Consider the following 1,153,433-nt stretch of genomic DNA (forward strand, 5'->3'; position numbering starts at 1 on the left):
TTAGTGAAGTTCGGTGGCAGGAGGAACAAGACTTTTGGTCAGGTGATTACAGGGTTATAAATACAAAATCAAATAGGGGTAATGCAGGAGTAGGTTTAATAATGAATAAAAAAAATAGGAGTGCGGGTTAGCTACTACAAACAGCATAGTGAACGCATTATTGTGGCCAAGATAGACACAAAGCCCATGCCTACTACAGTAGTACAAGATTATATGCCAACTAGCTCTGCAGATGATGAAGAAATTGATGAAATGTATGACGAGATAAAAGAAATTTTTCAGGTAGTGAAGGGAGACGAAAATTTAATAGTCATGGGTGACTGGAATTCGTCAGTAGGAAAAGGGAGAGAAGGAAACATAGTAGGTGAATATGGATTGGGGGGAAGAAATGAAAGAGGAAGCCGCCTTGTAGAATTTTGCACAGAGCATAACTTAATCATTGCTAACACTTGGTTCAAGAATCATGAAAGAAGGTTGTATACCTGGAAGAATCCTGGAGATACTAAAAGGTATCAGATAGATTATATAATGGTAAGACAGAGATTTAGGAACCAGGTTTTAAATTGTAAGACATTTCCATGGGCAGATGTGGATTCTGACCACAATCTATTGGTTATGAACTGCAGATTGAAACTGAAGAAACTGCAAAATGGCGGGAATTTAAGGAGATAGGACCTGGATAAACTGAAAGAACCAGAGGTTGTACAGAGTTTCAGGGAGAGCATAAGGGAACAATTGACAGGAATGGGGGAAAGAAATACAGTAGAAGAAGAATGGGTAGCTCTGAGGGATGAAGTAGTGAAGGCAGCAGAGGATCAAGTAGGTAAAAAGACGAGGGCTAATAGAAATCCTTGGGTAACAGAAGAAATATTGAATTTAATTGATGAAAGGAGAAAATATAAAAATGCAGTAAATGAAATAGGCAAAAAGGAATACAAACGTCTCAAAAATGAGATCGACAGGAAGTGCAAAATGGCTAAGCAGGGATGGCTAGAGGACAAATGTAAGGATGTAGAGGCTTGTCTCACTAGGGGTAAGATAGATACTGCCTACAGGAAAATTAAAGAGACCTTTGGAGAGAAGAGAACCACTTGTATGAACATCAAGAGCTCAGATGGCAACCCAGTTTTAAGCAAAGAAGGGAAGGCAGAAAGGAGAAAGGAGTATATAGAGGGTTTATACAAGGGCGATGTACTTGAGCACAATATTATGGAAATGGAAGAGGATGTAGATGAAGATGAAATGGGAGATAAGATACTGCGTGAAGAGTTTGACAGAGCACTGAAAGACCTGAGTCGAAACAAGGCCCCGGGAGTAGACAACATTCCATTAGAACTACTGATGGCCTTGGGAGAGCCAGTCGTGACAAAACTCTACCATCTGGTGAGCAAGATGTATGAGACAGGCGAAATACTCACATACTTAAAAAACAATATAATAATTCCAATCCCAAAGAAAGCAGGTGCTGACAGATGTGAAAATTACCGAACTAACAGTTTAATAAGTCATAGCTGCAAAATACTAACGCGAATTCTTTACAGACGAATGGAAAAACTGGTAGAAGCGGACCTCGGGGAAGATCAGTTTGGATCCCATAGAAATGTTGGAACACGTGAGGCAATACTAACCTTACGACTTATCTTACAAGAAAGTTTCAGAAAAGGCAAACCTATGTTTCTAGCATTTGTAGACTTAGAGAAAGCTTTTGACAAAGTTAACTGGAATATTCTCTTTCAAATTCTGAAGGTGGCAGGGGTAAAATACAGGGAGCGAAAGGCTATTTACAATTTGTACAGAATCCAGATGGCAGTTGTTAGAGTCGAGGGGCATGAAAGGGAAACAGGGGTTGGGAAAGGAGTGAGACAGGGTTGTAGCCTCTCCACGATGTTATTCAATCTGTATAGTGAGCAAGCAGTAAAGGAAACAAAAGAAAAATTCGGAGTAGGTATTAAAATCCATGGAGAAGAAATAAAAACTTTAAGGTTCGCCGACAACATTGTAATTCTGTCAGAGACAGCAAAGGACTTGGAAGAGCAGTTGAACGGAATGGACAGTGTCTTGAAAGGAGGATATAAGATGAACATCAACAAAAGCAAAACGAGGATAGTGGAATGTAGTCAAATTAAATCGGATGATGCTGAGGGGATTAGATTAGGAAATGAGATACTTAAAGTAGTAAAGGAGTTTTGCTATTTAGGGAGTAAAATAACTGATGATGGTCGAAGTAGAGAGGATATAAAATGTAGACTGGCAATGGTAAGTAAATAGTTTCTGAAGAAGAGAAATTTGTTAACATCGAGTATAGATTTAAGTGTCAGGAAGTCGTTTCTGAAAGTATTTGTATGGAGTGTAGCCATGTATGGAAGTGAAACATGGACGATAACCAGTTTCGACAAGAAAAAAATAGAAGCTTTCGAAATGTGGTGCTACAGAAGAATGCTGAAGATAAGGTGGGTAGATCACGGAACTAATGAGGAGGTATTGAATAGGATTGGGGAGAAGAGAAGTTTGTGGCACAACTTGACTAGAAGAAGGGTATCGGTTGGTAGGACATGTTTTGAGGCATCAAGGGATCACAAATTTAGCATTGGAGGGCAGCGTGGAGGGTAAAAATCGTAGAGGGAGACCAAGAGATCAATATACTGAGCAGATTCAGAAGGATGTAGGTTGCAGTAGGTACTGGGAGATGAAGAAGCTTGCACAGGATAGAGTAGCATGGAGAGCTGCATCAAACCAGTCTCAGGACTGAAGACCACAACAACAACAACATGGATGGAGGTAACAGACTTTTCATCGCCAAGCCGTCCAATTGGTGAAAATAGTGGCCACCATATAGGAAATACGACGGTATCGACGTGTGCTTAAACAATCCCATGGTTGTACTATCAAGTAACAGGGAGAGAAGATCTTTAAGTCTTTGACAGGAGCATGCATAAATATGGAGACCACATCAAACCTGACCTTGCCCAAGACGGAGATGTTTAATTCGGTTGAGAAAACCTTGGCGTTCTTGATGTGATGTACACAGCGAGCCACACACGGTGTGAGGCGGCTAATCAAATGTATTTTCAGTCTATAATTTGATGTTTACGAAGGGCTGAGGAAAAAAATCAGTGTTGTGGATCTTTGGTAGTCCATAAAGTGTAGGTGGTCTCGGCGCGCTGAGGGACGAGATTCTTAATAACTGTCTCTTCCAGTGTTGACTGATTTAGGAGTTCTGACGTCATGCACTGCTCTTCTCAGCTGGCAGAAACACGTTGAGAGGATCGTGGTGTGAAGTCTGCTGCATTCAGCCTAAGTCTCGTTAGACGGCTGTAGTTTACATTTTGAAATAATCCGGCACGTTTCGCGACGAATTTCGTCTGCACTCTCACTGGGGATCTAGTGGATTGCTTGGATTGCTTATTAAACCGCACTCAGAATATCACAGATAGGGACACTGGTGAAATGTGCACAAGACACACCACAAGAAAGCAAAAAACTTGCTTTGTTGCCTTGCTGTGGCACAGTGTGGGGAAAGACTGGCCAGCTCCTGAAGAGACACAACATTTCATCGGTGTTCAGGCCCCAAGCAAAAGTATGGCAGCTCATGAGGCGTGTGACGGATGATTTGGGGCTTAGAACGCCTGGAGTGTACAAGTAGTCCATACCAGCGACCTCAGTAGTCATTAGACATCGTGGGAGCGCAGAATGGGGCCCTCCGCGGAACTCACGGACTTCGAAGGTGGTTAGGTGACTGGGTGTCACTTGTATCATACGTCTGTACGCAAGATTTCCACACTGCTAAAGATTCCTAGGTCCACTGTTTCCGATGTGATAGTGAAGTGGGAAAGTGAACAGACACGTACAGCACAAAAGCGTAAGGCCCGACCTCGTCTGTTGACTGACAGAGACCGCCTACACTTAAAGAGGGTCGTAATATGTAATAGGCAGACATCTTTCCAGACCGTCACTCAGGAATTCCGAACTACATCGGGATCCACTACAAGTACTATGACAGTTAGGTTGGAGGTGAAAAAACTTGGATTTCATGGTCGAGCGGCTGCTCGTAAGCCGCACATCACGCTGGTAAATGCCAAACGATGCCTTGTTTGGTGTAAGTAGCGTAAACATTGGACGATTGAAAAGTGGAAAATCGTGGTGTGGAGTGACGAATCACAGTACACAATGTGGCGATCCGATGGCAGGGTGTGGGTCTCGCGAATGCCCCGTGAACGTCGTCTGCCAGCATGTGTAGTACCAACAGTAAAATTCGGAGGTGGTGGTGTTTTTCATGGAGGGGGCTTGCACCCGTTGTTGTTTTGCGTGGCACTATCACAGCGCAGGCCTACATTGATGTTTTAAGTACCTTCTTGCTTCCCACTGATGATATGCAATTCGGGGATGGCGATTGCATCTTTCAACACGATCGACCACCTGTTCATAATGCACGGCCTGTGGCGGAGTTATTAAGGGGAGCCGGAGGTGGTCAAATCCAAAAAATTACGATATTTTTTTGCTACCGAAAATTAATTGGAACATTCCTCTTTAATGTAAACTTTGAATTATAGTTCTACTCGCCCTAGAAGTGGAGTTATTACCATTTTTCCCCACGCCTGCAGAGGAAATGGGCGGCCGCTGAATGCATATAACACCCTCTCGTGACTTCCTGGCGAACTGCTTGGGATTTTCTCGGCCTGTTACGCATACAGCGCCTTATGTTACGCATACAGAGAGTGTGCAAGGGTTGGCTACATTGTTTTCTATGACAAATGAAGCGCTAAGAGCGCGGAACATCGTCTCTTTGCTGTTTACCGTTTCGAATTAGTTCAGTGTTGCGCCTGTTGTTGGTAGTATTATACCTCTTGTGTAAAGCGTTGTTCTTCCCCCCCCCCCCACCCTCCCCCCTTTGAGTGTACCCCACTCAGACACCACATCACAGCCATTTTCGACTCTGTAAATAATTCCCTTGCGCTGTCTGTTGCTAAAGTAAGAGGCGAACCAACTGTGAACTACTCCCCGTATTCCGTAATTATCCAACTTCTGGGGCAATAGTTTGTGAGCAACACTATCAAACGCCTTAGTTAAATCAAAAAAATATGCCTAGCGTTCGAAACGTTTTGTTTAAGCCATCCAGCAACTTACAGAGAAAAGAGAATACACCATTTTCAGTTGTTAAACGACTTCTGAAGCCGAACTGTACATTTGATAGCAAATCGTGTAATATAAAAGACATTTGCCAAGAGTGTAATATGATTTCCTGTAGAAACTAAATTTTTATTTAATTCACTTGAAATGCTCAGAAAATGATTGTTAAATACTGTACATATATCTGATTTATCAGTAACAGAAATATTTTTACTACAAAGTAACTTTATATTTTCGACCTTGTGCTACTGACCAGACATTTCCTTCACAAATGACCATATGGTTTTAATTTTGTCCTGTGAGTTAGCTATTCTATTTGCGTACCACACACTCTTTGCCTTCCTAATAACATTATTAAGCATCTTACAGAACTGTTTGTAATGGCCGGCCACTGTGGCCGAGCGGTTCTAGGCGCTTCAGTCCGGAACCGCGCTGCTGCTACGTTCGCAGGTTCGAATCCAGCCTCGGGCATGGATGTGTGAGATGTCCTTAGGTTAGATAGGTTTAAGTAGTTCTAAGTCTAGGGAACTGATGACCTCAGATGTTAAGTCTCATAGTGCTTAGAGACGTTGGAACCATATTTTTGTTTGCAATGGGCTACTGTAGCTTAATTGTGACCATTTCTAGCATTTTTAAGTAATTCCCGCTTTGTTCTGCATGATATCCTTATCCCACTAGTCAGCCACCCAGGCTTTTACTGCTAGTACTCCGTCTGGAACGTTCTAATGGAAAGCAGCTCTCAAACAGCATGAGAAATGTGTTGATGAAACCATTATATTTGTCATCTATGTTATCGGCAGTATAAACATCCAGCCACTCTTGTTCCTTGACGATGTTTAAAAAATTCTCTATTGTTGTTGGATTAACTTTCCTATATAGTTTGTAATTGTATGTGACATTTGTTTGAATACAAAAGACTTCTAGTGTTAAAATTTGTGCATCATGGTCTGAAAGGCAATTCACCCTTTTACTAACAGAATGATCATCTAGTAATGAAGAATGAATAAAAATATTGTCTGAAGCTGTGCTGCTGTTTCCCTGCACCCTAGTTCGTATAAAATGAATCATGAAACCTCTCTAGCTTTAGCAGAAATTCTCTGAAATCCGAGTTAGGGGAACTATAAACAACAACAAATTCACTAAATTCAACTGGCCCTACACAAAATTCAAATATCTGTTCAGTGTAGTGCCGTGATACGTCTATGGACTCAAATGGAATACTGTTTTTAACATACATGGCCACTCCCCCACAGCGCAAGAGAACTCATTGAAAAACAGCCCACCACCACCACCGACTACCATGTCATCTAGAAGCTTTGCCAGCCTCCCCTTCCCATACCAACTGAGGTGCAGGTCATGCCTAGTGAAACCCGATCTACTGACAGACTCAACTGGCACCACTGCAATGTGACCCATGCCCTCTGCTATCACCTGCAACACGTTTGCTTCGTTTCCTTTTGCCGGTCTGTGCGCTGCCACCAGACATAAAGGCTTTCACAACCTGGTAAAAGAACGGACGATAGCGAGCTTTCTCTGGAAAACGCTCGGCATACAAGGTTTTGCACCCCGCCTGGAAGGCGGTGCGTGGGTCTGCTCCTGTGATCTGCAATATAGGCCGAATGAAAGAAGCGAGCAGGAGCAGAAGAGGTAAAGCACTTCGGTACTGCAGTTAAAGATGTTTACTATAGGCAAAAACAAGTTAGCAAATGGTTACATAACTTTGCAGTGATGACCACGTAAGTGCGAAGCCGTATTCCCGTCGTAAGTAGAACAAAGTCTCAATAACAAGCCAACACACTCTGAGGTCGAAGCGATGTCTCCAGGCCGTCTGCTCTTGATGAAATGGGGCGAAAGCAGAGCGGCGCTAATTGAGCCCCACAGCGTCTGCTAGAGGGCGCTGTGGTCGGCATAGCTCGTCCGCTCTCGTAGTGCCAACCTACGAGCGTGCACCTACGCTGTGGCATCGGAACTATCGATACCATACAAGGCATCAGCAGCCTCACCATTTCTCTTACATTATCCTTAGATCAGGATCATTTCAGTTCTTTGTTCTGTGGTTGCAAAGTTCATCTTCCACTTGCACGACTGTTCTCCAAATGATGGGTAGGTGTGTAGGCAAAAAACGCTGTGAAAGGGCAACGTGAAGAGCCACTATCTGTTCTACGTCTACACGATATGTAAGCTTCGGTCACAGTGTACTGCCTGTTCTAATACGTATTAGTTCGCTATACGGCCAAGGTGGCACATCGAGAAATCAGTCCCCTGTTCGACATGTCAGTGGAATATAGCGTAGCGATTGGGATTTCCAATTGGGAGTTAAGGAATACTGGCATGTACTACCCTCGCAGTATGAAGGTGGGAGTCCCACGTGCCATTGGACATTCAAGGGCCACTGAGTAACACGCCGTAGATTACGATTGTGTACCCATTTCCACTCCTCCGATTACTGCGCCATATGTGTGGAGACGAAGAAAACGCTTCAGACAAAACGTTTGTAAATTTTGGCGCAGAATCGTAATCTACAATAAAAAACGTAGTTCCCATTGATGATTTCAAACTTGCCCATCGGCACCCACGCAGATGGTCGGGTGTCTGGTCGAATGTGGTATCGTTGGATGTCCCCCTACGAGACAACGTCTTCGGTTAAAATGAACACGTGTGTGTTTATGTGTGTGTGTGTGTGTGTGTGTGTGTGTGTGTGTGTGTGTGTGTGTCTCTTACAAACAGGCTCATTACTCCACCTTGCAACATTTCAAGTTTCGAGAATTAATACTGACGACTCAAATTAAATTACTTAACTACTTGAAACCACAAATTCTCATTTTCGACTCTACTAGTATGTGTAATAATGTTTCAAAAAATTTCTTTGATATCTTTTTAATTTATTTTATAAATGTAAGCTATTTCAGTGAACTCTATAATATTCTTCTCTTTTCATTAGACAAGCACTATGTTTTAAAAATTTCTTCTCTACACAATTTAAAGTGGACGAAAATTGATTACTGACATACAACAGCACTGTTGCTGCTCAGTGAATAGCCGTTTCTTTTCCGCAGCAAACTGGTAGCCGGTACAGGACACTATTTCTTCATTGTTGCCTGCAATGACATCTGAATTATAAGGTTTATCTGTATCTATTCATTCTTTATTGTATTATAATTTTGTTTGGGTATTTTTATGGTGCATTTTATTGTACTACAGTTGGTCTGAACATGGCATAGCCAAACCCGTTACCAGAACAAAATGAAACAGAAGTGCAATTTAGACTATGTCTGGATTACTGTTTCATTATAAGTCGCTGTAGTTGCTACGACAGTATATCAAAAATTTCAATAAAGATAAAAAAAATCACATGTCAGCTGCACAAGAAAACCTTTATTTGGTTCACTTCACCTGTTTCGACAGTTTAAACTGTCATCCTCAGTTGTGAAACGGGCTCAAATAACTAGTAAGCTGACGTCAAAATAATGATTTGAGTCTATTTCACTTCTGTCGATGACAGTTTAAAATCTCTAAATCGATAAAGTGAACGAAATAAAGGTTTTATTGCGCATCTGGTGCCTAATTTTTTATCTTTATTGAAATATTCTGCAACTGCTGAACAACATGTGTGAACAAAATCATATCAAAAATTATGTTAAGTTATTAAAGTGAACAACAATATGCACGAAACTGCTTAAAATAAAAAAATTCACATGAATAAGCTTACACTTAATTATAATGGAATGGATAATTGCTAGTGTCGTGCGTCATAATTGGAACCAAAGCGTGTGCTTGTCGGTGTCGCCCTACATTATCTTTAATTTATATCGAAGAACGTTGTACAATTACTGTCGTCATTGATCTGTCTTACAAGAAGAGCCAACAACTGTCTCTTCTTACTGTTTGTCTCATACTGGACGGTTTAAGATGGAAGTTGGATTTCAAACCAAGAGGTAACTCGAGGGAGACAGATTTCGAAGCTAAAATGCATTGGCAATAATAAGAAACGAACCCAATTGGGATCTGCAAGTAGCACTGAGAATCTTTTATAGGTCTTTATTTAGGTGAGCGTCTTTCTGTTGCTTGCGGTTCGAAGCCGCTATTTGTTTTCGTGTGCGAGTCAAACAATATCTTCTCCTGCACTTCTTTGCATGATGCTTACGCGACGTTGCAAATGAACTATTTCCGTTACTTCAGATTCATACTGTGTGACCAACTTGCACCAAAAATGAGCGGCTGTGAGTCTGAGGCGATTTGAGGCTATATGTTCCCTACAAAAGCGGTTTAAGTAACACAGTCATTCGTTTAATGTCACCTCCAAAAAACTATAACTTCTTCATATTAATTGGTCAGTCTCATGTAATTTACCTGAAGACAGCATACGCCACCTGGTGTAGTAGATGTACTAATAAACGTTTCAGCGTTATCCGTGAACAGGCAGGATAGTGACTTAGTTGCCCGAGTGCCATCTGTGTCTATCCTTTAAGCCAGAAGGTTCATCGTAGTGCAAACGAGTGAAACAAGCAGGCAACCAGGCCACGAAGACGCACTAGTGCTTTCTACAGCCAACTGAGCTAGTATGAAGGAAGTGAGATTGTGGGCTTCCGATTAGCGGGGTAGTCCTTACGGAGAACTGCCACACAAGTTGGAAGCGCTGCGTCAGCTATGCAACCGTGCTGATGTCAGTTGTCATGTAAACATTCTCACAGACGAGGTTGTGGACGTCCACGCAGCACAGACGTCCGCTATGATCGAAATATTATAAGAGCAGATTAGCATATCGTACAACTACAACCGCACAAATAAGAGAGCTTTTGAGTTTAGACGTGTCGACACTCAGCTTAGCGAACCAGTTATTAGCAGTGGGACTATGGGCACACACACCCCTAGCCTCTCTGCCAGTCACGCCATAGCATCGACGTGCAAGGTTCGATAGGTGCCGTTGGAGGATCACTTGGAAGATGGATGGCGCGCCTTGGTCTTCAGCAATGAAGACTGATTCTGCCTGCACGCAAGCGATGGTCGTTTGTGAGTACGACGTAGAACTGGTGAGCGCTGTCTCGTAGAGTGCTTTCGTCCGAGACACACTGCCCCATCCCAAGTCTAATGGTCTTGGGGGCGGCAATCTACAACCCTCGTTCACCTTTGGTGTTTCTGGAAGGGACGCTAACCAGCACTCAGTATGTACCGAATGTTGGTAGAACCTTTATTTTGCCGTTATTGCAAAAAGAAGTAGATGTGTTGGTCCAACAGGATAGTGCTCCACTATCCACTGCCCGAGAGACACAACATGCTCTGCAAGATGTGTAGCAGCTTCCCTGTTCAGCACGATCTCCGGACATGTATCCAATCAAGCGTGTATGGGATATGAGAGGGCAGGAAGTGAGTCGTGCAACTCGTCAACCAACAACTCTACAGGACTACGTGAACAGGTCGTGCAGGATTATCCCAGGACAGTATCCGCCTTATGTACGATCGACTGGATGCCAGAGTCCTGCATTGGTTTCCGGAGGCTACACCATACACCAATATTGGTATTTCAGCACAGTTCGATACCTGGTACTTCAGAAGGACTTATGCTATTGATCTATAAATAGAATCATTTGATGTACCCCACATACACGGTTGCAACAGTAAATCTTGAGTGAATTGGAGATTTCTTAAAGGGAGTACTACTTTTTTCTGCAATTTGTGTTAGGGTTACAATGTCCATTTTACAGAACAGAATCATTCTACTCCAGTGCAATGTAAACTGTGATTCTAAGGAATTTCGAGTTTTTGTAAACTTCTTTTACTTTTATCTGCGTGCCAAACTTAACTTGAGTTTCCTCCCATGTCTTCTCGAATAACGTGTTGTGCTATTTATATGGTAGGAAAAGTGGCAATCACGTATATCTTTAATGATTGTGTACTTCTACAGTCTCTCCTGTTGTTCTCAGTACTGCAATAATACGATGGATAAGAATCTTTCAGTTGACGCATTTATGAATATTCATTGATGACACTGTAATTCTGTCAGAGGCTGGAAAGGAAGTGGAAGACCAGTTAAATGCAACGGATAATTAGTCATATCAAATTATATGTTCCAGATGTATATTAGGTTTAATCTTTATTTATAATAATGAAGACAGGCCGAAGCAGTGAATTAAAATTTGTACCAAGGAAGGGATTCAAGCCTGCAGCTGTGTTAGCCTCAGTGTTAGGCTGGCGCAGTGGTTGGCACATATGCTTAATAAAGCATGGGACAAGAGTTCGATTCCCAGCCTTGGTACATATTTTAATTCGCTGCTTCAGCTTGTATGTATTATCATAGGAATGGATAATGCCTTGAAATGAGATTATTTTTGATAATGCCTTGAAATGAGATTATAAGATGAACATCAACAAAACTAAAACAAATGTAAGGAGAGGTAGTCGAATTAAATCAGGTAATGATAAAACTAGCAAATGAGACTATAAAAGTAGTAGGTCACTTTCGCATTTTGGGGAGTAAATAGCTGATGATGCAGCAGTACAAAGGAGAGAAACTGCAAACTGGCAGTAGCAAGAAAGGTATTTTTTTTTACATCGAACATAAATTTAATTGTTAGAAAGTTCTTTCTAAAAGTATTTGTCTGGAGCATAGACTTGCAAGGAAGGAAAAATTGGACGAAAAGCAGTTCAGACAAAAAGATAATATGAAGTACTACAGAAAAATGATGAAAATTAGGTAGGTGGATCTAATAACTAAAGATCTGGAGAAAAAATAATTTTTACATCAGAGACTTACTAAAAAAGGAAATCGGTTAATAGGCCACATCCTGAGTTATGACGGAATCGTCATTTTCGTTAAGGAGGGAGAGCAACACTTGGGGATGAACAGCATGCAAGTTGTACCACGTTGTTCTTAAGGTCTTCAGTCCGAAGACAAACAAGCATGGTGGTGTTGTGGTCTGCAGTCCAAAGATTAGTTTGGTGCAGCTCTCCACTCTAGTCCATCCCGTCCAGTCTCATCATTTCTGTCCAACTACTGTGGCTACATTTACACCGCCATCTACATAGATACTCCGCAAACCACCGAAGGCGCGTGGCGGAGGGTATCCTGTGCCACTGGTAGTCATTTCCTTTACTGTTCCACTCGCAAATAGAGCGAGGGAAAAACGACTGTCTGTGTGCTTCCAAGTGAGCCCCATTTTCTCGTATCTTATCTTCGTGGTCCTTACGCGTAATGTACATTGGCGGCAGTAGAATCATTCGTCAGTCAGCTTCAAATGCCGGTTCTCTAACTTCTCTCAGTAGTGTTCCTCGGAAAGAATGTCGCCTTCCCTACAGGGATTACCATTTGAGTTCTCGAAGCATCTCCGTAACACCTACATGTTATTCGAACCCATCAGAAAGAAATCTAGCACCTCGCCTCTGTATTGTTTCGATGTCCTCCTTTAATACGACCTGATACGGATCCCAAACACTCGAGCAGTACTCAAGGATAGGTCGTACCAGCGTTCTATGTGCGGTCTCCTTTACAGGTGAAGCACTCTACCCGAAAATTCTCCGAATAAACGGAAGTCGACCATTCGCCTTCCCTCGTTGCATTTCATATCGCTTTGCAACTTTACACCCAGACACCTAAATGACATGACTGTGTCAAGAAGGCCAATACTAATGCTGTATCCAAACATTAAGGGTCCATTCTCCTACTCATCTGGATTAACTTACATTTTCACATTTGTAGAGCTAGCTGCCATTCATCCTATCAACTAGGAATTTTGTCTAAATCTTCCTGTATCCTCCTGCAGCCATTCAACTTCGACACCTTACCGTACACCACAGCATCGTCAGCAAACAACAGCAGACTGTTGTCCACTCTGCAAGCCAAATCATTTACATATATAGAGAACAACAGCGGTCTCATCGTATTTTCCTGGCGCACTCCCAACGATTCCATTGTCTCGAATACTCGCCACCGAGGACAACATACAGGATTCTATAACTTAAAGTCATCGAGCCATTCACAAATCTGTGAACCTATTCCATATGCTCGTATCTTCGTTAACAGTTTGCAATGGGGCACCGTGTCAAATGCTTTCCGGAAATCTACAAATATGGAATCTGCCTGTTGCCCTTCATCTATAGTTCGCACTGTATCAATTGAGAAAAGGAAAAGCTGGATTTCACACGACTGTGTCTTTTTAAAACCATGGAGATTCGTGTACATAAACTTTACCATCCTTTTAAAACTGCTTACTGTATTCAGATCTAGAGCTTCCTCTACGATTTTGACCTCCATACTCCGTCCGTGACCAACTTGACGATTGCTTGATGCCCTGACAAACTGTGTGGCGCGAGGACAGTAACATCAGGTTGAAGAGATTTACGGCACTGATACGAAACGACGGCACGCACACAAGTAAGGCAAATGTTCGTAGCGTGAGTCATTTGTAACGACAGTGGCTGTCATGCCGTGTACACCTGTCATGGTCTCCGTCAAAAGATGCAATTTCGGATACATGAAAATAATAGAAACTGCGCTCAGTTGCCTAAAAACCTTATGTTGTTGATGCTTTGTAAACCATTCGTAATAGAATCCAGGTATCTCAAATTTCTTCAAAGGCCCGTTCGTGTCAGCTCCACGAATAATCATCTTTCCACGTATAACAAACGGTACCTGAAATTGGAATCGGTCAGAGATACTTACAGTCGTGATATCCATATAAGTTATAAAAATGCGTGTATGTTTATATCCATGAATGTGTATTCCATATCTACGCCAATTCCAACCAAACTTGGTACCTGTATCACTTGTCGGGAAAGAATCACTGTGGGGGTAAGAAACACCTACGTACCACTGGTGTGAGGATTCGGGTAAAAAAGTAGTGAACCCATGATGCGCGAATATCCGTAATTTATTCAGCTTGTGGCAGTGGTAAGTTCCTATAGGACCAAACTGTTGAGGTCATCGGTCCCTAGGCTTACACCCTACGTAATCTAAATTAAAGTAACTTATGCTAAGGACAACACACACACCCATACTCGAGGGAGGACTCAATCCTACGACGGGGTGAGCCGCGCGAACCGTGACAAGGTGCTGCAGACCACGCGGCTTATTCAGCCACTATTTGACAATGAGAACACTAAGTGACTTACAGCAAACTTAAGACACAAATTCAAACCCTTACGATATTTTTCTCGCTAACAACCACCACAAACTGACAAAAGGAGAAAAGTTGATAGTTTGCTATATTTTCTCTGTTCACGCAGTAAAATGCCGCATGATGCATTACGTTTCAATTTATTACTTGTTTACTACAAACTGTATTCACGATACATTTTGCAGATAGCATTTACATATACCACTGAATGTACTTACGAAAGTATATCATCGTACGACGGATAATTTCGGAGATACGTAAAAACTGCCGTATCAGGCATGGCGTTCAGATTTACTTCTTCTTCGCTACTAACTCTATTCACAACACATTTTACAGGCAGTAGCCACGTATAACACTGGTTTTATCAACAATTTATATCTTGAAGGACACGTCGTTCAGGATATACGACGTCTTAAATATTGAGTTGCATGAAAATGAAGCTGTAGGGCGAAATTCGCTGGATATATGTACAAATACGTATGTGTGGAATATCTTAATGTGTGAAATATATCTGACGTATGCGTACGCTGACAAAGTCCCCTGTAAGAAGCTCATCCTAAATCCCTGGAACGATTTCAGCCAAATTTGGTGCACATATTAGTTAGCATCTGGTGAGAAATACTGTGGTGATAAGAACTACCAGCCTCCTACTCGATGGGAGTGATAATAAGAGAAGTGGTAAAGAGGAGATGGACAGATAAAGAGGGGGAAAGAGAAGATGGACACGGAGAGGGGGAAGGTGGACATGATCAAAGAGAGGGGGGTTGGGAAATGGACAGAAAGAGAGGAAAGGAGGAGATTGACAGATGCAGGAGAGAGAAAGAGATGGACAGCAAAAGACGGGGAGGGCGGGGGCGGTAGATGGAGGGGGGAGGAAGAGATGGACTAATAGATTACTGGAATAAATACATATCCGGGCATCACAACGTGTTCAGCTCGACTTTAAAATAAAAATGTGTAATATTTGCTGAAATTAACATGAAGGCGAGACCTCTTAACGCAGTTTATGCCGTTAATTGCAAGTCACGTGGAGAAGGCCACCTAACATCTACAAGTTCCAATTTCGACACTGAATTCCCAACGCTGGCCCGAGTTACCTATTTCACAGCTCAGTAAGCTGCAAATGGCGTTGATTAAGTCCGTGGGCGAGATGTTTGCGCGATGACGTCGAAAATTTTAACGAGATTCATGTGCGGCGCCAGTGACTGCGTCTCGTTAGCGCTGGCCAGGCTCCGTGTGGGCAGCGCCGACCAGGCGGCCACCGTCTGCGGTGGCGTCAAGTCACCAAATCACTGCCTGCCGCGGACCGCAGCAGGCCGAGACTGAGCAAACGGAATCAGCGCTGCCCTGGTGTACCGAGAAGGCGTTTGAAGTCACAGGTCCTCTCCAGTTAGCCTCCTCAAATTTCGAGGAAATGTGGTCAACTTAGTAACAGAGAAATGAAAGCCCAGAGAGAAATTCAACGTAATATGAACTATTTGGCACAAGGACAGATAAATGGCAGCGTAACACGTATCACGTTCTTGTGATAGCCGAAAATATTTCATACACGTAAATATAGTTTTAAAATACACTGGAGGAAAAAAATCGCCACACCAAAAAATAATCAATGTTATGAAATTTCGGGAATACATTGGTCTGGGTAACATATATAAGTGATAAACATAGCAAGATGACAGTTAATGTAAGCGCGAGACAAGCCGCTGCAAATGTGAAATACTATCACATTAATAACTGGTGTAACCTCCAGAATGTTGAATAGAAGCAAGCAAACGTGTACGCATTGTTTTGTACAGTTTGTGGGATAGAGTCCCATGCGTTTTGCACTTGGTCCGTCAGTACACAGACGGTAATGCTGTTTGTTGATGATGCTGGAGATGTCGTTAGACGATGTCCCATATGAGTTCGATCGGACGCAGATCTGGTGATGGAGAAGGCCAAGGCAACATGTTGATACTCTGCAGAGCATGTCGGGTGACAGTACCTGTATGTCGGCGACCGTTATCTTGTTGGAAAGAAACTCCAGAGTTAATGATTTTACTTTTTTATGGAGTCACAGTCATATAAAACTTTCTGAAAGATATAACCGCCATTTGACTGCACAACAGGTTTTATTTCGGCCTTAAGTCATTATCAAGTGTTACTACTGCAATATATTAAATCACAATGAAAGTACAAGTATCAGACTAGGTATCAGAAAAATAGCAGGGCAAAGAGTTAATCAATGTATGGGGCTGCATGATTTGTTATCTTAGTTATGTATTATAAATTATTAGACTTGAGCAGTACCCAAGGCATAGTCAACACATGTGTCTTCGGTTATATAAACCAATTTTGCTGAAATAAATGCGAGAACATGTGTGTAATATGCTAATCACTGGCAGTTAGCATGACTCAGTTGATGTGGTTGTGGAAAAATAGATCTGATCATCTATTTTTCCAAGTCTAATGATTTACGAGGTGTGGCTAGAAAAAAACCGGACTAGTACTGGTGAAACAATAAAACGAATGCAATAAGGCTGAAAGTCGCGTGGCCTGTCACGTGACTCTCGCTCCGCCTACTGCTCGAGTTTCATCTGCATCCTGCACTCAGTCTGCCCGTGGCGTCTGTTTTAAGTAGTTGACGTTTTGTCTGTGCGTCGGAAAATGTTGAGTGTACAGAAAGAACAGCGTGTTAACATCAAATTTTGTTTCAAACTAGGAAAATCTGCAAGTGAAACGTTTGTAATGTTACAACAAATGTACGGCGATGATTGTTTATCGCGAACACAAGTGTTTTATGGTTTAAACGATTTAAAGATGGCCGCGAAGACACCAGTGATGACACTCGCATTGGCAGACCATTGTCAGCAAAAACTGATGCAAACATTGAAAAAATCGGTAAACTTGTTCGACAAGATCGCCGTTTAACAATCAGAGCAGTGTCTGAGTTAACAGGAGTTGACGAGGAAAGTATTAGGCAGATTCTTCATGAAAGTTTCAACATGAACAAAGTGTGTTCAAAAATGGTTCCAAAGTGTGTCACAATTGAACAGAAGGAACGCCGAAGAATGATTTGTTCTGACAGCCTGGAAAACATTGAAAGTGATCCCACCTTCTTACAAAATGTTATTACTTGCGATGAATCGTGGTTTTTTACTTACGATCCCGAAACTAAACGCCAATCGATGCATTGGAAAACTCCTGGTTCTCCACGATAAAAAAAGCACGAATGTCAAAATCGAAATTCAAGGCAATGATGATTGTTTTTTTTGACATCAAAGGGATTGTGCACATTGATTGGGTACCAGAGGGACAAACAGTGAATCAGCATTACTACATTAGCGTCCTGACTACCCTACGTGAGCGAGTACCGAGAAAACGGAACGATTTGTGGAGAAAAAGTCATGGATCCTTCACCAAGACAATGCCCCAGCTCACAGTGCGTTGTCAGTGAAGACGTTTTTGGCAAAACACAACATTCCCATCTTAGATCATCCACCCTACTCACTTGATTTGGCCCCCTGTGACTTTTTTCTTTTCCCTAAAGTCAAGTCAGCTTTGAAAGGAACTAGATTTGAGACTGTTGAAGCAGTAAAAGAAAAAGCGACGGAAGTAATGTATGGACTTACCGAAAATGATCTGCAGCATTGCTATGAACAGTGGAAAATTCGTATGGAGCGGTGTAGAGACCGAGGAGGAGAGTACATTGAAGGAGACAACATGAAATTGTAAATAATTGTAAATAATTGTAAATAAATGTTTTTTCCAGCATCAGTCCGGTTTTTTTCTAGCCGCACGTCGTATAATACATAAGTAAGAGAACGAATTATGCTGCCCATACTTTGATTTAACTGTTTGCCCCGCTATTTTTCTGACACTGTCCGATAATTGTACTTTATTGTGCTTTAATCTGTTGCAGTTGTAACACTTGATAATAAATTAAGGCCGTAATCTAGACTGTGAAATAAAACCTGTTGTACAGTCAAATGGCGGTTATATTTATCAGAAATACCCTCGAATGCTTGAATGACAGCACAAAAGACCGCATCACCAGATTGACGTACAAATGCTATCTGTATGAAGGCCCCCGGTTGCTTTGGGGGGGGGGCCTACATACAAATAGTATTTAGTTTATAGAACTAAGCAAGAAAATATTTTTTAAAATATTTAGAACATATATTCTTAACAATATTTCTGTGAAAACCGCACCTCAATAGCAGAATGGATTCATAATCAGGAGCTCGTATAGACAGTGAACCAACAGATTGCAATAATACTTATAACGTGTATTTTTTCTGCAAACATACTCTTTTTTGAAATAGAACACTGCCTATTAACCTTAACAAACTAAAAGCAGGATAGATTAGAATGTCAGTGGTGTTTGTTGCAGGATTCTAATGCGAGTCGTTTACGATGAGTTTTGAAACATTGCACACCGACACTTCTACAATACCTGTGATAGCACACACTAAAGAACAACGCAAATGCATAGACTAATTATGTGGATTCTGACCAGTAGTGAGACAACTGACCATCACAACTTGTGTTCAAAATGACCGCTGGCAGCGGCAGTACGCGCTTCCATTCTGGTATGGAACGATTTCTGAACACGTGCTATCATTTCAGCGGAGATGTTCAAGCAGGCTGCAGTAATACGTCTACATTCTTCTGACACCCTCCATGAAGCATGAGCATGTCGGCTTTTTCTGCGTTGGTAAATACCATAGTCCACTCACGACCTACTGCTTGGACTGTTACACACTAACAAGTCGCAGTGCACTCAAGGAAAACACAAGCACACTGTAAGCAAACATAACACCTTCACACCTAGCAAGTACGTAGTTTGAAGGGAAACATGAATTGGTGAGGATACTTTCCAACATGTATCTCGTAAACAACTCGCACTAGAATTCTGCAGCAAACATCACTGACACTTTGATTTAGTTTAATTTTAGTTTGTTATAGTCAATAGCCATTGTTCCATTTAAAAAAGCTTACGTTTGCAGAAAACATACACTTCCTACGTGGTGTCTCTTTGCTAACAAAACAGAGCTCAATCTTGTAGTATAAAGTTCATTATCACAGAGGAGAAGAATCTTGACGGTGCATTGAATAATTTATAAAGTTAAACACGTTCAAATCTCTTTTGACAATAGCTGTCCTTCGCGTTCTTACAATCGCGTATTTAAATTTACGACTTATCTAAAGACAAGTCACAATTTCTTCAGTACATCAAAGCATTCCATCTTCCTCAATTAAATCTCAGATTTTATTAAAGTGCCTTTTATGATTCCTTAAGTGATCAAAACCTTTTTTTAAAACTGTTATTTCAACAGTCAACTTGAAACCAAATTTATTTATTAAACAAAACGGATCACATAAGTACTATGAGCTACAGTTTTGGGATCTGAACTCTGATCCATGCATTAATTTCAACTATACTTCTAATGTATACGATCTCATAAATGAGTTTGTTTTTACGCATACGGTGTACAAACTTTAATGCCAACAAACTCGTCTACGATGTACAGCGTACAGGGTGTACATAAAGTCTTGGAACACTTTCAATTAATTATTGCACAAGAACTAAACATTGTACAGATGTCATTTTGAAGAGAACCTCTGAAAGTGTTTTTTTTTTTTTTTTTTTTTTTTTTTTTTTACAAACATTCGAGATTCGAACCATGAATGACCCGGCAGACGTCAATACGATCATCGAATCCTTGGCGCACCCATCCCAGCATTGCAGCGTCGACTATGGCAGTCGCTTCACGTATTCTCTCCCGGAGCTCTGCTACATCACGTAGTAGAGGCGGTACATACACCAGATCTTCAATGTGTCCTCACAGAAAAAAGCCACACGGAGTGAGATCTGGTGATCAGGGAGGCCATTTCATGAAACAGCTGTCCCCTTCTGTAGCACGACCGATCCAGCGCCATGTTTGCGACTAACGCTTACTGTCGGCAAATTGCCAAACTATGCTGAGGCGGTATAGATGAAAAAAACTTTCAGGGTTTCTCTTCAAAATGACATATGCATGATATCTGTACAACGTTTGGTTCTAGTGCAATAAATAATTGAAAGTGTTCCCGGGCTTTATGTACACCCTGTACGTTGTTATTTACATGGCGTTTATTTAAAATTCTGTTGTAAAACTTGAAGACATGCTACAGCGCCATTCCACACATGACTCATCTTTACGCACATATACATAGTACAAAATGGCGATCGTTAGCAGCCTTTCAATGGTGCCTGGTGTCTCCGAGGACATGTTTGCCTCACCTTCGATGTAGGTCTTTTCTTTTAAGCAGAGAGGCTGTATCTTTAAAGTAAACGGAATCTGTCAAGAGAGAAAAGAATTCGGAAGGAATTTCCTGTGGTATATAGTAAGGAAACATCCACAACACTTGCCTAAATTGAAAATGGGAAACCATAGAAAACCATTTTCAAAGTTTCCGGTGGATGAAATCGAACCACCTTGCCTCCCGAAGCCAGTGACCGTTAGTTCAGCGCCCCGGTAGATATTTTGGGTAAAACTGGTTGTTGTGCACTGTTTCCAAATAAAATAAAGTGTATCCCATCAAAACATAAAATTCCGATATCACATATTTTTCTTCTAATTGCACGTGTTTCGTCATACGATAGTCCACGAATACATGCATGTTTTAAGATTTAATTGTGCAGGGAATTCGTTGCTTCAGTTATGTTAGTATTTTGAGAGTGTAAATAGGTTTTGGACGAAAGCGGGGGTGCACAACGCAGTCGGCTCGGATGAATTCAAGCAGCCCACTTGAAAATTTTTTTAGAAACGAACAAACTATGGAACGTGCTGTCATCACATACCCCTTCCGCTCTTCATAAACTCCTCCCCATCGTTCCATATCGGAACAGGTTTTCATAACTAAGTAATTTTGTGCAAATTTTTGCTGATCAAGACGATTTTTGGACGACATAGGAAACTCCAGGTGTGTTTTAGTGCAATGATTTCTCGCTTGGCTCCACTGAAGTCGTAAATGGCTGTGGTTTGGGGTTAGTGGAACGCACTCTACAGGGCGCCTGGCTCGGGGCTGTCCTTGAAGTAAACGATTTGTAACAGCTCGTTGTGTCTCTAGGGTACCAGCTGCTGCCTAAAATGCTGCTGCAGATGCAGTTCGATGTGCTAGAGCCATACGCCGAACATATTGATCTTTCTTCCTGGTAATGCTACGCGGCCATCTGAAACCCGGTCTTCTTGCGGCTGTACATTCTCGTGACCACCGCTGCCAGCAGTCACGTACAGTGACTACATTCTGGCCAAGTATTTCTGCAGTATCGCAGAAGGAACATTCAGCTTCTCATAGTCGTGTTAGACAACCTCTTTCAAACTCCGTGAGGTGCGGATAAGGCCGTCTTTGTAGCCTTAGAAGCACTCTTATGCGACTGGTGCCAAATCTGAACAGACATCATCTTTTATATGTAGGAACGCGTCTACCTACTTTCGTTAATGTCGCTCAACTCTTTCTTGCTTTTGCGACTTTTTCCGTCAGAGTATTTAAAAGATAAAATAATATGTAAAATATGTATTCGTGTTTTAATGGTGAAAGGGATAGGGTGCAAATTGATGAGGTTGGGACCACAAGGTAGATATAATTAACTGGAAGTATGTAAGGCTGAAACTGGAACACGAGACCAAAATATTCTATGTGGCCATATGTTCTCTGAAGATCAAGAGCCCCGTAATAACACACCTTTCTTCTGTAAGAGGATGGGGATGGATGATGTAGGGGAACTGACCAACAAGGGGAGTCCCTGGACGGAAGCCGCACTCATTAACACGGAGAGACTGAGGGCTGTGATGCGCGAGAACGTATAGGAAGACCTCACTGACCACCGAAGGCAGGATGATGGGTCACATAGTGGGGTGAATTGTTAGACCCAGTGAAAATTAAAGCTCGTGAAGATGTCCAGAATTCTTCTTCCACATATTTATCAGTGGCACAGTCATGATAGGCAGTTGCATTGCAGTTTCTATGAAGTATCTGTTCAAGGTCTCGAGTTTTGATGGATGTGCTAAGTTCTGTTTGTTGTCTAGAAATTGCACGCTTCGACAGGGGTATCGTAGCGTTACTGGTGTGTTGGGATTCATTCAAAGTGGGGTTTACCTTGGATGTTAAAGGTATCGGTGAAGTAGGATGCTGAGTTACTAGCCTTAAGCATTCTCCATTCTGACGCCTCGTTTAGGGGGCGACATTTTGGCTTTGCGGTACTAGGCCCACACTGCAGCGAAATCTATTGCTGTGGCGTGACGTTGTCGGCAACCAGTCACACTGATGACGTAGTCCGGCGAAGAAGAGGCACTTTCACTGTCAGTGGTATCGAAAGGTATCAGTGTGGTGGATATCATACGTCGATGACAACGTCTTTTCGATGAGAACCGAGATTTTAAATTTCAAGAAAGGTTAACACATAGAGACAGCCTACATCTTTTCGTGAAGAAGATGCCACTGAACATTGGATTACCATTACTTTACAGTAACAGTTTTAAACATGGTTGTTATTGAGCAATCGTATACTAATTTCAACATAGCATTAAACAGCCAATCGCTTGCAGATGAAATGGTTCAAATGGCTCTGAGCACTATGGGACTTAACAGCCGTGGTCATCAGTCCCCTAGAACTTAGAACTACTTAAACCTAACTAACCTATGGACGACACACACATCCATGCCCGAGGCAGGATTCGAACCTGCGACCGTAGAGGTCACGCGGTTCCAGACTGAAGCGCCTAGAACCACACGGCCACACCGGCCGGCGCTTGCAGATAAATGATAGGTACACTGACCTAGGTTTCGAAACCTACTAGGGGTGTCTTCCTCGAATGAAATGTTGCTAAATCGTAAAATTACATTGCTAAAAAGCAATAGTTAGAATTTGTAGCAGCTATGCTCATGTCAAAAGTAAAATGTAACGTTCTGGCTAGAATGTTATATTTTACTTTTGGCATGAACAGCAATGTAATTTTACGATTTACCAACATTTCACTGGATGAAGACACCTCTAATAGGTGTCGAAACTTAAGTCATTGCACCTGTCGTTAATGTGTAACTGGTTGGCTGTTTAATCCTATTTTGAGCCTTTACAGTAAGTAATACTAGAGTCAGATGTTCATAGATATATATTTTATTTATATAACTGTAAATGGTGTGTAATGAAAACAATAGTAACAAAAAATGATTTTTTAATAGCACATGAAGATATACTGTGACCTGTTCTGGATGACATCACGTGTGTTCCAGCAGACGCTGTGCTACTCAGTTGCATGATGTGTCACTCTTCATGGATAAAGTCAATAGCACTCCCTTGCATAAAAATCTGCATTACCATTTGAGCTTGACGCCGTGGTGCAGTCAGCACAATGGCCTGCCGTTGTCTCAGTTTCATCCAAATGTATGAACTCTTTTTAAACTATTAGTTGTACCATTCCCAATTTTTCGAATTATAGTCTTCTCCATGAGTTCACTGTCGTGGCATATTAAGAAAATAAGCTGCCTATTTCATTAAGCACTTTATATCACATTACGTCCCGAGAAGTTCATTCAAGAAGAAAATGTTCCTGTACCTGCAAGAATTCATTTCTGCAAAATTAACATCCAGTGGAGACTTTGGATTATTACCTTCCCAATTAATTTTTAGTTAATAATTTTTATACCAAAATTTCACTCGATTTTATATTAATGTACCATTATTTGAGCCTTATGATAATACGCTCATGGAATAATTATTTTATCATGAAGATTTAGGCACTTAGATTCGTGCCCTTTTATTTTAGTTTCTTTTGGCGTAAGCTAATGATACAGCTTGGTCATTTTAAAATGGACGAACGTAGCACTAAAATCAGTTTTTCACTGCCTATTGAAATCAAAATTACGAGGAAACAAGTGTCTCCTTGATTTAAACTTATGTCAATATAAAAACTATTTGATTCGGAAGGAAAATTGTTATAGGTGCTGAGACATTAATTTAATATTCTTTTCTAATAGAAAAACAAAATATTTTTTATTTGGTGAACTGTAACATTTTGTGCCTTGTTCTGCTCTCATAACTCTGTACTAATTATCGAAATAATCTTCTGCGGTTCTGTTTCGTTTAACCAAAGGCTGTTTAGGGAATTAATAAAGTGGAGCTCTAATAACAGCAAATACCTACCAATTGCGCACCTCTTTAACGCTGTAATGTCAGCAACACGGGGCGCATGCTCCACGCTTCCAGTAATGGTTTCATGAATCTTTTCTTATGGTGCACAGATGTTTCGTGCTAAAATCGCAGTTACGAGCTAGTATTCCCTCTCGATACAATATGCATCGTACTGTATACCCATTGAGATATCGTGAAACCAAAAGAAGAGCGTGGCGACGTGCAGTAGCCTGGTTGCCACGACTTACACCGTGAAGTCCATGCAGAACAGGCTAACGACACAGGAACAAAACCAGTGCAATTGGACATACCGATACAACATAACCGTAAACTAATTCTTCCCTCGCCAGGGGATATATTACCGTATAATGAAACAAAAACTCTGGAAAAATATGAATATGACATATCGAAATGTAAACCATACATGCAAACTATACGTTTCGTCTTCGGTGGCGATACCCACTAAAAGACAACTCAGGAGCAAGAAACAGTTATCAACGAGAAACAAACGCAAACAGAAAACTTCATACAACAAAAAGTGATTACACACCATATGGATGCTAAAAACAACATGAACACACATAGAGCTCGCACTGAAAAATCACAATACTCTTCAGCTGACGAGATATCAAATCACACAAAACCGGAAACTACACCAAGAGATAAACACCACGACCCAGTTAATCAAACAGAGTTACAAAACCATGAAGTTAGAAACAAAACAGACTACGATGACATCGAAGAGAACTTGTCGACTGGAGAAGAAAGGAGTTTTTCAAACTGCACTAAGACTGGCAACAAGACTGAATCACCCATTGGGCGACACTGTATGCTACCTCACGACTGAACAAACAGACAGAATGATTCTACGAACCGAAAACCTACCAACAGATAAACTCTAAGTCTGTAATCTTTTACATAAACCATGTGGAAGAAAGAAATGAAAACCTTTATCTTGACAATGTCTACAAGGACCTGGTAAGTGCGCATGTGCACGTGTACCTCGGCTACATCAAGAGCGGGCAGAAGTTCTTTATTTTACTAAATTTCCATTGTGAACCATTCATGGTTTTGTAACTCTGTTTGATTAACTGGGTCGTGGTGTTTATCTCTTGGTGTAGTTTCCGGTTTTCCATTTCACAATGGAATGAGGTATACGCGGACATATAGACCACCAGCATTCGCAACAAACGTTGCAGAACGTTTCAGGGAAAGTCTTGAGTACATAGGAAATAAATATCCAAATTATCCATTAGTTATAAGTGGAGACTTTAATCTGGCGTCCATTGACGAGGAAAATTACACGTTTATCACAGGGGACAGAAGCAAAGAATCGTGTGAAGTTATTGTAGGAGCGCTCTCAACATACAATTGGTTAGAAAACCAACTCGAGATGGGAACATATTAGATATCTTGGCGACAAACATAGGTGATATTTTTGAGGAAGTTAATCTAGAAGAAGCTATTAGCGACTATAATGTCGTGGCTTCTATGCCAGTGGAAGTTGCAAAAAGACCAAAGAAACAGCGTAGAGTTTTCTTGTTTGGGAAAGCAAATAAACGTGTCATTAATGAATATCTTCATAGTCAGCTCCAAGTATTCATCGCGGGACACAAGGATATTGAACATCTTTGGTCGGAATTTAAAGGTATTGTCCACCACGTGCTAGAGAAATATGTGCCTAGCAAAAATGTAGGGGAGGGAAAGGATTCACCTTGGTACAACAAACATATTAGGAAGTTGCTGAGAAAGCAGAGAATTTTGCACAGTCGTCTTAAACGTAGTCACTGCAACGCTGACAAACAGAAATTACGAGAAATGAAAGCAGCTGTCAAAAGATCAACGAGAGATTCTTTTAACGAATTTGAAAGCAATATTTTATCAGCAGATTCTAAAAATAACCCCAAAAAATTTTGGTCGTACATAAAATCTATGAACGCTACAGATAATTCAATACCTTCTCTTGCTGACAGTACGGGCAATGTAAAGGATGATGAAAATAGAAGGCCGAAATTCTAAACCTAGCTTTCAAAAACTCGTTTACGGTAGAGAACTGCAGCACCATTCCCCCTTTCAATTATCGAACAAACACAAGGATGGCTGACTTAGTGGTTAGTGTATCTGGGATTGTAAAACAGTTAAGATCCTTAGACGCCAGGAAGGCATCTGGCCCAGAAGGTATCCTCATAAGATTTTATGTTGACTATGCTACAAATATAGTACCATTCTATCAGTGATCTTTGGAACAGCGGAAAGTTCCACGTGACTGGAAAAAGGCAAAGGCAATAGCAATCTATAAAAATGGTATAAAATCGGATGCACATAGTTACCGGTCAATTTCACTGACATCGATTTGTTGTAGAATCATGGAACATATTTTGTGTTCAGACATAATGACCTTTCTAAACTCTTAGAAGCTCATGTGCAGAAACCAGCACGGTTTTAGGGAACAGCGGCCATGCGAGACACAGATGGCCCTCCTTGTGCTTGATAAACAACTGGCTCTAGACACCGGCTTCCAGGTTGATACCATATTCCTCGACTTTCGAAAGGCGTTCGACATAGTTCCGCACTGTCGCTTGCGCCAGAAAGTGCGAGCTTACGGTCTATCCAATCACATATGCGGTTGGATAGAAAGTTTTCTAACAGACAGAGAGCAGTATGTCATCCTGAATGGGGAGTCTTCAACAGAAACAAGCTGAACATCACGTGTGCCAGAGGCAGCGTAATAGATCCGCTGCTTTATACGATTTACATAAACGATCTGGTTGATGGTATTGTTGGCGTCATTGGACTGTTTGCTGATGTCGCTGTAGTCTACAGGAAAGTAGTATCACACGAAAGTTGTGAACAAATTAATGAGGATTTGCAGAAAATAAATACGCGGTGTAATGTAGTTATCTCTCAATATGAGTACGTGTAACCTACTGCGTATAACAAAACGAAAATCCCTATTAATGTACGAGTGCAAAATAAATGCCCAGTCTTTGGAAGCGGTAACATCCGTCAAATATCTATGTGTGACTATTCGAAATGATCTCAAATGGAACCATCAGATTACACAAGTAACGGGTAAGGCGAACTCCAGATTGCGGCTGATTGGTAGAATCCTAAAGTGAAGCAGTCCTTCAACAAAGGAAATTGCTTGCAATACGTTAGTTCGTCCTCGTCCAGTCTTAAGAGTATAGTTCATCTGTATGGGACCCTTACCAGCTGGGTCTGATTCAAGAAATGAGAAGGTCCAAAGAAGAGCGACATTTAGCCATTATTCAGCGTTATAAATCTCATAGAAAGAGTGAAGTGGGACACACTTGCAGATAGACTACGCGCTAAACGGAAGGGGTTGCTCACAAAATTCCAAAATCCGATCTTCGCCGAGGATGTAGAGCATATATTATTACCACCAACTTTCAAATCACACAATGATGACCATTCAAAGATTAGTGAAATTAGAGCTCATACTGAAGCGTCAGACAGTCGTTTTTCCCTCGCACGATCCGCGAGTGGAGCAGGGGAGGGGTGGGGAGGGGAGCGGGAAATATGAGTTTGGGGGGAATACTGCCCTCTACCACACACCGCTTGGTGGCTAGCGGAGTATATACGTAGATGTAGATGTATTGTGTCTGCAAGAACCCTATACACGAGATGGAAGAATTTCAGGCCTTAGGAGGCAGTACATGCAAATCACCGGCACGAATAAGACCAAGGCTTCAATCATTGTGCTAAACAATAACATTACAGTAACACAAATTACGCAATTATGCACACAACATACAGTTACAGTCAAAATAACTTTAGGCAGGGAAACATGGATCATCTCGTCGATCTACGCCCAGTACTAATTGGATGTAGAAGCTTTTGCTGAAATAATAAAAGATATTGCTCGATTTGCAAATGCTAGATGACTACTTATCTTAACGGACATAAAGGCTAGGTCAGTCCTCTGGCACTCTGTCAGAACGGACGCTAGAAGACAAAGAATAGTCGACGTTATAAACGAATGTTATCTTTTCGTTTTAAGCAAATCAGGCCAGCCGCCAACTTACTACGGAAATAGTGGAGTAGACTGAAACATAGACATTTCTCTGGCAAACTGCGAAGCATTCATACAGGTAGCGAACTGGCAGGAGCTCGATAAGAGAATACTCAATGATCATAACGCAATAATTATACACACTAAAACAAACACAGACACCAACAGAGACACATTACAACACCCAAGGTTGTTGCTAGGCAAAGCAAATTGGCAAAAACTACGGCAAGTGATTGAAGAGTTTTCTCTACGCGGCACCCATGGAAGCATAGATTACAGAGTTCATGTTCTTACAGATGTTTTACAGAGAGCACAAGCTACAGTATTACCTGCAGCACGCCACGCACCCAAACAAAGAGCACCGTGGTCAGCACTATTGAGAAGACTAAGGAAAAACACTCGTGATAGGTCGATATTATAAAAAATCGAAGACAGGACAAAACAGAGAAATTACACTTCAACATTATCGTGACGATAAAACACGATAAAAAGACGAACTACATAAGACCAGGAAAGACCACGAGGACACATATGTTAGGACAAACTTACAGAACGACATTTGGGGGGAGCCGCTTAAACTGCAGACTGTTCGTATTAAGACTCCTAGAGTATTATCAGAACTGAAGAAACCAGATCGTACTACCACAAGAGGCTGGAGATGCACAGCACGGTATCTCCTCAACACACTATTTCCTGCAGACGACCGCACTCAGGACAACCAGCTTCACTCCATCCCCTTTGCTCATGAGGAAGCTGCACTGGCAATATACAAAATAAAGAACAAGAAGGCTCCGGGCTCAGATGGCATCCACCCGGGAAACATCAGACAAGCTGCTCCACTTATCGTACCACACCTAGCAGACTGGTTGAATGACGCTCTACCAGAAGGACGAATATCGAATATATGGAAGACGGCAAATGCAGTTATAATCAAGAAAGCGGAGGACAAAGACCCGCCTGACCCTAAGACATACAGATCAAGGTGCCTCATTAAGATTCTGACAAGGGTACAGGACAGATTGCAGTGCGACAGACTTCAATCGCACCGGCAGCTCTTCGTCCTTAGCCCACATCAGTCTGGTTTTCGACCACTTAAGTCCATCAACGACGCAGTAAATAGGGCCATAGAAATGACACAGACAATACATGACAAAGACATAGTAGCAAGCCCGATTAACATAGCTGGTGCTTTCGATAACCTTTGGTGGCCAGCGCTGTTTGCAAGACTTAAAGAGATACATGTTCCACTGGCTCTACACAACAGCCTTAAAGATTATTGTAAAAACAGGATAGTGGAATGGAAGACTGGTCGCCAAAAGGTTATGAATAAGGTAACAAAAGCTTGTCCGCAAGGATCCATATGCGGACCGATTTTCTGGGACATAGCCATAGAAACAGTACTGAATATACTAGAAGACAAGGACCTGGCTAACAGGGTGATTGTGTACGCTGATGACCTTATGGTCATGGTATCTGCAAACTCCAGGCCCCAATTACAGAGTAAAATCACGCGGCTGATCGCGTTCATCGGTGAATGGTGCACGAACAAAAGACTCACAATAGCAACAAACAAAACTATTTACCTAATTTTAAGAGGCACTCTGAAAAGAAATCCAATTACAAAGTTAAACAACACATCTATAAAAAGGGAACCTGTGACAAGATACCTCGGCATTTATATTGTTGAACATTTACACTTTAACGAACATGCCAGACTGACAATCAACAAAGCGACGAAACTTACGCATAACTTCCAAGACTGAACACTATTAGATAGATGCTAGTCATTCAGACCATGAGGACACACTGCACAGCACTCTTTGAGTAAATAACTTGTTTTGCGGCTAGTGCTTGGGCACATAGATTATGGTTAGGTAGGCATAAAACCATTGTGAGGCGCGGCCAGAGGAGTGTTCTACCCTGAATCTTGGAGGCTTGCGGCACGACCTCGATTAAAGCACTCTGCATGGCACTGGAAATTTTCCTTATACACATTACAATTCGCCACAGAGCAGCTGCATACTGGCTGAAGAAGGGAAGATGTTACAAAATACAGCTAATATTAGGTGCAATTAGAAATGCTGCTGTAATGTAACTAGAATGCATAAATTAATAAAAGTGAAAGGTTGGATCTATTCTAGAAAGACAAAACAGCTATTCCCTTTTTCACTCCACATATACAATAATTTATCACTGTGCTTTCAGGGGTCAAGTGATACACAAAAGTCAGGTTCAGTTACTTCCAACACTCAATAACAAAATATTAAACTCTTGGACATAAAGTGGCGATTATTTAATTCGTTATCTCTACATATGAAAATTTTTTTCACAGGCAAGAATGATTAAAAATCATCAGCTAACTTACTTCTGGAATGGCATAGCTGGTCAATGCAATGAAGTGGTGGAGAACAATTTTACTTTTTAAACCAATGAAAAACTCTCATCTACTCAATGTGAGCGTAGGTTAATATTCTAATTTTTTATTCAATGGTCAAAGCGTTCACAAGATGGAGTGAGCAAAATCTCAACTCAGCATTTACTGTGGCCTAATGCATGATGGTACATTACCAAGCAGGATCTGATGATATTCATGAACGGCATTGGAGGTGGTACATTCCAACGGGATAACGCTCGATCACCAGACATGTCTCCAATCGAGCACATATGGGATATAATCAGACGAAAACTCCAGCAGTATCCACAAACAGCATTAATCTTTCCTCTACTGACCAATCAAGTGTACCAGGCATGGACGTTTGTGCGCTTACATTAAAGGTTCTGACGGTTACACTTGTTATTAATGCACCAGGACTTCTCATTTGCAGTGGCTTATTTTGCGATTAGATTAACCTGTAAACTTCCATCACTTAAATATGTTACCCAGACAAACGTATTCTCGAAATTTCATTACTTTACATTAATTATTTTTTTGTGCTGCGACTTTATTTCCGTCGGTATAGTGACTTGCCCCCCGCTGCAGACAGTTGCTGCAACTCGATTGACCTATAGCGTTAAGTGCTGAGACACACGCTGCAGGGCCCATTGTTGGTAATGTATGAGTTACTGGACCCTTGTAGTATGGCGATGAGGGCATGAGAGCAATTTTGATATCAAATTGATATGGAAACTTATTAAATTCTTAAATTAATCCCCCCTTGATGACGCTCACCCCCACCCCCGGATGATGTCATGTGTTTTCGTCAACCTGTACGTGAGTCACAGTCACCACTCCTCTCCCCCCTCGTCCTCCCTCCCCCCCAACCTACCCTATTGGCGAGAAAATCGAATTTTGCCGGAAATTTCGAATTTTAGTGGGGATTTCGAATTTTGCCAGGAATTTCGAATTTTGGTGGGAATTTCTTTGTCCCAGGGCTGAGCCGACATCCCACGCCACCTCCCACTGGGGAACTGGGGGAAAATTAAAATGGTGGTGCCCTTTCTGGAACTCGAACCCTGGTCCTTCTCGATGGAAACGCCAAGTGCACCCCCAACACATAGAAACTGCGCAGATGCACGAGAGGAAGGTTAGATTAGTGAACATTATTTATTTTGGTTGGGAAACTGACGTAAGTATCGGCCCTACTTACGTGGTTAATCTTACAGATCGGCCCTAATTACGCAAATAATGCACAATACTACACAAGGAATGCCTAAAATCACTGTAAGGCTCAAAAATTGACGATACCACACAACTGAGGTTATCCTGCTTGGAAAAACTTTCACAATACCACTCGAAGCGAGTGACAGCCACACTCGAATTCTACCCTTCACTTACAAGCCGGCGAGAAAAGGGCTTGGGTGAATGATACTATCTTTATTCTTTTTGGTAGGAAATATGTTCTACTGACGAGATGCTGGTGTTGGACAGACAGGACTTTAATAAGTGTATTGCCTGTAAGCATACAGTTGAGAACAGTATCTATCGTTGTTTGACACCAGAGTTTACTACAGATGCATGCTCAAAAACCATCCTGCAGCCCAGACAATTGAAGCCAATACATGCTACCACAACTGATGGAAAAAGTGCCTCTCTGTTCTAACTACACTTCGAAACTGTCGTGAAAAACACAGCACTCATAATGAACAGGTCATAAGGCAACACATGTACTGGGGAAAATCGTCGTCCCAAAAGAGTGGGAAGGGGGCAGAACTTGAATGTGCGTCCTCCTCTACAGGCACTCACAAACTTCCGAAATTCAAAGCCATCCTACGTCCCCTCATCCTTGCCCTTCCTTCCTCCCTCCATTCATCCACTGGGAGACAGACTTTCAAAACGGCCACCGGCTCTGCCGAGCGCCGAGTGGCACAAGCTGACCACTCTCACTGTTCACCTTGAGGCAATGGATTTATAGTCAACTAAACAATAGGAGATAAAAGGACAGCTGTCCAAAATGCAACTTGTTCATCTGAAGTATTTGACACACCTCACCCCGATGCTGCCGCTAATGGACAGGGGCGCACCTGTGGCGGCCACCTGACAGAGACTAGGCATGCCCCCAACGCCTCCAATAGGCCCGCCAGTCTGTGATGGAGAACACTTTTATTTAACATCAATGCAACTCTTTCTTTCAATCTGTTAAACATATTTCTCAGAAAGATTGGACCCCTCTGGAACAACAACGAAATTCTGGAGAGTGGTCAAGATGGGTTTTTCAATAGACAGCTGACTGGAAAACAGGAAGTCTTCCCCTGAAGCCACTGCAGAACCCACAGCAGCCTTTCCACGTAGTTTCTTCAGTACAATGCGCCCTGATAGCACGTTGCTGGGTCGTCAGCATTATCGACGCCAAGAAATGCGACACATACAATAGAGCGAGACACCAGTATCCCTCAGAACAAAACCATGGTAAATGAGGGCTATCCTGATCACTACACACTAACTGCTGAACAAGGGCGCTGCCAACTGCTGTTGTGCTGCTTCAGTACTCCGCCATATGGGTACTGCGTCACATGGTTACGCATTGCCGTTATACACCGGCCACACCACAGCAGCAACCGCTGTATTCATGCTACGGATGGTGGGATCACTGAAAAAACAGGTTTTCGGTTATATGATTTTTTTCCACGCTAGTTCAGCCCGAATTTTAAAACCGTTCAAAATAACCGGTTTCTAAAAATTTGTAAAAATATCGAAACATTTTGACTCTCTCAGTTTCAAGGAAAATAAAAGCGAAACATTAAAGTATCTAAGCAAATAAAAGAAAACTTTGTCCGTCCGCCATTAGGGCTTTTCTCGAAAAATACACTCCTGGAAATGGAAAAAAGAACACATTGACACCGGTGTGTCAGACCCACCATACTTGCTCCGGACACTGCGAGAGGGCTGTACAAGCAATGATCACACGCACGGCACAGCGGACACACCAGGAACCGCGGTGTTGGCCGTCGAATGGCGCTAGCTGCGCAGCATTTGTGCACCGCCGCCGTCAGTGTCAGCCAGTTTGCCGTGGCATACGGAGCTCCATCGCAGTCTTTAACACTGGTAGCATGCCGCGACAGCGTGGACGTGAACCGTATGTGCAGTTGACGGACTTTGAGCGAGGGCGTATAGTGGGCATGCGGGAGGCCGGGTGGACGTACCGCCGAATTGCTCAACACGTGGGTCGTTAGGTCTCCACAGTACATCGATGTTGTCGCCAGTGGTCGGCAGAAGGTGCACGTGCCCGTCGACCTGGGACCGGACCGCAGCGACGCACGGATGCACGCCAAGACCGTAGGATCCTACGCAGTGCCGTAGGGGACCGCACCGCCACTTCCCAGCAAATTAGGGACACTGTTGCTCCTGGGGTATCGGCGAGGACCATTCGCAACCGTCTCCATGAAGCTGGGCTACGGTCCCGCACACCGTTAGGCCGTCTTCCGCTCACGCCCCAACATCGTGCAGCCCGCCTCGAGTGGTGTCGCGACAGGCGTGAATGGAGGGACGAATGGAGACGTGTCGTCTTCAGCGATGAGAGTCGCTTCTGCCTTGGTGCCAATGATGGTCGTATGCGTGTTTGGCGCCGTGCAGGTGAGCGCCACAATCAGGACTGCATACGACCGAGGTACACAGGGCCGACACCCGGCATCATGGTGTGGGGAGCGATCTCCTACACTGGCCGTACACCACTGGTGATCTTCGAGGGGACACTGAATAGTGCACGGTACATCCAAACCGTCATCGAACCCATCGTTCTACCATTCCTAGACCGGCAAGGGAACTTGCAGTTCCAACAGGACAATGCACGTCCGCATGTATCCCGTGCCACCCAACGTGCTCTAGAAGGTGTAAGTCAACTACCCTGGCCAGCAAGATCTCCGGATCTGTCCCCCATTGAGCATGTTTGGGACTGGATGAAGCGTCGTCTCACGCGGTCTGCACGTCCAGCACGAACGCTGGTCCAACTGAGGCGCCAGGTGGAAATGGCATGGCAAGCCGTTCCACAGGACTACATCCAGCATCTCTACGATCGGCTCCATGGGAGAATAGCAGCCTGCATTGCTGCGAAAGGTGGATATACACTGTACTAGTGCCGACATTGTGCATGCTCTGTTGCCTGTGTCTATGTGCCTGTGGTTCTGTCAGTGTGATCATGTGATGTATTTGACCCCAGGAATGTGTCAATAAAGTTTCCCCTTCCTGGGACAATGAATTCACGGTGTTCTTATTTCAATTTCCAGGAGTGTAGTAAGTCATTGAATACTGCAAAAAACTTTTTGAAACTCTGCTCCAAAATCATGTTGTATTGTGAAATTATATCAGTATTCGAGTGTTCCGAGTAATCATTGCTAAAGATTGGAACTGAGGTTGAAGAACTCTGTTCTGCGTGGTAATTTGTACGTTCTCAATGTCTACAAGCATCGGCATATTACGCACACATAGGCAGCAGATCAGTCACTTTCTGTTTTGACTAGTATATATTAAGAATCAGTTGGTGTTATGCTTTTAGAAATGGCAGAAAATTTTTTTCATCTTTTAAAGGTTGGTTGTTTTGGGGAAGGAGACCAGACAGCGAGGTCATTGGTCTCATCGGATTAGGGAAGGACGGGGAAGGAAGTCGGCCGTGCCCTTTCAAAGGAACCATCCCGGCATTTGCCTGGAGCGATTTAGGGAAATCACGGAAAACCTAAATCAGGATGGCCTTACGCGGGATTGAACCGTCGTCCTCCCGAATGCGAGTCCAGTGTGCTAGCCACTGCGTTTTCATCTTTTAAACCGAATGAAAGATCGTATTTAACTGCTACGTCAATTCGTAGAAGTATTTCCAGACTAGGGTTGGTGCCACTAGCAACAGAACAGATTTCCAACGACGACAACGAAAAACTACCGAATAGATCACGTGAGACAAAATATTGTAAACTGTCCCGTACACGCATACACTGCGCCACGATCCGTGGCTGCAGGGCATTATTGTCTCAGCAATACTGTACCAATTCTTATGCCATGTGTTTGTTACTCGATTACGTCAGCATAGTTATTAAACTAGCACTGAAGGCTTGTCCCATCTTCTACCTACAATAACGCAAGTTTTCAAACCAAGGCAAATTTTACGCATATAAATTACTCATATCTCTTAGAAACCGGTTTATTTAAAAACCAATAATTTTATCACTACTGCTTTAGCTAATTAATAATTCTGCATTTTTACTTTATGATTAATAAAAATTAAAAAAAAAATCTATTCAAGCGAGACCAAAAAGTACCGAAAAATAGCGGTTTTTCAAAACTAAAATAGTGGTATCGATCTTAACCGATCGATTTTTCCTATCCTTATTTGACGCATGGAGTCATTGGTCAATAAATGATGTACAGACTCCTGTTGCAGTCCTAACTTAGCGCGCGCGCGGTGCTGAAGAACCTCTCCCGCATGCAGCACGGGAGTAAAATTTGGTCAATCCGCAACAACAGTGAACATCACCGAACTTTTACCTTTACAGTAACCAGCTACGGATAAAATTTGAAGTTGGCCCGGTATTTATCGTTTGTCTCCCTTCTTTACCTTAAACTAATTTAATTACACTGAAGAGCTAAATAAACTGGTAGACCTGCCAGGTTAGGTAGGATAACCTCTAGCATGCAGAAAATAGCCAAAATTGTGTACTGAACTGTCATAAGATTTTTGTTTTTGAAAGGATATACATCAACACAAATTAAACACGAGTTGGACGTTTTGTACGGTGACTCTGCACCATCATTTTGGGCAGCTGAAGGTAAACATGGTCGCGAAGATGAACGTGCGGAGTAGCCACTTTCGGTAACATTGCCGAAGTTGGCAAAATGGTGCAAGAGGACCGTCAGTTTAAGGTGAGAGAGATAGCAGAGGGATGTGGGCTCTTTTTTTAGGTTAGGGGGTCTCGGGAAACTACGAAAAAGACGTCAATCTAAAAGGGTGCAGTACAAACACAGGAAGGTAGACCTAGAAACAATCGATATTGCAGTCTTAAATTGTTGTAACTTTGATGGAAAAGATCCAAAGCTCCAATCGCAAGTAGAAAGCACTAAAGCCCAAACTGAAGTGAAATTGAATTAAAGAGCTCTTGTGAGTCTGTATGGGTAGACGTTGTACTTGACAACCGGAATAAATTAGTAATTGATTCCTTTTACCGCCACTCCGACTCCGAAGATACAGTTTCTGAAAAATTCAAAGAAAGTCTGTGTCTAATTTCCAATAGTTACCCCACTCATACAATTATGGTAGGTTCTGACTTCAATCTACCCTCGATATGTTGGCGAAAATACTTGTTTAAATTCGATGGTAGGCCTAAAAGATAGTCCGAGATCGTTCTGAGCGTTTTCTCAGAAAATTATTTTGAATAATTAGTTCAGAAGTCCACTCTAAGTGTAAATGTTTGCGAAAAGCATATTTGATGTCTTTGGAACAATAAGCAAATAAGGGGCATCATGATGGATGGAGGGATTAGTGACCACAAGGCTCTTATAGCGAGACTGAATACCGTAACATCAAAACCCATCAAAAATAGAGGCAACATACATCTAATTAGAAAAGCAGATTCCTTACAACATCACCATGTAAGTGCAGACCAAATGTTTAATTTCAAAGAAACAGTCTCGACTGCGATTGAGAGATAGACACCAAATAAACTAATAAGATGATGATTAGTGTTTTAGCGCGCACAACAACGAGGTTATCAGCGCCCGATAAACTAACAAGAGATGGTGGAGATCTCCCATGGCACACAAAACTGGTCAGAACATTATTGCAGAAGCAACGAAAAAAGCACGCCAGAAGCTAAAGAACTCAAAACACCCAAGATCGGCTGAGTTTTACAGAAGCTGGAAACTTAGCGTGAACTTCAGTGCGAGATGCTTTTAACAGTTTCCACAACGAAACTTTGTCTTGAAACCTGACTGAAAAACCAAAAAGATTCTGTTCGTATGTAAAGTACAACAGTGGAAAAACACAATCCATAACCTTACTGCTCAATGACAATGGAGATGTTACGGTAGACAGTGCCACTAAAGCAGAGTTACTAAACACAGTTTTCCGAAATTTATTCTCCACAGAAGATAAAGTAAATTTTCCTGAATTATAATCAAGAACCGCTGTCACATGCGTAACTTAGAAGTAGGCATCCTCGGTGTAGCTAAGCAACTTAAATCACTTAATAAAGACAAGGCCTCAAGACCAGAATGAATACCAGGGAGGTTCTATTCAGTGTGCAGATACAATAGTCCTATACTTAGCAATCATATACAGCCGCTCGCTCGACGAAAGTTCCGCCCCTAAAGACTGGATACTTGTACAAGACACACGAGGGAATATGAGTAATCCGCTGGATTACAGACCCATATAGCTAACGTCGATTTGGAGTAAGATTTTGGAACTTCCTCTGTGTCCGAACATTAAGGATTACCTCGAAGAGAACGATTTATTGAAAGATAGCCGACATTGAAGGAAATATCGCTCTTGCGGAACTCAACTAGCTCGTTATTCTCATGAAGTAACGAGTGCTATCGACAGGGCATGTCAGATTGATTCAATATTTTTAGATTTCCAGAAGGCTTTCAACACCGTTCCTCACAGGCGACTTCCAGTCAAATTGCATGCTATGAAGTATTGTCTCAGTTGTGCGACTGGACTCGCAGTTTCCTGTGAGAAGGGTCACAGTTGGTAATAACTGAAAGAAACTCATCGAGTAAAACTTAAGCAGTATCTGACGTTCCTGATCTATGTAAAAGATTTCAGACGATCTGACCAGCCCTGTTAGATTTGTTGCACATGATGCTGTCATTTGCCATCTAATAACGTCATCAAATGATCAAAACAAATAGCAAAACGATCTAGACAACATAACTGAACGGTGCGAGAAGTGGCAATTCACTCTAAATAATAAAAATTGTGGAATAATTCACATGAGCACTAAAAGAAACATGCTAAATTTCGGTTAGAGAATAAAACAAAGAAATCTAAATTCTGTAAATTCAGATAAATACTTAGGCATTACAATTACGAATAACTTGAACTGGATCGATGATATAGATAATGCTGTGGGGAAAGCAAACTAAAGACTGCGATTTATTTGCAGGCCGCTCGTAAAATGTCAAATTTCTACTAAAGCGAATGTTTACACTACGCTTGTCCGACCTCTTGTAGATTATTTCTAAGCGGTGATAAAGCGGCATGAGATATGACTGACGGAGGACTCTGAAAAAGTTCAAAGGAAGGGCACCTCGTATTGTACTACAACGAAATATGGGAGAAAGTCAGATGGATATGATGCTTGAATTGTGGGGCAATCATTGAAGCGAAGGTGATTTTCGTTGGGACAGGAACTTCTCATGAAATTTCATTCACCAAATTTGTCGTCAGAGGATGAAAATACTTTATTGGCCCCAACCAATACAGGGAGGAATCATCACCGTAATAAAATAAGAGGAATCAGAGCTCTCACATGAAAGATTGAACTGTTCGTTTTTTAAGTGCGTTGTTCGGGAGTGGAACTATAAAGAATTAGCTTGAAGGTGATTCGATGAACCCACTGCCAGACACTTAATTGTGAATTGCAGAGTAATTATACAGATGTATATGTACACGAGCGGAGGGTATGAGGATATCTAAAGAGCGTGTTGGTCAAATATTGACCGAAAATTTAGGAATGACAAAGCTGAACGAACACTGTGTGCTACTATTTCCAATTCTGCGGTGTCTCACATCTCAGCGTGTGCAGTGACGAAAATCTACGAATTGCGGGTTCAGCTGCCTAACCACCCTCATAACTCACCAGATCTGGAGCAAGCGTCGCTTTTTGCTCCCTCGGCTAGGTGTTGAGCTCGGTGGACATAAATTTTCGTCGGATGAAGAAGCCATCATCTTTGTATACAATTATTTTGCAGAGAAAGACACTATTATTTGTACGGGTTAAGTTGATGGGAGCATCGTTGGGAGAATTGTATAAACTTACAATTAGATTATGTTGAAAACTAAACATAAATCTGAAGAAAAAACCTCCTATTTCTTTGTTAGGTAAGAAAATTTTCAGAGTACCGTCGCACAGCAGGGCCAAAGTTTTCTTCTTCTTTTTTTTTCTTCTTTAATTTATTGGCTTTCGTGATGTGTCTATACAGCCATCTCAACAGTGGAATGTGCAGTATGATGATACGAATGTAAGGGCAATACAACACCCAGCTCCCGACTCCGACGAACACCGACTCAAAGGAAGGCCTCGGCGCTTGTTCGTGACGTCACGTCAGCTAGGCACGGTGAACGCCAGGTCTGTTCCAGGCATACTCATAATGGTGGTGTCTCCCTCTCTGACACAGGAAAATGTAAAGCTATTGGCGGTAGTCGACCAACAGACATTGTTCTGAGAGATTTCTGCAATCAATTAATTGTGCAATTCATTACACTTCTTAACAACTAGTGTACTCCTGAACTTAAATTTCCACCTGTTTTACGGACTGACATACAAAAACAACTTCATGGTCCTGCAGCAACAGAATTCGTGCTTCTTTACCTTCTTTGTAAATCTGAGGAAGTTACGTTTGCACTGGGTTGCATTTACAAGAAACTGTGAACATATTGGTGCTCTTCTTTAGGTATCTTGGTTGACTATGGGATGAGGAGCACTGAATGTTAATGAAATGTCTTGCGATTGTACACGTTGGGGGAAGGGGTGGGGGACAGGGGGACAGAAGAAGAGGCAAAAGAGAGATACTTGTTTTATGAAATAAAATTTTTTATCTTATAAAGTTTCTTCTTTCAGTTGCAAGAGAGGAATATTTATCTTTTCTAATGTGCATGTTTAAAAAAGTTTAAGCTCAGCAGTATTTTCGATGTATGAAGCTATTTTGTTTCTTGTTTAGAATTCCTTTCGTTGAAAACGACTGTAATCTAATGACTGACAACTGTTGGACATTTACGTATGTAAATTAGTTCACATTTCCAGTGACGATGTCAAACGAAAATAGATGAATAAATAAAAGAAACGAGTTCATTGCAAGGGGGTTGGGGTAAGTTTCGATAACAAAATGGATCAAGTAAATATAGATAATTGAATGTAAAATTTCCGAAGCTTGTAATGGGGCAAAGCATCTTGTCATATTGATCTACGTTTGTTTCGACAGGATTCAGTAATACAGAACTATGATCTTCATTTGTAGCTTTACGAAAGTAAGAAAATCTTTCATCTAAATAAAACTGCAGAATCCAAAACAATACCAAATATTTTGTCCATAAATAAGAGATTTATAGTGATAAGCACGCCCAGGCGTTTCTGCCTGCAACAGAACTGGCGTTCGCCGTGCCTAGCTGACGTGACGTCACCAACAAGCTCCGAAGCCTTCCTTTGAGTCGGTGTTGCTCCGACCCGGCAGGAATTTTAAGGCCGGCCGCTTCACTGACCATGCTGCTACCGAAGCGGACACATTGGCACGTTGATTTAAATGCACACACTTCTACGCGCATGCCGCTGTTTGGCTGTCGTTTTATGACCATAGTTTCATGACAGTGCGTCTGCGACCTCTGGTTACCTGGAATACTCCCCTGCTTGCAATGTACGCAAACATGCTCTCATCTTATTATCAGTGTGTTTCTTTTTCCGACCTGTACAAAGCGGTCACACATTACAAGAAAGGACTCCACGTGGCAGCTGCGGCCACTCACCTGATCGGGCAGCGATGCTGGCGCGCAGCGGGCACTGCGTGGAGTCGTTGCCCGAGGCGTCCGAGTTGGCGGCGAGCGCGGGCCTCTGCAGCGCGCACACGTGGCCGGCGCGCGGCCCGCCGCGGCAACACGCGCTGCCCCTGCAACCACACGGCGGCGGTTGGCGGAGGCGGTGCCGGTACCATTCCGGTTTATGGCTGTGTATGCCACATTTATTAACAAAAATACGAGAACAAGGCCTATCAAACAAAATTTCTGTCTGGGTTGAGGGTTTCTTGGAAAGGGAGACGCGGCATGTTGTCTTGGAAGAAGAGTCATCGACAGATGTACAAGTAACTTCAGGCGTGTTCCACGGAAGTACAGAAACACTCACAGGAGGAAGAGAAATGAAACTTAACGGGTTGAGGGGTATCTGATGTTATGATGATAATGCCGCATTTGGATTAACTACTTCCTCTAGGTGAAACTAAGTAAACTGGCAGAAATCCGTGTAATAAATTGTATGAAGCACTATGTTGTCACTTATATGTTAACTACACTGTGCAACATCAGTTACGTTCAAATCTCATTAAACTCCCTCTACTCCTAGTTCAGAAGGGTCATACTGAAAAGTAAAGAGAATAATATTTTCTTGCCGGCCGGTGTGGCCGAGCGGTTCTAGGCGCTTCAGTCAGGAACCGCGCGACCGCTACGGTCGCAGGTTCGAATCCTGCCTCAGGCAAGGATGTGTGTGATGTCCTTAGGTTAGTTAGGCTTAAGTAGTTCTAAGTTTTAGGGGACTGATGACCTCAGATGTTAAGTCCCATAGTGCTCAGAGCCATTTGAACCACTTTTTTAATATTTTCTTAGTACAGAACAATGTAATTAAATACGATACAATGACAGTACAAGTCTTACGGAAAGTCTCTGCAGAGCATGAATTTCTTCATTGCAAGATAGGTATGTGTGTATTGACAATACGTCTGTAATAGAGGTTTTTTGGTTTCTCTCGCAACTATGATACGGAATCTTGATACGAAATTTCCGAACTCCATTGAAACTGAACGGTCTTTAATATTTTTCATCATATATATCATACACCGCAGTGATGTTATTATTTCTCTATTAGAGCTTCGTGCTTAAGATTCCTGCTCGTATAATTACATAAAACCGTGTATTCACGCATGTCTTCAAAGTATTCTTGGTGGGTCTTGGATAAGTGATATAGTGCTAGTACACTTGCTTGTGCATTTCTAACTATACGTTTTCGTGTGACATCCCGTGACCTGCTTTCAGTATTCGCTACAAAGTTTGTGGCAGCAGTTGGACTACAAAGTCAACCACATAGCTAAATAGTGTTCACTGAATGTAAGTCTGTCCGTTTTACAGAAAATAGTATCTGAATAATGCAAACCGACTCATAACGCTCCAATCACTTACGTTACTGCTCCCATTCAGTCTGAAGAATAACATATCGCTATGTAAGAAATGAAGAACATTGATGTTGCTAGAAAGTAACCCTGGTTACCTGTTACATTAAACTGCATTTTCATCAAGTGCAGAATGGAATATCCAGTTATCGCTACGGAGAATCGATTACAGAACCGCAACTGGAAGAGAAACAGTAACCCCTTTGTGAAGCATAACAGGATTCGTTATGACGTTGTTGGGTTAGTGTGCATTGCAGCATTGTTGCAAGAATTATTCGGTTCACAGAAAAAATATCTACGATTACAATTTCGGGTCAATACCTCGAGGTATTTTGACCGAATTCGCTGTTTACTGTTGCGTGATTTACTTACAAATGGTTCAAATGGCTCTGAGCACTATGGGACTTTACTCCTGAGGTCATCAATCCCCTAGAACTTAGAACTACTTAAACCTAACTAACCTAAGGACATCACACACATACATGCCCGAGGCAGGATTCGAACCTGCGACCGTAGCGGTCGCGCGGTTCCAGACTGTAGCGCCTAGAACCGCTCGGCCACTCCGGACGGCATTTACTTTCAAATTCAGGTAAGAAATAGCGAGTCAAATTCACAAGGAACTTGCCCACTTAACATAATAACGATGTGACCTCTCTGGCCGGGATGCACCCACTGATTCAATTGCGAATGGTGTCACAGAGTACATGTATCCTCTTTTGGGACACACAACTGTTGTAACTGGTCCTTGATGTCCTGGATATTCGCAATGGAACGGAGCTGCTCCCATACATATTCTATCGATGGCAGACTCAGGTATCGTGATGGTCCTGGAAGTACCTCGCTATCAGCAAGGCAGTTCAGACAGACATGTGCCACGTGTGGATGAGAATTTTTTTCTGCAAAATCGCACCCTGACACAGTCACGTGAAAGGTAACGTACGGGACCCAGATTGTCCGTGAATGCAGATATACCGTCAGAGTTACGTCAGTGTCTAACAACCGTGACCTGAAGTCACTGCTGATGGCTAGCCACACCATGGCGACTGGAGTAAGTCCACTGTGTCTCCCCAAAATATTACAAGAATGAGACTTCGCCCCAGATTGCCCTCATACTCGCCGAAGATAGTCATCTACGGTCGTGCAAAACCGAGTATCATTGCTGAACACATCGCGATGTCATTCATCAGCAGTATATGCTTCCCGAATTGGGCACCGCTCCAAACACTGCCGTCTGTGGTGTAGTGTACATGGCAGCCTATGAATGGGACAGTAAAACCACAGTACGTCTTTGGATATTCTCCAATCAATGGTGCGGGTTGATATGCAGTGTTACAGTAACTCCATTACTCGTTCTCGGATGGCAGGTGCAAATGTAAAGGAGTCATGATGCACTTGGTGCATAATTTGGCGATCAACCCTTGTGGTGGCCAGACGTTGTCCACCAGAACCTTCACGAAGCGTATGTTTGCCCTCTTGTTCCCGTGAAGTCCAAAATCGGCCCACAGTCACTTCCGAATGCCCAAAATATCTATATATTTTCATGATTCGTTCAGCTGGTCAAATGGAGAGACCCAATGAGGCAACTTTCAAGTTCTGTGAGGTGATGATAACACTGTCTCACGCAAGTGCGTGGCATCTCCGTATTCTTCACAGTGATCACTGAACATCTGACACTGTTTACGCCCCTTATGAACCACACCAACCTTGTAACAACACTAAACCTGAACAACACTAATGCACTCTGGTGGTCGTTCTACTGGTCAGAGAAAATTGCACCTCTGATCACTTGCACATCCGCCTACGGTGTGTATGTATGACCGATAAGAGAAATAAGGGCTCGTACAGGGGCTTATAATAGCCGTTTGTGTCTTTCTCTATTTGCGAGTGGAACAGGAAAGGAAATAGCTAGCAGTGGTACAGGATACTGTCCGCCACACACCGCACGGTGTTTTGCGTAGTATGTGTGCAGATGTAGCTTTAGATGTAGATGTACGTGTACAAAGTGACATCTGACATTCGACAATGCCGTCTGTGTGCGTCACTTCTTTTGTCAAACCTGGCAGACAATATTACTAGTCCCCTCAGACTTATCGCAGATGATGTAGTTATCTGTAATGATGTACTGTCTGAAAGACGCTATTGAAACAATCAGACCTCGATAAAATTTCAAAGTGGTGCAAATGTTAGCAATTTGCTTTAAATGTACAGAAATGTAAAATTATGCACTTCACAAAACTAAGAATAACGTCCTATGATTACAGTATCAGTGATTAACATTTACGATCAGTCAACTCATACAAATAACTGTGATAATTTGTAAGGAAATTGAATGGAATGATCACATAGGCTCAGTCCTAGGTTAGGAAAGTGACAGTATCTGGTTCATTAGCAGGATGCTGAGACAAGGAGTCAGCTCACAAATCGCTCCTGCGTCCCATCTTACAATATTGCTCATGTCTGAGGGACTCATGCCAGATAGGTCCATCTGTTCCAGTAGCGAAGCGGTACAGAAAACTACTGGCGTAGCTTTCGCTTATTGCCAGGGAGTCCCTGTAGGGACAGAACTTCTGTTGCTATCCCCGTTAAGAAGTTACTTATAATGTCGACTTCATCTGAAGCAGTCAATAGGACAATCATTTGCTAACCTCCTTGAAGATGTCCATATTGAAAACGGTGTCAGTGATTCTGCAGCAGTTGTAGCAACAGTGTTGTGACGACACCTTTCTATGGAGACCACACAGTCACTAAAAGTCATTTCAGCCCGCGCTAGGAAGCGCTCGCAACGTGCGCAGTGTTGCACCCCATTACAAAGCATGGCCAGTATTCACGAATCAGCACCAGCTTTGCCACTTCGGCTCGAATTGTCAACCAGCTTGTGAGGTGAACTGACTGATGGAGATAATCTACCGTGGCTACTGCACTTGGATTCTTAGAGGGTTTTGACTGTCCCTGTGATAACAGGGAGACCTTACGCTGCCTACATATCGTCTGTCCCCGAAGAGACAAAAATTTAGATAAAGATGTATGTTAAACCATGTTGTTGTGGTTGTGGTCTTCAGTCCTGAGACTAGTTTGATGCAGTTCTCCATGCTACTCTATCCTATGCAAGCTTCTTCATCTCCCAGTATCTACTGCAACCTACATCCTTCTGAATCTGTTTAGCGTATTCATCTCTTGGTCTCTCTCTGCAATTTTTACCCTCCACGCTGTCCTCCAATACTAAATTGGTGATCCCTTTATGCCTCAGAACATGTCCTACCAACCGATCCCTTCTTCTAGTCAAGTTGTGCCACAAACGTCTCTTCTCCCCAATCCTATTCAATATCTCCTCATTAGTTATATGATCTATCCATCTAATCTTTAGCATTCTTCTGTAGCACCACATTTCGAAAGGTTCTATTCTCTTCTTGTCCAAACTGGTTATCGTCCATGTTTCACTTCCATACATGGCTACACTCCATACAAATACATTCAGAAACGACTTCCTGACACTTAAATCTATACACGATGTTAACAAATTTCTCTTCTTCAGAAACGCTTTCCTTGCCATTGCCAGTCTATATTTTATATCCTCTCTACTTCGACCATCATCAGTTATTTTGCTCCCCAAATAGCAAAGCTCCTATACTACTTTAAGTGTCTCATTTCCTAATCTGATTCCCTCAGCATCCCCCGACTTAATTCGACTACATTCCATTATCCTCGTTTTGCTTTTGTTGATGTTCATCTTATATCCTCCTTTCAAGACACTATCCATTCCGTTCAACTGCTCTTCTAAGTCCTTTTCTGCCTCTGACAGAGTTACAATGTCATCGGCGAACGTCAAAGTTTTTATTTCTTCTCCTTGGATTTTATTACCTACTTCGAATTTTTCTTTTGTTTCCTTCACTGCTTGCTCAATATACAGATTGAATAACATCGGGGAGAGGCTACAACCCTGTCTCACTCCCTTCCCAACCACTGCTTCCCTTTCATGTCCCTCGACTGTTATAACTGCCATCTGGTTTCTGTACAAATTGTAAATAGCCTTTCGCTCCCTGTATTTTTCCCCCGCTACTTTCAGAATTTGAAAGAGGGTATTCCAGTCAACATTGTCAAAAGCTTTCTCTAAGTCCACAAATGCTAGCAACATAGGTTTGCCTTTCCTTAATCTAGCTTCTAAGATAAGTCGTAGGGTGCCTCAAGTGTTCCTATATTTCTACGGAAACCAAACTGATCTTCCCCGAGGTCGGCTTCTACCAGTTTTTCCATTTGTCTATAAAGAATTCGCGTAAGTATTTTGCATCCGTGACTTATTAAACTGATTGTTCGGTAATTTTCCCATCTGTCAGCACCTGCTTTCTTTGGGATTGGAATTATTATATTCTTCTCGAAGTCTGAGGATATTTCGCCTGTTTCATACATCTTGCTCACCAGATGGTAGAGTTATGTTAAACCATATGGGCAGAAAAACTTACTAGAGTAATGTAGGTGTAAGGTGTTAAACATAGGTTATACTTTGAACCATGACAAGGATTTTAGATTCTAAATTTATTATTAGTGATCTTTTATTAAAATAACACCATTGATGTTAAGAGCCTGAATTCTCTGTAATTTTCGTATGTTTGTGGAAGCGACTCACTAAGCTGCAATGACACACCAGAGTTGACTTCAGGTGCGTTCTAGTAGTCGTATCAAGAGTCAAGATTGTTTTATGCAGCTTGTTCGATACTATAGAGATACAGCAAACCAATAACCACTTTTTCTTATCTCAAAAAAGTAAATCATTCAACGGTAAAAGCTACCTTCAGCCAAAACACCATGAGATATTGAACTGGAATGTGTGCTAGTGGTTGTATTTATCTGTCAGTCAAATTAATTCTTTAACACAATGCTGTAACTAACCCAACCACGTTACTACGAAACCTCTTATGCTTCAGAAGCGAGTTCGTATTTCTCTTCTAGTTGCTACTGACAACTCGATTCTCCACCACGATAACTGGATACTCCAGCCTGCATTTCATGAAAATGCATAGCGACACATTACTCTTCAAATCTGAATTAGAGCAGTAACGTAAGTGCTTGGAGCATAATGGGTGGGTTCGTATAGTTCGGAGATTATACTACGTGAAACGCATAGTCTTATATTCTGACTTTGTGTCATGAAATTTGTGGCGAATATTGAAATATTGAAAGCAGGACACGGGAAGTTAAAGGGATACGTACTGTTAGAAGTACGCAAGCAAGTGTACTAGCGCAAGATCACTTATATAAACCCCAGAAACAATAAACTTCTGTTTGGAAACACATTGTTCGCTAATTTGAAAACATATCTCAATACAAAATTTCTTGTAGTTATACGAATGGGAATCTCAATGCATTAAGTCATATAGAGAAACAGCAAAATCGCTGCGATGTAAGTTATATACGACGAAAAATATTAATGACCGTTCGGTTTCACTGTGGTTTGGAAATGTCGTATCAAAATTCTGGATCATAATTGGACGAAAAAGCAGGAAACCTTCATAACCTATCTTGCAGTAAAGAAATTAATGCTCTGCTGAGACTCTTTCGGTGAAGCTTGTATTACCTTTATAGTGGATTGCATTTCTTTGTTATGAATTTAAAAAAAATATGACCCACTTTTTGTTTCAATGAGACTCCTCTGAGGTAACAGTAGAGAGCATTAATCAGATTTGAACGTAACTGATGTAATGCCAATATAGTATGCTGGCACTGTGTAGTTAACATGTCAGTACGTGATAACATCATGCTGTTTACAGTAAATTACACGGATTTTACTCAGTTTTCTTAGTTTGACCAAGGGGAAGTTGTTGAACCAAATACATCAGTCATCATCTTATTTAAGTACTTCCTGTTGAAATTAAAGTTCTAGTAGCGACGTTGAGTGTGGAACAAGAACGCAATTTACCGTCTTATTTGGACTGAAACATAAACAGAACGAATAATTTCGTTAGGCGCTGCTGCACGTGTGTCTCTTTTATACGGAATTGGAAACTAGGGAAAATATTTGCATATAACAAAGTGAATGAGGACACTACAGTATTTGCAATGTAAAGTAACTTTTCATGCTGTGCACTTTTACCAAAATAAATTAATTCAGTGAATTACATTACACATTTTAATGCACTTCCAGAGTTGATTATATTATTTGGCGTTCTTTTGGTCTGTGTTATATCGTAACCTATTTTCTGTGCACGGGAATTAGCCATACCGTCGTCGTACATTTTGCATTTTTACATCATTCATCATAGAAATCTTAACTACTACATCGTATTGGTGGGATGGATGTTTAAGTTCAGGGATGTCTTTAACTCGCTGTAGTTCATATTGAACAGTTAGTTATGCGCGTAGTAACACAACTCATATGGTCGCACCCCGCTGCCTACTGGTCCGAATCCACTACCAACAACGTTAATTAATTACTTGTCTATTGAGTCATCGATCATTTGAGAGTGGCATAAAGTATGCCAGCATCATACAACAATAAAATATAACTGAAAGCTAAAAAACTTACAGGCGTATAACTACTTATAGTTCTAGTTAATGTAGCATAACTCGCCCGCATCTCGTGGTCGTGCGGTAGCGTTCTCGCTTCCCACGCCCGGGTTCCCGCGTTCGATTCCCGGCGGGGTCAGGGATTTTCTCTGCCTCGTGATGGCTGGGTGTTGTGTGATGTCCTTAGGTTAGTTAGGTTTAAGTAGTTCTAAGTTCCAGGGGACTGATGACCATAGATGTTAAGTCCCATAGTGCTCAGAGCCGTTTGAACCATTTTGTAGCATAACGAGTCATTAAACATTTTGCACGCACTGTACTCACTTGCAGGAAGATGGCGATACCCACGTTTAGCGCACAAAAGTTACTGACCTAGCAGACAAGATTGCTAACGGATGCTACTTCGGTATCAGTCTATCTGAAGGTAGTCGGTTCAAATTTTGCCAATGGAGTAAAATTGTTCGCGGCAGCATTGTGATGGCTGTAGTGACTGCCGAATTTTGCTCCTGAGCACCAGATATTCATCGAAGTCCGGTGTCACATTCCATATCTGAATATATTTCTTCATAAAATGAAGGAATGTAGCGCCATTAATAGTAACCTGAGTATCAGACAAGGTCATTAAGCTTGGCAGTGGCTAATGATAAATGACTATGTACCATCACCTGGTTTAATCATCTGTTACTCCTTTTCTTCGTCAACCATCGGTAAAAATACAGTACTACACAAAGCACTTACTGCAATCATCCACACGAAAAAATACACAAATAACACACTACGGAGAAGAAAGATGTGAGATTCATGTCAGTATTTTAGTACGTAATACGAGCTGTCTAGTAAGTGAATCATAATCCTCAGAATCGAATGAAGAACTACAAATATTGCACATAAAGAAATACTAGTAGATGCAGGGAACATTAAAATTGTTCTTAATAGATGAACGCAGATGAAAAACTAAGTTAGAATCAAATCTAACGTTACGATTACACCACCTGCTAACAATTTAAATAAGCACTGATGTTTATTACTGCTGCAACAGAATCAGACAGCACTGAATGTATAATTTTAAGGTGATTCTTAGCACTTCAACACTTTTCTGTTGAATATTCCTTCCTTACAAAATCTGCAAAATGACTTATAGTCTTTGGAGATTACGTGGTTGACAGTGTATCTTCTATTTTCTTAAGACTCATAATAAAAATTTCGCACTGCAGTGATTTTTTAAAACTGGTTTCGATTAGCCAGTGGTCATCCTCAGACCTGCCAATAAATAAAGAAGGAGACAAGGAATGATTATAAAATCTGTAGAAATAGCCAAATGACTATCAACAAAATATTAAAACTAGAATAAAACAACACACAAAATCGTAGCGTTTCCGTTAATACTGTCCACATAAACATCGTCAGCAGTAGGTGTGCATCAAAGTTTTATTGGTGGAGTGAAATTTTCACTTGGCCTACTCACACATGAATTATATCTCTGGCGGATTTTTTAGTCACGTTCATTAAAGTAATGTGACACGATTTTCTTACAATTTATTAAATTTAAAAAAATAAAGATTTCTAAAATTCAATATTTGTGAAGACGGGAGGAAGAAGGCTGTGTAGGAGGGAGAAGTCAGTTATGAAATGCTTTTATGATTGTTGTCAACAGATAGAAAAAGAAAAACAAAATTTATGATCGACAGTCACTAACAGGTGCAGATATATAAATTAAAACTGAGGAACAATGTGATTTTTTATTTTTTATTTTTCGTAACTTATAACGTTAAAGAGGAAACAGTTTACTCTGACAATCCTGTCGTCATATATTATTAGGATGACAATAACAAGGATTAAGATACTTGTTCCTCGATTCATCTTATTCAGTTCAGAGGAAATCAGAACGGAGGTAGCCTTCTTACTTCAACATACAACATTACTTTGCACTACTCTTTCCTTATTTAGTTTCTCATCCTTTTCCCTAGCTTTCTGTTCTCTGTCTCTTATGCTTGTCTCTTTCATCGATAAAGAAGTGTGTGGGAGCGCAGTGCTTCAAATATTCTTTTGTTTTTATGCTGTTAGTTACAATCGAAATTCACAATGCAGTTAAATTCAAACATATTTGGGTGAGGCCGGTTTAGATCCAGTCCTACTATCCTCGACTAAGTTTCTATTATTTCCCAAAGTATTGTAACTACCAATTTTGATTTTATATACTCTTGAGGGCTTGTAATCCTTTTGAACAACAGATTACCAACAACTTATTTTTAGTCATACCTGTGGAGGCTGACCGTTGCATTTAAATTCGAATCCGATTGACATAGTTGGCTAGCAGACTTTCTGTTCCGTTACGAATATAATCATACGCCTTTCGTTTCATCAAACACTAAAACCCTTATGATTTATTGTAATACAGAAAAGAGAAACGTTTTCCAACCTGCGGCACCCGAAGACGCCGAGGAACGCAGCGCGGAACTTGCGGTTCATGAAGCAGTACGTGATGGGGTTGCAGCAGGAGCTGATGTAGGCGAGCAGGTGCACGAGCGCCACGCCCGTGCGGCCCACATTCATATAGACTGCGTCTGGGCTGAACAGGTACCAAGTATTGAGCACGTGCAGTGGCGCCCAGCAAATGAAGAACTCCGCCACTACGACGAACAGCATCCGGATCACCTGCGGAGAAGAATAGCATGTCTCTGATGCCATGCCCAAATGCTCTTGAAGCCAGTGCTGTTTGAAGCACCTGAACACGTCGTGTACATTCATATATTCGCATATAGGACACTTTTTTATTCTTAAAATGATGTCACCGCAACTTTGCTAATCCCTCTGAGGTACTGTTCGCATAGATACTGTAGTCGGACGATAAGTTTTGGGTCTTGTATGGAAGAATTATCTTGGTGGCTCGTCAAGAATATTTTATTTTTCAAACAGTGGAAAAACGTTGTGTGGAGTGACGAATCACGGTACACAATGTGGCGATCCGATGGCAGGATGTGGGTATGGCGAATGCCCGGTGAACATCATCTGCCAGCATGTGTTGTGTCAACCGTATAATTCGGAGGTGGTGGTGTTATAGTGTGGTCGTGTTTTTCATGGAGGGGACTTGCACCATTTGTTGTTTTGCCTGTAACTATTACAGCATAGGCCTACATTGATGTTTTAAGTACCTTTTTGCCTCCCACTGTTGAAGAGCAATTCGGGGATGGCCATTGCATCTTTCAACACGATCGAGCACCTGCTCATAATGCACGGCCTGTGGCGCAGTGATTACACGACAATAACATCCCTGTAATGCACTGGTCTGCACATAATTCTGACCTGAATACTATAGAACAGCTTTGGGATGTTCTGTAACGCCGACAACGTGCCAGGGGTCATCGAGCGACATCGATACCTCTCATTAGTGCAGCACTCTGTGAAGAATGGACTGCCATTCCCCAAGAAATCTTCCAGCACACACTGAACGTATGCTTGCAAGAATGGAAGCTGTTATCAAGGCTAAGGATGGGCCAACACCATATTGAATTCCAGCATTACCGATGGAGGCCGTCAGGAACTTGTAAGTTATTTTCTTCAGCCAGGCGTCCGGATACTTTTGATTACATAGTGTATGAGAGTACAGTACTTAAATGCGTTGTTCTGAGACAAGAGAGGTTGCTGGTGCAATCACTTAGATCTGAAGATGACCCACAGTGACCGAAACATCTAATCGAATTAAGAAAAAGTGTGCAACTGAGACGAACCAACAAATGAAAATTATCTTAAATATCTACTTGTATACGGTTGCTGAATTGTCTCAGGACGATTATGTCGACCATAGTGACCTTTTTCTCTTTTGAGTGAAGTCATATTGCTAAGGGTGAATAGATGGAGCGATCCATCGCTGCCGTCTTGTGACTAAAATAGTCTTGAAAACTGAGGTCGCTGATATGGAGTACCTGGCAGTAGGTGGCAGCACAATGCACCTAACATGAAAAACGTATGTTTTTGGGGGTGTCCGGATACTTTTGATCACGTAGTGTATGTTGTTATGAGTGGACAAGAAGGATTGCTGGTGCAATTACTTGGATCCGAAAATGATCCTGACTGATTGGAGTGTGTATTCGAATTAAAAAAGTGTCCAACTGAGACGGAACAATAAATTAGAGTTATTTTAAATATCTATATAAGTGAAAATCAATTACCACTTGTATGAAAGATCATCACCTGAGAACGGCTTGACCGATTTGCCTGATTTTTGTTGTCGTTTTCAGTTTGACACATACATAATACATAAATACAATTGTGATTGATAAAAAGGGAACGTTCTTACCTTAAATCTTGAATAGTTATTGACCCATTTAGTATAAATTTTTACACTACACTTTATTGAGAGTTCTGTCGAACGAAGGTTGTGTATTTTTATAACACATACATGACATATAAATAAAGGTTGACAATGACTAAATTATACGACATAAAATTGTCATGACTTCTGAACGGTTTGCGTTAGGACGTTGAAATTGCATGGTTGGCCGCGAGGCGTGATGGGAATTAGTATGCGCTTTATGGTTTGGTTTAGTGACGAAGCCCAGTTTCATTTGGATGGGTTTGTCAATAATCAAAATTGGTGCATCTGGGGGACTGAGAATCCGCATTCGCAATCGTGAAGTCTCTTAACCCTCAACGGGTGTCTGTGTGGTGTGCAATGTCCAATCATGGAATAATAGGTGCGATATTCCTTGGTGGCCCTTTGACTGCCGAGCGGTACGTGAAGGTTTTGGAAAATGATTTCATCCCCATTAACCAAAGTGACCTTGATTTCGAAACTACTTGGTTCATGCAAGACAGAATTCGACCCCACAGATGCATGAGAGTGTTTGATGCCCTGGAGTGGCACTGTGGCCACCGTATTCTGGCTCTGGGATACCTAGAGGCCACTGGCATGGGCCTAGGTTGGCCGCTATATTCTCCGTATCTGAACCCAGGCTACTCCTTTGTGTGGGGATGTAATAAAGATAAGGTGTACAGCAGTAACCTCAAAACCATTTCCGAGCTGAAAAGATGGTCTTCAGAGGGTCATCGACAGCATCGATGTTTCGACGCTTCAGCGGGTCATGCAGTATTTCGTTACTCGTCTGCCTCACTTCATCGCCAGTGATGGCAGGCAAATCGAACATGTCATAACCTAATCAGAATATCTGTAGTGACGTTTACATGTTGAATAAAGTGTGAGCACGCCGTAGTTTGTAACTAATTTACGTTTATTTTCATATAGTTCAATAATTGCCACCCTGTACATATGTAATATATAAAGGGAAAGCGTAGTTACCACAAATCTCGCAATTTCTTGACCGATTTACTTCAGACTTTTACACGGTACTCTAACAGTCCGACGGACTTAGGCAGACAGGATTATGTTTTTGTAATATACGTAATATATATGTAGATATATATGTAATAGACAAAGGGGGAACCGTTGTTACCACAAATCGCGGAAATATCTTGACGGCTTTACATGAAACTTTTACACGATTGTAAATACATAAAACTGCAACGACTCACTTTTTTGAATAGTTATTTATTATTCCATGAATCGGTTTTCGAACCTTTTCAGGTTCGTTTTCAGATGGTTTCATGGAACTTACATCACTATTTCTAGCTTAATACTTAGCAGACAGATGGACACTAACAGAAAAAAGTCGCCATTTTGATGGCCAGTTGGTACATCACTTCACACACTTTTACACAATCTGTGTACATTTAAACTGTGATAGCGAAACTTTGCCATCATCCAACATGTGCTGTACAACTGTTGCTTGTTACAAAGATCTAGACAAAAGATATGACATAAGCCTACTCTGCTCAGAGCTGGATGCTGGCAAAATTTCCCTAATACAGCGTAAATGTGTACAGATTGTGTAAAAGTGTGTGGAGTGACATACCGACTGGCAGTCAAAATGGGAGCAGACAGTTGGACACTAACAGAAAAAGCAGCCCATATTGTCGCAGTAAGTACAAAACTAAAATTTTGCATCCATATCGACAGATAAAGTATACTCATGGCGATACATTAAAGCATGTTCCATCGTTGTCACAGAGCCAGCATCCAGCAATATGTTAGAAATAGTGATGTGACTTCTAGAAAACCATCTGAAGATGAACCTAAAGAGGTTCGAAAACCGGTTCATGGAATAATAAATAACTGTTCAAAAAAAGTGACTGGTTGCAGTTTTATGAACTTACGTTCAGCTAACAGTCACAGGATCTAAAATATCCGTAATGTGTAGACATAATCTTTTACGCGATTCTCTACTGAACATTCAGACGGAAATGGACATAGAGTTATAGAGTTGGGGAGGAGGAGGTGCACAGAGAGAACGGGGAGCAGATTATTTACTGACAGACGCAGTGTCGTGATGTACGGACAGAGAACGGGGTGAGAGGATGGGCAGAGGGGGGGGGGGGGGGGGGCGGGTAATGAATTTAGGCTATACATGCAATTCCCATACATAATTAGCAATTGCGAAGCTTTGATAGGTTCGCTAGTATTGTTACAATGTTGAAAGAGTGATGGTTTATTTAATTTTGTAATAATTAGGTTTAGAAACAATAAGTGCAAAAGTAGGTAAGATACAATTAATGCGCAATGCTAATTGCTAGACGTAGTTTTGACTGCACAGAGGAACTGTACAGTCTAGCACAAACATCCTACTGAGCTACTCACTAAACGTATATTCCTACACGTTGTACTAGGAGCACGCAGTTGTTTACAAATGCATGTTGGCCGAAGTTAAGTCAGAAAAAGCGACGAATGAACCATTAATGAGTTAATATTTGAAATACATAAAATATTCGGTATCTAGTCTAATCTGTAGTCGTGAACAGTAGCTCATCACGTTGTTCCCTCTTTCAACCACCAAACCAACTGGCTCAGCCAAGCCGTAGTTTCCTACATTGGATTATGCCAAGACTTCTGATATGCCCAGTGCTGCTAAGCAGTAATGAGGTGATGTCAAAACAAACGAATTGCCATGATTTGTCTAGACTGCAAAAATATCAAACGAATAAGAAATAGCAGGCAATAGTAATCAGTGACTTCATGTTTCAAAATTAAAAAATCATGATTAAGTTGGATTAGAAAGGCAAAAAATATTTAGTATGATATGAATCGTTAGAACAGTTGGTGAACAGGAAATCCATGAGTAGTTGTTGGCTTCAGCGAATTACAAATTATATTCGCCATTGGCTGTACAGGTAATTTATTTCATTTTTGGAGGCTTTTAAAGTCTGACATTTTAAAGCCTGACATTTGCTAAAGAAAAATCTTTAGCAGTACCTGTTGAAAATGGCCCAGAGGTCGAAACTGGAATAATGAAATAAATAACTTCTACAGTCAAAGACAAATATGATGTCGTTTAAAAAATTCTACGTGGCTGTGAACCCAGACCACGAGAAGTTAAAATGTGGAAGCATTAATAAAGAAACTGTATTAAAGCATTCGAGAATCACTTACAAAGTTTGTTCGTACTTTTCAAAAACAGCAAGTATTGCTGGAAAACTGATAAATTACGTGTGAAGTGGAACAAGCTTCGGGTAGGCCTACCGTCAACATTTCTCCTTTTCTGTTGAGCTTGGAAATGAGAGTCCAGGTGGAACTATATTTCGTAAGACTACACCAAGTGTTAGGGGTATATGTGTACATATTTCAACTGATGACTGAGGACAGTGTACTGAACAACATTACGTCAGTATTTACTTCATTTGCAGACTAACATAACTACTACGTTTTTAGGTTGGGTAGTACTCGAAGTACACATGGCACAAGCTAGTCATTAATGTTTATTTTCCCTGGGGACCAGGTCAGGTACTTAACTGTGGACACTTGGAGATACAACAGGTAGTGTATACTGACAGGTGCAGTTCATTTCATGATGCACTAAAGATTGTGGTGAAAAGATAAGGTAGTAGTAAATTAGGCTTTGTATTTGCGGGAAGACTCATAGACACAGAAAAAAACAACTAATTCATTGAAGTGGGCACATATTAACGTACCATGTATCACAGCATCCATAGCTGAACCCCTAAAAACTTGCATGTGAGCTGAAATTTCTCTGATTTTCCTGGTCGTTTTGCCAAATGTTCGTGGAAGGAAGTGATATGTCTGTAGAATCAAAATTTTCTTGGAGACGATGCTATCAGAACGATAACATTAAATCTCTTCGTTATGGATAACGTCTCGGTTGCAGCGTCTGCCACAGAAATTTTATTAGCACGTTACGATTACTGAACGAACCTACGACGAAGTCAACTACTTTGCTTGGATATTATGTACCATGCCGCCTCCCCAACGATATGGAAACCGACAGAGAATGACGGGGATAGTTATCTCCGTGGCAGGCATTTCCACTTACAGAGGCAGTGAATCGAGAGGTCACAATAAATGCATCACGTGGGGCTAAGGCCTATGTTTGATAGAAGTAGACGTCTCTTGGTCAATAATACCTTTTGTACCGGTGCTAGTTGGCATTTGATGTCCTCCTTACTCCGTCTGTTATTGGTCTGCCTAGGTAGTAGACCTCCTTAACTTCATCTACTTCTTGACCACCAGTCCTGATGTTACGTTTCTTGCTGTTCTCATATCTGCTACTTCTCATTACTTTCGTCTTTCTTCGATTTACTCTCAATCCATATTCTGTACTGATTAGACTGTTCATTCCATTCAGTAGATCACGTAATTCTTCTTCACTTTCACTCAGGATACTCAGTAATGTCAACAGCGAATCGTCTCAATGATATCCTTTCATCTTGGATTTTAATTCCACTCCTGAACCTTACATTTACTCCCATCATTGCTTCTTCGATGTAAGATTGAGCAGTAGGGGGGAAAGACTACATCCCTGTGTTACACTATTTTTAATTCGAGCGCTTCGTTCTTTGTCGTCCACTCTTTATTCCCCTTGGCTCTTGTATATATTGTATACTACCTGTCTGTCCCTATAGCTTACCCTTATATCTCTCAGAAATTCGAACATCTTGCACCATTTGACATCATCGAATGCTTTTTCCAGGTCAACAAGACCTCTGTACGTGTTTTTATTTTTCTTTAGTCTTACTTCCATTATCAACCACAACATCAACCTTTACCTTTCCTAAAGCAAACTGATCGTCATCTGACACATCCTCACTTTTCTGTATATTATTCTTGTCAGCAACTTGGAAGCATGAGCTGTTAAGCTGATCGTGCGATCAATCTCGCACTTGTCAGCTCTTGCAGTTTTCGGAATTGTGTGGGTGTTATTTCTGTGAAAGTCAGTCGTTATATCTCCAGACTCATAAATTCTACACGCGAACGTGAATAGTTCTTTTGTTGCCACTTCCTCAATGATTTTAGAAACTTTGATGGAATGTTATCTGTCCCTTCCACCTTATTTGGTCTTAAGCCTTCCAAAGCTCTTTAAAATTCTTATTCTAATACTCGATCCCCTATATCTTCTAAATCGGCTCCTGTTTCTTCTTCTATCATTTTAGACAAGTGTTCCCCCCTCCCCCCCCCCCCCCCCCCCCCCCCCATGGAGCCATTCAACATACTCTTTCCACCTATCCGCTCTCTCCTCTGCGTTTATCAATGGAATTCCTGTTGCACGCTTAATGTTACCACCCTTGCTTTTAATTTCACCGAAGGCTGTTTTGACTTTCCAATATGCTGTGCCAGCCCTTCCGACAATCATCTCTGTTTCTTTTTTCTTCACATTTTTTTCATGCAGTCATCACGTCTTAGTTCCCCGGTACCTCCTATTTATTTCATTCCTCAGTGACTTGTATTTCCGTATTCTTGAATTTCTCTGAGCATTTTCATACTTCCTCCTTCCATCTATCATCCGAAGTATTTCTTCTGATACCCATGGTTTCTGCGCAGTTACCTTCTTTGTAGCTATGTTTTTCTTTTCAAGTTCTGCAATTGCCCTTTATAGACTAATGTCTTAAACTCAGCCTGCTCTTCATCACTACTACGTTGTGATCTGAGACTATATCTCTTTCTGTGTACGCTATACATTATACTATCTGATTTTAAAATCTATGCCTGACCATGATGTAAACCAAGTGAAATATTCCCGTATCTCCCAGCCTTTTCCAAGTATATCTCCTCCTCGTGTGATTACTGGACAGAGTATTCGCTATTACTAGCTGAAATTTATTACAGAACTCAATTAGTCTTTCTCCTCTGCCATTCCTAGTACCAAGCCTATATCCTCTCGTAACACTTTATTCTGCGTCTTCCCCTAGAACCGCTTTCTAGTCTTCCATGATTATTAGATTTTTTATCTCCCTCCACGTACTGCATTACCTGTTCAACAACCGCATTCACTTTCTCTGTTTCCTCAGCTTGCGCTGTCGGCATGTATACCTGAACTACCTTCGTCGGTGGGGTTTGCTGTCGATTCTGACGAGGACAACCCTATCACTGAAATGTTGACAATAACACAGTCTCTGCACTACCTTCCCATTCATAATAAATCCTACTCCCGTTGCACCATATTTTTCTCCTGTTGATATTACCCTATACTCATCTGACCGGAAATCCTTGTCTTCTTTCCGTTTCAATTCGCTCATCCCCCATACCTGGATTGAGCATTTGCATTTCCCTCTTTAGACTTTATAGATTCCCTACTACGTTCAAGCTTCTGACATCCCACGCCCCGGCTCGTAGAATGTTATACTTTCGTTGGTTATTCAACCTTTTTTCCATTGTCACGTGCCCCTTGGCGGACCCCTTATCGAGATCGGAAAGGGGGGCTATTCCGGAATGTTTTGCCTTTGAACAGATCATTACAACACATTTTCAATTACAGACCACATGTCCTGTGGATACACAATATGTGTCCTTAATGCAGTGGTTTCGATTTCCTTCTGCATCCTCATACCGTTGATCAAAGCTGATCCTTCCAGCGCAAGGGGCAGTTTCCCACCCAAAGGGCAAGGGCATGCCCTGAATCTCTTTCCTTTCCTCTGACCTTTTTGACAGGCCATTGGTAGAATGAGGGTGACTTATTATGGTTGAAGTTTTCGGTCGCCAGTGCTGATTATTAATCAAAAACCAGGGGCCGAGGACGTTTCGATTACTACTCAAACATAGTGTGTTTCAGTGTCTTTGCCACAAATATATAGGGGAGGTGGATCGTGCTATGGAGAACAAATTTTGTTAAAGGAGAAAGTATTCCTTCACGTTCTCCAGCGAGCTAGGTTTACTTTAATATTCGCCAGCCTGGGACGAGGAGATTTCACTGAATTAGCGGTGTACAGTACATTGGCCTCGGGCATGGATGTGTGTGATGGCATTAGGATAGTTAGGTTTAAGTAGTTCTAAGATCTAGGGGACTGATGACCTCAGAAGTTAAGTCCCATAGTGCTCAGAGCCATTTGAAACATTTTTTTACAGTGCATTAAGTACCCCATTAAACTGACAGTCATTTCAACAAGAAAACATATGAATGAGTTTCTAAAAACAGAGAGAGATACTTTATAAGCGGATCAGGAACTTAAATTTTCAACGGCCTACCACCTTTCACACGGAGCAATTAACTGGATGATACGCAACACACGTTGCATAGGAACACCGGAAAGTGCTTATGCCCTGGTTCTTCTCAGGGGCATAATCACTCTTAAACGACATGTTTGTCTCTTACAAAGGTTAATCCCTATGAAGTGATCTGTCACCCCTAGACATTTCTCGCTAACCCTTTGATATACCCTGTGTAGTGTTTGAATTCCAATTCGGGCGTATCAAAAAGGACTTTACAACTTTGTAAAGGTCGTGCAAACCTATTCATGCGACCTGCAGGCTTAGTCTTGGTGATCATCCTGAAGGAAAATTGATCAAGGTCTGACTGTTTGGTAAGACGTCTAGGATTTTCGAAATGTCTGCTTTCCATGTAAGCGAATGCGCTGAGGTGCGCCAATTGGATGGCCCCGGCATTAACTGGACCTAACACCTCTTCACATTTGCTTTTGAGGACTCGTTAAGGGCACCTTAGTTGTTCCAACATTACCAGCTTCACTGTCAGAGCTCAGTACAAGGATATATTTCGCAACTGAACAAGTGACGCGTGACATGCTGCAGCGAGTATGGCAAGAAATCAACTTCATATGGGATGTGAGTCAACCAATGGAAGTCATTTTTAACCTGTTTAGGTATATGATAAAACACTTGTAATATGCTATAAAATGACACCAAACCCGTGTCTGTAGGTTAAATAAATAAATCAATATGAGTTTTTAGAGTTGTAAAGTCCTTTCTGATACACCCTATACTACACCCAGGAACACTGAAAGTAGCGCATACAGAGGGAAGAATTGTACAAACGCGAAACTTTGCAAATAAGTACAGAGAGATCAAATTGGCTAATGATCTAAGTTTGGTACCGGTGCGCACGTCCACAGACCCTGCAATAGTGCTGTGATCTGGAAGGGGACTCTATTGAACATTGTGGACGAACAATTCACGTGACGACCATATCCAAACTAGTGGAGGACGTTATTAGGCGCAGAATGCCAGGTAGACGAGTTAGACGACATTTCTCACAGTTAAGCCAGTTTTAGAGGTGCTAAATTGTTAACATGAAGACCTCAGGTTGGTCGACATGCCTTGTGGCTCGCCAGATCGATCGTTCGGATAGTTCCGCCAGACGATGTTGAGAGAAATGGACACGAGACGCACCGACGTCGACGTAGCGGGCCTGGGGCGACCAGGAAGACGACGAGGCGAGAGGAAAGCAGGATCGTGCGACAAGCGATCAGGAATCCTACAATGCCTCGCTACACTGTGCAAGCAGATGTACAGGTGCCGGGTGTTCCACAAACTATTTACAGACGCCTATGCATGCCAATCTGCAATCCAGGCGCCGTTGTCGTGTACTACCGTCAGCACCGAAGCATCCCCGACTTCTTCTACAAGCCAGAATAACGTGGACTGCCACAGACTGGCAAGACGTGGTGTTACTAATGAATTCTGATCCGTTTGGGGGACGGATGCCAACCGCACACGGGTATAGAGGCAGTCTTGTGAAAGCGCAGTTCCACCCACGCTGTCGCGCGTCACACCGCTCGCACAGCCGGCGTAATGATCCGGTGAGCCAAAGCCTACGGTAGCCGGTCCCGTCTAATTGTGGTACGTGGAATCTCAACGGGCCATCGTTACGTTGATGATATTGTTCAACCGCTTGTGAGAGTTTTCCTAAAGGGTCTTCTAGGGATAATTTTCCGAAAAGATAATGCTCGTTCGCCTTCCTACTTCATGTTCTGACTCTTCCACAGACGGGCTGTTTGGCGAGCTTATCCGGTATAGAGCACGTGTGGCACCACCCGAAACGCCATGATTTTTCAAAATTCCACCTCTAAGTGGGAGAAATTGGGGGATGAAACGTTTATGGAAAATATGTAGCTGTTAATCCAATTTGGATACTACAACTACTAAAATTGGCATTTGCTGCCTCGGTCAGAAGTAAAAAAAAAAAAAAGTAACAGAATGAACCTTCCTGGCGCACACTCCTCTGCAGAGTGAAAATCTCATTCTGAAGTAACAGAATTTTTGGAAATTCGACCATTAACTATGTAAAGTAATGGGTAAAAGTTGTTTTGAAACAAAATATTTATTAAAGAACTACTAAACGATTTTTAAAGCTACATCTATGAAAAATGGTATATGATTTTTCCATTAGAAATAAAAAACGAAGTGTTTTAGTGTTTCTGGAAATTCAACTCCTAATGGACAAACAATGGATGAAAATTACTACTGGTATATTATAACATACTTAAAGCTAGCCGGGTGGGGTGGCCGAGCGCTTCTAGGCGCTACAGTCTGGAACTGCGCGACCGCTACGGTCGCAGGTTCGAATTCTGCCTCGGGCATGGGTGTGTGTGATATCCTTCGGTTAGTTAAGTTGAAGTAGTTCTAAGTTCTAGGGGACTGATGACCTCATAAGTTAAGTTACATAGTGCTCAGAGCCATTTGAACCATTTGAACTTAAAGCTAAATCTATAAAATATGTGTCAGGGGTAAGTTTTTGTGCAAATATCGCCCAAAGAACTCAAAAGGGAGCATTAACAAAGACCTCCAACTTCAGGTACCGTAATCGCTCTTTGGTCAGAAGTACATTCGGAAAGACCATGGCCTTAATTAGCGCGAAACGTATAGAAGCTATTGCAATTTGTGAACAAAATAAGAATTCGATTAAGGCAAAAAAGTACTGTGCAGGCTACGCAGTCTACGCGAGCAAAACAGCAGACGCTAAGCTATTTATAAATAAGAGTGAAGATTAAAACAAACCATCCGTCGATCACTGTTTTTATTATCTCAACCTCCCGGTCTCAGATAATGTCACCCATCTTCAGATCATTTCCCGTAGTCACAGAGTGACCATTGTTAATGGAACTGTCACTTACACTGTCATTTACTGTGATTTTCGTAAAGACTGCTCTGTAACTACGAGAAATCATCTGAGGATGAGTGATACGGCCGGAGACTCGTGTTGAGATAATAACAGCAATCGATAGGAGGAAAAGAAGTATATTTTCTACAAATAAGGATCTTGGGTAATTCTTTTCGGACAAGCGTGTCCAGTTTTGTGAGTAAAATTTGATATTTAAATCCGTTCGAGAAACCTCACATAAAGGTAGAGTGGGATGATGAGTAAAAAAAATTGTTTCAAATGGCTCTGAGCACTATGGGACTTAACTTCTAAGTTCATCAGTCCCCTAGAACTTAGAACTACTTAAACCTAACTAACCTAAAGACATCACACACACCCATGCCCGAGGCAGGATTCGAACCAGCGACCGTAGCGGTCGCGCGGTTCAAGACTGTAGCACCTAGAACCGCTCGGCTACTCCGGCCGGCTTCTCTAGATTGTCGCACAGATGACAAAATGGTAGATATCGAAATAGACGACAGAGGGATAGAGAAACAATTAAAATCGCTCAAAAGAGGAAAGGCCCCTGGACCTGATGGGATACCAGTTCGATTTTACACAGAGTACGCGAAGGAACTTGCCCCCCTTCTTGCAGCGGTGTACCGTAGCTCTCTAGAAGAGCGTAGCGTTCCAAAGGATTGGTAAATGGCGTAGGTCATCCCCGTTTTCAAGAAGGGACGTCGAACAGATGTGCAGAACTATAGACCTATATCTCTAACGTCGAACAGTTGTAGAATTTTGGAACACGTATTATGTTCGAGTATAATGACTTTTCTGGAAACTATAAATCTACTCTGTAGAAATCAGCAAGGGTTTCGAAAAAGACGATCGTGTGAAATCCAGCTCGTGCTATTCGTCTACGAGACTCAGAGGGCCATAGACACGGGTTCCCAGGTAGATGCCGTGTTTCTTGACTTCCGCAAGGCGTTAGATACAGTTCCCCACAGTCGTTTAATGAACAAAGTAAGAGCGTATGGACTATCAGAACAATTGTATGATTGGATTGAAGAGTTACTAGATAACAGAACGTAGCATGTCATTCTCAATGGAGAGAAGTCTTCCGAAGTAAGAGTGATTTGAGCTGTGGCGCATGGGAGTGTCGTAGGACCGTTGCTGTTCACAATATACATAAATGACCTGGTGGATGACATCGGAAGTTCACTGAGGTTTTTTGCGGATGATGCTGTGGTATATCGAGAGGTTGTAACAATGGAAATTTGTACTGAAATGCAGGAGGATCTGCAGCGAATTGACGTATGGTGCAGGGAATGGCAATTGAATCTCAATGTAGACAAGTGTAATGTGCTGCGATACATAGAAAGATGGATCCCATATCATTTAGCTACAATATAGCAGGTCAGCAACTGGAAGCAGTTAATTCCATAAATTATCTGGGAGTACGCATTAGGAGCGATTAAAAATGGAATGATCATATAAAGTTGATCGTCGGTAAAGCAGATGCCAGACTGAGATTCGTTGGAAGAATCCTAAGGAAATGCAATCCGAAAACTAAGGAAGTAGGTTACAGTACGCTTGTTCGCCCACTGCTTGAATACTGCTCAGCAGTGTGGGATCCGTACCATATAGGGTTGATAGAAGAGATAGAAAAGATCCAACAGAGAGCAGCGCGCTCCGTTACAGGATCATTTAGTAATCGCGAAAGCGTTACGGAGATGATAGATAAACTCCAGTGGAAGTCTCTGCAGGAGAGACGCTCAGTAGCTCGGTACGGGATTTTGTTGAAGTTTCGGGAACATACCTTACCGCGGAGTCAAGCAGTATATTGCTCCCTCACACATATATCTCGCGAAGAGACCATGAGGATAAAATCATAGAGATTAGAGCCCACACAGAAGCATACCGACAATCCTTCTTTCCACGAACAATACGAGACTGGAATAGGAGAACAGATAGAGGTACTCAAGGTACCCTCTGCCACACACCTTCAGGTGGCTTGCGGAGTACGGATGTAGATGTAGATGAAGAGTTGTTTGATATCCAGACAAAAAAAGGGAAACGTGAATATGGTTCTACCTTCTTCTTGGCCTCGATGCTCTTGTCCATATAATTGGAACGGATGGCATGCCTCGTGAAGGTGTAGGTGGGCGGCTGCGCGGAGTCGCCGTCCTCGGAGGGCGCGTCCTTGGCCACGGGCCCCGCCGGCAGGAGGCGAGCCGCCTCCGAGCGGTGCAGCCCTGCGCCGCCGCTGCTGCTGCCGCCGCCACTGGCGGAGTTGGCCGGCATCGCCGACGTGGAGACGGAGGAGTGCAGCGACGTGGCCTTGCGCAGGCTGGCGCCGGTCGGCCGCGGCCCCATGCACCCGTCCGTCGGCGCCGGGACGCGCACCTGCGCCACCCACACCTGTTGAGTCTCAGCTGTGAGCGCACAGCAGGTAACGGCTTGCTCCACACACTACCCACCATACTCAAAATATTTCACACTTGGTAAGAACGTCTGCATTAAATTTAGTGAAGCGTGTATACTGGTGTTTGTGTTAATCAGATATTCACCAGCGGAAAAATGCTCTTATAGGAACATAACAAATGCGAATATGTTCCTGTTTATTTAAAAGAGTCACTGAAAAGTGGGATGCCAACTACCTCATTCTATCTGCCTCAGCATCTTTAAAAAAGTTCTCGAAAACTATGGCATATTAACTTATTACGGCTTTCATCATCATGCAACTCACCTTTAAGTCCCACGAACTCCCCTAATTGTAGCTTACTCATTCGCAGTAGTCCATCCCTGTAATTCGCTCATACCCATTCACTCCTAATTACCCTTTCTCATTCAGTCATTCAGCCCATCTTATTGCCATTATCTCTTTGCGTCTCTCTAGCATTGTCTCCTGTGCCACAACCACAGTCCCCATCGTTCTATCCGCCTAGTTCAGTCCCCTGCTACTGTCACTGTCTCCCTCTTGCTTTCTCTTATTGCTAATGCCTCATTCCTTCCTTCATAGTGCTGCTGTCTCTTCTCACTATCGATGTCTCTCTCTTCCTTGTTGTCATTGTCATATACTCTGTCTCTCATTATCACTGGCTCTCACCACTTCAACTTTCTCTTTCTCTTCTTACCTCCCCCTCTGGCACTGTCACCTTCACATTTTTCCTAGCAACTTTCTGTCACTGTGAATTATGTTCCACTACCAGTGTGTGTCTCTCTTTCTGTAATATTGCCATATTCTGTTGTGCTCTTTCTATTACACAACCATTGTCTACTATCTTCCAGTATTTATTACTGTTCAGTCTCTTCGCCACTGCCACTTCCTTCTTCTCTCTCAACATAAAATGATCAAATATGTTATATACCACAAGTTTTGTGAATATTTTTGAAGTTGTTGAGGAAGGTAGAATGAGTCAGCCGGTTCCCAACTTTTCAGTCAGAATTTTTTAAGTAAACGAACATATTCGCAAATCTTGGGCTCCGATAGGAGCATTTTTCTACTGGTTCCTTTCTTTTCCCTACTGTAGCAGGGCATGTGACTCATACAGAAAGCAATGTATTGCTCAGTAGAAGCTAGATAGTTTACTTACATCAAACTGAAAAAAAAAAACGCAAAACTAATTTTATACCTCAACCGGATTTTACGGACAAAAAAAAATTTCATTTGCTTCAGTACTACAACGTGGTGTTCCAAGATAATAATGGAGATACTTACAGCATATTTCTCCTTGTTAAGTCACTTTATAAACTACGTTTACGCCACAGACCGGATTTTACGTGGTCTTGTAGGGTAAATTTGAACACCTACATTTAGGAAATGGATGAGGATACGAAGGAAATTTTGAAGTTTGTTCGAGATTGGGATCTTAAGAATACATCGTAAAAATTACCGCCATTTTCTGTGCATAGTCGTCTCCGATATGCGGCTGGCTTTTGGTATCCAAAAAACAAGTTTTTGGTGTTTTCTAGATAAAGGAACACGATTTTTCAAAACGGGGAGATAGCTCTTCTAGATGAATGTTTAGAGACTATACCGTGAAAATTTGAGTAATTTTCTGCTGTTATGTATTATTTAGTTTTCGCCTCATACCGGATTTTACGTGTAGAAGCAGGGTAACTTTGGACCTCTGTATCTTGGAAATTGACAAAGATAGCAAGAAAATTTTCAGGGTTGTTCGAGATCGGTATTTTGGGAACATACAAAAAATTCAGCCATTTTCTATACATACATCTTCGAATCCTCAGATGGGTTCTAGTTCGCTGGTAATGGCGAAAATATATTAAAAAACAATTTGTGGGGTTTTCTGAGGAATTTCTCACTAACTAATGGTGCGTCCATAACTCCCACCAAGCGTATCGTAGGCCGCATCAAATGCAGAAAGAATCATCAGATCTGTTCGATTTGCCCGAGCAGGAGGAAGTGTCTAACATAAATACTTGGCCCTGTGGTGTAGGATAGTGACATTAAGACAATCGTTCTGTTGGGTATACAAAGACTTCTTAGCCCAAGGGCTATCCAAATCACTTGACTCTATCTTATTACGACTAACTGAACCCGAGGTGTGAGCACTGGAAAATCCCGTTTTTACTCGCGTCATTTCGAACGTAGTAAGTAGGTTGCTGTCGCATGCATACCGATACTTCTCGTTTTGAAATATACCGTTGGCCATCACAATTGGATGGCAAATAAAAGAGTTTTACTTTCTGTTGTGTAAAGTTTAGTAGGGAGAATCATCGTCGTTATCATTATTATTTACTGCATTAACGGGTCTATGTGACCTACAGCAGAAAGCAAAAGTAATTACAACACTATAAAGGAGGGAAGAAACATTCTATATTTATATATATAATTCTACTGTACGTGTGTATGTCACTGAACTCCTCCTAAACGGCTGGACCGATTTGAATGATTTTTTTTGTATGCATTTGGGTGGCGCCCTGGATGGTTTTAGATTCACAAGTCAGCCCGTCAGATGGCGCTGCAGTCGGTATCTAGGTTATTTATCTATACTGCAACTAAACAGCTGGGTCGACTTGAATGAATTTTTGTGCATGCATTCAAGTGGGGGCCTGGAAAATATACATTATTAAATCAGCACAGTAGGTGGCGTTGCATTTTTGTGTCCAATATTGAGCGTATTATATTCAGACATAAGTTACGTGCATAAGATTTTGTTTATTTTTCGACATTTTAATTTGAGTGTATTATATCAAGTACGTTTCGTTATTTTGACATTTTACTTTTTTTATGGTGTCTTTTGATATTTCAGGTGTCGCATTTCAGTGAATATTAAGTGAATTATATTCACATATAAGTTACGTACATAAAACAATGCCACGTCTTCGTGGACGAGGAGGAAATATTGGTCGATGGACTCGGAATTCACAATTAGTCCAGAACCGTCGATTAAATAGATCGGCAGAAGATCAATTGACGGACAATGAAAATTTAAGAAACCAGACTGCATTTCCAAGTGTACAGCGCATTGACATGTGCATCACTTCTTCGCCTTGCACTTGAATATGAGTCGAACATCGACTATTTGTCACATTCATAAATTGTAATCGGTCCTATGAACAAACAGTGCCAACACTGTCATGCGCTCAAATAGAAAGGTGAATCGGTCGGTTTCTGCTGCGCGTCTGGAAAAGTTGTATTGCCACCACTGAATTCGTCGCCAGAACCATTGAAATCACTATTGGCTGGAGCTACATCTCAATCTAAATTGTTCCTGCGTAAAATTCGTGCTTTCAAATAACATCACTTGGAGCAACAAAAATCGTTCAGAATGAGGATGGTCGCAATTTTCAATCAACGTTTAAGGTTCATGGCCAAGTGTATCATCAAATTGGTTCTTTGATGCCGATGCCTGATACCAATTTAAAATTTCTGCAAATCTACTTCATAGGTGATGAGGAGCAGCAAATAAACGCACGCTACCAGTACAACCATATGGAGCAGATGGAGGAGCGAGAAATTGGGGATATTTTAGAACCGTTTTTGCAGAACCAAAACCAGTTGGTCCTGTTGTTCAATACCGTTTCAAACAGACTGCAAAACGACAACTATACGATCGTCATCAAAACAGACAAAGTACCATCTGGGCAGCACGCGGGCCGATATAATGCACCGACCATTAATGAAGTTGCAGTTGATATGGTTGGCGACGCATTTGAGCGTCGAGATCTACGAATCCAACGCAGAGGTAGCACAGTGCATACGATTGAAGACAGTCATCGTTCTTACGACGCTTTGCAATATCCATTGATATTTTGGGAAGGAGAAGATGGATATCATTTAAATATCAAACAAAGAAATCCAGCAACAGGTACAATCTACACATGTCCTTACCTAATATTTCATTTTTATGCACGATTAATTTCTTTTTGTCTTAATTATATTTTTACTTTGCAGGTGCAGAAACCAGCAAGAAAGCGAGCGCGATGAACTTCTACGCATATTGGTTGATGATTCGTGACAATGAAGACAATAATATTCTCCGATACGGCAGCTGTTTCATCAATATAACGTTGATATGTATGCGAAAATTGAAAGCGAGCGATTACGATACATCAGGTATAATCAAGCGAAACATAGAGCTGAGAAATACATTCATTTGCGTGATGCCATTGTTGGTAACGTAGATGGAATAAGCAATATCAACGACATCGGTATTTCATATATTCTTCCATCATCATATATTTGTAGCCCACGTCATATGCAAGAATATATTCAAGACGCCATGACTTTTGTGCGCGCGTATGGACGACCAGATTTGTTCATTACAATTACGTGTAATCCAAAATGGGATGAAATTAAAATTCCGTTAGTACCAGGTCAAACTGCAATAGATCTGCACGATATCACTTCACGTGTCTTCAGACAAAAGTTAAAATCGTTGATGAACTTGATTATACATTCTTATGTATTTGGCAAATCACGTTGCTGGCTGTATTCTGCTGAATGGCAAAAACGACGTTTGCCACACGCCCATGTTTTGATTTGGTTGGTCGACAAAGTACAGTCTGAAGAAATTGATAAAATTATCTCACCAGAAACTCCGGATCGGAATATCGATCAAGAATTGTATGAGATTTTTACCGCTAACATGATCCATGGTCCACGCGGTGCTATAAACATGACGGTGCCGCGCATGGACAATGGAAAATGTACGAAACGTTTTCCAAAAAATTGTATAAATTATACAATCACTAACATCAATGGTTATCCATTGTATCGTCGTAGAGACACTGACCATGGTGGTCAATCACATTAATTACGCATGTAAAACGGTACAGCAGTTGACACTGACAATCAATCACTGGGTGGTTCCTTATTCACCATTGCTGTGTAAAATCTACAAAGCACACATTAACATTGAATTCAGCAGTTCTGTGAAGTCCATAAAATATATATGCAAATATGTCCATAAGGGCAGTGATATGGCTTTATTTGGTGTTCACAGTGTTAACGAAAACGATGAAATAACACGGTATCAAATGGGCCGATACATCAGCAGCAATGAAGCAGTTTGGCGTATTTTGCGTTTTCCGTTACACGAAAGAGTCCCTGCTGTTATACATTTCGCAGTGCACCTTGAAAATTGACAGCATGTTTATTTCACGGAAGAGACTGCTCTACAACGTGCATCAATTGCCCCAAAAACCACATTAACTGAGTTTTTCGAACTAATCATCCGACCAGCTATTCCCGGTCAATTTGCAAAGATATTAATGTATGCTGATGTGCCACGATATTTCACATGGAACAAACAGTCAAAAAAGTGGGAACCACGAAAGCAAGGTGTTCCGGTTGAAGGATACAACGGCATATATATGCGAAATAAATTAGGCCGATTATACACAGTCCCTCCAAAGGAACTCGAATGTTTCTTCTTTCGTTTATTGTTGGTTAATGTTCCTGGACCGACGTCCTTCCAATACTTGCGAACAATCAATGGCATTTTGTACGACACATATCACGATGCGTGTCGCGAATTACATCTGCTGGAAGATGACAACCACTGGGATATTACACTTGCAGATGCTGCACTGAGCTCCTCTCCTCATCATATTCGCCAATTATTCGCCATATTATTGACGACATGTTTTCCATCTCAAGCTTCTGTCCTCTAGAACAAATATAAAGATTCCATGAGCGACGATATTCTGCATCGCATTCGGATCGCTGATCAAGATCCCAATATCGATTTTTCGCCAGATATGTATAACGATGCGCTAATAAAGATTGAAGATATTAGCATTCTGATTTCGAATATGCGACTCATTCATTTTGGTATGCCCTCACCCAACCGCCCAGCAACATACATCATTAACAGCGAGATTCAGCGCGAACAACATTTCAATACGGTCTCTTTAATTACTTTCGTTGAAAATAATGAGCAACTACTCACTGATGAACAAAAGATTGAATACGATCGAATTAATTTGTCAATTTCAGCAGAACAAGGCGAATTCTTATTTTTGGACGCACCAGGTGGCACTGGAAAAACGTTTCTCATCTCACTAATACTTGCGCACATTCGATCACAAAATCATATTGCGCTATCAATTGCTTCATCAGGTACTACTGCCATTTTGCTTGATGGCGGACGGACTGCACATTCAGCACTCAAGTTGCCGTTGAACATTCACACAAATCCAGATGTAGTTTGCAACATAAAAAAGCATTCCGGTATGGCTAAAGTTTTGCAAAAATGCAAAATTATTATCTGAGATTAATGCACTATGGCCCACAAGCATTCACTTGAAGCTCTCGATCGAATGATGGAAGACCTAAATAATAACACCAGGCTTTTCGGTGGTGCCTTACTGCTGATGTTCGGTGATTTTAGACAGACATTGCTGGTCATTCCATTCGCTACATATGCGGATGAAATTAACGAATGTATAAAACAATCGTATCAATGGCGAAATTCCAGTACATTAGGTCTTAACACAAATATACGTGTTCAACTGCAAAACGATCCACTGGCACTATCATTCTCCGAGTAATTGCTCAACATTGGAAATGGAGCAATACCATTGCATGGAGACACACAATGAATCAAATTGCCAGACAATTTCTGCATCATGGTAAGTACAAAAGATGCTTTGATTGAAAGCATATTTCCAGATTTACAAGCTAATTATATTAATCATGCGTGGCTTCGTGAACGAGCTATTTTAGCCTTAAAAATATCGATGTTGACGCTATTAACTTCAGAATACGACAGTCATTGCCCGGCAACGAGATATTGTTCAAATCGATCGGCACTGTTACCGATCCTGACGAAGCAGACAACTATGCTGTTGAATTTTTGAATTCGCTAGATTTACTAGGAATGCCACCACATAACTTGCGATTATAAATTGGCTCTCCTATCATTTTGCTTCGGAATTTAAATGCAACTAAGCTATACAACGGTACAAGATTATCTATAAAAAATTATAGGCAATGTTCTTGAAGCTACAATTTTGAACGGCAAATTTGAAGCTGAAGTTATTCTCCTGCCACGAATCTCAGTGATCCGTTCAGGCTCACCCATTCAATTTAGACGTCTGCAATTTCCAATTCGCTTAGCATTTGCCATGACTATTAATAAGTCACAGGGACAAACAATGTCGATTTGTGTATTGGATCTAGGAAATGCGGTCTTTTCACATGGCCAATTATACGTGGCGTGTTCTCGCGTTGGAAAACCGTCAACTTTATTCATTTATACTCCTCAGGAATTGACTAAAAATATTGTTCATCAACTCGCATTAAGATAAAATTAAACAAACATTATTGATTTTAACGAAATGTTTTTAGAAAAATTGATGTTGTTTTAAAATAAAGAATAATGAAATTATTATATTATTTGTCTTTCATTTCATACTTAGTTTAATATCCTAATCGCTTGAAATATCATGCAGGACCACGTCTGTTTTATTTCAGGTGTCGCATTTCAGTGAATATTAAGAGTATCGCTTCAGATATCATGCAGGACAACGTCTGTCGGGTCTATTAGTAAAAATTATAAAGGAAAACATTACAAAAAGCACAATAAAGTGGAGGTCAGTCAGTCACAGCAGAGGAGATACCTATTGTAGGTGGTAGTCCATAGCTGCCGGTATCCAGCTTCATCTTCCGCCGCTGTCGGCTCCACTTCTTTAAGGATTGTTATTATTCAGTTCTTCCCCCGCGTTATTGGACGTGTTCTAGGGCGTTATCCAGTAGGTTGAGAATGGAGAACTCGGTATGGGAGGAATCTATCAGCTCGAACTAGGTGGCCAAACCACTGTGGACTTTTGGGCCCTAATTTTTTGTCCAATGTGTGGCTTTCCAAACCGCTTGTACAGGTCTTATTTCGGTCTCAGTTGCCATTTATGTTCCATGATATTGTAGACGGGTCCATAGATCCTTCTAAGTACCTTCCTCTCGAAGGCACAGATTGCTTCTTCAGTTATTGCCGATGTCGTCGACATTTCACAACCATTTAAAAGTACCAGCTGTAATAGTATCATGTACAGCTGGATCTTATTCTTCAGTGATATCAGTCGCGACTTGAATAAATTGTTCAGACTAAAGAATATGTGATTGGCGTTTATTATTCACTGTTGCTCTTTTCCTTATGTTAGCATAAAGTCACCAGTGACGATAAAGGATAGGAATGGTCGTTGTTGTTCACAAGCCAATTGAGGACGAGCAAGCAAGTTGCCCATATGGCCACACGATGATATTTGTGGCTTTGGCTTAGAGTATATGGTAACCATGTACGCTATGTTCGAACATTTCCCATTGCATGCAAATGTCGGTGATGATGAAACGATCATAGTTCATCTTATCTTCAGGTGCTGGAGTACACTGACGTGGATCATTGTCGATTAATGCCTTTAAACGATCTTCATTAAACCCCGAAGATATTCCTAAACGTGGAGAGTCACTAATGTCAGAAAATTTCTTCTGAAAACAAGAAAACAATTTTCATTCCGTGCTTTGTTCAATGCCATTATCCCCATACACGGTGCCAATGTTTCTTGTTGCCTTCGCTGCTGTCACCCCTCTTTTGAACGCATACAGACGAAATGTTCCGATTTCTCCACTTTGTACTTCATCTTATAACACTCACAGCCCTATTCACTATATCCAGACTACAAAACGACAATATCAAATGTCAAATAGTAATAGTGAACTACAAATAAAAAATGACAATAGAGAAATAAACCAATAGCAAGCGAAAAGTCTACGAACTTATTTATCAACCCAATATGTTGATGGGATATGAAATTACTCCAACATTTTCTGTAACATGGAGCGGTCAAAGCTGTCTCTGTCCATTTCTTCCTCCCCCTCTCTCAGCCCAAACCCTCCTCCTCTCTCTGTCATCGACCCTCTCTGTCCACATTTTTCACCCTCACTTCGTCTCCATCTCTCTGTTGGGGTTGGGTTGGATTGTTTTGGGGAAGAGACCAAACAGCGAGGTCATCGGTCTCATTGGATTAGGGAAGGACGGTGAAGGAAGTCGGCCGTGCCCTTTCAAAGGAACCATCCCCGAATTTGCCTGGAGCGAATTAGGGAAATCACGGAAAACCTAAATCAGGGATTGAACCGTCGTCCTCCCGAATGCGAGTCCAGTGTGCCAACCATTGCGCCACCTCGCTCGGTCCATCTCTCTGTTCATCTCTTCCTACCCACCTGTTTCTCCTTCTTCTCATTCCCTTTCTCTCAGTCCAACTGCCCCCCACCTCAGTCTATTTCCTCTGCGCCATCTCCTTCTCCCATCGCTCTCCCTTCTTCCTCTCTCGGTCCATCGTCACCTCCCCCTCTGTCCATCTGCTCCTCCACCCTCTTCCCATAACTCTCGTGCTCTCCCTCGTTTCCTCCTCCTCCCTCCTCTCTCTGCCCACACCTTCTCTTGCCCTTCCCTCTCCATCTCCCTTCTGCCCCCTTTCTGTCCATATCCTCCTCTTCCCTTTTCTTGTTCATTTTCCCGTCCCCCTCTTCTTGTACATCTCTTCCTCCTTCTGTCTGTGTTCATCTCCTCCTTACCTCTCTCTGCCTGTCCATATTCTCCTCCCACTTACTCTCTCCACCTTATATCCCTACCCTAATTCAAAGTTCCTGGTTCTTACACCTATAGAATTCATTTTCAGATAGTAAGTAATAAGTGTACTAAATTTGATTGAAATCGATCCAGTAGCTTAAGAGGAGCTTTTAACACGAGGCTTTACCCTGTACGCAAGTGTCATATATATTTCACGTGTGTTTCACGTACTTCATACATATTTGTACAGACATTTCAACTCTATCTGTATCTATATACGCCCCACAGATTCGTTTTCACGTATCTCAATATTAATTACGTCGTATGTCCTGAACTTTGTGCCGTTCATTCATATCATTTGCTGGTACATCCAGTGATATATGCGGATACTGTCTACAAAATACATTGCGGATAGAGTTGGCAGTGAAGAAGTAATAAATTAAAACGTCATGCATGATTTGGCAGTAGCCGACCGCTGTGGTCGAGCGGTTCTAGGCGCTTTAGCCCGGAATCGCGCTGCTGCTACGGTCGCAGGTTCGACACCTGCCTCGGGCATGGATGTCTGTGTTGTCCTTAGGTTAGTTAGGTTTAAGTAGTTCTAAGTTCTAGGGGACTGATGATCTCATAGTGCTCAGAGCCATTTGAACCTTTTTTTTTTTTTTGGCAGTTATTCACGATTATCATTGTCAATGAGGTCATATCTTCGTAGCTATGTGTCGCAGATGATACATTTTTGTAGATACATTCAATAGCAAATGTCTGCAAAATGTGTTGCGAATAGAGTAGGTAGTGAAGGAGTAATAAATTAAAACATCATGCATGAATTACTCATTTTTCACGCATCTCAGTGTTAATGACGTCTTATCTCCATAGCTATGTGTTGTACGTTTTACCTTTTTGTAGATAAATTGCACGGCATATGTGGATAATGTCTGCGAATTGTGTTGCGCATAGAATTACTAGTAAAGAAGTAATAAATTAAAATGTCATGCACAATGCAACAGTTTTCCACGCATCTTAGCATTCGACGTCATATATCCTGAACTGCGTGTTGGTCATGCATGATGAGGCAGTTTTCAAGCATTTCAGTGTTTCAGTGTTTATGATGTCATATCGCCTGAACAATGTGTCGTACAACGTCATTATTTTGGTGATACATTCAGCTGTATGTGTGAATGCCGTCTGCAAAATGTGTCACGAATACAATTATTAGTAAATAAGTAATAAATTAAAAAGGTATGCCTGATGCCGCTGTTTTACTGCATGAACAGCGAAAATGTAGTAAATTATTAATTTTTTTTTCCTTTCATCATTTTATGGGAACTGTCAGCGACAAAAGGTTCATAAAGGTTTGAAATTATGTCTAAAGTTTGTTATAAGTCAAGGTGTGCTCTCATTCTTAAATTCTGGAAAAATACAGTCTGGCTTTTTGCGTGTCGTGAGCTACGCTAATTTCCCCCTCCCCACCATCCCCCCCCCCCCACCCCACTTTCATAGGTAGGTGGTTCTTAACAGCACAGCGATTGTTTGTTGACAATAAGTGATGTGTGTGCCAAGTTCGACATTTGCCCAGTTGTTTAGGAGGTGATGTGGAACATCCACCCAGACATACGCTCATACGTTCACTTCTAGCAAGTTGCATGTATTTAGTCTCAGAGACAAAATCACTGAAAACGTTTCAAAGCTATGATCGCATAAATATATGTTTATTTACAACAACCATTTTCGACAGATTTTGTTGTTATCTTCAGGTCTCAAGTTTGTCGAAACTGTTTGTAGTAAATAAAGTGTGTTGAAGCCTGTTGTAGTAAATAAAGAAATACTTATGCGATCTCGGCTTTAAAAAAAATTTACCTTGTGAAACAGATCGCTCCTTCTGATATCTCAACATGAGAAAATTCAAAGCAAGTAGTTATTGGACTCTGTCTTGCTATCGTCGTAGTTTAAGGTTCCCTCTTGGATCTGGTTAGCCAATGACAGGTAACCACTGGCAGATTTTGTAAGTGACTGTGGTGGAGGAAGTTCACTATCTGTGGACTAGCGCTATAGATATAAATGTTAACTTAACAAATCTCATAGTCTCCACTTCATGTGTCTGCATTCAAGTGTGCTCACATTTAGAACTTTAAAATTTAAGTAAATATTTTTGACTGTATGCTCCGTCCAGAGGGTCATTATTCGATATATTTTGTATCCGGAGATGTCTATGGCAAAGCTCTCAAGCAGTGGATCCCATTCTTCAGAGCTGGAGAATACCTGTGTAAGGAACTAATTAAAAAACATAAAAATGAACCGACTTACTCTGAAATCGTAACAGAAGGAAGGAGTCGTGCGACATAAACGAAAGCTGGCTGGTGTGTTTCTACAACTGAAAGACGATATTCATTCAAATTTATCGCCAAATTTGGGGCATAAGAGTGCCGCTAGTAGCGCCACAGTGAGGACGCAATTCAGGTTTGCTTTAAATACACTTTGTAATGGTCATGAGCGTCTGTTACTTTTGAGACTGGACATAGTGAGTTGATGTTAGTCAAGAATGCCTTGAAGGTAACAAAGACGCCATTATCAACAACTCACTGAGTTTGCACAGGGCCGTGTAACAGGGCTACGAGAAGCTGGATGTGCCTCCTGCGATACTGCAGAAAGACTTGGCACGAATGTAGCCACTGTACATGATTGCTGGCAGTGATAGTCAGGACAACGTATTGTCACAAGAAAGCCGGGCTCCAGACGGCCACCTGGCACCATCGAGAGGGAAGCTCATCGTGTTCGGCGTATGGCTCTGGCCATCATTATGCATCTGTAGTAGCAGTTGGTACCCCAGTGACACAACGAACTGTTACAAACCAGTTGCTTCAAGAACAATTCCAAGCTAGTCGCCCTGTAGCGTGCATTCCACTGGCCCAAAGCTCGCCATTTGCGAGTTTGGTGGTGTCGAGCGAGGGCTAATTGGGGCGAGGAGTGGAGGTATGTTGCGTTTTCTAACGAAAGCCGGTTCTGCCTGGGTGCCAGTGATGGCCGTGAGTTGGTTGGAAGAAGGCCATTTGAGAGCGTCAACCAACCTGTCTGCGTGAGTGACACAATGGACGTACATCGTGAGCCATGATCTGGTATGACAGGAGGAACACGCTCGTGGTTACCCCACATATCCCGACTGCAATTTTTTTTGTGCGTCAATCTGGTGATTCGACATGTTGTGCTGCAATTCATGAACAGCATTGCAGTGGGAGGGGGGGGGGGGGAGGTTGCCTGCAGGATAACGCTCTCCCACATACCACTGTTGTAACCGAACATGATGTACAGAGTGTCGACATGTTGCCCTGGCCTGCTCAATCACCCTATTTGCCACCAATAAAACACATATGGGACATCATCGAACGAGAACTCCACGGTCATCCATAACCAGCATTCACCGTCCCTGTGTTGACCGACGAAGTGCAACAAGCGTGGAACTCCATCCCACAAACTGACGACCACCACCTGTACAACATGGACGTTTGGACGCTTGCAGTCAGCATTCTGGCGATTGCACCGGTTATTAATGTACCAGCTTTTCACATTTGCAATAGCTTATCTAGCGCTTACATTAATCTGTAAGTGTTAGTTAACCGCTTAAACATTTTACCTAGGCAAATGTATTCCCAAAATTTAATTACTCTACGTTAATTATCTTTTGGTGTTTTCTTCCGTGATTGTAGTTAACGCTGTTGTGCATTCCAAACTAAAGAGGTACCTCGCACTAAAGACAATAAGACACAAGACTCTGCGGTCTCGACGTCGTGCACTTGCGTTTTAAGGTGGAAGGCGCAGGTTAGTGATGGCAAGACAAATGCGAGTGTAGGTTTAAATATACCCTCACTGTTTATGTCCGTCATATTGTAAGGGTACCATTTTCGCAGCTTACTGTGCTACCGATGAATATGCCCATGCAGATCCACTGGCAGGTAAGTTACGTGGGATCCCCGACTCGTTCTCCACACCTAATCCCGTCTCCTTTCTGAAGACATCAAAATTTTCCCCTCATTTCGACACACAGTCTACAATGCTGATTATACAGGGTTAAGCACCTGCAACTTGTAACTCATATATTGCGGGAATGGAAAGTGCTATTGATGAACGGGTATCACTCAATGGATTCGTAGTCAGCCGTTCATAATGAAAGCCAATAAACAGCTTTTAGTAATAGTTAGAAAGTTTATTTTTTGTGAAAATAAACACTTTTTAAATGAAAAACGCCTATTGACATTACAGACTAAAAGTATGGTAAATTAGAATGTCAGTGGCGTTTGTTACAGGTTTCTTGAGCGAGTCCTTTTTGGGATATAGTATTTTGAAAAGTTTCCATACTGACACTTGTTTGTGCCATTCAACCTGCGGGAGGTACGATGTTGTTATGTTTGCTTATAATTTGCTTGTGTGTTCTTTGAGTGCACTGCGGCTTACTAGTCAGCTAGTGTGTGACAGTCCCAGTAGTAGGTCGTGAGTGGACGATGGGATTTACCAATGCAGGAAAAGCATATTTAGCAACCAAAAACCCTGTTTAAAGAAGACTGAATCTTATAGGAGATGTGTAGATGACACACTACTGTTAGACATAACAGTAGCGACATAACAGACATTCTAAACTATTTCAATAAATCACACTTGCGAAGGGACATGAATGAGACAAAATCATCAATTACCTGGATTGAAATATTTCAATAAACAACAACACATGCCCATTCAAAATGTTTGGAAAAATAGAGTGACTCACACAACAATCCCCTCAACTTCATCTCACCCAGACTTCCACAAGCAGGCAGGAAACAGGTCATTGCTACAAAGGCCAACTAAAATACCTTTGAACCAAGAAATAAATGATTCCATGGTTGTCCCAGTCTTAAACAAAGCAGAGAAAGACCCGAACACATAGTGCTCCACAGAGGGAAAAGACAAAAGCAAGCATATATCTAGCGTCTCTTACATTAGATATATACCACAGAAGATTGCAGATATCCTCAAAAATGACGAAGGAGAAGTTGGGTTTGCCATATCAAATAAACTACAGTAAAACTAATACATACTATAAAGACTGTGGTATTCAAACCAACTTCCAGGGTGATGACACCTTAGAAAGCTGTTTAGTATGGTGATCTAAAGAAGATAAATGTAAGAATCATCTATTAGTTAACGTGATGACTTTTAGTCCCTATTTAATGCAATAGATTCCACTTGTACTGGTGTAAGGTTCTCCAGAGAATGTGTATGATGCGTAAGTAACTCATCACGAGAATTGAAACAGACCGCATTCAGATACACTCTAATTACAGGTATCCATCTTAGAGTCCATTTATAAAATTATAACATAAATACTAATCCTTGTTTGTTGAAGAATTGCGGCTAGAGCTTAGAAGAAAAATTAAGGGTAAAAAACCACATGTGGAATACCACCCAGGTATGGTTCAAAGCATTGATAGTATGGAGATTAAAGCGTATCGGTATCTCATATGAGCAGTAGATACATCTCTTGTCGCAGCTAGACACAACTACAATTGTTCCACGTTCGTAATTGACGATACAATATTCGCCTAATGAAAAGAATGTACTTACCAATATGAACTGATATAAATATCAATTAGGTACTGCAGCCGGAAAAAAAAGCAAATGAAGTTTGGATATGCACGCAATATTACTTAAGTAAAGCAAACAAACTTTCAGGTAGTGTTCGAATTTTTCTCTTCACGAACTATGGTACTACGGACACTGGCGTACCACTGACTGATGCTCTCCGTCGAAGGTATCAGGTGTGATGCAAACTTCTTCAGAAGCTGCGATCTTTCCTCGGCTAGACCGTGGATATTAGAAGCATGAAGTATTCCACGAGGGCGTGCTGAAAAGTAATGTCTCCGAGTTTTTTAAGGAATACTCTTAAAGCTTTTTAAATAAAACAGACCTAATTAACATTCAACATCTTTATCCACTGTCTATACATTTGGAGCCCTCTGCCACTAGAAGTCTTCATATTGTAGCGTATAACGTGGCAGTATGTAACGTAATTATGCCGGTGCGTGAGAAACAGCATGCTGAAATCGAGTTCGAATTTGAAGAGTTCGTCCGAACATGGAGCACCTACTCCTTTAACACGACAAAGGCTGACCACACACAAGCGCTGCGACATATGCCACTGTCAGACGCCTTCTGGTAACAGTCGCCGATCATCCTCCATACAAACTGGACTTGGCCTATCCGATTGTTATTTGTTTCTAGAACTTAAGGAACACCTTCGAAGTCTTCACTTTCATAGTGCGAAGCGGTAACCTGAAGTGAGGTTGCGGCTCCGTCAACTAAATCAAACATTGTACAGGAACGGTATTAACAAATTAGTCTCTCAGTGGGAGAAGTGGTGTTCGTCGCCAGGGCGACTATGTTGAGACATAAACATGTAGTCATGAAGAATGAAGTTGTAGAATGACAACAACGTTTATTTTATTGAAAAAGCTTTGAATGTTTCCATATAAAAAGTTCGAAGGCATTACTTTGTAGCACGCTCTCGTACACACTATACGCGATTACGCTAATAGTGGGTCCTTGATGTTCCATTTGGACTGTATACCTGATTATAGCAAAACCGCTAGTGTCAAAGTGAAATTTCGTGGGCTACAGCGTGTAGATGACAGACATCGCCACCGACTGTAGCGCAATGGACAGAGAATAGACTGGTCAAAATGGTGAAATTCAAATTCATTACTGGACACAACAATCGGTTTGCAGTCTAAAGCCGTTCCACACGGGAGGTCGTGTATCTGGATGCAGTGAGCTGCTTTCCGCCGCCGGTCTTGGTCTTTGGCGCACCGAGCCGATGTCTCGCTGACTATAGCTTGTCTTTGTCTCTCAGAGCCGAACTCACGTCCACTGCAGCTTTCACGTGGTACCTAAAACGAATTGTTGCCTGTTGGCATGCTGTTTCTAGACCTAGTCAGTAAAAACAGTTCCCTTTTGAGGAAGCAGTTGTTGTTGCTGCCACAGCTGTTATAAAGAAACGAAAAGCACAGAAAAGAAAGATTTGGTGCCACTCAATAACGGGTTCTCGATTAAGCATAGGAGCTTTTCGGTGTCTTCACGGGACAGTTCGAGGCGTTCCTGGGAAATTTTACGATTTCTATCATTTGTCATTAATTACACTCGATGAACTGTGTGCAGTATTGAAACCTTTATTTCGGCTGGTGGATGCCAACATGAGGAAGCATATAATAATGGAAAAGAGAGTGGCTGTTACTCTGAGGTTGATGCAAAACTAAGTTCTTTGTTGCAAAAACATCGGACATTTTATTAGAATTGTAACAAGTTATTTGTCATAGATACAAATGTCATTCAACGTAATAGAATCTAATGTCAGGTAAGTTTTTCCGAACTGTACGGCAGTTGAAGTATTGTACGTATAAACGGAGCGAGAAATTATTTCAAAGGTTCAGCACTGACGAATTATCAGATCTGTTTTCGATTTCTGGAGAGGGGTGAGAGTGCTGCTTACGATGAATAAGGATGGATAAAACGATGTCGGGTGATTTATTTCAAAGGCATTTGTAAAAAACTGCTTGGATGGGTAAAAAACAACTGGACGAACATCACCGTGTTTTGCCGTGCGAGCTGCAAACTTTGCATAATCTGCCTGATGCGTAGTCGTAAAAGCCACCCACTTGTATTATTTCACGTTTTGCCAGAAGCTTACAGTATTTTGCAATAGCTAAAAGTCCTTTACCAAAGATAATAAAAAAGTTTATCCTCATCAGATGCTGCTGCTCTGTACTCTTCTCTATTTTCAGTGCTTCGGTGTAAAAAATTACACAATTGGTCTACGTCTGATGTTGGAACTTGCTTTGTAATCCTTCTTGTTTTTGAATTGATTCGTTCTCCCTCACTAATACTAACTCGCAATTCAGAATAAGATAATATACGATTGAGGAAAGGCAAACCTACGTTTCTAGCATTTGTAGACTTAGAGAAAGCTTTTGACAATGTTGACTGGAATACTCTCTTTCAAATTCTAAAGGTGGCAGGGGTAAAATACAGGGAGCGAATGGCTATTTACAATTTGTACAGAAACCAGATGGCAGTTATAAGAGTCGAGAGGCATGAAAGGGAAGCAGCGGTTGGGAAGGGAGTGAGACAGGGTTGTAGCCTCTCCCCGATGTTATTCGATCTGTATATTGAGCAAGCAGAAAAGGAAACAAAAGAAAAATTCGGAGTAGGTATTAAAGTCCATGGAGAAGAAATAAAAACTTTGAGGTTCGCCGATGACATTATAATTGTCAGAGACAGCAAAGGACTTGGAAGAGCAGTTGAACTGAATGGACAGTGTCTTGAAAGGAGGATATAAGTTGAACATCAACAAAAGCAAAACGAGGATAATGGAATGTAGTCGAATTAAGTCGGGTAAGCTGAGGGAATTAGATTAGGAAATGAGACACTTAAAGTAGTAAACGAGTTTTGCTATTTGGGGAGCAAAATAACTGATGATGGTCGAATTAGAGAGGATATAAAATGTAGACTGGCAATGGCAAGGAAAGCGTTTCTGAAGATGAGAAATTTGTTAACATCGAGTATAGATTTAAGTGTCAGGAAGTCGTTTCTGAAAGTATTTGTATGGAGTGTAGCCATGTATGGAAGTGAAACATGGACGATAACTAGTTTGTACAAGAAGAGAATAGAAGCTTTCGAAATGTGGTCCTACAGAAGAATGCTGAAGATTAGATGGGTAGATCACATAACTAATGAGGAAGTATTGAATAGGATTGGGGAGAAGAGAAGTTTGTGGCACAACTTTACTAGAAGAAGGGATCGGTTGGTGGGACATGTTCTGAGGCATCAAAGGATAACCAATTTAGTATTGGACGGCAGCGTGGAGGATAAAAATCGTAGAGGGAGACCAAGAGATGAATACACTAAGCAGATTCAGAAGGATGTAGGTTGCAGTAAGTACTGGGAGATGAAGAAGCTTGCACAGGATAGAGTAGCATGGAGAGCTGCATCAAACCAGTCTCAGGACTGAAGACAACAACAACAACAACAACAACAACAACGAGTACCGTATATTTTGCTTACTTACATTTTTTGTTGAATAACGTGTGATAAAAATGGCAGGATGTCAGAATAGATATATTTAGTTCTGTCAGTTGCTGCAGAACCACTCTCTGATCTCTAGATCTTTAATATACCTCACGTATGATAATCTGATCCTTCCACTTCTTTTGTATATCGTCCCCTAAAAATGTGTTAGCTGTCATTAACATATTTGTGTAGAACTACTCTTCTTATTGGTAGTTGGCATCTGTCTGAGTCACCAATGTATCTTAACTGCGTGTGGAGGCCGACAAGCGGCTCACTTTACTCCGTGTGAAAGCGAGTGTAATGCGAGTAGCGGGCGATTTACTTGACAAGCTACACTGTGGCGCAATGAGCCGAATCGAAGGTCTCAGTTTCTCTTGTGAAACGATCCCTAAGGTCCAATGTAACGCAAACGGCTTCAGCTCCCTGCAACTGGATGCATGGTCTCTTGTGTGAAAGGGATCTTACGACCCACAACCATCTCCTCGTTATGCGGTATAGTAGCTACCGCTCCCTGTTTGTATCTGTACTAGTTACACATCAATGGCTGTTGACAATAGACATTAGAAGTGGCTTAAGAACACGGCTTGAGAGGGGTCGCTTGTCAACATACACCTTTGACCAGACTGCTAAGGTACTCCTGTATGGGGGATGTTTGTAAGAGATAAAATGGGACCCGTGATAAGCCAAACAATATATCTGACCAGAGAATGTCACTGGAAAGTACTGTCTTATCATGTACATTCATAGTTCGTCTGTAGCATTTGTTCGTCTACCCCCACTGCAGTCACCTGATCTTAATCCTTCTAACCACACCAGCAAAATGTGGATGTCCGGGACACGAACGGATATCAACGACTTGTGGTCATGGATAACGACCGTTTCCTAATACACTGTGTGTCTCGTGGGGCAGTACCACAACATGTCGCCGTCACTATCAAGTCAAAAATGGTGTTAAGCTGCTACTTGGATGTCTGCTGTTCAACAAAACATGAAACCAGCACGAAGTACACTGTTGAACCAAAACATGAAGACCACTGCCCATCTTGAGCCTGAATGTCAACTGGTAACGTTGAGGGTATGTGATACGATGACAGCATTTACCATAACAGAGACGAGAAGTGAACCATGTTAGATCAGGGCGGGCCGAAAATGGGGAAATTCACTAACATAAGCGACTTTGACAAAGGGCACATTATTCTTGCCTGGCGCTGGGAACGAGCATCTCGGAAATGCCGAAGCTCGTCAGCCGTTAGCGTGCATCTCCCGAGAGCTTCTATGCAATGCGCTTGAAGGACAGTGATGCTAAGAGTACCCGACAAAGTGTTGGATGTCTGTGCGTCGACACAGAACATGAATCTCGAAGGCCTTCCTGCTCTGTAAAAGAAAAGATAGGTGACGGCAGAGTGCGGCAGATCTGACGAAAGACAGCAGTATTGGTGCTGGCATACCGTTTAGCGCACATAGTACGACAAGGGGCTCCACGGCAGACGATCCATACATGTTCCCACATTCACATAACGTCGTCATTTACGTTTACTAAGGGCACTGGATCATCGAGATTGGACCTTTGATCAACTGAAACGTGTCGCTTGGTCGGATGAATCTCGTTTCTTGTTACAGCGTACCGATGCCCATACCAATATCCACGCGAACGGTTACTCTGATCCGTTCACAACGCCAAGGAAAAAGCCAGGGTAGTGGTATTTTATGGGGGCCATTCACCTGGGCTTCCATGGGGCCTGTCGAGGCGAAACAAGTGCTATATCACTGTAAGAGGTACAGAGACGAGGGAGTGAAGTTTACCCCAGTTCACTTCTACCAGAGCCACGTCGTCATTACGCGCCGGTGCTTAACATTCAACGGATTGCACCATAATCTACGAGTGAAATTAAAAATTAAAATAACTTTTCCAAACTTCGTCAGTGTATGCTTAAGCATATTAATGTTAACATTGTTAAGTCTCAGAACGATCAAATGAACATGTTAGGCAAAATGTACGATCTTAGGAAAAAAGTGGTGCTAAATAATAAAGCTAGAAAGCTTAAAATTGGTCAGAATATGCAAAGGCATGTCACAATTAAAAGTTACCGATCTCCACTTGATCGTGGTAATATTTTGGCCAAAATCGGCATTTTTACGAGAATCTGAAGGTGGTAAATATTAGACGCGTAAAGATGAAATTTCGTATGTAAGGTAAGTTACATGTAAAAAGATTATACATGGGACAGCAATAAGATACCTCTATTAGTTTTCGAGTTATTTACTAAAAACCACATTTGAAGTGAAAACGTCTTTATTCATAGTAGATTAAGTATAATTCGTGTTCGTAACAGGAAGTTCTAATAACAGCACTCGATTATATTCATGCAATAACACAGCTGTACCAAGTTTCAAAACTGTATTGTAAATAACACTAGCTAAAAGGAGTCTTAAAGAGATGAACAATATAGCGAATATGAGGAACAGAGGCCACCTAACCCGTCGCAGCGGTCACAGCAGAGAAAATTCAAACAGGAACTGATACACAGCCACTTCGGACTCAGCTAAAAACTATGCCGCAGAAACTAGCGGAACAAGCGATATTAACCTGTAAGAATACGAAGATACAAGAGAACTGCTATGGGAAGAGAGGGTGCATTATGTAAATAGTCTCCATGGATGAACTGCTTAATGTAATTTAATGTTGATATCGTGTTGCTTATCATAATTTTCTATTTGTTCTGTTTCAGTGTTATCTTGTTTGTTTGTCATTTCCATTAGTTTTCAGCATGAGTCCTTGTTGAATGTGATCAAATGAGTTGCGTATTTGTGACATCGTCACTCCAACATTCACTGCAGCTGGGAGATTGAATTAAAATTCCGTTGCTAGTTATATCTTATGAACAATTGGCACTTTTTGTGACATGCAAAAACCAGGCACGTTGCGATACTGAGTGCTCCTAACAACTGAGTACTGCCATTATGTTTTTGGAACTCAGTTGTCTGATTTTCGCTCCCAGGAGAGCAAGGAGATCTGCCGCAATTTGACAGCCATTGAGCATTGTATGGGTACACTGCGTAGCACTCTCGTAGAAGAGCGTTGAGAAGTATCACCATGACCAATGAAATTGTTTCTGTTTACTTTCCGTGATTTCTTGTACACTGCCCAAGGGACAGATGTACGTCGCTTTATGTTTTTCGTAATGTCAAGACGGTAAATCGTGCTATAGAACATGTGTGTCTCGATCTTCGGATGTGTTTTGTATGGTGTTCGAGGTCCACGCTGTGGGCGCGTGTCGACGCTACGACTCGATGTGTTACGAACAATCGCCTGTCATGTATTGTAGCCTGTCTCGTGGTGGAATTCTGCCAGAGCTATGTGATCGCCATCGGCGAAATATTGTGTATGAGGAATTAGCACGGACAAGTGCAAGTCACAGCAGAGTGGCGAACCCCAGACCCGGAAATAGGAAGCAGAAACGAAATCATGGACCGTGGATGAGACTCATGTATAATGTACTGTGCTTGTGTTTCACTTCAGCAGCAGCGATCCTAACACAGGAGACAGGAGGCGTCCTTGTCCTATGTAAAATTACGTGTACACAATCACAAAATGGCACTACAAAGATTTGAGGCATATCACCAGCATCTGAGTGAGTAGATGCACTTCCTGTCCACTTCAGCGTCGGCAGACAACACTACCGGACATCGAAAAATAAAAGAGGCGTACACAGGGAATGAAATGCATGAAATTTTGCTTCGGTAGTATTAGTAAAGGCATACAGTAGTACCGGCACAATAAGTTAGTATTTAGTATTGGGAGAAGTCTGCACGTTCCGTAGAGGTATAGAGGTAGCGCCAGCGTAAAATAAGGGTGCATGGCAGGAGTAGAACTAGTCAAAAAGCTAATAAAAACACGTGCACACACAACAAAGACGCCTCACACCACATATTTTACGTCCATACAACATTACCAGGGCCCTGCAGTCATTAAATTTATTTTTGGATGTTGCGTAATTAGTAATATTACATAAAAATTAAGAAAAAATTTACTCTTCACTATTTTTTTCTGTAAATATCGATGTAATGACATTTGTGAGACAGTATGGCACTTGACAACACTTGAGGATTATCCAGACTCTGGAACAAACACAGCAGACTGTATGTCGCGGCCCACGCCAGCCAGGGAGGGGCAAGTGGAGCGGGCAGAGTTAATGCATCAGCTGTAGCAGCCGCTGTGAGGGGGACCACCTGCAGCGACAGAACCGGCCGCTGCCAGCTGACGGTCCAACGTCACACTGCACAGTCGTCTACAAGTGGAGGCGACACATCTCAAACCAGCACAGACAGCCGGATGCCACCATGTGCTGGCAACAGCCCCCTAGTGGCCAATGACGCTCCATGCCGCTAGTTGAGGGACAAGCGAGTCGCATGGCACCACAGTTGATGCGCGTGCCGAGCCTAACCAACTCACAGGGCGCTGAGAGTGACATTGACAAAAGGCGAGCTAATCCGATGTCCCGCACTGGCAGGCACATGTTCCAATGCAGAGGTGAATGGGAAGAATAGGGCTGTCCCATATCCCACTAACGCTGAATGAATTTTTATGCCATGGAGTGGGTTGCACGTCAAATGCGACACTATCATGCCAGTCCCTGAGAGCTGACTGAGGCCTTACCAGGATGAGGCCAGGGGTCCAGCTGCAGTTCAGAAGTTGCCAAAGATGCCGGATGCTGCCAAGACGCCAGATGCTGCCGAGACAAGAGGGAACGCCAGAGATGTCTGCCGCCACTTCCACCATTGCATGCACTGAGGGAAAGGCCATTCCACTCAGGCACGTATTGCTGTTCTTCAGTTCTACCAGTCACGGTTCATGAATGTGCATAAGTGCCATGTTCTCAATTCATGTGACATTTCCAATTGCAAAATTTGTCTCCCCAGTGGCACTTGTGGAGTGAACGATATGATACCTCTCTGTAATATCATTATGTAAAGTCTTTCTGTGTTTTTGTATGTATCAATTGAACTGTTTTGATTGTGAGGTTTATGTATTTTCTGCGCATTTATTAATGCTCTCGACGATGATTATGTGCCTGTATTTGTTTTCATGTCGTAGAAAATAATACAGAAATTTACACAACTTAAGTAATAAGACAAAAGAATTACACATGTTATTTCCTTGTTGATTGAGAATTTGAGAATGAATCTACTTGATGATTGAGACCAAATGAGTGACAGAGCAGGGGTAAATCAAGGAGCAGAGAACAGTTCATATTCCAGAACATTGTAGATGATTAGGGACATTAGACGTCTGTGACCTCAGGATATGGTGTGAAAGAATACGTTTCTTTGTTACAAGGCCTTTTAACCACCTAGCAGATGTTTAACGGAAGTCTGTGATGTAGCAATGACCCCTGGGTCAAACATAATTCTTCTTACTACTCACAGCAATGTTTACATGTATTCTTGCTGGCTTGCAGCTTCATGTGAGTGAATTACCCTTGGAATGAATGAGGTCAACCTAGGACGTTTTTTAGCCGTGGGAAATCCTGATTGGTAAAGTTACATTTTTGACATACATATCGGTTATCAGTTTGAGATTCTCCTGCAATTTTCAATGATTTCATCTGGTTCGTGTCACACTAAACAATACTGAAGTGAGATACTACTCATGTAGAAATCAGCAGGTAGGGGTCAGTGAGAGAGGATAAGTAACTCTCTCACCTATTTTTGCATACAGAAAATTATTAAAGATTTAATTACAATCTGATGCACTTTGAGCGAGACTCTAAAAAGTGAATGGCCTGAGCAGAAATTGATGGAGCCTAGTAGGGCACTAAAAGCATGAGGTATTTTTATGATTTTCAGTCATAGAAAGGGCTTGTTCGGAGTTGAAAGCAACTGGCAGTGAACCCATGTCTTAGTCAATCTTGCCTGACAGGCCCACAGTTGTACAGGGCAGACAGGGCAGCCCCTCATTAAGGCAGGGCTCCAGTAGAACAATGCTGCGATACCTGCCATGGCACCAGCAGAAACCTGGGCAGGGGCAATGGTCCGAAGGAATGCATCAGTCCAGTGGGGTGTAAACCAGACATTGTGTGCAGAACCATGAGTAATAAAAATTGAAATGCTTACATGTTTGCCGATAGTGCAAGTAGAACAGTGAACCAGTTCCCTTAGCCGCCTCTGTTGTATAAGAAAACTCTGGCATCTGAGAAACGTTTGGAGACAGAATATTTATTACACCTCACAGCTAGGATTAGCAAGCTCCCAGGCACAGGCGATTTAGATAAAGCTCTTTGAGATTGTATCTATTCTCTTGTTGCCATGAGAAGGGACACAACTTTGGAGAAAATCATCTCTTCCCCCCATGTAAAAACTTAAAAAAAAAACAGTAAATGGCGGTTTCCTTTTCTTTTAGAGACGCAGGTTTTTTTAACTCTTGCCCTACTTCGACATGAGTTTGTGCTGTCGTGTGGGAGGGAAGTCTCCAGAGCTCTGTGATTTTCTTAAGAAGGGGTGAAGGCAGTGTCGTTTGTGCACTTTACAGGAAAACGAAATTTTTTTCTGGAGAGGTGCAAAGCACTGGGGTGTGGGACTTTGGTCTGGTAAGGGACTTCTAGTCGAAGCTCTGGCATGTGTGGTTGGTACTTGGGATCTGTCCTGAGACTGACTTCACTTGCGTGTAAATTAGACTGGGGAGCCTGTGATGAAGTTCTTACTGTACTGGCAGTGTGACTTCAAACATCTCGCGCTACTCGTTTGCTGAGGGCAAACTTATTCGTTTTTGGCTTACCAGTCTTGACGTTTGGTGTCCTTGTGCGCTCTGTCGTATAAGTGAGCCAAATTGGTCTTCGGTACGACCAGCAAACGGGTGTGTCACACACTGAAATCTGCCGTGATTTCAGGGCTCTGGTAAAGAATAAATTGCGATCCGTCTGCCTGAATGCCAGACCATGAGATATTTTGATTTCTTTCGTGACCGCCATCGATTCTCAGGTGCCGCCGCCACGTCTCACCTCCTCCGCCACACACATCTCGCCAACTGCAAGTTACGTCGCCACACGAAGTAAACAGAGGAACGTACTGCAGCTCCGGAATTGTCAGGGCGTACACATCTTAATCGCCACTTGCTCTCAGCTGCACCTATGTAGAGAAACTTCAGTAGATTTGATCAATCAAATTTTGCTCAGCTTCAGATCAATTCAGCTTGCGTTATCCACATTTTTACGGGCAGAGTACCTGACTCACTGATCACCCAATTAAACTACCTTTGCCAGCCATGATCCACCCACTGAAGCATTAAATCAACTGTTACTTGTTTCGGGCACTCAATCTATAACTTGTTTAGTATAATTTATGTCTTGTTTAGGAAAATACATGTTGTTAGTACACTACATTTTGTCAACATTCTCAATCAATTAAGTAGTCCAAACCCGTTACCCTTCAATGGCTTCTCTGAAATGTTATTAGTGCTGTTTCAGGTAATTATATTATTATTATGATTAGAGGTTTTATTCATTTTGTGCTTGCGAACGTCTACAGAATACATCAATAGCTAAAACTCCAAAAACATTTATTTTTATAATCATAATTTCCGATTCTGCTGAGTAGACAGGAAGTATGAACATTTTATTTCAGTGAAAAATAGGTTTCAGTTCTTGTAAACGCCGACGATGGGTGTTAAACACCCACAGCCAATTTTAATGTCTTTCCATAGCGACATATGGACTACTGGATTTTTACCCGCTGCCCCACACAGTGATAGTAATCGAAGGTACAATGACAATTGTGTGCTATGTGAACTTTGTTGCGAGCCATCTGCATCCATTCTTGATGTCTTCCCTGTTGTTGATAACATCTTCTGGCAGGATAATTGTTCATGTCACAGTTACAGAATCGTGCTATAGTCTTTTGAGGAGCATGTCAGTGAAGTCATATTGTTGTCTTGGACACGAAATTAGTTTTATCTGAACCCGATGGCACACATCTGGGATCCTATGGGGCCCCAGCCCCACACCCGAGAACCAACGGCCCTTAATTTATGCAAATGGTATGAGCATAGACATTTCGTGCCACATATCTCAGGAAAACTACCAAGGACTTATCGAATCGATGACATACAGAATCGCTGCTGTAATGTAATACAAATCTTGATCAACATGGCGTTACGTAGGTGATCATAGCGTTTTCAGTTATCAGTGTGTTTCATAAACGTTTCACACTCTGAAATTAGTAGTAAGGAGGTAAAGTGAACAAAACCCTTGGCTATTACATCGAAAAGTCTTTTGTAAGTAGAAACATGACGCCATGAAATATTGCTTTAAGAGATTCAATTACGTAGACTTTCCAGGTATAATGGGTTGATGATACTCTTCTCTAAAATGCAGCTGGATAATGTAGTCATCTTGACTCAATATTTCAATAGATCAAGTGGCCTCTACCTTCAGATGCATACGCTAAAGCACAGTCTCGTCGGAACGGTGTTTCCAACAGGATCGACGGCTTCTTTGTATATCTCGACGGGCTCACCACATGGGTGCGAGCAACAATATTGCTGCCCTCAAGCCCAGCTGAACTAGTGACGCACTGGTGTAAGAAATAGGCAAACCAACATATCGGTAGTGGAACACTAATTAAAAGACTCCGCTGGTCGAAATTAAGACCATTGTCTTTTAATATCAGACAAAAATGGACTCCGCATCTTATTTACGGTAAAATCCTTATCCCTATTAATAAAATCATCAACTAATCCAATTTCAAAGCATTCCTTTAGAACACATTCCCGGTAACGGCGAGCAGCAGCTAACATTTGCATCTCATTATATAACATCTTATATCGCTCAGTAAGAGTTCTGCTGCTGTGGATTTCTCTGACGGGAGCATACGAGTGTAACCATTTTGGTCTACACATAGGTCCTAAACAGTACGGAAATTTTGGCCAATATAAGTCATCCTACAATGAAAACGATACCATTAGAGGATACTTGTAAATATGTTGCTTTTTTTAACTTTTTGTGGAAGTATGTCATGGAACATTTCTAGAATTTTAAGAAGATATGACACGAAAAGTGTGTCTATGCCACCTCTAAAAGAAGACTTGGGACTAAGGGTTGTGGGATGGCTTTTAATATTGACCAAACTATCTGTATTATTCTGGAATAATGTGTAGAACACTATCGTCATACTCGTTTGCCCCAGCCAGAGATAACCTCAATGGCAGAGTACGGGCTTAATGAGTGTCGTAATATGTTTTATAATGAGACGCAAATGATCGCTCCTGCTACGCGCTACTGGGAACATGTTCTGAAGGATTGCTTTGAAACTGGATTATCTTACAATATTACTAACAGGTATAAGGGTCTCCCTTTAAAAAAGACGTGGAATCCAATTTTCTCTGATATTAGACAACAACGGTCTTAATCTCGGCCAGCCGATTCTTTTAATTATTGCTCTGCTAACAATATATTACCCATCTCTTTCACCGGTGAGTTACCAGTTGACTTCCGCTTGAGGGCAGCAGCGTTGCTGCTCACGCACACACGGACGACCGAACCGCAGTGCACAAAGGAGCCACTGATTCTATTGGAAACTCAGTTCCGGCATACTCACGTGAAGATGGCGACCCATTGATCCGTTGAAATATTATGTCAAAATGACTACAATGTCGGCTGCGTACCCGGAAAGAGTATCGTTTGCTTCAATACAGTCTAGCATCTGGTATTTAAACGCTTGAGTCATTTTCGTGTCTGTGGCACCGACGATCGTTAATTTCGATTCACCGAAAGAAGACGGAAAGCGATCGAAATTCTGGCGCCGTCAAAACTACCGCATAGAGGCACCAATCCAAGATGACTAGGGCAGAGGGAGTTACAGTTTGAATATTGCAATTATGTATAAATGTATACAGTTAGCATCAGTTACACACACACACGAAGAGTTTTGCACAGGGCATACTAGCGAGGAGACCTGTATCAAATCCGACTACAGTGAAGATCACAAGAATAGTCACTCATATGCTTACTGAAGTTAGAGTTATACAAACTGTATTGTTAGCTAAAATGTATACGAAATAAATTGAAACAAAACCTTGAAGTGAGTTTCAGTATAAGATTTGATTTTTATGCCATGTGCAAGGGTTTGGCGTATTGGCAACAAGTGTTCGGTACGTCTCACCATGCACCAGAGCCGCGGCCCGGGCTGCTTTTCGCAGAGGCCGGCAGTTCTCGCCGCTGCCCGCGGTGAAACCACCAGCTGCGGCGTCGGCAGGCCCCCGTCGGTCGCCGTCGACATACTGCGGCCCATGCACCGGTCTGCCGACTCTGCAAAGCCACAGACGAGACCGTAATGTCGACAGGAAAGACGGGAACAAGCGCGTGGGGGTACAGTTCGGTGGAAAATAATAAACAACCTCGGCCAGTGTGGTATGTGACTAATCATCAGAATACATCGTACACTACTGATCCAGTACCAGTACAGGTCAATATACAGGGTGAGTCACCTAACATTACCGCTGGATATATTTCGTAAACCACATCAAATACTGACGAATCGGTTCCACAGACCGAACGTGAGGAGAGGGGCTAGTGTAATTGGTTAATGCAAACCATAAAAAATGCACGGAAGTATGTTTTTTAACACAAACCTACGTTTTTTTAAATGGAACCACGTTAGTTTTGTTAGCACATCTGAACATATAAACAAATATGTAATCAGTGCCGTTTGTTGCATTGTAAAATGTTAATTACATCCGGAGATATTGTAACCTAAAGTTGACGCTTGAGTACCACTTCTCCGCTGTTCGATCGTGTGTATCGGAGAGCACCGAAGTACGTAGGGATCCAAAGGGAACGGTGATGGACCTAAGGTACAGAAGAGACTGGAACAGCACATTACGTCCACATGTTAACACCTTTTTATTGGTCTTCTTCGCTGACGCACATGTACATTACCATGAGGGGTGAGGTACACGTACACACGTGGTTTCCGTTTTCAATTACGGAGTGGAATAGAGTGTGTCCCGACATGTCAGGCCAATAGATGTTGAATGTGGTAGCCATCATTTGCTGCACACAATTGTAATCTCTGGCGTAATGAATGTCGTACACGCCGCAGTACATCTGGTGTAATGTCGCCGCAGGCTGCCACGATACGTTGTTTCATATCCTCTGGGGTTGTAGGCACATCACGGTACACATTCTGCTTTAACGTACCCCACAGAAAGAACTCCAGAGTTGTAAGATCAGGAGAACGGGCTGGCCAATTTATGCCCGTGTTTGTTACAGCACACAACTGAACGTCGGAGGTTTCAAGCGTCAAATTTAGGTTACAATATCTCCGGATGTAATTAACATTTTACAATGCAACAAACGGCACTGATTACGTATTTGTTTAAATTTTCAGATGTTCTAGCAAAACTAATGCGGTAACATTAAAAAAAAGTTGTTTTGTGTTAAAAAACATACCATTTTTGTATGGTTTTTACTAAACAATTACACTAGCCCCTCTCCTCACGTTCGGTATGGGGAATCAGTTCGTCAGTATTTGATGTGGTTTACGAGATATATCCAGCGGTAACGTAAGGTGACTCACCCTATATAATACTATAGATAATGATCTACTTAAAAGAGGAAACAGTCCAAAATAAATATTTAAATATGCAGAATAAATGTAGCTAATACACTAGCACAAGAAGTGTTGACAAGATAGGAATATATTATTGCTCAGCAAGAGCCAAAAGATATAGACTTCAGAGCAGACGAAGACGTGGAGCACAAATACACTCCTGGAAATTGAAATAAGAACACCGTGAATTCATTGTCCCAGGAAGGGGAAACTTTATTGACACATTCCTGGGGTCAGATACATCACATGATCACACTGACAGAACCACAGGCACATAGACACAGGCAACAGAGCATGCACAATGTCGGCACTAGTACAGTGTATATCCACCTTTCGCAGCAATGCAGGCTGCTATTCTCCCATGGAGACGATCGTAGAGATGCTGGATGTAGTCCTGTGGAACGGCTTGCCATGCCATTTCCACCTGGCGCCTCAGTTGGACCAGCGTTCGTGCTGGACGTGCAGACCGCGTGAGACGACGCTTCATCCAGTCCCAAACATGCTCAATGGGGGACAGATCCGGAGATCTTGCTGGCCAGGGCAGTTGACTTACACCTTCTAGAGCTCGTTGGGTGGCACGGGATACATGCGGACGTGCATTGTCCTGTTGGAACAGCAAGTTCCCTTGCCGGTCTAGGAATGGTAGAACGATGGGTTCGATGAAGGTTTGGATGTACCGTGCACTATTCAGTGTCCCCTCGACGATCACCAGTGGTGTACGGCCAGTGTAGGAGACCGCTCCCCACACCATGATGCCGGGTGTTGGCCCTGTGTGCCTCGGTCGTATGCAGTCCTGATTGTGGCGCTCACCTGCACGGCGCCAAACACGCATACGACCATCATTGGCACCAAGGCAGAAGCGACTCTCATCGCTGAAGACGACACGTCTCCATTCGTCCCTCCATTCACGCCTGTCGCGACACCACTGGAGGCGGGCTGCACGATGTTGGGGCGTGAGCGGAAGACGGCCTAACGGTGTGCGGGACCGTAGCCCAGCTTCATGAAGACGGTTGCGAATGGTCCTCGCCGATACCCCAGGAGCAACAGTGTCCCTAATTTGCTGGGAAGTGGCGGTGCGGTCCCCTACGGCACTGCGTAGGATCCTACGGTCTTGGCATGCATCCGTGCGTCGCTGCGGTCCGGTCCCAGGTCGACGGGCACGTGCACCTTCCGCCGACCACTGGCGACAACATCGATGTACTGTGGAGACCTCACGCCCCACGTGTTGAGCAATTCGGCGGTACGTCCACCCGGCCTCCCGCATGCCCACTATACGCCCTCGCTCAAAGTCCGTCAACTGCACATACGGTTCACGTCCACGCTGTCGCGGCATGCTACCAGTGTTAAAGACTGCGATGGAGCTCCGTATGCCACGGCAAACTGGCTGACACTGACGGCGGTGGTGCACAAATGCTGCGCAGCTAGCGCCATTCGACAGCCAACACCGCGGTTCCTGGTGTGTCCGCTGCGCCGTGCGTGTGATCATTGCTTGTACAGCCATCTCGCAGTGTCCGGAGCAAGTATGGTGGGTCTGACACACCTGTGTCAATGTGTTCTTTTTTTCATTTCCAGGAGTGTATATAAAACTCAAAATCATTGCTGAATACGCGTTAGAGCGGTATATGCCGAGCAAAGTTTTACTGGAAGTGAAAGACCCACTGGAATTTAACAGTCGTGTTAGGAGTTTGCTGCGAATTCAAAGATAGTTTCATCACAGAATTAAACAAAGTGAAAGCCTAACTGACAAACAACAGGTGAACGAGGTCAAAATGAACAGGAGAAACATGCGAGAAGGGTTCAATGAATTTTAGAGTAGAGTTTCACCAGCCGATCTGAGTAAAAATGCCGGGAAGTTTGGTCTTAGATAAAGTTAGTAAGAGGATAGATTTGTCGTTCAGCGTTCACACTGCCGCCGAAGCAGATGATGAAAGAGAGCATGCCGCAATACTGAATTCGGCCCTCCGATACTGTTTCACTGAGGGTCATCCTTTCTACATCTGCATCTACATCCATACTCCGCAAGCCACCTGTCGGTGTGTGGCGGAGGGTACCTTGAGTACCTCTATCGGTTCTCCCTTCTGTTCCAGTCTCGTATTGTTCGTCGAAAGAAGGATTGTCAGTATGCTTCTGTGTGGGCTCTAATCTCTCTGATTTTATCCTCATGGTCTCTTCGCGAGATATACGTAGGAGGGAGCAATATACTTCTTGACTCTTCGGTGAAGGTATGTTCTCGAAACTTTAACAAAAGCCCGTACCGAGCTACTGAGCGTCTCTCCTGCAGAGTCTTCCACTGGAGTTTATCTATCATCTCCGTAACACTTTCGCGATTACCAAATGATGCTGTAACGAAGCAAGCTGCTCTCAGTTGGATCTTCTCTATCTCTTCTATCAACCCTATATGGTACGGATCCCACACTGCTGAGCAGTATTCAAGCAGTGGGCGAACAAGCGTACTGTAACCTACTTCCTTTGTTTCCGGATTGCATTTCCTTAGGATTCTTCGAATGAATCTCAGTCTGGCATCTGCTTTACCAACGATCAACTTTATACGATCATTCCATTTTAAATCACTCCTAATCCGTACTCCCATATAATTTATGGAATTAACTGCTTCCAGTTGCTGACCTGCTATTTTGTAGCTAAATGATAAGGGGTCTATCTTTCTATGTATTCGCAGCACATTGCACTTGTCTACATTGAGATTGAATTGCCATTCCCTGCACAATGCGTCAATTCGCTGCAGATCCTCCTGCATTTCAGTACAATTTTCCATTGTTACAACCTCTCGATACACCACAGCATCATCTGCAAAAAGCCTCAGTGAACTTCCGATGTCATCCACAAGGTCATTTATGTATATTGTGAATAGCAACGGTCCCCTGACACTCCCCTGCGGCACAGCTCAAATCACTCTTACTTCGGAAGACTTCTCTCCATTGAGAATGACACGCTGCGTTCTGTTATCTAGGAACTCTTCAATCCAATCACACAATTGGTCTGATAGTCCATATGCTCTTAGTTTGTTCATTAAACGACTGTGGGGAACGCCTTGAGGAAGTCGAGAAACGCGGCATCTACCTGTGAACGCGTGCCTATGGCCCTCTGAATCTCGTGGACGAATAGCGCGAGCTGGGTTTCACGCGACCGTCTTTTTCGAAACCCATGCTGATTCCTACAGAGTAGAATTCTACTCTCCAGAAAAGTCATTATACTCGAACATAGCTTTCAATCGTCCCATAAACCCGAAACGGCAGATACCGAAAGAAATGGTCACAGAGTACAAGTAAAATTGCTCACTAGTGGAAAGGCATCTGGATCAGATGACTTACTTGTGAGATTCGAAGAAATTATTCGAAAGAATTTGCTCCTGTTGCAGCATAATCTCAGCTCTACAGTGTTTCATGACTAACTTATCTTTACTGGAAACCATTACTCACTAGTAATAGACAGTCGGTTCTGCATGTGAGCATGTTCGGGTTTTAACGCCGCTTAACTGTCTTGGCTTCATGTTGTACTAATTAAATTCTATGAAATGAAATGTAACGGCTGATGGCGATGAAACCAATAAAGATGCAGTGACAAGAAATTAAATCACTGAAAACCGTTTGGAAATGTTGACCTACACTGCCATGAATATAAAGCAAGGAATGAAAATTAATATCAAATCTGAACTACGGCCAGATTTCCTGCTTTTCACGAACATTGGACTTAACTTTGAGGCTAACTCAGATAGGCTAATTGGTCAAGCGAATGCCTGGTGAAAGTAGGTCTGGGTTCTAGTCTATGTCTATGACTTCATTTGTGACGAAACAGTACACTGAGGTAACAAAAGTCATCGGATAGCGATAATCACATTTACAGATGGCGGTAGTGTCGCGTACACAAGGTAAAAACTGGAAGTGCATCAGCAGAGCTGTCATTTATACTCAGGTGATTCAAGTGAAGAGGTTTACGACGTGATTATGGCCGCACGATGAGAACTAGCAGACCTTCAGTGCTAAATGTAGTTGGAGCAAGACGCGTGGAGTATTCCATTCCGGAAATCGTTAGGGAATTCAGTATTCCGTGATCAACAGTGTCAAGAGTGTACCGATAATACAAAATTTCTGGCATTATCTCTCAACATGGACAACACAGTGGCTGACGGACTTCACTTAACGACCGAAGGCAGCGGCATTTGCGTAGAGTTGTCTGCGCTAACATTCAAGCAACACTGCGTGAAAAACCGTAGAAATCAATGTGGGCCGTACGACGAACGAATCAGACAGGAAAGTGTTGTGAAATATGGTGTTAATGTACTACCGCAACAGACGACCGAGGCGAGTGCGTTTGCTGTCAGCTCGATATCGCCTGCAGCGCGTCTCCTGGGCTCATGACCATGTCGATTGGACCGCAGACGACTGAAAATTGAAATTTGTAAATTTTTGTTAAGTTCTTATGGGACCAAACTTCTGGGGTCATCGGTCCCTAAGCTTACGCACTACTTAATCTAACTTAAACTAACTTACGCTAAGGGCAACACACACACTGATTTTTGATCAATGCGTGTAATGCTTGTTGGTTGGATTTCATCCACAGTTCATTGAGTATTCAATGAACTGTGGATGAAGCCCGACCAACAGGCATTACATGCATTGATCAAAAATGATAGTGCATTAAGAATGGCCAGTTTCTAGCTGAAATCTAGATCTGCCAATAAAAAATTTCAAAAGAACGACTGATAGCTGAAATCTATAATTTACAAGACAATTCTTGCCCTTTGACATGGACGATTATCCTTGTGGAAGATGCCATCGCCATCGGGGAAGGCAACATTCACGAAGAGATGCCTGTTGTCCATAATAGTGGAAAATACTTAACAGCTGTCATAGTACCTTCGATTATTATCAAAGGTCCAAGGTGAATGTCCCCCATAGCATAATACAGCCCCCACAGATCTGTGTTCACAACACAGTGTGTATGCTTGTAAGGTGGGTACGTAATTTTGACTTTTGTAAGCTATCACTGTGCACATCAGAGAGACAGCAAGTTATGTTACCGTTAAACAATCTTTGGTCTTGTTGTGGCATAGTCTTTGCCTCTTTACAGTCTGGTAAATCCTTAGTTGAAGTGTGGTAGGTGATGGAAGTGTTGAATAGTGCTGTGACTTGTGATTGTATCTGTTAAATGATGAAAGATCTATTGTAAGAGTCAGCAAGGATGAATCTTTATAAGAACATAAATTTTAAATAATGCTATTTCTTTTGGAGACAAGAAGTTTGAGGTATGATTTCAGCACTGTACAGCTAGTTTCTCGGAAGGATTATTATTAGCTAGTCAAATTCGTTCACTTGCTCAGAGCTGAGAGAAAGACTATTCCACGTTCCTGTCATACATTAACATATGAAATGAATAAGCTGTTTGGTTTTTATGGAAATTCTCTGTTAACACTGCACCCTTTTTAAATCATTGTTCACTCTGTTAAGCATAGTATTGTTCAGAATAATGCCATGTGTGGAGATCACTCCAAGTTTTATTCTGTCTTTTCAAATACATAATTCATTCCAAAATCGTTGTCTTGGAATATATTTCATAGGAATGTTTACTCTCTCCATGCCACTGTTCAAAGAACGTTTATCATTATGCATTAACACACTGTACCATGTGATATGTTACAGTTCGAATACTGTTTGTTTATTTTAAAAATCAGAAATATAGCTTAGGCGCTGCCTGCTTGCTGTTTGATGTTGTGCATTCGAGAAATCTGCAACACATTTAATATCAAGACAAGTTGTAATCAGGCCAGTTATAGTTCACTTAAAATTAGGTTCTGTTTAGTCAAAGATTAGCATACGAGCTTAAATCGGATAACAGTTTGTGGATACATAGTTTTGTTAATTTAGACATATTATAGAGTGGGCTAAATTTCGTACAGAAACACGTAGTGGGAAATTACATATGTCGACCTATTCGGGCGGGATAGTTCGTCGGTTCTTTTGCTAATACGTTGCGTTGAATTCCTCGAAAACCAAAAAAAAAAAGCCCTGAGCAGATTTTACTAATGTTGTACTTCAGCCAATTCATTTAGAATCTTTTGTCGTGCGACGATTATATTTTATTACATAAACAGTTGGTCTAATAGTACAGGTGGTGTGTGAACTTCATTCATTGTTGAGTATTTGCGTGCACGGTAGTACAACGTTTTGTTTGTTTGGTCATTGTAGTAATTTTATTTTTCCAAGAAATAGTATTTCATCATGTTTGGTACAAGACAACAGAGAGGGTGTTACAGAGCAACGAGTCTTCACAGGATACTATAAACCACCCTGAGCAATTACCAACTATCAATAGGTCACGTGAAACTGCAGAAAATTGCGAGGATCCACAATCATTAACCAATTAAGTGAACAGTAATGAAACAGAACAAACTATGGGCAATGAACACGAAAATTCTGAAGTTGAGTCGATCGGCGATAAGTCGTCATAGTCTAGCGAAAGCTTAAAAAATTCGCCACAGTCGTGCTAAATTTGGCAACTAGTAGCAGATACGTCAGTATCAGGTTTTGAATCAATCTCTTTTGAGCGACCGAAACCATCATCTTCAATGAACAATTATAAAAAATCACAATGCGTGAATGCGACAAATTTTCTAGAATAAATTAGTCAGATGATTAAAGAAATACAAGATGAAATGAGTAAGGAAATCGACAAATAATTAGAAGAAAATAGTAAATCACTTAGGGAAGAAATAAAAAAAATCACAAAATGAGAATAGAAAATCACAGGAAGAAATGAAACTGAAAGTACTAAGTTTATTGGGATTAGGGAAGACATTAAAAATGACCTTCAACCAATAATTAGCAGTTTTGCAACTAGATTACTTAACCTTGAAACCGAAGACGAAAACATGAAAACAAAGTAGCATAATGAAAAGGACGAATTTTTACTTAAAATTAACACTGTAGTTCCGAGTTTGGTACTTACAGAGATAAAAGTACAGAACGAACAGTTTAATACAACGGCAAAAGAAATTAGCGAATAAGAAGATACTTTGAGATTAAATTCAGAAGAACAGAAAGAACAGTTAAACACAGTTAACGAAAATGTTGATGACCTGACGACGAAAATGGCAAATTTGTTAACCAGTGTAGATAGAGATTCAAATGACACATTGCCAACTTTGGTGACCGTAAAAATTTATGGTGATTTCCACGAAAACAGTACCACACATTCAGATACGACAATGGATCGCCGACGTGGTGCAATAGAGAACAGTTTGGTTCAGACAAAAATGGTAAGTTCGATTACAAACACTTCTTGGTAGTATGTAAATTCAAAGTATTCGGGAATTACAGTAATGAAATTCACCCCCACCCTTCGATTCATCAATTCCTATATTCTTTACCACAAAATTGGGCATTTGAACATACATTATTTAGGAAATGATCTTGCAGCGATGCACTCAATACTGAGAGATTGCCAAAACGTAAATGATTTCTACCAAGTGTTTTTGTCAGCCTACTGGTCGCATGCCACACAAGATCGGATAAAACACAACATAATATTACCAAAATTTGAACAGTCTGATTTCTCTAGGCCAGCACAGTAATTTGAAGGGTATGCAGAAGTTAGAACTTATAAAACCTGTACAGTCTGTCAGAGATAATTCGTATTTGTTTCACAAAATTACTGACACAGTTGAGAGAAATAATTCTGGCCGGCATATGTAAAGATAATTTAGAAAAATTTCAAATATTACTTCCGAAACTGGAATTGGACCGTGACAACAGGTTAACGAGAAAACACAATAACAGTTACAACAAGAACCGTGTGAAAACAAAAAAACTATGGGAACCTGCATAACAAGCACAACCACAGAAACAATTATATTTATCATAACACTCAAAGTAATCAGGGACAATACTCTAACTCAGATGGTAATTATCCAAATTCTCATGGGCACAATTCAGGTAGATCAAATCCGCCAAATGTATGGCACAAAAACAGTTATGAAATTAGCAACCCACGCAGTCAAAACCAACAAGGTCACAGTAATGTACGTCATAATTCACAGTGTCAAAATTCTGGAAGGGCAAGCCCAGACAGAAATAACTGAAGTTCGATCACCAAGTCTACGAGATAGTCAAAGACAAGGAAGCAATAACCATTTCCAACTCCGCAAAAATTGCGTCATGAGGAAGTAGTAGATATAGCGCTAAACAACATGAAGAAGGCTGCAGAAAGGAGAAAGAAATATCAACAAGGACAGGTAAACATTAAGAAGCTACTAGATGGATAGAATATCCTGCTTCAATCTAATTTTTTATCTTGTAAAAGCAAGAATCTTAGTCACAAATTATTTCTTGTTTATAAGGAACCTTATAGGATTCATAGAATTGTACTTGGCAGTCCTGTGTAAATTGAAACAATTCGAACACAAGAGCAAGGGACTTCATCATGTTTGACATATCAAACCATACATAGATCAATTTTATTTACTGAAGTTGTACCCAGATTCTTTTCTAAAATATTTCTCGCGTTACAGCGCACAGTAATAGCGATAAACAACGCTATCGCACCACATGTCAGAGCGACTCCTGTCATGCAGCAGGCAACTTTTGACAAGAATCGGGCGACTTTGGCCGCACAATGAGCTTCATTTATCCTGCAACAAATTGAGCGATTTGCTGTCACGACGCTCACGCTAAACAGACTACTACCAACTTCGAAATTTCATCTACAATCCGAATGAGAACAAATAATTTCTAATAATCTGAACATTGACAGTATTTTTTAAACCAGCTGTAGAGGATACATTGGTTATCAGCAGGGTGATTTCACTTGAGAAATATTTTTTGGCTATATATAGCAACGATAATACAGATATATAACATTTTCAACAACATTTGGTGAGATATACAGGATGTTGGGAAGGTAAATGTGTTGTCTGGAAAGAAGAGTAATAGGTATTTTGATGTAATAAGTTTTTCAGGATTATTGTGAGGTAGTGAAGTTGTGTGTACTGAAGTGAAGCATTCACAATTAGAGCTATGAGATATTGTTTGTGTGGAAATAATTGGACGAAAACAAAGCAGAGAACTGTTATTTGAAGTGTATTTTGAGACAAAGACAGCAAATATGATTAATGTTGTAGTACAATAATGAAATTTATGTTGCTGAGGTGTACAAGATTATAATTATAAGATTTATGATGCATGCTGTAATCGAACGAGGCAGTGATTACGATGATTAACGTAGAGAAATAGTAAGTGAGTAATGGTTAGGGGATTGGGACCCTGTTTCTTGTTATAGTCAGTTTTTATGCCATGTGAATGCATTTCATGATTACAATTGTAAAAGGTAAGTTTCTGAAAAGATCTGATATTGGTGAATGAAGGCGATGCGACTTGAGATAACACAATTATTTCTTTGATGTGAAGTTTATGATTATCTGATGCAAATTGTTCAACCTTTTACTAAACATACAGTGTCATTTTTTCATTGGAACAGCACAACCTGTAACAGTTATGTAGATTCTTACAGCAATTCGAGAAATGTAGTTTTTTGCCTCCATTTGCGCACGAAAAATGTTTTGCAAAGATTAGGCTCAGCATTAACTTCTATTCTGTTCTGTGACACACTATTTTAGCATTTGATACTTCACTGAGCTTTTCGTGACTTCTCTTTGTGGTAGTGTCTATTTTCTTATTTACAATGATGAGTGACATATTTTTCTAATTTTTGTGTAGCTACATGCACACAAAATTTAACTTCTGCTTAATTCTGTAGTACTAATCTGCCTTATCTATGTCTAGCTCACAATCTTTACATATGTGTGAGACGATTGTCCATCAGTGTATTTGTTTGGGAAATTTTGGATGTGAAGACGAAATTCATGACTCGCAAGGTGTGACATTGATAGACAATACACTTAGAATGAGGAAAAAAGAGCAATAAGAGAAAAGAGATGCCGGATGTATGTGAAGATTTTTTTTTTACCTTTCATCTTCATTCTTTTTGCCATGGCATAGGATAATATTCTTTGTATATGTTTTTCTCCTACATGTGAGACATTGCAGACTAACTTTCTTCTTGTATTTACATGTGATGTAACATAAACACATGCATTGCTTTAGCTTAAGAAATTGACGTGATGAATTTGCCTCTTACACTTCTACATCTACATCTACTTTTATACTCCGCAAGCCACCCAGCGGTGTGTGGCGGAGGGCACTGAAGGTGCCACTGTCATTACCTCCCTTTCCTGTTCCAGTCGCGTATGGGTCGCGGGAAGAACGACTGCCGGAAAGCCTTCATGCGCGCTCGAATCTCTCTAATTTTACATTCGAGATCTCCTCGGGAGGTATAAGTAGGGGGAAGCAATATATTCGATACCTCATCCAGATACGCACCCTCTCGGAACGTGGACAGCAAGCTACACCGCGATGCAGAGCGCCTCTCTTGCAGAGTCTGCCACGAGTCATGTAATTTATTGAGTTTCTTTATTTTTAGTTATTTAATTATTTATTTAATCGAATGGGGTAATGATTGTGATGGTTGATGTAGAGAAAGAGCAAGTGAGTAATGGTTATCGGATTGGGACCCTGTTCCTTGTTACAGTCAATTTTTATGCCATGCGGATTCACTTTATCTGCTTACATATTACATGTATATATTATTACTATAAGATCTGGCGCCATTAGTGTAATAATTATGTTAAGTGTAGTACTGTAGTGAACTCTCACTAGACATGAAAGATTTATAAGAATTCATAAAAGACGTGTAAGGAGGAAGCAGAGAGAAAAAGACGACAAAGGAAGACATACAACATGTACTTGAGCAAAGAAATGGTTACAAAGATGAATTTGGGATGAAATGATTCTGTAGGGTAAATATAAGAAGAAATACGATTAGGTAGGGCAAAAACTACAAACGGTTAGGTAGGGCAATGGAGATAAATTACACACATCAAAAAAAGTTTACCATCACGCCGACTCCCAGAACTCCTGAAGATAAACGTTTACTGTGGATGTAAACAACCATGCTCGAGCAGCGCTTATTAGAAGCAGGGGGTCCGACAGCCGATCAGTTCCAGTCATTCCACCAGGAAGGAGGTACACGGCTCGTGTTGTCTGTAGTTCAACCGTGCCTAGACGGTCAACACCGCGGTTCGGTCGCGTCCGCATTGTTACTTTGTGCTAGGAAGGGTTCTCAAAAAGCAAGAGGATGTGCTACTGGGTATTAGAGGAACTGGTGTATACAGCAATCTGGACCACCACATCTGATGTTCTCGTTGTATGTTGGTACAACATGTAATGTGTGGTTTTCATTAGCAATAGAAATGGAGGGGATGATGTTTATGTTGATCTCTATTCCAATGTTCTGTACAGGTTTCGAAACTCGCGGAACCGAGTTGATGCAAAACTTCATTTGATGTTTGTATATGGACTTACAAGAATGTATGAAATAAATTTACAGAACGAAGTAAAGAGGTACAGTAAACAGTTATATTTGTTGGAAGTTTGATAAAATTGTGGGTAAAATGATGAATAGGTGCACAAACTGAAGGATGAAATGTAACTAAGTAGCATACTAATTACTGACCATGTTAGGTATAATAATAGACTGACATTCGGCTGACTGCACAAAGTATTCTGTGATGTGAACCTTGGATACTCCCTAATCCATGTTTTTCCTGATTATATGTTTGCTTTACATGTATGAAATAAATTTACAGAACGAAGTAAAGAGATACAGTAAACAGTTATATTTGTTGGAAGTTTGATAAAATTGTGGGTAAAATGATTAATAGGTGCACAAACTGAAGGATGAAATGTAACTAAGTAGCATGCTACTTACTGACCATGTTAGGTATAATAATAGACTGACATTCGGCTGACTGCATAAAGTATTCTGTGATGTGAACCTTGGATACTCCCTAATCCATGTTTTTCGTAATTATATGTTTGCTTTCTTTTTATCTGCGCATTTAAGATGACTATCCTCATGTGTTTATTTCTTGTGTGTGATGACCATTCTTATGTGTCTCCATCTACCTTACTGCCTATACATTTGTGCTTTTTACTGATGAACATGCATAAATATTTATTTGAATAGATTTAGAAATTTGTGTAGATCATTCTGCAAATATATAATAATTGTTTCTTATCATGCCTATTATTGTGCACTGTTTAACATGGTTTAATTGTGTGATGTTTCTGTAATTCATTATTGTTAAACCATGATGTCATTTTTCCTTGCTTTTTTGTAGACATAGAAATCTCTTGTAATGTCTACACTACATGTGCTGTCCATATGTAGAACCATGTAAAATCTTATTGTTGTTGTTGTTGTCTTTAGTCTGAAGGCTAGCATGATGCAGCTCTCAATGTTACTTTATCTGTACAAGCCCCTTCTTCTCCGAATAACTACTGCAAACTACATCATTCTGAATTTGCTTATTGTATTAATCTCTTGGTCCCCCTCATGACTTTTACCCCCCCCCCCCCCCGCACTTCCCTCCAATACAACGTTGGTAATCTCTTGATGTCTTAGAATGTGTCATATCAACCAATCCCTTCTTCTAGTCAGTTGAGCAACAAATTTCTTGTCTCTCCAGTTCTCTTCAGTACCTGCTCATTACTTACGTGATAGACCCACGTAATGGTCAACATTCTTCTGTAGCACCACATTTAGAAAGCTGTTGTTCACTTTTTTGTCCAAACAGTTTGTCATCCATTTTCATTACCATACATGGCTACAATCCAGAGAAATACCTTCAGAAAAGACTTACCAACATTTAAATCTATATTCGATGTTAACAAATTTCACTTCCTCAGAAATGAGTTTCTTGCCAATTCCAGTCTAAATGTTATATCCTCTCTACTTCCGCCATCATTAGTTATTTTACTACCCAAATACCAAAACTTGTCTATCACTTTAAATGTCTCATTTTCTAATCTAATTACCTTATCATCGCCTGATGTAAATCGACTACATTCCATTACCCTTGCTTTGCTTTTGTTGATGTTCACCTTATATCCTCTTTCAAGACACTGTCCACTCTACTCAACTGCTCTTTCAAGTCCTTTGTTGTCTCTGATAGAACTGCAATGCCATCGGAAAACCTTAAGGTTTTTATTCCATCTCCCTGAACTTTAACTCCTACTCCATATTTTTCTGTGGTTTCCTTAACTGTTTGTTCGATATACATATTCAGTAGCGTGGGTAATTGGCTAAAACCCTGTCTCACACCCTTCTCAATCACTGCTTCCTTTTCATGCCCTTACTCTTGTCACTAACGTCTGACATTATACAAGTTGTAAATAGCCTTTAGGTCCCTGTACTTTACCCCTGCTACCTTCATAAATTGAAAAACAGTCTTCCAATCAACGTTGTCAAAAACTTTCTCCAAGTCTACAAAAGCTATAAACATAGGTTTGTGTTTCCTTAACCTTCCTTCTAAGATAAGTCATAGGGTCACTATTGCCTTATGTTTTCCTACATTTCTCTGGAATCCAAACATGTCTTATTCGATGTCGGTTTCCAACAATTTTTCCACTCTTCATTAAAGAATTCGTGATAGTATTGTATAGACCATCTATATACTCCTTCTACCTTTCAGCTTTCTCTTCTTTGCTTAGCACTGGTATTCCGTCTGAGCTCTTGGAATTCATACAACTGCTTCTTCTATGCCCAAAAGCCTCTTTAATTTCCCTGTAAGCGGTGTTTATCTTTCCCCTCACGAAATATGCTTCGGAATTCTCTAGCCATTCCTGCTTACCCATTTTGCACTTCCTGTCAATCTCATTTTTAGCTGTTGCATAATGCTCCCTCAAGAACTCTCTAAAAATTACGGTTGCTTCGGTTTTTCTGTGCCCATCTCCTTATATTCCTACCTTTTTGCAGTTTCTTCAGTTTTAATCTACATTTCATAGCCAATTAATTGTGGTTAGAGTCCACATCTGCCCCTGGAAATCTCTAAAAATTTAAAATCTGGTTAATAAATCTCTGTCCAACTATTATATAATCAATCTGAAACCTTCCGGTGTCTCCAGGTCTCTTCCACATACACAACCTTCTTTTATGATTCTTAAACCAAGTGTTAGCAACGATTAAATTATACTCCATGCAAAATTCCACCAGGCAGGTTCCTCTCATTCCTTCCCTCCAGTCTATATTCATCTCCAATTTTTCCTTCTCTTCATTTTCCTACTATTAAATTCCAGTCTCACATCACAATTAAGTTTTCGTCTCCATTAAAAATCTCATAATTTCTTTTATCTCATACGTTTCTTCAATCTTTTCATCATCTGCGGAACTAGTTTGCACATAAACTTGAACTACTGTGGTAGACGTATGCTTCGTGTCCATCTTGGCTATGATAATGCATTTACTACTCTGTTCATGGTAGCTTATCCACATTGATATTTTCTCATTCAATATTAAGCCCAATCCTGCATTATCCCTGGCTCGCTTTGTATTTATAACCCTGTATCCACCTGACCAGAAATCCTGTTCCTTCTGCCACTAATTCCCACTATATCTAACTTCAACTTATTAATTTTCCTTTCTAATTTTCTAACCTGCCTGCCTGATTAAGGGATCTAACATTCCAAGCTCTGATCCATGGAATGCAGTTTTGTTACTCTTGATACTGACGTCTTCCTGAGTAGTCCCCGCTCAGAGATCCTAATGGGGGACTATTTTACCTCCGGAATAGTCTACCCAAGTGTACGCCATCAACATTTAACTATATAGTAAAGGTGCATGCCCTCGGAAAAAATTACAGCTGTAGTTGCTTTCAGGTGTTCGCACTATCATCACAACAAGGCTGTTTTGATTAATATTACAAAGCTTGATCAGTCAGTCATCCAGACGGTTGACCTTGCAGCTGCTGAAAAGACTGCTGCCCATCTTTCTGGCCTGTCAACGGATACCCATCCATTACGATTGTAGCTATGGTACGGAAATCTGTATCTCTGAGGCACGCAAGCCACCCCACCAATGACAAGGTCCATGGTTCATGGGGAGGGGGTGGGGAAATCTTATTACTCCTGTCTTATTATAGGTAACTGTATTTTGTAAACGTGACGAATTGTGCGTGATTGACCATTCACCACAAATGACTGAGACTTGGCAGGTAAGAAGAAATGTGTCCACTGATTATATACTGAAATATTCTCTGCCAAATGTCGGCGTACTTCACCGATACAAGCTGTAGCTGACTTTTATAGGGAACTGTTGGATACTGCAAGATGGCTGGTCAACGGAACAGTCTGCTTCAAGCAGATATTATTACATATTTTTCTGCTTGTACATGTGTTGGGCTGGCAGCTGAGAAGTGTGCTTAGTCTCACTGAGTCTGCGTCCACGTCAACAGTGACGTAACTGCAACGAGCTGGAGAAAACTTCGTCGTTTGTGACAAGGGCGCTCTACTCATTCATCTTGAAAATTACTACTGCTATATGTCACTGTGCATCAGAGATGTAGGTCTTGTGTGATATACATATCTAACCTACTTGCTGTGTGCTACAAAATCGGTGTAGATCACTAATAACACTTACTGCAATACAAAATGTCACGTATAAACTTTCAAAATAGCCCTCTTCAGAACGTTCTCATAGACATCATGAACCGACCTTCACATGTTCCTGAATTTGGTAAATATTTTTTGTTTATAGTTCTGTAACTGATATTCTTGTAAAACCATTTTTCTCTTCGTATTTATAACGCGATTTATACGTTCCTATCCATAATTATTTGAGTTTTGTCCTTGTCCTTTTCCTATCTGAAATGACCGTCATACAAAATTCTACTCTGTAAAGGTGGACTATATGTCAGGTGGGCATGACATTTTGACTTTTGTAAGTTATCGATATGCACGTTGGAGGGAGGGGAAGTTATGTTGCTGTTAAACAATCTTTGGTCTTGCTGTGGCACAGTCTTTGCCTCGGTGCAGTCTGGTAAATTCTTAGTTGAACTGTGGTAGATGATAGACATATTCAGTAGTGCCGTGATGACTTGTGATTGTAGCTGTTAGAAGGAGAAATATGTATTGTTAGTGACAGCAAGGATGAATCAGATGTATATATTGAAAGGCGAAAAGAATACAAATTTGGAATAATGCTATGCTATTTTTTTGAAGAGAAGAAGTTTGAGGTAAGACATCAGCAGCGTGTAGCTAGTTTGTCAGAATGGTTATTATCAGCTAGTTAACTTTGTTCACTTGTTCAGAGATGAGAAAGATCACTCAACTTCCCTGAGTCATGCATTAACATATCAACTGATTAAGCTGTTTGGTTTTCATAGAAATTCTCTGTTAATACTGCATCCCTTTGAAACCATTGTTCACCTTGTTAAGCATAGTATTATTCAAACCAATGTTATGTGTGGAGATCACGCCAAGGTTTACTCTGTCTTTTTGAATATACAATTCATTCTAAAATCATTGTCTTGGGATATATCATAGGAATAGTTACTCTCCCCATTCCACTGTTTAAAGAAGATTTATCATTATGCATTACCACATTGCACTATGTGGCATGCAACAGTTTCAATACTGACTGGAAATTTTACTTAAAAGTAGAAATCTAGCTTAGCCGCTGCATGCTTGCTGTTTGATGTTGTGCTTTCGAGAAATTTGCAACAATGTTGTCAAGATGCGACGTGAATGGAAATTTTGATTACGGCCAGATAATTGTTTCACTTCAGTTGCGCATTTAATATAAAGTTGTATTCAGACGAGTTACAGTTCAAGTGAAATTAGGTTCTTTTTAGTCAAATGTTAGTATACCAGCTTAAATTAGTTTGTGGGTGCATAGTTTTGGTAATGTGTGGGAGCTAAATTTGGGTTAAATTTCGTACAGGAACACATAGTGGGGATCTTAAATGCTTTCTGATCAAAAGTATCTGAACATCCCTACATGATGTGGAACTGACGAATAAGTGACAAGAGAGGTAAAACTGGCAGTATAAAAGGAGGTGGAGCGTATTGTGCTGTCAGTAGGAAAGCAGTAACAGTAGAATGGATTGATCAGGATTATTTACTGACTACCAATGTGGATTAGTCATTGGAAATAGCCTGCGTAACAAATCCATCATGCACATTTCAATTCGTCTGAAGCCGCCCAAGTCGACTGTTGATATGATTGTGAATTGGAAGTGCGAAGAAACAACAATAGCTAAACCAAGATAGGCAGATCTCGTGTACTGATGGGCAGAGAACATCGATTATTGCGGAAGGTGATTCCAAAAGTCACATGAAATCAACGGAAGAAATCACTCGTGAGTTCCAAAGTGCCACCAACAGACCATCTAGCGTAGGTAGTTGAAAAGAATGGGATACAATAGTCCAACAGGTCCTTATAAGACACAAATCTCCGTCCTTAATGCTAAGCGACGCTTGAAAACGTGTAAAGAGTGGCACTACTGGACAGGGGATAACCGGAAACTAGTGATGTGGAGTGATGAAGTAAGCTACATCGTGTGGCAATACGTTGAATGAGTTTAGTTTTGGCGAATACGTGGAAAAATATTGCCTACCACAATGTTTGGCCAAAAGCGAAGTACCATACTTCCTTTCACCAATCTGAAACCTCCTAAAAATTTAACTCTGGCAGGGCTGGCGTCGATTTTTTTTGAGATTGCGAACGCCGACTTGTCCGAACTCCTCTTTCCGGCAACTTGCGAGTGCTGCCCTATGGCACATCGACGTTCCCAAGGATTCTGTGTTTCTACTTGTCAACGGCGTCCCATCAAAGACTTTCTGTAACTTTATCTTCTCAATGTTTACGCTAAATGCGTCAGTGGTCCGTCAGCACTCAAGGCACCCCGTGACTTCTACACAATATTGTGATGTTATCGCACGGGACATGCTATTTGCATGGCTGGTCTGGCATTTGGAGAAATTTTTGTCTGTATTCACATTCTCCAACTGGCGAGAACAGGACGAATTCGCTGAACTCGGCACGCAAGTGCATTTTTCCTTGAGCGTGGCTAATTTTGTCCAAGATGCACGCTGCTCTCTGCTGTGGTGAATGCGACAGCTACTGGCCAAGCACAGATCACAAGGCCGGCGTTACCCTCCAGCCCATCTTTTCCTTTCCCCTCTCTTTGTCCAGCTCCTCTGCCCTTTTCTCTGTCCATGTCCTCCCCCCTCTCTCTGTCCATTTCCTGCTCCTCTCATTCTCTATCTCCTCCTATTCGTTGCTTTGTTTGTCTGTTACTCCCCCTCTCTCTCTCGATCTGCTTCTCTCGACTCTCTAAGTCCATCTCCTGCCCTTGGGCGGCCTGAGCGACGCATGACATCGACATTTCCTGTCTCTCTGTATCTCCTCCATATTCGAACAACATCGCTTTCGATCACTCCGAGACGCCTGGACACATCCCTTGCTGAGAGCCCATCCTGGCACAAAGTAACAATGCGGACGCGATCGAACCGTGGTATTAGCTGTTTAGGCATGGTTGAACTACATACAACACTGTACATCCTCCCTGATGGAATGACTTGAACTGATCGGCTGTCGGGCTCCCTCCGTCTAATAGTCGCTGCTCATGCATGGTTGTTTACATCTTTGGGCGTGTTTAGCAACATCACTGACCAGTCAAAGGGACTGTGTTTGTGATTCACAGTCAACGACTATCTTCTGGGTTCTGGGAACCAGGGTGATGCAAAACTGTTTTTGATGTGTGTATGTTGTGTATTCCTTTCAAGCGGTCTAAGTTTTCCTTACATCCAGCCAGAAGAGTTCTGGAGGCTAGTTTTAGCATTTGTACGTTTTCCCCTTACCTAGCAATATATTAAACACGAAACTTGTGGCTTTAATTAATTAAACGGCAGATAACTGTTGTTTTTATGTGACTGGGGCGAAGACAGTCGAATGTGTACTGCAGATGGATGTTTCCAGAAGATAGTGGGCGAAGAATGTCAAAGATACCGCACTGGAATTAGCATAATTGGGATTTTTAGTGCCTTAAACTTAGTGAGAGTCTTAATGAAAGTGTAGTTTTAAACAACTCGGTAATTGCGATTTATGTGGGCGCTTTGTTTGGCTTACATCAATATCAAAATTTTGTGGGAAAAAGCCACACCTTCGCATGTGCAACAGATTATTAGGGAAATTAGTTAATCGTAAGGTCACGAGTGATAGTATTTGAAACTCTGTATCCTGATTTAAGGCATCTAATGTGAAGGTTGTTTACCCTTCGTAACAAAAATTAGCGTTCAAAGAGGTTAGTCATTACAGAAGTCAGGCCGCTACGGTCGCAGATTCGAATCCTGCCTCGGGCATGGATGTGTGTGATGTCCTTAGGTTAGTTAGGTTCAATTAGTTCTAAGTTCTAGGGGACTGATGACCTTAGAAGTTAAGTCCAATAGTGCTCAGAGCCAGCCATTACAGAAGTGCCATCAGCACAGGAACTGAAAGTAGTTATACGCTTGAGACGATAGAGCCAATTCTATTTCAAGCAGTATTTCCGTTTTCCTGTAAAGGGATGTCCGATTCAGCGAAAAGGCTAAAGCTTTTTGCTGTCAGAAACGTGAGTAGAAATGATCCGTCCGAAAGCTGTAGACTTCAAAGAGCTCTACAAACTGCGGCAAACGTGGGCTTTTTCAGTCAGTGGATCAGTGTGTCAATACGTTTTCGACTTAAGTGCTTTTTTTCCGTCTGAAACATTCTAGCTGTCGTGTGATACGTCCGTCATATATTTGCTTAAGAGTGATCATAAGGGCAAAATTATGTCTACAAAGAAAGAATAAAATAATCAGTTTACAAAAGTCAGAAACTTCCAGCATGTCCTCTGCTCTCTAATTGAAAACCACGAAGACCAATGAGATAAATTGCAGCGTGGTTCGCTCATGGCAAAGAGTGAAATTCATATTAGCATGAGAGTGTGTTCGAATGATGAACGGCTGTTAGACAACGCTATGTGAGCATGATACGGGATGGCACCAAACTTGTTATTACGACTGTAACAAGCATAACAGTTTAATCCACAGCTTTGGCTCCATCAATAAGCGCAGCTATGTGCCTGAGCGTATCTGGTTATGTGGTTCGGCGCCGTCTGCTGACATCTGAACTGGGAACGTTTACGCCATTGTGTCATCAGAACACTGGAGCAGAGACGAACCTGTTTGCAACGACGGGATGCTGCTTCACATTCATGCTATTGAACCGGTCTGGGAAACAACAAACATCTCAAAGAGCATGGGAATCTGAACACAGTCCTCAACGTGCAGAGAAGCTGCTGTGGCCAACAGGCCCAACAGTGATGGCTACATGCGTATCACAGCTACCATGATGGCCGCAATTTCGTCGGCTGGTTTGCTTGAAGACATAGCAGAGGTCAGCCATTATGATGATGTGAGTCATCACTGGGTACTGCATGTGACTTCAGTCTCTAGTATCGAGAATTTCATCAGCAGCCACTTTATTAAGGACTAGCTGTTACTTATGGCTGCGATCATGTTTCGGTAGTTTTGTTATGATGAATGATGGTGAGTAAGTAGGCTATAGCGTGTGCAATAACATCAGCTGCCTTCATGTATCTTCCTGTTGGGGTAAGCATAGCTAACGATGTGTGCCCCACTCATCACCCCCCCCCCCCCTCCCCCCGCCGCATCCCAGTTTGTCCCAATGCACGATGCGTTGTCATGTGCAATGTCGCTGCCGAGCAGTGTATCATCGCCTTCGAGCAGTGTGTACAGATGGGCATGAGCAGGAGCACGCATGAATGCATTACCCTTTTGAAGTATCTATACATCATAGTGTACATTGTATACAAAATAGTATGGATTAAACACTTCGAAGATTCATATCGTATCATGAATGTTGAAAATTAGGTGGACTGATAAGGTAAGGAATGAGGTGGTTCTACGCAGAATCGGAGAGGAAAGGAATATGTGGAAAACACTAATAAGGAGAAGGGACAGGATGATAGGACATCTGCTAAGACATGAGGGAATGACTTCCATGGTACTAGAGGGAGTTGTAGAGGGCAAAAACTGTAGGGGAAGACAGAGATTGGAATACGTCAAGCAAATAATTGAGGACGTAGGTTGCAAGTGCTACTCTGAGATGAAGAGGTTAGCACAGGAAAGGAATTCGTGGCGGGCCGCATCAAACCAGTCAATAGACTGATGACCAAAAAAAAAAAAAAAATCGTATCATGCAGCACAAATCAAGCAATAAAAGCATTTTCACTAATATGGTTAAGATGAAAAATCAAAGTGTTAATAGCTTTTTCAAAGAGTAAACATTTTTCGTAAATTTGCGTAATATTCTTCAAATGAGTAAGTATCTTGCACTATACATTTTCTGAAGCTGCCTGTGTTCTTCTTTAGGGTTCAAGTTACCTCCATGTCAAATTTTATCGATATTGGTGCAGGGGTTAGATGTGAAAACGTAACAGAGTTACTTTCTCATTTATAAGTATGAATAAAACTTTAAATTCCGATATCTTTTTTCACCGTAATTAGATTTTTATGACATAAAGCCTATACGGTGTCTTGAGTTATGCTCAAGCTAACAGCGAAAATTCCGTGAAAGACATGACCGTGTTCAAACAGATATACATACGATGGTTTTATATAAATCTTTAAATCACGATATTTTTCTCCGTGATTCAATTTCATGAGATAGAACTAATATGGTGCCCCAAGTTATGCACCTGTGAACACTCAATGACAGTTCGTATAGTAGTTTTGGAGAATCATGTTCAAACAGGCTGACAAGACAGTTTTACTGATTTATTATTAGTATACGAGATATTTTAGAACGTGGAAAGCAGCCCTTCTTTCAGGAAACATGCCATGCCATTAGATCATAATGGCGACATTCTGTGTTGAGTTATCAAGTCGTAGTCGTTGTTCGTCTACATTTTCGTCCGACGTGCTATTCGTCGAACATGAGATATTATTAGCGTGCAGCAGTTTCACTCCTCGGCCCTCCATAAAACGTAATATTCTGAGTTGCGGCGATCCATTGAATGTTGAAAAGGTTTTACCACACTTCTACGCAGTGATTCTAAATAAAATTATTTAGGCCAGCAAAAGCCACCTTCAGATTTTAATACAAGTACGAAATCTACGACTATGCCAGTAAATCATGTCAAATGGAATTAATCCGACGTGCTAAGACAATAGAAAATACGATTTGTACTGCAGAGTTACTCATTCCGAACGACGCTACGTTGCGCGTAATGTACGCCATTGACTTCTCACGAATGATGAAATTCACGCGCGATTTCCTGGCATATCTTTGTTTTATTTGTTGACTTTATACTTTTTCTTCCTATCTTCGTACCGTTGTCACGTGGTTCGCTATATGGATTACCATTCTCCTACTTTTCGATCCAGTACAGTACTTCTTCTGGTAGAAGTACTCTGATAGAAACATCTTAACTGAATTGTTCTGTCCATGGTTAGTTTTGTCTCCTTCGTCTTCATCCATCCACATGGAGGTGGTATGGAGACTGTATCACTCTACCCTGTGCTCCTGTCTGTATATGCCCACAGCAGAGAAGACAGACATCTGTTTTTCTCGACGATTTACGAACTACAACCCTATTTGATGATGTTGTTTGATACGGAGTCTGTCGAGATAACTCTAGTTCTATCTTGCAAAATTTTAAACTCCACTGCACCAACGAACTGCACAGCTATTTTTAGCGTTTCCCATATCTGTCATAATTAGCGGCAGGTAATATCGCTTTCCGACCAGGGCTTTAAGCTGGAATGGAATTTCTCTGTTGCATGGAAGTCCTCTATCTCCACAACACTGAATCCATTGACTGCAGCTTCTGCGTCATAACTTGTGCTACCATCATTTGCCTAAAATTTCATACATACCGTAACCTTTTTATCTTCTCGATTGGTTTATAGATATTGTTTCTTCTGGCCTTTAACCGCACATAATATTTCTGAAGTCGATAATGTCAATATTTGACTTATTGTAGGAGCGTTTCTCTGGTTTTGGTTGCAATAACATAGATGTGCGTACAGAAGAATCTATGGGATTTGTTTCTGGAGTTCTCGTATAATGGTGTCCACGATAAGAGTAAACAGCATTGCTAGAAAAGCAGATCATTGAAGTGCACTCTCTTTTACAGAAAAGTTTTTTCACACTGCTGTTCATAACATTATATAGCAGCTTCACCTACCAACACACATTTCTGGAAAAAACATATTCCTCTGGACGTAGTACGTTAGGTGGCGGGCGTGCGCGATGAATACTTTTAGCAAATACGGGGAAACTAGATTTAGAAATTGGTTTCTCTATGTATTTTTTGAAATGGTGAATTAAAAATTACGTATATAATGTCACATAATTTCACAATGCTGTCTAATTTGATTGACTGACAGGTTAACATCGTCTCAAACTAGGCATTCGTTTGGATTACGAGAATCAGCAATAAGATTCAATATACGTGGATACGGGCTACTGCAATTTTGAGCAATGATGTGGGTTTAAAGTTCTTTGACGCTGTAGAAACGGCAATAATAAGTACCACAGTAAGTAATAGACAGGAGTGACAATAGGGTCATCAAAGCGCTCAATCAAATAAGTGCAAAGGTACTGCAATAAAACTGTAGGTAACACAAGAAATAATTCAATTGAACGATGAAAGAAGGATGTGTAAAAATCTTCAGGAACAGAATGGAGTACGGTATTATAAATCACTTGGAAATGAAACCAATAAGAAGTACAAGGAAACTTAAGTCAAACGGTTGTTTGAAAAATTTGATAAAATCTGTATCTATTTACATACATTGCTAATCACTATGAAGTGCTTGAAGGAGTGAACTTAACATGGTACCACATGCCAGGTTTTCTACACACATAGCAAAGAATGTCTGCTTAAAAACATCTCTGATTTATGCAAATAGTCTAATCTTTCATCTCGGTCCATATGGGAGTGATAACAGTGGGATGAAGAACATGTCTAGATTGTCTGATACGTCTGATACGGGTTCTCTGAACTTTGTGAGTAGGCTTTTGCGGGATAGTTGGTATCTGTTGATCCGTCCATATCGATATATTTGGGTAAGCTAGCGGCAGTGTCTTTGACTGACTTCGGTATGCCTTTAGAGCACTGACTTTCCACTTGCGCTGACAGAGGAATGTCGCTGAAGGGGGCAAGAGGAAAGAGGGGTTTGAGAGGTACAGTCTTAGACTTAAAACCTGGCCGCTGGCTAGCCGCCGCAGAGTTTAAGTCCAAATCGTTCATTTAAGTTGGCCAAAAAACCAGCCACCTCTCAGAAGTCTAAGTACGGTCACATGCACGATTTTTCAAAATGGTAGAATGTGGAACTGCCTCGAAAAAATGTTGTCTCCTTTTCGACATGTTGCAGTGCTGTATTATCTCGTGATCTAGCAGTAAATGTCATGAAATGTAGACACGAAGTCACGAGTCCAAGTTCACATCCACACTTATTTTGTAAATATCATTTTGGCTGTCGGCTGAAGTTGTCTGTCTGATGGGACCCAACCTAAAATTCGCTCCACTTTCTAACGCATCAGTAATAGCAAAAACTGAAGTGGTCTGACAAGGCAGCCAGTCCACAGTGACGGGTAGCCGAAAGAAAGGAAGGCACGCGTACACACACACGCCGACGGGCGTCAATTCTGGAACAGGATAACTATTGAATGGTAGCAAGAAAAGTACGTAGCTGCTTTATACTTAACTTTATTAGTTGATGACTACAGCATTCTTCTTGAGACATTTATACTATAACTCTCAAAGTAGGTAAGGCTAATGGCGCCTTGCTAGGTCGTAGCCATGGACTTAGCAGAAGGCTATTCTAACTGGCTCTCGGCAAATGAGAGGAAGGCTTCGTCCGTATGGTCGCTAGCAATCTCCTCGTACAACTGGGGCGAGTGCTATATCGTCTCTCGAGACCTGCCTTGTGGTGGCGCTAGGTCTGCGATCACACAGTGGCGACACGCGGGTCCGACATGTACTAAATGGACCGCGGCCGATTTAAGCTACCACCTAGCAAGTGTGGTGTCTGGCGGTGACACCACAAAAACTTCTGCAAACAATTGCACAAAACAGATCATGACAGCGTCAAGATCAGTGCAGCATACGTTCGAGATCGAGAATTTCCTCGTTTCACTGTGGGCACTGGTTACCAGCAACCGGGCACAAGCCACACGACACCGGACTTCAAGTTCCGACAGACCGGATGCAGCGGCACCACGCTGTGAATGTATTGACCAACCATCATTTTCTTTCTTGGCGTTGTAGTATTTATCTTACAGTTAGTTACTGGATTTTGCGTACTTGAAAGTTATGAACGTTGTGTAAGAGTTGTAAAATAGTCTAACGTTTCTTACATACTCTTTTATTTGTGTTTAATAGAAAGATGAAGGCAGCAGTGGCAGTTCAAGTGCGAGCCAAGTGCTTTTGAGCAAAATACGTCAGAGAAAGTTTTCCTTCTTTCATGAAAGCTCATTCTGGTGTGAATGATTTTCAACATTCAGGAACTCTTGATAACTGACATGTAATGAACTGTAAATATTTAATCAACGCGCGACATTTTCATTCAATAGGCAAGCTTAGGGAGTTGGAAGTACTACATGCTCTAATCAAAGCAACAAACCGAAACGCATGAATGTTACGGCACACTTGCAGTAGAAATTACGCACTCTTTGGCGGCATCTTACATTGGGTTGCTTTGGTACCTAAACGTCTGTGCTGGCATTGGGTTAAATGTTGGTTGTCACTGCCAAAGGGGCTGTGAAATAACTGAAGGTTTACACTGAGGCGACAAAAGTCATGGGATACCTCATAATATGGTGTCGGACATCCTTTTGTACGGTGTAGAGAACAACCCCTCTTGGGAAGGACTCAACAAGTCATTGGAATTGCCTTGCACGAGTAAGGAGCCATGCTGCCTCTCTATCCATAATAGCGAATGTGTTGCTGGTGCAAGATTTTGTGTACGAACTGATCTCTCAATAAAGTACTATAAATGTTCTATGGGACTCACGTCAGGCGATCTGAGTGGCCAAATCGTTCGCTCTAACTGTTCAGAATGTTTTTCCAACCAGTCGTGACCCGGTGAAAAGGTAAATTGTCATCCATGAAAACTCCATTGTTGTTCGGGAACATGGAGTCCATGAACGGCCGCAAATTGTCTCCAAGTAGCAGAAATAACCATTTGCAGTCGATAATTCGTTCAGTTGAACCAGAGTAGCCACTCCATTCCATGTAAGCACAGCCCACAACATTGTGGATCCACCATCAGCTTGCACAGTATCTTGTTGACAACTCGGATCTATGTTCCATGGTCGAAACCTACCGTCAGCTCTTACCACCTCAAATCGGACTCATTTGACGAGGTCATGGTTTTCCAATAGTCTAGGGTCAAACTGATATACTCTGGAGCCCAGGAGAGAAGCTGCTGGTGATGTGCTATAAGCAAAGGCATTAGCGCCCATCGCAATAGCGACCATCGTCTGCTGTCATAGCCCATTAATGCCAATTTTCACCGCACTATCGTAACGGATACGTTTGTCGTACGTCCCACATTGATGTTTGCGGTATTTCATGCAGTGTTGCTTGTCTGTCAGCACTGACAACTCTACTCACACGCCACTGCACTCGGTCGTTAAGTGAAGGCCGCCGGCCACTGCGTTATCCGTGGTGAGAGGCAATGCCTGAAATTAGGTATTCTCGACACGGTGTTGACAGTATAGCTCTCGGGTTACTGAATTCTCATGATTTTTGAAATGCCATGCCTCATGCATCCACCTCCAACTACCATTCCGCGTTCAAAGAGTGTTAATTCCCGTCGTGAGACCACAATCACGTCGGAAACCTTTTCCCATGCAGCACCTGAGTACAAATGACAGCTCCGTCAATGCACCGCCCTTTTGTTTTCTTGTACACCTGATTGGCTCAATTGGCTCTGAGCACTATGGGACTTAACTTCTGTGGTCATCAGTCCCTTAGAACTTAGAACTACTTGAACCTAACTAACCTAAGGACATCACACACATCCACGCCCGAGGCAGGATTCGAACCTGCGACCGAAGCAGTCGCGCGGTTCCGGACTGAGCGCCTTAACCGCGAGACCACCGCGGCCGGCTGTGCACCTGACATCTCATATGCGTGAAGTAGGAGTATCTTGCTATTACGTGGGGAAGCAGACTGTTCCTGTCTCCTTTGAAACAACCAGTGCACCGTGCATAAGAATCACGGCACTGATACAGTATATATTAGTATACTGACGCATCAACAGTCCTGTTTCCAACGGATCTGGACTTCAACAGGAAAGTTGGGTGTCCAAAGTAGTCACGGCAGAAGATTCCTTATCGCTAGAACTATTCTAAGCAGCCCTGTAGGTTGTTTTCAGCTTTTTAAATTATAAAAACCAGAAGATACACGAATTAGTGGAATACATCTAAAGCAACTATGTTTTGCTCATAAGGTTGCAGTGTTTGCATCTGTGCCAGGAAAATGACAACAACCGACTGAACAACTATACCAGGGAAACTGAAAATACGTCACGACAGAACTTCAATAACAAATAACGTCTTCACTACGGAGAAATAAACTCTCACGGTGGACTCAAGACTGTGATAAGACAGTCAACCAAAGAGCGATGGGCCATAAAGCGTAGTACACAGACAAAAGAGAAAATCAACTTTCAGAATACAAAAAAATATGGAATGAGATCAAAGACGCTCTGTGAAATGGAAAGGACCAAATTCGCAGAACAAATCGGGACCATGAGTCTGAATTTAAAGTGAACAATGGCACGAACTGTTACAGCATCTTCAACCACTATGTAAATGCGTATAAACCGCCGGCCTCGGGGCCGACCGGTTCTTGGAGCCTCAGTCCGGAACCGCGCGACTGCTACGGTCGCAGGTTCAAATCCTGCCTCGGGCATGGATGTGTGTGATGTCCTTAGGTTAGTTAGGTTTAAGTAGTTCTAAGTTCTAGGGAACTGTACCCGTGGTGTAGGGGTAGCGTCTTTGATTCATAATCAAAACGTCTCCAGCCCTGTGTTCGATCCCCTCCACTATCTAAATTTTGATAAATAATAAGCTTTGGCGGCCGAAGACTTCGGGCATAAGAAGTCAGCCTCATTCTGCCAACGGCCTTGTCAAAGAGGGCGGAGGAGCGGATAAAGGTTCAGGGCACTCTCTTGTCCTAGGGGTGGGAAACTGCCCCTAAAGGCGGAAGAATCAGCAATGATCAACGACATGAGGATGCAGAAGGCAATGGAAACCACTGCATTAAAGACACGTAACGTGTATCCACAGGACATGTGGCCTGTAACTGAAGAAGTGTTATGATGATCTCTCCATTGGCAAAAGATTCCGGAATAGTCCCCCATTCGGATCTCCGGGAGGGGACTGCCAAGGGAGAGGTTACCATGAGAAAAAGATTGAATAATCAACGAAAGGATAACGTTCTACGAGTCGGGGCCTGGAATGTCAGAAGCTTGAACGTGGTAGGAAACAAGAAGATCTGAAAAGGGAAATGCAAGTTCTCAATCTAGATATAGTAGGGGTCAGTGAATTGAAGTGGAAGGAAGACAAGGATTTCTCGTCAATGAGTATCGGGTAATATCAACAGCAGCAGAAAATGGTATAACAGGTGTAGGATTCGCTATGAATAGGAAGGTAGGGCAGAGGGCGTGTTACTGTGAACAGTTCAGTGACCGCGTTGTTCTAATCGGAATCGACAGTAGACCAACACCGACAACGATAGTTCAGGTATACATGCCGACGTCGCAAGCTGAAGATGAACGGATAGAGAAAGTATATGAGAATATTGAAAGGGTAATGCAGTATGTAAAGGGGGACAAAAATCTAATAGTCATGGGCGACTGGAATGCAGTTGTAGGGGAAGGAGTAGAAGAAAAGGTTACAGGAGAATATGGGCTTGGGACAAAGAATGAAGGAGGAGAAAGACTAATTGAGTTCTGTAACAAGTTTCAGCTAGTAATAGCGAATACCCTGTTTAAGAACCACAAGAGGAGGAGGTATACTTGGAAAAGACGGGGAGATACGGGAAGATTTCAATTAGATTACATCATGGTCAGACAGAGATTCCGAAATCAGATACTGGTTTGTAATGCGTACCCTGGAGCAGATATAGACTCAGATCAAAATATAGTAGTGATGAAGAGTAGGCTGAAGTTCAAGACATTAGTCAGGAAGAATCAATACGCAAAGAAGTGGGATACGGAAGTACTAAGGAATGACGAGATACGTTTGAAGTTCTCTAACGCTATAGATACAGCAATAAGGAATAGCGCAGTAGGCAGTACAGTTGAAGAGGAATGGACATCTCTAAAAAGGACCATCACAGAAGTTGGGAAGGAAAACATAGGTACAAAGAAGGTAGCTGCGAAGAAACCATGGGTAACAGAAGAAATACTTCAGTTGATTGATGAAAGGAGGAAGTACAAACATATTCCGGGAAAATCAGGAATACAGAAATACAAGTCGCTGAGGAATGAAATAAATAGGAAGTGCAGGGAAGCTAAGACGAAATGGCTGCAGGAAAAATGTGAAGACATCGAAAAAGGTATGATTGTCGGAAGGACAGACTCAGCATACAGGAAAGTCAAAACAACCTTTGGTGACATTAAAAGCAACGGTGGTAACATTAATAGTGCAACTGGAATTCCACTGTTAAATGCAGAGGAGAGAGCAGATAGGTGGAAAGAATACATTGAAAGCCTCTATGAGGGTGAAGATTTGTCTGATGTGATAGAAGAAGAAACAGGAGTCGATTTAGAAGAGATAGGGGATCCAGTATTAGAATCGGAATTTAAAAGAGCTTTGGAGGACTTACGGTCAAATAAGGCAGAAGGGATACATAACATTCCATCAGACCTTCTAGAATCATTGGGGGAAGTGGCAACAAAACGACTGTTCACGTTGGTGTGTAGAATATATGAGTCTGGCGATATACCATCTGACTTGCGGAAAGCATCATCCACACAATTCCGAAGGCGGCAAGAGCTGACAAGTGCGAGAATTATCGCACAATCAGCTTAACAGCTCAAGCATCGAAGCTGCTTACAAGAATAATATACAGAAGAATGGAAAAGAAAATTGAGAATGCGCTAGGTGACGATCAGTTTGGCTTTAGGAAAAGTAAAGGGACGAGAGAGGCAATTCTGACGTTACGGCTAGTAATGGATGCAAGGCTAAAGAAAAATCAAGACACTTTCATAGGATTTGTCGACCTGGAAAAAGCATTCGACAATATAAAATGGTGCAAGCTGTTCGAGACTCTGAAAAAAGTAGGGGTAAGCTATAGGGAGAGACGGGTCATATACAACATGTACAACAACCAAGAGGGAATAATAAGAGTGGACGATCAAGAACGAAGTGCTCGTATTAAGAAGGGTGTAAGATAAGGCTGTAGTCTTTCGCCCCTACTCTTCAATCTGTACATCGAGGAAGCAATGATGGAAATAAAAGAAAGATTCAGGAGTGGAATTAAAATACAAGGTGAAAGGATATCAATGATACGATTCGCTGATGACATTGCTATCCTGAGTGAAAGTGAAGAAGAATTAAATGATCTGCTGAACGGAATGAACAGTCTAATGAGTACACAGTATGGTTTGAGAGTAAATCGGAGAAAGACGAAGGTAATGAGAAGTAGTAGAAATGAGAACAGCGAGAAACTTAACATCAGGATTGATGGTCACGAAGTCAATGAAGTTAAGGAATTCTGCTAACTAGGCAGTAAAATAACCAATGGCGCACGGACCAAGGAGGACATCAAAAGCAGACTCGCTATGACAAAAAAGGCATTTTTGGCCAAGAGAAGTCTACTAATATCAAATACCGGCCTTAATTTGAGGAAGAAATTTCTGAGGATGTACGTCTGGAGTACAGCATTGTATGGTAGTGAAACATGGACTGTGGGAAAACCGGAACAGAAGAGAATCGAAGCATTTGAGATGTGGTGCTATAGACGAATGTTGAAAATTAGGTGGACTGATAAGGTAAGGAATGAGGAGGTTCTACGCAGAATCGGAGAGGAAAGGAATATGTGGAAAACACTGATAAGGAGAAGACAGGATGATAGGACATCTGCTAAGACATGAGGGAATGACTTCCATGGTACTAGAGGGAGCTGTAGAGGGCAAAAACTGTAGAGGAAGACAGAGATTGGAATACGTCAAGCAAATAATTGAGGACATAGGTTGCAAGTGCTACTCTGAGATGAAGAGGTTAGCAGCCGGCCAGTGTGGCCACGCGGTTAAAGGCGCTTCAGTCTGGAACCGCGCGACCGCTACGGTCGCAGGTTCGAATCCTGCCTCGGGCATGGATGTGTGTGATGTCCTTAGGTCAGTTAGGTTTAAGTAGTTCTAAGTTCTAGGGGACTGATGACCTTAGAAGTTAAGTCCCATAGTGCTCAGAGCCATTTGAAGAGGTTAGCACAGGAAAGGAATTCGTGGCGGGCCGCATCAAACCAGTCAGTAGACTGATGACCAAAAAAAAAAAAAGTTCTAGGGGACTGATGACCTCAGATGTTAAGTCCCATAGTGCTCAGAGCCATTTTCGTATCAACCAACATGTTTGAACCTCAGAACGGACAACGGGAAGCTAATAGGAACAACAGACAAAACTGTGAGATCTTAACCAAATAGAGCTGGTGGGGGTAAAAGAATATAATTTTGGTCTTACTAAATATTTTTACAAAATTGCAGCACCTAGCTTGACATCCTTGTCATTAGAGAAGTAATAAACGATTTCCTAAAAAAATTGCGTATTCTTACTCAAATGTGGAAAAACAAATTAGGAACTCTTTATTTTAAGGTGAATTCGAAAAGTAAATGTCGTAATGATCTGAGAGTAATGCCGATGGAAATGCAGGCTGCACTGTTGCTTGTACTGTCTCCAATGAAAAAGTTAAGTGAATTGGTTGACGTGCTCACTATCTTTAGCGGTCTTAAGCTGGTTTCTTAAGGCAGTCTCTGAAACCCCAGTAGCTTTAGTGCTTCCTCTTTCAATAAGGCCAAGAGTTTGATGGTAGAGTGGTTCTGTTAATGGGTGACGAGTTGATGTTTTCGGTCGGTTTCATGGAAAATATTTTACGCTGTGGAAGACATGGTTATATTCGAAGTCTGTTTAAAAGCCAGCTATGTTTGAAAAAATGAAATAAAATAAAAAAAGAAAGTACCCAACGAAAGAGAAACAAAAGAATAGAAATGTTAATTTAAGTTCTTCAAAATGAGACATCTAAAGTAAATAAACACCAACAAAAATGACTGAAAATGCTAGAATGGACTACACAAGTCACAGATTATGGCGTAAAAGTTCTCAAATAGTTTCTTGCTGGGTTACAAGTATGCCCTTTGAACTTCTACCCCAGTAGACTTGCATACTTTTACCCCATTCCGCCACTTTTTCGGCAGTCTACAGATAAAGCACACAGCTAATGTTGTGGAGATAAAGGAGAATGTGGGAACATTATATCCGCCATTTCCGGTCCCCAGGCAATATGATTTTTTAAATAGATTTACGTTCAGCAACACTTGATCAATAATATTAAAATTTTACGTCGAAAATGTATAAAAGTGACTTACTGCATTTTCTCTAGCTCTAACCGTCTGACTACCATGAAGTGCCAGAATAGAACTGACATGATTCCTATGCTGGCGTAAGCTGTCGCCAGCACACTGGTCGGCATGATATAGCGTGAAGATCGACAGCAGGCGCTGGATGAAGCTCGCCTATCATGAGAGAGGCCAAAGACACCGACAAGCAACATGCCGCCAATGCCCTCTCGACAGCATGCATTTAGGACACCGCCTCTGACCAGAGGGCCTCACTAACTCACACTCCATTTTGGCATCTGTTAGTCCACTCATCGACTCACTGGCTCACTCATGCTATGACAGTGCATAGTAACCAGATCGAGACTAGCAGCGAGAGTTAAGTTTGCAATAGCAGGATTACCGATATTTTTTGCAAGGGTACTATTACGGATGAGCTTATACCACAACACATGAACTCTATTAAAGTTAAGTAGCAGCTATATGTTCATGTAAATAAAGAACCTTGTTATTCCACGTGTGCATCTGTGTTCTAGAAAGAGGATACCGGCCACCGGTAATAACATCCTCTCGCTTGCTTCCTACATACAAGACACTACAGTGGCGACGAGGATAATTCAGTGGCGATCGAAGTTAATCAGCTTGGCCGACGATTTTGCTTGCTTCTCTTGTCTTTTAACTTGCGGGAGTGATCTTGTTTCTCTTTGCTAATTTGTTGTTGTATTCTTGCGTGTATTCCTGGAGGCGACCCGCAGAACTAATCAAATTACTCTTTTCAGAGGCTCTGTTTGCTTTTTGCTGTAATGTATTTGTGTAAACCATTAATTCCCCGCCCTCTCCACACGCAGACCCCGCGCCTCAGCCGCAGACAGCCAGTGTGATGGATCTAACACAAACTTTTCAGCTTCAGAGCCAACAAATTGCTACCTTGCTGACGACGGTTCAACAACTATTGGGTGCACAAGCTGCGTCGGCTGCAAAACCAACCAACCAATCAGCCCAACAAGTACCGACGACCAGTATCCCAACGTTCCGGCAATTTAACTACACAGACGAGGAATGGCTCAAATACCTGACGCAGTTCCAAGCACATTGTCAAGTTCATCATGTTGAAGGTACTGTAAAGTTACAATACTTCCTTTGGACTGCAGAGTCCATAGTGTTCGCGCTACTACAAAAACTATTCCCAACCGCGTCTCCCGACGAACTCAGCTTTGACGAAGTAATCGCTGCTTTAACCAAGTACTATGACCACTAAGACGAAGTAGCTGCAACTAGATATCAGTTCCTTCGCTTGCAGAAAAAGCCGAAACAGACGTACCGCCAGTGGTACACAGAATTAACGGGCATGACTAGGAAGTGTAAAGGGTTGGGCTGATTTGGGGGGGGGGGGGGGAGGATACTAAACTGCGAGGTCATCGGTCTCATTGGATAGGGAAGGATGTCGGCCGTGTCCTTTCAAACGAAGAATCCCGGCATTTGCCTGAGGCGATTTAGGGAAATTACGGAAAACCGAAATCAGGATGGCCGGACGCGGGATTGAACCGTCATCCTCCGGAATGAGAGTCCAATGTGCTAACCACTGCGCCACCTCACCCGGTAGGCTGTGTAAATTTAAGAGTACTCGAGGCAACTTTTACAGTGATTTAACGATCCAGGATGCAATAACATTAAATGTCCCAGATGGTAGAATACGGGAACAATCTTAAAGCACTCTCGTCCATCACTTCCCTAAGTACTGCAAATCGTAGAGTAATATGATTCGGGTACCATAGCGGCCGTTAAGTTGGACAAGGCCTTGATTTGCCGGGTCGAGTCGCCCCTTGGCAGCAGCCACAACAACGAGCGCGTACACAGCCGCGCCGAAAGGCACATAGATATTTAAACAGTTCTGTGAATTTAATTTGCCCTACATATTTCGCTCGCCATAAAAGACAGGACTGCCCATCACGTAACGCAATGTGTTACACGTGAAGAAGAAAAGGCCATGTCCAAGCAGTTTGTTTGCAACGTCACAAAAATGCCGATTTTGCCCACTCTAAAAAAAAAAAACACGATAGTGCACATGCAATGAACGCTGAGTTTTCAAAACCTACAACAGGTTCTGACAAAAATAAAATTAAAGTTGTGTCTACTTTTGCCCTAGTGCTGTGCAACGAAATTCTAACAAACTATTTGTCTCACTACGAATCGCTGGCTGTCGAGTGAACTTTCAGTTAGACACAGGTGCCTCAGTCACTTCGCTCAATCGTACCACGTACAAACAATTACGCTCAGCACGCCTTTCTAAATCTTGAAAGCACCTCACTGCTTACAACGAACAGGAAATTCTAGTTCTTGGACAATGTAGTTTGCTTGCTACTTACAACTCTCACACTTTCCTTCTTTCTTTCATTTGCTTGTGCCTTTGTCCCGCAGGTACGCAGGGTCAGCATGGTTAATCGGATTTGGCAATGTTAGATTAAGGGGTGGCCGGATGCCCTTCCTGCCGCCAGCCTGTAGTACCCCCTCCCCCATCCCTAGGACGGAATTAATGTACCCTAACTGTCTACGACTAATGTAATCCATGGAATAATGCGAAAGTGTTCAGATGTCTGGGAGCCATGTAACTGAGACGGGACGTGGGGACCAGACCAGTATTCACCTAGGGGGATGTGGAAAACCGCCTAAAAACCACATCCAGGGTGGCCGGCACACCGACCGTCGTCGTTTATCCGCCAGACGGATTCGATCCGGGGCCGGCGCGCCTACCCGAGTCCACGAAGCAGAGCATTAGCGCTCTCGGCTAACGTGGCGGGTCACTTACAAATCTCACACTATGGTAGTGAATTTTACTGTGCTGAAATCGAGAGACAGTGGGAAAATATTAGGTTTAGATGCCTTTGATTTACTTGGACTTAGCATCCAAGACAATATACTGGATCTGACTGTTTTGACTCCAAAAACAGTGTAACTAGCTTGCTTAAAGATTTTCCTGAACTATTTTCAGAAGGAATGGGAAAAGATAATTACTTTGTAGCACTTGTAATATTGAAAGACAATGTACAGCCTAAGATTTTCTGGGCCCGTCCCGTTCCAATCGCTTTAAGAAACAAAGTAGCCAGTGAATTGAAAGAATGGAAAGATAATGGTGTAATTGCTCCAATTCAAGGTAGTCAATGGGCAAGTCCTCTCGTTTTGTTGCCTAAGCCTTCTGGTTGAATTCGCATTTGTGTTGACTTCAAGTCTACAGTCAACCCACATACAGTACTTGACACTTATCCGTTACCTTGCCCTGAGGAAGTCATGGACAGGCTTAGCGCAGGACTTTACTTTTCTAAGATATATTTGCGTGATGCAAATTCCATTGGATGAAGAATCACAGAAAGTGTTTGTTGTAAATACACACTTGGAACAGCTGACTTCATAAGTGCCATTTTGTTCAAATTACCTTGACGGTATTGTCGTCTCAGGTCGTACACCAGAGGAACACATTGCCAATTTGCGTACTCTTTTTCGAGTGTTGTCAGAAGCATGACTCATGTGCCGTCTCGAAAAGTGTGGCTTTTAGGCTTTTTTCAAACTGAACTACAGTACTTACGTCATGTGATAAAGTCAGGGTGCGCACCCTCCAATTGAAATCCGTGACCTGCCTGTTCCTCGCAATGTGTCTGAACTGCAGTCAGTGTTAGGCAAAATGACGTACTACATTCGGTTCACACCGAACGCCGCTCACATCGCGGCTCCATTGTAGCGCTTGCTTCGCAAAAGTGTGCCTTTCGTGTGGACCAAAGGCTGTCAAGACGCAATTCAGAAACTCTAATGCTTTAATATTTCAAAAATCCGCCTCAGTTGCGAAATGTTACTGGTCTTCACCCATGTTTCAGCTAGAGTAACCTAGCCTTCTTCAGAAGTTTATTTTATGCTTCTAAAGAAGGCTTGATTACTCTAGCTGAAACCTGAGTAATGACCAGTAACATTTCGCAAGTGAGGCGGATTTTTTAATATCAATTTATCACAGTTGCTGGCAGGACTGTAACTACCCTACAGGCCAATAAAATTGCTCACCACGAAGATGACGTGCTACAGACGCGAAATTTAATCGACAGGAAGAAGATGCTATGATATGCAACTGATTAGCTTTTCAGAGCATTCACACAAGGTTGGCGCCAGTGGCGACACCTACAACGTGTTGACATGAGGAAAGTTTCCAACCGATTTCTCATACACAAACAGCAGTTGACCGACGTTGCCTGGTGAAACGTTGTTGTGATGCCTCGTGTAAGGAGGAGAAATGTGTACCATCACGTTTCCGACTTTGATAAAGGTCGGATTGTAGCCTATCTCGATTGCGGTTTATCCCATCGCGATGTTGCTGCTCGCGTTGGTTGAGATCCAATGACTGTTAGCAGAATATGGAATCAGTGGGTTCAGGAGATTAATACGGAACGCCGTGCTGGATCATAACTTCCTCGTATCACTAGCAGTCGAGATGACAGGCATCTTATCCCCATGGCTGTAACGGATCGTGCAGCCACGTCTCGATCCCTGAGTCAACAGATGGGGACGTTTGCAAGACTACAACGATCTGCACGAACAGTTCGACGACGTTTGCAGCAGCATGGACTATCAGCTCGGAGACCATGGCTGCGGTTACCCTTGACGCTGCATCACAGACAGGAGGACCTGCGATGGTGTACTCAACGACGAACCTAGGTGTACGAAAAGCAAAACGTCATTTTTTCGGATGAATCTAGGATCTGTTTACAGCAGCATGATGGTCGCATCCGTGTTTGGCGACATCGCGGTGAACGCACATTGGAAGCGTGTATTCGTCATCGCCATACTGGAGTATCACCCGGCGTGATGGTATGAGGTACCATTGGTTACAGGTCTCGGTCATCTCTTGTTCGCATTGACGGCACTTTGAACAGTGGACGACACATTTCAGATGTGTTACGACCCGTGGCTCTACCCTTCATTCGATCCCTGCGAAACCCTACATTCCAGCAGGATAATGCACGACCGCATGTTGCAGCTCCTGTACGGGCCTTTCTGGATACAGAAAATGTTCTACTACTTCTCTGGCCAGCACATTCTCCAGATCTCTCACCAAGCACATTCTCCAGATCTCTCACCAATTGAAATCGTCTGGTCAATGGTGGCCGAGCAACTATCTCGTTACAAAACGGCAGTCACTACCCTTGATGAACTGTGGTATCATGTTGAAGCTGCATGGGCAGTTGTACCTGTTCACGCCATCCAAGCTCTGTTTGACTCAATGCCCAGGCGTATCAAGGCCATTATTGTGGCCAGAGGTGGTTGTTCTGGGTACTGATTTCTCAGGATCTATGCACCCAAACTGAGTGAAAATGTTATAGTACAATATATTTGTCCAATGAATAGCCGTTAATCATTTGTATTCCTTCTTGGTGTAGCAATTTTAATGGCCAGTAGTGTATAATGCTTTGCTTAGCGATAGATTTTTAACTCATTTTGACCCTGCCAAGCCGGTAGTTTTGCAAGTCGACGCTTCTTCCCACGTAATCGGCGCTGTGATATCGCAAGTAATTACTGCGCAAGACAGACCAATTGCTTTTGCCTCACAGTTGTTAACTCAAGCTCAATGGAGTTACTCTCAAATAGAAAAAGAGGCTCTCGCTATTGTGTACGGTGTGACCAAATTCCATCAGCATTTGCATGGTCGGAAGTTCTTTTTAGTGACAAGTCACAAGCCTTTACAGTACCTATCACATCAATGAAAGCTGATTCCTACACGCACTACCTCAAAATTGCTAAGTCGGGCCTTGTTACTTTTGCAGTATCGGTATGAAATTGTGTACAGGCCTATGGAAAAGTATGGCAATGCAGACGCCCTATCTCGGCTTCCGATTGGCCCATACCATGATTTTGATGCACTTGCCGCAACTTATTGCAAATCGATGCGCAGGACTCTGAATTGATGAGATCCATTGCACTACAGAAAAATTGCATAGGCCGCGGAAGCAGACCCAGATCTGAAGATTATGTTGCATTACATTCCTACGTCTTTGCCTCGTTCATTGAATAGTATCCAGAACTCAGTTGTGCGCCGATACTTTGCACGTCGGCATAACCTTTCAGTTCAAATTGACAGTGGACAACCGCGTGTGTTTATTACCAGAGCATTGCAAAAGGATGAGTTGCGATTGCTCCACTAAGGACATTGGGGAATTGTTTATACTAAACAGTTAACGCAACGGCACTGTACTTGGCAGAGCATGGACGCCTACACTGAACAGATGAATCACAGTGTCGAGTATGCGCCGAAAACCAATCCGCTCAGCTACAGACTTTCGCAGCTTAGCCTCAGAGTCAATCATCATGGCAATGAGAGCACACAGACTTCGTAGGATCATTGTGGAACACTCGTTGGCTCGTAGTAGTAGACTCATTTAGCAAGTTCCCCTTTGCGTTGCCTCTGGGTTCTTCCACATCACGTAGCACCAATCAGGCATTGTCCTCCATATTTTCCTTAGAAGGTTTGCCGGAAGAGCTTTTGTCGCACAACGTACCACAACTCACTTCACGAGATTTTAAAAAGTTTTGTGAACGAAATGACATTCGTCATCTGACAAGTCCTCCATATCACCCCCAGTCCAACGGAGAAGCAGAACGCTTCGTACGCACTTTCAACAACAGATGACCAAGCTTCGCACCACCCACACACGGGAACAGACGCTGCAACTCTTTCTCGCCTCCTATCACTCCCATCCACGAGACGGATCATCACCTGCGGAACTTCTGCATGGCCACCGCCATCAGACGCTGCTGCACCCATCGCACCTTCCGGCACCGCCAATGGTCCGCAAGTTTCGCTTTAGGCGGCGCGAGCTTGTTTTTTTCCAGGGTTTATGACAACCATGGGAGCTGGGAAAGAGGCGTGATCCAGGAACGCATTGGCTCTTTTGTGTACCTGATTGCAGGTCCCGATGGCTTGCAGCGCAGCCACCAGAACCAAATTCGTGCGCGTCATTTGTCCCGTGATTTGACTGCTTTTCTTTCCCCAGATTCATGGGCTTCGCAGCCGACCGCTGGTGCCACCAGGGCACCCCAGGAGGAGCGCAAGGACGATGAGCCCTCAACCCTGCCGACCCCGCTCACCGACCCAAAGGAGCCGGACCCGCCATCGCCGTCCCCGTCATCGTTTCAGACACGCCCTCCGACCTGGACGTGTGCGCTGGCAGCAGTTTACCTGTAGCCTCTCAAAGTATTTCGGACGAGCTTGTATCACAACACATGGACACTATTAAATTTAAGTAGCAGCTATCTGTTATTGTAAATAAAGAACTATGCTAATCCACGTCTGCATTTATGTTGCAGAAAGAGGATACCGGCCACCCACGATAACATCCTCTCCCTTGTTTCCTACGGTAGAAGTCACTGCCTAATGGTAGAATGATGAACTGCCGCTTTAGGGACCTGAAACCTTGATAGGTATTCTTGCCTCACACGTACTTTTGTCTCCACCAACCTTACTTCGAGAAATTGCTAACCTTTGAAGAATCCAGAGAAAAATAACCGAGAACAGTGCCACAGAAAATAAATAACGACATCACTCCTCATGATGAACTTTCGGGGGTAAAGATTCTAACAAAGAACAACAAAGCCACAAAGAAGACTCGATCACAGAGTAAATATCGCCAAACCGATTTGGAATCACCCTTAATGTCCCAAGTGTACGAAAAATCTGGGCAGCTGGAATAACACCCGGTGAATGGAAAACAGTACTGATTCACTCATTAAGCAAAGAGTGAGAAGGGACTGATGTAAGAAACCACCGTGGTCCTGCCGTACCTCGGACTTAGAAGGTACTCTCCAAAGCACTGCACGCTAGGCTGGTGGCGCAAGCAGGTCATCAAACGGTTGAATATCAAGACGGATTCAGAAAAAGCGACGTCCTGCGTCGAGTAGATCTGGAGTCTGACAACTTATTGGAAAATTACATCTCTAAGGATCTGATACAGACGAACGGACATATTGTTCGACATGTTAATCGAATATAGAGTGCACTCAAAACATTAGAAATTATCGAGGAAACTCTAAATCAAACACACTCAAAATTAAAATTCCGGTAGAACTCGCTAAAGAGTTTTTAATTGAAACTAGGGTCTGCCAGGGTGATGTCGACTGTCCCCAAGTTTTCTTCAATTGCATGTTAGAGAAGATAATCCGAGATTGGGAAAAGAAATTAGCAGGTAGCAGGGTGAGGATTACTGATCGAAGTCTTGCTTCAAAGAATTATGTCAGAGAAATCTGCCTTGCATTCACCGATGACCTGATGATCCTGTCATCACACACAAAGACAGCTGTGGAAATGAAAAACTTGCTGAAGGAACGAGTTCTAAAAGCTTGCTTCCAAATTTCATTCGAGAAAGGTACATTTCCGTTGGACGGTTTGTCTATCACAAACGTCAGTACGGCATCTTTTATTCTCATGTGCTGTATAAAGATAGGACATTAAGTGTACTTCTGCTAATGTTGCGATAAAATTTTGTAGAAATATGTTTATTATAACACCACGCAGTACCCAGAGGAGATGGAGCAGATAAAAGTACCCAGACAAGGATACGTTGGTGGCGGCAGCAGCGATGGCGCGTGGGGCGCCAGTACTGCAATATGAAACCTCTAAAATGAAAATTGTGACAGGCAGTTCTTTACTATGTGTACGAACTGTTTGACATAATTTATTGTACCCTAGGCCAAGATTTTTTTATTGCTGTCTAATACTGCATTGGGATAAATTGAAATACAATGAAGTGACGAAAGTCATGAGAAACCTTTTAATACAGTGTCGGTTCTCATTTAGCCCACCACAGTGTAGCAACTGGACGTGGTCATGGGCTCAACAAGTAAGTCGTTGGAAGTCCGCTCCAGAAATATTGATCCACGCTGCCTCTATAGCCGTCCATAATTGCGAAAGAGTTGCTGGTGGCGAATTTTTTGCACTAATGGATCTCTCGATTATGCCCCATAAATTTTCGATGGGATTCGTGTTCGGCGATGTGGGTTGCCAAACAATTCGCTCGGATTGTCCAGAATGCTCTTCAAACCAACCGCGGACAGTTGTGGCCCAGTGATACTTTTGGGAACATGAAGTCCACGAATTGCTCAAATGGTTTCCAACTACCGAGCATAAACATTTCCAATCTGTGATCAGTTCAGTTGGATCAAGATTCATTCCATTCAACGTAACCAGACCTCACACCATTATGTAGCCGCCATCATCTTGAACAGTGCTTTGCTGACAATCTGTGTCCATTTCTTCGTGGGGTATGCACCATACTCGAACCCTACCATCAGCTCTTACCAACTAAAATCGGGATTCGTCTCACCAGGCCACGGTTTTCCAGTCATCTAGAGTCCAACCAATACGGTCACGAACCCAGGAGAGATGCTGTAGATGATGTCATGCTGTTAGCAAAGGCACTCGCGTCGGTCGTATGCGGCCATAGCCCATTAACGCAACAATTTGTCGCACTGTTCTAACGGATACGTTCGTCGTACTTCCCACATTGATTTCTGCGGTTATTTCACACAGTGTTACTTGTCTGTCAGCACTTACAACTGTACGGAAATGCCACTGCTCTCGGTCATTAAGTGAAGACCATCGGCACTGCACTGTCCGTGGTGAGAAATAATGCCTGGAATTTGATATTCCTGGCAAACTCTTTACACTGTGGATCTCAGAATACTGAATTCCCTAACAATTTTCGAAACAGAATGTCTCACACATCTAGCTCCAACTGCCATTTCGCCTTCAGAGTTTGTTAAATGCCGTCATGCGACTATAATCACATCGGAAACCTTGTCACTTGAATCACCTGAGTGCAAATGACAGCTCCCCCCAAGCACTGTCCTTTTATACCTTTTGTATGCAATACTCCCACCATTTGTGTATATGGGTATCGCTGGTTCAAAAATGGTTCAAATGGCTCTGAGCACTATGGGACTTAACATCTGAGGTCATCATTCCCCTAGACTTAGAAATACTTAAAACTAACTAACCTAAGGACAGTACACACATCCATGCCCGAGCCAGGATTCGTACCTGCGACCGTAGCAGCAGCGCGGTTCCGGACTGAAGCGCCTAGAACCGCTCGACCACAACGGCCGGCGGGTATGGCTGGTCCATGACTGTTGTCATTTTAAGTGTATTTGAAGTCAGCTGGGGAAACACGAAGAGCACTATATGTGGTATGTGTTTTCGGAATATAGCACATGTTATACAGCATTTATAATTTTGTGTTTGGTAATTTTGTTTTACTGAGTGGATGGCACTTGCAATGATTTTGATTACATGACATGTTAATAGTTTGAAAATTTTATTTCAAGTGAAAAATATTTACGTGACTAATAGTAAAGTTTACTTACTCCGTAGAGATCGCCCACACTGATGAATGTTAAGCACTATTACGTAGTCAGATAGTTTTATTGTGTTTCGAAGTTTTAAACGAACACTCTGCATTTAGTGGGGATATATTTGCTGGTGATCGAAGCTGGATCGAGCTTACTAGTTCTTGCGCGTCCAGGATCAGGAAGGTGTAAAGCTGCGTCGTCAGTCTACCTGTAAGCGTTTTGCCAGACACGGAGACCTCCACATCCAACATCCGAACAGCGCCACTTTACCTAATAAAAACGTACTATAAAATATAAAAGGTACCTTGGTAAAACAGAGCAGATTCAACTAGCTTAAAAGAAGGCATGTTCTATGGAAGACAAAAGCGAATTCGATACAAAGTAAACTCGGGCAGTATAAAACAGTGATGAAAACCTTGTGTCTGTCCGCAAGTGATTCCCTCAGAATGACAAAACAGTCTGGACTGAGAGAAATATAGACGTTTCCGTGGAAGACATTTCCGAAAATATCGCGTGTCTAAGAAAGTAGAGGAACAGTACAGACTGAGAGGGAGAGAAGATATACCGGGTTAATGCCCGGCTGAGACATTATAAAAAGAATGACTGAAGCTCTGTGGACATTTGCTCAGGGTGGATACAACCCGCCTGAAGAAACAAGACTTTTAATGTACTCATGCGAAGTCTCCGGAAAATGGCCAAGGAAGTTAGGAAAGAACTCATGAGCACTGGACTGAATGAGGATGACATCTCTGAACATTCGAAGGTCATATCACTGATCAACACCTGTACAGGCTTCCACAATCAGCATAAATAAGCAAAATAGCGGCTGCAGAGTAAAGAGAAGGCAGCCATCAGGGATGGAAAAAAAGGCTTCCAAAAATTCCTGATAGGTATATGATATGGACTCTATTGGTCCTAAAGGAAAATAAACATACTAAGATGACGCATAATGAACACGTCAAAATGTAAATAGTACAAATTAAATGAATTTTAAGAATTTGGGGCAGCTTAAGAGAGTGACTGGCTGGAGAGGAAAGAAAACGAAAGTGAAAGTAATAATAGTAACTTATTTATAGTAGCCTAAACAGAGTTTTCGAAATAGAGCTTCCAATGTGAAATGGAGTAATTGCAGTCAATGCGTGTTAGCAATTCTGACTTAAGAGAGTACATTTTTTAATGTGAAAACTAATTTTGTCACAATGCTGGTAGAACCATAGAAGGATATGCGAGTGCTTGATCTTTCGACAGTGAGAATATCAATTATATCAATGTAAGCTGTGAAAAGACCCGGGTTCTAGCTTTATTGATAAAATCATCAGTTTACAAGCCAGAAAAGTTTTAAGGACAGAGTCCAACAATCAGCACAGTGTAAACTAGATTCCTCTGTGATTGTCACAGCCACTCATTGGACGGTCTTCTAGCGTTTACATTGTCATTTACACACAAAGCTGTAAAATGTAGCACCTTTAATCAAGTACGTAAATAATGTAAAAATTACAGCACGTTCAAAGCACGATAAGCAGTGTATACCCTGCAAGAGCTGTTCGGACCTGTTATGTGTATACTCGCACGTGAAGGTTTGCGGAGAAGCATTGTTGTGTTCGACTGCTGGTGCAGCAAACATTGTATGAAACATCAAATACAGCATTGCGCCAAACACTGACCAGTGACAGTGCTACATAGACTGATGGAGTGAGTGACTGCGAACGTTGTTTGTTACAGTTTGAAGTAGTAGTGCTCTGGTAGCATAATGCTAAACAATCACACGTGAATATGTGTGTGTCTGTCTGTGTGTGTGTGTTTGTGTGTGTGTGTGTGTATGTGTGTGTGTGTGTGTGTGTGTGTGTGTGTGTGTGTGTGAGTGTGTCATTCTTAACGAATCGTATAAAAAGTAGATAGTCCTTTCCTCTTGTTTTCAGGACATGGATGCCGCTTTACTTTGAAACAATTTGCATCATCGTCCTCTCGCATAACATAAATGAGTAAATATCCAACGTTGACAGATTCGTAGCTTCGTAAGATTGTATGCAAGACTTAGGGATCTATGTGAGGCCTTAGATAGATTAACATTTACTCGTATTTCTCCAGTTTCTGTCAGACTGACATTGTCCGATATCGTGCTCCTTTTAAGGTACGATGCAACGTGATTAATAACGTTTCATTGTAAAATGTAAACTCCCATGGCCGGAATTGTCACAATTAATAAAATATTCCGGGCTATCTAAGCGAACGAGGGTGTGAATCGGACATTCAACAAAGCTACCATCCCCCTTGAAAATGTTCTCCGCAGATGGAGACGAAACGGCTGGTTTTAAAGTGAAATCCCTTCGACCACGGCATAATAGCCCGGAATATTTTATTAATTGCAATAATGTTTCTTCTGCATGAGACAGTACCTTGCGATAGTGTTTGAAAACGTGTACGAAGGCTCCTACAACAACACTCCAAAGTTCTGAAATTATAGTGGAACAATATCACAGCATACGCTATTACTACAATTAAATTAAATCTTTTTCTCTCCTCCTCTACGTAGAAAAGTAAAGATACATGCGAGATCTGACAGTAAAGCGTACCGTAAGCCGCAACTAAGTTCGCCTTGTCGTTACAGATAACCCTACTGTTGGCTGAGTTCGCTGCAGACTATCATGTTACAGATACCGTGAGTCCGAAATTGTTATTGACCACTCCTGGGAGGTATCCTACCTTGCCACAAGCCGGAACACGGTTATAGGAAGAATACCAATGAGGCTTCCTTGAATATGGACTGTCACAGTGGCAAACAAAATCCGGTATCTGATACCTTTTACAGTCGTTTTGAACTTCGGGGAACACCAATAAAAGACAAACTAGTACATTCCATCCGAAGAAGGTTGGCTACGGTTAGTAAACAGTTTTTTCTTTTTTCGCAACTAATCCATCTAAAATCATTCATCGCAATATATGAAGCTTGAAGAACTGTGCAAACACATGTGGCAGAGCTTTGTTTATTCCGCTCTCCCAGGAAGGCAAAGATTTTCACTGACACACCAGGAATATGTTACACAGTAATTTTTACGAAGCAGACTTCATGACTTGCACAAACGCTAGAAATTCGAGCAAACTACGACTTTAGTTCTCGTTCGTATAAGTACAGAAAATTTGCTCGACAGAGAACACCGGATTACTTTGTTACACATCTGTAATGAAAAATTTGTACGAAAACTGCTCTCGTCCGAAGAAGGAAGATAATTTACAATATATTGATTTATAAACGCACGAGTACAATAATACAGCATCTGAACGACAATGAGCACCTGCAGATACACCCTAATATAGTACAATCAGAGAACTAGCGAAAGCAGTGATACTTAACAGATAAACGATTCCGGAACTTTCTATAACTATCTATAAATTGAAAGTTAATCGCTCTGCTGCAGGAAATGCAATTAAAACAGATGCAATGGAAAAGGATTATTGTGAGATTCTTCATCAAATAGTTTCTGAAAGTTGCCTCAGTGATCTGGTCGAGGAACGAAATGACATAGAGGGTGGCTGAAATAGCTGGAAATAATTCACGTTACAAAATCCTTAATCATATACCGATATGTTAATCCGTTGCCGATTGTGAACTAATCAAGCTTAATGCACATCAAGAGTACTCAGTTACCGATGGGTATCGAAAATTTCAATTGTAAAACAATAATATACAAAAGTACTTGTTAGCCAATTCCATATTTTGGACAATATTGCTTACATACCATGTGAACAGAACCATATCTGTAAATTTTATAAAGTAATTTACAATATTTTCCATGCATTTTTAGATCGTCATTCGAAGAATAATTATTAGAATTTTCCAGAGAGGCGAGTAATTAGATTCTTTTTCTGCTTATGTAATTGCTATTCTTTCTCGTCTGGTAGTAGTAAGACTGAGTCGTGTGAAGTCGGTTAAAACGGGTAGACATCGACATCAACACTGAAGCCCCAAAGAAACTGGTAAGGCATGCGTATGCAAATACATAGATATGTAAACAGGCAGAATACGGCGCTGCCGTCGGCAATGTCCATATAAGACAACAAGTGTCTGGTGCGGTTAGATCGGTTACTGCCGCTACTATGGCAGGTTATCAAGATTTAAGTGAGTTTGAACGTGGTGTCATAGTCAACGCACGAGCGATGAGCACAGCATCTCCGAGGTACCGATTAAGTGGGGATTTTTCTGTACGACTATTTCACGAGTGTACTGTGAGTATCAGGAATCCTATAAAACATCAAGTCTGCGACATCGCTTAGTCCGGAAAAAGATCCAGCAAGAACGGGACCGACGACTGAAGAGAATCGTCCAACGCGACAGAAGTGCAACACTAACGCAGTTTGCTGCAGATTTCAATTCTGGGCCACCAACATGTGTCAGCGTGCGAACCGTTCACCGGAACATCATCGATATGGGCTTTCGGATCCGAAGACGCACTCGTGTACCCTTGATGACTGCACGACACAAAGCTTTACGCCTCGCCTGGGCCCATCAACACTGGCATTGGCCTATTGATGACTGGAAACATGTTGCCTGGTCGGACGAGTGTCGTTTCAAATTCTATTGAGCGGGATGGACGTGCACGGGTATGGAGACACCGTCACCAATCCATGGACCTTGCATGTCAGCAGGGGACTGTTCAAACTGGTGGAGGCTCTATAATGGTGTGGGGCGAATGCAGTCGGAGTGATATGCGACGATTCTGGTATGTGACACGTACGTAACCATCCTGTCTGACCATCTAAATCCATTCATGTCCACTGTGCATTCCGACGGACAATGCGACACCCCACAAGTCCAGAATTGCTACAGAGTGGCTCCAGCAACACTCTTCTGAGTTTAAATACTTCAGCTGGCCGCCAAACTCCCCAGACATGAACATTATTCAGAATATCTGGGATGCCTTGCAATGTGCTGTTCAGAAGAGATCTCCACACCCTCGTACTCTTTCGGATTTATTGACAGTCCTGCAGGAATCATGCTGCCAACTTCTTCCTGCACTATTTCATACATTAGTCGAGTCCATGCCACGTCGTCCTGCGGCACTTTTGCGTGCTCGCGGAGGCACTCCACGATAATAGGCGGGTGTACCAGTTTCTTTGGCTCTTCAGTGTACATCTACATGGCTAAACTGCGAATCACATTACGCGAGTGACAGTGGGTTCATCGAACCACCTTCACACTAATTCTCTATTATGCCCGATCGGTTAGCCGTGCGGTCTGACGCACGGCTTTCCGCATTGGGAAGGAGTGCCTGGTCCACGGCACGAATCCGCCCATCGGACTTGTGTCGAGGTCCGGTGAGCCGGCTAGTCTGTGGTGGCGGTTTTCTATCTGCCTCGGGGAATGCGGGCTGGTTCCCCTTATTCTACCTCAGCTACACCATGCCGTCGATTGCTGCACTAACAAGTTCTCCACATACGCGGACACCACCATTAGTCTACCACGCAAACGTAGGGGTTATACTCGTCTGGTGTGAAACGTTCCCAGGCGGTGTCCACCGGGGGCCGAACAGTGCAATAACCCTGAAAGAGTGGTTCGGTGTGGGTGGCGGAGGGGTGATGTGGACTGCGGTAGTCATCGTGGGGTTATGAACCACTGCGGCTGCGGCGGGGACGTAGCGAACAACGCAATAACCCTGAAAGAGTGGTTCGGTGTGGGCGGCGGAGGGGTGAAATGGACTGCGGTAGTCATAGTGGGGTTGTGGTCCACTGCGGCTGTGGCGGGGACGGAGCCTTTCCGTCGTTTGTATGTTCACATAACATACAATACATACAATACAATTCTCTATTATTCCACTCTCGAACAGCTCGCTGAAAGAACTAACACCTCCATCTTTACCTGTGAGATCTGGTGTCCTTTACGATCATCGCTACTCTGTATGTAGGTCGGCTTAAACAAAATATTTTCGTATTCAAAGTAGAAAGACGGCGATTGAAATTTCGAGAGAAGATCGCCTCACAACGAAAAAAAAATTTGGTTTTGGTTTCCAACCCAAACCTTGTGTCCTGTACGTGACACTCTCTCCCATGTTGTTGTTGTTGTGGTCTTCAGTCGTGAGACTGGTTTGATGCAGCTCTCCATGCTACTCTATCCTGTGCAAGCTTTTTCATCTCCCAGTACCTACTGCAACCTACATCCTTCTGAATCTGCTTAGTGTATTCATCTCTTGGTCTCCCTCTACGATTTTTACCCTCCACGCTGCCCTCCAATACTAAATTGGCGATCCCTTGATGCCTCAGAACATGTCCTACCAACCGATCCCTTCTTCTGGTCAAGTTGTGCCACAAACTTCTCTTCTCCCCAATCCTATTCAATACTTCCTCATTAGTTATGTGATCTACCCATCTAATCTTCAGCATTCTTCTGTAGCACCACATTTCAAAAGCTTCTATTCTCTTCTTGTCCAAACTATTTATCGTCCATGTTTCACTTCCATACATGGCTACACTCCATACGAATACTTTCAGAAATGACTTCCTGACACTTAAATCAATACTGGATGTTAACAAATTTCTCTTCTTCAGAAACGCTTTCCTTGCCATTGCCAGCCTACATTTTATATCCTCTCTACTTCGACCATCATCAGTTATTTTGCTCCCCAAATAGCAAAACTCCTTTACTACTTTAAGTGCCTCATTTCCTAATCTAATTCCCTCAGCATCACCCGACTTAATTAGACTACATTCCATTATCCTTGTTTTGCTTTTGTTGATGTTCATCTTATATCCTCCTTTCAAGACACTGTCCATTCCATTCAACTGTTCTTCCAAGTCCTTTGCTGTCTCTGACAGAATTACAATGTCATCGGCGAACCTCAAAGTTTTTATTTCTTCTCCATGAATTTTAATACCTACTCCGAATTTTTCTTTTGTTTCCTTTACTGCTTGCTCAATATACAGATTGAACAACATTGGGGAGAGGCTACAACCCTGTCTTACTCCCTTCCCAACCACTGCTTCCCTTTCATGTCCCTCGACTCTTATAACTGCCATCTGGTTTCTGTACAAATTGTAAATAGCCTTTCGCTCCCTGTATTTTACCCCTGCCACCTTTAGAATTTGAAAGAGAGTATTCCAGTCAACATTGTCAAAAGCTTTCTCTAAGTCTACAAATGCTAGAAACGTAGGTTTGCCTTTCCTTAATCTTTCTTCTAAGATAAGTCGTAAGGTCAGTATTGCCTCACGTGTTCCAGTGTTTCTGCGGAATCCAAACTGATCTTCCCCGAGGTTGGCTTCTACTAGTTTTTCCATTCGTCTGTAAAGAATTCGTGTTAGTATTTTGCAGCTGTGACTTATTAAGCTGATAGTTCGGTAATTTTCACATCTGTCAACACCTGCTTTCTTTGGGATTGGAATTATTACGTTCTTCTTGAAGTCTGAGGGTATTTCGCCTGTTTCATACATCTTGCTCACCAGATGGTAGAGTTTTGTCAGGACTGGCTCTCCCACGGCCGTCAGTAGTTCCAATGGAATATTGTCTACTCCGGGGGCCTTGTTTCGACTCAAGTCTTTCAGTGCTCTGTCAAACTCTTCACGCAGTATCATATCTCCCATTTCATCTTCATCTACATCCTCTTCCATTTCCATAATATTGTCCTCAAGTACATCGCCCTTGTATAGACCCTCTATATACTCCTTCCACCTTTCTGCTTTCCCTTCTTTGCTTAGAACTGGGTTTCCATCTGAGCTCTTGATATTCATGCAAGTCGTTCTCTTATCTCCAAAGGTCTCTTTAATTTTCCTGTAGGCGGTATCTATCTTACCCCTAGTGAGATAGGCCTCTACATCCTTACATTTGTCCTCTAGCCATCCCTGCTTAGCCATTTTGCACTTCCTGTCGATCTCATTTTTGAGACGTTTGTATTCCTTTTTGCCTGTTTCACTTACTGCATTTTTATATTTTCTCCTTTCATCAATTAAATTCAATATTTCTTCTGTTACCCAAGGATTTCTACTAGCCCTAGTCTTTTTACCTACTTGATCCTCTGCTGCCTTCACTACTTCATCCCTCAAAGCTACCCATTCTTCTTCTACTGTATTTATTTCCCCCATTCCTGTCAATTGCTCCCTTATGCTCTCCCTGAATCTCTGTACAACCTCTGGTTCTTTTAGTTTATCCAGGTCCCATCTCCTTAAATTCCCACTCTCTCCCATATTTATCAATAATACAGCACGTGCTGCCCTTCTTTGAACTTTCTCAGTGTACTACGTAAATTCTATCTGGTAAGGATTCCACAAAACGCAGCAGTACTCCAAAGGGAACAGACAACGTAGAATTGGCAGTCTAGTAGATCAGTTGCATGCTCTAAGTGTTCCGCCAATAAGTCGCAGTCTTTGATTCGTCTTCCCAACAATATTTTCTATGTGTTCTCTCCAATTTAAGTTGTTCGTAATTGTAACTGGTAGGTTTTCAGTGGAATTTAAGGCCGTTATATTTGCCCGATTATTGTGTAACGGAAATTTAACGGATTCCTTTTGGCACTCATGTTGATGACCTCACACTTCTTCTTATTTAGGCTCAATTGAAGATTTTTGCACTTTACAGATATCTAAATCGTTTTGCAATTCAACTTCTGATAACTTTAGTAGTCGATAAACAATAGAATTATCTGCAAGCAACCTAAGACGGCAGCTGATAGGTCTCCTAAGTTGTTTATATGAGTACAGATAAGGAAGAACAGGAGGTTTGTAATTCAAACTTGGTTAACGCTAGAAAACTCTCCTGTTTTACGCGATGACTTCCGTCAGTTAAAACGAACTGTGACCTCTCTGATATAAAATTACGAATCCAGTAGCATAACTGACACAGTATTCCACAAGCACGCTGTTTGATTACAAACCACTTGTGAAGTACTTTGTCAAAAGCCTTCTGGATATCAAGAAATTCGGAATCAATTTGAAATCCCTTGTCGGTAGCAATCGGCACTTCGTGGAGTGAAGAGCTAATAGTTTTTAACAAGAACGATGTTTTGTAAATCCGTGTTGACTATGTGTCAATAGTCTGGTCTCTGAGAGGTAATTCATAATGTTCGAACACAATATACGTTACAAAATCCTGCCGTATATCAACATTAATGATATGGACCAGTAATTTAGTGGATTACTCGTATTGCCTTTCTTGACTATTGGTGTGACCTGTGCCGCTTTGAGTCTTTGGGTAGGGACCTCCGTCGAGCGAGCTGTTTTATATGATTGTTTCGTATGGAGCTATTGCATCAGCATACTCTGAAAGGAACCTAAGTGGAGTACGATATGGACCGGAAGACTTGCTTTTATTAGGTGATTAAAGTTGCTTCGCAAAACCGAGAATATCTACTAAGCTACTCGTGTTGCCAGCTGTTCTTGATTCAAATTCTGAGATATTTACGTCATCTTTCCAGAAGGAATTTCAGAAGACTGTGTCAAGCAACTCTGCTTCAGCAGCACTGTCATTAATAGTACTTTCATTGTCCGCAGCTCGTGGTCGTGCGGTAGCGTTCTCGCTTCCCATGCCCGGGTTCCCGGGTTCGATTCCCGGCGGGGTCAGGGATTTTCTCTGCCTCGTGATGACTGGGTGTTGTGTGATGTCCTGAGGTTAGTTAGGTTTAAGTAGTTCTAAGTTCTAGGGGACTGATGACCATAGATGTTAAGTCCCATACCGCTCAGAGCCATTTGAACCAGTACTTCCATTGTTATCGCACAGAGAAGGCACTGATTGTGTCTTCCTCCTAGTATACTTTGCATACGATTAGGATCTCTTTGGATATTCTGCCAGGTTTCGAGACAAAGTTTCGTTGCGGGAACATTATAACCTTCTCACACTAAAGTCCGCGCTAAATTTCGAGCTTCTGTAAAAGATAGCCAATCTTTGCGATTTGGCTTTCGTTTAAATTTGGTGTGTTTTTTTCATGTTATGTCCTGCTTTGTGCACCATGGGGCATCACCTCCGTCGTTTGTTAATTTTGTAAGTAGCCTGCTTGTATGTTGGCAGCGCGTTAGACTACATTAATACCACCCACAGGGCTGTGCGCCCTCTGTAAGAGCTGGCAGCACTCGCAGTTAGAAGTTAACAGTTAGCAGCGATAGAGGTCAGAAACAGTGTTGGCGCGAGCGGACCGTCTGGGCGAGTGAGTGTCGGTCAAAGAGATTTAATATTGGTTGGATATGGATTGTAAAATGCGGGTTATGGAATTATTGACAATTATATAATTTGTGGAACTAGATGTCACATAATTAATATTAACTTAATATTATCCAACCAATATTAATTTAATATTAAATTATTAACTTAATATTATTAATTATTAATTTTATATTACCAATATTAATTTAATATTAAATTATTAACGTAATACTATTAATTATTATAATATCCAACCAATATTAATTTAATATTAAATTATTAACTTAATATTATTAATTTTATATTAATATTAAATTAATATTAATATATAATTTAATATTATTATAAAATTAATAATTAATAATATTAAGTTAATAATTTAATATTAAATTAATATTGGTTGGATATGAGTGTCGGTCATAGAGATTTAATATTGGTTGGATATGGATTGTAAAATGCGGGTTATGGAATTATTGACAATTATATAATTTGTGGAACTGGATGTCACATGATTAAGGTAAAAACTGCTAAATACATTGTTTGCTCTGCAGCAATATCTTTCCTTTGCTAACTACATGCCTATTAGTAGTTAGAGACTACAGCAGTTAGAATCCTTTTATTTAGATAGCTGTATACTTGCTATATTTGCTGCAGTGCCGTGACCTTGACACTACTATATTGTAAAGTATTGTTGTGTTATTTAAAATACCTGCCCCACTGTAGCTATGCCACAAAAGTCATTACCAAAACATGTAGCAGTCCGTGTCATGAAGATTTTCTGTGAGATAAGTGACTCACGTTATGTAAGGGTTATTGTTAGGGTTTATTCTAATTTAGGGTCATTCTTTTGTGTTAATTAATAGTCAGATTGCGTTATTCCGGTATATTGTTAGTCATAAATGAATAGATTAAGTTTGAGCTGTAATTGCCAAGGAAAATTCCATAGGTCAGTTTTGAAATGATAAAGATAAGCAAAGTGACAGTACGTTCAGTTTCACTCAGCAGTTTTAGAAGGTTCAGTTGCATTAAGCAATTTAAGTAAAAACGTAGAAGTTTCACCTCCTCAATTATTCCAATTTAAGTAAAAAAAATATGTGTAGAAGTTTCACCTGTCGAGTCTTTGCCGAGGATACTTCACTGGAATCTTCTGATTTTTTTGTAGTTTGAGTAATTAGTGCATGATTAGAAATTAGTTATTGTTTACCGCTAGCGCGTAATTGTATATGGAATTTCCTTTGTAGTTGTATTTTTTGTTGTTGTACTATATTGTAATGAGCAAAGCAGTTGTGGCATGCTTGTGGATTTGCAATAAGTATCTCAAAGTCGCTTTTGCAACTAATTTGATATTTATTATTTTCAATGCTATTTTAGTGTGTTTTTTTTAGTTTTTGCTTTTCAAATTGTGTTTTTTCTGTGTTATCGTGTGAAATAGTGTGGTAAACATGGCGTGTGAAAAACGTAAAACTAGGCTGCAAAGCATATTGATAAATGACACTGGAGATGAGCGTAGCTTGTTAGCACCACCTTGTAATGAAATGACAAATATTCGAGACAATAATTTGGTAATTGTGCATAGGGACATATATCAGGCAGTAAATAAGGGTGTAGAAAGTGAAACAATCATTGAACAGGGAACTATTGTTGATCGATAGGTCTGTAACTGTTCGCCTCAGGAATGCGAAATATCGGAACAAAACCTTGCAAATACCGTGGATTCAGGTTTTGCGTCATTATATTTTCCTCAATTAAGTCAAGACACACTTTCTGCTTTACGAAATATGAGTGTTGGTTGTGCAAATGCACTGCCGAAAAGCACAGTTCAACATGTTTCATTCACTAATACATTGTTAATGCAATTAATGCAACAAATGGAACAAAATCAGAAACTAACACAGCAACAACTCCAAAAGTTCGACATAACTGAGCAAACGCTTGAAAAAACACATAAAGGTTTAAGTGCTGAGTTACTTAAAATCCAACCTAAATGTCAAAAAATTTGTAAAAACGTAAAATCACAAATATGTGGGCATTTCCCGCCTATTTTTTCGCAACATGAAAACACATTACGGAATCATGAAGCAACCACAAAAGAATTGTAGATCATTGTTCACGAAAATCACGACTCTTTGCAGGCTAAAATTGACTCAGTTGCATCTATCGATACAGTAGCGCAACTTGCAAAAGATCAAGAAAGTTTAAAGGACACAGTAGATACTCTAAAACTTGGTTCAGAAAAACACACAGAGGAAATCAGCATATTATCGCAAAAAGTAGCCGAACTTTCGGATCAGTTAACAAATTTATCTACGAAGGTAGATAATGATTTGAATGATACAAGACCGGTAGCCCTCACTGGCACAGAGAAGTACAAGGAAATTAGGAAATTTAAACAAAGTCAGAATCAAGTTAATACGCAACACAAAAGAGAAATGCGGGAAGTACGAGATCAGTTGGCACATGTGATACAAGAATTACGCATTTCAGATGATACTCGCGTTCCGACACAGAAAGAGGGATTTAGAAACACGGAAAATTCACAGAGTAATAACACTATGTATTTCGGGGTTTCTGAAAGGAGTTGGCAAGGTGCATAGAATCTTGAGATGGAACCGCCGACATGACGTAACAATGACCGATTTGCGACTCGCCGACACGATGATTTTGACTGTAAGCTCTTCATCACTACAGGTAAATTTAAAAGATTCAAGAATTCCAGTAATGACATACATCCACAAGCTTGGCTTCAAGAATTTTCTCATTGCTTTCTTCCTAATTAGTCATTAGAGCATAGATTAGAATTCGTGTGGTTATTTGGTAAACGAACTAGCGGTAAGAATGCGTTCGGTTATTTGTGACTGTCACAGTGAAGGAAATTTTATCATGCCTTCCTTTCTCAATATTGGTCTCAGGCTACCCAAGATCGAGTAAAACGCAGTATCAGAATGATGAAACATATCGAACAGTCTGAATTTTCCAGCCCTGTAAAATAGTTTGAAGATATGTTGCATAAGAATAATTATTTGCCAACAGCCCCTCGGAACTTATCCCCATTTGCTTAATTAAGTTGTCTGAACATATCGAAGCTTTCCAGGAACTTTTGCAAGAACTGGAAATCGACACATTCAATCCCATGATGCTGAAACAGGAAAGCAATAATTACGGGTCACATCCATCGCAATTCCGTGAAGACAGAAATAATAGCTGGACGCGACATGGCTACTCCTATAACGCAAATCGTGATCAAAACAGACACCACCCGTATGATAATCGTTGGCAGAATAATAACAGTTACAGAGAAATATCACATTTCCACAGTAATGACTATGTCGGGGATAACTGTAGAAACAGACAATATGGGAACCAGAACAATTGTTATCAACGGAGACAAAATGACTTCAGACGCAACAGCCCACATCGCAATTACGATTCTCGGAGAGATTCTGCACCACTACGCTATAGCTATGACGACAGACCTGAATTTAATCAGAACTGGCGTGATTGAAATAGGGCAGGGCCCTCTCGTAAAACTGAAATTGTAGAAATTAGACCTCCGAATCTCAGTAACACGTGACACCAAAAAGATAATAGACAATGACTCACACCGCAGGCTGCCATAAAACGTACCTATGAAACTGACGACGTAGCTAGCATGAATATCAATTAATATAGTAATTTTAAGAGTTCACTTTTATGGGGAACAGACGACACGGTCTTATTGTCTGCACATTTTTGCTTGTTAGTTGCACGATTACATCACGGCTATAAAGTCCACATTCTTGGAATATACACTGCTAATGATGTTTTACTGCAACATATTGGTTTAAAAGACATTTTTATTTAAAGTACTTTCTGAGAGGTCACAGATGACAGGGTATTCGGTTTGTTTGACAGCTGCACGACTATAGTACGAAACTACTTAAGAGTGACACAATCTTCATTATTTCCTTTGCAGTGTATAATGTCTGCACAGTTTTTCTACGTTTTTCTGGAAAGTAAAACATGTTTTGGTAATGACTTTTGTGGCATAGCTACAGTGGGGCAGGTATTTTTAATAACACAACAATACTTTACAATATAGTAGTGTCAAGGTCACGGCACTGAACGTAGTAACTACGACATTTATGCGTATATCACTTTATTTTTGTATATGACAAAGTACATCGATTTTTGGAGAACTTCGCATATGGACTAAAATAACTACGATACTGGGCACGTTTTTACTGTTAACCAATGACAGAAAATTTCTTACTGCAAGAACTATAGTTTAGCGCTACAGGACACACATTTGAGTGATTACCTTTTGTACTTGAAACATTTTTAGAAATATCTTTAAATTACAATGATACAGAGAATGTTTTCGGCGATAAATTCCATTGTGCAGTTTTAATGTGTAACATATAAGGTATAATTACAGGGGTACGCCTACTTTGTGTACCATGCATGTGGCAAACTCAAGGAGCCCTATGTAATATGGTATTTGCTTATACAGTTTTATACATCGGTACCATATTTCTCTAACACAGAATTACACAGCTATCTGGTCATTTAACTGAGAGGAATAAACATTTTCACTACATCTTTGACACATATTTACGTAATTACACAGTTCGATTACCTTGCATTATGAAATTGTACTTTGTCTGTACTTTGTAAACTGTTCATCTATATTCGGAACCACTGTAATACTGTGAGAGATTTGAGTAAAGCATTTTTTATGGGATCATGATTTTTGAAGTGCGTTTGAGGTAGATGACACTATTGAAACGAGCAGAGAACATTTTTTACGGTTTTTAGATTATTGGAGGAAGCTACGACGATCTTGAGATTTTATTGATGTGTTATGACGATATTATTACGGCAACAATGTGTATTATGATGTTGAGATATGTTTATGATCAATAAGGCGGTGCAATATGTGGAATATGGTTATTCTACGTGTTTATTATCATGAAATGTTAAAGAAGTATCGACGAATATGTATATGTGTAATAAGGCAATGAATAATGAGTAGTGGTTAGGGACTTTGGTTTGTGGAAAAGAATGTTGGAAACCAAGAATTGTACTTTAAGAGTTATGAAATGTGATCATGTATGTGAATGTGAGTACCACAATGCCGATGGAAAGTTTTGGACACTGTTATGGATGAAAGTTTGTTTCTACACACTTCTACTGTAACTTTTTCGACCTGTGAAAAATTTTTAATTTGTATGAAACGGTCTTTGCAGCTGAAACTGCTGTTGTAAATATGTTGGTAAAAAGTGTATGCGACCCTGATGTAATGCTCTGCTGCGCTTGGCTGCGCGCTAGCCGCCTGGAAAAACGCGTTGTTGTGTTGGTTTTCAAATTTAATAGTGTCGCATAAGCCGCTGTGAAGCACAGCACACCACACACACACAGGCACTCACACTGTTGAAAAGAGAGGCCATTGACCTCATTATTGAGATTTCTTTGCAGAGTGTACCACAAATACAACACATTATTACTTGGAAACATATGATTACACTTTGGAGATCGTACTTTGTGCTACTTACTGAAATGCTTATGAAGTGATGAGAGATATTGTTACGTCTACACACCTGATTATGACAAGTGTCTTTCCATGAGAGTTGAGAGACTTTTTACTGACTTACGAAATGCCGTATGGGTGGTGAATGATGTTTTTATGCTTTACTTTGTACATACTTGCTTCTTTTATTTGATATCTAGTTTCTACCTGCCCTACAGTATTGGTTTTATAAAATCAATTTTAATACTTATGCTAATGTAAACACTTTCTGCCAACAGATCCATTAAATAATAATTTTATGTTCCACATTCTTGAAGAAGAGCACTTGGAAGGAAAGAACAATAAGACGGGGAAGGTACTAGTAACAGGAATTGCATACATAATTTTCTTTTCAAGAACTTGGTAATTTTTTGGTAGAATAGGTTGTTGTGGTGCACCACTCTAGTGTTTAGATGTGACATAGACATTAAGATGTCAATAGACGTTTCCGTTACTTGCATTTCTGTCTTTACTGTAATATTTTTTTGCCTCTGCTTTCTCATGTTTAGGTATAAGTTACTCCATTTTCTGCTGCTATTTGTCTGGTTATGTCCTACTGAATTTTGCATTGTATTACTGTGATAAGGCATTTTTACCACTGATTTATTTTTCTTGTTTGCTGCATATTACCTTATATTAGTGGTAATGTTGCATTTGCTTTGCTAACTTAGATACGCTGCTGCTTGGTTTGCCACTTTGTATTTTTTTTGTCATTGTTGTTTGTGTTAATAGTTTTGTGCTGCTGCATTGCCTCCGTCTCTAGTTTATGTATCTGAGCTCAGTGAATTTAAGTTAGCTTGAGAGGGAGTATGCTATATAAGAAAATGAGTTGTGGTGAGTTGGGAAGAAAGGCATTGAAAAGCTATAAGAAAAAAGTTTGGCCAAAGAATATTGTACAGTGAGGAATATTTATTTCGAAAGAGGAAATGAAGAGATGCAACTGGGGAATAGTGACACTAGATTTATGTAGGATTTTCTTGGAAACAAATGATGAGTTGAGAAATATGTGAAAATATCAATACAGATAGATAAGAGCTTTTTTGTAGGAAAAAATGTTGAAACAAGAAGAAACATCTGTAGGAATTAAGCGTAGTTTTTGGGAAATGAAGTACTAAATGTTACACTGAAAACAGACCCTATCCTTTCCTTTTGTATTATTCAGTTATGTTTATGTGTACCCTTGTGTGTCTGTGTTCTTCCTGTCTGTGTGTGTTTACCAGATTGGTTCATGGACTTGCTACATTATCCTCAAGACTCTTCAATTGTGATTGTGCACCCACACAGTCGCAACAAATGGCTGTTGGCCATCTCTACAAGGACTACAGTTGGCTTGCACTTATGATGGCCCGTTAGTACCATACTCTCTACTAGGACTACAGTGGGTCTTCACCTTTGGTGTCCCATTACTACCATAACTTCTACAAGGAATACTGTGGTCTGCTCTGTGGTGGCCTACCAATTCTACCAATATTCTTCAAGACTTCGATTGACTCTGCTGTGGGTCTGCTCTGTTGTGGCCCATTACCAATCTTCATGTCTTCATGTCAAGCGTCAGAAATGTGTTTTCGTTGGAAGGACAACACTGCTTCTTCAAGACTGCATGGTGGTCCACTACCTAAATGTGCATTTCGTTTTAATGCTCAGACTTTGTGCATAAAACTGTCATAGACTCCTCTCCTAATGAATGATTAGGACTGTCTTTAGAGGCAGTGAGGACAATTTTTGCTTTATTGAACAACAGTATATTACTAATTGTGTGCATCTAATCTGTTTGATATTGTTAATATAATTTTTTTAAATAAATTAGTACTGTCCACTGCCAAAACACTTTTTACAATTTTTTGAGAGGAGCAGGGGGGCTATGTATGTAGCCTGTTTATATGTGTGTTGGCAGCGCTTTAGACTGCGTTAATATCACTGACAGCGTTGTGCGCCCTCCATAAGAGACTCTGTGGCTGGAAGGACCCGCAGTTAGAAGTTAATAGTTAGCAGTGATGGAGGTTAGAAGCAGTGTTAGAGCTAGCGGACAGTCTGGAAGTGTGTCTGTCATGGAGATTTAATATTCGTTGGACATGGATTGTAAAATGTGGGTAATGGTATTATTGACGATTATATAATTTTGGAACTGTATGTCACATGTTAAGGTAAAATCTGCTAAATACATAATTTGTTCTGCAACAATATCTTTCCTTTGCTAACCACATCCCTCTTACTAGTTAGAACCTACAGTAGTTAGAATCTTTTTGTTTAGGTGGCTGTATACTTTGTGTTGTTGCTGTAGTTTGTGTCACGAAGATTTTCTGTGAGGTAAGTGACTTATGAAATGTATGGACTATTGTTAGCGTTTATTCTGATTCAGGGCCATTCTTTTGTGTTAATTAATAGTCAGATTGCGCTATCCTGGTATATTGTGAGTCATAAATTAATAGAATAAGTTTGAGCTGCACTTGTCAGGGAAAATTCTGTAGATCAGTGTTGAAATGATAAAGACAAGCAAAGTGACAGTACGTTCAGTTTCACTCAGCAGTTTTAGAAGGTTCAGTTGCATTAAGCAATTTAAGTAAAAACGCAGAAGTTTGACCTTATCAATTTTTCCAATTTAAGAAAAAAAGTATATTTAGAAGCTTCAATTTATTTGGTATAAATTGCTCAATTGCTGTCGATGCTATTTCTTTGAATTCAAGCCACATCTAGTCAATACTTACATTGTTAACTTGGAAGGAGTGAAGATTGTCTCTCACAAAGGCGTCAAGCGAATTCTTATCTGGATTTGCGAGCTGTGGTATTCACTCTCGATTGAACAACCCCGTGTTTACTAATCTCTGTATCCGTTTTCATGCCCGTTATTAGTTCAGAATTATTTGTAAAGTGTGTTTCCACAACTGTTTACTATTTGAGTGGGCTCATGAACTCATGAACTAATGGCTTGAAATAATTTTCAGAGAATGCGTTTAGCACAATTTCGGATGATGTTTCACGCGTACTTCACGATTTAAACGTGTATTCAGCCTCGACAGAGGGTAAATTGAAGTCATCAACAACTATAACTGTATGAGTCGGGTACGTGTCTGAAATTAGATTCAAGTTTTCTCTGAAACTTTCAGAAGTTGTATAATGTGAGTTGGGAGGTCTTTGAAAGCATTCAGTTGTTATTTTATACCGGTTGCCAAGACCTCTATCCATACTAACTCACGGGAAATATCTACTTCAATTTCGCTACACGATAAACTACTTCTAACAGCATCAAAGACGCCAGGGTCAAATGTATTTAGTACGGTATATCCTTTTCGAACACCGTTAGGTCCTTCTCAAAAATTTCGGCTGATCTTATCCTCGGCTTTAGCCAGCTTTCAATGCCTATAACTATTTGGGCATCAGTGCTTTCTATTAGCGCTTGGAGTTCCGATACTTTCCTAAAACAGCTATGACAATTTACAACTGTTATACCGTGGTTCTTAGATTACGTTCTTCCTATGTTGAGCTGCATCCTTTGGGACTGATGCCTTTTTTTGTGTTAATTCGAGACTCTCTAACGTAAATCAGCCCAGTCCACGCCACACAATCCCCGCTACTCTCATAGGCACCACCTAAGTGTAATCGACTCCTCATCAATTTATCTGAACCCGAAATCCAACTTCCCTACGGCGCAAGTCGAGAAAACTGCGGTCTACATTATCGCGGAACCGTCTGAGCCTTTGATTCAGACCCTCCAAAAATGGTTCAAGTGGTTCTGAGCACTATGGGACTTAACTTCTGAGGTCATCAATCCCCTAGACCTTAGAACTACTTAAACCTAACTAACCTAAGGACATCACACACATGCATGCCCGAGGCAGGATTCGAACCTGCGACCGGACCGGTCGCGCGGTTCCAGACTGTAGCGCCTAGAACCGCTCGGCCACATCTGGCCGGCTCAGACCCTCCTCTCGGCTCTGTACTAGAGGTCCACAGTCGCTCCTGTCGACTATGCTGCAGATGGGTGAGCTCTGCTTTCATCTCGCAAGCACGACTGGCAGCCTTTATCACTTCAGGTAGCCGCTCGAAACCGGAGAAAATGTCTTCCAATCCAAAGTGACACACACCATTGGTGCCACCCGCAGTTGGCAGCACCTTGTGCTCTTTATGGCTTCCGGAAGGAACCGTTCCACGTCTGGAATGACTCCATCCGGTTTGCACACGGAGTGGACACCGACTTTCTTCCCCTCCTTTGCCAGCCATGTCCCTAAGGGGCCCCATAACACAGCTAACGTGGGTAGCATAGAAGCTCCCAACTATCAATAACCCCACAGCCCCCCTTCCCCCTTCGCCACTTCTGTGACTGCTCGGATCTTGCAGGCTGAGAGGTTCTCTCTGAAACAGGACAAGCGAGTTCATCTGACTGTGGGACACTGAAAGCCATGTTTTGTAGATTGCAGCTCACAGGAAAAGATGCAATTGTTTTGCCAGCCCTTTTGAAGTGTTTAAGAATATAGAAGTTAGAAGTGTGAACATCTATTACTAAGTACTTCGTGAACTTTTAGAATCCAGAAAGTTCCAAATTTCTTGGTAGAGGAAGAGACGACAACCTTATTCGATGACAACGAAGCCAACGTATAAAACTATCTGATCACCAGATACGCCTACGGCCTTGCCGCAGTGGTAACACCGGTTCCCGTCAGCTCACAGAAGTAAAGCGCTGTCGGGCTGGGCTAGCACTTGGATGGGTGACCATCTGATCTGCCGAGCGCTGTTGGCAAGAGGGGTGCACTCAGCCCTTGTGAGGCAAGTTGAGGAGCTACTTGATTGAGAAGTAGCGGCTCCGGTCTCATAAACTGACAAACGGCCGGGACCACGGTGTGCTGACTACATACCCGTCCACATCAGCATCCAGTAACGCCTGTGTGCTGAGGATGACAAGGCGGCCGGTCGGTCCCGCTGGGCTTTCCAAGGCCTGTTCGGAAGGAGACTACCAGATACAAAAACTCTTTAATGTGAGTGTGTCCACTTCCAAAATTCCGCAAACTGACATACGTTTGTAGTTAGATTTGTCAATAATGAATTGAGCTTTTACTGAAAGTGGCATGTTGGAATTTGCATTTAACGTTCAGGTATTTGGCCTTTTACTAAAAACAAATCGTCACCGATAGCCATCAACATGAATTTTCTGAAACTCAACTGTCTTGTCCATTGGAAGGCTGCTGGAACAGGACTGTACTGTTGGTTCATTTTAGTTCTTTAAGTGTTTTACAGTACGAGGCGGCTGTACACCCAGAAGGATTTTAATAAGATTATATTCAATGAAAGCGTACTTGTAATTATGAGGACATTAGGTAATGGTGAAGTTGTTGATGCCATGTTTTTTGACTTCCAGTGTGTGTAGAATAATTTCGCAGTGTTGGCTAGTGAACAAAATACGACATCGCGGAATACTGGACTGACTTTGTGAACGTAAAAGTAATTTTGAGAGTAGACTAACAGAGTGGAATAGTGCCTTTACAGTTCATGATGTATATAAATCATATGGTAAATGACTTTGGAAGGTCTGTGAAGCTGTTGTGGCAGATAATGTGCATATGGGAAAATATACAAGCCAGAAAACTGTAGCGAAATGCGGAAATATTGTAGAGCAGCACATTCTGCTGGAATGGCTGATGGAATTCAACATAAGCATATGTACTGTATTGCCCATAAGTAGGCGAAAAGATGCGCTACCTTTCTGATAATAAATCGATCGAAACAGTACCGACTTAAAGTATCTAAGACTCTGAAGTAGGCGATCACATAAAACCAGTTACAACTAAAGTGTCTGTTAGGCTCAAATACATTGCAAGAATCCTATTCAAATGCGATTCACATACAAAAGCAGTAACTTGAAACCTTAGGTCGACTTAGTTTTGGGTATTGGTTGTCATTCAGGGACACTTTCTAGGCCAGATTGACAGAGGAGATATAAAAGATCGACAGACAAACGGTGCATCTCGTTACAGGCAGACATTCGAAGAAAGACAGTGTGTGAAGAAATTAAAATTGTGAGCGTATACTTTTGAAGAAACATGGGTCTCCTGAAATGACAGATAGGAAAGCCAGATAAATTCATACTGTAAAAGCGCGAGCTGCAGGTGCAGCCTAGTACCGAATCTAGGGCTTCTGCAGTCATTTCCGTCCAGCTGCAGTCGTTGACCTGTAGATGCAATACCCAGTAGGACCGAGGCGCTTTTGCGGTTCCATCCACCACTATCGCAGGCCGCAGTGGCCGTGCGGTTCTAGGCGCTACAGTCTGGAACCGAGCGACCGCAACGGTCGCAGGTTCGAATCCTGCCTCGGGCATGGATGTGTGTGATGTCCTTAGGTTAGTTAGGTTTAATTAGTTCTAAGTTCTACGTGACTGATGATCTGAGAAGTTAAGTCGCATAGTGCTCAGAGCCATTTGCACCATTTGAACCACCACTGTCTAGGAACAGCCAAGTCTACGTCACTGGCGCCTGTTCGACATTCTTCTGAGTGATTTTGAAATATCACAGCTTCTTCATAGTCAGCTCCGGACAGCTATATCTAAGCCCCCATGCCCTGGCTGTTATCGTCGAATAGTTGAACATCCATCATGTGCCAGTCAGCACCGTTCGAATGACGGTGCCATCACCACCGTCGCTGAGTCTCGAACTTCTGTCCGCCGCCTGTCCACCCGCACACTTGGACAGCTCAGCAGTCTGCTCCTTCAGGGAACTAAGCCAAGCCAGCATCTGTACAGGCATCTGCCAAGGCTCTGTGGAGAACTCGTTCGCTCTGTGTCTCTGGGTGCGAGCCGTAGTGTGCTGTATTCGCGGTGACAGCAGACGACGCCGAGCCGTCCAGCTACCTGCCGGAAAGGCGAGACTTCCTTTGATACAGGAAGCGGCAGTGGAGACTTCCTTTGATACAGGAAGCGGCAGTGGTGGCGCACGGCCGTGCTGCCCATGACAAGCCAGGTCGGGAGGTCAACACACTCGGAGACGCCATGTCGGTGTACCTGAATTTGCCGCATCAACACTAGCAGCATAGAAGCGCGGCGAATGTAAATAAGCTGTAATAAATGGATCCTTGTCCGACGAGAAATTAGGGGAAGCACAGTTGTTTGAGAACTTGAGAGAAGAGTTAGTTGAAAGATACACGAAAAAATACATTAAGGATTACCGCGAGCATCTTAAAGGCTTATTTCAAAATCACGTAAAATCAATAGAGTTCTATAGAGCGCATTCGGAAAATTAGTATTAACACCTATGAGCTGAATGAAAATGATAACACAATATAACAGGGAGGGGACTTGATACATTTTTGTACCGTATTCCACAGAAAATATCACATAGGTTATGCACAGAATTCTCAAACATTTTGGATGAAGCAGTAGACGCAGCGGCACCACTAGCTAAAATTGGTGAGACCAGCAAACCAACGGGTAATAGAGTGTTATTCAGTACAGATGCCAAGTGTTTTAAATGTGGTCATCCGGATCATATTAGGCATAACTGTATGCAGCAACACCGACAAGCATGTTAGCGGTTTGGGTTCTCCGAATGGAATTGTACACGGAAAATTTCGCAGAAACAGGGTAGATAGTCGCGGGATGGACCCCGTACTCCTCCGTTAGATGGGCAGGGTAAAGTATAACCACTGTACAATGCACCGAGCGTAGTTTAGCAAGAGTCACCTCCGTGAAGAGTTAGTGTCAGACTTTTCTCTGACCGGTTACGTCAATGGGAAGTTGTGCGAATTCTTATTAGAAACTGGGTTTCAAGTAGCTATAGCAAGTAAGAGTATACTTGGTGGACCAGAACAGAAGCTGGGATTCCGAGTCTGTGGTAGAGAAGGACGGGGATAGCTTCTGGATAAGTGTAGATGTACTTCTTACAGTGGTCAGTAGCTACTAAGTTATACTTGGATTAAATGTTGTAGGTGCGCATCACACAAAGTTGACTTATAATTGCATATGGTGGAGCTGGGATCAATACCATTTCACCGCCCACACCAAGCTATCGTTGACACCCCGTTACAATGCTCATATGTGTGCTTACAGATAGTCACACTTCCCGCACACCATTCGAAAATGGAATAGGAAATAGCTGCCAGAAGTTTCTACTTGCATTCACATGTAGAATTTTTTTGTACATGCTTTTGGTAACTGGTTTTAATTCTAAAGTCAGGTAAGTTTTTCATCGTTGTGAAACTTTATTAGTTCTTTGACGAAAATCGAATTAAATCTGCTTAATAGAACCTTACTATGGCTCCCACTCTGGCAGAACATTATCGTTCAGTGAAGAAACTAGGTTGATCTCCATTTCCACATCAGTAAATTCCACAGTTCTTATAAGTCATCTCTTGCAGTCTCCATGTTGAGTATATCCTGCTCATGACATTATTTTTCGTGGATGTTATTTTAGTCGGTTTCTGTCTCTCGTAGTGCTTCTGTTGACTCAATAAATAAATGTACTTCGGATAATAGATGCACATAATCATTTTTATCATGTGCGTAATCTTTATGAACATAACAAGAAATTAATTTCATTTTTCCAAATCTTCACTAAGATATTCTTGCTGAAATTTGTCTTATAACAGCCTCCTGCAGAAAATAACATCTCTAAATATTTATATCGCTGACGTGAACTGCTGGTATCTCCCTTTATCTTCCTTCTGGCGCCCTAACTCCAGGTACTTGGTTTTGCTGAACATTTAGTTTGACTCCTGCCTAATCGTAAGTATCCTGTAACTTTCTCTTCACATACTCTTCTCGTATATCCGAGTTATCAGCGGCTAGGGTCACCTGATAGTCCGCAGTTCATAATGAGTATTAAAAATAGTCCCCCAGCTTCAGTTCCCCGTTAGCATTATTTAATAACTTCATTCGTGCAAATCTTAAGAATCAGTACCCTGACTTAGTGCTTTGAGCATTCTGACTTTACCAAACAGCTGACATTCCTCTTCCACTCTCATTCAGTAACTTAAGTTCTTTTGATGGTGTGTTCCTATTTAGCGACAGTTTTAGTATTTTTCTCTATTCCCTATGTTTTTAGCATCTGTTTTGTATGTGTAGATAACAGCAATACACGATACATATGTAATATATATGGAATGAAACTGCACTGTTCCTCCTCTGCGCCTATTCCTTTATCTGTCCTTCCTTTTAAGATTCGCACATACATTCCAAAATCTGAAATAACTGTTAGATATATTTTAACGTAGTGATGTTAAACGGGCCACTTTCCATCCTGCCTGTCGTTCTTCCGACAGATGGTTATTAAATTGGCTGATGAACCAAAACGTAATGATTAGCTGGCTGATAGCGTGTTGGTCTACCTTGGAGCGCAGTGCAGCAGAGAATCAGCGTGACGTGGACTCGAAAAGCCATTGGTAGGTTCCCAGAGGTTCGTGTCAACGCACAGGTTACGTCATTCCCGTAAATTACGGCTGGTGGATTGTGAGTCCAGAGTTGGTGCCAATAGCGTCTCAGTTGTATTCCATCATATTCAGACAAGGCGAATTCTGTGGCTAAGACACCAACCAGAGACCACTATCATGCTTCTCAAACCGCTCTAGTACAAGTTCGGCCTTGTGACACAGACGGTTATCCTGCTGGACGATGCCATCACCGACGGTGAAGAATCAAGCGTGTAGATTCAAATGGTCCGCAATAATGTTTACGTAGTCAGTAACTGGCGTGGTGACTTCTATTATAATTAGTAGATATAATTACTAATCATTTACATTAGTAATTACTACCAAAATTCACATGTAGCATGATACCATTCCTACCGGTCTTCGCCCGTGGCGCGGCACATGTTTCGAACAGTTCCACGTTCGTCACTAGAGTATTCGCCATTTGCCCCCGCTCCGCGTATATAATTTGCTTGCCGCGTCACATGCCCGCAACGCAAGCAGGCGGCATTCAGTGTTGCGGCTGAAAACGGTCAAAATATTTCCATTCGTCAGTATAAATCATGCAGAAACCTTATCGCTATATCCAGAGTAATTTTGCTGTGTTATTTTGAATTACTTGTAGCTCCAAGTAAATTTCCAGTGTTCTTTTACATTTAAAGGTTTATATAGCTCTTCCTTAATTATCCATTGTACGCTTTGTGTGTTTTAAGATTTCCCCTTATTTTCAGGTTCAAAATTTTCCTCTTTCTAAGGAAAGAGAGTATAATAACACAGTGGTATATTTATAACAAAAAATGGTATATATTTCATCACACAGGAAAACAGAGTAACATAAATAACGTCATGTTTGGTACAGGTCAGAATCCCAACATAAAGGTCGATGTTGGACTCTCGGGAATTAGGAATATGTCCTCCCCAAGAGCTAATGTATATTTTGCACATGTTATTCATGCTGGCTGTCAAAGTGTTGCGGAGTCCTTGGGAGATATTGTTCCATTGCTTTCTCAAGGCAGTTTTCAGTTCTTACTTGGTTCGGGCAGGGGGTGTTCGACAATGAAAACTTCTGCCAACAGCATCTCAGGCATGCTCTATAGGGTTTAAGCACACGGAGTACGCAGGCCATTCCAAAAGTTCAGTGTCTTCAATTTCCAGTGTGTCTGACGGCTTAACGGTCCTATGTAGGCGGGCGTTGCCGTCTATAAACAGAATGTCGGAACCCACCGCACCTCTAAACAGAACGGCTATGATACAGTATAATCTCCTGGACATACTACTGTGCTGTGACGGAACCTCGCGCAACGGTACCCGGCAGTATTCGGCCATGGTCTATAGCAGTACTCAAACGATGTTTTTCAGACACTTTGCCGTACCACACTGAATAACACACTAATCGTTTCCACAGCAACTATCGTCAGACACCGAACTGCGTGAACTGTCGAACGCTTAAAGAGCGTTAGTGCATAGGCTTCGCTGCAGTGAATACAACCCACCCTCTACATTTCCTTTCACTATCACTGATCGTGTGTTCCGTATAATTTGTCAGTTCTTCCTTAGCAATTGGCAGTTGTTTATTAGCAAATGTCAAGCAGTGTGTTTCGGCCACTCTTCCATTTATATCAAAAAAGTGGTTCAAATGGCTCTGAGCACTGTGGGACTTAACATCTGTGGTCATCAGTCCCCTAGAACTTAGAACTACTTAAACCTAACTACCCTAAGGACATCACACACATCCATGCCCGAGGCAGGATTCGAACCTGCGACCGTAGCGGTCGCGCGTTTCCAGACTGTAGCGCCTAGAACCACTCGGCCACACCGGCCGGCCCATTTATATCATTTAGGTAACTTCTATTCTGTTTGTTATGTTATTTAGTGTTTCCCAAGTAATTTATAACTTTGTTTCTCCTCTAAGTTATGTAGCGTGCGTTTCCGTAAGCAGGGACCCCGACGGCGTTATTAGGATGTAGCGTACCTCGCGTGACACAGGAGGACACGCCCAGTCGCTTCCTCACACCGAGTTCTCCCCTTGTATTACTTGACTCACGACCCTCATTCACTCCAACGTGTGCACCAGGAGGTGTAACGCTGTGAGCAGACGCTGGCCCGAGCTTCCACGAACTTCACTGTAACTACGTTGCGTCCTATAATGCGTAAATAACTACCGATCTTATTACTCGTAAGAAACTGCGATCGACTGGAGAAAATTCTAATTAGCTGATAGATCCAACAAATTATTCCTTGGGTTCGTTGGATATTTTGAGTAAGCTACAGTTTAAATAAGCAACAAATTTAACTTTTACCATGTGTGATACAAAGGGACATTCGTTTGACAACAGTAGCACTCTCGTGTGACTGACAGCAATAGTTACGTGTAGGCAGCGTCAGACAAATGAGGTAACGTGCTTAGTTTTAGCGAAAACCTTTTCGTTCACTTGAGAAAGGCACGAAGTGTGAGTGTACGGTGTAGTGCAGGGCAGGCCCCCTCAGAGCCTTCACTGAACAGCCGCTCTCTCTCACGCTCAGCGCAACAGATAAACATAACAGAGATTTTAGTTATCAATAATCCATTATCCTTCACTAATTATAACAATGTTTTTAACGCCGGGGAAAATGTTCGATTCCGCGACTGCAGAAATCACATGGTTTTGACGCGAAGAACTCGTCGAGCTATGCTGGGAGCGGATTTTCATTCCGAAAGGAAGTTCCTCGAAGATTGTTCGACAAAGGTCGGAATAGGTGGAAATCTGAGGGCGTAAGATCAGGTGCATAAGACTGGTGTGGAATGACTTCCCAACGCATGCCCTGTCTAGTGTTTTTTGTCAGTCTAGTAGAATGTGTGGAGTAGCAGCCCTTCACGCAGTGTTCCTGGTTAGACTGTGTTCTTAGACTGTGTCTGGAAGACGTCTCATTTGTTGACTATAAATGTTAGTTGTCATGGTTACACCTCGATAAAATATTTTGTAGTACATCACATAGTCTGTGTTAGATCAGATGCATGACATTATTTTCTGTTGATGTGCGTAGGTCTCTGTATGCGGAGCTGCTGCTTTGTTCGGGCTCAACCATTGCTTTCTTTACCTTATATTGGCATGAAGACACCATTTCTCGTAAACAGTAATGGTACAGGATAGGAATGGTCGGTGTTGTTCACGAGCGAGGTGATGACGAGCAAGCAGAAATGCACTTATGGCCATCCGTTGATTTTTGTGATGTTGGCTTAGAGCATTCGGTGCCTATAAATCCAATTTTTGGACCTTCCCCACTGCATGAAAATGTCATACGTTGGTGGAATGATTACAGTTCATCACATTTGCCAGTTCTCGAATACACTGACGTGGATCATTGTGGATTACCCTGCGTTTAAACGATCTTCATTAAGCCCGAAGGTTTTCCTGAACATAGAGAGACGAGAAAATAATTTCTTTGCCTTTCTTTGTCCAATGGCATTATCCACATATTCAGCGCACATGTTTCTGGCAGCCTCCGCTGCTGTCACCCCACTGTTAAACTCAAACAGAGGAATATGTCAGAAATGTGCCGATTTGTCCACTTGGCACTCCATCTTCCAGCGTCAACAACTCCACTCACTACCTCCAAATGAGAAAATGACAATACGTAAACTCAAATAGCAACAGTGAACTACAAATGAAAAATGACAATCGATAAATAAACACTGGAATACCAACATGCAATGCAAAAAAAGCTACAAATTTATGTACCAATGTAATATTGCGGATGATTTGCAAATTACACATTTGATTCTACTTAACCAAAACAGTGCCGGAAGAGTTGGCGATAATGGTTACTATAGTGGTCCAAAGACAAGAAAGGCTCATTCTCACGCCTTTGGCACGAATTTCTCAGTTGGTTCACACTAGTTCTGACAACTGACTTTCCACCACTCTTTTTCTGATTAGGTTAGCATAACACACTTTCATATAAACTTTCTGTTGCTACTATCAATTTTTGTTGTGAAAACACGCACACTACAGGAAGTAGACTTCTTGTGATTAACCTATCAGAGATAAAGTTAGGAGTATCAGTACTCAGGTGACAATGAAACAGCTTGACCCTATTTTGTATTATTTCTCACCATTTTCGTAGTTTTGATATGAGAATTCAGATGATCGGTTGTTTAGTACTATATCAGTCAATGTTTAAGTCGAATGCGGTAAATAACTTTGATGTCATCTTTATTGCTTTCTTAATCGTAGATGGTTGTATGAAATCTGTATTGTCTGCTATTATTGCAGCGTGTTTTATTGAAATGAGCCTCACGTAACTGGGGCTACAACATTTCGTTACCATTATACGACCTGAATCTCTTTTTTCCAGTGGCAGTTACCTGATTTATTTCGTATAACATCTTGTGAAATGTTCTTATGGTTTTGGTCGCAGTATTAGCTTTAGTTCCTAACTTGTTAAAAATTTTATGCTGAAAATGTAAGACTTTGATTTAGATTTCACTTGTGAGGTCTACACACACTATTGTTCGAAGCCCCGCTTTATTACTTCATTATATTAAATCTCATATATTCTACACTAAGTTTTGTCTTTGTAGCGAAGAGAGACGGAGACGAGAGTGCAATGATTTAGAAATTTTGAGTAACCCAGAAATCCAAGTAAGCAATTAGAAACTGTAAAATGAGAAAAGAAAACATAGTATCCCGCATCTGCAGTATCAACGAGTCACAATTGGATCAGCTCATGCATACAGCTGAGTGAAACAATTTCTAGGAAAATTAAATGGAGCGATCACATCCAGCTGTAGGTAAAGCAGGTGACAGTCTTCGAATGCTAGGGAAATGCAAACAGTCTGCAAAGCAAATCGGTACAACAAAACACTTGTACAACCCATCATAAAATATTACTCAGGTATGTGGAACCTGTACCAAATACGACTAACAGGAGATATAAAAAGTATACATAGAAGGCCACACAAATGAACTGTGACCTATGTTTTCTGCGTCAGAAACTAACGCAGCGCAGTTTCAATGATAAATAATGTATGTACAAATCATGTAATGTAATTTGTAAATATTTAACTTTTTTGTATAAATGTGAACGAATACCATGTAACTTGACTGTGTGAAATTTAAATGAAACAGAATGCTTTGATCCGATAGGTGAAAAGTATTCTGAGGGAAATTTTATTCAGAGGGAAATAACACATGAAAAAGAACAGTTGAAGCTGAGACGGACAGAAAGGACATGTCATTTTATTAGTGGAAAATAGTGACAATGTTGCGGAAAAGACGCAGTTTTCATGCTATTAATGGTTGGAAGGTTAACGTGGAGAAGGGAATTATACGTTGGAAACGATGGAAGCAGTTGGAGTATGCAAATATCGCTGTCAATCCAGCTTGCAGTAAACTCATCTGCTCTAACAATAAGCGCTTTACATTTATCGCATCCATTTTCGAATGTTAATAAGCATTGAGATTCGTAACCTTCATCATAGAACAGGTGCTGAAATTATGACTGGTTTTGGCAGTCCGAGCAGGAACAATTAGTTTCTTATATTAAGAGTTGTAATGACACAGTAAATTCAAGACATAACACAAATTCAAGACGTAGACACATTCAAAAAATTAATGCACAGCATAATTTCCTTTCCTTTGTTTCTCAGTTTCTTAAACAATTCACTTTTAAATATCTTAATACTCATATATAAGCCAAGATTCTGTAAACATAATAAGAAGTGCCGCCTGTTAATCGAGTGTGGGAATATAAGTGTAAATGCATTTATTTTGTTTGAGAAATTGTATTTATTATTATTTCTGTAATACATTATCTCACAGGCTTAAATAATATGTAAATAGTAGAGTTTATAGTGTACAACAAAATATACACGTAAACATTTTTAATGTCTGAAGGAGAACTTCACTAGATAGGCCAAAGATGTTATTTGTTTTAAAAATAAAGTCGAACAGTTGCGGTCTGTTCCTGGCAGTGAGTAAGTAAATGTGATTTGGAGGTAGCTGTGTACGCTTGTGGTGTCCAGAAAAAATGTTCTTTAATAAATATGTCGTGCTAATGTTTATTATTTAATATAAAATCGCCAGCGGATGTTGACAGAGAAATAGGGGTAATGATGCCTGTCTGCCAATAAAATCATGACAACCATTTCATAAAGCGTGTACGAAGATATGTCGATCAACGGATTTTCGAAAGTCAGCTCTCAAGAGAATATCTTTGGAATTTTCTTTACTATCATGAATAAAATGTTAGTTCTGCAAAGTTACCTTTCTTAATTATGTTTTTACCCATACAATAAAATAATATTAATTGTTTCATCGAAACATAAAGGCAAACTTGCTTCAGTAACGCTGTTGGGCATTACTTTTTTTGTTTAGTTTCACGAGTTCTCAACCACTATATTTAATATTTAGATTAGAGTCACATCACAGTTGCAGAATATATTTAAGGTAAAGTTTACTGTTTATTTTGTGCATGATTAATAATGTAGTTCGTACGCCTGTGCATATGAATATACTGATCCTGTACGTAAAATTATTACTATGTAATGCAGTGTTGGAGAATACTCAATCATTGACCATACACTATGTGATCAAAAGTATCCGGACACATGGCTGAAAATGACTTAAAAGTTCGTGGCGTGACCCCTTCCCCCCACCACCCCACCCCCATACGTAATGCTGGAATTCAGTATGGCGTTAGCCTACCGTAGCCTTGATTACAGCTTCCACTCTTGCAGGCATACGTTCAATCAGGTGCTGCAAGGTTTCTTGAGGAATTGCAGTGCATTCTCCACAGAGTGCTGCACTGAGGAGATGTATCGATGGCAGTCGGTGAGGCCTTGTACGAAGTCAGCGTTCCAACACGTCCCAAAGGTGTTCTATAAGATTCAGGTCAGGACTCTGTGCAGGGCAGTCCATTACAGGGATGTTATGAATAGTTGATTCATCGTGTTGAAAGATGCAGTCGCCATCCCCGAATTGCTCTTCAACAGTGGGAAGCAAGAAGGTGCTTAAAACATCAATGTAGGCCTGTGCTGAGGTAGTGCCACGCAAAACAACAACGGGTGCAAATCCCTCTATGAAAAACACGACCACACCGTAACATTACCGCCTTTGAATTTTTCTGTTGGCACTACACACGCTGGCAGATGACGTTCACCGGGCATTCGCCATTCCCACACCCTGCCATCCGATTGCCACATTGTGTACCGTGATTCTTCACTACACACAACGTTTTTCCACTGTTCAATCGTCCAATGTTTACGCTCATTACACCAAGCGAGGCGCCGATTGGCATTTACTGGCGTGATGTGTGGCTTATGAGCAGCCTCTCGACCATGACGTCCAAGTATTCTCATCTCCCGCCTGTCATAGTAGTTACAGTAGATGCTGATGCAGTTTGGAATTCCAATGTGATGGTCTGGATAGATTACACATTATGACCCTGTTCAACTGTCGGCGGTCTCTGTCAGTCAACAGACGAGGTCGACCTGTACGCTTTTGTGCTGTACGTGTCCCTTCACGTTTCCACTTTACTGTCACATCGGAAACAGTGGACCTAGAGATGTTTAGGAGTGTGGAAATCTCGCCTACAGACGTATGACACAGATAACACCCAATCATCTGACCACGTTCGAAGTCCGTGAGTTCTAATGTCTAATGACTACTGAGGTCGCTGATATGGAATATCTGGCAGTAGGTGGCAGCACAATGCATCTAATATGAAAAAAGTGTGTGTTTGGGGGTGTCCGGATACTTTTGGTCGCATAGTGTATCTACATCAGCCTTCCGGTTGTCGTACGAACAAAAGGTATTTTTTCTTTAATTTCGACTTCAAAATCGTGCTCATGAAAGCGAAATATTACCACTACCCTTGCTTCTAAAATTTTCGTTGTAATACGGCGTTGGGCGATCGATACGCTCACGGTCATTACTCCTAATTAGAAAGGTCATTTAAGCAGTAAATCCCGGCGGCCGCTTTACAGTGTTCAACGTATTTCTAAATTACTACACAGGTTTACTGTGGCACAAGAATGAAAACGTCGTGGTGGCACACAAGCATTTCTTTTTAGTTCTGTCGTTTTACTGGAGAGAAGATCAGACAAGCCTCTCTCATGTAGGTGAAGTGATTCTTTAAAAGACATCATATATGCCGTTGACTGCAGAAATTGTTTATTTCACTATTGCCGTTTCGGCCTTTGAACCCTTTTAAGTGGCTGAGAATGGCCTAAAGGCCGATATTGCAACAGCGAAATAAATATTTTCTACTGTCAACGGCGGATGTGATATCGTTTTAAAAAATCTACATGATTGAGAACACGGACCATAAGAAGTTAAAGTAATTCTGTACGGTTGGCTTGGTGCATAATTCCTTAGCATTTTTCCAAAAGAATAAACAACAGATACACATAACAGAGACTTTAGTCATCAATAATATATTCTCTTTCACTATTTACAACAGTGTGCCAACGCCGGGGCTACTTTTCGCTTCCGCGGCTGTAGGATTCACGTGGTGTTGGGATGAAGTACTCATCGAGCCATGTTCGGAGCGTATTTTCATCCGGAGAGGAAGTTCCTTGAAAGTGTTCGACAGAGAAATAGGTGAAATTCTGAGGGCGCAAGATCAGGTGAATCAGGTATGTTAGCACAAAGACACAATTCCTCGTCATCAGTAATGTCGCGAGACACTATACTTAGCCAATTAATGAGGAGCAAGCAGAGGTGCATATATGGTCTCCCGCTGACTTTTGCGATTTTCGCTTAGAGTATGCGGTGACCGTACACCCTATTTTTGAACCTTTCCCATTGCATGCAACTGTCACACGATGGTGGAATAATCACAGTTCATCACATCTGTCAGTTCAAGAGTAAACGACGTGGATCACTGTCCATTAACCCTGCGTTTAAACGATCTTCATTAAACCCAGAAGGCCTTCCTGAACATGGAGAGTCACTAACGTCAAAGCGCTCCTCTTTAAAACGAGAGAACCATTTTCTTTCCGTACTCCGTCCAGTGGCATTATCCCCATACACGGTGCAATGTTTCCGGTTGCGTCCGCTGCTGTCACCACTCTGCTGAAATCAAACAGAAGGATATGTCGGAAATATTCGGAGTTCTCCACTTAGCACCTCATTTTCTAGCACTCACGGCTTCACTAGCTGTCTGCAAATGACAAATTAAAAATATGTGAACTCAAACAGCAACAGTGAACTACAAATAAAAAATTAAAAACCCATAGTAATCGGAATACCAACATGGAACACAAACAATACAAATGTAAGCACCAACATAACAACATACTGAAACTTCCTGGCAGTTTAAAACTGTGTGCCGGACCGAGACTCGAACTCGGTACCTTTTCCTTTCGCGCGCAAGTGCTCTACCAACTGAGCTACCCAAGCACGACTCACGCTCCGTCATCACAGCTTTACTTCTGCTAGTACCTCGTCTCGTACCTTCCAAACTTTACAGAAGCTCTCCTGCGAACCTTGCAGAACTAGCACTCTGAAAGAAAGGAGTGCTAGTTCTGCAAGGTTTGCAGGAGAGCTTCTGTAAAATTTGGAAGGTACGAGACGAGGTACTGGCAGAAGTAAAGCTGTGAGGACGGGGCGTGAGTCGTGCTTGGGTAGCTAAAAAGGTTCAAATGGCTCTGAGCACTATGGGACTTAACATCTATGGTCATCAGTCCCCTAGAACTTAGAACTACTTAAACCTAACTAACCTAAGGACATCACACAACACCCAGTCATCACGACGCCGCCGGGAATCGAACCCGGTAACCCGGGCGCGGGAAGCGAGAACGCTACCGCACGACCACGAGCTGCGGACGCTTGGGTAGCTCAGCTGGTAGAGCACTTGCCCGCCAAAGGCAAAGGTACCGAGTTCGATTCTTGGTCCGGCACACAGTTTTAATCTACCAGGAAGTTTGAAATCAGCGCATACTCCGCTGCTAAGTGAAAATCTCATTCTAATAACATACTGTTTCCTCTTGCTCTATAATCGCCGCCACACAACATTGTGAAAACAGAATGTATACGACAGTAGTTGATCGGGAAGGATGTCACAACGATCTGTCCGCGAATATGCATGGTTTCGGAAAGAATCGCTCGTGAGAAACTGATGTGGCCGTTTTGTTACATGTTATACTGAGAACTATGGATGAAGACCAACGAGAAGATTCCACATTTCTAGGTTTTGGAACAGGTTCATAGACGTGTGAGTGGCTCGAAGGCTTTTCGAGTCATAGACCGCAGTGTGCTGTCTTCGATGGCTAGTGTTCATCAGAGAGAAGAGTATTGTCAGGAGCACACCGGGTAAAGGTGATAGTAAGCTGTTGTTCTATATGTACATAAATGATTAGGCACGGTGGGCAGCGATGTTGCGGTTGTCGGCTGGTGATGAATAGCTGTAGGAGGATATAGGATGATTTAGACAAAATTTCTAATTGGTGTGATGAATGGCAGCTAGCTCTACTTATGCAAAAATGTAAGTTAATGAGGATGAGTAGGAAAAAAGGACCCTTAATGTTTGGATGTAGTGGCCTTCTTGATACAGTCAAGTCATTTAAATGTCTGGGCGTAATGTTGCAAAGCGATGTGAAATGGAACGAGCATATGAGGACTGTGATACAGAAGGCGAGTGGTGGACTTCGGTTTACTGAGAGAGTTTTAGGAAGGAGTGGTTCACCTGTAATGGAGACGGCATACTGGACGCTGGTGCCACCTATTCTTGAATATTGCTCGAGTGTTTGGGATCGGTACCTGGTTGCATTAAAGAAGGACATAGAAACAATACAGAGGCGGGCTGCTAGATTTATTTCCGGTAGGTTCGAACAGCACACAAGTGTTACGAAAATACTTCGGGAACTCAATTGAGAACACCTCAGCCGGCCGAAGTGGCCGAGCGGTTCTAGGCGCGTCAGTCCGGAACCGCGCGACTGCTACGGTGGCAGGTTCGAATCCTGTCTCGGGCATGGATGTGTGTGATGTCCTTAGGTTAGTTAGGTTTAAGTAGTTCTAAGTTCTAGGGGATTGATGACCTTAGATGTTAAGTCCCATAGTGCTCAGAGCCATTTGAACCATTTGAGAATACCTTGAGAGGCGACCTTGTTTCCAAGGAAGACTACTGAGAACCAGCATTTTAAGCCGACTGCCGAACGATTCTACTGCCGCCATCATAAACTGTGTGTAAGGAGCATGAATATAAATACGGGAAATTAGGGCTCACAGAGAGGCGTATAGATAGTCGTTTTTCCCTATTTGCGAGTGGGAAAGGAAAGCATGACACCGTATGGTGGCTTGTGGAGAACCTAGGCAGGTGTAGATATAGATCTGGGCTGACCGCGCCTCACGTCCGCTGCAGACGGAGCCTCAGCCCCCCCGCAGTGCGCCTAGCCGCCGGTCTGCCGGACACTGGCAGCCGGCCACCCGCACCCCTGCACCGACCACTGCGGCACCGCACAGCCCACAGCTGCCCACAGACTCCTTTCAACTACCGTGAACTTCCGCAAGAGAAGTCAAACAGGTGTGTGAGCAGTTACACAGTCTCTAAAGAGCAAGTGAAACAAAAGGCAACGCAATGTGCAATATCATTGGTGATTATTTTCCCCACACTATTCTCTGCATCTACAACATCGATAGTCCACAAAGAAGGATTTCATTCTGCCAAGTCATTTGTAAGCAATATGTCTCTGCACACGTGAATACTAACGTTACATTAATGTAAAACAAGTCTTTTGCATAATCGGACGGCAATTCGTGACAATTTTATATTTACAGACAATCAAAAAACCCATAGGTTACGACTGTAGAGAGTATCTTAAAGTCCTTTTGCTTACGTAACCGACGGTCGGGTGTAAATGCTTCATGTGATACATCTACATCTACATTTATACTCCGCAAGCCACCCAACGGTGTGTGGCGGAAGGCACTTTACGTGCCACTGTCATTACCTCCCTTTTCCTGTTCCAGTCGCGTATGGTTCGCGGGAAGAACGACTGCCGGAAAGCCTGCGTGCGCGCTCTAATCTCTCTAATTTTACATTCGTGATCTCCTCGGGAGGTATAAGTAGGGGGAAGCAATATATTCGATACCTCATCCAGAAACGCACCCTCCCGAAACCTGGACAGCAAGCTACATCGCGATGCAGAGCGCCTCTCTTGCAGAGTCTGCCACTTGAGTTTGCTAAACATCTCCGTAACGCTATCACGCTTACCAAATAACCCTGTGACGAAACGCGCCGCTCTTCCTTGAATCTTCTCTATCTCCTCCGTCAACCAGATCTAGTACGGATCCCACACTGATGAGCAATACTCAAGTGTAGGTCGAACGAGTGTTTTGTAAGGCACCTCTTTTGTTGATGGACTACATTTTCTAAGGACTATCCCAATGAATCTCAACCTGGTACTCGCCTTACCAACAATTAATTTTATATGATCATTCCACTTCAAATTGTTCCGCACGCGTACTCCAAGATATTTTACAGAAGTAACTGCTACCAGTGTTTGATCCGCTATCATATAATCATACAATAAAGGATCCTTCTTTCTTTGTATTCGCAATACATTACATTTGTCTATGTTAAGGGTCAGTTGCCACTCCCTGCACCAAGTGCCTATCCGCTGCAGATCTTCCTGCATTTCGCTACAATTTTCTAATGCTGCAACTTCTCTGTATACTACAGCATCATCCACGAAAAGCCGCATGGAACTTCCTACATAACCTACTAGGTCATTTGTATATATTGTGAAAAGCAATGGTCCCATAACACTCCCCTGTGGCATGCCAGAGGTTAATTTAACGTCTGTAGACGTCTCTCCATTGAGTCAACATGCTGTGTTCTGTTTGCTAAAAACTCTTCAATCCAGCCACACAGCTGGTCTGATATTCCGTAGGCTCTTACTTTGTTTATCAGGCGGAACTGTATCGAACGCCTTCCGGAAGTCAAGGAAAATAGCATCTATCTGGGATCCTGTATCTAATATTTTCTGGGTCTCATGAACAAATAAAGCGAGTTGGGTCTCACACGATCGCTGTTTCGGGAATCCATGTTGATTCCTACAGAGTAGATTCTGGGTTTCCAGAAACGACATGATACGCGAGCAAAAACGCTGAACGAGCAATTTGTGTGAAGCTCAGATACAATAGCGTTCAGTACTTACTAAGATACCTTAGTTGCTTATCCCAATGAAAACTAAACAGTCATTTCTTACATTACTTACAGAATTCGAAGTTAGTGGTTTGGAATCCTCTAAGATGCGTATAATTTTCGCCATAAATGTTAGGTAAATCCTGTATATTTTTGTACCACTCATTTAATACAAGTTTATTGTAGAAAATGACACACAGTTTTTGAAGATAATCTCTCAAAAAATATCTGTAACAGTATGAGATTAACGAAGGAATGTTTTCGAAGACTAATAGTGTCAGCAAATATAAAACTTGTAAACTAGTAGTCTGATTTCCGTAGCCATTAGTCACACATGACTGGCAAATACTGTAAAAGGAGTAACATTATACTACAGTTGTGAAAAGTAGGCACGTTCATGACGTGTACACCACATACATGATTCCCTGTATAATTGTGGTTCCCGGCACAGAACTATTGGTTCTGTTGGAGCATAGTGTTATAAATCATACTCTACCGCTGATGCGAAAATTATAACTAGAGGTTTCTCCTCTGTTCCTTTTGGGTGAGCACTTGAATCGTTTCTAATGGTAGGTACTTTGCTATTTTGTACCCACGTATTTTTGGTAGTGATATGTTGTGGGGATTTTTCTCTAACCTAACTTTAACGTGTATATAAGTAAATGCAATATTAACTTCATAATATATTAATGGTACACCGAGACTCTAAAGCATATTTGAAAGGCTAGCAAAGTTTGTAAAAGTACGTGAGTGGTTAACAAAAAGAAAATAGTTGATAAAATGACCAGCACAGAAGATCTGTAAATGCAAAAAACCATAGCAGATACGAAACATCGTAGGAAGGTACTTACAGTTCTACTGTAGTGAACCCTAACTAGTCTTGTGTTAGAGATAAATAGTGAACAAACGTGTATTCGGGTAGAGCATTAGTGCAAAGTGCGTAATCCCGATCTCTGGCTGGATCCTAAGGGAACATTAAAACATGTAAGCAGCGTTTCTGCTGGTTACGAAGGTGTGCACTTATCTCGGAATTGCTTCCTCCAAGAGGGTGTCCTAACGTAGGGATTTCGGTGGATTCTACTGCACACGACCTCAAAACGCTTCTCCAACACCAGTCTTCGCTGGGAAAACTTCACATCATATAAACACATTGTGCCACGTAGAACGGAACTTACGTCTGAAATAAGTTGCGGGTGCGCCTGCAGTAAAATGTGATGGTCCCGAACGGTTGAGCGAAGCACATTATTGAACATTGAAAAGTTCACGCTTAAACGCATATAAATAAATAGAACATGCACACGATGATATTCGTGTGAAATTATCAACTTTGCTCTGTTGTAGATAAGCAGCGTACTATCACCAGCAAAAAATAAAAAGAATTCAGCTAAGTCTGGATTCAAACTATAGTTATGCACTGTGTTGTCCCAGACACTCCAGTTAAATAAAATCAAACGTAACTGAGTAATTACTATTGCAGATAGTACGAACATTGTAAATTCAAGCTATTACCCATTCTAAGGAAATAAACCCAAACTTTATCTACTGTATCTGTATTTATGTACGTGTTTCAACTGTACATGCACAATAATAGTGAATCATTTGCAAAAGACTAATGGTACGATACAAGTATACCATGAATACCGGAGCTTCTACGCTGCTGCACGCATGTGAGCGGACACGGAGTGAGAAACCACAAGACACCACTGTGTATGTAGAATTCAGGGTGTATTGAGAGAAATCTTGCTGACTGGCCTGTCACCACCCAGGCGACGTCATGAAACCTGCATCTGACTTCACTCCTACACTGGATTCGTGACCCGCATTTGCATTAACATGTGTCTGAACTCAGCTTTCATTTTCAGAACAGTAGTATTGTTAATGTATAACTGTAGACAAGCCTGTGCCAAAAACTTCACTACTAATGCATCATTCACTTATTAGGCTGTTCTCGTCGAACATGAAAACATTTAAATATTAATTTCACTTTTCTAGGTATTCAAGGAATCTGTCATTTTTATAGGGTGAATGAGTGTTCACGATAAAGCAACAACTTTTCTGGTAGTCATTCAGGGGGTCATGTGAGACGCATTATTTACTAATGATTTTTTTGTGTGTAACATGTTGTATATGTTTGTGCAAAGTAACGTTTGTAGTTTCCCCTGAGTTTCAGTCACCCACAGTACCAGAGCAGCAAGGCTATGCTGGCTGATATTACAAGGCCAGATGAGTCAATCAGCCAGACTGTTGCTCCTGCAACAACTGAAAAGACTGCTGCCCTCCTCGGGGACCACTTGGTTGTTTGGCCCTCCACAGCTACCCCTCCATTGTTGTTTCACCTACGGTTCGGCTCTCTGTATCAGCGAGCACGCAAGCCACCTAACTCGGAAATGTCCTTGATTCATGGGAGGGAGGAATTAAGAGCGATAGTTTGGTAACATTCACACTTATTGACACCTGTCTTCTTTTGAACTGCATCTGTTACATTCTTCTTGAAGTCTGAGGGTATTTTACCGGTCTCATGTATCTTGCGTGCCAAGTGAAATACCTTTGTCATGGCTGACTCTCCCAACAGTCTCAACAATTCTGATTATCATCTATCCAGGTGTCTTTCAGAGTACTGTCAAATTCTTCCTGCTCTATCATACTTCCCGTCACACCTTCATCTACTTCCTCTTGACTTCCTAAAATACTGACTTCAGTTCGTTTCCCTTCTATGGCCCTTCCGTAAATTCCATTCTCCTTTCAACTTCCCTTCTTTGATTAGTAATGGTCTAACTTTTGAGCTCACAATATCCTTATAGGTGCCTCTCTTTCCTCCGCGGGTATTTTTAAATTTTCCTTTGGGTGGTTTGTACCATTTCTTTGCTCGTAGATGCTTCTGCCATCTCGTATTTGCCCTCTATTCATTTCTCGTAAGGGATTTTGCACTGTATGAGAAAATCCAATATTTTCTATCCTCCTCCGCATGCTTAATTTGCAGAATTTTTATATCTTCCCCTTTCATCAGTTAAATTCAGTATCACCTGCGTTATCCAAGTATTTATACCAGACCTTGCGCGTATCCACTACTCTAATCTGTTAAACCTACACGTTCGTCTTCTACTATATTCCTTTCCACTGTTTCAGCCAGTAATTAACGATCCCCTTGATATCGTCAGCATCTTCTGGGTTTTTCTGTTTAACCAGTCCTTACTTCCTTAATTTCTTCAATTTTAATGTGCACTTTATAATCAGTAAATTACGTACATGAAAGGTATTCGCAGTTGCGCAGACGGACAACCATCAGATGTGTAACTGAATAACGACGATGTAATTTTATGCCGGACCGGGACTCTAACCCGGATTTCCGCTAATCGCGAGCGGTCGCCTTACCATTAGGCTCTCCGAGCACAACTCACGGCCAGACCAAAACTTCCATATGTCGTCAACCACGTGTCTATAACTTATACTCATACATCCACTATGTATATTCCCGTACAGGGGAGACATTCTGCTTGAAAGTCGCTTGGCCGGTGACGGCGGATAAATACGATGTTGCAGTACCTGTTTTATTCCGAATTACGATGAAATGTTCCTACCGGCATGTACCCATGTCCGAAGAAACTTTGCATCATAATTCGGAATAAAACAGGCACTGCAGTATCGTATCGTATCCTGAGTAGACTCAGCCGGAAGGTGTGGAAGGTGGGCTATTTTACCTCTAGAATACTCTACCCAACAGAGTTTCATCATTAAGCCGTTCTACCAGGAAAAGTAGCAGCTGTATCTCCCCCTCGCTTTCAGCAGTCCGTCCGCAGTGGCAACATAGCAAGGCCATACTGACTAATGTTACAAGGAATCCAGACTGTTGAGTTTGCTACTACTGAAAAGGAGGCTGCACTCTTCAGGATCCATGAATGAGGCTCGCCTCTATTGTGGTTGAACTACAGGACTACTTTCACTACCGTTAAGGCATACAGGCCATCCCACCAGGGCAATGCATGTGGCTAATCGGAGGAGAAACAAAGCCACACACAACAAATTGTAAGGAGGAAGAATTTGTTCTTGTCTTAGCCACCCAAATGTGAGACCTCGAAGTTCCCAGCAAGCCTGTCACCCTCTCTAGAGAGTACCCATTGCATAATAAACAACATCGATTTTCACAGACCTGCTGGTGTGACATTTTCTTAGTTAGAAAAGCAATGAAAATAATTTAAAGTATGAGGAAGATGTAATATTCAGAAGAGAGTCCTCAATATTTCGTTACATATCAAAGCAAATTTTGTAAGGTAATTGTGGATAAACTGTAGTGCTGAAAGACAGGTAATGACAATGTGGGCTGGATTCCTGGTTTGTGACATTTGGGCTTGTAACTATGTTATGATCTCACTGATCAATCTGTGCGTTCTTAAATCGACAGTTTTCTCGACACAGGCTAATTCAGTGACCATGTATGTAAAATTTAAGCGATGGTTCTAGCGACGAGTCGTAAGACGTTTTCGTATTTCGTGGTAGTGGGTAGAGGAGCATCAGTTCTATGTCTGGTTTCTGGTTGATCGCCAGAATTTCTCCTCCTGTGGCAGTCTTTACACTTTAGAGTAGCACTTACATCCGACGCCATCAGTTACCTATTTGTATATTCCAGTTTAACCCCACCATTTTCTCCCTCTGCACGTCGCTCCAATTCCATGGAGTTTATACCTGGTTGTTTCAACACATATCATACCACGAAGTCCATTCTTGCAGTTTGTGTTCTTTTCTTCGTCTATTCTCCGGAGAATCTCCTCATTTAGTATCTCATCCATTCAGTTAATAGTTTTGGTGAAATACAAAATCTTCTTGCTTTACTTTTCTCGCCCAGAGATGTCTCAGCCTATTTATGCGATCAATAGTGTCTTTTTTACTAGCGACAACTGAGAATACAAGAGGTTTTATGAAAACATGAATTTGGCCTATACATATTTTTTTCTATTGTGATGTTTTGCGTTATTTGATAGACTTTTAGGACCTTCAGCAACTGATCTGAGTGCTTGCCATCTGTTACAAACCAATACTACATTTTTTCTGCTAATAGGGCTGCTAAAGAGCTTTAAAGAAACCAAAAGACGATGATATCAAGTTATAGCTAGACATGTCCCTGGAAGATAAAATACATCATATGGAAATTTCATAAAAAGTTCACAATATAAATTGATAAGAATTATGTAGGTAAAAATAACTACAATTCTTATAAGAATAGCTGTGAAAAGTGTCTCATCTCCTGTACAATATTTAAAAAGGTAGACAGTACACCGAAGAGCCAAAGAAACTGGTACACGCGCCTAATACAATCCTGGAAATGGAAAAAAGAACACATTGACACCGGTGTGTCAGACCCACCATACTTGCTCCGGATACTGCGAGAGGGCTGTACAAGCAATGATCACACGCACGGCACAGCGGACACACCAGGAACCGCGGTGTTGGCCGTCGAATGGCGCTAGCTGCGCAGAATTTGTGCACCGCCGCCGTCAGTGTCAGCCAGTTTGCCGTGGCATACGGAGCTCCATCGCAGTCTTTAACACTGGTAGCATGCCGCGACAGCGTGGACGTGAACCGTATGTGCAGTTGACGGACTTTGAGCGAGGGCGTATAGCGGGCATGCGGGAGGCCGGGTGGACGTACCGCCGAATTGCTCAACACGTGGGGCGTGAGGTCTCCACAGTACATCGTTGTTGTCGCCAGTGGTCGGCGGAAGGTGCACGTGCCCGTCGACCTGGGACCGGACCGCAGCGACGCACGGATGCACGCCAAGACCGTAGGATCCTACGCAGTGCCGTAGGGGACCGCACCGCCACTTCCCAGCAAATTAGGGACACTGTTGCTCCTGGGGTATCGGCGAGGACCATTCGCAACCGTCTCCATGAAGCTGGGCTACGGTCCCGCACACCGTTAGGCCGTCTTCCGCTCACGCCCCAACATCGTGCAGCCCGCCTCGAGTGGTGTCGCGACAGGCGTGAATGGAGGGACGAATGGAGACGTGTCGTCTTCAGCGATGAGAGTCACTTCTGCCTTGGTGCCAATGATGGTCGTATGCGTGTTTGGCGCCGTGCAGGTGAGCGCCACAATCAGGACTGCATACGACCGAGGCACACAGGGCCAACACCCGGCATCATGGTGTGGGGAGCGATCTCCTACACTGGCCGTACACCACTGGTGATCGTCGAGGGGACACTGAATAGTGCACGGTACATCCAAACCGTCATCGAACCCATCGTTCTACCATTCCTAGACAGGCAAGGGAACTTGCTGTTCCAACAGGACAATGCACGTCCGCATGTATCCCGTGCCACCCAACGTGCTCTAGAAGGTGTAAGTCAACTACCCTGGCCAGCAAGATCTCCGGATCTGTCCCCCATTGAGCATGTTTGGGACTGGATGAAGCGTCGTCTCACGCGGTCTGCACGTCCAGCACGAACGCTGGTCCAACTGAGGCGCCAGGTGGAAATGGCATGGCAAGCCGTTCCACAGGACTACATCCAGCATCTCTACGATCGTCTCCATGGGAGAATAGCAGCCTGCATTGCTGCGAAAGGTGGATATACACTGTACTAGTGCCGACATTGTGCATGCTCTGTTGCCTGTGTCTATGTGCCTGTGGTTCTGTCAGTGTGATCATGTGATGTATCTGACCCCAGGAATGTGTCAATAAAGTTTCCCCTTCCTGGGACAATGAATTCACGGTGTTCTTATTTCAATTTCCAGGACTGTATTATGTAGGGCCCCCGCGACCACGCAGAAGTGACGCAACATGATGTGGTATGGACTCTAGTAATGTCTGAAGTAGTGCTGGAAGGAACTGACACCATGTATCCTGCAGGGCTGTCCATAAATCCGTAAGAGAACGAGCGGGTAGAGATCTCTTCCGAACAGCACTTTGTAAAGCATCCCAGATATACTTAATGGTGTTGATATCTGGGGTGTACGGTGGCCAGCGGAAGCATTTCTGGACATGTGGGGTGTCGCATTGTCCAACTGGAATTGCCCAAGTCCGTCGAAATGCACAAAGGACATGAATGGATGCAGGTGATCAGACACGATGCTTATGTACAAGCCACCTGTCAGAGTCGTGCCTAGACGTATCAGAGATCCCATATCACCATACCTGGACACATACATCCGCTCGATACAATTTGAAACGAGCCTCGTCCGACCAGACAACATGTTTCAAGTCACCAACACTCCAATCTCGGTGCTGACGTGCCCAAGCGAGGCATAAGGCTTTGTGTTGTGCAGTCATCAAGGCTACACGAGTGGGCCTTCGGCTCCGAAAGCCCATATCGATGATGTTTCGTTGAATGGTTCGCACGCTGACACTTGTTGGTGGCCTAGCACTGAAATCTGCAACAATTTCCGGAAGGCTTACACTTCTGTCACGTTGAACGATTATTAGTTTCTTTGGCGCTTCAGTGTATAATGGCCTAGAGATGACAAGTTATCCGTGTAGTTAATGACTGTCCCATATGGGATAACGAACTAATTTTTACTTGCGAATGTTACAGTAAACATCTTGTATTTTTAGATTTCGATAAAATAAGATCCCACTAACAAAAGGAAAATTTCCATAAACAAATTTTTCCATGAATTTTAATGTAATAAAAACCTGCATTTTACAAAAGCTGTTGGAACCAAAACCTAAAAGTTGTGTAAAGATGGCTGTGGTTATAAAGTAAAAAAAATTATTATTGGCAGTGAAAGCAGTCTGTCTCTGACATTGGAAGTGTGAATATTTGTATTACAATTCTTCTTTTCAGCAGTATATCGGAATGATAGTTATGTACCTAGTTGAAAATTTGGGTCGATAGCTTCATTGGGTCTGCGACACACACTCAAACCCTACCATCAGTTCTTACCAGCTGAAATTGGGCCTCATCTGACCAGGCATAGTTTTCCAGTCGTCAAGGGTCCAACCGATACGGTTACGAGTCCAGGAAAGCAGTTTCAGGCGATGTAGTGCCGTTATCAAAGGCACTCGCGTTGGTCGTTTGCTGCCATAGCCCATTAACGCCGAATTTTGTCGCACTCTCCAAACCGATACTTCCGGATTACGTCCCGCGTTGATTCCTGTGGTTATTTCACGCAGTGTTGCTTGTCTGTTAACACTAACAAATCCACTTAAATGCCGCTGCTCTAGGTCGTTAAATGAAGGTTGACGGCCACCGTATTCTCCATGGTGAGAGGTAATGCCAGAAATTTGGTATTCCCGGAACACTCTTGGCTCTGAGCACTATGGGACTTAACATCTGTGGTCATGAGTCCCCTAGAACTAAGAACTACTTAAACCTAACTAACCTAAGGACATCACACACATCCATGCCCGAGGCAGGATTCGAACCTGCGACCGTAGTGGTCGCGCGGTTCCGGACTGAGTGCCTAGAACCGCTCGGCCACCACGGCCGGCAAACACTCTTGATACTGCGGATCTCAGTATACTGAGTTTCCGAACTATTTCCGAAATGGAACGTTCCATGCATCTAGCTCCAATTGCCATTCCGCGTTCAAAAACTTATTTCTCGTTGTGCTGTCATAAACATGTCGGAAATATTTTCACATTAACCACCTGAGCGCAAATGACAACTCCACCAATGCAGTACCTTTTTATACCGTGTGTATGGGATACTACGGCCATCTCTATAAGTGCATATCGCTTTCCCATGATTTTTGTCATCTCAGTGTATAATGTGTACTGATACTTACGCTGCCGGCGACAGGTGCTGTTGTGCTGGATCTCGCGGCGCAGGCCCTTCCACAGCTTGGAGACGATGAGCGAGTAGGCGAGACTCATGATCATCAGCGGCACCAGCAGCAGCATCGCGTCCAGGAACAGGTTGTAGGCGCGCTCCAGCGCCTCCGTGGGCCACTCCTCGCGGCACTTGTGTTTGCCTGCGAACACCAGCACGGGTTATCATTACATTTGTGGACTTTCGCCCCATCAGCATCTCAGTTAAGGCAGAGAGATGGATGCATTGGTGAGGCATTCCCAAACCTCAGATTTCATTAGCATCTGAGCAACCTGTAGCGTTGAAGATGTGCTGTACTTGGACAGTGTAAGGTTTCCTGAACATTATCATGAGGTATCATCACGAGTCTTCACCCCTGCCTCAGAACTCATAAGCATCAGCGCGATCCATAGTGCTTAAACTGTGTAACTTTTGTGTTGGAGAAGAGTGCTTGATCATTAACAAGGTGTGAGGTGGGGTCCTTCTGGTTGTTGTAGTGCTTGCCATTGAGATGCAAAAACTGATGTCGCTGTTATTGGCAAACGGAGTGAATCTCCTTACGCAATCATGCGATTTTATTTTTAAAAAGGTAATAAAACAAGTCGCACAATGGATAAGGTCTTATTAAATCTGAATTTAACAGGGTAGGCCCACCTTTAATAGTTAATAGTGATGGATGAAATGCACAGGTCAACCACCACACTACACCACATATTAGTCACGGGAGGCATTTCCTACTGAGAGAAAATGTTCACTAATAAAAAATGCTATTTGTTTCCCTCAATATATATTCAAGCGGAAAAACTTTCAACAAGATGACAATGAGCACAAATTTACAGAAACAATAATGTTTTCGCCGGCCCCGGTGGTCTAGCGGTTCTAGGCGCTCAGTCAGGAACCGCGCGACTGCTACGGTCGCAGGTTCGAATCCTGCCTCGGGCATGGATGTGTGTGATGTCCTTAGGTTAGTTAGGTTTAAGTAGTTCTAAGTTCTAGGGGACTTATGACCACAGATGTTGAGTCCCATAGTGCTCAGAGCCAAACAATAATATTTAACTTGGTACCAATTTTGTGATCGCTTATTGAATATTGCCAATGCTCAAGCGAAAATCATATCAGACAACGCTAATAATAAGTGAACTCGGAAGTACAAACACCTTTCAAATATGTAAAGCGCATTCTACAAATCAAACAGCTAATGGCAGTCATCAATTGCCGAAAGGATTAATTCCACAGAGTTAACAAATATTACACCCTCTGAATTATATCACCGAAAAGTATTGCTGTCTGAAACTCACCAAATAAGTTCCAGTACTCGTCACTTTGCGTGCGCCAGCCGTGAGCGGCAGTTGACAGCGTTCGGGACCCGTCTTCACACGCGTAGCCCAAGAGGCTGAGCTAAACTGGCGATCTTTGAGGCAGATGGCAGTGCGTCCTCTATAAAATTTTAACTTCTATCTAGTGTTTGAAAAGCTCCAATTCATCCACCAATGACGGTAATGATTTTGAGTACCGTCCAGTCTCTGGCCAAGTTTTGCCGAGACTGTGACCACTACCCCGATGACAATTAAAGATTTCGTCAGAGCCTCTGCAAGAGGAAAGGCGGCCGCAGTGGTCTAGGGGTTCTAGGCGCTCAGTCCGGAGCGCAGGTTCGAATCCTGCCTCGGGCATGGATGTGTGTGATGTCCTTAGGTTAGTTAGGTTTAAGTAGTTCTAAGTTCTAGGGGACTGATGACCACAGATGTTAAGTCCCATAGTGCTCAGAGCCATTTGAACCATTTTGCAAGAGGAAGACTTTTTGCCTAATTTTTTTAGATGGAAACAAAGACAGAAGCTGACTGTTTTTTTAACCAAATATCACAGCATCCGTTGATGCTGTGTCTTCCAATTCCCACGGAAGATTCCAATCACCGCTTTTTTTAAGTAAAGGAGACATTTTTCACATAGCCATCACTTCATTACACTAGCACTTGCTAAGCGACGGACACGCTACCTCCCATTGCGTTAACATGGTTGGCCCAGAGAGTGGTGAAACAGCGAGGGTGTAGGCAGCTTCGGCTCTGAAGTCCACTTAAAGCTACGCGTTTCTGGTCGTTCCGAAGACCGATTGCTTGCTCCCCTCCATCGTCTCTCTCCTAGGTTTATGCTCTGAATAAAAGGAAAAATACAGCTTCTCACAGACAGAAGTAAACAGCTAATCCACTTACCATTTTGACTGTAGGCATTATGTTAAAAGACCTTGGGAGTATATTATAAATATAAGTAGTTTGGCGCTATGTGAATAATTAAACAATCTTACAATGGTATGTCATCATAAGTGTTCACAGCTACCTCAAGAGTACAATTGTAGCGTATGAAAATGAATTCGAACCTCTGTGCCTTATAACAAAAAGTAAAATCGAAGGTGATCGACAAGTAGGCAGAAGAAGTACATTACGTTCTTGGAACGTATAACTAAAAATAGGACCAAAAACATCAAGAACGACAGCGTACTGCTGAATATTGATGAGCACTGTCAACAATTGCTGCCAACACCAAGGAAATTAAGAAAGACACACTAAAATGGGAGACGAAAAACCGTTGACTAATACTTTCGGTAAATTTACAGGAGCGAAAGTGTCACATTCTGCTAGTACCAGAAGAGTATTTCCTGAGCTAACTCGGATTCACTTTCACAAAGACCAAACACTGCTAATGTTCCTCCAGCACATAGAGCTCCATTTATCGCATGAAATATTTCAGTCATCATCTAAACTATCAAAGGTAGACATTCCATCATTACGGAGTGCCCGCTATCCGTTTTCACAAAACTGTCCAATTTTAGTCTGCAGATCACTTGTCTTTATTTTCGAGACGTAGATTTTCAAAATAAAGAGAAGCGGTCTGCAGACTGAAATTGGAAAGTTTTATTTAGTATCTACACTCTTATGAAAAAGGTTAGGTGTGGTAAGTTCAGGATGACTGACCTGAGATATTGAAGCCAGAGCTCTTGAAACATAGCAGCTACTTCAAGGGCAAAGTACAGAAAATGTAGCTTTTACATGCGAATATCGCGATATCCAAGTATTACTTAGAGCTCGTGATGTTAGAAAAGTTGCATCTGTTGTGCTGAAAACGGGAATATACTACTGCTGTTAAAATCTGCAACATTAATGAAGCAACAAAATAGTGAAAATTTTCATATCGTTCAAGATAACGCCTGGGATGTAATGATTATACTTTGCGTTGTCTCTTTACTGAGGAAGGGCAAGGATCAAACACAGTTAATCTTACTGAACCGCTTTGCTCCGTCGTGTCAAAAACTAAACTTTTCGACACTTTTCGCCTGGGTAGGAAGCACCGGGACAGTGCATATGCTTCACGGGGGAACTAAACGCAAAAAGCAAGGGACAGGAACCGCAATGGATCTCACCATCAACATAGCAGGAATAGGGGAATGCACTGTGGCAGGAATAAACTATCTTATTTTACATTTATTAGTTTCATTAAACGAAACGTGTCACCTAAAAGATAGCATCGGGTATTGTAATGGTGCATTTGTGAACCTCAAATTTTTAGGTAATGTATAATTGCAATAGTTGTTTCTGTCTTAATCTGCATCTACACACACAATGGCATTCAATTAGTGGCATATGCGTCTTGTTGATGATGAGTTGCTTCACTGCATCGTGCCTCCTTTGTACTCTCATCGTTCTCACCCCTGCCCCCAGTAGACAGTTGGACGCCGCGTGGAGTGAAGTGGTGGGGGTACGTTATAACAGAAAACTTCTAATACAGCTCAGTGTTACTGCATTCAGTCATCTACCTTATTTGGTCGATAAATCTGCCACCAACTTGATCTTACTGTGTAATAAACTTAAATCAACGTATCTTAAAATCCATTGTAGTCACAATTGTAATGTTAGCCGAACTAAATACACTGACAGGAGAGCATACCGGCAGCAGACCGCAGTTGATGTCTGACAGCTAGACGCTAGTTTCTCCACAGCCTGATGTTACATGACGCGTAGTCACCATATAAGCGCCGGCATATTTCATACGTTGTGCGTAACTTACATGTGTGACTGTGCCGTTATGTGAGGAACGAGTCGTTACCCTGTCTCGTCAGGTATTGGAACTAAGGGATACCATATGGTCTCATCAGTACAGAATGTCATCAGACTATACGTTTGTTGTGTGGTCTTATGCTTTAAAGTCGAATCGACAGTATCTGTTGCACACTGGTGACTAGTCACGATTATGTAACACGACATTTCACCAAAGTGCCTGTGCCTGATCTTCGTCTTCGACGAAGCAGATGTTGAAATCTTTGACTGATAGATCTGTGTGAGTTGAAGATTTAATAATTTGATAATTATTCTTCCTTAGTAAACTTTTATTTGATGTTTGTTAGAGAAATTCGTTTGGTTGTCTCATTCTTGCCTGTTTGCGCAATATCTTAGATTACTCTTGCTGCGGCTAACTGGCGCAGACTGTCTGGCCAACCTAGTGACACGTGTCATTGCGGTCTTGTGACGAGATGGCGGATTAATGGATTCTGCGAATTCTGAGCTTTTGCATAAAATACTCATATGGCTTATTTTTAACACTGACGCAGTAATGGGACGTCCGCGATGTCGTGCAGTTCTTACGTCGGGAAGTCCCAGGGTAGATTTAACACCCTTCTCAGCGCCTTGTTCCGAATTTTTGTAAGCGCTATAAATTTGTGTCGGCAGTATTGACCCAGACGATGGTTGCATGTTCGAGAACAGGGCGACTCACAGACTCATACAGTGTTTGTCCACCAAGGTCTGACAGAGTTAATATCGGGTTGAACACCGGTTGTAGTAATCGGAGTCCCCCTGTGCTTTCCTCCTGATTCTTCTACATGCTGACGCCACGTCAATTAGCGATCGAGCGTCATCCAGGTATGTAGCGGTGGCACTCCAAGGTACAGGGCTGCTCCGTATTGAAACTGTTAGCACTGCATGCGGGATATGCCGCTTATCGATGATGAGTTTCTTCCCTTCATCGCGCTTCCTTTGTACTACTCTCATCCCTGCCAACCCCTTCCCTCACTAGCCGGTTGCACGTCAAGTGGGGGTAAGTAGTGGGGCAGAAGATCGCCGAATTTTGGGGGAAACTGCGGTCCCTCAGTACTTTCGCCACTCCCTGTCTGACACGGAAGTCGCTCTCTCGGTCGACGTTGCGACACGAATTAGATAAGCGCTGGATCCGACGCTTTACTGAGAGTGAAGCCATCGCATCTGTTAATCGGACCGTCGTCAGTTCACCTTTTTTAGAACACAGTCGCAAAAAGACGAGGACTGTCTCAACACTTCCGTTTCTTCATATTTCAGTGGTTCCCTTGTTGGTTGTTTAAGTTCGATATGTCTTCTGTGGGCCTTGCACCTCTATTCGACTGTCTGCATCGTCTGCCCGAAGGATGCTTCAGCGCATTTGTCTTGGTTACGGACACTGTTTATGGTGACCAAAGTCACCTTTCACGATAGGTAACAGTGCATGTGAAGTGGAATGATCATATCAAATTAATTGTTGGTAAGGCGGGTACCAGATTGAGATTCATTGGGAGAGTGCTTAGAAAATGTAGTCCATTAACAAAGGAGGTGGCTTACAAAACACTCGTTCGACCTATACTTGAGTATTGCTCATCAGTGTGGGATCCATACCAGATCGGTTTGACGGAGGAGATAGAGAAGACCCAAAGAAGAGCGGCGCGTTTCGTCACAGGGTTATTTGGTAACCGTGATAGCGTTACGGAGATGTTTAATAAACTCAAGTGGCAGATTCTGCAAGAGAGGCGCTCTGCATCGCGGTGTAGATTGCTCGCCAGGTTTCGAGAGGGTGCGTTTCTGGATGAGGTATCGAATATATTGCTTCCCCCTACTTATACCTCCCGAGGAGATCACGAATGTAAAATTAGAGAGATTAGAGCGCGCACGGAGGCTTTCAGACAGTCGTTCTTCCCGCGAACCATACGCGACTGGAACAGGAAAGGGAGGTAATGACAGTGGCACGTAAAATGCCCTCCGCCACACACCTTTGGGTGGCTTGCGGAGTATAAATGTAGATGTAGATGTAGATGCATATGTTTTGGAAGTGGACACATTTAGTGCTGCTTTGAGCCAGCATCCCGCAAATTTTGATCTATCTTTGCCAGTGTGTGGCAGATACGCCCCATCATGTTCTATTTTCTGGGCCTGTATCTTTTGTCTGAGAGCACATCAGATTTCTCTCGCCGGATTCGGTTTTGTTGAATAAGTCCTTAAGGTGGTGGAGCCCCCTTGGTGGTCTTTCTTCGTGCTGTAATGCACAGGCCCTGTAGACCAGTGTACGCAGCACACCCTGACACTGTGAATGATGATGGCAGCTGGGGACGTGAATATAAAAATCAATGTAGATCGCTTTCCTGTACAAACTGTGTCCCGAAATGTTGTCTGCTTTGTGCTTGACTAAGACATCCAAAAAGGATAATTTGCCATTCTCTTCCATCCTATGGTGAGTTTGATGCTGAAGCTATAAGATGTCAGGCAAATCCAACACCTTCCATGAAAACCCTGACATGATATCAAATCCGGCAGTATGTCACATAGCTCCGAATAAATCCTGACATTAAATTAACCAAAGTAATACGACCAACGAGTGAGCAAATGGAATACCACAGACTAACACAAGAACGCCTAAATGCATGTCATATCTTCCCACCATGAAACAGACGCAGTTCCAAGGGGAGAAACGAGAACAGAAGCCGAGAGCAGAATCGTGAGGGCTAGGAGGCCCTATGGTAAGGGACGGACCCCAACGGTGCCAGCCAACCGCCAAGACCACCCCCAGCCCATGTTAAAAGATACAGCCCTCCAGAAAAACTGTACAGATCTTACGATAACACTAAAAGGGCCACACCAGCTGAAAGTTTCAGCTTGAGACTATACGCGTCTCTGTTACATTTCAAATATTAAAAACATTGCCCCACCACGAAAAGTATAACGTCTCCCATTGGATGGACAGAATTTTTGTAGGCGGAGCTTAAGGTTAATATTGACATCCTGATTGGTCAGTTGAAAAGACAGCCAGATAACTTTTCTTAAGCCAACTTCGCTAAATGGTAGTAAGGAGAAGTTAGAGAGAGTTGCATCCGAGACGGCGAGGAATGTGGAGCTGAGCGGCCCACCGCCCCCTGACTCTGAATAACCATCGACAAGGTAATGAACGCATGCGATGCCGCATAAGACTCATAAGGCTTCAGTCAGAACTGCAGAAGTCTCATCTGTTACATCCCCTTTTGGCGTAATACTAGTGTCGATCGTCAATTAAAGCTCATGGTATTCACATTTGCTATTAGAAATTAAAAATCTGAAACGCGATGATTTTTCTGTTATATAATTATTGAGAAGCCATATCAGCCACTGTAATTTACAACAAGTTAAATAAGTAATTAAAGATAATTGAGGGTCACTGTAGACCATTTTTGATAGTTTTCTCTTTTATGAAACTTAATTTAAACCTAGATTATAAATGTGATGTGGCATAGGTCATCCTTTGATCCATTGTAGTACTGGAAACCCATTCAGGGAATATTCGTTCACATTTTTGTTGAACGCAGTTGGTTTTTATCATCCTGTATTAAAATGTTACCTTTTATCAATAGTGGAAATTATAAACAATGTTTTGTGAGTAGAATAAAATCTTGGGTATAATAAGTGTCAAGTCGTGTGAGCAAAAAGTTTATGAAACGCGTGAGATCGTATGAGCGCATGTTGACCCGAAGTAGGGCACGTGAATTGCTTTTAAAATAGAAAATAAGGGATTCGGAAAGATTAGCAATGGCAGATCGAGACATTGACCGAATTGAGTTAGAGACCCAGCATGAAGACAGACAGAGAATAGAGGACAGTACATCAGACGATGCAGTATAGCGAGAAATAGGACAGATAATGCACAATAACGAGGATAATGTACGCCAAGGCACAGAAAACGTAGGTCAGCATACGATAGAGGAGCAGGAAAGTAGAGAGACAGTCGATGAGGATTCTAACTTGCGTCTTGAATACGTAGAACCCATAGTACAAGTAATCAGAGCTCCCTCACAACAGAGTACAAGGAATTCGAGCAGAAACGTGTCATCGCACAGTTCAATGCAATCGGTTGCAATCCAACACTTGGGCGAAAATACAAAGCGTAGGACGTCGGAAGAAAACGCAATTGGACCCACCAATCTGGCAAAATTATTACAACAAATGACGGAAACCATGACAAGGCAAAATAAAGAAATTGCGAACCAAATTAAAATTCAGAATGCGGAAACGACGAAACAAATTGCAGAAGCCACGAGACAAATGCGTGAGATTAAAGAACAAAACAAAAAAATTCAGTTACACCTAAGTCATATTGAAGACGAGGCAAAAGAATCTCGAGAAGTGATAGGAAACTTAATAACAGGTCACAATCAATTAAGAACAGACATTGACAAGGTACAAGTGGACGTACAAACATTGCATAATGACACTTAGGACGAGATCAAAACATTACGCAACAACACCCAGGGAGAAGTCAAGAAACTAGAGAAACAGATAAACGTAAGTACTAGTCAAGCAGCAGGTACAGCGCGTGAAATTGTTGAAAACAGTGAGTTACACAAACGTATCACAAAAGTAGTGCTGAAAAGATATGATAATCGCATAGTCAAAATAGAAGCGCAAACGAAGCAACAATTTCAGAAATTGCGAACAGAGTTGTTGCAAACCTTTGAAGAGCGTAGTGAACAAGATCAAACAAACACTGAGCCTGCAACCACATCCGTATCTGTAACAGCACCGGAAAAACAAGCAAGTAACGAAGATATCATGCATTTGCGATTCCAATCACAGGCGGAAAGTAACATACGTGAAATCAGACAGCCTGCACAGCAACAAACACGTTTCGAAATTCTTGATGAACAAACGGCACCCCAAACACTTGCGGAACCACAAATGTATGTTTCAAGACAGTTTGGATCGTGCAATGAAGCGGCAAGGTTAGCCAGACAAGATACCGAACCAATACGTGACAATGGAAAGCCAGGTCGCGAAGAGTACGGAGCAAAGCATTCAGCTACACGTTCACAAGCGATGGAAGAAAATTATTGCGTACCACTCCAACGATACTACGGAAGGGTAGGCGAAAGTTACAGTGGACAACATGCAATGGATCTACCACAACCGGAAAGAACGACAGGAGAAATGATCAGAAACAAAAGTGGCGAAGAATCGCGAATTTCATATGGAACCATGACGAAGTACGACCACGATCATTTTCTCACAGTCAGAAAATTTCAACACTTTCGAGAAGGAAACTCATTACATCCACGAACTTTTATTGATCAATTCCGAGTAGGATTACCAGAACACTGGACGCTAGCACACAAATTAGATGTTATATGTGCACACATGTCAGGAACAGTCGCAAAAACCATGCGGAATGTTGCAGCGACATGCCGATCGTACGGAGATTTCAGAGAGAAGTTTCTCTTACGATATTGGTCCAGCAAAGCACAGAACAGAGTGAAGTACGAATTATTACAGAACCCATATTTTGAAAATTCAGGAGAGAAGAGTCTCGTGAAATTTTTCGAAGTAATGGCAAAGAAAAATCAGTGCTTAGATGTACCATACAGTGACAGAGAGTTGATTAAATTATGAGCGATGAAGTTACCATTTAAATACCAAAAGTCGTTAGTAGGTCGCGGAGGCAATGACGTCGAAGCATTTAAAGGAATTCTAAGGGAACTAGAGTTTATATTTTCGGAAGAAGACGGAAGAAAAAGACAAAGCACAGGAAAAAACGAAAGCAAAAACCAGTGGAATCCACAAGACACAGTACGAAGAAACAATAGTTACGAACCACATGATAACTTCGCACCAAGAAACGACAATAGATTTGAACAAAGAAACGGTTATGGATTTAGAAGAGAATATGGCAATAACTATAATTCACACAGGAACGGTAACAAGTATTACAGAGGGAATAATGACAACCGGAACAGGTATTGGAGAACCAATAGACCGACAATTTATCAACAAAGAAACCAATATCAACAGGCTGAACAAGAAAAGAGAATACAAATAGAAGAAGTGGAGGTAAGACCACCAAACCCCGAAAAACGTTCGAATTGACAACTAAGCGCCCAAGCCAAAGAGAATGACGCACTGACCCAGGATAATTGCAGCACCTTGAACAGAGTAGTAAATCCCTTATCACGAGGAGAGAAGAAGGAAGAAACAAAACCACAGGGACCAGATGTAAACGAAGACAAGAAAATAACAATATTGTGTTGGGACGAAATTAATTGGGAGAATACTGACGAGGAAGATGAATTACCAGAGGCATGTACAACAAATGTAGGAGAAAAGGATGAAGTAATGAGTATTGCAGAGCTATTTGAGATGGAAACCACGGAAAGCGAATTCAATGAGGATAATGCGCAGTCGACGGAAGTTGGAAATAAGTTACTAGTGGGAACACAGCCCAAAGTATATAATGAAGGAAGTTATGAAGCGATAATTAGAGCATTTAGATGTGATTATGTGGAAGTAGCGATGAAGAAGGAGAAGATAGACGAAGATGAGGAAAAAGTAGAGTATGTTGAAGAAAGCCTAAATGAAGTAAGAAATAGAGAAGAGGAAATAAAAGAGAGAGAAGTAGCAGTCGAAGCTTATCAAACAGAAAGTTCGAATTCACATGGGAAAGTCCTGAAAAGACTCATGTATGATTCAGTGGAGGATTCATTGATGCAAGAAGAAGAAGAACAGAACCAACCCTTTCAAATTCAACCAATTGTGAAGCCCATGGTAAAACAGATCCCAGTCAATATTGTAATTGATGGTGGAAGTGAACTGACTGCGATCTCAGAGAATTTATTCATGCAGTGTAATGCCAATGAGGAATTGCCAGTTCTGAAAACACATAAGATTAAAGTAAGAGGTCCTATTAGAAACAATGCTGCGGAAGTTATGAGGCAAACAAAGTTAACTCTTTTGTGCCAAAGTCAGAAGATTGAAGCCAACTTCGTGATTATACCTACACTAACTGTAGATTTGATTATAGGTGCAGATTTTTTAAATAAGAGACGAGCGATAATAGATATGGGGAAAGGTGGCATAACATTCGGGAATGTCACACTTCTCTTTGAGCAAAAGCTAAAATTAGAAGGAATATCAGTTATAAACAAACAATTAAGAATGATGCAAGATAAAGAGGATGAAGAAGTAGAATGGTATGCACAAAAGGGTGAATCGCCTCAACTCATAATAGAAGTCCATAAAGAAATTGATGAAAAATTTCAAGAAGTTCAAGTAAATAATGAGCAAAATATTTCAAGTTTATGTTGCAGATAAGATCGTCAGGAGAAAGAAGAATGAAGAAAGAGGAAGGTGGGAAAAAGAAAGTAGTTTCAATAAAATCAAAACCAAAAGTAACACAAATAGTAGCAGAGCTTATGGTGAGGGGATAAAGTGTAGACAGTCTAACAGCATGAAATACTAAAATGCTATACAAAAATAGAAAACAAATTTGAGGATTATTGTAGAAGACTCACTATATCTTAGAATTGTAACCAGGAAAGGGCGCCGAAATTTGTAAACCTTTTTAAAAAGGCATGAAACATTGTAGGTACTAGACATATGTTAGACGATTATAAGTAAAACTTTTGTAAGAACCACTGTAAAAACTCTAGAAAGAACCAGATGCAACGACCCACAAGTTGCAACGAGAGAAGTATCAAGAAAGAAAAGGACGTAATTAGCAAGCATTTCCTACAAGGCAGAAGCATCGAGAGAAGGGAAAGGACAGCGAGACCAACAAAGGGCACTTGTATCCGAAGTCGGCAGTAAATCTACTGCTAAAGGAACCCGTGCAGGGACAGACAAGCAAACACCGAACTTTCGCCGCTCGTAAACACTGGGACGCCCTGACTCAGCAGAGCGAGCAAAAAACGGCCCGATGAGAAGACTGCTTGGGCAAGCCACCACTGGCAAAAAATATGTGTAAAAGTCACACTACTGCTATTGAACAGCACTATGAAGCACGAAACAGAAGGAAACTTCCACAAAGTAAAAATAACACATCCAAACAATTTATCGGACTGTTACTAAGAGGAGAACTTCAAAGCGACTAGTTATCAATAAATATTCCCATATCCTACCCAGAGAAGAAACAAGAATCAAGTAAGAAGCAGTGAAAAAGCAGAAAGAACAGAAGTTGAAGATTCGCAAGACTGAGACCAAGAAGGAAGATGGGTGAAGAATAGACGACGTACCTTCCCAAACCCCCATCCTATTGTAAACTAGTCGCCTGCGAAGTGTTACAATGAAAAACAAACGCTTTCAGCGACATATAACGATGACTTTCATGCATACAAAGCCAGTAAACCACGAGACTCCACAATCACAGCTCCATTCCATTATGGGACATCCACAACAGCAATACACTGTTGCAAAGCCAACAAGGAACGACGAACGAAGTTGTACATCAAATACTTGCCCACATCCATCTCGCTCAAGTCCATGAACTTCATGCAAAAACATTCGTCTAAACATTCATAGGATAATGAAAATGTGTGAAATCATGTGATGTAGGAATTGTGTAAAAGATGCGTGTGAAAAACTAAATAAGTAAAGCACACCAGCCAGCTAATAAACTACAAAATAACAGTCATTGACTATGGACTTAAATACATATAGACTATCGATCAAAATAAGTCATTAGTTCTGAAATGGACAGTGTATAAAGAACAAAAGTAAGACATAATGAACATTAAAGCTATATGCTACTTATTTTCTCCTCAGAAAAATAAAAGAATAACTATATTTTATTTATTTTCTCCTTATAAAAACAAAGAATAAAAATTATCTTGCTGGATGTGATCCCTTTTTTTTAACATTTGTACCATTTGTTAGGTTAATATCTCAATACTTATGTATGTATATTTCTTTGTCAAGGCAATTCTTGGAAATAATTGTTATTTGTTAGTGTAACAATGCTGAAATGAATGTCTAGAAACCAAAACATTTTTTTAATGAGCAACAATATTCACAGTATTTACTTGTACATGACATTTAGAAAATGTGTTAGGAATAGATTTTACTTCATAACTACATTTATATAAAAAAAATATTTCTAAGAAAATCGATGTGAAAGACTCCTCACTTTCGATAACAAATTTCTTAAAACAAACTTCACTTTTAAATAAAGAAAGAAAGTAATTAAAAATAATGATAATAGCATAAAAATATTCTTCTCTTGTCAATATCAAAATATTTCTGAAAATAATGTGGAAGAATATAAAAAAATAAATTAGAACTATGAACTAGCATAGAACTAGAATAATGTGGCTGAACAGTAGGCAACAAAATTTAGATAATGGATTAATTTTTGACTGACTTAGACAACGATTCAATCATTGCCTAACTTCAGTGGAAAATTTAAGTTCGAAGGGTGGTGATATGTAAGGTGTCAAGCAAATCCAACACCTTCCATGAAAACCCTGACATGATAGCAAATCCGGCAGTATGTCACATAGCTCCGAATAAATCCTGACATTAAATTAACCAAAGTAATACGATCAACGAGTGAGCAAATGGAATACCACAGACTAACACAAGAACGCCTAAATGCATGTCATACCTTCCCAACATGAAACAGACGCAGTTCCAAGGGGAGAAACGAGAACAGAAGCCGAGAGCAGAATCGTGAGGGCTAGGAGGCCCTACGATAAGGAATGGACCCCAACGTTGCCAGCCAACCGCCAAGACCACACCCAGCCCATGTTAAAAGATACAGCCCTTCAGAAGAACAGTATAGATCTTACGATAACACTAAAAGGGCCACACCAGCTGAAAGTTTCAGCTTGAGAGTATACGCATCTCTGTTACATTTCAAACATTAGAAACATTGCCCCACCACGAAAAGTATAACGTTTCTCATTGGATGGACAGAATTTTTGTAGGCAGAGCTTAAGGTTAACATTGACATCCTGATTGGTCAGTTGAAAAGACAGCCAGATAACTTTTCTTAAGCCAACTTCGCTAAATGGTAGTAAGGAGAAGTTAGAGACAGTTGCATCTGAGACAGCGAGGTGTGTGGAGCTGAGCCGCCCACCGCCCCCTGACTCTGAATAAGGTCGACAAGGTAATGAACGCACGCGATGCCGCATAAGACTCATAAGGCTTCAGTCAGAACTGCAGAAGTCTCATCTGTTACATCCCCTTTTGGCGTAATACTAGTGTCAATCATCAATTAAAGCTCATGGTATTCACATTTGCTATTAGAAGTGAAAAATCTGAAACGCGATGATTTTTCTGTTTTATAATTATTGAGAAGCCATATCAGCCACTGTAATTTATGACAAGTTAAATAAGTAATTAAAGATAATTGAGGGTCACTGTAGACCATTTTTGATAGTTTTCTCTTTTATGAAACTTAATTTAAACCTAGATTATATATGTGATATGGCATAGGTCATCCTTTGATCCATTGTAGTACTGGAAACCCATTCAGGGAATATTCGTTACATTTTTGTTGAACGCAGTTGGTTTTTATCATCCTGTTTAAAATATTACCTTTTATCAATAGTGGAAATTATAAACAATGTCTTGTGAGTAGAATAAAAATTCCAATGGTAAACTTAACAGTTTTTTCGACGTTATTTTACCAGCTAACTAAAAATAGGAAAGCCTTGAACCCCTTCCACTAAATTTAGTTAGTATTAAGTTTCTTTTACAGGGAGTGCAGTGGAGCTGATGCTGAAATCATTATTTGATTATGTCATCACTAGTCTCACTGAACTCTTCTGAACTCTACATGTCATGTGTGGTCTGGCGTCTCCTTACCAGCAACAGGTCCCAGGTTCAAACTAGTCAATTCCATAAAAAACATGCTCTGGGCATCATTGCTCGAAATTGGTAGGGTGACACGGTTTAGTACAAACAGACACCACGCAGTTTGTTAGAAAGCCTTTCTCACCAATATGGGCACATTCCAAATATGAGATTTACATAAAATAAGAACGTGGGAAGCTGGTTCCAGAGCTTTCTCTTCGAAATCCTCCATAGATACGTATGTAACGGCCAGCGGTGGAATGCTCTCTGTGAGCAATATAAGCCATTGTCTCACCGGGAATGCTTAAATTGTGGCAGTACATCACTGCATGAATGAGCAAAAACTTTATAAAACAGATCTGCTTATGTACATGTACATATGTACATGTACATATGTGTGATTTTGTTCATAGCTGTACAGAAATATATTGATATAGGATTGTTTAATCATTGCTAGTTTGAAGTTCGAGCATAAATCTAGTTCTGCGCATATCACTCTTGTATGAACATGAGTCGAACATAGACTTTAAAGAAAAGATACTTGAAATGAATACTGAAGATGGCAGGAAGAGAGTTAAATTTAACAATGTTTTGACTAGGAAAGACTTTGTGTCCACCTTATGTGTGGAAGTTGTAAGTGGAGGAATCACAGAGAAAGAAAGATTGGGCAAAGAGTAATCAAATATGTACAGCATGGTACACAGTAGAATAAAAAATGACAGAAAGAAAGATTAGGCCAAAAGTAATCACATATGTACATCAGGGTATATAGTAGACTAAGAGATAATTTGTAGTTTATTTTTTGAGACATTGTGTTGTAAATGTTTTTAAAAATAAGATTGTGATGAAGCAACCATAGCGAAGGACCATGCAAACAACAGATGTACGTAGTCAGTGTAATGATGAATTGAGTTGGGGTATATAAAGTGTATAATTCTCTTATGTTTAGGTTAAAATTTTGGTGGTTATATTGTCATGGGGAAACGTGTTAAGATAGTGTTTTGGGGGCCAATTTGTTGTGTTCTTGTAATACAGAGGTCAATATTTTGGGGAACATTTTGTTGTTGGTACGTGTTCGTATATTTTTTGGGTGGTGGGATAGTATTTATTATTGTTAGCTTTCAGAATTTTGAATCGGATAAGTGTATTTATAGTCTCCCTCCATAGCTGAGGGGTCAGCGTAGATGACTGCTGCTTGGAGGACCTAGGTTCGATTTCCTGCACTGGCAAGTATTTTTCCTTATCGAAGGACTGGTATGAGACGCACTCAGCCTGATGATGCTAACTGAGGAGCGGTTCCACAGTCTGGAAAGCATGCAAAATGGCGGGAAGACTAGTGTGCTGAACACATGCCCTTCCATATCGTATCCATATGACGCCAAGTGGTAGAGAGTGACACGATGACTACTAGACATCACTTGGACCTTCATGGTCTGGATGTGGAGCTTGTTATTATTCAAGTCTTTTGGTATATATCTTGAAGGGGTGTTAAATTATGGACTACAGATGACAGAGGGGATAAAAATATTGCTTAACAGGCTGCAATAGCTGTGATTACTGTACAGTATTTAAAGTGTGTCTAATTTGAGAATACAAAAGGAGATGGGCTAAGAGATATACATTTTATCTACCTGTTGCGGCAAGAATTGGAATTTTTTTTCTTTTTTTTTTTGAATGACTGGTTATTTCGTTTGGTCACACACCAAACAATTTTTGTGCATGGTAGTCCAACTGTTAAATAACAACAGGTCAGATGATTATGAAAAAGTGGAATGATGTGACTTTAAGTTTGAATATAAGATGTCAGGGTTGCCTTATTCATATGTAAGTTGTTTTGCTTTGTGGGGTTGTTTTCTCACTGGGATTTGATTACTTCCCAGTGCAGTGTTGTGCAATATGTGTGTAATCCGTTGGAATTAAGTTTGTGGTCAGTTAATAAGGAACAGGAATTAACTTTCACTTTTATTTAAAGGAAGATTGTTTTGTTGACGTTGGATCGTAACACCAGTCATTTGCTTAACATTTTGAGCATTATTTACGCCACATCTTGATTTCGTTGTAGCTGAAGAAACTTTTTCTCAATGTAGTTACTGTTGCAAAGTTTTCTGCATTAACAGAGCAAGTTGTTGCTAACGAAACAAGAAGTCTAACTTAGCATGCATTCGTTGTGAACACTACTTTTCATTCGAAGATTCAGTGTTTCACTGTGTCAAATGTAGATGGCAGGCGAGTGTGTATGGATCACGTAAATGATGACTCACTGGGTAGTTTTCGTTCCTTGATAGCCTGATGGGAAATGTCTGGCAGGAAAGTACGAAACACCTCCAACGATCTGAGCTGCACGTTGTAAAGAACCTGGTGGGTACATAAGAACAGAAAAAAGGTGACACTATCAGTGTTTTGTTTTTTGCTACGAAAGATATACATAAAGTAAATGCTTAAGGAAAAGACGATACTTAAAGAACTGTGCGAAATTGGTTATGGTACTGTAACCACATCACTTTGACTTTCATTTGTTTATAGTGTTCGCAAGACAAGTTGCACCGATGCATACAAGCAAATACACCAGAGGTTAAAAGCATTAATTTGCTATGACTGATATTATTGTTCATGTTTTGTTTAACCAGGTGGCTGGGCTAGCGCGCTTGCTTTGACAGCTATGAAGGCCCATTCTGAGCTGAGCTCAGAGAGGCTTTGCGACTGTCGCATCAACATCAAAAGGTGTCGGCGTCTTTGAGTCTCAGTGATTGGCGGGCACTGTATAAGAAATGAGTCTCAGTGATTGGCGGGCACTGCATAAGAAAAACACCGCCCAGATGAAAGAGGGCAGGTAAATGGATGCTCTGGCGCGTGATAATGAAAACTCAGATGCTCCACCCGTTGGTGGAAAATGTGGAGAGGGAAACCGCCACGGCCCAACTGAGCGACCAGCTTAATGAACTAAGACAAAATTTAATAAAAATTGAACAGAGCTAGTTACAGAAAAGCCAGGAAAATATTTACAAAGAGAAAAATAAACCGTGTTGTGAAAAAGTGTGGATGGGAAACTAGTTCTTAAGTTTCCAGAATGAGTTCTTAAGCTATTTAGCGTCAAAATTTTTGTAACTATAACGAACTCTGAAAATATCTCGACAACGTCTTGTGTGATTTTCCCAAACCAAGTGCCTACAGATAAGTGTCATTGAGTATTCTTAAAACATTTTAACAGATTTTAGTAAAAATCATATGCTGTGACTTACAGGCCGGAATATGCCTAAAGACGTCAAATTTCACCTAAATAATTTACAAAATATTAAAAGTAGCGGCTGCATTGTGAAGTTATAGTTTTTCTGTTTATGTTCCCGGTCGCGCAGGACTGGGGAACGACTTTTATGGAATTTATGTGGAGTGAGGATGACCTGAGATGGTTAAATGACTCTGTTTCTACACCAGATGATGAACTGTAAGTGTCCAGAAACTGGTCATATACACAATAAAAGATTATGGACTAAGCAGCTGTTGTGCGGTTTCTTCATTTTACAGAATGGACTTGTACAGTTGTGGCTGCCCCATAAGAGGAACTCATTGTGTATTTACATCTAGCAATGCTAAAGGGACCTTTTACAGACTGTACAGCTGTAACGTAAAGTTAGCAAAGTGGCCACATAAGATTCAACAAAAATAACGAAGTATGCTTAGATATTGTTTTATACACTCCTGGAAATGGAAAAAAGAACACATTGACACCGGTGTGTCAGACCCACCATACTTGCTCCGGACACTGCGAGAGGGCTGTATAAGCAATGATCACACGCACGGCACAGCGGACACACCAGGAACCGCGGTGTTGGCCGTCGAATGGCGCTAGCTGCGCAGCATTTGTGCACCGCCGCCGTCAGTGTCAGCCAGTTTGCCGTGGCATACGGAGCTCCATCGCAGTCTTTAACACTGGTAGCATGCCGCGACAGCGTGGACGTGAACCGTATGTGCAGATGACGGACTTTGAGCGAGGGCGTATAGTGGGCATGCGGGAGGCCGGGTGGACGTACCGCCGAATTGCTCAACACGTGGGGCGTGAGGTCTCCACAGTACATCGATGTTGTCGCCAGTGGTCGGCGGAAGGTGCACGTGCCCGTCGACCTGGGACCGGACCGCAGCGACGCACGGATGCACGCCAAGACCGTAGGATCCTACGCAGTGCCGTAGGGGACCGCACCGCCATTTCCCAGCAAATTAGGGACACTGTTGCTCCTGGGGTATCGGCGAGGACAATTCGCAACCGTCTCCATGAAGCTGGGCTACGGTCCCGCACACCGTTAGGCCGTCTTCCGCTCACGCCCCAACATCGTGCAGCCCGCCTCGAGTGGTGTCGCGACAGGCGTGAATGGAGGGACGAATGGAGACGTGTCGTCTTCAGCGATGAGAGTCGCTTCTGCCTTGGTGCCAATGATGGTCGTATGCGTGTTTGGCGCCGTGCAGGTGAGCGCCACAATCAGGACTGCATACGACCGAGGCACACAGGGCCAACACCCGGCATCATGGTGTGGGGAGCGATCTCCTACACTGGCCGTACACCACTGGTGATCGTCGAGGGGACACTGATTAGTGCACGGTACATCCAAACCGTCATCGAACCCATCGTTCTACCATTCGTAGACTGGCAAGGGAACTTGCTGTTCCAACAGGACAATGCACGTCCGCATGTATCCCGTGCCACCCAACGTGCTCTAGAAGGCGTAAGTCAACTACCCTGGCCAGCAAGATCTCCGGATCTGTCCCCCATTGAGCATGTTTGGGACTGGATGAAGCGTCGTCTCACGCGGTCTGCACGTCCAGCACGAACGCTGGTCCAACTGAGGCGCCAGGTGGAAATGGCATGGCAAGCCGTTCCACAGGACTACATCCAGCATCTCTACGATCGTCTCCATGGAAGAATAGCAGCCTGCATTGCTGCGAAAGGTGGATATACACTGTACTAGTGCCGACATTGTGCATGCTCTGTTGCCTGTGTCTATGTGCCTGTGGTTCTGTCAGTGTGATCATGTGATGTATCTGACCCCAGGAATGTGTCAATAAAGTTTTCCCTTCTTGGGACAATGAATTCACGGTGTTCTTATTTCAATTTCCAGGAGTGTAGATGTATGTGGTTTTATTTGTTTTCATTTATTAGCAACAAAACACCGAAAATTACCTTAGCAAAATCTCTATTACGATCAAACTATATTACTTAGGAAAAAAAACAAGAACAGCAATGGAAAGATGACTGTTATCAGATATGTTCTGAAAGACAGAAGTGTAGGAACTTGACTTGTGACTGTCCAAGAGTTTAAATAACCAAAGCCATCCTGCACGATGATCATTTTGGGTGTGAGAGTTGAGGGAGGCCACAAGCATGTATGTGCGCTCGTAAGGTAGCGTCTCGATAGTGTGCGAAATTTTTTAACCATTGAAACGGGGAGTTGTGATATTCGCGTGTTTCGATAACGCATACTTTCAAATATTTCATCTAGTGAGATCAAGACAATTACGTTAGGTGAACAGTTCTGAATTCTGACACTTCCCGAAATAGTTTGTGAGTGATCTGAACTGTACATGTGGAACTTCAATTTAAAACTTATGCTGTTTGAACGATGATCTATTCCAGTGATTTTACCACATGTATATGCGATATTTAACACCAGATAATGCTCTTGTTTGCATTGAGCTCTCGCATAGTCGCTCTTTAACTCAGTGTTAAAGAAACAGCGAATAAACTCAGCCGTTGCTGAATCATACAATACTGTGGTCGTTGAACATTATTTTTTACCGTACATTCCTGCCTGATTACATCTTTCAGTTTGCTGCAAGAATTGCGGTAAAATGCAATAATTGCATTTGGTGGCCCCTAGGCATTAAAGAAGCAATATCATAAAAATACTACGAAGCATTCTAAAACCCAGAGACTTCAGTACTTCAGTTAATAATTCGTTCAGTTGCACGTGGAGGTTCGTGGGCTAAGGCAAAAAATTGACTTAGAAGCACCAATTCTATTTTATTATTTTGGTACCAGTGTAAGTTCACATATCAGATGTATGACAGAGACTGTATATGTCTACTCTGCACGTCTAAAGAAAAATAATTTGTTGTAGAATGGTATTTCTCTTGTTCCTGAATAGAACGACTATTTCAGAGTCTTTGCGTAGTTCTCGGCCGCCCAAAGGATCACAAGAAGAGCAGTTCTGACACTTGTAATCGAAAGGATCCGGTGCACACTTCTGAGGAATTTCTTCTACTCCACTTAGAGATGGGTTGATACTTTCGCCTGATTGCGGAATGGACCTGAAATAGTCGTTCTACCCAAGAACAAAGAAAATATCTCTCCACTCTTTCTTTCAGAGGACAACTGCAAAAGGTACAGCTTGTTAGAGGATCCGGTATACAGGAAATTGGAAGGAGATCCGACGAACAGAGGGCAATCTAAGGCCATCAGATTCAACTTCAAGCACTTCCGAAGAAATTCAGGAAGAAACTTTGATCAAACGATGCTGCACCGTAAAGACTCTATGGGTCACCAAAAATTCACAAAAGACGTTTCTCAACGACTTATTGTAAGCTGACCAAAAGTATCCGCAAAGTGATCAAAAGTATCCGCACACCCCCCAAAACATATGTTTTTCACATTAAGTGCATTGTGCTGACACCTACTGCCCGATACTCCATATGAGCGACCTCAGTAGTCACTAGACATCGTGAGATAGCAGAATGGGGCGGTCTGCGAATCTCTCGGGCTTCGAACGTGGCCAGGCGATTGGGCGTCACTTGTGTCATACGTCTGTACGGAGATTTCCACACTCCTAAACATCCCTGTGTCCACTGTTTCGGGTGGGATAGTGAAGCTGAAACGTGAAGGGACACGTACAGCACAAAGTCGTATATGCCGACCTCGTCTGTTGATTGACAGAGACCGCCGACAGTTGGTTCAAATGTTTCAAATGGCTATGAGCACTATGGGACTTAACATTTGACGTCATTAGTACCCTAGAACTTAGAACTACTTAAACCTAACTAACGTAAGGACATCACACACATCCATGCCCGAGGTAGGATTCGAAACTGCGACCGTAGCGGTCCCGCGGTTCCGGACAGAGCGCCCAGAACCGCATGGCCACCGCGGCCGGCGCCGACAGTTGAAGTGGGTCGCAATATGTAATAGGCAGACATCTATCCAGACAATCACACAGCAGTTCTAAACTGCATCAGGATCCACTGCAAGTACTATGACAGTTAGGTGGGAGTTGTAAAAACTTGGATTTCATGTTCGAGCGGCTGCTCATAAGCCACACATCACGAAAGTAAATGCCAAACGACACCTCGCTTGGTGTAAGGAGCTTAAACATTGGGCGACTGAACAGTGGAAAAACGTAGTGTGTAGTGACGAATCACGGTACACAATGTGGCAATCCGATGGTAGGTTGTGGGTACGGCGAATGAGCGGTGAACGTCATCTGCCAGCGTGGAGGAGGAGGAGGAGATTTAGTGTTTAACGTCCCGTCGACAACGAGGCCATTAGAGACGGAGCGCAAGCTCGGGTTAGGGAAGGATGGGGAAGGAAATCGGCCGTGCCCTTTCAAAGGATCCATCCCGGCATTTGCCTGAAGCGATTTAGGGAAATCACGGAAAACCTAAATCAGGATGGCCGGAGACGGGATTCAACCGTCGTCCTCCCGAATGCGAGTCCAGTGTGCTAACCACTGATCTGCCAGCGTGTGTAGTGCCAACAGTAAAATTCAAAGGATGTTATGGTGTGGTCGTGTTTTTCATGGATGGGGCTTGCACCCGTTGTTGTTTTGCGTGGCAGTATCACAGCACAGGCGTACATTGATGTTTTAATCACCTTCTTGCTTCCCAGTGTTGAAGAGCAATTGGGGGATAGCGATTGCATCTATCAACCCGATCGAGCACTTGTTCATAGTGCACGGCCTGTGGTGGAGTGGTTACACGACAGTAACATCTCTGTAATGGACTTGTTTGCACAGAGTCTTGAGCTGAATCCCATAGAACACCTTTGGCATGTTTTGGAACGTCGACATCGTGCCAGACCTCACTGACCGACATCGATCCCGCACCTCAGCGCAGCACTCCGTGAAGAAAGGGCTGCCATTCCCCAGGAAACTTTCTAGCACCTGATATAACGTACGCTTGCGAGAGTGGAAGCTGTCATCAAGGCTAAAGGTGGGCCAGCACCATAGTGAATTTCAGCATTACCGATGGAGGGCTCCACGAATTTGTAAGTCATTTTCAGCGAGGTGTCCGGATACTTTTGATCACATAGTGTAATTGTAGTATTCAGCCCCTACGCCTTTAAATATCAGCACAACATCAGGAACTCTTCACATTTCATTCAACAGCTGCAAGTACCAAGCCTTCGTGACCATCACCATAAGGTTAGCTGTAATGATTCCCCCCTGTTCAACAGAGTGCTGCTTGCTGATTCCCTCATCACGGAAAAATTCAACTCAACAATCACTAATCTCTTCCAATTTGTCCTTACATCTACATTCTCTCTATTCAAGCGACTACTGTGAGCAAAAGGATGATGCCATGGTATGGCCTTGTGCCGGGTTTTGCAAACTTACACACGATGGATTTCGAAGAAAGCAAGCGCGCTGTAGTCCAAATGTTTCTAACGGCGCTAAAGTCCACCTGCTTCTTCATACATGATGATGACAAATTTGTGGTAAGGCAACAAGGGAACTAGAGCCTTTAAGAGTTTCTCCAACATCGAACTCACTGTGCCCCAGCATCAAACTCACCATGAAGGCAGAATAGAATGACTAAAATCTCTTTCTGGACGCCTTAGTTAAACGCAATGCGGACGGCACTTTGGAACACAGTGTGTACAGGAAACTCACTCATACTGATTTGCATCTCCACGTCTCTAGCTTCCGTCATCCTTCAGAGTGTGAGGGTGTGCTATGTACATTGGTCTACAGGGCACGTACAATACCGGACGAGGAAAGCCTGCTAAGGTGCTCAAACATCTTAAGGGCGTATTCAAGAGCGGATACGGGGATAGACAAATCGAAAGGGTTTTCGGACTGATGATACATCCCCAGCCAACAGAACACGACAAGGACGAAAAGACAATGGTGTATCTGCTGTACACTGGCAAAGATAGAACATAGTCGCTAGAATACTGACACGACGTAACATTAAATACGTTTTCCATCCAACTCCGAAAAAGCGTGCTCTGTTCGGCATTGGGAAAGATGACTTGGGTCTTCGCCAACAAGGTTTCATGCTAATGCGATAAGTCATTCATCGAGCATAGTGTGCAGACAGTCGAAGAGAGGTGCAAGAAGCACAGGAGACACATCGAACTTAAGCAAGCAACCAAATGTGCTGTTGCAGAACATTGCATGGCTACAAGGGATTTAATGAAGTACGAAGAAAAGGAAGTTGAGACAGACGTTGTCATTTTGCGACTGTGTTCTAAAGCTGAGACAGACCTCGTCGTTTTGATAATGTGTTCTAAAGCAGGCTATTAAAACACGAGTGGCTGGTGGCAAGATTAACAAAGCCTGTGGCTTCACGCTCAATAAAGCCTGGGATCCAGCGCTCGGGAAATTCATGTCACAATGTCGGGCGAGAATGACTTCCGTGATCGACGAGGAACGGTAGTACTGAGAGGGCCGGAGTTTGTGCCCAGTATTCGATGATCACGTCCGTCCCGCCTCTCCCCAAGACGCCGCGCGCAACCGTTTAGTGAAGGAAGGGGTAGAGAGTCATAAGAGTCTAAAGCATACGCGATATAGGGAAGACGCTCGTTCTACAGGCATCACCTGTAGATGAGGGCAAGGTGCGCTGTAGAAATATCGTGTTACATAAACGACTACAGTCGACTGGACAAGCGAGTCTACTAGTCTGGCACAACTTATTATCGTAATAGCAGATTTGGATATTCCTTCTCACGTAAGAATAAATTATTAACAAAAGGAATATACCGACTTGTCGTAGACGATGTCACAAAATTTAAATAAGGTAGAGAGCCCTGTTTGGACTCGATATTCACTTTTTTGTCTGCATGGTGAGCTGGGTCCTGACAGTGTTTGCTTGAAGAAATTACTAGGGTATGTGATGTACTGAAGTGTATTATCTTTACCACCTTTCAGGCCTCCGTTCCCTCCAGTACCTGTGTGAAATTGAGTATACAGTGTTCCTCAGGATATACACGTAAATGCGTTAGTATTTGTGATACCAGACCTGGTGGTATGGTGCGAATGAGGATACAGGTATCCGCGAGGTGGTCAGATGCCTTCAACCTATTTTGGTGACGTACGTACATTTCAAGCGGAATATAGAATTCCATTGCCTTTAACATCTTGTTTCACTCAACTTTGTCCCTGCTTGTATATTATGAGCGAGAATATATAGCTCTGGAACCATACAGTGCCCTGTTCGGCCCTATAGTTACGTTGGGTATAGTCTTTATTAATGCTGAGGTGACCTCTCTGATTGAAGCGAGGCTGTATCTCTGCTAGCGTAACGGTAAAAGGAGGAGAGTGACTCTATACAGTGACGGCGAGTAAGCAGCAAGTGCGCCCCTCGACGTGTGCACGGTCAGCGCAGAAAACGTTTTACTTTGTTTTACTTGTCTTAGCTTCATGCACGGTCTCACTAGATTGCGTCACTACATATATTAGTCAGGAGCATACTGAGCATTGAACTTTGTGAACGAATAAGACGTGTAAACATTGTCTACCTTAACGGTGTTGGAGACAATGTTTTCAGGTACTATGTAACAAAAGAACAAAAGTGTCTTAGGTTATTGGTTTCTGCTCTCATGTACAGTAATTCTTTGTTTTGAAGAAGTTGCAGATTTGGTGCCCCTCGTGAAACTTTTATGTACACTAGGATTGCAGATGCACTCTTCTGCTTGTTGTGCTCTAGTCGTAGCCACCTCCAGGGTGTGTTGCTGATCTGATTAAACCAGAGGTAATCTGCGTTAACTACTATTTGCGGATGTTCTATTATGCTCACATTCATTGCAGTAGCTTTTGTTTTTCTCTTTTATTCAGCGGTAGCCACTGTTGGTATTGCATTCAATTCCTGTACAATGTATTGACTTGATTCTCCTGGTTTATGCTAAACTTTCCTGGGGCGCATACATTAGTGAAACAGTACATTGCCCTTTCTAATACTGCGGTATTTCTGGTACTGTGATATTCTGTATACGGTATGAAGGACTTGGAAACCAATCAGACGAGTATTAGCATGTAATGAATAGCACATGGAATCTGAACGAGTGTTGCAAAAGGGAAAGAATCATTTCTGATAATTTTCTTTGATACTAATAATCTATAATGCTGGTCTGGTTGACAGGTGAAGTAGGCAGAATTTGCTGAACGTATGATTATGCTTATCGCTAGTTTGTGTTCTGAGTACAAGAGGTGATAGTTACTAATGGTTCAAATCTATTTTGTGGTACCATTATTTACGTTTGCGGTGGAATCTTTCTTTTAGAATTGAAAACTTAGTAGAATTGTAAGCTGTACAGTTACGTTAACCAAAGATTGGGACTTCTGAATATTCTGATGTTTCTAGACAACTTACTCGATGCTCTTGTGAATAACTCTTTATGGAGTTCAATTGAATTTTAATTTGGTCCACTTCTTTGCTGCTGGATCACTAGTTCTTTTAAGTGTAGTTAATAATCTTTAGCTGTTGCTGGTTTGAATGAAGCTCATGTTTCAGCATATCAATTTGTTCTCGTGAGATTTTTGATGGCGAAATGCAATTTTTTCGCGGAAACCACAATTGTAATTTGCTGAGCTGTGAAATATTTAATAAATCTCTTTTATATAATGTACCTATCTCTCAATCAATAGTTTCCACCCTTTCCTAATCTATGGGTCCCTCTTGCACTTAACTAATAGTATGTTAACTTTTTCATTTTCCTAGCTGGGAAAACAAATGCTACTCCCTTTAATTAATGTGGTAGTATTATTTCTTGTATGGTATGAGAACGTTTCCAATCGGAACTGTGGAGTGATCCTTATTTCAAAAGTGCACGCACGTAACACGTACTCCACTAACTGAAGGGGTGTACCAGAAATTTCCACCCAATATTTAGGAACAGTGGTCATATTGGACATGTATGAGCTGATAGAGCAAGACGTGTGCGGATTTGGGCCAGTTAGTTGCTACGAAAAGTCTCTGAAATAGTGCGTACGATCGGGGTTTTTAAAACGTCTCCAAGGGTTCGTCAACTTAGAAATATTTTCACAGTAGAAATGGTGGACTTCTGCTCTGAACAGCAGCGTGTTGATAAAGACTTGGTAAAATTTCACACAATTTCGTCCGCAGAAAAGTAGAACGAAGAGATTTCGCAGACTTCAGCTGTGAGATATCGCGTAGTGTTCAGAACCTTACAAATCTTTAAGTATCTCAGGGAAACGTGTGTATGTATGCAATATGTATGTTCAACGTCTCCCCTAAGTACGGGATCGATTTCAGCAAATTTGATAAACATATTACTTGCTGGGGATGGGGCTGTAAAACGAATGTAACGATGCCCACGCAAATCCCCAGGTTATATTCATCCAATATTTGAGAAAGTGAGCACTTGGAGAATTGCAACAAACTTCCTTTAACATAATTTCAGCTTTTTCTCGTCAACTCCCCTCCCTACCAAAAAAAGATGAAAGGAAAAAATCTACCGCTTATTATATTTTCGCTGTTCAAGCAGTAAACCTGCTGCACCATGAATGGCGTTTCAATTTATTATTTCTTTACTACTAACTCCATTCGCAGTACTTTTTGCAGAATGTTTTCACGTGTACCACTGAATATTGTGCGAAATTATATCATTGTACTCTGCTTGGTTGAGGAGTTACGACGTCATTAACAGTGAGATGTGTGAGAAACTAGCTTTTGTTTAAGACAGAGCGCGAATTACCCAGAGTAAATTCATCCAATGTTTCGAAATGAGAGCAAACTTCAAATGTAATTTGAAACTTTTTAAAACTTTTACCCGCTTTCATATTTAACGCTAAATAATTAACACATTATGTCCTTTGTAAAGAAATCACATGTTTGAGGCTGTTTTATACATGGGAGTTCGAATTTTTAAAGAATCAGTGGTTTTCTGGTCAAAACAATACTAACGTACGTCAAAATCATAGTACTCAAAAATTCATAACACGACTCATCAGCGTACCAAACAGAAAGATGTTCCACAGTGACACGCACGTTACAGATAATTTGTTTGACTTCATAAACAACAAAAGAAGCATGTGACGGTTACCGAGTAAATGTCTTCAAAGCACACGTTATGTAAGATCATCAAAGAGTATAATATCAAAGATTCTTGAATCAATGGAAGAAGCCAGGGAGTACAATTAATACAGTAAATATTCGCGAGAGTAAGATTCCCCACTACAATAGCGTTGCGGGAATGCATGAGAAGAGATGACATAAAATGTTCGAAAACAATCTGCCATATATTTCTTGTATTTAGATGATCAGAGATACTTTTAAACGTATGGAGTGCAATTTGCCTCTTATTAGTGCTGTTCATTGTCTCAACCAGCTCACGTGAATGAACACTGCAGCGAAGCCATTTGTTTTGCCAAATTTAACATTGGTTATGGAGTCATGTGGCGTAAAACAGCAGAGAAGCAGACGTATGTGTGCAATATATGCCACACACTCATATGCTGAAACTCCGCTCCTAAGCCCTAAAAATCTATTTCACCCAAACTTGGTACACATTACTAACCAACTTCCCCGGTTCATGCTTCATTGTTCATAGTTCGCAGTGACAGTTGCAGGTTAACTAACTAACAGCTTCCAGGGGCCACGAAAATGTGATTTCCTGTATTCCATGTGACTATTGACCGATTTTAAAAATTCCCAATGCTGTCATATTCTACTCATTAAGGGATAAAATTTTAGGTTAAAGTTTTAAAAACCTAAGTCAAATATTAAATTTAGAAACTGTGTATATACCATGAAGCAGCATAATTCATGGCGCGCATATTACCCCAGACATATTAATGCAGTATTTGAGAATGGGAACACTTAGCGAACTTTAAATATCTTTTCAAACCTTTCTCAACTTTTTCTCGTTTGAAAGCTTAACGTCAGGTAATTAACACATTAACTCACTTGTAAAGTAAACATACGTTTACAGCAGTATTATACGTGGGAGTTTGATTCTTTAAAGAATCAGGTGTTTACAGGTTACTTACTACCGAGAAAGAAATACTATGGGTTGGTAAAATCCGCCAATCCCCGATTTAGGTAGGGGTGGGGGTGATAACTGCGTAATAGGAAAGGGGGCAGAAGGAGGTGGACTGAGAGAGGGGGAGGATGAAAAGGACAAAGGGATGGAGGAAATGTACAGAGAGAGGGTTTGGACAAAGCGATGCAAAGAGATGGGGGAATGGGTAGCGAGAGGGGTAAGAAGTGCCCAGAAACAAGGCGAGGAGATGGGGAGAGAGACGAGGGAGGATGAGTGAGATGGAGAAGCAAATGGACACACAGAGCTGCCAGAGGAAATAGACATAGGGTGGGAGGAGGAAATGGAAGAGACAGGAGGGATGGGTAGAGGGGGAGGAGGAGGTGGATAGAGGGAGGGGATGGAGATGATTGACAAAGCGAGGATTGGAAGGAGAAGACGGATATAGACAGGAGGGATGGATACTGAGAGGTGAAGGAGGAGATGGGTAGAAAAAGAGGGAGGATGCGATAGAGGGAGGGAGAGGAAGGAGGCGTGGGAAGGAGGTTATAGACAGAGAGAGGACGGAGGAATAGATGAAGTAGTACAAGACTGGAATAAATGAATATCGGACAACTCGAGGTTTCTCAGCTAGTTGTTTAGTAAGTTCAGGGATCAAGCCGTCATAGCACTGACAGCATTTTTTTTTTTTCTCACACTATGTTAAGGACGTTATTTCGTGAACGGTATTCCGCCTGTAGTTATCAAAACAGAGGAAAAGCGAAGCGTTTGTGCCTGCTGGTAGACACGAACGTAGAAAACGACACATTTTATTGACCTTTTAATAACTAATGCTAATCTAGTATAGAGAGTGATAGGGTCGAAACTATGTTTTGATCTGGCTATTGTGTGCTCATCAAATAGTGATTAATCTCGTTAGTGACTCGACACAGTGTACTTAATTGTTGCCATTACTTAGAGGTAACAAGATACAGCAAATCGAGTAAGAATTTTAGTGGCTGTACCTGAAAGAGACAGAGGTGTGCTTCGTCTCTGAAATTATTGTATCTGCCTATGGTACTGAGTTTTCAAGTGTTCCCAAATTAACGTGACAGACTAAAGTGTGATTCTTGCGTAAGGACATTGCTTCGTTTTCGCTCAGAGAGGGCAATGAAATGCGTCACACGTCTCTTTTGTTTGTACTACACTTCGCACTCGGTGCGGCGGAGGTGGGTATTAATGGGGTTTGTGTGCCGGCGCGCGTGAGGCCTCATGCCGCAGCGTGCCTATCTCCACACACACCCCATCCTCCCACACTCTGGTGACAGGGCTGCCGCTCGCCACAGAGGCGCGTAATTCGCGACCCATTACCGACGCCGCGAGCATGCGCTGCTGCCACTACCAGCCCTTAATTGCTGCCGTCGCCACGACACCACGGCCACCGCAGCCACATGAATATATTGGTTACGCCAAATTCGTGACTGTCACGGAGGAAACTAATACGAATTCACTCGCCATTATTTAGAATTAAAATAATCTGCCACATGTGAAGAACATCTACAACTACATCTACATTTATACTCCGCAAGCCACCCAACGGTGTGTGGCGGAGGGCACTTTACGTGCCACTGTCATTACCTCCCTTTCCTGTTCCAGTCGCGTATGGTTCGCGGGAAGAACGACTGTCTGAAAGCCTCCGTGCGCGCTCTAATCTCTCTAATTTTACATTCGTGATCTCCTCGGGAGGTATAAGTAGGGGGAAGCAATATATTCGATACCTCATCCAGAAACGCACCCTCTCGAAACTTGGCGAGCAATCTACACCGCGATGCAGAGCGCCTCTCTTGCAGAGTCTGCCACTTGAGTTTATTAAACATCTCCGTAACGCTATCACGGTTACCAAATAACCCTGTGACGAAACGCGCCTCTCTTCTTTGGATCTTCTCTATCTCCTCCGTCAGACCGATCTGGTACGGATCCCACACTGATGAGCAATACTCAAGTATAGGTCGAACGAGTGTTTTGTAAGCCACCTCCTTTGTTGATGGACTACATTTTCTAAGCACTCTCCCAATGAATCTCAACCTGGTACCCGCCTTACCAACAATTAATTTTTATGATCTTTCCACTTCAAATCGTTCCGCAAGCATACTCCCAGATATTTTACAGAAGTAACTGCTATCAGTGTTTGTTCCGCTATCATATAATCATACAATAAAGGATCCTTCTTTCTATGTATTCGCAATACATTACATTTGTCTATGTTAAGGGACAGTTGCCACTCCCTGCACCGAGTGCCTATCCGCTGCAGATCTTCCTGCATTTCGCTACAATTTTCTAATGCTGCAACTTCTCTGTATACTACAGCATCATCCGCGAAAACCCGCATGGAACTTCCGACACTATCTACTAGGTCATTTATATATATTGTGAAAAGCAATGGTCCCATAACACTCCCCTGTGGCACGCCAGAGGTTACTTTAACGTCTGTAGACGTCTCTCCATTGCTTGGGAGAATTCAATGAGCTACAGTATGTATGCAGTGATAATTGCAGGACAGTAGTTGCACCAGTCATGAAGCCTCTTCTGTGGCACTTTTCCTTTCTACATTCCTTATTACCGTGTGTTGTATGCTAGCCATCCTTCGTAAAACCGGTAGGAGAAATACAATATGGTGAAAGTGTCACATTTTTCCTATGTGAAACTGCCGATAAATTTGAACTTTGTATATTAAACACAATAATTACACCAAGTAAAATTGGGGAAATTTAAACAATCCACTATTCCTACGTAAAACCCAACAGGAACTTCACATTTAAACGTTTCTACTACTTTGAAGTAGTGCATCTCTTCCCCCCCCCCCCCCCCCCCCCCCCCACACACACACACATACCAGTATGTTGCAGCTCTTTTAGGTCTTCCTGCACAAAAGGTCCCAGAAAGATTTTTTCACAATTTTTATTATTTTCTTCCTTTTCTCAATTTTATCATTTTTGAAGTACCGCTTAAACTTGTACTATTCCCATTTGCATATCACAATAGTCACATATCACGTGGTGGTGAATTAAAGACGCCGATGTGCCCTTGAAAGCCGTTTTGTTACTTCGAAAACGTTGCGTAAATACTTCATAAATTCCCACTTTCTTTGATCGAATATACAATCATTGTCGTTTCTTCGTAATTTCTCTAATTTCTCTTATTTCCTACATGCCACGATATGGCATCGTTTTCATCATCACCTGAATGAAAATTACATGAAAGTACTTCCACACAATAGTAGCACTGCATTACATTAAACAATTTCCGTATGAATTTGGCGAATAATTACATTTTTCATCAACACTGGCAAGGAAACCCTTGAATGCAGGGTTGCAAATTCATTCTTTAGTAAGACTCGTTTGAAAGTGTTATGTTGACAATTATGACAGGAAAAATAATAGCTGCTAATGACCCACCTTGTGCATCAGGATGGAGACAAAAAATGTGTCCGGGAGGTGCAGAGATCTATCTTCTATGGGATGTACGTATTACAATTCACAAAATGGACATGGTCGAAATTCAAGGAATTTTGAAAACAAACCACAGATTTTCACTATGAATACCGAATGAGAAATTGCGTGCCACAATGATCACAAAGGTTGATACCGTCAAGACCGAAGGCAACTCCTTGGGAGCTACAAACTGTGCAGGACGTTCAGCTACGAATCCACTCTTAATGAATGTATATAGAATCACATTTGTGTAACGGGTTGACGGAATGTAACGGCATGTAACCGAATGTGAAATAGTTTGTCATGGAGATTATAGTGAAACTGGCTATCCTTCAAGTTGTAGCTACAGATAGTGCAGTAATATCTTTCATGAGTACGGATAAAAGCAACATCTAGAGGCTTAATTTATTCAGTGGTTCGAGGTGGTATGAACTGCAATGTCACACACTTTTCAGGAAGTATATTCCGCTCTAAAGGAGTATGATTTATATATGCAGGTCGCTCATACATGTACTTCTCTTACGGCTTCTTTCGCTCTCTTGCTTGCTGTGGCCAGAATAAATCCCTACTGCCCTTCCAAAATCACACAAACGAGAAAGAATCCTCCAACTTCTTAAAGCATAATAAATAACTTTCCATCCAATTTGGCATTCAGACTAACAGTCAGCATTATTGTATACGAATGTGTTAATGCATTGATGTTAGTTGATCTTGATACAGCTCTAATGGTTTATCTGATATCCAAGGTTCCTTTGATATGCATTTCCTCTTCAAATTCCTCACTGAACGATCAGATAAAATGGTTCACCTCACGTATATTTTTTTCGGGTCCGCAGTTTGCTGTGCATCGTCAAGTTGACGCTTTGTTGAAATTTCGTTACCTTACGGCTTCCATTTCTGTAGCATTGCTTGAAACAATTCAACCATCCACTGATTCTCTTGAAATCACTGTAATCTATGTCAACCGCAATTTAATGTGCATAACGTAGTAGGTCACTGTCGTACACATCTCGTAAATTATGTCGAGCATCCCTGAAACGTGTAGACACCAGTTTTTGTTACAAGTGTACAATGCACATGCTTGAACATGTGTAGCTCTTCTCATGCGCTACACTGCGTCTGCATTACTGACTTCCAAAAAATCCCTCACATTGTCAACTTTGATTTGAATTTATATATCGTCAGCCAAGGAACATTAGAAGGAGTAGATATCATATTTCTCTACAATTAATTAAAAATAAAATTTTGTTTTTAAAATAAAAAGAACGAAACAGAATTCTTATTTGTTGAAATTGTGTTTTTTACCAACAGCAATTTCCCACAAGCCCTGAGAAAGTAAATAAAAACAAGTCCAATTTCACATCCTACTATCTCCTGTCACCAACAGAAAGCTGCACTAAAAATCGATGTTTCTCTATACATAATAATCAACATTTGCATGGAAAATAATAACGAGTCAGGAACTCTTATTCTTTGATAATAGGTTTTACCTTAGAATATCATCCCACCATACCAGAAAACGCGAAATAATAGCAAATTCCACTTTCTCTAGTCAGCAGCAGATGGCTGCACTGGAAACATCGACTATAGTGCAATCTTTGTACCATAGAAATAAATGCCTGCAATAGCTGTTAAAAAACAAAACTGAATCGTAAATTAATTATTGTACACAGTATTAGCTAAGTGGGCAGACAGACAGACTGAATGTAACTACTCATGGCAAATCTTCAAATAAAATATTTCCGAGTAAGTGCAAAAAGTTGGATGATTATTTTGCTGGTTGTAATTAAAATATGATAATCTCTTTGTGATGTCACAATATTTCAGAAAACGTCTGCAATGCAAAAAGAAAGCACAAGTTATTTATCTGTCAAGTTAGTGCCCCCCCCCCACCCCCAAAATACTACAGTAAGTGTTTCAGTGGTAGATTGCAAAGACTAATAACAGTTGCAGACATTAGGATTTGTCTGCAAAATACATCAGCAGCGCGAAAACTATTCTGAAACATCGACAAAATAAAGCATCATTCCGAAAAGAGCGATGTTTACATTACTGGTTGATGTTAATACATGCAAAATGCTGTTTATATATGATAGAATACAATAATAATATACGAATTTTGCAATGAATATCTGTAATTTCAAAGAAAGAAGTGGTTAATTTCCACATATACACGAATTTGCCAAATGAAAGTCCAAAATTCTCAAGTACGTACCTGAATGGTAGATTTCAACCAGTTCTAGAAATTAGGCATAAAAATTCATTGTCATACAACTACCCTTCCTAGGCTTATAACGTGGAATAATCAGTATTAGCTAAGTGGGCAGACAGACAGACTGAATGTAACTACTCATAGCAAATCTTCAAATAAAATATTTCCGAGTAAGTGCAAAAAGTTGGATGATTATTTTGCTGGTTGTAATTAAAATACGGAAATCTCTTTGTGATGTCACAATATTTAAGAAAACGTCTGCAATGCAAAAAGAAAGCACAAGTTATTTATTTGTCAAATTAGTGCCCCCCCCCCACCCCCAAAATACTACACTAAGTGCTTCAGTGGTAGATTGCAAAGACTAATAACAGTGGACGTCTTAGAAGTTACATCAAATAATTTAATATAATAAATCTACCCTGAGAAGGCTCATGCCTTCTGAAAAACACGTGCAGGCAAATAGACAGACTGAATATAACAATTCACAACACACTCTCATAGTATATATTACCATAGTTTTAAATAGTTCTCAAGCACCAATATAGGAGGGAAAAGATAATGCATCATATTCTATATTGACAAAATACATTCCTTATATAAAGCAACCCCACCTCTATACTCACCAAGGAAACCACAGACTGCTTGGATATCGTGGTATAAAAATATGTTACAGAGAGATGCTTGCATTTATATCGCAAGCCTTACACATTGCATATCATGTGATCTTTAACTTGAAAATTGTGAGATGGTTCTGCCTACTTGTAGTGAAATGTATGCCTTGCTTCTTTACCTGCTTTACACCTATGATGCTGTACCTATGATGTTCTACCAGCAAGCCAGTATAATGTGTCTTCTTACTATCTACCATCAATGACAGACAGATTGAAACAGGAGTGTTGGTAGCCTCATGCTTGACACCTGACGCCAAATGTCTGAAACGTGACACCTCACGCCTGATGCATGATGTATCACTTCCAACGCTCAACACTTGAAGGCCTTACAAGATACTGACACACACATACACATGATAGTGCAATTAAGCTAGGAGTTCACAATTAGACTGTAAGTACAAGCATACTTAGAAGAAATGAGCGGAAGATCATTTGATCGGAAATACCGCCACCTATGATCTTGAGTATAAAAGGAGGCTTGTGTGGTAGTGGAATGTATTAAGATACACTATGTGATCATAAATATCCGGACACCTGGCTGAAAATAACAAGTTCGTGGCGCCCTCCATCGATAATTCTGGAATTCAACATGGTGTTGGCCCACCCTTAGCCTTGATGACAGCTTCCACTCTCGGAGGCATACGTTCTATCAGGTGCTGGAAGGTTTCTTGGGGAATGGCAGCCCATTCTTCACGGAGTGCTACACTGAGGAGAGCTATCGATGTCGCTGGGTGAGGCCTGACAAATGTGTTCTATAGGATTCAGGTCAGGACTCTGTACAGGCCAGTCCATTCTAGGGATGTTATTGTCGTGTGACCACTCCGCCTTATGAACAGGTACTCATCGTGTTGAAAGATGCAATCGCCATCCCTGAACAGCTGTTCAATAGTGGAAAGCAAGAAGGTGCTTAAAACATCAATGTCGGCCTGTGCTGTGATAGTGCCACGCAAAACAACAACGGGTGCAAGACCCCTCCGTGAAAAACACGACCACACCATAACAACACCGGCTCCGAATTTTACTGTTGGCACTACACACGCTGGCAAATGACGTTCGCTGGGCATTCGCCATACCCACACTCTGCCATCGGATCGCCACATTTTGTACCGTGATTCGTCACTCCATACAACGTTTTTCCACTATTCAGTCGTCCAATGTGTACGCTCCTTACACCAAGCGAGATGTCGTTTGTCATTTACCGGCGTCGTGTGTGGCTTATGAACAGCCTCCTGCTTAACTGTCATAGTAGTTGCAGTGGATCCTGACACAGTTTGGAATTCCTTTGTGATGGTCTGGATAGATGCCAAAGGTGTTCTATAATATTCTGGCCAGGACTCTGTACAGACAATTCCATTCCCTCTTCAACTGTCAGCGGTCTCTGTCAGTCAACAGACGTATCGACCAGTACGCTTTGGTGCTGTACGCGTCCCTTCACGTTTCCTCTTCACTATCACATTGGAAACAGTGGATCTAGGGATGTCTGGAAGTGTGGAAATCTCGCCTACAGACGCATGACACAAGTGACACCCCTTCACCTGACCACGTTCGAAGTCCATGAGTTCCGTTGAACGCCCCATTCTGATCTCTCACGATGTCTAACGACTACTGAGGTCGCTGATATGGAGTGCCTGTCAGTAGGTGGCAGCATAATCCACCTAATATGAAATACGTTTGATCACGTAGTGTATCTTCCTCCAGTATGCTAAACATCCCTCAGCTATTACAAAAGAAGAAAAAACTAACCTACTAATGGTTTAGTTTGCGGTTATTACTGGAAATTAAGGTCCATCTTAAAACTGATATTGGTAGTATACATTACACCAAACATGCTATACTTCTCAGCAGGAATAATCGAAGTTTGCTTGCATCCCTTACAGAACCGATTATCGATAGCATTATGGTTGTTAAAAATCTGTGATTAAGTTGACTGTCAGGAGCAGTTAGAGAAGTAGCGGTCAGTAAATTTAAGGAATGAGATGTGTGGATCATTTAACTGTTATTTACGTATCAAATTCTCCTAATTTGTCACTGTGACACATGGTGTCTAAGCGAAGTTATCCCTTTTCTCCTGCACTAGAACGACAGTATGACAGATTGAGGACTGCTTGAATAAATCGGCAAGGACGCAGTGGGAACCATTTCTGGGAAATATAAACATCCTGTTGCTATACCACATAAAGTGTGATTGTATGATGTTAAAATAGTAGTAATGGAGGAGCTCCCTGGAATATTGCAACAGCATAATGTAGATTACTGTTCCCATTTGGATTTGGACATAACACAATATTTAGCAGGAATTTTGAACAAATGGGAGATGTGTGACTGACTAATATCAAAGTACAACCTCTGTATGGAAAGAGACTACCATGGAAACAGCAATGTGATTTTGGACAACAACCTGACAGTTTGAATAGTCTGTTTAAGGTGGCTGACCAATTGTAGAGTAAAGATATATAACAAATCTTTATGTCAAATCGCAATTTTATAGATTTCATGATGAGACTACAAGAACATTTTAAGTCATCCTTCTCTAAGGAGCATGGTATTACCAGACTAGAGGCTACGATATACAACTACAAAATGGATCGTTTGTTTGACCCTCTTCAAGACTGGATAAGTGTATTATATTCTAAAAAATAGTATTTACAATGTGCTCCATTGCACTCTGTGTCAATCACGTCCATGTGGTGTCAGCTAACCAATAACTTACAGAACAGCTGCTGTGTGGTGTTTAATAACGTTCAATTGTTTGCCTCCTGGGATAATAAGCATACCCGAAACTTGAGTGGTGTACAAATAACCCTTCCTGACACTAAGGTAAAGAAAAGCTTATACATTATATTCAGTCGACAACACTTAATTGTCTACCTGTAAATTACGTGTAGGTTCCTAACACTAACACGAACAAAGACAACTTAGGTATTACACAGAAGCGCTATGTTAAAGCAGTGAAAACACCTTTCTCTGCCGGCCACTGTGGCCGAACGGTTCCAAGCGCTTCAGTTCGGAGCCACGCTGCTGCTATGGTCGCACGTTCGAATCCTGCCTTGGGTATGGATGTGTGTGATGTCCTTAGCTTAGTTAGGTTTAAGTGGCTCTAAGTATAGGGGACTGATGACATCAGAAGTTAAGTCCCATAGTGCTCAGGGCCATTTGAACCATTTTTTTTGCCCATAGACAATGTTATCCCGCAAGTCCTAGAAAAAAGAGTTAATGTACTCAAAATGGAAGCATATAAATTGCAATGGGGAAAAGAAAAAGTTATTACAGATGTGCAGGCAAAGTTTACATATTGCTTTAAACGCTACATATGCCAAAATCTGGCTACAACTGAGGATTGGAAGTTTGCATTAGTAGTCAATATTTACACTGCCACCTATGACAGAAGCTGATAGGCTTCCTAAAGTACTGTATATGCAGTTATCCATACTACCTTCATGTTGCGTTATATATACAGTCACATGGTGTGAGGGCACAATGTCAGCAGTAGTGTCTTGTTGTTGCTTATTAACAGGGCCGCAGCTCCACCTTATGGCTGCAGTCAAATCGTTTACAGCGCATGAGAACTGGACAAAAGATGACATTTTAATATCATTCGGTTGCAATAGCTTCCACTGATTGTATTAGAGTATCCGATCTGATAATGTGTGTCCTGTAATTGTATGAGGTGACTCCATCATGTTCTGCTAGCATTCGGTCGGAAGCCCCTCTGCAGTTTATCTATGGGCGTTCACATAGACCATTAACTATATTCTATTTGCATAAATCTATAATAAGCTACTCTGACTTCAACAGAAGTGCTATATTATAACAGAGGAAGTATTTTTCTCCACTGTCGGTGTTGCTGTCTGTCTGTCACTATTTGGTACTCTGCCATACAAATCGCCAAATTTACCATTGAACTATCCCATTATGTTATTATTTGTCACCATTCTTTTGCGGAATATGCTATCATGGCATTAATTTATATACAGCCCATATATTCTACCTCATAAAACTGCACTATAAATCTACTGGAACTAACCAGCTTCAGTAATTCTATAAAGCTTGAGAGAGGACAAGTTACTCTCTCAACTATTTTTCGTATACAGAAAATTATCAAAGATTTTATTACAACCTGACACACACCTTGAGTGAGACTCTAGAAAGATAACGGCCTGAGCAGACATTGATGGAGCCTGGCAGGGCGCTAAAAGCATGAGGTATTTTTATGGTTCTTAGCTTGTAGAAACGGCATGTCAGGAGTTGGAAGCAGTTGGCAGCGAGTCCCTCCATCAGTAAATCTTGACAGACAGGCCCACAGCCGTACAGGGCAGACAGAGTAGACAGAGTAGCCCCTCATCAAGACAGGGCTCCTGCAGAACAATGCCATGATACCTACATTGGCGCCAGCCGAAGCCTGGGCTGGAGGCAGCAGATGGAAGGAATGTGTCTAAACAGTGGAGTTGTAAGCTGGGCATTGTGTGCAGAGCCATGTTTTTGTGTTTGCCAATACTGCAAATAGGCCTGTGACCCACTTCCATGAGCTGCCTCAGTTGTATAAGAAACTCCAGCGTCTGAAAAACGTTTAGCGATACAATCTTTATTACCACTCGTAGCTAGGACTAACAAGCTCCAAGGTACAGGCACGTTAGATAAATATCTTTAAGATTATATCTGTTTACTTGTTGCCATGGGAAGTGACATGACTTTGGAGAAAAACATCTTACCCCTCCGTAAAAAAAAAAAAAAAAAGAAAAAAGTAATTGGCGGTTTCTTTTTTCCAGGGATGCAGGTTTCTTAACTCTTGACCTGGCTCGACAGGAATTTGTGCTGTCATGTGGGAGGGGATATTTAGCGCCTCTAAAGCCCTGTGATTGGCTCAAGATGGCTTGAAGACGGTGTCGTTCGTGTGCACTTTGTGGGAATACGGATTTTTTTTAATGGAAGAGTCGCAAAGTCTCAGGTGCTGGACTTTAGTCTGGAAGCATCTTCTGGTTGAAGCTCTGGCATGTGTGGTTGGTGCATGGGACCTGTCCTGAGACTGACTTTACTTGCGAGTTGTTACACTGGAGAGCCTGTGGTGAAGTTCTTACTGTACTGGCAGTGTGACTTCAAACATCCAAAGGACGGATGTATGTCACTTTATGTTTGTCGTGGTGTCAAGACGGTAAACGGAGCCATAGAGCATGTGCGTCTCCATCTTCAGATTTGTTCCGTATGGTAAAAATTAGAGTGCTTGATAGGAGTAGAACTAACCAAAAACTAACAAAAACACGCGCACACACAAACAAAGACACCTCACACCACATAATTTACGTCCATACAACGTTAACAGGGCCCTGCAGTCATTAAATTTATTTTTGGATTTGCGTCCTTAGTAATAAATTAAATAAATATATTATGTAAAGAAAAAATTTGTACTCATGATTATTTTCTTTTCATGTACATGAATTGTATCGATGTAATGATACTCGTGAGAGAATATGGCACTTGACTACCGTTGAGGATTGTACAGACTCCGAAAATGCGGCAGACTGGATATCACGGTCCATGCCAGCCAGCCAGGGGCGAGCGGTGTGGGCAGCCGTAATGAGTCAGCCGTAGCAGCACAGGTGCGGGGGGACCGCCTGTTGCGACAGAACCTGGCCACTGCCAGCTGACGCACCTACGTCACACAGCCAGGTCATCCACCAGTGCAAGCGGCACATCTCAAGCCAGCTAAGACAGCAAGACACCACCAGGTGCCGGCAGCAACCCCGTAGCGGCCAACAACCCGCCAGGCCGCTAATCGAGGGACAAGCAAACCGAGTGGCACCACAGTCGATGCACACACCGAGGCTAACCGACTCAGCGGAAAACCGAGAGTGACACATCTCTTCAACAAGAGGTGAGCTAATCCAATGTCCCACACCGGAAGCGCGCGTTCCGATGCAAAGTTGAATGGGAAGAGCAGGGCTGCCCCACATTCTGCTAACAGTGAATGGATTTCCACAGCAGGGGGCAGGTTGCACATTAAACGCAACGCTGTTACGCCAGGCTAACTGCTGCCTGACCAGGATGATGCCAAGGGTCCAGCTAAGGTCCGTAAGCTGCCCAAGATTCTGGTTGCTGCCCAGACCCCAGATGCTATGAGACGAGAGGAAACGGCAAAGATATCTGCCACCACTGCTGCCACGTCATGCACTGTGTGTGACACCATTCCACTCTGGTGCAAATTTCTGTTCTTCCGTCCTACCAGTCATGGTTTGTGCATGTGCTTTAGTGCCATGTTCTCAATTCGTGTGACATTTTCAGCTGTAAATTTGGCTCCCCAGGGACCCTTGCACAATCATTTTTATATAGCCGCATAACAGGGTAAAGTTCCAAGGTTTTTCAGTGTAGGCTGGAGGCGATACCTCACGTGTACAGTGAGATGCAGTGTTATACTACAAATAAGACAGTTAAATGGTTCAAATGGCTCTGAGCACTATGGGACTTAACAGCTGAGGTCATCAGTCCCCTAGAACTTAAAACTACTTAAACCTAACTAACCTAAGGACATCACACACATCCATGCCCGAGGCAGGATTCGAACCTGCGACCGTAGCAGTCGCGCGGCTCCAGACTGTAGCGCCTAGAACCGCTCGGCCACCCCGGCCGGCTAAGACAGTTACGGTTGACTGTTTAACAACAGTGATCTCTGATTGTAGAGTAAACTTATATAGGACATTGTATGCGTCAAACCACCAAGGCTAGGAGCGGGCACCCTATTTGGTAACCACCTTATAGGTTTTATATGATGACTAGGTACGTGACTGTACATGGTACTAACTGGCTGAAGACTGCTACAGAACGGATTGTGTGTTACATCTGGGTGCAAGACTGTTTAGGTACATAGCTGATAACATTTCAACTATTCTGTTATGGAATATAATAATGGCAGTTCAGTAATTATTGGTAATTCTGTACCAATATTGCCGCTGTAATCACGTTATTTCGTTTCTGTTTTCCATGTATCACAACGTCGATATCACCATCTCTGCAAACCAGCATTGTCATACTGTTACACTATAATTCTGACGAACAATACCTCGTATTTACAGGTTTTATTTGAGTCCTAAAGTGGATGATGTAGTTGAGGGCTTGATACTGAGCTCCAGCTGAGTAGCATCATGGGCGAGTAGAATCTGTAACGTCGTTTCCAGCGATGATTCACAAAATTTTTTAGAACATGCCGACTTTCACATCTACATATCTGTACTTTATAGCGAATAACATCAATTTAATACCGACTGCGGTGTTTGTTTAGCCTTTATAGTGAAGGATGGTCATACAAAGTCTTATGTTAGGTATTATGCGTTTTATGATGATTCCTTTTGTTTGCAATGCGTAGGAAATCATATTTTAGTGGTGATTTTGTTCATATTACGACAAACATTTACTGTAGTGAGTCACATAATTTAGATTCAGTATTTAATTTGTGCTTGGAATGTGTGAGGCGTCTTGAAATATATGTACGTAGATTTTTTCGATTTATCGACTCTGACATTGCCCTCGGAGACGTCACATCTCCTACTGTTGCAGTCTTTGTTCGTGGGTTTAAAAGCTGCGGAGGGCCTTGTGTTCCCCAGCAATATTTCTGGTAATAAAACACTTCTTCCTGTTTCCCTCCTTTCCTAATGGCATAATTGTGTTGCGCGCATGTGTATTTGTAGCAGTATAGCTGGTTACCAGTTTTTATTACTGTAAGCCATAATTTCTGGAAACGAAACTGCACAGACTGAATGCACACTTTAGGTTTTAGTATACGTGAACATGGCTCTTTTCAGGCTGATGACGTGTTTTCCATAATTTTGTGAACAATAATATCGGACAAATACAGCGTATAAAGTTTGTAGGGGGTCTTCTGACTGCAAGCTGTTGTTATTTACATAGTCTTTAGTAGGCTCGTGTCATTTGGCAATCAGTGACACCGTTTGTATTTTTCCTACTGAATAACATGATCTATTATCTTTTTCCTTCCAACTTGTTGCTTGAGGATTATTTAAAAGTAAGGAAATATACGCTTTCACGGTGTGTTGTGAGTTGTTAAATTCAGTGTGACTGTTTGTCCACTTAACTAACGCGTATGTTTCGGATGCTATAAGCCTGATCAGGATAGTTTCACTACATCAGATTATTTGGCCTAGCTTCTAAGATGTCAACTGTTATTAGTCTTTGAGATCTACCACTAAGGCACATACTTAGGTATTTTGGGAGCCATCAATTTGATGAATAATTGTATATATGGCAATTAACTCACACTTTCAATTGCATTGCAGACGGCTTTTGTAATATTATGGCATCATACAATGTTTTTCGTGTATTAATCTCAACCAGCAACATAAACGTAGTACTTTTTGCACTGTCTCGCAAATATTTGAGAATATGCCATGAGTAGTTACTTTCAGTCTTTGTGGCAGCTTAGGCAACACTTACCGCTCTGCAGTTATAGGCATAGTTTTTGACGGGGATAGGGGTTAAATAATTCTGAATCTTTAGTACTAATTTGTCGAATATGTGTAAATCTGGATATCAACCCATGCTTTGAAGACAATTTTTTTTTCAATATTGTGACATCAGACAGTGTCTCATCAATGAATCTTAACTAGTAACATAAATATTCCACCTTTTCGTGCTGCTGCTGTATTTTGTGGACATTTTATAATTTTTTCAACATCTTAGACGAGGAAAAAAAATAAATTTACGACTGGGTTGTGTTTTTTTAACCGTGCAGTATTCTATTCATGGCAGTACAAATTTGTTATCTACAAATCGAACTTCCCTCAACCTGCTACTTAAACTTCATATGTTTCGTGCTACTGGCGTATTTTGCAGATATTACAGAATATCTGCAACAGCGTATATGCGGAAAATAATTAGTTTACGACTTTGTAGCTTTTTTGAATTGCTATTGGAGCCATTTATTGATGTGGTACAAAGATCGATCTATGGTCGATATTTTCAGTGAAGCCATCTGATGGTGACTGGAGGAAGTGGATTTACTACTATTTCGCATTTTCCTGGTTTTTTGGGTTATATTTAAGGTAAAACGTTCAATGAACACAAATTCCTAATTCATTATTTATATTTTCGAAGCAAATGCTGGTTCTTAATTATTTATAGAGCGATGGCCATTTTTGAGTGTACCTATATGCTGATGCGTAGAGGGAGACCAAGAGATGAATACAGTAAGCAGATTCAGAAGGATGTGGGTTGCAGTAAGTACTGGGAGATGAAGAAGCTTGCACCGGATAGGGTAGCATGGATAGCTGCATAAAAGCAGTCTCAGGACTGAAGACCACAACAACAACAATTTGCTGATGACAAGGGCAAGTAGGATTTGTACGTGTGATTGCTTTTATTTACGTTTTCAGAGTTTGTGAGCAACATGTCTGTGGCAAAAAAAAACTAATTTTCATCAAATAAGGATTCCTTTTTCGTTATTTATATGCTAATGTTCGTTTTTATTCAATTGTAGAGAAACTTGTTATCTACTCATTCTAATATTTCACGGAGAATTATATATAAATTCAAATCTAAGTTAACAATGTGAGGACTGGTGACCAGTCCTCAGACGAATTTTTTGGAAGTCAGTAATGAAGAGTAGGCTGAAGTTTAAGAGACTAGCCAGGAAGAATCAATATATAAAAAAGTGAAATTGAAAGTACTAAGGAATGAAGAGATGAAATTAAAGTTTTCTGAGGCTATAGATACTATGATCACGAAGCAGTTTAGTTGAAGAGGAATGGACATCTCTAACAAGAGCAATGACGGAAGTTGGAAAGAAAAACACAGGTAAAAAGATGGTAACTCTGCAGAAACCTTGGTTAAAGGACGAAATACTTTAGTTGATAAATGAAAGAAGAATGTTCAAACAAGTTCATGGAAATTCGGAACACAAAAACACGAATGCCTTAGGAATGAAATACTGTAAATAGGAAGTGCAGGGAAACTAAGGCGAAGTGGCTGCATGAAAAGTGTGAAGAAATACAAACAGAAATAACTGTCTGAAGAACTGAGTCAGCATATAGAAAAGTCAAAACAAATTTCAGCGAACTTAAAAGTTTGGGCGGTAACGTTAAGAGTGGAATGGTAATTTCAGTTTCAAATGCAGAGGAGAGAGCGGGTAGGTGCAATGAGTACATTGAAGGCGCCTGTGAGAGGAAATGTGTGGTAACGTGATAGAAGAGATAGGGGATCCAGTGTTAGAATCAGCGTTTAAAATAGCTCTGGAAGACTTAATGCCGGCCGGACTGGTCGAGCGGTTGTAGGCGTTACAGTCTGGAACCACGCGACCGCTACGGTCGCAGGTTCGAATGCTGCCTCGGGCGTGGATGTGTGTGATGTCCTTAGGTTAACTATGTTTAAGTAGTTCTAAGTTCTAGGGGACTGATGACCTCCGAAGTTAAGTCCCATGGTGCTCAGAGCCATTTGAACCATTTTTTTGAAGACTTAATATCGAATCAGGCAGAAGGGATAGATAACATTCCTGCACTGACAACAGACAAGTCGTGCAGTTTCCGAAATGCTCATGCCGAGCCTCCGGGCCATCACAATCTGTCCTCGGTGATACTCAGATAGATCGCGCGCCTTCCTCATTCTACACACGGACAGCACGCTCACACGGATACTGTATGCACCGAGAATGTGTCTGACCATCAGTCATTCCGCTGCAGGTGACGCTGCTATTGCCTGGATAGTCGTCAGTGGTGCCAACGTGAGCCATAGCTTGCATTCAACTGCACTCTACACGCTCTATACCCACCGGGAGGGCTGCTCCATAGCTCGGATGATGCCCCTGGCAGACATACTGAGTGCACAATGGCTTTCTTTCCAGCCATGAACGCTATATTCTCAAGGTCTCCACAAAGCACCTAATGCTGCAGTTGTTTATAACTAGCAAACCCCTGCCCACGTGTACCTTCTCGGACCCCGCTGAAGGGAAGGCCATGTGTTCAGTCAGAGGGCGAATAGTGGAGACCAGACGGCCAGCCTCCACATTGGCCCTCGGCCTCGAGTGTCGTGAACGCGTTAGTACCCACCACTCACCCTGTTGTTAGGTAAGATCCGCGATGTGGGGTATACTAAGAGGTGCCTTGACAGCAGAGCCCGTGGAGCCCGTGGGCGAAACAAACGGTGTAAGTAGGCTGTTTAGGTTTTTATGTTGGTAACGCCGTGTAGCGCTCTATATGAAAATCACTGACTGTGCTGTGTGCAGTCTGTGGCTGGTTGGCATTGTTGGAATAGTCGGTATTGTAGTGTTGGGCAGTTGGATGTGAACAGCGCGTAGCGTTGCGCAGTTGGAGGTGAGCCGCCAGCAGTGGTGGATGTGGGGAGAGAGATGGCAGAATTTTGAGAGCGGACGATCTGGACGTGTGTCCATCAGAAAGAGTAAATTTGTAATACTATATATCATGAACTGATATATATATATATATATATATATATATATATATATAATGACTTTTAAACACTATTAAGGTAAATACATTGTTTGTTGTCTATCAAAATCTTTTATTCGCTAAGTATGCCTATCAGTAGTTAGTGCCTTCATTAGTTACAGTCTTTTATTTAGCTGGCAGTATTGGCGCTCGCTGGATTGCAGTAGTTCGAGTAACGAAGATTTTTGTGAGGTAAGTGATTCATTAAAGGTATAGGTTATTGTTAATCAGGGCCATTCTTTTGTAGAGATTATTGAAAGCCAGATTGCGTTGCGCTAAAAATATTGTGTGTGAGTTTAGTGTTGATCAGAATAAGTAAAGAGAAAATGTCTGAGTACGTTCAGTTCTGGTCAGCTGTTTGAAAATCAAATAATGTAAGAGGTTTATCAGCACAGTAATTCATAAATTTTTCTAAGGGGACATTTCAACAGCACCTCAAGTGTCCAGTGCGACGCACCAGATTCTCCGCCACCGGTATATCCGGCGCAGCAGCCTGAAGGCGGCTGACCGTAACCAAAAGTGCATTCAGCTGTTTCCTAACTGAGCATCACCTCCTGCATCTGCACACAAAACGTGCACTCGTCTTTCCCATCTTAGCAAGACTACCTGAAGAAGTGAACTGCAAAAGTACACAGAAACCTAGATATGCAACTTGCTTCCCTCGTGACGCTTCACCAAAGGATGCCGATGCCTTAATGAGCTGTGTAGCAGTTTGTTTAGAAGAAATGAAAACTGCGCTACAGACTGCCTGAATTTAAACTTATAGTTAAAAATGCGAGATGAAATCTCTTAAGCAGAAAACACCATGACATTGAAGAAATATGCGACAATGAAAACATAGGAAAAACTAAATACATAGCTTGCCGCTATCGAGAAGTGCTACAGCCGACAGCTGAGTCCTAACTGTCTGTCTGGCGTACTAAACAAACGGACAGTTTTCTTGGGAACAAAACAAATAAGAACTACTGTGCTACAGACAGAGAGAGGATAAAAAATGACATGTTAAAAGAGCAAAGACTGTACCAGCCAGTCGAACAAGCAACGAAATTTGGTTCTAATATACTTGTATTACATTTAACAATGGAAAATCCGGGATAGAATGTAACAATATTATGAGAAGGAAAGTTGCCACTCACCATATAGCGGAGATGCTGCGTCGCAGATAGGCCCAACAAAAGACACTCAGCATCTCCGCGCAACTTTCCTTCTCACACCATTGTTTTATATTTAATGCATATTAAATGGTGTGGGTGATGAATTATGTTGGAAATATACCCTGAAACAGCAAGGGAATCGAAGTATTAAGTGAAATAGGCAAAGGTTTCCAAGTTTTCGATGCCTTGTGGAAGAAAATGTTAACTATCACTAACAAATGGAAGGAGTCTTGTAATTCAGAAATTTCTTTCAGCTGCTCAGTGATGTAATATAATCACTTAATTTCTACAGTTATTATCAAATCATCTGCCAAGTTGCAGTGAAGTAAATAAAGATGTAGAGTATATCTTTCTTCCGTAAATTTTGTGTCTATAAATGGGTGGAATAACTTCTTAATAAGCAGACCAAATTAGCGTTGTCGATCTGTGGATAAAATTCTAGTATTGAAATTATGAAATCACGCTGAAAATAAAAACAAATGCATGTTGTAAGTGATCTGTAATATCTATTTGTTTAATATACGCTGTTGAGAAGAAAGGAAAGCGATCGAAACAGCATTACTCGTTTAATCGTGATACGTGTGGAGTGATCACATAGGAGTCTGGCTGCAGGACTTTTACTGCTTGCTCAATACACAGATTGAATAACATCGGGTATAGCCTACAACCCTGTCTTACTCCCTTCCCAACCACTGCTTTCCTTTCGTGCCCTTCGACTCTTGTAACTGCCATCTGTTACCTGTACAAGTCGTAGACAACCTTTCGCTCCCAATATTTTATAGTTGCCACCTTCAGAATTTGAAAGAGGGCATTCCAGTCAACAGTGTCAAAAGCTTTCACTAAGGCCACAAATGCTAGAAACGTAGGTTTGCTTTTCATTACCCTACCTTCTAAGATACGTCGTAGGGTCAGTATTGCCTCGCGTATTCCAACATTTCTACGGAATCCAAACAGATCTTCCCCCGGGTAGGCTTCTACCAGTTTTTCCATTTGTTTGTAAGGAATACGTGTTAGTGTTTTGCAACCATGATTTTTTAAATTGATAGTTCGGTAATTTTCACACCTGTCAACACCTGCTTCCTTTAGGATTGGAATTATTGTATTCTTCTTGCAGTCTGAAGGTATTTCGCCTGTCTCATACATCTTGCTCACCAGGTAGATGAGTTTTGTGATGGCTGGATATGCCAAGGCTGTCAGGAGTTCTGATGGAATGTAGTCTACTCCCGGGGGCTTGTTTCGACTTAGGTCTTTCAGAGTTAGGTCAATTTCTTCACGTAGTATCATACCTTCCACTTCATCTTCATCTACATCCTCTTCCATTTCTATAACGTTGCCCACAAGTACATCGTCCTTGTATAGACCCTCTATATATTACTTCTACCATTCTGCGCTTCCCTTCTTTGCTTGGGACTAGTTTTCCATCTCAGCTTTCGATATTCATAAATGTAACACTCTTTTCTCCAAAGGTCTCTTCAGTTTCCCTGTTGGCAGTATCTATCTTACCCCTGGTCAGACTTACGTCTACATCCTTGAATTTATCCTCCAGCCATCCCTGCTTAGCCATTTTACACTTACTGTCGATCTCATTTTGGAGACGTTTGTATTCTTTATCACCCACTTCATATACTGCAGTTTTATATTTTCTTATTTCATCAACTAAATTCAATATCTCTTCTCTTACCCGAGCGTTTCTACTAGCTCTCGTCTTTTTACCTACTTGATCCTCTGCTGCCTTCACTATTTCTCTCTCAGAGCTACCCATTCTTCTTCTATTGTATTTCTTTCCCCTGTTCTTGTCAATCGTTCCCTAATGCTCTCTCTGAAACTCTCTACAACGTCTGGTTCTTTCAGTTCATCCAGGTCCAGTCTCTTTAAATTCCTACCTTTCCGCAGTTCCTTCAGTTTTAATCTATAGTTCATAACCAATAAATTGTGGTCACAGTCCACATCTGCCCCTGGAAATGTCTTACAATTTAAAACCTGGTTCCTCAGTCTCTGTCTTACCGTTATATATTCTATCTGAAACCTTCCAGTGACTCCAGGCCTCTTCCCCGTTTAAAATCTTCTTTCATGATTCTTGAACCAAGTTTCAGCTGTGATTAAGTTATGCACTGTTAAAAATGCTACCAGGCGGCTTCTTCTTTCATTCCTTACCCCCAGTCCGTATTCACGTACTACTTTTCCTTCCCTTCCATTTTCCTACACTCGTATTCCAGTCCTTCATCACTATTAAATTTTCGTCTCCCTTAACTATCTGAATAATTTATTTTATCGCATCATAAATTCCTTCAATCTCTTCCTCATCTGCGGAGCTAGTTGGCGTATAAAGTTCTATTGCTGTGGTAGGTGTGGGTTTCGTCGTGTCTATTTTGTCTATAGTGATGCCTCACGGTGCTGTTCTTAGTAAGTTATCCGTGTTCCTAATTTTTATTCATTATTTAATCTACTCCCACATTTCCCATATTTGATTTTGTATTTATAACCAAGTATTCACCTGACCAGACGGTCTGTTCCTCCTGCCACCGAACTTCTCTAACTGCCACTATATGTAACTTTAACCTATCCATTTCCCTTTTTAAATCTTCTAGTATACCTGCCCGATTAAGGAATCTGACATTCCATGCTCTGATACATAGAACACCAGCTTTCTTTCTCCTGATAACGTCCACCTGAGTAGTTGCCACCCAGAGATCCGAATTTTACCTTCGGAATATTTTGCCCAGGAGGACGCCATCATCAGTTAACCATACAGTAAAGCTGCGCGCCCTGGGGAGAAATTACGGCTGTAGTTTCCCTTTGCTTTCAGCCACTCACAGTACCAACAAACAAAAGCCGTTTTGGTTGCTGTTGCAAGGCCAGATGAATCAATCGTCCAGACTGCTGCCCCTGCAACTACTGAAAATACTGCTGCCCCTCTCAAGGAACTACACGTTTGTCTGGCCTCTCAAGAGATACCCCTCCGATGTGGTTGCACCTACGGTACGGCTATCTGTATCGTTGAGACACGCAAGCCTTCCCACCAACGGCAAGGTGCATGGTTCATAGGGGGGGAGGGGGGGGTTCGGAACATAGACGTGACATATAGTTCACCTCATTGCGCTCCAACACTGCACAGCCCGAAAGATTCTGAACCTCTGATTAAAATATTCTGAACATATCTAATGACCACCACATCAGAATGTGTCTCAAACGAGAGGTCCACACCTGTGCGTCAACGTTTGGAACTATCTATACCATGATGTAGGTTAAGGTCCTAGGTATTACACAGTACAGCCATTCACCCTGGTGGGCTCTCGTTTGTGAGTAACTGACGAAAACAATTAGGAAATGTGTGTGATAGTAGCGTTAATAATACATTGTTTGTTCGTTTGTTTTATGTAATGATAGGATGACAGCTTTACATGCAGGAGGTTCTGAGGTCAAATCTCGACAGATCCAGTAAGTTCTTTTCTATTTTTAAACCTTTATCGAGAAGACTTTGAATCATTTTCATTCGGATAATTGATTTAAATATAATTCCATTCCGTTGTCACTTAATTTTAACCATAACCTCAACTTCTTCATTTTCTCTCATTTTTCGTTTTATCATTCTTTCTCCACTTGAAACCTTTGTTCATGTGCTTGAATTATTTTATGTATTTAAATGTTTGTGGGACGATTACCATGAAAAAAAAAATTGCTCTTATGATAACAAAAACACATTTTTTGCAGTGTTGCACGAATATAAATACGTTATATCTTCTTTTGTTTTTTAACTGATAGATCTGAATTTTCAGATAATTGAATATTAGGATAGTTAAATATAATTAAATTAATATTGACAAAAAGTACAGTTGTAAAAAATGATATAAAGAAAAAATGAAATAAATGAAAAAGTTTATACGCTGATTAAAATTATATGACAAAGGAATGGAACTGAAAAATGATATTTAAATCAATTAATTGAATAAAGATTTTCATAAAAATTTAAAAATAATAAAGCGTAATGCAGTTTGTTTTCATGTTTCCTATTCGTGTTTCACTTTTGACAGGTACTTTGTATTTAAATGACCAAGGTGTGCGTTTATCTTAACGTAAAACGTGCTACTTTGTGAGATGGGGAAGTGATCCAGACCTTGGATAAAACCCTCTCGGCGGATTTACGACCGTAGGACTAGGACACCGGCTAGCGTGAGCGTGGTTTATAGGCAGTTTCCACGCTCTTTTACGCAAGGATTGTTTCTCAATCAACGCCTCAAAAAATATGATACATAACAATCAAAGCATCGACAACACACGGAACACAGTTCTCAGTGTCCAAGTCCCTTCCGATTGGGGTGGCATTAAAGGCACTCGGGCATAAAATGACGTAAAACCGTCAAATCATGAAAAACATTGAATGCTTACGATGTGGCCGAACGATAGCAGAGAGACAGTCTCGCTAGTTCGGTAGCTAGAGGACTTCGTGACAATAATGCTGAAAAAATTGCAGTAATGTTAATAAGGAAGATGTGTGTAGCGGCGATACTGACAACAATCAGAGGATCTGCTTAGGAAGATAGTGTCAGAATTTGGAACGACTTGCTTGGCGAATCCTACCGTCATATTTCATACGCTGGCAAACGCTGTTGCGTAATGAGGGGAAATACTGAAACATTATTAATATCAAATGCGAACCTCCTCCTAATTATAAACCACCAGTTATTAAGCGAAATGGAATTTCGCTTGCATTTCTACATAATTATGCTGTGGAAAAACTGGTTACCCCGTGGTTGCATTTAGAGGCGGAAACAAAAAGCTAATTTATTGAACATTGCCACCATTATCTTTCATTTGCAGACCCCAGTTTTAACACACTCTGCTACTTAACATGAAACAAGCAGAGTTCAGGAGATTATTTCATTCAGTCACATACATTCTCTCTTTATCTGATTATTCCTCCTTATATACTCCTTTGGCAGTAACATCACAGGACTAAAATCATTTGTTAGTTTATATGACAATGTACTTCTTTCTGAATTCAATACTACTTTATTGCGGCTTCATGTATGCGTAAAAATGGCCCATCAATTTTCTTGCGATCTTACACAAGCATGGATATGTCTTAGGCAATCCTGCTGCTGCCTTCCATGTCTTTTTTCATTGCTACTTTCAGCAAGAACAGATTAACATATACCTAGTTTTGTCCAACTTATATGATATATTTATGGCTCAAACTGGACTGTGGTTTTACCTTGGTCATCTCGTGATCAGGAAGTCGCAGCTTTTTCTATTTCTCGTACTGCAAGAATACGCTGAAAAATTTCTTACCTGGTCGTGAATGACTGTGTTTCAGGTAAAAATATTGAAACTCGAACGTAAGTCTGTTTAAATCAGTGGACATTATTATGAAAAAAATACCGTACAAATTTCTTTAGATAGGTGAGCAGGTGGTACTAATCGGATGGCAGATCTGTTAAACAGGGCACGGAGTATTGATTTACACGCTTAAATTGCCTCTTATTTCCCAGAGCCGGGTCTCATTTGTGGGAAGGCCTATTTTTCCGAATAGAAAAACCTTTCATACGCAGTCTTGACCTGTTGTCACATATTTGATAAAGCAGTTAGCACAGACGATTTTCGTGAAGTTCTGCAAAAATAGCTGTATACAGAGCAAGGCCATAGGATGATATTAGTCATTACTTCACCAAACTCTGGCTATTACTTTGCTAGAAGATGAAATCGATTCTCCAGTTTCAGTACAGGATCACTGGTTTCTTTTGTATCCATTCTGGTAAGAATTGGTTATCCAGTTACTGTACATAGCATTTGAAACAGAAAACAGTTGATTTATTTTAATACCTTTCGAAGCATTTTTGCGAAAATGTTATCCCATTTGTGTGTGTTCAGAATTGAATATCTATCTAGAAAAGTCCTTGATAGTTAATCCGTCGTATAAGACTCCTAGCACTTTTTGTGTATGATATAGTGTCAATTGATTTTTACATTTCCGTATGTGACTGGTATCCTCGAATTTTACTGTGGGGATCGTCTTCGAAAGACATGTGTCACTTTTTAATTCAGTCCTCAATGTTTAACCCCCATAAATGAATTTCCGAACTATTACAAATCTTGTCCAACATTACACTACTATTCATTGTCGATAAAAATTCCTAAGGAAAAATAATAGAACGACCCCATATTTCAGTTTATCTGTTTGAACAAAAGGCACATAATACAAATAATCTGACACCTTCTATATAAAAATTCATGGGTCGAGTTTATGTATGTTCGTTATAGCACCAATGTAGCAAAAATCTAATTTTGTCAATGTCAACGTTATCTGTGTAGCGGGATTAGTACATCAAACGTTGCCGTTAAACTAAGAGCAAAATCCGTGAAATGATTGCAGCCAACGAGGTGACTACTGCTGTAACTCTTGTAATATATTTACAATACTAGGTTTCTTGAAAGAAGTAAATCAGCACCATAATGTGAGTTTTTAATCTCAACACTACCGCAGAGTCGTATGTTACTGGCACGATACCTGGGTTTGGTTCCTGAATTACACGTCTCGAAGCAGGCGATGGTTCCTCTCGGCATCTCTGCTGCCATGACACCGCGGCCCACATTTTCTTAATACAGCTCACAATAGCAATAGCTCATCACAGAAAGATTTTTAGTGTCGAGTTCTGAAAAAAAACCTATTTTCATAGTGCTACGTGCATTTAATCATCTATTCACACCCTCTATTAAGAACCGCAATTTAGCAGTGTAAAGATTTATTTTAACGTTTCTGTAATTGAGAGGATTTAGCTTCCTCATGAAACGTCGTAACCAACAACGTTCCCAAATTTCAAAAATAAGAAACGTTCATTGTGTAGGTGCGAAAAAATTGAAAAACGAAGTCCGCACAGTCTGGGCCACGTCGGTTTTTCCGCCCGATAGCAACGCATAAGTATTTTGTCACGGAGATCACAAATTCTGTTCCCACAGCTGAGGAAATTATTATGAAACTATTTTAACGCCTTTGGGGAAGGTGCCGCTAAGAATACAAAGCGATTATCAATCGACGGCAGAGCTCATCCTCAAACAGACGTATTTATAATACGGGAGCTAGTGGGGCTGATTTGTCTTTACCTTCCTCCAGTGCGCACTGGAAGCAATAACACAAATGTGTAGAATACTAAGAATACTTTTAACACTGCAGTTCACGTTCTCCTCCTAAACTAATAATTATTTATTTACAACGAATTAATATTTGCCGAAATGAATGATTCGAACCCGATGACATACACAAACTTACCTCTTTACGAACTATAACATACTTACACGTGTATTGTGTAATATGTGAGGTAATGCATCCGATTAACATACGATAGCCAGAGCAAAATGACCTGAATCAATACGTGAATCTAAATTTTACCTATAATATCGAAAAATGTCGTCATTATTACTAGATATGCTTCTTAGAGAGAAAAAAACATTTCCATGATATTCAAAACAGTATTTACGACCAATTTATTTACGAAATCTTTTTCAAAGCATTTCATCGGGAATGAATTTGGCTTCCGAGGCGAAGCGTTCTCCACCTTTTATGACACCTCGTTCCTATTGCCTTGTCATAGTACATTCTTATTTGCGATATGCCACATTCCAAGGGAGATGAAAATGGTCGCAATTTTGCGCTATATGAAGACTGTATCAGCGCCATTTACTATGTTCTAGAATACAGTAAATCTACCACTCATCTCTGGAAAGGAGAATGGCGCGTGAAGACCAGGTCAACGGCCCTGGATGTCCATGATTACCACCGAGGATCAGGACAATAACATAATACACTGCAGTGATGAAGACACTTTCATCACCTGCACAGAAACAACGAACGTCCTTAAACTAAGAGTGAGTAGATCGACCACACGTCGTCGTCTCATCGATAAAGGAAGGTATGAACTAAAGTCGACGGTTAAGGAAATGTTGGAGTGGCAACATAAGGTTGCCAGATTACACATCGTACTGGCGGACAGAGAAAGACAGTTTCATACTGGGAGAAAGTTATAATTACGGACAAGAAAATGTTACTACCGCAAAAAATGGCCATCAGAAGCAAAGGGGTGGCCGAACTTCTGTCACAGTTTGGGAGTGGATATCAGCAAGAGGTTGCAGCGTTGGGTGGGAAACGGACCGTCCGCTTTCTAGTTATAACTGCTGCCAAAATATGGAGGAGATAAAACTTCCTTCAGAGATTTTCTGGTGGCACATTAATCTTCCAACATGACAATTTCCCAGTACACACAGCGAATCATGTAAAGCATTGGTTTGAAATGCACGGAGGCATTAATCTGTTGGACTATCCTCTCAAAGATACTGAGCTCACTTCTACAGAGGAAATACGTAAGGACACAGATTCAGAAAATTATTGAAAGATCTGCACCAACAATCAAGGAAGCGCAGTCCGAAAGATTCATGGTTTATGGTAACAGATGTCGCAAAATGAGAGAATCGTCCGCAAATTGTTTTGCTTCTGTTTCCTGACCGCTAAATACTTTTGTAGAGGAGGATGAAAACTGGATACGGTACTGAATCTATCGTGCTATTAGGGAGACAAGTTTGGTCATGACAAATCAACGGTTTATGTAAAGGTTTTGAAATCGGGAATTACCTTGATAAGGGAAATGAGATGAAAGCACTGGGCCCATTTAACTAGCATAATTTATCTTTTTGACAACACAAATTTATTTTTTAAAGTAATCACAGTTTCCCTTTAAGAAAAACGTAAAGGAAAATTATAACTTAATTTGCCGTGCTAAATTTGCACGCCTGAAAGCGTTCAAAATGGTAAATAACAGTCATTGAATTACAATATTAATGGCCTTAAAAAACGTTAAAGATTGTAAGACTAACAATATGGGCCTTTAAGAAAATTTACATTAAAAAAAGTTAAATGAACTAGCAAATAAAAATAATTCAAACTGAGTTCTAGATAAGTTTCTGCAAGCGAGCTCAAAACCAAGACATTAGGCAAACCCACAAAAGATAAATATAAATTACTTAACAAAACATAACAGTTCGCCTTTACGGCTCATCCATAGGCCTAACACCAAGTAATTTAAAATATGATTTAAAACAAACTTACAATGTGTTAAACAGAAAGATACCATTAAAGGCACAATTCCTTGCACAAAGTCAATTAATAGGAGAAAGGCCTTTTCAATAACAGCAAAAATTTCGTTTTCAGTGCGAGTCACATCACAAAAGGTATTGAACTTGAGCACAGTCAGTCTGGATACGCTACTGCAAACAAATAGCAAGCCGCGTGGGAAATGCTCGAGAGCCGTCCACACGGCCGCAACCAAGCCAGGCCCACCCGGCGAGATGCCGCCTACAAGGAACGCTGTACTGTCTCGACGACTTAGTGCTGCTTTCAGCAAACGCCGAACATAAATATCTCACTGAATTACACTACAACTGGAAGTTATTGTTTAACCATGATTGCACTTACAGTACCTTTCCAATAAGGTCGAACGCTCTAGTAAATAAGCCTCGCTAAAAATATATAGTGTAAAAGAGAACTGCTCAAAGGGAGCTATAAATTCATACAGGAAAGAATATAAATAAAGGTCGCTAAGATGCTACCTTTCGCTGGAAGTCACAACATACAAAACTTAAAGGGAAGATAACAGTAATACCAGGGAGCGCACCAAATTCCAAAACATAATGCAAACAAATATTAAAATTCAGAAACAGTTCTCTCAAATACAACAACCTAAAAACAAACGCAAAATTTCAAAAAACTATATAACTCATAGGCCGCTGATATAAATATGCATGAAGGCTGGGCACATTAACCATGGAAACTTTTTAGAGAGAACGCTAGCCAGCTGATAAACACAATCACTTCAAAAAAACACACAGAGCAGACAGGGCAATAAATTTGTCCTGGAATCACATACAGTCAGATAACAAAGGCGTGCATGACGGCTCATTGAATACGAGGGGGTACCGAAAAAAAAGTAAAACCAGAATAACATTGCCGTGGGAGGAGCTTTAGTACGAATTTCTGCCGCTAGGTATGTATAGCGCAGCTCATTACCAGTTCAGTGCCGCCTGTATTGTTGACCTGGCTTGTTCTGTTCATCTGCAGTGACGGTTCTGCTAGTGCTGTTATGGCAAGTTTAAGTGAATAAACTACAGCAATGAAATTTTATTTTCTACGCGGTAAAAAATGCTGCTGAAACTTCTTTAATGTTGAAAACATCTTACCAAATGACGCCGCTGGAAAAATTCAAGTGTACGAGTGGTTTTCTCAATTTAAAAATGTCGCAATGTCGATTGATAACCGACCTCTTTCTGGGCGTCCATCAACTGCCAGAATAGACGAAAATAATGAAAAAAATTCTAGAACTCGTGCTCACAGATCGTAGACAGACAGTTGATCAAATTTTAAGAAGATTGCTCAACAGTGTCTGTCAAAAACGACCCGATCTGTGGCAGGCAGGAGACTGGTTCTTCCACCACGACAACACACACACACACACACACACAGCCATATCTGTTAGACAGTTTTTGGCTAAAAATGGAATGGTTCCGCTGCCCCACGCTCCTTGCTCGACCTGGCTCCTTGCGACTTTTCCTTCTTTCCACTCATGAAATGATATCGATTTGACAACATTGAAGAAGTCTAGAAAAAAACGAGGGAGGAGCTGTCAGCCACTAGTAAGGATGACTACAAAAATATTTCGAACAGCGGAGGCACCAGTGGGACAAACGTATTAGTTGTAATGGAGACTATTTTTAAGGGGACAAGATTGTTTGGCAAACAATTTGAATATATATAGCTTTTAAAAAATAATTCAGTTTCTTGCATAAACAATATAAACATGAACGTCTGCTCAAAAAACTTGCAAAGCGGGAAATTAGAACACAGAGCTGAACAACCAGGTATGTACGGCATAGGCGAACCAAAGTTTTTCCTACTACCCAGTTCTAGCGAAGAATAGTGAACGACGCTTCAGAGAAGACGTCTTGCCATTCTGCACCGCGCGTCCATTGCTGCAAGCACTGCCGCTGGCTCCAGCTCCACCCTGCGCGAAGACTGTGCGTAAACCGCCTACACTGCGCTATTCCAAGGCCTCCGCCGTTGCCGCAATAGCGGCTGCTTTTGAAGCCTAGCCCGGGCAGCGACAGCCACACAAGGGAGTAATACGAGCCATCTGGTGAGACGCCAGCTAGAAGCTGTCGATAGCGAGAAGGTGAATTGAGTTGACATGGCTCAGGCGTAATACAAGTAATTCATAAATATTTGTGCATCGACGGCTAAAATATTTAATTCAAAGAAGAATCATTCACACTATTTCACTCTTTTCAGTCGTTCAACAGACTCTTGATTTGATATTATTTTACGACCATTGATCAAGAAGAGCAAGACCAACGTGAAATCAATTTCTTTTTCACATGGAAAATCACTACTGCTAATGAAGGCTTCAAAGAGTAATCATTTAGCCTTTGTACTTCAAGGAGGAGACATTATAGTATTTTGTGTTCCCTTTATTTATATATAGTCAGGACCTCAATACCGACGAAAGAATAAAAGAAATGTCATTTTTTGTAATGTCAAGCAGCAAGCACAATACGTAAACAGAAAGAGTGGTGAAAGCTCTGAGCTGTAGAGGCGCAGTTGAGCCACTTCTTCATCTACATCTACATCTACATTTATACTCCACAAGCCACCCAACGGTGTGTGGCGGAGGGCACTTTACGTGCCACTGTCATTACCTCCCTTTCCTGTTCCAGTCGCGTATGGTTCGCGGGAAGAACGACTGTCTGAAAGCCTCCGTGCGCGCTCTAATCTCTCTAATTTTACATTCGTGATCTCCTCGGGAGGTATAAGTAGGGGGAAGCAATATATTCGATACCTCATCCAGAAACGCACCCTCTCGAAACCTGGCGAGCAAGCTACACCGCGATGCCGAGCGCCTCTCTTGTACAGTCTGCCACTTGAGTTCGTTAAAAATCTCCGTAACGCTATCACGGTTACCAAATAACCCTGTGACGAAACGCGCCGCTCTTCTTTGGATCTTCTCTATCTCCTCCGTCAAACCGATCTGGTACGGATCCCACACTGATGAGCAATACTCAAGCATAGGTCGAACGAGTGTTTTGTAAGGCACCTCCTTTGTTGATGGACTACATTTTCTAAGGACTCTCCCAATGAATCTCAACCTTGTACCCGCCTTACCAACAATTAATTTTATATGATCATTCCACTTCAAATCGTTCAGCACGCATACTCCCAGATATTTTACAGAAGTAACTGCTACCAGTGTTTGTTCCGCTATCATATAATCATACAATAAAGGATCCTTCTTTCTATGTATTCGCAATACATTACATTTGTCTATGTTACGGGTCAGTTGCCACTCCCAGCACCAAGTGCCTATCCGCTGCAGATCTTCCTGCATTTCGCTACAATTTTCTAATGCTGCAACTTCTCTGTATACTACAGCATCATCCGCGAAAAGCCGCATGGGACTTCCGACACTATCTACTAGGTCATTTATATATATTCCTCACTTAAATAATTAAAAATACTTTCAACGCTGCAACTGTTGTAATCCTCCTAAACTAATAACTCTTACTTCAAGTTTAAGTTCATGAAAGTGACAAGACTGAAGCCTAGTAACTTCAGATGTGATGTGGGGTCTGAATGGGGCACAGCCAATTGGGCGGGGATCCCCTAGGGATCAGTGCTGGGGCCAGTCCTGTTCCTTATGTATACAAATGATATTTCCTCTTGTATTACTGGTGGTTCTAAAACATTTTTATTTGCTAATGACACTAGCTTGGTAGTATAGAATGTTTTGTGCAACACTGGCACTGTTTCAAATAGAGCAGTTCATGACTGAAGTTTATGGCTTGTAGCAAATAAAATAACGTTAAATCACACTAAGACTCAGTTTTTACTGTTTCTAACACACAATTCAACAAAACCCGACGTCTCAATTTCGCAGAAATGGCATATGAAACTGAACAGTTCAAATTTCTAAGTGCTCAGATAGATAGCAAACTGTCGTGGAAAGCCCAAGTTTAGGACTTTATACAAAGACATAATGCTGCCAGATTTGCTGTTTGAATGATATCTGAAGTAAGTGATAGCTGAACTTGAAAAGTAGTGTACTTTGTTTAGTTTCATTCGTTTATGACGTATGGTACTATATTTAGGGGTATCTCTTCCCATTCTCAAGGGATATTTTTCGCTCAGGGATAGAATGTTGGGCAATGAGTGGTATGAGTTCGCGAAACTCTTGTCGACTCATGTTCATTAGTTTGGGTATTGTGACATTGGCCTCGCGATATATTTATTTTTTACTGTCCTTTCTTGTTAACAATGTCAGCTTATTTCCAAGAATTAGCAGCTTTCACTCAGTTAATACTAGGCAGAAATCCAGTTTGCTTTTGGATAGCACTTCCTTGACTCTTGTGCAGAAAGGTGTGCCAATAATGCTGCATCAATTTTCAATAAGCTACCACAAGAATTAACAGGTCTTAGTAGTAATCCACGCACTTTCAAATCGAAACTGAAGAGTTTCTTCATGAGTCATGCCTTCTATTCTGTAGAGGAAATCCTTGAAAAATTAAGCAGATTCCTATATTTTATCGTTGATTGCGTTTACATAAACTTATGGCTTGTCTGTTTTTGAGTTCATAAACATTTTATTTTATCTGTTATTACTTTTATGTTGTAACTTCATTTACTGGAACGTTCCATGATCTACGGAACTAGTCTTGTAAGATAAATAAAAAATAGATTATACATTTACCAGCTTACCAATACGCCATCATATCACTCGCTTCCCGTTATATTACCAATTGGTATGATACAATCTGTGCTGTCGCACCTTTGTTTAAGCACATAGGAATTCAGGATAAACACAACCCGAGTAACTCTATGAGTAACACATTCTGAATCGCTACGTGAATCTGAATTTCACTTCTGAAGTATGCTACTTGTAATACATTCGGAATAGTTCAGTCTTGGACTAAACTACCATGTCGCTGCCAGCCTGTGGCTAAGAGAGTACCAATCCGTCAGGCGGCAACGAAGGTGACCACACTCAGAGCTCTAGGTCATGCGATACGCTCTAACTGCCCACAACGTACAACGTGAAAGTTGGTAGAAGAAACGTTATTATCCAATTCTGCGTCTTCTAGTGTCTCTTGGTAAATGGCGTTAAGAAGTGCACTGCTTTTCTCCTGTGTACTAAAATTTTATGTCTGACGGAAGAAGAATCATAATTGCATCTCTTCGGCACGCCACTGAGGCTAGTCTAGTCATCGTCATCATCATCATCATCATCATCATTTAAGACTGATTATGCCTTTCAGCGTTCAGTCTGGAGCATAGCCCCCCTTATACAGTTCCTCCATGATCCCCTATTCATTGCTAACATTGATGCCTCTTCTGATGTTAAACCTATTACTTCAAAATCATTCTTAACCGAATCCAGGTACCTTCTCCTCGGTCTGCCCCGACTCCTCCTACCCTCTACTGCTGAATCCATGAGTCTCTTGGGTAACCTTGCTTCTCCCATGCGTGCAACATGACCCCACCATCTAAGCCTGTTCGCCCTGACTGCTACATCTATAGAGTTCATTCCCAGTTTTTCTTTGATTTCCTCATTGTGGACACCTTCCTGCCATTGTTCCCATCTACTAGTACCTGCAATCATCCTAGCTACTTTCATATCCGTAACCTCAACCTTGTTGATAAGGTAACCTGAATCCACCCAGCTTTCGCTCCCATACAACAAAGTTGGTCGAAAGATTGAACGGTGCACAGATAACTTAATCTTGATACTGACTTCCATCTTGCAGAAGAGAGTAGATCGTAGCTGAGCGCTCACTACATTAGCTTTGCTACACCTCGCTTCCAGTTCTTTCACTATGTTGCCATCCTGTGAGAATATGCATCCTAAGTACTTGAAACCGTCCACCTGTTCTAACTTTGTTCCTCCTATTTGGCACTCAATCCGTTTATATTTCTTTCCCACTGACATTACTTTCGTTTTGGAGATGCTAATCTTCATACCATAGTCCTTACATTTCTGATCTAGCTCTGAAATATTACTTTGCAAACTTTCAATCGAATCTGCCATCACAACTAAGTCATCCGCATGTGCAAGACTGCTTATTTTGTGTTCACATATCTTAATCTCACCCAGCCAGTCTATTGTTTTCAACATATAATCCATGAATAATATGAACAACAGTGGAGACGGGTTGCAGCCTTGTCTTACCCCTGAAACTACTCTGAACCAGGAACTCAATTTACCGTCAACTCTAACTGCTGCCTGACTATCCATGTAAAGACATTTAATTGCTTGCAAAAGTTTGCCTCGTATTCCAGAATCTTGTAGAACAGACAATAACTTCCTCCTAGGAACCCGGTCATATGCCTTTTCTAGATCTATAAAGCATAGCTACAATTCTCTGTTCCACTCATAACACTTCTCCATTATTTGCCATAAGCTAAAGATCTGGTCCTGACAACCTCTAAGAGGCCTAAACCCACACTGATTTTCATCCAATTGGTCCTCAACTAATACTCGCACTTTCCTTTCAACAATACCTGAGAAGATTTTACCCACAACGCTGATTAAAGAGATACCTCTGTAGTTGTTACAATCTTTTCTGTTTCCATGTTTAAAGATTGGTGTGATTACTGCTTTTGTCCAGTCTGATGGAACCTGTCCCGACTCCCAGGCCATTTCAATTATCCTGTGTAGCCATTTAACACCTGACATTCCACTGTGTTTGATGAGTTCCGACTTAATTTCATCCACCCCAGCCGCTTTATTGCACTGCAATCTATTGACCATTTTTTCCACTTCCTCAAATGTGATCCTATTTTCATCATCATTCCTATCCCATTCTACCTCGAAATCTGATCGCATTTGCACCTACATTGAGCAACTCTTCAAAATATTCCCTCCATCTTCCCAAGGCATCCACAGGATTCACCAGCAGTTTTCCTGACCTGTCCAAAATACTTGTCATTTCCTCCTTACCTCCCTTGCGAAGACTGCTAATTACACTCCAGAATGGTTTCCCAGCAGCTTGACCCATAGTCTCCAACCTGTTTCCAAAGTCTTCCCACGATTTCTTCTTGGATGCTGCAATTATCTGTTTGGCTTTGTTTCTTTCTTCAACATAACTTTCTCTGTCTACCTGGGTTCTGGTATGAAGCCATTTTTGATATGCCTTCTTTTTCCTTTTACAGGCTGCCTTGACTGTATCATTCCACCAAGCTGTTTGCTTCTTCCTACTTTTACACACTATTGTTTCAAGACATTCTTTAGCCACTTCTAGTACTGTGTCCCTGTACCTTGTCCATTCCTTTTCCAATGACTGTAATTGGCTACATTCAACTAACTGGTACCTTTCTGAGATCGCTGTTATGTACTTGTGCCTGATTTCCTTATCCTGAAGTTTCTCCACTCTTATCCTCCTGCACTGCAGATTAAATAATGATCAGTGTCATCAAAGAATCCCCTGAATACACGTGTGTCCCTCACAGACTTCCTGAATTCCTGATCTGTTATCATATAGTCAATGACAGATCTGGTTCCCCTGCCTTCCCAAGTATACCGGTGAATGTTCTTATGTTTAAAAAAGGAGTTTGTGATTACTAAGCCCATACTGGCACAGAAATCCAAGAGTTGTTTCCCGTTCCTGTTGGCCTCCATATCCTCTCCAAATTTACCCATAACCTTTTCATACCCTTCTGTTCGATTTCCAATCCTGGCGTTAAAATCACCCATGAGCAGAACACTGTCCTTGTCCTTTACTCTAACAACTACATCACTGAGTGCCTCATAAAAACTATCCATATTATCTTGATCTGTCCCTTCACAATGCGAATATACTGACACAATCCTAATTTTCTTGCTAGACACTGTCAAATCTATCCACATCAGTCGTTCGTTTACATACCTTATTGCAACCACGCTGGGTTCCATTTCTTTCCTGATGTAAAGCCCTACACCCCATTGTGCTATTCCTGCTTTGACTCCTGACAGGTAGACCTTGTATTCTCCCACTTCCTCTTCTTTCTCACCCCTTACCAGAATGTCACTAACAGCTAAAACGTCCAGCCCCATCTTACTTGCAGCCTCTGCCAGCTCTACCTTCTTCCCAGAGTAGCCCCCGTTGATATTAATAGCTCCCCATCTCATTACCATTTGTTTGCCAAGTCGTATCTTAGGAGTCCCTGGTTTGTCAGTTAGAGGTGGGACTCCGTCACCTCCAAAGGTCCGAGGCATTTCGCTCTGATTGTTGCCAGCATCATATTTAAAGTACCAGGGAAGCAGGTTGCTAGCCTTACTTGCCCCGAGTCCCATTGGGTTTTACCCCTAACGGCTGAGGGACTAACCGGTGGATTTGGTAGTCTTTGCCGTATGAGCACAAAGGTGACCACGACTCAGAATATGTCCAAGATGCCCAGCCTTATTCCAAAGTAATTGGCATCCCGACTGTCGGGACCACTTACTTGGCCACTCATATGTTGCCCGTGGTTCATGAACTAGGACATGACTGCAGGAACCCACACCATGAACCACGTCCAGTCTAGTGTAAATATATTTTCGCGACGATGTTCTAGACATCTGAATGCCTTCATATTCCATGTTCCGTCCGCAACACTGTGGACACTGGTGCTGGTTACAGCCTTAGGCCCGTAGCTGCTGCGGATTCCCTGCATATCGCAGCGAGTGCTTGCGATCTACGGGGCACGTTGCTGCTCTGGTTTTGTGTAATTGCTACACGAGTTTACATAGAAAAAGACCATAAGTGAAAGTGGCAGATGTGTCTTCAGTGGGAGTGCAGACTGTCCATTGAATTTCAATTTCATGACAGCAGCTTGTGAGTTGTTCGTCATTAGAGACACCTGATAAAAGTTAGCGACGAAGTGAACACAGTGAGGTAATTCTGGAGGTGGAAAATGGAAGGAATAGCAGAACTGCACGAATGTTCATATGTTTATTTTTGTATCAGTGTCAGAGTTTTCTTGTAAATACACTCCTGGAAATTGAAATAAGAACACCGTGAATTCATTGTCCCAGGAAGGGGAAACTTTATTGACACATTCCTGGGGTCAGATACATCACATGATCACACTGACAGAACCACAGGCACATAGACACAGGCAACAGAGCATGCACAATGTCGGCACTAGTACAGTGTATATCCACCTTTCGCAGCAATGCAGGCTGCTATTCTCCCATGGAGACGATCGTAGAGATGCTGGATGTAGTCCTGTGGAACGGCTTGCCATGCCATTTCCACCTGGCGCCTCAGTTGGACCAGCGTTCGTGCTGGACGTGCAGACCGCGTGAGACGACGCTTCATCCAGTCCCAAACATGCTCAATGGGGGACAGATCCGGAGATCTTGCTGGCCTGGGTAGTTGACTTACACCTTCTAGAGCACGTTGGGTGGCACGGGATACATGCGGACGTGCATTGTCGTGTTGGAACAGTAAGTTCCCTTGCCGGCCTAAGAATGGTAGAACGATGGGTTCGATGACGGTTTGGATGTACCGTGCACTATTCAGTGTCCCCTCGACGATCACCAGTGGTGCACGGCCAGTGTAGGAGATCGCTCCCCACACCATGATGCCGGGTGTTGGCCCTGTGTGCCTCGGTCGTATGCAGTCCTGTTGTGGCGCTCACCTGCACGGCGCCAAACACGCATACGACCATCATTGGCACCAAGGCAGAAGCGACTCTCATCGCTGAAGACGACACGTCTCCATTCGTCCCTCCATTCACGCCTGTCGCGACACCACTGGAGGCGGGCTGCACGATGTTGGGGCGTGAGCGGAAGACGGCCTAACGGTGTGCGGGACCGTAGCCCAGCTTCATGGAGACGGTTGCGAATGGTCCTCGCCGATACCCCAGGAGCAACAGTGTCCCTAATTTGCTGGGAAGTGGCGGTTCGGTCCACTACGGCACTGCGTAGGATCCTACGGTCTTGGCGTGCATCCGTGCGTCGCTGCGGTCCGGTCCCAGGTCGACGGGCACGTGCACCTTCCGCCGACCACTGGCGACAACATCGATGTACTGTGGAGACCTCACGCCCCACGTGTTGAGCAATTCGGCGGTACGTCCACCCGGCCTCCCGCATGCCCACTATACGCCCTCGCTCAAAGTCCGTCAACTGCACATACGGTTCACGTCCACGCTGTCGCGGCATGCTACCAGTGTTAAAGACTGCGATGGAGCTCCGTATGCCACGGCAAACTGGCTGACACTGACGGCGGCGGTGCACAAATGCTGCGCAGCTAGCGCCATTCGACGGCCAACACCGCGGTTCCTGGTGTGTCCGCTGTGCCGTGCGTGTGATCATTGCTTGTACAGCCCTCTCGCAGTGTCCAGAGCAAGTATGGTGGGTCTGACACACCGGTGTCAATGTGTTCTTTTTTCCATTTCCTGGAGTGTACAAATTTTGTTTACTGTGTGACGTACCTGAGTCACTTTACAACTGTGACTGAAAGAGTTTAGAGGGAATAGCACACGGATCGAGGCGTGAATGTGAATTTGGGTTCAAGAGGAAGGCGTGCTAGTGTAGTCGGTACAGTTACTCAAAACAACTGTCCTAGAATGGCGAATGCGGCTACCCAGGAAGCAAAAGACCTTGGTTCGAGAAGTGGCCCTGGTACAAATTTTCTTTTATAGCTCCTGTCTGCATGAATATATCATTTATGTCTGAGACTCGAAAATATATGTTAGACCATACCGTTCTATTAGTTTAACTTTTTCTTTGTTACAACAAACTTCTCTCGTGAGACAGATATTATAATTATCCTAACATTAATTCATTGGTTCCAATAAGTGAATAATTCAACTGACTTTTCTGATACATTTTTATCACAATGGTAGATTATATGCTTTTTAAGATTCTCACTCTATATGCTGCAGGAGCACTTGCTACATGAGTTGCTATACCTGTGTCGAAATATTATAGATCTGTGTTAGCAGTAATTAAGTTATCACACCCTCCCACACTCGGCATTTCCAAAACAAGCAGATCTGATAAAATCTAGCAGAATATATATTGTCTCACGTTCAGTCAGGTACACAACCGTTTATGGAATTCAAAGTCAGATGGCCTGCCTGTATCTCCACCGAAGACACAATGCGCCGTTTACACTCAGTGTATTTACACTCAGTGTATCGTACGGTTTTTCCATGGAAACTCATACAATGTAAATGAAGAGTATCATACTAGCCAAAACGAGGGCAGTAACATAAGTCATAGATTACCATCTGTCATTGCGACACGCAGGTTAACACCTCTGTTACTAGGGGCGTGTGGCCCTACCCAACGCCCACGCCCGCACCTGCTGTGTTGGGGGCGGACTTTGGAGCACGATAGCGTTCAGAAGTGGACATCCAGCCTACCACACTATCGTGAAAATGTTTTTACACCAGACTTGCTTTAGTGGCGTTTCAAAAAGGGCAAATTATGATTGTGCTTCCGTTAGTCGCATAATTTTAGTATTCAGAAAAAATGCAATGTAACGAGAATAATTCAACGCGCCTCTCAGTGCCGTTACGAACAAATCACCAGCAGACGCAGCACTGGATGACTCTAGCAGATTTCCTTTACCAAATTTCGCATCCTACGGTGCTGCCAGTTTGAGCATATTGCCGGACATAGAGCTCTGAGGGTGTTGGTTACTGCCGCCTAACGAATCGGTTATCCCTCAGCCACTGCAAAGACAGCAGTTGCCCTGGCGTTGTTGTGAAAGATTGTGCTACTACTAACGTTTTCAAAGTGGCATATTTTAGAAGTGAAGTTTAGATTCACTTAGTGATTTAGACTGTTTCTCCTGTAGTGAATCAGGCTGTGTTTCTTCCGCTATTGTATGTGTTTATGAAAAGTTGTGTCGTCGTAGATCATATCATACCATTTGGTAATTTGAGAGGACGAGGCTGATAGAATGCTATAGCGGTAAAGTAAGTAAAGTTCTCATCTGTGGGTACTGGGTTCGAATCCTGTCACTTCCATGAACATTAATTCGTGGTAGGCGTTATTAGTTTAGAATGACAACGACAACGGCAGCGTTTAAAGTATTTATAATTAAGAAACTGAGGAAGTAATGGACTCAGATACTCTATTTTGCGTCTAAAACGCAGACCTTTCAACATTCTTCCTCTTTCCACATTATGCTTGTTTCTTGGCATTACAAAAAATGATGTCTCTTTTATTCATTCTTCGGCGTTGACGTCCTGGCTGTATTTAAATAAAGAGAACACATTTTAATATGTCTCGTTTTTAAAGTAAAACAAATAAATATTTTCTCTTTGGTGGTATCATCCACATTGGCGTCATGCTCTATGAGAAGAAGTTGTTTTCATGTTAGTCTTATTGATCAGTGGCCGTTAAATAAAATAAAATCAAGTGATTTGAACGACTGAGAAGAGTGAAATAGAGTGAATGATTTGTAAGTATATTCTCCTATTCTTCTCTGAATTAAATGTCTTAACCCTTGTAGAACAAAAAATTATGATTTACTTCTATTACACCTTTATTTAAAACCTTTATTTCTCATGAACAAAGTTTCTCTATAATAAAACAATAGATTCAGTACCATTTTCCAGTTTCAGTCCTCCTCTACAAATGCATTTATCCGTCAGGGAACAGAGATAACAAGTTTCCAGATGGATCTGTCAATCCGCGACATCTATTCTCATACAACATGAACTGCTTCGGTCTGCAATACCTTGCTTGTTGGTGAAGTCTTCTAACAATTTTTTCCATCTCTGTCCTTACGTGCTCTATAGAATTTAGGTCAGCACCTTTTGAAGGACAGTCCAACAGATCAACGGCTCCATTCCTTTCAAACCAGTGTTTTACACATTTCGCGATGTATACTGTGGAAAGGTCATCTTGGAAGATTATTCTGCCTTCCGAAAATCTCTGACGAACAGAAGAAGCATTATGTTTCCCAGTATTTGGCAGTAGTAGCGACTTGAAATCAGACAGCCTAGGTCCCAATTGCTGATATCCATCCCAAAACTGTGACAGAAGTTTGGCCATGCCTTTGCCAATGATGAATATATTTGCTGTCCAGTATCCGTCCACTTGAACGACGCACATGGAAAGAACTATATATAATGGTAGAAATATTTTCTCATCTGTAAATAAAACTTGCTCCCTCAATGAAAGCGGTTTCCTTCTGTCCACCAGTGAGATGTTTAATCTGGGAGCCCTATGTCGGTCTTTCAATATTTCCTTAACCGCCGGTTTTCGTCCTTATCTCTCTTTCTCGTTGAGACGATGATAGTAGTAAGGTAGTGGGGGCATCAGGATTCTTTTTATATCAAACTGATATGCAAATTATTAAACTGATTAATTAATCCCCCTGCCCCCCCCCCCAACCACACCCATCTCCTCCCCCGACCACGCTCACACCCACCAAGGATGACGCCATGTGTTTTCCTCAACCTGCATGTGGGCCCCAGCCCCTCCCTCCTCTCCACCCTCCCCCTCCCCACCCCTTTCCCCACCTACCCTAGTGTATGAAATTTCGAATTTTGGCGGCAATTCCGATTTTCGCTGTACAAATCAATTATCAGTTCAGGGAACGTAATATTAATGGAAATTGGGGATGAATTTTTTTTATAAAACAGAAATAGGTGGTTGAAAAAAAAACATTCAGAGTACAGGAAAAAGCAGAATTATGCTGTGAGAAGGACATAATTTCCATTTTGAAGGACAGTGATGCTTGTATGTATGTATTAAACCGGGGAGCTAGAAACGATGGAGAGGCTTCGTCCCGCCATGGCCCTCAGCCGTTCACAACCCCCTTCCTACCCACCCACACCCCTCCCGGGAACGTCTCATACCAGACGACAGTAGCCCCAAATTTTTCTGTGGTAGAATCATTATGGTGTATGCTTACATGGAAACAGTGTTTGCACAGCAATCGCCGACACAATATAACTGGGGCAGAGTAAGGGAAGATTCACCGAGGTAGATGGAAAAATTCCTGAAAAACCATCCACAAGCTGGCCAGCACACCTTGACACTAATTCACAGGGCAGATTCATACTGGGCACCAGCATGTCTACCCGCTCGGGAAGCAGCATGTTAGACTGCGCGGCTAACTGGGCTGGTTAGGACAGGGATACTCCTGTTTATCTTCCGATCACTTCATCGCATTGTACAGTGTGGTCACAACATGATTACGACGCTCTGCGGTGCATTGCTGGGCTCGCGCATTGCCGTCATTCACTTCACCTAGGGCCATCACCGTTGTAGCTTCCACACCGCAAGCCCCCCACCCGTCCATCCCACATGAGGTAGCAGCAGTCGCCTAACTTTGCCGGCCTCGTCTCCTCACAGGACACTGCGGGACATGCCTACCCTGCCTACTCGCCTGCTGCAGGCCTTTTGATATGAAAGGCACCGCGCCATGTGAACTCTCAGGCGCCCTCATGACACAACCACAAAACATGTGCTGCTTGACCATGTGTCTGGGGGTCTACGATGATCACTTGTCTGCGTTCTTAACAGTCCCCCGACCCTCGACTTCCATACTACAGGGGGGCGCAGCCACCAGCTGAAAATCGGCAGAAGATTATAATGTACAATGCCGCTCTCAAGGCGCACTTTGTTAGTCATAATCATTCGTATCTTACAAAGGTACCACCAAAACCGCCACGACAACAGCTTGCTGTGGCACGCGCACCTAAAGCGGTGGTTGTGGAGGTAGGTGTCAACCACACATCATAGGAGCGTGCACCGCCATGCAAAGTGCCACTCGTAGCAGCTAGAGAGGTGGTCGTGCTGCTGCAGTGCCTGCACCTGAACCACTGTGGCATATCCTCTGGCGTCCGTGGGTGGTTCAGTCAGAGCAACGATCTCCCACCCCCCTGGGCTGGCGGTGGTGCAGGCTCCAACATGCAGCAGCATCAACGAGCGCCCTCGTCACAGCCTGGGTGCACCCACAGGAGGTCACTGTCGCCACCTCCTACTCACGCTTTGACTGCTAACCATCACCTGCAACGAAAGCTTTGTGTGTATCGGTGCGTACCCTTCCCCCCCTGAAGGCGCCTCATCGCCAGTGCCCTCATCCACTGGGTGGACGCAGTCGTCTCCTAGCTATAGTAATAATGATAATGAACCTGTGGCTAGCAGTAGTGCTGTGAAGGACATCAGATTAGTGGCGTCATCACCCTTTTAGAACTCTCGCCGGTTCCTAGGGCCTTTTACGGGCTATCTCATTTACTATAATTGAGAATCAGGCTGGGAGGGGGAGGTATCATGATCTAGTAAGGTTTCTAGAAGTATGCCTCCCAGTGCTGGAGGCAGAGCTCCTCGAAGCCCTAGATGATACAAGATATAGTGTCATTAAATGTAATGCAGTACTCTGCTGCGAGTTGACTCACCTACAAAGTGTTGAGAAATATATTTCATTCTCTGAACGGATGACTACAAAAATTGCTCTCCACTTCCTTGACACACTACGTTTTATGCTGGCGCCACGTCAGAAACTCGTTGATCCTCTACCTCATGAAGATACGCATACCACCCAATCTGCTTACCCCAACGAAGAAAAGTTTCAGCTTGTGACTAGGAAAGGAGTTTTCCCTTATGAGTATCTGAATAGTAAGGCGAAGCTCGACGAAACCAGACTACCCGACATATCTGCATTTACCAGTACTCTCACTAGTGATGCCATAACTAGTGCAGATTATGAGCATGCCGTGAATGTCTGGCAGAAATTCAGCATTCCAAATTTGGGTGAATATGCAAGACTGTACATGGACACCAACGTGTGCTTCCTTGCGGATGTTTTTGAAAAATTCGGGAGTGTATGCGTGGCCACGTAGTCTCTGGAGCCTGACTTTTATTACACAGCACCTTGGTTGTCCTGGAACGCAATGCTCAAGAAAATGAGGCGTAGCATCGAACTTTTGACTGATGCCACTACGCTTCTTTTATTTGAGCGCGGGATCTGTGGAGGACTTTGCCAGTGTGTCCATAGACACACCAAGGCAAATAATCTACGTATGGGTGCGGAGTTCAACGCATGCCTCTATTCAAGTTATATTCTATATTTGTTTGTGAATAACGTATACTGGCACGCCATGATGTAGCCATTGCTCGTTGGTGGGTTTCAGTGGGTGCCTGAAAACGAACTGGAGGGATAAGGTGGAAGAATATTGGGTCTGGTGACTGATTCTGATGTGGGTATGTGGTTGGAGGAGTATACTGAATTAAAAAGCGAAAAGAGAGTGGGCGCCACAAGTGATTTCGAAAAAGATTTTTATAACTTGATGAATAATTCCATTCAGAATGTAAGAAATTTAATTCGCTATTTTGAGTAGGACCAAATGGGGTGAGCCTTGGAGTGTAAGAAACTGCATCGCCAGACCGAATTTTTCGACTGGCCCCGGCGGAGGTTCGAGTCCTCCCTCAGGCATGTGTGTGTGTGTTTGTCCGTAGGATAATTTAGGTTAAGTAGTGTGTAAGCTTAGGGACTGATGACCTTAGCAGTTAAGCCTCATAAGATTTCACATACATTTGAACATTTTTGACCGAATCTTAAGAGGGTCACTTTATTCAATGAGAACTTTGTTGCTTTGGAAATGTGGTAGGTTTCAGAAGAGTTCATGAAACCAATCAATTTGGGTATGTGTATACTGGACGTCTCCAAACTTCACATCTACAGCTTCCACTATGAGTTTGCTAAAACTAATTTCGTGGAGCCAAAGTTACTTTAAATGGATACATATAGCTGCATCTATTGGGTGAATAACTGAGATCCATATGAAGGTGTCATCAGGTGCCACGGTAATGAATTCGACACATTGAGATACGCAGCCGGTAATCGTTACGAAAATGTTCCTCAGAACAAGAAGGTTATCGGCTTAATGAAAGATGAGATGGATGGACTGCCAATTGTGGAGTTTTTGGGTCTAAGATCCAAAATGTATGCATATTGTACAATAGATGGAGCCATCCACAGGCGGGCTAAGGGCGTGCGACGTGCGGCATCAGATGTACTCACATTCGAGGATTACTTGTAGTGCTTGTATGGCGGAGTTCGTGGTGCTCCACCGCAACCACCGCATTTGGTACAGCAAACTAGTATTCCATCGCGAGGTCACGAGATGTACAATGTGCTGCAATCTAAAGTTGGATTGTCACTGCATGACAATAAAAGAGCCTTTTGTGATGACGGGGCCAAAACCCTCCCGTACTCACACTATTTACTTGAAGCGTAAGAAGGGTGAGGGACACTGACAGTGTGAATGAGAGAGAGAGAGAGAGAGTGAGTGAGTGACCAGCTGAGTGAGAGCTTTTACCTAATAGTATGGCTCTTTTATCATAGTTTAAATATTGTGCGCAAGATGTATGGCATGCCTGCAAGTGTGAGTGCTTATGTGCATCTGTATGCATGCTTGTGAGTACGTTTGAGCGTCTGTGTAAATATGTACGCCTGTGTGTAAACATAGTGTGTTTTTTTCCATATAAGTAGCATAATATCCTGGCATGAATATACAGGGTTATTACAAATGATTGAAGCGATTTCACAGCTCTACGATAACTTTATTATTTGAGATATTTTCACAATGCTTTGCACACACATACAAAAACTCAAAAAGTTTTTTAGGCATTCACAAATGTTCGATACGTGCCCCTTTAGTGATTCGGCAGACATGAAGCCGATAATCAAGTTCCTCCCACACTCGGCGCAGCATGTCCCCATCAATGAGTTCGAAAGCACTGTTGATGCGAGCTCGCAGTTCTGGCACGTTTCTTGGTAGAGCAGGTTTAAACACTGAATCTTTCACATTACTATGCGTGAAACTTGCCCGCACGCGTTCAACCGTTTCTTCGCTCACTGCAGGCCGACCCGTTGATTTCCCCTTACAGAGGCATCCAGAAGCTTTAAACTGAGCATACCATCGCCGAATGGAGTTAGCAATTGGTGGATCTTTGTTGAACTTCGTCCTGAAGTGTCGTTGCACTGTTATGACTGACTGATGTGAGTGTATTTCAAGCACGACATACGCTTTCTCGGCTCCTGTCACCATTTTGTCTCACTGCGCTCTCGAGCGCTCTGGCGGCAGTAACTTGAAGTGCGGCTTCAGCCGAACAAAACTTTATGAGTTTTTCTACGTATCTGTAGTGTGTCGTGACCATATGTCAATGAATGGAGCTACAGTGAATTTATGAAATCGCTTCAATCATTTGTAATAGCCCTGTATAAGCAGTATTTGGTAGGAAAAAATTATTAAAATTGTGCTTTCTCTCTCTCTCTCTCTCTCTCTCTCTCTCTCTCTCTATATATATATATATATATATATATATATATATATATATATATATATATATATATATATATGAACCCAAGTCATCTTGTGCGTGTGTTCTTGTATGAGTGCACGTGTAAATAAGTAGTTCTTAAGTTTCACCTCGCTAGCTGTCCAAGTCATATTAGTTTTAAGTGTGAGTTCCGCCGATTTCGTTTTAGTGCAGCTGTTTGGGATGAAAATTTTAGAACTATCCGCTTCATTCTGTTATTATATTATTTTCAGCTGAATGTTTAGAGCCACCTAGTTCAAAGTGTAAATTAAGTCTTCAGTTTGGATGGAATTTCACTAGTAAAAGTGTTAGTGTATGAGAAACTATACCTCTGTAATAGTTTTAAACAGTATTGCAATTTAAAGTAAATAATTTTTTTCAGTCAGTACTATTATTTTTTAAAACTATGAACTGTACATGAAAAATTTACAACAGTAATAAGAATTGTGTATTTAAATGTAGTTCTACCTTGTGTATTGTAAAACCAACAAGATTTGTGGATGTAAAGCTATATTACTTACTGTGAGTGTTTATGTCTCAATAAAAATTGTTATTCGTTACCATACGTCTATGTTGTTATTTCACAAATCCCTACCCGTACAAGCGTATATAAAGACTGTGCAAAACGCACCTTTAGGTTTTTGGGAACAGGCGTTGCTTGATCGTGTCTGCTTCCAAAGACATATTATATCTGGCCAAAGCTACATTCTGTCTAATTACGAACTACGTAGAAAGAAAGGAAAACTCGGAAAGTGAGGTAAAAAATTCATTTATTTTCATTAACACATCTAAAAAGTAATTTACAATTTTCATAAGCAGACACAGCACTATTTTCACACATCTTCTCCCTCTTGAGCTTATGGATAGCAGGACACCCATATAATTCCAGGTCTTGAATAGATGCAAACTTGAAGAGTGGCTACATCCATGTGAACTTCTCCTCGGCTTTGACTTGGATGATGGTCTCAGGATCATCAACTACTCGAAGTGTCATCATCATTTCTTTATAATGTATATCAGGAACGTCCTAGTGGACTCTATGAAAGAAAAGTTTAAGCGTTTTAGCACAGTTCACATCTTGGGAAGAGATCTGTGATACATTTCTTGCTGAGAATTTCTCTATTATACCAGCATCTTCCGTGTATGCTATAAGTGCAACATTTTTAAATATGAATATTCATCATCATAGAAACCTTGAATGTTAGCAACGACGTTCACACTGCGAGTTGTCATTGTGTAATGCTCTGGGCATGCCCCATCACTTGGTCATTTATACAGCACGCTGTGCAACACTAGTAAGCGGGCAACAGTAATCACACTGACATGCAGAACGAGAGCAGTGTGTTCTGGGAAATTTGATGAGGATTCAAATTTGATTCGCTATAATTATCTCATTCTGCTTACAACAGTCTATCACGATGATTGGTGCCAGCTCCTTGAATTTCCGTGGACTGAGTAGGCATCCTCTTCAACACCTTCTTAGTAAGAAGTACGGAACCTTGCATATGTGTCAAGTTCTAGACTGTATACAATCTGATCACAGTGTAGCAGTAAATTGTCATACGGATAGAATTCGGATTTGAGTCTGGCACTAGTTAAATTACAATTGAGAAATACTGTGGAATCATTCGCTAAATTTCCCCTTCTACTGGTCTGGAATGCAAGTATGAGCAATCTTGGTGTTCCCACCTGCACTGACGTTTTAATAGCTCTTGTTTGTCTGCTGGCTGTTGGTAGCACCGGGTACTCAAAAATCTCCCATGAGCGGAAAGTTAATGGCAGATGTGTACCGGTATTCAGAACTTTTAAAATCTTCAAACGCACCTCGTCTGCCATGGTGATGTGTGGCATTTTCCGTATAATTTTAGTGATGGTGATCTGATTCTCCTCTTGAGCTCTTTGAACGTATGGAGTGCTATCCGTTGCGCTCTGTACCTGAATAAGCTCCTGTTTAGCATTCTTAATAATTCGCTGCATGTCCTCAAAGTACCCCATAAGCGTTCTTAGAGGTGTGCATGCAGTAAATCGGCAGTACTCTTCTGCTGTTCTGCCCACAGGCTCGTCTATGAACCATCCTGCATTTTCTAAGCCATTCAGTCCGAGGGTGATGATGAGACATATGTTTTAAGGGGTAATGCTACGCCAACATTACGTGCACGATCCATCTCTACCCCATTAAGTTCATAACGTACTTCCCGGAACAGGAATGCTCAAGCATTACGTGTAAGCTTTGAGCCCACTGCATGATTACCATCCTTTTTCTTAAAGGAACCATCGAAATATATGAACTCCTTCCATGAAACAGTTAAAGCGTCTTGGTGCTGGATGACAATCCTTATTTCATCGTTCTTGTTAAATATCGTTGAAGTATATGGTTTATGCGAGAAGTATTCCTGGCTTATGATTCTCTTATCATATTTCACTGGGTGAGATATATTGACGAAGATGTCATTGCGAGGTTTCAAGCCTACTGATTTAACAACCTTGCGGTTCTGCTGCAAAGTGTGCGCTGGTTTTATACCTTACGCCCATCTTGACTTAGATTTAGTCGTACAATGATTTCCTCACCACGGAAGTCAAGAAGCTGGTTATTCTGATCTACAATATGCAGCTCCAGATAGTTGAATGTCTGAACAGTCGCTGGAAGGTGTCTAGCGTTGGTAGGAGTCTCAACAATCTTATACCCTGTTCCAACTGATGGGAAGAATCCGTAAATTGAATGAACCAATCTATCGTTAAGATGCGAGTTCGTTGCAATGTTACACTCAATATGGATTGCACTGACGGAGAGAATATCCACTGCCTGATCATATTTTTAAAATTTATTGGGATCCGTCCTAGAAACCTGTCCCTTTGTGAAACCCAGTAGTGGGCCTATTGAACCTTTCTGCTTAAAGTCAATCGATGCATTGACGGTCTTATTTCAGACTTAAGTGTACTGATGTTTGCACTGAGCTCAATCCGTTTTCCAGACTGTTTTAAAACTTGGTTTAAATATTCAATATCGTATGCACCAGGGTCAATTTCCAGAATTTTGTTTCTACCATTAAATTCAAGATGCAGTTTATTGTTAGACTCTGTGATAGTTCAATCAGCGCGATGCTCCAATCTCCAACGCTTAAATCAATTGCTGGGAAGTAATTCGCACGTAATTCTTTTAATGTCAGAGTGTACGACATTGCATCTAAACGTCGACTGAGCTTAATACCCATCCTTATATATCATTCACATTCAGGAACACGGTGCACAGATGAGCAGACAGGAACGTATTAAAGTCCTGGTAGCGTCGAAAATTGCAGAACACATCTCTTCTGCCTGTGAAGTATCATTGTATTTCTTCTGTGGGTAGCAGGTCGCCGGATGAACCGGAATTGTAGAGGTTATTTGTATTACTTTTTTAACATATGCTATCCATTGAGTTCCAGGTCCTCCTGCTACATCCAGATTCACAATTCTGCATTCTCCTTTTTTCCACACAGTCTCTGGTAATGTATTCCGCATAAACACACCTCGGAACCTCGGAATATTGAATTTCTTCGTAACAAACTTACGCAGATCTGTTTTTGTAATCGCTCTGTCTGGTAAAACTGCTGCGGGCCATTTTTTGATTATAAAGAGACCTAGTCCTTTCTGTATGGTTTCAAGTACAGCCCCTTTCCTATGGCTGCTGCCTCCATCATGCCGTTATGTCTTCGTGCCTCCTGCAGTTGCTTTTGAGAGTTTTGTGCATTCTTGACTGTCCTGTCAATAGCCGTTGCTAATCAGCTAATTCATCCAAGTTTACAAGAATAACATACAGAAGAATGAAAAAGAAAATTGAGAGAGTGCTAGGTGACGATCAGTTTTGCCTTAGGAAAGGTAAAGCCACCAGAGAGGAAGTTCTGACCTTCTTTTTGATAATGGAAGCAAGACTAAAGAAACATTAAGTCACATTCATAGGATTTGTCGACCTGGAAAAAGCGTTCGACAGTGTAAAATGGTGTAAGATGTGCGAAATTCTGAGAACAATAGAGGTTAGCTAGAGGGAGAGACGGGTAATATACAATATATACAAGAGCCAAGAGGAAATAATAAGAGTAAACGACCAAGAACGCAGTGTCGGATTAAAAATGATGTATGACAGGGGTGCAGTTTTTCGCACCTAACGTTCAATCTATGCTCGAAGAAGCAATGAAGGAAATAACAGAAAGATTCAGGAGTGGAATTAAGATTCAAGGTAAAATGATATCAATGAAACGATTCGCTGATGACATTGCTATCCTGAGTGAAAGTGAAGAAGAATAGTATGAACAGTCTAATGAGTGCATTATATGGATTGAGAGTAAATGGAAGAAAGACGAAAATAATAATAAGTAGCAGAAATGAAAACAACAAACCTAACATCAAGACTAATGGTTACGAAGCAGATGACTTCAAGGAATTCTACTACCTAGGCAGCAAAATATCCAATGGCGGGTGGAGCAAGGAGGACATCAAAAGCAGATTAGCACTGGCAAAAACGGCATTCCTACCAAAGAGAACTCTACTAGTATCAAACATTTTGGATGTGAAACATGGACTGTTGGAAAACCAGAACAGAAGAGAATCGAAGTATTTGAGGTGTGGTGCTACAGACGAATGCTGAAAATTAGTGGACTGATAAGGTAAGGAATGGAGTTCTGCGCAGAATCAGAGAGGAAAGGAATATGTGAAAAACAGTGACAAGGAGAACGGACAGGGTGATAGAACATCTGTTAAGACATCAGGGAAAGACTTCCCTGGTACTAGAGTTGTAGAGGGCAAAAACTTAGAGGAAGACAGAGACTGGAATACATCTAGCAAATAACTGAGGACGTAGATTGCAAGTGCTACTCTGGGATGAAGAGGTTGGCAGAGGAGAGAAATTCGTTGTAGGCCGCATCAAACCAGTCAGAAGACTGATGATTAATAAAATGATTAGCAGAAGCTCGAGAATGTGAGAACGTTCAGTAAGAAACTCAAGCTGTGATACGACAGATGAACAGAAATACAGAAACATTAGATGGTAAAGGAAGGTTTACTTGTACTGTAATACAATGCAGTCAGATGTGTTATTGTCCAGAAATCTGACAAAATCCAGATGAAGATGAAGATAGGAGGAAATCTATATGGGCAATACCTTTCCAGCACTCACTAGTCACGACAGTCGTAGAATGTGTTCTCGTAGTGTAAACAGCCGGTTTAAATACTAGTGGGTAAACAAAAGGAAACAATAATCACCCTCGCTTATCAATATAGGTGTTAAGTCGGTCTTGGTGTTGTAACAGTTGTAGGTGTGGGTAGATGCACTAAAAATCAAACAGTAAAAACATGAAATATAAGCCGTAAAGCGCGTTCCTGCAAACCCAGAGGTCGAGGGATCCATTCCGGCCAGACCACGGAAATTTTGTCTGCCTTTAAACTAGCCTTCACCTCCAAATGACATGAAAGGTCGCTAGGAAAGACATGTGGTTCTGATTCCACGTTAAAACGAAAGTAGCCTTTCCCCAGCTGGATAAGTGGGGTAGATTAGGGACACGCAAGTTGCCTAAGTGGCGTTCAATTGAAAGAGATCCAGTCAGGCATTAAGCCACTCGAGTTTACCATTATTTGAAGAGATAAGGGGAAAAATAAACCAGTATTGAGGGATCCATCTGATGTTTTCCTCATGAAGTCAAAAACTATATGTTGAGACCAGAACACTGTCTCCAACACTATTGCTTGTCGATATTAAAATTCATTTTGGTGGGTAAAATGCTGTGTCTTAATTTAACGAAGGTAACATTGCAAAATGTAAAGTTCCAAAATCCCAGTAATCACCGGTCACACGCTCATGATTAGAAAGACGATGGATGGCTTTCTATCAGATGAAGCTAAGAAATGTAGACTATTGTCTTAGAACCTCAGAGAAGAAAGCATCACAAATCATAAGATGCGATTTGTGAAACCTTCAGGACATATACTGATAGAAAAAAAATCACAAAAAATTAATGTAAAGATATTTTGTAAATACTTTTGTCTAGGCAAAATGTTCAAGTGATTAGTATTTCAAGGTCATACGTTAAAGTAAGGGCGAGATAAGCCTTTGGGAATCTGACATTCTGGTATATTAATAACCGATGTAACCGCAGAATGTTGAATGCAAGCATGCAAACGTGCATGCATTGTGTGGTGCAATTTGTGGGATGTAGTTCGATGCCTGTTGCACTTGCTCGGTCAATACAGGGACGATTAATGTTGTTTGTTGATGACGCTGGAGTTGTATGCTGATGTCCCACATGTGCTTGACTGGTGATGAAGCAGGCCAACGCAACATATCGACGCCCTGCAGAGCATGTTGGGTTACAACAGCGGTATGTGGGCGAGCGTTATTCTGTTGGAAAATCTCCCCTGGAATGCTGTTCATGAATGCAAGCGGAAAAGATGGAATCACCAGAATGATGTAAAAATTTGGAGTCTGGGTGTGTGGGATAATCACGAGAGTGTTGATGCTGTCGTATGAAATAGCTCCCCAGACCGGTATAGGTCCAACATGTCTGTCATGCAGACATGTTGGTTGCAGGCACTCAACTGGCTTCTTTCTAGCCAACACACAGCCTTCACTGGCACTGAAACAGAACCAACTTTCATTAGAAAACATGACAGACCTCCAACGTGCCATATAATGAGCTCTCGTTTGACAACGCTGAAGTTGCAAATAGCGGTGGTTTGGGGTCAGTGAAAAGCAGGTACAGCGCGTCTCCCTCGGAGGTTTCCTTGACGTAACCGATCTGTGACATTTCTTTGTGTCACTGTAGTGTCACCTGCTGCTCAAACTGCTGCTGTAGATGCTGTACGACGTGCTAGAACTATGCGCCGGACACGATGGTCTTCCCTCTCGATAGGGTCACATGGCCATCCGGAGCCCAGACTCACTGCTACCTTACATTCCCGTGAACACCGCTGCCAGCAGTCATGTACATGGATGCATTCGATCCAGGTTTTTTGGCAGTATCGCGAAAGGAACATCCAGCTTCTCGTACCCCTATTACACGACCTCGTTGAAACTCAGTGAGGTGTAGATAATGGCATCTTTGTCACCATAAAGGCGTTCGTGACTAACATTAACTCACTACGTCCAATCTCAAAGCTAAATAACGCTTACGACCGTTACAGCGTGTATTTAAATCAAACCTAATAACGCTTCTGGTAACGCTGCTAGCGACCCTGTTGTACGACTGGTGTGAAATTGGAATATACATCATCTTTCAGGTGTAGAAACACGCCTATCAACTTTCGTTTTCATCATAGAACTCCTTCCTAGTGTTGCGATTTTATTCCGTCAGTGTAGTTGAAGATCAAGACTCTAACTATGGGGAAGAAATATTTTATCTTTAAAGTGAATTTAACTGAAATTTCCGTCTTTTTTCAACTTATACAGCAGACAGGAACCTTAAATTTTATGGGAATATTTACTCAGCAACGCACGGGAACTATTTTAAAAAAATACTGTGCCAGTAAAGATGATTATCAAATATTTTTCGAGAAAGAAATAATGCATGTGAAGGCATCTTGGGACAAAATTGGCTCTCTAGCTAATTAAAAAAGGATAAAAGCAATCTAACGTGGCAGAGGTATCGGTTCCCCACTTCCACAAGTTCCAGAAACCTGCAGCAAAAGCTTTCAAGGGTGAAGCAATGGCTCCGTCGCCGCCATCGCGGGCGCCGAGTAATGGACAGGGGGCAGAGGGCCGAGGAACGAGGCGCCCTTGTGAGCGCAGAAGCGCCAACTCGCCGCGACGGCCTCTCAATTAGAGGCGCGAATGAACTTCATTACTATTCATGAAGAGTCCTGAACGGCCGCCATCCTATCTCGCGTGGCTGACTGGTGGACCGCAGCCATTAGTAAGTCCTCTTGTTGGTCAGGTGAGAGAACAGCTTGTCCGTCTAAGCAAAAAGGGGAAAGGTCAGGAGGCATCGCCGTCGGCGGTAAAAGATCTGCAGTGTAGGCCACACCTTGCCGCTTGTGATGACATAAATGGGTTGGGCATACCAGGCTACTGCTGTCGATCACGATTTTTGATTGCCACAATGCACTGGTACGTCATTTTATTTACGTCATGTGATTCAGATCACCTCCTAGATGTGACGCATCAAGAGGGGCGATATTGGCGGCAAATATAGATTTTCTGACAGGATCTGTGTACGAATTCCACTCGATGCAGGTATGGCGTAAGAGAAGATATATGCAAGTAACGTGTAGAAATGATAACATTTTTCCGATAATGTAGTTTGTGCACTTTTCACTTTTGGCTTAGCTCTATAACAAAAATGTACGACAAATGGACTAAGTGAACCATCGAAAATAAATGAGAAACTATGGATCTCAACTAGCACCCATTTGAGGTGGAAGTCGATTACGGGTATCCGCGAAGGACCCCGAATATGCTAAGGTGGAGCTGACCACTGTCTTCTGTTGCATCACTAAATATGTGTGAAGTGATCCAAGGCTAACGAATTTAGTTTGCATCCATCCCAACGACAGTGCATCTACCAAAAGAACCTAATTTTCCCTAAAGTACTGGAGCAGTAGTGCTGCAGGTTCGTGACGAGTGGTCTTCTCATGAAATAAAGGTCCTGATGTTCCACAAGCAGCGTTCCGAAATATTAATTCACAACTAAGTTTACGTCCAACCGTACGTAATAAATAATTTCATGGGAAACGATACGAAAGTCATAAAGATAGCCAGAAGTGAAATGGCGGATGAAAATGGTAAATACTTAGTAAAAATTTTGGATTTTTAATTTCCATAATCTGATGTCAGTAGAAGGTCGGGAATAGTTCTGATCATTGCTCACTGCATAAATGCAACGAAATGAGCCTCGGTCTGCAAGAAGTGATTCACAGTCTATTCATCTCAATCTACTTTCAGTGGTAATTCACGGTCACTAGCGTTATGTTTAATGTTGTATTTTTTTTATTTTTCTAACGTTAATATTTTGAAAACCTATGCTTCTCCTATAGAATACCATGAGTTGGCCTCGATTTATTACGGGACTTCTCTGGAAGCACCTTGTGCGTATAAGAGCAGTTAACAGTCCCATAGCTGTGTGCCCGTCTTTTGATCACCTTTCTGTTCCTGAGAATGTTGTCAACTACTGACAGTCACAAAAGTGAGATCTATCAGCACCTGATGCAAATCAGTACTGTAAGATGACATCATTCCCACAGTGAAATTCACACACTGAGGTCATAAGCTATCACGATGCTCAGGCTATCCATAACTATTCATCCTGTATTTTCCAGGTGTCATCAAAGCCATATCAGAGCCTTAGTAAATCTGTGGGATAATTAATACTAGAGAAGACTCAGTAATGAATATTGACTTAACCAATTAGCATTTTCCGAGGGCAATATTCATTATGACTGGTGGAATTTATCAGTCGTTCGCTCAGAGTTATGATCCAGTACGTACATTCAGTAAGTCGCAAGGTGTCAGTTTCGGCCAAAATACACTGTATGACAAAAATGTGAAGCATCCAGAAGACAAAGGTGGATGTCAATGCAACTTTGTCCACGTACACAGTTTCAGCAGAGACATAAATTGTTAGTGTTGCAATTCTCTGTGACAGTTACAACAGCCGCCAGAGTGCATTAGTGTTGTCCATGTTTAGTGTTGTTATCAGTCCAGTATGATGTACACTGAAGAGCCAAAAAAGCAGGTGCACCTGCCTAATATCGTTTAGGGCTCCCCCAGCACGCAGAAATGCCGCAACACTACGTGGCATGGACTCGACTGACGTCTAAAGTAGTACTGGAGGGAATTGGGACCATAAATCCTACAGGGCTGTCCATAGATCCGTAAGAATACGAGAGGGCGGCGATCTCTTCTCAAAACCACGTTGCACGTCACCCCAGATATGCTCAATAATGTTCGTGCATGGGAAGTTTGGTGGCCAGCGGAATTGTTTATACTCAGAAGAGTTTTCCTGGGGCTATTCTGCAGCAATTCTTGACGTGTAGGGTGTCGCATTGTCCAGATGGAAGTGACCAAGTCCGTCGGAATGCACAGTGGATGCACAATGGACATGAATGGATGCAGCTGATCAGGCAGGATGATTACGTACGTGTCACCTATCAGAGTCGTATGTAGACCTATCAGAGGTCCCATATCACTCCAACTGCACACGTCCCACACCATTATAGAGCATCCACCAGCTTGAAAAGTCCCCTCCTGGCATGCAGAGTTTATCGACTCATGAGGTTGTCTCCATACCCGTACACGTCCATCAGCTCGATACAATTTGAAACGAGATTCGTCCGACCAGGCAATATGTTTGCAGTTAACAGCAGTTCAATGTCGGTGTTGACGGGCCCAGGCGAGGTGTAAAACTTTGTGTCGTGCAGTCACCAAGGGTACACGGTACACGAGTAGGCCCTCGGCTCCGAAAGCCCATGTCGATGATGTTTCGTCGAATGGTTCGCACGCTGACACTTGGTGATGGCCCAGCATTGAAATCTGGAGCAATCTGCGGAAAGGTTGCACTTCTGTCACGTTGAACGATTCTTTTCAGTCATCGTTGGTCCCGTTCTTGTGGGATCTTTTTCCTGCTTCAGCGATGTCGGAGATTTGATGTTTTACCGGATTCTTGATATTCACCGTACACTCGTGAAATGCTCGTACGGCAACCATGGAGATGCTGTGTCCCATTGCTCGTGCACCGACTATAACACCACGTTCAAACTCACTTAAATCTTGATAACCTGCCATGTAGCAACAGTAATCGAACTAACAACTGCGGCAGACACCTGTTGTCTTATGTAGGCGTTGCCGACCGCTACACCGTATTCTGCCTGTTTACATATTTGTATTTGAATAGGCATGCCTATACCAGTTTATTAGGCGCTTCAGTGTATAAGGGATGTGAGTAGAACCATAATTTCAGTGATAACTGTGAAGGACTCTGACAAATAGCTTAAGAGCCGTATAGATGCGGCGTCCTATGTGGGTGTAAGTTAATCGAGTGGAGGTGTTGATACGTGGTGCAACAAGGCCAGTTGTTATTCATTTGCGAGTGTTTTACAAACTTTCTTTATCCCAGTGCGGCCTGGCAGCAGCCGTGCTGTGCCTATGTTGCACAGAGGTGCAGGGTAGCACGTCAGCTTGCTGGCAAAGCCCCTGTTGTAGTCTGATGTCAACGCCGCGACCCGTAGCTGGAGGGTGCGGCGGCCGGCACGACTCTGCAGCCTGGTGTGCCTGTGGACGTCTGTCGGAGCCTCAGCACTCTGGCTGAGCGCAGTTGCGCTTAGGCTCGACTAGGCAACTTAGTAAAGCTGGCCTTACACCGGTATCAGTGATGCAGATGGGGTAGCCAGACTCTGAAAGTGAGTGGAAGGAAGGCGAGGGTTTTATAGCAATCCATGACGTGATGCCCCCATATTGGTGGCCGAATATGTTCTCGTTTTCCGAGCCTGTCAGCGTTCTTGGGTGACCTAATGTTTAGTTTCAGTCCAACGTTTGCAGCCTGAAAGGCGTTCTTGTGTCGTCCCTAAGTGTAGTTACTATATGTAGCCCTACTGACAGAGTAGCATTGTAAATGACCTTCACTGTTTTCAAGGTGTGAATAAGGTCTCCCTGACGTTGTCTCTGCCACAGTCTGAGGCAATGAGCTCCCTGCTTGTTTGTACTTCGGCTCTAAGTGTTGACATTAGTTCTGCCATCTTTACGTACTCTATGGACGAGCTCCACAATGCGACGTCAAGGTGTCGACCACGTCAGAGGGTCGCCACATTGTGTACCACACACAAAGTGGAAACAGCTAATGGACATCCTGCAACATTCTGCGTCATCCGACACCATTTTTCAGAGCTAACGGCAGCCAGACTAGGGAATTAATGCCAGATACATAGACTGACGTTAAAACCACAACACAAATGGCTGCATGGACTGCTGATAGATGGCGTCGCATTGTGTTTAGCGATGAACAGCAGGTCTGCACTTCGCTAGATGACTATAGTCGGCGAGTATTACGGTCGGTGAGTATTAGATCCACATGGGGAGAAGTCCTAGTGTTCCAATGTTTTGCATATGTGCAGCTGTTTTGCTGCTGGCGTCATGGTTTGCGGAACCACCAGATATGATATCAGGTCATCACTGGGAGAGATGGGGTAAACTCCGATGGCAAAACAGTACGAGGACATCCCGTGTATTCACGGATTAACGAGGTGCTATTTTTCAGCAAGACAATGATCATCCACACGAGTCTTATGGTGTGTCTGCCTGAAGCTGAAGTGCTCCTCTTGCCAGCAAGATCCGCAGATCTCTCAACGACAGAATGTGTTCTGGACTAGTTACAATAGTTGTGGGCCACCTTGCCTCAGACGAGGATAAAATGGTTTTATGACACCCTTCCCAACCGACTCAGATGTGCGACACAGAAAATGGACCAATACCGTAACGTTCTCTGTAAATTTGGCTTGGTTTTGAAACCACTGAATAACGTCACATATCCTCCCATCCTGTGAAATTTCATTTCGGTTCCTCTTCCACTTCTGGCTGGTTCACTTTTTTTGGTCAGACGATGCATATCCTCCCTCATCCAGATGTGTCCATATATTTGTGGAATTATTAGATTGGGTGTTTTCTACACTAAATTTGGAAAGTTGCAAGGGATGGATGATTGACTTGGTACTCAGTTTTAGAGAGCTGGAAATATCACATTAAAAACTGTGAACAGTTCGTTTCGTTAATTTTTGGTTTCCACAGAGTAAAATATATCTAGTGACAAAAAAATTTGTCCGAAGTGGAGATCAAACCAAACCCTGTCGTTACGGTTGCTTTTCCGTTTGTTACGTATGCTATCAAGAAACTATTTTCCTTGCTTCTCCATCCACCTCTTGTAATCTGATATTGCGATCGCCATTAACGGCTTTTCTGGCTGGCATAATTTGACATATTTTTCTTTCTAAAATAACCTCTTCTTTCTTGGACAAATGAAATCGATGTAGACCCTATTTGTTTCAGAAAAGATGCCTCTTTGTGGAATTTAACGAAACTACAAAAAAGCTAAAACTTCTCATGCATATCTGAAGCTCGAAAAGTAAAAATTTACCGGAAATATGGTCTGCAAGGAAGCTCAAAATCGATTTGTAACCTAAAAATTTTATTTCACACTAACAGTGTTCGTGAAAAAAGTCATTAATTGCCCACATTACTTTCTAATAGCTCTTGTGATCGTTTACAACTCGCCTTGTCCATAGGTTACTACCCTGACCTATGCAAAACCTCAGGAAGATCAAATTTTAACTCAAACCAAGGGAAGTTAAACTTCCAATCTCCTGTAGCCCCACTGTTAACAAATGTCTTTAGATTCATCCTCTCCCAATACAAAGCCTAAATCAGCCGCTCCTTCCATGTGCAGCATCCAGAACAACTTCTCGCCTGACGACTAACACATATATATCATCATTCACATCAAAATAGCATCCAAAGTATACGGAATTTTCGGGTGCGTAAACCTCAGTAAATCCCACAACAGCATGAGATTCTGGTCTCCTTTGTAAACTTCAGTCCTACGCAATTCCAATTAATTATATCCACCGCACTTCGTCCTTATTATTCCATACACTATGTTCTATCATGTAAGAATGCAAACTATCGCGGCGGTAACATGGAATAAAGTATTTTTTGACCTCCAGCTACGTCAAGTGGTTAAAATTCCACGAGATTTCGACCAAGCTCTCATTGGCCATTGTGAAGTGGAATTACTTGATTGTTGCTGGGCTGCCAGTATGCCCTCATATACTCTAGCTGATTGCTATGAAGTCGCTGGTACTCACGGCATCGCCATATTTCCGCATACGTTGACTCCGCGTTCGATTCGCCAGCTTCAGCCTTGTCATCGCTGGATTCCATGACGCTCTGAGTCGCAGGCAGCCGTCTCTATAAAAGGTGTTGTTGGTGATTTTTTTTCAATGGCTTCCTTAATTACATTGGCCAAGGAGCCACGACAGATGTCTCATAGAATTTGATCCGGTGACCGTTTTCTTGAATATGTCCAGCTAAAGCGAATTTTTTGTGGTAGCTTAGGCGATGAAACCTCCATGGTCATTCATGGTTCGTTCTCAAATGCAAACTGTTTGTCCGACATAAGCATGGTCACACTTGCAAGAACTCTCGTAGACATTACTTGTTCTGAGACGTACCGCATCTTTAAGTGGTTTAAGTAATTGTCGGAGTTTTGACGGAGGCCTGAAGGTAAATATGATTTTGTATCTTCTCAGTTTCATGTCAGACACAGAGCCACAGAAGGGAAAAAGAGCAAGTTTCGTGCTATGCACCTACTAGGTGATGTTATTACGATTCTCGTATGAGATCACTTCATTCATCTGGTGATCTTTTTAGCCGTTGTCCCTAATGATTCTCCGTGAGTATTTCTGGTCATGGGGCAGTTTATCTGTGTCTGATATCATTCTTGCACGCAATACCAAAGTTTGGTAACACAATGCGTTTCCGTCGCGGTTGACGATGGCGGATGGCCATAAGTACACACGTTTAAGATTAACATTAATGAACATGTTTTTTTAGTCCTAAGCTTGCAAATTCAGTGAAAAACTGGGTGTTTTTTTTTGCAGGTAACCAATTTTTTAAATAGACAACCGTCAACCGAAAGGAAGCAGTTGACAAGGACAAGTCATTTAAAGTTAAATTTAAAACTTGCTTTACTACCCGTTAGACATATTGCAAGACCACACTGGACTTGCGGTATGTTTTGGAAGGCGGCAGGTGTGTAATTGGATTTTGCTTTTTAACTGTGTTTGTTGTTGATAGACTGTATTAGAGCCTATCACATTTATTAGAATGTATATGAACCTGAATGCTGAAATATCGTTAGTGAAATGGTGACCATGTCATTATTTATTTCGATTGTCATTGGGTGATAAATATAAGCACACGGGATTGATTTTTTGTAGAAGTTACGGCACAAGTTTACTGATTAAAAATTGGACAAAGAAACATTCTGAGTCTGATGACAAAAATAAATATGATCCAGTGGTAGCACATATATGCAACGAACAGCTGACAACCCAGTGTGGCGGCTGGCTGCCTAAGAGTATGAATTGTGTGATTGAACTATTTACTCTGCTTCTAAATAAGAATAACGCAGTCTAAAATTATCTAACATTGAATAGACCTTGTTGGATATATTCTACATCGAAGTTATACTACGTTGGTACAGGTGAAACAAGTGCCGAGACTGTAAACTTGTTCGCCCTAACAAGCCGGTATAGCAATACAACACCCACATTTCTTTATGTTCTGAGCTGTCTCAGATGACGGTCGTGGTTCAAGCATCTGCCGAGCAGCGAAGTGCAGCGCCTGTAATTCCTTATCGAGGCACGAATTGTGCAGAGTCACGGCTGCCGATTTGTTAGACGTATCACAATTACTCTCTAACGGAGCCCTGAAATCTCGGCAGTGATTCGTCCTTCCTCAGTCCTATATTAATGTGGAAATAACAAGAGAAATTTTGTTCCTACATATTGAACTCCTATCTGTGCCACTGAGGGCATTGTACCTACATGCCGTCCGTGGGTAAACACCACATATTATTCTTACTGCTTGCTTTTGGGCAATGAATACTTTCTTTCTAAGTGATGAATTACTCAGAAAATTATTCCGTAAGCCATTACTGAACGGAAATGTGCAGAACACGCCACAGATATATACCACAGGAACCTCGACTTGCCAGACAATGAAACAGACCCAAATATTTGTCCATTCTATCAATTTAAACTCTCCGAACGCAACACCAAATCATAGGCCACTCACTCTCTGCCCACGTGAGGCTGTATCCTTTCCTCTTCATATCTTGGCTCACCTCACATCTAAGTCCGCTTTCTGCCATTCCATATCTTTTTTCTACAAACCATACAACCCTTTTTCTCCAGTTATCACCATCTCCACATGCCGGCCAGAGTGGCCGAGCGCTTCTAGGCGCTACAGTCTGGAACCGCGAGACCGCTACGATCGCAGGTTCGAATCCTGTCTCGGGCATGGGTGTGTGTGATGTCCTTAGGTTAGTTAGGTTTAAGTAGTTCTAAGTTCTAGGGGAGTCTGGCGTGAGGTCAGTCGCTTGACGGCGCGTTTCGGCGTGGGCCCGCCCGTTGCCGGCGCGCCGTAAGGCACGGAGGCTCGCACTGGGGCGTATCGCTTTCCAGTCGGGCGTGCCGCGGCAGTCCTCACTCGGGGAAGTGAAGCGTCTCTTACAGCCTCTCCTTCCCAAGTGGCTCTTTCCGCCTTCCCGTGGTGCCACACGTCAAGCTCGGCATTCTACCTTGCGTCAAAAGGGAGAGCTGCGACCCAACCCGATGCGAAAGCGAAGGGTGCGTGGCACAGGGGGAGCTGTGTCGAGGGACCGAACATCAGTCCCTTTCTGTTCGCAGGGCACAGACCATCACGTGCTCTGCATGCCGGCGGTCTCGTTTGTCGGCGTGGGATCGCGGCGCGAGTCGGCAAGGGCGCTTCGCCGCGCCCCTGGGTAACCGGGGCGTGTTCTGCCAAACCCAGGAGGTGGTGACATCACCTGGGCCAGGTTAGATGGGTCCAGACCGCCGAACGTCTGGGGGACCGGCCCGCCACCTGAGTAGGAGTGGGTCCTTGGCCAGATGGTGGAAACTCGGGCTAGTAGGCGGCGAAGGGCGAGAGGTGCATCCGCCTCTCCGGAGTGCGGGGTGCAGTTGCCGAGGAGCGTCGCGTGAAATCATCGATGACGGGGACACCGACGAGGACCAGTGCACTGGCGACGGTGCGCTGAACCTGGCAGCTCGGAAGTGCCCTTGACCTAGGGGCGAGGTCGGTGGGCGAGCTGCAGAAGTCCCCCCCCCCCCCCCCCATGCCAGAGGAGCCGGTCCGGGGCAAGAGACGGGCTCCCACTTCTTTTTATCACTCGTCAATCATGGCTGACAACGAAACGAGTGATACGTGTGCGCCTCAACGAGCTTCCATTGCGCCTGATCCCTCTCCACAGGACGAGCAGGGACAGGCAAAGAATGAAACTGTTATGGAAAGATATACTAGGATAGCGTCGCTCATGGAGCAACAAATCAAAAACGGCAAGATAAGCCAAGCTGGTCTTGCCATTATTAAAAATGAGTTGGCAGCATGGGCTATTGCCCACGCCAAACTAGAAGGTAGGGCAGAAGAACTCGAAAAAGAGAATGAAAGATTAAGAAAACAACCAGCCAAGACGTGGGCAGCTGTGGCCGCGCAAGCGCCCACAAAGCGCCCACAAAACTCGACCAAAGACACAATTGACAGAATCACAAAGAGAACTGACACGGCTGTCTTCCTCAGGACACTTCCTGGGCAAGACACCAGTGTCAAAAAGATCCAAGAACTGTTCACAAAAAACATAGATCCTGTTAAAGACAAGATACGAATCAAAAGAATAAAACCAAGTAGAAACTCTGTCATAGTTGAAGTTGCTTCTGAGAATGACAAAGAAAAACTGTTGACTAATCAGAAACTGAACTCGGTGGTTAAATGCGAACCACCGAGGAAACGAAATCCTTTAGTCATATTATATGACGTACCATCAATAATGACCAATGAAGAATTAATAGATACAATCAGGCTGCAAAATTTTGAGGAGATAAATGAAGAGGAATTCAAAAACTGTTTTAAATTAAAATTTAAGACTGGGCCACGGGGTAGTGATGTCGTTCATCACGTCGCCGAGGTGTCAGCACAAATGTGGCGGAACATCACAACAATGGGCAAAATATATATTGGCTTTCACGCCGTTAATGCTAGAGACTATGTCGTGGTACCTCGTTGCCACAACTGTGGTGACCTGGATCACGTCTTGAGGCTGTGCACCAGGGAGCCGGCATGCACTAAATGTGGGGAACATGGTCATAGCCGCAAAGATTGTAAGGCGGCGGCGGTCTGCATACCGCGTAAGAATAGAGGCAAGAAGTCTTGCGGAGCCACAGGCAGGAATTGCCCTACATATAGGATGCTGGAGCAAAGACTCATCTCCAGAACAGACTATGGCTGAGCCAGGTACACCAAATAGGATGCCAAAACGGAAGTCCCCGAGCAAAAGGAGGAGGGATGCCGTGAGGGCAAACAGATTTAAGGAGTTTCTGAGGTCGCTCTCCGGCGCCTTTAGAACTGAAACACGAGATAAAGAAACCCAGACTGACTTTCCAACAATGGACATTGGTATACAAACCAATCTCCCCCTCATGACTGAAACTCTCTCCTCTGGAAGCCGGGGAAAAAAGCCGATAATACACCTACAACGGCAAGGGCATCCTGTAACTGTGGTAACGCCGAAAGACAATCACATCGTAACGTCAAAAGACAATCAAATCAATCATATAAATCAACTACCGGTTCAAGAAAATACAGTGACAAGCTCAAGCACGAGCCCCACTGTACAGAGCTCATCAGTTGTCAGAGTCCCAACGGTTGATCCGGTGAGGGTATACCCAAATTTGGAGTATACTATGCAATTATCCAGATTGGAGCAGCCGGCAACCCTGACCACTGCCTTACGACATGTGGTCCGGGTAGGACATGAAGACGGTAGAAAGGTAACCTTCTCGGTTATGGAGGCTGTTGACAGAATCCAGCTAAAATCAGTGAATCTCCCCACCGACTTCGGAGCCTTGCGTGATCTGCTCAAGAAAGTTTTCGACAGACGAGGTGAGAAATTTGACCTTAACGAAATTTACCAGCAATCAGTAATAGCACACGGACGGATTGCTTTCGACTAGAGCAAGACCTGGCCACATGACCGAATACATACATATTACCCTTAATGACTAAAATTACCATTGGACAACTTAACAGTCATAATAGCAGACTCGTCATGCAGGAGCTCCGGAGGGAGGTGGAAGAGAGGAGACTAGATGTACTCTGTCTACAGGAGCCATTCTCCCTGGCTGGAAAGATAGCTTTTGCCGCTGCAGGCTGGCAAATAGTCAGCACGGGAGATAACCCGAAGGCAGTGATTATAATCACAAATAAGCTCCTCAGAGTTACCACATTATCACAATTCGCAACTAGCCACTGCAACGTCGTGGAGCTTCAAACCCCCATGGGAACAATAATCCTCATAAACATGTATTTTCAATATGGGGATAATATAGAACTCTATATTGACCACCTGGCTAGAGTCACCACGGCGTTGCAGGGAAGAAAAGTAGTAGTAACAGCCGACATTAATGCAAAATCCCCCCTGTGGTACAGTGGCACAAGGGATGCTAACGGTGAAAAAGTTGAGGAACTTATAATGGCATCACAACTTGTGGTGGCTAACAGGCCTGGAAATCCTCCTACATATGCTGCAGGGGGAGGACAGGGCACAAATATTGATGTGACCCTCATAACACCAAATTTGGTTAACTTTATTCAAAATTGGAGAGTCCTAGAGAATGCCACCACAAGCGATCACAACTTGATATCCTTTACCTTGGGCGAAAGAGAGTGCCGCTGGGCCACGGGGTGGGAGGTGCAACTAAATTATAGAAGAGCTGACTGGGAGCGCCTAGCAAGGGAGTGTGACATTCCTCCATTACCTGAAGGTGACATGTATCTAGACATAGACGTTGACCAAAGAACAGAGGAACTGGTGAATGCAGTGACAAGAGCGGTGAAGGCAGCCGTACCTACAAGGAGGAGGGCCATGGCGGCCTCTCCGTCACCATGGACTGCAGAACTAGGTGAACTGCGTCGATCTGTCAGAAGGTTAAGAAGGCACTACCAGCGCAGTGTCGTCTGGCAAGAACGCCAAAGGTGGCAGATATTATACAGGGAGGAAAAGCAGAAGTTCCAAAAGGAACTACGCGAAGTTAGGATGCGAAGTTGGGAGAATTTCGTGCTTAACCAGCTGGTCACGGACCCATGGGGGCTCCCATACAAGCTGGTAAGGGAAAAAATCCGCTCTCCTCTGGAGTTATCAACAGTCAGGTACGGAGACAGGATGACGGAGTCCTGGCAGGAAACTGCGGGGGTCCTCCTCCAGTCCCTGTTGCCTGACGACAATGTGGAAGGGGAAACAGAAGGGCAGAAACAACTTAGAAACGAAGACCAGGAGGAATACGGTAATGAGACGGCTGTCTACCCTTTTTCAGAGGAGGAGGTGGCAGCTCATATAAGATCATTGAAAAAAGGTAAAGCTCCTGGGCCGGACGGCATTGTGGCGGAGGTAGTGCAGTTTCTGGCGCCACAATTAACTGCGCCATTAACGCATCTTTACAACGAATGTCTCCGACAGAGGAAATTTCCGAAGAGATGGAAAACAGCAAACGTAATCATTGTAAAGAAAGGAATAGACAAGGACCCAGCAAATGTGAAATCTTACAGGCCGATTTGCCTGTTGGACATATTTGGTAAAATATTAGAGAAACTGCTGGCTGACAGATTGACGGCACACCGAGTGTTGTGCGGGGTGAGTGACAGGCAGTTCGGTTTTAGGCCGGGGCGATCAGCATCTGATGCTATTGCTCTGGCGGCTGAGGTCTGCAGCTCGACCCCGCATAAATACGTGGTTGGCATCATGGTGGATATCAGTGGCGCCTTTGACAACCTTTGGTGGCCTTCGCTCTTCTCCTGCTTGCGGGAGAAAGAGTGTCCAGGGCCGCTATATGGTTGCCTGAGGAGCTATTGTAAGGATCGGGAGGTCTGGTTATCATCGTCTAGCGAAAGAGTTGGAAAGGTAATCACCAAAGGATGTCCCCAAGGCTCTGTCTTAGGACCCCTTTTTTGGGATATCCATATGGAGCCATTACTAGATAAATTGCAACAAAGTAATGAGGTGCTAGAGGTGATAGCCTACGCGGATGACCTCCTCCTGTTGGTTGGCGGCCGTAGCCGTGAAGACATAGAACCAAAAATAGAGACAGCACTAGACAAACTTCAGAAGTGGTGCCAATCGACAAAAATGACGATATCACCTAGTAAATCGACCTACTTACTACTAAAAGGAAACCTTATTAGAAACCCGACTGTCAGAATAGATGGTTCACCAGTTCTCCGACGACGAGAGACACGTTACCTGGGAGTTATCATTGATGAGAGGTGGAATTTTGGGAAGCATATTGAAACAGTCATCCAGAGAGCCCTTCAGATATTAAATAACTTAATCTCCATAGGCCACAAAAGATTTCATCTTCCTCCACACCTAATTAGACTTTACCATAATAGTATTCTAACCTCAGTAGTGGGCTACGGCTCGGGAGTCTGGGCGCACAGGCTCACGAGGGTGGTGCCCGCCATGGCAGTGAGAAGGGTTCAGAGAAGCATGATATTAAGATCCGTAGGGGCCTATAGAACATCTCCAGGGGGAGCCCTATTAATAATAATGGGGCTCTGTCCCCTGGATATAAAGATTAGAGAACAGGCGGCTTGGTATTGGGCCAAGAAGGGAAATAATGAGAAAATTGCTGAGATCATGGGTATCAGATTAAGGGACAAAAGAGAGATAAGGACAAAAGGGGAAGAGCTCTGGCAGGAGTTTTGGGAAGCAGAAGAGACTGGACGAAGAACTTTCCAGTTTCTACCCGAGGTGAGGGAACGACTTGGCCTGAAGTACTTTGAGCCCACGCGAGGGTTGATCCACTTTCTAACTGGCCATGGACCCTACCCGACATATTTATGTCGATTTGGGAAAAGGGCGACACCAGCGTGTGACTGTGGCGATCCGGAGGGCACGCCTGAGCATGTGGTCTATGAGTGTCCCCTCTTCAATGATATCGCCAACGGACTACGAGACAGACTACCCAACCGAGACACATACCAATTACTTAGACGAGAAGAAACGTTTCAGACCCTGAACACCCTGGCAAACGAGATATCACGCAAAGTATTAATCGACTACTTAGGAGAAATACATTAAAAAATGAGCGACAATAACCACCAACTGAGTCCAAGAGCCCTGTTCCCATACCGCCTGTGCGTGGACTGGCCGACTACCTCTAAGTTGGGAACCGCCACGTGCAGGACTAGGGGGAGTAGGGAACAACAACCGATTGCGACACACACATACCGGACATGACGTAGGATAGAGTAGTTTGTAGGAATTAGATATAGGAAATTAAGATAGGGACTGCAGCGAATAAACATCGAGGCCCGCCCAGTGCCAGGGGCATGCTCTTCGGGGTTAGCTCGAAGAGCAGGGCAGTAAAAGTAGGTTTATATCTTCACTGGCACGCATGTAACGCTGCAGTAAATACATATAACTTAGATTAATAATAGGAATTAGTATAAGCAACACAAGTAGATTAGATGCCCATTGTTATTAATGTTAACTGTAGCTCCCACTAATAAGTACACTAAGCTGCAAAAATGTAATAAAAAATGTATCACTAATAGGACCCACTAATGTAGTAAGGTAGTGGGTCAAACTTGTATCATTATAATGATTTAGATAATAAAAAAAAAAAAAGTTCTAGGGGACTGATGACCTCAGATGTTGTCCTATAGTGCTCAGAGCCATTTGAACCACCTCCACATTCGAAATATACCAGGCCCTATGCTTTTCTCAAGATCTTCCCACTTCCTGTGAAACATTATCCAGTTATTACTTCTTAAAATTAAAAAAATAAATGACTAATGTATCTACTTTCTGTCACGTATATTTTAAGTTATTATGAGATTGAAGCACGATTCATCATACTTGTTAACATGCCTTTTACATTGATATGAGCTGGTGTACTCGTATTTAGAAGACACACGACATATTGGTACATGATCTGATATGTAACCTTTGTACATAATCCCATATATTGTTTATGATTTTACATACCAAGGTATTTTGTTAGTACTGACACACGAAGTCTATTCCTTTTCGTGATAATGATGATCGAATTGTTATATTGTAAAATTATGAAATTAGTAATGTTACATTCCACTTGTAGATTACGTATGGCCTGAATCAGGGAAAGAACAAATCTGCCTTGAATAATATTTTATATATATATATTTTATAATTATTAAGGTTCTGAAGATATTTTTTAAATTCTTTTGCACTGTTAAAATATTTATCAAAATAACTGTGGTGGCCACTAACGTTATTTTACTCCTTGTGTTCTCGTCACTGAGTCAATCACAAGAGCCTTACATATAACAATAACAGGTCTAGCGGGATTTTTCTTCCCGGCACTGGAGTAATAAAAGGTGTTGCCTCAGTCATCTTTCTGAATGCATTATTTGTTATGATTATCTTGGATTAACTTCTTTCAGAAGATTGCTTTTTTATTATTTATTTAGCGTAATGCCTTGTCTGGGAGAAGGACTGCATATAGAACGAATTTTATTCGTTTTATGTCCTTTTACTTCGTATCAGCATTCTGTGTTACCCTTTCTCCATAACCTAATCAGCGGTAGCTCTGTGATGAATGGATGTATGGATGACTGAAGGTACAAGTGCAGTCATTAGAGTAAGAGAGGCTTTCTTGGTTCTCACTACAGATGCGTGGGAATATTTACAGAATTTTAGCTTTTAAAACTGGCTCCTGGTGTGACTAGTGGAGACAAAAGTTCGTCCCACTCTTTTTAAAAGTTTGTTTTGTGATTGGTAAGCCATACCAATGGCTTAACTCGGGAACTTTCCACAAAATTATTTCTCGAAATTTTTTCGGTAGTCTGGTGGGAGGTCTGAGAGACAGGTGCTGCCATTTTTAGCGTCCACCGGATTGGATGAAGCGTATACACTGCGGGGTCACCAGCCCCTCTCATACATATAATAGCAGACCACAGAATATGGGTTGGTTCCAATGGTTCTGAGCATTATGGGACTTAAACTTCTGAGGTCATCAGTCCCCTAGAACTTAGAACTACTTAAACCTAACCAACCTAAGGACATCACACACACCCATGCCCGAGACAGTATTCGAACCTGCGACTGTAGCGGTCGCGCGGTTCCAGACTGTATCGCCTAGAAACGCTCGGCCACGCCGGCCGGCAGAATATGGGTTGTTTTAGAAAATTTTATGATCTCTTAGGTGTGGTCTGACAGCGTGGTAATACATGCTGCTCGCAAACACTCTTAGGATAAAGCATTTTGGTTGGGATTCTGATTAGACCATTGCTTTTACAAAAAAAAGTAATCCCTACAGTAATTAAATTCAGCTATAAAGGGAATTAAATGGCTATATTTTAGGCGTGTGAACTTTATCGGTACTTAACTTACTTTCTGAAAAGGCCATTTGTTTTCATTGTCCACCTATGTTAGAATTTCTACATAGTGCTTTACAGATTATTTTTTTGGGTAGCATGAATGGCCACAAGCTAGGATTCATGGCAACCACTCACGACTCATAGGAATTATCAGGATTTTCTTTTACTGGTGAATCTATCTTCTAGTGACTTCCTTTCCCAGCTATAGCGAGTGTTTGAGTCTTAATGCTTTCACAAGAGCAACCATCTCCTACCCTTCCGATGACACTATCCTAAGCTGACAGAACAATGTCTAATGAGTTTTTTAAGAAGTAAATCACAGTAGGAAACCTTAATATTAAGATGTCTTTTGCTTTGTTAAGTGAATGATAAAATTCAAGGAGAGAATAGCTCATATTAATGCATATCATTTTTCATAGAGTACATTTCACTAGTTTTTTTTAAATTATCATTCTACCACCATTTAAACCCACTGTAACTAGTAAGGATAGCTGACCTGCTTGACAAATACATTAAGTTGTTAATGACATTAATTCGCTGATCAGTCTTGCTTATGTCGTCTAGTCAGATTTCGTTATATGTTGCAGATACACCATTGGACCAAATCTCATTACATTCTCTTACTGAGTTCAGACGACAATGCGCTGAGCAGAATTTACCAACAGAGAAGCATTGTCTGCTGTTTATAAGCAGCACAGTAGCTTCTGAAAGATATGGCGAAATACATAGACCATATTTTCAACAGTACCAAAGTTCAGAATTAAAAATAAACAGCCGATCGGTACCATCAGTAAACTAGGTTAAAACCAATTGAAAGAACGACAGGCAACTTTCAACAATTTTTAAACCGGGAGCCCTTTAGATATTGCGTTCATCTGTAACACTGTGTACGCAAAAAATACCTAAAAATAGAAAAATTTCGTGCTACTATTATACCCATTTATAAAAAAATCATTTCAGTCCTCAACATAATGCTCATGTTCAACATAATTATACAAATGCGTTAAAGACTTGTATTGTACTAATGAATGTGCAAAGAAAAGATTTATTTAAACGAGTTCTCAGGAAATCAGGGTAGTTAAAACGGTTTCTTGGCAGTTAGTTCCCTTAATTGCCATATGAAGATATCAGCATATTGTAATTGCTGAAGAGAGTGTATCATTCAGGAACTTGTGAACATCGTTTTATCTTATGTCTCAGAGATATTGCTGTAGCTATTAACCAGGTCAATGTAATCGTTATAAATCAATGATGAGTAGAGGCTTGTGCGCTCAGAGACTCTGCCAAACGCTTTCTTAAATCAATTTCGTTCCTGTAGCCTGTAAAGTAGACCATCTTAACTAAAAGTCTTATTAAAATCAAGTGATTGCTGAACACCACTTTGTATGCCAAATTGTAATTTCCTTTGAATGTTAATTGTGAATGCTTTAGTGTATGGATCCAAAAATTATTCTTAGGTTTACTAATGCAGTGCTGTTTTCAAAAGAGACTTTCGAGCCAAGACCTTTGTTTACTTGGGAACTTACTATCACAGTTCATGGACAATTTGCAAGATAGATCATAATGATGTGGAACGAGACATTTCACTTTCACATTGCAAATTAATTTGTAAATATGGCTGTATGCCAAACATTTATAAATCTTTTGTTTTTTTTAAATTATTATTATTATGTATACAGATGTGACACAGTAATTCCTTCCCATCATCTTTTACAAATTACAAAAATTGAAATTCTTCTACAGAATAGAGAAGGAGTTGTGAAGGAGAACATTTTCCAGTTCGTTCCCAAATTTTTCTTTCCTGTCTGTCCAATATGTTGTATAACTGTATAAGTGCTCAAAATTTTATTCACAGATCTCTGCACCCTTTTACGGTGAAAAAAATCTTAATGTGGGGTAATGAATGTCAGATTTCCTTTGGTATTTTAGTATTTCTTTTGAACTACTGTGGGTTACTAACAACAAACTTCATGACGGAATAAATAAACTGTGAGGCACTAGTCAGAACTGCCTCGGGCATGGATGTGTGTGATGTCCTTAGGTTAGTTAGGTTTAAATAGTTCTAAGTTCTAGGGGACTGATGACCTTTGAAGTTAAGTCCCATAGTGCTCAGAGCCCCCAGCACTAGTCAGAACTCCCAACTCACTAAACACATGTCGACAAGAGGATTGTGTGTAAGCACCACATACTGTTTTCGTGGCACATTTTTGAGCAGTGAAGACTGAGTTTGTCATAGATATCTGAGTTTGTCGTAGATATCATTTCATATGAGATTATTGAATGAAAATATGAAAAATATGTCAGCTTACTAATCATTCTCTCCCCAAGGTTTGTAATGATTGTAAGTGTATATATAGCTGAACTGAGATATTTTAGGAGTCATAAAACGTGCTTTCTCCGGTTTAAATTCTCAACAGCGTGCACATCTAAAATTTTTAAGTCTTCACTGTATTCTTTATTTCATCACTGAGTCTTACACTTATCATGAGGGTAGTCCCTCTAGAATTGAATATGTTATGTATTTTCAAAATTTAGAGTGAAAACCAGTCAGTGACACAAGAACATTATTTATCATTTTTTCTGTTGTTGTATGTGTATCATCCGCAAAAAGAAATAATTCTGCTTGTTGTTAATCAGATGAAGATTGTTTACATATGCAAGCAACAATAGCCGATATAAGAGTGATACTTGGGGAACATTATATGTAATTTCTTTCCAGCTAGAGGAATCCTCTCCGGTAAAATTTATTGAACTACTAAGTACAACTATCTGCATTGTTTTGGTTAGATGTGAACTAATCCAGTGGCTGGCTGTACCATGAAATCCATAAAACCTCAGTTTATCTAGGAGAATATTGTGGTTGAGACAGTGAAATGCCTTAGCTGGGTCATAGGAAACACCAACCAGAGCTATTTTGTTATTTAATGCTTGTAAAGTTTGATGAGTAAACGTGTAAATGGCATTATCATTAGAGAAACCCTTCTGAAATGCAAGCTATTATTTACTGTGGCTATTGCTGTTGCTCAGGTGGAATTTTATTCTACAAATACATCATCATCTCAAAAAATTTTGAAGATGATGTCAACAGTGAAACAGTTGTCTCTTTCTCATAGAAGGGTTTAACAATGGTATATTTAAATCCTCTGGAAAAAAGGTTTCAGTAAGTGATGCATTACATATTTTCGAAAAGAAAGGACTCGAGTAATATTATGTGCGAACTGTTGTTATTAGCTGGCATGAACAGTGTTTTAGGCGGACACTAACTGCTGTATGTGAAGCGAGTTCTTTTACTACTAACAGACTTTGTTAGTGTCTTTGTGTGAAGCTTGGTGTACAGAGATACTCGATGAAACTAAGTTTCAAATAATGTACATACTTGTTCGGAAATTGTATTTTTAGCTTCACCCTCAATTGCGTGTACTTCATACACAAATCCAGTTCAGTTGCGTGAAAGCTGCTAAATGTTGATGTTTAACTAGACGATAGGAGGCTCTCAGTGGAGTAGCTTGGAAGGAATGATTTATATATATGTCTTGCTGTCCGAGCCTTAAATTATGTTTTGTTTCATTAGAATATAGACTAATTTGAATTAATGACAATACTAAACAATGTTAAAACGAAGTATGAAAAGCTGTGCAAAGCAGAATCCACGTCATATCAGGTAAATGATTCAGCGAAACACATTAACCACATGAAGCCTTAGTATCCAACAGGAAGTACGACAGTTCGAAGCACTTTGTTCGATATTCGACGAAAGAGTGTAGTGGTTAATATGTGCGGTTCGTAGGATACGGCCATGATTCAGTAGCTTAATGGAATAGCAGATCAGAAAACATGAAGTAATTAAAGAGGCTACTGCGGGAAGGAGAGTGAGCTGTCTGAGACTGGGCCAGTTACAGAGTGGCGATTCTGCTCAGCCTGACGTCCCAGCAGGCTGGCAGTGGGGCGGGGTGGATCCTATTGAGAATATTTGGGGCGGTACTACCAGTTTCGGCATTCAACTGATAACTAAGCGAAACCATCCGAAATCCTAGTCGGAACCGAGGTAATGGACCTATTTTAATTTACATCGTGGACTATGATATTAATTGTCATACACAATAATTTAAATTCAGTGTTTGGATTCGTGGTACGTATGTTGCATGTAAACGTGTGTCCGTGTCATTGTGTTGATATAGGTAAAATTGAGATATAACGTACAAAGGAGTACAACAGTCAATAGCCACCTATAAGTAAACAGTCAAAAACCACCTACAACTAATAATGGGAAACATAATTTGCAATATAGATACAATTCAGTCCATTAAAAGGCTTACAAATTAGGAAAACAAGTTGGAAAACTAATTTATGTTTAGTTCAGAACATGACTAGGGCATCTCCATTTAGATGACGAAGTATGTTTTGTTTTTTACGCTGTTTCTTTAATAACAGAAATCAAATTGATCACGGTAAGTTAAACAGGTCGGTTTGGATACTCAGCTGATTTCCCTGTATACTTCCATTAGGTTACAGTACTTTAGATTGGAGTGTTGCATGAATTTTACTGGAAGCGCAGATGCATCTAAAATAAGTTATGGTGTATGATAAGCTGTTTTCCTAAATTTTCAGTGCGTTGATGCATCACATTTTGCCAGCACATGTGCATACATTGCAAGCGGTTTCGTGCCGCCACTTGTGTCCGGAGACTACGGCGGGAAGCTGAGCCTGCGGCATCATATCAAAGGGAAGCTTGCAGCGAGGGAGAACTGCTTCAAGTCAGATTTATCTCTGTGGAGTGGCTCCTGTTAGAATCGCAAATGAATACGGTAAATGGAGTCCAGCCATTGGGCTTTCCATTACCCAGCACAAAGAAAAGTTTCTCGCCAAGTTAATTAAAAGAGAATGAGTAAGTAGTTGAATTTAGACTTGAAAAACACCGGACGTGGGCGAGATGATCGTGATATCTCCTATCGTTCCGGGATTGTGGGCGCTAGAGAGATTGGGAGGTACTTCAAAACCACTTATAATTTACTTATATGTGTGGGAGGCTCAATGTTACCGACTCCTACATATCTGTTTCATTGTAGCTTTCATTATTTCATTTTCTTGTGTTGTACGTCCGACGGGTTTTAGAAATGATATTAGCAAACCGTCTCTAATAGACGCCTGTGAGAGAATATGCACATGTAGAAAATACAATGAATGATAGCTGGCAGCATCTACTGAAAACTTTTTACGCCTGCCTGTCATAGGAAAGGATGAAAAAAAAGTGTTTTTATGCTGATTCATCGAAACGTCATTTGAATTTCATGTCACAAAAAATGTAGATTAAAAATGACCTTAGCTACCTAAGGCCGTTACGTTTTCGAACACTTTGTCAGTCACCGATTTACATGTTCAGATATCTTGGCTGAACTCTCGTATGTGGATTGTGACGATTCATATCCAGTGCCACGTAGCAAAAACTGCGTGTAAAGAAGTGCAAGCGAAATCAGTTTAGATTAAACTACAGAGAAAAACAAGACTTTCGAAAGTGTAATCAATACATACCAATTTGAAGATGGAATTTCTTAGCCCAAACCGACACACAAGAACCTTAAACGTAGCAGTCAGGTTACTGAGATGTCAAATCTAGAACAATAGCTCTACTGGAAATTTTAGAAATCCTAAAACTGTATAATAAAATTATGTAATATTTTTATGAAACATATAGTCATGATTCTTGATCTCTTTTTAAGTCGTGTAATGCGACCAGGTCCTTAACACTAGAACGGCGGAAGGTGTCAAAATGAACCGTGTCATACGTTTTTCGTTCAAAGTCATATCCAATGTATTTACCTCGTTAATGAAATTCCATGACTTTTTCTAATTTTTTTCTCCTTTCTCTGAAGATATTTTAGTAATTAGAAAATATTTTAATTTTCTTCTCCATTTCATTCAGTCTATCTAGAACGGCGAAAGACGTCAATTTGACCCCACTGTAATTTCTCTTCTGAATGTAAGTAAATTATTCAACAATACAGTGGCAACAGTGAGCATTAACGCAGAGCAATTGCTCCTCATTGTTGCAACTTGGCACGTGTACATTCTCGTCCGTCACAGCTTATGTTTTGAAACGCAGTTCGTCTTTGTTCGTGAAGCACGTATTCGAACATGTATCGCCAGCGTGAACTTTCTGATGAAGAAGTCACATCTCCTAGAGAATTCCGAAGTTGAATCGAAAAATGACTTCACTGATGAAGACAATGGTTATGTACCTGTCACAAGTGAAGATGAAGACATTGTTAACGATGGGCGATTAGTGGAACAGAATATAGATGCAGATATATGTCAGTCATCATCTCTTTCACCACAGCAGGTATAGTTGGAAGTGTGTACAAACATGACTGCAAGGGATGGAACCGCGTGGGAAATTGGAAATTATTCATCTTCTAGAAGGCGGTCAGCTGTGAATGCTCTGAAGGAGAGAGGAGGTCCCACTGCTTATGCCTGCCAACGAGTAGACTGCTCTGTCATCAGTGCATCATTTTGACGAAGCAATGCTACATCTCATGAAGAAATACACAGAATCAAGTGTTCGGAAAGTACTAAAAAACAATGACTGCTCTGTGTCACTTGAGGAACTGGCGAAACTGATAGCCATCATGTATGTTCGCAGTGTACTGTGCACAAAACGTATGTCTGGTCGCACTCTTGGGGGCCTGTTTTTATCGAGGACATTATGCCAAGGGGCAGATTTCAGGAGCTCCTCAGATTTCTCCGTTTTTATGAAAAATCAGTGCAGGCGGAACGCCTGGCAGCTCTAAAATTGACTCTTGTGTCTGAAATTTGGGGAAAGTTCATTGAAAACAGTTTTCGCGCTTACCCCCTGGAGAAAATGTAACCATTGACGAGCAACTGTTACCAAGCAGAACAAGATGCAGGTTCACTCAATTCATGTCTAACAAACCAGACAAATATGGTCTTAAATTCTGGCTGGCTGTTGGTGTAACGACAAAGTATATATGTGATGCTTTCCCATACCTCGGCAAAGAGGACACGCAGAGAGAGAAACAACCACTTGGAGAGTACGTCGTTCTGCTTTTCATCGAACTATTTGTAAATCAAGGAAGAAATGTGACCACAAACAACTTCTTTACGTCTCTTCAACTTGCTAAAAAACTTAAGGATAAGAAAACTTCATTAGTTGGTAGAATGAACAAGATCCGCCATGAAATCGCCGATGAAGTAAGGAAGCCGAATGCTGAAATACACTCCACCACAATACTGCACAATAGTGGCAATACAGACTGTACCTTTACTGTATATCTAGGAAAGAAGAATAGAAATGTCATTCTCCTGAGTACGCTGCACGCTGAAGTACAGTAGCAGTAAGCAAGGGAGGAATGAAGAAACCTGGAACCGTAAAGTTCTGTAATGCATCGAAGTACGGGGTGGACGTGGTTCATCAAATGACCCGTAAATATACTACGAAGGTTGCGTGTAAGAATGGCCAATGCATGTATTCTACAACATGATGGACATGGCGGTAATAAATGCATGAGTCATCTATAACGTAGAAACAAACAAGGAAATGGAAATGAAGAAGTTCATACTTCAACTGGCAAATGAACTCAAGGAAACAAAAGAGCAAGAACATCAAGCAAAGGAAGAGGATATGGGACTGAAATCACTCAGAAATCGGAGGAAGTGCCAAATCAGCCTCTGCAAAGGTAACAAGACCAACGAAAACTGTGCATAGTGCCACAAAGCCATGTGCAGAAAATGTGTGCGTAAAACAGTAATCACCTGAGCTATGTGCGTCTAGCAGCTTCAAATTACTTGAGTGAACGGTAATATATAGCTGTTTATAATACGCATGTGAGAGTAAAATGGACCAAATATACTAAATGTGTCTAGAAGGTTGCATGAATAGTTACTAAATTAAAATCTATAGGTAAGAAACTTGTTAGCAATAGCGACAATAAATTGGTATAATACATTTTTGTTAAAATAAATAATAATTGTTATTTATAATTGTAAATAATTGTTGTGGTTACTAGAAATAACGTGTGGATTAACAAACACTTAGAAAAGTACTTGTTTAAGCGAAATATGAAAATACTTTATGTTGGGTCAAAATGACCCCTTCCCGCCGTTTTAGGAATGTCAGAAACTCCGCCCATCTAGTGTTAAAAGGGAATTTTCAGCTCATTTGACATAGGTTTACCATGCTAGAGAGTGCATCATTTCTTGACGTGGCACCAGTTAAGTTGTATTCATTTGTGAATGTTCTATTAGTCATTAGAAGCTACGTTCAGAATTCGTCCCAGCCTATGGTCGTGTGAGTGTTTGAGTCTAATCAGCTATGTGTTTAGTTCGTACGAAAATACACACGAAATTACGGTTGAAGCTATTGCAAGGATTCCATCAACGTTTTTTACAAACATCCTGTATGATATTTTAACGAAATTATCATGTCCGGCCACAACTATAGTTACTCGTTTCACGTTGATAGATCTAAATTTTTGCTTCTGCAGGTATGAGTATGTCAAAATTACCTTTGTTGTTCTCGACATTAAATAATGTGGTGTAACTGAAGTAACGAATTGGGGCTGTTGAAAGTGACAATCATATAGTACTGAGGTTAGAGTTACTATGGTTGGGTATGGAGAAAACAAGAAAGCAAGAGTAGAACTGAAACGTGGACTGCTGTTTTTAAATAACGCTGTGGGTGCCGCTTTCACAGATGGTTCTTCGTTAACAGGCTCCCTGCGTACTCCCAGTGTGGATACAACTGTGGCGATACTTCATATTTAAACTAAACCATAAACATCAGTGTGGAGATGAAGAAATGGATTGCGCGGTAACTTTTAGCATCTCTGTCTTCCACTATCAGAATTCCAACTGGGAATTCGGCTGGGCGGGTCTTATCCCGAGTAAGAATGCGGTTAATGCACGGTCACGACATAATTCAATCTAAATAAATGAGCACCATAAACTGAAATAGTCAGATTATTTACATGTATTTTCAGACAGTTTCCAGAAAGAAGGATATAACGAAAAATTAAAGCTATCGCCATATCTTTCGAAACAGTGTACTGTTCCAGCAGCATTTGCTTTGAAAGATTTGATTGCGTGTTAGTAACTTAGCGCTCAATAAAAGAGAAGCCACTAGTTAAGTGTCTTGATATGTTTATACAACTTTTGATTACATTGCTTATAATCAGAGTTTAAAATGTACCATAGGCTCCCACAACCGTAAGTAAATTTGCGGCACGTTTCCCAGAAATTTGGTCAGTTAAGATGCCACCCACATTACCTATACCTTAGATGCGTTGCATACCTGTCGAGCGTTACCTCTTCCGATCGCTTTGATTACGTATGCGACCAGCGTCTTTCCCCTAGATACTGGTAACGTTAAATCGTTTAGAAAATCTAGAAACTGACACCATTTTTGATACTGATATCTTATGAAACTGTGGTGCTGCAAGTGATCCAGAGGTTGCCAGCTAACCGCCGTTCCCCCTTAACGTCCATTCACCCCATTGACACTTAGCACATCTTTACAGACGTTTTTAACATTCTTGTAACTTGTGAAATGAGTCATTTTGGGCAATGACGCCGAAATCCCGTCTTCTGTGGGATAAAATTATTCTTCCCTGTGCCTCACGGTCGTATCTGAAGCATGTACAGAGATTACGGTTACTGGGTGGTGATGGCGGTTATCGGTTCCGAGGCCAAATTCATATAACCGTAATTTGTCTGCCTAGCTATTCGCCATTTTAGTACCATCCTGAAGCTAGGAAGCTGCAGGTTATGAACTGCTAAGGACGTGGTGAGCGTGACCCCCGCCGCCTGGCCCGGAGTAATTTGTTACCCTACGATCGCAGGTTCGAATCCTTCCTCGGGCATGGATGTGTGTGATGTCCTTAGGTTAGTTAGGTTTAAGTAGTTCTAAGTTCTAGGGGACTGATGACCTCAGAAGTTAAGTCCCATAGTGCTCAGAGCCATTTGAACCATTTTTAATTTGTTACCTACACATAGTTGCTGAACAGTTCAAAGAAAACGTGAGTCTCATTTCAAAAAGGTACCCCAGTCATACAATTATAGTCGGTGGTGACTTCAGTCTACCCTCGATATGCTGCAAAAATTATAAGTTTAAAGCCGGCAGCAGGCACAAAACGTCGTCCGAAATTGTACTGAACGCTTTCTCAGAAAATTATTTTGAGCAATTAGCTCATGAGCCCACTCGAATCGTAAAAAGTTGCGAAAATATACTTGAGCTCTTAGCAACAAATAATCCTCGACAAATAGTGAGTATCGTGAAGAATATAGGGATTAGCGACCACAAGGCAGTTGCTGCTAGGCTGAATACCGTAACACCTACAACCATCAAAAAGAAACTCCAAGTATATCCACTTGAAAAAGTTGATAAAAACGCTCTTAACGACTTATTAAGAGACAGTCTTCACTCCTTCCGATCTGATCACGTAAGTGCAGAAAGTTGTGGAATGATTTCAAAGGGATAGTATCGACAGCAATTGAGAGATATATACCACATAAATTAGTAAGTGATGGTACTGATCCCCCATAGTACACAAAACGGGTCATATCGCTGATGCGGAAGCAGCGAAAAAAGCATGCCAAATTTGAAAGAAAGGAAAATCCCTGAGACTGCTAAAGTTTTGCAGAAGTTGGAAATATAGCGCGTACTTAAGTGCGAGATGCTTTTAATAATTTCCACAACGAAATTCTGCCTCGAAATCTGGTAGAAAACCCAAAGAGATTCTGGTTATACCAAAAGCACACGAGTGTCAAGACGCACTCAATACCTTCACTGCGAGATAACAACGGTGAAGTCACTAATGACAGTGCCTCTAAAGCAGAGTTATTAAACACGGTTTTACGAAACCCCTTCAGCAAAGAAGACGAAGTAAATATTCCTGAATTCCTACAAGAACAACTGCCAAGACAAGAAACATAGAAGTAGATATCCTCGGTGTAACAAAGCAGCTTAAATCGCTTAATGAAGCCAAGGCCTTCGGTCCAGATTGTACAACAGTCAGGTTCCTCTCAGAGTATTCTGATACAACAGCTCCATATTTAGGAGTTATATACAACGCTCGCTCACAGAAAGGTCCGTACCTAACGACTTGCGGTAGCGTTCTCGCTTCCCACGCCCGGGTTCCCGGGTTCGATTCCCGGCGGGGTCAGGGATTTTCTCTGCCTCGTGATGGCTGGGTGTTGTGTGCTGTCCTTAGGTTAGTTAGGTTTAAGTAGTTTTAAGTTCTAGGGGACTGATGACCATAGATGTTACGTCCCATAGTGCTCAGAGCCATTTGAACCATTTTGAACCTAACGACTGGAAATCTGCTCAAATCACACCAATACCCAAGAAGGAAAGTAGGAGTAATCCGCTGAATTACAGGCCTATATCACTAACGTCGATTTGCAGTAGGGTTTTGGAACATATACTGTGTTCGAACATTAAGAGGTACCACGAAGGAAACGATTTATTGACACAGTGCCAGCACGGATTCAGAAATATATCGTTCTTGCGAAACACGACTAGCTTTATATACTCATGAAGTAATGAGCGCTATCGACAGAGGACGTCAAATTGATTCCATATTTTTAGACTTCCAGAAGGCCTTCGACAACGTTCCTCACTTTTAACCAAACTGCGTGCCTACGGAAATCGCCTCTGTTGTGCGACTGGATTCGTGATTTCCTCTCCGAAATGTCACAGTTAGAAGTAATAGACGGAAAGTCATCGAGTAAAACAGAAGTGATATCCGGCTTTCCCCAAGGAAGTGTTATAGGCCATCTATTGTTCCTGATCTATATTAACGACATAGGAGACAATCTCAGTAGCCGTCTTAGACTGTTTGCAGATGATGTTGTTATTTATCGTCTTTTAAAGTCGTCAGATGACCAAAACTAAGTGCAAAATGATTTAGATAAGATATCTGTATGATGTTAAAAGTGGCAATTGACCCGGAATAAAGAAAGGTTTGGCGTTATTCACATGAGTACTAAAAGAAATGAGCTAAATTTCGATTACGCGATAAGTCACACAAATCTGAAGGCTGTAAATTCAACTAAATACTTAGGGGTTACAATTACAAATAACCTGAATTGGAACGATAACATAGATAATTTTGTGTGTAGAGCAAACCAAAGACTGCGATTCATTGGCAGAACACTTACAAGGTGCAACAGATCTGCTAAAGAGACCGCTTACACCACGCTTGTCCGCCCTATCCTGGAGTACTGCTGTGCGGTGTTGGATCCGCATCAGGTAGAACTGATGGATGGCATCGAAAAAGAACAAAGAAGAGCAGCTTGTTTTATATTATTGCGAAATAGGGGAGATAGTGCCACAGTCATGATACGTGAATTGGAGTGGCAATTATTGAAACAAAGCGTTTTTCGTTGCTACGGGATCTTCTCATGAAATTTCAATCACCAGTTTTCTCCTCCGAGTGCGAAAACATTCTGTTGACACCCACCTACATAAGGAGAAATTATCGTCACGATAAAATAAGAGAAATCAGGGCTCACACAGAAGAATTTAAGTGCTTGTTTTTCCCGTGCGCCGTTCGAGAGTGGAACGGTAGAGAGACGCCTTGAAGGTCGTTCATTGAACCCTTTGCCAGGCACTTTGTTTTGAATAGCAGAGTAATCACGTAGATGATGTAGACTTAACTCTTCACGCTATGCGCTTTGTGGGAATTATAATAATAAGCTTCTCTGCGATGTTCAACGTCTCTTTTGCAGCAACTGCCTCTAGAATTCGGTGAATACATTCGTGACAGTCTTTGGTGACCACAGGAACCTTTAAAGAAACACGCAGCTCTTCTTTGCATCTGTCTTCTCTATTAATCCTGTGTGGTACGCCCCAGACTGGCGATCAATGCTCCAAAATTCGTTGAATTAGAATTTTTAAGCTACCTCCCTCATGGGTGTACTAGATTCATTTAAATGAACTAAAGCAAATCTGTGTGGCATCATCCGCAGCGACATCTAGTTTAATTTGTTCATTCATCCTTAAGTCGCTCTAGACGCATAATTTAGGTACCTTACGTTTGTCATTGAATCCATAGATTAATTGCCCACAGATTGAACGGTGCATGTACTTCTTCCACACTCTCTCAAATGTCTCTGGTGTCTGCTGTACCAGGAGACAGGCAACTTGGACCCTAGAAAGCAGGTCTTCATCTCTTTCTACGGAGGGTTTCACGCACCAGACTCGTGACGTAGCCCCGTAACAGAAAGTCCAGTGTTGTTAGATCCAGCGATCGCGCTGGTCGAGGGACTGGACCTCCTCTACCAATCCAACGACGATGGTATGTGTCGTTCAGATTCTCGCGGACATTAACATTGGAATGGCCTGGTTAACCGTCGTGTTGAAACCACATCGTTTCGTTGACACAAGGGGTGAAGTCTTCAACATATATGGCAGCACATTTTGCTGGATACATGCATTGAGACGGCTGGTTGTAGCTTTGAATGATCTCTGCGAGCTTCGTCGTTATGTTGTGTACGCCGCGTATGTCCTCAACACAATAAATATGCATTTGCGACCATTGGTTCCCTATGTCAATATAATCGGCTGTGGATCCACCATCACCTGTTGCAGTATGAACCAAAAAGTTTGAGACATCTCGTATACCTCGCAAAATCAAAGGAATGCGATATCGTCCAGGATGCTGTTATTTACTGTATTATGGGTCTTGTGAAAAGAATAGTGAGGTATGTTGTCACGACCACTGCTTTCGGAATTAACGATTTCTTGAGGCGAGGTTTGCCTTCTTTTAAAAAAGGAATAACGCCTGAGCATAAATTGTACTCCTTGACATGAGATCAGTTTGACAATGCCTGATATAAAATGCCTAAGAAAAAATGAAGCACTTTATATAGAAGGGCAGAAGGAAAAGAAATAAAACTCCATGGGTAGGGAGGGAACGTGATGTCATATTAGTGATTAAAATTCGATTTAAATTTACAAATAACTTGACAGTATGAGCTCATTAATCAGTTCACCGTTGTGCCCCATCTGGCCTGATTGCGTACACTGATTCGGTTGGGACGCGTGTCGTAAAGCCGATGTATCATCTCCTGAGCCAAACTGGCTCACATCTGCGGTAATTGATCTTCTTAATATTGGCATTGAGACAGAATTTGAATCTCAGCCAGGCCCGCACATGTTCCAGAGGGAACGGGTATGGGGACCTCGCTGGTGACAGTATCATCTCAAAATTAAGCAGACAGTTTAAAGAGAAAAGTGCTACTGTCACAAGAAAGGTAAAACATGAAGAAACAGAATGGCAGTGGCGCACCGCTTTGCCGCCAGCGTTCCCTGTATCGTTACCAGCCCTGTCACGAAGTCATATTCGAACGCCAGGAGTAACACCCGTCGCCCTCTCTTCAAGGCAGTGGCAGAATGGGACCTCTTTCCACGTCGCCGCCATACTTGCCGACGATGGTGTCCGGGACAGTGCAGAATCGTGATTATCGCTCAACACAAGCGGTCCATGCTTCCCGACCGCGGCACTGTTCCTAAGGCAGCCTTTTGTGTTGTGCTTTTAACAGCAGCTCATGCATGGGCCGGTAATGGCCTTGTTCGGCTCCTACTAGTCTCCGACGAATGGTGCGGAGCTACAGAGTATTACAGGGACAGAACGTCCACGCTTGACATCACTTTTCATGTAGTCTTAGCACCGGACCTCTGTCGCATCCGAACGCCCCACAGATTTGGATACTGCAGGATTCAACCTATCGGCCAAACAGAGACCCACATATCCGCCAACGGTATGTACATGTACTCAGATACAGCTTCTTCTGGGTGTTTCACTCCTTTCGTTAGTCAGTGCAGACCTGTCATTACGTGCCCGTGTTTAACAGTCTTTCTTTAAAATGAGACAAATCTACACCTTATAAAAATGCTTGGATCGTTTCGTTCCTCCAGCGACCAGTGATACGAAAATTCTAGAAGGGAGTTAGATCATTTACAACGTGTTCAGAAACAGTCCGAAAACTTTGTAATGGTGTTACGGGGTAGGTTGCCTGATAAATAACTGACAAGAAAAAAAATTCGATACGTTGTACCGTTTCCGAGTTAATTAGAATTGTAGTTAGCCAACAGGCAGTTGTGCGCGCAAATTCAAGTGGCCCGCTAGATACATTTAGTGTCTGTTGTTATCATAGCGTAGATAACAACCCACGACATTGAGCAATCTTTCACTCCGTTTCGATCCTTACTACCGCCCCATGTCGGTTTCTGTATCGCCTTCTTCTTCGGTTTCTGGAAACCAACCGGAGAACACGTAAGGCGACACCATCTCTGGCGGGGCGTTTGAATTTGCGCGCGCAACGTCCTGACTCGCTAACTTCAATGCTAACTAACTCGGAAACGGCTCCAAGCATCGAATTTTTTTCTTAACAATAATTTCTCAGCACAACCTATCCTGAAGCACACTTACAACGTTTTCGGACTGTTTCTAGCCACCTGTCTAAACTATTCGCAGTCATGCATAGTTATCATTGGTCTGTTGAGCAACTTCAAATTTTTCGAAATGATGTCTGCTATTTCAGCGATGATGCCATGACAGACGAGTGGAATTCTAGTCCCATCTTCTGCACTGAACTATACACAGGCCCAGTATTTTTTACTTCAGTTGTCTCTCAGGTGTCATCCGTTGTACTGCCACTGCGATCAGTGAGCTAGGCGTAAGTGCCAGTGATCCGTTAAAAGGACATTAAAACGTCTTATAGGATTCTAAAACATTTAACTAAGTAAAATACGGTTTTGAAACTAACTTGTTCGTCTACAAAGCTTTGAGTTTGTTTCAATCTTTGGGTAATTTCAGTTCATTTAGTAAATCCGCTTTCATTTTCTCTGCACGTGCATGGTGTTCAGTCTGAAAGCCAATAATTCATGCTCTCTGGCTATTGATACTTACTTTTCATTCGGATGACGTTATAGATGCTCTTACGGTTCTGTGAGCAAAACTAATTTACAAACTCGGTAGAAGTGTATTTCTCCAAAATCTCCTCTACAACATTATCAAAAGTGATGTTTCAGGCAGTGAAAAGTAGAACTTGCTAATATAACTCACATATTCATTGCTAAGCATTACTATTGAAATTTATCCGTGGTCTGTATACTATAATTTCACCTTTCCTTCCTCAGTGTGAGCAGAGATGTTTTCACGAGACAGGTGAGGTTTTCTTTTTACGTTATGCATGATTTATCCTTTTCTAATCGCTAGATAAAGCTTGAGAGAAGGTACTGTAATAGAAAAAATAATGGAAACAAGAGAAATTTTTAAATGACATAGCGAATGCTTTTATTTTCCCTGTTACAGCTCTTTAAGAACTCCATGTCGACTTCCGCTTTTTCTTGCCTGTTGTTTCCTGTAATTTGGTTAACAAGAGTCTGAAAAATCTCGTCTTCTTCTCTTGCTCCGTTTTCATTAACGTTGCTCTTTTCTAGTTTTTTTAGCACCACGGTATTATATTTGCTTTCATTCTTTTACCAGAGACACCAGAAGAACTATTTTAAGGAAAATTTCTTGTAGTACATTTCTGACTGCCTCTGTTACAATCTTCCCGTTTGTGGCTGGCTATTAAATCCGCTAGTGGCCAGCTCCGATTGCAGTGTAGTTTATCGTATCATGACGGCGGCGATCCTATATTAATGTCGCAAACATATATATTTCTTTTTATTACGCAATTCGTCGGCTATTTTATATGTCAGTATATGTCATCGTTAAGTTGACAGACCTCCGGTTTTTATTAAGTCTAATATTTCCTTCACAGTTTTTCTAAATATTTCTGCTAAACGCACTTTATAATTCTTACTGAGCTGTCGCCCCGAGGATCACTGCGCTGCGTTATAGTTTGTAGTCTTATATTTTCAGTTGTCTCCTCAGAGTCTTATATTAGAAACGGTTGCTTATCACATATTAAATCACCATTAGCCTGGGAATTGTGGCATGGGAATCTACATATCTTCATTGGTAGACCTCCACCTACAGTGCAGTTAGAAACATTTTCTCACCACTGTTAGGTTTCATCCTACTTCGTCCTCTCAGTCTTGTATTCTTTGGAAACAGCAGCATCTATACGTAATGCATAAACAAATAGTATCCTTAAATAATCTCCCAGCAAATCATCATCAGATGAACATAGTATTAGATCACCTCAAATTTGTGGGCAATTGTAGAGGAGCAAGGTCTTCTCTGCACATTGGTCTGTATTGTTTAAGGAGTTCATAAATAGTAAGAAGTTGCCCTCATCTCTCTTGAACACGGGTGCAGGTGAAGAGCTTTTTAACCTACTCCTTCGAACTGCAGTCAGTTCCAACTTGTCGCCATCCCCATCTTTACTTCGGGTTGAGCGTTCCTGATGTTACTGGTGAAGTTTCTGAATACAGCAACCAGTGAATGTGTGAAGTTTCAGCACCTACTCGCTGCTCTGAACTGTGTTGACTTTCCGAAGTAGCAACGTAAGGCACAGCTTAAACCATAATGCTTTTAGGAGCATCCAAAGACAGCAATGAGTTTTAAATGTGCAACGGAGTTAAACCAAATTGCTTGTAGGAACATTCACAGACAGCATTCAGTTTTAAGTGTTCAACGAAGTTGACTTCTTCTCATAAGTTAAGCAACGTTCATAAAATTTCAATAAGTTACGTGGAATGATTGACAAGGACCGTAATTCTTAAATTTAAATGTATTACAATTTAACTATTTTTGTCAGCAACAATTAGTAAGATAATTATTTATGAGTTACGCCTCTGAAAATGTGGTAGATTATTGTGGTATTGAGAATACCTCAAGTCTCTAGATTCTGCAGTAACAGTTACATAACTTGATCTGATTCTATGTCTGTCGGTTCCAGAACTTGGAATACCGCAAAACTCAGACTACAGGGAAAGAAACCTTGAACCTTTATCACGATGGCTTCTGGTAACTAAGTCTAGGCTCGGATAGACGTGCATAGCGACGAATTCGTATAACATATCGTGACATAAAACATAACTTCTGGTGCTATATTACTTCTACCTCTCTTTTAATTGTTAACATAGTGCTTTCTTGCGCAGTGTCATCGTTACCGATAATGGGAGGTCATTTCTGGGACTGTAGGAAGAACAATTCCCACGCAGCAGATTAAGTAAATCTGTATATTTTAATTTGCCACGGCGATGATGATGACATCTTAAAGTGGTGGAGCAGACCTGAAAAGAAACTGTCAAGGTTTGTTGCAGTTGCAAGACGTATGTATCCTAGAACTAAGTGTACTTAGTGAATGGTGCTTTGTTAAAGCTGACATATTATCAACAAATCGCCACAGCCAATTACAGGGTGACACTTATTGAACTATATGAAATAAAATCGTCATGACTTGTCAACGTTTTGCGTTAGAACGTTCAAACTACACGTTTAGCTGCGGGGCATGATAGGAGTTAGTATGCGCATGCACACGCACCTTGTTCTCGGCCATTTACAAGTGGAAATGTCACGGAGGGGTTCGTAAATAAGCAAAATTTGGCGCATTTGAGGGACTCGGAATCCGCATTTCACGATTGACTACCTTTTTACCCCCACTTGGTGACTGTATGATGTACAATGTCCAGTCACAAAGTAATCAGTGAGATATTCCTTGACGGCACGGTGATTACCCAACGTTATGGGAAGGTTTTGGAAGATGATTTCATCTCCATTGTCCAAGGCGACCCTGATTTGCACAAGATCTAGTTCACTCAAGACGGACCTCTACTCCATCGAAGCAGGAGAGTGATGTCCTGAAGGAGCACATTGGGGACCGGATTGTGGCTCCGGGCTACCAACAGGCCAATGACGTGGGTCTCCATTGGCCCCTCATATTCTCCGGATGTGAACACATGTAAGTCCTTTTTGTGGGGCTATATTGAAGACAAGGCGTACAGTAATAACCACAAAACCATCGCTGAGCTGAAAACAGCCCTTCAGGAGGTCATCGACAGCATCGATGTTCCGACACTTCAACTGGTCATACAGAATTTCGCTATTCGTCAGCGCCACATCATCGCCAATGATGACAGGAATGTCGAACATGTCACAACTTAAATTCTAAGATCAGTAGTGATGTTTGCATGTTGAATAAATTGTGTGCACGCCGTAGTTTTTAATTTATTTGCTTTTTTTCACATAGTTCAATAAGCGTCACCCTGTAAATCAAAAAAGCCAGAGTGATCTGCTCCTGACTAACAGTAACTGCAGTCTGTCTTCTGTTGCAAACAAATGAATTGAAAAGGTGCAGCTGTAAATATATAATGTTCTCGAGATGGTTTCTTTGCAAAGACAGTCGTTTACCGAATTTCATGGATCGTATTCATTTGATGCGTTTGAGTTTCCTGTTACTGACAGGCACAATAAGGCTCTTCTTTGGAAATGAACCTAATCTTTTTTTCTCTGACTGTATTCAAATATCGAGCTATTTTCCATGTAGTGTAGGACGTTAACTGTGTCATGTAAATGTATTTGGAAACGTTGCTTACACATTCAGAGAGAGAGAGAGAGAGAGAGAGAGAGAGAGAGAGAGGCGTTGAATTTATGACAGGTGAGACGCCAGCGAAGACCTGTCATGCTCGATTATTCGTGTAGCAGGATTCCGGGCCAGAGGCACGAAACCTGTATGTGACCGAGTAGAGTCATGTGAGGCCAGCCGCTAGCCGCTCGGTTCTCTCTTCAGAAGGTGAGTCGTAAGTGGTCAGACATAGAGCACTGAGCCACTGGTAGTATTAACACCCGTCAGCACTTGCCTATGGAATTGGAACTATTACATTCTTCCCGAAGCCTGAGGGTACTTCCCTTCTCTCATGTATCTTATACATTACTTGGAAAATTTTTGTCATGGTTGGATGTATTCCCTTTCGTCAGCTTCTTGTGACGCGCTGCAATATTTCCTCATCTCGTTAATTAAATTATGTATCTCGTGATATTCCATTCGGCATCGTCTTTTTTACGTATGTGATCCCCTGTTGCCTTCACTACATCATCTCTCAAAGCTCGTCGTGCATCTTCTGTTGTTTTCCTTTCCCACGTTTCAGTCCAGCGTTGTCCATTTGCTACTCTTCGTTTGGCTATGAAAATTCAGACGGAAACCTGTTGTGAATTATAGGGAGTTTTGATTTCACTTCAGTCAGAAATGTGTCGAAATTGCTTAGTGAAATAGCAGAAAAGCAGAAATATCATTTCCATCCCTAAAAATGACATTTGATTTCTATCTCGACGAATCAAGTACTTGAGCGTGTTTAATATTGATCAAAATCATTTCAATAATTTCGCAATTAATGAATGACACTCAGCAGACGTTGTCAGAGTGATTTAGCATGCAATACCTAGGGTTTCTTTTGAAGGCTGTATGCTCAAATGGTTCAAATTGCTCTGAGCACTATGGGACTTAACTGCTGAGATCATCAGTCCCCTAGAACTCAGAACTACTTAAACCTATCTAACCTAAGGACATCATACACATCCATGCCCTAGGCAGGATTCGAACCTGCGATCGTAGCAGCAGCGCGGTTCTAAACTGTAGCGCCTAGAACCGCTCGGCCACTCCGGCTGGCGCTGTATGCTCAAGATGCACATTATGATACGTGCGTTCCGTATTCGCAAGGCTCATATCGTTGGCCAGAGATTGTACATCGCAGATATACGTCTGCCAGTGTGCCCTTTGGTTCGGTGGGGTGTCAAGTGGGAGCGATCGGGAAGCTGTGTGGAGAGTCTCGAGAGGGAGCTGGAGGACAGGCGGCGTCCGCGGGCGGCTGGCTGGCTGCCGGCGGTACGACCTTGTTTGTGAGGCAGCACTGGGGCTTGGCGGAGAGTCGCGGGCACGGAGTGCGCCCGTTGCTGTCGGAACGCTATACAGGGGCAGCGGGTCGCATGGCGGGACTGGCTTTCGTCGGGGCAATGTGTGGCATGTTACCGAACTGCTTGTAGTATTGAGTCCGTGTGAGCTGCTATCTGTCTACTACTCTTATTGGTGAACCGCTGCTAATGAACGTTACTGGTTGCGAAGTTGTTGTTCTGTTCTCGCCATTAGTGGTTACTGTCAAAGCTCCCGTACCCGCAGCATACTATGTTATTTGAGTTGGTTTGGCTGTGCCTACGTTATTACTCCCTTCAGAGTGTCACTTTCTACGGAACTTCTTGTCTGCTAATTAATAATTTGCAATTGTAATTCTGGAACTTCTGCCCCTTAACTCAAGGCGATCTCAAAGATTTTGGTTAACTGTTTGAGGGTGGCTCAGTGCAACCTTGCTATTGTGAGCTTTGTTTAAAATTTGAAAAATTTTATCGTCCCATTAAAGGCGGCTCAGTGTAACATTACTGTTTTCCAATTGCAAGCATTTGTTCAAAATGTGAAACTTTTAATTTCCCTGTGAAAGGAAGGTTCCGTGTAATATTACCACTGTGAATATTTCTTTACACTTGTGAAAAGTTATTTTAAGGATAAATTTTTCTCTTTTTTAATCCACCCTTTGGAGGTGGTTTAAAGTAAATTTTCCCTAGAATGAACCTCTGTTTAAAGTTCTGAAAAAGTTTTAATCCATCTATTAAAGTTTGAATTATTCCGTTTTGAATGCATTGGTTTCAACTAAACTTTAACATTCTTTATGCTCTGGTTAGTGGCTGTATTAAGGTTAAGCATAAGCCTCGATCACTTGGTTCACACTAGATTGTTGGTTAGCAGAATGAAAAGTATGATGTGACAATTACTGTTTGGTCTGTTTAGATAAGCGAAAACTGTTTCTGTAATATTTCTGAAGTTATTCCACGCGTTGTCTAGTGCCTAAGACCAGCGTAGTCACCATGTCATGCATTGTTGTTAAACTTGTGAGAAAATTTCCTTCCCTCTAATCATTCAGCAAATAGTTAATCGACATCGGAATTTCGTTGTGTGGCAAGTTGAATCTTGTGAGATTGGTAGTGTATATGTGCTATACGTACCATAATTTGTTGAATCCTAAGTAAAGTTGTGGGTTTTTTAAGTATGTAAATTTCCAAGCTCCCTTAGGATGGTAGGCGGAACTCTCCTCACTGCTACGCAGTCATCAGTTGACTGCGTAGCAGTGAGGAGAGTTCCGCCTACCATCCTAACGGAGCCATGGGTCTGATGATGGTTTTGTAGAAAGAACCGAAACCTATATTATTAAAACATACATTATGTGATCAAGACTGAACCTTATTCAAAATATAACAACTAATTGATCACTGCTTTCCAAAAATGTTTACCGAACTACACTGAGGTGATAAAATTTACGTAACACCTCTTAAGATCGTGTCGGACCTCCGTTTGCCCCGCTAGCGCAGCAACTCGACCTGACATGGACTCAGCGAGTCGCTGGAAGTCCCCTACAGAAATATTGAACCGTACTACCTCTGTAACCGTCCATACTTGCGGATGTGTTGCCCTTTCTGGATTTTGTACACGAACTGACCTCCCGATTTTCCCATAAATGTTCAATGGATGGTCAAATCATTCACTCGAACTGTCCATAATGTTCTTCAAATCAGTAACGAATATTTGTGGTCCAGTGATATGGTGCACTGTCATTCATAAAAATTCGATTTTTGTTCAGAAGCATGAATAACGTGAATGGCTGCAAATAGTTTCCAATCAGTCGAACATAACCATTACCAGCCAATGATCCTTTCAGTTCCCATTCAGTAAAATTCTTCAGGGTATCAGACCGCATCGTCATAATTTAAAATACGCCAACGTTTCGGCCAGCGTTGCAGCTAGCCTTCATCAGGGCCTTACGTTAACTGCTAAATGAAACACACTTGGTTCCTTAAATAGCTGCACGAGAAAACCGTGTCGTTACTTGATTGGCTGTAAAAGGAGGAGGAGGAGGGGTGAAAGGTATGCTTTATTGGTGTTTCCGTTATTATCTGTCATTGGCTGAAATAGCTGTTTTCTATTGGTCTTTATATTAATCCACCCCATTGGAGGAAACGGAGGAATAGCGAACAGGTGATGGCTGTGACGTCATGCTGTTTACTTGCTGTCCAGAAGCCGGCTGCGGCGTGCCATTGCTTTGTGTGCTCGCGACCACTACTGCGCCTCTCCGCGTGTCTGCATGGGCTGCCACGGCTCTGCCGCCGCTCTGTAGCCCTGCTATTGCAGGCAGCCAAGACCTCGGAAGCTTGTACCCGTCCTCTCTATTCATGTTGGCGGGTCTTTTGGCTATTTCTATCGCCTCTCTAATCTTTCTTTTGAAAGTGAGAGGCTGTTTCGCCAGGACGCGGGCTTCTTGAAAAAATATTGGTTTCCCGCACTCGTCTCGGTGTTCCGCCACTGCTGACTTAGTGTGTTGTTTCAGGCGGATATATCTTTCATGTTCCGAGAGCCTTGTGCTAATCGGACGTCCCGTCTCACCTATGTAGACTAATCCACACGCACAACCAATTTCATACACGCCAGCTGTGTGTAGTTTGTCAACTGCATCCTTGGTAGAACCGAGCATATCTGATATTTTGTTTCTGCTTCGGAAAATTGGTTTGATGTCGGCTTTTCGTAGAATTTTGCCGATACGTTCGGTGACCCCTTGTACATATGGTAACACAGCAATGCTCTGTGCCTCCTTCTCCTCTTCCCTATTAGTCTTCTCACTTGTCGACAAGGTGCTGTCTATCATCTGCTTCCCAAAGCCATTAGTTCCGAAGATGGACCTGAGGCGTTCAAGTTCTGTCTTCAGATGTTCTTCGTCGCTAATCCTGTACGCTCTCTTCGTTAGCGTGTGCAAGGCGGACTTCTTCTGCGTGGGGTGATGGTGGGAGGAGGCGTGAAGGTACCTGTCCGCACTGGTTGGTTTCCTGTACACTTTGTGGCCAAGTTTACCATCAGGTTTTCGATAAACTTCCACGTCGAGAAAAGGCAGCACCCCATTCTTCTCTGTTTCCATTGTAAACTGAATGTTCCTATGCTGTTGGTTAAGGTGCTTGTGGAAGTTCTGTAACTCCTCTTCTCCGTGGGGCCGCCAGCAGTGGCGGAACACCGAGACGAGTGCGGGAAACCAATAATTTTTCAAGAAACCCGCGTCCTGGCGAAACAGCCTCTCACTTTCAAAAGAAAGATTAGAGAGGCGATAGAAATAGCCAAAAGACCCGCCAACATGAATAGAGAGGACGGGTACAAGCTTCCGAGGTCTTGGCTGCCTGCAATAGCAGGGCTACGGAGCGGCGGCAGAACCGTGGCGGCCCATGCAGACACGTGGAGAGGCGCAGTAGTGGTCGCGAGCACACAAAGCAATGGCACGCCGCAGCCGCTTCTGGACAGCAAGTAAACAGCGTGACGTCACAGCCATCACCTGTTCGGTATTCGTCCGTCTCCTCCAATGGGATGGATTAATATAAAGACCAATAGAAAACAGCTATTTCAGCCAATGACAGATAATAAAGGAAACACCAATAAAGCATACCTTTCACCCCTCCTCCTCCTCCTTTTACAGCCAATCAAGTAACGACACGGTTTTCTCGTGTAGCTATTTAAGGAACCAAGTGTGTTTCATTTAGCAGTTAACGTAAGGCCCTGATGAAGGCTAGCTGCAACGCTGGCCGAAACGTTGGCGTATTTTAAATTATGACGATGCGGTCTGATACCCTGAAGAATTTTACTGAAGATGACAACGGCCGCGGAAGCCTACCCTTACATCCTTTCTGTTGTCCCAGAGGATCCAGTTCATTAGAAGTAAACGAAGACTGCACCATTACTGCTCGAAGTGTCTTGGCAAATAAATAAAGATTACACGGAGCTGCCACCAGCTTGGATAGTGCCTTGTTGACAACTTGGGACTTGTGCTTCGTATGGTGTGCGCCACACATGAATCCTACTATCAGCTCTTACCAACTGAAATCGGGACTCATTCGAACACACTGCGGTTTTCCAGTCGATAGGGTCACGAGCTATGGAGATGTGCTGTCCGAAAAGTCACTTGTGTCGGTCGATTGCTGCCATAGCCTATTAACGCCAGATCTCGCCACCCTGTTCAAACAGATACGTTCGTCGTACGTCCCACATTGATTTCGGCGGTTATTTCACGCAGTCTTGCTTGTCTAATAGCTCTGATAACTCTACTGAAACGACGCTGCTCTCGGTCGTTAAGGGAAGGGCGTCGGTCACTGTGTTGTCTGAGGTGAGAGGTAACGCCTAGAATCTGGTACTTTCGGCGCACTCTTCATACTGGGGATGTCGGAATATTGAATTCCCTAATGACTTACCAAATGGAATGTTCCATGCGGCTAGCCCCAACTATTCCACTTTCAAAGTCAGTTAATCTCTGTCGTGCGGCCATAATCACACGGGAAATCGTTTCACATGAATCACTGAGTGCAAATGACAACTCCCCCAATGCACTGCATTTTTATACCGCGAAATTACCACCATCTGTGTACTTGTACGAGGTCTGTCTAAAAAGTATCCGACCTTTGCTTTTCCCGCGCAAAATAGAGACGACAGCGCGGCACCACTGTACACAGTAAAGGAAGAGACCTTTATGTGCATGCGTGAATTTTGTCCCCGGCTTCCAGCGCGTCAGTCGCTACCTGTCGGTCGCTGAGTGAGGTGATACACAACGCGTTTGCCGGATTACCGATTCTCTCAAGATGACTGAACGTGTTGAGCAAATTTTGTCAAAAGCTTGGTGATTCTCAAAGCGAAACAATTCGTTAGATTTAGCAGGTGTTTGGAGAAGATCCGATGGGTATAACACAAATTAAGTAGTGGTGCTACCGATTCAAAAAAGGCAGGCCCCAAACTGCTCGGAGTGCAGCTGTTGTTGAGAGGGTGCAAAATTTGGTGATGGAAGATTTTCGTTTGACCGTGCGGGAGATTGCCCAAGAGGCTGGAGTGAGTAGGGATTCTGCACATGAAATTTTGTGTGATGATCTGAACATGCACCGAGTGGCTGCGAAATTCGTGCCCAAGTTGTTGTCGCTTGAACAAAAATACATCCGTTTTGACGTTGCACAGGACCTTCTGGACACCACCAACACTCATCCTGGGTTTCCGAACACCGAGATATCTTGAGATGAGTCATCAGTGTAAGGGTATGACCCAGAAACAAAAAGACAGCCGTCGCAATGGAAGCATCCCGAATCTCCAAGGCCGAAGAAAGTGCGGCAGATGCGAAGCAAAATCAAGGTGATGCTGACTGTCTTCTTTGATGTCCGTGCAATTGTGCTTCTCGAATACGCACCGGAAGGACAAACAGTGACAAATCAGTGTTATCAAGATGTTCTCCGGCGACTCCGTGACGCAGTTCGGTGCAAAAGACAAGACATGTGGACGCCGAAAAACTGGCAACTGCATCACGACAACGCCCTGCTCATTCATCCAACTTGATCTCAAATTTCTTGGCCAAACATGGAATTACAGCCATTTGCCAACCTCCCTGCTCTCCAGACATGGCTCCTTGCGACTTCTGGTTGTTTTCAAACTTGAAGACGCCGCTAAAATTATTCCGTTTTGAGAGTAGAAAAGAGATATGCGAAACACGAAGATGGAGTTGAACAACATTCCAAAAGAAGACTTCCAGATGTGTTTCCGGCAGTGAAAGGATCGGTGGGCTAAGTGTGTGCAAGCACAAGGGGCCTTCTTTGAAGGGAATTAGGGTCCCAACCCCGTCAGGTATTCGAAATACTTTTTCTGGTCAAAGGTCGGATACTTTTTAGACATGCCTCGTATATCGCTATGCAGTGACATTCGTCACCTCTGTTTATGTTTTTAGTGTATCTCCGACATGGGTTCAGTCCTTCCATCCCAGCACGCTGTGTCCTGCTAACCTATCACATTTAAAAATAAAACAGAAATCATATTGCACAGTATTTTTCCCTTCACATAATACAGAATTATTCCTGCCGCTGATACTATTCTTGAATGCCACCATGCGCAACTGGTAGGCGTATGTTCAGTACTTTCACTTAATCTACTTTATCAACTTATCCAGAATACGCAGCATTTAAGGAGCCAATGTTGCGTGCAGTAGATGGCATGCAGTAAGTGCGGCTCACCCTTGTCGCGCATTGGCTGGAGCCGCGAGGCGAGCAGCACGGGGGAGCTCCAGGCGAGCGAGGCCACCCATACGACGGCGATCATCTTGTAGGCGTGGAACTGCGTCTGCCAGCGCCGCGACTTGAGCGGCCGGCAGATGGCGAAGTAGCGCTCCAGCGATATGGCCACCAGCGTCCACACGCCCACCGAGACGGACACCGCTGCTTGGAGGCAGACAGAACACACACATGACATAAAGCCCACCGGCGACAACTCACACAGCGCAGCATGTAAACAAGTGTCAGTACATAAATGAAACCAAGGCAAGGAGAAAACCATATTTTTATAGTAAAGATAAATTACATTTATACATGAACTTAATTTCCTTTCAGGCCAATACACTTCACCATGTCGTTAACAGCGATGGTAACACTGAGGTGCCAAAAGTCACGGGGCTATTCCTAATACCGTGTCGGACAACTTCTTGCTTGGCGTAGTGCAGCAGCTCGAAGTATCATGGACTCAATAAATTTTGGAAGTCCCTTGCAGAAATACTGGGCCGTGCTGTCCCTATAGCTGTCCAGAGTTGCGAAAGTGTTGTCGGGGCAGCATGTTTGTGCATGAAATGACCTCTCGATCATGCCCCATAAATGTCCGATGGGTTTTACGTCGGGAATCGAGGTGGCCAAATGATTCTCGACTTGTCCACTATGTTCTACAGACCAATAATTAACTACAGTACCTCAGTGAAATGGCGCATTTTAATCCAAAAACATTTCGTCGTTGTTTCACAACATGAAAACCAAGAATGACTCCAAGAGAGCCGGCAGGAGTGGCCGAGCGTTTCTAGGCGCTGCCATAACCCATTAATGACAAATTTCTCCTCACGGCCTGACAGATACGTTCGTTGAACTTCCCACTGGATCCTACGGTTATTTCTGGCAGTGTTGCTTGTCTGTTAGCAATGACAACTCTACGCAAATATCGCTGTTCTCTGTCGCTAAGTGATGACTGGGTGTTGTGTGATGTCCTTAGGTTAGTTAGGTTTAAGTAGTTCTAAGTTCTAGGGGACTGATGACCATAGATGATAAGTCCCATAGTGCTCAGAGCCATTTGAACCATCTGTCGCTAAGTGAAGGCTGTCAGCCACTGCGTTGTCCGTGGTGAGAGGCAATGGCTGAAGTTTTGCTTCCTCAGCACACTCTTGACACCGTAGATCTCGGAATATTGAATTTCCTAATGACGTCCTTCATGAGGTGTCCCATGCGTTTAACTCCAACTACCACTCCTTCAAAGGCTGTTAACCGACGTCACGCGGTCACAATGACATATAAACTTTTTCACATGAATCATCTGAGAAAAGTTGACGGTTCCAGTGCCTTGCCATTTTATACCTTGTGTACACGATACTCACACCATCGGTATATGTGCATATCGCTATCCCATGACTTGACACCTCAGTGTATTCTATACCTGAAGTTTTATTCCAGGAGGTCTCCAAAACAAACAATTATGAGTGACAACACCAATGAGCTGTTGCCTGCTTCTGCTGCTCTCGTAAGTGGATTACAGAATGATAGAAGATGTATGAATGTTTTGTTGGGTGCAAGTGTTGTATAGAATGAAGGGTACTCTGTGAGTCAGAGAGTATGAGTAGTGTCGTTTTTCGATAACTCATGCCTCTTCCTGTGCTCTCGAGGCGCCTATCCTTCCGTCTCGTAAACCGTAAATTCATCAGGAATGCAATTTGCGGGAGCTCATTCAAGGAAAACTATAGACCGACGGATAGGTTCGCTGTGTTTTGACACATCCTTAAGTATTCCTGTCACAATGTGCCTTCAATTCATATTTGTAAACCAATATTTGTACTGTTCCTCTTCAATTTGTAGTTGCATTATTCTTATTTAAAGAAAACATACATCCCACTGGATTCGCAATGAAATAAATGTAGGAAACTATTCTGCGACGAAAGGAGCAGGGATATATAAATGAAAGAGGTTAAACATTTAAGGTGCGTCAATCAAAAGTAATTATTCATAAATTAAGATTATGAAAGTAACTGACAGATAATGTCACTTTACAAACGCAACGTCCGGTAATAATTCTTTTTCTTGCTTTCGTATGCAGCTTAGAATTTTGGGCTCTTTACTGGAAAATTCTCTTCTTCCATCTAGAGCCGTACATGGAATACCACTAACCCATTACGTATTTTTACTGAGATAAGCTATCTGAGGTATAAAAATATTGAAGAAGTCTTAGGAGACAAAATTAAATAACTTTGGAATTACACACATGATAAGAAGCACATCACGCTTATTTTAAAATGAAAATCAAAAGTGTTTATTGCTTTTGTTCGTGTTCAGTCACGATAGTGTGAAATGACAACATATAAATATGCGATAAAAAATTGTCTTTCCCTCATATGTACCTCTTCACTATCCGAAAAGTACCGCACAAAAGAATTTAGAATATTTCAACATCAATTTTGTGGACGTCTTATCGGCGCAAAAAAAAATTGTACAAGTTTTGTCCTTTATGGATGTAGAACACAGCGTCTGTGTTGAATACGCGTTTTCAGAAATAACCACAACCAACTGCTTTTTGCGATGGTTCAATGTTTGTTATGCCATGACCGATTTCTAATGGCTTAGTGACTCGTCTCCAGATGGTACCTTTATTGTTTATTAGGAGCATTGTGGGAGTCGTGTAGATATGACAAGAGAAAAAAAAAAACAGGTAAGCACAGAATGTCATGAGGTATAGCGAATTATTGACGTCATAAGATTGAATGCTTACTTGTTTCGTCTTCTCTGTCTTTCCACAGCTACATAACCGCCACCATGCGCCAAACAATCAACGATAGTGTGCTATATGTAATTTTGAGTCGTTAGGCGATTCAAAACCGATCACAGCCTATCAAAAACTGAATCACCGCGAAAGGCGACTGGTTATAGCTACACTCCTGGAAATGGAAAAAAGAACACATTGACACCGGTGTGTCAGACCCACCATACTTGCTCCGGACACTGCGAGAGGGCTGTACAAGCAATGATCACACGCACGGCACAGCGGACACACCACGAACCGCGGTGTTGGCCGTCGAATGGCGCTAGCTGCGCAGCATTTGTGCACTGCCGCCGTCAGTGTCAGCTAGTTTGCCGTGGCATACGGAGCTCCATCGCAGTCTTTAACACTGGTAGCATGCCGCGACAGCGTGGACGTGAACCGTATGTGCAGTTGACGGACTTTGAGCGAGGGCGTATAGTGGGCATGCGGGAGGCCGGGTGGACGTACCGCCGAATTGCTCAACACGTGGGGCGTGAGGTCTCCACAGTACATCGATGTTGTCGCCAGTGGTCGGCGGAAGGTGCACGTGCCCGTCGACCTGGGAACGGACCGCAGCGACGCACGGATGCACGCCAAGACCGTAGGATCCTACGCAGTGCCGTAGGGGACCGCACCGCCACTCCCAGCAAATTAGGGACACTTTTGCTCCTGGGGTATCGGCGAGGACCATTCGCAACCGTCTCCATGAAGCTGGGCTACGGTCCCGCACACCGTTAGGCCGTCTTCCGCTCACGCCCCAACATCGTGCAGCCCGCCTCCAGTGGTGTCGCGACAGGCGTGAATGGAGGGACGAATGGAGACGTGTCGTCTTCAGCGATAAGAGTCGCTTCTGCCTTGGTGCCAATGATGGTCGTATGCGTGTTTGGCGCCGTGCAGGTGAGCGCCACAATCAGGACTGCATACGACCGAGGCACACAGGGCCAACACCCGGCATCATGGTGTGGGGAGCGATCTCCTACACTGGCCGTACACCACTGGTGATCGTCGAGGGGACACTGAATAGTGCACGGTACATCCAAACCGTCATCGAACCCTTCGTTCTACCATTCCTAGACCGGCAAGGTAACTTGCTGTTCCAACAGGACAATGCACGTCCGCATGTATCCCGTGCCACCCAACGTGCTCTAGAAGGTGTAAGTCAACTACCCTGGCCAGCAAGATCTCCGGATCTGTCCCCCATTGAGCATGTTTGGGACTGGATGAAGCGTCGTCTCACGCGGTCTGCACGTCCAGCACGAACGCTGGTCCAACTGAGGCGCTAGGTGGAAATGGCATGGCAAGCCGTTCCACAGGACTACATCCAGCATCTCTACGATCGTCTCCATGGGAGAATAGCAGCCTGCATTGCTGCGAAAGGTGGATATACACTGTACTAGTGCCGACATTGTGCATGCTCTGTTGCCTGTGTCTATGTGGCTGTGGTTCTGTCAGTGTGATCATGTGATGTATCTGACCCCAGGAATGTGTCAATAAAGTTTCCCCTTCCTGGGACAATGAATTCACGGTGTTCTTATTTCAATTTCCAGGAGTGTATTTATAAAACAAGTACTCCTTTAAACGGAGTGTCAGTGACGGAAGTTTATATTTTGATGGGTAAATTCAGATTTCCTAGATTGCATATGGATTGGGAAACACGCACAAGACTGCCTCTTTCCCGCAGAAACATTTTCTCTGAACAGAATTTTCAAATTAAGAAATCGTCTTCATGCAATGGACAAATTGAAGGTCGCTACTTGGAACACAGGCTTCTCTAGGCGAGATTACTGTTAAATAGAAGGGAGAATTGTCTCAGTAAGCAACAGAAAGAATGGCAATTATTGATGTGCATTTGAATCAAACCGTATTGATTTGAAAACAAGTTATTAGTTGTGGAGTTTCAAAATATGATGTACATAATGAAGCCCAGCTGAATCTGGAGTAAATGCAAGCTTCTGGACTTCCCGTCGTTGAATCTGAAAAAGAGGTTTTATGGATACGTCCCAAGTTACCGTCGAACGAAACAAAAGGCCTCTCTCTTGCCTTGATGCCATTTCCAGGGTTTCAGAAATTGCAGTTGATGAGAAAGTAAGGAGCAAGAGCAAGGTGAAAAGATACTGTGTGACTCTGACCAAGTGTATTGCAATTTCACTCAGTGAAAATATTCCATTTTGAATTGCCGAAGAGATTACTTGGCACAAAATGATGCCACAATCTAGTAACCTCTACTTGCATTTTGAACAGAGGAATAATTAGTTCCCAGAACACATACGACATAGACGATAAAGTTGTAATTTGAAATACAAATAAATTGCTGAGAGATGAAAGGTAAAACAATATGAAATTTTCCAAAATAATTTATCATAAACAATGTACAAGCAGCAAAAACGTAATAAATATAAAAAAGCTTCACTCCCAGAAAGAAGATGGTGTAATAGCGGAGCTATTACACAATGAACTCCATAAACCACCCTAAAAAATTGGTGGGACTCATATGTCCCAGTGATCATGAAAGGCTTGAATGAGAATTATTTGGCATATTTCATCATGGTAAAAAAGGAACAAAGAGGATTTAGGCGGACAATTCAGCTACCCGAACATATAATTCAGTGGATAGTAATTTCGATATAAAATATTTCGGGACACTGCAAACTTCCACCTACACTCGCAGCGTTTCCACAGCCAATCTCCTGATCAGAGCTTCCGGTTACTGCTTGTCGCTGCCTGCGGTCGTCTCTGGCACAGCCGTAGCAGCCGACGAACAGTCGGAGTCCGGAAGTGGTAGAGTGAGCGGACACTCTTTTGACTGAAGTACATCTACATGAATGCGTGGTGTCTGTTTTTTTGAACATGTCCGAAAGAAGAGACATCACGCATTCATATAACTGATTCGCCTCGATGGGCAATGGAACCACCACATTCAGTGTGGATGCATCATTCCGTCCGATTTCCTTCTGGAATCTCGAAGTAACGAGCATGGAGCACATGGACAGGGACTGCGGATAGTGACGCTAGATGGGAATAAGGGACGCCTGAGAGGCGAGCCGAGATAATCCGCGCAGTTGCGATAATCACAGTGTCTAGATGGCGCAGTGGTCAACACAACTGACAAGTAAGCAGGCAATCCAGAGTTCGAATCTCGGTCCGGCACACATTTTCACCCGTCGCCGCTGATGCCGCACAAAGTCCTGACGCAGCTCATATCAGTTGTCCGCTTTCCTTTTCTTTCTCCCAACTTCTCCTTCAATATAAATAGCTGATCAATTCAACTGGTCTATAAATCGGGGTTTCCGAGAAGTGCGAAGTCTCTGGTTATCTACAGCGTGGTCGCAGGAGGCGAAGAGGAAAAGTACGAGGCGGTCATTTGGCGAAACGCAGCGCGTGTGTTCTAATATACAGAGCCCGTCTAAGAAGCTTCGAAACTGATTTTATTCCAGGCGTATAGGCGTCGTCAACGAAATAACTACGGCAGCAACTTGAAGTGACAACTCAAAATAAACGATGTGCATACGACCAATCACTTGTCAGCAAACAGTTGCAATCTTTGTATGTAAACGTTGTTGTTTTTCAGATCGAGATGGAGCAACGTCTTGAAATGAGATGTTCAAGAAATTCTCAAGAATATACTGAAGAAGAGAAAGTTGTGTGCAAAGTTTGTCCCGCACACCTTGGCAATGGCGCACGCACAATTGCCACGACGTGACTGAAATACAAAATGCAACCCATACAGTTCTTTTCTGGAAAAAATCAATACGAAACTACCACAAAACGACAAAGTACAAGAGTTCACATGAAGAGTCAATGCTTTGACGACATAACTGAAGCGCTAGTTGAGCAACAGTCTGGAGAAGGTCTTTCCTGGTAATTTCACACGGTTGTATGAGCCTTATGCGCCTTGTACACTAGTAGTGGGACGGAGGTTCTGTTTTCGCCTGGAAGGGGGCAGGAGGTGACGGTACTTTATTTGTAATTAAGGTACTTTCTTGCATAAGCGCTTTATCGGAAAATGTTTTTCGCATTTAAAGCCCAGAAAATAAATATTTTTAGACTGAAGCGGTCTGTAGACTGGGACGGCAGTGAGAATTTGGGTTGAGGAGGGTGATATGCCAGGGTAGGCCGTGAGGTTGTGTGAACCTCTCTGCCAAGAGGGCAGCCGGCACGGTAGCTCAGTGTGTTCGGTCAGAGGGCTAGCTGCCCTCTGTAATAAAAAAAAAAACTGAGTTAATGGATCAACAACGAACTGAAACGGGTGTCTTTCGACGTCCGCCCAGAGCAGATACAACGAACGAAAACGAACCAAATGAGACTTAAAAAAAAAAAAGAGGGCTTAGTGGAAGGTTGTCCATCAACGACAGAGAGGCGAAGATGTGTGTTTAACGTCCCGCCGGACTATTGGCGTATGCGAGCTTGTTTACTTCCCGCGAGTGTGAGCCGTTTATTACAAGTTCATTGAAGTAACGTGGCGAACCCCTTTAGTAAGAACACAGTCAAGATTACGTTAGAAGCCCAATATCCACAAATGCGAACATATGAAGCAGAAAACATCTTGCGTGGTGAACTACGTCTACATCCACATGACATCAGTGGTATTTAGTTTTCAACTACGGCCAGTGTAGTCAATGTTAAGCTGATTAACGAAGAAGCGTGCACGAAGATGGTTACCGGTGCTGCCGGCAAACTCAGATGTAAATATCGGTGCTGTTACGGTTGAACATGTTGGCCTAGGCGTGAAGACACTCTGAATATTCGAGCTACCCGCCGATTCCGTTATCTCCACTCCTTAGCTTTGTGACTGGTTTGATAGGGCCAGCCACGAATTCCTCTCCTGTGGCAACAACTTCATCTCAGAGTAGCATCTGCAACCCCACGTGCTCAATTATTTGCTAGACTTTTCCAATCTCTGTTTTCCGCTACAGCTTTTGCACTCTACAGCTCCCTGGAGTACCATGGATGTCATTCACTGATGAATTACCAGATGTCCTATTATTCTGTCCATTCTCCTTGTCAGTGTTTTCCACATAATACTTTACTCTCCGATTTTGCGCAGAACGACCTCATTCCTTACCTTATCACTTCACCTAATTTTCAACATTCGTCTGTAGTACCACACCACAAAAGCTTCGGTTTTCTTCTATTCCAGTTTTCCCACAGTCCCTGTTTCACTACCATACAATTCTGTGCTCCAAATGGACATCCTCAGAAATTTCTTCGTCAAATCAAGGCCCATGTTTGGTACTAGAAGACTTCTCTTGGCCAGGAATGCCCTTTCTGGAGTGCTACTTGCTTTTGATGTCCTACTTGCTCCGTCCACTATTGGTTGTTTTACTGCCTTAACTTCATCTACTTGGTTACCATCAATCCTGATGTTAAGTTCCTCGCTGTTGTCATTTCTGCAACTTCTCGTTACTTCCGTCTTCATTCGATTTACTGTCAATCCATATTCTGTACTCACTAGACTGTTATTCATTTTCACTCTGGATGGCAACGCCGTCAGTGAATCGTATCACAGAAATCCTTTCATCTTGAATTTTAATCCTATTCCTGAACCTTTATTTTTCAGTCATTGCTTGTTCGATGTATAGTTGGAGAACAATTGGCGAAAGACTATCTACCTGTCTCACACCCTTTTTAATCCGAGCATTTTTTTCTTGGTCGTCCACCCTCCCTCTTGGTTTTTGTACATATTGCGTATAACCCGTGTCTCCCTGCAGCTTACCCCTATTTTTCTGAGAATTTCGAACATCATTTTACATTGTCGAGCGCTTTTTCCGGGCCGACAAATCCTATGAAAGTGTCTTGATTTTTCATTAGTACTGCTTCCATTATCAACCACAAGGTCAGAATTGCCTCTCTGGTGGCTTTACCTTTCTTAGAGCCAAACTGATCGTCATCTAACACATCCTCAGTTTTCTTTTCAGTCTTCTGTATATTATTCTTATCAGGAACTTGGCTGCATGAACTGTTAAGCTGATAGTGCGATATTTCTCGCTTCCCGCGCCCGGGTTCCCGGGTTCGATTCCCGGTGGGGTCAGGGATTTTCTCTGCCTCGTGATAACTGGGTGTTGTGTGATGTCCTTAGGTTAGTTAGGTTTAAGTAGTTCTAAGTTCTAGGGGACTGATGACCATAGATGATAAGTCCCATAGTGCTCAGAGCCATTTGAACCATTTTTTTGATAGTGAGATAATTCTCGCACTTGTCAGCTCTTGCTGTCTTCGGAAATGTGTGGATGATATTTTTCCCGAAAGTCCGATGATATGTCGCCAGACTCATACATTATTCACACCAACGTAAATAGTCGTTTTGTTGCTACTTCCACCAATGATTTTAGAAATTCTGATGGAACGTTATCAATCTGTTTTGCGTTATTTGATATTAGGTCTTCCAAAGCTTTCTTAAATTCTGATTCTTATACTGGATTCTCTACCTCTTCTAAATCGACTCTTGTTTCTTCATCTATCACATCAGACAAATCTTCCCCCTCATAAAGGTTCAAATGGCTCTGAGCACTATGGGACTTAACGTCTAAGGTCATCAGTCCCCTAGAACTTAGAGCTACTTAAACTTAACTAACCTAAGGACATCACACACATCCATGCCCTAGGCAGGATTCGAACCTGCGACCTTAGCGGTCGCGCGGTTCCAGACTGTAGCGCCTAGAACCGCTCGCCACCGAAGCCAGCCCCTCATAAAGGCCTTCAACGTCTTCTTCCCACCTATCTGCTCTCTCCTCTGCATTTAACAGTGGAATTCAAGTTGCGCTCTTAATGTTCCCTTGCTTTTAATTTCACCAAAGGTCGTTTTGACTTTCCTATATGCCGAGTCAGTCCTTCCGACAGTCATATCTTTGCATATTTCTTCACATTTTTAATGCACTCGTTCCGTCTTAACTTGCCTGCACTTCCTGCTTATTTCATTCCTCAGCGACTTGTATTTCTATAGTTCTGAATTTCCCTGGACGTTTTTGTACCTCCACGTTTCATCGATCAGCTGAAGTATTTCTTTTGTTGCTCATGATTTTTTCGCAGTCACCTTCTTTGTACGTATGTTTTTCGTTCCGGCATCTGTGATTGCCCTTTTTAGAGATGTCAATTCCTCTTCAACTGTACTGCCTTATGAGATACTCGTTATTGCCGTAGCTATAGCCTTAGAGAACCTCAAGCGAATCTCGTCGTTCCTTAGTACTTTCGTATCCCACTTCTTTGCGTGTTGATTCCTCCTGACTGAGCTCTTAAACTTTATCCTACTCTTCACCACTATTAGATTGTGATGTGAGTCTATATCTGCTACTGAGCACGCATTACAACCCAGTATCTGATTTCGGAATCTCTGCCTGACCATGATGTAATGTAACTGAGAACTTCCCGCGTCACCAGGTCTTTTCGAAGTATACCTTATCCTCTTGAGATCCTCGAACAGAGTATTCTCTATTAGAAATTTATTACAGACTTCAATTAGTCTTTCTCCTCTGTCATTCCTTGTTCCAAGTCCGTATTGTTGTTGTGATCTTCCGTCCAAAGACTGGTTTCGTGCAGCTTTCCGTGATATTCTACCCTGTGCTAGCCTCTTCATCTTCGAGTAACTATTGCAACCTACATCCTTCTGAATTTGCTTAGTGTATTCATCTCTTGGTCTTCCTCTACGATTTTACCCTCCACGCTTCCCTCCAATACTAAATTAGTGATCACTTGAAGCCTCAGAACGTGTCCTATCAACCAATCCCTTCTTACAGTCAAGTTGTGCCGCAAATTCCTCTTCTTCCCAATTCAATTCAGTAGTTCCTCGTTAGTTACGTGATCTATCCATCTAATCTTCAGCATTGTTCTGTAGCACCACATTTCAAAATCTTCCATTCTCCTCCTGTTTAAATTGTTTATCGTCCATGTTTCACTTCCATACACGACTACGCTCCATACAAATACTTCCAGAAAAAGATTTCCTCACACTTAAAATAATATTGGATGTTAACGAATTTCTCATCTTCAGAAATGCTTTCCTTGCCATCGCCAGTCTACGTTATATATCCTTTCTACTTCGACTTGCTGCCCAAATAGCAAAACTCACCTAATACCTTAAGTGTCTCATTTACTAATCTAATTTCCTCAACATCACCTGATTTAATTCGACTGCATTCCATTATCCTTGTTTCGCTTTTCTTGAAGTTCATGTTATATCCCCCTTTCAAGACACTGTCCATTCTGTTAAACTGCTCTTCCAAGTACTTTGCTGACTCTGACAGAATCAAAATGTCATCGGCAAACCTCAAGCTTTTTATTTCTTCTCCCAAGATTTTAATTCCCACTCCAAATTTTTCTTTTATTTCCTCTACTCCTTGCTCAGTATACACACCGAATGACATCTGGTATAGGCTACAACCTTGTCTCCCTCCCTTCCCAACCACGGCTTTCCTTTCGTGCCCTTCGACTCTAAGAGTCATCTGATTTCTGTACAAATTGTAGATAGACTTTCGCTCCCTGTATTTTACCCCCATTACCTTCAGAATTTGAAAGAGCATATTCTAGTCAACACTGTCAAACATTTTCTTTAAGTCTAAAAATGCTATAAATGTAGGTTTGTCTTTCCTTAACCTCCTTTCTAAGACAAGTCGTAGGGTCAGTATAGCCTCACGTGTTCCGATACTTCTACGGAATCCAAACTGATCTTCCCCGAGGTCAGCCTCTATCAGTTTTTCCATTTGTCTGTATCTGTATAGAATTCGTGTTAGTTTGTTCAAACGTGACTTATTAAACTGTTAGTTCGCTAATTTTCACACCTGTCAGCACCTGCTTTATTTGGAATTGGAAATACTGTATCCTTCTTGAAGTCGGAATGTATTTTGCCTGACTCATACATCTTGCACACCAGATAGAAGAGTTTTGTCATTGCTGGCTCTCCCAAGTCTATCAATAGTTCTGACGGAATGTTATCTACTCCCAGGGCCTTGTTTCGACTTAGTCCTTTCAGTACTCTGTTACATTCTTCACGCAGAATCATATCTCCCATCTCAGCTTCGTCTACGCCTCTTTCATTTCCATAACATTGTCCTCAAGTACATCGCCCTTGTATAGACCCTCTATATAATCTTTCCACCTTTCTGCTTTTCCTTCTTTGCTTAGGACTTATTTTCCAAATGAGCTCTTGATATTCATACAGGTGGTTCTGTTTCCTTCAAAGGTGTATTTAATTTTCCTATAAGCTGCATCTACCTTACCCCTACTGATATATGCTTCTAAATCCTTACATTTGTCCTCTAGCCATTACTGCTTAGCCAGTTTGCACTTCCTGTCGAGCTCATTTTTGAGACGTTTATATTCCTTTTCGCCTGCTTCATTTATTGCACTTTTATATTTTCTCCTTTCATAAACTAAGCCCACATTCTCCTGTAACTGTTTCTATTTTTCCTTCCCCTACAACTGCATTGCAGTCCCCATGACTATTACATTCTCATCTTCCATTACGTAGTGTATTACACTTTCAGTAACCCCAAAAAAATGGTTCAAATGGCTCTGAGCACTATGGGACTCAACTGCTGAGGTCATTAGTCCCGTAGAACTTAGAGCTAGTTAAACCTAACTAACCTAAGGACATCACAAACATCCATGCCCGAGGCAGGATTCGAACCTGCGACCGTAGCAGTCTTCCGGTTCCAGAGTGCAGCGCCTTTAACCGCACGGCCACTTCGGCTGGCAGTAACCTCATATACTTTCTCTGTCTCTTCTTCAGCTTGCGACGTCGTATGTATACCTGCGCTATCGTTGTCGGTGTTGGTTTGTTGTCGATCCTGATAAGAAAAACCCTATCACCGAACTGTTCAGTAACACACTCTCTGTCCTACCTTCCTATTCATAATGAATCCTACTCCCTTTACACCATTCCTTGCTGCTGTTGATATTACACTATACTGATCTGTCCAGAAATCCTTGTCTTCCTTCCTACGGGACTGTAAGCAGCCATGTGGCTAAGAAGTGGAAGATTTTTACAGGTATCGCGTATTAAAAGATGTAAGACATTCAAAATCGAGCACAAAGCATGTTCCTTTACAATTAAACATTGCCGATTGTCCCGCAACTATCATGTTTTGTGGACAACCGCGCATATACTCAGGATTTGAACAGTAGTGTCATGGTCGCTCTGATTGATTGCAGCTGCGGATCACCCAGATTCTATCATAAGAAGCGGTACAACATAGTATCCTTCGATTCCGCTAATTACCTATGAACAAGTGACGTAACCTACGACGTCTGGCGGTGGGGATCAGAATAGGTTACCATCGTAGAGAGACGGACACGTTACTGATGAAGCAGATGCCGCCCGATCGCTGCTGAGGGAGTCGCCAGATAAACCCAAAAAGCAACTGCCAACGCACAACGGGCGGATGGATGTTGATCCACGAGTCGTGCCAATCCAAGTTTCCTCTCGGACGGTGCAGAGGAGTCTGATACACACTCACATTCTGACACAGAGACGCACTTCTGGAAGAAGCTTTCGCCCCGCAAGCACACGAAAGGCCGACAGATGGCGTCTGACGACTGTCTCTTTCGGACAGATACACAAGATCGTACTGATTTCGACAGTCTCGTGGACGCTCTTGCTTCAGAGGCGTCGGCCAACACTCTTTAAGAAATGAGACTATGGATTATTCTTCTCCTGGACACCCTTTTGGAGATGGAGGGGGCGACGGAACACCGTCGCAGCCGCGAGGAACCACGACAGAGGCCTCTTTGGTAACCGATTTAACACAACAACAGCTTCTCTCCAGTGATTCGTGGGTAAATGGCCTGGAATACGACTCTTTGCCAGGTACATCACTTGCAGATTAGGGGGTGTTAACAATTCCCCCCCCCCTCCCGCCCCTCCCGTCTCCTGTAAACAAAATGCTTATAGACGACGGGATGGCGTTGGTGTGACCAAACCCATCGCCACTGCTTACACTGGTGACTACCGCTGCCTTCGAGGGCGAACATGAATCATATCGATTCGCGACTATCAGGATTAATAACATCCGGTCGCGCAAGAAGCTGTCACTACTACGCGACGCTGTTTATGTGGCCGGCATTGTCATGGCCTTATTGCAACATGTACACGTTCCAGGGATTCTGGGCATCTCTGGATACTCAACTTGTATTCACATGCGTCGGAATCGGGCAGTGGCGTCGCAGTTCTTCTTAAAGACGGATTAATTGCCACTGACATACATCATCTACCGAATTCCAGGGGCATGGAGCTTACGTTCCAAGGGAAACAGCTCCGGTGCCAGCAACAGGCGTAAACGTCCGGTATTCTTTACTGAGGAATCAACGCAATTATGCTGAGGTAGGATAGATGACATAGGGATAGGAACCGATCTTAATTGTACACTCGTTCTCTCAGGGATGTGTTCACGGCAGCCGAGTTGTGGCCAGCAGCATTCACTGTCGACACAGCTTACATATGTACCATTATCACGCTTCGACGCCAACAGGTGTGGCGCAGCCGCAGCCCGTGACCATACCGGAACGTCAAGCGGGAGATACGTGGAGACAGTGCCTAGGACTATGGATACGTCTGCTTTACAGTGGTAGCAGGACTGTACCAGGCCGACCCTTGGACGCATCTTGAAGACGTTTAGTAGGAAAGCTGCAGCATGGGGGGCGCAGCCCTAAAGAGATCAACTACGTCGTTCTCAGGGAGTGTTCCGTTACGCCTCCATCACCGCCAGATGACTGTCAATCGAGAAAAAGCTAAGAATGTGACTTTGAGCTTTCGACACTTCGAAGGGACCATCATTCGTACAGGTAAAATTATCAGAATCCACAAGAACGGCTTTCCATGTACCATATGGCCATGAAAAGATAGTGTAGACGCAGGACATTGGTACATGAGGTGACGACAGAAGACAGCGTCCGCCACGTGACGCAAAGAGACATACACAATGCATACTTCAACCATTATTCTCACCTGTATGCGGAGAAGAGATCTGATCCAGAGATAATTGCGGCTGTCGCTGGTTTGACGCACGCCGCAGTTACTTCCGAACTCCAACAGGAACTGCTAGAACCGGTGACTGAAGAAGAAGTGCTTGACGAATTTCGCATGTAGCGCAAACGCTACCGATGCCTAAACTCACAACTCGGACCCTCATGGCGGCATTCAATTCATCTGTCAGCATAGAGAGACTCTATAGGTGCTATCTTGCAGATTCGCCTTTACGTGTGAGCTGCAACGTTCAAGATACAGATGGGAACCGAATACATTAGGGCCTGCCGAAGAAAGCCGGTATTTTGTGCATAAAATTTTGGCTCTCTTTTTACGGATGTCGCCCACTTTTTTCGATCCACACACTCTCGTTTACCCGGACGCAGTTTATTACCCGAGGACGAAACACAACGCTGTCACGTGGATCAGAGGTCGCGCTATTCATTATTTGTTTGGAGGTGAGGTCATAGGGGTTATGGATTTATGGAACTATTTAAACGATGTTATTGTGCTACTGCCAAAAACTGTAGGTTCAATCAATACTTATCGAACTTCTTGCGGAGCATGTTCCGCGATCCGCCCAATAGCTGGGTTATTCATGGCAGGAGATAAATCCACACGTACCACATGAACAGATAGAGGTACTTACAAGACATTACGAGAAGACGTTCTATGTAGATGAGGCGGCGGTGTCCGTGGAATATCGACTTCACATGTGCGTGTTCCAGAAATGTGACTTTGTGTATGATTGCTTGTTTTCAGACAAGTCATGGAAAAGGCGGATTTATTTTTTGTCAGTAAGTAAATTAATATTCTTATGTGGCCAGTTATCCCTTTCACATGTTCCTGTTTGACGGTGGATATATCGTGGCCAGGCCTCGTAAAATGACCCCTACCCACTTTACCCCTGCGACCATTCCTTTTAAAAAGCAAAAAAAAAAAAAAATGTAGAATGGTGGAAAAAAGTCACTAACGCATGTGCCTAGTAAGCAAGAGACACAGGTTCGATTCCCGGCCTTGATACAAATTTTCACTCGCCGCTTGAGTCTGTTTTGGAATGTACTGTATACATAAGTAGTATCCGTATGAAACAATTAAAGTCTCTGAGATTGTGTGATTTCATTTGTATAAATATTTTAATATGTTTGAAAACGGAGATCAGAAGTTCAGAAGTTTTTTCAAAGAGTGAAGTACCAAAACCAAATATTTGTGGTCAGCCATATGACATTAATGGAGGAAAATGAAATCACTATATTCAATGAAAACGATGCCAAAAATATTATAATAATGATAAGCGCTTAAAAATAACCAATTACTGAAGTAGAAATGCCGCGCGGGACTAGCCGAGCGGTCTCAGGCGCTGCAGTCACGGACTGTGTGGCTGATCCCGGCGGAGGTTCGAGTCCTCCGTCGGACATGGGTGTGTGCGTGCTTGTCCTTAGGATAATTTAGGTTAAGTAGTGTGTAAGCTTAGGGACTGATGACCTTAGCAGAAGTCCCACAAGATTTTACACACATTTTTTGAAGTAGAAATGATGCGATTTCCAGTTTGACTTTTATATTCTTTCCACTGCCTAAATAACAATATATATCTACTACATTAGGCGTTTTTTTTCCCAATCAGATTTCCTTAGTATCACCTGATTATTCTTGAGAACATTCTTATACAGCTGTTTTACTCTTGTTCATATCATAACTTCATGTAATACAGACCAGTAAACACTGTCAAAGCTTCCTCTAAATCTACAAATTTTATGAACGTAGGTTGCCTTTTTTCAGTCTGTCTTGTAAGGTAAGTAGTAGGCTGATTATTGCCTGTTGTGTTTTAACATTTCTCTAGAATTCAAACAGATGTTACACGGGGTCGGCGTCTATCGATCTTTCCATTCTTCTCTAAATAATTCGTGTCAGGATTTTGCAACCACGACTTATTAAACTGATGGTATGGTAATATTCACACGTGTCAGTAACATCTTTTTAACACTCATACACACAAACGCGCGATCACACTTGCTCGCACATTTACACCTTTTAAAGCCATTTGCAGCCTCTTTTCGTCTAGATTTTCGTCTAGACGACCAGGGCCCTACGAAACTAAGAGCAAAGCGCTCTTCATTAGTAAACGAGATACAGGTACCAACTTTTTTTAATTTTTTATGGGACTACGAAGTTATATTAACGATTTGTGGATAGGATCGTGTGTATAAAACTCAATAAAGGAAATATCTGCTATGCCAGACGAGTTACGTCTTAATTTATTACGGCATCATCAGTGCCTTGTGTGTAGGATTTTCATCTTACATATTTTACTATCGTGCATGCAAGCTGCAAACAGTTCTGACCTGGGAATCTTTTGATAAATATTCGTTTTAGTACTTACTGTGCGTATAGCTGTTGTTCTACATGTGCTCTTGCTCGTGAAACAATTGTTCTGTTTGTACCTCTAAAAACACTTTTATGCGCGTGACACAAACAGCACACACATTTTCCCGCTATTCTAACCTGTATAATGTTATGTAATGCTGCCAGCTGTGGGATGTATTTTGCGAAGGGTGTATTTATCTGTATGCTTGCGTGAGTGCGTATCTCTCTGACCATGTTTAGTAGTGCATTGTTTATATCTGTCTGATCATTTAACAATTGTTTGCTCTCTGCTATGAGTTTTTGAATGTGACAGTTTTCTTGTACTGGAGTGAGATAAACATTCAGTTACTTAGTGGGAAAATTTTCATGTTCTGTCCTATATTTGTGAATGATACTGTAACGTCACAACCCTGGAAACGCTATTCACATGCAGGGACGCACACGTGAGCGTTAGCGACAGGCCATTACATATAAAGAAACGTTTGACAGAAGCTCGAAATTTAGCCTCATGTTCAGCGCCAGAAGCATTCAATATTTTCCACAAGGAAACCCTGTCTCGAAATCTGGCAAAAAACCTAAGAGGTTCTGGTCGTATGTAAAGTAAACTGTGCAGTATCAATGGTAATGTTAGTGATGACCTTGGCACTAAAGCAGAGTTACTAAACAGGGTTTAAGAAAGTAATTCAGCAAAGGAGACGAAGTAAATATACCACAATATATACCACCGGAGTAACTAAGACGTAGAAATCCTCCGTGTAGCGAAGAAGCTTAAATCACTTAATAGAGGCAAGGCTTGTAGTCAGGGTTATATAACAGTTAGGTTCTTTTCAGAGTAGGTTGATACAATATCTCCTTACTTAGCAATAGCGTGCCTCGCTACTCAAAAGATTCGTACCTGAAGACGGGAAAGTTGTGCAGGTAATACCTGTACTCAGGAAATGAAAGAGGAGTAATCAGCTGAATCACAGACTCATATCACTAACTTCGATTTGCAGTAGAATATTAGGACATTTTAATTATCTTAAGGAAAAGACTCTATTGACATACAGGCAACACACGTTCAGAAAATATCGTTCTTGGGAAACACGACTAGCTCTTTATTCCCATGAAGTGATGAGTGCTGTCGATAGGGAATGTCAAATTGATTCCATATTTTTAACCTCCATAGGGTGATTGAAACAGTTCCTCGCAAGCGACTTCTAATGAAATTGCGTCCCTACGGAGTATCGTCTCAGTTATGCGACAGGATTTGTCATTTCAGTGCTCAAAGTTCATACAAAGTAACGAAAAGTAATCGAGGATAACAGAAGTAATAACTGGGATTCCGAAACGAAGTGTTGTAGGCCTTCCGCTGTTCCTGATGTATATAAACGATTTAGGAGACAATGTGCGCAGACCTGTGATTTACCGTGTTTAAGTTATCAGATGCTCAATACCAATTACTAAATGATTTAGTCGAGACATCTATGTGGTGCAAAAAGTGACAATTGACTCTAAATAATGAAAAGTATGAGGTCATTCTCATGAGTAAGAAAAGGAATCGACTAAATTTCAGTTACACGATAAATCACACGAATCTAAAGGCTGTGGATTGAACTAGGTACGTAAGGATTACAATTACGAACAGCTAACATTAGAACGATAATATACATAATGTTGTGGGGAAATGAACAAAAAACCGTGATTTATTGGCAGAACTAGTAGAAAATGCAACAGGTCTACTAAAGAGACGGCCTACACTACGATTGTTCGTCCTCTTCTGGAGTACTGCTGCGCGGTGTGGGATCCGCATCAGATAGGATTGACTGAGAACATTGAAAAAGTTCAAACAAGGGCAGCTCGTTTTGTATTAACGCGAAATAGGGAAGGGAACGACACGAATACGATACCCGAATTCGAGTGGACATCACTAAAACAAAGCCGTTTTTCATTGCGGTAGGATCTTATCATGAATTTACAATCACCAATTTCCTATCCGAATGCGAAAATATTTTTTTGCACCCATCGACATAGGGCGAAATGATCATCATACAATAAGAGAATTCAGAGCTCGCATGGAAGGATTTAAGAGTTCGTTTTTCCCACGGGCTGTTCGAGAATAGAGAAAGCTTGAAGATTGTTCGATGAATCTTCTGCCGGTCACTATGAATCGCAGAGGAATTATGTAGATTTAGATGTCATATAGTTAAAAATCAATACATAATTGCAAATTATAGACCTTATTATTACGACTGACTTACTGATGAAAACTTTATTACATAATCAATTTTATTTGGAAATCCTCCAAACATTGAATGCAAATTTGCAAATATATCCCCGGTTAAAAATTGAGACGAACAGCCTCCTAGTATCTAAATTCGGATGCAGATCGGAAGCACACCAGTGAGTGAACGTTAAGAAGCGCAGCCGCTTCAGCCTCATTTTACCAGCTTCTCTTTCGAGCAACAGTTGCAGCAAGACGACCCTAACACTCACGTGACACGCTCTCGGCACTTGCCGTTTTATGTAAGAGAAATTTTTACCTGCTAATTTCCTTGAGTAGAATGTAGGAATGTCGGTGCTACCGTTTAAACCGACGAGCGTGACAATGTCGCACTCCGATTTGTTTGCGAATTCATTGTTTTCTATCCTCGGTTTCTTCAAACAAGCTCGCAGAAGTACTAAAATTTTGTCAAATTTAACCTCGTCTTTGAAACTACCGTCACGCTGTCGGGAAGTATTTTGATGCTAGTGGGGATGGCTGTCAACGCGGGCAAAGCATTTCTTGAATTGACTTTAGCACTATGTAAAAAGAAGGAAAAGAAATCTATCGGTTCTACCTAAGAGACATTGTGTGTTTGCGGAGAGGAAGAAGATCCAAACCATATACACTCCTGGAAATTGAAATAAGAACACCGTGAATTCATTGTCCCAGGAAGGAGAAACTTTATTGACACATTCCTGGGGTCAGATGCATCACATGATCACACTGACAGAACCACAGGCACATAGACACAGACAACAGAGCATGCACTATGTCGGCACTAGTACAGTGTATATCCACCTTTCGCAGCAATGCAGGCTGCTTTTCTCCCATGGAGACGATCGTAGAGATGCTGGATGTAGTCCTGTGGAACGGCTTGCCATGCCATTTTCACCTGGCGCCTCAGTTGGACCAGCGTTCGTGCTGGACGTGAAGACCGCGTGAGACGACGCTTCATCCAGTCCCAAACATGCTCAATGGGGGACACATCCGGAGATCTTGCTGGCCAGGGTAGTTGACTTACACCTTCTAGAGCACGTTGGGTGGCACGGGATACATGCGGACGTGCATTGTCCTGTTGGAACAGCAAGTTCCCTTGCCGGTCTAGGAATGGTAGAACGATGGGTTCGATGACGGTTTGGATGTACCGTGCACTATTCAGTGTAACCTCGACGATCACCAGTGGTGTACGGCCAGTGTAGGAGATCGCTCCCCACACCATGATGACGGGTGTTGGCCCTGTGTGCCTCGGTCGTATGCAGTCCTGATTGTGGCGCTCACCTGCACGGCGCCAAACACGCATACGACCATCATTGGCACCAAGGCAGAAGCGACTCTCATCGCTGAAGACGACACGTCTCCATTCGTCCCTCCATTCACGCCTGTCGCGACACCACTGGAGGCGGGCTGCACGATGTTGGGGCGTGAGCGGAAGACGGCCTAACGGTGTGCGGGACCGTAGCCCAGCTTCATGGAGACGGTTGCGAATGGTCCTCGCCGATACCCCAGGAGCAAAAGTGTCCCTAATTTGCTGGGAAGTGGCGGTGCGGTCCCCTACGGCACTGCGTAGGATCCTACGGTCTTGGCGTGCATCCGTGCGTCGCTGCGGTCCGGTCCCAGGTCGACGGGCACGTGCACCTTCCGCCGACCCCTGGCGACAACATCGATGTACTGTGGAGACCTCACGCCCCACGTGTTGAGCAATTCGGCGGTACGTCCACCCGGCCTCCCGCATGCCCACTATACGCCCTCGCTCAAAGTCCGTCAACTGCACATACGGTTCACGTCCACGCTGTCGCGGCATGCTACCAGTGTTAAAGACTGCGATGGAGCTCCGTATGCCACGGCAAACTGGCTGACACTGACGGCGGCGGTGCACAAATGCTGCGCAGCTAGCGCCATTCGACGGCCAACGCCGCGGTTCCTGGTGTGTCCGCTGTGCTGTGCGTGTGATCATTGCTTGTACAGCCCTCTCGCAGTGTCCGGAGCAAGTATGGTGGGTCTGACACACCGGTGTCAATGTGTTCTTTTTTCCATTTCCAGGAGTGTATTACTACAATGTCCTCGGAGCACGTATCGCAGAAACGCCCTTGCAAGTAATCTTCGGGCTATTGGTCATCAATTCCCAAGCAGTCTCGAAATCTTGTTAGCGTCCAACGATATAGCAACGTTGTACGAGTTCGTCAACAGTGCCACCATCAAGATATAGCACTCTGCTCTGCTTCTCCTCCTGATACATAGAATGCCAGGGAAAGACCAAAAGCTCAGTTAACTGACTATATCTCCAAGTGCTAATCTGCAGAATATGGAACGCTCAGCCTCTAAATTTACATCGTTATGTACGTCCTATGTATGTGCCTGAATATTCGTGTATTTGTAACGTGTGACTGTTATACACACATATGGTTCTCGTAAACTGTTCTCCTGTTACATCTAGACGGTACTTACAGATTGCACAAATATTCATTCTCTATCTGTAACTTAGAAACAATTCTCAGAGGACATACGAGAACATTTTATTGTTAATTTACATATATAGTCATTAATATCGACTGAACTGAAAACAACCTAAATGTCCATCAACAGTGTTTTACAACTTCTTATTATGTAACCACTAGGATTTTTGTAATATACTACCGCTTTGTGTCCTGTGTTCCATTTTCGTGTTGTTTACTCGTTTTTTTACATTCTGACTATAAATCTTGTTTTATATCGAATCAGTCCTTTGTTAGTCCTATGTACCTTCGTACCAGGGTACGACTTAATGTTTGTCATGAACTATCAAAATAAATTGTACTATATTACTTCCTATATTGAGATGGCTGTATGGGCAGTTCCGGAAACCAATAAACTAAAACAAAAAAACAAAAACGCAGACCCTGGTCCAGGGAATCTAATGATGAAAGCTCATTAAAGTACCACAACGTGGGATCAAACGGGGAAGAACTGGAAAGCTTCGGTTTTCTCCCTTATTGCGCTTCCGCTTGTTTGTTGTACGTAGAATATTGATAACGTCCTTACGTCTTCACGCCTAATATTTGATTAGGAAAGACGCAACACCTCTACCATTCTGATACCTGCCAGTGTTCCTTTGTTGTTATTCATATACTATTTTGATCGTAGTTCTCACAGTTGTTGAAACTTTCTATACAGTAAAAAAGATTCTTTCTCGCTAAACATGTCACGAAACATCACCACCAACAACTTCCTCCATCTTGTTAAACTTGATGTCAACCTAAATTCGGTTCCAACACGATAAACAGGGTGTATGTTTGACCATCACGCCAAACAATGCCGCAAGCTGTCAAATATATGACAAAGTCTTACTAGATAGTGTTTCATTGTGTACAGGGGTTTTTACAGTGAGACGAGAAGGAACGCTGTGATGTGATAAACGTTCATCGCTACCACCCTCATTTTGTCACCTTTGTGGCTACTTCATGATTTAAACTCTCTGTAATATGTTAGGATTCTCATGTGAATTCCACTATCTGCTGCACTATAAACTCTGAGAATCGTTAAAGTTCTTTTGATAATTGTGTACTGATTCAAGCGTTATTAATTACCTTATCTGTAGGTCAGTAATATATCTTTTTCATCCTTGTTGATTCTACACCAGTATACCATACTGTTTAACATTCACCTGCTTTAATCAGAGTTGTATGCGCTCTTCATTTTACACAGTCAGCTAATTAATTGGAGTCTCCTGTAAGCAGGAACGATATGGATAGCCTTCCACCGTTGGGGCTGTTCTTTACGTTGAAATTCCTTACAGCTTGCAAATGTCCGCTCAAGACGCAGAGCCCGCTGCTACGGTCTAGAACTCTGAGGCGAGAAGTTTGTGCTCGGCTGCATGGCGCTTAAGTACACAGCAGGAGGGAAATGACAGCAGCTACATTTTCAAATAACTTCCGGGAATTCAGCCAGGTAACACTTTCAGCGACCACCGATATTTCGGTGGGATAACACCCCGCCATTTTCAAGGCAAACTGCAACGGACAGGCGACGTACACGCAAATTTAAAACCTCGTTTCTCGGACTGATGCGGGTTAGATAACACACACACTGAACACTAGTGCCACCAAAGATGACCAAAGTCAGAGCTATCGATAGTGAGACTACGAACTCTCAGCTGAGGTAGCATTGACTCCCCCGGGTTCCCGGGTTCGATTCCCGGCGGGTCAGGGATTTTCTCTGCCCCGTGATGACTGGGTGTTGTGTGCTGTCCTTAGGTTCGTTAGGTTTAAGTAGTTCTAAGTTCTAGGGGACTTATGACCATAGCTGTTAAGTCCCATAGTGCTCAGAGCCATTTGAACCAAGCATTGACTCTGTCCCTTGTTTTTAGACAAGGGAGAGAGCCGGATTCCAGACTGAGTTTAAACAAAAACATCCATCCCTGTTAATGAGGTTGCTCGCTAATTTAATCTCAACTGCCTCCTTAATAACACTGTCCCAATAGCTGGACGTGCATGCCAATATCTCGGTGTTATTATATAACATGAGGTGACCAGTGTCCAAGAAATGTTCGGCAGTAGCAGATCTACTTGGCTGCTGTAATCGTGTGTGCCGTTTATGCTCAGTTCGTCGGTCCTCCACGGTCCTGATAGTTTGACTAATATACGCCATGCCGCAGCTACAAGGTATGCGACATACACCCACCTTACGCAGACCGCGATGATACTTAACATAACTCAAAAGCGCTCTAATTTTAGATGGAGGTCGGAAAACACATTTCACATCGTATGTCTGTAAAATATGACCGATCTAATTGGAAGTATTTCTTACGTAAAGCAAAAAGGCAGTAGACTTAGGTGTCGACTAAGAACTATCATCAGTCACCCGATGTACAGTTGGTCGCTAGCGCAACGCACGTTCAATCCGTCTATCACTATAACCATTGTGACGAAATATATCTTCAAGATGGGACAGCTCAGCTGGCAAAGTCTCAGCGTCAGAAACGACATGTTCCCTGTGTTCCAAGGTACGAAGTACCCCTTCACGCTGAGCCGGATTGTGGCAACTATTAGCCTGTAAGTAAAAGTCGGTGTGAGCGCATTTCCCGTAGATTGCATGTCCCAATGATCCATCATCCTTCCTCCTAAACAACACGTCAAGAAAGGGAAGGCAACCATCCTCTTCCGCCTCCTTCGTAAAACGAATGTTCGCGTGGATCGAGTTCAGATGTTCTAGAAAGGTATTCAAATTCTCCATACCATGAGGCCAAACAACAAAGGTATCGTCAACATATCTAAAGAAACAGGCGGGTTTCAATGGCGCCGACTCCAATGCACATTCCTCAAAGTCTTCCATAAACAAATTTGCGATCACAGGCGACAACGGACTACCCATCGCAACTCCATCTGGCTGCTCGTAATACTGGTCATTGAATAAAAAGTAAGTAGATGTTAACACATGCCGAAAGAGATTAGTTAATTCAGTACCAAACCTAGCCTCAATTACCCGCAACGGATCAGACAGAGGAATACGAGTGAAGAGAGAGGCCACATCGAAACTCACTAAAATATCATAGTCATTCAATCGCAGTCCCTCCAAACGACGTAAAAAATTAGCTGAGTTCCCCATATGATGTTCACACGGACCTACTTGTAGACTCAACTGAGAAACAATTTGCCTGGCTACACGATATGTCGGAGCACTGATGTTACTCACTATAGGGCGGAAAGGAACCCCTTCCTTGTGAACCTTCGGAAGGCCATATAACCTAGGTGGTACAGCACTATAGGTGTTAAGACTCTTGATGGTGTCCTGCGACAAACCACTTTTCTTCAGGAGGCTGTTGGTTTTTCTCTCAACACTTTTTGTAGGGTGAACATAGATTCTGCGATACGCTGAATCAGATAGTAAACGTTGCATCTTTTGTGCATAATCCAGTTTATTTAACACAACGGTGGCTTTGCCCTTGTACGCAGGTAAAATAACAATATCAGGATAAACTTTGAGATTGCCGTTGTTATTTAGCATATTTCAAACACAGCACATGCACCCGCGACGCTATGCTGGCCAAGGTTGAAATAAAACACGCGCCAGAAGATAGTGTGGGGCATCCTCTCGTCATTGATGCTACTCCACTCGAGCACAGATGATTAAGGACAGATTCGATCTGTTAAGCCAGGATCGATAAACCTAACTGTACCCTTAAGCATTACAAGTAAAGATGGATTGTTTTTCATCAGAGAAATCTCCAAACCAAGCAGACTCTATTCCCCTTACCTCGGATTTGTAAAAATGGAAGAATTGAGGGATCTTTAAGTCTGAATTGTTGGATCTTCCACATTATTCGCCCAGTTGAGACTTTCATTTATTTCCATACGTAAATAATTACTTGATTCAAAATGTTCTGAGACCAATGATAATATTATGGTAGTTATAGATGGGTATTCTACTCTCATTCCATTATCGCAGCTGCACTGTGCAACACTGGACATAGTTCGTTAACTTACGAGACGATGGGGACATTGTTGTTGTGGTCTTCAGTCCTGAGACTGGTTTGATGCAGCTCTCCATGCTACTCTATCCTGCGCAAGCTTCTTCATCTCCCAGTACCTACTGCAACCTACATCCTTCTGAATCTGCTTAGTGTAGTCATCTCTTGGTCTCCCTCTACGATTTTTACCCTCCACGCTGCCCTCCAATGCTAAATTTGTGATCCCTTGATGCCTCAAAACATGTCCTACCAACCGATCCCTTCTTCTAGTCAAGTTGTGCCACAAACTTCTCTTCTCCCCAATCCTATTCAATACCTCCTAATTAGTTACGTGATCTACCCACCTTATCTTCAGCATTCTTCTGTAGCACCACATTTCGAAAGCTTCTATTCTCTTCTTGTCCAAACTAGCTATCGTCCATGTTTCACTTCCATACATGGCTACACTCCATACAAATATTTTCAGAAACGACTTCCTGACACTTAAATCTATACTCGATGTTAACAAATTTCTCTTCTTCAGAAACGATTTCCTTGCCATTGCCAGTCTACATTTTATATCCTCTCTACTTCCACGATGATCAGTTATTTTTCTCCCTAAATAGAAAAATTCCTTTACTACTTTAAGTGTCTCATTTCCTATTTTAATTCCCTCAGCATCACCCGATTTAATTTGACTACATTCCATTATCCTCGTTTTGCTTTTGTTGATGTTCATCTTATATCCTTCTTTGAAGACACTGTCCATTCCGTTCAACTGCTCTTCCAAGTCCTTTCCTGTCTCTGACAGAATTACAATGTCATCGGCTAACCTCAAAGTTTTTATTTCTTTTCCATGAATTTTAATACCTACTCCGAATTTTTCTTTTGTTTCCTTTACTGCTTGCTCAATATACAGATTGAATAACATCGGGGAGAGGCTACAACCCTGTCTCACTCCTTTCCCAACCACTGCTTCCCTTTCATGCCCCTCGACTCTTATAACTGCCATCTGGTTTCTGTACAAATTGTAAGTAGCCCTTCGCTCCCTGTATTTTACCCCTGCCACCTTCAGAATTTGAAAGAGAGTATTCCAGTTAACATTGTCAAAAGCTTTCTCTAAGTCTACAAATGCTAGAAACGTAGATTTGCCTTTTCTTAATCTTTCTTCTAAGATAAGTCGTAAGGTTAGTATTGCCTCACTTGTTCCAACATTTCTACGGAATCCAAACTGATCTTCCCAGAGGTCCGCTTCTACCAGTTTTTCCATTCGTCTGTAAAGAATTCGCGTTAGTATTTTGCAGCTGTGACTTATTAAACTGATAGTTCGGTAATTTTCACATCTGTCAACACCTGCTTTCTTTGGGATTGGAATTATTATATTCTTCTTGAAGTCTGAGGGTATTTCGACTGCCTCATACATCTTGCTCACCAGATGGTAGAGTTTTGTCATGACTGGCTCTCCCAAAGCCATCAGTAGTTCTAATGGAATGTTGTCTATTCCCGGGGCCTTGTTTCGACTCAGGTCTTTCTGTGCTCTGTCAAATTCTTCACGCAGTATCTTATCTCCCATTTCGTCTTCATCTACATCCTCTTCCATTTACATAATATTGTCCTCAAGTACATCGCCCTTGTATAAACCCTCTATATACTCCTTCCACCTTTCTGCTTTCCCTTCTTTGCTTAGAACTGGTTTGCCATCTGAGCTCTTGATATTCATACAAGTGGTTCTCTTCTCTCCTAAAGTCTCTTTAAATTTCCTGTAGGCAGTATCTATCTTACCCCTAGTGAGACAAGCCTCTACATCCTACATTTGTCCTCTAGCCATCCCTGCTTAGCCATTTTGCACTTCCGGTCGATCTCATTTTTGAGACGTTTGTATTCCTTTTTGCCTGCTTCATTTACTGCATTTTTATATTTTCTCCTTTCATCAATTAAATTCAATATTTCTTCTGTTACCCAAGGATTTCTATTAGCCCTCGTCTTTTTACCTACTTGATCGTCTTCTGCGTTCACTACTTCATCCCTCAGAGCTACCCATTCTTCTTCTACTGTATTTCTTTCCCCCATTCCTGTCAATTGTTCCCATATGCTCTCCCTCAAACTCTCTACAACCTCTGGTTCTTTCAGTTTATCCAGGTCCCATCTCCCTAAATTCCCACCTTTTTGCAGTATCTTCAGTTTCAGTCTGCAGATGGTGGCATATAAGTACAAATTTGAGCTAAAATACAGTCTTTGACAGCGAAGCTGGGGAAGGCCCCTACTCATGTGCCTCCGACCATCGGAAGATCCTAGTTGAATTACACCTTATACATACGAATCACGATCTAACAACAATAAGCCGGCAAGGAAAATTCAGAGACAGCAGAGAAAAATATTCTTTTATGGATACCTGATTCAAAATCAAAAACATGTGCATGATCCACACTGTTTAACATAGCATATTCTGACAACTACGAGAAACCTTTCCGATATTTTGAATATTCGTTGTGGAAAACAGTTGGCTTATACACTCTTCAGTCACTGGGAGATACTGTTTCATCAGCCAGCTGTTGACAATAACATTAATAATCGCACAGAGTCTCTGCTGAGGAACATACACATTTCATCTCTGAAAGCAGTGTAAGTTTGGGTTATTGTCTGTGATTTCAGGGAATCATGCATGCTGCTGATATTGGGAGACGTAAACACCCAAGTTAGAATGCACTTTAGGTCTAAGTGATTAACTCTGAATAACGTTAATGTCTTATAACCTGTAAGCTTGAACATTTATTTCGATTGCCTTAAATGGAAACTGCCGCGCCTCTAGTTTTAGCATTAGTTTTTATTGCGATGTTAGAAATGCAAAGCTCGTTTTTTTTAATACGCTCCGGCGCAAACTTACCGACCGTTTATTTAATTCTTCGTACCTATAATAAGCATTACTTTGTGCTTGATAAATAGGTATTTGAACGTATTTTATGACTGTGTGTATCTTTAATATTCGTGAACAGTCTCGCCCGTTCACATCAGTATGTTTGTCACCTACATAATGCCTTTAGCATAGCATAAGAAACCAAAGATATGACTGAGTTAGTTTCATAATTTCCAGGCCATAAATGTCATTCATAACGAGTGAACTGACAGTTTACGAAGTTCAATGTTTCTGTTGTTTGACAAAAGTGTCACTCTTACTTGGTGTTTTACTTCTCCAAGTCATTCGTACGTGCATCACCTTCCGTAAAACTCACGAAGGAGAACGTTCAAGAAAGTGTAACAAGTAAGCATATGAAGAGAGACCCATAGCTGCTATAAACCGACTACGTAGGCTATATTAAACAGTAACCAATGATAACTGTTACACGTTACGTGTGCGTCAAATTTTACACCTATATATTCTAAAAGTCTCAGTAAATTACGCTGTTTATAAACGATTTGCTCTCTTCCAGTTTTTTCGAATAGATGGACTTTAGGTAATAGCTCTTCCTTAATATTCTTTTGAGTACACTGATACTTGCAAGTGAAAGTGAATATCCTCTAAAAATATTCAAAACTCTTGACAGTCCACATTACGAATTTCTTGTCTTAGTATACAATCTACGAATTTTTAACAATCACATAATGTATAGAAATGTGGGAATTTAAGTGAGTTTCTAGTGATTCTGCTTATGTCTGTTAGCAACATGTGAAAAATCTTAGCAGACATTGGTCACGGATGAAGAGTCTGCATGTAAAACATTTTTTTCCCTTGTACTGTGGTTTTACAAGTCATATTGCAATACAAATGGATTTGCTCTCTGAGTGCATTGCATGCTCCGCTACATTTATATGCTTCCAGCCTGCATCCCTTCATCCACTAGGCTGGATCCAAATGGACAACAACGCATTTGTATTCGAAAATAATCAGAACTGTCTTCATACTGAGAATGTTTTGTGAAGTGGAATAATTAAAAACAGAGTACATTTTTGTTCTTGGTTTATTTATCCTATTGTAGTTTCCAAGATTTTAATGGCTACTGGTGCGTAATTCATTGATAAGGTACTTATAGACTAACCGAGAATGTAAACAATCGATTTTAGTAAAAAAAAAGCACTGTTCGTAAATTTTTATCGAAGGCGATTAATGAACGAATTACCAATTATGAATTCCCGACATGTTCAGTATCATAAACAGCAGCCTTAGACTAAACGTATTCGACTGGCACTACTGAAGTAATTTAAGCAATACAGCAGATCCGAAACTTTCTGTTTTATCTAGGAAAAATATTTTCATAGCAAATGCGCACTTGGAATCCATTTGAAGTTTACGAGCGTCAAATCACCATAATGTATTCTGAGGTCTTAATATGGGAGGTGAGGTCTTCAATTTAACAACAGTGGTTCGTGGCAGCAGAATAGAATGGTTATTATCTGTGCTCTCTTGAAAAATCTAATCGCATCGATGTTACATGGACAACACCATCGAAAACTGCCTAAGGAAAAGTAACACCTAAATGGTGATGTGGTAGTCACTCTTCTTCCTTTAAGACATCCAGAATGACATTAACACAAGACTCTCAAGAATATCCTCAAAGATTCGTCATAAGGAAATTTGAGGCACGTAGCTGAATTTATGTAGGTGTTTGTGATTAGAGCGGCGCATGAAACTAATCTGAAATAGATCTAATACGTAATTTTTTAGGTTAGTGGCGAGACACGTTTATTGTTGCCGTATTGAAGTTGTAATTGGTGTTACACTGAAATGTTTACCTGTACATTATGTTTACAAAGCTCTAACAGATTTTAACATTATTATTTTAGTGTTTACCGAGGTAAAGTAAATGCAATATTACATCATTCAAGTATGTATGACCCTCCTACCTTTCTGGCTAATTAGGCTTTTCTGTGTGACCGTGTACCTAAAGTCCCTCCGAAAAATAATGCGAAAACGAGAGAAACAGATGTAGTTATAACCGAATCACAACTGCTCAGTACTCTAGTAATGACGATTTGGAACAAAGTTCGGTTAACTTCATATATTTTTATTCCGTAAACCAATTTTTAATTAACAGTAGTTAGTTGAAAATTTGGAAAAAAGATTTTCAAAGTATGTCATTAATGAAAATAACCAGCGGTCGCCAGTTCCTCACCGAAACAAAAATAATTAAATTGAAACTGGACTTCATATTCATAAGTAATCTTACGTAAGAATAGTTATTGGCGTCATGACGCAGGAACAGTACCTAAAGCACACTCTCAAGTACTACACACCACACATATCAGAGTAGTCAGATAATGACCAAATAGCAAACACATACAACGTATTATATTAATTTTCAAACATCAATTAAAGAAAGACTGTTTCTGGCTGTGCATAGAAAATTTTTGTTACGTTACTCATCGTAAAACTGACTATCGTAATTGTAGCAAGCAGAAAGATTGGTTGAATTTACTCAATGGTAAAGACTGTTGTTTACCTAATAGTACTATGATATTTATTTGAAATAAAAGTTATAAATTATGCCGCAAGCTGTAAATTAGAAACTCTGCTTTGACAGTGAAATTCGGTGTACAAGTTACGTAAAGTTGTACTACCAATTTTTCTTTTTTATTGTGGAAGTTACGCTATTTTTATCAAATGAGTTAATGCTGGCTTTTGCATCGTTCCATTTCTGACATTATTCATAATACAGCCAAAGATTTCATTATTAAGTAACTGTCCAAAAGTTGGAAGAACTATTTTTTGATAATCAAATAAGTTCACTTCATCTTCAGTTCATTTTCTGATTATCTCATATCTTACAAAGAGATGCGATGGATACTACTTGGATAACAACTTAGACAAATTATTTACGGGACAATATGCACGAAAACAATGTTATTTAAGCAATAAAATTCCAGCTACGCTGGTCAGCCTGTTAAACTTCTAGTTATAAAAAGTCAAGATTTTACTTCACTTTATGATACCGTTAGGTTGTCGAGCGGCTACATTATACGTAAAATAGAGCACAAGTTGATCTTCTTGCCATACCATAGCCAATAACAAGGGCCCAACGTTCTCTTGATGTTATGTGAATTACTCTTGCTGCTTTGGTACTGTGCCCAATAAATGCCATACACATAGCCTGCCCATATAAAACATCCGCCAAAACAATCATTTCAGTTTTCAGTGCTCCGCACTTCGGAAACAGACTTTTTGTCTCAGCACTTTTGTGTAGCCACACGGGTGAATACACATAACCGACGACAACAACGTCTTCTCGCGACTCCCAACTGCTACTTTTTTGGCCCACTCGCACGCCCAACGATAATGCATCTACAATTTATTACACTCTATGACAATAGCTTTTCCCTGACTAGGCCAGCGTGTCTACTTACAAATTATTAATATTCCATGGTTATTCTCTTTCTTAAATAACAAATAGCATTTGCAGCTTAACAACATATTTACAAGAATAATATTCAGCAAAACATGTAAAACAAACTTCATAAAACACGTAGAAAATGAATGCTCGTGAGGAAAGGATACCACTAGGCTATACCCATCGTTATCTTCGTCGTCGTCGCCAACAGCGGCGGCGGCGGCTTTGGCGGCTGATACTCGTATCCGAGTGTTAATTTTTCTCCTTTGTTCCATCGCAGTACATGTGCTGAGATTCCTTTGAAGGCTTAGCAGACCAATCCTGGAATGAAACGTGCTGCTAATAACATGCTGCTAAAAAAGGGGAGATGGCGTAGTTGGGCGAGGCGAAGTTTGCATGAATAACGTTTTCCATTTGGCAATTTCCGACTCTCCTACCCCAAAAGCGAAAGAGTAGCTGAAGTAGTTGTGCACCAGGGAGTGCGGCCTTCTGCTGCGACGCACAGATTACTCGGGTCAATGTTCGGACTCACAGCGTTTCAGAGTAACGCTGCGGGGCTGTCTACCTGTGCTCACTTCACTGTACAGAATTTGTCGAGTAAGTTTGTCGTTGCTCATCCGCCAGAGATACCAAATCCACCTGAGTTCGTAACCAATAACGGTTGCTTCTAGACGGTACATCATTGTCTTCTCAGGAACGGTTGTGTATGAAACGAAGTCATCCCATTTGATGATCATGAAGTATCTAAGTTTCTGTTAGTTTAAGCGTTCTAGTTGCAGGTTTTGTAACCACAGAGCAGGGCAGAAACCACTTCTGCTAGATAGACTATCAGTTTTCTGCGTAGTGTGAGATCTTTATTCAGGAAGACCTGAGGGGAGGACTTCCGAGGGCAGAATGGGCAGCAATCATTCTGCTACACGCATTGTTCACTGATAATATACTTCCTAGATAGAGAAAGTGATGTACTTGTACCGAAGGTCTGCTGGTAATAGAGATTTTGAAATAAGGAAAAAGAAGCTACATGAAATGGACTTGTTATAGGGATGTTGATAGTCAGGTCAAACCGTTCATATGCAGTACTGAAACAATTTACAGACAGCTGCGGCTCTGATGACGTATGATCTGGGAAAAGCATTATTACATATAATAAATAATTTCGCTCAGGTAACACTGATTTAGCGTAGATGTTTGAACTTAATCATCGCTTGGGTTTGTAGCTTTAATCTGCGACTGACTATTTAGATAAAGCAGGATGTCATTTAAAATAGTGAGCTATACTTGTTTTTTCAAGAACGTAGCATTTCCATCTCTATCAGTTTTCATGAGCTATGTTTAAAACATTTTTCTGTACACAAAATATTATATACCTTACACTTCGCATCCTGTCTCGAGTCTTCACAATAGGTTTCCTGTAGGTCACTTCTGTCGAGGACAGGTTTCCCTTCCTGACTGAGGACACATTCGCCTTGCATACAGTAATCAATAACCGAGAGGGTAGGTAAAGTAGAACTGAGGATATACCCTAAAAGACAAGGTCTGAAAATAGAAAAATTAGGACACCGACTAAGGTCAATAGCAATTCTTAACAGAGTTCTAAAAACAGCAGCGTCGAGAATTGTTATGACACATTATAAAAAAGTTTCATGTAAATAGATGTACTGCAATGTTTCGTTTTCTTTTTGGTTATCGTTTACAGAGAGTAGGGAAACTAATTATGACATCGCACTGAGGAAGAGAAAATCAGAAACAGTGCACAAGCTCGGTTTAGACAATGTAGAAGAGAACAAGCCGTACGCGCTTCAAACGAACCATCCCGACAGTAGCCTAAAGCTGTTAGTTAGTTAAAGAACAAAACTTTAAATCACCGAGACCGGGCGAGGATTGTGGGGGCTTGGTGGACGTCGGTCTTCCAGTCCAATACTTCTTTCCCAGTGTATTAACTTTCTCTATTTATGCAATTATGTAATGGCTCATTATCACATTTCAGTTATCAGTTCATAGAAATGGTTCACTCTGTCCCTACCTCAAATGAAATATTCAGAATGTCATCTTGCTTCTACACGCACAGAAACCTATCGGATTGTGGACTTCCACATTTCTTCTAAAAACCCAAGCCGTATCGACAGCTCTAGCTGACACTCATAAAACACTGATAAAGCTTCGCAGCCCGTCGAGTATCCGTTACATTATAACTGTAGGACGAGAAATTCCGCCTTATGCGAGACACCTCTTTAGTTTACAGACCTGTCTCAGCACGTTTTGTGCTATTTTGCCATTTTAAGCTGTAACTAGGACTTGAGACATAGTGTTATACACAACGCACAATGAATCAGGTCGTTAATACATATCTCAACTGTGACCTGTGAATAAATGATGTATAATAGTTTACAACGATTATTCATTCACAATGTAAATATTTTGTACCCAAAGTTTCGCTAAAAGCTAACATGTAACAACAATTTTACAGTAAGAAAACAAAATAACCCACGAAAGATAGCACAAAAAGTGATGAACATGTCTGGGTAAAACGAAACTGGAGAGGTGTCTTGCATAAGGCGGAATTCATCGTCCTACTTTCATAGCAAGCACGGACATAAAAAGAACTGCAACATCACAAGATGATTGTTATAACTGTAGGTATGAGGCGAACACAGCTAAAAACACAACGATTTAAAACTGGGTAAATCAAGCAGATGTAACAGGTCTTCTTCTACAAAACTATTTTTAGTGCCTGTCGTCGATAAAAATGTGCTACTGGCATCACCACTGCACTATAGTCTGCGGAGTGTATATGCCGACGTAGAAGTAGGTGCATAAGCCGTGTGATATGTCTTATTGCCCGGAGCCCACGCTGTACAGTGACTAGAAGAGTTCATGAACAAGTTGCTTTTGTCGGGAACATCATATAAAATGTTTCAAAAACAGCACAAAAACGAGGCTCTTTGGGACATACGTTTACAAGCAAATATTACCTGATACGAGGAACGTATCTCATCCAGATTCTTATACTTTGCACATCTTGTGTTTCTGTTGTTGTCTTCAGTCCGAAGACTGGTTTGACGCAGCTCTCCATGTTATTCTAGCCTCTTCATTTGCGAATAATTACTGCAACTTACATCCTTCTGAATTTGCTTACTGTATTCGTTTCCTGTTCTCCCTCTATGATTTTTACCCCCTCCCACACATTTTTCCAACTTTAAAATGGTAATCTCTTGATGTTGCGCTATGTGTCCTATCAACTGATCTCTTCTTTCAGTCATGCTGCTTCACAAATTTCTTTTCTTCCCAGTTCTATTCAGCACCTTTTCACCAGTTACTTGACCTAACCATCTAATCTTCAGCATTCTTCTGTAGCACTACGTTCCAAAAGCTTCTATTTTCTTCTCTTCTAAACTGTTGTGATTCGTATTTCACTTCAATACAGGCCTACACTGAAAACAAGTAACTTCAGAAAAAACGTCTTGGTAGTTAAATCCATATTCAATGTTAACAGATTTCTCTTCTTAAGAAACTCAATCTTTTTTCTTGCAGCTGCCAATCTACATTTTATACCTTCTCCACTTCAGATACCATCAGTTATTTTGCTACCCAAATAGCTACATTGATCTACTGTTTTAATTGTCTCGTTTCATAACCTAATTCCGTCAGCATCACCTGATTTAATTCGACTACGCTTCATTATCCTCGTTTTGTTCTTGTTGATGTTCATCTTATATCCGCCTTTCAAGACACTGTCCACTCCGTTCAACTGCTCTTCCAAAACCTTTGCTGTCTCTGGCTTACAATGTCATCGCGAAACTTTTTTTTCTTCTCTTAGGGCTTTAACTCCTACTCCAATTTTCTTGGTTCCTTTAGTGCTTGCTCAGTGTACAGACTGAACAACATCCGGGATATGCTACAACTTGTCTCACTTCTTTATCGACCACTGCTTCCCTTTCATACCTCTCGACTCCTGCTGCCATCTGATTTCTATACAAGGTGTAAGTAGCCTTTCGATCCCTATATTTTAGCCCTGCTGCCTTTAGTATTTCAAAGAGAGTATTCTATTCGTAATTGTCAAAAGCTCTCTCTGAGCCTACAAATGTTATAAACGTAGATTTGATTTCCTTAACCCATCTTTTAAAAGGAGTCATAGGGTCAGAACTGCCTCACGTGTTTCTTCATTTCTCCTGGATCCAAACTGATCTTCCCTCAGGTCAGCTCCTATTAGTTTATCCATTCTCATATAAAGAGTTCGTCTTAGTATTTTGCAACTGTGACTTATTAAACTGACAGTTGGGTAATAGTCAAACCTGTCATCATCTCCTTTCTTTGGCATTAGGATTACTATATTCTTCTTGAATGTGAGGGTATTTCACCTGTCCTATACATCTTGCACACCATATGGAACCATTTTGTCGTGGCTGGTTCTCCCAAGGCTATCAGTAGCTCTGACGGAATACCTTATACTCCCGGGGCCTCTTTTCAACTTAGGTGTTTCAGTGCTCTGTCAAATTCTTCTCGCAGTATTATTTCTTCTACCTCATCTTCATCTACGTCCTCATCCATTTCTATAACACTGCCATTTCAATAATACCACTAGGAAGTCTTTTGACAAAATATTAGCACGAACAAAATGTTACCACTAGTTACGAGGAGATGGAGTACTGACTTCGGCTATTTTTTCTTGTCGATATCGTTATCGAAGTGTTTCCAGAAGGGCAAATTGCCTGTAGCTAATGCCGTGCTACCGACTGACAACTACTGGCGCGAAGTGGTGCCCGGGCTCTCCGACCGCCGATAATGCGCCAAACCCGCGCCTGTTAATTGCCTACCCTTCCCTCCGGCGAGTCACCGCTTCGACCGTTGCTGATTTATGGGAAGCCTTTGGCTCGCGGCTATTTCGGTAATTAGAGCAGTATAGCACCGTGTCGTTTCCACGGGAGTAAGCAGATAATGCGGGAGTTAGTTTGCAATATTCCAAACAGAGTGCGCCCCTCGCAACACTTTCGATTACTCATTTATCGTCGTATCAGTTCCTTCGTACAAAATGAAAACTTCGCAGGTCTCCCAGTTGGCATCTACTGCAAACATCCGCGGTGTATTCCCAAAGCCCGTGGAGGGGGATTTAATGCAATTCTTATGCAAGCGCCGTTTGCAATACTTCCACACTCTGTCTAAGGCTAGTTTTTCACTGTGGCTCATGAAGTAACCTTTTCATTCGAGCAAATGTATGTATGTGTGTGCGTGTTTCAAATGAATATTCACTTCAGGTGCAGCATTACGGAAACAAAATATGTTTATTTTGTATTCGTCACGGACTGCAGCGAAATAGATATCTTCTAAAGGCATTTGATGTACATTATACCAGCACGCTGCTATTTTTTGAACCTTTATTCAAGAGTTGTACAGTTAGGGGATAAGTTTATTTGGGCTGCATCGCCATTTTCAAGCGACCTGCGGGTATGCAGTGCTATTAGTATATACAATTTTCACGTTGTGTGTATGGCAGTGTGTTGAGTACTTACTTCCATATCTCACCGTTGTCTTCATAGGTGTCACATATTTCTGCGCATTGTATTTGTGGCGCTGTTGTTAATTAATTTTTCTTGGAATTTTCGTGTTTTTATAAGTCTGACAGCTTTACGTGACAGAAGTCAACGGTGTTGAATGATTACGATCATCTGTAGACAGACACAAACGGAAATACCCACACAAAGTCCTAAATGAACAGACTGAACTTAAGCAAACATTTTATTGAAAATTTCGTCGAAATTTTAGAACACGATAATAGATAACACGACAAGCAAAGACTATTCACACAAACCTATATAAAGAATCTGTAACCGCGACACAGTTTCATAGATGAATAAGATAAACATGTACCGGTACAAAACTTTTTACTTAAAGTAAACCTGTCAGATCTACAGGAAATGAAAATTTCATTAATAATTACTGAATAACTACATTTACTGTTTACAATATATACACATCTCAATCAGCGCAACGAATACAATACGCAGAAATGTGTAACAGCTATAACGTCAATGATGAGGTATGGAAGTAAGAATTCGACATAATGTCACAAAACCAGTAAAATATGATGGTTGGAACTTATATAGTGGCAACTATTTATTCACAACCGATACAAAAGAGTTACATGTTTGCAGTTGTTACTGTTCTTCAGAGTAGTCACCAGCGTTGTGTAGAACCCGTTGCCAGCTATTTGGAATGTGTAGTATACCATTAGCAGAGCCTCTTCTGTTGATGGTGCGGATGGAGCGATCTAAAGTTATGCTGATTCTCGTTTACGGCTGTGATGGTGTTATCCTAACGCATTACGCTCCTCCACGGCACACTGTCAATGCACAGTATTACTGTTTGTTTCTGAGCATCACCTGCAACCAGCTATGCGAAGGAAGCGGCGACACTTTCTGGGAACTCACCCATCACTTTTCACGACAATGCGCGGGCGCATACAGCGCAAGCTGTGGCTGTTCTGTTCGGCCGATGGGACTGGGAAGTACTGTACCATTCACCATACTCCTCGGACTCAAGTCCTTGTGACTCTGACTTCATTCCAAAGATGAAGGAACCACTTCGTGGCATTCGCTTCAGAAGTGTTCCAGAGATTCGACAGGCAGTAGACCGCTCCATTCGCACCATCAACAGAACAGGCTTTGCTAACGGTATACTACGCCTTCCACATCGCTGGCAACGGATTTAAATAACGCTGGTGACTACTTTGAAGGACAATAACGGGTGCAAACATGTAACTCTTTTGTATCGGTTGTGAATAAATAGTTGCCACTATTTAAGTTCCAACTCTCGTATACAAAGTAAAAATGTTGTATACGAATAGCACCATGTAATTGCAGAGCGATTGAAAACCACAGTGCAACTGAAAGAAGCTTATCACCTAACTGTACAACTCTTGAATGAAGCTTAAGAAATAGCAGCGTCTTTGTATAATGTACATAAAATGGCTTTACAAGCCGGCCGAATGGCCGAGCGGTTAAAGGCGCTACAGTCTGGAACCGCACGACCGCTACGGTAGCAGGTTCGAATCCTGCCTTGGGCATGGATGTGTGTGATGTCCTTAGGTTAGTTAGGTTTAAGTAGTTCTAAGTTCTAGGGGACTTATGACCACAGCAGTTGAGTCCCATAGTGCTCAGAGCCATTTGGCTTTACAAAATATGTCAACTGTTCGCAATTGATACTTCCACTATAGTTGTAGAAAATATTTGTTAATGGACTCTTACACAGCTCGGTTTCTGGGTCTCAGCCCAATCTTCAGGTGCAATCGTAAATTAAAAACGAAACCATATCTCTGAACAGTAAGACCCATGTAAAAGCTACCCGTAGTACAAAAGTGTTCTTGTATAATATTGAACGTACCTAGAATAAATACTAAGTCACCATGTCGAAGTTAAAAGGCAACTTGCTTGTTGCACATGGCTCATCAGAGGGAGAAGGGAAAGAGTCAACGCCAAAACCATCTTTCCAATGGGCCTGACGTAAGTCAACCATATGTTGCAAGCGCTTGCGAAGGCCTAGAGCGGTGTGAGTATCCTGCGGGCATGACTGCGGAGATACTGGACAAGAGAGAGATTTGCAAATGTAGAACCAGTAATCCTGACATTGCTCTCAGTGAACATGCAGGACACAAACATAAAAATATTTTGACAAATTTTTTGCAATTCTTGCAACAGCCAGTTATGTTTTTAGCTAGAATTCTCGCTCTTTCCGGCACTATTACTACTTTTTTTAATCATCAGTCTTCTGACAGATATGATGTGGCTCATCACGAATTCCTCTCCTTTGCCAGCCTCTTCATCTCGCACTTGCAGCAAACGTCGTAAATTATTTGCTCGATTTTTTCCAATCTCTGTCTTCCTCTACAGTTTTTACCCTTTGCAGCTCCTTTTGGTAACATGGAGGTTTTCCCTGATTTCTTAAGAGATGACTCACCATCAGTCCCTTCTTCTTGTCAGTGTTTTCAATGTATTTCTTTCCTTGGCTATTCTGCTGACAACTTCCTCATTCATTACCTTAAGAGCCCACATAATATTCAGAATTCTTCTGCACTACCACATATAAAACGTTTCGAGTCTCTTCTGTTGCAGTTTTCCCGTAGTCCATGTTTGACTCCCCCACAAAGCTGCGCTTCAAACGTAAATTCTCAGAAATTTCTTCCTCAAAATGAGACCTATGTTTGATACTAGTAGACTTCTCTTGGTCAGGAACGCCCTTTGTGCTTGAATTACTTCGCTTTTTATGTCCTCCTTGCCGCTACCCTGATGCATTATATTGATGCCTAGGCATCAGAATTCATTAACTTCAACTACTTCGTGATCACCAATCCTGATGCTACCTTTCTGACTGTTGTCATTTCTGCTACTTCTCATTACTTTCGTCGTTCTTCGGTTTACTGTCAATCTATATTCTGTACTCATTAGAGTGTTCGTTCCATCCAGAAGATCCTATAATTCATCTTCACTTTCACTGAGAATAGCAGTATCATCAGCGAATTGCGTCATTGATATCCTTTCACCCTGAATTCCACTCTTGAACCTTTCTTTATGAGCCGTGGTGGCTTATCAGGCGATATCGACTTTGGTAGTGGCCCTTCATCTTCGACCGTAGGGCTTTGAAAAGAGTGTGGCCTCCTCTACGGGGACCGTTGCGAACCTGGGGGTTTGGTTGTAGTCAGTACGAATTGTGGAGGGGAATCAAAAACCAGTTTTCTAGCGGCGTCCGATCTGTCGGTGCAATAGGGAAAAGGGGCACTCACCATCGCGGCCTGAAGGAACCTCGTATTCATCGCTTGGCATCTCAGAGGAGCGTGGGATTGATTGCGAGGAAGCAACCAGCGTGTCGGAGGCGTGCTCACCGCTACGGAAGGGTCTTTTTCTGCACTGTTCGATTCGTAACTATTTTCCTCTCCGTGGTGGTAGATAATAGTGGCTTTCCTGTGGTTAAGACAGAGAGTTGACATTAAGGTCTGTTAAATTTTGTTTCTGTGAGACTTACAATTTGTATACTGGAACGTTTGCTCCGATATTTCCTTATATGATATTTTATTTTCTTATTGGATTACTTTTCTGACCTGTAATTGATATCAGGTGTTCTTGAAAGGAGGGGCCACTGTGCTACAAAGTCCTGGATGTTATTATATTCTTAACGTGCCGTCTAATGTCCTCATTGTGTTTTGGTAACTTAGCTTGGTAATTAAAGGAACTCCAAATTGAAATTCTCGTGCACACGTGTGAGGTACGAATCATGAAGTAATGTCGTAAATTCTGTCGTGTGCCAAATTATTTTACTGGGATGAATTTTCACATTTGGGTTGGCTTTCGTTTGCCATGTCGGGACTAAACTATGTAACCCGACTAATGTGGCCTTATTCGTTAATGTAAGTTTAATGGATGATTAATCACGGTATATCAGCCTTAAATTAAAATTATTCTATGTTGTACTTTTGCAGCAATGGCTGAATGAAATGAGCCTATTCTAATAGGTTCACATAGTAGCCAATCTGTTTCAGTATATACTGTATACCGTTGTCTCAAGGTCTCTCCGCAGAGCTGACTTGTTATGAGCGCTGAGCCGATTGTTGAAGAGTTTCTGCGCTTACACCAAATGCAATGCGAGATACGAACTCGCTGTTTTAGTTGTAATATTGCTTTAAGTCTTCAAGTTAAAAAAAGAAAAGATTCGATGTTTTCGGGTTCTTCTGAGGCCGTTAGGTTATTATTTTCTCTTTAAAGCAGAACATTCTCTATCTGTTGGAGTGCCTGTCGTTATAATATATACTTGGGAGGGGTCGCTTGGTAGTGTATTTGTGGTAGTCCATATCTTAAGGTAACTGTACTGATCTACAGGAACGTGCTGTCGAATGTCAGTGTTGAGCGTGTCGAGTTCGACGTGCTGCTGAACGGTCGGAAACGATGTGACTTGTGCATAAGGTACGTGTACTCCAACTTGGTGTACGCAATCGCTCCGCCCTTCAGCAGCAGTTGTAGGATTTCTCTAGGCAGTAAATCACACTGTTTACGAAACCGGCGTTAGCTGTATTTAAACGCAAATTTCCTGCATTGTCCATATCGTAGTTACGTTGTTCTATCTGAAGTATATCAAAATAAAAACTTCAATATATATATGTACATGTTTTAAGGCACAGAGGAAAGTATCTTGTCCAGCCAATAAGGACATAGGCTTAAAAAAGTTCCATTGCAAAAAGTACGATACAAATTGGCCATAGTTTTTCACATAAGATAAACATTATCTCATCAATACCACTTTTTGGTAAAATCCAAGGGTCATTCTAACTTGATCACTTGATCACTGATCATACCCTTTAATAGAATCTTTACAATACCCGAACTACGAAACTTAAAAGAAAAAGGGCAAAATATTTTACAGGAAGTAGTGCAAGCTGTCCTCTAGATTAAGCCAATCGAACAAACTCAGTTCTCAAAGAAGATGCACTTACTACATAACATCGATTATTTTAGTATATACCTATATTAAACTAATAAGAAAGTATGAGAATCTACTAAAATCGTGAACGTTAGAAACAGGATGTTAAGACGCGAACCATCACCAAATCACGCATCGTTACGAATCGCTAACGCTGCTCTGCGCTGAACTCACAACGTTCAGGGCTTCATGAGGTCTCTGGCGATTAACCAGTTTTAGTGAGTCCTCAGACATTCTTATTGCCGTTCTATCACGACTTAGTTAATTTTTAGTAAATTAAAATTTTTTGAATGTATCTGGGTATTTTCTCTAAGATAGGGGAATTTAAATCAATTCGTTATTGATATAAATCAAACCGCAAGTTGCTACTTGGCGTAACTGCTCTCTCTGTTACAGTGTATTTCTTACCTCATAATAAATTTTATTATGAAGTTTATGTAATTTGTAACGAAATTTTATATCAGTTGACCCTACAAGCGTTCTGTAACCATATTAATGTTCCTTATTAATAAAGGAAATAACCTCCTGAAAATATTCTGCGTTCGTTGTTTTTGTTTTTTTAAATTCAATATATCTGAATTTATTACGGCACTGTGCCCAGTGCTATAATGAAATAAAAGCTTAGAACTCATAAAAGATATTACAGTGCCAGTTAATATAAAACGTATGCCTCACTGCGGATTAGGTATAGCTTTATTTGTAACTTACTTTCAATATATTTACGAATTCTCTGTTTTGATCGGATGATGCCAATATCCAGAATGTCGTAATAAATGGAAATAAATTTAGTTTAGACTGATTTATTGTAAGCTAACCTCCACGTTTCATCACAATAAAGGTTTAGAAGTAACTAACGGTACTAAAATCACGTTTTCCTAATAACTATCAATATCCTAACTACTACGTGGAATTATTACATGAATTTGGTTATAATTATTTTCCTAAAACAAAACTTAAAATTTTGATAAGATTAATTGGGTTTTGTAAATAACAATTTTTTCAATATTAACAGTAAATTTGTGGAATGTTTCCGTCGTTAACTGCGCTGTGATGATCAGTTGGCCATTGATGGTTGGCGTGCTGACACGAAAGTTTACAGATAGTCTGCATAAACCAGTTATGTTGGCTAGTGATTCAGTGTATATACGGATCGTGTTAATCCCTTCAGCATCAACTACGGTCTGAAGATGGCGCATTGAAGGGCCGAAACTGATAACTACAAAATAAATAAGGTCACAAGGACGGCTGTAGGCGTTTCATTTTCTTGGAAAAGAACATGTGGGCTCTGTTATCTCTAGTGTAGCTACCGCCACAGGTACACTTGAAGAATGTGGGCCAGTGCTAATACCGTCAAAGGAAGACTACGTAACTGATCCTTATTTCATTGAAGAAATATGAACGGATGGAAGATAGGTACAATATTTTTGTTCTAGCGTCTCTTTAAGAGAAAGTTTCTGCCCAAAACCGTAGATATAGGTGGTACCATCATGGTGGCGATGACCCAGCTAATTCCTAGTTCCTGGGTAGGATGAAAGCGTTATGAACTGGCCTCGTCTTTCGCTTGATTTGACGCCACCGGATATTTTAGTCTGTAGTAAGCTCAAAGATGAAGCCTATCCACTACCTCCAGCAACACAATAGGATTGAAACCCAAGCACTGTTGCACCGTGCGCAACGATATTGAAGAAATGTATGCAGTCTGCCCAGAATTCCTTGCTGCTGTGGACGTGTGTTTATTTACGACCATTTTCCCTTGTGATTTATGTTGTTTTGCTGTTGGAGACATAATTTTACAATGTAACTCTGTATTACGGAATAAAACTTTTGGTAATCTGCTTGTTCATGCGAACTTCGAAATCTTTAAACGTGATGTGGACTCGCTTTCGACCGGTGAGGAGCGTGGAGCCACTGCTGTTGGATGCCTTGTTGAGCACACTTTTCGAGAAGACTGGCCGCGGCATGGGACGAAAGGGCTCGGCAAGGGTGGCCCCAAGCGGCACCGCACGGCGTAGCGTGACAGTATCCAGAGCGTCACGAAGCCGGCGATCCGCCGTCTGGCCGCCAGGGGCTGTGTGAAGAACATCTCCAGTCTCGTGTACGACAAGTCCTGTGGTAAAGGGGCTGGAGAACGTGATCCGCGGCGCGGTCACGTCCACCGAGTACGCCAAGAGCAGGACGGTCACTGCCATGGTCGTGGTATACATCCTGAAGAGGCAGGGCCGCATCCTGTAGGGTTTCAGCGGTTAGGCGTTCGTGCTGCTGTGGCTTCCATGCGGTGAAACTCGCCTCTGTAGAAAGAGGTACTACGGGCGAGAAAGAGAAGACGAAATTGATCTTGGCCTTTGTAATAAGACTGTGCCAGCAAAAGCATAACTATTACTGTTGTTAGCTAGTGAATAATCCTCAGATGTCACTTTCTTTGTCAGTTGATGCTGAATCAGTTTAAACTACACGTTTCTCAACCATCCGGACATAATCTTAGCTATAGCGCTCTATTGTCCACACTAACAAAATGCGCGTGATAACAAGTGAGAAAGCACTCGATTTGATGTTCAAATGGTTCAAATGGCTCTGAGCACTATGGGACTTAACATCTGAGGTCATCAGTCCCCTAAAACTTAGAACTACTTAAACCTAACTAACCTAAGGACATCACACACATCCATGCTCGAGGCAGCATTCGAACCTGCGACCGTAGCAGTCGCGCGATTTGATGTTCGAAACAGATACACTGTTATCTATTGAAATAGGAACACCGTGAAGGCGGCATACAATACCGTCAAAGTGTCTTGAAGTGTACTAAATTTTCCGATATTGAAATGATTAGCATTCATGCGTAAAGACACGAAGTTTGTATGCGTAACGCGACCTCCAGTCTGTATACAGGGCATTTCACAATTCGTATTACACACTTCTTGAGGTTGTAGAGAGGACATATAGATCAAGTTTTACGTAGGAACCCATGTCTGGAAATGTCATCCAACAACGCTTCACAGTGTCGAAGTTAAAGGCGCCGGCGCCAGGAAAGGTACAGTATGTATCTACAGGGTGATTCCGTGATGATTTTACAGAGTTTTCAGGATGATGGAGGATAAAGTTATCTATTTGAGGTGAAGGTCCCTTTACCGGAAACGAACGAGTCGAAAATTATGTGCCACAACCGTTTCGATACTTCTGACAAAGGAATACTGTTGTTGCTAAAGACATGGCGTATGTAACTTTCAGAAGTACCGAACGAAGTCCTAACCGCCGTCTGCTTCACGTCTGCTGTGCTGCGAGCTACCTTAATTTGAGTATTAACTGTATTTTTCTTACTTGTCACTTCTTCTTCCGTGTGTTTTTGCTTTTAGGAAGCTTTAATTGTCGAGTGCTATAAATAGTGTTCCATAGATTTCGTGTTTGTTTTGAATATAGTCAGAGAGAGTCCCTTTAGTCAGCCATATTGCCAGTAGTGTCAGTGTCGTCCTAACCGCCGTCTGCTTCACGTCTGCTGTGCAGCGAGCTACCTTAATTTGACTATTAACTGTATTTTTCTTACTTGTCACTTCTTCTTCCGTGTGTTTTTGCTTTTAGGAAGCTTTAATTGTCGAGTGCTATTAATAGTGTTCCACAGATTTCGTGTTTGTTTTGAATACAGTCAGAGAGAGTCCCTTTAGTCAACCATAGTGCCAGTAGTGCTAGTGTTTGTTTTCAATACAGTCCAGAGACAGGTAGTGCTATTTCCATTGCTTTCTACAAGAAGTGGCTAGCAATCACAGTTTAGTCAATAATCAGCCGCCTTTAGTGAATTAGCAGTCTAGTTAAAAGTTGATTAACTCTCTTCAGTAAATAGATTGCTTAGGATGTATAGGATGTGTGACTGCTGTGTATGGACGCAGGAGGAGCTGGCCACTGTTCGCGAACAGCTGAAAGTGTTGATGGCCGCGGTCAGCCGTCTTCAGGCTGCTGCCTCGGAGTGTAGCGGCAGTGGGGAGTCTGGTGCGTCGCTAGGTACACCCCAGGTGTTACATGCTTCACCCACTGTCCCTGCTGTCGAGACATCTTCGCGGGTTTCGGGCGCGGTTGAGCCACCCTCTCCCCAAGGGGAGTGGCGGGTTCAGCGGCGTTCGCGGCGCACGAGGCGGAGGGTAAATGTGGAGGCTGGCCGCGTAGCATCTCCCGCTCTGCCTGTGAGTGGAAATGTCGCTGTTCCTTCAGCAAGGTCCGAGCAGACAGACGGGGGGAGGGGTTTATTAGTTATTGGGAGCTCCAACGTTAGGCGGGTGATGGAGACCCTTAGGGAAATAATGGAAAGGTCGGGGAAGAAGGCCAGTGTTCACTCTGTCTGCTTGCCGGGTGGTCTCATCCGAGATGCGGATGAGGCCCTACCGGCGGCGATAGAGAGCAAATTGTTGCTCATGTCGGCACCAATGACTCCTACCGTCTGGGTTCAGAGGTCATCCTCAGTTCGTACAGGCGGTTGGCGGAATTGGTGAAGGCGGAAAGCCTCGCTCGCGGGGTGGAATCAGAGCTAACTATTTGTAGTATCGTTCCCAGAACCGATCGCGGTCCTCTGGTTTGGAGCCGAGTGGAAGGCTTAAACCAGAGGCTCAGACGATTCTGCGGAGATCTGGGGTGCAAATTTCTCGACCTCCGCTATCGGGTGGAGAAATGTAGGGTCTCCCTGAATAGGTCAGGCGTGCACTACACGCCGGAAGCGGCTACAAGGGTAGCGGAGTACGTGTGGAGTGCACATGGGGGTTTTTTAGGTTAGAGAATTCCCTCCCTAGGCCCGACAAGACGCCTCCTGAGACGCGGCAAGGTAGGAGTAGGCAAAATGCAACAGGGAATAACTATATTAATGTGCTAATAGTAAACTGCAGGAGCGTCTATAGAAAGGTCCCAGAACTGCTCTCATTAATAAACGGTCACAACGCCCACATAGTACTAGGGACAGAAAGTTGGCTGAAACCAGATGTAAACAGTAATGAAATCCTAAACTCAGATTGGAATGTATACCGCAGAGACAGGCTGGACAGTGAAGGGGGAGGCGTGTTTATAGCAATAAGAAGTGCAATAGTATAGAAGGAAATTGACGGAGATCCAAAATGTGAAATGATTTGGGTGAAGGTCACGGTTAAAGCGGGCTCAGACATGGTAATTGGATGTCTTTATAGGCCCCCTGGATCAGCAGCTGTTGTGGCTGAGCACCTGAAGGATAATTTGGAAAATATTTCGAGTAGATTTCCCCACCATGTTATAGTTCTGGGTGTCGGATATAGACTGGGAGGCTCAAACATTCATAACGGGTGGCAGGGACAAAGAATCCGGTGAAATTTTTTTAAGTGCTTTATCTGAAAACTACCTTGAGCAGTTAAACAGAGAACCGACTCGTGGCGATAACATATTAGACCTTCTGGTGACAAACAGACCCGAACTATTTGAAACAGTTAAGGCAGAACAGGGAATCAGCGATCATAAAGCGGTTACGGCATCGATGATTTCAGCCGTAAATAGAAATATTAAAGAAGGTAGGAAGTTTTTTCTGTTTAGCAAAAGTGACAAAAAGCAGATTACAGAGTACCTGACGGCTCAACACAAAAATTTTGTCTCAAGTACAGATAGTGTTGAGGATCAATGGACAAAGTTCAAAACCATCGTACAATATGTGTTAGATGAGTATGTGCCAAGCAAGATCGTAAGAGATGGAAAAGAGCCACCGTGGTACAACAACCGAGTTAGAAAACTGCTGCGGAAGCAAAGGGAACTTCACAGCAAACATAAACATAGCCAGAGCCTTGCAGACAAACAAAAATTACGAGAAGCGAAATGTAGTGTGAGGAGGGCTATGCGAGAGGTGTTCAATGACTTCGAAAGTAAAGTTCTATGTACTGACTTGGCAGAAAATCGTAAGAAATTTTGGTCTTATGTCAAAGCGGTAAGTGGATCAAAACAAAATGTCCAGACACTCTGTGACCAGAATGGTACTGAAACAGAGGATGACAGACTAAAGGCCGAAATACTAAATGTCTTTTTCCAAAGCTGTTTCACAGAGGACGACTGCAATGTAGTTCGTTCTCTAAATTGTGGCACAGATGACAAAATGGTAGATATCGAAATAGACGACAGAGGGATAGAGAAATAATTAAAATCGCTCAAAAGAGGAAAGGACGCTGGACCTGATGGGATACCAGTTCGATTTTACACAGACTAAGCGAAGGAACTTGCTCCCCTTCTTGCAGCGGTGTACTGTAGGTCTCTAGAAGAGGGTAGCGTGCCAAAGGATTGGAAAAGGGCACAGGACATCGCCGTTTTCAAGAAGGGACGTCGAACAGAAGTGCAGAACTATAGACCTATATCTCTAACGTCGATCAGTTGTAGAATTTTGGAACACGTGTTATGTTTGAGTATAATGACTTTTCTGGAGACTAGAAATCTACTCTGTAGGAATCAGCATGGGTTTCGAAAAAGACGGTCGTGTGAAACCCAGCTCGCGCTATTCGTCCACGAGACTCATAGGGCCATTGACACGGGTTCACAGGTAGATGCTGTGTTTCTTGACTTCCGCAAGGCGTTCGATACGGTTCCCCACAGTCGTTTATTGAACAAAGTAAGAGCATATGGACTATCAGACCAATTGTGTGATTGAATTGAGTAGTTCCTAGATAACAGAACGCAGCATGTCATTCTCAATGGAGAGAAGTCTTCCGAAGTAAGAGTGATTTCAGGTGTGCCGCAGGGGAGTGTCATAGGACCGTTGCTATTCACAATATACATAAATGACCTGGTGGATGACATCGGAAGTTCACTGAGGCTTTTTGCAGATGATGTTGTGGTGTATCGAGAGGTTGTAACAAAGGAAAATTGTACTCAAATGCAGGAGGATCTGCAGCGAATTGACGCATGGTGCAGGGAATGGCAATTGAATCTCAATGTAGACAAGTGTAATGTGCTGCGAATACATAGAAAGATGGATCCCTTATCATTTAGCTACAAAATAGCAGGTCAGCAACTGGAAGCAGTTAATTCCATAAATTATCTGGGAGTACGCGTTAGGAGTGATTTAAAATGGAATGATCATATAAAGTTGATCGTTGATAAAGCAGATGCCACACTGAGATTCATTGGAAGACTCCTAAGGAAGTGCAATCCTAAAACAAAGGAAGTAGGTTACAGTACGCTTGTTCGCCCACTGCTTGAATACTGCTCAGCAGTGTGGGATCCGTACCAGATAGGGTTGATAGAAGAGATAGAGAAGATCCAACGGAGAGCAGCGCGCTTCGTTACAGGATCATTTAGTAATCGCGAAAGCGTTACGAAGATGATAAACTCCAGTGGAAGGCTCTGCAGGAGAGACGCTCAGTAGCTCGGTACGGGCTTTTGTTAAAGTTTCGAGAACATACCTTCACCGAAGAGTCATGCAGTATATTGCTCCCTCCTACGTATATCTCGCGAAGAGACCATGAGGATAAAATCAGAGAGATTAGAGCCCACACAGAAGCATACCGACAATCCTTCTTTCCACGAACAATACGAGACTGGAATAGAAGGGAGAACCGATAGAGGTACTCAGGGTACTCTCCGTCACTCACCGTCAGGTGGCTTGCGGAGTATGGATGTAGATGTAGATGTAGAAGTAAGAAAAAATTGCTGGTAAACTTGGGCTCTAAGAGAGATCAACACTTGTTCAATAGAGAAGATGCCTTTCGCAGTAGCGAAGATGAACAAGTGCTCATAGCTCTTCAACTATGCATTTTAGAGGCCATGCTCAGATCAGATTTTTTTTTTGTCTTGTTCCATACTGAAACCTCTGAAAGATGGGTACCTTACGTCTTTAGCAACAACGGTCCGGTACATGTATTCTACCATCAAAAGTATCAGAACGGTTTTCGCTTGTATCTTTCGACTCGTACAGGGACCTTACCTCAATCTGATACATTAATCGTTCTCCATCATCCTTGAAAGTTTGTGAAATCGTCACGGAATTAACCTACAGATACATACATTTACAGACGTTGGCTCCTATGATTTAGACGCTCTGTAGTGTCGTTGGATGCCGTTTCCGGACATGATTTCCTGTGTAAAACTTAATCTACTAAGTTCCCTCTACAACTTGTAGAAGCGTGTAGCATGAATTGTGAAACACCTTGCATAAGACAATATTATTCATTAGATTTCATTCTAAAACCGAATTTTACCTCTTGTTCATTACGAGAAGATCCTATTAAGTCTCGAGTAAAAAGGGGAAGAGTCTATCAGTAGGTATTGGAATTCGACATCAACAGTATCACGGTCTACCTAGACTTCGGTTTATCGCTCTTCGATCTTGTTGTTCACATTGATCGGTCAGGCAAATAGCGCCATAGGGCAATATTTTACTTCATCGTGTTTACCACAGTACACGACATAATCACAGTACCCGGTGGTAGATCTAAGAAGAGTCCAGCAGCAACACTCACTCGCAAGTTATACTGTTCGTAAGCACAATCCGTAAAGGCAATCCGGGGAACGGTCCGATGGGCAGCAATCTCTCGTTACTTCGAAGTTCATACACAAGCAGAGTGCAGGTCACAACCGTCACCTACAGAACAGGCCTGTCTACGCTGACTGCAAGAGTCAGTGACGTCATCCCGTTAAGTCCGCTGATTCGTGAGCTGCCAGAGTTGTGTTGTTTGTGTTGGTTTGAGCGGGGGTTTTTGAAGTGTGAGAGGTTTTACTGTATGTAGCGTTTGGTGTTATTCAAAATTTCTTACAGATGTACAGTGCCTCGATCCAGTAGGGAACTATAGAAACGGCCTAAAAGTCCACGTGCTTTCCTTCCCAGAAGCCAAAACAGAACGACAAAATGCATTCGAGCTGTCTGTAGAGTTGAGTTTCAGCCAACGAGTAACTCCAGAGCAAGTGATATGATTGTCTTTAAATACGTCACGATAACCAAAGTAAATTAATTAATTTTAATGGCGTGTATTTGTATATGGCATTGAGAGATAGTGTCACATCATTTTTATCTTCTAGATCTGCAAACTCCCTTTTCAGCAGCAGGATGTGCAGCGAGAAGCCAATATATGTGATAGTAAAACGGCAAGGCTGTTAACAGCATGCTTACCGAAGACTAGATCAGTCATTCGTAAGTCACTTTGATATTTCGTAAACATTCCAACAGAGAATAAATGAATAATCAATAGAATCTAGTGCTGTAATCAATTAGGTCTGTTTTGTCTGTTTATAAATAGTGTTTATAAATAGTCCAAAAGAAACTGTTATCAATATTGTGTTGTTACAGGAGCTGAAACATGACTGTATCCAAAATATCAATCGTATACATCAAAAACTACAAGAAGGAAGGAGTGTCCAGAAAACAGAAGGACGAAAAAATAAGATGAACAGCTTGTTTTTGCACTTGAAAACAGTGAGGAAACACTTTCTGAAGCTCGTCGCCACGGTGCTGTTTGAGATATTAATGAACTAAAAGCGAAACTAAATTCCAAAACACTGCTCTCTCGTTGGTTTATTGTGCAGAAAACAAAAAGGTGTTTATATAGTTAAGGAATCTCAGCCAAGAATATGGTTTTGCGTCAATATTGATGATGATTTAACTTTATCTGTTTCTTAGATGATGTGGAAGTAAGACGTTCATGAAATACTAGATTTCCACTGGGCATGCCATTACAGTGGTATACCGCGTATGAACGAGGTAGGAAAAAAATCCAGAATATACACTGCTCATTCGTAGAGCACTTACCTGGCAAGCAGTCAGTTGTTCATCGTGTAATGTAAACAATCATTTTCGAGACACAAGGGCACAATGATTTGGCATTCCTCAACGAACAGATAGTTTGAACAAGCAAGGTGTTTGTGACACGCTATTGCTGGGAGACTACATATTTTCGTCCCTGTTATATTCTGTTTCACTATGTGCACAGAAATTTATCAGGCGCTTTGGTAATCTCATTCTTCTTTCACCCGAAAGAACACAGATCCTCTAAGAGAAAAGAAAGAAAATTTTCTACATTATGTAAAGAGAGAGTTTCCATTTCTGGCCCAGAAGACAAACTAGTCTTGTTGTTAATGGATACAGTTTATGTAAAGCCACAGATGCATTATCAGCAGGACAGTGTTGTAGTTTCTGCTGTATATGTAGGCGATTTCAGACTTGTATTATTCTTGAAATATGTTGTCAATATACACTGATCAGCCAGAACATTATTACCACCGACTTACTATCGATATAAACCCATCCAGGCGATAGCAGCTTTATGTGGTAAGGAATGACTGCTAGTCAAACACACGCGCGGCGCATGTCGTATCTGTAACAGGGCTCGTCCGTGTGAAGAATGGGGAAGGCGCGCGATGTATCTGAGTCTGACCGAGGGCAGATTGTGATGGCCCAGATGAACGACTTGTCGGATATTAGACGAGTGCTTTGGCGAATTTCAACATCTGGCGAAACCAAGGTGAACCATGGCCAGAGATTGTGGTGTTGGGCGGCCACCCATCATGACACATGTCGGATGTCGTAGGCTGAGCAGACTGTTAAAGTAGGATACGCGGCGAACTGTGGCGGAACTAACACCCGACTTTAATTCTGGGAAAGCTGCAAGTGTGTCTCAACATACAGTGCACCTAACACTCTAACCCGCGAGTTTCCGCAACCGAATATCTATGCACGTACCAACACCACGGCCTCGGCAGCTACGACTGGGATGTATACGTGATCATCGACACTGGACGTTGACGCAATGGCAAGCGTTACATGGTCTGATGAATCCTGATACCTTCTTCATCATGTCGATGGGAGGGCGCGAATACATCGTCTTCCAAGGAGAACAACTCCTCGAGAACTGTACTACGGGACGGAAACACGCTGGCGGCGGCTCCGGTATGCTCTTGGTAACATTCACCTGGGCATCCACGGGACCAATGGAGCTTGTGCAACGTATCATGACACCCCTTAATGATAATCATGATTTTCGACGGCAGTGGCATTTTTCAACCAGATAATGCGCCATGTCACAAGGCGAGAAGTGTGAGGGAGTGGCTAGAGGAACACAGTGCCGAGTTCCGGTTGTTGTGCTGCCCCCCCCCCTCCCCCCCAACTCACAGGATCTGAACCCTATCGAAGACACCAAGAATAAGATTGAACGTAGCGTCAAGGCTCATCGCCCCTCCCCGGAATTTGCAGGGATTAGGTGAGCTGTGTGTGCAGATATGGTGCCGACTCCCTCCAGCGACCTACCGAGGCCTCACTGGTTCCAAGTGATGACGCATCGCCGCTGTTATCGGTGTCAAAGGTGGACATACCGGCTATTAGATTGGTGGTCATAGTGTTCTGGCTGATCAGTGTATTAACAGTGGGAAACGCTGATAGTAATTATCTGAGTCAGTGGTAAAGTGCATTGTTATTGGAATTAATGATATAAGATTCACAGTCCTTGCTGTTGTGGATGATAATAGTGTTGTAAATAAAAAGACAATTTCCCATTTATGTGACCCACCAGAAGTAAAGATCCGGTATGTATACCCTAAATACCGGATAAGAAAATTGTTTTTTTTTGTGATTGAGTCAGTCTATATTTTAAAGTGTGTGAGATATTCATGGCTGAATCTTTCTGCTGACGAACTAATATTCCAAGAATTCAAATGGACTACAACAACAGTAGCTATCTTCCGTGTCTTAAAATGCATGCCTTCAGTTGAGAAAAACCAGCTTGTAAAACGTGGAGTTCCTCTTCCTCTGAAAGCAATGTAACATTTTTTTCTTTTTTTTTTTTTGGCGTTAAGAAAATTTCATGCATGCATTCCAGTAACACTAAGAAAGCCAGACCCAACCACAACCTGAGTCACTATCACAGCACTGCTTCATTCATAGCATTAATCTGTAAATGCCCCAGCAAACTGATGAAATAGGCTAGCTTCGCTTTGCACCAGTAAACAGAGGAAATCATATAGATGTCGGAGTACTGTCTAACTAACTGAATGTGGTCACAGTTTCTTCCCACCAAAGAAAGTCCAAACAGACAATTTTGGCGGATCGATTTTGGTATTGCAAGTTCAAGTTATATTTCACTTCGCCAGAATTTTGAGCTAGTTAAGAAGTTAAGACTTCGTAGCTTGACAGACATAGGTGATCCTGCAATTTATTCTAGCCGTGCACATCATGGTGTGATAGAGGTGTCGGAATTTGTCTCGTGTGTAGGAAATAGAAATAATGTGTATGAAATTTCTGACGAAATATGGCCTCAAGTTTATTACATAACAAGGTAGAGTTTCTATGTGTGTAACAAATGGTTAATGTGCAGTTATTGTATAGAATTTGCTACTGTACAGAGTGATGTAAGAGACAAGTTGTCATGCTACGGTTTATGGGTGGTCAAGAATTCGTCTCGCATACTGTGGCCAGGGCCGCGTGCCATAGCGCTGAGACTGTACATTTCCCCACCGCTGCGCCATGATGTCTGAGGAGGAAGAGGGGTAAACGGCCAACGCGCCATATTTAAGTGGCAATGCAGTCGTACTGCATGCGTTATGGTTTCATACTTCTCAACAACACGGATCGTAAACGAAACAAATTTTCGGTATTACTCAATTACTTTTGGCACGCTTAAGGCACAATAAAATTTTTATCTGGTACAAACTGTTGGCAGACAGATTTTCGCACTGAGGTACCCACGTAATCTTAGCTTATTTATTTTCCTCAGGAAAACAATGAGTACATCCTGGACAGTTTTGAAGTAAAACACGGGAATCATACTCCAGATAAATCAGTTACATCTAGACATGCACAGGGGAGTCTTCAGCTGAAACGATAAACGATCTTGAAAACAGTTCGAAAACGGATGTAGGATTCGCAGTGTCTTAAATAACGTTTAGAAAACTATCCTCGTCATTCTTTCATGGTCACCATGAATCCGCGTGATTTCTTTAACGCCTGTCAGCTTAGGGAACAGGACTGCGTTTTTTGTCAGAATTTTGTTTTCTACGATGCAATTTTCTTTTTAAATGCATCCGCATCAAATAATAAATAATTTTTTTCTCGCTCTTCAGTGTCTTATTACTTGCGCAGACAAAGTTGACACGCGGTGCGGTGGCTGATGGGAAAGACTGTAAATGGGACATGCCTTTATGGTCGCTCCCATCAGCTAACGCTCCGAGTGTCAACTTCGCTTGCGCGTGTAATACTATGGGCAGTGTGCAGTCAAGTCCACTTAAAATGCGAACTCCGCAATCCATTCCGGATGCTCTAATTTTCGTTCCTGCACTCTTTTTTATTCATAAATTCAGCAGCAGCGCACATTAAATCGAAAAATTGTTGCAAGATTGCCCTTTCTCTTTACTTACGTACTTCACAGTAATATACAGGGTGTTATAAAAAGGTACGGCCAAACTTTCAGGAAACATTCCTCACACACAAATAAAGAAAAGATGTTATATGGACATGTGTCCGGAAACGCTTAATTTCCGTGTTAGAGCTCATTTTAGTTTCGTCAGTATGTTCTTCCACCTACGCTCAATGGAGCACGTTATCAAGATTTCATACTGGATACTCTACCTGTGCTGCTAGAACATGTGCCTTTACAAGTACGACACAACATGTGGTTCAAGCACGATGGAGCTCCTGCACATTTCAGTCGAAGTGTTCGTACTCTTCTCAACAACAGATTCGGTGACCGATGGATTGGTAGAGGCGGACCAATTCCATGGCCTCCACGCTCTCCTGACCTCAACCCTCTTGACTTTCATTTATGGGGATATTTGAAAGCTCATGTCTACGCAACCCCGGTACCAAATGTAGAGACTTATCGTGCTCGTACTGTGGACGGCTGTGATACAATACGCCATTCTCCAGGGCTGCATCAGCGCATCAGGGATTCCATGCGACCGAGGGTGGGTGCATGTATCCTCGCTAACGGAGGACATTTTGAACATTTCCTGTAACAAAGTGTTTGAAGTCACGCTGGTACGTTCTGTTGCTGTGTGTTTCCATTCCATAATTAATGTGATTTGCAGAGAAGTAATAAAATGAGCTCTAACACGGAAATTAAGCGTTTCCGGACACATGTGCACATAACATATTTTCTTTCTTTGTGTGTGAGGAATGTTTCCTGGAAGTTTGGGCGTACCTTTTTGTAACACCCTGTATAAAGTGCCCATATTCGTCCTTCAGTTCCTCTGAAAACCTTTAAATAGACAACGAAATAACGCGCGAAACTTCAGAAATTCACTTCAATTTGTTGACGTGCTCCATGCCTGCAAATAGAGAACAAAGTTTTTCTTGATGTACAGAACAATGAACCCCCGATATTGACCGTTGTAACTTTGTTTTTTCATTGTCAAATAAGTCTTATAACTCCTCTTGCCGTTGTAATGTGGTTTCCAAAGCAAATCTGCAGTACTGGGAGATAACGCAACTGTATAAACTGTGTAATAGATATTAAGCGTACTCATCCCCGTCTCCTGCCATTCACATTCATTTTTTAAGATTTATGGTGACAGATCGCTAGACTGCCTCTTTTTTAAGCAAACAGCCGACTGGACCTGTTACGTCCGTCGTAAGCAGAACAAATAGCAAAGGGTGAACGGTGTTCTCACCACGACTCTGCCGAACTGAAGTGGGTGGATCCGACTGAAACAGGCCCCACCGCAAAGCTAAATGAAATACCGCGCTGTACCGAGGACTTCCGGGAAGAAACGGGCGGAGCTGAGACGCTCCATCCTGGCTGACGTTTGGCACGCCGTGGCCGACCCTGATGTAGTTCAATAGCTGCAGGAGATAGAGGCAGTCTCTGTTTCCCAAATGATGACTTGGTACTTCTTGCATCTTATCAGAATGCTGTGATGAGTTCTGCAAAAAGATAATCAGCGCAGAGTCTTAAAGAATTTGGCAGGTAATTGTTTGCCTGGGATATTAATGGGAGGGAACGTCCTTGCCGCAGTGGATACACCGGTTCCCGTGAGATCACCGAAGTTAAGCGCTGTCGGGCGTGGTCGGCACTTGGATGGGTGACCATCCAGGCCGCCATGCGCTGTTGCCATTTTTCGGGGTGCACTCAGCCCCGTGGTGCCAATTGAGGAGCTACTCGACCGAATAGTAGCGACTTCGGTCAAGAATACCATCTTACGACCGGGAGAGCGGTGTGCTGACCCCACTGCCCCTCCTATCCGCATCCTCCACCGGGGATGACACGGCGGTCGGATGGTCCCGGTAGGCCACTCGTGGCCTGATCACGGAGTGTTTTATGTTAATGGGACATTCTTGCCCTGCTAATTCAGCATATGTGATCCAGGAACGAAGTATGCACATTTCAAGTAATATAGCACTAAACAATTTCGTTAAAAACCAAACTGATCAAATGGTTCAAATGGCTCTGAGCACTATGGGACTTAACCTCTGATGTCATCAGTTCCCTAGAACTTAGAACTACTTCGGCCTAACTAACCTAAGGACATCACACGCAACCATGCCCGAGGCAGGATTCAAACCTGAGACCCTAGCGGTCGCGCGGTTCCAGACTGTAGCACCTAGAACCGCTCGGCCACGCCGGCCGGCCCAAACTGATCAAGTAGGATAAAGAACCATGTATACATCTAAAAGAAGTAGATAACCAGATGTTGAGATGAGATGAAACGAAGGTCACACTACAAAGGGGCTGCAATTTTTAAGAGAAATTGTCGTAAACAGACATTCTTTGCATAGCAATGATACATAACCGGCCAACAATTTGTTAAAGAATACTTTTGCCTGACACGTTTGTATATATCTTATAGCTTCTACTTTGTTAAGAAAAAACAGCAATAAATTGTTTATTTTGCACTATACGATGACATTCATTTGTTTATTCCTTGTAAATAAGCGATGTACAATTACGTTTTTGCAGTGAAACAACATAGTGAGACGCCTATTCTTAGTGATCTCGAATTGTGCTGTTTCCTTTAGCTTTTACTTGTTGATATTACGACAAATATTTTGTTCATTTTTTTTTTTTTTTTGTAACAGCTCATAAAAATGACAAGTGTCACGTTAAAATAAATAGAATGGAGACATTTCCGTAATTTAAGTGCCAAAGTATCACAGGTAGTTTGTCATCGTAGATGTAACACTAGTTCGTTAGCATACGTACTAAACGCGATGACGTCAAGGTTGTTCTGTAGGTGGCATTGTCACCACGATGTTTACGAAACTTGAGGCGGATGGAGCGTGGCGAATATAAAACACGAATTACCCAGTAGCTGATTCTGGCCGAACTCACATAGAGTTCGGAAATGGACTTCGATATAGAAACAGCCGAAGTTGCAAGTCTCACTTTTTATTCGCCTGGATGACTAGTTTCGTGTTAACACAACCGTCAGTCATCATTTGAAGAAAAAGTGAATCTTAAAGTTTTAGCTGTTTCAATACTGAAAACGTTAACAGGAGTTCCTGTCCAGCAATTAATCCATCATGCTGGAAATCCAGGAAATGGACCTGTTTGCAGGAGAGGTATCCACATGGCTATGCATTGTAGCCTATAAAACTCGTGTACACCCCCTACACAGTCAACACGTTGATGGACAGTATAGATCAGATCCATTTCGCGAGCCTTGGTTATTTAAACACAGGCTATTTTGATTCTTAGAGAAATTGTACAATATACATTCTATGACAAAAAAAGGGATGACTTGCCATGAAGGGCAATAGAATGGGACACAGAGTATCGTAGCCGTACCACAGTATATGGAGGCTGCAGATGACAAGCAAAGGACTCCTGTGAGTATTTAAATTTTTCCGGCGTAAAGAGTATTTATTGACGTTGCAAACCGGGTAATGTAGACTTCTTACCACGATATTTCGGCTAACAGCCATTCACCTATCTTTAGGTAAGTGCTTTACACTGGAGACTGTTAATTCACATCGCTTAAGGAATCGGTGGAAATACATTCGGCACGAGTTCTTATTATCTGTGATGGCGGCTTTCAACTCCATAAGGCGTGGGACCCGTTCAATTCTTAATTTCTTGAAGAAGAAAACATGTCATAACCTGTGAAACTCCTACCGAGATTTAGTTTCATTAATTTTTGACATTTGCAATTTAACTCGGCGAGTGCGCATTCCGACAGAGAGCGGGTATGTAGTAGTCATGTTACACATGCGCCTGCGCGCAGCAGATGGAGCAATATTCGAAGTCGTGTAACTCGACAGCTGTTGCCCTTGTAACGGCTGCTTTTGCTCATACGTCTTCGCGCCAATTTTTGGTATAAAGGTAGCGAAGTGAACTAGCAATCTTCAATGTGAAACACTTATCTGAAGATGTCTGTATGGTTGTCAGCCTAAATATGGTGTCAATAAGCCGACGTTATCCGGCTGCTATCCTGGAACTTTAAGGGATACAAAGGGGTCCTGCCTGACTGACAGACCGAAGGACGGGCGATTGTCAGTTTGGTATCCAACCGCTATCCGGAGGGTCTCCAGACACACCTTCGGCATAGAATCTCATTCACTGGAGCAGAACTGTCTTCAGCGATAAGTCACGCTTCGAACTGAGCCCTGGGGAAGATTTGTTTGCAGACACCCAGGACTGTGATGGGATACCTCTCTGACTGTCGCCCGCCATACGGCCGACTGCCTGGAGCGATGGACGGAGATGTCTTTTCATTTCACAGCAGGACCCGGTTGTTCGTCATCCAAGGCACCCTTACAGCACAGTGGTACGTTCACAATAATCTGCTCCCCGTTCTGTCGCCCTTGATTGCAAGCAATCTGAGGCCTACATTTGAGCAAGATAACGTCAGTTGCGCACACTGCGAGAGGTTCTACTGCTTGTCTTCGTACTTCAAAACCCTACCTTGGCCAGCAAGGGCGCCGCATCTCTTCCCAGCTGCGAACGTTTGAAGCATAATGGACAGGCCATCCAACCACCTCAAGATTTTGACGATCTTAAGCGCCAGTTGGACAGAATTTGGCACGATATCTCTCAGGAGACATCCAAAAATTCTTTCAATCAATGCCAAACCGAATAATTGCTTGGGTAAGGCCGGAGGTGGTACCAATGCGTTACTGACTTGCTCAGTTTGTGAATTTCTTTCTGGTTAACAAATCATCCAATTATTCTGATATTGTAATCATTTTTTTGTCTGTACATGTATATCAGATCTAGCGATTACGTCCCTTTCGGCGAATTCCCTGGTGGTGCATCGTTTTTTTATGTCTCAGAGCGTATGTTTCATTCATCACATCTATATAGCTGCATGCTTTTTTACGTCAGTTATGCCGTGCCTCTGTTTCTTTACTAAATTTTTTACAGTGCCTGTTTACCGTGTAGACATCCACCCATCATGAACTGTTCTATTGGGTACATATATATCCAGCACATGGTCAACTATTCTTTTAAACTTGAGCTCCTGTCCTCAGCTAAAAGCTTCGAGCTCCTCACTGAGATATGGCGCTACTGCTTCTGTATCTAGTTTGATAAACATATAAATCTTATACATGTCGTAGTTCCTCACTATACTTTACTACTTAGTGTTTTTACAGCTGCCTCTTGAACGCTAATAGCAACTTCGATTCGGACATCCTCAGAGAGATCAGGTCTATTCTATGTCCATCACGAAAGTTCGCTCTTGGTAGTTTTCAGACAAGGCATTTAGCAATCTTTCACAGAACTGCAAATAACACAATCGATTGTTGGATCATTAAAGTTACCTCTGATGAATACGGTTTGATTTTGGAACGTAACGTGGTAATAAACTGATTTTTTTCCTAATGATTTCGCTTGCATTAGGTGGTAAGCCTAGTACCTCCTAGAAGGATCTAATTACACCCCCCCCTCCCCACCCCCCACCCCCCCCCCCCGCCATACCGAGTCTTCCCCATGTCACATAAAGCTTCAGTTTGTATCTCAGCGGATTTAAGTTTCTTGTCTACTGCAACAAATAACAGTACACCACCTCCATTTTCAATTACCCCATCCTTTAGATATATGCTTAAATATCCCCTCAAAATCTCACCGCTGTAATCTTCGGGTTTTAGGAAACATCCTGTACCGAGTGATACCTTAGATTCACCGTTTTTAAGGAGCGCATCATCTTCCGACACTTTGTTGCGAATACTTCGACAGTTAACTGCTAGAATTTAATACTCTAGCTTCTGAGGGTCATTTCTTTCGATCTTACGCTGATACTTCAAGATCTCCTGGAAATAACGTTGTCTTAAATGGTAGTCACCTAACCTAAAAACTTGTGGACACCCCACACATACAGTCAGCATCTTGGTGGGCAATGTAGATCAGATCCACTTGACAGGCCTTGGTGATCAACCCCATGGCGCAAATCTAGGAAGCCACAGAACCTTCGCAATTTCTTGTTGAAGCTTTCGACTCGACTGAGAACTAGGTAACGAAGATCTGTTCCCGGAACAAGGCTCTGCAGATTTAGGCCTTCGTTGAAAGTCCCTGAGCAAAGCTGGTATTTTCAACCTGGTCTGCCAGTCGCTGGAATTATCCTATGATGACCTTGGAACTCAGAAGACAGAAATGGTGTAGAATGTTGTTTGCCATGTTTTCATATGTATATACATATGTTTTCCATCGCCTAAGTTCTCAGTCACTGACTATCTGCCCTGCTGACATTACGGTTTTAACTATGAAGGTTGGTTGCAAATTACTTTGAAGCGTGGAATCGCTAGACGTAGTAATAAATTTTGTATCAAGAGCTCCGCAAAGAGCTGCATTTTCAACAAATTTTATTAAGACACTGCACTCCCGGTGTCGTGGCTCATAGCCCCATCATCAAGTTCATATAAACTTTTTAAGATGATAAACAGCGTGGCGAGGAATATAGAGGGCCCAGCCAATCTTTCCTATTCTTCCCCAAGTTGTTTACCATGTTTTAAAATTTATATGCACCTGATGATGTGACTATAAGTCACGAAGCCGGTAGTGCCTTAATAAAATCGATTCGAAATACATCTTTTTGCGGAGTTCTTGCTAAAAGAAAGTATTACCACAGCAACGGAAGCACTGAACACAGAGTTGTTTGAAATGAAGTTGTCTCTAAAACAGAGCTTACAACTCCAACGTCAAAAGAAAAGGCGTTCTGAAACAATAATACATTCACGGCTCGATGGTTAAAAGATAATGAATACGGTGCAAACATTTTCCTTCAAGAAGAAAAGGTCCAGAGACACCACTGTGACAGGACGGCTCGTGTGGCTTAGTGTGGACTTTGTCTCCAACGATAAAGACAATGGAAATTACAGTTTTCAGCTGTACCTTTTATTCTAATTTGTTTTTCTTCAGTTATTTCTTTGACAGAGCGTTGGAGAGATTTTCTTTTAGCACTGTGAATGAGATTGTGTGGCGCTGCTGCCCGGCAAAGATAGTAATACCTCTTTGGTAATGTTTCCTAGCAAGAGGCACGACTTCTACATCTACATCTACATTGATACTCCGCAAGCCACCCAACGGTGCGTGGCGGAGGGCACTTTACGTGCCACTGTCATTACCTCCCTTTCCTCTTCCAGTCGCGTATGGTTCGCGGGAAGAACGACTGTCTGAAAGCCTCCGTGCGCGCTCTAATCTCTCTAATTTTACATTCGTGATCTCCTCGGGAGGTATAAGTAGGGGGAAGCAATATATTCGATACCTCATCCAGAAACGCACCCTCTCGAAACCTGGCGAGCAAGCTACACCGCGATGCAGAGCGCCTCTCTTGCAGAGTCTACCACTTGAGTTTATTAAACATCTCCGTAACGCTATCACGGTTACCAAATAACCCTGTGACGAAACGCGCCGCTCTTCTTTGGATCTTCTCTATCTCATCCGTCAGACCGATCTGGTACGGATCCCACACTGATGAGCAATACTCAAGTAGAGGTCGAACGAGTGTTTTGTAAGCCACCTCCTTTGTTGATGGACTACATTTTCTAAGGACTCTCCCAATGAATCTCAACCTGGTTACCCGCCTTACCAACAATTAATTTTATATGATCATTCCACTTCAAATCGCTCCGCACGCATACTCCCAGATATTTTACAGAAGTAACTGCTACCAGTGTTTGTTCCGCTATCATATAATCATACAATAAAGGATCCTTCTTTCTATGTATTCGCAATACATTACATTTGTCTATGTTAAGGGTCAGTTGCCACTCCCTGCACCAAGTGCCTATCCGCTGCAGATCTTCCTGCATTTCGCTACAATTTTCTAATGCTGCAACTTCTCTGTATACTACAGCATCATCCGCGAAAAGCCGCATGGAACTTCCGACACTATCTACTAGGTCATTTATATACACTCCCAGAAATGGAAAAAAGAACACATTGACACCGGTGTGTCAGACCCACCATACTTGCTCCGGACACTGCGAGAGGGCTGTACAAGCAATGATCACACGCACGGCACAGCGGACACACCAGGAACCGCGGTGTTGGCCGTCGAATGGCGCTAGCTGCGCAGCATTTGTGCACCGCCTTCGTCAGTGTCAGCCAGTTTGCCGTGGCATACGGAGCTCCATCGCAGTCTTTAACACTGGTAGCATGCCGCGACAGCGTGGACGTGAACCGTATGTGCAGTTGACGGACTTTGAGCGAGGGCGTATAGTGGGTATGCAGGAGGCCGGGTGGACGTACCGCCGAATTGCTCAACACGTGGGGCGTGAGGTCTCCACAGTACATCGATGTTGTCGCCAGTGGTCGGCGGAAGGTGCACGTGCCCGTCGACCTGGGACCGGACCGCAGCGACGCACGGATGCACGCCAAGACCGTAGGATCCTACGCAGTGCCGTAGGGGACCGCACCGCCACTTACCAGCAAATTAGGGACACTGTAGCTCCTGGGGTATCGGCGAGGACCATTCGCAACCGTCTCCATGAAGCTGGGCTACGGTCCCGCACACCGTTAGGCCGTCTTCCGCTCACGCCCCAACATCGTGCAGCCCGCCTCCAGTTGTGGCGCGACAGGCGTGAATGGAGGGACGAATGGAGATGTGTCGTCTTCAGCGATGAGAGTCGCTTCTGCCTTGGTGCCAATGATGGTCGTATGCGTGTTTGGCGCCGTGCAGGTGAGCGCCACAATCAGGACTGCATACGACCGAGGCACACAGGGCCAAGACCCGGCATCATGGTGTGGGGAGCGATCTCCTACACTGGCCGTACACCACTGGTGATCGTCGAGGGGACACTGAATAGTGCACGGTACATCCAAACCGTCATCGAACCCATCGTTCTACCATTCCTAGACCGGCAAGGGAACTTGCTGTTCCAACAGGACAATGCACGTCCGCATGTATCCCGTGCCACCCAACGTGCTCTAGAAGGTGTAAGTCAACTACCCTGGCCAGCAAGATCTCTGGATCTGTCCCCCATTGAGCATGTTTGGGACTGGATGAAGCGTCGTCTCACGCGGTCTGCACGTCCAGCACGAACGCTGGTCCAACTGAGGCTCCAGGTGGAAATGGCATGGCAAGCCGTTCCACAGGACTACATTCAGCATCTCTACGATCGTCTCCATGGGAGAATAGCAGCCTGCATTGCTGCGAAAGGTGGATATACACTGTACTAGTGCCGACATTGTGCATGCTCTGTAGCCTGTGTCTATGTGCCTGTGGTTCTGTCAGTGTGATCATGTGATGTATCTGACCCCAGGAATGTGTCAATAAAGTTTCCCCTTCCTGGGACAATGAATTCACGGTGTTCTTATTTCAATTTCCAGGAGTGTATATTGTGAAAAGCAATGGTCCCATAACACTCCCCTGTGGCACGCCAGAGGTTACTTTAACGTATGTAGACGTCTCTCCATTGATAACAACATGCCGTGTTCTGTTTGCTAAAAACTCTTCAATCCAGCCACACAGCTGGTCTGATATTCCGTAGGCTCTTACTTTGTTTATCAGGCGACAGTGCGGAACTGTATCGAACGCCTTCCGGAAGTCAAGAAAAATAGCATCTACCTGGGAGCCTGTATCTAATATTATCTGGGTCTCATGAACAAATAAAGCGAGTTGGGTCTCACACGATCGCTGTTTCCGGAATCCATGTTGATTCCTACATAGTAAATTCTGGGTTTCCAGAAATGACATGATACGCGAGCAAAAAACATGTTCTAATATTCTACAAGAGATCGACGTCAGAGATATAGGTCTATAGTTTTGCGCATCTGCTCGACGACCCTTCTTGAAGACTGGGACTACCTGTGCTCTTTTCCAATCATTTGGAACCCTCCGTTCCTCTAGAGACTTGCGGTACACGGCTGTTAGAAGGGGGGCAAGTTCTTTCGCGTACTCTGTGTAGAATCGAATTGGTATCCCATCAGGTCCAGTGGACTTTCCTCTATTGAGTGATTCCAGTTGCTTTTCTATTCCTTGGACACTTATTTCGATGTCAGCCATTTTTTCGTTTGTGCGAGGATTTAGAGAAGGAACTGCAGTGCGGTCTTCCTCTGTGAAACAGCTTTGGGAAAAGGTGTTTAGTATTTCAGCTTTACGCGTATCATCCTCTGTTTAAACGCCATCATCATCCCGTAGTGTCTGGATATGCTGTTTCGAGCCACTTACTGATTTAACGTAAGACCAGAACTTCCTAGGATTTTCTGTCAACTCGGTACATAGAATTTTACTTTCGAATTCACTGAACGCTTCACGCATAGCCCTCCTTACGCTGTGACATCGTTTAGCTTCTGTTTGTCTGAGAGGTTTTGGCTGCGTTTAAACTTAGAGTGAAGCTCTCTTTGCTTTCGCAGTAGTTTCCTAACTTTGTTGTTGTACCACAGTGGGTTGTTCCCGTCCCTCACAGTTTTACTCGGCACGTACCTGTCTAAAACGCATTTTACGATTGCCTTGAACTTTTTCCATAAACACTCAACATTGTCAGTGTCGGAACAGAAATTTTCGTTTTGATCTGTTAGGTAGTCTGAAATCTGCCTTCTATTACTCTTGCTAAACAGATAAACCTTCCTCCCTTTTTTATATTCCTATTAACTTCCATATTCAGGGATGCTACAACGGCCTTATGATCACTGATTCCCTGTTCTGTACATACAGAGTCGAAAAGTTCGGGTCTGTTTGTTATCAGTAGGTCCAAGATGTTATCTCCACGAGTCGGTTCTCTGTTTAATTGCTCGAGGTAATTTTCGGATAGTGCACTCAGTATAATGTCACTCGATACTCTGTCCCTACCACCCATCCTAAACATCTGAGTGTCCCAGTCTATATCTGGTAAATTGAAATCTCCACCTATGACTATAACATGCTGAGAAAATTAATGTGAAATGTATTCCAAATTTTCTCTCAGTTGTTCTGCCACTAATGCTGCTGAGTCGGGAGGTCGGTAAAAGGAGCCAATTATTAACCTAGTTCGGTTGTTTAGTGTAACCTCCACCCATAATAATTCACAGGAACTATCCACTTCTACTTCACTACAGGATAAACTACTACTAACAGCGACGAACACTCCACCACCGGTTGCATGCAATCTATCCTTTCTAAACACCGTCTGTACCTTTGTAAAAATTTCGGCAGAATTTATCTCTGGCTTAAGCCAGCTTTCTGTACCTATAACGATTTCAGCTTCGGTGCTTTCTATCAGCGCTTGAAGTTCCGGTACTTTACCAACGCAGCTTCGACAGTTGACAATTACAATACCAATTGCTGCTTGGTCCCCGCATGTCCTGACTTTGCCCCGCACCCGTTGAGGCTGTTACCCTTTCTGTACTTGCCCAAGGCCATCTAACCTAAAAAACCGCCCATCCCACGCCACACAACCCCTGCTACCCGTGTAGCCGCTTGTTGCGTGTAGTGGACTCCTGACCTATCCAGCGGAACCCGAAACCCCACCACCCTATTGCGCAAGTCGAGGAATCTGCAGCCCACACGGTCGCAGAACCGTCTCAGCCTCTGATTCAGACCCTCCACTCGGCTCTGTACCAAAGGTCCGCAGTCAGTCCTGTCGACGATGCTGCAGATGGTGAGCTCTGCTTTCATCCCGCTAGCGAGACTGGCAGTCTTCACCAAATCAGATAGCCGCCGGAAGCCAGAGAGGATTTCCTCCGATCCATAGCGACACACATCATTGGTGCCGACATGAGCGACCACCTGCAGATGGGTGCACCCTGTACCCTTCATGGCATCTGGAAGGACCCTTTCCACATCTGGAATGACTCCCCCCGGTATGCACACGGAGTGCACATTGGTTTTCTTCCCCTCTCTTGCTGCCATTTCCCTAAGGGGCCCCATTACGCGCCTGACGTTGGAGCTCCCAACTACCAGTAAGCCCACCCTCTGCAACTGCCCGGATTTTGCAGACTGAGGGGCAACCTCTGGAACAGGACAAGCAGCCATGTCAGGCCGAAGATCAGTATCAGCCTGAGACAGAGCCTGAAACTGGTTCGTCAGACAAACTGGAGAGGCTTTCCGTTCAGCCCTCCGGAATGTCTTTCGCCCCCTGCCACACCTTGAAACGACCTCCCACTCTACCACAGGTGAGGGGTCAGCCTCAATGCGGGCAGTATCCCGGGCAACCACAGTCGTAGTCGGATCAGGGGATGCGTGGGACGAGCTGGCCGTCCCCGACAAACCCCCATCCGGACCCCCACAGTGATGCCCATTGGCAACAGCCTCAAGCTGTGTGACCGAAGCCAACACTGCCTGAAGCTGGGAGCGAAGGGATGCCAACTCAGCCTGCATCCGAACACAGCAGTTGCAGTCCCTATCTTGTGTCTCAGCTGGTCGTAAGCAGCTGATCAAACCGTTATAACGATATTACATGATACACTCAAGGGAGATGGCAGATTAGTGAGCATATCTTTTTACCGCGTTTTTTGACGCTAATAAAATTCACTTGTTAAAATTTTATTGATAGTAAAACCAGTTGTAGATAGCTGATATTAATTTAATTTGCTGCGCGATAATGTTAAAACTAATGCCAGGGGCATATGCCACATTAAAATCAGCATCAACTTAAAAGTAGGGTTGCTCAGTCCACAGGCGTCCCTGGATGCGGATATGGAGGAGCATGTGTTGGGCACACCACTCTCCTGCCGTATGTCAGTTAACGAGACCGGAGTCGCTACTTCTCGATCAAGTAGCTCCTCAGGTTTCCTCACAAGGGCTGAGTGCACCCCGCTTGCCAACAGCACTCGGAAGACCGGACGGTTACCCATCCAAGTGCTAGCCCAGCCCGACAGTTCTTAACTTCGGTGATCTAACGGGAACCGGTGTTACCATTGAGACAAGGCCGTTGGCAAAGCAGATTCACGGTATATCATTCTCTTGCCATGGCCAATTTTGGTGCCATTAAGCTAGCTTTACATTTAAAATATGTAGACGATAATAACTACCACTGGCATCAGGTGGTGCGCATCATCAGATATTAACGTCTACGTATTTTATACACGAAGCTGTAGAAAGGAGCCGAAACCATTTTAAACAAAGAGGATATGCGATTTAGATTATGCTTTGCTCATACAGTAGTGTACTTCATCATTCAAAATGTAAGTTATGTTTTGCCTTCGATATAAGAATAGCCAAGAACTCATTTTAAAAACTTGAGGAAGGGTAAGGAACCATATCGTTGCTTTATAGTGCTATTGAAATTTGTCTCAGCAGCATTTAGGTATACCGTAGCACATGACTTCCATCCGTTTTCGAGAGACGATTTTATGAGACTTCATGCTTCCTTATCATGAATATTATATTACAAAACTGGATGTCGAACTATGGAAGTAGGTATCGAACTGATTTTATGAATTGGTTTTCTTCTGTGACTTCACTGTTTCCGAAAAACTCACTTTTGTAATTGATGACATATAACTACTTAATCTGTTATTAGTTTAATATGCCACATAAAGTCGTGCAGGAGATAGGTGATAATTATGTGAGTACTGAGCACGTCTTTTTCACTTCTTATGCATTTGATCGCTAATAACAGCAGCTAGTTGTTAAAACTTCATTTTCTTATGCGTTTTGGTCACAGTCGACATGATGATGGGCTATGCGCGAAACTCGCAAACAAAGTTTTAAAAAATATTCCATTCCATGATAGCGGATTGCTACAGTAACCCTACTTTTAAGTTGATGCTGATTTTAATGTGGCATATGCCCCTGGCATTAGTTTTAACATTATCGCGCAGCAAATTAAATTAATATCAGCTATCTACCACTGGTTTTACTATCAATAAAATTTTAACAACAAGTGAATTTTATTAGCGTCAAAAAACGCGGTAAAAAGATATGCTCACTAATCTGCCATCTCCCTTGAGTGTATCATGTAATATCGTTATAGCGGTTTGATCAGCTGCTTACGACCAGCTGAGACACAAGACATAGTGATTTCTTATATTACTGTATCCAAATGCTACCGCAAATTTGTATCAGTCTCGTGTCTTGTTCAAAGAGCTCTACAGTAAACAATTGACCACACTCGGGAAACCCGGGATTCGTACAACTCGCTACAAAACTACACCAAACTGCAATCGGATGAAGTTGTAAAAGAAACTTGGAAACAACAGAGAAGCACCACGATGAAATCAGGCCGAAGCCGACAAGGAGACTGCGGTGTCAGCGACATCGCAACGTAACTGTGACGACAGACTGCACTTGCCGCCGACGCCTGAAGCTGCCTGCAGTGCTGTTGGAGTCCAGTTACGACAGCTGGGGTGTAACCGACACGCTCCAGACGGTTCGGCTCTACACTCTGCCCGTTGTAAGAAACAGAGAGCATCACGGAAAGCAGCGTTTAAAGACATGCAAACCAGCTCGTCATTTTCGTCCAGATGGTCAGTGATGTGACATCGAGCCTCTGCTACTCCGCGTCATACCTACGACGCAGATGCTTCTACGTGTGCCGGGACACGAGCCACTGCCTACCTCCTAAGCATCTGAGTGCCAGGGGCAGCCCTGCACTTGGCTGCAGTCTGGGAGAACGATGAGAGGATGCAGCAGTCTCTGCCCTCGCAGGGATACCAACAGGATGTCACTACACTCTGAGCTCGGAGAGCGCCGCGGTCCGACGTCGCCATAGCCGTCAGCCGCACTCACTCCCACCAGTGAACGCAGGAATCTAGCGACAGCAGCAGAACTCGCAGTCAGCAACCGGAGTCTCCACGACGCCGCAAATGATTCTTATCGATCCTCAGTATGGAAGTCACTGTAACCAACGTCGATCCTTCTTCAGTTGCACAACAGCCTTTGTCAGCGGAGAATCCTAGTCCACACTAAGCCACACGGGCCGTCCTGTCACAGCGGTGTCTCTGAACCTTTTCAGAGTGCACCAGTGTCATACAATGAAATAAAACTGATTTATGACTATATCCAATATACCTTGGAAATCGGATGGAATGCTAATATAAGAAATCAGGATGCTATCCGCAGTATGTGCGAGGAGAGAACTATCTAGGAAACATTGAGAAGAAGAAAAGACTGGATGATAACACTTATCTTAAAAAGGAATTAATGTCACGGTACTACAAGAAGACCTATTCAGCAAAAATTGTGTGGTGAGACAAAGAACTGAGAACGTTGGTTGCATGAGTTACTCGGATAACAACTATTGCTGCAGCAGCACTTTTAAACCATGGAAATGAGACTACATTATTTATAGCCTATTTATGTTGAGAATGTTGCATATACTCCTATTTCACACTTACCGGTGTTTTTCACCGAGTATTTGGACATTTATTTATTGTTCTATTTGTTAGACCCACTCATAGACACATACATCGATTGACTTTTATGTTTCATATTTTGAATTAACATTCACGTGTTTACATACACTATTTTACGTTCCAGAACTCCCAGTTACATGTGGTAGTTGTCTACCGTCTCTCTCTCTCTCATAAACAAAATAGAACATGAAAATGTGAAACTTCCTTCAGAAAAACCTATATACATATCTATTTATTAATTGAGGATTAAACTTCAATAAAATTAAATGCAGCCCAAGAACAATTATGAACACAAGAGAAAGGACAAAACTACGTTAAAACTCGGAAATGGATAAGAACATAATCCAACAGCAACATTTTTAAATTCGCAACATCTTATTACAATATTTTACTTCAAATAAATTGTTGTAACCAAACAGCAGTATTAATTCCAAAGTGAGGTCTCACGTTATGCTAAACGATGCAAAATAACCGCAGTATTGCGAACTGTTTTTCTTCCGTTTCCATTAGAAAAAGAACTGTTCCTCAGTTCGTGAAAAATACATCCATTTATTACGTGGCTCTTATATTCAGCTCAGTTGAATGCCCTTCATGATGGTTTCTCGAAACAATGACGTTTCAATTATAAATCTATTAATACTATCGAGCAAGATTCCATATTGTTTTAACACTCTGGATTTGCATTCGACAGGTTTAACTCACCCTTACGTCGAACAAAGCCACATCAGAATCTCTTTCTCATCCATGCACCAATCATGCAAAATTTTCGTCTTCGATGATTTGACTTCTACAGGTAGTTAAAATCTCTCCTTTCTGCCACTGATCTGTGTCCTCTCCCACGCGACTCAGTCGCATAGAAGAATCTCAGATACGTTATCAGGGATACTAGTTCTGTGTTTAAACACCTGAGACTGTTTTCCGGGCATTTGTCTCTGTAACGCACAACGTCCGCAGCTGACACATCGGTTTATTTACTTTTCAAAGCATGATGGACCTTTATCTCAGGTACCTCTTTCTGCCTACAACGACTTTCTTTACTGCCGCATCGTCGTTTCTTATTCATGAAATTTCTCTCCTGAGCTTGAGGAAAAGCCACTTTTTCCTGTTACGTGGAAGGACGATCTACTCTCATCCGTCCCATAACTCTCACTAGGCAACAAGGCTCGCTCTGAAGGTAGGGAAAATCGCTTGGTCCTACCAAATTATTATGTTTTATGATATAACAGACAACTTAGTCTAATTGAAAGTAATCATCTATACACGAACCCACTTACATTTCTTCACAAAATCTGTCTTAATTCTTCACTTTGGTACAATTTATAACATATGTTTCACATTATCATTTTATTTCCCAATGTCTTTGTAACAGGATGACCGTGAAAACCTTTCATTCCCTTGCCCTAACCCCGTCCTCAACGTAGTTACTTTCATGTTCCACAGATAATTTGCTCGATAAATTCTAATGATGTGGAACCAGTCATTTTAGATATACATCACAAATTAACTTTAAATATAACTACATGATGAATATTTATATGAGGTCTTCTTTTTTAAATATACAAATGTGAGTTAGTAATTCATACCCACCACTTTTTGTAAATAACAGTATTAGAAATTCTTTTGTGGAATTGTCAAGGAGATAATTTTACAGTATGTTTTCAAATTTTATTTCGCTGTTAGACATTTATATCACTGGGTAAGTATCAAAAATCATACATAAAGCACACCAGTGGCAAGAAGCAATCAATACTTTCACTGCGCGATAACAACGGTTGAGTCACTGATGACAGTGCCACGAAACTAGAGTTATTGAAGCCGGTTTTCCAAAACTCCTTCACCAAAGTAGACGAAGTAAATATATCTGAATTCCAAACAAGAACAACTGAGAAGATGAGAAACATAGGAGTAAGTATCATCGGTGTAGCAAAGCAGCATAAACCACTTGATAAAAGCAAGGCCTCCAGTCCAGATCAAACACCAGTGAAGTTCCTTTCAGAGTATGCTGATACAATAACTCCATATTTAGCAATTTTATACAACCGCTAGCACACAGGAAGTTCCGTACCTAAAGACTGATAAATTGCTCAAGTCACACCAACACACAACAAGGGACATTGGAGTAATCCGCTGAATTACAGGCTGATATCACTAACGTCGATTTGCAGAACCGTTGTAGAACATATACTGTGTTCGAACATTAGGAATTACCTCGAAGAAAACGACGTATTGACACATAGTCAGCACGGATTCAGAAAATATCGTTCTTGTGAAACACAACTAGCTCTTTATACTCATGAAGTAATGAGTGCTATCGACAGGGGCTGTCAAATTGATTGTATATTTTTAGATTTCCAGAAGGCTTTTGAAAGCGTTCCTCACAAGCGTGCCTATGGAATATCGCCTCAGTTGTGCGACTGGATTCGTGATTTCCTGTCAGAAAGGTCACAGTTCGTAGTAATACATGGAAAGACATCTTGAAAAACAGATTTAATATCCGGCGTTCCTCAAGGAAGTGTTATAGTCCCTCTATTGTTGCGCATCTATATTAACGACACAGGAGACGATCTCAGTAGCCGTCTTACATTGTTTGCAGATGATGTTGTCATTTTTCGTCTTGTAAAGTCATCAGATGACCAAAATGAATCGCAAAGTGATTTAGGTAAGATATCTGTATGGTGCGAAAAGTGGCAATTGACATTGAATAAAGAAACATGTGCAGTTATTCACATGAGCACTAAAAGAAATCCGTTAAATTGCGATCACGTGATAAGTCACACAAATCTGAAGGCTGTAAATTCAACTAAATACTTAGGTATTATAACTACAAATAAACTAAATTGGAACGATCACATAGATAATGTTGTGGGTAGAGCAAACCAAAGACTGGGATTCATTGGCAGAAGACGTAGAAGGTGCAACAGGTCTGCCAAAGACACTGCTTACACTACGCTTGTCCGCCCTATTCTGGAGTACTGGTGTGCTGTGTGGGATCCACATCAGGTGGGACTGACGGATGACATCGAAAAAGTTCAAAGAAAATGGTTCAAATGGTTCTGAGCACTATGGGACTCAACTTCTGAGGCCATTAGTCCCCTAGAACTTAGAACTAGTTAAACCTTACTAACCTAAGTACATCACAAACATCCATGCCCGAGGCAGGATTCGAACCTGCGACCGTAGTGGTCTTGCGGTTCCAGACTGCAGCGCCTTTAACCGCACGGCCACTTCGGCCGGCAAAGTTCAAAGAAGGGCGGCTTGTTTTGTATCATCGTGAAATAGGGGAGATAGTCCACAGACATGATACTTGAATTGGAGTCGCAATCATTAAAACAAAGGCGTTTTTCCTTGCGACGAAATGTCCTGATGAAATTTCCATCACCAGTTTTCTGCTCCGATTGCAAAAACATTCTGTTGGCAGCCACCTGCATAGGGAGAAATGATCATCACGATAAAATAAGACAAATCACAGCTAGCACAGAAGAATTTAAGTGCTCGTTTCTCCTGTGCGCCATTCGAGATTGGAACGGTAGAGAGAGACAGCTTGAAGCTGGTTCATTGAACCCTCTGCCAAGCACTTTATTGTGAATAGCAGAGTAATCAAGTAGATGTAGATGTAAATATAGAAGATTTAAGACAGACAGTGATATATCCAATGAATATGATGATCTTCTCAAGCTTCAAACTATAATTTTCCCGTTGCCAAAATAACTTCCTGGGCAACTGTTTTGTACGTTGTTTTCTGGTTTTAGTTTTTACTGTGGAAAACAAGCGTATTATCAGGTACTTGAAGAGCTAGGTCGTTCTGAAGTTCGCCTAATATTCTCGCCAATTTTCATCCTTTGCAAAGTAACAAATGAAGAGATCCATTTTGCAACTCAGAAAATGCAAAACACAGAACACAAATCATATCTGTATATGAAATCTGCTTCCACTTTTTTGCCGCTGCCACTAGCTACTACTCAAAAATGTGATTAATGAAGTGTGAAGTGATTCACTCAGCCCTTGGTAGTCATAAATAGAAGCACAATTCGGGTTGGGTTATTCTTTAAACGATTAGCGCACTTATTTTTAACACTGTTGAGAAATTCGGTTCTGCATTTATTTACGGTACATGTTCAATAAAACGCCACCTGTCCTGCGCTTGTATTTCTCGACTTAAATCTTCATCTAAGATATACGGTATTTTCTGTCGTGATGGCAGATTTCAGTACTGACACACCGATGTTACCGTTTGATATCTTATAAACCTTCCAAAAACGTTGAATTTAAATTTCACCTGCCGACAAACCACTGAAAACAAATTACTTACCACAACAGGCATTATAACATCCATGTTTTAACGAATTACACATAAGATTTATTAGTTTAAAAGTAACATACAAACTATATCGCAGATCGACTTGATGTATGAGCTACATCATTACACTGTAATTACCAACATACACGAAATAAAATTTATGCGATATCAGTGCTATTTCTGACATGCAGATCTATTTTATACTTTATCCTTGAGACATTAGTTATTGTAATGCAATCAGTTTAGTTCTGACCTAAACAGAATGGACTTAACATTAACACTGACGTAAGTCAGTATTCGTGGTAAAGACTGAAAATAAGTGGGTGTAGCGTTGTGGAAAGTTATCAGAGCCTTAAATGCTTGTTAGTAGAGGAATAGATGTTAATGGAACGTACTTCACACGCCGTAGTTTTACTGTTGATGTTGCACATATCTCATATAACAGTTCGTAGCCGAGTAGAATTAACCAAGTACGCTTTAAATAAGGTAGGTGGTGGTAGGTGGTAAGTCCCTATGGGACCAAACTGCTGAGGTCACCGGTTGCTCTCACTTAAACTTACGCGAAGGACAACAACACGCCCATGCCCGAGGGATGACTCGAACCTACGACGGGGGAAGCCACGAGAACTGTGGCAAGGAGCCTCAGACTGCATGGCTACCACGCGCGGATTTTAAATAAGGCCTCAGAAGCAGTTACACCAGGCATAATGAAGTTTATGGTTACCACATTTAGCACAAAGCAGAACAAATTTATCATGTCACGGAATAAGATGGCGAGTTTTATGTCTAGCGTAGCTGAAGTCAACGGCTCAATGGACACAAAGAAGGACTTTGTAAACTGGCTAGCGTTTTCAAAACTAAGTTTCCGATATGACTGAACGGGTTGTTTATAATCAATGAATTTTACCTCCTCTGGCACAAACTTTTAATGGTTGCTTGGAGAGACGATTATTATTGTAATGAAGAAGAAATGGAAAATCGCAGGACGCGTAACTAAATGAATCCTTAGAAGATGGAGCACGGACTTCCTTCCCTGTTTCCATGATGCGAGAAAAGACCGAAACGACAAACTAACGGATTGTCAACAGATATCGTTAGAGAGCACGCAGGAGCAAAATGGATACGTAAAGCTAGTTACAGTAAATCATACAGGAGTCTAGTGGAGGCCGTTGCTAGTAGTAGACGTCAACTGACTGAGGAAGATGACTGAAGATGCACATTATTGCTTTGTAGCCAACAAAGAATTGTCGTACTACGAGAGGCACTCCGTTCGTAATAAAACTCATGTTTGCTCATCCAATCTTGGTTTAAAAAAATGTGGAATTTGTTGTAAGACATCGCGGAATATTCCCGCTTCAGCCCCTATAGTTTCATAAAGTTCCTATGGGTGGCGGTGTTATACGTTGCCTTCAGAATAGCGTTCCTGATGGAGATGCTTAGAAACAGAGAGCTGTCTTTGAGTTTCTTTTGGTGGAAAATCAAGGCGTTGCAGATATTCATAGGCGCTTGCAGAATGTCCATGGAGACCTGGAAGTGAAAAATTCCACCGCGAGTCGTTGGACGAGGCGTCTGGCATCATCACAACAAGGCCAAACAAACCTGTTCGATCTTCTGCGTGCGGCCCGGACGCACACAACTATGACTCCTGCAATGCGCGAACGTGCGGATACTCTCATTCGAGATGATTGACGGTTCACAATCAAACACCTTGCTGCACAAATGGACGACTCTGTTGGTAATTCTGACACACTTGTCCAACAGTTGGGATACTCAAAGGTGTTTGCCTGCTGGGATCCTCGCCGCGTAACAGAAAACCGTAAAGAGCAAGGAAGGACCATCTGCGAGGAATTTCTCGAGCGTTTGGAGGTGATAGTGACAATTTTTTTGTCGAACATCTTCACAGATGATGAAACATGGATTCCTCACTTCGATTCCGAAACAAGACAGCATTGCTAAAGTGGCGTCACACCACTTCTCCTGTGGAGAAACAGTTCAAAGTCGCACCTTCAACTGGTCTTATGGAACTCTGAAGGGGTTATTCGGTTTTAAGTGCACGACAATGGTGAGACGATCAGCTCTGAAGTATATTGTGCTGTCCTCAGGAAACTGAAGAAACGACTTCAGCGTGTTAGTCGCTACAAAAAATGCAAACGAATTTCCTCTTTTTAAGAGAACGTAAGGCCTCAAACAAGTCTGCCCGTCCTAAAGGAGCTCACAAAACTTCATCGAAGTGTTCTTCTTCATTCACCCTACAGACCGGACCTCGCACCTTCCGACTTCCATCTGTTTGTTTCAATGAAAGGTGCATTCCGCGGGAAGAAATATGTGGATGATGGGGAGGTTTCGATGCAGCAAGACGTTGGCTCCGAGGTCGCTCAGTAGAGTGATACCATATGGGCATACAGGTCCTCCCAGTAAGGCGGCGTCGTGAGGCTGTCGCACGGAGAGGATATTACGTTGAAAAATAGGGTTTTGTAGGCAAAAGGTTGGGGAGTGATGCTGCGCACTGAAATTCTGATAAAAAATCGGAAAAGAATTGTTGCATCACGTATTGAACGCTCCTCTTATAAAGGTACATTTTGAAGGGAAAGCGTGCACTAAAATGTTACTGAAGGATACTGAACACGAAATAGTAGAGGAAAACAGTGAATTTTAATTCAGACCATGAAATATACACTACTGGCCATTAAAATTGCTACACCACGAAGATGACGTGCTACAGACGCAAAATTAAACCGACAGGAAGAAGATGCTGTGATATGCAAATGATTAGTTTTTCAGAGCATTCACACAAGACTAGCACCGGTGGCGACACCTACAACGTGCTGACATGAGGAAAGTTTCCAACCGATTTCTCATACACAAACGGCAGTTGACCGGCTTTACCTGGCGAAACGTTGTTGTGATGCCTCGTGTAAGGAGGAGAAATGCGTACCATCACGTTTCCGACTTTGATAGAGGTTGTATTGTAGCCTAACGCGATTGCGATTTATCGTATCACGACATTGCTGCTCGCGTTGGTCGAGATCCAATGACTGTTAGCAGAATATGGAATCTGTGGGTTGAGGAGGGTAATACGGAACGCCGTGCTGGATCCCAACGGCCTCGTATCACTAGCAGTCGATATGACAGGCATCTTATCCGCACTGCTGTAACGGATCGTGCAGCCACGTCTCGATCCCTGAGTCAACAGATGGGGACGTTTGCAAGACAACAACCATCTGCACGAACAGTTCGACGACGTTTGCAGCAGCATGAACTATCAGCTCGGAGACCATGGCTGCGGTTACCCTTGACGCTGCATGACAGATAGGTGCGCCTGCGATGGTGTACTCAACGACGAACCTGAGTGCACGAATGGCAAACCGTCATTTTTTCGGATGAATCCAGGTTCTGTTTACAGCATCATGATGGTCGCATCCGCGTTTAGCGACATCGCGGTGAACGGACATTGGAAGTGTGTGTTCGTCATCGCCATAATGGCGTATCACCCAGCGTGATGGTTTCGGGTGCCATTGGTTACACGTCGCGGTCACCTCTTGTTCGCATTGACGGCACTCTGAACAGTGGACGTTACATTTCAGATGTGTTACGAGCCGTGGCTCTACCCTTCATTCGATCCCTGCGAAACCCTACATTTCAGCAGTATAATGCACGACCGCATGCTGCAGGTCCTGTACGGGCCTCTCTGGATACAGAAAGTGTTCGATTGCTGCCATGGCCAGCACATTCTCCAGACCTCTCACCAATTGAAAACGTCTGGTCAATGGCGGCCGAGCAACTGGCTCGTCACAATACGCCAGTCACAACTCTTGATGAACTGTGGTATCGTGTTGAAGTTGCATGGGCAGCTGTACATGTACACGCCATCCAAGCTCTGTTTGACTCAATGCCCAGGTGTATCAAGGCCGTTATTACGACCAGAGGTGGTTGTTCTGGGTACTGATTTCTCAGGATCTATGCAACCAAATTGTGTGAAAATGTAATCGCATGTCACTTCTAATATAATATATTTGTCCAATGAATACCCGTTTATCATCTGCATTTCTTTTTGGGGAAGCAATTTAGTTGCCAGTAGTGTAAAAGTCAGTTAATGTATATGTATATGTATTTGGTCGAGATCAACAAAATGTGTAGCCGTTTCATTAACATCAGGTAGCTATATAAATAGCAGTAAACAGACATCAGAATACTCAGTGAGAAAGATACAGATAAGTGTGGCGCAGGCTTGTAGGCAACTTATCCCAGTAAAAGTCGGCCCTAAACAATGTAATATCATTCCGATAATTTAGTGGTGCAGCTACTCCTGACGCTTTAGGAGAGCAAAATGTTTTCCAAATAGCTGTATATTCAAAACAACAAAATTAGCAACGCCATTTACATATTTTGCGCGTAGAAAAGTGGTTTCTGTGAGTGTTTCTATTTTAAAGTGCGTTGGATACTACATCGTTATTCATAAGACGTAAGTATCATATGGGTCCTAAAGCAAACGACAATGGAAATTATACAATTAGAGACCTGGTAATTTTCCATTCACTGACCACATTTTCAAATTATAAAATAAAATATATTTGGTGACTTAGGAAAACATTTTTGTATTGACGAACACTTATCTGAACTAAAAAGTGATGCATCGTTAGTTATTACCTTCCCGCTCTAACAAAATAATTAATTTTCAAGCCTTGCATTGGCGTCTCTTGGAAGACACAGTGTCTTTCAGGCTCTTAACCCGCTAACACTGAATCGCTTATCGCTGCTATTTCTGAGATGCTCTTTGCCGCAGGCTCTAAAATTGTCTGGCAACGTAGCTCTTCCATGTAGCAAACATCGTTATTCTTGGCCTGAAGCGTAAACAGTAGCCTGTCGGTAAAGACAGGAGCCGCAGAGGAAGCTACCGCTAGAAAAGGAGCACATGACAGGGCGATGAAAACTGACCAGTGGTAGCAAGTGCGAAACTGTAACTTAATGGACAGTTCGAGCATAGTGCGGAGGCTGCTACAAATTACTAATTAAAACAGCCTAGCAGATAATTCTAACGTCAGTCACTGACAAGACATTCAAATGGTTCAAATGGCTCTGAGCACTATGGGATTTAACTGCTGAGGTCATCAGTCCTCTAGAACTTAGAACTACTTAAACCCAGATAACCTAAGGACATCACACACATCCATTCCCGAGGCAGGATTCGAACCTGCGACCGTAGCGGTCGGGCGGTTCCAGACTGTAGCGACTAGAACCGCTCGGCCACCCCGGCCGGGACAAGACATTACTGTGTTGCACTTTTGAAGACTGTCATCGATATTTATTGACTCTGTTAAGTAGCTAACAAATACCGTTCCGTATCACTTCAGTGCCTTCGGCGCTGCTGCCTCAAATTAATATCATGATAGTCTATTCACCGGAAACACCCACAGTCGGCAACGAACGTGATTTTATTATGAATATTTACCAATTTCTGCAGTTCCGCGGACATTATGTCTTAAATTATTCATTACAATACTTGGGCACTATGTCCAATGTCAAAAGTTGAGTTCAGTGGCTCACATCGTATCATCGAGAATGCGTTTTGCCACTGATTTGTCTGTAGGCTTAAACATTTGCAGGACCCAAATCGGCTAGCAGGCAATGCCTCTCTCAGTCTCACGAAAGGCTAGGATCTTTTGGTGCTTATAGTTTTGACACAAATATCCTTCTTATTGTGCACAGTGTTAAAAAGAACAAACATTTACTCGTAGTGTCTGTGCCATTATCTATTGTTGTTAGATTGTAAACTAATAAGCCAATAAAATATCCTTAATCATCGACTCTTGCAGGCAAAAAAACCAATAATGCTTCATAATTATTTGACATAGACTTTCCACTGTTGCATTTGATACTTGGAGTAGCGGTAGATTATCATTACATCAAAATGTCTTTTCCAATGCTGATATTACCGGATGGAACAATCCTCCATTAGGATCTCCGGCCGGGGACTACTTGCTGTCAAAGAAACCAAATATGGCGTGCTACGTACATTAATTAAATTTTTTATGGAGAAATGGTTAGTTTGAACTTAGATAAGGTAGAAAGGCCTTTCTGGTCGCCCAAACACAGAGTTATCAGCACAAAATCAAATGGCTGTAATACAGGAGTAGGTCTAGTAATAAAAAGGAGAATAGGAATGTGGTTAAACTGCCATGAACAACATAGCCATTGGGTTCTCATGCTGAAGATAGACAGAAATTCACGAACCACCACAGTAGTGCATGTAACAACTAGCTCCGCAGATGGTAACTAGACAGAATAGCTGTCGGATGAGATTCCGCGAATTACTAAATATGCTAAGAGAAAAGGAAATCTAATTCTGATGGGTATTATAATTCTGTAGTACCAAAACAACCACAAGAAAAAAATAGTAGGAAATAGTTGGCTGGAGGAAAGGGATAAAAATGGAATCGCATGGTACAATCATGCACAGAGCAATGTTTAATCATTGCTGACACTTGTTTGTATCGTAATGAAAGATGACTGTGCACGTGTAAGAATCTCGAAGATACAATAAGGTTTCATAAACTTAATATTGTCACTTCGTAACACATTCAAGTCCAAATCCGAAAGCTGGGTCGTCAATGAAATATAATACATAGTTGCAGAAGCAAGTAATATTACGAAAACCAACTTGCAGCCGGAAAGCCGGAACAGAACTGAACTCCCGGACAGAGCTTGCAGCTATTTACGCAAACATGGAATATTTTTAGACTGCTGCTATTTATACAGACATTGAATATTCCAAAATACACAAACTTCACAAACTTAGGATATTCAAAGAAGCTTCCACAAATGTTAGACATCAAATAACAAGTAGTTACTCGTGGTTGGTTTGAAATGGAAATCCGCAGTACACCAGCTAGTAAAGCCAACCACTACACCACATTGCATGCACGACAATTCACGCTATTGCTCCCTGTCCTGGAGAAACAGCTACCCATCGTTTCAAAAGTTCTCATTGGAGCTGATTAAAGCACCCTGGATCTAGATCTGGTCAATGGTCCTCTGTACGGGGACGCTGGCAGATCGTCGCGTTTTTGTCGCGTTGTTACATCCTCTTCACTGTGAGGAGCATCGACAGTAGCCCCTCCTGTCGAAGCTTTGCGATCGTCGAATATTTCTTCAGTTTCCACGATGCTGCTATCGTCGGTCTTCGCTGTAGTGTGGCTACATGCGGCGGACGTGGGCGACGTCTGCGCTTTTGTCTTCTTGATGGCGGGTTACAATTTTCAACTTCATACGACGGTGCTTTCAAATATTCTCAGAATGGAATAGAAAGAAATTACTTAACACAGGGAGGCTTTTTTTGCTGCTGTGTAGTCTACCTGTACATTAATGTACTTAGTCCAGAGATGTTCCAAAGTATTTGATGCCTGCAAAATACACAGTAGCTTCGGAGGTCAGAGACGAGAATCTCCGTCCTCCGAGGAAAATTTTGAGCTTGGGGAAGAGATGGAAGTCTGATGGAGCCATTTCAAGTAAATAAGGCGGGTATGGCAGCACTGCTTATCTTAATTCATGTATTTTTGCCTTGGCAACGACACTTGAGTGTGTGGGCGCCTATTGTCTTGATGAAAGATGACTTTATTCCTTGCCAAACCTGGCCTTTTTTCGCTTGTCGTTTGCTGTCATTGGTCAACATGGTTAGCATAGTGTCTTCCTGTAATTTTTTGAGTTTGGGAACATAATCTATCAATAAAATCCCTTTAGCACCCCAGAAAACTGACAGAGTGACTTTTCCGGCCTATCATATACTTTTTGCTTTCTGTGGTGATGATAAATCAACATGTTTCCATTCCTTTGACTGTTTATTTTCTCTCCAGGGTACAGTAGTTGATCGAAGTTTCACCTGTGGTCACAAATCGGCGCAAATAATGTTGTTGTTCGTTCTGATAGCTGGTCAAATACCGTTCGGACATTTCCTTTCTCATGTGTTTCTGATGTGCGTTAAGAGTCGCTGCATGCTTCCAGAAGGTAACTGTCTCAACCCAGCTCCACTGTTAAAATGCGATATACCGATCACATCTCATCCCTTCAGCTACAGCAGTTTCTCCCACTTTGAGTCGGCGATCTTCCACGACCATTTCATGCACTTTTGCAATAATGTCAGGAATAGCGGCACATCTTGCTCGACTAGTACGCGGATCAATATTTTAGTTGTCCCGACCAGCTTTAAACACGTTTGTCCGCTTGACAGCAGCTGAATATGAAGGGGCAGAGTTCCTCAGCGTATTCTTAAATACGGCATCAGCATCGTTTGTTTTCATACCTTTCTTTACGAAGTACTTAACCACTATTCGATTATTTATTTATTTCCATTGTCACAATCACCACACGGGAATTGCAACAGAGAGACTTTCTCACCACAGATCGCTACCCCTGTTCACTCATAATGGATGATCTGTCATTATGCAGGTGCGGCGTTGCGGTAATACTGACATATGATTGTGATTCCGCGCGCGTTTCAAACTGCTCTCATAAGAGACGTCCAACCTGTGACGAAGGATATGATACGGCTCAGAGCGGCACTTTAGTAACTTTTTCGACAGCGTCATTTTACGCACAGGCATAAAAATGTATACCACATCTCACGGACTATGTCTCAATGGCGTTAAAGCGCTCTCGGTCTTTCTCCGGGACGTCCAGGGACTGTATGCAAGCCAGCTGCCTGCCTTCTTCAGTCCTGACTGTTAATCCGTTTTTCGATCGTGCGTTTGAAATGGGAAGACCCATTTTTCCGGCCTCACGAGGAGGGAGCAAGAAGAAAGGTGTGATTCCCGCAGGTCTCGTTTCGCTGTGTTGTGAGCGAATGTTACAACGGACTGTATTCTAACCACATCTGTCTCTTCGAAAACGGTATACATTGACAGTGAATTATATCTTATTAGAGCGTTTCGAGAGACCATTTGCCTGTATATTATAGGCTTTTGTCTTCCTGCGGATGATATCGCAAGGTAAAATTTCCTCTCATAGTAGTCTCCGCTTCAAAGATTGGAGATCATCACACGGTGTGATCTCTGCTTCAAAGACATATCTTCTAAAAGGAATTTAGCTATTTCCGAAGCTTCGACAAGGAACTTTGTAATTTCCAGAGTTCGGGAGTTGACAGAGCTCTAGTGGCGCAATCGATTCCCGTTTGTTGACTTCGGATACCTCTCCAAAAGGGGTCAGTTTGAATTCGGTGGAATGACGCTGCTGTGGGTGGGATTGTTACTAAGTGCCCCGGAGGCAACTGCAGCACGTACCTCACTCGTTGACATTCATTACAGTGGCTCACATGGTGTCTAACGGGTTGGAAGAGATCTGGTGAGCGATAATTGCGCTTGATTCTACCGCTAGTCTTAACGAATCCCACGTGACCAGATGTCGGAGTGTTGCGTAAATACTTCAGGATGGTTGTCCATTGATGACCTGGGTTGAGGAGAAACCATTTCTGCCACATTGTATCACAGTTCCTGTTATTCATCGCTCCGTGTATTGATATGAATTTTCCTTTGGTTGGGTCCACCTTTTTCAAGCTGTGGCTTTCAGCAGTGTTGGATCTTCCCTCTGTTCAGCAGTAATGTCGTTTAATGCAACAGATAGATTTCATCGACACTGCTGTGTTCCCGCAAAGGCAGACGGAGTCCTTATGTTTGCGTTAGTTATGGTATACCACTGCGTGTGTATTGCCTGTGGATCAGATAGATCCTTCACGATAGTCATCCACAATGGAGAATGGTGGTCCGTCAACTGATGAATGGTTGGCAAAATATATACGGCCGCATGTTGATGGCCCAAACAATTGCATAACAGTCCGACTGTGAAGTAGTTCACCTCAAAGAGTACTCTGGAAGCATTAGATATCATCTTTTCAGAGAAATTTTTGATTTTTAACTGGAACTGCTCCTGTCCTATAATTGCTAGGGACAATGGGAAGTTTTAGCTCAGCCTACGCGTCGTACAAAGCTAGGACGCAGGAAGCTGTTAGTATTCAAGAGTAGCTTCACATATCTGTAAAAATGAAGTACTAACAAAATGTCAGTTTGGCTTCCAGAAAGGGTTTTCAACAGAAAGTGCTATATATGCTTTCACCAGTCAAATTTTGAATGATCTGAATAACCGAACACCACCCATTGGGATTTTTTGTGACCTCTCAAAGGATTTTGATTGTGTAAATCATGAAATTCTGCTAGACAAGCTCAAGTATTGTGGCATGAGTGGGACAGTGCACAAATGGTTTTAATTCGTACCTAACTGGAAGAGTGCAGAAAGTTGTAATAAGTAGTTCTCGTAACATGCAAAGATCAGCACATTCCTCAAACTGGGGAACTATCAAGAATGGGGTTCCACAAGGGTCAGTCTTGGGTCCTTTGTTGTTCTTATTATATATTAATGACTTGCCATTCTATATTCATGAAGAGGCAAAGTTAGTTCTGAAACTTCCTGGGAGATTAAAACTGTGTGCCTGACCGAGACTCGAACTCGGGACCTTTGCCTTTCGCGGGCAAGTGCTCTACCAAATGAGCTACCGAAGCATGACTCACGCCCGGTACTCACAGCTTTACTTCTGCCAGTACCTCGTCTCCTACCTTGCAAACTTTACAGAAGCTCTCCTGCGAACCTTGCAGAACTAGCACTCCTGAAAGAAAGGATATTGCGGAGACATGGTAGAGCACTTGCCCGCGAAAAGCAAAGGTCCCGAGTTCGAGTCTCGGTCGGGCACACAGTTTTAATCTGCCAGGAAGTTTCATATCAGCGCACACTCCGCTGCAGAGTGAAAATCTCATTCTGGAAAGTTAGTTCTCTTTGCTGATGATACAAGTATAGTAATCACACCTGACAAACAAGAATTAACTGATGAAATTGTCAATACTGTCTTTCAGAAAATTACTAAGTGGTTCCTTGTAAATGGACTCTCACTGAATTTTGATAAGACACAGTACATACAGTTCCGTACAGTGAATGGTATGACGCCATTAATAAATATAGACCTTAATCAGAAGCATATAGCTAAGGTAGAATATTCCAAATTTTTAGGTGTGTCCATTGATGAGAGATTAAATTGGAAGAAACACATTGATGATCTGCTGAAACGTTTGAGTTCAGCTACTTATGCAATAAGGGTCATTGCAAATTTTGGTGATAAACATCTTAGTAAATTAGCTTACTACGCCTCTTTTCATTCATTGCTTTCATATGGCATCATATTTTGGGGTAATTCATTACTGAGGAATAAAGTATTTATTGCACAAAAGCGTGTAATCAGAATAATAGCTGGAGTCCACCCAAGATCATCCTGCAGACTTTTATTTAAGGATCTAGGGATATTCACAGTAGCTTCTCAGTATATATACTCCCTTATGAAATTTGTTATTAACAACCAAACCCAATTCCAAAGTAATAGCAGTGTGCATAACTACAATACTAGGAGAAAGGATGATCTTCACTATTCAAAATTAAATCTAACTTTGGCACAGAAAGGGGTGAATTATACTGGCACTAAAGTCTTTGGTCACTTACCAAATAGTATCAAAAGTCTGACAGATAACCAACAAGTATTTAAGAAGAAATTAAAAGAATTTCTGAATGACAACTCCTTCTACTCCATAGAGGAATTTTTAGATATAAATTAAGAAAAAAAATAAAAAAAATTAAAAAAATAAAAAAATAAAGGAAAACAAAAAAACACAAAAAAATAAAGTTGTTATATTAACTTAAGTATGTTGTTAAATTAACCTAATTATGTCATGTATTGGAAAATTCGACTCGTTCCACATCATGACGAAATATCGTATTCATGATCCATGGAACTAGAATTAATCTAATCTAATCTAAAACCTCCATAAGGACAAGGCGAGATCTTTCTGGCATCTCGTTCTAGGAAACTATGGCGTCTGCCATCAGTAATTATTGCAAGGAACGTGGTACAGAAGCGCCTTATGCAATTGCTGCCAGTACGAGCACATTCTGAGACAGCGTCCCACATCACGAATGTGCTGCGAAATCGGAAATCTGTGACTTTTATTATTTACTCTGGATCGGAACAGCCTTCAACGCCATTCACTGGGTGGCCCAAGCTTTTTATTTTCCGGGCAGTGACGAGTCAATTTTTTGAATTCCGGGGGGGCCTGAAGTCTTAACACATTTCAACAACGTTATCCGAAGGCTTAGATTTTCTTCAGATTTCTTCTAATAAATACTGTCTTCTAGATGGCAAAGTCACGTCGTCCATTTAAGGTGTCGAAGCAAGTTGTCCATTGTACGTATGAAGGTAGTTGGAGCGTTATACAGTTCAAACGACGTAACTTTTCAATCCATATAGGCCTTCAGTACTTATGGGGATAGTATTTTCCCGCGCAGACTCGTCAACTTTGACTTGTCAGTTGCCTCTCCGTACGTCCGTAATTCAGAAATACATTGCTCCTTTCAACCACTCTAGGGTGGAATCAATGTAATCCAAAGTATAGATATTTTTCTTCACGATTTTGGTCAGTCGTCATTAGTCGACGCCAAGTACCATCCTTCTACGCAAGGTCCACGAGATAGGACAATGGCTGTCTGCAGATTTAAAGACGTCACCTTGCTGCATCTTCTCCACTTACCCCAGATTTTCCATCGTTCAGCTGGCGACACAATATACACTCCTGGAAATTGAAATAAGAACGCCGTGAATTCATTGTCCCAGGAAGGGGAAACTTTATTGACACATTCCTGGGGTCAGATACATCACATGATCACACTGACAGAACCACAGGCACATAGACACAGGCAACAGAGCGTGCACAATGTCGGCACTAGTACAGTGTATATCCACCTTTCGCAGCAATGCAGGCTGCTATTCTCCCATGGAGACGATCGTAGAGATGCTGGATGTAGTCCTGTGGAACGGCTTGCCATGCCATTTCCACCTGGCGCCTCAGTTGGACCAGCGTTCGTGCTGGACGTGCAGACCGCGTGAGACGACGCTTCATCCAGTCCCAAACATGCTCAATGGGGGACAGATCCGGAGATCTTGCTGGCCAGGGTAGTTGACTTACACCTTCTAGAGCACGTTGGGTGGCACGGGATACATGCGGACGTACATTGTCCTGTTGGAAAAGCAAGTTCCCTTGCCGGTCTAGGAATGGTAGAACGATGGGTTCGATGACGGTTTGGATGTACCGTGCACTATTCAGTGTCCCCTCGACGATCATCAGTGGTGTACGGCCAGTGTAGGAGATCGCTCCCCACACCATGATGCCGGGTGTTGGCCCCGTGTGCTTCGGTCGTATGCAGTCCTGATTGTGGCGCTCACCTGCACGGCGCCAAACACGCATACGACCATCATTGGCACCAAGGCAGAAGCGACTCTCATCGCTGAAGACGACACGTCTCCATTCGTCCCTCCATTCACGCCTGTCGCGACACCACTGGAGGCGGGCTGCACGATGTTGGGGCGTGAGCGGAAGACGGCCTAACGGTGTGCGGGACCGTAGCCCAGCTTCATGGAGACGGTTGCGAATGGTCCTCGCCGATACCCCAGGAGCAACAGTGTCCCTAATTTGCTGGGAAGTGACGGTGCGGTCCCCTACGGCACTGCGTAGGATCCTACGGTCTTGGCGTGCATCCGTGCGTCGCTGCGGTCGGGTCCCAGGTCGACGGGCACGTGCCCCTTCCGCCGACCACTGGCGACAACATCGATGTACTGTGGAGACCTCACGCCCCACGTGTTGAGCAATTCGGCGGTACTTCCACCCGGCCTCCCGCATGCCCACTATACGCCCTCGCTCAAAGTCCGTCAACTGCACATACGGTTCACGTCCACGCTGTCGCGGCATGCTACCAGTGTTAAAGACTGCGATGGAGCTCCGTATGCCACGGCAAACTGGCTGACACTGACGGCGGCGGTGCACAAATGCTACGCAGCTAGCGCCATTCGACGGCCAACACCGCGGTTCCTGGTGTGTCCGCTGTGCCGTGCGTGTGATCATTGCTTGTACAGCCCTCTCGCACTGTCCGGAGCAAGTATGGTGGGTCTGACACACCGGTGTCAATGTGTTCTTTTTTCCATTTCTAGGAGTGTATAAGGAATTAGAATTATATTAATACCTCCAGTTGCTGATGGGCGTTGATATATATCAACGGGGACAGGTGAAAATGTGTGTCCCGACCGGGGCTCGAGACCTGGATCTCCTGCTTATATGGCAGACACTCTATCCATCTGAGCCACCGAAGAAACAGGTGTGACGTCATAAGCGCGTGACTGCGTGTGAGATCGCTCTCTAAGTTTTTATATATTTTTAGGTTTCACATATATATTTTAAAGGTTTTGTGATAATATTTACTATATAAGTGGCTTATTAGTGGTTTCTTCATTCACCTCTGCCTTTCTTGTGTTGTGACCTGACATTTGTGAGTATTTCGTATCAAACAACTTAACTTCTTACCTCTGTTTACATTCCCCGCTGACCAGTTGCAGCTGTAGTGGCGCATCGAAAGCTAAGTACTAATTAATTGTTTGTGCGTAGTGGTTCTTTTAGGAAATTTAGTAGTCTTCAACCGGTGTTCTTGGTGTTTTCTGGCGAAATAATTTCAGATGAACTTTTTGGGAACTGTTTTCAGTTTCTTTACCGTCTCATTACAAGTTTGATTTTCTTTCTGTGTTAGTCTTCTGTTATATTCTCATTTTTTGTTGATTAAAACTGTTAATAATAGTAGTTACTTCCCTTGTAGAGTAAGTTTGTGATTATTGTAGTCAGTTTTTTTAACAGCTTCTTATTGTAGTAGCGGAACTTAGATAAAGTAGTTTTCTTGTTTCAATAACTGTAAAATTTTACCATGAGTGAGAAGTGTGGGCTTTGCCGTATGTTCTTGAGTAGTGGAATGCGGTGTTAGACTTGTTCGAAGTATTTTCACTGGGGGGAATGCAGTGGAGAATCCAGTGGACATTCTGGTGGGATCCTCTCCTGGAACTGCAGGTTATGTAGCAATAGTAAGTTGATAGAGGAGCAGGAGCGTAAGATCTGTGCCCTTCACGTGCAGTTGAAAAACGCTAGCTAGATAGGATGAGGAGGAAGAAGGGGGTTGAGGAATGGGAGCTGGCTGTTGCCGAGAGATCTGCTAGGAGAAGGAGACTTTCAGGTATTTTTACTATTGGTGTTTGCAATAGATATGACCAACTGTCAGAGTCTAGTGGAGAGGGATCTCTCGTAGCTGTAGATGTAGGAAGTATGCAGCAGACCTCAGCAGTTACGGTGGCTAGGTTGGCTAGGTCAGTTGCAAAGTCGAGGAGAAAGAAGAAGGTTCTGCTGTTAGGTAGTTCTCATGGCAGAGATGTAGGCCAGCAGTTGCAGGAAATGTTGGGGAGTGAGTACCAGGTCACCAGCATTGTGAAGCCTAATGCAGGATTGGCTCAGGTGACTGTTAACGTAGGGTAGTTATGTGGGGATTTTACTAAAGAGGATCAGTTTGTGATTGGGTGGGGCTGGTAATAGTATTGGTAGGGATGGGGAGTATGCCATAGCTGGTGACCTGGAAAAGATAGCCACTCAGACTGGCAACACGAATGTGCATTTCGTGGGACTGTTTCAGCGTCACGATCGGCCTCATCATAGTACAGCCGTCAGGCGTAGTAACATGAGACTTGGGGGTGCGCTGATGACAGAAGGCATGGCTCACATTTCAGTGGTGTCGGTGGAGTCTATCAGCAGGAGTGGTTTCACTAGACATGGCCTGCACCTCAACAGGTATGGGAAGGGGAGGTTGGCAAAGCTTATAGGTGACAGCATATGTGGGGGTGGTGGGATTACTCAAGGGAAAATTCCTGTAGTAGTGGGTGTTAGAGCTGCACCTTGTTTATATTGCAGTCAGCTGATAGGTATTCCTGCTCAAGGGAAGTCTCTCTAACAAAGAAACCACTTTCGACAAAGCTTAGGTATCCGAGTAATGAGGAAATTAGTATATTTCATCAAAATATACAAGGTATTAGAGATAAAGTTAGTGAACTGCTTCTAGATGTTGACTCTGAAATTATTGGTATATCTGAACATTTCTTAAATAAGGAGATAATTCAGAGGATTCCTTTACCAGGATACAGGTTGGCTGGCAGCTTTTATAGGAGCTCTTTGTGGTGTGGGGGAGTAGCCATGTATGTGAAAAACGGCACCCCATTCGAGTCAATTGATGTTTCAAAGTACTGCACTGAAAAGGTGTTTGAATGTCGTGCAGGTGTGGTTAAATTTAGTGGAGCTAAACGTCTAACTGTTGTTATTTATAGATCCCCAGACTCCGATTTCACAACATTTTTGCTAAAGCTAGAGGAGGTTCTTGGTTCACTTTATAGGATATACACAAAGTTAGTTATATAGGGTGACTACAATATTAGTTGTATAAGTGATTGTGCAGGGACAGGGATGCTGGTAAACATCCTTAATTCATATAATCTTATGCAAACCGTATTTTGTCCAACGAGAGTGCAAGGGAACGGTAGAACAACCATAGACAACATTTTTGCTCATTCCTCATTACTAGAAGGGCATTCTGTAAGCAAAAAGGTGAATGGCCTTTCAGATCATGATGCAAAAATTTTAACTCTAAAAGATTTTTGTGCTGCGACACATGTTAAATATAGTTATCAATTGTTTAGGAAAGCTGATCCAGTTGCTATAGAGACCTTTGTAAACCTTATTAAGGAACAAGTGTGGCAAGATGTTTATAGTGCTGATACAGTAGTCGATAAATATAATGCTTTCCTCGAGACTTTTCTCGGGGTCTTTGAAAGTCGCTTTCCGTAAGAACGTTCAAAATAGGGTTGTGTCCTGAGACTGGTTTGATGCAGCTCTCCATGCTACTCTATCCTGTGCAAGCTTTTTCATCTCCCAGTACCTACTGCAACCTACAGCCTTCTGAATCTGCTTAGTGTATTCATCTCTTGGTCTCCCTCTACGATTTTTACCCTCCACGCTGCCCTCCAATACTAAATTGGTGATCCCTTGATGCCTCAGAACATGTCCTACCAACCGATCCCTTCTTCTGGTCAAGTTGTGCCACAAACTTCTCTTCTCCCCAATCCTATTCAATACTTCCTCATTAGTTATGTGATCTACCCATCTAATCTTCAGCATTCTTCTGTAGCACCACATTTCGAAAGCTTCTATTCTCTTCTTGTCCAAACTATTTATCGTCCATGTTTCACTTCCATACATGGCTACACTCCATACGAATACTTTCAGAAATGACTTCCTGACACTTAAATCAGTACTGGATGTTAACAAATTTCTCTTCTTCAGAAACGCTTTCCTTGCCATTGCCAGCCTACATTTTATATCCTCTCTACTTCGACCATCATCAGTTATTTTGCTCCCCAAATAGCAAAAGTCCTTTACTACTTTAAGTGCCTCATTTCCTAATCTAATTCCCCAAGCATCACCCGACTTAATTAGACTACATTCCGTTATCCTTGTTTTGCTTTTGTTGATGTTCATCTTATATCCTCCTTTCAAGACAATGTCCATTCCATTCAACTGCTCTTCCAAGTCCTTTGCTGTCTCTGACAGAATTACAATGTCATCGGCGAACCTCAAAGTTTTTATTTCTTCTCCACGAATTTTAATACCTACTCCGAATTTTTCTTTTGTTTCCTTTACTGCTTGCTCAATATACAGATTGAATAACATCGGGGAGAGGCTACAACCCTGTCTCACTCCTTTCCCAACTACTGCTTCTCTTTCATGTCCCTCGACTCTTACAACTGCCATCTGGTTTCTGTACAAATTGTAAATAGCCTTTCGCTTCCTGTATTTTACCCTTGCCACCTTTAGAATTTGAAAGAGAGTATTCAGTCAACATTGTCAAAAGCTTTCTCTAAGTCTACAAATGCTAGAAACGTAGGTTTGCCTTCCCTTAATCTTTCTTCTAAGATAAGTCGTAAGGTCAGTATTGCCTCACGTGTTCCAGTGTTTCTACGGAATCCAAACTGATCTTCCCCGAGGTTGGCTTCTACTAGTTTTTCCATTCGTCTGTAAAGAATTCGTGTTAGTATTTTGCAGCTGTGACTTATTAAACTGATAGTTCGGTAATTTTCACATCTGTCAACACCTGCTTTCCTTGGGATTGGAATTATTATATTCTTCTTGAAGTCTGAGGGTATTTCGCCTGTTTCATACATCTTGCTCACCAGATGGTAGAGTTTTGGCTCTCCCAAGGCCGTCAGTAGTTCCAATGGAATGTTGTCTACTCCGGGGGCCTTGTTTCGACTCAGGTCTTTCAGTGCTCTGTCAAGCTCTTCACGCAGTATCACATCTCCCATTTCATCTTCATCTACATCCTCTTCCATTTCCATAATATTGTCCTCAAGTACATCGCCCTTGTATAGAACCTCTATATACTCCTTCCACCTTTCTGCTTTCCCTTCTTTGCTTAGAACTGGGTTTCCATCTGAGCTCTTGATTTTCATATAAGTCGTTCTCTTATCTCCAAAGGTCTCTTTAATTTTCCTGTAGGCAGTATCTATCTTACCCCTAGTGAGATAACCCTCTACATCCTTACATTTGTCTTCTAGCCATCCCTGCTTAGCCATTTTGCACTTCCTGTTGATCTCATTTTTGAGACGTTTGTATTCCTTTTTGCCTGCTTCATTAACTGCATTTTCATATTTTCTCCTTTCATCAATTAAATTCAATATTTCTTCTGTTACCCAAGGATTTCTACTAGCCCTCGTCTTTTTACCTACTTGATCCTCTGCTGCCTTCGCTACTTCATCCCTCAAAGCTACCCTTTCTTCTTCTACTGTATTTCTTTCCCCCATTCCTGTCAATTGTTCCCTTATGATCTCCCTGAAACTCTGTACAACCTCTGCTTCTTTCAGTTTATCCAGGTCCCATCTTCTTAAATTCCCACCTTTTTGCAGTTTCTTCAGTTTTAATCTACAGGTCATAACCAATAGATTGTGGTCAGAATACACATCTGCCCCCGGAAATGTCTTACAATTTAAAACCTGGTTCCTAAATCTCTGTCTTACCATTATATAATCTATCCGATACCTTTTAGTATCTCCAGGGTTCTTCCATGTATACAACCTTCTTTCATGGTTCTTAAACCAAGTGTTAGTTATGATTATGTTGTGCTCTGTGCAAAATTCTACCAGGCGGCTTCCTCACTTATTTCTTAGCCCCAATCCATATTCACCTACTATGTTTCCTTCTCTCCCTTTTCCTACACTCGAATTCCAGTCACCCATGACTATTAAATTTTCGTCTCCCTTCAGAATCTGAATAATTTCTTTTATTTCATCATACATTTCTTCAATTTCTTCGTCATCTGCAGAGCCAGTTGGCATATAAACTTGTACTACTGTAGTAGGTGTGGGCTTCGTATCTATCTTGGCCACAATAATGCGTTCACTATGCTGTTTGTAGTAGCTTACCCGCATTCCTATTTTCCTATTCATTATTAAACCTACTCCTGCATTACCCCTATTTGATTTTGTGTTTATAACCCTGTAGTCACCTGACCAGAAGTCTTGTTCCTCCTGCCACCGAACTTCACTAATTCCCACTATATCTAACTTCAACCTATCCATTTCCCTTTTTAAATTTTCTAACCTACCTGCCCGATTAAGGGATCTGACATTCCACGCTCCGATCCGTAGAACGCCAGTTTTCTTTCTCCTGATAACGACATCCTCTTGAGTAGGCCCCGCCCGGAGATCCGAATGGGGGACTATTTTACCTCCGGAATATTTTACCCAAGAGGACGCCATCATCATTTAATCATACAGTAGAGCTGCATGCCCTCGGGAAAAATTACGGCTGTAGTTTCCCCTTGCTTTCAGCCATTCGCAGTACCAGCACAGCAAGGCCGTTTTGGTTATTGTTACAAGGCCAGATCAGTCATTCATCCAGACTGTTGCCCTTGCAACTACTGAAAAGGCTGCTGCCCCTCTTCAGGAACTACACGTTTGTCTGGCCTTTCAACAGACACCCCTCCGTTGTGGTTGCACCTACGGTACGTCTATCTGTATCGCTGAAGCACGCAAGCCTCCCCACCAACGGGGGGGGGGGGGGGTAGGTACTAGCATAAAAAGGCAGCCTGGGTGGCTGACTAGAAGGATAAGCATATCTTGTAGAACAAAGCGGCAATTATATCGAAACGTTAGAAACAGTCAAAGTCTGAATGCAGCAGCCCATTACAAACAGTATTGTAAGGTGCTTAAAAATGTTATTAGGAAGACAAAAAGTATGTGGTATGCAGATGGAATAGCTAAGTCTCAGGATAAAATTAAAACCATATGGTCAGTCGTAAAGGAAGTGGCTGCTCTGCAGAGACAGGTCGAGCATATAGAATCAGTGCGTAGTGGGAATGTCCGTGTTACTGATAAGTCGATATATGTACAGTATTTAATAATCACGTTCTGAATATAGCAGGTGAACTAAATAGAAACCTAGTCCCAACAGGGAATCATATAGTGCTCTTAGAAAAAAGTGTTCCGAGACTGTTACCTGAAATGCTCCTCCATGATACTGACAAGAGGGAGATTGAGGTAATAATTAAATCACTAAAGACCAAGAACTCTCGTGGATATGACGGGGTATCTAGCAGAATACTGAAGTATTATTCTATGTATGTCAGCCCAGTACTCAGCCGTATCTGTAACTTATCCTATTGGAGTGGTCGGTTTCCTGACCGACTAAAGTACTCGGTAGCGAAGCCACTTTATAAAAAGGGAGACAGGGATAATGTTGACAATTTTAGACCCATTTCTATGCCATCTGTGTTTGCTAAAGTTATCGAGAAGGTTGTATATGCAAGCTTACTGGAGCATTTAAATTCACATAATTTGCTGTCAAATGTACAGTTTGGTTTTAGAAATGGTTTAACAACTGAAAATGTTATATTCTCTTTTCTCTGTGAGGTTTTCGACGAATTAAATAAAAGGTTGCGAAAGCTACATGTTTTCTTTGATTTACCGAAGGCTTTTGACCGTGTTGGCCACAAAATACACTCCTGGAAATGGAAAAAAGAACACATTGACACCGGTGTGTCAGACCCACCATACTTGCTCCGGACACTGCGAGAGGGCTGTACAAGCAATGACCACACGCACGGCAAAGCGGACACACCAGGAACCGCGGTGTTGGCCGTCGAATGGCGCTAGCTGCGCAGCATTTGTGCACCGCCGCCGTCAGTGTCAGCCAGTTTGCCGTGGCATACGGAGCTCCATCGCAGTCTTTAACACTGGTAGCATGCCGCAACAGCGTGGACGTGAACCGTATGTGCAGTTGACGGACTTAGAGCGAGGGCGTATAGTGGGCATGCGGGAGGCCGGGTGGACGTACCGCCGAATTGCTCAACACGTGGGGCGTGAGGTCTCCACAGTACATCGATGTTGTCGCCAGTGGTCGGCGGAAGGTGCACGTGCCCGTCGACCTGGGACCGGACCGCAGCGGCGCACGGATGCACGCCAAGACCGTAGGATCCTACGCAGTGCCGTAGGGGACCGCACCGTCACTTCCCAGCAAATTAGGGACACTGTTGCCCCTGGGGTATCGGCGAGGACCATTCGCAACCGTCTCCATGAAGCTGGGCTACGGTCCCGCACACCGTTAGGCCGTCTTCCGCTCACGCCCCAACATCGTGCAGCCCGCCTCCAGTGGTGTCGCGACAGGCGTGAATGGAGGGACGAATGGAGACGTGTCGTCTTCAGCGATGAGAGTCGCTTCTGCCTTGGTGCCAATGATGGTCGTATGCGTGTTTGGCGCCGTGCAGGTGAGCGCCACAATCAGGACTGCATACGACCGAGGCACACAGGGCCAACACCTGGCATCATGGTGTGGGGAGCGATCTCCTACACTGGCCGTACACCACTGGTGATAGTCGAGGGGACACTGAATAGTGCACGGTACATCCAAACCGTCATCGAACCCATCGTTCTACCATTCCTAGACCGGCAAGGGAACTTGGTGTTCCAACAGGACAATGCACGTCCGCATGTATCCCGTGCCACCCAACGTGCTCTAGCAGGTGTACGTCAACTACCCTGGCCAGCAAGATCTCCCGATCTGTCCCCCATTGAGCATGTTTGGGACTGGATGAAGCGTCGTCTCACGCGGTCTGCACGTCCAGCACGAACGCTGGTCCAACTGAGGCGCAAGGTGGAAATGGCATGGCAAGCCGTTCCACAGGACTACATCCAGCATCTCTACGATCGTCTCCATGGGAGAATAGAAGCCTGCATTGCTGCGAAAGGTGGATATACACTGTACTAGTGCCGACAATGTGCATGCTCTGTTGCCTGTGTCTATGTGCCTGTGGTTCTGTCAGTGTGATCATGTGATGTATCTGACCCCAGGAATGTGTCAATAAAGTTTCCCCTTCCTGGGACAATAAATTCACGGTGTTCTTATTTCAGTTTCCAGGAGTGTATTACTGCAGATGTTGGACCATTATCGAATAAGGGGAGTTGCTTACAATTGGTTTGCCTCTTACTTTAAGAACAGAAAGCAGAAGGTAATTCTCCACAATATTGAGAGTGGTAGTGATGTTCAGTCCCAATGGGGCACTGTTAAGTGGGGCATTCCCCAAGGGTCGGTGCTGGGGCCACTGCTGTTTCTTATTTATATAAATGATATGCCTTCTAGTATTACAGGTGATTCAGAAATATTTCTGTTTGCTGATGACATCAGCAAGGTAGTGAAGGATCTTGTGTGTAATATTGAAACAGTATCAAATAATGTAGTTCATGAAATAAGTCTGTGGCTAGTGGAAAATAATTTGATTTTAAATCACAGTAAGACTCAGTTTTTACAGTTCCTAACTCACAATTCAACAAGAACCGATATTTTGATCAGACAGAATGGGCATATTATAAGCGAGACGGAACAGTTCAAGTTCCGAGGCGTTCAGACAGATAGTATGTTGTTGTGGAAAGCCCATGTTCAGGATCTTGTTCAGAAACTGAATGCTGCTTTATTTACCATTAGAACAGTATCTGAAATAAGTGACAGTAAAACACGAAAAGTAGTCTACTTCGCATATTTTCATATGCTTATGTCGTATGGTACTATTTTTTGGGTTAATTCTTCTGATTGAAAAAGGGTATTTTTGGCTCAAAAACGGGCTGTTCGAGCTATATGTGGTGTAATTTCGAGAACCTCTTGTCGACCCCTATTCAATAGACTGGGAATTCTGACACTGCCCTGACAGTATATATTTTCTTTAATGTCGCTTGTTGTTAGCAATATTAGCTTATTCCCAAGAGTTAGCAGCCTTCACTCCGTTAATACTAGGCAGAAATCAAATCTGCATGTGGAATGCACTTCCTTGGCTCTTGTGCAGAAAGTAGTGCAGTATTCTGCTGCATCCATTTTCAATAAGCTACCACAAGAACTCAAAAATCTTAGCAGTAGCCCAAACACTTTTATGTCTAAACTGAAGAGTTTCCTCATGGCTCACTTCTTCTATTCTGTCGAGGAGCTCCTGGAAGAGTTGAAAAATTATTCAAATTCCAGTGTTACATTGTTGATTTTCTTTATTTAAACTTACCACTTGTCGCCTGAATATGTTTCTTATATTTCATTTTATCTGTTTGTACTATCGTGTTATAATTTCATGTATTGACTCGTTCCATGACCATGGAGACTTGTCCTTCATTTGGTCCTACGGAACAATAAATAAATAAACAAATAAAATAAATATAGTGCGACTGCAGGGACTATCTCGCGCACGCCTCCCGCGAGACCCACATTCTCACCTTGTATGTCCACACACTACATTCGTAGTGTCCGTTCCAACACACTCATTACTCGTGGAAGACATTGTTACCAATTCCCGTAAGAGTTCGAGGAATATGTGTGCATCCGCACAGAAGAAGAAGGTCATGTCTGGTATTGCTAGAACTATATACTTATATGGATATGGTGTCTGTTCTTTCGGACATGTCCGAAAGGTGAGAATGTGGGTTTCGCGGGAGGCGTGCGCGAGATAGTCCCTGCAGTCGCACTATCCTCTGTACCCTCGATGACTCAGATGGATAGAGCGTCTGCCATGTCTAGCAGGAGATCCCGGATTCGAGCCCCGTCGGGGCACACATTTTCATCTGTCCCTGTTGACGTATGTCAACGCCTGTAAGCAGCTAAGGGTGTTGATTTCGTTGTAATTTCATTCTAAAGAGCTGCATGGTCACCGATGGTATCTGTTCTTTCGGACATGTCCGAAAGAACAGACATCATCTTAGTGTATATATATAGTTAAGGCTCACCGGCCACTTAACCATCTTCTTCTTCTGTGCGAATCCACAAACAGTGCCCGAACTCTTACGGGAATGGGCAACGCCCCGCGAGTAATGAGTATCATGGGCGGGGGCACTACGAATTTAGTGCGGGACAATAAGTTGAGAATGCGGTTTTCGCGGGAGGCGTGCCAGAGATAAATCCGTGCAGTCGCGCTACCCGCTGTGTTCTCGGCGGCTCAGATGGATAGAGCGCCTGCCATGTAAGCAGGAGATCCGGGGTTCGGGTCCCGGTCGGGGCACACATTTTCATCTGTCCCCGTTGACGTATGTCAACGCCTGTAAGCAGCTAAGGGTGTTCATTTCATTGTAATTTCATTCTAACGAGCTGCATGGTCACCGATGGTATCTGTTCTTTCGAACATGTTCCTCGTTGGTCGCGATTCGACACAAAACGGCTGTCGCTCTGGGAAGACAGTATTGGGGATAATGGAACGTCCGCTCTATGCTCTAAGTCCTCATCTCTCTCCATGCGATTATCTCCCCTTCAATCCCTTAAAAAACCAAGGGTATACGATACCTGTTGTTCGAGAATTTGCAGCAGGCAGTTTTCTGTTTCTTTGTTAAACAAAACTATCCATTCGAAGGCCGTAGTAAGTAATGGAACCCGTTACGTTATCCTCGAAGGCTACTGTATCGTCAGAAGAAGCGCAGGGAAGTGTGATAGGACAAATCGTATTCTCTATATGTGTAAATGATTTGACGGGCAGGATGAGTATATAGGAAGATGCTGTCGTTGCATGACTTAGACAGAATTTCTGGCTGTTGTTATGAATGGCAGCTTGTTCGAAACCTAGCAACATGTAATTTAAAGCGACTAAGTGCAAAAAATAATCCTCTAACGTTCGAATACAACATTATTGGGGTGCTGCTTGACACAGTTACATCGATTAAACCTCTAGGTGTAAAGTTGCAAAGCGATATGAAATGTAATGAACAGATCAGATTGGGACCAGGGAAGGCGAATGCTCTACTCCGTTTTACTGGGAGAATTTTGGGATATTGTAGCTCATCCATGTGGGAAACGATGTATAGAAGGCTAGTGCGACCAGTTCTTGAGTACTGTCAGTGTTCTGGATTCCTACCAGGTCGGATTAATGGAAGACATCGATCAATTCAGGGATGTGCTGCTAGATTTGTTACCGGCAGGTTCGATCAGCACGGAAGTATTATGGAGGTATTTGGGAAAAATATTTTTACGAAGCACTAGTGCAGAAATTTAGAGAATCTACACTTGAGGCCGACTGCAGAACGATTCGCCAATGAGCATTTCGCGTAAGGACCATGAGTATAAGACGCGAGAAATTAGACCTCTTCAGGATGTGCATAAGGAAACGTCTGGCCGACCACAAACATCAACAAGTCCAACTTCCAGCGCTGTTGTGGTGCAACATTTTGTTGGCTCATTGTAAAAATTTGTGAAGCAGCGTGCACGTGAAAGTGGGGTAAGCCGGTCAAGCGTGCGACAAATTCTGAAGGCTTCAGAGTGGAAAGAATACATTTCAAGGTTGCTGCACGCTATGAACGAGGACGACCCGGATCGAAGGATGGAGTACGTAGAGTGGTTTGAAGACATGTTTCTCAAGAATGAACGATTTGCAAGGATGGTTATCGTGTCTGACAAGGCGCAATTCTAACAGAACGCTACTAAAAAGCGCCACAGCTGCGTGTACTGGGCTCCTGAAAATCATCACATTCAGGTGGACGAAGATGTTAATCTACTGGGTGTTCAGTGTGGTGTGGTACTTACGTACGCGCTATATATCGAACTTCTGCAAAATTTTGTCAATCTTGGGATTTTGCGTTCTTTTAATTTTGGCATGCTTTTTTCGTTGTTTGTGCAACAGCGATCTGACCAGTTTCGTGTGTTAATTTATGTGGCATATGTCTCTCAATTGCCGTTGTAACGAGAATTATACGTATAAAAATTTTTTTCTTTATGAATAATAGCAATGTGTTGAATTTCTTTTTCGATTCTTTTCGTGTCATGTTAAAGAAACTGTGAGTAACTTTTGAAACGAATATTATTTATGTTAGATTTCAAATAATGTGGTAATCAAAGGAAAGTGTATTTAATGTTAAAACTATTGTAAGATGTGAAAATTGTAATTTATACACTTGGTCCATACGTAGGTAATGCATTAGGATATGTGTAGTAGAAAACATGTGGTGAATACCCTACCTGTAGGGGAGCGGGAAAAGGTGGAGGCAGGCGAGGCGGGAAAACGCACACTGGCGCGGTTCGACACAACGGGCTTAGTAACACAGTCGGAGGCGAGCAACAGTCGGAAGTACACGTACTGTACCGAGGAGGCTACCCAGGAAAAGTGGATTCCATTGAGCCTCGGATGAACCGCTTCCGACGACTACTTGGCATGGCTATATTCTGAGGCACAAAATTGGAAAGATTACGACTCTAAGAAGATGGAAAGTGCCGATGTTGTGTGAGCCTTAGCCGTGCTTGCTTGTGTGCCGTGCTGCCCGCTATCTCGCTGCCCGCCAACTGCCGCACCGACTTGCACAGGTCAAACATTTATTTCATCTTTAGAAGTGTATCTGTGTGGACCAGTGTCGAAACTGTTTCTAATGGTTCAATAATAACGTGACTTTCACCAGAATTGCTTTAGCCATGGCTTATCCTGATCACTGACCTAGACAGGATCCTTACCTCGTATTGTGCAATCCGAGTATCCTAAACTGAAAGTTTAATATTTGTGTTAATGAAAATTATCAGCAGATTAATCTATGCCATAAAGGAATCTATAGTTCTGTGTGCTGTTGCAAATATTGGTAAAGAACAAAAGAGTTTTTGGTTGGATTGAGTTAGCGATGTTATTTAATTAATTTGAGACAGAAATAATGACAGTTAAATTATTCAGAAGTAAGACAAAAGAGTAGTTATCCAGAGATTGATAAATTTTGTGTGTTAATTTGCCTTCAGTACTTAACAGTTTCAGTATAACGACTATAACAGCTTCAGGGCCCCCCCTTTTGCTCTTGTTCATTCGTTCAAACCTTGATGTGTACTGATCAGATTTGACCTGTAAAGTTAAATTCTATATCAATCCTAAATGAATTAGAGATTTTCCATTATTAATAGTGATATTGTGTGTGTACTTTTAAGATTGTCGACGCTAGGGCAATCTATGCCCGATTTCAGTCTGCGCAACATACAAAATGCAGTTCGTAGTAATCATTACTGTGGGGTGTTGTGTAAATGTAGCTCGTCCAAATTAGTACCAAAAAGAGAAAACTTTAGTTCAGTGGATTTTTCGGGTCCCAAACTTTGCCATATAACGCATCATTACTACGTGTTACTATGCTTGTACATACACCCACTTGTACAAGGAAAAAACTCACTAATTGCCTAAGTAGGCTGGCGACCGAATTGTTAGTTATAGGTAGCATCTACTGTGTGTACTTCTTGTCCATGCAAAAGAATTTATACTGTACATTTGCTTGATGCATCACTGTAGTTATTGACTGAGTATAAGTCCGATCTTGCTTCTATTAGGTACACGCGGTCAACTTTTGTACTAAAATCCTTGTTCATAAGGTGAAGCCCGTGAACTTATTACAGTACAGGCTTTATATACAGTCCTGGAAATGGAAAAAAGAACACATTGACACCGATGTGTCAGACCCACCATACTTGCTCCGGACACTGTGAGAGGGCTGTACAAGCAATGATCACACGCACGGCAAAGCGGACACACCAGGAACCGCGGTGTTGGCCGTCGAATGGCGCTAGCTGCGCAGCATTTGTGCACCGCCGCCGTCAGTGTCAGCCCGTTTGCCGTGGCATACGGAGCTCCATCGCAGTCTTTAACACTGGTAGCATGCCGCGACAGCGTGGACGTGAACCGTATGTGCAGTTGACGGACTTTGAGCGAGGGCGTATAGTGGGCATGCGGGAGGCCGGGTGGACGTACCGCCGAATTGCTCAACACGTGGGGCGTGAGGTCTCCACAGTACATCGATGTTGTCGCCAGTGGTCGGCGGAAGGTGCACGTGCCCGTCGACCTGGGACCGGACCGCAGCGACGCACGGATGCACGCCAAGACCGTAGGATCCTACGCAGTGCCGTAGGGGACCGCACCGCCACTTCCCAGCAAATTAGGGACACTGTTGCTCCTGGGGTATCGGCGAGGACCATTCGCAACCGTCTCCATGAAGCTGGGCTACGGTCCCACACACCGTTAGGCCGTCTTCCGCTCACGTCCCAACATCGTGCAGCCCGCCTCCAGTGGTGTCGCGACAGGCGTGAATGGAGGGACGAATGGAGACGTGTCGTCTTCAGCGATGAGAGTCGCTTCTGCCTTGGTGCCAATGATGGTCGTATGCGTGTTTGGCGCCGTGCAGGTGAGCGCCACAATCAGGACTGCATACGACCGAGGCACACAGTGCCAACACCCGGCATCATGGTGTGGGGAGCGATCTCCTACACTGGCCGTACACCTCTGGTGATCGTCGAGGGGACACTGAATAGTGCACGGTACATCCAAACCGTCATCGAACCCATCGTTCTACCATTCCTAGACCGGCAAGGGAACTTGCTGTTCCAACAGGACAATGCACGTCCGCATGTATCCCGTGCCACCCAACGTGCTGTAGAAGGTGTAACTCAACTACCCTGGCCAGCAAGATCTCCGGATCTGTCCCCCATTGAGCATGTTTGGGACTGGATGAAGCGTCGTCTCACGCGGTCTGCACGTCCAGCACGAACGCTGGTCCAACTGGGGCGCCAGGTGGAAATGGCATGGCAAGCCGTTCAACAGGACTACATCCAGCATCTCTACGATCGTTTCCATGGGAGAATAGCAGCCTGCATTGCTGCGAAAGGTGGATATACACTGTACTAGTGCCGACATTGTGCATGCTCTGTTGCCTGTGTCTATGTGCCTGTGGTTCTGTCAGTGTGATCATGTGATGTATCTGACCCCAGGAATGTGTCAATAAAGTTTCCCCTTCCTGGGACAATGAATTCACGGTGTTCTTATTTCAATTTCCAGGAGTGTAGCTAACCTACGTCCGAGTAAGCCGGTAGTGTTACAAGTGGCTTCCCGGTGACAGGACATCCAGTTGTTGTCGGTTACAAATTAACGTAAAGATTGAACAGTGGATGTTCAGTGGCACGAATAGCAATAAAGTTCAGTAAAAGAAACTGCAGTGTGAGCCAAGTATAATAGTGTGGTATAGTTGGCATTTAGTATGGACAGAAACGTAGACGGGGTAGATGCGCCAAGTGAAACGGAAAATGCGGCTGGCAGTAGCCGGAGTTTACGCGGCCAGATAACAGATGGCGTTAGCGAAAGACAGTTGGCGTACATACAATACCACGAACATGTCAATGAACAGATTGAAAGGTTGAGATCGCCTCGGACACAGCAAGAGACAAAACAGGAAGCAGAGGGTGACTTTGTAGATGATAGTGGGTATGTGAATGAATCCACTGACATGTTTGATTCTCCACAGATAAAGAAAGAACCGAAAGAAACTTATGAAGTAGAACCGGAACACACGGATTCCGTAGAACAAAACAGTGTAAAAATTTTAAGCATGAACGACTTATTTGAACAATTAACTAAACAAATTGCAGGACAGAATGAGCAGCTCAAAACACACGTTGACGAGCAACTCAAAACACAGAATGAACAGCTCAAAACACACGTTGACGAGCAACTCAAAACACAGGTGGATCAAATTAAAGCACAGGTCGAAGGACAGGGAATTAAAATTAGTAAACAAATAGAACAGGTAGAACAAAAAGTGGGTAATTTAAGTTCTGTGGTAAATACTCTGAAACTTGAAATTGATACCATTAACAAAAATTGGATACTATGCAGGAGGAAATTGGAAACATTAATAGTAGATTCGAGGTTGAAATTCTCAACATCCAAGAGAAAGTAGAACCTCTGGTTGAAACTAAGGTAGATGAAAAAGTTTTCGGTCTTAAAACTGAGATCGTGAACGAATGTCAACACGGGATATCACAATTGAAAAAGGTAGTTTTAGACACTGAAAGGGATTTAAGTAAAAAAGTAACCGGATGTGTTCACAATTGTGAACAAAATACTACGAAAATTCAAGGCAGAATTTTTGATCTGGAGAGCAAAACTAAAGATAGGCCTGGTGTTGTCTGTAATGGCACACCAATTACGAAGCTATTAGAAGGTGAGGAACGCTTCGATCCAGCCAAGAAACATAACGGGTGGCATCCGTTAGATTTTATTAAAAATTGCGAGAGAGTATTTCCTGAGCACTTGTCTGATCAGGAAAAGATAAACGTTGTAATTAGCGCCTTAGCAGGTGACGCTAAGCGCTGGGGGATAAATTTAAATACCGAACGAATGACGTTCGAAGAATTTAGGCAAAGATTTACGGAAGAATATTGGTCTGAACAAAAGCAGGACCATTTATGGCGCGAGTTTATCATGGCCAAACAGCATGATAACAGGGGCAGGAATTCTTTGAAAGATTTCTGCGAGCATTGGTACCGAAAATTGACACACTTAAGAGGTAGAAGATCAGATTCAGAAATTATCTGGGAGCTATATAAAAAGCTTCCGGAGGATTCCAAGAGGTATGTAGGAAGCAATCATCGTAGCTTCCAAGCATTTCTAGAAAGGGTCGAAGATGAAGACCATTGGCGCGAAAGTCGTGCCAATTACCAAAATTTTTGTAACCGTAATAACCGAAACAATGACGAACGAAATGACGGCGATGGATTTCGCGTCAATGTAATACAGAGAGGAAGAGGCAGAGGAAGAGGCAGAGGAAATAATCCAGGTCGCGGTAGAGGGTATACCGCGCAAAATAATAACGTCGCGGGAAACTAATTTCCGCGAACGTTGTGGGCCAAACGGAAGCGGACAATACATACCGGCCCCGATTCAAGAAAAGATACCGGACCGACCGTAATGTAATGAGACAGGCTAGGGACGAGCATGGAACGCCGCGACGTGTTGTGGCGAAACAAGCGTCAGGTGCGAGCCAGAATGAATCATCGCTGCCGCACAGAGCGCTATATGTTAACAGGCGAGTGGAGCATCAGAGGGCAACGGCCCAGCCTAGCCGAACATCTGTTCGGAAAGAAGCCGCTAGCAATACGGCAGCAGTAGGTACGAACGTAGCAGTCAGAGCTAATGAAAATTTTACGAGTGATAATTCCGTGGCAAAGGAAACAATAAATGAGACTGGGAATACACAGAGAGGTGCGGTTAGCAGTGTTTGCAATGAGATAAAAGGCGAGGATGAATTAGCAGAAGTAACTGATTGGCGTGTGCAGATCGATGATCTGTACAAGGGCCTAAAGCAATGTGAGTGGGAGGATTTTAAAAGGGAGTATGAGGCGAAGAGATTAGTTGGTGGAAAGAGAGATAGTAGGGACGTCCATAAAGTGACGTGGCCCAAATTTGAAGAGGGGAGAATAAATAGCGCCGCGCAAAGTACGCGTGCTGCCGATAGGAGGAAGGTTAATGATAGGAAGGATTTGGAGGATGAAATCCTCAGCATTGACGAAGAAATAACTCCTGCTAACAGTCCGCCAATAGTACGAGCTGCTACCGAGAGGCACCGTGGAGAAGGGGCAGATGATTACCTGAAAGTAATTAAAGTCCACGAGAATTACACCGAATATGAAGTCACAGTGGATGTGAATAAAGTAGAGGATGAGGCCGTTTTGCCAAAAGAGGAGATTGAATTGAAATCCAAGCCTGACGACAATACAGAGGAAGAACTTAGTGCCTGTCTCAGAAAAGCTTTTATGTTAGAACCTGAAAGCGATCCGGAATGGTCGGATTCCGACGATAGTTCAGATGATGAAAGATACGCAAATACAGACGAAAATGAATGTACTAACGCTCCCTATTGTGCAAAAGTAGCGTACTTAAGTGAATCTGATGTTGAGGAAGAGAGTAGTGATGACTCTAGTGAAGATAAATTTTCAGGTGTAAAGGAAAATGAATATACTTTTACTGAAAGAGGGTATGAGAAAATCAGTGAAAATAAAGGGGATGCAGTTAATTGCGGCATTGTACCTAAGGATGAAGAAACTTCAAAACAAAATCCAGACGTTGAAACAGAACAAAGAAAGAAAGAATCACCGGACGACTCAGTGTTTATTTTGCAAAGAGTTCAAGTAAGTAAAGACTTTGAACTCCAGAAACCGAAAAAGCCGCCAGATATAAATGGTTCACAGGTCAGGAACGTATCTTGTGGAAAAGACAGGAGGGGGCAGGGTGCTGTATTTGTATATATTATTATTATTATGCATGACTTTATTATTACTGTAACTCAGTGTTATCTGAAAGTGAATTATTGTTTTGTTGAATTAGAACCTGGGACAGGTTTATATCGGATTTTGAGAATGTCATGAACACATTACATCATGAAACTACAGGATTTCCACCGGAAGAAATTTTGTTAGGCAGAAGTAGTAAAAGTTTAATTGAAGAAAAACTAGAGTTTCCACCTTGTACAAGTTTGGGATTGGATCAAAAGAAAGAATTGGTGATAAAAAGGGCAAAGCAAAAAGCTGAATCTAGATCTAAAAGACACAATAAAAATTTAAAAGTTTCAAAATTTAAAATTGGAGATTATGTTCTTTTAAAAAGCCACGAAAAGTCTAGTGAACTAAACCATGAAATTTCTAAATTTAATTATATTTATAATGGACCATATATAATACAGAATATTCCACACGACAATGCTTACTACCTGATCTACCCAAAATCCAAAAGACCTTTAGGCGTAAGAAATATTGTGGACCTGAAACTGTATGTACCTAGGAACGAGTAAATGTGCTGTATCTTATGCTGAACCCAAGTTATTCTAAATGTATCTAATCTTGGTAAATGTCTGTATACCCTTGAAAGTGTGCTAATGTAGTTATGTGAGTTTCAGATTACCAATTGTACTGTAACTGTAAAAATGTATGGAGAAAAGGACTGAAAAGAAAGGATAAATGCTATCAGCCAGATAAAAGATGGGACTGTCAAAATGAAAATGGGCAGTGTAAGAACCATAATATGAAGGACTAACAAATACCAATGAGGGCAGATAAATAATCGATGGAAAATTGTAAATATGATCCAGGAGATGTCACAATATGAAGTGAAAAGGACTGCCCAAATCCGCATAATAGGCAGCAAATATGTGTAATTAATTTTTTGAATATATGTGTGTGTGTTTTGTTTAGTAAGTAAGAAAATGGACTGCTATTCAAAGCAAGCAGCGACAAATTATCTTATATTGTATACAAAATATGAAATTGTTTTTGTAGTTATATGTTTGTATTTCAGAATTTTAAATTATTTCTTTGAGAAATTTAGAAAAAATAAGTAAATTGCTATTTTAGTGAGGTTGTGATGGGAAGTTGGACTGTGCAAAAGGCACTTGAGTAAATGACAAGTCAGTATTCTTGAAGTGTTAAAAAAGTGTAAACCTATATACAGTGAGCAAAAGGAAATATGTAGTGTAAATCTTTTTGGACAATTAAGTAAAGATTCGGAACCACTGTATAATTGTAAGATTTAGTGTTCCCATAAAATTTGGACTTAAGAAAATTTTCTGGAAACAGGGGCATGTGTAACGAGAATTATACGTATAAAAATTTTTTTCTTTATGAATTTAGATAAATTAATAATAGCAATGTGTTGAATTTCTTTTTCGATTCTTTTCGTGTCATGTTAAAGAAACTGTGAGTAACTTTTGAAACGAATATTATTTATGTTAGATTTCAAATAATGTGGTAATCAAAGGAAAGTGTATTTAATGTTAAAACTATTGTAAGATGTGAAAATTGTAATTTATACACTTGGTCCATACGTAGGTAATGCATTAGGATATGTGTAGTAGAAAACATGTGGTGAATACCCTACCTGTAGGGGAGCGGGAAAAGGTGGAGGCAGGCGAGGCGGGAAAACGCACACTGGCGCGGTTCGACACAACGGGCTCAGTAACACAGTCGGAGGCGAGCAACAGTCGGAAGTACACGTACTGTACCGAGGAGGCTACCCAGGAAAAGTGGATTCCATTGAGCCTCGGATGAACCGATTCCGACGACTACTTGGCACGGCTATATTCTGAGGCACAAAATTGGAAAGATTACGACGCTAAGAAGATGGAAAGTGCCGATGTTGTGTGAGCCTTAGCCGTGCTTGCTTGTGTGCCGTGCTGCCCGCTATCTCGCTGCCCGCCAACTGCCGCACCGACTTGCACAGGTCAAACATTTATTTCATCTTTAGAAGTGTATCTGTGTGGACCAGTGTCGAAACTGTTTCTAATGGTTCAATAATAACGTGACTTTCACCAGAATTGCTTTAGCCATGACTTATCCTGATCACTGACCTGGACAGGATCCTTACCTCGTATTGTGCAATCCGAGTATCCTAAACTGAAAGTTTAATATTTGTGTTAATGAAAATTATCAGCAGATTAATCTATGCCATAAAGGAATCTATTGTTCTGTGTGCTGTTGCAAATATTGGTAAAGAACAAAAGAGTTTTTGTTGGATTGAGTTAGCGATGTTATTTAATTAATTTGAGACAGAAATAATGACAGTTAAATTATTCAGAAGTAAGACAAAAGAGTAGTTATCCAGAGATTGATAAATTTTATGTGTTAATTTGCCTTCAGTACTTAACAGTTTCAGTATAACGACTATAATAGTTTCAGGGTCCCCACCTTTTGCTCTTGTTCATTCGTTCAAACCTTGATGTGTACTGATCAGATTTGACCTGTAAAGTTAAATTCTATATCAATCCTAAATGAATTAGAGTTTTTCCATTATTAATAGTGATATTGTGTGTGTACTTTTAAGATTGTCGACGCTAGGGCAATCTATGCCCGATTTCAGTCTGCGCAACATACAAAATGCAGTTCGTAGTAATCATTACTGTGGGGTGTTGTGTAAATGTAGCTCGTCCAAATTAGTACCAAAAAGAGAAAACTTTAGTTCAGTGGATTTTTCGGGTCCCAAACTTTGCCATATAACGCATCATTACTACGTGTTACTATGCTTGTACATACACCCACTTGTACAAGGAAAAAACTCACTAATTGCCTAAGTAGGCTGGCGACCGAATTGTTAGTTATAGGTAGCATCTACTGTGTGTACTTCTTGTCCATGCGAAAGAATAATTATACTGTACATTTGCTTGATGCATCACTGTAGTTATTGACTGAGTATAAGTCCGATCTTGCTTCTATTAGGTACACGCGGTCAACTTTTGTACTAAAATCCTTGTTCATAAGGTGAAGCCCGTGAACTTATTACAGTACAGGCTTTATATAGCTAACCTACGTCCGAGTAAGGCGGTAGTGTTACACCGTCACTACTATCTCTCTGAAATCATTCCACATCTTTTCTACGCTTACATGATCAGATCGGAAGGAGTGGAGACAGTCACTTGAAAAGACATTAAGAATATTTTTACCAGCTTTTTTAAGTAGACGTACTCTGCGTTTGTTTTTGATAATTGTAAGTGTTACGCTATTCAGCCTTGCAGGAACTTCCTTGTGGTCGCTAATCCCTGTATTCGTCATGATACTCCCTATTTGTCCAGGATTATTTGTTGCTAAGAGGTTAAGTATGCTTTCGCAACCATTTACGCGTAGAGTGTGCTTATGCTTTCGCAAACATTTACGCTTAGAGTGAGCTCATGAACTAATAGTTCAAAAAGTTCTTATACATTTAAAGAAACTTTCTGACTGGTAAATCTCTTGAACGTAGTGAAGGGATGGATTATAACAGTCATTGTGAGTATGAAAAGGTAATTTAGGGTAAACTAATCCTACACGTAAAGCAACCGTAGACTGAGATAAAGCATTTGACTCATTCTGAAATTCTTATAGGAACAGGGATGGAATAAAGGGAGAGAAACGTCATTCAAAATTATAGAAAGAAGATCCCAGTTACAAGAGTCGAAGGACATGAGAGAGAAGCGGTAGTTGAGGTTAAGTCATGACTGTAGCTTATCCGCACTATTATTTGATCCGTACATTGAAACAAAAGAAGGAAGTACAAAAACCATCGGCGATATACCAACATATATCACCTAGGAATGAAATAAGTTGGAAGTGCAGGGCAGCCAAGGTAAAATGGCTCTAGGAAAGATGGGAAGAAATGAAACGAAATTATCATCATATGAGTCAGCATGTAGAAAAGTAAAAACAAACTTCGGTGAATTTAAAATCAAGAGTGATGACATTGAGAGTGCAATGAATATTAAAATATTAAACGCAGATGAGAGAATGTATAGGCGTGAAGAGCACAATGAGCAACTCTTTGAGATACGCCCCACAGGAATTAGCTTATATATACATAATAAACGCAACTTGTAATTTCATACCGAAAGAAAGGTACTTACAAATACCGTGTCATAGGTCAAGTAATGGTTGGCGTGGCTAGGTACCGTTGTCAGCCTTTCTCAGTTGATAAAAATCCATCATCAACTGGTAAAAATACCATCGCCAGTGATGAATCTAATGTCTAAAACAAAAGAATAGGCTTAGGAATCAGAACCGATCCTTAATTAAAAAACAGTGGAACTGCAGCTCAGACGAAAAATGTTCGGGGACCGCCCCATGTGACGTGTATCAACTGTCAGAAACGGGACTGACCTTTGTTAGGTCACCAACCGTACACTTTCCGATTAAAATATGATATTGTCGGCCCATGTCAAGCGACAGGACGCCCCTCGTAGTTGTTATTCGCTGAAGTACTGGGCTCTGTAGTGACTGAAGAATAAAATACAGTTAGTGATGAAACATTGTAAATTTAATGCATTGAAATGTAATGAAAATTATTGTAACTGTTATTGGAAGGGCACCAGTGACAGAGAGGAGAAGTGTATGCTGCCGCCGGCCGGAGTGGCCGAGAGGTTCTAGGCGCTTCAGTCTGGAACCGCGGGACCGCTACGGTCGCAGGTTCGAATCCTGCCTCGGGCATGGATGTGTGTGATGTACTTGGGTTAGTTAGGTTTAAGTTCTAAGTTCTAGGGGACTGATGACCTCAGATGTTAAGTCCCATAGTGCTCAGAGCCATTTTTTGGCGGCGTCCAACCGGAAGCTGACGTTCCCTACAGCCACAGATTCCGGTCGAGCGAAGCGTCCGCCTTCCTGCCTCCCCCATCGTTGTCGTGCTCCCTACACGACGGCATTCCGTCGCTTGGGGTCGAGGAATGTTATGGAGTAACGACAAGTTCCGGCACGACGGTGAAGAATGGAAGAGCAGAGAGGGCTGTGAGATGACGTCAGCCAATAGTAAGCTGACTAGGAAGACCCCAAGACAGGAGCGGCCTCTATAGGATGACAATATAAGCGCTGCGCGCCTAACCGCGGGTGGAGAGGAAGAAGAGCTGTCATAAAAACGCTACAGCATTGACTTACGAACTGTTTTATTTTGCTTGCATTGAAATTGTCTATACCGAAGGACATTGATTATTTGCCTGTCGCCATTCGCTTACAACACGTATTTGTGAATACGCTGAGCTTAATAATGTCAGTTTAACGTACTGTAACAAACTCCATTAATACGATTTACTTGAATTTTTATCTAGCTGTCACGGACTGCGCGGTCCCTACGGCAAGAGGTTCGAGTCCTCCCTTGGGCATGGGTGTGTGTGTTGTTCTCAGCATAAGTTAGTTTAAGTAGTGTGTAAGTCTAGGGACCGATGATCTCAGCAGTTTGGTGCCTTAGGTATTCACACACACATGTTTTTGTTATCTAGCGATCCGAGAAAACAGGTCCCTAGGCACACTATAATAGGTGAGTGGGATCGATACTACGTTTTTAAGTCTAATAATTCATTAGTTTGGGATATCTCAGATAACTGCATTAATTTTGAAAGTATTTTGAACAGACATTTGCACCAGAAGATGCAACTCAAAAGCTGTGAAACACATTATATGGGTTTGTAATTGACCTGAATATAGCGGATCACTGGACTTTTCATTTAGTTTCATTTTAATAGTTTTAACAACTGTGTATTATAAAACTGTTCAAAGTATGAAATGTCAAGCCATCATAACAGGTTCTGTCATACAAGAATAAGCATTCGACAATGTAAAATGGTGGAATATGTTTGTATTTCTGAGAGAAATAGGAGGAAGTTATAGGGAAAGACGGGTAATGTAAAATATATACAATAACAAAGAGTGATCAATAAGAGAGGAAAACCAAGAACGAAGTGCTCGGATTAGAAAATATGGAAGGCAGGGATGTAGTCTTTCAACACTACTGTTCAATCTATATATGGAAGAACCAATGGTGCAAATAAAAGAAAGGTTCAGGAGTGGAAGTAAAACTCATGGTGAAAGGATATCAATAAAAAGATTTGCTGATGATATTTCGATTCCTAAAATAGTAAAAGTAGTGATGAAAGGAAACGTCCGCAGCCTACTGAAATAACCACTCAATCAGACTCCTGAATTTTACAACACTTAAGTCCACCTCTTGATGTATTTTTGGTGTCGACACGTAACCACAGAACAGTGGAGAAAGGGGCCATTCTTGGCTCACGAGGAAGTGATGTATTATCGCCTAGTCATGGGTTGCAGAGGTCGTTGTGAAAGGGAACCGCTTCGTAAGCCGTTAATGAAATATTCTTAATTACATGTTACACTGTTCATTGATACAGAGACGGGATTGCAACAGGTAGTAACCACTCTTTAGACCCCTGAAATTTACAACATTTATGTCCACCTAATGATGAATTTTTGGTGTCGACACGTAACCACAGGACAGTGGAGAAATGGGCCGTTCTTGGCTCACGAGGCGGTGCTGGTTTATCGCCTGGACATAGGTTGCAGAAGTCGTTGTGAAAGGGAACCGCTTGGTAAGCCGTTAATGAAATATTCTTAAGTACATGTTACACTGTTCATTGATACAGAGATGGGATTGTGACAGACAGTAACCACTCTATTAGACTCCTGAATTTTACAACATTTAAGTCCATCTCTTTATGTATTTTTGATGTCGACACGTAACCACACGACAGTGGAGAAAGGGGCTGTTCTTGGCTCACGAGGCGGTGCTGTTTTGTCGCCTGGTCATGGGTTGCAGAGGTCGTAGTGAAAGGGAACCGCTTGGTAATCCGTTAATGAAATATTCTTAATTACATGTTACATTGTTCATTGATACAGAGACGGGATTGCAACAGGTAGTAACCACTATAATAGATCCCTGAATTTTACAACATTTATGTCTACCTCTTGATGTATTTTTGGTGTCAACACGTAACCACAGGACAGTGCAGAAAGGGGCCACTCTTGGCTCACGAGGAGGTGATGTATTATCGCCTAGTCATGGGTTGCAGAGGTCGTTGTGAAAGGGAACCGCTTGGGAAGCCGTTAATGAAATATTCTTAATTACATGTTACATTGTTCATTGACAGAAAGACAGGATTGCAACAGGTAGTAACCACTATATTAGATCCCTGAATTTTACAACATTTATGTCTACCTCTTGATGTATTTTTGATGTCGACACGTAACCACACGACAGTAGAGAAAGGGGCCGTTCTTGGCTCACGAGGCGGTGCTGTTTTGTCGCCTGGTCATGGGTTGCAGAGGTCGTAGTGAAAGGGAACCGCTTGGTAACCAGTTAATGAAATATTCTTAATTACATGTTACATTGTTCATTTATACAGAGACGGGATTGCAACAGGTAGTAACCACTATAATAGATCCCTGAATTTTACAACATTTACGTCTACCTCTTGATGTATTTTTGGTGTCAACACGTAACCACAGGACAGTGCAGAAAGGGGCCACTCTTGGCTCACGAGGAGGTGATGTATTATCGCCTAGTCATGGGTTGCAGAGGTCGTTGTGAAAGGGAACCGCTTGGTAAGCCGTTAATGAAATATTCTTAATTACATGTTACATTGTTCATTGACAGAAAGACGGGATTGCAACCGGTAGTAACCACTCTACTAGACTCCTGAATTTTACAACATTTAAGTCCAAGCGTTGATGTATTTTTGGTGTTGACACGTAACCACAGGGCAGTGGAGAAAGGGGCCGTTCTTGGCCCACGAGGCGGTGCAGTTTTATCGCCTGGTCATGGGTTGCCAGGTCGTTGTGAAAGGGAATCGGGTGGTGAGCCGTTAATCAAATATTCTTAATAACATGTTACATTGTTCATTAACACAGAAACGGGATTGCAACAGGTACGAACCACTCTATTAGACCCCTGAATCCTGCAACATTTAAGTCCATCTCTTGAAATATTTTTGGTGTCGACACGTAACCACACGACAGTGGAGAAAGGGGCCGTTCTGGGCTCACGAGGCGGTGCTGTTTTATCGCCTGGTCATGGGTTGCAGAGGTCGTTGTGAAAGGGACACCCTTTGTAAGCCGTTAACGAAATATTCTTAATTTCATGTTACACTGTTCATTGATACAGAGACGGGATTGCAACAGGTAGTAACCACTCTATTAGACTCCTGATTTTACAACATTTAGGTCCACCTCTTGATGCATTTTTGGTGTCGACACGTAACCACAGGACAGTGGAGAAAGGGGCCGTTCTTGGCTGCGAGGCGGTGCTGTTTTATCGCCTGGTCATGGGTTGCGGAGGTCGTTGTGAAAGGGAACTGCTTGGTAAGCCGTTAATGAAATATTCTTAATTATATGTTACATTGTTCATTGATACAGAGACGGGATTGCAACAGGTAGTAACCACTCTATTAGACCCCTGAATTTTACAACATTTATGTCCACTTCTTGATGTACTTTGGTGTCGACAAGTAACCACAATACAGTGGAGAGAGGGTCCATTCTTGGCTCAAGAGGCGGTGATGTATTATCGCCTAGTCATGGGTTGCAGAGGTCGTTGTGAAAGGGAACCGCTTGGTAAGCCGTTAATGAAATATTCTTAATTACATGTTACATTGTTCATTGACACAAAGACGGGATTGCAATAGGTAGTAACCACTCTATTACAATCCTGAATTTTACATCATTTAAATCCACCCTTTGATGTATTTTTGGTGTCGACACGTAACCACACGACAGTGGAGAAAGGGGCCGTTCTTGGCTCACGAGCAGGTGCTGTTTTATCGCCTGGTCGTGGGTTGCAGAGGTCGTTGTGAAAGGGAACCGCTTGGTAAGCCGTTAATGAAATATCCTTAATTATATGTTACATTGTTCATTGACACGAAGAGGGCATTGTAATAGGTAGTAACCCCTGTATTAGACTCCTGCATTTTACAACATTTAAATCCACCCTTTGATGTATTCTTGGTGTCGACACGTAACCACAGGACAGTGGAGAAAGGGGCCATTCTTGGCTCACGAAGTGGTGATCTATTATCGCCTAGTCATGGGTTGCAAAGGTCGTTGTGAAAGGGAACCGCTTGGTAAGTCGTTAATGAAATATTCTTAGTTATATGTTACATTGAATATTGATACAGAGACGGGGTTGCAACAGGTAGTAACCACTCTATTAGACCCCTGAATTTTACAACATTTATGTCCACCTCTTGATGTATTTTGGTGTCGACACGTAACCACAGGACAGTGGAGAAAGGGGCCGTTCTTGGTTCACGAGGCGGTGCTGTTTTATCGCCTGTTCATGGTTTGCAGAGGTCGTTGTGGAAGGGTACCGCTTGGTAAGCCGTTAATGAAATATTCTTAATTACATGTTACATTGTTCATTGATACAGAGACGGGATTACAAGATGTAGTAACCACTATAGTAGACCCCTGAATTTTACAACATTTATATCCACCTCTTGATGCGTTTTTGGTGTCGACACGTAACCACAGGACAGTGGAGAAAGGGGCCGTTCTTGGCTCACAAGGCAGTGCTGTTTTATCGACTAGTCATGGGTTGCAGAGGTCGTTGTGAAAGGGAACCGCTTGGTAAGCCGTTAATGAAATATTCTTAATTACGTGTTACATTGTTCATTGATACAGAGTCGGGATTGCAACAGGTAGTAACCACTCTATTAGACCCCTGAAGTTTCAACATTTATGTCCACCACTTGATATGTTTTTGGTGTCGACACGTATTCACAGGACAGTGGAGAAATGTTCCATTCTTGGCTCACGAGGCGGTGCTGTTTTTTCACTTGGCCGTGGGTTGCAGAGGTCTTTGTGGAAGGGAACCGCTTGGTAGGCCGTTAATGAAATATTCTTAATAACATGTTACATTGTTTATTTATCCAGAGGCAGGATTGCGACAGGTGGGAGGCTTTTGCCCCTCGATAGCGTCGGTAGCCGCAGAACGTCCGGAGTCGAGGTCAGCAACTGACAGCTTGGGAGACAACGCAACAAGCGTTAGCAGCGACGAACTATGGCGTCAGCATGCTGGCAAAGTGTATCAGCCGAAGTTCCTCACAGCCTGACTGACTCGTAGTCACCAAACCCTCAGACGGGAGTGATGCTATGTAAACCATAATATGCAGCATGGTCGAAGTCGAGGGCGTACACCCGCACTGGGCGGCGATTAGCGAAGATGAAGGCCACCACTACCAGTTTCAGGAACAGATAGACCAGCCAGCCCCTAGCCCAAATTCGAACACGGACACACGTGGTGTATGGTCTCAAGCGGAAGATAGTCACCCAGCAAGTGATTCAGTGGTGAAAAGGCGACATGTCGTTTTCATGCTGCTAGGGGAGACAAAGTCTTTGGATGATGACTGGATGCTTTATTTCGAACTGAAATGGTTAGCAATTCAACGTTAACAGCTGTTACAGACGGCGGTGTTCGACGTCATGTACACATCCCAGTTCAGTCATGTGCAGAGAACGTCGGCGGGCATCTATGAACATTCGAAAGCGAGTATCGGCTTAGGAGGGTGGGAGATTATGAAAGGCTGCTGGCTAGAATTTCTCCGACAGCAGCACGTCCATCCTGGAAAGGCTAATATGCTGTTGTGGCAGGGTGACGCCATTGGATGGTGATGACTACGTTGTGGCTCTCTTGATAAAGCCTCGCTGGAGCTGTAGTACTGCTCAGCTTCAGAGGTGCTCGCTAGCTTCTTCCGCTTCGCCAGCTGTTCTTTCATTTGAATACACCTCCTTGTGAAACTGTCACGGGACTTCAGGGTGACGCGCGCTTCCCTCTGTGTGTCGTTTTGCTGAACGTTGCAGGAATAGTTAATCTAACTAATTTTCTCCACAGTGTTCCACTACGCGAATCCAGCGTATTAAATCATTCTGATATCGTCCTTAGACAAAGTTAAGTTAGGGGTTGTTCTTCGATTATTCTGATTATAGCTATTTTTATTCGCAAACCACCACATCTTGTAAGACGTCTGGGGGACAAAGGTTACCAACACAGACTGGTCTTTCTCACTTTGTACACTTCACAACTCAGTTAAATACACTGACGAGGAGTGAGTGTTTTACGACTGCGTGCCCAAACATTGAAAATCTGGTTTCTTCCCGGCTGTCTGCGTGCTTCTCCCACTGCCAGGTGAAGATTTTGGTCCTGTATTGTTAATTAGTTGTGGCACGTTGGACAGACAATCACTCAATGGTACCTGGTGAGATGGTAGTATATTCATTTAATCAAACGCTTTATATTTTGGACTGCACTATTCACATCTAAAATTTCAATTGATCGACATATTCATCCGTTAGCATTTCACCCATGTAGCCTGTTGAATGTAACGAAGCCTATTGTCGAAATATAAGTCACTTAGTTCAAATGCTTGGAGCACAACCATACAAGTCCACTGTTCAAACAGGCTATTACAAATTTATAAGAGTGACCCAGTTCATGCAATTAGGATTAATCCTTTCTATTTCCGTTAATAGTTATTTTCACGAGCGTACTCGGGATCGATCGCGACACGGCTGATGATATAGCAGTGAGATATCCGAACGAAAAGTATCTATTATAAGTCTCTCTGTCTCACTTTTAAAGGTTGACACTGATGGTTATTGTTAACTATACATAATTTGTCCCCTAAGCGACCCGGAGCTGTTGACAGTTGTTTTTGCGACAGCATTTACAGGATTTAGCGGTATAATATCCAGCCGAAAAGTATCTACGTCAACTCTATTGCACTTTCGCGCTACAACTGCTCTCTGCGCTCGCTAGGAAGCCAACTATCCACAACCGCATCCGCGATGGGTAGTGATACTACAATATGCTTACAACCTTAGACAGAAAAAGGATCATTAAGTGCTCCATCCTGTATTTATAGACAATAGATTCCAGAGGGGAAGCACAGCGTTTGGAAGGAATTTCATTCAACTGCAAAACACACAGAACATCCATAAGAGGAGGGGATCTTATAGTGAACGTTGTCCTGTTTGCGTTAGCTATCCAAAATCTGAGGGCAGCCGGTGTGATTTCACTGATCTCTGGCTGCTGGCCCTCACGCAGCCTCATTTGCCTTGCTAACGAACAGTGCCTACCGCCTTTACATGGACGAGTGAACCTGCAGACAATAAGGCTTTGCTCATGAAACGTTCCAGAATATTTTCAGGATGGACGCTTCTCTGTCCTATTTCGAATATCTACTGAAGATTCGCATGAGAAGAATTCTATATCTACTATTTAGTTACTTTCTTTGATTTCGTCTGGGCAGACTGACTGCATCGCACTTGACCTGCATGTGACCACGAACTGACAGGGCTAAAGCAACGTTATAATTTACAAAATATGTGTAATTACAAATAACCAAGTTTGCAATAAAGTATGAACTACAAACTCACGTGATACTTCCTGCATAGCACTGTTTGAGACCGATGTTTGGTAGCTCTGCTGACCAACGTGAGTTCCACGAAAATTGTATGCAATGCATTCATCGTCGAAAGAGTTACATTCAGACGTGAAATATAAGTTGTACAGCAGTGAGTTCTTTTACTGTGACACGACGGTGTTATTCATTTAGCAGCTGATATGAAACGTCTGGACAAGCGAGAGACAGCACAGAAATATGAAATCACTCGGTTTTTAAGGCAGAATTCGCATAAAAATTCTCCTCTTCCTAAACTCCAATACTCCCCTACTGAAACATCTTCCTACCGACCATTCAGTCTAACCTCACTCTTCAGGCAGGTTTTGGAATCTACCCTCTCCAAACGCATCCACTAATACCTCAGACGCCACCTCTTTTTTCCCAGTCACCAATTGTGGCCTCTGTTCCTAATTTTCTGGAGGTGATCAAGTCAAACGCCTAGAATGTTTCTTGTACAGTCAACAGAGGAATTGCGAGGTTCTTTCATTCATTGTCTCGACATGGAAAAGAGCTTAAGACGTCGGCGGTTTTCTTACTCTTCAAGCACTGCTGGAATGCATTTACAGTTACGTCCACCTAGCTATACCCTTTCCTCCTACCCTTTACTAAATAAAAAATGCCATTCAACTGCAGGAATGCTACCAAAGACTCGTCTTCTTGCTCCTCCTTTATGTGGTGCATCCAGCTGACATACTTCAGTAATCTCCTTACGTGTACCTATTTCAATAGGCTAATGATTCCGTTTCCTTTGCTGTCGATCCCACTGCAAGCCTCGCCTAGTGGGTGGCTAATTAAAAGGAAATCGTTTACAAGAAATTAACTGCACAATGTAATGGGGGAAGTGAGCTATTCAACCTGAACAACTTGGTCTTTTTTCTGTGTCTCAGGAGATGTTTGTACATTCTTACACGAAACAGTTCTAAATTTGTTTAATACCAGATAGTTTCAAAGAGGAAATATGCAAAACTTAGGAACTGATTTCAATAAAACAAGAAAAAATATAATAAATCATTGAATGGAAGATATTTCGGAATTGGATAATATGTACTGTTTATCCAGGTAAACAACAGAAATGACATTAATGATGCTAATCATAGATTTACTAGAATGGAAGAGAATCGTGCCACGAATTCAAGAATTGAATCGACGTGTATTAATGATAATCATTTAGAAACATGTATAGGAGCTCTATCCTCGATTCACATGATAAATTCGTAAATAAAAAGTCATATTGGGCCTTAATTTCAAGAAAAGCAAACGGTCTGGAATGCTGCTAAATAGTGTGAGCACTATAGCCATATAAAATGAAGTAGTTCAAGATCCGAATTGCTGAGAACAGTCCAAACAACTAATAGAAGTTCAGTGTTAGTTTACAACTCAAGCAAGATTTTATAACATAGAGATCAACAGTAAATTCGACAAAGTCTACAATAGCAAATATATTGCCGTTAGTTGTAACTATACGGCGTTGTACAGACTGACTGAACTGAAATGACCGGCTGGAGCAGAAGACCCAACGACTTTCCACCTGCCCCTACCTACCACGAGTTATGTGCCCTCGTAGACCTCACATGCTCTCTATCGTCTCACAAATACATAAGTTTGAGGCACCATTTAAATTTAACGCTCAGAAGATATGCCTGTTTTGACGCTGATGACTCTCTTCAGACGTAAATACAATATGCGGCGGTTAAGTGTTTATAAAAAGTGTAAATCTCACGACATCGCGAAACACACAAAAACGCAAATAATTAATACAATAAAATTATTACGACACACATTGCTATCTCCAATTCTGTGCCTCTTTGGGTTGTACCCGTTCATGAAGTCTCATTTATTCCAAGCGAAATAAGATTTAAATAACAGGCAATTTTACTGTTGCTCAATTAATTCATCATTAATTTCGTTAATGATATTAATTTAGAACTGCTCTTTGAACTTGTGAGGATGTAGGTTAAGCAAGTCGTTACCCAACATAACTTGACTATTGTGTTTAAGTGTATGTTTTTGATTAATTAATTCTCTGCTAGTTAAAATGACATTAAAGCAGAAAGTAGAAATGAGACAACGCTGGCGTTGCTGGCCACTGTTGCAATTTCATACTGCCAGTTTCCGCTTGTATCTACACTCCTGGAAATTGAAATAAGAACACCGTGAATTCATTGTCCCAGGAAGGGGAAACTTTATTGACACATTCCTGGGGTCAGATACATCACATGATCACACTGACAGAACCACAGGCACATAGACACAGGCAACAGAGCATGCACAATGTCGGCACTAGTACAGTGTATATCCACCTTTCGCAGCAATGCAGGCTGCTATTCTCCCATGGAGACGATCGTAGAGATGCTGGATGTAGTCCTGTGGAACGGCTTGCCATGCCATTTCCACCTGGCGCCTCAGTTGGACCAGCGTTCGTGCTGGACGTGCAGACCGCGTGAGACGACGCTTCATCCAGTCCCAAACATGCTCAATGGGGGACAGATCCGGAGATCTTGCTGGCCAGGGTAGTTGACTTACACCTTCTAGAGCACGTTGGGTGGCACGGGATACATGCGGACGTGCATTGTCCTGTTGGAACAGCAAGTTCCCTTGCCGGTCTAGGAATGGTAGAACGATGGGTTCGATGACGGTTTGGATGTACCGTGCACTATTCAGTGTCCCCTCGACGATCACCAGTGGTGTACGGCCAGTGTAGGAGATCGCTCCCCACACCATGGTGCCGGGTGTTGGCCCTGTGTGCCTCGGTATTATGCAGTGCTGATTGTGGCGCTCACCTGCACGGCGCCAAACACGCGTACGACCATCATTGGCACCAAGGCAGAAGCGACTCTCATCGCTGAAGACGACACGTCTCCATTCGTCCCTCCATTCACGCCTGTCGCGACACCACTGGAGGCGGGCTGCACGATGTTGGGGCGTGAGCGGAAGACGGCCTAACGGTGTGCGGGACCGTAGCCCAGCTTCATGGAGACGGTTGCGAATGGTCCTCGCCGATACCCCAGGAGCAACAGTGTCCCTAATTTGCTGGGAAGTGGCGGTGCGGTCCCCTACGGCACTGCGTAGGATCCTACGGTCTTGGCGTGCATCCGTGCGTCGCTGCGGTCCGGTCCCAGGTCGACGGGCACGTGCACCTTCCGCCGACCACTGGCGACAACATCGATGTACTGTGGAGACCTCACGCCCCACGTGTTGAGCAATTCGGCGGTACGTCCACCCGGCCTCCCGCATGCCCACTATACGCCCTTGCTCAAAGTCCGTCAACTGCACATACGGTTCACGTCCACGCTGTCGCGGCATGCTACCAGTGTTAAAGACTGCGATGGAGCTCCGTATGCCACGGCAAACTGGCTGACACTGACGGCGGCGGCGCACAAATGCTGCGCAGCTAGCGCCATTCGACGGCCAACACCGCGGTTCCTGGTGTGTCCGCTGTGCCGTGCGTGTGATCATTGCTTGTACAGCCCTCTCGCAGTGTCCGGAGCAAGTATGGTGGGTCTGACACACCGGTGTCAATGTGTTCTTTTTTCCATTTCCAGGAGTGTATTTCGCAGCTATACGCATTTGCACGCAGCTGTGTTTTAAGTGGTTTGTGTAATTTCAAGAATCAGAAAACATGTTTCAGCTTTCACAGTTTTTGTTTTACGGACGAAATTAAAGTGGCAATGAATTCGTCTTCGTTTTAATCTAGGCAGGCGGGAACGTATAGGTCAGTTTTATGGCTAATATTCTGGCGTTCGCGTACGGTAGTCAGCGCAATGCGCTCGCCCGGCGGGCGGACGCTGCATCCACTCTTCTCTCAATGGCTGGGTTTTCAGAAACCCAATGCCGATTCATATTCAAGAGTTTGCCTCCACTGTGTTAGTTCAAGTATCTCGCCCTGCCCACAACTTAACGGCAGACCTCCCGTCAAAATTCACAGCAACCAGTTACTGACAAGCGACTGGATTGGAATAAAATCACACCAAATTCCATTCCCCGAACAATCATTTAAACTCTTTCTCTGTAATTTCATGTCATAATTTCTTACCTCCTGGCGAGTTCTGCAAAAATCCGTGCTATAATTGTACGAAAAACCATTCAAATTTCAAATTCCTGGTATTTCTACCTTGCAAAAGGTTATCATCTAATTCTCTTAAATAAAGCACTGAAACAACTCGTGCAAGCTCATGACGAAAGGTTATCTTCAAACTCCAGCATTATAACCATGTAGAAAAAAGTTCACAACAGACAAACTAATAAAGCAACTGACCAACCAAACATGGGGACGAAACCCCACGACGTTTCAACTACGAAGGCCTCATGGATCTTAATGTAAGTGTTACGTCCAATTCTTTTAATCTCTTGAATTCACTTTATATACATCCGCTTAACGTCTCCATTATGCATCCGGTTCCTACTAATAACGTTTCCACGTCTCCTCAAACACCTGAAATACTTCCGCCAGTCTTATGTCTTCGACAAAACTGAATCCAATATCGCATTGAATCGGTTGCCGTTAAAGTCAACGTATCGGTCTTACAATTTTCTACCTTCCTCACTCCTCCACACACATGCCAGGGGGAATTTCAATTATCTTCCCCTCTCAGGTCAAAAAATCATTCCTGTATTCCTCCCATCTTGTGTACTATAATCTACTAATATATTATTCGAATGAAGACTTCCAACTCACCCTTTCGTGTATATCTGTGATCCCAGACGCCTTCTCCCACTTCACATCCCGTCCCTATTCACTTTTCAGTATTCAGCCGATGTTCTTTTTTGATATGAATTATAACTCCCATTCCATCTGCTTACAAATACCTCACCCACAAAACGCTACAGGGAAGAGCTTAACACCATGTTCGAAAGACACAACGAAACAATGGAAAGCTTTGTGTATAGAAGACGAAAAGTTAATAGTAACACTTACCAACTGTCAGTCGGTGATGAAGCCACTAAGTATATTCCAGCAGAGAATAGGGCCTTAGATACTTTTTCGCGAGAACTGCCATTCGAAACATTGCTCACTGTTAGGGCAGAATTTCCGAAGAATTTAACTGATGCAGTCAATACTGCTACAGTATTAGAGTTGGCAGACGCCGCAACGAGGTACAAGGAAAGAAAAAATATATTTTCCAAAGGGGTTCGATGTTTCAGATGCGATCGGCAGGAGCGCATAGCGAGAAACTGTCACCAACCACATTGCACAAACTGTCAAAGGGTGCTCCTTACATATAGTGAGTGTTGCAGTACAGGGAAATTCGCAAACAGGGGTCCGTTAAACAGGAACGGGAACCCCGGAACCGCCGCCATGTGTTCTCATTCTATACTATTAGAGTGCATGCAAAGGCAGAGTGCTGGTTATCAGGCACTATTAAGGGTAAAACACGTAGACTATTAGTCGACATTGGGGCTCACAAGTCAGTCATAAGTAAACAGTGCGCTGAGGTCAGGAGATATGATATTCCAGGATATAAGTGGTATAGACAGAGGAGACATGTGTTCAATAATGTGTACGTCACTGACCTTTCACGTTGAGGGTGTAAGATTCCAGGATGTTGTGGAAGTCCTATCAAAGGTAAGCAAAGAATATGATGTTATCCTACTGTTTGATTTCCTGAATAAACATCACGCCATAATCAGCCTTGGGCAACAAGCGGTGGAGCTTAGAGGGACATTGTTTTTATTAGGTGCCACAGCAGCCAAAGATGCTTTCCTGAAAGATCCCTCTCCCCGGAAAGAGGACTCAACTAAACTGCGAGCAATGTCATTGTGTGTAGATACATGGGATAAAATACTATTTGGAACAGGGCAGTTACTTTTGGTGGATATTAATGCTGCTTTACCCACACTATGCGTAGTGGAACCATTAGAGGAAAATGATGATTTACACACAGAACATTGTTTTGTGCACAGGAGTATAGTCTGTGCCACAACTTGATGGAGCACAGAAGGTATCAGTGCATATAGATCATTCTGGGACAGAAGACAAGGAATTTCAAAAGGAAATGTTAATAGTTAACGTAAGTGATTTAGAGGAAGATGATTTATATTGTTCAGACGTAGAAAATAGCGATAGACCAGCCGCCTACAAAACTGCATTGCGCCAGACGATATCACACTTAAACGGAAACGAAAGGAATATTATAGAAGCAGTGTTGGACGAGTTTCAGGATCTCTTTAGTTCACAGAGGCCGCTAACGGCGACGAACATCACACAGCACAGGATTCCAACAAGAGATAATACTCCAGTTTACAGGAGACCATACTAAGTTCCTAACTAGTTACAATCACCACTCAATGAATTTATAGGTCAGCAGTTAAAGGATGGTGTAATAGAGTATTCAGATTCGCTGTACAGTGTAAATGTCGTAATTGTGCCACAGAAATCTGCTGACAGAACAAAATGTAGTAGATTCTGTTGTGATTACAGGTATTTAAATAGCAAAACAATTTCGGACGTGTATCCATTAGCGAATATCGTAGATACCTTTACCATCTCAGTAACAGTAAATATTTCTGCACAACTGACTTGAAGAGCGGGTACTGTCAAATAGAAGTTGTACCAGAGGACAGACATAAAACTGCTTTCTCTACACCTTCAGGTCATTGGAAATTCTTAACGATGCATTTCTGATTAAAAAATGCCCCCACAATATTACAAATATTGCTAGATGGTGTATTACGTGTGTTAAGACCTAGACAATGCATGATATACCTTGATGACAAAATCGCATTTTTAAAAGACAACAAGGAGCATGGGATTCGCTAACAAGAAGCTTTACACTGTCTCAGGGGCGCTAAAGTAACATTAAATTCGGAGAAGCGTCACTTCACGTAAAACGAAGTAACATATTTAGGCCATGTTATCAGCACACATGGAATCAAAACCAATACATGGCAATAACTGCAGTTAATGATTTCCCAACACCACAATCTGTTGTGGAAGTATAGAAATTTCAAGGCCTCTCAAATTATTATCGAAAATTTGTAAAAGGTTACGTAGAAATAGCATTGCCTCTCACTTAATTATTGAAAAAAGCTACTAATTTCACTAGCCAACAGAATGCAACACAGCATTTCAAACACTGAAATGCAAATTAACACATAGTCATGTATTATCTATCCACTTTTCAGCGAGGAATTCATCCTGTTCTGCAATGCATTTGGATATGCTATCAGAGCATCTTTCAATAAAGTAATAACAGTGCAGAACATCCAGTAGCATACATATCCACACAATTAGATACAGAGGAAAGATTTACTCAACAACGGAAAAGGAGTTATTGAGTGTCATCTATGGTACAAAATATTTAACGTGCTATCTGTATGGGAATAAATTCAAGATAATCACAGACCATGTTGTTCTGAAGTGGTTACTTTAGGGATAAAAGACCCATCAAGGCGTTTGATGCATTGGTCCCTACTGCTCTCCGAAATGGAGTTTGAAACCAAGGAAGAAACATTCCAGTGTAGATTGTCTTGGAAATAAGGTTGTAGTATGACAAGCACTAGGTCACAGTGCAGATGAATGGCAAAAGGCACAGGCTTCAGATGCAGATTGCAGAAGATATCTGACAGAATGGCAGATTTGCCTGGTCCTGTGTCGAACAACTAGACTTAGATTGAGAATAATGGTTCCCAAACGCTTTGACAGGAATTCATGCAAGATGCCTATTCTTTGAGGTCACGGTGGTCAAAGAACTACTGAAAGATGCATTGCTGAATGTTTCGGTTGGGAGACAAGTATGCACGATATAGCACAATATGCGAGCAATTGCATACCATGCAGCCAACGAGCAGACTATTGCCATCAATGTATACAAGTACAAAGACTCCCAGAAGTGTCACACCTATTTCAAATAGTAGTAATGGACATTTATGGTCCGTTTAATAAAACTTCAGCTGAGAATTGGGAGGACTCGAACCTCCGGAGGGAGGGGCTGTGCAATTCATTACTTGGCGCCTTAAATCGTGTGGCCACTCTGTGCAGCATGAACATGGTAAGTCTCCTTGATTAACAGACAAACACCCTTGCACAGGCTATTGTCAATAATGGGATTTTAAAATTGGTGTACCAGAAACACTTATAAATTACCAAGGTTGTAACTTCAAGTCTGACCTCATGAAACAACTTTGATGTTTGCTGAAAGTCGGTAAATTGTGCACCACCCCATTACATCCACAGGCGAATTGATGGACAGAAAGGGTCCACCACACTATCGGGAAGATGCTTTCTCATTTTATCAATCACCAACACAACAGTTGGAATATTGTCATTTAGTGCTGTATAAGTGCTTGCAATGCCAAAACACCTGAAGGAAAGGGCACATCACCTTATGAAGTTATTTATGGAAGGCAGATGCAATTAAGCCCAAAAAAGGAAAGAATGGAGAAGAAATTAGGAAATTTGCTCAAATCATTAATGGCTTATGGGGTCCTTGCTAAGTTGCCGAAATCACATCACCAGTTAATGTCAAGTTACACCTGCCCTCAAAACAGCTATTGTTCATGCAAGCTGGTTGAGAAATTTTAAGGGAGTAAGGGATGTAATGTCGAAAACAGTAGCAAATACTGTTCTGAATCGTGCTGGACCACGAAACGGAAGACCGCTGATCCACCATCACAGAACACACACTTGGCCCCATATAAGTTGTCGAAATCACATCACCCGCTAACGTCAAGTCATAGTTGCCACAAAACAGCTATTGTTCATGCAAGCTGGTTGAAAACTTTTAAGGGAGTAAGAGATGTTATGTCACAAACAGTAGCAAATACTGTTCTGAAGCGTGCTGGACCACGAAACGGAAGACCGCTGATCCACCATCACAGAACACACACTTGGCCCCATATAATCTTCACGTAGTCAGTTTTGCATCCACAATACAAAATCAATCGTTCTAACACAGATGTAAATAACTATACTATCTGTATACTACAGATTCTAGCGATAATGTAATAACAGGGAGTCAGATACAGAAAAGGGAATTAGAAAATACAGGAAGGGGAATTCTGCATTTTAAATAAAAGGAAGTACTGCCGTATGATTAGAGACCGTGTGCTTAAATAAATATAAGTCGTTCAGTAGAAAGTATCGATAAGGGTAAAAAGTGTACAATAATATTTCATTTGCCATTAAATCACAACTGTGTAAGATAAGCTTAGCAGTACAATTTTCCATGTTACAGGTATCGCCTTCTACCACACTGGGATACTACATCATTGCAGCACTACTTTTCTTGTTTGCAGGTATGAATAACAAGAGCTATGGATTTCAGGTGCACCAGTTGAGGAGTGCTGTCATTTTTGTTAGACAGGATACGGTGGTACCAAATAATCATCAGTGGATGATAGTCTTTACAGATAATCTATGGCAGATACCTAATGAACTTAGGAGGTTAGAGCTACAATTTACCACCTTAAACCCAGCAGCAAGAAAAGCTGAGAAATTTGATGAGCTAGCAAGCGAATATAAAACTCTGCAGCATTCATATGACCAGTTACGAGGCCAGTTGCGTGAAATAGAAGGATGATTGCCACATACAGTCAAACGATTTAAGCGAGGGTGGATGAACGCCGGTGGTAGATAATTAAAAACTGTTTTCAGCGGCACAGCAGACGACGATGATATCACGCAGTTGAATAATACATTACAGGACGTTACAGTTACAGCAGGTCTCAACAAGGCTACTATTGCCTGGCATGCAACTAAGTTACATGACTTAGAACAAGCAATACTCAACAACACCAAGGCAATTAGGAATGTTGCGCACGAATTGAACAAGTATCCCAAGCTACCATCACAGCATTGAATATCGATTTAAAGATAATACAGACCAGACCAGAAATAGAGGATAAAAAGACCTCAATAGCGAGGTTACTTCGATTACTCACAAATCGGTTAGTGGATGCACATCTAACAACAGCAGATGGTCTCAAGGAAACCATCAACCATGCTGTACCATCACCAATTTTACTACCGCCAACAAACTTTGTATTCATATTGATTCGGATTAGTAAACAGTAACCGGATCACCACAATGATTCTTCCCTCCAGATATGGAACACTTACTGCAGTAAATGAAAATGCCGTGTGGTTAGGGCCCCCCGTCGGGTAGACCGTTCGCCTGGTGCAAGTCTTTCGAGTTGACGCCACTTCGGCGACTTGCGTGTCGATGGGGATGAAATGATGATGATAAGGACAACACAGCACCCAGTCCCTGAGTGGATAAAATGTCCGACAAAGCCGGGAATCGAACCCGGGCCATTAGGTATGACATTCCGTGATGCTGACCACTTTTTTTTTTATGAAGGAAGGTAAGAGAAAGGAGAAACAGAAACCTTTATTATTCACAAAATAAACATAGTACGTCCTGACACATGTTAACTGTCCTGGAAGGAACCTCGCTGCCGTTCTACCATGCAGCATGAAATAACAACAAAATCAAAATTGGGCCACTTCCGGCACCCTAAAGAAAAGTATTTATGGATATGAAAACAAAATTTGAAGTACATCCAATTGCTAACTGTTCAAGCGTGAGTTTTTCGTAGGTCGCATACTCGCATAGTGTTCTTAGTCGATCACATTACTTGGTCGGTTTCACAACGAAAGCACCGCCGCTCATCTTTGCGCACCCGGCACACCCCAAGTATATGGCGGGTCCGCAAATACCGTTACCAGGAAACTGGCATACCAATCCTTGTACTTTTGTAGCCGTAATAGTTTCGTGTGTCCATCTTGCAAGTATTGCCAGTAATCCAGGACGTTCAGTAAGTTCGTACGTGTGTCTCTATAGATGTAATGGACCGTCATACCTGTGATCCACGCCACTGCGTTCGTCTTATGACGCGGACGTTTCCTCTGGAAAAAATACTATGTCAGAACAGACTGCTGTATAGATAGTGCGCCGCATGAACGCTATTATCTTTCTTGCGAGAGTCCAGACAGCCAATGCCTCGCCGCAGACCAGCCGATGGTCGTCCGTATCCAGCACGCCGCATTGCTGACACAAGGGCGAATCCGCCAAATGTATTGCGTACTTTTTATCATTTGTAGGGTATTTTCTGTTGACGACAATGTACCATGTTGACCTGACAGATGTAGGTAGGTGGGGGTGGTGGACCGTGCGCCACACCACGTGCCAATTAACAGCTGGATGTTTGCGTTCCACCCTATTCCGGGCGATCTGTCGAAGAAGCAGATGGTACACGTCCTTCGATGTCGACTGTCGGGTCGTCGGTAAACGCTCTCGAACGTAACTGTGTTCCACGAGGAACGTGCGCACATACGTTAAAGGGGGTGATATATGGCCGACACTGACTGGAGGAAGATGCGATGTGGGTACGAGTTCTTCGATGATCGTCCCCGTAAGCGAGTGATTCCTGTTGCGCCACCGTTTGAGCATAGTATTAATATACATGGCACGCGCCTTCTCGTGCACGTTCACTAAACCAACGCCCGCCTCTCGCGTTGGGAGGGTAAGCGTGTTGTACTGTACCTTAAAGAGTTGTCCCAGGCACACATAGTACCCAAAAGCAGCCTGAATCCTCATAGCCATCGTGCGCGTCAAGGGAAGAAGGTGCGTCAGGTGGCACATCATGGGCGCGAGATAAAGGTTGACGAGTAACACTCGCTGCAGCATATCCATCGACCGTAGGGCGTTTAGTCGTACTGCCGTGCGGACTCTGAGTAACAATCTTCGGTAGTTGTCCGCAGCCGTTCTCGCTGTCTCTTTATGAAAGGTGATACCCAAACAGCGGAGGGTTTCCAACGCAGGTAAGGGTCCTTCCGTTCCTGGTTCTAGTCCACGCCCCACATGCATGAATTGTGATTTTCGGTAGTTGACCACACTTCCAGCTGCCATCCCATACGTCCGCACCCAATCCAGTGCTGTTTGAGTCTCCCTCTCATTCCGTACGAGGAACACAATATCATCCGCGTATGCTCTGCATTTGAATGATAATTGCCGTAGGGAGATCCCGCTAAGACGGCGGCGAAGGCCTGCGAGGCACGGTTCTAAGGCGATTGCATAAAGGAGGATCGACGAGGGGCAACCCTGTCTCACTGATCTTAAGATCTTAAAATACTCAGTTCTCCCTCCGTTGACCACCATCGCTGATCTGGCGCCGTGCAACAAACGCATCACAGCATTGGTCAATAATGGCGAGACACCCATCCTATTCATCACCGCCGCGAGGTACACATGATCGACGCGATCAAAAGCATGATCGAAATCTTGATCCACGCGATCAAAAGCATGATCGAAATCTACTGCAACCATCGCCCCTCGGAGGCGGCATGCAGCCGCGAGGGTGACGACGTCACGATAGTCTCCCAAGGCTGTGTGGATATTACTGATGCTGCCAAGACAAGTCTGATCGGCATGTATTCGATTCTCCAGCGACTTTTTGATACGACTTCCCAGGATGCGCATGAAGATCTTGTAGTCACTATTAAGGAGGGTCAAGGGGCGATAATCACAAGGCCGTTTGCCACCACGGGACTTCGGTATTGGTATCATGAGCCCTTCCGTGAATTGAATGTGAACCTGTACTTCTTGCTGCAGAAGCTCATTAAACATACATAGCCACATCGGTGTCATAATGGTCACAAAGGCACGGTAAAATTCCAACGGGAATCCGTCTGGACCTGGGGACTTGTTGCAAGCACCTCGTGTAATCGCTTCCTCCAGCTCTTCACACGTAATTTTAGATAACCCGTCCGCTTCCCCGTTCACACTCGTCGCGTCTGTGATCTCTTCCAGGACGTTCCCCAGCTCCCTCTGACCCTCCCCGTTGCTCGCATAGAATCTGCTAAAATGATCCGTGAACGCCTGTGCTATGCCCCTCTGTGTTGTAAAACGACGGCCATCGCCGAGATCGATCTCATGTATTAAATTCCTGCGTCTTCTTCGTCTTTCCTTTATCACATAATGCATCGAGGGAACCTCGTTGGGCAGGAAATCCTGCGACCTCGCGCGTATCATCGTACCTGCCATCCTCTGCTTCGCAAGTTGTACCAGCTTCGCTTTAACTCGGTGGACGGCCGTCTGGCGTTCTGGTGTAGGTGGTTGTGCTAACAGTTCCCGGAGAGCCGTAAAGTAAAACTCAGTGGTCGTGCACTGTCATTGAGAAACTTCCTTCCCGTAACCTATTAACGTCCTCCGTAAAGCTGGCTTCGCGCACTGGATCCACCACTGCAGGACAGAACCGAAAGAATTTCGTCGACGGAGGCAGCCATGCCATGCGTCCTCCACCATGCGTCGGCATTCTGCATCTCGCAGGTGGGAGACGTTCATCTTCCAGTTACCCCTCCGTCTCCACACTTGCTGTCTATTAAGGTTAACCGTACAAATATATGCCTCGTGGTCTGTAAATGCCGTCGGCCATATTTCTGCGTCCAACGTCGACGTTGCTAACGCCCTTGAAACGTAGATCCGGTCCAAACGGCCCGCGGAGTGGCTAGTAAAAAATGTATATCCTGGTTGGTTTCGATACTTCAGGTCCCATGTATCGACTAATTCCATCCCGTTGACCAGCTCCCTAAGTTCTTGGCTAGTAGTATAGTGAGGTTGTTGGTCCTTTCTATCGAGCACACAATTAAAATCTCCGCCGAGTATGCAACCATCGTATCGTCCCTGGAACAACGGTGTAACCTCATGGGCGTAAAAATCTGCTCTGTCCCTTCTCTTATCCGAGCCTGACGGTGCGTATATGTTGATCAAACGTATTCCACCTATGGTCACGGCCGTACCACGGGCAGAAGGCAAATATTCCACTTCGTCTGCACGTATCCCTTCCTTTAATAGAATAGCTGTGCCAACGCCCCTCTCGTCACACAGAGAACAGTAAATGTCGTAACCGTAAAAGTCCGAGGGGGGAAGTACCCGAACTTCTTGTAATAGTGCTATGTCTAAATCCGCAGCCTTTATCATGTCACTGACCATCTTGATTTTTACCGGCGTCCCAATGCTATTGATGTTAACAGACCCTATCCGATAAGCTTGTTGCATGGCTGTCAACGTAGATAGGGCACCGTACGGTCGCTAATTCTTCCGTACATAGGCTGCTGTCGTACTAACGTTTCCCGCCGTACCCTCATATGGTCTGCCGTTATTCCGTGCACCCTTCCGGTCTTACACCGGGAGAGTGCGTGGGAGCAGTTCCTCTAGCATCATCAGTTCCTTACGGGGGTGGGTCTTCTGACCAGTCCCCTAGTGTCCCATCGTTGTCGTGCGGTGCAGGCGCCGTAGCCTCCTCAGTGGCCTGTTGCCGTCGATCGAGCGCCTTCGCTGTGTCTGGAGCATCGTCAGCGGTAGGTCGTGCCGCCGTCCCGCTGGCCACCGTTGCATCCACGCTAGGCAGTTCTTCTGTATCCATGGTCGTCTGTTCTGTACCCGTAAACTTCTCAGAATTGTCTGCTAGATCAGAGTGGTCGTTCTCCACCGTGAGGCGACGCTTCTTCCGACGTTTTGGTGATCGCTGTTTACGTGGCCGGGCCTCGGAATCAGAGGTCAGCATGGTCTCCAGTTGTTCGTGGGGGACGTCGGAATCATGCGCCGTCGTATGATCGACGTCTCCAAGTGCGTTATCTGAAGGGGCCGCAAGCGGAACCGAAGAGAGGGCGTCCTGTGACTGCTGCAGGCGGTCCACCGCAACGTCGTCTTTCTGTGGCTCGCCACGATCCGTCGCTGTCTGTGTGTTCTGGTACGCGTCTGTCTCGCGGCCCACGTCAACGCGTAATGCGGCGACGTAAGTCATGGGGAGCACAGTCGGATGCGGCGTGAGGGGTGGATCATCCCGTGGCAGCTGTAATAACCTTCGTTGAGCACACTCAGAACGTATGTGTCCCTCCTTCCCACATCCAGAGCACGTCCTTGGTTGTCCGTCGTAAATGACAATCGCCGACAACCGGCGATGTACAAGTATGACGGGACGTGTTTTCGGAGTTCGATCCGTATTTGTCTGACGCCATTGAGGACAGGATACGTCTTGAAACTCGCCCATTTTTCAGCCACGTGGGATAGGACCGTTCCGTAAGGACGCAGGGCGTCTGTCACCAATTCTTCTGGTACTTGGAATGGAACCTCAAATACGCGGATCGTTCGGAGGCCCATGCCGGCGTGTTCAACGGTTACCGCTCCAACATTCCCGTCCGAATGAGAGAAACGAAGTCCTTGTCGGTGTCGAAGTAGTAGTTCGTCACATGCCGCTTCATTTATGAGCTTGACATAGACCACGCTGCTGACTATAGATAAGTGTATTCCAACTAGAACGTCAGGTTCGATTTTCACCTCGTCCCGTAAATAACGTTCGATCTCGTAAGCCTTCGGTCGAGCATATTCGTTAGCAAAACTAAATTTCAGTGTCGATTTGCGGAACGACAAAGCCATGATTCGTTCTATGTATACCGCCACACACCGCTACACACGTAACGTAAACACCTCTCGCGCAGACGTGCGGCAGGGACGTAAACACCGTCCGAACCGCTGCGCCGCCAAAGGCTGACTGGCCACTCAGCTACCAGGGGCAGACACTTACTGCAGTACTACCACTTAGTTAAGGTACTAGTAGACACAGATGGTGCAAATTACGAATTCATGTTTTCTTTCCGGTGACTGACAAAGGAGATGTCTATGACTGCTATACAGTGCACTACTTTCCAATGAAATGGGGCCAACTTAACAAATTTGCACAATTTCGAACAAGTCAGGTAGTCCCAATCTCCAAAATGTCGAATGCTACTGCAGTAATGACAGCTGCAGCATTAAGTAGTTGCATACACAAGTGTCACTGAAATGAACACAGATAACTGTGAATCTCAGCGCTTTTTTTTTTCAAAACAAAGCCTCAAATTGCCCGCACGGCATACTAACAGCTACACCGTATTTTTTCGAGCAAGAACACCACTGGCTTCATGCAGTTAACCAACCGACCAATGTTGTTTGCACACTGTTTCGACGATGGTGCCGCTAATACAATCGAACATATTTAACTCCGCGGTAATGGACTGGTAGTTAACGGCACATTACGTTCTCTCTCAGGCGTGAAATTTCACTTATCCGCAACCATAACTAGTTCGACCATTGTCGCCTCATTGTACCCTGTAATTTACTGGCCAGAAACACCTACGCAACTGCAAATACACCTCTCGGGTTTGCCGCACGATCGTGTTGTGTAAATCGCAGATATTTCATCGATGCAACTGCTCGACATCTAAAGTTGGTGGTAGTTGCTGCTGCCACTGCTGTAAGGCACCTTGTAACAGATCCGTCGGGAAAGCATGAAAAATCACACCTGTGGAACTACTAGATCGTCAGAAATTGTTTTACTTCAACAACTCCCTTCATTCCTCCATCCTGCAGTCATTTGATGTTCTCATCGCCACCCGACAAGGCAATATTAATGCCAATGCTATGATGCAGCGTATTGTACAGTTGGAAGAGGAACATAAAACGGGAATTACGATATTGGGAACACGCATTTCTGGAACATTGTTGTTCATAATTAAACTTTGTACTGCTCTCTTGCTTGTCGGACGAAATACCAAGACATAAAAATACGTATCACTACATCAAATTTCAGTTGAATGGCTACAAAAATATTGATTACACATGTATAGTGCTATAATGTATGTAGAAATAATTGTTGCTTGCTACTTCATTATATTGTTACTGATCGTCATTCCACCATATTTCTAACATTACTTCCGGAAGTTTTCTTAATGTTTATGTATTTAAAGCAATTACGGAATGAATCTGTAATATAACTTTCCTGACAGACTGAGGTTGCCATTTTGTTTTTGTTTCTCGTTTGTCAGTCATTTGTAGAAGGATACAGGAGAAAATTAGAAGCCAATTTTTTCCGGACAGGGGAGGAGCATAGGGAGTATAATAATTATGTATAATAATAAAGTGTTATTTATCATTGCGTATAATAATTACGGTTGTTCAAAGCAGAAATCCGGCGGACAGATATGTACAGAGTTATTATAGGTAAAGTGAACATTTAAGCCGCAATATTTGGAAGCAGCAGTCGAACAAGGAGGCCGATGACCAGTAGAGTTCGCTTAGCAGCAGTCAGCACTTCAACAAATCAATGACCGGGCAGATGGGGAATGCTTCCAAGGAAAACAACGGCCAGCGCAGTTTGCACATCAGCGGTCAATGCTCCAGGAATGTCACCGTACTGAATTCACGTGCGTGACGTATCTGGCGATGCGGAGGAGCTCGACAGGGCAATGGCCGACCATGACAGCATAGAGGTAAAACAAGGAAAGCCATCACGTGTGTCGACATTGGTCACGTTTCTGCCCAATGTGAGAACCATAGATCAATGACTAGTCAGTCTCGTGATGACTGGGTGTTGTGTGATGTCCTTAGGTTAGTTAGGTTTAAGTAGTTCTAAGTTCTAGGGGACTGATGACCATAGATGTTAAGTCCCATAGTGCTCAGAGCCATTTTTTTTAAAGAGTCAGTCGGCGCCCTAGACACTTCGTGAGATTGGCGAAAACACCGAATAAATACCTCTGACAAACAGGCATGAGGGGAGAAAGAAGAAGAAACGTGGCCTGGACGGACGGACCGATGGTTGGTCAGCGGATAGCATACTTCGCTGCAACGACTTAACCGCTATACTGCTCAACTGAATAAAATGTCGGTACCACGCCAATACGTCAACGCAGAAGACGCCATCCCAGTTGTCACCAGAAAGTAGTTCACGTGATATATACCCAGGTGGCTGGGGAGGACGAAGGGACTGCAGCCTCACCAAATGAGTCACCTGCGATCCTAGAGGCTGATGATGCCGGCCGATTTGGCCGAGCGGTTCTAGGCACTTCAGTCCGGAACCGCGCGACTGCTACGGTAGCAGGTTCGAATCCTGCCTCGGGAACGGATGTGTGTGATGTCCTTACGTTAGTTAAGTTTAAGTAGTTCTAAGTTCTAGCGGACTGATGACCTCAGATGTTAAGTCCCATAGTGCTCAGAGCCATTTGAACCTAGAGGCTGATGAACTCCGCCAGAAGACGCTCAAACTGAGGGATGCTGGTTCGATTCTGGGACGGAGCACTCCGTGCCAAGCCGCAGCCGCTTGTTAATCACCCAACGAGCGAATACATAAGGAGAAGATTGCGCCGCCACCGCAGTGGGTCATGGGTACAGTACTGAATGGAAGAATTCGCCGCCTGGTGCTGCACTGCAACCCGAGGTGTTACCGCATCAGCTGTCACTGGAATCTGCACGCTACGGCTCCGCGCGGCACCACTGCCATGAGGAATTGAGCGAATTAAAACACAATGCATACCACTGATCCAAGGAGAGAACCTATTCTACCGCCCACAAAGTGTCTCTTTCCCTCCCGCCATCCCCACAAAATAATGAACTTTGCTCCTCTCTGTCCCTGACGTTCAATAAGTAATGTCACAAAACCCCGACCTGCTACACCAGGAATACTGCCATGAAGTCAAGTCTCGTGCCTCTTTGGTCTACACGGTGTTGCTCCTCTACAGACGCACCATTGGAAAGGGATTCAGTCAGTTACGTTAATGAAGCGCCACTTTACGGACGCTCTGGTCGTGTAGCCACAGCCGCCGCCATGGAATCGCATCTTCAGGGAGAGGTGTGAGCTAAAGGGGTGAGGAAGAGTAATCACCACATTCTCCGCGGAAAATGTATGCTTGGGAGCGCTACTGAACATGGTGAAGTGTTTTCCCAGTACCCATTAGAAAATAGCTGCAGACTGCGACGCAGTTGGAACATACGATTCCTACCATCAGCGCTCTGAGTTCATACCTAGGTCATTCCAGTAAATGGCAAAGAAGGTTGAAAATATCGTACTGGCTCACGTAATTTCAACGAAACTTACAGTCTGTACCATTGTCAGTTGAACTAATTCTTGGTTCCTGTTTCTGATTCGAACAGGAGACATGAGCATGAGTATATGAGTGTTATGTGGAGAGATTTTCTCACATTAGGTGACTTTCAACAAATTTTACTCATACATAATGATAGCTGAAGGTGACACAGATACATTGAACAAGAAAATAAAGTCCTTAGTTTAGCACTTACGAGATTAATATGCTGTTCACAGTGTGCAATGCGTAATTTATAACATTAAAGACGTCCACATTACAGTTAATGGTAAACTTATCACTCCCTGTGTCCAACCTCTACACAAATGCTTAAATTAGAGAGTCTATGAAAGACACTAACAATTTTTTAACCAAAAGAAACAAATTAAGCCACTCATATTTATAATACTTGATGGAAATTTTAGAACTTTCAATGTAATTACTTCAAATATCGAAAGTAAATATATTCCCAACCAGTCAGAGTTGCCATGTGGAGCTATCTAATGGCAACATGGTGGATTTATTTTGAATCTGCGTACAATGCGAGTTTTGTTAATAAAGCAGATATCGATAAGATAATATCATACCGGTAATACGAAGTCCATTTGCTAGTGCTATTGGATAGAACACAACACACGCCTACCCAGCTTACGTGATTCAACGAAATTTGCTGTGGAAAACGTGATTCACGGAAGTGTAAGCTTCATAAATGTTGAACTACTGCAAGATGCTACAACTGGTGAGATAACCCATAATAAGTCGCGTCACATAAACCTGCCTAAAAACACATAGTATCACTGTGTGCGCAATGGTGTGAGTAATACTGCATTAGACAGCCATGGGGTTGATTAAAAACTGGGGATTTGGCGGCAGGTAGCTCAAAACAAGGTTTTTCACATTTAACAGTCAGCATGTTCACAAATAAATTAAAGAAAATTATAGCTGCAAACGACGCAGAAATTACTCTGGTTAGAGAACATGAAGCAGAGAGTGGAACTAAATACGCCTCGGTACCATATATTGCTAAAATCGAGAACAGAATCTCGTCAATCTTTTAGACCAATCATATTAGATATAAGTTTCTGCACTAAGCATGCAGTTAATAGGTTGATGCACCACCTTAAAAAGAAAACGAACACGTTGTAAACGCCTCCGATCTACAGAAGTAACTTTGGAGGATGTAGTGTTGGACTGGTGAAGTGTAATTTCAATACATTTAAGGAGAACAATAGGCTCACTGAGAGCAATAATTCCATAGTGTCAACACATTTGAACGACACTACTCGCACTAACTCAGAGGCCACCAACCTCTCAGAAATACCAGATAGCAGCACAAGAGTAAGGTATAAGCGAGTAATCGAGGAAATGAAAATACACGGCAACGTTTAAAGGGAGTGCGGCGGTATGTAGAAAGAACAGATAGAATTACGCAATATACGGTTTCCACAGAATTTCGACTGCGTGTTTGATGAAATGCAGCGGTATGGTTCAAATGGCTCTGAGCACTATGGGACAACCTAAGGACATCACACACATCCATACCAGAGCCAGGATTCGAACCTGCGACCGTAGCGGCCGCGCGGTTCCAGACTGTAGCACCTAGAACCGCTCCGCCACTCGGGCCGACTGCAGCGGTATAAGCGTAACACGTAAGTGCCAAAATGTTTTGCAATAGCATATGTCACACACTGTTACAGCTTACTGCTTTGATAAACTTTCGAAAGTTTTTAAATTTCAATGTTCCAAAATGTTTTAGTGTTTGGAATTCAAATGGTCGAATTAGCCACACAGATCAGCTACGTTAAGCCGGATCATATCTGTGATGTGCACTATGAGTAAGACATCAAAAGTATCTAGACACCTCGTTGAATATGAGTTACAAGTTCGTGGCGCCCTCCATCGTTAATGCTGGAATTCAATGTGGTGTTGGCTCACCCTTAGCGGTGATTACAGCTACCACTCTCGCAAGCATACATTCAATCAGGTGGTGGAAGGTTCCTTGGGGAATGGCAGCCCATTCTTCACGGAGTGCTGCACTGAGGAGAGGTATCGATGTCGATCAGTCGGGCCTAGCACGAAGTCGGCTTTCCAAAACATCCCAAAAGGCGTTTTGTAGCGTTCAGGTCAGGACTCCAGACCACTCCATTACAGGGATGTTATTGTCGTGTAACCACTCCTCCAAAGGCCGTACATTATGAACAGGTGCTCGATCTTGTTGAAAGATGCAGTCCCCACCCCCAAATTGCTCTTCAACAGTGGGAAGCAAGAAAGTGCTTAAAACATCAATGTGGTCCTGTGCTGTCATAGTGCCACGTAAAACAACCTCCATGAAAAACACGACCATATCATAACACCACCGCCTCCGAATTTTAATGTTGGCACTACACACGCTGGCAGATGAAGTTCATCGGGCATTCGCTAGACCCATAGACTGCCATCGGATCGCACATTGTGTACCGTGATTCGTCATTCCAAACAACGTTTTTCCACTGTTAAATCGTCCAGTGTTCACGCTGCTTACGTGAAGCGAGGCGTCGTTTGGCATTTACCTCCGTGATGTGTGGCCTATGAGCAGCCGCTCGACCATGAAATCCAAGTTTTCACACCTCCCGCCTAACTGCTATAGCACTTGCAGTGGATCATGATGCAGTTTGGAATTGCTGTGTGATGGTCTGGATGGATGTCTGCCCACTACACATTACGACCCTCCTCAACTGTCGGCGGTCTCTGTCAGTCAACAGACGAGACCAACATGTACGCTTTTGTGCTGTACGTGTCCCTTCACATTTCCACTTCACTATCACATAGGAAACAGTGGACCTAGGGCTGTTTAGGAGTGTGAAAGTGTCGCGTACAGACCCATGACACAAGTTACACCCAATTTCTTGATCACGTTGGAGGTCCGTGAGTTCTGCGGAGCGCCGCATTCTGCTCTCTCACGATGTCTAATTATTACTGGGATCGATGATATGGAGCACCTGTCAGTAGGTGGCAGCACAATGCACTTAATATGAAAAACGAATGTTTCTGTGTGTATCCGGATACTTCTGATCACATAGTGTTTATGATAACTGTGCTGTGTTAAACTCGCAGAAGAAAAGTCGCACGTATCGATGGGCTGAGCAGTCGTATAACTTGTCGGTATATCCTTGAACTGTGGAATCTTCAAGGCAACATATCATGATAAAATTCTATTTTTGTGGGGGTCCACAGCCTCAATTATTTCTTTGAAAATGAAAACGTGGTTAAGGTAGGCTGTATTCTGTTTAATATCTATGCGATTGTCGAATTTCAACCTTTGATCATTTTGAAGCTACAAGCTTAAGATACGTGCGTAAAAACGACGACGGATTGAAATTGGCCAACCGCATTGAAAATAAAAAGAACACGGCTTTCCTGGACCATGTTTTCATTTTCAAAATATACAGGGTGATTCAAAAAGAATACCACAACTTTTGGAATTTAAAACTCTGCAACGACAAAAGGCAGAGCTAAGCACTATCTGTCGGCGAATTAAGGGAGCTATAAAGTTTCATTTAGTTGTACATTTGTTCGCTTGAGGCGCTGTTGACTAGGCGTCAGCGTCAGTTGATGCTAAGATGGCGACCGCTCAACAGAAAGCTTTTTGTGTTATTGAGTACGGCAGAAGTGAATCGACGACAGTTGTTCAGCGTGCATTTCGAACGAAGTATGGTGTTAAACCTCCTGATAGGTGGTGTATTAAACGTTGATATAAACAGTTTACAGAGAATGGGTGTTTGTGCCACCTCTCCCAGCCACCATTGATGATTTGAAACGAGAAATAACAGCAGCTATCCAAACTGTTACGCCTGATATGCTACAGAGAGTGTGGAACGAGTTGGAGTATCGGGTTGATATTGCTCGAGTGTCTGGAGGGGACCATATTGAACATCTCTGAACTTGTTTTTGAGTGAAAAAAACCTTTTTAAATACTCTTTGTAATGATGTATAACAGAAGGTTACATTATGTTTCTTTCATTAAATACACATTTTTAAAGTTGTGGTATTGTTTTTGAATCACCCTGTATAATGAGTTTTATATTTGGTTACTTACGTCACTACAGCAATAGTATTATTCAAATGTCTGACGAGTATGTCCTTCAGTTCTCGTTTTAATCTACTGCGCCAGCACTTGTATATGTAAATGAATGACGTACAGGGAGCTGACAAAAATATGAAAACAAGAAAAATACAACACTTTACCAAGCCTAAGGAAACCAGTTGGCATTCAAAGCAGCTTCCATTCGTCTCTAAAAACATAAATACAGTTCCTGTATGGTTTTCAAGGGAATTTTATACCATTCTTCCTGCAAAATAGTGACAAGTTCGGGTAATGGTGGTAGTGGTGGATAGCGATCAGGCATATTTCACTCCAAAGTAGAGCACAAAGACTCGATACTATTGAGATCTGGTGACTGTGGTGCAAAACTTCGGCCTCCTGCTCACAAAACCAGTCCTGGATGATGCCGTCTTGGAACACAGCATCATCACTGCAGAACAACATTGTAATATGGGACTGAATGGATCAGCACAAATGGGCACATAATCCTTGGCAGTAATGTAACCTTACAGAGTAACCAGGGGACCATAAGAATACCACGATATGGCTGCCCAAATGTTTTCCAAAACCCCGTTGTGTTCCACTTTTGGGACGTGAACTCGGCCAGAAGCTGGAAATAGTATGCAGCAAGACTCATCTGACCAAATGACTGTCTTCCATTGCTTCATCGACGATGTTTACGGTTTCGGCACCACGTTTTCTTGCTACGGGCATTTGCATCACTGATCAGCGGGTTTGAAATTCCAGCTCTCTCTCAAATTCCCAGCTTATGGAGTTCCCTTCGTGTTGTTTTGGTGCTGACAGCGTTAACGATTGAGACATTCAGTTTTGCAATATTTTTTACAGCTGTCGTCACATCTCTCGTCCTCTTCAATGACCGTCTGTCACGATCGGTCAACACACTTTTGTCCGCGTTGTGACTTAGCGGATGACGTCTTTCCTCTTCCCTTTTCCGCGGTATAAATCCTGAAGCACCAAACACTTTGGCTACATGAGTTAGGGAAGCATCCACCATACTAACACCAACAATTTTCACACTATGAATACCCTTAGATTCGACTCAATGCATCCACAATGACATAGAACCCTGTTATGACCACGACTAACACTTGCAATCTACTGACGACGTTGAACAGATGCCGTTCATTGCAAAATACAACAGCGTAACGTGCCGTCTCGGCTACCATCCACATTTATGTTCAAGCTTTCTTCTCTCGCGTTGTTTCTATAGTTCTGTCTACCACCTGTGTAACTGTATGTACTCACAAAAGGTGACTTCATAAAATTACAAGAATAAGATCAAGCACTAGCAAATAACATGACGCCAAATCAGCTGATCGTATGAAATAAGTCACTGGGATCATAACATATAGAACTTACGGGCTCTTTGAACCATAATGCGTCGTACATGGCTGCAAGTTGAAAAGAAGTACAGGTCATGCCACGAGAATGATAGCGGAAGTGATCCCTAAGCCTATCGTCCATCCAACTATTGTAGAACACATACTGAGTAACAATGTATCGAGGTTAGTATGGCTTCCTGGATTCTATCCAGCATGGATGGCTCGTTTCTCTTCGGTGCCACGGAACACACCAGTCAGAATCAGAATGCCGGAGGGAGGGGGTGGGGGAGAAGACGTAAATTCAGCCGCCTAACTCAAAAGGGTTTCCCTCCACCGCCTGTTATGGACCATATCATGCAGGGAGTGAGACTTGTGTCTCTGATTATCGGCGGCTGCAATGGACGTACCTACACCGTGGTGCCAAGTTTGTTTTGTATGATGATGATCATGATGAGAGAGGCTACTGAGAGAAATCCATCTTCGGAATTTAGCCTATTCTTCTCGATTAGCGCCAGAGTCGCCACCGAGCTTAACGTTCCTATACATTGAAGGAAATTCTCGTGCAGAGCAAGCGCTGTGTCTAAAGCCCTTAACAGAAATTAGGAAAATCAGAAACTTGAAATACGTGGTAACTTTTTTGAGTTATTAACAGGCATATGACTCAAAGAATAGAATTCACGAATTAACATTATAAAGGAATTTGAACTCTACGATTAAAGACCAGGGACAATTAAAGAAACTTCACCAAACAAAACTTTGAAAATAAATTTAACGGACAATTCTCAAAACTTTTTGAAATAAAAACATGTGTAAGAGAGGGAAATGGTTTGTCACTTCTGCTTTTCGATTGCGCATTTTAGAACGTAGTGAGAGAATGGGGAAAATCAATCAATACTAAGGGTGCTCAACTAGGAAAAAACCCAAACAAAATTGATGTAATTTGTTTAGCTTTTGTAGATGACATGGAATTAATTACTGGTTTACTGGAGAGTGACAAAGAACAAATCATAGAACTTTAGAACTAGCAGATAAAATAGGACTAAAAATATCATTTGAAAATACACACTTCATGAAAATATCACTGATGCCACTCCAAATGTTAGAAAGGATAACAATCAAAACAAAGAACCGATAGTCATAATAGTCACAGAGAATAGAGTACATGAAATGGAACGGGCATTCCAGATGACAAAAACATGTGCAACAAAAACCTTGTCGTGGTAGATAAAACTAAAACACTATCAGCGGTAAGGACTGAAACACTGTACGCAGCAGAGACATGTAAAAAACCAGATTTGGGGATCTTGGAAAACTGGAAAAAGCGGAAGAGGAATAAAAAAAGAAAAGTGCAGGGCATAGAAGTAACAGCAATGTTGGATACAAATTAAGATCAAACAAGGAGCTCTATTTGAAAACGGAAATGCTGAGTGATTTAATGAGGAACAGAATACTACTGTTTTATGGACACTTGTACAGAGTTGTCAGTAACAGAGCAACTAAGCAAGCTTGCATCTTACTAAAACGAACCCATATGATTCACCAAAATTGACGAAGATATGGAAAACACTGAAATTAGAATGGACATAATAGATAACATAATACTCCTTAGAGAAGCAACATAAAAGCCGGGATTACAGAGAAGAAAGAGGTCTGCAAACGGGAGAAAGTGGACTCAGGAAGAAAAGGAAGGACACTCTCGTAGGATAAAGGAAGTTTGGGAACAACGAAAAATGAAGACAAACAAGATAAAACAAAGTTTATTTATCGTGGCCTCCAAGACGGTTTTTCGAATGAATTATTAAATAAAATGAGCCTTTAGACAGTATAAATAGTAACCACAGACTTTTCATAGATGTTACAGTTACCTACAGTTAAATACTTTCTCAGAAAGGTACACAAATATCCATTTATATCTTGATAAGATTTCGAAGCAGTTCAAAGTTTGGTAATTTGTTTTAAATTCGCCAAAATGTAAAACTGTATTTTCTTTTAACTGTTTTCCGACAAATTTAAAATTGTTTTCTGGCTATCTAATAAATGCTTGTCTTCTCTAACCGGGAAAATTCAGTTAGTAAATATAAACCAGCAATTAACAGAGTAGAAAAACTACAGTCGGTACAAATGTTGTAATTGTCGTAGCACCAACAACACATAAATGAAATGGAATAGAAATTAAAATGACATCTTTACCAATATGATTAAATATGTGGAAACAACCTTGATATAGGCTTCTACATTTTGATAATAAGTAATAAAATAATAGGAAATTAATTCCAACCCATTTCAAAGAAATAAAATTTTTACGAAATTGATTAAAATCGTGTTGAAAGGACAACGAGAATAATAACAGGGTTTCTCTTGGTCTCACTCGGTATTCAGTCGACTCCAGGAAATTAACCATGACAGTCAAACAAAATTTAATGTTATAGCGACCATAGTACTATGTAAACCAAATATATTCCATTCAATAAAACTCTATAGTAAATTAATAAATAATAAAGTTTCCGAGTAACTTTTTGTCTGATCTATTTTTAGATATTCGAATATTACCACAAGAATTGTCTGTATGTACATTTTCTAAATTTAGATAGCAGTGGACCACCTGGTACCATGAACATAAACTCACTGTTGAAATACAAGTGCAATTTCACGGAAAAATGAAGGAAACTCACTGCAAGCTTCCATTTGCATTGAATACTGCGTCAGTTAAGAGGGAATCAGTCTGACAAATGTGGAACAGAAAAAAAAATCAGTCAGTAAATTTTTGTACTTTGAAAAAGCACTTTAGTTACGACGAAATATTGCTTCTGGCATCTGAAGTGCACGCGCCAAAAATAGAAAGAACTTCCTAATTGGAGTTTGTGCACAGTACCATTCAGAGGAAGCTTTCTTTCAATTTCACTGTCATGAAATATGAAATTAAAGGGATTCATTCATACCACTAGTAAGTGTGTGTTGAGGATGATGGCTTAAAAATAAAAATTATTTGAATATGTGACGGAGTAGTGGATATCAAAGAAAATTATGAATATGTGGTATATTTTAGTTGACCTTTAATTTGTCTGCTGGAGGAGTTGTTCGCCTCAGAAAGAGGAATATAGCATCAATCTGCGTAACGTAATATTACTCCACTTTCCAGCGTTGCTAATGAAGTAAGATTTAATAGAACAGGAAAGGAAAATTACGATGTTTACAGAACTTCTTTCGCTGAGAAAACGGGAGGAAGAGCCTACCTTAATTTAATAATTAAGAGTTACGCACAAATAATTACAGAATATTCTCTCCTCTTAAAAATACATAAATATATATTTAAGTGTTAAATTAATTATGGAAATAAGGTATAGGAGGATAAAATGTGAGAAATTTGTATGAATTTTTAGTACGCCTTCTTAGATATTACGTAACGAACTATTTTTATGCATTTTTGGGAGACATCAGGTAAGAAATTGAGTGACAAGGGATTACATTTACTCTTAAATGCACTTCCTAAACGTGTATAGCCCTTTTTTGGTAATTTTCATTCAATCCCTCTAAAGGAAGAGCTGGCTACTCGAGTAACATACGACAGGATGGCCTGAGAGTTTCCAGCCAAACACCAGGCGAGCTGCCAGTCGGGCAAGGTGAGTCCTCATAAGTAGTATCTAGGACGAGGCGACCAGATCCAGCGTTTCTCTTCAATCAAGAAAAGCTCCCCGAGAGCCTTGGTTAGTACCGATGGATAGAAATCAATTTTAACGTCATTGGAGGATGCACATCTCAAACAAAAAGTCCGAAATCCAAGTATATATTCAGGGGAAGCTATTTATGTGTTTACAGAGTGAAGTCGATAACCTTCTCGACCTGACGTATTCAACTTTACTGGTTTCGTGTGTATATGGCCACATGAGGATTCCGTACATTATCGGCTACATCGTGGTCAGACAGATTCGGACATCAAAAAATTATTCCATTCCATTTTAGCAGGATTGTACAGCAACGAATTTCGAATTATTTCATAGCAGAGACAGTCTCTACTTCAAAATTATTTAATGTCAGTGACGCGTTTCATCCTTTTGGGGCATCATCAGACTGTATCAAAATATCCGGAGATGAAAATTATTCGTCTTATTGCCCTGTGGAATGGAAAAATATCGTAACAATAACTGTAAGGCTAAATGACGGATGGATTTAATATACAGCTACTTTTATGCAATCTGATGATGCCCCAAAAGGGTGATACCATCATTGACATTAAATAATTTCACAACCAAGACTGTCTTTATTCTGAAATATTCCGAAATCAGATACTGGTTTGCAGGGCGTATCCAAGAGGAGACATACACTCAGTTCACAATTTGGTAATGATGACGAGTAGACTAAACCATAAGAGAATTGTCAGCGTGGAAGGAAGTTGGATACTAAAGTACTAAGGATTCATGAGACGCTTTTAAAGTTAGCTAAATATGTGAATAGTGTTTCAAGGAATGTTGTTGTTGTGGTCTTCAGTCCTGAGACTGGCTTGATGCAACTCTCCATGCTACTCTATCCTGTGCAAGCTTCATCATCTCCCAGTACCTACTGCAACCTACATCCTTCTGAATCTGCTTAGTGTATTGATCTCTTGGTCTCCCTCTACGATTTTTACCCCCACGCCGCCCTCCAATGCTAAATTTGTGATCCCTTGATGCCTCAGAACATGTCCTACCAACCGGTCCCTTCTTTTTGTCAAGTTGTGCCACAAACTCCTCTTCTCCCCAATTCTGTTCAATACTTCATAATTAGTTATGTGATCTACCCATCTAATCTTCAGCATTCTTGTGTAGCACTACATTTCGACAGCTTCTATTCTCGTCCAAACTATTTATCGTCCATGTTTCACTTCCATACATGGCTACAATCCAAACAAATACTTTCAGAAACGACCTCCTGACACTTAAATCTATACTCGATGTTAATAAATTTCTCTTCTTCAGAAACGCTTTCCTTGCCATTGGCAGTCTACATTTTATATCTTCTCTGCTTCGACCATCATCTCTTCTTTTTGCTCCCCAAATAGCAAAACTCCTATACTACTTTAAGTGTCTCATTTCCTAATCTAATTCCCTTAGCATAACCCGACTTAATTCGACTACATTCCATTATCCTCGTTTTGCTTCTGTTGATGTTCATTTTATTTTTTTTCAAGATACTGTTCATTCCATTCAACTACTCTTCCAGTGTTAAGGAATATCAACGTAAATAGTCCAATTGAAGAGGAGTGGACATCTCTAAAAAGAGAAAGCACGTATGTTGGGAAATCAAACACGTATTATAGGAAGGTAACGGCAAAGAAAGCTTGAGTTATGGGCAAAATACTTCAACCGATCGACAAAAGAATGAGGTACAATACTGTTCAAGAAAAGACAGGAATACAGCAATACAAATCATACAAACACTCAGGAATGAAATAAACATAAGGTGCGTGGACGCCAAGGCGAAATAGCACCAGGAAAAAAGTGAAGAAACTTTCTTCTTAAACACGACCTTCGCTGAAATTATAGGTAAAAGTAATAACATTAAGAGCGTAATGCAAATTCCACAGTTAAACGCAGAGGAGAGAGCAGATAGGTATAAAGAGTACACCAAAGGCTTCTATGAGGGGCAGGAATTGTCTGATGACTTGATGGAAGGGGAAATTGGAGTCGATATGGAATAAATAGGGGATGCAAGATTAAAGTTAGGATTTAAAAGAGCCTACAGCTACATGAGTACTTTGCTATTTACATTTAAGTGCCTGGTAGAAGGTTCATCGAATAACCTTTAAGCCATTTCTGTACCGTTCCACTCTCAAACTGTGCGCGGCAGAAACGAACACTTAAATCTTTCCAAGTGAGCTCTTATTTCTCTTACTTTAATATAATGTTCATTTCTCACTGTGTAGGTCAAAGTCAACAAAATATTTTTACCGTCTGAGGACAAATTCGGCGATTCAAATGTCATTAGAAGATCCTGCCGCAACTAAAAGCGCCCTTGTTTTAAAGATTGCCACCTGAATTTGTGTATCATATTCATTGAACTCTCTCTCCTGTTTCACGATAATACAAAACGAACTGCCTTTCTTTGAACGTTGTCGATATACTCCGTCAATCCGATCTGGTGCGGAACCCACGCAACACAGCAGTGCTTCAGAAGAGGGCGGAGTAACGTGCTGTAAACATTCTCTTTATTAGACCTGTTGCATTTTCCATGTGTTCTGCCAATAAATCGCCATCTTTGGTTTGCTCTTCCCACAACTTTATCTACGTGCTCATTCCAGTTCAAGCTACTCGAAATTCCAATCTCTAAGTGTTTAGTTGAATTTGCGGCCTTCAGATGTTTGTGATTTATCGTGTAACCAAAATTTGGTACTCGTGTGGATGTTACTTAGTTGTTTTTTTTCACACCAAACAGATACATTTTCTAAATAATTTCGCAAATAGTTTTGTTCATCTGATCACTTCACAAGAAGGTAACTGGCAGCATCATCTGCAAACATTCTAAGAAGACTGCTTAGGTTGTCTCCTAAATCAGTGATATACATTGGGAACGTCAGAGGACCTATAACACTTCCTTGGGAAACGCCAGTTGTTACCTCTGCTTTACTCAATGACTTTACGTCAGTTATTAAAAACTGTGACCTTTTTGACAGCAAATCCCTAAATGAGTCACACAACTGAAGCTACACTCCAGAGCCACTCAGTGATTAGAAATAAATTGTGAGGAACGGTGTCAAAATCCTTCTGAAAATCTAAAAATATGAAATAGCTTTGGCATCTCTTGTGAATAACGTTCATTACTTCGACAAAGTACAGAACTATCACTACATCGATATTTTCGGAATCCGTGTTGGTTATTTGTCAATAAATCACTTTCTTCGGGGTAATTCATAATGTTGGAACACAGTATACGTTCCCAAATCCTGCTGCAAGTCGACATTAGTTATACGCGTCTGTAATTCAGGGGATGACTAATATTTTCCTTCTTGGGTATTTGTGTGACTTGTGCTGCTTTCCAGTGTTGAGGTTCTGACCTTCCGGAGAGAGGGCGGTTGTGTATGACTGCTAAGTACGGAGCTATTGTATCAGCACACTCTTGAAGGGAAAGTGAGTGGAATTTACTCTGGCCCGGAGGCCTTGCCTTTATCAAGTGAATTAACGTGCTTCGCTACCTCGAGGATATGCACTTCTAAGTTACTCTTGTTGGCAGTTGTTCTTGATCTGGAGTATTTACTTCGCCTTCTTTTGTAGAGAAATTTAAGAAAACCGTGTTTAGTAACCCTGCTTCAGTGACACTGGCATCAGTAACATCACGACTATAATCGCACAGTGATTGTATTAACTGCGTTTTGCCGTTGGTGTACATTACATACGACTAGAATTTCTTTGGATTCTCTGGCAGATTTCGCGACAGATTTTTGCTGTGGAAACTATTAGAAGCATGTCGCACTGAAATTCGCACTAAATTTAGAGCATCTATAAAACTTCACCAGTCTTGGGGATTTTGTGCTCTTTTAAAATTGGTATGGAATTTTCGTTGCTTCTGCAACATTTTTCTGACCTGTTTCGCTTATCATGCGGATCAGTACCATCTCTTATTAATTTATTTGGTGTACATCTCTCAACTTGCGTCATTTCTGCTTCTTTTAATTTAAGCAACATCTAATCTACGCTCAGATTAGAAGGAGTGGATTGTCTCTTCGAAGGACTTGAGATTAAATAAGGCAGAAGAGGCAGATAACATTTCACCTGAATATCTGAATTAGTTTGGGAAAGTGCCAGCCAGATGAATGTTTAAGCTGGGGTGAAGAACCTATGAGACGGGCAACATAACATCCGACTTTAGTAAAAATGCCATCCACTCTACGAAAATAGCAAAAGTAGGTAAGTGTGAGGAGTATCGCATGTGCATCCAGGTTGCTGACAAAAGTAATATAAAAAAGAATGGAAAAGATAATCGATGATCTGTTATATGACGATCAGGTCGGTTATAGCGAAGGTAAAGGCACGACAGAGCCAGCTCTGACGTTGCGCTCGATAACAGAAGCAAGAACGAAGAAAAATTAAGAGCCCTTCATTGGATTAGTTGACCTGTGGAAACGTTAGGCCATGTAAAATGGTCCAAGATGTCCGGAATTGCGAGAAAAATTGTAGTAAGCTACCGGCAAAGGCGGATAATATACAATATATACAAGTACCAAAGAACAGTAATGGGACTGGAACACCAAGAACGAAGTTCTCGTATTAAAAAAGGCGTAAGATATGGATGCAGTCTTCGGCCTCTAGTTTTCGGTCAATACATGGGAGAAGATATTACGGAAATAAGAGAAAGGTTCAGAGTCTGATTAAAATTCAGGGTGAAAGGAAGTTTTGATATGAGGGAAAAATTTCTGAGTATGTACGTTTGGCGCGGCGTCGCATGTTAGTGAATCATGAGCAATGGGGAAACCGGAACAGAAGGAGATGTGGTGCTACAGAAGAATGTTAAAAATTAGGTGGGCTGATAAGGTAAGGAAAGACGAGGTTCTCCTCATAATTGGGTAACAGAGGAACATATGCGAAACACTGACAAGAAGGACAGAGAGGATGATAAGACTTGTGTTAAGACATCAGGGAATAATTTCATCGGTGCTAGAGGGAACTGTAAATTATTAAAGCTGTAAAGAAAGACATAGGTTGGGATATACCCAACAGGTAACGGAGAACGTAGGTTGCAATTGCTACTCTACATGAAGAGGTTCGCACAAGGGAGGAGTTCGTGGCGTGCCGCATCAATCCAGTCAGAAGAATGATGAAGACTCAAAATAAAAATGAAGTGAATTTAAAAAAGAGTGAGTTAGTCATCTTGCGTAAACTAATAGTATAAATTTACTTCAACCAAACGCACACTAATCCAAGTGCAGCAGTGGTTCAGTTAGCGATAAATGGCGGACGCATTTCGCTTTGGGTCATTAGTGGGAGCAAAGTTTCTGTTCACCTCAGTGATTGTGTATGTAAAATTATCTATGACACAAACAAATGCTGGTGAAATACGGTTTTAAATACTTACAACTGCAAATATCATTGATAACTTCGTATAAGACAACATGCAACGAAATGTTAAAAGCGTACCCTGTAGTAGATCTCCACGACGTGTATCATCCACCAAAAATATTTTTCCAATTGGAAACACAATACGAAAACACTATTTCGTTCGTCAAATTAACGTATGAAATACGAGAGAAACCACTCTATTTTTTGACAGTGAGGTCATGCTATGTTTTCTTTGGTGGAGTGATTCCATTTCTTTTTCACTCGGTATTTGTTGCTAGTTGGAGGAGAAAAATGGTAACAGCTAGGTGAGCCTATATTCACTTTCAATGTGACTTTTTGTTAGTTGTGAGCTGCAAAAGGACGACCCACCATTGTAGTTATTTTCCAAGGCTGCGGAAGGGAGAGCAGGAATTCATCTGTCGGATTAGGTCATGAGCTCTACTTCCCTGTAATAAAGGATAAGAGAAACGAAACCCGTTGGTTTCCACAAGCTTTCCTCTTAAAAGCTGAGCAGCGAGATTTTAAATCAGAGCCTACGCCATGTACAGTGTGACAATCACTGAACTAATGAAAAAAACGCAAATTCGTTACAAACTACAGCATGCACAAACTTAATTCAACATGTAAACGTCACTACAGACATTTTGTTTAATATAGTTCAACAATTGTTACCCTGTATGTTTGTAGTTACATCTCACGAGACGTGTGTGCGTGTGTATGTGTGTGTGTATGTGTAAGTGTATGTGTGTGTGTGAGAGAGAGAGAGAGAGAGAGGGTGGGGTGGGTGGGGGGGGGGGGGGGGGAGAGGTTATTTCAGCACGTCATTATTTGTTTGTGACAACAATTGTATCACTGTGTGACGTACATTTAGGTTTATTTCATATGCTTTACGTCCTCAAAGACCATCTTCCTCTGTATGCGTAGATCTGATACATAACCCAAGCACAAGTGCTCCGTCTTATTTTCTTTCCGCGTGTCCAACTTTTTCTCACTTCGGGTACTATGGGACCAAGAATGCATTACTTCTAATTTAAATAGAATATAAGTCCATTTTAGTAACGTTCACTTAAAAAAGTACATTACGTATTTCCTTCTTTCATGAACTGACGTTACTACGTTTTGCACCTTCTTGTCATGCAACCATTTCTTAATCATTTGGGTGGTGACTAGGTCTTTGGGACTAACAATAACGATATCTTCTTGCTATTCTAAAGAATTTGACACCTTACTACCCAATAAACCATGGACCAGTTCCGCATCGTCCTAACACTTCACACATAACAAGCAGAACTGAACCCAGAATTCCTACCGTTCGGAAGGAACCATCCATTAATTTACTCATTGCAATATTCTAAGAACACCTGCAAACCAGCACTACTAGATGTGCATACATGACGTAAATCAAAGGTGTACTTTTAAAATCTTGCTATGGTAAGAGGAAATCGTAGTAAGACAAGAATTCGATGAGTAAAATTTGCTTAGCATATAATGTGTTATAGAAAATATTCTTTACACAAATCGTGTAGCTTCTATTGGCTAATGCAACGTCAAATGCCAATGTCAGTACAAATGTTTCTGGTGGCTATCGAATGTCGCTTAATGATATGAATATTTTTCTGATGATAGTGTCACATGTATACAGTTACAATGAAGTGTAAAAGTAAGCTTCCGTTTGTGAAAGTAAAGCTGTATTTACGTCAGTGACAACGTTGGTTTGGATATCACCTCATTGAAACTCTAAACATACCTGCATGCGCTATAGCTTATAACCTGCGTAGAGAAATACAAAACTAAACATTTCACTATTGTAATACATCCTTTTTAAGTCTATGAGTTACCAATTGAACTTAAAGATAGAATCCAGTATTTTCGCCATTTTGTTTATGTCAGTTTTCAATACGCAAATCATTACTAATATTTTTACAGCGTACTTTCTCCTCCGAATGCGAAAATATTTTGTTGACACCGACCTACATAGGGAGGAACGATCACCACGATAAAATAAGGGAAGTAAGAGCTCGTACCGAAAGATTGTGTTCATTCTTTCCGCGTGCTATACGAGATTGGAATAATGGAGAACTGTGAAGGTGTTCGATGAACCCTCTGTCAGGCACTTAAATATGATTTGCAGAGTATCAATGTAGATGTAGATGTAGATGTACCGTAGTTTGTACGAAAAAATAATGATCTCTTTCGTGATGTTTTGCGTGTCTTGAATTTTTAATAGGATGTGATGTTAGACCATAGCTGCAATTTTGCACCAAAATGGTATGCATTACAGTACCAACCCTTTTCAGACAAATACATGATTACCAATTTAAGCAGTAAATGTTTCACTAATAGTTGTAATACAAGCAATTATTTTGTAAAAACAATATGGCTGTCATTTGTATTTCCACTCTTAGAATTGCTTTAAGTGAATCTTTCGTCTGATTCTTGTCACGATTTGTTTCAGTGTATCCGCAGTCGTATTTGCTACTTTCTAATCGTTATGACTATAGTGTTCACTACAGATAGATTGTGCAATATAATTACGGCAGGTTTCATATAACATCAGTACTGCGTAATCAGTTAAATAAAGTATTTCATTCTAATCTGAATTGTACAAAATGTAGTGAAACGAAATGAATTGATCTATGGGTAAGAAATTAATAAAGAAGCAACGACATGAAATGATGTTAGTGCAATCGTAATGCTGTCTTGAATGTGCCAGTTTGTAATTTGATCCTGCGTTTCCTTATTTCCGCAAACAATCTACCTGGGGCCGGAGGCGTGACTTATACTTCCGTTGGCACTGATGCTTCCATTTGTATGGACGGTCTACACTCATACCATTTCATGTACTTGTATCTTCATTGGTTTCATTTTTGTCAATCCATTCATTTAAATTTTGTGCGTTTCATTTATTTACAGTGCCTTATAAAAAAATGAAACTCCGAGAAGGGGAGGAGTGAAGGAAAAGAAGTTACACATGTTGAAATGGTACATGATGTTACTTTACTGATTGCAATATCGAATCAAATTTACAAATAACTTGGCAGTATGAGTCCAAATATCAGTATGACGTGGCACCCACTCTAGCCTGTATGATTCCGTTGGGAAGGGTGCCATAAAGCCGCTATATCCTCTCTGTAGTTATCTGGGTCACAGCTTTTGTAATTGGTCTTTGTTATCCTGGATACTCGCACCGAGCCGGAACTGATGTCCGATCTGGTTCCAAATATGTTCCATGCGAGATACATCTGGGCATTTTGTTGGCCACGGGGATAGCTCAGCATCACGCAGATGTTTCACAGAGACACGTGGCATCAGTGGACGATCGTTGTACTGTTGAAAAATACCACCACGATACTACCGCTTGAGAGGGATCATGCGAGGATACATGATGTTCGTGACGTGCCATTATGCCGTCAAAGTTCTCCCAATCCCTAGCAGCCGTCAGCGGCAGCGTCCTTTGTCTTTTTATGTATAAAAATTCTTTTATGAGTTTCAGTCTTCTGACTGGTCAGATGTGGCCCATCAATAATTCCTCTCATGTGCCAACCTTTCCGTCTCAGAGCAGCAATTGCAGCATATGTCCAGAATTATTTACTAGATACAATCTAATCTCTTTCTTCCTTTTTAACATCTACATGTCCTTCCAGTACCATGCAAGTTATTCCTTGAGGTCTTAACAGATGTCCTCTTATCCTCTCCCTCCTTCTTGTCAGTGTTTTCCAAATGTTCCTTTCCTCGCCGATTCTGTAGAAAACTTCCTGTTTCCTTGTGTTATTAGTCCACCTAATTTTCAACATTGCTTTGTAGCACCACATCTGAAATGCTTCGGTTCTTTTCTGTTCGTTTTCCCATAGTCTATGTTTGAGTACCAAACATTGCTGTGCTGCAGATGTACATTCTCATAAATTTCTTCCTCAGATTATGTTTGATATTAGTAGACTTCTTTTGGCCACATTTGCACCTTTAGCCAGTGCTAGTCTGTGTTTTATGTCTTCCTTCCTCTGTCCTTCATTGTTTATTTTGCTACCAAGGCATCGGAGTTCTTTAACATCATTTACATCGATATCGCCAGTTTTGATTTTAAGCTTCTCGCCGTTCTGATTTCTGCTATTTCTTATTAGTTTCGTCTTTCTTCGATTTACCCCCAATCTATATTCTGCACTCATTAGACTCATTCTATTCAACAGATCCTGTAATACTTCTTCGCGTTCACTGATTGCAAAGTCATTAGCAACGCTTATCACTGATATTCTTTCACCTTAAATTCCGATTCCAGTCCTGAACCCTTCTTTCATTTAAGTTATTGTTTCTTAGATATATAGCTTGAACAGTATGGGCGAAATACAGCATCTCTGTCTTACACCCAATTTAATCAGAGCACTGCGTTCTTGATCTGCCACTCTTATTATTACTTCTTAGTTCTTGTCCATACTGTACATAACCCTTCTTTCCCTATAACTTATCCCTATTTTTCTGAGGATTTCGAACGTCTTGCACTATTTTGAATTGTTGAAGGGTTTTTCCAGGAGACAAATCCTACGAAAGTGTCTTCATTTTTCTTCTATCTTGCTTCTATAATAATCGCAACATCGGAACTGGATCTCTGGCGCATTTACTTTTCCTAATGCCAAACCGATCGTCATCTAACAGATCCTTAGCGTACTCATAGGACGGCAATTCCCTTGTCCGGATGCTGATAGTCTCCGACCAATGGAGCTGCATATCGTGCAAATAGCTCTGAGCACTATGGGACTTAACATCTGAGGTCATCAGTCCCCTAGATCTTAGAACTACTTAAACCTAACTAACCTAAGGACATCACACACATCCACGCCCGAGGCAGTATTCGAACCTGCGACTGTAGCGGTCACGCGGTTCCAGACTGAAGCGTCTAGAACCGCTCGGCCACAACAGCCAGCCCAATGGAGCTGCATGTTGCCGAATGTTGCAGGGAGTCGTTACATGTTCTTGAATGGCAGGCGTCTATGTCAATTGGTTACGATGTGCTACGAGCACAACACGGGCATCATCCCTCGTGGCGAGTGTGCCTCCCACAACGCGTCTATCCGAATTCTGCACAGATTTGGACGTTGTACAGTTCGAGCAGTTGGTCACATGGTGAACCGCAAAGAGGCCGCTTTGAAACGCCCTCAAGTGCTGATAACGCTGTCTCATAAGCAGTGATGCATCTCCTTGTCCTTCGCGTGATCGCTCCATATTTCACGCTGTTCACGCCGCTTATATACCCTAACAGCCCTGATAATACTAAACACCAACAACGGTAATATGCTCTCGTGGTCGTCCTACTTTTCACAGAGAATTGCGCCTCCAGTGCTTTACATACGCGCTGATGGTGTGTAAGTGTACGAACTTACACTGACACATGACCATTTCTTTTTTTGTCAGGCAGTGTATATATGAGGCAGTTGTAATGGTTAAGTTGACTGATGCGGGAAGCAGGAAATCCTTCGATCTCGATGTGCCGCAAACCGACAATTGTCACCATAAAATCATCGTAAAACCCTTTTAATTTTTCAAGTCGTTGCTGAAGGCGTTATATAGCATTTGTCAAGCGACAAGCGTGGCAAATCCGTTCAAAAGATTAAAAGATTTTTTAATATTTATCTACGTCTATAAAAATTTATCGTTTTATTTTCTGTAGTGTAACCTGAAAGTTACGAAGAATGACATATTAGTGGAGTATGAGGCAATACATGAGCACAGAATGTGTCCGATTATGTTTTCGGAAATAAAGGGGCCACAGCTAAACTATATCGTAGTATTTTATTTATTTGCAGATCGTTCTTTGCTACTATATTCTGAATGAAATTAATATATACAGAGTAAGTCTCTTCATTAATACAGAAATTTTTATAAATATCTCAAAGAATACTTTATACCGCCACCTGTAATAGAAGATAAATCCCTGATAACGACAAATGCAGTTCAATGTATTCTACTCTTTTTCTTCACTCTGCAGCATCAATGGTTCACACGGTATTGATGATAATTTAATGGACTTCAATGTTTGTTCTGTTATTCCGCTGAAGCATTTAATTCTTAACATCTTTTTACGCTATCCTGTCTTGTACTTGTGAAGCGTGGATGTGAGATGCAGTCTTCTATTTTTACAACTGTATCACTTACATGTCTTTGAGAAAAGTTCTTCCTTGAACAACAAATTCCGATTGTTCATTTATGTGGATTGCGTGTTTTATAATTATTAACTTTCATGGGAGTTACATTGCCTTCTAAGACATCACACTGTTTTATCGTATGACAAATTGTAGCTGCTTGCTTGCAGGTTACATAGCTATTTGTATCCTAATACACGTTTATACTTAGCAGGGATTAGTCTTATATTGTTCATAACATAAATATTAAAAATATGTGTTATTATAAACAGTCTCAGTTTTGACGTACAGTGTGTACATAGCGAGTGATTGCGAAAGGGCCTGCGACTCCGATATATTCGAGAAGAATGAAATGTAGCCGTGTGCGATTAGCCGAGCGGTCTAGGGCGCTGCAGTCATGGACTGTGCGGCTGGTCCCGCGGAGGTTCGAGTCCTCCCTCGGGCATGTGTTTGTCCTTAGGATAATTTAGGTTAAGTAGTGTGAATGCTTAGGGACTGATGACCCTAGCAGTTATGTCCCATAACATTTCACACACGTTTAAAAAAAATTAAATATAAATAAATAATACGAAAACAATACAGTTGGCCTATGGAACATCCGTTAAAAAGCTTATCATCCATGGACGCTGAAAAAAAAAAGATCGCTCTCACCCAGCCGTATGTCAATTTACGAGACCGGAGCCGCTACTTCTCAATCAAGTAGCTCCTCAGCTTGCCTCACAAGGGCTGAGTACACCCCGTTTGCCAACAGCGCTCGGCAGACCGGATGGTAACCCATCCAAGTGGTATCTCAGCCCGACAGCGCTTAAATTCGGTGATCTGACGGAAACCGGTGTTAACACTGCGGCATGGCTATTGGTTCTACTGTAACGAAATTTCCGATAATGGTGGCGGCTTTGTTGCCTCAGCGGCATAAGGTAAATACCTGCTTATGAAATATATTCAACGAATTTTTGCAAGTTATAATTTATAAATTATAACAATTGCCGCCTGGTTAGAGCATCACATATAGCCGATGGTAAACGCCGGCAAGAAGATACCGTTGATATCTTTGGATTCCCTGTGATCGTTAGTTAAAGACTGTAATTGTAAAACAAGGAAAAAATATTTAAAAAGTAGCAAAAATGTTGTTCTATGTGGTTGCAATTTGTATGTTATACTGAAAGGTTATTGCAGACATGAATTAACATGAAACACGAAAGGAACTCATCGATATTGTGACTATTCAGAAAAAAACAAATGGTTCAAATGACTCTGAGCACTACGGGACTTAACATCTGGGGTCTTCAGTCCCCTAGAACTTAGAACTACTTAAACCTAACTAACCTAAGGACATCACACACATCCATACCCGAGGCAGGATTCGAACCTGTGACCGTAGCGGTCGGACGGTTCCAGACTGTAGCGCCTAGAACCACTCGGCCACACCGGCCGGTGGTGAGTAAGAACGTAGATGTAAATGTAGATTACCATCTTCATACGGGACATTACGTAACATCGGATTATTTCGCCTCTGTATGATAAGAAACATAAATTTGTTATATTACTAATAGATATCTTTTCAACCACTGCACGCGCCTTTGGGCTGGAATGGTGCCTTTCAGTTCTGGTACGGGGAGTTGCTAGTGTATTGAGCTTAACGAAGCTTTAACTAGTGACTCCCTTCGTGTGCTGGCAGCGGATATCGTAGACAGCAGTAACATACAGCGGGGTGGGTGGGAGCTTTGTCGCCTGACTTTACTCAATTATCCCTCTGAACTCTCAATCCGTCCTCCGTGAAAGCCCTGGGAATGGCATTCGGCACCGTAATGTTCTTCCAAGGAACTTCCTCCTACCAAAAAAGAAGTGGAAGAAGGACACTGTGAAAGGTTACAGCTGCCACAGATATACTGCAGCTATAGGTGAATCTTTGAAACTCACTCCTTGTCCAGCACACAGTGTCACACGAGATGAACACGTACTCAGGCCAGTGAAATAAAGTTCATAGACAGAGAAAAGGGCAGCAAGCTATCGTCGTTTTAGTACAACAGATCTACATTTCTACTGTTACATAATGATCTTCAGTGCTAAAAATTGCGAAACATGACAATCAAGAGCAAATATAAGATAGTTGACGACGCATTCAAACATAAGCATCACACACTTATATATACCGGGTAACAACTGGTGACATTAGTCCTAAGTGTCATTTAGGAAACGATATGGTGTAGAGCGCAAAGGAGTCTAACATGAACTGAACTCGTTGCTTATACGGTTGAAAATGAAGAAAATGTGACGTCACAGCTGTGTGGTGCCCTCTATCGAGGTACCGGTGAACAGTTAAATAATAGGGAAACTTTATGATTTAAAAAATTAAAAATGTACTGAACAAGGAAACCACAAGTAATAGTTCAACCATGGAAAGCAAATTACATGTGTGGAGCCAAAAGTATAGCCCACTCATTGACAATAAGTACAGAATAGTATGCCGTGTACTTCTGTTTTAAACCAAGTGGAAGTGGGTCCTTGTACAGTTCCATACAACAACGAGAAGTGTAACGAAATAATTATAATATAAATGAACGAAAATGGTATATTAACAAATGGTATGCCCTTCCTATGCATAAACTAAATTCATACAACTCGTAAAAATACATTAGCGCCATCTTTGAGTTTACAGTACAAACATGAGGAATACAGAAAAATTACAATACCGAAAGTTATACAGCTAGCCAGTGGGGAAGAAAAAGTAAAACAAAGGAATGAAAGTAGCACAATAAAAGGTGGTGTGCCCTCTTTGGGCAGAACATAAAATTGTACAGGTCGTAAAAATAAATTTCCGCCACTTCGGGATTACAATACAAATAAGTGGACTAAAACAGCATAAAATTTTGAAAAGTGAGGCTAGTCAACTCCGTATAAAAAATGAACTAATAAGTAAAACAAAGGAATGTAACTGAGTTGTAGTAAATAAAATATGTTCAAACAACTGGTATCAAGCAAGGATGGGGTTATTTTCAAAAGTACCCCCTCATTGGGCTAATGTTAGTCACAAACCTGCCAAAGAATTACTGTTATTCTTATGTCCCGAAAAACAAATACAAATATGCAATTAGTACAGCATGTTAAAAGGGCATCCGAAAAAGGTATGACGTACCGTGATGAAATGACGAAAAACTCATGTGTACGATATATACCACATTTATGCACCATATTGTGACAATAACAGAAACGCAGGCAGTACAGTAAGCAATGTAACAGATCTTATTATGTGCTATAAATCAACAGTGTGACATTTTCAATTGATGTTAAATTTATTGACTGGTGAGATATAGTAAGCCTTAAGAGAGCGAAAATAGAAACAAAGTCAATAAAAAAACCGTACTGCAAAGGTGTGCACATGTTAATCGGCCAAAGACGTGAGTGACATAGGTATGGACGTATTTAATTGGGTGTGCAACGTGTTCCTCAAAAAAATTCCCAGAAGTGGATATTTTTCACCAACAGCTACTCATTGAGCAGGTGGACGTTATAGGACATCTTACGACGGGAAATCCGTGTTCCATTCCGAGTCCGACACTAATTTTCAGTGTCATCAATGCATTATACAGCTGATGGTAGTCCATATTCGCAATTGTGAATACATTACATGTACACTGGAGAGACAAAGGAACTGGTACACCTGTCTAATATCGTGTAGGGCCCGGCGAGCACTCAGAAGTGCCGCAACACGACGTGGCTTGGACTTGACTAATGTCTGGATGGAATTGACACCACGAATCTTGCAGGGCTGTCCATAAATCAGTAAGAGTACGAGGTGGTGGAGATCTCTTCCGAACTTCACGTTGCAAGGCATCCCAGATATGCCCAATAATGTTCCTGTCTGGGGAGATTGGTGGCCAGCGAAAGCGTTATGCTCTGAAGAACGTTCCTGGAGCCACTCTGTACAATTCTGGACGTGTGAGGTGTCGCATTGGCCTGTTGGAAATGCCGAAGTCCGTCGGAATGCACAATGGACATGAATGGAAGTAGATGATCAGACAGGATGCTTGCGTATGTGTCACCTGTCACAGTAGTATGTAGACGTATCAAGGGTCCCATATCACTAACTGCACATGCCGTACATCATTTCAGAGCCTCCACCAGCTTGAACAGTCCCCTGCTGACAGGCAGGGGGCATGACTGTCTCCCTACCCGTACATGTCAATCCGCTCGATACAATTTCAAACGAGACTCGTCCGACCAGGCAATATGTTTTCAGTCATCGATAATGGAATGTCAGTGCTGACGGGCCTAGGCGAGGCGTAACGCCTTGCGTCGTTCAGTCATCAACGGTACACGAGTGGGCCTTCGGCTCCGAAAGCCCATATCGGTGATGTTTCGTGGAATGGTTCGCACGCTGAGCTTGTTGATGGCCCAGCATTGAAACCTGCAGCAATTTGCGGAAGGGTTGCACTTCACCTTGAACGATTCTCTTCAGTCGTCGTTGGTATAGTTTTTGCAGGATGTTTCTCCGGCAGCAGCGATGACGACGATTTGATGTTCTACCGGATTCCTGATATTCACGGTACACTCGTAAAATGGTCGTACGGGAAAATCCCTTCTTCATTGCCGCGTCTGAGATGCTGCGTCCCATCGCTCGTGCGCCGACTGTAACACCACGTTCAAACTCACTTAAATCTTGATAACCTGCCATTGTAGCAGTAGTAACCAATTTAACAACTGCGCCAGACATTTCATGTCTTATATAGGCGTCGCCGACCGCAGCGCCTTATTCTGCCTGTTTACATCTGTATTTGCAAACGCATGCCTATACCAGTTTCTTTGGCGCTTCAGTGTATTCCTTTTAAATAACTACGGTTTGAGAATGAACGGTAAAGCACAAAATGAAGAGCATGGTTTGATAATGTAATAGTTGTCTTGTGAGATGATAACTGACATAGCTGTACCATCTCGGTCTTTCTTTATAGAGATTGGAGCAACCAAAAAAAAGATCTCTTTAAAGTGCAAATATGTCATACTTTTTGTCTTTCCTCGGTATTGACTGTGATTAATCGTGGTCTATGAGACTTTTCTGCGAGGGAAATGGAAGAGAACGAGTAACATGCTTGTTAAGCGACAAGGGGATCTGCATAATTACGTGAATATCAGATGTTTGGTGTGGGATGCTGCACAGTGTAAGATGAGACAATACATACATACTCTTTTAATGACTAATATTTTATTTATGACAGGAATTTGCTAACAGCTTAAGAAAAGAGCAAATGACGCAGTCAGTTAGTGGACAAATAGCGTTTGTTTCTCTTCCATTTAGATTTGTTATTTTGTGTTTGAATTCCTGTAATTACTATTATGTGATTTCCTTTCAGATTGTGAAAGTGTTATTGCCAATGGAGAAATCATAAGGTTTCTACACTATTCCGTCGGTAAATCTAATTAACTTGACTATCACCCCAGATAAATACGCAGAGGAACGAAACCAGCTGCTTCGGAAATTAGAGCTGCACCTTATGTGTGATTCTACTGATAGATGAAGTCTCTGTTTTCAGTTGGTAATGCAGGTTGATTGTGTAACCACTCGTGACTGAAATACTAACTAATAGTCTGGTTGTTACTGTTAATTGTATGATTTAAGAACTGAAGTAGCTCATTTCTCACGCTATTTGCTAGTGAGAAGTACTAATACATTAATGATTTTCTAACAGTAGGAAAGTTTTTGCTGTAGAATTAAAGAAATAAATAAAACTGTGTTGTACTAGAGCACATTGTTTGTGTGCCAGCCCCTAACCAAAGTGAATGGAACAACGGTCTGCAGAAAAATGCGGACAGTAGCGCTCACTTACGGACCATGGTTCATTACGCCTTCCTGCACTTTGATACTATTCCAAGATTACTAATGCTTAGCGTATATTCTGCCGAGAGTTAAAAAATATTACGCCATGTAAGTAAACAGTACGTCTGAGTTAAAGCAATTATCAAAACTAAATGCTGAATAGTTCCAGTACTAGTACTGGTTACTTTTGCGACTCCGAATTCTTTTAGCAGTTCGAAAGAAAGGGATGTTTTCTCTAAGCTGCTCTGAAAATAACGGAGTTAATATGCTTATAGATTAAAAACACAATCAGATGAGAAAACTAATAGACGGCTTTTTTCGTGCGTAGAGTCAACATTGCCTTTCCCAGTACACATCTAATAGTATGAGGACTCAGATCTGGGCTGCATTGATGCAGCAGTTATGGCATTCAGTGTAAATAATTTAAGAAAATCATGCCAAATTTAAGAGGATGGCTGTCCTGGGGCTTTAAAACGAGACGAGATATGAAAGAAGAAGATCAATCTGAGTTTGTACGAGGATAGGGCAGGAAACTATTCGTGATATTTTCGAAAAAATATTCACTTAATTCACCCTAACTGCTTCAAATGGAAATGGAAATGTCGTGTGGCTAGGGCCTCCCGTCGGGTAGACCGTTCGCCTGGTGCAGGTCTTTCGATTTGACGCCACTTCGGCGACCTGCGCGTCGATGGGGATGAAATGATGATGATTAGGACAACACAACACCCAGTCCCCGAGCGGAGAAAATTTCCGACCCAGCCGGGAATCGAACCCGGGCCCTTTGGATTGACAGTCTGTCACGCTGACCACTTTTTTTTTTTTTTTGTTTTTGTTACATCTGCTCGGGGCGGACGTCGTAAGACATCCGTTTATGTTCGTTGTTGATCGATTAACTCAGTTTTTTTGTTACAGAGGGCACGTAACCCTCTGACCGAACACGCTGAGCTACCGTGCCGGCATCACTCAGCTACCGGGGCGGACACTGCTTCAAATAGAATGATAGTTCTCAAAGTATCAGAACTTAGCGCAACCAGCATTGCAGCTGCATATGTTTAACGTTCGTACTACTAATAATTGGTCTAGGAATAGCGTCTTTGAGTAATAGTCAGAACGACCAGAATCCTGGTCCTATTCGTGATATTTTCGAAAAAATATTCACTTAATTCACCCTAACTGCTTCAAATAGAATGATAGTTCTCAAAGTAGCAGAACTTAGCGCAACCAGCATTGCAGCTGCATATGTTTAACGTTCGTACTACTAATAATTGGTCTAGGAATAGCGTCTTTGAGTAATAGTCAGAACGACCAGAATCCTGGGCTCGAACCCAGCCATTGCTTGAATTCTTAGTAAACATCATCAGCTATAGGGGCCGGCAGCTTCCCGCATGAGAAGTCACCCTCTTTATTCCCACGGAATTATCAATGAGGGTGAACGGACAGACAGAGGCTGAGGTCACTCTCTTGCCCTTCGAGTGGGAGACTACCCCTAAGAGGCAGGGAAACAGCAAAAAACAGCGGAATACGGATACAGAAGGTATTAGGTACCACAGCGTTAAATACACGTAAGGTGTATTAACAAGACTTGGAAGTGTCACGATCTTTCCATTGGAAAGAGATTCCGAATTAGTCTCCCATTCAGGTCTCTGGATGAAGTCTGCCAAGGGGGCGGCGGACAACCAGAAACAAATGCAATGAAGAACGAAAGGGTAACATTCTGCAAGATGGGGCGTGAAATGTCAGAAATTTGAATGTGGCGGGCAAATGCTAAGGCTCACTTTAGGTATAGCCGGTGTCAGTGAAATGGAAACATTTCTGGTCCGACGAATATAGGGTAATGTCAACAGCAGCAGAGAATGGTATTATAGGAATAGGTTTCTTTATGAATATTAAAGTTGGATAGAGAGTCAGTCACCGTGAACTGTTCAGTGACAGGGTTGCTCTCATCAGAATTGACAGAAAGCCACTGTTGGCAACAACAGTTCCAGTACACTCCGACGTTGCAAGCAGAAGATGAAGAGATACAGAAAGGATACGAGGATTCTGAACGGAAAGCTCAGTACGTAAAGGCAGATGAAAATCTAATAATCATTTGTGACTGGCATGCGGTTGTAGGGGAAGGAGTAGAAGAAAAGGATGTGGGCGAATATGGGCTTAGCAGTAGGATGAAAGAGAAGAAAAACTAATTGAAGTCTGTAAAAAATGTCAGTTACTATTAGGGAATACTCTTTTCAGGAGTCACAAGAGCAGGAGGTTTATGTGGAAAAGGACTGGAGTCATGGTAAGGTTAGAACTGGATTACATCATGGTCAAACAGAGATATCGAAATCAGATATTGGATAGGAAGGCGTAGCCAGAAGCAGATACAGACCCATATCACAATTTAGTAACGGTGAAGAGTAGACTGAAGTTTAAAGAGACTACTCAGAAAAAAATCAATGTTAAAAGAAGTGAGATACCGAAATATTAAAGAATGGAGAAATACGCTTAAAGTTCTCTGAGTCTACAGATACTGTGAAAAGGAGCAGCTCAGTAAACAATTCGGCTGAAGAGGAAAGGAAATTTCTTAAAAAAGGGCAATCACGGAAACTGGAAATAAAAACATAGATACAAGGAAGCTAGCTGTGAAGAACCATGGGCGACACAAGAAATACTTCAATTGACCGACAAAAGAAGCACGTACAAAAATATTCTGTTAAAGACAGAAACACGGCAATATAAAATACTTAGGAATTAAATAAATAGTTTGTGCAGGGAAGCCAAGGTGAAATGGCTGCATTAAAAATATGAGGAAATAGAGAAACAAACGATCTTCGGGAAGACTGACTCTGCATATAGAAAAGTCAAAACAGTCTGGGGGTTAACATTTACAGTGCAATGCGAATTGCACTGTTAAATGCAAAGAAGTTCGTGGACACGTGGAAAGAACACTGAAGGCCTCTGCGAGGGCAAGAACCTGTCTCATGACATGATAGAAGAAGAAACTGGGGTTGACAGGGAAGACATATCACGTCCAGTATGAGAGTTGGAATTGAAAAGGTTTGGAGGCAATTAGGATAGAAGGGATAGATAACACAGCAACGGAATTTCTAAAACCATTGAAGGAAGCGGCAACCAAATGACTCTTCATGTTTGTGTGTGTAGCCTATGAGACCAGCGACAAACCATCAGAATTTCCGAAAAAAATCACCGTCACAATTATTTGGAAAATAGCAAGGGCAAATTAGTACAGGATCTACTACATAATCACCTTAACAGCTCATGCATCCGAGATGATGACAAAAATAATATACAGAAGGCTGGAAAAGGAAATTCAAGATCTCTTGGAAACAATAAATTTGGCTTTCGGAGAGGTAAAGGCAGCAGAAGACAGTCATTACATTGTGCTTGGTAATCAAAACAAGACTGAATAAAAATGAAGATACGTTCGTAGGATCTATCGAGCTGGAAAACCCGTTCAACACTGTAAAATGCTGCAACGTGTTAGAACATTTGAGAAATATAGGGGTTAACTATAGAGAATGACGGGTAATGTACAATATGTACAGGAAGAGGTAACAATAAGAGTGGAAGTCGAAGAAAGATGTGCTCGGATTAAAAAATTGTAAGAGAGGGATGCTATTAGTGAAGATGAAGGGGAATTACAGGATCTGACGAGTTCAAAATATGAATTGAGAGAAAACCTAAGAAGGGCGAAGGTAATGAGGAGTAGCAGAAACCAGAATAGAGAGAAACTAAACAAAATTGATGTCCACTAAGCAGACATAGTTAGGGAATTCTGCTGTCTTGGAAGCAAAGCGTCTCACTGTGGATAAAGAAAGCATGGCATAAAAACCAGTCTAGCGCGTGTGAAAGAAGCATTCCTGGCTAAGGGAACTCCACCAGCATCAAATATAGGCTTTAATCTGAGGAAGAAATATCTGAGAACGTGCATTTGGAGCATGGCATTGTGTGGTAGCTGATCATGGACTGTGGGAAAACCGGAACGGAAGGGAATTATAGCGTCTGAGACGTCGTGCTACAGAAGAACCTATATATCATCCTTGTTTCTGAGAAAATACATTTACAACAGTGAAGAAGGCTGTAATGTACTATGCAATAACCAAGACATACAACATACAACACAGAGTAATCAAAAAAAAAAAAAGAAAAAACCCTCAGAAGATCAAAAGAAACACATATACTATTATCACAGTGAATTCAGTCTACTCAGTCAGTGTACTGTAGAGCACGTAACAAATGCAGAACTGTTCCCTTACAGGTCTTGTTCAAAATTTCGACACCATGGTCACGACAGTATGTGCATCATCACACTTAAGAATTCGAGGACGTTGGCGTACTACCTCCGCGGCTGCGATAATCCTAGTATCAGGTCCGAGGGAGTATTGACCGGAGTCTCGTCAACTAAGCTCTTCAAACGCTCCCTTAAGAAGAGGTCCAGTGGTCTCATGTCTGATTACGGAGCTGGCTCTGGAGTAGTACCAACACAACGAATCCATTGTTTTCCAAATGAAATGCAATTGCTCTGAAGGTATCGGTGAATAACTTCCGAACCTCACTCAGTCAGTGGAGTTCTGGTTCTGCTTATATGTATTGTCGCAGTACGAATAGTTAATGTACGTGATGTAATAGGAATGATGATTCGAAGCAAAAGAGACTAGTAAGCATTCGCTATGAAGTGTATATTTTAAGAGCAATGGGCAGTTGTTCAATTGAAGAGATGTGTTTCCCACTAGCGAAGATGAAAAGGTGCCTCTTAAGTTATACGTGTTCAAGGCCATGTTTGCTAAACCTTTTTCTTGATGTGGTCCACACTAACACCTCTTAAAATACGGAAAACATAGAGCTTTTAGTAGAGAAGATTTGTTTCACACTATCGAAAAAGATGAAGGACTCATAGTCCTTAAGGTATGCGATTTTGCGATCGTATGTACTAGAAGTTATTGCTTCCTATGATCGTTCCTATCATGTCACTGAACATTGACCAGTCCTAAATTCTTGTATATACGGTTGTCTCTCGTAAGACTTGTCATGCGCATTGTCTCTAGTGTTTCGGCAGACATCTGCAGTTTCGTTTTTGGAATGTGTAGACTGAGTCGGCCCATACAAATACGCTCATCACATGTTCCGTGCGACTCATCGTGTCAAGGGAAACCGTCGGTTTATTTCCCGTTTCAAGCAAATTGATTCTTAAAGCGGAATTTTACGTGTCCATTCAATAATGTTGTCCCAGATTAGTCTAATGTGTCATAAGTTGTATAGATATGCGTTGTCAGGGACGGTAAAAAAATGGTTCAAATGGCTCTGAGCACTATGGGACTTAACATCTGAGGTCATCAGTCCCCTAGAACTTAGAACTACTTAAACCTAACTAACCTAAGGACATCACACACATCTATGCCCGAGGCAGGATTCGAACCTGCGACCGTAGCGGTCGCGTGGTTCCAGACCGAAGCGCTTAGAACTGCTCGGCCACTCCGGCCGGGGACGGTAAAATAAGGAGAATAACTGGTACTCCAGCAGCGACTGAGTAGTGCTGCTGAATGGCTGTAGCAGTCACCGAGGGCCAGGTCAGCACGAGAGGCGTAGCTGGAGTGCCGGATATTCTTCCTGTTTAACTGCCCCTGTTAATATATATCTATAGAATTAATATCGGGCCGGCCGAAGTGTCCGTGCGGTTCAGGGCGCTACAGTCTAGGGCCGAACGACCGCTACGGTCGTAGGTTCGAATCCTGCCTCGGGCATGGATGTGTGTGATGTCCTTAGGTTAGTTGGGTTTAATTAGTTCCAAGTTCTAGGCGACTGATGACCTCAGAAGTTAAGTCGCATAGTGCTCAGAGCCATTTGAACCAATTAATATCGCATTGGAATAATTTTGGACACCTGTATCGAACTGGCAGTTAAAATTTCGCTTCAAAGATCAATTTGTTTGTAAGGGGAAACAAACCGACGCTTTTCATTGAGGCAGGGCTTCGCATTCGAGACTAAATGAGACGTATTTGTTTCGGCTGACTCTAGCTACTCATTGAAAAAGCGAAATTGCAAAATATCTGCCGAAACATCAGACAAAATGCGCTACTTTCTTTTTTAATGCCGATCTTCGGGGAGAGTTAGAGAAATTTGCAACATTAAACACTAAATATTTTCTTTGAAACAATCAAGAAAAATATTTATACACAGTTAATAGTTATCAGCCACTATTCTGGATGGCTAGCAGTGGACGGTAGCGGTCAATGGTATAAGACGTTTGCTGCATTGAGTTAAAGAAAATGTAATTTTTCGAAAAATGTGATTTAATGAAGGAAATGCCTTGGAAGGAAAAAGAACCAATCCGTTGTACACCTCTCGAATCTTGAGTAGGATCAATGTCGCTGTCGATCACAGATGGACGAATCCCACCAAAAACATCATCTAACTTTGCATGTGCTGTAAATATCTCCCATCATCAGGCTTCGAATCGGTTCTAAGTTGATAGCTGCCATTCAAGCGTGCGGTTTTAAGCTTTGTTACAGAGACCGGTTATGCGTAAAACAAGAGCACACGTTTACCGTGTGTTTTTTATGATAGAAAATTTCACAGTTAATTCCAAATTCCATTTCCTTGGAGTAGTACAGGTTTTTGAGACTTCAAGAAACATGACTCGTGGAAAGTGACGAATGAGGTTTTTGAAACTTCAAGAAACATGACTCGTGGAAAGTGACGAATGTGTTACATATGACGGCATGTTTATTGTGATTAATAATTTACGGAAGTGAGTTACGTGTTTTCGACGCAGACTAAAACAAAATTTACGGCCTAAGTGCTCGAATTCACTCCTGGGCAAACTCATATAGTTTCTGGAATGATAGGTGTAGAAAAATTGAACCACTGACATTACACGATTACCATCAAGTTTTAAAATCAAAATATTTTATATTTGTCTCAAGAATTATTTTCAAGTTCGGCCCAGAGGCAGTCAGTTTGAGTACACTTCAAATGCACTTCAGGCACACTACACACAGACAGTAAATAGAAGCCGATATCTATGACAAACGAACGCAGAGTTCCTTGTATTTGGCAATATGAAGGAGGGCGCATTTGTTGCGTTACGTTAGCTGCAGGCAACGTGAACTTAATTTACGTAAAAAGGATCATAACTTTGAATAAACGTAAAAATAATAGTACAACTGCATGTATAGCATTATAAACATGTAACTGTTCAAACAAATAATTTAATCTTTAATAATCCTCCTACAAATTTATGAAAGACCTTAGAATAGAAACGCCAACTGGTAACGCGTCTTGATACTTTTGTGACGCCGTTTCCATGGAAATGTCGACAGGATGGCTATTGATAGTCAAAGACACGCCGTAAGACAGCATTTCCATGGAGACGTCGCATAACGAACGGGTAACGCTCGGTTCACACTACTTCCCCACATCAATACTGATGACCACGCTCAGTATCGATGACCGCATGATCGGCTATCGACTTTGTGACAAGGGAGAATATGAATGTTGTTGCTCCTCGATTCATTCGCAGCAATTTAAGCTGTCCTCTTAGGTTTCTGCCTAGCCACACATTCAGAAATCTCCACATGTTCGGCAGTATTTGTGAAAATCAGAAATCGCCACATATTCGGCAATACTTATGAGAAGGCAAAATATGGATTTGATTGCTCCTCGTTTCATTCGCAGCAATTTAAATTGTCCACTTAGGTTCCTGCCTAACCACACAATCGAGAGACGGCACATATTTGGACATAAAGAACCAAATATTTGTGAGGAGGATGAATATAAATTTTATTGTTGCTTGTTTCAGTCAAAGCAGTTTAAGCTGTCCTCTTAGGTTCTTCCTGACCACACACTCAAAACTCGCAGAATATTTATTACAGCCTTCGTTCTCAAATCTGACGGAATGCGAACCCACAACTTTCGACTCTAGGAACCACGACGCTATCCATTACTCTAGCATTTATTTATGTAATGTTTGTATCTTGTCTTAGTTTTCACATTATCTCTTGAAGGTGTAGATCGTTGATGCATTATTAAGTGGTATTTAATGATATTGGTGATGTGTCTGTGATAAATTGATGTGTCTGTGATAAATTTTCAGTGTCCCATTATCTTGAAACGACGTACTGCAAATTAGAGAAACAAGTGTGTTTCATGCTTAATTTGTAGGTTACTGAGGATAGTAACTCACTCCTGAGACAGCACTGTTGTATGAAGACATTAACCGTCGATAAATGATTATGTGACATTTTATTATAACAAAATAATTATAATCAGACATTCCAAGAACTACGTCCTTTTCTAAATCTCCGGTACGCGCGCACGGAGTCTTGTGAGTGAGCTGTATCGAACGCTAACGAAAGTCAGTAGCCGATCATGCGTTCGTCGACATCGCATGTGACGTCAAAATGACGTCTGCATAACGGACACAGACGCCCAAGGAAGTATGTGGAAGACGCTGTTACCAAGGAGACGTCATTCAGATGGTCGTTAATGATTAAAGATGTATTTACCAGACGTTGTTCACATTGTGATGATGTAGATGCAATAGCCCTTAACCGCTGTAGATGCATGTACAGAACGATGTGACAACTACGATGAAAGTGTCTTGCAGCGCTGTAAATGCGGCTGCAAGTGTAAGTTGACGTTATGCCATATGTTGCTTGACTTGCGTTATTTGTTTAACAGTTACATTTCTATAATGCTATGCATACAGTTGTTCTATTATATTTACGTTTTATTCACAAGTTGTAATTTTTTTACGCACACTGAGTCCCCGCTGGCTGCCGCTGATGTATTGCAACACAAGCGTGTGCCTTCGTACACTCTTTACCCCGTGGCAGCACAACCACTAGCAGCGGCCACCTTTCTGAGGAGGAGATTAGTGTTTAACGTCCCGTCGACAACGAGGTCATTAGAGACGGAGCGCAAGCTCGGGTAAGGGAAGGATGGGGAAGGAAACCGGCCGTGCCCTTTCAAAGGAACCATCCCGGCATTTGCCTGAAGCGATTTAGGGAAATCACGGAAAACCTAAATCAGGATGGCCGGAGACAGGATTGAACCGTCGTCCTCCCGAATGCGAGGCCACCGTTCTGATCACACTATGCTGTTCACCACGGCGCCAGCTCAAGCCAGATGGGTAAGCACCACGCTAAGCTATTTCTAAAAAAATGGTTCAAATGGCTCTGAGCACTATGGGACTCAACTGCTGAGGTCATTAGTCCCCTAGAACTTAGAACTACTTAAACCTAACTAACCTAAGGACATCACACACATCAATGCCCGAGGCAGAATTCGAACCTGCGACCGTAGCGGTCTTGCGGTTCCAGACTGCAGCGCTTTTAACCGCACCGCCACTTCGGCCGGCAAGCTATTTCTGATCTTTTATATACTTTATGTAAAATTCCAGCCGAATATCATGCTACAGTATGTCTAATCTTTTGTATATGTTACGAAAAGGCAGACTTCCCCAATCAACAAGCTGTTCCATATCTTTACAGTGCTCATAAGCTGAATATGGCCGTCATATTTATATATAATTCTGCGGTCTTGACTGTTTTTCCTGACTGAACACCAATAACGAATACCTGTTACCTCCTTACCATGCTGGTTAAAATCAATTAAACGAGAGAGCTCTGCATGATAATTTAAACCCTCGGTGGGCCGGGATTTGCCAACCAGAAAAACTAAAGATGACGCCTGTAGAGAGACATCATGCACCTTAAAGAAATGATTCCACCATAGAAACAAAATTGACCAATGTCTAATTTTATCGAAATTGAGATACTAACTAACTATGGGGGAACAAGTAGTGTTAATTGAGTCGCCTTTTTCACTGAAGGAAGAGAGCAGTATAGCAAACAGAATTTAACCAAAATGGCAGTTAAAATTTGCAGAGATTTTTAGAATATCTAAATTTAGTCCACTATAATACTCCCTTTGCTATTTAGATGGAAGGAAATGGCTGCAACTCCTTCCTTGACGTGCTGGTCAGGAGATAGGATTACGATGCGTTGGGACATATCTATGAAGGATGTCAACGCAAACTGATTTGTCTTCACGCTAACAGTTCTAACCATCCGAATCAGCGTGAAAGGCTACTTCTTACTCTGATTTATAGTCCATGTCATCTCAGACTCTGAAACTATACCTGCTGAATTAGCTTTCACTGAGGCTTCTGTTCTCCATATTGGATAGAGTGAGAGGGAGAGAGAGCAGTTGCACGTTGTTCTATCGACCAGCCGTGAGTCCTGGACGTAGTGAGAATAATGAATCTGCAGTTTTTTATGTTACACAGATAGTATTTCCAACAGCCTCGGTCGTATTCTGTCGAAGAGCAGTGTTAAGTTCATTTTTCTACTGCCGTGTAAGGCTAGGCTCATTTTAGTGTATGTAAAAGATGGTTTGCGTAAGACATGTATCTATCTTACATGCTACGACTGAGACATGTCAAACATCAGTCTGACCATAAGAGTCATGGAGGACCAGTGGTTATAACATAAGCGTCAGACAAGCTCACAGCAGTTCAAACGTCCCATAGAAAAATTATGAATGACTGTGCTTAAACTGACACACAATATTTTTAGCGCAACGTAATCTGACTTTCAATAATCCCTACAAAAGAATGGCCTTGACTAACATTAACCTATGCCTTTCACAAATCACTTACCTCACAAAAATCTTCGTTACTCGAACTACTGCAATACAGCAAGCGCCACTGCTGCCAGCTAAATAAAAGATTCTGATGGCACTAACTACTGATAGGCATAGTCAGCAAATGAAAGATTTTGATAGAGAACAAACAATGTATTTACCCTAATAGTGTTCAAAAGTCAAAATATATATAGCGGTTCATGACATCCATTCTTACAAATGTACTGTCTCTGATGGACACACGTCCAGATCATCCGCTCTCAAAACTCCGCCATCTCTCTCCCCACATCCACCACTGCTGGCGGGTCACCTCCAACTGCGCAACGCTACGCACTGTTAACAGCCACCTGCCCAACACTACAATGGCAGACAACAATGCCACCCAGCCACTGACTGCACACAGCACAGCCAGTGATTTCCGTACAGAGCGCTACGTGGCGTTACCAATATAAAAACCTAAACAGCCTACTTACACAGTGAGGAAATCTGTGAATATGAATCACTACCTTGACATCAGTCATCTTACAGAATTTAACAATTCAGAGATTCTGGCATGTAGTTCCAGTTACTGAGGTAGTTTTGTTAAGGTTGCTGTTGAGATTTAATAACAGATGGAGAAGTTGCTTTAAACTCAGTCTGGAATCCTGCTATCCATAGTCAAACAACGGAGATACAGAGTTGGAATGCTGTAAGTGAGGATTTTAAACTCTTGATTGGCCCCTTAACGTAACCATGTCTCTGCTTTGAGCTTATTTGCTTGGAATACCTCAGGCAGCCGTCATGCTGATGTTTTCAATGAAATATCTCCTGGCCGTCCGACCAGTTACTGTACGTGGATTCTCTTTCGATTTTCTATAAAATTGTGATAGAGTAGAAATTCCTTCAGCCTTTATTGCTATAATGCGAAACTGTTTTTGTGGCTTACGAACCAGAATCGAATGTAATCGAACCTAACAAACTGCATGCCTTTCCGAGGACACCTAACTATACGCCACTGCCAACGAACCATTTCATGGTAAACTACAGCATTGTTTCAAATGATTTATATTCCGCGGAGTTACAAATGAAGTTCCGGTGTTTGCAGATGCCCTCATCCATGTTTTGCACATTAAAGGTGATATAAAGGCGGCGAAACACCTTCCTTGAATTTCAGAAAGAGAGCGAAATCCTGGTAAATAGTCCAAAGTCAGCGATCTACTTTTAGTACAAGACCAGTATGAATAATAACCGACTGGCTGTCCATAACATCCATAAGAAATCAGCTCGAGATGTACCCCACGACACATCTTCAAGATCTCATTGCGCACATACTTTACCGCTCCTTAAAGTCTTGTTACCAAATCCAAAGATGAGGACTTTAGTAAACCGTGGAAATTCTCGATTTCGTTTAGGCGGTGATCAAAGGTCATTGTTATCATCGCTGCAGGTACAAGGGCAAGGCAAATGAAAACTAAACATCCGCCACAACGGGACCATGTAATGGTTACATTAAAATACAATCACCACACGCGTTAAGAGTTTTATCCCACTCGGTGACGAGACGGTCAGTTCTTGTTTCGTAGAACGCGGCCGGCCGCTGACGGATTAAGAACCGCTCGCACTGTTGCACTTCCTCGCGCGAGTGAAAATGACCTTCCACGCACGTTTTCCTTCAGGTCGCTGACACGATGTGATAATCACTCAGTGAGCGGTCCCGGCAGTACGGAGTGTTTCCCAACCAAATCGCTAAAGCGCAGCCTTCGTCCGATTGGTATTATGTAGGGCGGCGCTGTCGTGCAACGAGATGATTTCGTCTGATAGCATTCCTGTGCGTTTTGACTTCATGGCATGTCGCAGTGTTTGCAAGTGTCTTCATAGCGCTGTGCATACATTGTGGTTCCGCGTACAGGGAGCTAGACGAGTAGAGGGTCACTGGAGTCAGTTGCCCGATAACGCCCGCTCCCACACTGCCAGTCGGACGAAGACTACACTTCTGCGTCTTGGTTGAAAACAGTGCACCAAATCTCGGTGCAACCCTTGTAGTTCACTGTGTGATCTTCACATCGTTGGAAGAACGACAAGGCCGCGCGGGGTAGCCGCGTGGTCTGAGGCGGCTTTTCACGGTTCGCGCGGCTCTCCCCGTCGTAGATTCGAGTCCTCCCTCGGGCATGGCTGTGTTGTTCTTAGCGTAAGTTAGTGTAAGCTAGATTAACTAGTGTGTAAGCCTAGGGACCGATGACCTCGGCAGTTTGGTTCCATAGGGGCTTACCAAAAATTTCCAATTTTTCCAAGGACGACGTGTGTGAACATTGGTTTCAGTCGGACGAGGAAGTGCAAGAGTGGGTACAATTGTGGTCCCGTCAGCGGCCGACCGCGATCTACGAAACAGGAGTTGATGGTCTCGGCTCCCAGTGGCATAAACGTCTTCACGCCTGTGGTGACTATTTTTTGAATGGAACTATTCCATGGACGCATTGTGGTGTGTATCCGGTTTTTATTTGACGGCCACTCACATGTTTTTCCCGGCCGGCCAGAAGGGACTTGGCAGGAACTGAGTATTTAGCTCCGACCGCTCCTGGGCGCTTAGAGACTCCCTCCTTAGCGTCCATTACAGCAGGGCTGTTGTGAGTACATCGACACACGGCTGCATGGCACCGGATGTCCTGCATGTGGGGCGAACTATTTATTGTGAGACTGGATGGAAGTTTTCGGTCCTAGTCACTCCTAAGTGTGATGAGCAATGCGCTATTGTCCGTGAAAGACCGTTGCTAAGATGGGGCATTGAGCTATTACACGTGAATCTGCGATATCGTTAACTGAATCAGGCGAGCACCTGACCCAGAAAAAACGTTGTGCTCAAACCACAGTGATCCTGTAATGAAAGTGGCCGTGCTCTCATTATTCACTATCTGATGCAAGTCTGCTACCAAAATCGAGTACGTTAGGGCTTGCTAAAGAACTAGTTATTCCCTCTATTTTGAGTGTTACGTGGCAGTTCTCCGAGAAGTCAGTATCCGGATTCGTCTTCTGCTTGAAGTAATTTTTTCTTATGTCAATTTGTACAGAACACTGGTAAAGTTATAATTGTTTGTTGTGCTCCAGTTATCGCGCCTTGTCTGTAGTGTGTTGTGATTCGCATTTTAGTAATTTTGGTTTCTGTGTATTATAGTAGGTGGATTGTTTGCCTGGTTCGTTCTCTGCACTAAGCTGAGTCCCATTGACGGCTGTACGAACGTTTAGGTGCAAGCAGCGGGAAGCCATTCCAGCCTCTCGTATTGAACCCAGTTGATTTGAAACCTTGGTTGATGTATTCTATATTGTCAATTTTTCACTGTGTGGAAAAGATGTATTTTATATTTAAATGCATCAGAAATTTGTTGTGTAAGTTTCCTTAACATTCATATTAGAGAAATTTTCTTTTAAGTTTCTAAGTTTTATCCTGCTAATTAAATTTTATGTAAGAATAAATTTTGAATATTTGAAGTCTAGTGGATCCAGTTTCTAATAAAGATGCTAGATTCTTCTTAATTAAGTCATTTCATTTTTCGAAACCTTAACTGAAATCTTTAATTTTGATGTATATGATAAATGGATTAATAACTGCAGTCACTACACTTGTTTTGTAATATGAGTATTCTTAAGGAAGATTTACCTTAATTCAACGTTTAGCATTGTACCAAATTTCCTTTTTGGGAAAAGATAGGAAACAGATTTGGGAAATAAAAGTGTTATAGTTGAGAAAAGAAAGTTACTGAGAGCCAGATGTGGTTGCAAGTAGAAAAAATAAAGAAAATTAGCCTTAATTACTCAAGTAGAACTAAAACTTACAAGGAGAATCGTATTTTTTTGGTACCATCAGTGTGATACTTGTTACAGGTCAGTTTAATGTTCATTATGGGCGCCTATTGGTATTTCCAGTTAAAGGAAAAAAGGAAATCTTGCAGTATGAGCATCAAGCGAGAAATCTTAGGGAAGCGTCACGAAACGAGAGGTTTTTCCGGTAAATCTAACAGCTTCCGAAAACTTGATTCACTGGTGGCCTCCAAGGAATGTTTCCGGCCGAAGCACGAAAAAACAGTTGCCAGTGAAGTGGGACCAGTAAGACCCGTAAATTCCAAACATGTTCTCAGTAGCCGGAGGGCGTTCCATTCTGGAAATTGTTTCTGTTGCAACCAACCAGTTCACTTTAGTAGGGATTGTAGAGTTAAACGCCTAGATAACAAGAACAGCTGATGGTGCTGGCAAAGAGATAAACCGTTAAGGATGTGTAACAAAATCAAGGGTGTGAAGCGCGGCCTCCTCTTTGTTTGTGCAGTCTTTAACTGGGAATGGGTTCACAATTCACTTGATTCAGTGAGTAAATGCTCGTTGATGGACTATCAGTGGTATCAGAGCCATAAAGATCTGTATAAATTACCTGACTTACAGACACGTAGACAATGGACCATGAAAGGGGAAAATTTACCATTGATGAGAAAGATTCGAATTAGTGTGAAGGACCAGAAATTTTCCTTGCCATTGGATATCTTAACGCTTAAAGAGCTATTTTGGGTATTGGTTTCATAACTAAGACTCTATGTGTTTTGCATTATGCTGGGAGAATTTTCTTTTTAGTATTCAGCCTAAAAGCAAGCATACGTTGTGTGAACAAGATATAGATCGCGATGTTAACGTTATTGAAGAAAAAAATGGCTCTGAGCACTATGGGACTTAACATCTGTCGTCATCAGTCCCCTAGAACTTAGAACTACTTAAACCTAATTAACCTAAGGACATCACACACATCCATGCCCGAGGCCGGATTCGAACCTGCGACCGTAGCAGTCGCGCGGTTCCGGACTGAGGGCTTTGAACCGCTAGAACACCGCGGCCGGCGTTATTGAAGAGTATGTAAAGCAATTTCAATTAGATCGTCTGGAAGCCGTGAAATCCCGATGCATCTTCAGTCTGTTAGTGCTGTTCCTAGATCTGCTCACTGAATGGCCGGGAGTAACCATTAACACAGATTATGATAATCAGCTCACAGTTCAGTCGCTCAATGTTTATGTTCCTTACACCAAGAGAGGCGTCGTTTGTCATTTACCGGCGTGATGTGTGGCTTATGAGCAGCCGCTCAACCATGAAATCCAAGTTCTCTCAACTCCCGCTTAACTGCCGTAGTTCTTGCAGTGGATCCTGATGCAGTTTGGAATTCCTGTGTGGTGGTCTGAGTAGATGCCTGCTTATCCCACATTACGACCCTCTCAACGGTCGGCGGTCTCTCTCAGTCAACAGACGTGGTCGGCCAATACGCTTTTGTGCTGTATGTGTCCCTTCACGTTTCCACTTCTCTATCACATCGGAAACAGTGGACGTAGGGAAATCTCGCGTACAGACCTATGACACAACTGACACCCAATCACCAATCACCTGACCACGTTCGAAGTCCGTGAGTTCTCCGGAGCACCCCGTTCTGCTCTCTCTCGATGTCTAATGACTAATGAGGTCGCTGATATGGAATACCTGGCAGTAGGAGGCAGCACAATGCACCTAATAAGAAAAACGTATGTTTTTGGGTGTGTCCGGATGCTTTTGATTACATAGCGTATATTTTTGGTCCCTAAGAAAGGAAATAGAGGATACCGACCCGTCGTAGATCATTAAACCTCAAGGTGGTTTTGGAAAAAATCTCATTACCTAATTTTTATAACTATTTTTTGTGGTTTACAGGAGCACGCCACTTTATGGTATCAGATTTACATCAGGCTTACTGTCAGGTACCCTTGACAGAAAGATCCAAGCCCTTACAGCCTTCTGTACCAATAGGTGAATTTACTTGAGTTACCTTTGGTTTAGCGACCAGTGCGGCTGTCCTGCTCCGTTTATTGGATTTGATTTATGGAGAGTTGAAATTTCTATTTGTGCACAATTATTTAGACGGCGTTGTTGTTTATTGTAGGACCTTTGAGGAACATCTCTATCATTTGAATAATTGATTCTTATGAGAAGTGTGATGTTGAAAGTCAATTGTTCCATGGAACGCACAATTCTAATTTGCTGAATTGTGAAATGTTTAATAAATCTGTTTTACTTAGTGTATCAGTCACTCAATCAGTCGCTACTATCATTGCTTAACTAGTGGGTCCCATCGCTTCTGCATACATACTCTACTTTCGGACTGTTACTCGCGTGATTTAGTTGTTTCTCTTGCTTTTCTCCTGTGGATTTATTTGTATGCTTTTAATGACTCTTGCCCTTCACGTTTTTGGAATACTCTCGGTTTTGTACTTTCGGACTTGTGTGCTGTTTCCGCAGTCGATCACCCATTTCTTAAGGCCATTCGTCGTTTCTTAGAAGCCATATCCTGACACTCCCCCACCTGGGTAGTGTGCTACGAATTTCCGAGAGACTGTTCCACACAGCTACAATAGTGTGAAACGCCAATTCCCAAAATATGTTGCAACACTGTGGACTAAAGAGAGAAAGACTCATCAACCCAAATAAGCCCAAACATCTTAACACGCAAAACATATAACGTCAGACGCTTTAAATGAATAAATTTAGCTTAGTTAGTATTATTTATGCACAGTTATCAGTTGTTTTACAAAAATATTCACTCAGTGTGTATATTCTTTATTCGATAGGACAATAAGTATAGACAATTCATCTATACAATAACGGATGATTACACAGGTAGCATTTATTATCTTCAAAATGGTTCAAATGGCTCTGAGCACTATGGGACTCAACTGCTGAGGTCATTAGTCCCCTAGAACTTAGAACTAGTTAAACCTAACTAACCTAAGGACATCACAAACATCCATGCCCGAGGCAGGATTCGAACCTGCGACCGTAGCGGTCTTGCGGTTCCAGATATTATCTTCACGAGTAAAGTATTTCATGCCATACGTTTCAGAAATGAATACGCGTATTTAACACTAATGGTGATACATATAAATAGGTAGAAGTATGTGAGGATAACTACTGCTGAACACCTTTATATAGCTGGTTATCTCCCACTGACCAGCTTCCCTTCGCTGCCTTCTAATTTACCTCAATGGTTCATCCTCCTTCTGTTTCTTGGGTGGGTTTCTAAATAAGCCAAGAATCTCAGTTAAAACAGTAGCGCTCAGAACCCTTCGGGGCGGCGTGTTCCCCTCAGACATATGGCTCAACGCCTCAGTCACTACGTTACCCAAGCCTTTAATGTGCTTGACCAAGAACAGGTATGCGGAAACGCGTACTGCCCAGCGGGCTATTCTGCCTTCAAAATAAACCCTCACAAGGGTTTATTTTGAAGTGTTTTATTACGTTTCTACAGCAGACCGTGATTATGCGTTTCGCGTCAACCGCACCAGCCACATACAATTGGACCCGAGCGAGGACTGTGATGTGTTTGTGCTAATTAATGCTATAGCGTGTTACAATATCAAAGAGTGACCTGTGATGAGTATAATCACCACTAAATTGAAAGGCGAAGGGAGTAACTTCCTCACATTTGACATAAAATCAAGACTATAACATATAATTACAGTGGCACAACATAGTGATTGTTATTACAATATATCGATATTGGTCATGTTAATTAATTATTCAGCAGCCGAAACACTGATACGAAACTACTCCCACACCAGTATTAGCTCATACCCCTCTTATCCTTAGGAAACGATCAGCCTAACTAATTTATGAGGCTATTAACTAGGTAACTGATAATATCCAAATCAGTCGGGAGTTTTTCAGGCACAGCAAGTAACAGAGTGCTTCTGAGAAGATGGTGTATATCACAGCTCCACGTGGGGCACCAAATCTAGCAATAGCTTCAAAGTAAATTACAGTACTTGACAGCAAGAAGCCATAACGCTAGACACAACGATCGTTACACAATACCTGAAAGCACTTAGTCTCTAACACCATTGAGGTCGATAATCTCTACACGTCTTATTCGTTACAAACTTCAGAGCCCAGTACACTCATGACCAATATACGCAATGACGACATCCAGTGAGACAGTGTTTGGCGCCTTCTGTCGAGAGCCAAGTAAACGCTTATCTGTGCTGACCTTGCGTACGATTAGCGCACTTGTTGTTTTCTCAGCGTCACTGCACCGAGTCGCTCTCGTTTTCTGCCGCTACGGTACTGAGGGAGATGGCGCAGTGGTTAGCATATTGGACTCGCATTCGGGAGGACGATGGCTCAAGCCCGCGTCCGGCAATTCTGATTTAGGTTCTCCGTGATTTCCCTAAATCGCTTCAGACAAATGCCGAGCTGATTCCTTCGGAAGGGTACTGCCGACTTCCTTCCCCATTCTTCCCTAATCCGATGGGATATCGCTGTTTGGTTCCCTCACCAAAATCAACCAGCTGCGCGGGGTAGTCGCGCGGTCTCGGGCGCCTTGTCACGGTCTGTGTGGCTCGACCCTTCCGAGGTTCGAGTCCTCCCTCGGGCATGTGTGTGTGTGTGTGTTGTCCATAGCGTAAGTCAGTTTAAATTAGATTACGTAGTGTGTAGGCTTAGGAACCGATGACTTCAGCAGTTTGGTCCCATAAAACCTTATCACTACCAAACCAACCAACTAACCAACTACTACGACGACAAAGACAGAGTCTCACGTCAGTCAAAGAGGTCACCCAGAATCGACAGAGACTATAGCCAACGTAACTATAGTGCAGAACATGGCACACACGCGATGGGGAAGCTTCGGAAATATCAATATAGCTGGACTAGGAAACTGTACACTCTTTACTCCCAGCTTATGCAGCCAGAGAGTCTTTCCAACTGACGTCCTTAGCGCGAACGCGAAGTGATATAGCTCTCCATGACCAACACAAGTGCGTGCACCTCGACCTCGATGTCCAAGTCCAGTGAGGACATTAGGTCGCTTCCCCCTTCATCTAGCTGTCATGCCAGTGGCTTCAACGGCATCCCTGTGGCGTTCTGTTCATTTGCTAACTGGTTCACCTGTTGCGACAGAGCCACTGAGGCGTTGAGACTATTGGCGATTGCAGAGTTGGAGGAAATGTCCCAACCTCTTCGGACTGCCAGTCCTGTACCAGTTCAGTTGTTGGCTGCTGCCGGCAGAAGTGGCCGTGCGGTTCTAGGCGCTGCAGTCTGGAACCGCGAGCCCGCTACGGTCGCAGGTTCGAATCCTGCTTCGGGCATGGATGTGTGTGATGTCCTTAGGTTAGTTAGGTTTAACTTGTTCTAAGTTCTAGGGGACTAATGACCTGAGTCCCATAGTGCTCAGAGCCATTTGAACCATTTTTTTGTGGGCTGCTGCCGCTGCTACTGCTGGTAGTGGTAGTATGGGCACAGGTTTCAACAGTGCTGTGGGTGTGGCCACTTTGTGAACCTAGGAGCACCAGCAGTCTGCAGGTAATGCCTAAAAGTGCTGTCACTCAGAGTGGTGGTGCTGAAGGTCTCCTATGGGGTATTCAAATAGTAGGGACGGCTCCTGAGTTTTTTCAGCTGCAGCTGGGTCTGGTGACTGATCAGGTGCTCCATCCTGACCGGATAGAGGCAATCTGGCGCGCCTTATGTCCGAGAGTGACCTCTACTGCCCAACTCAACTTTTGGCCAAATGCACGATCCATCATTGTGGCTGGTATCAGAGTGTGTAACATGGGCTCAGGGCTTGCGGTGCAGGTCGCAGTAGGTCCTGGAGTGTGGACAGACTGCATCTGTCCGTACGTCGTCAGAGCTTCGTCTGTTCCCTGGGACGGACCGGTAGGTGGCAAGAAACAGTGTCAGGGTATCTTCAGCAGGACTCAGTGACATTCATTTCCAGATATTTACCTTGACAGGTCTGAGTATTCACTCCTCTTTTGAGTTCTATGTGGATTGCTAGGGGTCAGAAATCAGGTGCTGCATTCCATTGTATTGGTGGAATGCTCCATAATTAGCCACAACAAATTGACGCCTTTGATGGATGCTATCCTGTTAGACGCTACCTATGTGACAAAAATAGTTTCTAGAGCTCTGATAGTAGTATGTGCAGTTATAGAAGTAACTCTCACCACATAAGGAAAATACTTGTGTGCATCCACCACCAGCAACTCCGTACTACCTGCAAAAGGACTGGGAATATCGATATGCAAAATCTCCCAAGGGCGCTTAGGTTATGGGCATGATGAAAAGCATTTTTTTGCAGACACTTGGTTGTGAGTGCTTACTGTCCTTGACCAATAAATGTGCTATTGAGCTAAAGGTTTCACCCTCGACATGCCCCAGTGGGATGTATGTAGCAACTAAAAGATGTGGCTTCTTAGGGGAGGTGGGACAATGGCATGACATTCAGCGTGCTGTGTAGACAACAAAACTGCTCCCTCAAGAACATTAAGCTGATCATTTAGGAAGACACTCAGAGCTACCACTTTCCACTACCAACACTACACAGTGCAGGTGGGGGTTCTAAACAGTAGCCACTGTCATTTCTTTAGTGGGATTAGGAGAGATTACAAATGTATGCAAAGCATACCGCTTCGTGGCGGTCAAACTCAACGGTGGAGCTGTTGGAGAAGTGTGATAACATGTCCTTGTTTGCGTATTATGGAGTGGGACGACAATGAATGAGATAACGATGATAGTGGAAGAATTATGCTCAATGTTTCAATGCCAGGCAATTTTGTATTGAAGGTAAGAAAAGGGACGAAAAAGAGAAACTAGGTGTCTGTGATCTGTAACTAGAATACATACTGAGGTGACAAATGTCGTGTCCTAATATCGTGTCGAAATCCTTTTTCCCGGCGTAGTGCAGCAGCTCAACATGGCATGGACGCAACAGGTTGTTAGAAGTCCCATGCAGAAACATTGAACAATGCTGCTCCTATGGCCGTCAACGATTGCGAAAGTGTTGCCGCTACATCTACATCTACATGGTTACTCTGCAATTCACACTTAAGTGCCTGTCAGAGGGTTCATCGAACCATTTTCATACTACTTCTCTACCATCCCACTCTCGAATGGCAAGTGGGAAAAGGAAAACCTAAGCCTTTCCGTTCGAGCTCTCATTTATTTTATTTTATTATGATGATCATTTCTCCCTACGTAGACGGGTGTCAATAAAATGTTTTCGCATTCGGAAGAGAAAGTTGGTGATTGAAATTTCGTAAGTAGATCTCGCCGCAAAGAAGACCGTCTTTGTTTCAGTGACTGCCACCCCAACTCGCGTATCATACCACTGACACTCTCACACCTATTGCACAATAACACGAAACTGGCTGCCCTTCTCTGCTCTTTTTCGATGTCTTCCGTCAATCCTACCTGGTAAGGATCCCACACCGAGCAGCAATATTCCAGCAGAGGACGGACAAGTGTAATGTAGGCTGTCTCTTTAGTGGGTTTTGTCGCATCTTCGAAGTGTTCTGCCAACAAAGTGCAGTCTTTGTTTCGCCTTCCCCACAATATTATCTATGTAGTCTTTCCAATTTAGGTTGCACGTAATTGTAATTCGTAGGTATTTAGTCGAATTGACAGCCCTTAGATTTGTGCGATTTGTAGTATACCCAAAATTTATCGGATTTCTTTTAGTACCAATGTGGATGACCTCGCACTCTTCTTTGTTTAGTGCCAATTGCCACCTTTGGCACCATACAGAAATTCTCTCTAGATCACTTTGTAATTGGAATTGATCGTCTGATGATTTTACTAGACGGTAAATTACAGCGTCATCTGAAAACAATCTAAGGGGGCTGCTCAGATTATCACCTAGATCATTTATGTAAATCAGGAACAGCAGAGGGCCTATGATACTATCTTGCGGAACGGCAGATATCACTTCTGTTCTACTCGATGATTTACCGTCTATCACTACGAACTGTGACCTCTCTGAGAGGAAATCACGAATCCAGTCACACAACTGAGACGATACTCCATATGATGCAATTTGGTTAATAGTCGCTGGTGAGGAACGGTATCAAAAGCATTCTGTAAATCTAGGAATATGGAATATATCTGAGATCCCTTGTCGACAGCACTTATTACTTCATGGCAATAAAGAGCTAGCTGTGTTGCACAAGAGCGATATTTTCTGAATCCGTGATGGTTATGTATCAATAACTCATTTTCATCAAGGTGATTCATAATGTTCGAGTACAGTATATGCTCCAAAATCCTACTGCAAATTGAGGTCAGTGATATGGGTCTGTAATTCAATGGGTTACTCCTATTTCCTTTCTTGAATATTGGTGTGACCTGTGCTACTTTCCAGTCTTTAGGAACAGTCCTTTCGTCAAGTGAGCAGCTGTATATGATTGCTAAGAAAGGCGCTATTGTGTCTGCATATTCTGAAAGGAACCTGATTGGTGTACCATCTGGACCAGAATACTTGCCTTTCCTAAGTGATTTTAGTTGTTTCGCAACACCTAAGATATCTACTTTTATGTCACTCATGCTAACAGCTGTTCTGGTTTCGAATTCTGTGTTGGTTTTTGTGTACGAAGTGACCTTACGATTGTGTCCCATAAATGTATGACGGGATTCATGATGGTCGAACTGAACAGTCAAATCGTTAGCTGGAAGTTTCAGAATATTCTTCAAAGCAACCGGAAACGATTGTGGCCTGGTGGCATTGTGCATTTTCATCCACAAAAATTCAATCTTTGAGTGACTGCAAATGTTCTTCAAGTATCCGAAAAAAACCATTTCTAGTCAATGATCGCACCAGAGGACCCATTCCATGTAAACACAGACCACGCACAGCCTAGGCTGCCCTGCAGTTGCTCATCCCGCCGTCTGCACGCCCACGTCCCGGATGAACCCCGCATTCTCTCTGAGAAGCTCCCGCTGTTGTTGTTTACGAAACCGCACCTGTTCATTGTTGACTCTCTCAGACCTCCAGGAACATTTGATCCATCGCTACAAGCATATATGCATAGGAATGTCAGCCCTGTTACCCCTTTAGTAACATACAACACGGGTGTTGGAGACTCACGCAACGCATGAGAAACAACGAATGGCTGTATGGACCATGTGGTCGATGGCAAAAATAGTACACAAATCAGAAAGGACATTCCGAGAGTAATCCATGCACGTGAAAGACAAGAATCGTTAGCAGCATACAAACAGTGGCAAAATAACAATCTGAGATATAAACCATAAGCAAGCACTATGTGTGAAAATAACGTCGGTGATCGGAAAGCTTCGGAAACACGAACACAAACGGACACAGACAGCGCACACACTTTCCTTCTAGCTTACACTGCTAAAGAATCGTGCCAACTGATGCCCCTGATGCGGCAGCAAGCTCGAACAACGCAGGACGGCCAGCCCTGGTGTTTCAACATCGATCTCGATGACCAAACCCGGTGTGGAAACTAAGAGGCCTATTGATTCCTCTCTACAGTCTCATGCTGCACAAGAAATATTTTTGTTTCCATAAAGTACCGGAACTTCAAGCGCTGATAGAAAGCACCGAAGCTGAAATCGTTATAGGTACAGAAAGCTGGCTGAAGCCAGGGATAAATTCTGCCGAAATTTTTACAAAGGTACAGACGGTGTTTAGAAAGGATAGATTGCATGCAACCGGTGGTGGAGTGTTCGTCGCTGATAGTAGTAGTTTATCCTGTAGTGAAGTAGAAGTGGATAGTTCCTGTGAATGATTATGGGTGGACGTTACACTCAACAACCGAGCTAGGTTAATAATTGGCTCCTTTTACCGACCTCCCGACTCAGCAGCATTAGTGGCAGAACAACTGAGAGAAAATTTGGAATACATTTCACATAAATTTTCTCAGCATGTTATAGTCTTAGGTGGAGATTTCAATTTACCAGATATAGACTGGGACACTCAGATGTTTAGGACGGGTGGTAGGGACAGAGCATCGAGTGACATTATACTGAGTGCACTATCCGAAAATTACCTCGAGCAATTAAACAGAGAACCTACTCTTGGAGATAACATCTTGGACCTACTGATAAGAAACAGACCCGAACTTTTCGACTCTGTATGTACAGAACAGGGAATCAGTGATCATAAGGCCGTTGCAGCATCCCTGAATATGGAAGTTAATAGGAATATAAAAAAAGGGAGGAAGGTTTGTCTGTTTAGCAAGAGTAATAGAAGGCAGATTTCAGACTACCTAACAGATCAAAACGAAAATTTCTGTTCCGACAATGACAATGTTGAGTGTTTATGGAAAAAGTTCAAGGCAATCGTAAAATGCTTTTTAGACAGGTACGTGCCGAGTAAAACTGTGAGGGACTGGAAAAACCCACCGTGGTACAACAACAAAGTTAGGAAACTACTGCAAAAGCAAAGAGAGCTCCACTCCAAGTTTAAACGCAGCCAAAACCTCTCAGACAAACAGAAGCAAAACGATGTCACAGTTAGCGTAAGGAGGGCTATGCGTGAAGCGTTCAGTGAATTCGAAAGTAAAATTCTATGTACCGACTTGACAGAAAATCCTAGGAAGTTCTTGTCTTACGTTAAATCAGTAAGTGGCTCGAAACAGCATATCCAGACACTCCGGGATGATGATGGCATTGAAACAGAGGATGACACGCGTAAAGCCGAAATACTAGACACCTTTTTCCAAAGCTGTTTCACAGAGGAAGACCGCACTGCAGTTCCTTCCCTAAATCCTCGCACAAACGAAAAAATGGCTGACATCGAAATAAGTGTCCAAGGAATAGAAAAGCAACTGGAATCACTCAACAGAGGAAAGTCTGCAGGACCTGACGGGATACCAATTCGATTCTACACAGAGTACGCGAAAGAACTTGCCCCCCTTCTAACAGCCGAGTACCGCAAGTCTCTAGAGGAACGGAAGGTTCCAAATGATTGGAAAAGAGCACAGGTAGTTCCAGACTTCAAGAAGGGTCGTCGAGCAGATGCGCAAAAATATAGACGTATATCTCTGACGTCGATCTGTTGTAGAATTTTAGAACATGTTTTTTGCTCGAGTATCATGTCGTTTTTGGAAACCCAGAATCTACTATGTGTGAGACCCAACTCGCTTTATTTGTTCAGGAAACCCAGAAAATATTAGACACAGGCTCCCAGGTCGATACTATATTTCTTGACTTCCGGAAGGCGTTCGATACAGTTCCGCATTGTCGCCTGATAAACAAAGTAAGAGCCAACGGAATATCAGACCAGCTGTGTGGCTGGATTGAAGAGTTTTTAGCAAACAGAACACAGCATGTTGTTATCAATGAAGAAACGTCTACAGACGTTAAAGTAACCTCTGGCGTGCCACAGGGGAGTGTTATGGGACCATTGCTTTTCACAATATATATAAATGACCTAGTAGATAGTGTCGGAAGTCCCATGCGGCTTTTCGCGGATGGTGCTGTAGTATACAGAGAAGTTGCAGCATTAGAAAATTGTAGCGAAATGCAGGAAGATCTGCAACGGATAGGCACTTGGTGCAGGGAGTGGCAACTGACCCTTAACATAGACAAATTTAATGTATTGCGAATACATAGAAAGAAGGATCCTTTATTGTATGATTATATGATAGCGGAACAAACACTGGTAGCAGTTACTTCTGTAAAATATCTGGGAGTATGCGTGCTGAACGATTTGAAGTGGAATGATCATATAAAATTAATTGTTGGTAAGGCGGGTACCAGGTAGAGATTCATTGGGAGAGTGCTTAGAAAATGTAGTCCATCAACAAAGGAGGTGGCTTACAAAACACTCGTTCGACCTATACTTGAGTATTACTCATCAGTGTGGGATCCGTACCAGATCGGGTTGACGGAGGAGATAGAGAAGATCCAAAGAAGAGCGGCGCGTTTCGTCACTGGGTTATTTGGTAACCGTGATAGCGTTACGGAGATGTTTAACAAACTCAAGTGGCAGACTCTGCAAGAAAGGCGCTCTGCATCGCGGTGTAGCTTGCTCGCCAGGTTTCGAGAGGGTGCGTTTCTGGATAAGGTATCGAATATATTGCTTCCCCCTACTTATACCTCCGAGGAGATCACGAATGTAAAATTAGAGAGATTAGAGCGCGCACGGAGGCTTTCAGACAGTCGTTCTTCCCGCGAACCATACGCGACTGGAACAGGAAAGGGAGGTAATGACAGTGGCACGTAAAGTGCCCTCCGCCACAAACCGTTGGGTGGCTTGCGGAGTATAAATGTAGATGTAGATGTAGATGTAGAAATGCATATAAAGCATCATGCTTCCCATCTCAGCTTTCCTTGAGATTATTGTAAGGCATTATGGGCTAGGTTGGCTCCAGCCGGACCTAAATTTGCGGTACTTGCCTATCCATGGCGCAAGAATCGTCCGAGAAGGAACTGGTTTATCTGTGGGGAGAGGCAAACTTTGGAGAAAAGAAGGCAATTGGGGGCAGTGAGTGACAGAGAGCGCCGTTGAACGGAGGCAGGTAGAACAATGAATTTGCTGTGGAAAGCGGAGCAACACGCAAGAGCGCTACCTACCGTTGACTTGGTCGAGGCTACGATGTGGAGAGCGTTTATCTTCCCCTTTAGAGTGTTTAAGAGGCATGGTGACTCGAAACAGCCCGCAGGACATAGAACTTGTCCCTGCAGGCCACATATGTGAAGTACAAAAGCAGCCACTGTGTTGATTGGAGAGTTTTCAGCATGTACTGTCACTATTCAGTATTATATTACCATCATTTTCCTTGGAGATTACTCTATGGTGCGCCGATAACATACTGCTCAACCGTATGGTTAAGGTTTGCATTCTTTTGATTGTGCACTTCATCGCTTAGAGATTAGATGACTGCTTAAATATGTGTTTGTCAAAACGAAGTTATGTAGCGTAAGTTTTGGAACTAGTTGGTGCTCATGTGGGACAGGTTGTTTATTAATAACTTTGGTATCAGACAGCTTGTAATAGCTATAGTCTCAAGTGACAGGAATTGCATTATGCCAGAGCTATTTGAGTTCTAGAAGTCATTGTTACTTTGGGCCTCTAATATCAAGCTGTTACAGCCTTAAGAGTTGGTATTGTCTTGTATTCCAGTAGCTGTTACAGCCTTAAGAGTTAGTATTGTCTTGTATTCCAGTAGTTTGAGGAAGACAGGTGCAAGATACCAGTGGACACATTATTTGATGAAGTAGCGGCTGGAACATGTTCAGACCTTCTTAGAAGGGAAGCTACGTTCTATTTCTAATTATACAGAAATATTAATTCTGTGAACACTGATATTACCTAGTTGCCACTGATTCTTCTGCAAACTGTGGAACAAATTTCCTGACTATCCGTCAGTACTCATTAATTGTGGAATTATTCATAATGTTAAAGATTTTATCTTTGTTTTTCAAGCTGATTTGTGCCTCATGAGTCGATGTGGCAAGATACAGTTAATTTTTCTTAAGAACTTAATTATATTTTCATCTGTTTGCAAATAAGGAGAATAAAGATAAAAAATGGAGACCGCTGTCTACTGCATAATTGTAATGAGAATTGTTCTCTATGGTCGCCAGAGGTAAAAATTCTGTAGTATTTGATATTAATAAAGTTTAAAAAGATTAATGTTGTCCCTCCTCATTCAGTAGCTTCACCCTTTTCCCACTGAGGACCACCATAGTGTAACATTTTTTATAAATCTTACAACAGAAATGCAATAGGAAAAATCATACATAAATTTGTGTTTAAGGAATTGTATGTTTTGAATTAATGGTTGCACTACCATGATCAAGCAAGTGAACTGCAAGTGACTGATATTCATTTAAAATGTTTAGAAATGATTTAAAAGACAAGCATGTAATGCTGATTTTGACTTCTTTGTATAATGAAAAGAGTGTTACGATATAATGATTCTATAGCACTGACACAATTCATGGATTAAGAAATAAAACTAAAAAGTGAAATATCTGTTTACTACAGCAGTGCAAATTTAAATTATAGTTAAGAAATTCTGAAGTTCTGTGTAAAAAATTTCTTATGCAATATGTACATAGTAACGACAATGTCTGACTGTATTAAGTACATCAAAAGATAATAATAGAATATTTTTTCTTTTGTGGTTTAAATAATGAAAACTGCACTAGTTACTTATTTTTTGCTGCTTAACACAGTGTGTTTCGAGAACTTATTCTCAGTTTCAAGCGCATTTGTGCATTTGTTTATATAAATATATTAGGTGATGCTTGCATGTGTGGTTTTCTGGCTCTTTTTCGTCTCCTTGGGGTTAGAATACGATCGAAAAATCAGACAAAATGAAAATTTGAGGGTTTTTGATATTGCTAATGTTAAAATGCTTTTACGCTTTCTTTATTTACAGCTATTGTGAATCCTCCATTTTACAGAATATTACATACGATTGCATTATTGGTTCCTTATAAAGAGCCAGGGATTCTTTCTTTTTTGTTATTTGTCTCTGCATACTATATATCACCGAGCTGGGGAAGCCATTGGCCACTGCAGTTCATTTAAAGATGCCTAATTCTTTCTTCCTGTCCTCTTTGTTCTTTGGGATATTGATTGCTCTATGTTTCATCACTTACACAGTTTGTTTACAAAATATGCTGCAAACATATTATAACATTTTATCTTCATAAGTAGTTTGTACACAGTCAGAGCTGTTACAGTGATTTGGATTATATTGTGTGTATATATAAGGTTACATATAATAAAATGTATTTTTATCACTACTTACTATTAAATTATCGATTACATTTTTTTCTATTGAGGAAATGTATATATTTATGGAAATTGTCACAGCTATCACATGCGTGAGAAACATTAGGAGAAATTAACTGATTAACTGTCTATCTTGCTATTGAGAATGTTTTGCACTTGCTTTTTATGTTGTACAAAAATTTCAACTTTCGCCATTAAATCTTTTGTTTGAGATTTTTGGATGTGGTCGAGTATCTTAAGATCTAGAATGAAATTTTCACTCTGCAGAGGAGGGTGCGTTGATTTTGAAACTTCCTGGCAGATTAAAACTTTAAAACTGTGTGCTGGACCGAGACTCGAACTCGGAACCTTTGCCTTTCGCGGGCAAGTGCTCTACCAACTGAGATACCCAAGCACGACTCAGCACCCGTCCTAACAATTTTACTTCCGCCACTCGTGCTTGGTTAGCTCAGTTGGTAGAGCACTTACCTGTGAAAGGCAAAGGTTCCGAGTTCGAATCTCGGTCCAGCACACAGTTTTAATCTGCTGGGAAGTTTCATCTTAAGATCTTCTTGTATGTTTTCAGATGTGTGTGTGCAGTGTTTTTTCTGTATGTTTCTGTTGCTCATTTGTAAATTGTTTATCTGTGTAACAGTTGATGTGTCCTGTGTATCTAATTTGAAAGTTCCTGCCAGTTCGTCCTATGTAGTAACTTGAACCATTTTTACATAGGATTTTGTGTATTCCTGAGTCTGAGAATTTATTCTTTCTATTGTTTAAAGTGTGGACTAGTTTCTGTTTTATTTTGTTTTTTGCAGAGACAGATACTTTCACTTTATGGCACCTAAGTAGCTTTGCTATTTTTTGAGAAATGTTACCTTCATAAGGCATGCTAGCCATATATTTGATTTCATTATTGGCTCCTTTCAAAGAGTCAGGAATGTCTTTCTTTTTTCTTATTTGTCTCTGCATAACTGTATATCATAGAGCTGGGGAAGTCATGGTTCAAATGGCTCTGAGCACTATGGGACTTAACATCTATTGTCATCAGTCCCCTAGAACTTAGAACTACTTAAACCTAACTAACCTAAGGACATCACACAACACCCAGTCATTGGAAGTCATGGGGCACAGCAATTGGTTTAGTGATGTCTAATTCTTTCTCCCTGTCCTTTTACTTCTTTGGGATTTTGTCTGCTCTGTGTATTATCATTTTATATGTAGCTTTCTTGTGTTCATATGGGTGACATGATGAGGCAGCTATTGTGTTGGTGGAGGTTGTCTTTTTTCTGTTTATTTTGAAATTGTGTCTCGTCCTTTTGTTCTCTATACATATGTGTAGTTAATTAATGCTATTGTTTTGTTGGCATTCAGGTGTGACATTTATTTTCTTGTGGACATTTTTAAATAATTTCATGATGTTACTGGTCTCTTTCGTGTCACCTTTGAGTAAGCTCATGATAACTGTCACAATTTTCGTAAATATGTACATTTCCTCATTAGAAAAGATGCAATCGATAATTTAGTAGTTGGTAGTGATAAAAATACTTATTATTATATACAACCAAGGGACACTGCCTCATCGAAGGTACCATAAGCACCGGGTGAGAGAATTTGCATGCTCCAGCAAAGTTGAGGGCAATGCCGGTGGTAGTGTAGCTACTGGCAGGGTCACCCAATCTGGACAGGTCTCAACTCAGGAGCCAGATGAAATGTGTCCCACCTAGGGCATTGGGGTCTCTATAGGTGTGGTGAAGCCAATCCTCCTAGGGCAGTAAACCCTGATATCAAGTACTTGTCCTCCAAGTTGGGGGTTGGTTTCAATGGGCCAGTGTCCCATTATACACAAGAAATCATGAAATTCTTCTAGATAAGCGTAAGTATTGTGTTGTGAGTGGGGCAGCGCACTAATGGTTTTATTGATAACTAAATGGAAGAATGCAGAGGTTTTAAATTAACAGTGCAGATGGTCTGTAAAAACCAGCAGAGTCCTCTAACTTGGGAGGTATCAAGAATGGTGTCCCAAAGGTTCAGTCTTGGGTCTCTTATTGTTCTTAATATATATTAACGACTTGCCACTCTAGAGTCATGAGGATGCAAAGCTAGTTCTTTTTGATAATGATACAAGTGTAGTAATCACACCCATCAAGCAAGAATCAGCTGAGGATATTGCAAATAATGTCTCTCAGAAAATTATTAAGTGGTTCTCTGCAAATGGACTCACTCTAAATTTTGAGAAAATACAGTTATACAATTCTGTACAGTGAATGGAATAACACCATTGATAAATATAGACTATGAATGAAAGTATATTGCTAAGGCAGAATACTCAAAATTTCTGTGTGTGTGCATTGATGAGAAACTGAATTGGAAGAAGCACATCAATGATCTGCTGAAACAGTTAGGTTCAGCTACTTATGCTATTGGGGATATTACAAATTATGGTGATAAACATATCATTAAAATAGCTTACTAAGTCTATTTTCATTCACTGCTTTCATATGGCATCATATTTTGGGGCAATTTGTCATTAAGAGAGAAAATATTCATGGCACAAAAGCATGTAATCAGAATAATAGCTGGAGATCACCCAATATCATCAAGCAGACATTTATTTAAGGAACTTGGGTATTCACAGTACCTTCACAATATATATATTAACTTATGAAATTTGTCATTTGTAACACATACCAATTCAAAAGTAACAGTGACGTGCTTAGCTACAACACTAGAAGGAAGGAAGATATTCACTATTCTGGATTAAAGCTCACTCTGGCACAGAAAGGGGGGAATTATGTTGGCAAAAAATCTTTGGTCATTTGCCAAATAGTATCAAAAGTCTGACAGATAGTCAACTAACATTTAAAAGCAAATTAAAAGAATTTCTGAGTGAGAACTCCTTCTACTCAGTAGATGAATTCTTAGATATGAAGTAGGTACTCTAAAAAGAAGTTAATTAATTAAGCATTTTGTGTAAGAAAAACTTATGTTAAAATGAAGTGTTCCACATCATTATGAAATGTTGTATTCATGATCCATGGAATAAAGATTAATGTTTACATATAAGTATGTATGTAAACCTCTATAAGCTCGAGAATCTAAAGCAGAGCCTCAGAAATGGGATAGAAACTCCTTACGACAATTATTGGCAAGGAAAAGTACATTGAGAGTTGGTACATGGAACGTTCAAAGCCTGTCAAATAAACACACCAAAATATAGAACGAAATTAGTCACCATGCGGGATTAGCTGAGCGGTCAAAGGCGCTGCAGTCATGGACTGTGCAGCTAGTCCCAGTGGAGGTTCGAGTCCTCCATCGGGCATGGTTGTGTGTGTTCGTCCTTAGGATAATTTAGGTTAAGTAGTGTGTAAGTTTAGGGACTGATTACCTTAGCAGTTAAGTCCCATAAGATTTCACACACATTTGAACATTTGAATGAAATTAGTCGACTGAAGGTGGACATAATTATTTTCTCAGAAACAAAAAAGAAGGGACAAGGGAATGAGAAATTGGGAAATTTCATCCATTTTTGGTCTGGAGTTGATCATCATAAATGAGCAAAAGCCGGCATTTCCATTCTAATTAACAGAGCTCTGAGTTCTTACCTTAAAGACTATGTATTTTTATATGAAAGAATTGTCACTATTACCATCAACTTATATAGCACTGAGGCAGCTATAATAGGGGTGTATGCATCACACGACGATGTGGCACAGAAAACCAAAAACCATTTTTACCAGAAATTAGATCGTCTACTCAACCAGGTCAAAAAGGACCAAGACGTAATAATAGCAAGAGATTTTGCTCTGAGGGTTGGTTCACAAGTAAATGATGCAATAATAGGAAGATATGGAGAAATAGTTCTGGAGAAAATCTTGTAGAATTGTGTAACCAATACGGCTTGAAAGTTCTGAATACACACTATTTACGTAAAGATATCCACAGACATACATGGGAGAGACCATCATTACAGCAGAAATCGATAATTTATTACATCATTACCAAGCAACAGCCAAAAATAGTAGTACAAGGCTGTAGAGTCATTCGGGGAGCCAGTTGTGTTTCTGACCACTACTTAGGTTTAGCAAAGTTGACATACCCATTTAGGAGAAAACCATCAACAACTGGAGAAGTGGCTGACCACAGCAGTCACGATAAATTAGAGCACACAAGGTATAAGTTCTTCCTGCTGAAGCAGTTCAGCATTAAGGATCAATTTCAATGTAGATCAGAAAATGAACTAAAGGAGACTCCAGAAGATGACAATGTTTAACTAGAATATAAAAATACTAAAAAGGCACTTACAGGAATTTCTAAGGAGGTACTAGAGACTGAGAGTGAGAGTCTAGGTAAACAGGATCCTCCATGGATGCATGATGACCTGAAGATGTTGATTAGGGAAAAGTAAAACTCTAAAAAATGGTTATCAACTAAACCACTACAGGACAGGCAAAACTATCAGACAACAAATTACGTATTAAGAAACAGAATTAAATTAGAAAAGAGAAAGACATGGAAACATAAATTTATTGAAATTGAGAGTCTAGTAGGTGGATCAGAAACAACAGAAGTGTTGAGGACAATTACTAGTATGAAGAAAACACAAGTAAACAAAGCAGTAGACAACCTAATTCCCTTACAGGAATGGAAAAAGCATTATGCAGAACTTTTAACTGAAGGTAGGCCACATTACACACAAGGGAATGAAGAGAAGATGGAAGTAACTGATCGTAATATAAACATTACGGTAGAGGAAGTGAAGTGTGCACTAATTAAAATGAAGAATGGCCTATCACCTGCTCCAGGAAACATTCATAATGAATTATTGTTGAAGGCTGGAGGAAGACATCTGAAGAAACGAATAACCAGCATGATGAACAGCTGTTGTAAAAGGATTGAAATTCCCTCAGATTGAAAAAAGTTATATATGGGTTCTGTTTTGAAGAAAGGGAATAGAAAAGACACAAACTGCTACAGAGGCCATTAGTGTCAACTGTACAATGAGCCACTTATTTGGCAAGATAATGTTTGAAAAAATTATATTAAATGTTTGCCACCATATTAGGGAAGACCAGAGCCGACTTAGGCAGAACAGATCATGTACATACAACCTAGGGAAGGAGCTACACATTGCCTTTGTAGATTTAGCAGAAGCTTACGATACAGTACCTAGATCTAAGCCGTGGGAAGCTATGGAGAACATGGTTATGGAGGATCACCTTCTAAAAATTATTATTGAAATTTACAGAGATAATGTGGTACAGATTAAACGAGGTTCAAAGTTATAAGAATCTATTAATGTCACTAAAGGTTTGCGATAAGGTTGCAGTATACCACTCATTTTGTTCAATTTATATGTACATGCGGCTCTCCGAAATTGGAAGAACAACTGCAGAAGAATGGGAATCTCTGTCAACGATGTACAGACACTTTCATTAAGTTTTGCTGACGATCAAGCTATTGTAGCACAATATGATTATGGCCTTGAGTTTGTGAGTTAACGAGCAAGTATATGGGCGAAAGAGTCGACCCAACAGGAATTGTGAAACGAACCCTGTTGTCCAGGACCGGGTGCCACAAAGGGTGCAGATTCACCACGAGATTGGGAAACACACAGGCATCTATTGTCTATTGAGGCCTAAGCGCAGTAGTGTGCGTGTGAGACAGATGAGAACCTACATGATAGGGAAACCCAGTAGAAGGCTTTTGTGCCCAAGGAGACTTCGCAGTGTTATATATGGCGGACCTAAGATCGGCCATAAAGGGAAACATTTATGGAAACTATTTAAGTCTGTGGTAGTGCAGGGAATCAAGTCCAGTAATTTTAATCTTCCATCGTCAATAAATTTTCATGGTGATCCATATAAAACTTGAATATTGATCATATTATAATAGTCTAGGATTTACTGTTAAAGTGAAATTAACAAGTTTTGTAACAAACACTTCAATGCTAAAATCAGAACTCTTTAGTCGGTCTTAACGATCGACATTTCATATAGAAGCGCATCATTAAAATGATAAACGTTGTAAATATCAACTCTGTAACTTTAGTTGTTTAAAAGATATAGCGAATTTAAATGATCAGTAGTTTCAGTTAAGCATCAGATCATCATTTCCTCCACACAAAACACATTGAACGATGACAGCATGACACCTTATTGAATCATTAGGTAATAGAATATTTGTTGTAATGTTTAGTTCATAATAGATATTGTTGTTCTTTATTTATTTGTGAGAAAGTACATTGATGCAGGGCTACTGGCTGTGACATTCAAATTTAAGAAGGAAATTGTATTGGTTTTATGTAAAAGAATTTAACATCTTTTTTGTAATGGGTATTATTGTTACTGTATTTAGAATATGTAAGTGGTCAACCTTTGATTATTTAAATTTGTTAAAATGTAAAATAATATAGAATAAGCTGTAGCCAATCAGATGGACAGCGTCAGAATAGGGATTTGCCCTAGTCAGTTGAGTGAAGATGTTAGGTCTGCGGGAAACCACAGCTTGGGATGGGCAGACGTGAAAGCGAACAGATTGGCGGGAGACACCAAAGGGTACAGTTCGATGCACACGTGAAAGCAGATAGTCATTCTTTAGGCAGCTAGGAAGTGAAAGGCCTTAGAAAATTTTGCGTTGTGTGGTATCATGGGACTTAGTCTCTGAGTGGTGACCAGCCACCCAGCTCGTGTATACTCTAACTTTTCGGATAGTTAACGAGGTGGAGTATCGAACTTGTAATTCACGATGAGAGTGTGAATCATCGATCTGTGTTAAACGGATATGCACTCTAGTGTAACAGTAACTCCCATTACGATCACTTTCGCTATTAGTTTCTTTCTGATGAATCATTATTCTAACCAAATTGTAACTGTATGGCCTATATCATTTATAGGTCGTTAATTTAGTTCCTGATATTATTATTACTGTCATATGTTATATTAACTTTGTATTTTGCAGACTTTGCATCAGCCAGATGTTGTTATTAATTAATCTTTCTATTGATTAACCCTGTAATATTAATAATTATATGAAACCTTATATAGTGTCATAATATCTTTGCAGCCTACTTTGTAAACAAACAATGTAAGTGATGATCTGCATGTGTGTGATATTCTGTATAATGAAGGAGTTGCAATGCCTGTAAGTAAACAAACAAAAATACCATTTTTAACATTAGCATTTAAAAACCCTCTAAATTTCATTTTGTCCAATTTTCCATTTGCAATCTAACCTCAAAAAGATGCAAGAGAGGTAGAAAATCACCAAACATATCGTATAATGCAACGCACAAAGCACTTGAAAATAAGAACAAATTCTCGAAAGTAATTGTGCTTAACACCAAAAATTAAGTGACTGGTGAAGTTTTCATTATTTAAATCATGAATGACAGAGTTGCATGCTTTCCCAAAACATGTAATATGATGAATGGAATTAATTTTTTTCTTTTATTTGTAAATGTATAGTTGTAAAGTGGTTAATGCAGTGTAGCGAAGTTCATCTGGAATGCTTTACTTACACTTGTCCCTTATAGTTTCAACAATTTTAAATTTTACGAAATATATTGACTATTATTTATATTGCCTGTAGAAGCCCAAGAGTTAAATCATATACTTTTTTGAAATGTGCATACTAATGATGACATTTTAAAATAAAGGAAATACCTCGAAATGAAAGGAGAAACTAATGCTCCAAGCAACACTTCCTGTTTCTTTCTCACTGTCTATTAAATATGTAATATGAAATCAATATGCTATAAAAACTATCAGAATTTTATCAAAGATTGTACATGTTAGAGATGATTATTTACTGTTTATTTATCATTTTCCTGATTGCAATACTGTAATTAGTTTTGTTAAAACTTTTTATTTAAAGAAATATGATAAAATTACAATACCTATAAAGTATTACCTAAATTTTCTACACAGATGAACGTTATTGGTATTCACATCGAGATATCTTAATTAAAATCTACATTTCTCCTCTTCTGAAGGCACAAGTGACTTTTTTCGAAAATAATTTGTTTGAGATTTATTGATGATAAATAAATTTTGCATTCTAGAACATTCATTTATAAAACAAATGGATAAGATTTGAATAACCTATACTACATTCTTGTAACCCTGATTATTAGATTTCTGATTATGTATAATTGATGAATTTAATGTGCTACTTATAAAATTATTGTGATTAAAAATTTATTTTTTGCAAAATTCTCAAAGGAAGTGAGAGACTATAAAAACATGTGTTGCTCGCCAATTTTAGTAGTCTGTTTTTAACTTTTGACATGTAAATATACTATACCGATCAGCCTGTGATTAATCTACTACTTTAAAGCTACTAAAGCTACTACACTACTTGTCTGAATATGTTGATCAATCCACATTCACATTATTTCTCTAACATTCTACTCTCAACATGCGCGAAAAAGATGAACAGATGAATCTTTGCATGAGAGTTTCGATTTATTTTGTTATGATTATCATGTTTTCCCATGTTTCTCGTTAATGAATTCTAAAAAGAACTTTCTCTGATATTTAGTTGGTAGGTCACTGCCAGGAGATCATGTGTGATGCTAGTGACAGGGTTCCCAAGGATTTTAAACCTCTTGGTGAATCTTGATAAATGGAAAGGTCAGAGGGAAGCAGTAACAGATCTATGCCTGCATAACATATGTAAAGGTGCTAGACTTCCAAGAGGATTTCACGTACCACGCAAGACCTGGAGTGCCTTGAACAGAATTAGAATGGGCTATGGCCAGTGGAAAGATGCTCTCCACAGTTAGAAAGGTGCCTAATGTAGACTGTGACTGCAGAGCCCCCCACCAGGCTACTCATCACATTTTCAATGACTGCAAGATTCGATTTTATCACAGTGATGAGGAGAATTGTCTGCTAACAACTCCAGTTGCTGCACAACGAATTGAAGGACGGGATATCTAGTTGTGAAGCACAAACATTACTACGTTTCTCTTCTGTAAATAAGTATATGTATATACATATATCCAATCACTGATGGATCTGTACTAGCTACCTGCTAAATAAATAAAGAAATTTGTCTTCCTACGCAGGTGGACGTCAACAGAATATCTTCACACTCAGATGAGAAAGGCTGCCACTGAAATTTCGTGAAACTATACCTCTTCATTGACAAGCCGTTTTGTTTTAATGATTGCCACTACAAACCGCGTATCATATCAGTGATACGGTCTGCCATATTCTGCCACAGGATACAAAACCAGCGGCCCTTATTTGAACTTTCTCGATATCGTCTATAAATTCAGTCTGGTAAGGATCCTACAGTGTGCTGTTTGTGGCGAAATAACGATATAATAAACTTTTGGAAACCTTCGCTCGCTGCATTTTTTAGAGTTTTCTGTGCTTTGAAGTCATTTAGTTAATTTCTTGCTTTAGTTTTCAGGTGAAGTTTCTTATTGTTTCTAATGAAATATTTCAGTAAAATTTCCATTCTGTTTTAACTTCGTTGTGTTCTCCAGTGACCGCTTAAATTTTTGGTTTTAGCTAGTCAACTTTGTGCCAACAACCTTGCAACAGTGGTAACACAGGTTCCCATCCCACCACAAAGTTAAGCTCTGTCAGGCTGAGCTCGCACTTGGATTGGTGACCATCCGGTCTGCCGAGCGCTGTTGGCAAGCAAGGTGCACTCAGCCCTTGTGAGGTAAACAAAGGTGCTACTTGATTGAGAAATAGCGGCTCCAGTCTCGGAAAATGACACATGACCAGGACAGCGGTGTGCTGACCACATGCCCCTCCATATCCGCATCCAGTGACGCCTGTGGGCCGAGGATGACACGGCGGCCGGTCGGTACCATTGGGCCTTCATGGGCTGTTCGACAGGAATTTATTTTTTTAATAAATTTTGTGAAGTTTTGTTGTTATTGGTGTTAGTTGTAGTTTAGTAGTATTAATAAAAGTAGTTGTTTTCTTAGTAGAGAGAGAATTTCGAGACTGTTACTGTTAGTTCTATAAATAGTTCCACTGGTGTAATTGAACTTAGGTAACGTATACATTTAGTTTTCTCAGGAACTGTAAAACTTTGCCATGAGTGAGAAGTGTGGGCTTTGTACTATGTTTATGAGTAGTGGGTTACAATGTGGGAATTGTTGAAAGTATTCTGATAGGGGAGGAATGCAGTGGGGAAGCCAGTGGGCATTCTAGCGAGATCCTCTCCTGGGAATGTAGAATCTATAGTAGAAATAAGTTAATATAGGAGAAGCAGCGTAAGATCTGTGCCCTTCAGGCGCAGGTACAATACGCAAAGGGGGAAAGAGATAGGTTGAGGAGGGTGAAAGGTGCTGGGGTATGGGAACTGGAAGTTGGCAAGAAGGCAGCTAGCAGGCGGAGGTATTTAGACAGTTTTATTTTGCGTGTATGCAGCAGATTAGACCAACTTTCATAGTTGAGTGGAGAGGAGCCTCTTGTAGCCCTAGGTTTAGGAAACATGCAGCTGTCCTCAGCAGTTAGGAGGCGTAAATTAGTTGTAAAGTCTAACAGAATGAAGAAGGCTCTGAACGTAGGTAGTTTGCACAGTACAGGTATGGGCCAGCAGTTGCAGGAAGTGTTGGGGAGTGAGTATTAGGTTAGCAGTATTGTGAAGCCTAGTGTGGGGTTGGCTAAAGTGACTGATAGCATAGGAGAGTAATGTAGGAATTTTATGAATGAGGATCAAGTGATTATAGTGGATGGAGCAGGGAATATTCTTGATGGGGATGGGGAGTATGATGTAGGTGGTGACCTGGTGAAGATAGCTACTCAAACTGGTGGCACTAATGTGCATTTCGTGCAACTGTTTCAGCGTCATGATCTGCCTCATCTTAACACAGCTGTTAGGCTCGTTAACATGGGGCTGGAGAGGGTACTATTGGCAGTGGGAGTGGGCCTCATTGCGGTGGTGCCAGTTGAGTTGCAGTGGGGCGAGGTTGGTGGGCTGCATTGCGATTTAACCTTCCGTCGGGCGCGGCAGTTCAAATTGATACACCTAGAAGTTTACTGTAAATTATTTGTCAACGAGTGGCAGCACTGACGTCTACTCGCTAGTAGCTAGCCTTTTCCGAACGCTTGTCATTCCTGTGTGCTTCAGTGTCGATACGACTGCTTTGTTGTCGATATATGTGCTGATTGATCAGTTTCATACACTGCGCCCGTTCGTGTTGCATTTCAACAATTCATTTCTTTGGTTATCAACATAACTTAGTAAGTAGTACAATGTTAATATACAATGTGTAATGCACTTATTTTCTTTTTTGACTGTTTAATCGTCAGTTATGAATGTTTGAGTATCAGGTATCAAATTGATACACTGCGCCTCACTGTGTTATTTTATAGGAATTTTATCATTTTATGTGTGAGACACCATCATGGCAGGCTACAGTAAGACGTTCAACCTCCTTGACCCAAATCATGTTACGGAAATACAAAAAATGTGGTCCGAAGAGGATAATGATGAAGTTCAAGAGGATTATGAAGATGAAGTAGGCACAGATTGTGATGACGCAGTTGAAGTTCGGTAGGAGGATTCAGAAACAGAGGAAAACGACAGTGAAAACGACGAGGAAGCACTTGAAGAAAGCCAGCATTATTATACTAGAAGGGACAATGAGACAAAATGGAACAAAGTTCCACCATCGCAGAGAGTACGTTTCAGGGCCCACAATATTATTCGAAAGTTACCTGGTCCTATAGGTGCGGCGAAAGAATTGAGAACGCCTTAGGAATGTTGGAATTGCCTCATAGATGACGACACTTTGTTGATTATAGTTCTGTATACCAATCAGTATACTGAGAGCATCAAAGCTTCTTTTCAGCGAGAGAGAGGCGTAAAACCTATAGATATTATTGAATTAAAAGCATGCATTGGTCTTCTGTTTTTGGCTGGTGTTAACAAAAGTAACAGACAAAGGTTAGAAGATCTGTGGGGAAGTGATGGGGATGTAATTGAGAAATTTCGTCTCGTTATGAACATAAAACGTTTCAAATTCATCATGCGGTGCCATAGATTTGACAATCGTGTGACTCGTGATGAAAGGAGAAAATTGGACAAGACAACAGCGATTCGGGAAATATTTTCTCTATTTGTACAGAATTGCCAGGAATAATACACCCCGGGAGAAAACGTTACAGTAGATGAGAAACTTGAAGGATTCCGTGGAAGGTGCAGTTTTCGCCAATACATACCTAGCAAATCAAACAAATATGGAATTAAGATATATGCTCTTGTGGATTCCCAACTATTTTATCTCTATAATCTGGAAATATACGCTGGGCTGCAGCCAGAAGGATTCTACCACGTTAGCAATAAACCTTCAGACGTTGTTCTGCGACTATGTGAATCAATTTATCAGTCAGGTCGAAATGTGACAGCAGACAATTGGCTTACTAGTATTGGTTTGTTGAAGATCTAAGAAGAAAAATCTTTCTTTTGTTGGGACGATGAAGACAAACAAGCGTGAGATTCCTCTGGAGTTTGCTACCAGTAAAGGCAGGGCTGCCCACAGTTCACTTTTTGGCTTCAAGAAAGGCTGTACTCTAGTTTCCTACGTTCCTAAAAAGGGGAAGTGTGTTATCTTGGCATCAAGTTTGCATGAAGATAGTTCAGTAGATGCTGACACTGGAGATAAACAGAAGCCACCCATTGTAACATTTTACAATAGCACCAAAGGTGGAATCGACATTACAGATAAGTTGACCGCTTCATACAATGTAGCAAGAAATGTGTGCCGTTGGCCCATGGTCATATTTTTTGCAATGATCAATATGAGTGGAATCAATTCACAAGTAATTTACTATGGCAACAACGAGAATTTTATCCGAAGAAAAGGATTCCTGAAGCAACTCTCACATGCGTTAGTTCTACCTCACTTGGTTCGTAGATGCTTGGACACCTCAGGAATCCACAGAGATCTTCAACTGCGGCTACAACAATATAGGCCAACGTGTGAAGAAGAAGCAGAAGACACAAGCAGAAACGAAGAACAAGGGACTGGGATCAAGAGGAAAAGGTGCAATGCCTGCACAGAAAAAAAAGACTAACAAGATATTGTTGCAAAATGGATCAGAAGCCTACCTGTTTGATACACATTGAACCTTTTTGCTCTGAAAGCGGAAAAATTCCGCATTTGTTACCACAGTGAAAAAGTAACGATGAAACAAATGAATGAGTTGTAATATCATCGTTGTTCTGCTCCAGTGTCATAATAGCCTTTCTGTAAAGATAATTGTCATTTGTAATATGTTTTATTAGTGAAATATAATAAAGAAGCAAATGAAAAAGCGACGTTTTTATCATTTGTTATTAAAGCCCAACATTGACGATAAGAAATCTGAATGATGAATATTTCTACTGCAGTTGTGCTTGTATGTCATCTTTGTCTTTCTTTAAATGTATTTGGCACTTATAATATGTTTTGTGAACAGAATTTAATAAATGATCACGTGAATAAACGGTGTGATCAATTTGATACACCGCGCCCGATCTCACTGCGACAAACACCGCGCCCAACAGAAGGTTAATTATTGATGTCCACCTAACTCAGTATAGTGTCCTTTCACCACCCGTTGCTCTGTATTCATAGGTACTATGTAGACGATGAGAAAAGCAGCGTTGAAGAATATCACCATCCATACTTACGATTACAAAGTTCGCGTAACTCAAGTAACAAGATAAACCTGCAAATCTCTATTAATAACGGGCAAAGTGGGTGCTTACCCACTTCATCGAAAATGTTTGTTTGTAGATACTGATGTTTCGTTACGGTCCGATTCATTTATTGTGTCACCAGGCCCACATTTACGTTGGTTGTACATCTACTACTAGATCATGCAGCTTATATCACACGTAAGACAGCCAGAAATGAGCTAAGTCCAACCCGAAATGTTACGAGATTCATTCAGGCAATACACTGTTACAAAACAAGTTCACACTCGGTCCTTTCAGGTAGATTCTTCGAAAGAAGATGCTCGCCAAAATGTTCTGTACATGCATAAGGAACAGGCCACGCAGAATATTCACAAAGGCCGATAGTTTCACACGTGGTTTATTCTGCAACCAACATTCCTAAATCTCTCAAAACTTCACCGAAATGTCCGTAACTGCATCTGCTAGCACGGCGATATAAACCAAGCGCGATTTAACCGTCATTTCTTCATCTTACAGATAATTTTTTCGGACACATTTAACATGACCTTGTCGTCCGACAGAGACTCCACGAATGACTAAATGCCGTCGCCCACAGAGTATATAACTCATTCAATTACGCGGTAATGACTCTTCTCTCATTGGTTGATCAAAACGATCATCCAGTCAGATTAACCTTTCATGATCAATTTCGCGCGCAAAATGCTTTACGACAATCAGCATTCGCAGGTGCATCTACGTCATTTCATATTGCCAAAACTCACAAAATGTTCCACAAAACCAAACCAAACGAAAATTAAAAGAAAAGTATGCATGAAATATACTTTACAACTAAGTATCCTCGTACTATCTTTCTGGCTGCCTTATTACAATAGCAAACGCTCCTAGACATACGTCATCCACCAGTTAGGGGGATTCACCGTTTTCAGGACATCCTGGTTATGCAACACTTGCTAGTTTTGGATGGTGTAATACATTATAAAATTGAAATTTGACGTGTGTCCCCACATACACACTCAAATTCACTCTCATCTACTCCCACCCTAACAAAAAATATAAATATCAACTGTTAAACTATTATTTTCCTTACAAAAGCAAAATTATTAAAAGTTTGGAATTAAAATTCTTTAAAAATAACTTGTGGGCACTGACAGTGCTGTTAGTACTTTCAAGTGACAAAGAAACTTAAACTGTCGTGATTCCTATCTGAATTTACTTTACTAAGTGTTGGTTAAGTACTTTTGAATAGGTTTTTTATATTTTCAAAACTATTAAAGTTATCCACATTAAAATTTTACACACTGTTCTTATAAAAGTTCCTATACCAAATTTGAAAACAAACGGATCATATTTATCATAGTTATTTGGTTTCTTAGGTGGGATGAATAAGTGACCTTAGTACGCTCCACACAGAGCAGTTCTCACGGTCCACACACTGCGACAGATGCCATTATGACGCCAGCAGCCGACCACACAAGGGCCAGGGCCGGAGGCACATTGCCAAACCCCAATACAGCTTGACCTAACGGAATAAAACTTACTGCAAAACTCTGCAGCCATGTAAATGGCTGCGACGTTACAGATTCTATCGGTAGATTGTATTTCACTAGGAATGGACGGCACCTCAATGGGTATGGGAAGGGGATGGTGGTAAATCTTAAAGGTGACAGTGTAGTGGGTGGTGGTTGCATCAATCGTCGAAAAATTCCTATAGTAGTTGGTGTTAGAGTTGCATCTTTTTCAGACTGAAGTCAGCTGATAGGTATACCTGCTTAAAGAAAGTGCCTCTAACTAAGGAATCACCTTCAGAGGACATCATTTTTCAAAGTAGAGCAGGAATTAGCTTATATCATCAAAATATAAGAGGTATTAGAGATAAAGTTAGTGAACTGCTTATAGATGTTGACTCTGAAAATACTGGTCTATCAGAGCACCACTTAAATAATTTGACAATTCAGATGCTTCATTTACCAGGATACAGATCAGCTGGCTGTTTTTCAAGGAGTTCCTTACGAAATGGGAGACCAGTCATGTATTTGAAAAACAGTATTCCATTTGAGTCCATAGACGTTTCATGGCACTGCACTTAACAGATATTTGAATGTTGTGCAGGGGCAGTTGAAATAAGTGAAACTAAACTTCTAATATTGTTTATAGGTCACCAATATCTGACTTCAGAGCATTTCTTCTCAAACGACAGACGGTTCTTGATTCACTTTATAGGAAGCATAATAAATTTATTATATGTGGTGAATTCAGTATTAATTTTATATAGTGTTGCAAAAGAAAAAGGATGTTGGTAGATCTCCTAAGTTTAAATGATCTCATGCAGACTGTGTTTTTTCCAGCTAGGGTGCAGGGAAACAGCAGCACAGCTTCAGACAATATTTTTATTCTTTCTTCATTACTAGATGATGATTCTGTTAGTAAATGGGTGAACTGCCTTTCAGACCATGATGCACAAATTTCAACACTAAAAGGCTTTTGAACTCAAACAAATGTCACATATAATTATTAACTATGTAGGAAAGTTAATCCAATGGCAATAGAGAATTTTTTAAACCTCGTTAAGGAACAAGAGTGGCAGGCTGTTTATAGTGCTGATAACTTAGATGAGATATATAATGCTTTCCTTAACACATTTCTCATCGTCTTTGAGAGTTGCTTTCCATTAGAGTGTTCTAAACGGGTTACTAGCAGTAATAGGCAGACCTTGTGGCTGACTAGTGGGTTAAGGACGCCATGTAGAACAAAGCGGGAATTATATCAAAATATCAGAAGTAGTCAGAATCAAGCCACCTTAGCCCATTGCATACAGTAATGTAAGGTCCTTAAAAATGTTATTCGGAAGGCAAATAGTATGTGGTACATAAATAGAATTCACAGGATAAAATTAAAGCTATATGGTCAGTTGTGAATGAAGTGTCCAGTCAGCAGCGCAAGGTCGACAACATAAAGTCATTTCATAGTAATGGTATTTCTGTTATTGATAAATCCAATACATGTGCAGTATTTAACAATTATTCTCTGAGCATTGCTGGTGAATAAAATATAAATTTACTCTTTACAGAGAATCGTATAACTCTTGGCAAATGCCTTTCTGAGACTGATGTCTGAAACACACCTCTTTGATACAGACAAGGGGTAGATTGAGTCAATAATTAACTCACTGAAGACTAAGGACTCTCATGGAAATGATGGAGTGCCTAGCAGAATATTAAAGTACTGCGCTGCACATGTTAGCCCCGTATTTAGCCGCCGGCCGAAGTGGCCGTGCGGTTAAAGGCGCTGCAGTCTGGAACCGCAAGACCGCTACGGTCGCAGGTTCGAATCCTGCCTCGGGCATGGCTGTTTGTGATGTCCTTAGGTTAGTTAGGTTTAACTAGTTCTAAGTTCTAGGGGACTAATGACCTCAGCAGTTGAGTCCCATAGTGCTCAGAGCCATTTTTGAACCGTATTTAGCCGTATTTGTCATTTTTCCTTTAGGGATGGTCAGTTTCCTGAACTATTAAAGTACTTAGTAGTAAAGACACTTTATAAGAAGGGAGAAATGGATAATTTAGACAGTTTTAGACATATTTCTACGCCATCATTGATTGTTAAGGTTATTTGAAAGGCTGAATGTAAGATTAATTGACCATTTTATATCACACAATTCGGCTGTAGAAGTCGTTTAACAACTGAAAATACTGTATTCTTTTGTCTCGTTGAGGTACTGCATGAGTTAAGCAAAAAGTCTCGAGCGCCAGGCATAGTTTTTGATTTAACTAATGTGTTTGATTGTGTTGACCACAAAATATTTCTCCAGAAGTTGGACCATTATGGAATACGTGGAGTAGCTCACAATTAGTTCACCTCTTACTTTAGCAACAGACAGCAAAAGGCCATTATTCACAGTCTTGAGAATGGCTGTGGTGTGGGATCTGTGTGGGGTATGGTCAAATGGGGGGTGCCCCAGGGATCAGTGTTGGGGGCCACTAATGTTCCTTATTTATATAAATGATTGCCATCTAGTATTCCAGGTAACTCTAAAATATTTCTGTTTGCTAATGACACTATCTTGGCAGTGAAGGAGGTTGTGTGCAACATTGGCTCGGTTTCGAATAGTGCAGTTCATGACGTAAGTTCATGGCTTGTAGAAAATTAACGCTAAATCGCGGTTTTTAGAATTTCTAACACACAATTCAACAAAGCCCGACATTTTAATTTCACAGAAATGGCATACGATTAGTGAAACTGAGCAGTTAAAATTTCTAAGTGTTTTATAGATAGTAAACGGTTGTGTAAAGCCCACATTCAGGTTCTTCTTCAAAAACTTCACGCTGCCATTTTTGCTATTTGAACGATGTCTGAATTAATAGACTGTTTGAGACGAAAATTAATCTACTTTGCTTATTTTCATTCGCTTATGTTTTATGGTGTTATATTTTTGGGTAACTCTTTCAATTCTAAAAGGATAATTTTGGCTCAGAAATGGGTGGTTCGGGCAATAAGTGCTGTAATTTCATGAACACCTTGTCGACCCCTCTTCACTACTCAGAGTATTTTTGCATTGGCCTCTCAATACATATATCGTTTACTGTCATTTCTTGATAACAATATCAGCTTATTTTCAAGAATAAGCAGCTTTCCCTCAGTTAATACTCGGCAGAAATCAAACATGCATTTGGATCGGACTTACTTAACTCTCGTGCAGAAATGTGTGCAGTGTACTGTTGCATCTATATTCAATAAGCTACCACAAGAATTCAAAAATCTTAGCAGTAATCCACGCACTTTCAAATCGAAACTGAAAAGTTTCCTCATGGGTCACCCCTTCTATTCTGTCGAGGAGTCCTTGAAAAATTATGCTGGTTTTCATTGTATTGTTGATTGCGTTTACTTAAACTTGTGGCCTGACGTTTTTGGGTTCATAAACATTTTATTTTCATCTGTTAGTACTTTTACGTTGTAATTTAATGTACTGACACGTTCCATGACCTTGGAGATTTGATCCTCAATTTGGTCCTGCGGAACTAGACGTGTAAATTCCACTGCAATGCTCTTAGCAGAGTACAGATAACCATTGGACAGACAGTCTCCTTAGTGGATCTGTTGTATCCATTGAGTATTCTGCCCACTAAACGCAGTCTTACGTTAGCCTTACCAGTAAAATTATTGATCATTCCAATTTAAGTTCTTTGTAATAGTTAATCGTAGATAGTTGTGCAATTTATAGTGTAAAAGAAATTTAAAGGATTCCTTTTAGTACTCATGTGGATGACCTCCGGCTTTTCATTCTTTAGGGTCACTTCCCACTTTTTGCACTAATGATGTATCTTGTCTAAAGCTCTTTGAAATTGGTTTTGATATTCTGCTTTCTTTAGTAGACGGTAAACGACAGAATCGTCTTCAAACATTCTGAGAGGGCTATTCAGACTGGCTCCTCCATCAATTATATATAACATGAACAGCAGAAGGCCCTTAGCACTTCCTTGGGGAACCCCAGAATTATGTTGTTTTCCTACGTTATGCTGTTGAGTAATTCATTAGTTTAATAAACGAACGATAGATGTGCTCAAAGAAGAAATCCCAAAACAAAATAACAGTTTCACAAATTCCTCTGAAGTTGTAACTCATTCAAGAGCTTCAAAATCGAACTCTTAATTTTTGTGATACATTTCGAGTAGTTCGGATTTGCACAAAGTATACTGGTGTGCAAAACTTAAGCGCGAAAGTAATTTTCGTAAGACGAGTCAGTGCCACGTAAAATAGGTTGATGAAACTTGGACTAGACGTAGAACTACCTGCTGCAGTGTGTACAGGAGATAGCTGAACGAAATATGCAATGATACGAATTGAAACGGCCATTTTATTCAAGGTCAACAATTATACTGGACACACCGAAGTTTATGATGATCCCTACACATTATAAAATTCTGAAAATGGTTCTTAATAAGTTTTGTGACCACCATGGACAGTAACGCGTCCCACTAGCACGATTTACAAGCGCTATATGGTCGTTGGTTCATTGTACGTGCTACAATACGTTTCCCCAACACATCCCACACGTGCTTCGTGTGACTGAAGTAAGGGGAACGGTCAGGCCAATACAGCTGCTGAATATTCTCTCGTTCCAACCCCTCCTCCACCTTTTGTATTGTTATCCCTAAAAATGAAGTCAAGACCTAATACATTCCTGATAGTGGAGGATAGTGAGGAATGAGTGCAGTGTCATATTAACGTTGACCGTCGAGTATACCGTGTTCAAAGATTTGAAGGTCAGTACGATCACGCGACGTTGTGCCTCATACCCGCCATACACGTGGACCACCAAATCAGTCAAGTTTGACAACGTTAATGTATGCCGGTAAGACTTTCTTAATTATGTATTGCTTTAGAGGAAGCATAGTTCATTATTTCTCCAGGGGACCTCCGACGACTCGTTACGTATACGCCACGTCAAGCTGCTGCTCTATCTCAGACAAAGGAGGTCCGACACGATATTAGGAGGTATCCGGTGACTTTTTTCACCTCAGTATACATTACATGTATGTTTAAGATACGCTCACGGAAACAATTAAGGAGCTGGGCTACATAAACGAAAGTTGTTTCTATAGCAGAAAAATGATGTGCATTCAAATTTCGCGCCAGTCACATAAGAGGTGGCAAATCAGGTTCGCTGTAAGTACGCGCTGTAACGGTTGAGTGGTAGTTAACTTTGAGACAGGATTTTGTGAAACGACGTTAGTCAAGAATGTCTTTAAGTCGGCAAAGACGTCACTATCAACACTGAGTTTCAACGAGGTCATGTAACAGGGCTACGAGAAACTGGATGTTACTTCTGTGATACTGCAGAAAGACTTAGCAGGAATGTAGCCACTGTGCGTGATTGCTAATGGACCCACATTTGTACGTTAATCTTGTGATTCGACCTGTTGGGCTGACATTGATGATGAGCATTCAAGGGAATGTTTTCCAACAGGAAAACGCTGTCCCACCTACCGATTTTCTAACCCAGCATGCTCTACAGAATGTCGAAGTATTGCCTTGGCCTGCTCGATCATTAAGTGTGCCTCCAATCGTGCACATGTCACATCATCGGATGACAACTCCATCGTCATCCACAAATAGCGTTCATTGTATCGGTATTGTTCGGCCAAGTGTAACAGGCATGGAACTCCATCTGTGGGATGACATCTGGCACCTGTACAACACTATTTATGCACGTTTGCTTGATTGTATTGAACGTTCCGGCCATTATACCGGTTATTAACGTAGCAGCATTTCACGTTTCCAATCAGTTATGTCGTACTTACATTTATCTGCGATCTAGCAATGTCAGTCACTTAAAATACACTCCTGGAAATGGAAAAAAGAACACATTGACACCGGTGTGTCAAACCCACCATACTTGCTCCGGACACTGCGAGAGGGCTGTACAAGCAATGATCACACGCACGGCACAGCGGACACACCAGGAACCGCGGTGTTGGCCGTCGAATGGCGCTAGCTGCGCAGCATTTGTGCACCGCCGCCGTCAGTGTCAGCCAGTTTGCCGTGGCATACGGAGCTCCATCGCAGTCTTTAAAACTGATAGCATGCCACGACAGCGTGGACGTGAACCGTATGTGCAGTTGACGGACTTTGAGCGAGCGCGTATAGTGGGCATGCGGGAGGCCGGGTGGACGTACCGCCGAATTGCTCAACACGTGGGGAGTGAGGTTTCCACAGTACATCGATGTTGTCGCCAGTGGTCGGCGGAAGGTGCACGTGCCCGTCGACCTGGGACCGGACTGCAGCGACGCACGGATGCACGCCAAGACCGTAGGATCCTACGCAGTGCCGTAGGGGACCGCACCGCCACTTCCCAGCAAATTAGGGACACTGTTGCTCCTGGGGTACCGGCGAGGACCATTCGCAACCATCTCCATGAAGCTGGGCTACGGTCCCGCACACCGTTAGGCCGTCTTCCGCTCACGCCCCAACATCGTGCAGCCCGCCTCCAGTGGTGTCGCGACAGGCGTGAATGGAGGGACGAATGGAGACGTGTCGTCTTCAGCGATGAGAGTCGCTTCTGCCTTGGTGCCAATGATGGTCGTATGCGTGTTTGGCGCCGTGCAGGTGAGCGCCACAATCAGGACTGCATACGACCAAGGCACACAGGGCCAACACCCGGCATCATGGTGTGGGAAGCGATCTCCTACACTGGCCGTACACCACTGGTGATCGTCGAGGGGGCACTGAATAGTGCACGGTACATCCAAACCGTCATCGAACCCATCGTTCTACCATTCCTAGACCGGCAAGGGAACTTGCTGTTCCAACAGGACAATGCACGTTCGCATGTATCCCGTGCCACCCAACGTGCTCTAGAAGGTGTAAGTCAACTACCCTGGCCAGCAAGATCTCCGGATCTGTCCCCCATTTAGCATGTTTGGGACTGGATGAAGCGTCGTCTCACGCGGTCTGCACGTCCAGCACGAACGCTGGTCCAACTGAGGCGCCAGGTGGAAATGGCATGGCAAGCCGTTCCACAGGACTACATCCAGCATCTCTACGATCGTCTCCATGGGAGAATAGCAGCCTGCATTGCTGCGAAAGGTGGATATACACTGTACTAGTGCCGACATTGTGCATGCTCTGTTGCCTGTGGCTATGTGCCTGTGGGTCTGTCAGTGTGATCATGTGATGTATCTGACCCCAGGAATGTGTCAATAAAGTTTCCCCTTCCTGGGACAATGAATTCACGGTGTTCTTATTTCAATTTCCAGGAGTGTATGTTACCTAGACAAATGTATTCCAGAAATTTCATTAGTCTACTTTAATTATTTTCTGATGTTGCGGTTCTTTTTCGTGAACATATACTTGTAAAAATATAATCCTTTACTTGTTACCTTGTCCTTTCTGTAAGATTATACCTCTTAAGAATAAAATTATTCGATTTAGCGCCGCGCTTCACCACACTTCAAAAAAATTTAGAAAACTTATATTGCCTTTTAGGGACTGTAATCCGATTTCTTGCAAATAATTGCGTTTTGTTATCATAATATGGTGAAATGTTCTCCTTCCAACCGTTAGCGACACAATCTATGTGATCATTAATGAATATTATTGGCCATGGAATGTGAGCTAATTTCATGTTTCATCGTAATTACAGTTAATTAACTGAGGTGATACATTAACTATTAGACGATATGTAAACAGAGCCATCATACTCACCCTGGAAGTAGGGTATGAGGCGGCACATGGCACTGCCGAAGATGAAGTTCCTCAGTAACTGACCCACCAGCGTGAAAGGCATGCAGAACACTCCCAGCAGCAGATCAGACACCGCCTGCAACAACAGGACAACACCCGTGTTCAAATGGGTTCAATGGCTCTGAGCACTATGGGACTTAACGTCTTAGGTCATCAGTCCCCTAAAACTTAAAACTACTTAAACCTAACTAGCCTAAGCACATCACACACATCCATGCCCGCGGCAGGATTCGAACCTGCGACCGTAGCAGTCACGCGGTTCCGGACTGAAGCGCCTAGAACCGCATGGCCACCGCGGCCGGCGCACCCGTGTTCAGTGTTGGCCCACAACTGATACGGTATAAAGGGAATTCTCTCCTATAAGCTCCTCTACACGCTTTATTAATGATATGTTCTAATTCTGTAAGAATACATGTTACGTCCTAACATTTAATTGTTATACTGATCAGTACTATGCACTCAAAGAACACACAAGCACTCTGTAAGAAAACATAAGAACAAGCAACTACGCAGATTGACTGCCACAAAACAAGTGTCGGTGAGGAAACTTTTAAAAATACGAGATCACGTAAACGACTTGCACTACTCTCGTACAACAAACGCCACGGACGTTTTAGTTTATCTCACTTTTAGTTTGATAATGTCAATAGGCAAGGCTCCATTTAAAGAAGTGTATGTTTCCACAAAAATTACAATTTCTAGCTATTATTACAACCTGTTGATTGGCAAATAATACGAGCCCCTGACTACCAATCGATTCTGTGAAACCCACAAATCAGTAGCACTTTCCATTTCCGGAATATCTGCGGTGCAAGTTTTAGGTGATCCATCCTCTGTAAAATAATTCGGAATGTTAAGGAATATCTCACTTGTCTGTCCCTGGACGAAGACTTCAGGGAGCTGGTGAATTAGCGTGAAGCTTGTAAGTTTGCCAAGCCGAATTCCAACACACGCAATATTTCGCCTTTATTCCACATGGCTGAGATCGACGGACAAGGCCGTCCATTAATAATGTAGGGCTGGTGTCTTAAATGTAGAAACATAATCGACAAGCACTCGTCGCCATTTATGCCCTGTCACGTTTCTTATCAGTAGTCCGTAGTGGAGCTATGACACTGGACTAGCGGTTAGGTTTCTTACCAAAACCTTTTCTATATTTGGTTCACCTGAGCCTTTAGTGGGCGACAATGCACCGCAACTGTTTCGGTAGAATTTAAGAGATCTTGCATTTAGAATATTATATCCTACGTGACGACAGTTACTTATTACCCCCAGCCTTCTTCCACTGAAACGGCGAATCGTAATTTGAACTCTGTTCTAATAATATCACATTGTTGAGCCCAAAAAATATGAAATTATCGCATGGTATTATTGGCCAGGAAACCCTATTTTGAGGCTGTCTGGCAGCACTTTGTCAACTTGACGTCGAAGATGAAATGACAATGAGGACATCACAATACCCAGTCCACAAGAGGATAAAATCTCCGACCCAGCCGGGAATCGAGAGAAAATGCAACAGTTCTATTTCTTGGTTGAACCCAGCATTTAACGCCGCCACTCACGAAGCCCATAAGATGATACTGGTGGCTTTGTTGTTTCCTTATTCTGTCAAATCGCCTTTGTCGAATCTTTCGTCAGATGACCCATGAAGGCTGTCAGGATAGTTGAAGGTGAGAATGTGCATCGGAGGGAAGTGGAACGATGCAACCAAGGTAGGTGCCTTGTCAAATTGAATAACAGACATGTAACTTTCATTAAGAATTTCAGTGCCCAAAGGATAGCTGATTACAAAATTTCAGATGAGCTGTTAACCCTGTTTGTGGAAGAATGTAACACTGTAAAAGTGCTCTCCCCAATCAGCCTTTTGGTTGAGAACCAGTCCACAAGTAACATGTACTACGTAAATTTAGGTCATATTAAGAGTGGTCCTGATACTTAAATTGTAAATACCACCCCAGGGGTGTTTTAGTTTGAGGAGGGGGGAGGGATTGATACATATTGTCTATGATCGATATTATGTGTGTTTACGCTCTTTGACTGTTACCCACCAAAGGTTTCGCGCATGGCGCCACAGCGAGTGGGCGTAAGTGAGTTCCGAGACTTTTACAGGCTTACTGGACCCACGTGGGAGAGTCCCTATCTGGCGGTCAAAAAAGAAGGTTCCAGGACTTAAGCCACTGTCGTCCTGAATGTGAATCTAGTATCTTACAATTGCACCATCTCGCTAGGTAACATTGTAATGATACAGAAACAGAAAATTTTTGACAGTAAATGTGGTTCGCTTTTCAACAAACTAATCGTAAAACAATAGCATATCAGTGTAGTTTGTAAGTAGGAACGAACTATTAAGATAATACTATGCTAATATAAGACGAAGGTAACGAATATTCCGCAGTATGATTGCTGAATGGAAATGGAGCTCTCATGAAAACATTTAATGAGTATCGACAAACATCTGATGTGCGATTCAGTGCAGTTATAGTAACAAAAATATATGTTGCAAAAATTGTGTCCCAACTTATTGAAATACACGATTTTTAATTCAGGATCACAAATAGTTTTCACACTGTTTGTATGTCGCTTTCTTGAGAAGCAGTAACAGTGAGAGTGCAGTGAAATCACTTGTACTCAAGCGTGATTCGGGAGGTACTGTAAACGTCCATGAATAACAACATGCACAGCTGCACATGAATTATAACACTTGGGCGTAAATATAAAATTTAATTTTTGCATTTTGGGTGTCAATATATCCAAGTCCTACAGTTTTCAGTGTAGCTACAGCCCTGATATGAGTTTCCAGGGATTGGTTTACGTTAGAACAGATTTTTCTGGTATTCTGGAATGTTATAATATTGAAATTTGTCCCCTGTGACTAGATGAAATAGTTGTTTATTTCGTGTTTTTAATATCTCAAGGAATCTGGATGGCGAAATATTTATGAAGAAGATGCGCACTGCGAATGAAACAACAAAACAGAGTGTAGGGAAACTCTGACGGTATTAACAAAGCGCAGCGCTGTAACCAGAAACAATAAGTATGGACCCCTTAAAGAGAATTACACGGGGACAATGAAGAACGCTAAGAAGTGATATATAAAAGGGAAAAAGGGTCTCTCTCTCTCTCTCTCTCTCTCTCTCTCTCTCTGTGTGTGTGTGTGTGTGTGTGTGTGTGTGTGTGTCCGGAAGTAAAAGACTTTCATGAGTAATTAAGGAAAAAATGTATTTCTTGTAAAGCGATATTTCGTAATAAACTGCGAGGAGTATTGAATTCCTAGAGACATGGATGTTCTACGAGTATTATTAGCAAAAATTAAGAAACAAAAAATGTTGTATTGTAGCTTCAATATTCGGTCACGAGAGTATTATCTCAATTTACGTTTTAATAGAAATAAATTTTTCTTTCAGTTGCAACATGTTAAGTAAACTAAAATCTCATTTGAATGTGTTGACTACATATTCTCGCTCAAGGCGATAGTGGGACATACCAAACTATCTATATTCAGACACATCCAATACGTAAAGGTGGGTTGGAGACGCAGGAGCGAAGTTTGTATGAGCACATTCTAACGCACGTAGTGACGACACTCACTGCTGTTAAACTTGTCATCGTCTGACTGTTGCAGCGACACTAGCGCCCCTGGAGGCGAGAAAGCCAGCCGTTTTTTATTATTTTTGTACTTAATTAATTAACGAAATGAATATTGTACTTCTGCGTTCCAAGCGTCAGTAAATCGTCAAAAGATGATCGTGAATGATCATGAAATGAATCTAAGAGCAGCTGTATCTCACTATTTTAGTGACATAAGCCACAATATATTCATGAAGAAATACTTCCGCATATGCGTGTAACTGCAGCTTATTCCACTGAAAGAAAGAGAATATAAAAACATATTTGATGCATCAGAAGCATGCATTTCTGTTATTTACGTTCCTATACGATGAGCACTTTCCTCGACCCGAAACGATTTCGTATGGAGTGTAATGATCGCACACGTTTAGACTAAGTCGACTTTGTTATAAAAGAATATTTTTGTAAACTTAGTTTTGCTTCGAAATCGGATGTGTAGAAGATTTTTGCCGTTTGTTGTTTGGATGTAGTAACAATTGTGAAATTGGTTTCTTCTGTGTTGGGAAACAGTTTTGTTGCTTTTGGCTTTCTGTTATCACGTTTGTATGGTTTTCCTTTCAGCTAAAGTTGTAGTGGCTTATTTGGTAAGTTAAATAATGTAGGTATTGAGCTCCATACAAGTTTCTCCTCTTCTGCGTTCACAGACTTGACTGGAAGTGTAGTGAAAAAAACTTCACGTTATAGAGTAGATATTCAACGTCTTTTGCAATAGGTTCAATCTTCAGTGATTACTAGGCATTTTTTGATTAAAAGTAAACAACAGTATTCATTAAATACCTAAAGGCTACAGGAAAAATCGTAAATATATTGCCCCGTAATTTGTCGTTTCATTCCTCCCATCGTCCTTGGGAAAATAAAGAAATATATATGTGGTGTCATTTTGTAGATATCAACGATTTTCACGGCTCCACATAACTACGAGTATATACGGCCTCTATTGTAAATACTGCATTATAAATCAGTTTGAACGACATTACTGGCGCTCATTCGGAATAGAAATCACAAGTGTAGCTGTCTGTCCGCTTGGAGAGCTGCTGTATAAAAATATTGAGCAAGAGTCTCGTGATTGTATGCGTTAGTGTGTCTTTACAGGATCTGAGTTATCAGTCACAGTGTTGCCTGTCTGCGAGAGGAGACGACGCAACAGGAACTCGAGGTGATAAAGGAACTAATAGCCTCTGTCAGTGGTGGTAGGCCCACTAAATAAATGAAAAAGAATGGTTTTTAAGTAATGGATAGGCGAGTAACGTGATAAGCTGACCTCAGGATACATCGGCTTTGCTTCAAGAGAATATAGGAACTTGAGATGCAATGACCATCGTACGCCCTGTCTCTGAAAATCAGTTGAAGAAAGGCAAACCCAAATTCATAGCAGTTGTATGTTTAAAGAAAGTTTCCTACAATTTTGACTGAAATCCACTGTCTGAAATTGGTACTTGTACAAAAATTAAACTGCAGTTACAATAGTTCAAGGACACGAAAGGGAAGTAGTAGTTCAGAACCGAGTGAAAATGGTCGTAGGCAGTCCCAGATGTTATCCAGTATATACATTCAGAAAGCTATTACGGAAAAGAACTAGAAGTTAGAAAAGCAACTGAGCGTCTTGAATATAAAATAAAAAATAAATAAATTAAGTTTTGCCGATGACGCTGTAATTCTGTCAGTCACGGCAAAGGTATTAGAAAAACAGTCGAATGGAGTGGGAATTTGAAAGATGTTTCTGATATGAATATCAACAAAAGTAAATAAAGGCCAATGAAATGTGTACGAATTAAATCAGACGCTAATGAGAAAATTAGATTAGGAAAGCAGTAGACGAGTTTTGATGTTTGGCAACAAAGTAACTATCGATAGCAGAGGCAAAGAGGAGTTAAAAGGCAGATTGAAAGTCGTTCCCGGAAAAAAAATATGTAGCATATATTTAGTGCTAGGGAGCCTTTTCTGAAAATATTTGGATCTAGTGTAGTTTTGTAAGAAACGAAATGAGGATGACAGGCAACACAGACAATAAACGCAAGCTTTCGAAACACATTGCCGGGAAAACAATGCAGCACCCTCAAAGACAAGGTCTCTTTATTACCAAATGAATTGACAGGTAGTTCATCATTGTAGGAGTATATGATAAAAAATTCAGTCTCACATTAAAGGATGTCCAAACAGCCACATCAAGACACAGTTTGCGTTGCTCTGTTGCCAACACAGGCTTGTATACGCACATGAAAATGATCGTAAGAGTGTCAAATGGCATCCAGCCATAGACTGTCTCAAGCTGTCGAGCAGTTCGATAATGGTTCTTACAGGCTCTAGAGAACAAATAAGCTCCCATGCGTTCAACTGGTGAGAGACCTGGTGATCTTGGTGGCCAGGCCAGCTGTTTTACACCACGAAGAGTACTTCGTGTCTCAACTTACTTACGTGGCTGTGCATTGTCGTGTTGGAAAGTCACACCATCTTCTCGTCGGGGAAATGACAGTAGCACGGGGATAACAGAATGTGAAACGTAGTGGCACTGGTTACTTTACACTGCAGATACTCCAGATGTGGCCGAGAATTGTAGCTCATGGCACCCCATACCGTGGAGCCTAGGTTGGTACCTGTCTCTCGTGGGCGAATGCACTCCAAACCAGGCAGCTTATCAAGTCTGTGCTTCAGATGTGTAGGTCCATCACAAGCATACAGGCAGCAATTTCTCTCATCAGTGATGACAATGGTGCGCCATTTCACTTCCATGTCGACTCTTTAACGAACCAGAGCAGTCATGACTGGTGACGTGAAGTCAGTGCTAGCCTGGCCAGAGACATGCGTGTTGTTAGTCCTGCTGAAATCACGCGGTTCCGTATGGTGCCTGGTGACCCAACAGGTGCTGCATGCGTCCAGATTTCGTTCCTGGATGATGTTTAGTCGGTCACTGCTGCTAGTATAATATGTCGATCCTGACGTGCGGCTGTACTACGCGGACGTCTAGAACTTGGTATACGGGCGTGGCACTGTCGCTGACAGAAGCGACATGGCACCGGTACACTGATGCCAACATGAGCAGCATCAGTCAATACGTCCATCCAGCTTCCTTCTGGCCCCCACTGTACCCTCGTTCAAATGGATGAACCTGTTCATCAAGAGTGTAGCCTTAGGTGGGGCTTGATTGCTCCCAAGACCGAATGTTGCAAACACTGCCCTCCTTTAAGATCGGTACAGCTACTGCCTGCGGAGTCAAAACAGAGGCTGCACAGAGTTGACCCCTGAGTGTCATCACTAACAATACAACCCTCAGTATGGACAAAATATACCCAGGTGCCACTGAACAGAGTCCTTGACCGTGTTGAATGTTTTTCGGCAGTGCATGTTGTTGCAGTATAATGATAAATACTGTGTGCGTAGCTTGGATAACTAATGAGGAGGTACTGAATCGAACTAGAGAGAGAAGAAATTTGTGCACAACGTAACTAAAGAAGATATCGGTTCATAATACACACCCTGAGACAGCAAGCAAACGTAAATTTGGTTGTGAAGTTTAGGGAGTAAAAATTGAAGAGTGAGAACAATGATTGGTTATACTTAGCACAGTCAAATGCATATGGGCTACAGACACGTAAAGGTTTGTGCAGGATACACTAGCGCGGGAGGCTGCATCAAACCGGTATTCCAACTGAGAAACACAACCGCTGTCATTTCAGGAGTTACGTGTGGATAAAGTAATAAGCTATTTGATTCTCTCAGTATTTTAACAGCTAGCCTCACAGAGATACACAATACTTTTCTAGCTTTTGTAACTATATTTTCCTGTTCATCAGAGCGTCAACTTGGCGGCTGCGAAACACTGACGAAACGCACGACTTTTGCTTAAATCTGTTCTACATTTTCTTTTTAATCCTAATTGGTAAGGGTCAGAAACTGATGCGTAATACTAAACCATCGGCAGAAAGAGCGATGAATTCCTTCTTCTTACGATTTTCCGACTCTTTCTAAGTATAGGACCCGTCTTTCAAATGACCTGTGCTGTATTATCATTCAGCCTTACATTGTTTCGTAGGTACACCATAAGTTGCTTTAAGTGATACAAGTAATTGACTGCTGCTGTTATAATGAAACAGTTAAGGGTATTTCCGTTTATATACGCCTAAACCAATACACGGGGATATTTCGAATGCTTCTGCCAGTCTTTTATCAACCGCAGATCCTATTAAGTTTTTGTGGATTTAATCTGTTGTTCATGAAGTAGCTATTTTCCAACATTGAATGTCTCAAATCTATAAGATCGAAATTAAACAGACAGTGGGGAATATCAGAATTCAGTGTTTTAATACACGCTATAAGTGGACAGTAATGGATATTTCAGTTAATATGAGGCTGAAAATATCCTGTGTATCAGTTCCAATAGTGCACGTTCCCTTGCGTTCATTCTAGATGGGCGGCAATAGTTGCATGAAAGTGTACTGTTTTCCGCAAGAGAGTGTCGTTTCAACGTGATGGTCGACCCGTCCACTTATACATTAATACCGATGAGCACCTGAATAATACATATTTGTTGGCTGGAAACAGCAGTTCCTGTCTCACGGCCAACGTTAACACCAGGTCTCTCTCACATGGATATATTCCCACGGGTTTCGAGATGCTGATCTATGGACCACCTGTATGATATGAACTAGTTGTTGGGCTATAGCTGCCTGTCACATTTTGTAATAGCCTTTTTCGGAAATTGCGATAAAATTTTGTGTTCTTTAGTAATATACTCTGAGGTGCCTCAACTCATAGGATAGCGATACACACACATACAAATGGCGGTAGTATTGCGTACACAAGGATAAAAGGGCAGGGCATTGGCGGTGGTGTCATTTGTATTCACGTGATTCGTGTGAACAGGATGCCAACGTGAGTATGGCGAGTAAATCGTTAGAGACCTGATTTGGTTCCGAGATCCACCGCGTCAAGTGTGCCGAGTATATCCAATTTCCGTCATTACCTCTCACCACTGACAACGCAGTGTCCGCGACATTCACTTAATGACGGAGAACAGCGACGTTCGCGTAGAGTTGTCAATGGTAACAGACAAGCAACACCGTGTGAAATAACCGCAGAAATCCCTGTCGGACGTACGACGAACGGTCCGTTACGACAGTGCTCCGGAATTTGGCGTTAATGGGCAAAGCCAGCAGATTACCGAAGCGAGTGCCTTTGGTAACAGCACATCACCTACAGCGCCTTTCCTGGGATCGTGACCATATCGGTTGGACCCCAGTCGACTGAAAAATCGTGACCTGGTCAGATGAGTTCGGGTTTGTTGGTAAGAGCTGATAGTAGCGTTCGAGTGTGGCGCAGACCTAACAAAGCCATCGACCCAAGTTGTCAACAAGGCACTGTGCAAGCTGGCGTTGCCTCCATAATGGTGTGGATTGTGTTTACATGGAATGGACTGGTTCACTGCGGGGAAATGGCTATGTTCAGCTGCTTGAAGACTATTTTGCAGTCATTCATGGTCTTCATGTACCCAAACAACGATGGACTTTTTGTGTAAGACAAAGCGTCATATTAGCGGGCCATAGTTGTTCGGGACTAGTTTGAAGAACACTCTAAACAGTTGGAGTGATTGATTTGGCCACCCACATCGCCAGACATGACTCCCATTGCACTTTTATGGGACGCAATCGAGAGGTCAGTTCCTGTACAAAATCCCGTTCTAGAACACTTTCGCAATTATGGACAGCTACACAGGCATCATTGATCAGTATTTCTGCAGGAGATATCCAGCGACTTGTCGAGTCCATCCCACGACGAACTACTGCATTACGAAGGGCAAAAGGAGGTCTGGCACGATATTAAGTATTACCCCATGACTTCTGTCAGCTCATTGAAAACACCGGCATTGGTGCTTCTGTCTGAACACCTGTTTTGAGATCGGTTTGAGCTATAAGGCTTAGGTCAGCACATCGCTCTCCCTGTCGTTATGATGGTTTTCCTTGACAAGAGCCGCTACTGTTAGGCCGAGTAGCTCCTCAATTGGCATCACGAGGCTGAGTGCACCCAGCCCAGCCCAACAGCGCTTATCTTCGGTGATCTGACGGGAACTGGTGTATCCACTGCGGCAAAGCCATTGCCCATAGCAGCATATGTAGGTGACAAATCTTTATGTTTGAGGAGAGAACATTGTTACTTGTCATCAGCCGAATCTAGAAACTCAGTGACACGTATCTCTTTGCCTTGACGAGAAAGTTCTAGTTTGTCCTTTTTGGCTTCGACCAGTATCGAGCTCACTTACGACAATAAAATTTGTTGCAGTCAAACCTCAAGTAACAACTACAAGAATGTACCAGTTTCATCAGAACATGAATTTTCTGTGGTGCATCACGTGACCTTCAGCCAGCATCGTCGTAGTCATTAGATGAGTTTACACGACATCAAACCTTATTGTTAAAACAATATTTGGAACGGTTCTAGTTCTGGCATAAGTGTTAGCTGTACTTTAAGCTTGTGCAGTTTCACTGATTTTAGTTCTTTACTTTACCTATAACAACTGACTGCACTAACAAATGAAACAAAACATTATTTACTTCTCATACAACCATCGAATTATACTTTATCGCTTAGAAAACTTGGAGCAAAACGAAATATTAGCTAATAAACGAAATGAAAGTACTGTTTTGGATAAAAATGTTCACATCAATTAACACTCGGCAGAGCTCACAATACTATATGTAAGTTTCTAGTTTCTTACATAACTGCATATTTTCAAATCTTCTCTAAATGCAACAAACCATTCTCCTTTCATAAAATCAGTATGGGAAATTCTCTGGGATCTCATCCTAGCCGCCGGCCGATGTGGCCGAAGGCTTCTAGGCGCTACAGTCTGGAACCGCACGACCGCTACGGTCGCAGGTTCGAATCCTGCCTCGGGCATGGATGTGTGTGATGTCCTTAGGTTAGTTAAGTTTAAGTAGTTCTAAGTTCTAGGGGACTGATGACCTCAGAAGTTAAGTCCCATAGTGCACAGAGCTATTTGAGCTTGAACCATTTCATCATTGCCTACAACAAGAACGTCGGTGGAGTTGCTGATGTAATTAGTGCCAGTTTATTCTATATTCCTAGGTATTTGCCCAAACATGAAGAATTATTTCTCCAAAATCAGTTGACATCTTGTAGCCGTCACAGTTGCGGCTAGGCTATTCATGAAGGTGCTGGGTATCGTTAAGTTAGAAGTTAAACTAATATTCCTAGCAACACCTCGTTCTGCAGTCGATATGTATAATTTCGTCATAGTCTAGCCACACAATATCCTTACTGCTTGTATGTACTCAAAATAAGACAAGAGTGACGTGAGTGAACAGAGATGCCCTCTCATCTAAACACCATATTCTGTTTGCATTAATTTCTCCATATTGATGGCGGTTCAACGACATGCCTGTGGACTGGATTACTTGAAGAAATACAACAAAAGCTTCTCGTCTCTTTTGTGTATACTAGCTGCTGTTTACGTTTCACGTCTATAAGAGGCTGCAGTCCAGGCAGTTACAGAGGCTCTGAAAAGGTTATAAACAAGTGTCAGTATCATCAGTTGGTGCAATACATAATTCTACCGACTATGTTATAGAGTGACATACATAAATGTATCTCAAACTGGCTCACAGAGAGATAGTAAATGATCCACGCTCTTAATTATCGTCAGCTTCTGCCCTTTAAGAAACAATTAATTATATTTTGTCAGATAAGGTTGCCCATTTTACAAAGTATGACCATGAGACCGAAGTCTTTTTTCTTATTTCTACAGCCTCTATAATTACAGAATGCCAGTATGTAGGAACCTGGGACTAAACTTTTGTCTGGTCAAACAGTATTTTGTGTTTGTTTGTGAGGTTGTGCTCAGAAACTGCAGATATCATCCGTTCTCGATTTTTAATATGTTGCTAATGGTTTGCACAGCGCCCAGAAATGTTTCAGATGGACTGACCAATGCAATTGCTTCCACACCCACAACATCTACATCTACGTCTACGTCTACGTGATTACTATACTGTTCACAATTAAATGCGTGGCAAATGGTTCAATGAAACACCCTTCAAGCTGTCTCTCTACCGTTCCACTCAAGAACGACGCGCGGGAAAAACGAGCACTTAAATGTTTCTGTGCGAGCCCTGATTTCTCTTATTTTGTCGTGATGATAATTTCTCGCGATGTTGGTGTGTGCCAACTGAAATTTTTCGCAATCGGAGGAGAAAACTGATTGAAATTTCATGAGAAGATCCCGTCGCGACGAAAAACGCCTTTGTTTTACTGATTACCAGTCCAATTCACCTATCATGTCTGTGGCACTATCTCCCTTATTTCGCGATAATACAAAACGAGCCACCCTTCTTTGAACTTTCTCGATGTCATCCGCCAGTCCCAACTGATGTGGATCCCACACTGCACAGAAATACTCCAGAATAGGACGGAGAAGTGTAGAATAAGCAGTCTCTTTAGCAGATTTGTTGCACCTTTTAAGTGTTCTGCCAATGAATCTCAGTCTTTGGTTTGCTCTACCCACAACATTATCTATGTTATCGTTCCAATGTAGGTTATTTGTAATTGTAATCCCTAAGTATTTAGTTGAATTTATAGCCTTCGGATTTGTGTGATTTATCGCCTAATCGAAATTTAGTGGATTTCTCTTAGTACTCATGTGAACAACTTCACACTTTTCTCTATTGAGGGTCAATTGCCACTTTTCGCACCATACAGATATCTTATCTAAATCATTCTGCAATTGGTCATCTGATGGCTTTCCAAAACGGTAAATGACAGAATCGTCTGCAAACAATCTAAGATGGCTACTGAGATTGTCTCCTATGTTGTTAATATAGATCAGGATCAATAGAAGGCCTATCACACTTTCTTGGGGAACGCCGGATATTACTTCCGTTTAACTCGATGACTTTCAGGCTATTACTACGAACCGTGACCTTTCTGACAGGAAATCACAACTGCGGCGATATTCCATAGGCACGCAGTTATGTTAGAAGACACTTGTGAGGAACGGTGTCGAAAGTCTTCTGTAAATCTAAAAATATGGAATAAATGTGACATCCCCTGTCGATAGCACTCACTACGTCGTGAGTATAAAAAGCTAGTTGTGTTTCGCACGAACGATATTTTCTGAAGCCGTGCTGACTATGTGTCAATAAATCGTTTTCTTCGAAATACTTGATAATATTAGAATACAGCAGATGTTCCAAAACCCTACTGCAAATCGACTTTAGTGACATGGGCCTGTAATTCATCGGGTTACTCCTACTTCCCTTTTTGCGTATTGGTGTGACTTGAGCAATTTTCTAGACTTTAGGTGCTGATCTTTCTGTGAGCGAGCGGTTGTATATAATTGCTAAATGTGGAGCTATTGTATCAGCATACTCTGAGAGGAACCTGACTGGTAGACAGTCTGGACCGTGATTTAAGCTGCTTTGCTTCACCGAGGATATCTACTTCTATATTTCCCATCTTAGCAGTTGTTTTTGATTCGAATTCAGGAATATTTACTTCGTCTTCTTTGATGCAGGAGTTTCGGAAAACCGTATTTAATAACTCTGCTTTAATGGCAGTGTCATCAGTGACTTCACCGCTTTTATCACGCAGTGAATGTATTGATAGCGTCTTGCCACTGGTGTGCTTTATACGTTATATAGTATATGACCAGAATCTCTTTGGGTCTTCTGCCAGATTCCGACACAGAGTTTCATTGTGGAAATTATTAAAGGCATCTCGCATTATAGCACGCGCTATATTTCGAATATCTGCAAAACTTTGCCAATCTTAAGGATTTTGAGTTTTTTTATATTTGGCATGCTCTTTTCGTTGCTTCTGTAACAGCGATCTGACTCGTTTTGTGTACTATGGCGGATCAATTGCCGTCGATACTATCTCTCTGAAATCATTCCACATGTTCTCTACGCTAACGCAATCAGATCGGAAGGAGTGGAGACCGTCTCTTAAAAAGGCGTTAAGAGCATTTTATGCGTTTTTAAAAAATATATGTGCTTTGCGTTTTTTTATGGTTGTAGGTGTTTCGGTATTCAGCCTAGCAGCAACTACCTAGAGGTCGCTAAACCCTGTATTGGTCACGGTGCTCACTACTTGTCCAGGATTATTTGTTGTTAAGACTTCAAGTATGCTTTTTCAACCATGTACGCTTGAGTGGGCTCATGAACTAATTGGTGAAAATAATTTTCTGAGGAAGCATTCAGATTATTTTCGGATGACGTTTTACGCCTGCCGCCATCTTTAAAGATATAATTTTTCCAGCATATCGAGGATAGATTGAAGTCACCACCGACTATAACTGTATTAGTTGGGTAACTATTTGAAATGAGACTCAAACTTTCTTTGAACTGTTCAGTAACAGCAACTATATCTTCTGAGTCTGGGAGGGGGGGGGGGGGGGGAAATCGGTGAAACGATCCAATAATAGTTTGATTGTCAAGTATAGCCTCTACCCATACTATTTCGCAGGAACTATATAATTCAATTTCAGTACAAGGTTAACTACTTGTGACAGCAATTAATACTCCACCACCAACTGTCTTTAATCTATCCTGTCTGAACACCGTTAAGTCGTTTGAAAAAATTTCTGCTGAACTTATTTCCGCCTTTAGTCAGCTTTCCGTACCTATAACTGTTCGAGCTTCTGTGCTTTCTATTAGGAGTTGGACCTCTGGTTCTTTCCCAGCACAGCTACGACAATTTACAACTACAATACCGATCACTTCTACAGCTACCTTGCTGCGTTTTACCTGCCCCTTTAAGACGGACGCCCTTTCTGTTGTTTCCTGAGACCCTCAAACCTAAAAAGCCGCCCATTCCCTTCCACCCAGCTCCCGCTACCCTTGTAGTCGCTTCCTATGTGTATTTGCAGCCTACAGGGCCACAGAACCGGCTGAGCGTCTGATTCAGACCCTCCTCTCGGCTCTGCACCAAAGGACCACAGACGGTTATGTCGACGATGCTGTAGATGGTGAGCTCCGCCTTACGTTGGACCAGAGGACTGAGTCCACTCCATGTAAAAACAGCCCACATCATTATGGAGCCACCACCTTCTTGCACACTGCCTTGTTGACAATTTGGGTCCATGGCCTCGTGGGGTCTGCATTACACCCAAACACTGCCATCACCTCTTACCAACTGATGTGCATTTACAAGGTGAGATAAAGGAACAGAATGTTAGATGACCTATGAATTGTCGCCTGTGGGGAGAGTAATGAGGCGTTAGGACGACGTTCATGAATTTCTTTATTTCAGCTCTCATTTGTAGTACATCAGGAACAGGTTGGTGGAGGAGTCCAATTGCCTCTCACGCGAAAAAAAAAACAGACGTCCAGCTTTGCTGACAGAGCAGAGAGCAGGACCAAGTATCTCTCGATTGCCACAGTCGAGAACGTCTCGGGCTGTGATGCTCATGACAGCATTGCAGTACAGCTGACAGTTCCACAAGACAGCCGTGGCATCCCTCCAGCGAATAGGCAATTTTCTGGTGCCGTGGCAGCTGCTTTTGTGACTCAGGACAGGCTGCCCTGTCCCACAGTCGAATAGCAGGTACTGTACTGCATTTTAAGATGTCGCTCTGGGTGTCACCACCTCTTGTTGTAAGTCGTGAAACTGAGACAAGAATAATTTATCACACAAATGGCTGAGAACTTATATGCTCCAGACTACGTTCGCTTAGGGTTTAAGGCACATACTCTGCGCAATTTCGCGGTGGCAAGTGAGGAAAGGCTTCCCTCCTACCGCTAGTGTATTCCAGTGTCACCTGTCGCTGTATTGCGCCCAACTGGTTCCGCTTCACAACATCTGTTGGCGGTATTTTGCTTCCCAATGCACAACACACTTGCTTGCCTGCGGCTGGCTCTGTTGCAACTCACTTCCACTCTGGTGTACATTTGGACTGAATGTGGTCGATGCACAACAAAAAGGATACAGCGATGGATAATGGTGAAGTGTTGCAGAAGCCACTTTAGATGCACCTTTACCTGTTGTAAACTCCGTTTTGTTAAAATAACTAATATGGAAATGTGTATACTAAATGTTTATGGAAGAGCTGCTGCGATCAGAGGACTGCTCAACCAGTCAAATGTCAAGGGGAAAACAGCAGTATAACAGTTACAAATTCGGAGACTGATGAATATTATAACAGTTTTATTTGGTAGAAGGACTTGGTTTTCTTTGAATTTACATCTAAATGTCGTGTTTACTGATAGATATTTCCCACATGCCAAAGACGAAGCTGTCACTGAGCCACATCGTGTTGTCCTAGTGGCCGTACCATAGCACTGAAGTATCTACTCAATGGGAAGGCTGCGTGGGCATTTATCGATGAGGTCCAAACCATGCAGCAGGTTTTCTCCAAGACGTCTTTCTTTCGAAGGACGCTACTGCACGATAACGCCTGCTTTAATACGTTCACACTTTGGGGTTTTTAGAGAAGAGAGCAGACAGTTGTTGTCGACCTTCTATTGACCTTCATGAACCATAGCAAGCTTCACAAATACCAGTACATGTTACTCAGGACTTGTACTTACTGATTCGTAGGAAAAGGAAGTAGTACTGTTTGGTGTCAATTCTTGTGCAGTATGCTTCACAAAATTTGTTCCTTTTTATCTCTTATTGTGTGTATACACTCTTCTGGGAAGTATAATGGATGAAATTTGTACATGACTGACAATAGAAAGGGTGCGAGATTTAGCACAAAACTCTGCAAGTTCTGGTGACAACAATGTTCCTAAACTGGATGCACATCCTGTGGAGCTAAACTTAGATGGGAGATATTGGCACATCAGTCCATACTGCTTCAACGCTATTAGAGAGTTCGTCAATGATAGCAGCTGGCAGGTTGTGGAATACCACCGTCCTGTCAACCCATAACCAGATATTTTCAGTGGATGGGAGATCTGGAAAACGTGTTGACCAAGGCAACAACCTAATGCACCTTCTATCGAGGCAGGTAGTTAGGTAGGTAGGTATATAGGTAGGTCATGTCAGCACGGCAACATGGGATCTAGTATTATCTTGTTGAAAGATAACATCACACAGACCTCGAAGATAGGGTACAGCCACAGGTCTTAACACATCAGAAATAAAGCTTCGGCTGTCGAAACAACTGGCTATTTGAATCAGAGGTGATCTTGCTGTCATGTCATGTGTAGGACCCAGTATGACGAAGACAAATGTAATCTGGTAACATTTGTTCCTTAGGAGCCTCTGCACGTCTGTTTGTCAAAATCGATGCTAAACATTGAAGTGGGATAGTACGTAGTGCTCCTTTCCTCACTGTTCATATGGACTTGCTGAAAAAAAGTGGACTACACTTTCAGACTCACTACGTGTGATATATCTGTACGATCCTTCACAGCTGATCGACCAATATTCCTTTCCTCCTAGATGCTATTCGTGTTGGACTGTTGAGATTCTGAAAGGTGCTTAATAAGGTCACCCTGAGTTCATAGATTCCATATTCGCAAGACGGTCGTTGGTTACCTACCAATGCAAGCAGCAATATATCTGAACAATAGACAGCAGCGTCGATAGGCCACGTTCCTCCCACTGTCGATTTCTGACATATACTGGTAGATGTTTTGCCTTCTCACATTATACGTCCCTCTCACAAGCAAGCCACATTCTCATGGTATTAACGAAACGGGACCAGTGTCCATTCTTTGCTTATACATAGAATGTAGATAACGTCACTACTACTTACACTGTGTCGTTGATTTGAAATGCAAAGCTTTTATATGTCAGTACATGTAGTATACTTCAGAGCTATTCGACATTTCTTGCAGGGTTGCCTTTAAGATTTCGTAATTTCAGTGGTCAACAATGTACTGGGTTGTTGTAATTAAAGTGCAGCTATTAAGGGAGGTCCAGTGTTGGTTGTAGTTATCATATGGCAGCGAAACTCGGTAGACATGCTGATGTGTTAATGGAGAACCAATTTATCCTGGAAAAACGTTTAGTTTCGGTTGTGACCACCAGGTGCAAATCTGGCACTGTACATTGCTTATATGATGCTATGCAATCCACAATGCATTAACGTGAGTGAACACAATGGCTATCGAGAGCAGAGAGAGACCGTGCACTGTTAGCGAAACTGTTTTATGTGAACGGCAGCAATTACAGTGGTGTATTGAGAGTATCGCCTACTGGAAGTTCTGAGGAGAGGCCCAATGTTGTTAAATTGTTTAAAGAAGAGCTTCATGTGACACATGGAACAGTAAGGCGTACTATCCCAGTGAATATTACTGAAGAGGTTGGTGTTGCTATATCTGACCATGTAGCACGTGTCCCCATGGTGCTAGTGCTTGTGCATTGTCACGAGAATTGTACGGAAAATTTTGCGGTCTATTTTACAGTGGTATCCGTACGAGATTCAGACAGTGCCACAACTGAAACCTCATGACGTCAGAAACGTTCTGAATTTACTCTTCGGTTTCTGGCATGGGTCTAAGTTGATGACATGTGGCCGAACAATATTCTATGGAGTGAAGACGCACATTTTATACTACAGGGTGTAGTGTGCAGTGAATGGACAGAATTTTCATGTTGAGTATGAAGAGCCATTGTACTTGCGGTATGTGACTGAGTGGTGTGGATTCAGAAGCACGCCTAAGCTCGGTCAGTCCTTCTTTGAAGAGAATACAACCAGTGTGCCTCTCAGGTGTACAGTGACATCCGCACATTCTGCGAGAACTCCTTGTACAGCATGTGATTCCTAGTCTGAAAGAGGGAAATGGTGTGGAAACCACTATTTTCATGCGCGATGGTGCAACACCTCATGTCGTTCGCCCAGTGAAAGATCTGCTAAATGCAACCTTCCAGAAACATGTTATCTCCGTGATGCATGGCCTGCAAAATCACCCGATATGAATACATGTGACTTTTGGTTCTGTGGATACCTAAAAGATCACGTTTATCAGCGACACGTTCGGTCTGTAACTGTTCTGAAGGCCAGTATATAGAAAATCGTTGCTCAGATTGCACTGGAACTGCTGCGAGCAATTACTGGTCACGTCATTTACAAGTGTAGCAACTCCTCGACGTCTCCAGTGCTCACACTGAAGAAACTGCGTAAACTGTGGTCGATAGTAAAATCAAAATTATGTTCGTCTCAATTGTCTCACCACTTCTGCTCTCATCACGTTCCTAATCAATTACATATGAAAACATTTCTATACATCTTTCTTGTATTCACAGCGTGGACCTGGTGGTGAAAACTGTAACTAATTGTTTCCAGCACAAATCAGCATAAATCGGTAGCGCATTAACGCATTAGCATATTTACCAAGTTTTGGTTCCATACGATAATTAAAGTCGACACTGGACCCCTGTGAGTAAATGCACTTCATTTATGACCACGCAGTATATAAAAATAGTTGTAGCATAAATACAGCAACTAAGTTTTATCCAGCGTTCCATTCTGTCTGCGGCAGAGTTAGTGGTGGACGACTGCTTAGGCTAGGGCGTGGCTCTGAGGCCAGGGTGGCCACCCCTCTAGTGGCAGAGAGTTAGGGGCTCCGAGGGTCCTTGTCCACTCGGGCGCCCTCGTAAAGAAGTTGGGCGCCGGGCCCACTTCTCACCCACAGCGGGCAACTCTACTATAAATCCTATTAGCAGTCCTTGACCGTGACTTTCCGTCCCGCTACCAACTCGACAGTGTGGAAGACAATCCTAACTGAATAATGTTCCTTCACTCCTCATGGAGGTACAGTGGAGTTCGCTTTGGTATAACTGTCCAATATTTTATACTCATTTTCTGTCCAGAAACTGCAGGCATTTGAGAGAAAATATTACATAACGTGTACTGCAGATCTCCTCTCTCTCTCTCTGTACTGTGTAATGCGGTTATACAGATAATAATATTAATACGCGCCATGTCACTCGAGAAAAGTGTATACTAGTATATTTTATGCAAAATGTGATTTAAGGGAGTGGGTTTAGACAGCAATGAGGTTACTGCTTATTCCTCACGTTACTATGTCACTGCTATGAATCGAATCTGTAGGGATCTTGCTTGGAAAAGTAGGCAAACAAGGGCTTGTAGACAGGGGCACAAGCAAAGGTTCTTCCCCTCGTTCCATCCTTGAACGAAACGGAAACTAACGTTAATACTTTGTGCAGTTAGTAATACCCTCTTACGGAGACACATTTATTAGTGTTTCACAGAATGAAAATAGGCGTACACAATTTGATCACTCGTTATTGTCACTGGAAGTAAACCCGTTAATAGGTTGCAACTTATGCATCGTTGAAAAAATATACCCAGTGAAATGAAGGAATATTTCAGTTCGTGCTAGGAAACTCTATTGTCGTAGCAGCATAACATCCATAGATCACAGCGTATTTCAGTGCTCGCTGTGTTCAAGATATTCCTGCTAGAGGCAACACTTCAAACTTAACACAGTTAGAGCTATCTAAACAAGGGTACAACGTGCGACTGTGTACAACTCAGCGACTGTTCTTCTTCATAGGCATGGAAAAGCAAGTGGCTATTATCGTTTGAAGAGAAACGCAGAAAAATCTGGACTAAACAGAGAGTGACAAGACAGACAGAAATACATAAGAACTAAGTCTCGGAATAATCGATACGTTTTTTGGGAGAAACAGAAGTTTCATATTCATCGAATACATTAAAAAACTTAAGAAACAACTGTGAAAAACGGTTATCGCACTCCCATATGAAATCACAACTGAAGTATTCCCCGGTAGTTGGAATTTTTTTGTCATGAGTCTTCCGATAGCGAAGTTAGGAATGAAGGTGATAGCCGAAAAGGCAAAACTGACACATGCGTGAAACAAGAAAATGATTGTGATAAATCTTGTTTTACACTTGCGTGAAGATGATCTTAGAAATCTATTATACATGGATAATGTGGTGGTGGTTATCCTTGCTAAAGAAGAAACCATTCAATAGAGCTAAAACTAATCCAGGAATATTCAAAATAAGCTTGGAAAAATAAAAAGAAGCGGAGGGTCACGAAATCGTTTGAACACTTCAGAACTATAATTGAAAAATTAAAATAAACATTGCTAGTAAAGAATACATGCAATGTAAGTCCTTTCCCAATCTTGGTAATAGAAGACTGCAATAATAGGAGGTACCAAATAAAAATGGCTCCGAGCACTATGGGACTTAACATCTGAGGTAATCAGTCCCCTAGAACTTAGAACTACTTAAATCTAACTAACCTAAGGACATCACACACATCCATGCCCGTAGCGGTCGCGCGGTTCCAGACTGTAGCGCCTAGCACCGCTCGGCCACACCGGCCGGCAGGAGGTACCAGCTAAATATATATTAACACAAGGAAAGAAATGAATCCGAATTATAAGTCAACTGATTGCTTTAGCACAGAAAGAATTAATACAAAACTCAAACACATACACTATGCGATCAAAAGTATCCGGACACCCACAAAAACATACGTTTTTCATATTAGGGGCATTGTGCTGCCATCTACTGCCATATCAGCGATCTCAGTAGTCATTAGACATCGTGAGAGAGCCGAATGGAGCGCTCCGCGGTACTCAAGGACTTCAAAAGTGTCAAATGATTGGGTGTCACTTGTGTCATACGTCTGTACGCAAGATTTCCACACAGCTAAACATCCCTAGGTCCACTGTTTGCGACGTGATAGTGAAGTGGAAACGTGAAGGGATACGTACAGCACTAAAGCGTACAGGCCGACCTCGTCTGTTGACTGACAGAGACCGCTAACAGTGGAAGAGGGTGGTAATGTGGAATAGGGAGACATATAGCCAAACAATCACACATGCTCGTAAGCCACACATCAGGCCGGAAATGCCAAACGACGCCTTGCTTGCCGTCCGGGCTGGCCGAGCGTTTCTAGGCGCTACAATCTGGAACCGCGCAACCGCTACGGTCGCAGGTTCGAATCCTGCCTCGGGCGTGGATGTGTGTGATGTCCTTAGGTTAGTTAGGTTTAAGTAGTTCTAAGTTCTAGGGGACTGATGACCTTAGAAGTTAAGTCCCATAGTGCTCAGAGCCATTTGAACCATTTGAACGCCTCGATTGGTGTAAGGAGTGTAAACATTGGACGACTGAACGGTGGAAAGACGTTGTGTGGAGTGACGAATCATGGTACAGAATGTGGCGATCAGATGTCAGGATGTGGGTATGGTGAATGTTCGGTGAACGCCGTCTGCCAGCGTGAGTAGTGCCAACAGTAAAATCCGTGTTGTCGTGTTTTTCATAGAGGGGGCTTGCACCCCTTGTTGTTTTGCGTGGCACTATCACAGCACAAGCCTACATTGATGTCTTAAGCACCTTCTTGCTTCCCACTGTTGAAGAGCAATTCGGGGATGTTGATGGTATCTTTCAACATGATATAGCAGCTGTTCATAATGCACGGAATGTGTAGGAGTGGTTACACGACAGTAACAAACATCCCTGTAATGGACTGGCCTGCACAGAGTGCTGACCTGAATCCTATAGAACACCTTTGGGGTGTTTTGGAACGCCTACTTCATGTCAGACCTCACCGATCGACATCGATACCTCTTTTCAGTGCAGCACTCCGTTAAGAATGGGCTGCGATTCCCCAACAAACCTTTCAACACCTGGTTGAACGTATGCCTGCGAGAGTGGAAGCTGTCATCACGGCTAAGGGGGGGAGGGGGGCAACACCATATTGAATTCCAGCATTACCGATGGACGGTGCCACGAACTTGTAAGTAATTTTCAGCCAGGTGTCCGGATACTTTTGATCACATAGTGTACAAGTCAACTGTACATGGTGTCAACACTTCTGGAGTGTTGGCTGCTCAACAGTGGGAAAACATAGCTCTAAAAAGTATCTTATACAAGTATATAACGTATGAAGATTGTAAATGATTAAGAATGAAGAAATAAAAGAATGTCCAAACATAAAAACTACGAATGATTGGAGCAAATTACTTTATGTTACATGTATGAACATTAGATTATACATGTGATGAGAAAAGGGAATGTCCACTGACTAAAAAGAGCTGTGCGACTGGCATAAGTAAAAGATGAAAGCCACTGACATTTATTACAAAAGGGAAACGATCTTGGCAAAGAGAAGAGAGGATTAGAGGTCTCAGTTGTCCGCATACGGAAAGGTTTAAACTGAAATGTGGGAAATGCGAAGCGTCGTAGACTAGCATTAGAAGCTACATGCACAGCAAGCGGAGGTGTTGAACGCAGCTGGAAAGGTAATGAATCTCCGCTGAAGAGTACAGGCAGCCTCAGTAAGTCCTACATAGGATGACGAGTAAAAGTAAGAATATTTTAGAAATATTACTGTTAAAATCTGATGATACATTATGACGGTTACTTAAGCACGTAAAGCCGAAATGTCCCTGGCATTTTTATGTTAGAATATAACAGCTGTAAGTAGATTTTTTTTAGAAATATGTGTTTTCATGGAAAAATTTATTATTACCTCATTTTATACTCTTCTTCACTGGAAATATTTAAATCTAATTCACTGTATACTATGGTACTACAGTCTCTTAGAGTTTTTCACTGATTATGAAGATATGCACAAGGTCATTCACTAGTCCCTCTGAGCTTTGAGTGCTGGTTATCTACAACGAAGTAGGTCCTTCGGCATCACGAGCGCTTCCTGTGATTTCTCGGAAATGAATGCTCGATTCCGTCAGTCAGATCAGGCACTGTGTACGATGCACTAGCGCCGGCGCTGCATTGTAGGAGGTAGGTGGAGCTGGTTCCCTTCACACCGGTTCTCATTCCACTCCTTAGCACTTTGTGCGTGGCTGGACTTCCATTTCCACGCCCCGTTATTAAGTCGGGCAAGATAAATTACGTTCTAAGAACATGTTAAGCATCAGATATTGTCTGCATCCTCTTTAGGTTTTAACACGGCGAAGGTAGTGCAACAGAACAAGTCACTGTCTATATAGTTTCTTTTAATGTTACAGAAACCTTGACGCTTCTGTTCACATTGATATGTCGTAGGTTAGAAGAGCTCGCGACTGGTAAATCGTAAAGCAGAAAAACCAATGAGTTGATGGAGGTTATAACTAAACAGACTCTGTTCGAGTGCTGTAATGCAGGCTGTATACATCGGAGGACGGTGAAACATCGTAGATATGTCTATTAATTAGTCCACTCGCGGAGAATTCCGAAAAAAAAATTGTTCCAAAATCTGAAACCAGCTGAAAAAATGACACTGTAAGCAGCAAAAATGTGGTGTTGATGAAGAAAAAGGAGAGAAACGATTGTACACATGATAACGGTGATTCTGGCACCTTTCTTAGCATATAATTAGGATATTTGTTCAGCATGGTGTCCCGAATCAGCAACATGCTGTGTCTATAACATGGAATGGTCGGCAGTTGCTCCCAGAACATATGGTGTAATCAGAGCGATATGTCATTGTGTACTATCCTTCATATCAAGAAGAGCCCTTATGGATCCCTGATAGACGCAATCTTCCAGATTGCCCCATAGCCAGAAGTCACTGGTTCAGGTCGCGAGGTTTGGAAAGCCATATATGGCGAAATTGCTTAGAGATGCTGCGGTCGTTACCGAAGGTTTCTCGAGGCAAATCTTTCACTTGGAAAGCAACATGTGGTGCCACCGCATCTACATGAAAACTGTTGTGAGAACAGCTCCGTTCTCGCAAAGCTGGAATCAGTTGTTGCGCAAGAAGGTTCTTATAACAAGCAGATGTCACGGTACACCTAAAAGGCTTGCAAGACGTCATCTTCTCGAAGAAAAACGGACCGAGAATGAAGGAGCTTGTGAAACAACACCACACAGTGAAATAAAGTGAGTGCAATTGATGTTCATGCACAACATATGGCGGAGTGGAACCCCATATGCAACAGTTTTGCTGCTTCACGGCACCAAGCAGAGTAAATTGTGCCTCGTCCGTCAAAAGAATATTCCCTAGCCACTTGTCAGCCATTTTCAAGTGTGCTAGAAAATTATGGACAAAGTCACGGGCCTGTAACCTGTCTTGGGGTTTCATTTCGTGCACATATTGAATCTTACAGGTATACCACTGAAAAATGTGCGTAAACTATTTTGAAGTGCTGGCCAATGGGGGAGAGAAATTCTCGAGCACGGGCTGCTGAATTATAGGCATGCGGTGCGCAGTCGGCTACAGCTACAGCAACTTCATCAACAACTGCCGTGGGAATATGCCACCTCCCTCTCCCTGCTGCACCATGTAGGTCACCTGTTTCTTCGTATCCCTTGATCATATTCTTCAGCTCATTTATTGACATGGGTTCTCTCCGCAGGACGCCAGGTAACAAACAGCATAGTGACCTAAAAATGGAGAACATTTCACATTCTCACCGCTTACAGTGCTATGCCATACTTTCAGCTACTGGAAGGAAGTGGACCAATTATTTTTTCAGCATACTCCACGAGTGGACCCATCAATGAACATACCTACAAATGCTTGAGCATCCTGCTAAGTACACAGTCTGCACTGCAGGACTCGGAGCACCATCAGTTGAACTATAACCACCGCAAAGCACTTGTTAACGATAACATTGCGTCTGTCAGTTCCCAGCGTTGGAGGTCACACAAATTAATGCCGAGTAGGTAGCGAGGCTGAAGTATAGAATAATGGAACGAGTTACCGGAGCATTGTGAATAGTTGTGTGGGAAAATTAAATTGTTTGGTCGTAAAACTTACGATATTTAGTATTGCGACCGGGTATTTCGTAGTTATGTGATGTACGTACTAGTAGCCGATGAAGATACGAAACGTTGAAGCGCGTTGAAGATATCTTATACATTTATTACCCGCTTAGGAAGAACAGTTAGCACCAAATCCACGTTGACAAAAATTGCAGAACTGTTCGTGTAAAACGCTAAGAGGAGTTAGCGTTTAGTGCGGTGTCAAAGTTCCGTGTATGAATGGTCTGGCTGACTGATCATTCGCTTGCTTGTGTATAGTGCGCCTCGTGAACACCAGTGTGAAGTCTGTAACCTTTGCTGTCCAGCCGTCCTGAGTTTCGCGTAATATTACGTTGATAATTTTAAAGCTGAGTCCATGTGCAACTGAATAAAACCAATTTTATCACTTTATTGTTTGAAACACATCGTCAGTGGCCTGAAATATGTACATGTTTACGTAAATACCAATTTACTTCACACACAACAACACTGTATTTGTAGGTTGTAGACAATTCTGGGATCGTCTGGCTTTTGATAACGTAATTATGGTCCAAGTCTACATTATAAAGAAATGGCCCAACCTAATTTATCTTATTTAAGGGATAAAGTGTAGCGTGTGCACAGCATTAAGGGCAACGCTATGCTTCAAAGCGAAACGTACATCGAACAACCCACACTATTTGAAAGTATCATACTATCACTCACCTTCGATATTCCAGGTTCTTATTATCTCTGGTGAAGTGAAACGAAATAACAATAATTTATGACTCGTTGATGGTTTTATACGTGGACTAGCACTTTGCAACCTAGTACACACTTCGAAAAGTCGAACTGAAGATAACCTCAGACATACCACTACACTGGTGTGGAAGCTGGACTGCATTGGTAGACGTAACACATCACTCAGATGCACAGTCAGTACTTCGTAACGTGTTCTTGGAAACATTTACAACAGTTACATCAATGGCTTTGAGGTGCCGCTAAAAGCACCCATAAATTCCTTACTGGCACTTCAAATAAATTGGCAGTTTTGGGAGTAACTAAAATTAACCCTACTCCAAATCACGTCCCGTTAGTGTTGTCGAAAACCTACCAGGAAATAATTACAACTTCCGCTTTATTCAAGAGATTTGTAATTATTCTCTGTTTGCTTCGGACGCTTACAGAGTTTTCCAGATTGCAATCGTCGAAACAAGTAACACATAAAAATGAAAAGCTTTCAGCCGATACAAATATCTAAGTATTTTCGTTTAGATCAGTAGTGGCAGTCAGTCCTTTAGGCATGAAACAGTTAAACGAGACTGGGTTGAATTCTTGAATAATTACTTCAATATCTGGAGTACCTGTGCGGAGTTATAAGTGGTGTATACTACTGACATTCTATATTGTACGGGGTGCTTCGGGCCTTTGCGTTAAACATGTAGAGGCTGTAGGTCGCGTCGTCGGCAAGCGCCAGCAAACATTTGGTCTCTAACAAAAATTTCTGCTATTGCGTGATCTATCACCTTGAGATGTTTTATACATCCATTCCAAAGAGATTTTAACAATGTATTACCTTTAATAGAAAGGAAAACATAAACAATTACCATTTATATTCAGCAACTGAAGTTATAACACAGCAACCGACAATCTACATGTGAAAATGAACACACCAGTATACTAATGGTGTCCAGAATAATAACCTGACAACATTCGTAATATATATATATATATATATATATATATATATATATATATATATATATATATATAAGGTGAGTCACCTAACGTTACCGCTGGATATATTTCGTAAACCACATCAAATACTGACGAACCGATTCCACAGAGCGAACGTGAGGAGAGGGGATAGTGTAATTGTTTAATACAAACCATACAAAAATGCACGGAAGTATGTTTTTTAACACATACCTACGTTTTTTTTAAATGGAACCCCGTTAGTTTTGTAAGCACATCTGAACATATAAACAAATACGTAATCAGTGCCGTTTGTTGCATTGTAAAATGTTAATTACATCCGGAGATATTGTAACCTAAAGTTGACGCTTGAAACCTCCGACGTTCAGTTGCGTGTTGTAACAAACACGGGCCACGGTCGGCGAGCAGCATCTGCAGGGACATGTTTACGATGACGACCGTGTTTACGAGTGTGGCTGTAGTGCACTGTTGTGGTTTGGTCTAGCTGTCGCAGTGTCCGAATGTAGCGCTTGCTGCTATTGTTATTCTGCATTCATCTCCGCACGCAGACCAACTGTAGTACACCGTGTTACCAGACGTCTGTGATAGTGTAGTGTTGTAGGAACTGTGGCAATGGTGTATTCGAACTCTGAAAAGGCGGAGATGATACTCATCTATGGCGAGTGTCGACGAAATGCAGCTGAAGCCTGCAGGGTGTATGCAGAACGGTACCCGGACATAGAGCATCCAACGTGCCGCACATTGCAAAACATCTACCGCCAACTGTATGCAACAGGTACGGTCGTAGCACGCAAACGGGTCCGTAATAGGCCCGTCACAGGAGAAGCGGGTGCAGTTGGTGTGTTAGCTGCTGTTGCCATGAACCCACACATGAGTACACGGGACACTGCGAGAGACGGTGGACTGAGTCAAAGTAGTGTCATGCGCATACTGCATCGTCACCGCTTTCACCCGTTTCATGTGTCGCTACATCAGCAGTTACATGGTGATGACTTTAATCATCGAGTGCAATTCTGTCAATGGGCATTAACAGAGAATGCGTTGCAGTTCTGCCTGTTTACCGATGAAGCGGGTTTCACAAACCACGGGGCAGTGAATCTACGGAACATGCATTACTGGTCCTTGGACAATCCTCGCTAGCTCAGACAGGTAGAGCGACAGCGACCGTGAACTGTAAATGTATGGTAAGGAATCACTGGCGACCACCCCATTGGTCCATTACAGGGGCCCAAACAGCTGCAACATACATCGCATTTCTACAGAATGATCTGCCAACGTTGCTCTAAAATGTCCCACTGGAAACGCGTCGACGTATGTGGTATCAGCATGATGGTGCACTTGCACATTCCGCAATTAACACTAGGCTGACCCTTGACAGGATGTTCGACGGGCGTTTCATAGGACGTGGAGGACGCATAAACTGGCCAGCCCGTTCTCCTGATCTTACACATCTGGACTTATTTTTGTGGGGTACGTTAAAGGAGAATGTGTACCGTGATGGCCGGCCGGAGTGGCCGAGCGGATAAAGGCGCTACAGTCTGGAAACGCGCGACCGCTACGGTCGCAGGTTCGAATCCTGCTTCGGGCATGGATGTGTGTGATGTCCTTAGGTTTAAGTAGCTCTAAGTTCTGGGGGACTGTTGACCACAGCAGTTAAGTCCCATAGTGCTCAGAGCCATTTGAACCAACCATTTGTACCGTGATGTGCCTACAACCCCAGGGGATATGAAACAACGTATTGTGGCAGCCTGCGGCAACATTACACCAGATGTACTGCGGCGTGTACGACATTCATTACGCCAGAGATTGCAATTGTGTGCAGCAAATGATTGCCACCACACTGAACATCTATTGGCCTGACATGTCGGGACACACATTATTCCACTCCGTAATGGAAAACGGAAACCACATGTGTACGTGTACCTCACCAATCATGGTAATGTACATGCGCGTCAGTGAAAAAGACCAATAAAAAGGTGTTAGCATGTGGACGTAATGTGCTGTTCCAGTCTCTTCTGTACCTAAAGTCCATCACCGTTCCCTTTGGATCCCTACGTAATTCGGTGATCTCCGATACACACGATCGAACAGCGGAGGAGTGGTACTCAAGCGTCAACTTTAGGTTACAATATCTCCGGATGTAATTAACATTTTACAATGCAACAAACATCACTGATTACGTATTTATTTATATGTTCAGATGTGCTAACGAAATTAACGGGGTACCATTTAAAAAACGTAGGTTTGTGTTAAAAATCATACTTCCGTGCATTTTTGTATGGTTTGTATTAACGAATTACACTAGCCCCTCTCTTCACGTTCGGTCTGTGGAATCGATTTATCAGTATTTGATGTGGTTTACGAAATATATCCAGCGGTATATACATATATATACAGGGTGTTTCAAAAATGACCGGTATATTTGAAACGGCAATAAAAACTAAACGAGCAGCGATAGAAATACACCGTTTGTTGCAATATGCTTGGGACAATAGTACATTTTCAGGCAGACAAACTTTCGAAATTACAGTAGTTACAATTTTCAACAACAGATGGCGCTGCGGTCTGGGAAACTCTATAGTACGATATTTTCCACATATCCACCATGCGTAGCAATAATATGGCATAGTCTCTGAATGAAATTACCCGATACCTTTGACAACGTGTCTGGCGGAATGGCTTCACATGCAGATGAGATGTACTGCTTCAGCTGTTCAATTGCTTCTGGATTCTGGCGGTACACCTGGTCTTTCAAGTGTCCCCACAGAAAGAAGTCACAGGGGTTCATGTAAGGCGAATAGGGAGGCCAATCCACGCCGCCTCCTGTATGTTTCGGATAGCCCAAAGCAATCACACGATCATCGAAATATTCATTCAGGAAATTAAAGACGTCGGCCATGCAATGTGGCCGGGCACCATCTTGCATAAACCACGAGGTGTTCGCAGTGTCGTCTAAGGCAGTTTGTACCGCCACAAATTCACGAAGAATGTCCAGATAGCGTGATGCAGTAATCGTTTCGGATCTGAAAAATGGGCCAATGATTCCTTTGGAAGAAATGGCGGCCCAGACCAGTACTTTTTGAGGGTGCAGGGACGATGGGACTGCAACATGGGGCTTTTCGGTTCCCCATATGCGCCACTTCTGTTTATTGACGAAGCCGTCCAGGTAAAAATAAGCAACGTCAGTAAACCAAATGCTGCCCACATGCATATCGCCGTCATCAATCCTGTGCACTATATCGTTAGCGAATGTCTCTCGTGCAGCAATGGTAGCGGCGCTGAGGGTTTGCCGCGTTTGAATTTTGTATGGATAGAGGTGTAAACTCTGGCGCATGAGACGATAAGTGGACGATGGCGTCATTTGTACCGCAGCTGCAACACGGCGAACGGAAACCCGAGGCCGCTGTTGGATCACCTGCTGCACTAGCTGCGCGTTGCCCTCTGTGGTTGCCGTACGCGGTCGCCCTACCTTTCCAGCACGTTCATCCGTCACGTTCCCAGTCCGTTGAAATTTTTCAAACAGATCCTTTATTGTATCGCTTTTCGGTCCGTTGGTTACATTAAACCTCCGTTGAAAACTTCGTCTTGTTGCAACAACACTGTGTTCTAGGCGGTGGAATTCCAACACCAGAAAAATCCTCTGTTCTAAGGAATAAACCATGTTGTCTACAGCACACTTGCACGTTGTGAACAGCACACGCTTACAGCAGAAAGCCGACGTACAGAATGGCGCACCCACAGACTGCGTTGTCTTCTATACCTTTCACATCACTTGCAGCGCCATCTGTTGTTGAAAATTGTAACTACTGTAATTTCGAAAGTTTGTCCGCCTGAAAATGTACTGTTGTCCCAAGCATATTGCAACAAACGGTGTATTTCTATCGCTGCTCGTTTAGTTTTTATTGCCGTTCCAAATATACCTGTATATATATATATATATATATATATATATATATATATATATATATATATATATATATGCATTCTACTTAGAGCCGACATTTACTTCAGTATTGCAGCCCATCTCCTTTATTCTTAATGGCAGTGTTTTCTGCACTGGTGCAAAATAGACTTCGGAGTAAAAACATGTTGAAGCTAAAGCAATAACGAATTTATTTTATTACCGTTTACTGTTGTTCAAATGGCTCTGAGCACTATGAGACTTAACTGCTGTGGTCATCAGTCCCCTAGAACTTAAACCTATCTAACCTAAGGACATTACACACAGCCATACCCGAGGCAGGATTCGAACCTGCGATCGTAGCGATCGCGCGGTTCCAGACTGTAGTGCCTAGAACCCTTCGGCCACTCCGGCCGGCAGAGCCGTTTACTGTCTCGGGTCACAGAAATGCTGTTGCAACCAGTTCCGACTTCTTAGCCAGTAATCATCAAACAAACTTTTTAAAAAGAATGATTAGGAGGGTAGAAAATTACTATGACAAATTTGAAGTAATAAACATTCAGTACTGCATTCAGTGAACTACGGTACATAATTTGTCAAAGTGCAACTGAACGGACCAGGAGGATGTTTTCCAACGCATATAGTTAGTGGAACTGATTACATAATCGTACAGAGTCAGTAATTCAAATAGTGTTTAATAGTTTGAAAATCTGTTGGTGACAAATCAGGAGGTCATTGAAGGCATTCAAAGATCTGTAATTTCTTAAGGAATTTGCAGTGTGAGCTACATAGCAAGGACTTGCGTTATCTTGCTGGAATACACAACTTGGTACCCTGGAGATGAAGCACTGACAACATGTCTACCATTTCAACCACATACGTACTGTCGAGAATTCAGCCTCCCTGCAACAACTACAAAGTCAGTCCTATTTGCATATTCAATGGCTCCCAACACCATGATTCCAGAAGTCGGAGACGTATGGGTCTCACAAGGCTGGATTTATGGACAACCCTGCAGGATTCATGGTGTCAGTTCCCTCCAGCACAACTTCAGACATTAGTCGAGTCCATGCCACGAACTTCGGCGTGCTCGCGGTGGCCATACACGATATTAAGGAGGTGCACCAGTTCCTTTGCCTCTTGAGTTTATTACAGCACCTCATTTAATAAGCACTAAAGATCAGGCAAATTTTGTTGACTGAAATCTTTCATCTTTCAGAAGACGTATGTGGCGGTGATTGCAAACAAACAGTGATTAATAAGCGTGAAGCACCTGAATTTTTATGATTAATATAATTTCCCAAGTGAATACAAAGGTAGAATTTTTCGTTGTTGTTCAGAATCAGAACGAACAGCATTCAAACTGTTTTGTGGTTACTGGAATCACAGTTTCATTGCGAAGATCCAACTGTTTTCATCCAGATTTCTTCCTAGAAACTTTGGTGATTCGAGCTCTATGGACTTAAGATTTTCTGTTGTTGTTTTGGTCTCAGTCCAGAGATTGATTTGATGCAGCTCTCCATACTACTCTATCCTGTGCAGGCTTCTTCATCTCCAAGTAACTACTGCACCCTACATCCTTCTGTATCTGCTTAATGCATGCATCTCTTGGTCTCCTTCTACGATTTCTATCCCGCACGCTGCCCTCCAGTACTATCTTTGTGATCCATTGATGCCTCAGAACATGTCCTACCAACAGATCACTTCTAGTCAAGGAGTGTCACAAATTCCTCTTCTCCCCAATTCTATTTAGTACCTCCCCGTTAGTTACGTGACTACCGATCTAGCCTTCAGCATTCTTCTGTAGCACCACATTTCGAAATCTTCTATTTTCTTGTTGTCTAAACTATTTGTCGTCCATGTCGGCCATGTTTCACATCCATACGTGGTTACACACCACACAAATACTTAAAAGACTTCCTGACACTTAAATCTATACTCGATGTTAACAAATTTCTCTTTTACACAAACGCTTTTCTTGCCATTGGCAGTGTACATTTTATATCCTCACTAATTCGACCGTCATCAGTTATCTTGGTCCCTAAATAGCAAAACTCATCTACTGCTTTAAGTGTCTCATTTACTAATCTAATTCTCTCAGCATCACCTGATTTAATTAGTCTACATTCCATTATCCTCGTTTTGCTTTTGTTGATGTCTTTCAAGACACTCTCCATCCCGTTCAACTACTCTTCCAGATCTTTTGCTGTCTCTGACAGAATTACAATGTCAAGGACAAACCTCAAAGTTTTTATTTCTTCTCAACGAATTTTAATTCCTACTCCAAATTTTTCTTTTGTTTCCTTTACTGCTTGCTCAATATACAAATTAAAAAACATCAGAGATAGGCTGCAAGTCTATCTCACTCCCTTCTCAACCACTGCTTCCCTTTCGTGCCCCTCGACTTTTATAATCGCCATCTGGTTTCTGTACAAATTTTAAATAGTCTTCTGTTCCTTGTATTTGGCCTCTGCCACCTTCAGAATTTGAAAGAGAGTATTCCTGTCAGAATTGTCAAAATCTTTCTCTAAGCCTACAAATGCTAGAAACCTAGGTTTGTCTTTCCTTAATCTATCTTCTAAGATAAGTCGTAGGGCCAGTACTGCCTCCAATATGTCTACGGAATCCAAACTGATCTTCTCCAAGGTCGGCTTCTACCAATTTTCCCATTCGCCTGTAAAGTATTCGTGTCAGTATTTGCAGCCGTGACTTATCGAACTGATAGTTCGGTAATTTTCACACCCGTCATTACCTGCTTTCTTTGGGATTGGAATTATTATATTCTTCTTGAAGTATGAGGGCCTTTCGACTGTCTCATACATCTTGCTCACCAGATGGTAGATTTTTGTCAGGGCTGGCTATCAGTATTTGCAATTGAATGTTGTCTACTACTGGGGCTTGTTTCGACTTAGGTCTTTCAGTGCTCTGTCAAATTCTTCAGGCAGTATCATATCTCCCATTTTATCTTCACCTACGTCCTCTTCCATTTCCATAGTATTGCCCTTGAGTACAACGCTCTTGAATAGACCCTCTATATACTTCTTCCATCTTTCTGCTTTCCCTTCTCTGCATAGAACTGGTTTTCCATCTGAGTTCTTGATATTCATACAAGTGGTTCCTTTTTCTCCAATGGTCTCTTTAATTTTCCTGTAGACAGTAGCTATCTTCCCCTTGTGATATATGCCTCTACATCGTTCCACTTGTCCTCTAGCCATCTCTGCTTAGCCATTTTACACTTCCAGTCAATCTCATTTTTGAGACCTTTGTATCACTCTTTGCCTCCTTCGTTTACTGCATTTTCATATTTTTTCCTTTCATCAATTAAATTCAGTATCTCTTCTGTTACCCAAGGATTTCTGATAGCCCTCGCCTGTTTACCTACTTGATCGTCTACTGCTTCCACTATTTCATCTCTCAAAGCTACCCATTCTTCTTCCACTGTATTTCTTTCCCCTGTTTTCATCAATTGTTCCCTAATGCTTTCTCTGAAATCCTCTACAAACTCTGGTTCTTTCAGTTTACCCAGGTCACATATCCTCAAATTCCCGCCTTTTTACAGTTTCTTCAGTTTTAATCTACAGTTCATAACGAATAGATTGTGGTTAGAGTACATATATGCCCCTGGACGAGTTTTTCGATTTGAAACCTCGTTCCTAAATCTGTGTCTTGCCATTATATAATGTACCTGAAACCTTCCAGTGTACTCAAGCCTTTTCCACGTATACAACCTTCTCTCATGATTCTTAAACCAAGTGTTAGTTGTGATTAAGCTATGCTCTGTGCAAAATTCTACCAGGCGGCTTCTTATTTCTCTCGTTACTGCCATTCCATGTTCACCTATACTTTTCCTTCTCTTCCTTACTATCGAATTCCAGTCCCCAATGACTATTAAATTTTAGTCTCCCTCCCCTATCTGAATAATTTCTTTTATATCGTCATTCATTTCTTCAATCTCTTCATCATCCGCCGAGCTAGTTGGCGTATAAATTTGTACTACTGTGGTAGGCGTGGGATTAGTGTGTATCTTGGCTACAATAATGCGTTCACTATGCTGTTCGTAGTAGCTTACGCGCGCTCCTATTTTTATTCATTATTAAACTTAGTCCTGCATTACGCCTATTGGATTTTATATTTATAAACCTGTATTCACCTGGCTAGAAGTCTTGTTCCTCCTACCGAGCGAGGTGGCGCAGTGGTTAGCACACTCGACTCGCATTCGGGAGGACGACGGTTCAATCACGCGTCCGGCCACCCTGATTTAGGTTTCCGTGATTTCCCTAGATCACTTCAGGCAAATGCTGGGTTGGTTCCTTCGAAAGGGCACGGCCGATTTCCTTCCCCATTCTTCCCTAATCTGAGCTTGTGCTCCGTCTTTAATGACCTCCATGTCGACGGGACGTTAAACACTAATCTCCTCCTCCTCCTCTTGTTCCTCCTGCCACCGAACTTCACAAATTTCTGCTATATCTAACTTTAACTTATTCATTTCCCTTTTTAAATTTTCTAACCTACCTGCCCGATTACGTGCTCTGACATTCCATGCTGCGATTCATTGAGTGCTAGTTTTGTTTCTCCTGACAACGACGTCCTCCGGAGTAGTCTCCGCCCGGCGATTCGAATGAGGACTATTTTACCTCCGGAATATTTTACCCAAGAGGACGCCATCATCATTTAACCATACAGTAAAGCTGCATGCCCTCGAGAAAAATTGCGGCTGTAGTTTCCCCTTCCATTCAGCCGTTCCCAGTACCAGCACTGCAGTGCCGTTTTGGTTCATGTTACAAGGCCAGATCAGTCAATCGTCCAGACTGTTGCCCCTGCAGCTACTGAAAAGGCTGCTGCCCCTCTTCAGGAACCACACGTTTCTCTGGCCTCTGAGCAGATTCCCCTCCGTTGTGGTTGCACCTACGGTACGGCTATCTGTAACGCTGAGGCACGCAAGCCTCTCCACCAACGGCAAGATCCATGGTTCATGGGGGGAAGTTTTGCTGTATACCAGCTCAAAATCATATTTCGTGTCAAAGCATCTAAAAATATTTCCATATGAAGATGGGACAGATTAGCTACCAGTAGCCAACTGAATTTAAACAATACCTAATCATAGGTTAATTAGTAAACCCCTTCTTTTCAATTAATGGAAGTCGTTCACAGTTCAAACATGTTAGTATATTTATGTACAAATTTCTGTAGCAGTGCATAAAATCCAATTTCAGTATTTGTTGCTTATGTGAATCATCGCTTGTACTGATGTCTGTACTCGTGCTTGATACTTCCGGATGATTTACCTACTTGCGGCTGTTTGGCAACTATTTTAGGTTGTTTTATGTCTATACAGAGCGTTAGAGGTGTAGTTTCATGTAAGTCATTTTCCTTCTTCTGTACTTCCCCGCGATACCTGAAACTTTATTGTGTCATCATTCGGTAATTTCGTAAGAGCTTTCATTAGATCGTAAATTTATTTCAGAAGTTCGATTTAAAACATAAATGAAGTCTGTAAACATTGGTCGTACGAGCTTTACTCTGTACACTAATGTCTAGAAGCAGGCAAGGAACAATCACCTGTGCTGTAATAACACATTATCCTTCACTAACGAAAGTCATGTAGATGGAAATCGTCGTTGCCAAACTCATTTTAAAATTTGTCGTGACATAATACTAATAAATATCGATAAATCATTATTAGAAATATGTCTTCTTACAGACTGATCTGTTGCTGAAGGACACGCATTGTATCTGTTTAGGAGGACGCTTCACCTACATTGTTAGACTGTTCCCAGGAGTTATTTTTTAGATGACTTCAGTTCATTGGGAAAATTCCAGACAATCTGAAATACGCTACTGGAGAATAAGGTTGGCGAAACTTCTGAGAAGTAAGTGATAACGTCAGGCAACACTTAAAAAGCGAAATGTTTGACTGAATACTGTATGTAACGCAGAACAGAAACCATTTGTGGCCTCAGCTTTAAGAAGTTACCCGTCGAGAAATAAAAGTTAATTGCAGAAAACACTTTATCACAAAAACTCTATTGTAATAACTGGCCTCAGCGAAGCAACTCCCTAAGCACAGTTTTTAAAATGTTCTATAGCCGTAACTACTAAACATAAACAGCAGAGTACCGAGGAAATGAGCCAAGCTGGAAAATTTTCAGAGATATTCAGCGCTTTCCTGATTAAAATCTACGACGAACGAGATAGAAGCGTGTGCTCAGGGGAAATTCTGAGAACTTTTTTGCTTTTTGGTCAAAGTTCGTTAAGATAGATTCAGAAAATGTTGCACCAAAGCGGCTATTTTCGCGATTCAGCTGCGAGAGGAAGGTTAAAAAAATTCAAATAGCTTCTTTACTAAGAGTTAATCGCTTGCAGCAAAATTGTATAAGCGCAAAAAAGAATGTTAAGTTTCAAAATGAAGAAGCAGATAGGCAGTAAGACGTCAAGCGTGTGCCGAAAGTTAATAGTACATCTCGATGCTGTTTCTGTGATATTTGCGTACGGAACACATGCGTAGGCGTTCCGAGTAAACGCGACTGATGTTTCGATGTTAACGATGTTCTATTCTTACCTGGAGGATGATGACGGTTAGGGAAACATCGGGAGGGATGCTCCTTGTCGATTTACATTATTTCACTTGAACCATAATAAGTTATACAAGCTTCTCGGGGATGATTAAGAGAAATAAATATTCTGTATATGTTGCGCATGGGGTCCCAGGCAGTTGGTAATATTTTAAGACTGTCTTGTTCAAGAACCACTGCTTATAGAACAAAAAATTTCAAAAGTTAAAGGACGTTAGCCTAATATATTAAAAGTATGCATGACGTGTGGAGCCCGGAAATCCATGTAAATGCATGTTGCATGCAGGTTTGAATGTTTTGGCCATTTGGGGAGTAAATGCATTTCGAAGATATCATCGATAAATCTGTATGGATGTAGGCATTTGTAATGCATCTTGTATCATTTTTTCTGCCTCATTGCATATACTGCAATAATTTGCATTATAACATCTTTTATTAGTGTTTTGTATTCATATGAATTGCGCCCAAAATGCAGAGCTTGAGTAATTTTGCGAATTTTGTTACACTCTATCAATATCGCAGCTAGTTCAAGCAGCCTACTTCGGCTCAATAGACGATATAGTTGGTGTTAACAAATTTAAATAACGAAAGGGTCCTTTGTTAAGCTATTCTGCTCCGTATGTGAAGAACGCTGGAAACGCAATCAAAATATTTTATCCCAACTTAAAGCATGTTACATGTTTGGCCCATATGCTACTTCATGTAGCTGAAACAGTACGTCTAAAATATGACAATTTGAATACGCGGTCTTTCACAAACAAGGTAAATAACCGTTAAATTATGATAATTTTAGTCGTAGACACTTTCGAAGCTACTAATAATACTTGAATTAAAGATGCGGAGGTGACACTCCAGAATACAGATTTGGGCCAAGACCTGATTTACATCAAATCAAATTTAGCGCATTTTCCTGCGGCAATAACAAAGTTGAAAGGCACGAGTAACTCATGGAATCACAGATAGTTATTGAATACGTTGAAATATATTTGCACTCATTCTGTGTAGAGGTGGGTTTTACATCTTTTAAGATAACCAGCACCATCGGATGAGATCCTGATTTTGAATGTATGTAGTTGACAAAAATAATACTTTGTGGTGAAAATGTAAAAGACTTTCAGATTAATGTGAATTTGTCTGAAATATCTTCATTTAAGTATGCAGGTGTCCGTTCTTCTAACGTATGAACACCTTTCTTAACACATGGGGTCTAAGTGAAGAAAATGTGGAGAAATTGGTTGCCATGTACCGTCTTAGAAGAAAATAGAAGTTGATATTGATCTGAACTTTGATATTACATATTTTTGTTTTGCTGCGTCACTGTACATGTTAAATGATATGATACTGTATGAATGCATACATGTTTAATGTTTTTACTGAACACGAAATTAGGGCTCTGGTGATACGTTACAAGATAAAAAACAAATGTAGAAACAGCTGCACAGTAAAGTGTAGATATATTTTCTTCTTGTTTATACATTTCGTAAGACAGTATGAAATTAAGAAACGCATCTAATTTTCAATATTTAAATCTTAAATCTGTTGAAAAACAACTTTAAGAAGTTGCTTTAATTTAATAAATAAAGTACTTAGGAGTCTTACTTTAAGATAAAAAGGGAAAAGGAATCTGGTTGCAAACTCAGCTATGACTTTCAGTAAACGATGTTACTATACATTAATAAAGAAGTTGTATGGCAGTATTGTGGGGAAATATTGTGTCCACAACGTTTTTTTGTTTTCTGTAGTTTATTGAAATTAAGGACGTACCCATTCAATCATCTCAATAGTGGAGAGTCAGTTATGAAGATACGTACAGGAGGACAACAAAACATTCAGTTCCCGAGCGAAGAAAATCTCCGAACCGGGCGGGAAACGAACGCGGACTCTTGCAGTTAGCAACCTGCCGCGCTGACGGCGCAACTACTCAGGTGGACTTCATTAGCGTTCACCGCGTACCATATCAGGATTACTTAAGGCCTATGCACTGATGTGTTTACGCAAGTCGCAGGCCGCAATCGGCGATGATCATCTTATAGCTATGTTCAAGTAACTGAATAAACACGTTCAAGTTAGGAGAACGAGGGAGCATATAAGGTACTGTTCATTTACCGGAGAACGCCATCGTAAATATTAAAATGGGCGTTGCGAAAAAATTCGTTCTGTTCGTCAAGAACCTTGTCGGGTTATTTTCTTTCAGCAGTATAAATTTCCACGTCTTCGAGAACACCAAGATACGGGCATTGTTTGTTCACTGCCCAATCTCCATGTTACTGTCGATACCAACAATTGTATGGTTATGTAGTGATGAATGTGTACTTCGTACAATTTTGCGTTAATTATAACTACTGAGATCAAGGGTTCCTGAGACATGGCATCAATTATGAAAATTATTTTAGTGAGACTGTATAATTATGGTATCGTTCTTACTGTTGCTTGGGAACCTGTAAATACCACAATTTGTCACCTAAAATGACATCAGTAGTAAAATGGGTCAGTACAATCAACAGCAGGACGCATTAACATAATTAAGTAATATTAGTAAACTGGCTGCAGTCAGATTCCCTCTTCCTCTGTATAACGCAGAGTGCATTACATCTGAATACAGGCAGTGTACTATGATTATTGGAGTATTTTAATGCATTCTACTGTTAGTAACAGTGTAATTCATGCTGCGCGTCGAACTAATCACAGCAAAAGCCCGTTTTATACGGCATTAGACGTATTCGGGACTCATCGGTCCTTTCTCGTAGACCTTTCGAGTGTTTACTGTTCCCCAGAGAACAGTTCAGTGTTATGTCCTCCAATAACTACGGCAACGTATGTCAAAAACTGCAAGTATTTGTGCACCGATGATGGGATTTTTGAAAAGCCCACACGTAGACAGACCAAGGTCTTCGTTTACCATTTCTCTCAGCCAGACGGAGTTTTGTGTTCACCAGATGGGCATACTGGGAAGATGGATGGATGCGCCAATGGTGTATTTATGACGTTTTACCGATAAACAAAAATGCGCCAGAGGTGAATTTATGACACTTCAACTATAAACAAAATCTTGCAAAGGAATTTCAAATCATTTTTCCTAGACACGAACTCTAACCGACTCCGAAAATCATTGTGATGAAGCTATTGATGGAGCGGGATGCAGAAATGATGAAATGCTTTTGAATATAGTACACTTCATTAGCTGAACCAATTCGTACAATAAAGCTGTCCTGTAGTCCCAAATGAATTGTTTTAGCCCTGTTAAAGTTTCCGTTGCGTTTCTCTCATCAGTGGCACTTCTTTTTCGTTGATATATTTTATTCATCTTCCCAGTTATTTAATATTTTTATAACGGTTAAAAACACAGACCTTTAAAGCTTTTCACGATGAGAACACTCTTATGCAAAGAACCTAACTGCTCTCCTTACAGTTTGTAGGTATTTGCCATAAACGAATGAATAGCTTCAGGATCATCTTGTTGATCGCTACAACAGTGGAACACAGAACATGCATTTGAAGCTAACTGCAGAACGATCCTACTGCCGCCAACATAAATTTCGGGGAATATCCACAAAGATTAGAGAGGTTAGGGCTCGTACGGAGGCATATAGACAGCTGGTTCTCCTTCGCTATATTTGCGAGTGGAACAGGAAAGTAAATTTTGACTACTGTCACAGGATATACTCCGCCAAGCACCATACGATGACTTGTGAAATATCTATGGAGATGTAAATGTAGAAGCAAATTGTTTGTAGATAACTGCCCTTCTTTTATGTTTATGATTAGCGTGATTAATGTTCTTGTAGATGGGATTTCCATATACCATGAAATATTGTCTAGAAATACCAGGCGTTCAGTCAAAGTTTTATATTTTCTCTTCATATGCCATTGTAACTATTAAGGAAGGTGCATAAAGTAAAGGTTTCACACATCAACAATTGCATCACATTATTGTTCTCTGTTATTAAATACCGCTAATAATTCTCCAGTGTGACTTCTCCTCCTCTGATAACGATGTAATACTTGAAACGGTACGAATTACATTTCATTTTTGGAAATAATTTCTTGGCAAGTAGTATTATCTCATTTCAGGTGCACATGTTTACTGCTTTAGTTACAAAGACCACTTTTCCTTAGTCTATTTACACTCCTGTCCCATGGCGTTTCGGGTTAAGATGTTTGCCGCTATCAGGCTTAAGACCTATATCATTTAATATAACTGCTAATCAAAATTAAGACACCTATTATACTTAGGCAACGGCCTTTCCGCAGTGGATAGACCGGTTCCCGTGAAATCACCGAAGTTAAGCGCTGTTGGGCGTGGCCGGCACTTGGATGGGTGATCATTCACCCGCCACGCGCCGTTGCCATTTTTCGGGGTGCACTCAGCCTCGTGATGCCAATTGAGGAGCTACTCGACCGAATAGTAGCGGCATCGGTCAAGAATACCATCATAACGACCGGGAGAGCGGTGAGCTGACCTCATGCCCCTCCTATCCGCATCCTCGGCTGAGGATGACACGGCGGTCGAATAGTCCAGGTAGGCCACCCGTGGCCTTAAGACGGAGTGCTTTATTTTACTTACCTATTTTTTAAAACATAAATATTCATTTATGTACTCAATGTTCAAAATTTCCCAACACCACGCCTGCAATCATAATGCATTTTAGTACACTCGCTAGGACACAGGAACTCAATTTTAAAAGCTACCTGAAATGTATAAAACATTTTGCATTTGCCTTCACACATTAATCTCCGTTTCGTAATATCTCTTAAACAAGAAACAATCACTCTGATTTTCATCACCTAGGACAAACCTTTACGACATATGTCCCAAAATGATTTTACAAATACATTTTGGCATAGAACACGAGCTAACACGAGCTGGTTGATATATGACAAATTTCTGTAACTTCATTTCCTCTTCTTCCAATTTAGTTTCTTTGCTTAAAGTTTTTGCTAACATTTCAGTGGTTATAGCTTTCTTATGAGTGCCTATAACCTTTTCACGTAGAGATAGGACAAAAGTTGAGTGATAATGATTTTCCTGTGGAGCACTGTATACCACAGTGAGCTCACGTTTGAGCTAGTCAGTGGGCTGTACAAGTTTCTCCGTATTTTCTCAAATTTACATGTTTGTGATCACTTTGATTTTGCAGACTTGCCTTCTTTGTTATTCGCTATGCATTCGTCTTCCCGTGATGATTCTCTCTGTTGGCTTCTTCGTGTAGCTGCTCTTAAAAAAAAACGCATGTGTTGATGTTGGGTGTTAATGTGGCCTGTGCTAACTGCGGATCCTCTACTTTATGCACTTCGTTTGGTACGTATTTTGTTAGACGAATTCCTAAAGATTCGATATAGAAACGTATCGCGAAGAAAATTATCATACAGGTAAATCTGGTATTTAAGAATTTTGAACCCCCTATTTCATAATTTATTCGTAATTACGAATCATCTACAGGCGTTCAGGTTCTTCATTGGATTTGTGTTGGCGGTTGGAAAATTTGTTCCACATACAATCTTTCTGGCATTCGCTGTAGCACACTTTGGACACTTTGTGCGTTGCCTGACAGTCTCCCTCTTCATTATCTTAATTTTATTCTCGTTTAGTGACCATTCTTTTGTACAGGTTCTTGCTGACTTCACTCCCTAATAAACTGAAGGGCCAGAGAAACTGGTATAGGCATGCGTTTTCAAATACAGAGGTATGTAAACAGGCAGGTGTCTGGTGCAGTTGTCAGATCGGTTACTGCTTCTACAATAGCAACTTATCAAAATTTACATAAGTTGCAATGTAATGCTATAGTCGACGCACTAGCGATGGGCCGGCCACGGTGGTCTAGCGGTTCAGGCGCTCAGTCCGGAACCGCGCGACTACTACGGTCGCAGGTTCGAATCCTGCCTCGGGCATGGATGTGTGTGATGTCCTTAGGTTAGTTAGGTTTAATTAGTTCTAAGTTCTAGGGGACTGATGACCACAGATGTTAAGTCCCATAGTGCTCAGAGCCATTTCACTAGCGATGGGGTTAAGTCCCATAAGACTTCACACACATAAATACTAGCGATGGGACATAGCATCTCCGAGGTAGCGATGAAGTGGGGAATTTCTCTTACGACCATTTCACGAGTGTGTCGTGAATAAAAGGCATCCCGTAAAATATTAAATCTCCGACATCGCTGCAGCCGGAAAAAGATTCTGCAAGAACGGGACCGACAACGACTGAAGAGAATCGTTCAACGTAAGGGAAATGCAACCATTCCGCAAATTGCTGCTGAATTCAATGCTGGGCCATCAACGAGTGTCAGCGTGCGAACCATTCAACTAAATATCAGCGATACGGGCTTTCGGAGCCGAAGGTCCACTCGTTTACCCTTGATGACTGCACAACACAAAGCTTTACGCCTCGCCTGGGCGTCAATACCAACATTGGACTGTTGGTAACTGGAAACATGTAGCCTGGTTGTACGATTCTAGTTTCAAATTGTATCGAGCGGATGGACGTGTACGAATATGGAGACAACCACATGAATCCATGGACCCCTGCAATTTAAAACTGGTAGAGAGTCTGTGATGATGTGGTCCGTGTGCAGTAGGAGTGATATGGGACCCCTGATACATCTAAATACGACTCTAACAGGTGACACGTACGTAAGGATCCTGTCTGATCATCTGGATCCACTCACGTCCAATGTGCATTCCAAAGGACTTGAACGTTTCCAACAGGACAATGCGACACCCCACACGTCCAGAATTCCTACACAGTGCTCCAGGAACACTCTCTTGAGTTTAAACACTTCCGCTGGCGACCAAGCCCCCCAGACATGAACATTATAGAGCATCCCTGGGATGCCTCACAACCTGGTTCTCAAAAGAGATCTCCACCCCCTCGTCCTCTTACGGATTTATGGACACACTGCTTAATTCATGGTGTCAGTTGCCTCCAGCATCGCATCTGACATTAGTCGAGTCCATGCCATTTCGTGTTGCGGCACTTCTGCCTACTCACGGGGGCCCTATATTATATTAGGCAGGTGTACCAGTTTATTTTTCTCTTCAATGTATTTTCCCTGTATAGCTGGTTTGTGCTCGAGTCGACATTCATAAGTTAGGATTTTCGGATATTTCCTTTCGCGTTTGAGTCATTTGAATAACAAATAAGTTTTAGAACCTTTTCTTTGTCCTTGTCTTTCGTGACTATAATATTTTCGTCACTGGCATTGCCAGTCATTCGTCGTGGAATTTTAATGACTTATTTTTGTTGGCCTGATTTTTATTCCGTTGATTGAAAGTGGATGTTTGAAAAATATCTGCTGAGTGACAGCATTAAAGCTGTAGATGGAAGATAATCTTTGTAGTAATGTTCTCGGAAAACTGTTGAGTGAAATACGAGCCACCAGGCTGTAACTCAATCCGCCAGGGAGAAAGGTACCTGGCCATAAGCAGCATGCGGTGGTGACTGCAGTCTGACAGTCGGCCGACCAGCAAAGAGCGTCTGGAAGCCATGGAAGATTGATGGAGAATTGAAAGATGCAGTGCGACAGTCATTGCATTGTACTCTTATGAGACTGACGCAATGTTACCTATTGCGCCAGGCTAGAAAGAACGGAATCTGTTATTAATAGGCCTACTGAATGAGTGATACACATTCGGCCACCCGCCGATTTTTGTGCTTTTGATTTAGAGAATGCAAATGTCCCACGATGGTAGAATTATTACAGTTCAGCACAACTGCCAGTTCTCGAGTATGCTGACATGGATCGTTTGGTATTAATGCATTTAAAAGATCTTCGTCAACTCCCGAAGGTCTTTCTGAAAGCCGAGAGTCAGTAATGTCAAAACGTAGCGTCTTGGAACGAGAAAGCCATTTATTGCCGTGCTCTGTCCAACGGCATTGTCCCCGTACACGGTGCAAATGTTTCTGGCTGTCTCCACTGTTGTCCCCCTATACTGAACTCAGGCAGAAGAGTACGCCGATAATGTTCCTATTTCTCCATTTGGCACTCCATTCTCTGGAGTCCATACCTCCATTCACTATCTCCAAAAGACAAAATGACAGTATGAAAACTCAAGCAGCAACAACTGACTAGAATTGAAAAATGACAATCTATAAATAAACCCATCGCAACCGGAATATCAACATACAAAACTAAAACTCTACGAAGCTATGCACTAACCTAATATTTTGAGAAGGCACCTGCAGATTTAGCAGCAGCACCTAAGCAAGTAATTAAATTGAGTAGTAAGAATGAAACACTTTTACAGTCACTATCAGAAATCTATGGTTTAGTAGGTTTCCACCATTAACAACAGCAACTGCTCTGTGGCATGTACCTAACAAGTATGGGAAAGTAATAGGTGTAAGGCTTGTAAAAGATGATAGGTAACTGAAGTTGGGTACTACGTGATAAGATGGTAATTAGCGACAATGCTACAAAATGTATTCGGCATAAGCAAGGAACGGAGTTGCAATGGTAAAAAAATATGATCTGAAAATGAAAAGGTTATAGGCACTCATAAGAGAGCTATAACCACTGAAATGTTAGCAAAAACTTTAAGCAAAGAAACTAAAATGGAAGAAGAGGAAATGAAGTTACAGAAATTTGTCATATATCAACCAGCTCGTGTTAGCTCGTGTTCTATGCCAAAATGTATTTGTAAAATCATTTTGGGACATATGTCGTAAGCCGGCCGAAGTGGCCGTGCGGTTAAAGGCGCTGCAGTCTGGAACCGCAAGACCGCTACGGTCGCAGGTTCGAATCCTGCCTCGGGCATGGATGTTTGTGATGTCCTTAGGTTAGTTAGGTTTAACTAGTTCTAAGTTCTAGGGGACTAATGACCTCAGCAGTTGAGTCCCATAGTGCTCAGAGCCATTTGAACCATTTTGAACATATGTCGTAAAGGTTTGTCCTAGGTGATGAAAATCAGAGTGATTGTTTCTTGTTTAAGAGATATTACGAAACGGAGATTGATGTGTGAAGGCAAATGCAAAATGTTTTATACATTTCAGGTAGCTTTTAAAATTGAGTTCCTGTGTCCTAGCGAGTGTACTAAAATGCATTATGATTGCACGCCTGGTGTTGGGAAATTTTGAACATTGAGTACATAAATGAATATTTAAGTTTTAAAAAATAGGTAAGTAAAATAAAGCACTCCGTCTTAAGGCCACGAGTGGCCTACCTGGACCATTCGACCGCCGTGTCATCGTCAGCCGAGGATGCGGATAGGAGGGGCATGAGGTCAGCTCACCGCTCTCCCGGTCGTTATGATGGTATTCTTGACCGATGCCGCTACTATTCGGTCGAGTAGCTCCTCAATTGGCATTACGAGGCTGAGTGCACCCCGAAAAATGGCAACGGCGAGTGGCGGCTGAATGGTCACCCATCCAAGTGCCGGCCACGCCCAACAGCGCTTAACTTCGGTGATTTCACGGGAACCGGTCTATCCACTGCGGAAAGGCCGTTGCCTAAGTATAATAAGTGTCTTAATTTTGATTAGCAGTTATATTAAATGATATAGGTCTTAAGCCTGATAGCGGCAAACATCTTAACCCGAAGGAACATTTGAATGAATCGTTGAGAATAAGTGTCTAGTATTCAGGCTAGTATGTCTACTGTTGTTCCCTTTAAGAGAGACAGTTTTTGGTACATATCCGTTGTGTAACAGGTGTACTTGGATATGTAGCTGTAGTGTAGTTACATAACAGCAACATGGAAAGGAGACACTTCATGTGTTTATACTGTGTTCGGTTTTAGCACCTGTGATCTAGGGATAAAGTGTTAGGTTAGTAATTAAAACATCCTCAGTCCCGGGTACGAAACCTTCCAACGCTTAAAATCTGATTAATAATCAGCATTGGTTGCCGAAGACTGCCGGCGTAAGAAGTCTCCCTCATTCTGCCAAGGGTCTTGTCAAAAAGGGCGGAGAAGCGGACAGAGTTTCAGGGCACTCTCTTGTCATTGGGGTGGGAAACTGCGCCTATAGGCTGTAGAATCAGCTATGGTCATCGGCATGAGGATGCAGAGGGCAATGGAAACCACTGCATTAAAGACACGTAACGTATATCCACAGGACATGTGGCCTGTGATTGAAAAGTGTCATGATGATCTCTGCACTGGAAAAAGATTCCAGAATAGTCCCCCATTCGGATCTCCGGAAGGGGACTTCCAAAGGGGAGGTACGAATGAGAAAAGGATTGAATAATCAACGAAAAGATAACGTTCTGCGAGTCGGGGTGTGGAATATCAAAAGCTTTAATCTGGCAGGGAAGCTGTAAAATCTGAAAATAGAAATGCAAAGGCTCTATTTTGATGTAGTAGGGGTGAGGTAAGTGAAATGGAAGTAAGATAAGGATTTCCGCTCAGAAGATTATGGGGTAATAACAACAGCAGCAGGAAATTGTATAACGAGTGTAGGATTCGTTACGAATAGGAATGTGGGTCAAAGGGTGTGTTACAGTTAACTGTTCAGTCATACGGTTGTTTTTGTCAGAATCGACAGCAATCCAACACCTACAACGGGAGTACAGGTATACATACCGACGATGCAAGCTGAAGATGACGAGATAAGACAGAGTGTATGAGGCTACTGAGCGGGTAATACGGTACGTGAAGGGAGGTGAAAATCTGATAGTCATGGCGGACTTCAACGTTGTTATAGGGCAAGGAGTAGAAGAAAATTTTACAGGAGAATATCGGCTTCGGACAAGAAATGAGAGACGAGAAAGACTAATCGAGTTCTGAAATAAATTTCAGCTAGTAATAGCGAATAGCCGAGCGGTCTGCGGTGCCTTGTCACGGTTCTCGTGGCTTCCAACCCGTCGGAGGTTCTAGTCCTCCCTCGGGCTTGGGTGAGTGTGTTGTCCTTAGCGTAGGTTAGTTTCAGTTAGATTACGTAGTGAGCTTAGGGACCGATGACCTCAGCAGTCTGGCCCCATAAGACCTAACCACAAATTTACAACTTTAGTAATAGCGAATACTCGGTTCGAGAATCAGAAGAGGAGGCGGTATACTTGTAAAAGACCGGGTGACACAGGAAGATTTCAGTTAGATTACACCATGGTCAGGCAGAGATTCCGAAATCAGATACTCGATTGTAAGGCGTTTCCAGGAGCAGATATAGACTCAGATCACAATGTAGTAGAGATGAAGAGTCCGTCCCCGGTAGCTGCCTGGTCAGAGCGACATAATGTCAGTCCTAAGGGCTGGGGTTCGATTCCCGGCTGGGTCGGAGATTTACTCCACTCGGATTGGGTGTTGTGTTGTCCTAATCATCTTCATTTCATCCCCACCGACGCGCAGGTCGCCGAAGTGGCGTCAAATCGAAAGACTTGCACCCGACCAACAGTATACCCGACGGGATGTCCTAGTCACACGACATTTACAAAAAATGGTTCAAATGGCTCTGAGCACTTTAGGACTTAACATCTGAGGTCATCAGTCACCTAGAACCTAGAACCACTTAAACCTAACTAACGTAAGCTCATCACACACATCCATTCGCGAGGCAGGATTCGAACCTGCGACTGTAGCGGTGGCGCGGTTCCAGACTGAAGCGCCTATAACCACCCGGCTACATCGGCCCCCGACATTTACATTTTTAGTGATGAAGAGTAGGCTGAAGTTCAAGAGATTAGTCAGGAAGAAACAATACGAAAAGAAGTGGGATACGGAAGTACTAAGGGATGATGAGTCACTGCTGAAGTTCTCTAAGGCAATAAGGGATAGCAATAACGAATAGCTCAGTGGGCAGTACAGTTGAAGAGGAATGGATATCTCTAAAATGGGCCATAACAGAAGTGGGAAAGAAAAACATAGTTACTTAGGGCGCAAATGTGAAGAAACCACGGGTAACGAACGAAATACTTCAGCTGATCGATGAAAGAGAGAAGTACAAAAATGTTTAGGGAAAATCGGTAATACAGAAGTCACTGAGGAATGAAATAAATAGGCACAGCGGGGAAAGTAAGACGAAATGGTTGCATGAAAAATGCGAAGAAATCGAAAAATATATGACTGCTGGCAGGACTGACTCAACACACAGGAAAGTCAAAACACCCTTCGGTAAAGTTAAAAGGAAGGGTGGTAACGTTAAGAGTGCAACGGAACTTCCAGTGTTAAATGCAGAGGAGAGATTAGACAGGTGGAAAGAGTATATTGGAGGTCTCTAAGCGGTGGAAAATTTGTCTGATGTGATACCCAGAAGAAACAGGAGTCGATGTAGAATGGATAGGGATCAAGTATTAGAATCAGAATTTAAGAAAGCTCTGGAGGACTTAAGATCGAATAAGGTAGAATTGATAGATAATATTCCATCAGAATTTTTAAAATCATTGGGGGGGGGGGGGGTGGCAACAAAACGACTATTTATGTTGATGTGTAGAATGTATGAGTTTGACGAAATACCATTTGACTTTAGGAGAAATATCATCCACACAATTCCGAAGACTGCAAGAGCTGACAAGTGGGAGAATTATCGCACTATCAGCTTAACAGCTCGTGCATCCAAGTTGCTGACAAGAATAATATTCAGAAAAGTGGAAAAGAAAATTAAGAATGGGTTACATGACAATCAGTTTGACTTTAGGAAAGGTAAAGAGACCAGACAGACAATACTGACGTTGCGGATGGTAATGGAAGCAAGACTAAGAAAACTCAAGGCACTTCCATAGGATTTGTTGACCTGGAAAAAGCGTTCAACGATGTAAAATTGTGCAAGATGTTCGAAATTCGGAGAAAGATGGGAGTTAGCTATAGGGAGAGATTGGAAATATACAATAGGTACAACATGCAAGAGGGAATAATAAGGGTGGACGACCAAGAATGAAGTGCTCGGATTAAAAAGGGTGTAAGACAGAGATGTACAGTTCCCTCCCCCCCCCCCCCCCCCCCTCTTGCTGTTCAATCATTACATCGAAGAAGGAATGATGGAAATAAAAGAAAGGCTTAGGAGTGGATTTAGAATTCAAGTTGAAAGGATATCAGTGATACGATTCGGTGATGACACTGCTATCGTGAGTGAAAGCGAAGGAGAATTACATTATATGCTGAATGGAATGAACAATATAATGAGCGCAGAATGTGGACTGAGAGTAAACTGAAGGAAGACGAAAGTAATGGTAAGCAGGAGAAATGAGAAGAGTGTGAAACTTTTCGTCAGGACTGATGGTCACGAAGTAGATGAAGTTAAGGATTTATGCTACCTAGGCAGCAAAATAACCAATGACGGACGGAGCAAGGAGAACATCAAAAGCAGACTAGCATAGGTAAAAAGGGCATTAAAGAGCAAGAGAAGTCTGCTAGTATCAAACATAGGAATTAAATTGAGGAAGTAATTTCTGAGAATATACGTCTGGAGCATAGCACTGTTTGATAGTAAAACATGGTCTGTGGGAAAACCGTAACAGAAGAGAATCGAAGTATCTGAGCTGTGGTGCTACAGACGAATGTTGAAAATCAGGTGGACTGATAAGGAAAGGAATGAGATGGTTCTGCACAGAATCGGAGAGGAAAGGAATATGTGGAAAACACTGATAAGGAGAAGCGACAGGATGATGAGACGTCTTTTAATTCATCAGGGAATGACTTCCATTGTACTAGAGAGAGCTGCAGAAGCAATAACTGTAAAGGAAGACAGTTATGGGAATACATCCAGCAAATAACTGAGGACGTAGCTTCAAGTGCTACTTTGGGTTGAATAGATTATCACAGGACGGGAATTCGTGGTGTGCCGCATCAAACCAGTCACAAGACCCCCCTAAAAAAAGAAATAATGTGTCTACATTTGGATGGAGGTAGTAATTTTTGTGTGGAGGGCATTACGAAAGAACAATTATGCGATATGCCTCACGGTAACATGTAGTATGACTGGGAAAGTGAATTTATTCCTTCACAAGTTACTGCTAAGTGTTTTTACACTTTGTACATTTTATTCCATTAACTGAGGTGAGTCAGCCTTGAACTGTTTTTTCATTTACTCTAAAGAGAAAATAATGGAATATTGTGAAAGGTATTTAAACATTTATGTATTATGCTGTTATTAGTATTCACCGGTTTCCACCTGCTGCAGCAGAAGCTTGAGCTGTTCTTTTTTTATCGCAGGCCGCACGCAGCAGAGGGAATATCTAAAACTCATAGCACAGTCAGAGAGTAAACTTGAACTGAAACTCCCCACTGGCGCTTTTGTGGAGCTGCTTAGTAAATATCGCAGTCACTTTGCGAACCTGCTTAAAAATGAATACTGAAAAAGAGGATAACTGTACAGAATAATAGAATATGAACTTCAAACGTAAGGGAGGACAGAATTTATTGCCTTAATCAAGTACCTTATTGTCTTTAAGAATCTTGTTCATTAAAAATTAAAGAAATTAGTACTGCAAAATAAGAAGAACAGAAATGGTATCAAACGTAAAAAATGAGTTCGGTCATAGTGTTGAAGTGTACAAGCGCAGCAGATGATGTATGCTAGGTGCCACCATCTAACATTATAAGTCAAAGTATATTTCCTTACAGAGTAACCCTATATAAACACGTATAACGTCAAGACTGAAAAATAACAGAAAATCATTAACATTTAAGAAGAATATTAAATACGAATATAAATTAAAACAATTTTAGTGTCAAGGAACGCAAGGTAAATTGACATTAAGCTGTAGCGTAGGGAAAGACACCAGTAGTACCCAAAGTGTACACGGAAGTCGAAGTGGTTAATATAGTTAATTACATGCATAATGAGAGGTTTGCTTCCATGAATACAATTAATAATGTAATGATCATAATGTGCTTACACGGAGGAAGGCAGTGACCAGAAGAAGCCTATGGAGGCCACATCTGTAGTGTCGTAAATTTTATATTTGAATTTAGAAATTATTTTTACTCAAGACTCAATTTGAAATTGATTCATTGAAACATCTACATCTACTACAATATTTTGTCCAAGAAATGATTTTTATTTCATAAGAGTATTTGAGTGGTAACGTACAAATTTTTTCATTAATTTGCCGATATAGAGTGGATTGCAACTTACCATTACCAATATTCACTGTTGCACTTTTGGTGGGACTGAGATTATATATAATATCCTGTCGTACTTATCTAACAGCGACTGTTTGAATGTCTATCAGTACGTTACAGAGTATTCTACTGGTGGTCAGTCAGAGCCGGGAGATATTGTTTTGGGACTTTTCTGGACAGTATTTACAGTCTCTTAGTGGTTACGTCAGAGTGGGTTATCTTCTTCGTATACCTTTTTGCATATATGCATAAGCAATTTCTCGTCTTCCTGTTCATCAGTCTCTTATTCTGTGTATAAGGTAGGTAAGTCATTTGTAATGGCCCTCAGTATCTGCCTCTGTTCTTGGAGGGTGCTCCAGTTCAATGATTTTAGTACGGTCACGAATTTCTTCTTTGCACTTATAATTGTTTTGACTGTATGGAAGGTGGGGGTCTTCATATCTTTGGACATTAAATCCGCTTTCACTCTCACTTCAAAACATTCGGTTTGCTGCCACGTCAGATGTAATATTTTGACTTTTATTTTATTTGTTTGGTTAGCATACAAGAGTACATTTTGTTCGTTGAAAAGATCTGTTAGGAATTTGAATAAGAACGCCTTGTTTCTGTTTTGCCAATATTGATATTGACATCAATGTTTTACGTTTTCTTTCTGCTTTACGCACTCTAATCATTTTTGTGTGGTATTAACACACTCTTCCACTTGACTTTCACTTAAGTTCATAGTGGGAGATACTTCCATTGCCACTTCCACTTTATTCCCTGATGGGGCATGTATATTAATGACATGAATTCCGTCCATCCCACAGACCATTCCGCCACCGTTTCCTAGCAATTCTGTCGTTGTTATTTTGATTCCGTACTTTGTCAAATGTGGTAAGCGTTATGACCCGAGAAGCATATGGATCATGTCTCCGCTCTCATCAGCTGGTCCATTAATTTATTGGCTACGTATATCCTGTCTATTCTGATAGCTGACGTGTCCGTTATAAATGTGTATGCTGGCCTGGTGTCAATAATTACATTCCGTGAGTCGTCTAGACTTAGTTTCCGCTTCAGATAATGAAATTCTTTACATTTATTGAAATTTGAGGTTTGATATTCTAACATACAGACTAAGTCGGTTCTGTAGAATGTCTTTCATTTTTACTGCTTTTATTCCGTGATTGGGCAGATATAATAATCACCTGAATTCCGTCTATCTCACAATCCATTCTGGCAAAGTTTCGTAGCACTTCTGTCGTTCTTACTTCGATTCCAAACTTTGTCAAAAGGCAGTGACACTACTGCTGGGTTTATATTACTTCGTGTCCCTGTCCCTCATTTAATCTTTCTGGGGACATATCCTGTAGCAAGACAACGGCGACCGACACTGCGGACAAATATTCCTTAAAACATCTTGTTCTCAGTTCACTTTGAATGCCCTATGTTTTCAACATCAAGTAGAATGTCTGGTTGGAAGGTGTTGTTGTATGTTCCCAAATGGGACTTCCATTTAACTATTTAAGTGTCAAAATGGCCTAGCCAGCAGAACAATGGCATACATGCCCGTACGTACTCTTTGGGGATAGTAATTAGTAATACTGCTGAATTCACTGTGTATTTCCAAGTCTATTATGAGTTATAAGTTGTCAACCATCGATACCAATGGTTAATGAGCCGAAAATTATACATAGGGATTTCACAGATAAGTTTGAAAACATCTGCAGAAAATTATCAATGCCAGCTTCTCTAAGTATGCATATGCTCTCAAGAGAACGACGTATATAAAAGAAAAGGGGTTCACAACAAACAATTGACCATGTATACAGGGTGTTACAAAAAGGTACGGCCAAACTTTCAGTAAACATTCCGCACACACAAAGAAAGAAAATATGTTGTGTGGATATGTGTCCGGAAACGCTTACTTTCCATGTTAGAGCTCATTTTATTACTTCTCTTCAAATCACATTAATCATGGAATGGAAACACACAGCAACAGAACGTACCAGCGTGATTTCAAACACTTTGTTACAGTAAATGTTCAAACTGTCTTCCGTTAGCGAGGATACATGCATCCACCCTCCGTCGCATGGAATCCCTGATGCGCTGATGCAGCCCTGGAGAATGGCGTATTGTATCACAGCCGTCCACAATACGAGCATGAAGAGTCTCTACATATGGTACCGCGGTTGCGTAGACAAGAGCTTTCAAATGCCCCCATAAATGAAAGTCAAGAGGGTTGAGGTCAGGAGAGCGTGGAGGCCATGGAATTGGTCCGCCTCTACCAATCCATCGGTCACCGAATCTGTTGTTGAGAAGCGTACGAGCACTTCGACTGAAATGTGCAGGAGCTCCATCGTGCATGAACCACGTGTTGTGTCGTACTTGTAAAGGCACATGTTCTAGCAGCACAGGTAGAGTATCCAGTATGAAATCATGATAACGTGCTCCATTGAGCGTAGGTGGAAGAACATGGGGCCCAATCAAGACATCACCAACATTGCCTGCCCAAACGTTCACAGAATTGAGTCGCATGTCAACACAAGCACCGAAGTCAACATTACCTTCCTTCAATTGGGCCAACTGGCGGTGAATCGAGGAAGTACAGTATATACTGACGAAACTAAAATGAGCTCTAACATGGAAATTAAGCGTTTCCGGACACATGTCCACAAAACATCATTTCTTTAATCGTGTGTGGGGAATGTTTCCTGAAAGTTTGGCCGTACCTTTTTGTAACACCTTGTATAAACCTACATCTGCAGATACTTCAGTATCAGAGTCAGTTGCAAGACTTGCATAAAATGCTTTCTCGAGCACAGCAAACAATCTCCACTACGTCCTGAATCGACTCTAAACATTTTACTCTCTAGATCAATTGACACTGAATTGCCCTACCCACCACCAGTTGCTGTAGGAGTGTTTCAAAGAACAGACTGTAGATACATCGCCTCGATCAGAGTCCCCTACAGATTCTGAATCTTCTGCGTGCTGTTCTGTAACCTCTTCCCAGCAGTTCATCATACGATTTTCGAGAACTTCATCTGACATGGATGTACACCTCCTCAATGAGGATCTTATAGATCTAAAAAAAAAAAAAAAAATCTGGAATGACAGTATGAAACCTCTAAATATAAACACCAATCAAAAGTGAGTAAATAGTGTTTCCATTACATTTGAATGTGTACATAAATTAGTTTGATTATGTTACATGTTTTCAATACCCATCCAACATGTGCATTGTCAACGGAAATAATTTATGTAATCTCACCGGCTAAAGGTTTCGCGATAATTTGTGAAACAATATTATTTGCAAAATTCAATCTTAATTAGAGGCAGCGATTTCACAGCAGACAATCAGTACAATTGGCTGTAGCAAGGAACTTAATTCACGACAATATACACTGAAGAACCACGGAAATTGGTACACCTACTTTATATCGTGTGAGGCCCCCGTGAGCATGCAGAAGTGGCACAAAACTACGTGGCATGGACTCGGCTAATGTCTGAAGTAGTGCTGGAGGGAACTGACGCCATGAATCCTGCAGGGCTGTCCATAAATCCGTAAAAGTGCGAGGGAGTGGAGATCTCTTGTGAACAGAAAGTTGCAAGGCATCCCAGATATGCTCAATAATATCTCTGGAGTTTGGTGCGTAGCGGAAATGTTTAAACGCAGAATAGTGTTCCTGGAGCCACTCCATAGCAATTACCAACGTGTGGGGTGCCGCATTATACTGCTGGAATTGCCTCAAGTCCGTCGGAACGCACAATTCACTCGAACAGATGCAGGTGGTCAGGCAGGGTGCTTACGTTAAGTGTCATCTGTTTGTGTCATATCTAGACGTATCAGGGGTCCCAGATCACTCCAATTGCACAAGCCTCACATCATTGCAGAGTCTCCACCAACTTGAACAGTCCGCTGCTGATATGCAGGGTCCATGGATTCATGAGGAGTTCTCGACACCCGTACACGTCCATCTACTCGATACAATTTGAAACGAGACTCGTCCGACCAGGCAACATGTTTCCAGTCATCAACAGTACAATGTCGGTGTTGACGGGCCCAGGCAATGCGTAAAATGGTTCAAATGGCTCTGAGCACTATGCGACTTAACTTCTGAGGTCATCAGTCGCCTAGAACTTAGAACTAATTAAACCTAACTAACCTAAGGACATCACACACATCCATGCCCGAGGCAGGATTCGAACCTGGGACCTTAGCGGTCGCTCGGTTCCAGACTGTAGCGCCTAGAACCGCACGGCCACTCCGTCCGGCAATCCAATGCGTAAAGTTTTGTGTCGTGCAGTCATCAAGGGCACTCACTTGGGTCTTCGTCTATGAAAGCCTATATCGATGATGTTTCGTTGAATGGTTCGCACGATAACACTTGTTGATGGCCCAGCATTGAAAACTGCAGCAATTTGCGGAAGCGTTGCACTTCTGTCACCTTGAACGATTCTCGTTGTTGGTCCAATTCTTGTAGAACCTCTTTGCGGTCGCAGCGATGTCGGATATTTGAATTTTTACCGTATTCTTGATATTCACGGTACACTCGTCAAATGGTCGTACGGGAAAATCCCCACTTCACCGCTGCCTAGGAGGTGCTGTGCCTCATCGCTCGATCGCCGACTACAGCACCACGTTCAAACTCACTTAAATCTCCATATTTGAATTTTTACCGTATTCTTGATATTCACGGTACACTCGTCAAATGGTCGTACGGGAAAATCCCCACTTCACCGCTGCCTAGGAGGTGCTGTGCCTCATCGCTCGATCGCCGACTACAGCACCACGTTCAAACTCACTTAAATCTTGATAACCTGCCATTGTAGAAGCAGTAACCAATCTAACAACTGCGCCACACACTTGTCTTATATAGGCGTTGCCGACCGCAGTGCCATATTCTGCCTGTTTACATAGCTCTGTAGTTGGATACGCACGCCTATAGCAGTTTCTTTGGCGCTTAAGTGTATGTATCCATGTACGGCTCAGATGAAATCTCGTCGAAAATATGGTTGCATACGCCCCCCGTATTGGTTTTGTATTGTGCAATGCAGGAAATGTTCTGTGAGATACACATACCATCATTTATATCAGACGGTGTCAAAATAATAATTTCATGTGCTACGAATACCAGCTGAATATAAAACCAGTTCTGAAGCTGTGTGCCTCAACGAACATCAGCAAATTTGATACCGTTGCTCTCTTGATCTCTGATATCTCAAGCATAGCTGCTTAGAAAAACAGAAATAGTGTTCATCCCTTATCAGAGGAAATTTTGTTATAATGTTAATAGAAGTAAATTAGATTGTCTGCAGTAAGGAACGTAAAAAAAAGCATTTCGGACCATTGGTATATACACAGTCTTGTCATGGAATGTCACCACTGCCTATGTGCGACATCCACGTGCAATAACCAAACGGCATGTGGCAACGCAAGCAGCGGAGAGTATATAAAGTGTGTCCGTGGACATGGATAACAAGGCAGTTCTTTATAATTCGGAAACGGAGTGATTTATCTGACACCCAAAAGTGCATGATAACCAGCTTTCGGGCCAAGGATGGAAGCATTTCCGAAACGGTTGTTTGTAAAATGTGCGCGTAGTGCTGTGGTTAAAGAATACCGTGGATGCCAAAATAGCGCTATCTAAAACTGGCGCCAAGACAAATGTGGGGTACTACAGGACACGTATGACAGGGATGAACGACGGCTCAATCACATACGGCCTGTGAACCCGAAATCACATTATTGTCAGTGCCATACAGTCTTGGCACATTGTCCCGTTTTCTTCCCTATTCGAGGGTTGCTTTCCTGCTCAGTAGATCTGAGAGGGTTAATAATTTTCTTTTCTTTCATATTCAACAAGTTCTCCTTCATGTTCTCTGCAGGGTTTTCTACTTCACTTTTTGTGCGGCGTCTCTGATATTTCGGCAGTGCTGGCTCATCTTTTTCTTCAATCTAGGAATCGAGTTTGGCTGTGGATTCCGTGTTTGTATCTTATTTTATTGCATTTTTCATACGCACGCTTTTTCCTTGGTACTTTCCTTCCTGTTACTCCATTATTGGCATTCTTATATGTTTTTGTTTTGTGCTCAAGCATCGTTCTCGTTGCTGTTTGTGTTGTTCATGCTTTCTTTTACCATGGATTGTTCTGACGAACTGTGTTGTATGACTGATTGTGGCTTGGTTGGTTCAAATGGCTCTGAGCACTATGGGACTCAACTGCTGTGGTTATCAGTCCCCTAGAACTTAGAACTACTTAAACCTAACTAACCTAAGGACATCACACACATCCATGCCCGAGGCAGGATTCGAACCTGCGTCCGTAGCAGTCGCACGGATTGTGGCTTCCTCGACGCTTCACAATCTATTTTCGTTTCCTTCAATTCCCATATCCACACCATTATCGTTTACATCTCGTACTGTTGTATCATTGCTTTCTTCTACTCGGTGTGTTTCAACCAAAGTGAAATGGTTCTGACGGGCGTGCTTTATTTCGAAGTTTTTATTATCATTTTGCTGTTTCGTGACCTCTTTCTCTTGGTGTCTACTGAATTCGCTATCCGGGTGGGATAGCGGCACTATCACAGTTCGTCTATGATAATAGTTCGCTCTTACATGATCGACAGTGGCACAATGTAAGCAAGTGGTGGTGGTGGTGGTGGTGGTGGTGGTTAGTGTTTAACGTCCAGTCGACAACGAGGTCATTAGAGACGGAGCGCAAGCTCGGGTTAGGGAAGGATTGGCAAGGAAATCGGCCGTGCCCTTTCAAAGGAACCATCCCGGCATTTGCCTGAAACAATTTAAGGAAATCACGGAAAACCTAAATCAGGATGGCTGGAGACGGGATTGAACCGTCGTCCTCACGAATGCGAGTCCAGTGTGCTAACCACTGCGCCACCTCGCTCGGTGTAAGCAAGTGCTCGACTGCTCGTCATATATTATTAAGTACAAAGTCTGTCCCCAAAATACTTTCCATGAATGCTTTTCGCACGGAAAATTTATTGTCAAAAACAATTACTACACAGCCCCACGTAGCGTATACCTTACTCTATTTTACGACATAGTCGCAACCAAAATCGCGGCAGGTATCGGAGGAAGTAATCTGTCTGACGAAACCGTTCTGGTAAAACTCGGAGTCCTGCGATGAAAGGAATTGTTGCACAGCGCGCTCCATCTCAGCATTGGTTTGGAAGTGACATCTCCGACAGTGTGGTTTTCAATGCATGGATCAGGTGAGCGTCCGATGGTGAAAGATCAGCACTGTAAGCTGGGTGATCCAGTTCCTCCCATCCAATGTGACGAATCTGATATTGTGTGAGCCTTGCTGTGTGTGGTTTTGCGTTGTCGTCCAATAACACGATACCTTCACTCAAGAGCTCAGGTCTCCTTCGTCAGATGGCAGACAGGAGTTTGGTGAGGTTGTCGCAGTAGCATTCCGTGTTGATGGCCCCTTGCAGGAGGAAATCAAGGAGAATCACACCTTTCATCTCCCAGAGCACTGTGGCTAACCTTTCCTGCGGAGGGTGACACTTCGAACTTTTTCCTCACATGTGAACTGAGATGCTTCCATGTTTGTGGGGCGGCAATTGCTCTGGGGCAAGTGGAGCACCCATATTCCATTACCTGTGATGATTTAGAACAGAGACTCACATCTCTCTCGTGAGTACTACTTCAAGTAAACTTGCACTCTTATGATCCGGGGTCGGATTTATTAGCACCCATCTTGCAGTCACTTTTCGGTAATCCAACATTCGTGGAAATAGGCTTTAGAATGGCCAATATGCAGTGTACACGCCACATTTGACACTGTTATGCGCTTGTCCACTAACACCAGGTGCTGTGCTCTACCAATGTTGCTTTCATTCGTGGATGTGCAGGGATGCTCATTCGACCTTCATGCGCCGCACCCTACCTCCTTTCTCTGAACATGTACTAGCAGCGACCGGTCATTTCACGGGACAAGGCGTCTTCACGATACGCTGTCTGTAGCCATTCAAGGATGACGGACCCACGTGCCCAGTCATACAGGATAACATGACCCACTTCCGCTGGCGACGCTGTAGTCAGTACACGCCAGTCTGCCGTCGTGATGTACCCTCGAATAACCTTGGTCACGCTGGTGCTTTTCCTTCGGCGCTCTGCGCGCGCGTTATTCCTCCCTCACTGACTCCCCTTCTGTCGTTGAACCAGCAACGGTGTGGATTCACACGGTATTTGCTTGTATTGCCTGGTGTGACATCTTCTCAATCAAAAACAATAACGAAACTTACGTTCGGAACGTCCCTCGTATTTATACGCGGACACAGTTAGGGGTGACGTATGCGCTTAGTGATATCCGTTATCCACAACAGATATTCAGCTGTACGTACTGTTGTTTCTATTTTTGGTGGTATTCAAACCACATTTTTCCTGTTTTCACGTGTTAGTTCAGTTACTATACCTAATGATTTCAGAGATGTTTCGATTGATTTGATTCGAGCTTCGAAACTCGGACGTTCCTACTTCCCACATATGAATCTGTTAAGATTTTTTCTCTAGTAACATTACGGTTGAAATTTATTTTTACATTGCTACTTTTGATTATTTATTCACGGTACTTCAAGCAACTCGTTTCCACAGAAATATTATTCTGCAGTGCATCTAGCTGAATCCCATACATTTCATCTTCTATTATTTTAAATTTTTAAAAGAGCCGTTCATTAATTTCATATGCTGATGACCTGTCAAATGCAATTTTTGCAGTATCGTCCCTCTTTTTTTGTGAGTGCCCCACTGCAGTGGCAACCAGTGGTCAGAGAAGACCACGGTTCCTTTATGGTGAGCACGTGTCTGCAGCTGGCGATTTCACGCTTGCCTCGGTGTAAAGGAAGAAAGCTCTAATGGTGCTCCGTACAAAACTAGCGTCTGGAACTGGCTGCCATTCGGTTACGGAGGCGGCCTGACGGGTTTTTAACCCTAGTGAGAGTACTCGTCACTTTGCCCATGTATCTGTTATTTGAAACTCTGTTTCATGTCATTTATGAATCTCAGACAGACTAATTAAGATTCTTGACGAGATAAATCTGTTTTTATAGGAAACTCGCCGTTCTTGATTTCGATTTTTCTCCTTGCTGTATCACTAAAAAATTACCAGTGACGTCACCCTGCTTCATCACATTTTCTACAGCTGTCAGTAGAAAACCAAAAAAAGTTGACTTTGTAAGCAGACTGGCTACATTATTATGTGGCACCTAGTTTTCAGAATGTACACGCTGGACAATCAGACTGAAATACATTTCTGAAGGTCACTACTTCATTAGGATATAATGCAAGCTCTTCTGTATGATTGATATTGTGTCAACTGTTGTGGGTGATCTGAATTGTTATGTTATTCTCCAAAACAATGGTGTTAAGTGAACGAATGCGCTAGGACATCAGTACAAAGTGGGATGTGTTTTATATTTTTGGTATTTTATATTTGACATGCCGATGTTCCTTGCTACCTTTTATTGTAAAATGACTATGTGACTTTCAAATTTGTAAGTTCATGAGCTTCTATTAACATGTTACAAAATCCAATGATGACAGCAAAGATCGGTAGAAACCAGTAATCAACAAAAAGATTGACAAGCGATCTTGGCGAAGATAATTTTCATGATAATGTAATTTTTTCTATTCATCCTGTGAAATCTTCCGCGTGGTGGTCAGGCTTCCGATTTTATCCCTACAGCAATTCTTTCGTGAACTGGGAAAGAACTGTAGCTGTTTACGTCTGACACGTGGGACAGGGCCGACACTACTGGTTCAAAGTCCTCTGTTCGGTATCTCGCCGACCCAGAACTGAGCGCTCCTCTGCAATATGGGCGGTGCCGCTGCAACCCGCTTCTCCGGGCGGCAGTCGCGCCCTATGAAAAATTCATCGACCACGAAGGACAGCCCCGCCTTCTGCGTGTGACACGGAAGTCCAGCACCGAGTCCACAAACGGCTGCGAAAGCAACGCAGTCTCGCCTAGAAGGCGGAAGCAGCCAAGCGTGAATCCATCCCTTTGCACGGCTTCCCTTGATGCAATCTTCGTGAGCCAAATTTTCGTTCGCTGGCTTTTTTCGGCTGGAGGAAACTTACGGTCTTCTCTCACCGAGGAAAACAGATGTTTGCACATAGAGTCCCAGGTCACTTGAGAACAAAAGTTCGTTTTAACGAAATTCAGTTCATTAGAAGATGTTGCTAGAGGGTATCAGATCCTGATAAGTGGAAAGTTGAGGAGTCGCTATCTAGCTCGTAAACTGACTTTTGAAAAGGAAATAATTTCTAGCAAAGCTCGAGTAATGTAAGGTAAAATAGGTTATGGAAGTGGTCGAAAGAGACAAGATAAAATGACGAACAAAATGTCATACACAAATAAGAGCGTCCCTTAAAAGAAAAGGTATTTCAATAGAGATGCAATACCAAACTAGATTATTTGGCGTTGCAGCGTCCTCATTACAGTGACACAAATTTAACTAGAAGTAAATAAATACCGAGCAAAAAATTTTTTAAAGTTGTGAATTCTACATTATTGCGGTATTTTCTTACGTACTTGTCGACAGTAATAAACTTTAATGTGAAAAATGCCGAGTTATACTGCGGTTCGGAATCAACATTAAACAGTGTGACTCCCTATAAGTACCTGGGTAATTAAGTTCAAAGGTCGGAGGAAAGCAACACCGTACCACCTCCAACAGGAGTAAAGCACTGTGGTAGTCAATCTAACCTTGTGGATGAAGACAGACTAACTAATCTTATAGCATAACTTCATATTTCAGTGTAGTACATTTACGGATCATAAAAATTGTTTACTTATCAAGAAATGAATAAAGCTAGTTTCAATAATTTTTATGTACCTAAACGACAAAGAAAGCTCAAGTTAAAATTGCAGAGAAGTTGCCAAATTTTTGTGTTTCGATGATTGTTCACAAAATTCAGCTAATTTAGTTTACCATTACAATTTCTTTCACCAGTGACCAAATAACTGCAGATTAAAGGTTGTTGTTAAAAACACACGTTTATCTTTTCACTGTCAATTTTACTTCATTAATTCGTAAAAAGAAACCCAAATCAGACCTGTGTCAAAACTTTGGATCGAAAAAAATACCAGCACTAGGAAATTCAGATGAAGGGCAAGCAGTTTTTCTAATTTATCGACGTTATTTTCTATTAAAGACTTACGATTAACTAACATCCGAGCCCTCCATCAGTTCTTGATGGAACATGAAAAAAATATTAGCTGAAACACTTTTTGAGTTCCCATATTTGCGGAACATCGAGATTGTTTATCTTTCTTAATGTTGCCAACAATTATTTTGCTTTCTATATAAGAATATACAAAATATTGAAATATGGGTTAGAATTAATAATTAATTGTACAAATAATTTTAAGGTAGTTTCGGAACTGCGCCAGAAGTTCTCCTATATACTTGCTTACGTATGTAAAAATATTTCTTTTGATTTTAATTATCGAGCCTTTGACACATTTTTTTTTAAATTTCATCCACCAGGTAGAAGAATATGCTATCCCATTTATTAAAAATGCAGGCATAACTTTTTACTTAATTGAAACAATTACTTAACTTTGTTAATGCATTACCATTGTAGAAGATATCTTTTTAGTTACTTTTACAAACACAATATCATAATATTACAGCACACCACAGTACAGAAACTATAAAGGTAGACATGGCTAATTTTACATAAATAAAATATTTGCAGTGTAGAGAAATAATGTTTTTTTATCTTCTGGTATCCATACTACTTAAAGAGAGACTGCAGTTTATCTTCTGAAACATTCTTTGTAGCGTAAAATTCCCAACAACCCGTAGTACAGTTTATATTCAGATCACGAAAATTGACAACGGCTATGTGAGCGGTGTGCTGACTACACGCCCCTCTATACCGCATCCAATGACGCTATTGGCAAGGTGAGATACTGCTGGTGGTCGGTATCGATGGCCCTGCAAGGGTCTGTGGACGGAGATACAGTTTAGAACAAGTTGTACAATGTCAACATGGACTGCTGTCTCCAAATATTTTTCCATTTACAGAATTTGTTTTTCAACTGATATATTGTTTCATTAAAACTGCATGCCATTGTAAATCATTCATCTACAGATTAATTTTTTCTTTATTCGTTATATCGTCCAGTAACAGTCGACAATAGTGGAGCATCATTTGCTGCAGTAAAGATACTTCTGTCGACTCATTTGTCTGGAAATTTTACAATAAAATTTTGCAGAACTCAACACATGTATCTTTCAGACCGGGGGTAGCTTTTAGGTGGTTAGTAATATATAAATGGCCTAATTGTCTCTCACCACAGCAAAAATAAGTGTTACATCGTAACACACTTCGTTGTGTATCAATAAATGTTTTTCCTTTAAATAGGAAAACCTAAATCGTTAATGTTAATATCAGGCTAGAAGATTCAAATGTACTTCATTAAATGGATACTCTGGGGCCTACTATTCTTCTGAAGTTAGACTACTTGGAACATCCGTATAAGAAGAAAGTGGAAGCAGTTAAAACTTCTTACAACAAGACCACGTTAAAATTTTAGAATAAAGTTAAATAGGAAATGACGAGGCACTAGAAACACGAGGTAGGAAAAATGACCGTATAACGATAAGTTGGTGGGACATCTGAAAGAGGACGTAGAAATAATGAATTTAACAATCCAACGAAAACCTGTAGCGGCAAACAAAGACAGTAATAAACGATATCGACTACATATACACTATGTGATCAAAAGTATCCGGACCCCTGGCTGAAAATGACTTACAATTTTGTGGCGCCCTCCATCGGTAATGCAGGAATTCAGTGTGGTATTGGCCTACCCTTAGCCTTGTTCATACCTTCTACTCTCGCAGGCATTCGTTTAATCACATGCTGGATGGTTTCTTTGGGAATGGCAGTCCATTCTTTACGCAATGCCGCACTGAGGAGAGGTGTCGATGTTGGTCAGTAAGGCCTGGCACGAAGTCGGCATTCCAAAAAATCCCAAAGGTGTTCTGTAGGATTCAGGTGAGGACTCTGTGCAGGCCAGTCCATTACAGGGATGTTGTCGTGTAATCACTCCGCCATAGGCCGTGCATAATGAACAGGTGCTCGATCGTGTTGAAAGATGCAAGCGCCACCCTGAATTGCTCTTCAACAATGGGAAGTATGAAGGTCCTTAAAACATTAAAGTAGGCCTGTGCTGTGATAGTGCCAGGCAAAAACACAACTTCCTAATTGCACTCTTGGCGCTACACACGCTGGCAGATGAAGGTAACTGCGCATTCACCATACCCACACCCTGACATAGGATCGCCACATTATGTACCGTGATTCGTCACTCCACACAAAGTTTTTCCACTGCTCAGTTGCCAATGTTTACGCTCCTTACACCAAGCGAGGCGTCGTTTGGCATTTATCGGCGTGTGTGCGGCTTATGAGCAGCCGTTCGGCCATGAAATCTAAGTGTTCTCACCTCCCGCCTAACTGTCATAGTACTTGCAGCGGATCCTGATGCAACCTGGAATTCATCTGTGACGTATGTATATATTTATTGAACTTTGGAGCTATAAACGACGGTGAAGCTTCGTCCACGCCGTAGCCTTAGTGGTACACAACCCCACAACAGGCTACAGCAGTCCACTCACCCCACCCCCGCTCCACACCGAACACAGGGTTATTGTGCGGTTCATCCCCCAGTGGACCCCTCCGGTAACGTGTCATTCGAGACGAGTGTAACCCCAATGGTTGCGTGGTAGAGTAATGATGGTGTACAAATACATGGAGACAGTGTTTGCGCAGCAATCGCTGACATAGTGTAACTGAGGAGGAATAAGGGGAACCAGCCCGTATTCGCCGTGGCATATGGAAAACCGTCTGAAAAACCATCGCCAGGCTGGCCGGCGCACCGAACCTCGGCACTAATCCGCCAGGCGGATTTGTGCCGGGGACCGGCACGCCTTCCCACTCGGGAAGCAGTGCGTTGTACTGCAAGGCTAGCCGGGTGGGCTCTTCCTGTGTGATGGTCTCGGTAGATATCTGTCTACTCACATTACGACCCTCATCAACTGTCGGCGGTCTCTGTTAGTCAACAGATGAGGTCGGCCTGTACGCTTTTGTGCTGTACGTGTCCCTTCACGTTTCCACTTCTTTATCACATCAGAAACAATGGACGTAGTTATGTTTAGGAGTGTGGAAATATCGCGTACAGACGTGTGACACAAGTGGCACCCAAACACCTGATCACGTTCGAAGTCCGTGAGTTCCGCGGAGCGCCCCATTCTGCTCTCTCACTATGTCTAATGACTACTGAAGTCGCTGATACGGATTATCTGGCAGTAAGTGCCAGCCAATGTACCTAATGTGAAAAAGGTATGTTTTGGGGGGTGTCCGAATACATATAGTGTATGTTGATGCAGTAGACATGTGAAGGTACGGTTATAGCCAAGAGTTGGTATTAAGAGATTGAGGGGAATGTTGACAAGATTGGCATTTCATTGCAGATTTTTATTTCTTTTATTTTCTTGGAAGTAAATGCTTCCGACACACTATGCCAAGCATAAAGCTACCTACTTTACATCGAACAGTGCTTCATATTATGCGATTCCTATGTCCTGGTTACATGCAATGAATAACGGAAGCCCTGCCATGAACTGACATCATGTCCGGACAAGTAGTGAAATAAAATGGTGAAAATGGTTTTGCACCTCCTGATGATATGCGAAAACATGTGGGATTACTGTGAGGAGGAGAAAGGAAATGAAACAGTGAGAGTTATGAAATAAGATAAATAATTCCTGTGAGAAATAAAAGAAAAACCAAAATGAAGAAAACATAAAAAAAGAAATTCCGTTACTGTAGAGTATTACTTTTATTTTTTTTAAATTTTAGACTCAATTAATGTTTATGATGCAATCATAGCCGGTTTCTTCCTTCAAAGGCCATATTCAGATGCTATGGGGAGGGGGGGGGGGCATTTGATGAACAAGTGTTCATCCGTTGTCAACAGTATAGTCTTTGAAGGCCAAAACCGGTTATGACGCTATCATAAAGAAGTAATTGAGTCGGAAATAAAGAAATACCTTAAATTAATGACGTCAGCAGCCTTCTGCAGTGATAATACCGGTTCAAAAATGTTCAAATGTGTGTGAAATTTTATGGGACTTAACTGCTAAGGTTATCAGTCCCTAAGCTTACACACTACTGAACCTAAATTATCCTAAGGACAAACACACATACTCATCCCCGAGGGAGGACTCGAACCTTCGCCGGGACCAGCCGCACAGTCCACGACTGCAGCGCCCAAGACCGCTCGGCTAATCCCGCGCGGCAATACAGGTTCACGTCATATCATCGAGGTTAAGCGCTGTCGGGCTTGGCTACACTTGGATGGGTGACCATCCGAGTATTCCGACCTCTGTTTTCAAGGGCAGTTCACTCAGCCCTTGTGAGGTCAGTTGAGGAGTTACTTGATGGAGAAGTAGTGGCTGCGCTCACGAAAATTGACAACGGGCGGGAGAGCGGTAGAGCGGTGCGCTGACCACACTCCACTCCGTAGCCGCATCCATTGACGCCTATCGGCTCAGGATGACATGGTGATCAGTCGGCACCGTTTGGTCTCTTGGGATATGTTCTGACAAAGTTGTTGTTAAAAAAATGACAGTCTGTTTGAAAGGACTCATCTTTGCATGTTGAAATGGTTCAAATGGCTCTGAGCACTATGGGACTCAACATCTGAGGTCGTGTGTCCCCTAGAACTTAGAACTACTTGAACCTGACTAACCTTATGACATCACACACATCCATGCTCGAGGCAGGATTCGAACCTGCGACCGTAGCAGTCGCACGGTTCCGGACTGAGGCGCCTGGAACCGCTCGGACACCACGGCCGGCATCTTTGCATGTCTGTAAAATGAAATTCTGTAGCAACTAAGGCCAGTTATACTCTCCGGCTAACGTACAGAGGTTGTCCAGCGACTGCGACGGTCCACTGCTGTTTTTATCTTTTCCCAAGTTATCTCAGTCTGTTTCATGCCAGCAGATATCAAGCTTTTCCATTAGGTTGATTTCTGCCTCATAGAGGAAGGGCGAGGACTACCTATGTTAGTTTCGAGTAATTAATCTAGTCTCTGTTACAACAAGACGAAATCATGATCCCAGTGGATGTATTTGACTTCGTTGGCATCGTTTTGTCTACAGTTGCAGGCCAAAAGCGTGATTTGTCTTCTGTCGTAATACTGCGGTTTGAATGACAAAGAAATCTTTCCGAATATTATTTTCTTATGTTAATAACCAGCAGAAACAAACACACATTCCTCAAACCAACCAACAGAGGTGCTATCAGAGTTGGCGCGTCATCGTTATTTACGACGAAAGTAAACTTCCATCACAGAATTAATCTTGTCGTCCCCTGTCCCTGTCAGATTAGCCACTCCAGAATGAATATTCACTCCATAGCGGCCGGCCGGGGTGGCCGAGCGGTTCTAGGCGCTACAGTCTGGAATCGCGCGACCGCTAGGTCGCAGGTTCGAATCCTGCCTCGAGCATGGATGTGCGTGATGTCCTGAGGTTAGTCAGGTTCAGGAAGTTTCAAGTTCTAGGGGACACATGACCTCAGAAGTTAAGTCCCATAGTGCTCAGAGTTATTTGAACCATTTTTGAACTCCGTAGCGGAAAGTGTACTGGTATGCAACTTCCTGGCAAATTAAAAGTGTTCTGGACCGGGACTCAAAACCGGGACCTTCGCCTTTCGCGGGCAAGTGATCATCCAACTTTGCTACTCAAGCCGACTGACGACCTGTCCTCACACATTTATTTCCTTCAGTACATGATCTACCTTCCTAACATCACAGAACTTGTGGGACAAACATTCCTGGAAGAAAGGATATTGGTGAGATATGGCATAACCACAGCCTGGGGGACGTTTCCACAATGAATTTTCAGTCTACTGCGAAGTGTGAGCTTATATGAAACTGTGTGCCGGATGTCACTAAGCCATGTCTCCACGCTATTCTTTCTTACAGGAGTGTTAGTTCTGCTAGTTTCACGGGAGAAATTTCGTGATTTAGAAGGTATGCAATGAGCTATTGGCGGATTTAAAGCCGTTCGACGGCTAATGAATCGTGCTCAGTTCGTAGAGCACTTGCCCACAAAAGGCAGAGGTCCCGAGTTCGGGTCTCGGTCTGGAACACAGTTTTAATCTGCCAGGGAGTTTCAAGACACACGATGGCAAAATGTGTTAAAGAATTGTGTCAAATGGCTTAACAGACGTCAGGAAATAAGCTGATCATTCGTCTAGTATTATACTTAGTGGGAGTAGTTCATGGAAGCTAAACTGTACAAAAAATAATATTCACAGCAAATATTTCTTGGTCTGACTTTCAATAAATGTTAATAAAGTAACCTATAATTTCTGAAAGAGGAATCAAACGCGGAAACGAGAATCTCACCATGAGAGCTGACAGACTAGGTATAAATGAACTGAGTGGTATGGAAAGGAGTGGACAACTCCAAGCAAAGGATTGTCTATTATGCTGCTTTACAACAAACTTCAAATAAATATTATGCTATGGTGAACAATGATCTCGTACACTGTCGTCTTTAAAGACGAACCCATGGCTGAAAAGCTGACTGTGGAGATGGAGAGTGGGTGCGAGGATTTTGTCTTCTATCTGCACATCCCTCAAAATACCGTCGATTATGGTCAGAGGCATCCGGGATACGAATGCGACATGACTCACCCTCTTAACTGGTGAAACGATGAGACTTTTTCTTGAGACACGCATTGGTACCTGGCCGTCCGCACAGTATCCTTGGACATTCTTCAAATTAGACAAATTCTGCACTCATCGGTGAAAAGAACGTGATGCCACTGACACAGATTCCATTCTTCGTGTTCCCTAGGCCAAGTGCTTCGCGCATCACCGGGCATAACTGAATCCTAGAAGCAGAATTAATCGAACGCAAACGGTTGCGTACTGTCTGGTTCAATACGGATAGCCATGCTGACCGAAAAAAAAAAACAACTAGCGCGTAGTCGTGTTGCATTGTGGTCGAGGCATCTGCTAGTCGAGACGCAACATGCCGGTGTGAATACTGTACGGCTCCGTAGCTGGGACTGGTCACCAGGCGGCGCCTCCTCTACTCCACGGCGACTCCAAACAGTAGTCCACCACTCCTGGCAGTCCTACGTCAGCAGCGGCGTATCAAGCGGAAGACCTGTTAAGACCGTGAACCACATGCGGACGGTCTCGTTGGTTTTCACCGTTGTTGGCTTAACACCTGGAGCATTTATGAACGTCTTATGTTAGCCGAACTGTTCGACATGTCGGCCATGCCCACCAGCTAATTGATTTGGCGTTTTGTCTGTTATGCTGCTATTTCAGCTTATAAAACACTATTATTGTAACAAAAACCTCTTCCTCACAAGAGTTGACAGCAATCACCAGCTGTTGTTTCCGAACACGAGCGACCACAGCAGTGTAGGTGTTTACACTAGAGTGATTGAATGATCAAAAAACGTCGCTGCTACGTATACAAATTTGGTGAACTTCCCCTACTGACGGGACTTTATGCTTTAATGTGGCAAAGCTTGAAATGAACTTTACAGGTATGTTGATAGACTGGATACATACTTTGCAGATAACCTACACCGTGAAAGCAGTTTACTTTTACCTCCTTTATATTGGCGGCTGTACATAATGATTTTATTGTGGTCAAAAGAGAATTGAGAAAGTGATTTCGAGTTAGTAAGACACAAATTGCGCAATAAGGAGTGTGGTGGAAAAAATTCTTCGGGCAGTTTTTATAGGAAACAGCTCAATACGGTTTGTGAAATTACAAATCAATTAAATATAGTCCATAAATGACCTATCGGAATAAAAATTTGCTGGTGTAATAAACACCTCAGTCATTGTTTTCTTGGCTCGATGTGGCATGCATTTACAAAATATATCCTCATCGAATGCTGAAATAAGCTCGCCCTCCAGCAGTTCGCATAGGTAGCCAGTGACAAAGCATACGAACTGCGAACGGCAAGTTTCTCCCAGTAAAGCTGGACAATACTGCACGGAGGGCTCTATTTACTTGCCGCCTATGTTGTCGCTGACGTAACATAATAACTATTGTGCTGCTGAATTGGTTGTTGCTTTGTTTATATTTGAGGCGGACTCGTTTACAGCAAACTTGAGTTCTTATACTGATTTGATTTACCTCCGAAATTTATGGGTCCTACACCCGTCTGCGACCCAGCGATTAAGCTCCGTGCTTATGTCGCTACATAGTTGTGTATTCACAGCACTCTTTGACTGAACGTTACAATTTTACTGCGCACACTGTTACACATTTTAGAAAACTGTAAATAGTTGTTTGAAGGTGTATGTTGCAGTTACGCATCAAAATGTTTTTCTTCTTCTTCTTGCTGGTCATATGTGGCGTTTAAAACCGTTTTAATGCTATAGTTCTCGCAACCACTATAGTTCTGTGCACTTTATGTTTTTGATCCAGTGGACCGTGGTATGCATAATTCCTAATGTCACGCCATTTTTGCATGACGAGAAGAGGCAATTATCGTAATTGCGGAAACACTACATGTAGTATAGCTGTGTGGCTCTCACGCTGTAACTTTCTTTTCATTAAGCCATATTGTTATGCTTATAGATCCACTTGAAAATAGGCCATGCACGAAACTATTAGTGCTGACTAAAGTACAGTTTTAATATGCAACACAACGACATGAAATCCTTCTCAAAATGCATCAATGTTGTGGTGGCCACCCAGCACCAAACCGCATATCTGTCCGTAACAGAACATGTGAGGGATTACTTCGAACGTTAACTCCGCCTAGTGGCAGATTCCAGGTCATCAAAGACCAGTTATAGCAGTTGTGACTCAGGAGGTCATGCAACGGTTTTGTGACACCCTTTCAACCAAATCAGTTCATATATACTGGTCATACGGGGCACGACGTCTTTTTGATACATGGGCTCGTAGCGCTGAGTGCTTCGTAAATGTGTCTCAATATTGTAATCACTGAAATAACATTACATACCCTTATTTCGTTTCCTTCTCCCTTTCTGAGTTCTTCACATTCTTTGTCTGGCAATGCATTGCAGTTCCATGAACGTAACATTACTAATTATCTTATGAAAAGGAACTTAACCTGTTACAGTATGGTTAATATTCTTAAGAAATGATCCGTAAAGTAACTGGACCGCAGAAGTAACTCAGGATCACTATTTTTTGCCGATATTCAAAGATCTCAGAAGAACACCGTTCTAGCGCCTCCTTTGTTTTGCACTATTTTGTTAGTAACTAATCATTTTCCTATTGGGCTATACAAAGTAGCATAAACCAGTTAGAAAAACCTGTTGCTGTGAAAAATGTGTCGGTGACAAGACTGCTTACCATTAGGCACACCACAGGACAGTCCGCATATTTTTCGTTTAGCCTACCTGTAAATATTACCCACGGTACTACCCTGCTCCAAAAACAAGGTTTGGAACGCACATTGCTTATTCCATATGCCCTACATCAGCAGACATTTTTCTGCCTGCTCTGACTGGAGATCTTGGCCACATAACATCGTCTACTGATCAGGTGTAGACGCTGATGTACAGACCACACAGTCCTCTGCTTCACCGCCTGCGACCACAGGTTTGTGCAGTTTCCACATCAGTACATTCCGTGGTTCTACTGCAAGAAGTGCATATGGACTACATGGATCACTTTATGAGGGCAATGTGATACAGGATTCAGGACACGTTGTGCAGGTAGCCATGCTTTGGCCACATAGTAGGCACCACACGATATTCATAGTTATAGCCTTTGACAAAGATGTTTGCCATGGATGATGCTCCAATACCACACACTCAAACAACAGTTTACAGGTAGTTGCCTGTAGCTTGCTGCAACTTCTGCTGCAGGAAAAGGCTTGAGCACATCACCAATCTTCCGGTGCACAGATAAGGCTGCTCGTTAAGTCAATAAATACCACAATGCAGAAAGCAGTATCAATGAGATCAGCGAAGGAAGGCGTCAGTCGCATTGGTCCTCGCTCGTCTACAGCTTGTTGGAGAGACGAGGTATACGGTGCAGTCTTGTTCATACCATAATTTCTCTAGACACCACCTGGGTCACTTCCCACCGCAGGGAAAGGTAAAGGGAGAAACGCGCTTTGTATTCCCATCCGACGTCAGTATGGGTTTAGACTCGAACGGCTTCAACATTAACCAGGTGGTCCTTCTTTCGACCAGACAAAAATGTCCACCATGACCGCCAGTGGCATGTAATACGTCAATCGCACCTGGTCAGATTCGCTTTCTTTGATGTTCTCTCAGTCGATGTAACACTTTTCTCAGTGTGGGCGAAATGAGCACTGCTTATTTAGAATGTAGCACTTTTCCTTATCAGATTTAGGATCTATAGAAAGAAGATTAAAAAGACAAAAGTCTGGAAAAGTCTCGTCATATAAAATATCAGCCTCGTTTCAAAATATATTAATGTATCATTTTCATCCAGTTTTGTTTCTGTGAATAGCTGCAATTTTTATTTACCTTACGATTATATACTGTTTCTTCGGAGGACTTCCTGTTTCCTGTCAGGGTCTTCTCACTGACAATGAGAATTGGGTTTTTAATACTGGAGAAACTCTTCGTCCTTATGCTAGAGTCCTAAAGGAATAGTGTGTCTTGGGAAAATCCTTCTTCAGTCGTTGGGCGCGTTGAACGAGGGCCTGCAAGCAGAGCGGTGAGTGCAAGAGCATTTCTCAATGTTTTGTCAGTTCGACTAACAACCCTTGAAGCCTTACCGACCTTTTGTCTCATCATGAATACAAATAGCTTCAATCATATTTCTGTAAGGGTACGCTGCTTTCAGCGGAAAAAATTGGAAGGGAATGTGGATAAATCTATACACAACTATGGCTGCAACAGCTATGCTACACGGGAGCGAAACTTTCACAGCTTTGAAAAGAGAAGATTTAATAGCGCAGTTTCAGGCTGATAAGGATCGACAACATAACTACGGAATCAAATAACAGATAAATTAATGAATCCAAGAAGAATAGGACTGAAAATCTATCTTATGTGTCATAGAATCGTTTCTTGTAAAACGTTGGAGATATCGAACCATCACAGATGCGACCCTAGGCTACCAAGGAAACGTTGGCTGCTGGAAGAAGATATCCAGTTTATTCCGTGGAGCCGGCCGGTGAAGTCGATCGGTTCTAGGCGCTTCAGTCTGGAACTGCGTGACCGCTACGGTCGCAGGTTCGAATCCTGCCTCGAGCATGGATGTGTGTGATGCCCTTAGGTTAGTTAGGTTTAAGTAGTTCTAAGTTCTAGGGGATTGATGACCTCAGATCTTAAGTCCCATAGTGCTCAGAGCCATTTGAACCATTTTTATTCGTGGATGGCTACGGGGGTGAATAAAAGTACTACTCGCGTATAATGCATCAACGGAGACACCGTATTACAGAGTCGAAGAATAATATCCAAGCTCTCCCAATAAAATGTTCTGTGTTGTTGACATCTGTACATTATATAGGTTAACTGCATCATTGTTCACCTTTACAGACATGCTCGTGCTCTCAAACGATTACGAAATGCTGTTCAGTAACATATTTGTCGCAATTACTCTCTTCATGAATATGATACAATACACTCTATTGCAGCACCCCAATTATGCGCACGCAGAAAGTTTGAAAGAGTGACGAGGCGGGAGTTTCATTTTTCCACAGCTCGGTGAATGTCAGCAACGAGGCACATCACAGTGGAAATGAGGCACGTACTCTCCATGCATACAGATGAACCATTTGGCGGAACAAGTGGCCGATATTATTTATTTCCGCAGCAGTACCGTTTAATGAACCATGCAATGAAACGTTAACGAAGCATGTAAATGTGGCAAAGTTGGTCACTGAAAGATAGCCGTCCCATCCGCTGCGCTTGCTGTAACGCATCTGATTTTCTTTCTAAACGATTGGGTTTTCGGTTTTAATGACAGAGGTCTGTGAAACGTACCGCTTAGCAACGTTTGTTTCTCGTTCACGGTAACAGTCACCCTAAAATTGTTTTCTTCGATTACACCGACGGAACAAGGTCCGAATTCATTAGTTGTTAGACGACTCTGATAGTGGTCACTGCTCGTGAATTAAAATGCTTTAAGCGGAACATGTAAATGAACTTCATCAATAACGCTGATTACATTTATGTTTATAGAATAATGAACACGTAGTAAGAAAAATGCAGTCTGCCTACTCCCTTTTCGATAGCGGCTTTACTTCGCCGAAATACGTTTAGAAGCATAATTTCATCACTAGAGCTTCAGTCGGCTGCCGAAAGACCATCACTGCAATGCAAGCACGCCACATTTTGCTATCTACGGGGGGTTATAACACTTTCTTAATTGAAATTTGTGAAGTTGGCATTGAATATATAAAGAATTTTAGAAGAACAAAGTAATAGGTGTATTTTTGTTTAAACATACAGTGAACTTCTGGATTTCTCTGATTTCTTTAGCGTATGACTCCGCTGTGAAACAACTTTCACTTGTTGTTTACTGTATTTCCGGAACATTCACAGATTGCAGAGATGATACTATAAGCACAAAGCACTCTAACACCAAGCTCTGGGATTCTATGTTCTGAAGGATAATTACTGTTTACGCCGAAGTAAGAATCCATTGAGAGGGGGTAGTATTAAACGAAAGTAAGTATGAAACCTTTCGTTTCTTCGGCTACTAGCAACTTTAGTAATACTGTCAAATGTAGGGTAAAGCTTTCCATCAACATCATTATCATAATGGTAAACCATTTGATATTCAATGCTGGACAGACGACTCCTGGAGACGGTATTCCGCTATCCGAATCTGTTTTTCTCCAGCGCATCTTTCAACGGCTTTCCTTAACTTTCATTCCATCGGCAGTCCATATGTTCTTAATTCTACTGGCTACGTAGAAAATCTACGACCAGTTTTTTTCTTCTGTTGCAGTCATTATGAAGTCTTCCATTTCAGTTCGCTCTGTGATCCATTTGACTAATAATTCCACATTCTTTATCAAATGTGGACATTGCATTTCACTGAGAAACCACGACCACAGTGGAACTATAGCCACAATTATTTTCACTATTATTTTCAGTCATTAGGGTTTTTAAAATTAGTACTTGCATAAAACGTACAGGAAAAGGAATGACAGGATACTTTAACCTTGAGCAGTGGAGAAAATTGTTCTGAACGAGATTGTTGTCAAAAGTACAGTTATAAAAAATTTGATATGTGATCAGTGACTGAACATTAATTTTAGTAAATACTAATGTTCAAGAAACTGCCCACTGAGTAAATCTTAGTGGCCCGCCGGGGTGGCCGAGTGGTTCTAGGCGCAACAGTCTGGAACCGCACGAACGCTACGGTCGCAGGTTCGAATCCTGCCTCGGGCATGGATGTGTGTGATGTCCTTAGGTTGGTTAGGTTTAAGTAGTTCTAAGTTCTTGGGGACTGATGACCTCAGAAGTTAAGTCCCATAGTGCTCAGAGCAATTTGAATCATTTTTGAAATCTTAGTATTCCAGTGTTTTTCGGTTTGAAAAACGATGCTGCTTTTCGGAAAACTAGTAATACATACAAATCACATACCTTCCTCGCGAGTTATATAAACGTCTTCTTTCTGTAAAATCCATTAAATTTTATGAATGATGTCTAGGCACGTTTTACTCTTCCGTGCATTTCATTTCATGCTCATCCAGTCACAGTCAACTACCCGAAACAACAAAAACTATAAACTAGTTCTATCATTTAATTACTAGTATTGTATGTATATTTATTCATAGGTCGCTATTACACTACTTTCTTCCCTTTAAAAATGATTTTCAGGCTCAGTTGAAAGTTGCTCTATTACATTACCTTTGTAATTATTTGTGCAAAATGGGTAAGTAGTACGTCAACAGGAAAATATTAGATGGTCCACTTTTCTTTTTCTTTCTTCATTTGTTGGTCTTCTGACTCGTTTGATGCAGCGCACCACGCATTCCTCTGTTGTTTCAACCTCTTCACATCAGACAAGGACTTCCATCTGAACCCCTCAGTTAGTTGGATGTATTCCAGTCTCAGGCTTTTCCTAATGCGTTTATCCTCTGTAGCACCCTCTAATACCGTGAAATTATTCCTGATACGTCCGGACCTGGTAGCTGAGTGGTCAGCGCGACGGAATGGCATATCTAACAGCCCTGGTTCGATTCCCGGCTGGGTCACAGATTTTCTCCGCGTTTCGTTACAGGGTTATTTGGTACCCGTGATAGCGTTACGGAGATGTTTAGCAAACTCAAGTGGCAGACTATGCAAGAGAGGCGCTCAGCATCGCGGTATAGCTTGCTCGCCAGGTTTCGAGAGGGTGCGTTGCTGGATGAGGTATCGAATATATTGCTTCCCCCTACTTACACCTCCCGAAGAGATCACGAATGTAAAATTAGAGAGATTAGAGCGCGTACGGAGGCTTTCAGACAGTCGTTCTTCCCGCGAACCATACGCGACTGGAACAGAAAAGAGAGGTAATGACCGTGGCACGTAAAGTGCCCTCCGCCACACACCGCCAGGTGGCTTGCGGAGTATTGACGTAGATGTAGATGTAGCCTGGGTGTTGTCCTTATTATCATCATTAATCATCATTTCGTCCCCATCGACACACAAGTTTCCGCAGTGGCGTCAACTCCAAAGACTTGCACCAGGCTAATGGTCTACCCAACGGGAAGCCATAGCCACACGGAATTTCCTGATATGTTTAAAACATGTCCTATCACACTCTGCCATCTTCGTGTCAGTGTTTCCCATCTGATCCTCTCTCCTATAATTTTGAACGTCGTCAGCCTGCATCAGTCCGCCTAATTTTCTACACCCCCTAACGGCACCTCATCTCAAACGCTTCGATTCTCTTTTTTTCCGCTTTTGCGCAGTGCATGATTCACTACATAATAACGCTGTATTTCAGACGCACATTGTCAGAAATTTTTCCCCAAATTAGGACCTGTGTTTGATACTAGCAGACTTCTTCTTGGCCTGGAATTCCTCCTTTGCCTGTGCTTATTTCCTTTTTTATTTCCTTTACTTCACCTGCTTCGTGATACCCAGTGCTGATTTTAAGTTGATTGCTGATCTCATTTCTGCTACCACTCGTTAGTTTGATGCAACCTTCGGTTTATTTTCAATCAACATCCTGTACTCATTAGTTTTCAGTGCATTTAACACCTCCTGTAATTCTATTTCACTTTCACTGAGGATAGTAATGTCGTCAGCAAAACATACCATTAATATCCTTTCATTCTGAATTTTAATCCCATTTGTGGAACCTTTGTTTTATTACTGTTATTGCTTCTTTGATGTATAGATTGATCAACAGGAGTAAGAGAATGCAACCCTGCCTTAGATACTTGTTAATCCGGGCAATTCGTTCTTGATCCCCGATTGGTTCTTTTATGATTACATAACGCCCATCTTTCCTTACAGCTTACTCATATTTTTCTGACAATTTAGAGAACTTGCATTATTTTATGCTGTCGAAAACGTTTTTAGGACTATATGACAGCGTCTTGATTTTTCTTCATTCTCTCTTGTCTTATCAGTCGCAACGTCAGAACTGCGTCCCTAGTGACTTTACTTTTTCAAAAGCTCAACTGATCGACAGCTAATAGAGCCTTTGTTTTCTTTTCTGTTCCTCTACGTATTATTCTGCTCAAGAACATTGATGCATGAGCTGCTAAGCTGATTGTACTATAGTTCTTGCACATATCGGCCCTTGTTGTCTTCGGAACTGCCAAATATATTTTTCTCGAAGCCCGATTGTGTCTCGGTTGTCTCGTAGATTATACACACAAATGTGAACAGCTGTTTGGTTAACATTGCCCTCCATGATTTTAGTTCCACAGCTATGTTTGACTCCTGCACGTCTTTCAGATCGACTTCCATTTTTTCTATTAACTCATCAGACATGGCCTCCATTCGTAGATGTTTTCCATGTACTGTTTCCAGCTATTTCCTGCCTGCTACGTGTTTAACACTGAAATCCCCAATGCACTCTCAAAGCTGACGCGTTTGCTTTTAATTCACAAAATGCTACTTTAACTTTTACATATGCTGGATCAGTCCATTTGACGACCTTTTGTTTTAAAATTTTTGACATTCTCCTCGTAACCATTATGGATTGACGTATTATTTACTTCATTCTTAAGCGACTTATGCTGATGTATTTCCGTGCTGCCCTGAACATTTTTGTACTTTTTTCTCTAGTCGATCAGTTGAAGTATTTCTTCTGTTAACTAACACTACTTCTGAGTTACCTTCCTTGTAACTATGTTTCCCTGTTGTACAAAAGTTTGTCCTTTTTAAGATATCCGTTCCTCTTTAACTGAACTCCCTACAGTGGTATTCATAACTGCAGTATCCACAGCTTGAGAAACTTCAAACTCATATCAGCGTTACGAAGTCCTTCAATATCCCTCTTCTTCGCACACTAATTCTTCCGGACGATACTCGCAAACGTAAGACAACTCTCTAGACTGTGGAGGATCGTTTCGAGTCAGTCCGTCGCTGCTTACGTATCTTTGCTTCGCTGCCGCGCGGTGTCACTAGGTGGCAGTCCCGGGCCGTGAGTTAAGCTAAGCGAGGGAGTGTTGGCGAAGCGGGAGCGGAAATTTTGGAAATTTGTGGTAAGTTCCTATAAGACCAAACTGCTGTGGTCACCGGTCACTAGTCTTACACACTACTTAAAGTAACTTACATTAACTTACGATAAGGACAACACACTGACCAATGCCCGAGGGAGAACTCGAACCTCCGACAGGGGCAGCCGCGCGAACCGTGGCAAGACGCTTGAGGCCGCGCGGCAAACGGAAGCGACGAGAGTGTACTGACGAGGGAACCTCCTCATCGCACCCCCCTCAGATTGGCACAGTGGATAGGCCTTGAAAAACTGAACACAGATCAATCGAGAAAACGGGAAGAAGTTGTGTGGAACTATGAAAAAAATTAGCAAAATATACAAACTGAGTTGTCCATGCCCAAGACAGGCAACATCAAGGATAGTGCGAGCTCAGGAACGCTGTGGTCCCGTGGTTGGCGTGAGCAGCTGCAGAAGTACAGGTCCTTGGTTCAAGTCTTCCCACGATTGAAAAGTTTAATTTTTTTATTTTCAGACAATTTTAGTGTGGGAGTAGACGTGATTACCATAACTCCAGGTTTTACACCTCTTGTGCAACCGTTATATGTGTTTGGTTTTCGGCAAGTGAAATACTTCGTGAAAAGATTCTATGATTTTGCGAACCTGCACAGGTACACAGAGCAGTATTGTTTACGTGATCGTCTGTCAATTATCAAAGTTGAGGCACTCACACATAATCAACTTCGCTCTCCAAAATTCCAGGACATGTTCAGATTTGCTTGGACATATGCAGGATTTGATGGTCTACACACGGAAAAATTTGAAAACGTTATAAACATATGTTTTGACAGAGCACAGGGAAAATTGTGCGACTGTGAAACTGTTGCATTCATTTGTTGCAATTCATGTGACAAACTCTTATGTTTTCATCACTTTTTTGGGAGTGATTATCACATCCAAAAGAAATCCTAAAACGTGCAAGGTAGAAGAATCTTTTTACCCATTCGCCAAGTGTACAAGTTAGGTGCATCGACAACATATTCCTGTCACGTGACGCACATGACGTCACCAGTGTCGTATTGAATATATCAGACGTGTTTTCCTGTCGAAGAATCGGTTGACCTATGACCTTGCGATCAAATGTTTTCGGTTCTCATTGGAGAGGCACGTCCTTTCGTCTACTACTTGCACGGTTTTGTGGTGCGGTCGCAAAACACAGTCACTAAACTTATTACAGTGAAGAGAGACGTCAATGAACGAACGGACAGATCATAACATTGCGAAAATAAAGAAAGTAACCTTTTGACTCGAGGGAAGACGTGAACCAAGGACCTCTCGTTCCGCAGCTGGTCACGCTAACCACGGGACCACAGCGCTCCTGCGCTCACATTATCCTTGATGTTGCTTATCTTGCACATGGACTACTCAGTTTGTGTATTTTGCTTTTTTTTTTTCATAGTTCCATACAACTTCTTCCTGTTTTCTCGATTGATCTGTGTTCAGTTTTTCAAGGCCTATCCACTGTGCCAACTTATAACTAAATCTGAGGGGGGTGCGATGGGGAGGTTCCCTTGTGAGAATGGGAGGACCGCTTACGAGGAAGTGTGCTCTACTGGGCCTGCTGGACGCCGGAGGTAGCACCGCCAGCTGTGGGGTCTGGCGGCATTCTGTGGTAGTCACTACCCTGCAGGTCGCGACGTATTTCGGTTACAAGTTGGGCGATGGGCAGAACTAATTTTTGGTGCCTTCCGTTTGTCCATTAAATCTATATTTGCTGAGAACGAAGCTATTGTTCTGGAAATGAAGATATTACTGTTCCGATCCATGGATCCATTTACTGTAATTGTTTCCTTCTGCATTTGCATTGAAAGCGTCGTTTAGAGCTGGTTTGAGATGGTGTTGTAAATGACTGTCTTTACCTGCTTTGGCTGCAGCTATCTCTACTACAACACTGTGTAAGTCTGCATGTGAGCGACTTGTTTTAAATTCATGCATTTATTTGAATGAAAATTGCTGGAAATCTTTCTAGTGTTCTAGATGTTTTAGTACTGGCCACGTGGGCTGCTAAGTCTAAATCTATGGTTACTCACTGGGCGGTTGTTCCGCTGACCTCTTATTTACTCGTGGACTCACTGCTTGAGCTGTGATTAACTATAAACTATTGAAGCTGAATTTGCTTTAAGTTGTGGATTTTTAAGTGTAGCATCCTACGTAGCATTTCAGGTTTGGTGATGTAAATTTGTAACCTAGATAATATTTTATTGAATGGTGTATGTTTTTGATTTCTGAAAATTTCTTGTGCTATCTAGCCAGCAGATTAATTGCATTTAATCGTGTTTGTAAGCATGTTCATGTTGTTAGATTTCAAGGTAACAGCACCCAGGTATCTTGGGAGACTGCTTCAATTTGTGTCAGTCCCGAGCGTAGGAGCCTGATGCAAGGTTTCGCAAAAGAAAATTTTATATCCGTAGTGCAGTTCTCATTTGGCCTACCTTGTGTAAAGTTCGGCTTTTAAGTTTGTATGTTCTAGCTCTGCGTTACTCCTACTTGTTAATGTACTTGCCTACGGGGGGATACCTTGCTTGCATTAACTGTCCACACGTGGGTCGCTGGGAGAGTCAGGCTGGCCAGTCCGCACACGTGGAACCCGGAAGCGACTCCTGGGCACCGGGCGACACACCTTGTTATGTGTAATCATTCAAGAGACACTTCGTCTGTTGCAACTACTGCACACAACTAACAGGTAAAGTTAAACTCTCGTTTACTGTGGTTGGAAACTGGCCTTGGACCTTTTATATTAAGTATAATAACTGAAACGTACTTGTTATTCACGTTCCAAGTAGTTGATTACTGTAGTGTTTGGTGTTGTTGCATCTGGTATTTTATTCTGTTGATTAATATTTTTACGGGCCTAGTATTCCCATAATTATAGGTTATATTTTATCGTATTTCACTAAGGCAATATTACTTACAAAATGTTAATTGTTCTTATAATTTCGATTCATTCAGTTTTCTTAAAGGATGCAATTATTTATTCAAATATTTGTTCTTAACAGGCTGGTTTCCCGCGGTAAATGATTTTTTGAATTTCTTTTAAGGACAATTTTATTGCACAGTTTTATTCTCAGCCAACCTGTGAAAATTGATTTTGATGTTGTTAACTAGAGTCACATTACATGTTCCTGAGATCGGTACAGCAAATGCTGTATTAATTGATAGTTTAAAGTAATCTCCTTTTAATCGATTAATTGTTTAATAAAACTTTTTCTTTATCTGAATGGTTGTGATACATATATATCTGTGTTTGAAATTAAACGGTGAATGCTGTTGAACAACGGTATGGTGATGTCCTTCCATGTGAGCTTTTTCCCTGCAAATTCCTTAGGGCGTAATTTGCCAATTTCATCTTCATAATTACCAAATAGTGATCCGTCTATATATCTGGTTCTTAACCGTCCAACATTTTCTTGCGCAACCTCTGTCTGACCATGATGTAATCCAGCTTGACTCTTCCCGTGTCTTCAGGTCTTCTACAATCACGCCTTCTCTTCTTGTGATGTTTGAGCAATATATTCGCTATTACTAACTAAAATGTACGAGAGGGCGCAAGTACTACCTAAAACGAGAAAACTCAATCATTCCTGGTACTGATTTCGTAGTCCCGTGACTGTCTTACTTTCCTTTCTCTACTACAGAGTGCCAGTCACCGATGATTACTAGATCTTCATCTCCGTTTTATATACTGAATTACCATTTCCGTAACCTCAAACACGTACTTTCCCTATCTCTTCATCTTCTGCTTGTGAGGTCTTAATATATATTTGAACTGCTGATGTTGGCGCTGGTTTACTGTCGATTCTAGTAAGAACAACTCTATCACTATGTTGTTCGTAGTAACTGACTCCCTTCTCTATAATTCCCATTCATAGCAAATCCTGCTCTCGTTACATCATTTTATACTCCTAATGGGAGGCCACTACAATCGTCTGAACAGAAATTCTTACCTTCTTTTATTTCACTAATACCTACTCCATCTAGATCAAAACACTGCAATTCTCTTTTCCAGATTTTCTAGCTTCCATACGTTAAAGTTTTTGAAATTCCACGTCAAAACTCGTAGAATGGTTTAGTTATGGTCAGTTAAAGAATATTCCTTTCATTTTATCTTAGCTAAGGAATCCAGAAACTTGCTCTGGTGCTGCTGAGAAAACCTTTGATGTTATAAAATCTTGATGCCGTGGTTAAAAGAAAAAAAAAGAACTAGCTCAAAATATCATTCGACAATTTCAAATATAAACTTCATTGTGAAGAGTGCAGAGGATAATTTAACTGTTGAACGCAAACAAGAGACGCATAGGGTGTATGAAAGCCGCTATGAGAGGGAGAAAGGCTCTTTTTTGGCAGTAGAAAAAATGGAAGAACTAAGTGGGAAATCAAAGGTTTTCTTCGTGATGATAAAGACTTCTAAATCATGGAAGACCTCAGTGTGGGCGGCTGAACGGCGAATTGTACCTCGGTCCTGTGAAATGTGAATCTAAGTGACATGGTTCTTCTGGTATTTCCTCGGCGATTCCGTATAATTGGGCTAAGTCTGACCCACTGTTGACCGGCCAGGGTGGCCGAGCGGCTATAGGCGGTACGGTCTGGAACCGCGCTACCGCTACGGTAGCAGGTTCGAATCCTGCCTCGGTCATGGGTGTGTGTGATGTCCTTAGGTTTGTTAGGTTTAAGTAATTCTAAGTTCTAGGGGACTGATGACCTCAGAAGTTAAGTCCCATAGTGCTCACAGCCATTTGAATCATTTGACCCACTGTTGGCCGCGGTTCACGCACTCTAGGAGCTGTGCGGCATTCAACAGAAATTATGCCACATTTTCTATCAGCCCAGGAGGTCGGATCGAGCTTTCACTACTTCTACTGACGTTTCCATTTGACTGCATCAACGTGCCTCTCATCGGTCAAAATATTCACCGACGACTCCAAAACATGAAATGACGTCGGCTTTTTCTTATTTATGCGGAGATCCACAATCTTGGGCTATGTTTAAGCTACCGATGGAAGGTATCAAATTCACTGGAATTAAGGAAGGTCTACAATACGCGGCAAATCAGTTCGACAACATCCTCACGGATTCGAGGAGTGCACTGGAAAACCTTGGAGAGCAGTAATGAGCCTCCAACGCCAACCGTCATGTACTCGATGTAATTAAGTTAATCAGTGCCAAAGTCAAGATATACATGTCCAGTTATTATGGATGAAGGGGCCCTCAGGTATCTCATGATAACGAGATGGTGGACCACCTAACGAAACAAAGTGTAATTGATAGCCAACCTTACTACACTTGCCTTCCACGTACAGATTTTGTTGCTGGCGTAAAGAAAAAGATCCATCAAGTATGGACACATACGTGGGAGATCTCACAACAGTGGAAAGGAAGACATTATACAGCCGAGTATTTCGCGAAAAACGTGGTTCTCCGAAAACCAGCTGTCTAGACGTCATACCATTAGTAGAAAGCGCCTCCAGCTGGGTCACGGCTGTCATCCTTCACATGTTTATACGATGGAAGTTCAGTCATCTCCAACCTGCGAAGTTCACCCAGATGAGACTGCAGGCCTCAACCATGTGATACTAAGGTGTTCACGCTGTGGCAGACAACACTGGAAGTTTCTTAAGGCCTCGATCAGAGCAGGAATGCCGTAACCTACAGCTGTGACGGATGTGTTCCGACAACTGACCACAAAGTACTATATCAGTATTGCCCGGTTTTTACAAGAAGCGGATATCATGTTATAAGTCAGACACAAAGGCTCCAACGTAAGATATATGGACTGGATTGAGTGTGTGAATGTACAGTGTACGATGAATTTACACGCATGCTTAGGTGAGTGGTAACGTACTTGCCTACCATGCAAAAGGCCAGGGTTCGATTCCCGACCAGGTTGGAGATTATCTCCGCCCGTGGACTGGGTGTTGTGTTGTGCTTACCATCATCTCATCATGATCGACGCGCAAGTCGCCTCATGTGGCGTCATATGCAATAAGACCTGCAAGCCAGCGGCCGAACTTCCCCAGACGGGGCCTCCCGGCAAACGGCGTCATACGATCGTTCCATCCTTTTTTTTCACAATGAAGTTTACCTGGAATTGATGTAATTTCTATTGCCTATGCTGTGTATATCACATTGTGCACCATGTCTGTAGATCCTCACTTCTCTGCCTAAATACACTCCTGGAAATGGAAAAAAGAACACATTGACACCGGTGTGTCAGACCCACCATACTTGCTCCGGACACTGCGAGAGGGCTGTACAAGCAATGATCACACGCACGGCACAGCGGACACACCAGGAACCGCGGTGTTGGCCGTCGAATGGCGCTAGCTGCGCAGCATTTGTGCACCGCCGCCGTCAGTGTCAGCCAGTTTGCCGTGGCATACGGAGCTCCATCGCAGTCTTTAACACTGGTAGCATGCTACGACAGCGTGGACGTGAACCGTATGTGCAGTTGACGGACTTTGAGCGAGGGCGTATAGTGGGCATGCGGAAGGCCGGGTGGACGTACCGCCGAATTGCTCAACACGTGGGGCGTGAGGTCTCCACAGTACATCGATGTTGTCGCCAGTGGTCGGCGGAAGGTGCACGTGCCCGTCGACCAGGGACCGGACCGCAGCGACGCATGGATGCACGCCAAGACCGTAGGATCCTACGCAGTGCCGTAGGGGACCGCACCGCCACTTCCCAGCAAATTAGGGACACTGTTGCTCCTGGGGTATCGGCGAGGACCATTCGCAACCGTCTCCATGAAGCTGGGCTACGGTCCCGCACACCGTTAGGCCGTCATCCGCTCACGCCCCAACATCGTGCAGCCCGCCTCCAGTGGTGTCGCGACAGGCGTGAATGGAGGGACGAATGGAGACGTGTCGTCTTCAGCGATGAGAGTCGCTTCTGCCTTGGTGCCAATGATGGTCGTATGCGTGTTTGGCGCCGTGCAGGTGAGCGCCACAATCAGGACTGCATACGACCGAGGCACACAGGGCCAACACCCGGCATCATGGTGTGGGGAGCGATCTCCTACACTGGCCGTACACCACTGGTGATCGTCGAGGGGACACTGAATAGTGCACGGTACATCCAAACCGTCATCGAACCCATCGTTCTACCATTCCTAGACCGGCAAGGGAACTTGCTGTTCCAACAGGACAATGCACGTCCGCATGTATCCCGTGCCACCCAACGTGCTCTAAAAGGTGTAAGTCAACTACCCTGGCCAGCAAGATCTCCGGATCTGTCCCCCATTGAGCATGTTTGGGACTGGATGAAGCGTCGTCTCACGCGGTCTGCACGTCCAGCACGAACGCTGGTCCAACTGAGGCGCCAGGTGGAAATGGCATGGCAAGCCGTTCCACAGGACTACATCCAGCATCTCTACGATCGTCTCCATGGGAGAATAGCACCCTGCATTGCTGCGAAAGGTGGATATACACTGTACTAGTGCCGACATTGTGCATGCTCTGTTGCCTGTGTCTATGTGCCTGTGGTTCTGTCAGTGTGATCATGTGATGTATCTGACCCCAGGAATGTGTCAATCAAGTTTCCCCTTCCTGGGACAATGAATTCACGGTGTTCTTATTTCAATTTCCAGGAGTGTAATTAATTACAGGTACGAAAGACAACTCCTTCAGCCGTAAATACTTACAAGGGAACCTCCCCATCGCACCCCCCTCAGATTTAGTTATAAGTTGGTACAGTGGATAGGCCTTGAAAAACTGAACACAGATCAATCGAGAAAATAGGAAGAAGTTGTGTGGAACTATGAAAAAAATTAGTAAAATATACAAACTGAGTAGTCCATGCGCAAGATATGCAACATAAAGGAAAACGTATGCTCAGGAGCGCCGTGGTCCCGTGGTTAGCGTGAGTCACTGCGATACGAGAGGTCCTTGGTTCTAGTCTTCCCTCGACTGAAAATTTTACTTTCTTTATTTTCGCAAAGTTATGATCTGTCCGTTCGTTCATTGACGTCTCCGTTCACTGTAATAAGTTTAGTGCCAGTGTTTTGCAACCACACCGCAAAACCGTGCGATTAGTAGACGAAAGGACGTGCCTCTCCAGTGGGAACCGAAAACATTTGATCGCAAGGTCATAGGTCAACCGATTCCTCCACAGGAAAACACGTCTGATATATTCTATACGACACTGGTAACGGCATGTGCGTCACATCACAGGAATATGTTGTCGACCCACCTAACTTGTACACTTAGCGAATGGGTAAAAAGATTCTTCCACCTTGCCCGATTTAGGTTTTCTTGTGGATGTGATAATCACTCCCAAAAAAGTGATGAAAACATAAGAGTTTATCACACAAACTGAAAATAAGAACTAAATTTTTCACTCGAGGGAAGACTTGAACCTAGGATCTTTTGTTCCGTAGCTGCTCTCGCTAACCACGGGACCACGGCGCTCCTAGACGTTCGTTCGCCTTGATGTTGCATATCTTCGCATGGACTACTCAGTTTGTATATTTTACAAATTTTTTCATAGTTTCACACAACTTCTTCCTGTTTTCTCGATTGATCTGTGTTTAGTTTTTCAAGGCCTATCCACTGTGCCAACTTATAACTAAATCTGAGGGGGGTGTGATGGGGAGGTTCCCTTGTTAGAGCTACCAGTGCGAAGCCGTAACTGGTTGATAAATTTTTTGTGGTCGTCTTTCTCCTGACTGGATTGATGCAGACCGCCACGAATTCCTTTCCTGTGCCAAACTTTTCATCTTATAGCAACAACTCCAACCTGCGTTTTTAATTATTTGCTGGATATATTCCAATCTCTGTCTTCTAATTAATCAACTAACTAATTCTCGCCAGTGTTTTCCATATACTCCTTTCCTCGCCAACACTGCGATTTGTCTCCCCATTCTCCTAATTCCTTACTTTATCACCCCACCCGATTTCCAATATTCTTCTGTATCATCACGTCTCATACTCTGTGATTCTCTTCTTTTAAGCTGTTCCCACAGTCCACAGAGCACAACATAATCATAACTAACACTTGGTTTAAGAATCATGAAAGAAGGTTGTATACGTGGAAGAACCCTGGAGATACTAAAAGGTATCAGATAGATTATATAATGGTAAGACAGAGATTTAGGAACCAGGTTTTAAATTGTAAGACATTTCCAGGGGCAGATGTGGACTCTGACCACAATCTATTGGTTATGACCTGTAAATTAAAACTGAAGAAACTGCAAAAAGGTGGGAATTTAAGGAGATGGGACCTGGATAAACTAAAAGAACCAGAGGTTGTACAGAGATTCAGGGAGAGCATAAGGGAGCAATTGACAGGAATGGGGGAAATAAATACAGTAGAAGATGAATGGGTAGCTTTGAGGGATGAAGTAGTGAAGGCAGCAGAGGATCAAGTCGGTAAAAAGACGAGGGCTAGTATAAATCCTTGGGTAACAGAAGAAATATTGAATTTAATTGATGAAAGGAGAAAATATAAAAATGCAGTAAGTGAAACAGGCAAAAAGGAATACAAACGTCTCAAAAATGAGATCGACAGGAAGTGCAAAATGGCTAAGCAGGGATGGCTAGAGGACAAATGTAAGGTTGTAGAGGCCTATCTCACTAGGGGTAAGATGGATACTGCCTACAGGAAAATTAAAGAGACCTTTGGAGATAAGAGAACGACTTGTATGAATATCAAGAGCTCAGATGGAAACCCAGTTCTAAGCAAAGAAGGGAAAGCAGAAAGGTGGAAGGAGTATATAGAGGGTCTATACAAGGGCGATGTACTTGAGGACAATATTATGGAAATGGAAGAGGATGTAGATGAAGATGAAATGGGAGATATGATACTGCGTGAAGAGTTTGACAGAGCACTGAAAGACCTGAGTCGAAACAAAGCCCCTGGAGTAGACAATATTCCATTGGAACTACTGACGGCCGTGGGAGAGCCATTCCTGACAAAACTCTACCATCTGGTGAGGAAGATGTATGAGACAGGCGAAATACCCTCAGACTTCAAGAAGAATATAATAATTCCAATCCCAAAGAAAGCAGGTGTTGACAGATGTGAAAATTACCGAACTATCAGCTTAATAAGTCACAGCTGCAAAATACTAACACGAATTCTTTACAGACGAATGGAAAAACTAGTAGAAGCCAACCTTGGGGAAGATCAGTTTGGATTCCGTAGAAACACTGGAACACGTGAGGCAATACTGACCTTACGACTTATCTTAGAAGAAAGATTAAGGAAAGGCAAACCTACGTTTCTAGCATTTGTAGACTTAGAGAAAGCTTTTGACAATGTTGACTGGAATACTCTCTTTCAAATTCTAAAGGTGGCAAGGGTAAAATACAGGGAGCGAAAGGCTATTTACAATTTGTACAGAAACCAGATGGCAGTTATAAGAGTCGAGGGACATGAAAGGGAAGCAGTGGTTGGGAAGGGAGTAAGACAGGGTTGTAGCCTCTCCCCGATGTTGTTCAATCTGTATATTGAGCAAGCAGTAAAGGAAACAAAAGAAAAATTCGGAGTAGGTATTAAAATTCATGGAGAAGAAATAAAAACTTTGAGGTTCGCCGATGACATTGTAATTGTGTCAGAGACAGCAAAGGACTTGGAAGAGCAGTTGAATGGAATGGACAGTGTCTTGAAAGGAGGATATAAGATGAACATCAACAAAAGAAAAACAAGGATAATGGAATGTAGTCTAATTAAGTCGGGTGATGCTGAGGGAATTAGATTAGGAAATGAGGCACTTAAAGTAGTAAAGGAGTTTTGCTATTTGGGGAGCAAAATAACTGATGATGGTCGAAGTAGAGAGGATAAAAAATGTAGGCTGGCAATGGCAAGGAAAGCGTTTCTGAAGAAGAGAAATTTGTTAACATCCAGTATTGATTTAAGTGTCAGGAAGTCATTTCTGAAAGTATTCGTATGGAGTGTAGCCATGTATGGAAGTGAAACATGGACGATAAATAGTTTGGACAAGAAGAGAATAGAAGCTTTCGAAATGTGGTGCTACAGAAGAATGCTGAAGATTAGATGGGTAGATCACATAACTAATGAGGAAGTATTGAATAGGATTGGGGAGAAGAGAAGTTTGTGGCACAACTTGACCAGAAGAAGGGATCGGTTGGTAGGACATGTTCTGAGGCATCAAGGGATCACCAATTTAGTATTGGAGGGCAGCGTGGAGGGTAAAAATCGTAGAGGGAGACCAAGAGATGAATACATTAAGCAGATTCAGAAGGATGTAGGTTGCAGTAAGTACTGGGAGATGAAAAAGCTTGCACAGGATAGAGTAGCATGGAGAGCTGCATCAAACCAGTCTCAGGACTGAAGACCACAACAACAACAACAACAGTCCATGTTTCACTACCATACAGTACTGCGCTCCAAAAGTACATTTTCAGTAATTTCTTCCTCAAATTAAGGACTATGTCTGATACTAGCAGAATTCTCTTGGCCAGGAATGCCCTTATTGCCAGTCTTAGTCTGCTTTTATGTCCTCCTGGCTCCGTCCGTCATGGGTTACTTTCCCGCCTAGGTAGGAGAATTCCTTGACTTCGTCTACTTTGTAGTCCCCAAATCTAACGTTATGCTCCATGCTGATCTCATTTCTGCTACTTCTCATAATATTCAGCTCCATCGATTTACTCTCAATCCAATATTCTGCACTCATTAGACTGTTTATTTCATTCAACAGAACCTGTAACCTTTCTTCCACTTCACCGAGAATAGCAATGTCATCGGCGAATCTTACTAGTAATATCCTTTCACCCTGAATTTGATTCCGTCATTGCTTCTTCGATATATAGATTGAAATGCTCGAGCGACTTATTAAATCACCATTTTTCCAATCTATACACTTCGTTCTTGGTCTTCTATTCTTGTCGTTGTCTCTTTGCTCTTGCGTATGTTGTTGTATGTTACCCGTCTATCACTATAGCTAACCATATTTTTCTTAGAATTTTGAACGTGTTGGACCATTTCACACTGTTGAATGCTTCTTCTAGACCGAAAAATCCTATACATGTCACTCTATTTTTCTTCAGTCTTGCTTCCGTCATCAACGTCAAATCTGCCTTTTGGTGTCTTTGTCTTTCCTGAAGTCAAGCTGATCGTCATCTAAAAGACTCTCATTTTTTTCCATTCTTTGGTATATTATTCTTGTCATCAACTTGAATGCATGAGCTGTTAAGCTGATTGTGCGACAGTACTCGCACTTTCGCACTTGTCGGCTCTTGGATGTGCGATGGCTGTCGCACTTATTTGGCTTTGCTATCTTCTGAAGTGTGCGGATGATTTTTTTCCGAAACTCTAAAGATGTATCTTCAGTCTCAAACTTCCTATACAACAGCGTGAACAGTCGTTATGTTGCCACTTCCATCAATGGTTATACAAATTCCGATGGAATGTTATGTGATTCCTTCTGCTTTATGTGCTCATATGTCTTCCAAAGGACTTCAGTATTCTGATTCTAATAAAGGATTTCTTATCCGTTTCCTGTCGACTCCCGTTTCTTCTTCTACAGGGTGTTACAAAAAGGTACGGCCAAACTTTCAGGAAACATTCCTCACACACAAAGAAAGAAAATATGTTATGTGGACATGTGTCCGGAAACGCTTACTTTCCATGTTAGAGCTCATTTTACTACTTCTCTTCAAATCACATTAATCATGGAATGGAAACACACAGCAACAGAACGTACCAGCATGACTTCACACACTTTGTTACAGGAAATGTTCAAAATGTCCTCCGTTAGCGAGGATACATGCATCCACCCTCCGTCGCATGGAATCCCTGATGCGCTGATGCAGCCCAGGAGAATGGCGTATTGTATCACAGCCGTCCACAATACGAGCACGAAGAGTCTCTACATTTGGTACCAGGGTTGCGTAGACGAGAGTTTTCAAATGCCCCAATAAATGAAAGTCAAGAGAGTTGAGGCCAGGAGAGCTTGGAGGCAATGGAACTGGTCCGCCTCTACCAATCCATCGGTCACCGAATCTGTTGCTGAGAAGCGTACGAACACTTAGACTGAAATGTGCAGGAGCTCCATCGTGCATGAACCACATGTTGTGTCGTAAAGGCACATGTTCTAGCAGCACAGGTAGAGTATCCCGTATGAAATCATGATAACGCGCTCCTATGAGCGTAGGTGGACGATACTAAAATGAGCTCTAACATGGAAATTAATCTTTTCCGGACACATGTCCATTTAACATCTTTTCTTTATTTGTGTGCGAGGAATGTTTCCTGAAAGTTTGGCCGTACCTTTTTGTAACACCCTGTATAACGTCATCAGACAACTCCTCCCTCCCATAGAGGCCTTCAGTGTACTCTTTCAATGAATCTGTTCTTTGCTCTGCAGTTAACAGTGTAGTTCGCATTGCAGTCTTAATGTTACCGCCCCTTATTTTAGTTTCACCTTAGGCTATTTTGATTTTTCTATATGCTGTAACAGTCCTTCCGATAAAATCTTTTTAAATATCGTCATGTTTTACGTGTAGCAATTTTGTCCTAGCTCCACTGCAATACCTATTTATTTGATTTCTAAGTGATTTGTAATTTTGTATTCCTGAATTTCCTGAACATTTTTGTACTTTGTACTTTCATCTATCGACTAAAGTATTTGTTTTGTTATGCATCGGTTAATCGAAACATTATACCAGATTCACGTAAAGCACAGGGTGGTTATTATTAAACATCCCCTGCTTAAGCCAGTGTATACGGAAAACTATGGGTACCAAAGTTAATAGGAAAGATGTTCAGAACGTAAGCTGCATGATTTGCGTTGTTGGTAGTGTTAGTAACATGATTTGCCATTATGCGACGGCACTTGGCGATGTAGGGTTGAACAACAAAATCAATCTGCACTATATCTCCCTCCATATAGTTAAAGGGTACCCGGCCATTGACCTTCGTCTGTGCGAATGCGCACAGGCTGCACGAACTCTTCCGGGAATCGTCACCTTAGTGTGCGCGAGTAATGAGTGGATGGGCAAATATCTATTGGGTACATTACGTATTTAGATTGTGGACAGCTGGGAATGTGAGTCTCACTGGAAGCGTGCAAGGGATAAGTCCCTACAGTCGCATTTTTTATCTGTGTCCTCGGTGGCTCAGCTGGATAGAGCGTCTGTCCTGTAAGCAGGCTGTCCCGGTCGGGGCACATATTTTCAACTATCCCCGTCGAGGTATATCAACAATACCTGTCGCCAGCTGACAGTTTCAACTAATTATCAATTGTTTCCACAATGTTTCATAGCCCTACGATCATTCGTTTTCATGGCAATTATCAATTGTTTCCACAATGTTTCATAGCCCTACGATGATTCGTTTTCATGGCGGCCCTCTCAAGTAGCCAAAGTTTAATTGTAACCACCTTGTGTCGCAACTGTAAGTATCGCAAACCACTTGAAAGAAGGTATCATAGGAATAATTAAAAGTGTTGAATAAACGGACAGCCGTACAAATTAATTTCAGCCAGAATGAAAATAAGAATGAAATAGTACACCATTCGGACGCGCGCAATCTGACCAAAAGTATCTGGACTCCCCTATGAAATAAGAAGTTGACCAGTAGATGTTACAAGAGGTGCACCTGACAGTGAAACAGAAGTCGGAGATTACTGTGTCGTCAGCAGAATGCGTCGTTCAGAGAGTTCAATGACTTCGACCATAGACAAGCCATTGGATTTCACATAATAACTACATCGGGGGTATTTCAACATTTCTTCTAAAGATGTCAGTTTCGACTGTTGGTAATATGATTGTTTAGTGGAATCGCAAAGGGAAAACCATAGCTGAACCTAGACCAGTCAGATCTCATCTGCCGATGGAGAGGGAGCGTGAAGCCATTCGGAGGATGATTGTAAAAAGTGCATGAAATCAGTGTATGCAATTATTCTGAGTTCCAAAGTGCTAAGAGCAGACCATCTAGCATTACGACTGTGTGTAAGTACGTAAAAAAGTGGAGTTCAATGAGCGAGGAGCTCCTCGTAAGGCACAAAATTCTGTAGTATACATCTACATCTACATCTACATCCATACTCCGCAAGCCACCTGACGGTGTGTGGCGGACGGTACCTTGAGTACCTCTATCGGTTCTCCCTTCTATTCCATTCTCGTATTGTTCGTGGAAAGAAGGATTGTCGGTATTCCTCTGTGTGGGCTCTAATCTCTCTGATTTTATCCTCATGGTCTCTTCGCGAGATATACGTAGGAGGGAGCAATATACTACTTGACTCTTCGGTGAAGGTATGTTCTCGAAACTTTGACAAAAGCCCGTACCGAGCTACTGAGCGTCTCCCCTGCAGAGACTTCCACTGGAGTTTATCTATCATCTACGTAACGCTTTCGCGATTACTAAATGATCCTGTAACGAAGCGTGCTGCTCTCCGTTGGATCTTCTCTATATCTTCTATCAACCCCATCTGGTACGGATTCCACACTGCTGAGCAGTATTCAAGCAGTGGGCGAACAAGCGTACTGTAACCTACTTCCTTTGTTTTCGGATTGCATTTCCTTAGGATTCTTCCAATGAATCTCAGTCTGGCATCTGCTTTACCGACGATCAACATTATATGATCATTCCATTTTAAATCACTCCTAATGCGTACTCCCAGATAATTTATGGTATTAACTGCTTCCAGTTGCTGACCTGCTATTTTGTAGCTAAATGATAAAGGATCTATCTTTCTGTGTATTCGCAGCACATTACACTTGTCTACATTGAGATTCAATTGCCATTCCCTGCACCATGCGTCAATTCCCTGCAGATCCTCCTGCATTTTAGTACAATTTTCCATTGTTACAACCTCTCGATACACCACAGCATCATCCGCAAAAAGCCTCAGTGAACTTCCGATGTCATCCACCAGGTCATTTATGTATATTGTGAATAGCAACGGTCCTATGACACTCCCCTGCGGCACACCTGAAATCACTCTTACTTCGGAAGACTTCTCTCCATTGAGAATGACATGCTGCGTCCTGTTATCTAGGAACTCCTCAATCCAATCACACAATTGGTCTGATAGTCCATATGCTCTTATTTTGTTCATTAAACGACTGTGGGGAACTGTATCGAACGCCTTGCGGAAGTCAAGAAACACGGCATCTACCTGTGAACCCGTATCTATGGCCCTCTGAGTCTCGTGGACGAATAGCGCGAGCTGGGTTTCACATGACCGTCTTTTTTGAAACCCATGCTGATTCCTACAGAGTAGATCTCTAGTCTCCAGAAAAGTCATTATACTCGAACACAATACGTGTTCCAAAATTCTACAACTGATCGACGTTAGAGATATAGGTCTATAGTTCTGCACATCTGCTCGACGTCCCTTCTTGAAAACGGGGATGACCTGTGCCCTTTTCCAATCCTTTGGAAAGCTAGGCTCTTCTAGAGACCTACGGTACACCGCTGCAAGAAGGGGGGCAAGTTCCTTCGCGTACTCTGTGTAAAATTGAACTGGTATCCCATCAGGTCCAGAGGCCTTTCCTCTTTTGAGCGATTTTAATTGTTTCTCTATCCCTCTGTCGTCTATTTCGATATCTACCATTTTGTCATCTGTGCGACAATCTAGAGAAGGAACTACAGTGCAATCTTCCTCTGTGAAACAACTTTGGAAAAAGACATTTAGTATTTCGGCCTTTAGTCTGTCATCCTCTGTTTCAGTACCATTTTGGTCACAGAGTGTCTGGACATTTTGTTTTGATCCACCTACCGCTTTGACATAAGACCAAAATTTCTTAGGATTTTCTGCCAAGTCAGTACATAGAACTTTACTTTCGAATTCATTGAACGCCTCTCGCATAGCCCTCCTCACACTACATTTCGCTTCGCGTAATTTTTGTTTGTCTGCAAGGCTTTGGCTATGTTTATGTTTGCTGTGAAGTTCCCTTTGCTTCCGCAGCAGTTTTCTAACTCGGTTGTTGTACCACGGTGGCTCTTTTCCATCTCTTACGATCTTGCTTGGCACATACTCATCTAACGCATTATGTACGACGGTTTTGAACTTTGTCCACTGATCCTCAACACTATCTGTACTTGAGACAAAACTTTTGTGTTGAGCCAACAGGTACTCTGAAATCTGCTTTTTGTCACTTTTTCTAAACAGAAAAATCTTCCTACCCTTTTTAATATTCCTATTTACGGCTGAAATCATCGATGCCGTAACCGCTTTATGATCGCTGATTCCCTGTTCTGCGTTAACTTTTTCAAATAGTTCGGGTCTGTTTGTCACCAGAAGGTCTAATATGTTATCGCCACGAGTCGGTTCTCTGTTTAACTGCTCAAGGTAGTTTTCAGATAAAGCACTTAAAAAAATTTCACTGGATTCTTTGTCCCTGCCACCCGTTATGAACGTCTGAGTCTCCCAGTCTATATCCGGCAAATTAAAATCTCCACCCAGAACTATGACATGGTGGGGAAATCTACTCGAAATATTTTCCAAATTATCCTTCAGGTGCTCAGCCACAACAGCTGCTGAGCCAGGGGGCCTATAGAGACATCCAATTACCATGTCTGAGCCTGCTTTAACCGTGACCTTCACCCAAATCATTTCACATTTCGTATCTCCGTCAATTTCCTTCGATACTATTGCACTTCTTATCGCTATAAACACGCCTCCCCCTTCACTGCCCAGCCTGTCTCTGCGGTATACATTCCAATCTGAGTTTAGGATTTCATTACTATTTACATCTGGTTTCAGCCAACTTTCTGTCCCTAGTACTATATGGGCGTTGTGACCGTTTATTAATGAGAGCAGTTCTGGGACCTTTCTGTAGACGCTCCTGCAGTTTACTATTAGCACATTAATATTGTTATTCCCTGTTCCATTTCGCCTACTCCTACCTTGCTGCGTCTCAGGAGGCGTCTTGTTGGGCCTAGGGAGGGGATTCTCTAACCTAAAAAACCCCCATTGCAAAGAGACGCTTCTTTGGAGTAAAGAGCGCCGCTCCTGGATGGCGTATCACTGGATGGAGTTGGGAATCGCTCGGTACCCTGTGGCTATCCGATGGAAGGGTTTGGGTTTGGCGAAAAGCTGAAGAACATTACCTTCCATCATTTGTAGAGCCAGATTTGAAGTACCGAGAAGCTGCTGCTACGCTAAAGGTGTGTTTTTAGTGGTTAGTGGTCCCCTTCTTGCACTTAAGAAAACGTTAAATGTAGAAGGATATGAACACATGTCGCAGCGCTGTGTACTGCTTACCTCGTAGACAAATATTTCGGAGACGATTATGTCGATATGACAATCAACCCTGTCATAAAGCGGCAGGTATAAGGCAGTGGTTAGTGGACAGTAACATTCGTGAAATGGGCTGGCTTCCTGGAGTACCGATCTGAACCCAATGCAGCACCTTTGGAATGAGTTAGCATGCCGACTTCGCATCGAACACAACAATCTTCTCGGGTTTCAGCTATTGAGGCAGACTGGGCTGCTGTTCCTCCAAAGACATTGAAACACCTCATTTACAGTGTCTCCCACAAACCCTCATAAAGGCGAAGGGTGGTCACAACATATTTTAGTGTCCACTATCACTAATCCCTATACTTCGATCAGATAACGTATGTCAAGCGATTTTGTTTGATCAGGGGATTACTGAAATGGGACTGGGTATTGTGTAGGCAAAGCATTACAAAAATTATTCGCACATATTTATCGATGTTTTAATGAATTAATAATAGTTAAAACATCGTATGTTAAGGGAAACTAGTTTTCGTAAGCGAGATACTTTAACCTCAGATTTCGAGAGTCTAATTTCGATTGAAGTACATCAATTATACCAAAAGGATTTTCTAAACGATGGTTAAAAACAATATGAGCTGTGTTCGCATGTTGGGTTTTGCAGGATTAGTAGTTGATGGAAGCTATTCCCCATAAAACCTGTTATGTCACTGCGTCTATCAGAGAAAGCAAAGGACTTGGAAGAGCAGTTGAACGGAATGGACAATGTCTTGAAAGGAGGATATAAGATGAACATCAAGAAAAGAAAAATGAGGATAATGGAATGTAGTTGAATTAAGTCCGGTGATGGTGAGGGAGTTAGATTAGGAAATGAGACACTTAAAGTAGTAAAGAAGTTTCGCTATTTGGGGAGCAATATAACTGATGATGGTCGAAGTAGAGAAGATATAAAATATAGACTGGCAATGGCAAGGAAAGCGTTTCTGAAGAAGAGAAATTTGTTAACGTTGAGTATAGATTTGAGTGTCAGGAAGTCATTTCTGAAAGTTTGTATGGAGTGTAGCCATGTATGGAAGTGAAACATGGACGATAAATAGTTTGGACAAGAAGAGAATAGAAGCTTTTGAAATGTGGTGTTACAGAAGAATGCTGAAGATTAGATGGGTAGATCACATAACTAACGAAGAGGTATTGAATAGAATTGGGGAGAAGAGGATTTTGTGGCACAACGAGGCATCAAGGGATCACAAATTTAGCATTGGAGGGCAGCGTGAAGGATAAAAATCGTAGAGGGAGACCAAGATATGAATGCACTAAACAGATTCATAAGGATGTAGGTTGCAGTAAGTACTGGGAGATGAAGAAGCTTGCACAGGATAGGGTAGCATGGAGAGCTGCATCAAACCAGTCTTAGGACTGAAGACCACAACAACAACAACATCATGTCACTGCGTATAAAAGGTAATACTGACTTCCAATACACGTTAGCTCGCCTGGGGATTATTTCTAAAATTGAAACCAAGCACGAAAACCTTAATCAAACGAAGAAAGCTGATGAAGGAAGTGTAAATAAAGATATATGTGAAAAGCAATGCATAGTTTCAAGCAATTTGTATAATGGTCAAAAATATATGTTTTTACATAAGAAGCAATTTTCATTACACAGATTTTAAGTTATGACGACCAAAGGAGTTTTCGTGTAAGGGAATCAATTTAGAACAGATCGACCAGTCAAGAACCATGCCAGATTAATGAAAAGTTCGGCGAGTCGAATAGATTTACGTGACACCCTCATACGAGCTCATTGCCTCGTGAACATTAGGCTCCAATCTCAGTTTTTCGTTATTCTCGTTTATATTGCGTCCTGTCTCTTAATCAGAGAGATAGAGATGATATAACGTAGAATCGCCTATTTCGTCTCTGGCTTCTTTTTAGTCAGGGCGAGACCATCAAGGAAATGCTGAACGGACTCCAGTAGTAGGTACTTCAAGACAAGCATCTCGTGTCGCGTAATCACCCTAACGTTTCTAAATCCCCAGTTCCGTTGCCTAACGAGTGAATACGTAGATATGGAAGTAAAATAAAACGCATACTACGCTGCACGCCTTCAGATGCGACTTCCGTGCCATATCTTTGTCACATGAGAACTGGCCCATCAAGGTGACCAGCGATCTTCTGTGCAGTTTACAAAGTAACGGTAGACTGAAGGTATGATTTGGACCGTGAGACAGGACCAAACAGATCAGCTGGTAGTAGCATCGTCTGCAAGAGATAAGGCCTTAGGATTCTGTCGGAACTAGTACAACTGCCATTAGAAAATTTCATTACACAGATGAGCTTAGATCTTTAAGGACTTCTCAAGTTGAATGTTTATAAAAACGTGGGGTTACAAAATTAGAGACCTACAGGCGGACAAATATTAAGTGAATATCACACTCATCTCTGCATCGATGCAATCTTTTCTGTCTGTAATTAAATAGAATGATGCACCCAGAAGAGGAGTAGGAAACGAAATGAAACTTCACTGGTTGACAGGATATAGGATATCATTCCGATGTTTACAAAATCGAGTCATATTTACAAAGAACGCTGCAATATGAGCGCATTAACCAGTATGACGTCACATCCCCTCTGACCTGGATGCATTTCTTTCAATCATTACCATTACGGTATCAATTCCTTGTACACCGGTCTGGACCTAGGGAGTGAGAGTGGGAGCGAAACCGGGGTATCCACACCGTGCGGCGAATTCAGGGGTCGCCAAATTCATATTCTTGAAGAAAAAAACCTTGTTTCACAAAGCGCCTAGCATCCACCGCTCGTTGGTCTATTGATTGTTCTTTGGTTCTGAAATGCATCGCTGTTGGTTTTTGAACATTTTTGAACACATTCTAAGTTGATTTCTGAACTAATCATAAGTTGATTTTTGAATGCGAGTGTACATGATACCTCTGCCAAGGGAATCCCCATCGCATATAGAAATAAAAACGTTTTCCGCAGACAAAAGGCGACGTGGCTATACGAGATAAGCTGAATAAACCCGAACGGGTGAATGCCAATCGCTGTTTGTTTATATGGTTGACTCACTGTGCGAATGGTAAGCGTTGTTATAATTACTAGAGAAAGCCATAGATTCATACTACCAGAGTAGAAATAAACGACTAACAGGCAAGAAAGATTACATGTTATCTTCTCGGTGTATCGAAGAAAACGAAATTTTGACAAAATAAATTATGCCAGATTGCTACACAACTAAGGGCCAATTGTACAGTCCCCGGTTAGCAACTAGATAGGTTCTATTCTCGGAATAACGAGGAAAATGCGTTGTACGAACACGTAATGGTGCCTAACAAGAGAATAACCGCAGAACAATTGAACCTGTGATTCTGGCAGCGTCAGTGGAGTTAACCAGCGAATAATTTTTGACAATCTATAGGAAATGATACAGAATTAAACTTTTTGCTTATAGTAGGCCTCATAGGCATTTGACGCTGATACTTCGTAAGTTGTGTTATTTATGTAAATAAGGTAGATAAAAATGACCATTTATACAAAAGCAGTGTCGCTCATTTGGTGTGTGTTACAACTGCTGCAATATTAGAAAGGCCAGTTTCGTTTTATGTAACAGACGGTGACGAAATAGACTTAATTAAATAGAGAAATGTTTCCAATCTTGGTTACTATTCGTGTAACAGCTGTTTCAGTATTAGACAACGACATTTTGATTTTCCTTGTGGTAAAACGTTTGACGAGCTTGGATGAGGTATAAGATTCTTTCGCAGAAAGAAAACACACCGTTTAAGGCTGCAGCAAGATTAGAGAGAAAAAAAAAATGTTTGGATCTAAGGACTGAAGTAATGTCCACTGACTTGCTTATCTTTTCTCTTTACTGCTTTTATGTTTCATATATTAAATTTTATGTCACACAAAAGGGAACATTATTAGGTAATAGGCAATAAAGAGTGCAAATTTTCTGAAGAGTTATTATTCTCCCGGCACAAATAATCCAACCTAGTATTAATTGTACGTTTCTTCTAATTGGGATACGTGTCAAACCGGCCGACTGGGAGCAGGAGAGGCATCACAGCACATTTTAATTTCCACTGTCCTGAATATGGTTTGATGGCTTCCATTACAATATATACACGTTCGAATTCCATAGAGCGAAATATAGTGACGTGCATTAGAAGAATGCTGTTTGAAGAGGCATGGCATTGCACTTTGTCACACTTAAGATCAAATAACATCGCTTACATTTCCTTGAACTTATATGTTTTATGTATCAAACTCTTCAGAAAGATGTGCTCTACAAAATGAAAATATATTTGAAAAATCTTTTTTTTTAATTTTTTACGTCCTATTCAAACTCTCGAGGGGGAGTGGGGCGTCACTATCAAGTTTTTGCCCCGGTTCGGAAATATCGTAAATCTGGGACTGGTTGTACAGAATGCTATTGTTTGTTGGAGTGAAACTCACTCCAGTCGGTATGTTGTGGGAAATCCTCACAACTTCTGTTTAATGGCCTCTGAATGCCAGAAAATGTGTTATTTTCTTAAAACAGCGTGTTGGAACAGTCCTATAAGTAACACAGTAACTATGATGAACATTTAATATCAGCATTAGTCCACCAAAATATTTCCCGCTCTCAACTGTGCGAAGAGTAACATTAAGCTGTTCTTCCGATATTACAGTTGTTTTTCTATTTGAAAGTTTAGCCATGTAGTTTAGAAGGACATACCGAACACGCTATTTGACACGAATCGGCGGATTAGGGCAGCCTTTTAAGGATTGTGTACCAAACGTTGCCAAATTAATGCATCCGATTTAGAACTGTATATCCTGTAAAACAGCATACTCGTTTGTGGCTACTGTTTTTAAACAAGCTTCTAATGAGCTGAACAGTTGTGTCAGAGGACAATGAAGATATTTCATCAGTCATTCGCTGTGCAGCACTTCAACAAAATCTTTGCTGCTATTGTACCATTTCCATTATCCATTTTGCAGTCCACGTAAGTATATAAGAAATATGCACCAGGGCTTATGAACCCCTTTCCATCAGTGTATAGGTTTGCGGTGTGGAACCCTCTGCGTATATATTTTCTGAGAAAGCAGTAGAGAAACTGCAGTTTAACCTTTAGTAAATATTATCAGTGGCAGTTTTATAAGTGCTTCACACTGTATATTCAGTTTGAAATGCAGAACAAGAAGGGTCGTTCCATTTCCTCGTATATCATAACTATCTCAGGGTAATGTTCCTAGGCTCAACCGATCTCAATGAAACGCAAAAGCATTTGAAGAAAGAAAGAAGTGAGTTGCCTACCGGATATTTCTAAACTGGATATCCTGAAAGTTTTTCGTAGTCTGTTTCCTTTTAACTAAGTCCAATACTCTTTCTGCATTCTCATTTGCATGGAGAATCAATGGAAATCACTGCACATTCAAATGAAATTGCTGTTAATGGGATTGAATACCGCAATTGGAGTAAACAGTTACCTCCTTAATCGCCTTCCCGTCTGTCGCTCGTATTGTTCCAGCGCAATGCATTGCCCGACGTCCTTCATGAGCACAACCATTTCCGAGAACCGCTGCCGGTACAGTTGACGCTGCTGCGGCTGCTACAGCTGTTTGGATATGTGCCCCGCAGAAGCCGGCAGTAAACCCGAATCCTGCGGGTCGTTTTATTTCTGCGCTTAGCTCTTTAAGTGCCGGGAGATTTTGTTGTAAACGCAATGTGCTACCCAGGAAACGAAAATGTAAACACGACCCATATGTTTATTTGAGGAGAAAAGAAACGTCTGTACGATCGTTTCTAACAGTATCATCGCATTGATGAATTCCTGGAATCAGTCCCAAAGCCGTTATATAATTTCATGGATTAATTTTTTTCAGGTTGGTAATTTTTTACAGGATCAGTCATGTCTAATAATGAAAATAAACACGGGTGAAAATTTATGAAAATAGAAGCAAAAATTTCAGGACTAGGTCTACTATTTGAAAAACAGTTGCACGATATTCTTTATTAAATTAGGAACGGTGCGTTTCACCCGGATAGGGTTCCATCATTTTATGATAAAAACCAGAAATTTCCTGCCAGAAAGCATCCATCAAGAAGGCATGATACCGAATATAACATACAACAGCCAACCTAATGGATTCGACGGCAGGCATAGCAGCGCAGAACAGGAACTAGTGCGCGAACTATAACAGCCGTACAATACAACAGCCCCAGAGGCCCATCCGTATTCACATAGTGCATACATATGAATTACGAGATCTGTTCTGCACTGCTATGCCTGTTGCCGCCTCCATGAGGTTGCTTTTATACGTTTTATTCGACATCATGCCTTATTGACCGATGATTTTTGACAGAAAATTTCTGATTTTTTCAACATAACTCGATGATGCCCTATGCGGGCGAAACGCGATGTTCTTGAGTTAATAAAACAAAGTTCCAGGAATCATGAGTTCGCAAACGAGCCGCCTGCGAGGCAGTTGTATCTAGCTAAGAGCCGCCATTGTCTCCGGCATCGAATATTGTTCAAGTTAGTACATATCTGACATATAAACTTCTGGACTGAGTCTGCATCCAACTGGCCTCAAATTTCACCCTTCGCCTATATTAATAAAAAACACAATGCTGCATCGTCATGTTATACGTCACAATTTAAAGGAGCTGTTCCTACAGACGCAGTCACATTTTGATACGATAGTGCACTCGTCTGTATGGACAATTCACTCCTCAAGTTCTTCAGTCAGTCAGTGGTATTGCTGAGTGTAATGTGGACAGGAAATTTGAGAGTACTGGTATCAGGTGATGTACGCGAAGGTAAAGGCTACCCACCTTGAATCATACTGACACATCGGATGTCACACATCAGTAGCTATATGTCTCGGTGTCTGATCATACAACTACGGTATTGCCCAACCGTTACCCACGATAGTAATCAGATCCCAATGAGACGAAGACTTAATCCAAAAGTTTGCAGTTCAAACACCTGTGTACGAACTAGGACAATATTTCGCACTGGAATAGCCGGTGGCTCGTAACCACACACACGCCTACTTGTATTTGTGTCAGTTTTTGTTGAATATGATGAAAGTAAACATGCTTTTGGTAAAGAAACTGTTTTTAAATGAAGCTATGAGTATTTGAAGGGCTATAGGGGCAATCGTCGATAATTCGTCGCTTCCCAGCGGTTGGAGGTTCTTACTTCACGTGAAACTACGCGTAATGCTTGGTTGGTGAAACATATATCGCTTATGTATCTGACGACTAACGTATTAGACCTATTCAATCAATTTCCTGACTGCTTGTACCTTAATTACTCTACTCTCGGTAGAGGACAGAACGTCATAAATAAACTGATCATAAATGTGATTTTAATCGAAAGTCAAACGCGAGAAGTGAAGTTTCTTGTAAGGGAGTCGGCATCTCGTAAACATCTTTTCCACCAAGACGAAGCTGTTAACGATCGTTCCTTCGTGTGGTGACCACGGTCATATAGAATTTTTTGAAAGACATTTCCGCAATGTGATTGTTGATTGTCCATTTATTTTACACATTCATGATATCATATCTGTGCATATTGAAATGATGGAAATGACATGTCAGTGACATGTTATCGTAGAAAAGAAGAACGTATTTCTGGTCTCATATTACAGGATACGAGTACATATCCAAGATACCTAACATGGCTGACTTTGTGCACAATGAGGGACTATTTAACATACAGTGCGGCGTATTTAACGGCTAATATATTCCTGTGACCTGCATTCATCGTTATGAATAACAGTTATTCAATTAAATGCATGAAATCTGAAGAATAGTTATAGTTTCGAAGAGGGCCTTACAGAACCAGTAACTTGATAGGAGCGACCACAAGAAAGCAAGATGGAAATGAAATGAGCGTTTGGCATCATTGGCCTGCAGGCCCCTTGCGGTGCAGGTCCGGCTGCCTTGGTGCAGAGCTTATTACATTCGACGCCACACTGGGGGACCTGCGCGCCGGATGGGGATGAAATGATGATGAAGACAGCACAACACCCAGTCCCTGAGCGGAAAAAATCACCGACCCAGCCGGGAATCGAACCCGGGCCCGTAAGGCAGTACTACGTCACGCTAACCATTCAGCTATCGGGGCGGACAACAAAGCAGATGAGTAAATTCGAATGTCTTGTTGACGTCAACGTAAAACCAAGATCCCCAGTAAAAAGAATCGGTTTGTAACTCTGAGAAGAAAACCGCAATGTTAGTAAAAAAATAAAAAAAAATTAAAAAAAAACGTTACTTTGCCTGGTAAATGAAATTCTGGCGTCTAAAATCAAACAGATGTAGTCTGTTAAAACGATTCTTCAATTGTTCGAAACGAAAAAGTCAAGTACTTCATATGTAAATAAAACTAACGATCGTGACGCCAGTAATTAGACACGTTCATGAATAAAAGTTCTTTCTTAAACAGTCAAATGGTTCAAATGGCTCTGAGCACTATGGGACTTAACATCTGAGGTCATCAGTCCCCTAGAACTTAGAACTATTTAAACCTAACTAACCTAAGGACATCACACACATCCATGCTCGAGGCATGATTCGCACCTGCGAACGTAGCAGTCGCGCGGTTCCGGACTGAAGCGCCTAGAACCACTCGGACACCGCGGCCGGCTTCAAACAGTCAGAGGAAGAGTTCGAACACTGATGAAAGTTACACTAAAATAGTTTGTAGAAGTAAATTATAAAGAAACCTACGTTATTAATAGTACCGTTTAGTTTCATTTTCCAGGTTGTGTACGTATAACCATGAAACAGTCATCGCTAGAAGTCCACAATGAAACATCTTCATTGGAGTTTTGAAGTTATTTAAACGGACGGTAGCTCCTGCAATGTCAGTTTAGTCAAATAATCATGCTGTCCGAAAACTCACATTAACATAACAATTACTCCATTCAATTACTTCGATACTCTTCACATATTCCAATATTTCCTTACTCTAATTTTCATTCATTTATTTGTTTAATACCAATGTAAATATTCTCGTATAACTGAGTATGTTTCCCAATAGTCGATAACATACGGTAGAATTCGTCTGCATTGTATTACATGTCTTGTTTTAAAACTTACATGTCGTCGTCTGTAATCTATACTTCAACAGCACAACTTTCGATATTTCTAGGAATATTTTTCTGTACGAAAATTTGAAGTGCCCTAACTTGTTGGTAACGCCGTCCTTCCTTCAGGTATCTTCTGTAGCCCTGAGCCCTAACTTTCTCAAATAAGCAATGTATCATCTCCAATATTTCAAAGAATGCTTTTGATTCTATTTAGACTGGACCTAGATAAAAGAGCGGCCTTGTAAGTGCCTTCCGTGTGCCTAGACGGATGTAGAATTCCTTTCGAAATTATTTCCGAAATATAAACAGTAATAATGGGATTAAATGTTTGCACAAATTACTGCAACCAATCACCTTTTGTTTTATTCAATTTTTATATTCCATTACTAGTTTCGATTCGTCTAGCGATTCATCAACAGATGGTACATATTTATGGCAAGTTTTCAGCATTGTGGTGGCCTTGTTGCTGTGGTAAAAAGTATAAACGAAACATGTAAGCAGTGAATATGGCGAAAATAATTCACATTGTGATATCGATTTAATTGCATTACTCACAGTTATTAGAATGTGTTAGTTTTTTCTTGTTGCACACTGTGTTTTGAAAAACATAATGTATATTTTTCATTGACAATTTTACACTACCTCACAAACCTAGCCACAGGTAATAACTTCCACGTGCCTTACAAAACCTAAATAAGCCAAGGAGCATGATTAAACTTATATTCTATAAGTTTGTGTTGGAGCTCAGAGTTTCTTTGGTCAGCACTTCGTGGCCCATTGGCGAAACTAAGTACATGTATATATAAATTATATTCAGTATTGCACAAGTAACATGTATTTACGTTACAAACATGACAATTGCTATCTGCAGAATCTATTAAACAATGAGTTTGGACGATATTTCATCTGCCATTTTAGTGCTAAAATTACGTTTGTCAAATATCTTTATGTTAACAATGATCGTTACTTTTGAAATAAACATTAGAGCTCTGCATGAAGTTCTGTGTGTGTGTGTGTTTGTGTGTGTGTGTGTGTGTGTGTGTGTGTGTGTGCGTGTGTGCGTGTGTGTGTGTGTGTGTGTGTGTGTGTGCGTGTACTTGAGGATGAGCGAGAGTGATGATTAGGTGTGCCAATGATGAAAGGTGTGAGAATATGTAGGTTTTTTTATGTCTGTAATTGAATGACTGTTATGTGCTAGGTGGGTTGCAAAACTTGATCGATTAAATTTTTTTAACAGAGTGCGTCTGCGTGTTCTTTGTATCTGATTACAAAGTATCTTCCTGTCTCCCCTATGTAGAAGTCGGAACAGCTGTCACAGCTTTATTTTAAATATCAGTTTTGTGAAATATTAGGCTGGCTGTTTTAGTGTTATGAATTAGTTTTGTATTTTGTTGCTTGTTTGCAAATTTATTTTAAACAGTTTTGCCTGCAATTTGATATGAGATGCTACCGAAAAACGTCGTCTTTCTGTTATTGAAAACTGAGTTGTTCATGTTTGATTGCTTTTGTATTTTTTTCACACAATTTGTCAACCGTGGATGATTCATAAGCGTTGTTGCTGGCTGTTGTTTTTAATAACAGGCTTGGTTCTTCTCAGTCTAAAGACAACAACTATTCGAGAGCATTATGATAATGATTCATAGTAAACATTTCTTTTTCTTTACCCAACCATAATAGTCAGTAAGGGACTTTAAGTTTTGCTGGACTGAACTCTAAAGTTAGTGTTTCGTTAAACCTAATTTATTCGTGGGAACTCGCATATGTATGTGAACCTAAAAACAAGAAAACAAAAACATGTGCTCATTGTGGAAGGACGGGGGTTTGTTAATGAATAAGAACAGCGTGCTGAGTAATTTTACTCAGGTCTGAGATCAACTGCTCAGCCATCAGACCTCGTGGACCACTTGGCCTGAAGTAATCTCATTGTCGATAGGACGCAGTACATTAATCTTCCTTCCCTTAGTTGACGACGTTCTGCTGTGCTGCTGGTGTCAACGTCTGCCATGAGACAATGTATCACTTCTCCCATAATTAAAGCTGCGTTTACAGACTGGAAACGCTACTTCTCTCTCAAATATGCATTCAGTTGTTTTTAAACAGTAAAAAGCAACTCTGTTCTCGAAGAAAGCTCTTAACAGTACCAAGAATCAAAATTGAATTCATTTCATGACAGAAAGGGACAGTGACTTGTCAGGTACAGATGCTGTTCTCTCCTGTATCTGCCCACCAAGCTGACAGTCTAAATATCCAGACGTTTTACCTGCTGTAGTGCATTGTCTAGTGCAGTGTTTTTCAGGTTGATCGTTATCGTCCATCGGTGGCGGTGATGGGGCTGAGCGGAGGGTATTTCAATTACAGAGTGGGGCAACAGTGGATCTTGTAAACTTGGCGCTGGGGTTAGTGGGAGCGATCACTCTGGAACAGCTACGTTCTTCTTTTAGCTAGTCACAGACGAAAGTGGGCGTGAAATTGATTTCCTAAATATTGGTCCGTCAGCGCATGATACCTGAAACCAATACCACTGATTAAGAAGAAATTTGGTCACCAGTTAGTTAAAAAAAAGACCAGACAACTTAAAAAAAGACATATATAAATAATAAAATGCTTATAAATGAAGTTTCGTAATAGTTTATTTTAACTTACAGAAGCCGCTGTAGTGCCAGCAGCCGCGATGTGTAGAACCAGCACGTGCGTACGGACAAGCGCATACAGGGGCAAAGCTCCGACAAAGGAATTCCTCGACCTGACCCGGCGCTGTCAACGCCTTTAGCTACTGCGAAGCGCCAGTACTCTGGCTGCTGAAGCTGCGTGTATGTAGCGGCACATTGTACCGAAGTTCAGTGGAGCACTGTGGAAATATGAGGGATCTCTCAATCACATATGCATTGTACTGCGGAGCCGTTTTTTATCAGAATGGCTGAGGCGAAGAGGTGCTGCCAGCGTCCGAGTGAATGTATGAAATATCTATTAGTCCCTTCTTCTACAAATGGAATTTTTGAAAATGTATTTGAAATGAAGCTGTAAAGTCTCCCAGACTAAGTGGCCACCGTGGAAATTGTGTTCCGACATAGTGGGTGAGCGTATTTAGTTTTTTCAAGTTTGAAAACCAAAGTTTGAGAAGCAAACTCAGGAGTAGAGTTATTCAACCGATCTACTCTCATTGTTGTGTAAGGCTTCCTTGGTTTGTATAATACTAGCTTATCAATTTGAGATGATGAGCAAGCACAGACTGTAGAAGAAACACTTTATCACTGGCAGATAAAGTAGGTTCTCAGTATCATGCTGGGCATGATGTATTTGATGGGATGAAATCATTTCCTTTGAGTGACAATACAGTGTCGAGAAAAATTAATAAAAAGGCACTTGAAGCGAAAAATATCAAATTATACCAAAATATGAAGAGTATTATGAAACATATGGTATAGCTTAAATAAAAACTTCCAAAAATTTAAATAAGCTTCAATGCCTTGGACATCAGGAAACTTAAGTTTACAGTTATTAATTATGTAAAGTTTGATACATAGCTGGGTTCATAAAGAAGGTAAACTCTGACTACGTTTTAAATACGGCTGAGGTGGCCATGGCAGGAAGCAGTGGTTGGATGGGCAATATTCACCGACCGCTTTTCCTAGGCAGCGAGGAGACTGAAAATCACTAGTGCAGTGGACGAGCATCTATTCACTCTTTACACCAAGGACTTCCAAGGCAATGAGTTTGAATAATAATACTGTCAGCATCGGCCAAGGGGGAGAGAGGACAACTGCTTCTAATGGAGGTGGAGGGTAAGTATAAGATTGGATCTGTGGCCTCGCATATTCACTCTACGTGAGCAAGTGGCCACTACTTGAGAAGGAACCGAGAAGGCTAACGGGGAAACAGGTTTGCTTAATATCGGGAGCTCCAATGTTAGGCGACCTAGGGAAATAACACCCGGGCCTGGAAGAAGTCCAAAGCGTGCTCGGTATATTTTCACGGCTGTCCTACCTGAGACTTGGAGTAGACCATGCCTGTGACTGTCGAAGGAGCAATATTCATCGCATCTGCAACCTTTTGTTCATGTCGGCACCAAAGACGCTTCGGTTATGAGGCTATTGTCAGTTCCTACAGGCAGTTAGAGAAATTATCCGGTGAGAGGTTCTCCGCTACATCCACCACGTCTGGCCTTCCAGCCGTAAGACGCTGCCACATCCCGACCTCCAGGTGTCCTGGGAACGCTAGCAAGAACGGTCTTAACTGCAAGGCATCATTCTGATCCAGGGAAACAACGACGAGACTCGGTGGTTGCTCTGCGTGTACTCCACAAGCGCGTGCTCGACCTTTTCCATGAGAGACACTGCGGAGTGCCCCTCACCAGGGCGCTGGCGCGGCAACACGTCTACTGGAAGGGCATGGATACTGCAATAACAAACATGGCCGCCTGCTTCTCCGAGTGCCAGAGAAGGCAAGCTGTCGCAACTCCATGATAATTCTCGTAGCCCACTGCGACCACACCCTGGTCCTGCATCCTTCTCGATTTTGTGGTTTCCTTTTTTTGTATATCCTCGCTCACCACCAGTGATGCTTGACGGCGATTTCCCTTTGTAATTACGATGACCTTTACCTCTGCCATATAGACGATCGAAGTCATCACACACATTTTTAGTTAGAGGGTCTCTCTGAAACCATTGTCACAGATAATTGATCTCAGTTCACCTCCACCAAACAGTCTTCCTTTTGTTCTATGAATGGCGTCTCTCTCATTCATATGGCGCCCTTCCAGCTGGCATCCAGAGGTATCGCCGATTAGCTTTTGTGCACATTTAAGACTCAAATGGCAAAACTGTGTCGTCATCACTCCTTGGATGACGCGCTCGTTCTTTTTTGACGTGTTTAAGGGCCACTCTGCAGAAGGGTACCTCCTCAATGAAATACTTACATGGTCACCACCAAGAACAGCAGGGCTGCCCACCCCACTCCAGCAGGACAGTACTGGCTCCTGCTACAATGTTCCACATCCTTAGCCATGTAATGTTGGAAGCTACACTCCAAGATGGCTCCCACTGTCACAAATACATCAGTCAAGTCCGACTGTGGTGTAGCTCCTTCCACTGCCTGAAACTTCATCCCAATGTTCTCTTCCAATAGCCTAGAATGACAGTGGGCTACATTGACATGCCAACCTTGACGCTTCTCCTCAATGCCATGGGAGGCGTCCAATGTTGCAGCCTGATACTTCGATAGCCGTCGATCCTACACCACCTTCACCTCACCAACCAAGCCAGAGGGACACCAGTGGTCTTGTCGAGGACTCCAACACCTGTCTTTGCCAAGCGCCGATGCCACACGGCACCACACCGCCGTCAGCTGTCATTTGCAGCTCTACATGCAGAGGGCATTCATACAGAATGGACCACAGTACAGAGGGGGTGTAAGTCAGCAGGAGAGGTTACTCATACCATGAACATTTTGTTGCATCTGCCAACGTAATGGGAAGCCAAGAAAGACATGAACCTACACAGTGCAGGTATTTTAGATTGCGTCCGCGACCATCATGGTCTCCACAGCCACCAACAAATACAGCGACACGTACAGAAACTCATTACAGCAAAGAAACGAAAGGTCTGGCGCCAGACGTGTACACGACTCACTGCTACCCTACCTGCAAACTCCTCCAAGTCAGCTTTCCACTGCCTTATTGGTTCCCATTCTGCACCACATTAGCCCCTTCTACATAACGACCGCCCCCTTCCCAACAACCTCAGTAGGGCCAACCACTTCGCTTCCTACCTCTCCAAGGTCTTCTCTGTTCCTGATGATCCCCACTTTGATTATTCCCTATTCCCCACTGTCATGGATCACGCCGATACCTCAGTCGCTCCACTTGTTCCCAGTCTCCAGTACATGAGGGCAGTTGCCATCCTCCAATATAAACACTCCAATCACAGCACAAGACAGTAAACTTATCCTCTGGTCAAAACGCAACACAGCCCCTGGTTACGACTGTGTCACCTGCCGACACCTCAGGGAATGCCCATTCTCCTTCCTGACGGTCCTTGCCAATTTCTACAACATCATCCTCTCTACCAGCTTCCACCCCGACCTATGGAAGACTTTCCGCATCCTCTTATTCCTCAAACCCAACAAACACCCCTCCGTCGCCTTTTCCTATCATCCCATCTGCCTCACCTCCATCATCAGTAAGATCTTTGAATCCATTCTCTCCCGCCATATCCATCACCACCTTCGTGAACACCACGTCCTCCCTCTTATCCAGTGTGGCTTCTAAAACTTCTTCTCCGCTGAAGACCAACTCCTTCACCTAATCCACCCTCTCTCCCTCCAATCTAACTCCTGTCGCTCTGCCATTTTTGTTTCCCTCAACCTCCAAAATGCCTACGATCGCATATGGCATCCTAGTCTCCTCTTTAAACTCCAAATCTACTGCCTGGCTATCAACTTGGTCTGTCTGGTTGCTTCCTTCCTCTCACGCCATTCTTCCTGTGTCACCCTCCACAATACCAAATTCCGTATCTTCTATCCCACTGCTGGCGTCCCCAAGGGCTCTGTCATCTCCCCTGTCCTCCATCTCCTATACACTGCAGAAATGCCCAGACCAGTCCCACCTGTCAACCTCCTCCAATAGGCTAATGACATTGCCCTCTTGGCTCTCTATCCTAGCCTTCAACAGAACCCAATGTACCCTCCAAACCCACCTTGACCAGTTCACCACTGGTGTAACCGGTGGTTCCTTTGTATGAACCTCTCCAAAACCCAGGCACTCATCATAGGGCACACCACCTGCTAATTCTCTCTCCATGATTTCTACCTAACCATTTATGGTTGTCCCATCCAGGTCACCCCCACCCTGATATACCTTGGCCTCACCTTTGACCTCACCTCACCTGCACCCCTTCTGACCGTCCAGCAGAAAGCCCATTTCCACCTCTACCTCCTGAAACTCCTGTATGGCCAGACATGGGGCTTGCATCCTTCCACCGTCCTCCACACCTACAAAACCCTCATCCATCCTATCGCCTCTTATTCCAGCACTGCGTAGATCTCTGCCCACTCCCCACAATTCTATAAGGCTCCCAAAATCCTAGAACGCCATATGCTCTGCCTTGCCTTCAGTATCTGCCTTCCTTCCTCCACAGGATTCCTGTATGACATCCCCTTCCCCCACCTCCTCCTTTCCCTTAAACATCTCTGCATCCTTTACACTGTCCACAGGCTTGATCTCCCCACCCCCTGATTCCTCTTTCCTCTCTAACCGCTGCCCATTGCCCAGACACTATCGCTGTACCCCTCCCTCTCTCCTCCTCCACACCCTTCATCTACTTCGTCAGGGCAATTTCCAGCACCTCCCCTTCCCAGATGTTGAAATTCACTATGAGATCTACCCTTCCTACCAACTGTAGCCTGGCCTCGTCCCCCCCCCCCTCCACCCCCCCCCTTTCCCAGGGTCCCCCATTTTCCTCTACCCTCCTTCTGCCAGAATTTGCCAGAATTTCCCTTAGTAACTTAAGTATTAATCTGTTCCAATGTGCTCCATTCAAGGAGAACGAGGACTAACATTTGATAGTCAAGTAGTGAGGAACGAACTCTGGATGTGAAAGCCTTCCTTTCGTTGTTCCAAAACTTTAGTTTAGTAATGAACTTATTTCCCTATCAGGAAAGAGTTCCGAAGTTGCTTACTTGTTACGTAGACGGTCAACGAACATCGTTCGTGTTGAATTCATTACGTTGTTACATATAGAGCACTAGCTACATGCTAGTGTGTTTATTGCAGAAGTGTTCGAGATTTCTGAAGCTTCAAATAGAGCTTACTGAAGGCCTGTATGAGGAGGAGGATGACCTGATGACGTGGCAGAATAAATGGAAGTCGATCTGAAAGACCAGAATATTTAATATTAGAGTCAGAATTTAAAAGAGCTCTGTAGAACTTGTATTAATTGGGGCAGAACGAGTAGATAATATTACACGGGAATTTCTATAATAATTATGGGAAGTGGCAAGAAAACGAGTATTCGAGTTGGCGTATAGAACGTATGAGAATGGCGATACAGCACCAGTCTTTCGAAAAAAATATCATCAACAGAACTACAAAGACAGCATCGCCAAATAAGTGCGATACCTATAGCAAATTCAGCTTATCAGCTCCTGCATCCAAGTTTCTGATACGAATAGTATATACAAAAATGGAAAAGAAACTTCGGATTGGTTAACGGGCGATCAGTGTATCTTTTGAAAACGTAAATACTCCAGAGAGGCAGTTACAGTGTTGCGGTTGATATTGGTAGAATGACTGAAAGAAAATGAAGACAGGTTCACAGGATTTGTCGACCTGAAAGAAGCGTTCGAAAATGTAAAGTCGTGCAAGATATTCCAAATTTTGAGAAAAATAGTGGTAGTCTATTGGGAAAGATGGGTAGCGTATAGTATCTACAAGAAACAATAGATAACAATAAGACTGAAAAGTCAAAGACGAAATGGTAGGAGTAAAAAGGTGTAACAGAGTGTTGTAGTCTTTTGAATCTACTTTTCAATCTATACGTCGAAGAAACATTGAAGGAAACAAAAGAAAGCTTCAAGACTGGGACTAGAAGTCAAGGTGAAAGACTTCGACGATAAGATTCGCTGATGAAATTGCTATCCGTAGTGAAAGTGAAAGAATTACAGAATCTGTTGGATGGAATGAACAGTTTAATTAATACAAAATATGGATTGAAAGCAAATACAAGAAAGACGAAAGTAATGAGAGGTAGCAGAAATGAGGTCACGGAAAAGCCTAACATCAGAGTTGGGGATCGCAAAGTAGAAGAAGTAAATGAATTCTGATATTAGTCAGCAAAATAACCCATGCTGGATGCAGCAAGGAGTACATAAAAAGCAGAATAGCACTGGAGGAAAGGACATACCTGCCAAGAGAAGACTACTTGTGTCATACATGTCAATTTTAGGAAGAGAGTTTTGAGAGTGTACGTTTGGAGTACTAGTGTGGTAGTGAAATGTGGATTGTGGGGAAACAGGAACAGAAGCGACTCGAAGAATCTGAGATGCCGTGCTACAGACTAACGTTAATTATTACGAATAGTGGTAAGGTAAGAAATGACGAAGTTCTCCGCAGAATCGGTGAGGAAGGGAATAGATGGAAAATACTGATAAAAAGAAAGGACAGGTTAATAAGCCATCTTCAAGGCTTCAGGGAATAGCTTGCATGGGACTGAAGGGAGCTGTTGAGGGTGAAAGGGAAGACAGCGTTGGGATACATATAGCCCATAATTGATGACGTAGGTTGCAATATCTACTCTGGGATGAAAATTTGGCACAGGAGAAGAATTCATAGCGGGTCGTCAAGCCATTCAAAAAATACATGAGGATTGGCGTCGGGTGTTGTTTAGAACGAAACCCGAAACCTTACCTAATAATTTCGAGTGCCTCCAACAATGTGTTCCACATGTGCAACAAGCTGGTGGAGGAATGATGTTCTGGCTGGAATTACATAGGGCCACTGTATATCTGTCTTGGTTGCTGAGGGAAACCTCACTACCCTATACTACAGCGATGAGACTGTGCGATAAATAGTGCGACGTACCGGCAAAATTTTGATGAGAATTTCATCGCGATGGATGATAGCTTCTAGCGTGCTCATCGAGCCTTTGTGGTGAATATGTTCCTCCTGCATTTTAGAATCACCAAAATGAACTGGCCTACCCGTTCATGAAGCCAGTCGAGTGTGTGCGATCGACTGAAACGAGCTGTTTTGGACGTCGACAACGACTGTGTACTTTGTGCAACTTACGCAGTCTCGCCATTGAAGAATGGGAAAATTGGGTCCAGGGCTACCTGGATGATCTTGTTGTTGGTATTTTACGATTTGTCAAGCCTGTATCCGAGCAGGGAGAATTTTCTCCGTGTACTAACGTTGCTCTGGAGTACTATGATCAAAACACACGATTGTATCGTTACACAAATGTTTGTTTCCTGAGTTGATCATCTGAGAACTTTGAAAGTGGATATATTAACATGCCTCACAGGCAATTTTTGTTTTCTGTGGCACGAATTTCGAAAACGAGGACCGATCCAAAGCTTTTATCGCATTTGTTGACTTCTCTAGGATTGTAAGCTCTGGGAATTTTAACGGTAAGTCACATTCGATAAAGAACGCCTCTCTTTCAGCGTCAGCACATGGAGTTCGTTTATCATTTCTGTAACGTTTTCGTGCTTACTAAACGAACCTGTAACGAAACACGCTGTTGTTCTTTTGATCTCCTCTGTTTCCTCTACAGTATTGTCTGGTACAGATCCCATACTGACGAACAGTATTCAAGGATTGATCGAACAAGGGTTCTGTAAGTACCTCCTTTCTTGACAGACTAACTTTTCTGAGAGTTCTTCCATTGAATTTCAGTCTGACATCTGTCATTCTGCGATTAATTTTTTGTGGTCGTTCCACTTAAAATCGCTCCGTACTCATATTTATAGATATTTTATGGAAGTAACTGCTTACAGAGATGTTCTGAAATCTTGTAATCATACAGTTGTGGATCTTTGATTTTATTTATGTGCGATCCGTTACATTTGATTACGTTGAGGATCAGTGTCTACTCCCTGCAAAAAGCTTTGATTCTCTACAAGTTTTCCAGCATTTCGCTACAAATTTATAGCATTGCGAATTCTCTACGTACAACAGCGTCATTCACCGAAAGCCTGACGGAACTTCAATTTCGTCTTGTATATCGTTTAGATACAGGGTGTCCCATCTAACTTTGCCACCTCATATATTTCCGAAATGGAAATGAAAGAAAATATGAAAAATGTAGTTGGGTATGGATGGACCAACGTCAGGGGCTCACACAATGGATAGGAAAGCACAATATTTGCAAGGAAACAAGCATCACATTCAGCACGAAGTTCCGGTTCTTTAAATCACACATGTATATTTTTGCTACAGGAATGAAAGGTAGAGGTACAATTAATTATGGCAGATTTGGTTTCTCTGCTAGAAACGTTATACCTTCTGCAATACTTACACATTAAATAATGCAAACGCTGCCGACATTCTCTTCCGTAATGCTGCTATGCCGTATTGCGGGTTGCCTGCACCACGCCGAAGCCTATTGTAGGCAACTCCTGCTTTGAGCTTTACTGCAGAAACTTCGGCGTCGTCGCCACTCTTTAAAGTCTACGTGCTACAGAAGGTATAAGCTTTAGAAGAATGAAAATAGGTCTGCAATAATTAATTTTATCTTAATTTTCTGTTTCTTATTTCCGTAGAAAAACAACATTTGCGTGCCATTTAAAAAATATAACTTTGTGCTCAAATTGGTGTTTATCTGCTTTTATGACTTGTGCATTATTGCCTGTTGTGTGATCCCTTGACATAGGTGAATCCCAAGTCAACTGCATTTTTCGCATTTTGTTTCGTTTTGGAAGTATATGAGGTGGCAGACTTCGCTGGTATACTCTGTATATTTTGAAAAATGATGGACCTATAACATTTCCTTGGCATATGTCCCAAATTAATTTTGTGCTTGAAGACTTTTATTCATTGAGAATGAGATGCTGTGCACTGTTTTCCAGAAATTGTTGAAGGTAATCACTCAGTTGGTTTGATATTCCGGACGTTAGTATTTTGTTCATTGGATGACAGTGCGGAATTCTAGGGTAAGCATTCCGGAACTCAAGTAATAAGGTATCGACCGGCGCCTGTATCTATTGCTCTATGGGTCTTCAGGATGAACAGAGCGAACTGGGTTTCAGACGATCGTTGCTTCCGGAACCCACGTCAATTCATACACAAGAGTTTTTCCGTCTCCAGACACGCTATTGCAAGCGAGCTTAAAAAAAATGTTCCAAAATTCTACAGCTGTCCGACTTCAGATGTATAGGCCTATCGCTTGGAAAGGGAAATGATCTGTGCTTTTTTGAGTCCTCAGGAGCACTTTACATCTCCAGAGATCTACGGTACACTGCCGTTAGAGGAGGGGCAAGTTCTTTCGCTTACTCTATTTAGAATCGTACCAGTATTCAGTCAGGTCCAGTGGCCTAACCTCTGCTGAACAATTTCGGTTGCTTTTTATCCCCTGGTCATTTATTGCGATATTAGACACTCTGTCGTGCGTGAGACGATTTAAATCAGGTACAACAGTGCGCTTTTTCTCTGTGAAAGAATTTCGGAAACAGACGTTTAGTATTTTGACATTTCCTGTAACGTCTTCCTTTCCAGTGTTATTATAGTCATAAAAGGTCTGGGCAGAACGCTACGATTTGTTTACTACTAAAACTTCGTAGGATTTTCTGTCAAGTCAGTGGACAGAATTTTACTTTCGAATTTGATTCTTCTCGTATGGCTGTGTTTACGCTAATTTTGCCTTCGTTTACTCTATAATTATCTGTGAGGCTTTTGCTACTTTTAAATTTGCAGTGAAGCTGTCTAGCCACGGCAGCTCTTTTCCATACCTCATAACTTTGCTCGGCACTTAACTGACTAAAGCGTAATGTAGAATGCTCTTGAATTTAGTCCACTGATATTCAACGTTGTTAGTGTAGGAGATGAAATTATCATGCTGACCGCTTATGTAATCTGAAATCTGCTTCCTGTCGCACTTGTTAAGCAGAAATACATTCCTACCTTACCTTGTTTTCGTGTTTAGAGTCGGTTTCACTGAGGCTGTAACGGCATTGTGATGACTGACTTCCTCTTCTACGCTAAGTGAGTCTGGAAATTTGATTATGTTTGTCACCAGCAGATCTAAAATGTTGCTTTCGCGAGTTGATTCTCGGATTACCTGCTCGAGGTAATTTTCGGATAAGGTATTTAAAACAATTTTACACACTGCTAACCGACTTCATCATATGAGTGTCCCAGTCTATGGCTGGTAGTTTGAAATGTATTCCCAATTTTACAACATGACCAGGAAAGGTACGTGAAATATTCTCTAAGATTCCCATGAAATGTTCCGCCACTACTGCTCCTCAGGCAGGGGGCTATGCAATCATTCGACGACCTTGTTTGGTTCACCTTAACGCTTGATTTCACCCATATTCGGAATCCGTAGTCATCTCACTAGATTCTACCGTATTATTATGACTAAAAACACGCCTTCACCATCAGAGTCCAACCTATGTTTGTGATATACATTACAATAGTAACTTAGAATTCCATTGCTGTTGACATCTGGTTCCAGTCAGATTTCTGTTATTAATACACTATAATGGCATTATACGCCTGACTAGTTCCAGGATATATATATATATATATATATATATATATATATATATATATATATATGTATATGTATATGTATATATATATAACGTTTCTGAAGTTAACTACCACTATATTAATATTTCCCTTCTCCGGAATGCTATTATGTATGCTGCCCTTTTTGGAATCAGATCACATTTTACCGGGTTTTTGGAAGGTCTCTATTCAATAAAACCATATGTGCACGTCACACATACTCTGCTACCCTAGTAGCCCCTGCCCGACCTATTAAAGAGACGAGGCTTCTACCATTATCCTCCACCAGATAGAGAATATCGAGGTATACTAATCGTCACAGAATCTTCTTAGTCTCTTGATTATGCCTCCCTCTCGGATCCATCCAGAGGGTCACTAACGGTTCGGGGAACGGTTCTGCATGATGATAGCTTTGCTTCTATCGCGTTGGCGAGGCTAGCTGTCTTCACCAAGTCAGCCAGCTGCGTGTAGGAATCGAATATGGCTTCTGAGCCCGGGCAACAGCCTAAGCCACGATTTGCAACTGAGTACACGCAGTGTACTCCATCACTGCCCGCAGACCCTCATCCACAACTTGGACGAGATCTCATAGGCAGGCAATCAGAGTGAACACTGGCCGTCATTCTGGCCCTGCTTGCTATTTCTGTGAGGGGCTCCACCACCCACCAACATTGGAACTCCAATTGATAAACAGTCCTGGTCTTTGTCGTTGTTCGGACCTAAAATAGAGATGGGGCCCCTCCACGCCCGCACCAACGTGGTGACCAAATCAAAAGTTCTACTGTCACCTCCGTAAGCATGTTAGTTGTCTAGTATGTAGATCACAGGATGCTGGGCTGTGATGTTGTCCGTGCGTCTGGGTAAGGCTACGCATTAACACGGTCCATCAGGTGATAGATAGTGGACGAAACGCGAGTGAGGGTAGCGATTTGAAGAGCAGAGGAAAAAAAGTGCCATGGCTCGTGCCGTGGGAAAAAAACCTCTGCGACAGTGGGATGGGTAGTAAGAGCAGTAGTGGCTTACTAGCTGCGATAGTTCATGCAAGGTTGGATTTGTTAGTATAGGTATCATGAATCATTACCATGACAAGCGATGGCGATGTGTCCCAGTTGTTGCTGCTGCTGCATTCCTGGAACAATCAAGATCGTTATACAGTAGTGGGAGATCGGCCATAGATCATCTCACTGTGTGGGGGATGTGTGGAGCTTGTTTGCATGCAGTGTACGGTACGGCTTCCCTGTGTGGTGCCAGTTATTCGGCAGTGTACTCCAATCCAGCTGGATATCCAGTAATGGGTCTGATTAACAGGGGCTCGCCTGTGCCGTTATGTTTGCGTATGCTTGGCCATAGATGTTATGTCCTTACAAGTATGTCTTTTGGTCTTTTATGTTTCCATCTATGGTTGTGGTCGTAGTTCCCCAGATTCAGAATAAACGGGTTCTGCGAATGTCTGGAGTTTCTGTATAGTCTTGTGGTGAGTTTGTGGATTACCTCCGTGAGAGTCTCAAGTCGGTATTCCCGGTGAAGGTCCGCGATGCGTGTGTATCGTGGAGCATTGCTTATGATTTTGAGTACTTTGTTTTGTATGAGCTGCAGACGGCGCAGACGTGTAGGCGCAGCGTATCCCCAGACAGGAGCTGCGTACGTCATCAGGGGTCGGATAAGTGTCATGTACATGGACCTCGACACCCTTCTGTTCAGTGTGCTACGCCTGTTGAGCATAGGATAGAGCTGTTTGAGCCTCGCGCTAGCTCGGTTGGTCATGTGTTGTATGTGGTCCCCCCAGAGTAATTTCCGGTCCAGCCAGACACCGAGGTATTTGACTTTCTCACGGAAACGTATTGGGCGTGCATGTAGAGTTATTGGTCTGCAGTAGCGGTGTTTGCGCAGTTGCTTCGGTCTTCTAGTGAACAGAACGGCTTCGCACTTGTCGACGTTTACTCTAACACGCCATTTCTCCAACCAAGGCTCGGCCACTCTGAGTGCAGTCTGTAGGCGTGACGTAATGTTTGATGGTTTCCAATCTTGCGCAAGGATGGCTGTGTCATCCGCGTAGATTGCCATCATTGTGTTGTGTGTGGTTGGGAGATCGTTTATGTAGAGGTTAAACAGCAGGGGCCCTAGGATGCTTCCCTGGGGCACTCCCGCATGTATACCGTGTTGTGTTGATTGTTTTCCCTGCACGTCAGTGTTGAAACTCCTGTCTGTGAGGTATGAGTGTATTAGACGCAGCAGCCCGTCAGGGAATCCCGCGTCGCTGAGTTTGCGGATGAGGCCGTTGTGCCATAGACGGTCGAAAGCCTTTTCGATGTCCAGGAACACTGCCCCTGTAGCTTTGTTTATGTTGAAGCCATGTGTTATATGTTCCACAACCCGTAGGAGTTGTTGTGTTGTGGAGTGGTGATTCCTGAAGCCGAATTGCTCCGGTCTCAGGATGTCATTTGTTATCTCGGCAAGATATTCAATAGTCCCAGCAGGCTAAGCGCCTCGTGCTGGTTCAGCTGTATTTTCAGCTGTAGGCAATTTTTCAAACCTTCGGTTTCCGTTCAGAGACCGAGATTGCGCCACTATTTGCCAAACACCGTCAGGCTAAGAGCCGGCCGACCGGAGTGTGCGAATTTGAAGACGCAGCTGCATCAGGGATCCCAGGCGATGCTTTAGGCTCCATAGGTGACAAAACAACATTATCTCTGGCGCCCCGACGTCACCACAGCGTACGGCAGCACCTTGAAGCCTGCTGAATGTAATCAGCACAGCTCCCAGCTGTTATAGACAGCGTCCATTTCCCCTGTATCTGTACAAAACAGCCGCAGTCGCTATCGATATTTCATCAATTATTGCCTGAACCGCAGGTAATTTAACATTAACCCAAGAACCTGATCTCACTCAACACAAACAATCGAAAAATACGCCCTAACAGCAAAATAAAGAGTAGTGCTGGAAACACCTACTGTTCAGTTCTACTCAGAAGCACCTAAGAGTAGCACTAAACTAAACAACGTGTATAATCTGTGTACAAACGACAAGCTGCTACTGCTTCTGAACTCCTCTCTGCTCTGAGTCTGGAGCTCAACTGCAGACTCGCATTTACTATTTGTAGCTCGCTGCATTGTATTCGTTCGCCAGTGGCCAGCCTTCATGCTCCTAGACCATTTTCTTATTAGAGATAACGATTTAATGCCCTCTTGTTCTATCCAAGTATGTGACGATGATAAGTGATGTATCCGAATTGTAAGAGGTTCGATCACAGAAGGGCAAGCATCATATAAAGAAATGATGGGTAATTTACGTAACATGTTTACTATTATGCCACACGAAACTGATTTTCATTGTACTTCCGAATCGTGTGTTTTCACTTCACTATTGTTTTGTGAGAGACTAAGGCCTAGCACATTTATGCAATGTGGACTTCCACACCATCTAGATATCCACCTGATTCCTCGAAAAAGCGATCGGAGGACTTTGAAAAATCGTTTGAATAGAAATGTTAACACCAAAATACTAGCATGTAGATATGCCGTTTATTTGATTCATACGTTCTAATTTATATTCCACGGATTATTAGCATGAAATACTTCATGAAGATGGTGAAAGTCAGATAGAGAGAACTGTGTACGAAGCATAAATATTGAAAAGAATTTGGTGTTAAAAATATACTGACGAAAAAAGAATCGCAACACAAGTAAGTAATTAATCCAGACTAATGAAATTTCGGGAAAACATTTCTCTAGGTAACGTATTTAAGATATTAACATTACAAGTGTGAGGTAAGTCACTGCAAATGTGAAATGCTGGTTCATTAATAACCGACGTAATCACCAGAATGATGAATGCAGGCATGCAAACATGCATATATCGTGTGCTGGATGTCGGTTTGTGACATTTAATGCCGTGCGTGTAGCACTTGGTTCGTCAAAAAAGGAACTGTTAATACTGTTTGTGGATGACCCTGGAGTTGCCGTCCGATGATATCCCACACGCGCTCGATTGGAGATAAATCTGATGATCGAACAGGCCAAGGCAACATGTCAACCAACTGTAGAGCACGTTGGGTGACGAAATCGTTACGTGGACGAACTTTATCCAGTTCGACAATAGCTCTGGAAGCCTGTTCATGATTGTCAGAACAGCAGATCAAATCACAAGATTGACGTATAAATTGGCAGTCAGGGTGAGTGGGATAACCACGAGAGTGCTCTTGTTGTCATAGGAAATCCCACCCCTGACCGTAATTGTAGATGGAGCTCCAGTGTGTCCAGCACGGAGACAATTAACTTGCCTCCTTCTGACCAATACACGGCCATCACAGGCACTGAGGAAGAAACAGGCATTCATCAAACACTGCAACAGACCTCCATCCTGTCCTTCAAAGAGCTTTCACTTGACACTATTGAAGTCGCAAATGGCAGTAATTCAGTCGAATGCGCGCAACAAGGCGACTGGCTCCGAGCTGTTCTTGAAGAAGACGATTTGTAACAGTTCGTTGTGCCACTGTGGTGCCACCCCTGCTTAAATTGTTGTTGCAGACGCAGCACGAATGCGCGAGAGACATGCGCCGAACATTATGGTCTTTGCTCTTGGTAGTGCCACGTGGCCCGGTCTTATTGCGACCATACATTCTGTGACCACCATTGCCAGCAATGATATACAGTGGCTACATTCCTGTCAAGCCGTTCTGGAATATCGTGGAAGGAAGACCAGCTTCTTTTAGCCATATTACACGAAATCGTTCAAATTCAGTGAGATGTTGATAGTGGCGTCTTTGTCGTCCTAATGACATTCTTGATTAACATCAACTCACCACGTCCAATCTGAGAGACTAGCGCTCAAGACCGGTAAAGCGCGTATTAAAGAAAACCTCATTTGCATCATCGTAGTGGGGCTATGACCGCCACTCTTACGCGACTGGCGCGGCATATGAATAGACACCATAGGTCTTTCACACGGTGCCCCATTGCAGACTGTTAATGAAGGTATGAGCATATGGAATAAGTTCACAGATATGTCAGTGGCTCAAAGACTTTTTAAAAAATAGAACCCAGTATGTTGTCCTTGTCGGCGAGTGTTGATCAGAAACAAGGGCATCGTCAGGGGTGCCTCAGAGAAGCGTGATAGGGTCGTTGTTGTTCTCTCTTTATATGTAAATGATTTGGCATAGAGAGTGGGCAGCAATCTACTGTTGTTTGCTGATGATGTCGTGGTGTACTGTAAGGTGTCGAAGTTCAGTAACTGTAGGAAGATACAAGACGACTTAGACAAATTTCCAGTTGGTGTAATGAATGGCAGCTAAACCTAAATGTGGAAAAATATAACGTAAAAGCGGAACAGATGACGCGGGAGGACAGACACCAAACTTCCCAAAAATTCATCAGACATTGTTGTACGCACGACGCTCATTGTTGTTATAACCGCTGGTTAGATCAGTTTACCCCCAAGTTTTTGTACTTCAGGAGCGGAAAATAGAGGAGAAAACTAAGAAAATAGCATTTCGAGACCAAGGTAAGTCAAGGCAATTTTTCAAGATTCATTTTTAATAGTATGTACTAGTAGATACGTGCCTAGTAGCTTATAACTTGTATTTACACTCACGCTCATAAATTAAGGATAACTGCAGAATGTGGTACCGCACAACGTGGCACTACACAAAACTGGCGCTAATAGCATAGGCACATAGGGAACACACACGACACAAATCTGTTAAGTCCACAGTATTGGTGATAAATTGAGAAAACCGTCCCGAAACACATGTGCTACAAAGTGCCACTGTTTCCTGCGCATGTACCCCGACATCAATATGGGATACGATCACCATGCACATGTACACAGGCCGCACAACGGGTTGGCATACTCTGGAGCAGGTGGTCGAGCAGCTGCTGGGGTATAGCCTCCCATTCTTGCACCAGTGCCTGTCGGAGCTCTTGATGTGTCCTAGGGGTTTGGAGACGTGCAGCGATACGTCGACTGAGAGCATCGAAGACGTGCTTGATGGGGTTTAGGTCTGGAGAACAGGCAGGCCACCCCATTCACCTGATATCTTCTGTTTCAATGTACTCCTCCATTATGGCAGCTCGGTGGAGCCGTGCATTATCATCCATCAGGAGGAAGGTGGGACCCACTGCACCCCTGAAAAGGCGGACATACTGATGCAAAATGACGTCCCGATACACCTGACCTGTTACAGTTCCTCTGCCAAAGACATGCAGGGGTGTGCGTGCACCAATCATAATCCCATCACACACCATCAAACCACAATCTCCATTCAGGTCCCTTTCAAGGACCTTAAGGGGTTGGTACCTGGTTCCTGGTTCATGCCAGATGAAAACCCGGCGATAATCACTGTTCACACCATCCATGTAATGTGTTCTTGACACCAGGCTTTACGGGCTATCCTGTGACCAGGGGTCAGTGGAAGCACCTTGCAGGTCTCCGGGCGAATAAACTATGTCTGTTAAGTCGTCTGTAGACTGTGTGTCTGGAGACAACTGTTCCAGTGGCTGCGGTAAGGTCCCGAGCGAGGCTACCTGCAGTACCCGTGACCGTCTGCGGGCGCTGATGGTGAGATATCGGTCTTCTTATGGTGTTGTACACTGTGGACGCCTGTACTATAGCGCCTGTACACATTTCCTGTCTGCTGAAATCGTTACCATAATCTTGAGATTACACTTTGTGGCACATGGAGAGCCCGTGCTACGACCTGCTGTGTTTGACCAGCCTCCAGTAGCTCTAGTATTATACCCCTCATAACGTCATCAATATGTGTTCTTTAAGCCATTTTCAACACACAGTCAGCATTAGCACGTCTGAAAACATCTGCACACTTACTCGCTGCACCGTACTCTGACATGCACCAACACACCTCTGCGTATGTGGACTGCTGCCAGCGCCACCATGCGACGACTGCAGGTCAAATGCACCGCATGGTCATACCCAGAGATGATCTAAACCGCAAACCGACCACCAGAGCGTTGTTTCATCATGTATCAGCATGATCCTTAATTTATGAGCATGAGTGTAGATTCTGCAGTAAAAATATTGTATGTTATATTGGTCGAGTAATGGCTTCTTCCGATAACATCTTTGGTGAAAATGGGGGTGCGGCATCTGTCCCTACGAAACGGACAGATGACGCACTATTACTGTGGGACAGATGCCGCAATGCTTGCAATGTTAACAGGAGTCCATACGTTTTTGTTTTACAGAAAAATGCCGAGAAAACGCATTAGGACAACAGACAGGGGAAAATGGACAACAAAAGATCTATTAGAGGCAGTGACACTAGTCGAAGAGGATGAGTATACTAAAAGGAGAGCAGCTCGAATGAAAAATATACCAAAACGAAGATTAAGGAGAAGACTTGCTACGCACAATTGGGTAAAGATGTAGAAAGGAAATTGGTTGCCCATATAAAGAAATGGTAATCATGTGGCTTTGATTCCAAACCGTTCAATTTAGCTGATCAGATGGGACTGAAAACGAATTCAACAAGGAAAATAAACTTGCAGGGAAAGATTGGTTTCTCTCATTTTTAGAACGGAATGAGGACTTAAGCATGAGAAAAGCGCAAGGGCTTTCTGTAGTCAGAGAGACTGGAATGAACAGAGACGAAGTCAATTCTTACTTTAGTCTGTTAGCACAAACGTTGACCGAAAATGGGCTTTTGGATAAAGCAGGTAATGTCTACAACGTAGACGAAACTGGTCTACCGTTAAACAATGAGCATGGGAAGGTTGTTGCAGCAAAAAGAAGAGATGCCCATGTTATAACTTCTGCTGAAAGAGGAGAGACAATAACAGTTATCGCATGCCTTAATGTCGAGGGAAATTTCTTACCACCTTACTGCATTTACAAAGGAGTGAATAAACAACAAGACTCTGAAGACAATATGGCTACAGGATCAGTTGTTATGAGGAGTGAATCCGCTTATGTCAACAGTTATATTTTCATGGACTGGTTCAAAAACCATATCCTTGCTAGAAAGGCGCCTGACCTTGCTCTGCTTCTGTTAGATGGTCAGGCCTCTCGTATGAATTGTGTCACCCTTTTGGAAAGAGCTGTTGAAAATGAAGTGTCGATAATTTGAATAAAACGTTCTCGGTTTTCCAGCCGCGTCAATTCGAATAAAATGCTCGAGCTTTCGATAATTTGTTTGCTTAGCTACAAGACACACGTTTTACAGCCACTAGCCCGATCATTTTTCAAGCCGCTGAAATCCTACTTTAAAGAGGCTTGTCACTCATGAATTGTAAGTAATGCAAGCAAAGACAGAAGACAAGGCAGCAATTTGGAGAGTTGCTCTTCAAAGCATGGACTCGTGCTGCCACTGTTCAGATTGGTGTATGCGGATGTAGAGCTATTGGAATTATCCCGCTTGACAGAGCAGTTATTCCAAACCATGCCTTTGTTTCAGACATTAATAATACGGAACTCCCAAGTACTGCAGATGTCTCTAATGATCTGACTCCAGATGAGCCATCTAAAACAAGGGCTGAAACAAATGTGTTAAGAGAACACCCTCCTACCTGCAAACTTTGCACAAATTCGGCTACTCATCTACCAACTGATCAAGGCAGCTGCTGTGTAAATGACAACTCAGTGACTCCTCATGGAGAGACACTATCAAAGTTGCTGGAAAATATTTCACCTGTTCCTATACTGCCTCAGAGAAATCAGTCCAAAAGAAAACAATCAGCAACAAATATAACATCCAACGATTTTATAGCAACGAAAACAAAGAAAATAATCGTAAGAAACAAGAAAGGAAAAGATTTGTCTACTAAAATGTAGCAGCTAAAAGAAATCAAATCCCCCAAACCAGAGGGAAAAACCCGCCAAAGAGGCGTCTGTTTGAAGACTCAGTTGCAGAAGAAGATGATCATGATATTTCCTCACACGGTAGTTCCTCCGATGAATTAAATTTTGAAGAAAACGAATGTGTATGTGCCTTGAACTTTATCAAGAAACAACGTCTACCTCTGACTGGATTCAATGTGTAGGATGTTCTAGGTAGCTTTATGAATCATGTACTCTCTATGAGAAAGTGTGTCGTTTGTGTGGACGACTTAAAAATAAACTTGAAAAATTTAAATCAAAGTGAATGTCATTTTCAATGTATTTTGCCATTGGCCATCTGTCCCTACCTTCTGCGGCATCTTGCCCGCCACTTACTAATTAATTGAAATTTACAAACCTTTGTACATCATAAGAATATCCCTTTGTTATAAAGTTTCTTGTAATGCGATGGTATCTATAATCAAAAGCAATGTTCGAACCATCAATCTTGCCTAATTTTATTGCGATTTAATTGTTTATATATTGATAAAAATTAATTTCAAAAAATGTGCGGCGTATGTCCCGCCTTTACCTTAAGTGAATGCGGATTAGTAGGAAGATCAAACCTGTAATGTTCGGATACAGTATTACTAGTGTCCTGCTTGACACAGTCGTGTCGTTTAAATAACTGGGCGTGACGTTGCAATGCAGTATGAGGTGGAACGAGCATGTGAGAACTGTGGTAGCGAAGGTGAATGGTCGACTTCGGTTAATTGGAAGAATTTTAGGAAAGAGTGGTTCACCCGTAAAGGAGACTGCATATAAGACGCTAGTGCGACCTATTCTTGAGTACTGCTCGAGTGTTTGGGATCCGTACCAGGCCGGCTTGAAGGAAGGCATCGAAGCAATTCAGAGGCTGGCTGCTAAATTTGTTACCGGTAGGTTCGAACAACACGCAAGTGTTACGGAGATGCTTCCGGAAATCAAGTGGGAATCTGCGGAGGGAAGGCGACGTTCTTTTCGAGAAACAGAATTGAGAAAATTTATTGAACATGCATTTGAAATTGACTGCCGAAGGTTTCTACGGCCGCCAACATACACTGCGCGTAGGTACCACGAAGATAAGATACGAGAAATTGGGGCTCGTAAGGAGGCATATTTTCAGTCGTTTTTCTCTCGCTCTGTTTGTGAGTGGAACTAGAAAGGAAATGACAAGTAGTGATACAGGGTACCCTCCGTCGCAAACCGTACGGTGGCTTGCGGACTAGCTGCGTAGAGGTAAATGGAGATCTTTCAGATGTAGGAACGCTCCTACGAGCTGTTGTTTATGTCGCACAACTCCTTGGTATTGCAATTTCTTTCGGTCCATGTATACTGTCGCTAAAAGAAAAGTGAATTTAGCAGAAAAATGGGGATAATTATCCACTGCTACCCGGCAATGTTGTATACCTAATCCACAAAATGTTCTGCAATGTTTTCTTGAATCGACCTAGCGATGCTACTCTTCCTTGCGAAGCACTAAGTAGTATAGTTTCTGCAGTACAACTAAATCCCACTAAATGATAGAAATTTTTAGATATGGCTGAGAAAATAACAGTAACTTCTTCGAGCTGACCTGTTATGTTAATTTTCGATAAACTCGTCTTGAGTATTTCACCTTCAATATTCGAATCTTTGGGCACGTCGTGATATCTTAAGTCCTTTCACACACAACCAATGAATTCATAGCGTTAACAGTTCCTCGTTTGATTCGACAGAAATAATTTTCATTTAAGTTCCAGAATTTAATCGTGTTCGCAGGGCATTAGTTCGTGTCGTTGAGCCGAGCGGAGAGGCCGCGCGGTTTGAGGCGCCATCTAACGGATTGCACGGCCCCTCCCGCCGGAGGTTGTCTAGGGACCGATGACCTCAGCAGTTTGGTCCCTCAGGAATTAACACACACAATTTTCGACTCGTTGAGCCAAGAGTAATAATAGGGGTTAGCAAGGCCAGGCATATTGTACTATTTCTCAACAATAAATACGTTCAGGCAAACCGTTTACTGCTCGGAAATGAATTAATGAACGATTATTATACGAGAGAACTTATAATTTCGATGTGTTTGACTGCACTCTATGATAACATGTTATGCACTTGCAAACAGTACTTGTAATTTTCTAATATCGTGTAATTTCCGGCCAAAGTACAACATCGTATATTACTTTTGTTGAGTTGTCCATACTGATTTGCCAGCCAATTTCCACTTAATTGCATGAAGTCTATTTGCCCTAATTTAGATGATGAGGCTTTCATTTGTCACTTTCTGCATGCTGTAATAGAACACCCTTTGAAGCTTTATACTATGTGCAGCTACACAATTGTTCTCCAGGTCCCTCAGCTTATTAAACAGTTAGTGGAAAATTATATTACATAGCACTGAGAGATAAAATATGGCTTTGACCAGCTGCCGTTTTGTTTTGTTCCTGGTAACATTTGGTTGCGCACTGCTGCATTGCCTCTACGTAGGACATGCAGTCTCGACATGCGATTTACATGTCATTCATCAGACCTGTCCAGAAAACTATCAGTCTCTCATAAGTAATTCATGTACAAAAATATTTTGTTTCTTTAATTTAATGTTCTAAGCGCCCTGGATAGTTTCTTTCGCCATATAGTGACTTTCAGCAAGTCCAGACAGGACCACTTAAGGACTAACCGTCACTTTGAAGTACATGCCTACGGAAGCACTTTTCCAAGGCAATATGTATTATCCTCTTGCAGAAATTGAAAATTTGGAACTTTCTGGTCGTTAAGGATGTAATTTCCTATGTCCTTGTTCCGACCTGTGAATAATGTGTGATGTGAGTGACTGTATAGAGATGCAGACTGAAACTATGCTGTGTGGTACTGATTTTGTGTCATTAAGCATGAAAAACCTCTCATTGCGATTTTAGTTTTCCGTGTTTTCCGTAAATTATTCCAAGATATTCCATAGAATGAAGCCAATGGAAACTACCTGCACCGACGTGGTCAAGCTAGATGTACAAGTGTGTAAATACCTGTGTTATGGATCATATTTCATTCTGTTCAGAAACTGCAATGACATAACAGGTCCATTACCCTAGTACAAGTGATACACTTATGAATAAAACCGCTCTTCCAGTGATACTTTTATGAGAATGGAGAGAAGTGACTCACGGAATGCAGCACCGACACGTAGTATACCTACCCGAAAAAAATTGCACTATAGACACCAAGCATAACAGCTGTTTTAGCTCAGAAGTGCACCTAGGTCCCATTTCAAGCTCTATGGAAACTTTCCCGTTTTAATCCTATTTCGTTTATTACTGGCACTCAGATAAATGATCGGAAACCGAGCGCCATACTTTTCCTGAATTAATTGCCAAATTAGGTAGTAAATGTTTCTCCATTCCGCTGAATTCCAGTTAGATACCTCCAAATTTATAGTATGTCTTACGGAGCGCGGCTGTGGAGTCAATCCACACGTATGTGTATTCGTTTATATATAGCGCAGTGCATTCTCCTGTGATAAACACAAAGGACGTCAACGTATGGTTTTCCTGTACTTTAGCATGGCATATGAAAATACATCCACGGAATTACGACGACAATAATTTTATCATCCATACTTCACGAGGATGGCACTGTGCTTTCATGGAATACCAACCAGAATAAAGAGCTTTTCACTACACACGAGATAAATTTGTGCCTCAGACGCAGAAACAAAAGGACGCGCATAGATAGTAATGTATCTATCACGGCTGCACCCGCGTGGTCGGTCTGTTCGCTAATGTGAGCACGAGCGCCATTTTCCGGTATTTGGGGGAAAGAGGCTTTTGTTCGACCTGGAGATGACAGTTTGGTCTTCTCATAATCCTCGATTCCCGGTCTTGGTATAAATTCTCGCTCGCCGATTCAGTCTGTAAGCATAAAATCACGTATGTATGAGACCTGTAAAGTCTCTGATTTTGTCATTTCATTTCTATAAAAACCTGCACCAAGGTTTCACGTTGGATCCCCCGTTCGGTAGCATGGAGAGCCTCGGAAATTCTGTTCGTGTGTAAGGAGAACTTAAAGAAGACGAGAACGGTAGTGAGGATTTGGATCGAGGAGGGAGGCATACCAGGGTAATCTGTTGAGGTGTATGAACTGGTGTGCCAAGGTGGCTTAGTGGCTAAAGCACCTGCCTAGTAGGCAGGAGACCCAGCTTCGATTGCCGGCCTTGGTACAGATTTTCGCTCGCCACTATCATCTATTCCTATTTATATTAAATTTTATTCTATACATGTCATAGTACTATGAGATTTTATCTTATGTCATACTTATGGCCATATGGAGATAAAACATGTTCTTTTACGTACTATGTTGTTAAAATAGGTCACGTACTTACTTTCTGTAGAAACTGCGTGTCTTTTTTGACACTTGTAAAATGACAGATCGTTCCAATGATGCTTTATGTTTACAAGTAAATTATATCTTAGATAGTCGCAGATAGTTTTGCCTGCGATATTGTGCATTATTTAGATGCTAATGTTGTCTATTTTTCTAGATAATTTTTACGTTTGAAGTCCGTCTGTTTCTTTAGGATGTCATTCCGATACGTATTTGTGTGTGCACAAATTTCTAGTTGTTCCAAAATGTCCATGGTTTGCCTTTTTGGTATCATACGTAGCATTTTCAAAAGGTGTACTATTCTATATGCCCTATGATTTTTATTTTTTTCGTGTGGGTAAAAACTTGATTGGTAGCTTTCGCAATCGCTCGTTAGTACATTAAATCTGATACTAATATTTTTTTCTATTTCTCCGATATAAGAACTATTGCTGTCGTCACAGGAAATTTTGTATATACTTGGATTAGAAAAGATAGGGACGTCGCTTTTTCCTGATCCCAACTTTGTTAGTATAGCAGTGGTAGTGTGGAATGCTTTTGTTTTTCCGTAGACTTAACAATTTGTTTATCTTGTGTGATATGTTGGTATACATGATGCTGGAACATAATATGTATGTACGGCTTTGGTTTTGTCATCTCCTTTCAGTGTTATGTCTTTATGTATGTTGTCTGCTTTAATTTTGGTATGGAGTTTGTAGATTTAGAGTAATGGCTCGAAATTATTTTTTAATGCTACGTATTGCAGTGCTGTAATTTCATTTTTATTGCTTGTTCTTCTAACTCTAAATTTATAGTTCTGTTTTCCATAGATTTAAAGTAAATGTAATATTGTGGCCTGGGGTGGCATAGATTTTTATTGATGACAATGTCTGTAGTAGTAGGTTTCTTGCAAATTTCAATTTGATGTTGGTTGTTGTAACTGCTTATTTTTAGGTTTAAGAAACTGATGCATTTGTTAGGCAACAGTTTATAACAGTATGGAGAGGAATTCCCAAACACACATAAAATAAAACAATTACCACACACGGAGTATTTCATAAACCAGTGGTTTAATAAAAAACATCCTTTAAAAGAAAACACACCAGACCTCAGGATAATATGCAATGTTTCACCAACAAATGGATAAATAATTGATCTCATTCAAATTTGATAGCCCAAACGTGCAAAGATTTGAACGTGCTTAAAATAATTATCTATAAAACAAGTCTAACTTTAAATCAAGCCTGCGAATACATCAATTAAAATTAACCGCTCAGTTCTAAAATTTTAGATAACTACTCTGTTAGCCGTTCCGTTGTCAAACAGACTACGAGAAGGGTATTTGCGAATCAAATGAGACAAAATATGCTTAAAATTCACAACATACAAATATAGCTGCATGCCGCATGGCACTACTAGTTTACGATTTCCAAAGGAAAAATAGGATGTTTCAAACCCAGTAATGCTGCAGAAGCAGCACAACAAGGTGCCACAACATTACACGAAAGCAAGTTACTAACAGCTGGATACAATTAAAGCGTAACACTGATGTCGTTAAGGGAGAGCACCACATTCAACCAATTATCTCACGCAGAAGGCAAGAAAACTGGTCGATGCTCACCGTTTTCGAAATTCCGCGCTGCAGCCTCCAGAAATTTGTTCCATGAGTCAGTTATACGTCCACTGCGAGTCCTCGACAGCCGCAAAGACAGGGTTTAGCAGACTGCCCCCTTTTATCGAAACTGGATCCGTCAAACCCTTTCACTCTGGACCGTGAACGCCGCCGCACACCACGGCTATATCGGCCGACCGTATCTAAAGTCCAATGCGGCAACGGATATACAGCGCACTCTGCTCCAGTACAGGCCGTTCACCACAAAGGGCCAGGTACGACTTGATGAACTCAATCTCGAAATGGTAGCATCGAAGACCGGCTCACGCTTCAGTGAAGGCACAAGGCAGAGCGCCACGTCAGAATCTAACCAGCAAGCTAACCAACTTCAAACTATCGATGGCCCGGTTCCCCGCCTCGTAGCGGGCAGCGATACCATGCATCCACAAGGTGGAAGCAAATCCTTGGGGTCGACTGCGGACTGGCTCATATTCAAAACTTTCCAGTCGCCCCCGACGTTACTGTACAAATACAGTGACACCCCTGTTCTTGCTTATTTCTCTCGGTTTGTGGTACTGACGATTCTTGGCTTTCCGACTGAATTTCTCTCGGACTGTCTTTCCTGATTTGTGAACGGTTATCTGACATCTACTCTGTCTTCTATGCCACAAGATGTTATTCTTTGAAACCACCCAGTGACACTCCCAGACCTGGGTAATGCGTTACAAAAGTTGTAACGTGGCTGACTCTCATAGCAACAGAAAAAAGTTTCTAGAGATTTAGCAACGTCAAATAACATTACAAGAGCAACAGGAGAAGCAGATGTCCTTTCAATAACGACAGCACGAACTGATGGAGGATCTGACGAAGCAGAACGTGTAGCACCTGTGAGGCAGTCTTCAGGCACACCACGACTCTGTAGAGAGAAGGGAAAAGTAACTGGTTAGATCTGACGGTAGTGCAAGACAAGGAACTTGTCACAATCCATTTTCCAGTGCAGTCTCTTACTTAGTAATAGTTCTGTAGCAGCCTATATTACATGATTCAAAAGCTGTGTCCACTCACGGATCCCGAAGATATAGAATTTACTGAACAGCACAGTGTGCTGAGTGAGCATTTCGGCCATCAAATTCATAATGCCGCAGCGTAATTAGAATTTAACCAACACGGGAAGCGTAGTGAGCAGTCTTATGCATCCTGCATAGCAGTTTGCAAGGCCTCTCTCGTAAATGCAAGTTTTAATGTACGAGCTGTGATGTCTCATATGCTGTTTCCCCAATCAGAAACGTAGTATCAGATTAGCAACAGACCAGCAGGTCAAAATTAAAGCTTTAGAATAGTTTTACCCCGAGTAATGCACGATCGACAAAATGTTTGAGGTGTCGGCAGCGACTCAAAATACTTTTTCAGATAGTTGGCAAATACGAGTTGTGTTCAAAATGTATCGAGAACTTCCAGCTTTTTGAAATAACTTTATTTAATTTTTTGTATTGATGCTATCTCTTCCAAAGTAATCCCCAAGTAGATGTAGTACACTTATACCGGCGATTCTACCAGACCCTGATCTTTGGCATAGCTCTTAGCTCTTTCAGCGATGCGCTTCTAATCTCATATCAGCTTCTAAAAAGATGGCACTTTAAGCCTCTCACCTCCATTGGAGAGTGGCGCTCGACATTGCGAATTTTGTTTTCTACTCCGATATCGAGCCTCAATCGATATGATATTTCGTAGCTAACATACGCTCTGTTATCGAATCGGAATATACTAGGCATCAGTGCTGCATAGTACTGCTATATAAGGGAGCCTATATTGAATGGGTTTCGAACTATAGCAGTCGTGTTGAGTGAAAGATTGTAATTATTCCGTTCAAGTTAGTATGTGCGAAATGACTTGTTCTCCACGCAGAGTTCCGTCTGAGAAAGTGATTTTAGAGCTTTTGGAGGAGTATCTAAGTGTAAACGAGAGTGACAGTGATTTTGAAGATGATTGTTGATAATAGTGGTTCATTCGTAAAACAAAAAAATTGTGAAATGAAGATGAAGTCAGTCCAGCCGGAATGATTTAAAAAAAATATCGCAAAACGGAAAGTTCTGTGTTGTAATGCTAATTACAATTACATGAAAGCATATTTTTAAGTGCACAGTCTAATAGTTGGTCAGTTGCCTCATTGTTTCCACAAAGAGAATGCGCAATCCTATGCAGCATGCTCGTCGCCCGGGTGGCGAAAATTTAAATAAAAATTTTCGCATACGAACTTACTCACGCTCGTTTAAAAATACAGTTCACCTCTCACTGCCGCAAGCTCCCCTAAATGTAAATCGCTCACACTTACTAGTCCAGCACTAGACGTCGCTCGTATCCATCCACTCCCTCTTGCACATTCTCACTCATTCGTTCAGAACAACTCATTCTCATTGTCTCTTCGTGTCTCTCCAACTATCACTGTCTCCTGTCTCACAGCCACAGTCTCCTTCGTTCTGTCCCACTGTTACTGTCTCCTCTCACTGTCTGTTTCCTTCTTGCTCTTACTGCTCCTATCTCATTCATTCCTTCTCACTGCTGGTGTCCCTTCTCACTGTCACTCTCTCTCTATTCCTCGTTATCATTGTCATAGACTAAGTTTCTCGTTATCACTGGGCCTCAGCGACTTCCACTTTCTGGTTCTCTTCATTCCGCTCCCACTGTTCTGTCACTGTCAACTACGCTCCAATGGCACTGTGTTCCACTGTTTCTCTCACACTGCCATTGTCTCCTTCACGTTTTCTTTACTGCAACCACCGTGTACCATCTACCAGTATTTATTACATTTCCGTCCCTTTCCCACAGCCACTGTCTCCTCTCTCAACAAAAAGGCGAGAATATGTTCACATGTGAAAAGTTTTGGGAAAATATTTAAAGAGGTTGAGGAATGTATAATAAGGCAGCTGGTATGCCACTTTTCAGTCAGAGTATTTTAAACAGGAGTGTATTCGCCACGCATGAGCTATCCGCATTCATCGAGAAAGCATATGGGGTTCCAGCAGCACCACTCTCATCGACTACGCTTTCTTGACTCCCCAGAGACTGACGGCACTTCTAGGTTCCCACGCTGGACATTGTTACAGAACCGTTACGACGTGCATCCCCGCCATCAGTGTCAGTAGCGGCAGCAGCTGGCGACCCAACCACAGCAGGACTGGCAACCAATGGAGACTGATTCACTATCTTCAGCACTGCGAACGCAGACAGTCTCAATGCATCAGCAGCAGTCGCTGATTCATTTGGACCAGGCTGCGACCGATCAAGACGCTGAGGGGAAAGAAACTCCGGAACTTGAAATGCCGTTGGAGCCACTGGCAACGCTACCCAGACCACGCTCCCACTTGCCCCAATGGGGGAAACAGGTCTGGTCATTGCATGCCTATTCGAGGGAGGAGGGATTTAGCGTCGTAACCGGATTCAAATATCGATATCGAGATGACCATCCAGAGTTGTTTCATGACCCCACAATCGGCAGCATGGACAACATGTCAGTTGGCATGACTCTCTGGAAGCTCAGGAAACTAGGAAAGTGCCTGAGCGTCGAGGTATCCGAAGCTTTCCGGTCGTCGACGTTACTATTTGCACACAGTGACACATTTGTTCTCAGTTAGTTTTCTCGGTTCGCTGTTCACGTTTTGTTTCCCCAGTGTTGACAATTTTTGCTTCACAACGCAATTCATTTTTGTTTGTCCTTCATGGTTTTTGCATTGTATAGCGTCGTTCATTCAGACCTTTCGGCCTGAAACCGCCTAGCAGTACTTCCCCAACCGGATGGTACGCAAAAAAAACAGGCAAACAGGCAAATCCCCTAACTATAGAAAACTTATGTTAGGTTCACCGAATGAACACTAGAGCGTCAATCTTCTCGAATACAAGAGCAGTCTGTTTGGAACAGTGCTACCTAACTCGTCTTATTCCTAGCGTAGAATACTGTTTTGCAAAAAACTTACTTAATAACATAGGCTAGTGCTATATTTTTCATTTATTTCTCATTCCCAATCCCTCCGCATTCTACATGTAGTATGCATCCATTATTTCATAACTTAACATTACAGATCCTATTAACGCACAGTAGAACAAAAACAATGATATTTGTTTCCCATTATGCGTGCCGCAATTTTCCGTTTGATAGCCAGAAAAATTGAGTCTGCATTCCTTTGTAATGAATGAGATACTGAGCACGGAAAGAGGAAATGTCTTAGTATTATACATCGCATTGTTATGGGAGTAAGTTTTTATAGAGAAGAAGTAAACAACAGTTTGCAAGTGTGATGTGATATGAGAGATGCTTTATTATTGGCTTATTATTTGTGGCACATTTTTGCCAATTCTGTAGTTTGTGTTTTCCAAGTAATTCTTCACTGTATAATATGCATCTCTTATTGGGAACCTTTTACTGCCCTTATAAATAAGTTTTGTTTCAGTAATATCTTTGTTCTTCTTGGGCAGTTTATAGTGTTGTTTTATTCCTTGGCAGAAAATGCTGTTTTCACGTTTATGTTTATTATTTATGGGTAGCTCTTGCTACATGGTAATGGACAGAGCTGCTTCTGCAGAAACTATGAATGTTATTTTTGATGTGTGCAACTGGTTGGTAAATGTACTTATATGGTGTATGTAAATTCTCCAGTGTTTCGAACAAAACTCGATTACTAGTTTTTGTTAATATCCGTAAGCCCATTTCTGTAAATGGAGAACTTTGTTCATATTTTGTGCATTTGTAGCCCCGAAAGAATTCCAAACTAAGCATACATACGAACTGTATGTAGTAATAGACACAGACTGTTGTACACCAATGATGGGACTCTAAGGCCGTATCGTGGTGATGACATTCTCCTTGTATCTTTGTGTGTTCACACCACTTCAACTAAGAATCAACTTTGATTCCTAGAAATTATACACTCCTGGAAATGGAAAAAAGAACACATTGACACCGGTGTGTCAGACCCCCCATACTTGCTCCGATCACTGCGAGAGGGCTGTACAAGCAATGATCACACGCACGGCACAGCGGACACACCAGGAACCGCTGCGTTGGCCGTCGAATGGCGCTAGCTGCGCAGCATTTGTGCACCGCCGCCGTCAGTGTCAGCCAGTTTGCAGTGGCATACGGAGCTCCATCGCAGTCTTTAACACTGGTAGCATGCCGCGACAGCGTGGACGTGAACCGTATGTGCAGTTGACGGACTTTGAGCGAGGGCGTATAGTGGGCATGCGGGAGGCCGGGTGGACGTACCGCCGAATTGCTCAACACGTGGGGCGTGAGGTCTCCACAGTACATCGATGTTGTCGCCAGTGGTCGGCGGAAGGTGCACGTGCCCGTCGACCTGGGACCGGACCGCAGCGACGCACGGATGCACGCCAAGACCGTAGGATCCTACGCAGTGCCGTAGGGGACCGCACCGCCACTTCCCAGCAAATTAGGGACACTGTTGCTCCTGGGGTATCGGCGAGGACCATTCGCAACCGTCTCCATGAAGCTGGGCTACGGTCCCGCACACTGTTAGGCCGTCTTCCGCTCACGCCCCAACATCGTGCAGCCCGCCTCCAGTGGTGTCGCGACAGGCGTGAATGGAGGGACGAATGGAGACGTATCGTCTTCAGCGATGAGAGTCGCTTCTGCCTTGGTGCCAATGATGGTCGTATGCGTGTTTGGCGCCGTGCAGGTGAGCGCCACAATCAGGACTGCATACGACCGAGGCACACAGGGCCAACACCCGGCATCATGGTGTGGGGAGCGATCTCCTACACTGGCCGTACACCACTGGTGATCGTCGAGGGGACACTGAATAGTGCACGGTACATCCAAACCGTCATCGAACCCATCGTTCTACCATTCCTAGACCGGCAAGGGAACTTGCTGTTCCAACAGGACAATGCACGTCCGCATGTATCCCGTGCCACCCAACGTGCTCTAGAAGGTGTAAGTCAACTACCCTGGCCAGCAAGATCTCCGGACCTGTCCCCCATTGAGCATGTTTGGGACTGGATGAAGCGTCGTGTCACGCGGTCTGCACGTCCAGCACGAACGCTGGTCCAACTGAGGCGCCAGGTGGAAATGGCATGGCAAGCCGTTCCACAGGACTACATCCAGCATCTCTACGATCGTCTCCATGAGAGAATAGCAGCCTGCATTGCTGCGAAAGGTGGATATACACTGTACTAGTGCCGACATTGTACATGCTCTGTTGTCTGTGTCTATGTGCCTGTGGTTCTGTCAGTGTGATCATGTGATGTATCTGACCCCAGGAATGTGTCAATAAAGTTTCCCCTTCCTGGGACAATGAATTCACGGTGTTCTTATTTCAATTTCCAGGAGTGTATGTTTGTAACAGTGTCTAGAGGTGCCATCTACATTTAATTTAACAGTGTCATTTTCCCTCCTCAAACTGAACTGTACGGTATTTGTTTTCATTGCCTCCACAGTAATTTTATTAGAACAAATATAATGTAAACTTCCTTGAGGATTTCATGTGCGGTCTCTGCAAGGAATTCTCTTGTTTTCTCAGTGACTATAATACTACTGTCATATCCAAGAGAATTTTTTACCCACTGCTAACACCACTGGGAAAGCCATTGGTGTATATCAGGGACAACACTGGCTGAAATATCTAACCTGAAGAACTCCTACATTAACGTATTTTGGTTCTGGTAAGTGTTTTGCTAGAAGTTTAGACTTATTTGAGGCATGTGTTATCTTTGATCTTTCTACTCTATCTTCTGAGTATTATCAGCACCAATTATCTACACATTCTATTCCTAATGCTTTTAGCTTATTTATCAGAATCTTAGGGTCGATGGTATTGAAAGTTTTTTTTTTCATCAGTCTCCTGACTGGTTTGATGCGACCCGCCACGAATTCCTCTCCTGTGCTAAGCTCTTCATCTCAGATTCGCACTTGCAACCTACGTCCTCAGTTATTTGCTACATGTATTCCAATCTCTGTCATCCTTTACAGTTTTGCCCTCTACAGCAACCTATAGTACCATGGAAGTCATTCCCTCGTGTCTTAACAGATGTTCCGTCATCCTGACCCTTCTCTTTATCAGTGTTTTCCACGTATTCCGTTCCTCTTCGATTCTGCGCAGAACCTCCGCATTCCTCACCCTATCAATCCACCTAATTTTCAACATTCGTCTGTAGCACCACATCTCAAATGCTTCGATTCTCTTCTGTTCCGGTTTTCCCACAGTCCATGTTTCACTACCATACAATGCTGTACTCCAGACGTACATTCTAAGAAATTTCTTCCTCAAATTAAGTCCGAAATTTGATATTAGTAGACTTCTCTTGGCCAGGATTGCCCTTTTTGACATTGCTAGTCTGCTTTTGATGTCCTCCTTGTTCCGTCCGTCATTTATTATATTACTGTCTAGGTATCCGAAATCCTTAGCTTCATCTACTTCGTGACCATCTCTCCTGATGTTAAGTTTCTTGCTGTTCTCATTTCTACTACTTCTCATTACCTTCGTCTTTCTTCGATTTACTCTCAATCCATACTCTGTACTCATTATATCCTTCATTCCCTTCAGCAGATCATGTCGTACTTGGGCGTCTACTCTTATTATTACCTCTTGCCTATTGTACATATTGTATATGACCCGTCTCTCCCTATAGCTTACCCATACATTTTTCAGAATTTAGAACATCTTCCACCATTTTGCATTGTCGAACCCTTTTTCCAGCTCAACAAATCCTTTGCATGTGTATTGACTTTCCTTTAGTCTTGCTTGCATTACTAACCGCAATGTCAGAATTGCCTCTCTTGTGGCTTTGCCTTTCCTAAAGCCAAACTGATCGTCATCTAGTGCATCCTCAATTTTCTTTTGCATTCTTCTGTGTATTATTCTTGTAAGCAACTTGCATGTATAAGCTGTTAAGCTGATTGTGCGCTAAATGTCGTACTTGTCAGCTCTTGCCGCCTTCGGAATTGTTTGGATAATGCTTTACCGAAAGTCAGATGGTATTTCGTCACTCATAGATTCTACACACCAACGTAAATAGTCGTTTTATTGCATTTCCCCTAACGATTTTAGAAATTCCGATGGAATGTTATCTATCCCTTCTGCCTTATTTGATATTAAGTCCTTGAAAGCTCTTTTAAAACCTGATTCCAGTACTGATCCCCTATCTCTTCTAAATCGACTCCTGATTCTTCTTCTATCACATCAGACAAATATTCCCCCCTCATAGTGGCTTTCAGTGTATTCTTTTCACCTATCCGCTCTCTCCTCTGCATTTAACAGTGGTTTTCCAGTTTCACTCTTAATGTTATCACCCTTGCTTTTAATGTCACCGAAGGTCGATTTGACTCTCCTGTATGCTGAGTCTGTCCTTCCGAGAATCATTTTCGATCTCTTCAAATTTTTCCTGCAGCCATTTCGTCTTAGCTTCCCTGCACTTTCTCTTTATTTAATTCCTCTGCGACTTGTACTTCTATATTCCTGAGTTTTTTTGTACTTCCTCCTCTCATCGATCAATTGAAGTATTTCTTCTATTACCAATCGTTTCTTCGCAGTTACCTTCTGAGCCGTGGCGTGGCTGGCGCCAGTGTACTCGCTCTTAGAATGGCATCACTGCTTTCGATTATAAGACTACGATCTTTGCCTTCCGCGATTCAGGTCGGTGGTCGGGTGTTTAACGGAGAGAGAAAAGGGACAGCGAAGCGATGTTCGCAGGGTCGGAGGTGGGTGTTGACGTTTACCGTGACGCCTGTGGTACGACGCCTGTACGCTATTGGCAGGGTCAGCGAGAGATCCCGGCAGTGACTTGATGGGACCTCGGGTTTGGTATCGCGGTGCTGCACTGTTGTGTTTTGGGGATTTTCTGCTGCGAGGGCATGTATAGGTTCTTGTTACTGGCCATTGAAATTGAGATGTGTCTATGGTATGACGGAGGAAATGTGTGATGCTCGCCGCTGTTGCATGTGAAAACGCTTCGTCTGCCTTGTGACTGTGCAGGAAATTATGTGAAGTAAACAGCTGATACCACCGCGACGACTTGCTCTCACGCGTTGTTGAATATATTTCGGAATTACTGAGTGGTGAAGATATCCCACGTGGAATCACATAAATTTTCTCAGCATGTTATAGTCTTAGGTGGAGATTTCAATTTAGCAGATATAGACTGGGACACTCAGATGTTTAGGACGGGTGGTAGGGACAGAGCATCGAGTGACATTATACTGAGTGCACTATCCGAAAATTACCTCGAGCAATTAAACAGATAACCGACTCGTGGAGATAACATCTTCGACCTACTGATAACAAACAGACCCGAACTTTTCGACTCTGTATGTACAGAACAGGGAATCAGTGATCATAAGGCCGTTGCAGCATCCCTGAATATGGAAGTTAATAGGAATATAAAAAAAGGGATGAAGGTTTATCTGTTTAGCAAGAGTAATAGAAGGCAGATTTCAGACTACCTAACAGATCAAAAGGAAAATTTCTGTTCCGACACTGACAATGTTGAGTGTTCATGGAAAAAGTTCAAGGCAATCGTAAAATGCGTTTTGGACAGGTACGTGCCAAGTAAAACTGTGAGGGACGGGAAAAACCCACCGTGGTACAACAACAAAGTTAGGAAACTACTGCGAAAGCAAAGAGAGCTCCACTCCACGTTTAAACGCAGCCAAAACCTCTCAGACAAACAGAAGCTAAACGATGTCAAAGTTAGCGTAAGGAGGGCTATGCGTGAAGCGTTCAGTGAATTCGAAAGTAAAATTCTATGTACCGACTTGACAGAAAATCCTAGGAAGTTCTGGTCTTACGTTAAATCAGTAAGTGGCTCGAAACAGCATATCCAGACACTACGGGATGATGACTGCATTGAAACAGAGGATGACACGCGTAAAGCTGAAATACTAAACACCTTTTTCCAAAGCTGTTTCACAGAGGAAGACCGCACTGCAGTTCCTTCACTAAATCCTCGCACAAAAGAAAAAATGTCTGACATCGAAATAAGTGTCCAAGGAATAGAAAAGCAACTGGAATCACTCAATAGAGGAAAGTCCACTGGACCTGACGGGATACCAATTCGATTCTACACACAGTACGAGAAAGAACTTGCCCCCCTTCTAACAGCCGTGTACCGCAAGTCTCTAGAGGAACGGAGGGTTCCAAATGATTGGAAAAGGGCACATATAGTCCCAGTCTTCAAGAAGGGTCGTCGAGCAGATGCGCAAAACTATAGACGTATATCTCTGACGTCGATCTGTTGTAGAATTTTAGAACATGTTTTTTGCTCGAGTATCATCTCGTTTTTGGAAACCCAGAATCTACTATGTAGGAATCAACATGGATTCCGGAAACAGCGATCGTGTGAGACCCAACTCGCTTTATTTGTTCATGAGACCCAGAAAATATTAGATACAGGCTCCCAGGTAGATGCTATTTTTCTTGACTTCCGGAAGGCGTTCGATTCAGTTCCGCAATGTTGCCTGATAAACAAAGTAAGAGCCTACGGAATATCAGACCAGCTGTGTGGCTGGATTGAAGAGTTTTTAGCAAACAGAACACAGCATGTTGTTATCAATGGAGAGACGTCTACAGACGTTAAAGTAACCTCTGGCGTGCCACAGGGGAGTGTTATGGGACCATTGCTTTTCACAATATATATAAATGACGTAGTAGATAGTGTCGGAAGTTCCATGCGGCTTTTCGCGGATGATGCTGTAGTATAGAGAGAAGTTGCAGCATTAGAAAATTGTAGCGAAATGCAGGAAGATCTGCAGCGGATAGGCACTTGGTGCAGGGAGTGGCAACTGACCCTTAACATAGACAAATGTAATGTATTGCGAATACATAGAAAGAAGGATCCTTTATTGTATGATTATATGATAGCGGAACAAACACTGGTAGCAGTTACTTCTGTAAAATATCTGGGAGTATGCGTGCGGAACGATTTGAAGTGGAATGATCATATAAAATTAATTGTTGGTAAGGCGGGTATCAGGTTGAGATTCATTGGGAGAGTGCTTAGAAAATGTAGTCCATCAACAAAGGAGGTGGCTTACAAAACACTCGTTCGACCTATACTTGAGTATTGCTCATCAGTGTGGGATCCGTACCAGATCGGTCTGACGGAGGAGATAGAGAAGATCCGAAGAAGAGCGGCGCGTTTCGTCACAGGGTTATTTGGTAACCGTGATAGCGTTACGGAGATGTTTAATAAACTCAAGTGGCAGACTCTGCAAGAGAGGCGCTCTGCATCGCGGTGTAGCTTGCTCGCCAGGTTTCGAGAGGGTGCGTTTCTGGATGAGGTATCGAATATATTGCTTCCCCCTACTTATACCTCCCGAGGAGATCACGAATGTAAAATTAGAGAGATTAGAGCGCGCACGGAGGCTTTCAGACAGTCGTTCTTCCCGCGAACCATACGCGACTGGAACAGGAAAGGGAGGTAATGACAGTGGCACGTAAAGTGCCCTCCGCCACACACCGTTGGGTGGCTTGCGGAGTATACATGTAGATGTAGATGTAAAGTAAATGAAGCCTTTTGCGCCATACTAAGGTACTGTTTAATTCTGCTTAAATCTGTGTCAGTTATATGTGCATTTATATGCCCTTCTTTAGTTGCAGAAGTTATAGAAGTGTGTGAACAGAGAGCTATGTGGAAAGGGATGTAAAGATGAAACCCTTCCAATAAGAGAATACACTCGAAATCTGTATTACTAAAGGTGCATTTCGATACCAGCACCTACCTTGGGTAATAAGTGTTATTCGGAGGTTGTAATGATACTGTAAGTAATTATTTTACACGGAATTGTTTATTCTGATTATACTAAATTGGAGATGTAAGGTCGGTTGTGCAACGCTGTAAATTACAATTATCTCCTCTGTGTGGCAGCCTAGTATTGTCAGTGGCTTCAGTCATTATTCCTGCCATATTTGGAGTTTTGTATTCGTGGATTTGCTTAAGCTGACACTGTTAATATGAGTTGTAAGACCCATAAACAGGCAAGTCAAACTGAGTATTCTATGAGCTCAAGACGATATTCTATTACGTGGTACCTTAGTTTGTTATAGGTTGGAAGTATTTTACGTGTTATTAATATTCTGCTGTTTGCTTTGTCTAAAGAGGAGCTAGTTCTGGGAAGTAGTCGTTTATATTTTATTAGTGTGTTACGCGGTGTGCTTTTTCATCTTAATTGTTTATAAGAAGCTACAAATGACTGTGTATGTTGCAGGTAGCTGAAACTGACGTGTTCACGGGGGTCACGTCCTGACGGGGTTGACAGTGGCCCTTTTTACTACGGCACATCCAGCTATCCTCCTTCAGTACATTTGTCTCGCTTATGCCGTCACTAAGTTCGTCAAATGGAATTAGGGCTTGCTGTAATCACCTTATATGCTGAAGTTAAGTATCTCTCTTGTCAGGGCGCGAACCTTCGTGGATATAGTCGTATTCTCACCAGTAAAGATTGATAGTATTATTCATTTGTTCTTGTCACATGTATGATTATTTATCTTGTTATTTTTAATGTTAGTAAAATGTAAGTGTTAGCGAGGTCCGCATTGGGACGTTGTATTCTCCTCTTGTGGAAACAAAATTAAGTGATTTTATTCCTTTTTTATGTAGCTTTTAGATGCGTACATTTTGCCTCCATGTTTGGTGTTTTTATGGCTTCCACGTTAATTAAAATTACAATAAAGGTAAATTTGGCAACGGAGGGTTTCGTATTAGTTGCTAAGTGGAACCTAAGTTAAGTTCAGTAACCCTACCACTTTCTTTGTACCTATGTTTCCCTTCCCAACTTCTGTGATGGGCCTCTCTAGAGATGTCCATTCCTCTTCAACTGCACTGCCTACTGAGCTATTCCTTATTGCTGTGTCTACAACCTTAGAGAACTTCAAGCGTATCTCGTCATTCCTTAATATTTCTGTATCGCACTTCTTTGTGTATTGATTCTTCCTGACCAATGTCTTAAGCTTCAGCCTACTCTACATCACTACTATATTGTGAGTCTATATCTGCTACTGGGTACGTCTTACAACCCAGTATATGATTTAGGAATCCCTGTCTGACCATTATGTAATCTAACTGAAATCTTCCCGTGTCACCCGGCCTTTTTCAAATATACCTTCTCCTCTTGAGATTCTTGAACAGAGTATTCGCTATTACTGGCTGAAACTTGTTAAAGAACAAAATTAGTCTTTCTCCTCCCTCATTCCTTGTCCAAAGCCCGAATTCTCCTGTAACCTTTTCTTCTACTCTTTCCCCTACAACTGCATTCCAGTCTCTCATGACTATATCCTCCTATACTTTCTCTATCTCTGCATCTTCAGCTTGCATCGTCGGTATCTGTACCTGAACTGTCCTTGTCGGTGTGGGTTTGCTTCTGATAAAAACAACCCTATCACTGAACTGTTCACAGAAACACTCTCTCTGCCCTACCTTCCTATTCATAACGAAACGTACTCCTGTTATACCATTTTCAGCTGCTGTTGATATTACCCTATACTCATCTGACCAGAAATCCTTGCCTTCTTTCGTTTTCACTTCACTAACCCCTACAATATCTACACTGAGCCTTTGCATATCTTCTTCAGATATTATAGTTTCTCTATCACGTTCAATCCTGTGAGATTCCACACCCCGACTCATAGAACGATATCCTTCCGTTGATTATTCAATCTTTTTCTCGTGGTAAACTCTCCCTTGGCAGTTCCCTCCCGGAGATCCGATTGGGAGACTATTCTGGAATCTTTTGCCAATAGAGAGATCATCATGACACCTCTTCAGCTACAGGTCATATGTCCTGTGGATACACGTTACGTGTCTTTAATGCAGTAGTTTATATTGCCTTCTGCATCCTCATGCCGTTGATAATTGCTGATTCATCCGCCTTTAGCAGCAGTTTCCCACCCATAGTGCAAGAGAGTGCCCTGAACCTCTGTCTGAACCTCCGCCATCTTTGACAAGGCCATTTGCAGGATGAGGGTGACTTCTTATGCTGGAAGTCTTCTGCCGCCAATGCTCATTACTAATCAAAATTTAGGTGGCAGCGGCATTCTAACCCGGGACCGAAGTCGTTTTCATTATGATTCAAGGACGTTACCCTAGACCACGGGAAAGCCTTGGAAACAAAAAAAATTACAAATACACTTGTATTTGTCATGATCGTCAAGTGCCACTTCTCCAATTCGGTGGATTCTGCTGCGGCCGATTCTGTATGTCTAGCACTTCGGAAATCACACTGTGATTCACTTAGGTGCTCGTATTTATTCAGGTAATTCATTAATCTGTCTTTCAAATTGATTCAATTATTTTTCAGAATGATGACAGCAGGGCAATGGATCTGTAGTCACTTTCCTCTACCAGAGGTACAATTCGTATCTGTTTTAATACTTTGGAAATTTCCCTGATGCGAATGACTCATCTACTATTTTGTAAAGGAGCTTGTTTACTCTCTAGGCATTCTTTCAGTGCACACATTCCTCTAATCACAGTGATTAGTTCCTTTTTAGATTTTGTAATTCTACTTACTTCATATTCTGTGATTTGTCGTACTATTGTTGTACTAACTGTACAATTTCTATAGACATCATGTTTGTTTTTGTGATATTTTATTGTAATTTCCCTGCAATACATGAAAAATCCTTTCACGTAGTTTGCTGGGTGGTGTGGGTTATTTGTTACTTTATTCCCTACCCCCCCCCTCCCCCGCCCTTATCAGTGCGTTATTTTGTGTTTGTCTCAAACTTTTATATTTTTAATAAGGTACTAGACTGCTTTGCTCTTATTCTCTGTATAGCATATTATTTTTTTATTTTTTTCAGCAAACTTTAACTTTTTGTATTTATGATAGAAATTTAAGAACTCCGGCTCATTATGACTTATTTTAAAGAAAACAAGATGTTTTAGGGTTTGAGACGACCTTCTAATTTTCGCTGTTTTCCATCTGTATTTGGGAGGTGTAATCCGGGTCTAAAGAATAAATGTTTTCGATTAGAACTGGGGAACAGCATGTCACGTCATTTCTCTCGCACACCACATATCGCTGAAGACGTCCTCATACGTGAAGTGGAAGCGGATATGAACGTGGAGCGGATGAGGTTTGTAGCGTCACAAAGTGCAGTTGAATATTGCGGAGCACTGCTAAATGTAAAAGGCACAATCAGACACACCAATTTGTTGCAGCGTGGAGAGAAAAGTGGTCAGTGAAATGAAAAAGCGCTTTAACGTCACTAGAAGACGTGAGGTTATATTGGACCGTTTCCTTTACAGTTCAATTCTATAATTTTGTTTTTTTTTATTTTATAACTTAAGTGCTATGAATATATGCTGTTTCCGAGCACCAGCACAAGTTAGCTCAAAAAGTTCTTTTTGGCACGATGTATAAAAATAAATTGTCGGGAAATGACATAATGATTGTTAAAAAACTTTGCATTATAAATTGCATGCTGCGAAGGCTGATGCATTGAAGACCTAGCAACATCGTGTCTTTTTGTTGGAGAATGCTATAGTTAAATATCAAGTAATGACATATGGACGGGTAAGCATTTGGTACTCTCCAATATCAAATGCATAAAACTCAGTAGAATCAGTCAACTGTTGTTTAGTTATATGTACAAATTTGTAATTCATTGTATTTCAGCATAATAAATTATTTAAGTTAGAAACAAAGAAAAATTTTGAATAGTGTAGGCTATATGTGGCGAGAAAGATAATTGTTTCGTTTCATTCTTTCCGCAAAATATTTGTGTTCACCTTCATGTGTTCCATAAGATTCTGGAGATTTTTTATTAATTTGATACAGATATGGTCTGGAATATTTGATATTATTAGTAAATAAGTGCGTTCTCCATTCAGGAGTGTGTTTGAACGCTTCAGGGAACGTGCAGCAGTGAATTGTAGCATTGCTCTCTACGTTCCTGGATGCATGCTTCGACATTGTGTATGGTATTTTCTTTAGACAGAACGACATGGCTACCATACACATTAAATGGCAGCAAGTGATTTTTTCTGATTCCCTACCGATTCCTTGGTGGAAGTTCTGGTGTGCTACATCCAAGCCTCATCGACGGCGTCAGGTATATGACCAGGAACGTAAATATCCTACTACCGTAAGAGGTGGGGCACCAATGGTGACGTAATGATCTGTAAAATACCCTCTTACATATGAATGTGGCATTGGTTTTAGTTATTTTAACATGTCAAACCTTCTTATCCTTTTATCATGCCTACTATGTCCCGATTTTAAAAGCTGTGTTATGCATTAAATAATTTGTGTTTTTGTACGTAAGTTGTTTTATTTATTTTTAAGTGCACTTTAATATGCAATTTCCTAATTTTCATATGTCTTTCAGTTAGCAAGAATGAAAGTGATATACAGACTTATGATTACAAAGGCAACAGTTTTCATGTTCTGAAATCAAATACAGAAGACGCGCACATCTAATGCTAGGAGTGAGAAGAGGAGCTATGTGTGTTAATTCTTCTATAAACGTGCATAGTCCTAGCCTTTTAATTACTATAACAGCGTATCTTACGTACCATATACTCATAAACTGCTGTATTTTAGTTTATACGTGTATTTATTTAAAAAGTCATACGATCTTTAAATTCCGTGATTCTAATTTGTTTTCTATATTTTTTTATACTAAAGTGTATGAAATTCCAATCATAAGCAAAATATTTTATGATTGCGACCGAGAAAAGTAAATTATGATAGCTTTCGATTGTAAACATTTTGGCATGACAGTTTTCATTGGAGCATTTCCAGTCTTCACCAGTCTTCTGCATGTTGGGCAAGTTACGGAGTTCATGCAGGACTGGTCAACCATTCCTAGATCTCGCCGAAAATTGCGCCGGAGACAGTTTACAAAACATCCCTCTGAAGAGGACGCAGCCAGTAGGCCTACCCTTCCCCACCTTTTCCTAATCCGAGTTTGTATTACATATCTAATGATGCAGTCGTAGGTAAGATGTTAAACAGTAACGTCCTGCAATAGACACAAGTTAGCGATGTTTGGTCAGCATGTCTTTCCGTACGTTCTTTCGCCCTTTTTGTAACGAAGAGAGAAATGCTTCTACTCCGCCAACATTGGCATATTTTCTGTGTAATAAATCCTCCATAAGAAGAGGAAAGAAAGGGATTAAGTCCACTGTGTATTCGGTATAAATTCTAACAGGAATTCTGACAAGACCAGATGCCTTGTTTGCTTTGAGCTATTTTCCAGTTCAGATTTTTTAAATTTTTGCGTCTGTGCGGTGAAAAAACATCGAACTTTTAGGTACAGAATTTAACATCCTGTATATTTTCTTCACTTTCAGCAGTTCACTGATTCGCGAATGATTGGAGCGATGATTTAATTCCGTTCATTAGCTTAACCTATCACGAATGTTTCGTACGATTTTATGATATTTTACAAGAAACGTTGTGTAGAAATTACTGTAGATTTCAGGGCTAACCATTCTTACAGATTGAGAAAATGCAACGTTTTCCATACCGTTTTCTCTCATTCTCTTTAGTGGGAACAGCGTAGCAGTGTCAGAGACTTATTATTAAACAATGGTGCGTCCTTGCGACCTCGTTTTTCTTTAGGTGATACATATTTACCTACTGCCCGATTTGAGCTGTAACTGCAATTCTTGTTTTCAGTAATGTTTTTACTGAATATTTGTTCGATCTAATATAAATACTGCCATTGATATCACGATGACATTAGGGTAAGCATTGCTCCTTCAAGAAAATTGTGGTCCCCAAAGAAACTCGGGTTTTTGACATTCTAGGAGAGATAGAGCAGTGTTATATTTGACACTGCTTTTATAACTGAACTTGCTGAGAAACCCGGTTTTGACCTGGTACTTATTTATTCCCCCCTTCTATTAGACCATATCCTCCTCCCTCCCCTCTATCAACTCACCTCTCTATCACCTCCATCTCTATCTCTTCCTCTTAACTCTCTCTCTCTCTCCACTTCCTCCTTCCCTCTCTTCCAATACACTTCCTCTTCCCTTCTCTATCTCCACCACCCCCTTCCCCTCTCACTATGTGTCATTATAGTCTCTGACCATGTCCTCTTCCAGTCCGTATCCTCCTCTCCTCTCCATCTCTCCACCTCTCATTCCCCCTCTCTCTTCCCATCTCCTCCTCACACCTATTCATCACTTCGTTATCAAATCCCCACTCCTACCACAATGGTAGGATGATGGCTTCTATTGCCACCATATTTGATTCCAGACCATAAGTAATATGCGTACCAAGTTTCGTGAAATAGATTCAGGGACTTGGGATAAGATGTTGAACATATGCGTATGTGACATATATTGGAGACATATATGTCTGATTCACTGCTGTTTTGCACCACACGCATGTTAGATTTACCTTCGGTGTTTAGGCCCAAGACACTTTGATGAAATTAAAAGGCTCCCTGCAGCGGTCCTTCTTGTGACCTGGCTGTCACAATTAACAGCACAAAGGCGGAAACAAGTAACACTTAATACTTTTAAAAGTATGTCACCCCTTCTGTTCCGTACCCTCAGCCTTAGTGGTAGTAGAGAATCTCATTTCCCATAGTACTTTTAAACAAACAAAGTAAGACATGTATGTAAAGAATTGTTCCAGGTGTTCTTGAGTTATGCTTCATTGTCATTCTTTCTTCACCCCCAACTCCCCAGTGGGATGTTGGTGGTTCTTAACCGCTTAGTATTTCTTTATAGATAGTAACTAACCAGTAAAAGCCCAAGTCTGTAAAGAATCGAACTTCCCGGTATAAAACAGCTTCAGACTTCTGATAACTTTACAAATGAGTTAATGTGTTGTTTCGCGTTAAGCACGTCAGCGAGAGAAAGTTTAGAAATGTTTTGAAGTTGCGTTTATAGTGTACTGGAAGTCGCTAAGTACTCTCATTATCAATCACAGGATGCGTATAGTTTGGGTTGTTTGCACTCCAATTTGAGAAAAGCTACTTTTTCACGAAGCTCAATGTTCACGACGTCACCTCTCCTGAACTATATGTCGTTTTGCGAGCACATTCAGTGGTATAAGTGGTAACTGTCTGCAAAATGCGTTGCAAATAGGATTAGTTCTATTGAAGTACTAAACTAAAATTCCATGCCTCATGCGGAAGTTCCTCAAGTATCTCTATATGTACGACGTCAATGATACAGTTTTGCAGGTGCATTCAATGGTGTATGTGAACACTGTGTAATGTATTAGGAACAGAGGCGGTTGTAAAGAAGTATTAATTCCAAACGGCAAGTAATATGCGTACTGAATGGAAATGAGCGTGTGGCTTTTGTTGGCCGGGGAAGTTCGGCCGCCGAGTGCAAGTCTTACTTCAATCGACGCTACATTAGGTGACTTGCGTGCCGGTGATGGGGATGAAATCATGATGAGGACAGCACAAAACCCAGTCCACGAACAAAGAAAATCTCCAACCCGGCCGGGAATCGACTCCGGGCGCTCTGCATGGGAGGGAAACACGTAACCACTCAACTAAGCAGGCAGACATATGTGTACTAATGTTGGTGGAAATCTATCCAGTAGTTTAGGAGGCGATTTTGAACATACGTACATACATCAATTTTTTACTATAATATAAGGAACCGAGTTTCTGAAAGTAGTACTCAACGTCAAAAACATACATAGCCTGGAAACTTAAACCGAAATTTTCATTGGACTATGATGTTAGCCATCCCAGATACAAAAGTGTCAGCCGATGTATGGTGTGTTCGAGGGAAGGTGTTTTCTGCTGAACGCTAAGTTTATTCCACATCAGTATCCGTGGCAGACCTACTCCCATTGCTATGTGCAATCCAGTCTGCGTTGTATACGGCAGAGTAATGTGACATGTGACATCGCATATTCTAACCGAACATGGCTTCAAACAGCTCATCCAGGAAGATTGTCGCACTGTGACACGAGCAGTGTTACATGTCGGCTGCAAGACATTAAGAAGACATATCGAGTTTTACGCTTAGGAAAGTAGGAGCTCGTTTCAACACATAACTTAAAAGAAAATTTCGCCACCGGCATATCTATCTGAAGACAGCATATTACGTATATCCTGTTGCATCCACCACTAAAAAACTAGAAAAGGTGCCTAATTAAAATTGATAGTCAGTTGATTTAAATACGTTTGTAAACAGTTGAGCCGGCCGGTGTGGCCGTGCGGTTCTAGGCACTTCAGTCAGGAACCGTGTGACCGCTACGGTCGCAGGTTCGAATCCTGCCTCGGGCATGGATGTGTGTGATGTCCTTAGGTTAGTTAGGTTTAAGTAGTTCTAAGTTCTAGGGGACTGATGACCACAGATGTTAAGTCCCGTAGTGCTCAGAGCCATTTGAACCATTTTTTTTTTTTTTTTGTAAACAGTTGGTTTAAATACATCAACTACACTGAAAGAATATTCTAGTTTAAAAACTGCCACTCGTTGCTGCAGCATCGGAAAAATAAATAAGTAAAATATGTTCATAACTCTGCATGGAGAGTAAGGCTACGTTCACCAACCTAAATATATATTGCTTTCACTTATTTTGTAAGTTACTGAGGAAAACACGTATCTGAAGCACCCTGTACTTACTTACTTAGCTCCCGCTCCGACTCTGTATTGGCTTGCAACATTCAGGTTGCTTTAATTAAACGAGATACGTAAACTACTCTGTGGTACATATGCCCCTGCAAAGTTGGTAGCTGTTTTGGGAAAAGATGTGAAACCACAAGATACAGTGCTGTGCCTGCGGAAACAAAACGGAAACTTTGGGTTGCAGGGAAAGATTTTTCGGACATTACGCTTTAAAACTACAATCTAAGAAAAGAAAATCTATATTTTAAACCAGTTTCAAAGTTAGGTACTGCAGTTTCGCATTTGTGAGTAAAATTCACTGAGCACTCGTGCATATGTTCTGAGAGCTCTTCTTCGTTCGAGACGTACTTGTCTAGAGAACGAATTCGTAGATGATATAAGTTCACCCAAGAAAAATGTTCACTGACATCGGACTATTTTAGCCGTCATGTGCCGCGGAAACGTGAAATATGGACATATTACACAGCTGTGGAAAGTAAGATTAATTTCAGTGATGTTTCGTACAGAGTCTACGCTTCCGTTAGAGATCAGTAGGCAATGTATCATAAATCACAGTTTCAACGAAAAAAAGCACCAGTCAAACCTCAGGTGGGCCTTTGAACACTGCGGCTCTCTATCACAAACGTTTTAATGTACCTCCGTGCCGGGATCAAAACCACCGTTTTCTTACACTGGCTCCAACTGTCTGTTCTGTGCGAAAGCTTCACACATATGGAGAATCGCACTAGTTGTTCAGCTAATGTGCAAGGTACATGTAGTCTCTTTATTTAAATAAAATATTGCTTCGTTTTTAAAAATCCTGTTTTAAAACCAAACATTAAACAAACAGTCGAAATGTAGTGGTTATTGCCAATCAAAATGTGGTGTCACCGCCAGACACCACACTTGCTAGGTGGTAGCTTTAAATCGGCCGCGGTCCATTAGTACATGTCGGACCCGCGTGTCACCACTGTCAGGGATCGCAGACCGAGCGCCACCACAAGGCAGGTCTCGAGATACGGACTAGCACTCGCCCCAGTTGTACGGACGACTTAGCTAGCGACTACACGGACGAAGCCTCGCTCCTTTGCGGAGCAGATAGTTAGAATAACCTTCAGCTAAGTCCATGGCTACGACCTAGCAAGGCGCCATTAGTAACATTGCATGTATCTAAAGAGTCTCACTGGTATCGCCACAATCTCCAGATGTACCAAAAGGATGGATTAAAGTTAAGTATTCCAGAAGCTACGTACTTTTCTTTATAGCATTCATTACGTATCCTGTTTCAGACCTCCCGCCATCCTGCTTTAGCTTAGCGCGTGCCTTTCGGCTTCCTCTCATTGTGTCTAGGCTGTCTTGTCTAGACAACACAAAAACTGAAAAGTGCGTCATCTTGATCTTTTTCTTTTTTTTAGTCATCAGCATTTGACCATTATAACGATAGCTAAAATACACACATCAAAAAAACGTTTTGCATCTCCCACAGTTCCTTTGACTGGTCACAGATGGCACCCCGCCCAAAGATGTAAACAACCACGCATGAGCAGCGCTTATTAGACGGAGGGGGTCAGACAACCGACCAGTTCCAGTCGTTCCACCAGAAAGGGGGTAAACGGCTCGTGTCGTCTGTAGTTCAACCATGCCTAGACGGTCAATACCGCGATTCGATCGCGTCCGCATTGTTACTTTGTGTCAGGAAAGGCTCTCAACAATGGAAGTGTCCAGGCGTCTCGGAGTGAACCAAAGCGAAATTATTCGGACATGGAGGAGATACAGAGAGACAGGAACTGTCGACGACATACCTCACTCATGCTGCGCAATGGCTGCTACTGCAGTGGATGACCACTACCTACGCATTATGGTTCAGAGGAAACCTGACAGGAAAACCACCATGTTGAATAAAGCTTTTCGTGCAGCCACAGAACGTCGTGTTACGACTCAAACTGTGCGTAATAGGGTGCCTGATGTGCAACTTCACTCCCGACGTCCATGGCGAGGTCCATCTTTGCAACCACGACACCATGCAGTGCGGTACAGACGGGACCAATAGCATGTAGAATGGACCGCTCAGGATTGGCATCACGTTCTCTTTACCGATGAATATCGCATGTGGCTTCAACCACACAATCGTCGGAGACGTGTTTGGAGGCAACCCAGTCAGGCTGAACGCCTTAGACACACTGTCCGGCGAGTGCAGCAAAGTGAAGGTTCCCTGATGTTTTGGAGTGGCTTTATATGGGCCTGACGTACGCCGTTTGTGGCCTTGGAAGGCGCCATTCTCCGACCGATAATGCAACCATATCGACAGCGTATTATCGAGACATTCATCTTCATGGACGACAATTCGCGCCCCTATCGTGTACATCTTGTGACTGACTTCCATCAGGATAACGATATCGCTCGACTAGAGTGGCCAGTATGTGCTCCAGACATGGCCCCTATCGAAACATGGCCTGGGATAGATTGAAAAGGACTGTTATGGACGACGTGACCCATCAACCACTCTGGGGGATCTACGCCGAATCGCCGCTGAGGAGTGGGAAAATCTGGAGCAACAGTGCCTTGATGAACTTGTGGCTAGTATGCCACGACGAATATAGACATGCTTAAATGCAAGAGGACGTGCTACTGGATATTATATGTACCGGTGTGTACAGCAATTTGGAGCACCACCTCTTTCAAAAGTAATGTTACACGTGGTTAATTTAGTAATACTTTTTAACAAAATAAATTAAACTGCAAGTATTTTAATGAGAGACTACCACCTCCAGCGTAGTAGTGTGTGACTGTTTTACATGAAATATTTCAATCTGCAGCGTTATTCAGAGTCTACATTAAACTGTAGGTTCCCTAATGACTAACTGCGGATTCAGTAACAAGTTTATAGGGAGAGCTGCATACCGCCTGTAGCGTAATGACTTGCAACCATTGCCATCTTCATGTCAGACTTCCCGTTGAGGACAGCTTTAGCTACTTCCTGTTGATGTCTTGCTGTAAGATTGATTGTGTTCATCCTGTTATGCATTTTGGGGCTGTGTTAACTTGGTGCAGTATTCGTTTGTGTCAAAGCAACTTTAGGAATTCGTGGTGCTACATCTTAAATTTAAAAGGGACGAATTCAAGGCGTTACTATGCTTGATATTCACCGAACTATTTAAGATAGATCCACAACTTCGAAAAAATTTGTTTCGAAAATGAAAATAGTGGTGCTGTTTTGGGGAAGTTCATGATAAAATGCCAAAACAAGGAAATACGCCATGTCGGATATGGAGAAATACAATATAGAACCACCGCAATAGTTGTATACAAAGGATCAAAAAGGACAGAAAGAGTTGTCTTCTTTATGTTTATTTCATAGGTTTTAAAAGCTGGTAAGTGAAAGAAAAAGTCTCCCACAGCGAAAAAGAAGTTATATTCATCCTTTACCGGAATACAGAAGAAACAGAAAGAGAACGACTGAATTGAACCCGTAAAGGTGTTCCGTCACAAAGTGACTAAAACCCAAAGCTGTTAGCAGTGCGATTCTTGGGGCAAATCGAAAAGACTGTCTTGTGGCAAATGAAGGTAGTGTATTCGTAGCAGTCGACAAGAAACTAAGATCGACTGCGATAGAAACCAAAGCTGAATACGAGGTTGTTTGAGCAAAGTTCTGTATTAATGGTGGGCATAAACTTATAATTGAATCCTTCCGTCGACAGCCAGAAGCGTGCTGGATGTAACTGAAAACTTTATGAAAGCTGTAGAGAAAACCTTTCTACGCTAATATAAGTGTTCTCCAAACATACCTCCATTTGGATATTTACAGTTTTCTAGGTCGTGGACGTGAAAAGTTATCTGGCATTAGAATATTAAGCGCCTTCTCTGAATACTGCTTAGGACAGACAGTTTGGAAAACCATTCATGAAGGAGAGTGTATTGTATTTAATGGCAACAAACAGATGTGAACTCCTTGAGAATGTCGAAATGTAGCACACCATTTACAGGCAGATTCGATCGGCGACTGCTGTTCGATATTGTGAGCGAAGGTGTCGGTTTCCCAGCGTCCGGGAAAAGGGAACTGTCTATACGTCTGGAGCTAATGGCCTAGTCTTTGTTTGATCCGGTGAACGGGTGGTGGGGTGACCTTACCAGGTGGGTTTTTAGAGGCGAATGTTTTCCATAGAACGGCTGTCATTTCCTAATACCATTTGGGAAACGAACTCCGAAAAGTGTCGCCAGGCAACCGCACTTTACAGTAGAAAGTAGTTAATATAAAAAAGCCTATCTCAGTGCCTAATTATTGCTCTGGTTGTTGGTTGTTCCCAAAGGTCTTTGTGTGATAATAATTTCGTTGTGCTGGTAGCCGCTCGCGAAATCTAAGTGTCGGATGGGAGCCCTGGTCGGATGCAAGAAGTGAATTTGAAGCCATCTGGGATGGAGGTGGTGTAGCGGTGTGTGATCCGAGATTCTGTAGTTACAGGTCGATAAAACTCTATTCTCTGTGTGGGAAGTTCAGAAAGTAATAGAAAGTGCGTTCCCGTGTTCGGGCGTACGTACGTCTTACTTGGTTTCGGCCAATACTGTAAAACCAAAAAAAGTAGACTAATCTGAAATAAATGCTAAAAAAGAATTTATTGTTTTAATGGCTTCATTTGTGGTTCAGTGTATCTGTCTTAGGTTTTCCTTCCCAGCGGAGTTGTACTTAAGTGGTAGTTGTGATGGTGGTGGGGGTGGGGGGTTGGGTAGAAATGTACCCCCAAATGTATTATTTGGCGGTTTTAAGTTTATATCCCGTAAAGAGCAAACAGTATCGGAAACATGTCCCCATTAAAAGCCGTAGTGCATTAAACTCTGCATTAAATGAGACCAGACGCATATTTTTGAACCACCTGTTCTCGTACTTGTGCTCATCGAAGTGGGGAAAATTTTTCATATGTACGAAAAATATTCGTTTTATGTTCTGATTTTTGTTAACATCTTCTAAACTAACCTATGTATCAATGAAGTGGTCCACAAAAAAGTTATAGGTTATAGAAGAACAATATCTGCGTTTGATGAGACCAAAAGTGAATTATTTTGAACCAACCATCCTTTACAGCTCGACCTTAAAGGCGGAGCATTTCTCATGATCAATGAAGATTCCTTGAACTGCAGTTCTTCAACAAGTGTACATAGTACTCCACTGTACTAATCTTATACATAGAAAATACAGCAATAAAATAAAATATTGAAACTGCAGCATGTATACAAAGTTAAGAATGAAATATTGTGTCATATACAATATGATAAGATCCATTCAGCTGATATGAAGATGGAGACAGGATTAGAAACACAGTTCTTGAAATTAGTTAGTGATGTTTATGCTTCATAATAACAATAAATTTAGTTAGAGGTATGAAGATGAAAAGGGGAGAAAAATAGGCAGGCACACAAATTTCACCGACGTATACGTTTCATTGTCATTTAGCCACTCTGTTGCTCAAAGTCTGTCATTTCCGATTCATAGTCCATCGCGCTATCGCTCGGCTCCTCAAAATTCGGAGTTTTCATCGACCCACGTATGCAGTCCAGGTCTTCATCAACATCTGGTCCATCAGTTTCATCTGGTTGGTGGGAGTTGGCGTAGGAGTTTCACTTGCAGTTGGCACAAGTCAGTGAGAACTTAATCTCAGACTCACAACACCCAGAACCACTTGCACATCCTTGTAGCATTTGTAGAACATTGTGGAGAAGAGAGACTGTTTCTTGCAAGGAGGAGCGGGGTCAACACCAAACTTTGAAACCTGTTGTCCCCAGAGAAACAGACCAATCTGGTACCATAGCCACATTTGTACTTGTAGCCAGGTTCTGAAGCACTGTTAGTGGGTTGCTTTGTGTGTTTGTGGTAGAGATGCCAGGCTGAATTTGAATTTGGAAAACAGGTCAAATCGCGATCAATAAAATTCTTCTACGCTGTTGACCGCATTTCTAATAAATACAATTGTCTAACGTTTCGGCCACTATTGCATGTGGCTTCCTCAGGGCTTTTACCTAACCTGTAAACGTCGAATCGCAGATTATCTATAATTCCTCGTGCTCTAACTCCGTAAAGGCTGTTAAAAATCATAAGCCAGCTTCGGCAATAGCTTCAGTTTTAATGTCATGCTCTAAGAATGGTTTTATTTCTCCTAGACGACATTTACTTTCGACCAACAGTTGGTCCACCTAATTCTTGCCCTGGATGAAGAGTGCTTTAGTTGGGTCATGCCGTCTGCCATTCTCAAGCTGTTGGGACGAAATACTTTTATGGGGTCGTTTCTCTTCCAAGAGTTGAGAACTACATATTTGCTGACGGTGTAGCTAGGTCATTCAGCATGATAAGAGGGTCTTTATCCACATAAAATATCAGAACCCTCTCATGCTCCTGTGATACCTCAAGGGCCGTGGCAACAATCTTATTTAGCTTGTTTTGCTGAGAAGTCTTCATCTTCAAGCCCCTCAGTAAACAGGCAAATATGAAGCGCTTTATTTCTGTCGTTGAAACGGAATTGCTCCTGAGACATGGTAACCACCATTAAGCCGGTGAAGATGACCTCAAGAGTAGAGTTTCTTCTGCTTCGGCAGAGGCGCTGAGCATAATTGATGCTCTTGGTGAGCAGGTCGGCTGGGTAGCCATCAAACACCAAACTTGTCGCACTTCGGTTGTAGTGCCTTTTTAGGTATTCAACGTATTTGGTTAGGATTAATGTGAATGCTTAATCATTCTTCCACACAGCACTACGGATAAGAAACCCATCATCGATGACAGAAGCTGTTCCTTCCAGGTTTGCCACATTCAGTGGTGTGAACAAGTCGTACAGCACAGACTTGGGAGTCTTCCTCATTCCAACAGCTGTCGACCTGCTTAGGGTGCCAGCTCATAGTGGAAGAATTCTTTAAGCTGATCTTCAGATTTCTTGATGAGTTCTATCCTGTGGAATATGGTTTCAGGGTTCACTGGTACATCCTCCCCATCAGTAATCACCTTAGGTCTTTTTTTCGGACAAACGTGATGTTATCAAGGGTTTTATAAAGAAGGATGATCATTGAGGAATTGTTAATTTCAAACACTCTGTGGCAATTGATGAGTCATCTCCGACGACTCTTGTGCTGGTGATTGTAACAATATAAGTCACAGGTAAAGAATCATGGGACTGAAACCACTCAATACACTTCTGAAACTCTGCACTTTCACGCCGTACTCTAGCATCCGTCGTACCAACATGTTGCAGCAAGGTAGTGAGTGATTCCCCACAAAATTCTTCAGCCTGCTGGGCCAGGGTAGTAACAGTTGGAATGGTCAGAATCCATCTACTCAAGGGACAGTGTGAAATGTCGCTAACATGAGTGAGCACCCCATACGTTTCAACCAGCGCGTTAGGTTCTGCTCAGTTGTCATCTCAGACCATAATCCACTCCAAACCCTATCACACCATCCGATAGTAAACCACCCATTAAGCGCAAATTTTAGTTAAATAATACATCACTACATCTACTAGGTACTACACTAGCACAGTACTGGCATAGTACTACGTTTTACCCTATATCTAAATTCACTACGAAACAGGCTACAGCAAAAAAATGCTGCACAGTGAATGTAATATGCCCCAACTTCTTGGTGGAGCTGTACGGATGCGGGTGGTCCAAAAAATTTACCTTTTTTCTCTCACTGGACGCAGAACGTATGCCTCTATAACATTTTTATTGATAGATGGGTTACTTTAGATGATTTATGAAAAAGTAGAACCTAAAACGAAAAGTTTTCATAAACATGTAAAATTTGTCCCACTTTGATGAGCATTAGTAAGGGAATGGGTGTCCCAAAAAGTATGCATCTGTCCTCATTCAAAGTAGAATTTAATACCCGACAACTTTTAATGGGGCCAAGTTTTCAGTTTTATGAATTCCTTACGAGATATAACTGTAAAACCGCAAAAATAACCCCTCCTGTGGTATATTTTTACCCACACTATGTAAGTACAATTCCGCCGGGGAAGGGAGGGAGAGACGGAATGGGACAGACATACTGGGTCACAAATGAAACCATTAAAACAATAAAACCTTCTTTAGTAATTATTTCCGATTTGGATACAAGCCTACTGTCCTAGATGCCTATTATCGAGTAGGCTGTTGCCTATTACCGAGGGTAGAAGTAGCATCTGTTTAGGAAGAAGGGACATAAAAGAGCACCGAGCAAGCAGCTACCTAGATGTGTTGTCTAACGTAGGAAGCGGACTTAGAGAGGGTTATTACAACAAATCCCAGTTTGCCCTAGTGAAAACCTGAAGTCTGGAGTTTTTGTTAAGGAACTTATCCTCTTTGACCTTAGACGTTGTTCGTGTGTTATTTGCATAGGCGGTGGTAGAAGCTGGTTGGCGTTTACTATCCGGTCCAGTGGTAGGATTGGAAGTCTCTTGACAGAAGTCAGATGATTAGTGTAACTGAGAAAGTGACTATTTTAACCCTGTCTTGTGGGTCAAAGCGAAGTTAGCGACACCTATTTAGCTTGACAGTATATAGCAGTGAGTAGGTGTTTTCGAGATCCACCAACAAGCGCTTCCGAGGAAGGCTTCGGAGCAATATGACGAGCGATTTTTATCGCGATCCGCAGTGCACGATGAGTTCTAAAGTCAGACCGTGGTGACGGGAGGGACGCTCCGACGAGGCAACGGACGGGAATGAAGGTTTCGCACACTGTAAAAGATATCGGATACGGTGAGAAAGTGGTAACAACAATGATTGGCAGAGTAAAATCAGCAACTACAACAAGTAGTAAGATTTGAATATTCAGTAAACTAGATAAAGCGGCAATAGTGTAATTACCCAAGAAGCAGCATGAAAAATTTGATCCTTGGGCACCAGAATGTAAAGTAACTAAGGCTCAAGTTCAATTATCTAGTGGATCAATATGTACGAGGCGCGTTCAGTAACTATTGCAACACATTTTTTCTGGAAGCAAATATTTTTATTCAGGATATCAGTAAACCATATCATTCCCCTCTCTTTTGGCTACAAAACCATATTTTTCGACATAATTTCCGTTCAGTTTGACGACCTTACGCTATCTTTATTGGAAGGTCTGTATGCCAGCATTGTGCTAGTCAACTGGTCGACGTTGGAGCCAACATCTTACCTCATCAATAACCTCTCCGTCATCCACGTACTCCGTCTCGTGAAGTGCATCAATCTGTTTGGCCCAATGAAGGGGAATATTCCACGACGTCCCACAACAAATACCTCATTTTTTCTTACCGAAATTCGCTGAGAAAAAAATGTGTGCATTATTTACTGAACGCTGCTCGTACCTTACATTACAGCTAATAATCAGAGGGGGATCTCTGTGATATATAAACTCTGTAAATAATCTTCCAATGAAATGTTGACTATTGCAGAAAAGGTGTAAAGGAAAGCATGGGACTCTACGTAGATGCTAAATGAAAAGCGTTTGGCTGCACAAAAGGTTAATTCACGAAGCTTTCAGTAACTACCTAGAAGAATATTATAGCAAGCACTGTCACAAGACTCAAAGAATGATTTATAAAGGCTGTCGGTGACACCAAATTTAATGTCAGAAACACTGGGATGACAGGAATTGAAATTTAAGATAACAAAGCAAAAGCATTAAACCTGATCTCCAACTTCGAAAATTACTTTCGAACTAAAATCCAGGAGTGCCTCTGTATTTTCATTCTCCCGCCAACGCTGAGTGATGAAGATAATGGTGTCACCGGTGTTGGGAAACAGCTGCAATCCCAAAATTTGAAAAATGCGTCGAGACTAAGATACACTCCTGGAAATTGAAATAAGAACACCGTGAATTCATTGTCCCAGGAAGGGGAAACTTTATTGACACATTCCTGGGGTCAGATACATCACATGATCACACTGACAGACCCACAGGCACATAGACACAGGCAACAGAGCATGCACAATGTCGGCACTAGTACAGTGTATATCCACCTTTCGCAGCAATGCAGGCTGCTATTCTCCCATGGAGACGATCGTAGAGATGCTGGATGTAGTCCTGTGGAACGGCTTGCCATGCCATTTCCACCTGGCGCCTCAGTTGGACCAGCGTTCGTGCTGGACGTGCAGACCGCGTGAGACGACGCTTCATCCAGTCCCAAACATGCTCAATGGGGGACAGATCCGGAGATCTTGCTGGCCAGGGTAGTTGACTTACACCTTCTAGAGCATGTTGGGTGGCACGGGATACATGCGGACATGCATTGTCCTGTTGGAACAGCAAGTTCCCTTGCCGGTCTAGGAATGGTAGAACGATGGGTTCGATGACGGTTTGGATGTACCGTGCACTATTCAGTGTCCCCTCGACGATCACCAGTGGTGTACGGCCAGTGTAGGAGATCGCTCCCTACACCATGATGCTGGGTGTTGGCCCTGTGTGCCTCGGTCATATGCAGTCCTGATTGTGGCGCTCACCTGCACGGCGCCAAACACGCATACGACCATAATTGGCACCAAAGCAGAAGCGACTCTCGTCGCTGAAGACGACACGTCTCCATTCGTCCCTCCATTCACGCCTGTCGCGACACCACTGGAGGCGGGCTGCACGATGTTGGGGCGTGAGCGGAAGACGGCCTAACGGTGTGCGGGACCGTAGCCCAGCTTCATGGAGATGGTTGCGAATGGTCCTCGCCGATACCCCAGGAGCAACAGTGTCCCTAATTTGCTGGGAAGTGGCGGTGCGGTCCCCTACGGCACTGCGTAGGATCCTACGGTCTTGGCGTGCATCCGTGCGTCGCTGCGGTCCGGTCCCAGGTCGACGGGCACGTGCACCTTCCTCCGATCACTGGCGACAACATCGATGTACTGTGGAGACCTCACGCCCCACGTGTTGAGCCATTCGGCGGTACGTCCACCCGGCCTCCCGCATGCCCACTATACGCCCTCGCTCAAAGTCCGTCAACTGCACATATGGTTCACGTCCACGCTGTCGCAGCATGCTACCAGTGTTAAAGACTGCGATGGAGCTCCGTATGCCACGGCAAACTGGCTGACACAGACGGCGACGGTGCACAAATGCTGCGCAGTTAGCGCCATTCGACGGCCAACACCGCGGTTCCTGGTGTGTCCGCTGTGCCGTGCGTGTGATCATTGCTTGTACAGCCCTCTCGCAGTGTCCGGAGCAAGTATGGTGGGTCTGACACACCGGTGTCAATGTGTTCTTTTTTCCATTTCCAGGAGTGTATATTAAATTCAGAATTTGCTGCTGTGCAGGCACCGCTTTTAATAATAAAAGACCGGGGTTCCCACGAATACAGAGCTATGTTCAGGTCGCACACGTCTACGAGATGTGTAGCAGTAATGAACCACAGATCTGTAGTCCTATATCTTTGTCATCCACCTGTTGCACAATCTAGGAACTTATTTTGGACTCAAAGATAATGAAATATCTGGGACAGGATCACCTACTCCTGGCTAATCAGCATGGATCCAGAAAACAACGGTCATACGAAACCAATCACGGAATTACCTCACATAACATCCTAAAATCCATAAATACAGCGCTTCTTGATATAGGAAATGTATTGTGCTCACTGCCGCAACATTCCGTTTATAACGAGAGTACTGTAGCGACTGGAGATTTTGCAAGTTGATAGTAATGATGTGTTAGAGTGACCTTGGCTGTCGTCAAGTCATTAACGACTGAAATTAAAAGAATCGCCTAATACCTTTTTCCAATCAGACAGCTAGAGTCTCATTCACCTGCTGATGTACTGTCCCTGGACCACGTACGCAAGTTTTTTCGCCAGCTTACAGGGCTATCTTGCCACTCGTAGCTAATAACAAAGCGACACAATAAGCGAAAGGCCTTCAGTGAAGTTAAACTGTAAACTATATTGTAAACTAAAAGTAATATAAACTGAGATAGACCCGTTAGACAGTTAGTTACATTAGTCTACTCACAATTACAAATGATTTGATGAGCTGTCTTCCTGCTTGGCCAGGTATTACGCATGAAACACACATGTAGAAGGTCAAAAAAGGCTGAGGTGACAAAAGTCATGGGATAGCGATATGTAAATATACACATTGCGGTAGGATCGCGTACACAAGGGTAATGCATTGGCGGAGGTGACTTTTGCACTCAGGAGGTAAATATGAAAAGGTTTCCGACGTGATTATGTCCGCACGACGGGAATAGCAGGCTGTGAATGAGGAATAGTAGTTGGACCTAGACGCAAGGGGCATTCAGTTTCGGAAATCGTTGGGGAAATCGGAATTCCGAAATCCACAGAGTCAAGAACGTGCCGTGAATACCAAATTTCGGGCATTTTCTCTCACCATGGACAGTGAAGTGTCCGACGGCCTTCACTTAACGACCGAGAACAGTTGCGATTCCGTAGATTTGTCAGTGACAACAGGCATGCAACACTGCGTGAAATAGCCGCAGAAACCAATGTGGGACGTACGAGAACCTATACGTTAGGAGAGTCCGGCGAAATTTGACGTTGATGAATTATGGCAGCAGACGACCGACTCAAGACCTTTCGCTAGCAGCATGAAATCGCCTGCAGCACCTCTCCTGGGACCATGACAATATTGGTTGCATCTTAGACAACTGGAACACAGTGACGTGGTCAGATGAGTTCAGATTTCAATTAGTAAGAGCCGATGGTAGAGTTTCAGTGTGGCGCAGATCTCCCGAAGGCATGGACCCAAATTGTTAACATGGAACTGTGCAAGCTGGTGGTAGCTCCATAATGGTATGGGCTGTGTTTACATGGAATGGACTAGGACCTTTGTTCCAGGTCCGACACGATCTTACGAGGAATCCTATGACAGTTGTCACCTTAGTGTAAAATCGTAAGTCAGTACTTAGAGAGAGAGCTAGAGCTAATCGCGAGAGTTGAACCTCAGCAGGCAGCAGTAATCGAGGTACCTCACCAGAATTAGGAGTGGCACATCGAAGCTTACTACAGTACTGCTGGCGGGTTCTTGGTGATGAATGCGAGCAATACGTTTGGTGTGACTGCACGATGGCAGCTACTGTCGTTGTAGCAAGTTCCCGACTGCCTAACATATTACTGCTGCGTACTCGTTGCTACTTCCAAGGTGACAGAGCCAGTCATGGCGGTAGATTCAATGTTTTGGCTACTCACGAAGTGAAACATCTAACTTCTTCAAGAGATGGCATACATTTCAAAGCTGGAGAATGGTTCTCTATGTTTCTTTTGCCTCGTGCACCACACTGCAGATTGCTTCTGCGAGAGGGAAGAAGGTGCCTGTAGCCAAAATACTGGGAGGAGGCACTAACTGCTTCTGGTTCCTCAGTCCTGTGATGCGACCCGGCTGGCTGTGTCGCCGCCATCGCTGGCGTCTTAAGCTGTCGGGGTGGAACTGTCGACGACCGCACCGGCGCTCGGTCCAGGGTGGTGCCGCATGGTGTCGCCAGTCAGCGATCGGGCTAGGACCAGAGCGATGCTCGTCCGCTTGTCTGTACCGGCCATTAACATTTTACAGCTGACACTACTAGCCTCTTCGACACATCTGACTTCCTTGGACGCCGTAGGTTGGAAAGACATGCTGTGCGAACCTAGCCTGGTTCATAACATTTCCCTCACGTCTGCATGTTTGCGGACGGTAAACAAAGGAAACAAAACTCTAAAAGAAACTTGATTTGGTGAGAAAAAATACAGTCACCACCTACTGTGCAGCTTGCGGGTAAATCATATTTTTTTCGTCAGTGCTATTGTCTTGGCCAAATACGCTAACAACAAACTTGACGTCCGGTATATGCAGCCGACACTTCGTGAAGAGGACAGCTTAGTAGCTTATACAGTAAGAAATCCAGACAACAAGAAAGATCTGTCACGGTGTCTACGTTCTCATTCTGTTGCGATTATCTTAACATTCGTGGCAAATGACTCAAAAGAGAAGAAAGATGACATAACACCTTTTCCATCCAGGTACGGAGAATGTCATTCACTTGCTGATCATCCACCCGTGGACCATGAAGGCGTCTGTCTTCTTCACCTACCTGCAGGGTTTGCCGTCAAGTAAATGAAAGGCCTTCAGTGAAGTTAAACATGAAGGTATATTACAAACCAAAAGGAATATATATTGAGTCATCTCCGTCACATAACTGCATTTGTCTACACACAATTATAAATGATTTGGCGAGCTGCTTTCTTGCTGTATTGCAGGTATTATACATTACAACCATATCAAGAAATTCAATAACGACAGTGAAATCGAAAAACAGTAACGAGGGATATATATATATATATATATATATATATATATATATATATATATATATATATATCCTGTGTGGGGTTGTTGGTACCCCCACCGGACGCCTCCCCGGGCGGCGGATAGGGGAAAGCTTCCTAGATATAGGTGGTACTGGGGTAATGAAATACCCAGGGCGGACCAAAAACCAATAAACCCAGCGGTGTCTGTTCAGCATCTGGCGGCCAGTGGCCAGCGTCTGTTCCTCAAGTTGAGGCGGCTGCACAAAATCTTCTCTAACTCAAAAATCGAGTCGTATACCTGTGGTCTCAACAGAGATCTCCACAAAACCTAAAATTCAACTTGAACGCATGATGGAAAAGACGACCACAGAGTCACTACCCCAGGCACCAGTCGATAGACTGGATTCACCTGATCATCGGATTCTGGGGGATCAGGGACACCATGCGGAGAAGAATCGGAGCTTCTCAAAAACTCCTCACACTCTCAAAACGAAACGTAAAAATTTTATTGGTACAATTAATGTGAACACCCTCACCAAAACAGGCAAATTAAAGCAACTTACCAACGCAATGGGAAAATTTAACCTGAAAATCACTGCACTGCAAGAGACAAGATTCACAGATGGACACTTTAACACAGAGAATTACAGGATCTACAAGGGCAAACCTGCCTAAAAGTAAGAGACAAACTACCACTTTTCGGAACAGGATTCGCCGTACACACTTCCGTACTCGACTCAGTTATTGACTTCACGTCTCCCAATGAAAAAGTCTCCCTGTTATCAGTAAAATCAGCTAATAAAGCATACACTCTGATCAATGTGCACGCCCCCACAAATCACCACAATAAAATCTACCCTGAAACAGTGGACAATTTCTGGGAAACACGAGAAGAAACAACAAATAAAGTACCTAGGCACCATGTGAAAACCTTAGTAGGCGATTTTAACGCACAATTAGGGAAGCAAAAAAAATTCAGAGATACCACTGGACCCCACACCAAACACAAACGTACCAACAAGAATGGTGAAAAACTAATCGACTTCTGCAGAAACTTTGGACTTAAAATAATGAGTACCCAGTTTCAAAAACCTGCACATAAATTAACCACATCGAGATCACCCAGTCTTAGACAGGGTGAATACCACATAGACCATGCCGCAATTTCCAAAGAAAACATAAAAGAAATTCAAAACATCAGAACCCGCAAAGGTGTCTTTGAATCAGATCATCATCTTCTCCAAATAAAAACAAAATTCCAACCCAACAGAATGCTAAAAAGGCCACCCAAAAGTACCAAACCAGATCCGGAATATCTGCAACTCAACAAAGAAAAAATCATCATGCAAATTAATCAGGAAAAATCAACAGACTGGAAGAAACTAACAGAGAAAATTCAGGAAGCCCTCAAATTAGGACAACCCCCTCGCACAGGAAACATCGCTGGTGGAATGCAACCTGTGATGAGGCAGTCGACAACCGAATAACTGCATGGAAAAAATTTAGCAGTCACAAAACTGAAGAAAACTGGGAGAACTTTCTTAAAATCAAAAAACAGACCTCAAAAATAATTAGAAAAGAAAAACGGGGATATGACAACAGACTCTCTGAAATCCAGCAGGATTTCATCAAAAATAATACAAGAAATTTTTATAAGACTTTCAGAGAAAACTTACAGGGATACCAAGCGCCTAGCTTGTGCTTCAAGAAACCTGATGGCTCATTGGAAACCAACACGAAAAATAACTGCAAAATCTTAGCCCAATATTTCAGTTCCCTCCTCAACTGCGAACCACCCCAAGAAAAACTTGTCTTCTCTTCTCCAGTATTAACATACCCTGACTCACATGCCCCGGATCTTGAAGAAATTATGGAGATAGTCAAGCAGTTGAAAAATAACAAAGCACCGGGAGAAGATGGGATCATTGCTGAGTTCTGGAAACTAAACCATCCTATACTTATGCAGAAATTACACCATATAATGTCAGACATATGGATAACGGAGCAGATTCCAGAGGACTGGAAATGTGCTCTAATTCACCCGCTACACAAAAATGGCGACAAGACAGACATGAACAATTACAGAGGAATTTCCCTGCTCCCAGTCGCTTACAAAATCCTTTCCAAAGCGCTTTTAAACAGTATAGAATCCCAAGCAGATACACTAATTGGTGAATACCAGGCCGGATTCAGAAAAGGACGCTCATGTGCGGAACAGATCTGGTGCTTAAAGACAATATTACAAATGAGGAAATGCAGAAACACAGTAGTTACATTCATCGACTTCAGGAAAGCATATGATTCAGTGGACCGTGGAACCCTGTTTAAAATCATGGAAGTATTTGGGATCGACCGAAAGACACGAAAAATCACAGAACAGACACTTACAGGAACAACGGCCAAAGTGAAATTCATGGGCGAAGTATCGGAACCTTTCGAAATCAAATCTGGAGTCCGACAGGGGGACGGACTATCCCCAATCATTTTCAATATTGTTCTAGGAAAGATAATCAGGGAATGGGAACCTCACGTAAAGGGTATCCAAATTGGTATCAAGAAAGAGAACCGAATTAAAGTCAAGTGCCTTGCTTTCGCTGACGATATTGCAATTATCGCCAATAACAGAACAGGAGCGATTCACGCAGTGGAAAAACTACATTAAATTTCACAAAAAAACGGACTACAGATATCTTATGAAAAATCCCAATATATGGAAAGGCAGCCAGAAAATAAATCCCCTTTAATAACAAAATATGGTAAAATTGCACAAGTCTGCCATTTTAAATACCTCGGTGAAACTATGCAGTCCTCAGGATTAAACCGAATTGTCAATGAACAAAGAATCACCAAGCTCCAGAAGGCCTACAAGCTAACATGGACGCATTACAACAAGAAGTGCATTTCGACAGACGCAAAATTAAGGCACTATACAACAGTGATTCTTCCAGAAGCAATCCATGCAGCTGAAACAATGGTGATTGATGGTCATTCAAAAATTAAGGAAATAGAAAAGTAGGAAAGAAAAATTCTCAGGAAGATTTACGGTCCAATCAACAAAAATGGCTTTTGGATGAAGAGACCACAAAACGAACTCTATGGAAACATCAACATAGTAACAGATGAAATCAGAAAGCGCCGAGCCAAATTTTATACACACATCTACAGGATGGAAGACTCCAGAACAGCAAAGAAATTATTCAATATTATAACAAGGAGTAAATGTGGCACAGAATGGCTGAAAGAAGTCCAGAGGGATCTACAGCAGATCAACATAAAAAATCTCGAAGAACGCACCGAGTGCCGGCATAAAATCACAAGTGTGAAGTTTGGGGAAAGAACATCGCGTCAGCCTGGTAAAAAATGGACAGAGGAACGGAAGAAGGAGCATTCTGAGAGGATGAGGAGGATTTGGGAAGCAAAGAAGAAAAAGATCCGAAGATGAAATTATGAATTCAAGTTCAATCGCTCTCCTAAAGGGGAACAACCGAGAGAGATAGAGAGAAAGAGAGAGACAGAGAGAGAGAGAGAGAGAGAGAGAGAGAGAGAGCTACTGGCGAGAGTTCAATCATGGAAATGCGAACTGCAAACTACAGGAAACAAGGTTCATTAGCAGGTAAAGGGCAGCCAGTTGAAACTTCCTGTAATACTGGGACTCGCGGTGCTGAACGCAAACGAGCATTCTGTGAGGCTTTACGATACCGTAGTAGCTGTAAGTTTCCGGTCGCCTATCACGTTACTCGACTGCCATCTGCTCCGTAAACGTTGCTGCTTCAATGATGATGAAGAGGCAGCCATGGCGGTAACTTCCATGTTGTGACTACTCATGAACTGACACGTCTAACACCTTCAAGCGACTGCATGCATCTGAAACCTGGAGATCGGTTCTCGGTGCTTCCGTTACCACAGAGGCCACCATACATATGTTTCTGTGTGAGGTGAATAAAAGCCAGAAGCCAACACAATCGAGGGATGAAGCTCTAACGATTCTTGTGGCCTTAGTCCGGTGGTATGTCTTGGCCGTTTGAAGTTTAGGTTACGGAGCATGTGTGGCTGTTAATTTTTTGAACGAACAGATAACAGGTGTCCCTAGAGGCCGGTATCCGTTGAAGTTTGGAAGTGACGGAGCCAACTTTAATAAAACTCGCCATCTTGAGCAATATTAATTTTAATTGAACGTTGAGTGGGGAAAACGTTTATCTTACTCCTCCGGATAGTGCTCCAGGCAGGCATGACATCGGTGGTATTTATTCGCCGGAGAAAATTAGTTTTTATACTCACATTTACTGTTTTAATTAGGGAGATTTTCAATTACGCAGTAGCTAGATCCGTGCTTCGTACCAATATAATCGTTATTTTTTCAGCAACATGAATCTGTGATTGGATTTTCTGAATTAACTTTATTTCATTCTCTCCCTTTGTTTTCTGGTACTAACAGTGGTAGTATCGGCGGTTACACCATATGTGGTGTCCGTCCACGAAACATCTGTGGATTACAGTACGATCATTTTGAGTTTTGTACAGGTTGTTTTTAAAGACTTGAGGAGATCTTGACAGGGAGTACGCAGCACATTACCATTGATGGAAATCATTGACATATACAGAAGTAATTTTAGGCGTATCCAAAGGAAATGTACTGGGACACTTGCTGTTCATGGATATTAATGACCGTGTAGAAACTGAGATGATTTGTAGATGATGATATTATCTATGTACAGCTTCTTGAAGGACTGTAAATGCAATATCAGACTAGTTACTCCGCAAAACAGAGGCAATGAATAATTGTTCCTAAGCTCCATCCGCGAATGCCACAGGAAGAAACCCTGATTCATCGTGCTGTACCCTTTGTCAGTACCTCACTATGGCTTGCAGAGTATAGAAATGTGTATTGATCATGACAGTTTTGCAAATATTCGGAGTTTAATTGGGAGGGACCAGATGAAACACACAAGATAAGGAACATACTTGCAACTAGCAGAACCATTGATAGAGGTGTTCTTTTCAGTTTTGACCAGAATCCACATTTAGCTCCATAGAAGTTACGACTGCCTCTGGAGTATGTAATTTCAGTGACATTCTCATATTTAGTGCAAATAGTGTCCAACCATATCAATTACTTCATCTCCAGGAGTTAGAGCAAGTGAATTACAAAAGCAGCTGCATCATCACAAGTCATCTACTGCCAATGTCGGATGTAGGAACTGCCAGCATGCTGCGAAAATGTCCCACGATCACAAATGGCTCCTCCAACAGGCTTTTAGGCAGCAGTAGGCCAGTCAGGACTGGCTGAAGGCCTAATCCTTGAGTCGTGGTGGTGATTGTAGTAGTGGTGGTTGTGATGGTACAAAAACATGGAATTGTAGTCAGGCATTCGCTTCTGATATACGTTATCAGGCCGCTATGTCTTTTTCATCGAAGTATTCGGTTTACCGATGAAGCACCGTTTTGAAATCATGCAACTGCGCATGTAAGAATTGATTACTATTGCGCTGCAGAGAATCCGTACTATCTGAAGCAGGTTAAGAAAAGGTGTGTCCACGTTAGAAGTGAGATTATTGCCGACCACGTAGCTCTGGCTTCCTTCATTAACAAAACGTTAATGAGTAATCAAAACACACACACATACATGAATACAATTTCGTAGTGAAGTGCTGTGGTTCTCGTAGTGGTAATGGCTCTTAAAATACGGAAATTTACTGACGGAAAAAGTCTCTACACCAAAAAGTAAATAATTTAGGGTAGTGAAATTTCGGGAACACATTTGTCTAGGTAACATATTTAAGTTATAAGGATTAATGTAAGCGAGAGATACGCCATTGCAAATCTGAAATACTGGCACATTAAAAACCGATTTAGCCGCCGTACTGTTGAATGCAAGCATGCAAAGGGGCGTGCATTGTGTTTCACAGACGGATGACAGCTTTTGGGATGGATTCACTTTCGTTTTGTACTTTGTCGGTCAGTAGAGAGACGGTTAATGCTGTTTGTGAATTACGCTGGAGTTGTCGGCCGATGATGTTCTACATGTGCTCGACTGGAGAGGGATACGGTGATCGAGCGGGCCAAGGCAAAATGTCGACGCTCTATAGAGTATGTGGAGGAAGAGCGTTATCCAGTTGGAGAGCACCACGTGGAATGCAATTCATGAACGGCACCAGAAAGGTCCAGTCACGGTACTGATGCACAAACTTCCACTCAGGGTACGAGGGATAACCACGAGAGTGCCCTGCTGCCATAGGACATCGCACCCCAGGCCATATGTAACTGTGTAGGTACAATGTGTCTAGCACACAGAGAAGTTCGTTACATGTTCTTATCTGGCCTGCCAACAACACACGGCCATCTCTGTCACCAAGACAGAACCGGCTATCATCAGAAAATACAACAGACCTTCAGCCTGCCCTCCAATGAGCTCTGGATTGAAACCACGGAAGTATCAAATGACGATGGTTTGGGGTCAGTAGAATGCACGCTACAGAACATCTGCCTTGGAGCTGTCCTCGAAGTAACACATTTGTAACAGTTTGCTGCGTGGCTGTCGTGCCAACTGCTGCTCAGATTGCTGCTACAATGCAGTACGATGCGCCAAAACGATACGATGATCTTCGCTCTCGGTAGTGCTAGTAGCCGACTGAAGAACGGTCTTCTTGAGGCTGTAAATTCTCTCGACTACCGATGCCAGCAGTCACGCACAGTGGCTACATGTTTCCTGCAGTATCGCAGAAGAAACACCCAGCTAAACGGAGCCCTTTACCTCGTTCAAACTCAATGAGGTGTTGATAACAGCGTCTTTTCACCAGAAAGGCATTTTTGACTATCATCGACTCAACACGTCCAGTCTCAAAGGTAACTAACCCGCACTAACATTTCATTCAAAGAAAACCTGATTTATATCCTCACAGTGACGCAACTAGCACCACTCTTATGCCACTGGATCGAAATTTGAATAGACGGCATCTTTAAGAGGTAGAAACACGCTTCATAACTTTCCTTTACCCCGCACAACTCGTTGCTATTGCGATTTTTTTTCGTCACTGCTTATGTGGCATCATCATGATTGATCTTATTACTCGCTTTGAAATGGTTAGCATTATTTTGGTCACCTCATATGACTTGGAGACCTCCGTATCAACTTTTCGTGATCCAGACTTCGGTTCCATCGTAGGTTACTGGAAAAATACAGTGAAGCTGCAAAAGAGATTACATCGCATGACCCAACGTAGCTCGAGCTAAAGAAGAGCGTGACTAAGAGTCTGAAAATCTTGAACTGGAAGATGTTTAAAAACAGACGCCAATTATTCCATGAAAGCCCATTTACAATGTTTCATGGAACAGTATCAGGTAAGGAGCCTAGGAATTTACTATAGTCTTTTACAAACCGTTCCCGCAAAAACCCGCGAGGAGAATATTTCAGTAAGCAAAACGGACACAGAGGCATTTAGTAAGTATTATTCTTCCACTCGAATGGTACAGGAAAAATCTTAATACGAAGTGAAATTGGAAGAGTTCTCTGTCATTCACGGCACAGTCATTTCCAGGATATAGATGTTGTTGTAGATTTAGTTGTTCAGATGAAAGTATGTTTCAGGTGATAAGCATACCACAGAAAAAATACTATTATATGATAGTTTTACAAACTTATATGTCGTATTTTCATATTTACTGTCGAAAGAGATATTATATATATTTAGTTTATCTGGAATACAGATGCTGCACACAGAAGAGTAAAAATCAATTACATTCAAAATCGTCTCCATTATGAAACATTTGGATAAATTACTATTCTACCTACACTCAATACCGTTTACAGCGACGTCCATTTTAACGAAGTGTTGGCTATAGCAGTAACATCTAAAGGTCGCTTCTAAATCTTATGTAAACGCTGCATTTAAAAAACCGCTTAGTACATCACTTATTTCCACTTGCCGTACAAAACGACGTATTTTTATTACATTTTCGGAGAAACGTATCGGCTATAGTGTCCAATGTCCATTTTTGTTTCTTACGTGTTTAGCGATTAGTAAAAACAATGTAACATTAATTTTAAAAATGTTGTTTTCTGCAGATTATTGTTTTCAAAACAGGCTTTAAAACGAATGCATCGTCAAATGGAAAAAACGTATAAGCAGCTTAAATGGATAAACTGCAGATAACTGATTACCTTAAGTAGGACTCTATACTGCTATACAGTTTTGTATTTTAAACGTAAAGCAACTGGTTGAAACACTATACACAATACTGTCTTTGCTGTGACTGTAGAAAAGTAGAAAATTAAATTTCAGTATGCATTATTTTCCCAAAGTACAGAAATATAATAATAGTGTATTAGTTATTGATTCTTTGTGTTTGTGGGTGTTTGATATTCTCAATACGGTAGCTACAGGACATCACATTTGTACCCCATTTTACTGAGGCCTTCATGTAATTTATGTTAGGATACTATTCAACTTGATACTATTAATTAATTTTGTAATACAGTTAGTGGAACGAAGTGGTGTCATTCAAAGCTATTGTACTATACAGCTTTTGCACTACGTTTCAGACATGCTCATCGTTTTATCTCATTGATTATCTGAGACTACATTCGATATATTAAACAATTTACGTTGTTGCTATTTTCTTTTTTCACTTATTACGGGTTATATACATTTTGCTCCCATTTTATTCCCTCACATAATTCTTAACCATAAGAAAAACTCATCTTCTATCCTTCTCCACAAATACCGTATTGTGAATATTATAGGTTTACTTTATTTCTCCTCCTTTTGAAGTGTTATCTCTATGGCAGCCTAAAATTTACATACAAGAAATTTAAGAAAAAGCTAAAAAAAAACCTTCCTACGACTATCGGATGTAACTATCGTAAACCGTTGGGCCCTTGGACGTCGTTGTAACCGATTTTGGCTGTATGTTTATAAGATTATAACGTATTTTCGAATTAAATTCCTCCATTCTTTTCTTTTCACTATTTTAAAAATATTTGTGATAAATTTTATGCTGTTCTCCTTAACTGCCGCTTGAAATTCGGAGGAAGTTTAACCTATCCGTTTTCTGTTATTGGTTATTATACATCTGCATCTACATGGATACTCTTCAAATCACACTCAAGTGCTTGGCAGACGATTCCTCAAACCACCTTCACAATAAATCTCCATTAATCCACACTCGAACAGCACACGGGAAAAAGCGAATACCTATACCTTTCTGTGCAAGCTCTGATTTCTCCGATTTAATTAGGATAATCGTTTCTCTCTACGTCGATCGATGTCAACAAAACATTGTCGCATTCGGAAGGAGAAGTTGATGACTGAATTTTTGTGATAAAATCCCGCTGCAACGAGAAACGCCATTCTCTTACTGTTGCCCCCCCCCCCCCCCCTACACACACACATCCTGTAATATGTCGGTGACAATTTCTCCCATTACATCTACTTGATTACTTTGCTATTTACAATAAAGTGCCTGGCAGAGCGTTCAATGAACCATCTTCAAGCTGTCTCTCTACCATTCCACTCTCGAACGGCGTGCGGGAAAAACGAGCACTTAAATGTTTCAGTACGAGACTTGATTTCTCTTATTTTATCGTGATGATAATTTCTCCCTATGTAGGTGTGTGGCAAAAGAATGTTTTCACAATCGGAGGAGAAAACTGGTGACAAATTTCATGAGAGGATCCTATCACAACGAAAAACGCCTTTGTTTTAATGATTGCCACTCAAATTCACGTATCATGTCTGTGGCACTATCTCCCCTATTTCACGATAATACAAAAAGAGCTACCCTTCTTTGTACTTTTCCGATATCATCCATCAGTCCCACCTGATGCGGATCCAACATGGCACAGCAGTGCTCCAGACTAGACCGGACAAGCGTGGTCCAAACAGTCTCTTTAGTAGACCTGTTGCACCTTCTGAGTGTTCTGCCAATGAATCTTAGTCTTTGATTAGCTCTACCAACAACGTTATCTATGTGATCGTTCCAATTTAGGTTATTTGTAATTGTGATCCATAATAAGTATTTAAAGGAATTTACAGCCTTCCGATTTGTGTGACTTATCGCGTAATAGAAATTTAGAGGATTCTTTTAGTACTCATGTGAACAACTTCACACTTTTCTTTATTCAGGGTCAATTACCACATCTCGCACCATACAGATATCTTATCTAAATCATCCTGCAATTCGTTTTGGTCATCTGATGACTTTACAAGACGGTAAATGACAGCATCATCTGCAGACAATCTAAGACGGCTACTCAGATTGTCTCCGCCGGCCGCGGTGGCCGTGCGGTTCTGGCGCTGCAGTCCGGAACCGCGAGGCTGCTACGGTCGCAGGTTCGAATCCTGCCTCGGGCATGGGTGTGTGTGATGTCCTTAGGTTAGTTAGGTTTAACTAGTTCTAAGTTCTAGGGGACTTATGACCTAAGATGTTGAGTCCCATAGTGCTCAGAGCCATTTGTCTCCTACGTCGTTAATATAGATCAAGAACAATAGAGGGTCTATGACACTTCCTTGTTTAACGCCGGATATTACTCCTGTTTTATGCGATGACATACCGTCTATTACTGCGAACTGTTACGTTTGTGACAGGAAACCACGAATCCAGTAGCACAATTGCCGCTATATTGTATAGGAAAGCAGTTTGGTGAGAAGACGCTTGTGAGGAACGGTGTCGAAAGCCTTCTGGAAATCTAAAAATATGGACTCAATTTGACATCCCCCGTCAATAGCACTCATTACTTCATCAGTATAAAGAGCTAGTTGTGTTTCGCAAGAACGATATTTTCTGAATCTGTGCTGACTATGTGTCACTACATCGTTTTCTTCGAGGTACTTCATAATGTTCGAATACAGTATGTGTTCCAAAACAGTACGGTAAATCGACTTTAGTGATATGGGCCTGTAATTCAGCGGATTACTCCTACTTCCCTTTTTGGGTATTGGTGTGACTTGAGCAAGTTTCCTGTTTTTAGGTACGGATATTTCTGTGAGCGAGCGATTGTATGTAATTGATAAATAGGGAGCTGTTGTATCAGCATACTCTGAGAGAAACCTGAATGGTATACAACCTGGAACTGAGGCCTTGGCTTTATTAAGTGATTTAAGCTTCTTTGTTACACCGAGGATATCTACTTCTATGTTTCTCATGTTGTCAGTTGTTGTTGACTGGAATTCAGGAATATTTACTTCGTCTTCTTTAGTGAAGGTTTTTCGGAAACCCGTGTTTAATAACTCTGCATTGGTGGTACTGTCATCATTGACTTCACCGCTGTTGTCGCGCAGTAAAGGTATTGATTGAGTCTTGTACTGGTGTGCTTTATGTATAACCAGAATCTCTTTGGGTTTTCTGCCATATTTCGAGACAGACATTCGTTGTGGAAATTATTAAAGGCATCTCGCATTGAAGTACGCGTTATATTTCGAACTTCTGCAGAATTTGCCACTGTTCGGATTTTCCGTTCTTTTAGAATTGGCACGCTTTTTCGATGCTTCTGTAACAGCGATCAGACCCGTTTTTTGTACCATGGGGGATCAGTATCATCACTTATTAATTTATGTGGTATATATCTCTCAATTGCTGTCGATACTATCTCTTTAAAATCATTCCACAACTTTTCTACGCTTACATAATCAGATCGGAAGGAGTGCAGACTGTCTTTTAAAAAAGGCGTTAAGGGCATTTTTATCAGCTTTTTTTAAATAGATATACTTTGCGTTTCTTTTTTATGGTTGTAGGTGTTACGGCATTCATCATTGCAACAACTGCCTTGTGATCGCTAGTCCCTGTATTCGTCACGATACTCACTAGTTGTCCAGGATTATTTATTGCTAAGAGGTCAAGTATACTTTCGCAACCATTTACGCTTCGAGTGGGCTCATGAACTAATTGTTCAAAGTGATTTTGTTTTAAACTTCTTGTTTTGATTGCCACACAAAATGCACTGTTACATACTGGTGTAATTTTAGAGCCAGTTTCGTACATTTTGCACCTTTAACTGGACATACAAATTTGTAAAGGAAATGAAAATTTTAAAAGGTAATGAAATTAGCATAAGAAACACGGAATATTTAGTAGGTACTATGACCGGCTAACGTAAAATCGAAAAAAGAAAATTTCGTTATCTTTAGATTAAAGCAGGTTTAATTTCACGTTATTTACCCTACTCTCATCCGTGTACAGGTCACCTAATATAGTGTCTTTGATATCAAAGCCTTTTAGGTGACGGCTTATGAGTGGCTTTTGAAGTAGATACTTATGAATTATTCTTGGATACTATTAAAACAACAAACTGTTAAAAACCACACCTATGGTGGAACGGCAGGTTTTATTCGTGTAAGTAGTAAAATCTTCCTTCCGCAACATTTAATTCGGGAATTTATTTATGTCTCTATCGATCCTCGAAGCGCTGCAGGCTAAAATTAGGTCAACAATCAGTCATTCTGGATACAGCTACAGAATGGACAGTTATTTTATTTTGTGAACGTGGAGCTATTTGCTCTGACTGATGGATAAATTTCTAAAGTCCTTCCTGACAATGGCCTAAGCTCAGAAGGAGTGAAGACGTGATTTCTCCAGGTATTATTTACTACAGCACTATTTTAATACTTCAGATTTAACTTTATCCGTATCGAATTCTACAATTAGTTGTGAATTACTGGTGGCGCTTGACTCTTATCAATGTCATCTGACAAGTGTTCCACTGCGACGTTATTTCACTTCAGTGTTCAGAATTTTAAAGTTATATATTTCTGGATGTCCGAACCCATATTGCATTAATTGTTTGTAAGGTGGAAGAATAAATGAACGTCAATTTCTCACCTTACATAAGAGTTCATACATCTTAATGGGTAGGTGAATATGACACCTAACTTACTTCGGAGGTAATGAGCAGATTTGCCTATAAGTGTGTAATGTAAAAGGTATTAACACACCACTCCTATATAATGCGTGCCAGTGAGCAGAAGGTGAAACAAGCAGCTGGAGGAAACGTTTTGTGTGGAAGCGAGCACAGGCAGACACAGAGGCCGCACCCTGGGAGGCACTACAGAAAGCTCTTAAGCGGTTGCATCAGGCGGTGGGTCAGTGACCGGACAGGTTACGCATACTGCAGGGCGAGTAACGGACTGCCAGAAGTAGGGCAGAAAGAAGCTTTAGAAAACTGCGTTTCAGAATTCCAGATGGATACGAACGAAACCAGTAACGCACTCAATCATGTGAACTGCAAGTGGTACACACGTGATAGACACATGTAACTTTTTAGGCATCTGGAACAGGCACAGAACGTTCGACTGGCGGAAACGCACCGGGAAGGAGTAAAGTGCGCAATTTCGATGCAGTTTAATGGTAGGACCCTTGTGATTGGTACAGACAGTTTCCACAAAATAAGAGAAACTCTCCTATTGGTCGAAAAAAGCCGTGATATGGAGAATGAAAGAATCCAGGTAGGGAGAGAGTTCGGCTATGAGAAAGACAGAGAAATTTTGGGGGACTCTTCTCTTAACTGGTGTCAAGTGTAGAATGGAGCGCATAATGCTCTGTATGATGCAGAGGAGAAATTTGTGTGAACACTGCAATCACAGCGGCTGACCTCCAGCTAGAAATCAACTGTAACGTCGTTGAGCTTCAACTGTGGAGAAACGAACCAGCCAGTTAGTTAATTGTTCTTGCGGGAACTGAGAGGGCACTGCTCCAGTCATGCGCATGTATATTGCCGTAGTCTGAGACTAGGGATGAGTTCATGTTTTCTCGCATATCGAGAAACATAGGGAGAGTTTCTCCTGGAAAATTCAGCAAAGGCGTAGTTTGATTTTATAGGGATTTCAGTGGACGAGAGCAGCCATGCAGACGACAACACATCGCGGCTAAGGTAAATACCGCATGCAGAGGCGTAAACTTTTTGGTTGACCAACGTGTGTCCGCTGTATACTCGAGAACCTTGGGTAATCTTTTGCTCGACTTGTCACAAAACGAACGATCCTCAGTAGACTTGATTTTCATCCTAAAAATAGTACCGATCTTTGAAACGGAGTCGGATGATTTATCGTAGTACTGGCTAACATCATAACGTAATAGTAAGAACAATTTTGTAATTAAACTTCTACTTCAAATTTAATATTGTTGTGTTTAGGATTATTTAACTTTCGGAGAGTTTCAATTTAATACCGTTGTGTTTAGAATTAGTTCACCTTCAGAGGACAAGATGCACTATTTTGAGAAGTGTCTTAACATTGTCACATTGTAAACTGTGTAAAAGCGTGTATTTCCGTGACAAAATTGCGATATTAAACAATTTCTTTACAGCTTACACAGTTGTATTCAGTCTTAGATTAAGAAACCACTTAACCATAACCATACATTTTGTACAAAGGCCTCTGCACCTTTACATGCGTTCTGGTTTTGCACTGTACGCCTCCATGGGCCTTCAGAGTACATTAGATCATCGTCCCATTCTTTTCGTATGTCAAGGAGCCCAACGAAGAGTCATACATTTGCCTGGAAGTACGTGCTGTCCGCTTGCATTTAAGTTTCTTTAGACTCGCAATTAGTTCATTCACTGAAATCTGTTCCCCGGTCCATTTCTTTGTTTACATGTCTCTTCCGTAAACTTCCTTTAAGCCTATTTTCATATCTCACTGAACAACTCCTTCAGATACTTGCATTCCTCCTCCTCTGTCTGTTACCTGCCGTTTGCACTCGACAGTAAAATTTTAATTCTTTTCCCTCTAACTGCTACGAAAAGAGCTAATCTCGATGTATTCGCATGTGCTGATGGCAAAAATGCTAATGAAAATCCAAGATTAGCTCTCGTTTTGAAGTTATGATAATTACTTTATTGCCTATGTAAGCTTATGCCCATATAATCCTTACTTTGGTGTTACTCCTGGGTGGAAGGTAACGAAAGGCGCAACAATTCCGCCTGACGTTTGTAGTTTCCTGCTAGTAATATCCTGTTTAGTGTCCAATAGCTATCAGCTAACACTGATACACACCGCTTTCCCTGGAATCTCATTTCCATGTCCGAAACTTTCTGGTGGAAGTGTTGTCCATGTCCGTCGGTAAAGGCACCACAGTTGCCAGGAAAGAAGTCTAGTTGGGCATGTAGGAAATGCTACTTTAAGAACATGTTGCAACCAGTCTATTGTTGTACTGCAAAAGATTTGCCACAAGATCCTTATAGTTTTCTGCCCTCTCAAAGTTGTCGACACTTGAAAAAATGCATTTCAAACTAATTTTCATCGCCAGTCAGGATGGTGTTGAATTGCTCATCTTTGCACAGTTAGCGTATCTCGCGGCCCACTAAAATCCCCTATTTTATTTTGGCCTTACGAAGACGGGGGAACTTCTCGCGCTAATTGAGAAATGCTTACCCAGTTTTGTTCATGGCCTTTACGAAGTTTCTCATTAGGCCCAATCTAATATAAAGAGTAGACCGAAATACGTTCTTGGATTCGACAAGTGATTCGTAAATAACATCGTGAGATCCTGGTTCAAATGTTTGCTGCTTAGGCCAATCTTTCTTTTTATAATGAAGTGCTTTGGCGTGGCTATTCCAGAGGCACAGGGAGGAACAGAATTTGGTGTAGACGTGTTGTAGCCCAAGTAACATGCCTGTGGCATTCAGGTACCCGGAAATCTACCATTTAATACCATTTAAACTTGTCATAGTTCAGTCGCAATAACAACTGTCTCATGTTATCATACGTTTCTTTCAAGCAATATGCGCACCCAATCGGAATCGATGGTAATATGTTGCCACCTATGAACTAGAACACACCTGAGATTTACTTTGGAGGAGTCGAACATCTTCCACTGATCATTTTACAGACAGCGCCCATAACTGCCATTGGTCCCAGTACATCACTAAAATACCAAGTTCTTTTCACTTTCGAGGAAGGAATGGCATATGGAGGCTACGGAACGCAGTCACATTTGCCGTCTTACCAAGACAATTTCACTTTTGTAGTGTTGATGCCAACAGTTCAGCTTTCCCTTGTGTAGTTCCTGATCTCTCACTAAGTCCTTATGTTCGCACTGTGTTATTTTGTGAATCTCTGTATATTCATTGGTATACTAATTGCTGCACGTAAAATCAAGATCTATCGTTGAACTCGATTTTGAAGGTTGTGGTGCAGCACTAGTTTCACTATCGATCTCCGCGGGACACTGGTCACGTGATCGACGCTATATTAGGATGTGTCAAGGAAGACTTTCTTCTTGGAAATACCATATCCTTATGGAGTTGACATACAAAATTAACAATTATTTACATGGTTTGATGCCTCTCGTCAGATGGTATAGCAAAGCCCATGGACGATCTTTCAAAATTCAACTACGGATTAAGACTCGAGACGTTAGATGTGCAACATACAATTTCACAGCCAAAGTACAGTCTGTACGACTTCTTAATACATGGCATTATTGGTCTCCTCTGTAATTTCAGTGTAGCCTACCCGCAAAAGAATCAAAAAGTGTCAGCATTGTTTACACATTTGCGAGGCATACTTAATCACAGGAAATACACATCAAAAAAAGGTTTTGCATTACCTCGGTTCCGCGAATTCCGGAACCTATACAGAAAAGTGGAATACAAATCATGATAAGCATTATCTCCAACCTTTTTATTCCTCATGAAAACCACACACTGCACGTTGTACCACCATACAGCGAGACCTTCAATGGGGGTGGTGCAGATTGCTGTATAGATCGGTATCTCTAATACCCAGTAGCACGTCCTCTTTCATTGATGCATGCCTGTATTCGTTGTTTCATACTATCCACAAGTTCATCAAGGCACTGTTGTTCCAGATTGTCCCACTCCTCAATGGCGATTCGGCGTAGATCCCTCAGAGTGATTGGTGCGTCACGTCGTCCATAAACAGCCCTTTCCAATCTAGCCCAGTCATGTTCCATAGGGTTCATGTCTCGAGAATATTCTGGCCACTCTAGTGGACCGATGTTATTAACCTGAAGGAAGTTATTCACAAGGATGTACACGATAGAGGAGCGAATTGTCGTCCATAGCCGGCGTGGTGGCCGAGTGGTTCTTGGCGCAACAGCCTAGAACCACGCTTCCGCTACGGTCGCGGGTTAGAATCCTGCCTCGGGCATGGATGTGTGTGATGTCCTTAGGTTAGTTAGGTTTAAGTAGTTCTAAGTTCCAGGGGACTGATGACCTCAGGAGTTAAGTCCCATAGTGCTCAGAGCCATTTTTTGTCATTCATAAAGATGAATACCTGGCCAATATGCTGCCGATATGGTTGCACTATCAGTCGGAGGACGGCATTCACGTATCGTACAGCCATTACAGCGCCTTCCATGACCACCAGCGGTGTACGTTGGCTGCACATAATGCCACTGCAAAGCAGTAGGGAACCTCCACATTGCTGCACTCGCTGGACAGTGTGTCTAAGGTGTTCATCCTGACCGGGTTGTCTCCAAACAGGTCTCCGACAATTGTGTGGTTGAAGGCATATGCGCCACTCATCGGTGAAGAGAACGTGATGCCAATCCTGAGCGGTCCATTCGGCACGTTGTTGGGCCCATTGATGCTGTGCTGCATGGTGTCGTGGTTATAAGATGGACCTCGCCATGGACGTCGGGAATGAAGTTGCGCATCATGCAGCCTATTGCGCACAATTTGAGGCGTAATATGGCGTCCTGTGGCTGCATGAAAAGCATTATTCAACATGTTGGCGTTGCTGTCAGGGTTCCTCCGAGCCACATCCACCACTGCTGGCGGCTCACATCCAACTGCACAACGCTACGCGCTGTTAACAGCCAACTGCCCAACACTACAATAGCGACTATTTCAACAATGCCCACCAGCCACAGACTGCACACAGCACAGGCAGTGATTTTCATACAGAGCGCTAGATGACGTTACCAACATAAAAACCTAAACAGCCTACTTACACCTTGAATCATCTGGAGTATGTGAAGGACGGTTTCTCTCTGTTTCTCTCTTGGGTTCATATATTCGTACAAATCGTTTGCGTATTCCAGTAATTGTGGAAAGAGTGTATATTAGCAAAAGTCGCAATGCAGCACTGGTCTTACATCACAGTGTCATCGTGACATCCATCCTTCCCTTAGGAGGTTAAAATACATTCTAAGTCACTTGGTAAAATAGATTACAACCTAACCTAATCTGACGTCCTCGATACCGCCAAAAACTGACGAAGGAGATGAGATGCATTGTGAGTAAGCTGTTGGGTGATGTTATCGGGTGGCCTCTAGCGATAGCGTCTGCCGACCGTTGTCGGTGGTGTTTCCTGCTCTGCACACAACCATAAGATCGCTGTGTGTGGCATTTTGAAGAAAATATATCAGGGATTAATAGTGGTTTAAAGAATTTTATGCATGCTGTCCTTGGTATCCGAAATGAGACATAAGAATACTTCAGGAACATTTTACTACCTAACTAGATAGACCAATGTTCTTAATTTTCGACGACGTATTTTGCTGCATGTAAAAACTATTACTGTTTATAAATTCTCCAATGGTTTCCAGATTTCGTGGAATATAGTGCATTACAGACACTAGTAATCTGCATCAAACGAGATTTACCGTGTTGGTTTTCTATCCTCGTATCATACTTACTTGCTTGCTGATTTGTTATAATTTATTTTTATTTAGAGCACCTCCCCTTCTTTCACGCTTCGCCGTTCGTTGTACTAGCGCCGCTTCCTCTAGCACCACCTCGCTGGATTTTCGGATCCAACGCAGTTTTCTTATGGCTGCTTGGAAAGGGCTCTACCCACTTCAATGTTTCTTATCGCCGTGCACGCATTACCTCCAGCTGACATCACCGTGTGTTTTTATTAGTGCTCATATGCATTTGCTAACGCTTTATGGGGTTATTTTATTACCCTCGCAACAAATACTATTTTCATTTTGTTTCAGGAACACCCCCACTTCTATTATGTACACAGACGATTCTAGCGGGTTTTAATTTATCAGTGACGTGAAGGACGGGGAGAGGTTTACGATAGCGTAAAATAATGTTGTAGACACCGTTTATTTAAGTACCTAAAGCACCGGACTTTGCTACTCCACTCCACAATATTTACTAAGCCAGTGAAAACATTGTAAAATACTTCCTCTCTAATCCCTGTTTAAATAACGGCAGAAAAGGCCTAAACTGGAGAAATTGGAGTGAAATAGGTCGTGGTTTCAGTAAAAAACTTTCTACGAGCGGAGCTGTGTTTTCTCGCTTCTCCTAATAATTTTGAGATTTTTTTTTTCCAGTGAACCACATGCTGAATTCCTTTTCTACATTTATGTATGTGAGTTAGTGCACTGTGTCTACAGTAGGCGAGGCGGAGAAACCGATCCTCATTTCTCTGAGGTCTTAGGCAAAGGATCAGAGAAAGGTAGTCAAAATGCAAATGATAAAATTTTACAGTTTGAAAATTAATGATTAATATTCAAGGAGACGAAGACAATTAGAACAAAGGAATTAAATGGTCCGTTTCATTTTGTGAAATTACTCAAAAGCAAACAATGTCTCATTATTATTATTATTATTATTATTATTATTATTACGTCCCTTAGTCAAAAATGTATTAAATACGTGTTCTATTGAGCAAAAATTGGATTACATTAAAACAGGATCCTTTGATCTTTGAGACTATTCACATTGTAATTTCAGAGATAAGCTAAGTGATTTGAAATGGAGTTCGCGTTACAAACAACTTCCTGGCAGAAGAGCCGCTGCTTAGTAGAAGGCACGTGTTCCTTCTATCTCAGGGAGCGAGATGCTGCGCACGTCGTTACGCACGATTCATGGGTCGACGCTTCCTACCAGTTTAAAATCACAGGATCGTGATTCGCATTCCGGATCACACAGCTTCTCACAGTAGGCAGTGGCCTGCATTCTCCATTCTGCTACCAGAAACGACACCAGCAGCGGAAGTCTCCTCCATTCCGGGACTATATCTCCCAGTACCCACTGCACCGCGAATAAAACGTTAGTGGACGTAGGATGCAGGACGTGCTAGGCTCCACTAAGGACAAGGTGGATGCATTACACACTGCAGGCGTTTACAAGGTGGAATGCTAATGTGGAGAGGCATACATCGGCGAGACTGGTCGGCCAGTAGCAACGCGCATTCGGGAACACGAGCGCTATGTTCGTCTAGGGCAACACAACAAATCAGCAGTGGCAGAACATCAGCAAGATTGCGGAAAAGAAATAAAATTCTGCGAGGCCTATGTGTTGGCCAAGCAGCCGGTTATGACGAAACGAAAAATCAGAGACGCCATAGAAATACTTAAACACCCTAATAACATGAACAGGGAGGAGGGACTCAGGCTTGCCCCATCTTGGCTGCCAGCAATCAGAGCCCAACAGACCGCACTGTCAACACGATGTTGGAACCGCGTGACCGCTGCGGTCGCAGGTTCGAATCCTGCCTCGGGCATGGATGTGTGTGATGTCCTTAGGTTAGTTAAGTTTAATTAGTTCTAAGTTCTAGGCGACTGATGACCTCAGAAGTTAAGTCGCATAGTGCTCCGAGCCATTTGAACCAACACGAGGCACGAGCACTACTGGCGAGTAACTGCCACCGGGCGGCCGACGTCCAGCAGTTGGTGAACAGCAGCTAACATCTCATTCGACGGTGAACACTAATCATGGCACATAACTCAAGAGCCAATAGACAACAGAGGTTACGTTCTCCCTCCACCGCAATAACCTATTAAAATAAAGTTCTCTCTCCTTCTTCCTTAAGTGACCAATGAAACTAACTACCATTTTAAAATTATGACGTAATGGCATGCGCAGTGAACAGTAACAACAAAATATAAAGGACACTGCATAGCTAGAACGCACCATTAGCCCCAGAAGAAGGCCGCTGCAACTGTGGCCTAAACGTTGGTTTTTCTCCAGCAGCAGAAGTCTTATGCATTACGACGCGGTACCGTATCCAGAAAACTTTTATGCCGACTTGTTAAATCATGTTACACCAAATATTTCACGTTTTCTGTTCCGAATGAGGTTATGCAATTGTACTCTTTCAGGCCATACGTTTTGTTGGCCAAACGGATACGCTAAATGTGATAGATATTAGGATCGTGACCCTTGACATTAGTATTGCATTTGTGAGACCACAAGAATCCTCCGGCTCGATTCAGTTCATTAGCCTTCTCTCGTCCCGTGAAAGAATAATACATTGCTAAAACATTCTTGCTCCTTTCAAGAAAATCGTTCAAATGGCTCTGAGCACTATGGGACTTAACAGCTGAGGTCATCAGTCCCCTAGACTTAGAACTACTTAAACCTAACTAGAGGGCAACACACATCCATCTCCGAGGCAGGATTTGAACCTGCGACCGTAGCGGTCGCTCGGTTCCAGACTGAAACGCCTAGAACCGCCTGGCTACAACGGCCGGATCTTGCTCCTTTCTATGGAGAATTGAAGATACAAATTTTTTACATCTACGTGACTAGTTTCGCACACAAAATGTCATTTTCAGGCACACATATTTTTTTCTTGTAATCTTAACTTAAAACAAAAAACAGATATATAAGTTAATATACAGTTTGGAATGCTCGACAACATTAGCCAAAAATGGAAGTGTGACTTGGATGAAATAAATGCTCCTTACCTACATCAACCCCAAGGATAACGAAAACGACAATCAAACTCCAACTAGCTCTCACTTACAAATTAAAGGGGGGTGCATTTAATTATAATTATACTTTATTAGAATCCGTTGTCGCTCCCTTAATATACAGACTTCGATATCGCGCTGATGTTAGCCAGAATTGTTACGTTTCAGGCAACAATAACTATACGTATTTTCTCGCTATTTTCAACCTGGGCTCGTAGCAACAAGCGGAAGAAGGAGAGGAAGGGGGGAGCGGAGCATGTTTCATTTAAGCGTAGTTACAGTCTCTTACAGACTGTGTTTTGTTCGTGTGCTGGAAAAACGTGTTACTAAAATGTTGTTAGTGCGTGTGTCCATTGTACACACATCAAAAAAAGTTTTGCATCCCATAACTCTTGAAAATAGACGTAGACTGTGGATATTGTATCACAGACACAGTCCCTTTCACTGTTCAGAGACGTCACTAAACCCTCCCAAAGATGTAAACAACTATGCATGAGCAGCACGTATTAGACGGACGGAGTCCGACAGCCGATCAGTTCCAGTCATTCCACCAGGAAGGAGGTACACGGCTCGTGTTGTCTGTATTTAAACCACGCCTAGACGGTCAATACCGCGGTTCATTCGCTTCCCCACTGTTACTATGTGCCAAAAAAGGCTCTCAACCAGGGAAGCGTCCAGGCGTCTCAGAGTGAACCAAAGCGATGTTGTTCGGACTTGGAGGAGATACAGAGAGACAGGAACTGTCGAGGACGTGCCTCGCTCAGGCCGCCCAAGGGCTACTACTTCAGTGGATTACCGATACCTACGGAATGAAAAACTACAACTACAAAGGAAATTCTCTCTATAATTACGAACTAGCAATAAAAATAGCTACACTAATTACACAAACTACAAGAAAAAATCAGAAGATTCCAGTGAGGTATCCTGGCAGGGTCGACATATGAAACGCCCCCTTAGAAAAATTAGTGAATTACTGTGCTGGTGAACCCCTTACGTTATTTTATTTTCAAACAGTTGATCAAAACTGCACGTACTCAGACATTTCTCTCTTTACTTATTCTGATCATCACTAAACTGACACACAATATTTTTAGCGCAGCGCAATCTGACTCCCTACAAAAGAATGACCCTGACTAACAAGATAGAGAAGATCCAAAGAAGAGCGGCGCGTTTCGTCACCGGGTTATTTGGTAACCGTGATAGCGTTACGGAGATGTTTAATAAACTCAAGTGGCAGACTCTGCAAGAGAGGCGCTCTGCATCGCGGTGTAGCTTGCTCGCCAGGTTTCGAGAGGGTGCGTTTCTGGATGAGGTATCGAATATATTGCTTCCCCCTACTTATACATCCCGAGGAGATCACGAATGTAAAATTAGAGAGATTAGAGCGCGCACGGAGGCTTTCAGACAGTCGTTCTTCCCGCGAACCATACGCGACTGGAACAGGAAAGGGAGGTAAAGACAGTGGCACGTAAAGTGCCCTCCGCCACACACCGTTGGGTGGCTTGCGGAGTATCAATGTAGATGTAGATGTAGAACAATAAGCTATACCTTTCATGAATCACTTACCTCACAAAAATCTTCATTACTCGAACTACTGGAATACAGCGAGCGCCATACTGCCACATAAATAAAAGATTCTAACTACTGAAGTCACTAACTATTGATAGGCATAGTTATCAAATGACAGATTTGATAAAGAACAGACAATGTATTTACCTTAACAGTGTTCAAAAGTCATAATATATATATCAGTTCATGACATCCAGTCTTACAAATTTAGTCTTACAAATTTACTTCATTACTCGAACTACTGGAATACAGCGAGTGCCAATGCTGCCAGCTAAATAAAAGATTCTAACTACTGAAATCACTAACTACTGATAGGCATAGTTAGCAAATGAAAGATTTTGATAAAGAACAAACAATGTATTTACCTTAATAGTGTTCAAATGTCATAATATATATATCATCAGTTCATGACATCCAGTCTTACAAATTTACTGTCTCTGATGGACACACGTCCAGATCATCCGCTCTCAATACTCCGCCATCTCTCTCCCAACATCCACCACTGCTGGCGGCTCACCTCCAACTGCGCAATGCTACGTGCTGTTAACAGCCAACTGCCCAACACTACAATAGCAACTACTTCAACAATGCCCACCAGCCACAGACTGCACACATCACAGGCAGCGATTTTCATACAGAGCGCTAGGTGACGTTACCAACATAAAAACGTAAACAGCCTACTTACATAACTGCTGCTTGCTTTGTCAGTTTGCATTTTTTTGTCATAGCTGTTTGTATTAATTTGTTGTGTGTTGCTGCATTGCCTCGTCCCTTAGTTTATGCATCTGAGCTCAGCAGACTTAAGTTAGCTTAAGAGGGGGTACGCTATATAAGAGAATGAGCTACGATGAATTGGATGAAATGCATTGAGAAGTTATACGAAAAAAGTACAGAAATCAGTTATAGATAGGACTTTTCGGGAATAATGGTGAACGAAGGAAGATCGCCAAGAAGTAAAGAAGATTTTGTTTGCAATATACTGCAGTAAAACAAACCCTGTCCATTCCTTTTGTGTTATTTCACTACGTGTTTGTGTACCCTTGTGTAATTCTGTTCTTCCTGTCTTTATGTGTTTATCTGATAAGAGTTATGTTGTAGAATTTTTCTAATGATATGTTATTTACTTTGTAAAGGTGTTCAGACATTATTTATGCTGTTCTGTTTTAATGCTCATGTGTGAAATTAATGTTTCGAAAACTATTATCATTACTTTATTTGCCGGCCGAAGTGGCCGTGCGGTTAAAAGCGCTGCAGCCTGGAACCGCAAGACCGCTACGGTCGCAGGTTCGAATCCTACCTCGGGCATGGATGTTTGTGATGTCCTTAGGTTAGTTAGGTTTAACTAGTTCTAAGTTCTAGGGGACTAATGACCTCAGCAGTTGAGTCCCGTAGTGCTCAGAGCCATTATTTTATTTATTTACTTATGTCATAATTCCTGTAGGACTGATGTATATGTTATTTCGATTCTTTTGTAAAGCCCGTATTACCACAAATGTTATCTGTATTGTTATGTTCTTTAATGATGTATTTTGTACCTTTGTAATTGTATTCTCATGTCGTAAATTTAAAATTGTAATTTGACACCAGTTCATCAAATTAAGTAACTTGTAAGCATTCATTTCAGTGCACACATTTCTATTGGTCATAGTATATGCACAACATATGAAAAAAAGGGACAGTTAGTGCTCGCACATGTGTTGATAATTCAGCAAGTGACTGGTTAACAGCATTGCTGGTTCTAAGGACGCACCAAAAAGTTTGTGAGTGCTCAAGTAGTGGTTTATGGACTTGCTATATTGTCTGCAAGACTTCTAAGGACATACCAAATAGTTTGTGAGTGCACAAGTGGTGGTTTATGGACGTGTTAGATTGTACAAGACTCTTCGATGGTAATTGTGCACCCGCACAGTCGCAACAGATGGCTGCTGGCCGTCTCTACAAGGACTGAAGTGGGTCTGCACCTTTGATGATCCACCAATACCATAATCTCTACCAGGACTACAGTGGGTCTGCTCTGTGATGACTTACATACCAATATTCTTCAAAACGTCGACTGACTCTGCGGTAGAGTTGCTCTGTTGTGGCCCATTACCTGTCTGCATGTCAAGAGTCAGCACTGTCTTTCCGTTGGAAGGACAAGACTACTTCTTCAAGACTGCATGGAAATCCACTACTTCCGTGCGCATTTTCCTTTACTGCTCAGACTTTGAGAAAAACACTGCAATTTTACTGTGATGAACGATCAGGACTGTCTTTATGGACTGTGAGAAAATCTTTGCTTTTGACCAACAGTGCATCAATAAGTGTGTGCATTTGATTTCTTTGTTATTGTAATTATGAAAACAATTTTGAAATATGTATTGGCCACAGTGCAAAACAATTTGTAAAATTTTTTGTGGGGAGCATGGGGGCTATGTAAGTAAGCTGTTTAGGTTGGTAATGTTGGTAATGTCACCTAGCACTCTGTATGAAAATCACTGGCTGTGCTGTGTGCAGTCTGTGGCTGATGGGCATTATTGAAATAGTCGCTATTGTAGTTTTGGGCAGTTGGCTGTTAACAGCGCATTGCATTGCGCAGTTGGAGGTGAGCCGCCAGCAGTGGTGGATGTAGGGAGAGAGATGGCGGAGTTTTGAGAGCGGATGATCTGGACGTGTGTCCATCAGAGACAGTAAATTTGTAAGACTGGATGTCATGAACTAATATATATATATTATGACTTTTGAACACTAATAAGGTAAATCATTGTTTGTTCTTTATCAAAATCTTTCATTTGCCAACTATGCCTATCAGTAGTTAGTGACTTCAGTAGTTAGAATCTTTTATTTAGCTGGCAGTATTGGCGCCCTCTGTATTCCAGTAGTTCGAGTAATGAAGATTTTTGTGAGGTAAGTGATTCATGAAAGGTATAGCTTATTGTTAGTCAGGGCCATTCTTTTGTAGGGATTATTAAAAGTCAGATTACGTTGCGCTAACAAATATTGTGTGTTAGTTTAGTGATGATCAGAAGAAGTAAAGAGAGAAATGTCTGAGTACGTTCAGTTCTTCTCAGCTGTTTGAAAATCAAATAACGTAAGGGGTTTGCCAGCACAGTAATTCACTAATTTTTCCAAGGGTACGTTTCAAAGGTGACACTGGAAACCAAAAATACGCTTTGCAGATCTTTAAACAAATTCCGCAAAACAAACACATATGGTTTCTCAGTTAACGTTCAATGACCGTCATTCTGCATACGTGCAAGGGGCAAAGGAAAAATTAAAAAAAAAGATACTGTGAACACCTATAGCACCTAAAAGAGAAAACACATACAACCCATTCGCAAACCACAACCTCAATCGCATAAAAACACCCGAAAGCATTAATATTTAATTGGTAGACAGTTAATCCACACATAACACAAGCCAAAAGAGACTCACAACAGTAACTTTAAGCATATTATACGCCACCTAGTCTCACTTGAACAAATAGTTTTTCTTAGCTGTAATTTACGCGTAAATTTCCCGATAAATTTACTATTTCTCTCCATAGATGCCGTGGTATATCGCGATTATGATATGTTTCATCCATTTTATGCCAAAAAATCATTCTTTCATAGACTAAAATTGTCAGTTTCTCACAGTCCATAGTTCGTGTGAGAGAACTTCAGCCAGCCGCCGTGGTCGATCGGTTCTACGCTCTTCAGTCCGGAAACGCGCTGCTGCTACGGTCGCAGGTTCGAATCTTGCCTCAGGCGTGGATGTGTGTGATGTCCTTAGGTTGAAATGGCTCTGAGCACTATGGGACTTAACTGCTTTGGTTATAAGTCCCCTAGAACTAAGAACTACTTAAACCTAACTAACGATATCACACATATCCATGCCCGAGGCAGGATTCGAAACTGCGACCGTAGCGGTCGCTCGGTTCCTGACTGTAGCGCTTAGAACCGCACGGCCAGTCCGACCGGCGATGTCCTTAGGTTAGTTAGATTTAAGTAGTTCTAAGTCTAGGTGACTGATGACCTCAGACGTTAAGTCCCATAGTGCTTAGAGCCATTTGAACCATTTTGAAGAGAACTTCAGTCGACTCGACCGAGGAAAACAAACTCATCAAAATTTCACCGATTGTCGGCCAAAAACCTAAACGAGGTGTCGAAGCAGCACTACCTTGCTGGATTACTATCTTTTACGATGTTAGTGTGACGGAGTATTGCCCTACTCTGATATATTGCTGTTCATGTAGACAGCAATGACAGTTAATCGGTTGACAACCTCATAAGAATTTCTTACCATTTATCCCTGCTCCATGCCATTTTAGAGATTAGCGAGCACTGGAAAGGGATACCTAGAGAGTCTAAGGAAATACATTAGACAAAGTGGTCTGTTGAAAAGTGAACACTGATATCTCGTAGGAGAACATCAACTCGTCCTCTACAGAGCTGCAATTACGAAATATGAAGAAGTTTGGGACTTGCGCTGAATTCAGCGGTGGAATGTTTAGAAAAATTTGTATTATCCAGAAGAAATCATTCGAGTCACATTTCATCAACAACTGCATTCGTCACCCTCTATTTGATGTAAACATTTTATTAAAGCAGATATAAGCAGATACGTTATTTCTACTGAAAACTGGAAATGTGTTGTTATGAAAACTTTTCAGCATAATGTTGCAATTTCTCAAATGGCTCTGAGCACTATGGGACTTAACATCTTAGGTCATCAGTCCCCTAGAACTTAAAACTACTTAAAGCTAACTAACCTAAAGACATCACACACATCCATGCCCGAGGCAGGATTCGAACCTGCGACCGTAGCGGTCCCGCGGGTCCGGACTGTAACGCCCAGAACCGCACGGCCACCGCGGCCGGCACAATTTCTCAAACGGCCACTATGTACCATAAGCGCTCTAAACTTGGCGGGCAAGCCGACAGCTTCTTATTGACAGCTTCTCAATGAAACATTTCCCCCACTTTCCTACGCCATCTATTTAATAGCTTAAAAATCGTTTAGTGAGCTCCCTGTGTCTTGAACTTCCCAGACTCTCGTAATTTTCTGTGAACAGCTATTGTTTCCATTTAGGAAGACGTCAGTTACCAAAGACTTTCCAGCACATTCATTGGGTTTACAGAACATTATAATATCCTGCTGCACAATTCATTGCATGGTAATCTGTAATTGAATATAACGAGTAGTGCTCCATCTTCGAAGATAAGTCTTGTAGATTGAACAGTGGTAAACTCTACGGGAGATACGTCATAGGCGATTATGTGCTGCTTTTCACTATAGCACCATCATCTCTGATGGAGCAGGAAACTGTTTGTGATTAAATATCCAGTCAATAAAGACGTGCCGCACACGAATTAAACATTGAAGACCCAGTAGCACCTGAAATATTTTTTTAACTAGAATAGGCACCATCGTATATTGGTATATTTTTAACGATGTTGCGAATATAAGGAGTGCCATCACTTCACCACATATTAGTGTCAAGAAATATGATAGACCAACTTTGCTGCAACAAGTTGTGCAGCCACCGTAAGTCCAATGTGTGGAACCTACAGTAATTCCACCTCTCAGATTGTGAAAGATTCCTCGCAAAATAACAGGAAGTATTGTCAGGTGTAAAGGTGCTGAAGGGATCTAAACATTCCGTCGAGTTTCTCAACGATTAGACTAGTGGTGAAGCTAAAGTCAACCCACAGAATGATGAAATGTTAAACGCTATATTTAGTGATCTCTCCTTGTGTGAGGATAATATAAAATCAGCCTATGAGAATTTCAGAAATTCCAAAATCAGAAGCATTGAGATAAGCACCTTCGGCAGCTACTCAAAGCGATTAATGATCCAACTATCACGGATGTCCATTTAGATATCACATTTAATACGCTGCGTAATTAGCTCCACCAGCGCCTAGCGCATAATTTCGTATGGCCGGAAAAGAGCGCAAGTGAATTCTGCTTCCAGAAAGTCTAAACTAGACATGGGAAAACTTCGGTGACCCACAGGTCTAATTGACATTCTTCCTCAAACTCGGGGGCCGCCTCGTCAAGTGATACGGAAACAACTCTCCTGGTGCCTAAGTCAAAACTATAGCGCCCGTGACGTTAGCGGTATTTGTGGTAACACAGCAATATGAATGGCACCCCTTCACCAACAAGACATGCCAGCAAGTTGTACCTGAAAACAGACGTTTTAGAGAGTGCATTCGTGTTCACACCATTTTCAGAGGTTTAAATTTAATTACGCATAGTGAACGCTATTTATTTACTTGCGGCGTTACAGTGGCTGTTTTAAGAACTTCCTTTGCAAAAGTTTGCAACGCTGTTAGTGAAGAAAGAATGTTCACGACATGTAAATAATTGTAACCAACTGAAATGGGATGTCAGGTACACTCCTGGAAATTGAAATAAGAACACCGTGAATTCATTGTCCCAGGAAGGGGAAACTTTATTGACACATTCCTGGGGTCAGATACATCACATGATCACACTGACAGAACCACAGGCACATAGACACAGGCAACAGAGCATGCACAATGTCGGCACTAGTACAGTGTATATCCACCTTTCGCAGCAATGCAGGCTGCTATTCTCCCATGGAGACGATCGTAGAGATGCTGGATGTAGTCCGGTGGAACGGCTTGCCATGCCATTTCCACCTGGCGCCTCAGTTGGACCAGCGTTCGTGCTGGACGTGCAGACCGCGTGAGACGACGCTTCATCCAGTCCCAAACATGCTCAATGGGGGACAGATCCGGAGATCTTGCTGGCCAGGGTAGTTGACTTACACCTTCTAGAGCACATTGGGTGGCACGGGATACATGCGGACGTGCATTGTCCTGTTGGAACAGCAAGTTCCCTTGCCGGTCTAGGAATGGTAGAACGATGGGTTCGATGACGGTTTGGATGTACCGTGCACTATTCAGTGTCCCCTCGACGATCACCAGTGGTGTACGGCCAGTGTAGGAGATCGCTCCCCACACCATGATGCCGGGTGTTGGCCCTGTGTGCCTTGGTCGTATGCAGTCCTGATTGTGGCGCTCACCTGCACGGCGTCAAACACGCATACGACCATCATTGGCACCAAGGCAGAAGCGACTCTCATCGCTGAAGACGACACGTCTCCATTCGTCCCTCCAATCACGCCTGTCACGACACCACTGGAGGCGGGCTGCACGATGTTGGGGCGTGAGCGGAAGACGGCCTAACGGTGTGCGGGACCGTAGCCCAGCTTCATGGAGACGGTTGCGAATGGTCCTCGCCGATACCCCAGGAGCAACAGTGTCCCTAATTTGCTGGGAAGTGGCGGTGCGGTCCCCTACGGCACTGCGTAGGATCCTACGGTCTTGGCGTGCATCCGTGCGTCGCTGCGGTCCGGTCCAAGGTCGACGGGCACGTGCACCTTCCGCCGACCACTGGCGACAACATCGATGTACTGTGGAGACCTCACGCCCCACGTGTTGAGCAATTCGGCGGTACGTCCACCCGGCCTCCCGCATGCCCACTATACGCCCTCGCTCAAAGTCCGTCAACTGCACATACGGTTCACGTCCACGCTGTCGCGGCATGCTACCAGTGTTAAAGACTGCGATGGAGCTCCGTATGCCACGGCAAACTGGCTGACACTGACGGAGGCGGTGCACAAATGCTGCGCAGCTAGCCCCATTCGACGGCCAACACCGCGGTTCCTGGTGTATCCGCTGTGCCGTGCGTGTGATCATTGCTTGTACAGCCCTCTCGTAGTGTCCGGAGCAAGTATGGTGGGTCTGACACACCGGTGTCAATGTGTTCTTTTTTCCATTTCCAGGAGTGTATATTGAGATGTCTTCGTGGAAATACAGATGCCATTAAAACCAACTTGTTGCAAATAATTCATTATAAATTGCTTTAAATTTAAATAGATTCAGTGCTCTAATACATTCACGCACTCTCTCCCACGAATTTCTTCCGTGGGCCGGAATGAAATCAATCGCGGGCCGGACCCGGCCTGCGGTCTGCCAGTTGCCGTCCCATGACTCTAAACGAACAGATCTACAGTTTAGAAACCAATACCTCTTACGACAGTCTGTTCCAGGGTCGTGCAACATACTTTACGCTCAGAGAGTCCCTAAAGAGAAAAGAGTCTCCCTGAAGGAATCGGTACTGGTTGAACAAAAACAATGTCCTTGTATAAAGGATAGTATCTTCGTTAGAAGTCCGTAACAAAATGGAGAAATAATTGAGTAAAATTACCACCTGCTGTAATGAATAGTGGGTAAATACAAGACAGTGCCATTAAAGAAGAGTTAGCATCCAATTGTATGTGGTTAAAAGATGAGTGGTAAACTTTTGGAATGCTTAAATTATTTTAATAATTGGATGTTGTACTACGAACGGATATGAAACGGAACTAAAAGGTAAAGTTAGTGGCACAGATGGTAAATGAAAGATGTAAATTTAAGAGAAGGGTCCTGGGACTTTTCACCGTATACGAGAAAAAAACGTCTTCCAAGAGATCGGTGTCCTTACACGTGATAGCAGACATCGAGATAATTCGGAGAAGCGCTATTCGGACCTTAAAACATAGCTCATATGGACGGGCAACAGGGTATTTTCGACATTTAAATACAAATTATTGGAAGAAAGTCGACGTTGTTCCCGAGAAATATTGGGAGAAACCGTATTTAAAGAAAACTTTGTGACAATTCTGCTACTTCTGTAGTATACCTATGATAGTGATAAAGACAAAGAGATAGAGAGATTAGGGTGTGTACCAACTCAGATAGCCAGTAACTTTTTCCACGACATGTCTTCGATCCGGACTTTCCTTGACTGGGGTAGAGCTGCCTTCAGTGATGAGTACTGCTTCGAACTGAGCCCCGATGACCAGCGAGGACTTTAAAAAAATGGTTCAAATGGTTCTGAGCACTATGGGACTTAAAATCTATGGTTATCAGTCCCCTAGAACTTTGACCTACTTAAACCTAACTAACCTAAGGACATCACACAACACCCAGTCATCATGAGGCAGAGAAAATCCCTGACCCCACCGGGAATCGAACCCGGGAACCCGGGCGTGGGAAGCGAGAACGCTACCGCACGAGCGAGGACGTGACGGCAGACGCCCGGCACTGCCTTAGGATACTAACCTGACTGCCGCCCGCTATACTGCCCGACAACCAGCACTGATGGTCGGTGCTGACATTTAATTTCATAGTAGGACCTCTCTGGTTGTCATCTGGGGCACCCTTACAGCACAGCGGTACGTCGACGGTATCCTCCGCCCTCCGCCCTTTTTTGTTGTCTTTCATGCCAAGCAATCCTGGGTTTAAACCTCCGCAAAATAATGCCCGCACGTAAGCGGTAACATTTTCTACTGCTTGTCTTAGTGCTTACTGATCCATGCCTTGCCCGGAAAGGCCACCGGATATGCCCAACTTAAAAATTTTGGAGCATTATGGGCAGAGCTTACCAACCAGCTCGAAATTTTGACCATCAAACGCGCCAATTGGACAGAATTTGGCACGATATCCGACAGGAGAACATCCACGAAATTTGTCAATCAGTGCTAAGCTGAATAACTGCTTGCATAAGGATCAAAGATGGACCGACACGTTACTGATTTGCTCAATTTGTGAAGCTCTTTTTCTTTAATAAATAATCCTGTTTCTATGAAATAGTAATCATTTTTTGTTTGTGTATGTACATCGCGTCTAATGATTTCCATCCCATTCGGATAGTTCTTTCCTGGTGTGCATTTTTTGTAAGTAACAGTATTTGCACTGATGTGACAAAGCGTTATGAACACTGCCAACCATGAGACTATCTTCTGACTGCCAACATCGTGGAATAGTGGATATAAAAGAAAAGTATTTTAAGGCTAATGACGAATTATTCCAGTGACGATACGGGCCGCTAATGGGGAAATACACCAAAAAAAGCGACTTCTTCATGTGACAGATTGTTATGGCCCTGAGTCTTTGAACGAACTTCTCGTAAACGGTGAAGCTGGTTGGCTATTCATGTGCTACTGTATTGAGCATTTATGGGAAGTGGCTGAAGGACGGTGAAACGACGAACAGACCTTAAGGTGCTAGACAATCACGATGCAGCCTGCTCTGCAAGGAGGGGTAGGTGACGATATGTGGCAGATCTGATGATTAGATTACAATAGCGGTGCAGCCACAAGTGTTTGGGAGGAGACCGTTCAGCTCACATAGTTGAAAATGGGGCTGCGACACCACGTGTTCTCATGATGACTCACTACACACTCATGAGCTACGAAAGCAGTGACCACAGGATCATCAAGATTAGGCCACGATCAGTGAAACAGTGTCGCCTGGTCGGAAGAAGCTCGTCTCTTGTTACACCTGACCAATAGTCGTATCCAGATGCAGCTTCTTCCACGCATATGACCTCTCGAAACACCACGGACGCAGGCCGATGCTATGGAGATGCTATGGAGAACATACCTTGGGTTCAGTGGGAACTGTTAGCAATAATCCAAAGCACCATACCGATGCTGGATATGTGAACATTATAGCGGACCATCTACATCTCTTCATTCTAGCTGCGCGGGGTAGCTGCGCGGTCTTAGGCGCCTTGTCACGTTCGGGCGGCTCCCTTCGTCGGAGGTTCGAGTCCTCCCTCGGGTATGGGTTGTCCTTAGCGACAGTTAGTTCAGGTTAGATTACGTAGTGTGTAAGCCTAAGGACCGATCACCGCACCCATTGCTCCTATACGAACTTACCACCCCCACTCTTCATTCTTCTTGTCTACCCTGACGTCGATTGATTGCGTCTTCCAACACAATAACTGTCTGGGTCACACGGGAATAATCGAATTACAGTGCCTTTAGGAGCACAATAGTCTACTCACGTTGATACCTTGGACGCTAAATTCACTGCTCTGAACCCGATGGATCATATCCACGGTGGTATCTGGCGGCAAATCCACGCCCACACACCACCGTGCGTGACCTGGGCGCAGACATCTGGTGCCACATACAGAGTGTTTCACAATGTTTTGACGATTTCAATTTTGAATAACACACAAACTAACAGCGAAACAAAGTTGAACATTTTACACGAAATACAACGTTTATTCAAATTTACTTATGAAATACTGCATCGGACAAATTATCACCATTAGGTGAGTATTTTTTCTTTTGCATAATCCCCAGGGTCTAACTTTGGTGTCACAGCTAATTTGTACGCATGATAATGCAGATCACACCGGATTATGGTACGAGTGGACGTTGGTGCAATGTTCAGCTTTCGGCCACGTATTCGTAATGAATGACGAGGGCTTGCCTGTAAAGTGCTACGCACACGTCCGATGTTCTAGGAAGTTAGTATGGTGTTTTGAGGGCCGGCTTACTTTCGATTCGACGCACTAGCAGTTGCACAGATGTTCTTACCCAATTCAATACGGAACCATGAGGAGGAATTTGATATCGCGGCTGAATCTGTAAATGCTTATGAAAGGCACATTGTACGTGAGCGACAGATTTGCAGTACCGAAAATAGCGCGAACGCACGATGTTGCTTCGACCAGTACTACATGATTACTGTCATGTATATAGGATGAAACGTGACACTCCTCGCTACTAATAGATGGCACCAACGTCGCCGTATCTCGTTTTTAGCGCTTGTTAGTCTAAACTGAAATCGTCAAAACACCTTGTACATTGAAAATCTACCAAAGACTTGTCGAATACGTACCACGCACAATCGCTGCTGTACTGCGTTGCAAAGATGGACCTGCGTCCTCTTAAACAGTTAGTCGCGATGCTTTTGCTCATCAGTGTACCGTATGTAGATGTAGTTCTGGGATTATCTCCAGTCATGAGCGAGTTACGTATCTTATGAATCAGTAACCATTAGGTTTGATCTTAAGTTCGTAGCGTTTTGGTTTTGCATGGTGGTATTCCGATTGCTACGCTTTTATTTATCTATTGTTATTTTTTATTTGTACGAAAATTATGCTATTTGAGTTTAAATATACGATAGTTATTTGGTCATTTGGTGATAGAGAGTGGAGCTGTGGACGCTAGAAAACGGAGTGCCATGTGGAGATATCGGAACGTTTCTGACATATTTTAAAGTTTTTAATTCAGTGGAAGGATAACAGCAGCGGAGACAGTCAGAAACATTTCCCCCGTGTATTGGGAATGACGCCATTGGACAGAGCATCCAAGAAAAGAACTTACCGGTTTCAAGGAGGATCTTTTGACATTAGTGACTCTCCCCCTTTCACGAAGGGTTTTGGGGTTCGATAAAGATTGTTTAAATGCTTTCATCCACAATGATCCGCGTCACTGTACTCGAGAACTGATAAATGTGATGAACTGTGATAATTCCAGCATCTTGCGACATTTACCTGCAGCGGAGAAGCTTAAAATATCTGGTGAATGGGGACTGCATGCTCTAAGCCAAAAATCACAAAAATCGGCTTGTGGTCAAATGTTCGTGAAAAACGCCGACCATTCCTATCCTGTATCTTACTGGTGACGAGAAATTGTGTCTTTATGCTAACATAAGGAAAAGAAAGCAATGCTTGAGGCGAAACTAGGCAGCAACTCCTCATACAAAGATCGCCACCCATCCACAAAAGATAACGGAATCCATTTGGTGGAACAGCGACGGTGTGTTGTACTACGAATTGCGTCCCCGAAGTGTTACCATCTGTGCTGACATTTATTGTCAACAATTGAGACTTCTTGCAGTCGCAATCCAAGAACAACGACCATGCAGACTATGTGAAAACAACACAATATAGGTGCTGGTTTGGGAAGTCTTTCCACATCCACCTTTATCACGTGATCTTACGTCCTCAGATTTTCACCTTTCCCACTCTCTATCGAAAACCCGTCACGAAACTTCCCTTCCGGATGAAAATGCGCTCTAAACGTGGCACTACGAGTTCTTCCCTTCAAAATCACATGATTTCTTCAGTCGCGGAATCGAAAAGTTTCCCGAGCGTTGGCAACCTGTTGTAAATAGTGAAGGAGACTACATTATTCATGACTAAAGTGTCGGTTACGTTTATAAGCTTATGGAGAAACGCTGCGAACTTAAGCCAACCTAATGGCAGCAGGTAAGCATCGATGTAAAGTTTTCGAGGAGCTCCTGTATCATTTCGTTGATTCGGACACATTACTGAATTCAAAGATAAACGAAGAATGCTTTTTTTAAAATTTCGAAACAAAAACAGTGACGTTTGGAAGAGAAACAATACTCTTATTTATGCGCAAAGAAATGGTACAACGCGTCAACATCTGCATTGTTTCTTCTGAAACCAAGACGGCCTTTCTGTTGAAATACTACTCTCGTTTACTGTACCAGATGTGCCACGGAGTAGGAAGAATTTAACGTTTTGTCTGATAACTGAATCGTCTCTCACTGTTGTGGTCCAACTACTTCACACAGTAAAAAGTATTCATACTTCTATTTCCAATGACTTTGAGGTAAGAAAGCCCAGGGATTTTTGCACGTTGACGATACCGGAAACCAAGAAATTTTTTAGTTCATTGGATAGTCCATCGCTTCTACCGCTGTAGTATTTCCACGAATTTATTCACCTGCAATATCTGTATAAATAATATTGCAGCTTCCATATTTGGAATTAGATGCCGACAAAATTATGTGATCATAACTTTCTATAACTTTTAAATTGTATATTCTATCTTTTCCTCCTGACAGGTAACAACCGGCAACCGTGCAACCGGCAGAGTAGAACTGCAATGCCGCATTATAATATTACGCATATTCAGGAACGAGACATAAATTCTACTCTCCACTTAGTTTTTCGTACAAAAACAGTGTTACTACATCAAGAATTTTATGATGACGTGCTCTCTCCAGAAGTGTGCATGATCCTTTAGTTCATTAGATACTAATTGACTCTCTTCGTTCTCCATCGCGGAAGAGGATCTTATGCAAAGTAAATTTTCTAGGTTCGTCAAAAGTCTACGTAATAATTACAAGTTTTGTTTATAATGAAACGTCTTCTGTCCACCACAGCATAGTTGACGAATATTAGGAAATGTTACGACTTAAGACTGAATATCGTAAAGAAGGGAAACGCCATTACGTCGTAATTGAAAATATCACACAGCTGAGACGTGGAGAGAATTAAAAAACTTAACAATAGCGTAAGTGTTGGGTGATGTGACTCGCTTTAGGAAACTAATTCCTTGGAAGTCACGCTGTATACTCGGTTTGCTTCTGAATGGAAAATTACGAATTTATTTCCTACCTTATTTGATGAGTAATCCGTTATCACACGTGACGCTAAAGCAGCTGTTGTTACCTGTAACTCGGAAACGTACTGCTTGCAGAAATGTGGGCTCCTTTCAGAGGTCCTGCAGCCATGACGTTTTCCGGACATTTTGCACCACAACGGTTGACGGAGTCTGCTTTGAAACACTACCACAGACCTGCCACGTTCCTGTCCACACACTTAATTCTTCTCTCGTGACTTTGTTAGCAGCTCCCCCGAGAAATCAGACGAAAATACCGTAGCCTTAAATTGCAAATTCCAAGTCCTCTTGGGACTGAATTACTTTACCTCGAACGCAGTAACTCCACCTGCTCGCTCTTGAATGAGATCCGTGGGAGATCTTGTACAGAAGCTGCCTGAGAAGTCTCTCGCTCTCCAACTACGGTAGAAAGAAAAATATTAAACATTTTCCCGACGTGCGCTGCTAAAGTGCATAAGTTTTATCTGAGATCCGCAGCTGTTATTTACAAAATTAGGTTTGGCAGCGCGTAGGAATGAACCTGCTAGTAAGAAACAGTGTTTATGGTGAAAGTTTGCCTGCTCACACTCGGATTAAATGCTCGCTACCGCATTAAGAAATGTTGCCCTGAAACAACGGCTAACCGGAGAGAAATTTTGAGTGATTTACCATTCCCGTTAACAGTAATGTGTGGCTGAGGCCTCGGTTTTACTACCGTGACATTAACCAAAACGAAACCTAAACTACATGATTCGATAGGGCTACTGGATAGTACAAAAATGTCACCAGCATGGACTGGTAGGATGAAGTTTTGCCTACAGTTTGGACACACAGGCACAGAGAACACGAAAACTAAGTGATGCTCAACAATAGCAATTCATACAAAGAACTGTTACAATAGTGATAACCAGGGAAAAAAAGTATGTTTTTAGACAATATGAAAAGTTCTATTTATCGTTAAAATATACTTTAAGATTATTTTTTATTGTGTTACTGATTTTAAGTGGTCTGTTTATCTAAAGCTGTACCGTACAGTGAGGCGAGTGCATGGGTGTATGCAAGGAACATAGTATTAACTTACTATATTGCAGCACTTGAGAGGACAGGTTGGAACTTTACTTTGGTCGTAATCCTCTCTAACTGACCAATGTTTTCTTCATAATACTAAACACTTCATTACTTCAGTATTTTTAAAAGTGAAAGAATAATGCGAAAAATATTTATCCAATATATTTACTTAACATAATCAGATGTTTTAAACAGAGAAATTACTTTGCGTCACATTTCAATCAATTATTGTTATGAAAAAGGAATAATAATGGTAGCAATGGAAGTGACGAAGTTTTGAAATCAGATTTCCATATATCTACGCCTCTAACGGATTAATAGCTCTACTAATAATACCAAAGTCACCACCACCACCACAACTGCTGTTACAATTAGTGACAATACAGAATGTGAATGTATTCGTCATAAATAGTATAATAGTATATAGTACAATAGTATAATACAATAGTAAGGCAGAACAACGAAACAAGTTGTTTCATCTGCTTACACCTATTTTCAAACATAAAAGAAAGTTAACACTGCCTTTGAGACACAATATTCGTATCGACACCTACATAAATGTCGTTAACCCTGCTATTCACAGGTTACACTTACATTTTGTATGGTACGCCCAAAACGCACTAGTGTACACAGTGATCAGCTAGAACATCATGACCACCTACCTAATAGGCGGTATGTAAAGATTTGGCATGGATAACAGCAACGACGCGCCGTGACACGGAAAAAATGAAGCGTTGGTATGTCGCTAGAGGGAGCTGGTGCCACAGCTGCACACACAAATCACTTACTTAAACGTAAATTCCGGAGAGGAGGACGATTAACTCTGACGCCAGTTTCAATTACATCCAACCTAACAACGTCTGGACATGTTTTCACCTTGGTTCCGCCGCGTGTTGGAGGCACTCATCACAGCACTCCTCGAGCACCCGACAGGTCATTCAGTTTCCAAAACGCTCGTGGCGAGCCTCCGCGCCATTACAATCTGCCCTCAGTCAATCGCAGATAGATTGCGCACCTCCCCTATTCCACACATGGACAGCACACTGATGCTACACGTACCATGCGAGTGTCCGAGTAACAGTTATTCCTCGCCAGATGACGCTTCTGTCGCCTGGATCGGCTTATATCGATGGCAGGTCGGTGGTCATAGTGTTCTGGCTGACAACATACGTCCACTTGACTTAAAATTTAAACACATTTAAATTCCGAAACCTTATTAACATAACTGGCCGCAATTAGCTGCATAATATTAAAAAGCGATAAACTGTAAGAAAGAACAAAATTTAGGAGGTTGAAAACAATGAGTTCCATTTGTTGGTACAAAATTTTGCATAGATGATGTGCAAGAGCCGACGACAGTTAATTGAAGGAAAGTGGAGTCTGGAACCTCAAACACAGTCTTCCATGAGACAAAAGAGATTTTCATAATGGTGATCAGTTAATATCTTGCAACCATGTGCACAGACTACTGTGAACGGTAATTAAAGTGTTAAACATGAAATCGATGGACTGAAGAATGAATAATACCTTTCAACAAAAACAATGCGACAAAAGAGTAAGTAGACACGTCACGAGCAAAAAAGTTAATGAAGAAGGCTCAAAGAATTCAAGATTACTTTTTACTGCAACAAACGAAGCATGGTGTAATGACACATTCCTATGCAGAGACATACACAATCTTAAAAGCTGCGCCAAAGATAAATTGAGAGGCATGTATATTATAATCTTTGTAAAGTTCACATTGGATTCTCTTTTGTTTGATACTCCAAGGAGCTAAGAGACACTTTCGATTGTTGCCTTGTGGAGGATGGACGTGATTTTGGACTGTGCGGAAAGGCAGCCATGTGGTTGGTAATTATGGTTTGTGCGATGAGCACAGCAAGTCTTATTGTGTTGTGAATAAAAAAAATAGTGAAAAGTATCGAAGTGTTACGAAAATTATTTATAGCGACGTAGCATAGTATTCCTTGGTTTCCACCGTCTTCGTGAAGTGAACCGATGCCGACTCAGGATGGTACACACGGTCAACAAAGAGAAGAACATCGATGGCGACTAATGAATTAATATTGTGGCAGAAGGACTAATTCTACGTCTAAGGTGAGAACTCTGATTAAATCAACAATGACGTGGAATTTAAAATATAAAATGTTTTTTATTTATTTCGCCACACTGGCGACCGTGACAGGACAGTGCTGGTGGAACAAAGAGTAAGTACTTCATTGTTGTGCTACAAATGTACTTGTACTAATTACTGTTTCTCTGTTACATGACGCACATGGAAAATGACGAATAAAGTGAAACAGTATTAACTGTATAAACGGATGGCACAATAACCAGAAGGAACAAGAACAAGGATTTACAAAACTAACGTAATCGTGAGTGATGCAGTTCAGTCGGAATTAAGGTAGGAAAGCGCAAACGCATGCAGTGGCTGCACCTTGGCTTAGCTCCACTTAAAGCAGAACCTTTTCCTGTCCATATTAAAATCCTGGTAGTGTTTGTGGCAACACACAATTACACTTTGATAATTACTTTTTTATGTTCAACAATCGCAGAATTAGAAGACGTAGTGCGCCATCTTGTAAATTTCCGACGCGCAACAAATAACAATCGCGAGATATTTTTATTGATTCAACTGCGAGAGAATTTAAAGATTTAGATTAACAGTAAAGTACAGATAAAAATAATATCTTCACAATGGAATCGAAGAACTTTAATTTGACAAATGTTCATGGACACATCACCGATTCTGACAATAGTGACGTAAATGATGACGCAATTAGTTTTTCAGCACAACATAATGTAGAAGTAAATACAATTCAATTGCACTCCACAGGGATTAACAATAACGAACCACTTTAAAATGAAACCTTGTGCACAGTCGATGAAGCATCGATTACCAGATCAGATGAAAATATTTCGCGTGAAGTCAGTGAACCTAGCCCGGTTTCGATTCAATCAGACCGTGGCAGAGAAACAATGGCAACAAATAATGGCATAAATACAAACACACAAGCTTCGTCAGTTACGCTTGAGGCATTATATAGTCTGATGTCAAATGTGAGCGAGAAACTGGCGAATCTAGAAATAATGACAAACACAAAATTGTCAAACATGGAAATTGGGTTCCAACAGCAGTTTTCAAGTGTAAACACGCAATTTGAAAACATACACAGACATTTCGATCAACGCTTAAATAAACTCACCAATGAAATCGATCAAAAGATCGCAGACAAAGTCATCAAAACCGTCAATAGTGTATACAATGTATTGGCAAATGACTTAGAAAAGAAATTGTCAGATCTTACAACCAAACAGGAACAGGAACTGTCAGAAATAGTAGAAACACCGTACAAAAAGAAATACATGAAAACGTACAGGCTATTCAATTAAATTTAACAAGAGTACAGTCCGCATGTGAAGAAATACCTGACCAAGTTAATAAAGTTAACGAAGAAGTCGGTTTTCTGAAACAGGAGACTTGACGTATCAACGCGGACATTATCAAAATAAATGAAACTTTAGAAAACGGTAATGTAAATGAATCAATAACTGACCGGGAAACAAAACTTTTTGAAAAATTAGGTAATGAAATCAAAGTAGCCGAGGACAGAATACGTAAGGAAATTGCTGGTAGACTAAACGTTTCAAATGACTTGCCTACGTCAAGCAACAAGCAGCGCGACACTTATTCGCCCGTGCCAGATTACGATCTCAATAACGCAGAACATCACGCGCCCTGTCCGGCGTATGTGCACGCACCGGCACAGGCAAACAATGGCTATTCGCCAAACGCGGTGCTGCAACAGGCAGTAGGCGTGTCGCCTTGCATCTCGACGATTCTAGTCGATGAGAGCCTGTTGAAACATAGACAGTTTCCAGTTTTCTCCACAGAATCCAGAAAAACTCATCCAGTCGTATTTGTAAGAGCATTTAAAAATGTCTTACCAAGAAACTGGACTGAGGCACAGAAGATTAGATATGTAGTAGGCTTCACACAAGGCGACGCACTTTTGTGGGCCACAGACATGGCTGAACAGTGCGTCACCTACGAACAATTTGAACGGGCTTTCTTGGAGAAATATTGGTCTGCTGGGGTCCAAGAAAGACTGCGCCGTGAAGTATTCAACCCACAACCGTTCAACCTCAAAAACGGCGGGTTGAGAAAGTATTTCGAAAAGTACTTGAATAAGACGCGCTATTGGAACAATCCAATACCGCACGTAGACGTTCTCAAAATTCTGAAAAACAGACTACCCGCGAATTTACGCGAAAAATTGGTAACCATACCGGAAAACGACCTTGACTACTTTCTTTGCGTGCTTGACTCTATTGATCTAATATACGAAGAGCCGAGCACAAGTAATCGGAATGAATATTCCGGAACCAATCAAAACAACGGTAACGGATATTATTTTAATGGCAGTGGACAAAACCCACACAGTTGGCATCCGTATGCGACAAGGCCAAATAATGGAACCTGGAATTACGGGAATCGGAGGAATTCGGCGCCACAGAGACGTGAAGACCGAAGGTATAGTACAGATTACGGTCCACGCCGGTATGGAAATGATAGAAATCACGTGAATGATTGGTCAGGCCCGCGTGATGAAAGGCGGCACACAAATGAAAATTACAATAGTCGCAGTAATAGGAATGATAGACCAAGGAGGAATAGCGACGGCCGGTCGCAAGAAAATGTTGCACGCAGCGGTCCGGAAACTAATTGGCGACAGAATAACCACTCAGTACACTTTGTAGAGGTAACGGACAGTACTGAAGCAACACCTTTGTCTCCCCCGGTAAACAACAATCGGTCGTAATGAGCCCCCACCGGCCGACCGATTTGACAACAGGGGGCACAAACAAGCACACATTACATCTTAGACAATTATTTTTAAGATATGACCAGGATGCGACCGTAGAAGATGATCTATGTTAAGAAGAGATGAAAGCACCGGACAAGGTAAGTGACCTCGTGCAGGCTGTAATAACAACAAAAAGATAAGAAAGGTTACAGAATTTAACATTGGACAGGAAGTACTATTACGTACCCACCCAAAATCCTCTAAAATTAAGGCATTAAACAAAAAGTGGCAGTTGTTGTATGATGGCCCTTTCATTATAATAGACAAACCTCACCCAGGATGTTATCTGTTAGGTAACACACGAATGGGCAAGGTGAAAGGGTTATACCCCCACAAGGACATCAAGGAATTTTTTCATTAAAGTTTATATGTTATTTTAGTAAAATTGAAATTGTACAACCTTGGATCACATAGTAAAATTGCTGTCATTAACCTAAGAAACTTGCGAACAACTGGGGGCATATGCCAGCTTAAAAACGCATATTTAACCAAACCTAATGAAACATGTGTTACTGTGAGTCTTAACATTATAAAATAAATCATACGGTACTTTTGTAGTCTAACTCAGTTATTTAAGAGAGGGGAACAAAGACAAATTAGCGCGAAGGTCAGAGTTTGTTCGCTTGAGACGAGCAACAAACCACACGTCGAAGTTGCAATCCAACGCTCAGCTCATGAGCACGGGATAGCTGCATGTCAAGACGAGGTCATTGGCCGCGCTGTAGGCAGCGAGCCGGGGAGAAATCTTCCCCCCTTCCATGTCCGATCAGCTGAGCGTATACAAAGCGCAAAGGCGCATGCGCGGTCGAGTCCAGGTGTCACGTGACTATTACACGATGGTGGCTATCACGAATAATGTTCACCAACAAGGCAGAGTTTTCCCCGCACCTACAGTCCAGTCGTGGTACGTAAGCGCGCATGCGCGGAAAGTTTAAAAGTTTTGAGACCACTCTTACTATGAGACACAGAGACGAAAGTCATTCAAAAACAAGAAAGGAAAGGGTACACAGGTCTTGTAAACAGTAACTTAGAAAATTTAATTATAAGCTGGTATTACGTAATAAAAGTGAACATACAAGTACATACTGGTCATGGACGGTATTGTAATATTGTAATATTATACTGAGTAAAATCTTAGCTTGTACGGAAGGAGAAAGAAAATAGAAAAAAAAATAAATAGATAAATAATGCAGATATATAACCGGAAGAAAGGCTATGTACACGAGAACAGCACACAATTACATATAGGGAAAAAGCAGCAAAGAGGAAAGAAAAGAGGTAACGCATGCATTTACATTACACAGTAGCGGGCGATTTTCAGAATGAACAACAAGGTAAACGCGGGAATTTTTGTGACTAAGGAAAAGAGTGATACAAGCTTTAAAATAGGATAATAATAAACAGACCTATGCAGCGTGAGTAATGAAATGAATCGCTCTCAAAACAAATACCTAGGGTTTATAGAGAGAGAGAGAGACACATTAACGTTAGGAAACACCTGAAGCACTCAGCAAACAACTTTGTAGAATATATAAGCTATACACGAGGGTACATGTACGAAAGCTAAAGTGTAAAGGAGGAAAATAGGGAATGTTGCGCATTAATGGACTGTAAGGCAGTTATGTATGTAAGAAGAAATATTTAGTTGTAAGTATTATTAGTATAAGGGACGATGCTCAGCACACCCTGAATTATTTTGGAATATTGAAGGAATGGTGCAGGGTACCGAAAAAGGGCCCCACCAGCAAAGTGTATATTATAGTGGTAGATATTTTTTGTGTATAAACGTATGTATGAATGTGTGAAAGGCGAAAGAAGCCCTGTACATGTACGGAACTTAAACAACGTAAAAGTGTATAAGGAAAATTAAACTCAAAGACAACCTCTTATAAACACGTATACCTAACATCAAGAAACAACTTAATTAAAACCGTAAGACTCTACGAGTTTACGAGAAAATGCGAAAAACCTGATACAAAGTACAACATTAGCGATGCTTCACTCATGTATGCAAAAGGAAGGTATGAATTACTTTACCCACTTGAAACATGAAAGGATAAATCATGTTAAAATTATATCTTTCACACATATAACGATTTACGGTCACGAAGAATGAAAATGACATCGCCGCTATACGAGAAACAGGTAAGTAGTGTGATCGACGACCTGTAAGCAAAGGAATCGCCTATAAAATGAATTATGAACAAAACGTCATAAAGAATTTCATGCTGCACTGAAGCTATGAAAGTCTGATTGTTCGTGTACATAGATTTTTATGACAATCGATGCATTAAAATGTCTGTATTTTTTCTCCCATGATAACACAAGACGCCTATAAGCGCACTTTAATTGAAAATGATACACGCACACAAGGGCGTGCCGCTATTGTGAAACACTGTACATATTAATAGTAGCTAGACCCTGAACTTCAAGATTGTGTGTTTATATGTCTATGTTAATGTAGGAAATTTTATTAGGGTTAACGATTTATAAGCACACCAGAACGTGCTTAAGCACAAAACACTGTACATATTAGGGTTATGCTGCATACAAATGATTATTTCGTGCATTTTCAGATTTTATACGCAAAAAACCGTAGCATACACGTAGTCGTTGCCACTACCCTAAATAGAAGGTAGAAAATTCCCTTCCCAAGCTTCAGTGGAGCGGCTACAGCTGTATTCTCTGCATGCTGATGCATGTCGTTGCGTATGAAGAATACGTAACGGAGGTAAACCTTAACTTATACTCGAGTTCAAGAAGGAAAACAAAGGACTTGTTCCTTCTAACAGATTAATGGAAAAAGGCGAGTGTGTGTGTCAGTAAAATCCAAGTTTCAATTTTAGTCGATAGTTTTTTCCTGTAGTTAATGTAAACAATGTATTGTATGTATTATATGTTATTCCATTGTATGTGATGTATTTTGTATTTCATGCCAAGTCCCGTGACTTACAAATTATGTGCAATGACCAGAAGTATTGAGGGGAATGAATCTCAGTACAATAGGTAAAAGGGGTTAATGCAAAGAAAAAAAAAGTGTAGTGAAAAGGAAGTTTCGATCGCAATACTCGCGGTTAAAGTGGTGTGTGTGTAGAAATTAAAATTGTGCAAAGTAGTGCTACGTTGCAAGTGTCAGCGAGCCTAAACAAGTGACATCGAAAATTGAAGCTTGTATCGTCAAACGACCCATGGCGTCACAGTAGGAAAGGACAATGCCAAACAAGTTTGACATGGTACGCTTCTTACCAGGAGCTGAATCGACGGGATCGTCCTCCGCCTCGCACATAGTGTGATGTGTTCTACGGGGCACATATTCCAATGTACCTCGTCGTATCCAGTCTAAGTACTGGAAGGAACTACAAAAAGCACACGCATACTGAGGTTCGGAAGTCTTGACGGTACCCGCACGTCGGTGAATATTCAGTGCACTGGCGCGCGCATTCAACCAACGTCGCCCGCTAACGGACGACCAAACAATCAGGCGCGCGTATCACCCGCCCATATTCAACACGGGCTAGCGAACAAAGCTCGTCGCCCCAGAATAAATACAGAAGGCAATACAAGGACTTAATTTTCACCTCTGATGAGGAAGGAAACATTTGTATGTAACGTTGTAGTCAGTGTATATTTTATTGTACAAACTTTACTACATGATGTCATTTTCTCAGTATTAACCAGAACTTTGTATATTAGGATTAAGGTTTGTAAATATTAGCATAAGTATACCAAAAAACTGACACACACTCAGAAATACCCAAGAATTCACAGTGCCATGAAAATGAGGCAATAAAAATGAAGTGTGTAAATAAAAGACCCCCAAACCTATCAATTGCAAGGTCGACTACTGTATCCTGTCAATCAAATAAAATTTTCTAGTGACAGTATACAGTAGGGGGGCAGTTGTAATGACACATTCCTATGCAGAGACATACACAATCTTAAAAGCTGCGCCAAAGATAAATTGAGAGGCATGTATATTATAATCTTTGTAAAGTTCACATTGGATTCTCTTTTGTTTGATACTCCAAGGAGCTAAGAGACACTTTCGATTGTTGCCTTGTGGAGGATGGACGTGATTTTGGACTGTGCGGAAAGGCAGCCATGTGGTTGGTAATTATGGTTTGTGCGATGAGCACAGCAAGTCTTATTGTGTTGTGAATAAAAAAAATAGTGAAAAGTATCGAAGTGTTACGAAAATTATTTATAGCGACGTAGCATAGTATTCCTTGGTTTCCACCGTCTTCGTGAAGTGAACCGATGCCGACTCAGGATGGTACACACGGTCAACAAAGAGAAGAACATCGATGGCGACTAATGAATTAATATTGTGGCAGAAGGACTAATTCTACGTCTAAGGTGAGAACTCTGATTAAATCAACAATGACGTGGAATTTAAAATATAAAATGTTTTTTATTTATTTCGCCACAATGGTCGTGATTCCAATAAATGATATATAGCGACTGATGACCTTAGCAGTTAAGTCCCATAAGATGTCACACACATTTTAAATCATATATTTCGCAGTATGTTAGTATATTGCCAGAAATGATGTGAAGAGCAGGTCAAAAGGAAAACTGTCGTTTGTAAAGGATTCATTATGTGTACAAATACACCAGCCTTTCCCTTCTTTTTTTGATGAACCTGTTTAATATAAATAAGGTATACGTCGAATATGATAACATCTGTTTCACGTCCCCCTTCATCGCTCCTCCCCCCCCCCCCCCCCGCCCCCGCCCTTCCTGTTTTTTACTCATCTGAATAACATTTCATAAAGTTATTTTTGAAGGAACCTTTCTCGAAAATCTTAAGTTTTCAGAGACTAAAGAAAAAATTCTACGAGTAAGTATATGGAATGTAGCAGGATGGGCTCTCCAATGTTTAATGAACAGAATGAGTAGATATTTTGCCATTACTGCAGAATTTAAGATTTACAAGCTCTTTGAAAAAAAGAAGTCCAGAATCTTGAAATAAGGTCCTTTTCTTGAGGAACTAATTCACTCGCATGTTCAAGTTCGTTTTTAGTGCTTTTTAAGTTCTTTCTTTTCTTACTCATATATTATCACAGTATTATAACTGTAACAGAAGTACATAAAAGATTGTTTCTCTGATCATCATCATCAGCAGCAGCAACAGCAGCACTGTTATGTGTAGGCTGTTTATCAAATCATCGTGCAAATACCTGTACTCATTCGTAATATAACTAAGTAAACGTGGTATTTCTCAAAATTTGCTCTTGTTGACAGCCACTGTTGCAGTGTAGGCCTTTTCAAGATTAAAAACAACTGATACTCCTCGAAATAAATCATTCTTAGTACTTCACTACATTCCAGATCAACACTTGACGCCATTTTACATCTCATAACAACATTCTCTCGGAAACAGCAACAGTTGAACAACGAAAGCGGAACCTTAACACGTAGTGCATTAGGTATTCAATAGGTGCGAAGATCACCATTGAAACGACATTGTTCCAAGAGTAAACCCCTTTGAAATACGACCTCTATGTAAGGAAGTCGCAAAAACACGTTTACAGTGTCTGGAGTAAAGCCATTTTCATGTAGAAAGATGTATCTAAATACACAGGCTCTGGTATCCTTCTTAACTCATTTTGTCAACATTTGTAGTAAGGCTCTTTCAGAACTCACTCTCATTTGTTACTCATGAAATAATATGAACATTAAAAATGCTGTAACACCCTGATAGTACTTGAAACAACTCACGTAAAAAGCGAAGGAAAGAAGAAGATTAGGGCTTAATGACCTATCGACAACAAGGCCATTGGAGCCAGAGCACATGCTCGGATTGCAGTAAGCATGGGAAAGGAAATCGGCCCTGCCATTTCGAAACCAACCATCGTGACACTTTCGTATAGCGCTTTTGGGAAATCACCGAAAGTCTAAATGAGGATGGTCGGATCCGCATTTGATCCGTAGTCCTACCGAACGCAAGTCCAATATGCTATCCACTGCGTTACCTCGTTCGATATCACGTACAAGTAGATGCACTCAAAATACTGAAGAGAATACTTAGTTGTACACAAAGAGACTCAAGTGATTCGTGCCACTTTAATTAGAAGACGAATATAGCGCTCTAAATAGGACGGGGTAGTGCTGAGCGACAAACAAGGATGGCAGGCAGAATCTGTATATATTTGTTCAGGCAGCGTAACTTTAAACCCAAATAAAACCTTTGTGAAACTTTTTCTCGCCTTATCTCCCCACAAAATGATGAAAGAAATAAGTTTATCGCTTACAACATTTCCTGTGTTCATCCAATAAATGACGTTTTAAATTATTGTTTTCTGACTACTACAGTTACTTTTAACAGACGTTGGAGACAGTATCCAACTACATCACTGAATGGACCTGGAAAACTATATCACTGTACGACAGATAGATCACGAGATGTAGTGTCATAAAGTTCAGATGTAATATGAAGTAGCGTTTGCGCAAAATTGAGCATAAACGCTAATAATATACTCGTCCAATGTCTGATGATGAGAGCACTTACAGACTTCCAGTAACTTTAAACACAGTTTCTAGCTTTTTCCAAACTTTTTCTGGCCTACACTTTTAACTTCAAACATTTAACACATTAATTCATTAGTAATGTAGTAAGTCGTGTGAGGCTATTGTATACAAGGGAGTTCCATTCCTTACAGAATCGGAGGTTTATTTGATATTCACAAACACGCTGACGTCTCCACTACCGACAGTTTCAGTTACATACGTCAATGATTTTACATTACAGCGCTAGAAAATCTCCTACTCTTCAGAGGTGAATCTTTCTAATTTCATTTTTATCCGAGTTTCATCGTAACTCGTTAGGCAATTTAGACCAATTCTATAAGCACGAAGAAATTCAAAGTGCGCCAGTTGGCACGAAAAGCTTGTTAGTAAATTTTGGTTAGGTCTAGAATCTCTGCTGTTCGATCTTCAGAGTGGACAAAGTTAACTTACATCATAAGTCAACACATTTTTCCGAAATGTTTCACAGAAAGGTAAGATACTAAAGATTTTGTAGGACGAAACCTGGTGTGAAGATACAAAAACATCCTTATTAATGCAGGAACAGATCACAACAATACGAACGGCTCTCACATAGGAGATACTGAGTGCAAAGAAGCATCAATTTGAAGTAACATGAATGTTAGCACGCTGACAGTCGGTATGCTTGTTTTCATTATTTGTTCTTTTCTAGTATGCATGAATTGGAACATCATCTTAGTGGGAAAATGTCAAATTCAGATGGACTGTAAGGTATATCACTCCAGTTTTCTTGCAGATAAAAGATCTGACGATCTTTCAGCAGATTGTTTCTCTCCTATGTCCTTTTATGGTCAACGGAGCGCAGTATCACTGTATTGCAACAGAGGAACAGAGGGGGGGGGGGGGCAGAGCGACTGGTCACTTGGCTGAATTAGCAACTGGATTATGGCAAAAGAGATTAGATTTCGTGTTGCGCTGCTGAAGTGAACTGTATTCAGGTAAGGGATGGTATAGAAGCAGCGCAGCGAGACCTCAATTTTGTCCCACTTGGAAGCAGGCAGCCAAACAAACCCATCAGACAGCCGTCAGCACACAGGCGGCGCTGTCGTGTAAATAGCAGCGAGGGCTCGGCACATGTCTAGAGCTAAAAGCACGCGGGCGGCAGCTCTTTCTATTAGTGCTCAGAGAGCCTTCTCTCCGCTGTCCGAGGAAGTCGTTTGTTGCTTTGGTGCTTCCTGCCGCTGGTGGGTCTTTCATATCCACATGTTACTTTGTGTAGGCCGTGTAAGCGCTATCTCGACTATGAGAAATTCTTAGATCTCTTGTTCTATTAACGCATGCATTTCTCGGGAGGTTTCGCATTTGAAAATACCAGCTGCAGAAAAAATGATGTAGAATAATGCAGAAAAGAACGAAACAGAAAAGACAGGTGCATCGAGACCAAAATAAGGTAGTGTCGGAAAAAAGCGTGTGATGATATTATTAGAGGAAATAGAGACTGCAAACGCTACTTCATTCAGAAGTGAGAAAGAAATAAATATTCCCTATGGCAGAGAGCCGTGTTGGATTCGAAATTATATGAGGAGTTCGGCAGTAACAGTAAGGGTAATTTCTTTATACCTGTCTAGTAGTGAAAACGGCACACTTTGGCAGCACAGGAGTCTGTACATCCGGTTCTCAGGCCCGGGATTCAGGTTTGAATCTCGTTACTGCCGAAGAATTTTTACTACGGGAGAGGAATGTAACTTGACATACGCCACTAGCTTTAGCCATTCGAGGAAGTGTGCAGGATTACAAAAGTGTCAGCTCGAGAGTTGCGAGACTTCGTCGCCGTAATATGGTCAACACTGAAGACTAGCCATCGACTATTACTAAGAAATTATTTGCTACGTAGAACCACGAGTCTTGGACAGAAACGCTGAAAGTGGAGACTAAAGATTTGCTCGAGAGGCACAGGGCAATTTATAACAACCACCCACTACACTTCCTGCTAATTAGGACATAAATGGACGGTGTACCTAAAGTTCCTTGTTGTGTGGGAAAGAATAAATGAAACCCTAGAAACGTAGGTGCAGCTATAACCGAATCGCCAATGCTCTGTACTTGTTGCAATGACGACAAGAAATAAAACACCATTAAGGTTAAATGAATATGAAGAAGGCTAATTGCAATTACAGTAGTTAGTTGAATTTGGAAAATTCTACGAATTTAGTGACTGAGTTAATGAAAATTGACGATCGCCAGCTCACTACCTGAGCAAAATTACTTTCATTGTAACTACTGTCTGTTAATGGTGAAACAAGAATGCTTGATTCCGTTGCAAGGGGAAAACTGCACAATCCTGGTAAATATGGCTCTACTGTGACTGGAAATGAATGTGTCTCAGCGGACAAATACTTTTCAGTTAGGTAGCATATCCAGGAAATCAACACGTAATAATCAAAGAACAACAAAATATCATCAGTAATAGATAGTTACGTAAATGCAAAAATGACATCACTGACTACTTATCCTACCGTCTTTAGTTTTACTCAAGAGTTTACTTGTGATTGTTCATTACTGAATACTGTCATTTTGCTTGCAAACTATCGTAATGGTATGGCACCATTTAATAATTACTTCTCTGTGAGTTACATTTGCGCAATTTGCAAAGTCAAAATTTCGACTGTAAAGGAATGACAATGCTCGTGATATGCTTTTACTTTCTTAATTGTATGTTATAACTTAAACTTTTATTACTGTTCATTAACAATTACTGGTACTCACTTTTTGCAGTTAATACGACTATTGGCTCAAGACGTTAACACACATTTCCGACTGGTTGCAATTGCGTAAAATGAAACCTTATTTATCCACGAAAATATACACAAAAAATCTTTCGCTGAATTTTACTTTGTTAAGCATTGTTTTTGAAATAATTGATACTAGACAGTAATGTTAATTATAGTTGAAAGGAGTATATGGGGCACAATTGTATGTGGCACCCGAATATGATTTTTTTAACGATGTATGTCTTCCATAGGCTTCATATCGCAGACCCAGAGATGCTGCTAGTTTTGGAGTAGGGGAGCGTTAGGCGCAGAGTTGTAGGTAGTTGTCTGTGAAGGAAAGACGATGGAATAGGCAGGTTTTTTGTGGTGTGCTGTGTGAAGCCACCAAGTGTTGGATTAATTTAGGTATTGTTGAACTTGGAAGCAGAACCTTCATGTAATCAATGAAAATATGTTAAATAATTATGATTTCCAATTTTGCCAGCGCTTATGTATAGGTGAGTTAGCTCATAATTTGTAATTATTGAATAACCTGATAATGTACATAAGCCGTTTCGATAAAAAGGCTAGTTATTACCACACATTTGTTGTACAAGGTGTAACACCAATATCGATTGTAAGTAGTTTATATAGTGCAATTATGTGTATGTAAGTATGAAGTGGTTGTTCTTTACTAGTTAAGATCTTTGAATTGTCAGAGGGAAGTTGTAGTTTGTAATGTACTTACTGTAAAAAACTTAATAATGTTTAAAAGTAATGAAACTTTATAAAATATGAATCTTAATAAAGAGAAATGTTGTATGTAAAAAACTGGTTCATGCTTGGGGATCTTGTATTGTATAGTAAAAAAGGTGTAGGGAACCCCCTCCGCTACGGAAGTGGCAGATATGCGCTAAAAGGTGGATTTCGTGGTCGGTCTGGGTGGCTACTGGGGAGCGCACTACGCAGTCAGTGGCTAGTTGTTGTACAGTTAACTTCGAGGGTGCCAAGTTAGGCATTTGAAAGCCAATTTATATTGATATTGCCTCGCATGTCCTTTCGGCTGTCGTGTGGTGCTCTTGTTATTATGGAATGACTCTAAAACGAGGATAATACATCACCAAGTAGAATTTATAAAGAGCATTCAACAGCAAGAGTGTGAGACCAGATAGCCGCCACGTGCTTGCCACCACTATTGCGCCACTGCTCTGCCTGCTTCAGAAACTCAGATATGTATCATAGTGGTTTTCAATAACAATTCTAGTGATATAAGTATGTGTATGAACCTTAAAATTGTCCTGAACATGAAACCAATGTAGGGTCTCATCCTAAACGTGCAGAGAACCAAGTATCCTGTTTCAGAATAACTATTGACTCGTGTCTGCATAAAATGTGCCAAAGTTAAGTGCCAAAGTGTATAAATGTTGAACTTATACGAAAGTAATTTTGCTTTGATTACTACTATGAACTATTTTCTGAAGTTCATTGAACTTAATATTTGAATTACTTGACTTAAAGTATGAACATATAAATTGCAAATACGCTTCTCGGGTTTGCCGCCGGATCGTATTGTGTAAATCGTACAATATTTCCTCGATGCAACTGCTCGACATCATCAGGTGGTGGTAGCTGCTGCTGTCACTGCTGCAAGGCGCGACTGATGATAATCGCGCGGCGGCGTCGGAATTTATCATGACGGGAGCAGGCAATACGCGTGCGCGAGAAGACGCTCATAGTTGGAGAAAGCGGCGCTCCTGGTGCCCCCTACTAGGAGCTGCAGAAAGGCTACCCACGCGTGCGCTTTGGGCAATAACTGTGCTGCCGGACGCTCCTGCGGATAAAGTTTGAACTAAATCTCCGCTACGCGTTGAGTCACTTGGGGAAACGGAAGTTCTTGCTTTCCCTGTTTTTGATTTAATGGCAGTCAGTGCTGGATTCCAGGCGGCGCTCAGTTGAAAACCTGCATCCCTGTTGATTAGATTGTCCGCCGTGCGAATATGTATGGCCTCCTTAATAACACAGTCCCAGAAAGATGACGCTGGGGATAGAATTTCCGTCTGACAGACGGAAATTCTATCCCCAGCGTCATCTTTCTGGGACTGTGTTATTAAGGAGGCCATACATATTCGCACGGCGGACAATCTAATCAACAGGGATGCAGGTTTTCAACTGAGCGCCGCCTGGAATCCAGCACTGACTGCCATTAAATCAAAAACAGGGAAAGCAAGAACTTCCGTTTCCCCAAGTGACTCAACGCGTAGCGGAGATTTAGTTCAAACTTTATCCGCAGGAGCGTCCGGCAGCACAGTTATTGCCCAAAGCGCACGTGTGGACGGCCTTTCTGCAGCTCCCAGTAGGGGGCACCAGGAGCGCCGCTTTCTCCAACTATGAGCGTCTTCTCGCGCACGCGTATTGCCTGCTCCCGTCATGATAAATTCCGACGCCGCCGCGCGATTATCATCAGTCGCGCCTTGCAGCAGTGACAGCAGCAGCTACCACCACCTGATGATGTCGAGCAGTTGCATCGAGGAAATATTGTACGATTTACACAATACGATCCGGCGGCAAACCCGAGAAGCGTATTTGCAACAGATCCGTCGGGAAAGCATGAAAAGTCACAACATATAAATTGTTTGAAGTGGGGTTAGAAACCAGTATTGGCAAATTGCTATTTGTTTCTGAAATAGTCACAGGATTTGCCTGTAAAAGTCAGTTTCAGTTTATGCGTCCCCACTAAATTCTTTTCTATTATAAGAAAGATAAACGGAGATTGCGCTTGCTAAAGAAATCTGACACATTTCCATAATAGTGAGAGTATAAAAATGGTTTATTAGTGTTATTTAACTTCATTTGTGGTGTTTGTACGTTAGTTAAACCAGGGCTCTTCTCATGCCCAATTTTAGTCTCGTAATGTCTTGAGCTACATCTTAGTGCTGAATTCGTTAATGATTGAGACAGTAATAATTATTGTTATGAGTGAAATATCATTTAACTTCCTATGATTGCTAATTTGTGGAGGTAGTAACTACTGCTACCCACTGCTAAGTTCGTCCGATAGTCGTGTGCATTCATTGAACTATTTACATGGAATATTAATGAAAGTCACTTTAGAAAGTCAGTATCATTTTCCTTTAAACTTAATTTTTCAAACTATTATGCCTAATTAGGCTGGCGAGCGTTTGTTGCTTCATTCACGTGAACTTCACCACTTTCATTGCTTCCAAAATAAAGTCCTTCAGTTTCCTATTAATTGCCATAGATTCTAAATTACTGTTAGATCCCCTCTCCCCATAAGATAACACACGGTCAAAACATTTCTAAAATCCTCCCAGAGGGTAACGCTAGCTTGCTATGTAGTGTTATACGTGGCTTTTACGTATCAGAACTTAAGGTTCACTTGCAAGGAAACTGCGGCTCGCGTTATAAAGGTACTTCCAAATATGTGTCAAATTTGGTAAACCCCGCTAGAGGATTGTGAAAGGAGTATACTGGGACACATTTGTATGTGGCATCCGAACATGATTTTTTAAACGATGCATGTCTTTGATAGACTTTACATCGCAGATCTAGAGATACGGCTAGTGTTGGAGTAAGAGATCGCTTGGCGCACAGTTGTAGGTAGCTGTCTGCGAGGGAGAGACCATGGAGTAGACAGTTACTTGTGGTGTGTTATGTGAAGCTACCAAGTGTTAGATTAATTTAGGTATGTTAGTATTGTTGAACTTGGAAGCAGAAGTCTTCACGTAAGCAAAGTAAAGATATTAAACAATTATGTTTTCTGTTTCTTCCAGCGCGTTATTATAGATGAGTTGGCTGATAATTTATAATTGTTGAGTAACCCCAGAATGTACATAAACCGTTTTGATAAAAAGGGTATTTAGATATTGCACTTTGTAATGCTTCTAACATTTGTTAACAGAGCTATGTTTAATTCGATGATTTGCATTTATATTGGATTAATGAAGTTAGATAATACTTGTTGTTTAAATATCATTGGTTGTGAATCAGTTGTTAGTAATGTAACTTCAATTGTCAGATGTTTTTTTGAAAAGCCAAACTTAACTTGCAGTATAATTTTTGCTGAAAATAACTCATTGTTAGTAATTCACCATAATCAGTACCGCTGCCTTGTCCAGGTCATATATTTTTCAAAGAAGTTGGATTTCGTTAAATGTTCTCGTTTATCAGCCAAAGGAATTTCATGTGCATTTCAAGTTTTATGGCCAGCATTGCACACTGCTGAGTCTGTAGCTAGCTTATTTTTGTTTTTCATGGGAGACCAGAATATATCGCGTTCCTCCGTTGCTGCTCTAGGGATACGACAATTTAATTTATTGTTATGTGGGTAAGAACCAAGGATATCAGGGACATCAGTTTTGAACAGGGCCAGATGATTCAGTGCCTATGGGGCTGAATGTATTCTGCAGTGACTATATTTCTTTATTAGTATCGGGAGTTGCATTGCCCAAACAATTCGTATAAAGTTTTGCTAACGATAACACAGAGTAAGCAGACCACTCTCACTTACAATACACTACACGATAATTCGAGTTCAGTACCCAATCCACGGTTCAGACATTCATTCTACGTAATCGTAAAGTTTGTTATATGATTTTTTTTAAAAAAAGAACGTTACATGGGCCTGCATATGATATAACTACAGCTTACATTTATTTCTTTCATGAATCTCTGGAATAGTTTCTCAATCACCAGGGCTTTGTCCGATCATTAGTAATGGCCAGGTAGAACTGATAGTCAATACTTGGAATAGGTCTGTATTATTCAAATACAAAAATGGACGCTGGCTAGCTGTATAAAAGTCGGACCAAGTAATTAGTAGGATCTTACATCAGGCTGAGATGTCGTCGGTGCGGTGTGAAGACTTTGTTCGTTGACAGTGTGTGGGCCCGTAATACTCTTCATGTTAATTTGCATCCGCTTGTGGGAATTATGCCGTGCCCACTTAATACCGTGTATTTCACTCATCCACACCAAATATTCGGCGAACCATTAAATACTTTAGTGCCACTGCAATGCGACCATTTCTCATCGCAGCAGTTACATTGGGATTCGTCAGGACTGTCTCTCTTAGCAGGCTCCTACAAACTTCTGTGCACTGAACTCGACTACTGGCTCATTTACGTGCCCGGCCATAAAGCAACTGCCACTTCAATACACTCTGGCAGTATAGCATAGTCGTGACTAAGCCAACGTGCCTACTTACAACTAGCTTACAAGTAACATTTATGTAACTTTGCTGTGAGAAAACATTCCACTTCATTATACAAGCATTAGTACAATTATTCACAAACTTTGAATTACAGAAAAAGTATATCGAAAAGTTAAATTAGAAGGATAAAATTTAAAAGACCATTGTGTTACAAGATGACCACATATATTGCAAATTGCAACACCTACGACTTTGTACATACATACGGTACTCCAGAAGGAGAATTTGCCATCGGTAGAACTAGCGATGTCCCCGATCGGTTTAATTTATTTTATCCTAATTAGGACGTAATAACTGCTTTATTAACCATGTGTGGCAATCGGACTCGTAAATTACAAGAGACAGTCGCATTCAGTAGATGTTCAGCTATGTGTTGGCTGATCACTCTCTTTTGTCTGTGAGAGATTGCAATCGACCACATGAATTAGTTTAAATGATAGTAAATAGATTTTGGCAGCAAATAATAGTAGAGAGAACTAGTATTTTTAATAGTAAGAGCCCCTGAGGTGACGATCGCACAGGACGTTAGTTCACCATGGAGCAGGATTGCTTAATATTAATGTGCCTATATTCACACATATGTAATTGCTCTACATAGAGCAGCCCTTTTCATTAAAATTAACGTAACAAACTTTTAATGAGTATCCCGATAAGCATCGTAGACACTTATCTACTGTGGTGGTTTAACCTTAATATTGCAAAAATATTTTGGACAAGGTATGAAAAAGTAAATGTTTAACATTTAGCAAATGTGTAACATACGTCGTTTGTTATTTCAGCTATGAGGTGCCAGCACGTTACGGTGATTCATAATCCATAGGTTTTTACGTCATTGCAACCGCTACTTGACATGAGCGTCAACATTATGCATATTTTTTACAGCGTCTCTTTCAATGCCAGTGAAACACTGCCCGAGCGCTGCCAGCAGTTACTTTTCAAAGATGTGATGTATAAAGATGAACAGTTTACCTTATCGAAATTTAGTCATTCTGTTAATAAAGATGTTGTTTATTGTTGTATTGGTATCTCTTTCGTTACAAACTCTACACCATTAGTTCAGATACCCGTCATAAATAGCGAATAGTATAGATTTTACAATTCAGATTTACGTGGAAGAGCGAAGCTATTTCAATGCCAATGTAAGTTACGAGACGCGGAAGGTAACGAAGATAATCCACGAAATCATTACTGTTTGTATGTCACATACTCGCTTTCTGTGCACACTGTAGGAGGATACACAATGTCTAACCTATGGTCGCATCAATTCTATTGTGAACTTTACAGACAGACAGCGAAGCGTAAGCGTATACCTGTTATACCTAACTCTAGTCTACAGAACGAGACAAGCTAAGGCACGTCTAGTTAATTTTGGTTCCTGCCCACTGGATATTTCCGTCGTTTATCTGAATGAGAAATAACGACTACATAGAGGAGAACTGGCGAGAGTCTACATTCCAAAAATACACAGTGCTGTTTGATGATAATTCAGGTAGTGATCATTCCGAACAGTAATAATTTTCTCTCTCTCTCTGCTTCTTTCTGTTTCTTAACTTTTTTTCTCGTGTATACTGAAGGATTCTTCTTTCCTTGCTTATTAGAATTCCTTAATGTGTATAAGAGTAAATGAGAATCACCAAGCGTTGATATTATATTGTATTAAATTACATTGTGCACCGGGTTTTTGTTATAAACTCACCTCGAGATAATAATTGACTATTAACATCAAAGAAGGGTAGTAGTTACAAATGATTAAAAATATATCATGCGTAGAAAGCTGATGCAAAAGGATGGTAAATTTCATCTTTGATAGTAAAAATGTAGTGTAGTTGAAAATATGTAACCAAAACAGTACCAAAATTTGAGGGGAACACACTCAAAAAATGAATACTAAGTAATTAAAAAACTGTGTGCTAGAAAGTGGAAAGGTGGATGGAAAGTGGAAGAAACAGGGCGAGTAGTAATGTAAACAAGAAGATATCATGCCATGCGTAAAGAGAAGCATGTAACAGTTACGAGTACGACATAAATGGTAGGTTTATGTGAGTAAGAACTGCCTAGATACAGTTCTTATCAAACCACAGAATACGTGGAGATTTAAGATACAAAGGCAACAACATTAAGATAACGACAACACATGAGCACTACATTACTGGATATCAACTTTGAAAAGGTATTATATATGATGCAACACTATACTAAAAATTATCGTTGGGAAGTGCAAAATAGTTGGAAATGTGGAAGCTTAATCATATATACAAAAATTGCATTTCAATGCAAAGAAGGCGTTCATGTGAAGAGCACAGTAGCTATTAGCAGTGCATTGACAGTCTCAATAAAATAAATACATCGTAATATGGATGGAGAGCCTTGAAGAAAGCCGGACGGGGTGGCCTAGTGGTTCTAGGCGCTAAGGTCTGGAACCGCGCGACCGCTACGGTAAAGTTCAGAAGAGGTGCAGTATTTAGGTGAGTTTGATTATTTCAACTCATAAAACTTTCTTCCTGCGGATTCGAAATAAATCAGTGGTACTGTGGCAGGTAGTTGTGGCCGTTATTCAGTACATGCTCAGTAGATGTGAAGACGTGGTTCTGTAACCCATTGCAACGTTTATGTTCAGTCAGTTTAGTTGCTACGTGTCTCCCTGACTGACCAGTATTACATTTCCTACAGTGAAGATAAGTCATTTTACTCCACAGTTCTCTTTGGTGTTGGAATACACTGGGCTGTGGCGTTCCTCACACAGTGAAATGTTGCAGTTTAAGAATTTCATGTTCCGACCTTTCCCTGTCATAGCTGCCGAAAGAATGAGACTCTCTCCATACACAGAAAATGAGTGTGATGGCAGACAGGCGCGGATAGCGCGCACAGCTAGAAGCCTTGAGAAGGTATTGTTTGGGGGCTGTCAGATATGTAGCACGCTTAAGGTTCGATAGTTCCTTGGCCAAAGACGTTGGAAGCTGCAGATATATCATTTATCTTTAAATATCGATTAGTTTACAAAGTCCTAAGTACTAGAAACAAACGCAATGTCTACAGAACATCACCATCACAAGTCAGGTGAGATGTTTTAAAAATTAGCAATTTGGCAAACACTAAGTTTAGTGGCAATATGACATAATAAATGCGAATTGCACATATACATGTGTAAACATTATTAGGTTTATATAGCTAATGGTGAATAACTGCAATAACAGAGTGTATATAGATCACAAAATTAATAACACAGAAAAAGTCACGACGCAAAAAGTGTTGACAGTTTAGTATTAACGAATGAGAAGCCTTTGTAACGAATAATTTAATAGTCGTCAGCGATGTTTTGTGCTGTTTGTGGCGAAATAACGATTTAATAAACTTTAGGAAGTGTTTACTCGCTGGGTTTTTTTAGAGTTTTCTGTGCGTTGAAGTCGTTTAGTAAACTTCGTGCTTTAGTTTTCAGCTGACGTTCCTTATTGTTTGTAGTGAAATATTTCAGTAAAATATTCATTCAGTGTTTTAACGTCGTTGACTCCTACAGTGGCCGCTTGAATTTTTGATTTTTAGCTAGTAATTTTGTGAATAAAAAAAAATTAAACAGAAAAACGTGCGGAGAGGCCGCGCGGCTTGACACGGTGTCACTCACTGTGCAGCCCCTCCCGTCGGAGGTTAGAGTCCTCCCTCGGGCATGTGTGTGTGTGTGTGTGTGTTGTTCTTAGCGTAAGTTATTTTAAGTAGTGTGTAAGTCTAGCAATAATGGCATAGAAATAGGTCTAAAATTATCTACACTATCCTTTTCTCCGTTTTTACAAAGGGGATTTACTACTGTGCACTTTAATCGTTCAGGTAACTTACCAATCCTAAAGGAAAAATTACAAATATGTCTAAATACAAGGCTAACACATGCAGCACAGTACTTTAATATTCTGATGAGCGCTCCATCATATCCATGAGAGTCCTTAGTCTTCAGTGATTTAATTATTGACTCCATCTCCCCCTTGCCTGTATCACAGAGGAGTATTTCAGACATCAATCTCGGCGAGGCATTTGCCAAGAAAGTTAAATGATTCCCTGTAGAAACTGAATTTTTATTTAAGTCACCAACAGTGCTCAGAAAGTGATTGTTAAATAGTGTACATATAACTTGTTTATCAGTAACAGAAATATTAGCTGTGGCGTACTTGTATTAATACAATTAGTTGCCTTATTAGTAGACAGAGAATTTCGAGATCGCTATTGTTAGTTGTATAAATAGTTCTGCTGGTGTGACTGAACTCAGGTAACGTACACGTACAGCGTTTTTCAGTAACTGTAAAATTTTGACATTAGTGAGACGTGCGGGCTCTGTCGTAGGTTTGTGAGTAGTGGGTTACGGTGTGAGATTTGTTCAAAGTATTTTCATTGGGAGTAATGCATTGGGGAAGCCAGTGGGCATTCCAGCGAGATCCTCTTGTGGAAACACAGTATCTGTAGTAGAAATAAGTTGATAGAAGAGCAGGAGCGCAAGATCTGTGCCCTTCAGGTGCGGTTACAATGCGCAATAGAGGAACTAGATAGGTTAAGGAGAGTGAAGGATGGTGGGGAATGGGGACTGGCAGTTGGCAAAAAGGCAGCCAGGAGGAGGAGGCATTCAGACAGTTATACTTTGCGTACATGTAATAGATTTGACCAACTGGCAGAGCTGAGTGGAGGGGAGCCTCTTGTAGCTGTAGGTATAGGGAACATGTAGTAGTCCTCAGCAGTTAGGAAGCCTAAGTCATTTTCAAAGTCTAACAGAAAGAAGAAAGATCTGCTGCTAGGTAGTTCGCACGGTAGAGGTGTGGGCCAGCAGCTGCAGGAAGTGTTGGGAAGTGAGTAACAGGTCCCCAGCATTGTGAAGCCTAGTGCAGGGTTGGCTCAGGTGATTAACAGCATAGGGGAGTTATGTAGGAATTTTACAATGGAGGATCAGGTAATGACAGTGGGTGGAGCAGGGAAGAGTCTTGATAGGGACGGAGAATATGATGTAGGTGGTGACCTGGTAAAGATAGCTCCTCAAACTGGTGGCACTAATGCGCATTTCGTGCAACTGTTTCAGCGTCGTGATCGACCTCACCTTAATGCAGCTGTTATGCGCGAAAACATGGGTCTGGTGAGGGCGCTGATGGCAGAGGGCATGGGCCACATTTCATTGATGCCAGTTGGATCTATCAGTAAATCAGTTTTCACCAGGCACGGCCTGCACCTGAACAGGTATGGGAAGAGGTGGCTGGCAAAGCTTACAGGTGACAGTATAGTGGGTGGCGGTGTAATCACACATGGAAAAATTCCTGTAGTAATTGGTGTTAGAGCTTTTTTTTTAGATTGAAGTCAGCTGATAGGTATAACTGCTTAAGGGAAGTCCCTCTGACTAAAGGTTCACCTTCAGATGACGTCATGTTTCCAAGTAGAGAAGGAATTAGCGTATTTCATCAAAATATAAGAGGTATTAGAGTTAAAGTTAGTGAACCGGTTATAGACGTTGACTCCGAAATTACTGGTATATCGGAGCACCACTTAAATAATTTGACAATTCAGAGGCTTCCTTTACCAGGATACAGATTAGCTGGCTGTTTTTCTAGGAGTTCCTTGCGGGTTGGGGGAGTGGTTATGTACGCGAAAAACAGTAGTCCATGTGAGTCCATAAACGTATCATGGCATTGCACTGAACATATTTGAATGTTGTGCAAGGGCAATTGAATTTAGTGAAACTAAACTTCTAATTGTTGTTTATAGGTCCCCTAACGCTTACTTCAGAGCATTTCTGCTCAACCTAGAGAGTTCTTGATTCACTGTGTAGGAAGTATCAGAAACTAGTTATATGTGGGGACTTCAATATAAATTTTGTATATGATGGTGCAAGAAAAAGGATGTTGGTAGATCTAATTCATATGAGCTGATGCAAACTGTGTTTTTTGCAACTAGGGTGCACGAAACAGTAGCACAGCCAGAGACAATATTTTTATTCGTTCTTCATTACTAGATGGACATTCTGTTAGTAAAAGGGTGAATGGCCTTTCAGACCATGATGCACAAATTTTAACACTGAAATGCTTTTTTACTCAAACAAATGTCACATATCATTACAAATTATGTTAATCCAACAGCAATAGAGAGTTCTTTTAAACCTTGTCAAGGAACAAGAATGGCACTACGTTTATAGTGCCAGTACCATAGATGACAAATATAATGCTTTCTGTAACACATTTCTCCTGTTCTTTGAGAGTTGCTTATCATTAGAACTCTCTAAACGGGGTAATAGCAGTAATAGGCAGTCAGGGTAGCTGACTAGTGGGATAGGGGTGTCATCTAGAGCAAAGCAGGAATTATATCAAAATGTTAGAAGTAGTCACAATCAATCTACAGTAGCCCACTACAAACAGTACTGTAAGGTCCTTAAATTGTTATTAAGAAGACAAAGAGTAAGTGGTAAGCAAATAGAATAGCTACTTCTCAGGATAAAATTAAAACCACATGGTCAGTTGTGAAGGAAGTGTCTGGTCAGCAACACAAGGTCGACTATATTAAGTCAGTTCGTAGTAAAAATATTCCTGTTACTGATAAATTAGATATATGTACAGTATTTAACAATCATTTTCTGAGCATTTCGTGTGAGTTCAATAAATATTTAGTTTCTATATGGAATCATTCAACTTTCTTGGCAAATGCCTCTCCAAGATTGATGTATGAAATACTCCTCTGTGATACAGGCAAGGTGAGAGACTGGGCCAATAATTAAATCACTGATGACTAAGGACTCTAATGGTTATGATGGATGCCTATCAGAATATTAAAGTACTATGCTGCACATGTTAGTCTTGTGTTTAGGCATATTTGTAGCTTTTCCTTTAGGAATGGTAAGTTACCTGAACGATTAAAGTACACAGTAGTAAATCCGCTTTATAAAAAGGGAGAAAAAGATAGTGTAGATAATTTTAGACCTATTTCTATGCCATGTTTGCTATAGTTATTGTATAGGCTTTGTACGTAAGGATACTTGATCAATGTATATTACACAATTTGCTATCAGATGTACAATTAGGCTTTAGAAGATGTGTAACAACTGAAAATTTCATATTCTCTTTTCTCTGGGAGGTACTGATTGGGTTAAACAAAAGGTTTCGAGTGCTAGGCATATTTTTTTTATTTAATTAAGGTTTTTGATTATGTTGATCACAAAATATTGCTCCAGATGTTGGACCATTACAGAATATAGGAGGAGCTCACAACTGGTTCACCTCTTACTTTAGCAGCAGGCAGCAAAAGGTCAGAATTCACAGTGCTGAGAAGGGCTGTGATGTAGGGTCTGAGTGGGGTACAGCCAAGGGGGGAGGGGAAGAGGGGGTGCACCAGGGATCAGTGTTCAGGCCACTCTTGTTCCTTATTTATATAAATGATATGCACTCTAGTATTACGAGTAATTGTAAAATATTTCATTTTGCTGTTGACACTAGTTTGGTAGTAAAGATGTTGTGTACAAAATTGGCCTGGTTTCAGATGATGCAGTTCATGACCTAAGTTCATGGCTTGTAGAAAGTGAGCTAATGCTGAAACATAGTAAGACTCAGTTTTTATAGTTTCTAACACACTAATCATCAAAACCTGACGTTTTAATTTCACGGAATGGGCATATGATTAGTGAAACCGAACAGTTCAAATATCTAGGTATTCAGATAGATAGTAAACTGACGTGGAAAGCCCACGTTCAGGATCTTGCTCAAAGACTTAATACTGACGTTTTTACTATTCGAACAGTACCTGAAGTGAGTGATCTTCCGAGAAGAAAATTAGTCTACTTCACTTATTTTCATTCGTTTATGTCGTATGGTATTATATTTTTGGGTAACTCTTCCCATTCGAAGTGGATATTTTTGGCTCAGAAACAGGTGGTTCAGGCAATAAGTGGTGTGAGTTCACGAACCAGTTGTCGACCCCGTTAAACGAGTCTGGGTATTTTGACATTGGCTTCTCAATATATGTATTCCTTACTGTCATTTCTTGTTAGCAATGTTAGCTTATTCCTAAGAATAAGCAGCTTTCACTCAGTTAATACTCGGCAGAAATCAAACCTGCATTGGGATCGGACTTCCTTTTAACTCTTCTGCAGAAAGGTGTGCAGTACACTGCTGCATCCATTTTCAATGAGCTACCACTCGCATTCAAAAATCTTAGCAGTAATCCACGCGCTTTCAAATTGAAACTGAAGAGTTTTCTCGTGGGTCACTCCTTCTATTCTGTCGATGAGGTCTTTGAAAAATTAAGGAGATTTTTGTTGTATTGTTGATTGCGTTTACTTAAAATTATGGACTGACTTTTTTCGGGTTTCTAAACATTTTATTTTGTATTCTGTTATTACTTTTATGTTGTAATTGCACGTACTGACACGTTCCATGACCTTGGAAATTTGCTCCTTAATTTGGTCTTACAGAACTTGACGTGTAAAAAGAAATAAAGAGAAAGTACGTCTACTATAGTGTTCATTTATTGGAAAGTCAGCTCGTAACAGACGAGAGGCGATAAGAAACATCTATAAAAATCTGTGAAATTAGCATATTGCGAAAAGTCAAAACCATCATCTGCTTGATACGTCTACTATTTTTAGATGTATAGTTTTAGAACGAATATACGCAGAAGAGCATTGTTTGAATTTACCAACGACGACAGAAATGCTACTTTAGGGCATGGTCGTGTTACCCATGATCAGTTGGTAATACGGTACCGTAGAGGCAAGACCTGTAGGTGTGATGCGTCAATGCTGCCAGACGTATCTGAAACTGTTCGGGAGTCAGGTCAAGTGCTTTGTAACATTTCTTTTTGATTATGTGGGCTTATAATGGTTTTCAAACCAAATTTCTTCAGATGTAACTGCAGTGTGGTGTTTGAGATTTAATAAATCATTGAATTAATTCGCGAATCCATCTGTCGTTCCGCTTAAGCAAGTGTGAAGAAAGCAAGTATGGCAGCAATTAAAAATTTAGCCATAATCGTAAACAAGGTGTCAGATGATACCCGAAAGATTCATCCAGTAGCACAGGTCGTTTCCTGTTATGATCTCAACCAATGCTACAGCTTATTTTAATCATGTGTGAATCTTCCACACGAACTCATAAGTGTAACGTTTTGGGCGCCCGCCCGTTTCCTTTCTACCAATCTATCAGATGTATAGATTGAATGTGTATTTAGCAAAAGCTGTTACCACCAGCTGCGCTCGCATATCAGTAGTTTTGTTATGATGAGTGATGGAGAGTAAGTAAGCTACTGCTGCCCCCACGTGTGTGTTTGTTTGGGTAAGCATAGCTCTTGATGTGCGGACATTCATCCTCCCCCTCCCCTCCCCCGCCCACAACCACAACGCACTATGCGGCGTCGACTGCAGAAGCGGCGCATGCGGAGGGGCGTGGACAGAGTGCATATCTGTGCATCGTGCCATTGCTATACATCATGCGACGTGTACGTTATGCAATTAATTATCAATTTTTTAACTTCGTATAGGGTAAACCTTCGTAATTTCGTGAGGATTTCTGTATTAAGTACACGAAAAATATTTTGAAAGCCTACTGAATTACGTAAGCATGTCCTTAAATGCATTACTCAATATGGTCAATTTTATGATTTGTTGATTATACAATCTCTCCCTTACGATATCATCAACTAAGAATTTTGTAGGTTATTTCATGATACCCTTGGTAAGTTCGTGACATTACTTGGGTAATTTCTTGATAATCCATTAATTAAATAATGAAAGCATTGTATTTCTATAAAAGATTTTATTTTGACATTATACGACATTGAGGCTTATTTATGATAATAATGATGAAGTACTGACGAATTAATGAGCAAAAACACTGACTGAATTAACTGATTAAATGAAAGCCTCATTTTAGTCTTCATCAGAAAGGTTTTGACACCTGTTGCACATAAAAACGTCCTGAGCACCTGATTTTTTCCTCGCGTCTTTTAAATAACTGTGGCCACAGCATCCACATTTATTGTCATCCTTCGTCTTCTTCTTTATCACTCCAGAGGTGCTGGGTTGCGGATTTAATGTACCCTCCTTTCGTGGCCTACCTATAAATCAATAAATTTCATTAAAAAAATAAACAATAACTGAAAGGACCAACTGTCAACTCTGTTAATGAAGCACGTGAGATAATATTTTAGAAAATGCATAGACCTACCTCTGGTTCTTTTGTTAGCTGCTTCTTGAATTGGCGTCAGACATTTTGCCTTGCTATCTGTCTTTCTCCTCCGCTTGCATGTGTTCCCATCATCTGTTAAGACAGGCAGTGCAAGAAGTTCATTCACCTCTGAATGTTTTTCTGAATCATCTAATTCTGGTTCCAGGTTGTCTTCTGCAGGTTTGATGTCAGCTTTGATGTTGCTATTGCCTCATCAGTCACAGCGGCAGGATTAAATGGATATATCCCAGTCTTCCTAAAAGCTGATATAATGGTCTCAGGACTGAAAGCACTGTAGTAAGCAGGTTTCAACAATTTGTGGAAATCAGATCTGTTGGGTCTGAGACCTGCATTCTTGACCATGTAGCTATTTAAAGATTTTCCCCATGATCTTTTAAGTTGCCTAAATACCCCTACATCCAATGGTTGCAGAATTGAGTAGTGTGAGAAGGAAATGTCAGAACAAAGATTTGGTTCTTCTTGGCCAGATCAATGACCTCCTACGAAATATGGGATCCATGGGAATCCATTACTAAAAATTATAGGTCTTGCAGGAGGTATACATTTTCTGAAATGATTGACCCATGTATCCACCATTTTGGTGATTCTTTCACAATGGTGCCAGGAATTACATCTTTCAGAAGATCTTCTGACATTCGAACACCCTTAAATATCAACATAGGTGGTATACAGTGATCACTAGCATTGACACAGGCAAGCAATGTGAGATTTTCACCTCGATCAGCAAATGTTCTGCTATATACATACTTTTTCCCCATTGCTGTAACGATCTTGGATGCTTTCACCACATATGAGAGCCCTGTCTCATCGCAATTCCATACTAGATCTGGACGATCTTGAACTCCTAGTTCTGTTACTAATGTTTCTAATTTTTGATAAAAGTCAGTAATTATTGACCTATTTCCCATTGAAGACCTATAAGCAGCTATATTTTCGGGCACTCTTAAGGTAAGCCCATAACAGGGTACTGCAGCTTGTTCTTCTTCATTAAAGGGATCTTTTCTACCAGTTGCTGTAGCTAGCTTATATGCCAGTTTTCGAAACAGAATAACAGTCAATCCGGATTGTAATTCCTGTTTCGAAAGTATGTAATTGCATATTCTTTGTTCCATTTTTAGGTAGGCCTACAAATTCACCTTCAGTCCTGCTAAGAAAGTCTTTCAGGGCAGACCACGGCACTTCACATTGCTTTGATGCCTTGTAAATTGAGTACTTCTCTTCTTTTACCAACCTTGCTGCTGTAATATTATTTTGGTTGGCATATTTGCAATTTTTTGGAGGCTTCTAACATGCAGAAGAAAAAAACTGGTTAAGTCCGTGATAGCTTGGTTAATTCGTGATATATAAATTTAATATATTATCTGGCTGGCTCTGAGAACTATGGGACTCAACTTCGGAGGTCATTAGTCCCCTAGGACTTAGAACTAGTTAAACCTAACTAACCTAAGGACATCACACACATCCATGTCCGAGGCAGGATTCGAACCTGCGACCATAGCGGTCTCGCGGTTCCAGACTGCAGCGCCTAGAACCGCACGGCCATTTCGGCCGGCATCTTATCTGGTTTAAAATGAAGTGCTCTATCTATACCACGGGCATGCTACTACAAATAATTAAATATCCGCTTTTAAATACGTTTATTAGTCAGCAATTGTGAAGACTGTCTAGGGTGGCGCAAGATGACAGTTAATGTGCTAAGCTTTTTAGTAGCGCAGCTAAGGCTATTACGTCTAAACTAACGAACGCAAAAACAAAAACCTTAATGACAAAAATTTATTTATATCACACAAACAACTGAGCAAAATCAAAAAAAGTTCCCTTGTTAATATGAGGAGTAATCAGCACTTTGAAAAAAATCGTGGGATTCTGCAGCGCGAAAGCGAATTCCAACAACCCCCAACGGAAAAAAACAACTCACTGTGCTGCCAAGGCCACTGGTAGCGCGGCGTAAAATGCCGCTGCAGGTAGGGGACATGTGCTGCTATTTGTGGGTCAGCGACTGCATTTCTAGCGTGGTTGATAAATCCGTGAAGAGGAATCAACAAAGTATCACGAAATAAGCAATGCCACGATGTTACCAAGGTGTACCATACTTTCACTGATACAGAAAAAGCTATAAAAATGTTTTTTTAAACTTTCTACAGAAGCCTATATTCTTCCTCGTGGCTCATACAGTCTCCATACCAAATTTAACCGAGATCGGCGCAGTGGTTTAGATAGGTAGGTGGTAAGTTCCTATGGGACCAAACTTCTGAAATCATCGGTTCCTAGGCTTACACATTACTTAATCTAACTTAAACTAACTTACGCTAAGGACAACACGCACACTCGTACCCGAGGGAGGACTCGAACCTCCGACTGGGGGAGCCACGCGAACCGTGGCAATGCGCCCCAGAACGCGCGGCTACCCCTCGCGACTTAGTAGTTTAGTCCTGACAATATAATACACGGACTTGTTTGCGCATTTAGTAATATTAGAATGGAGGTACGGATTAAACATTTTGAGAACTGTATAAGCACTGTCATCATTACGTAGAACTGTATTGTGTAGAACGTATCGAACAATAAAACTTTTAGCATGAATAAGCGAGTGTTGAAGAGGCGAAGAGTAAATGAAATTTTGGAAAGCATTCTTTCACTGGAGATTTAGCAATGATCAGAGCAAAATACTAAAATACAATAAAACAGCCTCGGTCGCAACATATGATTATTATAGTTGGCAGCCCATTTCTGTCTACACTTTAGACCAAATAGGTTTCTCAAACAATAAATATGTTTCTCTAATTCGTGCTATATTGTTCAGATTAATAAATGTCTTGTACTACACTCTTTCTAAAGCAACCCTCGTTCTTCCTCGGCGTTCAAGCCATCTCCATACCAAATTTCATCAAAATTGTTTCAGCAGTTTACTCATGGAAAGGTAAAAAGAAAAAGAAAATAACTTCCTCATTTATAGCATTAATAATTATTTATCCAGATAATCATTACTTTGTCCAATAATTCATGTAAATGTCATTTTAACAAGTTGCAGTGTACGTATATTGCGTGTGGACCATTGGAAAGAACATATAATGACGCTCAAGTTTAGCAAGTTGTGTTCCTATGTATTTAGTTTTTTTTTTTTTTATTTTCACTGATGATGAAGCCCGTGTGATGTACGTACGTATTTCTGCTCTTTAAAATTTTACGGTGGACGCAGAACGGCTTGTGAGGTTGGAAAATGAGCAGAAAGGTTAACTCCTTTTGTCCTTTCAAAAGGTTAATTCTGGGCTAAAATTTGTTGTAACATTAAGTGTTGGAACATTTTCGTAACTGAATAAACACACTCACGAAAAGTTGCTACTGTTCTCTAATCCACTGGACTGTGCATCGGTTTCTGTACAGTGACTGTTTTTTGGCAGCAAACTGGTTGCGTTGGTATCATACTTCAATTATAATCCAGCTGGAGACTAGATTGAAGTGTGTCGGTGATAGGATTGGGTCGTCAGCTGATACTTAAATATATCTGCAAGCGTTAACCTGAGCTGCAGGTTTTGGTGCCACTCTCAGGAGAGGTTTTAGGTCGTTAACAATTCGCATGTTGATTTAGGTCAGTACTGTGAAACATTAACTTCTGGTTTGTGGACTAACTGTTGCGCGTTAGCGAAGCTGAGCCGTTTCGAGAGTGTGCTTTTACAAACCACTGTAACAAATAGTCGCTTAAGTGAATCTTCTAGCAAGTGTTCGCATCTTAGTAAGCTTTAAGTGCATTGTTCTTGAGTCATATGTTCAATTGGAAGTTCCATTTATACAAAGACTTTGTTTCGTTGTAAGGTTATCATTACTGAGTTTCTTTACTGTGAACGGAAAATAAATGTTAAGTTTTCTGTACATCTTGGTATTTTCTATCATTACTGGTCCTGCGTCGGGGCAGGTTATGCTCTCCGTATCCATTAAACAGTATGTCCAGCTACCTGGAAAGACTTCTGGTTGCCGACCGGGGTGGCCAAGCGGTTCTAGGCGCTTCAGTCCGGAACCGCGCGACTACTACGGTCGCAGGTTCGAATCCTGCCTCGGGCATGGATGTGTGTGATGTCCTTAGGTTAGTTAGGTTTAAGTAGTTCTACGTTCTAGGGGACTGATGACGTCGGATGTTAAGTCCCACAGTGCTGCCGGCCGGAGTGGCCGAGCGGTTCTAGGCGCTACAGTCTGGAACCGCGCGACCGCTATGGTCGCAGGTTCGAATCCTGCCTCGGGCATCGATGTGTGTGATGTCCTTAGGTTAGTTAGGTTTAAGTAGTTCTAAGTTCTAGGGGACTGATGACCTCAGAAGTTAAGTCCCATAGTGCTCTGAGTCATTTGAACCATTTGCCAACCCACAGTGCTCAGAGCCATTTCAACCATTTTTAACTTCTGGTTGTCTGCCCCTTCATTCTGCGATGGTAGGTACTGGTTTAGTTAACAAAGCAGCGCTGACGAATATTCGACTAAGTATCTACCAATTAAGGGCCATACAACTCCGGTCCATGGGTAGTAACTGCAAGTTAGTTAAACTATCGAGCGCTCGGGATTTTTGCAAGACCCGTTCGAAAAAATGACAAAAATTCCTTTTTAGTCTGTTTATTGTATTTAAAACAAGGAAAATAGCTGTCAAGTCCATATTTAATATTCCGACATCTATATGCAACATTATTGACTGTCTCTGTAACAAGCTGACACTCAAAACAGCGAGAAGGTATTTAGTCCGACCCGATATTTTAAACGTCCTAAACAGTCACTGACGCACGACTACTTGCGAGTTAACACATTCAGTCGTTCAGTAGGCTTCTTGTATAGAAGAGCTCGGCATAATACTTCGTAATCTATAGGAAGAATACCATGTGGAGTTTATAAACGACATGAAAGGTTCAAACGCGAATATTTCATAAAATAAACCACTCATCAGTGGCGGCTGCTGTGTAAGAGCAGAAGAGCACGTGAACACCCCAACTTTCCACACATTGCGGATTTATTGGGTATCTTCTTCGACTGCTGTTAAATGTAACGCAGATGTGGCCATCTGAAAGATACTTAACTTAAATCTATCGTGGTACTGCTCCTCCAGATCTGGCATCAGGGTCGCGAGCACACCTTAGTTGTTCACGTTCTAAGGAGCTTTTGCGCATGCGCAATTCGCGTGAGGTAATTGACTTACAGGCCAAATACATACAGATTTGATAAACAACGTGTACGGTTCACGATGTGCACAGCTAGCAGTTGCCACTCAAATAGAACTTTACGTCAGAGCCACTAGGTGGTGGCACACTGCAGCCGACTTTTATCCCCATTTGCTCGGCATAAATTCTGCTGGATGATAGCACGCTAGTTCACTCACTATACAGTAAGCTTAGATCGGTTGTCAGTGTATGTTAAAGTTGTACTGACTGTAAACCTACTTTCTGGGTTCCTGAATGAATTATGAAATATTAAATTACGAATTTTGTCTTACGTGTCCGCAGCTCGTGGTCGTGCGGTAGCGTTCTCACTTCTAGCGCCAGGGTTCCCGGGTTCGATTCCCGGCGGGGTCAGGGATTTTCTCTGCCTCGTGATGACTGGGTGTTGTGTGATGTCCTTAGGTTGGTTAGGTTTAAGTAGTTCTAGGGGACTGATGACCATAGATGATAAGTCCCATAGTGCTCAGAGCCATTTGAACCATTTTTATCTTACGTACCGTAAACCATTTGAGGTGGTGCGAATCTAAGGACCTGAAGGACATCACTGTCGATTGTAGCATTTGTTCATGCTTCTGAAATCTGCTGATCCTATGATGAGTCAGGTTTATCTGTACTGTAGGCCCACATTGTACATTTGAAAATTCACGAAAAGCTGTACACTGGTCTCTCTGTTATTTACTTGAATGTGGATGGACGCCGGTGTGCTTTAGGCTCTTATGGAACTCAGCGTCTCATTTGTATTCTAGTCAAGTGACCTGTTTGGCGGACATTACTACTTGAGTTTAATCATTTCGACAAACAGCAGTTTGTGTTTGGAATTGGTTGTTTACTGTGCGGGAGCTAGCTTTTGTTCAAAATGGTTCAAATGGCTCTGAGCACAATGGGACTTAACTGCTAGAACTTAGAACTACTTAAACCTAACTAACCTAAGGACATCACACACATCCATGCCCAAGGCAGGATTCGAATCTGCGACCGAAGCGGTCGCGTGGTTCCAGACTGTAGCGCATAGAACCGCTCGGCCACATCGGCCGGCAGCTTGCTTTTGTGTGTAGTGTAAACATGAACTGTGTTGAATATATTTTGAATGCTAACAGAAAAGCAAAGCTGTGAGGATATCTCGTGAGTCATGCGTGGGTAGCTCAGTCGGCAGAGCACTTGCCAGCGAAAGGCAAAGTTTCCGAGTTCGAGTCTGGGTCCGGCAAATAGCTTCAATCTGCCAATAAGTTTCATGTCAGCGCCCACTCCGCTGCAGAGAGAAAATCTCATTCTGGGAACATAAAAGTAAATTATGAGCAAAAGTTAACAGCAAAGAAAGTAGAGCCTCCGAGAACAGATCCTTTGATTGAGTAAGGGAAGAAATCAAATAAGCGTGACTACAAGCGAATATTTAACAAGGGAGGTGCACAGTTGGTACGAGTTGCTATGTGGGTGGAACATAAGAATAACTTATTTTCAGACCGGAAGTAAATTCGTGAACTGATATATCTGTTAGGGGCCCTGTAAATTTGTCCGAAAAAATAGAAAAGCACGAAAACTCCCACTTACACAAAAATGCGAAACGGAGAGTTGCGAAAGTGAAAACTTAACTCATTATTTCGTTACTGCCATAAACTGTACCTAATTAAAAACAAAATAATAAAATTGAACAAAAACAAATCTTTATTTTGTCAGATAAGTTATGCATCTTATTATTATTATTGGTATTACGGTTGTCACTGTTATTGACGGCGGCTGTAGTTGTATAAACTTATTGTAAGCATAACAGTTATACAGCAGATGCTACTAATTTCACACACCCAAATTTATCGGAATGTAAAAATTTGTGAACACCTTAATGTATACTACGTACACGGACGAGCCGTCACTGCCATTCACGATGCTCAGACTTCCACAAAATTCTCAATACTGTAGTCGCTTTTCGTCAACGGCACGAGGACCGCGCGAACGCGCGAATTTCTTCATTTTGGGTACAAATATGATCAGCGCAATTTATCACAGGTGTTTACCAGAAGGCGGCTCCCGAGCGCCTCCATCGACTCACAGAGCTGAGGCACAAAGACCTACTCAAACGCGCGGGAAATGCTGAATTCCTATTGGCTAGTATGTTAGGCAGCCAATGAGATCATCTTGAGAACTTCTTTATTCCCTGTATTTCTAATGCCAGCCAATCAGATTAACACACGTAATTTAGATCAGAAATCTCCGAATTCCGAAACTAAATGAAATTTAATGAAAACAAAATACTATCCCTATCCACAAAGTAAATTTATTACTCAACGCCCCTTCTGGCTGCCCTTTACAAATTCAAGCTCACTCGTATATAAGGTACTGATTTCCCTACTTGGACAACAACTCTCTGACGCATACATTTACATAATTTTAATATAATGTCACATTCTCACTTCACGTATGTCCTCCATTCACTCCCTCAGTCTCTCCAAAACACAATGAAATAATAATTTTTCAATGTACTTTTAATCACGTCAGACATCTGCGCTAATGAAACAAAAGAAAATTCCAGAAAATTAGATTATATTAACCTATCCTCTTGGTTGTAGTTTGAGTTGATACTACAAACGAATATATTACAATTCATGGCTACGCTTCACAATGCCAGCACAGTTGTTATGTGTTTTAGCTAAAAGTTATTTCTCCGAAAGTATTGAAGTTATTGATTTGAAATTTTAGCAGCGTGGTTGTCTTATCCCTGGAATTTGGCACATTAAGTATGAAAAAGATCGATTAATATTTAATAGTACTTCTTTAGATTCATAGCGAGAATGTGTAACATATTGCACGCAGAATTAGTGAAGCACACCGCTCGCTGCCGGCCGTTGTGGCCGTGCGGTTCTAGGCGCTGCAGTCTGGAACCGCGAGACCGCTACGGTCGCAGGTTCGAATCCTGCCTCGGGCATGGATGTGTGTGATGTCCTTAGGTTAGTTAGGTTTAACTAGTTCTTAGTTCTAGGGGACTAATAACCTTAGAAGTTGAGTTCCATAGTGCTCAGAGAAATTTGAACCATTTTTTTGAACACCGCTCGCTCGGCCCAGCAGCCAGCGTCAGCTGTGCGAACATAAGAACCAAAATCTGCTCTCCTCCTAGGTACACGGCCAGCTACGCTTTCAGTGCAAGACGACCACTCGTAATAATTTGGTACCTTACATTCCTTGTCGATTACAGTCATTCAGTCGTCATTTAAATTCCCACACTTACCTGTCTTAAGATTGTTCTTACTGCGTATCATTTGTGAAACCCATGTGAGAGAATGCAACACGGTCCTATGATGAAATATACAACCTACCATAATTCCGAGTCGTATATTAGGCCAAATACTTACCAGATTTGTTTTTGCTCCCTTCCCTAACAGGTACCACTTACCGAAAATAATTAGGTGTGGGTCATAGAAGGTTATGATTAAATCAGTAACAAATATTTTTCCGCTGAACATTGTTAAGTTACATGCGTAATGAATACTTACTATACTTTACATAGCAGTATTTTTGAAGACCGACATAAATTTTCCGTTTCGTGGCACGTAACAGAGAAGAATAATGATTAGCACAGAATACTGGCAATATTTTGAAAAAATTTCTAGGATATTAAGTTATTTGTAAATATTTAAAATAGAAATCGATACACAGTAGAAAACAGTCTTAATTAATAAATGATAGTCACGTGGACACAACACATTTAAAGCTATATCGTCAGAAACTGACATTTAGAGCCCGTGGCTGTGTACAAAATATAGTTGACTCTTACATAAAAGATTACAGCAACTAGCCACATTTTACAATGCTATTTCTTTATTGAAACAGCCGTTACCGGTTTCGAACCAACAGGTTCATTTCAGATGGCTAGTTCACGTTTTACATTAACTTTCACCTATTGTTCCCCAATTGACGAAATTTCCTTCGGGTGGTGGTGCCCTACAACCAAAACGAGATGTGAGACGATGTCTCTTTTAACTGTAACTGTACCTCACAACGATCTTAAGTGATGTAAACAAATTATTAATGGGAAGATGTTTCGGCTACTTACGATGAAGAACCCGCACCATTCGGCGCTGGAACATAATGGCGCATATTGTTTAGCCTAAGCAACCGAAAAATCTTCCCTTTAACAGGCTGTTTATATCACTTAAATTCGTTATGATGGACAATTACAGTTAAACAAAGGTTGTCTCTCATCTTGTTTTGGTTGTAGGGCACCACCACCCCAAGGAAATTTCGTCAGTTGGGGAAAGAAGAGGCGAAAACTATTGTAAAGTGTGAACTAGGCGTCTGAAGATGAACCTGTCGGTTCGAAACCGGTAATTGCGATGTTGAAATAAATAAATAGCATTGTAAAATGTGTCTGGTGGCTGTAATCTTCTGCGTAAGACTCAACCAATGTACAGACTACATTTAAGTTGACAAATGATGTTCCGCAATAATTCAATTGGAAATTTTTACAATCGATAATATTTTGTGGCTGTCTAAGATTTTCGAATGTGTGAAACTCTATATCGTTATGATAACGTTAATAACCCTAAACTTGCTGTGAATACTGTTCAATTAGAGTTCAGGATTTGAAGCAGTCAGGTACGTCTTACTAAATTCTCTTCTGCTTCTAATATACAGATATGATGTTCCATTTGCGTTGTAATTACATACATATTTAAACCTTTTCGCAAAGAAAACAAACATATCAATGAAAAGCCAGTTAACTAAATGTTTCAAAACGTCAGAGTATGATTCAAGGCTAATGGGTTATTAACAGAAATTACTAGTACTCAATACATTCAATTCTGTACATCTCAAAGAATTCCACAATAACTAGTTTATTCCTCACATCTATCCTTAGTATTGCTTCACGAAATCGCTGTTTGGAGACACTCAACTTACAACGAGAGTATTCATAGCACAGAACCTGAATGAGGAAGGCTGGCAGAGGTTTAAACTGAATTGAAGGAAGCTACTTCATTTGCTAAAACTTTTTGGAGTGGTATACTTTTACATTTGGTTGAAATGGCAGTGTACAGAATGTAATGTACGGAATTTCAGGTACCATTACAAACGAATAACAATGTCTATTTAAAAATATTTACCGCTTCCTGTTACATGCAAGTCATGAAGTTGCACCTTCTCTGAACATTTCCATTCTAGTAATTTCCATCTAATTGTTTTGGTTGGTGCTACATTCAATAAGAAGAGAGCGGGATTGTATTAATAGTAAAATGTATTACTATTGCTCAAGTTAATTCAGATTACGATCCAATTACTGCTACTTACAGAATATTTCAGCTATACCTGTGTATCACTGTATTGCTTGAGGTAAAATTATAAGCAAACCGTTGAAAACCTATGCCCACGTAACATGACGATCTATTTTAACGGCTTGTACAAGTCCAAAGGATGATGAATACCGACAAAAAGTGACAGTATGAAACTTTATGGAAACTCAGATGTATTGTTTATTTTAAACGCCTACTCTAATGCGAGTATAAAGGGACATTAAATAATAGATGAATAAATATTTTCTTTTTAACTGATGGTGCGTTTGAGAAAGGTAATTGACACTTACCTTTTTTGTAGTGGATGGTGCAACTGATTTAGTTCCTAACTGCTTCGGTAAGCTAAATTTAAATTTTATCTTCAAAGGTAGCTATAGAAATTTCGAAGGAGCGTTAGTTCTTGTCAGGTGCAGCTGTCATTGCTTTCGAAGCCAAATATTCTTTACCCCCTACACACAAAAAGAAAATTTCACTTTTTAACCTGAAGTTATTTGCATCTGTGAGCAAGCACCTTTTTCATTAATTAAATTGTTGACTATGTTATGACTGCAGAAAGTCTCGACATAATACTTAACAGCCGTCCTCAGAAATTAGCGCAACCAGTTCATCTTCTCAATTTCCGTACCATGAAAAACTCACACCAGAACACACTAAATAAGTATGATGCAATCGTACTCCTAAAACGTCTTCCACTCCTGTATCTAAATTCACCTAGCGAACAATATAGCAATATATCATTCTGTTTATTTATTTCGTCATGTTTACTTTCACTTGTGTTCCGACTTTGTAAGCGCCGCAAGGCTAGACGTCTTGCAGTCACAAAGTTTCATTTTTCTTATTAACCTTGTATTGATGTTACCTATGCTTTAAACATTCAAGCCGTCTCTCCAGAGGGCATTTCCATGCGATACAAACGTTACGATAACCCAATGTGTTGAAAGAAATTGACATGTCCGAGAGTTTGGTAAAGTTGTAGATAATTGTCAAGAAATTTTCGTAATCTATTAAAATATTCAGTCTGATATAGTGTTTCATTTCAGAACTCTAGAAAAAATAGAAAACTACCGATCGGCAATTTTTTTGCTTTGAAACAGACTAGTATCGCGCCTATTTAAATTCAGTTATTCTTTATGGTTTACCATAATGTCTTCATTCAGCCTGTAGAGCATAAGTATTAAATTCTCAGGTATTCGTGTTCAATAAAGTCACTGTAATTCATTTTCGAACGAGGATAATTTCTTTCTTTTCTGGTTTATCACTTATTTTCTGAGAAATCATTTCCAGGTGTTCAAACTGTTTGTTTTCTAAAATTAAACGCTGCAGCATAAGCTGACACACCAGAAACACTTTGAAGTTTGCGTGTGTGTCGTTCAGTGCTCGCTCGCACTTCCGCGTGCGCCAGACGCTTGTGATGCGGTACCTTCGGGTGCTCACAAGCTGTGCCTTGCTTGTCGGAGTGATCTGCAGTAAGCCGAGCGTGCTGGAACTAAAGTCTTCCGAATTTACGGATGAAATGTAAATGAAGGGGATTTATTTGCATATTTATCACGGCCAGAGTTACTATTTGTTGGAGGTATGAAAAATTTTTTCATTCGTGTTACTCCATTTGAATTTCAACCGTTGGCCAACACGTATACCTCTCTGTTGCTGCAAGATAATGGAATCTATGATTCTAAAAACATATACACACGGACGTATAAACATTTGCTTTTTCCGCTCTTTCCTCATTCAAAAACCATCATGGACCATTTGTTCGTTCTTCGTCATCATTCTTTCTACTTCTAATTAGTGTTATTATTAATATTTAGATCTTAGTAATTAGCATCCAGAGCTACTCCCTAGGTCACCTTAGAAAATATTGTGGTAATGTGCGCAACCGACGAATGTTGGAGTCATTAAACAAATATTGCATGTAACTGAAGGGAAGGAAAAAAATTTCGCTAACGACACATGTGATCAATATTTTCGTAATCCTACTTGCGTATAGAGGATGATCAAACAAAAATTCTATCAGAATATATCCTAAACAACTCATTTTTTTTGTGGAGATAAAGGAAACCCAGTCGATCGTTAAATGAATCACGAACAGAGGCTGCCGCAATGAGACTGCGTAGTTTCTTCCCTGACAATGCCATGTTATGCATGATAAACATAATTGTCGAAATTGGACAAAAATTAATTTTGGAGTGTAACAAGGCAAATTACATTGAATGGTCAGTGTTACTCTTTCACAGATGGTAAATGCGACATCATTTTTCACCCAAATCGTCACAGACGGTCGATACGTGACGATTAACTACACGACTGAGCGAACAGCTGAACCAACGGAGCGCTATTTCAATATAGTTATGACCGCCTCAGAGACAAATACTGTGTGGCGCCGTTATGTTGCTGCTCTGCGCGCACTGCTCGTAACCGCACTCGGCAGTTTTTCACCTACTATGTGGACGCGCTCGGCGATTGCACTCACGACTACAGCTGAACAACTTCATAACTGCCATTAATCTCGCTCTCATTTCGCTTCTACTATTATTTCAACTGATGCCGTTGGACGGTTCTCATGGAACTCATTTCTAAATATACGCAAAATCCCAAGTACAAATCGACCTACTCCAAAATCAGACTTTTTTCATGACAAGCTAGTGACATCTGAGCATAAGCACAATAAACGAACCGCAACCTACATTTTTAAACTATGAAACACAGCTAAGTACTTTCACAACAAGCTATTCGTTTTTGTTTTCACGTTGTGTGTAGCTCGCAGGTAAGCAGCTCAAACTGCACAGGGAACTGTCCTGTCATTCACGCAAAGAGATTTAGGAAAAGCACTAGTCGCAATTGCTGTCCCAGACGAGTATTCGGAGCTCGAATTATTCGTCGTAAAGAGTCCATAATTTTTAAAAAAATAAATTAATTGAAGCGTGATTCTCACGTAGCATCTTACGGACAATATAAAAAAAATCACAAAAGAGAGTGTTTAACATCTTATATTAGAAAAGATGAGTGGAAGGGAACACATGGTATGAGAGTTACGCCTTCTAGCGATCGCTGAAATGGAGCTCTGAGAATGGACAAGAGTACTCACTATGCTTCATGTACAGTGACGTTTGAATTGTGAGATTAATTATGAAACGAGGCCATATCTTCCGAAAAGGATCTCACAAATATAAAGCCTAATCACAGAAAATGTGATAACCATTGGGTGCTAGACACATAATTTATTCTGAAATATAATACAAACCGTTCGAAGAAAAAAGTTCAGAAAGGCGGAAATATTTCCAACAAAAACGAAACAGTCAGTTGTGGGGAATGGTTATCCCTAGATGTCACGTATTTTAATTGGCGACGTGACCAACTTTGAGGTCGTCCGGGAGTACCCGATCTTATCACTTTCCAAAGACTGCGGTGAGTATGTCGTGGTGGCTTAGAGTACGTGATATGTATTCTCAAATCAGTCCAGGTGTTCCATACGGTGCGACCATATCTTCACCTGCGTATCAGCTGTATGCGAACGGTTGTTGTTTTCCATGACGAGGTAGTCTGGACCAACCACATCTCAGGAAATCCATAATGTGCTTTTGGGTACTGAATATTCGTATAAAAAATAAACGGACTAAATGGAGTAATTCATACTGATTGTAAAGTGTTCATGACTGCTCAATTAATTGTTCTGCAAAGCACGTACAGTGTTTTGTGCATCCGTCGTGGCAGTGGACAGATGGTACTTACCATATGACTTCAAAAAAAGCAATGATGCACCTGAATAGTAACGTTTAACCTCACTACTGGTCTCAGTGGAACCAACATTATTACACAGATTTCAACAGTGCTTGCTTCCAAAAGACGTAGAGCATGAAATAGTAATCGTAATTTATGTTACTGAAGAACTTTTCAGTACGGTGAGACAGGGAGAGTAATGTAGTGTCACAGCATTCAACTTGACAGTGTGTACTGCGTGTATTGCAGCTGCTCTGGAAAGCATCCTACGAGCAGTGCGATGATATTTCTGTCCGAGAAGTGGAAGCAGCTGGTGCACACAAGTGGCTGCACGTCCATCACGCGAAGTATTTCTGCAACGTTATGATTCAGGAGTGTTTACGTTGACATTCATCAAAACCGAAGGCAACCGCACCTAGCATTTATAGGTGGTACTCTGCATGAGAGAGAAAGTACTAAGTATCCGGTTGCGTACTGTTATCTTCCGCGACCAGTTAGTGCAACATAGTAGCTCCTACGTACAGAATGGTAACAAATAGAATGAGGCTACAATCAACATCATACCGCCTTCTATAATTATGGTGTTCGACTACTTGTCCCGTATAGCGAGAAACGAGTTTGTTATCATTGTAGAAGAATGTGGAGGTACTTCGGCATAAGATAACTATAGGGTCGCTATTATGTTGGTATATATTCGCTAAGAACGCCATTCAGACACGGTACGAACTAAGTCTTGACAAGAGTGCATCTCTAATAAGACATCAGTAATTCATTTACTTTAAACTCATTTCCTTTAAACGAAGATACATAGCGGGACTCACTAGCACAGTTTAAACAGCTGCAGATGCAAACGTAAATAGTGCGGACGGTGAAGGGCAGCACCTACAATGTATCTCTCATTACTTATAATAAACCATAGCTTCGATGATCGCGTATAATTTAGGGAGGCATTTTGTATAGGTTTTAGACAAACGTGGATGAGTATAACGGTTTCCAGAGCAGACCATTGTGAGTTGTCTCGAAGATGTGAACATGTCCCATCTTTAGTGGTGTAAGCTATATTTATGTATAAAATTTCACATAACAGCTCGGTACAACTGCTGGTCATTGTCTGTTTTCTTTTTATTTTATTTTTGTAATATATTAAAGTGTGGCGATGGTGGTCTGGCCAATGGAGCACTAGACTCTATCCGAGAGGTTGCTGGTACGATCCCGGAAAGAGGCCGAGGTTTCTCCTTGTGCCAATCTCCGTATGATGGCCCAACATTCATTTAGCCTCCTATCAAAGAGTACCAGGTATCTTTCCCTCGTATAAAAGACGTCTGGGGCGATGGGCCCTACCAAGCTGTCCCTTCTCGTTACGCAGTGAAGAAAAGCAGCATCCTATCCGCAGTCAGGCAATAGCCAAGTCAAGGGCTTTCCTTACGTAGGAGAACGTACTATCCTATGAACAGGGTGTCGATGTTGTTGTGGGAATATGTAGTGGAATATGTACTACGCTCATTTGTATGTAATGCATGTAGCAGACGTTGGTTCATTGGCAAGATACTCGCAAATACAAATAGTCCACAAAGGATATTCCTTACAAAATATTCGCACGACCCGTCCTAGATTACTGTTCAAGAGTATGACACAGATACCAAACAAGTGATATTTAACGTATATACAATCCAGTCCCATTACTACTTACACTCGACGTCAACGTGCAATAACCACAAGCAGATGACAGGTGGCAGCACAAGCGAAGGAGCGTGTATCAGTGAACGTTGCCGCGCCCGGGCCTCTGCAGCAGGCTCCGGCTTCATGCATCCACGCTGACTGCTGTTGATCGGTGACGAAGGCTGGAATTTGCAGGCCAGTTTATGAACTGGACGTCCGCTGAGTGGCGACAGCCGGCCTTTTGCGATGACAGATGGCGTTGGCGTGTATGGGATGAAACGTCTGAAGGCACACTCATTGCAACAATCGCCGAAAGAGACCTTCCTCAGGCTGCAGCGTTATGGTGTGGGGAATGTTTTCACTTCATTCCCTGGGTGATCTCGTTATTCCGGAAGGCATAGTGGATCAGCATAAGTACGTCTCAATCCGTGCGACCGTGTCCACCCCTACATGCAGTTTGTTTTACATCGGCACGATGACATCTACCAAGAGAACAAAGCAAGGTGTCGCAGAGCTCGGAGAGTTCATGCGTGATTCTATGACCAACAGAATGAATTCACCACACTCCTGTGGCCACCAAACTCCCCGGATTGAAAGCCAAACGAGAATCTGTCGGACCACCTCGATCGAGCTGTTCGCGCCGTGGATCCTAAACCGATAAACTTAGAGCAGCTGACAACGGCACCGCAGTCAACATGGTTCCATACCTCTGTCAATCCCTTCCAGACTTTCCTTGAAATCTCTTCCTGCCAGCGATTCGCCCTGAAAAACGTAGTTATTCAGGTTTTCGACTTGTCGTCACATTAATGTGAGGCGGCAGTGTAGAAAGAAACGCAAAAGTATGGTCACAGGTCTGTTTGAGTCATAGCACAGCGTATCATAAATGCTGAAAAAGCTAAATTGGATGTTTCAGGCAGACTCAAATTATTCCGCCAAAGTTTCGAGAACCATAACCAAGAATCTAGTTATATACTACGTCTCAGTACCACGTCTGTAGAGACTGCGAAGAGAAAATTAGGCTAATTATTGCGCCCTCAATACGCTGTTGGAACGAGAAAAGGCCCTAATAAGTAAAATGCTATCTAGGCTCTCCTGTGTACTACATAGGGGTTTGAATAGTATCTCTCACGGAAGCACTCTGTATGTAGATGTAGACACATGTCTACTTTATTAATGGAGGAGTAAAGTTTCATAAGTTTTTTAAATAGGCGGTGTAATAAATTTCCCCATGTGTGACCGCGCTCTCTCTAGTAAATACGGGATGTTTCATGTCCAGCTCAGCCACTGCGGGGAAAGCAAAACAGGGGAGAGCGAATCCGATAGCGGCACGCGCTGGGGCTCGAGCCTCGGATACTGGTTAAGCAGCGTTCGGTTGTAGCCGCGCTCGACGGTTAAGAAGTTGCCTTGGGAGGACGTTTGAGGTACGCATTGCGTTAATGAGCACTTCAGACGTGTGTGTCGTTAGCGTCTGCTGATGGAGCATTACACAAATACAAAATGGAATCTTACCGACTAAACGGTTAAGATAATTCTTAGTCGATGCCAGTAATTCAGCTGGCTGTTGCAGCCTGTTCTTGATGGAAGCCTTTATTCTGAAATACTATTAATACTACTTTTATAATGATACATGTTGTTCATGTTGTCGTCTTCAGTCCAGAGACTGGTTTGATACAGCTCTCCATGCTACTCTATCCTGTGCAAGTTTCTTCATCTCCCAGTACCTACTGCAACCTACATCCTTCTAAATCTGTTTAGTGTAGTCATCTTTTCGTCTTCCTCTACAAGTTTTAACCTCCACGATGCCCTCCAATACTAAACTGGTGATCCCTTGATGCCTCAGAATATGCCCTACCAAGCGATTCCTTCTTTTAGTCAAGTTGTGCCACACATTTCTCTTCTCTCCAGTTCTATTCTATACCTATTCATTAGTTATCTGATCTACCCATCTAATCTATTCTTCTATAGCACCACATTTCGAAAGCTTCTATTCTCTTCTTGTCCTAACTATTTATCGTCCACGTTTGACTTCCATACGTGGCTACACTCCATACAAATACTTTCAGAAACGACTCCCTGACACTTAAATCTATACTCGATGCTAACAAATTTCTCTTCTTCAGAAACTCTTTCCTTGCCATTGTCAGTCTACATTTTATATCCTCTCTACTTCCACCATCATCACTTATTTTGCTCCCCAAATAGCAAAACTCATTTACTACTTTAAGCGTCTCATTTCCTAATATAATTCCTGCAGTATCACCCAATTTAATTCGACTACATTCCATTATCCTCGTTTTGCTTTTGTTGATGTTCATCTTATATCCTCCTTTCAAGATACTATCCATTCCGTTCAGCTGCTCTTCCAGGTCCTTTGCTGTCTCTGACGGAATTACAATGTCACCGGCGAACCTCAAAGTTTTTATTTCTTCTCCATGGATTTTAATTCCTACTCCGAATTTTTCTTTTGTTTCCTTTACTGCTTGCTCAATACATAGATTGGATAACATCGGGGACAGGCTACAACCCTGTCTCACTCCCTTCCCAACCACTGCTTCCCGTTCATGCCCCTCGACTCTTGGTTTCTGTACAAATTGTAAATACCCTTCGGCCCTGTAATTTACTCCTGCCATCTTCAGCATTTGAAAGAGAGTATTCCAGTCAACATTGTCAAAAGCTTTCTCTAAGTCTACAAATGCTAGAAACGTAGGTTTACCTTTCCTTAATCTATTTTCTATGATAAGTGGTAGGGTTAGTATTGCTTCACGTGTTCCAACATTTCTACGGAATCCAAACTGATCTTCTACCAGGTTTTCCATTCGTCTGTAAAGAATTCGCGTTCGTATTTTGCAACCATGGCTTATTAAACTGATAGTTCAGTAACTTTCACATCTGTCTACACCCGCTTTTTTTGGATTGGAATTATTATATTCTTATTGAAGTTTGAGGGTATTTCGCCTGTCTTATAAATCTTGCTCAGTAGATGGTAGAGTTTTGTTATGCCTGGCTCTCCCAAGGCTGTCAGTAGTTCTGCCGGCCTGGTGGCCGAGCGGTTCTAGGCGCTACAGTCTTGACCCGCGCGACCGCTACGGTCGCAGGTTCGAATCCTGCCTCGGGCATGGATGTGTGTGACGTACTTAGGTTAGTTAGGTTTAGGTAGTTCTACGTTCTAGGGGACTGATGACCTCAGCAGTTAAGTCCCATAGTGCTCCGAGCCATTTGAACAATTTTTTTGTCAGTAGTTCTAACGGAATGTTGTCTTTTCCCAGGGTCTTGTTTCGACTTAGGTCTTTCAGTGCTCTGTCAAACTTTTCACGCAGTATCATACCTTCCATTTCATCTTGATCTACATTCTCTTCCATTTCTATAATATTGTCCTCTATGTACTATTTCCACCTTTCTGCTTTCCCTTCTTTGCTTAGAACTGGGTTTCCACCTGAGCTCTTGATATTCATACAAGTGGTTCTCTTTAATTTTCCTGTGGGCAGTATCTATCTTACCCCTAGTGAGACAAGCCTCTACATCCTTACATTTGTCCTCTAGCCATCCCTGCTTAGCCATTTTGCACTTCCTGTCGATCTCATTTTTGGGACGTTTGTATTTCTTTTTGCCTGCTTCATTTACTGCATTTTTATATCTTCTCCTTTCATCAATTAAATTGAATATCTCTTCTGTTACCCAAGGATTTCTATTAGCCCTCGTCTTTTTACTTACGTGATCCTCTGCTGCTTCAGTATTTCATCTCTCAAAGCTACCCATTCTTCTACTGTATTTACTTCCCCCATTCTTGTCAATCGTTCCCTAATGCTCGCCCTGAAACTCTCTACAACCTCTGGTTCTTTTAGTTTATCCAGGTCCCATCTCCTCAAATTCCCACGTTTTTGCAGTTTTTTCAGATTTAATCTACAGTTCATTACCAATAGATTGTGTTCGGAGTCCACATCTGCCCCTGGAAATGTCTTGCAATTTAAAACCTGGTTCCTGAATCTCTGTATTACCATTATATAATCTATCTGAAACCTTCTAGTATCTCCAGGCTTCTTCCTTGTATACAACCTTCTTTTATGATTCTTGAACCAAGTGTTAGCTATGAATAAGTTATTCTCTGTGCAAAATTCTACCAGGCAGCCTCCTCTTTCATTCCTTAGTCTCATTCCATATTCACCTACTACGTTTCCTTCTCTTCCTTTTCTTACTATCGAGTTCCAGTCACCCATGACTATTAAATTTTCGTCTCCCTTCACTATATGAATAATTTCTTTTATCTCATCATACATTTCATCAATCTCTTCGTCATCTGCGGAGCTAGTTGGCATATAAACTTGTACTACTGTGGTAGGCGTGGGCTTCGTATCTATCTTGGCCACAATTATGCGTTCACCATACTGTTTGTAGTAGCTTACCCACATTCCTATTTTCCTATTCATTATTAAACCTACTCCTGCAATCCCTATTTTATTTTGTATTTATAGCCCTGTACTCACCTGACCAAAAGTCTTGTTCCTCCTGCCACCTAACTTCACTGATTCGCACTACATCTGACTTTAACCTATCCATTTCCTTTTTAAATTTTATAACCTACCTGCCCGATTAAGGGATCTGACATTCCACGCTCCGAATCATAGAACGTCAGTTTTCTTTCTCTTGATAACGACGTCCTCTTGAGTAGTCCCCGCCCGGAGATCCGAATGGGGGACTATTTTACCTCCGGAATATTTTACCCAAAAGGACGCCGCCATCATTTAACGATACAGTAAAGCTGCATGCCCTCAGGAAAAATTACGGCTGTAGTTTCCTCTTGCTTTCAGCCGTTCGCAGTACCAGCACAGCAAGGCCGTTTTGGTTAGTGTTAAAAGGCCAGATCAGACAATCATCCAGACTGTTGCCCCAGCGACTACTGAAAAGGCTACTGCCCCTCTTCAGCAACCACACGTTTGTTTGGCCTCTCAACAGATACCCCTCCGTTGTGGTTGCACCTACGGTACGGCTATCTGTATCGCTTAGGCACGGAAACCTCCCCACCAACGGCAAAGTCCATGGTTCATTGAGTGGATGATTATACATAGCTGCCTTTATTCGACGATATGAACTCGTAACCCAGCCGACGCTGGAGTTCCAAAATTCCTCATGGTGTACAGTCGTGCTCAAAAGAATCCGAACTACCTGAATTGCATTTCGCCCGATGCGCATACAACCCTCATAACGCAGCTGTCTATCAGGTCCCCTAATCGCTCTGTGGTACAGCCGTTTGACTATTGAAAATGGTTCCAACAAATCACCACTAGAAAACACTGCTCTGTATCGCAATGTTTCGGGTAACCGCCAGTGCCGAAAAAATGATGGTGTCCATGTTCTGTGACAGCGAGGGCATCATTTTTACCCATTGCGTTCCAAAGGGCACTACGGTAACAGGTGCATCCTACGGAAATGTTTTGAAGGCCAAATTCCTTCCTGCACTGCAACAAAAACGTCCGGGAAGGGCTGCGCGTGTGCTGTTTCGCCAAGACAACGCACCCGCACATCGAGCTAACGTTACGCAACAGTTTCTTCGTGATAACAACTTTAAAGTGATTCCTCATGCTCCCTACTCACCTGACCTGGCTCCTAGTGACTTTTGGCGCTTTCCAACAATGAAAGACACTCTCCGTCGCCGCACATTCACCAACCGTGCTGCTATTGCCTCAGCGATTTTCCAGTGGTCAAAACAGACTCCTAAAGAAGCCTTCGCCGCTGCCATGGAATCATGGCGTCAGCGTTGTGAAAAATGTGTACGTCTGCAGGGCGATTACGTCGAAAAGTAACGGCAGTTTCGTCGATTTCTGGTGAGTAGTTAATTAGAAAAAAAATTGGAGGCCTTAGAACTTGAATGCACCTCGTACAGTGATCCAGCAAATAGTTCTGTGTCTCGCTGGGAGTCGAAAACGTCAGATATCGTTAGTGTCGACGGCGAATGAAAATATATTAAAATCAAAATTATTATCCACCAGCAGATAGGTGTTCTCATGCTACAGCTTGATAATACATAATGAAAACTTTAGTGCCGGGCCAGGATTCGAACCCATACGTGCGCAATACGTAGAGATGTTGAGGAATCGGCAGTTTTGAACAAATAACAAATTGTAGTGGAGCTGTATTGTGTTGAATGGATCAAGTTCCGTGTTAAGGGCGGTCTGAGTTGTATTCCCAGTTCAGAACCATTTTTATCGACATACACAAGCTCAAATAATAGATGGAACAAGTGTCCTGTGACCCTACATAGCGATTGTTTCGTCGCAAGAAATAAATAACTAGTATACGAAAGGTTACTGGTGAGAGAGTTTCTACATGTCGCCACTCCTGACTTTATTGTGGTTCAACCTAATGTATATTTGGTAGAGAAGGAATATCATGTTTAATGTGAATTTCAGACACAATGCCATTATACCTTCCTCACTTGGCGTAGCCAAACGAGTATAGAATCTGTCTCTCCCTATCAAAAAACTTTGGTAGAAGTTTGAATTGAACCCAAACCACGAGTATATGAATCTATCAGCAATCCAACAGACCACCAAATCCTCTTCTCTGTGGCACATTTTTCTGTTGTAAGGCGGTTGCGCCACACTGGATGATAATTCTGATACACCGGCACCCTGTAGTTGTTGCAGCATGTTCAGTTCGTTCATTTACTTGGTTGACTGAATCACCATTAACTAGCTGTCTCGGCTACCCAGTGCATACATTCGACTCTGTTTTGTAATCACCGAAATAAGATCACGTAACTTCCACCTACACAGAACTGCCAACAGTGTGTTAGTAGTGTATCGGTAAGTGGAGTGCACCATAGACAAAACGAAGCGAGTTCAAATTCATTCACTGCTACATTTTTTAAAACGCAATTCGGCTGTCTGCTGAAGTTATCAATCTAATGGAACTTTGAACATTATTCCCTTCACTTCTCAACCCAAAATTGTTGCATGTGGAAGAAGGGAAAAGTACTGCGACATCTTGCTCTTTTCAGGGTTAATAGACGGCCAGGTAGCAGATGCATCTGGACTCTTTTGTATTATGAATCGGGAGAGCGCATAGTGCCAACGTACGTCATAAAAGTATTTTCTGCATTAGCTGTTGTGTAGTAGTGGCATTATATTCTACTTCAAACCTTGTTTGACAGCTTTAACTCACAACAGGTTTTCTACATGCATGTAATCAATAAACTGCATGTGCACTGTCAGACTGTTATAAAGAACATCGGAGATTTCGCATATATCGTTGATCATTAATTTCTCTCTCATGTTTACTATTGTTTTAGCAACACTAAAAGAAACCTTACGAAATTTGTGCACTGTATTATAAGGAATGAAATAAAACTGCCCACGATAACCTTACGACGAAAGTCAGTTTTCATAAAACTGAGTATCTGTACAAAAATGTGCCTCTATCGGTATAATACCATTGACTTAGATTTCGATTGGGATTGTGTTTAATTAGTATGCTGTATCATACTCAAGAGGTATGTGAATGTGGCATTAGTTGCGATTTCCACGTGCAAAGACTTTCCTGGGCTGAAAACCGTAAATTTACAATCTTTTGTTACACCTCAAGCGATAATAACTCAGATTATTCAGTGGAAATGACAGGAAAAATCAGGTGAACTTTGAGGTCTAATTCCGTGCACACCAGGAAGTAACTCGTCGATCACAGAGTTGCCAAACATACTTCGCCTTGTTGCCAAATCTCAGTTACAGTACCAGCAGGAAGAAGACAAAGCGATGTGAGCCTAGAGCTGGCTGGAAAGTGACCATAGCTGTCGTCTCAGAGACGTAGCTGCGATGGCCTGGAATACGTAATGCGTAAGATTTGCATTTTTGTAACTAACTTTAGGGACTGGAGATTAGTTACTAATAATGCACAGAACAGACTGCAAACTAAGCATCATAAATCAGTAACTCTCATGGTTGTTTTTATATTCCTTTCGTAAGTGTACTCAAAACTAAGAAACTCATTCACGGACGTTTTCGTGCCTCACCAATAGTCGAGCACAAGAAACAAATAAAAAAATGTGTCTGTGTGTGTGTGAGAGAGAGAGATAGAGAGACAGAAGAGAGAGAGAGAGAGAGAGAGAGAGAGAGAGAAATAAAAAAGAATGAGAGAGTGAGTAGAAAACTATTGTAAAGAAATTGAATCATGTTTTGCAAAGAAATCTCTCATTAAAATGACGCTGTCAATAACATTAAAAAATGTCATATACATGATCTATGGAACAAGTATTAATCTAAACAAATGTAATCGTATCATATTGCTAACTAGCAATTTCGCCGATAACAGTAACCAAATCTAAACTTGAAAATAAAAGACTATAGTTTTTGTAGTAAACTAGGACTCGTATCAAGACCCCTTTCGTCCCTGTTAACTAACCACGTAAGATGTATGATATATCTCCATTCAGAAGTAACAAAGTGTGCATGCATTTAAAGCAAAAGCGTATGATGTGAAGTTCTGTGACAGAGATATGAACCCAACACGCAATCGAATTGTTAACTAAGTAAAATCAAATGTTACTTACCGGTTTTTCTTACCAGCTTCTAGGTGCTTTAATCTAAAATATGAATACAAATATTTGTGCCTGAGCGACAATCGAACCACACACCTACCGTCCTTCTTTATCATCCACTATTATAACTTAAGTATCAATTGCTTACTCACCAACAGTAAGATGTGTGCGTGTTTGACCAGTAATAACGACACCTATTGCGATTGTTGGCAACACATGAACAGACATTAAAAATGCGCGTTAATTTTCACTAGAAGGCCGGTGTGCACGTGATAGGGCTTGAATTGAAATTATGAATATTTTTGTACTGAATCAGGATTCTGACCCACATACTTACCTTTGGAGGAGACATAGAGGAGATTGCAGTCTTGGGAAAGGGAAAGAAGTGATTGAACTATTCTGTTCCAAGAGATTGAGATCCTTGAAAGGAGAGATACGAATTCGAATCACAGTCCAGCACCAAATTTTTCGTCTCCAGTTCAATCAAGTACAGGTAAAATAAGACCTCTGTTCCTTTAAATGGCTATCAGTTCATCAAATAAAATAAAATTTTCTAATGTAACTAAGTTTACTGGCGACAGTAATTCTGTTTACCATGACTTCCGCCTATGTCATTGACCAGAGTACACCGGCTCTACCCAGTAGGTAATGAAGGAACGTGATGTTTAATGCGGATTCTGGATTATAACGTCTTACTCTTGAGGTTACCAGAGGTATAGTAAATCTGTTTGTTCCTCTTAAAAGTAAATGACTGAGCCTACGCATTGCACCTGTAATAGCTCGTTCCACCAGAACATAGTGGCCACATTTCCCAGCTCCAGGAGTGTGCCGTAATGGATGATGTGCTTATCTTACAATATTAGCCACGGCGGATTTAAGAAGAAACTAAATTCCTTCAGCTACGACAATGTTTAAAGAAATTGTCTTAACAGCACTGAATCGTGGTTTATGGATCATTTTCCGGCCGTACTCTGCCGAATTTCGGTGGCTGGAAGGCAAAAAAGCTTACTGACAAATTTCTCAGAAGGAAAAGTGGGACGAAATGTCTCCCACTGGAAGGTCATGTTGTTTTATTTAAATGATTACAAATTCAGGTAAAACGAACGTGAGGTTGTCAGCATAAGCACATTACTCTTGTCAGTATGATGTTGCACTACCCAGGGCCTGTAATGGTAAAGGGTCCATCTAGGTCAGGGATATTGTATACAGAAGTGGAAGAGAGAGCACCACTAAATTCTACAATACGTATGCATTGCATACACACAGAAATTACTGTTAGAGTGTACTTATGGAGCCCAATGAGTGAGAAAGAGCACTGATAGACAGTCTTCGCCACATTAGGTTACTTAAACTGGTGTCACACTGATCTAGAATTTATGGTCAGCCACTAAGTTTAAGGTCAATGTGTCGGATGCGAGTTTTGCAACTGTGAAATACTTTCGTCGTTATAGAAACGTATATTAAATTTCAAAAAATATTGCGAAAATTTTGAACTTGGAAGGCTTACAATGAAAATATTGCTGTTTATTGCAAAGGTAAACAACTGATTTTTTAAAACATTCTCTGTCATACACTACTTGAACAGGTCACGTCGACCAAATCATATGGAAGAACTGACAGCGACATATATCGGAAGGCAGTAAGATCCATTGGCTTTTGGTTTGGCAGTATTCGACGCCCATTTCTAGTCGCAAGTAAATGAAGGAAGGCAGTGCGTTTTTGTTATCAAATAACGTCTTCATCAATTACTTTAGTTTTAATGTAATCTACGAGTAATTGCTGATATTTGATATTAACATGAACAGGATTCCGTAGACAGGGCAAGAACCTCTTCTTGGGCAACTACTTCTGTAATGACCAAAAGACATTAAATGATCTTCAAGCACAAGTGCTCCAGCAGCGGTATGAAGAAAACTATAATAATAATGACGGTACTAATCGAATTATTTGGTGACTTCGCACTTCACAGTTGATTTTCCCGAAATAAGAAATTTGTTGAATCAGTGAAAATTTCAAAATGGCTTCACATCAAGGCTATGATGCCTAGAAGAGTCTTTCCATCCTGCTGACATAAGAATAGCATAATCTCCACGTCAGAAGCTTGCTTCTACTTAACCATTTAATAGACTCGCATTTTTTTGACCGTGACTCATATTCTAAGCTAAGCACATCATCCGTTACGGCACACTTCTGGTGCTGGGCAATGTGGCCACAATGGTCTGGTGGAATGAACTATCACAGATGCAATGAGTCGGTTCAGACATTTACTTTTAAGAGCCACAAACATATTTACGTTAGCTCAGGAAACCTCGAGAGAAAGACGTTATAATCCAGAATCCGCATTAAACAACATTTTCCTTTATTACCAACTGGGCAGAGCAGTTTTACGTAGGGAAATGACATAGGCGAAAGTCATGGTAAACAGAAATACTGTCGCCAGTGAACTTACTTACATTATAAAATTTTATTTTATTTGATGAACCGGTAGCCTTTAAAGGAACAGAGCCCTTATTTTACTTGTACTTGTCGGGTCTAGAGTGGTTGAAAAATATGGAGCTGGACTGTGATTCGAATTCGTATCTCCTCTTCCTAGGATCTCAATCTCTCGAAACAGTATAGTTTAGTCACTTCTTTCCTTTTCCCAAGACTGCAATCTTCTCTACGTCTCCTCAAAAGGGAAATATGTCGGTCCGAATCCTGAACCAGTACAAAAATATTCATAATTTCATTTCAAGCCCTATCACGTGCACACCGGCCTGCTAGTGAAAATTAACGTGCATTTTTCATGTCTGTTCATGTGTTGCCAACAATCGCAATAGGTGTCGTTACTTCTGGTCATACACGCACCCATCTTACTGTTGGTGAGTAAGCAATTGATACTTAAGCTATATTAGTGGATGATAAAGAAGGACGGTAGGTGTGTGGTTCGATTGTCGCTCAGGCACAAATATTTGTATCCATATCTTACATTAAAGCACCTACGAGCTTGTAAGAAAAACCGGTAAGTAACATCTGATTTTACTTAGTTAACAATTCGATTGCGTGTTGGGTTCATATCTCTGTCACAGAACTTCACATCATACACTTCATCTTTAAATGCATGCACACTTTGTTACTTCTGAATGGAGGTATATCAGACGTCTTTCGTGGTTAGTTAACAGAGACGGAAGGATTTTGATTGGAATCCCAGTTTATTACAAAAACAGTCGTCTTTTATTTTCAAGTTTAGATTTGGTTACAGATATTGTCGAAAATTTTGGTAATTCATGCCTCTTCATGTCTTGTCAGCAATATGATATGATTAAGTTATATTAGATTAGATTAATACTTGTTCCATAGATAATGCATACGATATTTCGTAATAATGTGGAGCGTGACATTTTAATGAAAGATCCCTTTACATAATTCAATTTCTTTACAACAATTTTTTACTCTCTCTCTCTCATTCTTTTTTATTTTTTGTCTCTCCCTATTCTCTCTCTCTCTCACACACTCTCATACACATACATAAACATTAGTTTTTTTATTTTTATTACTTTGTTGTGCTCGACTATTGGTGAGGCACGAAAACGTCCGTGAATGAGTTTCTTAGTTTTGAGTACACTTACGAAAAAAAATATAAAAACAACCATGACACTTACTGATTTATGATGCTTAGTTAGCGGTCTGTTGCGACCGCTATGGTCGCAGGTTCGAATCCTGCCTTAGAAAAGGATGTGTGTGGTGTCCTTAGGTTAGTTAGGTTTAATTAGTTCTAAGTTCGAGGTGACTGATTACCTCAGAATTTAAGTCGCATAGTGCTCAGAGCCATTTGAGACATTTTTTTAGCAGTCGGTTCTGAGTATTATTAGTAATTAATCTCCAGTCCCTATGCCTAGTTACAGAAATATGATTCAGGCGCATTATGTATTCCATGCCATAGCAGCTGTGACATTGAGACGCCAGCTATAGTCACTTTCCAGCCAGCTCTAGGCTCACATCGCTTTGTCTTCTTCCTGCTGGTACTGTAACTGAGATTTGGCAACAAGGCGAAGTATGTTTGACAACTCTGTGATCTACGAGTTACTTCCTGGTGTGCACGGAATTAGGCCTCAAATTTCACCTGATTTTTCCTGTCATTTCCATTGAATAATCTGAGTTATTATCGCTTGAGATGTAACAAAAGATTGTAAATTTAATGTTTTCAGCCCAGGAAAGTCTTTGCAAGTGGAAATCGCAACTAATCTCGTTTTTTAAATAGCTGTTTACGAGTTCTACGCAGTATTGGCCTCGTAAGAGGAAGCGAAAACACGCACCGCTTCGCTGGCTCTTTGGTAAGGTGCTGACTTGTGAAAAAGCGCATGTTAAGTTTTCGCGGTTGCAGTCCTGCTGACAATAACGTTTTCATACCTTCTGTGAAGGAGCTACAAGTAGTCAGATCAAGCATCGATAAGGAAATCGCAGGAAAATACTTTCGGCTCATAGAGCAATGGTGAAAAACAATGCTGTACTACAGGTAACGCTTCTTTCCGCTGCTGACAAGCAAATATTGGGTTTCTAGGAATACATAACTTTATGTATGAAATCCCACATTTACATACCTCTTGACTATGATACAGCATACTAATTAAACACAGTCCCAGTCGAAATCGAAGTCAATAGTATTATACTAATTCGTGCCGATAGAGGCACATTTTTGTACAGATACTCAGTTTTATTAAAACAGACTTTCGTCGTAAGGTTATCGTGGGCAGTTTTATTTCATTCCTTATACAGGGTGTTTCAAAAATGACCGGTATATTTGAAACGGCAATAAAAACTAAACGAGCAGCGATAGAAATACACCGTTTGTTGCAATATGCTTGGGACAACAGTACATTTTCAGGCAGACAAACTTTCGAAATCACAGTAGTTACAATTTTCAACAACAGATGGCGCTGCGGTCTGGGAAACTCTATAGTACGATATTTTCCACATATCCAACATGCGTAGCAATAAAATGGCGTAGTCTCTGAATGAAATTACCCGAAACCTTTGACAACGTGTCTGGCGGAATGGCTTCACATGCAGATGAGATGTACTGCTTCAGCTGTTCAATTGTTTCTGGATTCTGGCGGTACACCTGGTCTTTCAAGTGTCCCCACAGAAAGAAGTCACAGGGGTTCATGTCTGGCGAATAGGGAGGCCAATCCACGCCGCCTCCTGTATGTTTCGGATAGCCCACAGCAATCACACGATCATCGAAATATTCATTCAGGATATTAAAGACGTCGGCCGTGCGATGTGGCCGGGCACCATCTTGCATAAACCACGAGGTGTTCGCAGTGTCGTCTAAGGCAGTTTGTACCGCCACAAATTCACGAAGAATGTCCAGATAGCGTGATGCAGTAATCGTTTCGGATCTGAAAAATGGGCCAATGATTCCTTTGGAAGAAATGGCGGCCCAGACCAGTACTTTTTGAGGATGCAGGGACGATGGGACTGCAACATGGGGCTTTTCGGTTCCCCATATGCGCCAGTTCTGTTTATTGACGAAGCCGTCCACGTAAAAATAAGCTTCGTCAGTAAACCAAATGCTGCCCACATGCATATTGCCGTCATCAATCCTGTGCACTATATCGTTAGCGAATGTCTCTCGTGCAGCAATGGTAGCGGCGCTGAGGGGTTGCCGCGTTTGAATTTTGTATGGATAGAGGTGTAAACTCTGGCGCATGAGACGATACGTGGACGTTGGCGTCATTTGGACCGCAGCTGCAACACGGCGAACGGAAACCCGAGGCCGCTGTTGGATCACCTGCTGCACTAGCTGCGCGTTGCCCTTTGTGGTTGCCGTAAGCGGTCGCCCTACCTTTCCAGCACGTTCATCCGTCACGTTCCCAGTCCGTTGAAATTTTTCAAACAGATCCTTTATTGTATCGCTTTTCGGTCCTTTGGTTACATTAAACCTCCGTTGAAAACTTCGTCTTGTTGCAACAACACTGTGTTCTAGGCGGTGGAATTCCAACACCAGAAAAATCCTCTGTTCTAAGGAATAAACCATGTTGTCTACAGCAGACTTGCACGTTGTGAACAGCACACGCTTACAGCAGAAAGACGACGTACAGAATGGCGCACCCACAGACTGCGTTGTCTTCTATATCTTTCACATCACTTGCAGCGCCATCTGTTGTTGAAAATTGTAACTACTGTAATTTCGAAAGTTTGTCCGCCTGAAAATGTACTGTTTTCCCAAGCATATTGCAACAAACGATGTATTTCTATCACTGCTCGTTTAGTTTTTATTGCCGTTTCAAATATACCGGTCATTTTTGAAACACCCTGTAATAAAGTACACAATTTTCTTAAAGTTTCTTTTAGTGTTGCTGAAACAATAGTAAACATGAGAGAGAAATTAATGATCAACGATATATGTGAATTCTATTATGTTCTTTGTACAGTCTGACAATGCACGCCAGCGGGAGTGGCGGTGCGGTTCTGGGCGCTACAGTCTGGAACCGAGAGACCGCTACAGTCGCAGGTTAGAATCCTGCCTTTGGTATGGATGTGTGTGATGTCCTTAGGATAGTTAGGTTTAAGTAGTTCTAAGTTCTATGGGACTGATGACCTCAGAAGTTAAGTCCCTTAGTGCTCAGAGCCATTTAAACCATTTGACAATGCACTCACAGTTTATTGATTACATGCATGTAGAAAACTTGTTCTGAGTTAACGCTGTCAAAAAAGGTCTGAAGAAGAATAAAATGCGACTACCACACTACAGCTAATGTTGAAAATACTTTAATGACTTATTCTGGCACGATGCGCTCTCCCCATATATAATACAAAAGTTTCGAGATGCATCTGCTGCCTGACCGTCTATTAAGCCTGAAAAGAACAAAATGTGGCAGAAGTTAGCCCTTTTTCCGTGTGCGACCATTTTTGGTGGAGAAGTGAAGGAAGTTATGACCAAAGTTCCAACAGATCTATAACTTCAACAGACAGCAGAATTGCGTTTTAAAAAATGTAGCAATAAATGTACTCGAACTCGCGACATCTACGATGCACGATGCTTACCGTTACGCTAGTAGCTGACACGGAGCTCTGGCACATTCAGAAGCCAGTAACATTTCTTTCCAGGACTTCCGCACTCCACAGTGCTGTGAGATAATGCATATGGCCGGATCAAGACTACTGAGAGACTGACAGTTGCAGCGTTTTGTTGCACCGCACGACATTTTCAACAAACAGATAGCGCAATAGAGTAGCTCTAGTGGAAAGGAACACTTCCTATTTAAATTTTGTGCATCCTACACTGTTGGCAGTTCTGTGTAGGTGGCAGTTACGTGATTTTATTTCGGTGTTTACAAAATAGAGTCGAAAGTATGCACTGGGCAGCTGTGGCAGCTAGTTCATGGTGATTCGGTCAACCTAGTAAATGAATGTACTGAACATGCTGTAACCACTACAGGGAGCCTGTGTGTCAGAATTCTGATCCAGTGTGGCGCAATGGCGTTACGAGCAGAGGATTCAGTGGTCTGTTGGATCGATACTAGATTGATATAGTTATGAGCAGAGGATTCAGTGGTCTGTTGGATTGATACAAGATTGATACAGTTATGATCTGGTTTCGATTCCAACTTCTGCCGATGATTTTTCATTGGGAGAGACAGATTCTATTGTCTTCCATCTATGCCAAGTGAAAAAGGTATAATGGCATTGTGGTCTGAAATTGACATTAATCGTCATATTCCTTCTCTACCAAGTAGACTTAAGGTTGAACCACAATAAAGTCAGGAGTGGCGACATGTAGACTTTATCACCAGTAACCTTCATTATACTAATTATTTATTTCTAGTGACGAAACAATTGCTATATAGGGTCACAGGACACTTATTCCATCTTTTATCTGAGCTTGTGTACGTCGATAAAAATGGTTATGAACTGGGAATGCAACTCAGATCGCCCTTAACACGGAACTTGATCCCTTCATCATAATACAGCTCCACTACAATTTGTTGCTTGTTCAAAACTGCAGATTCTTCAACATCTCCACGTATTGCGCATGAATGGGCTCGAATCCTGGCCCAGCATTAAAGTTTTCATTATGTATTATCAAGCTCTGGCATGAGAACACCTATCTGCTGGTGGATAACAAATTAGATTTTAAATGTATTTTCATTCGTTGTCAACACTAACAATATCTGACGTTTTTGACTACCCGTGAGAGACAAAACTATTTGCGAGGTAACTGTAAGTCAAAGGATGCTGGTGGAGCAAAATTCGGTATTTGACGTCTCTTTGTGTGTAGTCAACATCGATATATGTGGGGTTCGATTCCCAGTCAACAATGCACTCTTCGTCATATTATTTCTAGTTCAAACATGTTCACATATCGCTGCTGGTGTAACAAACCCACATTTAACGTTCGTTTTCTCTATAATATAACAGCGATAGGTGTCGGGTAGGAGTCCAGGGAAGGAAAAAATTAACGTTTCGTCTCGTCATTTCAGTTCTTTTCTTCTGCCGAGAAAATCCAATATGCACTGTTGATTGTGCTTCGATAACAATCTGATTAGGTACTGAGTTCGAATCCCTGTCCAACACAAAGCATTACCTCATGGCATTTCAAGTAAGTTACTTGTGAAGCTGCGTTATTTAACATCTCTCGTAGTTTCTTAACAGCGACAATAGATGATGGGTAGGAATTCCCTTACGTTAAAAACGTTAATGTTATGTAATTAATAGTTGATGTTCGCCAACTGAAACTGTCTAAAATCGAGGTATATCACTATCTGTATGCATAAGAAGGAATGACTGTTAGTTTCTTTCAGTCACGAAATCTTTGCTTAGCCTGCATGAGAGGTTTCGAATCCATATGCAGAACGAGATGGTTCGACGTGTCATTTGAAGTTCATACATATTCTAACTAGGTGCTCGTGAATAACTTAAATTTTTAATGTCATTTTTTGTTAAAAAATAAGTACAGTACGTTACATTGAAGAGGAAGTCCTGAATACGACGAACTTATTACGTGCATTACCTGCCTGACGTAATAATGACAGTGGTAACATTTCAGGTATGTCATTTATTGTAATAAATGTGACCTTACAAGCCTTAAGGACAGTCTTATCTGTGATAAGGTGTCCCGTGATATTTTTAGTATCGTGGTATTACTTTACATTTTGAGTTATTGCGATATAGAGCAATGTTTTCTAGTGGTAACTTGTTGGAACCATTTTCAATAGTCAAACGAATGTACCGAGGAGCGATTAGAGGAACTGCTAGACAGCTGCGTTATGCGGGTTGCATGCGAATCCGGCGAAATGCAATTCAGGTCGTTCGGATACTTTTGAGCATGACTGTACATCAAAAGCGACTCCGTGATGATAAAGCAGGAGTAATTCGTGCCATTACTGCAACTGTACTTACTGACCGATCTGTTTCCACCAAAGCATAACCTCTGTTACAATGAGAAGTATATACAGTAATCATTCTTACAGGGCACTAACAACTGAAGGAAAGATCAACAATCATTTAATGCATGATAGCGCAAGAAAACGGACAGACAATGAGTGTATGACAGTAGCACAAGAAAGTTACGATAGTAAAAGGACACATAATAACATTTAAAGAGCTTTCATTCGCAAATCACTGTCCGTTTTATGAAACGCCAAGATGATAACAATAAAAGAAATTGAATTGAACTGATAGATCGAATATTAACACGTAATTTACCTCTTGGTACAGTGTTTTTTTTATGTATTTTCAACCGTTCTAAGGGAAGTTCGGGGATGCTGAAAAAAATTTAAAATTAAAATAATCAATCTGTAAAGTCATCAATGCACCTAGCGTGATGGACAGTTTATATAAAAGTATTGTTTTGGCGACGGCCAGTTGCACTGTACTAATGTTTATCATTGTTTCCTTTATTTTGTCTACCACAAGACTTAAACGTTGGCATGATAGACATGATATTTACGACTATCAGAGCGATCTTGCACCATTTCAGAGACTTAAATTTTCATACATAGTTACGTTGTTTTTCAGATTCACATAAATTTATCTACCCATGTATGTAACATTTCGTGAATTCCTCTGTGAGGTTAACAATCAACGGAAAAACCCCGAATGACTCCTAAATTAATAATAAACCAACACATAAAGTAGAAAACCAGCACTAAATTTCTGAAGGTAATGTAAGAAGAATGAATGTTTTCCCACCAGTTCACCTTGCATGGGAAATCGCAAACAATCAGAAACTTATTAGAAGGTGAAGTCACACGACTAATCCAGGAAAATACGATTAACTACGGAAATCAGTGTGGATGTGGACACTGCTATGTCACCATGTAGACTGTTGGGATGTTACAAGCGATTCTTAATTGAATAACGACTTTTGTTCACCAATCCCATAGGATTCGATCACACACCATTACATTTATCCCTTTTCTTACCAGTAGATCCATGTCGTATGTAACATAGTCTAATTGCTTTATAATATTTATTTAAGTAAGGAACATCAATTTCGTTAATTTCGCTGTGAGGCTCACAATCACCGGAGTACCCGCGAAACAAGAGCAGTGGAGTTTTAGATACGGGAATAACACCGACACTTAACAAAAGATAACAGGAACAGCTCTCCAGTTACGGAAGTTTCGAAACCAAGTTCCCTAATTTTCACAATGCCGTCTTGCTGATGAACCCTCTCGGCCGCAAACAGCATCGGAAACGAATTGGAGGCGTCCAGATTTCATTAATTAGCCTGCCTTTTGTTGAGTTTCGAGGGTCTTTAACTCCATGTTCAAGAAAAATCTACTAACTGAGCAACGTGTTAGCATGCAATGGAGCTGAACGACGGTAAACTTCATTTCTCCTACGATAGTGTGGAGGCAGTGTAATAGGAGCAGTTGGAGGAATTTGCCACCTCTAACAATCTTATGTTGCGAATAAAAGTGAATCTTGCAACAGTATTGTCCACCTTGTGATATGTTACCACATGAGAGTACAAGTATTCTGTAAATTACGATAACTTTGTTAGATATAGTTAATGCACAGCTCGTCATTTCCGCTTTCACATTAAATGAATTTGAATTATTTGATTGTCTGACACAATTTGTATCATACTGGGAAATTTTTCTTCCCGCAGAAGCTTCGAGAACGTAAGCACGCACTAATGAATACAGTGCTGAAACGGTATTTTTGGTGATATTTAGCCAAATGGAGTGGCCAAAAGTTTTGTTACTTTAGACTACCATCTGAATATTCTAGTGAAATACACTGTAGAGCCAAAGAAACTGGTATACCTGCCTAATATCGTGTAGGGGCCCCGCGAGCACAGAGAAGTGCTGCAACACGACGAGGCACAGACTCGACTAATGTGTGAAGTAGTTCTGGAGGGAACTGATACCATGAACCCCACAGGGCTGTCCATAAATGTGTAAGAGTCGAGGGGGTGGGGATCTCTTCTAGACAGCACGTTGCAAGGCATCCCAGATATGGTCAATAATGTGCATGTCTGGGAGTTTGGTGGCCACCGGAAGTGTTTAAACTCAGAAGAATGTTCCTGCAACCATTATGTAGCAATTCTGGACGTGTGGAGTGTCGCATTGTCCCCCTGAAATTGCCCAAGTCCGTCAGAATGCAAAACCGACATGAATGGATTCAGGTGATCAGACAGGATGCTTACGTAGTTGTCACTTGTCAGAGTCGTATGTAGACGTATCAGGGGTCACATATCACACCATTTACACACACCCACACACCATTATGGAGCCTCCACCAGCTTGAACAGTCCCCTGCTGACATGCAGGGTCCGTGGATTCATGAGGCTGACTCCATACGTGTACACGTCCATCCACTCGATACAATTTGAAACGGGACTCGTCCGACCAGGCAACGCATTTACAGTCATCAACAATCAAATATCGGTGTTGAGTGCCCCTGCGAGGCGTTTCGTGCAGTCATCAAGTGTAAATGAGTGGGCCTTCGGCTCCGAAACTCCATATCGATGAAGCTTCATTGAATGGCTCACACGCTGAGACTTAATGGTGGCCCAGCATTAAAATCTGCAGCAATTTGCAAAAGGGTTGCACTTCTGCCACGTTGAAAAATTCTCTTCAGTCGTCGTTAGTCCCGTTTTTGGAGGATATTTTTCCGGCCGCAGCAATGTCGTAGATTTGATGTCTTACCGGATTCTTGATATTCACTAGTGAAATGTTCGTACTGGAAAATCCCCACTGCACCACTACCTCGGAGATGCTGCACCCCATCGCTCGTACGCCGACAATATCACACCGTTCAAACTCGCTTAATGCTCGGTAGCCTGCCATTGTAGCAGCAGTAACCGATCTAACAACTGCGCCAGACACTTGTTGTCTTGTGTAGGCGTTGCCAATCGCAGTGCCGGATTCTGCTTGTTTACAGATCTCTGTATTTGAATACACATACCTATACCTGTTTGTTTGGCGCTTAAGTGTTTATAAACTAGAAAGCTTTATTTTTCTGCCTTTAGATGACTTATTATCCCGAAACGCAAAGATTTGGTGATACTAGCATCACGTGTTACGTATCCTACAGCATTGTTGTTGTGGTCTTCAGTCCTGAGACTGGTTTGATGCAGCTCTCCATGCTACCCTACCCTGTGCTAGTTTTTTCATCTCCCAGTACATACTGCAACCTACATCCTTCTGAATCTGCTTAGTGTATTCATCTCTTGGTCTCCCTCTAAGATTTTTACCCTCCACGCTGCCCTCCAATGCTAAATTTGTGATTCCTTGATGCCTCAGAACATGTCCTACCAACCGGTCCCTTCTTCTAGTCAAGTTGTGCCACAAACTCCTCTTCTCCCCAATTCTATTCAATACCTCCTCATTAGTTATGTGATCTACCCATCTAATCTTCAGCGTTCTTCTGTAGCACCACATTTCGAAAGCTTCTATTCTCTTCTTGTCCAGACTATTTATCGTCCATGTTTCACTTCCATACATGGCTACACTCCATACAAATACTTTCAGAAACGACTTCCTGACACTTAAATCTATACTCGATGTTAACAAATTTCTCTTCTTCAGGAACGCTTTCCTTGCCATTGCCAGTCTACATTTTATATCTTCTCTACTTCGACCATCATCAGTTATTTTGCTCCCCAAATAGCAAAACTCCTTTACTACTTTAAGTGTCTCATTTCCTAATCTAATTCTTCAGCATCGCCCGACTTAATTCGACTACATTCCATTTTCCTACAGCATAAATTGTCATTATTATTAGACCTGTAGGGAATTTCAACTACACAATTTTGAAAATCGTAAGAGCAGATAAATAAGAGAACTCATGCACAATCACCTTAATGGTTCTTGTATCCAAGCTGCCGAGAAGAATAATGTGCATAAAAATGGAAAAAAATTGAAGATTTATTAGATGACGATCAGTTTGGCTGTAGGAAAGATAAAGGCACAAGAGAAGCTATTTTCAAGTTGGGCTTGATTATGGAACTAATGATGAATAAAAGTCAAGAGACGCTCTTCGGAGTTGTCGACCTATAAAAAATGTACGACAACGTAAATTGGTGAAAGATGTTCGAAATTGTGAAGAAAATAAGTGTTAGCTGTAGGGAAACAAGAGTTATATACGAATATGCAATGTAAGCAAGGACCAAGACGGAACAAGAAGACTGGAAGACTAAGAACGATAGGCTCTGATAAAACAGGATGTATGACAAGAATGCAACCTTTCGGCCATACTGCTCAAGCTACACGTCGAAGAAGCAATGGCTGAAATAAAACAAAGTTTCAATAATGAGGTTAAAATTCCGGGTGGAAGGATGTCAGTGATAAGATTAACTGGTTATACTACTATATTCAACGAAAGTGAGGAAGTATTACAGGATCTGTTGAATGGAATGATTAATCTAATGAGTACAGTATATGGATTGAGAGTAAACTGAAGAAAGACAGTAGAAACGAGCTGTAGCGAGAAACTTAATATCGAAACTAGTGGCGACGAAGTTAAAGAATCCTGCTACCTTGGAGACGAAATCACCAATGACAGACGAAGTGACGAGGACATAAAAAGCACACTAGCAAAGACAAAGAGGACATTCTGGGCCAAGATAAGTCTGTTGGTATCGAACATCAATTTGAGGAAGATGTTTCTGAGAATGTACGTTTGGAGTACAGCACTGCGTGGTAGTGAACAATTGAAGGTGGGTGAACCATAATAGACGAGTAACGAAGCGTTTGAGATGTAGTGCTATAGAATATTGCTAATAATTTGGTTGATTGGTACGGTTGGAATGAGGAGATTCTCCATAGAATCGTAGAAGAAAGGAAGATATGGAAAACATAACAAGAAGGAGCAGGATGATAGTACACAAGTTAAGACATCAGTGCATAACCTCCACGGTACTAATGGAAGCTGTAGAAGACAAAAGCTGCAGGGGAAGAGCGAGAAAAGGAAGATAAAAATGGCGACTTAAAAATTCCTTCTGTTTCAGCTGCCTGCACAATATAAATCCTAATGCAACTGTTTGCTGTGTGATTCAACTTACACAGAACTAAGGAACGATTTGATGTCGAAAAGACTTGAGCAGATGCATTTCTCTTTAAAAACTCTAGTGCTGATGAAGTTAAACAAACGATCAGACTAGCAAAGGTCTAGAACCACGAATAATCCACAATAGACTGATTCCTGAGCGTTTTAGTTAATGGAACAACTCAAATATATAAAATCTGCGAGAATAACTGGCCATAAAATTACTTCTATCAGTGTGACACAAACAAATGTCTGTAAACATTAGCCGCGCGGTGTAGCAGCGCGGTCATGGCATTCTGTCACGGTTCGCGCGGCTCGCCCCGCGGATGTTGGAATCCTCTCTCGGGTATGGGTGTGTGTGTTGCCCTTAGTTAAAGTTAAATTAAGTAGTGTGTAAGCTTAGGGACAGATGACGTCAGCGGTTTGGTCCCATAAGACCTTACCGCAAATTTACAATTTTTTTTAATTCTGTAAACATTTGACTAACGCTTTCCTCCTGTGCAAGAGCATCATATACATCCCTCGGATATTGTAGTCAGCCTTGACATTGTATCTCGTGAAAGATAGAAATGCAAATGATTAATGCCTACTCTATAAGAGATGGTACGGTTAAGTTCGTCATCAAAAAATTTTATCTGTTGAAACTTCCCCTTTGAATGTAAAGAATTACTGTGCTGGTAAAACTTCTACTTTTCTTGATTTTATAATCTATAGTGAAACTGAATGTACTGAGACTGTTTTCTCTTTACTTATTCTGATCATTTCTAAACTGACACACAATATTTTAGCGTAACGCAATCTGACTTTTAATAATCAATACAAAAAATAACCCGGGCTAACAATAACCTTTACCTTTCGGGAATCACTTACCTCACAAAACTCTTCGTTACTCGAGCTACTGCAATACAGAGAGCGCCAATATGGCCAGTTAAATAAAATATTCTAATTACTGAAGGCAATAACTACTGATAGGTGTATAGTTTGCATATGAAAGATTTTGGTAGAGAACAAACAATGTATTTGTTCAAAGGTCATCACACACACACACACACACACACACACACACACACACACATATATATATATATATATATATATATATATATATATATGACACCCAGTTTAACAAATTTCCTTTTTCTGACGGACACACGTCCAGATCGTTCGCTGATATTAACATCTCAGAACTGTGGCATCTCTCTCCCCACATCCACCACTGCTGGCGGCTTACCTCCAACTGGCCAGCGCTACGGGCTGTTTACATCCCATTGCCCAACATTACACTGGCGAATGACTTCCAACAACGAGTCCAACCAGCCACAGACCGCACACAGCGCAGTCAACGATTTTAATAGAGAGTTCTACGTGGCGTTTACAACATAAAAACCTGAATAGCCTACTTACATACAAAAAATTTTCCAAGTTGTTTTGGGCAGTGGCCAATACTGATTTCACAATAACAATAACAAATAGATCAAATGCATACACTTATTGATACACTGTTGGCCAAAAGCAAAAATGGTCCTCACAGTTCTTAAAGACAGTCTCGAGCATTCATCACAGCAATAATGATAGTTTTATGCACAAAGTCTGAACAGTAAAACAAAATGCACACGGAAGTAGTGGATTTCCGTTCAGCCTTGAAGAAGTTGTGTTGTCCTTCCAACGGAAACACTGTGCTTACTCTTGACATGCAGACAGATAATGGGCCACAACAGAGCAAACCCACAACAGAGTCAATCGAAATTTTGGAGAACAGTGGTAGGTAGGTCATCACAGAGCAGACCCACAGTATTTCTTGTAGAGATAATAGTATTAGTGGGCCACCATAGATGCAGGCCCACTGTAGTGGGGGCCATCAAAAGTGTAGATCCACTCTAGTCCTTATAGAGATGGTCAGCAGCCATCTGTTCCGACAGTGCAGATGCACAATCATTATCGAAGTCTTGCGGATAATATAGCAAGTCAGCAAACCACCACTTGTGCACTCACAACACTTTTTTAAATGTCCTTATAACCAGCAATGCCATTAACCAGTCCTTTGCTGGAAACAGGTGCAAGCAATAACAGTTTTTTTAACCTCTTACATACAGTGCATATACTATGACCAGCAGAAATGTGTGCAGTGAACTGAATCCCTGCTGTTTACTTAATTTGGAGAACTGGTGTCAATTACGATTTTATGACATAATAATACAATTACGAAGGTACAAAGAAACATAATTAAAGAGATAATGATAACATTAGTAGTAATCCAGGCATTACAGATGAATAGAAATAAGTATATATATAAGTACTATAGGAATTCTGACATAAGTAAATGAATTAACAAAAGAGAATATTAATTAGAACATCAAATTGATACATGAGCATAAAAAGAAAACATAACAGAATAAGTAATATCTAAACACTTTTCCAATGTGAAGAACGAGCTATATTTGAGGATAACTGTACTCCTCATCATAGTAAATGCAGCTTAGTTTTAGAAAAATTCTACAACATAACTCTTGTCAGATAAACACATAAAGACAGGAAGAATGTAGACACACAAGGGTACACAAAAACACTTAGTGGAATGACACAAAAGCAAAGGACGGGGTTTGTTTTCAGCATAACCTTTGGTACTGCAGTATTTATCATATTTCATTTTTAAACAAAACTTTCTTTACTTCATGGAGATTTCCCTTGATTCATCATTATTTCTAAAAGGTCCTATCTACACATGCTTTCTGTATTAGTGCTTTTACATATCCCTTACCTCCTTATTCGTTTTCAAGAATATCCTACCGAACCCTCTTGACCCTATGCCCTACTTGTCTATTCATATCCTCCTTCAAAATAACTATTTCTCATTGTACAATACTTATTTTGGCCCAGATCTTTTTCATATAACTTCTCAATCCATTCTTTCCCTATTCTTCATAGTTACTTTCTTATTTAGTGTCCCCCTTCTTGTTTGTTGTTGTTGTGGTCTTCAGTCCTGAGACTGGTTGGATGCAGCTCTCCATGCTACTCTATCCTGTGCAAGCTTTTTCATCTCCCAGTACCTACTGCAACCTACATCCTTCTGAATCTGCTTAGTGTATTCATCTCTTGGTCTCCCTCTACGATTTTTACCCTCCACGCTGCCCTCCAATACTAAATTGGTGATCCCTTGATGCCTCAGAACATGTCCTACCAACCGATCCCTTCTTCTGGTCAAGTTGTGCCACAAACTTCTCTTCTCCCCAATCCTATTCAATACTTCCTCATTAGTTATGTGATCTACCCATCTAATCTTCAGCATTCTTCTGTAGCACCACATTTCGAAAGCTTCTATTCTCTTCTTGTCCAAACTATTTATCGTCCATGTTTCACTTCCATACATGGCTACACTCCATACGAATACTTTCAGAAATGACATCCTGACACTTAAACCTATACTGGATGTTAACAAATTTCTCTTCTTCAGAAACGCTTTCCTTGCCATTGCCAGCCTACATTTTATATCCTCTCTACTTCGACCATCATCAGTTATTTTGCTCCCCAAATAGCAAAACTCCTTTACTACTTCAAGCGTCTCATTTCCTAATCTAATTCCCTCAGCATCACCCGACTTAATTAGACTACATTCCATTATCCTTGTTTTGTTTTTGTTGATGTTCATCTTATATCCTCCTTTCAAGACACTGTCCATTCCATTCAACTGCTCTTCCAAGTCCTTTGCTGTCTCTGACAGAATTACAATGTCATCGGCAAACCTCAAAGTTTTTATTTCTTCTCCATGAATTTTAATACCTACTCCGAATTTTTCTTTTGTTTCCTTTACTGCTTGCTCAATATACAGATTGAACAACATCGGGGAGAGGCTACAACCCTGTCTTACTCCCTTCCCAACCACTGCTTCCCTTTCATGTCCCTCGACTCTTATAACTGCCATCTGGTTTCTGTACAAATTGTAAATAGCCTTTCGCTCCCTGTATTTTACCCCTGCCACCTTTAGAATTTGAAAGAGAGTATTCCAGTCAACATTGTCAAAAGCTTTCTCTAAGTCTACAAATGCTAGAAACGTAGGTTTGCCTTTCCTTAATCTTTCTTCTAAGATAAGTCGTAAGGTCAGTATTGCCTCACGTGTTCCAGTGTTTCTACGGAATCCAAACTGATCTTCCCCGAGGTTGGCTTCTACTAGTTTTTCCATTCGTCTGTAAAGAATTCGTGTTAGTATTTTGCAGCTGTGACTTATTAAGCTGATAGTTCGGTAATTTTCACATCTGTCAACACCTGCTTTCTTTGGGATTGGAATTATTATATTCTTCTTGAAGTCTGAGGGTATTTCGCCTGTTTCATACATCTTGCTCACCAGATGGTAGAGTTTTGTCAGGACTGGCTCTCCCACAGCCGCCAGTAGTTCCAATGGAATATTGTCTACTCCGGGGGCCTTGTTTCGACTCAGGTCTTTCAGTGCTCTGTCAAACTCTTCACGCAGTATCATATCTCCCATTTCATCTTCATCTACATCATCTTCCATTTCCATAATATTGTCCTCAAGTACATCGCCCTTGTATAGACCCTCTATATACTCCTTCCACCTTTCTGCTTTCCCTTCTTTGCTTAGAACTGGGTTTCCATCTGAGCTCTTGATATTCATACAAGCCATTCTCTTATCTCCAAAGGTCTCTTTAATTTTCCTGTAGGCGGTATCTATCTTACCCCTAGTGAGATAGGCCTCTACATCCTTACATTTGTCCTCTAGCCATCCCTGCTTAGCCATTTTGCACTTCCTGTCGATCTCATTTTTGAGACGTTTGTATTCCTTTTTGCCTGTTTCACTTACTGCATTTTTATATTTTCTCCTTTCATCAATTAAATTCAATATTTCTTCTGTTACCCAAGGATTTCTACTAGCCCTTGTCTTTTTACCTACTTGATCCTCTGCTGCCTTCACTACTTCATCCCTCAAAGCTACCCATTCTTCTTCTACTGTATTTATTTCCCCCATTCCTGTCAATTGCTCCCTTATGCTCTCCCTGAATCTCTGTACAACCTCTGGTTCTTTTAGTTTATCGAGGTCCCATCTCCTTAAATTCCCACCTTTTTGCAATTTCTTCAGTTTTAATCTACAGGTCATAACCAATAGATTGTGGTCAGAGTCCACATCTGCCCCTGGAAATGTCTTACAATTTAAAACCTGGTTCCTAAATCTCTGTCTTACCATTATATAATCTATCTGATACCTTTTAGTATCTCCAGGGTTCTTCCATGTATACAACCTTCTTTCATGATTCTTAAACCAAGTGTTAGTTATGATTATGTTGTGCTCTGTGCAAAATTCGACCAGGCGGCTTCCTCTTTCATTTCTGTCCCCCAATCCATATTCACCTACTATGTTTCCTTCTCTCCCTTTTCCTACACTCGAATTCCAGTCACCCATGACTATTAAATTTTCGTCTCCCTTCACAATCTGAATAATTTCTTTTATTTCATCATACATTTCTTCAATTTCTTCGTCATCTGCAGAGCTAGTTGGCATATAAACTTGTACTACTGTAGTAGGCGTGGGCTTCGTATCTATCTTGGCCACAATAATGCGTTCACTATGCTGTTTGTAGTAGCTTACCCGCATTCCTATTTTCCTATTCATTATTAAACCTACTCCTGCATTACCCCTATTTGATTTTGTGTTTATAACCCTGTAGTCACCTGACCAGAAGTCTTGTTCCTCCTGCCACCGAACTTCACTAATTCCCACTATATCTAACTTCAACCTATCCATTTCCCTTTTTAAATTTTCTAACCTACCTGCCCGATTAAGGGATCTGACATTCCACGCTCCGATCCGTAGAACGCCAGTTTTCTTTCTCCTGATAACGACATCCTCTTGAGCAGTCCCCGCCCGGAGATCCGAATGGGGGACTATTTTACCTCCGGAATATTTTACCCAAGAGGACGCCATCATCATGTAATCATACAGTAAAGCTGCATGCCCTCGGGAAAAATTACGGCTGTAGTTTCCCCTTGCTTTCAGCCGTTCGCAGTACCAGCACAGCAAGGCCGTTTTGGATATTGTTACAAGGCCAGATCAGTCAATCATCCAGACTGTTGCCCTTGCAACTACTGAAAAGGCTGCTGCCCCTCTTCAGGAACCACACGTTTGTCTGGCCTCTCAACAGATACCCCTCCGTTGTGGTTGCACCTACGGTACGGCTATCTGTATCGCTGAGGCACGCAAGCCTCCCCACCAACGGCAAGGTCCATGGTTCATGGGGGGTCCCCCTGACAAACAGCACCAATAGCAATAGCAATTAACTATACCTAAATATGACAAAGCTCAAGCATAAAAAATATTACAGTAAAGGTAGCAACACTGATAAAGGAAATGTCTATTTACACCTTAATGTCTATGTCAAATCTTAACACTAGAGTGATGCATCACAATAACTTAATATACCAAACAAGTTTCCAAGTGGTTGAAAAAAAATTTTGTATGCAATTCCTATGAAGGGAAATGTCTATTTAGATCCTAACATCGATATCAGTTCTCCTTCGTCTACTTCTTTCGTTTTCTAGTGCTCCCTTTTTTAAGAAAGTAGATCATAAAATTGTTATGTAATGGATCTGCAGACAGAAAATATTTACATTAGTAAATTTATTAAATTTTATTTTAACCAATTCTGCAGTGCTGCTACAAACTATAAATCAAACAAAATAGGCAAATATACACAAGGCAAAGCATGAAGATGTCATCCACTAGCCATTTGTCATTTCATAAGGCACTAAAAAGAATCTCTCAACTAGAAAAACAGTAGCCATAATCAGGTGTATAGAAGTAAAATATTTCTCATCGTTTCATAAACATTTCAGTAAATATAAAAATGTACAAGCTCCAAAGTGTAATCATATGTATTCAAGTGTGAGCATGTTGTGTTTGCGATGCTATCTATAAAGAAATGTCAACAGCGAGGTTAAAGACCTCCTTTTTTTACGCCTGTGCCTGTGAAAGGCACACACTGACTATTTTTTTAAGGCGACTGTCGCGCAGTTGGGCGCCCACAATGCACCACATCAAGGTCACCAACCTTCCTTACTGAAACATTTATGACAGCAGTTTCCGCTACAGTGACAGTCTCATATAAAGAAAAAAATTTCACAGGTTGAAAATTTACGTTATAAGTGTGTAGAAATAAAATCTCATATATAACAGTGTACAAAAAATTTTCCATCGGCATTGTGATACTCATATTCACCCACGGACTCATCCTTCATAATGATCACAACCACACCTTGATGTCACAATACAAATCGTCATTGCAATAATAACATCATAACACCTTAATCAAATCTCAAAAATGTCATTACTTTTTTCAATAATTTCAAAGTTTCTATAAATATGCTCTCTTAATAACATGGTAGTTTCTCAAGTGAATATTAACAGTTCCCAAAATGCAATTTCATAAGTGTGAAGTTATCCAACTGTGTAATTACGTGAATGTGTCACTGATGCAGTAAAAAAAAAAGTTTGTGACACTGTTAAACAATCAGATACCTGTGTAATTCTGCATTAGAGAAATATGGTACTGATGGGTAAAGTAAATACCATATTGGCTAGGGCCCCTTGCATTTGCCACACGCATGGTACACAAACTAGGCATATACCCCCCTGAGGGTTAATGCAATGTTCACGGATGATGAAATATATCACTAAAAACCTTCACTGTATCACTGTAAATCAAGAATCATTCTAAAAATGTTCCAAGTACAAACATTAATCACTGAAATGCGGGTCCTGTCGCACTAAGCTGTGCGTCTTGCCATAAGATAATTTCTGTCATTACTTAAAGGTAAAAATCTGCCAAGTGTCGTGGTTGTCGTTCATAAGCAAAGTTCTGCCGATGTGTTCTTACCCTATCATCTATGAAAGTAAAGTGCTATGCAAATAGAAGTAGTCGTTATTACACTCATTACCATGACCAAGAAAGTACTGTAATGTATTATTGTATTGCGAAAAAGACTGTCCCATTGTAGCTATGCAACACAGGTTACTATTAAAAAATATTTTACTCTCCAGAAGAATGTAGAAAAATTGCGCAGACATAAAACAGATACAGTGCCAAACTCATAATACAAATTCTGTCACTCATTAATATTGTCATGATATAATCGTGTAGGTATCAAATAAACCAAATCCTGTGTCAGCTGTAATCTCTCAGAAAGTACTTTAAATAAAATATGTCTTTTCAAGTAAACCGAAATATTGCATTAAAATCTCATTAACAGTAAATGTTCCGAGTATGTAAGCATTGTAGTCGTTATATAATCCTGCAACAATCAAGCAAGAATGTACACACAATAACACTGCATCGTGTGTTCACTATAGAAATGCATTCGTAATTACTGTCTAAATAATTTACCTAGGTTCTTGACTGGGTAGTTCACTTCAAAACATTGTTGCATGTTAACAGTCTCTGAGTGTGACAAAGTGTACTAGTAATGTGAAGTAAAAAATTTTATAACAAAGACTAAGTTAGAAAGCAAATTATCTCTCACTAAATGGTTTTACATGTGAAATGTGATGTAATCCTTTACTTTTCCTAGTATGCAGAGTTTCAACTTCAAAGCAATTATCATGCAGTATATGTCGGTAAATAATACTGAATATTTAGTCAACGTTAGCTTCTATGTTATTTTTCTCATGGCCAGCTGGCGCACGTGGCTGCCTGTAGTGGGAGTCATTGTCTATTATCTCTTTGTTCTCATGCATCGTTACTAGGATATGGAGATCTAACTTCTACATTTTCGACTTGTCAAGAGGGCCCTGCTCTGTTTGAATCACGCAAATTTTCGTAAAATTCTGGTCTATTATCAAGATTATATCGTCTGTCGTCTTGTCAGTAGTTTCCACAGTTTCTTTCTTGTCGGTCGCGTGGTGGAGAATTTCTCCCAGAATTTTAACTGCGCGGTGGACTATTGCGTCTGAAGTTATTGTCTTCCTTGATAATAATTATTTTGTTTCCCATATTGTCTGTTTCTATTATTATGTCTCACATAATCATTTGCACAGAGAGGTTATCTTTCCCTGTAACTATTGTTACTCTGCCAGTGGTTGTCTTATGGGTGGTGTATATTTTGGCCCCGATTTGCGTCATGAAAGTAGTCTTGTCGTGTCCAGTTATTTCTGTTGTCATGAAATTGTGATGGATATGAAGTTTACTTGTTGTGTTCATGTTTTCGCATTCTGCGACTGTCAGTGTCTATTTCCAATTCTTTCAACAGTCCCTGAAAAACTCTGATGTCTTTGCAACGTCTTGCCAAAACAATTTTAGGCAATTTAACTAAGTAAATCTGGATGAATTCTGAGGAGCTGCATCGATTTGTCAAATACTGATTTTTGTGCAACGTGTCTTAAAAATATTTTACTGGACTGTAAAATTAGGACTGTTCAAAATGCTTCATCACTATGATGCTATGTTTTACTTGATCTTGAGTAGCTTGAGACCAATATGCTGAGAGGAAGGCATGATCAAATTCTCCTTCACTGTAACAATCGCGAATGTCCGATCGCATTCTTACAGCTGGTTCATTCCGTAAGTAGCCACACATAAATTCTAATCTGTGCTCTAATGACCAGTTCAGAGGAAAACAAAGAGGGAACTTTTGAAGCCACGCGTGCGGATGAATGTCGTTACCAGAATTCTTAAATGTTTTGAATTTATGTGTAGTAATGAACAGCTTATAGTCAATATCATCGTGTCGGCGGGACGCAAATCGGTCATTGTTACGTCGTGTCGGCGGTTCCATCTCAAAATTCGGTGCACCTTGTCAATTTCCTTCATAATTTCCGAAATGCCCTGTTATTACTTTGTGGCTTTTCCGTATTTGTAAATCCTTCTTCACGTGTCGGGGCACGAGTCTCCCTGAAATATTTGATTCTTTATTACCTGTGGCAACTGATTTTGTACTTCCCTGATTTCTCTTTTGTGATTTGTGTTGCGTATTGATTTGATTCTGATTTTGTCTGAATTTCCTAGTTTGCTCGTACTCTTCTGTGTCAGTAAAGGCTACTGGTCTTGTGTCATTCAGTTCATAATCTATCTTCGTAGATAAGTTAATGATATGATCCGAAACTTCGGCTACTTTCTCTGATAATGAACTGATTTCCTCCGTGTGCTGTTCTGAACCAAGCTTCAGAGTGTCCATTTGTGTCTAAAGTGTACCTACTGTGTCCTTTACGTTTTCCTGAGTTTTTGCAATTTGGGTAACCGAATCGGTAGATGAAACTGAGTCAATTTTAGCTTGCAAGGTGTCGTGATATCGATGAACAATAGTTTGCAATTCTTTTATGGATGCTTTCTGGAAGTGTAATGCATTTTAATGACGTGAAAAATAGGTTGAAAATGCTCACAAATTTGTGTTTTTTCGTCATTACAGACTTGTAGACATTTAGATTCAATTTTAAGTAACTCAGCAGTTAAATCTTCACATGTTTGTTCAAGCGTTTGTTCCATTGAGTCTAACTTTTGAAGCTTTTCCTGTGTTCGTCTCTGATTTTGTTCCTCTGTGTCTAACTTTTGAAAGTGCTGCTGTGTTTGTCTCTGACTTTTTTCCACTGTGTCTAACTATTGAATCTTTTGCTGTGTTTGTCTATGATTTTGTTCCATTGCGTCTATCTTTTTAAGCTGTTGCTGTTATTGTTTTTGACTTTGTGCAAGCGTTGTGTCTAATTTTGAAGCCTTTGTCCCCTTTGTTGCATTAATTTTAATAAAAATGCACTGGTGTCTCATACATGCTCCTCTGTGCTTTTCTGCAGTGCATTTGTACCGGCAACATTCGCATTTTGAAAAACAGAGATTGAGTCTCGACTTAACTGAGAAAATGGTAAAAACGCAAAACCTGAATCTAAGTATTTGCAAGATTTTATCCTGTCATTTCGGATTCCTGAGGCAAGCTATTGCCGACCAATCGACCGACAATACTTCCCTGTTCACTAATTATTTCATTGTCTACACCATTATTTATTGCCTGGTCCATTTCCCTATGCACAGTTACCAAGTTACTACTTTGAATATCTGTGAACTCATGATTGTGCTGATAAACTATGTTCATCATCACTATCATTTCTCAGTTTACTTTGGGGCCGAGTGTTACGTTTTTCACACTCCATAATTTTCATATATTTCACAAGATAACACAGAAAAGCACAACTTGAAGAGGAAAAATAAGAACACACATTAAAATAGCGCTGATAACAATATCTATTTAATTGTAAGCACAGCTGCGTAATACTTGGTGCAACTATATATGCATTCCACAACTGTTTTACAATTCAACAATGAAAAACTACAACTACAAATGAAATTCTCTCTACAATTACACTGTATCAATAAACAATAACTAACTTAATTACTCAAACTACAAGAAAAAAATCAGAAGATTCCTGTGAGGTATCCTGTCAAGGTCGCCATATGGAACTTCCCCTTTGAATGTAAATAATTACTCTGTTGGCAAAACTTCTACATTACTTGATTTTCAAACTCCTGAGTGAAACTGAACATACTGAGATTGTTTTCTCTTTACTTATTCTGATCATTTCTGAACTGAACTTTATCGCAATGCAATCTGACTTTTAATAATCCCTACAACAGAATAGCCCTGACTAACATTAACCTATACCCTTCACGAAACACTTAGCTCATAAAAGTCTTCGATACTCGAACTACTGCAATACAGCGAGCGCCAATACTGCCAACTAAATAAAAGATTCAAAATACTGAAAGCGCTATGTTCTGATAAGCATATAGTTAGCAAATGAAAGATTTTGGTAGAGAACAAACAATGTATTTACCTTAATAATGTTCAAAGGTCATTTTATATATATATATATATATATATATATATATATATATATATATATATATATGTTGATGACATGCAGTTTAACAAATTTCCTTTTTCTGATGGACACAGGTCCAGATCATCCACTCATATTAATATCTCAGAACTCTGGCATCTCTCTCCCCTCATCCATCACTGCTGGCGGCTTCCCCCCAACTGCCCAACGCTACCGGCTGTTCACACCCAAATGCCCAACACTACACTGGCGAATAACTTCCAACAACGAGTCCAACCAGCCACAGACTGCACACAACGCAGTCAGCGATTTTAATAGAGAGCGCTACGTTGCGTTACCAACATAAAAACTTCAACAGCCGACTTTCACTGTTACAAATACTATGAGCAAATGAACTTAGAAGCAGTGCTTCTCCTCCTTCCCTTCCCCTGTCTTTCCTCTTCGCGGTAATCTCAAGCACAAAACTAAATTAATTTTCGGCTGGTTGTTTCGGTTATTTTAAGTACTTTATAATTTATCGTGCCAATAAATTCTGACGAATGTTAATGAGACTGACACAGATAAGAATAGCGATAGTGTTTGAAGTAGCCCTTCGAGCTCTCTATCGTGATTTCCTTAACGGGAGCACATTTCAAATCCTCTGTAGTAATATCTTTCGTTTGAGGTTGTTAGGTCTCATTCCCTCATACGAATGTGGACCAATTTTCAATACCCTCCATTTTGATGGTGCCAAGTGTAAATGACGGATTAATTCCTGGATTGTTTTATGGGCAATAATGCGACTTACGTTTTATACAGTACTGGCCATTAAAATTGCTACACCACGAAGATGACGTGCTACAGACGCGAAATTTAACCAACCGGAAAAGATGCTGTGATATGTAAATGATTAGCTTTTCAGAGCATTCACACAAGGTGGCGCCGGTGGCGACACCTATAGCGTGCTGACATGAGGAAAGTTTCCAACCGATTTCTCATACACAAACAGTAGTTTGACCGGCTTTGCCTGGTGAAACGTTGTGGTGATGCCTCGTGCAAGGAGGAGAAATGCGTACTATCACGTTTCCGACTTTGATAAAGGTCGGATTGTAGCCTATCGCGATTGCGGTTCATCGTATCGCGACATTGCTGCTCACGTTGATCGAGATCCAATGCGTGTATTCGTCAGCGCCATACTGGCGTATCACCCGGCGTGATGGTATGGGGTGCCATTGGTTACACGTCTCAGTCACCTCTTGTTCGCATTGACGGCGCTTTGAACAGTGGACGTTACATTTCAGATGTGTTAAGACCCGTGGCTCTACCCTTCAATCGATCCCAATAGACCCTACATTTCAGCAGAATAATGCACGATCACATGTTCCAGGTCCTGTACGGGCCTTTCAGGATACAGTAAATGTTCGACTGCTGCCCTGGCTAGAACATTCTCCAGATCTCTCACCAACTGAAAACGTCTGGATAATGGTGGCCGAGCAACTGGCTCGTCACAATACGCCAGTTACTACTCTTGATGAACTGTGATACCGTGTTGAAGCTGCATGGGCAGCTGTACCTGTACACGCCATCCAAGCTCTGTTTGACTCAATGCCCGTACGTATCAAGGCCGTTATTACGGCCAGAGGTGGTTCTGGGTACTGATTTCTCAGGATCTATGCCCCCCAATTGCGTGAAAATGGACTCACATGTCATTTCTAGTATAATATATTTGTCCAATGAATACCCGTTTATCATCTGCATTTCTTCTTGGTGTAGCAATTTTAATGGCCAGTGGTGTATAAGCAAGGTATGAAGGTCATGTTCATTTCATTCCGGCTTCGTTACTGAGTCATCCTAAATCTGCAAATGCTTCTTCAAACGACGTGTATCCGACTATAAGACGGAGGCTCGTTTTTGGCTGCTCACATATTTTTTTGGCGGAGTAAGAGGGTGAACAAGAGCACAGACCCAGGTAAATGGATGACCAATTTAATGTGTACCGTCGTCCTGCAGAGGTGCCAATTACCCACTACTTGCCGACGAGCAGTGTGAGTATGATGAAGATGGTGCACATTTACTGGCTGAATTACTGTTAACTTGGGTCTACAGCACCACGTAAAATGCATACGATCATTTATTCAAAATTTATATCGTACTGAGGTTGCCGAGAGCTGCAGAACTGTAAGTAATTCCTTTGCCATCCGTACTATTATTCGAAAGACGTTGCTTCAACAAGACATGCTGCAACGCTGAATGCCTTAATTAAAGAAACAAATAAAAAGCATCATACATTGAAGCGCCAAAGAAACTAGTATGGGAATGTGTATTCGAATACAGAGATATGTAAACAAGAAGAATCCGGCACTGCGGTCGGCAACGCCTATATAAGACAACAAATATCAGGAGCAGTTTTGTTAGGTCAGTTACTGCTGCTACAATGGCAGGTTTTCAAGATTTAAGTGAGGTTGAACGTGGTGTTATAGGCCGCGCACCAGCGAAGGGACTCTGCACCTCCGACGTAGTGATGAAGTGAGAATTTTCCCGTACGACCAATTGACGAGTGTACCGGGAATATCAGGCATCCGGTAAAACTTAAAATCTCCGAAGTCGCTGCGGCCGCAAATAGGTCCTGCAGAACGGGACCAACGACAACAGAAGAGAATCGATCAACGTGTCAGATGGGCCAACCCTTCCTCATATTGCTGCAGATTTCAATGCTGGCCCACCAAGAAGTGTCAGTGTGAAAACCACTCAATGAAACGTCATCGATATGGGCTTTCGGAGCCGAAGGCCCACTCGTGTAGCCTTGACGCTAGCACGAAATAAAGCTTTATGCCTCGCCTGAACCCGTCAACATCGACATTGAACTGTTGATGACTGGAAACGTGTTGCCTGGTCGGACGAGTCTCGTTTCAAATTGTATCGAGCGGATGGACGTGTACACGTATGGAGACAACCTCATGAATTCATGGACTCGGCATGTCAGCAGGGGACTGTTCAAGCTGGTGGAGGCTGTATAATGGTGTGGGACGTGTGTAATAGGAGTGATATGGGGCCCCTGTTACATCTAGATACGACTCTGACAGGTGACATCTATTCATGTCGATTGTGCATTCCGACGAATTTCGGCAATTACCAGAAGGACAATGCCACAGCCTGCACTTCCAGAATTGCTACAGAGTGGCTCCAGGAAACTCTTCTGAGTTAGAGATTTCCGCTGGCCACCAAATTTCGCAGACATGAACATATTGAGTATATCTGGGATGCCTTGCAACGTGCTGCTCAGAAGAGATCTCCACCCCATCGTACTCTTCCGGATTTATGGGCATCCCTGCAGGATTAATGGTGTCGATTACCTCCAGCACTACTTCAAATATTAGTCGAGTCCATGCCACGTGGTGTTGCAGCACTTCTGTGTGGTCGTGGGGGCCCTACACGATATTAGGCGGGTATGCCAGTTTTTTTGGCTCATTGGTGTATATGACTTTATATTTTTATGGAAATAAACTGGTGTGTAAAACTTAATGACGAAGGTAACTTCCGCACCACGTGTCGCTGCCAAGTAACGTAGTGCAGTGAAATTTGGACCATACACAAAAAGAACTGGTACCGAATAAAATAGACACATAAGGGTATGTGAAGAACTACGCAATGAGACAAACAGAAATGACGCTACAATTCTAAGACAATAACTGCACTGAAATCACGACGATTTCTAATGGTCCCCTGGACATTACAAAAGGCAGGCCATAGATCACCACGAGCGACAGTGCAGTCTATCCACCGGGCTCCTATGCTCGTCGCAAGGTTGGTTCGGTGCTCTCGTGGTACTCCATTCCATTCGTGCACCAACGCGGCTGACAACTGCTGGATGGTCGTCGGTGCATGTGGACGTGCAACAATACGACTCCCAGACAATCTACACGTGCTCCATAGGGTTCACTTCGGGGTAAAGGGCAGGTTAGTCCATTCGGCGAATATCTCTCCTTCCAAATGCTCCTCCTCCCTCGCTGCTGGATGTGGTCATGCGTTGTCATTCAGAGCCAAATGCACACCTGAAAAGACGTATGTTGGGAAGGAGTACATTTATTTATATATTGCTTCCTTGAGACCTACTCTCCCGTCTTTTTCGTATAACAGGTAGTGCTTTACATTTTTTTAAAAGTTGTTATATGTGTTCATTGATACGAAGTTATGTCTCAGCTCAAAAACAGGAATAATGATATTCATAATAAAGTATAATGATATTATAACAAAAATTAATGAAATTGACGATAATAGTATATAGATGTGTGAGTGTGTTTGTGTGTGTGTGTGTGTGTGTGTGTGTGTGTGTGTGTGTGTGTGTGTTTGTGTAGTGTTTCACGTAATTTGTGTGCTTCGAACTTCACAGTTCATTGAGTTATTTTCCAGAGAGGTGCAGCAGCGAGATTCAGTTTTTTAAAAATGACATTAGTTTTTCTATCATTTAGCTGACGTATTGAAACCAGCTGTGTACAGGTAAGTTCAAATCACACTTCTATCACGTTAGTTTGAGAATTAGTAATCTTGAAAGTGTTAGGTGTAGATATAAAATGCCGTACACAATACTTGTCTTTGTGCAGATGGTTGTTCTGGTGGCAGAATGTCGATTTAAGTTAGGTGTTTAAATTTGTGCCCATGTTCCTGAAAGCACAATGCAACGACCTCCATACAACATGTAACGTCACCGATATCACGGACTGACAAGCTTTCTCATCCAAGGTTGTTGGTTCAATGACATGAACACGATTCTTTAGATAATCCGACAAAAAAAATCTACTGGTGTTACACCTTGCACAACATCATGCGCAGAGCAGGCTGGGCGACTTTTGTTCTGTGTGCACATACAGCCCCTAACGTCTAGAGGGAAATTCTTATGGAGACTACCTGAACTATCGACGCTAAAATCTCGTTACATCTCACATGTCAGTGTATCTACGATGTACTATGGACTGGTGATATCACTCCAAATGATTCCACGTCACACATTAATGACCGTCTCCGCTGACCATTGACAAAAAATACCTACTTAGGTTTTCCTGTGCCGCAGTAATGGACATTATGACGGTTCATTGTACCTTAATTTGTTACCGTTGATTCATCGGAGGACATAATACTTTGTAAGCCTTTCAGAGTGAAATTCCACCCGGCCCAATCGCAGAAAGTAACTCTACAATTGAAATCGTTCCCATGCCATTTCTCTGTCAGTGACAGGTAGTACGGGGGAAACTTGTGACGCTGTACTATACACCACACAAATGTAACGCTGATTTAATGACACAGCAACGTCTCGAAAGCTGATATGAGCATTACGTTATATTGCCACTAAAAGAAACACCTCCATCTCCTCACTTCTTGCTGGTCTTCGTTTACTGCCGCACCTCATCAAATACTTGTCCTTCAAGTAGTTGGTGAGGACATAAGAAAGTAATGACCACCACAACTCTCCGACCAGGATAGTTCACGCTATACGCCATGGCTGCCTCACTGGCGTAGTGTTGGCATTCGCCAAGCATCAGAAACATCTTAATGTACTCTTTATTCGGCGTCAGTATCCGCGACACACCAAACCCCGTTTGCTTGAGCTGTCCAACGTGTCGTATATACGGCGATGTAAGGCGACGGTTGGCACTCTAATCGAACGTGACATCTAACAACGACATCGAGAAAGCTTGACGCTCTGTGACACCTGCGGCGTTACATCCGATACACAGTTCGTTTAGAAGGCGCACTGCGTTGTGCATCCACAAAAATGGGGACTCGTTTGAACGGAACACTTAATTCAACATTTAGTCACGAAAACATCCATCTCTACACATCCATGTATCACGCACAGCATGTTGCATTAACGCCTAACAGTCTGAAGGTTTCAACTCCCAAGCTAAACGTGATAGAAATGTCATTTAAACTGATTTGTACACAGCCAGTTTAAATATATGACCGACGTGATAGAAAGAAACTAGTGTTTGTGGTGTACGTACTGTAAGACCTTCGGTACACATACCATCAGATTATTTGACTTGGACTTGTCGCTCTAACGAAGTAGGCGAGTGTCAGCAATATGTGTCGTGGTCTTATGGTGGCGTGTTTATCTTCTCCCGTTAGGTCAGACGATAGAAATGCCACTTGCATGCTTAGAGTAGCAGATTGACGGTGACCAACTTTAAACAGAACTTGATTAATTTTCACACACATTTATTAAAATAATAACAAGCACAAAAACTACTTAACCTGGTTCTGGATGCTATTTAAAATTGACTATCTGAAGTTCCTTTGGTATTGGTACGTTAATCTTATTCTCATAAATATCTCTGATACTTGACAAAAGTGTCTATATATTTATCTTCATGGCTATGTATAGGAATATGGTAATCTTATTAGGCGCAGACTGAAACTTTACTATAGACTGGTACAGACAAATGTAGAACTCGTACAGGCTGGTACAGACTAATGCAGACTGACTAATCGGAGGTCTGTACACTCGTTATAATACCTCGCGCGTTCATGTATCACTGCGCGAGTGTGATCTGCGAGGAGAAAAGGTTCTACGTTAGCAGCAATCACATTGGCTGCGTTACATATTAATACGCGTATCGGCGGAAGTAGAATTTGCTCCGTCTCCATAGCAGCGCCATCTCATAGTGTGGAGACGGACGAGCGCTGCGCCTGCGCTGTTGTGCTTAGCAGGGTGCGCTCTAGTGGGAAAGTTGTGTACGCGCTGACTACGCGGAACTATGTACACAACAGTGTTCCATTTAGAAAATTGTGTCTTGTTGCTGTAAATCTACGGAAAATAAAATGAACTATGTTCGTGATCCGCATAACGTCTATCATTATGTGGACCCTTCTCAATAAATATTCGTGTCACCTGTTAGTTTACAGGTTTCGGATGCATGCACTTTACTTGGAACAACCCACGCATGTACAGGGTGACAATTACTGATGTGTCCGAATAAACGTAAATTAGTTACAAGCTACGGCGTGCACACACCTGATTCAATATGTAAACGTCGTTACAGATTTTCAGATTTATATTATGACATGTTCGATATGCCTGCCATCCATGGCGATGATGTGGCGCAGACCAATGACTAACTTCTGCATGACCCGCTGAAGTGTCGGAACATGGATGCTGTCTATGAACTCCTGAGTGTTTTCAGCTCAGCTGTGGTTTTGGGGTTATTGCTGTACACATTGTCTTTAATATAGCCCCATAAAAAGGAGTCGTATGTATTCGGATCTGGAGAATATGGCGTCCGATCGAGGCCCATGCCAGTGACATCTGGATGCCGCAGAGCCAGAATGCTGTCCACGAAGTGATCCCTAAGGACATGAAACACTCTCCTGCCTAGATGGGATCGAAATCAGGGTCAAGCTAGATAATGGGGATGAATTCATTTTACGAAACCTTAGCGTACGATCGGTAGTCACCGTGTCATTAAGGAATATCGCACCGATTATTCCATGACTGAACATTACACAACACACAGCCACACGCTGAGGGTGAAGAAACTTCTCGATCGCGAAATGCGGACTCTCAGTCCCCCAAATGCGCCAATTTTCCTTACTGATGAACCCATATGAAAGTGGAGCCGGCCACTGTGACCGAACGGTTCTAGGCGCTTTAGTCCGGAACCGGGCTGATGCTACGGTCGCAGGTTCGAATCCTACCTCGGGCATGGATGTGTGTGATGTCCTTAGGTTAGTTAGGTTTAAGTAGTTCTAAGTCTGGCGGACTGATGACCTCAGATGTTAAGTCAAGTAGTGCTGAAAGCCGTTTGAATCAATGAAAGTGGCTGACAACAACAAGGCGCGTGTGCATACTAATTCCCATCATGCTCTGAGGCCAACGATGCAGTTCGAACGTCTTAACCGTTCACAAGCTAATACGACAGTTCAGTACCTCGAAAACGAAGCGCCGTATGAAAAAAAATCTAGTTGAAACGATTATAACTGTAAAATGGGGATAACTTTAATGCTACATCTGGCTGCTTTCTAATCATTGCACCAGCGTGGGCTGAGTCAACTTCGTTTTTTCCAATAGGAAACCCAATTTTACAGCATATTCGGATCCTTGTCGAAAAATACATATGGTTTACTCAAACCATGGGCTGTAATCGACAAATTTTGCGTATGCTCTTTTTGCATTCGAGAAACGACGCATTTGATTCTAAATTTCATTCGTGTTCGAACAGTTGATACTGACATTCAAACATTACTTGAGTGTTTTAAATATGATTTTACGACACAAATAATATGCTTAGATATTGACAAACCTTGCAAATGAGCTACTTGTACGGTAACGCAGTTTTCTATTCCCTACTGGTTCATTGTGGTGAGTCGGCAACCCAGCGGCACGCTTGACTTCGGTGCCCGCCATGAGGATGACCGACTTCAGTATGTTTTCATTCAACAGCTGTAACTATCGCACTGGCCGCTTTCCGGCTGCCGGCGGAATGCAAACCACAATTATTTTAAGAATGTAAAACGTCCTTGAAGTGATAGTGACAAGTGCAGCTGACGTGGATACACACATATCGTGTGAATACTCACACGCTCACCGAAATGAAGCACCCAATGGTGAGATCAAGGGGTCTGACCGATATCAAGTGTGCCGGTGGGAAGAGAGAATTACTGCATTCCCGTCATTGTTCCTGGGTCACGCTAAGACCTTGTCACGGATAACGATATTGTACTGTACAGTCACATTTGAAATACTCAACGTTAGTGAAACTTCATTTACATCATAAATTTTTTGGCGTAGAATCCGAATATGTAATAAAAAATTGGGTTCCCAATTGAAAATATGAAGTTGACGACGCCCACGCAGGAGGAGTGGTTAGGAGGTGGCCAGCTGTAGCACGAACAGATGTCCCCTTTACTAATATTAACTTTTCATCTACAACGAGTCGTCAAAGGAAACACTCGAATAACGAATTAGAGGTATCCGGATAATGATGGCTCCAGTCTGCCAGTAGCGACACACCTGATTGTTTATACGTGAAATGCATATGGGGCCTGAATATGGCATTATTGAGATACCGAAACTGGTTCTCTAAATAAAATGACTTCATAAAAACGTACAGCTGTTTGGCTATTTTACTTGGTAAATATTCTGTATCAATACCTATATTCGCACTTTTATATAGAAACGTCAATATTTCCTGGAATGGCACAGAGCACGTTACCACCGGCCGGAGTGGCCATGCGGTTCTAGGCGGTACAGTCTGGAGCCGAGCGACCGCAGTTCTAAGTTCTAGGCGACTGATGACCTCAGAAGTTAAGTCGCATAGTGCTCAGAGCCATTTGAACCATTTTTGAAGAGCACGTTACCATTCTATATCTATCGAAGTAATAACATTTTAGTACTCATGTTACTTCTATAGTTATTTTTTGTGTGCATGTGTTTGAAAACAGTCTAATAAGAACATTGGGACTGTTACACTTCATATGCTATGCTCCTCTCTTGCGCATCTCCTCGTCTCTGTCCCCGAAGCGCAACTAGAAGCTGCGCTGACGTGGGTCGTAGTGATACTGCGTGTCCTGCTTCTTGTGTCTCTGTGATCTTCGTTCCATGCGCGCATTCTGTGACACAACACACGCATTCGCATAGTGTCGAAGTAAAGTGAACGGTGAGTGTACCATGTTCCAAGTTTTTGGGGTCGTTACGCCTCCGCACGCCATAATACCATGAAATCATGTTTGGGTGGATTACTTGTTATCCCCTCTCGCCGTGTGAGGGTAGCTAATGCACTCAGTAATATCGTCGATCATGATCGTTTTCGTGATCCAAACGTTGTGGTGTGTGGCGGCATAATGTTGCATCGGTCAACACTACTGACCCACGTTACTCTTTCCCCATGTGCTCTTCGGCTCTGACATCATTACAGTGCTTGGAAACATAGAACAGCGCACTTGGAGAAGCTCTTAGAATGAGAGTGTATTCCGCAAATGGAATGGCCTACAGTCCCTCAGACTTAAAGTCAATAGAACACGTGTGTGAAACGTTGGGAGACTTACTGCAGCATATCCGTACACACCATAGACCAGCCAGCAGTTGTCAGCTGTTCAGGTGGAGCAATGAAATGGAGTACAACAATAACTCTTTACCAGTCTTGTGAGCAGCAACGTAGTACCTTGCAGAGCATACAGTGCCGCTCATGGTGATCACTCAACTTATTAAGAACCGTGTCCCACCTTTTGTAATGTCCAAGGGACCATCATAAATCGCCATGACTGCTCTGCAATTATAATAAAAGTGTCGTTTCTGCTCATCTTGTAAGGAGTCAGGCAAATCCAACACCTTCCATGAAAACCCTGACATGATAGCAAATCCGGCAGTATGTCACATAGCTCCGAATAAATCCTAACATTAAATTAACCAAAGTAACATGATCAACGAGTGAGCAAATGGAATACCACAGACTAACACAAGAACGCCTAAATGCATGTCATACCCTCCCACCGTGAAACAGATGCAGTTCCGAGGGGAGAATGGAGAAGCCGAGAGCAGAGCTGTGTAAGCTAGAAGGCCCTACGATAGGGACGGACACCCACATCGCCGGCCGATCGCCAAGAGCAGCCTCCAGATAGAGGCCTCCAGAAGAACAGTATAGATTTTACGATAACACTAAAAGGGCCACACCAGCTGCAAGTTTTAGCGTGAAACTATACTCGTCTCTGTTATGTAGCAAAACATTGCCCCACCACGAAAAGTATAACGTATCTCATTGGATAGACAGAATTTTCGTAGGCGGAGCTTAAGGTTAACGTTGAGACCCTGATTGGTCAGTTGAAAACACAGCCACTTCAGTAAATTGTAGTAAAGAGAAGTTAGAGGGAGTTGCTACCGAGCCTGCGAGGTGTGTGGAGCTGCGCCGGCCGCCACCCGCCGCCCGCCGCTCCCTGACGCTGACTAACCACCGACAAGGTAATGAACGCACGCGGTGCCGCATAAGAGCGCATAAGGCTTCACTCTGAATTGCAGAAGTCTCATCTGTTACATCCCCTCTGTACGTAATACTAGTGTCGATCGTCAATTAAACTTCGTGGTATTCACATTTGCTACTAGACGTTAAAATCTGAAACGCGATGATTTTTCTGTTATATAATTATTGAGAAGCCACATCAGCCACTGCAATTTACGACAAGTTAAATAAGTAATTAAAGATAATTGAGGGTCTCTGTAGACAATTTTGATAGTTTTCTCTTTTATGAAACTTAACTTAAACCTAGATTATAGATGTGATATGGGATAGGTCATCCTTCGATCCATTATAGAACTTGAAAACCCATTCAAGGAATGTTCGTTCAAATTTTTGTTGAACGCAGTTGGTTTTTATCATCCTGTATTAAAATATTTCCTTTTATCAATAGTGCAATTTATTTCCTTTTATCAATAGTGCAATTTATAAACAATGTCTTGTGAGTAGAATAAAAATTCCAATGGTAAACTTAACTGCTTTTTCGACGTTATTTTACCAGCTAACTAAATATAGCAAAGCCTTGACCCCCTTCCACTAAATTTAGTACAGTATTAAGATTCTTTTACAGGGAGTGCAGTGGAGGTGACGTTGAAATCATTAAGTATTTGATTATATCATCGCTAGTCTCACTCTACTCTTCTGAACTCTACATGTCATGTGTGGTCTGGCGTCTCCTTACCAGAAACAGGTCCCAGGTTCAAACTAGTAAATTCCCTAAAACACGCTCAGAGCGTCGTTGCGCGTAAGTAGTAGGTACAAAATGGTTCAAATGGCTCTGAGCACTATGGGACTTAACATCTATGGTCATCAGTCCCCTAGAACTTAGAACTACTTATACCTAACTAACCTAAGGACAGCACACAACACCCAGTCATCACGAGGCAGAGAAAATCCCTGACCCCCCCCCCCCCCCCCCCCGGGAATCGAACCCGGGAACCAGGGCGTGCGAAGCAAGAGGTAAGTTGTAGGGAGACACGACTTAGAACAAATAGACACCACGCAGAAGGTTATAATCTCATTCCGTATTCCTTTCAGTTACCTTGTGTACTATATTGGAGCAGTTCTTTATGTATCGTCCAAGCTTCACCGACCTATGTCAGTTGGCAGTGAAACATAATGTGAAAGCTACTTTTGGTCTTCAGTTTTGGATACCACTGTATAACCGTATTACACGAAGATACGTTAGCCACAAATACACATTGTACCGTTCACATTTCCTCATTGAATCAAGTTTGTAAGAGAAGATTTCAATATCCTCAGGAGTTTGGGGTTCACTCAGGTAACATTATATCATCTTGTAGGAAATTTAAAATTGTTTAATTGTGAGCAGATCGTTAGTTACATATACAAGTATTCATACCATCCGGTTAAGAAAACTTCACTGGAGAGATTATTTCAGCATAGAAGTAAATTACCGTAGAAAGTTTCCTTAGCGGTTTATTCGATGCATGGCAGTATGAAGACATTACCGCCTAGTTTTTTATTATGTTAACCTTTGATATCGTGCACTACTTTACTTGTGATGTCCTGAATACTCTGTTTGTGCTTTTCGTAACATTTCCAAACATATCTTATAGATCGTTGCCGCTGGTCTATAGCCAGGACAATAGCTACCAAGTAACGTCAGTGAATATGGATAGAATGAAAGAATCATGTTAGGTGTACATAACACTATTACACTTCAGTTTACACGCATACATACTACAGAAACGTGTATGATCGAAAAAATCTACAGAAACTGGGATAGAGCTTAAGGTTGGTAAATGCTTGAATGGTACAATTATTTCATTGTTACTTTATATTAATTACTTTCAGCGTAAAATTTTGCGACGGCATACAATTTACTATGTAAAAATACCAGAAGTGAATAAATAATTTTCTGCGAACTAGAAACAGAAATACGTCGGCTTTCGTAGTATCAGAATAACATACGCAGGCACATACCATTACTAACGAATTAGTTTAAATGGTTTACAAAAGTGGAATATCCGGTGATATGGACACTGATAAAATATTTATAGACGTGGATGGAGGAGTAGCATTTTTCTTATCCGCCCTGACCTCTACATGTGACATTAATATAGGTGAAGCGTCAAACTGATGACTTATTTGTGTGCCTGTAACAATTTTCTGCAAAGCTTTGTGAACTGAGAATACAAACTCAAAGGTCAAATTAGTGGCAGCTATTGTATATCGGAGCATTGTGAAAGACGGAACAGCATTCACTCTGGCATCATGGAGCTAAAAGTGAGCCATCTACTTTACGAAATCCAAACGATATCAGTACCATTGAGAAGATCTGCACAGGCACGAAAGAGGGATCTTTCTCGAGAACAGGAAAACAAAAGGCCGTCGTATCGCGGACGGAATGTTTCCCTCAGCTCGCAGCTTTTGATCCTTAATGGAATAAAAGAAAGAGAGGAACTCACATATGGAGGGAGTTTTGCCAGTACGAGTATATAGATAGAAATCGAAAGCCAATAAGTTGCTACTGTAAGAAAAATATAACGGAAATAAAGAATGAATACCGGGTCGACATAGGATTTTGGCGATCTCTGGCAGCAGAAAACATTTGAAAGAATTGAAAAATGTACTGTCGGAAGCGGAAACAGTGAAATAACGAGGATCTGTCGAAAGCCATAAATGTAAATCTTTTTTTTATTTATTTTGGAAACAAATAAATAACTGTTCGCAGAGTGCTTTAGTATGAATTCATAAATTTCGTTTCGTCGGTATTATATCAGTGTTATGCTTCCTCCATGACGGCTAATAGGAAAAAAAGCTATTCTACGCTAATGAACCACGTTAAAAACTCATTAGTCATTGCACTATAAGTAGCATATAATCTGTGTTCACCGTCGTGAATAGATATGACTTTCAATTAGACAGATATATATCTATTTTAATTTGTGTGTGTGTGTGTGTGTGTGTGTGTGTTTGTGTGTGTGTATGTGTGTGTGTGCAGGCTGGAGTGATGGTATGTGATGGGTCGGCTGCTAATGAAGCAGAAGTTGTGTGCTATGACATGGAAATATACTATCGATATGGCAGTATTTTTCTACAGACAGCGGATTCCGATACACATTGATATGTAATGCAGGACTGACCACTAGAAGTCATGAGAGGTGGACCAGTCGGTATAAAAGAAGACGGGGTTATTGCGATATCAACAGAGAAGATACGACAGTAGAATGGGTGGATCAGGGCATCTTAGTGTCTTCGGACGTAGACTACTCTTTGCACGTCTCCTGCTGCTGCTGCTGGTTTAAAGATACTAAACAACTAAGGCTTCGTATTCACCTTCCTGCTGCATCCGCCGCTGAGTGCAGGATGAAATGCATGTCTAGAGTTAATTCTATGAACAAATGTGAGAACGTGATCTAAACATTTGCGTAACTTCTATCTTAGGCCGTACATGGATACCAACCCGTTATGCACCAAGTAGAATATATGAAACAGCCTATAAACCACATCCAGGCTGGCCGCCTCACCTGCATTCGTCAGTAACACGCAATGTGGATTCGATTGGGGTAGGCTCGCCTCCCCGAATCCTGGAAGCGGCGCACGGCTGTATTGACGGAGGTCATTGAACATCATCTTACTAGTGATTCTTTCAGGGAAATTTCAGCCCTTCTAAAGCTGCCCAAGTCGACCGTTCGTGATGTGACTGTGAAGTCTAAACACGAAGGAACGACCTTACGTAACCGAGACGACGCAGAATCCTTCACGCTATACCTTCCGGCAATCCGATGGAAGCGTTTGGGTTTCAACAATGCCTGTAAAAAAGAACGTGCTATCATGCAAAGTGCCAACAGTGGAGAAGAGAGGAGCTGACCATAGGGTGTGAGGGTGTTTTTCTTGGGTAGGGTTATGCTCGCTTATTGTATTTAAGAAAATGCTGAATGCCTAACGATAAGAACACATTTTACAATATTTTTTATCTGCCTACGATAGACGAACAGTTCGGAGATGATGATTGTGTCAGCATGACAATGTAATCTATCAAAAAGTAGCATCTATGAGATAATGTCCTTGTTCAGCAAAGTTCCTGAAACGAACTGACCTCCCCATACTCCTCACCTGAACCAAGTGGAGCATATTTGGGATGAGTGAAAACGTCGGCTTCGTCCTTCACCCAATCTCAAATATCAATACCATTTCTGCTTTCAGCTCTTGAAGAAGAACGGGTTTCCATTCCTCCACAGACATTCAGAAATGTCACTGAAAGTGTCCCTAGAGCAATTGAAGCCTCACATCGTCTAAGGATGGGTCACTCCATGTTAATGTCCACTAATACGTGTCCAGATTTTTGTACTTTCCTGGGGTCTTGAACATGCAAAAGCTATTTGTCTATTAAACGTTTGTATAGAATATTTACTAAACACGTGGAATGAAAGGCCAGGAATGCGAAACTCGTTTGAGATTGTGAAGCAGAAATGTAATCGAAATAGAACCAAAGTGACATACAGAATTGTAACATTGTAATGTGATGTTACATCTTTCTAAACGCTTTTTAACAATGGGTAGTGAATCGTAAGTTGGCAAATTCGTAATATAACGAAACGTAACATGAAATTTCCACAGAACAAGACCAAAACAATTAAGTGTCTAAGATATGCCAGGTACTGAAATGAGAAGGTTATTCATTTTGAAGATGGATTTATTGCAGAAAACAATGGATGACATTCAGTCACAATAATAAAGAACAGACATACAATTAAAACATTTCTAAATCGTCGAAGTACTAACGAACGGTTGGCAAATTAGGCGGGAAGAGCTGGAATTCCTTACAATATACGTTCTTCTTTGAGTATCACCATATACGTTAGCAGAGTGATTCTGTCTTACGCGACAGTTCCTGTGAACCACTAAACTTCAAGACTGTGCCACATGCATTAATTGAAGAACTGATTCAGGTCGAAAGAACACGTCGCGGAGTGTGATAAAGCACCTAGGAAAATTCCTAAATTGCCAGAGCTGCAAAGATGCTCAACACACACAACTGCCCTCCGTGAATATACCCCGTGCTTGGCACTCCAAATCTGCAACTGCTTCGCCAGCGTGGTCCTGCACAGGCACTAAGGCTGGACTCTGCTCGATCATGGCCTCAGGGGGAACACTTCGATCTTGATTCTACGGTGTCCCAGACGATCTCTTCGACCTTCATACTACGCCGTCCCAATTACGAACTCCCTAAAATTTTATCCTGATATTCATTCCACAAAAAAACGATCCACGTGGATTAACCTCGAAAATTCTAACTGCTGATTGACATGCAGCAGGATTTCTCCACTCCAATCGCGTAATCATCTCTCTTCGCACAGTCTCCATCCATGAGACGGGCAAGAATCACCACCTAATTGAGTGGCTTGCCGCCAAAAATCACTGACGCCCACAGAACACCTTCTGACGTCAGTGTCTGATTCCCTGTCATCCCGTTTATTTTCAGCGCGGGTGGGAAATCGCTCGGCGTGGGACCTAACATATCAAAAAATGCACTGGCTGTACTGGCGACAAACTGTCGGGAACCTAACAGACTCTGAGGAAAATCTCAGCATTGAGGAGACTCTCAAAGAAGGTTCTCTGAAAGCATGTTCACCAGTATCAGCAGATTCCGAAGGAGTTTCTCTCTCCACAGGGAACTATTTCCAAGGCGCTCGCCCATCATGCAACAAGGTCTGAAAGTTAGCCCCGGGGCTAGCACACATTAATGCGTTAACAGAAGGGCACTGTTCGTAGCTGGACGACTCCCTGGTCCCCTGATCCTTTGACCTGAAAGCAGTGACCGAGCTCCGCACGATCCCTGGCATTATACCTGCAGCCTGCTGCCTCCACCTTCTCGGAAATAACTCTCTGAGTAACACGTATCTTCCCAAACAGCCAACACAAATTCACTAGATTTTATCCAACAGAAACGAAGATCGCCTCTTCTAACTACCCAGAGCAACTAGATACGGAAGCAAGCTGTACGCAGTCACCGTCAACCCACTTTATTAAAGTGCATTAAATGTGCATGCACGTATTCATATTGAAAGACCCAAAATCTCAGGACTTAGGACTTTCCGCCTTTCAGCATTAACTCGAAATCGCTTTAAAGCTACGTAGCATGCATGAAATGCAGTAAAGAGGAAGATAGACATCCAAGATCACGCAACATCGATATCGGACGATTCGTTGTCGCTCTTCACATTACCATGACGATTGGCCACTGTAACTTGGATGATGGCAACAGCTAAACACAGCTCAAGTGCATTAGGTGTACAGTTTAAGGGCGATCAGTAAGTTTCCGTTCGAAGATCGTACAGTCCAGAAATGGTACGCCAATCAGGCAAAATTTCCGTGAGCACTCAGGCAGGCATCCCCCGCCGTACCGTGCCCTGCTACGTGCAGAAGTCCTCAACTGCCAGTTGAACATCCTCGTCCAGCAGGAACCGTCGACACTTCAACGCCTTTTCTAAGGGGCGGAACGCGAAGTAATCATCAGGAGTGATTGGTTGGTTGGTTGGTTTGGGGAAGGAGACCAGACAGCGAGGTCATCGGTCTCATCGGATTAGGGAAGGACGGAGAAGAAAGTCGGCCGTGCCCTTTGAAAGGAACCATCCCGGCATTTGCCTGGAGCGATTTAGGGAAGTCACGGAAAACCTAAATCAGGATGGCCGGACGCGGGATTGAACCGTCGTCCTCCCGAATGCGAGTCCAGTGTCTAACCACTGCGCCACCTCGCTCGGTCATCAGGAGTGAGATGAGGACTATGGGATGGTGCTCTAGTGTCTCCCGCTTGCCTCTAATGGATAGGGCTTGCCTCTCAGATCGACCAGAGTCTCGTATTGAACCACTACGAGCACGGAAGTTGAGGCAACATTCCACAACGGTGGTTTTCGACAGATATGCTGCCCCATACAAATTCTGCATACTCCGATGGATATCTACCAGTGTTTGTCCTTCGGCAAATAAGTAAGGAAAACAACACATTTGTAGTATTTGGTAATAACGTTCACGTTTCAGCATATACCGCACGCACGTTGGAAAGGCATGAATGTCACATTAATCGCTGTCCTACATGTTGGTGTTTATATTCCCGCACTGGAGTCGCACTACACTGCATGTACTCAGCAGTAATGCCTTCAAACGAGAACTTTTTATCGCCCCTTATCGTTACTATAAAGTTTATTTATTTATTTGAAGGTTACGCTATCTACAAATTAAATATTCGGTTATAAGACAAAGCGTTTTCTAGCTATAAATTTCTTTAAACATGAGAAAGGCGGTTATAAGTCCCAAATATGACAAAAGATCTTCCAAAAGGTCGCCCTTCACGTTCATCAATTATTTGTCTCCAGGAACATATTTGTGAGCGTATCTGTTTTCTTGTGATAGATGATTTCTTGATTTTGACATCACGGTATCCTATTTCCATTCAGTCAGTCCACGAGATCTGAGTAATATCTACCGAATTTCTTGTCGATTATGATTGTATTCGACGAACTGCTTTGATTTCAAGTAGATTTCTGCCGTGAAGTTGAAGACCCACGTCAGATACACATCAACAGATCACTACAATGAATTTGGTGGAGTATTTTACAACTATTCAAACATCATTAAGAAATTCGTTCCGTCATTTACTTTTATTCAGAACTCCCATTGCGTCACTCACAGTGCACAAAGATTATTACAGTCTGTTCTTTATTCTTATGTATGAACTCATTTACATTTATTCTAATTTAGTTCACACGTCTTCACTAGCTGTTCATCAACACCTTACTGTGCGCTTTGTCAGTGTTAACTTACGTGCGCACCATGTTCCAGTTTATCTGTTTGAAAAAAATAAACGTAGCGCCAATTTAATAACTCGCATGAACAGATTTATTCCACACATCACGTTGAAACTTGACTTACATTATTGAGTAACAAGTTAAAAAACCACAAAATTCTGATTTTACGGGTATGGAGACAACCTTATGAATCTATGGACTCTGCATATCAGCAGGGGGACTGTTCAAGATGGTGGAGGCTCTGTATGCTGAACTCAGTATGCAGCTCGCAAATGAGACAATTATTTGGGTAATTTATCTACTGTAATTATTACAGATTTTGTTGGTTTATACTGTCCGAGAGGTACATATCAGACCGACGGAGCTCATAACAAGCGGCCAGAGACTGAGAGGCGGCCTGGTACGCACTTGGGAACGCTGCGCGCTGGCACACAAGGTGAGATCAAATGCTTTTAGCTGTCCACCCACAGGGACACAAGGTCTGTGCCTCCCGTTTTCTCGTGCTAACAAAGACGTGCAGCAACGGGATCGTAGCTCCATTGGAGAATAAAAGCGATTGAACGTTTGCATGCCACGAGTGTCGAAATCAAGTTGAAACTTGAAGATTTTTCAATGGAAATAAAAACAGTAGCTTCTCATTTAAAATGCTAGTAATACGTTGTAAATATTTCCCTCTTCAAATAACCACTGCTTTTTGAAATAACGTGCAGTGTTATGCGTTGCCTTACCTCTCATGATGAATGTTGCGGTGATGATCAAATTTGTCATCAGTACTCGTGATTTTGGTGCAATCTGTTGTATATGTTACTCATATCTTCGGGTCATTTGGTTTATCCTCTTGCCTGTGCTGAACATACACGTATGTATTTTGCAATTTGAAATGTCGCCACCTCAAATATTTGCTAAAAGAAACAAACTGTGAAAAATTGGTAAGGGATGCACCACTATCAGGGGCTCACCGCAGTTGGCCGGAATGCACAATCCGTAATGGTCAACGAACATCACTTTCAATATAAAGTTTTTATTTTATTTTGTTAAGTGGCACAGTCATGTGTTTTCTATAGAAATGAAAACTAGAGGCACAAATAGTGATGGCAGTATGGTTTTACTGTTCTAAACATCATACATGTGAAATATTAGACTTCAGAGGATGGCAACGACGCCGCGGTTTCTACCGTAATGAGCAGACCAAAGGTTGCTTGCACTATCTTGCAGCCTGCTGTCAGGGGCTCACTCAATGGGCAGAAATGCACAATCCTTAAAAGTGAAGAAACATCAATTTCAATACAAAGTTTCGTTTATTTAAACGACAGATATATGGTTTTTATACATAAATGAAACCTGGAGGTACAATTTAGTGATGAGACGTGATTCCAGAGTCCTACACCCACCATTAGTGGCATATAGCCACAGCAATTTTAAGTGCGGGTGTGACATGCAGCACCGAAGATGTACTCACAAATAACCGGTAACATCACGTTCGATAAACCTGTGCCAGCTCAACAAATCTTCGAAGTACCCACATTTACCAGCAGGATAAACTGAAAGAACCAGAGGCTGTAGAGAGTTTCAGGGAGAGCGTAAGGGAACAATTGACAGGAATGGGGGAAAGAAATACAGTAGAAGAAGAATGGGTAGCTCTGAGGGATGAAGTAGTGAAGGCAGCAGAGGTTCAAGTAGGTAAAAAGACGAGGGCTAATAGAAATCCTTGGGTAAGAGAAGAAATATTGAATTTAATTGATGAAAGGAGAAAATATAAAAATGCAGTAAATGAAGCAGGCAAAAAGGAATACAAACCTCTCAAAAATGAGATCGACAGGAAGTGCAAAATGGCTAGAGGACAAATGTAAGGATGTAGAGGCTTGTCTCACTAGGGGTAAGATAGATACTGCCTACAGGAAAATTAAAGAGAACCACTTGTATGAATATCAAGAGCTCAGATGGAAACCAGTTCTAAGCAAAGAAGGGAAGGCAGAAAGGTGGAAGGAGTATCTAGAGGGTTTATACAAGGGCGATGTACTTGAGGACAATATTATGGAAATGGCAGAGGATGTAGATGAAGATGAAATGGGAGATAAGATACTGCGTGAAGAGTTTGACAGAGCACTGAAAGACCTGAGTCGAAACAAGGCCCGGGGAGTAGACAACATTCCATTAGAACTACTGATGGCCTTGGGAGAGCCAGTCATGACAAAACTCTACCATCTGGTGAGCAAGATGTATGAGACAGCCGAAATACCCACAAACATCAAGAAGAATATAATAATTCCAATCCCAAAGAAAGCAGGTGTTGACAGATGTGAAAATTACCGAACTATCAGTTTAATAAGTTACAGCTGCAAAATACTAACGCGAATTCTTTACAGACGAATGGAAAAACTGGTAGAAGCGGACCTCGGGGAAGATCAGTTTGGATTCCGTCGAAATGTTGGAACACGTGAGGCAAAATTAACCTTACGACTTATCTTAGAAGAAAGATTAAGAAAAGGCAAACCTACGTTTCTAGCATTTGTAGACTAAGAGAAAGTTTTTGACAACGTTGACTGGATTACTCTCTTTCAAATTCTGAAGGTGGCAGGGGTAAAATACAGGGAGCGAAAGGCTATTTACAATTTTTACAGAAACCAGATGGCAGTTATAAGAGTCGAGGGTCATGAAATGGAAGCAGTGGTTGGGAAAGGAGTGAGACAGGGTTGTAGCCTCTCCCCGATGTTATTCAATCTGTATATTGAGCAAGCAGTAAAGGAAACAAAAGAAAAATTCGGAGTAGGTATTAAAATTCATGGAGAAGAAGTAAAAACTTTGAGGTTCGCCGATGACATTGTAATTCTGTCAGAGACAGCAAAGGACTTGGAAGAGCAGTTGAACGGAATGGACAGTGTCTCTGAAAGGAGGATATAAGATGAACATCAACAAAAGCAAAACGAGGATAATGGAATGTAGTCAAATTAAATCGGGTGATGCTGAGGGGATTAGATTAGGAAATGAGACACTTAAAGTAGTAAAGGAGTTTTGCTATTTAGGGAGTAAAATAACTGATGATGGTCGCAGTAGAGAGGATATAAAATGTAGACTGGCAATGGCAAGGAAATCGTTTCAGAAGAAGAGAAATTTGTTAACATCGAGTATAGATTTAAGTGTCAGGAAGTCGTTTCTGAAAGTATTTGTATGGAGTGTAGCCATGTATGGAAGTGAGACATGGACGATAACCAGTTTGGACAAGAAGAGAATAGAAGCATTCGACATGTGGTGCTACAGAAGAATGCTGAAGATAAGGTGGGTAGATCACGTAACTAATGAGGAGGTATTGAATAGGATTGGGGAGAAGAGAAATTTGTGGCACAACTTGACTAGAAGAAGGGATCGGTTGGTAGGACATGTTTTGAGGCATCAAGGGATCACAAATTTAGCATTGGAGGGCAGCGTGGAGGGTAAAAATCGTAGAGGGAGACCAAGAGATCAATACACTAAGCAGATTCAGAAGGATGTAGGTTGCAGTAGGTACTGGGAGATGAAGAAGCTTGCACAGGATAGAGTAGCATGGAGAGCTGCATCAAACCAGTCTCAGGGCTGAAAACCAAAAAAAACACAACAACAACCCACATCTTTTGGAACAGTACACTTACGGAAATGTTGAACAAGTGAGCATTGCACAGCCTTTAGTGTTCCCGCGGATATTGCCATTCATCCAGCGTTAATACTTTGTTGCACGTCCTTTGATGTCGTTGGAGGTTCGTGTTACACACATTATTTCACTGCGCCCGGAGAAAAAAATCCAACGGTGCGACGTCGGTGGACCGGGCTGGCCGGCTCGCAGTACGTCCACGCCATATCCAGTTATTGGAAACGTTGTATCCCCGACTTCCCTCAAAACACGTACGCAGTATGCGGCGCATCCATCATACTGTAGCAACACTGATAGACGTCTTTCCACTCTCACGTCCTCAATAACAACTGGCGGAGTACCTTGTAGAAATGACGCATATCAACTTCCGATTAATGTTCCCTGATAATAATAGGGACCTACGGTACATTTACCGATGATGCCGCACCAAACATCGACACCCCCATGTCGCTGATGAGCGAAGGTTCGTCCATAAATAGTGTGTCCTGTAGGAATTCAGGATGGCTTTACAACCGCTAAAGGGCAAAATGACAGAATTCAGAGCGGACTGAAAGTCATTCCCATCCACTACTTAGTGAGATATGATATGGATGAAACACACGCCTATGCAAAATTATCTACAAACTACTACGGCTTACTGCAGAACCTCGTGCAATTTGTCGTACACGCAATTCAGGACCGTACGCCAAGCAGCCATACCAGCAATTTCGTTATCATTGTTAGATGTTATGTTTGTACGCTGGCGCTTTCTGGGCACCCGGCTCACCGTTTCCCTCAGACTTGTGCAGATGTTTTAAATGGTACGATGTGAAGCATGCCGTCGACCTGGATAATGTTCAGCGTACGCTTCTACAGTTATGGTTGCGTTTCTGTGACAGTAGCTGCAAATTAACATCATATTTAGTTTTCATCATTACTGAAGACCATCGTGTCCACTAGTTAATTGCAAATGTCACAAGCCACACCGAAACAAGGAAAACACTGTATGAAACGTACGTGAAATGCGTCACAGTGTCTTTTCCTGTTTGTTACCGACAGCAATGCAGCTGGCCCGAGTAGGGGACTCTAGAATGAACAGATCGTGCTTACTGATGGTGGTCTGTTTACAGAAGGCTGCAGGACACTGCAGACAACTCTTGTGCAGCGCATTGCGGTAGAAGCCAAGGCGTCGCTGTCACCGTTTGAAGTCTAATATTTCAGAATGTATGAGGATTAGAACAGTGAAACCAAATTGCCGTCGCTACTTGTATGTACAATTTTCATTTATGTATGTAAAACATACAAGCGCCATTTGAAAACCTAACTTTGTGTTGAAAGTGGTGTTGATTAACCTTTATGAACTATGCCCGTTGTCCAGAGGCCCTGATAGAGGTGCACCTGTAGCCAATTGAATTTTTTACAATTTCTTTCATTTCGGAAATATGTAAGGTGGCAGAGAGACGTGGGACAGCCTGTATATAAAGGATCTGATACAGCCGATAAGAAAATGATTATTAGTTTTTATTTATTAACTGATTTGACTGAAAGTAAACCCTTGGATTTGCTAAACCTAGAATTGTTCGTAAATCATTGACTTTTACATTCTTTCGTAAGACTGTGATAAGGTGTGGCTTGATATCGATGACTAGCATGGTAAGTGAGAGTATCTTTTATCACTAAAAATGAGGATCCCACGACTGACAGTGAACGTGGTGCCGATCGTGTTCAGACGGTTTTACCACAAACTCTCATAGAAAACACCTCGAAAAGGTAGTGATGGAAAATATTAAAAGAAATATAACACGACAAATCCACCACTGTATTTAAAATAGTTCGTAATTTCTTTAAGTTCCATTTACAATGATGTGTTACTATAGTACCTCTCTTTGTCGACGATGTAATACAAATTTAATCTGTTAGAGTTTCTGCGAGGGTTTACGTAATTCTAACATCCCTTTCCAGAAAAACATCAGGCACTTCACATTTCCGCTATTTCGAGCTTACAACAAGGTAATATCCGTGTTCCTTTCTAACAACTAACTCTTTCTTGTAGTTAACAGCATCCATTTGTACACATAAGTTCTAAGCTATTTTCCGACTATTTCAAGCAAAATTCGTTCATATCGCAAAGCTAAGTGAAGATGACACCAGAGACCCTCAACGCCCCGCTGTTAGACGATCTTTGAACGTGAACACGACCGCCTGGCTTTGTCGATATACGGTGCTACGTGGCGTGAGCAGCACGAGTGTGTCAGCTCACACGTTGACGGTGACTGAAGCAGAGAGCGGCACCTAACACCCTCAGGCACGATTCCGTAAAGGCAAATAAAAGACGGAGGAGGAGGACATTAGTGTTTAACGTTCCGTCGGCAACGAGGCCATTAGAATCGGAGCACAATCTCGGATTAGGGAAAGCTGGAGAAGGAAAGCGGCAGTTCGTTTTTTAAGGAATCATGCCGGTGTTTGTCTTAAGCGATTTAAGGAAATCACGGAAACTTAAATCAGGATGGCCGGACGTGTGTTTAAACTGTCGTCCTGCCGAAAGCGAGTCAAGTGTGCTAACCACTGCGCCACCTCGCTGGGCAATTAAATACACATTAGACTGAAATGGTGCGTGTCAGTTTGAACAGTGACGCGTCAATAGGCAGCAAATTATTTTTTCGATACGCCTCGCTTCAACGTTAATTTCCATGATAGGCGAATACATGAGAAAAAGTGAAGCTCCAAGGAGTAACTTTATGTCTGTGATGGAATTCTGCGAACGCAGTACTGTACGCAATCATGACACATAACGGTGCAAGGTGTCGTTTGACATTATGAGCGACTCCAATTTTTCTGTATCTCAGGCATATCGTCAGCAGAGAGTGCTACACCACAGTATAGGACACCGTCCTTAAACTTGTTCCTGAAGTGGTTCTTTAACAAAAAATTGACAATTTAATGCTGCAACAGATTTACAAGATTTATCTGGATGAAAATTGCATCTTTAGATACTGCTTGACCATTTGCCTTCCAGCTTTCCGACTGGTCGTATAATTTTATCTGTTAGCGGAATTGCATCAACCCCAGAATCATTAGTACAGTAAGCATTAGAACTCGACTATGGAAATCATCTGCAACTGTCTTCAGTGAGATTCCTGGGAGATTCGTTCGAAGCACATTTCTTTCAATACCTTTTAATTTATAGACATTCTGATCAGGTGGTCATCTGCAGAATGTAATTAGTGAAGAAATACTTCGGAGCCAAGATCGCATTTAAGTATTTACTCTGAACTGAAGATCGGTTTCAACAGTACTTTGCTGTCATCTTTGAATCTCATCTTTATGGCATAATTTTTGAAAAGTTTGGATCCGAAGATGACACCCAAATGCTGTTGAAACCGGCCATCAGTTCAAAATAAATATTTAAATATGATCTTAGCTATGAAGTATTTCTTCAAATATCATGTTTTAGTACCATCAAACTTAAGAAATCTTTTTGGGCTTCAAGACGATTCAGAATAAATACAAATGCTGAGCATGTAATATTTCTCAGTTCCTCAACAGAATTAAGTCATTCCACCACAGTGGTTTTTTAAATGATGTATACTGATGGTTCTCTGCAGCTCGCATAAATCTCAGGAACTTCATTTTTCATGACTATTAGTTATCATTGACTGGGTGCAATAAGACCGAAATCAGCTTTATTTTTAAAAATGAAGCATATTACTTCCATTTCTTGTCGTTTATCTCCGCAGAGTGGTACTATTTTGTCTAAAATAGTGTAACACATTACAATTTCCCACTACAAACTCAACACATAGTTCAACTTCGTTGTACATGTAGAAGGTTTGGATGCTTGTCCCAATGCTGGACAAAATATTCTTCATGGATCTAAAACCGTTACATCTTGTCTGTTCTATGCGTCGCATATTTGAGGCTGTTGTGCAATCTGTAAAATTTTTCGCTAAATTACTTATTTGCGTTGAAGCATAAGGACGACTTGTTTGAGATTACTCATGAATATTATCAGTAGAGTGATTGCTAACTGAAGGGTGTTAATTCAGCGCTATATTTACCAGTTTCAACTTCCAGAAATAAAATCCATCTCAGTATGACATTTAAATTGTAGTAGTTTAAATCAAAGAAACACCAGCTTGTTGAAGCTTTAACTGGACCATTCCTTCATAAATGTGGGGAAGAAGTTGACAACTGTTTTAGAAATGGAACGATAGAGTTGACGGCGAAAAAAGGAACTGTTAGAAAAGTACTCTTCTTAAGCCCGCCCGGCTGGCCGCGTGGACTACCGCTCTGCTTCCCGAGAGGGAACGCGTGCCGGTCCCCGGCGCGAACCCGCCTGATACATTAGTGTCGAGGTCCGGTGTGCTGGCCAGCCTGTGGACAATTTTTAAAGCGGTGTTCCATCTGCCTAGGCGAATGCGGGCTGGTTCCCTTTTATTCCTCCTCAGCCACACTATGTCGGCGATGGCTGCGCAAACCCGTCTCTACCTACTCGTACACCATAATTACTTTACCATGCAAACATTTGGGGTTACACTCGTCTCTGGTGTGAGACGTTACCGAGGGGGCGGGGGGGGGGGGGGGGGGGGGGGAGGGCACTTGGGGCTGAAGCGCACAAGAAGACTGGGTTCAGTGTCGGGCGGCGGTGGGGCGGCGGTGGGGTGGGTGGACTGCTGTGCCCTGTTGTAGGGTTGTGAACTACTGAGGACTATGGCGGGTCGAACCCTCTTCGTCGTTTCTACGTCCCTGGTTTAATACAATACATTACCCTTCTTAAGTTATGCAGAAGATGATCAATAGATCAGTAGACACAATTACAGTACTTTAAATGAGTAGGTCATTGACAAGGAGTAACGACTACGTAAGCATCAGTATCGGTCAGCAAATGGAAAGGAAAATGTGATGCCTTATCAGCCACGCCAGATTTGCCGACCAGAATGGTTGATGATCTACTGTATGAATAAATGGTATGCAAGAAATAAAGCATCACGTCTGCTACTTCTTTTGCTGTTTCCGTAAATAGTTTTAGAAAATAATTACCACTCCTCATTTCTGTCTGTGGAATTGTCATTTCTGGTACACGTCAGTATTGGCAAATGGGTTTCCGTAACCTACGTTTCTGATTGGCTGCCCAATGAGTCTGTTTCTAGTAGAATTGTAGCTAATTTTACTGTGCATCTCACAATCCTAAGATCACTTGAAACTCTAAAATAGGTTAGGACTGTCAGGACTGTAAGACCTTTACGGTTTCTTCACTGTTTGCTAAAATGTTAATCGCATTATTTGCCCAGTTCTTACTTGGAAAATTTTATGCATCCTGTTCGTGGCTTTGCGGTTAGATGACCAAAGCACAATAAGTAACTGAGAAAATTGGACATTGAGCAACATATTTTTGTAGATCATCCGAAGAAGTCCGTTCACACGGCCTCTGGCCGACTGGTTACCATTGCGGTAATGGATTACTTCAACACGTTCGTTAATATGGAAAGTACTGTTTTGCAAAAGTTATCGTAATTTTTCACGAAAGCTTTCGGCTAATGCTCGAACACCGATCTTTGTGGACTATATGCAAAGCTCGAAGTATAAGTTTTTTTTCAGCGTAAGACTAAATAATTAATCAGTTACCACTGTGTAATTCATTACGATTTTGTTGTACGTAAAATAAATGCATGACACTAGCTCCAGTGGGACTGACAGAAAGCGTGCGATGTTTTACAAAAATGGTAGTCAAGTTGTCACCCTGAGCCCTGCCTCAAGTCAGACCTAGAGCTTCGAAAAGATAGTTGACCATAAGAAGGTATCTGCTTTTCACGAAAATCTATATATCGTGTATGTAGAAGTGATTAGCGACCTTATAAAAAAGGACAAGTTGTTGGAATAATTTTACCTCCCATTCTTTTAACGAGATCACGATTACTTATTTAGATCTTCTTGAAATTTAAAAATAGGTACCATTCACATGTATCGCGAGGTCTCAGTATTGATTGTGCTATAACTGATGGCACCTCCAGTTCCACTACTCATCCCCACAAAGGAACTTTATGGCCGTGACGCAATTATAACCCAAGAAAGCCTCTCATTGTTAAGAAGGCCAAAGAAATTTTTCGTCCTCCATACGAGTAAGTATAAAATAACCTTCTAACTTGCGGAGACAGACACAACTTGATTTCACAATGTATTGGCAGAAAATACATTTTTGTCGCTTAAGGAAGGTGAAACGAAACCATTAATACAGTCGCAATTAAGAAATTACTAAACTTCTCATATGAAACAGTGACTTACCCAAGACATATACTGTTTGACCCTATTAATACAAGGAGTTCTCTTAGGCAGTAGCTTTACCAATCAGATATGTAATTTTAAATTAAAAAATAGCAGTGACGCCACTGCAAAACTGCAGACAGAAGATCAAACAGGCATAGGCTGTATGTTTATCCAGTAATAGCCAAGATTCTTACTACACCATATTGCTCTGTGGTAAATTAACGATCATCTTCGACGTGCGGAGAGGGGAGAGGGGCTGGGAGCAGACTTACAAGGAGTGAGAAAATTCCATCGGGAGAACATAGGGCCCTAAGCTTCCAAAGTTGTATAATAATTTCAAATCATTTACGTTAAATGACATCTTTCGATTACCTGTTTCTTATTTAAAGAAGAAATCCATGAATTTCCGGTCTCAGAATCAATGTTAGATGTCATATTCGAATGAATAAATTCTGTACATTCCACAAAAGCTGCGTATCGTTAGATCTCTGTTATGATTCAGTCAACAGTGTAGGTGTTACTGGTCTCAAGTGGTCTGCAGTTGATACAAAACAGCTTGTAATATATTTAATCGTGTAGGTCTGAGATTTTATTTTCAACGCACAGCACTGATTTTTTCCTCGTTTCCCAGTAATATTTTATCTCGATGTTATCGGGGGCTGATAATATTCTGTCTCCTGACGAGGGTTTCGAAAAACAGTTTCCCAATACCATCAAGAGAAACTTACACTAGCAACCCATTAAAAATTCCGTAGTCAGTTCTTTATGTGATCAACATTTTGACTCTTTATTATTCAGACATTATTATTCATATCAAAATGTAGGTAAGACCGTCGACGTATTGAGAACTGTAAATACAGGCAAACTAGAGAAGTTCAGTACAAATGGTCATAAAGAACCGTATTCCTATGGAAGTCGGAGACTTCCGCCAAATGAAGCTGATGTTCGTCCGTACGAAAAACTGTTGAAAGCGAAATTGTTGCGTGACAAAGGTTACTTACAAGGGAGAAACACCTCAAGACATGTCGCTGACTGAGGAACGAAAGTCTAAGAAATTGGAAAATGCTGCAGAATTCAACGCTTCAATGTTGCTTCCTCACACCTGTAACCCCCCCCCCCCCCCCCCCCCCCCGCCCAAACACACCACCGCTCGACCAGTTAGCGTGGATGCCACCAGTTTGACATTTAAAGGGCGCCTTCAGGAAGAAAGTGAGCGCTGTCGGTGCTACAGTTCTAAGCTCCGGGACAGAAGCGTGAAGTTGAATCAAACAGCCACAGCACTAAGAATGCTACGCGAAGCAGTCTTGATGAACATTAGTGGAAAAGAAGTGACTGCCTGGTTTTAAACAGACGTAAGTGGTCTACAGGTGAGATAAAGGCATCGCGAAGAGAGGCTAAAATTTCTGTTTGATCATTATTGTTTTCATTTTCCACTATGTCTCTAAATCTCCTAAGTGGAAGGCTTAGATTGTTCATTTGACTGTCTCTGACGACGTATGACTTTATTCTTGTTTTCATTCTTCCTGACATAAACTTCTTCCACTTGAGCGTCAGATATTCAATGGATAATTACATATAAGATGTGACGTAATGATAGTTATCGCTCTGGAACAAGCGAATAAACGAATAAAAATAAGTCATCGAATGAAAAAGTTAGATAAATGATACGGATGATAGAAATAAGTGCTTGTACCATCTCGTGCCATGAAAGCTCGAGGTTCATCCGGAAGAACGAATGGCAACCTACACTCGCCCATGCAGCTGTTATTCATAAAATAACCAGAACTTAAAAAATTATCCAATGTTAGCACAAAATAAGTCAAACATGGCCTGGGCTTAGTTACGGAAGAAGAACGAATTTTACTTGTGAATTTAGCTCCAGTTCAACCCACTGTATCTCGAGAACGGATAAACACAATTTAATGAAAACTATCGTTTGGCTTTATCTATATATCTACCTTCGTGCAAAGTTTGAACCGAAATTGTACAAGTTTAAAGTATAGAACTAGTGCGCTTCAAATCACTTCCAGAAAAACGATAAAACATCGCATTTCAGTGGGTAAGGAATTTTAGATCGCCAAATTTCATTTTGACTTTATCCATTAATCCAATTTCGTGGGTGAGCCGATTCGTAGAGGTTTAAAGTATGGAAGTTGCGCGGTTAAAAAAATTCCAAGACAAACGTTTTTTACACGTAAAATCCAAATCCAAATCCCAGCAAGATTTTGCCAGACGGAAAAACTTTTCTTAGTCCAAGGTCCGAAATTCTGGTGGGCGAAATTTGAACCATTACCCTCGCTCGGAATTACTTAAGGAGGGCTGTTTCTGCACGTAAAATCGGAAAGAGGGTAACTGTTCGTACACGTCAAATCCGAACGGTGCACGTACTAAAGCTGCCGTTAACTGAACATTAGTTTCAGCCGAATTAGAATCTTTTGCAAAATGAATTTGAACAGTTGGGCTGGACGCCAGCTCCGGTTCTTCGTTTAAACCTTGCTTAGTAAACTGTAACATATCTACAGTAAGACAGATGTTCGAATTTCTGTACAGATAACCACTCGTCCGAAATACCGGTGGGCCAAATTTGAACCATCACCATCTTTCGGAATTACTTAAGGGGGGACTGTTTCTGTACGTAAAATCCGAAGGAGGGTGACTGGTTCCTAGCTCAAATGCGAACCGAGCACCAAGACTACCCCATGCCAGCTTTCCCGTGATTCTGCGCGTGCGCCGCCTTTTCAGACGTATCTGTTACAGTGCTTTGCATCTGCAGTCTAAGATTTAGCGACATGCTTATGGTCTGTTGCCAGTAATTCCCGATGAGAAGTTGTAATCTAGGAATGAAATTTCGAAGATAAACGATGAAGCGTCTACATATACATCTATACTCCGCAAGTCACCTTACGGGATGTGGCAGAAGGCACTTTGTGTACAACTGCGACTTCTCCGCTGTCTTGTTCCAGTCGCGTGTGGTTCGCGGGGAGAACGATTGCTGGTAAGTCTCCGTGTGTGCTCGAGTCTCTCTCGTTTTATCTCCACGGTCTTTTCGCGAAATTTATGTAGCAGGAAGAAATATTTTGGTTCACTGTTCTACGAACGTACGCTCTCGGAAGTTTAACAGTAGACCATACCGTGTCGCAGAACTCTTCAGCAGCGTTTGCCACTGGAGTTGGTTGAGCATTTCCCTGTGGCTTCCGCTCGTATTAAATGAATCTGAAACGATACTTACACTCTTCTTTGGAACTTCTCTATCAATTCTACTTGATGCGCATTCTATACTACCGAGGAGTACTCAAGTATTGGTTGAACGAATGTTTTCTAAGTTACCTTCCAGTGATAGTTCTGCAGTTGTGTAATCATACGATAAAGGGCGAAACACAAGTACAACTTTAACGGCCAAGATCGCTAGTGTACAGCTTCTGTTGTGATGACCGCTTTCAGCAAACTACATCGCCATCATCAGATCTTCTGCACTACATTTCACGATTATTGACTAAATGCATCTTATACTCTATCGTATCAATGAAATGTAGGGCAGAAGATCTGGCTGTATAAAGGCTGTATAACAATAATACTGGCTGTTGGAGGTTGTTATCTTCGAAACTGTTAGGTTCGTAAAGCTCATCATATTCTTCTCGATACATATCAATATTCCTTGACAGACTACTCATTAAATCTGGAGGTTACAGAGAGCTGTTCATCATGGATGGCACTCCCACGAAATGACGACTGCTATACGGTCGCTACATTTGGTACAGATAAATTTTGTGAAATAGTATCGTCATATGCTGCGATAGCTGTCAAAAAATCGATAATTTGTTCAACAGGATTCAAACATATTAGAAAAAGATCTGTGCTTGCACACGCTCCTAGCAAAAAGCAATTCTTCGCGTCTGTTATATAATTGCGACGACAAACCTGTCTACAAGGCTAAGAGGGATGTGTTTTAGCTAGAGAGGTTTCTCATTTACTGTCATACTGGTTTTAAAGAAACGAAATAAAATAATTGTTTATAATCTGATGCATGAAGCAGAGCAGTGACTGGTGTTGAAATATTTTGTCCATTCTGCTCTGTACAAATATATTACAAATGAAGGACAATATGTATGTAGCTGGTTCAATAATAACATTTACCGATAGGTGAGATTATTGCAGTTTAAGAGAAACGTTATATTTGTATGTTGTCACTCGTGTATTAGTCAACTGCCAAAGCAAAGAATAAATGTACTGATAATTTTAAAAAATCGAAAAATATTTCTTTACGCATTACATTGAAATTTACGTTTTCTCTTTGAATCACATTATTACATCGAATATTGCAATACTTTGAAGAAAATAAGGAGGGATTGTCTGAATGTTGTATTCGACGGCAACAGACAATATGAATAACTTGTTCAACAGTATGCCTTTCTGGTAATGCATGTGGTTCTAGATTTCATCCTTTCGATAATAATGGCCATTCTCATGCAGGAGACCTTGTCAATGATTACCAACGATATTTACATCTCTCGCGTGTACATTCGATACTTCACTTCCTGGATCATATCGTAAAAACGACTGGATATGCATGGATCACTGTACGCCTAATAATGGTAACCTTATCATCACGCACAACAGATGATTTCCATTAGTCACTTATCCATTACTGATAAGTGCCGGATGGGGCATCACAAGCCGTACCATGTCGCTGGAGGGATATTTCACACAAATAGTACCACCCAAAGTCCTTAGAAAATTTTACAGAGCACTTTGTACCATTGCCAAGAGTCATTACGTTGGCAGGGAGGTTTAGTACACACGTGACCTCAGCGCTTCATTTTTCGTGTTTCTAATAAATTCCTTCATTACTGGACATTACTGTGGAATGTAATAGTTCATAGTATACGTGTCCAGCTAAACCTTAGAGCGCATGAAAAAATACCTGAACTTGTAAGTGCGTTGGTTCCTCGACAAATATTTGTCTCAATAAATGCATTTTGGGTGTTAGGTTACATTATTAATAACAGCTTTACATCTGACACCTAAGCTTTACTGAGATTCTCGAAACGTCAGAGATATACATTTTTAAGTGTTTCAGAATCCTATACTTACAAAGGATATTATGCATATTTCTGTAGCGTCACGTTAGTTCTGCTATAGCTCTGTCATCAGACAGCGTGTGTAATACAGTGTAACAAGAAGTGCCAGCAAGCGGTCGCGCGGGCCTGGCCGCTGACGTCACGCCGGAGATAAAAACCTGGGTGTCAGGCTGCTGTGAGACACTTCTTATTGTGCTGCGCTTACGCTGTTAATTTCGTGGCAGGGCTGTTTAGTATAGTTTACCTGGACAACGTTTTGAAAGGCTGTGCTGCAGATTACTGATGGAACTGCCTGATACTGGGCTATCGGGATAGTTCTCTCGATGTCCTCTGCACTGTATAACAACCTGGCGAGGACTGAAATTGTGAAATACCAAGTGATTCCTGTGGATCCGTTCGTCCTATATAATAAAGAATGTGTTGCACCATAGCAGGTGTAATGAATTACTAAACAGCGTTTTTTCTAGCCAGTCTGTTGTCGAAACGTTCTATTAATGTAAGTTTATGGCAGCCCTTGTAAAAATTAATTCGTGTTTGAAAGAAATAAAATGTTTGTTTGCCATCAGTGGGTAGTAAAGAAAAACTATTGTAAACATTCACATCATGAATGAAAATACGATAAATGGACTTCTAGGAGAGACAAAAAATCTCTTGTGTAACGCTGTGGAGCTTACATTCCTTTTATTTGGGCCTTCAGTCCACGCTGAACAATTTGAAGTAGTTACAGACCACTTTCCACAAATTCTTCGCGGTAATTAATTCGCCCGAAGCGAGTTAGTTTGCAGTTTGTCTTCTAGTTAATAGCACTAACAAGCTAACGCTACACCGCATTTCGTTTCCTCTGATGAATTGTAAATATTTACCGAACGTTTAATGAAGTAATTGCGAACCCTCTTCATAGACTTTCGTCCTTCAGAATAATGAGTGAGCTGCGAGAAATTTGAATCATTGACAACAATTGACCTCTTAGATCAGATACTGTAGAATTCCGTTTCACAGATGTGTACAAAAATTCCTCCTAGTATGTTGGTTGATTACAAACACCGTGCGAGCAATGAAATATCTTAATAGCAACCAAAAATGAAGCAGAAATTTTTGTAGAGGTCGTCATGTTTATAACAGAGTTTTAAATTTTATCCGGAATATTCAAATAAATGTAATAGAACGTAATGGAGCTGACGCAGCACATACTTGAACATAATGTTCAGATGACTCGTATTTTACTATGAACCACTTGTCCGACGACAGAGGAGTTTTTTTCTCTTTTGGTTGGAATGAGTACGAGAATTTTAAAACAATCATTATCCACATTCATACTTAACGAGACGAAATATTACAAGTACTTGGGTAAGAGCTTATTGCTCCATCCTTGCAGCACAAGTCAGCAGCTATTTCTTGCATGGCGTAGATCAGTCAAGTGGTCCGTACTTTGTGAGGGTGTGTTGCACAAGATATCTTCGAACATGCCAAGCAATTACAGTAAATTGCAAAGTACTGATTTCCGGGTGAGCAGCTGGTGCCAAATAGAGTCTCAGATGTCACACCAGCCAAATTAGGCGGCCAAGACATGTACGTGCGTTTACCGTTATGTTCCTCATACCACTGTTGGAAGATACATAGTCGTCAGGTATATGAAGGGTGGCAGAAGGAGCACAGAATATTGACGTAGCCAACAGCTGTTATAGTACTTTCAACGACTATCGCACGTCCAGTTGGAAGCCCAGAGGAGTTTGCCCTCATAAACAGCATCCGTGGTGCTGTGCATGTTTCGAGCAGGCATTCGGCTGGATGCCGGGGTATTTGGGCACGACCATCGAGCTGATATAACAAGAAACATAAATTGTTATGATGACGACGAACGAGTCGTCGCCATTGTTGACTGGTGGTCAATGCTAAACAGAAACATATAAATCACAGCAGGTTTGTCAGTAACGTCGATAAGTTGCTGGCTGTATGGTCTGGATCTGCAACGACTAAAATAATTAGGAGTCGCTGGTAATATACAGGGTGTTACAAAAAGGTACGGCCAAACTTTCAGAAAACATTCCTCACACACAAATAAAGAAAATATGTTATGTGTACATGTGTCCGGAAACACTTAATTTCCGTGTTAGAGCTGAAGACTATGCTACTTTACTATTTGACGTCCGAGGCTAGAGTGGACGAGAGCTCGCTAGAAACTTGGTACAAGCCGCGGAGCGACGCTGGTCTCGACTTGCGGGTCCAACGATACTAATATGGACCGTGGCCGACAACTGCAACCCCTAGCAAGTGTGGAATCGAACGTTGATACGACATAAATCTTCCGTCCACGCGACTCATTTCCATTGATCCATGACCCAATCTCGATGATCTCGTGCCTACTCAAATCGTAATTGACAGCGTCGTTGTGTCGACCCTTTTTTTACGACTGTAACTAGTATTATGGCGTTTGACGAACGCTACTACTAATATGTACATTACCCAGCAAAATTAAGTTTTTAATCAGTTTTTGCAGAAGGGATGTATGTGTTTCGTCAAGTTCTGAAATGTTTGCGCTCTAAGGGGAGAAATTCCACAAGTTGGCGAAGAAAGTACCGTAAGAGTACTCTGCCTCTAACCTTTCACGAATGGTTCCTTTAACACCGTCAAAGCCGACTCCACACCGACTGCGCCCCCTGTGAAGTGTGGTACCAAGGGGAGGGATCAGCACGGCGCTACCGGTGTGCACGTCGAACCGCACCGCCCTGAGCTACAACGATCCAGTTCCGCGCTGTGTCGGTACATCACAGGAAACGATTCGTTCGTACGAGGCTTTGTTCGGACGGCGTATCTCATTTTCCACTATAGCTGAAGCGCGCGCATGCATATCAGAACATTGCAGAGCACCTACGAACACTCTGCTTCATACTGCGCAATAGGGACGGGGAAAACCGCCGGGCCTCAAATGATACCAATATTTTTGTTCTGTGCAACCGGTAGTTCGGTATTTGTTTGCTGTCAGTTGTAACAGGTGTTTTTATTTTTTACCAATAACAGGGCATAAAAACGAAATAGCAGGTGTAGGAGCAGTCTTAAGTTTTTTCGCTTCTAAATAAACCTTTTACAAAGAATGAGTAATTATTATTTGTAAAATCTGCACTGCTTTGAAATATTGCGTCAATATAGAAAATGAGAAAAGCGATCAGTGCTACTTTAATAACAATGCTGCCAGAAACGAGCAACAAATATATGGCATAACAACAGGGACAGCATTGTAGAGACAATAACGCACCTGTTACCACGTGGTGCGACCTATTATATGGTACCTGCGTGTAAGCAGTCAGCAAAACTCATTCCATCTGTTCCATACTGTAGATTTTCACTGTCGTCGTCGGACATCAGTTATATTTCAGAATGGCACAAACCATTGTATGGAAGTATTTTACGAATTGCGGTATGAATGAATTACAATGCTCCATTTGCTTTAAAAGATTAAAAACGGGAGAAGCCACAACAAACTTGTGACATAATATAAGGGGAAAACTTGGTTGTTAACAATTGATAGTTACGATACAAGTAGAAAGCAGATCAGCTGCTGCCTACATAACCTGTCTTTATTTGCTTGTAGCCCTTGAAAACGGACAAATTAATACCAAACACAGAGTTCCTCAACTTCAGTTTTTTACCCCGTAGCATTCACTTTTTGAAATGTCTAAATAGTGGGATGATTCCCGATTACAAGATCATTTTTAACAGAGATTAAAAAAATTAGACTCAGTAGGGGAATACTGCCTTTTTTTTGTAGTAGTCGACCACTCACCACTTTTCCAGGAAAACAGCAAATGGTCGACAGTCTAAGTCGTCTTTAATTTGCCTTTCTAATGTAATATTTTGATTCTATGTACCTTGAAAGTGAAGAAGTCAAAATTTTTCAGGCTATGTTCGATTTCTATGTGCATTACAGGAAACAATAGGAATAAAAACCGAAAATCGATTATTTCAGAAACCGATTATTCCGAGAGGTTTTAACTGACTGGTTAGATTATCGTTGAAGAAAATCGATATAATCGAAAACCAGTTGTTTGAGCAATAACCGCCATTCATAGTGCGCAGTTCTGTGCTGCTCAGCACAGCTGTGTACGCGGCAAAATTAAATCGATTAAATTACATACGAGCTATCCGGCACGGAAAAAGAATTGCTCTGGAGCAGTCAGAAGAAACTGTAGGACCTGACAAGGAAGGCACGTGGTACGTGGACAGTGGCAAACGATATTTCACGCTCCTTATGTAGCACAAGGAAAGAAGATCGTGACAAAATAATATTAAGCCAGGAGTAAAACGCGGAACATATAGTTTGCACGGGTGTTGCTTTCCATATGTGCAGAGATTAAACGGCAGGTGTGGAATACGAGAAAACGGCAAACTGTGACAAGTAAACCGCTTCACCCGCTGTGCGCGGGGCCTTTAACGTTTTGGCATCGCGGCTTGGCGATGACTTGACCGCAAGGAGCAACCACACTCTCAAAGAATGAAAAAGAAGATAGTACTGTGAGAAGTAAATTATATTGTAATATAGGATGTCATGTTGAGGCTTCGAGGCGTACGTCGCACAGTGGAGTATTAGACCGGAAATACTTGCCAACAATTATAACAACTATGTTTTTTGTTAGCTGATTAACTGGTTGGCTAAAAACAAATTTTTCAGGGTCCTGAAAAGTTTCTGGAAGGTCCTAGCTTCAGTTGTAGTAATGCTTTTTCGGCGGGTGGCGCGTTTATCCATTATGGGATTAGCTTGAATCTAATTTTTGGAGACCACTCTAAACAACTGATTGAAACTGAAACAGTACTAAATGTTAAGTAATTGTACTAGCTTGTATTTAAAATATGGGTTACTCCAGTTACTAAAATTTGTTTTATAATAACAGCAATTAAAGTTTCACTAATATATTTTTTATTCTGTCTGTTATTTTCTGTAGCAATTTTGGACCTGTGTCCAGCACTGCCTATCCGATTAAAAAGTGTAGTCGTGATTGGTACAGTCTTGAAATTCCCCAAATTTCCCCTACGAATCTATACGATTTTTTAAATAATATAGTGTTTATACGGCGTTCTCGAGAAATTCTTGACATTTAAGTGCTTTACAAATCGAAACGTCCTTAGAACTAAATATGTAGTTTTAATGGCACAGATTAGCCTGAAAAACATCAATGATACACATTTACTAAACTTTTTAATCGCTAATTATCAATTATTTAAGGAATGAAATAGAAAATGAAGTATTTCACTACACCATAGAGCAATAAACATGAAAGAAATTACAAAAACACTAAGATAAGCGATATAATAAAACTGCTGGTGTACAAAATTGCAGTGTCCATATTTACAGTCCTCCATGCTGCCATCTGACGGATGCAAGCCTAAACGTTTCATTCTCAGCCACCATTATGCGATTGTTGTCTGCGCTGTTGTGCCTATCACGGACTAGCAATTTTGTTGTGAATGGTTTATCTGTTATTTGTGAATGTGAACTTCGGTAAGTTGCAGTTTTCTTAGTACTTATATTGTATTGTGTTGTCTGCATTCTTTTCATGCTGTGGAATGACAATTATAAGTTTTATTTTTGGTAATATGATTTTGAGTTTCGTTTCACGGGCCGTTCATTTTAGTAATGGGATACAAAAGGATAAAAATGTGTTTCAATACTGATCTCTAACAGGAAAACAAATAGTAGCTCTTTTAGTTTTGAAATTTACAGTACTATTATTAAAATGCTTTAATTTTCAGACACTATGTACACTTTGATGAAATATGTTTAATTATACTGCCTAACTACCGGTCACCTTCGTTTCAGATTTCAACTACATAAAATGGAAAAATAATTTACTGGAGGAGCTTCTTATGAAATGATTAAGGTATCGTCTGCTAGATCAACTGATGAGAAGTTGAAGAAAATGGAAAATAGTGTCGCTGAAGTAACAAGATGCCTAAATTCTGAGAGAAGATCGTTAAAACGTTCGCTGAGTAATTTCAAATCTGAATTTAAGAGAAGATGGATCTTAACAAGGAACGAAAAAAGAGATTCTTGGAGAAAAGTCCTGATTGATTAGCAGTGAGCGTGAAGGTACCGGCATATTTTTGCACGTTCTCAGTACGGCCACAGAAAGATTTCAGCCAGTCAACTGAAAGGAGCAAGCGGAGGAAAACTGTGGATCTGAGACAATCTTCTTGTCATGAAGAGTTGACATTTGCTGCCACTATGAATCAGAGAGCTGCTGGAAACACCGACGTGGCTAACATGTTTAAAAAAATTACAGTGACTCGAACAAGGGTGACAAAACTGAAGAAAAAAATTTCAATGTGTGAAGGAAAGAAGATAACCAAACTTACCAATGAAGAAGCACTGGCTATTTTTATTAATGCATAACTAACCAGGAAGCAGTATGAAATAATGCAGAGTGCAAACAAAGGTATGGATCCTTCCTACCCGTTGGTCAAAAAGCGAAAAGACAATGTCATCCAACAGAAGACTCAGTTAATGTCACTGAAAATTTTGGAGAAATTCAATTGTAAGGATTATTAGATTGTATTGAGGTTGTTGAACTATTTAGAAGAAGTCATACAAGGCTTAGATTTAGAAGCAAATCACAGCAACGATCTAATATTGAAATGGGGTTGTGATGGCTCTCAGCAATCAAAATTTAAGCAAAGCTTTCAGAACATCAGTGACTGTGGTGCAAAATTTTTTTCAAAGTTCATGTGTACCTATTAAACTAATTGCTAACATTAATGAAGCTACGAGAACCATAGGGCAAAACCCAACCCCATCCTCCACAAGATTTTGTCACCCATTAAGCATCCGTTTCGTACATGAAACATGTAGCGTTGCAAAGGAAAAGATTCAGTACATTGAGGAGATAATCAACGTGTTGAACGAAACAGAAGTGCCAACTGTTGGAGGAGTTTTAAGAATTGGGCACATAATGTTGCTTTGCTGCTACAAGCATAGCATCAACATTGAGGTGTTATATCTGTGGTCTTTTGTCAAAACATTTCAATAAATTAGAAAAAAAGCGTTCCTAAAAACCCTGACACGCTGAAGTTTGGACTGTCAGTTCTGCACCTACGCATTCGATTCTTTCAGCCAGTACTATTCCTTTCATACAAAATCCTAATTCGGAAATGGCAGGCAAGGTGTGAAGAAGAGAAACGAATTGTAGTTGATACAAAGAAAAAAATTCGAAGAATGTTCAGGGAAGAAATGAGACTACTTGGTGACGTTCCAAAGCCGGGATTGGGAAATACAAATGATGAACACACGGCCAGACGCTTTTTTTCTGATCCTGAAACTCCTTCAGAGATAACAGGAGTTGACATATGGTTGATTAAAAGGTTGAAAGTTGTATTGGGCATCATACTGACTTAGAAAAGTTTCAACCATATGCTTATGAAACATCAAGACAATATATGTAACTTTACAGTTGTCACCCCATGACTCCAACAATGCATAAAGTTTTGAAACATGGGGTGGCTGTAAATAAAGAAACTATATTATCAATTTGTCAAATTTCAGAAGAAGCAGCTGAGACCAGGAACAAACATATTTGACTTTATCGCAGAAATTTTTCCAGAAAGGCCAACAGAGAGATTTGCAACAGAGATGTCTTGTGCAGGCTTCTTCTTAGCAGCGACTCTTATATCAGCAACTCAAGGAAAATAAAAATAAAAAGGAGTATGCCTTACAGCAGTGATACATTGGAACTTCTTCTTCCAGAGACGTCAGTTATTGGTTTCTCTGAAAAAATCCAAGACGAAAGTGGCCAGGAGGGTGAATTTGAAGATGAATGGAAAGAGCTGAGTTGTGAAGAATCAGACTGAAGCTACTGACTTGAAATCTAAATGTATTAAAATGTTTACTGATTTCATCAATTGAATAAAGTTTTATCCATTTCTATGGTTTTGTAAACTTTTTAAACTCTTTCAAAGAAACAACCAATATTTTCTTTCTGAATTTGAAACAGTTACCAGCAAATAATTTAGTACTTTACAAATCTTTATGGAAAATTAGTTCATAATATCCTGTTCATACTAATTAATCTACAAATCAGGAGCCGTACGCAGAATTGTAAATGCATGTTAGCTTTACAAAATTGTGGAAGCTACTCTCAGCTTATGGGTACTATACTGTTACACAGATACCTAAAAGGAATCTCCATATGCTCTCTGCTAAAATATCACGACCGTATTTCTAAACAATATCAGGAACTGACCAAGAAACAGCTTTACCAGAAGCCCACACACGCACTAATATATTATGCTCAATACATGTTTACGTAAATACAAAATAAAATACTCTTATAGCTAGTATTATTAGTTTGAGAATTTTTTAAAATTTGCTCCGAGAAGTTAAGGCGAATCAACACCTTATAAAATATTCTTGAGCCTAAGGTGGCATTGTGCTACTCTAATTGATGTAGTCGTGTCGTTGCATCGACACTTAAAGCTACACAGTAAATTAACGGTATCTCATAAGCCCAGGTTGAAATAATGACGCTCGATGATCAGCAATTGTGGATTGCAGCGGCCCACACAGGAGCCTCTATGAGGTTGGAAATGAAGTAATTTAGGGTTAGTTGTTGTTATAATTAGCTTTAAAATGAATGAGACTGATTTAAACGATTAAAACCGTGAAACATAATTTTGGCCGCATTGCGGTACAAATTCTCCACTGTGCGTCATATGATACGTTGTGTTTTGCTCTAATTTGCGAGTCACTCTAATGATCTGTACACCCATTCAGGGAAATGTATCTTTATAAAAGGATCGTAGTGGACATTCTTTTTCGTGATTTGAGTAGAAGTTATTTTCTTTTGATTCATTAAAAGATGCAGAATGTGAAGAACTCAGGCCTCTCTTCGGCTACACTCGGTACTTAAGAGGTACTCTAGTTCAAGAAAATCAACTACCGCGGCCAGATTTTTTTAGGAAAAGGAAGAGAAAGGAAATACGTCATATTACGTCGGGTGACCGATCTCATGAAGTGTCCTGACCCAGCTTCAACTACAAGAAGCGAGCCAGCAGTTACATAAAACCCTAAATGAACAAGAAAAACACTTCAGCAGGACAGAATGGATCTCTAAACGCCATAAAACTGACTTTCTTAGTGTGTGTCCACCAGGGAAGTTAATCCACGCCACAAGCGCCTGTAAATTATTGACATAAACAACCTGAAACTATCCTTAACCGAGTTACTCGCAATTTGCAATCCTCTTTTTCACATTTCAGCTCTCCATAACCAGAAGCTAAGCTCTTCTACTTTAGAGGACAGAGGGAGGAATGAAGTAAATTAAACATTCGCTGTTTATAATGTATTTAAAATATTTATTTCACACGCATGTATCGTATGTTTCCTTGATAACCTACTTGTTACTTGGCGCAGTTCAAAATCTAAAACTCCTCAAAGCTCAATTGCTTATAAATTTCTTTTCCGCGACACATTATACACACAATTCAAATGGAAATTTAGCTCATTTGAAAATGGAAAGTATTAATGATCCACTCGACAGGCGGATTTAAGATACGGCGATGCAAAGAAACGTGCGAGGTAGTTGATTAACTACAGTTCACATGAAAGTTCACTTTTAAACTGATGCAGTGAAATGCGTACTTAAACTTGCTTTGCAAAGTTTGTCCGCACACAGTCATTCAAGGCTCACGTCGACAGCTGCTATTAACTGCAGAGCGTAATCCATTATGAAGCTCTGACACTGACTTGCCGACTGACTGCAATGTACACAATACCGTTCCGTGGCTGCCTATCTCGCTTTGGGTCAATCTGACGCGGACCGCAAAATGAAGTGACCACTTCTAAACAGCAAGCGCACATGCCAATTTGCTCTAAAACACATCCTCTTGGAACACTAAACCTCTGATACCTTTCCCAATTCGGACTGCATTGTCCCCTTAATTTGTCCAACCGTATATCCATGTTTATCGAACATTTCATTTAAATCTCGTTTCTGCATCATAATATAAGTGGTTGGTTCGATTTTTAAAATGGAACGTTAATCGCTCTTTACCCTTTAAACTATCCATTCTGTCACCACTATATCCTTTTGAATAACATAAATCCTTTTTAAATTTTGAACATCGGTATCATTCTCTATTCGACAATCGTGTTACAGCTTCAGTGTTCTAATTATACATAAATCGTGGATGCGATACAATCTTACTTTTTTCTGAATTCTAGTACAAAATTTACATTTCCTTTAAAAACGAAAATATTATTGAAGGTAAAGTTACGTAAGAGTTCTGTATAATGATTTATACTGTAAGGAGTCGGATTTTATGCACGTCTTACGTGAAGTGATTAGAACAGCACTTGTATTTTAATTGCGGTAAGAAATCGAGTACAAGTTGTATAGAAGATTGAGATATGCTGGCAATGTGGATGACGTTACTAATCGTCGGTATGTTTTTCCTGGAAATGAAGACAGGTATTGTGAATTCGTGCGCCACTCCGCGGTGCGTGGGAGGGACGGCACAGCGTTTTTGCGTTCCAGAGTCAGTGGCACAGCAGGGGGCGCAGGCCGGCCAGCTGAAAGCCACCTCTTAGCACTACGCGCTTATGCTGACTCAGGCCGTAAGAGCGCGAAGCGAAACCAAGCCTGCAGCGGCAAAACGACTCCAGTCCAACCGCAGTCCACCGTTCACAGCTTAAATTTAGAAAATAAATAAATCAATCAGTAAACCACAGTCATTGGCTCTTCTGGAAAACTAGGCAGGAGTGCCAGTTTTAGGAAATTTCCACTAAACTGCGACGTGAACTAGCACGGAATGGCGGGAGATTGTATGACTCGAAGTAGAGAGGAGCCCTGAGATTGGACAGGAAAGTGCGGTCCTTCAGCTATTCTTTTGCAATAGCGGATTTGTGAGCTTTGTGAAAAAACCAGTCGGGTCTGAGTCTTCGGGAACGGAGAGAACGTGTCTCTGTGTGTGTTATGTTGTGAACAATAGAGAGGCTCTTACTCTCCGATTGATTGTCGAGTACATGCACCAGCGCTTCTCTGTGAGCTGTGTATTCGTCACTGTAAGCAGAATGGGGGTAAATAAGATGTTCTAAGAGCAGTCGGACATTTGAAGCGGTCTTTATTCTCGCGTGTTTGTGGTGAAACTCTGTCTTTATGTGGCCATGGGGGCTGATCTCACTCGCAGACGATACGATACCAGAGTAGTTAACTGAGATGAGTCTTAGGGCAATGTTATTCCAAGTGAGTATGCATGTATTAGAGCTGCAGCGAGCGTCAATCGACGGTGTGGGAACTGCAATCAGTCAGGAGCAGTCGCTTTCAACGTCGTTTTGGATATAGTGATACCGGAACTGGGCAGAATATAGTGTCTGTATTCAGTAAATGTGTTGAGATGTGCTGTATTCAAAAGCTGTCAAATTTATTTGTGAGTTGGTTACTTTTCTTGCTATAGCTCAGCGACATCATTTTTTTTCTTTTTTTTGTCAGTATTTAGTCAGAGTGTTGGGAAATTTATTTAAGAGGGCGACAAGTTCAATACGAATTATTACCAGATCAAAGTAGGGGAGATATAGGGGATATTCTTGTCAATCTAAACTTTTAATTGAAAAAAAAAAAAATGATTTTGGCAGTAAATTTTGTGCGTATTTGTATATAAAGTTTTTTTCTTTTTTATAATTTTCCATCTCCCTTCCAATACCAAAATACGCGTATCATCAAAATTTCAACTCGGTACCTTTAATTTAGGTGGACAAGAGCATCGTAAAACATTGATTATTGTGGTGGTTATTTATCTGATGATGTTCAGATTCTATATTCATTCCTTTTACGTTTCAATTAATCAATTAAATAATAATAAAAACATCAATTATTTTTGTAAAAAGCTGCATAACACTACTGCCTCTGCATGACCAAGAGGGGTCGTGCTACAGGCTTGGCGATGGTGCTGATCAGAAGGGAGGGGAAGTCGCTCTCTATCGCTGTTTGTTTTAAGCCGCAACTGTTGCTAGCTACAGAAAGCGCTTGCTTCCCCACACACAGAGCACCGTTCGGCAGCGAGGCGGCCACATAAATACTGTTCCAAGATAAGACAAGAAACAATCAGAAACTTACCAAGAGTGAAATCACCCAAATGTAAAATCTCTCGGGAAGAAAAATCCGCTATAGAAGAACGTAGGAGAAATGAAGACATTGTCGTTCTCCAGATGAGCAAGAGAAACGCCTTGGTTGTAACGGGCACTATCAAATATGTCTGATTTGTTGAATGATCTCGTCTGCAATGCACTTACAAGTGATAGCGTGGATGTAAATGTCGTGTGTGTAGGGCCATCCATCGGGTAGACTGTTCGCCGGGTGCGAGTCTTTCGATTTGACGCCACTCCGGCGACTGGCGCGTCGATGGGGATGAAATGAGGATGATTAGGACAACACAACACCCAGACACTGAGCGGAGAAAATCAACGACCCAGCCGGGAATCGAACCCGGGACCTTAGGATTGATATTCTGTCGCGCTGACTACCCAGTAACTGACGGCGGACATACCGTAGATTATTAATGAGAAGTGAGCTTTAATCCAAAGCTCCCGAACTGTCCATGATACAACCACAGTCCTGCTAACATCAAGATTTATGGAGTATTTAAGTCTCGTAACGAAGTTTGCAAAGTAAGGCCTGTTATTAATGGGGTAGCCTCACCTACCCACAGTCTGGCGAAGTATCCGGCTATAAAACCATATCCCCTTGTGAGACACACAGAATCGTATATAAAGGAGTTACCTCACTTTGTTGGTCCGTCTTGACATAAATTCTCTCTTCACCAATGTAATCTGTCCTATTGAACTAACTATCAGCATCATGTAGGAACGAATTCCGCCTGATATCTGTGAGTTGGTGCGCTTCTGCTCAGTGTCAACTTATTTCACCTGGCAGAACAGGTAAGGCAGGTGAGATTTAGAGGTTCCAACGCCGCAGACGTGTGAGGTATGAGGCACGAGATGTCTACACGCAAGTCACTTTTTCTGTAAATTACAGGCCGGTGGTTTGTGGGCGCGGAGCTGACACGTCATAGGCTCCGAAATGTGGTCCATAGCGTTCAGATCAGACGACTTTGGTGACCAAAACAAGACCATGAGATCACTATAATTTTCCAAAAACCACTGTTGCACGATTCTGGTATGTGAGACACACAGTTAACCTGCTGGAAGATGCCATTGCTGTTGGGGAAGACACTGAGCACTACGGGCTATAAATGGACTACAATGATGTTCAGGTACTCCGCAGCTCGTATAGTGCTTTCGAGTACTACAAAAAGTCCAATGGAAGCCCAGGTGAATGTCCCCAATAGTATAATAATGTTCTAAATTGGCTGCGAGAGTGCTGCGTTGCATGTTTCGAGCAGCCTTCGAACGGCGCATCAGGACACGACCACAGACCTGGTGCACCAAGAAATGTGATGCGTTAATTGTGAGTTTGCGGCTGAACCTTCGACGTACCTCTGTGAAGTGTGATGGGTCTAATTGTGAGGTTACAGCTGAACCTTCGAAGTACCTCTGTGGACGTAAGAAAGGGCTGTTCTGTGGTGTCACGCAACGGATGACTTAAGAAACAGGGGTAAGCACAGTATATGTGAAAAATGTATGTTGTGACTCACAAGATGATAAAATACAGAATTTCATCAAGCTACTGATGACACGACGGTCACTTTGAAAACCTTGTTTATTACAATTTGCTTTGGACTTTTGGCTAAACATAAACAACAAGGACCAAAAATCATTACATTCACTTATTATTAAAACAAGTTTACAACCGAATTAAAATTACAGCATCTCAGCAAATGTGACACAATGAGTTTGAGGTCAATACGTAAGTCAGCATTACGTTTGCCGAATGATTAAGTTTACAGATATCGCACAGTGATTGTCGAATGTTAATCAAAATGGCTCTGAGCACTATGGGACTCAACATCTTAGGTCATCAGTCCCCTAGAACTTAGAACGACTTAAACCTAACTAACCTAAGAACATCACACACATCCATGCCCGAGGCAGGATTCGAACCTGCGACCGTAGCAACAGCGCGGTTCCGGACTGTAGCGCCGTGGCCGGCTGTTAATCAAAGCGGAAAGAAATATCTACAGGAAAAATGACGCATGGATCTATTTGACTGAGCACATACTGAGTTCGAGATCACTGATAAACGTAATTGAATTGAAAACGGAAAATCTCTAACGTCAATCTGAAAACCCAGTGTTCATCCTATCACATGGTTTGAGAACGCGGCTGTTGCTGACCAAACGTGGCATTAGCAGTGCCTGCGAAAAGCGGCTGTGGTGGCTGAAAATCCGAAGTAAGCTGGCCTGCACAGAAGGCTGCTCTCTCTCAGACCCTTCGATTCCGATTCCCGGCGCGGTCAGGGATTTTCTCTGCCTCGTGATGGCTGGGTGTTGTGTGATGTCCTTAGGTTAGTTAGGTTTAAGTAGTTCTAAGTTCTAGGGGACTGATGACCATAGATGTTAAGTCCCATAGTGCTCAGAGCCAGTTTCTCTCTCAGACCCTTCAGTCGATGTCTCTCTCTTGGTTGAAGGACCCCTAGCGAGTCTTGTATGGAAGTAAGTTCCACAGAGCGCTCCCAGCAAGAAATGAAATTTTTACTCCATCTTTTTGCGTCTGACGCTTATGTATGATTTTGAGCACCAATGAAACTGATTAGTCCAAGTGACAACCAATTAGGTCTCATCTAGCAAGGCAACACTCTCTTTTTAAAACTCAGTCTGAACATAATTAACGAGTCATGTGACGTTTTAGTGCTTGAGTTCAATAAGAAGCAACTCCTAACTCTGAACATTAGTCCTAGTTCATGTTCAGCCAACCAGACCATCCACATCTACACACAGCGATTTATTTACTCCCACTCTAGACTTTAGTGTTGTTATCTAATGGTAGTTGGCCTTACTGTTTGTTAGCAGAGTCAACAACAAGGCAGTTAACTTGGCGCCAAATTTACTGCTGCGTGTCTCGTGTTCTTAAACACAAAAGACCCAGATGGCTTCCCGTCACACAGCGCCTCAGAGATTTTATCTTTGCACTGCTTCATTCTAGCATTTCCCAGACTATTGGTTTCCTGTAGATGGCAGGGCAGTTCGACATTGCGCTCATTGTTCTCTAATGGTGGGTCCCCTTGATGCTATGCGACTGCTCACATTAAAAAGACAATACAACGATTTTCCGTCGTTTAGAACACAAAGCAGATGGCGCCTCTTTGGTGGAGTTTAGCCCACACACAATATACTGGCTCCCTCTTCTTCTTCTCCCCCTGGTGATATTTGTCTTTGAAAAGACCTGTGCTCCTTCTTAATGGCTGTATGTTGCCTATCTCCTCTGCCCAGATGGCGCCTTCTCAAACTGTACCCACTAACACTCCCAGCTACATTCAAACAGTCCCCCAGAAGAAGAATTTAAATATCTAAGCATAGTAGTCAGCCATGTCCATGACTGACATTAACTTTAATCATGCTTGTGCTCTTATTTATAGCTTGGAGCTAATTTAAGCTGACTTTATTTATTGACTTATTGGAAATTAATTATGGCTTTGAGAAAAACAGAGACATAACACAATCAGGAGACACGTGTCAATTGATCCACAATCGAGTCTCGATGGTCTCATGCCAGTTGTTATCGTAATTGAGAATGACATTGTAACAACATGAGACCACGTACGGATCGTCTACTGCAGAATCTCGTGTTCGACAATATGCATCGAGTGGTGTGGCTCCAAACACTTATGCCTGCACCAGAATAGTAGTCTTTCGTCATCTGCCATCTACCCAACTTAACAGAGTCGGCAAGCCTTCAACCTCGAAGCTCTGTTATTTGACCTCGTCTACAACTACTCATGATTTTGTCGCCCTCCAACCATGAACGCTCACGACTATAACAGGCAAAATGCCGTCCCGCTTCGTAACTTCCGAGGTGCTCATTCTCAGTTTCCAGGCCGTAGCCATCACCTCACGTTCAGTGTCGCTTATCATAGTGGATTCCCACTTTTGCGGCCCGTATCATCGCTAAAATTATTCCGCATTCGTCTTTCTCATATTACACATCTTCTCTTTCGCATTACGTGTCAACAGCGCCACCAGCCAGGATTCAGTGCTACGGTAACCAGTGGAAGTAAATTCATAGTTCGTCATTGTATATATCATGGAAACAATTACAGGTTTTAGGAATTGTTTTAATAATTACTTTTCGAAAGGATGATGTAATTCAAGTGAAAAAAGATCAGTTGAGATGTATAAACTGATTCCATAGCGTCCTACTATCACGATATCTTTTTTTTGTTATGGTTTTAGGGCGCAAAACTGCTACGGTCATTAGCGCCCGGTCTGTGACATAGGAAAAGCTAAAAACCGAAACCGGAAAGCAGCAGCAATGGGAGCAAAACTCAAAAAAGTGGGGAAACCAAAAACAGAAGGATAGCTTAAAAAACCACTATAGAAGGGGGGTTGTTTGTCCCCAAAAAGAGCTTCAAATTATTGACGTCATCTCACTGGCACTAATGAACTCGAGAACGCGATCGGCTGATCGCGTGTCATCAGCTAAAATGGAAGATATATCAGGCGACAGCTGTAGACGGGCGCGTAACGGAGTAAAATAGGGGCACTCAAGTGAAAGGTGTCTCACCGTCCACAGTTGAGAGCAGTGAGGACAGAGTGGGGGAGGATCGCCGCTTAAAAGATGTCGATGGCTAAAAAGACAGTGCCCTATCCGGAGTCCAGTTAAAATTACCTCCTCCCGACGACGAGTTCGGGAGGAAGATGTCCAAGCACAGGGAAGAGCTTTCACGTCCCGCATTTTATGACTGGGAAGTGTCGACCAATGTGCATGCCATAAAAGAGCAACACGACGACATAAAACACTCCGTAGATCGGCGAAGGAATCATGCGAATAGCTGGCCGAAGAAGAGAGACTGCAGCCTTGGCCGCTATATCGGCCGCCTCATTTCCACAGATACCAACATGTCCTGGAATCCAGAGCAACGCCACAGAGACGCCTCTCAAGTGGAGCAAGTGGAGGCAGTCCTGAATCCGGTGGACCAGAGGGTGGACAGGCTAGAGAGCTTGGAGACTGAGGAGAGAGCCGAGAGAGTCTGAGCAGATAACATACTGTATCCGCTGATGGCGACGGATGTATTGGACAGCCTGGAGAACAGCGTAAAGCTCCGCAGTATAAACCGAACACTGGTCGGGAAGCCGAAATCAATTTGGGGTGTCGCCAACAATATAGGCACTCCCAACACCTAACGATGTTTTTGAGCCATCAGTGTAAATAAATGTGGCATCCTTCATTTGTGCTCATAGAGCAGCAAATGCCCGACGATAAACAAGAGAAGGGGAACCATCCTTGGGAAACTGACAAAAGTCACGGAGCAGGCAGGTCCGGGTCCGGAGCCAAGGTGGTGCTTTACCCCAAGTTGTCAAGAAGGTTCAGGAAAGTGGAAGGAAAGATAATGGAGCAGTTGACGGAAGCGGACTCCCGGTGGTAATAGGGAGGAAGGGCGCCCAGCATACCCTAAATCCAAGGAGGCGTCGAAAGAAATGTCATGGGGCGGACTTGCAGGCATGAAAGACAGATGGCTAGCATAACGACTCAGAAGGAAAGCTTGCCGATTGGACAGCGGAGGTTCAGCAGTCTCAGCATATAGGCTTTCCACATGGCTGGTGTAAAAAGCTCCAGACACTAAACGTAAACCACGGTGGTGGATAGAGTCGAGACGCCGAAGAATAGACGGTCGAGCAGAGGAACAAACTATGCTTCCATAATCCAATTTCGAGCGCACTAAGGCGCGATAGAGGCGGAGAAGGACCACTCGGTCCGCTCCCCAGGAGGTGCCATTCAGGACACGGAGAGTGTTGAGGGATCGCAGACAGCGAGCCGAAAGATAGGAAACGTGGGAGGACCAGCACAGCTTTCTGTCAAACATAAGACCCAAGAATTTAGCGACGTCCGCGAACGGAAGGTTGACAGGGCCTAGATGTAAGGAAGGCGGAAGAAACTCCATACTACACCAAAAATTAACACAAACGGTCTTACTGGGAGAAAAGCGGAAGCCGGTTTCGATGCTCCAAGAGTGGAGGCGATCGAGACATCCTTGAAGACGTCGTTCAAGAAGGCTAGTCCGTTGAGGGCTGTAGTAGATCGCAAAATCGTCCACAGAGAGAGAGCCGGAGACATCAGGAAGGACACAATCCATAATTGGATTGATGGCAATGGCAAACAGTACAACACTTAGCACGGAGCCCTGGTGTACCCAGTTTTCTTGGGAGAAGGTACGGGAGAGAGTAGTGTTCACCCGCAATTTAAATGTGCGCTCTGCCATAAATTCACGAAGAAAAAGGGGCAGCCGACCTCGAAAGCCCCTATCCCGATATCGAATGCGAGTTCACGCCTCTATGTCACATCCATGTGATGCGTCAGCGGTGAATATATTGAACACGCCCTCTAGCGAGCTGCGGCTAGCAGTGTACGAACTTGCAGCTGTTCACTGAGGTGACAGAAGTCATTGTATAGTGATATGCGCATATAAAGATGGCGGTGGTATCGCGTACACAAGGTATGAGGGCTGTGCACGAACTGAGCTGACATTTTTACTCAGGTGAGTATGGCTACACAACGGGAATAAAAAGACTTTGAAGGCAGAGTGGTAATTGGAGCTAGACGCATGGGACATTCCACATCATAAATCCTTAAGGAAGTCACCATTCCGAAATTCACAGAGTCAAGACCGTGCCGAGAATAGCAATTTCAGGCATCGTCTCTGACCACAGAGAAGCAACACTGCGTGAAATAACCGCAGAAAGCAACGTTGGTCGTAAGACGATCGTATCCGCTAGGACAGTGCGGACAAATTTGACGTTAATGAGCTGTGGCAGCAGACGAGGTACACGAATGTCTTTGCTGACAGAACTTCACCTGCAGCACCTCTCCTGGGCTCGCGATCATATCAGGTGGACCCTAGACGACTGCCGAATCGTGGCTTCATCAGATGACTCCCGATTTCACTTGGTACGGTGGCGCAGACCTCACGAAGCAATGGAACCAAGTAGTCAACATAGCACTGGCCAAGCTGGTAGTGAATCCATGATTGGGTGGGCTATTTTTACTTGGAATGGACTGGGTCCTGCGTTATGTTTGGCTACTTGGAGACCATTTGCAACCATTCACGACTTCTTGTTCCTAAACAACGACGCAGCTCTTATGGATGACAATGCGCCATGTCACCGTGCCACAGTTGTTCACGACTGGTTTGAAGAATATTCTGGAAAATTCGAGTGAATGATTTGGCCACCCAGATTGCTGACATGAATCCTATCGAACCTTTATGGGACATAATCGAGAGGTTAGTTCGTGCACGAAGTCCTGCATCGGCAACACTTTCGCAATTATGGATGACTGTAGAGGCCCCATGGCTCAGCATCTCTGCGGGGGACCTGCAACTACTTATTACTCTACGACACGTCGAGATACTGTACTACCCCTGTCAGAAGGCGGTACAGCGCGATTTAGAGATTTTCCATGACTTTCGTCACCTCGGGATAAAGTGCTGTGCGTTATTCCAAGCCTTCACTTACTGTGCGTCAATTAAGCTACTGATCAGGTACCATAACAGGACTAGTAAAACAACAAAATATTACTATCTAAGACTACAAATTTGGAATATATTCTAGGTACTATGGACTTAGCAAATTACGAATTTGCCTTTTTTATGGCTTTAAGTTGTTATGCAGGTCTGGTTGGATTCCGTTTGCTTGATGGAATGCCTCCAGCTGCTGCATTTTGTGCTATCATAGTTTCGCCGCTTCGGCTTGTGACTTCCGCAGCTTCACTACTCAGTACAGGTCCCTGGCCGAAATTCTATCGTGACCGAAATATAATTGACGACATGCAACGCTATCGCTCTACAGTGTTTGTTACGATGTAATCAAAATTTCTCGCAATGTGAAAACATCAGCAAAACAGTATCAGCAAAATCAGCAACAGGTGCAACAGATATATCAACAACAACAGTAGCAGAGAGAACAGTAGGAAGAACATTAACAAGTGTTATAAGTATTCCAGCAGCAACAAACCCGGAACATTAACAGATTTTACAACTATTCCAGCAGCAACAAAACCGATAATAACAACAGACAGAGGCGCTAACCGCTACAGCAACCAATACATTTCGCTGTCTTCAGCGAAGCAGAGCAGATATGGGTTGTTTATTTACGAGGTTTCTTACTGTGCAGCAAATAAAGAGCCATATATCACCAAGTTTGTTATTGTGCCACGTTGTGCCGTCCCATAATCATTTAAGAAAATTTCTTTCGAAATTCATAGCCTCTTGGTGATTACATATGCTGCAACTGTCTGTTGTTTTTGATTTGCAGACAAAATCTTACAATGCGCAAACTCACATATAGTTGTCAGGCTCAAATTTAACTAGTGTGCAAACTGCCGGTTTCATCTTACGTGAAGTGGTTCGAAGAATCAAAAAGCTTATCCCACCAATATGATTTTGTATGTGCATCTTGTTATATGTCATACACAGAATATGTAATTGGTTATGTTATTATCAATTTGACACAGTACAAATAAATAAAGACGAAAGCTTTAGCGTCTTCTGATGAAATACCTCAAGCATCTCAGATAAGAGCTTCCACTCAGCAAATGTGGAAACAACGTTAAAAACTTTGCATTGTCAAGCCGCCAATGTTCTCAATCAACTGATGACACACACAGTCCGTCATGATCTTAACATTCATTAGCGCCGATTCCACGAGTTCGGTGTCAAGTAGACGCTTCACCATTAAATATATGATCAGATTTACTACATTGTAAATCTATTCTGTTTCCGACAAGTTATTACAAAATCAAGTAACCGTATTGAAGAAACACATTTTTTTCAAACGATGACACTGATGATGATAACTACACTGCTGGCCATTAAACTGGCACGCACAAACAAGGAATTTGCGAGAAGTGTGCTGCATCCTTCGATACCCGAACTACTAACATTTAAGCACAACCGTCAATAGTAAGATGAGTGAAGCCATCAACATTCTGCACGCAAGAGAAAATTACGCAGCGTGTACCTTGTTTAGAAATCATATCTGAATATTGTTTTTTATTAGATGACTGTGTATGGACTAGAAGCATCTAACAGCGTTGTCGAAATTTGACCGTTCCGAGATCGTTGGTAATGGGGACTGAGGTTTATGTTACCGCGACATCGTTACTCACGTTGGCCGAGGTCCCAGAATAGTTACGTGAGTATGGAGTTGGTGTGTTCAAAAGTGGTTCAAATGGCTCTGAGCACTATGGGACTTAACATCTGAGGTCATCAGTCCCCTAGAACTTAGAACTACTTGAATCTAACTAATCTAAGGACATCACACACATCAATGCCCGAGGAAGGATTAGAACCGGCGACCATAGCTGTGGCACGGTTCCAGACTGTAGCGCCTAGAACCGCTCGGCCACACCGGCCGGCCTTGGTGTGTTCAGGTAGGCCATACTCAACGCCCTATTGGGGGTTGACGGCCCCACACAGGTACCCCATGAGAGGACAATCATATTGTTCGATGGGACGTGCTGAATCGTTCAGGTGTGTCAGTTATATTCAGTCAAAAGGTTCAAATGGCTCTGAGCACTATGGGGCTTAACATTTGAGGTCATCAGTCCCCTAGAACTTAGAACTACTTAAATCTAAGTAACCTAAGGACATCACACACATCCATGCCCGAGGCAGCATTCGAGCCTGCGACCGTAGCGGTCGCGCGGTTCCAGACTGAAGTGCCTAGAACCGCTCGGCCACACAGGCCGGCTACATTCAGTTGGAAAATATTTACAGCAATAAAAATATCCACACAGGCAGTGCGAACAAGTCTGGAGCAAGACGTATTGTTCGGACAGGATGCACTGTTACTATTTCCCTTGACGCTGCCTCACCAGGCGGAGGAGTAGATCAACGTCGTCACTGCACACGATTCTTGCCACGCAGTCTGATGCGCTTGGCCACGGTCCGCGCGACTCACCACGTCGGAGATTCGATTCCTCCGTTGGGCATGGGTGTCTGTACTCTCCTTAGCGTAAGTTAGTTTAAGTATGATTAAGGACTGTGTAAGCCTAGGGACCGATGAACTCAGCAGTTTGGTCCCATGGGAACTCACCACCAGCGCACTATTCCTGGTTTGGCACCTAACATCACTTGGGACGCATCGTCCGAGGAGAAAGAACATTGACGGACTGGATTCGCCATCGTTATATCTGTCAGCACCTCGCCTGATTGTGTAGTGTCACATTCGGTTCACAATAAGATCAGCTTAGGACTGGTTTGATGCGGCCGGCCACGAATTTCTCCCCTGTGCCAACTTCTGTGGTCAGGTTAGCACTTGACCCTACGTCCTTATTTATTTGTTGAATTTATTGCAGTCCATGTCTTCCCCTGCAGCTTTCGCTCTCTACACCTCGCACTAGTACTACGGACAAAAGTTCCCGATGCCTTATTACATGTCCTATCATGCTGCCCATTCTTGTTGTCAGTGTTTTCCATATCTTACTTTCCTCATCGATTCTCCAGAGAACCTACTCATTCCTAGTCTTACCGGTCCACCTGATTTTCAACGTTCTTATGTAGGAATAATTTCGCAAATGCTTCGATCCTCTTCCGTTCATGTTTCACTACCATACAATGCTGTGCTCCAAACGTGCATTACCCGTAATTTCTTCCTCAATTTAAAGCCTGCGTTTTATACCAGTGGACGTCTCTTGGCCAGGAGTGCCCGATTTGCCTATGCGAGTCTTCTTTTTTTTTGTTGTCCTTGTTTCGTCCATCGTGATTATTTTGCTTCCAAACTTCGTCTACTTCATGATCACCAATTTTAATAATTATATTTACAAATCGGTAGCTAGGTTTTGCCAGTAATTTGTGGTTAGTAAGGGGCAACATATTTGTGAGAGTAAAGGAATAATGTGCTAAAAGAGTAGACACAGATATCGTACGCCTCAAAACTAACCGTTTAGTGACGCGGTAGCACTACTATTCGTAAATAAGTGTGGTGGTAAGATGAGTTTCTAAATGACATAACCAGCGATTTTTTTGAGTAACAGTAAAAAGAAAACAACACGGCTAACAGAAATTTCTGCCTCATTATCACTATACATGATATCCCGCGCCAGTGCCACAGCTATTTCCCGTTTGTTAATCAAGCTATTAAATGGTCACAGCGTCTTTCGAGACAGTAAATATATTGCTTAGCGTTTCTTTATAACCTATTTGAAAACGACGTTTATGTGTTACCTTTCTGAAAAATAGGTAGGTGTCACGGAAACCATTTGTTACATGCTTCTAAGGGCAAAAACATTCAATTACAGGCAGAGGTGATATGCAGATATATCTGATAGTCGTTTAGCAAAGAAAATCAGCTACGGTGAGGATTAAAGTAAATATAATTCTGTTATCGACCACCGGGTTCCCTGAAACACTCGTGTTCTTGTTAAAGTTACACGGTACTCACGTTGAGAACGCTCAGATTCCACGTGATGTTTACGCTGGTCCTGTGGAAACATGTGGCGGCGCATGTGCCCGGCAACTCCTGCTCTGCTCGAGAGCAGCTCTGGCTTCGCCTGAGGTGCGAGCGTGCCTGCGTGTCGCTACCTTCCAGGCAGCCGCAGGCTCACTGCCGAATAGCGGGCGAGTGAGCACTGGCGCCGCTTCAGGACGCCACGTGTGGCTGGCATACCACGTGGAAACCTGAAGGGGATGCCAGCGGCGATAGCGATTCACGTAACTGCATGACGATCCTGGCGGAGGAAACCATCATTTTGGCTACTTCGTTTACTGGGAGCAGCGAAGAAGAAACAGTTAAACAAGACAGATACTGCTTTAAAAAAAAAAAAAAAGAAACGGAATCGCTACCAATTTGAGCAACATAAGATGGAAAGACCTTTTTACAAATGCAAATCAAAATCTCAAAAGATAAGGCGAAGAAAAAATACATAAAAGTGGAAAGTATTTTGTAACAAGAAAATCATGTTAGCGTCTGTGGCGACAAGATACCTGCGCCAACCCCCCTATCCATCTCTCACCCCTCCCCCACCCGCTCCTTAGATAGCAGGGAAGGAAAAATATAATTTGTGGTCAGATGTTTTTCTTGCAAAGAAATGATTTAAAAATCGATATTACTCAGGTTTTTAAAGGGGTCTGAATTAGATCATTTTTGTGACTACTTACAAGTCACCATTAGCCTTCCAAAATATTAAAAACACTTCATACCCCAAGCTCTTGCTACCCCCGTATGAGCGTCCTTGCGTGCATCCCTTGCCTATCACTCCCTCTAGCGTGCATTCCTTGCCTATCACTCTTTCTAGTATCAGCGCTGGTGTGAGCATGACATAATTCTGACCGCCTATTATGTATTATATCCACAACATATGGATATCAGAATCGCGTACGTCGCTCAGAGATGCAGTCATTCGCGCAATGTTCTATGACTGGATTTATCAGGTTATTTAAATTAAGATAAATTAACGTAAATGCATTTCTCATTTCTATCTTGCAACCAGAAATCTACCCATTGTTCAGTTACATCTTTTTCGCTCGAATACTAACGTTGTTATTGTGGCGCTCCACGACTTTGCGACCTAAGGAACTGCGAGAGAAAAATAAATAAAGTACACTGATACCACTTTTTAACCTTTCAGACTGCATTGATTGTTACAGTGCGAAACGTACTTGCAAAATCACATGGTTTGAATTTGATTTATACATCAAGTTCATGATTACACATATGTTTATCAGATATTCGCAATCAGCTTAAACATTGTTATGCAAAAAAGTATGAAGTGTAAAAAAATATTTGAATTTTACAATTTAGAAACCACACTAGGACTTGAATTTGGGAAGCCAACAGGTAACTGCAGTAAGAGAAATAATATTTAAATGTTTCGACAAGGAAGCTCTTTTCAGTAGACGATTAAGGGAGAATATAGTTGGAAGAAAGCTCCAAAGTACTTGTATCAAATCTTTATGCGGTAAAAAATGCGGCTAAAGATATCGCATTCCTAGAGTGTGACGTCCTCTCATCATACCATTTCTCAATGAATATATTATATTGGCGGTTTAAAAACTGGAAATTTGTTTCACGATGTACTGTCAAGCTATATAAGCGACAGGATTACTAAATACTAATGGCCTGCTTCTAGCAGGTAGAAAATCAGAAGAAAAATTCCTCCTACCTCTTCAATACGTAAGCGTAGAAAGGAGTCTTGTATGGTCTGCATTCGTTTGTCTTTTGAGTCTTAGAGCTGCATGCATAGTGAGGCACTTATAAACTTAGAACAAATTATAAATTTCGTCGTTCGAGTACATGTCACCCATCAGGATCACTCAAGTGTCAACATCATTAACTGTAAATTATTTTGTAAAAGTTTCAGGAGACGCTACCGAGGAGACGACAGGACGCTCATAATTATTATTATTATTATTAGTCGTAAAGCTCCCAACATGGAAAACGCTAAGTAAGGATGGTTCACTTCTGGGGCTTCTTATTCTTCTTGTTTGCCCACCAGGTCTTCATTCTTTGCGAGAATTCAGCTTTTCTTTCTTCGCTCCATTTTGTTCCAGTTCTCGGCGCTTTTGTCTCTGGTTTGACCTCCCATTTGTCAACTTTAAGTTTGAAATTGTTTCTTTTGTTCATGTCTTCAGTAGTCATGTTCGCTAATTCCAGATCTTTCTTTACATTTTTGATCCATTCTCCTCCATTAACAAGGGATGCTACGTATCTTACTATTTTTTTTGTAAGTCTGTGATCGGGAAGTCTCATTATGTGGCCATAGAATTTTAGACGCCTCTTCCTCATGTCTTTCTCTACGTTAGAATATTCTTCAATTTTAGAATTTTTCTGTAATCTATACCCCTCTTTGGTCCATCTTGGTCCCAGAATTTTCCTAATGATTTTCCTTTGCTCTTTCTTCAGGTTTTCCATATCTGTTTTCCTTTTAAGTGTCAAGGTTTCGCTGGCATATAGCATTATTGGTTTAATTACCGACTTATAACGTTTAATTTTTGTATTTATAGATAGACATTTTTTATTGTAAATGTTTTGGACCAGCCCTAGACCCCTACGAGCTTTTAATATTCTTTCTTGTTGTGAGTATTTTTCAGAAATTATCTCTCCTAAATATTTAAAGTATGGTACCCTCTTAATTTCTCCATATTTGGTTTGTAACTTAGAAATTTCTAGATTTGTTGTTGCAAACACCGTTTTCTCAAAAGATATTTGTAGGCCAACTTTTCCTGCACACTCTTTTAAGGTTTCTATCTGTTTGACTGCCATTTCACTAGAATCTGCCATTATTGCAAGATCGTCTGCGTAGGCTAAGTAGGGGATTTGTAGGTCATCTTTTTTGGTTCCCAGTGATATTGGTTTCCTCATAATTATATACACCAGTCCGAAAATATCTACAACGTTGTTTTGGTACTTGATGGTATTTGGGGCAGAGTTCCTCGTTTACAGGCGCCATTATAATTCAGTTTGTGGCAAACGTGTTTATTGTTGTAATGCTGAGGAGCATCTTTGGAGGAGGTTCCCTATATAATTTAGTCAATATGCTTAAATTGGCTCCGAAAGGAGCGGTTGGAGGAATCACTATAGACAAACACTGAAGATTTCACGCATATTATTATCAAGAGCAATAGGGATTTGAGGATAAAAATACCTGGAAGATGGCATCACTGTACTTGTTATTACTGTAACGCAGTAAGTGCGCTAGACACGTTAGCTGAAGACCATAGTTTTTCATCACATAGACAGCGTAAAACATAGAGAAATATGGTCGCCGCTTGTTGTCTTCTTAGAGGTTTGAAGCATACAGAATAATTTATCCGTAGTCAGTTACTGCACATATAAAATTTCTATCAAAATAATCGGTTTGGTCGCATATGACCACTGGAAGAAGTATTTTGCATTACAGCGTAGCTCTTTAAGGGACTTAGGGACTTCACTGATAGTACTGTTTCGTCACCGCAGTAGGCAAACTGTTATTTGAACATACGTACATACATCGTGATTTTTATTAAAAAAGTAAACGCTAAGGTAATTCGAAATGTGATGTTTCTTTTCGTCTTATGTTACGTGTAGTTGTAGATTGCCGATTTCGAAATGCACTAACTGTTACAACAAACGAAATCCGTACCAGTGGATAGAAACTCATCGGCAGACTGTAATGAGATGTTAATCCTTCCTTACAAAGCAATGCTCAGTAACCTGTGGATTTACTACGGCAGTGCCAGCTAAAACTAATTACAGTGATGCGGGGGTCTCTCTCTCTCTCTCTCTCTCTTTCTCTGATATTGTGTGAGATTAAACCTGCGCCCCGCTGACTTGAAAGATTGAGTGTGTAAAAGAATTTTGAGGGAATCCAAGGGTATAAAGGGAAGGGTGCTTCATTTTGAGCTACAAAATTAAACAGCACCGTCGCTCTCTGAGATGCTTTTATAGCCTCGACTCGTTACAAAGGAAGTGAAGTGTACACCTTTCGTTGTGTTTGGTTAACCATAGTTCTCTGATGTATTCGTATAGAGCTTATTTAATAATTAAATACATGACGCCTTAGGGAAATCAAAACCTCGTTGAATTACTCAATTAAACACATTGCAGGGCTTCCATATACTAGATTATTATGGTTGTAGGTTTCAGTTTGATTCACAGATCACTTTAGATCCATATCAAATTAAGCAATAGCGGTTTGTCCGAAAAAGAAGGAATTAAACAACAAAATCACCTTTACGCATGCCGTGGCATCTTCATTCTTTTGAGGAAACTGCATTTTTTAACACTAGCATTTGACCAGAAACTGATATATACATCAGATCGAACCCGTACTAAATGTGGTGAGCGACCCAAATGATGTTCCTTATTCATATTGAAGTCATATAGAAGCTGAGCTACGGCATTAAAGCTTCAAGCGTAATCATATCCGGTCTCTCCATGTAATGTTATCCTTTGCAATACCAAACTGGCAATTGATCGTAATACTTTCGTCAAACAAAAGGATCATCATAACTAACGCCAAAATCTCAGGCGAACTGAAGCTTCTGCCTTGGAATAACGATGACTAAGAAGACCTGCCTTACAGGAATGAACGGCACACAGAACGTGTGGTTCAAGGACAAAGGCAAACGGGAAGACGATGCAGAGTAGTAGAAAGGATATTAATGACTTAGTTGGCTGCAACATTTGGGAATGACGTGTCAGTGGAAGGTGTGACAAAATAAAAGAAAATCCTGTCAGGAAATCAGGAGTACATAAAGTGAATGAAGAAAGGTGGACATGACAAGTCGGTTGACACAAGCGAATAAAGCGTTCTTTAGTAAAAAATCTCTACTATTGTCAAATATTGGTGAGGAAAAGAGGAAGAGTTTCCTGAGAATGTAGGAGTAGATTAAAGCATTGTATGGAAGTGAAGTGCAGGCAATCAGAGATCCTGAGAAGGTTCTAATTCAAACATTTGAAACATAGTGCTATTGATAATAACAAAAATTAAGTAAAGAGGTGAAGTACGAAATGAACAAGTACCAAAAGGAATAACTGACTGAACTAATGTACAGAAGACTCTAGATCGGTGAAGAGAGAGTTTATTGAAGACTTGCTAGTCATCCAGAAACAGTTAACTTGGCGTCAGAAAGAGCTCCAGAGGCGGAATTGAGTAGGAGGAGACAGATATTGGAATACCCAAAACACGTTGCAGAGTCTCTTGTGCGTAGTAATTACATAACACGAATAACTTTAGTATAGTGGATGCATTGTATATTATATGTCAGGTGATACGTATTGAGGAATTATTGAGCAGTACAGCATTACAGCTCCTATAATTAAATTTCGCCCGAGACATTTAAATCTCATCTTTATCTACCACAATGATGCAAGCTGAAGAACTGCTGTAATGATCAGCATTTCTGCCTAGTAAGCAAGGAGACATGGTTTCCAGTTCCTAAGCATGGCAAAAATTTTAATTCCTTTCTACATCTTCCATCATTGTCATAGCATTGCATTATGTTTATGCCTTATTAACTGATTTCTTTGCAGAACACTGTTGTACACTGGGGAAAATTGGAATGTGATAGTTTTTTTTTATTACCCTTATTTTCAAGAGTTTGAACGCTTCAATCACCAACTGGTTCAAAAAAATGGCTCTGATCACTATGGGACTTAACTTCTGAAGTCATCAGTCCCCTAGAACTTAGAAGTACTTAAACCTAACCAACCTAAGGACATCACACACGTCCATGCCCGAGGCAGGATTCGAACCTGTGACCGTAGCGGTCACGCTGTCCCTGACTGTAGCGCCTAGAACCGCTCGGCCTCTCCGGCCAGCTCACCAACTGGTGGTCCTGATTAAATTCCTAAATGATAATGCAGAGTAGGTACCTTCTATAAGGTCACTGCTGACTATCTTCTTAATGGTTGTCAAATTACACTTACAAGTATGCAACTCCCTGTATACAAGAATCAAGCTAACTTTTTGTTCTGAAACTGAAATACCATGAAGTGTCCAACATGTTTGTAAAATTGAGCCATAAATTAACTAAACTACTATTACCGCTACTGCTACCGCAACTACTACTACTACTACTACTACTACTACCTCTCCTGTTGTTATTATGACTACTGCTACTACCGCCACCACCACCACCACCACTACTACTACTACTACTACTACCACTACTACTACTGCTACTAATACTATTAGATTAGCCCAAGACAGGAAGAGTAATTACTTAAGACCTGAATGAAACAGTTTCTATTAATTCATTTTTAGATTGACGTCACTGCACAGTGGCCTTTCCAAAAGTTGGTGTTGATAGTGAACAGGTAGCATCGCCCCAGAAAACACTGTAAATGAACTGTAAATGCATTTTAGAAAGTAGGAGAGCAGTAGTGGCAGAACTGAAGATGTGCGGACGGGTCATGCGTCTTCCCTGTATAGGCCCCGAAGCTTTCTGAAATTTTACACCCTGTGGACTACAATGAGCCGATAATATGGTACAAATTTTTCGCAAACTCTTACGACGTTGTGGTGAACACGGTCTCCTTAACATAGAAATTTGCCTCGTTTGCATCTTGCAGCCATCAGAAACTGCTACACATGTCACGTGATTGTACAAGGGCCCACACATCCGTATGCCACAGTCAGAGAATTGTTCGCAAATGGTTTTGGAAGAAACTGGCTTTCATCCTACGTATGCCGACGGAGAAGAGAGACTTGATTTTTTTTCCAGAGGCTAGACTGCAGCTATTTACAAGTAACAAAGAGGCGTATGGTTTATGTTCTACCAATCACTTTATCTTTTCTATATTTTTCTTCCAAAGTATTCGAATGTATCTGAATTACTAAACCACTCAACTTACCGACGTCATAATTTGGTCTATGTACTTTACACTTCGCTTTTCTTTTATTCTCATCTTGAATTTTTGTTCGCTATGTTATATGACCATTTATAATTCTTCAGTGTACCGTTAAAACGCACCAATATGTTACCAATAATAGGCAAAGGATTCACAAGTTGATTCTAAAAAAGTGCCTCATCGTTTTCGAGACTTATTTTATTTATTTTTCCGCCTACATTAAGTGTTTCGTTCTCATGTGAGACCACATAGCAAAGGAATAAAGAGGCAGAAAAAGTGAAGCACCCAACATATATGGTCATATGTCTATTAACTTCGCAGATGGTTAGAGTTACAGTTCACTGTGACAGTAGAACAACCACCAGAGTGCATTATCGTTGTCCGTGTTTATTATTGTTACCAGGACTGGTAGGGTATGTAAGGGGCATGAACGGCGTCAGGTGTTAACTGATCACAGTAAAAAGGCATGGAGATGCTGCATACTTGTGTGAAACAGCGTTACCAGCACCTGCAGAGTGAACGAGGCCTCACTGTGGGTCTCTGCTTGGCCGGCTGGTCGAAAAGTGTAATATCCGTATTTTTGCTGCACACAAGTGTCACAGTGTCCCGACGTTGGTCTGTATGGGAACGCAGGGCAGGCGTATTCGTAATCAAGGTCTTGGTCGACCACATCTGACCAGTACAAGAGGGGATCACCGGACTGTGAACCAGGTACACCGTAAAGCCTTCACATCTGCGCCTCCCATCCCACAATCGGTATTCGTCTCCTTGGAATATTCCGTGTCATCCCGCACCGTTGGTCAGAGTCTGGTTGCAGCCGTATTAGGAAATTTCCGTGTCATGCTTAGGCTGCCCATAACACGACGCAGACGGTTGCGTATGGAGTTGTACCGTGGCCAAGAAGCATGGACTGAGATGAATTTCATCACACTGAGTTTATCAATGAATCGTGTTTTTGTACTATACCCGACGACCATCGTCGGTGGGTATGGCGGCGACCTCGGGAGAGGCTATAGTCTTCTCATTTTTCGGAGGACCATAGCGATGTTACTCTTGTCGTCGTAATAAACAGTCGGATATGAGTCAGGTCACGGCTGGTTGTGACTGAAGGCACAGTAGGACATCACGGACATCCTGCCTCTTCATATGTAACCTGTCTTGCACTAATATCGTGGTGCCATTTTTAAACAGAACACTGCTCGTCCACACTCAGTACCTGTGTCTGTGAACCTGCGTGATGTTGAGGTACTACCGTGGTCAGGAAGACGCCGCGATGCCCAGTGCCAGTCAGTATCCACGATATAAAAGACCACTTACAACAGTTGTCGGCCAGTTTGGCTCAACAGATGGTACAACGGTTTTATGTCTCTCTTTACTACAGAATCAGTGCATCCTTCCAGACCCGAAAGGTCCTTACGAACAAGAGCGCTCACACTACGAAGTTTTTTTGTAAGTACGACTAGATTTGGTAATCACTGCAGTAACATCAAGTATCATTTCAACCAGTGTAGTTCCATTTCACTTCCTCATAACCTTCTGCTTCATTTCATTTATTTATTAACTTTTTTCTCAGACAGTGTATTTACTTAAGTGACAGTGTATTTACTTAAGGAAAGTTCTCATCTAGTCAAGAGTGAGAACTATGACGCCAAAAATGAATATAGCGCACTACATAAGATAATTGGCCGTGATAGTCAAGTTTCCAGGCTCGGGTTCTGATCCGGTACACGCTTTTGCTTTGTCAGGATATTTCAAAACAAGGCACCCTGCGCTGCAGAGTGGAAGACTCTACAGATAGAGGCAGACATGAGCAAACACTGGCCGTTAAGTATCAGGGGAAGAAAAGAAAAATTAAAGTGACGAATCTTAGAGCCACAGTATTCCAGTACACAGAGTTGTCAGATAACATCAGTAACAGTCACGGCTGTTGCTACGTCATCTTTGAAAGTGATTGAAAAATTTTCTCTTATTAATAGCCGTAAATACACGGAGTACAAGAATTTCCCATAAAAATATACTAACCACTTGTACCTCAACTTATTAGTCGTAGGAAAATCGGTGCTTTACTGCAATTATTGTATTTAGCTCACTTCCAAGCTGGCGTATCGTTTCTTACAGGTAATAAAATTGTATTTGTAGATTTTCGGAGCATATATTGCTAATCAAAAGCTCTTGGGTTTCCAGCAGGGTGGATGACAGTGAAAATTTCTGCCTTGTAGTGAAGCAGTATGCAGAAAAGGTGTTTGCAGTCTCAGTCCCTCAGTATTGTCGTTGGTCCTTAACTGCTGTTTAGATTTTCGCTACCGTTGATAAACTTGTAGAATAGTACACAACATATATGTTAAACCGCCATTCCCGTTGCTTGATCTCTGGGTTATCTTAAGGCAGCTTGCACATACTGAATGCCGTATACCGTTCTATACAATTCCTGTGCACAGTGTAAACACGGAGATGTGGGAGACAATCTGAGCAGCTCTCTTACATTGTTTCCAAAGGCATGCGATTATGAAAACCAACTGTAAAAGGCTTAGTCAAGATATCTTCAAAGTGCGAGGAGTGGCAATTGAATAAGTACTGAAAAGTGTGAAGCCATCCACGTGAGTACTAAAAGGAATCTGTTAACTTCAGGTTACACCCTAAATCACACTATTCTAAGGATTGTGAAATCAACTATATACTTAGGAATGGCAATTAGGAATAACTTAAATTAGAATGTACTGGCGCTGATGACCTCGATGTTGAGCGCCCACAAACCAACATCATCATCCTCATCTTTAAATTGGAATGATCAAATAGATGATACTGATTATGTCGTCGGGGAAACGAAGCATAGTCTTCCGTGTATAGGCAAAACGCTTAGAAGAGGCAGCAAGTCCATTACAGGGACTGCTTACACTATGCCTGTCCGTCGCCTTCTGGAGTATCGCTGCGCACTGCGGGTCGGCATCAGGCAGGACTGACGGGGACATCGAAAGAGTACAAAGAAGGGCAGCTCATTTTGTATTATCGCCAAATAAGAGAGAGAGTGCCACAGATATGATAAGCGAGCTGTGGTGGGTATCATTGCAACAAAAGCGCTTTTTGTTGCGGCAGGAGCTTTTCACGAAATTTCAGTCATCAGCTTCCTCCACCGGTTGCGAATATATTTTTTGATGCCAAACTATATAGGGAGAAATGACCATTATAATAAATGGAGAGAAATCACAGGCCACATTGCGGGTGTCCATTTGGCCGGCTGGTCGAACCGTGTACTATCCACATTCTTCAGGTATACAGGTGTATAAGAGTAGACCGATGTTGGACTGAATGGGACCGCATGACGTGCTTATTCGTAGCCATGGTGCCGGTCGACCGCAAGAGATCATCGCCGTATTGTGAACCAGGTACTTTGTAAGGTATCATGTCTGACCTGCCGTACGAGAATCAGTAATGGAATCCCACAAATATTCATTGATATTCCACGCCATTGGTCAGATTTAGCAGCAGCCAGACTAGGGAAACACCGTGCAATGGGTAGGCTGCCGGTAGCACAGCAAGCACAAACGGCTGCGTTCGGAGTTGTACAGTGACAGAAAGGAATAGACTGCGATGAACTGCATCGCATTGTATTTATCGGTGAATTGTGCTTTTGCACTACATCGGATGACGATTGTCGACGGGTATGGCGGCGACCTTGAAAGAGGATCCAATCTTCCAGTATTTTGGAGGGGCTCGGCAGTGTTACTCTTGGCTTCGTAGTGTCGGGAACAATCGCGTATGGCGGAAGATGAATGCTGCATGGAAAGAATTAAGTTTTCCGTTTTGCGGCGCGCTGTTCGAGAGTGGAAAGGTGGAGAAATAGCTTGAAGGTGGTTCGATGAACCCTGTGCCAGGCACGTGATTTCGAATTCCGAGAAGTCATGTAGATGTAGATTTTCCACATACGGTAGTTATTTTCAGCTCAAACTGATTGTGTGGCATTTTCAGGTTCCTAAAGTTATTGTTAACTTTCATATCCAGTCGATCAATTAGTTACCTGGTGATCATGTACTGAATGTGGTCTTGTTATCTGTACATAGTTGCTAAGATTAATTGCTTCGATTAATCAATGTGCGCTGATACTTTGTGTTTAACCAATGTGCGAATCCATGCCGCGAACTTTTTCTCGCTACTCCGTAACTCTTAAAAGTAATTAACTCTACTGTGTAGTGGTTACAGGCCATTTCTCGCTTACAATTTACTCATTTTCATATCATCCCATTCTTTCAGCACCCCTTGTTGGACGTAAGATTCTTATTCATGGAATAAATTATACGGCAGGGCAGCCGAACGTCAAGTAGTGTTTTCCACGTTACTGCACTTCTGTGACGTCAGATAGCACGAGGTGTGTGGAAACGCAACTACAGTACGGCGTTGCGACCAGGGCACTGCAAACACCTCCCGTACCACTTGGCACGCAACGTCGACAGCATTTCTCGGAGCACGGCTAACAGTTCATATTCTAATTTTTCAGCATAAAATTTTCTTTGGAGACTTCCTAATTGGGCCTACTGTTCAATAAATAGTTAAACGAATTAATTATAGTGATAACGTGTTTAGAACGATTGTCTGCAATTACTCAGGGGTGATCACGCTGATACGAAATGTTACAAAACCAGCAACAGAGTTACTAGTTCGATTATAGAAGTATCTGACTTTGTTCCAAATGGACATTTTATGTCAGATTGCAAGAAAATTACCTTTTGCACTCAACTTTTTAAGTTCTGTTGTCATTGTCATGATACATTTTCAGATAAATTAATATTTTACTTGTTTCTCAAGGAGATCATAATATTAATCGAGATCACACAACAAAATAAAAGAAAATACGAAGGTTATCGAAGCCGAGCGCTTGGTCTCATATCCGAATATGATACTGACGATGGTACCGCAGACTGCCTCAGTCACTAGCGTTTAGAAAACATTGCTGCCAAGTGAACTTCTAGAAATTATGCAGTCACAGACCACAGACTTCTCTTAAGGTCTCCACAGTCGTCATTTTGGTTGTCGAAATGAAAGGATTGAAGGAATCTACAATAGTTTTCTGCAGAGCGTACTAATAAGGAGAAATAAATTGAGAGTGCCGAAGACAAGATCATATAAAAAACGCTCCTGTGCACAGGTCATCAGTAACGTTTGCCGAGAACGCTCACTTAGTGCACCAATCTTATACACTGACCTACTTCCCTACCTATAGTTCTTAAACATTTACCCAGAAAGCTCATTTCAATTATCAGATTTAAACTAACATGTGTCACATTGCAAAGCTGTCATTCCAGAATGAGATTTTAACTCTGCAGCGGAGTGTGCGCAGATATGAAACTTCCTGGCAGATTAAAACTGTGTGCCCGACCGAACTCGGGACCTTTGCCTTTCGCGGGCACGTGCTCTACCACTTGCCCGCGAAAGACAAAGGTCACGAGTTCAAGTCTCGTTCGGGCACACAGTTTTAATCTGCCAGGAAGTTTCAAAGCTGTCATTGTCAAATGTAGGCACTACGCCTATTACGAGTAGTTGCATAATAGGGTTAATATCTCCGAATTACGGTATGGACAGCAGTAGCAGCTTTCTGTGCCAGTATAATGTGCGAGCACTTCTACGGGCGAACCCTTTCCTGCCTATCGCATTTTTTCTCTCCGGGTAGACTACGTACACATATTGGTTTGTGCCGTACACTCTCGATGAAACACCTCCGACTCATTCAGGCTTGTTAACATCGACGATGGTGTGATCTCACCACTCCTCTGTCACTTCACAAAAAACTACAGAAACGACGCGACCACATGGGCCGCTACAGACGTGAGGACACACTGCAGTCTCGGATGAACGTTTGATTTGTGATGTTGTATGCGCTGAGTATATCATAAACCATTTCTGTAACTTGGTTGTGTGGACGTCAGCCTCTTACTCAAAAAAGCTATCGAATCTGAAATTAAACGCGTTTTCATCTCATTCGTGGAAAGGTATCTCAACAGAAGGACATACAATGTGGGTTAAAATAAATGTTATATACGTTTTCACTACATCGCACTTCCAATTTCTTATTTTTTTCTGCGGATTATCGGACAGCAGACCCAGTAGACGTATATGAAGTTTTATCATTGGTTATGTATGTTTGTGGACTTTGTACTTATACGTTTGTTTACGGCCGTCGGTGGATTGTGACCGTGAAAGCGCATGGTAGGCTTTCCTAACAACGTAAACATTTAGCTTGGCAAAAACCTAGCATCTATTAAGCGTGCTTAGTTCCAGCTTTACCTTCTATAAATACTTCTAGCTGAGCGAAGCCATATAAACCTGCTCCCATCGACGACGCAGAGGGACTTTTTTGTAATGATCTAAAAAAGTATATAAAATTATTTAATGAACTATATAATATCAGAACATATAATTTCAGCTGAGTATGTAAAAGACTGTGAAACGTCTGTAACTGCAGATTATTCCAATAATGAATTATTCAACTGAAGAGCAGTACTGACGACTGATTGGACTTGTATTGCGCTTGTCAACAGCGTCGTGAAACAAAATGTTAATCTTAGTGAAATGCTGAATTTGAAATAATGAAAATGAGCCTGATTAAATACGAGAGAAACTAATTGTATATTCAGTGAAAACAATTAAACTGAAACTCAATACTGAAGTACGTCATGAAAGTTACGTAACACGAACTGCAAAGTCTGACTCAAAAGAACCACAACATAAAACACTGCTCTACTAGGAAGAAAAGTAACTGTTTAAGATTACCTACGCTGTTCACTTTAAGTTAATTTGCTCACTTAGTACAGCACCTGAAAATTCTGTGTACTGTTTGCTCACAAGAATGCAAAGTGAGATCTGCCTTGTAAGAAAAGTAACTTACATCTAGCTCAACGTCCTATTTTGTGTCTGATGTACTGAGATCTCGAAAGCATATTGTAGTTAGCAAATTCAGCACCTAAAGAATAATAGTCTGTTCACTACTAAACTTTTCTGTGTTTGTAAGAAAGAATACATGGCTGCGTGTGGCATAAGGTGCAACGCATAAACGACAAAATATTTAAAACTTTTCTACGAATGATGGAGGGTTTTATTTTCAAGAAAAGCGTTCTTGAAAAGTTCAACTCCGATTATTGTTAGAAAACTCTATACAACATAAGAAGACTAACAATTACGAAATTTACTCGTTACAAACATTGCAGACATTTAAACCAGTTGCATTATTTGTAAGGTAGTGAAAAGAAGGAGATCCAGTTATCACTAATCATTAATATTATTAGTATCTAAGGCACGAATATTTCCTTCAAATAACAATTCTGACTAAACAAACATTTCATCCTTGTGCGTGCATAAGTTACGTTGAAATATTCCCTAAAAAATGTTATCCATTCGCATAATCAGGGAAGCATCTTCAGAAACAAGTTCTCATCTCCATAAGAAAGTATTCCAGATAAGTTTTCCGAGGTTCACAAATATCAAATCTCCTTCTCTAGAACTCATCTGCTCGCTACTATGCCTCTAATAAGAATGCTCTGGCGCTGCACAAGTGACTGGCAAACAAGTGCACAACAGATTACATTAAACATAGCGTCAAGGATCTTATCCACTACTCGTGCAGCTCGCTCATGCATTTTTGTCCAAGAGCAGTAAAGATGTAACATTTACAGTGGTAGAAAACATATGTAAACCTTACAAATGGTAGTATGACTTAAAATTGTCCATATAAAAGTGACAGATATCAGACTAACCAGAAAGCGTCCATTTCTTTATTTAAGAAAGTTCAAAAACAATATTAATGAAACACATTTCTTGTACTCTCCCCGTTTGCGAATCATAACAATTATGGCCATCCCAATTCAATTATTTCTTACTGACCTTCCGTGCTGTCTGCTCTGACAGCCAGCGAGTAAATCGTGCCACAGAAATTTGTCTAATTAGCGACGATAATCACGCTATGGAACATGTACTAAATCACGTGTAAGAAATGATAACATGAGAGTAAAATTGTACCATGCTGTAACCATTGTTCAAGCAGACGCCTGATCACGTCTCTGAAATACATGAATCCGGTCGTTTTTTCGAAACTATGGCTAAGTAATGCTACCACTACTAACTGAACTTTGTACTCAAATTATATCGTGAAGCGCAGTCCAATCAGACAACAGAGACCCTTGCAGATGACGTACACTGTTATGTCGATGTACATTTACTAAACGTCGATTAGTAGTGGATGACTGCTTTAATTTGATCCATACGTCTTTACCCGAACATTATGGAAACGCAATTTCAAATATCCTCCGCGATGCGTTTCATTATAGCGCTACAGCTTTGTAATTAGCCGCTTGTTACAAGCCACAATGACATTTTCACATACTGTTTATGGCCCTTCAGCAATCAGTAGCATCGAACAGATGCATGTTATTGCAAAATATATTTAATCTAATTTTCGTGTACTGATTTCATCTTTATAGGTGTATTTCGAACTGCCCACCTATAAACCAGTTTGTTTCCTCTAGAATTATAAAGAATAACTAACTAGTCTTCGGGTAATTGATAGAGTTAGTTATCTGCGACAACGTGGTTACATTTACGGACTATTAACTTTATTCACCGTGTAAAGTACCTTTAATAGAGATAGTGTGATTGTCACGGTGTTTTAGCACCTGTCGAAGAAATGCTTCGAAGTACGCTGTAGTAAAGTCGTTTTTAAGTTAATTCGCAAGTAGGACACATTAATTTCAATCAGTCGGAGGTTACAAAGATAGTGCTGTGATAATTATCCAAGCTGTTCCGTTCACACCGTACCAACTATGATTCTTTGAATCTCTACGTCCTAGACTAAGCCGGGCATAAAAGCAGTAGGCAAAGAAATAAGGATGAATTGCTTGGTGAAGCTCACACTGCCATTTTGCACCAGTTCGATGGTACCATTAAACAACTTTTCTGGCACTGTTAAGTAAGCAACTCTTAATGAGCGAAAATAAATTCTTGTCTACACAGTGAACTTAGAAGTTACATATAGTATTTAAGTGAGGAAAAAAAATATGTTTTTAAATTTTTTCCTGTTTTAGCAAGAGATGGGTTTAATTATATATGCCTTATACATTTGGTTTAGACGTTCTTACTAAAAACCAAGTTGCTTGCTTTCATCTTCGTGTAAGAAATTTGAAAACTCTTTCTACTTGATTCTGAACACAGTTATTCATCATTTTCCTGCGCCCCCGGTCCACCAGACTGGTGTTGATCTGCTACACGGAGTCTGTGTTTAGTTTCGTGTTTAGTTGTAGAACACATCCCCTACAACTACTCTACATGAATAGACCATTACTTTTTTGTATATGTGTGATCATTAAGAAACTATTATCCAAATGTACTGTCGTGGAAAACTACAAAATTGCTCTTAAATAATGTCTTTTAACCAAAAAGCTATCATTAAAGTGAATCCTTAAGTGCTTTGGTTCGGGCAATATGACCTGATCTGTTTTCTGCTGTACTTGATGTTTGACATCATCCCATGTAAACGCTTCTGTTGTGCGATTGTCTCTTGAGCACTGCATAATACTACTGTCGCCCTCATTTTTTCGTTGTTACTCATGTTTTGACTCGACGCGACAACCGGTGTTACTCCGCTTTTCAGCAAAGTGACCCGACGCGACTACTTGCGCTATTCAGTATTTCAGTGAAGCGATCCGACGCGAATGTTTACGAGCGAGCACCATTATAGTCTTTCATGTGCCATGAGCTCGTAGGTCAATTTGCTATCAGTTTTCTAACCGGTTACATCTTTTACGAACGTTCACTGAATACGTACAAGATTTCAACGTTGTTTCTCACGTCGTTTCAGAAAATATCCAAGATTCCCACAAATGAGGAAACGATGTCAGTACCGCTAAGAACTAATGTCTAACAGCCTCTCTCTGAAGATAATTCAGAAGATGTAGAGGACAACACTGAAACAAGTGAGCACGATACCGACTCAGATGCAGTAGCCGTTTCAAGTTTCGAATCTTCGAATTCAATTGTCAGTAGTGATCGCTATATGAGTAAAGATGGGCCGACTAGATGGCATATCAAACTAATCATATATAGGTGGAGACCCAAAAGCAATAACATCATTTGTCATAAACCAGAAGCTTTAGTGCTGGCCATAACAGAGAAGACTCCAACGGAAATCTTTTCTTTTTATTTTAGCAATAGATTGATGGATGACATTGTCATGTACACCAATATGCACATAATGAACGTTCATGGATAGTTTGACAGATCTCGTGACGCACAAGATACGGACCGTGTGGAGATGAGTGCCTGTCTCTCCTGCTATAAACAGGAGTTTACAAGGCTACCTATCTATACTTGAAACACATGTAGAACGTAGGTGGGCTTGATGCAATTGCAGTTACTATAGAAGACGCCTGTTTTTACTTCCTTGCATTCGCTTCAAGAAACAAAGGCACTACTAATGAGAGGGAAAAAACACATAAGTTAATTGCTGCGTGTGCATTTATCACATCGTTGCAAGATAAGTATTTGAAGTTATATCATCCTAGAGAATATGTGACAACTGAAGAGCAACTAAATCTATTTCGTCTTTCCGATAACGTCTGAAAAAAAGTCAAAGAAATGCACCATAAAGGTTTTTGCTTTGGTCGACGCCAGCACATTTTGTCTTATGAACTTTGAAATATATCTAGGCACACAGCCAGATGGTCCTTTCAAGGAACCAAACAGTCCTTCAGGAGTAGTGCAACATTTTGTTATATGAAACGCCCCCTTTGAACAATTATACAAGACTGTGCTTAAACTGACACTCAATATTTTTAGCGCAACGCAATCTGACTTTCAAAAATCCCTACAAAAGAATGGCCCTGACTAACATTAACCATACGTTTCACAAATCACTTACCTCACAAAAATCTTCGTTACTTGAACTACTGCAATACAGCGAGCGCCACTACTGCCAGCTAAATAAAAGATTCGAACTACGGAAGGCACTAACTACTGATAGGCATAGTTAGCAAATGAAAGATTTTTTATAGAGAACAAACAATGTATTTACCTTAATAGTGTTCAAAAGTCATAATATAGATATATCAGTCCATGATATCCAGTCTTACAAATTTCAAAACTCCGCCATCTCTCTCCCCACATCCACCACTGCTGGCGGCTCACCTCCAACTGCGCAACGCTACGCGCTGTTCACATCCAGCTGCCGCTGCCCAACACTACAATGGCAGACAACAATGTAAACTAGCCACAGACTGCACACAGCACAGCCAGTCATTTTCATACAGGGCGCTACGTAACGTTGCCAATAAGAAAACATAAACAGCCTACTTACAGTTATTCTTTTAGAAGCTACTGGTAGGAACATAACTACTGACAACTGGTACAGTAGCTTGCCTCTTGTAAGAGTTCTATGGAAAAAAGTTGACATTAGTAGGAACATTACGAAAAAAAACAACAGATATTCCATCACAATTTTTGCCCAATGATCGCAGAATTATAGCTTCAAGCCACTGGTTTTACAAAAGATGATGTCTTATGTTCCTGCCAAATCGAAATCTGTTTCACTCATCTCCACGATACATAATGATTGAATGAACGAATCATCAATGAAGATACCCTCCGAAAATGCCGGAAGCCGTAACCTTTTAGAACCAAACTAAAGGTGGTGTAGACACTTGTGATTAGTTATGTAGTAATGACAGCGGCCGCAAAGAACGAGGAGATTGTCATCAGCAGTGTTTTTACATTTGATAAACGTGTCTGACGTCAAACATCATGTACAAATTAAGTTCTGTTAATAAAGATATCTGACGTGAGTTGCTGTAGAATGTGGCTAAGGACTTATTAATCGACTACATTGTCCAAAGGATGAACTGTTCTTATAAATATCGTAATGTACATCAAAAAAGTAAAGCTTTATTTAGGAAGGAGAAGAATTAGTGCCAGCACGCAAGGATTTGAACAACACCAGCTACCATTGCTTAACCAGAGAAGATCTCACATGTGTCCCACTGCTTAACCAGAGAAGAGATCTCTCATGTGTCCAAGTCCAATAACAGTAAGCGTTCCGCAGTATATGTGATTAGTTCTGAACATGTATGTCTAAAGTACACTAAAGGCATTTACATGGAGAGTAAAAGTGGCAAGAAATGAACAGCTCATTTCATATATTGTAAATTATCATACATATGTCTAAATTGTTACTGAAACTTCATGTTCGAAGGTCAGTTATCTGAAAATAAAGGCTGATCAAAATATCTCTGAAATCGGTATTATTCGTATAAAAGGAGATATGAAAGTATATTTTAAATAATTATCTCATGGTATGATGAAATGTTGGGTGCTTCATTGTGTTTTAGCTTATGGGTCAAATAAAGCCTATGAGAGTGTTTTCGTATCAAAATATCACCCGACTACTTAAGGGTTAAAGATATTTTTAAACCATGAAAAAGGCAGCCCGAAAGGACAGCAAGAATATCACATTACAAGCTCCAGAATATCCGGCTGAGTCGATATCTCCCGCTGTGTCCGTCTCTCGGAGGTACTGGTGCAACTGTCTAGAAGGAGCGGTCTTTGCGGAACTTGGAAACAATAGAGGGATACAAGTGAAAAGCCGATACTGAGTTGCTTGATAAAGAGTGGACTGTCCGCGAAAGGCAGCCATCCAATCTCTAGTCCTGGTCCGGCACACAACGTTAACTTAAAGAATTGGGGAGAAATAAATGGAAAGAAACGCGATGGGAAATGGAAAGGAAATGTGAATGATGTTACGGTGACTTAGCACACAGATCGAAACTGAATGAGATTCTTATGTATAAATACGATGTCAACCAAATTTCCCCGTTACATATATGCGCATGGTAGAAGCATGCAGTGAATCGATGAATTTCAATGTATATTCTGGTCACTTAGTTATTCAGGTATGTATGCAATAAGTAAAAGCACTTACCACATCATTCTTCGTTTAATGTGTAAAGACTCCAGAACTAATTATGTGAAGTGAGCATGACTATTAAGTGTGAATTTGACTTGGCTTTTCTAATTCTCTGGTAACGTCAAAACTGTAAAGAACTCATAAAAAGTATCTGCTGTTCTTGTCAACATTGCTATGAATATTCAAAAACTGACAGACTTGTTTTTATGATAAAAATATGGAATGAGGTATTTAATGAGCCAATTTATAATACTTTGTACCATTTACACCGTCATTAGGGCCAGTGTAGTTTCCATTACCATATTTATTTTTTAAAGTGACTGCATGCATATTTTTCTCATTAATTACTCGTAGACGATCCATAGCTAATACTTTACATGTTATACCGCTAACGCTATCCACGGCATAGCGTCTGCGTGTTCCGGTGAGAGACTTTTCACATCGAATATTAATCTTATTTGGTATGAGTATTCCTAAGTGTGTGACGCACAGTTTCACTGCTCCAATATTTGCACAAATAGGTGCACTTACAGATTAAAAAAAAAAAAAAAACAGTGCTTAAGGTACCGTCTCAGAGGCGCGTCATTGTTTTAATTTTGACTTTCTTCAAGAAGATAATTGAGCAAGGTAAAGTACGAAATATCGTCTACTTATTCGTTGTTAACTTGCGTTCACGTATTGCTACTAATGTATCATATGTTTGAGTTCTTGTTTAGTAGAGAAAAGAAAATATTTTATAAGTAACCAACTATAAAAGGATAACGAAACCGTGTGAATGAAAATTTGCCCTTGCACAATAACTTATGTTATTATAGGAAAATCGCCTGCACACACGCACAGTTATACATTTATTACACTTGTCAACACACATTTGGGTACCAACAGTGTAAGAACGGTTATAGGGTCACCTTACCGCACTAAACACAGATATGGTATCTGTTTCTGTAGACTGACTAGTTTTTGAGTTACTGTCTTCATCCAAACAAAAATCTTGCAAAACATGAACATGAGAGTGAAAATTATTAAGTGCTCATAAACAGCACGGAAACAAAATAAATCCTTATAAACACACGAAATACACAGTGACACTGCAGTTGCTACTTAATAGAAAAAAACCTAGTCACTCTCAATTTTGCCTGGGAAAACTTCATTTGCGTGTTTGTCTCCTATGTAACTGATGTGGACAGTCACGGTGGAGATTCCAGCTGTGGTTTGCCACTATGTAATTGTCGAATCTCCCTAGACATCATTAATCCATGACTGGATGTCTCGATGGAACCTCTCTCCTTTTCCTCACTGGAATCACCAAAACTGACTGGAAATATGTTTAAATGGAATGGGGAAGTGCACATTTATGTTCATGTGAGCTCCCAATTTATGGAAGTTCGTGAGTGTGCTGTGGACCTATTGTTGGTAGTTCTTTCCTTTATGGTTGCCTAATAAGTTCCTTACAACACAGACAAAACTGTAGAAGGCAGTTGCCTCAGGGTAAGTCAACACTTTACTGAAACCTGAATCACTGATGAGCTTCCTTATTTGAGGACCATCGAAAATGTCACCTTTATGCTTCTGGCAACTGACAAACATGGGTACATTGTGTAGCCACTTTGCTGCCAGATGTTGACCATCTTCAAATCAACGCAAATAATCCACATGTGCTGATGATAACAATGTTTTTACAAAACCATTTTCATGTTGTTATATTTTTCACGAAGTTTTGTGCAGTGGGCAAGTGGAATAGGTGCGCAGCGATTTCCATTGCTTAACAGAACGCATTTCAAGTTTTCTATGGGTTTGTCGATAAAAATTCGCCAAACTTGTGGTCGATAATCACTCAGCCACCTCGCAAGTAATACTCCCGGGATGTCATTGAAGTCAACAGTGTCATCATTTTCACTGAAATAAGGGACAAACCCCTTTTATCTATGCGGTGAGCTGTAATATTTGTTTTTATTTTGAGGCAGTTCATTTCTTTGAATCTGGGTGTCAAGTGTTCAGAAGATTGCTTAGACAGACTAACGTATAGAATCGGATCACTTACTTGATCCAGGGTGAACTGTGGTCCCTGCTGCTTTTCACGAACTGCAGTTGTTCATTATCTGACAATGGAAGTTCAGTACATGTGGTAAATGCCAGCACTGAAATGTCTTTGCTACATGGCACATATCACCTTGCTGACTTCAAACCAGAATATTCTCATTCCGTTGTTACATTTATGAAGCGTTTTATTCTCACGACACATATATAACAGGCGTAATGGTGGTTTCCTGCTTCTCTCCATACAACTGGCACTTCAAAGTTTAAATTTCTCTTTCTTCTTTTTGTCCACTTTCGAAGACCCATCACATACGATTTACAAACCTTGTTGGAAGACCCAGGCTTACCTTGGCCCACAAGGCGAATACCAAAATATGTCGAATACAATCTGTTAAGTATCAGCGTGGTCGGCAACACACACAGATGGTAAAATATATCGCCTTGGTTCTTTCACAGCGCACTAGAGGGAACCTTTGTCCTTCATGCAGTATTCATAAAGCATTAGTTTACTGAGATATGCAAGTGTTTACGGACAATTTAAATGCACAGAAGACGTTAGAAATTTATCACAGATGTTTGATACCGATCTTACTTAACAGACTGTAGGTTTCCAGAATACGATTTTCACTCTGCAGCGGAGTGTGCGCTTATATGAAACTTCCTGGCACATGAAAACTGTCTGCTGGACCTAGGCTCGAACTCGGGACCTTTGTCTTTCGCGGGCAAGTGCACTACTATATGAGCTACCCAAGCACAACACAGACCCGCTCCTCGCTGCTTCACTTCTGCCTGTATCTCGTCTCCTACCTTCCAAACTTCGCAGAAGCTCTCCTGCGAACATTGCAGAACTAGCTCTCCTGGAAGAAAAGATATTGTGAGTCACGGTCCAGAACACAGTTTAAATCTGCCAGGAAGTTTCGTATCAGCGCACCCAAGAGAAAGAACTTCCATCAACTCCTTCTAGTAAGAAATGAAAATGAGAACTGAACTCACTTACTGTACACTTTGGACCAAAAAGTTCTAGTTTTTACAGGAGTTTCGTGTCAGAAGCAGTATACTTTGCATGTTGCTGCAGTTAGTCGTTAATCTCATTGCTGAAAGCCATGCGTTAATGTTACTGATAACCCTATTAGCAACAAAATTCTATTACTTTCCAGTTCTTTCACGACTATACTGGTGTACTGACAACCCAGAACAGAACCCTTTGGCAAACATTACCACCACCCTCCATTCCACCCCTGCCTCTACCCAACCGCCTCCCCACCGCCCTTTTTATGCGAGGGCAATCAATAAGTAATGCAACACATTTATTCTGAAAGCAGCTTAATATTAATACTGCATAAATATTTGGATAAATGAAGCCGAGTAGACAAACAAAATCAATACTCGACAACCGATTTAGAGACAAAATTAAACAAAACGTGGTGTGAAAAGATATTCACCTCGTATTCCTTCATTCATTTTCTCTGATAATGCTATTGCTGTGAAGAAAGAGAAGAGCATCAACGCTGCCCAGATGCAAACGTGACCGCCGTGCACTCAGAATGATACTTTCAGACCTAAAATCTCTCTGATGCAGAGCTAGATCACTATACGCATGAAATTTTTCTGGTAACTTTCTGCAGAGTTGGAAAAAGATTTCTCGTTTTCATTTCCAATAAGAAGCCACATTTTCGACGAATGTACAACTCTGGTTTATGTATCTATCTAACTCGTTTGTGACAGACGAATTGTCGTCAATATCTGGCCACAAAGCGAACTTCTGTACTTCGGTTGGCGGTGCTATTCGATGAGAGCCTGCTCAGTCCATTGTTTCTTCGGTTTCTGCGTTTGCCTCTTTCACAGTATCGCTGTTCACCTGCTAGGAACTAAACCAAAGCCTATAAATGAACCATATGGCAAATTAGCAGAACGTAAAAGTACTACTGTTCCGTTCTCAAAAATATTTCAATTATTTTCGAGAATTTCAGAACTTCACCAAAGACGATCTCTCATTCTACCTCAACAATGTGATAAACAGTCGATCTCTTGTTCTGCCTGAACAGTGTGACAAACAGTTCACAAATATCTGGCTATTCTTTTGGTGAGAATATACCAGAGGTGACCATCTTTACTGCGGTCAAGTTTTGTTTTGTTTGGTAGACGGTGCTTGGAGAGAGAGTGTTCTTTTGTGAATGGCTACTCGAAATTATTTATGTAGTAAGTAGTTTGTGGCTTGTGTGCCTTATCTCTCCCATGATGTCACGCTTCTAAGAGTCAGACAGCATTTTAATGTAGCAAAAAGTTGCCCACAGGAAAGTAGCTAGGTCGTGGTGCCCCTGAATTATTAATTTTCCTCTGCATCATTTTCCATGCGGATTAGCAAAAGTACATTTCAGAGGGTTCTCCGTCGTGACTTCTTTACATAAATGTTTCAGAAACGTCATCGTCCATGGAAACAGGAGGTGTAGTGTAGGTGAATTCACCGTTTCTAGCTCTTTTAGGCGTTCTTGAAGGACTGTAAGAAATCTCTGCTTTAAAATTTCTGAAATTTTCGTTTTAAAGTAAAACAGTTTAATATAAAAACAAAAATGGCTCTGAGCACTATACGACTTAACTTCTGAGGTCATCAGTCGCCTAGAACTTAGAACTAATTAAACCTAACTAACCTAAGGACATCACACATCCATGCCCGAGGCAGGATTCGAACCTGCGACCGTAGCGGTCGTTCGGTTCCAGACTGTAGCGCCTAGAAAAGCACGTCCACTGCGGCCGGCCAATATAAAAACACTTCAGCATACATACCGTCAGGAGAAAAATCAGTTGCTTCATCTATGTGACATCAATTCGTTACATTCTTTCTATTTTTCCTTTCCCAGAGAGCTTTCCACACAGTGCCGAGTACTGCCTGTTGATCAATTCAAGCTTGGTCAATCACTCCAGTGTCCTCTCATGGCTATGAACGAGGCCGCTTTGATTTACAAATATCACAGGTTATGTCACCGCACTCATAAAAAGTACATATAACATCTACTAAACATTAAATGCATGTCTTAGCATTGCGTTCACCACATGACAGGAAGAATTTAGTCCAGAATGGCCATGAAGAGCAGCGATAATTTTGGTACCTTGATCAGTCGTAAAAGATGCATCTTTGAGACCTCGTGAATACCAAAGAAGATAAATCATCTCAACAATTCTTTTCTAATATTTTCGCCTGTTTCAGGTTCGTCTGGAAACACGGTCGCAAAAAAGACACGTGATCTGCGGTGCCAGTTAACAAAATAAAAGAACTGTATGTGTCAGGTAATGATTTCTCCTTGCGCTACATGTACATATCTGTACCTTTGGTCGCCGAAATTCGTGTACATCCACGTACTAAGTTACCTCAGGCATAACTGCTTTTCTAAGAGTTTTTGCAGTTCGGTTACCTGTAGTGAGGTAATTGTACGGTGAGGCATAATAGCTTTTGCGGGTACTTTTCCATAAGTGGCTACGGTGTCAACTATTGATTGAGACATATCCAAAAGTCCTTTCCCTACAACAGCTTCAAATGATCTCAAGTCTTGTGCACAATTTCCCATGCATTTATCAGTAATCTTGTCCTGAGCAGATACGGAAAGGCGTCTTTGGTTAAAAGACACAAGCAACTTGTTTGTTAGACATACGCGAATGGCGTGAAACCTTCCGAATTGCCAGATGGCTCTTTCATATGCACGTAAAGTTCATTGCACTGCAAACAACAAACATAGTTAACACTGTTTGTCATCACCATCTACGTACTATAGGCTTAAACACTGATTGAACTGAAGTTCTGAGATTTGGGTCGGGCTCTGTGGTTCTGTACTCACCAGCCATTTTTTTTTAATTCCCTGTTTCCGCACTCACCTCCTATAGTAACAAAACCATGAAACTCCGTAAATGTAAGGTCATTATTATACCACCAATTCCAATTAACGAATAATAAGACAACGTATCTTTGCGAAATATTAAATTCCATGTTTTATAAACGCTTCTCTATAATTTATTAATGGTTTACGCCTCATTTGTTTGCATCCATCCCAAGACGATTGCTCCGAATTGTGTTGGAGCAAATGTACTTCGAAGCAACTACTTTAGATGTAGGAAAACGTTACAATGTTCGACAACTACCGCCAGCCTGGTTACAAAAATTGAATAAGCGTAAACAGAGTACATGAACATGGCAGAGGTGATGGCACCTTTAGGGAGAGCGAAGAAGTAACCGATGTGAGGAAAGACGGCAATGAAATAGGAAGCAAAGAATAGAATGACAGTTTTTTGAAGAGTGCTTCAGCAAAGATTAATAAAAAAAAATCCGTACACTCCTTTTGATTTAAAGTAAGAATAGGTGTCAGGCGTAATACGTTTGTTTGTGGGGAAAAACACAAAGATTGCAATATTTAGAGAATTGAAGTCTGAGCGGGTATAGACTGCACGTGAAATAGTATTGTCACGTAGGAGAAGGTGTAATTAGATGAATCACGAACACTCACTTCACGTAACGAAGATTTATTCAGCACTTGCACATACAAGAGCACGGAGCGAACTGCCTCCGGCCAGAACACAAATTACAGAACATTCCAGTATAATGATTCTTGACATTTGTGGATACTTCTAGAATGTACTCGAACCAAATATAGAAATTAAAATTTTACACTCCAGGTGAGATTTTAACTCACGGCCCTCCATGCAACTGTCTAGTATCATCACTACACCACGGTGACTGTGCTACTCACAAGGGAACCTCCCCATCGCACCCCCCTCTGATTTAGTTATAAGTTGGCACAGTGGATAGGCCTTGAGAAACTGAACACAGATCGATCGAGAAAACAGAAAAAAGTAGTATGGAACTATGAAAAATTAAGCAAAATATAAAGCTGAGTAGTCCATGCGTAAGATAGGCAATATTAAGGAAAATGTGAGCTCAGGAGCGCCGTGGTTCCATGGTTAGCGTGACCAGCTGCGGAACAAGAAGTCCTTGGTTCAAGTCTTCCTTCAAGTGAAAAGTTTAACTTTTATTTACAGTTTATGTGACAAAATCTTATGTTTTCATCACTTTTTTGGGAGTGATTATCACATCCACAAGAAAACCTAAATCGGGCAAGGTAGAAGAATCTTTTTACCCACTAGTAAGGTGGGTCGACAACATATTCCTGTCATGTGACGCACATGCTGTCACCAGTCTCGTATGGAATATATCAGACGTGTTTTCCTGTGGAGGAATCGGTTGACCTATGACCTTGTGATCAAATGTTTTCGGTTCCCATTGGAGATGCACGTCCTTTCGTCAACTAATCGCACGGTTTTGCGGTGCGGTCGCAAAGCACAGACACTAAACTTATTACAGTGAACGGAGACGTCAATGAACGAACGGACAGATCATAACTTTGCGAAAATAAAGAAAGTAAAATTTTCAGTCGAAGGAAGATTTGACATAAAGACCTCTCGTTTCGCAGCTGCTCACGCTAACCACGGGACCACGGTGCTCTTGATTTCACACTGTCCTTCGTATTGCCTATCTTGCGCATGGACTAGTCAGTTAGTATATTTTATTTATTTTTTCATAGTTCCACACAACTTCTTCCTGTTTTCTCGATTGATCTGTGTTCAGTTTTTCAAGGCCTATCCACTGTGCCAACTTATAACTAAATCTGAGAGGGGTGTGATGGGGAGGTTCGCTTGTCAGCTTCTTCTGCGACACTGCTCCCACCTTAAGAGAACAGCGTCTCGGTGTTACGTCGTCCTAGTAGGGGAACGAGTCATCGGTCCTGCGTACTCCGTCTCCCGATGACTGATGTCCACCCTGGTGGTGATCATCTTAGAACTTCCTTTGCAGGCACGCTCTTCGACACCTTTCCGCTTGTTGCCTGTCGCTGGAGCTTCGAATTTGCCCTGGGCTGCAGGATCCTTATAGGGCTTCATTCGAAGGACGTGGCCCGTATCTCTGATCTTTCGTCGTCTCGTGTCGGGGTCGAAATCTTCAACTTCATAAGTAACATCAGACATTTGTCTTACAACCTTATAAGATCCAAAATAGCGCCTGAGGAGCTTCTCAGAGAGACCAACCTTCCGAACAGGAGTGAAGATCCTGACGAGGTCACCACGTTGATAGACAACTGGGTGGTAGCTCGCGTCATACCTTCGGTGATCGTTTTGTTGAGCCTGCAGCATGCGGAGTCGAGCTAACTGCCGAGCGTCCTCAGCTCTGATTAACACCTGGCCGATGTATTCGTCGTCCACTTCATCAGGATGTAACGGGAACACCAGTGTGCACTGTCGTAGTCGCCTCACGCTCATGCACCAGTAAAACTGGCGTAAATCGTGTGGTGTTTTGTTGGGCGGTGTTGTAGCCAAACTTCACGAAAGGTAGCACCTCATCCCATTTGCCCTGCTCAACATTGGCGAACATTGCTCTCATGTCGACCAAGGTCTTATTAAGGCGTTCAGTTAGCCCGTTGTTTGCGGATGGTAGGCAGTCGTCATACGGCGAGTAATGTTGCACCGACGGTTTACCTCTGTCACAAGATTCGATTGAATAACTTTCCCTAGACCCGTAATTAACGACCTCGTGTTTTAATACAATGATGTCTTCCACAATGAATTTGGCTACCTCTAATGTTTCGGCTGTTTTTCACGGCTTTTGTAATGGCATAGCGTGTCAGATAATCAGTGCACACAATAATCCATCTATTGCCAATAGCAGACGTTGGAAATCGTCCGAGGAGGTCAATCCCAACACGCTGGAAAGGCGTTTCGGCTATTGGAATTGGTATGAGTCGGCCAGGTGGTCTCTGAGGAACTGCCTTTCTCCTCTGGCACTCTCGACAGTCCGACACATAGTGACGGACGCTCCTAAATAAACCTGGCCAGGAAAATCTCTTGCGGGTTCTATCGTATGTCTTAATAAATCTTAAATGTCCGGCCTCAGGGGTGTCATGGAATTTCTGTAGAACATCTAAGCGCATGTGTTTAGGAATCACTGGTAGACACCTCTTTCCAAACGAATCAAAGTTTTTCTTTAAATGTAATCCATTAACTATCTTAAATTGTCCTTTCAAATCCTCTGACCGATTTAAGGAAAGCATAATTTGAGATATCTTTGCGTCCTTCATCTGCTCAGCAGAGAGATCCTGGAGTGCAGCGAGACAGTCACTATCTTCATCAATGTCTTGATGTCTTGCTTAGGGTTGCTTGAGAGACAGTTGGCATCTTGGTGTTTTCTTCCACTTTTCTACACTATGTTAATGTCATACTCTTGAAGATTTAGTGCCCCCCTGGCGAGTCGTCCTCTTGGATCCTTAAGACCTGTCCACCAACAAAGTGAATGATGGTCTGTAACAATTGTGAATGGCCTTCCATAGAGATACTGTCGAAATTTGCACTTGGCCCAGATCACAGCAAGATATTCTCTTTCTCTAGTTGAGTAGTTTCTCTCGGCTTTTGTAAGTATCATAAAAGCATAGGATATTACCTCTTTTCCATCCGAAATTTGCACCAGAACAGCACCGATCCCATAACTACTGGCACCTGTAGGTGCTGTCTCATCATACAGACCAAATACAGGGTCAGTCGTCAGAGCTTTTCGCAGCACATCGAAAGAATCTCTTTGAGCACGACCCCAGATAAATTTAGCATCGGCTTTTAACAACTCTTGGAGTAACCTGGCTTTGATACAAAAATCTTTGATAAAACGACGCTAATAAGAACATAATCCGAGGAAGCTTTCCACATCTCTAATACTTTTAGAAAAAGGAAGGATGAAGTTTCAGTCCACTTTGTTGGAGGAACTTAAGAACAGCCCTCAGTCTTTTAATGTGTTCATCAAATGTCTCTGAGAACACTAGAATGTCATCTAAATAACAAAGATACATCGTCCACTTCAGATGACTTAGAAGATTATCCAACATCCGTTCAAAAGTTGTTCAAAAGCTTCCTGTTATCAACACAAAAGCGCCAACTGCCAACCTTCTTCCTGACGAAAACCACTGGTGACGACCATGAGCTCTGCGAAGGCTGAATGATGTCATCCTTCATCATTGTCTTTACCTCGTCGCTAATTATTCGACGTTCCGTTGCAGACACACGGTATGCTCTCTGGCTTATTGGTTGATGGTCTCCAGTGCTAATCCGGTGCTTCACCGTCGATTTGTCTAATTTGCACTTCACCTGTGGATTGAAGCATTCAGAGAAGTCTCGAAGAATGGCATGTAGCTTCTTCTGTTTTTCCTTAGTGAGATCTGGTGACAGTTGAGCTAGAAGATCTCCTCTCGTAGTGGTAGCGCTCATTTCGCCCACAGACTCGGCATGGGAGGTTTCTACGACGCTCAGATGTTCTTCAATTCACCGAATCCGTTCTTAAACGACACAACAGCGGCTGGGATGATCATGTTATTCTTCAGTGGTATGCTTCTCTTACATTCCATTACAAGACCCATGGGTTAATGCATGGAATGACAAGTGACAATTACCTTTCTAGCGCTGACTGCAGGAATGATCACTTCATCCAGCACACATAGTCTCCACACACTAGGATGCACATCTTCCTCTCCACAGTATCTCATCTCGTCTAGCATAATCTGTAATTGCCGAAGAGATTTTCTAAAAGTCCCATCCGAGAATGACTACACTCTTGTAAGACGATGAATTCTACGGGCTGGCTATGGCCATATATACCCACACGAATGACACGTCTTCCTGTAGGTTTTACATATTTCCCATTAGATACTTTCAGCAGATATGTTTTGCAGTCGAAGAATGCTGTTTTCTCCAACTGGGGACGGTACGTCTCCGAAATGACTGAATATGATCCAGAGTCCTCAAGAGCTTGGACCGGTCGGCAATCCATGAGGATATCGACGTAGTTTCCTGTCACTTTTGTAGTCATCGACGGCGGAGGATTTTTCTCTTTGGCGGCCTCACCTCCAATGTAGGTCGCACCCTTTAGTTTTCGAGGTTGCGGCGGCTAGGTGATTGGCTGGAGCTTCTAAACGGCGATGGAGACCTTGATCGGCGTGTTGGGGAGCGTCCTCTCCAGCGACTAGCTTGCGGCTATGGTGACCTACGTCGTCCTGCATCCACATCTTCTTGTTCGTCTTCGTCGGCCCGGAGTTGGCGTCGGCTAAGATCGGTCTGCTGCCTTATGGCGCGAGAGTCATCAAATATCCGCCGCCTTTCTCGACAATAGCGCACCCCATGTCCTGGTCGTCCGCAGTGGAAACATACTGGTTGGTTATCCTGGGTCCTGCAGATGTCAGTCTTCCTTGGTGTCCAAAAAGGTTCCTCATGTGGCATTGTAAGAACGTAACTTCGCCTGGGTCTCGGAGAACCTGGAAGGATGTCTCATATGGTGGCACACAAATTTGCTGTCATCGTAACGTCCTTTTCTTCTTCTGTCTCCGATAGATTGCTATCTGTTGAATATGGCTCGAACTCGGTTTTCTCGACACGTAAACGGCGGCTGTGTCGTGGCGTGATGGGAGCCACTGTGTCGTCGATAATGTGCGTTATCACAAGTTCCAATACTCAGCGTCTCTACCAGAATAATGTCACGTAGAAGAAGGTGTAATTAGATGAACAACGAACACTCACTTCACGTGACGAAGGTTTATTCAGCACTTGCACGTAGAAGAGTGCGGAGCGAACTGTATCCGACCAGAACACATACGGTATATACACAGTTACAGAACATTCCAGTACAATGATTCTTGATATTTGTGGATACTTCTAGAATGTACTCGAACCGAATATAGAAATTAAAATTTTACAGTGCAGGTGCGCTTTGAACTTACGACCATCCATGCAACAGTTTATTACCATAACCACTACACATTGGTGACTGTGCTACTCATCTTCTTCTGCAACAGTATGAATATATGTAAGGGAGAACGTAAGCCTTAGAAAAATATAACGAAGTACGTGGAAGGAATGAAAGTAATTTTTTTATAACTGAATGACTGCTGTAGATGCATCTCATGAAATTAAAAATAAATCTAATCTGAAGGAGCACAAGTAGATACGTACCAAAATATGTTTGTCGATGTTTCGACGCACAATCGTTAGTAAAAATAATTTCCTCTGATAAATACCGTTAGAGATCTCACGGAGACTCCCTCAGTTAGCAAATTAAGCCGAAATAATATCCTCGTCGTATTTCCTTAACCTAACGCATTTGCCGCGCTATATATATATTAACTAAGGGTTTCTTCAACATATATGAACTCTTGTTACCTTTAACAATAACACTGTCCAAGTTTTACTATCAAATCATTAGCCAAATTTTCTTTGTTTCACATTCCACGCGATATTTCATCTGTTCCACATTTCATTATGTATTAACACTTCTTACGTAATGAGTTCTACCATTTTCTGTTTTGACATAATGCACAAAGCATTGGAGAAATGATTGTTATTTAAAGTCTTATGTGAACATGGAACCAAACCGCCAACTCTCGCGAAAAGAAGAAAATATTTGCGAGTTCGCAACGACACGCACTAGGAATGGGAAGATAAAATACTTTATTTCTTTTTACAATCCAAATACGCATAAGACAGACTCTTTCTTACAACTGACCTCATTATTTACAGATTTAGGTACTACAGAAACTATACATAAGCTCAGAAACCTTGTTTTGCAAAAATTAATAAACAATCTAGTAGATAACTATAACAAAAATTTGAATTGAGCCCTACGACGTGGCAGAGGAATGTAGAAGTTGTAGTTATAACACTGAGCCGCATGTGTTGACTGAAACGTACTTATCAACATATCTGCAAGTATACTACGAGAGGCCACGCCCATGGCGAGTAGTTTTGATTAAAACGTTAGAGTAAAACTTCATTTATGGAATAGGGGCATACAAATTACCGAGATAATGAATTATGTGTTTACAATTGTGGGGATAAAAGGGCGTGGCCTCTCGTAGTATACTTGCAGTTATGTTGATAAGTACGTTTCAGTCAACACACGCGGCTCAGTGTTATAACTACAACTTCTACATTCCTCTGCCACGTCGTAGGGCTCAATTCAAATTTTTGTTATAGTTATCTACTAGATTGTTTATTAATTTTTGCAAAACAAGGTTTCTGAGCTTATGTATAGTTTCTGTAGTGCCTAAATCTGTAAACGAAGAGGTCAGTTGTAAGAAAGAGTGGGGCCTATCCTATGTGTATTTGAATTGTAAAAAGAAATAAAGTACTTTATCGTCCCATTCCTAGCGCGTGTCGTTGCGAACTCGCAAATATTTTCTTCTTTTCGCGAGAGTTGGCGGTTTGGTTCCATGTTTACATAAGACTTTAAATAACAATCATTTCTCCAATGCCTTGTGCATTATGTCAAAACAGAAAATGGTAGAACTCATCACGTAAGAAGTGTTAATACATAATGAAATGTGGAACAGATGAAATATCGCGTGGAATGTGAAACAAAGAAAATTTGGCTAATGATTTGATAGTAGAACTTGGACAGTGTTATTGTTAAAGGTAACAAGAGTTCACATATGTTGAAGAAACCCTTAGTTAATATATACATATATATATTTTATACTTTATTGTAAACGGCTTCAAAATAATTTCAGAGGTGTGCAGTGCGCACTCCATTCCGTACTGTGCGGAGCAGCCGGCCCGAGCGGTAACGTCACGAGCTCGTTTTGTCGGCGGCTGCTGAAGCCCGGTGCTGAGCAGTGGGGCGCCGTCCATGAGACGGGCTGTTTTGCAGCAGTCTTGTCCATGGCAATTTCATGATAAACACACCTTCGTCCTGAAGTTTTGGCCACGAGTGTATTTGTTCAAAGAGTGTCGTCAACACACCTGAATATTTTCTAAACGGAAAGCTTCCTTCGTACGAAAAACATTGGCGAGTTCCCAAATAAAAATGTTATCTGTATAAGGCTTAAGTGAAAACTAATACCATATTCATCCACTGGGTACAACTTACTGATTTCGGACATAACCTCATCCTCATAATGTTAAACAATCCCAGAGCTGTCCAGCCATAATGGATAAAATAATTAAGGTGCCTATTACCATGTTACCGCATGTCGAACTCAATCATAAGTACATAATAACTGTATGCTTAATTCATATGTAAAATAAAGTATTTTCTGAGTTACAAATCGAAAGAGAAAGCGAGAGTGGCGAGCTGAGCAAACGGTTGTAGGCGTACCACTGTGCAAGAAAAGGAAACAAGCTGTCACTTGACGCACATCCAAACCGATGACAAATGAAATGCGATACTAGTTAGGGAACCACATGCTGTCACATAATAAACACGAAGTTAGCTTTGTATTTGAATTATGCGGGAAATTTATCCCACAATATTGGCTCTGAGCACTATGGGACTCAACATCTCTGATCATAAGTCCCCTAGAACTTAGAACTACTTAAACCTAACTAACCTAAGGATATCACACACATCCACGCCCGAGGCAGGATTCGAACCTGTGACCACAGCAGCCGCGCGGTTCCTGACTGAGCGCCTAGAACCGCTAGACCACCGCGGCCGGATATCCCACAATATTATCAGAACTACAGTATCCTTGAGGCATCTGAAGATTATTGTGGCAAGTAGGAAATATTCCTGGAGTAATGTCAAGTGCAAGAGATTGACATAATATAAATTTGATTCGAACACATTACATAAAAGGGCAGAAGGAATCCTTATAAAGCGTTCAGTTACGCCGTGACGGTCTACGTGGATTTGGCGTGTAAATAATTGATACTGCAAGCTAACATCCCAAAGACCTTCGGGCTCACATGCGGTTCCTCTTCGTCGAAATGTCTTGGCTTAAACTCGTTTAGGGGTTGAACCGCACGTGTCGCATTACATGCCCTAAATTAAACAGTTGTGACTCTTTGGTTAAATTGCCTGGCTGAATGGCAAGTTTGCGAGATTGTATGAACCATACAATGTTAATATAACATATATTAACAGTAATAATAATATCTGTAGCTAAATTAACGACCCATAGATGATGTAAGCAGCACAGTTGCAATTTGGTTAGGATAATGTTTATACAAAAAGCTAACTAATAGCGAAAGTGGTTGTTTTTAGAATTACTATTACACTCGAGCGCATATCCATTTCACACAGTTCGATCATTCACAATCTCGTCTCGAATTACAAGTTCGATATTCCTCCTCGTTAACTATGCGAAAAGTTAGAGTTCACAGCAGGCGCGCGGCTGCTCACCGCTCAGACCCGCGATACCGCACAACGCGAAATTTTGTAAGTCGTTTCATTTGCTAGCTGCCTAAAGGCCGACTGTCCGCTTTCGCGTCTCAATCCGAACTGTTCACTTTGGTGTCTCCAGCTGAACTGTCTCTTTTCAAGTCTCCATCCGAACAGTCCCCTTTGGTGTCTCGACCAGAACTGCCCTCTGCCCGTCTCCGACCGCGTTTCCCGCACGTCGAACATCTTCGCGCAACTGACAAGTACAGCTCCCTGACCTGAAGCCGCCCATCTGATTGGTTACAACTTATTCTACATTACATTCTAACATATTTAAACAATCAAAGCTTGACCACTTTCAAGTTCTAAATAAAGTAACAACAATAGCCATTACATAATAAATGTTAAATTCTTTTACACAAAACCAATACAATTTCCTTCTTAGCATTGAATGCCACGACCAGTAGCCTTGCACCAATTTGCTTTCTGATAAATAAATACAGAACAAAAGTAACCATTGCGCAATAAACTTCACAACAAATAGTCCATTACCTAATGATTCAATAAGGTGTCATGGTGTCATCATTCAATGTGTTTTGTGTAGAGGAAATGATGATCTGATGCTTAACTGAAAATACTGATAATTTAAATTTGCTGTATCTCCTAAACAAATAAAGTTACAGAGTTGATATATACAACGCTTGCCATTTTAATGATGCGCTTCTATATGAAATATCGATCGTAAAGATCTACCAAAGCGATCAGATTTTAGCATTGAGGTCTTTGATACAAAACTTGTTAATTTCACTTTAACAGTAAATCCTTAACTATTGTAGATACGAACAATATTCAAGTTTAACTGGCATTACCACGAACATTTATGAAGGATGGAAGATTAAAATTACTGTGGCTTCATTCCCTGTATTACTACAGAATTAAATAGTTACCATAAATGTTCCGCTTTGTAGCCGATCTTAGGTCCGCCATATTAACATTATGTCTCCTCGGCCTTAAATGGCTTCTACTGGGTTTCCCTATGACGAAGGTTCTCGTCTGTCTCATTCGCACACTACAGCGCTTAGGCCTCTATAGACAATAGACGCCTGTGAGTTTCCCCATCTCGTGGTGAATCTGCGCCCTTTATGGTACGCGGTCCATGACGACAGGGTTCGTTCCACAATTCCTGTAGGCTGACTCTATATTTAAATGAGAGTGCGAAGCTCGTTAACTCACATTACGAAATTGATGGTGCTAGAAAACAGCTTGAAAGTTTAGTATCAGCGTGGTGTTGATTAAGAGACAAGTGAAGAACGCCTAAATGTGTGTTTCAGTGAAATGAGTAAAGATAGAACTCCTACCTTATGTACTCGGCACATAACGTCTTTTTTCCCATTAGTTGCCTGAAGCTGCGAGCACGACCACTGCAAAGCAGCAACACGTCTGTTGAAACCAAACCCTGGAAACCGTTTAGCAGCGTTAAATTGCTGGAATGGGAGTCCCTTTTCAATAGTACCAACAGCGTGATACACAGTGCATCATTATTCTACGTTTATCAGAGATGGGGACCAACAGAATCATGAAAGAAAAGTCCCAGTCTAGTTCAGATAACTAATTTTTCTCTTTCTTCTAACAAACCTAATAATAATTTGTACAAGTAATAACAAAAATCTAGCTACAACATAAGTCTATAAATTGGAAGTCATATTATTCACAGCCTTGCTCACAGTTTAAAAAAAGAAATAAAATAATATGCATACTCTGTGGGTTACTGTTAACTGTTGGAGACAATTTTGCAACTACTAGAGATTAAAAATTTTCAGAGAATTGCCGCATGACTTTCATTTGATAAGAGAGCATGTTTGAAAGTAGTGCCTCCGAATTTTCTACCTGGAGACTGCTAAAGCTTATTAAATAAAGGAAATAGGATTAAAATTCTATATCTTTATTGTTCAGGTATATATATTTGCAACTCTCTGGCACCAGAGGGCTCCAACTGTAGCGTGTAATGTGGCGGTGTGTAGTCGAATTCCAAATTCGGATAATTCGAACGCGCACGAAGCAGCCCCCTTTCAGCATGACAATCTAATGCCACATACGAGCTCTGCAACATCTGCAACGATCCGATACCTTGGGTTCACTGTCATCGACACCCTACATACACTCCCTACTTGGTTCAGAGTCCCTGTATCAATATGTAATAATAATATTTTTCGCAAGTGAAATAAGACGTAGAAAAACTATGAGAAGAGCTCGTGGAACTATGAAACGTATTAAGACGGTGGTGCTCATGTGCTGTCTTCAATCGATTTCGATTTAGATAAGTAAAGGCTCTCTCTCTCTCTCTCTCTCTCTCTCTCTCTCTCTCTCTCTCTATCTATCTTTGTGTGTGTGTGTGTGTGTGTGTGTGTGTGTGTGTGTGTGTGAGTGTGTGTGGAGGGGGGGGGGGGGTGGATGTGTAAGGTTGTCTTCCGAAGCGTTATTTCATATAGTTCTTCTAAAGGTTGTAATGTAATGTAATTTACCTAGATGATGTCTAACAGATAATAAGTTAATGTGCGAGATGAGTTTTACTTGTAGAAGTGTTAAACCTATGTCAAATAAAGGCATTTGTCTGAATTCTAACATTGTCTGCAGCAGCAGAGAGAAAACAGCGTCTTAGGAACGCTGCAGCCCGCCGCCATTACGCGCCACATTTAAAATTTACTTCATTGTTTTACAGGCATGTTACTGCCAAATCAGGTTAATAATTTTTTTCTAGCAAGGTTAGAAACCTCGAACAGGCAGGTGACAAATTTGCCCGTCATTTAAAGGTATTGTGTCTAACTAGGCCCTGGCCTGTACTACGCCTCTAGGAGGACGACTTTCATTACAAAAAATGAACATTGTATTTGACCTAGCACACTGAAAAGAGAAGTGACAGCGAGAAGTGTATCTGTTTTCACGAAAAATTACCAACGTTCATTTGGTTATGTTTTAATGTGTTCGTAAGATATCGACTGCAAGTGGCTCAGAGTCAACATAGCGTTACTAAAATGTTTTTATTGTTCTATCATATGTAGCCGTATTATGCCACATATGGACAATTTCACTCCAATAATAGTTGCATTCTTTAATTACCATGTGTTGTTGTGGTCTTCAGTCCTGAGACTGGTTTGATGCAGCTCTCCATGCTACTCTATCCTGTGCAAGCTTCTTCATCTCCCAGTACCTACTGCAACCTACATCCTTCTGAATCTGCTTAGCGTATTCATCTCTTGGTCTCCCTCTACGATTTTTACCCTCCACGCTGCCCTCCAATACTAAATTGGTGATCCCTTGATGCCTCAGAACATGTCCTACCAACCGATCCCTTCTTCTGGTCAAGTTGTGCCACAAACTTCTCTTCTCCCCAATCCTATTCAATACTTCCTCATTAGTTATGTGATCTACCCATCTAATCTTCAGCATTCTTCTGTAGCACCACATTTCGAAAGCTTCTATTCTCTTCTTGTCCAAACTATTTATCGTCCATGTTTCACTTCCATACACGGCTACACTCTATACGAATACTTTCAGAAATGACTTCCTGACACTTAAATCAATACTGGATGTTAACAAATTTCTCTTCTTCAGAAACGCTTTCCTTGCCATTGCCAGCCTACATTTTATATCCTCTCTACTTCGACCAACATCAGTTATTTTGCTCCCCAAACAGCAAAACTCCTTTACTACTTTAAGTGCCTCATTTCCTAATCTAATTCCCTCAGCATCACCCGACTTAATTAGACTACATTCCATTATACTTGTTTTGCTTTTGTTGATGTTCATCTTATATCCTCCTTTCAAGACACTGTCCATTCCATTCAACTTGTTTTGCAAGTCCTTTGCTATCTCCGACAGAATTACAATGTCATCGGCGAACCTCAAAGTTTTTATTTCTTCTCCATGAATTTTAATACCTACTCCGAATTTTTCTTTCGTTTCCTTTACTGCTTGCTCAATATACAGATTGAACAACATCAGGGAGAGGCTACAACCCTGTCTTACTCCCTTCCCAACCACTGCTTCCCTTTCATGTCCCTCGACTCTTATAACTGCCATCTGGTTTCTGTACAAATTGTAAATAGCCTTTCGCTCCCTGTATTTTACCCCTGCCACCTGTAGAATTTGAAAGAGAGTATTCCAGTCAACATTGTCAAAAGCTTTCTCTAAGTCTACAAATGCTAGAAACGTAGGTTTGCCTTTCCTTAATCTTTCTTCTAAGATAAGTCGTAAGGTCAGGATTGCCTCACCTGTTCCAGTGTTTCTACGGAATCCAAACTGATCTTCCCCGAGGTTGGCTTCTACTAGTTTTTCCATTCGTCTGTAAAGAATTCGTGTTAGTATTTTGCAGCTGTGACTTATTAAGCTGATAGTTCGGTAATTTTCACATCTGTCAACACCTGCTTTCTTTGGGATTGGAATTATTATATTCTTCTTGAAGTCTGAGGGTATTTCGCCTGTTTCATACATCTTGCTCACCAGATGGTAGAGTTTTGTCAGGACTGGCTCTCCCACGGCCGTCAGTAGTTCCAATGGAATATTGTCTACTCCGGGGGCCTTGTTTCTACTCAGGTCTTTCAGTGCTCTGTCAAACTCTTCACGCAGTAACATATCTTCCATTTCATCTTCATCTACATCCTCTTCCATTTCCATAATATTGTCCTCAAGTACATCGCCCTTGTATAGACCCTCTATATACTCCTTCCACCTTTCTGCTTTCCCTTCTTTGCTTAGAACTGGGTTTCCATCTGAGCTCTTGATATTCATACAAGTCGTTCTCTTATCTCCAAAGGTCTCTTTAATTTTCCTGTAGGCGGTATCTATCTTACCCCTAGTGAGATCGGCCTCTACATCCTTACATTTGTCCTCTAGCCATCCCTGCTTAGCCATTTTGCACTTCCTGTCGATCTCATTTTTGAGACGTTTGTATTCCTTTTTGCCTGTTTCACTTACTGCATTTTTATATTTATATTTATATTTATATTTTTATTTCATCAATTAAATTCAATACTTCTTCTGTTACCCAAGGATTTCTACTAGCCCTCGTCTTTTTACCTTCTTGATCCTCTGCTGCCTTCACTACTTCATCCCTGAAAGCTACCCATTCTTCTTCTACTGTATTTATTTCCCCCATTCCTGTCAATTGCTCCCTTATGCTCTCCCTGAATCTCTGTACAACCTCTGGTTCTTTTAGTTTATCCAGGTCCCATCTCCTTAAATTCCCAAATTTTTGCAGTTTCTTCAGTTTTAATCTACAAGTCATAACCAATAGATTGTGGTCAGAGTCCACATCTGCCCCTGGAAATGTCTTACAATTTAAAACCTAGTTCCTAAATCTCTGTCTTACCATTATATAATCTACACTCCTGGAAATTGAAATAAGAACACCGTGAATTCATTGTCCCAGGAAGGGGAAACTTTATTGACACATTCCTGGGGTCAGATACATCACATGATCACACTGACAGAACCACAGGCACATAGACACAGGCAACAGAGCATGCACAATGTCGGCACTAGTACAGTGTATATCCACCTTTCGCAGCAATGCAGGCTGCTATTCTCCCATGGAGACGATCGTAGAGATGCTGGATGTAGTCCTGTGGAACGGCTTGCCATGCCATTTCCACCTGGCGCCTCAGTTGGACCAGCGTTCGTGCTGGACGTGCAGACCGCGTGAGACGACGCTTCATTCAGTCCCAAGCATGCTCAATGGGGGACAGATCCGGAGATCTTGCTGGCCAGGGTAGTTGACTTACACCTTCTAGAGCACGTTGGGTGGCACGGGATACATGCGGACGTGCATTGTCCTGTTGGAACAGCAAGTTCCCTTGCCGGTCTAGGAATGGTAGAACGATGGGTTCGATGACGGTTTGGATGTACCGTGCACTATTCAGTGTCCCCTCGACGATCACCAGTGGTGTACGGCCAGTGTAGGAGATCGCTCCCCACACCATGATGCCGGGTGTTGGCCCTGTGTGCCTCGGTCGTATGCAGTCCTGATTGTGGCGCTCACCTGCACGGCGCCAAACACGCATACGACCATCATTGGCACCAAGGCAGAAGCGACTCTCATCGCTGAAGACGACACGTCTCCATTCGTCCCTCCATTCACGCCTGTCTCGACACCACTGGAGGCGGGCTGCACGATGTTGGGGCGTGAGCGGAATACGGCCTAACGGTGTGCGGGACCGTAGCCCAGCTTCATGGAGACGGTTGCGAATGGTCCTCGTCGATACCCCAGGAGCAACAGTGTCCCTAATTTGCTTGGAAGTGGCGGTGCGGTCCCCTACGGCACTGCGTAGGATCCTACGGTCTTGGCGTGCATCCGTGCGTCGCTGCGGTCTGGTCCCAGGTCGACGGGCACGTGCACCTTCCGCCGACCACTGGCGACAACATCGATGTACTGTGGAGACCTCACGCCCCACGTGTTGAGCAATTCGGCGGTACGTCCACCCGGCCTCCCGCATGCCCACTATACGCCCTCGCTCAAAGTCCGTCAACTGCACATACGGTTCACGTCCACGCTGTCGCAGCATGCTACCAGTGTTAAAGACTGCGATGGAGCTCCGTATGCCACGGCAAACTGGCTGACACTGACGGCGGCGGTGCACAAATGCTCCGCAGCTAGCGCCATTCGACGGCCGACACCGCGGTTCCTGGTGTGTCCGCTGTGCCGTGCGTGTGATCATTGCTTGTACAGCCCTCTCGCAGTGTCCGGAGCAAGTACGGTGGGTCTGACACACCGGTGTCAATGTGTTCTTTTTTCCATTTCCAGGAGTGTATTTGATACGTTTTAGTATCTCCAGGGTTCTTCCATGTATACAATCTTCTTTCATGATTCTTAAACCAAGTGTCAGTTATGATTATGTTGTGCTCTGTGCAAAATTCGACCAGGCGGCTTCCTCTTTCATTTCTGTCCCCCAATCCATATTCACCTACTATGTTTCCTTCTCTCCCTTTTCCTACACTCGAATTCCAGTCACCCATGACTATTAAATTTTCGTCTCCCTTCACAATCTGAATAATTTCTTTTATTTCATCATACATTTCTTCAATTTCTTCGTCATCTGCAGAGCTAGTTGGCATATAAACTTGTACTACTGTAGTAGGCGTGGACTTCGTATCTATCTTGGCCACAATAATGCGTTCACTATGCTGTTTGTAGTAGCTTACCCGCATTCCTATTTTCCTATTCATTATTAAACCTACTCCTGCATTACCCCTATTTGATTTTGTGTTTATAACCCTGTAGTCACCTGACCAGAAGTCTTGTTCCTCCTGCCACCGAACTTCACTAATTCCCACTATATCTAACTTCAACCTATCCATTTCCCTTTTTAAATTTTCTAACGTACCTGCCCGATTAAGGGATCTGACATTCCACGTTCCGATCCGTAGAACGCCAGTTTTCTTTCTCCTGATAACGACATCCTCTTGAGTAGTCCCCGCCCGGAGATCCGAATGGGGGACTATTTTACCTCCGGGATATTTTACCCAAGAGGACGCCATCATCATGTAATCATACAGTAAAGCTGCATGCCCTCGGGAAAAATTACGGCTGTAGTTTCCCCTTGCTTTCAGCCGTTCGCAGTACCAGCACAGCAAGGCCGTTTTGGTTATTGTTACAAGGCCAGATCAGTCAATCATCCAGATTGTTGCCCTTGCAACTACTGAAAAGGCTGCTGCCCCTCTTCAGGAACCACACGTTTGTCTGGCCTCTCAACAGATACCCCTCCGTTGTCGTTGCACCTACGGTACGGCTATCTGTGTCGCTGAGGCACGCAAGCCTCCCCACCAACGGCAAGGTCCATGGTACATGGGGGGGTTAATTACCATAGTAGTAGTAATCTAAAATATTAACACAGTATACTGCTGCATCCACTTTCAATAAGCTACCAGTCGAATAAAAAAATCTTAGCAGTAATCCACGCGCTTTCAAATAGAACCTGAAGAGTTTCCGTATCGGTCACTCCTATTCAGTCGAGGAGTTCCTTGAAAAATTAAGATGATTCTTATTGTATTGTTGATTGCGCTTGCTTAAACTTATGGGCTGAATTTTTGGGTTCCTAAACATTTATTTTTGTCTTTTATTACTTTTATGTTGTAATTTCATGTACTGGCACGTTCCATGACCTTGGAGATTAGCTCCTCAATTTGGTCCTACGGGGCTTCATGTGTAAATAAATAGATAAAAATTTTCAAAGAATATATAAAACATAATTTAATCGGAGTACGGGCAAAATAAATTGGCCCCATCCGATTTTTATCTGTTTCCAAAACTTAAAGATCGCCTTCGAGGACTTAAAATTGATAGTGATGAAGCAGAGCAAACAGTGGTGAGGTTGTGACGCCGTCAAGAAAGGTAAACAATTTCTGTGATGGAATCAACAAACTTGTCTTTTATTGGAAGAAATGACTTTCTTCAGGGTGACTATGTTGAGAAGTAGATGTGTAGACATGAAGAATAAAAATACAGTGTTAGTAACGTTTCTTTAATTGGAAAAGTTTTAAGAGTTTTCACACACAGAAAAAAAAATCAAAGTGCTTTTCAGCACGTTCTCGTCTCACCAGTGCCAACTGGGAAATACATGACACACTTTCTGTAATATGCTTAATAAGTACGAATCGACCACGGCTACACCTGCGACATCAGAACTGACGTTAATGGTTTGTGAGTGGTTGTCAGGTGTGCTACTGAATTATTTAGGACAGATAAGTACGCTACAGTGGCTGTCAAAACGTATTTGCAGTCCAAATACTGCTTCATATTAGCTTCGCCTCTGCCCGTATTAAATTACCGTGGTTCCCTCCGAGTAAAGAAACCAGAGCCCCTTGAAATGAAGCGAGTCCCCGGAGAGAAGTGTCCGGACCTCTTTCCAGGGTTAACAGCCCGTTTCACACTGCTTCTGACTATTTTTCCAGTCTATTCTGCTGTTATTACCTCACACTGCTTGCCAGTTGATGGGTGCCTCAAGCTCTTAAACATATTGAAAAAAGTAACTTACTTTGTCCTTTTTTAAAAAAATAATCTGCGATAAAGTCTTTTCCTTTTACCTTTTGCAGTCTGCATCTTTTTACATCTTACAAAGTAGAATGTTGAGATTTAACATTTGTAGGGGTGGATGGCCATAACTCGAAAAACCGAGTCCAGCTGTACATCATTCTCTTCTCGTGAATATTTATTTATGTGTACTGTTGTGCTACGAGTGTGCGGTTAAACTGAGCAAAGTAACAGATATTATGCTAATATATGAGTATACTCTTTTTTCAAAGTGTCTTTGATAAAGACGGTTGTGCTGACATGCAGTTGGACACTTACAGCTCCTTAAAATGATGGAATCTGTATTTGTCATACAAGATCTCTCTCTAAATATCACATAGCTGTACGGCAGGAACTGGGAGAACTTAACAATTTCAGTAAACTCCGCTTCTGCGTAATGTCAGTGGATGATTAATTATTTATTACGAACATTATTTTTATCTTTTCTCAGTCTAAGTGTACGGTAATGTTATTTTTTAAATGTGACAAGTACTACATTCGCTATAAACGATATTTCTACGGTATTAACCGTAATCAATAATTGGTAGAACTGTGAAGAAAGGACATCTAGAGATTGGTTTCTGATTGTTTCTACGGAAACAGTATCTGTTTTATTGACTAGGGCCGATGATGGGAGAATGATATACATACGTATATCGATCTACATATTAAATATGAAAGGGAAAGGCACACACGTAGCGACGTATTCCGCAACAGTATTCTTTTCACATGGTTGTGTCAGCCCACTAGAACATACCAGAATTTAGGGAAAGTATGCTTTATATCCTTAAGGTCTGATTGTATATTTTTATATCAGAAAGTTTAGGTTTCGATGCTTTCGAGGGATTTATGTCGTACCCCCATATCTTGTGAAACAGGCTAGTGATCATCGTAATGGAGTGGCACAAGCAGCATCTAACAGAGCTCCTTCGCATTCGTTGCACTGATCATTGTTCTCACTGTAATTAAGTACTTTGTGTGCTATACGAACGCGATAATTTTTAGAGCAGCACAAATACGAAAACGAATTTCGTGTCGCAATAGCAATTACATATTTTCTGCTCACTACTTCTTTAAATATCTAATGATTTATGTAAAGCGAATTGTACTGTTTTATTCAAAGTCCGCTCATTTGCCACTCGCAAATTGGCAATGGATTCCATAACCACTATGAATGAGACAATATCAAGAGGAACATGAACAGAGCGCTTCCGACATAGTAATGAAAACTAGTCTCGCACAATACACTATGCGTAGAAGGTACTGTTTTTGATAGTATCTGACTGCCTTTTTACATTCAGATAGTAATCGAATGCAGTCCTGTCCATATATCAATAGTTTTTTCATACGCGCATCAGTCAGCACAGAGGACGTGAAACGTGTGAAATTGTGCGAACATGAATTGTTGTAGACTGTGCTTTGTGGGAGTATTATGCAGAACATGGGATGTCTCAGCAAAAGTTTTATGTTTTGCAACACATGTCTGCCGCTGGATGTTCGGTTTTAACTGTGTCTAATGGCACAGAAGTATTAAGTACTGGAGAACGGAATGAAAAAGTCCTGAAATATGTTGTGGGAAACATTTCACAAGTGGCGTAAGGAGACAAAAAGGTTATCACGTAAAACAGGTTTCCTGCACCTAAAATCCGAATAAAGCTGCGTTTTCAAAGAGAGTTTTCAGTTCACCGCCATTTATTACGTATCTGAAACACTTTAAACCGTTTCTGCGAATTTCAGTTCACATAAGAATGAATCTCATGGGCTATATTGAGCTCAACTTTTAAGCGTCGTATCTCGACAATAGGATAAAAATTAATTCATTAGAAAAACTATTTTTACTTTATCCATTTACCTACCGTAGTGCTAAGTTTTAACCGATTCGTAAAAGTGTAGAGCATAGAAGAAGCGTTTCAAATGCCTCCCAGAAAAACGTCTTTCTTTTTGGACATATTTACATGCAAAATCCGAACGGTGCACATAAAAATGTTGCCATTAGTTAAGCATCAATTTCAGCCCAGTCAATATATTTTGCAAACGAAATTAATCGATTCGCACAATTGGCCTGGACGCCAGCTCCGATCCGTCGCTCCAAGAGTTTCTCTGTCTTGAAGTTATGTAAAATCCAATTCGAATGGCTATGTCAATGGCAACTGTTTCGGCTAAACAAAAAACTTTTCATCCATCTTCCTTGCTCAAACAGCAACCTAGCACCAATAGTTTGCCAATCCTGAAGTTATGAAAAAATTAGTAAAATTCACTTCAAGTATAGTCCAGCGTAGCAGTTGGAATTTAGCTTCCAGTTCGAAAAGTAGAATTAATACGAAAATGAAAAATAAACAAAGTACGTAATATTTTACGTTAAGATAATAAATTATTTCCTTGGTACATTTTTACTCCCGAACAGTGCGCACAAATCTATAGCTATTAACATTCCCGCTCTTCCTTCAGGTTCACCGAGCGAGGTGGCGCAGTGGATAGCACACTGGACTCGCATTCGGGAGGACGACGGTTCAATGCCGTCTCCTGCCATCCTGATTTAGGTTTTCCGTGATTTCCCTAAATCCCTTCAGGCAAATGCCGGGATGTTTCCTTTGAAAGGGCACGGCCGATTTACTTCCCCATCCTTCCCTCACCGAGCTTGCGCTCCGTCTCTAATGACCTCGTTGTCGACGGGACGTAAAACGCTAATATCCCCCTCCTCCTCCTTCAGGTTCATTTACATGGCAGGAGAAACTGCACAATGCCCACAATGTAGACGGGTAATGTTGTCCGGCATCACGCCGGCCTCTCTAATCGCAGCCCACAGTTACCCGGCAATGTTTGTGGGAATGCATTTCTGGGCGACAGTGTTTCCATAGCTCTCAGTACTGCCGCAAAATAGACGAATGCGGGTTGTTGGACGTTGGTGCCACTTTTCCACATTCCACAAGGAAAAGTGTCAGCAAAATAAATATAAATCTGGATTTCCCGATGCATTCCGAAACTGTGAGTCATCTTTAGATATAGAGGGTGTCCCATTTATCTTGACCACCCTAAATAACTGTTTGTCCAGCTGCCACTTACAAAATGTTTCAAGCGAAAGTTCTGTAGCCGTCAGGGGGATATCAATCAGCATGATTGCCTTCGTTGGAGCTTCGTTTTTTACAAAGATATGAAAAGCAGAATGACTTTTTTAAATGGCGCCCAGTATTTTTTATTCGGTAATTCATTACCTCTCATAAAGACCTATTCAAAAATGTATCACAGTGTACCTTTCACTGAAACACAACGTTATTAATTACATACCATTGACTTTGAGCCCGGAATCACAAACTCGTCCACTTGCTGGAGTTGTCAGGAAACAAATGAAAACCTAGTAAAATCATAACACAAAATTGGCTTACACTCTCCCATAACATTTCCCATTGCTAGAACATTCAAAGTTGCCTAAAATGGTGACCCTGGACACCGATACACTGGTGCACTCGTTGAATGAAAGAATTATTTACTGCTTCCAGCTTTGCCCGCTGAAGACAATTACAAGCAAGCGCGATACGTTCTTGCATGTCCTCTGGAGTTGCTGGAATATCGCTATTGACAACTTGTTTAATGCATCCCCAAACAAAAAAGTCCAGACGATTTAAATCAGGAGACCCAGCAGGCCAAGTAACTGTTCCTCCTCGACCAGTACATCTGGCAGGATACCTTAGGTTCAGAACACAACGTGCACGCAAGGCATTATGTACTGGACATCCATCGTATTGATACCATAAAAGCATTCTGCTTCTTAGCGGCACTTCATCCAGAAAAGGAGGAAGAATTCATCTGAGGAAGTTGGCATACGCCTTGACGTTTAGACTACCGTTGATGAAATGAGGGCCAATAATTGTCGTACCAAACATCCCACATCAAACGTTAACTCTCCATTGACGCTGATGTTCTACCTATCTAAGCCATCGTGGGTGGTCACTCGACCAATAATGTAGGTCCCTTGTATTTACCTGTCATTTTTTGAGAAGGAACATTCATCGGTAAATAGAACACTGGATAAGAAGTTCGCATTGGTGAAGTTTTGCTGCTGTGCCCACTGACAGAACTATACACGATTCTGGAAATCATTCCCATGGAATTCTTATTTTAGGTGTACACGGTAAGGTTGGAACCGGGGACGCGTAAGAATACTATGTATACTGGTTTTAGCAATGCCAATTTCGTGTTCAAGCTATCGTGTGCTCACATGTGGATTCATAACATCGGAACGACAGCGCGAACAGAAATTTCGGCAGCTTCGTCTGTGCGAGTGCTACGACGATTGCGTTGTGGTGGGTTGAATCTTCCCGTTTCCTGAAGCGTCGCAACAAGACGAGAAAGCATCCATCGGGAAGGTGGGTTCTTCTCAGGATGTCGCTCTCTGTACAGTTCCGCTGCCTGCGTAGAATTTCGCCTACCTTCAACAACAACAAAAGAAACGTTATGTCGATTCAGTTTGTAGGAAGGACAGCCTTTAATGTATGTCTACTCTACACAACAGTATTTAAAAGGGCTAAAATACTGTATTAAATGTAGCCGTACATAAAAAAACAGTATTGAAATTACTATTCTGCTAACTTACATTCCCCATAGATGAGTAGCATTTATACCTTCTCTTCGTTGGTGTGCATTCTTCTCAGACAACTCTTCAGCTTACGTTGGTTGACGGAATGACGGTTGTGCATTCTACTTATGTTTAAATCTGCCCTCTGTCAACCTCAGCACGTGGATGTATTCCATTACCTAGAGTAACTGCACTAAGCACTATGAGCGTCGGAGTCAACATTGTGTTATGTAATTAATAACGTTGTGTTCCAGTGAATGGTACACTGTGATAGATTTTTGAATAGGTCTTTAGGAGAGGAAATGAGGTATCGAATAAAAAATACAGGGTGCCATTTAAAACAGTCATACCACTGTTCATATTTTTGTAAAAAACAAAGCTACAACAAAGGCGATCATGCTGATTGATGTCCCCCTGACGGCTAAAGAACATTTGCTTGAAACATTTTGTAATTGGCATCTGGACAAATTGTTATTTAGGTTGGTCAATATAAATGGGACACCATGTATACACACGTCTACCAGAATACTGAATTGTGGATTTCATTTACCATAAAGCAGCTAGGCCGAGAACTGGTAAGACCAATACCAATATAAAAGTGTTTATACCATTTTATAACCAGGCTGACGACCATCCTTTGGTGTTTGTCTTATGTTGTTTCATGCTCTAGTTCGATGTAGGCCTATCCTTTCAATGAGCGCTTCCCACCGATATGCCTCTTGGTACCAGACATAGCAACACTTTTATGGAAGAACTCAATGATAATATAAAGTTAATTTGGAATAGAAATTAAATGTTTACATTAAAATTTTACTGAGGGCCATCAGTGCAATGAGGAAACTACAAATTTCATAAACCTACGGCATGCATTATGGGATGCATAAAGTAATACGTACTGTAAGACGTCATGGTCTCCTGACCTTCATTGCTTACACATTCCGCCCTCGCAATCATATTCCGCACATCAAGACTCTTCATTCGAACCCAAACTCGATAATTCAATGTTGTATGAATTCATGTAAACGATATGCAAATAACAAGTAAATTGCAAATGCCTTCTGAGATTGAAATACTCTAGGCTGGCGCACACACACACATTCAAGACACGACAGTCACAAAAGCTTTTAGTTTGGGAGAGGCAAGCCGCATGTCAGGAGGCCGGTCCCTTCTGAGGATGAGTCAACCCATCTACATTGGCCGGCGACCGCCTGTAGAGCAGACAGTGTTTGGCCGAGTGAAAGGGAGAACGACCTCATGTTCAGCTTAAGAGAAAATTCCGCTACATTGTGTGGGAATGCTCAGCCTACGCATTCTTTACAAACATAGCACGCAGTTTCAGAGGTTTTCCCAGGGAGACAGCAAACGCCAAACGCCGATGCTACAGATTTCCGGATTGGTCGCCTCAAACGAAACGTCATTCTCCCAATTTAGCAGAGCAATGCTGATTGGTAGATGATATACCTGACGCCTTGAGCTGAAGGAGTAATGGAAGAAACTGAAAGATATACCCCTTCACGACTGGCGTGGAGAGGGGCCGTTTGAGAGGGGGCGTTCCGTTGTCGCTTTTGGAGCAAGAACATGTAACGAGAGCGTGTGCGCTCGTACGTGTACTCAAAGAGCGAGGAACAAGTCTCTCCTCAGTACTTCACTGGGAGAGCACCTCTGTCGAGAGCGAATCGGAGTGCGACTCTATATTGAGTCCTTGCGATTAAGCGTTGTTCACTGTGTTGGCCAATACATTTATTGTGCGGTGTGAATGGAAAGAGTTATAGTTAAACGCCTGCGAGCGAATTTTTTAGTGGCATCGCGGTGGACCGGTTATCTGACCGGTGTACCACGCCAATAGTTAGACTAGGGGCGAATAGGAGTCCATGACTTCAGCAAGGTGTAGGGAGAGTTTGATTGGTGAAGGTCAATCCAGATAGAACGAGAGTTATCTTATTTTTCGGCAGCGAGCGGCGCAGACAGCAGTCATCACAGCTTATGGTATTGTGCGCTACAGCTCTTGCGAGCCCCATATTTCCTCCACGACAGTACACTTCACTGCATTTCACACGCGACAGCCTCGACCGTACCTAGCAACATTCTAATGGCTATTTATTCAAGTTGAGTAGGTGCGGCTCTCAGCCATTGTGCCAAGTCTATAACAATCTTAAACTTTGTATAGAAAATTCATTAGCGAATCCTATCCTTAATATGTAACTTCACATTCCGAAAAGAACCCGGAAATAACTTGTTCAGTTCATAACTAAAAGTGCCACTGTGAGTTCTCAGAATTTTTGCAAAAAAAAAAATTATAATTTTCGTTAGTTTCATGTTTTTCTTACACTAACGAGCACTACTCCAGTAGCCAAGTATCCCACTAGTTACGTAATAAATTTTGTGAATTTTTGTGTCATTTCCTTACAGCGGACGACTCCAGAAGATATTTATTGCTGAAAGCTTTTCAGGCGTTTCTCTTTAGAACGTTAGGAGCGTCTGTCTGACTTCTGTATTAGTGTGGGGGTGGAAATTGCATGTTGCAGGAGCCACAGGGTAAAGGGTACGTCTCAGACTAATCTGTTGCACAGAATGACAGAATAGCACCTACACGTCGCTCACAGTACAAAAACAGTAATAGGAACAAGGACAGTTAACAAGTTGCTGCCCATGAACATGGAAATACATGTGATGAGACTTTTAAAGACTGGATGAATTAACGCATGTAAAATACGTTTAAGGCTCACCACTGGAGACCGTCTGGTACGACGGTAGCGGCGAAAGCGTTCTTTTTTCGAAGTGCTGTCATAGATGAACGTATCAAACTTAATTGTCCGTTTCTACATTCTTGCAGACAACGAACAAATGGACTGCCTCTACGCAAGGGCCCCAGCTTTCTAACTGAAGCGACTTAATATACACTGGTATCCAAAATTAAAGCAACAAACTGCTATTTCCCCGTTATGTGTCTAATTCACGGTATAATGTTTCATGCTGTCAACAGATGTCATTACAATCGTGTCCTGCACGGTAGATGGCATTTCGATCAACAGACAATCACACCAGCCATGACTTCAGGGCATCTATCAAGCGAAGTAATGTTTGCCGGATAGCCCATTTCCACATTCTCCGTGTACACAGTCACAGACGGTGCTGTATGGCAAACAAAGTGATGTGGACCGATGGCGTAATGTGAATCGTTATATTATTTCTCGGATGAGGTAACAGTTCATAGAGACCGAAACTGTATCCCAGAGATCAAGTCAGGGCCGATCACGTGTGACATCACAAGGAGCGGACCATTATTTGGCTGTAAGTGAACGACGGTACTGCCTTAGCACTGCACTGCAACTCGCATTGACCTCTCAGCATCCCCTGGACGTGTTGTATCGAGGTAAACGTGTGCAGAAGGCTTTAGCATAGTAGCCTTTGTTGTTGGAGACCTGCTGCCTGTTTACCTCTGGCGAGTCTTCAAAGAAGGGAATGTCTAGGGTGGCGCCGCCAACATGCCATCTGGACAATCGAAAGTTGGGCAAATGTCCTTTTCATAGATGATTCCAGATTTGGTCTGGAGAGTGATTCTCGACCGATTTGCACCTGGTGGGCTTGTGGAATACAGTTCCTCAACCCAGACATTGTGGAAAGAGACACTATGCGGAGGATCCCTAATGGTGTTGTCAGGGATTATGTTGACCACTCTAACACCTCTTCGAGAAATTGTACGGATGAATCAGCAAGATTTAACTGTTATCAGGTACGGTGAGGAAATCTGGGGATCTCATTCTGGGTTGTTGCAGGTGCTGTGGACCCAGACTTCGTACTGATGGACGATAATGCTCCACCTTATAGAGCACGGGTGCTTGATGTTTTTTTGTAAACGAAAAATACTGCAAGCATGGCGTGGATTGTTCGCTCTCCCGATTTGAATCCCATAAAGCATGTCTGGGACGCACTTGAGACACTGGTTGCATAACGTCAGCATCCACCATCCCATCTTCAAGACTTGTGAGCAGCTCTGCAGGAAGAATGGGCGCTATTGCCTCAACATGAGACTGATGACAGCATTCGCAGCATGTCCCGTCGTTGTCAGGCTTGTATTGGTGCCACATGTCGACACAACCCGTACTGAGTAAATTAACCAGTTGTCAGAATGTGTGTGCAAATCTGTTATGTTGGAAAGTAAAAAAAATGTTCAAATGTGTGTGAAATGTTATGGGACTTAACTGCTAAGGTCATCAGTCCCTAAGCTTACACACTACTTAACCTAAATTATCCTAAGGACAAACACACACACCCATGCCCGAAGGAGGACTCGAACCTATGCCGGGACCAGCCGCACAGTCGATGACTGCAGCGCCCTAGACCTATTGGAGAAAGTAGCCAAACTTTCGGATCAGTTCAATAACTTATCTACAAAGGTAGATGATGATCTGAATGACACAACGCCTGTAGCCTTCACGGACACTGAAGAGTATCAACAAATTAGAAAATTCAAACAAAATCAAAATCAAATCAATACACAGTTCAAAAGAGAAATCCGGGAAGTGCAAGATCAGTTGGCACAAGTAATACAACAATTTCATATTTCAGAGGACACTCGCGCTCCAACACGGGAAGAGGAACTTAGAAATACGGAAAAGCCACAAAATAATAACACAGGGCATTTCGGAAATTATGAAAGAAATTGGCAATGTGCACCGAATTTTGAAATGGAACCGCCGAAACGACGTAACAATGACCGATATGCGACTCGCCGACATGATGACTTTGACTATAAGCTGTTCATTACTACACATAAATTCAAAACATTTAAGAATTCTGGCAACGACATTCATCCACAAGTGTGGCTCCATCAAACCTCTCATTGTTTTCCTCCCAACTGGTTATTAGAGCACAGATTAGAGTTTATGTGTGGCTACTTAGAGAATGAACCAGCTGTAAGAATGCGATCGGTCATTCACGATTGCCACAGTGAAGGAGAGTTTTACCAGGCCTTCCTCTCAGCATATTGGTCTCAAGCCACACAAGACCGAGTAAAACATAGCATCATAATGATGAAACGTTTCGAACAATCTGAATTTTCCAGTCTTATGAAATATTTTGAAGACATGTTGCGTAAGAATCAGTATCTTTCAAACCCATACAGCCCCTCAGAACTCATCCGCATTTGCTTAATCAAACTGCCTGAACATTTACGACATATTATTTTGGCAGGACGTTGCAAAGACGACATTGAAGCATTTCAGGGACTCTTACAAGAATTAGAAATTGACACTGACAATCGGGGAACGCGGAAACAGGAACACAACAATCACTACAGGTCACATCCGTCACAATTCCGTGACGACAGAAACAATAACTGGACACGACAGGTCTATTCTTACAACGCAAATCGTGTCCGTACGACAACCGTTGGCAGAGTAGTAATAATTACAGGGAAAGATCACCTCTCCACAGTAATGACTATCACAGAGACAATCAGACAAACAGACAATACGGGAACCAAAATAATTATTATCAAGGGAGACAGAATAACTTTAGACGCAATGGTCCAGCGTGCAGTTACGACTCAGGGAGAAATTCTCCACCACGTGACCGACAAGAAAGAAACTATGGAATCTACCGACATGACGACAGACGATATGATCGTAACGACAGACCTGATTTGCATCAGAACTGGCGGGATTTAAACAGGGCAGGGCCCTCTTGTCACGGTGAATTTGTAGAAGTAAGGTCTCCAAATCCCAATAACGACGCGCGCCAACAAAGAGACAATAGGCAATGACTCACACCGCTGGCAGCCACAAAACATACTTATGAAACTGACGACGCAGCTGCCGTAGCTAGTAATTACGTAAAAATGGAAGACATTAGGGACATCTTACTCCAGGAACACGACGTAAAACATAACAACATTGCATATCCTGTGATTCACATTACTGTAAATGACCCAAAATTTACGGCAGTACTTGACTCTGGCAGTCCCATCTCAGTAATTAGTGAAACAGCCTTTAGCAAATGCAACAAATCGAACGATTGCCCCACACTTCCGTTACGTAAGATTAAATTACAAGGTGCAATCTTTGGAAAAAGTGTAAATGTACGCCAACAAACCAACTTAGAATTCTTTTGTCAAAGCCACAGCTTCTCTACGAACTTTCTTATTGTTCCATTATTGTCGACGGAAATTATATTGGGAGTAGACTTTTTGAATGAATTCAAAGCAATCTTAAACTTTCATGATGCTGAAATAAGTTTAGAGAAGGAAGGTAAGTCAATAGCTTTGAAATTTGAAGATTGGCTCTCAAACCATGACGAAGAAATCAATCGGCTTTACCTTCTGTTGGACAACAGTTCGGAATTTTCTACGGAACTAGACACTAACAATCACTCTGCAAGAACTGACAGGGATGATATCGACGGCATATTTGAAATTAATGAGTTAATTCAGAATAATATTCAAACAATTGAGAATTGTAATGACACTGATAGGCAGGACCTTTTTGAGATTTTACAAGAACATTCCACAGTTTTTACTCATAAAACAGGAACAATCAAGGGATTTCAATACCAATTTCGTGTTCGTGAGCATACTAAATTTTGTGTTAGACCATATGTAATTCCAGCACATTATAGGGACCGTGTTAGAACAGAAATACAATCTATGCTTGACGAGGGCATTATTGAGCCTGCAGTAAGCTCATACAACAATCCATTACATGTTGTTGAGAAGAAAAATGGATCGATCAGGCTTGTCTTAGATTCGAGACAAATCAATACGATCATTATTCCTGAAACAGACAGGCCGCAAACGTTGGAAGAACTTCTTCAAAATTTTAATGGTGTAAAAGTGTTGTCTTCCATTGATCTCAGATCCAGCTTTTATCAGATAGAACTTCATCCAGAATGTAGAAAATACACAGCTTTCCTTTGTTTCGGCGTTTGTTATCAGTTTCGGAAACTTCCCTTTGGTTTGAACATTTCTTCAGCAGCATTCATTCGCGGGCTAAATTCCATATTACCTGAGTTCTTAAAACGTCACATCACCTTATATGTGGACGTTATTCTAATAGCAGAAGCTTCATGGGAACAAAATAATCGCATCCTCAACAGTTTGTTACGTATTTTTGCAGAGTCTGGAATTACAGTTAACTTGGAAAAGTCTGAATTCGGTAGGTCAAAGGTGAGGTTTTTGGGACATATTATTTCTTCTGAAGGCATTCAGCCGGATCCTGAAAAGTTAGAAGCAATCAGAGCCATTCCAGTTCCATCCACAAAAAAACAGGTCCGCAGTTTCCTAGGTCTCGTTAATTTTTACCGTCGTTTTCTGAATATGCAAATTCTTGTTACACCAAAACTTTGTTCTCTCACTGGAAAAAATACTATTTGGAACTGGGACGAACAAGCACAGTTGGAATTCAATTCTTTGAAAGAATCGCTACTTAACGCGCCAATACTAGCTCATCCAGATCTGTCACAAGATTTCTGCCTTAGCACGGATTCTTCTAAAGTCGGTCTTGGTGCCCATTTATTTCAAGAAGCCACAGAAAATGACACTACTGTTCAGAAAACCATTGCTTTTGCTAGCCGAGTGCTAACAAAATCTGAAAAAAATTATTCCGTTACTGAATTAGAAGCTTTAGCTATCGTTTGGGCATTTAACAAATTCCGTTTCTTTCTTTCTGGTAAGCACGTAAAAGTATACAGTGATCATCGTACATTACAGTTTCTTATGTCTTCAAAATTAAATCATGACAGGTTAAAACGTTGGGCATTGTTTCTGCAAGAATTCCGCTTCACTATAGTCTACATTCCCGGCAAGGAGAACATTGTTGCGGACGCACTGTCATGCGCACCAGCTGGGCTTGAGAAAAGTACCACAGAAGGCAACCTCGAGAAAAATTTCAGTATTCTTTACATTCAGAAAGTCGCCTTTGAAAACTTCATCACCACATCTTTAAAGGACATTGCTCATGAATAAGATAAAGATCCGATTTGGAAAGACATTAAGAGCAAATGGCATGAAGAGACACACACTCAGATTCGGCATTATTATCTGGTTAGAAACAACATACTGTTCAAACGCTGCACTGTTGATGACAAGCTATGGGTACTTTGCATTCCTGACGGTTTTGTTAATAAGCTCATTTGGTACATTCATTTCAGCTATGCACATTTTGGCCCACGAAAATGTTATCATATTCTTCGAACGACTTGTTATTTTAACAATATGGAAAAGAGAATTCGAAGAGTCTTGTCTATTTGTAAACTTTGTCAAAAGGCGAAACCATCTACTATCTCCCATCGTGCTCCGCTGTTTCCTATCATTCCTTCTAAATTAAAAGAATTTGCTGCTGTTGATCTCTTGGGACCGCTTGTCAGAACATCTAATGGATTTTCGTACGTTCTAGTAGCTGTTGAACTTACTTCCAAATTTGTTTCTTTCACACCGTTACGTAAAGCCACTGGACGGTCTGTATCCAACGCTTTTGTTAAAAATTTCTTACGTGAAGTTGGACACGTTAGTAAAGTCATTTCAGATAACGGACCGCAATTCAGATCTGCTGTTTGGTCACGCATGCTTTGGAATCATTAAATCGAACCTGTTTTTATTTCATTGTACTCACCACATTGTAACCCATCTGAACGGATTATGAAAGAAATAAATAAGCTTTGCAGACTTTATTGTCACAGGAAGCATCAGCATTGGGACAGATATTTACACTTATTTCAAAAAGTGCTGAATGAAATGCCTCACGACTCCACTGCTTTACCACCTACTCTTGTACGAAGAATGAAGAACCACCGAACAGAATCAGAGAGCTTGTACCTTTCCCGAATACACGTAAACTTCGACACAAAGACATAATTGATTTGGCTCTTAAAAATATAAAATCTGCAGCAGACAAAAGGAGAGAACTACACGGTAAAGCAAATGCAAAGAAATTATATATTGGTCAGAAAGTTCTCATTAAAGCTCATTCATTGTCACATAAGAAGAAACACTTGAGTCACAAATTCTTTCTAGTTTACAATCGACCTTACAGAATCCGACGTATACCACATGATAATTGCGTTGAAGTTGAAACTCTGCATACTAGGAAGAGTAAAGGTTTACACCGCATTTCACATGTAAAACGGTTTTTTGAAAGATAATCTGCTTTTGAACTTTGTCTTTGCCATAAAACTTTTCACTTTACATTACTAGTATGCTTGTCAGACTTAGAATCTGTTAACATGCAACAATGTTTGAAGTTAAATATCCAGTCAAGAACCAAGAGAACTTATTGAAACAGAAATTACGAATGCATTGTTATTGTGAACAGACGACACAGTGTTATTGTGTGTGTACATTCTTGCTTGTTAGTTGCATGATTACATAACGACTATAAGGCTCACATACTTAGAACATTTACCAGTACTGCTAATGAGATTTTAATGCAACATTTTGGTTTACTTGAAAATACATTTTGGATTTAAAGTACTTTATGTGAGATACCAGATGACACAGTAATTAGTTTATGTAACAGCTACGCGGTTTTATCACGACGCTACTAATGAGTGACAATTTACAATGTTGCTTTTGCAGTGTTTCTGTTTTATATCTGCACAGTTTTTCTCTATTATTCTGGAAATTAAAACATGTTTTAGTAGTAACTTTTGTGGTATAGCTACAATGAGACTGCCTTTTCCGTAGCACAACAATACGTTACAGCACAGTACTTTCCTCATCACGGCAATAAGCGTAATAACTAAGACATTTATACGCACAGCATTTCACTTTTGTGTATTATGAGGTAAGTACATTGACTTCTGCAGAACTTAGCTTTCAGAGGACAATAACTACGACACTTCCACACAGATTATGTTGCTACTAGACGCACATTTAGCGCTACAGTACACGTATTTGAGTGATTAATTTTGTACTTAAAACATTTATTTTTAAAGATTTTTGAATTACAAAGAATGTTTTCCGTGATACATTTCATTCCATTGCTGTAATATGTAACACCTGAGGGTATAATTACATTAATCCTCAGGGGGGTACACGCCTACTTTGTGTACCATGTGTTTGGCAACCACAAGGAGCCCTAGCTAATATGGTATTTGCTTATACAACTTTACACATCGGTACCATATTTCTCTAACACAGAATTACACAGTTATCTGATTATTTGACAGAGAAACAAACATTCTTTTTACTACGTCAGTGACAGATGTTTACGCAATTACACAGTTGGATAACTTCACACTTATGAAACTGTATTTCGTCTGTACTTTGTGAAATGTTCATATTTTTTCGGAATCATTGTGATACTATGAGAGCTTTGAGATATTTGGTATGGTATCATGATTTTTAAAGTGTGTTTGAGGCAGATGACACTTTTGACATGAGCAGAGAATTTTTTTAGGTTTTGAAATTATTGGAGGAAGCTATGACGATTTTGAGAATTGACTGAGATGTTATGATATTATTACGACGACGATGTGTACTATGCTGTTGAGATATGTTTATGATGAATAAGATGATGCTACCGTATATGAGGAATAAGAAGGATGTTGGAAACCAAGAATCGTACTTTAAGAGTTATGAAATGTGCGTAAATGCGTGACTGTATCACAATGCTGATGAATATTTTATTTGGACACTTATATTTATAGGGTTTTGTTTCTACACATTTGCAACGCAAATTCTCGACCCGTGAAATTTTGTATATGAGACTGTCACAGTAGCGGAAACTGCTGTCGTAAATATTTCCGTAAGAAAGTTAAGTGACCACCTGCACGTATTGCGTCGTGGGCACGCAGCTGTGTCAGACGCCGGGAGAACAAGCCATTAGTGAGTGCCTCATCAGAAGCACAGGTAGAAAAAAAGAAAGGGGAGGCCATTGTCCTCGCTATTGACATTTCCTTGTTGCAAGCATACTGTGGAGCTCGTAATTTATGATATTTACTAAAATGCCTAATGAAATGATTAGAAACATTTTACATCTATTGTCTTTGTAGTTAAGACATTGCTCATTTTGTTTAATATCTGGTTTCCAGCTGTGTTGCAGCATTGGTTTTATAAAATAAACTTAAATGCATCTGCTAATGTGAACACTTTCTGTCAACAGATTTATTAAATAAGTATATTCTGATCCACATTCTTCGAAAAAGGAGCTCTTGGAATGGAGAGAACAATAAGAAGGGACTAATAACAGTAACTTCATCTATAATTTCTTTTCAAGTACTTGGTAATTTCTTTTGTAGAATAATTTGTGGTGCACCACTTTAATTACATAGACATTAAGATGTGAATATACATTTCCCTTATCTGCATTGTTATTTTTAGTGTAATATTTTTTCTGCTTGAGCTATGTAATGTTTAGGTATTTCATTTTCTGCTGCTGTTTGCCAGGCATAGTGTTGCTGAATTTGAATTTGTGTTACTCTGCTAAGCCAGTTTTACTACTCATTTATTTTTCTTGTTGCTGCACATCGGCTCATATTAGTTGTAATGTTGCATTGCTTGGTAATTTAGATTTACTGTAGCTTGCTTTGCAAATTTCCATTTTTTTTGTCATTGCTGTTTGTGTTAATTGTTTTGTGCTGCTGCATTGCCTCATCCCTTAGTTTAATATCTGAGCTCAGTAGATTTAAGTTAGCTTAAGAGGGGGTAGACTATATAAGAACCTAACTATGGAGAATAGGGAAAGAATGCTTTGAAAGTTATATGAAAACGATTTGGGCCTAAATGAGTATTGTACAATGAGCCATATTTCTTTTGAAAGAAGTATGGTTAGAATACAGAACAGAGGTACAGATAGGACTTTTTGGGAATAATGATGAACGAAGGGAGATCTCCAAGAACAAAAAAGGTTTTGTTCGCAAAATACTGCAGTACCAAAAGTTACACTGATAACGAACCCTGTCCTTTCCATTGTGTTATCCCCCTATGTGTTTATGTACCCTTGTGTATTTGTTTTCTTCCTGTCTCTGTGTAGTTTCATAGAATTTTTTCTTCTTTTAATATTAAGCTACATTCACTATGATGAGGAATACTGTTATCCTCGAATATAATTGGCATTAATAATGTGTTATTTACTTTGTAAAGATGTTTAGACATTATTTATCCTGTTTTGTGTTAATGCTCATGTGTGAAGTTGATGTTTCGAAAGTTATTCTGATCTTTTATCTATGTACTCATGTCATAATTCCTGTAACACTGATGTATATGTTAGTTCGATTCTTTTGTAAAGCCTGTACTACAAATGTTATCTGTATTGTTATGTTCTTTAATGATGTATTTTGTACCTTTGTTATTGTATTCTTATGTTATAAAATTTGAATTGACACCAGTTCATCAAATTAAGTATCATTTCACTGCACACGTTTCCATTGGTCATAGTATATGGACAAAATGTGAGATGTAGGGACTGATAGTGTTTGCACGTGTGTTAACAATTCAGCAAGGGACTGGATAACAGCATTGCTGGTTCTAAGGACATGTCAAACAAATTTTTTGTGAGTGGACAAGTGGTGGTTTATGGACTTGCTATATTATCCGCAAGACTCTTGAATGGTGATTGTGCACCTGCACAGTCACAACAGATGGCTGCTGGCTATCTCTACAAGGACTGCAGTGGGTCTGCACCTCTGGTGGCCCACCAATACCGTAATCTCTACCAGGACTACAGTGGGTCTGCTCTGTGATGACCTACCCACCAATATTCTTCAAAACTTCGACTGACTCTGCTGTGGGTTTGCTCTGTTGTGGCGCATTATCTGTCAGCATGTCAAGAGTCAGCACTGTCTTTCCGTTGGAAGGACAACGCTACTTCTTCAAGACTGCATGGAAATCCACTACTTCTGTGTGCATTTTCTTCTACTGCTCAGACTTTGAGGAAAACACTACTATTTTACCTTGATGAACGATCAGGACTGTCTTTATGGACTGTGAGAAAATTTGAGCTTTTGACCAACATTGTATCAATAAGTGTGTGCATTTGATTTCTTTGTTATTGTAATTATGAAAAATTTTTTCAAATCTGTATTGGCCACTGCCCAAACCAATTTGTAAAATTTTTTGTGGGGAGCATGGGGGCTATGTAAGTAGGCTGTTTAGGTTTTTTTATTGGTAACGCCACCTCTGTATGAAAATCACTGGCTGTGCTGTGTGCAGTCTGTGGCTGCTTTGCATTGTTGTAATACTCGCCATTGTAGTGTTAGGCAGCTGGATGTGAACAGCGCATAGCGTTGCGCAGTTGGAGGTGAGCCGCCAGCAGTGGTGGATGTGGGGAGAGAGATGGCAGAGTTTTGAAATTTGTCATGAACTGCTATATTTATATATGATGATATCAAGGTAAATACATTGTTTGTTCTCTATTAATATCTTTCATTTGCTAGCTATCCCTATCTGTAGTTAGTGCCTTCCATAGTTTGAATCTTTTATTTAGCTGGCAGTAGTGGCGCTCGCTGTTTTGCAGTAGCTTGAGCATCGAAGATTTTTGTGAGGTAAGTGATTTGTGAAAGGTATAGTTGAATGTTAGTCAGGGCCATTCTTTTGTAGGGAATTTTGAAAGTCAGATTGCGTTGCGCTAACAAAATATTGTGTGTCAGTTTAAGGACAGTCTTGTATAATTGTTCAAAGGGGACGTTTCACCTTCAAAGTCCTAAGTATGTGCTTTTCATTTGAGAAACAAGAAAACCACTCGCAAGTTGAAAATAGAATGGTTGGTGATTGAACTGGAATACTACGATACTCCAAAATACCTAGAAGTGATACTTGATAGATCTCTCACTTTCGAAAAGCACTGCATGAAATTAAAGTCGAAAGTCACCACCAAGAACAATCTCCTACGGAAACTGGCTGGATCGCAATGGAGTAGTCAACCTGAAACAATCCGAACATGTGCAATGGCACTATGCTATTCAGCGGTAGAGTATGCCTGTCCTATTTGGTATAATTCAACTCATGCCAAAAATGTGGATGTAGCTCTCAACGAAACCTGAAGAATATAACAAGTTGCTTGAAACCCACTACAGTCGAATGGCCTTACCACCTCGCAGGAGTAGCACCTCCACCTGTTTGAAGAGAGATAGCTACGAACAACTAAAGAAAGGCAGTGGAACAGGAAATAACTCGTCCTCTGGATGGGGATGAATCCGCAACGACTGAAGTCAAAGAAGAGTTTCCTTAGGACATCAAAGGAGCTTAGAATCACAGATGGAAAAGGTTACAACTATGGAGGGATACGACCTACCTTCCCTCTGGTTGAAAAAGAGTTGTTGAATCTTTGCCTCCAGTTCATGACAGGGAATGGACAACTTGGAAGTCGCTGAATAGACAGATCCGGAGTTGGAAGATCAAAAGTTAACCTGGCAAAATATTGGTACACTGATCCAAACGATATTCGGTGTGACTGTGGAGAAGAACAGACAGTCCGGCACATGCTTCAGTCTCGATTGTGTCCGGTCTCCTGTACAGAAGATGACCTTCAACAAGCAACAGAAAATGCACTGGAAGTGGCCAAGTTTTTGTCAAAAGTAATTTAATCATAACTGTGTAAAATGTATGTACATGTCCCTGTATGTTTCTGACACGAGAATAATAATAAGATATGATAACAATAGTTACAACATCTGTGACGTCGTTGCTAGCAAAGAATGAAGAGACAGAGAAAGTATATGTGGATAATGATCGGGTAAAGCAGTATGTGAATAGGGATGAAAACTTACCAATCATTGGGAATGGAATTAAACTGTTAAACATAGAGGAGAGAACTAATGGTTGGAAAGAGTATTGGTATATTGAAGGCCTCTATGACATGGAGGGGGGCGGGGCTGGGGAATTGACGTAATAGAAGAAGATATTGGGGTCGATGTGGAAGGGACAGGTGATCCAGTATTATAATCAGAATTTAACAGAGCTTTTGAAGGCTTCAAATAAACGTGAGGTGGAAATCATTGATGGAGTGGCAACCAGACGGTTATTTAAGTTTGTGTCTAGGATTTAACAGACTGACGACATACGATCAGGGGAAAAATACCATCCATTCACTTCCAGGGATAGCAAGAACAGGTAAGTGCGAGAACTATCGCACAATCAGTTTAACACCTCATGCATCTAAGTTGCTGACAAGAATATCATACGGAAAAATGGTAAAGGAAACTGAGGATCTTTTAGAGGACCATTAGTTTGGCTTTAGGAAAGGTAAAGGCACCAGTGAGGCAGTTCTGACGTAGGGCTGATAGTATAAGCAAGAGTAAAGAAAAATAACGGCGCGGTCATAGAATTTATCGATATGAAAAAGTGTTCGACAATGTAAAATGGTGCAACATGTTCGAAATTCTGAAAAAAATACGGGTAAAGTACAGGGAAAGACGGGTAATATACAACATGTACAAGAGAGAACAATAAGGGTGGAAGACGAAGGACAAAGTTCTCGAACTACAAAGTGTGTAGGAAACGAATGTAATCTTTCGCTCCTGCTGTTCAGTCTATACATCGAAAAATCAATAATGAAAGTTAAAGAAAGGTTTAAGAATGTCGCTAAAATTCAAGGTGAAAGGATATCAATGATAAGATACGGTGATGACAGTGCTACCCTCAGTGAAAATTTAGAAGAATTAACGAATCTGTTGAGTGGAACAAACAGTTTAATGAGGACAGAATTTGGAGTGACAGTAAGTTGAAGTAATGAGAAGTAGCAGAAATGAGAGCATCGAGAAACTTTACATGAATTGGAGATCACAAAGAAGACGAAGTTAAGGAAAGCAGCGTTTTAGACGCAGAGAATTTGACTGTATTGTTAACGACCATGGAAATATTTTCCGTGATTTCTTTTCTCTTCACCTCTTACAGAGAGAGGAGTACAAATGCTTGAGAAACATAATATGTGTTTACTTTTTGTACAGAAACAGTAAAATTAATTTGGGATTTAAAGCAGGATTAAAGGCCACCATTATTAGATTCTATATAAAATTAAAAATATAGTGTAATCCAGCTTTATTTGTGGTACATTCTTGAAGAACACCAGACTAAATAAATATGCTGAAGCTATGTCAAGTATTGACCACAAGCGGGATGATGGAAGAATTTTTTCGTGTCTGCTGACCGTTAATGCTGACAGTGAGTGCTGATGCATTCACTTGTCGTGACTATGCACTGCAAAATATGTTGCTGCCATTTCTCTCCGAAACGTTACCGCAGAGCCTGTAGCAGGTCGATCACAGCACTTTCCGCTCCAGCGGTGTGGTGTAACTTTCCAGCGGCGCCGAGATAATGAGGCACCTGGATAAACGGCCCCACCGGACACCTCGCACAGGATCTGTGTCGTGAGGCTCAGCGCCCATGGGACCCAGATAGGAGGCCATGTTGTTATCCACCACAGCAACTAACTCTCACGTCTGTCTTTATAAAACGTCTCAGCATTTATTTTAAGTTGCCTACTTTGTGATAATCAATTTTGATGATAATTTTCTCGCTATTCTCATTTCTGCTACTTCTCAGTACTTTCGTTTTCGTTCGATTTATCTTCAATCCATATTCTGTACCTATTAGACTTTCTTCTATTTAACATAGTCTGTAATTCTTCTTCGCCTTCACTCAGGACACAAATGTCACCAACGAATCTTATCATAGATAGCCTTTCGCTGTAAACTGTAATATCATTCCAGAACCTTTCTATAATTTCTGTCATAGCTTCTCCGATATGTAAATTGAACAGTAGGGACCACAGACTGCATCCCTGTCTTATACTATTATTAGTCCGAACATGTCGTTCTTCGACTTGTGACTTAACGACCATTTCGCTCTCATTTAAGTATATGACGGAAGAGTGAAATTTCAGGAATTGTGAAACGAACCCTGTCGTCCAGGGGTGGATGCCACAAAGGGCACAGATTCACCAAGCGATGGGGAAACTCCCAGCAGTCTATTGTCTATTCAGGCCTAAGCGCTGCAGTGTGCGAGTGAGACAGATGAGAACCTACATCATAGGGAAACCAAGTAGAAGTCATTTGTGGCCGAGGAGACGTAGCAGCTACAAAGCGAAACATTTATGGAAACTATTTAATTTTGTAGTAATACAAAGAATCAAGCCACATTAATTTTAATCTACCACCCATCATAAATGTTCGTGGTAGTCCCAATAAATCTTGATTATTGTTCATATCTATAATAGTTTAGGATTTACTCTTAAAGTGAAATTAACAAGTTTTGTAACAAAGGATCTGAATGCTAACATCTGAACGCTTTGGTCGATCTTAAAGATCGACATTTCATATAGAAGCACATAATTAAAATGGCAAACGTTGCAGATATGAACTCTGTAACTTTATTTGTTTAAGAGATATAGTAAATTTTCAGTTAAGCATCAGCTCATCATTTCCTCCACACAAAACACATTGAACGATGACAGCCTGACAAGTTATTGAATCATTAGGTAATAGGATATTTGTTGAAAAGATTAGTGCATAACAGTTAATTTTGTTCTGGATTTATTTAACAGACAACACATTGGTGCAAGGCTGTGACATTCAAAATTAAGATGGAAATTTTATTGGTTTTATGTGAAAGAATTTAACGTTTATTGTGTAATGGATTCTATTGTTACTTATTTAGAAGTGAAAGTGGTCAAGCTTTGATTATTTAAATATGTTAAAATGTAAAATAATGTAGAACAAGCTGTAGCCAATCAGATAAAATGGAAATGTCGTGTGGCTAAGGCCTCCCGTCGGGTAGACCGTTCGCCTGGTGCAGGTCTTTCGATTTGACGTCACTTCGGCGACCTGCGCGTCGATGGGGATGAAATGACGATGATTAGGACAACACAACACCCAGTCCCTGAGCGGAGAAAATCTCCGACCCAGCCGGGAATCGAACCCGGGCCCTTAGGATTGACAGTCTGTCACGCTGACCATTCAGCTACCAGGGCGGACGCCAATCAGATGAACTGCTTGAGGAAAGGGAACTGCGCTAGTCAGTTGAGCGAGGAGGTTCGGCGCGCGGGAAACGCTGCCGGGGACGGGCAGAGACAGTGCTGGTGGAGACGCGAAAGCGGACGCTCGGTCTTTAGGTATCTAGGAAGTGAAACGACTTAAAAAATTTCGCGTTTTGTGCTATAGTGGGACTAGTCTCTGAGTGGTGAGCAGACGCGCGCCTGGTATGAACTCTTGCCAGACAATTTAACCAAAAGGTCACAAGTGTCTAATTTAGGGCGTGTAATGCGACACGTGCGGTTCAGCCCCTAGACGAGTTTCAGCCAAGACATTTCGACGAAGAGGAAATGCGTGTGAGCCCGAACATCTTTGCGGCGTTAGCTCGCGATTGGGTGCTCGTTCGGGATAGGAATTTGTAAAGTGTTAGTTTAGAGATAAGAATCTTGCAAAATGTTGGAACAGGACTGGATTTTGGAAAGTGTTATTTGTGGAATATGAACTCTGGAATGGTTAGAACTGGATTTGAATTCTGCAAAGTGTTTCGAAAAGTATTATCTGAACTTCGATAGGCAGGACCTCTCGCAAAAGTTAAATGTGAAATCGGTTCAGGACTGAATATTAGGTTTCTTTAATAGTTGTGATATTACGATTGTAATTCTCATAGTTAACGACATTATTTGACCTAGGTTCCAAGTCTGTGGAAGTTTAGGCAGATTGCGTGGAGGCTTTGGGCTACGACTTTGCGACAGTGATTAGCACCGAATTATAGCAGTGGTCAGGAGTGATAAAAAGTAACGCGGAAGAAAATGCGACGTCCAAAGCACGTGGCTTCAGCCAACAGCGGCATCTTCAACGGTTATTCATCGCGCAGCGGCGGTTGCAGTATCACAGCAGAGTCTACGAGATCTTTAACGTCGGCTTCAACTGCAACATCGGCAGCAATACGTGGCAGAAGGATCCAGCACAACAAAGCTAAGTACCTGTGCTGATAGGTCGATTATGTTTGGTTCTGTAGTTCAATTTTCAATAATAGATGTCGTTAATATTAAACAGCCGGCCAGTTTGTTTGGACCCGAAAATACTAGCGAGCCGCTTAGCCCGAAGTCGGAGAGGGAGAGAGCGTGATCGGCGGTGAATTTAGTAGAGCAAATAGTCCGAAATCAGGCAAGGGGACTGAATTGGGTGGAGACAAGATGACGCAATTAATGCAAATGATAAGACGATTGAGATACAAAATTGATTCTGTTAGAACCGATATGGGTGACGTAAATTCAAAAATTGACTGTTACAACCGATATGGTTGTCGTAAATTTAAAAATTGATTCGGTTCTCTCAGAAGTAGCTTAGGTTGTGAAAGACGAAGTAGGTAGTATGGCTAGTGGAATCGAGGAATTGATAGACGAAAACTTTAAAACCATTCGTGATGAAATGGGCAACATTTCTGGTGAAGTTGGGATATTTGACTCTAATGTATATCAAGTGGAGAAAAATTTCAGTGATAAGGTGGAGAAGTAGCAGGCAGATCTGGGAAGCAACGTAAAAAAAATTGTATGGGTAGGCAAGATGCTCTAATGGCTGAGACGACAGAAGCTATTAGCAACTTATCCGTTCGAATAGGTAAAGGGGAGAAGGAAATAGATAAAATAAAGCAACAAGTAGAATCTATATTTAAAACTGAAAATGGTGAAGTTAAAACGCAAGTCAATGAAATAAAAAGCGAGTAGAATTCCTTAGCTCCACATCAAACCTCTACAGTGATCCGTGTTCCATGGATGAACCGGGGATGGTCAAATGTTTTGCAGACGGCGGGAAATATCACCCAGTAAATTTTCTAGCAGCAAGCAGGGATGGTTTTATAAGGGGAATGTCCGATGAGGCGAAGATAAAATTCGTGAAAAGACATTTGGAAAGTAAGCCGCAACCGTGGGCAAATAAGCACAGTGATACGTTCACTACCTACGAAATATTTCAAAGCAGTTTCATGAACAAGTTCTGGAGTGAAGCGAAGCAAACGTGACTCAAAAAAGAGTTTCTGAACGGGTCAACATTTAAATACAGGAACGAGTCGATGTGAGAATTTTGTAAACGTGAAATTGCGAGATGTATGGATGTGAAACGTCCATTGGGAATGCTTACTGAAATTACGACTTTGAAAAGGCGGTTACCGGAAAATCTGATGTGGGACCTAGTGCGCAGTCCTAGCCACACAATAGACGAATTTATGGACTTTGCAGAGAAATTAAAATAGGTGTTGAAATTAAAACTGCAAAGTAAGCAGACAAATAGTTTTCAGTGTGGAAATCTTAACTACAGTCAGAGTAATTACTATAAAAGACATCCTGGGATTTATTAACGGAACACAAACAGCAGTTTTGATAAGGGAAATGGTAAGAGGAACACATCTGATGATAAATTTCTAAGGGGTAATGGGAACGGATACTATCGTGACAGGGACCGACACCAAGAACTTAGATTAGAGGGACCGGCACTTGGCGAAATGATCCAGCGTAATGTGAGATCGTGAAACTAAGTTTCGCTGCATCTCAGGTCCGGAAATGGTAAACTAAACCAGCGATGAAAAGGACGCAAGTAAATGGAGATGTGATAGATGTTAATAAATCGGCAGTAAGGCGTCAGAATATTGAGATGGTATTAGCAGAGATGAGAATCAAATAGGTAAATTTTCAAATCAGATCGCACGTAAAAGGCGTAATCCTAAGATAATGAAAGATAACGACAAAGGCGATGACGACGATTTGGGGCTATATGATTTGTTTTATGAATGTGAGACAAAAGAGTGTGTGAATGTTAATACGATAAAAGATTCTATGTGCCAAAAGGAGGTTTAGGTGGAGCTGAATTTGGTGGAGTTAGATGGCAGAGAAAATTCTAAAGAGGTACTAACCAGTGGCAACGATTATAATGATGAAGGTGATGATGTTTCAGCTGATATTGTGATGGCGAAAGTTGGTCAGGAGGTTAATAACGGCGGCGTAGCGTTATTCCCGTCAGCTGCTGATCAATTTGTCTGTGTACCGGTGGATATTGGTGAATTATTTTTGAAGGAAGGTAGTAATGATGTTTTATGTGCTAAAGTTACGAAAATTAATGCTGCTGGTATTGATACTTCAGAGGAAGGAATCTGTGCGTACCTTTTTACTGATGGGTTGAACCCGAAAGTCTGGATGGGTCTGTGGATCTTGAATGTTTGTTTGAGAATGAATGTGGAGCTGAATTTCATGCGCGATCTGATATTAATGAGGCGCAGGAGCGTGTAGGAGAGGAAAGGTATTATGCTCAGGTTTAAATTATAACGCAGCAGAAAGTAATGGTACTGTTGATTCTGAAATGCACGACGCTGTAGCTATAAGTTATGTGATGTAACAGCATAGGGTGGTGAAAGTATGAACGGTTCTTATATTGGTGATTTGTTGATGGAGGTAAATTAAGTTTTATGTAGCGAGTTCTATGATGTATCAGCGGCTGTTGAAAGTGCTGTTTGTGAAGGTGTTTGTAATGACGTGGAAGTAAAAAATGCTTTATTTCATGATAATGATGCTGCAGCTAATAATGTCGAAAACTATCAGGGAGAATACAGTTAGTTTGATTTTAATATAGAAAGTGAAAGTGATATGTGGACAGAATGGTATCTTGAGGAGGAATGTGATTTTACTGTAACTGATTGGCGATGGTACGGTAGAACATTACGATCGTTAATGTCTGATTTGTGGACTCGACAGAAGTATAAGATAGCGAGAGGTCTAGAAGGGAGAAAAAATGAAATTGGGCGAAAGAAGCATTTAATGTGTTACTTTGGGATGAGTACGAAATTGAGTGGTGGATTGAACAGGATATGTGTACTCTAGAGATGACAGAGAATGGACGAGAAATAGAGACTCATTTATTGAGGGAACAGTGTTTAGAGCGAAAAGAAATGACTAATGTTCAGCCTATCATTGAAATTAAAGTAAATGGCGAGAAATTAGATGCGCTGCTCGATTCTGGAAGTAATGTGTCAGTAGGGTTGGAAGGTTTTTTAAATAGGATAAAGAACAAGAAATTAGTATTGCTACATGTAAATAGTGTAGAAATTAAAATGGCAATTGGAAGTTTAAGTAAGCTGATAAGGCAAGAAGTGCTCTTGGAATTCAAGTGACAAGAGAATCATTTTAGTATAGGATGCTTTGTAGTGAGTGGACTTGTAAAAGATGTGGTGCTGGGAAACCTTCGCTTCACTGTGTGGGAAGGTGCTTGGATTTTGAAATTGAGGGTGAAAAAAGGAAAGTAACATTTAATAATCTTTTGATGGGGGACAACCAGATTCCGCACACCTGAATTACATATGGTTGGGATAAAGAAAACAATATGCGTGACAAGATAAAGGAAATGGTAGAAGCAGTGGAGGGTATATTGGAAGTAGAGAAAAAGGAGTTATGTGAACTGTTGTGCCGTTATGAGGACATATTTTCTGATCGTCCCCGTAAAGTAACAGACTTCGAATACGCCATTAAAGTGAAACCGCACGATCCGAATAAGTGGAAGCATTATGTAATTCCTATTGCTGATGGGGAAGCCGTCAAGACCAGGTTAAAGGAAATGCTAGAATGGGATATTATAGAGCAGTGTACGAGCGGTTATTGTAATCTGATTGTAATTATAAAGAAAAAAGACAAATGGGTTAGAATCGTGAAGACGCGCGTGAGATAAATAAGGTAATTGTGAGAGAAATCGACAAGCCTGGTAATATGGAGCAACTGCTGCAAAACTTCAGGAACATAAAATTGATGTCTAGTGTTGACTTGACCTCAGGATTTTGGCAAATCCCATTGGCAGAAGAAAGCAGACGTAACACAGCTTTCTTATTCGCAGGACGAAGCTACCGGTTTAAGGTAGTACCGTGCGGCCTCACGATTTCAGTGGCAGTATTTGTGAGAGCGCTAAGCAATTGCTTAGGAGAACGCTTAATGAGGAAGTTGGTGATCTATGTGGAAGACATTTTAATAGCGACAGAATTACAGTACGAACAATGTAAACTGCTAGAGGAAGTGCTTGTGGCAATGGGACGGGAAGGAATGACGTTAAAGATTGCAAAATGCGAATTTATCCCAGCAGAAATTCGGTTTCTAGGACACACTCTTACATCTGAGGGAAATTTACCGAGTACCGAGAAACTAAAATCAATCAGGGATTGTAAAAAGCCAACCAACAAAAAGCAATTAAAATCATACCTCGGATTATGCGGGTTTCATCGAAAATTCTTGGGGGATAAAGGAATGAATAACCCAAATTTATGTAAATTATTAAAGAAAAACGCATCATGTAAATGGACCGAGTAATGTGAACAGGAATTTCAGAACTGTGTGCAAGCAACATGTTCTATTACCTCTACATGACACTTCCGCTCTGTATGTCGTTGGACAGTTCAGATAATGGGATAGGCTGCGAAATTTTCCAAGAAAATCAAATTGACGGGAAGATAGAACATCGGAGTGTGGTTTTCACCAGCCGCATGCTCAACAAACACGAACGTAGATACAGCATATCAGAGAAGGAACTGCTTGCAATCGTGTATGGATTCAAAAAGTTCCATATGTATTTGGAAGGTAGAGAGGTAACAGTTCTATCTGACCATAAGGCCCTTAGCTTTCTGCAAAACTGTAGAATACTGAACGACCGTTTGATGTGCTGGGCAATGTTGCTGCAGGAATTTAGTTACCTGATTCGCTACATTAAAGGGACCGAGAATTGTATTGCCGATGTACTGTCGCGGCTGCCCGTTGGAGAGGAAGACAATGAATGGGGGAGGAGGCAAAGGACGACTTTCAGCTGCTGTACATGAAATGAGTACCGGGCGGAAAGGAAATTCGTGAGGTCTGCAGGGATATGCGGAGAGCGCAAAATGATGACCCTGACCTGAAGAACATCAAAATCAACTTTGACAGCAAGAACTACGAAAAATAGCCCGCTGTTTTAATATCCACAAGGGTGTGCAGTTTCGCAGAAGAGACGAGAAAACGGATCACTGGAGACTGTGCTTTCTAGACAAATATGTGGAACAGTTTATACATTACATCCATGAAGTCACTGTCGTTACGGGGCCCAGAAATGCACAGAACTTAAAGAGCAATACATCCACATTAATAACCTTGCGAGACGAGTACCCGCACAGCTGGCTGCCTGTGATCGATGTCAGCGAGTAAAATATTGCACTACAGCCCAACAAGGGGAAATGCAAAGTATAATACCAGCCAAGGGAGGGGAGTTGCTGGTGGTTGACAATTTTGGCCCACTGCCCAAAGAAGGTGGCGGTATGAAGTACATATTTGTTGTTGTGGACCTCTTTTCAAAATTTATTAAACTGTATCCGATGCGGGAAGCCAACAGCAAGACGCTGATAGCTAAGTTATTAAAGGAATTCTTTAAAAACGTAATCAAACCAGAAAGGCTGTTATGTGACAACGCATCTCAGTTTACATCAAACGTTTGGAAGAAATTTATGAACGACCAGGATATAAAACACATTAAAATATACATGTACCACCCGGCGAGTAACCCTGGGAGAAGTTGGACGACTGTGTCGGACTTACACGAGTGATAGATACTCAAAGTGGGTGGAATAGGTACGTTCATTTCAGGACGTTCTAAACAGCGTGAAAAGCAAAGCATCTGGATATTCACCCTTGGAGGTGATGACGGGAGTCAAACCGAAATTTCTACCAACGGGGTTCCCGCAGCGCCTGGCTGAGTCGGCCGCTGAGAGGGAGCAGGTGGTAAAATCCCGTATGGAGAAGTTGGCAGCGGAAAGGAAGAAACGGCATGATGGGCGATACAAACCAGCTAAATACAGAATTGGAGACAAAGTCCTAGAACGTACGAAAGAAAAGACCAGCGAAGTGGATGCAGAAATAAAAAAAGTTGTTTGAGCTGTACTATGGGCCATTTGTAGTGGCAGAACTCCGTACCCTAATGCCTACCGACTCAAATACACCGTTTCAGGAAAACTTCTAGGATTAAAACAATGTGACAGAATTCAGACTGTACACTGAGAAGGGGAAAGTAGATTAAGAAATAAGTTATTGGTGTTTAGATTATAAGATTATTTGCAGGGGTAATTTACTATGTTTTATTCCAGGATTTATTGTAGGTTGTTTGTCGTTTCGTCGCATAAGGGTATTTTTTTTTTTTTGGCACAAGGACGTGCAATTATAAAACGATAGTTTTGACGCAGATTTGGGTGCGAGGAGGTCGGAGAACTCAATTATTTGGTGAACGGTATCAAGTCAAGAACCAGAGCACAGTATGCACATAAATCAGGTTTTTGCGGGTATATAAGGGATTTATTTATGTGTATGTATGAGTTAGGCTTCAGTTTTGGGATGGTTTTATGTTCGTTCTAGTTTCCAAACTATAAGTTATGGTCACACCAATTTGGGTGCATGGAGGTTGAGAAATTTGGAAAAATGAAAATTAATAATGCTTACCTAGGATAACAGATGTATGTTTATCTACTTATCTGAGAATATGTTGGGGGATTAATTTATTGTTGTATGAAGCAACGTCTTGTGTACGCAGCTTCACTGCACGGAATTAAACGACGGGGAGATTTTTTCCTATTTGTTATTAGTTTTGAGATTATGGAAGTTATTTAAATTAAAAGAAAACAATTTGCCGATGAAGTCGATTGGGAATCTGTCACGAGATGCATGTCTCTAGTTAGTGGGACTTGAATAACGTGTCAGAATCATTGAAGAATTTACTAACTTTTTGCAAACGCTATAAATCAATTGTTTACTGTGTAGTTTAGATCTCTTTGTATCGATTCCACTGGCGAAAGCGTTAAGTGCAGATCCCGGGTAGTTTCGGAAAGTATTTGTTTTCTGGTCTTTACACCCGATTCGAATTTCAACACATTTGTTCCCGAAAAACGTTGGCGATGGAATGGAGAGCCATACAGAATTTCGGTGGGGTACTCGGCTCCGAACCTGTGGAACGCCGCTGGAGACTTCGTCGTGACAAAAGATTCTGTGAAAGTGATAGCAGTGGCGCAGACATTTGTGCGGCATTTCCACAGACAGTCGATTTTGATAAATATATAGTTTTACTTGGCATTTAATTAATATGCTGCAATTCATAATTAATGTTACAAACAAGTTTATTTAAATTCAAAGCTTGGTGCATCAAAAACACTACAAATAATTACACTATTGATCTGGTGCTTAGGTAATTTGTTATTGTATTATGAATTAGTGCCTTATAAATTTTGGTACTACTTCATGACATATAAGGCACGCCAACATGTTATGAAGTGGAGGTGTGTGAATTAACGAGCATTTCGCTCTCATTTAAGTACATCGCCGAAATAGTCGCCTTTCAGGAACTGTGAAACGAACCCTGTCGTCCAGGACCGGATGCCACAAAGGGCGCAGATTCACCACGAGATGGGGAAACTCACAGGTGTCTATTGTCTACTGAGGCCTAAGCGCTGTAGTATGCGACTGAGACAGACGAGAACCTACGTCATAGGGAAATCCAATAGATGGCTTTTGTGGCAAAGGAGACGTAGCAGTGTTAAATATGGCGGACCTAAGGTCGGTCGTAAAGTGAAACATTTATGAAAAATATTTAATTCTGTAGTAGTGCTGGGAATGACGCCACAGTAATTTTAATCTGCCATCCTCCATAAAATTTCTTGGCGATCGCAATAAATTTTGAATACTGATAATATCTTTAATAGCTTCGGATTTACTGTTAAAAGTGAAATTAACAAGTTTTGTAACAAACACCTCAATGCTAAAATCTGAATACTTTGATCGATCTTTACGATCGATATTTCATATAGAAGCGCATCATTAAAATGACAAATGTTGTGAATATCAAATCTATAACTTTATTTGTTTAAGATATACTAAATGTAAATTATCAGTCTTTTCAGTTAAGCGTCAGATCATCAGTTCGTCCACACAAAACACATGAACGATGACAGCATGACACCTTATTGAATCATTAGGTAATAGAATATTTGTTGTAAAGTTTAGTGCGTAACAGTTACTTTTCTTCTGAATTAATCAGTAAGCACATTGGTGCAAGGCTATAGGCTGTGACATTCTAAGTTAAGAAGCAAATTGTATTGGTTTTAAGTAAAAGGATTTAACGTTTATTATGTAATGGATATTATTGTTAGTTATTTAGAACGTGAAAGTGGTCAAGCTTTGATTATTTAAATATGTTAAAATATAAAATAATGTAGAATAAGCTGTAGCCAATCAGATGGACGGCTTCAGGAAAGGGAACTCCCCTAGTCAGTTGAGCGAGGAGGTTCGGCGCTGCAGAAAGCCGCCAGGGACGGGCAGAGACAGTGTTGGTGGAGACGCGAAAGCGGACGCTCGGTCTTTAGGTGACTAGGAAGTGAAACGACTTAGAAAATTTCGCGTTGTGTGGTATCGCGGCACTTAGTCTCTGAGCGGTGAGCTGTAGCGCGCGTGGTCAGAACTCTAACTAGGTGGAGAATTGGACTTGTAATTCGCGATAAGTTTGTGAATAATCGAACTGTGTCGAATGGATATGCGCTCGAGTGTAATAGTAATTCTAAATACGAACACTTTCACTATTAGTTTGTTTTCTGAATATACATTTTCCTAACCAAATCGCAACTGTGTGGCCTACATCATTTATGGGTCGTTAATTCAGTTGCCGATATTATTATTACTGTTAAAACATTAACTTTGTATTTCGCAAACTTGCCATCAGCCAGACAATTTAACCAAAGGTCACAGGTGTCTAATTTAGGGCGTGTAATGCGACACGTGCGGTTCAACCCCTAGACATTTCGACGAAGAGGCACGGCATTTGAGCCCTAACATCTCTAGGATGTTAGCTCGCAGGCTTCCAGTCTAATTGTTCCCTCTTGGTTCTACATGCTGTGTATTAACCATCGTTCCCAATAGCTTACTCCAATTTTTTTCTCACAGTTCGAATATAATGCCACACTTTACGTTATCCGCTTTCCCAAGTCGACAAATACTACGAAAGTGTCTAGAATTTTCTTCTCTCTTGCTTCTACTGTCAAGTGCTCCGGCAAGACTGCGTCTCTGGAGACATTACCTATCTGACTTTCTTGATCCCAAGTCCTCCGAAGGTCTTTTAAATTATGAGTCTAATACTGGATCCCTGTTTTCTTCTATCACATCATCAGACAATTTCTCTCGCTTATAGAGGCTATCGATGTACTCTTTTCAGCTATCCGCTCTGTCTCTTTCTCTTAACGGTATAATTCACACTACACTTTTTAATGTTCCGCCGTTGCTTTTAATTTCACCAAAGGTCGTTATAACCTCTCTATAATCTTAATCAGTCCTTCCAACGGCCATTTTTTCATTTTTTCACATTTTTGCCGCAGTAATTTCCCTTTGGCTTCCGATGCACTTCTTATGTTTTTCATTCCAAAGCTACCTACATTGATATTTCCTGTTTCTTCCACGAACGTTTGTGTACTTCCTTCTTTTGTCGATCAATCGAAGTATTTCTTGTATTCACCAAATTTCGTGGCACTTACTTTCCTAATACTTACGTTTGTTTTCCCAATAACTGTGACTGCTGCTTTTAGAGGGATTCACTCCTCATCAACTGACTTGTCCACTTAGGTGTTACTTATTGCTGCATCCGCATCTTTGGAGAAGTTCAGACGCGTCTCAGCATTCCTCAATATTAGTATCCGTCTTCAATCACAATGATTCTTACGTATGATCCTCTTAAACTTCATTCTACTCCTCACTCTTACTAAACTGTGATCTGAGTCCATACATGCCTCTGGGCATACCTTACAATCTAAAATCTGGTATCGGAACCTCTGCCTGACCGAAATGTAATCCACTGAAATCTTTCTGTGTCTCCAGGCCTTCTCCACGTTTACCTCCTCCTCTTGTGCCTCTTGAACAGAGTACTCAAGCTGAAATTCGTACATTGTAGAACTGAGTTAGGATTTCTTCTTTCTCAGTCGTACTTACAAGTCCTTATTACCGTCCTTTGTTCTACTTCCTCCCCTTCAACCGCCTCCCAAATGGTTCAAATGGCTCTGAGCACTATGGGACTTAACATCTGAGGTCATCAGTCCCCTAGAACTTAGAACTACTTAAACCTAACTAACCTAAGGAAATAACACACATTCATGCCCCAGGCAGGATTTGAACCTGCGACCGTAGCGGTCGCGCGGTTCCAGACTGAAGCGCCTTGAACCGCTCGGCCACTCCACTCTAGATTATTTAGATCTGTTGCAGATGACTAGGAGATGAACCTGGAGTAATATCGATGTTACTTATGATAATATGTAGTATTTGTGTTCTTTGGATGAAGGCAAGCAAATTCTGTTTATCAGTGACGTTGTTGAATTCAATTTTTTGCACTTTGAAATCATGTTTTTGCAGAACGTTCATTGCTGCGCTTGCAGAACATAGGGCTTCCTATGCTTTTTATAATGAGGGAAGTAAATGCATTAGCCATAGATATTAACGTCAAATACTTTTTCTTCTTCTTCTGCTTCTCCTTCTCCTTCAGCGCCTTTCTCCTGTTTCTCTATGGGTTCTCCATTGTTATACAGGTTTTGGCAAACGCTAGCGACAGTTAGTGATCGGATGCCGTTCCTGACGCCACCACAGCCCCCGCAGCGGAATCTATGTACCCCATCTGACTTCTATATCTCATATTGCAGTGTGAGAACGTTCTTCTAGATGTTTGTATAGCGGGTATGTGAAGCTGGATGTGGATACCAGGCGGTTATTTGCCGAGAGTCGAGTTTGCGTAAATTCATCCCTGGCAGCTGCAGTGAGCTGGGCGCGGCACCTTCGCGTAGCTACAAAATAAGCAAACTGATGTCTGGTATCGAAGGTTTCTCTTACGTCATGTCCACGACGGCTCACTGAGGAATGCCGGTAGGCGTTTTTCCAGGGATATTAAGTAGTCGTTCGGCTCGTTTGGAGTACACTGTATTCGGTTACGATATAGAGATTAGACTCACATTCGGATCTCCAGAAGGGGACTGCAAGCGAGTGGTAATCATGAGAAAACGATCAAATAGCGAACGAGATTCAGGATTCAGGGAATGAATTTCCGAAGTTTGAACCTAGAAAATTTGAAAAGAGGTATAGGGGCGGTGAGTGAAGTGAAATGGAATGGAAGAATTTCTGGCCCATTTAATGTAGGGTAATCTGAACGGCAGCATAAAATGATATCACCGGTTTAGGATTCGCTTTGAATTGGAAAGTAGTGCCAGAGAGTGACTTCATGTGAACAGTTCAATGCCAGACTTGTTCTCAGGTGACTTGACACCAAACCAATGGCAACTGCAATAGTTGAGGTATACATGCCGATGTCACAAGCAGATGATGAAGAGGCAGAGACAGTACATGAGGCTATTGATCAAGTAATTCAGTAACCAAATAGAACTGGAAACATAATAATCATGGAGGGTCGGAAGGCGGTAGCCCCGTCCGCTGTGGACGAGCGGTTCAAGGCACTTCAGTCTGGAACCGCGTGACCACTACGGTCGCAGGTTCGAATCCTGCCTCGGACATGGATGTGTGTGATGTCCTTACGTTAGTTAGGTTTAAATAGTTCTAAGTTCTAGGGGACGGATGACCTCAGATGTTAAGTCTCATAGTGCTCAGAGCCATTTTTATCTAGAGTTACTGGAAGCATTGTGTGGTGTCACCGCCAGACACCACACTTGCTAGGTGGTAGCCTTTAAATCGGCCGCGGTCCGGTGGTATACGTCTGACCCGCGTGTCGCCGCTATCAGTGATTGCAGACCGAGCGCCGCCACGCGGCAGGTCTAGAGAGACTTCCTAGCACTCGCCCCAGCCGACATTCTAGCAATGGTTCACTGACAAATTACGCTCTCATTTGACGAGACGATAGTTAGCATAGCCTTCAGCTACGTCATTTGCTACGACCTAGCAGTGCGCCATTATCATTTGCTATTTATCTTGTGATGCATGTATCGTCAGACCGATGTTCACCAATTATGGATTAAAGTTAAGTATTCCAGCAGCTACGTACTTTTCTTGCTAGTATAACTCCTGTAACTGTTCCAGACCTCACGCCAGCCTGCGTGCGCTAAAACGCGTGACTTTAGGCTACCCGTCACTGTGGATTGGCTGTGTTGCCAGTCCACAACACATTGTTTTATATGTGATAGAATGTCAATGGAATAATAAACCAAATGATTCAAATGGCTCTAAGCACTATGGGACCTAAAATCTGAGTTCATCAGTCCCCTAAACTTAGAACTACTTAAACCTAACTAACCTAAGGACATCACACACATCCATGCCCGAGGCAGGATTCGAACCAGAGACCGTAGCAGCCGCGCGGTTCCGGACTGAAGAGCCTACAATCGCTCGGCTACAGTATTACACCAACAGGGTCTCTTCTACACTAGGCGGAATGGCAGCCGCAGAAAGAACTATCCATGAAATTTCGCCCATTTTTGGCGGATATACACTTTTATCGTCCACAAGCAATATGAACGAGTATTGAACTTGATGTTTTATAAACGTATTAAATATTAGAAAGAAAATCAGGTAAAAGTAATATTGTTATTTAAGGAAACGTTCGCACTATCGACTGCAAGGACCTGTGTGGGAAACATGACCAAAATGCTGGTTAAGGAAACAAAAAGTGCAACAATGCCCTAGCAAGGAACAGCTCGTGCTCCGTAAGAACACGATAATATTTTTTTTTTTTTTAAAATATACGTCTTCAGAGGTGAAAATACCGCTTGAGTAGTAAAGTTCTTTTATTATCGCACGTTCAGATTCGGGCTCTTATAAGCCCATCTTCAGGTGTCGTAACTCTGTGCTGTGGCCCCCGAGCGCCGTGTTGGACGTGTACTACCTATGAGTGCAGAACAGGGACTCTCATCTCATAACTGCAGTCTTCATTTTGTGCTGGTTGTAGATAAGCTACCGCTCACCGTATTTTACCCCATTGTCAGATACTTTCTCATAGGTAACAAGATCAAAATCTTCCTTTGAATTTACAATTCTTATAAATTTTTCTCTTGTAAGATAAGTCTTAGAGTGAGTTATGCTTCGCGTTTTCCTAAATTTCCGAAGTCCGGAGGGGTCTTCCCAGAGCTCAGTTGCTTCCAGTCATTCGATTCTTCTGTGAGTAATTCGTGTTAATGTCTTCAAACAATGACTTATTAAACCGATGGTTCCATGTCATTTATGCTTCAAAAGCATCTTTCAACGTTTACACCACTTATATCATCGGTAATAGATAAATGTCAATTACACTTTTAATAAATAGAAATCAACTATTTTTACAGTGAAATGAAGTGTCGTGTGACGAGGGCCTCCCGTCGGTAGACTGTTCGCGTGGTGCAAGTCTTTCGATTTGACGCCACTTTGGCGACTTGCGCGTCGATGGGGATAAAATGATGATGATTAGGACAACACAACATCCAGTCCCTGAGCGGAGAAACCGACCCAGCCGGGAATTGAACCCGGGCCCTTTAGATTGACACTCTGTCGCGCTGACCACTTTTTTTTTTTTTTTTTTTTAGTTACCGAAGTGGCGTCAACTAAAAAGACTTGCAATACGGCGGTCGAACCCCGAAGAGGATATTCCGGCCAGTAAGTGCCATACGATCCTTTCATTTCATTTAATTTCCTCATTCCCATTCAGGGCAAAAGGTGTATCTAACACAACCTAGTCCCGCCAACAAGCTTAATAGAAATGAGATTTAAAAAATGAGGCTCTGGCTGCGTGACAAAACCCTCAGAGAATATCAAAGAAGGGCAAGGGCAACGCCATTCATTAAACGAAATCAGAATTATATTAATACCGCCAACTGCGCACGGGCATTGATATAGATCAACGGGGACAGGAGAAAATGTGTGCCCGGACCGGGACTCGAACCCGGGATCTCCTGCTTACATGGCAGACGCTCTATCCATCTTTCTTTTTTCTTTTTTTTTTTTTTTAAAAAAAAAAATTACATACACTGCAAAACATTCGTGTAGTAATCATGTACAAACATCGATTTATCAACGAAAAACAAAAATAAAAGCAGTACCCGGATTTCGAACACAGGGTGCAAAATTAAGAAACCGTGACGCTAGCCACTTTTTTTCTGTTTTTTTTTGTTGATAAAATAAATTAAAAATAAAAACGCGGTTCCTCCGCTTTATGGTCCAACAACGCGACCACTTTTTTTGGGGGGGGGGGGGGGGGGAACAGGAAGGCAGGGTAAACAAACAATCTTTATTCGTACAATTGTGCTATCCTAGGGATAAGAAAAGTATCGAGACAGCAAAAACAATTGGGAAACCATAAAATCAACGCAAAGGCCGCCCTCTTTTTTTTTGTTTTGTTTTTGTAACAGGAATAAAGTAAATGACAATCCTAGTCACGGGCGGGAGTGAAAATAAAGTTATCATCTGCATCACAATCCCTGCAGCACGCGGTGTCGCATCATAAACCTGGCAGAAAGCCATATAATCTTGACCATTTCTGCCAGTGTGGGCGGTATTTATTTCTCCTGCGTCGACCATTCGAAGCACCATTATCGGAGGCGGTTTCGGTGTTTACCATCGTGGTGTGTGTGGGTGTTTTTTTTTTTTTTTTTTTTTCACGTTAACCTAATGCAGTCATAACTGGCGCCAACAGGTTGGGGCCAGTTTTCTTCTCAGTGTGCTATAGGCCAATATAATCGAACCGAACAGTACTGTCTCTAGTCGTTCTGCTGCAGGAGTCTTCCCAGTTCTGGGACACCCCAGCTGTCGGGCGGATTGTGAAAAACACTTCCTAAAAAATTGGAAAAGTAAGTCCTGTATTTCGTATGAATCCGTATGAGCTCGTGTTGTTCTTGTAAATACATCCAATAATCCATCACGGACTTAATATCGTACGAATACAAATATTTCGTCGCATGTCCAGCGATCCAGTTGACCGCATACGTCTTTTGTTTCGGAAAAAAGGTCTTGTCCGGTAGAAAAAGTACATCCGATGTGATTTCTGTGTAGTTAGTGCGCCGAAGGAAGGCCAATATTCGACGCGTCAGCATCCAGACGTCCCTCGCTGCGCCACACACTAAACCATGCTCTTCCGTTGCTAACAGGCCACAGTTGGTGCAAAGAGGAGAATCGACCATATGAATTGTATGTAATCGACTCCTGGTCACAAGTTTACGGTTTATAAGAATATACCACATCGATCTCGCTGCTGTTGACAGTAATGGAGTATGCACTGCACACCAAATATGGTTCCACGTTCTCGACGGGTATTTGAATTCCACTATGTTGCGGCCATGGTGATCCATCAAGCATCTATAGATCTCCCGAGTCGTGGGTATTCTCGTCGAAGGTACTTTCAGACGAACATAACTGTAATCAACAAGAAATGAGGCAATGTGTGCAAGAGAAGGCGAAATATTGCCCACCGCAATAGGGGGTTCGTAAGAAGGCGGTACAAGTGCTTCTATCAGAGCTGACGTTATGGTATGCTTTCTTTGTTGCCAATTTCGTATCAACGCTCGCATGTAAAGCGCCAGAGCTTTGTTTCGCACGGTTGTGAGGTTGAGGCCACCGTTCCGGAACTGTAGCGTTAACGTATCATATTTGATCTTAAATAACATCCCAGTACTAACATAGTAACCAAAGGCAGCCATGCGGCGATCGGCGATACCTTTCGGTATTGGTAGGATCTGCGCTAAATGGGGCAGTCGTGACGCTATGTGAACGTTGGTGTATGCCACACGTTGGATCATGTCAAAAGCTCTCAGTGAGTTGTTGCGTATCGTCAGACGAACATTCTGCAGAAGCCGCCGAGAACTCGCCGCCGCTGACCGCCGTAGTGAACGGGTAAATGTAATCCCCAGACATCTCAGAGATTCCACCGTCTGGAACGGTCCCGGTACGTCTCCCAGACCCCGTCCAATGTGCATAATTTTGGATTTCGTCATGTTAACGACACTGCCTGCCGCCGTCCCATAAGAGTCTAGATGTTCAACAGCCTGACGAACTTCATGGCCAGATCTGACTAGAAGGATCAGGTCGTCCGCATATGCGCGGCAAATGAAAGAGTTCTCATGAAGCGCTATCCCAGTAAGTGAGCGCCTCATAACACACATCAGCGGCTCAAGCGCTATCGCAAACAGCATCATGGAGAGTGGGCACCCTTGTCGGACTGAGCTGTTAATAGGAATCGAACCCGCTTCCCGACCGTTTACAATCACCTTCGATGTAGCCCCTCGTATTAGCCTCATAACGATGGAGATGAAAACCGGAGGAATCGCCATTCGGCTCATGACTGACACCAAGAAGTCATGGTTTATCCTGTCGAACGCACGATCGAAGTCCACAGATATCATCGCTGCTCGCATTTTACACGTTTCCGCAAGGGCGATAACGTCACGGTATTCACTTAACGCCGAGTAGATGTTGCTTCGCACCCCTAGGCAAGCCTGATCAGGGGATATTGTCCTGGATATCGCCAGCTTGAGACGAGACGCTAGTAGTCGTGCAAAGATTTTATAGTCGGTGTTTAGCATAGTGAGAGGCCGATATTGATTAACACTACGACTCCCCGCCATCTTCGGTATGGGAAGAAGAAAGCCCGTCACAAAATCCGACGGTAGGCGCATGTCCGGACGCATCGCCTCATTGTACATCGACACCAACTGTGGCATCATCATGTCCACGAATTCTCGATAAAACAAGAGTGTTACAGTGTGTAATAATTGTCTGCCATTCATTTAAAAGTGTTTTTAAATTTTTTAAATTTTTTTTTTTCAAAAGCTGAATCCCGTACGATCCTGGTTTACACACTTCACGTTTCACATTCTCATACATAACTTATTAAATACTTATCAGAATTTAATAAAATAAGTCTCACATGAAAGAAATAATTGTTCTCACTCTATAGCCTCCGGTTAGTGGAGCGTACCTCTTCCGTTCAATGTTTTTTAGCAAAAGTAACTTGCTGGCGCGAATCCCGGCCGCGCGTGGTAGGATCTCTAGACCACGCGCGCGCCCGCGGCAGACACTTGTGCAGCAGCAGTGAAATCTCTTCATGATATCTGATCATGACAATGAAATAACACCCACCCACCTCCCCAGGGGCTAAAACCCCTGCAACCCCATGTGTAATAATTGTCTGCCATTCATTTAAAAGTGTTTTTAAATTTTTTTAAATTTTTTTTTTTCAAAAGCTGAATCCCGTACGATCCTGGTTTACACACTTCACGTTTCACATTCTCATACATAACTTATTAAATACTTATCAGAATTTAATAAAATATGTCTCACATGAAAGAAATAATTGTTCTCACTCTATAGCCTGATTATTTCATTGTCATGATCAGATATCATGAAGAGACTTCACTGCTGCTGCACAAGTGTCTGCCGCTGGCGCGCGCGTGGTCTAGAGATCCTACCACGCGCGGCCGGGATTCGCGCCAGCAAGTTACTTTCGCTAAAAAACATTGAACGGAAGAGGTACGCTCCACTAACCGGAGGCTATAGCGTGAGAACAATTATTTCTTTCATGTGAGACTTATTTTATTAAATTCTGATAAGTATTTAATAAGTTATGTATGAGAATGTGAAACGTGAAGTGTGTAAACCAGGATCGTACTGGATTCAGCTTTTGAAAAAAAAAAAAAAAATTTTAAAAAATTTAAAAACACTTTTAAATGAATGGCAGACAATTATTACACACTGTAACACTCTTGTTTTATCGAGAATTCGTGGACATGATGATGCCACAGTTGGTGTCGATGTACAATGAGGCGATGCGTCCGGACATGCGCCTACCGTCGGATTTTGTGACGGGCTTTCTTCTTCCCATACCGAAGATGGCGGGGAGTCGTAGTGTTAATCAATATCGGCCTCTCACTATGCTAAACACCGACTATAAAATCTTTGCACGACTACTAGCGTCTCGTCTCAAGCTGGCGATATCCAGGACAATATCCCCTGATCAGGCTTGCCTAGGGGTGCGAAGCAACATCTACTCGGCGTTAAGTGAATACCGTGACGTTATCGCCCTTGCGGAAACGTGTAAAATGCGAGCAGCGATGATATCTGTGGACTTCGATCGTGCGTTCGACAGGATAAACCATGACTTCTTGGTGTCAGTCATGAGCCGAATGGCGATTCCTCCGGTTTTCATCTCCATCGTTATGAGGCTAATACGAGGGGCTACATCGAAGGTGATTGTAAACGGTCGGGAAGCGGGTTCGATTCCTATTAACAGCTCAGTCCGACAAGGGTGCCCACTCTCCATGATGCTGTTTGCGATAGCGCTTGAGCCGCTGATGTGTGTTATGAGGCGCTCACTTACTGGGATAGCGCTTCATGAGAACTCTTTCATTTGTCGCGCATATGCGGACGACCTGATCCTTCTAGTCAGATCTGGCCATGAAGTTCGTCAGGCTGTTGAACATCTAGACTCTTATGGGACGGCGGCAGGCAGTGTCGTTAACATGACGAAATCCAAAATTATGCACATTGGACGGGGTCTGGGAGACGTACCGGGACCGTTCCAGACGGTGGAATCTCTGAGATGTCTGGGGATTACATTTACCCGTTCACTACGGCGGTCAGCGGCGGCGAGTTCTCGGCGGCTTCTGCAGAATGTTCGTCTGACGATACGCAACAACTCACTGAGAGCCTGGTAATCCCATCTGGACCTGGTGATTTATGGGCCGCTCCTTTTGTGAGTGCCACCTTTATATCGTCTTCTGTGAGTGGCTCCAAAAGCGCTGCCTTATCCGTCTCTGTCAGTGTCGTTTGCAGGTGTTGCAGTATCTCTTCCCCCACCAGACGGTCCGTCGGTGTACCGGCATAGAGGTGGCGGAAATGCTCTAAAAATTCGTTTGCAATGTCCTGTTGTGTTGTCAGTTGACGGCCATCTAAACCGTGGAGCACTGTTACCAATGCCCGGCGGTAACGTTTATGTTCCCGCGACACATGGTGCATCGAGGTACGTTCCCCAGTGATGGTGTCGAGACATCTTGCCCGTATTGGGATGCCACCCAGTCGTCGTCGCGTGATCGATAGGATTTGTGCCTTGACACGATGAACTTCTGCATGATGTTCTGCAGACGGCACCTGGAAGGACAGCTCACGAAGCATGGTGTAATAATAATCAAGAGTGTCTCGTTGCCATCTCGTCTTATCCCGACCATACTGTATGAGAGCTCTTCTTATTGCCGGCTTAGTACACTCGAGCCACCATTGAAGCACGGAGGTATATGTTGGTAGACGGCGTTGACATGTGCCCTTATACCTCCTCGACTCTCTGACGACATTCGGGGTCCGCCAAAAGTGACGAATTGAGCTTCCATGTCCCGCGGCTTCTCCACACACTTTGCCTAGGGAGCGATATGGTACAAATGTAAGCCATATGATCAGTAAATGCCGCAGGCCATCGTTCCGCGTCGACCACCTTATCCTGTAGGCCAACCGAAACATATATTCGATCGAGTCTGCTCGCCGAGTGACTGGTATAAAAAGTGTATCCCTCACGGTTCCTATGAATCATGTCCCAGGTGTCGCTTAACTCCAGATCCCGGCATAGCACATGCAATTCACTACAGGTATTATAATGTGGAATCTGGTCTTTTTGCGCTAAAACACAATTGAAGTCACCACCTATAATGAAATGATCGAATCTGCCGGTAAATAAGGGCACAATCTCTTCCGAATAATATGTAGCACGCGCCCGTCTGTTGTCTGTGCCGGAAGGGGCATAAACGTTGAGAATGCGAATTCCATTAACAGTTATCGCCAGTCCTCGTGCCGAAGGTAGATAAGCCAGGTCGTGAACCGGAATCCCGTCCCGTACCAATATCGCCGTTCCACTGTCGTTGTTCGAGTGCGGCGAGGTGTAGGAGATGTATCCATGGACTTCCTGGAACTCAGGAATGTAAATTTCCTGCACCATAAGTATATCCACATCCGACGCGTATATCATGTCCCTAAACAACTGCTGTTTCACGGGCGATCTAATGGTATTTACATTCACTGTCCCTATTCTGTATACCTGGGGTCGAGTAGCTGTCATCTCCACAAGATGTTAAAATGACAAAGTTTCACCGTATTGATAGTCCCTTTGCACATCCGCAGAGGGTCGCCCGACGGACGTGTCCCTGCGGCATTAGGTTTCTTGAGATGCGGACGGATGCAAATCCCCACCAATAGAATGGTCCGCATCGGTGATTTCGTCGTCCTGTTCATACCAGCTGATATTATTGGGGTGCTCCAAATTTTCCTGTGCGGCATTGATGTTTGACATCTGTTGTTCTTTCGCAGCGTTAGACTCCACCGCAGAAGGGGAAGCAGGCCCCTGAGCGGATGCGTCTTCCGAGCGACATGACATCTTTTCACTGTCCGAATTCATATGGTCTGCGACATCCGAAGCTTGTGGTTCCAAGTCAGACAGTTCCATAGTGTTAGACTCATCTGGGCTTCCAAGAAGAGAAGGGAGCGTCTCCGCAGAGTTTAGTCGGCGCTTCTTGCGTCGCTTTGGCGAGCGTTGTTTGCGGGCCCTAACCTCGGCCTCTGGTGTTGGCGAATCTTGCATCACCTGCGCTCTCGCCGCCGCTACAACGCCCTGGGGCCGTTCCACTTCAGCTTCCATGCCTGTTGTGATGCTGTCATCCTCTTTCTGCACCACCTGTAATGTCTGGCACTGAGGGTTGGTGGGAGCCGTTCCTTCTTCAGTGGGGTCCGAAGGCGCCTCAATCAACTGCGGCGTCGGTTCGATAGTGCGCTCCGACCTCGGCGTCACCTCCCCGCGAAGCGCCGCCACGTAAGTCATCGGCAGTGACGTTGGTGTAGTCGGAGTCTGGAGGTCTCCGCTGGGGAGTTGCACGAGTCTCCTCTGCATACACGCAGATCTAAGATGTCCGTCACCACCACACCCGGAGCATGTCCGGGGCTGTCCATCATAGATGACAATTGCTCGACAGCCGCCGATGTTGATGTACGATGGCACATGTTTCGTAAGCGCAATGCGCACCTGTCGGACACCATTGAGCACTGGATACGTGCTAAAACTTGCCCAACGTTCGGCCGTATGACTAATAACTCTGCCATATGGCTGGAGCGATTCAGTGACCAAGGATTCTGGTACCTCGAAAGGCAGCTCAAAGACTCGAATCGTACGCACACCCAGGCCCGAATGAGCGACTAATACTTCGCCAATATGACCATCGGAATGTCGGAACTGGAATCCTCGTTTGGCGGCTTCAATGATCTTATCGCATGCTGCGTCGTCAATCATCTTTACGTAAAGAGTGCTGCTCACGATCGATAAATGAATTCCAATAACCTCAGTGTAATTAAGTTGCACTTCGTCCCTCAAGAAACGTTCGATTTCGAATGCCTTCGGTCGTGCATACTCGTTACAGAACGTGAACTGTATCGTGGTTTGTCGGAAATTGTGTGCCATTGCGTTCGATTCAAACAGTAACACACGCGAGTGACGACGGTGTAAACACCGCTTCTTCCGCGAACTTTCGCAGCCGGGACGTAAACAAGTCCGAGCTGCTCCGCGGCTAAAGGCGGACTGTGGAAAATCTCCGACCCAGCCGGGAATTGAACCCGGGCCCTTTAGATTGACACTCTGTCGCGCTGACCACTCGGCTAGCGGGGCGGACTATTTTTTTTGCAGTATTTTACATTGCTCTGGCGGAAACCATATGTTATGACTTAGCGAGGTGACGCAGTGGTTATATCTCTCCACTAACGTTCGAGATGATAGTAGTCAATATCTCAATGCCGTTTTCCAGATTTTGGTTTTCTGTGCTTCCTTGAAATTACTGACATCAAATAAAGCGGTGGTTTCCTTGGAAATGACACAACCAATTTCCGATCCCATTTTTCTCGAAACTGAGCTTGAGCGCCATTGTTGCTGATGTAGAAGGGACTAAATCGTAATCTGCCATTATGTTGCTACAGGAATGCACGCAATAGGGTGTGCTTGCAGCATGTGGAACGTTTTTTTCCTGTAATTTTGTTAACCGTGGCAACCCGTTCTGTTGGGATAACAATGCTATTGGACTGACGATGCTAAAGTTGGTAACAAACTGGTGCTATTTAACAAACGCTTACAATTGTCCTTTAAAATAAGGAGAGACTGTTTGACTGAGTAATAAGTTACCGTTTTCCTAAAGTAAGCCAATACAAAGGTTCTCACGTGCTGCCGTACCCAATTTAGGAATATGGACGATGTCACTGGAGCCATAATCGGTTTAACATTCATATATGTCTCTACTCAGGACCGATCTGTTAAATTCGCTATAACTTTTAGGAAATTCTCTAGCTGTTAATTCAATTCTCGGTATGAATTCAGCACACGTCCTCATGTCTCAGATTTCCTCTACAGCACAGGGTGTTTGTAAAGTAGTTACATAAAAGTAGCGCTTAATTGCGAAAAAGGTAAATAACTGGCATAGAAGTTCAATGCTGTGCTGAATGCAGTATTTGTTCAAGTCTTACTCCCGTCTAACACTGTTAGTTGGTGACCTTCCAGCTAGATGGCATGCACGATTGAGTTAATCTAAAATGTAGACCGTGCGCATCGTTGTTTATGGTTTCATGATTCCAAATCCGCTACTACATGTCAGAGACAATTTAGGGCAAAATATTACAAGCCACCACCTAAGAGAAAAATTGTTATTATTTGTTAATTTTTTTGCACTGTAAGATGTAGCAGGACCAACAGCCGTTGCTTTTTTACTGAGTCAGTTGGAGATGGCATATTGTTCCTGGACATGCTTGAATATTATTTATTGCCTCAATCACAAATTGAAAGGGCACACAATATATTCTGCAGAAAAATGACATCCCACCGTATTATCATCATGAAGCTATACTGTATCTCAGTAGTAATATGCCGACTTGCATTGGACATGGTGGAACAGTATCCAGGCCGCCACGACCATCTCCACCCAATGGAGTTCTGTTTACAGCGTTACATTAAAGATAGTGTTTCTTCTTCCGCTTCTGGGAAATGTTGGCGAGATGCGACAACAGATAACAAGGGCACTTGCCACCACACATCAAGACATGCTTCATAGAATTTGACTGGAAATTGACTACAGATGGGACGTTTGACGTGTTACAAAAGGTAGCCATATTGAATATTTGTAAATAAAACTTGAAGATATACTCCATTCAGTGCCGTATCGGACAGTCTTTTAAGTTATTTACTTTTTTCGTAACTAAAGGTTACTTTTGCGTATTTTATAAACACCTTGTATTTCATTAAATCATTTGAAAACTCGTTGCCATTTGGCACTTAATTTTTACGAGAGAGCTAGCATTTGCTGCATGCAAAACAACTGCTTCGGTACTTGGCACTGTGTTTTTAAAGTGGCCAGTAAGTATCTTTGGAAGACTAAAGGGAATTTTTATTAGAAACGTAACGTTATCATAGGAATGTCAATTCTACAGCACTTACGTAAAATGCACTACTTTATTTCATAGTAACAGCTATGTTGCTGATGATCATGTATTCAAACGCGACTGATTTCCAAGTCGCTACTAATGGAAATCCAATTCTTTTAATAAAGAATAGATAATAATATTGTTTTACGGCTAAGCAGCTACAATCTATTTTCAATTATTTCTTCTATTTTATGTATAACGATATCTTCTCAGTTTAACTCCTTCATGGTTCCATATGTAAAATTCTGAATATTTAAGATATGAATATGCAGCTGGTGATATAATGCACCACTGGCTTTTAGGACAAATAACATATATAACTCCGAGCAGTCGAAAGAAGTATTCCTTCAGGAAGTACTATATGTCGTAGTGTTTAGAATTATTTTGGTTGTATAATGGGAGATGGGAGCATTTCATCCCAATATAGTAATTTCAGTAACTAACCTACTATAATTCAGAAGTCACAGAAAAACTTAACAGGAGACTATACTGGTTAAAACTAGACACACACCTATAAACATGCTCTGATGAGCCAAAACACGGCTACCACCTGTTACTAGTGTGCTGCTCCACTTTTGGAACATAGTACAATACCATTTCTCGGGGGAAGTCGTAGGTAAGTTTTTAGATGTGTGTGGCATCAGCTGTCCTCGCACAGGTCATGCAGCGCTCGTAAACTACGCGCTCATGGTCTGTGGGCCTTGAGCAGGTGTCTATGAGTGTCCCAAGTGCGTTCCATCTGGTTCAACAGGTGAATCTCGTGACCAATAAATCAACGTGATATTGCTTTTATATCCCTCAGTCAACCGAAGCACAATTCTGGCCTTGTAACACAAACATTTGCCCAGCTGAAAGATGCCACTGCTGTCGAGGAAGACTACTCGTGTGAAGGGGCACACGTGATCTGTAGCAACGTTCACGCAGTCCACAGATGTTATGCTGCCTTTGATCGCCATCCCAGGTCCCATGGATGCCCGTCTGCATGATTCACGTAACGTTAACACCATCCCTGCCTCAAGTGTCCGTGATTCGCCCGACCAGGCAACTTGTTTACTTTCTCAGACGGCCAAGTCTTGATGATGCCACTGAAAACGTAACTAACAATGTCGTTGGGTCGACATGGGAAGATGTTGTGGTTGGCTCTTTCACAGATAAAAGATCGGCAATGTTCGCTGAACATTGTGCTCTCAAACACATATTAGTATTATACTCTGTCGCCAGAGCTGCCACAGATGGCTTCCTATCCCGCTTTTCGGAGTGGTAAAACCTCTGACCCTCAGGTGGCGTGGACATCCGACAACTTGTCACTTATCGGTGGTCTCAGTATCGTTAACCTCGAACACTAAAGGCAGGAAACGTTACATTGTTACTAACCCATGATAAATTGAACTACTACATATTTTATTCAAAGGACATCAAAATGTATAGTTGATGCTCCAGTTAATTACAATTATAAGGTCAACAGTGTTATGTCACGTACAAAATTAGTACAAGATGTCCTATATTGATAATACTAGATTGGCGGAATCTGCGAATTGGTACCAATTGCGGACATAAATTTTACGACTTTCAGTAATACACTTTTAAACAACTTGCCATGGATGCTCTCGATAGCAGTATGCTCACAGCCGACCAGCTTAACCGTGTCTGAGATGCTCGTGACCAGGAGCCAGGTCATAACGAGCTGATCGTTTCTCAGAGTCGCTTGCGTCAGTTGATTTGCCCATCGGCAGCACTACTGATCTCTGCTCCGCTTATACACTTTCCTAACTGACCCACAACGCCTTCAGCGGCATTCAGTCCGACCTTTGACATTTGTCAGGGGCATAAGCCGGCTGGTGAAACCGGGGAAATAACCCAGGGCTCCCCAAGGGTAAGATACACTGGTAACCAAAAGAAAGAAAGAAGCGGGAACACAAAGAAAAATTAAAATGGATACAAAAATGGAAAAAAATATTGAAATCGATTAGTTAAGTGAAGAATTTTCTTTATGTGTAAGATACCCCTTCCTTTGAAATATTATTCTATTTCCTTATTTTCGGGATATACATTTTATATAGCATCTACTAAAATCAGTAGCATCCAGTAAGCTGAGGCAGCATTGAGTAAGATTATGGATTCCACGCTGGCTGAAGTAACCGCTGGACAATCGAGCAGTGCCAGTAGATGATGGGGTGAGGTGTTGAGGCTAAGGGTGAGAAAGACAGTAACACCAGAACACTGTACGTAGGAAACCACAACCATTCTGGCATAAAGCAGGTGCTTTTGTTTAATAAATATTTACTAATAAAAGACACTATTCCCACTACAGATATTAGTACTTCATTACAATAATATTAGGATGTAACAAATTAGTAGTTTCCATAGGCAAATGAACAATGTTTAAAATAACGAAGTTGTACCAACAGTTACGATGTTCCACGATCTTAAGTAAGAGATCTCGATTGCCCGCCATTGTCGACATTCGCCTCCCGACCGAGCGAGGTGGCGCAGTGGTTAGCACACTGGACTCGCATTCGGGAGGACGGCGGTTCAATCCCGGGTCCGGCCATCCTGATTTAGGTTTTCCGTGATTTCCCTAAAATCGCTTCAGGCAAATGCCGGGATGGTTCCTTAGAAAGGGCACGGCCGATTTCCTTCCCCATCCTTCCCTAATCCGAGCTTGTGCTCCGTCTCTAATGACCTCGTTGTCGACGGGACGTTAAACAGTAATGTCCTCCTCTCCTCCTCCTTCGCCTTCCGATGTTAGTACTGTCGTAAGACCATTCTCTAAGGAAAAGCTACTTTTGAGTTAAAATTAATGACGTGTTTCATTATTGTCAGGTATTGACGTTTTCGTAAAAAAAAACGAAAAAAAACCACACCATCAGGGCACCCAAGATCATAAATTCAGCTAATATAGCTCCCCCTTTCATCACTTAGAAATTATAGGGTGTAGAATTGCACTTTCAAGAGAATCCCTGGTGCTGATAATTACGGCTTCTGCGAGGAGCATTAAGTACAAGAGCCTTACGCCAAAACAAGTTAGAAGAAATCCTATATGACGTCTCAGTAAGATAATCCAAGGACGGGTTGTCCTAATCTCTGTAAATATAGGATGTAAAAGCAAAGACATTCATCCGTACGCCTCTTGCGCAAGGTTCTAAGGACTCCTTAACTAAGCTGAAATACTTCTGTAGCTTCAGGGGAAAAAAAGGGGGGGGGGATATTACATAGTGAAATATTCATCTGTGTTAAAATCATCAGAGGTGGTTTTATATATCCTTCAGATGTAAGACACTTAAACCCTTTACCTCTTTTCGCAGATCAAAGATCGACGTGCATTGCGTCTCGGACAGTTAATAAAATGAAATGTCATATGGCTAGGGCCTCCCCTCGGGTAAACCGGTCGCCTGGTGCAAGCTTATTGAGTTGGCGGCACTTCGGCGACTTGCATGTCGACGAGGATGACATGATGATGAAGACAACACGACACTCAGTCCGCGAGCGGAGAAAATCTCCGACCCAGCCGGGAATCGAACACGGGCCCCCCTGCATGGCTTTCTGCCGCGCTCACCACTCAGTTATCGAGGGGGACACCTCAGTTTATATAAAACTATAGAACAGAAGGTAATAGATGTGAACAAACGTTGCAGCCAGGGCTGTGGTGGAATGAGGACTTGAGATGTATTTGCGAAATACAGACCATAAAAATAGCCGCAGCACACTTAGCGAGAATGAAACTATTATATGTCCTTTAACATAGACAAAGCCTTCCTACGGTGAAAAGAACTGTCGTAAAAACAAACCTGTGTAAGTCGACTGGACACTCCTACATCCCAGGCTATGAACAGAACCATAGTGTCATGTAGAATAAGCATGTGTGGACTTGGATGCTTACTGGGTTAAATCACTTCACCGACTGAATTACGAAATTGTAAGTAAAACCCTCAAAAAATCAAAATGTACGTATTTTCAAAGAAGCAAGTAAGATACTGATTTAATTTCACGTCTTCGAAGAGATCATTAGAGAATGTGAATAAACTGTGGAGAATGACAGGGATAAAGATTGGCCGTACCCTTTGAAAGGAAACATCCCAACGTTCTCTTTTAGAGATGTAGAGAATTAGGGGAAAACCTAAACCTGGGTGGTCGCGTGGGAATTTTAACCACCGTCCTCCGGAACACGAAACCTGTTACCGCCGCAACTATTTCGAAGAAGAGGTAAATTACTTCAATAACAAACATGAAAAATATTTGTACCATACTAAAATGTTAGGTAGAAAAAAAGGAATCAAGAAAACGAGGAAAATTTCAGAACTAGTAATTAACTGATCAAAGACAGCCGAAAATTGTGGGCAGATCATTCAGTATGCAAGAAACGCAAAATTTAAGTCTGAATAGCTTCTTGGCCGACAGATTACAATATTCCAATTAAAACATTCCAGCCCAAATTTAATATCTTCGCACTTCTGCTTCAGAGTGCTAACCGACATAGCATGTACTTTGCCAAACTTAGGAAGTAATTTTCGATAACATATCTTCCCGGCATACTGAAACTGGAAATACTGATTAAACTCGCTTTGGAAATCGCTTGTGTGTGAGTGACTGAAGGCGCTTTTGCTTCGTCGTAGATGGAATAACATTTGTCAGATAAGGGGCATAAGAGATGTGTGACACTCAGTGCTACAAATTATTCATCAACGAAATGAAATACAGCGTTAAGCAATGCCGACTATAGCGATAGGCCTATAGAGCACAGCATCGTTTGATTACCAAAGTTGGCAGCGAGCTGAATTGACAGAATAGTAGCTTGAATATCAGCGACCTCCTCTCAGATGAGAATCCACTGTACTGTGATTTAGGGCAAGCGCTGTAGTGGCCCAAAGAAGATAAAGGGTGTATAATTATACGTAAGCAGGAACCACAATCTCAAACAGCATTTTATTCTGTTAATAACACACCGATATATTAAGGGGAAAATTAGTTTTTTGACAAATACACACCTTAATGCACGAAAACAGTGTATAATAATTTAGAAGTACAGGGCTATTACAAATGATTGATGCGATTTCATAAATTCACTGTAGCTCCATTCATTGACATATGGTCTCGACACACTACAGATACGTAGAAAAACTCATAAAGTTTTGTTCGGCTAAGGCCGCACTTCAGGTTTCTGCCGCCAGAGCGCTCGAGAGCGCAGTGAGACAAAATGGCGACAGGAGCCGAGAAGCGTATGTCATGCTTGAAATGCACTCACATCAGTCAGTCATAACAATGCAACGACACTTCAGGACGAAGTTCAACAAAGATCCACCAACTGCTAACTCCATTCGGCGATGGTATACGCAGTTTAAAGCTTCTGGATGCCTCCGTAAGGGGAAATCAACGGGTCGGCCTGCAGTGAGCGAAGAAACGGTTGAACGCGTGCGGGCAAGTTTCACGCGTAGCCCGCGGAAGTCGACGAATAAAGCAAGCAAGGAGCTAAACGTACCACAGCCGACGGTTTGGAAAATCTTACGGAAAAGGCTAAAGCAGAAGCCTTGCCGTTTACAATTGCTACAAGCCCTGACACCCGATGACAAAGTCAAACGCTTTGAATTTTCGGCGCGGTTGCAACAGCTCATGGAAGAGGATGCGTTTAGTGCGAATCTTGTTTTAGTGATGAAGCAACATTTTTTCTTAATGGTGAAGTGAACAGACACAATGTGTGAATCTGGGCGGTAGAGAATCCTCACGCATTCGTGCAGCAAATTCGCAATTCACCAAAAGTTAATGTGTTTTGTGCAATCTCACGGTTTAAAGTTTACGGGCCCTTTTTCTTCTGCGAAAAAAAACGTTACAGGACACGTGTATCTGACATGCTGGAAAATTGGCTCATGCCACAACTGGAGACCGACAGCGCCGACTTCATCTTTCTACAGGATGGTGCTCCACCACACTTCCATCATGATGTTCGGCGTTTCTTAAACAGGAGATTGGAAAGCCGATGGATCGGTCGTGGTGGAGATCATGATCAGCAATTCATGTCATGGCCTCCACGCTCTCCCAACTTAACTCCATGCAATTTCTTTCTGTGGAGTTATGTGAAAGATTCAGTGTTTAAACCTCCTCTACCAAGAAACGAGCCAGAACTGCGAGCTCGCATCAACGATGCTTTCGAACTCATTGATGGGGACATGCTGCGCCGAGTGTGGGAGGAACTTGATTATCGGCTTTATGTCTGCCGAATCACTAAAGGGGCACACATCGAAAATTTGTGAATGCCTAAAAAAACTTTTTGAGTTTTTGTATGTGTGTGCAAAGCATTGTGAAAATATCTCAAATAATAAAGTTATTGTAGAACTGTGAAATCACTTCAATCATTTGTAATAACCCTGTACTTATAATACCCACATACATTAGAAATTCCTATAAATGTATTATTTTAATGGTATACGCACGGAAAAAATGTTTCAAGAGGCCGTGGTGATATACTGTACATGACTTTTCGAACATTATCTACATGAGCGAATACACAGTGCACTTGGCAAGGTAGCTTCGTAGGGTCAAATGGTTCAAATGGCTCTGAGCACTATGGGACTAAACTTCCTAGATCATCAGTCCCCTAGAACTTAGAACTACTTAAACCTAACTAACCTAAGGACATCACACACATCCATGCCTGAGGCAGGATTCGAGCCTGCGACCGTAGCGGTCATGCGGTTCGAGACTGTAGAGCCTAGAACCACTCGGCCACCCTGGCCGGCACTTCGTAGGCGAACATATAATTTTCAGTATTATAATTTTCTTGTATAATTACAAGATATGTAAAATATATTTTTCTTCAAGACAAGCTGGATGAAACTTAGTGTTTACACAATCTCGATGATTGGTTTGCAAAGTCAAACGAATGTAACAGCTGTGCCGAAGATCTCCAATTCACCAACTCTCGCAATACCAATGAGCGGGGAGAGGGGTACTTAATGTCGACATTTGAAAATATTGTAATATAGTCACTTACCTTATATTTTAAAATTAAAAAAATATTTGTTTTTAATTACATATCTACCGGATTCACTATCCGAAGTTTTCTGTTAAACTTTCCCCAGCGAATGTTGTATTAAATATTTCCAGATTCAGAACCTTACACATAAATATCCCTTTAAAACGTATGTTGAGCGTAAAATTCAACAACAATGAACGAAATTTGGAGTTGTCAAATTTTTTATGATGGTCTTAAAGGCGGTGGTACTCGCTACTGAAGTGCGTTAATACTGCGAAGAGATTGCTAAGAGACATTTTTCGTATTCCAGAATATAATTACATATCAATACCACTTTAAAAAGTATATTGTTAATGTAATTCAGCTGTAATTAACGATTTTAATTTTTTTTTTTTTGATGAACGTGAAGTACCGCCCACCTTCCCCTTGCCCAGTAACGCGCATTATGTAATATGCCTTGGCACTACTGGGGTTCAACATATTTGAGAAATTGTTCCGGGTGCCATGGACTGACAGAAATCAAATGTTTGTTGACAGCTTACCTCCTGGTTGCTCTTTCTGGGTTCATCAGCTGCCTTTGGATATTGCTGAATTTAAGAATTATTCACATCGCTCGCTATACGACTCGTATGATGCTGTTGCTAGGCCACAACGTTGGTAGCTGCAGAGATTCACGTATTGTTGAAAACCAGAGTCATGTCACGATTCGTCTTTGTTCAACGAGGATATGTGGAAAAAAATCACTACACAATTGAGGGATGTATCCACCGATAATGTCAGTAACATAACTAGGGTGAGACTAAGGTGCCTCTGACGTACGAAAGAAACATGATAAAAAAATTAGGAAAAATGAAAATGCAAAGGATAAATAAAAGAAGGATCTAAAATATAAGAATCAAGAAAAGTTTTCGATATGTTAAAATTTGTTTCGGAAATAATACGAAGGTAAACATATGTGAATCATTTATATTACTCAGGTAAGCCTACACTAGAACTCACATGTGATCAATGGAATCTATAGAAAGAAAGCGTTCAGTCAAGGACAATGATGGAATATCAACCATGAGTCACGCATACACTGGTATACAAAAAAGAATCAAGGCGCAGTTCAAATAGAGTCCTTATAGTCGCTGTGGACGCTAATCAACAAGCAGCTCTGCATTTAGAAAAAGTTGCGAACATCAACTTTTTTTCCCCTACAGTATATTAAGGAGGTAGGATTTAAGGGTTGTTCCGTGAGTGCTTCCAAGCTACCGCTGAAGAAATCAAACGAAATCCAGTGCTTCGATATGACAGATACGACACCATTTACACTCTTAGACAGAGGTTCATTGATGTCCTTAGAGATATGACAAACATACTTCGTAAGAATAAGAAATACAACGAATTGAAGTGTAGGATTCAACGGTCGTGTGAGGAATAAAGGAAGGAAGATTAGGGTTTACCGTCCCGTCGACGACGATGTCATTATTGACGGACCTCGAACTCGGGCACGTGAAGGCTAGGTAAGGAGATCGGTCGTGTCATTTGTCAAGGGACCATCCCAACACCTGCCCCAAGTCCTACGGGGAGAAATCTTCGAAAACCTCATTCTGGATGGCCGGGTAAAAATGTGCATCACGATATTTCAGACATTTCCCTTGGTTGCTCTCAGGAACAGATGGGATCAGCCGACTAACTCTCGGTTAAAGTTTCAATGAATATCAGAGATGGCGCATCGAATACAAATTGTCAAATAAATGAATAAAAATAGTGGAAAGTCACTTTGACTTCCATTCCCAGAACGAGAGATTCATAGAGTCAGTTACTAGACTTAATAAGTAACAGTTTTTACTCAACTCTTCGTTTATTCGTAGCTATGTAGCTGGTGTTACGAAATGACGTATATTATAGTCGCACAGGTATCAATACGATTTTTTTCCACACCTACCGCCCAAAAGTATTAAACACTAATCACATACATTTTTCAGTAAAATTTCCTCATGACATTTCTTCTCTGTTTCCAGCGTAGCTGATGTAGGTAACAACTTCATTTAAAATATAAGTACATAAAATGTCTGGTGTTACGCTGAGCCCGCCTGTGTGGCCGAGCCGTTGTAGGCGCTTCAGTCTGGAACCGCGCGACTGCTACGGTCGCAGGTTCGAATCCTGCCTCGGGCATGGATGTGTGTGATGTCCTTAGGTTAGTTAGGTTTAAGTAGTTCTAAGTTCTAGGGGACTGATGACCTCAGATGTTAAGTCCCATAGTGCTCAGAGCCATTTGTTACGCTGACATACGAGGTACAGCCATCCTGTTATACCTGAAACAGCCAAAACCTGTAGCCGAAGCTGAGCGTTCTTCTTCCAAGCTAAAATATACGCATGCACGAACTGTCCAGAAACAAATACCTAACGAGTTAAGGGTCAATCGTTTCTCTGACTCCCATTTGCCTATTATGTAAAAGTAGACACTAAAGGTAGCTGCGTGTGGCCCTCTTTTGACAAAAATCACTTACTTTTTACTCACGTCCAGTGAAGAGGGTGACCATGTTAACGGACCTTCTCGAGCAATCCATCGATCAGACAACGTTGTGGAGAGCTACTTTCTCACGACGTGTAAATTGTGTGGTGCCTCGTAGTCGATAAACAACATTGTCTTTCCGCAAGGCTAGCGTGTTACAGTAGCGCTGGTAACTCTTTGCGCAGAGAACTACATCACTAAGGCGGCCTACGCCACCAAATACTACACACTACTCTTCACGAATAAAAACGGCGACATTTCAAGAGGTATTGGTTTCCGTACGTGTAGTTATGTGAACTTCTCTTCTGCTTCCGACCAATAGTACGACCTCATGTACGAATATGTGACAATTTTTTTACACGCTACATAATAATACCGCTGTTTACCTTCTGCAATGAGTCAGGAGTGATTATCCGATTTGGGAGTACTATCAAGAGGAGAAGAGCGATGAGAATGGTAATGGTAACAAGACTGTTCGGAGGTGAGACTGTAACAAACGAGCTCTTTGACCAGGCCGTGAAGGCTCAAGGGATATCGACAGGCTGCCGTGTCATCATTCTCTGCCATTGGACTTCATACGGATGCGGTATGGAGAGAGTATGTGGTCAGCACACCTCTCTGCCATTTGTTTTGCCGAATTTACAGACCTTGGAGATACCTCTTCTCATTGCAGCAGCTCCTCAATTGACCTCACGAGGCTGAGTCAACCTCTCACCAATCCTCCTACGAACAAAAATCCTTGGCAGTACCAGGAATCGAACCTGGGTCCCCTGTTTGGCAGCCATCTACAATGACCACTTAGCTACGGAGGCGGACATAACATGGATGGGGAATGCAGAGAACTCTTCAATGGCCGACCTCGAAGCAAGTCTCGTACAGCGTACGTCTCTCTCAAGAACGTGCTTGGAAAATTCCAAGTGCTGAAGCTACGAATTTTTTTCAGCCAGCTACGTATCTACCCTGCAGATAAAATCGATGAATAACAACTCGCACTGAGGTGTAAAAGTAGTCATTCTTCCATGTACCATCCAAGAATAAAAGGGGAAGCAAAAAAAGTGTCCTCTGCCATATTCTTTACAGTTCGCGGAATCTAAAAAACAAAAAACAAAAAAAAAATCTAAGTTCATCAGTCTCCTACAACTTAGAGCTACTTAAACCTAACTAACCCAAGGACATCACATCCATGCCCGAGGCAGGATTCGAGCCCGCGGAATATAGATGGAAACCTATAACTTATGTAGAAAATTAAAGAACACGAAATATTAATCTTTCTAAAATAAATAACCACTCTGTTCAAGTAAGACAGACGCTAATCTCAGTTAGGTAAGACACTAAGGTTACTAAATATGCTCATATCATTAGATATGTATATACTAAAATTAAAAGTGTACATTTGAAACAGGTCTGTTGGGAATTTGTTATTTGCATTTCTGGGAATCTGTACATACTGCGGAGGTCTCAAACTCTAGGCGACAGCTTTGAATTTGCTGATTATTTTAACGCAATCTTTGGCGAGAGGAGGTACGTCGCTGTTTTTGTCATCGCTGCTTGACAGCGAGGAGCGCGGGAGCACAGAAGTAGTGAGACAGAGGCGACCAGGGAACTCGTGGCAATGTAGACGTCAAGTTAAGTGCATCTGGGTTTAAGTAAAAGATTTGTGTTTGAATATTGTGAAACAGAGGAGAAAGATTCAATTAGCGATTTAGAATGAAATGAGATGTAAGGAGATTAGAAAACCAATTGAATGAAAATATTTCTTTATTTATTTGCATTGCAATAGCACGTAGTTTGGAACTATTGTCGATATCGGGGAACTTTCAAATTTTCATTAAGATTGAGTAATTTCACTGTAAGATATTTTTCATGTTTATTATATATTTCTCTAACGTTTGTGAGAGTAAGAGTTTGATATCAATGTTGCCCTTTGCCACTATTAATCAGTGTTGTAACATGAATTGCATACAAGTAGTAATATATCAGATAATTTAAAAAGAGTTTGTTAAATCAATATTTCACCTCAGAGAATTGGGCACATAATCGATAAAGGTCATTTTTACTTGGAGAGTGTCCCATTCAGTGATATGTATAAAATAGTTTATTTGTTGTCTGGAGCACTGCACCAAGCCCTCAGCAACTGTAGTTTGGAATTTTCAGCTGGTGCACAGAAAGCAGCAAGCACCACGTTCCCAAGCAATTATATTATGAGGTAAGATATTTTCATTTCAGAATCAGTTTGCCACAATAATTATCGATGCACAGGGACCATTTCATAAATCATTAACGCACAGGGACCACTTTGTTTAATTAAAGAGATTGATAGTAAACTTCAGGATTTCATCAGATTGTACATTTTTCTTTGTTGTTGTTGTTTTTTCTGTAAAAAGATTATACACTAGGGCCAAATTCATGTTGTGTACTCGTAGTCAGGTGTATTTGATTTCTCTCACAGTTGGAAAAGCACGAAGTCACCCAAAGCTAAACAACAGCAAAGTTACAATAAATCAATCAAGCCAATATGATTTCAGACAACAAACGAAAATAATTAATAAAGGAAGCATTCACATTTTACAGTGGATATTAACATTTATATTCTTTGAAATTATCTATTCGTTCCTTCTTTGACTGGTAATATGATATTAGATATTATTTCAATCACAACAAATACTCATAAGAACCAATTTCAGTTTTTATTTATTTAAAAGTACTTCCATTTGCGTGCAGTATTTGTTATATGCAGTGATGTAGGCACGAATATTTGTCTCATGTTTGGATGAATCATAGAAAAATTGTGAACTTTATATTTCGATTTACCATGGCATTGGAAATAAAATAAAAGGGGTTCTCTTTTTTCTAATTTTCCTACTCATTTCACATTTTAGATCAAGTTGGAGGAGAGCGGTCACGGTAAGAGAGTAATGTAGCGTGTGTTCGTGTCTATGTATGTGTGTGTGTGTGTGTGTGTGTGTGTGTGTGTATGTGTGTATTTGGGCGGTGGCGACTGGCTATGAGAAACGATGTGTCAGCCACGTTATGTTGCGTTTGGATTGGGGTGTGGTGGGGGCAGGCGTATACCCGGACTTTGCGCCCTTGCCCAAAGTTCCCGATGACTATCGGTACGCTCCTCGCATTGAGCGTAATGCTTAGGCTAAGCAACGCATGTCTGAAGCCAAGTACCCACTGAGATGTGGGCCATTCAGTCTTATGATAGCATCTTGTATTAAACGATGTGCTCAAATTCTTTACCACTCATTCTTATTATCTGAAGCGCCAAAGAAACTGATATAGCCATGTGTATTCAAATAAAGTGGTATGAAGCAGGCAGAATACGACGCTGCGGTCGGCAACGCCTATATAAAACAAGTGACTGGCGGAGTTGCTAGATCGGTAACTGCTGCTGCAATACCGGGCTATCAACATTTAAGTGACTTTGAACGTGGTGTTATAGTCGGCGCACAGGTCGATAGGACACAGAATCCCGTACGACCATTTCACGTGTGTACCGTGAATATCAGGAATAAGGCAAAACATCGGATCTCCGAAAACGCTGCGGTCGGAGAGATACCCTGCAGTAATGGGACCAACGACTACTGAAGAACATCATTCAACGGTACAGAAGTGCAACCCTTCCGCAAATCGCTGCAGATTTCACTGCTGGGCCATCAACAAGTGTCATCGTGCGAACCATTCAACGTAACATCATCGATATGGGCATTCGGACCGAAGGCCCACTCGTGCACCCTTGATGACTGCACGACATAAAGCCCGTCAACACCGACGTTGAACTGTTGATGACTGGAAACGTGTTGCCTGGCCGGACGAGTCTCGTTTCAAATTGTATCGAGTTGATGGACGTGTACGGGTATGGAGACAACCTCATGAATACATGGACCCTGCATGTCAGTAAGGGAATGTTCGAGCTAGTGGAGTCTCTGTAATTGTGTGGGCTATGTGCAGTTGGAGTGATGTGGTACCCTTGATAGGTCTAGGTACGACTCTGACCGGTGACACGTACGTAAGCATCCTCATCTGCATCCATTCATGTCCAATGCATTCCGAAGGAACTTGGCCAACTCCAGCACGACAATGCAACACTTCACACGTCCAAAATCGCTAACGAATTGCTCCAGGAACAGTCTTCTGAGTTTAAACACTTCAAATGGCCATCAACTCCCAAGACATGAACATTACTGAGCATATTTAGGATGCCTGGCAACGTGCTGTTCAGAAGAGGTCTACACCCCATCGTACTCTTACAGATTTATGGACATCCATGCAGGATTCATGGTGTTAGTTCCCTCCAGCGCTACTTCAGACATTTGTCGAGTCTATACCACGTCTTGCTGCGGGATTTCTGCGTCCCTCTGCGGCCCTACACGATGTTAGATATACCATTTCTTTCGCTCTGCAATGTATATTACGCAGAACGACTTAAAGAATCACGAATTCGTGCAGAAGCACCTTCCTGTCCTCAGATTGCCCACATGCGTGTGACAGACGTGCTATGATCATTTGCACATTGTTGTTAGTTGCAGAATTCACCAAAGCCTGTAAATGTCCCCACAGACAGAAGTGTAAGGGATTGGCGTCAAGAGAAGGTGGAGACCAAGTTGCTGGTTTGTCTTCATCAATCTGTCATTGATTGGTCGTTTGTGATGGATACTGTCACACGATGCATAGGAAATGGTCATAAACCACATCCATTGTCTTTCTACAGACGTTGCATTCTGCTGCAACATTGTAGTAGTTAACGTCATCCGTAAATTGCAAGTAAGCTGTGTACAGCGGATCTTCAACGCTCAGTGCTGCCGTTTCGGGGACGTTCACGTCAGTTACATTTGTAACTGTTGTTACTGAGATCAGTACCGTAGTCTGGAATATGTACGCAGAATAGAAGATCTGATCAATGAAATACTACAGAAAGACAGGCTAATCTAGTACTGACTGCTCTCGATGTAAGTAAAATCGACCATGTTTCGCCAAATATTTGTTTTCGAGTGTGTATTTTGAGGTTTTCTTTCTTATTTTAGGCCAGGAGTATCATCTATGAGTAACGGACACGTTTTTGAAATAGCCTTTACATTTGCAATGTTGTTTATCTGTACCTGGTGGCAGCGTACATCAGACTGCTGCACAATTCGCCCTAGCGTAATGGTGGCTTGTCGTTGGTGGAGTCCAGAGAATCGTCACAACAGAGTGGTACCGCCTCTACACACTCGAAGGTCCTGCACACTCTCGCACAAAAGACCGCAGAGCTCCCGTAAGTGAACGCACGGCCGTCGGGGCTTTGTCTAAGATGCTTCTCCCCCCATCCCCCTTCCCACACCCTTTCAACCCGCCCCCATCCCCACTCACCTTTCCACCTTATCTTGTAACTTCCACTGACCACCGTGTTTGAAGTATGTTTGTGCTCCAGCTTTCTCGGCAACATTTTCGATCCAAGAGAGACACACGTCTCTTCTATTGCACTATGCTTTGCGCGGCTTGCCGTACTCTGTATGAAAGACCAGACGACGGAAAACTTGATGTCCCCCTCAAACAAGTGTAGGTTGTGCAGTGTTGACATACTGAACTCGTTCTAGAGGACACTAAATCTTCCTAATCCGCACCTTTTTTGTTTCGCAACATCACTTCACCTTCATCGCTGCACTTTTCCCAGCCATAGAAAGATAGATTCTGTTAACCCACCATTCTCCAGCTGGTCTGTTTTATAGTACCCAATGATTTCAATGTGGCGTGACATGAAGTTCTGTTTGTCTAATCATATTTGTCAACACCTCCCGCTACTGGTTATATGGAGTCTACTCGTAGAAGAGTTTAAGGCTACCATCTGCGACATTCTTTAGCATTTTTATGACATATACTTGGTACTCTACAAATTTCATGCAGCCATATCGTAATTAAATAATTTAAGCATTGTATAAGAAATCTGGACGTTATCTAGCCATCAGCGCTTTATGAGGAACACGTGTCTTTACATCAACCTCATTTCGGTCGGTAAGGGGAATTTCATATAGTTTTGCTATAGCTTATTTATACAGGGAAATTATAATATCTGTAATGTGAATCAGAGACGTATGACCGGAATGGAAAGCAAGAGAGCACAACACAATGTAAACGGTTTCACGATCGAGTCGCTGACTGTACGCATCCTGTAGTTACGTCGTTAATGAACTATTGACTTATCGTACTGGGTTTTTATCAAGTCAATGTTAAAACTACTGCCTGCTGTTCATATGGCAGATAAAAATATAGGATGCCTTTGAAAGTATTTCTGTATCTATGGCGTCATTCTGGAACAATTCGACGTTTAAACTCACCTTCATTGTCCCACAGGCAATCGTCTTCGTAGCACCGAATCTGGAACTATTCCCTTCCTCATAAGCTGGAGTTAGGTGCAACTAAATTTCAGTCTTAAGCCATTTATTTCTCAGATCGAAATGAGGGAAATTTAATCCCAGGAATGTTCCCGATATGCCACCACAATTATACGGTATGGAACAGTGACTTGTCTTCGGGAAATGAAGGTATAATGTCTGAGTTTCTCCTTGGTTTTTTCAGCCTTGCCGTAGTGCTGATAAAGGAAAGGCGTACAGTACTTATCCCTGTACGTGAATTACGTACTGCTTAAAACTGAGATGCTGCTGTGTTCCTTCAACTGCCAGCTATGATTATGAGAACTGTGATCCTACACTATTGGATATTCTTTTGAAGATGTCACGGTTTTTCCTCTGTAGCTTTGTGTTTTGGGGCAGTTGGTACTATGTGTTGTAAAACGTTTCTGCTGAAGTAATTAGTATACATGGTTTCTTTATATGTATACCTACTAAACAACCAACGTTTTGTGACGTTTCACATGGAACCTATCCTTATGCACTGAGGTGACGAAAGCAATAGATTAGTGATATGCTCGTATGCATATTGCTGTAGTATCGCGTACACAAGGTATAAAAGGTCTGTGCAATGGCTGAGCTGTCATTTGCACTCAGGTCATACAAGTGAAAAGGTTTCCGATGTGGTTATGACCACACGACAGGAATTAACTAACTGTGATCGCGGAATGGTAGTTGGAGCTAGATGCATGGGACATTCTATTTTGGAAATCGTTTCGGAATTCAATATTCCAAGACCCACAGTGTCAATACTGTGCCTAGAATACAAAATTTGAGGCATTGTCTTTCACCACGGCAACGCTGTGGCCGAGAGCCTTAACGACCGAGAGCAACGGCGTTTGCGTAGATTTGTCAGTGTTAACACACAAGCAACAGTGAGTGAAATAACCGGAGAGATCAGTATGGGACGCACGACGAACATATGCGTTAGGAAAGAGTGGCGAAATTTGGGGTTAGTGGGCTACGGAAGGAGCCGACCGACGCGACCATAATAGCGGGAAATCGTCTGCAGCGCCTGTCGTGAGCTCTTAACCTTATCGGGTGGACGCTACGAAACTGGAAAACTGTAGCATAGTCCGATGAGTTCCGATTTCAGTTGGTAAGAGCTGAAGGTAGGGTGCGAGTGTGGCACAGAACCCACAAAGCCATAGGCCCAAGTTGTCAACAAGATACTGTGCAAGCTGGTGGTGGCTCCATAATGGTGTGGGCCGTGTTTACATGGACTGGACTGGGTTCTGCAGTCCCACTGAAGGGATAATTGATTGAAAATTGTTATTTTCGGACACGTGGAGACTATTTGCACCTTTCGTGGACTTCATGTTCCTAAGCAACATGGAATTTTTATGGATGACAATGCGCAGCGTCGCCGGGCCCCAATTGTTCGCGATTGGTTTGTAGAACATTATGAAAAAAAAGGGAGCAAATTATTTGGCCACATGTCGAACATTTATGGGAAATAATCGAGAAGTCAATTCTCGAAGAAAATCCTTCGCCGGAACACTTTCGCAGTTACGGACTCCTAAAAATGATTCAAATGGCTCTGAGCACTACGGGACTTAACTTCTGAGGTCATCAGTCCCCTAGAACTTAGAACTACTTAAACCTAATTAACCTAAGGACATCACACACATGCATGCCCGAGGCAGGATTCGAACCTGCGACCGTAGCGGTCGCGCGGTTCCAGACTGTAGCGCCTAGAACCGCTCGGCCACTTCGGCCGGCACGGACTCCTACGGAGGGTCTTCCAATGACGTGTTGAGTCTACGCCACGTCACGTTGCTGCACTCTGACGGGCAAAAGTGAGTCCAACACGATATTAGGAGGTATCCCATGACTTTAGTCACCTCAGTGTGGAGCTAAACGATCGTTCCACCAATACATGACACTTCTTTACAGTAATATTACCAAACACCACACTGATCCCAATCAAGAGATCACCTGCCACACGTCCTTACACTAACATTTCAAAACTTTTTTAAATATTTAAGGAAATATGATAATAAGTTTCATTTTCAAGTTTCTAATTCTTAAGATTTAATTCCTGGAAATAAGTATTGACATTATGTTTTAAAAGGGTTATTTCAAAATGATTTTATGAAGCAGCTTAGAAAGGTAGAACAATTAAGACAGAAAGTTCAGAATTATTATTTAACTTGATGATTTCATCTAGAACGTAGAGAATATGTATTACACTGAAAAGAAATGAGATATTCCCGATTTCCATAGGGGTATAGGTTTTTAGGTTCCCTTACCTCAATCGGTAATAACCGAACACTTATATGATCGCTTTGTTGTCCGTCTGTCTGTCTATCCGATTATCCTTTTACGGTACAGATAACTGAAGATTCTGTGCCAATGAAATCAAAAGATACGGCTACTCATATCGCTTAGTTTTTCGAGCTATTAGTTTACGAGCCCACTCGAACAGTAATCGGTTCTGAAAACACACTTGAACTCTTAGCAACAAATAATCCTAGACTAAGAACGAGCGTGAAAACGGATAATCGGATTAGTGAACAGCGGGCTATACTAGCAAGTCTGAACACCGTAACTCCCAAAACCACTAAAAATAAACAGATATTGTATCTATTTAAAAAGCAGATAAAAATTTGATTCACATCTTCCAGAGAGACAATCGGCATTCCTTCCACATTAAAGATGTTAGTCTAGACCAGAAGCAGTTTGAATTCAAGGAATTGATATCGACAGCACGTGGAAGATTTATACCATACTAGCGGACCCGACAGACGTTGTCCTGCATGATATTTCAAGCAATTAGGGTATTAAACAAAGTATGAAATGAAAGACAAATTATATAATAATTTCATTGTTCTTTATTTTGAAATAACATCAATTTTTCTAAAAACAATTCGATATAATCAATAACGTTTATTTGATTTTATCTTAATGCGAATTGATGTATAACATTTTTAGTCAATTCCTGAGGAGTATAAATGAATAAACTTGACGGTTTTCCAACGCGAGAACATACCACACATAACTGACCATGTGAAAAGACCAGATTTTCTAGATCCAACCCACAAATCGACATTGTTTGACCTTGTGACTTATTAATAGTCATAGCAAATGCCAAGCGAATTGGAAATTGCAGACGTCTGAATGGAATGGGTGAGTCTGAAGGGATCAATGGGATTCGTGTCAGGAGAACAACTTCACCTTCAAATTTACTGTTCAAAATTGTAGCTTCAAGAACATTGCCCATCATTTTAATGACTAATCTTGTACCGTTGCATAGCTTAGGTGCATTTAAATTCTGAAGCAAAATGGTAGGTGAGCCAATTTTTAATCGTAAGTTATGTGGTAGCATTTCTGGTAAATCCAGCGAATTCAAAAATTCAACACGATAGTTGACTGCTTCGTCACGATCGGTAACAATGTCGATCGATTTGAACAATATCTCATTGCCGGGCAATGTCTGTTGTATTTTGAAGTTAATAGCGTCACCATCGACATTTTTTGCAACTAATACAGCTCGTTCACGAAGCCACGCATGATTAATATAATTAGCTTGTAAATCTGGAAATTTACTTTCAATGAAAGCGTCTTTCGTATTTACTATGGTGCAGTGATTGTCTCGTAATTTGATGCATTGTGTGTCTCCATGCAATGGTATTGTTCCATTTTCAGTGTTGAGTAATTACTCGGAGAATGATAGTGCCAATGGACCGTTTTGCAGTTGAACACGCATATTTGTGTTAAGACGTAATGTGCTGACATTTCGCCATAGATAATATTGCTTTATACATGCGTTAATTTCATCCGCATATGTAGCGCGTGGAATGACCTGTAATGTCTGCCTAAAATCACCGGACAGCAGCAGTAAGGCACCATCGAAAAGCCGGGTGTTATTATTTAGATCATTCAACATTCTATCGAGAGCTACAGGTGAATGCTTGTGGGCCATAGTGCATTCATCCCAGATAATAATTTTGTATTTTGCAAAACTTTAGCCACACCGGAATGCTTTTTTATGTTGTACACTGCATGTGGATTTGTGTGAATGTTCAACGACGACTTGAGTGCTGAATATGCAGTCCACCCGCCATCAAGCAAAGTGGCTGCAATACCTAATGAAGCAGTTGCTAACGCAATATGAAGAAACATTCGCGTTGCTTTGGATGGACTGTGTATAATCGGTCTAATGTATTTGCCATAAATATGCCGTTGTATCCTTCAACCAGAACACCTCGCTTTCGTGGTTCCCACTTTTCTGACTGTTTGTTCCATGTGAAATATCGTCATCCAATAGTATACATTAATGTCTCTGCGAATTGACAGGAAATACGTGGTCGGTTGCATAGTTCGAAAAACTGAGTTAATGTGGTTTTTGGGGCAATTGATGCATGTTGTCGAGCACTCTCTTCCGTGAAATAAAAACGGTGTCCATTTTCAAGGTGCACGGCCAAATGTATAACAGCAGGGTCTCTTTCGTCTATCGGAAAACCCAAAATACGCCAAACTGCTTCATCGCTGCTGATGTATCTGCCCATTTGATACCGTGTTGTTTCATCGTTTTCGTCAACTCTGTGAACAGCAAATCAGTCATATCACTGCCCTTATGGACATAGTTGCATATATATCTTATGGACTTCAGCGAACTGCAAAGCTCAATGTTTATGTGTGCTTTGTAGATTTTACACAGCAATGGTGAATACGGAACCACCCAGTGATTGTCAGTGTCAACTGTTGTCCCGTTTGACATGTGTGATTGATGTGAGTGACCACCATGGTCAGTGTCTCTATGACGATACAATGGATTACCATCGACATTAGTGATTGTATCATTTATATAATTTTTCGGAAAACGTTTCGTATATTTTACATTGTCCACGCACGGCGCCGTCATGTTTATAGCATCGCATGAACCATGGATCATGTTAACGATAATAATCTCATACAATTCTTGATCGATATTCCGATCCGGAATTTCTGCTGAGATAATTCTATCAATTTCTTTAGACTGTATTTTGTAGACCAACCAAATCAAAATAGGCGCGTGTGGCAAACCTCGTTTTTGCCATTTAACTGAATACAACCAGCAACGTGTTTTGCTAAATACAGAGGAATGTATAATCAAGTTCGTCAACGATTTTAACTTTTGTCTGAAGGCACATGCAGTGATATCGTGCCGATCTATTGCAGTTTGGCACTGGCAATAACGCAATTTTAATTTCATTCCTTTATGGATTACACGTAAATGTAATGAACAAATCTGGTCGTCTGTACGCGCGCACAAAAGTCATGACGTCTTGAATATATTCTGGCATATAACGTGGGCTACCAATATATGATGATGGTAGAATATACGAAGTACCGATGTCGTTGATATTAGTTATTCCATCTACGTTGCCGACAATAGCATCACGCAAATGAATGTATTCCCCAGCTCGAAGTTTCGCTTGATTATACCTGACGTATCGTAATCGCTCGCTTTCAATTTTCGCATCCATATCAACAATATGTTGATGAAACAGCTGGAGGCATCGGAGAATATTATTGTCTTTATTGGCACGAATCGTCAACCGATATGCGTAGAAGTACATCGCGCTCACTTTCTTGCTGGTTTCTGCTCCTGCAAAGTAAAAATATTAGGTAACGACTTGTGTAGATTGTACCTGTTGCTGGATTTCTTTGTTTGATATTTAAATAATATCCATCTTCTCCTTCCTAAAATATCAATGGATATTGCAAAGCGTCGAAAGAGCGATGACTATCTTAAATCCTATGCACTGTGTTATCTCTGCGTTGGATTCGTATATCTCGGCGTTCAAATGCGTCGCCAGCCATAAAAACTGCAACTTCATTAATGGTCGGCGCACCATATCGGACCGCGTGCTGCCCAGATGGTACTTTCTCTGCTTTGATGACGATCGTATAGTAGTCTTTTTGCAGTGTGTTTGAAACTGTATTGAAGAACCGTTCCAACTGGTTGTGATTCTGTAAAAACGGTTCTAAAATACCCACAATTTCTGGCTCCTCCATCTGCTCGATATGGTTGTACTGGCAGCGTGCGTTTATTTGCTGCTCCTCATCCCCCATGAAGTAGATTTGCAGATATTTTGAATAGGTATCAGGTATCGGCATTAAAGAACCAATTTGATGATGCACTTGGCCCTGAATCTTAAACGTTGATTAAAAATTGCGGCCATCCTTATTCTGAACGATTTTTGTTGCTCCAAATGACGTCATTTGAAAGCACGAATTGAATTTGCGAATTTTACGCAAAAAAATTTAGATTGAGATGTAGCTCCTCCCATTAGTGTTTTCAGTGGTTCTGGCGGCGAATTCAATGGTGGCAATACAACTTTTCCAGACGCGCAGCAGATACTGGCCGATTCACCTTTGTATTTGAGTGCATGACAGTGTTCGCATTGTTTGTTCATAGTACCGATTACAATTTGTGAATGTGACGAATAGTCGATGTCCGACTCATATTCAAACGCAAGGCGAAGAGGTGATGCACGTGTCAATGGGCGATACACTTGCAAACGCTGTTCTTCACGTGTTCTGAATGTGTCGGTGGCTCGTTGACGGGCCAGTCTTTGTCTCAGTGCATTAGCTCGAAGCTGTTCGTTGCGTTGCTCTGGACCTACATTAGCACGCCTGAGTGCAGCCTGGTTTCTTAAATTTTCACTGTCGGTCAATTGATCTTCTGACGATCTATTTAACCGACGGTTCTGGACTAATTGTGATTTCCGAGTCCGTCGAACAATATTTCCTCCTCACCCACGAAGACGTGGCATTGTTTTATGAACGTAACTTACATATGAATATTAGGCACTTAATATTCACTGAAATGCGACACCTGGAATATCAAAAGACACCGTACAAAAAATTAAAATATCAAAATAACGAAACACACATAATATAATACACTCAAATTAAAATGTCGAAAAATAGACGAAATCCTAGGCACGTAACTTACATCTGAATTAATACGCTCAATATTGCACACAAAAGTGCAACGCCACATACCGTGCTGATTTAAGAATGTAAATTTTCCTGGCCCCCACTTGAATGCACACACAAAAATTCATTCAAGTCGATCCTGCAGTATAGATAAATAACCTAGCTACCGACTTCAGCGCCATCTGCCGGGCTGATTTGTGAATCTACATTATCCAGGCCCCCACTTGAATGCAGTCAAAAAATTTATTCCAATCGATAGAGCCGTTTTGTTGCAGTATAAATAAATAACCCAGATACCGACTGCAGCGCCATCTGCGGGGATGATTTGTGAATCCAAACCATCCAGGGCGACACCCAAACGCATAGAAAAAAATTCATTCAAATCGGTCCAGCAGTTTAGGAGGAGTTCTGTGACATTCACACGTACAGTAGAATTATATATATATAAAGATAAATTAACAAATGACGGAGATGATTCCCCATATTACCCAAAACAGTCAGAAAATTGTTACAGATACAACGAAGAAAGCTTATCGTATATAAACGAGCCAAAAGCCCCAAATTTGACGATTACTTTACAGAAGTTTGAAAGTTAGCTCGGAATTCTATTCGAAATGGTTATAATAGTTTCCACAACGAATCTTTGTGTAGAAACCTGGCAGAAAATCCAAAGAGATTCTGGTCGTATGTAAAGTATGCTAGCGGCAAGACACATTCAATGCTTTCTCTGCACGACAGCAAGGGAAATACTATTGACGATAGTGCTGTTAATGCAGAGTTATTAAACACACACTTCAGAAATTCCTTTACCAAAGAAGACGAAGTAAATATTCCAGAATTAAAATCAAGAATTGCTGCCAACATGAGTAACTTAGAAGCAGATATCCCCGAAGTAGTGAAGCGAACTTAATAAAAGCAAGTCTTGCGCTCCAGATTTTATACAAATTACGTTTCTTTCAGATTACGCTGATGCAATAGCTCCATACTTAAAAGTCATATAGAACCATACGCTCAACGGAAGATCTATAGAAAGGCAACAAGAGTAATCCATTAAATAACAGGCCCATATCACTAACATCGATATGCAGCAGGATTTTGGGACATAGACTGTATTGGAACATTATGAACTACCTCGAAGGGAACTGTTTATTGGCATAAAGGCAACAGGGATTTAAGAAACATGGTCCTTATAAACAGGCTAGCTCTTTACTGAAACCAAGTGTTATCGAGAAAGGATTTCTAATTCATTCCGTATTTCTAGATTTCCAGAGGACTTTTGACACTGCACCACACAAGCGGCTTGTAATGGAATGACGTAATTATGGAAGATAGCCTCAGTTTTGCTACTGGATTCGTGATTTCCTGTCAGAGAGGTCAGACTTCGTATAAATTGACGGAAAGCTATCGAATAAAGCGGAAGTGATTCTGAAGTTTTCCCAAGGTAACGTTATAGTCCCTCTATTGTTCCTTGTTTATAAACAATTTATGAGATAATCTGAACAGCAGTCTCAGGTTTTTTGTGGATGATGTTGTTGTTTATAGTCTAGTGAAGTTATCAGATGATGAAAACCGATTACAAAACGATTTAGAAAAGATATCTGCATGATGCGAAATTTTGCAATCGACCCTAAATAATGAAAAGTGTGTGGTCATCCACATCAGTGCAAAAAGGAATCTTCGGTTACATGATATGCAAATCAAATCTAAAGGCCGTAAATTCAACTAAATACCTAGGCATTACATTACAAACAGCTTGAATTGAAGATACACATGGAAAATGTTGTGTGGAATGTGAACCAAATAGCATGTTTTATTGGTAGAACACTTGGGGAGATGCAACAGACTTACTAAATAGACTGCCAACACCATGCTTGCTTTGGAGTACTGCTGCGTGGCATGGGGTCTTTACTAGACAGGGTTAACGGAGTACATCAAGAAAATTCAAAGAAGGGTAGCATATTTTCTAGTATTGAGATATAGGAACTGAGTGTCACGAACATGATACTGGATTTCGGGTGGACAAAATTAAAACAAAGGGGTTTCTCGTTGCGGCGGGACCTTCTTATGGAATTTGGATCACGAAAGTTTTCCTCCGAATGCGAAAATATTTTGTCGACGCCGACCTACACAGGAAAAAACGATCTTCATCATAAAAAAAGGTATTCAGAGCTCGCACAAACGATCTTCATCATAAAAAAAGGTATTCAGAGCTCGCACGGAATGATATAGACGTTCGTTTTCTCCGGGCTCTGTTCGAAAGTGGAATAAGAGAGAATTATTATGACTGTGGTTCAATGAACCCTCTGTCAGTCATTTAAAGTGTTATTTGCAAAGTAGCCATGTAAATGATGTTAACATCTGGAAACGCCTCCTCAAAACTTATGGGGTACTTTCTCCGGGCATAGAATCATGGAATTTGGAGAAAAGAGGTAGATTTCACAGTGAAACTAGAGGGAAAAGTTTCGAAAACTCTATATTTGTAACTATACCACACGATTATTTTCTTTTGTTATCAGACTGTCTGTCTCTCCACCCGTTTGTTAGACTATTTTCTCAGGAAGGGGTAGACCTATCAAGTTGAATACTAAGGTCTATAGGCATTAGGCTGTGTAGTAAATGTAAGCTTCTAAGTTAATACAACGAAAAGATATGGCCATTTACGTAAAATATCCTAAAAATGTTAATTTGCAGTTATATCACACGAAAAAAATATTTCGTCTGTTATTTGCTATCCGACGTCAAAGTTCAAATCAGTACAATCACTAATTCTGCCTTCAGCCTGATTGGGTCGCAATGGTAAAAGTCAGACATTAGGCAAGGAATGACTTTATTACTCATATGACGCTTTTCCTCCTGGATATATGATGATAGTTAAATTCCGAAACGCGTCTTATGAGAAATAAAGTCATTCCATGCCCGATTTTTGACTTTTACCATTGCAACCCATAGCCTCAATGGCCGCCTGCCTCCTGCATGACTTTATGCCACGTTTAAACTATTGAAATTAAATCATTCTCGAAAATCTAGGCTTTCTTGAGAGCGATATCTTGCCAGTATCAATGTTGATATGAGGAAAAATGGTCGAGATCCTCTATTCCCGGAATGGATGAACCGTCTACGTAGTTAATTAAGTTTGTATAGAGCGCTCAGTCCGCGGATCCTACTCGCACCTGGACAATTTTTTATACAAATTGATTAATTTTTTATATTTTATTTATTTCTTCTTTTTTTTTTTTTTTACGTAGAATTATGAAGTTTGGCAAGAAGCGAGGTTTCACATTCCAAGTGAACGGGAAAAGCCGAAGTTGGTACTTTGTAATTAAATTTCACGGAAAAATTTTTGTTATGTCTTTTATAATCCGACTTCATATCTGAAACTAAAACCTTCTCGAAAATCTTTGAATCCCTGGGCCAGACATATTGCCAGTATCATTGTCGTTAACAGGTAAAGAATTGTCAATATCGTAAATTCCTGGAATGGAAAAGATGTTTATATCCATAATAATGTTCGTACAGAACACTCAGTGCGCTAGTCCCATTCGCAGCTGGCCAGTTTTTGCTTTTATTGCATGGTATAGGATAATTCACTGGAAGTAGTGTAATTTGGCAGCTACTATCATTTCACACCTTTAGGGAAATAAATGGACTCTTCGGTTCTTTTGAGGTGATCCACTCCTGGAGCCAGATTCTGAGATTGTTAACAGATGTGAGATGTTGTTCAGAATGGCCAAACTGCATGGACCCAAAGAAATTGCAATCAGAAGGAACGACGTCTGGTGGGTATGCAAGGTAGGGTAAGACATCCCATCGAACTCCCTTGAATGTTTCCTACACTTGGTTCGCAACACGATGACATGCGTTGCCATGAACCAAAATAACTCCTGGTCGTTTGACTTTCAGTGCACTATTTAAATTGAGTAAAGCCTGTCTCACATGGAGTGAGGTTCTCCGCAGGCTTTTTAAATGTCGCGCATGACTGCCTGCTAGTAGGTGGGGATGGCGGGCTACCTCGCAAGCTGCACTTCTCACACGGTATGATTCGTCGCGGAGCTGACTGGGGTGACTTTTCGCCTTGAACTGCAGAGCGCGCGGGCTGGCAGATCTGGAATCTTCCCCAAATTATAGTAAAGAAATTATTCGGTAATAAATATTATTCTTGCACATCTTACAGCTTTATTCGTCATCTTCATGATGAACTTTCCATCATGTTGTTAATGGCCATATTTACTGTGATATTTTAAGATCAATTAAACAACTCCCAGAATTTCTGGAAGTCTGCGGTGAAAAATAGAAGTTTCTATCAATTTTCGTTTGGCGCATGTTAGGTCATATTTTTCTACGTATGAAATGTAGCTAACATATTGAATTTTTCTCTGTGGATATTGCTATGTGTTAACAACACCGAGAAAATGGATCATACATAATGTGCTTCGTCCAAAATTAGTGCCCCAGCGAAAAAACCAGAATAAAATATTTACAAAATTCCTTGTATCTTACAAACGATTTCAGATATTTAAACAAGATTTTGTCAAATCGTAGTACACAAAGAGGAGTGCATTGTTCCACATCTACTGCCATATTCAAGCAACTACAAATTTTTTCATTTTAATATTTAAGAGACGTCGATAGCTGGTGAAATGAGAATTACTGTGGGTTTGTAACGATATGTGTGAAGAAATTAAAGTTTATTTTTATACTGAGAATGGGCATTTTCGTAAGCTATTGACTTGTCTTTCCATCAGGTGCTGTGTTATGATTCTGTCGCAATTGCAACTCTGTTACAATGTTAGTAACATGAATGTTCTGCTGTGTTTAGGCGAAAGAAGCGGATTTGTATGTGACAACCAGGGAACTTACACAACACTCGCCACTGATAACGTCTCTCTGAAGAAAATTAAAGGGAATAAGAAGTCTGGCGAAAATAATTTATACTTCTGTTGAAATTTTAATGGAATCCTACACTCCAATATGTTTTTAATAACGGATGAGATGGACTGACGCTAGCCAAAGAATTTCATTTCTGTATCTCACTGATTTGAGAAAACGGATAACATCTAAATTTGCAAAATCAAAAGTATCTATCAACATATTACCAATATCTTCGACGAACTAAAGGATGATCGTGATGAAATCGACCGGGACGCATTATGTCACTCACATCAAAATCGTTGTCTTTGAATGTCAAAAGAAATTTCTGCACCTTGTTACCGACAGGGTAGGATCTCTACACGCTTCCACTAGCAAACGATGACTTTCCGCAGCAGATTTATTGAGATAGAAATAGAAGAGTAATACTCGCCGTAAATTCTCTTGCGTAGGTACCAAACCCCACATGTTCAGGTTATTAAAAAGGTATATTCTTTACATTCCACTTGAAGGTCACATACAAATATGAAAACCAAGTCAGTAAAATTTTTCTGGGTTTGAGGCTGCATTGTCATCTGTGAAATTTTCTTAGCAACAACAAAATAAAAGACATTCTGGGCTCGACGAAAAATGCAATTGACAAGTTTCATGTCGCCGGAGTGTACGAAATCGGGTGCGAATGTGGACTGGTGTATGTAGGTGAGACTGGGCGTCCAAGAAGCACAAGCTTAACTGTACACGAGAGATGTATCCGCCTCAAACAATGCAACAAGTCAGCGGTGGCAGAACACCAGGAACAGTGCAGGGTGAAGATCGAATTTCGAGAGGCCCGCGTACTCGCGAAACAGCCTTTAAGTTTGAGGAGGACTATTAGAGAGGCCATAGAAATAGCCAAGCTACCCGACAGTATGAATAGAGAAGACGGGTACCGACTTCCAGCGTCTTGGCTGCCAGCTGTGACAGCTTTCCGGAAGGACAGCTCTCGCAGAGCAACAGGCGCGTGGCAGGCCACAGCGGTGGAGGGTACACAGAGCGCTGACGCGGCCTAGTCGATACTAGGCAGTTGGTAAACAACGCTACGCTGTTGTCGCAGCTCAGTCTCCTATTCGCCGATTTCCACCAATGGCAAGCAGTAAAGGAAACTCCAATGGAAAACGCCCATTTCCGCCAATGACAACACGCAATGCAAAGACCAATAAATTGAACTCCTAATACCCTTTCTCCTTACCCTCACATCCAATGACAGCACTCCTCAAAAAATGGTTAAAATGGCTCTGAGCTCTATGGGACTTAACATCAGAGGTCATCAGTCCCCTAGAACTTAGAACTACGTAAAACTAGCTAACATAAAGACATCACACACATCCATACCCGAAGCAGGATTCGAACCTGCGAGCGTAGTGGTCGTGCGGATCCAGACTGAAGCGCCCAGAACCGCTCGGCCACTCTGGGCGGCTACAGCACTCATCCATAATATGTAAGTATCCAAACTAGTGCTCATTCAGCAGTTAGCAATACACCCTGAGGAAGGCGCCTTGCAACAGTCGCTGAAACTTCGGAATTTTAAAGATGAAAATGCGGCCTCAAACCCTGAAGAATTTTATTGACTGTGACATCGGCAGCGGAAGCCTACGATTACATGAAAACCATTTGTTTCTACTTTTAAGCAGGTCTCGTGTCGCTGCTCGGTATGCTGCTCCAGTAAACTCTTTTGGCAACAACGAGAATTAATTCAAGCTTGCAATACACAAAAAATAACTTTTCCTCCCGTAGCCATAGTACACTTGCAGTATTCGCTCTGGGATGCTATAGCTGCATAAAACTGCTGCGCTCATGCTGGAGCTTATAAGTATGTGCCAGCAACAGGGGCGGTAGAGAGGAGAGCCCATGGTGACAGCGTTAGCTTGAGATACGTGTCAAGCGAACGCCAGGACTCCCTGATGCGTCCGGTCGTTCGTTGTTCTCGTTTACAAAGGTCACAATCCCCTGATTTGATCATCAAGGGGAACACCGCATTGGTTACTGACGTCTTGGTACTTGAGACCGTCGCAGCACTTCAGCATCCAGTTACATAAAGTTCTCCTAAACTCCTATTGTTTGGATTACAAACACGGTGACCTCAACTAAGGTGAGATTTACATCCTACAGCACCATTTTGTACAACTTCTTTTTAAACGAACCTGCCTATTTTTATCATGGACCTGCTACTCCATATATCTTACAAATTAATTCCTCAGAAAAATTCGTCTGATCACTATGGATAGCACTCTGTTTAATTATAAATATTTTCAGTAAGCCGCGTCTTGCAGCTTGTTTGTATGTCACAAATGCCTCAGTGGCTATAATTCCTAGTTTATGCCTGTTAAAAGATGGACTCTGAAATCATTTCATTAGTGTTCGACTCTGGTGTGGTATGAGTGTTGATGTGCTTATGCACAGCTCATATGACGTGGGTTAGTTGGAAGTTTCACTATTCTAAAAAACGACGGTTGATGAGATCTAAACAGAGATTCTTTACTTTCTGCTAATCATTAGCCAATACCGTGTTTCGAATATAAATGAACTTTTGATGGAGCATTCCCTGACATTCCATACTCCTAGCACAATCTCTCCGTGCACCTCTTGTTCTCTATTCCTTGCCGATAGAAATCAGTGTTCTCCCTTTTGTAATATTATTGTACGCACTATTAATGGGACTGATACTTGAGGTCCTTACTCCGATTGAGTGAAGAGCTGACATCGGCATATTGTAGAATTTTGGAACACGTTTTATGTTCGCACGTTATGACAATTCTGGAGACCGAAAATCTCCTCTGTAGGATTACGCAAACAATGATGATGTAAAACACAGCTGCCTTTTTTTGCTCATAACACAGAGAAGATAGAAAATACCGACATACAGCTTTCTGTCGTGTTGCCTGACTTTCCCACGTTCGATGCCGTTCCGCACTGTCATCTAGAAGATAATGTTTGCGGATATGATGTATCAGCTCATCTTCGCATCGAGGAGTTTCTAGTCAGTAAATCACAGCATGTCATTCTTAATGGAGAGAAATCTTGAGACGTAAAAGTAAGTTCAAAAGTGTCCCAAGAGAATGCTACAGAATAATTATATTACATATATCAATAATCGGGCTCATAAAGTCAGAATTTCTATGAGCCATTTCGTGGGTGGTGTTGTCTATAGAGATGTTGCAACGTCAGAGAATTGTACCGAAATGTAGGAAGACTTGGAGAGGATCTACTCTTGCGAAGAGATTGATAGCTGAAACGTACTGTACATCTAAAATGCATCCTATTTTTCTATTATTACACCATTGGACAATCACTGGAAGAAAGGTATTGCAGGATACATAAGCAGAGATTTACAATGAAAGTAATTCATCGAAAGAATTCTCAGGAAGTGCAGTCCACCCACAAAGGAGGTAGCGTACAACAAACTCATTCTATCAATGCTTGAATAGCGCCCGTCGGTCTGGTATCTGTTCCAGATAACATTGATAGAGGTAATGAGATACGAAGAATAGCGGCGCGTTTTTACAGGTTCATTTAGTAAGCGCGAAAGCGTCACGGAGATGCTGATCCAACTGCATTAGCAAACACTACAAGAGAGCCGTTGTGTATCAGTGTGGATTACTATTACGACTCTGAGAGGGTACGTTTATGGTCGTCTCGACCAACATACTGCTTCCTCCTGCTTATATCTCGCGAAAGGACCACAAAGATAAAATTATGGAGGCTATAACTCACACGGGAGGCTTACTAACCACCGTTATTCCCCACTGGCAGACAGAAGATGCAAGTGGCAGTAGTAAAGAAGTTCCCTCAGCCAAATGCCCTAAGGCCTATTGAGGAGCGTACATGCAGATGAGAAAGCTGCTAACGGGTGCTGGCACGATCATCTAAGTCTCTCTTTTTATTGTAAAAAAATAAATAATTAATTCGTTAAGTAAAACTTAATTTCCTACGAATCCCCTTCTATAGCAGTTCATAAACCGTTCAGTGGTGTGCTAGTACGCCCATAAATCCAAGTTACGAAAACAAATCGAACTACTACCCACCATCAAGTTATGAACAACGAGTTCGTGAGCTTAGAGCACAAAAAAAAGCATCCGCTAGCTACGACAGTGTAATGTGAAATGTACGATAAATGTGGATCGTGTAATGAAGTACACTTATAAAAGTACAGATGTAGTATAAAAGTACAGTGTGCAGAAACCTAAAGGTTAATACATACTTGGATCAAATGTATCAGTATACTACTACTATGCAAGAATTGTGCGCCATTTTGTTACAGCTAGTCGCATAACGCATTCGCCCACATAAAGCACTATATGTCGGCAGCGGAATCTGCTGCTTATGCGTATTACACGTCTGAAGTAACTGCCAGACAGCACGCTCTCAAGCTGGCTAGCAAACATAGGGTCACGCTACAACGTACTAACTCAATAATACATTACTCCCTTTCATGGAGGAAAAGCTCTTCGAGGGTTTACCACTTCATAAGGAGCCGTTTAACTCGTTAATTGATTACAAACGTCTCTCGTCTTTTCTCTATATGATTTTATGTATACTGAATGAAGTGGCGAAGGAAAAGTTGTGCTAAGGCCGGGAATAGAACTTGGGTCTCCTAATTACTAACCAAGTGCCTTAGCCACTAAGCCACATTGGAACAGCGGTTCATACAAGTTCAGGGATTACCGTGGTACGCCAACCTTCTCGATCAAAATTCTCAGTGCCTCCGCAGTCTACTTTAAATTCCCCCTTGCATTCACATCTTCATAAAATCGTATTTGTATGAGAACAGTCAAGGCTCTTAAATGGAGTCACTTCATTTTCTCTATACGTTATGATGCCAGTTGTTTTGATGCCTTAAATAGCAGTGGGTATAGCTTCTAGGTCGAATCTGAACAAAGATTCTACCGAAAACAGTGTCCTCTAGTAGTAAAGAGCAGGCTAGGCGCCCTATTACATTTAATTGTTCCAAGGCGTCCACATTTATTAACAATTTCACCTCACACAAAATTCATGCTATGGCCTTCCTGTTATTTAATATTTATGATTTTGTTTTCAAACACACATGATTATGTAACGTTTTAACCCAACGACACCACTTATTCACAGGCCACAGTTAATACGCACTTTTACTCTTCCAGTAACAAGGTTACTAATTATTGACGGTGGTTGTCTCTGTTCCACCTGTACATCGTAATTCAGCTTCTATTAGTATTTCGTACCTGACGCTGACGATCTCCACCATTACACACTTCCAAGATACCTTCAGTTCTTCACTATCCGCTCCCGGATATTGACCTGTAAATATCTCCGTTAAAATGGCTCTAAGCACTATGGGACTTAACATCTGAGGTCATCAGTCCCGTAGACTTAGAGCTACTTAAACCTAACTAATCTAAGGACATCACACACATCCATGCCCGAGGCCGGATTCGAATCTGCGACCGTAACAACAGCGCGGTTAAGGACAAATATTCCCCTCCAGAATTTCAGTCCAGTTCTCTAGATTCCTCTTGTATTTACACATTTCTTAAATACTGCGGTGTTACTACACTGAGATGACGTCATGGGGTACCGATATGCACATAAACAGATGGCGGTAGTATCGCGTACACAAGGTACGAAGGGCAGTGCATAAGCGTAGCTGTCATTTGCACGCAGGTGACTCATAGGGAAAGGTGTAAGTAGGCTGTTTAGGGTTTTTATTGGTAACGCCACCTCATGAAAATCACTGGCTGTGCTGTGTGCAGTCTGCGGCTGCTTTGCATTGTTGTAATACTCGCCATTGTAGTGTTAGGCAGCTGGCTGTGAACAGCGCGTAGCATTGCGCAGTTGGAGGTGAGCCGCCAGCAGTGGTGGATGTGGGGAGAGAGATGGCGGAGTTTTGAAATTTGTCATGAACTGCTATATTTATATATGATGATATCAAGGTAAATACATTGTTTGTTCTCTATTAATATCTTTCATTTGCTAACTATCCCTATCAGTAGTTAGTGCCTTCCATAGTTTGATTCTTTTATTTAGCTGGCAGTAGTGGCGCTCGCTGTATTGCAGTAGCTTGAGCAGCGAAGATTTTTGTGAGGTAAGTGATTTGTGAAAGGTATAGTTTAATGTTAGTCAGGGCCATTCTTTTGTAGGGAATTTTGAAAGTCAGATTGCGTTGCGCTAACAAAATATTGTGTGTCAGTTTAAGCACAGTCTTGTATAATTGTTCAAAGGGGACGTTTCAACATGGTATCATAATGATGAAACATTTCGAACAATCTGAATTCTCCAGTCTTGTGAAATATTTAGAAGACATGTTGCACAAGAATCAGTACCTGTCAAACCCATACAGCCCCTCAGAACTCATCCGCATTTGCTTAATCAAATTACCTGAACATTTACGACATATTATTTTGGCAGGACGTTGCAAAGACGACATTGAAGCATTTCAGGGACTCTTACAAGAATTAGAAATTGACACTGACAATCGCGGAACGCGAAACCAGGAACACAGCAATTACAGGTCACATACGTCACAATTCCGTGATGACAGAAACAATAACTGGACACGAAAAGGCTATTCTTACAACGTAAATCGTGACCAAAACAGACACCACCCATATGACAACCACTGGCAGAGTAATAGTTACAGAGAAAGATCGCACTTCCGTAATTATGAATATGACAGAGATAACCATAGAAACAGACAATATGGAAACCAAAACAATTATTATCAAGGGAGACAAAATAACTTCAGACGCAACAGTTCAGCGCGCAGTTACGATTCCGGGAGAAATTCTCCACCACATGACCGACAAGAAAGAAACTACAGGAACTACCGACATGACGACAGACGATATGATCGTAACGACAGATCTGAATTGCATCAGAACTGGCGGGATTCGAACAGAGCAGGGCCTTCTCGTCAGAGAGAATTTGTAGAAGTTAGGTCTCCTAATCCCAATAACGACGCGCGCCAACAAAGAGACAGACAATGACTCGCACAGCAGGCAGCTGCGTGCGGCCGCTGGCTCAGGGAAAAATAACAAAGACGCTAGCCTTGAGAAAAGATTTAGCATTCTTTACCGTTGTAAACAACATGATAATTGCTTTGAAGTTGAAAGTCTGCGTACTAGGAAGAGTAAAGGTTTACACCACATTTCACATGTAAAACCGTTTATTGAAAGATAATCTGCTTTTTAACTTAGTCTTTGTCATAAAATTTTTCGCTTCACATTACTAATATGCTTTGTCAGACTTAGAATCTGTTAACATACAACAATGTTTGAAGTTAAATATCCAATCAAGAACCAAGAGAACTTATTTAAACAGAAATGACGAATGCATTGTTATAGTGAACAGAAGTCACAGTGTTATTGTGTGTGTACATTCTTGCTTGTTAGTTGTACGATTACGTAACGACTATAAGGCTCACATACTTAGAACATTTACCAGTACTGCTAATGAGATTTTAATGCAACATTTTGGTTACCTGAAAATACATTCTGTATTTAAAGTGCTTTCTGAGAGATACCAGATGACACAGAGGTTAGTTTATGTGACAGCTACACGATTTTTATCACGACGCTACTAATGAGTGACAATTTACAATGTTGCTTTTGCGGTGTATCTGTTTTATATCTGCACAGTTTTTCTGTTTTATTCTGGAAAGTAAAACAGGTTTTAGTAGTAACTTTTGTGGTATAGCAACAATGAGCTTTTTCGTGGCACAACAATACGTTACTGTACAGTACTTTCTTCATCACGCCAATAAGCATAATAACTACGATATCTATACGCAAAGCATTTCACTTTTGTTTATCATGAGGTAAGTACATTGGCTTCTGCAGAACTTAGCTTTCGGAGGAAAATAACTACGACACTTCCACAGAGATTATCTTACAACAAGATGCACATTTAGCGCTACAGGACACGCATTTCAGTGATCAATTTTATACTTAAAACATTTATTTTTAAAGATTTTTGAATTACAAAGAAAGTTTTCCGTGATATATTTCATTCCATTGGTGTAATCTGTAACACCTGAGGGTATAATTACATTAATCCTCAGGGGGGTACACGCTTACTTTGTGTACCATGTGTGTGGCAACCACAAGGAGCCCTAGCTAATATGGTATTTGCTTACACAACTTTACACATCGGTACCATATTTCTCTAACACATAATTACACAGCTATCTGATCATGTAACTGAGAGAGACAAACATTTATTTTACTATATCAGTGACAGATGTTTACGTAATTACACCGTTGGATAACTTCACACTTACGAAATTGTATTTTGTCTGTACTGTGTGAACACTTCATATTTTTTCGGAACCATTGTGATACTATGAGAGCTTTGAATGATGTATTTGGTATGAGATCATGATTTTTAAAGTACGTTTGAGGCAGATGACACTTTTGACATGAGCAGAGAATTTTTTTAGGCTTAGAAATTATTGGAGGAAGTTACGACGATTTTGAGATTTGACTGAAGTGTTATGATGTTATTATTACGACAACGATGTGTATTATGTTGTTGAGGAATGTTTATTATGCTACGTATTTCTCATGATGAAATATTGAAGAAGTGTCGACGAATATGTATATGTATAATGAGGTAAGGAATAATGAGTAGTGTTTAGGGACTCTGATTTATGAAAAGGATGTTGGAAACCGAGCAACGTACTTTAAGAGTTATGAAATGTGTGTGTATATTCGTGAATGTATTACAATGCAGACGAAAATTTTTTTGGACACTGTTATATCAATAGCATTTTGTTTCTACAGATTTGTAACGCAAATTCTTGACCTGTGAAATATTTTTATATGAGACTGTCACTGTAGCGGTAAATATTTCCGTAAGAAAGTTAAGTGACCACCTGCACGTAATGCGTCGCGGGCACCCAGCTGTGTCAGACGCCTGGAGAAAAAGCCATTATTGCGAGCCCTTTTCAGCGGCACAGGTAGAAAAAAAAGGGGACGGCATTAACCTCGCTTCTGACATTCCTTTGTAGAAAGCATCGCAAAAACGACACGGTCGAACTTGAAAACATATGATTTTTGTAATGCGTTGTGGGCACACAGCTGTGTCAAACACCTGGAGAACAAGCCATTAGGGTGTGCCTTTCATCGCTAATGCGACACCCTCGTTACTTGAAAACATATGATTACTCGCACTTTGTGCTAATTACTGAAATGCTTATGAATTGATGGGAAATATTCGTACATCTGCACACCTGATTATGACAAGTGTCTTTCTATGAGAGTTGAGAGCTACTGACTTACGAAATGCCACATGACTATTGAATGATATTTTTATGCTTTGGTTTGCGTAATTGCTTATTTCATTTGATATCTGGTTTCCAGCTGTGTTGCAGCTTTGCTTTTATAAAATGAAATGCATTTGCTAATGTGAACACTTTCTGTCAACAGATCTATTAAATAATTATTTTATGATCCACATTCTTTAAAAAAGGAGCACTTGGAAAGGAAAGAACAATAAGAAGGAACTAGTAACAGTAACACATAATTTTCTTTTCAAGTACATGGTAATATTTTTTTTACAATAAGTTGTTGTGGTGCACCACTTTAATTACTTAGACATTAAGATGTGATTATACATTTGCCTTATCTGCATTGTTATCTTTAGTGTACTATTTTTTCTGCTTGAGCTATGTCATGTTTCGATATAAGCTGCTGTTTGCCAGGCATAGTGCTACTGAACTTTAATTTGTGTTACTCTGCTAAGCCAGATTTATTATTTTTTTTTGCTGCACAGTGCCCTATATTAGTTGTAATATTGCAATTGCTTTGGCATTTGTATTTTTGTCATTGATGTTTGTGTTAATTGTTTTGTGCTGCTGCATTGCCTCGTCCCTTAGTTTAGCATCTGAGCTCAGTAGATTTAAGTTAGATTAAGAGGGGGTAGACTATAGAAGAGAATGAGTAGAGATGAATTGGAAGAAATGCATTGAAAAGTTATACAAAAAAAGGTACAGAAAACAGGTTTGGGTAGGATTTTCTTGGAAATAAATGTTGAGATAAGAAATGTGTGAACATATAAATACAGAAAGCATGCTTAGATAGAATTTTTTTGGTGGAAACAAAGGATGAAATAAGAGGAAAGATATATGAAGTTTTGGGTTGGACTGCAGTACCAAATGTTACACTGAAAACGAACCCTGTCCTTTCCTATTGATGTTATCCCACTATGTGTTTGTGTACCCTTGAGTATTTGTTTTCTTCCTGTCTCTGTGTAGTTTCATAGAATTTTTTCTTCTTTTAATATTAAGCTACATTCACTATGATGAGGAATACTGTTATCCTCGAATTTAATTGGCATTAATAATATGTTATTTACTTTGTAAAGATGTTAGACATTATTAATTCTGTTCTGTTCAATGCTCATGTGTTAAGTTGATGTTTCAAAAGTTATTGTGATCCTTTATATATGTACTCATGTCATAATTCCACTGATGTATATGTTTATTTCTATTCTTTTGTAAAGCCTGTTTTACTACAAATGTTATCTGTATTGTTATGTTCTTTAATGATGTATTCTGTACATTTGTTATTGTATTCTCATGTTATAAAATTGTAATTGACACCACTTTATCAAACTAAGTAACTTGTAAGCATTCATTTCACTGCACACATTTCCGTTGGTCATAGTATATGGACAATATGTGAGAAGTAGGGACTGATAATGTTTGCACGTGTGTTAATAATTCAGCAAGGGACTGGATAACAGCATTGCTGGTTCTAAGGACAATTCCAAAAACTTTGTGAGTGCACAAGTGGTGGTTTATGGACTTGCTATATTCTCCGCAAGACTCTTCGATGGTGAATGTGCACCTGCACAATCGCAACAGATGGCTGCTGGCCTTCTCTACAAGGACTGCAGTGGGTCTGCACCTCTGGTGGCCCACCAATACCGTAATCTCTACCAGGACTACAGTGGGTCTGTTCTGTGATGACCTACCTACCAATATTCTTCAAAACGTCGAATGACTCTGCTGTGGGTTTGCTCTGTTGTGACCCAATACTTGTCTGCATGTCGAGAGTCAGCACTGTCTTTCCGTTGGAAGGACAACACTACTTCTTCAAGACTGCATGGAGATCCACTACTTCCGTGTGCATTTTCTCCTACTGCTCAGACTTTGAGAAAAACACTACTATTTTATCGTAATGAAAGATCAAGACTGTCTTTATGGACTGTGAGAAAATTTGAGCTTTTGACCAACATTGTATCAATAAGTGTGTGCATTTGATTTCTTTGTTATTGTAATTATGAAAAATTTTTTTCAAATCTGTATTGGCCACTGCCCAATCCAATTTGTAAAAATTTTTGTGGGGAGCATGGGGGCTATGTAAGTAGGCTGTTTAGGGTTTTTATTGGTAACGCCACCTCATGAAAATCACTGGCTGTGCTGTGTGCAGTCTGCGGCTGGTTTGCATTGTTGTAATACTCGCCATTGTAGTGTTAGGCAGCTGGCTGTGAACAGCGCGTAGCGTTGCGCAGTTGGAGGTGAGCCGCCAGCAGTGGTGGATGTGGGGAGAGAGATGGCGGAGTTTTGAAATTTGTCATGAACTGCTATATTTATATATGATGATATCAAGGTAAATACATTGTTTGTTCTCTATTAATATCTTTCATTTGCTAACTATCCCTATCAGTAGTTAGTGCCTTCCATAGTTTGATTCTTTTATTTAGCTGGCAGTAGTGGCGCTCGCTGTATTGCAGTAGCTTGAGCAGCGAAGATTTTTGTGAGGTAAGTGATTTGTGAAAGGTATAGTTTAATGTTAGTCAGGGCCAATCTTTTGTAGGGAATTTTGAAAGTCAGATTGCGTTGCGCTAACAAAATATTGTGTGTCAGTTTAAGCACAGTCTTGTATAATTGTTCAAAGGGGACGTTTCAAAGGGTCCCGAAGTGATTATGGCAGCCCGCCGGGAATTAACAGATTTTGAACAATGAATGATAGTTGGAGCTAGACGAATGGGACATTCCATTTCGGAAATGGTTAGCGAATTCAATAGTCCGAGATCCAAAGTGTCAAGATTGTGCCGAGAATACTAAACTTCAGGCATTACCTCTCACCATGGACAACACAGTGGCCGTCAGCACTCACTTAACGACAGAGTACAGTGGCGTTTGCATAAAGTTGTCAGTAATAACAGAAAAGCAACACTGTGTGAAATAAAGGCAGAAATCACTGTGGTAAGTAAGACGAATGTATGGAGCAGGACAGTGTGACAAAACTTGGCATGAATGGGCTGCGGCAGCAGAGGACCGAAGTAAGTGCTTTGCTTACAGTACGACATCGCTTGCAGCCCCTCTCCTCGGCTCGTGACGTTGCCGGTTGGACGCTAGACGACTGGAAAACTGTGGCCTGGTCAGATAAGCCCTGGTTTCAGTTGGCAGAAGATGAGGGTCGGGATCGAGTGTGGCACAGACCCCATGAAGCCATGGACCTAAGTTGTCAACAAATCAGTGTGCAAGCCGTTAGTGGCTCCATAATGGCCTATGTGTTTACAAGGAATGGGTTGTTTCCTCTTGTCGAACTCAATCTGAGATTGACTAGGAATGGTTTTGTTCAGCTATGTGTACACCATTTGGAGCTATTCATGGACTTCACATTCCAAAACAACGATGGAATTTTTATGGATGACATTGCACTATGTCGCGGGTCACATTTGTTCGTGATTGGTTTAAAGAGTATCGTGAGCATTTCGAACGAATGATGTGGCCTGCCTGATCATCTGATATGAATCCCGTAGAACATTTATGAGACATAATGGAGAGGCCAGTTCATGCGCAAAATCCTGCACCGACAACACTTTCGCAATTATGGACGGATGTAGAGGCAACATGGAGGAATATTTCTGCAGCAGACTTGCAATGATTTCTTGAGTCCATGCCAAGTTTAGTTTTGCAGTGCACAGGACAAAAGGATGTACGACACGATATTAGGATATATCCCAAGGCTTTTGACGCCTCAGTATATGTGAAGTTAAGCAATCATCTCTAACACATCTCCTTTAGGTAAAGAAATGGTATCAGTCATTATCACTCCACAGTACCCTAAAACCGAACACCACGTTTATCCCAAACAGGTCCAGTACTTCTTATTCTTCTCTGCAAGCCACTGCTCAAATGCGACTTCACAACATTTCCTCCTTAAGAACGTTCATAAACTGTTCACAGTAGTTTGTTCCTATTCCAGATATCAACCATATCTTCCTCTCTCTCACTTAAAAGCTTAGATTTTCAATAATTTTTGCATTTTAAAATTTAGCATAGTGAATAATATATTTATAACCAATTCATGCTTGTATTAAAAGATATACTAAGAAATATGGAAAAATAGTAAACTAAAACAGTAACGAATAGAGAATAGACAACTGCGTCTAACATGAAAGAATAATTACCTAACGAAATCCGCTGTACTTTTTTTCGGAAAAAGAATAGAGCCACTCTTGCGTGGTCACATATACGCGACGCAGGGCACTCACGGATTATGCCGAGGCATAACATGTTTAATCGGTAACACTGAGAACTCTCGAAGGCGAAGACATGTTCCCGCACTGTACAGTGATCAGCGACGGCGGGGGCATCATTAACTTATCGTACATTCACAAAAAGGGCCCAGTCTCCAACACGTGACATTCCAGCAGGGGATAGTCACCCAGCAGGAGGGTGCTTCATCAGCTTCCTGAATAAGTGCTCTGGCATTCTGAATACGCTTACTTGTGAAACGGTGTCTGGGCTTTAGGCTGATGCTCACTGCCCTCTGCATGACGTCGTTCCGCTCAGCGTCAAAAGACCAATTCGTCACACTCCATGGACTCCTGGTGCATCAACAATATTCTTATATGCTCTCCATCTTTAGGTGGAGATGAATTTTAGGGGTTCAGTAAGTAAGTCGTGGACACAAGCTTCTAAGCATAGAATTAAGATAACTAAAAATAGTAACCAAACTCTCTGTAATGATCTGTTGAGTTTTCTGGGTGTTCTATCCCTACCAAGTGAGTTAATCTGCAGATTTGTATGGCATGTCACGAAGTTTATCATCAATTATCTCATAAACTGCAATATTCGTGTCCGTTAAATAAGAGGCAAACTAAAGTTATATTTACAAGGAGCAAACAAATAAACACAAAACACCATTTTCTACAAGGGTATGAAACTTCACAAAAAAGAGACAACTAAAAGTCAAGCATTTGAAAAGTTAGCTGAAGGATTATTTAGGCAACACATAGAAAATTACAAATAACTGTCATTCTACCGTAAATTGTGGCAGATAAATGTTTTTCAGTTTGAACATCTCATTTATTGTGAGAAGGTTGATTCACCTTTTTCGAATTGGCGAGAGGGGCAACACAGTTAACAATGTTCAATTATTCTTATACAAAAATAAACTAAATGTTGTTTAAAAACAGTTTCTTTTTCAATTAAAATGACCTGCTTCTATGGAAGAATAAACAACTAACTATTCACGGGTAAATAAAATTGGAAAAAAGTAATCTAGATAAGCATGTTAGGTTTTAAGAAAATACATATAAATGACTGTTGCAGTGACGTCATTTAAGACTAATTCTAGTACTTTGGATTCGTAGTGTAGCAGAAGCTTTAGAGACGTAAGTTTTCTCGAAGACAGAAGTTCTACGATCATCTGAAATCGACAGAACGCAGATGATTGTACTGGCAAAGTGTTAAAATATTCGCAAGAATTGCACATCTTTTTCTAAAGAAGCGTGAGTGTTACGCTTTCAGTATTGCCGTTTCGTCTAGCTAAATGTGAAGAGTGGCTACAAAGCGTAAGGCCATTTTTGTGCTGATGAAGACATTGCGAAGTGAAACGGCTCGCAGCAAAGAACCTATTTTCTCTGAAAACACGGTGGATAGTAGCTAAGTTTAGCGAAAACCATAGACGGATGGATCGCCATTGACACTGTTATCACCCCCTATTTAATGGGACCCTGAAAAAAATTCCGATATCCAACCCTGCGCTTTGCTGCATATTAATGCCACCACAGCAACTGAATACTATTGCCGCTTTACATTATGATTTAACATGAATTTTTGACCATCACGGAAAATCTCATATTGGTATTTGATAAATCAAACAAAGAGTAACTAATAACTTAGACTTCATAAAGTCCTTTGTCGGGATCAATAAAAATTTTCTGATCAGCCGAACGCCTTTGGGATGTCCTAGCTAATAATGCTACGCTCGAGTCACTTAGAATTTAGATCTCTATCTTTCGCTGATTAACGCGATGTGCACCCCATATTCCACTCATCTAATGCAGGATGTAACATCCAACGTTTGGCAGTACCAACCATAAGTCCATCTAGGTGTCTAAATTATGCTAAACAGGGATTGTTTCAGATGCAACAGACATGTTTTCAAGACAATGAGCACACAAAATGTGTTTTACTACTTTCATTTTAGGATTATGTGTATATTTTAGCAATTGCCGAAATAATATTCTCCCCATTCAGTAACTCACAACTGATGATAACAGAAAACTGTTTTATGAGAATCACATAGCATAAATATACTGATAATTACGCAAATTAGTCTCTGAACGGGATCATAAGTCTAAAACCAATTTTTTGTGTTGTTTGGTTACATCTTCACATTAGCGGTGTGGCGAGAAAATTTTAGTCATCGATTTCACCTAAAACGATGCATTAGTTGGGTACTCCCCTAAGAACAAGGAAATAAGATAAAACTTTCAATACCTCTAGCCCCTCATTTTCTACCTTCGGCTTTTAGCGTGAACAGAGGATTGTTCACTAACTGTTTTCTACATATCTTCGTAATGGTCGCTTGCAATAACGTATATCGTACCACTCTCGAAAGCCTTTTCTTTGAAGTAATTGATGTCTAATTTGACATGTTTTCGACAAATGCAATTTACAATTTCTTGACAAGCAGTTTTTATAACTTTTTTGAATTTAAAAATGCGATAAACACCATTATACAAAAAACGGGACTTTTACGAGACCAGTGGTACTTGGCACAATTTCTTAAACTATAGAAGGAATGTTATAAGCTATGGTAAGTTAACTGAGGTTATAAAACAGTCAACATTATTAGCAATTTTATAATGATTTTATTGAATACAATAAAAAGGTAAGAAACTCACCCCTATGATAAACAAAACTGGTCAGAGAACTGTTCCAGAAGCAACGAGAAACGCATACCAAGTTCAAAAGAACCTAAAATCGTCAAGATGTCTTATTAAAGTTCGAAACGTAGAGCAAACATCAAGGCGAGATGCTTGTAATAGTTTCAACAACCAGACACTAAGTCTGGCAGAAAATCCAAAGAAATCTTTATCGAAAGTAATGTACATCATCGGCAACACACAGTCAATACCTTCACTGAGGGACAGCAGTGGTAATGTTGTCAACAACAGTTCCACTAAAGTGGACTTACGACATACGGTTTCCTGTAAGTCATTCATCAAAGAAAACGAAGTAAATATTCCAAAATTCGAATGAAGTACTGCTGCCGACATAAATAACGTAGAAATAGATATTCTCAGTATATCGAAGTAGCTTAAATTACTTAATAAGGGTCAGTCCACCGGCACAGAGTATAGCAGTTACGTTCCTTCCAGATTAGGCTGGTACAATAGCCTCCATACTTAGCCATAACATACAACCGCTCGTTGAGGGGAAAATACGCACATAAAGACTGGAAAGTTGCATAGTTCACGAGAATACTCTAGATACGAAATAGTAATTCGCAGAATTACAGATGCATATACTGACATCGATTTACAGTAGATTTTAGGGACATGTATTGGTTCGAACATAATTAATTATGTCGAAGAAAACGGTGTATTGACACATAGTCAGCCGGGATACAGAAAATATCTTTCCTGCGAAATACAGTTAGCTCCTTATTCGCTCGAAATAATGAGTGCTAAGGACAGGGAATCTCAAATTGATTCCATAGAATTAGATTTCCAGAAGGCTTTTTGACAGAGTTACTCAGAAGCAACCTCCAATCAAATTGCTTGCTGGTGAAATATCGTCTCAGTTGTGCTAGTCGATTCGTGATTTCCTGTCAGAAAGGCCACGGTCCGTAGTAAATGACGTAAATTCCTCGAGTAAACCAAAGGTAATATCCGATTTTCCCCCAAGGAAGCGTTCGTAGGCCCTCTGCAGTTCTTGCTCTACATAAACGATTTGGGAGACGATGTGAGCAGCGATCTTAATTTGTTTACAAATGATACTGTCGTTTACCATCTCGTAAAGTCATCACCAATTGCAAAACGAGTTAGAGAAGGTACCTGTATGGTGGGAAAAGTGGCAAATTAGTCTACATAAAATTGTGAAGTCATCCACAGAGGTTATGGACATGAGTACATGAGTACTAAAAGGAATCTGTTAAATTTCGATTACACGATAAAACACATGAATCTAAAATCTGTCAGTTCATTTAAATACTTAGGAATTACAATTACGAACAACGTAAGTTGAATAATCACAAAGAAAATGTTGTGCAGAAGGAGAACCGAAGTTTTGGTCAAAACAATAGGAAGATCCAACAGGTCTAATAACTCCGTCCTCTTCTGGAATAAGCTGCGTTGTACGGCACGTGTGTCAGAAAGGATTGACACTGGACATCGAAAGTACTCAAAGAAGGGCAGCTCCCTTTGTATTATCGCAAAATAGAGGAGAGAGTATCACAGATATGATATACGTGTTGGGGTGGCAATCATTCAAACGAATGGGTATTTCCCTTTTGGCCAGAACTTTTTCACGAAATTTAAATCTCTAACTTCTCCTCCGTATATGAAAATATTCTGTTGACGCCAACCTACATAGAAAGAAATTATCACCGTATGAAAATGAGAGAAATTAGAGGTCTCACGAAACGAGTTAAGTGTTTGTTCTTCCGTTGTGCTATTCAGGAGTAGAACGTTAGAGAAATAGTCTGAAATGGTGCGATGAACACCCTGCCAGGAGCTTAATTGTGATTGTATAAAATTTTTGTATTATGATTTCTGTAATGACGAGAAAGAACGCTTTAGCTGTATGATGCGGGTAAATATTTATTTATGATCCAACTAGTTTCATGGCGTTAGAGCCACATGTTAAGGAACACCTCTGTATACAAACAACAAAAACATAAATATCCTGCTTCGGTTAAAATGTAGTTAGACTGTAAACGAAACTATAGAGAAAATTGTGTAATCACTTTCATTTCATATATTAGTTCAAGCGATAACCAGTAGACGACCCACCATTCTTAATAATAAGATAATAAATACGCTCAGCTATCCAAGAGGTCGGTAGTCAAATAAAAATACGGCAGAATGCATTCTGGTAACGGAAGCTTAGAATAAAAAAATCTATGAAACAAATGATTTGTGTAGGTGATGAAAACCTATGTTATCTTTAAAAGGTAAAGTAAATCTCAAAAACAAAGCCTGCGTAATTGTTAGATAGGTAACGAAGGGAAAGTCTACATAAAATCCTGCTTACGAATAAAGACCATCATCGAGATAAAAGAAGGACTGGATAAAGAGAAAATTAAAATATTATATAGACATGCCAACGGAATATCATCGTCGTGACTACAACACGCGCATAGAGAACGTCGAAACTGTTCTGAGATGAAGTGTGGTCGCTGCCAATAAGGGAAACTGGCAACTGCTCATAAGAACGTATGCTACGAGAGGTGACATAGGAACAGAATCATAAAATGTGGCAGAGAAAGTTGAGTAGCACCTTTACAAGTAATTTGACAAGTGAATTGTGGAAGAACATCAGGTATAATAGTTGCTTTAGTATCTAAAGAAGGAGGGGCAGCCATTCCTTGTCGCATATGGTTATAAAACAAACCTAATTATGCAGAAAAATATTAAAAGATCTTTAGGAATGTAAAATACATAAATGGTGATATATGAAACTCGTGATAATTAGCCACTGTAGAGGTCATAGACGGAGATGGCAGTAGAGGAAAGTGATTTCAGGGTAGAATGTCAAATAATTTCATGTAAAAAAGGAAATGGAATATGTGTATTAGGTTATTCTATGGGAGCAGCCGACGTTTGCTAAACTATTGCGATGGTGCAACTCTACTTGTTCATTGGCGGTGTGCATTGGGAGACTTTTTTGCATCTTAATATCTTGATCTCTTCGAGGATGTTGAGATTATGTCCCTTCTTTCCCGATGAAGAATCTTTAAATTAGTTTGCAAGTTTGTAATGGAGTGCCCCTCAACACTCAGATGATTACTTAAGGCTGACTTTAAGTGACGTAGATTCAGATAGTCTTTCATTATGGTACAGAAACTTCTGCCTGTGTGTCCATTGTATTTCATAGGACTGTTGTCGCATGTAATGCGGTACATCCTAGTGGTATACTATTCTCTATTTTTTGAGTGTTCTTTTTGCGTATATCTTCCCGCTGTTATGTGGCATAAATAGGGCTGGTTGTATGTTGTCACCCAATTTCCGTTCTTATCTTTCCAAATTATCGAATACTATTACATGAAACAGGAAAGGTGGTCAGAAAGGGAAGGTGTGGTTGATAATTCGTCACTACCAGTCGGAGGCGAAGTTTTGGTAATACGGTGGCGAAAGTCGAAAATTTGTGCCAGACCGGGATTGTAACACCGATTAATGGCTTCTCATGAGCCGCTTCGGCCACCCGATAACCGTCGCTTGACCGACTCAAATTTCCAACTACTTGCAAGCTTCAATGTAGCGTCCCTCGTCCATTAACCCCGTACTCGGAATATTATTGATTCCCTTAGGAGTTCGGACGATATTAGTGCATCCACTCTAAAACAAACACCAACATATCGTCGCGCTCTTACAAAATTGTACGTACTAGAATTGTGTCCTGTCAGAACAGACACCACTTGCAATGACGTGGGTGGCACTGGTGCGATGTTGTAATAAGAAGCGTTGTTCAGTTTACGAGATTCTGCGTTAGATTGGATCTACTGAACTTACTCAAAATTCCTTTACCGATGTTGTCGACGAAGTTTGTGTCATAACCATTAGATAACGCAATGCACTGAATCAGCTGATATTTCTTTGAAATGGGATCGTTGTACATTGTATATAGTAATGTCCTATATGAGATCGTTTTATAATGCAGAGAATAGTTAGATGAACTATGAATTACCAAATATGTGGTGGTGGATTTCCCGTTAACGTCGCAATGGATAGTGTATCTTTCTATAGTAATCGTGAGATTGAGAAAGAACAAAGATCCATCAACAATTTGTTGCTTAGTAAACTGAATATTAATATGCAGACGGTCTTTACGTATAAAACTGCAACAGTCTTCTTTAGTGCCCTTGTACAACGACAATGTGTTGCCTACGTATCTGCACCATATATTATATCTCTTGGCTTTAATTGATAACTGTGTCACTACACCATATTCTAAAACGGAACCAAAAATATTTGCCAGGAAGTAATAGAGCGGCGAACCCATTGCAAGCCCATGTTTTTAAGAAAATTCTGTAGTACAAAACAAAATAATTGCATTTTAGAACAGCGTCAATTACCGAAAGAAATTTATTAATTTCTTCTTGAGGCACGGAATTATATGTTTCCACTTGTGAGCGGCAATGATGTCGTGACACAATTTCCAACAGCAGCCAATGTAATCATTATATGACGCAGATACGTAGACAACATATTGTTGTTGTACAAGTGCACGAGGAAAGACTGTTGCAATGTAGCAGATAAAAAAGCAGTTGACAAATAACATTCATTTTACTATGCGACAAAATATCTACTATTCATTAAGACTTCAATAGGAAACTCACCAGCACAGATCTGGTAATTCATGGTTCATCTAACCATCCCCTGCTTTATAAAAGACTACATCTAGAACATCATTGTGTTGAATGGATATTCCCGTTTCCAAGGAAATTAGGAATGGAAAACTGATTCATTTCGTTGCAGTCTCTAATGGTTATGAGGCCAACTTCTTCGACTACATTAATAAGGGACTTTTTGAGAAAAGTAAATAGATCTAATCTACAGCAAACTAAGAACTACATTATCGCTTTGGTTAACGTGGAGCCTCGTAGGCGTGGAAAACGGTTCTTACTACACATTATTCCATAGTTCTCTAAGAGTTCGTAGAAATCTGAGTCAAACTACTAGAAAACTACATGGAATCTTCCTTTATTGTGTAAAAGTAACGTCAGGATGAAATATAGAAACAAAGAACACTTTACCAGTTGAAAATACAGTACTGCTGAGATACACCGCATTTACATGAGATAACTATGATATATATTGGACAAACAGGCAGAAAAGAACTGAATATATCTCACTAAAAGTGAGCGTTAAGTAACCATCTGTGTGAGGAGGGGCACTCCATCACTAATCTACAAAATTACGTAAAAAATCTTCACCGGGAAAGAAAGGGACAAAATTTCAAAATCCTCGAAGAGATTGAGATAGTAAGATGCAAAAAGCGTCTCCAAGTGAATATCCTGATAAGTAAGCAGAATCACAAATAGCAACATCTTATCAAACTTTGACTGCTTCAATAGCATAGCCTAATACATGTACTCTATTCCCTACTTTAAACAATTTTTACACTGCATTCTTCCTTGAAATCACATTTCTCCATTCTGGCTTTTCCGAGAGAGACCTCGAGAATTGTTAATTATTATGAGGTTAATGCATCGCCATTTATGTACTTTACATTCCTAAAGATGTTTATATAGCTTTCTACTAAATTTATTTCATTTTAGAAGTGTATTCACTGGGCGTGGTTGCCTCTCCATGTCAAGATAATGAAACAAGTATTGTACTACGGGTGCTTCTACCTATAACTTCCATAATTACTTACAAAGATGCTATTCAACTATCTCTGCACATATTACGACCTGTTCCTACGTCACCTCTTGTTGTACACATGCGCCCGTTTCCCATACCAGCACCAACTCCGATTCAGCAGACAATAAATAGTCTTGGTTATCGCTGCACGCCTCATGTCATCAGGTCGGCATGGCGGCTCTATGCGCCTGGTACGTCTAAATTTGCCCTTTCCCCAGTCCTCCTTTATCTCGATTATGGTCTATTTTGTAAACAGCATTTTATCTGCACTTCACATTCGTTACCTATTTACGCAGGCTCCGTTTTTGAGGGTTATTTTAAATAACCAGGCTAACGTAAGTTTCCGTCATCTACACATATTATTTGTTTTATAGTTTTACATCCTTGTAGCTTACCGTTTGTTCCTTATTATAAGCTTCCGTCATCGGAATGAGGTTCCCTGCATTCTGACATATTTTAACTTGACTACTGGCATTTTGCACGGTTAAAAGTTCTTATTACTTTTGGAGAGACAACAGTGGAAAGTCTACTGGTTACCACTAATATAATTGCTTCGGCTTCTGCGGCCAGAGTCTGTCGACATAAATGTTTTCTGGGTATGGTACCGCGTCATAATGTATAAAGCTACTGCTGCTGGAGGAAAACCAACGTTTTGGCCACGGTTGCAGCGGCCTTCTTCTGGGTCTACTCGTAAAAACCAGACCCAGACCCAGAAGAAAGCCGCTGCAACCGTGGCCGAAACGTTGGTTTTTCTCCAGCAGCAGTAGTTTTATACATTATGACACGGTACCATAACAAGAAAACTTTTATGTCCACTTGAACTAAGTTGTGAAATAAATGTGAGTACATAATTTTTCTGTGTAGTTTCGTATACCGTTCAGCTACATTTTAACCGAAGCAGAATCTTTATGTTTTGCTCTCGTTCATATACAGATGTACATCTGAAGATGTGGCTCTAATGCCATGAAATTAGTTGGACCATAAATAAATTTTTATCGTTCAGACGGAGCGGTGTTTTTCATCATGATTTAAGTGTGAATTGCAGAGTAGCAACGGAGATGTAGATGCCGAGGTAGGTGATGATTTAGTTAGGAGTAGTAAATGAGAATTGTCCAAGTGTGCCTGAGATTAACTATTTTGAATAATTGGATCAGTTCTGAGTGCTGATTGAAAGTGCTGTCGTTTTCACCATTACTCAGGCTTTTGGGAATCATTCATTAATCACCAGTTCACTCTTAAGATTCAGCGCGACAGACATACTTAACTCCCTCTCTCTGTCTCTCATTTCCTCTCTCTCTTTCCTGCTCCCCCCCCCCCCCCCCCGCCCCTCTCTCGCTTCCTTATTGTTGCCGCCGTAGCTGCGGAAAAACGCAATAGTGGCACTTCTTCAAACTGTGTAGAACTAGCCACTCTGGGACAATGGAGGAGGAGGAGATTAGTGTTTAACGTCCCGTCGACAACGAGGTCATTAGAGACGGAGCACAAGCTCGGATTAGGGAAGGATGGGGAAGGAAATCGGCCGTGGCCTTTCGAAGGAACCATCCAGGTATTTGCCTGAAGTGATCTAGGAAATCACGGAAAAACTAAATCAGGATGGCTGGACGCGGGATTGAACCGTCGTCCTCCCGAATGCGAGTCCAGTGTGCTAACCACTGCGCCACCTCGCTCGGTGGACAATGATGAAGACCATGGCGAATATTAGAACAGAAAACACACCTTCATAAGGTATAGTGTTCTTAGTGGAATTTTCTGTCGTACTATTATACGTCCTACTGGGAGTAAAGCACTTACATTTCTACGTCAGAGACTATCCTTGTTGTGTTACCCTGAAAATGGAATTTAAGTATTTCTGCAAAGAAAAAAGTAGTCGTTGGCAGAGTTTCGAGTCCCACTGCCAATCCATTCAATGGAAAAAGCAGTATTGATGGGTGTTTGCAGATCTAGATTAAATATCTAGTACTACACTGATATGAAATAGAAGCAACACTGTCCGAAGGGCAGGGACATATTTTTTTCTAGACTACTTAGGCCCTCAGTAAATTATGTCTTAATGAAATACTTCCTGAAGACAATGTTGTTGTTAAAGTGGCATTGTGTTATTAATTTCCTAGAATGCAGCTGTCATTGACAAATGATTGGTTACTTTCCTGTATGTGCAACAAAAACCTTTATTTGTTGTATCAAGGTGAAATACGATGAACTGTAAGGAGAAAATGCGGTATTCGCGCAAACCGTCCCTCGGCGCGGTGGCTGAGGAACAGTTCGCAAAAACGAAATGCAGTTCAGGTCGCTTGCATTAAACACCGTGCCGAATATCAACTTGGTAAGCACGGATAACAGCCTCTCCAGTAAATATGTGTGTCCCAAACTTAAATATTAGGTCCTAACTGTTGCTTTCTCGCAGACATAGTTTGCAATCAATTACCACATTAATTTGTTTGATATCATTATGGGCTTTCTATCGTGCGAAAGTGACCATCGAAGTAAACTTTTCACACGAGATGCTGTAAAAAAGAAGACACTTTGAGAAGGAATGGGAGACTACCTACAGATATTAAAATAATTACTTTCGCCGTCCTGTTGTCAAGTGAGTTTGGGAAAATGAAAACTGACGTAACTACAAAATAAGGACTTTAAACACGTTCGCGTGCACGATTTCTACATAAGTTATAGAAATAGTTGTTCCCATTTCACACCAGACTATCATAGCTAGTACTGAGTATTTCATATTATAAGTGAAGTGCATGAGATGTACGAAACATAATGAAAAATATCCGTTTGACAGAAATTCTGCAGCCCTGTAAACCACAAATTTTACTGCAGTCCGTGCAACACAAACAGCAGTGCGAATAGTCAAAGCATCGATCGGTCAGTCTATTGGAGTGCAGTCTCGCTTTCACGAAGCTGAGTGGCTCTGCGCAGATGTTATGGACTGTGAAATCACATGCAAAATACTTCACATGTTGTACTGGTAAACACACAGTGAGATTTTGTGTGGTCAGGGAAAACGAAAGTATCTTATGCAAGCGACAGTGCTGACGCTTAGCAGCACAACAGAGCATAGAGTGTTAAGTGTTTCTAAAACCGTTGTCTCAAGATCTAATATCCCCTATTCAGTTTGTCAAGAACTATTTAATTCATCCGTAGAAATAGCAGGGTAGACGCCTGCACAGCTGCTAGTCAGCACGACAGATAATGGCTTCACCTACGTTGGCTTCAGTTCCATGTCTATGTTCTAAAAACGGAAGAGGCAGAATTATGAATTATGAACGAACTACGTGACCTACTTCTAAATGGAACACACACACACACACACACACACACACACACACACACATATATATATATATATATATATATATATATATATATATATATATATATATATATATATATATCTGGGACTAGCCCATTTGACAAGGCAAATTATAACATTTTTCGACTCATTTAGCGCAAAACTGCGAATCAGTGATCGTAAGGTCGACCCAGTATAACTGAATACGGCTGTGAGTAAGCATATAAAGAAGCGCAAAAATACCTTACTGCTTAGCAAGGGCGATAAGAAACGGTTTTCAGATTACCTCAGTCGTCAGCACAAAAATTTCATTTCCAACACTAACAACGCTGACTATCAACGTACGAAAGTGCAAAAACATTGTACAATACGCTTTAGACACATCAGTGCCGAGCAAACTTGCAAGGGGTGGAAAAACCCACCGTGGCTCGACATTCGTGTCAGAAAGCTGCTCCGAAAGCAAAAAGAGCCTCATTGCTAAGTTAAATTTGGCCAAAGAGCCAAATACAAACAAAAACCAAAGCAAAAAAAAATTAGCATAAGCAAGGCTATGCATGAAGCGTTAAACGAATTCTAAAGTAAAATTCTGTCTGCCAACTTGAGAAAAAGCTCCTAAGAAGTTATGGTCATGTGTTAAATCAGTAAACGGATCGATGACCATGTTATTGAGAGAGAGGATGAGAGAGAAAAGGTCGAAATAGGAAAGTATTTTTTCAAAACTGTTGCACGAAGGAACGTGGCAGTGCATTAGCGGCCTATATCTGATGTTTATGCTCGCTCGATTTGCTCGAAGCATGTAGTTCTGCGTAAGACTGTCATATGTCAATACAACCGATTCATACGCGGGAGCAACTACCATCGAATTCCTTGACGCTTAACTGAGCATCCTAGAGTGGAACTACCCGACCATATGCTAGTTACATGATTACCTCGCTGACTCCCGCTGTAGGACCATGGCGCGTAAATGTGAGATGAAGGAGAGTATGAAAGCGACACTAGATCGAGAGAAGGTATCACGAGTGCGAAAGACGGCGATCGCAACAATGTTTGGAGAAGATTACGTTAGTGAGTGATAAAGATATTGGCTACAGGCACTGTTTCAAATGCTCTCCTGTACTGTTTTACGGACACGCTACATACGAAGGTACGTGTCTGCAGAATACGATAAAGTGTAAGTTATGAAGCATTACCAATTTCCCAGAAAGCTATGGTATTCAGATGGTGCTTAGAAATGTGTGCCAGAGATCTTCGACCATTTACATTAATAATGGGGCTAGGATTTCGCTTGTTATGTCAGGAGCTTGGAACATGTAGACGTTTCCAATATTTTACATCATCCTACGACAGTAGCACAAAACATGAAAAGACAACCTGATAAAATATGGACGCATACGGTACCCAGCATTATCCAGGCCACAGACGGGATGCATGGGGAAGTACAGGGGATCTATGGGCCGATACGTATACGAAACTGTGTTACCTACCAATTGTGTATTGTGTGTTGTGTATTGTGTGTGTGTATTAAACTGGGGACCTAGAAACGATGGAGAGGCTTCGTCCAGCCGTAGCCCTCAGTGGTTCACAATTCTGCAAGAGGCCACAGTTGTCCGACCACCTCACTGCCGCATCGCACCTCGCCCAGTTCGGATCCAGAGCCTCTCCTTCCCCACACCCCCTTCCAGGTAACGTCTCATACCAGACGAGTGTAGCCCCAAATTTTTGCGTGGTAGAGTAATGACGGTGTACGCACACGTGGAGACAGTGTTTGAGCAGCAATCGCCGACATAGTGTAACTGAGGCGGAATAAGGGAAACCAGGCAGCATTCGCCAGGGTAGATGGAAAACCGCTTTAAAAACCATCCACAGACTCGCCGGCACAGCGGACCTCGACACTAATCCACCAGGCGGATTCGTGCCGCCGGCTGGAGTGGCTGAGTGGTTCTAGGCTCTACAGTCCGGAACCGCGCGACCGCTACGGTCGCAGGTTCGAATCCTGCCTCGGGCATGGATGTGTGTGATGTCCTTAGGTTAGTTAGGTTTAAGTAGTTCTAAGTTCTAGGGGACTGATGACCACAGCAGTTAAGTCCCAGAGTGTTCAGAGCCATTTGAGCCATTTGTTTCGTGCCGTAGACTGGCACTCCTTCCCTCTCGGGAAGCAGCGCGTTAGACCGCGCGGCTAGCTGGTCGGGCTTACCTACCTATAACTGTGTGATTTATAGAGATTTGGCGCTGAGAAATATGGTACTGATGCCAACTCACTTTTCTGAGAAGAAAAAATCTGGAGAAGTTGTTAAGTACTACACCGAGGAAAATTGTGCAACATGTAAACCCATACCATTTTTATAATATTTTATTTGTCACTCAACGAGGTGCGTATACATGCAAGGAATTGCAATCCTTTCATGCATTACACATACAGAGTGTATGTAAAGTACGTGAACACTTTCAATTATTTATTGCACAAGAACTAAACATTGTACAAATTTCATATTGCATTTTGAAGAGAAACTCTGAAAGATTTTTACAAACATTCGAGATGCGAACCATGAATGGCCTGGCAGACGTCAATACGGTAATCGAATTCATGCCATACGCCTCCCAGCATGGCATCGTCGATTGTGGCAGTTGCTTCCTGAATTCTCTCCCGGACTTCTGCTACATCACGTGGTAGAGGCGGTACGTAAACCAGATCTTTAATGTGTCCCCACAGAAAAAAGTCACACGGAGTGAGAACTGGTGACCAGGGAGGCCATATCATGAAACAGCTGTCCCTTTGTGTAGCACGGCCGATCCATCTATGTGGCAGCTGCCTGTTTAGGTACGCACGAACTTCAGATGAAAAGGGGTGGAGCCCCATCCTTGTGAATGATGAACGTAGAGTCGGATTGTACTTGAGGCATCACCCATTGCTGCAATATGTCCAAGGAGGAATATCCAATGACAGTGCTCTCGGTGAAGAAGAATGGCCCGTACAGTTTTCGACTTGACAAGGCAGAAAAAAAAATTACCTTGGGGAAGCAGGCTCAGATTCAATGCATTCGTGTAGATGCTTCCTTCTTGGTGGCTTCTTATCGTAGTTGGTTCCAAACATCCGTTGAACAGATGTAGCACACTTTGTTTTTGTCGAACTCCAACACACACATACAAAAAATGGTTGCAATGGCTCTGAGCACTATGGGACTTAACATCGGAGGTCATCAGTCCCCTAGAACTTAGAACTGCTTAAATCTAACTAACCTAAGGACATCACACACATACACACATCTGTGCCCGAGGCAGGATTCGAACCCGCGATCGTAGCGGTCGCACGGTTCCAGACGGAAGCGCCTAGAATCACTCGGCCACACCAGCCGGCTGCAACACACAGAAAGCCTGCTCCGCACCTGAATACACCATATTTGCGACTAGCGCTATCGTCAAATTACCAAACTACGCTGTGGTGGTGTACATGAAAAATAAACTTTCAGAGTTTCTCTCCAAAATGACATAAGTATGATATCTGTGCAATGTTTAGTTCTTGTGCACTAAATAATTGAATGTTTTCCCGGACTTAACGTACACCCTATATTTTGAACTAAGTCCTGAACACACTTTCTATGAGGATTACTCGACAAATGATGTTGCAATGGTTTATTCCACCACTTATGCTGAAAAAGATTTTCAAGAAGAAAATTTGCGGCAGGTATTCTATAAAAACAACCTTAGAGCAAGAAACGGAGACTAGGTTGAACAGCCTGATCAGAATGCCACAGTCTGTAGTTCGGCAGTGCGATAAAATCATCGATGTGCTTCTAGGCAGAAATGTCTCTGAAGAGCTTATTGGTTACGAGAATAGTGAAAAAGAATATGTGAAATTTTTAGTGTCATTCAAAGATGCAATAGAAGTGTTTTGTTACGGGTGCTCATACTGAAAAATCATTGTGACACGGATCCAAAGGTACAGAGGTACGTTTAAATTACTATAGACCTTATTCTCTTGTTTTATACACACATTAAAACAAGTTTTGCGTCACCCAAGTTCCCAGAAGTCCTGAAGACAGATGTTGACTGTGGATATTTTATCGCAGACACAGTCTCTCTGGCTGTTCAGAGATGTCACTAAACCCGCCCAAAGATGTAAATAACCATGCATGGGCAGCGCCTATTAGACGGATGGGGCCCGATAGCCGATCAGATCCAGTCATTCTACCAGGAAGGAGGTACACGAGTCGTGTTGTATGTAGTTCAACCATTATTAGACGGTCAATACCGCGGTTAGATCGCGTCCGTATTGTTACTTTGTGCCAGGAAGGGCTCTCAACAAGGGAATTGTCCAGGAGTCTCTGAGTGAAACAAAGCGATGTTGTTCGGACATGGAGGAGATACAGGAAACGTCCATGACATACGTCGCTCAGGCCGCCCAAGGGCAACTACTGCAGTGGATGACCTCTACCTACGGGTTATGGTTCGGAGGAACCCTGACAGCAATGCCACCATGTTGAGTCGGAGACGTGTTTAGAGGCAACCCGGTCAGTCTCAACACCTTAGACACACTGCTCAGAGAGTGCAGCAAGGTGGAGGTTCCCTGATGTTTTGGGGTGAAATTATGTGTGGCAGACGTTGGACGCTGGTGGTCACAGATGGCGCCGCAACGCTGTACGATACGTGAATGCCATCCTCCGAACGATAGTGCAACCACATCGGCAGCTTATTGGCGGGACATTCGTCTTCAAGGACGACGATTCGCGCCCCCAACGTGCACATCTTGTGAATGCCTTCCTTCAGGTAACGACATAGCTGGACTAGAGTGGCCAGCATGTTCTCCAGACATGAATCCTGCCGAACATGCTTGGGATAGATTGAAAAGGGCTGTTTATGGACGACGTGATCCACCAATCACTCTGAGGGATCTACACCGAATCGCCATTGAGGAGTGGGACAATTTAAACCAACAGTGCCTTGATGAACTTATGGATAGTATGCCACGACGAATACTGGCATGCATCAATGCTAGAGGACGTGCTATTGGGTAACAGAGGTACCAGTGTGTACAACAGTCGGGACCAGCACACCTGAAGGTCTCGCTGTATGGTGGTACAACATGCAGCGTACGGTTTTCATGAGCAATAAAAAGGGCGGAAATGATGTTTGTGTTGTTCTCTATTCAAATTTTCTGTACAGGTTGCGACGGGGCGGTAAATAAAGTGCGGTTGAAGAGTTCACACGAAAGTGCATATACAAATGTTCGCTAAAAAATGTTAGCTCAAATTTTGGTTCTCACGTAAGTCTCAGGGAATGATTTTCACAGTTGGTGCATTAGTACACTGTTCAACACCCGCGCATTAGTTATAGTTTTTGAATTAATATTCATGAGTACAGTTTATGCTAGGGAACAAAACTAGGCGATTATTATAGCAAAATCAGTTTTTTAGGACACAGTTCAATCACTATTTATTGGCGTTGTCCTTTTCTTTCACACAATGATATTAGCTCTGGTGAGACGGTTTACAGTTTTACTTTAATAATAATTTGACTCCGAGCCCCCAATGGCAGTAATGTAGGCTGCTATAAACGAAAATTACTCACTCAGTTCGAACAGAATCACAAGTCCCACTGTCCTCTTTGTTCTAGCAGTTTTGGCGCGAAATCACAGATCGCCACATGTTCACTTACGCCGATGTATACCTCGTAATTCGTACTCACACAAATAATCGTAGCACTTCCAGTTCACCAAATATATGCATGCACACTTGCACTATTAAACAATACTCTTTGTCGAAATAAATCAGAAAAAAATTCTTACTCAAACGACCACATGGGCCACTCAAAAGTGGGGCTTGCTCGTCACCCACCGGCTCCTCAACTGCCGAACGACTGACCAATGGCTGACCTGGCCAAGATGGTCGCTCCCTTACATCGGCTCGGATGTCCACCCTCCTAGTTATCTCACCAGTTAAGGTTACAAATTTTGAAATAAGTACGCCATCGGAACCACGCTAAAGGTACATCTTATTTACCATGTTAAATTAATTTCTAGGATTACTGTATCTGCTGTAAATCAAGTTTTAGTTTTTGCAAAATTTCGACACTTAGCGCAGATTTGTTTGTTGACATCTGTGCTGCAAAGTTTTAACATAGAACTGCATATAGCATCATTTTTAGACGTAATCTATAGCGATCTACACATTGCGCTGCTCAAAATCTTCATGTGTATAATAATTAATTAATTATGGGCGATAAATGTTAGTAATAACTTGCCAACAATGAAAACTATCGAAAGTTAAGGGTATACGGAATGAGTTTTTCGATGAAAAAATCGATTTTTGGGTAAATGCATTTTCGAAAAATTTAGACTCTCCCGTTTAATACCATGTATAAAATATTTGGATGTCGTGAATAGAACTATTTTAAATAATTTTTTAAAATAATTTCGACACACGATGTTCTGCACCTTGTATATGAGACGCGAAATATACCTGATATATAAAGCCTTGCCAGAGATGTAATTGAGCACAAGAGAGTTAGCTTTTCTGTTGGCTACACTGCTAGACAGTTGACAAGAGATTCTGCACCATTTGTATTGTTTCCTTTGTGAGTACATCCATGTTATTGTTGTGAAAGTCGTATGTGGAGAAGTCATTGAGTCTTCTTTCCTTCAACATGCCAAGACCTAGTCTGAAGGTATTTAGAAAGCGTGTACATTGGCGCAAGAAAGTAAAGTGTACTAAAAATTCGTCTGATTCATCTTCATCAGTATCTGATGTCCCTGTAGCGACTAACCTCAACGCTGGTAGTGATACATGGAGTAATGCTGCTGCCACTACACTGGAAAGTGCTTCAAGAAGAAAACTAGCTGGAATTGAAGAAGAATACAAGAAACTAAATGCTGAGACTACAAAATATGAGGTAATGAACGTCTCTTTATTATCAGACGTTTTGGAGAACAATGTGTGCTGCAAACAATGTGGAAAATGTGGTGTTTCATTGAAAACAAACTTACATGTAGGACTTGCTTGTGAATTAGAGTTGATGTGCAGTTATTGCAAACACAGTGTTACTTTCTTCAATTCCTCACATGTTACTGTAGATACGGGTAAACTATACGATATAAACATTAGACTGGTTTATGGATTACGGTGTATAGGAAAGGGCAAGGCTGCAGGTGCCATGTTGTGTGGTGTGATGAACCTCCCTCCTCCACCTTCAAAATTTAACAAACACATAATTGCAATAGGCTCTGCTGTAGAAGATGTGTCACAGGAAAACAAGAAATATGCTGTTGAGGAAGCAGCTGTTGAAAATAATAATAGCAGAGACTTGTCCATAGTTTTTGATTGAAGCTGGCAGAAGAGAGGCCACACATCTCTGAATGGTGTAGTAACAGCTACAAGTGTGGACACTGGTACGCTAGTTGATGTGGCAATACTTTCCAAGCATTGCAGATGCAAGGAGAAAATGAAAAATAAACATGAAGAGGAGTGCATGGCAAATTACTATGGGTCAAGTGGTGGTATGGAAGTTGCTGGTGTAAGAAGTATTTATCAACGCTTAGTAAAATGGTACAACGTTAGATACATAAATGGTGACTCAAAGGCTTTCAAAGAAATTGAGGAACTGAGACCCTATGGTAACGATGTGAAAATTTCCAAACTGGAGTGTGTTGGCCATGTTCAGGAAAGGATGGGATCAAGACTTCGACGGCTCAAGGTTAGCATGAAAGTCAATAAATTGAGCAATGGAAAAACTTTAGATGGGAAAAATAGACTGACAGATGCTACAATAGAGCATATTCAGAAGTGCTATGGTCTAGCAATAAGACAGAATACAGCAGATGCAGAATTAATGAGAAGAGCAGTCTGGGCTCTGTTTTTTCATACAGCTTCAAACAATGAGAATCCCCAACATGGGCTATGTCCAAAAGGAGACGATAGTTGGTGCATGTACAACAGAAGCAAGGTAACTAAGAAACAGTACAATCACCCTCATCACCTGCCACCTGCCATAATGGATGAAATAAGACCAATATTCCGAGACCTCGCAGATATTAGTCTACTAAAGAAATGTCTTCATGGCCGGACTCAAAATCCAAATGTGTGTGTGAACCATGTGATATGGAATAGACTCCCTAAAACTGTGTTTGTGGGTATAAACACACTTCACTTTGGCGTTTATTATGCTGTTTCATCATTCAATCAGGGCAATATAACAAAGTGCAAAGTTCTGCAGAAGTTGGGGCTATGTGTAGGACTACGAACTGCAGCAGCTATGCTTTGTTTGGACAAGGAACGGCTCAGGTCTTCAGATAATGCCATAAAAGTATATTCAAAGATGGCTAGACAGCATAGCAGAGCCATCAAGAGGAAGCTGTTGGACGATTCTGATGATACAAGCTATGGAGCAGGCTTGTACTGAAGTAAAAACTTTGAAGCTAATTTCCCGTAACTTTAGTTTTTTTGTGTATAAGCTACATTTTCTCAGGGCCTATTTATAGTAGAAAGATGAAATCTTCTGTAGTTGTTCCTTAAGACCTTCTAATATGTCTGAATTTAAAGATATGTGGAATTATTTTGTATTAGTGGATGTAAATTTTAAAATACTTGTTAAAATGTATAACTTTTTTTAACATTTACAAAAAATAAAATATCTGAAAAACTATACATTATTTTTTCTAACTTAATAATTCAGCATAAAAGCAGAACATATCTCTGCGTTCTGTGAAAAAATCAAGAGTATCGTCCAAATAACAAATGAGAAAATGTTCCTAACTTTTAGCTCAATTTAACATTGTAAGCATAGGGCGTTCCGTATGCCCTTAAGTGCATAGTACAACTTAACTTGTTTAAAATACGTGTGATGCCACCGAAAATATTATATAGTGCCGTTCTTTACGTCATGAATTTTCTTTTGAATTTTATACACAATTTTCCATCAAACTCTGTTCATTGCTCTTTACGGGCTTAATTATTTATGAATCTTAAGATATGACTATGACAGTCGATCCGCTATGATGAAAAGTTTTTAATGAGTGCTCGCTCAACCCTGTAAGTCGTTATTTACTATTTTTATTAATCTTTCCGTATGCGTGACATTAATTTTTGCGTCTCGTGACTTGAAATAAAGATCGACCTTTCAGAAGGTGCATATTGCTGGCTACAATCCACTGCCGCATCGCTGTTTACCGTATGTTACATAGTTTTCTCGTAATGCGCGAAAAACCAAACAATGCCCCAAGCTCCGCGTCACGTGGCCGCCCGGCGGCAGAGACATCCCACCGAGCGTTGCAAATCTCGCGCGGGCGCGCCATGCGCTTTTGCGAATCGCGCACCATGTAGCGCGCTCGTTCTCCACAAAGCAATCCTTGCATGCTAGACCTATTCGTCTAGTAACGGGGGTTTGTACCGTCACAGAGTTCCGCATCTCTCAGAACCGGGGTGATGCAAAAATCTTCTTTGATGTGTGTACATGCTGCGTGTCAAGCAAATGCCAGTTTCAGTGTCAACGGTATTTTGGCTGTAGCTTGCAATTGTCATATTATCGTCTATGAATTGTACATACCACGAGCGCTTAAAGGGTGCTGTTTCCATGTCGGAAAGGGGTAAGTCGAAATTCGGACGTTGCCAGAATTGTAATATTTGTCCTGTCGCCCTTAGAATTATTGGAAATGATGTCTGTTTCTAGCAAAGATGAGACGTTAAATACTGTGGGTCATACGCGTGACGAAATATCAGTTCCTGATAACCTAGAACAAAATTATAACGTCGCAGTTACATTACTCCCCTTTTGTGGTTCTGACAGAGTTTATTTGGAACCGTTGACAGAATATCAGCTGTGCTCAGCAGGCAAAAAGTCGAGTCTGTGTTTTCAGTGTACTTGTACAGTCCACTTACTTGTCATACTCAATCTACTGATGAAATTGACTTGTGTTTAACTCAAACGTATAGTGGTAATGGCTCTGAGCACTATGGGACTTAACTTCTAAGGTCATCAGTCCCGTAGAACTTAGAACTAGTTAAACCTAACTAACCTAAGGACATCACACACATCTATGCCCGAGGCAGGATTCGAACCTGCGACCGTAGCGGTAGCGCGGTTCCAGACTGAAGCGCCTTTAACCGCTTGGCCACCCCGGCCGTCTATAGTGGTAATGACGACGATCCTCTGGGAGGTGGAAGGCTAACAATATTCTCTTTCCCAAGTTCTCTAATTTGGCGAGAGTTTTCTGTCCGCAGCGTAAAATGTGACTAGAGAAAGAAATAACTGTGTGACATGGAACCTTATCTCTGACGGACGAGCAGATTTTCTCCGAAAGAGATCGATACATCGTAATTACACTAACAGGGAATAGCTTAGAGACAATTTTGTTCCTGTTTGATTTCTAATTTCTGAGCTGATCATGTTCACATTTATGGATTTAAATCATTTAAGCAGTTGATGCAAAAAAAAAAAAAAAAAAAAAATCAGCAATGTCGTTTTTCATTATAAGACTGACCATCATTAAAAAGGTTGGTAGTCACATAGTTTTACAGAGAAACTCGTCTGTTTCCGACTTTTCGTTATTGCATAATGCAAGCTATGTTTTCTTATGGCTCACAATGACGCCGCGATTAGACCCTGACATCCAGAAATATACGTCTGTAGCTTAACTACACTGATCTTAGTGTAGCGCACACAGCTGGTGGGAGTATGTCAGAGGCGACACCAGCCTGCAGACGCACTCAACTGGTACTAAACTGGTCACAACAACAGCGCGGCAAGCTTGCCAGGTCGGGCGGCCTCTACCCTCTCGTTTGCCCCACGACTTCTTCGGCCGCAGCCTGCCCGCTTCGAGATACCGTAGTCGTCGAAGCCATGCTCGTACGCGATGGGCTCGAGAGAGTATCATCGAGGAAAACGGGCAGTTTGCAGACCTCTACACTGTGGCTCCTCCTTTAAATCGTCGCACGAACGACATGTGGGATGTTTAGGTTAGAGAAATCCCTCCCTAGGCACGACAAGACGTCTCCTGAGATGCAACAAGGTAGCAGTAGGCAAAACGCTACAGGAAATGACAATATTAATGTGGTAATAGTAAACTGCTGGAGCGTCTATAGAAAGGCCCCAGAACTGCTCCCATTAATAAACGGTCACAATGCCCACATAGTACTAGGGACGGAAAATTGGCTGAAACCAGACGTAAACAGTAATGAAATCCTAAACTCAGATTGGAATGTATACCCCAGAGAAAGGCTGGACAGTGAATGGGGAGGGGTGTTTATAGCGATAAAAAGTGCAATAGTATAGAAGGAAACTGACGGAGATCCGAAATGTGAACTAATTTGGGGGTTGGTCACGGTTTAAGCAGGCTTAAACATGGTAACTGGATGTCTCTATATGCCCCCTCGCTCAGCAACTGTTGTGGTTGAGCACATCAAGGATAATTTGGAAAATATTTCGACTAGATTTCCCGACCATGTTATAGTTTTGGGAGAGGATTTTAATTTACCAGATATGGACTGGGAGACCAAACGTTTATAATGGGTGGCAGGGACAAAGAATCCAGTGTAATTTTTTAAAGTGCATTATCTGAAAACTACCTTGAGCAGGTAAACAGAGAACCGACTCGTGGCGATAGCATCTTAGACCATCTGGTGACAAACAGACCCGAACTATTTGAAGCAGTTAGCGCAGAACTGGGAATCAGCGATCATAAAGCGGTTACTGCATCGGTGATTTCAGTCGTAAATTGAAACATTAAAAAAGGTAGGAAGATTTTTCTGTTCAGCAAAAGTGACAAAAAGCAGATTTCTGAGTACTTGACGACTCAACACAAAAGTTTTATCTCAAGTACACACAGTGTTGAGAATCAGTGGACAAAGTTCAAAACCATCGTACAATATGCATTAGATGAGTATGTGCCAAGCAAGATCGTAAGAGATGGAAAAGAGCCACCGTGGTACAACAACCGAGTTAGAAAACTGCTGCGGAAGCAAAGGGAACTACACAGAAAACATAAACAAAGCCAGAGCCTAGCAGACAAACGAGGCGTTCAACGAATTCGAAAGTAAAGTTCTATGTACTGACTTGGCAGAAAATCCTAAGAAATTTTGGTCAAAGCGGTAGGTGGATCAAAACAAAACGTCCAGCCACTCTGTGACAAAAATGGCACTGAAACAGACAGACTAAAGGCCGAAATACTAAATGCCTTTTTCCACAGCTATTTCACAGAGGAAGACTGCACTGTAGTTCCTTCTCTAGATTCTCGCACAGATGAGAAAATGGTAGATATCGAAAAAGATGTCAGAGGGATAGAAAAATAATTAAAATCGCTCAAAAGAGGAAAGGCCGCTGGACCTGATGGGATACCACTTCTATTTTACACAGAGTACGCGAAGGAACTTGCCCCCTTCTTGCAGCGGTGTACCGTAGGTATCTAGAAGATCGTGGCGTTCCAAAAGATTGGAAATGAGGAACGTCATCCCCGTTTTCAAGAAGGGACGTCGAACAGATGTGCAGAACTACACACCTGTATCTATAACGTCGATCAGTTGTAGAATTTTGGAACGCGTATTATGTTCGAGTATTATGACTTTTCTGGAGACTGGAAATCTACTCTGTAGGAATGAGCATCAGTTTCGAAAAAGATGATCGTGTGAAACCCAGCTCGCGCTATTCGTCCACGAGACTCAGAGGTCCATAGACACGGAATCCCAGGTAGATGCCGTGTCTCTTGATTTCCGGAAGGCGTTTGATACGGTTCCCCACAGTCGTTTAATGAACAAAGTAGAGCATATGGACTAGCAGACCAATTGTGTCATTGGATTGAAGAGTTCCTAGATAAAAGAATGCAGCATGTCATTCTCAATGGAGAAAAGTCTTCTGAAGTAAGAGTGATTTCAGGTGGGCCGCAGGGGAGTGTCGTAGGACCGTTGCTATTCGCAATATACATAAATGACCTTGTGGATAACATCGGAAGTTCACTGAGGCTTTTTCCAGATGATGCTGTAGTATATCGAGAGGTTGTAACAATGGAAAATTTTACTGATATGCAGGAGGATCTGCAACGAATTGACGCATTGTGCAGGGAATTGCAATTGAATCTCATTGTAGACAAGTGTAATGTGCGGCGAATACATAGAAAGAAAGATCCTTTATCATTTAGCTACAATATAGCAGGTCAGCAATTGGAAGCAGTTAATTCCATAACTTATCTGGGAGTAGGCATTAGGAGTGATTTAAAATAGAATGACCATATAAAATTAATCGTGATAAGGCAGATTCATTGGAAGAATCCTAAGGATTGCAGTCCGAAAACAAAGGTAGTAGGTTACAGTACAGCTTTTCGCCCATTGCTTGAATATTGCTCATCAGTGTGGGAACCGTACCAGATAGGATTGATAGAAGAGATAGAGAAGATGCAACGGAGAGCAGCGCGCTTGGTTATCGCGAGAGCGTAACGGAGAAGATAGATAAACTCAAGTGGAGGACTCTGCAAGAAAGACGCTCAGAAGCTCGGTACGGGCTTTTAGTTGAAGTTTCGAGAACATACCTTCACCGAAGTGTCGAGTAGTATATTGCTCCCTTCTACGCATATCTCGCGAAGAGACCATGAGGATAAAGTCAGAGAGATTAGAGCCCACACAGAGGCATACCGACATCCACGAACAATACGAGACTGGAATAGAAGGGAGAACAGATAGAGGTACTCAGGGTACCCTCCGCCACACACCGTCAGGTTGCTTCCGGAGTATGGATGTAGATGAAGATGTAGATGTAGAAAACGTCAGATTTCGAAATAAGTGACCCAAGGATAGACAAGCAACCGAAAGCTCTCAACTGAGGAAAGGATTGGACCTGACTGGCTATCAGTTCCATTCGACACACAGTATGAGAAAAAACGTGCATATCTTCATATCTTAAAGCAGCAGTATACTGTAGGTTTGTAGAGGAGCGTAGTGTTGTTACTTGTAAGAAAAATGCATAGGTCATACCTGTTTTCAGGGAGGGTCGCCGAACAGACGCACAAAACTATAGGCCTATATCTCTGACGTAAGTTTGTTGTGGAATTATGGAACATATTTTAGGCTTGCATATTATGACATTTGCGAAGACTCGAAGTTTTATATGTAGGCTTCAATATGGGTTCCGGAAACAATGAGTGAGTGAAAATCCGCTCGCTCTGTTCGCCCAAGAAATCCATAGAGCAATAGCTGCAGGGGCCCAGGATGGCGCCGTGTTTCCTGACCTCCGGAAAGCGTTCGACACAGTTCCGCGCTGTGACCTGATGAACGAAATACGAGTATATAAAATATCAGACCAACACAGTGATTGGACTGAAGAGTTTCCTGCCACAGTACACACGATGTGATTCCCATTGGAGAATGACTTCTGACATAAAAGAACTTTCGGTAGTACACCGAAAGGAATGTTGTCGGGCAGTAGCATTCAGACTGTGCAGAAGCGCTGTTCACTAGGAGGTACAGAATCATCCAGTGACGCCTATCGGCTGGGGATGGAGCGACGGTCGGGAGGTGCCGTTGAGCCTTCCGGGTCTTTCTTGGATTGAGGGTTTCGCGTGATCGGAAGCAATAGGCCAATCTTAATTTGCATTACGTTATGGGGCAATTACGCCCTCCAAAAATTAGTCATAAGTTCTGACGAGGTCAAACAGATCGTCAGCCAATCTTACTTTGCACTACATTATGGGACGAGATATCGTTTGATGGAAACCACATTTTCACAAACATGCAGAGCTGCTGTTTGCATACGGTCCAGAACCTTTAATAGTGACATGCAGTTGAAGTCATACAACACTCACCTCAAGCCTAGTTAACTGTTTTCACAGACTTAAGAGAGTCCTACTCTCGTCTCCCTAGTCAGTGCAAGACAAAGCAAAGCTAAATTGGTACTTTTGCATATTATACTTGCGTACAATGAATCCCAGTATATAGGAAGCAATGTAAGAGATAGTAAATGATACTTTCCAAAGAATTATTAAGTGGTTCTCGAAAATGGACACTCTCTAAATTTTGAAGAAGAAGAAAACACACTACATTCAGTTCTGTTCAACAAACAGTGATACCAGCACCTGATGTAGCACATGAGCAGTAGTCAGTAAACAATGTAGAACGCTCCAAGTTTTTGGGCGTGTGTACTGATGAAATCTTTAACTAGAAGAAGCGTATTACTGAACTTCTCAAACAATTAAGGTCAACTATTTTTGCTCTTTGTATTGTTACTAATCTTGGATACAAACGTGTCTGGTTACTGACCTGTTTTGTACATTTCCAGTCAGTAATTTCTTACGAAATAATTTTCTGGGGTAACTCATAACTTAAAAAGAAATTATTGACTGCACAAGACCGACTAGTAACAAAACATGGGCTGTTCCCCGAAGGACGGCTTGTAGGTACCTCTTGAAGGAGGTAGGCATTTTAATTGTGCCGCCGCATTGTGTATTTTCGATAGTGAAATTAGTCCTAAACAATCCACCACAAGTTGGTAAGAACAGTGACATACATACCTACAACACTAAAGGGAGAAATAAGCAATATTATCCATTCTTAAAGCAGTCATTGGCTCCGTGGGATCAATATGCAGCAATAAATTTTTATGATCACTTGACCAATACCATAACATGTCTGACAGGTAGCGAAGCGAGGTGTAAATCTAATTTAAAATCATTTGTCCTGGGCAACTCTTTCTATTCTATTAAAGAAGAATTTCTATTTTAAAAAAAGAAGCTTTCAAATGTGGTTGCATGAGTAGGAATAAAATGATAACGCGTTCAATATTGTTAGCACTAATTACGTATACAAATCCTGTAAACTGACACTTTCCACGTCATTACGATGAAAGGATCGTTCAAATGTTCTGTGAAACATGTAACTAACTAACTAGATAACTAGAAAGTTAATTCTCTTATGTAACTTAGGTTTTAGTTTGTTAATATGTCTTTTCCCTGTCAGTTGAATGTCTAGCAACCTACAGAGAAAGGTTGGTGCGAAAATATAGTGATTATTAACTACTGAGTAAACTGCTTCTGTGTCTGCCTTGTTTCTGGTAAAGAACAGCCAGACTGGCAGTACATCCATTCCTATCTCGATTAATCCATTTATCTTGCTTCTCTACTATATAAAATGTTTTGTTGGAAATATGCGTCACATATTTTCGCTCACGATTTCACATTTGCTGCCAAAATTATTGTGCAACATTCATTTACCGATTCAGTCGGAGATGATAGTACTTTATTTGTCCCTTTTGTTATCGGTTAAAAGTATAATGTGAATTAAATATAAAGCACTTTTCCAACTTGCGACACATTTTACTACATTCGTCTCACCTAACTTCGTCGAAACGGTAACCACCATCACTTTTAACTTTGGAAGGATACGCTAGAAGCACTAGAGTTGCATCCAATATGCACTAATAGCATGTTGTAAAAATATATTATTGAGGGAAACCGGTGACGCCTTCAGTATCAAGTAGAATTTTATTTGTGTATTCCGTCCCAAATCAGAGTAGTGGTATGTTCGGCTTAACCATGCCCTAACAGGGACAGCAAAACATAACATCAGCTGTCACTGCAGTGGCACCCGAGCAACGCCTCCGCATGGCGGGAGCAGACAGCAGACGGGCAGCGCGGCACAGGTCGGAACGTGAGTCGAGAAAGGGAGAGTTAGCACAGAAAGACAAATATGCATACGTATTTCTTAGGGATCGAATGGTGAAACGAAAAATCGCACACCACTAATTTGGGACCATACTATCAAATTTCCTACTCATAAATTGTCCTTCCCTATAGCTGAGTGGTCGCCGGCACGGTAGCTCAGCGTGTTTGGACAGAGGGTTAGCTGCCCTCTGTAATAAAAAAACTGAGTTAATCGATCAACAACGAACTTAATGTCTTACGACGTCCGCCCCGAGCAGATGCAACGATCAAAAGTGAACAAAATGAGATTAAAAAAAAAAAAAAAAAGTGGTCACCGTGACGGATTGCCGTCCTACGGGCCCGGGTTCGATTCCCAGCTGGGTCGGGGATTTTCTCCGCTCAGGGCCTGGGCGTTGTGCTGTCTTCATCATCATTTCATCCCCGTCCTGCGCGCAGGTCGCTCAATGTGGCGTCGACGGTAATAAGACCTGCACCACGGCGGCTGAACATGTACCCTAAGGGGCCTCCTGGCGAATGACGCCAAACGCTCATTTCCATTACTTAAGATGCTACTCTTAAAAATACATTTAGTTTTTAAAAAGAAATCAATCGATGTGATGTGCAGCATCTCTTTGGAACGTCTACCTACTGCAAAACTGACGTTTAGAAATCTTAAACACCAGAGAAAATGCTAATGACCACTTTTAGGAGAGACTCTCTGTATATTATCCTTAAGTGACAGACATTTGCATATACTGCATGATGTACTACCGTCACGCATGCAGCTGAATATTACACACCAGTAAATTTTCTGCGCTTTAAGCTAACTTGAAGAAACTTCAGTATAAAAGCAGTGCAGTAATTTCTATGACAGTTACTTGCACATAGATTCCTTCATCATTGTACTGAGGGAGTCCTGTCTAAATATATTCACAAACGAAGAAATCATGATGACAAAATAAAAGGAAAATTTTTGTGGTCCTCAACTACTCGTTCTGTTTTCCCGAGACTCTAACCAACAGAGGCAGTGTATTATTAAATATTATCCAATTATCAAGTCAGTTTAAAATACAGAATCTTTTATGTACAGCAGTGTAATGTAAGAAAGCTTTTCGTGTAGTTAGAAAGACTGTACGTATTTAGTCTCTTCTGATGCGAAAGTACATTAGCAGCTTAAAACTGTGGCCGGACCGAATTCAAGTCAAGTTCCATATCAGAGCACACTCCGCTACAGAGTGAAAATCTCATTCTGGAAACTTGGGCAGCTGAGATTATAGAGCACTTGCCCGCGAAAGGAAAGGTGCCGAGTTCGAGTTTCGGTGCTGCACACAGTTTTAATCTGCCAGGAAGTTTCACATCAGCGTACAGTCCGCTCCAGATAGAAAATATCATTCTTGAACATTAGTAGTTATTAACACAGGTAAAATACGGAAATTACTAAATGTAACGGCTTCAAAAAAGCTTCTGATAATACAGAACAGTTTAATGGAACAAGAGTTAAGGCATCGTTCACAAGTTACAACTTACTCTGTTGAGCTCGGATGTTTTGAGAGACATTAAAATTCAGAGGCACCATTCAAGCAGTAGATACAACGTTATCGTAATGGAAAAACGCAAGATAATTTCTATCTTGCAGACCTGTGTCAAGAAATAATATGTTTTTAATCCTCACTGTAGCTCGTAGTTAGATGTCGTGTAGTAAGTAAAGGAAACCGTGAAGTTTCTGCAAATGGTAAGTGAAAGTAAAAGTTACGTACTCCCTTTTTTGGGGTCCACGTTGTTAGTTTAATTAGTTCTGTCGCGGTCGAACGCCATTTGAACTATAAATCCGAGCTTTGTTTGCCGTTAGTCGTTATATCTCGCACTAATCCAATTTAATGATCCAATACTCCATCAAGCACTTTCTTCTTTTGCTACGTTGAAGAGATATCCCAGCCACTAGAACTTCTAGGTCATCCTAGTAGTAGTAGTAATAGTAATGTATTTTTGTGCAACTGTAGATTACTTTTACAAGGATACGGATATGTCACGGTATTACAGTTTGAGAACAGCAATAATAACCTAGTTCTTATATACTGGCATTTCCATTCTTACACGTCTAATTTGACAGGAATGTGAAAGTTGGTCTTCGCCTTATAGCGGGAACCATCCCGGAATTTTCCTGAATTAATGTGGGGAAATTACGAAAAACCTAAATCAGGAATGCCGGAGGAAGAATGCTGCCTCCACCCTCCCTCTGAACGTGAGGCCGTTCTGTTTAAAATAAGTGTTGCTACCTTATTCGCTTTACCAGTAGAGTATAATAACGTCTTTAAAAAAAGTTGTTCATAATGTAAAAGGCTGGCATTAAACTGTTAATTCACTTCTCACTCCCAGTTACTGCACACATTACACTCATATTTTTCATACTGCAACACTGAAGTCCGAATCTTAGCGACGATGCCTGTTTCCATTTTGGGTACCATACATTCCCATTTTCTAACCTGAAAAACTGGCTCATTATCCATCCATAGTGAATGAGATGTTGAGATCAGAAAGAAGATAAGGTGTTAACATTATTAACAGCATAGTTCGGGATGAAGTTTTTCCAGAAATATAAAAAAAAGAAGGCGAAATTATTATGTGAAACTGAGATGAGAACTGATTTTTTTTACTATCGTTACTATTATTTATACGTATTACAGTTTTTACTAATTACAAATTATGTGCTCTCTGAGTAATCATTCTGTTTATAGAATATATTCCTTTATAGAATGTGTTGCTCAACAGGCACTTTTAACAGCCTTTCTTAATAAGTTTTATTTGGTAATTTCTTTGATCTCCTTGGGCAGTTTATTGTACAATTATATACCTTCGTAGAAATTCTGTATTGAGTTTTACGTTTATTGTTCCGTGGTGAATGGATGTTTAACCTTCGCTCTTGTTCCAAGGTAATGGACAAAGCAGTGTGCGCAGTAATTATCAATGTTGCTTTTGATATGTACAGCTGACTGCTAAATATACTCACATGGTGAAGTTTTCAACAGATCTTTACACTGAGCTCGACTGTTACCTTTGGTTATTGCTCTTATTGGCCTTTTCTGCAGTTTGTAAACTATGTTCTTATTTTGTGAGTTTGTTGCCCAGAAAAGAACTGAATGTAGATATGAACGGTATATAACTAAAACACAATGCCTGTTATACACTGGTGAAAAGATTATAAGGCGACGTCATGCTGATGACCAAACTGGTAAACAATATTGCTTCCAAGAAATTATGTATTTGTTACGCTTCCTATAACGGTGACATCTACATTTAATTTCCATCATTAAATTAACTTCATAGCTTTCGTATCAACTAGTCTATAAAACAGTATTAATTTAGTAATGGCATACTTACGAGTTCTGTTACATATTACACCTGCTTTTTCTAATTCATGTTGTCAAGTATTTCCAATATTAGTACTGTCTTACATTATGCAAGAAATGAATTGTGTACGGACGCGTTATTCCTTTTCTCATTTACACCAATAGTAAGCCAGTGGACAGATCTCATCGCAGCCTTATGCGGAGCAATTAACCTGTATTCTACAAATAAGATTAATAACGTGTGTGATGTTAATAGCCATTGGGAGAAACATCAGATAGCTCCAAAGAGTAATTTAACAGTGGTATTTAATAAACAACTGACAGCATACACAGCTTATGTGTCTTCCCTTTAATGGGTAGCTAGTGGCAGAAAACTAGAGCAAACGCAACTATTCACTGGCCGCAGGTGGCGGCACTGATTATAATCAGGCTGATATCACATTTTCACTATGTGCATGAATCACGATGAACAGAATAAAACCTATTCTCTCCGATAAGTCTGATGATTAGTTCTTGGAATGAAAATATGAACTTACAACCCTTGTCAAAATCGTTAAGCGGTACAGTTAGGCGCACCAAAAAAACTCCTCGAACCTTGTAGACTGAATAAAGGGAGGTTATGATATTTGTATCGGCGAAACTGGCGTGGAAATGCTGTATAAGGTACTCAGGAAGGAACATGATTGCAAGTTTGTTCTTATTGGGTGTGCGTTCTGCATCCGGAAAAAAAAGGATAGGTGGAGGATTGTTCCATTATTTACGCAACGGGAACTCAACATCGAAACTGTCAATGCACATATAAATTTTTTTTGAGTGTGAGTTCAAAGTTCACGACGCGTTTCTCTTCAATAGGCTACAGTCAGCTTCGTCATACACGTTAAAAGCTTCCAATGGGTGTCTAATTGCACGTGCACCAATTAATAAATGCCATAGGACGGCCCAATCATTCACACACACACACACACACACACACACACACACACACACACACACACACATACACACTGTAGTGCTACAACGATGAAAATTAATATTACGACGATGTCAAACCTTATTTTCATGATTTAAAGAAGTATTCATGATATTAAAAATGTAATAATAATTTTATTATTTTCATTTTTGTGCTCAGTGTATCGAAGTCTTTCTAGTGCACGGAATAATTAGCATTGTTTGTACTACGAAACTATATAAGATTGTTAAGGGTTAAGCATGTAATAATTCGATGTAAGACATTTTGTTGAGTCTGAATTTTGTTCTCGTACTGGTCGGTAGAGAAGGAAAAGTTCCTTAATCGATGTGAAGGTATAAAGGTTGTAAAAAGGAGAGAGAGAGAGAAGGTAAATACAATTTATTCAAAACAAATATCCCCCAAGTGTAGCGTCTTGTCATTTCCTATAACTAAAAATTTCAAGGTCTAATCTGAGCCTGTCCTGAATAACAGCGAAGAACATTTATGTTATCGTATATTTTCTTTGTTTGACCACGGTTGTGATTCGCCTGTTTCTTTTTGTTACGCGACGTGTTATGAATATTTTCATTATACGGGCAAAAGTGGACACAGCTTCAATCGAACCTGCGTCTTTCGGAAACGATAACTTTTAATCAGTACGATTACGCGAATACCGTCTAAATCGCAACCGTGATCGCAAAAGTGTTTTTTGGACCAAATAATTCTTATAAAATGTGTATTCTCCAAAGCGAGCAGCATTGCACTATCGCTGACTCGCAACAATTGAAAGAGTAAAAAAGCGGTGCTTAAATAAAATTGCCACCTTTTAATAATTATTATTATCCCATTAAATAAATAAATAGCAATTCAGTAGCTATACAATCAATAAACAGAGGGGGCAATTCAGTGGCAACCTATTGACAGGACTAGCTTACATGTGTGTGCTAATGTGTGTTTTTTCTATTTGTTTCATGCTGTAATGAGCGGAAATCTACGACGACCCTAAGCACGATATTTTTGCTGTACCATTCCATCCCAGCGGCAGCAGAACGAAGCACTGCGTAAGGTATGCACAACATCTTCTTCAACCTGGTGCTGTATCTTACTAACGAAACAAAAAAAATTACATTTTGTGAGGGTGTCCTCTTAGGAAGCAGTAAGAGTCAATTATGTTTAAATAACTGCGAGAAGAATCAGTAAAATACAGCATCAAGTGTTTTCAGTAGAGGTTAACTGAACGAGATTGAAGCTGAATTTTAATCAAATTACTTTATAGTACTGATTCCAACGTGGAGCAGTGTAGTAATTATTTTATGTTTTGTGTGACGGCATAATTCATGTGTTGCGTGTGATGTATTCCCGATTGCACTTGCACCCAAACATTTGCAAACATCGTAAGAACAGTGCGACGTGTAAGAAAAGCTTCACAGCAGGAAGTAACTGTAGAACATTCAGAGGAGGTAGAAATAACTAGTGATGTAGAAATTGATAATATTTTTTCAGATCAGACAGAGGATATAAAACAGGACACTAATATTAAAGTCAGTGATCCATCTGCTGTAGAACACTCAGGCAGAATACATACGGTAGTTCAAGTGCATACTGAAGCAGAACCACAACGATTTACCACCGGTAGAGCCAACACAAACAGTAATGGATCCATTTTCTCAGCCAACACAAACAGTAATGGATCCATTTTCTCTCTTAATGATGAAAATGGAACAAATGTTTAAAATACAGGAACAATCGCAGGAACAAATGTTTAAAATACAGGAAAAATCACAGATAAAGTGAGAATAAGAAACTGCTAAACAGCTTGCAACTGAGATTAATAATAAGTTAGATAAACGTATTAGCAGAGTAGAGGAACGGATTAGGACCTTGGATGAACGCATCAGTCAATTAGACGAGCGTACGCAGTTAAGCTTTTCACAGTTCTCAAAAGAGATAGATCAAAAGCTTGAAAACCGGTTAAGAGAACACGATCGCCAGCTGCGACAGCAAATAGATGCCCAGTTGTCTGCTATACAGGACAACATTTCAAGTATGCAACAAACGTACCATGACTTACCACGCAATGTCAAGCAAGTAACCCAGGATGTGGACAAATTACAACAAACACACACTTCTTTGGAAGCAGAAATACGCAACATAAGTACACGTATATAAAACCTTACGGTTGATAATCAAAACGTAATAGAACAAAAATGCAAAGAACAAGAAGAACGCGTTGTGACCACATTCAACACATGGCTAAATGACAAAGACAAACAAATTAGTACTGTTAAACAGAAGGAACTACCTGTGATGTTACAACGAACAGGATCACAACTGATGCATGAAAACAACACAAAGATTCATGAACTTCAGACTGAATTACAAAACGTGCAGAAAGTGCTTAATGAAACACGTATGAAAACATCTCATAACAGTTCACCGGAGTGTGTTAGTATCACAGAAACACACCATGATCATTATGAAACGCCTTTAACTGAAAGTAGGGGGCAGACGGGCAATAATTTCAATCCAACACGTGGAGTAACATCCGTTTATCAGGACCATACACAATCATTGGTGACTCAGGATGCTTTAGTGAAGAATTCCCAGTTTCAGAAGTTTACCAATGTTAAGAACGGACCCCATCCAATTGTGTTTATCAAAGGGATCCGGGGAATAATGCCAAAAAGTTGGAACGAAAGGGAGAAAATTGTCTTTACCATTACCCATATTCAAGATGAAACAGCGTTGTTCGCGACACAGAAAGCTGAACAGTGCAGCTCCTTCGATGAATTTGAACAAGCTTTTCTAAACAAGTATTGGTCGCCTGGGGTACAAGAACGATTAAGAAAAGAAGTTTATTGTCCTGAGCCATTTAATAGAAAAGGCGGTACTTTGCGGAAATATTTCGAAAAGTATCTGGACAAAGTGAAATATTAATCCACGCCAATTCCTGAGTGTGATGTTTTAAAGGTATTAAAGGAGAAGTCACCGCGTGATCTAAAGGAGAAATTGTTTCACATTCCTGAAGACAACGTGGAACATTTTCTATCTATACTGGACTCTTTAGATTTGGTTATCGAAGAGGACAGACAACATTTTGGGAATAATTCGTCGAATAATGGTAATGGTAATGGCAACGGGCAAAACCACAAGAACAATAGTAATAAAAACACCTACAATGGGAATCAAAATCATTGGAATAGTTCGAGTTATTCAGGATGTCAGAACCACAATATGAACACAAATGGACAGTACGGTAATGCACCGAATCACAATTATCATCCACAGAACAATAGCCGACAAAACAATAACGGAAACGTTTCAAAGAAACGGAAACTAGATTTTAGAGCTAACGCCAATTACAATAACGGTAATTTTTCACATAATCAGCAGAACATGCAACCTCCACATAACTGGTCAACACAGAATTATGTACAACAGCAATGGCAGCAGCCTAGGCCATCACAATATCACAACAACAATCATGTTCCACCCCCGTACAATACAAATATGTCAAATAACATGTAGCAGCATATGAATGCGCAGCAATGGTAACCACCGAATCAAAATATCAAGATCATTGAGGTAAGTGAACCGCAACCATCAACCAGTACCAGTCAGTCAAACTAGATGCGACGACATTCTGCTCCGGTGTGTCAGTCGCAGGGTGTCTAGGGGGCACTTGCATGAATGATGTTAGTAATAACGAGCAACCAAGCGTACAGACGACCAGCTGTAGTAACAATGAGAATGTGGGTCGCATAGAATCAGCAGCGATCTGGTCGAACGACGCGAAAAATGCAGTGTGTAGGAATAATTCTGTTGATGTTGCTCAGCAGCGTAGTTCAACTATGCAGATGTTAAGATATAATGACGGAGTCGATATACGAGAGGAATTATGTCAAGATTTTCGGAAGAAATGTAATTTGTTTGAACGGAAGTTGTACAAGCAGCTATAGTTTGTAATATTTATGGTATTCAAACTACGGTGATTTTAGATACTGGAGCATCTGTTTCTGTGCTGAATGAATCGTTCTTTCTTCATTTAAAGAAGATTAGAAAGATTCCGATTTTTCCAATCAATAATTGTCGAGTTACAGGAGCCATTAGTCAGAAAGCCCAACTAGTTCGGGAACAGACATGGATTTATATTAATTTGGAATGGGAGCCAAAGAGTGCCCCTTTCTTATTGTAAAGAATTTAGCCGTGAACTGTCTCCTCGGATTAGATATTTTGCGAGAGACGGAAACTATACTCGATCTCGCAAAGGGTGAATGCAGCATGTGTTTCGGTGACATGAGAGTCAGGTTAGACTTGGTAAAGACCAAAGAATTGCATGGCAAATATTGTCAAATTTTAAAGATATAATCGATTCGCGCACATTTATGGCGGCATCAAGATAGTTTCAATTGCAGTACATTCCCGGTCATGGAAGATGTGAAGGACGAGGAGAATATCCACCTCTCTGTAATAGTATAAAAAGTACAACAATCCTCTGGTCTCGACTGTCTGCAACAAAAGCGATTATTAGACACACTTACTAATTATCGTAAAGTATTTTTGAAAAAACCTGGACTAATTAAAGGTTACGTGTACGACATGCAAGTGTTTCCCCATGAAATTTACTGTCATCAAACGTACTCAATACCCAGCGCGAAAAGGGAGGCAGTAACAAGACTCTCAGAATACCAATTAGTTGTAAGAAAATTTCAGCTCCAGTTCAACGGAGAAGAGGACGCCGAGCTGCAGCAAGGAGAAGAAGAATTGCTTCAAGATGATTCCACCCTAAGACACTTAATCAAACATAATACCAACTTGTTGAGATTTAGTCAACTTTCAGGAACTTATGCGTGTGAAACTACGAACAATGAACAGAACTGCATATTTCACACAACAGTCGGATATAGTGACTCTAGAAAATAAACGTTTCAATTTGTTGATTGTTAACTATTTTGAACTCAATAGGGTGAGCAGGTTATGTTCTTTTTTTTTTCTTCCAGACTGTGTACAGGATATACTTACAACATGTAAAGTTTACGGGAGTTACGTATAGGTTTAACAAATTTTCCACCGTAAGTTAGTGCTCGGACTTGCATGAGCTATAAACCAGGTCGAACAAGATGTTGTCAATGACTGAACAGATCATTACACAGACAAACATATACAGACTTGTGTTTATCACTGCACAATTCTTTGGAAGTCCAGGAGCACCTTTTATATTATAAATGACTACAATTATGTATTTAATTTTATATGTACAATCATTCAGTTATTTATCATTATATAACCAGACTGTGTAAAGACATTCTTATGGGTAGCACAAGGAATTTACCTTGTCAGACTTGATAACTGTGATCAAGTGACTACGTGGTGGAGTGAACATGTCACAGATGACCTATGAACAAAGACTTCCCGTGAACATTATCCTCTACGCGTACGAACTTTATTTCACTGGCGAAAGAGTGGAATTTAACACAAAAGTGGACGCTCAATGAGTGCGTTGTGTTACCATGATTTCGTTTTCAAATTTTGTGCTACGAGTGTTTAGCAATGCCAAGTATTCAGACTGTTATTGGGACCACATGCGTGGACGTAACATTCCAGGCAAACTAAAACTAAAAAGCAAGTGTTTTTATCGATCAGTCAGCAACAGTGGTGAGTCGTAACAGTGTTGGGAACTGCTACTGACTATATCATTAAACCCGTTGCAGAACTGTATCAATGTTGGAACGTAATTACATGAACCTTTAATTACAGATAGTCAGTTACGTCGGAAGGAGGAATGGACTTGCATCATGATAAAGAAACTCACAAACAGTCGAACACCTCACAAAAAAAAAAAAAAAACTACATTCTTCTTGTTGAGTGAAAGAGTGCGTGAAATATAATGTAATTTAGATGTTAATTTAAGGAACTGATACTGCTGTTGGAACTTCATGTGACTGTATGCTGGGATGCTGAGCACACGTGCCGGTGAGGGCAGCATACTGCAGCGACATCATCCGTCATCCCTTGCCGCACCCTGCCACGTCATCGCAGTCCATCACAGACTTACCTGATGGGGCGAGACATCGGTGTTGCAGTACACCAAGTCGCCAGCCGTCGTCACCAGCAGCAATATCACGAAATTGTACCATTATTAAATGTCATACGAAGTGAATATTCAAATGTTGAAAATTAAAAAAGAGGGTATGGAAGATGCGCTCGCTCCGCCGTGGTTTTTTTCGGGATTTTTCCCATTGGCCTTTGCCCGAATGGGGGAGCGCAACTCAAAATCCCTGGGACTTGAAAGTAAACAAAGCACATGCTTCCAAGTGAAAGAACACAGTGAACATTAAACAGAACAGACAAGGAAAATAAGCCTGCTTGGATGTCCAGCCAAACAAGTGTGACTGTACATCCAAAGGGGGCAATGTAGTGCTACAACGATGAAAATTAATATTACGATGTCAAACCTTATTTCCATGATTTAAAGAAGTATTCATGATATTAAAACTGTAATTATAATTCTATTATTTTCATTTTTGTGCTCAGTGTATCAAAGTCTTTCTAGTGCACGGAATAATTAGCATTGTTTGTACTACGAAACTATATATGATTGTTAAGGGTTAAGCATGTAATAATTCGATGTAAGACTTTTGCTGAGTCTGAATTTTGTTCTCGTACTGGTCGGTAGAGAAGGAAAAGTTCCTTAATCGATGTGAAGGTATAAAGATTGTAAAAAGGAGAGAGAGAGAGAGAGAGAAGGTAAATACAATTTATTCAAAACAAATGTCCCCTAAGTGTAGCGTCTTGTGATTTCCTATAACTAAAAATTGCAAGGTCTAATCTGAGCCTGTCCTGAATAACAGCGAAGAACATTTATGTTATCATATATTTTCTTCGTTTGACCACGGTTGTGATTCGCATGTTTCTTTTTGTTACGCGACATGTCATGAATATTTTCATTATACGCGCAAAAGTGCACACAGCTTTAATCGAACCTGTGTCTTTCGTAAACGATAACTTTTAATCAGTACGATTACGCGAATACCGTCTAAATCGCAAGCGTGATCGCAAGAGTGTTTCCTGGACCAAATAATTCTTATAAAATGTGTATTCTCCAAAGCGAGCATCATTGCACTATCGCTGACTCGCAACAATCGAAAGAGAAAAGAAGTGCTTAAATAAAATTGCCACCGTTTAATAATTATTATTATCCCATTAAATAACTAAATAGCAATTCAGTGGCTATACAATCAATAAACAGAGGGGGCAATTCAACACACACACACACACACACACACACACACACACACACACACACACACACACACACACACACACAAAATGGGACTCGTGTGTTACATTATTTTGTCAGTGTTGAGAAAAGAACCGGAAAACGTTGAATATATGGTGGAAAGACAGAAAATTAATTTGCACAATACTACTCGAATCATCATAACCTTAAATTGGAGGTAGGCCAAACATGATTTAATGAGAGAATAAGTTGACAAGCATTAGAATTGCGCGTGTCCTTGTACCGGCTGTATGAACCCTTGTATTGTGGCTCTCTTCTTCGAGACTACACGCTGTTGTGTTGTCGGAACATACTGCCACACACACTGTCACTTGTTATTCCAACTACACACCAATTTTTGGCTGAACAGCGAGGTAGTGTCATGATGTCAGTCAGGGCCAGGAGCTAAATTTCTTATTGCAGGCGAGGTAGATTCTCATCGTCACCAGGAGAGAACAGTGTGTTTCTGTGGTACAGGGTTGGGGTGAAACGTAATGCACACACGCTTGTAGGCTGTTGACGGGTTTACTTTCAGCAACAAGCACAGATCTGATTCACAGTGAAAACTGGAAAGAGCTGTCTGCTTCTATTTCTCGATGTGGAAGTATACAGAAAAGCTGATGTCTCACACAGAAAATGAGTGTACAGAAGAACTACTAGCACTGACAGATACGAACTCGTCACATCCCATTATCGACCAAAACAGAGGAATTCCTCGCAGCACATGCAAAGAGACCATATAGAATCACTGAAGTAAGACATTAGAAGGAGGTGCTGCAGAAACTGCGACCCCATTTCAGAGCCAATGACCATGACAATGGAACAAGAGGAAGCTGGCGTCTTTGAAGGATACTATCAACAAGTGTACACATAAACTCAACGCGGTCAGCTCAGAGTGGGCAACAGTTCATTAAGGTGTGATAGAGCGTTCTATTAGCCACAGCTAAGGAAAAACAAGCAGCGCATAAGTATTGGTTAACAAAAAATGTCTGTAGTGGTTGAACATTACAATTAGTGCTGCAAAATTGCCTCCACAATCTTATCATCCGGTCAAAATTGCATTAAATGATGTTCATGAACGCGATATTGGCCTAGGCGGGCTTTCAAGCAATAATAATAAACGTTGTTGTGTTGCCCTCAACTACGTACAGTCCGACTCAAAGTTGCAATATTAAAAGTTTTGGCTGGTTTCGTTGTCTAGGAGCTGGGATACGTAGTTATCTCATTACAGGCCAAATACTGCTAAGTCTACAGTATACGATAAGAATACACACATGAATCGAATGGTCAAAGGTTTATATCACTCGGCAATTGCGAATTATGAATGCAACATATAAATTTATAAATGAAAGATTGTAATTAAATAAAATCCGCAGGTACTATCTTAACGACTTTAAATGACGAGTACGATAGTAGAAATACTTTTGAGAATGTGGTACATTTCTGCAAAACACTGATTCGATGGTCCAGCAATTAAATAAAATATAAGTTGAATAACAGGGAAACAACAGATTCCTACAGCACGTAATTAGTTCAAAATTCAAATGGTTCCAAGCAATTTTGGACTTAACATCTAAGGTCGACAGTCCCCTGTAGCTTAGAACAACTTAAACCTAGCTATCCTAAGGACATCACACGCGTCCATGCCCGAGGCAGGGGTCGAACCTGCGACCCTAGCAGTTCCGGACTGAAACGCCTACAACCGCTGGTCCATTGCGGCCGGCTCATTATTAGCTACGAACAACACAGCTCGCGGGATATTCACTTCTAAACGCACACTACATCTTCACTGTAGAAACCTCGGAAGTCTCACAAGTTCACAAGTCCGCACTCCGAAGTATTTCTATCTCTCGCAACACGCGCAAACCGCTCCACACTCTCAAAGTCTGTGACGCGACCGAGCGTCTGATTGGTCGTCACGTCCAGCACTTCCCGTGTCCTCTCCCGTACTGTCCAGCACTGCCGCACTCCCAGACCTCCTCGTGTCCTCTCCAGAAACCATGTTCCTCTCCAACCTCCATATATCTCTCTTAGTAACGAGCGCTGTGATTGGCTAGAGCGCTCGCGCCATGTCTTCAAGCCAAAACACCCACACAAATATAATAAAGCATATACGAAATACTGGATTTACATTTAAATACTTGAAATTAAATAAATATTCCTATGGCTGGACCATAAACACGCTATAACACACATTATTAAATACATAAACAATTAAATAAACACATGTCAAAAGAAATAGAACGACAAGTAGGCCAGTAACCTAATGTCTCTGTGCTTTCTAAAACACAGTAAACATTTAACCCATTTCTTCATGAATAGTATATATCGGATATAAACAAAGACACACATGAATAAATATATTTATAAGCATGCTGCTACCGTTTTTTTTCGTGTATCTGTAGAGTACTTATGGCGTGAGGTGATCGATAGTAATCGGCCACTTTGACCTCCAACAACTCATGTACTATTCAAGTTACATGGCTGTTATTTATACCAATTTAGGTTTACACTAATAGCTTTCTAAAGACACGTCGATCGACGAAATCAGATGAAGCGTTTACATTTTGGAAATCGGTTACATTGTGTTACTTGTCTAATTTACAGTCAGATACTAACCTTTAAACTAATAAGGATATTGAAATCTGACTACCCCATCAGAATCGTCGTGCAAATAATGGTAACGTACATGTTTCTTTTTGAGGTATTATGATTCATCTGGCTATTATTAATTTCTATACGAAATGTGAAATACCTGCCATTCAGGTTTCACAAAGTCCGCCATCTTTGGCGCTCCCGGCGCATAACGTCACCAAGGATTTCTCAGCCACGTGCTCCGGTCGTTGTGAGGCACCCCGTGGATACTAACGAGCTCGGGCCACGGCTGCCGCGCGGCCCGAGCTGTGGCCGCCAACTCTGAACTTTGAATATTTCCAGGGCGCCGCAATTCGCCCGTTACGTCACACCTGGTAATGAGTACCTCGCCCTCGACAGTAGCTGGACCATTAGTTTCGTAAACAATAAAAAAAACTTGTCACATCCCCAGAAGTATTGCACTGAATGTGACAATGGGCGCAGATATCCACAGTGAAACAGTGGAAGATTATAAGGTATGCAATTCTAAAATGTTTCATGTGAAAAAATTGTTAGAAAACCGCCTGATAGTATTTAAAATACTAAAACACATCAGCGTATATCACTATCGTAAATATGGCAAACTGAGCAACAGTGTATATCCGGGACAAGAATGTCCTGCCTCCAGCTACCCGAAGACTAATCAAGCTTAATTAAAACATCTCCAGACAGAGTCTTTTAGAGACATATACTGCATCAACTATCAATTCCACTCAAAGGCAGTATTAATGAGAATGTGAAAATAGAGCCTCAGACTGATAATGTTTCTGTCGTACATGCCTGTGTAATACATTTTTAATCCTCAGTCGGATTCATAATTCGATGTCGTGTAATAAAGAAAATCATGAAGCTTGTGCTAATACTAAGTGAAATTAAAGTAACATAGTCACTTGAGTGACATGCGTGTTTAGATGGCCGTTCCGTAAACGATAGGGAAGAGCTTCAAAATAAAGGCAGTCTTTGTACTGTCAACTATCAAAACTAACTACACTGGTGTCCAAAATTAAAGCAATAAACCACTATTTCCACGTCCTGCGTGTAATTCACGAAATAATCAAACATTCAACTGGTACCCGTACGATCGCATCCTGCATGGAAGGTGACATTCTGGTAAACGGACAACTACGTCGCCGATGATGTTAGAGCACCTACCAAACGGGGTAGTGTTTGCCGCGTGGTCGCACGACCACAGTCACTCTGTACACACTCAATATAGTGTTTTCCGGTAGTCCCATATCCACAATCGCTGTGTACACAGTCACAGATGGTGCAGTATGGCACAGAGAAGACGCCGACTGGGCTCTCTAAAGTGGAGGGCCACGGAAGAATGGAAGCAGGACTGTGCAAAATAATGTGGCCCGATGGCTTAGTGTGAATGTTTCTGTTTTTTCTCGGATGTGCCGACAGTATATAGGGATTGAAACTGTATTCCGAAGACCAGGGTGGGACCGACCACATGTAACATCAGAAAGAGAGAGCCGCTATATGGCTGTAAGGGCACGACGGTACCGCCTTCGTACTGCACGGCAACTGGAATCTGACCTCGCAGCATCCAATGGACGTGTTGTAGCGAGCAAACGGTGTAGACAGGGCTTCGGCAGAGTGGCCGTTACTGTCGGAGACCTGCTGTATGTGTACATCTGACGCGTTTTCACTGAAGGTGGACCAATGTTCTTTTTACAGAGGAGTCCCAATTTGATTTACACAGTGGTTCTCGACGGATTCGCATCTAGAGGGAACGTGGAACACGATTTCCGGACGCAGTCATTGTGGAAAGACATTGATATCGAGGACGATCCCTAATGGTGTGGGCAGGCATTATGTAGACCACTCGAACACCTCTTTATGAAAGTGTACGGTTACATCGGCAAGGCATCATGACGAGATCTTGAGCCCTCATATGAGGCTGTTGCGACGCACTGTGTACTCAGACTTCGTACTGATGGACGATAGTGCGCGACCTCAGACGGCCTGCGCGGTTTAAGTTTTCTTGGGAACGAAGTATACTGTAACCATGGCGTGCCCTGCTCGCCCTCCCGATTTGAATCCCGTTGAGCACGTCTGGGATGCCCTAGGGAGACGGGCTGCATCACGTCAGCATCCACCAACCACTCTCCAAGACTAGCGAGCAGCACTGCAGGAAGAACGGGCGTTATTGCTTCAATATGAGATAGATGATATTATTCACAGCACGCCCCTTTGTTTGTCAGGCCTGTATTGGTGCCAGAGGTGGTAACACCATATACTGAGCGCATTAATCAGTTCTCGAAATGTGTAAATCCGTTAAGTTGGGAGAAACGAAGGAAATTTTTATCCACCGTTATGCATGTTGCAGTTGTTTACGTTCTGTTTTCTTCATATTGTCCATTTTACTATCAGCTAATTATACTTTTTTGTGACAAAATAAACCCAACCTTGCAAAATTTCGGTTTTGTTGCTTTAATTTCGGACAACAGTGTATTAAATTTACAGCCAATTTCATCTTTACTAATCTTATCAGTAAATACAGATATATCTTGCTTATATGGACATGACGAGAGTGACGTAATGAAGTACCGAAAAGTTGAAAGTAAGGCAAGTGAAGGAACACAACAAGCTGCATTACTAACAAGAAAACGTTACACCGGTGCGTGCTGATGTTTTCAAATATGGATTTATAGTTGCCAAAGATCTCCTGGATTCAACAGTATTTAACGCGGCAGCGCTATGAACCGACAAGAAAATCACTGCGGAATATGAAAATAACTGTAGTAATGTGTCTGGAACAAAACGAGAAGAAACAGAAGATCTGAATGATTATCTGCTTGAAAATGTTTCATTACCAATTAAACTGCCTCATAACTGTTCTTTCACTTTGTTAATTCAAGCAAAAACGGAAAAGAGTGAGATCTGTCATCTTTAATTAGGTGACTACCTTAGTTCGACTGTGCCATTTCTAGCTATGTTTTAAACGTGACTATCTACTGACAGCCAAACCACAAGTGAGAATAACTCCAACGTATGATACCACACTTCTGGCACTGAATAATATTTGAAGAAGCGCTAAATTTACAGAGGAAAATCTTTTGTAACGTTACAAGCTTTGTATTTCGCAGTTCGTCAGACAGATGACCTTTTTGCGTGAAATATCACAGTTTCTTTTTTCTCTTGGAAACACAGACAGCTCTATAATGAGCTAACATTTTACTCGGGCAGTAGAAATATATCTCAACTTGTGAAGTGAAGTGAAGTGAAGCACGGAGAGTGATATCGAGAGCTAATTTGCGGATCTCTCTATGACATAAGCGAGCCTACACTTAAAAATCATTACATATGCCAAATGTCGTTATTCAACGAACTATTATTGCAGGCTTGGACTAGGAACAATTTAATACCAAGATCGTTGAAGATTACCACTGTTATGAAGATGCCAAACGAGGTCTAAAGTGCTGTTGCAGGCGGTTCGGGCTACAAATAGCACTGACTTCCTGCCACCACGACTGTGGAGGCCACATTCAGGGCCCTCTAACATGTGGTGCCGCAGGTGGCTGCTAGAGATCGAAACGTCTACGTCTGATATCACAGCCATACGTCTACAGCATCAGAAACCGACGTCGTCTATTCTGACTGCTACAGATTGCGCTTACCCTCTATATGGTGAGGTGTGTGTACTTTGCTGGTATCTCTTTTTGCGTTTCTTTATTTGTCGAAAGGACATGGTGCACTTTGGAGGTTACTAATGTTAAATTCTATGAGCATGCAAATCTTGCAGAGTATGGTATCGTAGGGAAGTCTACCTGCGGCCAAGTGTCAGCTCTAAAATTTGCCTGGGCATGTGTTGCTACATACTAAGGCAGCGCCAATGACTTGAGTTATTTGCAGGAACCACGGCAGCACGCAGAGTCTGGTTTGGTGCAAATATGTAGTCTGTTCCTTGTTTGTGTGTTGTGGGTACAAATCCCTCATTTTTTGCTCTGTATATCGTCAGATGGAGGTTACGCAATTGCCAAAAGTGTGGCGACTTTATAGGATATCGTAAAAGCCTTTAAAAGGGCAGGTAGCCATGTTGTTGTTAACTATAGCTGAACAGATAGAACTGAATGGTACATTACTAAAGAAAGTAGCAGCATTATAAGGCGATGGAGGGCGAGTGCAATCTGATCCAGGGGAAACGAAAACCTTGTTGAATATACCTGTTCGTTCGTTGATCCCATAGCAGCTAACCTGTTATCTCATTTTTCGGGGAGGACAACAAAGGATGTGTCTGTATTTATTAGTGATGTGAAGTATACCTGTAAATTGACAAAGTCATCAGATACCATATACATACGGCGAAGTTACAGTTAGTAGGTGACGCAAAGACGTACTTTCCATTCCATGAGACCCCGAGTATGGTACAGACAATTGTCGAGCTGGCTAACGAACTTGTCCAACACTCTCGTAAACAGTGGGTTGTTGCAGAAACACAGTGAATAGGTGGAGTCCACGTTCGACAGAATTAGGGAGATCAACACAAAAACTTATGAGCCAACAAAGAATGCAGAGACTCATCTTGTGTGAGGTAGAGAATTAGACTTTAGATATGTTTGTCAAGGATATTTCTGTTGACAAGTCAGGAAAAGTCAAGAAGGAGAACCCAAATAATAGAGAACGCATCTGAAAGGAATGCAGCCAGACGGATTGTTGTAACCGTGAAGAGGTGGGACGTATGGTGAGTAACTGCCGGCGCGAACAACTGTATTAGTGTCCTTACCAGTTTGGGTTACCGGAGTACACCAAGAAAGTTCAGAGGAGCGCAGCACGTTTTGTATTGTCTTAAAGTGGGAGTCAAGATACAGGATTTTGGGTGGATATCATTAAAACAAAGGAGTTTTTCGTTGCGGCGGAATCTTCTCACGATATTTTAATCACCGACTTCCTTCTCCGAATGCGAAAACAATTTGTTGCCGCCAATACGTATAGGGAGATCCGATCATCATAACAAAGTAGGGGGATATCAGAGCTCGGACGGAAAGATATACGCGTTCGTTTTCTCCGCGCGCTGCTCTAGATTGGAATAACAGAGAATTATTGTGTAGTTGGTGCCAGGCACCTAAGTGTGATTTGCAGAGTATCCATGTAGATGTAGATGTAGGTGCAGAAATAAGCGTTCGTTAAACCGGAACGGGGGTGTGTCACCCATCGGTTGGCATTCCCAGTGGAATTCAGTACTGCAGAAACGTATACAGAGGCGGAATGCTGCTTATGAGCCACAGTAAACTGTAGGGGATATAAATTTTTGATGGAGCAGGTGTTCATGTGTTGGTCATCAGTCTGGGTCTCCTAGGCAGAAAGAGACTGAGGTCTGCATGTTACAGGTTATGTGTGGTAGGTGACTGTGACCTGACATCACTGGGGACAACACCGTTCAACTTCAGCGTTCAGACTAAGAGTTTACAAGAACATATGGAAATATTGCCACATGTTTTTGAGGGTTACTGTGCGATCCTAGAGCTTGATTTTCTTGATACATATCAGTGAAACGAACGGATATTTTATGGTCCTGGTTAGTTTTTGTAATTTTGGGATGGACGAAGTGAGTCTCCCAAAGGGCTGATTGCTAGTTTAGATGTCCTAGAGGGGGATGATAACTGCTCAGGTGAGGAGCCTTGCCGAAAGCAAACTGTCAGCTTGTCAACATTATGTGAGATACTAAAGCAGTTACGAGGAAACAATAAGAGGCCTTGGTAGAGTTGTTACTGCTGTTTACTGATTAATTGAACCCAAATGGCCCATTACAAGCAATGGCAGTCACTCAGCACGGGATACCGATAAGAAACAATGCACAGGTATTTAGTAAACCTTAGAGGGTCCCGAGACACAAGCAGCCACTGACAGAAGAATTTATTGACCTGCAACTGGCTGATGGGATTATTTAAAGTAGTGACAGCCCTTGTGATGTACTCGTCGTCCTGGACCCAAAAAGATCATTCGATGGCGCTAAGAAATAAGGATTGTGTGGTGATTACCGGTACCTTCACGCAAGGACTATCAGCGATGCATTTACGTAACCGAACATAACAGAGACTCAGCACAACTTATGTCAGTACAAAAAATTTTTGATATTTGATTTGAAGAGAGGATATCGTTAACTAAGATGAGTTTCACCGTCCCATGTGTCCATTACCAGCATTGTTGAACGCTGTTCGCAGTAATGAATGCACCAGATACTTTCCAAAGATTGTTGAATGGGGCACAAAGAGGCTTAAAGGCGAAATTATCCATGTTATACCTGGACAACACCATAGTGTGTTTGAAGAACAACAAGGAACATAAACTTTGTCTGGACGAGATGGTTGAGAAAAGCATGGCTCACACCGAGTATTTATAAACGTCACATTGCAGTTAAAGAAGTAAACTATCTTGGCCTTGTTGTCAGCCAGGATGATGTAAAAATCGATCCGCAGTAAGTGTTAGGGAACCTTCATTTCTTGCCACTGCCGAGAGCAAAACTGTGGCAATCTTTTCTTCGCCTTTGTAATTATAATCGAATATTTGTAGAGAATTTTACTGAAGTTTTTGAGCCTTTGAATGGTTTGTTGAGGAAAGGAATGCTATACCAACTGCCAGACTAAACTGGGGATCCTGAATAGACACTGACTTCGGTTTCAGTTTTAGTATCTACCACCTTCAAAAAGGAATTCATATTACGAACTTGCAGGATGCTGGAGTAGCTTGGGTCAGCAACTTCTGTTAATCAGTAGACCGAAAAACCTGTCCAAGTTGCAAATTTTTACTCTCTATTCATTCGGTGACTAGTTTCGTGTCGAGACCCTTTCTCAAATCATCATAACAAAACCGAAAGTGGCAGATTTGCCCAAGGATGCTCAGCGACCAATTTCAGGAACTTTGAACGAAGGCGAATCGTTGGAACCTTCCGGGTCTTTGGAATCGTTGAAACACGTTTGTGACTTTTGGCAACAAATCAGCCTTCGGAAGACCTTAGCTTCAACTTGACTGTCGTGACAGCCAGTGCGTAAAATGCGTAAAGGCACAAACTGTAATCAGCTTCGATCATTACTGAAGAAAAAGAAGGTCGATATCCCTCTTTGGCCAAAGATAAGATGTGGACAGAAGAGTATTCTACAATTCGAGTAGAAACCAAAATGAAGTTAGTCCGAAGAGAAAAATAATGAAGGGCAATTTCGCTTTAAAAAGCAGTAAGGCAGAATTACACCAAATCCCGAATAATGTATAAATTGTACATAGTTCATGTAATGAACAAAGTCAGCGAGAAATTCGAAGAATCGTTAACGTGGCAAAGCAAAATAATACCAAGATGTTCTCTGCACGAAAGTAAGGAAAATTGGAAGACACGCGGTGAGAATTAGATAATACGCTTAGCACAAAATATCGGATAAATATACACAAAGATAACAAGAAAATGATGAAACATTGAAAAAAACAGTGTAGTTACTTTTTTGATACAGAAATAGAGGAAGGCGCAAAGTAGAAGCTAGATTACACGGTTAAGCTAGATTACACGGTTGGTGTACGTAAGATACCCTATAAAAGTGGGCAACTTTGTGACTAGCGCGCACTCTATGTTTTTATTCTAAAATATTGTAACCTGGGTTACCATGAAACAGACAGATCTGTGGCAGTATTTTCTAGCACAGTGCTGCCGTTGTTGGTGGAAGTTAAAAATGCATGCATTATGCCAAAGTTGGTCAAAGAGCTATTTTTTTTGTAAAGGGAAAAAACGTGGTTTTGGATTTTTGGGAAACTTTCTTCTACTGCCTATAGCTCTGAAAAGCGGACAAACTGAACGTATTGGATTAAAATAAGCTATATGTGCAGAATGTTCTGAAAAAGAGTTAAATCTTACCAACGTTCTTAGTACTGTAGATTACAACGGTAACTTTGTGACAGCTCACATATCTGCACGAACAACTGTGACAACTGTAACTGTAGGAAACAAGCCTCATTAACGAAATTTGGAACATCTTGTTTGTCGACGTTTGTGGTGCTACTGTTAGTGCATCGATCCATTCCGAATTCAAAGCTGAGAGTGAATCCGTCTGCCGCAGATGGACGCCCATTAGTTGGCGGCCGTTTGTATACCATTGATTTTTGGTAAGGTGGCATGAAAAAATATTCTCTTGGCCACACCAATGTTGATGTGGTATCTCACGCAGGCAAAACGTGGAATGCAGCCGTCATTATGGAACGCGAAGATTCGGTTGATGCAGGAGAGTGAGACATATCTTAAATTATCAAGGAAAACTACATTTAGAATAATGGGGAACCAGTTAGACTTCTCAACATGTCTTCGCTGGTAGCGGATGTCATTAAAAATCTCTTCCCTCGCGCACCTCGACCACCTACACGGCTTGCAAAGGTTGACAAGACTCAACATGTCTTCGCTGGTAGCGGATGTCATTGAAAATCTCTTCCCTCGCGCATCTCGACCACCTACACGGCTTGCAAACGTTGACAAGAAGAACACGCTTCTACGTCGCATTGGATCCCTGACAGTGCCAGAGTAGTGAAACATGTGACCAGCCTTACCCTGACCTTGGTCACACTGTGCACCACATCAAGAAAACGATAAACTTGATCAGTCGAACTGAACGCTTGAACCCTGGAAAAGGAGACGTCACGGTCAGCTTCGATGTGGGGTCATTATTGACGCGCGTTACCGTCAAGTATTCTGCAGCTGCCTCTCCCAGTATTTGGCAACAGTGTTGAGGGTTTATTTAAAAAGGGACTGACGTCATTCGTATTTTTAACAGGGAATGTTTTAACCAGACGGACGAAGTCGCGATGGGGAGCCTATTATTTCTAATTACAGCCAACCTGTTTATGAAATATTTTCAGGACATTGCCCTGGACACGACTCCTGCAAAGCCAACTTGATGTTATCATTACACGATCTTTGTCTGCCCTCATGGACGTGAAAAGCTGGGTGAATTTTAGTATCACATCCATGACAACAGCAAGTTGAGATGGAAGTAGAAAGTTGGTGCCTCGCAGTTCCTAGAAGTCGTCGTTCACCGTAAAGGAAACGGCTGTTACAGCCACAGCGTTTACCGGAAACCGACCCACATGGACTGTACGCTGGAAGCTATCACCATCCGTCTCTAAGCGTTCTGCTCTCAGGACCTTGGTGCATCGAAAGGAAGCTGTCTCAGACGCTGAAAACCTACCGAAGAATCGAAGTCACTAACGGAGAGTATTCAAGGAAATCGCGTACAATAACTACCAGATTTCGCAAGCCATCTTTCCGAAAAGACGTAACCAAACAGACCCTGAGGAGGATTCTAAGAACTTTGTGTTTGTCTGCCGTTCTAGGGCTCAGTTACAGGGAACATTATCCGGCTCCTAAAGCGGCATAAAAGCGATTCGGTCTTCAGGGCACCAGCAAACATTCGGCAATTCATGATGCCTGTGAAAGATGATGTAGGCCTCTGAACGCCAAGAGTATGTAAAACGCTGGGTGGGTGTAGATCGTTGTACACTACGGTGACAAAAATCATGGGATAGCGATGTGCACATACACAGATGGCGGTAGTATCACGTACACAAGGTATAAAAGGAGAGTGCAATGGCGGAGCTGTCATTTACACTCAGACATGTAGGAAGGTTCACCACGTTATCATGGCCGCAAGATAGGAATTACAAGACGTCTGGTGGTTGGAACTAGTCGCATGAGACGTTCCGTTTCGGAAGCAGAGAATTCAACATGTCGAGTTGCTCAGTGTCAAAAATGTGCCGAAAATATCAAATTTCAGGTATTAGCTCTCACCGCGGATGACGCAGTGGTCGAAGGCCTTCACTTAACGAGTGAGAGCAGCTGCGTTTGCGTCCAGTTGACTGCACTAACAGACAAACAACACTGCGTGAAATAACTGCAGAAACCAACATGGGACGTACAACGGACGTACCCGATATTACAGTGAGACGACATTTGCCGTTAATGGGCTATGGCAGCAGACCTCCAGAACATCTCCTGGGCTCGTGACTATATCGGTTCCATCCTAGACGACTGGGAAACCGTGGCCTGGTCAGATGAGTCCCGACTTTAGTTTGAAAGAGCTGACGGTCGGGCCTGAGTGTGGCGCTGACTCCACGACGCCATGCGCCCATGTTGTCAACAAGGCACTATACAAAACTTCCTGGCAGATTAAAACTGTGTGCCCGACCGAGACTCGAACTCGGGACCTTTGTCTTTCGCGGGCAAGTGCTCTACCATCTGAGTCGTGCTTCGGTAGCTCAGATGGTAGAGCACTTGCCCGCGAAAGGCAAAGGTCCCGAGTTCGAGTCTCGGTCGGGCACACAGTTTTAATCTGCCAGCAAGTTTCATATCAGCGCACACTCCGCTGCAGAGTGAAAATCTCATTCAAGGCACTATACAAGTTGTCATTGGCTCCACAATGGTGTGGCTGTGTCTACATCCAATTTTGTGTGTTCTGCTATTTGGAGGCCATTTGCAGCCATTCACGAAATTCATGTTTCCAAACAAGATTGAGTTTTTATTGATTACTATGCACCATTATACCGGGCCACAAATGTTCGTGATTGGTTTGAACAACAATTTGGGTAATTCGAACGAATGATTTGGTCACCCATGTAGCGCTATATGAATCCAGTTAAACAATTTAAGGCACATAATCGAGAGGTCAGTTCTGGCACAAAATCATGCACCGCCAACACCTTCGCAATTAGGGACGGCTATAGAGGCAGCGTAGCTCCATATTTCTGCAAAGAACCTGGATGACTTGTTCAGTCTATGCCGCGTCAAGTTGCTGCACTACGCCTGGCAATAGGATGTCCAACACAGTTTTTGGAGGAATTCTGTGACTTTTGCCAGTTCATTGTATGTAGCATAGAGTGTACATACTATCGAATAGCGCTGTGTAGGGCACGTGAGATGCTTTCGTCTTCAGTACCCTGAGGAACTAGCGGTAGCACAGCATGGTCTAGAAAAGGGTCATCGTATTGCATTCGACGAGATGTCTGTTATTACAAGGATAATAGTCTGTGAAATAGCGTAATAAAAGAAGCAATCGACATAAAGACTAACAACACCCTCAGTAAATACTGTGCCCCGCAGCTAAGCACGGTTGGGACCCGGCCATCAGTTGATTGAAACGGACGCGGCGGATGAGCGACGGAAACATTACCTTACATGACCATGTAGCGAGCACCAATGACATCACAGAAGTCAGCGCTCCTTTGTAATGACAGTGGCAGCAACCAAAATACAGTCACTACTCGACAGTGGCCGAGGAGTGCTCAGCCGAAAGCGCCTGGATTTTTAACTACTTGAAGCAGCTGGAAGCTCCAGAGAATTCCATCACTAGGTATCTCCGCAAAACCATGCATTTGTATAGTTTTTTCGTTCCTATTTTGTTTAAATGAGGATAGGTCTACTTTTATTTCAGGAAATTAGAAAATAAATCTAACCAAATTGGCAATCTTTGTACCAAATATTTTTTCTGTATACTGATAAAGCAAAACCCACGAAGCTGAACAAATTTGTGACAAAGTTATAGCGGTGTCTCGTAAAGACTAGCTGAGACCATCTTCGTGACAGATTAACTCTATTTTCCATGTCTTGGATACGTCAAAATGTTGTCCTGAGATGAGGGGGTAACTTTGTGACAATTAATGTTCTATTTTTACTTGACTTATTGCACAAAAAATACTTCACTGCTTTTAAAAATATGGGATAAAGCTTACAAGGTTCCGTATATGTGGAAAGTAAATGTCTCAGTACATATTTTTATAATTTGTGTTACCAAAACTACTAAAAGTTTCACGAAGATTGCCACTTTTGTGGTACTAGAAACTATCAGACACAGATAAACAAAACTTTCTAGGTAACAACTACTGACAGGACACTGACGTTGGAGTTTCTTAAAGCATGAGTCTAGAGCACAACGTTGTGCAAAAGTGAAATGAGGACTGAGGAATGATGGGAGAAGAACCCATGAAGATGTACGTTTTTAAAATATTTATTTATAAAATACTTATGTCTTACGCAAAGTAGAAGACGCTCAGCCTGAGATTCACACTTACTATTACACTTATTGTTTGAAATTTGTTAAAACTGTCCTTTGTTTATTTTATAACTAATACAGCCCCAAAATGCAATACCAAATTACATTACACTTTTACCAAGAATAATATCAAAATATGGTAATGCATATGAAATAGCAGGGAATTTGAATGTGAGACTGGTAAGATACTATTTAAGAAGATAATCATTTTCAACATATTTATTCCCCAGAGAGGGAAAATTTGTCAAAAACAAAGGCGAACTATGATTATTTGCCACAGATGCCAAATTTAGCATTAAGAATAACGTACAATTAAGCTCAGGAGGATCACAATAAGTTAGCAAAACTTTAAATTACTGACGTTTAAATATTTCATAGAATTCATTCTTGAATTAACTACAAAGTAAAACCTTTGAGCATGACTGACGTTAGAAAAGTCGCCCTCGCAATTACGGAAGGTATTTTAGTTATTTGAAAATCAATATTACCATGAGGGCATTACGTATCCTCAAACATAAATAAAATCTTCATAATAGTAGAATACTGACTTAAAATAGGAAAGGGAGCGTTACCAAAACAACAACCATGAGTAATTATTCACAAGAGCAACCAAGGACAAAGAACGTCCGTCCTCAGAGACCAAAAACAGGAAAAGTCAACGTTATATTGGTAAACTGCAGGAGTATCCAGGGCAAGGTTCCTGAATTAGTATCTCTTATTGAAGGAAATAGTGCGCATATAGTATTAGGAACGGAAAGTTGGTTAAAACCGGAAGTGAACAGTAACGAAATCCTAGACACAGAATGGAATATATACCGCAAGGATAGGATAAACGCCAATGGTGGAGGAGTATTTATAGCAGTAAAGAATTCAATAATATCCAGTGAAGTTATTAGCGAATGCGAATGTGAAATAATCTGGGCTAAGTTAAGTATCAAAGGTGGGTCAGATATGATAGTCGGATGCTTCTATAGACCACCTGCATCAGCAACCGTAGTAGTTGAGCGCCTCAGAGAGAACCTGCAGAACGTCGTGAAGAAGTTTCGTGATCATACTATTGTAATAGGGGGAGACTTCAATCTACCAGGTATAGAATGGGATAGTCACACAATCAGAACTGGAGCCAGGGACAGAGACTCTTGTCACATTATCCTGACTGCCTTGTCCGAGAATTACTTCGAGCAGATAGTTAGAGAACCAACTCGTGAAGCTAACGTTTTAGACCTCATAGCAACAAATAGACCGGAACTTTTCGACTCCGTGAATGTAGAAGAGGGTATCAGTGATCATAAGTCAGTGGTTGCATCAATGACTACAAGTGTAATAAGAAATGCCAAGAAAGGAAGGAAAATATATTTGCTTAACAAGAGTGATAGGACACAAATCGCAGAATATCTGAGTGACCACCATCAAACGTTCATTTCTGAGGAAGAGGATGTGGAACAAAAATGAAAAAAATTCAGAAACATCGTCCAGTACGCCTTAGATAAGTTCGTACCGACTAAGGTCCAAAGCGAGGGGAAAGATCCACCGTGGTATAACAATCATGTACGAAAGGTACTACGGAAACAAAGAAGGCTTCATCATAGGTTTAAGAGTAGTCGAATCATAGCTGATAAGGAAAAGCTGAACGAAGCGAAAAAGAGCGTAAAGAGAGCAATGAGAGAAGCATTCAACGAATTCGAACATAAAACATTGGCAAACAATCTAAACAAGAACCCTAAAAAGTTTTGGTCATATGTAAAATCGGTAAGCGGATCTAAATCCCCTATTCAGTCACTCGTTGACCACGATGGCACCGAAACAGAGGACGACCGAAGAAAGGCAGAAATACTGAATTCAGTGTTCCGAAACTGTTTCACTGCGGAAAATCGTAACACGGTCCCTGACTTCAGCCGTCGTACGGACGCCAAAATGGAAAATATTGAAATAAACGATATCGGAATTGAAAAACAACTGCTATCACTTAGTAGCGGAAAAGCATCCGGACCAGACGAGATACCCTTAAGATTCTACAGTGATTATGCTAAAGAACTTGCCCCTTTTCTATCAGCAATTTATCGTAGATCGCTGGAAGAACGTAAAGTACCTAGCGACTGGAAGAAAGCGCAGGTCGTTCCCATTTTCAAGAAGGGTCATAAATCAGATGCGAATAATTATAGGCCTATTTCGCTTACGTCAATCTGTTGTAGAATAATGGAACATGTTTTGTGTTCTCGTATTATGACGTTCTTAGATAATACAAATCTCCTTCATCATAACCAACATGGATTCCGCAAACAGAGATCATGTGAAACTCAGCTCGCCCTATTTGCCCAAGAAATTCACAGTGACGTAGACACTGGCGAGCAGATTGATGCCGTATTCCTGGACTTCAGGAAGGCATTTGATACGGTTCCGCACTTACGTTTAGTGAAAAAAATACGAGCTTACGGAATATCGGACCAGGTTTGTGATTGGATTCAGGATTTCCTAGAAGAAAGAACACAACATGTCATTCTTAACGGTTCAAAATCTGCAGATGTAGAGGTAATTTCGGGAGTACCGCAGGGAAGCGTGATAGGACCTTTATTGTTTACAATATACATAAATGACTTAGTTGACAACATCGGTAGCTCCGTGAGGCTATTTGCAGATGACACGGTTGTCTACAAGAAAGTAGCAACATCAGAAGACTCGTACGTACTCCAGGAGGACCTGCAGAGGATTAATGCATGGTGCGACAGCTGGCAGCTTTCCCTAAACGTAGATAAATGTAATATAATGCGCATACATAGGGGCAGAAATCCATTCCAGTACGATTATGCCATAGGTGGTAAATCATTGGAAGCGGTAACGACCGTAAAATACTTAGGAGTTACTATCCGGAGCGATCTGAAGTGGAATGATCACATAAAACAAATAGTGGGAAAAGCAGGCGCCAGGTTGAGATTCATAGGAAGAATTCTAAGAAAATGTGACTCATCGACGAAAGAAGTAGCTTACAAAACGCTTGTTCGTCCGATTCTTGAGTATTGCTCATCAGTATGGGACCCTTACCAGGTTGGATTAATAGAAGAGATAGACATGATCCAGCGAAAAGCAGCGCGATTCGTCATGGGGACATTTAGTCAGCGCGAGAGCGTTACGGAGATGCTGAACAAGCTCCAGTGGCGGACACTTCAAGAAAGGCGTTACGCAATACGGAGAGGTGTATTATCGAAATTACGAGAGAGCACATTCCGGGAAGAGATGGGCAACATATTACTACCGCCCACATATATCTCGCGTAATGATCACAACGAAAAGATCCGAGAAATTAGAGCAAATACGGAGACTTACAAGCAGTCGTTCTTCCCACGCACAATTCGTGAATGGAACAGGGAAGGGGGGATCAGATAGTGGTACAATAAGTACCCTCCGCCACACACCGTAAGGTGGCTCGCGGAGTATAGATGTAGATGTAGATGTAGACTCCGGACCAATTAAAGAGGCTGAGACATGTGGACTAGCGAAGCACGGTAATCGGCTTGGGATTGTTCCGCACCCCAAACAGTTTCTAGATCAGTATATTTTCTAAAACACACATGCAAGAAAAGTATGAAATTGATGTACGATGTAAATGGCAGATAGCACACTGGCCTCCAACTGTGGCAGAGAGGATCAGGGCAGACTAATGAGCCCGTAACCCGCTAGTACTTAAGATTAACGAGGGCCTTTTAATCCTGACTAAGGGACCCAAACTAAATAACTGAGTCTATTTTAGCCACAAGTGCTTAGAGTTAGCTGACAATGAAAAATATTAAAGATGTCTGAAAGCAGAGAGTACATGCACCAGTGGTACAGATAAAAGCAACTTTTCTAGGTCAAAGTTAATTGAGAATGAAAAATTTTAAAGTTACCTAAACCTAAAAACTACATGCACGATTATCACAGGGAAAATAAAATTTTTCTGTATCAGACAGATACCCACAAACAGAACAACGTACAATGCAAGTTCCATTACAGTTGAATCAATGATTAAACTGGGCACGTCCTTGTTAGCGGGATGCTAATCCGTATTAAGGGTGTCGGCCTAAATGACTGTCACTTGTATAAGCCAGACCAGCTTACGGCATGAACACCAAACGAAACATAGTGGCAAAAGCACGGGGGTTTTCACAAGTCCCAGTTGACACTTTAATGTACGCAAGAAATGGTTCTCACTGTTATTACTGCGTTGAGCCTAGGAGAATGAAGTACGGTGTATTTCGCCATGCGACGAACGAAATCAGCAGGAAACATCCCAAGTCGAACTCCAACGTACGGTGTCCTACCGCTAAGGCAGAGAGTAGCGGCGACTGGCCAGAAGGCGTAGACACGCTCCCCAAAGTAAACATCCACCACTCATACACGGCGAGCGGACCAGCGCGGCTAGGAGGTTCTGGCCACGGCCCAGGCAGCCTGTCTCGCTGACAGCCAACCCCAGCTGACCTCTTGCGTGGGCTGCCCTTGTGCTTAAATCGTACCCGAGGTTCCGTAAGACCGCCACCTACCGAGGCGTCAAGAGCAGCGAATCGGTCGATACGAGACCGCATAGTTTACTATGAAACGAAGAAGGAGAATGGAGAGGTAGAAAATGAGACTAGGAAATATTATAGAGCGTATAGTTAGGGACAAACTAATTGCAAAATGTTTTTACGTAAAATAGCTCAAACTATCACTGAAGGTAAAATAATGGATATATAGAAATCAATATGGTTGCCGAATGTGCTATAGTATTATGTGCTCAAAACTAAGGGTAAGTTTACAATCAGGCTCGCAGGAACTCAGGAATTAAAACAGATGGTACATCTAGAGAATATCTTTAGGTACGAACCAAGTTCTTAGATCAGTCGGACGGAACTAGATGATCAGCTTTACTTCAGTGAACTTTGTCCACCAATACTGTGTCCTCGGTGATGTAGTGTTGTTGGTCATAACAATTTTCATATTTTGTACCCTTTTCAATACAGAATCAGTTGTGTAGCTCTTTCTGGAATACGTATCTAGTAATCTGATTATAAAAGCTTCTTCACCCTGTCCTATGTCGTAAAAACTATAAACTCTTCAACAGACTGCGCGTTCATCATAGTGAGCCTTTCATCGAAGCAGATTGGTGTCAAATGTTCCTGTTTAGTGACAAAAGCCTATGTCATTCCTAATTGCATTGAATCAGTGAAGGCAATTAGGAAACTGCCCACAGCATGTGAATTGCACCCTTTGGATGTATTTGGTAACTCAAACGATCCCTAATGAATGTAAAATTTTTCTTACTTTACGGTATCAGATGACTTGCCATTCGACAGTATTTCATTTGCTGAGGTTTTTTGTTTCAATAATTAGTGTGTAAGTTGTTTCCTTTACATTTTTGAATCTTTATGAAATAACCCTCGGCGTCCCTTCCCATGATCTTTTAGTCAGTTCACTATATTCCAAGTGTCACTAAGTATCGTTTTACTATGGTTGTCAGATAGACACTAGAGAGCCTTATAGTTACTAAGAGCCGCATACTCTGGAGGGCTTCTCTTCGGAAGTATCAGCGCTGACACACTTGCAACAAAGTTGACGTAGACATGAGGTACGAGATGAAGTGGTAATATAAAATTTTGGTAGTAACAGGGACTATTCTGGGCTATAGCTTTGAAGCTAGGCCGGCCGATGTGGCCGTGCGGTTCTAGGCGCTTCAGTCTGGAACCGCGTGACCGCTACGGTCGCAGGTTCGAATCCTGCCTGGGGCATGGAGGGGTGTGATGTCCTTAGGTTAGTTAGGTTTAAGTAGTTCTACGTTCTATGGGACTGATGACCACAGATGTTAGGTCCCATAGTGCTCAGAGCCATTTGAACCTTTGAAGCTAGCATTTCCTGCAGTGAAGCCTTTGTTGAAATACAGGCAGAGCCAGTTACAATTTATGTTTCTCTATCGGGCTTGAATTTACATTCACATTCACTTTTATGAGTATATCGGCCTCGATGGCAATGATGGCAGCGACCATTCCACAGTCTCTTACAATGGCTCTACCACTACTCCTATATAACAACCACATACACAAATTTGAGTGTATACTTTAGCTACCTGATCAGGACAGGTCTGTCCCCTTAGCTGACCGTCTCGCTTTAGCGGTCGCCGCGGTCGCACGCTCCTCAAGTTTGCCCCGTGAACGTTCAGACAGTCTGGAACTACGCTACCGCTACGGACGCAGGTTCGAATACTGCCTCGGGCATGGATGTGTGTGATGTCCTTAGGTTAGTTAGGTTTAAGTAGTTCTAAGTTCTAGGGGACTGATGACCTCAGAAGTTAAGTCCCATAGTGCTCAGAGCCATTTGAACCATTTTTTGAACGTTCAGTGTTTACGCCAGTGTTTTCGTGCTTCGTGATTGTTTATTGGCGTTTTGCACGTGAATTGTTATAAATTGAGCTATTGGTCTTCGTTCGTGTCGTATTTCTACGTAGTGCTGTTGGGATTTCGGCGTTGTACGAAATTTTTTCGCTGCGGAATACCATGGCAAACTCCGTGAGAAAAAACACCGTCAATTTCACCTTCGACATGTACACCCGTCGAGTACAGCCGTCTGCACTTGAAATACACGACTGGATTACCGAGGTAATTGGCCTTCGTTCTGAATATGTTCATACCATGCAGCTAGACTTTGATAAATACTGCATTTTTATAAAATTTTACGATCCAGTGAGTGTAGACCGCTTTCTGGAAAAATTTGGTTATGAAACGGAATTTATTCACCGCGATGGTACTAAAAGTTCTGTAAAACTCAGGAATTCCGAGTCTGTAATTAGAAATGTTAGGGTTTTGAATATTCCCATAGATGTAGACAACTCGAAAATTAAAGATGCCTTGCAAAGAATAGGGTTGTCAAGCAAATAGTCAGCGAAAGGTGGGCTTCACATTTCAAGCTGCAGTGCTATAACGGCATTCGCTCCGTGGAGATGGAAGTGAAGGCAAACATTCCCTCCCACATCTTTGTTGACGGGCACAAGGCACATTTTATTTAGTCAAGGTTTAACCTCCCCGCATAAATGTAAATGAATAAAAATGCAAAAAATGGGACCATGCGTGATCTCCCAACAAAAATGATGTTTAATAATTATGCAAAATTGAACCAAGCTTAAACTCGCCACAAAATTGATAAATAACAATTGACCAAAAAACCACACAATAATACTAATTAGATAATGAACCATGAACCGTATCTTACATCTCAACAGAAACAATAATATCTGGTAAATTTTATTAGGGCAGCAGCGATGACCTTCGGCCCTGTGAAATAATTAAACCTGATAAATTTTATAAGGACAGCAGCGCTGACCTTCGGCCCTGTTTTCTGAATAACAAAAGCAAAATTCTTACCTCAATAAACTGCATCTATATCTGCTCTTATTTATCGACACAGCTTCGTGCAATGCTGGCGTACATTTAATTTTGATTCTTGGAGGAAATGCATAGGAAATATTCTTCAAATTGAAATGAATGTTTTTCTTTAAAAGAGTTACTTTATAAAAAAAATTATTATTGGGGCATTTTTTGAACAAATTAATTACAATTAACGTACATTACTACATGCGCGCAATGCTGCTTCATTACCTTCTACAACAATACTCATCGTCCACCACAATCCTGACCAGAGCCGCAAAAGAGCACGCCGCCGACGCATGCCGACGCCCGCTCACTACCATATCCGACTGACTGCTACTGCAGACTCGCGCAGACTACTGCTGTTACTGCCGACTAGCTACACGCAACTACTCCACCGGATTCGCTACGCGCAACTGCTGTCGTCCCGCGCGGTCAAGCGCAGCCTAGCAACGATAAATAACTCTCTGGTCAGAGATTCTGTCATGCCTCGCCATCGCTGGTAATGAATACACACGTGTTTCATAACCCTCCACTGGGGGGAGCAAAAATTTGGCAGCGATGGTGAGTCATTTGGACTTGCCATGAGCAACAAATTTTTGTTAACTAACTAACTTTACAATCACAGAATATACAGATATATAGGTGTAGAACATGAAGTAAATATAGTGCACATGCACCGATTACAGAACATATCAGGTAATGACAAAATATGTATACAATGAATAGAAAACAAATTAACAAATGACATAAGTGCACATGTACTGTAGTTCAGAACATATCAGCAAATCCAAATTGTATATGCAATTAGTAGAAATCATGTTAACAAATTACAAAAATGCACACGCACTGTAGTTCAGAACATATCTGCAAATCAAAAAATGTATAGGTCATGAATACAAATCATGTTAGCAAAAATGATTTTCACTATGTTACAAGAATTAGGATAGGAAAGGGAAGGATTGCATCATGGTTGTTGCACTTTAGGTTTCACGCAGCTGCACTGAAAGTCCATATCTTTCTACAGAAGTACAACACCAAGTGAGACAATCTGAAGTTCTTTTCCCAGAAGTATTAATCAGCGTAGCCAAGACACTGAAATGTCGTAGTAATATTCCATGTTATCTTTTTGGTGGTACATTAGGTACACCAAACAGTGGGACCATAATACCATCTCCATCGCTCATAGTAGTGGACAGCATGTCGTGTCATCACCACGCTCTTGCAATGTACACCAACGTAGAATTAGTGCAAAAACGAAATATAGTGCTCCATGATCATGAGGATATACAGGACAAACGGATATTGCAGTAATTCCAGGTAATTAGGTCAGAAGGTGAACTACATTAAGTTACATATTAGTCTTCATTGAGAATTACACTAATAGTTGGTGGCACTCATTGCCCAGTTATTTCTGTACCATGTATGTAGTATTACAGAATAATGTTCATGAGTTGTTTTACAGAGAACATTTGCACTCATTGCATAATTGTAAACCATCAGAAGTCATCATTGGAAACATGAGCTAATAAATGACATAGTATTACAGAATAATGTACATAAATCGTTTTACAGAGGACATTGGCACTCATTGCCTAATTATAAACCATCAGAAGTCATAATTGAAAATATGAGCTAATAAATGACATAATATTACAGAATAATGTTCATCAGTCGTTTTACAGAGAACATTGTCACTCATTGCCTAATTATAAACCATCACAAGTCATCATTGAAAACAGGAGCTAATAAATGACATAGTATTACAGAATAATGTTCATGAGTCGTTTTACAGAGAACATTGGCACTCATTGCCTAATTATAAACCATCAGAGGTCATAATTGAAAACAGGAGGTAATAAATGCATTGCGTTGGGTATTTAAAGAAGAATGAAAATATTTGCTTTTGAGTTGTTGCTGCAAATGAAGATGTGTAACGTCATTCGTCATGAGTCAGCTGTAGAAAGATTATGAAACAAGTAGAGTATATGTAATCACATTCATAAATGACATAGGTTTAATGAACAACTGCTTATAGCACATTAATTTCATAAATAATTTCTCCTGCGAAATACAAAAATGGATTCTTAAACTGAAAGAAGAAACGCATTTTTTGCTGGAAAGTAGTGAACTTCGAATTAACAGGTGTGAGATGTGTATAAAAAAAATGTGTTCCCTAGCTGTCCTTTCCAAAACCTTCAGTCATAATACTACGCAATATAACACATACTGTCAAAACGAACTGCAACAAATACTTAAATAATTACATAGCATCTCTTAACTAACAGCAAATGTATAAACTTCATCATTATTTTCATGTGCAAAGAAAAACTTCTTCATCCATATCACCGTAACTCCATTATTATCATCACCTGTAAAGAAAAACTTCATTATCCATAGTAGCATATTCTTCATTATTATTCATCACCATTCATTATCATCTGCAAAAAAAAGTCACTTCATTATTCATTATACAACGATTCCTTATTTCTAGCATATTTCATCACTAAAACTAAGATGTGTAGTTCTGTCTGACAGCCCACATCAATCGCCTTGTATTCTGAAAGAAAAAATCAGTTAAGACTGCTATTCCACGATGTGTATAGTATATTCTTGTTAATGCTTGTTAATTCTGATCCATTTACTCCTCATCACGAAGTATTGTATCCTGTTTCATTCATTCCGAAGGTGAAATTCCCATTTCTGTTTAATTTATTTCTTTTACACGTTATTTCTTTCTGAAAATGATGAACAAAGATTAATGTCTTGCATTTAAATCATATCCTCATTAAATAAAAACTGGTTTATAGTAACATAATTTGAGCATACAGCATAGCATGACAGAAAACGTAATATGTGAAAAACATAGACAGTGTTCAGAGGCAAAAATTTACCCAGTGTATCACAATGTAGCAGCAAACCAAAAAGAAAAAAAATAGAAGTAAAGTAGTCACGATGTTGAGGTATCATAAGGTAAAAATGTCAAAGTCAACTGGTGTTTGCTATATCTTAATTATTTCATAGTACATACAAACAAAACAGGAAAATAATCATACATACATAAAAAATGGAAAATATGCACGGTCTAGGGTGTATAACGACGAGAAAAGTGACCTGCTAACCTTACCTTGCCGGGCACTTGCCAAGAAAAAATACGACAATCATCAGTAAGTAGTCACATATATATAATTGCATAAGTAGTCATAAAAATGTGTAAGTTCATCTGGAAAAATATGCACGGTCTGATGCGTAACGACAAGAAGAGCGACCTGCTAACCTTACCTTGCCGGGCACTTGCCAAGAAAAATACGACAATCATCAGTAAGTAGTCACATAAATATAATTGCATAAGTTATCACAAGAATGTGTAAGTTCATCTGGAAATGTGCAAGGTCTGATGTGTAACGACAAGAAGAGCGACCTGCTAACTTTACCTTGCCGGGCACTTGCCAAGAAAAAATACGATAATCATGTGAATATAATTCCATAAATGGTCATAAAAATTAGCAAATGGCATTACAGCATGTTAAATCATAAAGTATCTTCATTCAATAAAAGGCTTGATATTCGATATGTGGTGGTTTCCTTTGGTTTTTCTGGTTCTCAAAGTTTCGACGTGTACAACATCGGGGTGAGGAATGCTGCGAATCCGATATGGACCTGCGTATAGAAGTTCAAATTTACTGCACCTACCTTTTACTCTATTGGATAAATAGTGTGTACGTACTAATATCTTCTGTCCAATGTGAAACTCACGGCGTGTACAAACTTGTTTTTGCGTCTTCTCCGGCGCTCTGCGGCACGTTTGATGTTGTTCAGCGCAATGTCAATTATTTCATGGTGTCGTAGTCGACGAGATGTAGGAAAGTTTACTAATTCTTTAATTTTGTTAGGTGGTTCAACATTTTTCAGTATAACAGACGGAGATAGCACAGTGGATTCATTCGATATGGAATTAATTACACACTGGAATGAGAGTATGTGTGTGTCCCAATCAATATGTCTTTTATGGCAGTATATTCTACACAGTTTACCAATTTCTTTCATTAATCGTTCACAAGGGTTCGAAGAAGCATGGTACCTGCATATATAGATCGGGGAAATGTTTCTAGCTCGTAACATACGTCTCCATATAGCAGATCGAAACTGTGATCCATTGTCGGAAATTACTTTCAACACATGCCCTACATGAAATAGAAAATGTTTTACAAATGCTTTCGAAACAGTTTTAGCAGTAGCTTTGCGTAACGGAGTGAAGGTAACAAATTTTGAAGCGAGTTTAACAGCGACAAAGATGTAGCAAAAAGCTCTATTAGTTCTGGGAATCCGACCAAAAATGTCTACAGCGGCCATATGTCTCAATTTAACAGGTACAATGGGATGTAATGGAGGAATATGTTAAGTCGTATCTGATTTAGCTTTCTGGCAGATTTTACAAGACGCTAAAACTCGTCGAATACGTTTCTCCATGTTCGTAAAATAACAGTTCGGTCTCAGTATAAGAAAACATTTTCTGGCTCCGTAATGTGCGTAACTTAAATGAGTATACCAGATTAATTTGTTAACAAGTTCGTCAGGAATGCATAATAACCAATTGTTGCTGTCAGGATGAGAGCGGCGAAGCAGAATGTCATTGTGTACAGTGTAATGGTTTCTAATTGTAACATTATTCCTAACTTGCCAAAGGTGTTTAATCTCTTTCCATACGTTGTCTTTACTCTGTTCTTGTGCTATGTCTTGTAATTACGACGAAATGAAATTTTCAAATGCAACTTGTTGAATGTACATGACGCTGAAATTTGCTTTGCAGAAGTTGGTTGCGATGTCTTGCTGATTGTTGCTAAGAGAACGAGATAGTGCGTCTGCTACAACATTTTGTGTGCCGGGAATGTGAACTATTGTAAAATTAAATTCCTGCAAGTAAAGTTTCCATCTGCTTAATCTGTCGTGTGTAAATTTAGCCGAAAGCAAAAATTGTATCGCTCTGTGGTCTGCGTAAACGGTAGTATGTCTTCCATAAAGAAAATGCCGAAATCTCGTAAAAGCCCATACAACACATAATGTTTCCAGTTCAGTAACAGAATAATTTCGTTCGGCAGGTAACAGAATGCGACTTGCAAAGGTTATGTTTTTAATTACTGTAGAACCATCTTCTTCAATTTCCTGAAAAATATGTACGCCTAAAGCGGTGTTACAAGTGTCGGTGGTAATAGAAAATTTTCTAGTAAAATCTGGGTGCGATAAAAGTGGTGCATTCAACAAAGCATGGTTTCAAATAACATTCTTGTGAATAAGATTCTGCGTATCAAAAGTATTGCTTGCGTTACTAGAATATACAACCAGTACTGCATTTAATCAAATTCTATCTGATGTGTTATTATTTTCGGGAGGATGCTGTGGCATTTCGACTATTTGTACTATTCTGTTATTTCTTCCAGACGTATTACGTTCTGGATGATATCTACTGTCTGGTACATTCATGATTATTTGTTGTGGCGGATGTTCTTGCTGCTGATAACATAGACTGTTATTAAATGTAAGCTGAAAATTGTGCGCTTTATTTTTACGTCTGTCGTGATAGTCATTTCCATACGGCGCATTGCGATAGTAATTGAAATAGTGTGTTTTCTGTACACAGTTATTTCCTTGTTGCTGTGCGTTACTGTTTATTGGAGCTGAGACTATACGTGCACGCGGCGAAACATTAAAGCTTGGTTGACCTTGTAAAGTACATTGTTGGTTAGGTATGCTAACCGGCTGGTTTTGTTGCTATTGCGGTGAAAAACCTATATTGTTACCAAAATGCGTTCGCTATTGCTGATAATTTTACATATACTGATGATAAAAATTTTCCTTGATATTAAAGTTCTTGTGGTTGTCATTTCTGGAGCATCTAATGATAACTGTCTCTTTCGGTAAAATTTGTCATATCAGGTTTTCTTTACACATTTCTTAATACTAGATAGAGCAATAGTTAAAGAGCTGTTTTGATAGATACAAAGGATAGTAGAAGAGAAGGCAGCAGTGTAGAAAACTAAAGATGAAACAGCACTACTACGGCTCGGGGCCCTGTGCACGCTACGGCACATACTCATTAAAGCATAATGAATCCCCTGAGGTCTATTACGCGCTGCAAATACATTTTAGCTTTTGCGTTACAGGCAATGCCGGTGAAAATACAAAAATAAATTGCTGTGTCCATGCTAATTGTGGTTTCTGCACTACAGGTAATGGCGGTGAAAGAACAAAAATAAATCGACGTATCCAGTTCAATGCGTGTACCTGTGCTCTGTCATTTTTAAATACCTTAGATTTTTTTACAGATACTAATTGCTTATAATCAACGTTCTCGTAACTGAATTTGAGAACACGTTCAGGTTTGTGTGAGAATTTGTTTGTCTGTGTCATTTCGGATTTTAAGTCGCGCACTCTCTGTAAATTACCCAAATTATACACGCTGCATGAATCTGACAAATGTTCGCAAAGTGGCGTCTGCTGTGATGTGTTAAACGCTGAAACATTTTTCATCTCTCTTACTTCTTGCTGTAAACTTGACAATTTTCTACGTAATGTATTATTAGACGTGTCTATCCCACTGATCGTCTGCTGTAAATTTTGGAATTCAGGTGTATGGGTAAACGAAATCGGCAAAGTGTCGTCTGATTTGCTGTCACTATTACTCTCAATAACGCCAATATGACTGGCCAATTCATCATATTTTTCAGTCAGTATTTTTACTTGATCATCGTTTTTAGTGTCAGAAGCATTAATCTGTTTTAGTAATTTATGTGTGGTTTCGTTTAATTTCTTACCATCAGCTTTAATGACATCAGAATCCTGTGTTAGTTCTAATTGTTCGAGTCTGTCTGTCACTGTCTGAAAGTCTGCTGTGTGTGTGTCCGTTTTTGATTTAAGATCGGATATTTCATCAAGTAATTCTGTGTTCAACTGTTCGATGGTATTATTATTATTATGTGCGATTGTACCCATATGGATCACGCAAAGCTTTTCCGATTCAATTTTTTAATTCTCCAAACTTCTCTCATTCTTTCCCCATGAATTCTCTTTCTTTCCTCTGTCCATTTTGTCCCCTGTCTCTTGCAAACTTCATTCTCGGGTTGTACTTTCCAACTATCGATTCTTGGCCTGTATACATTTCTGTTTATAACTTCTGAAGAATTTATTTGTGTATTTACTAGATCTGTTTTGGTTTCTTGTATCCAGGGTATGGTTTTCAATTTTTCAATGTATATTAAAATTTTGTGGGAGAGTCTGGGTGTTGGGAGTCTGTGGATATGACCGTAAAATTTTAGTCTTCCTTTCCGGATGTCTGTGGCGACGTTAGATAATTTTTCTGTAGTTTTCCGAGACTGTAACCTGAATCCATCTTCCGTTCTTTTTGGGCCAAGAATCTTTCTGATAATTTTGCGTTCCTCTTTCAGGATGCCTTCCAGGTCGCCTTTTGTATGGAGTGTGAGTGTTTCGCTGGCATATAGTGCTTCGGGCTTGATTACTGTATTGTAGTGTCGTATTTTTTAGTGAATGGAGAGACACTTTTTATTGTAGATGTTGTGGGTTTTCCAGTATGCTCTTTTCAGTTTTTGCAGTCGAACTTTTTGTGCAGTTTTCTCTCCCCCCGTGGTTTCTAGGACCTCGCCTAAGTATTTAAAGAATGGAACTCTCTCAATTTGTCCATATTTTGTAGTCAGTTTTTGAGTTTCAAATTTTGAGCAGATGAATTTGGTTTTTTGGAAGGAAATTTGTAGCCCAGCTTTTTCGGCGCATTCTTTGAGAATGTCTATATGTTTAATTGCTGTGGTCTCATTTTCTGCTAGAATGGCCACGTCATCTGCAAATGCCAAGCATGAAATTTTAATACCATCTTTAGATCTTCCTAGTTGTATAGGCTTCCAGTAATTTTGATTCTTCAGTTCATTTTCCCATTCTCGGATGACTTTGTTTAAGACAAGGTTGAAGAGGAGTGGAGACAAGCCGTCACCTTGTCTGACGCCGGTTTTGATCAGGAAGGGCTCTGATATTTCACCCAGGAATTTTATCTTAGAAGTTGTGTTTGTGAGCGTTTCTTTGATAAGGTTTAGGGTTTTCGGATCGAGTCCTAGCTCCTCAAGGATAATAAAGAGAGATTGCCTATCGATTGAATCATAAGCCTTTGCGAAATCAACAAAGGAACAAATGATCGGACTGTTTCTGACTGCTTTGTATTTTAGTGTTGTCTTAAAATTGAAAATTTGTTCTGCACAGGATCGGTGAGGGCGAAAGCCAGCTTGGTATTCACCAATACTGTGTTCGAGTTGTTCTTGTGTTCGTTGAAGAAGACAAGCTGAGAGGATTTTATAAGTGACTTGGAGAAGGGAGATTCCTCGATAGTTGTTTATATCTGCCATGTCTCCCTTTTTATGCAGTGGATGAATTAGGGCGCATTTCCAATCTTCTGGTAGTTTTTCTGTCTGCCAAATGTCAGTGATGATTTGAGTGAGTTCTTTGAGGGAATTTGGTCCAAGATTTGTAAGTAGTTCTGCAGTGATATTATCTTCTCCGGATGCCTTGTTGTTTTTCAGTCTATGAATACGTCTTTGGATCTCCTCTAGTGTAGATGGTGGGGATTCTGGATTTGTGTAGATAGCAGTTTCTTGAGGGAATCTTGAAGAAGGTTCAGGGCAATTGAGGAGTCCGGAAAAGTATCTTGCCAGCTCCTCACAATTTTTCCGATTTGTGAGCGCTAGTTTTCCATCTGGTTTTCTGAAACATAGATTTCGTGAGCCGTATCCATTGATTCTCCCAGTAAAGGTCTTATAGAAGTCTTGTACATTATAGTTAGGGAAATTTTCTTCAATAGACTCACACTGTTCCTTGAGGTACTTCCTCTTGACTTGTCTGATTGTTTTTGCCACTTGTCTTCTGGTGTTGTGGAAGTGATCTAGATTTTCTGGTGATTTTTTACTGTTATACTTCAGAAAGGCTTTCTTTCTTTCTTCCAGCGCTTTTTCACATCCAGAGTTCGATGGTATTAATTTTGTCCGATGTTGTTGTTGTTGTGGTCTTCAGTCCTGAGACTGGTTTGATGCAGCTCTCCGTGCTACTCTATCCTGTGCAAGCTTCTTCATCTCCCAGTACCTACTGCAACCTACATCCTTCTGAATCTGCTTAGTGTATTCATCTCTTGGTCTCCCTCTACGATTTTTAACCTCCACGCTGCCCTCCAATGCTAAATTTGTGATCCCTTGATGCCTCAAAACGTATCCTACCAACCGATCCCTTCTTCTAGTCAAGTTGTGCCACAAACTTCTCTTCTCCCCAATCCTAATCAATACCTCCTCATTAGTTGCGTCATCTACCCACTTTATCTTTAGCATTCTTCTGTAGCACCACATTTCGAAAGCTTCTATTCTCTTCTTGTCCAAACTGGTTATCGTCCATGTTTCACTTCCATACATGGCTACACTCCATACAAATACTTTCAGAAACGACTTCCTGACACTTAAATCTATACTTGATGTTATCAAATTTCTCTTCTTCAGAAACGATTTCCTTGCCATTGCCAGTCTACATTTTATATCCTCTCGACTTCGACCATCATCAGTTATTTTACTCCCTAAATAGCAAAACTCTTTACTACTTTAAGTGTCTCATTTCCTAATCTAATCCCCTCAGCATCACCCGATTTAATTTGACTACATTCCATTATCCTCGTTTTGCTTTTGTTGATGTTCATCTTATACCCTCCTTTCAAGACACTGTCCATTCCGTTCAACTGCTCTTCCAAGTCCTTTGCTGTCTCTGACAGAATTACAATGTTATTGGCGAACCTCAAAGTTTTTACTTCTTCTCCATGAATTTTAATACCTACTCCGAATTTTTCTTTTGTTTCCTTTACTGCTTGCTCAGTATTCAGATTGAATAACATCACTCCTTTCCCAACCACTGCTTCCCTCTCATGCCCCTCGACTCTTATAACTGCCATCTGGTTTCTGTACAAATTGTAAATAGCCTTTCGCTCCCTGTATTTTACTCCTACCACCTTCAGAATTTGAAAGAGAGTATACCAGTTAACGTTGTCAAAAGCTTTCTCTAAGTCTACAAATGCTAGAAACGTAGGTTTGCCTTTTCTTAATCTTTCTTCTAAGATAAGTCGTAAGGTTAGTATTGCCTCACGTGTTCCAACATTTCTACGGAATCCAAACTGATCTTCCCCGAGGTCCGCTTCTACCAGTTTTTCCATTCGTCTGTAAAGAATTCGCGTTAGTATTTTGCAGCTGTGGCTTATTAAACTGATAGTTCATTTTGTCCGATACTGTAGCAATATTGTTGTCTATGTATATTTTTGCTTTCGCAAACAACTTACGTTTGTCTTCCTGTCTCTGTGCAGTAATTCTTTCCATGACTTGTCGTTTTACTTTATTTTGTTCCCGTATAAATGTACGGAAACGCGTATCACTGTTTTGTAGGTGATGATTAAGACGCTCGTCAATCTGACTGTTCTGCTGTTCAAATTTCGCGTCTATCCTTGCATCCATTGTGCGCGAAAGTTCAGCTGGCATTAATTTAAACTCGTCGCGTAATTGTGTTGCTTTTTCAGAGCATTGTTTACCGACTGCACTAATTTCGTCTCTAAGTGATTCTGTTGCAGCTGTTTGCATATCCCTTAATTCTTGCGCCACAGATCTAGGTTCTTCATTACTTTTGCTAGCACAAGCCTCAATTTCCTCACGTAATGGTACATTAGTATCATGACATTGTGCGGCAACGGCTGTAATCTGTTCACTAAGCTGTCTTGAATTGCTGTCTAATTTTTCATTAAAGTTATCATGTTTTTCATTAAGTTGTTTGAAATTTTCATTAAGTTGTTTGAAGTTTTCACTATTTTGTTTGTGATTGTTGTCTTGTTCCTTTTTAAACTGTTTGAAAGTTTCATTAAGGTTGTCTTGCTTTTCACTCTGTTGTATGGAATTTTTATTAAGTTGTTGTTTGAGATCTTCTTTAAGGTTGTCGTGTTTTTCATTAAGTTGTCGTAAAAATGCCATAACTTGATCCAAAGCAACATTACCTACTCTATTCTCCGTGCTGTGTGATTGCGTACTTGCAATTGTCACGTTTTGTGTGACCATTTGGTCATTCTGTGATTCACAAAAAGGTTTGCCCATTGGATGCGCACTGTTAGTCACTACCTCGGAATTAAATAAATCCGACGCATTCTGATTACACTGTTCGTTTTCATTAGAGAAATTTGTCTGTTCATTACATAAATTATGCAAACCGGTTGTGTCAAGCTGGGCAGCGCTCATTGCAACAGAACGCCCCGCGTCATCAATTGTCGTCAAATTAACAGAGGACACAATTGAATTCGTTTGTTCAACGTTAAGATAAAAATCATTATTAATGGTCGGTACGCACTGATTGTCAGTAAACGGAGGATTGTCATCATTACACTGCGAGTCACAAGTATTATCGTTCAAATTATTAGAATCGGCTATTTCACTCAATACACATCGCGATGTACTGTTAACAGTTTTTCGCGGCATTTTTCTCAAAACAAATTAACCACAAATGAAATAAGCACAATGCAAATAGCAAGAAACACAAATACAACAAAGAGCAACGAATTGCCGATGATCTGTGAAAGAAAGTGACAAAATTAGTAAATGCGTTGCGCCATATCCTAATTATATTTAAGTAAATAAGAGCAGATATATGACTACTTCTCAGAAGATTCACAAAGAAATACGATCCTGGTGCGGATGTTGCCAAGTGTAACCTCCCCACAGAAATATAAATGAATAAAAATGCAAAAAATTGGACCATGCGTGATCTCCCAACAAAAATGATGTTTAATAATTATGCAAAATTGAACCAAGCTTAAACTCGCCACAAAATTGATAAATGATAATTGACCAAAAACCACACAATAATACAAATTAGATAATGAACCATGAACCCTATCTAACATCCCAACAGAAATAATAATATCTGGTAAATTTTATAAGGGCAGCAGCGATGACCTGCGGCCCTGTGAAATAATTAAACCTGATAAATTTTATAAGGACAGCAGCGCTGACCTTCGGCCCTGTATTCTGAATAACAAAAGCAAAATTCGTACCTCAATAAACTGCATCTATATCTGCCCTTATTTATCGACACAGCTTCGTGCAATGCTGGCGTACATTTAATTTTGATTCTTGGAGGAAATGCATAGGAAATATTCTTTAAATTGAAATGAATGTTTTTCTTTAAAAGAGTTACTTTATAAAAAAATTATTATTAGGGCATTTTTTGAACAAATTAATTACAATTAACATACATTACTAGATGCGCGCAAAGCTGCTTCATTACCTTCTACAACAATACTCATCGTCCACCACAATCCTGACCAGAGTCGCAAAAGAGCACGCCGCCGACGCATGCCGACGCCCGCTCACTACCATATCCGACTGACTGCTACTGCAGACTCGCGCAGACTACTGCTGTTCCTGCCAACTCGCTACACGCAACTACTCCACCGGATTCGCTACGCGCAACTGCTGTCGTCCCGCGCGGTCAAGTGCAGACTAGCAACGATAAATAACTCTCTGGTCAGAGATTCTGTCATGCCTCGCCATCGCTGGTAATGAATACATACGTGTTTCAATGGCAAGCCCCTACATGACATGTATGTAACGAGTCTGGTCACCTCCGTCAGGACTGCTCTCGCCATGTTTTTGTGCTAAAAAATAACCTTACGCAACGTCGGAAACTAACATTCAACGATTTGTTGCCACCCAGTAATACAACAAAACCGGCGGCTGTCGTGGATCCTATTACTACCTCTGAAAATGTTGCACTTAATGAATTTCCGTCTTTAAAACCTGCATTAACTGCTGAAATTCCGTCCCGTGACAGCGAGATTCCCACTAAAAAGCGTCCTCTAGAGGACACTGAAAAAAATGTTGATGATGGCTCTTCCGGTGAAACACCCGTTGCCAGGATCCCGAAACCAATTCCTGAAGATCTTTTGGAAGTGGAAAAAGGAGATGAAATGCAGTCGATGTGGCTCCCACTTCCGCACAAGGAATTATACTGCCACGAACAGATAGTGACGCAGCTGGTAGTGACCTTTCACAGAAATGTGACCCTGAGCCTGAGGTCACAGCTGCAATAACCGCATCAAGTGCACAGCCCATACAGTGCGAACAGTACGAGGAAGTACCAAGTAAACAACCTGCTGACTCCGAAGGAGGAAATAAACAAGCATCAAGTGCATCAAGTGCACAGCCCATATAGTGCGAACAGTACGAGGAAGTATCAAGTAAACAACCTGCTGACTCAGAGGGAGGAAATAAACAAGCATCACCGCCTCGCCAGCAAGACAACACAACAGACAACACGCCGGAGCCAAATATTGACGACTCGCAAACCACCGCCGTTGCGCCAGACGGCCACCATCGGAAGCTGCGACCGAAACCAGGTCTTGCTGTCACGCGTCATCAAGCGAAAGCCACACCAGAGAAGAAAGACATCAAGAAAAAGAATTTTAAATATGAAGTCATCAGGGCCACCATTGACGAGGAGAAAGAGAAAGACCACAGTGAATTCTGGCAATGCATTGTCAGGATTTCAGGATAATTTTCTTTTCAAGCACTTTGTTTAAAAGCAGTAAAAAGTTTTCTAGGAAGTTAGTACATGTAATGGGCACACAGCTTGTAAAGATCGTGACTTGTAGAGAAGCACGTTGCTGCTATAATCATACCGATTCTCATCCCAAATAGCTTCGTCTGGTATGACTGTGATGCTAGCCTATATTAACATTAATAAAATACAGTCACCCTTGAAATTGGACCCACTAAAAGAGTTCTTGTACCAGTCTGGGACACATATCGCGTTGTTACAAAAAGTTGCGATAACGGAATGTGGGATCCGAAGCTTTCTTGATATTGTTAATGTTTCTACGGAAGCAAATATCGGTACAGCCATTCTTATAAGGGAAGGCATTCCGGTGACTGAAATCGAACGACTAGACTCAGGAAGAGCCATTGGCATAAAAATTTTCGATGTGACCGTGCTTAACCTTTACGCCCCATCAGGAAATTCCCATGAATTGGATCACGCGAATTTTTTTTCAAAATGAACTAATTTATTTATTGAGGAAAAATCCGTGTTCTCTTATACTAGGTGGAGATTTTAACTGTGTTTTAAACCAGAAAGATCAGCAACCCAATTTCAACTAATTGCCACAGTTAAAAAAGTTAGTAAGTGATCTACAACTTACGGATGTGTGGGAACTTCAGCATCCGACGTCAGTCGAGTTCACGTATATAACCAGCCACTCCCGCAGCGGACTAGATAGAATCTACGTGTCACCAAATTTGCAAAATTTTTAATTAAACGTTGAAACTGTTCCCGTGTATTTTAGCGATCACAGTACACTTTTAACTTGCTTTAATTTAAGTGTACAGCCAACCCATCGATTCAGAGGCCAATGGAATTTGAATATCTCTGTTTCAACTGACGGAGAACTGGAACAGGAAATATGAGTAGCGTGGACTATGTGTCTCCGCACAGCAGTCATTGACTGGTGGACTAGGAGGGCTAAACCAAGGCTGCGGAAAGTTGTCATGCAGTACAGTGTAGCGAGGCACAGGGAGTTGAGGAATACAATGGAGTTTTATTATAAGGTTTTAAGAGACTTATATCATCAGGCACATGATGATGTAACTCGTCTGAATGATATAAAAAAATTAAAGTTAAGTTATTATGCATTAAACGGCAACAGATGGAGGGACTAAAAATGAAATCGGAAGCCACATCAGTAGTAGCAGATGAAACAGCTTCTCTCTATCACTTGGTGCGGCATGCTAAAAACAGACGTCAAACTTTTACTGATGAAGTCCAGACGCATACTGGTACAAGGCTCACATGCCAGAAACAAATACTCGACGTAGTCCACAAGTACTATAACAACTTCTATGCCCCTACCACAGCGGACGATGCAGCTCTCGAGGACTTTCTCACTATTTTAGGTCCACAATTGTCAGTAACAGAAAACGCTGACATCCTGTCACCTATTACTAAAGATGAAGTACATGAGGCAGTGCGTAACTCACCTCTCAAAAAATCTCCGGGACTTGATGGCCTCCCAGTGGAGTTTTACTCCCGCTACTGGTCTATAATTGGGGACAAGATCACTTCCATGGTGAATGAGGTCCTGAACGGAAAAGCGGTCCCTGCAGAGTTTAAGGAAAGTAAAATAGTACTGATTCCTAAGAGTAAAGGCAAAACCAACTTAAACAATTCTCGGCTTCTTTCGCTACTAAATTCTGATTACAAAATAATTTCGCGTATTATCAACAAAAGAGTTTCTGCCTTTTCCAACAAAATACTGAGTCATCATCAATCTTGTTCTCCAACCAGAACGATATTCGAAAGTCTATCTGCATACAGAGACGTCATTGCAATTACCTCAGTGACAAGTATAAGTATGTGAGGAACTTTTTCCTCGAAGCAAGTTATCTTAGTGACGAAATCAGAAGCAACACATGTATCATAGCGCACGACATCATATTTGAAAGGAAGTTAAATGAGGGCAGAAACAAAATTGAAAAGAAATTCCCTAATTGTGACTGGAAAGCTGTATGGCGGAACATCAACAATGCCGGCCTATCTACAGACGCTATTTCCGCATGGTACAAAACAGTTAACAATGTCATCAACACCAACGAGAGACTAGATGGGATCGGTTTAAACCAGACACACCTTTGTGGAAAATGCAATCTGGTGAATACACTCATCCACAGATTCACCTGTGGCGGCAATGTGAGTAACTGGAATTGGATCAGACAACAAATCGCCTTTGTCACCAGATTCTCGACGGAATATATAACGCCATCGCTCCTCCTGAGACCAGACATGACATACTTTCTGAAATTAAAAACCAACGCCATTAGCTGGTTAGTGGGAAAATATGTTAGTTATGTCATCAACAAACTTGGGTCGGACAACGAGATAGAATTCCGCATTTACATGAAGTGTGAATACGCATAAATCAGCACGTATCGCAACCACAAGAAGCACTACGGCAACATGCTGAAGATCATTTTTGAAAGAATGGGTGTCGGTTAAATATGTGGAACCACTACAACACCTTGAACGAGAACGAACAGATGAAAATTAAAAGTCACTTGTGTTCTTATTATTATTTACTATTACCTTGCTTCCGAAACTTCTATGTTACACGAAGAGTTTTTCGGAACATTTTGTTCAGAATTACTCGTGTTCGATTTCCAAAGTATTTGTGTGATTCAAGAAGAATTGTTAAGTTTTATCAGTGTTCAGTTTCTACTCAGAGAAGAGGTTTCTTTGTCTTTCTTACATCGGAGAATGGGAGTTTTGTGTTTTCTGCACACTTAGTGCTATGACCCAACAGGGGATATGAAGAAAGGGGTGGGAGGGATTTGGGCCTCGACCCACTGGCAGTGCCGTGAAGAGACCCCACTGCTAGTGCGGCGTGTACCACGCCCTGACCTTCCTGGAAAAAAAAAAGAAAAACTACTTTATATGATTTATGCGTTGTGTGACAGTGTACAATTTTCTGAAAAAGTGTGGTCTCGCGGTAGCATTCTAGCTTCCCGATCACAAAAAAAGAAAAAAAAGCGGTAAAATAAAAAAAGTTGGTAGAGCAATTGCCCACGAAAGGCAAAGATCCCGAGTTTGAGTCTCGGTTCAAAAAAACAAAAAGTGGTCAAAGCGTCCGATTGTCGTGCAGCGTACTCGGGTTCGATTTCCGGCCGGGTCGGAGATTTTTTCCGCTGGGGGAATGGGTGTTGTGGTGTCATCATCATTTCATCCCAACCGACACGCAAGTTGTCCAGTATGACATCACGTGAAAAGACTTGAAAGTCGGTGGCCGAACTTCTCCAGTGGGGACCCTCGGCCATCAATGCCATACGATCACACCGTAGTCTATTAAGGACTTCTGTAAACACTCTGATAACTTAAGCTGTCGAAGCTTCGCGGAGAATGAAGGCCACCACGGATTATCAAATACTGCGGTGACGTCAGTCGCTACAGTTCTTTACCTTGCATTGCAAATACCTGCTGTGCAGCGTACCTACGTGTGCCATTAATCAATTGCATAATACTCGTTCCTGTGTATTACGACGTGGTTTAACGACTGTGGGATCACAGTCATTATGTTCAATAATAATCACTATGCTCTCTTCATGAAATAAATACTCATCGACAGATTCACCAGGCGTCATTCGTATTGGCCTTTCATATTGTCAAGCAATTCCGACTGCAGACTGTTAGGACCAGGAACTTTTCCACTCTCTCGTTTGGCAGCAGTGATACTGACTTCCTGTTTGTCACTGCTCTTGTTCATGTATACGAATATAATTTTTCCTGCTGATATACTGATAACAAATAATCCGACAGATACTCGGCCATTTCTTCTGCAGTGTTGTCGAGATGCCATCGTCCGTTCGCACTAGCGAGAGTTATAACTACTAAGGACTGCATGCTCCGGAGATGTGGAAAAGGACGAACACATGACAAAAAGGACTGAGAAGGAAAGAAAGGGTTACCTTGGCGGTTCTGATTAAAACAAAAATGTACTCTGAGCGCTGCACCATCATTAACGTAGATGACGATAATTTAGTTTTCCTTAACACTTCCATCGAGACTACAATCACAAGAGTATCTTCCACAACGGGGTTTAGTAAAGCCTATATTTTACACATCACCCCTTACATAGTAATGATAATTATTAAGAAAAGCTATAGGCATTGTCGTGATAGCTAATGTAATGGGGATATCACCCAAAAAATGGGGATGCGCTCTTCGAATACAAATCATTGTGCATTAGATCTTCTAACAAGGCTGAGTAATTACACTAGCATCACTTCTGTTCCTATCCTAAACAGCTTATTGTCTGCCACTTGAAATGTGCCAAATAGTGGACTATCATACCTTACGTATAGCTGCTACTGATTCAGTTAATCGTTATCTGTAAAATCTATCGACCGTCTGTTGAATGTCTGATGCTGGTAATACCCCTATTACCAACATCAGATATTCAACAGACTGTCGATAGATTTTACAGATAACGATTAACTGAATTAGTAGCAGCTATACGTAAGATATGATACCGGTGATTGCACTCATGGAACTAGTAACATGTCTTCTCTCTGTATAGTTAATTCTATGTCAATATATGTTGTAGAGTACGAGTCTGACAGACTTATGCGTGGGCCTCATTGTAGGAGGACGCGACCAGACACAACACAGCTCCCTGCAGGAGAACAGCAGACTTCTTTTCATTACGCCGCTCGGAGCGGGAACGGCAACCTGCACCCTGACCTTAGTTAGCTACTCAATCTTTTATTTCTATTTTTTTAATCACTTGTCTTATGTCTTTTTTGATTCACCACCCCCTCACACCTTCCACGAATCACACTTCTATGCCATCCTCCTTCATCTCAGAGTAACTCTTACACCCTACTCCTTCAATTGCTTGATTCATATATTCCAGTATCTGTTTTTCTCTACTGTTTTCAACCTCTACAGCTCTCTCCAGTGTCGCGGAGTTTATTTCATGACGCCCAAACACATTTCCTGTCATCCAGTCCTTTCTTCTTGTCAGTGTTTTCCATAGATTACTTTCCTCACCGAACCTGCGGAGAACCTCCTGGTTCCTTGCCACATTAGTCCACCTAATTTTAACACTCTCTTCTAGCACCACATCTCAAATGCTTGGACTCTCTTCTTTTATGGTTATTCCACAATCCATGTTTCCAAACGTACATTGTCAGAGATTTCTTCCTCAAGGAAGGCCCATACATCTCATACTTGTAGACCTCTTGGCCTGGAATCCCAGTTTCACAGATCTTGTAATCCTTGTTCACTTTCACTGAGGGTGGCAGTTATCATTGATATACCTTCATGTTGAATTTTTGTCTCACTCTTGAACCATTCCTTTATTTCCGTCATTTTTTTTCGATACACAGACTCGACAGCAGTGGCAAAAGACTGCATCCCAATCTTACACCGTATTTAATCCGAGCACTTCGTTCTTGATCTTCCAATCATATTGGTCCCTCTTAGTTCTTGTACATATTGTATATCAGCGCAAATATGCTCCTAGCGGAGCACAATAAATCCGATTATGTTTTTGTTTCTTTCAAAGGCTGTGACTGAAAAGCCTTATTCTACCTTCCTCAGCACCTTTAAGAATTTTCAGAAAATTTTTGGCACGCAAACATTTTTAGGCTTTTCTTAACATGCAACTCAACTCAAACTCCCACGGGCTCCCAAACCTGTAACTTAGTCGCTTGTACCTATCCTCTCTCAGTTGACATTTCTCACTCACTCGTTCAGCACAACTCATAGCCATTATCTTTTTTATGGTCATTATCCCCTTGTGTCTCTCCGTCATTGTCTCCTGTGTCACAACCAATGTCCCCTTCGTTCTGCCTACTACTACAGTTTCCTCTCGCTGTCACTAACTGTCTTAGGCTCTCTCTGCTAACATCTATTCCTTCCTCCCACTACTGCTGACTCTTCCAACTGTCACTATCTCTCACCTCCTCGTTATCATTGCCACACTCTCTCTCATTATCACTGGCACTCAGCCACTTCCACTTTCTGTTTCTCTTTATTCCTTCCCCCATGGCGCTGACTCCTTCACTCTTTCCCTACACTTCTCTTTCACTGTCAGCTATGTTCCACGGCCATTGTGTCTCTCTCGTTGTCTCACACAGCCATTCTCTCCTTCGCTATTTGTATAATTCAATCACAACTATATTTCATTGTCATGTTGTCCAGGCGGACGCTGTGTTAGCTCGTCCTACAGCCCACTTTTTTATTCTTTTCAAATGACTATGATCCCAAGTGACGGAATGACCCGACAGCCACACATATATGTATTCAAAGTTGTTTGGTGACACCTGAAAATGAAGCTTTAAGCTTAGAAACCGGTCGTGGAATAAATTAATGTAGTTACTAGCAACTGAAGTTGACATTTATTCTACAAACTTCCAGTACTTACCTACTTTCCGTCTCTTTGCCACTATTACTGTCTTCTTCTGTCTAAGCCCAAAAAAGTGCAAATATGTTACCACACCAAAATATTAGTAACATTCTTAAAGGTGCTGAGGAAGCTAGAATGAGGCGGTTTGTACTCCACTTTTCAGTCAGGGCCTTTTAAATAAATAGGAACACATTCACATTTTTTGTGTTCCTATAGAAGCATTTTGCGCTCTTTCCCTTCTTTTCTTTGCTGCAGCAATTGCAAAGAAATGTATTGGTCAGTAAAAGCTAGACACTTTACTTTTGTGTAATTGAAATAACGGCAAACTAATTTTTACCTCATGCCGTATTTTAATAGCAAACAATTTTTGCATTGTTTGATTACTAAAACATGGGATTCCTCGATGACAAAGGAGACACTTTTCTGCATGTTTCACCATGCCGTGTCACTTTATACGTTTTCACCTCACTCAGGATTTTACGTTAGTATTTTACGGGTACATGTACGGTAACTTTGAACCTCTATACAGGGTGTTACAAAAAGGTACGGCCAAACTTTCAGGAAACATTCCTCACACACAAAGAAAGAAAATATGTTATGTGGACATGTGTCCGGAAACGCTTACTTTCCATGTTAGAGCTCATTTTATTACTTCTCTTCAAACTACATTAATCACGGAATGGAAACACACAGCAACAGAACGTACCAGCGTGACTTCAAACACTTTGTTACAGGAAATGATCAAAATGTCCTCCGCTAGCGAGGATACATGCATCCACCCTCCGTCACATGGAATCCCTGATGCGCTGATGCAGCCCTGGAGAATGGCGTATTGTATCACAGCCGTCCACAATACGAGCACGAAGAGTCTCTACATTTGGTACCGGGGTTGCGTATAAAAGAGCTTTCAAATGCCCCCACAAATGAAAGTCAAGAGGGTTGAGGTCAGGAGAGCGTGGAGGCCATGGAATTGGACCGCCTCTACCAATCCATCGGTCACCGAATCTGTTGTTGAGAAGCGTACGAACACTTCGACTGAAATGTGCAGGAGCTCCATGGTGCATGAACCACATGTTGTGTCGTACTTGTAAAGGCACATGCTCTAGCAGCACAGGTAGAGGATCCCGTATGAAATCATGACGGTGAATCGAGGAAGTACAGTACATGCTGACGAAACGAAAAATGAGCTCTAACATGGAAATTAAGTTTTTCCGGACACATGTCCACGTAACATCTTTTCTTTATTCGTGCGTGAGGAATGTTTCCTGAAAGTTTGGCCGTAGCTGTTTGTAACACCCTGTATATTGGAAAGGGATAAGGATATGAATATAATTTTAAGGTTTTTCGGGATCGGGATCTTAGGAATACACAGTCAAAAATAAAGCTATTTGGTGTCCACAGCAGTCACGGAATCCGCGGCTGTGTTTTAGTACCCGAAAAACAAGTTTTAGGGATGTTTCTCGATAGCGAATTAAGAGTTCTGAAAACGGGAAATGGTTCTTCTAGACGAATGCCAGAGAATATACCATTAAAAATTGAGAAATGTCCTTCCATTATTCATTACTTAGATTTCGCCTCATGCTGGATTTTCCAAGCAGAGGTAGGTTAACTTTGAACCTCCGTATCTTGAAAAAGATAAAGATATCAAGAACATTTTCAAGGTGTTATAGATCGGAAACTTGGGAATACGTAGTAAAAATGTCAACCCTTTGCTGTGCATAACCGTTGTGAAATCTCCGTCTCGATTTTGGTCCGCTGTCTATGGCGAAAACACAGTAAAAAAAATTCCTTGTGGAGTTTTCTAAGGAACCGACAATGAATCAATGGTGCCTCCAAAATTCCCATCAAGCCCACTGCAGACCATATCAAACCCAAAACCAACCAACCGTTTTGCTTCATTTGCCTCAACAGGAAGAAGTGTGTAATTTTCATATTTCGACCCTACACTGTTGGTCAGTGACACTAAGATCATCCCTCTCTTAAATATACAAAAGCTTCATAGCCCAAGGGCTGACCAAAACACTTGACCCTTTCTTTTGATCAACATTACAACCATAGTTATGAACAGTGGAAAATCCCGTTCTTATGCGTGGCGTTTTGGAACATATTATGCACGCATGCTGTCGCATTCATACAGATTACCCGTCATTCCATATACACTCCTGGAAATGGAAAAAAGAACACATTGACACCGGTGTGTCAGACCCACCATACTTGCTCCGGACACTGCGAGAGGGCTTTACAAGCAATGATCACACGCACGGCACAGCGGACACACCAGGAACCGCGGTGTTGGCCGTCGAATGGCGCTAGCTGCGCAGCATTTGTGCACCGCCGCCGTCAGTGTCAGCCAGTTTGCCGTGGCATACGGAGCTCCATCGCAGTCTTTAACACTGGTAGCATGCCGCGACAGCGTGAACGTGAACCGTATGTGCAGTTGACGGACTTTGAGCGAGGGCGTATAGTGGGCATGCGGGAGGCCGGGTGGACGTACCGCCGAATTGCTCAACACGTGGGGCGTGAGGTCTCCACAGTACATCGATGTTGTCGCCAGTGGTCGGCGGAAGGTGCACGTGCCCGTCGACCTGGGACTGGACCGCAGCGACGCACGGATGCACGCCAAGACCGTAGGATCCTACGCAGTGCCGTAGGGGACCGCACCGCCACTTCCCAGCATATTAGGGACACTGTTGCTCCTGGGGTATCGGCGAGGACCATTCGCAACCATCTCCATGAAGCTGGGCTACGGTCCCGCACACCGTTAGGCCGTCTTCCGCTCACGCCCCAACATCGTGCAGCCCGCCTCCAGTGGTGTCGCGACAGGCGTGAATGGAGGGACGAATGGAGACGTGTCGTCTTCAGCGATGAGAGTCGCTTCTGCCTTGGTGCCAATGATGGTCGTATGCGTGTTTGGCGCCGTGCAGGTGAGCGCCACAATCAGGACTGCATACGACCGAGGCACACAGGGCCAACACCCGGCATCATGGTGTGGGGAGCGATCTCCTACACTGGCCGTACACCACTGGTGATCGTTGAGGGAACACTGAATTGTGCACGGTACATCCAAACCGTCATCGAACCCATCGTTCTACCATTCCTAGACCGGCAAGGGAACTTGCTGTTCCAACAGGACAATGCACGTCCGCATGTATCCCGTGCCACCCAACGTGCTCTAGAAATTGTGCGTCAACTACCCTGGCCAGCAAGATCTCCGGATCAGTCCCCCATTGAGCATGTTTGGGACTGGGTGAAGCGTCGTCTCACGCGGTCTGCACGTCCAGCACGAACGCTGGTCCAACTGAGGCGCCAGGTGGAAATGGCATGGCAAGCCGTTCCACAGGACTACATCCAGCATCTCTACGATCGTCTCTATGGGAGAATAGCAGCCTGCATTGCTGCGAAAGGTGGATCTACACTGTACTAGTGCCGACATTGTGCATGCTCTGCTGCCTGTGTCTATGTGCCTGTGGTTCTGTCAGTGTGATCATGTGATGTATCTGACCCCAGGAATGTGTCAATAAAGTTTCCCCTTCCTGGGACAATGAATTCACGGTGTTCTTATTTCAATTTCCAGGAGTGTAGCTTACTAATTTTTTTCTCAGAATGTAGAAAATCGTGCACCATTTTACAATGTCCAATGCTCTTTCCAGGTAGCAAAATAGTATAAACGTGTATTGATTATTTTTCAGTCTTTCTTCCGTTATCAAGCGCTGCCTCTTTGGTGCCTTTACCTTTCGTAAAGTCAAACAGATCGTCAGTCATCTTATCTGTTCTTTTATATAATATTCTTGTCCTCGAATAGTATGGAGCAGCTGTTAAGCTGACGGTGCAATCGGTCTACCACTTACTAAACCTTGCTATCTTTCGAATAGTGCCAATGATATTTTTACGAAAATCTAATGGTATGTCGCTAGTGAAGTAGATTCTACACACCAAAGTGAACAGTCGTTTGGTTGCAACTTTCCCCAAACAATATAGAAATTCAGAAGGAATATTATCTATCCCTTCTGCCATATTTGATCTCAAGTCATCCTCAGCTCCTTTAAATTCTGACTGTAATTCTGGATGCCCGATATGCCCTATCTGTTCCACATCGACTCAAATTTCTATGACATTTTCATATAACTCGTCACCCACACAAAGACTTTCGACGTGGTCTTTCCACATATTTTGTCCCTCCTCTGCATTCCTGTTGAGCTCTTACTGTTGCTACCCCTGCTTTTAATTTCACCGAAGGTTGTTTTGACTGTTCTAGATGCTGAGTCAGTCCTACCTATGTTGATTCCTATTTCGTTTTCTGCACATCTTTTCTGCACGAATTTCGCATTGGCTTTCCCGCACTGCCTATTTATTTCTATGGGATTTATATTGCTGTAGTCTTGTCATTTCCTGAAGAATTTTATTCTTCATACCTTCGCCGATCAGCTGAAGTATTTTTCTGCTACCCAAGGTTTCTTCGCAGTTACCTTCTCTGTACCTATGATCGTCTTGCCATCATCTGTGACTGAACTTCCTTGAGACGTCCACTTCTCCTCGCGTCAACTACCTACTTTGATATTTCTCTAGCAATATCCACATCTTTAGACAACTTCAAACGTATCTCGTTATTCCTGAGTACTTCTGTGTTCCAATTCCTTCCACAACGAGTCTTCCATTTTTTTAATTGCGTTTATTTCCTTACTTTATTTTCAGCTATAAGTCGTCTGACTGATTTGATTTCGCCCCCCCCCCCCCCCCCCAAGAATTACTGTCCAGTGCCAAACTTCTCCCATGCGATTCTTTAAACTTCGGTATTCATCGTTACTAAACTGTGATGTGAGTCTATATCTGCTACTACGTATGTTTCACAACCAGTAGTTGATTTCGGCATCTGTGCCTGACCATGATGTAATCCAGTGGTTCCGGTTCTTTTCCAATTAGCTTTCCACCACTTGTGATTATTAAACAGAGTATTCGCCTTGTTCACCTGCTTAGTCATGGATATGACTTAGAATAGTTGACGTGTGACAAGTTTAATATTAAAAATGCTGACTCACAGTAATCAGTCACTCTTGTACGTCATCTCTGCAACTTATTTTCACAACAAGCTTGTACATTTTAGCTCGTTAGCCAATATCTTAACAGAATTAGTCGGTGAGAAGTATTCAGTGTTCACTTTTTGTTAACATTATCTCTAGCTTCTAAATATTTTGTGTTTGATATAATCCTAGTCCACAGTAATACGGTTTCTGAAGTTGCACTAGGCGTAAAGTAATTTTTGTGAGGAAAGTGTTGTTTGAAATCCTCTGTTCTTGATGGGGAGGGGGGGGGGGGGTGTGGAAGGGCGCTAATTGTCAAAGACACACACATACACACACAAACACATACACACACACACAGAGAAAGAGATAGAGAGCGAGAGAGAGAGAGAGAGAGAGAAACACATGTCTGTCAAAAAGCAGATGCATTATATATTTTTCTGCACAGAAACAAAGGCGAAAGAAAACGATGTAATGTTTTCACTTAGTAGTACATACATTTTGTAATTATCTGCAGCTGTAATGAATATAAAATTTTACAAAAGGACATATTACACATGTATGTAGCCTGCAAAATAAAAATTTTGAACTTGTTTCAAAACGGTTTCGTTCCGTGTCTTCTTAAGATATGCTGTCTATTACATTAATACTAACTCGTAATTAATAAAGTATCGAATGGCTAGCCAAATGCTAATAAAGTCTGTAAAGCGACGTAAGACATGCCGATCCATGAAATATTGAGAAAGTGATCGTTCCTGCGTTACCACCACTTACCTCAGTTTTTTTACAGAATTCGTCTCCTATTAACGAAAGTACGCTTGCTACAGATTCTCCTCCTCTACAATTGTTCTAATGAGTTGACTATCAGGTAATATGCTGTAAAATCTGCCCAGCGATGTCTGTTTCAACTCCCCTATGTCCTGAAAATGCTCCATCTTTTGGTCCGTACAGGAAACAAATTCAAGCAGTTGCTTGTGGAGCTTAGGAACGAATGGGAGGGGAAGGTGAATGACGTATACTGATGTCACCAGTTTTTGACATAAAACAATCTGACAGTCAACCTTGTAAGATTCGGACAATAGGTGTTCTGGAGAAGTAAATCCCCCGTTTGACGAATCTTGGTCGATGTTTTACGCAGTGCATGAGACTGTTTTAGCGCTTGTAAGTGGTAACTATGGTACGGTGAAGAAACTGTTGAGTATCATCATCACCTCAGAATTATAGTTGTTGCGGATGGTGAACACTGTGACTATGATGATAAAAGTGAATGATGTGTATGGAAACTGCGCGCGGTGGTTTTAGAACATTCTAAAACACTTACTTTCATCTAACCAGATATGCAGTCAGAGCAATCCCCTCTTCAGATGACGGAGGAGTTGGAGGTGAATATTGTAGGTGGGGGGTGCTGGTGTACGTAACTGGATAGAATCCTCATAAATTTAACTACATTTACCTTCAACATGCTTCCTACGAGAAGCTGAACTTTGTACAAAATATGAAGTTCCTGCATGTGCACAACATCTGATCGTAGGCCTGCAATGGTTTGGAACTGGATAGCCAGTATCACAATCTATCTCCACTTAAAAAAGTCAGTGTCCCAAGTGGCTAACTCATTGACTCATCATCCCCCAGCCCAAACCGCTAAAGATTAAAACTTCAAATTAGGAGATGATATTGAACTTACATTTTCGGCGTAGTCTGAGGAGGGTGATTCCGAAATTCCAACCATAGGGGTTTGAAAAAGGCGATGAAATGTCTCATCAAACATATGTCGCCATTGAGGTAATTTTGAAGCCGGACGTACGAAATCAGTATTTGATTTCTAGGACATAAATAAACAAAAACTGTTCTAGCATTTTGAGAAAATTAATCCGTATGGGTATGAAACAGTTGCTGGAAGTATTCTTGAGAATAAATTATTATTGATGAACTACTGAAGTATTTTTAAATCTGCATCTAAGAGATTTGGTATTTGGTTTCTTGATTAAAAATACAAAATACGTGTTTCACTGTTTTTGGAAATTCAGTACCTTGGAGTATTAAATGTTGTTGTTGTTGTGGCCTTCAGTCTTGAGACTGGTTTGATGCAGCTCTCCATGCTACTCTATCCTATGCAAGCTTCTTCATCTCCCAGTACCTACTGCAACCTACATCCTTCTGAATCTGCTTAGTGTATTCATCTCTTGGTCTCCCTCTACGATTTTTACCCTCCACGCTGCCCTCCAATGCTAAATTTGTGATCCCTTGATGCCTCAAAACATGTCCTACCAACCGATCCCTTCTTCTAGTCAAGTTGTGCCACAAACTTCTCTTCTCCCCAATCCTATTCAATACCTCCTCTTAGTTACGTGATCTACCCACCTTATCTTCAGCACTCTTCTGTAGCACCACATTTCGAAAGCTTCTATTCTCTTCTTGACCGTACTAGTTATCGTCCATGTTTCACTTCCATACATGGCTACACTACATACAAATAATTTGAGAACGACTTCCTGACACTTAAATCTATACTTGATGTTAACAAATTTCTCTTCTTCAGAAACGATTTCCTTGCCATTGCCAGTCTACATTTCATATCCTCTCTACTTCGACCATCATCAGTTATTTTGCTCCCCAAATAGCAAAACTCCTTTACTACTTTAAGTGTCTCATTTCCTAATCTAATCCCCTCAGCATCACCCGATTTAATTTGACTACATTCCATTATCCTCGTTTTGCTTTTGTTGATGTTCATCTTATATCCTCCTTTCAAGACACTGTCCATTCCGTTAAACTGCTCTTCTAAGTCCTTTGCTGTCTCTGACAGAATTACAATGTCATCGGCGGACCTCAAAGATTTTACTTCTTCTCCATGAATTTTAATACCTACTCCGAATTTTTCTTTTGTTTCCTTTACTGCTTGCTCAATATACAGATTGAATAACATCGGGTAGAGGCTACAACCCTGTCTCACTCCTTTCCCAACCACTGTTTCCCTTTCATGCCCCTCGACTCTTATAACTGCCATCTGGTTTCTGTAAAAATTGTAAATAGCCTTTCGCTCCCTGTATTTTACTCCTGCCACCTTTAGAATGTGAAAGAGAGTATTCCAGTCAACATTGTCAAAAGCTTTCCATAAGTCTACAAATGCTAGAAACGTAGGTTTGCCTTTTCTTATTCTTTCTTCTAAGATAAGTCGTAAGGTTAGTATTGCCTCACGTGTTCCAACATTTCTACGGAATCTAAACTGATCTTCCCCGAGGTCGGCTTCTACCAGTTTTTCCATTCGTCTGTAAAGAATTCGCGTTAGTATTTTGCAGCTGTGACTTATTAAACTGATACTTCGGTAATTTTCACATCTGTCAACACCTGCTTTCTTTGGGATTGGAATTATTATATTCTTCTTGAAGTCTGAGGGTATTTCACCTGTCTCATACATCTTGCTCACCAGATGGTAGAGTCTTGTCAGGACTGGCTCTCCCAAGGCCGTCAGTAGTTCTAATGGAATGTTGTCTACTCCCGGGGCCTTGTTTCGACTCAGGTCTTTCAGTGCTCTGTCAAACTCTTCACGCAGTATCGTATCTCCCATTTCATCTTCATCTACATCCTCTTCCATTTCCATAATATTGTCCTCAAGTACATCGCTCTTGTATAAACCCTCTATATACTCCTTCCACCTTTCTGCCTTCCCTTCTTTGTTTAGAAATGGGTGGCCATCTTAGCTCTTGATACTCATACAAGTGGTTCTCTTCTCTCCAAAGGTCTCTTTAATTTTCCTGTAGGCAATATCTATCTTACCCCTAGTGAGACAAGCCTCTACATCCTTACATTTGTCCTCTAGCCATGCCTGCTTAGCCATTTTGCACTTCCTGTCGATCTCATTTCTGAGACGTTTGTATTCCTTTTTGCCTGCTTCATTTACTGCATTTTTATATTTTCTCCTTTCATCAATTAAATTCAATATTTCTTCTGTTACCCAAGGATTTCTATTAGCCCTCGTCTTTTTACCTACTTGATCGTCTGCTGCTTTCACTACTTCATCCCTCAGAGCTACCCATTCTTCTTCTACTGTATTTCTTTCCCCCATTCCTGTCAATTGTTCCCTTATGCTCTCCCTGAAACTCTCTACAACCTCTCGTTCTTTCAGTTTATCCAGGTCCCATCTCCTTAAATTCCCACCTTTTTGCAGTTTCTTCAGTTTCAATCTGCAGTTCATAACCAAGAGATTGTGGTCAGAATCCATATCTGAACCTGGAAATGTCTTACAATTTAAAACCTGGTTCCTAAATCTCTGTCTTACCATTATATAACCTATCTGATACCTTTTAGTATCTCCAGGATTCTTCCAGGTATACAACCTTCCTTTATGATTCTTGAACCAAGTGTTAGCTATGATTAAGTTATGCTCTGTGCAAAATTCTACAATGCGGCTTCCTCTTTCATTTCTGCCCCCCAATCCAAATTCACCTACTATATTTCCTTCCCTCCCTTTTCCTGCTGACGAATTCCAGTCACCCATGACTATTAAATTTTCGTCTCCCTTCACTACCTGAATAATTTATTTTATCACGTCATACATTTCATCAATTTCTTCATCATATGCAGAGCTAGTTGGCATATAAACTTGTACTACTGTAGTAGGCATGGGCTTTGTGTCTCTCTTGGCCACAATAATGCGTTCACTATACTGTTTGTAGTAGCTAACCCGCACTCCTATTTTTTTATTCATTATTAAACCTACTCCTGCATTACCTCTATTTGATTTTGTATTTATAACCCTGTAATCACCTGACCAAAAGTCTTGTTCCTCCTGCCACCGAACTTCACTAATTCCCACTATATCTAACTTCAAACTGTCCATTTCCCTTTTTAAATTTTCTAATCTACCTGCCCGATTAAGGGATCTGACATTCCACGCTCCGATCCGTAGAACGCCAGATTTCTTTCTCCTGACAACGATGTCCTCTTGAGTAGTCCCCGCCCGGAGATCCGAATGGGGGACTATTTTACCTCCGGAATATTTTACCCAAGAGGACGCCATCATCATTTAATCATACAGTAAAGCTGCATGTCCTCGGGAAAAATTACGGCTGTAGTTTCCCCTTGCTTTCAGCCGTTCGCAGTACCAGCACAGCAAGGCCGTTTTGGTTAATGTTACAAGGCCAGATCAGTCAATCATCCAGACTGTTGCCCTTGCAACTACTGAAAAGGCTGCTGCCCATCTTCAGGAACGACATGTTCGTCTGGCCTCTCAACAGCTACCCCTCCGTTGTGGTTGCACCTACGGTACGGCCATCTGTATCGCTGAGGCACGCAAGCCTCCCCACCAACGGCAAGGTCCATGGTTCATGGGGGGGGGGGGGGGGGTGAGTATTAAATAGGGATGAAAATAGTTCGTTATATAAAAATTTTTTAACGCTAAAGCAATGACCGTTTGTATTTGACTTCTCGTTTACATTATAGAGATATGTGTTACACGATGAAATTTCCGATGGAAGTATCACTACAAGAACGCAAGGATTAACGAAAACCTTGGATTCCAGCTACCAGAATAGCTCTTTGGTCAGAAGTACATTCGGAAAAGACCATGATGGTATGGCCTTAAATAGTTTGAAAGATTTAGAAGGTGTTGAAATTTGTGAACAATATAAAAATTTGATTAAAGAGAAACAAAATAATAAAAAACATATCTACATTCTTACAGACTACGCGAGCGAAGCAGGAGGCGCTAAGCTAGTAATAAATGTAAGGATGGTTTTTCCGTGCCAGCTATTTCAATTTTTCAGGTATCCCGCACAGCACGTAATATTGAAGCCCGCTGTCACCCAACCACGAAGAAGCATTCAGTTTGGAACAGTGAGGGTTGGGTTCCAAGATAAGGTGTCAAAAGGAGGCATCGCACTTTTTAAGGGGAATAGAAGAAGCAGCTGGGAACGAGTGCTATAGTGGCTGCGACTGGACAGACTGTTTCATCTAGAAAGTTCAAGAATGCTGGAGAATGTGACAGAATGCTTAAGAATATTATGGAATCTTACAGAAGATTCTAGAATGTTCTGAAATATTACAGAATTTTCCTTAAGCTTCGAGAATGGTCTGGAATGTTACAGAATGTTCCAAAATATTCTAGAAGTTCCCAGAATATCGAGAAGGTTCTATGACATTCCAGCGTGTTTGAGGATGTTCTCCAATATTCCATTATTCTGTTGTGGTGGAGATATGTTCCAGACGAGAATGTTCCAGACGGAATGTTTAACAGTTCCTACTACATATCTCTAGGGGATCGAGAGGAGAATTGGCAGATTAAGTTTTGTAGAGGAATTCATGTCTGTAAATTTACGGTTTTGTTGTAAAATAAGTTTGAAGGTCAGATGGGTTTCAAATCTCCCACTTCACGATATGCGCACAGGAGAGACAATGTACTCTACAGAAGAGTTACAATGAGTGAAGTTTGAGAAGAAAGACAATGATCGCTAGTACTTGAACCAAGGCATTTGAAGCACACAGTTAAAATCCCACTGACGATTACAATAAACGTATTGTCATTCGAAAAATGGGTCAGGTGTGTCAGTTGTGTGTTTCCAAGATCTCAGAAATGAAACAGCAGATATGTGCCGCGTGTGGTAGTAAATTTGGATGTTATCGAATGATATCGAATGTTCTCAAACTGAAATGAAAATGAAGATCAAGCTAAGCAGTTCTTTTTCAGGGACAAACGAAAGTTTCCGCATCGAAAAGAGTTTTTAGTATTTCTACACAAATATTCCGCTTTTCAGTGTTCTATACGTGTCACGGTGGTTATCGCCAGTTTGGATTTCTTTCGTCGTGCTTACTGAGTAGTCTTCCATTGGACTTAATTATATGTCACAGCCACAATAACGCATTGCTCCGCCTGTAATGATTTCTAACAAAGTCCTAATATTAGCATAATGTTCTGACATGTTCGGAAATCAAAAAGATCTGAACCAATGAAGCAGCCGAAAATAAACACTGCGATAGAACTGTCGCTCGCACACGGATAACAGTTGATCAAAATATTGCAAACGGTGTGTGGCAGAAGCATCTATGTTGGTGAACTTCTCACTAATACGCCTCCTACCGCAAGAAAGAAATTATCGATACATTTTCGTTCCCTCTATAAGTCCATCTGTGAAACTAGCACGTCACACACATTCTAAGACATTCCGAGAGCACTGCTGTCACTTTAGTCTTATTCCCATTTCCCTGAATCAGTGAGCTTCAATACACCAAGCTGAAAACAAAATACGTGTACTCGTTTGTGCCGGGGATGGCCGTGCTCGTCTACCTACCAAAAATAGCCTGGCGAGAAAAGTCACTGACTCGGAAGAAGCACAGGAGGAATGAGAAGCAATGAATAACAGCAGCAGACGCGTACATATCCGCTGCCCAGACAGGAAATCGATGTTCCGTTCGGAGAGAGGAACCCGTTAAGGATGGCGCTTGCTGTATGGGGAGCAACGAAAATTTATTTCACTTCTAAAATCTCAGACTGTTTATTTTCCTGTCGCTATTCGTGACAGTTCCTCAAAGACATACGGCGTATTGCATGTTTAACACTCAGGAGGTAACATTTACTTATGAGCCAAAACAGTTGACTGTAAGTGTCATAAGAAATTTTTGATAACCTCGTTGCTGCTAATATCATCATTGCGAAGATACATAATGTGTATTGAGTATGTCTTGTGGTACAAATGGATGACGCTATGAATCTGAAGCTGCACAAGTAACAATCAGCCTCTAGGTTTAGCGAAGCAATCTAACAAATAAATAGGACTCCTTAATGTGTGTTGAGTACGTCTCGCAGTACCAATTAATGACACTGTGAATCTAGAGATCAATAAATAACAACCAGCCTCTATGTTTAGTGCTCCAATCTAACAACTAAGTAGGACTCCTTGTAAGGAAATCGCACTAGCTGCTCTCAGAAATTAAAGTAAAAGAAATAAAGGTATGTATTTTGTCGATGGAACGATATTAAGGAGTGGCAATAGAACAAAACTTCAGTGGAATGCCCTCCTGCTCGGAGAATATCGTTAACATCAGTATACAATTTGCGGAGGGTTTATAGAACTTTAATTCGGTATCATTTCCTCGTTCATTGCTCACTGAAAAGTTCATTACTACGACATGAAAAATAGGTAATGGAACTACAATGTATATCGTAATATATTCGATTCTGATTCTGTCTTAACCTGAAATGCCTATAAATTTATAATATCAGGAAGATAAGAGTACGAAACAGTATATGCCAAAGACCTCAAACATGCTCATTTTGGAGTAATGGGGTTGCAAACAATAGTATATAAAATCTTTGTCTGAAGTAGTTAAAGACTTGATACGTCGTCGCAACTAACCACTCTGCTCTCTCCCGTCACCCCCACTTTCTCCGTCTGAAACCGACACTTGTAAAAACAAATTTGCTACTAATGTACCTGAACCAAAGGACAGTTGTTGTCCACTTCCTAGGAAAGTATACAGATTATGGCGTACCGGACCGGGCACCATCAGCCGGCTGGGGTGGCCGAGCGGTTCTAGGCGCTACAGTCTGGAACCGCGCGGCCGCTACGGTCGCAGGTTCGAATCCTGCCTCGGGCATGGGTGTGTGTGATGTCCTTAGGTTTAAGTGGTTCTAAGTTCCAGGGGACTGATGATCACAGAAGTTAAGTCCCATAGTGCTCAGAGAAATTTGAACCATTTTAGGCGGACTCCATCAACGTCACTAGAGGCGGAGTAAAAGTTTCGATAGGGATTAAGTAAGAATAGGCAAGAAATGGTGGCATTCTGTTTAGATATTTGGTCTCTGCAATGGGATCACGTAAATTAGAAAAAACAACGGAAAATTGCATCTGGATAGCCTGGTGGAATTTGTCTTGCACCTCCAGAAAGCGTGTCTTGTGCCTTAACCACAGTGAGTCCTGTGTGTGTAATACCAAAGTAAGCTTCTTTATCTACGCCTAATTCTTTATTTCGTAGTAGCACTACCAGCTTTCTCAATTATAGGTATACTCCAACATACGAGGCAAAATAAATTATTCACCTAGTTAAGGGAGACGAAAATTTAATTGTGATTGGGAACTCGAATTCGATACTAGGAAAAAGAAGAGGTGGAAAAATAATAGGTGAATATGGACTAGCGGGAAAAGATTGAAAGAGGAAGCCGCCTTGTAGAAGTTGGCACGGAGTGCAATTTCATCATCACTGACAATTGGTATAAGAATCATGAAATAAGCTTGTATACGTGAAAGAGGCCTGGAAGCACAAGAATGTTTCAGATTTATCACTTCATGGTAAAACAGAGATTTCAGAATCAGACGGTAAATTGTAAGCCATTTCCGGTGGCAGTTGTGGACTCTGAACGCAATTAATTGGTTATGAAATGTAGAGTAAAATTAAAGAAATTCCAAAAAGATAGGAAATTATGGAGATGGGACATGGATAACTTGAAAGAAGGAGATATAGTTGAGAGTTTCATGGGGACTTTAGGCTACGATTCACTGGAACACGGAAATGAGTACAGTAGTAGACCAATGGGTACCTTTGAAGAAGGAATAATGAGGGCAGTAGAGGATCAGATAGGTAAAAAGACAACGAATGGTAGAAATCCTTAAATAACACACGAGATATTGAATTCAGTTGATGAAAGGTGGAGATACGTCGACGGAAAGAAACCGCAACCGCAAAAAGTAATTAATGTAGATTAATGGAATTTCGGTAATACATTTGTCTATGCATTTAAGTGATTAACGCTGCAATAACACAGGTTAATGTAAGCACGAGGTAAGCCATTGCAAATGTGAAATATGAATAATCCGTGTAACGGCCAGGACGTTGAATGCAAGCATGCAAACATGCATGCATTATGTTTTGCACATACCTGAGTCAGTTTGTGGGATGGAGTTCCATTCTTGTTTCACTTCGTCGGCATCGACGGATGGTTAATGCTGGCTGTGGATGAAGCTGGAGTTCTCGTCCAATGATTTCCCATACATGCTAGATTGGAAACAGATCTGGTTATCGAGCAGGTCAAGGCAAAACTTGATCACTCTGTACAGCATGATGGGTTACGACAGCGATCTAAGAGCGAGAGTTATCCTGTTGGAAAACACTCACTGGATCGCTGTTCATGAATGGCAGCACAACAAGTCGTATCACCAGACTGACGCAGAAATTTGCGGTCAGGGTGCGTGGGAAAACCACGAGAGTACTCCTGCTGTCATACGAAATGCCACCCCGGACTAGGTGTAGGTCCTGCGTATCTAGCAAGCATACAGGTTGGATGGAGACCCAGGCCATCAACTGGCCTCCTAACCTTCACGTGCTCACCACTGGCACCGAAGCAGAAAGAGTTTTCATCAGGAAACACTACAGACCTCCACACTGCTCTCCAACAAGCTCTCATTTAACAACCCTGGCTTCGCAAATGGCGGTGATTTGGTGTCAGTGAAATGCACACTGCAGGACGTCTGGCTTTGAGCTGTTCTTGAAGTAAACGATTTGTAGTAGTTCGTTGTGTTCCTGCTGCTCAAATTGCTGCTGCAGACGCGTACGATGTTTTAAGACCCATGCGCCGAACACGATGGTCTTCCCTCCCGGTAGTGCCACGTGGCCGTCTGGCGTTCGGTCTACTCGTGACCGTACATTCTAGTGAAGACCGCTGCGCCCAATGATGTACAGCAGCTACATTCCAAGCAAGTCTTTCTGGAATATCGCAGAAGGAACAGACAGCTTCTCGTAGCCCTATTACGCGACGTTCTTCAAACTCAGTGAGGTGATGATAAAACCGTCTTTGTCGCCTTAAAAGCGTTCGTAATAGAAATTTAATGAACATGTCTAATCCCAAAGGTAACTAATGCTCAAAGCCGTTGCAGCACGCAATTAAAGCAAACCGGATTCGCATCCTCATAATGGCGCTACTAGTCTCACTACCATATGACTGACGCAAAATCTGAACAAACATCATCTTTCAGATGTAGAAATACGCCTACCAACGTTCGTTTACGTCACACTCCTTCTTTGATTTCTTTTCCATCAGCATGTAAAAATGCAGCAAACGAAGCGGGCGAAAGGGGACACAAACGTCTAAATAATGAGATTCACGCGAAGTGCAAAATGGCCATGCAGGAATAGCTAGAGGACAAAATTTAGGATTCAGAATCATATTTCAATTGGGAAAAGACGGATAGCGCCCACACAAAAATTAAAGAGATGTAACTATATGAATATTAATAATTATTAATGGCGGCCGCTGTGGGCGAGCGGTTCTTGGCGCTTCAGTCTGGAACTGCGCGACCGCTGCGGTCGCAGGTTCGAATTCTGCCTCGGGCATGGATGTGTGTGATGTTCTTAGATTAGCTATGTTTAAGTAGTTCTAAGTTCTAGGGGACTGATGACCTCAGATGTTAAGTCCCATAGTGCTCAGAGCCATTGGAACCATTTGAATTATCAGTAATAATAATTAAAGTTAAAGAGATGTAACTACATGAATATTAATATCTCAGACGGAAAATGTGGCGTTTTATTTGTGTCGACTCGATGGTGATTGTTGTCCCAGTCTGGTTGACATGGAACAGCGTCCGTCGATCGCGACGACTCCGATCTGTAACTGTTAAAAACAAACTCTTCGCTTGGTTGATTAGTTTCAGACACTATCTCCATTAGACTGATATCAGCGTATCGATGTAGCAGCACGCCAGAATCTTGTTTAAAATTAAAGCACTGGTGTTCGAAGTCTGTCGGTCTTCTTTCTTCGAACCCACAGTGACTGCACCACTCTGTACCGCAACAACTCCCTTGGTCTGAAACAATTAACCAAATATGCTTCGCGTGTTCGCGACAGGCTGATAAGCTTATGCGAACTTGATAACTGTAGTTCTTCTGCCCGGTTTGTCAATGAGTGTTAACAGGATATCTTCAATTGTGAAGTCCATCACTCAAGCCATCACATCATAGTTTTGCGATGATGTTGATTTATTAATTAATATAGCGTCGTCAAGGCGTCGCTACGGCGTTAATTCAACAACTAATACGACGTAATTCCAGAGATAAAATACTCTTCAGAGAACGTACAGAAAGCGTCGTATTTAGTTGTAAACTTGCTGTTCACTGTTAAAATCACTGAATCACCTTTAACTTACGCCTTCTCTCAAGAAATAGTTCATTTCCAGAACAAATTGTAAAATTTTATCATATGGAACTGAATAATAATTGTGATCAGCCTCAGAGCTAAATGAAACCATCGATGAGATGATGATGAACAAATGAATAACTGATAATATAAGGAAAAATCAACAGTGTAATTAAGTCAACTATCTATTCTAAGGTAAATTCTATTATTTTTGTTGCCATGAGCGTAGTTAAGTCACTTGTCTGAGATGTTAATATGAATTTGTTTCAATCTTTTTTTTAATGATTATTCTACACGAGTTGACCCAGGTTTGTAATATATTCAATTTTTCTGTGCAATGGATTGCAGATCCCTATAAATAGCGTAAAAAATTTTCAGAATATAGTTGTTTTTACCAGTCAACTATAAAAGTATAAATTCCCCTTAAGTCATTGTAGTCCCGATCCCGTCATTTATCTAAATTAAAATATTCCAGAATTTTTGTCGGATCATAGTCATGTGTTCTTTAGTAATCAGACGACCAGCTGTGCGAATGTGTCAGTAAGTAAAGTCAGTTTTTCTCGTAATTCAGATCTCAGACAAATGTTATCCAGTAGTAGTAGATAGGCCAGAATTGCACTAAGCTGTGCGATTTACGAGCAAATATACAGGCAGCGTTATCCTGCGACACCATCACGAGATAAGAATTTTCAGTTTGTTTCTCAAGGGCCGATTCAGATTGATTTAACAGGACCATGGCGTAGCGCTGCTTACGTCAAAATCTATCAGTTTTTCATGAATTAAGACTTATCAGTTTTCATACGTCAGAATTTAATTATCCAAATTTAATTATTTTTATTTTTTATTTTCTGGTCGGGAAGGTTGCACATAACAATTTTATATTTTTGTTATTTGTACGGGTAGGTTACAAAAGATAACTAGCTTCACTTATGATAGACGATAAAATTAATAAAAATTAAGCCACTGGAGTGATGTTATCATATGAAGTGTGGAATAAAATCTTATGCTGTCAGTGAACACCCCCATAATCTAGTTTTGAAATCATGCATGTGCGTAAAAAATTACAGACGAGTTATTGAAAAGCTCATATGCAAATGTACTCATGCTACGAATCTTTTAGTTACTCGTAGTATGAAGGCAGCATGAATTTCTCAGATCCGTATATAATGCTCTAGATGACGGGCATCAGAAGCTTACTATTTTATGTACTTTGATTAATCAGTTATAAAACTTTATACAACTGCCATGGAGGAGCATAATAAAAGTCATTCGGACTAAAGAGCGGGAGGACATTCCTTCTTCAGACTGGTCGTTGGTATCTGTAATTTACTTAATATTTGTCACGCTGTGAAACAGGTGTAGGCATGTGTTGCGATTGTTGTTGATTACTTGTTTAATTCCACCTTGCTATTTTGAAAAGTATCAAAGTTACTGCCACAAATTTAACTGCAAGCTAGTGACTTACAAGTACTATTAATTACCTGTATGTATGAGACGTGATAATTATTTTAACGCCTAACGTGGATTCAGTAGTGTCTGATATTACTTAAAGTATTTAAGAGCGAGCTGTAGGGCACGTGTGGTCTTTTGTTTCTGGACAACGGTCATTGGTAAGTTTGTCGTGGGACGTGAGCGGACGAGCAGGCTTGTGAGCTATATACGAGCTCGTATCTTAACTTTTTATTTCACTTGCATAATTTGACTGTGCTTCCAGTAAATTATTTCGTGTGACTTCACAAACTTTAACTTTGATTACAGGATTTTAGGCAGCTGTGAACTGTTACTGTATATTGTTCAGGTGGTAGAGCGATCAGGACTTGTGAGTGGGCGTCCAGGGCGGATGTTAAATGAGAGAACCAAAATTAGCTAAAATCAAAAGTATACATTTAAATATACAGGGTTCAAGGGGCACGTGTAGGGCAGGTAATCAAGGAGGACGAACAAACTAAAGAAACTGGGCAACCAGTTGTTGGCCGGTCTTGGGGAGAAGAGACCGAAGCTCTGCCTTCCCATAACGACGACTTTTCTACTCAGGGTCTCGATCGCAAGAGAGGCAAGCGACTGAGTTCTGCTCTCCAGAACCCTCCAGCGCCCACACACGTGACCTACCACAAACGCAAGCGTTTGGTTAAGCCGATGGCGTGAAATCGCTAGCAACTTCAGCGGAGGGCTGAACGAGTCTTTGTCAGCAGCCTCAACCGAAGAGAAATGCATCAGTTCTGAAAGGCAGGCAGCTTGTGTCACGTGCTCACAGCCGAAGTTACTCTCGGAGAAAACTTGCAAGGACTACACTGGAGCCGTAGAAATAAAATTTTTAAACCAATTCCCTGAAATATTGTTTTGACTGATTGCCATCTTGTACATCGCTCGCGAGAAGTGGGGGCTCACATCGTTTATTGCAGAAAGTCATGCATTCGCAGAAAGAGAGATTGCCCTAGTAAGGGCCTTCATGCTGAGAGTGTAATCTGTTAGAATCTTTCATTTGGAGCAAGTTGGAGGGGCTTGACTACATTTAGATGAAGGTAAGCTTATCACATTTCATGAGAAAAGTAAATAGTAAAATATTAGGTAATAAAATTTTGTGCACTGATATAATATTCTTAATGAATCTGATAGTCAGAATTGTATAGAATGATTACAATACAATAATGGAATGAACTTTAGTGAATTAAAAAAATTCTTTAAATAGTTTACAGTGCTAGACTCAGTGTAGTTAACGAGTACTTACGGGCCGAATTTAATCAGTACTGATCTTTCAAAGGTTTACAGGTGCCCCTGTGAATGTGTAGGTGCTTACGTTTTCTGGCAAGTATTAATCTTGACTCTTTATAGTAGAACCAATACCAAACTGTAAAATGTGTGATAAAAGCAATAAAATACTTTACAAAATAGTTGTATTTTGAGGAAGTTAACACACGACTTCGGTAGGAACTGGATTAAGTACATTTAACAAGAGTAATAACAAAGCAAAAACCTTGCTAATTTCTTCATCTATTTTTACAGGATAGTAAATCATCTTGATGCAAATGTTAACACTCTACTTGGTAAGAATTATATTAAGTACATTTAAAAACATTAATAACAAAGGTAAAAGCTTGCTACATTCTCTATCTATTTTTACTGGAGGGAGTTGCACCAAGTGCCACAGACTACAAAATACTAACACAATATCACTAAAATGCAGCATTCAGTTACAAGTCCAAAGCTTGGTGTACAATAAACCACACTATCCCAACTCTCTTTACACAAACAAATTTTAAAATACAGAATTAGAAAATTATTTCTTTTATTGCTTAGCACACCCCCATACATAGTAATAGAAATATTTCTAATTGCTGAAGACAAGCCGGTGGTTTATTTCCTCCGAGTGCCAAGAATGTCTGAAAGAACAGGAACCCCATATATAACTAGGGCGGAAAGACACAATTACCCTTTCAGTGCAGATGCACAAATACTTTCGAACTCTTACAGGAATCAGCGAATCGCTGCGAGTAGTGAGAATAATGGGCAGAGGTGCGACGTCAGTAGTGAGTGAATACTCATAAATTGGAAGGTTGAGCCAGTCAGATATCATGCCCGGATGGTCGAGGCGGTCAAGGCGACTGTGAATATTCTGATTCATGTCCTGGTTTAGCACAAATTTTCGATTCCCCATTGATGTATTTCAGTGCCCAATAACAGGTAATGTGCTTATTTTCTTTGGTTCATAATCGCATATGGCTGCAGGATCAAAAATGGTGTCTCTTATTTCGGACACGTCCGAAAGAACGGGCACCACATACATATCAATAGAACGTATTTCATTAACGTAGAGCGCATCTGGTACCCTAACACGCTAGCAATGTTTAGTTCATTCGTCATTCCCTCTGTTGCAGCTACACATAGTTTCTCGGAAAGGGAAGAGCGGTTTCCTATGTTTGTTTTCCTCCGAACAGCCTGTTTGATTCCCACTCTACCCTGAAAGTCTGTGTGAGTCAGTGGACGCGAGGAAGAGAGTATTTTGAAGTTGCCTCCAGAGTTCGTAGGAGCTAACTTCCTAGATGACAAGCGCAGGGGCCAAAGAGATTCGGTAAGCGACAGTGGCAAAGTCAGCTAAGTATACCACATTTACATCGTTGTGCATTCCACCTCTGCTCTGACGGTAATTTTCCCCACCACTGAATCCGAAATGGACGTTTCAAAGAAGAGAACTTTCCAGCATTCTTCTAGTGGTCTCTGTAAGTATAGCAGACGCGTAGAAGTGATGCTCTGGTACTATGGACGAACGTATTAGTTTTCCTTACGTTAACTTGAGATTATTAATAATTCTTCTCTTTGCAGTGTTTTGGTTATGTAGGTCTTCGCAATCCCCTTCAGTTTCCATTTTTGCGTAGTTTCCTGTAGTTATTTATAATTACGAACGTTTCGTTTTGTTCTGTTAGAGGTTCTACTGTGTGGACACACTTGCCCGAAACATTAAGGTATCGTGAACAATTTTATCTGTAGTGTAGTTTTGTCTTTTGATAGCCCGCGTCTTAAGTCCTGAAATTCCAGTAACTTTATGGGCTTATCTTTGTATCTGCTGGGGTAATTTTTGACGGTTTACCAGCCGACGTGCCCCTTACTTCGTTGTCATTGCTAAATGGTGCTTTTCAAACGGTATTCACACGTGTGCAGAATTTCTGTTCGTTGTCCTTCTTTTGAATATCTAGTATACAATGTCAAATCTGTCCTTCAAGCTGCCAAATTGACTAAATCTGGCCAATACAGCTACACGCTCCCAGCAGAGCAAGCAAATTCTAGATTTAAATGTTGTTGGGTTGCTGCTTGTATCGGTATTAGGCCTTAGATAGCGTGTGCGGGATATGGACCATAGGGACTTCAAGCGCTTTAAAAGGAATAAAAGACTGAACTTAAAACCTTTAACTTCCTGAGAAGATACGGCGCTATTAAATATGCGTATAATGAAAATAACATAAATTTTTCACTTCATACTTACGCAGACGTCTTAAATTTTTATGTAAACCTACGTCTAGCGTAGGCGCCAACCGACCCATAGGTTATTTTTTTCTTATTTTTTTCCTTTTTTTGTTCGAGAAATACTTCGAAACGAGTGAAGCCTTCAATAGATAATAAGATAGAGGCTATAATTAACTTCCTTGGGGTGCAATATTAAATTACTTCATAGTTTTTATAGAATTAACTACTTATCTTTATGAACTCAATTTTCAAGCGTGTGCTGTCTGGGCTAGGAAATAGTTTTGAAGGTAAGTCTCGGAAAAACAACCATATATGGAAATAGGGCAATACGCAACAGAAAAAAAGAGGAGACTGTCATGTTTTGTGGTATTGTTTTACAGTTGTAACTCACTGCTAGACTGAGGTAGCTACCCTAGTTTACAGTAATCCCAGCCCAGACATTTTAAAAATTATTTTCCCTTAATAATTGCATTAATACGATTTTCTTAAATTACTCAGTACATACTACCAAAGAAAAATGTCACCTGGTAACCTACAGAAACCTAAAAAATGTTAACCATGACGCTCTTCAAAAGGATTGCTCAGACATCCCTTGGCATGATATAAGCAATGAACCGACTTTAGACGGAAAAATTCGGGAATTATGTCGCAAAATTATTGCACTATATGATAAACATGCTCGTCAACGCACTGTCAAGGTAAAGAGAGCTCCCGCTCCGTGGCTCACCACTGCATTACGCCAGTTAATGAATGAACGTGATGCTGCACATAGGGCCTTCAAGCGTAACCCAACTCCCGAGGCGTACGAAGCTTATAGGAAACTCCGAAATAGAACCAAGCAAATCGTGAGGAATGCCAAAATCAGACATGCCCGCTCTGTCGTATGCGGCATATCAAAACCTGCTGCACTGTGGAAAAAGCTGCGCCGTTTCGGTATAGGGAAGCGAAGATCTGACGCTGTTTATCAAGCGTCTGCAGAAGAATTAAACGATTTCTTCTCAACAGCCGTAAACTGCTACGCAGCGACAAATTACCAGCCCCAAGATATCAATCTCTCGAGAGACAAGTTTTTCCTAAGACATGTCACTACCGGCACAGTACACAAGGCAATTATGAGAATCTCTTCCGAGGCAATGGGAAATGATGGAGTGAGCATTGGCATGATTAAGAACGTCGTAAACACTATTACTCCAGTTATCACAGACATCTTCAACCTGTCTCTTGTCAGTAGTACATATCCTACTGAGTGGAAGCAAAGCTTAATTCAGCCTATACCCAAGACTGACAACCCTAAGTCGCCAGGTGACTACAGGCCGATCAGCTTACTTCCTGCAATATCTAAAGCCCTAGAACACATCGTCCATGAACAGCTGACGGATTACCTCAAAACTCATAACATCCACGACAAATATCAGTCAGGCTTTCGAAAGCACCATAGTACAGCAACTGCATTAATCAAAGTAACTGATGACGTTAAACATGCTATGGACAGACGTGAAGCTACCATCCTAACACTGCTTGACTTTAGCAAGGCTTTTGATACAGTTGACTTTGATATATTACTAATTAAAATGAAGCAGCTGAATTTCTCAAACAGCGCAATACACTGGTTCGACAGCTACCTCAAAAACAGAAGTCAACAAGTCATTTGTGGGTCGGAAAAGTCATCATGGAAAAACGTGCGCTCTGGAGTTCCCCAAGGCTCCGTCCTTGGTCCATTACTCTTCTCACTGTACATTAATGATATTTCTTCAGTGATTCACTCCTGCAACTACCATCTATATGCCGACGACATCCAGCTGTACATAAGTGCAAGCCCCAAGACATTGCTGACGCAGTAGCGAGTATGAACGCAGATCTTTGCTCTGTTTCTCGATGGGCACAGAACCTAGGTCTGAAACTAAACCCCAAGAAATCCCAGGTCATACTTATATCTCATCCAAAGTTAATCAGTCGGTACTTTCGCGAAACAGTCCCTCAAATACTCCTCAATGGTACCCAACTACCATACCAAAAAACAGTAAATGACCTTGGAATAATCTTGGATGAACACCTAAACTGGGAAGAACAAACAGTCACAGCTTGCCGGAAATCGCTCTCCTGCCTACATGCAATTCAAAAATTTAGATAAATATTTCCAACCCATGTTAAACAAAAATTAGTCCAAACACTAGTCTTGCCTAATCTTTACTACTGTGATGTAGTTCAACATGGCACAAATAATGAAAATTCGAGATGCCTCGAGCTAGCGATGAATGCTTGTGGTTAGATACGTATGCAACATACTGTTGTATGATCATATCAGTCCTTCATACTCCCAGCTAGGTTGGATACGCCCACATAAGGCACGCGATCTCCACACGATGTGCTTACTTCATCGATTTCTTAGCCACTGGTGCCCCCAATACTTATCTTCTCACATTAAACACCTATCATCATTCCACAACCGCAATACCAGATCGGATACGTCTAGCATCTTGGCTGTACCTTTACATAACACAAAAACTTTCTCCGTGTCATTCTCCATCTCAGCCATACGACTATGGAACGCGCTCCCCTGTGATCTGCGTCTTATCCAAAACCACTCAACATTCAAGAGGGAACTTAAGACTTACATATTAGGGACGGTATAGCCACCATTGTTGTGCCCCGCCTCATCTTTTTCTTTCTCCTCTCCATCATAGCTTCGAATTTTACCATTCTATTTCTCTTCCTCTAACCTATCTACCTCTTCCATATCTCTTTCACCCCATTCCATCGTCTTATGTCTCTGCTTGATGAGAATAACTCACAAGCTGCAAGAATATAACGCGAAAATTCCCAACTAGCAATAGGACTGACACTCATAAAAGAAAAATATGTTTACTTTCACATACATAATCATTATTATTATTATCTTTCCTTTCTCAGACCTTAGGTCTGGTTCAGAATGAAAGTGACGCGGACCTTGATCAAGCGTCACTTCCTTTTAACTGTACGGTATATGCTACATTGCGTTTAGGAACTTTCGGGTAATTGAACATGTATCAATAATTACGGATTTCTGAAGTTGTATATATAAGTTTGGATGTAGTTGTATTGCATTGATGTACTGGTGGATATTGCGTGGTATGACTCCTGTAGTTGAAAGTATAATTGGTATAATGTCAACTTTATCCTGATGCCACATGTCCTTGACTTCCTCAGCCAGTTGGATGTATTTTTCAATTTTTTCTCCTGTTTTCTTCTGTATATTTGCTGTATTGGGTATGGATATTTCAATTAGTTGTGTTAATTTCTTCTTTTTATTGGTGAGTATGATGTCAGGTTTGTTATGTGGCGTTGTTTTATCTGTTATAATGGTTCTGTTCCAGTATAATTTGTATTCATCATTCTCCAGCACATTTTGTGGTGTATACTTGTATGTAGGAACGTGTTGTTTTAAAAGTTTATGTTGTAAGGCAAGCTGTTGATGTATTATTTTTGCGACGTTGTCATGTCTTCTGGGGTATTCTGTATTTGCTAGTATTGTACATCCGCTTGTGATGTGATCTACTGTTTCTATTTGTTGTTTGCAAAGTCTGCATTTATCTGTTGTGGTATTGGGATCTTTAATAATATGCTTGCTGTAATATCTGGTGTTTATTGTTTGATCCTGTATTGCAATCAATAATCCTTCTGTCTCACTGTATATATTGCCTCTTCTTAGCCATGTGTTGGATGCGTCTAGATCGATGTGTGGCTGTGTTAGATGATACAGGTGCTTGCCATGTAGTGTTTTCTTTTTCCAATTTACTTTCTTTGTATCTGTTGATGTTATGTGATCTAAAGGGTTGTAGAGGTGGTTATGAAATTGTAGTGGTGTAGCCGATGTAGTTATGTGGGTGATTGTTTTGTGTATTTTGCTAGTTTCTGCTCGTTCTAGAAAGAATTTTCTTAAATTGTCTACATGTCCATAATGTAGGTTTTTTATGTCGATAAATCCCCTTCCTCCTTCCTTTCTGCTTAATGTGAATCTTTCTGTTGCTGAATGTATGTGATGTATTCTATATTTGTGGCATTGTGATCGTGTAAGTGTATTGAGTACTTCTAGGTCTGTGTTACTCCATTTCACTACTCCAAATGAGTAGGTCAATACTGGTATAGCATAGGTATTTATAGCTTTTGTCTTGTTTCTTGCTGTCAATTCTGTTTTCAGTATTTTTGTTAGTCTTTGTCTATATTTTTCTTTTAGCTCTTCCTTAATATTTCTATCATCTATTCCTATTTTTTGTCTGTATCCTAGATATTTATAGGCATCTGTTTTTTCCATCGCTTCTATGCAGTCGCTGTGGTTATCCAATATGTAATCTTCTTGTTTAGTGTGTTTTCCCTTGACTATGCTATTCTTCTTACATTTGTCTGTTCCAAAAGCCATATTTATATCATTGCTAAATACTTCTGTTATCTTTAGTAATTGGTTGAGTTGTTGATTTGTTGCTGCCAGTAGTTTTAGATCATCCATGTATAGCAAATGTGTGATTTTGTGTGGGTATGTTCCAGTAATATTGTAACCATAATTTGTATTATTTAGCATGTTGGATAGTGGGTTCAGAGCAAGGCAGAACCAGAAAGGACTTAATGAATCTCCTTGGTATATTCCACGCTTAATCTGTATTGGCTGTGATGTGATATTATTTGAATTTGTTTGGATATTAAGTGTAGTTTTCCAGTTTTTCATTACTATGTTTAGGAACTGTATCAATTTAGGATCTACTTTATATATTTCCAATATTTGTAGTAACCATGAGTGGGGTACACTATCAAAAGCTTTTTGGTAATCGATGTATGCGTAGTGTAGCGACCTTTGTTTAGTTTTAGCTTGATATGTCACCTCTGCATCTATTATCAGTTGCTCTTTACATCCTCGTGCTCCTTTGCAACAGCCTTTTTGTTCTTCATTTATAATTTTCTTCTGTGTTGTATGTGTCACTAGTTTCTGTTTAATGACTGAAGTTAATATTTTGTATATTGTTGGTAGGCATGTTATGGGGCGATATTTAGCTGGGTTCGCTGTGTCTGCTTGATCTTTAGGTTTCAGATATGTTATTCCGTGTGTAAGTGTATCAGGGAATGTGTATGGGTCTGCAATGTAACTGTTAAATAATTTAGTTACATGTGAATGTGTTGAGGTGAACTTCTTTAACCAGAAATTTCCTATTTTATCATTTCCAGGGGCTTTCCAATTGTGAGTAGAATTAATTGCTTGGGTGACTTCATGTTGCAAAATTATCACTTCAGGCATTTGTGGTATCATCTTGTATGTGTCTGTTTCTGCTTGTATCCACCGCGCATGCCTGTTATGTTGTACCGGGTTTGACCATATGTTGCTCCAGAAGTGTTCCATGTCTGTTATGTTTGGTGGATTTTTTATTTCAATGTGTGTGTTATATATTGCCTGGTAAAATTTCTTTTGGTTTCTGTTGAATGTTTGGTTTTGTTTCCTTCTATTTTCACTTTTTTTGTATCTTCTGAGTCGTTTGGCGAATGCTTGTAATTTCTGCTTCTTTTCGTCTAATTGCTCTGTCGCTTCTTGTTGTGAGATTTTACCTAACCTTTTTCGTTTTTTTTCCGAGATTTCATTTCTTATAAATTGTGTTAGCTGTCCGATGTCTTTTCTCAGTTTTTCTATTTTGATCTGTAGCCTGTGTTGCCATGCTGGTTATGTGGGTTTCTTCTGTGTGTTGGTTGGTTCTGATCTCTGCCTAATGTGTATATTTAGTGTAGTGAGTGCTCCTATATATACCAGTAGTTGCCACTCTTCCATAGTTGTGTTTTCATTTATTTTGTTGTGTATGATTGTGTTGATAGTTTTTATTGTTGTTTCGACTTGCGGGTTATTTGGTGGTCTATGCAAGAATGGTCTAATGTCTGTATTTGTGTCTTTGTATTCTATATATGTTAGCTGAAATTTTTCTTCTATATCTAATATCTGTGTCACTTTGTGTTCTATTTGTGCTTGTTCTGGTGGCTGCCTTAAGATTTCGTTTTCCTCTGATTGTTTAATTGGTGTGTGTTGTTCTTTGTTTGTTTGCTCTGGGATGTTTGAGTCCATTACTGTATTTTCTTCTTCTTCTGATTGCACATTATTTTGTTCCAGTATTTGTTGTACTTGTTGTTTGATGCTTTCTAATTCTGACTGGGGTATCCTGTTATTTTTTATTATTACACGGATCTGATCAGCTAGTCGTTGTTCTGTTAAAAATTTTAATTCTGGGTATCTGGTAATAAATGTTGTGTATACTTGTGATCTGTATCCAGTTGTGTTGGTTCCTAGGTTTGTTGCTTGGTAATAACAGAACATGAGGTGTCGATTAACTTCATCTGACCATCTCATCCTCTGTCTTTGTTTTCCTTCTAGGGTGGTTGCAGGAAGCATATTCTGCAAAACACCTCTATTTGGATTTAAATCATTTTCCAGTTGGCTAGCAGTGTCGTTACCATTGTGGGCGGGCATAAGGTTCAAGCGTCGTCCCCGACCATGACGGCGCTTGTCCGAGGCTTCGTTAGTTCTGTCCTGAACCAACTAATCACACTAAAAGGGGGGTTAGCCCTATTAGTGGTTTGTTCTTTTCGTCGCCTTTTACGACTGGCAGAACATATTATTATTATTATTATTATTATTATTATTATTTTTATTATTCTTGATTGTTATAATTATTTTTTGATTGTTATAATTATCATTGTACTACTTTTATAATCTCTATTTTTTTTCTTTAACATTAATACTGTATAACATGTTATATGTCCTAATTTTCTGTAGACACTGAACTTTGTTGAATCTGAGTATGCCTGGTTAGGTGTAAGAGAGGGCCTGAAGGCCCTAATCTTGCCAGGTAAAATAAATGCATAAATAAATAAAATAAATAAATTAAACACTATATATGAAATTTGAATTTTATAGAAAAACAAAATATTATCGATGCTGGGACGTCTGCCTAGCAGACGCTTAATCAGAATGCTAAGTAATGTGGTTGTGTTTGTTATTGAAGTGGTTTGATCCGTTTCTCGTTAGATGCTGATATCTCACTGTTGTGTTCGTGCAACGAATCTGCTACATACAGCACGCCAGCAAGAATGCGAACACAACTCGAAAATGCAAAACTTGACAAAAATCGAGTTAAAGAATTTTATAAATCTTACTCTGAAATAGTATAAACTTCAAGTAAGTATTTTTGGCAATAAATTTGTAACGTTCCCTTGCAAACTCACGCTAATTAATGCACAAGAATTTATTTGTACGATATACGCCGCTCTGAGCAAGTTGTATATACCGTAATTATTGAACAAAAAATATTATTGTATTTTATGTAAAAGACATTTGTTATTATCATAATATTTTTGTAGTTATATTCTCTCTGTATTTAGGATAGTAATTTTTCTATATTTATTATGTGATTGTGAAATGTGTCAGTATCTGCGACTACAGAGATGTAAAAATTAGCCAGAGGAGAATAATATTGTCAAATTACAAAGAAATGTTAATAGTCAGCAGTAGTATAAAAGAACCGTGTACAGAGTATTCTTTGGTCTTCTCTGTGTAAAGCTGAGTGCGAGAGGAAGCTGTGTTGAAGCGATTTATGAATGCGTAGACTTCTTTTGTCTCTGTCTTGGTTTAGCCGCCATTAGAGCAGAAGTTACAAATTAATGTGAGTTGAATTATTGTTTGATCTAAATATATCAGAATTTATCAAATGTGTGTATTATTAATGTAAATTAGCTTGCCCATGTCATCTATAAAATTTCTTTAAAGAATTTTCAGCATTTTTAGCGGTGTTGCTGGGCTGTGCCGCGACCGATCGATTTGCAGCGGCGGCACATTTAAAAAATTGTTCCGCTAAAGAAAAATTAACCAAACCCGTAAATCAGGAACAGATAAAAATTAGTAGTGATTTAAGAAAATGTTCTTCTTTTACAGTGATCCTGATTTTAAACTAATTATACGTTTGTGCATTCGTAGGCGGATAGTTAATGTTAGTTAACATTGAAATTTAACAATTATGGTTCTTTCAAATAACTTAAATGTATAGCGAAGTAGGTTTGATCAGTGATAATTAAATGTCGGCTTGGCAATAATTAACCATTTTCTGCTAATAGAGATAATCTTGTGTTCCATAGTTAATGCCGGGATAGAATCCAGTAAATATTTAACAAAAAATCCACTGCATTTAGAAAATGTGTGCCAATGCCGAATGATGTAAAGGACTTAATTCTCAACTGAATATTCTTAATCAGTCAATATGAGTTCCCATAATTTTTAAATGTACGTAATTCTTTTGAAAGTGAATTTTTTTATTACCACACGTAAATAAAAGAGAGGTTCTACAACAAAGTTCGTACTTACAGAAGAAAGTTAAAGAAAGGCAAATTAAGTAACTAAAAGCAATAACAATTAATAATTATTCTTTAACGAAAATAAAAGCAATTTCGTTAAATTGGCGCCAACGTGGGGCTCGAATATGCTGTGGCCACTAAATACCCATGAGATAACTAGGGAATTATTATAGTCGAACTTTGTTGGAGAACATTTAATAATTTTTCCATGTATTGTATGTATTGCATAACCAATATTGTGTGGTAATACCTGTATATGATTTTTTGCATGAGAACACTATATACCCAGAGGCAAGCTGAAGAAAAGAGCTCATTATTTCGAAAAATTAATTACCTACCACAACATCAGGGGGCAGCTGCAGCCAAGATAGATCACCAAAAGGTAAAGCTACAGTGTAGTTGTCCTGTGGGTAGTAAAGTAGCCTCAGTGCAGTGTTCTCGGATCATTAGTGGTGTGCTTGTTGTTAGTGCTTTGTTTTAAAATAAAAGGACATTTGAGTAGTTAGTCATTGTAGTATATAATAAGTGTGTTTTAACAAATGACCATTTCTTGTGTGATTGTGTCAGTGAAACCTGAGTGTTAGGATATTTAGTTCAGATTTTATTTCTTTTGTTTACTATGGTTAGATTGCGTAGTCAGAAGGATATCAACATGGATAATGAACAACAGTTAGTAAGTAGTGATACCGAGTTTGAAAGTGGGACACAAAGTAATGTTAGTGACGTAGTTCAGGAAGTACAATGTGAGAATCTGGGGGCAGAAGGGCAAGAAATGTTGCCACTGCAACGCAGTGATTCAGTTGATAGCGGAAATACTATGCCACCCGCAAGCACTGGACACGGACCAGAGAGTGGTGAGGTGTCAGAAGTGCAATCATTAAGAGTTATGTTCGAGCGCATGCTCAATTTCCAAGCTGAATTTGTACGTATGCAAGCAGAGCGCGAAAAAGAACGTGATGCTGAACAAGCAGAGCGTGACCAGAGATTGGTAGCTGAATTTGCATGTAAACAAGCAGAGCGTGACCAGAGATTGGTAGCTGAATTTGCCCGTATGCAAGCAGAACGTGAAAGAGAACGTGATACTAAACAAACAGAGCGTGACCGACGCCTGCATGAGAGAGACTTGCAGTTAATGCAATCTTTGGAAGCTATGCAAAGTGAGATAGTTAGTTTGAAACAAAACTATGAAACCATACCCAAAACGGTGCAAGAACTAAGCGAAAGAGTAGATAGTATCCAAGTGGCAACACCAGTATCGTAGAGGAATTCAGTGTACTGACCAACAGGGTGGAACAATTAGAGATTGACACAAATCAAGTAATTGAGCACAAAGTGTCCGAACAAGTGCACAAAATAGAAAACGAAGTTATAAAAGAAATAGACGAGAAAGTGCACGCCGCGATTGAAGCCAAAGATGTGGGCTCAAATGCGGAAGTGCAGAGCCTGAAAAAGCTGGTGCACACTGACATTCCGCTATGGCAACGGGATGTCAACCGTCGTCTTGCCGAGCTAGAAATCAGCTTGCGGCATGACGATTCACAGCTGTATGTCACGCCAGCCAGGTCCAACAATGATAGGCATATAAATACAGCAGTAAAAAATTGCGACTGCGAGACAGAACAGGCAACCAATGTAAGCGAAACAAATAAATGCCATTCCAAAGTAGTGATTGAAGAAAGCCTGATTAGAAACCGACAGTTTCAGATCTTTACAACGGAGAAGAAATCTGTTGACCCTGTAGTGTTTATCAAGGGATTTAGAAACATTTTGCCTAGCGTTTGGAGTCATGCACAGAAAATACAGTTCGTTATGTCTTACATACAAGGAGATGCTGCATTATGGGCAACCGAAGCAGCTGACCGTTGCGATACATATGAGCAATTTGAAAAGGCATTCTTGACCAAATATTGGTCAACATGTATTCAGGAGAGATTACGGAAGGATGTATATAATCCAGAGCCGTATTCTCCACGATTAGGCAATTTGCGAAAATATTTTGAGAAGTACATTAATAAGACCCGTTATTGGGACGAGCAGATTTCATCCCGGGATTTGATCAGACTTTTGAAATCACACTTGCCAATACACGTAAAGGAAAAACTTATACACGTGCCCGAAAACGATATGGAACATCTCTTGTCTGTTCTGGACTCAATTGACCTGATTCAGGAGGATGTTAAGGCAGCCTCTGAACCGGCTAGAAGTAACGGAAACGGTTACAGAAATGGTCGAAATAACACGCCTCCACCAAGTAATGGAAACGGCGGAGGTAACAATAGGAGACAAGATTATGTACAAAACGGGAATAGAGGTAGAGACCGGAACGGCAATAGTCCGCCGGTGAATAATGACCGGAAAAGGAGGTACGATGACCGATATGAAACAGGCCCACCACACAATAGTAGATGGAAAAATGCCAGGGGGCCGTGGAACACTAATACTTATAATGATGCAAACCGAACTTGGCCACAGAAACAGAGGCCCAGTCCGGACCGGCAAAACAGTGAAAGATATGACAATAACCGACCGCCACCACAAAATGCGCCAATTGCGCAACCGTGGCGGCCGACGCAACACAACTTACACATAGTGGAGGTCAGTGACACAGAGCAGCCACACCCATCCACCAGCAATAATCCATCAAACTAGATTCAGCCGAGATACGCTCTCCATCGTCGGCTGAGATTTGGAGTGAGAGCAGCCCGACACAGAACAAAACATCGGGAATCTGTATCCTTAGGTATAATGACGGGGTACAGATGGGACATGAATTAATAATTGAACCATCCACGTGCATAAAGGAGCACAAAGACAAAGTACAAGCGATAATAGAGATCAAAATTAACAATATTGATGTGCAAGCAATCGTAGATACAGGTGCTACTGTCAGTGTCATGAGTATGGACTTATTCAGAGTACTGGGGAAAAAAAAGCGTATGCTGACTTTTCCTGTGAATAATTGTAAAGTCACTGGAGCCATAAGTGCACAGCGACAAATAATTAAACTCCAAGTGCGGGTAGAGATGTATATAGGGGAAGAAGCCATAGCGTGCTCATTCCTGGTAGTAAAGGGTTTAAAGGTAGCCTGCATTTTGGGGGTAGATTTTTTGAGAGAAAGGAACGCAGTAATCGATCTTTCTCGGGGAAAATTAAGTTTGATGAATGCTGGTAGGAGGATAGAATTGTCCATGCTCAGATCTGAAGAGGTACCTGTGCCTAATTGTAATACTATTAACATAAAATGTAGGAATCAGTGGATACTACATTTAGACAATCATTCTATAGGACAAAATCTCTATTATCCAAACGTACAAAGTGATCAATTAAAAGCAAATGTCGACGCACTTGTGAACAAAGTATCACAGTCCGAAAATTTGAATTCAATGCAACAGCAGGATTTGGTACAGTTATTATCTAATTATGCAGATGTATTTCCAGAACGACCAGGAATTGTTAAGGGATATCAGTACAATATCGAGGTGAAACCTCACAAAACCTACTGTCGAGCCTCATACTCCATTCCTTGGTCCAAAAAGGAAGTAGTAGCTAAAGAAATAAGAAAACTGATCGAGTGGGGAATAATAGAACCGTCTTTGTCCCCTTATAGTAGTCCTTTGGTGGCGGTAGCAAAAGCAGTCGGACAGGTACGGTTAGTATTAGATGCGAGAGACATAAACGAAATTATTGTACCTGCCAGGACTCATCCGGAAAACTTAGATGAGTAAATTCAAAAATTCCATGGAGTACAATATTTGACATCTATTGATATGAAAAGTTCATTCTGGCAAATCCTGCTCACACCCGAGTCGAGGAAATATACTGCATTTATATTTGGGGGAAGGAGCTACCAATTTAGGGTACTACCTTTCGGCTTAAATGTAAGTGCAGGAGTTTTCATAACAGCCCTCGACGCGGTTTTAGGTCCGGATTTGCTGCAAAGGGTAACAGTGTATGTAGACGATCTGGTGATTGCTACTGCCACCTGGGAGGAGCACGTAGAACTACTGAGTAGAGTCTTAGAAAGGTTTAAGCAAGCGGGAGTAACAGCGAATCTTGAGAAATCCAAATTTGGACGTAATCGGATTAAATTTCTAGGTCACATAATAACACCACAAGGCATCAAACCTGACAACAAAAAGTTGACGCAATTCGTGGGTTTCCTAGTCCGAGAACTAAGAGACAACTCAAAGCGTTTATAGGTCTTGCATCCTTTTTTAGAAGGTTTGTTCCAAACCAATTAATGAATAACGAATCTTTATTGAGCCTGTTGCGTAAAAATGCGCACTGGGTGTGGAGAGAAGAATGTCAACGCGCCTTTGACGCTATCAAAAACGCCTTGGTGAATGCAAACATACTGCGACACCCAGACATGACAAAAGATTTTTGCATAGCGACAGATTCGTGTTCATACGGTCCAGGCGCTTGTTTATTTCAGTGGGACAGGAGCAACGACCCCACAACAATCAATGTAATCGGATTTGCCAGCCGCACACTGAACAGCTGCGAGAGAGCATATTCCGCTATCGAATTAGAGGCTCTTGCAGTGGTTTGGGCGGTAAAGAAATTCAATTATTACATCTATGGTGAAGAAGTCAAAGTATTCAGTGACCACCAGGCTCTGAGCTATTTAATGTCTTGCAAATTATACCATACCCGCTTGCTAAGATGGAGGTTAGCATTGCAGGAATATAAAATTAAGATTATGTACCTAAAAGGACAAGATAATGTTGTAGCTGACGCCTTGTCGAGGCGTCCACTAGGGCAATCCTCAATGTCAAAGATTTTGGAACAATCGGAGGAATAACGAATACTCTTAGTACAAGATAAGGTACATAGGAGGGACTTTTTACATATGTGTAAGAATATGTCTATATTGCAGGAAACTGATCCGATTTGGCGAGATATCATTAGCAAAATTAAAGAAGGAACCAATCTTAAAAGTGTTCAGAATTTCAAAATAATAGATGATATTCTGTATTATAAAACGGGTGTGTCAAATGACCATGGAGTCGTGTGTATACCGCAACAGGCTATCCCAGCTGTAGTGTGGCACACGCATTTAGCATGGGGTCACGCTGGGATAGGCAAAACAATAAGGATTTTATCCAGATTCTGTTACTTTAAGGGAATAAGCCAGCAGACTCGCACCATTATCAGGACTTGTCCTCTGTGCCAAAAAGCTAAGTTTCAAAATAAGTCCACAAGGTTTGAGCTGCATCCTATAGTGCCTCATCGGCCACTTCAGTTAGTATCTATAGACATAGCAGGACCCTACCCACGAGCCAGGGGTGGATTAAAGTACATTTTAGCGGTGTATGACCTTTTCTCTAAATACTTAAAAATATACCGCCTTAAATCAGCCACTGCTCGTGGAATAGTTAAATGGTTAGGGAAAGAATATTTTACACAAGTGGGTAAGCCTGAAGCGATAATATCGGATAATGCTTCCTATTTTACAGGCCATATCTGGAAAAACTATTTACATGAACAAGATATAAAGCACATACTAATATCCCGTTTTCACCCACAAGCAAGTTTAGTAGAGAGAACATTTGGAGAGTTAAATAAATTTTTCAGGTTATACATTGCATGTAAGCACACAAGATGGCCAGATCTGATACCTAAGTTTTTGGAAATTCACAACGCAACCCCGCATGCTTCTACGGGGTATCCACCAAACGAGATTATAATGAATAATAATAGAGTTCTGAATGAGTGGCTGGCACCTTTGCCTAAGGTCCCAGTCATTCCTGAGCCTAAGGAAGAGAAGATAAGAAAAGCAGGGTGCAACCTTACCAGGTGCGCTCAGAAAAGGAAAGAAAAATATAATCGACATGTGACGAATAATCAAAAATTTAGTGTTGGGGACTTGGTACTCTTACGCAATCATCCTAAGTCCTCGGCATCCTTGAAACAGAATATCAAGTGGCAATTGGTGTACAATGGACCTTTTAGAGTAGTAAGTGTGCCACATGAGTGTAGCTATCTCTTAGCAGATCCCCACTCAGGGAGAGTACGGGGATTGTATCCGCGTAAGGATGTAAAAATATTCCTACAGTAAAAGACTAATAGTCCTATGTGGACACCATCCTTTTGTAAATGAATGAGCATTAATGATGTGTGGTCTGTAGACATAATGTACTAGTGTAGAAGTATTTAGTTATAAGAATATGATTGACTTTCTCTTTGGTTTATGAATATTTGTGTTATGTCTTCCTTTAATTAATGTTAGCTTAAACATGCTCTAAATGTCTGCACAGATAACCTCATTAGTGCAATTATTTATAGTGTTAAATTGTGACAGTGATCAGTCAGGAGGAACATTTTAGTAATGATTAGTTTGTGTACTGCATAATATTCTATATGTGTGTCAAACTTGAAATATTTCTTGTACAACCTTTTCTATTATATGTGTATATATGTATATATGTGTAGCTGTCAGATTGACAGATTCGAACCCAGAATAATATCAATAATATGAGGCCCTGAGAACTTTATTATCTAACCAATGTTATCAGAGAGAATAATGCAACCAGTAGTGACCCGAGGGCACCATGGGAGGCAAACTTATTGCAAATTTAAGTAGCACAAAGTGACGCACAAGGAAGCTTCAATTGAAGCATGTGCAGATTCAATCAGTAAAAAAGGAGCTAGCCTGATACGGTCCAAGTCAATTTTAGCCTACAGAGACTACACTGTAGTTAAGTAGGACCTTGCAAGTGAAGTAAAACATAATTTCAAAGGAGTTATTGAACAATATGCCTGAATCCGGCTGGAATGCACAAATAAAATCTACTCGAACACGAATATAGGTGATTTTTGGGCAAACTAATACGAAATTTTAATATTTGTTACCATGTATGCAAACATCACACACCTTGGTAACGAGTTACGAATGTGCTGTTACAAAAATTGAATAACGGACATTGTAAATAAAAATAAAGGAACTTAAACAAAAGTGCAGTATTGTGTGGCAGAGACAGACAGTGACTGTTAAACCTGCAGCAATACGTCACGAAGTTGTTGTGTATAAGTAATAAAAAACTGTATCATCGCCGTGTGTGCAAGTGGACAAGGAACTAGCACGACACGAACAGTGAGCTGATAACGGACGGTGGACCAAGTTAGTGTCAAACTTTAATTCTTATGTGTCAAGGGACGCTAGGAAAGCGCATTGACTACAGAGATACATTTTGTCCTAAGGTGAAAACTTGCGTGTGACTAATGACAGGTCATGACATGGTGAAAAATATTGTGTGCCCATAAAACGTGTTACTGTGACAACGAAACATTGTGCAAACCAGACTAGTGAAGGCCTACTGAATAATAACTGCCAATAACTGTGTGCGTTTTTTCCCACAGCAGGAAAAATGCCCATAAGGATAGTACACTGTTTGTGAACTTGTTGCATGTTTGCTGGAGCACTGCAAGAAGACGTCACACGGGCTCGGGCGAGCTGATATACATCGCGCATCCGGCTACATCAGCCATGCAGCGGCCGCAGCAGCCCGTAGCAGACCAGACAGCCACACGCCTCTCCGCGCCGTAGCTGTCAACACCGGGGGCGGTGACCTACACGGAGCCGACGCGCCGCGCCGAGCGCCGCTCAACAATCACTCCGCACCGCTCACCAACCTCAGCATTATTGACTTTTTCCAAAATATTTACATAAACTACATAACATGTCAATCACTCCATTTTGATAAACATTGAACATTTATTATGTATGTCCGTAAACTGAGAAGAGAAAATGAACACTAACAAGTGCAAGAGATGAATTTGTAACAAACTTTCGTTGAACTGTATGTGACTGTGATATTATGTAACCGTTGGTGACAAACTGCTAAATTAATTCAAATGAATGACTGTTAAAGAGACAATATTAATCATGAACCAACTGGGATGGCTGGGCTCCGGCACAGTTTTGCCCAGGTTTCCTGTCTGCCTTCGCCCAAATGGGGGAGCCATCAACATACATAACCCTGGGACTAATTAAAAAAGCCATTCCATAAAAAACACAGAATTGTAAAGAACGTTACTGGCACCATTGTGTCAAAGAATAGAAACTCTTTGCCAAATGCTGCCAGGGGGCAATGTAACGTTCCCTGGCAAACTCACGCTAATTAATGCACAAGAGTTTATTTATACCATATAAGCCCCTCTGAGCAAGTTGTATATACCGTAATTATTGAACAAAAAATATTATTCTATTTTGTGTAAAAGACATTTGTTATTATCGTAATATTTTTGTAGTAATATTCTCTCTGTATTTAGGATAGTAATTTTTCTATATTTATTATGTGATTGTGAAATGTGTCAGTATCTGCGACTACAGAGATGTAAAAATTAGCCAGAGGAGAATAATATTGTCAAATTACAAAGAAATGTTAATAGTCAGCAGTAGTATAAAAGAACCGTATACAGCGTATTCTTTTGTCTTCTCTGTGTAAAGCTGAATGCGAGAGGAAGCTGTGTTGAAGCGATTTATGAATGCGTAGACTTCTTTTGTCTCTGTCTTGGTTTAGCCGCCATTAGAGCAGAAGTTACAAATTAATGTGAGTTGAATTATTGTTTGATCTAAATATATCAGAATTTATCAAAAGTGTGTATTATTAATGTAAATTAGCTTGCCCATGTCATCTATAAAATTTCTTTAAAGGATTTTCAGCATTTTTAGCGGTGTTGCTGGGCTGTGCCGTGACCGATCGATTTGCAGCGGCGGCACATTTAAAAAATTGTTCCGCTAAAGAAAAATTAACCAAACCCGTAAATCAGGAACAGATAAAAATTAGTAGTGATTTAAGAAAATGTTCTTCTTTTACAGTGATCCTGATTTTAAACTAATTATACGTTTGTGCATTCGTAGGCGGATAGTTAATGTTAGTTAACATTGAAATTTAACAATTATGGTTCTTTCAAATAACTTAAATGTATAGCGAAGTAGGTTTGATCAGTGATAATTAAATGTCGGCTTGGCAATAATTAACCATTTTCTGCTAATAGAGATAATCTTGTGTTCCATAGTTAACGCCGGGATAGAATTCAGTAAATATTTAACAAAAAATCCACTGCATTTAGAAAATGTGTGCCAATGCCGAATGATGTAAAGGACTTAATTCTCAACTGAATATTCTTAATCAGTCAATATGAGTTCCCATAATTTTTAAATGTACGTAATTCTTTTGAAAGTGAATTTTTTTATTACCACACGTAAATAAGAGAGAGGTTCTACAACAAAGTTCGTACTTACAGAAGAAAGTTAAAGAAAGGCAAATTAAGTAACTAAAAGCAATAAGAATTAATAATTATTCTTGAACGAAAATAAAAGCAATTTCGTAAAAAATTCTAGTTATATGGACCTGTAGTTCTGTTGCAGTCGAATGTGAGATGTTAGCAGGAAATTATCAAATAGTTCTTTGAGTTGCAACACTTTCCTTGTTTTTGTAAAAAAATTGTTTTTTTTATGACCCTCATTTAAGACTTTTGCCTAGTTTCCACCCCAGATAATATATACCTTTTACTTACTGTAATATTATACAAAGTTCGAGTCTCCATTAGTCATAAGAGGTGCTTAAGGGGAGTTGAAACGCCCTATCCCAACAATTGTCAAATGTAGTGACTTGGCTTCCCTGTATTTCAGGAACCACTGTAGCCATTAACGTGAAACTTTTACAGGACATTAATCTGAATGTTCTGAGCCTACTGAACTGCAATAATTTCATTTCAGCCACTGCTTTCGGAAATAAAATATTTTAATTATGCAGTTAAAATTTCGTGTACTTTTTTGTACGTTATCCTAAATAATTTTACCTATACATAACATTATGTTCTTTTAGTTCAGTAGACTCAGGATATGTATGTCATTACTCCTTGAAAATTTGAATACTCTACTCTAAGTGGTTTCTGAGATTTAAGGAAAAATGCAACAGGAAACTTAAATTTTCAGGAACAGCTTCTAAAGTTAATGCTTAATTTTTTGATTTTTACTCACTCAGAAGCACCCTGCACCGTACTGTATATCATCCTCTTGTTCTTTCGCAAGATTTTTCTTCTTTTCTTCTTTATTGACTCCTTAGTGGCCTACTGTGCTGCATAGTCTGCTTTATCAATGCGAACCTTGTCCATCCATTCAAGTCCTCTGATGCAGTCTGCTCCAGCATTAATTCTCATATGCTGTAGTACTTTTACCCTATCAATGTTGTCATAATTAAGGCAATAACAGCATCACTGACCCCCATTTTAGTGTTCTCATTCCAACAAAAACATTTTTGGGTAAGCGAGTCCATATAAGATTATTGAACGACTGATTGGGGTTTTGAGTCTGACCCTGCAGACACTTCTTCAGTAATTCAGGATTTGCCAGGTCTCTGTAAATAGGTTTTATGATGTCCATGACTGCAGCTGGGATGGAAAGTTTATGGCTGTATGAACCGTTTGAGTACTGGACATTGCGGTAATTGAACCATGAATCAGGTCCAGGAGGGCAAAGGTGGTGTACTGGTTTTTCATCAGCTGACAGTCCGCGGAAGAAGGTAGGCCACACCGCCTGCTTCATTTTCAACAATAGCTCAGTATTGTTTCTAATGACCATCCCATAATACTGCTGTGGTTCATCAATCATTTTGTCTGTCAGCCTGCCTCCTATGGCTTTACATCAGAGAGTTTATTGTCTCTCAAACTTTGTTTCAACTTCCTCAACATGGTGCCCGCCCTCTTGTGGACATGACCTTTATAATACAGCAATTTACAGCCTTCAATATAAAAAATACCGAATTTATAGGATCTTGAAGTAATGCACGTAAAATTTTTTAACATTTTTAACCGGTGTAGATCATATTCAATATATATATAGAGGAAAATTGCAAATTTCATAATGAAATAAAAATCCAAAAATGTGAAAAAAAATTCCGTTTTAACTCCCCTTTTCTCGTGGTATTGCTGACGATGATGTGCAAGTATTCTTTTTGCTCGTTTGTGATTTCAATAAAGAATGCCTGGGTCACTCGTCTGTGATTTGAATACTTTTATGTCACGTGTCCATGTCAGATAACGTCGGACTTCTGATTCAAGCGCGAGTGGAGATAAACATTTGTTTATTATTTATTTTAGATCATCGAGGCAACTACACCATATCATCACTATACCATAGATCATTACATTGACTGTGTAGTGTAAGGTACTGTACAGACACTAAAATAGACGTTGTAATAATCGATGATACTAAATATTACATTCAACTTACTTTATTTCTGTAATGTGTGATAACATTATCTGTGCTGCTCTTCTATAATGCCCCACGCACACCCGCTCGCAGCAACGCTGAAGCGACACTGTTCTTTTCGTGGCGAGTCATGAAGTAGTCTGCAACAAAACAGGCCTAACTGCCCTCGACTGGACAAACTACGAGATGGGACGTTTGTCGTCCATGTCAGAGTACTTCATATGTTGTTTCTAGTGACATAAACTTTCCTCACCTTGGTTTGATATGTTTTACGGGGTAGTAATGGAGGATAGCAGCGTCCCTCACCGCATCCGAGCTGTTCAGCTGACAGCAGGTAAGATGGCGCGCCTCCAGCACTGCAGTGTGGTGATAAACGCCTGCTGACACCTTCGGGGAACCTGTGGGCCCGCGTCGAGGACCAGCTGCTGGAGGTGGCGTATCTGCTCACTGGCTGCAGAGTGACTGACTGATCCGCAAGGCATCAGAACTGCTTGTGACGTTCTGCGTTACGGCAGGAGGCAAATTAGTTCAGACAGCTGCTCGACTAAGATTCCTTAAGGCGGCTAAAACACCAATAACAGCGAAGCTTATTAAAAAGAGCTGTTTTAAGATTTGGCATTCTTCGTCCAACGCATATTCTCTTGTTTTCAACTCGAGATATTAGAAATGCGGGAATCAGTTATCGTTTTCTCCAATTAATTGTATTGTTGTATGCTCTCTGTTATATTTCAGCTCCCTTGCATAATACAAGCTGCACGGAATTTCTCTTTGCTTTTCTTCTTCGCTGCAAAACTTGTCAGATTATTCACGAAAGTCCTTGTTCTAGCACGATGCAGACACAACGTGTGACATTCGCTGCCTCATTCCAGTTTTCTCGCGGGTCCTGTTGCCTTTCAGGACAGGCGTACGGCGAAACCTGTTGTCTCTCCGTTAGTTTCTGCCAAGGGACGCTTTCTACAATAGACACATTCGTGAACAGAATAGAGAAGAATGAATGCCTATCGCTGTAATCCTCCATGTATGTACGGTTTTAGATGTGGTGCTTATCCAGCAGTAAATCATTAATTCATTAACAAGTCCTTTCAAATTCGCGTGAAAGCACACAAAGAACGAAATTAGAGACCGACTGGAAGGCCAAAAAATGGTGGTATTGCACATATATGAAAGTGTCAAAGAAGTTCTCACTGCACATAAATAGAAATCCTAGAACGGAAGACGATATAGTTTTTGCGAAACCCTGTTGGGTTAATTTAGGTAACCTAATTGCTGTTAATATTGTGTGGCGATTCGTCAGCCACAATCCCGTATATCGTGGAGACATCGTGCGAATCAGGTAAGAGGCATCAAAGCGTGTACACTAGCATATAAAACAGCATTTCTCTCAGTATGATTATGGAGTGGAACAGAATGTCAATAATATAGGTAAGGCTTATCCTACCCTTTTCTCCAAGCCCCTTCAGTGTTCAGTGGGTTGTAGATTTTACTGTAGATTCTGTGCCATGTTTGGCACTGTTACAACGTATGATCTAAGTTGGAATACCTCTTCCATCTGCAGCTCACGAGATCGCTGTCACAAAGATTGTTTAACTATGGACCAAAAAGGAAGAAGAGGATGTTGACAGTACGGAGCGAGACGAGAAAGCGGAGAATTGTGACGGCCTCCTAGTAAACAGACGTTCTCAACTGGTCTGGCGTGTGCCACTGAGTTCATGCTTTGAAAGACTGTGTACCGGACGTCGGTATCCTCTTACACCTGTACAATGAAAGGCCATACCTAGTTGGTTCCGGGCGTAAACACCACAAAGTACTGGACTATCAGGATTAAAAGAGTGGAGCAGTTGATTGAGCTTCGTTCATACATTTTTCATAAAACATTTATTGAAGCTTTTATTATTTTAACATTAACCCGCTTCGGCAAGCCAAATCCAAATTACATGGACTAAGGGCTCAAACAAACGTACGTTTATGAACAAGAAAAAATGACGCGAAAGACTTAATCCATCACGTGAATGAACCACTTAACAAAACAGTTCAGCAAATAACCTCTCTTGAAGACAGCTTTAGCCAAAATGTCTTTCAGTTACTTAATCAGATCTGATAGTAACAGTGAAGTCAGAAAACATTACTAAAAAGAATAAAGGTTGGCACGTAATGCAAAAGTCAAAATTCTTGTGTGAATAAAAAATTAATGTTTTAGTTACTAACAAACTGACAAGTAATATCTAACTTTTCCACATAAACCACAGTGTCGTCGAGGAAACTATAGTTAAGACAGGCCGGCAAGTGCGGTGAACTGTATCAGATGAAAACCAGGCAATACACACATACAGCCGCTACTATCAAAGGAAACTGTCGCTCACATGGTTCTCTTCCGCATATTATTTCGCCAATGTAGGGAAAGAAACCGCTTGGAGTCACTTACTGCAATCAGCAATCACAAGGAAATCTATCATAGAGTCCAACTAACGTCAGAAAAAACTATTATAAGAGATACGGTACACTGATGATAGCATAAGACGTAAATAACGTTAGCTAGCCTTGTTCACTGCGTGCTGCATCGGCGTCACACACCTTCCCACATGTGGCACGCATTTACCTCATCGATTCTTTCAAGTAACTAACATGAAGGTAATGGAACCCGCAAACGACTATAATAAATAGCCAGAAATTACTGTTCCAAATATCAAGATAGTGCAACACTTCTTCCTTTCTTTACAACTTCTAGCCTGCATAAATATCATTACACATCACAGTAACTTACAGTTTATCACGTGCGAGAAACTCAAAGTAAGAAAATAGGAAGCAAAATTGTGTGCTTTAATAGAGGAACCAAGACGGAATTCGGCAAATATGATAGTACCTTTAAACACGAATAGCAAGCGCCGCACAGACTCGCTAGATACACACACACACACACACACACACACACACACACACACCACAGATGCACACTCTTCCATCGTAAAGGCCCAGCAAGATAGAGACATTCGATATACAATCTCTTAGGCAAACTTAAGGGCACACGCGAGACCAGCTACGGACGTCTGTTTACGAGGAAAGCCATCACAACTGTCCGCTTCTTCCTCTCGCTCCGTACTGCCGTACTGTCCCCCCCCCCCCCCCCCCCTCCACAACCCAACAACCGCCACTCGTAAGGTAAAGAGGTAAACCTCTTTCTGGCAGCAATCTGGTAAACTGCAGACGGTGGAAGTACTGCCGACCTAGGTAATACGTTAGAACAATGCCGGCCATGGGATATTACCGATGTAAGTTACGCTAGTTGAAAACAAAATGGCTCTGAGCACTATGGGACTTAACTTCTGAGGTCATCAGGCCTCTGGAACTTAGAACTACTTAAACCTAACCAACCTAAGGACATCACACACATCCATGCCCGAGGCAGGATTCGAACCTGCGACCTTAGCAGTCGCGCGGTTCCAGACTGCGCGCCTAGAACCGCGAGACCACCGCGGCCGGCAGTTGAAAATATTTCGCATTCTTTTTCCTGTCGATGCCGTCGATGATAGCATACAGCTAACTTTGTGAGGTTTTTTAGCCTTGAATATTAATATGTTCCATCGCAAATATTGAAAGTAAAGTAGTATACAGAATGAAATTTCTACTCTGCAGCGGAGTGAGCACTGATATGAAGCCGGCCGCTGTGGCCGAGTGGTTCTAGGCTCTTCAGTCTGGAACTGCGCGGCCGCTACGGTCGGAGGTTCGAATCCTGCCTCGGGCGTGGATGTGTGTGTTAGTTAGGTTTAAGTAGTTCTAAGTTATAGGGGACTGATGACGTCAGCTGTTAAGTTCTATAGTGCTCACAGCCATTTGAACCATTTTTAAGCTGATATGAAATTTCCTGGCAGATTAAAACTTTGTGCCGCCCGAGACTCGAACTCGATACCTTTGGCTTTCGCAGGCTAGTGCTATACCAACATGTTTTTACATTTTATATATATATATATATATATATATATATATATATATATATATATATATATATATATATATATTTTTGTAAACGTAAATGAGTGTACAGTCTCACCATTAGCAGCAACCCTACTTTTCCTTTTATTTTTATAGGGGAGCGCAGGAGAAAGAAAACCAATAAGCTGCAGATAGAAAGCTATGCATGAAAGGATAAACACGTCTAAGAAAAAAAAAACCTTAGAAGATGAGGAGAAAAGAGAAGTGAAAGAAATTAGGAATACTTTCTGTGCCATGCTCCACTTTGGCGCGCCATCAGAACAAATTCCATTCTGTCATTGACCATTAGAAGGGGAACGAGGGATCGTCCAGTCTTGGCTGCCACGTTTCGTTGAGATACCTGCTCCGAGACGGGTTGGCGAAAATACTCTGTAAGTAGTTCGCGAAAGTGGCCCGATAGTGTCGATATCGGCGAAGGGTGAGGTGATGTACATGGAGGCGTATCCAGAAGTCCACCGGATCGACGATGTCGTCCGAGAAGAGGTAGTTGATAGCCATGGCACTGATCCATGCTACGGCGTGCCACTTAGACGATCGAAAGCAGGTTGTGTCAGGATGTATCATCGTTGTAGGAGAAACGTGATGTGGGGACACTTGGAGGTAGAAAGCCACAATCTTGCTCGCATCTCGTGGTCGTGCGGTAGCGTTCTCGCTTCCCACGCCCGGGTTCCCGGGTTCGATTCCCGGCGGGGTCAGGGATTTTCTCTGCCTCGTGATGGCTGGGTGTTGTGTGCTGCCCTTAGGTTAGTTAGGTTTAAGTAGTTCTAAGTTCTAGGGGACTGATGACCGTAGATGTTAAGTCCCATAGTGCTCAGAGCCATTTGAACCATTTTTTGCCACAATCTTCTGTACGAGCGTCCATACAGTCGCTGATGGCCCATACTGAAAACGAAGTAAATCTGTATCTTCGACATTGCACTTTAGGCACAGGGGTGAGTCCAGCAGTGCGATGCAATGCTGTTTCTGTCTTGTAGTATATTTGCCGTTGAGGAGAAGGTTCAAATGGTTCAAATGGCTCTAAGCACTATGAGACTTAACACCTGAGGTCATCAGTCCCCTAGACTTAGAGCTACTTAAACCTAACTAACCTAAGGACATCACACACATCCATGCCCGAGGCAGGAGTCGAACCTGTGACAGTAGTAGCCGCGTGCTTCCGGACTGAAGTGTATAGAACCGCTCGGCTACAACGGCCGGCCGACAAGAAAGTACCACGTCGCGGTGGTGTCAGTGGTGTGGTATGGTTGGTGGATCGTTTTCCAAACTGTAGGCAATGAAAGCTGGGGTGAGGTGCTCCGATGAGGTTTCGGGGTGGGTACTTTCGGAGAAGACGGTAGATGTCGCAGGTGTTCATCTTCCTGGTCCTGGGGAGCTCGGTGCATATGTAGGTGTATTCCAAAAAGAAACAGCCCATGTGCGACACCGGAGGTGAGATGTGTGCCAAAGACGTCGTTGGACGTCTCGAAACTGGTGCGAGCTCGGTGGTCAACATTCCAGTAAAACTATCATTTTGGCTTTTCCATAACCTGGCTTTCACGTTAATCATATCGAGGATACCGTTCCGCTTCGGTCAGGTGAGAGCTTCATACTGGACTTTGAAGATGTGTCCAGAAAATATAAAATACCCGAAAGCCGCATGTAGTCTGGCTGCCATTGTCGCAGTGATGGGCAGAATCTGCTCGATGTGGGGTATCCGAGCTGCCAGTACATATTCAGAAGCAGTTGCAGTAGCGTCTGAAAATTGATAGCCGAGGTGCGACGAATGTCTAGCGTTTACACCAACCCGAGACAGCGAAGGGTGTCCATCAGTTGAAAGGCTAGTACGCTGTCTGCGGGAAGGCCGCGGCCGATGTTTACGATACATGATTTTTGCACTGTCCATAGCGCTCCCTGCCCCTGCACTATAAGGGGTAATCAACTCCATCGCAGCTTGTACGTCGGCCTCTGGACGTACGACGAGGGCTAAGTCGTCCGCGTAGGCTCGGCAGCGGAACATATGATCCCGGAGTGGAATACCTGTTAAACGTCGCCGTAACCAGCAAGTGAGTGGTTACATCACAATGGCATAAAGCACCATCGACCCCGGGCAACCCAGCCGTACTTAGCGTTCAATCTCTGTAGGTTCAGTAAGTCAGCCGTTGACGAGAAGCCTCGACGTTGCCCCACGAAGGAGCCGCATAATCACTTGCGTGAACGTCGGGGAATCACCATCCGGTCCATCGCTGCGTTGAGGAATGGATGATTGACGTGGTCAAGAGCCTGTTTGAAGTCGATGGAGATTAAAGCGCTTGGCAGTCGCGAGTGTGTTGCCACAGTGATCACATCACGATATCCACTCAGGGCTGACTGTATATTACGACCGCTGCCTAAGGATGTTATTTCGTGGGAAACAATGTCTCGTAATACTTGTTTGAGTGTCACAGCTGAAAGGCCTGTGAAAATCTTGAAGACGGAATTCTGTAACGTGATCGGCCGATAACCACCGAGTCATGTTCCTCCTGCAGGTTTCGGGACTGGTACGAGTAAGCCTTCCATGAACGCTGGTGGCGGGTGTGCCGCGCCGACAAAAGTTCCTAGTACATGTCTCTCCATCGTGGCAACATCAAATCTTGGAATGTTCTGTAAAATTCGAGAGGCAAACCATCCGGGCCGGGAGACCGATTCAGTGATCCTCTGGCCACAGCGCCATGGACTTGATCGGTGGTCACTTTCGCAGTCAGGAGGGCTGCAGCTGCGGCGTTGAGTGTACAAAGTATCCCTTGGGCAACCTCAAAAATGGCCTCTGCACCGGCAGGTATTTCTTGATAGAAAAGTCTATAGTGCATTGTGAGGGCATCCGCAATGGTAGCTTGCGAAGCTAGCCGTCGTCCATCAGGTAGGTCTAAAGTTGTCACTAAAGCCTGTCGGCGTCGACGAACAATATTTTTCATAGACGGTTCTTCACCGTTATCCTATACTGACTGCGTTCTCGTACAATGGCTCCCTCTAGAGGGCACCTGGTCAAGGTTAAAATCATTGCCTTGATGCGTTGAGCTTCCTTTAGACGATCCGGGGATGGAGGATAATCCATGAGCTCGCTTAGAGCGCTATAGTAGAAATCTGTTGTGTGGTGATTCCACCTGGCTTTGGCTCTGCCATAGTGTGTCATTGGTCAGTCGGATGGCCGGTTTGGCGCACAGTAACGACCATTGCAGTGTGGCCTCGTAACGCATGATGCATTGAACACAAGTGTTCCACGTGTCGGTGACATGTTGTCGATATTCAGGGTCCCGCAGTAGCGTGACGTTGTGTTTCCAAGGTTCTGCTCTGCGCCATACGGGTTGCCTACGTAGGTTCATGGTACAGATGTAGATGTCATGATCCGAAAAGGCAGACGGCCAACGTTCCGCGTAGAGCAGAGCTGATTTTAGAGCGCCAGAGATGTATATTCTATCGAGTCGGCTGGTAGAGTGGCTCGTGACGTGTGTATGCCCCGGGCGGTCGCCGTGTACCACTCTCCAAGTGTCAAGGAAACGAAGGCGGCGGACGAGGAAGCGAAGTTCTGGACATGTGGTGGAATGAGGGTATAGGTCTGCACGCTCGAGAACATAGATGAAATCTCCAACTACGATGAAATGATCGTATCTGCCGAGGAATAAAGGCGTGATATCTTCTGCGTTGAACTGGGAGCGATTCCTCCGTTTATCAGTGCCCGGCGGGACGTAGAGATTTACGATTTTGATTCCTTCTGCTGTTATGGCCACCCCTCACGCAGTTGGGAGATGTGAGACATCGGAAACTGTAATCACTTTTCGGAGGAGGATGGCTGTGCCTGTATTTTCCATAGCTGCCGGGGTGGCGTACGTCTCGTATCCATAACGCCCGGACTAAGTTGCTGTCGTCAGTTCTTGTAACAGGGCGATGTAGATGTCTGCCGCTCTTAGCGTGTTACGGACCAGTTGAAGTTTAACGTGGGAGCAGATATCATTAATGTTGATGGTAGCTATGCCGTAAGCCTGATGGGGGATCCGTGCTGTCGATAGGTCCGTAGCTGGTGAAGATTGTCGTGGTGGATTCTGGAAGTCCATAGAAGTCACAGGAGTCATCGTAGAGACATCCCCCATTTTAGTAATGGTGTAACGGAGGAACAGATCTCATTTCCTCATCGGGTGGAGGTGGGAAATCAGTGTCATCCACCCATGAAAAGTATCCGTCAGGTTCAGCATCGGTGAGAAGTGGCAGCGCTGGCCTAGTCGCTCATTTGTGTCAGTGACAACGGGCGTGCTGTGTTCCATGGCTCTGGGCATGGGGCTTGCTCACGATCTCTGTTGGACGGTTCACCGTCTTGTGGATGACGCGTCTCTGTGGCAGAGGAGAAAGAGTTACCTTGTACTCCGTCAGAGTTATTTTCCATCTCTTCGTCCTGCGGAGGGGGCTCACTTGTCGATTCTGATGTGTTGCGGCGTTTCGTTCCTCGATTGGGCGACTTTTGCTTCCGGCACTGTGTTTTGGTGTCTGAGGAAGGAAGAGATTCGCGTTGTTCCGGTACAAAAGCCGCGGGTGCTATGATGCGGTCTGCAGTCTCCACAAATCGCTGGTATACTTGTGATCTTTTAGCGTGGGTGTGTCCGGCTGTAAGTCATGTTCGCGGGCGGCACTGCCGGTGGCAAGGTGCTGGGACGCCTCCGGCTGTATCGGTCCAGAGAGACGCTCATGAACTGCGTCTTGTGACGGCTGGACGTGCAGTGACGCCGCATAGGTCATTGGAAGGGCGGTTGTGGATCGGTCGGTGTTTGTATCGCAGTGCTGTAATTGTGTTATTCGGAGTTGCAGGCATTCATTACGGACGTGGTCTTCTTTGGCACAACCGGAGCATGTTCGACGTTGTCCGTAGTAAATGACAACCGCACGGCAGCCCCCGATAGAAATGTACGATGGAACGTGGCGTTTGAGATCTATTCGGACTTTTCTCACGCCATTAAGCACCGGATACGTCGTAAACTGTGCTCATGTCTCGGCTACGTGACTTTTCCGTACAGGCTTAGCGCCGCGATGACTTCATCTTCATTCACCTCTAAAGGCAGTGCTAATACACGGATAGTTCGAAGGCCAAGTCCTGCATTATCTACATCCACCGGCCCGACGTTGCCGTCGGAGTGTAGAAATTTTAGTCCATGTCGCGTCCTTTGAATAATCTCGCTGCAGGCAACATCGGAAGTCATCTTAACATAAACGACGCTGCTAATGGTCGATAGGTGTACACCGATGAAATCGTCGAAGGCCAGGGCTTTGGGTCATGCGTTCTCATTTTAGAAGGTGATCTTAAGAGTATTCTTCGTGTAAGAGTTGGCCATTATAGTTTGTTCGACTGAGAAGCGCAGTGACGGGGAGGTAAACAGCGCGCAGCGGCGTGGACGGCTGAGCGCGGTCCGCACCGCTGCCCTGCCGAAAGCAGACTGTCCAGCTGAACTATCTAAGCACAACTCAAAAGTCCTCCTCACAGCTTTACTTCTTTACTTCCTCCAATTACTCGTCTCCTACCTCCCAAACTTCACAGAAGCTCTAATCTGCCAGGAAGTTTCAGTAAAGTAGTATGTTGCAGAAAGAATAATTATTGTAACTGCTGGAAATGGAAATGATTAAGACTCCTAGACAAAGGCAGTGGAGGGCTCTCTAGTTTTGTACATTAGTTGCTATTACCGGTACGTGATGCGAATGCGTGTAATACGTTTCGTCCCTCGCGCAGCCTATCTAAGAGAAGAATGGGTCGTTATATCAGACAGAGAACATTTAAGAGATATTTATTACAGTACCGTACGTGTGTATGCTTCGCTTCCGTCGTTTACAGCTGCATAAAACATGAACTAGCAAGTCTGAGAGCATGCTAATGCATAGGAGTAACAGTGATGAATTTCACAGGACGTTTTTACGACACAGCTTCCCGCTCCAAATTCTGTTAACTCGTAACATCAACGCAAATTTACGGACTTCATGTGGGGCGTGAGGAACTAACCCACAAACGCTGACTTCTCAGTATGGTGCTAAGGTAATGTGGTTGTTAACTGCATTCTTATTTTTTGCAGCCGTTTCTCCCTAGTTGCTATTTCATTTATGCTTATCGTATAGACAAGAAAAAATTACATCTTTTGCCAGTGAAAGTTTCATTTGTGACTCCTAAATTGTTTCGCCATTTCACTCTAGTTGTCTTTAGTGGCCTATAATATAGAAAAAAAAATTTAATTCTATGTACTTTGACAAAATATTTGTAATGATTCCTCGCAGCCGATTTAAGTATCTAACTACTTACAACTATATGATTATGTTTTTTCACTTATTTTCATTTTTATGTCATTTTTATCTATCCATATCATCTTCCGTATATACTGGATGCCTATACTGTACTACACTACAGGTTTCCCCCAATTAATAAGTCGCTTTTATATATATCGTTGCACATAACCCATACTGTCGCATACTGCTAATGTTCTTGCTCACATAATTTAGGATTGGCTGAAGGATCATGTAGGGTGAGAGTAGTTTGGGGTCCTAGGAGAGGACTGGAGGGAGAGTGGGTGGTGTGGTACTGTGTGTCTGTGTGTGCATATGTGTGTGTGTGTGTGTGATTGTTTAATTTATTTATTTTTTATTTATGGCAAACTATGAATTAGTTTGAATATTTTTCTTCCATTATTGCTCTTTTGATCAGAGGGAATATTTTCATTTTAACTTATAGTATTTGGTGTGCAAAATTCTTCCTGTATAGTGAACATTCTCTTTCTTTTGTTGTTGTGAAGAAAGACTGGCATCTCGGTTTCTATCCCAGTGTGGTGATGGTGGTGGTTTCCTTTTATTAGATGTTTTGCATACTTTGAGTGGGTACATTCATTCTTCAGTGCCCATACGTGTTATTTGTTCCTGATATTAAAGTTCCTTGCAGTCATCCCAATGTATTTATAGTTGCAGCTATTGCATGTTAATTACTATATTCCTGAAATGTATTTATCTTTCTCTTGTGTCATAGTGTTAAACTTCTCAAGTGTTTTGCTATCTTACTGGAAGGATATATTAATTTTATATTTTGTTGAAGTTGTTACTAATACTGTGTGTGAGTTGGTTGTGTTATGTCATGGTGTGCAGTTTTGTGTTAGTGTTGGTATTACTTTTCTGGCGTGTGTGTACATTGTGCGCTACTGATGTATATTGGTATATGTGAACTGCTTTTAATATTCTTACTGTTTGACATGGTCAAAATGGAGATATATGGTCTGTTTTATTGCAGTTGTGGTTTCATAGCAACCCGGATAGTCAAGATCGCAAGTTTAATTTTACTTGATTGCTGGTTGTCTACAAGCCATCTTCAAATCGAAAAAAATAGATTGATTAGTATTCAACTGCCAAATGGCAGGACACATCGTCATAATATGTGTGAGCAGGATCGTGTGTTGTACAAGGAAATGGAACAGTGATGTAAATTATCTCAGAAGTAATCTGACTTAATGTGGAACGGAAAGCCAGGTACAGTGTCCCGGTCATATTATCTCATCGAGGAGTCACAGCTAGTTATTCTTCCAGAACGTGTCTCTGTACCGTTAACTTAGGGGAATGCTGCTGCTCATATCAGTGGCTACTTAGTTCTCTACGCAAGCGTGACAGCCTCATCGTACTACTGACCGTAAAACCAGAGCAGAGGGCAATGTGAATTGTATTCCAATCCATAAGGAAGATAGCGTCCAGAATAGATGTTACAGACTGCTTTAGTAGAACAGTAAATCATATCACTACATGGCAAGAACATTGACCCAACTCAAAAATGTAGTACTTGAGAAAAATCGATGTACATAATTCTATAAAATCTACGCTGAAATAGTATAAGCCTTCCTTAAATTTCAAGTAAGTATTTATGATAGTTAATTCCTCTATAATCTATACAGCAGTAATATGGAGATGTAGCCCTGTTCTCGTAGAATGTGAGATGTTATCAGGTAATTATTAACTAGTTCTCTGAATTGTGTCACTTTTCTTACTTTTCTGAAAACTTTTTTTGTTTTTGTTATGACCGCTACAGTAATACTTTTGCCACTTTTCCACCCTAAATATTGTGTTAGTATTAAAGTTAGAATAAAAAATTAATAAACAATTAGAAATTAGTTTATAAGGAAAAAATAAAATGCAAAATTATAATTTATGAAAATTAAACCAATTTAGAAGAAACATCAATTAGATTTAATGCAAGAAACATGATTTGAAAGCACAAAATGATAAAAGGATTTATATAACGCAGCGATACTTTTCGCCGAGGAAAGATGTTCAATATGAACTTCCTTTATGGTAGAAATTTCCAATTTTTTGCTGCTCGCTGCAACACACGAAGTTTCGTAATATTAATGATAGCTGTAATCGACAAAACTGTGTCAGATCTTTCTGACATACATTCTTGTCTAAGGACATTGTAACGTAAGACACATTGTATAAACACAAACACTGTAATAATCAAAAATGTTACAATTTACATTGAAATCTTTTCATGAAATTTGTCACAACTCGGAATTAGCCTCTCCTCTTGAATGACCTAAGCATGCCCGCCAGTAACATAGTTGAAGGGACACTGTTTCTGAAGTGGCGACACAGGAAGTACTCTACAACAAAACTGATACATTTGCTCTGAAGTGGACAAATTGCGATATAGAGATGTGACATTTTTCGGGCATGTTGGGACGCCTCTGACGTATTTGGCAGTGACATATACTAACAATTGCCGTGTTTTGATCTGTGTCATTTTCCTTGCCGGGGTACGATATTATTCGACAAGAAACACATCCTACTAAGGCATAATACTCAGGTGTATTTTAATAAGTCTGACATTTGCACCTTTGAAAGGTTACATTTTACAGCTAAGCCTTCCGCAGAAGAAATGTAGCTAGCTGATACTGACTGGCGGTGCTTAGGGGAGTACATCTCAAAGCACAGATACGACGTTCACAGAAAGTAGGAGGTAGCAGGTGAAAGCCCTTCTGAGGCACGATTTGGCGCTAGTGATGCTTCTCACGAAGATCGTCAGACCAAGATAGGTACCATGATAGGGGCGTCGCAGGTCCTGTGATTACATGCATGCATCAAAGAAGGTGGGTGAAAACAAACGGTGTGCCACGGACGAAAGGAGCTCAAAAGTACACCTGAAGTTCCACCTTCTGGGCGTGACTGGACAATCGGGTCCGGCCGACCGCCGAGTCATCTTCTGGCAATGGCGTCATTGGATGCGGTATAGAACGGTAAGTGATCTGCACACCACTCTCCCAGACGATTTCGGGTTTCTTGACCTTGAAAGAGCTACTAATTGATCGAGTAGTTCCTCAGTCGGCCTCACTAGGCTGAAAGAACCCCATACCAGGCCTCCGCCTCCCCCTCCCGTCTCCCCCCCCCCTCCCGAAGGAAAACGACAGTATAGTGAACCCAACCCGGGCCACCAGCTTGGCAGCCAGCCGCATTGAGCACCGGAGGCGAAATTAGGGAGCACAGAGATTGTATAAAAAAATGAGTGCTCCCTAAATTTTTTCGCGGCTGCACGATGCTGCTGGTCTGTGAACAATATTAATATGCAAAAACTGAATGGCATGAAACAGAGATTATTTTTATAATTATTTAACAATACGCTGTATGAATTGTGTGAAGTATATTGATTTGTAGCAAACGATGAACATTTTACATATGCAGGCAGACTTCTGTCCGACATGTTGCTGTCTTCCAGCAACTTTGTAGATAATTTCATTGCTGTACTGGAACTGTTTTCAGTTTCTATGGCATAAAACAAGGACCTCCATCTATTTTTAAACAGAATATGTAATTAAGGGAAGGCGTAAATAAAATGATATCAGTTAGTTAAACCTAGCTCATAACCAGCTGTTGTACTTAACACGCAACGGTCGCAGGTTCGAATCCTGCCTCGGGCATGGATGTGTGTGATGTCCATAGGTTAGTTAGGTTTAATCAGTTCTAAGTTCTAGGCGACTGATGACCTCAGAAGTTAAGTCGCATAGTACTCAGAGCCATTTGAACCATTTTTGTACTTAACATGCTTCGTTAGAAACCCGACGTTGACATGTTAAGTATGTCACCTGAAACGTATTTTAACTTTTCCTTAACTTTCAAGGAGACCACCAGGCAGATAGATTATTGCCATTTCTCATATTTATGGTACATATCGTTCAGAATTCAGGTATCGGTCTCCACAAACAGAATGATGCGATTCTGAAAAATTTTCGGGAAAATTGACCAAATTTTTCAGGGCGCCTTTCATTCCCTACATCAAGATCGATTATATTTGATGGGCTGTGTGCCCTTGTGCTAGAGTGCTAGCCTGCCACGTGAGTGGCATGAGGTCAAATCCTGGCGAATGGAAATTTTTAAACAAATGGACATTTTCCACGAAGATTTCTGAGAAGCTTAAAATACATATAGATGAAAAAGAGTTCATTTGTAACATTTTTTTCATTTAAACACTTGTTATTAATATTTTTTTATAAAATATCGCTAATTAAGAATATACAGGGTGATTCATCTGCCTCTACCTATTTGTTTTGAGTGACCTGGAACGCCTTCAGAAACCAGGTATTTTCATATTCTCTCCCTCGCGATGTGCAAACTAATGTTTTAACACAACAAATGAACAGGACCTTCTTGTAGTAAATTTAATGTGATTAAATTTTCGAGCTGCTTATGGTTCCACTGCTGGCTATGGTTTCCGAGTTATTCAAGGAAAACGCGGTTGACGGTAACTTCTGTACGTTTCTCTTCAATAATTCGAGAAGTACGGTCTCTAGCGGAAACGTATCTCAGTACAAATTTAATGATGGACAGTCTTCTAAAAAAGGGTTCTATTCATTTTTTCTGTAGGACTGATAGTTTGCCTGTAGTGAGGGAGAGAATATGAAAATCTTGAGTGTGGTGTCTGAAGGCGTTTGGGTGGCATAAAGCCCATAGGTAGGGGCAGATGAAATACCCTACACATCTGGAATTTTTTTATGTTATATAAGATAAAATCACATGCATTTTTCATGAAAACGACAGCATAATTAGCATATGTTTGAGAAAGTTTTTGTTTAAGTGACCAAGGTATTCGCAATGAATGCAACACAAAGCGAAAAAAAAAATTAATAACGGAAACGAGGTTCGAGCCAGCGATTACCAGTGTGGAGTGCTATAGACAATTTTTTTGCGTCGCTATATTTTTTACGCTTTACGGATCAGCTCGTAGAACATGCAACTTCGTTTGAGAATATGTATCGACTGGGAATCGACAGCATGCCGCTTACGTGATAGGCGAGCATTCGGCCACAGGAACCACATAGCCCGTCGAATTACCGAACTTGATGTAGGGAATGAAAAACACTCGGAAGACTTCAGAGTCGATTTTCTCGAGAATTTTTGAGACTGTATCGAACTACTTTAGGGACTGACATTTGAGTTCAGAGTTTTACATATCATAGAGATAAAAAATTAAAAAAATCGATTGCCTTGTGACCGTCTTGTTCGTCAAAAACAAGCAAAGTTCTTAGCGTCACTGGAGTCAACATTTATTCTACTTTCTATATGTGATTATCGAAATTTGTGACGAAAGCTATAAAAAACTTAGGTATCGCGTTACCGACTATTTAGAGGATATATTCAGTTCGAAAAAATTGAAACCCGCTAGGCAGACTACATCCGGTACTAAACTTCCCTTGGCTGGGTTTTGGGAAAAATTTCTTTCCTCTCGTACATTGTAGTCTATTGACTACTTTTGTTTTGTTGCACTGTGACCTGAACGTAGTGGGGAACACTAATGTGATATTCAATCATTGTTATTGAAATCTTTTGGCCTTGTTCGGTATTAATAAGTTGCCAGAAATTGTAGGTATGTTTGACTAGCGACACATCAATCACACAACTAGCTAGTTAATAGAAAAATAGCTCTCGTGTAAGCAGCAGGATCGGTTGTGAACGCCTGAAGATTGCAACGATGTCGTTTTCCAGAGAACGTAAACGTTGCTGCCGTCGCGGCAGTCCGTCAGCTCATCGCTGGCGTAATTCCAGTAAACAAGGCTAATGGTGCGCAGGCGCTTCTGCGAATAATAAACTGCCGACCAACCGGTAGGCGTGACGTCAGCAAACATGCAGCAGGGACACAGTTTTCTTTCTATAGCCTCTTTAAAGCACTCACATTATGAATTTTTCATTCAATTGATTAAACTGATATGAAAGAGAGTTACGGGTGATATACTACCAATTCTACTGATGTTTTATAACGAGCTTATTGGCTCAAATTTTTTTCATAAAGAGATTAATTAAGGAAAATGTGGCTCAAATTTTCTTCAGCGCATAAAATGGAAAATGAAGATACACATTTGAAATTCAAGCTAGTAGATAATACGTTATTGCACGATCGTTGAATCAAAGGGTATGAAACAGGTAACGCCTTAAGTAACACAAAATAGAATAATATATGTTGCAGATCAACTACCACATATGAAATATTGTAGTTTTCATTCCACTCTATCGTCGGTTGACTGATACAGCAACCGCTATGAAAGCTGAACGTATTTGAAGAGGTAGAAGTTGCTATAAAATCGAGTGAGTACAGTGGAACTCTTCTTAATGATCAGTTTTTTTTAGCAGGAATCAGACATTTTTATGATTTAATGTTACCTATCGTAAGGTTCCTCTAATGACTTGGCACTATTAGTCCAATAATTTGTTTTAACGTTGTATTGTAATACTCTGACCTAAATATGAGTGGGTATGAATGGTCTAGGAGTTGCGTCTTTGATTAGTAGTCAAAAGTTTCAGACCTGGGTCCCAACCCAACCTCTTTTTAAACTGCGAATAAAAATCGTCAGTATTGGCAGCCGAAGACTTCCGGCATAAGAAGTCACCGTCATTCAGCAACCGGTCTTGTCAAAAAAGCCGCAAGAGCAGACAGAAGTTCAGGGCACTCTGCTGCACTTGGGGTCGGAAAAGTCCCTAAAGGTGGAAGAATCAGCAATTATCAACTGGATGAGGATGCACAAGGCAAGGGAAACCACTGCATTGAAGACACATAATGTATTACGTTGAAGTGTGGAATATATTATACGGGCGGTAGGGCGGTTTACCTTCCGACTTTCGGAGAAGCATCATCCCCACACTTCGCAAGATAGCGGGAGCCGACAATCAGCTTAACAATACATGCATCCAAGTTTCTGACAAGACTAAAATAAAGACGAATGGAAAATAAAACTGACGATGTGTTACACCCCGATTAGGTGGAGTTTAGGAAAGGAAAGAGCACAAGCGAGGCAGTTGTATCCTTGCTGTTGAAAACCGAGCAAAGACTGAAGAAAAATCAAGACACGTTAATAGTATTTGACGACGTAGAAAAAGCATTCGACAGTGTCATATGGTGCTAAATGTTCTCAATTATGAGAAAAAAATGGGAAAGCTAAAGGAAGAAACGGGCAACATACAATATGTACAAAAGCCAAGAGGGAAAACTATGAGAGGAAGACCAAGAACGAAGTGCTCGAGTTAAAAGGGTTGTAAGGTATGGACGTAGTCTTTTGCCCTTACTGTTCAACATATATATCGTAGAAGCTAAGACAGTAATAAAAGAAATGTTCAGCAGAGGAATTAACGTTCAAGATGAAAGGACGTCACTGATAGGATGATTCTCTGATGACATTGCTATCCTCAGTGAATGTGGGGAAGAACTGCAGGATATGCTGATTAGAATGAAGAGTCTAATGAGTACAGAATATGGATTGAGAGCAAATCGCAGAAAGACGGAAGTAATTGCAAGGGGAATTGAGAACAGCGAGAAACGTATCATAACTGGTGATCACGAATTAGCTGAAGTTAATTTTCACGATGAAAATTTGGTTTACTTATAATGTAAGCAATGAGGAGGTTCAGAACTGGCAAGGAAAGGAATATATTGAATCACTGAGAAGAAGACGGGGCGGGATGGGACGACATCTGTTAAGTCGTCAGGGATTAACTTTTATGGTACTAGACGGAGCTGTAGAGGGTAAAAAGTGAAAAGGAAGACGGAGATTGGAATACATCCATCAGATAATTGAGAAGTAGTTTGCAAGTGGTGCTCTGAGATGAAGAGGTTGGCACAGGAGAGGAATTCGTGACGGGCCATATCAAACTAGTCAGAGGACTGAAAGAGAAGTAAAAGAAAAAAATCCTACGATCTATTCAGTGTGCCACTTGTTCAGGACCTTCTATTAACTATACTTTTGTATGATGTAAAATGAGTTTTAATCCCATTACCTCTATGTAGGCACTTAAATTGTAGGTTTTTTATTGCCCTGTATTAACATTTAACATAACTGTAAAAGATATTTCATTCCATTGTGGAAGGTTGATACAGCAACCAGCATCGAATTATTGCAGAATAAAAACATGATTGTTGTGAAATCAATTAATGTCAATGATGCATTTCACTCTATTAAGGCATCAACAGATATTCTAAAAGTAGCTGGATATAAAACCCATCCATCGTAAAGCCATGTAAAATGGAAAATGGACGTACGGTAACTGGATATGTAATCCATCCCCCATAAAACATACAAAATGTAACACATCAACTGACCACGCCATAGTAGTACAAAACAGGGCCACACTTACAAAGGAAAGGCGTTATCAGCTGCACGTAGCACAGTGTTCCTTTCGCGTGCACAAAAATACTATTGTACAGTGGGATATTGTGCTGCTTGCGGCTCATACCACCTGTTTTTTGTAAGCGTGACCCATTTTTTTACTACCACGGCGCGGTCATCTGGTATGGTCCCGACCCACCTTGCATTTTATATATTTTTATGACGGATGGATTGGATATCCTATTACAGTTGCGTCCATTTTGCGCTTTTATGGCTTTATGACGGGTGATTTTTATATCTAGCTACTTTTATACAGTCTGATGATGCCCCAAAAGAGTGAAACACGCTACTGATATGAAATAATTTCCCAACTATGACTGTTTTGATTCTGAAACACTTAAATATGTGTGGGTTTAGGGCGTGTATTTAATAGTGCTGTGTCACAGAGTTCTGCCCCTCAAACATTTATTTAACGTCTTTAAGACATAACTTCTTTCAAAGTATTTAGAATTTGAAAAAGTTTTATTGCAATTTTACATTTATTTTATTTACGTCATTGTACATGGACGCTACTTGTGTATGCTTTATCTATGTCGTGCTTGTCGGCTTACGTTTAATTTTACCATCGATTATCAGAGTACTGTTTACCTATTATGTAAAGTAACGTCATGATATTGTGCGTGATTGGATGGCCCATATTACCTGTTCACTAATTTTCATTTTCATTACAATTTAGTTTTAATCTAATTCAGTCCTTCTTATCAAATATAGGTTAATCAGTTCGACAATAGTCTTATCTGTGACTAGCTCCGTCTGTTATTCTGTCGTTATATTACCTCAGCCATATGCGGCCATCCGCAGTTTAGTAGCTCTAGTACCGCTGCTTAGACCGCTTGGCTGTTGGGCGTCCAGGCCAACAAGATGTACGCGTTGCTCTACGCTGTGCTCTATTTGCTGCCATAACACTTTAAAAAAGATATTCGTAATTCGTCGTTGGTTTCCTTATCGGTATGTTAGACCTCGTTTTCGTTGTGGCGTGGGTTTATTTCGGAAGTGTTTTTGTCTAAGTTCCCACAGCTAATTTTAGTTATTCTATCGGATTTTCATGCAGGCAGTTTTACGTGCACGTGGTTGATACAGAGCTTTGGTATCCGGCACGCTGAACTTCATTTGACAGTTTTACGTGAATGTTGCTTGCGGTTAATTAAATTAGTGGTGCATCTTAGAAGCATGACTTACAATGTTTATGGGATAGTTATTTGATTAACTCCCTCTTTCTTTTCACATAATCTGAAAACGCCTGACCAAGGCGAAACGCGTTATTTTTCAATAAAAATAAATTTGTAACCATGACTGTCTTATTTTCAACATATCCATGAAATACGTCCGTGTGAGCAGGCGATAGGAATTGACGATTGCAGATTTAATACAAAAGTGAAAATTAAAGACTTAGTTAAATCTCGATATTTCGCCAGAATATGAGTACGGCACCATTGGAGGCGTTGCTATATTTTGACACTGCCACCTAGCTGGAAATCCGAGACCACTTGGTCAGTAAATGGATTCTTCAAGTAAAGTTTTCTACCAAATTTTGTATATTAATTTATTACTCCGAAAAACACGTAAAACCACTACGCGTACTTCCAGCCAAAAAAGTAACAGCAACAACATTAGTGGGTTGCCTCGAAGAAGTTTAAATCAACCACGTGTCTGATTGTATTTGCTTAATGTTACATTGCAGAACATCTTCTTCACTGCATAATGTTATTGAGTAGTATGATGAAAGACGTGCGTGAGAACAAGGTTGGACTTCATAATGGCATAGTACCTATCCGTATACTGTAGCTTTGACAGTAATAAATAAATTATGCGGATGGGATGGTTACACTGTTCACCAGATGTGGTCAGAGTACGGGACACAATAGGATCACTCAGATTCACTTTTCTGACATTTCTGGAGCTGCAAACGTGTTGAGCACACGTCGGGTAGACAGTGTATACCTCACTGGTCTGCATGTTGGACGTCATATGGTGAGGGTTAGGTACTCATAAGACTCGCGGTGAAAGAATAATGAGAATCTCAGATATGGCGCATGCTGTTTACCGTTCGCGAAGAATAAATTGCCTCCATAATTTACGTGATCGTAAGATGAATCACCGGACCGCAATCTGCAGTTACATGCGGAGGCGCTAGTGCAAAGAGTAGTTAGGTAACGCTCTATCAAGTTCCACTGTCACTTCTGTTTCCTCACCATTATCTCTTTCGCTACTTTCAGTCGTATAATACCTTTCTAAATGTAACAACATACTTATTTTACAGCCTCTTCCAACGTATAGCATCTGATAATCAGTACTAAAGCAGTCTTCCAATTTCAGTGCAAAATATTTGTGTGCACAACGAACGAAACAGTAACGTTCTACGAATCGGGGCGTGGAATGTCTTAAGTTTTAATTTGATAGGGAAGCTAAAGAACCTAAAGAAAGAAGGTTGATATAGTGGAGATCAATGAAGTCAAATGGAAGGAAGATAAAGATTTTTGGTCAGACACGCACAAGGTGCTATCTAC

At 41.7% G+C, this 1,153,433-nt stretch overlaps 2 pseudogenes; one reads left to right on the plus strand and one right to left on the minus strand.

The window, feature by feature from the left end:
- Positions 1-159,712: 159,712 nt before the first annotated feature.
- On the plus strand, positions 159,713-159,830 carry LOC126475823 (5S ribosomal RNA; annotated as a pseudogene).
- Positions 159,831-381,514: 221,684 nt separating this feature from the next.
- Positions 381,515-381,632, minus strand: LOC126476246 (5S ribosomal RNA; annotated as a pseudogene).
- Between the last annotated feature and the right edge of the window lie 771,801 nt (positions 381,633-1,153,433).

Source organism: Schistocerca serialis, chromosome 4, assembly GCF_023864345.2.
Source record: "Schistocerca serialis cubense isolate TAMUIC-IGC-003099 chromosome 4, iqSchSeri2.2, whole genome shotgun sequence".
Classification (NCBI taxonomy): domain Eukaryota; kingdom Metazoa; phylum Arthropoda; class Insecta; order Orthoptera; family Acrididae; genus Schistocerca; species Schistocerca serialis.